Source organism: Sus scrofa, chromosome 8 (genome assembly GCF_000003025.6).
Source record: "Sus scrofa isolate TJ Tabasco breed Duroc chromosome 8, Sscrofa11.1, whole genome shotgun sequence".
Classification (NCBI taxonomy): Eukaryota; Metazoa; Chordata; class Mammalia; order Artiodactyla; family Suidae; genus Sus; species Sus scrofa.
In genome coordinates, this window is record NC_010450.4 from 135,866,683 (window position 1) to 136,946,885 (window position 1,080,203).

The window sequence follows — 1,080,203 nt, forward strand, 5'->3', positions numbered from 1 at the left end:
TGGGGCAGGCAGATGAAAATATAAGTAGATCAGTACCCTTATAGGATTTGGCCAGCAAAGTAAAGTTCACAAACGGTTTGCTAGTTTGTTACAGAACTGGTTTCTGTTTACCTATTGGACAGTGTTAGGTAGCTTTGATTTTTGTTCTCTCAGTTTTGTAGACCCTGTTAGAGCTCCCAGTTCCACTTTCTAGGTCTTTTGTCCGAATTCAGATTTCGACACCTTTTGATCTGCTAGATGTCTGCTACCAGGTGAGTTAATCTCTTTTTTCTGGGGCTCTGGGGCTCCTCTTTTTTTCTTTTTCTGACCTTCATTGTGTTTTATGAGGTTGCAGGTCTCATTACCACTTTTTCCACATTGAGACGGCAGTTGCTTCATTGTTCTTTTCTGTATGTGTTAGAATGTAGCATGTGGACATCTGTCCCATTGCCATTGATACTGAGATGATTTTGAAAGGTAGGTTCACCAATACCATTAGCATCTGATGATTAGGCCTCTGTGTTCTATACGGTATGTGACTTTATTGCTTGGGAAAGTTCTTTGACGTCATTTAAAAGTACTTTGTTTATGGCCTTGAGGTGTTGTTAACTTCGAAACCAGCACTGAACCCACTGTCCATCACAATGTGTTGGTCCTGAAATTTGTAATGAGTTTATTCAGTTTGGAGTCTAAAGATTAATCTCAAATGTCAAAATCAAGATTCCATGCATAATGGATACACTCGATGTATTTCAGTCATTTGCTTTGGATTCAGTTTACCTAGTAGTGTAATTTATCCACGCACCATTGATCAAGGGGGAACTTGGACTCATAAAGACTGATTTTTACTGCTTGCTTTTGACAGCGTTGGAAAGAATGCATACTTTATCCTTTCTTCACCACTGGCCATATTTAGGAGTCTAGTCTGAAAATTTGCACAAGTAAAATGATTCTAGCAAGATGAATGCCCAGTTGTGCAAATTCGGTTCGTTTGGGCTGTGCATTGCTGTCAGTTGCCTGTAATTTGGAAAGCTGGGGAAGGGCTGATTATAATCTAGTATTTCAAAGAAACCTGCAGGCCATTTACATCAGAATCACTTAGCATTGTTTGGGATTCTGTATTTCACACATCCCAAGTTATTTTAGCTACATTAATTTTTTTTTTTTTTTTTTTTTTTTTTTTTGTGTTCTTTTGCCGGCTGCACCTGTGGCATATGGAGGTTCCCAGGCTAGGGCTTGAATCATAGCTGCAGCTGCTGGCCTACGCCACGGCCACAGCATGAGATCCAAGCCACATCTGTGACCTACATTACAGGTATGGCAGCACCGGATCCTTTTAACCCACTGAGTGAGGCCAGGGGTTGAACATGCATCCTCATGGATGGGTTCTTAGCGCTGAGCCACGATGGGAACTCCCTACACTAAGGTTTTAAAGAGTGTGGCTTTAAGTGGTTAGTATTGAGCCTGCTGGTTCCTAAGGACTTTTCGTTTTTAATGTAGAAACAAAGGTGCATGTTTCATAAAACTTAAACCTCTCGAGCATTTTAATCATGGACCCTAAGTCTAGCTTGAAAGAAGAAATTAGCATTCTAATGAGTGTACAGGATGACCACGAGCACTTGTGTATCAAGGGAGGTGGTGGGTAAGCTGTCACTAAATTCTTCAGAGCAGTTCATGCCTCTTACCTGCATGTCGCCCCTTCTGGTTTGTGGCTGATCTCCGTCACCCACTCCGTTATGAATTGGTAATCCGCAGCTCTGTTTGAAATGTATTTAGTCTGGGGTCTTGAGGTGGGCTAGTTATACATTGCCCTGTTGTCTCTACCATCTTTTAGAATCTCATGGAAATATGTAATTCCAACAGTCTCATGAAATAGCTGTGGTATAGTAGCTTTGGGTAAAGACCTGGGGGACCCAAGGGGCTATGTAATTTAGGGAAACAGCAGTGGGGTAACTGCTAAATAGTCTATCCTCCCCAGTAAACCTTGTAAAGGCAGGTCATTTGGCAGGACAGAAAGGTGCTTAAAGGGCATGAAAAAAGGACTTAACAGAGTTACTGTACTCCTTAAAGACGGTTAGATACTTTGCAGAGATGAGATCCGAAGTAAGCCCAGGGTTCCTTGTTACAGCAGTCCAGTCCAAGTTATTTTAGTTGTCATGGGAGGAATTCTTAAGAAAGTCGTTAAAGTACAGACAGACAGTAGGAGAGGTACTAATTCATTAAACATTGATAATCGAGGTTATTAGATTCTATTTTGAGAAAAGTTGCTTGCTGTTGGGAGATATTTTAAGATGAGTTGGTATACATTTTATTTGTGTAGCCTGTATTCTGTTTAATTTGAAAGGAACTTTACTTTTCCTGGCATTTTAGTTTCCCTTAAAAATAAAGTATTGGAAGAAACTTAAGAGGTCTGTTAATATCAGTATCTAAATGTGACATTTAAAATGTCATGGAAGCTATGCTTTGAATAAAAACTTGGGAAAAAGAACCATATAATTGCCCCTTTTTTGTTGTATGGATGGCCTTGGATTACACCGGGCTTAATCACATTTTTAGAAAATATTTGCCCATCTCAGACTGATAAAGTGGAGTCCTTTTAAAAATAAAAATTGGGAAATGGCTTTTTGATTATATTATCAGTGTAGTTAAGATTGGCTAAGGCAATAAAGAAAAATTTGAAATGCTCAGAAATTTATTGTAAATTGCTTCTACAGTCATTGATAAAGCATGCTACTACTAATCAATTAGTTTATGTATTAAGACCTATCAGCATGTCTTTTTTAAGAACCTGGTTGACTTGATTTTAAACTAATGATGTTCTCTGTACCATTTGACTTTTTCAAGATACTCTCCCCAAGCCAATTCGGTTGGAAGCAAGTGTTTCTAGTTCTAGAAGCCTACTTGTAGAGTCTTCATATTGAAATTCATAGTGGGCTTTAATGGGGTTTTGATTTGCACTAAACTTTATTTCCTGAAAGATTACTCATGTTCAAATTATAATGTAGTGCTTTTGTCTTATAATTAAACTCTTACAGCACTCATGTCATTTTTGCACTGTCTTTTTTTTTTTCCAAATTTAAAATTTCCCCCTTTGGATGAATTCCTTGAAACAACATAGGTCTTATTTTCTTAGTTGAGAAGGTAAGACAACTACTGTCCTGTTTAAAATGACAATTTTAAGTGACGAGATTCTTTGGAAAGTTAGCTACGCATGGAGAATTGCCTGGTCTGGTGGTCAGGATTTGGTCCTTTCACTGCTTGGCTCGGGTTCAGTCCCCCATCTGGGAACTGCTGTGTGCCACTGCTGCCAAAAAAAAAGCGGGGGGCGGGGGGGGGGGAAGAAAAGTTAGCTATCCGCTACTGGTTAAATAGCGTTACAGGTTGAAAAGTCACTCAATGTGATGGAAGGAAAAAGCGCAATTTCCAGTTTTCTCCAGCAGGTTCATGGGAAGGGGTGTTAGGAGGAAGGTTCTCTGTGGGGATATTCCGTCTTTGGCCTCTCCTGGGCTTGCTGTCACACTGTAGTGAGACTGCTGAAAGCGCTGGGAATGCATTTACTAACTGTGTGGACTTCAACATTTTCCCGAACAATGGCAAACTGAATTAGCTGTGCAGAAGGGCCGTCCTGTGCGCCGAGGTGCTGGGGCTCAGTGTAAACACAGCAAAGCCTGACGGCGTGGCTTCACTGTTACGGCCCCTGCGCTCCTGTCCCTTGAGGACCCCATCAGGACGGTGGCGCTCGGTGCCGGCCTGCCGAGAGGCTGCGGTCGCGGTGGGGCGTGCTGTGCCGCCCAGCAGCTCCCCTCGCCCCATGACCTCATTTTCTGTAACCAGCTTGGATTCACCTAAATAGCAGGTTGGAATTAAACAATTGCGGTTCTGCCGAGATTCTGCAGTGAGGTATGGATCTTCAAAGCAAGGTGAAATAATTCTTTTCAGATTGATTAGAATGTGCGGGACATTGTATTTAGGAGACGTTTTAAAAATTCCCGTTTACTATGTTCAGTGGGTTTCAAACTTGAAGTGTTTGCATGCTGACCGCGTGGATGTTGCCAGGAGACAGGTGGACAATGGGTTGCAGTTCGGAAGGGGGGTCGTGGCTGGACCAGGCAACCCTGGGAGTGAATAAAAGCCCCCTGGACAGCGGACGCTGACGCCAACCAGGGACGGATGAGCGCGTGACTGGGTCCCCGAGGTCGAGGGCGCCTTCTCCCCCCCGCAGCAAGCAGTGTCTTCCCTCCTCCTCGTCGGATGAGCCTGACGGACGGGCGAGCGAGAGAACGTGAGAGAACGTGGGCTTCCGTTTTCTCGGCTGCAAAACGGAACCTACCGCAGGGCTGTTGCGAGGATTGAAATAAAGGGCTTCCGAGGCGCTGGCACACCCGTGCGCGGGCGCGGGCTGTTCCTGGACTGCCTGGGCCTGTTGAGGTCCATTTGGTTTCTAAGGAAGCCCCTTCCCATCGCACACGTTCCCGCGGACAGCCGCCTCGGTGGCTGGCGCTGGGGTTGCTCGTCTTTCCTGCCTTTCTTCTCCGCCCCGACATGCGTGGCTTCAGTAGACGTGTCAGCGCGTTGATGGTGTTACTGGTCTTGCTTCCTCGACTGAAGTGGAAGCTTCCCTTAGCATCAGGACTGTTTCCTGCATTTTACATACAGCGTTACTTGCTCAAGCAGCGGTTGTCTCTATCATTGTGGTACCAGGAAGCCCTGATGTTTGAGGGCTGTCTTGGTGCAGGGTAGGAGCCCAACAATATTTGAACGCGTACTTGAAAAAAACTGAGATTGTCTTAATACTTGTTTCTTTTATTCGAGTACATTCCGATAGATGCAGCACAAAGCAGGAAAACAGTCCTTCCTTAGTGAGTGCTTGCTTGCCTTCTTCTTAGCAGCTTTCAACAGTTCATAACAGCAACAAGTCATCTGGAAAACTTTTATAGTGTATTTGGGACTGCCTAAGAGGACAGGCTTTATGTGGGGCTTACTGCCTGGAACGAAGGGGATAGCCTGTGCTTTGAACACACTGCACCTGGAGAGGAGGTTGCAAAGGTATCTTATTGATTAGGCTTCTGGGTCTTGTCATCCTAATATGTAAAAGTGGGGGAGGGGCAGTGGCTAGATGAGGTGATCTTTTAAGTTCCATGTCTTCTAGCAATAAATGGGCTAGTACTCCCTGGCAATCAGGATACAAATCCATTGCTTTCTACATAATTATAATGATAGAACTGTTAGGCAGATTTATTTTCCAAATAAAATCCACCAAAAGTAATGACAGCAGATGCATGACAGTTTCTTTTCTCATACTACTCCTTTTCAAATTCCTATCTCCACCCCCCAGAAACAACCTACCGACCTGATGAAAAGCAAAACAGTACTGATGGGTATTGTCTGGCCCCCAATTAGCTTTCGGGGTCAGATAACACGCGCTGAGACAGGTGTGGCTTTCACGAGGCTATACCTCAGTACTTGTATTGGGAAAATCTCAGCTTTCTAGCTGTGTGGCCTTGAACATGCCATGAAACTTTGCTGTTTATTTTTCATCTTCAAAATACAGATAATAGTATGAACTAACATAATACATACGAGCCATTGGTCTGTGGGTTTCCTTTATACTAACAACAGTTTTTATCTCTTCATGTCACTGTAAAATTTAATAACATAACCCCTCCCCAAAGCACTTAGAACAGCAGGTCAGGCTATATTTTTCGTGAGTGTATAAATTACAGAAATGCCAAGGTTTCTGACATTTACAATGGAAAGGTGGTACTGTGCTGGAGGGTTGGTACTTATTTAAAATGCTGATATTTGGAGTTCCCGTCATGGCGCAGTGGTTAATGAATCCGACTAGGAACCATGAGATTGTGGGTTCGGTCCCTGCCCTTGCTCAGTGGGTTAACGATCCGGCGTTGCCGTGAGCTGTGGTGTAGGTTGCAGACGCGGCTCAGATCCCGCGTTGCTGTGGCTCTGGCGTGGGCCGGGGGCTACAGCTCCGATTCGACCTCTAGCCTGGGAACCTCCATATGCCGCGGGAGCGGTCCAAAGAAATAGCAAAAAGACAAAAAAAAAAAAAAATGCTGATATTTGATCCCTATCAGAATTAAAATGAGTAGTCAGGAACTGCTATTCTGATCATCTTATTTTTCCTCATGGGTTTTTATGATTTTATTTTATTCTTTTAATGATTTTTATTTCTTAAGGTTTTTACGATTTTTAAAACCAACTTTAGACCTCAAGATCCCACTTAGGAAATAGAACTCATGAAACCTTGTTACCAACCGCAAAGTGAAGTTGAATGTTTTGGATTTTGGATATTTTAGTGATTCAAGGTTATTGGATGAAGTGCATCACTCAAAAGAAAAAAAAAGTCTTTTGAGTAGTAAGCTAGGAAGACATACCTGTGATTTATTAGAGAAATGATAGTTTACTAATTTTTTTTAATCTTTACCCAAAGAAATGCCTAGTATAAAACGACGGTTTGAATTTTCATTTCGAGTGAAAGGCTGTGTAGAAGAGGTGAATGCATATCTGGACTGGACTGAACTGTTGAGCTTCTTCTCATTTCTAAAGGAGTGTTAAGTTCATTTCTGAGTACAGAGCAAGATCCCGGGACTTAATGCTGTAAATGCAACCGTCCTTTCCTGGTAGGTAATGGTTAATGCTTAGAGAGCATGTACTGTGTGTGGACAGCAACTCCACGCAGTATTATCATTACTGGCTCCACCTGACAGACGAGGGAGCGAGGGCACAGGTTCACTAACTTGTCCAAGGTCACCTAGGTGGTATGGTGGCAGAGTGGAGAGGTGGAGCGTGGCCAGTCTGATTCCAGGGTTTGCGTTTGTATATTAAAGAGAAGAGTAGAGGAGCGGTGGTAAAAAAAAAAAAGAAATGAGACTACAGAAATGGAAGAGGTACAAAGACAAGAATCTAGGGACACGAAAGGGACAAGGACGTAATTCCACCCTCTCTTCTCCACTCCTCCTACCCTAGAGAATGCTTCCGTAACCACAGAGAGTAGGACTCTAGGATGACGCGAGCAGTTTATGGTACCTGCTGGGATGAGGAGGAGGTCAGGTTGGTATCACATTTGTACTTAGAAGGATGATGATGACTGAAAGGAGAACTGCCACGGGGATGATTAGAATCTTTTTGATGTGTTTCCACCACATCCTCCTCCAAATCGTTCTTGTCTTTTGCGATTCCTCGGCCTGAAATAAAAACAAACACAAATTTAATGGGCTTTTTTTTTTTCCCCATTTCTGGAGTCACGTCCACACTACAGTATCTGTTAGAACTATCTAAAAGAACAGATTTGGAGTTCTCTTGCGGTGCAGCAGGCTAAGGGGCCAGCGTTGTTGCTGCCATGATGTGGGTTCCATCTCTGGCCTGGGAACCTTCATGTGCTGTGAGTGCGGCCAAAAAAATTTAAAAAAAGGACAATTTAATTTGGTTTTGACTGATCCCCAAAAGTCTCAATAGGCCTAAGCTGCTGTTACAAAATGATGCACCGAGATTTCTTACTGTGTTCAACTATACTTTTATTTGCTTATTTATTTAATTTTGTGACTTGAACAAGCTACCAACTCTTTGAACTTGTTTCCTCATCTTCACTTTATGGTTTTACTTAAATGCCACCAGCTCTTACAACCCTGTTTAAAATTGCTGCCCCATCTCCAGCCCAGAAGCCCTGTTTCCCTTCAATACGTTATTTTTCTCCCAAGTGCTTTTCTCTCATCTAATAATATGTAAATTTTACTTATTTTTTGTTGAGAATGTAAGCTCTATGAAGGCAGAGATTTTTCATTCACTGCTCTATCCCCAACAGCACACAGTATAGAGCAATGTTTAATACTGTTCAAAAAAAAGAATGACTGAGTTTATTTCTTAAATAGGGATGATAGTATCTGCTGAATAGTAGCCCAGACTGTGAGAGTTAACTGAGACAGTGAATACAGTGCCTAGACTGCCACATAAGAGTAAGTTATGCCATTTTAATAATTTTTTGATGAATAATGAGATGGATTTTGTTAAGTACAACAGCGTAAGTTTCGTACTAAAGTTTTTTCTTTCTTTTTTTTTTTTTTTTTTTGGTCTTTTTAGGGCCACACCTGCAACATATGGAGGTTCCCAGGCTAGGGGTCCAATCGGAGTTGCAGCCCTGGCCTGTGCCACAGCCACAGCAACCCTGGATCGGATCCTTAACCCACTAAAAGTGCCCAGGGATGGAACCTGCGTCCTCACGGATACTAGTTGGGTTTGTTACTGCTGAGCCATGACAGGAACTCCCTGCACTTAAGTTTCATATATTAATCTAATTCAAAAAATGAAACAGCTTGCTTTTTAAAAATTATTGAAAGAATTCAAGGAGCAGTGGAGAGAAATGACACAAAGCCACACAAGATTGTAAAATCCTCCCCCTACTCCCTGCAGAAAGCTTTATTGTTTTCCTTTGGTCCATTCCTTTTTGTTTTTAAAATGCATGTAATTGCTTTTTGGAGTTCCTGTTGTGGCTTATCAGTAACCTGACTAGTATCCACAAGGACATGAGTTCAATCCCTGGCCCTGAGCAGTGGGTTAAGGATCCAGTGTTGCCATGAGCTGTGGTGTAGGCTGAAGGTTTGGCTCGGATATGGTGTGGCTGTGGCTGTGGTGTAGGCTGGTGGCCACAGCTCTGATTCGACCCCTAGGCTGGGAGCCTTCATATGCCTAGGGTGCAGCCCTAAAATTAAAAAAAAAAAGAAGAAAATTCTGACCTAGAACAGTGTCTGACATATGGTGGGTGCTCAGTAAATACTTGTTGAAAGTACCTCATGTAGCTGTTTATTTTTTCATGGTGTTTGTTTTCCTCGGCATCACTGGAAAGTGTGTGTGTGTGTGTGTGTGTGTGTGTGTGTGTAAGATATATATGTATTTCTTGACTTTTTTCCTGTTTCCAATATGGAAAAGAGACTGTAACTCCTACCTCCCCTTCCCCAAACCCACATCTTTCCCTTCTTTCCTATATTCTCTCTCTCTCTTTTAATTATTTATTTACTTATGTAGGCCATGCCCGCAGCATATGGAAGGTCTCTGGCCAGGGATCACGCCAGTGCCACAGCAGCACCCTGAGCTGCTGCAGTGGCAGCGCAGGATCCTTAGCCTGCTGCACCACAAGGATCTTGCTCCTCCCTTCTTGTTTCCTTAAATCTCTGTAGGAGGTTCCCTTGTGGCGCAGCGGGTTAAGGACCTGGTCGGGATCAGGAGCTTCCCCTGCCATGGCCGAAACAAACTTTGTACATATTCACCGCCGCGTGGAGGGTACATGACTGTTCTTTTTCATGTACAGCGTTTTGGTTTCTCTAGCGCGGCTGATAGGGAGGTAGTTAAAATGTTGTCACGCGTTAGCTGTTCATCTTCCAGCCAGTACTTCATTCCCACAGTCTCCCGAGCAGCTGTGTTGGCCGCGCCTGCTTTTCTTCCCGTTCCTCAGACGTTTGACCTGCTCCGTCTGGCTGGGGTCCGGGTGGGCTACACCTATAGCTTTCATCCTGAGCGCTCTGTTCACAGATATCCTGGGAAGGCCCTTTTCTTGTTTTGGGCCTTTTGTTTCTTTAATCTCATTTCTTTGGCTTATTCCTTCCTGTTGGTGAGAAATCTCTGCTGAAAACTTCTTAGAAAGCGTGAGTGAGAGTATGTTTCTGAGAACTTAACGTGCCCAGAAATGTCTTGATTCTACCCCTACACTGAGGTGTCGCTCGGGTACAGAATCTGCTGTGGACACCGCTTCCTTCAGGACTCCGAATGCACCCTCCACTCTTCTTTAGAGCCCGTATGTTACTTTGGCAAAATGCAATGTTTTCCAATTGCCACAGCTTTGTTTCTTCTCTTTGAAAACCTTCAGAATCTTTCTTTTTAATGTTCCGTGACTTCAAGATGACTGCTCTGCTATGGCCCTTTCTTTTTGGTTCATTGAATCTGGAAATTCATGTTGTTTGGTTCTAGGAATTTTTCTTGTATTAATAAGATTTTCTTGGAGTTCCCATTGTGGCTCAGCAGGTTAAGAACCTGGCTAGTATCCTTGAGAATGCATGTTCGATCTCTGGCCTTGCTCAGTGGGTTAAGGATCCAGCATTTGCTGTGAGCTGTGGTGCACAGGTCACAGATTCAGCTCAGATCTGGTGTTTCTCTGGCTGCGGCCTAGCCTGGCTGCTGCAGCTTAGATTCGACCTGGGAACTTCCCTGTGCTGCAGGTGTGGTCCTAAGAAGAAAAAAAAAATCAGATTTTCTTCCCTCTGATTTCTTCATTTTCTTTATCTGAAACCCCTGTGATTCACATGTTGGATTTCTTAGACTGTTTTTTCTCGCTCCCTTTTTGCTCTGCTTTCTGAGAGACTACCTCAACTTTATATTACAATGGTTCTTTTTTTTTTGGCCACATCACAGCATGTAGAAGTTCCCAGGCCAGGGATCAAACTTTGTCACAGTAGTGACAACACTGGATCTTTAACCTGCTAGGCCAGCAGAGAACTCCCACAATGATTCTACTTAGTTAAAAATTTTTTACTATTTTAATTTTTTTTAAAAAATGGGAGTGTACCCTTATTTTATTTATTTTATATTTTGCTTTATAGGGCCACACCTGTGGCATATGGAGGTTCCCATGCTAGGGGTCTAATCAGAGCTGCAGCTTCTGGCCTACACCACAGCCACAGCAACATGGGATCCATGCCTTGTCTGTGGCCTACACCACAGCTCACGGCAATAACGGATCCCCGACCCACTGAGTGAGGCCAGGGATTGAACCTGCAGCCTCAAGGACACTAGTTGGATTCATTTCTGCTTTGCCATGACGGAAACTCTGCTATTTTAATTTCCGAAGGTCTTTTTGTTCTGTGAACAGCTTTTGTATAGTTTCCATTCTTCTCTCAGGGCGGTATTATCTTCTATTATATCTCCCAAGACATTAGAGAGGGTTTTTTTTTTTTTTTTAATGAAGCCTTCTTTTGCTTCTTTGTTTTGTCTACTTTTTTTCCAGTTTATCTTGATATTTTTTATTATAGAGATTTTCCTCAAATAGCTCATGATCTGTGGGATTTTTTTTGGTTCTTTTGTTTTCTTCTACATCAGCATGGACGTTCCTGGGTCTGGGTTTGAATCCAACCCAGAGCTGTGGCCTATGCCACAGCTGCAGCCACACTGGGTGCTTAACTCACTGCACTGGGGTGGGTATCAAACTGGCGCCTCCGCAGAGACGAGCTGACCACTAACCCACTGTGCCGCAGTGGGAACTCCTCACGATCTGTGTTGTTTATTAAAAGGATGACCGGAAACCCAGTATGCGTGGGTGAGGGCTGTCACTGGGTGGGCTTCACTGTAGGGCAGTCCGGTGTGACGCTGGCCATTTCACTGGGGGATGCCCACGATCTGCACGTCATCTGCAGTCTCGTTTCCTTGACCTGGTCGGTTTTCTTAGAGAGGAATCTAATCCCTGCCTGGGTGAGGCTGACCCTGGGTCGGCTCCTTACGCAGGATGCAGATTTTCACTTGGTCCATCTACTTTTTTTTGCTTTTGTTGCTTTTTAAGACTGCACCTGCGGCATATGGAAATTCCCGGGCTAGGGCTTGAATCAGAGCTACAGCTGCTGGCCTACACCACAGCCACAGCAACGCAGGATCCGAGCCGCATCTGTGACCTACACCACAGCTCACGGCAACGCCGGATCCTTAACCCACTTGAGCAAGGCCAGGGATCAAACCCACATCCTCATGGCTACTAGTCGGGTTCGTAACCCACTGAGCCACAACGGTGCCTGGTGTCTGAGTTTAGAATCTCTCAGGTCTATTGTCTTTAGATAATACAATGTATTATCCTTTGTCAGGGCTGAGGAGAGGACGCAGTGTGGCTGTAAAAAGTGGGGAAGGGGTTCTACAGGTTACCTGTTCTTTTTAAAGACTTTACACCCAGTCTCTTCTTTCAGATCTGAACTGCTTTTAGAAGCACCACGTGCTCTGTTTCAGATCCTTTCCAAGCTTCTGTGGCCTGGTCAGCTTGCATCTGAATGTCTTCTGCTACAAGCTTATGTTTTCAGGTTTTACTGCTCTATGGAGGCTGTTAAGTACTCACAACCCATTTTTCTAACTTCCAAAATTGTTGAAATTTCTTACCTGTTGTCTTTTTTTTTAAAAAATCCTAGTGATTTATACATTAAAATCTCTAATTATTGTTTTACCTATCATTTTATTAGAATTTTGAGAGGATACTAAAATAAATATATATGTTTAATCTGCCGAGTTAAGATCCATGACCCATGCTTATCTCTACGCAGACTGGCAGGTAGCTTACTGGCCTACTCTTTGTAAAAAAAAAAAAAAATCTGCTTTTTAACATTCAGTGGAGCCTTTTACAAAAAGACCGGAAGAGAGAAAATTATTTTAGTTATAGACAAAAACAGAGGGTTTAGTGAGAACGATTATGTGCTGTGTGAAAATAACCGGAGAAAAGTTGTAAAATACTTCAAATTTCATCTTTTCTTGAACTGTTCCTACTCAACTGGGTTCAAAGAGGAGGTAATTTTTCTCTATGTAATCATAAAATATAATTTATACAAGCAAGTGAGATTTGTTTGGAAGAAAATGCAGTAAAGTACTTATTCTGTAACTTTCTAAAATTTAGATGCCTTAGATGTTTTAGATTTAGATGCCTCTTTTCCCATAAGAAAGACATAATCTAATAAAAAAGTTATAGACCCAGTGATGCAGTGGATTATGTAACCCTATAACTCTGCCACTATTACTATTCAGAAATGCTAGATAAGATATAAGAAGCAAACTTATTATTAATACTTATTTATTTATTTTTTCTTTTTAGCCTGGAGGTTCCCAGGCTGGTGATTAAGTTGGAGCTGCAGCCACCTACACCACAGCCACAGCAACTTGGGATCTGAGCCTTGTCTGCGACCTACACCACAGCTCCTGGCAACACCCAATCCTTAACCCACTGAGTGAGGCCAGGGATCGAACCCACAACCTCATGGATCTGGCTGGGTTTGTTACCACTGAGCCATAATGGGAACTCCAGGAAGCAACCTTTTAAATGCACAACTGAGCTTGGAAGAGAGTAAGAAAGAGGAAGGCCTAGTGCGGGAACCTAGGAAAGCAGAGAGAAACTGCAGGGATGGCGCAGCTCCCCTGGATTGAGGAAGGTGGCAGTGTTGGCCTCTGTCAGGCAGAGTTTCAGATTTAAGTGCTTCCAGGGACCTTGGGCTAAGACGGGCTCACGAGAGGAAAGCAGCGAAACTACTGAATTTCCATCCTCCTTGTAAACTAGGCTCAAAGCTTTGGAACCTCCCTGCCTCTCTCTCAGCCCCATCCGATCTGTCAGCAGCTCTCATTCGTCCCACCTTCCAAATCGGGCCAGAATCCAGCCACTGCTCTCGCCACCTCTATTGCCGTCCGCACGCATGTAGTGTCGCTACACCTTCACCGCCTCCTATTCCTTTAGAATTTCCTTTGGTGAGAAGCGTGCAGATGTGATGAAGACAGCTGTCCACTGAAGACTCTGGGCTCCCCCTGCCGTCATGGAGACTTGTTGCTGGCCAGAGGCTTTCCCATCAGGGGCCCCTTTTCCCTGGCTTCTTGCCCCCTCTTGCCGTGCCCCCTCTCTCCTCCTTGCTACAAGACTAATTTCTTAAAATAGGTTGAGTAGAAATGCTAGGTGGCACCTGGGGGCTGAAGCGGCAAAAGCAAATGCGTCTTTCCCTCCCTGTGTAAGCAGCTGCCAACCGAAACGGAAAGACTCGGGGGCCGAGGCGATGACAGGGTCACAAAACGGAGAGCTAAGTGGAGGTCTGTCTGTGCAAAAACCTGCCGTAGACGGTGGGGCAACCAAGAAACAGACCGGTGTTGTGTTAAAACACTGAAACTGGGCTCAACTTTGGTGTAGGTGGCTCGTGTTTCTTCAGTATTGAAACTGGTAGTAGGACAGGATGTTGTTCGGAAACTGAAACCTGTGACATGGGCTCAACCATCAGGTGGTAGGCAGAGAAGCAGCTGATGTTAGGGGCGTGAAAGATAAAGACCGATGCTCTGCGGGGAAAGATAATTGCTAAACCCGTCCCCCGTGACAATCTGGACGGCAGACAAAGCACGACTGGGCCCGTCACTGTAGAAGAAAGCGTTGGAAAATAAAAGGGTAGGGGTGTGAGCTCTTGTTACTGGTACAGTTAGCAGAGCAAAAACTGGCTGGTTGGCAAGAAGAAACGGGAAGGAATAGACAGACTGCAGACCTGTGGAACATTGGAGGCCTGGATGAGCTCACGGTTTGGGGGCCGAGACAGTAGGAGACGATTGAAAAGGCAAGTATGCATGATCAGAAAACTCTGCAGACCGTGGCCTGAGAAACATGTTTTGCAAATGTCCACCAAAAGACAGGTACCAGTGTGGTATGGTTCCTAAGAAGGAAGAAACTGGAATCTACACTAATGTTCATTAAAAGGGGGACGGATAAGTACACGCTGTTTCTTGGAACAGTAACGATACGCTGTAGGAAGCTAAATGGATAAATGAGAGCTCGTTGTATCAAAACGAAGACATTTCGCAAATATAATGTTGAACTACAAACTCAGGTTGAAGAAGGATATGTTCATTATAATGTCATAAATACAAAGTTTTAAAAGTGCAAACCAATATTATACATCGATAGCTAAACATATATAGCGGAGGAATCAAAATACGCACACAGGTGATTCATAGCAAATTCACAACAGTGGTTCTTAGGGCGAGGGAGTGAGATGGGCTTGGAAGGTACACGGGGGACTTCAAGTGTGCGTGATGTTATTTCTTTAAAAAACAAGACCCGAATCAAATGCGGCAAAATACTAAGGCGAGAAAAGCTGGCTGATGATTGCAAGGGTATTAGGTATATTATTTTCAAAACTTTCTCAGTACCTGAAGTGAAAGTCAAACCGAGGTAGTCTTGATTATGGAATTTTATGGCTGTAATTCCAAATCACATTGTAAGAACGTAGATGTATCAGGTCCCCACTGTCAGGCCCTTATGCTTTATCCGTCTGTTAAGACACTAACACGCACTCTGTGTTGCAGTTAGGTTTGTACAAATCTCTCCTGCAGTGGATAAAGCGGTGGCAGATATCTTATCGCGTTCTTTTATCCCTGCAGATGACAAGCATAATATCCTGTGCATAAAGCCCCCGAAGAATGCTTATAAATTAACAATGAATGGATCTAAGTGGCTTGGACAGTTTTGTGTGAATTCTCGTGTTAGACCCTCACAAAGGACAGCGGCAATCCTGGACAATGATTTCCTTTGTTACTTCTTTGTAGATTACATAACCGATGGGACCTCATCTCTTTCCTGCTATAAAAATAGTGTAGAGGATTGCTTTAGGTTAGGTGGTATTTAATTTAACTAACACTGTGTGCCTGTTTATTGGGGTTGTAGCTGATTATTCTTGGTGGCTAGCGTAGAGCCTGGTAGACAGTAGGTCTTCAAGAGATGTTTGTTGAACTGATCAGTAAGTAAAAGGGGCAGGGATGAGAGAGGCATAGACTCGGTCTGGGCAATAGATGAGGAGATACTTCTTGACTTGGGTTTTGATGGATGAGTAGAAGTTTTTCCAGGGCAAGGAAACAGAGGAAACGGCACGTGGAAAGGTATGGAAAAAAATGCGGCATGTATTTTGGAGGAACTACAGGAATCTGATGTTTTGAGATGTGTAAACTACACGACTATGACCTCTGGTAACGGGATTGGCAGCACAGTCAGAAGAAAGTTCGTTAAGTTAAGGAGGGTGGGCTCTGCCCTGTGTGGACGAAGGTGCTTCACCGGAGGGTTTTAAGAAGGTGCTAGAGAATGCTCGTAGCTGCATTTAAGTAATACTCTAGTGTCAGTGTGGAGGATGATGCGAGTGGAGTAGACCGGAAAGTAGGAAGAACGATTAAATCTGGGAATCACTGTAGTCAGACAAGAGATAACTGATCTTGGAGTGAGACAGGGAGGGACACCGTGATGGGCAGAAGGTGGGTTTCAAAGAGATTTAGCCGGGAGTTCCTGTTGTGGCGCAGTGGAAACGAATCCGACTAGTGTCCGTGAGGATGCAGGTTTGATCCCTGGCCTCGCTCAGTGGGTCGGGGATCCAGCACTGCCGTGAGCTGTGGTGTAGGTCACAGACGTGGCTCGAATCCCATGTTGCTTTGGCTGTGGTGTAGGAAGGCAGTTTCAGCTCCAGTTTGACCCCTAGCCTGGGAACTTCCATATGCTGCGGGTGCGGCCCTAAAAAGAAAAAAAAACAAAAACAAAAAACACAAGACATTTAGCCATTCTGTGGAATACTCTTTAGCTAGCAAGGATAAGGAGTAAAATAGTAGCACACAACAACATGAATATCAAAAACTCTCTTGAGAAATAAAACACAAAAAGTACGTGTTATATTTTCTGTCTGTATGACGTTCCAGAAAAGACAACAGCATCGTGATAGCAGGTTAGTGGTTGGCCGGGTTCCAGGGTGGCAGGAGCGGCAGCTGCCAAGGCAGGCAAGAGGAGGACCCCAGGATGGGAGAGCTAGTCTGAGCTTCATTGTGGCCACACAATTGTACACATCCACCAACTCATCAAACGCCACACTTAAAGTGGGCGCATACAGCACGTAAACCACACCTTGGTACAGTGTTTTGAAAGGTGTAAAAATGAGGCTTAGAATAAAAAAGATTGTGGGGGTTGAATCAATAGAACTTGGTGAGTAAAAAGTATGTGTATACTTTGCTTTACATGGCAGCTGTGTTTCTCTAGAAAAGACCTCTAAAAATAAAATATGAAAGGGGAGTTTTCTGGTGGCTTAGTGGATTAAGGGTCTGTTTTGTCACTGCTGTGGCTCAGGTTACTGCTGCGGTGTGGGCTAGATCTCTGGCTCCAGAATTTCTGCATGCCATGAGCATGGCCAGTAAAATAATCAAATCAAATCAAATACTCAAAGGGAACTACACCCTTGGTGATTGTTTTTAAACTGTTTTCTAACAGAGAATTTCGGACAATCCAAAGGTGACAGGACGGTATAATGAACCCCTAATATGCTGAACATCCAGATTTAAGCATTGCCAATTTACGGGCAATTTTGTTTATATCCCATTCTTGGAGTTCCCATTGTGACACAGCGGAAACGAATCTGACTAGTATCCATGAGGATGCAGCTTCAATCCCTGGCCTCGCTAAGTGGGTCGGGAACCCCGTGTTGCTATGAGCTGTGGTGTAGGTCGCAGACGCAGCTTAGATCCCAAGTTGCTGGAGCTGTGGCAGAGGCTGGCTGGCAGCTGTAGCTCTCATTAGACTCCTAGCCTGGGAACTTCCATATGCCGCAGGTGCAGCCCTAAAAAGCAAAACAAAACCAAAAAAAAAATTTATGCCCTTCTACTCCCCCACTTCTGAACTATTCTGAAGCAAGTGTCAGCTGTTATGTGATTGCATTCGTATAGCCAGAGTTCAATAATTGTCTCATGAAGTTGTACGTTTTCATTTTTAGAGTTTGTTTGAGTCAAAATCCACATGAGGACCACACGTTGCCACTGACACACCTTCCAGCTCCTTTCTCCCGGGGTTTCCCTCCTTCTCATCCCTTGCAATTTATTGGTTGACTATGATTTTCTTAATGCAAGAAATCCTTCTTTTACACAAATAACCACCTCCTGCTCGAATGGGCTTCACAATTTGGATTGTCTTATAATTATTCTTTTTAATATTTTAGTTGCATTCCAGTAATTTTTGATAAAGCCATATTTTGGTGAGAGAGGTTTATCTCACTGAGTATCCCTGGTATGTTTTTGCTTTTGGCAATTTGTCTCAAGGCAATGATCCCGTGGCTCAGAGCACTGTTTGGGGTTCAGGCGGCTGTGTGACACTCACAGTTATTTGCAGATTGTCTGTTCTAGCAGTGAAGATATTCAGTCTTTCTTCGCTTTCCAAAATTTTATCGATATTTTGAGTCATGACATTTTTAACATCAGTTACTTGACTTCTCAGCGTGGATATCGAGCTGTCATCTTGACTTTTATTGTATTTCATCTACATAGAAGTGAAACATAATATACATTTTATGTTCTATAAATGAAATCTATTATATTGTACAAATCAGAACAAAGGTGTTGAAAACACATCTCATCTGTATTTCAGCATAAGGAGTCAACCAAGCCCCAAACTGTCCCACCCTAATCTTGTAGGAAAAATGGGGAGTGGTGGGAGAGGGAATATATCAATATACTTATTCAATCCATTGGAAATATTTTTTAGCAATTTAAATTGTTTGCTATTTATTTGTGTAGACCTTTTAAAAGAGCAGTTTTAGGTTCACAGTAAAATGGAATGGAAAGTACAGAGTTCCTGCATGCTTCCGATGTCCCACATGTGCAGCAGGCTGCCTCCCTGTCACCATCCTGCACCTGAGTGGTCCGTGTGTCCCAGGGGACCTACACTGATGCGTCATGATCACCCAAAGTCCATGGTTTACATTAGGCCTTGCTGTAAATATCGTCCGCTCAATGGACTTGGACCAATGTCAGATGACACGGACGTGTCTTTACAGTATTACGCAGAGCAGTTTCATGCTCCCTTCTCCTCAAGCCCCGGCAACAACTGGTCTTTTTATTGCCTCCATAGTTTTGCCAGAGTAACATATAGTTAGAATTATTTAGCATGCAATGTTTCAGATTGGCTTCTTCTTTTTTTTTTTTTTTTTCTTTTTAGAGCTGCGCCTGTGGAGGTTCCCAGGCTAGGGGTACAATCAGAGCAGCAGCCGCCGGCCTACACCACAGCCACAGCAACGTGGGATCAGAGCCACGTCTTCGACCTACACCACAGCTCAGGGCAACGCCGGATCCTTAACCCATTGAGTGAGGCCAGGGATCAAATGTGCATCCTGTGGGTACTAGTCGTGTTCATTTCCGCTGTGCCATGACAGAAACTCCCTGGCCCATTTTCTCATCAGGTTTTTTTTTTTTTTTTTTAATGTTGAGTTTTAAGACTTTTTTTGTATATTTTATTTATTTATTTGTTTATTTGTTTATTTATTTATTTATTTTTAGGGCCGCACCTGCAGCATATGAAGTTCCCAGGCTAGGGGTTGAATTGGAGCTGCAGCTGCCAGCCTCAGCCACAGCCACAGCAATGTGGGATTCTTAACCCACTGAGCAAGGCCAGGGATTGGACCTGGATCCTCATGGATACTAGTCGGGTTTGTATCCCAACGGGCCACAACGGGAGCTCCCATCGTACATTTTAGATTACAGTCCTCTATTAAATGTGTCTTTTGCAAATATTTTCTTCCAGCTGTGTCTTGTCTTCTCATTCTTGTGACAGTTTTTGGATTCAGTTTGACAATCTCTGTCTTTTAATTACAGTTAACTTTTCAAGTAATTATTGAATAACTGGATGAGTATCGTCCATATTTGTTAACTGTCTTCTCACTGCTCTTGTTCTTTGCTCCTTTTTTGTCTTCCACTCTAAGGTACAGTGTTATATTTCAACAGTAAGCTGCAGAACTATATTAAATAATAACTTACTAAGCACTTAGAACGTGCCAGGTACTGTTTTAAGCACTTCACACATTTAAATTAGTTCATTTAATTACCAAACCACTATATAAAGTAGTACTCTTACTAACTTTTATTTTCTAAATAAGAAAACGCAGGCTGAGAGAAGTTCAGACTCGAGAAGCTCCAGATATTGAGCCTTTACCCATTGTATTAATAATCCTAAAATTATATATATATATACACACACAGATACACACACACACACACATACATATACACATTGTGTGTGTGTGTGTATATATATATAATTCTGGACAGTTATGCACCAAACTGTTGATTGTGCTCACCTCAGCGGTGTTTGATGGAGATTACAGGAGATATGCATGTTTTATATAATTTGTTTATCTCACTTTATTAATGAGCATTACTTTTTAAATTAAAAAGTAATATGGGAGTTCCCATTGTGGCGCAGCGGAAATGAATCCAGCTAGAAACCATGAGGTTGCAGGTTTGATCCCTGGCCTTGCTCAGTGGGTTAAGGATCTGGCGTTGCCATGTTTATTGGATGCCTCTACGGCTTGTGTGTTAAAGCTTTATTAAGATATGATCAAGTTAAGATGAATAGTGAATGTTCGATTTTCATTTTCCTTTCCTCCTAACAATGTTTAATCTTTCTTTCTTTTTGCTTTTTTTTAGGGCTGTACCCAAGGCATATGGAAGTTCCCAGGCTAGTGGTGGAGTTGGAGCTACAGCTGCCAGCCTGCACCACAGCCACAGCAATGCCAGATCCGAGCCTTGTCTTCGACCTACACCATAGCTCACAGCAATGCCAGTTCCCTGACCCATTGAGCAAGGCCAGGGATCGAACCTGCATCCTCATGGATACTAGTCGGATTTGTTTCCATTGCACCACAATGGGAACTCCTGCAAAATCTTTTTTAATCTAAGAGACTCATGTAAGTTTTCAGATAATGTGTTCATAATCCATTCAATGGCATTTGGTACATTTATGTATGTGTGTAAAACTCTAAAAACTAATCCCCCCCACCCTCCCGTGTGCCTTTTGTTAATTATAGTATAAAAAAAAATTCAACAACTTTTGTAAAATTTTCTACGGATTGAAAGCTCACCAGGCTAGTTTATAAAATTTTTTTGCTTCTTAATTGTTTTTTGTCTTTTTGCCTTTTTTTTTCTAAGGCTGCTCCCACGGCACATGGAGGTTCCCAGGCTAAGGGTCTGACAATAGCCTATGGAGGCAACCACTGCGATGTGTTTGGTTTATTCTTTCCTTGTCCCCCATGTACCCCCTCTTTTTTTTTTTTTTACTATAAGCAAACATATATTTGTATTTATTCCCTCTTTCTTAAATGGTAGCATATAAGGATGGTAAGTAAATAGCGGTATACCATATATATATATATTTTTTTCTCTATCTTGCTTTATTTACTTACAAATATATTATGGGTATCATTCCTTATTATATAGAAACAGAAGTTCCTAGTTCTTATTCATCTTAGCGGCTCTTACCTCATCACTCCCAACTGACCTGTCGGATGGAATACTGATAATGTTTAAGAATACATTTGGAGCTTACGTACCATGTATTTTCCTAATACTTGTTGAAAATCTGCAGCAGCTGCATTTGAAGGAGAAAAATGTTCTTGTGACATCAAAGGATTTCTCAGAAGACTCTCACTAACCTGGGAAAATTAATGGAAATATTTATTTATTTATTTCTTTTTTTTGCCTTTTCTAGGGCCGCTCCTGTGGCATATGGAGGTTCCCAGGCTAGGGGTCCAATCGGAGCTGTAGCCGCAGCCTACACCACAGCCACAGCAACGAGGGATCCGAGCCGCGTCTGTGACCTACACTGCAGCTCATGGCAACGCTGGTTCCTTAACCCACTGAGCAAGGCCAGGGATGGAACCCGCAACCTCATGGTTCCTAGTCGGATTCGCCAACCACTGTGCCACGGCGGGAACTCCTAGAAATGTTTAAACTATATAGCTAATTTCAACTGAAGAATTAAAGAGCAAGTGTTTATTTGAAGAAAAGTCTGGCAGAAACGTGCAATGAAGCCAGAACAATTCTAGATTTTTTATTTATTTATTTACTTACTTTTTCTTTTTAGGGCCTCACCTGTGGTATATGGAAGTCCCCTGGCCAAGGGTTGAATCAGAGCTGCACCTGCCAGGCCTATGCCACAGCCACAGCCACAGCAATGCAGGATCTGAGTCGTGTCTGCGACCTACACCGCAGCTCATGGCAACGCCAGATCCTTAACCCACTGAGCAAGGGCAGGTATAGAACCTGCGACCTCATGGTTCCCAGTTGGGTTTGTTACTACTGAGCCACAGGGGGAACTCCTAATGTGTCTGTTTTTGAAGAATAAAATAAATAGAGATTCTAAGAGAGCTGGGTGGATTGTCTTTGGAGATCTTGCTGTAGAGTCAGTGTGGAAGCAGGAGACGGGGATAACGTTGAGAAAGCGCTGAAGGTCACTGAGGACTCTGTTAGACTGAAGACGGAGCTGCTTTGTGCTAATGACATTCTTACTAATAAACTATAAAACAGACCTCAAAACTTAAGTAACTGAAAAAAACCTCTTAAAATAGTATAAGAAATTACTCACATTTTTAAGAAACGCAGCTGGTGTTATAGTATCCAAGGCATTGTCTGAGGCACATAGGTAAGTGATTCCATCAACAGAGAGAGTATGGTAGACAAAGCTTTGAAAAGAATATACTCATTTACATGATAATATTAAAGACATTAAGTACTGATGAAGAGGATTTAATTTTGTTTTCAAGCTCTCATGAATCATATAAAAATTATGTAGACAATTTTTTACAATCAGAATTAGAAAATCTTTCATACATGTGAAAAGTTAAATTATGTTAAAAAACACTCTAAATGTGAATACACATTTGAAATTGCATCAATAAAAATAAATTACAATAAAGAGAAAACTTTAATAATCTAATTATATATAATGTGTATGACATGCCTTTGGTAGAAGTCACTCACATTCCAAAACTGAATCTAGATTCTGATCAAAGAGAACATGCTATGGAGTTCCCAGCGTGGCGCAGTGGTTAACGAATCCGACTAGGAACCATGAGGTTGCGGGTTTGATCCCTGGCCTTGCTCAGTGGGTTAAGGATCCGCCGTTGCCGTGAGCTGTGGTGTGGGTCGCAGATGCGGCTCGGATCCCGCGTTGCTGTGGCTGTGGCGTAGGCTGGTGGCTACAGCTGCGATTGGACCCCTGGCCTGGGAACCTCCATATGCCGTGGAAGCGGCCCAAGAAATGGCAAAAAGACAAAAAACAAAAAAAACAAAAAACACATGTTATGTTCATCGATTTTTACTATCCTTATATTTCTAGGTAGATGTATTTAATTTTGGTGCTTCTTGGCTTTTTATTATGACCTATTAGAATTTAAAACTAAATGCTGGCTTGTAAACTGCCAAGATCAAATATTCCGGAGAATAGGATGAGTTTGAGAGGGGAAACTACAGACCACTCCAACTGGTAGACCTTTTGTGTCTTCTCAGACCCACGTAGTAGGAGGCTAGAAGACTCTTGAAAAGTGCCTGCATCTTCACTGCCCTACAGTCCAGAAAATTTAGGCCTATAGCAAATCAAAATAGTCACTTGGTATCTAGGCTTTAATCTAGTCATTTTTGAACATGCTGTACCCAAATGGCTGACAGGCGACAGTTCTGCTCAAATGCTAAAGTGGATATATATGAGAATAAGGACTCTCAGAAACAGGGAGAAAATATAATCCCAGCGTCAGAAAATTTAAAATATGTGCCCTTTCAATATATATCTTTCATATCATATCATGAATATAATGTGCTACAAAGATTTTTAGCAATGGTGTTGACATGCATAATCTCCACTAGGAAATGTTTTTATTTTTAAATTGGGAGGAGTCTTTACAGAAAAAGAGTTGCTGGTTCTATCATCTCTCCAAAAGTTAAACATGTGATTTGAAGTATATTGATACTGGATGTGATTTTAAATTTATGCTTAGTATGTGATTGGTGAATAACATTCAGAAAGCATGCTTAAAAGTTAAAAAAAATTTGAATCCCTGATGTCTAGGATATAGTTAACTGACAAATGCAGGGTGGAGAAACATGTGTATTATGTACTATCATTTACCTGTCATTCTCAGATGCTACCATAAGGGAAGTATGAACATACGTATATGTTTCTTACAGAAAGAAAAAATGATAAGCTAAAACTTATTCAGAAAGATTACCTACATGGGGGAGAGAGTGTGGAGGAAGGAATGAGAATTAGACTCTTGAAGGAAACTCATTTGGGAGATTTGATTTTGGAGCCATATAAATGTTTTACGTAGTTATGTTATTAAATCAGATTTAGAGAGTGCAATCCTTAAAAATAAAAAACGAACAAAAAAGAACCTAACTTTTTATCAAATTACCCAAGCAAGAGCTGATGGTGGTGTGCTTCCTCTGATACCAGTGGATATATCTGGAAGGTGAAGACAACGGGATTTGCTGACGTGTTGGATTTGAAAGGAAAAGAGGCCAAAGTCAAGGACTGTAAAGATCCTGGGCCTGGAAAGGTAGTAACGTGGAAGACTGCAGGAGGGGCTTGGTGTTGGGCAGAAGTTGGAGACGCCCAACAGACATCCAACGGAGATGTGGAGTGAGCAGATGGATGTACAGGTCTGGAGTTCAGAGACAGATCCTCAAAAGATTCAAAATTTAGGGCTCAATATAAGTAAGAAAATAGTAGAGGAGGAAAGTATCTCTTTGAAATCATGCCAGCTAATAAGTGACACCAAAACTAGAATGTCATCCTTCTGCAAGCCCCCAATAAATTAATATCTCCAGGGCGCAGGCAGTGAATATCAGTGACTATTATTGTGCTAAAAGGAGACAGAAGCAGATTATCATGTAGCATCCGATGAAAAAACACCTACAGTCTTGCCAAAGGGATCCAGCTGCTTGGGACATGGTGACCTGCATGCTGAGTATTCAGTCAGGAAAAACAGACTGTGGGGAACACTCTAGCTTCTTTAACCATAAGCTGTTAGGAAAGGGAAGGATGGAGGGGGAATATGTGGATTAAAGAGACTTAAAGGCACCAGATTCAAAAACGGACAGGATTGGGCTCTTGCGTCTGAGCGTGCACACGTAGGTGCTGAGGCAGTGAAGAAACAGGCTAAGCGGCTGCTGCCGAGGAGGCTGGCGTGGTGGCTGATTTGAGGGGAGGGAGGAAGCTGGATGGGATGGGATACAAGGTGGGGAGTTTGGGGGTAGCTGGTGGCGTTCTACTTTTTGGCTTAAGTGGTAGTTGCGGTTGGTTGGGGGGGTCCTCTGAAAAACTTCATAAAACTATACATTTGCTTGATGTGGTGTCTGCATTTTATTTTACAACACAAAGGTTAAAACAAACCTCTTAAAAAACAATGGTAAACCTAATGATGAATAAAAGCTTTCCCATCCCCCACCCCTTCTTTTGCCAGCAAATGTGTCCCAGGCTCGTTTAGGCCGTACCGTGTCATGTCCCAAGTGAAGCAGAGTGATCTTAAAGCTATTTTCAGGGGGAAGTGTCCTTTTTTATTAGTGAAAATTTATTGTGGGTATACCCCAAAAGTATGGCGATTAAGATAACAAGAACCCTTGTACGCCTACGGTCCAGGCAAACTGTGACAGATACAAGTAATGTCCCTTTATACTGTTCCTCAATTTCTTCTCCCTTCTCTTTTCATTTTTTTTTTTTTTTTTTTTGTCTTTTGCCATTTCTTGGGCCACTCCCACGGCCTATGGAGATTCCCAGGCTAGGGGTTGAATCGGAGCTGTAGCTGCCAGCCTACGCCAGAGCCACAGCAACGCGGGATCCGAGTCGTGTCTGCGACCTACGCCACAGCTCACGGCAACGCCGGATCGTCAACCCACTGAGCAAGGGCAGGGATCGAACCTTCAACCTCATGGTTCCTAGTCGGATTCGTTAACCACTGTGCCACGACGGGAACTCCCATCCCTTCTCTTTTCAGAGGTAACCACTCTCTTGATTTTAATGTTTGTCACCTGCAGTCACGATTTTATACTTTTCCATATAGAAGTTCTCCTCTCTGAGGATTCAATGAAGAGGCTATGCAATAAATATTTGCCCCCTGTCATCATTATTGGAATCATCAGCTGGTAATTATTAAAAAGTATTTTTATTAGGATATATCTTACCTTCCCATTTGAATCATGGTCTTCGGTTCTGCTCTAAGAAGCACCAGTTTAAGCACTGTTGCTGCTGCCTCCTAGAAACAAATCGTCCGTATTTACTTTGGAGAAGATGGTAGTGTCTTTCATAATTCATCTCCTAAATTTGCCAATGTCCTGTTTAGCTTATTAAGGAACAACTGTTCACTAGGAGAACTAATGGGTGGTTATTCACAATGCATGGTAAGAGGCAAGTTATGAAATATTCATGTGAATCTGAAGGAAAATATTAAAATCGCATAAATATACTTTGTGTATATACATATAAATGCATAGATATAAGTTGTACTAATTAGTCCTTTTTTTTTTTTTTTTGTCTTTTTAAGGCTGCATCCTCGGCATATGGAGGTTCCCAGGCGAGGGGTCGAATTGGAGCTGCAGCCACTGGCCTATGCCACAGCCACAGCAACGCAGGATCCTTAACCTACTGAGCGAGGCTAGGGATTGAACCCAAGTCCTCGTGGATACTAGTCGGCTTCGTTTCCACTGCGCCATGATGGGACCTCCAGGAGTGTGAACTTTATTCTGAGAGTAATCAGGTCCCAGCCAGTGGCTTTGGGCATATCTGCTTTTAGGAACACTCCTGGGCAGCAGGGTGGAGGCAGGCTCTGAGAGGGACAAGGATGAGGTCTGGGAGATCAGTTGGGAGGCATTCTCAGTCATCCTGGTGAGAAGTAACGAGGGCCTTGAAGAAGATGTGGTTCAGACACAAGGAGATGGATTCAAGACACACTCAGGAGATGGGAGTTGATAGAGCCTGGTGGCAAAGGACAAATGTGAGGGTGAAGAAGAGGGAAAGATGGGAGGTGCCCCGTTTCCAGCTTGCATGCCTCGGCAGAACTACGCAGCAGGATTAGACACACATGGGGAGGCATCTGCTGGGAAAGAATTAAGTTAGTGCTGGACACTACATGCTTGAACATCTATCAGGCAATCTAACCGTAGAGGGAGACTACTTTGGAAGGGGAGTGGGCAGTCATCAAAGTAACGGGGTCCGTGGGTGTGAATGAATGTGTCAAGTTAAAAGAGGGCTGAAGACAGAACACTGAGAAACACAGCATCTAAGGGCCGGGCACAGAGGAGAGCCCCAGAGACCAGGTTCCAGGTCTATGCCCACACCCCCTCTTTCCCCAAGAGAAAGACGCCTTCCTCTAATCCAAGACTCGCATCTCGACTGCCACCCACCCTGGATTCCTCTAACCCAAGGCGCACACCTCGACTGCCACCCTGGATTCCCTTCCTTTGTGCTCCTTCAGGTCTTTCTCCACCCCTGAGCCTTTAGTCTTCAGCCTCTTCTCCCCTCCATCAGGCGATGCACGTGTTTTCTTGTATTAAAAAACGAAGCCCTTTCCCGGACTATGCTTCTTCTTCTTTTCACCCCATCTCATTCTCTTTCTAAACTCTGGAAAGAATTGCACGCTCTCTACTCCCTCATTTCCCATTCGCTCGGCCTAACGCAATCTGGCTTCTGCCTCTACCTCTCGTGTCACCTAATGGATGAGTCCAATGAACACCTTGTAGGTTTTCTTCAACTTCCCTGGGGCTTAGACATTCTTGTAATTTTCTTCTCTTGGCCTTCAGAACCTCATGGCTCTCATATGGGGACCCACTTCTCTTTGCTATTCCCAGCAGTGTTCTGCCTTTTGCTGCTCTTCTCCAGACTCTTCTCGGGCCGTCTTGCCTACCTCAAGCATCTTTAACTGTTAGCTCTGACCCTCTGAGGGCTACCTATTGGCCATTTTTATGACTTGTTTTGGAAGTAAGACGGAGGAATAAATATACATATACTGGCTATTTCTAACTGGCAACAAAATTTAACCTGTCCCAAACTGTACTCCCCTCCTCCTCCCCTGCACTTCCTCTGACTCCTTCCCTCACAATCCTGCTCCTCTGTATGTAGTTTCTATCATGTTTAATGTCGCCTAAGAAAAAAATTTTGACAAATCTTCACATTGTACACCTTACACAATGTTATATGTCAATTATATCTCAATAGAGCTGGGGGGGAAAAGATTAAAAAAAAAGAAAAAAAAAGTTGAGGCTCAGCCTCGGCATGGCTCTGATCCCTATCCCACATATTCGACCAGTCATTAACTCCTGAAGGTTATTTTACAAAGTCTCTTCAGGATCTGCCCCTGTCCCCCTTTCCTGCTGCAGGTCATTGCCTGAGCTCAGGCCCTGAGGTCCTAGATAAACAACAACGATATCCTTCTAGCTGGTTCTCTTCCCTCCAATCCACCTTCTCTATTGAAACTAGACCAAATCTCCCAGAAGATGGATCAGATTTTGCTGTTCTTCTACTGTAAATCTTTAATTGCTCCCTGGTTTCTCTAGGATAAGAAAACAAACTGCATATAAGACCCTTCATTAATTATTCTTGGTCCACTTTTCTGACCTCATCTTTAGTACCTACATACTGTGCTCTGCTCCAGCCACACTGAATTCCTGAGGTTCCCCAAGCACACCATGCTGTTCCCTCTGCATAGAGGGCCCATTCCCCTTCCCCGGGCCAGGCTACAGCTGACTTGTAATGCTTCTAAGCCAAGCACCCGACCACCACCTCCTCTGTGGCTGGCAAGCCAGCCTTTCTTTCCAGAATGCTAGAGTAGCAATCATGATCCACCTGCACTGAAATGCTTTTTACACAGTAAGACATCTGAATGCAGCCTTTGGGTATAAATGGACAACGTGCTCCTGAAGTGACAACTCCAGGCGCCGCCTTCTCTTCATTGTTGCATCCCTCATACCTTTACTCCGGGATTGTGCGACTAACATGTATTCAATAAATGTGCGTTGAATCGCAGGCCATGTCTGGGGGGAGAGAACATCTTGAAGGGTCTCTGGAATTAAACAGGAAGCGACCGCCAAGCAGGTGGCGTGCAGCACCAGCCCCAACCGCTGGGCGGCGCACTGGCGGCTCTGCCGTTCGGAGCGGGAGCGGCTCGGGGCAGGGATTCCCCGTCTCACTGGACAGGCCGCTCTCGGGGGCGGGGCCTCGCGCCCCCACAGCCCGCTCAGGGCAGCCCCTCAGCGCCGAGGCCCGAGCGGCGGGTGGAACCGGCGAAGGCCGAAGTGCCGCCGCAGGGGTACCTGGTATGAGCCGCCGGTCAGGGCCAGCTCCGCTAGGACCGCTCGGCCACGTGCGATGCAGCTGTAGGTGATCGGCATCGCGGGCGGCCGGCGAAGGAAAGGCTCCGCGGTCCCAACCGCCCGCGACAGCCTCGGGGCGGCGACTGGGGCGGGGCTGCGCGAGAGGGTGGTGTCTGCGCAGGCGCGGGGAGCGAGTGATTGGCAGGGAGGGAGGCGGGGCCGGCGCACGGGGGGGGCGAGTGATTGGCAGGGAGGGAGGTGGGGCCGGCGCGGGGGGGGGGGCCGCGAGTGATTGGCAGGGAGGGAGGCGGGGCCGGCGCGGGGGGGGGCGGGCCCGAGTGATTGGCAGGGAGGGGGGCGGGGCCGGCGCGCGGGGGGGGCGAGTGATTGGCAGGGAGGGAGGCGGGGCCGGCGCGGGGGGGGGCGAGTGATTGGCAGGTAGGGAGGCGGGGCCGGCGCGGGGGGGGGATGATTGGCAGGGAGGGAGGCGGGGCCGGCTGTTGCCGGGGCTGAGCCTGTGATGAGGCCCCGACGAGGTTTCTGGAACAAGTGGCTTCGGGTGAGTGACGCCTTTTTCGCGGTCGTCCTTAAAATCACGTAGGAGCCCGTTACTTCACCGTGTTGACCTACATGGGATTCAGTCGCAGCCTAGGACACGTAAAAGAGAGACCTCGACTTCAAGTAAAACCCGTGCGTTAGCTCAACGGGCATTTGCTGAAGCCCCCACGCGCTCGCCGGGCGCCTGGACGGACGCGTGTGCGGAGGCCGAGGCTGCAGACCCTGACCGGGGGAGGGCATGGTCTGGTGGTGGTCACGGAGGCACGTGCAGACAAGTGCCAGCCTCGGGTGCCCGGCGGTCGCCGCGAGGCCAAATGCAAGGTGAAGGCATCGCCGCAGCTGGCGCGGAGGCCGCTGGCTCTCCCGGGAGCAGAAGCGGGGTTTCCGCAGTCAGGGCCGGGGTGGAGGACGGTGGCGCAGGGCAGGCAGACGGAGCAGCTGTGGCGGCTTGGACGTGGGCACTGCGCTCCGGGTTGGCTGAGGGTGCGGCGCAGAGGCAGGGTGTGCGGCAGCGGGGGCAGGTTTGAGAGGCGGGCGAGTCCTAGACCTTGAGTTCCTGGACAAGAATGTTTTAAAGACTAAGTTTCAGATAGGCTTAGATGTTTCCATTGGCAAGGGGTTGTGGCAGAGTGGAAAGAAGTCGGACCCTTGGATCCAAGATACAGGCACGGCCGTTTACTCTGTGCCTTTGCTGTAACTTAACCTTTCTAGACTCCATGTGCCAATCTGTAAAATGGGGATAGTCGTCCAGTTTAAATTAAATAATTACGCAGCATACTGTAGATGTGTGGTTGCAGTTTTTATGGTGATAAGGTTTTTATGGTGATGGGAATTACTGGTTTGTTCCTAATGGTATAAATTTAAAGGAGAAATAATTGATGGCCTTCTGGGGTGCCTGGCACGAGGTGAAGACAGGTAGTCGATTGAGTTTATTTTAACTCAGTGCAGGCAAATTGGATTTGACAAGCAAGCAGCAAAACTGGTCTAGACTATATAGCTCCTGGGAAAAATGCTTGGTTGAATCGTTTGTCCTTTTATGTAAAGGAAATCGTGAATCAACTTGGGGATAATATCTTGCATTACAGGTGGGAAGACTGAATTACGAGCACTGGTTACATCACTTAGATGTGGGAAAATGAAATACGTGGATTCTGAGGTCATGCGTTGGTATGGCCTTTCTTACAGTAAAACTAAGCTTAATGAACTTGGCCACACTTGTGTTGCTCCTTCTGTTTCGTAAATCGTGGGGCTGAAAGCCACTGGGCAGTGAAATCATGAGCTGCAGTAACGACAACAAGCATCCGATAGTTGGAGAAGTGGATGTGGGGTCGTCCCCCTCTCAGTGTCACCTCCTCATGTGGAGACAGTCCTCTCAAGCGAGTGTGGTGGGTTAGCCTTGCACAGCCCACAAATTCAGGCGTACGGCAACAGAAAATGTAATTTGTAACACAACTCTTATCTTTTTTTTTTTTTTTTTTTTTTGCCCATGTCCTCAGCATGCCGAAGTTCCTGGGTGAGGGGTCACACCTGAGCCACAGCAGTGACAACATCAGATCCTTAACTGTTAGGCCACCAGGGAACTCCTTAAAAATTAAAAAAAAAAAGCTATCTTTTTTGTGAACCTCATATTATCTGGTATTTGTTTTGAGCTTAGCCTAGTCAACGGGAGGTTTCCTCGGTGAACTCAGGATTCGCCCGTTCTCTCCTTTCTCCACGGGGTGCCACCTGTGCGCGAGGACCTCGGTGGAGGGGGAGAGCTCCACATTCACAACCTTGGTCTCTTGAAGGTGGCATCTGCTGCTAATATTTGTCTTCTGCCTGCCCCTGGCCGTCAGTTTGCATAGTCTGCCAGGAGCCTCCACTCTAGTTCTCTGCCAGCCACTTTTGTGCCCTTCGTGCGGGCAGGGGAGACTTGCTGCTGCTCCCTCCGGCCAGTCTGAGGCTTTGGGAGGCTCAGGGGCTGTCTGGGGACTCTGGCCAACAAAGCATGCGGCCACCTCGCCTGTCATGCTGTCACTCTGTTGTCACGCGGGAGCAGCTCTTGGACCTCACCTCCCCTGGAAAGTAGCTCTCGGTTCCCCAGTGACCGAGGGTCTTCTCGCCACCACACTGCATCACCCCCCGGCTCCTGGCAGGGGCTCTGGGGCTGGCTGGCTGGCTTCCTGCGACCCCCTGCCCTCCCCCCAGCCTGGGGCCACTCCAGCAAGCCCAGGTGGAGGGCTGCCCACTCAGCAGTCATTCTTCCCAATTTGTGACATTACTGTTGGCTTCGGCTGTCCCCAGCCTTTTCTTACCATAGACGCTCTCTTCAGGGAGTGTCCACAACCTGTTTGGAAACATTTAGAGCTGGGAATCCTCTCCTTCTTTCCCAGTGCTTCCTCCTCTGTCCCTCCTCCTCTTCCATTTCCCTTGTTTTCTGGTTTTATGCAGAAGGAATAGCTGAGGAGTCCCTGTCGTGGCTCAGTGGTTAACGAATCTGACTAGGAACCATGAGGTTGCAGGTTCGATCCCTGGCCTTGCTCAGTGGGTTAAGGATCCGGCGTTGCCGTGAGCTGGGGTGTAGGTTGCAGACGAGGCTCTGATCCTTCATGGCTGTGGCTCTGGTGTAGGCTGGTGGCTACAGCTCCGATTCGACCCCTAGCCTGGGAACCTCCATATGCCGCGAGAACGGCCCAAGAAATGGCAAAAAGACAATTAAAAAAAAAAAAAAAAGGAATAGCTGAGAAGAAAAACCACAGCAGGTCATATAAGGTAGCACAGGTATTTCCCTCTCTCCCTGGTAACTTGGCAGCATCTGGAGGGTGGAGCAGAAAGAGGGGTGAGAAGCTGGACTCTCGGGAAGGAGAAATGAGACTTTTCACTACGGCCCATTTCTTTCTTTCTCTCTTCCTCCCTCCCTCCCTCCCTCCCTCCTTCTCTGTCTTTCTGTCCTTTCCCTCCTGTGGCATGTGGAAGTTCCCAGGGATCGAACCTGAGCCACAGCAGTGACAATGCCAGATGCTTTACCCACTGAGCCATCAGGACAATCCAGGGCTTCCTTTTCTATCTCCATATAAAAATATTGCCTAATTTTCCTTCTGTTCCTTTTGTTTGTTTTAATGTTTAAACCTTTAATCCGCCTGGAATTTGTTCTCCTCTCTTACGAGGTAGGAATTTGCATTTCCTCGGATGTGCAGTCAGGTGTTTCATAGACTATTGACTACTTTCCTCAGTAGCTTGAAATGCCACTTTTACCACAGAATAAATTCCCCCATATACATTGTTAATTGGATTTTATTTTATTTTTTATTTTTTTGTCTTTTTAGGGCCACACCTACGGCATACAGAGGTTCCCAGGCTAGGGGTCAAATCGGAGCTCTAGCTGCTGGCCTATATCACAGCCATTGCAACACCTGATGTGAGCTGCATCTGTGACTTACCCCACAGCTCACAGCAACGCTGGGTCCTTAACCCACTGAGTGAGGCCAGGGATCGAACCTTCGTCTTCATGGCTGCTAGTCATATTCATTTCCGCTGAGCCATGGCGGGTACGCCTGTTAATTGGATTTGAAAGTTGATTTATGGGCCTCTTTCTGAGCCGATATCACAGTGGTTCAGTAACGGATTCAATAAAGCAAATTTATTTTTTAAATTTAGCAAATTGGAGAGATTTAATAGATTGTCAGTATTGACTCTTCCTATAGGAATATTTATTTCAAAAACCAGGAGGTTGACTTTCTATTTATTCTATATTATATCTTCCTCTAAAATCTTTGAAACTTTCTTCATAAAGGCTTGACAGTTTCTTTTTTGTCTTTGTAGGGCCTCACCACGACACATGGAAGTTCCCAGGCTAGGGGCCGAATCAGAGCTTTAGCTGCCAGCCTGCACCACAGGCTGGATCCTTAACCCACTGACTGGATCCTTAACCCACTGACTGGTATCCTCATGGATACTGGTCAGGTTCCTTACCCCTGAGCCATGGCAGGAACTCCCAGGATTGACAAATTTTAAAATGTTTATTCTGAGCTACTTGGGGGTGCTCTCGTTAGTGGAACTTGTTTTCCGTTATGTGTTCCAACCGGCTGTTTCTGGCATGGGGAAAGTCTGTTGGCTGTATTTAATTTATTTTGCCTACAGCCTCTACTGCATTGTATTGTGAGCTCCCTAAGGCTCGCGCCCTCACGTGGGGCTTTGCTCACTGTGGACGTGACTGGGATGTCAGGGCTTCCTTTTCTGTCTCCATATAAAAATATTGCCTAATTTTCCTTCTGTTCCTTTTGTTTGTTTTAGTGTTTAAACCTTTAATCCGCCTGGAATTTGCCCCATTAGGCTTTTCCGGTATGGTCGTCGAGCAGGTGGAGGAAGACCTCAGGTAGCAGTGGTGTTTGTGGTAACTGGACAGACGGAGCGAGGTTGAAGGGGCTTTGGAGTTGAACAGATCTGGATCTGAATGCTGACTTTGCCACTTGCTGGTTGTATAATCTTGGCGTCTCCGAGCCTCAGTTTCTTCCTCAGGCTCATCTCTGAACCTAATTCATAATGTGAACGAACATACATCGAGTGTTTTTGTCTGGCCTGCAGCAGGTGTTCTGCAATGAATGACTGTTGTGATCAGTATGAGTCCGTAATGTCATGTAACCAAACCTATCCAATAAGATGCATATTTAAGAAGGCGTAATGTGGCTGTTTGAGTTTGCTGCTGCTGCTGCTGCTTTTTTTTTTTTTTTTTTGGATTTTCTAGGGTTGCACCCGAGGCATATGGAGGTTCCCAGGCTAGGGGTTGAATCAGAGCTGTAGCCACCGGCCTACACCACAGCTCACGGCCACACTGGATCCTTAACCCACTGAGCAAGGCCAGGGATTGAACCCGCAAGCTCGTGGTTCCTAGTTGGATTCGTTAACCACTGAGCCATGATGGGAACTCCCCCTGAGTTTGCTTCTTTATAGTTTCAGTGAACATATTGGAATCATCATTCAAGGCACATGTTACAGAAATTTTCTAAAATTCTTCCTTTTGAGAAGTGTGTTGGATCTCTCCTCTCTAACCTGGAAGTGTCCAGAGAGTAGAGGCCAAGTAGGACTGATTTTTAAATCTTCAGCACCTCACACAGTGGTGGAAGCAGTTTAGGGGGGCTGGATTTCACAGTTTGGGGTACAGCAATTTTTTTTACCATTTCCTTTTTTACCAGCCCCCCTTTGGTGGTTGCTGGTACCAAAGAAGGTTAACCCTTGTTTTTGCTAGGAAGCGTAGCCAAGTTTAAGAAAGGGTGAGTGGATGGTAGACATCTCTGCAGGCCACCCCGACTTCAACCATTAGGCTGTAGTTGGTTTGAAATCGAATCTGCCTTGAGGAGTTCCCTTCGTGGCTCCGCGGTTAACGAACCTGACTAGGATTCATGAGGTTGCGGGTTCGATCCCTGGCCTGGCTTGCTTGCTCAGCGGGTTAAGGATCCGGCACTGCTGTGAGCTGTGGTGTAGGTCACAGATGTGGTTCGTATCTGGCGTTGCTGCGCCTGTGGTGTAGGCGCAGCTGTAGCTCCGGTTCAGCCCCTAGCCTGGGAACCTCCAAGTGCCGCAGGTGCAGCCCTAAAAAGCAAAACGAAGCACAAGTGCAATCTGCATTGGGACCAGCAGGGGGCGCCCAGAGCACAGCTTTGAAGGAGAAGGCCGCCTACAGCGGGGCTGGGGAAGCTGCGAAAAGGCCCGCTCGGGGCGTTTGCAGAGGAAGCAGAGGCGGGCGAGGAGGAAGGCCTCGGCCCCTCTTCCGACTTCCTTCTCGGCTGCCTGTGTAACTCACTCAGGCCCAGACGGGCCTGGTCCCCTTTTCTCTTTTGCCCCTCGCTCAGCAGCTCTTCACAGCCCTTCCCGGTTCTGTGCTCAGTTACGCAGGAAGTCACGTTGTCCGCGCTGGTTCCTCGCTGGGCGGTGGGCGTTGGGGAGGGTCCCGAAGCAGCCCCGGCCCGACTGAAGGAAGCCGCGGGCGGACTCGCCGGGGAGGGTGAGGGCTGGGCCTGGGTTCTTCTCTGCGTGAGGAGCTGGAGAGGCCACTGAAGCGCCAGGCGGTGCAGCGGCAGCGGGGTTTCCAGCGAGCAGAGGAGATGCCCCTTCCGGCCCGATGGTCTTGCACGAGCAGGTCCGCGGGGTACGGAGCCACATGCCACTTGCCCCAACCGCGGGGTACTGAGCCACATGCCACTTGCCCCAACCGCGGGGGTACGGAGCCACATGCCACTTGCCCCAACCGCGGGGGTACGGAGCCACATGCCACTTGCCCCAACCGCGGGGGTTCGGAGCCACATGCCACTTGCCCCAACCGCGGGGGTTCGGAGCCACATGCCACTTGCCCCAACCGCGGGGGTTCGGAGCCACATGCCACTTGCCCCAACCGCGGGGTACGGAGCCACATGCCACTTGCCCCAACCCGGGGTACTGAGCCACATGCCACTTGCCCCAACCGCACAGAACCTCCTCGGCCAGCGTTGCCGAACCTTTCCTGCGGGACGCTAGGCTGTCTGTAGGTATAAGACCTGTGATCAGGAGGTCCGTGGTGGTGCGGCGGAAACGAACCCAGCTAGGAACCGTGAGCTTGTGGGTTCGCTCAGTGGGCTAAGCATCCGGCGTTGCCCTGAGCTGTGGTCGCAGACGTGGCCCGGATCTGGCCTTGCTGTGGCTGTGGTGGAGGCCGGCAGCTGTCGCTCCGATTAGACCCCTTAGCCTGGGAACCTCCACGTGCCACTAGTGCGGCCCTAGAAAGCAAAAAAAAAAAAAAGATCCGTGATCAAATAAGTATGGGGGAACTCTGGGTTAAAAAAAACTGGACAGGTTTCTCTACTGTGGGAGGTCTTAGATCCTTTAGTAGGCTAATTAATGTGGTTTGTGCATCTCTGACAGAAAGGGATGTGATGAGAGATTGCCCAGACTTACATGGGCTGAACGTTTTTGACAGATGGCATCCATGGGCTGGGTGTTCTGTGAATTAACTACTTTTAGAGAGGGCGGAAATAGACTGGTCTAGCGTTTAGGCAATTAGGCAGTTACTCCATGAAATACTTTAAAAAGCAGCCATGAACACTTTTAAAAAGTCAGTGTTTTCTTTAAAAGTCTCCTGTGGCTTCCCGTTCCCATGGGTGCGGGGGGAGAGGGCGGAGTGGAGCGGGGAAGGAAGGTCAGAACTTCCAGTGGGCTTTTTGAAATACCTCACGTCGCTCACTACCCGTTCCTCTGATATCATTCATTTTGTTTGTTTGTTTGCTGTTTAGGGCCACACCTGCGGCATATGGAGTTCAGAGCTGCAGCTGCCGGCCGACGTCACAGCCACAGCAACGTGGGATCTGAGCCGTGTCTGCGACCTACAGCACAGCTCACGGCAATGCTGGATCCTTAACCCACTGAGCGAGGCCAGGGATTAAACCCGCAACCTCATAGATACGAGTCAGACTCATTTCTGCTGTGCCACAGCGGGAGCTCCCTCTGACGTCATCGCCACTGACTCTTCCCCTCTTTCAGGATCTCTTGAATTGTGTGCCTTAGCTGATACGGGCGTGATTGCATCTCTCAAGCGGATTGGAAGCCAGAGAATGGTTGTGAACCATTGTCCTACAAGTGGAGTCCAAATTCTTTGCCTGTGGTTTAAGGGTTTCTATTGTTTTCTTAAGCCCCCAAATCTCCCTCAATTTAATCTCCATCTCCTTCCCACATTATTTCCCACTATGGCCAAAGAGTCTGCTCACTGATCCGAGGTCATAGTATGTGGATTCTGAGCTGGCAGCTTTTGGACATTTAATCTGTCCCCACATTCTCCTAATTCCTCCTCCATCCTTCAAAATCCAGCTTAAGTGTTACTTACTTCAGAGGTCTCCAGTCATCCACTAGCCTACCCCACTTAATTTTTACAGTCTTGACTTCAGCCTTAATAGCAGACAGCTAATTTTTTGTTAGCAAATCTTTTGGATTTTAAATGTTTATAAAATGATGGTTTGGAATGTAGAGCACATTTCTCTGCAGAAATATTGTAACCGAGTCAAGGTAAATTTGACCTAGAAATAGTAGAAAACAATTTCTAGTAGTTAAACAAAACAGTGATTCTAGTGATTAACCAAAAATGGGGAATCAATAAGATTGAATTAGCTTACTCTCATTTATCTTGATGCTGGTGTTTAAGGGAGAGCAGTTTTAATTAAAGGAGGATGAAGAGGTGTTGGAAACTAATGGATATTCTGGCCTTATGGGACAATTTCACAGAAGCCATAGACTCTTTGTTATGTCTTTATTACTTCACAACTTCTAACTCTTCATTCCCATGATGCTGGTGACTGGCTACTAGTGCTTTTCTATTTAGTCATGGTTTGAATTATTTTTGGCTTAGAAAAGTTTATGGAAGGCTATCAGCAAAAGTGGCAGGAAAAAAGACCTCTAAAGATTTTCACTTCCTTAAGAGCAATGAAGGGAGTTCCCACTGTGGCTCAGCGGGTTATCAACCTGACGAGTACCCATGAGGATGCAGATCCGATCCCTGGGCTTGCTCAGTGGGTTGGGAATCTGGTGTTACTGTGGTGTAGTTGCAGATGTGCCTTGGATCCCACATTGCTGTGGCTGTGCTGCGTGCCAGCAGCTACAGCTCTGATTCCTCCTCTAGCCTGGGAACTTCCATATGCTACAGGGGCGGTCCTAAAAAGTCCCCCCCCCCAAAGGCAAAAAAAGGCAAAAAAATAGAGCAATGAAAAAACGTGCTAAAATTTTCAGAATCCACTTTTTTAGAACTTTGAAAATTAACCAAAGGCTTGAAGTAAACCAAGAGTTGTTTATTCAAGAAAAATGGCTGAAATCTTAGTATGAACAGTGAACTCTGTGGCATTAAAATTTTTTTTATTAGAGTTGATTAACAATGTTTTTATTAGAGTTGACTAACTACTGTACAGTTATATATATATATATGTATATTCTTTTTAAAAATATTGTTTTCCATCATGGTCTTTATAGGAGTTCCTGTTGTGGCACAGCAGAAACGAATCCGACTAGGAACCATGAGGTTGCGGGTTCAATCCCTGGCTTCGCTTAGTGCGTTAAGGAGATTAGATACAGTTCCTTGTGCTATACAGTAGGACCTTCTTGTTTATTCATTCTAAATGTAATAGTTTGCATCTCCTATTCTCAAACTCCCAGTCCATCACTCTCCCCTCCCCATTGGCAACCACAAGTCTGTTCTCTATGTCTTTGAGTCTATCACTAATTTTTTTTAATGATTTTTATCTTTTCCATTATAGTTGATTTACAGTGTGTGTGTGTGTGTGTGTGTGTGTGTGTGTGTGTACACATGTACATTCTTTTTCTCGCATTATCCTCCATCATGTTCCATCACAAGTGACTGGATAGAGTTCCCTGTGCTGTACAGCAGGATCTCATTGCTTATCCACTCCAAATGCAGTAGTTTGCATCTATTAACTCCAGACTCCCAGTCCACCCCTCTCTCCCTCTCCTGGCAACCACAACTCTGTTCTCCAAGTCCTTCAGTTTCTTTTCTGTGGAAAGGTTCGTTTGTGCCATATATTAAATTCCAGATATAAGTGATATCATATGGTATTTGTCTTTCTCTTTGTGACTTACTTCACTTAGTATGAGAGTCTCTAGTTCCATCCATGTTGCTGCAAGTGGCATTATTTTGTTCTTTTTTATGTCTGAGTAGTAGTCCATTGTGTGTATATATACAACATCTGCTTAATCCATTTGTCTGTTGATGGACATTTAGGTTGTTTCCATTATTTCTGTTTATTTTATTTTTTTTGTCTTTTTGCCATTTCTTGGGCCGCTTCCGTGGCATATGGAGGTTCCCAGGCTAGGGGTCAAATCGGAGCCATAGCTGCTGGCCTACACCAGAGCCACAGCAATGCAGGATCCGAGCCGCGTCTGCAACCTACACCACAGCTCAGGGCAACGCTGGATCCTTAATTCACTGAGCAAGGGCAGGGATCGAACCCGCAACCTCATGGTTCCCAGTCGGATTCTTTAACCACTGCGCCATGACCGAAACTCCTATTTCTGTTTTTTAGATAGGTTCATTTGTGCCATAATTTAGATTCTACATATAAGTGATATCATATGATATTTGTCTTTCTCGTTCTTACTTCACTTAGTATGAGAACCTCTAGTTGCATCCACGTTGCTGTAAATGGCATCATTTTGTTCTTTTTCATGGCTAAGTAGTCTATAATATATATGTACCACATCTTTAAAATTTTTGTTAAATTATGGTTGATTTACAATGTTGTGTCAGTTTCTGCTGTGCAGTAAAGTGACCCAGTCACATCTATATCTTCCTTTTCTCATACTGTCTTCCATCATGTTCTGTCACAAGTGATTCTTTTTTATGGCTGAGTAGTGCATGTGTGTATATATACATATGTGTGTGTGTATATATATATTTATATATGTATATGCATACATATACACACACACATACATACCACATCTTCTTCTTTTTTTTTTTTTTTTTGTCTTTTTGTCTTTTCTAGGGCTGCTTCCCATGGCATATGGAGGTTCCCAGGCTAGGGGTCCAATCGGAGCTGTAGCCGCTGGCCTACACCAGAGCCACAGCAACTCAGGATCCGAGCTGTGTCTGCGACCTACACCACAACTCACAGCAATGCTGGATCCTTAACCCACTGAGCAAGGCCAGGGATCGAACCCACAACCTCATGGTTCCCAGCTGGATTCGTTAACCACTGGGCCATGACGGGAACTCCATACCGCATCTTCTTAATCCATTCCTCTGTCAGTGGACATTTAGATTATTTCCATGCCTTGGCTATTGTGAATAGTGCTGCTGTGAACATAGGGGCGCATGTATCTTTGTAAATTATAGTTTTGTCCAGATACATGCCCAGGAGTAGGATTGCTGGATCATATGGTAATTCTATTTTTAGTTTTCTTTTCTTTTTCTTTTCTTTTTTTTTTTTTTTTTGCTTTTTAGGGCCACACTTGGGGCATATGGATGTTTCCAGGCTATGGGGTCTAATCAGAGCTACAGCTGCTGGCTTGTGCCACAGCCACAGCAACGTCAGATGTGAGCCGTGTCTGTGACCTACACCACAGCTCATGGCAATGCCAGATCCTTTTTTTTTTTTTTTTATTACTCAATGAATTTGTTAAATTTGTAGTTGTATAATGATCATCACAATCCAGTTTCACAGGATTTCCATCCCACAACCCCACTGCATCCCCCCAGCTCCCAAACTGTCTCTTTTGGAAACCATAAGTTTTTCAAAGTCTGTGAGTTAGTATCTGCTCTGCAAAGAAGTTCATTCTGTTCTTTTTTCAGATTCCACATGTCAGTGAAAGCATTTGATGTTGGTGTCTCATTATCTGACTGACTTCACTTAGCATGATAATTTCTAGGTCCATCCATGTTGCTAAAAATGCCGGTATTTCATTACTTTTAATAAACGCCAGATCCTTAATCCACTGAGCGAGGCCAGGGATCAAACACTCGACCTAGTCAGATTCATTTCTGCTGCACCATGATAGGAACTCCTATTTTTAGTTTTTTAGGGAACCCCCATACTGTTCTCCATAGTGGTTCTACCAATTTATTCCCACCAACAGTGTAAGAGGATTTTCTTTTCTGCACACCCTCTCCAGCACTTGTTATTTGTAGGCTTATTAATGATGCCATTCTGACCGGTGTGAGGTGGTGTACCTCATTGTAGTTTTGATTTGCAGTCCCTAATAATTAGCAATATTGAGCTCTGTGGCATTTTTTCTTTTTTTTTAAAATTTGATAAGTTTTTTTTTTAACTTTTTAAAAATTACTCAATGAATTTCATTGCATTTATGGTTGTACAACGATCATCACAACCCAATTTTATAGCATTTCCATCCCAACCCCCCAGCACATCCCCCCACTCCCAACCCGTCTCATTTGGAAACCATAAGTTTTTCAAAGTCTATGAGTCAGTATCTGTTCTGCAAAGTTCATTGTGTCCTTTTTTAGATTCCACATGTCAGTGAAAGCGTTTGATGTTGGTGTCTCACTGTCTGGCTAACTTCACTTAGCATGATAATTTCTAGGTCCATCCATGTTGCTGCAAATGCTGTTATTTCTTTCCTTGTAATGGTTGAGTAATATTCCATTGTGTATATATGCCACATCTTCTTTATCCACTCCTTTGTTTATGGACATTTAGGTTGTTTCCATGTCTTGGCTATTGCATAGAATGCTGCAATGAACATTGGAGTACATGAGTTGAGTCATGGTTTTCTCTGGGTAGATGCCTAGGAGTGGGATTGCTGGATCAAATGGTAATTCTGTTTTTATGTTTCTGAGGAATCTCCATACTGTTTTCCACAGTGGTTGCACCCATTTACAATCCCACCAACAGCATAAGAGGGTTCCCTTTTCTCCACACCCTCTCCAGCACTTATTGTTTGTAGACTTTTTGATGATGGCTATTCTGGCTGTTGTAAGGTGGTACCTCATAGTGGTTTTGAGTGATGAATGATGTTGAACATCTTTTCATGTGTTTTTTTGGGCTGTATATACGTCTTCTTTGGAGAATTGTCTGTTTAGATCTTCTGCCCATTTTTTGATGGGGTTGTTTGTTTTTTTGGTATTGAGTGGTAGGAGGTGTTTATAAATTTTGGAGATTAATCCCTAAGACAGAGACTTTTGATCAATTATTTTAAATGTTCCAAAGAACTAAAGCAAACCAGATCTAAAGAATTAATGATTAAAATACAAAAAAAAAAAAGAATTAATGTGTGGTAGCAACATCTCACCAGATAAAGACTATCAATAAAGAAATAGAAATTATGAAAAGAAAATAAATGGAAACTCTGGAGCTTAAAAGTACAAAAACAAATGAGATGTGGTAGCAACATCTCACCAGATAAAGACTATCAATAAAGAAATAGAAATTATGAAAAGAAAATAAATGGAAACTCTGGAGCTTAAAAGTACAAAAACAAATGAAAGTACAAAAACATCTCACCAGATAAAGACTATCAATAAAGAAATAGAAATTATGAAAAGAAAATAAATGGAAACTCTGGAGCTTAAAAGTACAAAAAACAAATGCCATGGGAAGCAGCCCTAGTAGTGGGGAGTTCCTGTCGTGGCGTAGTGGTTAATGAACCTGACTAGGAACCATGAGGTTGCGGGTTCAATTGCTGCCCTTGCTCAATGGGTTAAGGATCTGGCATTGCCATGAGCTGTGGTGTAGGTCGCAGACATGGCTCGGATCCCGCGTTGCTGTGGCTCTGGCGTAGGCTGGCAGCTATAGCTACGATTAGACCCCTAGCCTGGGAACATCCATATGCCATGGGAGCGGCCCAAGAAATGGCAAAAAGACAAAATAAATAAATAAATAAATAAAATACAATCTGTACAGTAAATTCTTTTAAAAAAAAAAAAAAGTCACTGGTGGAACCCAACAGCAGATGTGAACAGGTAGAAGAAAGAATCAGGGAACTTGAAGATGGATATTTGATATTATCCCGTATGGGGAACAGGGAAAAAAAAAAGAAAGAAAAAAAAAATGAACAAATTTTCACAAACTAATGGGACACGAACAGTTGTACCAACATAACCACAACGGAAGTTCTAGAGGAAAGAAGAGTCGGAAATGGGCAGGAAAATCACCTAAAGTAATAATGGCTGAAAATTTCACAAATTTAGTGGAAAACATTCATCTGTACATCCAAGTTGTTCAAAAGCTCCACATAGGGTAAACTAATAGATATCCACACCTATACACATCATAATCAAACTGTTGAAAGCCAAAGGCAAAGGGAGAATCTTGAAAATAGCAAGAGAGAAGGGACTCATCACATATATGGGAACCTCAATAACATTAGCAGCTGATTTCTCATCAAAAGCCGTGGGAGCCAGAAGACAGATGACATATTTAAAGTGCTAAAAAAAACAAAAAAACAAACCAAAAACAAACACCTGTCAACCAAGAATTCTATATCTGAGAAGGAGAAATTGAGACATTGCCAGATAAATAGAAACTGAGAGAGTTCATTACCAGCAGATCAACTCTATGTGAAAACTAAACAGTTAGGACACTACACAGTAATTTAATCCACATGAAGACATAAAGAACACTGGTAAATGTGAAAAATAATATAAATTTATCTTTGGTTTGTTACTTATTTCTCCCATATCTGATTTAAGACAACGACATAAAGAGTAACTATAAAATATGCTGATCAGTACACAATGTATACAGATCTAATTTATGATAATAGCAGCATAGAGGAGTGGTGGGTAATGGAGCTGTCTAGAGCAGTTTTTGTAGTGTACTATTGAAATTAAGTTAAATATTAATCAGAACCAGACTTTTATAAATTGAGATGTTAATTGTAATCACTAGGGCAACCAGTAAGAAAATAACTCAAAAGTATATAATCAAAGAATTGATGAGGGAATTAAAATGGAACATTAGAAAATATCTATTTAATACAAAACCCCCCCCAAACCAGATAACTAGATGTGTAGAAAATAAATGGCAAAGTGGCAGATGTAAATCCTACCTTATTAGTAATGAAAGTAAATATAAATCGATTATATTGTCCAATTAAAAGGTAAAGATCGGTAGGATGAATTAAAAATATGATACAATTGTGTTCTGTCTCTAAGGGACTCACATTAGATTAAAAGACAAATAGTTTAAAAGTAGAAGGATGGAAGAAGATATACTATGCAAATTGTAACCAAAGAGCTGGTGTAGCTTGGCCAATATGCGATGAATAGACTTTAAGACAAAAAAATGTTGCTAGAGACAAAGAGGACATTTTATAATGAATAAAAGGTCAGTTCATCAGGAAGACGTAACTAATAAGCCTCTATGCACCCAACAACAGAGTCACTCGTTACATGAACTAAAAACTGAGAATTGAAAGAAAAATAGAATATTAAAAAATAATGGTTGTGGACTTCCCTTATGGCACAGCGGGTTAAGGATCTAGTGTTGTCACTGCTCTGGCTCAGGTGGCTGCTGTGGCACGGGTTCCATACCTTGCCTGGGAATTTCTGTATAGTGGGTACAGCCAAAAAAAATAGTTTGGATTTCAGTGCCCCATTTTCAATAGTAGAACAAATAGGCCGAAAATCAACAAGGAATCTAAAGATTGTATAGCACTGTATACCAACTAGACTAACAGACAACTGTAGACCACTCCAGCCCAAAACAATAGAATATACATCCTTCTCAAGTGCACAGGGAACATTCTGTAGGACGGACTGTATATTGATAAAGCAAGCCTCAATAAATTTAAAAGGATTGAAGTAATTGCAAAATGTATTCCCTGATCACAATTCAATAAAATTAGAAATCAGTAACTGAAGGAATTTTGTAAAACTCAAAATATGTAAAAATTAAATAACAGACTCTTAAAATAACCAACGGGTCCAAGAGAAATCACGGGAGATATTCACTCGTACTTTGACACGAATGAAAATGCAAACACAACATGGCAAAATACAGGATGCAGCTAAAACACTCCTTAGAGGGGAAAATTAGAGAAATAAAAATTCTGAATACAAATTCTCTAAGCAAACAAAAATAAACACAGAAGGCATGTTCTCATGGTGATGCAGAGGGGCAGAAGCAAACAAACTCAGTCAAGCAAGCTCTTTCTAAGCCTCTGCTTGTGTTACATTTACTGATATCCTGCTGCCAAAATAAACAACATAGCTGAGCTCGAGTGAGAGGGACGGCACAGCACACTCCCGATAGTGAGAGGGTCCTGGTGCTCATGGCCCTGTTACACTTCTCTGTATGTTGCTTGTTTCTGTTTCCCGGCTTTGAAGTAGGCGTAGACATATAAAAATGCAAGATAAAAGCAGTGAAATCCATGTTGCTTTCATTGTTAAGATCTGTGGTTGTGAATTTTTACTTAGCCTGAGTTCCTATGTTGGAAAATTGCATTAACCCTGTTTTCTAATCATTGGAATCCATGGAGGAATTATTTCCCTGTCGTTTGTTACACATCCCCTGTTCAGCAGTGTCTGTTCTGTTCAGATGCCATTGTTTAAATGGTGCTGGAAAATCACTCTTTAATATGGCTTATCTTTTGGGGTTGTCCGTCTTCAAGGGGTGACTGCTCCTGGGGCTCCATTAATTGGCCCAGAATTCATAACCCTTCCTAACCTGTGAAGTTGGAGGATGGCATTGGAAAAAGTCTGAATATTGTGTCACATAAGCTGATTTTTGTGTTGTCCACTTGGTGGTAGAGTTGTTTTTAGAAAGCAGCTGGAAGAATAATGAGCCAAGTAAAAGAGAAGTAGAATTTCATGAATTCCTAGCTGGGAGAAAAATGCAGCATACATTTTTAGTAGGTATTCTTCTAGGCAGCATCATTACTTTTACTAAAGTATAAAAGATATAGTGTAATCCAGGGTAGGTTTGTTCATATCATAGTGTTTTTTTTTTTATTTTTTGCTAAAGAGGTGTGATAATTCCACTTCCCAGGACATCAGATGAAGCTAAAGCTACTTGTTTACTGGTTAGAGTTCAGTGCTCAGAAATGGAAATTTTAGAGATTGTCTTAATTTGGGCCATCCTAAACACTGTCTAACCTTTATTATTATTATTTTAGAAAAGTTGTTGTGTAAAGTCCCCCTCCTCATACAATGTGGTCTTAAGTCCTCCTTCCTCAAAGTGTGGTTTCCTGATCAGCAGTGCTGGCATCACTTGGGAGCGTGTTAAAATGCAGAATCTTGGAGTTCCCATCGTGGCGCAGTGGTTAACGAATCCGACTAGGAACCATGAGGTTGCGGGTTTGGTCCCTGCCCTTGCTCAGGAGGTTAACCATCCGGCGTTGCCGTGAGCTGTGGTGTAGGTTGCAGACGCGGCTCGGATCCTGCGTTGCTGTGGCTCTGGTGTAGGCCAGTGGTTACAGCTCCGATTCGACCCCTAGCCTGGGAACCTCCATATGCCGCGGGAGCAGCCCAAAGAAATAGCAAAAAGACAAAAAAAAAAAAAAAAGCACAATCTTGGCCCTCACCCCAGACCTACTGAATCAGACTCCATGTGCCTCAGGTGCAACCCTAAAAAGCAAAAAAAAAAAAAAAAAAAAAAAGAATAGGATAATTTATATGAAGAAACTGACAAATCATGGCTGCTCTAAAAATGTTAGTTTCCCCTCACTTGTGTATCTGTACTCAGAATAACTTGTACTTTTGTATGCCTTTGTTTCTGAAAACCTCTGTAATGTGATATACAGAATGAGCAGATACACCATGTGTCTTAATAATTTAAAAAGATAGCTAACTTTTAGGGCAATTCTGATCATTCTAATTGGGAAAGGGGTGTTACACATCCATCTAGGGCTCTTGCTAAAATCAAAGATGACTTTCTTCTTTAGGTCAGTGGCCTTTAAACATTTTTACTTACAAACAAACAAATACAAATATGGAAAACAAACAAAGTCATATACTCCATATAACATTTTTAAGTTGACATCTAAAAATTTTCATCATAAGTTTATATAGTATCAAGGACGCAATTTCTGATGTAATGTAAATATTACCATTAAAAATAAAACTATTGGAGTTCCCGTCGTGGCACAGTGGAAACGATTCCAACTAGGAACCATGAGGTGGCGGGTTCGATCCCTCGCCTTCCTCAGTGGGTTAAGGATCTGGTGTTGCCGTGGTTCTGGCGTAGACCAGCAGCAACAGCTCCAATTGGACCCCTAGCCTGGGAACCTCCATATGCTGCAGGTGTGGCCCTAAAAGGACAAAAAGGCAAAAAAAAAAACCCCCAAAAAACCCAAAACAATTGTTGATCTTAGATTTAGAATAACTGAAGTTTGTAAAAAGCGTGCTGGGAAGGTTCGGCCGGCGAAGTGGACCGTTACGTATTTTTACAGTTCTCGCAGGGAACACACGGTCTGGTGAGGACTTGCTGTCACCAGTGTCTCATTCTGTGCCCTGGGTGCTTATTTCTGAGCTTCATTTCAAAGGAGAGAAGGTCAGAGTTCCATGTTTAGTTCTGACAGCTCCAAACTGCATCTTTGAGTCAGAGCAGAGGTCGGCCAGCTGTTCCTCAGAGGACTGGATGGCAGGCGTTTTGGTCATGTGGGCTCTGCCGCAGCTATCCGGCGCTCCCTCGCTGTGGGAAAGCAGCCGCAGACCATAGAGGAGTGGGCGGGGTTGTGTTCCAATAAGATTTTTTACCCCATTGTTTGTCATTCTCTATGCTCCGCCCCCCATCCCAGGCCTACGAAGCTTCTTTGTAGATTTGCCTAGGCTGGAGTTTTGGAGGCCTGTTTAAGAGCTTATGAGGGTAATTTTGTAGGGACCCAATTCTCTGTATTAAATTCCTTTCTGCTTAAAATGCTTTGAGTGGTTTTTGTTTCTTGTACTGAACCTTGATTCAGTCAGAGTTAAAGGAGAAAGATGAATGATGTGGCATTTTCAACTCTGAAAGAGGAGGTTGCTTGTTCATGCGTGATAATGGGTATCAAATTGCTGTGACATTTAGATTCAATTGTATACAAGATTTGCAGCATGCCAAAACTGTATCTTTTGAAAGTATTTATATTTATGATGAAAAATTTAGTGCTTCACTTAAAATTGTGCAAGATACATAGTTTTCCAAACTCTCACAGTTGAGATGCCAGCAAAAGCGTCTGGTGTCTTGCCTTAGACTGGACGTCGTCATCTCTGGAATGTCCTTTGAAACTAAGGACCGCGTTTTTTGGCTTCGGATTTACACATCATTTTTGTTTGATTCTTTAACTAACAAAGCAACATGTATTTTTATTTGAAACTTTCAGAACAAATGTGATAGTTCTACCTAGAACCTCACTTTCTAGAAGTAACTTTTTTTTTTTTTTTTGGTTGAGCCTACAGCATGTGGAAATTCCCAGGCCAGAGATCGAACCTATACCCTAGCTGTAACCAGAGCAATAGCAGTGACAACACCAGATCTTAACCTGCTGAACCACCAGGGGACTCCTCGAGAGGTAGCTGTACTGAACAGACGTTTATCCTGAGATCTTTCTCTAAAGCAGGAGCTGTAGGAGAGACTTACTGGGTCCATTAGATGACTTTTTTTTTTTTTTTTGTCTTTTTGCCATTTCTAGGGCTGCTCCTGTAGCATATGGAGGTTCCCAGGCTAGGGGTCGAATCGGAGCTGTAGCCACCAGCCTACGCCAGAACCACAGCAACGCGGGATCCGAGCCGCGTCTGCAACCTACACCACAGCTCACAGCAGCGCCGGATCCTTAACCCACTGAGCGAGGCCAGGGATTGAACCTGCGCCTTCATGGTTCCTAGTCGGATTCGTTTCCGCTGCCCCATGACGGGAACTCCTAGATGACCTCTTGAGGTGCCTCTTAGCATCCGAGATTTAAATACAAATTTTGTGCTTCTCACTGAACTCTCTTTGAACTCCTAGTGCAGTGCCCTGTCTCGGGTACTTAATGAATTTTTGTTGATGCTGACCTCTAATGAAAATGTTTCAGGAGTTCCTGTCGTGGCTCAGCGGAAATGAATCTGATAAGCATCCTTGAGGATGCAAGTTTGATCCCTGGCCTGGCTCAGTGGGTTAAGGATCCGGTGTTGCCGTGAGCTGTGGTGTAGGTCACAGACGTGGCTCAGATCCAGCATGGCTGTGGCTGTGGTGTGGGTTGGCAGCTGCAGTTCCAATTCGACCCCTAACCTGGGAGTTTCCATATGCTGCGGGTGTGGCCCTAAAAAGCCAAAAAATAAAAAATAAAAAATAAAAAAGTGGATAACTATCACACAGAAATAACAAATGTCTTTTTAATCAAGTATTGCCTTCTTGATCTTGCCAAAATGAAGTGATTCTTTATGCAATATATCATTTCAGGGAGATAATACTGATAGCACTTGGCATTTATAATTGCTTTCTCTGTTACAAAGTACTTTGCGATGTATCTTACTTGAGCCTTGGTGGGCAGACTTAGTGAGGGTTATACCCACCTTAGGGATGAGTAAATGGAGGCCAGAAAGGTCCGTGGACTTTCTCAAGATCACAAGGTTAAAGGCAGGGCTGGAACTAAAACACTCTGACTTTAGTGTTCTTTTCCCCACCTACACACGAAACATTGCTCAACAGCTGCCTTTCTTAAATAATAATTTGGGTAAAATGACTTTGGGGGACAATTATGGGATGGCTGGCATATGCTTCTGCAATTTTCGCTTATTCTCGCACAACTTTCCCATCTTGGAAGCGAAAGGAGACTTTAGCGCTGTTAATATGACTCGTTAGCTGTGACCTGAGGAGGGAGCTTTCATTCGATGCATGGTTTGAAACCTTTCGTTAAATCTCATATAACACATATTGCTTAAATAAAAGACTGCAAGTGTTGAGGACATTTAGATTTATTATAATGGCTATTTTTTCACCTCTACAAAGAACTGGAACCTTGTCTTTCCGTCTTACTTTGAATATCCCACGGGGTAGATTTAAAACAATAAAGAACCTTCAAAGGTTGGGTTGATTTCATGCTGCCTCGGGAGGGAGGTGCGGAGGGAAAAGCTGGATCTGTCCAGCACTGAGAAGATAGCAGCGGGTGACAGTTTTAAGGAGCCCTGACGCTCTTCCCCCCACCCACTCTGGGCAGTGCAGACATCGCATAAATAGGGTTTCCTGTTCATGCGCAGGTCCTTCGTTTTTGGATGAGCTTTCCGAAACTTCTGGTGACACCAGGAGTTCTGAAGTTTCCATTCGTGTTTGTTACTTTACCGATGGACGAGTTCACCGTAGCTTCCGCTTTTGGTTCTGAATTGCCTGTCGATGGACTGACCTGGGTACCACCTGCCTGACGGGGCGGCTCCCCTTCGCCCACCTGCCGCCGTCACAGACACACACACACTCAGGTCCATCTTGAGCGGGAGCTGCCCCACCCACCTAGGCCTGGGAGTCCCTGGACAGTACAGGGTCATCACGTGGTCTGTCAGCCCAACGTCCCTCTCACTGGCTAGTCTGTGGACACTTCCTTAATCTACGGAAATCCATTTTACCATATGGTGCATTTCATTTCTTAAATAGTGTCAGCAGTGACTTTGCCACTTCCTAGCCTGGAAACCCTGGGCAAGTGACTGAACCTCTTTAGCTTTCATTTTCCTCATGTGGAGAGTGGGGCTGATGAGAGTACTACCTTAAAGTGTGCTTATGGGGAATTAAAGATTCCGTCGGAAAACCACTGAGCATATGGCCTGATAAATACTCAGCATTATTAACTCTCCTTGTAGGTCCCAACCTTGGCGGGTGGGGTTTTTTGGGGGAAGAGGGGTATAGGACTAGTAAGAATAATTTTAGGAACAATAGGGACCAAAGAAAAATTCCTCCAAACTCATAAGCAGAAACTTAATAAAAGGAACTTAAAGGGGAAAGAGATTCAGGGTCTGTACAGGAAATTAATGGTCATTTTGGGAGACAGCATCTTGGGTATGAGTGGCAGCGAAGGGGGCTCAGGCTAGGACCGGAGATGCCAGTGACTCCTTTCCCGGGGAAACTGCCAGGAAGGATGACTTGGTGTGAAGCATCTCTAGGCTGAGAGCCGGAGCAGCTCATGTGAGTTTAGTGCATGCGTTATACCCAGGGAGACAGAGGTAAAAAAATGTGCAGAATGGCTCCTGAAATGATGGGATCCAACAGCTTTCCATTGCACAGCTCCCCCTTTCCCCAAAACTCAGCGTTCTCAGCTTCCTAAATGCCGCAGAGAAGGGGTGAAAGAGAGTGGGTGTCAACAAGCCTTCCCTGAGAAAGGAGCATCTATTAGAGACATAGGGTGTGTTGCAGACATCAGAAAAGATAGCAGAGAGTCGTATGTGTTTCTCTGTGTGTTTGGGGGATGGGCCGAGCGTGGTTCTGCAGAGGGAAGAATGTGCTCAACTTAGAAGAATTAAACCTTGGGAGTTCCCATTGTGGTGAAGCGGTAATGAACTGGACTAGTATCCACGAGGATGCTGTTCAGTCCCTGACGTCACTCCGGTGTTGGGTTAAGGATCCGGTGTTGCTGTGGCTGTGGTGTGGGCCGGCAGCTGTAGCTCCGTGTTGACCCCTAGCCTGGGAACGTCCAGATGCTGCACATGTGGCCCTATAAAAGCAAAAAAAAAAAAAAAAAAGAAAGCCAAGCAAAGAATTACATCTCAACCATCTTTTTAAATAAAATTCTTGTCAGAAATAGATTGTAATTGTGAAAAAAACGTGTCTTGTTGCCTAGCATGACGAATACTGGAAGTGGCTTTACTTTGGCAGAGCGTATTCAGGGATTGTGACTTAGTCCTCAATGGTTTAATGACAGTCCTTATGCTTGCATGAACATGGATCAAAAACGACAATTTAAAAAATTTCCTTGTAGTTGATTTACAGTGTATCACAATCTCTGCTGTGTAGCAAAGGGAAATGACACTTTTAAGGTCTTTTCTATTTGTTCATCACTAGAATATGATAATACAATTAATATTTGTATAGTCACTTGTTTATGCAATAATGCTATATTTCGTTAGTTTCCTAGTGTTGGGATTCCTTGGGATTTTTTATATAAAGTGTCATGTGGGCAAATAAAGACAATTTTACTTTTTACTTTCCAAAACAAACAAACAAAAAATTCTTTTTTTTTTTTTTTTTTATGTTGTTGTTGCTATTTCTTGGGCCGCTCCCACGGCATATGGAGGTTCCCAGGCTAGGGGTTGAATCGGAGCTGTAGCCACCGGCCTACGCCAGAGCCACAGCAACGCGAGATCCGAGCCGCGTCTGCAACCTACACCACAGCTCACAGCAACGCCGGATCGTGAACCCACTGAGCAAGGGCAGGGACTGAACCCGCAACCTCATGGTTCCCAGTCGGATTCGTTAACCACTGCGCCACGACGGGAACTCCACAAAAAATTCTTGATAACGAAATCTTAATGAAGCATTGTCAGGTCTTTGCTGGAGAGATGGTGGTCAGGCGAGGCTGGCTGAAAATCTCAGTGGAGCAGAAAAACCTGAAAATCTCAGTGGCTTAACATGGCAAAGGTGTATTTCTCTCTTCCATCGTAGTCTGCTGCAGATTGGGTGGCTCCCCTGCTTGGTTCTCCTCCAGGTGTAACTCAGATCCAGGTGGCTTGAATCTTGCCATTCTGCCGTCTCGAGGTGCTTAGTTTCTAGCTGCGTGGACAGGAGAGAAAGAGAGTGTGGATGAGGCACATCCTTTTTGGATTGGATGTGACACATCCCTTTAACTCATGTTCCGTTGTTAAAACTCAGTGACATGGGATTTTCCGCGTGGTGGATCTGGTTAAGGATCCGGCATTGTCACGGCGGTGGCTCAGGTTGCTACTGTGGTGCAGGCTTGATCTCTGGCCAGGAACTTCCATATGCCACGGGTGCTGCCTCTCCCTCTCCCCCCAAAAAAAATTAGTGACGTGATCATGAGCCCTGGGAAATGGAGAGGCGCATGTGGAAATTTAGGGGAGCATTAGAACCTTTGTGGTAGACGTAGTGCCACCATTATGTTCTTCAGTGTCCTTTATTTATTTATTTATTTTAATGACTTTTATTTTTCCCATGACAGTTGGTTTACAGTGTTCTCTCAGTTTCTACTGTACAGCAAAATGACCCAGTTATTTATATATATATATATATATATATATGTATATCCTCTTTTTTTCACATTATCCTCCGTCGTGCTCCATCCTAAGTGACTAGATGTGGTTCCCTGTGCTATACAGCAGGATCTCATTGCTTATCCACTCCAAAGGCAAGAGTTTGCCTCTATTAACCTCAGACTCCCAGTCCATCCCACTCCCTCCCCCTCCCCTTGGCAATCTCAAATCTGTTCTCCAAGTCCTTGAGTTTCTTTTCTGTGGAAAGTGTCATTTGTGCCGTATATTAGATTTCAGATATAAGTGATATCAGGGTATTTGGCTTTCTCATCTTTTTATTTATTTATTTTTTTTTTATTTTGTGGTTTTATTTTTTCCACTATAGTTGATTTACTGTGTTCTGTCCATTTCTACTGCTTTATTTTCTCGTGGTAAATTTCTCATGGAATTAGTACCAGGAAAAGGTTTTCTTTTCTTTTTTTAAACCTCCAGTCTCTGTTAATAACCTGATACATTTTATTTTATGAAACAGCACCAAGCTCTTCCAGCATCTCCATCTCAATAAATAGCAATCCATTCTGCCCATTGTTCAGACTGAAAACGAGCCGTTCTCAACATCTCTCTCATCTCTTGCTCCTCGTATCCGGTTCCTCAGCAAATCCTTCTGACTGCACCCAGGAACCACTGCTTCTCACCATGTTTATTACTGTTACCTCCCCCAAGCCTGTCGCCTCATGCACCAGCGTGATTTCTTTATATGACTGCAAAGACTTCTTTCAACAGGTTAGCCAGGTCTAACACCCAACTCCAGATACAGTTTCTTACCTGCCGTTGGGTGAGAAAGGAGTCTGGACGGGGGCTGAGCTAGAGAGCGCAGATGCAGAGCTGAAATCAGAGCGCTGCCCCAGGTCCTAAGATCCAGACAGGTAGTATAGGCAGCTGGCAGGGCCAGGACTCCTGTGTCATATGGTGTGTGATATCATACGGTATTTGGCTTTCTCTTCTTTTGTTTTTAGTTTTGGAGCTCCTTCCTCTTGTCCCAGGCCGGGACCCCTCCAGGCATGATTATCCGCCAGTGTTCATTTTACAAAGGGCCCTGATACCCATGAACCCCTCAGCCCTCAGGGGAGCCTGCAACGTGGTGACTGCCCTTAGGGTGACCAAGACTGCAAAACAGTCTCAGAAAAGTGGTCATGCGTGGACTCACTTAACAAACGCTTAGTAAGTGCCGGCCATAGACCAGGAGATAAACCCCTGCTCTCTTGATTCAAGGCCAGTGTTCTTTGCACTTGTCTGCTGCAGTATGTTGATTCCTGCTTCCTCTCCTTCTTCTTCTTTTTTTTTTTTGCTATTTCTTGGGCCACTCCAGCGGCATATGGAGGTTCCCAGGCTAGGGGTCCAGTCGGAGCCGTAGCCACCAGCCTACGCCAGAGCCACAGCAACGCGGGATCCGAGCCGCGTCTGCAACCTACACCACAGCTCACGGCAACGCCGGATCGTGAAGCCACTGAGCAAGGGCAAGGATCGAACCCGCAACCTCATGGCTCCTAGTCGGATTCGTTAACCACTGCGCCACGAAGGGAACTCCCCCTCTCCTTCTTCTTTTTTTTTTTTTTTTTTTTTTTTGGCCTTTTTGGCTTTTTGCTATTTCTTGGGCCGCTCCTGTGGCATATGGAGGTTCCCAGGCTAGGGGTAGAATCAGAGCTGTAGCCACCAGCCTACACCAGAGCCACAGCAAAGCGGGATCCGAGCCGCGTCTGCAACCTACACCACAGCTCACAGCAACGCCGGATCATTAACCCACTGAGCAAGGGCAGGGACCGAACCTTCAACCTCATGGTTCCTAGTCGGATTCGTTAACCACTGCGCCACGAAGGGAACTCCCCCTCTCCTTCTAAAATTGCCTCCAAAATATTTCCCTGCTGTCGTGTGCTGAAATGTCTACAAATTCATTAATCCTCCTCCTTTCAAGAAGGGGAGCCTAACTCCCTTCTCCAACAGTGTGGACTGGTTCACTTCTTATGAATTGGGAGAAAGCAGAAGTAATTTCAGAAACTCTGTCATGAGAGGGACTGCATGTTCCCTTGTCCTCTGCTTGTTCTCTTGTCCTCTCCTTGGATCGCTTGCTCTGGGAAGCCAGCTGCCGCCCTGTGAGCAGACCTATGAAGAGTCCAGAGAGAGAGGAATTGAGGCCTCTGGCCAAGGGACATGTCAGTGACCCTGCGATCAGATCCTCTGGTGCCAGCCCACATGGTGACGGCAACCTCTGCAGAGACCTGGAGGGAGAACCACCTCAGTGAGCTATTCTTGGATTCCTAATTCTTAGAAACTATGAGATGATAAATAATTGCCCTCCTTTTTAATTAGGTTTTGAAAAAGTTCTGGAAAAGGAAGAAGAAAAAGAGACAATCCACAAGCTCATGAAAGAGGAATATCTCTTCCAACAGTACAGAAAGGAACAATTAAGACTCCCTCTCCCATCTTCAATCTCTAGTCCCTCCCCAAGTTTTGTTTAGATGTAACTGATGCCTAACATTGTATCAGGGTGTGCAACAAAAATGACTTGATGTGTGTATCTGTTGTTTTATTTTATTTTATTTTAGTTGCTTTTTCGGTCCACATGGCATGTGGAAGTTCCCAGGCGAGGGGTCCAATCAGAGCTGTAGCTGCCACTCTACACTACAGCCACAGCAATGCTGGGTCCTCAACCCACGGAGCGAGTCCAGGGATTGAACCTGCATCCTCATGGATACTAGTTGGGTTCCTTACCACTGAGCCACAAGAGGGACTCCTGTATCTGTTGTGAAATGATTGCCAAGACAAGTTCTGTTAGCATCAGTCACCCCTTGATCTCTAGCTCTTCAACCCAAGGGGACCAACCTGTTCTTCCATGAAGTTTTCATGCGTATGCAATGTTCATCTTAAAATCCTTTAAGATGGTCATGAAAAACCGTATTATAATACTCCTGAGAAACTTAATGTATCTTGAAGATGCCTTTCTAACAGTGCATACACATATATCTTATTCTTTTTAATGGATTTTTCATTATTTGAATGTATCCTATTCTTTACATCGGTCCCCTCATATGGATATTCAGGATATTTCCGATTTTTATTCCATTATACAAATGTTGTGATGGACAGTTTTATGCTTTGTGGGTACCGTCAGGTGCGTTCCTAGTGGTGGAATTCTGACATCCGAGGGCATGTGCATTTGAAGTTGATACTGTCCACCTGCTTCACAGTCTTTGCCAGCAAGTTACACTGTCAAAGTATAACAACGCCATTTCCCCACAAACCGGTGCATATCTTTTGCTATTATATAAGCATCTTTTTTTTTTTTTTAAGGCCTCACCTGCAGCATATGGAGGTTCCCAGGCTAGGGGTCCAACTGGAGCTGTTGCTGCCAGCCTACACCAGAACTGCAGCAACGCCAGATCCGAGCTGCATCTGTGACCTACACCACAGCTCACAGCAATGCTGGATCCTTAACCCACTGATTGAGGCCAGGGATTGAACCTGCAACCTCATGGTTCCTAGTCGGATTCATTAAGTACTGTGCCACGACAGGAACTCCTATAAGCATCTTTTGTTATTATTATGCCATTTATTTGTCTTCTTTTTAGAATTGCTAGTGCCTAGTGGAATGCTTATCTTATAATATGTAACATAATTCCAGTAAAATTTAGCATTCTCTGCGTTTTCTGGTACTTTATATATATTTTAATGCTTACAAAATCCGTATGAAGTAGATGCTATTATCACCTGCCTGTGGCTGGTGGGAGAACTGAGTCATAGAAAGGTTAAATAAACTGCTCAAGGTCATACAACTAGAAAGGCTGGAGCCTGGATGCAAATGATAGTGAAACTAAAAAAGGAAAAAAAAAGAGTAATTGTTGAATGAATGAATGAATGATCTGTTTGCTTTCTTTGCTTATTTTTCTATTGACCTTTTTTTTTTTCTATTTTATTGGTAGGAGTTTTTTCTAATGTATTATGAATATTCACTTTTTTTTGTTTTATGTGTTAAGAGCTATCCCCGTAGTCTGTTACTTGTCTTTAACTTATTTGCCGTATTTCTTGTTCATATTAGAAAACCCCAGATATTGTTGTTAAAATTTGTCCTGGCCATTTGAGAAAAGGTGTAATCATAGTTTAGGTGTCCAGGGGACCTACGATGTGGGTAATATACGGTCCCACTATGTTAATCTAAATATGAAAAATAACCACAAGGCAATTAGTTGCTTTGTTCACATTGAGGTCCTTTAAAATTACAGTTCCCCTTTAGGCATGTTTATAATTGAAAAAGAAGGAGTTGGGGTTTTTCATATGTATTAGATTGACATTTGGGGAAATGAATTTTTACTTTATCTGCAACAAATGAATCCCAATCAGTTAAGTGGCTCTGGGCTAAGGGAACGATAGTGACTCCTTTCTCGCATTTTGTTTCCTGTTCTTGAAATGCCCTTTTTGGTCCTTCCATCATGCTGGCCGAGTCACACATCACTTCCCTTGAGGCCTCTCGCTCTCCTCTGATCCCTGAATCATGTCACACGGAGAGTCTGGCAGACGTCTTTCTAGCTATCAGAGCCCCAAATTTGTTCAATCGGAGCTGTAGCCACTGGCCTACGCCAGAGCCACAGCAACGCGGGATCCGAGCCGCGTCTGCAACCTACACCACAGCTCACGGCAACGCCAGATCCTTAACCCACTGAGCGAGGCCAGGGATTGAACCTGCGTCTTCATGGTTCCTAGTCGGATTTGTTAACCACTGCACCATGACGGGAACTCCCAAAATCAGGTATTTAAATACCCAGAGTGCCTAAGGCTGTGTTTGCAGCTCTGCAATTCTGGTTGACTGGGTTTGTGAGGAAGTCTGGCAAATGAAGTCAGAGCAGCCTGCGTTGGAACTGTATGCTTTATCTGCCTGCACTAACTATGTGAACTTGGGCAAATGACTTAATGTTTTGACCTTTGATTTTCTCATCTGTTAAATGGGAATACTCATTCTGATTTGATGGAGTTGCTGTGAATATTGATAGTAATGCTTCAAGGTGTCTGTCATATAGTAGACACTCAAGAAAAGGGTGGTAAGTGTTATGTTGTTATTTGGCCATTTTTCGAGGGCTTCTAGGCTAGTAGCAAGTTGATTCTTGGGTATCAGAGCCCTGTCACATTGTTAGTTAAGACTGTCTGTGGGCTCACTGGACTACTCTGGTCCCATCTGCCGTTCCTTTGGCACCTACCTATTTTGTGAGCCAGCGTCATAACTGGGATTAGAAGCACAATGGAAATTGCAGCAGGTATAGCTTTGTCCCTCTCCGGGACTCTGTGTCTTGGTGGCTGCAGCTGCTTCTAAATGCTGGAAGTATCATTAAAGTGGCAGGAAATCCCTGGATCCTTTTTAATTGATGTAAAGAAGGATATTCTTTGGATTACTAATGGAGAATAAACCATTCAATATTACTACTCGTCGCTTGTGAACCCTTTTTTTAAGAAGATAGGGAGATGTTGCCTACAGGTGGCTTTCATAGGTTTTTCCTGTTCTTTCTCTATGCAGACTCAGTGAGGACTGCTGAGAATAACCTGGAAGCCAAAGCCACTTAGACCTTAACCAAAAGTTGAGAAAATTAAAAAGTCGAAATAAGCCCTGATGAGGTTGCCATTTTCCCAGTGTACCTCTCTAGTTGGCTCACAGAGCGAATAATGTTTGATTATCTTCGTGTAACTACTTCGTGCATCGTTACTAGCTATCCATCTAAAGCCTGATTCACCTGTAGGACAAGCGTTTACTCTAATGACTTCACAAGCCGTTAGAACTTTTCAAATGTAGATTTTCACTGTGCTTTCAACTACTTCGAGGTTGGCTTCCAGATCTGTTCTAGTGGTATTATGGAAACCTTTTGGACTTGTGTGTGGGTGATGTAATTCTAAATTATACATCTCACTCACTTTGATGCTTTTAATGTTCTTTTTTTTTTTTTTTGTCTTTTTGCTATTTCTTTGGGCCGCTCCCACGGCATATGGAGGTTCCCAGGCTAGGGGTTGAATCGGAGCTGTAGCCACTGGCCTACGCCAGAGCCACAGCAACACGGGATCCGAGCCGCATCTGCAACCTACACCACAGCTCACGGCAACGCCGGATCGTTAACCCACTGAGCAGGGGCAGGGACTGAACCCGCAACCTCATGGTTCCTAGTCGGATTCGTTAACCACTGCGCCACGACGGGAACTCCGCTTTTAATGTTCTTTACAAAACTTTAAAGTCTAGGAAAAATGCTTTCCAGGGGAAAACCAATATGGTAATTTTATTTTCTCTTTATCGGATCAATGCAATTTATCTTTTAAAGTGTAAATTGTTCAAATTGCCAACCAAAAAAAAAAAAAAACACTCTTGAAATAGACAACAGTTCTGAAATTGGCCTTTGCTCTAGTTTTTCTAAGGATAATCAGATTGCAAATATAGTTTCCAGTCAATTTACACATCATTAGAAGCCACACATATTAAACCAGCTTGGATTTTCCGTGATTATCCCTCAAACTTATTGACTAATTATTTTTCTAAATAGCAAGATAAATTTCTACTCAGTTTCCCCCCTCGGATAGTCCTGTAAGAAATCATTTTGCCATTAGCCTGGAAATGTTCCAAGCCAGAGCAGTGAGGTGGCAGTCTCAGCACGGCCTCAAGGGGGACATCAGATGTTGGTTCAAATGTGACTTTTATGCTCTTGATCCCACGTCTGAACGTAAAGAGGCAGCGCATCCCCGTAGAGGGGGTGCCGAATGGGATGTTCCATCTCTGTCAGCTCCTCAGCCTCTGGGGACGTGCAGTCTAAAAGCCATCAGTGGGCTCCTGGGCATTGTCTTTCATCTGGGTCTCTTTGGGGGGGGGGGTCTTGAAATATGGTGGCAGTAACCAATTTAAAGCCGGCACATGCTCATCAGGCAGCAGCCGGCGGGATGATCCCTTCTCATCTGGGGGTTTAAAAGCACTTTGCGCAACGTAAGTCATTAATCTTCACAGCGGCCCTCGGAGTGGTAAACCTCCGTCACCACCCATCTTTACCACCAGGAAATCGGGGTTTCAAAGGCGCAGGGGAGGGCCATAGCCAGGGTCCGGGGGGCCCCGTAACGCTAACTGCGGTCTGACGGTCAAGCTCTGGGAGAAATCTCATGAGCAAGGCGCAGGGGGCCCCTGGGGAGATGTGGCTGGCGTGTCGGGGCCACGTGTGGGTCTTTGGAAGTGCTGGTTCTGTCTGGACCCCACCTAAGTGCTGCGTGTAGTCTGAGGACGTGTTAATGGGAAGACTGAACGGTTATGTCCGGCTCGGCTTTGGTCTTTTCACTGATCAATTCTCTCTCTAGAGGCCCTTTTTTCTCATAATCACTCTCTTAACTTGATTTCTCATGTCTGAAGTCGTAGATCACAGTCTTTCAGAACCACTTGACCACTTGTAATCTTTCCATAAAATTTTATTTTTTTAAAAAAAAGTTCAATGATTTTTGTTTTTTCCGTTATAGTTGGTTTAGAGCGTTCTGTCAGTTTTCTACTGTACAGCAGCGTGACCCAGTCACACATACATGTGTGCGTTCTTTTTCTCACATTACCCTCCATCACGCTCTGTTGCAAGTGACTAGATAGAGTTCCCAGTGCTATACAGCAGGACCTCATTGCTTATCCACTGCAGAGGCAGTAGTTTGCATCTGTTAACTCCAGATTCCCAGTAAAATTTAATTTTTAATTTTTAAAGAAAGTTTGCTGAAGTGTAGTTGATTGTAATGTGTGAATTTTGGCTGTACAGCAGAGTGATTCAGTTATCCACATGTATGTGCTTTTTCATATTCTTTTCCAGGATGGCTTATCTCAGGATACTGAGTATGGTTCCCTGTGCTGTGCAGCCCATACGATTCTGGTAGTCTGGGCAGGGGTATGATGTTATTGACAGTGAAAATCCAGGTGCATTAGGGAAGAACTCTGTTTGTGTTGCTTTATCCTTTTGCTTGAACATTTCTGGCCCGTGACAGTTGCTTCGTAAGTGTTTCCTAAATAAATGTGTGAAGCCGTAACACCGTGTTGGGGTTAAGGGCTTGGGGCAGTGGTAATTATTCAGATACCCCCAATCCGGCTCAGAGGTTTGCTAGACCATCTTTTCTGGTTGCTGCACTGGTGTGGGGCCTATAATCTATTCAAGGCCCTAACTTTATAGAGGGAGATGCTAAGGACGACAGTTTAAGTGGCGTGCCTATAGTCTCATAACGCTTGTATAGTTGTATAGTCAAACGTGAGAAATCACTGGATTCTTTCCTACTTGGGTAGTACTTAAAAGTAATTGGTATCACTCGGTACGTGAGTTCAAGTCCTGGTCTGTCACTTAGTGTCTGTGACTGGCCAGGAGATCACTTAATTTTTTTTTTTTTTTCTTTTTAGGGCCATACCTGCAGCGTATGGAGGTTCCCAGGCTAGGGGTCGAATTGGAGCTACAGCTGCTGGCCTACATCACAGCCACAGCAACACCAGATCCCTAAACCACTGAGCGAGGCCAGGGATCGAACCCACAACCTCATGGTTCCTAGTCGGATTCGTTTCCACTTTGCCACCACGGGAACTCCCAAAGACTCCTTAACTCTAACGAGCAGTTGTGTCTTCGTCTGTAAAACGCTTGTAATGGTATTAACCTTACGGGCTCACAGTGAGGGTTAAGGAGATAATGAGTATGAGAGTGCTTAGTAGATGGTGGAGTGTTATGTATTAATAAGTAGGTATTTTATAATTCTGTCTGAATATAAAGTTCTCGGAGTGTTTTCCCCTAAATTCCCGAATCACGAGTCGTCACTTACTCACAGTGACGCCTTAGCTTTCCCGGCAGGTTTGGTGGTTCCTAAGCAGAAGAGTGCATCCCCTGGAGAGCAGGTGTTGTCAGTATGTCTGGCTAATGGCAACCACTGCATCACTGACAATGTTGAAATGAACTTACTAGGAGATGTGGTGCAGGAGGCTTGTTGGAGGCCTCTTGTGTGTGAGAGAGAGGGGACTGAGCAGCGCCAGGGGGTCAGTGTGTGGGAGTGTCGTGAGCTGTGTGTTGTGATATGGAGAGAGAGAGCTTGAGGGCAAAAATTGGGGCTCAAAGTTGAAAAAACAGGCCTTATCTTTGTGCAGGTGCGTGACCATGTATCCACCCCTCCTCACCGCCAGCTCCAGCCCTGTGTCCTGTGTCTACAGCCGTCGCTCGATGGCTGCACAGTACCTGTTTTCTACTACCTCGTCCCTTCTAGAAAGGCCCACCTCTCTTGGATGACGCTAACAGCGCCAGGTTCTCGTTTTCTTAATGTATTTTCAGGTAATGGTACGAGCACGACCCAGTTCCGGTCAGTGAGGGAGAAGCCTGCTGGGGTGCAGTCAGAGAGGCTTGGATGAGGAGACATCGCTTCCTCTCCCATGTTCTGCGCTGCGGTGCCAGGACGTGACATTTGGGCTTGTTGTAGTCAACTTAATACCAGGAGACCACCAACCAGAGGTCGAAAATCCAAGGTGTTGAGAATATCAGAGCAAAAGGATGGAAAGAGCCTGGGCCCCGGGGCCGTCGCTGAACTGCTGCACCAAGTCTTGGACGGTATGTCCTCAGACCTACTACTTGAGAGGATTGTGTGTATGCCTTGGTTGTTTAAAACACTCTAAGGTGGGGATTCGGTTGACTGCACTCATATGTATACAGATACACTCTTTGTTGTTGTTGTTGTCTTTTTTAGGGCCGCACCCACGGCATATGGAGGTTCCCAGGCTAGGCGGGGTCAAATTGGAGCTTCAGCTGCTGAGCCGTGTCTTGGACCTACACCACAACTCACGGCAATACTCGATACTTAACCCACTGAGGGAGGCCAGGGATCAAACCTGCATCCTCATGGATGCTAGTAGGGTTTCTTACTGCTGAGCCACCACGGGAACTCCTGTATAGCTATGTTCATAATTCACTTTTTCCTTCTTTGTCCCAGGAAGAATTTACATACTATACAGTATGCTCAGGAGTTCCTGTTGTGGCTCTGTGGATTAAGAATCCAACTAGTATCCATGGGGATGTGGGTTCGATCCCTGGCCTTGCTCAGTGGGTTAAGGATCCGGTGTTGCTGTGAGCTGTGGTGTAGGTTGCAGATGTGGCTCGGATCTGGCATTGCTGTGGCTGTGGTGTAGGCTGGCAGCTGCAGATTCGACCTCTAGCCTGGTAACTTTCATATGCACTAAAAAAGAAAAAAAAAAAAAGAAAAGAAATTTGCTCTAGGTAAAAAATGATGAAGCGCAAAAAAAAAAAAATAGTAGTAGAGTAAGACAGGACGAGGACTGATGTTAACATGCAAAAGGTGTGTTGTGAAATCCTTTGTATTTTCTAGAAAAGCACTAAAGTTTTATCTTGCGGTCAAAGAAACACTGTTAGGGCACCATATTCAGCAGTTTCCTTTAAAAGTTTGTTGAATGAATAAATAAGATAAACACCCCCCACCCTACCTGGGAAGGAGCTCCGTCCTTCTCTCTCCCCTCTACTGAGTGTGAAGATTTTAGTCTGGAGAGTCAGAGAATCCATGACCAGACAGAAAGACTGAGGCACGAAGGGGGCCACTCTGCCAGAAAGAGGGGGGAGCGCTCCCACAGAGCTGTCAAAGCTGAAAAGATCAGACACAAGTCCTTAGATCCCGATTCTGTGACTGTGAAAAAATGATAAAACATGGAAAAGTGTTATCACTACGTATTTGACAATAAGTGGGAACAAGTTAAATTCCAACTCAAAAGGTGGGGGAATGGTACAGTAAATTGTAGTTTATCTGTTTAATGGAAGGTTATATGGCTAGCTTTCATTTATACACTTCTACCCATATTTAAATTTTCAAACTGCAGCGGTAACATACTCCTGCCAAGGTGACACAGCTGTCTCTCAGTCCAGTGGAAACACACTCTGCCCGGGAAAGGGAGACCTAGCATCCTTTCAGTCCATGCACCTGCCTCTGTGGGATGTTGTCTCCCCCACCCCTGCCCTGCCTTATTGGATCAAGCTTACCGAACTGTATTAATCCTAATCCTTGGTCAGGACACACTTTCATCTTTGGTTCTGAGTGATGTCCAAACCTCTTTAAATTTAGTCAGGTTCCCAACTTGATATCCTGCAACTGAAAACTACATGATGAAGTTCATTAGTCCAACATACCTTATAAAATAAGGAAAAGGTGGATGGAAAAAGGTATAGATAAAAAAGTAAGGGGAGGAGTTCCCTGATGGCTCAGCAGGTTAAGGACCTGGTGTCATCACTGCTGAGGCTCGGGTTGCTGCTGTGGTGCAGGTTTGATTCCTGGCCTGGGAACTTCCATGTGCCTTGGGCATAGTGAAAAAGAAAAAAAGTAAGGAAAAAATGTATGTGTAGCTACTGCAATCCTTATTTATGTGCCTGAGTACAAGATTCAAATTGGTGTTTATAGACTACTTCTTTTTTTCCACTGTCCATTCCGAGTTTTCTTTGCTCTCAGCTGGCACCTCAGCGGCTGTGATTTTTTTACCTTGGGGAGGGGGCGACCCAAACGTCCTCTCTTGTTGAGGGTGGGCTTCGGCTGACCTGAGCTAAGTCATCTATTGATTTTTATCATCGGACAGGGCAGCACTAGGAGCGACCCTCTCCTGCATTCCAGACCTTGTCCTCCGTAGCCCCGTGTGTGGCCAGCATTGCCTGTTTCTGATCCCTGAGCCCAGTAGGTCTGTGTCTTCAGCCCTGGCTTGTCACTAGATTTCCTTTTTCTGGCTCACGATATGTTTATTTTTGAAATATTAAAACTTTACGATTACTCTGCTTTTGGAAAGGAGGCGAGCTTGGCTCTGCTCTGTGACGCTGATGTACTGGGCTGCCCAGCCTGGTCCCCTCTCCAGGGCTGGCACACTGGGCTGCCAAAGGCTCACAGCTCTGTCCATCACTGTGAATGAGTCTCTGCTGCAGAGATCTGCCTGGCATCCCAGGGTGTGCCTCCTCTTGGTCACGGCAGGCGTGCAGAAGCCTACCCTCTTGCCTCAACCGAGGGCAACTCTGAAGGGCCTTCCCAGCTCCAGAGCCGCCCCCCTCTGCCTAGTCCTGCCTTCTTCACCTCCTCGAAGGTGAAGTGTCTCCCAAGGACACTCCCCAACAGCCCCTGCATACAGCTTTCCACCTGAGGCCCGTCAGGGAACCCCATCTAGAGAAACTGCAGGTTCCCCAGAGCCATCAGTCACTGACCTGCTAAAGGCATCGGTGCTTTTCCTGTGAGGTGGAGGTACAGTAATTTTTTCCTGGCAAGCCTTCTCTTTTCTGGACTTCTTTCTTTTGGGAACTGTCATTCCCTGTGACTCTAGCCACATTGTTTGTTACAGGATCTGCTAGATTCTTATGTGACCTTACTTTTTCTAATTCTTCTTTCGGCTCGATCTAGTCCACTCTGGCATTTCTGCTTCTTGCAATCAAGTGTTCTCAACTAGTTCGCAAGGTTAAAGCATTCTTTCACAAACTGGCAAATTAGTAGGTCTGGTTTATTATATTAACCTATGGCAGCCATACACACGGCAGGTTTTAAGACAAGATAGATGAACTAAAATATAAAATACTTTTTTTTTTTCTTTAACATGAAAAGTAATACATAATCATTGTAGAAAACTTTGAAAGTAGGGGGGAGAAAAAAATCTCTTAATCCCTCTTCCTAGAAATAATGACAATTAATGTTTATTATTAATTTTTGTATATTCTTCTAGTCTTTCACCTAGGGTTACATATATGTTTCATATTTTCTTTGAAAACAGTGGGATCATACTGTTGGTAAGTTGTTTTAAAATAGTTTAAATATATTATGAACGTATTTCATGTTGTTAAGTGAATGTACTTTTGTTTTACTTATTTTTAAAATTAAAAGATGGTTGATTTACAGGATTGTGTTGGTTTCAGGTGTACAGCGAAGTGATTCAGTTATTTTTTTTTCAGGTTATGTTTCACTATAGAATATTGCAGGATATTGAATATAGTTCCTTGTTGCTACACAGTGGGTCCCTGTTGCTTATTTATTTTATGTGTAGTAGTTTGCCTCTGTTAATCCTGTACCCCGAATTTGTCCCTCCCTCCCTGCTCCCTGCTTTTAAATAACTATGGAGTACCATATGGATGTATCCTAATTTATTGACTTAAACCTCAATTTAGGTTGTTTCCAAATTACTGCTGTCATTAATAATACAGTGAATGAAATCTCAAGGTAAATTTTTAAGAACAGTCCCCAGAAGTGAAATTGCTGTTTCAGAACATTGGCGTATTTTAAGGCTTTTGACATGAATTACTAAATTGAGTTCTAAAATGATTGTATCACCACATGCGGTTGCCAGTGGAGTATGAGAGTGCACTTTTCCACTTTTCTAATATCGGACTGTTTTCTTTAAAGGATTTTGACAACTTGGTAGGCAAAATGGTGCTTTCTTTCAATCATAATTCTTTAATTACCAGCGGATGCATGTACTTTCATATGTTTATTATCTCCATGTGTGCATACATATGTGTATGTAGACAGACACATGTACCTATGGCAGGTGTGAGCGTATAAGTGTGTAAACTGCCTGTTAGGTTCTTTGCCCACATTTTGCTTGGCATGTTGAAAATTTTCTACATTGCACGATGCAACTATCTTTTCCAGTCTTTGTCATTTGCCTTTTTTGTTCACAGCGTCTTTTGATGTATTCAGTCAAATTTAATAACTGTTTCTTTTGCGGTTTCTGTTATGCATGGGAAGGCCTTCCCCAACCCAAGGGAAGAGGAATTTTGATGGGAGGCGGGGCCATCAATGGGGGATGGGCCACAGCGGTGGGGTTGGGGTGGGTGGGGGGCAGGAGGGGGAGGGCAGGCAAAAGGGAGTAGACAGAAAGGCTGATTAGGCCTGCGGCTAGCTCCAGAATCCTGACAAAGTCTCCGGAACTGTGTATTCTACTGCCTTAATTTTACAGATGAAGAAGCAGAGGTCCAGGGAGAATAAGAAATAAGATTGAAGTAGCAGATTACAAAGTCTTCTAATAACAGCATTATCCATAAAGGGATATATTACATTTTTATAAAAAATAATTAATTTAGTGTGGGTGAAAAGCAAGAAAAAACATTGCCTTTTATGTTCTTTTCTGTCTCCTTATGTTGGCCACACCATTGAAATAAAGAATTGATAATGCCCCTGCAAGCTGATTACATCTTTACATGTAGAATTGATGGTTCTAATTTCTTTTTATTGATTGTGGGGTGTTTTATAAAAGCTGTATGGATGTCATGGTGCTTACCCAAAGCAAACTCACTGGAGAATCGTCAGCCATCCATAATTGCTAACAGTGTCTACAAATGAGACGGGAGCTGCTTGAAACCGAAGAGGAAGAACAGGCTATGTAGTATGCAGTGTATGCTAGTTTGTCTCATTGGCTCAAAGAGGAGAAACAAAGAACAAATGATGGAATATTCCAGAAGCACGCCTTGAGTCTGTGATGTGGAATGTTAACTAATCTGTAAGGCTGCCAGATTTAACAAATACAGATATAGGACACTCACTTAAATGTGAATTTCAGGTGAACATGAATAATTTTACAGTAAAATTATATGCATAGGACCTGCTTCACTAAAATGCATAGGACATACTTAACTAAAAAGTTATTCATTGTTTATCTGAAATTCAGATTTAATGAAGCTCCCTGCATTTTATCTGGCAGCCCTAGCAAGTGGGACCTTTTGTTACACATGTTGAAGTTCGAAACCCCTTTTTGCCTGCGTGGTATGGAGCTAGGTTGTCCCCCCACCCCATCCGTGGTCCCAGGCCAGAGAGAAACCCACATCACAGCAGTAACCAGAGCCACAGCAGTGACAATGCTGGATTCTCAACCTTCGGGGCCACCAGGGAACTCCTGGAGCTGGTTCTTTGTCATTCAGTTTACACTAGTTGAATGAACAAGGTACTTTCAAGGAAAAGTCTGCCAAGAATCTCACACTGATGTGAAAATTAGCCATAAGAAGCAGAGACATTGTATTAGTTTCCAAGGGCTCCCATAGCAAAATACCACAAACTGGTGGCTTAGAATAGCAGCAATGTGTTGTCTCACTGTTCTGGAGGCTGGAAGTCTGAGATCAAGCTGTCGGCAGGGTCGTGCTCCCTGTGACGTCAGTGTGGGAATCCTTTCTTGCCTCTTCCTAGCTTCTGGGGGTTTGCCAGGAATCCTTGGTGTCCTGGTCTGCAGTTCTAGCCCTTACTGTCTGTCGTCACATGGTGTCCCCTGTGTGTCTCTGTCTTCATCTGGCCTTTTCCTTTTATGAGGACACCAGTCATACATACTGCTTTAGGACCCACCTAATGACCTCAGCTTAATTCGATTATATCTGTAAAGACTCTGTTTCCAAATAAGGCTATATTCAGAGGTCCTGGGGGCTGGGGCATCATCATACCTCTGGGGGGACACAATTCACCTGTAACAAATATGATCCTCTAATATCTTTGATGGTGTATCAAAAATTGGAAGGTAACTCTGTCGTCATTTTATTGTTTGCTAATTCCAAGTGCAGATACTGATTGGCCAGTCAGCTGCTAATCAATCATTTGCCATTGGAGAGATTTTCATTTTTCAAAGAACAGGTAGAAATTTTTATGTGGAACCCTTGAATTTATTTTTTTATCTTATTTTTATTTTTTGTCTTTAGGGGCACACTGTGGCATGTGGAGGTTCCCAGGCTAGGGGTCAAATTGGAGCTGTAGCTGCCAGACTTCGCCACAGCTACAGCAACACCGGATCTGACCCATATCTCTGTCATATGCAGCTCATGGCAATGCCGGATCCTTAACCCACTGAGCGAGGCCAGGGACTGAACCCGCATCCTCATGAATTACCACTTAGTTACCACTGAGCCACAATGGGAACTTCCTTTTTAATCTTATTTTTAAAACAATTTTGTTGGGGTATAGTTGATTTACAATGTTGTATTAGTTTCAGGTGTACAGCAAAGTGAATCATATATATAAATATATCCATTCTTTTTTCCCCGCATAGGTTGTTATAAACTATGGAGTAGATTTTACTTGTTATACAGTAGGTTATTGTTAATCATCTGTTTTATTTAATAGTGTGTGTATGTTACTGCCACCCTCCCAATTCCTCCCTTCCCCCAACTATTTCACCTTTGGTGACCAGAAACTTGCTTTTGAAATCTGTGAGTTTGTTTGTTTTATAAGTAAGTTCTTTTGTATCTTTTTTTTTTTTTTTTTTTGTCTTTTGTCTTTTTTGTCTTTTTGCTGCTGTTGTTGTTGTTGTTGCTATTTCTTGGGCCGCTCCCGCGGCATATGGAGGTTCCCAGGCTAGGGGTTGAATCGGAGCTGTAGCCACCGGCCTACACCAGAGCCACAGCAACGCTGGATCCGAGCCGCGAGCCGCGTCTGCAACCTATACCACAGCTCATGGCAACGCCGGATCGTTAACCCACTGAGCAAGGGCAGGGACCAAACCCGCAACCTCATGGTTCCTAGTCGGATTCGTTAACCACTGTGCCACGACGGGAACTCCTTGTATCATTTTTTATTAGATTCCTCATAAAAGTGATATATGATATTTGTCTTTCTCTGTCTAACTTATGGTAATTTCTAGGTCCATCCATGTTGTTGCAAATGGCATTATTTCATTCTTTTTAGTGGCTGTGTAATATTCCATTGTGTATATGTGCCACATCTTCTTTATTCATTCCTCTGTTGATGGATATTCAGAATTTAGACTTATGCTTTTGACCTGCAACCCAAACTTGCTGTTAGAAGGAGTAAGTTCTGGGGACTAGTTTTTATTTCCCTGAACTTAAGGTGAAATGTCCTTTTAAAGGAACATAAGACTCATTGCCATGGACTCTCAGGTGTGATAGTGAAATGAAGACTCCTGCGGTCCCAGAGGGGACCCTCCTAGCTCCTTCAGTGACTTCTAGTACAGTTGTCCCAACAAGGAAGGGGAGATGTTATAAAGCCTTCAGGACCTTTCCTCCTCCTCCTCCTCTCTTCCCCCTCTTTCTTCTCTTCCTCCTCGTCGTCCTCCTCCTCTTCCTCCTTCTCCCCCCCACTTCTTCTCATTCTCCTTCTTTCTCTTCCTCTTCTTCTTTCCTCCGGATATAGATGTTCTCAGGCTAGGGGTCGAATTGCCTGTGCCACAGCCACAGAAACACAAGATCTGAGCCACGTCTGTGACCTACACCATAGCTTGTGGCAATGCTGGATCCTTAACCCACTGACCGGGCTAGGAATGGAACCCCCTTCCTCATGGACACTGTGTTAGGTTCTTAACCTGCTGAGCTGCAACGGGAACCCCGCCTATGGGAATTTTTGCTTTCAAAACTTACAGAGTATTTTTATCTTAAAGCGCTTTGAAGGAGTCTTTTGACACCAGTAAAATTGGAGCACTTCCTTAGTGGCAGACTCATTGTAAAGGAGAGACTGAACCAGCCGCAGAGGTGGCCAGGTGACACTTAGATTTAAGTTATGATATCAGTGACGTGGGATAGTTAATCAAAGGCTAGGCTAGTTCACTTTTCTAATTCAGAGTAAGTCGAAGACAGGAGGGCCTTTGGATATACTTATTTTTGGAGAGATGGTATGAGCCTTATGTCAATATGGTCATTTCTGTGCTTTTCCACTCCTTTTGTAATATAGGGACATATCATTTGAAGGTGTTTCCCTATGACAAAGTAAAGCATATTTTTGTAAATTAAATCTATGTCCTCCTTTGAAAATGAAGACCAACCAACTTGAAAAGAGATCTCTTACCTGTTAACTTGTTCTTGCCAAGCCTTCTCCCCAAAGGCAGCCCTACATCTGCTGCCAGGATAGGTAACGTAAGCTCTGCTTTCCCCTGGACAAATGTTTTCATGTCATTTTGGAATCTTTCTTGACTCTGGACTTACAGCTTCTGTTCTCCAGCCATGTGCTGAGTAGCCTCATGTCATCTTCTCTTGAATGACCTTTGTTTTAGCCACTGATTGTCTTCCCATCGTGCCTGGCCCCATGTTCCTTTGCTGACTGGGTCTGCTTCAGACAACGGTCCTAACCTGGTTCTGAGGCACATCTCCTTCCTTCTTACCTGGCCTGTGCTGCTGGGAGACTCTGTCTGTCTGATTCTGAGTTCTAAGACATGAGAAGATGAGCCCACTATGTCTGAACCATTTATGGATTTTTATTTTGAGATATTGGGTCTCCCCAGGTTCCTTCCATTTCTGCATTACCTGTTCAGAACCATGGTAGAGATAGCTCTTAGCACATGCTCAAAGTGCATTTGTTGATTAATGAATACATGAATGATTGATTGATTGAATGAATGAATGAATGAGCAGCCTTTTGAGGGTCGTTCTGGTCAGAAATCCAAGGTTCAGGTAGGGGATTAGCCAGCGGTCACTCACGGTCGATGGTTAAAGAGCTGGGACTCAAAACCAGTTCTGTTTGGCTTCAACACCCATCGGAAAACACCAAAAGTGACAGCTAATTGATGCAGTGGAAGAAATATTCATAATTTTCTCCTTAGCTCGAGAGTGTTTCGACAGTTGAAGAGGAAACATTGATAGGTTTTAACCTTTTGCGTGGCTTCTTGTTTCATTGATTGCGTTTTGGAATGTCGACTGGGAGCGGTGGTCCTGCTGCAGTGTGTGTGACTACGTTGGGGAGATGGCAGTTGCCTCTCGTGTGAGTGACCCCGGCAGAGTGTGATGCTCCGCCGTGGCGCTGACAGTGGGGGTTCTCTTGAGAGGCCTCTGGGAGGAGAAGAGCACCGCGTGGGGATTTGAGGCTTGATTTGTCCTGTAGTTACACTGTAACACGAGGCAAACACGTACCCCAAGCAATGGGACAGGATGCTTTTTCTTATGCTGGGAAGGTTTTCGGACAGTGTTGGGCGGTGCCTGCGTTTGCCCCTTTACCGCGGTTCTTAATCGGTTCTGTGCGTGTGGTTTTGTTGTGCCTTGTTTTGTTTGGTACCGTGGATGCCTTTGGCTGTCAGAAGAGTGTTTCTGCCTGCGTAAAATGAATATATCGGATCACATATGTATGTAACAATTATTATTGAAATCCACTTAATGCGCTGTGGTGGGTCTGTGCCGCTGTACTTTTGAAGAAGCGGTGGGCATAAATGACGCGGCAGCAAGTCAGCAACGATGTGATGTGATGGGAAAATGCCTGGGACTCTGGTGGTGACAGATGTCCTGGTGTCGCTAATGTTGCTGTGGTTTGTGCTCTTTAATGGGAGGAAACCCACATAGAGGTGTGTGGGGGGAAAGGTAATTGTTTCCAACCCAAGTTGGAACCCCTTCTGGTGAAGAACCCCTTCCCTTTGGGTGGAAGGACAAACTGACTGCAAAGCAGCCTCTAAAAATCCTGTCACCTGGGCCTCCTCAGGTGGCCGAGGGATCCATAAAGCAATTACTCTGTGACAGTGGAGCCCAGATGCATCACTGCATCCCTTTATGCGTCACCTTCCTCTGTGTCACCGAACGAGATGTGCTGGCTCCATCTTTACCCCAAGGTTACACGTAGTGATCCCTGTCAAATACAATATGTCACATTCCCTTCAGGTCCTTGGAAGCAAAGTCAATATTTAGGAGGTGTAATTTCATCTAGACAGATGTAGGGAAAATTAAATGGGAGAGATTCGTTTTCATTATTCATGGTTCTGTCGTCACCCAGTTTTCTTCTCTGCTGCCCTTCCTGATAAATATTTTGCTTCATGATGATCACTTTCAGGATCACACTGACAACAAACTGGCTCAGCCCCATTTCCTCTCTCAGCACAATGAGGTTCCTTATCATATTACTATTGATAATTAAAAAATGTCTTTGTTGGCTGAAAGATACCAGGAAAAAACAAAACAAAACAAACCCACCCCCAAACGCACCACCGCCAAAAGCCAAAAAAGGGGAAAAATCACCTTTAATTCCTCAGCTGTTTTGGAGAGCTCCATAAATTAAGCAGTGAAAGTCCTCCTGTTCTCTGCATCCCTGCTCCATGGGATAAACACAGTTAATAGTGTGGGTTTAAACTTTTTTCAGGTATCTGTGTGTGTGTGTGTGCGCGCGCGTGTACTTGTGCTTTTGTGTATGTGTGCCGATGTGTGTGCTTGTATATGCATTTGTGTTTGTATATATGTATGTGTGTGCATTTTATTGATCATTATAACTGTTGCCGTAACTGTGGTCGCTACTGCTTTCTCTCTGGGATGCTCTTTCATACCCTTTCTTTGGCAAGATCCATGTTTTAAAGGAAGCAGCTCATCTATTCCATGTAGTCCTTGGGGTGGGTTCCCGGGGCACTGCTCCCCCTTGACGCAGGGACGAAAACTGAGACCTGAGGCTGGCTGGCTGGCGGTGGAGATGGAGTAGTCAGGAGATTAATCTAGGTTGGTTCACTCGCCAGTCTTTGAACGCTTGCTTCTGTCGCTCTCCCCTGCTGTTGAGTATTCCTAACCCAGACTTTCCCAAGGTCCTTTGCAGTGGGTGTGGGCACGTGACGTCATTCGGGCAGTCGGAAGTAAGCAAGAAGTCTGCAGAGGGTTTGGGGGAAGGCTTTGCTTTGCTGAGGCAGATGCTGCTGCTTCTCAGCCTGTCCCCAGAGATGTGTTGGCTGGAGCTTGGGACCAGCAGGAAGACGGAGAGACCTGCAAGGCTGTGAGCAAAGGGTCACCGAAGCGTTTGTGAAAAGCCGCCTCCCCTGGACACTTACTGTGGCATCAGGGAAAACGCCCAAAGTCTTACATGTTGAAACTAATGTTAATTGGGTTTTCTGTCACTTTGCCTTGAAATGCAAACCTGACGAATTCAACGTGCGTCCTGGGCGGGAGCGGTCAGTTCCCCCTTGGACTTTTTTGTGGGAGTCGAAGAGGAAGACGGCTTCTTTCTCTGGCGTCATTCTGTTGGCTGCAGGGTAGTCTGGGCTTCCAGGGGCTGCTTCAGTTACGCTGGGGAAAGGGTTTGCCTGGCGAACAAAACAAAGGCAGGATAAGCCTAGGAGTGTAGGGCAGGTCTGACGCAGTCTTGTCTAAAGCCAGGAGCTCCAGATACATGATACCATGGTTCTTGCCCTGTGCGGTTTTTAGTTCTCTTTCTCTCACTTGCAGTCAGCAGACTTCTGACTAATTGGATCTCTGAGTGCCTCATTCTCCTGCACTCGGTATACATGCCTTCATTCTACAGAGATGCCCCCGGTTGGTATATGTGTTTTCCAGGGTATTTATGAAGTACACCCATGCATATGTACACATAGGTAGTTTTTACTAAATGCCATTGTACTTTACATAGTTTATGCGTCTTAATAACACATTCTGAATATCTTTCCATTTTAGCACATATAGATCTACGTAGTTCTTTTTAACAAATGCTTAATATTTCATTGAATGACTTTACCCAAAATTTGTTCAATCATGTTTATCTTGGTGGACATTTAGATTACTCTCATGTTCCTCTGACTGTGAACAATACTGCAGTGAACTTTCTTTCTTTCTTTTTGGCCGTGCCTGCAGCATGTGGGAGTTCCTGGGCTAGGGATTGAACCTGGCTCATTTTACTTAGCGTTGTGTCTTTAAGGTTCATTGGTGCTGTGTCATGTGTCAGCACTTCCTTCCAAGGCCGAATACTATGCTATGGTTTCACCACAAAGACCAGAACGTAACTATGTGAGGCGATGGATGTGTTAATTAGCTTAATTGTGGTAGTCATTTCCCAATGTGTATACCTATATCAAACCATCACACTGTCCACTTTTACTGTCTGCAATTTATTTGTCAGTAATACCTCAATAACCCAGAAAAAAGAAAAAACTGATTAAAGATACATGTATAAAAATATTCCATTGTTTGTATATACCATATTTTGTTTATCCATTCATCTATTGATGGGCAGTTGGGTTGCTTCTGCCTTTTGGCTCCTGGGAATAATGCTGCTATGAACATAGGTGTACAAATATCTGTTTTGAGTCCCTGCCCCCAGTTCTTTTGGGTATGTACCTAGAGGTGGAACTGCTGGATCGTACAGTGTTTCGAGGAAGTGCCCTACTGTCTTCCACAAGAGCTGCCCCATGTTGCATTCCTACCAGCAATGCACAAGAGTCCTCCTCTCTCCAGCATCTTCACCAACACATGTTGTTATTATTTTCTAAAATAATAGCCATCCTAATGAGTGCGAAGTAGAATTTCGTAGTATCTTGATCAGCGTTTCTACATATAAGCTGTAGTGATCAGTTCTGAAATAAATTACAAGTATAGGTAAACTCAGAGGTACTAAAGTTTGCAAATGGTTTACTTAAAAAAACTAGAGTGGACTTAACATAGTTTCTATGATAGCAGCAGCTTCGTCTATTTGCATTTTAGTATGCTTTCCTGAGTGGAAAAGTAAAGGGTGGAAGTATAGTTTGAGTGCCAGGAATTAAGTACATAACCCACACACTCAGAGATCTGAGCACGTCGCATCAACGTACCTGTGACTGGCCAGATGTGCGAGCGGTGGAGGAATAACACGCGGTCCCTTGTAGTCTATTGTATATTTATAGATATGGGGAGGGTTTTTTTGTTACCAATGCTGTTAGTGGGATGTGGTGTAATAAAGCAGATAATTATTTCTAAGATATCACAAGACGTGTGTTGGACATGAGTCTTTATATCCCTTCTCAGAGTCCTTGAATCACCTCCTTCTTCTGAAGGAGCCACCTTCTTTCTGATGCTGCCCTCTTGGCTGGTTCCTTTGCTTTCTGGGGTCTGAGTTGAGACCCTGGATCTGTCTGGTATTCACAACCCAAATGCTGAGCCCCACCTGTATGAAATTGGTCCTCTGTTTTTGCCCTTTGGGCATTCCAGGCGTGGGGTGCCGCCTGCTGAGCCGCACTGAGGGCCTGGATGTGGGCTCGGAGGTGCTCTGATCAACGGGGACTTCACAGAGTAAGGAACTGGGCAAGCAAGTTCTCCTCCTTCCCCCTGCCCCGAACTGCTCCAGGGTGGTTCCTTCTTGGATTCAGTCACGGAGAAGACCTGTGTGCTCAGTGAACGCCTGACTGAGGGACCCACTGTGTCTCTGCGGGTTGCAGTGAGGTGGGAGGTGGCTTGCAGTTTCCATGTAAAATATCAGCTCTTTAACTCTTACTAAAAGTTCTGCTTCCTAGAGGGTTTGAGTTAAGACCTCACTCAATGTGTATTTTGTACTGAATTATTCTGAACTAGCAGAACTTCTAACCATAGATAATAAGACTTAGTGAATTATTTTATTTCTAAAAATACCTTTTCTAAAAGCAGTTCAAGCTAAGGTCCCCATTTCTCCTTGGTACCAAGCAGTGATTTTTTTTTTTTAATTTACTAACAACTTCTTATTTAAAACACAGGTCACCTTCCTTTCGTCACATGTGATTATCTTTCCCTGATCATACACGTAATGCATATTCATCGCAGGATGTTAGCAAGTAAAGTAAACGTGAGAAAAGATCCTCATCACGGCGCGGAGACCGCAGCTGGTCCATGTCTTTCCAGCCTCCTTTCCATGTATGTGTATGTACGGAAGGAGATAGTGGAGCTTTTTTTTTTTTTTTACAAAAACAGGACCAAACAATCCATTCTGTTTTGAAACCAGCAGTAAAAATTTTTTGAAGTATAGTTTATTTACAGTGCTGTTATTTCTGCTGCACAGCAAAGTGACTGCCTTCTACATATGTGTACATTTTCCATGTTCTTTTCCCGTATGGTTTATCACAGGATATTGAATATAGTGCTTTGTGTTCTACAGTAGGACCTTATTGTTTCTCCATCTGAAATCCACTCGTTTGCACCTGCGAATCCCAAACTCCCAATACTTCCATCCCCCCCAGCCTCTCCCCCTTGGCAACCACAATTCTGTTCTCTTTGTCTGTGAGTCTGTGCAGCCAGCATTTTGTACTCAATATTTTCATCTTATTGGTTCTACAACATTGTTCTTTTGCCTTGCTGCATAATAGTCCATTGCTGTTGTAGTATGCATTAATATTATTTTAAACAGGCCATTGTGAGAATCACATATAGAATAATATATTTAAAAGCTCCTGGGAAACTGTAAACCAGTATTCTAAATTATGACAATTATTCTTATTTGCTGAACTAGAAGGCTGAAAACTTTTGGTTGTGGTTATATTTTTCTGCCTAATCTATCATTTTAGTCTTTGTCTTTCCTGAGTCATTTATTCAGAAGAGGTTAAAATAACAACTGAGGTAGGGAAACTTTTCCTGCTCCAGGACACGGGATTTGAATGTTGCCGCCCTAAGGAAAACTCAGGTAGGGTGTTTTGTGAGTTTAAGTCATCTTATCTCTTTGGAGGGTTGGTGAATCTGATTCACGAATGAGTTCACCATATGTAACTTCTTTATGCGTGCTCAGCATTTTACATTTCTGATAAGAACCGTGTGGCTCTCCCTGTGATTAGTGGGCAGATAGACGGTGTAACTTCAGACGTGTCAGCCCTTTCTGACCCTGCCTAACGATTTTCCCTGTGCAAAGAATAATGTTACCTGGAGGGGCTGTAATAACGAGCCGTTTCTTTATCAATAATAGATAGAGTTCGTCAGTTCCAAGGTCCAAACTGTGGGGTAAATGGGGCCCAAGTCCCTAGTGGTCCCTGGTGTTTTGCCATGATTATCTGAGTGTAGTGGCACTCACTGGATGAATGAAAGCTGAGTCGGTCATTTATGAAGGCCTCCTAAGGGGTGTCCTTTGCTTGGTAGCGAATGCCTGGGTTTGGATAGGAATTGCTAGAACGTTGTGACTTGTGAGTTGAAGCAATCTTCAGCTGGAGAAATTGTCAAACATTTGCATCTTTTTATTCCTCAGAAGGAAGCTCAGGCACACACGCAAGTCAAGTAACCCCAGAAGCTATTCCGGTTGGCAGCTGAAGACAAGGTTTATTTTGCTCACGTCTCCGACTGTGAGGGTCATGAGATTCAAAGTATTTCCCGACCTTGAAGGTCCTTTGGGGGTTTACCCGAGTTGGAAAAATCTCAGTAAAAAGAACAAACCATTTTTCTCAAGAGTAAACACTTCTGAATTTGGCCCAGAAAAATGTGGATTGGTCTCTAGCAGAACCTTCTTTTTTTCAGGCGGGGTTAATCATGATTAATGTTGTATTTACGATATTAGCTAGAGAAAGTGCAGAGATTTCCGAAGAATCAGAGAGGATCCGTCGCTTTTCTGGGATGGACACGCTTCATGGTCGGAGCCCGAGGAGGCTGAGGACACCCTTGGGGGCCGCTTTCCTGCCCGCCTCGATTCCCACTGGAGATGTTCATATGCAAGTGCGGTGGAAAAGCTGGAAGGTTGCTGTCGAAAGCAGACGAGCGGCCTCCGTCGCCTTGCAGTGTGGGACGGAAGCAGGGGAGTCAGGAAAGTGACACACAGTGTTCAGGTATTTCTAGTAAAATCCTAATTAGAGTTTTGGATTCTGTTCCCATCGTCTGTCAAAACACAAATCTACCTCCTGCAGTGCTTAGCATACTGTTTGCTTTTCTTATTGATCACGTATTTAAGCACTTTTTTATTTACCTTGTTAGATTTTTTTCTGAAGACGGGTGGTAGCTGTTTATTTCCTGGCGGCGAAGATGGTGAGCTTGACTCTAGATCTGCTTCCTCCCGGAAAATAGATCCTAACTAGGATTTGTGTTTATTCTTCTGTGATATTTGATGTAGTTTTCATTAGCCAAGCTGCCCTTTGTTTGGTCCCAGTAGCTGGGTTTTTTTTTTTTTTTTTTTTGGTGTATCTTTTTTTTTACTATTTCTTGGGCCGCTCTCGCGGCATATGGGAGGTTCCCAGGCTAGGGGTCTAATCGGAGCTGTAGCCACCAGCCTACGCCAGAGCCACAGCAACTCGGGATCCGAGCCGCGTCTGTGACCTACACCACAGCTCACAGCAACGCCGGATCCTTAACCCACTGAGCAAGGGCAGGGACTGAACCCGCAACCTCATGGTTCCCAGTCGGATTCGTTAACCACTGCGCCACGACGGGAACTCCCCAGTAGCTGTTTTGAAGAGATTTATCTGTTTATTTGGGGGCTGCATCTGCAGCATGGGGGAGCTCCCTGGCGAGGGAGCAGACCTCTCTGTGCCGCAGCTGCAGCAGTGCCAGGTCCTGAGCCCAGGGCGCCACACGGGAACTTCCATGAGTGATTTCTTCACACTCCCTTTCTTCTGTGAGTCTGGGAGAATGCCACGTCTTACTGTGAGATGTCACTCAGCCATGAGCATGTGTCACAGAGGGGACAGTCCTGGAGGAGAGGTCAACAGGGGATTTAAACAGGGGAGGGTCCATGCAGACGCTGTCATCATCGTCTCGTATGTTCTTCAAAGCAACGCCTCGTGTTATTTCCAGAGATTTCACCATCCTGCTCTGTTACCACCTTGGCTCTTATATGTTTGTTACCGTGTTACTATTTTTTGCGGCAATTGTGGACCCTTCCAAGAATCTGTTCTTTCCAGGAGATAAAAAGCAAAGATGTTCTTCCCCTATTTTTTTCCTCAAGGAGATAAGGGTAATTATTTGTCAGAGCACAGAATTATAAATAATGTCAATTATTTATAACAATACATCTGTTGGGGAACAATTAAATAAACCAATTTATTCACACCTGGAAATACTATGTGTGAGATCTTCCAGAAAGAATGGAGTAAATCTGTGTGTACAACCACAGTCACCTACAGTTTTTCTTGAGTGAAAATATCAGGTTTCAGAATGTAACTTAAAAGATGGTGACATTTAGGTAAAAATAACATCATCATAAGATTCATTTTCTATAATGCATTTTTTAAGTTGCGTGTGATTTGATATTTTGCTTAATTTTTACGTGTGTATTTGTAAATAGACTTGGTCTGGCACCAGTTAGTTTTTGCTGTGAAACAAGCAACTCCAAAACACCTCTAAATGCACAGTAGCTTAAAACAGGTTGGCTGGTTGGTTCTCATTCTGCCCCTATGCTGGACATTCTCTCCTCATTTTGTTCTTATCAGAGAGGTGTGATGTGAGCCAAGAAAGATGCTGATGGGAAAAGCATTGCCTTACTTCAGAGCTGTTCTTCAGTGATGTATATGTGCTCTATTTAATTATGCGTAGTATCAGGCCAGGCACATAGTGGTTGCTCAAAAATATTTGTTAAATTATTAAAAATGATATTTAAATTTAGTGGAATGCATGTTGAGCACTATTTTAAGTGGTTTATATGCATTCACTCTTTGAATTTTTCTTTTTTCGGCCATGCCTATGGCATGTGGAAGTTCCCAGGCCAGAGACTGAACCTGAGCCACAGTAGTGACAATGCCAAATCTTTAACCACTAGGCCACCAGGGAACTCCTCACTCATTTAACTTAATAAATAAATGAATATTATGAAAGGTGACAGAAGTAAATGCCTCTGAGTTGGATAAACATTAATCTAGTCCATATTCTATTGAAATCTCTGGACATGTTCAAACTCACTTTTGAAGTGAAATATTGACTAAATTCATCTGCTTAGCATTATAAAATGTTCACTCTCAATTTCTGTGTTTGAACTAGGTGTTCAAGTGTTCCCATTGTGGCTCAGTGGTAATGAATCTGACTAGTATCCATGAGGACTTGGGTTCGATCCCTGGCCTCGCAGTGGGTTAAAGAACCAGCGTTGTCATGAGCTGTGGTGTGGGTTGCAGATGCAGCTCTGATTTGACCCTTAGCCTGGGAACTTCCATATGCCACGGGTGCAGTCCTAAAAAAAAAAAAAAAAAAAGACGTAAGTGTTTAAATAATCTCAGGGACCTGAAGAATCAGAAAACAAATGTCCGTATCTCTTTTTTCGTGTTTGATAAAGTGGTTGGATGTTTGGAAATTTGGAAGTTGTTATTGGAAACCCAAATTATTAACTTGGTTACTGTTTTCCTACACATGTTTGAAATGGGATCGTGTAGTTTTATGTGATAAAAACTTGTGTAATAGTAAACTCTGAGTGAATTGTTTTGTGATGGATCGGTCTATTTTCCCTGAGAACTCTTTTGCAGGGAGAAAATGACTGTCTTGAATATTATAAAAATAACTCCTGTGCATTAATAAACAACATGGCGGTGCCTCAAACATCCTCGTCCAAGTTCAGGGCCTTTAACAAATGATTATTGAATTCAGTAACTTGGAACACGGGCAAAAACTCATCCATATTCTCATCAATAAACACATCCACTGTTAGCATTTATGGATATTTTATTCTGAATGTTTTTTCCCCAAGGATAATGAAAATGTTTCCAGGTTATTATTATAATCTTTGTAACTATCATTTCAACTTTTTTTCCAGCATGGAAATAACTCCCTGTCTTTTTCTCATTATAACAGGAAAGAAGTAACAAATTCAAACTGTTAGAAATGCATTAAGTGCAAAATGAAAATTCTTTATAACTTCACTTCTAGAGATAACATGTTTAACAGTTTTATGTCATTTGAAATACCTACTTATTATTCCATTCAATGGGTTTACTTACCTAAGTAGTTTACTTAGGTTTTTCATTATTATTGGATATTTAGGATTTTTCTTCCAATTTTTGCTATTATAAATAATACCTTAATGAATATCTTTACACATAAAGTTTTTCCTGTATTTATTTCTTTAAGATAAATTTAAGAAATGGAATTATTGAGTCAGAAGCTATAAATGAACTTAAGGCCTTTGTAAAATATTTCCAAATTACTTTCAAAACGGTTGTGCCAATTTACATTTTCTTCTTTTTCTTTTTCTTTCTTTTAAATTTTATTTTATTTTATTTTTGCCTTGTAGGGCTGCACCCACGGCATATGGAGGTTTCCAGGCTAGGGATCTAATCGGAGTCACAGCTGCCGGCCTACACCACAGCCACAGCAACGCCAGATCCAAGCCACACCTTCGACCTACAGCACAGCTCACGGCAACGCTGGATCCTTAACCCACTGAGCAAGGGTAGGAATCAAACCCAAAACCTAATGGTTCCTAGTCGGATTCGTTTCCTCTGCACCATGACGGGAACTTTCCCAATTTGCATTTTCAGTGATGTCAAAAAGTTGAAACCTGGCATAAAATTACCAGGTTCACAATGCGATGTGCATATAGAATATTCTTCAACAAAATACCAGCTTATTTCATGAGAAAAACAGCATTTTCCTGTTGTTTTATTTTGTATTTCTTTAATTTCTATTGGAACATTTCTCCGTATTTGTTTTTTAGCTGTGTTTTCTTTGTAGGTTGTCTCTTTATATTATTAAGTTGTCAGGGTTGCAAGTGCCCCTTGTATACATGGACCGTACCAGTGGTCACAGAAACAATAATTTGTCTACTGCGTGAGTTAAATGTGTTCAGTTTATGCCTTTTAATTTTGATTTTTTTTTTTTTTTTTACTTGAAGACATTTCCAAGTTCTAGGTAGTAAGGCTGCTGCTTTTTGTTTCTCCTGTTGCTTTTGAGCTTAGGAATTCCTTGCCCTCTAGAGGTTTTATAGTTTCTGTATGCTGTGAGTTTAACTTCTTAGCGTTTTGATCTGTCTGGAGTTTATTTTAGTTATGGCAAGGAAGGCAGTTCTCTATTGGTTTGTTTTTCAAATTTCGATCTCATTTTCTTAACATCATTTATTAAATAATTCTTCCCTTCTCTGCTGATTTATGATGACTCCAGTATCATACTTTCAATTATTAAGTACCAGTAATTGGTACCAAAATTAGACAGGGTCTAATTCTGTGTTATTTATTTGAATCTAGGTATGTATGCCTTTTATTTATTTACTTATGTATTATACGATTTTAACTACCTTAGTTTTATAGTTGATTCAGGACGTATCTATTGAGAGCTCACATATGTCAAGCTCAGTACCTTACTAAATAACATCTCTTTTATACATTTTTTTTTTTTTTTGTCTTTTTGTCTTTTTAGGGCTGCACCTGTGACACATGGAGGATCCCAGGCTAGGGATCTAATCGGAACTGTAGCTGCCGGCCTACACCACAGCCACAGCAATGCCAGATCCGAGCCACATCTGCGACCTACACCACAAGCTCACGGCAACGCCAGATCCTTAACCCACTGAGCGAGACCAGGGATCAAACCTGCAACGTCATGGTTCCTAGTCAGAGTTGTTTCTGCTGTGCCACAACGGGAACTCCACATTTAAAAAATTTTTTTAAAGATTTTTATTTTTTTTTATAGTTGATTTGTAATGTTCTGTCAATTTCTATACGGCCAAGTGACCCAGTCTCTCTCTCTCTCTCTCTCTCTCTCTCTCTCACACACACACACACACACACACACACTCTTTTTCTCACATTATCCTCCGTCATGCTCCATCATAAGTGACTGGATAGAGTTCCCTGTGCTGTACAGCAGGATCTCATTGCTTACCCACTGCAAATGCAGTAGTTTGTTTGCATCCATTAACTCCAGACTCCTAGTTCATCCCACTCCCTCCTCCCCCCCGTGGCAACCACAAGTCTGTTCTCCAAGTCCACGAGTTTGTTTCTTTTCTGTACATAGGTTCATTTTTGCCATATATTAGATTCCAGATTTAAGTGGTATCATATAGTATTTGTCTTTCTTTCCCTGACTCCACCTAGTATGAGAGTCTCTGGTTCCATCCTCTTTTATGCATTTTTCTTTGATAGTCTTACCTGTTTACTCTTTCAGATGAATTTTAGAATAAAGTCTCCAGAGTTCCCGTCGTGGCGCAGCAGTTAACGAATCCGACTAGGAACCATGAGGTTGCGGGTTCGGTCCCTGCCCTTGCTCAGTGGGTTGACGATCCGGTGTTGCCATGAGCTGTGGTGCAGGTTGCAGACTCGGCTCGGATCCCACTTTGCTGTGGCTCTGGTGTAGGCTGGTGGCTACAGCTCCGATTGGACCCCTAGCCTGGGAACCTCCATATGCCACGGGAGCGGCCCAAGAAATAGCAAAAAGACAAAAAAAAAAAAAAAAAATAGAATAAAGTCTCCTTCACAATCCTGTTGGAATTTTAAACACAAGTATGGATTTCAGAAGTTTTGATATTTTTATAATTTTACCATTCTCATTAGTTAAATATTATTTTGTAAATACATATTTTCCTTTTTTCATGATTTACATATTTCTCATGGAAAATTCCCTTTTACATTTTTCTAGAGTAAATAAAATGTATTTTGAAATTATATTTTATATTATCTAACTAGACTACTATATGGAAATACCGTTGATTTAAAGAAATATTTATGTTATATATGGTCATTTTTCTTAGTTCTTAGTTCTATTAGTTTTTAGGTTTCCTTATTTGGATATCAAATAATGATAATTTTATTCCCTTGTAGCATCCATAACTTTTATTTTTTTCATATAAATAGTGTGAACTACAGGTTATAGAAAGTGTCATTGTTTTGTGCTTAATTTTATGCCTATAGAATTTCCTTATTAAGTATGAGGCTGGTTGTTGCTTTGGTGAAAAAAATAGCTTCAGTTTATTGGGTGCGTGTCATATGCCAGGCACTGTGTTACGTAAGCATGAGGTTAATGGTATTATTTGTCCCTGGGTTTGTTTAATTTCAATGTTTTTCCTTTTCTTTTTCCTATTTTGAAGCTATTAACAAAATCAGGGAATGAGATTAATTTCCACAAATACCTTTTTGGTATCCAGGGAGTTTTATTTACTGATGTAACGATACTATGAGTGCATGTTTTATCCTTTGTTTAAATTGATATCCTTCCTTACGCAAAAACAGGATTTCAGTAACTTCCAGGTAGTTAGATATCAGGATAGAAAAATAAATGACAAGTTGGGGCAAAAGATTGAATGAAGAATTATCTTATGGATTTTCTTGTTTGGCTTTATATTATAGCATATTTTATTAATGAATTTCTCACTACTGGGCGATTCTTATTTCCCCTGTTTAATTCTTTTTGGTTACCTTAGATGATATGTTGAATTATATCTGCTAATATTTTATTTATAATTTCACTCATATTCTTAGTGAAAAATTTCTGAAGTCTCCTCTCTTCTTCCCTTTGTTCCCTCCTCTTCCTTAAAAAATATTTCTACACTATTTTTGTGAGGTTTTGGTATTAGGGCTATATTTGCTTTTCTAGAATTAATTAGGTTGTTTTGCATTTCTTCTTTATGTTCTGGAGCTGGGTTCATTTATTTAGCATAACATTCTCTGTTCCTAAAATTTTGAGAGATTTTGCATGTAAAAGAGCGTGAGCTGGGAATATAAGCATTCTGGTAAACAAGACAAGAAAAAGTGTGGGAAGATAGTATGCATATTTTTATTTCTTACAAAAGTCTTTATAAGTTAATTTCCCTTCTCAAATAAGAATAATAACAAGGACCTCTGTACTTTTGAGATTAATCTGTGTTTTAAACTGGAATTTTGCTGCTACAGTAATTATATTTGCTGCTCCATTAGTTCAGACTTGACGGTCTGTTGACATTAGTGGTCCCTGAAAAGCTTCTTGATGGATTATCATTATGTTTCTGTTCTGCCCAGGCGGACAGACCCACTTTTTTTCTTCTCTGTTGTCATCTGGCTGTTTTTTCTTTTCTTCCTTCCTTTCCTCTTTCCTTCCTTTCCTTCTCTCTCTCTTTCTCTCTTTTTCTATCTTTCCTTCCTTCCTTCCTTCCTTCCTTCCTCTCTCTCTCCCTCCCTCCCTCTCTCTCTCTCTTTCTCTTTTCTCTTCTCTTCTCTTCTTTTCTTTTCCTTTCTTTTCTTTGCCATGCCCATGGCATGTGGAAGCTCCCAGGCCAGAAACTGAACCCGAGCCACAGCAGCAACTGCTGCGGACAATGACAGATCCTTAACCTCCTGCACCACAAGGGAACTCCTGTTTGTTGTCATCTTAAGAGCACTTATTTGTAATGACTTGCAGAGGGCAAGATGTCCTTCTCCTTTGGGAGAAAGTGTGGTGCGGTCCTGAGAGCAGGGGCTACTTTGCAGCAATCACAGTGCTTATTAACTCTTGCCTTTTCTAGAGTTCCTGTCGTGGCGCAGTGGTTAACGAATCTGACAAGGAACCATGAGGTTGTGGGTTCTATCCCTGGCTTCGCTCAGTGGGTTAAGGACAAAAAAACAAAACAAAAAACTCTTGCCTTTTCCAAGTCTCATTTTTCTTATCTGTAAAGTGGGGACAGCAATAAAACTTCAGCCATTGGTTTTATAGGAATATGCTTTTAAAAGGCTGAGCATAGATATGCTTCATATTCATTGCCTCTTTTTACGAATTGCAGTAACAATGTCAAAATGTATTCATTCGTGTAAAAACTTTTATTTAAAAAATTAACTTTACTGAAGTAAAATTTACGTACAATAAAATGCTTCCATAAGTTTTGGCAAATACAAAATTTGAAATTTTGTGAAAATTTAGGACCTTTCCGTCGCCCACATGGTTTCTGTGGTCTCCTTCCCAATCAGTCCCCATCTCCCGATTCCAGTTCGAGGCAACCACAGCCCTGGTTCCTATCGTTATAGATTAAATTTGACTTTCACAGAGTTTCTCAAGAATAGAATTATGCAGTAGGTACTCTCTTGCCTTCTCACCCCTCCCCAACTCTGCACAGCGTTTTAGAGATTCAAATACATTGTTGCATGGAACAGTTTTTTTTTTTTTTTAATTGCAATTGGGTTTCAGTTTTTGCCTATTATGAATAAAGATGCTTAAACATCCATGTAACACTTTTAAAAAATGGCATGTTTTCTTGTGAAGAGGTACTTGGGGGAGGAATATTCTTGAGTCACATGGTAAATGCATGTTGAATTTTCTAAAAAGCTGTCAAACAGTTTATCGAAGTGGCTATATTGTTTTACATTTTCACCATCAGTATCTGAGAGTTCCAGTTGTTCCACATCCTTGCTAACATTAGGTGTTGTCAGTATTTTTATTCTTTATTTAAAAAAATTTTTTTATTAAAGTATGGTTGATTTACAGTGTTCCAATTTCTGCTGGACAGCAAAGTGACCCAGTCATATATATATATATATCTCCATCCATACATTCTTTTTCTCATATTATCTTCCATCATAATCCATATCAAGAGATTGTATATAGTTCCCTGTGCTGTACAGTAGAACCTACTTGCTTATCCATTCCAACTGTAATATTTGCATCTACTAACCCCAAATTCCCAGTCCATCCCACTCCCTCTCCCCTCCTCCTTGACAACCCCAAGTCTGTTCTCTATGTCTATAAATCTGTTTCTGTTTTTTAGGTAGGTTCATTTGTGCCATATTTTAGATTCCGCATGTAAAAGTGTTATCATATTTGTCTTTTTCTTTCTGACTTACTTCACTTAGTATGAGATTCTCTAGTTGCACCCGTGGTGCTGCAAATGGCATTGCTTCATTATTTTTTATGGCTGAGTAGTATTCCATTGCATATATGTACCACATCTTCTTAATCCATTCATCTGTTGATGGACATTTAGGTTTTTTCCCTGTCTTGGCTGTTGTGAGTAGTGCTGCTTTGAACATAGGGGTGCATATATTGTTTTGAATTATATTTTTGTCTGGTTATATGCCATGTCTTTTTAATTTTAGCCATTTGAGTAGAGAAGTAGTGGTATCTTATTGTAGTTTTAATTGCAGTTTATTTATGAATAAAAGCATTTTAAAATATGCAGTTTCTTTATGAATAAAAACATTTTTACATATGCTTTTTGCATCCCATGCATCTTCTTTTGTGAAATTTCTGTTCAATATTTTGCCCATTCAACTGGGTTATTTGTCTTTTTATTGAGTTCTAAGAGTTCTTATAAATTCTAGATACAAGTTCAGTGTGTCAGATTGATATATGTACCTTGAGTATTTTCTTCTAGAAGTTTTATAGTTTTTTTTTTCCCTGAGGCTATTGGACATAGACTTTATTTTGTTGTTATTATTATTATTATTTATTTTTGGTCTTTTTTTTTTCTTTTTTTTTTTTGTCTTTTTGCCATTTCTTGGGCCATACCCGCAGCATATGGAGATTCCCAGGGTAGGGGTCGAATTGGAGCTGTAGCCACCGGCCTACACCAGAGCCACAGCAACTCAGGATCCAAGCCACGTCTGCAACCTACACCACAGCTCACGGCAACGCCGGATCGTTAACCCACTGAGCAAGGCCACAACCTCATGGTTCTTAGTCGGATTCATTAACCACTGCGCCACGACGGGAACTCCTATTATTTTTTTAAATAGTTATTTCCCCAATACAATTTTTTTTCTACTGTGCAGCATGGTGACCCAGTTACACATACATGTACACATTCTATTTTCACACATTATCAGGCTCCGTCATAAGTGACTAGACATAGTTCCCAGTGCTACACAACAGGATCTCATTGCTAATATAGTTTGGTTTTTATGTTTAAAGTTATAATTGTTTTCAAATTAAATTTTGTGAATAGTGAGGTAAGAATCAAGGTCCATTTCCCCCCCCCCCCCATGTGAATACCCAGTAGTTCTGTTACCATTTTTTATTGAACATATAGATTGACCATATGTGAATGCGTATCTTTTCTGTTCTGTTCCATTGATTATATGTCTCTCTCTCTTTTTTTTTGGTCTTTTGTTTTTTTAGGGCTGCACCCGTGGCATATGGAGGGTCCCAGGCTAGGGGTCCAACTGGAGCTGTAGCTGCCGGCCTACACCACAACCACAGCAGTGCCAGATCCAAGCTGCGTCTGTGACCTACACCACAGCTCATGGCAACGTGGGATAATCGAACTCACATCCTCATGGATGCTAGTCGGGTTTGCTAACTACTGAGCCATGGTGGGAGCTCCTATATGTCCCTTTTTATGCTAAACTACTCTGTTTTGATTACTGTAGCATTATGTTAAGTCTTTAAATCAGGTAATGTGGGTTCTTTGTCTTTCTTTTTCAAAATTGTTTTGGCTATTGTCAGTGTGGTACATTTCCATAAAAGTTTTAGAACCGGCCTATCAATTTCTATAGGAAAGTCTGCCGGGATTTTGATAGATACGAAGAATCTGTGGATTAATTTGGTGAGAACTGACATCAATATTGAGTTTTCTGACTATTATGTAGGTTTGATGTCTCCATTTATTTAGGTATTTATTTTATTTCAACAGAATTTTGTTGTTTTAAGTGTAAGGTCTTGTACACATTAAAAAAAATTGTCCTAAGGAGACAAGAATATACAATGGACAAAAGAGAGTTTCTTCAGCACGTTGTGTTGGGAAAGTTGAATGGCTGCATACAAATCAGTGAAGTTAGGACACACCTCCACACCATACACAAAAATAACTCAAAATGGCTTCAAGGCTTAAATATACGACCTGATACCATAAAACTCCCAGAAGGGATCACAGGCAAGACATTCCTGACATGCGTTCTGCACTAATGTTTTCTTAGGTCAGTTTCCCAGGCAGGAGAAATTCAGGCAGAAATAAACACGTAGGATGTAATAAAACTTTCAGGCTTTTGTGGATTAAAGGAAACCTTAAACAAAATGAAAAGACAACCTGTGGACTGGTGTGACTGACCAGAGCTTAATTTCCAAAACATACAAACAGCTTGTATAGCTCAATAACAAAAAAATAAACAACCCCATCAGAAAATGAGCAGATGTCCTAAATATGCATTTCTCCAAAGACATAGAGACGGCCAATAGGCGCGTGAGAAGATGTTCCGCCTCGCTAATTATTAGAGAAATGCAAGTCAGAACCACAATGAGATACCGCTTCAGGTGGCCAGAATGACCATCATGTAAAAGCCTCCAAATAACAAATGCTGGAGAGGATGAGGAGAAAAGGGAACCTGTCAGTAGGAATGCAAATTGGTGTAGCTGCTACGGAAAGTCGTGTGGAGGTTCCTCAAAAAACTGAAAATAGAACTACCATATGATCCAGCAGTCCCACCCGTGGCATATATCTGGACAAAACTGTAATTCGAAAAGATACATGCACCCTAATGTTCATAGCAGCGTTCGTCACAACAGCCAAAGTATGGAAACCACCTAAATGTACATTGACAGGTGAATGGGTAAAGAAGATGTGGCATAGATGCACAATGGGATACTTCTCAGCAATAGCAAAGAGTGAAATAATGCCATTTATAGCAACGCGGATGGAGCTAGAGATGATCATACTAAGTGAGGTGAGTCAGAAGGAGAAAGACAAACATCGTCTGGTATCGCTGATGTGTGGAATGTAAAATAGGGCACAAATTGGAGTTCCTGTCGTGGCTCAGTGGCTAATGAACCCGACTAGTAGCCATGAGGATGTGGGTTTGGTCCCTGGCCTTGCTCAGTGGGTTAAGGATCTGGCATTGCCGTGAGCTGTGCTGTAGGTCCCAGATGTGGCTTTGATCCTGCCTTGCTGTGGCTGTGGGGTATTCTGGCAGCTACTTCTCTGATTCGACTCCTATTCTGGGAACTTCCATATGTCGCTCATGTGGCCCTAAAAAGATTAAATAAATAAATAAATAAATAAAGGAAGAAGAAGAAGAAGAAAGAGTGGTGAGGAAGGAATCCTTGTTTCTGATTTCGGGAAAAAAAGTTCAGTCTTTCACTGTAAAGTGTGCTGTAACTAGGTTTCTCATGTGTCAGTTGAGCCAATTCTATTCTTGGTTTGTTGAGAGTTTTAAACATAAATGGATTTCAATTTTTGTCAATTGCTTTTTCCGCATTTTATGAGAATCATATTTATCCTTTTTTTCTGTTAATGTTGTGAATTACAATGATTGGTTTTCTTATGTTAAACCTTTCATTTCTGGGACAAACTCCATTTGATCGTAGCATTTTGCTCTTTTTACATGTTGTCCAATTGAATTTTGCCTGAGATGCCAGTTATTTCGTAAGATTGAGTGCAGATCACATAAGATTTCATGTAGCATTACTTCTGTTCACAGGGATGGTGAGATGCAAAGCGGAACTAAGAGTGAGAGTGTCGCCATTAAGGGCAATGGGTGATGTGTTTTACTGCCAAGGCGTTAAATGACACTAAACCAAAGCTTTTTGTTTTATAGGAACGTTTTTAGAAATGTAGGAAATGTCATGTTGAATATAACTTGGTGAGAATGTTTCTTCCTTATTTTTTTTGTGGTTGAAGTTATCAGTTTAGATTCCTGCTAGTGAGCTATAGAAAGCTTTACAAATGGACTTCAGTTACTCCACCTGCCTTGAGAGCTGACAAATGCAATAGCCTGGATGTTTTCCCCAGACTCTGCAGTCCAGTATCAATGCCCTTCTTCCCAATAGACTTTAATAATGTAAACAAAAAGGGCCCGGGGGATGGAAGCGTGCAGAGCCAAGCCCCTAGGAGGAGATTGGTTTTGAGTGATGATCCAGGGGTGATGCTTGCAGTGCTTCAGAGGATTAGTCCACATTGCGTTATCTGCGGCCATGACTGTAAATGATCTTTAAGATTTTGCCATCGAACCTGTCACAGTGGAATCCCCCTCGGGCTCAAGATAAAGTTCGAACCAGAGCCTCCAGGGCAAGCGTGCTGGGAGCACTGAAAATACATACAAGAGCAGTTCCCACTGTGGCCCAGTGGATTAAGAACCCCACGTAGTATCTGTGAGGATGCGGGTTCAATCCCTGGCCTCGCTTAGTGGGTTAAGGATCCGGCGTTGGCATGAGCTGTGGTGTAGATCACAGATGTGGCTCGGATCTGCCATTGCTGTGGCTGCGGTGTAGGCCCGCAGCTGTAGCACCAATTTGACCCCTAGTCTAGAAACTTTGTATGCCGCAGCTTGTGTGTGTGTGTGTGTGTGTGTGTGTATACACACACACAAAAAAAGAAAAAATATATGTACAAGAAAAAAGTATATATATATGTGAGAAAAAAGTATATATATGTGTGTGTATATACACACATACAAGAAAAAAATTCCTTAACTTTACACTGTGCAGCCTTTTCTGAGACTGTCATAGTCCCTTCCCAGGCACCTTCAGATTCTGCCATGCCCCTGCTGTGTCCAAGTATTAATCTTGTTTACTCTCATTTCTTTTGGTGTTCTTTCATTTTTCATACATTGTTTAAGAGTCCCATGTGAAGAAGAAGCCATTTAAGAAATAAATGATTGTTAAAATTTTAGCGTCGTAATGTATTTCTCCTCTAAGTGGTTTTGCAAAAAGTGAATCTGTTTAGTGCAGAAAAATGAAATTTGAATGGAAGAATTTCAGGCAATAGTAGATGAATCATTTCAGGTGGAAATGGATTTATTTGGGGGCTTGGGGTCGCATTAGGATTCAACAGACTGTTGATTGTATATGACTGATTGTATCGCGTATCTTCTGGTCTGTCCGATGACAATGTCTATTAGGTAAAAACTGCATTGTCATTCATATTGAAATGTGTAGGGCAACGCAGCAGTTGAAACTCTTTGTTTCATCTTTTTAGAGCAGGGTTTGGGAAATTCTAGACCCTGGGGCCAGATACAGTATTTGAGCTATGAATGGTTTTTATATTTTTAATGTAAAATTTAAAAAGACAGTTGTCCATTTTACTAGGACAACTGCCTGTGAATTGAGGGCATTATGTCTTTGTTCACAAAGTCTAAAAACATTTACTATCTGGACCATTATATCAAGTTTACTGACCCTGGGTTTGGAAGACAATTCTGAAATTGTAGTTTTTGCCAAATACAAGTAGTGTACTCATATTCGTTTATAACCTGTAAACTTTATTGAATTAAGATGTCTTCGTTGGGTGGCTATCATTGTTGGGTGTGTGTGTGTTTGTGTGTGTAAAAGCTGCAAGTATAGGATCTCTGCTTAGTTGTATTTGAGACTAAACCAATATGGCAGCCCCTTGGCTCTGACGATGCCCTTCCTGCTTATTGACTGGCCACCAGCCTGCTTGAGTTGAGCTGTCCTCAGGAGCTTAGGAATTAGGTTAACCTCTTCCTGTGCACGGTTGTATTTTCAAGGGCTTACTGATTTCCCAGGAAGGAGATACTTTGATAACTGTTTTTATGGAGCACAGCCCAAGATTTGATTGTAATCCCTGAGACAAGCTTGGAGGGTTTTTGGGACAAATGAGCTTTTCAAACCTGTTTTCCTAAACATACTACAGTACCGACTGCCTTCCCAGTGTCAGACATTGGTCTCTAAATATTGCTTTGCATTATTTCATTTAATCCTTTTAACTTCCCTGTGACGTATTATTAGCTTCCTTTAACAGATGAAGAAATTCGGGACACAGAGACTTGTCCTCGGGCTCTGGCTCTGATTCTTTAAAGTGAGATACAGAGATGAGGGGCCGAAACAGGTGTAGCCAAAAGCACAGAGGAGACCCCCACGCTGAATGAGAAGCTAAGAGAGCATTATCTTCCAAATGCCAAATTCATCTATAAACAGGAAATCTATTTTTTTCTGGAATGTGCATGCAAATTAAAAAACATCCTTTATGCACAGCAGGGTTTCAGAACAGATGTGCGTGCTGCTCAGTTTTCAATTTGCAGACCGTGGCAACAGGCCAGCTCTATATGGAGGTGGAATAGGAAACTGCCCATATGCCTGAATTCTCTGCAGCAACAACATGGGATTTAGGCATTTGAGGCAAGGGGCTTCCTCCCATTCCCAAATCCTTTCTGGCTGCTCACTGATGCTTGAAATATGTTTAACAAGGGAGGAGGACTTTGAATCACTAATTGGAGAAACACTTCCTAGTAGCCACTCCCCAAGGCTCTCCTCCTGTCGTTCTGTAGGGCCTTTTTTTAGTTTTTAGGGCTGCGCCAGATCCTTAACCCACTGAGCAAGGCCAGGTGTCAAACCCGCATCCTCACGGATCCTAGTTGGGTTCATCACTGCTGAACCATGACGGGAACTGCGTGAAGCCCTCTTTTGGACATTGAATCGTAGCCCAGAACTTGTTTTGGTGTGATGGCAGAGACTTTTCTTCTGTGACATGGTTTTAGGGTGGATGTCAGTGTGTGTCTCCATCGCTGACTGCATGGACAGTTTCTGGGGGCTGGCTGTGGGGTAAATCTGTCTCTTGCCCAGCAGGCCAGGATTAGTGACCTGTCCTCGGGTACCCAGAAAGGCTGGGTCAAAAATGCCCAGCGAGGCATCCCTCCAGGGAGCTGTGCTCGCCCAGTGGCTGACGGGATGCGGGGCAAAGCCCCGCCCACGTGCCTGTCCAGCGCGATGGCTGGGTGTGCTGTATATACAGTTTCCCGGTTTCCCTGTGGGGTCAGACGCCTGGCGGCCCCGTGGCAGCTAGCTGGCCAGCACACCTTTATCGCCTGCTTTCCCTCCCTCTCTCACCTCCCCATCACTGACTGCCGGGGGTGCTTCCTGCACCACCCGAACTTGCACTTGGAGGGTTGGCTTCTGGGGAACCCACACGCAGACAGTAGGTTTTGCTCATTTCCTCGTAGACACTAGTATCACTAGTATCTTGTGGTCATCCCTTAACTGCTGGATTTGTTTGTTTTGTTTTTGGCAAACGTTGGGAGGGGTGTGGGGTGGGAGGGACAGAGACGAGGATGTAGGGCTTTCTCTTGGCACGAGATTTCCCAGGCTCACTGTGCGCTCTGAACTCACCGGTGTGGAGGGAGATGGACTTCTTCTCATCTCCTGGTAGTTGCACCGTTCAGGAAAGGCTCCTCTGCTTCACACACAGTCCTCTATGAGCAGCCTGTTTATCGGCGTTTGCAAAGCTGATGCCAGTGGCTTCTCTGGGGACCCCCCTCCTCAGAAAAGCCCAGAAGAGAAAAGCTGCTTAGCTTCCATTTCGATCAGGTACCAGCACCTCTTTGCCCCTGTCTTCTTGTGCCTCACGCTTCTCACCCGGGCAGTGTCGAACACACACCAGCACGTGGCAGAGCATTTAGGGGAGGTGTAGGGGCGATGCTGCTTTGCTCGGTGCAGTGTGTCGGCCTGAGCCGCACAGCTTAGGCAGCCCAGGACGTGGTAAGACAGCACCGTCGGTGTATTGTGAAGGTGTCAGGATGATGAATTCACTTGAACAATATCACCATCGGCAGCACGCGCAACGCACTCTGTCTCAATCTGTCGTTGTCCGTGGTCATGCATTGTGTGGAGTCAAAGCTGTTTTTTTCTTTTGTTTTTGAGGGATGCTCGTAATGGTGGTGGTGAGAAAGGCAGAAATAGATAATGATTTTGGATAGCCTTGTTTGTGTTAACTCTTGTTGCCAGGAGACGAGGGGCTGTGCAGTGAGTGTGTGTCCCTGTGTATGTGTGTGTCTATGTGACACACAGAGAGACAGAGAAAGAGAGAGGGTGTGAAACTGGAAAAAGTGAAAGGAGATGGAAGGAAGATTATGAAAGCACTTAAGTCCCGGGGTAAAGTCTTTGTTATGCCATGTAGGAAGCTGATGCCACATAGGGATTTATCCAAATTTACCCATACTCCGTTTGCAGGGCCAGCTTGCTCCAACTCGGGGTGGAAGACTAGAAGCTTTATTTGCAGCCCTCCTGGGTCATCAGTCTTTAGCATCTAATGCTTTTCTCCATTGCATTCAGCTCTGCCGTGGTCCCCTGCTCACCCTGTGGTTGCTGATCACGTCTGAGAATTCTCAGACGCATCTCATTGGCTCTCTGTAGGACAGAGAGTTTGATGCAGGCAAGACGTCCTTTCCAGCTCCCGCCGAATTCCTCCTCCCACTCTGTTACCAGCACCTCACAGGACAGGCCTGTCGGAGTGGATTTGACTTTCTTTGCTGAAAAGTTGCACAACAATTAAAGGAAATTAAAAGTTAAGAGTTGAAAATTTAAATCCGTTTGATAAACCTGACCTTTCAGGGATCTAAGAGGAAAACCTGCAAGAAATTAAATCCTTTGCAGGAGAGTGGCTGTAGTGAGCTGAATCAAAGCCACACAAAGATGTCAGATCCCAGTCCCTGGAACCTGTAAATGTTACCTGACAGAAAGTCTTTGCAGTTGTGGTTGGACTAAGGATCTTTTTTTTTTTTTTTTTTTTTTTTTTTGTCTTTTGTCTTTTGTTGTTGTTGTTGCTATTTCTTGGACCACTCCCGCGGCATATGGAGGTTCCCAGGCTAGGGGTCGAATCGGAGCTGTAGCCACTGGCCTACGCCAGAGCCACAGCAACGCAGGATCCGAGCCGCGTCTGCAACCTACACCACAGCTCACGGCAACGCCGGATCGTTAACCCACTGAGCAAGGGCAGGGACCGAACCCGCAACCTCATGGTTCCTAGTCGGATTCGTTAACCACTGCACCACGACGGGAACTCCTGGACTAAGGATCTTAACCCAAGGAGCTGGTCCTAGATCCAGGTGGACCTTCCATCTGTTCAGAGGCCACAAAGAGATTGTATACTCACCGGGGAAGGGAGCGGGGAGACGGAGGCAGAGGTGGGAGTGATGTGGCCTCGCACGGAGGAGTGTTAACAGCCCCCAGACGCTGGAGGAGGCAGGAGACGGACAGGACCCTTTTTCAAGGGATACCCTGGCCTCCGAATTGCTCCTGTTTCACGCGGTTCCTTCCAACGTCCCTCCCCCTGAGCATCTCCAAATAGTGTCTGGGAGACCACACACCTGTCCTTAGGGATTGGTCTCGTCGTGGGGCCCTTTCCCCTTCCCTTGTTCCTCTGGGAGTCTCTGTGCCCAAGTCTGAGGGGTTGGGCTTAAGTAGGGGCTGCCACCAACCAGGGGAGCTGCGACGGTAGATCTGAACACGGCAGAACTGTTTGGATGGAGACGGGGCTTTGGCACTCCAGGTTTCCCCCGGGTCCCAAGTGGACGGACGGGCTTCTCCATTCGGCTCTTCACGGTGTCCTCTTATTAGCCAGAGGTAAGCGCCGCGATAATGACCTTGATCAGGACTCAGAGTTTTCTTCTGTTTTCTTGTCTGGCAGAAGGGAGGTGAGGGACCTCTTTTTTCAGTTCACTCCGTTGCCCAGAACTGCGGGAGCTGAGAAGGGGCTGGGAGAGAAGGATCAGTCTCATGAAAGGAAGGGAGAGGGGAAGGTCTGGCCCGCTGGAGGCTGGCAGTTCCTTATTGGTGAGATTTAGTGGAGGCTAAAGTCTCTCCGGCCTTGAAGACCTTGTAAATTTCTTACCAGTGTGCAGTTACACAAACACCCCTTCATTGCTGACCTGACATTTTACCCATTAAAAGAGCTATTTTTTATTGTTTTTTTTTTTAATTTTTTTATTTTTTGTTTGGGTTTTTTGTTTCTTAGGGCTGTACCCAAGGCATATGGAAGTTCCAAGGCTAGAGGTTGAATTGGAGCCACAGCTGCTGGCCTACACCACCGCCACAACCTGGGATCCGAGCTGCATCTACGACCTACACCGCAGCTCTCCGCAATGCTGGATACCTAACCCCCTGGGCAAGGCCAGGTTTCGAACCCGGATCCTCGTGGTTATGAGTCAGATTTGTGTCCCTTGAGCCCCCATGGGAACTCCTGTGAAAGAGCTTATTAGTATATGACAGTAAGGGAGGCATTGTCTCTGGAAATCTGGTTTTCTGAAAGCAAAATGGAGGCTTGGTTGGGCTGTCTTCTCCTAGAGCCCTCGCCCAGAACAGTATGGAGTTTTTTTAAAAAATTAAAAATGGAACCACCATACGATCCCGCAACCCCACTCCTGGGTATGTAGACGGGGGAGATGAAATTTCATAGAGATATCTGCACTCGCATGCTCACAGCAGTATTATTTACAACCGCCGAGACACAGAAACTGCCCAAGTGCCCCTCAAAGGATAGATGAGTAAAGAAAATGAGATATATATAGAGTTTAGCCATAAAGAAGAGGAAAATACTGCCATTTGCAGCAGCTCGGATGACCCTTGAGGGCATTATGCTAAGTGAAATGTCAGGCAGAGAGGCAAATGCTATGATCTCATTCATATGTAGAATCTGAAAAAAGCAGAACTCTCGGAGGTGGAGAGTGAGTTGGTAGTTGCCAGGGGCGGGGATGGGGTGGGAGAAGCGGGTGAAAGTTTTCAAAGGGTATAAGCTGCCAGTGGTGATATCGATAACTTCTGGGATCTCACGTACAGCTGTAGTTAACGATGCTGGGTACCTGGAAGTACCGTTTCAAACTTCTCATCACACACACGCAAATGGTACCCATGTACGTGTTAATTAATCTCATTGTGGCAGTTATTTTTCGATGTATTTATGTCAGATTATCATGTTGTATATGTTAAATTTATACAACTTTCTATGTCAATTAGATCTCAGTACAGCTGGGGGGAGCAGTGTCTGTGGCTTACTTTTTCACTTTCTTTCTTTTTTTTTTTTTTTGCTATTTCTTGGGCCGCTTCCGCGGCATACGGAGGTTCCCAGGCTAGGGGTTGAATCGGAGCTGTAGCTGCCAGCCTACGCCAGAGCCACAGCAACGCAGGATCCGAGCCGCATCTGCAACCTACACCACAGCTCACGGCAACGCCGGATCGTTAACCCACTGAGCAAGGGCAGGGATCGAACCTTCAACCTCATGGCTCCTAGTCGGATTCGTTAACCACTGCGCCACGACGGGAACTCCTTCGCTTTATTTCTTGATGGGCTTTTAAATTGTAGTGTAATTAAAATTCATCCATATTTTTCTTTATAGTTTGGCTTTTTAAAAATCTTATTTGTGAACCCTTTCCTAACCTCAGATCATAATGATAGACTTTGTATCTCCTTGCAAAAGATGTGGATTTTCCCCTCATGTTTACATCTTTTAATCCATGTGGTTTTAGCTTTGGCGTGTACAATATCAAGTCGGCTCTCCATGATGCATTTCCATTTGGAGTCCATGGTTTTAGCATTATTTAATTTAATTATGAGACCGTTACTGAGCCGAACTTGGGTCAGCTCCTCTGTGCAGTCTGACCCTGGGTCGAGCCAGTCTGCTGACCCCGGGTTGTGGTGAAGGAAAATGCGGCAGCACTGCGAGGTGGCCGGCATGGGGCCACGCAGGGAGCACGGGCAGCTGGCGCAGGCTTTCTGCGAAGGGGAGTAAAGGCACAGCGAAGAGGAGGATCGGCAGGTGGCTGCTCAGCCTGCGGACATCCTTCTCACGGGCTGGTGGTGAGGTGACAGGGTGAGCTGGTGTTTTGGGAATGTCAGTGATGAATCTTCTGTCTTCAGTCCCTCTGGGGGTCTGTGTGCTGGAGGTCAGCCTGCAGTTAACCTCTTCCACCTGGTGGGGGTTTTAATATCTGCACAACAGCTCAAAGGACATGGCTCGGGATGTTGTCTGTCGCCCTTGAGGAGGAACTAAAGGTCCTTGACTTTGTTTTATGGCTGAACTGTTTTTATTTTGTCTTGCTTGTTTTCCTTTGTTTCTATGTTTTCTAACTTCTCTGATTTGGTGGTTTGCTCTTTGGAACTCAGGAAAGGCCTGCGAGGCTAAAGGTTTCTACAAATAAGAGGCAGGCTGGGGATGTGTGTGTGTGTGGGGAGGGGGGTTCTGTCCCTGCAGTGCTTGGTTTCAGCCACTTTTGTGTGTGTTTGTGTATTAAAACTTTTGCCAATTTTTTTTTTTTTTTTTTTAGGGCCTCATCTTGGCATATGAAGTTCCCAGGCTAGGGGTCGAATTGGAGTTGTAGCTGCTGGCCTGCACCACAGCCACAGCAACACCAGATCTGGGCCGCATCTGCGACCTACACCACAGCTCACGGCGATGCCAGATCCTTAACCCACTGAGCAAGGCCAGGGACTGAACCTGCGTCCCCCATGGATACTAGTTGGATTCGTTACCGCTGAGCCACGGCATGAACTCCAAATTTTGCCAAATTTTATTTAAGGTAGCTCATACTATTTCTCTGTGTGCTGCTCATATTTTATTTAGCCATTCCCATGTTGCTGGACATTTAGTTTATTTCCATGTTTGCTTATTATAAATAACATTACCATAATGAACCTTTTTTCTTTTTTTGTCTTTCCCAGGGCCCAACCCACAGCATATGGAGGTTCCCAGGCTAGGGGTCTAATCAGAGCTGTACCCACCGGCCTACGCCAGAGCCACAGCAATGCGGGATCCGAGCCACGTCTGCGACCCACACCACAGCTCACGGCAACGGTGGATCGGTAACCCACTGAGCAAGGCCAGGGATCGAACCCACAACCTAATGGTTCCTAGTCGGATTTGTTAACCACTGTGCCACGACGGGAACTCCCATAATGAACATTTTTGTGCCTAAAGAATTTTTTCCATCTTTAGAATGATTACATTAGAGTATATTCTCAGAATTGGAGTATTATTAATAATTTGATTTTCAAAAGAATCTTACATTCTCATCAGGACTATTTAAGGCTTTACATTTAATCAGATCTTTATCGGCACTGGGTACTCTCATTTTTAAAATCAAAGAAGAGCTCGTCCTATTTAACACTTTTACCTCTAGATGGTCCTGAAAAGACAAAATGTTCTAAAAACCCTGAGCAGTATTTCTAAATATTGAAGAAAGAATGGGCTCGTAGTGATTGTTCGCCTGAGGGTGGCATTCGAAGGAGGCGGAGAGAGAACAGGGGCTTAAAGAAATTCATCCCAATGTGGCTTTTTTGACTCGGTGTCAGAAATGAGGACATTTCTGTTGGTTTCACTAACCGTGCCTTCATGTCTTTCTCATGTCCGCTGACTCACATGCAGATTTTAGAATATAGTTGCCGTTTGACAGATTAGTTCAACCCCAGTGAGGTGGAACAGTATTCAGATTGTTTTAATGACTCTCATCGGTGGCAAATTAGTTTACCTGTCTCAGTTTATTCTCCTTGACAGCCCCGTGCTTATTTCACTACAGAGGCTGAAAAAGAAAATGCATATAAAGGAGAACTTGTTTTTTTTTGTCATTTAATTGTATAAATCCATCAAGATTGAGCCACTGCCCTGGCTGCTGTGGAGGAAGCTGCACCGGAAAGACCAAGCCAATTAGAACTTTTTTAGTAGATTCGCTGTATGATTTTTTTTTCCTCTCATACTAATTTCTTTTTTTACTGCGTTCCATCAAATTGATATTTTTCTATAAATGGAAACTTAGGAAACACACAAGTCATGGTAATTGCGAACACCCGTGACTGCTTGGCCTTTCCGACGGACTGCGTGGGATGCCGTCGTCTGGCCGTGAGTTTGACGCCTGATGGTCTGTGTATTATCGCAGTTGGAAAGTTCAGAATGCACTAGGTCTTCAGAAGTCCTTCATCCTGTGTAACTGAAACTTCGTACCCTCCGACCAGCATCTCCCATTTCCCTCTCTCCCTCACCCCTGGCAACTCCCATTCTACTTCGTGCTTCTATGAGTTTGACTGTTTTAGATTCTACACGTAAATGAGAACCAGACAATATTGATCTTTCTGCGTCTGACTTGATCACTTAGCATAATATCTTCCAGGTTTGTGCTCCTTTGAGTTTGACTGTTTTAGATTCTACATGTAAATGAGATCCAGACAGTATTTATCTGTGTCTGACTTGATCACTTAGCATAATATCTTCCAGGTTCATTCATGTTGTTGCCAATGGCAGGCTTCCTTCTTTTTAAAGGCCGAATAACATTTCATTGTTATAGATGCCATATTTTCTTTCTCTGTTCACCCATTGGCAGATATTTAGGTTGTTTCCATACCTTGGAAATTGTGAATAGTGCTGCCATGAACATGGGAGTGCAGATACCTCACTGAGATAGTGATTTTCTTTCAGATGTGTATCCAGAAGTGGGATTGCATGTGGCAATGTAATTTTTACCTTTTTGAGGAGTTTTCCATAGAGGCTGCACTGATTTGTATTCTTACCAACGGGGTGCACGGGTTCTCCACGTTCTCACTGACACTTGCTGACTCTTGTCTTTTGGATACGAGCATCCTGGCAGGTGAGTGAGTGGTGTTGTCTCATTGGAACAGCAAGGTAACGACAGGTAACAGTACTGTATGGTGTCCCTGAAGTTTGCAGACAGATGGAACTTAAGTGTTCTCACTGTTGAAGAAAGAGAAAGAGAAAGGGATGGTAACTAAGTGAGGAGTGATAGAAGTTAATTTAATTGTGGCATTTTGATATCAAAATGGCAAGTCGTAGGCGTTCTCACTATGGTTCAGCGGGTTAAGGACCTGACATTGTGTTTGTGAGGCTAAGTTTCCATCCCTGGCCTCAGTCAGTGGGTTAAGGATCTGGCATTGCCACGAGCTGCAGTGCAGGGCACAGATGAGGCCTCCAGCCCCCGGTGTTGCTGTGGCTGTGGCATAGGCTGACAGCTGTAGCTCCAATATGACCCCTGACCCAGGCTTCCATATGCCACAGGTATGGGCGTAAAAAGAAAAAAAAAGCAAGTTATATACCTTAAATATATGCAATTCCCATGTGTCAATTATAACTACATAGAACTAAAAAAAAGTTTTTAAAAGGTTAAGAATAATTTTTAATGTACTTACGCATTTGCCTCTTGATAGGCTACCTGGGTCCTACACTGTCTAGGAGTTATTTGGCAGATGTTTGGTTCTAGGTCTGTCTGTTTCCTCCCTTCCAGGCATTGTTTCTATTTGGTGTAAGGTAAAGTTGGTAGTTGTGTAAGTAGAACCCAGTAGGAAAGAGAAATCTATTCGTGGAAAGCATGCATAATTTTCTTCCAAAAATCTGCTTCCACCAAGAGCATGTGGGTCTATCTGCCTGAGGCTGAACATTCTCCAACGTAGGAAAACAACCATTTACCAAGTCCACATGCATTAGAGGAAGTATAGTGATGAGATTAAGAAAGGGACTCCCTAATTAGAGTGTCTGGGTTTGTAACTTGGCACCTGTGCACAACCAACTGTATGATCTTAAGTTTCTTTCTTTTTTGTCTTTTTAGGGCTACACCCAAGGCATGTGGAGGCTCCAGGGCTAAGGATCGTCGAATTGGAGCTGTAGTGCCGGCCTACACCACAGCCACACAGAATCTGAGCCACGTCTGCGACCTACACCACAGCTCACAGCAACACCAGATCCTTGACCCACTGAGTGAGGTCAGGGATCGAACCTGCATCCCTGTGGGTGCTAGGTCAGATTCGTTTATGCCAAGCCACGGCAGGAACTCCTTAATCGTTTCTTAATCTTTCTGTTCCTCGGTTTCCTCATCTGTGAAATGAAGTTGAAAATATTAAATGAGTTAACATGTGTAAATTGCTTGACACGTGCAAATACTCCATAAACATTGGCTGTTGTTAGTTTGCATCTGGAACCCACTGGGCCTCAGGGAGACTTCTGGGGCCTCATTCTGTCCTGAGCACATTACCTGCCCGTGTCACAGGTTGTGCTCACCGAGAGCAGCCTCTGAGATGTAGGTTGGCATGTTAGGGACTTTTTCTTTTTTTTTTTGGCAAGAAACAGATTTATTAGGATAGGGTGCTTGAGAGAGATGCAAGCGGGCAGGCAGGCAAGCAATCGCTCAGATTTTTTTTTTTTTTTTTTATGGACTTTATTTATTTATTTATTTTGTCTTTTTGTTGTTGTTGCTATTTCTTGGGCCGCTCCTGCAGCATATGGAGGTTCCCAGGCTAGGGGTTGAATCAGAGCTGTAGCCACCGGCCTACGCCAGAGCCACAGCAACTCGGGATCCGAGCCACGTCTGCAACCTACACCACAGCTCACGGCAACGCTGGATCGTCAACCCACTGAGCAAGGGCAGGGACCGAACCCGCAACCTCATGGTTCCTAGTCGGATTCGTTAACCACTGCGCCACGACGGGAACTCCCAGATTTTTTTTTTATTATAGTCGATTTACGATATTGTGTCAATTTCTGCTGTACGGCATAGTGACCCACTCATTCCTATATATACAATCTTTTTCTCATACTATCTTCCATCATGTTCTACCCCCAGAGACTGAATATAGTTCCCTGTACTGTACAGTAGGATCTCATGGCTTATCCATTTTATTTTTATTTTATTTTTTTGTCTTTTTAGAGCTGCACCTGTGGCATATGGAGGTTCCCTGGCTAGGGGTCTAATCAGAGCTATAGCTGCTGGCCTACACCACAGCCACAGCAACGCCAGATCCAAACTGCATCTGTGACCTACACCACAGCTCACGGCAGCACTGGATCCTTAACCCACTGATCGAGGCCAGGGATCAAACCCACAACCTCATGGTTCCTAGTTGGATTCTTTTCCACTGCGCCACGATGGGAACTCCTGCTTATCCATTTTAGATGCAGTAGTTTGCATTTACCAACCCCAAACTCCCCGTTCATCCCACTCCTTCCCTCTGCCCCATTGACAACCACAAGTCTGTTCTCTGTGTCTGTAAATCTGTTTCTGTTTTGTAGATAGGTTCATTTGGGCCATGTATTAGATTCCACATGTAAGCGATGTCATATGGTATTTGTCTTTCTGACTTACTAAGTTTGAGAATCTCTAGTTGAATCCATGTTGCTGCAAATGGCATTATTTTGTTCTTTTTTTTTTTTTTGCTTTTTCAGACCGTACTTATGGCATATGGAGGTTCCCAGGCTAGGAGTCAAATCAGAGCTATAGCTACCTGCCTTTTCCACAGCCACTGCAATGCAGGATCTGAGCTGCATCTGTGACCTACACCATGGCAACAACGCCAGATCCCTAAACCACTGAGTGAGGCCAGGGATCGAACCTGTGTCCTCGTGGATGCTAGTCAGATTTGTTAACTGCTGAGCCACGACAGGAACTCCCTATTTTGTCCTTTTTTATGGCTGAGTAGTTTTCCATTATATGTATATGTACCACATCTTCTTAGTCCATTCATCTGTTGATGGTTTTTGAGATTGTCACGTGGGAAGGGAATGAAGCAGAGATGGGGCAGAGGTGCTTTTGTTTTCCTGATTAGACTTTGACAGATACCTTTCTCCTCCCCCAGTTAGCAAGAAAACTCTGAGAGGTCAGGGGCTAGGTTTGCTTTTGCTCATTGGTGGATCCAGCCCTTAGACCGGAAGGAATTTCAACAGCACTGCAGCCGTTCTCAGCCCTGGCCTCCCTGTCACCATCCAGACTCTTCCGTGAAATCTCAGATGCTAACAACACATTCTGATGATAATTTCAGTTCATCTGACTCTCTCACTCCTTAACTTTCGCAGCAATTTAAACGCAGAGTAGAATTTATATGTCTGGTTTTTTTTTTTGTAGCAACCTTTAATTGGAAGAAATTGTGTATTTCTTCTGCTTTCCCCTCCCCCCCTCCTCCCCCTCCCCCCCTTTCTTCCTTCCTCCCATCTCCTTCCTTTGCCTCCTCCCCCTCCCAGCCCTTCCTCCTCCTCCTCTTCTTCTCCTCTCTCTTGCCATGGCTGCCTGGAGGGCCAAAGCGAAATCTTCCTCCTGCGTATAGCAGGTGTGTCAGTCACCCATTTGTTTTATCGAATACGTATTTACTTGCATGGCTACTAGAGTTCAGGTACCAGCATTGCAAAGATGAATGAGATGGGATGCCTGTCCTTCAGGAATGCCAACAGAAGCACCAAACATGTGAGTACACATGCTGTAACAAACCCACGTGCGGGAGTGCTGCTGCAGCGCAGTGAAATTCTGTGGCGGTGTCGATAGGCGATCACAGAGGGTTTCCGTCCTCAGGTAGGTAAGAAGAGGAAGGCATCCAAGTAGAGGGAACAGCCAGAGCAGGGTTGGCGTCACGGAAGGAGAAGGCTCTTGGGCCTTTGGATACGTTGCAGCAGCCCGGGCTGGCGTGCTGTGTGGGGAAGGGCAGAGCTGAGAGGGAGCGTCGGACCAACCAGATCCTAAGAGCCTGGGAACTTTGCCAAGGGGTTCAGCTGTCATGCTGTGGTGATGGCAGAACTTTTGAAGGGTTGAAGTAGGTGAATGTCGCGATATAATTGGCATTTTCTACGTGTGACAAATGACTCAGAGAAGTCTCGGACCAGAGGCTCCCACAGTTATTTAGGCGAGAGACGATGCCTGAAATAAGGCGTGGTTGTGGGTTTGGAGATGAGAATATAGATTGATATAGGTAACAAGACAAAGCTGAAAGGAGTTTTGGGTGAATGAAGATTCTGAAGCCGGGCTGTATGGATTTGAATTTTTGTCGTTGTTGTTGCTTTTTAGGGCTGCACCCGAGGCATATGGAGGTTCTCAGGCTAGGGGTCAAATCAGAGCTGCAGCCACCGGCCTATGCCGCAGCCAGAGCCATGCCAGATCCCAGCCGAGTCTGCGACCTACACCACAGCTCACGGCATTGCCAGATCCTTAACCCACTGAGCGAGGCCAGGGATCTCACCCGCATCCTTGTGGACACTGGTCCGCTTTGTTAACCCTGAGCCACAACGGGGACTCCTGGGTTTGAATCTTGGTTCTTGCTCTTGGTAGCTGACCTCAGTTTACTGTAAACTTAGGCTTGGTACTTTCTTTTCCTCATCCTATCCTTTGGTGGAGGTTCAGTTACTTAATACATTAAAAAGCCAACTTAGAGCAGGATTGGCATATAGGAAATTATATTGGGTGAGGCAGGGATGAAACTAGGATGACACCAGATTTTGACTTGGATGGCAAGATAAATGGTAGTTCTGTTAATTTAGAAAATAAGAAAACAGAAGGGATATCATGCTGGAGGTGGGGGAGCCTGAGTTCAGTTTTGGCATCTGCATTTGAGAGGACACCGGTCGTCAGCTGGGAACGGACCTAAGCCAGTTTGTTTTTGCATTAACTGTTAGGTTCTCTTTGGTTGATGAGAGTAAGGACTCAAAAATCTAAGGTGGCTGAGGGTCTCCTTGTCTATAGACTGGTATCAGGTTACATCAACGGCAAGTCTTAGATCAACTTCTGCCATACGCACAGGCTCTTATATTTAAATTAAGAGTTTATCAGCAAGCAGGCACAAAATAAGACATATGAACTGTTTGGTAAGGTGGATGGAATCTTAGGCCTCTGTCCTATCAGCTGTCACAATGACGTCTTTGTAAAGGTTCACCTGTAGCAGGCGCATGGGGTAACTGGAGCCCTTGGTCCCTGCGGCTCCACAGAGAACGATGTCAGAATCAGACCTCAAGCACTGTCCATAAGGGCTCAGACTCCAGTCTCTGGCGTCTTCTTATTCTTCATTCTTCTGAGGGAGGAGAGTGTCTCAAAAGTACTTGATTCAGTAAGTACCGAAGAAATACCACCCATTTCTCCACTGAGAGCTCATTTCTCATATTCTATGGGCTACTAATTTACCCACGTCAACTTGTTTTTTAAACATTCATTGTGCTAATTAGTAAACCTCTGCTGTCAATTAAAGGTGAAGATAAGAGAAGCAGCTGACCAGTCCTGGGATTCAGATTCTTGACTGTCAGCTTAAATTTACCAGTACAAATATGCGTAGATCACTGTCCATGTTGAGGCACTCTCAAGTACAAATATGTCACGCTTCACGTCCAAGAGGAAAGGGGATTGGGTAAGGCTGGGGCTCGGGAAAAATCTGAATTGGAAACGTTTTTGGTAGTCTTTTGGTTGACGTGTTTATTTTTCCTGAAGCGACACTGCTTTCCCTTTGTCGTTCCTATGTTGTGAACTTTTCCTCTTGTACATTTATTCTTCCTTGTAAGTCGGTTTAAATCCTCTCAACACTGGAGGTATGAATAGATATCAATAGGGAAGACCTCCCCGCCTCCACATCACTTGTTTTGAATTTCTGCTAAGGACTATCTCTTCTGCAGTTAACTTCTGCGTGTCTGTTCAGTTAAGGTTTTATTATAGTGATCATGACTGTGTATGACTAACACCAAGACGGAAGGAATTTTTTGTGTGTTTCACCTTGCAAGCAGAAGTGTTGAAGGGAGGAGTGGTGTTTAGGTTCCTTCCATTTGATCTCTTTTTAAAAAAATTTTGTTGGAATATAGGAGACTTAAAAAGTTGTGTTACTTTCAGGTGTACAGAGAAGTAAATCAGTTATACGTACACATATAGCCATTCCTTTTTAGATTCTTTTCCCATGTAGGTCGCTACATAATAGTGAGTAGATTTCCCTGTTTTATCCTTCGAGGAGGGCAACCAGTCAATTGGTGAGAAATGGGCCGTATTGAATACCTTTCCTCTTGACCACAGTTGACATATATTTCTGGCGTGGTCTTTCCTATATTTAGGTCTTTGGTCAGCACCGCTATCTGAGGGCCAAGGGACCTGCTTTATACAAGAGGAGAGGTGAGGCGGTGGCCCCATGACCGTAGGATCTGTTAAATACTGCATTAGCCAGAAGCTGCTGGTCAGACAGTGGGATGGAAGTCTTTGGAAGGGGCAGTTGATGCACTGCATGGAGATATTACCCTATAAGGATGGACAGCTCTTTTTGAATTTTCAGTAAACACAATATATGTTAGAATCTTCAGTAAAATAATGGAAAGTATTGGTAATAGTTTGCTGTTCTCCTCTTTCCTAATCACAAAGAAAATCCTTTAGAATGTCACTATTAAGTTTCATGTTTGCTGTAAGTTTTGCTTTATATATCTTTTTTTTTGCTATTTCTTTGCGCCGCTCCTGTGGCATATGGAGGTTCCCAGGCTAGGGGTCCAATTGGAGCTGTAGCCACCAGCCTACGCCAGAGCCACAGCAACGCAGGATCCGAGCCGCGCCTGCAACCTACACCACAGCTCACGGCAACGCCGGATCCTTAACCCACTGAGCAAGGGCAGGGACCGAACCCGCAACCTCATGGTTCCTAGTCGGATTCGTTAACCACTGCGCCACGACGAGAACTCCCTTTTTTTTTTTTTATATATATATCTTTATGAAGTTAAGGAAGTTTTTTTTTTTTTGTCTTTTTAGGGCCAATCCCGAAGCATATGAAAGTTTCCAGGCTAGGGGTTGAGCTGGAGCTGCAGTCACCAGCCCACACCACCGCCACAGCAATGCTGGATCCTTGGATCCAAGCCGTGTCTGCGACCTACACCACAGCTCACGGCAACGCTGGATCCCTGACCCACTGAGCGAGGCCCGGGATCAGACCCGAGTCCTCGTGGTTACTAGTCAGATCCGTGTCCGCTGCGCCACAACAGGAACTCTAAGTTTCTATAATTTCTTACTTAAATGTTTGGTGGAATTCACTGATGAAACCAAATGAACTGGGGATATTTTTGTGGGAAGGTTTAATTTTTAAAATTTTTAAACTTTAATTTTAGTTTTTTATCTTTTTAGGGCCACACCCATGGCATATAGAAGTTCCCAGGCTAGGGGTCAAATTGGAGCTGCAGCTGCTGGCCTGCACCACAGCCTCAGCAACTGGGGATCTGAGCTGCATCTTTGACCTATATGACCTACGCTGTAGCTCACGGCAATGCCAGATCCTTAACCACGGAGTGAGGCCAGGGATTGAACCCGAGTCCTCATGAATGCTAGTCATTCCTTACTGCTGAGCCACAGTGGGAACTCTTTGTGGGAAGGTTTTTAATGAGGGATTAAGTCTCTTTAATAGTTGTAGGACTGTTCAGCTCTTTTATTTTATCTTGCGGCAACTCGATATGTTATGATTTTATAGTAATTTGTACATTTTGGCTAAAATTTTTAAATATTAGCATGTTTATAATACTCTCTCATTTTCAAAGATTTTATCTTATTGGAGAATAGTTGACTTACAAAAGTTGTGTTAGTTTCAGGTGTACAGCAAAGTAATAAATCAGTTATATATAAGGTCCTTCTTACCTATCTATTTTGTATATAATACTGTGTATATGTCTATCCCAACACCCTAATTTATTCCCCCCCGCCACATTTCCCCTTTGGTAACCAAAACTTCGGTTTTTAAATTTTTGAGTCTGTTTCTGTTTTGTAAGTTATTTTGTATCATTTTTATTAGATTCCACATATTAGAGATCTCATGTATTTGTCTTTCTCTGACTTACTTCACTTAGTATGATAATTTCTAGGTCCATCTATGTTGCTGCAAATGGCATTATTTCATTCTTTTTTATGGCTAAGTAATATTTTATTGTGTACATGTACCACATTTTTTTTATCCAGCCCTCTGTTGGTGGACATTTAGGTTATTTCTGTGTCTTGGTTATTGTAAATAGCATTATAGTGAACATTGGGGTGCATGCATCTTTTTGAATTATTGTTTTCTCTGGGCATATGCCCAGGAGAGGGATTGCTGAGTCATATGGTAGCTCATATTTAGTTTTTAAAGGAACCTCCATGCTGTCCTCCACAGTGGTTGCACCAGCTTACATTCCCACCAACAGTGTAGGAGGGTTCCCTTTTCTCCATATTCTCTTTAGTATTTACTGTTCGTAGACTTTTTTTTCCCCTTTTTTTTGCCACCCCAAAGCGTATGGAGTTCCTGGGCCAGGGATCAGAGCCGAGCTGCAGCTGCAGCCTTTGCTGCATCTGGGGCCTCATTGGATCCTTAACCTGCTATGCCGGGCTGAGGGATCAAACCTGCGTCCCGTTGCTCTAGAGACACTGCTGATCCCATTGCCCCACAGCGAGAACGCCTGTTTGTAGACTTTTTTTTTTTTTCTTTTTAGTGCTGTACCTGTGGCATATGAAAGGGGTCAAACCAGAGCCCCAGCTACTGGCCTATGCCACAGGCACAGCCACACAGGATCCAAGGCACATCTGTGACCTACCACACTGGGATCTCCAACCCATTGAGCAAGGCCAGGGATTGAACCTGCATCCTCATGGAAGTAGCTGGGTTCTTAACCCACTGAGCCACAGTGGGAACTCCCTGTTTGTATTTTGATGATGGCCATTCTGATTGGTGTTAGGTGATATCTCATTGTAGTTTTGATTTATATTTCTGTAGCAATTAGTGATGTGCATCTTTTCATGTGCTTTTTGGCCATCTGTCTGTATTCTTTGGAGTAATGTTTGTTTAGACCTTCTGACCATTTTTCAAATTTTTTTTTTGGGATAATGGTGTATGAGATGTTTGTATATTTTGGAGATTAATTCCTTCTTGGTCACTTCATTTGCAAAGATTTTCTCCCATTTTGTGGGTTGTCTTTTCATTTTGTTTATGGTTTACCTTTGCTGTGCAAAAGCTTTTAATTTTAATTTGGTCTCATTTGTTTATTTATTTATTTTTTTTTAATTTTCATTACTCTAGGAGGTGGATCCAAAAAGATATTGCTACAAATTATTTCAGAGAGTGTTTTGCCTATGTTTTCCTCTAAGAGTTTTATAGTATCCTGTCTTATTAATCCATTTTGAATTTATTTTTGTGTATAGTGTTAGAGAGTATTCTAATTTTGTTCTTTCATATGTTGCTATGCAGTTTCCTAGCACCACTTATTGAAGAGGCTGTCTTTCCTCCATTGTGTGCTTTTGCCTCTTTTGTCAAAGATTAATTGACCATAGATGCATTTTTCCCCCCCTGGTCTTTCTGTCTTATTCCATTGATCTATATTGCTGCTTTTATGCCAGAACCATACTGTTTTGATGACTTTAGTTTTTTAGTGTAGTCTGAAGCCAGGGAACCTAATTCCTCCAGCTCTGTTTTTCTTTCTTAAGATTGCTTTGTCTTGGAGTTCCCATTATGGCCCAGAAGAAACAAATCTGACTAACATCCATGAGGGTGCAGTTTTGATCCTGGCCTCGCTTAGTGGGTTAAGGATCTGGCATTGCTGTGAGCTGTGGTGTAGGCCAGCAGCTATAGCTCTGATTCAACTCCTAGCCTGGGAACTTCCATATGTCTCAGGTGCAGCCCTAAAAAAAAAAAAAAAAAGATTGCTCTATTTGGGATCTTTGTGTTTCCATACAATTTTTTTTTTGTTCTAGTTCTGTGAAAAATGCCATTGGTAATTTGATAAGATTGCAATGAATCTATAGATTGCCTTGGGTAACATAGCCATTTTGAGAATATTGATTCTTCCAGTCCAAGAACATGGTATATCTTTCCATTTGTGTCATCTTCGGTTTCTTTTAGCAGCATCTTGTAGTTTTCAGAATACAGGTCGTTTTTCTCCTTAGGTATGTTTATTCTTAGGTAATGTATTCTTTTTTTTTTTTTTTTTTTTTTTTTTTGTCTTTTCAGGGCTGCACACATGGCATATGGAGGTTCCCAGGCTAGGGGTCTAATCAGAGCTGTAGCTGCTGGCCTATGGGACAGCCACAGCAACACCAGATCCAAGCTGTGTCTGCAGCCTACACCACAGCTCATGGCAATGCCAGATCCTTAACCCACTGAGCGAGGCCAGGGATCGAACCCACAACCTCATGGTTCCTAGTCGGATTTGCTTCCTCTGTGCCATGACAGGAACTCTCTAATGTATTATTTTCAATGTGATGGTAAATGAGATGTTTCATTGATTTCTCTTTCTGATCTTTCATTGTTAGTGCATAGGAATGCAAGAGATTTCTGTGTATTAATTTTGTATCCTGCAACTTCACTGATTTCATTGATGAGCTCTAGTAGTTTTCTAGTAGTATTTTTAGGATTTTCTCTGTATAGCATAATCTGCAAACAGTGACAGTTTTACTTCCTCTTTTCCACTTTGGATTCCTTTTATTTCTTTTTCTTCTCTGATGGCCGTAGCTGGGACTTCCAAAACTATGTTAAATAAAAGTGGTGAGAGTGGACATTTTTGCCTTGTTCCTGACCTTGGTGGAAGTGCTTTCTTTCAGCTTTTCACCGTTGAGAATGACGTTAGCTGTGGCTTTACCATACATGGTCTTAAATGAGCATTTGTACTGGCTATGATTTGGCAGGCTTTTTTCCTTTTGAAGCGCTTTGAAGAAATTATACATTGTGTTTTGACTTCCATTGTTTCTGTTGAAAAGTGGCATTTTCTTTTTCAAAGACAATATTTATTTTGGGGGAGCTGCTCTCAACATTTTTCTCTTTCTCGTTTGATGATTTTGCTATGGTTTGCTTAAGTGTATTTTACTTTGAATTTATCTTTCTTGAAGTTTATAGGGCATTTCAGAGCTTTGGCCTGATACCTTTCAGCAGTTTGGGAAACCTTCTCAGCCATTATCTCTCCATTTCTTTTGTCTTCTTCCTTTTAGCTTTGAATTACCCTTTCACTGTATCCCCTCCATGTCTTACTTTTTATCCTATCAGTCCTCTTGTTTTGCTTACATTCAGTTTGGGCAGTTTTTGACTTCTTTTGCAATTCATGAATTCTCCCTTTGACTGTGATGAGTGCTGTTTAACACATATAGGGACATTTTAATTTCAATTATTTCATTTAAACATCTTTGTAATTCTCCTTTGGGTTTCTTTCATAACTTCTAGTTTCCTTCTCAAATTAAAAATCTTTCCTTTTATATCCTTGAATGTATTAAACATGCTTATATTCACATTTGTGTCTAATTGCATTTCTTTATCTCCAGAGGTCTGAATTTGATTGCTGTTGCTTACTTTTGTCTTCATTTGTATTGTCTTGTCATCTCATGTTCCTTGTTATTTTGATTGAGTACCAAAAATTATGAGGTAGTAGAGATAATTTGTAGCTCTGGATGTTATCTTCCTCTCAGGGAAAATTTATATTTGCGCTTATGTAGGTTCGGTACACTAGTAATCCTAGAGCTTCTTAGTCTAATCAATATTTGCTATGAAAGGAAGCTGAGTCTCAACTTCTGTGGGGGCTCGTCTGTTTTAACTTTCCCCTTAAGCGTAATAGACAGACAGATCCTCCAGGATCTTAACACTGTCTCCGCCTTGGAAGATGGGGGTGGGATGTGGATCCATCAGCCACTATCCACTTCCCAGTGAGTCCTGAATTCCAGCTTTTGTCCTCCTAGCCTTGTGAGTCTGGTAAAAACTCTGATCTCTTTCTCAGCCTCCCAGCTGCTTCTGCTGGAATATTGGTGCAACTTCTTCTGCTGGAATATTCTGCTGGAATATTTCTGGGGTAGAAAAGTGGCTCCAAATTCCAGGTTTACTTCTTAGGTTTCCTTATTCTTCTGGACCTTGGCTGTGTAAATTGTCACTGGCTTATTATCACTCTGTGCCTTCAAACATTTAAAAAATATTTGTTCCACTTTTGCAGTCTTTCTCAGCAGTGGGTTTGGTCTAAATCACCCAGTCTTCATCAATGAAAGCAAAAACATTAAAAAATTAGCCCTTAATACCCTAAATAATGTATTTTGCTACTTAAGAATTACTGGAGGAAACAAAGTGAGTGCTCTAAATTAAGATGAAACTGAAGGAGTTCTCATCATGGCTCAGTGGTTAACGAATCTGAATAGGAACCTTGAGGTTGTGGGTTCAATCCCTGGCCTCACTCAGTGGGTTAAGGATCCAGCGTTGCCATGAGCTGTGGGGCAGGTCACAGACGTGGCTAGTTGCTGTGGCTCTGGTGTAGGTAGGTGGCTACAGCTCTGATTCGACCCCTAGCCTGGGAACCTCCATATGCTGTGGGTGTGGCCTTAGAAAAGACCAAAAAAAAAAAAAGATGAAACTTAAGATGAAATGAACAGCCTTCTTGCATATCTGCCACTTCTCACTTGGAAAATTTCCTTCCAGAGTTGGTTTTTGCGCCATCATTATAAAGGTTTGTCATTTCATAAACTATGGATGGTAAGATCATGGCTTACTAGTATCTATATCATATTACTGTATTATCATCACTTATTAGTTATATCGTCCTAGCTACACATTTTACCACATGCATCACCAGACCAAAGGAAACTGAGCTGATGAATATTCTTCTTGCTTTGGTGAACCTAGAACACTTGTGGTTTGATTTTTTTTTGTTTTTTGACTTAGGGAAGGTGTAAAGTTTATGTAGAAAGCATCAATTATCCAGAGATGTATGAACAAGCCAGAAGTTAATTCTTTCCCCTGCCCCCAAATAAGTAGACTGACAAATGACTGGGTAAACGGCAGGGAAATAAAATGAAATTTTCAAAGTGGACTCCGATGGAAGAGTTTTAATGTCATAGCTTATTACACTATGCATATATCAACTATACCTTTTGGACAAATATGGTTAGAGAGAAAACAAGATGATTTCTCATTTTGTGGGGCAGAAATGCACTCAGTATTTTTTTCATTTAGTAACATCAGTGGTCTCCTTTCCAGGATGTGTTTCTGTGTTTAGTGATGTGTGTGTGTGCACGCAGACGTACACATTACTTCTGGTTACACCGGTTGCTTATGGCTTTTTGTATGTGGGTTGTTATCATTTTGGAGTTTATATATGCTCATTATACTGAATATTTCTTTAATGTCAATGAGAAAATAAATCATTGATATGAGAAAACACTGGCATTACAAGGTATTCATCTGGAATTATTCAACCTTTCATAAGCAAATGAGAAAGATTACAGGATTAGACCAAATCCTGGATTCCTTTTCCTTTGTGCCCATCTGTATTCATTAGAGTTGAAAGATAGACAAATGGAACGATTGGTAGCTCAGTCTTTAAAGCTTTATTACAATTTAAAAACATTAAAATAGAGAGAAAATGGAAAAATCTTATCAAAGGCTGGAAGTGATCATCATTCTGAAGAGCTGAATTTTCCAGCTTAATGACAGTGAAAATGCAGATAGGTGTCGTAAAGATATGACTTCATTATTGGTATCACTGAGTGTTCTCCATTCCAAAGAGTTAAGCACAGGGCTTTTAAAAGCCTCTGTCAGAATATAGAACTGACAATTGGGGACGTCCCTGGAGGAATTGAAATGGGTCAGTGGTTTTCAATTCACATAAACTGCATAGGACAAGCCCACAGGCTTGGCTAAAACACACGTCAGAGTCCAAGCTTCCTTTGGACTGTTGCTCTGGTCATTGTTGTGCTTCTTGGACCCCAGGAATGTGAACTGGGAAAAGGGAAAGGCTGGGGAGCACAAGGCTGGCACATGAAGGGCAGGGGATGTTGTGTGCTTTCTCTCAGTATTCATTCTTCTTCCCCTTTCCAAAAGCACCCCTCTTTAAATCCAGGAATCTCATCTTTGCCAGCACAGCTCGTGGACCCAGGGGCAGCTAAGTACAGCCCCAGTTCCAGGGGGATTCTGATGGGTTTAAAGGTAATTCTCCAATGCCACAGTGATTGAGTCTAGAAAAGAAATGCTTCGCAATTGCAGAGGCTGGCTGGGGATCTTGGGTAGAGGGTTTTTTTTTTTTTTTTTTTTTGGCTTTGAAAGGGAGCCCCTAGGCACCAGGCTGCCTTCTCTTCCTCCGGACATGTTTATGATGTTATTCCTGAAACTGCTGCAGCCAACTTGAAGCAGACACCTGGAAAGAGGAGAAAGGGAATCGGACAGACATGAGCCAGAACCCTGATCAAATCATATCTGATTGCTGCTTTTAGAGCTGCAAGTTAAGTTTCCTTAATTAATCCTGCAGATTTATATGGGCTGTTATTTTACAGCCAATATTCTCTCCGCTGATAGAGAGGGGAGGTCCACTTCAAGCCCAAATGGTTCCTAATCCAGGGGACCAGCCTCCGCATCCATTTCAGGGACCCCCTGGCCAATTTAATCTAGTGGGAGGGTCACAGAGATGCCCTCCCCAGTCTGTACCTACTTTTAAATTTCAGGCATTTGTGGTCATGCCCTTCAAGGTTCCCTGGTTCATGAGCCTTGAGCACTCCTTCAGAGGCTGCCCCTGCTGGAATGGATCCTCTGGGCGCCGTCTGATCCAGCCCCGACCCTTGGGTCCAGAATGTCTGCCACAGTCATGTGCAGCCTGTGGAGAACAAACAAGGAGCTCTCCGGGATAGTCCGTCATCTCCACCCCAGGGTCTGATGAGAAGACCTCTCTGGGGATCATGCATTCTCCCTCAGACTCAGTCCTGGCTCCTCTAATTTCCCGTGCAGCGCTTGTTTTTACAGTATTGTTGGTCTAGGCACACAGTCAGTGTTGGGGAAGGCTGTTGAGCCCTCATCAGCTGCAAGTGGAAGCTGCGGTGATGGAGACAGTTCGGCGATGGAAAGGCGTTGGTCAGGTGTGCTGATGAGCCTGGCTCCTCCATGATCTCTAAGCTCGGTTAGAAGAGGTGAATCGCATTTCGAGGGTAAGACACTGTGGGCTTGTTTATAAGGCAGACGAACTTCCGCAGTGAGGGAGCTGCGGTGCGCGTGGTGTGTGATATTGTGAGCCTGCACTCATGGGGGCACGTTTTGTGCTTTTGTTTAAATAGAACTAAGTCAAGACTAGTGGTTTTCACACTTGGTTTGGAGTTGGGGTGGGGAGTTGGGGTTGGGAGTTGGGATGGAGTACTTTATTATTATTTCTTAGATTATTATTTAATTAAAGTGTAAGTATAGTTGATTTACAGTGTTGTGCCAATTTCTGCTATATAGCATAGTGACTCAGTCATGTATAAACTCAGTCATATATCTTCATTCTTTTAAAAAATTTTTTTTTCATCATGGTCTCTCCTAGGAGTTTGGATTTAGTTCCCTGTGCTGTTCAGTAGGACCTTATTGTCTATCACTCTAACTGTAATAGTTTGCGTCTGTTAACCCCAAACTCCTAGTCCATCCTACTCCCTTCCCCTTCTCCCTTGACAGACACAAGTCTGTTCTCTGTGTCATGAGTCTATTTCCATTTTGTAGATAGGTTCATTGGTGCCATATTTTAGATTCCACGTGTAAGTGATACCGTATGGTATTTGTCTTTCTCTTTCTGACTTCACTTAGTATGAGAATCTCTAGGTCCACCCATGTTGCTGCAAATGGCATTATCCCCTCCTTTTTATGGCTGTGTAGTATTCCATTGTATATATGTACCACATATTCTTAATCCATTCATCTGTCAATGGCGTTTAGGTTGTGTCCATGTCTTGGCTATTGGGAATATGTACCCCTTGAACAAAGGAGTACATGTATCTTTTTGAATTACAGCTTTGCCTGGGTAGATGCCCGGAGTGGGATTGCTGGACCATGTGGTAATTCTACTTTTAGTTTTCTGAGGAACTTCCATACTATTTTCCATAGTGATTGAACCAGTTGACATTCCCACCAACAGTGTAGGGGGGGTTCCCTTTTCTCCACACCCTCTCCAGCATGTGTTATTTGCAGGAAGTCATGGTACTTTAGATACAACACTTTAAAGCAATGCTGCATTCAATACCACTCTAAGCACTAGGCAGATTTTGGAGGCAGACAATCTGACTCATACCTATAACCCCAGTGATGCTAGTCCTTTCCATTTTTACCTTAGAGCTGGTGTCTTTTCATTATTCCAGGCACAGAAACACCAGTCTAACATGCAAAAATAATCACAGAGCAATTTAAAATTTGGCTATAATCTCTTGGACAACATGAAGTGGAGATGACATTCATAAAGCCCCGAAAACCCTTAAAAGTCCTTTATCCCTTTATCTTCTCATAGCCTCACCGATCATGGTATGGCAGGTGGCTATCAGCGCTTTTATTCTCCTCCAGATTTTCAGAACTTCAAAAGTAGCCCTTGCCGGCCTTTATCCTTTTGTTCCTACTCTCTTATCTTTTAGTATATATTTTTTCTCTTCTAGAGTAAAATTTGGCCTTTGCTGTAAAAATCAATCAAGCCATTCTCAGATTCTCTTTTATCTCCCTGTCACCCATTACTTAGATCTGCACAGAGAGGCCCAGGCATTGTGCACGTGAGGAAGTAATTCTCCTTAGGATTGCTTTGAAATTTGCGTATTAGAATTGCTTTGAAATTTACTTATTATTTTTATTTTTTAGCCTCAGTTTTGATCTGACCATCTTCTACCCCTCCCACCACAACCCCACAGACAAGGCACTCTTCTCCACAAAAGGATTTTAAGCAGAGCAGTGACGTGATCATCCTTGCATTTTCAAAGGATTTTTCTGTGTGCTGTTTGGAGTATGGATGGGGATTTTGCTGGGGTGGGGGGGGGAGGTAGTAGGGAAATCAGTTAAGGATAGGATTATCTAGGAAAGACAGGTTGGTCGTTTGGACTGGGGTGGTAGCAAGTAGAGAACTAAGTTGAAGGTTTTGAGATCATATTGCTAATTTCTGTCTGTGGGAGAAATGAGGTTGTTGTTCGGAGTAGGGCATGTAGACAGATCTCGTTTACAAGCTCAAGTATTGAATAGGTTTTGGATACGCTGGGTTCCGGGACCTATGGGATACCTACTTGAAATGTTCCTTTGGCATTGGACTCAGTTAAGTCTGGGGGTCAGAGCTGGAGATGTGGGTTTGGAAGTTAGCTTGCAGGTGGCTGCGGAGCCCCCTGGCTTTTCTGAGCTTAGGTTTACACACTGAGGGCACTGGAGGCCTAACAGCAGAACACCAGGGCGTCACTGTCGTCTTACAGGTGAACGAGGGAGACCTGGGAGAAAGGCGGGAAACATGGGCCAGGACCTGAGAACTGTGGTTGTAGACCAGGGAGAGTGGAGTCCTGATGGTTGATGTCTTGACCGGATCGCTGTAACCAGGGGAAAGTTCTGCTCGTCAGCCTTGTCCAGGGACGGCGTAAACACAGGGTGTCAGGACGGGGAGGAGATCCAGAAGCCGCGGCAAAGCAGAGCGGCGGGCGCTTTCTCTGGAGAAGGTGTTTGTGGGGAACAGATTTGTCAGGTGGGGGAGGAACTTTGTTTTGATGTTTCGGGAAAGAATAACGCGGGAGGAACACGCTTCAGCCACTCTCAAGAGTTGCTCTACAAGCCGTTAAGTAATGGGAGAGTTGTGTTTGCAGCGAGTACCCTTTAGTGGAAGTGTCTGAGCAGACGCTGCCGACCCATCAATCAGGAAAGATGGGCCAGGAATTCCTGTCTTGAGTGAAAGGTTCACCGACTGAGGCAGCTTCTGATTTTAGAAGCCGGGCCTCTGAAATGCTGCTTCTCTCTCTCTCTCCACATTCAGTGCCTGGGTCGCGGGTCGCCACACACGTAGGGCCCGCGTGTCATGCAGTCAGCTTAGGGCGACTGTGAGAGACGACCCTTAGTCTTCGGACGCTCTAAGTGGAAGCGACATGGTGCCCACCACGTTCCCGTGGGTACTCAGGAAGGTTCGTGGGGAGCCCTCCGGGAGAGGGCGTCTTGACACTGCGGCAGTTTCGCGGCCTCGAGCTGAGACGGCCGACGAGACATCTCCCAGTGAGAGGGCAAGACGCCCGAGGGGCTCCGCATGCATTTGTGGCACAACACTGCGAGGGCAAATCGATATTTTGCTCCTGGCGGTGAAAATCCAAACTCACCAAGTTGCTAGGGATGAACACTTTATTTTCAAACACCAGAGAGGGGCAAAGAACCCCAGGTTGAACAAATGCTTCATTAAGGCTCTGGATGTAACGTGTGTGTGACGCTTGGCAGTGGCCTTGTCTGGGAACTGCAGTGACCTCCTTCCCTTCAGGTCTTTTTTTTTTTTTTTTTTTTTTTTTTAAATCACCCATCATGCCATCTGCAGCCTCACCCGACCCAAGGCTTCAGTTCTTTTTTCTGGGTGTCATGTTTTCCTTAACACAACACTCATCTTGCCCAGAAGCAAGACTTTTCCTTTTTTCTCTTCCTTCCTTCCTTCTTCCTTTCCTTTCCTTTCCTTTCCTTTCCTTTCCTTTCCTTTCCTTTCCTTTCCTTTTCTTTTTTTTTAACACGGCTGCCCCGTGCCCTTCCCAGTCCCAGGCTGGGGGTCGAACTGGAGCTGCAGCTGCCAGCCTACACCACAGCCACAGCACTACCAGATCCAAGCTGCTTCTGGGGCCGACGCTGCAGCTTGCGGCCATGCCAGATCCTTAGCCCACTGAGCGAGGCCAGAGATGGAACCCACATCCTCACGGATGCAATGCCAGGCAGAAGCAAAATCTTAGACAAGGGTTTGAGGGCAAGCGGTTTGCATGGGCGGTGATCCCAGGACGTCCGCTGAGGTGTGGGGGAGTGAGGCAGCGGGGGAAGAAGCCACATCAGGGAGTGGCAATCAGCAGGTACTTTCTCGGGCCCCCAGGACTCCGTCCTGCCCAGCAACTCTGGGAGACCACATGGGCATGCCTCAAGTATGTCTGAGGGTTGGGGGTGTTTATCTGCCAATTCTTATCAGAGAATTGGTGTGAGAGCTGCCCTCCTGTGGGTGGGGGGGTTGGACTTAGGATTTTAATTTGCCAGTATTTCCTGTCATTTTGCTTGGGCGAGTGTCCTTCAGCTGCCAGAGAACGCCTTCTGAAGCTCACAGTAGGAGCTGGGGGGTTGGGTCGGACGGGAACAGAATCCAGAAAATCTGAGAAGGACCCTGATAACATCTGCTGGACAGCTCGTGCTTCGCTACTGACGGAGCGTTTGCTTATCTTTATTGTCTGTCTCCCTGGAATGTAGCTTCATGAAGGGAGGGACTTTCTCCTGTTTTGGTCACCGAGTGGCACTGGAAATGTGATCTCTGCATTATTTATTCGATGTTTAACAACTCTAATCAGTGCCTGCTTGAACCAGGCATTGCCCTGACATTCTTGGACACTCTGATCTCCAAGAGGCTGGGTAGACCTCCTCCATCTTTCTGGCTAATCCTTAGCCTTTCCTGAGTTGAGATTAAGAATTACAAGGGAGAAAGAAGGAACCTGTTATAACCAAGGGTGATGCCCTAGGCTGGGGCATAGCAGGCTCGGGGAAGGTTATCCCCAAGCAGATGGAAGATAGCACATCTCGTGTCTGGCACGCAGGTAGAGGAGCTGGGAGACAGAAGAAGGAAGGAGACCAGCTGGCTGATGAGGAGGGAGAAGATAGACACATAGGAAGCCAGGGTCCTGGGCCCATGAGCGACAGATGAACCTTTAAAAAAAAGAAGAGAAGAGAAAAAAGAGAATTATAAGGGAAAGATGATAATTAGACAGAGGCTTTTGTTGTAACAAGAGCATGAACTGCTAGATCAGAGAAAGATCAATAAGGGCTGGAAGAGAAAATGCAAGTGAGAGATGAGAGTGTTTACTCGAACCCCAGCCTCTGCAGAGAGCCTCCTTGCCACGAACTGCCCCCCATCCAAAGCCGACCTCACCTGGAACCCCCCATCCAATGCCGACCTCCGCCTGGCAGTTGGGTTCAGGTCTCAGGAGGAAGTGGCAACTTAGCATCACAGTTGAAGAAGATGCTTGTGCCGTGGACTCCACGCTTTGGTAAATACAGACCTAGATCTCATGCACAGATACAGAATCAACAGCTATTCCAGAGTGTTTTAAAAACTGGTAGGGCTATTGAATTACTTTGCACCTGCCCTGAGTGGTTTTTTCCTGCAGCTCTAAACCCAAGCTTAGCGTAGCTTCGGCATGTGCAAGCCAGTGTTTAGCTCTCACTTATCTGCTGTGTTTTTGACCCTCCCCCATCTATTACTCCCATCCCCTTCCTGTCCTTTTCCACACACTGCCGATATTATCATTCTTGAAAACTGAATCCTAGTGTATTTTAAAATCTTAGTCGATAAGCAAATATAAGTGCATTTTTGATTATACTTATGTGTGTATAGCTATGCCTCTTTCCCGTATATTTGTGGTGTTTATCAAGGATTGATCTGCCTAAACATCCTTACATTTCGACCATATTTCTAATTTTGAATTTTCCCTCTGGGATCAAATTTGCAGGCAGCCAGAGGCATAGATACTCAGACCATAGCTCCATAATTCTTGTTAAAATTTTTTAGTATGGCTCCTAATTGGAGACTTTTCTGTATTCAACATGGGAATACCTGCTGTTTTAAAATCATTCATGGGAACCTCTAGAGTATATCTCCAGAGTTGGGGAGGAAATTTATTTCTAAATGCAAATCCAGGTATTTTAAAAGCATAACTGCAGGGAGGAAAATTTAGAGACATTTGTTGTAGGCAGGCACATCTGGCTTGGAAATAAAAACTCAGGAAGGGGTAACTTAGGGACTTTTGGGTCATCGTAGTCAAAATAATATTTCTGCGTATTATCTATCATGCGACTAAGCTGGGCATCATACAAAGCAAACTTAATGAATGCCTGTAGGAGAATTAAACATGGTCAAGAGATCATGTACCTTAATGCATCGAGGTTTACTAAGAGGGCGTGTGAGCACAGGAATTACTATTTCTGGGATCCTTCTGTCCCAAAGATGGTACTTAGATCGAGGCATATGAGCCACATCATTGGCTTATGTGTGGATCCGCTCAGAGCCACACAGGTCTTGCCTGGGACTTTGGCCTTTGCATCCTCAGAAGTAACAAACAACAGTGGTGTGAACAAACGCCTGGACAAACCATGCGGTTGTGCAAACACCAAAGAACAGATGAGACAAATGGAGAAAAAGCCTTTACATTATGTTAAAAAACTAGAGACAGAAAACGTACATTTGTATCTCTGAGCTCCCTTGGTATTCTGCAAAGGTTTTCTCTCACGTAAAACAATGAGCTCACTGGCGTGATAAATTAGCAGGCACCTCCTTTCGCGTGAAGTATTCCTGAGTTGCAAATCACTGATTTTATTAGATGGCGGCTCCAGCAGCAGTCTGATGCTGCCTCATGAAAAATCCATAACAATTCAATCTAATTCGAATGGTTCTGGAAAATAATAGTACGTGTTTGAGAAGAGCTCACTTGCTCATTGTCCCACTTTCTAGTCATGTCTGTTAAAGTGAATGTGCTTTGTGGGCTTTTGTGGCTATTTTTTTTTTTTTTAAACGAGGGACAAACCCCCATTCATTGTGTGAACTGCACGTCTGTACCTGTGCCCATCACACGTCATCTCTCCCCTCAGCGTATTTCTTGCATATGTTTCTAGCTTGTTTACGCAGTCATTGGGTTTCTAAGATCATTGGAGGAAGATCAGAACTAATTCGGTTGAACATTTGAACCCATCATGACACTTGTTCATGGAAAAGATGCACACGACAGCTTGTGTTTTCGTTTGCGAGAATAATCGAAAGTGACCGTGCCTGTGATTCTCTGCAATGAGAGAGCAGGAGGAGTTTCTGGGATAAACCAAAAATTGACAAAAGCCGGGCTGGGCGTAGACGGTGGCTCTGGCCTGTGCCTTCCGCTTTCATTCGTTTGCTTTCGTGTAGTCTTATTCACGTGACCCCCTGCGTGGGGTGAAGGTCTCGCTGTTTTCCTGTCGATGAAGACCCTTGGGGACACACCCGAGCCTGGTGTGTAATCTCGCCCAGACCCCTGTCCTTTGTCTTTGACTCTAGTTAGAATAAGTGATCTTCCGTAGGCCCAGCACTGGAAAAGAACAAGACCTTGCTGTATTGTTATGTCTGGTTCTTGGGTGTTAGTGCCGCTGTCTACCTGCCTAGACCGTGCTCAGCCCTCAGATATCTCAAGGTGGTAGCATGTGACTTCTTGAGTTCCCAGTTGTTTAAATTCCTTTTCTAGATATACATACTTGCCAGACTATGTTCTTTGCATGTTTTTTTTCCGAGTAAGAGCATCATTTACCAACAGCAAATACGTAGTCTGCTAATAAAATATTAGTCTGTACCTGTGGTTCTCTATTTTCTTTATTTACATATACTTTTAGGATGATGTATTTTTATTGGTGTACAATTTCATCAATATGAAGACTGTTGATATTATTCTTTGTTTTATTACATTTTAATGATTTTTATTTATTTTAACAAATTATTAAATTTAATATATTTATATATTATATAAATATTTATTCATTATATATTCAATACATTTACTAAATTGTTTAGTGAATATTAATACATAAATGTTATTTATGATTATTATAATATATATATTTTTGTGTTTTTGTCTTTTCAGGGCCACACCTGCGGCATTTGGAGGTTCCCAGACTAGGGGTCCAACTGGAGCTGTAGCCTCCGGCCTGCACCACAGCCACAGCAATGATGGGAACTCCTATTTATTATTTTATTTGTTTATTTTATATATATATTGTATTGTATTATATATCTTGTATATATACGTGTGCGTGTTTGTGTACACACACGTTCTTTTTCTCATTCTGTCTTCCATCGTGTCCCATCCCAAGAGCTTGGATAGAGTTCCCTGTGCTGTTCAGCAGGACCTCATTGCTTATCCATTCTAAATGGGATAGTTGGCATCTGCCAAGCCCAAACTCCCTGTCATCATTTGTTGTCTGCTGCTATTAAGAAATTTATCCTTGGAGTTCCCGTCTTGGTGCAGCAGAAACGAATCCGACTAGGAACTGTGAGGTTGAGGGTTTGATCCCTGGCCTTGATCAGTGGGTTAAGGATCCAACGATGCCGTGAGCTGTGGTGTAGGTGGCAGACGTGGCTCTGATCCTGCGTTGCTGTGGCTGTGGTGTAGGCTGGCAGCTACAGCTCCGATTAGACCCCTAGCTTGGGAACCTCCATATGTCACAGGTGTGGCCCTGAAAAGACAAAAGGCCAAAAAAAAAAAAGGGGGGGGGAATTTATCCTTTAGTAAATATGCAGTACTTTGAAAATAAGCAATAACAAGAATTTTCTAAGAAAAGATCAGAGTACTGAAGTAACAGCAGAGGCGCATTCAGTTGCCTCGGTTTCGTGAGACTTAAGAATAAATTAGTCTGGAGAGATACAGATTGAAACAAATGCGAGTTAACGTGTTCACTTTGCTCTGTAGGCATGCATGCCTGTATAGGACCATGTGGCCCAGTCACCGTTTTGGGAGGTTAGCGAAGTCGCATGCTGTCGTCTCACTTAATGCATAATTAGTACTTTTGAAAACACTGGGCACCACTCTTAGGAATGTTTGTCCTCTCCTGGGTCGGATTCCTCTATGTTTCTAGTCTTACGTTCCTGAACTTTAAAGTCGGATATACTTGCCTCATCTTATCGCCCCTCAGCGAGTAAAAGATTTCTTTCTTTCTTTCTTTTTATGGCCACATCCGTGGCATATGGAAGTTCCCGGGCTAGGGGTCAAATCAGAAATAAGTAACTTAACATACATTTTGGCTGATGTTTCTTGTGTCAAATGAAAATTTCAGTGAACTGTGCCTGAATTTTCCAACAGAATTACAGAGTACTTTGTTTTTGAATGGATTTTATTTTTTAAGCATGAAAATATCTTACTGCAGCAATTGTTTTTCTTTCTCCAGAAACATCTGCCAGGGAGAGGGCTGTGGGATAGTTGAAGCTTTATCTTCTCCAGTCCGTTTCGGTGGTGGTACCGACATCTTCAGCTCGTAGGTCAGTCTCTCCAGTTCCTAAGTCAGGCTTTGGAAAGGTGTGATGGGGGCTTTACAACGCTAGACTCAGGCTCATGAACTGCTAGGTATAGAATCACAGGTGCGCTGGTGGCTTCTGTATCCAGGATGCTCGGAGTGATGCTTGGGTTTTCGGGCAGAGTGGTACTTTAGAGGCACCCAGGCTTTAATACGGATGCAGGGTTTACCACGATGATAGTTTTCTTTCTGTGAGGATTCATCCTAACACCAGCATTTCGCCCCCTTCTTGAGCCCTTTCCCACATGTTTTCATGTGGCCTCCGGCCCCAGTTTCAAGAGACTTACGTTGCCCGGATGTAACAATAGGATAAGAGAAATACGGCTGTCAGAAAGTAATAATGAATGGCTGTAGCGCACACGGGGAATTGTCCTGAGTTGGCCTCTGCCTCATTCTCAGGGTCTCTCAGTTCTCACCGCCTTCCTCATCCCTAGGTCTGCGCCACGCACTCACCGGCTCCTCCTCCCTTAACTTTGCTTGAGCTTCTGAACTTCTCCGCGGAGTCAGAGTAATGGATCTACGGTGCTTTTGGCGGTTGGTGCTGGAGTTTGGCGAAGATGTTTCACATTGTTCCAAGACATATAAAAAACTACAAAATGCATTTGGTATAGTTCTCTGCAGATCAAGCTATTCTTTCTTTTTTTTTTTCCTGCTTTTTTAAAAACAAGGAGGAGCCCCTTTATTAGTACAATAAAATTTATGAAATCTCAAGAAAGCGTGAGAAAATAATAGTCACTTCAAGCTGTTATTTCTTAAAGTTCTTCAATTTAGATTGGGGTTGGTGGGGTGGTTCTTCTGCTCCACATGGAGACTTCTCAACTGAAGTATTTAAGATAGCTTCTTGGAATTCCCCAGTGGCTTAATGGTTAAGGATCTGGCATTGTCACTGCTGTGGCTTGGGTTACTGCTGTGGTGTGGGTTCGATCCCTGGCCCGGGAACTTCCGAATACCATGGGTGTGGCCAAAAAAGGGTAAAGTACTATTAAAAAAAGGTAAGATAGAAAACTAAATATAGTAATATATATATAAAAAAGGAAACGTCTTTACTCACATGATTGATGCCTCAGCTGGAAAGGCTAGAAGAGCTGGTGGTTAGCTAGGCCTCTCTCTCTCTCTCTTTTTCTCTCTTTCCACAAGGTCTCTTGATTAGGGTAGGTGGACTTCTTTACATGGTGGCTTGGGGCATCAGGAGAGAGCCTTCCAAGAGGATAAGCTCTGTGGTGAAAGCTCTCATCCCGCTTCTTCTGCTTGGATCAGACTTGCTAATGTTTCACATGGCCCAGCACAGACTCAGTGTGGAAAGGGCTTGAATACTGAAGAAGTGATACATTGGGGGTGGCCAACATCACAGGATGGAGTAATATGCCAAACCTACATGAATTTTAAAGATGAAACAGGTGATTTCAAGAGAACTGCTTTTATGGTGGGCCAGGGCTCATCCATTGTGGATGATGCATGTACTTTTTTTTGCTACTGAGAGCTGATCCAAGCTAGTTCGGTGTGCACGGCTCTTAGGTTCTTTTCGGTATATCTGGGGAGTTTTAATGGTTGACAGTAATGAGGGTTAATTATGCTCGCATAACTTTGTATCAGATTATTAGGAAAGCAAGTCTCAGACCAAATTCTGCTACTCATACAGACCTTTCTGCAGGCAGGCACAAAACAATCATAAACCACTTCGTCAAACCTCATTTAGGGATATCACCTAGGGCCCCATTCCTAATGATAAAGATTCCAGGGCTCGGTAGAATCTTACCTCCTGTTTGCAAGCACAGGGACTGTCTGTAAAATATTATAGCCGATTCACATTTCCCCACTGCCACTAATTTCCCAAATGAAAGCCTCATTTTTATCAATTAACAAGCCACCAATTCCACCAATGAAAACCCGCTTCTAACATTATGCTGATGAGGAATGCTCTTGCATTGAACGGGAAAATAATGACTGAAGACCTTTCAGGCATTATTTCTAGCGTATGGCTTTTCTAATAACGCTTAGCTAATCATCCCCAGAATGTGGATTTCTGATTAGGGCACCGTCCTGCCCCAACATGTAATTGTAACTGACGTACACTAAAGAATATTTAAATAAAGCGCAGATACCGCAGCACGTGCCTTAAAGAGTGCTTTGGTGGCGACACTGGAGGTGCTTTCCCTGTGGGCATAAGACATTAGGACCTTGGGATTAACCTTTGTGGATTCGTTGCTTTTGGAACCAGCAACATCTCAGTTCTCGGGTAACTGTTTCTAAAACCCAGTTTCATGTACATATAAAAAGTCCATAATAGAAAAAATTGTTAAAATATTTATTTGTGTTTTTATTATCTACTTTCAAGCATATGCAGCAGTAGAAGCTATATCCATCAACCGGCTCTAATGATGGCGAGTTGTGGCCAACCTCTCTCCTCCACTTCCCTACCTGCTGCATTAAAGTAAACCCCAGATAGATCATTTTATCCGTAAATTCTTTTTTTTTTAAAAGCTGCACCTGTGGCATGGGGAAGTTCCCAGGCCACAGCAGTGCCAGGTCTGAGCCGCATCTGTGACCGACACTTCGGCTTGCACTATGGCAACCCTAATTCCTTAACCCGCTGAGCAGGGCCAGGGGTGGAACCCGCATCCTCATGGATACCAGTCGGGTTCTTAACCTGCTGAGCCACAACCGGAACTCCTGTGAATTCTTCAGTGTATGATTCTGATAACAGGTAAAGATTTTTCTATTAACATAAGCATAGTATTATTAGTATACCTCAAAATGGATAGTTCCTCAATATTTAGTCAGTGTTCAGATTTCTTTGAATCATAAATATCTCTACTTGCTTGGTTTGATTCTGGATTTGAACAAGGTTCACATGTTGCATTTGGTTGATATGCACCTTGGCTTCTTGAAGTAGACCCAGAACTGGGTTTCTTAATCTCAGCACGATTAACAATTTAGGTTGGATAATTATTTGCCCTGGGGGTTGTCCTGTCATTGTAGGATATGTAGCAGTGTCCCTGGCCGGTGGCTGTTTGGTGCCAGTAACACCAACCCCCTTGTGTGAAAACCAAAAATGTCTGTAAACATTACCTAATGTCCCCTCAGGGCCAAGTTGCCCCCAGTGGAGAACAGTTTATCTAGCATTCCTGTTTACTATTTTGGCAAAGTATTTCACAATTGATATTGTATATTTTTTATCGAAGCACTTCAAAAAGCACCAAACAATTGTTTTTTGATTTGTGGGTCCAAGTCTTGTCTGCCTGATTTGTCCATGATACAGTGTCTCATTTCTCTTTCACCAAAGAATTTTGATAGCCACGGATGTCCATTGTTTTAGTAGGGATTGTAGAATGGGGAGTTGGTAACTTTATCCTTCTTTCTACATTTATTCGCTGGGACTCTTCCATACAGAGTGACACTCCCCGTCAACGACGTGATTACACTGTAAACGAGGGACCCTGCGCTCCTCTACTCATGATGCTCCAGGGCCCGCTCTCACAAGACCCCCCCCCCCCCCGCCCAGATCCCAGTTGTAAGCCCTGGGTTGTCACTTGTTGCCAGCTGGCTTTAAACTGGGGACTCCAATGATCTGCTCCTTGGGTTCATTCTGGAGAATGAACCCAAGACTCACAGCATTCAGGGAGACACTTTGCTCACTGGATCACTGGGTACAACTCAGGAACAGCCACATGGAGGAGATGCACAGGGCGAGGTCTGGGGAAGGGCAGACGCTCCCACACACTCTCCAGGCATCGTCCTCCTAGCACGTCTGGGTGCTCACCTAGCGGGGGCTCTCCAGCCCTGTCATTCAGGGTTTTATGGAGGTCCCATCATATGGGCATGCTTGATGAAATGACCAGCTGTTCATGGTGGAATTCAAGCCCCGCCTCTCTCCCCTTGGAAGTTGGGGGTTGGAGCTGAAAGTTCAACTCTCCAGTCAGGAGGTTGGTTCCTCTGGCAGCCAGCCCCCATCTTCCCAGAGTTACCTCAGTAGCATAAACTCAGGTGTGGTTGAAAGGGGCTTATTATGAACAACAAAATACACTCCTCTCATCCCATCACTCAGGAAATTACAGGGGTTTTAGGAGCTCTGTGCTGGGAACTGGGGCTGAAGACTGAGTACACACTTCTTGTTATATCGCAGCATGGCCGTCCTCCCCTGGGTCTTTGAACCCGGATCCCTTCCGGTGAAATGGCACATGACTGGGGTTCATTCCGTCATTAATGATTATCCAGCCTATCATCACAGGAAAATGTCTCCCAGAGAGAGGCCGTTCAGATGAGCAGGCTTGCATTCAATCTGCTGAGCTTCCAGAACAGGAGTGGGCTCAGCAATGCATGCTCTTCGCTGCTCTTTTCCCTTTCCAGTGTGTCCAAGGAAATACTTTGTAGTAGGGGTCGTCCATAGCAGCCCTCTGGACCAGATAATTTTTTGTTTTGGGGGGACTGTCGTGTGAATCGTAGGATGTTTACAGCATCCCTGGCCGGTACCCATTAGATGCTGGTGGCACTTCTGTCTGCATTAGACAATCACACATGTCTCCTGACATGGCCTCGCAGCCCTTGGGCGGCAACATCATCCCTAGCAGAGAGCCAGGGCTTAGTGCCAGTATCATTTCTTTTAATACCAGCATTGTACTCAATTTTGTGAATGCACCACAGTTAATTCAAGCAGCTCCCTGTTGTTGGGCACTTAGATTGTTTCCTCATAGTTTCTCACTGTTACCAAAAGTGCTGCTGTGAGTGATGTCATGCCCATGTCCTTCTGTATTTTTGCTGGAATATTTTTGGTAGGGTTCCTAGAAGTGGGGTTGCTGGGTCAGTGCGTAGATGTGTATGCAGTCCAGCCAGACGTTGCCCAAATCCCCTCCTTGGGGATAGTTCTGGTTTTCTTCCTGCAGCAGGTATGAGAGGGCGTGTTTTTCCAGAGCCACATCGGAGAGCATGTCCTGCAGTATTTGGAATTTTCCCCATATATTTAAGAGGCATTGCCTTTTCTTCTGTGAATTAGATCATTTGCTTATTTGTCTCTAGGGATTTCCATCCTCTTGAATTGTTGGCAACTCTTTCTGTGTTGGGGTAAACTGGACGAGGACCGGACGTTGCAAATCTCCCTGCCTCCCTCAGTTTGTGTTCATTTCTTGATTTTGTTTATGTTATGTTTTTCATGCCAAAATTGCTATTTTTACCTGACAAAATTTGTCCCTTTTCCTTTGTTGCTTCTGGATTTTACCTCAAAGGAACGTTTTTCCCATTTCCAGCTTATAAAATAATGACCCGTGTTTTCTCCTAATACGGAGGTACGGTATGTATGTATTTATTCTTCAGACCCATTTAGAATTTATGCTGGCATGCAGCATGAGACATAATTTCATTTGTATGTTTTTCTATATAACTAAACAGCTTTCCATTAGACAGTCCATTTTTTTTTTCTATACCGATTTGAGATTCTGCTTTCTGTAACATTCTAAACGTCTATATTCAGTTTGGTGTGTTTTTGGATTTTCATTTCTTTTTCTATTGCTCTATCAATTCATGTGCCGACACTGAAGGCTTTATAATATGTTTCAATATCTATTTAGCCTGTGTCCCTGCTCCGCTGTTTTGTTTTGCTTTGTCTATAGTGTTTCCCTGGATAGTCTTGCTTGTTTGTTCTCTCAAATAAAACATATAATCAACTTACCCAGCTCTGGGGAAAAAAACAATATACATTTTTTTTAATTGGGATTATATTAAATTCATGAAATCACTTAGGGAGAACTGACATTTTCCTGATGCTGAGTTTTCCTATCCACAAATGTGATGTGTCTTTCCATTTGTCCCAGCCCATTGCTGTGTCTTTAAGGAGTATTTTATAGTCTATAAACTTTTTGGCCATCTTACAATGTAAAGAGTAAGGCTTTTCTTCTCCCGTTCCACACACAACTTCCAAGCACATGTATGTGTTGAGACTCATCCTTTCATTTTTGTAGCCATGATCATTTAACCTTGATTTGGCTTTTCTCAAAATTTGAGAGGTAGAAGAATTGCATGCAGAAGGGTAAAAGTAGAAGCTTGGGGGTTAGCCTGCCTTTGGTTTCGATTTGGCACTGTCATTTATCAGCTCTGTGATCATGGGCAAATCCTCATTGGCAAAATAGAGATTTTCGCCTTTTATCGTAATAGGGACTGAAAGGGATGGTAAAGCAGCTAGCACAGTGCCTGGCTTGAGTAAGAGCTCACTTTCAGTGGTCGTTGATGCTTTGGGGCACAAAATCGTCTTAGTCTCTCCTGGCCACGAAGAATTTCCAGCATGGATTGAAAACTCTAACACTGACTGGCTTTCTGCATGTGTTTGAAACCTAGGCATCTTGTACACCTACATATATATTTAAAAAATTCCATCCATCTTCTGTCTATGTTAGTTTCATTGATGCCTGGCAGTACCATGCTGTTTTGAGCTCTTCCTTTTCCCCATGAGTTGGCATTTTTTTAAGACTTTATATTTTGTCTCATTTTTACAAAATGCTAGAATAACCTGCAAGTTGTGGCAGAAGCTTTGTGCATCTCAACAGTGATGGATCGTCTTTTTGGGAAGCCATCAATCAAGAGCAGCTAACAAGCATGTGGAGTGGGGCAGGAGTGGGAGGGGCTCCGAAGGTCACTTCCTTGGTTCGCTGGGCACTTGCCGTGAACCCTTTTGATTGATGTTGTGGAAATTTATGCTGATTGCATCGCTATTTCAGGGAAGGGTTGACTTGCTTTCCCTGAGCAGATCTCTGATTTCAGTTGAAGATCAGCATTCTAAACCTTAGAAAGTGCATGCAGGCAGCAACATTGATTGAGCACCCCCTGTTTACTGAGCACTAAGCAGCAGCGTTCCAAGTAAGTAGATGAGCTTGTGAGGGGCTGTTCCTGGCTGCAGGGCTGGGTTAGGCATGGCCCTGCCCTGGGGACATGGGCCTGGCTGACTGGTGAATTAACAGATTCCAGGAGGGTGGGTTGGTGTGTACTTAGCGACTCTGGCGGGCGCGGGGCTGGGAGTGCTGGTTCCCCGGAGAGAGTCATTGCAGAGACCGAGGTAGGAGCAGGAATGCAGTTGGCATCTTTTACTGGAGAACAGGGAATGGAGTTTGGCGCTGTGGCCAGCAGAGCACGAAGAGGCAGTCTGTGGTCTGAAGGCCTTGGTTGAAAGCCATGGAAACTGAGCAGATGGTGGACTAGGAGGTAGGCCAAGATCAGAGGCAAGTGGCCAGCATTTCTCTTGGGAGTGGGTTGTGATGACAGGGTGTGAGGTGCTGTGCCACCTCTTTCACTCAGCGGCACAGGACATCCCTGGAGTCAAGCCAGTAAGACGCTGTCCCTCATCTTAAAGAGACCCCATCGGCAGGGTCAAAGAGACTTGGTGCCTGGGCGGAACAGTCTCCATCCTGTACAAGCAAACCTGCTGTACCCAGTGGGGACAAAATCGTGTAATAATAAGAGCACCTTCATTTATTTAGTGCTTTCGCTACTGCAGCCTTTCTCCTCTTTTACCGCACATGTGTAAAGTGATGCTCTTCCTTTAGGAAGACAGTGCCAGTGGCTTCCCATTAACTCTGTCCTTGGCACTGTTTTCCCAGAAGTGTTTGTGAGCTTGGGTTGATTAAACCACACTTGTTGGGTTCCTGGTAACCTGTAGGAGTCAGCAGTGTCAGAGTGAAACTGTCTGTGGTCTCTTCCTCCCATTTCTGTGACATGTGCCTTTATTCAAAGAAAAATTCTTACGGCACACCTGCTAGGTAGCAGGCACTGCTTTAGTGCTGTAGACGTCTGAATATCGATCTATAAAAGGTAGACCTCTTTGTTTATCATCCTGTAATGTCACCTCTTAGCCAAAGGTCAGACTGATGGCAGCCTCAACCACTCAGAACATACCTGGGAGAAAGGCGATGAGAGAGGCTTGAAGCTGAAGACGGCCGAAGACTTTATTCTGCAGGAGAGGCAGAATCGCCCTCAGGCAGTTTCTCAGAACAACTGTGTGTGTAACGGAGCAGATGATCTGACCGCAGCAGGACTCACTGACCGTGCGGGGGTGGGGGAATGAGACCGGACAGCAGAGGGAGGAGACGGGAGAACTCTGGAGAGCAGAATAATTGCGTTTGAATTCTCCCTCGTTCTTCAGCACAATGACCTGAGCCGTTTGGTTCAGGAGTAAACAGCCGCAAGGGCTACAGTAGCCTTCGGGGGCACCGAGTAACCAGCACCATAGCTGATGATCGTGATGCTCCCGCTCAAACGCGCATAGCCTTTCTGTTTTCTTAAACCCAATTCTTTACATTATGTGCAACACTTTGTCAGGTCAACAAAAAATCCCTGTGGAGGGTGCATCTTTACCTGTCTAACGGGGTCATATCGACATTCACCTGAAACTGACAAAATATTGTCAATCAACTACACTTCAGTAAAAAACGAATCATCTGGAGCATTTGTTAAAACACAGATTGCTGTTCCCATTGTGGCTCTGCGGAAAATGACCCTGACCGGTATCCATGAGGATGTGGGTTTGATCCCTGGCCTCGCTCAGTGGATGAGAGATCCAGCACTGCCGAGAGCTGTGGTGTAGGTCACAGACAAGTCTCGGATCTGGTATTGCTGTGGCTGTGATGTAGTAGCTGCCGCTTCAATTCAAGCCCTGCCTGGGAACTTCCATCTACCACAGGTGTGGCCCGAAAAGCAAAAACAACCCCACCCCCACACAAAACAGAGGTTTCCGGACCGCACCTCTAGAGTTTCTGACTTTGTAGCTGTATGGTGGGCCCCACTCTGCCTTCTTAACCAGGTCCCACATGCCGATGCTGCTGCTGGTCCAGCGCCACACTCTGAGAGCCTCTGCCCTGCGGATGTGTTTTACCTGGGATTTCAGAGAAGTTGTGTCACTTAACCAAGGTCACGCGGGTGGCAGATTGGAGACTCCAATTTAGATCTTCTGAGAATGAGCCATAGCTCTTTCAAACTATGTGCTGTTGTTTCAGATTTCTCACTTGATAATTAAGAGAGGGTTTAATACATTTTAGATTTTCATCAAAATACCTGCAGTTCAAAACCTTGACATTCTGGCTGGTATCAAAAAGACAGGAGGCGGCAAATGCTGGTGAGCATGTGGAGAAAAGTGTGTACTGTTGGGGGAATGTAAATTGGTGCAGCCACTGTTGAAAACAGTACAGGAGGCTCCTCAAAACATTAAAAACAGCACTGTCCTATGATCCAGCAGTCACACTTCTGGGTGTTTACAGGAAGGAAGTGAAAACAGCATCTTGAAGAGGTGTCTGCATCCATATGTTCATTGCAGGGTGATTCACAAAAGCCAAAATGTGGAAACAGCCTAACTGACCATCCGCAACTGAAAGGATTAAGATGTGATTTCATACACACACGCATATATATATATGTGTGTGTGTATATATGTTTCAGTCATGAGAAAGAAGGACATCCTTCCAATTGTGGCAACATGAAATCTTGAAGGCCTTTTGCTAAAGTGAAATAAATCAGGCAGAGAAAAACAAACACTACATGATCTTACTTAGATGTGGAATCTTTTTTTTTTTTTTTTTTTTTTTTTGCTATTTCTTGGGCCGCTCCCGCGGCACATGGAGGTTCCCAGGCTAGGGGTTGCATCGGAGCTGTAGCCACTGGCCTATGCCAGAGCCACAGCAACGCGGGATCCGAGCCGCATCTGCAACCTACACCACAGCTCACGGCAACGCCGGATCCTTAACCCACTGAGCAAGGGCAGGGACCGAACCCGCAACCTCATGGTTCCTAGTCGGATTCGTTAACCACTGCGCCACGACGGGAACTCCAGATGTGGAATCTTAACAAACAAACAAAACACTTTTATCCATATCCTCACCAGCGTTTGTCACCTCTTGTCTTGTTGATAACAGCCAAACTGGGAGTTCCCATTGTGGCTCAGTGGAAATGAAACTGACCAGCATCCATGAGGACGCAGGTTCAATCCCTGGCCTCGCTTGGTGGGTTAAGGATCCAGCGTTACCATGAGCTGTGGTGCAGGTCACAGATGTGGCTGAGATCGCGAGTTGCTGTGACTGTGGCTGTGGCTGGCTGCTACAGCTCTGATTCGACCCCTAGCCTGGGAACCTCCATATGCCTCTGATACAGCCCTAAAAGCCAAAAAAAAAAAAAAAAAAATTAAATAAATAAATAAATAAAAATCCAAACTGATACAAACAGAGTAGATTGCTGATTGTCAGGGGCTGGGATGTTGGGTCAAAGGGTACAAACTTTCTGGGAAGCCCATGGATAGAATAGTGATTATAGTTAGCAGTCCTGTATTGTAGGCTTTAAAGTTACTAAGACAGGATGTCCTAGGTGTTCCCACCACACACACACACCCACCCACCCACACACACACACACACACACACACACACAGAGACAAAGGTAGCTGTGAGATGATGAATTATTCTTTACTGTGATAACCGTTTCAAATGTATACACATATCACATCCTTACATGTACACTTTAAACTTACATGGTGTTATGTGTGACTTGTGACTCAATGAAACTGGAAGAAACCTGTGAACTTGCCATCCTAGTTTATTCAAACCTTTATGTGTATGACCTATATACTTCCGTCATGGTACTGGGTGGGTTTTTGGTATGTCCACCCCCCATCACACTGAGAACATTTACATTATGAGTTAAGAAATTAAGATAAAGGATGGAAAAGGAATGCCAGGAGTTAGATGGGTTTGGATCCACTGGGGCAGGTGAAAAATCCTTTGGAAAAGAGCTGTGAACGAGAGAGAAAACTTGAGATCTGGTGGATCGGAAGGAAGCTGGGCTTTAGGGGCATTTTCCTGCAGATCATTGGCATGGAATCCTGTAATCAAGAGTTCCTGTTGTGGCTCAGTGGGTTAAGCACCCGACATAGTCTTCGAGAGGATTCAGGTTCGATTCCTGGCCTTGCTCAGTGGGCTAAGGATGCAGGGATGCCACAGGCTGCCTCGTAGGTCACGGGTGCAGCTCTGATCCCGTGTTGCTGTGGCTGTGGAGCAGGCTGGCAGCTGCAGCTCTGATTCGGCCCCTAGCCCTGGAACATCCAAATGCCTCCGATGTGGCCATGAAAAGAAAAGGAAGAATCGACTTTGACTCGATGTTATTCTCTAGATGGAGCCTACAATGGTTTTTCCAACTGAGCGAGCACTGCTACTTCTAAGGTTGGGACAGCTAAGAAAACTCTCTTTTCTGTTTACACGGCCGTTTTCCTTCTCTGTGAGTGATTTCCTGTGAGCCTCTTTGTCCCAAGTCCTTTCTGAATCAGTTGGAGAATTTTGATGAAGCCTCCTAAGAAAGAATCTCTAAAGGCGTCTGAAATAAAATTCTGAGATCATCTGTACCTTTCATTTCAAGGCCTCTGTGATAGTTGCGTCTAGTGACAAGAAATGACGTCTTGTCTCAGGCCATAACCAGGCTGTATCAGCAGGGTTCAGTCAGGAACACAAAACCACTGCAGGTATTTTAATAAATTAATGAATCTATCTTTTTAGAGCTAGGGGGTGAATCAGAGCTGCAGCGGCTGGCCTCTGCCACAGCCACAGCAACTATGGGATCCGCCCTACCCCACAGCTCAGGACAGTGCCGGATCCCTAACCCACTGAGCGAGGCCAGGGATCAAACCCGCATCTTCATGGATACTCATTTCTAATGGGGTCACTTTAAATGCTAAGGAATGTAATCTGATTACACAGCTGACAATCTACTTTTATCAGATATCTAGGAAGACAGTGTAGAAGAAGGTGACCTAGGAGTCCCCACTGTGGCTCTGTGGGTTAAGGACCTCGTGGGTACTAGTCAGGTTCGTAACCTACCAAGCCACAGCAGGAGCTCTTCCACTGCAGGTGGTCTTTTTTTTTTTTTTTAAAGGCACTATGGAGGGAATGATCAGACTGAGTCAGCTGTCCTAGGCCAGACAGAGACCTCCATGACTGCAGGTCTTTTTAACATGAGATTTAATACAGGGATTGAGGTCCTTGGAAACCATGGGAAAGACCAGAAGAGTGAAAACCCTGGAAATTGCCACTAGTTTCAGGTTCACTGTCACAAAGAAGTGAAGAGCTGCTGCCTGCTGCAGGGCACGTGGCGGGTCTCGCTCTGGTAGCTGAAATGGCAGGGAATCAAGAGGCTTAGTTTTTTTTTTTTTTTTTTTTTTTTTGTCTTGTTTAAATTATAGCTGATTTACCTTGTTCTGTCAATCTCTGCTGTACAGAAAGGTGACCCAGTCATACATCTCTACACTCTGTCTTTTTCTCTGGGGAACTCACAGTAGCCCTGTGCCGCTGCTGCCAGAGGAAGAGGGGAGAGTGCCTGCGTCCTCTCATCCACCTCCCAAACCTTGCAGAAGTGCAATCTCATTCTTGAACCCTCAACATGAACTTGTACTTCTGCAGGATTTACTTGTTTAACTTGTTAAACAGGAGCCACTTGGAAAGTAGAGTTTGTGTAACTCTGCAGATGAGGTTGTGGCCTCTTCAAACCACCGACTTGGGGTGGATACGAGGTGTCTTGCCGGAAGTAGGGGTGTCCACGTCTCATTACCAAACCTCTGAACCATGAAGTATCACTGCACTTGCAGTTTCTAGATTTGATTTTGCTTAACAGATATTAATGACTTTTATTGATTATCTTTTTAATTATAGTAAAATCTCAGTTTATAGGAATCTTGCTAAGGCATAAACGTCTATTAATTAGATTTTCTCTCTGCCTGCCTTATTTGGAAAGAAGTTTTACTGCTGGAAAACAGGCTCAATGGAAAGTATTAATTTGTATCCAAAAAATTAAAACCCATACTCGCCCAGTTACTACATACTATTGCACAAAATGGGGACAACATAATATTCTCAAATATATTTATATAAGAAAATATATATTTGCTTAATCTGTCCCCTTTTATTAGAAATTTAGTTGGTTACAGTTTGGTTTTTTTGCTTTATTTACCACTGTTGATACAAATACTCATGCATGCATCCTACAATAAGCAATACCTTGGATACATTTTTTGGTGCCTAAAATAATGCACTTTCAGAAGATTTTAAAGCTTCTGGAAAGATTAGAAGATTAGACTTGAAATCTCTCATCAGCTGTGAAGAAGAGCTCCCAGTTCCCTGAACCCTCACCAGTATTGGGTTTTACTATATTAAAAACGCTTTGCTAACCTAATAGTTAAAAATGGCATTTAATTGTCTTAATTTGATATTCTGTGATTACGAGAGAGGTTGAACATTTGCTTGTATGTTATTATCTGTTTATATTTATTTTCCTAATAAAACCATTCTTTTAGCTTTTTTTTCTATTGGGTTGTTAGACTTCTTTAAAGAACGACTTTAGCAACTTTTTATATATTAAGAATAAAATCCCAGGAGTTCCCGTCGTGACTCAGTGGTTAACGAATCTGACTAGGAACCATGAGGTTGTGGGTTCAATCCCTGGCCTCCCTCAGTGGGTTAAGGATCCGGTGTTGCCGGGAGCTGTGGTGTAGGTCGCAGATGTGGCTCGGATTCCGTGTTGCTGTAGTCTGGTGTAGGCTGGCGGCTGCAGCTCGGATTAGACCCCTAGCCTGGGAACCTCCATATGTGGCGGGAGTGGCCCTAGAAAAGGCAAAAAGACCCCCCCCAAAAAAGAATAAAATCCCATTGTGTTCAGTGGAAATGAATTGGATTAGTATCCACGAGGTTGCAGTTTCGATCCTTAGCCTCCCCTTGTAGGTTGGGATCTGGCATTGCCATGAGCTGTGGTGTAGGTCTCAGATGTGGCTCAGAGCCTGAGTTGCTGTGGCTGTGGTGTAGGCCGGCAGCTGTAGCTCCAATTGGACCCCTAGCCTGGGAGTTTCCATATGCCATGGGTTTGGCCCTAAAAAGCAAAAAGAAAAAAGAAGAAAAAAAGAAAAATCATTTGTCTCTTATACATGTTGGAAATATTTTTCTCAAAGTACTATTTGCCTTTTTGCCTTTTACATTTTCTTTCCTAAAGAGTTTACAATTTTTATTTCATCAAAATTGCAATCCTTTTAAAAATGGTATCTGCTCTTGAGACCATGCTTCAAAAATCTTCCATCTAATATTATGTAAATATTCAAGTATGTATTTCTATGCCCTTAGAGTTTGATTGAAAAATTTTACACTTCAATTCCATTAGAAATTTCTTTCATTATCATGGAGAGATGAAGCCAGGCATGATGTTCAAAATATTTAACAACCAGTGTGCCTTGGGTGCTGACCAAGCAAAATGAACGCCAGCCAAAAAATTGGATATGGTCAGATTGGCAGTTTTTGCTGAATATCGGCCCTCGATGAAGTTGATTTTTCCCCCTAAATATTCAACTCTTTGCTCGATACTTATTACATCTTTTCCTCATTGATTTAAAATGCTTTATTTATCCTATATTAAATACTTTTTTTTTTGCTTTTTAGGGCTGCACCCACGGCATATGGAGGTTCCCAGGCCAGGGGTTGAACCAGAGCTGCAGCTGCTGGCCTAACTGCAGTCATAGCCACATCAGAACCAAGCCGCATCTGTGGCCTACACCAGAGCTCACGGATGCTTAACCCACTGAGCGAGGCCAGGGATTGAACCCGCAACCTCATGGTTCCTCGTCGGATTTGTTTCCGCTGCGCCGAGACAGGAGCTCCCATCCTGTACTAAATACTTTTAAAGTTAGAATCTCTCTCCAATGTTCACTATTACCCTCCCATTACATGACTGGCTACTGTACCCATTCACAACAAGGCAGTGAATTCGACACTGTTTTGGTTACTGTAGCTTTGGAAAACACTTGACTCTCTGGTAGAACAATTCATTAGCCTTCTTTCCAAATCCCTGTGCCGAGCAAGCGGGCGAGGAAAAATGTCGCCACCCTGACGTCTGACCCTCGGAGGTCACAGGGCTACTGTGGTCACAGGGCTACTACTCAATGGGAGCAGGAAAGAGTGTTTTGCTCTTAAGTGTTGCAGTGGGACGTCTCTTGGGGCTTCCGTCTCATTTTCACAGGTAAATGGACAACTCTAGCAGCCAGGACCTAGGGTATGGTAACCAGAGACTCCGACCCGCGGGGAGGTCAACCCGAGTTGTCTCACCGGGCAGGTGCCCGCCAGAGGAGTCTCTCCTCCCTTCCCTTCCCTTCCCTCCCCCTTTGCCCAATTGCTTTGCTTTTGCTAGATTCCTTTTTTAATTTATTCTTTTCAAAATCTCATAGGAAGTATACAAATGTGTATTTATTATAAAATATTTAAACCATAGAACTCTTATTAATTACAAGACGTTTCCCTGTGTATTATCCTACACAGGATACAAATAAGGATTTTCCTGAATTTTTAAAAATTTTTTTGTCTTTTTAGGGCTGTACCCACAACACATGGATGTTCCCAGGCTAGGGGTCGAATCAGAGCTGTAGCCATCGGCCTACACCACAGCCACAGTAACATGGGATCCAAGCCGAGTCTTTGACCCAACACCATAGCTCATGGCAACACCGGACCCTTAACCCACTGAGCGAGGCCAGGGATTGAACCGCGTCCTCATGAATACTAGTTGGATTCACTTCTGCTGAGCCATGATGGGAACTCCTCGAATTTTGGGTTCAGGGAAAGAGAGTCATCTAAAACTTTCCCGCCTCGTCGTTCCCTAAAATTTTCCCACGTGTACAATGTAGCCTGTGTAGATAATATGGAATGTTTTTTACAATAAGAATCTTCAGTTTCATAAAATTGGTACTTCTGTAAGAAGGCTTTGCCCAGGTAATGATGTGATTAGTCATGAAGCTCTAGGCACAATGCAAGCTTCGCAGCCAGCCGGGGTCTAGAGTAGGCCGCCTAGGACGTATTTAGAAATCACTGATCAGATGCCATCAAAGGAACGGTCCCTACCTTTGGGACGTTAGGATTAACTAGATGTAGATTTTTACTTATAAAAGTCATACATCCTTTTGGTAAAAAATTAAAAGCCACAGAAGGCCTTCACTGCAACCCCAGCCAGAACAAATTTCTTTTGTATCCTTTCAGAAAGTTTCTGTTGATACCAAAAATGTAAAGAACTCCTTAAAATAACCTCCCCACCCCCACAGGAAGACACCGAGAGTGATGTCTGCGTCTTCCTTCTGTCAGCTGACGTCCCGTCCTAGACTCTTCTGCATCACTGCGTACGGAGGGGTGTTTTTTGCTTTTTAGGGCCACACCCTCGGCATATGGAGGTTCCCAGGCTGAAGGTTGAATTGGAGCTGCAGCTGCTGGCTACACCACAGCCACAGCAATGTGGGATCTGAGCTGCATCTGCAACCTACACCATAGCTCATGGCAATGCCGGATCCTTAACCCTCTGAGCAAGGCCAGGGGTTGAAGCTGCAATCTCACAGTTCCTAGTCGGATTTGTTTCCACTGTGCCACGACGGGAATTCTGGTGTTACTCTTTATTGTACACAGTAAGTAGTATGTTAAGTACATGTGCCATAATTTATTTTACTAGTTGCTTTTGATGTTCATTTGGTTGTTTCCAGGGTTTTTGTTATAAGAAAAAATGTTACAGTGTACATTCTTGTATTTATTTATATGTGGATTGTTGAAGATATTTGTAGATGAAGTCTCAGGAGTAATTTCTTGAGGTAGAAAGTTATGTGAATTTAGAATTTTGGTAAATATTGCCAAGAACTTGAGTTCCCATTGTGGCTCGGCAGGTTAAGAACCCAGCATAGTGTTCGTGAGGATGTGGGTTCAATCCCTGGTCTCTCTTAGTGGGCTAAGGATCCGGAATTGCCATAAGCTGCAGTGTGGGTCACAGATGCGGCTAGGGTCTGGTGTTGCTGTGGCTGTAGTATAGGCCGGCAGCTGCAGTTCGGATTTGATCTCTAGCCTGGGAACTTCCATATGCCGAGGGTGTGGTCATAAAAACAAAATTGCCAAGAATCAATGTGTATAAAGTTGTATAGGCCCCGATGCTTGACCTGAATCTAATCATGTGAAGCAAATTAATGGACTTTCTTAAAATGAAACAAAACATCTGGCTTATAATCTTTAAAAGTGTTAAGGTCATGAAAGTCAAAAGAAAGACTGGGGCATCCTTCCAGACTTATAGAAACCAAGAGACATGACCAATAAATGTAGCACGTGGTTCCAGACGCTTTTTTTTTTTTTTTTTTTTTTTTTTGGCTGCACCTGTGGCCTATGGAAGTTTCTGGGCCAGGGATTGAATCCAAACGAAGCTTTGACTTACGCTACAGCTGCAGCAACTCCAGATCCTTAACGCACCGTGCCATAGCGGGAATTTCTTTTTCAATCTTCTTGCTGTAAATGGCTTGCTGGGAAAACTGGTGAAACTTGAAAGGGGTCTGTGGATTAGATGGTAGTAATGTATTAATGTTAATTTCCTGGTTTTGATAGGTGTTTGGGGTTATGTAGGCTAATCATCCTGTTTGTGGACAATATACACTAAGATATTCAGGAGCATCATTTGGCAAATATGCAGAATGGTTCAGAAAAAAGTTTTTTTACTACACTTGCAGATTTTCTTTAGATGTGAAATTGTTCAAAATAAAAATCTGAAAAAAGCACACAAAAGAAAAACTTTGTAGGATAATTTAAAATGTGTATTTTAACAAAAATTTGCTCATCAGATCAGTTTTATGCAGTTGCAAATTTGAGTGCTATAGCAGGCTTTTAGAAGCAGGGTTATATGATGGACGAATTAAAAAATGACTGAAAATTAGAATTATTTCAGAAAATAGTATTTGTAGACAGTAACTCTAAGAGATTTCCATCTTTGAGTTGTAGCACTTTCATAGTTTTCCCTAGGAGATTGTTTCTAGTGTTTCAGTCACTCTTAATACTTGGGACATTTTGTTAGTTATTCATTTCTCTTGCTCTAATTTACTGCTGTTTTCCTGATTGAATTCCACCTTAATCATACTAAATATTTTCTCCCATTGCCTGTTAAGAGTTATTTTGTTTCCTCCGTTTCTCACATACTGCTTAATTATTTCCTATTTATGTACCTTTATGCCTATATGCTTTCATAAACATGGTAGCCTCCCTGTTTTTGTGGGAAAAAGAGACATTAAAGCAGACTTATTCTATAGCTAATTCTTGATGATACTTGCTGACAAACCATTACCTGTAATTTGAAATTCTGAAAAGCTTTAAAAGTCCTAATTCCCCCCCCCCCCCATAAGTTTGGTACAGATTATTTGGTGGAAATGCTGGATCTAAGCTGTAATGAGTTAACTTCTAATCTTTATTTAACCCATTTAATGTGGATTCTTATGTATTTTGCTGCAGAACTATTCATAGAAGGTGCTGCCCAAATCCTGTTTAGTGTGTTACCTAAAGTACGGTTGCAGCATAAAATCTGAAAAATTCTGAAATCTGAAATGCATTTTTCAAAATAATTCTGACAGCTTTACATTTCATATAGTATTGAGTACTCTGTATAATGAGCTTATTTATTTAGAGAAGACAGCGTGATTTCATAGTTTTATAGAAAATATTACAATGAGATGTAGCAGCAGCAAAAATATGGTAACAAATATTATTTACAGTTGTTAAGTTTGGGTTGTGAGAATTTCTATCTTTCTTCCTCTGCTAACCTATATTCATAATTTTATTTATCATAACCACATATCACTTTGTTTAAAAAATAAATAACGTTTTGGGGAATTCCTCTTGTGGCTCAGTGGTTAATGAACCCAACTAGGAACCATGAGGTTGCGGGTTCGATCCCTGGCCTTGCTCAGTGGGTTGGGGATCCAGCATTGCCGTGAGCTGTGGTGTAGGTCGCAGATGCGGTTCGGATCCTGCGTTGCTGTGGCTCTGGTGTAGGCCGGTGGCTACAGCTTCGATTAGACCCCAGCCTGGGAACCTCCATATGCTGCAGGTGTGGCCCTCAAAAGACAAAATAATAAGTAAAAATAAATAAATAACATTTTTAACGTAGTGTATTTTTCAGCAGCGCTCAGAGGAGACCTGTGAAAAGAGAGATAAGGAGGGGCTGTGGTTCACTCTTCCTCCACTGGTTCTTTTTTTTGCTTTTTAGGGCCCCACTCGCGGCATATGGAGGGTCCCAGGCTAGGGGTCCAAATGGAGCTACAGCTGCCGGCCTACACCACAGCCACAGCAACACCAGATCCGAGCTGTGTCTGCGACCTACACCACAGGTCACGGCAACACCCCATCCTTAACCCACTGAACGAGGCCAGGGATCGAACCCGCAACCTCATGGATACTAGTTGGATTCGTTTCTGCTGCACCACAGTGGGAACTCCCCTTTCAGTGGTTCTTGAGGGAGCTGCGCAAAAATAATTTGTATGTGCTTCACTCTTTCTAGGAACACATATTTAACAGGTGAACATATTTAAGGCCTTTTTTTTTTTTTTTGTCTTTTTGCCATTTCTTGGGCCGCTCCCGCGGCATATGGAGGTTCCCAGGCTAGGGGTCCAATCGGAGCTGTAGCCGCCAGCCTCCGCCAGAGCCACAGCAACGCGGGATCCAAGCCGCATCTGCGACCCACACCACAGCTCACGGCAATGCCGGATCATTAACCCACTGAGCAAGGGCAGGGACTGAACCCGCAACCTCATGGTTCCTAGTCGGATTTATTAACCACTGCGCCACGACGGGAACTCCTTAAGGCCTTTGAATATGAAAAAGCAATGTGAGCGCTGGAGACGTTCTACTGGCAAGTCATCTTTTTGGTTTTTCCCGGCTCTAAGAATATACTTTCTGAAAATAATAAACTAAGCATGTGTGTCAGTTTGGAGGCTGCCGTAACATATACACAGACTGGCCGCGAGTGGGGCCCTAAAAAGCAAAAAAAAGAACCAGTGGAGGAAGAGTGAACCACAGCCCCTCCTTATCTCTCTTTTCACAGGTCTCCTCTGAACGCTGCCGTAACATATACACAAATTAATTTTCTCTCGGTTCTGATCAAGATCAAGGTGTTGGTGGAGCTGGTTCCCTGGGGGGGGGGGGGGGTGTCTTCTCATCGTCTTCCTTCTGCTGGTGTCCATCTGGATCTCCTCTTCGTGTAAGGATGCCAGCCATGTCGGACGGAGACCCACCCTACCCATCTCATTTAATTATTTCTATAAAGATCCCATCTCAAAATGTACTTACCTTCTGAGATCCCGGGGGTGAGGACTTCAACATATAAATATCTGGAGAGCACGACTCAGTCCCTAAAGAAAACTGAAACACGTGCCTGTCTATTCAGATGCTCTTTGGTTCCGTAAGCACACATGGCTCATAGATGGTGGTGTTGAACTTCTTTTGAGTTAGGGACTCTTTAGAGAGTGAAAAGTCGAGGCGCTCTGCTGGAGAAATGCACAGACACCCGGACTTTTGCGTCGGGGAGTTTACAAACACTCCCTGGCCCTGCCTCCACACTGTCTAGATCTGGAGCCCCAGGTCTAAATCTCCTGATCAGATGCATTAAAACCACAAAGTCAGGGAATTCAATGATCAAATCCATCAGACTGGTTTTAAGTCATAAAACTTAGCAGGTTCATGAGTAGTAAATTACAATTTTAGATCTTTCACCTAAATATTGTAGTGCATTGGCTATCAACTTGACACCTCAAGGAATTGAAGGTAGCTCAGTAAATGACAGCCTCACTCTAGCGAAATCAGACTCCAAGTGTGCACCAGCAGCTACCCTGAGGGATGGGAGCAGTTCTCTGCTTTCCAAAGACGTCTCTTGATAGCAGACTTTAAGCACGTATCAGCAGTGAGGGAGTCTCTCAGGCAGTCCCTGGGTTTGGGGCCCCAGGAAGGACGTGAGGCCGTACCTGCTACAGCTGGAGCTCCCTTGGAGGTGGATAGGAGGACCATAGGCTCACTAGGTTGACTTTCCATGTGGGACTTTCTTCCATGTGAAGCCTGAGGTCCTTTGGTGCTCAAGGCTCACAAGGGACTTAATCTTACTGGAGGCTGGGTCAGATTTCCAAGGGCTAGGCCTCTCACCAGTCCCTCCAAGCGAATAGGACTAGATACCATTAGCGTTCTGTTGTTGTTGTTGCTCGTAAATAAAGATAAGGGAAAAATCTAAGCCCGCCTTTACGGAGATGAGCTCGAGATGGGCCCTGTCCCAAGTGTGTGGAGCTTTTCATAGAATATATGGACCTGCATGAATCTTTAGACCTGGAGCAGAGACTATTTTGATGACTTTATTTATTTATTTTTTTCTGGTACGTAATATAAACGTGTCCAGCTGAGGTCTATACTGGTTTTTGTGTTGTTAGGTTTGGCAGTGTTATAAGCCAGGAAAAAAATTGATATTTGGGTTCAGTTTGTTTCAGGGTTCTGATACATTATGTGGTTCTTCCCAGCTTTTGTTTTACAGTTCATTTAGATTTGATTGAAGTCCACTGTCAAAATAAAAAGTAAAATGCGTATTCAATAATACAGTGAAACTAGAAATCACATATTTTTTTTTTTTTTTTTGTCTTTTTGTTGTTGTTGTTGTTGTTGTTGCTATTTCTTGGGCCACTCCCACGGCATATGGAGGTTCCCAGGCTAGGGGTGGAATCGGAGCTGCAGCCACCGGCCTACGCCACAATATGTAGTGCTGGGAAAACTGGACAGCTCTGTGTAAAGGAATAAAATCAGAGCATTATCTCATACCATATACAAAAATAAATTCAGAATGGATTAAAGACTTAAATGAAGACAGGGAACCATAAAACTCCTAGAGGAAAACATAGGCAGAACATCCTCTGATATAAATCGTAGCATTATTTTTTTGGATATGTCTCCTAAGGCAAAGAAAACAAAAGCAAAAATAAACAAATGGGACCTAATTAAAAGTTTTTGTGTGGCAAAGGAAACCATACCGAATGGAAAAAAATGTTTGCAAATTATATGACTGATAAGGGGTTAACATCCAAATTATATAAACAGCTCACACAACTCAACATCAAAAAAACAAGCAACTTGATTATTTTTTCTTTTTTGGCTGCCCCATGGCACATGGAGGTCCCAGGCCAGGGATCAGACCCGAGCCACAGTTGCAACCTAAACCACAGCTGCGGAAATGTCGGATCCTTAACCCACTGTGCCGGGCCAGGGACCAAAGCTGCAGGCCAGCGCTCCAAAGACACCATCGATCCCACTGCACCGCAGGGCACACTCCAGCGACCTGATTTTTAAGTGGGCAGAGACTTGGACAATTGTCCAAAGAAGTTATACCAGTGACTAACAAACACGTAGAAAGATGCTCAACATCCCTAATTATTACCAAAAAAATTATCATGTAAATCAAGACCACAATGAGATATCACCTCACAACGGTCAGAGCGGTTATCATCAAAAAGAACACAAATAACAAACGCTGGCAATGACGTGGAGAAAAGAGAACTTTCGTACATACACTGCTGATGGGAGTGTAAATCCGTACAACCGCTACAGAAACCAGTAGCAAGGCTCCTCCAAACACTAAAAACAGAACTACTGGATGCCCTGGCAATTCCTCTCTGAGGTATTTATCTGGAAAAAATAAATAAAACACTAATTTCAACAGATACATTCCCACGATGCTCTCGCAGCATTATTTACAGTTCCCATCATATGGGAGTTTCCACGGTGGCACAGTGGGTTAAGGATCCAGCATTGCCATGGCTGGGGCATAGATGGAAGCTGTAGCTCAGCTGTGCCTAAACCCGGAACTTCCATATGCAGTGGGCGTAGCAGGAAAAGAAAAAAAAAAAATGCCAACATATGGAAGCAACCTAAGTGTCCATCAATAGATAAATGGATAAAGAGGTTTTATATACATACATACAAACACACGCACAAATATACAACGGTATACTAGTCAGCCATAAAAAAAATAATGGATCCTGGAGAAGGGAGATGCACCTTTCAGGGTGGAATCCATTTCCCACAGCCCGCTGAGACTCCTGAAAGTAAGCCCGTGGCCTCCAAAGCCAGATGCTCTGGGGACAGGGCCCCCGGGCTGGGGAGCCCGATGTGGCGCAGACCCCTTGCTCCTTGGGAGACCCTCTGCAGTGGTCATCGCTCTCCTGTTTGTGGGTTGTCCCTTCCCCCACCCCTGGGGGAGGAGACGTGACGCTGCCCCTTCTGATGGTCTCCTTCTGTTAGTAGCCAAAGAAGATCTTTCTGGTAGATTCTGGCCGTTCTCATCCGTACTTGCTTTGCGTCCTCCAGATTCAGACGGCTTCTCTGTTCCACAGCACTGCCCCAATCTCTGCCGTCCTTTTCACCTGGTCTTCCTGGTGTCTCTCTGGCCTTTTATTTACCTGAGAAATTATGCAGTGTTGAACCTACATTGTTATAATTATATTTTTATTGGAAATTAATTGACATGCTCAGAAATATTAACAAATCTAATTTTACTCAAAGCAGATTGACTTAGTAATGTATGAAATAAACCTATATAGTTTATTAAAAAAAACTTGTTTAAAGAAGGAATTTTAGAAATCCTATACCTTCATATATTAAAGCAGTATCAATACTCATGTTTTGATGTCCTTTCCCAAATATGAAAATCCTTTTGATGTGCCAGATGGTTTTATGTCACTTGATCGACCTGTAATTGTCTGTACTATTTGGGTAAAGAAAATCATGAATGCGCAAGACTAATAATTTTTTTCAACAACACTCTCAAGAAAAGACTTATGGATTAAGTGGTAAGTGAAATAAATACTCAAAACAAATACTCAAAAGTTATTTAAATTGCTTGTAAACAATGACCAACGTTTAGCCTTAGTAATGGCAGTAGTATTTATAATTTTGGATACAGATATCGAGTTCCTTAGATGCGATTTAAAAAAAGCCCCAACGCATATTTTATTCACATTTCATCAGCTTTTCCATGAGTGTCTTTTTTTTCTGTTCCAGGATTCAGTGCAAGACACCACATTTTATTAAGAATGCATTTCATTTTATCGAGTAATTGAATCATTCCCACATTTTATAATAATTTCTGATCGGTAGACATCCTGACCATTCTTGTGTGTATGTGATTATGTATTTTTTCCCTCCTCTGTGGCTTAAGAGAAAGACATGATCCAAGGGATTTAGAGTCACATTGACTTGGATTTTAATCCAGATTTTTCCACTTGATTTTGGGGTGTTGGTCAAGTCACTAAATTCTCTAAATTTCAGCTTCTTCATCTGTGATATAGAAAAATAATAATGACAATAATGCCTCCCTCTCTCCATTGTAAGGACTAAATGCGAATATACAATGAACGGTAGTAAAGATTGCTGGTATTTTATTAGTTACCACCTAATGAAGATACTAAAGAAAAGAGAATTATCTAGAGAGCAGATGGTCAGAGATGATTTTAAAACATGAGGGAGGAGGAATGGCACAAAAAACCGCAACTTGAAAAATCCACTAAAAAATAAGCAGCAATTGATAGTCGAGTAAAATTAAGAAGACTTTTCTGGTTCTTGCCAGCATATTTATATCAAAATGTGTAGCATGGGGCCAGTTTTGTTACTTGGCATGTTTCTGGCCGCTTGCAAAAAAAAAAAAAAAAAAAAAAAATGTTCAGCAGCTGTTGCTCTGGGAGGCAGATGGATGGATGACATTTGCGAATATGGTATTTCTCAGATGGAGAAACTGAGGCAGCGCGTGGTGGATTGTTTTTCCTAGCCGTCCACGTCCACGTCCATGACACATCACATTTGAAACGAGAGGGAGAGTTGCGGAATACCGTCTGCCTTCCAGCGAGCCGCTGCAGGAAGCCATTGCCGGTGGATGAGATGGTGGAAGCAGGGAGATTTCTCCCCGGGAGGCCAGCGGAAGAGTCGTGCTTTTGTGTGTGGTACAGATGGCCAACTGGTTGTGCTTCTCAGGGCTCCCCTCCCCTGCAGCCACCCACCCTCAAGTGACAGCTTTTTGCATCTTCTTGTCTAATTAAACCACCCACAGAGAATGCCAGTTATATGCTTGTGTGACCCCTCTGAATATTAAGTAGCTTTTGTAATTAATTGTTTTTTGAAAGGCTTGATCCTCCATAATTAAAAAAAAGTCTTGGAGAATTAATAATAAGTTAGCACGATAGATGGACTGAAAACACCCCGAGCAACAACTTGGCCGTGAGGGAACAGCTTCGCATCCGATGTAGTGCTTCTCTTGCTCCGTCCGGGAGGGTCTGAATGCAGCCAGCCCCAGTGTCACGCTGTGTGTCTTCTTTTCTCTATATTCCCGTGCACCCAAGCGGAACCAATTGTTTCTGCTCCGGCTAAGATGTAAACATGCAGAAAGCTTAAATAACTTAGCGCCCAACAAGGCAGTCTGTGCCGTACACGAGACCATGCCATGAGCACCTGTCTGCCCCACATAGCCCTCTGAGTCGTGACTGTGAAGCCCTGTAGGAACTTGCGAGTCTTTGTGTGGTGGCGGCGACATGGCGGCCAGATGCTGGATGCGGGTAAGGTCTTGAAATCCAAGGCATGGAAGGAGCGCCTCTGAGCAGGGGTTCATGTTCTCCTACAGCGAGCTCCTGGGGTGGTTCCGAGCTGGCCCACCCCAGAGGACAGGCTAGTAGGGCACCACTGTCTTCATGCGGGGGCTGCTCTTTTGCCACTGAAGGTTGGGCAGCTGAGGAAGCAGGAGGCGTGCTGCTGGGGATATTCTGCCTCTGGGCCTGTGTTGTGTGATGCTACTCTTTTTTGGTCGAGGCTTTTTCATCAGCCCGTGGGGTCTAGCTTGTTGGCTCTGCCAAAACGAAATAGTGCAGGTGTTTCGCCAGAAGCAGGTGGAGGAAGGCACAAGGGCAGAGTTGGGGGAGCAAACGTGGGGAAGGGTCCCGTTTATATGTAAAGGATCCTCCTACCTTTTCCTTTCACCAGGTCTCACGCTCCCTCCATCTTCCTTCTTTCCCTGTCCTTGTCCACTTGTCCTGATTTTGCGTTTTTGGGTTAGTAGCTGACACTGGTATTGTTTTGCTAGATTTCAGCTTTGAGAAGAGCAGGCTCATGCCTCAGCCTAATAGACTTTTCGATCTGGAAGGTATATTGGGGGTTCCGGACCCGCCATGGACGGTCCTGAATCGTAAAGATTCTGGGAGGATTCCAGGTTTCCTTCCAGGGGTCTAACTTTTTGTTGGATGAGCCCGAGAGTGCCGTCTTGCTGAGAAGCTTTGAGGTGAGGATGCTGGTTCTGAAGATAGTTGCCATCATAATAATTAACATGCCTTGATGGATGCCCACCTATAAACTTTGTCTTCTGACATTTCAGTTATTTTTTTAAACAGGTAATACACCTGCAGGGTTCACAGTGCAGAGTGGTGCGAGCTGTTCAGGAAGAAATCCCCTCTCCCTTCCACAGAGTTAACATCTTCCAAAGAAATAATTAATAACTGTTATCCCTTTACTGTATATTCTTTCTGAGGTTTTTCTGCATAAATGAGAAAATAGGGATATAAACCTTTATATTCCCCCTCCCCGCATTTCGTGGCCAAGTGGTAACACGTCCTACATGGTTCTTCGCTTCGTGTGTGGTTTTACTTAATCCTCACGGCAGCCCTAAGTGGAAGGAGCTGTTATTACCCCATTTACAATTAGAATTAAGCTCTAGCGGCGTAACATGCTTAGGGCAACTTCGCAGCGTGGAGGAGAGGGGACCCCTGACTGCCCAAGTCCATCGGCTGTGATCTCCGCCCCCAGGCGGTCCTGCCTCGCTGGGGCTGGCCAGACTCCCCCGGGTGCCTGTGGATTTGCCCAAGTTCCCCGGGGCTCAGTGCAGAGTTGGCTCCAGACCCCAGACTCCAGCCAACAATCAGGGAATGTGGCCAGACTTACTCAGTTCTGAATCAGTTGGCATTTCTTTTCTTTCCTTCCTTCTTTTTTTCTTTCTTTTTCGTGAAGTAATGATTTTTAAAGGTTGTGGTTAAATGCGCACCACCTAAAACCATCTTCACCACTGCTAAGTGTACAGCTCAGTGGCATTCGGTACATTCACCTTGTCGTGAAACCAGTCCCCAGAACTGTTTTTATCTTCCTAAGCTGAAACCTCCTGAACCGTGTCTGTTAAACCCCAGGTCCGTTCCTCCAGCCCCTGGTAACCTCTGTTCCACTTTGGGTCTGCCTGCGTTTGACTGCTCTAGGACCTCATAGCAGTGAGATGATACTGGATTTGTCTTTTTGTGATAAGCTTCGTTCACTTAGCATAATGTCCTCATGTTTCATCCATGGTGCAGCCTGGGTCAGAACTCTTGCGCTTTTGAAGGCAGAGTGACTTTGCATCGTATGTCTCTATAACATTTTGTTTATTCACCCACCCACTGGTGGGCCCCTGCGTCGTGCTTTTTGGCTGTGCTCTGTGAACGCAGGTGTTTCAGTTCTTTTGGATACAGAGCCCAAAGTGGAAGCAAAGTGGAATGGCTGGATCCCATCGTAGTTCTATTTTTAATTTCCTGCAGAACTGCCACGCTGTTTCGCAGCATACCCACACCGTTTTAATTCCCAGCAATGCCCAAGGCTTCAATTTCTCCACATCCTTGACGACGCTTGTTATTCTCGTCTGTTCTTTTTGTCTTTAGTAGTGACCATCGAAATGGGCGCGCCGGCATTTCTTTTATAACACACGTCTTAATTCTGGTATTGGGCCCACTTGCCAAAGAATTCAGCGTTCTCACCTCATGTCCCTCTTGCAGGAAGGGAGAAGCCAGTGGAGGCATGACCAGCCTGGAGCCAAGTGAGGCTGATGGCGCAGCTGAGTGCACCTGCTTAGACCCTCCACTCACTGGCTTCTTGGTGACCTGACTCTGCACATCCTTGTGGCTTGCGTCTTCTTGCTGGTTGTTCATCTGCAGGAAGAGTTTCTTGATCCCTTTGCCAAGAAGACAGAATGGGCTCCCAGGATGCAGTGGAAACTTTCCCTTCTCATAGGTAACTCACATCCTTTATCTGTCCTTCCTGGCTGGCTGCTCACTTTGTTCAAGTAGGAGGCTTTTTAAATCTCATGACATTTTCTTTTTTCTCTTTTTTCTTTTTTTTCCCTCTATTTTTAGGGCTGCACCTGCAGCATATGGAGGTTCCCAGGCTCGGGGTTGAATTGGAGCTGTAGCTGCTGGCCACAGCCACAGCCACAGTGACACCAGATCCGAGTTGAGTCTGCACTCTGCACCACAGCTCATGGCTACCCTGGATCCTTAACCCACGGAGCGAGGTCAGGGATTGAACTCGCATCCTCATGGATACGAGTCAGATTTGTTTCCACTGAGCCACGACAGGAACTCCTAAATCTAGTCACATTTTGGTTCAATAAGCCAAGTCGCTCTAGACATCCGCCTTGCACCATACATTGTCCTTTATTTTCTCTTCCCCAGGAAGAAGATGGGAAGGTTTCTCTCCCACAGTGTGACAGGCGAGGCGCATCGTATCTCAGGCCGACTCCTTGGGAAAGTGACTCAGTCGGGCACTTTGGGTGAGCCGTTGTTTTCCCGTCTCTTAGCCTTGGGCTCTCTGAGGTGTTGCTTGGGACTGTTTAAGTGGCTTTAATCTCTCACGGCCCAGCCGTGAGGACCAGAGTGAGGTATTTGTCTGTGTTCCCAGCTGCGTCCCGTCCCCCACATCAATCCGAGGCTTGGCTGCCCCCAGGAAGGGGGCGGAGTGCCTCCCTTTGTGGTGTGTTCCATTCGTAACCTATCTTCTGTACCCCCCTGAATGTAGCCGTTTTAAAAAGTGGCACTTCTTCTAAAGACAAAAGCAAGTACATGTTTAAAGCAGGAAACTCGGAAAAGGAGGAAAACCACGCCGCTGTGAGTGCCGTAGTGCGTAAGATCACAACACAGGTGATGTTTCCTGGCTTGCTTGTTTGCTTGAAAGGCAGTGTAATTCCTCTACACTAACAGATATTCTTCTGCCATATGTTTTAGTGATAGGCTTCATGGCGTAATGTGGATATTCTGTGTTTAGAAAGTCATTTATTCCAGCCTTTTGGGATGGGCCACGATGGCGGATGATAGAAGAAGGGAAGGTGCGTACCTGTGCGACTGGGGCGCCGTGCTGCACAGCAGAAATTGGCACCACATTGTAAATCAGCTATACCTCAATGAAAAAGTCCTTTATCTCTGAAAATCTAGATAATATCCTCTTTTGGCTAACACCTTTGATGAGCATCTTGGTACATGTACTTGTGAAAATTCTGTTATTTTTAAATGCAATTTTTGGAAAGCTGTACAGGAAGATCTCTTTTATTACAGGTGACCCTGGCTCCACAGGGAAGTGAGTTGACAGTGTAGGGATAAGTGTTGATAAAAAGGAATGGAAAGGGAGTGCCTCCCTTTGGAGTTGGGACAAAAAGCTTCTGGGCACTGACACCATCTCCAGGGAACTCAGAACAAACTCAACACCACCGTTGTTTGGCCAATTTAATTCAATACCGAGATCTAAGATGTTTAATATGCTCCTTTTCCTACCTCCCTGCTGTTCGTGGTCCTGTTTAGTGGAACCTGTGGCAATTTCTCTCTAACAAATCAAGCCAAGGGCCACACCCTCAGAAGGAAGATCTGTGCCTTCGTTTGATTGTTTTGTGAGCTGTTAGATGATCATAGGGGTGCCCTTCCTGAAGTCGCCTGGATTTTCCCAGGACATTCCTTTAGTTCTTATTGCACAGACAAAGAGCATTTTATCGTTGGTATTCTCATTGCTATTCTGGGCGTATCCTCTCCTTTGGTGATTTACTGCAGACAGTCCTGGCTTTTTTTTTTTTTTTTTTTGCCTCAACACATTCCTGGAGGCTGAGTCCTCAAGCAGATTTAAAAAAAAAAAAATCAAATTTTCTGATGAGAATAACACCACAATGGAAAGCCTGCATGTTCCTACCACTTACCTTAGAATCAATAAAATGTCATTAGGACAAAGAAACATCTTACTGTAATTTTTCTCAATCTCCTTTAGAGTATCAGAGACACGCAAGTGCTTCCGCTCATTCAGATCATACAAAGTGAGCCTAAATGGATGGCATGTGTTGTCTATTCCAAGGAACCCACCTGTGCTTAGAAGATGGGAAGAAGTATAAACAGAGACTCTCGGGACACAGGTCCACAGCATGATAAACTCAGCCCATGTTCAGATCTTTAGAAACCCGAGGAGGGTCTATCCTGCCTCGTTTGGCGGGTAAGGAAAGTGGGTCCCCCAGCATTAAGTGACTTGCTGAAGTCACCCTGCTGACATGAACTCAACATGTAATTATGACAGTTTTGCCTCCTTTCTGAGATGTAGGTAGACCCTGTGATGTGCTTCTCAGAATCTCTCTTCAGAACTGAAGCTCTTACTATCCCAGCTACTAGGAGGATTGGCCGTGGACCAGCTCCTAGCTGAGTCTCTCTCTCCGGGGGCTTGCTCTTGGCTGCAGAAAGCCTCCTTACCCAAGGGCAGCTCCCATCTGATGATGGGGGTGTCTGGTTGATGCAGATGTATAGTGGCCTGGCCCCTTCAGTCCCAACCGAGACAACTCTGAAGGGCCAGTGGGACCACTGAAGCCTGTGCAGTTCCTGAGCTGGGGCCCAGTTTCTCCTGCCAGTGCTGCTTCCTTCCCTTCCCTCCAGGTGCTGCTCCGGAGGGTGCTTTGTAATAAGAAATACCCTGCATGCAGGCTCCGATTCACAGTGTGCTTCTCAGGGAACCAAACTGTGACGTGAAACACACCTTTGGGGGGTATTTTGAGTCATTGAGTATTTGTTAAAAAATGTGTATTATGAAGTTTTAACTGATGTCTTATTTTTTCACATTTTTATAAATTTTCTTAGTAAATACAGGTATTCAAAGTGGCTCCATTAACTCAAGTGGCTCTATTTGTGTGTGTGTAAATATATACACACACGCAAATGCATTGTATTAGTAATTGTTTATAATAGATATTGTATGCTAATACACATTTCTAGTAATGTTTCAGCATCTCAGTGAGGATTTGAATTTGCAAAAGATGTCTTTTTTAAATTGAAATACAGTCGATATACAATATTGTGTTAGCTTCAGGTAAACAGCAAGGTGATTCAGTTATATGTATATTTTTTCTCAGATTATTTTCCGTTGTAGGTTATTATAAGATATTGAATATAGTTCCTCGTGCTATACAGGAAATTTGTATCTCTTTTATGTAGAATGGTTTGTATATGTTAATCCCATACTCCTAATGTATCCCTCCTCCTCACCTTTCTCCTTTGGTAGCCGTAAGTTTGTTTGCTATGTCTGTGAGTCTGTTTCCGTTTTGTATATAGAGACATTCGCATTCTTTTTTAGATTTCACATATGAGTAATATCATATATTTTTCTTTCTCTGTCTGACTTACTTCACTAAGTATGGTCTCTAGGCCTATCCATGGTGCTGCAAATAGCGAGATTTCACTCTTCTTTATGGTTGAGCGATAGTCCCCACTTTCTTCAGCTAACTGAATGCTGATGGGCACTTGGGTTGCTTCCATGTCTTGGCTCTTGTAAACAGTGTCTTTTGGAATTAGAGCTTTCATGTCTAGGTATTTATCCAGGGGTAGGATTAGTAGGTCATACAGTAGCTCTATTCTTAGTTTTTAAGGAACCATCATCCTCTCCTCCGTAGTGGAGGCACCAATTTCTCACCCTCAGAATAGGAGAGCTCCTGCCCCTTCCACCCCCCCCGCCCCCCCCGTCACCCTCTCCAGCATTTATTTGTAGGCTTTTCGATGGGGGTCGCTCTGACTGTGTGAGGTGATGCGTCATTGTGGTTTTGATGTTCATTTCTCTAACAGTTAGTGAGGTTGAGCATCGTTTCATGTGTCCATTGGCCATCTGAATGTCTTCTTTGGAGAAATGTCTGTTTAGGTCTTCTGCTCATGTGTTAATTGGGTTGTTTGTTTTTTCAATATTGAATTGTGTAAGCTGTTTGTATATTTTATGTATGAACACCTCGTCAATCACATTATTTGCAAATATTCTCTCCTATTCCATAGGTTGTCTTGGAAAAGACATATCTTACTAATTTTTTTCATTCCTTTCTCACTCAGCAAATTCACAGTCTTACTGAAGGGAGATGAAAATTCCTCAAGCTTTGCATTTGGGAAGAAGAGGTGGATGTTTGGTGGGAATAAAGAGATGAAAGATATTTATGAGATGATTTTATAGAAATTAAATATAAGGATTAAAGAAATAAAAACACCCCTGATGTGATAGATATCCATATATCTATTACACAGTATAATATGTGTCACTAAAGTATCATGTTTAATCTTTTAAAATATGAAATAAAAAGGTACAGAATAGGATTTTCTCTTAACAGAGCCCCTCATCCTGTCTCCTCTCAGTGCTTGGCGAATCACCAGCCTCGCAGCAGCCGATCTTTGACCCCTAAACCACCACCCAGGTAAACGTGGCCCCGGAGCATCACGTGAGCAGGGGCGATGAAGTGAGTGTTGAAAGCAGGACCCGTCTTCGTCTTCCCCGTGGGCGGCGCGCCCCGTGGTCGAGTCAGGAAAGTGCAGGTGGAAACCTAGGCTGTGCTGTTCCCTTTGGGAAATCGTTCTTCTTGTCCCCAAAAGGCTCCCCTCGAGTCTGTAGAGGGTGGACAGCTTGTGTAAAAGGGTTTGGAACTCATGGTGATTTCGTAAATAACCCTCGTTTCCCAAACGAGTTTCTCCTCTTCCTCCCCGTTTCTGTAAACTTACTGCCTCGTCACGTGGGGCCTGGGCATCTTCCTCGAATTCTCCTCTTCGGACACATGCAGCGGCTTTAGCCTTCTAGAGAACCCTTCGGATCCATCCCTTCCTCTTTAAGCTTGCTTCTCCAGACCTTCTTTGGAATCGCATCAATTCGGGGTTGGGCCGCTGGAGAACTCTCCTTCCACGTCTTCAACTTTGCTCCCCTGCGCCTCCCGCCACCTCAGAAGCAAAACTCACGTCACCGCAAGCCGGGTCTTCCTAAAATGTGAATCCGGCGTGTCATTCTTTTGTTTGTTTTTACGTTAAGTATCTCTTTAAAATTTTTTTTTATTGGGGTGTAGTTGATTTACAACACTGCGTTGGGTTCAGGAAGAGCAGAGTGAATCAGCCAAACGTACGCGTGTCTCCATTCTTTTTTGGTTGTCACAGACTATCGAGTAGGTTGTCCTGTGCTCTGCAGTAGGTTCTCATAACCCCCGCGTTTTGGATGGTGGTGTGTGTGTGTTGATCCCACCCTCCCCGTTTATCCCTGCGCGCTGTGGTTTCCCCTTTGGTAACCCGTAGTTTGGTTTCAAAATCTATGAGTTTGTTTCTGTTTTATAAATAATTTTTATGTCGTTTTTGTTGGAGTCCACATATAAATGATATACATGTATGTATCTTTCTTTGTCTGACTTCACTTAGTATGAGAATCTCTAGGTCCATCCATGTTGCTGCAAAGGGCATTATTTCATTCTTTTTTACGGCCAAGTAATACACATATACACCCCTTTTTCTTTATCCATTCCTCTGTCAATGGACATTTAGCATTTAGGTCGCTTCCATGCCTTGGCTGTTGTAAATAGTGCGGCAATGGCATGTCGGCAATGGCATGTCATTCTTACAAAGGAAAAAAATCCTTAGAAATTCTGCACCATTCAGTAAATTCCATAAATAATAATTTGATAAGTAAATTCCAGCTGCTCTGTGAAGCACTGAAGCCTCGCCATCCTGGCCTCTGGCCTTCAGCTTCAAGGAGCACCCTCTGGGCTCCACTCTTCCTGGTCCAGTGATGGTCAACGGACTGGATGCCTCCACCCCAAATATTTCCCACTTCCATGACTTCAGCCACGCCTCTTCCTTCTCTTAAACGAGATCAGTCCTTGCTCTGTTGCTTCGGGTGGTGAACTCTCGCTCATCCTTCAAGACTCAACATTGGCGTCTTCTCTTTGAGGACGTCTTCCACGATTTCCTCCACCAGAGCTTCCTGTCTATTTTGAGGTTGCCCCCCTGCTCCGGTGTAAACTCCAAATCCTGTGAAGTGGCATCCCAGCCTCGAACGCAGTACCAGCACCTGGTAAATGCTTATACATGTTTGAGGGCCAGATCCGTGCATCTGGGACAGAGGTTGAATTTCGAAACACCAGGTGGGTGGCCAGACCTAGCGGAGTGTAGATGACAAGTTGCTGGATGGGGCGTCCGTGGGATGAGCCTTTCCTTTAGCGGGAGGCAGAAGGTGGCACCAGGTATGTTTTGGGTCTTTGCCAAGTCTCTGAGAGCTTCTTGGGCCCGCCCAGGCTGGTCGCCGGAGCTGGGAGGGATACTGTGAACTTGGTGTCATCGGGCGAGTGGAAGGTGCAGGTGAAGGCGGGACACGGAACGAGGTGTGGCTGAGCACCGCAGAAGCGCCCCGGAGCGCTGGCGCGGTCTGGCTCGGGAGGGATCGACCGGCTGCCGTTTTCTTCCTCCTCCTCCTCGTCGTCTTCCCCTTCCTTTCACACTCTTCTCTTTCCTTTACTTCCCTTTGCATTTCTCTTTTTTCATCTTCCTCTTCCTCTTTCCTTTAGTTTTGGCAGACACATTACGTTTTGTATCCCAAATAACCATTTACTAGTAGCGGTATAGAGAAAAAAGGGTAGAAGTGCAAAATAAACTTGGGTTTAAAAGGAGGGTTGAAATTAAAGAGATGACAAGTAAAGTGGTTCATTCATTAAGCTGTATAGTCACGGGCTTTAAAATCAACTGTAAATCAAGCCCTTGCCTCATGTGAGGCAGACTCTGCCTTGGTGCATAAATCTAGTGACATTATCGCTGCTCACGTAAAGCGCGAGTTCAAGATGCTGGATTATGAGCCCAAGCAGGAAAATGTATAGTGTTAGGTGATATGGCTCCATGCTTCATCTCCCTCGGCCCCTGTCAGTCATGCATGAGATGTTGAGTTTCTTTGGTCATGTACGGATCAGAATTTGCATAAAGTATTTATGACTTCTTGGGAATAGTTTGTAAAGCTAAAGCCTAATGCTAAATTTCAGAGCATTTGTATCAGGTAAAACCACCACTGCTAGAAGAAAACCACAGCAGAATTTTCCTGCTGTTGAATTTATGGTGTTCTTGCTTGGAGGATTTATTTTCTGTGTTTAGTTTAAAATATGTGCACCAGCCAGGGCATCACTTCTGCCTCTTTAGTCATGGTTTCTGCTACCATGAACCTTTGACCTGCATTAGAATAACCCGAGGGGCTTGCTTTGGTGCAGATTCGTGGACGCTCCTGCTGAAATCTGCAAATCAGAGAACCAGAGAGTGGGTGCTGGGGCTCTCCGGTTTGTGTTCAAGCCGTCAGGGCCGTTTCCTGTGCACGCCACACAGAACGTGCTGATTGGGCATCGTGCAAGTGATGCTCAGTGTCCGGCTGGCATAGACCGAAGTGATGAAACATCACGTCAGCTCCAATCATGTTGAATGGAAAGTGTGGCTTGTTGGCAGAAACTGTTGCATCGGAGTCACAGATTATCGCTGGTACCATTCATGCCGTATAGATGCCAAAGCTGGGGACCTAGCAATAGCCATAGGCTCCTGGGTGGCCATGGGAAGCCATTCCCTGCTGAGATGATAAAGCCATGGCTTGAACAGTGCCCATGACCCCGGAAGGGCCCCTGCCGGAGGGTCTTAACCACAATTGTATTTGGCTGCCTCACTCATGCGTGGAAGGTTTTTTTATAGAGTCGAATCCTGACCTTGACCGAAACTGCACAGGGAAGCAGTCTGTTTTGTAGGCTATGAATTGCATCCAAGCCACAGCCAAATTTATCTGCTGCTCAGTACAGCTCCTGAGCCTTCATCTAGCTTGCCCTTCTGGCACTGCAGGGAAGCAGGTCTGCAGTAAAGCTTCAGGGCCAGGTGCATGGGCACCCGGCCTGGCGTATCTGAGCGCATGGAGCAGAACGTCACATGATCCCTCTCGGTGGCATTCAGCCCATTCGATGATATCCTGGAAGTATTTAAACATATTTTCCTGCTCTCATCCAGGAAAATGAGTTCAAGTTCTCTCTCCTAAAAACCTAGAGCATCACTATATCTTTCTGTCTCCATCACTGTAATTCCTAATAAAGTTTGTCATTGAAAACGTGCCCCCGTTATACTCAGTGGAAGCATTACTGTCCGCAGTATTCACGCATGACATCTTGGAGAAGGACATTGCATTTGTTCTAAGAATTTTTCAGGCTGCCCTGTCATCAGGGAGTGTGTGGACTTAACACTGCTAATTCTAAACATAGTAGCTTCCCTGTTTTTGTGGGAAAAAGAGACATTAAAGCAGACTTATTCTATAGCTAATTCTTGATGATACTTGCTGAAAAACCATTACCTGTAATTTGAAATTCTGAAAAGCTTTAAAAATCCCAATTTCCCCCCCCCCCATAAGTTTGGTACAGATTATTTGGTGGAAATGCTGGATCTAAGCTGTAATGAGTTAACTTCTAATCTTTGTTTAACCCATTTAATGTGGATTCTTATGTATTTTGCTGCAGAACTATTCATAGAAGCTGCTGCCCAGATCCTGTTTAGTGTGTTACCTAAAGTACGGTTGCAGCATAAAATCTGAAAAATTCTGAAATCTGAAATGCATTTAGCCTCAAGGGGTTCAGATAAGGGAACGTAAACCTCTTCTCAGGAAGAGAAGGGAGGGGTGTGGAGAACACAATAATGGAGGAGCGCAGCGGTCCTTAAATGTGCCTTCCCCTCCGTGGATGCCCTGAGAGAAGATCACACGTCTCCTTCTGTGGAACTCACGCAGGCCCACATGCTTGATTTTCTCTGGCAAATAAAACGTGAGCAGAAGAGAAGAGGCATTTCCAGGCACAGCTTGAAGAGCCAACCTGTAGCTCTCCATTCTCTCTCTTCCCTTGCCATAGCTCGGCAATGTTCCAGATGAAGCTGGGGTCCCTCGGCTTGGATCCCCAGTAATCCTGGCATGGAGCTGCGGCCGATCTGCGCTGGAGAGGTCGTGAGAATGAGAAAGAAACCTCTGTTGCTGAAGCCTCTGCAGTCTCACTGGTGTCTTCGCCGACCTGCAAAATCAGCGCCCTCTGGGAAGGAGCTGTCCATTCATGGACCGTCTGTGGCTGCTGACACAGTTACGACCAGTGGTCAGTGTCCTCCGGGGCTGCAGTCCCGCTGTACAGAAACACAGTCAAGACGTCAGGCCGCAGTGCGCTGTCTCCTCCATCCCAGAGCTGGCTTTCGTGTCTGGGCCCAAACACGTGCTTGGGTATTAATGCACGTTTTTTCTTACTTCATTGGATTTAACAAATTGCCCAATTCCTGCATGTTAAAATAAACACTACAGAGGTTTATAAAGAAAAACTTCATTCTTTCTTCCTCTCTCTCCTTCCAATGGTGTGTATCCTTCTGTAGCTTTTTATGTGCCAGGCATATATAGAGACAGATACATAGGTCATTTTTAATATTATCCTACCATGAACATGACTCTGCCAAGTCATCTGTGCAATTCACTTATTAGCCCTAACTAGACAATTAATTCTTTTCGACAGTGATAGCTCCTTTTACTGAGTGTGTACCATGGCCAAATCACTCTTGTAAACGCTGTGTGGATCCTGTGACATAGGTGCTGTTACAGTATTTTCCGTCCAGGAAAACTGAGGCCCGGATAAACAAACAGAGTCGTTTGTGAGAGTAACGCAGATTGGGACGCGTTGGGGTGAGCAAACCAGGCAGGCTGACGCTGCACTCCATGCTTTACCCCCCAAGCTTCTGTCCTTGCATAATGTCCAGGAATGAGTGGACTCTCATTTGCTCCAGCATTTCCCTGTTGATGGACTTGGAGGTGATTTCCTTTCTTTCCTCTTTGTATTTTGCTACGCCAATAATGGCGAAATAAATAACTCTGAAATACACACTGATACTCTTTCTTTTTTCCTGTTGAAAGAGCCCCGTGTTAATTTCTTCCTGTGCCCAATTTGGGGGAACACCACCAAGACAGGCACTCTCCGTCCTGATTAGGCAGGAGGTCCTGGTTATCATAATCAGATTCCAATGCCAGTGAGAAATTCTTGCTTCACCAGCTCCCCTGAACCCTCCGCATATCTCTCTAGTCCAGGGCAGAGTGGAGAGGCCCGCTGAGGTCGATGCACCTTACATTTAGAAACAGGAGGAAGTGAACTGGAAGGGATTCTCTTCTCCTAGATGTGTCAGATGCAATCACACAGCTTAGACTTACGAAGCGGAGTGAAATATTTGTCTTGATTGCTCACTGATTAAGAATACACTCTAATGCACAATCTTGACAGACATCTAGGGCAGCTGCCCTTACTTTAAGAATCTGGGTCAGGGGTGTCCAACTTCTTCTGTTTCAGCAGTCTCATTTCATTAAAGGATTATGCAAGGAAACCTCAGTTGGGTTTGTGCAGTTGGTTGCTTCATCTTCGGTGTTTACTATTGCAGGAGCCAGTGTTATTGTCTGTCGATTTGTAACGTCTTCTTTGTTGTCGTCTGGTATGGAGTTTGGAAAAGCAATTAGCTGGCAATCTTATGGAAGGTGAACACACCACATGAAGAGTGGACATATAATTTCACACTAATAGAAGATACTTGGGATAAGATGTTAGACAAAACTCCACGTGTTGGAGATGCCTAAAAATGGGGTTTTGCAAAAACCCGAAAGTTATTTAAATGAAAATGGTTACAAATCTCGAGGTAGGTTTTAACATTTAATCTTGAAGCACTGCAGGGTTTATCAATAGATTGCAACAATGGGCTATTACAGGAAAATTGGACAGTAAAACATTTGGTTATTTTAAGTTAAATTGTCCGGTGAAATGCAGAAGGAAAAGTCATGGCGTAAATTGGGAGATCTTATGTTTGCGGCTGGATGGTGTATTTTCGTATGGGGTAGGGGTGGGTAAGCATGTGATCTCCTTAAAAAATGTTTTTTAGTATAGCATAGGCTTTAAAGTAACCAGTTAATCTATGTTTCAAAGAAGTGCATTCCAAAATCTTAAAAATTGGTGACTGCATATGTAAGAACTGCTGCTTTCAAGAGCAAAACATCCCGTCATCTCTGCCCTGAAATGCCAACGTGTCTTTCTCGCCTCAGCAGCCGTCTCTGTTTCTGTTCATTTACGGACATTTAAATCGAAAGCCTCACCCTTAAGCGTGTGTGATGCTGGCCTTAAACCCCCCCCCCCCCTTTTTAAGGGCCGCATTGCGGCATATGGAGGTTCCCAGGCTAGGGGTCTGATCGGAGCTGTAGCTGCCGGCCTGCACCACAGCCACAGCAACACGAGACCCGAGCCACGTCTTCGACCTACACCAAGAGCACACGGCACGGCAACGCCGGATCCTTAACCCACTGAGTGAGGCCAGGGATCAAACCCACGTCCTCACTGATGCTAGCTAGTCATGCTCGTTAACCGCTGAGCCATGACGGGAACTCCATCAATGAATTCTTTACTCCGTTTATGCAGGGATGGGAAATCTTACAGATACTTTGACCGACACACATGATTCCGGAGGGCGGCTATGCTCACCACTCTACCACCCAGGCACACAGCCCACGTTATCTTGAATACCACCATTTTCACCAGCCAGGGCCTGTTTCTACATCCACGGTGCTGAGATGCTGCTGATTTCACCACAGGAACTCTCTTTCTGAAATTCTTGATACTCACTAGCAAAGGCGCAGGTGAGGACCGAGAAACCAATACCCGAAGTCTCTCTGGTGTCTGGGATTTCACACCATGAATGTGGGTTCCTGATTTAGACAACTGGCTGCCCCGGGGTAAAAGCTGAAACCACCTAACACATGATCTATGCTGAGGATTTTTAAGCAAATCGTGGGAGTTCCCGTTGTGGCTCAGTGGAAAGGAATCCTACTAGAATCCATGAGGATGTGGGTTTGATCCCTCGCCCTGCTCAGTGGGTTAAGGATCCAGCGTTGCTGGGACTGTGGTGTAGGCTGGCAGCTGCAGCTCCGATTCCACCCCAGCCTGGGCACTTCCATAGGCCACACGTGTGGCCCTAAAAAAAAAAAGGAAATTGTGGAGGTTTATCTGAGGTGGACCCGTGCCAGCCCTTGCACTCAGCTCCTCTCCGTCCTGATCCTGTTCTTCTGGATCCATTCAGATTAGCCTTTGACCATGTATTTACTCTCATTTCTAGCTCGGCTCCTGCCCCAGTTTCACGCATGATGGCAGTTCCCTCTTTATACCCAAGCATATGAAAACTGTGGTGACTTGTTTTGAGTGGTGGTTTAGATTGCTTTATTTCCTATTGCTGTTGTGCCAATAAATGCAGTAAGTTTTCACCTGAATGATTTAAAGCTCTGCCGAAAGAGGGGAAAAAGGACAAACGCTCCCCTTGGTGTGAAATGAGTGCCTCCCACCTTAGCCCTTTGGGCTCTGCTTCCTTCTACCTGTAAAGTCAGGGATTTGGACCGAATGGCAACACCTTCCTTGTGAGCTCTGATAATCTGGGATGGTCTTTGGAGCAGCTACACCTTAGGCTAAGGCTGCAGCAGCCTGCGAGGCGAAGCTGTGGGACAGGGCCTGCTGCCGTGGGTCTGGGTCTCTCCCCTATGATGGGGAGTCTGAGGACTGCACACATCGCTGTTTGATGATCCAGCCGGCTCCGCTTCTATCATGACCCATGTGCGTGTGTATGGCGATGGTGCCAAGCCACTGCCATAGGTGAGGCTCCCTTTAGATCAGGAAGGACAGCGAAAGGGGAAGCCATGGGATTCAACTCCCTGCCTTCGGCTTTTATGCAGTCATTGATCAAAAAAACATGAAGAGCAGGGCACGTCTTCCCATCTTTGCTTTTCAGCTGAGTTCTGCTCCTTCAGCAGGCTGCATAATTTTTTCCAAGGCAGCCAAGCCCCTTTGCCTCTGAATATCCAGGGTTGTCTTTGAAGGAACAATGGGCTGCTGCTGATGTCTGTGTTTAATTTCAATTTAAATGTTATTTTAGAAGAGGCTTTTGTTTCGATGTCTGTTCAGTCTTTAGTGGTAGAGTTATTCCTCATTGCACAGAAGTTCCACAGCCTGAAACCTGGAAGAGGAATTTATAGAGATAAGTATTTATTCAATATATGGTGCCTGTTGGCTGAATTTAAGGAAGGTGCTCCCCTGGCTGGTACTGTAATGGAAGGACTCTCTCTCTGTTCATTTGTCGCTATCTTCTATCTGTTGTTTTTCCTCTCTGCTCTTTCTCTTTAGTTCTCTTCCTTTTGCTCATCTCTAGAAGGGAGCAGCTTAGCCCATGTGCTTGGGAACTTCCTGAGCCCTTAGAAAATGTGGGGAGAGAAAATTCACGGAAACTGCTCCTTTCACAGCTCGGCTTCTTTTCCCCCCCTGGATAGTTGAGTTCCAACTCTTTGCTTTTTCTTTAAGTGACCAAGCCATCAGGTCAAGCAAAGAAAATGAACTAAGGACACTTACAGTCATATTTCGATTATTCCTTTTTTTTTTTTTTTTTTGCTTTTTGATTTTTAGGGCCATGCCTGCAGCATATGGAAGTTCCCAAACTAGAGGTCGAATTGGAGGAGCTACAGCTGCAACACGGGATCCGAGCCGCCTCTGTGACCTACACCACAGCTCACTGCAACAGTGGATCCTTAACCCACTGAGCGAAGCAAGGATCGAACCCACATCCTTATGGGTATTAGTTGGGTTCGTTTCTGCTGAGCCACGGGGGAACTCCTGGTTATTCTTAATCAATCAGAAAGTAAATATTTAAGGATATAATGTTGTTAATAGTCGTACTTATCAAGCGTGGTTTTTATTATGTTTTAAGCCGAACTTCCACCTCATCCTTTGGAGCAATAATACTCCTTTCCTGACCTCTCCTTGCTGACCCTAAGCAAGCCTCACGATCTCATGATCTTCACCGAAGTTCACGTTTGGTCAAATCTGTGTCTTTTTGCAGGTCCACTCTGCCGCCGGGTTCTGTGTGCTGGTAGTTGGACGGCTTCACCAGTTACCTCGCTCTCCAGCTCAAGGGGGGTTTGGCCGGTGGGCACGCAGGCAGGGATTGGGGGGGAGAGGAGACGGAGGCCTGTGTGTTTATCACCCCTGCCCTCCCTTTGTGGGGCCCATCACATTGGCTCATCCTGGACTATCTTACACTTTCTGCAAAATGTCCCTCCCCGAACACCCTCTTTGTGTCCAAATTCCAGCCAGCCCCTTGCCCCACAGCTGATGGGTATTAACAGGGACTCCTGATACCAACTCTGCACCATCCCTGGAGGTGCCCTGCCCCCTGCCCACCCCACCGTAGACAGGCCCCTTGTTGACTTTCCTCACAGTGTGAGGTTGGAAGGTGCTGCCTGTTTCTTGCTGGAGCCCGGATGGCTGGACTCACCCAGGGAACGCGCACATCACCGGGGGAGGTGCCGTCACGCTGGTCTTCTGTGTGGCAGCAGATGCATCTAGGCTCCAACATACCCCGTCACTTGCTGACTCAATGTGGAGGTGATTTAGCCCCTCTGAGCTCTGGTTTTCTCTCATTTTATTATTATTATTTTTCCTCTTTACAGCCGCACCTGCAGCATGTGGAGGTTCCCAGGCTAGGGGTCGAATTGGAGCTGTAGCCACTGGCCTACGCCACAGCCGCAGCCACGCGGGATCCCAGCCACGTCTGCGGCCTACACCACAGCTCATGGCAACGCCAGGTCCTGAACCCACGGAGCGAGGCCAGGGATTGAACCCACGTCCTCAGGGACACCATGCGGCTTTTTAACCAGCTAAGCCATGGTGGGAACTCCAGATTTCTCTTAAAGTGGGGGTACTATTACCTACTTCATCAGCATATGTGTGAGTACTCTTATATAACTGTATATTTAACATATATTTATATTAAATTGTAATAAACATATATTATAACTACATAGCACATATATATTTATAGATGCAATATCACCATCCGCAGCACTCTATAACATAACAACAATATATCACAATAGTATGTACAGTAGCACATATCATGTTTCAGGCTCCCTCAATTTGTGCCGAGTCCCTTCCTCACTGGTCAGGCCCGGCCGTTACAAAGCGCTCATTTTGTTTCCTTGTGTTGATGATCTTTGTGTTTCAAGTTATGGGACCTCCCTTCCCCCGTGCGCCACAAATTCCTACTTAACTAAATGATAGTTCGCTTCCCACGGGTGGTCCTGGCTGCTCTGACCTCGTCCCTCACGTCTGTGCAACCTGCAGACGACTCCTCTTCGGACGGCGAGTGCCGGACCAGGGGGTCCTTGGCGAAGTGAGGCTCCTTCGCTTGCGCCTTAACCCCGAGCGGTGGCGGCTTTCTGCGCAGGTGCTGTAGGCAGCACTGAGTAATCCCACTGCTTTACAGGATAGCTGTTTTTCTGTTTCTGCTTTCTTTAAACAATATCTCTAAAATGTGATGAGAGCCCTGGCTAAACCCAGAGAATTGTTGCAAGGATTAGCTAATTGATTATTTTAAATGCTTTGAAACTGACGGAGGGTTTAGTAACAAGGACAGGCTGAATACTTTTTGCAGGCTTGACGGGAGTCCACAGTGTATCAAACGATGCTTCCAGTTTGCTTTGGTATCTGTAGCAGGACTTGCTTGTTGTATAACATGTCACGTTAAAATGTGTTATGTATGCTGTGGCATTTAACACATGACCTGGGGAAATGCTTTACGATAAAGAGAGGTGTTGCAAGATACACAGTGCTTTCGTCAAGTGGAGTTGCAGTTACTGAAACCACTGGGGTTTTTCGGACTTAAGAGAAGTCCTGTGAACACAACCCAGTAACATTTGTTATCTAAGGGCCCGCCGTGTATGGAGGCTGGATTGGTCACCATGGTTCCTCGGAGAGGAGACAGATACACACACCGTCAGAGCCCTTTGATAGCAGGTGATGGGGCTGAAATGGACAAATATACAAGGTCAGAGTAGCAACAGCAACAACAAAATCAGCTGGTAATTCGCTCCGTCTGGGGGACATCCAGGTATGTCCATCAGGGAGGAGGCTTGAGTTGCTCTTTAAGGGTAAGAGAAGTTTGTCACATCATAAAGGCGTGAAGGGCTTTTCAGACAGAGGGAACAGCCCAAGAAAATCTCTTCCCTCTTCTGTCTGTCCCCGTGTCATTCAAGTATCTTTAAGAGCCTCCACTTCTTCTCTGTCTAACTCTCTACTATTTTTTGCTCATAATAGGTACTCAGTACTTGTAAATGGATAGAAGTGGGTGATAGGATGATAGGCAGCGATTTCAATTTTATTCATGTTCTTTATTTTTATAAGTTTTCTGTAACAGATATACCTTTATTTTATAATTAGAATATTCTCAAGTATTCAGGGAATGGTCTTCAGAGTCCACGGCTGCACTGGAGTTGAATGTCGTCAAAGAGGTTCATGAACTTTGGGCAAAATGGGAGTCATTGTTGACCTGGTGAGGCAAAGGCTTGAGACTGTGGGCGCATCCCTGGCAGTGAAGCTGGGATGATAGGTTGGGGCTCAGAACTTTGGCCTTCATGTTCTGGACCATGAGGAACCGTTGACCTTATCAGGCAGGAAGTCTGTGTTCAGAGTCCTCCAGCAACGCTGCAGAGCACGAACTGGCTGCAGGAGAGACCGGAGGGAAAGGACCAGCGGTGTCCCTTTAGAATCCAGGTGGCTATGTATTGAAGGTTCTCTCTTTGGGTAGCGTTGGAGAGAAGACGATGCATTTGGTTGTGATGGGAGGCGTTTGGAGTGTCTGTGGGATGGTCTGTAGGAAGGCCAGCAAGTCTTGGAAACTGCCCATGGGAAGGACTCCGTGTGTAAAACAATGCTGGCCCTGGAGGCCTTGGAGAATCGGGGATGTGGAGGCTCCGGGAACCCCCTGGACTGTGCTCACAAAGGCAACAGAGAACAAAAGCAGATGGTGCTGAAAAATCACGAGGGGGCTAAAAGGAAGAGGAGGTTGAGAGGAGCAAGTATCTGGTCAGGAAGCAGACTCATTTCCTTTCTCCAGACATTGCTCTTCCTCCTTGCCTTCAGGTTTGTGCTTAAAAGACATCTCTGCAAGATGCCTTCCCAGGCCCCCTGCCTAAAACAGCACCCTTCATGCCACCTTCCCTCAGCGCGGTGTCAAAATGCGAGTTTTATTGTTATCATCCAGGCATCAGGAGGATTGCCGATGAAGGTATACGGCGATTGCCTTTGGAACGTAGTTTGTCAGTCACAGCTCCCAGGAGGAGGGGACGTGCCTGCCATGCAGGGCCACGTGGGGGAACCCCCAGGGCCAGTCAGGAGGCAGAGGGAGCGGGGCACACGGGCAAGGGCCTCATGGCAAGGAACAGGGAAGGCAGGATAAGCAGGCTTGGGATGGGCTGGTTGGAATACAAACCCTGCCGTCATAGGCATTTTGACGTGTACAGTTCAGTGGCATCTAATACATTCACAGTGTTGTACAACCAGGGCCTTCATCCACCCCCAGAACTCTTCATCTTCCCAAACGGAAGCTCTGCGTTCATCAAACACGAATTCCCCAGTCCCTTGCCCCAGCCCTGGCCACCACCGTTCTGCTTTCTGTCTCTAGGATCTTGACTGCTCCAAGTGCTTGATGTAAGTGCAGCCACACAGTACTTCTCTTTTTTGTGACTTAGCCTCAAGGTTCGTCCTTGTTGTAGTGTGTGTCAGCTGCAAAAAAGGTTTGGGAGGCAAGGGACAGGATTTCCAAGACTGCCCAGGACCAGTATTGATCTGATGCCTGTGTCTGGGCGTGGCGCCTTTTGCACAGGATTGGAGTCCTGTCAGCAAGGAAGCCAGAAGCGACGTGGACGTTGTGAAGGTAACTGCCGTGTCTTCCACAGGGGTTTTGACTGTTGACTTCTTTCCATAGAGACAGGGATATTGGCACCTTGGCGTAGTTATACATTTTTCCTCTTGGAAGAAGAGTGAGCGTTTTCTTCACTGTTCTGTGTGGCATCTAGTGAGTTGGTTTTTATGGGCTTAAAACCCTGAGCTACTGAGGGGAACCCTGTTTACTTCGTGGCGGGGTCTCCCCCTTTAGCCTCCAGGAGTGATTCACACAGAAAGCATTAGGAGCATGGCCTGTTTTCTTCCTGAATGACTTCGAATTGGCTTGGTGTCTAACCCTTGCAACCGCTCGGCCTTCTGTCGTGCGTACTCACCTCATCACGGAGGAGGCGGATGCCTTTCCTGGGCTGGCGAGGCAGGGAGGCACATCGTTATGTCCTCACTGTACCGACACGCCGAATAAGCACCTTGCTGTTTATCGACTTGGAAACCTTCTGTCTTGGGTTTAAGATCCAGTTGAACAGGATGGAGATGGCTGAGGATCATAAAAGATTTCACTACAAAGAAAGAAGATGATACAGATTCCATGGTCTGGACGACCCAAGGTCGAACCCATATCCAGCTCCTCCCCAGATATTTGCACGTGGAAGAAATAGAGTCACTAAAACTGGAAGGAAAGAAGAAATGGACAGAACATCCTGAAGAGTTGAGATGCAGGAGCGGAGAGGGGACCCTGCCTGGGTGGTTGTGGGAGGAAGAGTCCACTCTGAAGATGGACAAGTACTATGGGCCTTGACGCAGGCATTTTATTTACTTATTTATTTCTTTTTCAGGGCCATACCCACGGCATATGGAGCTTCCCAGGCTAGGGGTCCAACCGGAGCTGCAGCTGCCGGCCTGCACCACAGCCACTGCAACGTGGGATCTCAGCCGCTTCTGGGACCTTCACCGCAGCTCACGGCAACGCTGGTTCCTTAACCCACGGAGTGAGGCCAGGGATCGAACCCACATCCTGATGAAGACTCGTCAGGGTCGTTACTGCTGAGCCACGGCAGGAACTCCCTCCATGTCTGCACTGATTGCCACTTGCCTCTTCACCTCTCCTTTCTCTGCTTCCCCAAATCACAGCGATGCCGAGCCTCCACTCCTGGTCCCGTGACCGCCCTCTCTAGTAAGTTTGCGGGGGAGAGAGTCTTCCTTTTGTGCACATAGAGCCCGGTAAGTTGTACCATGTTTTACTGCAGGTCCTGAATGGGTCCTAAAGAAGGAACTGAATCGAGAACTTCTTACCTTCTCCTTTGAAAGATGCCCCCAGAGGTGGATGGTGTCTCCCTGTGATCAGAGACTTGGCAGGGCTGATTCTGACTGCGGTCATCCTCGATAAATATGTACTCGCATGTGGCAGTTTTCTAGGCAGTGTACAGAGAAAGAGCCCTAGACCTATCTTCTGGATGCTTACATTTCTAGAAGAATAAAGTGTCAAATAATCGATGGGAGTGACCATTTTAGTTCTTGTTTGCAACGCACACACATTCTTACTATCTTCAAAAGGGAGACAGATGTGTCTGCAGTGACATCCTCCAAAGGCCTTGCTTCTCACTCACAGCCCTCAGCTTAAGAAATGAACCCATCCACAGAGTTCCCACTGTGGCTCAGCATGTGAAGAACCCAACGTTGTCTCTCTGAGGATAGTCCCGTCCCTGGCCTGGCTCAGTGGGTTAAGGATCTGCCATTCCCGCAAGCTGCTGGCGTAGGTCACAGATGTGGCTCAGATCCAGTGTTGCCATGGCTGGGACCTAGGCCGGCATCTGCAGCTCTGATTCAACTCCTAGCCCGGGGACTTCCGTATGCCACAGTCATGGCTGTCAAGAGAAAACAGAAAAGAAATCAGCCATTCAAAAATGTGTCTGTTTTGATATCTTAGGAACTCTCAGCTGTTAAAAGTAGAGACTCACTTTCCCTAATGAAACTCTCTTTCAGAATTTGTGTGGTGCTCTCTCTGTTGCTTCTGTAACTCATAATAAAATAATGCTTAAAAATAAAACTCAGAATTAAAGCTTGCTTATGTATTCTCATAAGGGCTTTTCCACGTGGATAAATGAAAATAAATGCATCTTTTGAGGGTCTGGAGGCGGTCGTGGGTGAGGGCGAAGCCTGCAGAGCAAGTCCACTCACATTCCCGTGCAGTCTGGACCTGCGGACCAGGCGCGTGGTTGGCTGCTCTTGAATGTCCCAGCCTTTCTCGATTAGGCCACCTCCTTCTTCTCCAGGTTCTTCCTGGTGTCCGCAGAGGAGTTTCCTCCAGAATCTCATCTGTACAGTTTACTCCTTCATGGCATGAATATGTGTTGGATACTCACAGACTTGAATGTCAAGGTTCTCTGAACCTGCAGGGGGCCCTGGACCTCTCTGAAGATATTCAAGAATCCCCAGATTTGCAAACACCTCTGTAACATATAATCCCCCACGACATGGGTATTCTTTTTTTCCCCTCACCTCTGGTGTTCAGAAGTTCGAGGGCTGAGGACTGGACCTGCGCCACAGCAGCGACCTGAGCTGCTGCGGTGATAATACAGGATCCTTAACCTTCTGCACCACAAGGGAACTCCAGAATGGGTGTTTTCCCCACTGGCTGCAGCCGTCGCTGCCGTAGCTTCAGGATCCTCCTCCCCCGTTTTCATGCAGAGCGTGTTGTGAACCTTTCCAGGTCTAGATCCAAGCTGATCACCAAAGGCGACATCCCATCCTTGAATGTGTTAAAATGGCCACGGGGACGCAAGCCTCATCCCAGTGCCTCCGAGGAGTTCCCAGGGCATTTTAAACCTTGCTCCACGTGCTGTAGGCGTCTTTCATTCATCTCCCAGCATTTGCTCGGATGCTATCAGAGGACGCCTGGCCACCCCGTGTCAGTTCTGCTGGCCTTTGGGGCAGTGTTCCTGTTGCTGCCTGTCCTGAGGGTGGCTCCTACGTGGCTGACGTCCACTGCAGGCACTTCTGAAGCTGTTACCCGTGTTGCGGATGCCAGCCAGTACCCGTACCCAGGGTGCCCGGATGCCAACCCTGATGAGGGGCGGGGAGGGCTACAGTTGGTACACGGAGTGCTGGTTCCCAGGCCACAGCTGTCAGCGCTCCCGCTGAGGTGCCTTGTCTCAGAGATTATAATTGTGTTGTTTTCCTTCTTTTTTTCTGTGTTCTATTTTTAAAATGATTTTTATTTTTTTCCATTGTAGCTGGTTTACAGTGTTCCATCAATTTTCTACTGTTCAGCAAGGTGGCCCAGTCACACACACACACACACACACACACACACACACACACACACACACACACACACATTCTTTTACATTTTCCTCCATCATGTCCCATCATAAGTGACTAGAAGTGTTTTTCTCCTCCCCAGGCACCCTTCCTTCCTCACCAAGCCCACATACAAAATAATTCAAGATAGAAGAAGAGTCAGAAACCCTTGTAGCATAAAAATGTAAAAGAGAAATATTAAGACGTGGTCAGTGTAGGCAAGGTGACCGGTCTGGTAGTCTCTATAATTACTGTATTTGTAATATAACAAACTTGGGGAGCTTATTGCTTCTGCAGTTTTAAGGAGCAATTGTATTCATGCTGAATTCTAAAGCCAGCATGTTAAAGTAAAGACACTAGACAAAGCCACGCTTGAAATCCCTTCAGCTGCTCCTCAACTAAGTACACGCGGCCATACTCACCTGCCGCAGTGAAGACGGGCAGGCCATCTTTCCCTGAATCTCACAGAGCTGATTTTTCCAGGGGCATTGGAACAAAACATTGTTTCTTTCACCACCTGCTAAAAATAGTTGACTTGGGGCTGGGGCCCTGTTGGATGGGAAGTGCACATCTTGAAATAGCATAGTCTTGCAGTTCCCTCTGTGGCTCAGCGGGTTAAGAACCCGACAGATTGAACCAGGATGTGGGTTCGATCCCTGGCCTTACTCAGTGAGTTAGGGATCCAGCATTGCCGCAAGCTGCCCGGTAGGTTGCACATGTGGCTCGGATCTGGTGTTGCCATGGCTGTGGCACAGGCCGGCCGCTGCAGCTCCAAATCCACCCCTAGCCCAGGAATGTCCAGAGGCTGAGTGTGGCTGCAGAAAGAGAAAAAAAAGGTGGCAGAGTTGGGATCTGAACTCAAGCAGTCTGGCTCTGGGGGTCCTGCTCTTAACTGCTTTGCTCTACACGTTTAACCACGACTCTGCACCATTTAAATGACCTTTTCTCTCCTCCTCTTCACTTGGAGAGGGTGGAATTTGCCAATTTGATGTTTTTAATGGTGTGACTTCATTATGCATTCTTGCTGTAGCAAAAATTCAAATTATACTGAAAGGCATAAACTGTATAAAGGGGTGATGCCCCGTGTTCTCACCCTTGTAGAACAAATGGTAATGACTTGGGCATTTTCCCCAGGATTTCTTTTATGCATGCACCCACACACATATTTTGTTTTTATTTTTGTTTGACGTACGCTTTAATTTCCTTTTTCACTCATCAATGTCATAGGTCTCTTTCTATGTCAGAAAATAGAGTTCTACTTCCTCTTTTTAAAGAGCTATTTTAGCAAGCACAGATTATTTCGCTCCATGAATAAACTGTAATTTACCACTGCACAGTCCCTTACTGATAGATAGTCAGGTTTAAAAGCTTTGTTGCCAAGTTTTTACTGTTATAAATTCTGTGGCAAGCATGCTCATTTGTTCTCCTAGTATTTTGCAGATTTATTTTTTTGTTTCAAATCTTTAGTCCACATGGAATTTATTTTGTGCAGGAGGTGAGGTGAGGAGGACAGCAATTTCCTGACTTTTCCTCATTCAAATGATCACCCACCTGAAGAGATTCAGTCTCCAGGCTCCCGAGTAGACACGTTGCATCTATTATAGAAAATACACTGAGCATTGTAAGAAGGAGAATCTCCACGGTGGAAGGCAGTAGGTGGTATGTGTTGGGGAGAGGCCGCCGAAACCGCAGGCTCCAATATGGACCAGAGGCAGGAACTCTGCTTTCAGGTTGGAGTGCTGCATTTTCATGAGCAATATGACTCCCAAATGTTTAGCTGCAGCAGTGGGGGGATTAGAGACTCCTGCTTGCTCATCATAATTCAGAACCTGCACATCAGAGTGTCTAATTAGATCTTCTCACTTTTGAAAGGTCAGCCAATAAAATTGTCATGTTGTGTCATTCAAGGTCTGGAAGTTACTCTGCTGTGAGCTTAATGGATTTTTTTTGTTTTTAAGTTAAACATTGCCAGTGCATGTCTGGTGTCTCCTGGCAAGCTTTGCTAGCCTACAATTTTGGCAGGCCATCGTGCAAAGGATGTCTGAAATCTTTTTAGCCACTTAGAACAATTGGTGTCCTTTGTATTGTTTTTCTTTATCACTTTGGACACTGTTAGAGAGAGCCTTCAGATCTTAAGCTGTTTTTCCTACTTGTAAGGAAAACAGCATTCAATTCAGTCTTTGTTTTGGGTCTTGGACTGTGTGATTGAATATTACTTTCAATTAATTTCCATGGGGGGAAAATCCCCCAATAAGATGTGCTCTTCTGGAAATGTTACCATCCTACAGAAATTAACGGAGCCAGATTTTCTCAATTCTATAACTTGGTTATAAGAGAAGAAAGTTAGGGAGCTATCTTAATTCTTTTAAGCTGCTAGCATCTTAATTAGAATTCTGTATGAGGTGACAGGTTCAGAGGGAAAAACACTGAATTATGGGCAAGCCTTGCATATGACAGTTGCTGACGTCTCGCTCCGCTTACCCTGCCTCTTCTAGTGGGGCTACCTCCTGGGTTCATCAGGCCTCACGCAGCTTTCTCTGTGCTCGGAGCTACTGGGCTTTTAGCCTGAGGACCTGAGACTAGACGGAGGGGCTGTTCAGAGCCGAGAGTGACCATTACTCCCACATCAGTTAAAGCAGGGTTAGACCAGCCTCGGCGAGGGGATGAAGAATCCTTGTCACCGCCAACAAAGAGCAGGCTGCGTCAGAATCAATGGCTGCTTCATCACAATGCTGCGTGGTGGAGTCCATCCCCGAATCGGAATCTCTGGTGGTAGAGCTCAGGGATCTATTTTAAACAAGCCTCCTGTGCTACTTATTTTTGCATTGAAGTTTGAGAACGTATGATTTATAACGTTACTTCTGTGGGAAAAATGGACTCTGGCCTCCACCCAATCGCTTCAAAGTGTACTTTGGGAATTTAGTGCGTGGGTACATTGGGGCTTGCCTGTGTGTGAAATCAGTGGTCAGTCACACTTAAAACAGTGTGCACAAAATACCACACAATACACAAATAATACAAAATATACACAATAATACAAATATACAAAATAATACAAAATACTACACAAAATAATAGTGTACAGTGAAAATAGTGTAAAGCTAACAACTGGTGAGCAGATGGTGGCTCTGGGTAGTCAGGTTAATTAGGTTCTTAGGTGTTGAGCTGAGGGTTGCTCAAAGAGAATTCCTGGAAGAATTAAAGCACACCACGGATGTTCAGCCGGAAGGTGAAGCTGCAAGAACGCATAAACATCTGTACCCAGATGTCAGCTGGCTGCTCTGACACTTGAGCTTTTGATCAGACGGCTCACAGCCTTTTTCTACATCCCCTGGACTGTCCAGGACCTTTCCCAAGCTGTCTGCAAATCCTGGGGGACTTAGCATTCCAGGATTACTTTTGCGAGATGCGTTTTTTATTTTTTTGTATTCTCTGCCTCTTCCGATGGTCCTGTATCTCCGTTGAGTGTAGAAGCCCCTTCTTTTTGATTCCTCCATCAGTGAAGAGTTATTTCATGAAGCAGAGGGTTGTGGGATGAAAGGGCAGGAGCACACCGCCACATCACACATCCCAGATTCCCACTTGCAGTCGGCGTCCTTGTCCTTCAAAGTATTTTTGGCTGCACCCTCACGGAGTCTCTCCTCACTGGCCCAGCCGCTTCATGTCCTATCCCGGTCCCTCTCTGTCTTGCTGGCTCCTCTCTCTCCTTTGTCTCAGCTCTGATTCTTGGCTTGCTCTCACAATTCCAGAGTCTTCTCACTCTTTTATTCAGAAAACATCAAACCTCTCATGCCCCTCGCTCCCAAACTCACCCCAGGGCAACCTTTGCATATCCAGCCCTGGCCAAGGTGCTTGACTGAGCATAAGGGCCAGCCAGCCTTTTCTTCAACAGAATCCATCCTCCTTAGAATACAGTTTGGGGATTAAATAGAATTTTCCCAAGATCTATTATGTATTTCTTCTGTGGAAAGATGAATTCTGTCTAGGCTCTCCTGAATGCTTACGAGCCGAGAAGACATCTTTTCTTTCTACATCATTAAAGAATCCTTTTTGTTAGGGGATGCTCATCCGGAAAAAGTGAGGCAGGATTTTTATGGGTTTTAAACAGGCAGGTGCACATGAGCGGGCTCCTGTTAGTTCGCCTCGTCGGTCCTTACAAGGCTTCTGCTGACCTGTTCAGGACTAGATCGTCTCCATTTGTTGCCGAATAAACTCAAGCAGAATTATTTCCCACTTGCCAGCAAAAAAAAGAGTGCTGCCAGTGCCAGGTGAGTGGCATCTGCAAGGCCACTCAGGGCATCCTGTGTCATCAATCATATCTTGAGAATAAAGCAACGGAGTTGAATTTTCCAAAGGGTTTGCTGTCTTGCCCTCTTATCTTTTGTGTATCTGAGAGCTTTCCGCTTTGCTTGAAATGGAAAGTCATTTCCCAGACAAGAGATCATTTTATTTAGTGCTCTTATTTTCTTGGTAAGTATTCTGAATTTTTTCCCTATTAATTTCTATTTTTATGCACTGTGATTCTCAATTGGTGAGAAAATTAGGATCTCATAATCTCTTTTCCTTGTACTTGCTGAATGATTAGCCTCATTTGCTGTGTGAGTTCCACTCCACGGCTGTGAAATGACGACTCTCCCTGACTCTGGCTAAGCATGTCGGCTTGATGGCTTTGACCTTTTCCACGAAAACAAGGGAGATGAAAAGATGTGACATGTGTGTAAATTGTCACTCAGATGGGGTTATTTTGGCTAGCGGCTGGAAGTACATGCTTTGCTAAACTCCCAGAAGGCACCAGTGAAATGTTTTGTGTTTGGGGTTTTCTAAGGCATTTGACAGTCTTGTGAGTTTTAAGCCGTGAGAAAAAAATCCTGATTGGCCATTAAATGCAAACACTAAATTTATATCCTGAATCGCAAGCTGTGTGAATACGTGCATTAAAGATTCCCAAGAAAAACCCTGTTCTCAAGTGGTGCGGTTAAATTCACTTCATCTGTGCTCTGATAGGTATTACTTCCACTGCACTTAATTGGGATAACTGACAAATTTAGATTCACAACATTTCAGTGACTCTAAGGGCTGTATAAATATCCCACCAAATCCATTTAAATGGTATTCTGGATTTGGTCAGGGGTCTCACTGTAGTAATTTGCAGGTGTGACCGATATTAACTTATAAATTTCCCATGACTGGTCCTTTGTTGATTTCAGGCTTCCCCCCTGTTTGGTAATGATGGTTCAGCAAGCATATTTCACCTTCCTTCTCTGCAGGCCGTTTATTGCTTTGAGATATGCCTCTGTGTGTGTGTGTGTGTGTGTGTGTGTGTGTGTGCGCGCACGAGTGAGCATGTTTTTAATAGTAGTGCATGAGACAATATTTCCCACTAGAGCATATGCATATGAGCTTGTGGAGCTCTTTCTTACTGGACATATTTCTCTCTTCATTTGTCTGTGCTTTTCGTTGAGGGGACTTGGATGATGTTTGACTGGGTAAGTGATGACAGAACAATAAGGATGGGGTAGAAGTAGCCACAGGCTCCACCTGCTTGTGCGTATCACACTTGGCTAATGATGTTGTGATTTTTAGTGATACCTTCGGGGTGGGTTTGAAGGTCAGTGTAATGACCCTAAGATGTTGCTCTAATAGAGCTGATAAATTTACATATGGGTGGAAATGATTAATTTTTAAAACTCCTTTTCTTTTTCATGACTGAAAATGATCTCATTCCCTGACCTTAGAGCATGGTCTTTCTGTCATTTGGTCTTTTTCTCCCCCCATCACTAGAATTTTAAGCCATGTTATATGGGGTTGAATTTCTCACGGGCTTGTTTTTGGCTCATTTCAGAGACTTGGGAAAATAAACTGTGTTACAAACATAGAATTCTATAAGGCAGGACTGCTTGGTTTAATGTTATTAGTAATCATTGTCTTCAACTAGCGTCTCCGTTTAAATGAATATCCTAAGGGTGTTTCTTACTACTTCAGTTCTATTTGAAACATTTTTTCATTAATTCATTCAAAATATGCTTATTTATAACCGTCTTAATTTTCTCAGTTTTACTGAGGTGTGATTGACAAATGAAAATTATATATATTTGGGTTGTGCCGTGTGATGATTTAATATACATATACTTTGTGAAATGATTGCCACAATCAAGTTAATGAACGCATCTATCATCTCACATACTTATCATTTTTTATTTTTAAATTTTTTTTGCTTCTATGGCTGCACTCGCGCCATATGGAAGTTCCCAGGCTAGGGGTCGAATTGGAGCTGCAGCTGCCGGCCTGCACCACAGCCCCAGCAACGTGGGATCCAAGCCACGTCTGTGACCTCCACCACAGCTCACGGCAACACCGGATCCTTAACCCACTGAGCGAGGGCAGGGATCGAACCTTTGTCCTCATGGATCCCGGTGGGGTTTGTTAACTGCTGAGCCACAGAGGGAACTCCGCTTGCCATTTTTTAAAGAGATTTGAGCCATTTTGGTGGCACAACAAGTTAGCAGCAGAAGAGGTACTTGCGTGGCCCTGCGCCTGTGGATGTGTCTTTGTTAATAACGAAGAAGGAAGACGTTTCTAATGTTCATTGCTGTGTCATGCTCATTGTTGAGCATGGAGATGGGCATAAAACTTGTCTTCACGAAGTGAACACAGGAGAAGGGTGAGACTTCTACTAATAACAGTGGCCCTTATCTGGCAACAGGGCTTGATACTGGCAACGCCCTTGGCAGTGTTTGAAGCGCTTTGTGTGTATGAGCGCATGTGACCTTCCTAACAACCCTATGAGGCAGAGAGTTATCGTCCCAGTTTTAAAAACAAGAAACCAAAGGATAGAGAGGGAAAGTAACTTCTCTGAGGCCACACAGCCAGGAAGCCACAGAACTGAGGTTTGAACTTTGGTAAAATTGCCAGATTCAGGGGGAAACACACACACAAAAACACCATCAGTACTTGCCTTCTTTTTCCAATACTTGACACATAACTTAAACTGAACATTATTCATTATTTATCTGAAATTCAAATGTAAATGAATGCTCCCTGTTTTATCTGGTAAATCTAAACCTAAACCGCTGAGCGTTAGAGACCATGTTTTTTTTGTTTTTGTTTTGTTTTGTTTTGTTTTCCTTTCTTCTGTCTTTTTAGGGCTGCACCAGAGGCATATGGAGGTTCCCAGGGTAGGGGTTGAATCGGAGCCGTGGCTGCCAGCCTACACCACAGCTCACAGCAATGCCAGATCCTTAACCCATGGAGCGAGGCCAGGAGTCAAGCCTTCATCCTCATGGCTGCTAGTCGGATTCGTTTCTGCTGAGCTACGGTGGGAACTCCCAGAGCCCATGTTTTTAACCTTTCTGCTAGGTCTGCCTAAACCGCTTCACTGATCGTTAGTGACTGTTCACGTTTTAGATCATTCCTTTAAAAATCTAGATTGTTCAAGATTATTCTTTCTGGAGATAGGTTGACTGTGATGGTGAGAGTATGTAAGTTGGCAAATAGATACTTTTAATTTCGGTATTGTGCCAGAGATTAGTGAGATGTGATTTTTGCCCCTAAAAGAGTTCACATCCCAGTAGATGAGATGGATTTACATAAAGAAAATTCTAGGAGTTCCTGTTGTGGCGCAGTGGTTACGAATCTGACTAGGAACCATGAGGTTGCGGGTTCGGTCCCTGGCCTTGCTCAGTGGGTTAAGGATCCGGCGTTGCCATGAGCTGTGGTGTAGGTTGCAGATGCGGCTCGGATCCCGAGTTGCTGTGGCTCTGGTGTAGGCCGGCAGCTACAGCTCCAATTGGATCCCTGGCCTGGGAACCTCTATATGCCGTGGGAGCGGCCCAAGAAATAGCAAAAAGACAAAAAAGACAAAAAAAAAGAAGAAAATTCTATTACAATATATTAATAGCTTTGCTGGAAATGAGCTATTGGCTCTCCTTAGGGGGTTTGGGGAAAGCATCACAGAGGAAAGACTGTTTGAATTGGGCTTTGCAAGATGAATAGGAGTTCATCAGGGAAAGAAATTACAGGGAGGAAGAAAACAACATGAGAAAAGGCAAAGCTTGTGAACGTGCACGGTGGAATCATTTTTATTATTATTATTTTTTAATAGTTACTTCCCCAATACAATTTTTTTCTGCTGTATTGCTTGGTGACCCAGTTCCACATACATGTAGGAGTCATTTTTTGAAAAGGTAAGGTACACATGCTCTGCCTAGCGGTGGGTGAGAGAATTGGACAGTGGGGTACGGTCGTGACTTGAAGGACCTCAATGCTGTACTCCATCCAAAACCCTGTCCTGGATGGTTGGGAGCCATTGAAGAATTTTAAACAGAGATGTGTGTTTTGAAAAAAAAACTCTAGTAGCAGAGAGGCAGCTAGATTGGAGAGGAAAAGACAGACTCTCCATTCACTCACGGGACCCGTCCTCCTTAGGTCATTCATCTGGAAAGGCCAGCTGTGGCTTCGAGGTGGAGGTGAGCCATGGCAGCCTGCGAGTCTGCTCGGGAGGGTGTGCAGAACAGGGAGAGAAGACGGCAGTGATCACATCCGGGGAGCACTGACATTTCATTTGGGAGCAGGATGAGAGAAGCCAGAAAAAGAGAATAAGGGAGGGCGCGAGTGTGTAAGGAGAAGCAGGAAAAAGCAATAGCATGAAACCCAAGGCGCCATGGGTAGATGTGAAAGACTGTGCTGGCAGAGCTGGTGCCATTGGATTGGGCATGTGGGCCATTTTTTTTTTTTTTTTTTTTTTTGGTGCTCCCGTGGCATGTGGACATTCCTGGGCCAGGAACTGAACCCAAGCCTGGTAGTGACCATGCTGGATCCTCACTAGGCCACCAGGGAACTCCAAGTGGGCCATTTTCTTTTATTTTAAAGTTTTCAGCTTTAATGGGCCACTTTTGAAAGCACCATTGACCACCTCTCCTCTGGGTTGGTTTGGATGTGGAGCAAAGACTTCAGTCACATGCTCTGAGTTGACTTCGAGCATGTCTTCTGTAAGAACTCATTTTATTTACATGATGGTCCAACTTCTAAAACGCTTAATTGTTGTATATAAGAAAGAAAAGAGTTTACATGGGAAATAGTATGGTCTAATACGAATGCAGAATACTTCAAGGTACAAAGAAGTGTGGGTATTTCTCAGTGACATTAGAGAAGACTTGCCACCCACTCTTGACGGAATTCTGTTGGCTCATCTACTTGGCAGGCTCTCTGCCTGCTTGACCCTCCAGAGCCTCTCTTTCTTCTTGTCCAGGCCCAGGAAGCTGGCCGGTAGGAACTACCTTAAGGAGGTGCCCCTGCCTTCTGGCTTCTGGTTGGGTTTGACCAATGGAGGGAACCGACAGGACATCTAAGAGGTGATTGGAGACCCAGCTTCCCCGCTGCGCCACCACAGTGTAGCTGCTGCCTTTGCTTCAGAGTCAGGCCTGGACTTTTCCATAGAGCTGTTCTTCCTGGTGTGTGATAACCATGCCCTACCTTGCCTTTCCAGGCCTCCACCCCCACCCCCATCATCTCACTAACTCTAGTGTGTGGCTCTACCCCTTGTTTCCCTAAACCTTAATCGTTACTGAAATTGTGGGGTTTTGGTGGTGGGAGTCGGGGGGGGGAGTAGACTGTGCGAAATCAGAGGACCTCTGCTGGCTTTTAGATGTTATGTTGGAGAAGAGAATACCTCTGTTCTTGTGTGTAATTCCTTGAGGGTTCCCAGGGCTGCAGGAGGAGGTGGTCTAGCATGGTGCTGGGCAAGTTAACCACACGTAACCCAGTGCCTCTGAGTCTTGGTCATACTGTTTTAGCTTGTAAATTTTATTTCGTTAAAGGGGAAATAAAATTGAACAATAAATGGAAGATAGTTAAGGAATGTGTTTTTAGGGTACTGCAGACCTGGGGAGGAAGACAAATTGCATGAGCACAAATACAGGAGGAAAGATCTAGGTTTATGTTATTAATAAAAATAAAGGTATTGTATGAAACGAAACGTGTTGATTTCATCACATGATACTCGAATGTGCAGATGGGTTATAAAATATAGGCATCGAGTAGGAAACAAATACACGTGACACATTTTGTAAACCATGGCCTCCTATGCAAGTGAAGTTATTTGCAGAACAACAACAGACTCAGAGACTTTGAACACAAACTCATGGTTACCCAAGGGGATGGATGGACTCGGGCTTGGGACTGGCACTTGCACGTTGAGCCTGGTGGAACGATCGGCCGCCAGGGACCTGCTGTACAGCACAGGGAACTCTACCCCATGGGCTGCGATGGTCGATACGGGAAAAGAATCTGAAGAAGAATGAATGTGTGTATGTGTTTAACCGAATCACTTTGTTGTGCAGCAGAAATTATAACAACATTGTGATTCAACTACACTTCCACAAAACTTCAAAAAATGGAAAAAAAAACAACTAAAAACTAGGGCCTCCTGTGTAAATGAAAGTTATAACAATAGTAATCCTATTTTTCAGCATTATACCATTATTCGTATATGTGTCTAGTCCTACTTTTCAACTTTAATTCTTTTGAGGAAAAACCTGAGGACCATGTTTTGAGCAAGATGGCTTGACGTGAATTTCACTTGCGGCAAAAGGACTTTATCATCTCCCGAGTTACCTCACGACCTGGTGCTTCTGTGATACAGGACATTTTGCAGGAAAGATGCCTTAGCTCCCGAAAGGAAATCTGAAATATATTCTAAAGATCACCTTTTGATGATGATAGTGACACATTTTTAATGTTCTGGATAAGAGGATCTTAGCATGTTGCGAGTAGAATAAGCCACGGGAGGTCTGACCTCGATAGCGAGAGCCAAGCAAAACGGCCCCACTGCCATCCCAAACCCACGCAGGCGCAAAGGCGTACGGTATCCATGCCTGCACGTGTCCTCGGGCCCTTCATTAACCCCACCTAGTGGAAAAGGAAGTAGAAGCTGCTTGAGTCTGGGTCCCAGAGCTACTATGCTCAAAACTGGAACTATACTATGGAGTTCCTGTCGTGGCTCAGCTGCAGTGAACCCAACTAGCATCCATGAGGACGTGGGTTTGATCCCTGGCCTCGTTCAGTGGGTTAAGGATCTGGCGTTGTCGTGAACTGTGGTGTAGGTTGCAGACGCAGCTCGGATCCCGCGTTGCTGAGGTTGTGGTGTAGGCCGGCTGCTACAGCTCCGATTCGACCCCTAGCTTTGGAACCTCCACATGTCAAAGGTGTGGCCCTGAAAAGACCCCCCCAAAAAAAAAGCAAAAAACCTGGACCTACAATCCAAGTCTCCCAGTGTTCACTTTGGTGATAGAGTGTCATTGCTTTCACTCTGGAACCTGCAACTCTAATGGGAAAATGGGCAAAGCCAGACGAGGGAGAATGAAAACCAAGAGCCTGGGGCTGGCCCTCTGAAGTGAGTCTTAAAATTTCGTGACTTGCTGCTGGTGACAAAGAGTCACTTTGGCAACAAAGCCAGCAGGAGGTTATATTCATCTGAGAACCATGCAACTGGAATCCAACCCAGTGTTGTAATTAACAGACACAGCAGGCTCCCTGTCTGGACCTCTGGAGCAGAGGCTAGATGCTGGATTCAGAGAAGCAAGGCGGGTTTACATCTAGTATCTTCCTGTAGCTGCTTTTTTCCTTGATAATTCTTCCCATCAGTTAGCGGTATTTGTGTTCGGTAACGTGACTCTTACTACCTTAAATGCTTCATGTGGTTAAACCTTTATTTTTTTATTTTTTGGGGGATAATTTTTCCCCTTTTTTATCCTTTTAGGGCCGAATGTGTGGCATATGGAAGTTCCCAGGCTAGGGGTTGAGTCAGAGCTACAGCTGCTGGCCTACGCCACAGCCACAGCAACGCAGAATCTGAGCCGCATCTGCAGCCTACACCACAGCTCACGGCAACGCTGGATCCTTAACCTCCCGAGCGGGGCCAGGGGTTGAACGCACATCCTCTTGGATACGGTTGGGTTTGTTACCACTGAGCCACAACGGGAACACCTATTCGTGACCTCTCTTTGGACGTCCCCTGTACACAAACAGAACCCCAAGACCCAAATGAATCATCGTGCCTGATTGTAAAATTTACTGCAGTGAAACTACGAGTTACAGCAATGCTGCTGTCCAACGCGAGTAAATCAGTAGCTTCCTAGCTGGATCTGTACCTGAGAACCACTGTGGCAGTGGCAGATGTACTGCTGCTGACTTGAGCTGTGAAGGATGAATACCAGGGGCATCGTATCCTATTGATGGGGCTGTGGTCGCCCAGCTGGAATAGGGAAGGTGGCACTGGTGCCCTTTTTATGGCTCATGCAAATGAGCAGGGAGTTGGGAGGATAGAGCTCTCCTCTTGACCTGTGGCAGGAGAGAGCTAGTCTGCAAGAGCTCATTTCCGACTAATCAGTTATTCATCAGGGTTAGGGAATTCAGCGACACAGCGGCGTGAGGTACCAGGGAAGCTACCTGAACACACCTTGCTGAAGGATAACGCATATTTCGTTCCTGAAAGAAAAAGGCAAAACGGTACAGCTTTGCACTTTTATTTTGCCTCCCGCAGTGATTTCTTCAAGGGGGGTGATGAGTTGATTACACTCGCAACCTTCTAATATACGTCGATTTTACACCAGGCGGGTATTTTATTTTCCATGAATGTCTGTGTGATACATATCCATGCATAGAACACATTCCTAGATGTGTAGATACCTACACAAAAGACTGAATGCTGTTCTTTGGTTTCTAGCAAGAAAGACTAACACCTACATCTATTTATAATGTTTCTGTCTCCCCTGTGTTTTTAGTGTTAATTATTAATCTAACACGTTTTAAGTCTGATAGGAGGTGCGTATACAGAGGTGAAATAGAACTATTGGTTGTATCTGACTTCCATGAGGCTTCTGGGAATTCACACATAGACGTAAAATTCAGCCGTGCTTGTGAAACGCAAGCCCTTGGATAGTGGAGGTTCTCTTAAATCTGGTTTTTGTGCTGTAAAGACGACGCTGACTTCAGATGTAGCCGTAGTTATGTGAGGTTTAAAATCCTGTTAGTACTTGGCTTACGAAAACCAGAGCCTGCGATTCAAGGAGGTTACAGGAAGAATTAAGTCTGCATTGTTAGGAAGGAGGCCCAGTAGGTTGACAAATATGATTGGAGCAAAGCATAACCATTCTTATGTCTCTTTTTCTATTCTTCGTGTGTCACCCATACACATTCTCAATGAAAATGTTATTGAAGTCAAAATGGTCAGCCAGGGAAGCAAATGCTACTGGAATTGCGTTAGATCCCTCGAAGTTTGGTTCTTGGCAATTGGCTCACTTTGTTTTAGCGCCAGACGCTATTTATTCCCGATATCATGTGCTCATATGGTTTCTTATTCTTGTACCTCTCAGTCCAAATGGATGGATCACACAGATGAAACAAGATTCTTCTGCCAAGACTAAGATGTTGCATCAGAAGGAACTCACAATACACAATAAGCTGTGAGTCATGGTTGTTCCTTGGGTGTCTGATTACAAGGAAGCTCTGCGTCCTATGCGTGGTTTTCTGTATTGTATACGTTTTTGTTAAAATATGGGTGTGTTGCTCTCGTAATCACTCAAAGCCTTTCACTTTCAGGAATGTAAATTTCCTCTGTGCAGAACCTAATGTTTGTGGCTGTGGCTCTGAACCAGGGGTGGTTGTGGGAGGTAGACCATTGTCGGTGAATGCTCTGGAAGGGGCAACCACAGCTCTAAGAATCAGAGTGAGGATGGGATCTGAAACTAATACGCCTGCCAGAGCAAACCTAGCAGCCAGTTCAGCCACGTCCTGAGTAGAATTAAGTGAACATATTAAGAATCAAGTGCTGGTAAAAATCAGAGTCGGGTAATCCAGGGTCTAGTCCGAAGGTGGTCCGTGAGCCCCGAAATGAAATGAGTCAGGAGTCAGAGGGTGCAGATCCCAGCTTCTCCTGGAATTGAGACCTTCCTAGAAGAGGCAGCTTTCTACTTCGTTCTCCAGAACTTTCGTGTCTTTAGATTACATACTCCCCATGCCAGGGAGAAACCTGTTGAAATGTATGATTAGGGAGTCCAGGGCTCGACCCCAGGTGTATTTACAGTCCCTGGTGTTAACCTCATGGAGATGTTACCGTGGGGAATAACAAGACATTTCTCTGACAGTCGATGGACAATTCTGCATTTTTTAAATTTCTTTTTTAATGGAGGTATAGTCGACTTACAATATTGTGTTAATTTCAGGTGTTAAGTGATTTGGATATACATGTACATGTGTATGTAGCTATATTCTTAAAAAATTCTTGTAGGTTATGGAGTTCCCGTCGTGGTGCAGTGGTTAACGAATCCGACTAGGAACCATGAGGTTGCGGGTTCGGTCCCTGCCCTTGCTCAGTGGGTTAATGATCTGGCGTTGCCGTGAGCTGTGGTGTAGGTTGCAGGCATGGCTCGGATCCCGTGTTGCTGTGGCTCTGGTGTAGGCCGGCAGCTACAGCTCCGATTGGACCCCTGGCCTGGGAACCTCCATATGCCGAGGGAGCGGCCCAAGAAATAGCAAAAAGACAAAAAAAAAAAAAAAAAAATTCTTGTAGGTTATTACAAGATAACTGACTAGAGTTCCCTGTGCTGTACAGCAAATCGTCAGAGTTTGGCTGGGCCGTATGTGGTGATGTGTTAGTCCCATACTCCCAATTTATACCCTTCCCTCTTCTCCTTTAGCAGCCTAAATTTGTTTTCTATGAAATGGTTTCTAATTAGTACCCTATTATCAGCTGGCATTTATTTATTTTTTGATTTGGTGCTGATTTTATTTAAGATGTCCAAAGGAATGGAAGAATAATTTTTTTCTTTCTTTTTTTCAAAGGATGGGACATTTTTATTTTTTTGTCTTTTGTCTTTTTAGGGCCAAACCCGAGGCATATGGAGGTTCCCAGGCTAGGGGTCGAATTAGAGCTAGACGTGCTGGCCTATGCCACAGCCACAGCAATGCCAGATCCAAGCCGTGTCTGTGACACCTACACTACTGCTCAGGGCAGTGCCGGATCCTTAACCCCCTGAGCGAGGCCAGGGATTGAAGCCGAAACCTCATGGTTCCTAGTCGGATTCGTTTCAGCTGCACCATGATGAAACTCCTGGAAGAATAAGTCTTAAAAAGAATGCTTTCTGTAAAAATAAAAATTATGGTAACATACATGGATTTTCTCTTCTAAGAGGGTGTATTTTACAAGAGTTTTGGGGCTTTTTCAATTTTTATTGGAGTATAGTTAACTTACAATGTTGTATTAGTTTCAGGTGTACAGCAAGGTGATTCAGTTTTTGAAACACCTTTTCCTCTGGGAATGAGGGGAGAGGCAGTAAAATTCTGTGTCTTCTGGGATCACATTAATTCAGCTGGTTGTATTGTGGGTTTAGATTCTAGACTGTGTTGTCCTTTGCATTGGGGGATGGTGAAAGCTGTTCGTCCCTAGAAAGTGGGTCTCTAAGGAGTCTGTTTCTGATGTTTGTGTGTGAAGAAGACATAAAAGTTATTGTCCCTGCCTTTGGGAACTTTATAGCCCTTTTGAGGAGACGATACAATTGTGCATTCATTTTTTTTCCCCGTTGGTTCACTCACTATGCTAGATGCCATGTCTATAACAATAAATACGGTAGATACATTCTTGTCTTCGTGGAGATTACAGTCAAAAGAATTACTTTAATGACGCAAAACTTCTACTAACCTGCTCTGAAAGCCCTGCCTTCTTGCTTAAGTCACTTTTTATTTTGCAAATGCAGAATGGAATATAATTAAGCAGAGCTTTGTCGTGTTAAAGCTTTGTTAATTTTACAAGATGGTTTCAGCACATTTACTAGTGTCTGGTGAAGAATTGTGATAATTAAAATTCAGCTGTACTAATTAAACAAGTGAACAAAGTCTTTAATGTCCTTTTCTTCACAATTTTTAATTTCCTTTTTGCTTACTCCTGACTTTGCAGAATTCTCGAATCCTCATTGGGGTTTTTACTGTCATTAGGGAAATTTATGAAGTTATACAACTCAGGAAACCTGAAGAAATCTCTAACAGTAATATTTGAATACATTTAGCTTCCTTTGGGTTAACCTAAAATCAATGAATTTAAATTGATGTGTATTCTGAAAGTCAAACTTTCATAAGAAATTCTGACCAATGTTTATTATTTTCATATGCTAAAGTGAAAACGGAGTCCCTATATGCTCCCCTACATCTCCTCAGAATTAAAAGCTCTATTTGTGTAGGAAATCAACTGAAAAACTGCCTAGAAAAATAGAGAGGAAGAAGGAAATTATACAAAATGCTAATAGAGGTTTTCTCTGGATGCTGAGATTATGAGGTTTTTGTTTATTTGTTTGCATTTACAGTTCTAAATGTCAAATCAAGCATAGAGAGGATTTAGAAGATTTCAGTAGGAGCAAAAGTGCTCAGTGCTCTTAATGGCGGAGGTTTCTGGCATAGGCAGGACTTTTCTTCCAAAGCAGGTTGCAACCTCCTTTCAAACAATCCGTTCACATTTACGATGGAGGCATCCTTTGGCTCATTTTGTTTTACAAGTTGATGTTTTACTTCTTTGTTTTCTTAGAAAGAAATTTGCCAAGAACAATTTTTTTTAGATTACTAACTCATCAGGTCCTTTCTGAATTAGCTTGTTACTTTTATATCTCCGTAGGATAACAGACAGCTCTGTTTCATGTTTTTAATTTAGTCCACCTTTGAAAATATAGTGCTGCCTTGTGACTTAGTGTAACCTTAGCAGTAACAACAGCAACAATACTAATAATAAAATAATTCCTTTACGAAGTGCTAAATCATATAAATGGGGGAGTTTGCAGAGAAATCCGATTTCTACCTGTGAGTATGATTCCCAACCCCATTGGCCACTCCGAGAAGAGGAGGAACCCGGTAAGTGGTTCCAAATGAAGTGAGAGAGAGTTCAGCCCTCGCTTCATGAGTATGGGATGAAGTTTCAGGCCATGAGTTGTGTAACCAATAAGGATATGGCCTTTTGCATCTAAGAGCTGGTTTTAGCTTCTAACTCTTTCATTGGATAGCTGTGTGACCTTTGACAAATTATTTAACCTCTCTGAGCTTCCTAACCTGTGAAATGGAGAAGGTAATTTCTACCTTTCAAAATTGCTGTGAGTAGGTAATATGCATAAAACGTTTACCATTATCCTTGGCACGTGGGGCTCTTGTTGGTACAGGAGAAAGATGCCTCTGGGTGGAAAAACCCTCATGTTAAGTTAATATTCCTGACTACCTAATTTAGGAAGATCAACCTTTCTCAAGAATAATTGCTGGGGAGTTCCCTGGTGGTCTAGTGGTTAGGATTCACTGCTGTGGCCCAGGTTGAATCCCTGCCTGGGAAGTGAGATCTATCAAGCTGCTGCATGCTGTGGGTAAAAAAAAAAAAAGGAGTAATTGTCAACTCTGACAGGAAGTTATGAACTTTTGTAATACAGGATGTATTACAAAGCGCTGTTGGGATTTAGAGTCTTGTTAATGACACGAGTGGTCCTCTAGCCTAGAATGCGTACTGTTGCCCACACACCAATGAAACTTCACCCCTCATTAGAGATGTGTGCCCGCAGACATGGTTTCTTTTGCTCTGTCTTATCTCACTAGGATGCCATCCAAGAGAACACTCAACTAAAAATCCAGTTGTCACGCCTTGCTGTTAGCTGAGCCAGGGTAGGATAAACGCCATTCGGGTTAAATGTGTTCCACAGACCCCAGTTGAATGAATGGCAAGAACGCCTCGAAGAACTCCATCTAAGCTGAGGAACAGCTGATTCCGAATGACAAGATAGAACCTTCTGAACTTGCACCCGGGTTTAATCAGGGGTGTTGGGCAGTCTTAGCTGAAGTCACAAGAGAAAAACTGAAGTTGTTTCTTCATTTCGGGTCTGTTCATTACCTATAATTATTCTCCGCATTCAAGACTACAACCGAGAGACTCTTTTCTATCCTTTTCTTCCTTCTTTTCCTTCTTTATTATTATCAAGGATTATGTATGGAGCATCTATTATGGCCTAAATGCTAGGCCAGATTTTGAGAGAGTCCAAAGCGTCATAAAATGGCTGGTCTCCCTACTAGTTTGGGCAGTTTAGTTCCATGTAGGGAGGACAGAATAGCCGTAGTGGAAGATTGTTTTTGATGATGAAAGCCAGATGAGCGGATGAGTTTCTATATGAAATATTCTGATTGAGCTTGTCGTTCCCTCCAACTCTAATAGGTGGAAACACTTTATCTTCTGTTTTCCCTGCTCCCAGCTGGCACCGCTGCCTTGCTCTACCTTTTTTTTAACGGGCAGTAAAACGCTAAGGTGTCGTCTGGAATTTGAGGGCCATGCTCATTAACGCTCGGGAGGGTCTCATGGTTAGGTCTTCATGGATGGGGATGAACATCTCCCTGGAGATACCGGGTCAAATTTCATTTCGGGGGACGTCACGCTAGCCTGCATTAAAATTGTGTGCATCATTTAACCTGTAAGGATGCCCTATGGTGTATGGTTTGGAAAGTATTCAGCTTGGTCCAAGTTGGTATTGAAAGTGTCCTGGTCTCTTGATTATAGCTTCACGGTCAGGTCAAGTGCAATTATAAATGTCCAGGTCCTCCTTATTTCTTGTAGGACTTGGGTCAGAATACTTTATATATGGGCTGATATGACTTTAAAGTGCCTGTTCTAGCAGTAATGGAATCGTAGGCACTTACTTCTGAAAGCTAGAGGTTTAAGTTAACATCCGTGACAGCTGAGTTGCCAGACTGTACAGTTTTGTCATTGTGGTGATTTGTAAAATAATCCTCAGATTTATACGTATCCGGGTGGGCAGATTTTGCAATTCTTTCGTGAAAAACCCAAGGGTCCTCCACAAAACTGTATTTCTGTTTCCTCCGTAACTCTGAGTAGTGTTTGTATTAATTATAGTTACCCTGATGGCAAATTTACTGCCAGGAAGCATTGTTGAGCCGTGTAGTTCAAGGTCCGTGGTGTGCCCGGTTATGCAGTACAGTCAGGCCCGCAGCTTGAGGCCTCGGCCTGCTGCCTCTGATGAGGTTTCCCCTAAAGCTATAAGATTTTGAGCTTTTGAGCTTCTGGGGGTCAGGGGTGGGTCTCTGTACCTGCGTGCTTGCTCTTTTGTTTGGGGCGCTGGTCCACACCAGCACGTTCTGAACAAGTCGAGTCCCTGTTGCAGTTGGACTCTTTGTTTGGGAGCCATGAGTGACTGGCAGTTTGTAGCTGTCATCATAACGCTGGGGACTTCCCAGATGGCGTTTCCCTTTCTCTGGAGAAGGACTGAGACTTAGGCTTACTCCCTTTGATGAGTTTTAATCAAGCGTACGTTGGTAATACGCCCCTTGACCCACAGTAGGGACAAGACTCAGTGGGCTCGTCTCTGGCCTGAGGACAGGCCGGTGTCCTGTGTTCCTTGGGACGGGCTCACGTGCTCATCAGAGCTGGCTTTCCCATAAAAGGACAAGGCTTCGGGAGGGTAGGAGTCGGGCATATTAGCATGGAGGTGGTGCAAGCATGGGGGTGTTGCAAGTATACATTTGAAGGGAAAGAAACGTCCAATTCCATTTTTGAAATAACTAAACCAGTCGCGAAGGGACCAGAAGCAGGGCGATGAGTGCACATTCTGTTTCCTTCAGGGCTGTCTCTGCGCTCCTTGCGGGCCGGGTGCACAACACACGTTTAGCTGAGGGGCAGAATGGGAGCTCCTGCTCTCCCATGGCAAATAATTTCCTCACGTTCAACTTTCGTTCCCTTCGTGTCCTGTTGCACCTTCCACTCCATCTTAAGAAAAAGAGAAAAAAGAAAAAGGTGTTTTCTGTAAAGTTATAGTTGATATTCCTTGGGCACCATTGTGCTTCAGAACAGGGATAGTCGTGCCTGGGAAATAGTTTTCCTGTGCGGGAACCGATGAAGGGCCCAGTGTCAGGTGTCTTGCTGCCCGCGGTTCTCATGCTTGACTGAAATCCTTCTCTGTCCCGTCACCGAGGCCCTGCTTAGACATCTCTTAGATGAGGAAGATGTGGTACTTATGTACAGTGGAATACTACTCAGCCATAAAAAAGCCCAGGGAGCAAACCAGTGTCCTGGGCTAGGAGTCGAATCAGAACTACAGCTGCCAGCCTACGGCACAGCCACAGCAACGCAGGATCCTTAACCCACTGAGCAGGACCAGGGATCAAACCTGCATCCTCATGGATACTAGTCAGGTCTGTTACCCCTGAGCCAGGACGTGACCTCCTCTTCTGTTATGTTGGAAAGACTTTTCTCTGTCTCGTGCTTTGCTGTTTCCAGGTGGAATCAGTGGAGCATATGTGACCTTCGCCACATTGTGGCATGATTGCCCACCAGAAAAAAACAAAAAGCGAAAGACAACTGGGCAAGGTAAAAGTTTGTTGACTCTTCGTTTCTCCTGGCCTTTAAAATCTAATTATCTGTTCTTATGCCGCCAAAGGGGGTGCAGAAATACAGCAAGCCCCAGGAATGGGCTCTGTGCCGGGAGCTTTCCGTGTGCTGCTTCATTTCAGACCTGGCTCTAATGGTAGATGCCAGTCTGAATCCAAAGAGGTCTGGTGTGTGTGCGTGTGTGTGTGTGTGAGAGAGACTCAGCTCTCCCGTCTGACCCTCTCTCTGATCTTTTGTGAAGGACACGGGCCAAACCATTCTGACTCCCTGCACTCGGGTGCAGCGAGGATTTCCCAGTTAGTGGCAGAGTCTGAGTGATCCGTAGGCATTTGTGTGCTGATTGTCTGCCCCTCTAGGCATGAGCTGTGTTGTATCAGGAGGGCAAGAGGGTTCCAAATAGATTTAATATTCCTTGTATGAGCTTCAACCATCTGCCCGCCAGCGCTCAGTGTGAGCATAATGTATGTTTCCAGACTCAAACACAAAGAGCCTCTTTTTTCCCCCATCTTCCCCCCCTTTCTTCAGAGGCTTTCGTTTGGATGATTTGTCTCTTCCTTGTCTTTGGGGGTAGTTACGAGGGTCACCCTCTCTGCCATTACATTTGCTCCCATTTTGTTTTCGGATTCCTCTGGCATGTTGAAATGAATGTTTTCCCCTTTCCTGATTTCTCCAGACCCCTGCAGACCTGTAGCCTTGAAATCTGTCTGTGTCTGGGGTATCTTGTGAGGCTCCTGTGAGGTCGTTGGACTGAGCTGTAGACATTCCCACTGGGCACAGATGAAACCCTGGACATCAGTCTGCATGCTGTTCTCCTGGGGGAGGAAACATTAACTTTTCCTCTTTTTTCAAGGGAAAGCTTATTGATGGGCCTGTCCTAGCAGCTATAGCCTATTGTAGGACTAAAGTTATGTGGGTGTTGGGTGTCTCTGACTTAGAACCCTTGTGCCGCTTAAGACAATTGACACGCGGGGCTCTTATGCTCCGAAAAAGATGAGACTAAGTGAAGCCAATCAAACAGAGTTCTTAACTTCAACTCTCACGTACACTAGAGAAATTTAGCAGGAGGTTCAGAAAGCCCTTTACCCCAGAGTTGGGTGGGGACACTCTTAGAACTCTCCTAGCATTACCCAGCAAGCAAAGGTGGGGGACGGGTGACTAGTGAGTGGAAAGTGAACTTGGGAGTTCCGGTCGTGGTGCAGCGGAAACGAATCTGACTAGGAACCATGAGGTTTCGGGTTCGATCCCTGGCCTTGCTCAATGGGTTAAGGATCTGGCGTTGCTGTGGCTCTGGTGTAGGCCGGCAGCTATAGCTCTAATTCGACCCCTAGCCTGGGAACCTGCATATGCCACAGATGTGGCCCTAAAAAGATAAAAGACCAAAAAAAAAAAAGAAAGAAAGAAAGTGAACTCGGACTATTCTCTTGTAAGGGCTTCAGGGTACAGGGGTCAAAATTCTTCAGTTCTGTTTTTACTTAGCAGAATTTGCCCTGTTTCGCCTTAGACAGTAGATGGTTAAACACTGGTTCCTCGTTTAAGGCATTTCACATTCAGTTGTCCCCACAGGGAGGCTAGGAGAGCCCAGCCCCTTGCTGCTCTCTGCTCTCATGACGATGGGATGTAGGGAAGGACGCGGCTCTGGAGGCCAGCCTGCCTGCCTGCCTGCCTGGCCAGGCTGCATCTCTTTCTAGCGACGTGACCTTGGGAAGGTGATGAACACGACTGTGCTGTGTTCTCCTCGGTTGTAAAGTGGGAGTTGTGACAGTGTTACCCAAAGGGGCTGATGAAACGATCCAAGATAAACATGCATAATAACACAGGTAAAGTGCTTAGCACCGTGCCTCCTGCGTCACACCGCGCTGGCTGCTGTCACTGTCCTTGGCGTAGAAACGAAGGGTGGGGAGAACTGGGAGCGTGGATGCCGCGTCATGACTCGCGCTGTTTGGCTGAGGAAGACGTCGCCTGAGACACACCCCTGCCCGTGGAGCGTAGAGCGGCCAGGGCTGAGGGGGAGGAACAAGGGGAAGAGAAGTGGTAAATGTCTGGAAAAGCTTTGGTTTAAACACGTGGCTGCTGTAGGCCTCCCGAGGTGTGCGGGTGCGTGGGGACCGTCCCTCCTTCACTCCGGATGCTGCAGCGTTAGTCCTGCTCCCTCCTCCTCTCAACCCCCAGGTTAGACGTGGTCTGAATCTGAGTCATTTTGAACTGTTTTGGTTGTGAGACTGATGGAGCCCGAGGTGGCCTTGTCCAGAACTTTTCATCCCACTGTCTAATGCGGAGCAGACCTGGGCCGCTGAGGGTGGTGGATAGTGAGAAATGAACCAGCTCCTGAGCCAGGGATGCAACCCGAGCCACAGTAGTGACGCCACCAGATCCTTAACCCACCGTGCCACCAGGGAACTCCCACGATGATGTCCTTTTGACCAGAACTAAGAGCCTGTCCATTTCCTGTCCCAGCTGTCGTTCATGTGGAATTTTAAAGACATAGGCCACGCCAATTAGGGTGGACCAATCAAGGGAGGGATTTGAAGAAATGCAAAGGAAGATGGTGTTTGCCTTAAGCTTCTTCTGCCTCTTCTAGAGCTTTTGGATCTTTAGCTTTTTGGCTCCCATGAGATGCCTTCCCATGTGTTCAGCTCTATCCCTGCAGCAGCTCTGCTTTTCAGGGCTGGCTCCCTCTCTGCTCCACTGTTTGTGGCGGCTCATGAGGTGGTGCTGTGGCCCTGGCCCTGATGCTCCTTTGTGTGGTGTTAGCTACATTCCTGCTTTGCTGCTGCCCACTGGTGCACTTGGCTCCGAGGATTTCGTACCGATGCCCCACTTCCTTCCCAGGTTGAACTTTGACTCTCCACCCTCGAGCGGTGGTACCTGAGGGTGTGGCATAGCCTTGATGCCACCATGGGTTTTGTGGTCATTATGTAGTATCAGTCCCCTCATTGTCATGGGTGCTGACCTGGGCACCTCCACTATCCCCAGGATGAACCAGCCTCTTGCCCACCAGAATAATGACACATAGGAAGCCCCAAACTGAGAGGAGGCATAGCTTACTCTCTTAGTCTCATCACCCCTGCAACCTCGCACCTTTCCATGTATTGCCTCAATTTCTGCAGACTGCTCCTCTCTCATGAGTCAAAGTAGAAGGTCCTTCCAGGGCTGGCTTGGAAGGTGATTGATTCCGCACCGAATGACTTAACCCCCTAAATAGCCCATCTTCCTTTTGGGAGGCCCATCAGCCAATTATGTTGGCCTAAACCTTGAATCCTTCCCACGTTAGAATATGTCTCCCCCCATCCCAGACAGCCGAGCAGGCCTGGGAGCATCGGATGTATCTCTCTGCTCCTTAGAGAGTCTCTGGACGCGAGCTTCACATATCTTGCAGAGCTTCTTCCAGGGAGAGCCCCATTATAGCTCATCAAATAGATAAACCTTGGCAGCTCCCTGCACCAGGACTGGATCCCAAATTGCTGCATCAAAGGAGTCAGCTTGGCTGCGACGTGGGAGTGGTAGCCATGGGGCTTGATGCTGGCTCCTTCTCTTTCCCTCTCTGTCTCACTCTCATTCTCTCTCCCTCCCGCCATTGTTTTTCTTTTGTTTTGCACCTCATTCAAATAAAATTGTTTTTCGTTTGTTTTTTTTTGTTTGTTTTTGTTTTTGCTTTTTAGGGCTGCACCTGCAGCATATGGACATTCCTGGGCTAGGGGTCAAATTGGCGATGCAGATGCCAGCCTACACCACAGCCACAGTTCCCATCTTCAACCAACACCACAGCTCACAGCAAGGTCGGATCCTTAGCCCACTGAGCAGGGCCAGGAATTGAACCTGCATCCTCGTGGACACTAGTCGCATTCATTTACCACTGAGCCACAATGGGAACTCCCCAAACTGCTATCTTTTAAGGCAGAATCTCAGCCCTGGCATGATTTAGCGAAGATGTGCAAGGGCACTGAAAAAATGACTCAGTAGAAAGAGCACCGACTGGCAGGAGATTTGGAATCTGGGCCCTGCTCTGCCAATATCTAGCTGTGTAAACTTGGGCAAAAACCTTAACCTTTCTGGGGGGGGGGGGTTGCGGGGAGGGGAAGCGGCTGATTGCTTTAAATAAAAACATTCTCTTTTTGATGGAAATGGGTTTTTAGCAGCAAGTGATGGAAAAGGCCTAGGATGAACTAGGCTTTTGCACCCACCTTCCCGGTAAGGCAGAGGGGCCCAGACAGAAGCCACACGCTCCCTTGCTGTACCAAGAAAGAAGGGAGGCAGAGATTAAGTTTAAATCAATAGGATTTCTTGAGCACAGAAGATGGAACTATTTTCCCCCAAATTGTTTTGATGGCTGCCAGTAGCTGCTATTTGGTACGAAATCCATTCAGATCATCAAACGCCAAAGGAACACACGGTGCATGAAAAGATGTTGTAATTGGCACCACGGTCGCTCTGTACGGTGTGTGATCTTCGCTGGGAGGAAGGGAGGGTGCAGGATAACTTGTAATCTAATTTTCTTTGTTGTAAAATAGAATGTTTCCATTGTATTCCTGTGGAATAATAATTATACCGTCACAGCTAAACAGGGCGCCTTTCTCCGGAGGTGCTTAAAGAGCTCAGCAGCCATCCATTCAGCCTTGTAAACACACTGAAACCTGGCTTGCTTGCATTTCTCTCAACTGCAGGTTCCTATTAGCCAGCATCTCCCCTCACCCGTCCTGCCGGGATAAATGATTTTTATGTGGGTGAACCTGCCACCCCGAGAGACACTGAAGTGCCTTCTGAATCCTCAAAGAGTTATGAAACCTTCAGTAGTGTTTCAGCGTTAATTGCAATTTATGACAGCCTGATTTTTTTGAAAAGTGGTAATTCATGTGTTGTATAGGTGATAATTAGTCAGGATAGTTGATTAATCAGACTGCTCTATTTTCAGACCACGCGCAAGTACAGTATTTACAGTAACTGCAGCACCGGCTCTCCCCTGAGAGCCACGAGGAAGCCGCGTAAATGACAGTCGTGTTCTTTATTTTATGATTATTGTTTTTTATGAGGTGTAACTGACACACAACGTTATATTGGTTTCAGATGTGCAGCACGGTGATTCACCATGTGGGTCAGCTGGGACAGGATCACCACCCCAAGTCTCGTTAACATCTGTCACCAACGTAGTTACAGATTTTTTTCTTGTGATAACAGGTTTTAAGATCTGCTCTCCTAGCAACTTTCCAATATGCAGGATATTTAGCGTTATTAACTGTGGTTGCCATGCTGTGCGTTACCTCTTCATGACACACTTTATAGCTCAAGGTTTGTACCTTTTGAGCCTCTGCCCTCACTTCATTCCCGCCCCCCCACCCCATCCTTGCCTCTGGCAACCTCAAACTGTTCTCTGGATCTGTGAGCTTTTTTTTTTTTTTTTTTAAATGAAAGCTTCCACATATAAGTGAAATGATGTGGTTTTGTCTTTCTCTAATGCCCTCAAGGTCACCCATGTTGTCAGGAATGGCACAACTGTATTCTTTTTTTTGGATTATATTATATTACATTATGTTATGTTATATGACACATCACCTGTTCATCCATCAGTGGAGACAGTAGTATTTGCTGTGGCTTGGCAGGCGTGCATTAGTCCTCATTTTGGCCAAATGATCATTTCCAGAACTTATTCTTCAATTTCTGCATTAACTTCTTGGGAGTTTCTGCCATGGCTCAGTGGCAAAGAATCTAACATCTGTGAGGACATAGGTTTGATCCCTGGCCATGCTCAGTGGGTTAAGGATCTGGCTTTACCATGCGCTGTGGTGTAGGCTGCTGACGTGGCTCAGATCCTGCATTGCTGTGGCTGTGGTGTAGGCCAGCAGCTGTACCTCTAATTGGACCCCTAGCCTGGGAACCTCCGTATGCTAAAAAGCAAAATAAAAAGAAATAAATAAAATGTACCCTTGGAGTGCTTCTCTGATAATTTTCCCAGGCTAGAGTGTAGAAACAGAAATACTGGGTCAAAGATTATGAGTGACCCTGGTGAGTAACGCCGTGGGCAAGGCCCAGAGGGAGGAGGACCAGAGGAGATAAGGTCTCTCTCCATCCGTCCACCTGGCTCTCTGGTGTTGCTCCTCCAGCAAGGCGGAGAGGAGGAAACAGGTGTAGTAGTGACTCAGGCCTGGGTGGGCTCTGGAGAAGGTCTTGCTATCAAGGCAGAGTTTGTGCGTGGCTGCCCTTCAGAAATGTTTATTTTCTCGTTTCTCTTACGAGATGCAAGATGGCAGAGGGGAGACAGCCTAGAGAGGAGGAGCTTGTCAAAGGCGTGAGTCTAGACCACAGGCGAATGCACAGCCTTCAGATGAGTATCATCATAAGAACACGCCTCAGCGCACTAAAAATCACCAGTCCAGTTAAAGACGTCCTTATTTCAGTTAGTGTTTCGTATAATTTCCCTTGCACCTAAACCACAAATCACTCACATATGGCAAGTGATTATCTGTAAATATTCTTCTGCTCCTCATATTCCATGCTTCTTCTTAAGTTCTGCTTCCTCAAATGAACATTGCCTGTTCTCTGCCAGCTTTCCGGGATGCAGTATTATGTCGTAGCCAAAACACAAACTTGATTTGCAGCTATCCTAGGTTTCATTCCTAGTTCTGCCACTAACCGGCTGTGCAGTGTTTGACAATTAAATTCTTGATGTCTTACCTTTAAAATAAAACAGATTGTAATGGCAAGCAAATGAAGGGCCATGAGTGGAAAAAAATATATATACCAGCTAACCTATACTGAGTTCTTATTATAAGTATCACAAAATACGACACTGTTCTAAGTGTTTCAAATGCATATGCGTGTACGCATTCCTCAGAATGATGCCTGGTAAAGCTGGATTCTCAGTGGCTCTCAGGGTGTTACTTCTGTGATTATGTTACATTATGTGGTAAAGGGAATGTGATTAAGGTGACTAATCAGTTGACCTTAAGATAGGATGGTTATTTAGGTGGGCCTGGATGTTACATTTATATAATCACATGAGCCCCTTCAAAGCAAAAAGTCTTCTCTGGCTCTTGGCAAAAAAAAAAAAAAAAAAAAAAAGCCTGAGCAATTTGAAACAGGAGAAGGACTCAAGGTGATGGTTGCTTAGAACATGGACGAGGTCATATGAGAAGGCATCTGGGCAACCTCGCGGAGCCGAGCAGCAGGTGGACCCCCTGCTGACAACTAACGAGAGAACAAGGATCTCAGACCTACAGCTGCAAAGAACTAGACTCTGTCAACAAGCTGTGTTTGGAAGTGGCTTCTCAGAGCCTTCAGATGAGAGCCCAGCCAGCTCTATCTTGTTTCAGCCCTGTGAGATCCTAAGCAGAGAACCCAGTTGAGCCCATCCAAACTTCAAACCCCCAGAACTGTGAGATACTAAGTGGGTGTTGTTTTAAGATGCTAAGTTGTAGAAAAAGGATACAGACCACATGCAGTAGCTGCCTTTATTCTCATGCCCATTTTGCAGATGCAGAAACTGAAGCACAGAGAAGTGACCTGCCTGAAGTCTCGCAGCTATTAAATATGAGAAGTGGGATTTAAATCGAGGTAGTCTATCTCCAGAGCCCACAGTCTAACAGTCTCTTTTTGGTGTAGCTTAGAGGGCACGTAGCTGCCATGTTTCTCAGTTTGGCTGCTCTTGTGGCAGTGGGTTTGGGGTAAATACAGCATACTTGGAGCATTAGTTTTACTCATGGGAGTAGGGCTTTTTATCTTAAAACAAACCTGTATTTTTCACAGGCTAGAATACAAAAGATAAAACCGGAGATGTCAAAGAAGCTTTGTTTTTGATGATGTCTTTACTGAGAAAAATACTTGATTGTTTGAGAAGCACTGAGGTGATATATTCAAATGAGTTTACGTGTTCCTTCCCATTTTATTCCCTAAATTCATAGTGCGTTCGCTGTACCAGCTAGAATTCTGGAATGAGAATCAGGAAATCTGGACCCAGCTATTCATCATCATCCATCCAACCATCCGTCTGCTATTTATGAAGTCAAATAAGCGTTCGCAGAGTGCGCCTCTGTGTGCCTGGACCGTCTCTAATACAGTGTGACTTGATGAAGTCACACAAACTCTCCTAGGTCTGCTCCCCTGCATTTAAAACCAGGCAATTTGGAGTTCCCGTCGTGGCGCAGTGGTTAACGAATCCGACTAGGAACCATGAGGTTGCGGGTTCGGTCCCTGCCCTTGCTCAGTGGGTTAATGATCCGGCGTTGCCGTGAGCTGCGGTGTAGGTTGCAGACGCGGCTCGGATCCCGTGTTGCTGTGGCTCTGGTGTAGGCCGGTGGCTACAGCTCCGATTAGACCCCTAGCCTGGGAACCTCCATATGCCGCGGAAGCGGCCCAAGAAATAGCAAAAAAAAAAAAAAAAAAAAAAACCAGGCAATTTGACCCAACTTTCTCTAGGGTCTCCATCACCAGCCGAATGCTTCTGCAGTTCTTGTAGGGCCATCTGCTGAACTGGTAGGGCAGGGGTTCCAAAAGCCCAGCCAGCGTACCACCTGCATTAGACGCTTCTGGGTGTTTAATAAAAGCACAAATCCTGAGGGTTCTCAAGCCTTCCCAATCAGAACCACTGAGAGCTGGGGGTCCAGGACGTCTGGCTTTAAACAAGCTCTCCAGGTTATTTTCTCACGCACACTGAAGTTTGCAGTGCATAGCTATGTGGATGCAAGAGAAATATCTAACATAGGCCCCGTGTCCTAAACAAAACCAAACCCAAACACAGACCCTCCCTTATTAAAAGACAAACCCTGTAGGTTTGGAAAGAAAAACCGGGCCAGACCTGTCTGTGCACTTCCTGGCCGTGGCCATGAGGCCTCCGTCCCAGCCCCACTGCGGCCAGGCCGTGGCTATGGAGCCTACCTGGCCCCGTCCATGTGCCTGCAGTCACCTTCGCCTTGGGGGCTCACCTGCGCCTGCCCGTGTCGGTAAACGCGGCGTTAAACCGAGAACGTGAGCGGCAGTGCCCCCTCCCAGCCTGGGGCGCCTCCTCCCGTTCCCGGCGGGCGGCTGGGCCGGGCGCGGGCGGCCAGGGGAGCCCCTGCGGGCAGCTCCCGCCGCGCAGCCGGACCCGCGGGCTCCGCGGCGGCCTTCCCCACCCGCGTCGGCGCGGAGAGGGGCGACTGGGGTCAGGGGGCAGCCCGGCCAACCCCGTAGGCGCCCTGCCCGGCCTTGGCCTCCCCGCAGCCTCAGGCCTCGGCGGCCGCCGCGCGCTGCGGCTGGAGCGGCGCTGCCCGGGCCCGGCCGCCAGTGCCCGCGCCTCGGCGCTCTGCCCGCCGGTGCCCTGGCCCGCGCGCGGCGTCCGTCCTGCGGCGCGTTGGCCCTCCCGCCACCCCCTCGGCGGGGCCCTTCCCTCTAGTCTGGCGACAGTGACATTCAGCGGGAAAGCCCGACGCAGACGGCAGCGCCCGCTCCCGCGGCGCGGGAGGCTCGGCGGCGGACCGGCCGCGCCCCGCACCCCGCGCCCCGCGCCCCGGGCGGCGGCGGCCGCCGGGCAGCAGGCGCGCTCGCCCCCGCTCCGCCCTGGCCCGGCCCGGCCCCCGGCAGCCCCGAGCCCCGGGCCGCGCCCGCCGGCCGGCCGCGGGCGGGACCTCGCCGCGGGGGCTCCAGCGCAGCGGAAGGACGGCTCCCGCGCCCCCGGAGAGCCCCCGCCCCAGCGCCCGTATATGGCAAAGTTTCTCGCCAAGCTCCTGGGCTGCACGTTGCCGAGCAAGGGCGCCTCTCCCATGTTCGAGGTAGGTGTGCGGGGTGTGTCCCGCGGCGACTGCGTCGGCGGTGGCGGCGGCCCCCGGCCCGGGCCCTCGACCTTCCCCCGCGCCCGGTTTCCACCTGCGAGCCTCGGGCGGGGCGGGGCGGGGCGGGGGGAGGGGGTGACCAGGGGCGACCAGAAGCCTGGGAGCCCGAATTCTTGCTTCCCTGGACCTCAGTGAATCTTCTTTTTTTCTTCCCTAGTTGACAGGGGAACATGTTTTCTGTCAATCTGGAGTTGTGTGAGTTGCTCTTTACCTGAAATGCCAGGAGTGTCTGAAAATGAGCGGTGCCTTGCGGTCCTTCTGTGCTGCCTATTTTGTTTTTTGGTTTTCCATTTCCCTTTTCGTCTGCGAAAACAAATAAATCACAGCAGGTCCGAAGGGTTGCCGCCTCCTGCCGCCTCTGCTCCCCTCCCCCATCCCGGAGCAGGGCGTCCCCTCCATTGAAGTTCCCTGTTTCTTCTCCCGGGGGGGGGGGGGGGGTCCACGCGGGAGGAGAAGGGTTAATATGGGATTGGCCGCAACCAGGTAAACACATCGCCCTTCTGAAGGCAGGTACGCCCATTGCTCACACCTGTCTGAGGTGCAGTGATGCCGCCTGTAAGCATCTCTGCAAGGAGTCGTTTGATGAGAAGGCTGGCTGGCTTTTCCGGGGGTGGACGGTGCAGCCACTGTTTCATAGGAAACCTATGTGGGCCGCTCAGTGCGTGGGGGGGTGTCACACTGTGCACTGCTTCCCCCACCCCCAGCTTTACAGTGGGAGCAAAGGTGTGCTCTTTGTCTCAGTCTACTCCTGCCACCCCCAAAAGACTGCCTGGCCACTAGGCCTGGGCGGAGGCCGGTGGCGGTGGCCAGAGTTGCAGTGTGCGCCCGTGTGGCTTTCCGCACTCCTCCCGGGCTCCGCCACCTTTGCCGGCCAGCCGGGGCTGCTTCAGGAGCTGCCTTAGCCCTCCGTCTGCAGGCTCCAGACTGGCCTGAGAAGCGGAATGGGGCCTCGCCTCTCCTGAGGCGGGAGCTTGCCCTTCAGCAAGTCCGCTCCTTGGGATTTAAAGGCTGGTCTCTTTTCTGGCCGGCAGTGAGTCGCTCCTCACCTCCGGCCGCTGCAGGTGCTCCTCCCTTCGGAGGGCCTGTGGTCACCGTCCTTTGATGTGGGACCTCAGGCTGCTCTGCCGGTCACCTCTGCTGTGTGGCAGGACCGCGAGGAAAAGCGGGAGATCCTGCTGGTAGACAGTGAGGAGGAGTTGGGGACCTAAGTGCAGCCCGAAAGAGCCACTGAAGTGCCTGGGTTCGTGGTAGCCTGAAATCTAAAAAATATTGAAAAGCCCGGAACAGTGCATTTTTCCAGGCCTGCAGCTAAAAGCAGCTGTCTTCCCTGGCAGCCTCTCTGCCCGTTTGCTTCTCTGTGACGACGTTAGGCAGCTTTGGGGGGGTCATCCTAGACCCCAGGTACTCCTTCAAAATTGCTTTTTTCTTTGGCCTCCTCTTCTCTCGTGTTTGGATTTTTGTTCTTAAATGACTAGAACTCACGGCAAACGACTTTGAATGTATGTGCTGCCTTTTGGGGGCCTATTTCTGCCTGTTTGGTCCTCCAGCCCATAGATGCCCCACCTTGATTTCTTAGCATAACTGCCTTCCCATCATTGCTGGGAGGAGGGTGACTCAAAAACTCACCAGAGACCTATTCAGGTAAGAACGTGAGGGGCGTCCGTCTTTGAAGAGCTCTAGGCAAAGGGAATCCCTCGGTCCCGGGGACTCCTGCCATCTTGCTGGGTGTTTTCTAACCAGCCAGAGGCAGGAACCACTGGAGCATCTGCTCTCTCCTTTCTGCAGACGACTGATTCGGTGCTGGCTGAATCCACCCACACTCCACCGGGTATCCCTTTTAATCAGTGCTGCTGGAGGGTTGTTGTCGTTGATCAGTCCTCCCTTTCCTCCCTCTGGGGAGAATCTGTGCCCCCCGAAGAGATGAATGCCGGAGTCAGAGGGTGATGTGGGGGTGCTTTCTTCTCAGGCAATAGCCCCTTCAGCGCACGCTGACTCCTAATGAAGAGGCCCTTGTTGCGGGCGCTCTGCTCCGAGAGGGAGAGAAATTGTAAGAAGGAGGTTCTTAAGCCTTTCACGATATTCATTTTTTGGAGTTCCTGTCATGGCTCAGCGGTTAACGAGTCTAACATCCATGAGGATGCAGGTTCGATCCCTGGCCTTGCTCAGTGGGTTAAGGATCCAGCATTGCTGTGAGCTGTGGTGTAGACCGGCAGCTCCAGCTCCAGTTTGACCCCTGGCCTGGGAACCTCCATATGCCGCAGGTGCCATTAAAAAAAAATTCACTTTCTACAAGTGAAGGGAGTGTCAGGACATGAGAAAATTTTAGGTGGCTTTTCATTTCTACCAAGTGCTCTAATCGTAACCTCAGAGGTTGCGGTTGGTTTGAGGGAGATGGGGACGGATGTTTTCTTAGGGCCTGGCCTTTGTTTTCATTTTGGTCGGGAGGTGGCCAAGAATGTCGTGTCCTTGGAGTTGCCTTTGTGGCGCAGCGGAAACGAATCCGACTAATAACCATGAGGTTGTGAGTTCGATCCCTGGCCTCACTCCGTGGGTTAAGGATCTGGCGCCGCCGTGAGCTGTGGTGTAGGTCGCTGGCAGCTGTAACTCGGATTCGATCCCTAGCCTGGGAACTTCCACATGCCTCGGGTGTGGCCCTAAAAAAAAAAAAAAAAAATTTGTCGTGTCCTACAATTAAGCCAGTTGGGTTTGCGCAGAAGAGCTTCTGTCTGAAATGGTATGAAATCCCTATGGCACTTCTTGTGTGTCTGCAGTTGTCTGACAAAGGAGAGTGGGTGACAGGTTATGGAGCGCCCAGGAGCAGAGAGTCATGGTGCTTGAAAAGCAAGGCCAGTCCGTGTCCTCCTGCATCATCTTCCGAGGCTACGGACAGGTGACGCGCCTTTGAAGCAGAGTCTTCATGGTCACTCTGTGCGCCTTTCCTTGTTCTTGGGAAAGTACGTACATTTACAGGGGAAGTCTTCGAGAAAGAATATTAAGGTTTCACGAACAAAGCAAAGGATAGGAAGCGAGCCCAGCCACAGCAGTGCCCCGGGCCCCGTGCCAGGTGTTTGGACTGATGTTGGCGCCGCCCAAGGCAGAGCTCCCGTTGAATGAGCGGGCTTGCCCTGTGGTCCAAGGATGGAAAGCAAGGACGTGGAAGCCCACGGGGTGGGGTGGGGGGTGCTTTCCGACCTAGCAGGTCCTCCTTGTACGTGTCCTCTGTGCTTGGACGGCTGTCTGTCCATCTGGCCCTGGCATCCATTCCTTCCCCTTTAAGCTCTGTCATAGCAGGAACCTGCCGCCCCGCCTCCGCCCGCAGCCTCAGCTTTGCTTTGCTTTATGCCTCAGGGCTGGTAAGTGGTGGGTCTGGTTCCGGACAGGAAGTGGCAGGAGAATCACAGTCAGAGGGGGTTGCACTTTCTTGCCGAAGACCCCTCTTCCCTCGGGCTACAAACCTGCGTTTCAATCCTGCCAGCATGCATCATCTAAGCCTTCGGGAGCCACCTCCATTGGGCAGAGCACATCTGGCTCCACAGAAAAGGGCTGTCTGTTCCCTGCCGCTGTCGTGGGTGTGGGCTCTAGAGGTGTCATCCTCACGTGCAGTCCACCTGTTTCTGCCTTCTATTTTCTGTCGCCACCGGTATTGCTGCTTAACTGCAGCGATATTTGCTTTATTTAAATTTATGCGTAATACGTAATAGCTATTGTTCATCGCCTGCTCTGGGCCAAGCATCGCTCTCGGGGCATAGTGTGCGTCACATCACGTGTGGCTTTATAACACAGGTGTTAACAACCATGCCTGGCAGCTGAGAAAATGAAGCTTTCTCTCGTTGAAGTGATTTTCTTGAGGACACTCCGGGAAGGTGTACCAGAGCGAGGCCCTCAAGCTTCACTCCCTCCCTCGACTGTGGTTTCTGGTGTTTAGTTTTTCGTTTTGTTTTTTGTTTTCTTCTGGAGCGGCATTCCTAGATATGCTCTTCCTCTTTGGAAGTAGGAAAGGCCAACTCCCATTGCGTCACGTCCTTTCTTTCATTCTCTCACTTGAGTACCTTCCTTCTAGAAACGTCCAGTCCAAGGCTGATGACCCGCAGAGGAATTGTTAAAGCAAAGGCCCACATTCAGTCGCCAGGCCCTTTCCAGGTAGCTCCCATTTCCGGAGCATGTCCTGTACGTGTCCTGTCTCATTCCCCTGTGATATCACGAGGGGAGTCGTGTCGCCTTTGCTGGTCCAGGAGTGAGGCAGCCGAGGCTCAGAGTCATGCCATGCATTGTGCAAGGTCACGGACCTACGGAGGGTCTGGGCTGGGAGGTAAATCCTGGACTCGGATTCCACATGCTTTGCCAGGCAGCTGCATCAATTTACCGAATCTTTTGCTGGCCTCTGGTCTCTGTCTCACTGGCCTGCAGAGGCATCTTCCTCAACAGCCCCACTCGGCGCAGCGCCGTCTGTGTCGCCCGCGTTCCGTGGGGGTGCATGCGGACGGAGCAGGGCGTGCAGTTCTCCTGACTGTGTTCCTTCCTCGTTTTCTTGTCCAGGCTCTCCTTCCTCTTCTCTTTCTAGTGTGCCGGCAGCTTTAGGCTGTTGCCGTGTCTTGGTCATGTCCCCTCATCTCCAAGCTGCTCCTCTGCCTGGAATATGTTTCCCCTTTCTTCAAGGCTCAGCTCAAATCTCGCCCCCAGACCCACCCCTTGGACAGCATCCAACCCTCTGCCCAGGCCCCTGAATGTTATTTGTGTTTGTTTCTCTGTGAGATCTTGGACCTCTTTCTCTTGTGACTTCCCTCCGCGTGGGTTTTCTGTCGTCAGCGGGGGTGATAGCAGTGCCGGATGCATGGTGGTGAGGGTTGGAGGAGCCCGTGCCCGGAAGGTATTGAAGGGCTCAGCACAGGGTAATTGCCGAGGTTTTTGCCTATGTGTCTCTGACCTGTTCTGGCCCAGGAACGAAGTACGGTTTCCTTCTACAGCACCTAAGGGAGGATTTTGCACATAGTTTTGCATCACATAAAGGTCTGAGGGGTTGACTTGATCTTTCAACCTTGAAGGTTCATGATTTTCTTTGCCCTTAAATTATTTGTTGTGGTTTACCTGAATTCAGAGTTAAGCGGCGTCTGCTGTTTTACTTGCTAAATCTGGCAGCCCTGGCGTGTACCTGCTTCCTCCTTCCCTGGAGTCTGATCACACTCACCTGTGGGAGGCGTCTCCCCATCCTTCTCTCTCGAAAGCCCTGATCGCAGGCCATGGGTACCACTGCACAGAATTGCAGCTGGGCAGCTGTCTGGCGCCACTGCCTCACTGGTATAGAAATGCTGGAGTGAGCAGGCTTTCTGCCGTCAGTGCCAGGGCTGTGACTGAGCTGGATTATGGGCATTCTGTTTATTCATTCCTCATGTGCTCACCAGGTCGCTCCATCATTCATTCATTTAACACTTGTTGTTCAATGCCAGCTTTGTGCTGGATGCTTCGTGGAAGCCTTGCTGAGACACATTTAAACTGTTTTGACTGTGACTCACCGTCAGAAATGTATTTTACACAGCAATCTTGAATGCACATAGCTATTTATATCTATAACACTGAAATTAAGTTTCAAGAATAATACTTGCCCTTGTGACAGGGATGTGCTCTGATCTTTGCGATTCTGTTCTTTCCTTTCCATTCCATTTATTACATTCTATTAAGAATTAAACCGGGAGAGACTCACTGAATTGGTTTCATGAGTTGTGACAAAATAATTTGAAAAGCACTGCAGTACAGGCTGGTACGATTCTATTTTTACAGAAGGGTTTGTCTTCCTTCATTATCCCAGTGCTGTTCTTACATCTCATCACACTATCCATCAGGAGATGGCTGTGCTCTATCTGGGAAGCCAGTCACCCTGCCTAATGCTATTTCAGGGGGAGAAGATATTTTCAGAGTTTCAAACAGCTAGCTTACTAAATGACTTTTGATGAATATCCTGCCTCTAAATTAGGTAGAAAGTTTGGCGTATTACCTGATATTTTATGATATATATATATATATATATATATATATATATAATTTTTTAAAAAAAACTTGGACACTGTCCTCAAATTTCAGTTTATTTCTCTTCGTGCTTCCGCTAACAGCAGGTGTGCTCCGCTGGGTGGATTAACTTCCCAGGCTGCTTTTTGGGGGTCTTTGCAGTTACCCATTTTCATCGACTCCACCTCTCCTCTCTTGAAGGAAGCTGTCCTTTGAAGCAGTGATTCCCCCTCTGATTTGCCGGGGAGAGAGCTTGATCTTACCCTCACAACGAGCTCCATTGTCTGTTTAAACGAATCGTGCACACTCTCATCCTTTGGTCCTTCTGACGGGCCTCAAGCGTCTAAAGGCTGGACCGTGTGGTCTGGCTGTTTGGAAAGCAACTAACTTGGACCCGCGTGGCTATAGCGTCGGTGATTGGATGTTGGTAGGTGATCACTGAAGAGCAAGTTTAGGTGGGGAATAATAGCTCCTCCTGCCACAGCTGGGCTCTCTATGAGGGTCATTCGAATTTTAAGCTAATGGGTTCTGAGTTTGTCTTGTAAATTCGCCATTCAGTTGGTTTGAGGGCCAGTTGGATGGCTCTACCACATCTGAGCCATTGTGTACACACAGGCAACTCTATGTACCTTTTGTGTTCGCTGCTTTTAAACTCTGCATGCAGTCCTAAATGCACGCATTTCATTTATAGGGATATTTGGTCCCATTATGATCACATCTGTCTAATGGCTTCTTGCTGAGAAACTGTTATACGATTTTTTTCTCCTTTTTTTGTATTTTGATAAGGAAAGGCTGGTGTTTGACATCTGTCAAATCGCCAGAGCCGGCTGCGCATCATAGGGAACTGGGGTAGGAGCTTAACTCTTTGATTTCTTTCTTTTTGCTTAGGTCTTTTCTGTTTGTAATGATGTCTCACGTATTAGGAATTTCTCCTTTGCAAATCTTTGATATGATACCGTAGGTCTAGTACTGATGTTGGTGTTAGAAACGGCCCCCCTGCTGCGATTTGCCCATTGAAGTGGCCGATAAATAAAAAGCACGACCTCGATTCGAATCTCGTGGTGAGTGAAGAGTGTGCTTCCCGCTCTCGGAGAGCCTTAAATGTATGCTAAGCCCATTTCTGCGATGGTCTGTGATGTCTTAACAGGAGCCCGTGTCCCTTCCGAATCTTTGCATCAGAAACCCAAGTGGAGGACGCGTCAGCCGCCGAGCTCCCCCGCCTTCCAACGTCGCCGTCAGTCAGGGCGTCACAGGGCTTCTTTTTACCTCAGTGGCACTTGGAGGCATGTTTGCTTTCTTTCCTTTCTTTTTCCTTCGTGAGCAACCTGCCAGTGACTCCTGCAGATGTTTTCTTGGATTTATGTCTTTTTTTCAGTCCTTACTAGTCACCGCCCACTCACCTGGCAAACACTGAGCAGGTGCCGTGGCCAAGGCCCGATGGGGTCTGCAGGGCGTTTCCGGTAGGTCACCAACGGTTTGCTCCCCTGAGGTCTCCCTTCTCTCCCCTTTTCCTGACCACGCTGCTTGTGTACCACGGTGCCTCTTCATGGCCACGCGCCTGCAGAAGAGTCTGCATGGCTTTCTGTTTGCAAAGGCTCGAGGCTCTGCATTCTGCCTTGGTTGTTTGTAAGATACTCACTCAAGGGTCTCACCCAGCTTCACGCCCTGCCATTGATTCCCTTCAGGGACCCTCACGTGTCCAATACAGATTCTTGCCCTGGGCCTTTGTCGATGCTAGTTGTCTGTCCTGCGATATGACGACCTCGCCTCCATTCTCTCCATTTGGTTCTTACCTACATGTGGTCTAATCTTCAGAGCTGTGCGCTAGACCCCGTCCTGCATGAAGCTGTCCCCACACAAAGCAAAGAGGCCAAGAGGGCACAGGCTGGCCAGTCAAACACGTGGCTTCCAATCCTGGCTGCTCCATGTCTTAACCATGTGACCTTACTTAAGGAAATTTCTTCCTCATGTTTCACTTTTATTTTCTGTAAAATTAAAATAATATAGTAGCGATCGTATTGAGTTGTTATGAGGATTGAATAAGATCATTCAGATGAAATGTTTGCACAGTATCTGGCTTATAGGAATTGACAAATAATAAATAATAATAATAGGAAGTGTGATTATAACGTCTGTCTTCCCTTTGATCCCCACGCCCTGAGTGTTCCCTCTTCCTCGACTATCTTAGCAGGTACCTCGGACTCTTCCGAATCCTCCACGGTGCCGAGCACAACATAGGTGTTCAGTCGATGCTTATTGATTTTGAAAACATGCCATATGCTGTCTTATCAAAATCTGGGAACTAAGTTATTTCCGGGTCCGTTTGGTTGTATTTCATGGGGACAGGACAGCCACCGTCCTTTGGCGACTTGCCCCGATCTGTGGATATGTGTGGATGCTCACTTGGGCGGCAGTGGTGCAAGCGATGACCACGTGCTCTTACTTGCAGCTTCGGCAGAAGCAGGGCTTGAAAGATGTGCCAATTGTAAACGCCATTTAAATGAAATTCAACCATAGATTGCAATATAACTAAACACAGGCTGTTCTTTGTTTTCAAGTGGTTTGCAAAACATGTGTCCTCAAAATAGGTCAAGGGAAGTGAACCCATGCCATAAGTCAAGATTTCATTCATCAGACTTTTGTGCTTCCTGCTGCTGGCGGAGTATTCTGACTTAGAGTCAAGGTTAGAGTACTGTGAAATTAACTTATTCCAAAGGACACTTACCTGGTGGGCTTCCTTATCATATTCCCAGTGGGAAAGAAGGCGTTATAATGCCCTGCTTCCCTGCAAAACTCGGTTGGCCTGAAAATGTGGGAATTTACTTTTATGGAGACTCCTTGAATTTGGTCGAAAGGCAGGCGAGGGTGCCTACCGAGGGGCACACGGGGCCGAAAACCAAAGAGTGGCCGCGTTGTGAGTGCAGAGACCCTGCACTGGCGTCTTCATATCTGGATTCCAGGCCTGGCTCATCTCCTCGCTGGGTGAACGCAGTTGCAGGAACTCTCCTTGCCTCTCTGCGTGTCGATCTGCATAGCTCTCACATGCGAGTTTCAGCATTCGCTTTGCTTTACTCGCAGAAATGGCGTGAGGCTCCAGTGTGGTGATAACTGGGAGTCCTTTAAGAAATGTGGGCGTTACACAAATGTGAGCCGCCATCACCAGGACTGTCATGAAGGGGACAGAAACCGTAAGGTGGGTGCTCGGCATCCCAGGCCCACAGGAACCCCCCAGCAAGTGGACTGGGCAGGCTGGTGTGAATGGTCAGACCAGCGATGCTTCTGTTGGAAAGGCAGAGGAGGAACTAGGAATAGCTTCCATAATTTACAACCAGAGCTTTCACCCTTGTGCCGTAGCCCCTGGACTCTCTTTGTTTCCAGAGGCTTTCCTGAGGGACAATGCACGTTTTGAGAAGTCTACTTGAGCTATCAGGTGTACGAAGGAAATTCTCTCAGTCCAAGGGGAGGAAGGCAGGTATCAGTGATGGAGGCAAGCTGCAAGGAGGAGCTGCTGGATCAGACTCAGTAAAAGGGTCAGAGTGTAGGACTATATGACGAAATAGACAGTGGCTGGTGTTTGAGCTCACTCCCTACTCCTTTTATCCCGAGTCCAGCTGCCCTGCGCCCGAAGAAAGAGCTTGGCAGACCTTAACCCCAGCACCCTTGCTGTGGGGCCATTTTTGAGAGCAGGACTCAGAGGAGGGAGCCTTTTCAGTGTGAGGGGAGAGGGGTAGTGGGTAGTTTGTGGCAGGTGTAGTAGAGACGCACAGATGGCCTGGAGCCTGCATTGTCCCCAGGCTGCCTGGGCTGTTCTAAGAGCTCACACGATGCCACCCCCCCAGAAGACACCTACTGACACCAAAGGAGGAAGGGATCCTTGCACGAGAATCTCATCTGCTCAGGGTTGGGGTGGGGTTTTGTGGCAAAATTTGGGTATAAATGATAAGCTGTCCTAGGTTGTAACCACATTTGGGTACATAAATCTGGCCGGTGTAATCTTATCAATTTCCTTCTTTCCTATTCTATTCTTGAATCAGGGCAGCCCTTTGGCGAAATCTAAGTACCATCCCCTAGCCATCTTTCTTGTTTTTTTTGCCGAGTGAACTTATTCTTGATGTTGATTTTAACCACATTTCACATGTGTTAAAATGCGCTGTGTGTCTGTGAAGTGGGTGAGGTCAGAGGCACATACAGAGAGTCACGCAGACGCACAGTGATTTGCTCCCAGAGTGGCCATGATGCTTAAGCCACATCATGATCAGTGGTTAAAATGAATCCAGAGCTCCCCTTGTGGCTCAGTGGTTAACAAACACGACTAGTATCCATGAGGATACAGGTTCCATCCCTGGCCTTGCTCGGTGGGTTAAGACTCTGGCATTGCCGTGAGCTGGGGTGTAGGTCGCAGACGCGGCTCGGATCCTGCGTTGCTGTGGCTGTGGGGTAGGCAGCTACAGCTCTGATTGGAACCCTCGCCTGGGAACTTCCACATGCCATGGGTGGAGCCCTAAAAAGACAAAAAAGACCAAAAAAAGAAAAAAAAAAAAAAGAATCCAGAAATCTGATTTTATTTAACGCCTTTGCTCCGAAACCTTCAATGTGCCTGTTACGTACGTGAGGCCGAGCTCCCGGGGCCTTGCTCATGGTGAAGAAACCCAGCTTCCTTTCCTTGCTGGTTGCTCCTCCGCCTCCTTCCTCTCCACTAGCTTAGGGACATCCTTTCTAAGAATCTGCGACATAGCTGTGTGCAATTTTCATTTTTTCCATCTCACTCTGCAAATAGAAACGGGTTTCATTTTTTCTCATGTATAAAGAAATGGTGCATCTGATTTCACAGGCCAGAAAGACATGGTTGGACAGCATCCAGCAAGTCCCTGGGGAAGCCCCTAAAATTACCCTCTGCCTTATGGACAGTCCAGATTGTTTGTCTGTGTGGCTGGGGAAGATGGGGGCAGGGAAGAGGGGTTTGGGGAATGAAATTTTCTCGTGCCCAGATGCTGCGAGTGAGTCAGATGGCTGGGTGAGTACCCTGGTGCCTACTGTGATTTTCAGGAGTCCATTTGCCGGGCTTGGCTGTGCAGGCAGCGGGGTGGACCCTCTGGGTTCCTAGTTAATGCAGCTCCCTGTCTCTGCTTGTTGTGTGGGCTTCTTTTAAGTGTGAATACTTCCTGGATAAATAGACACTTCTCTTGGCTTTTATCCCGAGGTATAGCTTCGATTTGGAGTTGCTGTGGGTTAGAATGAGGAAGAAATATGCCCTCACTTAGCAGAGTTGGTGGGTAGTAGACAATAATAACAGTTCTTGAGAATTCACCAAAATACCTCACATACGTAATTTCATTAGAAATGGAGAAACAGTTGGGGGCTATTTTACTCTATTTATGGATGAAAAAATGAAGAACCAGGGAATTCCACCCTATTGGAAAGCAGCTTGGGTTTAAAACTGTCCAACAGCCTCGCAGATGGTAAGAATAATTTATCACTTTTTTTCTATATATATCTTACTCAATAAAATTGAGAAGGTAGCACTATAAAAACACCAACAGTTGAAATCATTAATATGGGAGTTCCTGTCATGGCGCAGCGGAAATGAATCCGACTAGGAACCATGAGGTTGCAGGTTTGATCCCTGGTCTCGCTCAGTGGGTGAAGGATCCGGCGTTGCCCTGAGCTGTGGTGTAGGTCGCAGACGCGGCTCGGATCTGGGGTTGCTGTGGCTGTGGTGTAGGCCGGCAGCTGTAGCTCCAATTCGACCCCTAGCCAAAGAAATCATTAATATGGAGTTCTTTGAAAATCATCAAGCAGTGCAGAAAATACAGTTGGAACAATGCAAGGTAGGTGTGCATAAAATATTGTTATTTAAGTGAAAACTTCCAGCGTTACCAAAGGTCCCTTCCGTTTCTGGCCTCGCAGAACTCAGTAACAGATGGGAGCAGCTTCGGTGATCTGTTTCCAAAATCATTTCCAAGCCTTTCCTTGTCCCACAAAATGAGCATAAATGCCACCTGCCGTCTCTAACCATCCCTCTCTCTTCCCTCTCGGTCCTCTTATCAGTGCATGAGGAGCTCCCCAGGAGCTCCAGGAGTGAGCAGATTGACGATTCTCCCTAGACAAACGTCTGAAGGTACCGCGTGGCGGGGTGACTGCCCACGGTGTGAGGTTAGGGGTCCCTGGTCCTGCTGGTGCTGAGCGTGTTATCAGGAGGAGAGAATAACCGACCCACTGTGTGGCTCCGCTCTGCGGTTTTGAAGCACGCCGGGTCTCTTCCAGAGCTTTCGAAGCCCTGTTGTCCTCCCTGGACGGGTTTAGAAGCTGAGGTTCAGAGGGAGACAGCCAGTGTCCCAAGATAGTCGCAGCCAGGGATCCGGGGAACTGAGCCGTCAACTCTGGGTCTTCTGTTCCCTCCCCCGCTTCGAGGGCAGGCTCGGTGTTGGGGTGAGGCCCTCGCCAGCGCCAGGAAGCCTCGGCGTCTCATGTGCCTCAGTCGTTTCCACGCTGGCTCCGCCGTCCCGAAGGCAGAGGTGCGGCCCTCCCACTCCCTGCCCTTCAATGGTCACCTTCTAGAGGTCAAGCCAAACCTCTCCTCAGTCACCTGTCATTTGTTCGTGGGACTGTAGGCAAGCGACTCAGCTTCTCTGAGCTCCCGTGTCTTCATCTGTGCCCTGCGGACGGCGCTTGTTATGAGGATTAAGTGAGAAAATGCGGATCAAGTGTTGAGCCCTAGGCCTGGCACGCAACTCCCTGTGAGGTCACCTTTCTTCTGCTGCTTATTTAGAAAATGTTTCCACTTCACGGTTGGGCTTGAGTTGCAGTGTAGCCCGGTTCTCCTTGGAGTAATTTTTTGGAGGTGCGTGGATGTGCGACGGGAGCGGGAAGGGCCAGGAGAAGGTGTCCGCTGTCTCCTTGGTCCCTGGCTCACATGAAGACCGAATCAGATGCCCGAGGACCAGGGGCGATACAAAGTTGGTTTGATACTTATTTTTTCCTGGGTGAGTAAACCGCTGTTGACTTTTCTTTCCTGAGCCTCTTCCCTCACATACTGTGCTGATTGCTCTTTGAACAACTGTCTGTTTAACCCCATCTCTACGCCCTCTTCATGTGATTGGTGCTGTCAGGATTACAAAAGGAACAAGACCTAGGCTCTTGCCAAGGTTTACCTGAAGAGATTCCACTTCGAAGCACAAAACCGGAGGACTCTTCTAAGCTGAGGCTGGTAGGAAACCACTGGGCCTGTTCTAGGGAAAGATTTCACAGGCTCTTTGCCCGGAATGCTTCCAAGTGCCGTGACACCCATTCAAAAATGTTTTCTAAAGGAGGAGCTGATGTCAGAGGAAATTCTCTTTTTCCAAACCGGTGCTGCAAATAGGCAGAGTACGTTATCACTTGTGTTTCGCCCCTTTTCGAGTCAGCAGAAATGATTAAAAATGGCAAGGTGGGGTTATGTCGGGGGTCACATCCGATGAAAAGCCTTTTTAAAACTATGCCTTCTTGTTGGATTTTCTGATTTTGTTTTGTAGTGCCCTAGGCACGTTACTTTCCTCATGGGTAAAATGTTCTAAATAGTAACAGCTCCCTGGTTTTGTCTTGCAGATTTCGGGAGCTATGGTGTGAAAGCCCTTATAGCATAGACCCTGGCGCATGGTAGCAAATGATCCAGTCAGCAGTATTTTTTTCTCTGTGGTGGTGGATATGCTCCTTGTCTTTTTAGACCAGGGGCTTAAATTAAGTCCTCCTTTTGAAGCGCCTCCTCCTGTCCTGCACCCCCTTTATTCTGCTCTCCTCTGGAGCATTTCAATACTGTCTGCAATGCAGCATGGCTTTACCTGGCCCATCAAAGAGTTAACAATGTTGTGCCCCAGCCTTTCTAGTTTGCTGCGGCTACTTCATCAGAGAAATCGTTGCGGCTCTTTTTGTGCAACTCATTGATGTCCAAAGCCACTAATTAGGAAGCGGGACTATAGAAAATCAATCTTCACTAACACTGGCATTCTTCCAATTTAAGCCATTGGTTTGCTTGCGTTCTTTGTGAAAACTTGTTGAGATCTAAAATTATCCCAGATGTCCACAGCAGAGGGTTCTGATAGGTTCTAGGTGTTAGAATATAGAGCATTTGAACATTAAATACACAGTCAGGATTTGGAAGGGATGCAGCACATCACGTGAACTCGCCAGACAGTGGGTTTGTACTCAGGACACCATTAAAGAAGCTCCAGGCAAAGATGGGACGGGTGCTATTCCATGAGCGTCTAGCCTACGCAGAGGAAAGAGGATCGTGTTAGGTCTAGTTCCCTTTGCAGCTTTAGTTCTTGATCTTTCTCCACTGTGTGCTCTGGGCAGTCCACCTGTGTGAAATACATCCATGGGATTCTCTTGGCCTCAGCATCTAATTGGGTGTGGCCCAATTGGTTAGAGTTTGGAGGGAGTGAAGATGCTGAGGGCAAGATATTTATTGCCCTGACTCACTCTTTGCAAGGTCACCTTGAACTTCCTGTGTCTGTCTACCTGAAACCACAGCTCCTGTAAGGTGGTCCTCTCCATGCAGCCTGTCTCTAGCCTCCTGTGACTCTCCTTCTTCTTGCTACTTCAAGAGTGGGTAATTGGGCGTGTTGCTTGCTCCGAAACATTGTACCAGGGCCTTGTGGTTTTTCTTACACCGTTCTTGCATCTTTGTAAAATTGTACTGAACTTTCCTTAAATTACCTAATTTGTGTATGTCATCTGTGTCCTGTGAGAACCCTGACCGATAGACGAACAGTAGCAACTTCCCCTTGAAAGACCAAAGTGACCATCTGAATTACTGGTTTGCAAAAATTCTGCATGCCCTGCTAAAGAGGCAGGTAAAGGAGGGTGAATATTCACAAGGATGACATATAGAGATGTGGCTTGTGTTGGTTGTGGTGGTGGTTCCATGGAATGTCATTTGGGCCAAATGAGATTTTATTAGAGTTTTGGTAAATGCCAGAGTCTTCTAAGAGTAGAGCCTTTAGAGATGAAGTGGAAAGCTGAGTGTGTTGCATCTCAACTTCTCCACTTGCAGGTGAGGAACCTGAATTGCCAGGAAGAGAGGTGAGTTCCCCAAGGTCAGCCGCTGAGTATGTGGCAAAGTTGGGTCTTGAACTGGGCCTCGTGGCTTCAGGGCTAGTGTTTGTTCTCCTGCTCCAAACTGTGGAAAACAGTTCAGTTTCATTTCCGTTAAGCACACTGCATGGATTTGACTTTCTTTGGTCGGCTCGCAATGAGCTAGAATTGTACTTGAGCACATGGTCGTGGATTTGGCTTTGTTGTTAAACAGGAAATGAAGTGCAAGTGAAGAATTTCGGCGTACGATAATTCGTCCGTCACACGAGTTCGGACAAATAGGACAATGTTAGGAAGATGTTAAAGCTGTTTTAGAATTGGTTTATTCACAAGGGAATTTTTTTTTTTCTGGGTGGTACTTTTGGTTTCAGAAAACATCATATATACTTGTGTTGAATGATGGTTTATAAAAATGCTTGGAAAACCGTCCGAATCCCTGAATGTGTTTCCTTATTATGAGAGTTGGGGGAACTGGCCTCTGCTCACGGTTTTATTTCGGAAAAACGTCTGATTTTCTGTCCCGTACGTGGTGTGTATACACCCTGAAAAGCGGTGTGGTGGTTGTGTGGAAGGTATCTGAGTTTCTGCCCTTAAGATAAGAACCCCCGGTGCTGTTATCTGGGGAGGAGGGTGGAGGCATCTGCCAGACACGTGGGATAGAGCTTATATCCCAACTGGAAGATAAACAGGGAAAGACGTCCTGCCTAAGTCCGCGGTTAGGAAAACCTGTCAGCAGCCCTCAGTTAAAGGGCCTCCCTGATGGCAAAAGGCTGAGAGTGTTCACTTCGCACTAAGTCTCTCCTCCCTCTTTGCGCGGTCGGCAGGGAAAATGCTAATTACCGAGTGTTTGTCTCGTTGATAAATGAAATCATGATAGTCGTTCTTGTAGTATTTTAGGAGTAAGAAAGGGAGTCGGTCTAATTTGTTTTTAAAAGTCCAGCTTGTAACTGCTGGGCTAGATGCTCACACCTTGGGGGTATTACATTGCTATACGTTGTGTGTGAGTGTGGTGACAGTGTTTCTATTTAGGTTTGCATGTAGAAAAATCAGATTGTAAATATTGTCTTTTTTTTTCTTTAATGGTTGCATCCACGGCACATGGAAGTTTCTGGCCCAGGGATAGAATCCGAGCCACAGCTGCAACCTATCCCACAGCTGTGGCAACGCTGGATCCTTTAACCCACTGCGCTGCACCTGGGATCAAACCTGCACCTCTGCAGCACAGTCAGATTCTTAACCCACTGTGCTACAGTGGGAACTCCATTTAGTTATTATCTTTTTAATAAATTAAAAAGTGAAACTGCTTAGGTAAACAAGTCAATAATAGGTTGATTGAAATCAATTTTACTATGAAACATCATTTTTCTTATACATGAAACCTTGCAAATTAATAACATAAGCTGTTTCTTGGCTTCAGTGTTTGTGCTTTGCTCCACAGAAACAATGACTCACATCAGCTAAATGTGTTAGTTTTCCTTGTACCTTTGGAGTGTGCTGGGATGATGTTTGCTTTAATTCTGCTTCCCTGGATAAGGCTGCACAGTACTATGTCACATGCATATTTTAGAATTTTGAGCTGTCACTTTTCCCCTGTGTAGTGCAAATACATGCCATCCCCTTTGAAACACCATACATGGGTCCTTTTTTTTAAAAAAAAAAAAAATCAAGATTGACTTATCTATCTTTTGAATGGTGGAGCTTTCAGAGAAACAGACCTGTAGAAGAGAGAATGGTTATCTATATGCTTAGCCATGTGTAAAAAATATATATATAATTTTTTTTTGCACTATTTGGGGCCGCACCCCCAGCATATGGAAGTTCCCAGGCTAGGGGTTGAATCAGAGCTGTAGCCACTGGCCTACACCACACCCACAGCAACACCAGATCCAAGCCGCGTCTGTGACCTACACCACAGCTCACGGCAGTGCCAGATCCTTAACCCACTGAGCAAGGCCAGGGATCGAACCTGCATCCTCATGGATACTAGTCAGATTTGTTTTGCTGAGCCATGACGGAAACGCCCTAAAAACTGTATTTTGACAGTGACGTTTCCTCCAAAAAGCAAGTTAAGTAGAAAGTGAGGCCCTAGTCCTCTGGGGTGCGTACCCAGTGTTCCCTTCCTGCCCATCCTGTCCAGTTAGTTGTCCTCATTTGACCCCTCAGTGGAGGAATGCAGATCTGCGGGTTGCAGGCCTCAGGCTGGGCCGGATCCGTGACTGGGGGAGACTCTGTAGGTGTCTTTTCCTGCTTCCTCTCTTCCGTCGACAGTGGTAAGAACTCCCACTTGGAAAATGCACAGTTAACTCACTTTTTTCCTTCTTTTTCTCTCTTTCTCTTCTGTATTTTGAGCGTAAAAGCTGTTCCTTAGGAGAAGTCCAGCAAGATTTCTTGCTGTCTCTAATTTTACTCTCTTCATTCCATACTGCAACAAATACGGAGTTAGTGTCTAAGCAAGAAGCTCAGTGTTAGTGAAAATAACCATGTTTATTTCTTCACTGTTGTGTCCTCATCACAGAGCAGTGTTTCCCAAATAGCAGAATTAATCAACAATGAGGAACTTCATAAATCCATGCCACGCATTTTCCGTAGACCTTCCTCTTTCCCCATCACCGAGGAAACTTGAAAAACGTCTACTCTATGGTTTTCCGTATTCAGGCCTGTAAGAGACTTGAAGGTTATGAATACAGCTATCATTCCCCAAAGGTTCCTTGTGTCCCTTTATAGGCCCCCCCAAAAGTGGCATATCAAATACTTTTTTAGGGATATAAAATACTTTTATTTAAGCATATAAAATACAAAAAAGTATTTTATATGCCTAAATATGTAAAATTTAGGCATGCATGCAGGTAAAATTTAGGAATGTATGCATATAATATTTAGGCAGTATGCAAAAGTTCCCCAGCCAAGGATCAAACCCAAGCCCCAGGAGTGACAACATCAAGTCCTTAACTGCTAGACCACCAGGGAACTCTAAGACACTTTTTTTTTTGGGATGCACCAGCAGCATACGGAGGTTCCTGGCTAGGGGTTGAATAGGAGCTGTAGCTGCTGGCCTCCACCACAGCTCACAGCAGTGCTGGATCCTTAACCTACTGAGTGAAGCCAGGGATCAAACCCGCATCCTCTTGGATGCCAGTTGGGTTCGTTAACTGCTGAGCCACGATGGGAGCTCCTACGACACTTTTTTGATGAGCTCCTTTTCCTTTTCTCTTTGGCCTTGAAGGCTTATGGATTTGACTCTTTTCAAACCTGACTTCAGGAGTTCCCCTTGTGGCTCAGTGGTTAACGAACCCAACTAGGATCCATGAGGATTTGGGTTCAACAATCCCTGGCCTTGCTCAGTGGGTTAAAGGTCTGGTGTTGCTGTGAGCTGTGGTGTAGGCTGCAGACATGGATCTCTCATTGCTGTGGTTGCCCAGCCACATCCTAAAAAAGCAGAAACAAAAAACAAAAAACCTGACTTCATCTGCTTTTAAACATTAAGGCAGCTAGAATGTTAGAATGTGATTTTGTCCATCTTTGGGGAAGGCGCTAGACCTTAAAATATTTTAGGATGACTTTGGTTGTAAATTTTGAGATATATTGTGATAACATTAACGTTGTTCAAGTTGATTAACAGTATTTGTATGTACCTGACATTTTTAGTTGATATAGTTGAAACTGTTCATTATTTTCAATTGTAGAGCATAGCATTTAATGTAGTTCTACCTCAATTAAAAAATTTTTTGTATATATATTTACATCTTTTGAGGCATTTACATCATTTGATTACTATTAATTAGTTGGAACACAATAAATACAGAGTTTTTTTGCACAAATTCCCAGATGTTCATAATTTCGAAAGGTGGCTACAAAAAATGAAAATGGAAAAAATGTTCTTGTTTTTATAAATACCACATTAGCTTGAAATATTAAAACTATCTGTGAACTTTTGCTGCCACGACTTCTAAAAGCCCTTGATTTTTCTGCTTGGCAGTGACCTTGTCCTGCTTGTCCTGTCCATGGTGCTGAAAGCAAACAGTTTTATTAGACCTAGAACATGATGGTGACATGAGAAATTTCCAGACCAGTGCCCCCATTTTCAGAGGAGAATTATAGAAGGTGAACTCATTCACCTAATTTGATGTAGTTTGTAGTGGCTGATCAGGACCTCGTCCTGCTTGTCCTGTCCATGGTGCTGTTATTTTTTTCATTCTTCGCCAGGCTAGCAAACCTGGCTTTGAACCTAGAGGACCTCTAGTGGAGTTTAATGCACAGAAATCTTGGGTTCAGTTTGCAAAATGAGGCTTCATAAACCCTTTGGACACATGGAAATATGTAGAGGGTTTGCTTTTTTTTCCTTTTTGGGTACACTGATGACGTTTTCATCAGCTTCTAACAACCCTGCTACAACTCTACTTGTGAGGGCTATAAACCCTTCTGGGAAAAAAAATGGAAAATTCTGAAGCATTTGAGTCTTTTGAAAGCCTTCCTAATATTTTATCTAATTTGGGAGTGCTTTCCAAATATGAAAATTATCTTAGGGCTGACTATTTAAATTCAGTGTCCACTCATGGTTTTTAAAAAATATTTGGGAAAGGTAGCAAGGTATTGAAGAATAAATCTTGAGACTTCTAGGTAAAAATTCTGAGATAAAATATGGGCCAGGCTTATAAACCATGCTTAGAGGAATTTTATTTGGTAAAGGGTTTATTTCCCTTACTAGTAGCTTGAAATGCTCCTTAATTTGTTCTTGCATGTTGGATTGCTAATTTTATTTTTCTCTTTTTGTCTTCATTTGACTGTCTTTTAGAAACATTTGAAATCTGTTTTGGTACCCCCTTTTAATAAGGTTACTTGTATTTTATTTAGAATATGGGGGACATTTTAGAACAATTCAGATATTTTGTCTTCCAAATATATCTACAGGGAAAACAGCAAGAAACATCCCTTAAGTTAAATCTATGTACTCATTGTATTAGGCAAGCACATGTATTTCTTTTTCCTTTTTTTGTTGTAATATTCTTTTTTAAAATTCAAATATAGTTGATGAACAATGTAAGTTACAGGCGTACAACATAGTGATTCACAGTTTTAAAGGTTACGCTCCATTTGTAATGATAAAGTGTTGGTTATATTTCCTGTGTTGTATAATGTATCCTTGTGGCTTATTTAATCCGTAGTAGTTTGTATCTCCTAATCCCCCACCCTATTCTGCCCCTCTCCCCACCACACTAATTTGTTCTCTGTATCTGAGTCTGTTTCTTTTCTGTTATATTCACTAGTTTGTTGTATTTTTTAGATTCCACGTGTAAGTGATATCATACAGTATTTGTCTTTCTCTGTCTGACTTATTTCACTTAGTGTAATGCCCTACAAGTCCATCTATGTTGTTGCAAATGGCAAAATTTCATTCTTTTTTATGACTGAGTAATATTCCCTTGTATGTATATACCACATCTTCTTTATCCGCTCATCTGTTGATGGACACTTAGGTTGCTTCCAAATCTTGGCAGTTGTAAATAATGCTGCTATGAGCATTGGGGTGCATCATACTATTTACTCTTAACTGTACTAGGAAAAAAATTAATTTATGACATTGTACTGACTTAGCCTTCTTGTAATTTAGTTTTTTTAAAAACAAACACTTGGAGTTCCTGTTTTGGTTTGGCAGTAAAGAACCTGACTCCTATCCATGAGGATGCAGGTTTGACCTCTGGCCTCCCTTGGTAGGTTAAACATCTGGTGTTGCCATGAGCTGTTGTGTAGGTTGCAGACGAGGCTCAGATCTGGCATTGCTGTGGCTGTGGTGTACGTCAGCAGCTGCAGCTCTTATTCGACCCCTAGCCTGGGAACTGCCCTATGCCAAGCATGCGGCCCTAAAAAGACAAAAATAAAATAAAATAAAATAAAACAAAAACAAAACCCAAACTCTTGTTTTATACAAGCTTTATTGAAGTGTACTTGACATATAATAATTTTCTCTAAAAGTGCACAATTGCTGTAAAGTGTACAATTTGATAGTTTTTGACATTTGCATACACATGTGAAATTAGCATAATTGAGGTATGAATATATCTGTCATTCCCTAGAGGCTCCTTGTGTCCCTTTATAATCTCTTCCTCTGTCCTCACCTCTACCCACAGGCAACCACTGACTTGTCTTCTGTCTTTAGGAGTTAGTTTGCATTTTCCAGAATTTCATATCCGTGGAACCATGTAGTTTGTACTCATTTTTTTTCTGTGCCTTTATCTTGTTATTTCGTGTGGCCCATATGCCTCTGTTTCTTCATTTTCCTTGATTCTCTGTGTTGGTTTTATGCATTAGCTAAAATAGCGACCTCTCCAGTCTCGAGGTTGTGGGCTTGTAGGAGATGAGCTTTGTCGTTCACCGGTACTCTCTTGGGCCTTTGTGCTCATCCTTGCAGCCTACTTTGTTTTCACTGGCTGCCGGTAGTTGAGAGAGTGCCAAGACTTGCCAGGGTCTCAAAAGGGAGGATCTTAGCTAGCATCTAGATTCGGGCTGTTTGGAAGCCAGACTCTCCGGCAGCAGCTCTTGCTGTGTGCAAACATACCTCTTTTCGGTGAAGACTGGAAGGCGGCTGTCTGCCTGCTCCTCTGCCACTGAGATTTTGTGCTCATTTTGTCTCGTTTCTTTCTCCTGTTATTTTGATCACTCCATGTTATTGTGTGTATCGATAATTCCTTCTTTATTTTTCTGAGAGTATTTTATTGTATGACTGTGCCGTGGCTGGTCTATTTATTCACCTACTGATGAACATTTGGATTGTTTAGAGGTTTTGGCTCTTACAAAGAAAGTTGTGATGAATATCATGTACGAGGAGACATATGTTTTCATTTCTCTTGGTCATGCTAGAAGTGGAATGGCTGGGTCATGTAGTAGGTGTTCACTTATCATTTAAGACATCGCCTGACTATTCTCCAGGGTGATTGACCATTTTACTCTTTCACTGGTGGTGCATGATTGTTCCAGCTCTTCCACACCCTCACGAGCACTTGGTGTGCTTCGCCTTTTAAGTTTTAGCCATTGTAATAAGTGTATCTCATCGTGGCTTTACTTTATGTTTCCCTGGTGACAAATGATGTTGAGCATCCTCTCATGGCCTTATTTGCCATCCATACATTTTATTTGGTGAAATGTCTGCTCAAATCTTTGGCCTATTTTGATTTTTCTTCTTTTTGCTGGGTTTCGAGAATTCTTTATGTATCCTAGATACAAGGACTTTACGAGTTAAAAGATTTGCAAGTATTTTCTTCTGGTCTGTGCCTTATCTTTTTACCCTCTTAACAGTATCTTGCGACAAGAAGTTTTGCATTTTTATGAACTTCAATTTTTCCTTTTATCGATCATGCATTTGATGTTGTATCTAAGAAATATTTATTTAATCCAAGGCCATAAAGATTTTCTCCTGTATTTTCTTGTAGAAAATTTCCAGTTTTACATTTTACATGTAGGTCATCTATCCATTTTGAATTAATTGTTGCACATAGTTTGAGGTTTGAATCAAAGTTTTTTTTTTTGCACATGGATGTAAAATGAATGCTGTCATTTATTGAAAAGATGATCCTTTATCCACCAAAAATCACCTTTTCGTATTTGTCAAAAAAACACTTGTCTGTGGGAGCTGTATACTTTCTGCTCACTTTTGCTGTGAACCTAAATCTGCTTGAAAAGATAGTCTCTAAAAAAAGAAAGAAGTGGGAGTTCCCATTGTGGCTCAGCGGAAATGAACCAGACTAGTGTCTGTGAGGATGTGGGTTCGACCCCTGGCCTCACTCAGTGGGTTAAGGATCCAGCGTTGCAGCGAGCTGTGGTGTAGGCCGTAGATGCGGCTCAGATCCTGAGATGCTGTGGCTGTGGCGTAGGCCAGTGGCTGCAGCTCCTATTTGACTCCTAGTCTGGGAACTTTCATATGCTGCAAATGTGGCCCAAAAAAAAGAAAAAAAAGAAAAAAGGAGGAAAGAAAGGAAGAAAGTGACCAAAGCAAACAAAAATCACTTGTTCACGTATGTAAGCTTATTTCTGAACTCTCTATTGTGTGCCATTGGTTTATTTGTCTATCTTTGTACCCATAGAAAACAATCTTGAATACAGTAGCTTTATGATAAGTCTTAAAATCAGATTCTCTCACTTTGCTATTCTTTATCAAAGTTGTTTTGGCTACTCTAGGTTCCTTGAATTGCCATATAAATTTTAGAATCAACTTACCAATTTTTTCAAAGAGCATGCTGGGATTTTTTTTTTTTTTTGAATCTGTAGATCAATTTGGGGATAACTGACTTTACAACAATATTGTATATTTGACTCATAAGCATGATGTGTCTTTGCATTCATTTAGGTCTTTTAACATTTTCATCAGCAACATTTTATAATTTTCAGTGTCTAGGTTTTGCATCTTTTACATCTTTGCAGTGTACATTTTGTGTTAGATTTATCCTAAAGTATTTTGTTTTGACTGCACCCATGGCATATAAAAATCCTTGGGCCAGGGATTGAACCTGAGCCATAGCAGTGATAACACTGGATCCTTAACTGCTAGGCCACCAGGGAACTTGTATGTATTTTGTATTTTTAATGTTATTGTAAATTGCATTGTTTTTTTAAATTTCAATTTCTGATTATTCATTGATTGTACATAAAAATACCATTGGTTTTTGTCTATTAATCTTTGATCCCACAAAATTGCAACCTCTGTTTGCCTTTCTGTAGATTTCATTATATTTTTCTATGTAGGCAATTATATTGACGTATTTTTCTTTTACTACTTTAAAGATATTGCTCCCTGTCTTTTCTGTACCCTGTTTCCCGTGAGAAACATGCTGTCGTCCTTATATTTGTTCTTACGTATATAAGGTGTCTTTTTCCCTGGACTGCTTTAAAGCTTTTTCTTTATAGCACTGATTGGAATAATCTTATTATGGTGTGCTTTGGTATCATTCTCTCAGGCTTATTGTGCTTGACGGATGTACGTTTCTTGGTTCTGTGGGTTAATTTTAATTAAAGTTGTAATATTTTCATTGATTAAGTTTTCATTCCTTATCTCCTCATCTTTGGGAATCCAACACATGCATGTTAGGCCTCTTGAAGTTGTCCCACAGCTCACTGATTCACCATTTATTCTTTTTTTTTTTTTTTTTTTGCTTTTTAAATTTTTTATTTTTATTTTTAGGGCCACACCTGCGGCATATGCAAGTTTCCAGGCTAAGGGTCCAATAGGAGCTACAGCTGCCGGCCTATGCCACAGCCACAGCAACCCCAGATCTGAGCCGCATCTGCGACCTACACCACAGCTCATGGCAACACTGGATCCTTAACCTGCTGAGCGAGGCCAGGGATCGAACCCACGTCCTCATGGATACTAGTTGGGTTCGTTAACCACTGAGCTATGACAGGATATTTTGGGTTCCTGTAAGTATTTTTGTGCTTGTTTTGGAATGCAGTTAAGTTACTTGGAAACAGTTTATTCCTACCAGGTCTTATTTTAGACTTGTTAGGCTCTCCTGGAAGTGTGTCAGTCTAGGGGAACTACTCCCCACTTCTGAGAGGGCCCTCTTCCTGGGAGCCTACACCCAATGACCCTGCTTTACGAGGTTTCCCTGGGCCGCCCCTGTTCTCAGTCTTAGGTCAGCTCTGGGTGTTGTTCTTTTTAGTCCTTTCAAGCAGGTGCTTTCCCTGACTGACTGTGTCCTCACATTTATGCAAATTGGTACCCTGCTCAATTTTTAAAAGATCCCCTGCACGTATTTGGCGCTCTCTCTGGGAGAGTCTCCCCTCTGTGGTTGTCTGTTGTATCCACTCTCGCTGCCTTGGTCTTCCAGACTTTTCCTCTGTCTTTTGAACCCAGGGAGTGAGTGAGCTGGATTCCCTCTTCCTGGTAAACCCTCTCAAGACCGTATATGCAGGCGCAAATGTGGGTCTCACCTGATTTCTTTCTTATCTCTCAGCGGCCAGGGTTCCTCATTGCCTGCTATGCAGCATCCTGAAAAGCATTGTTATATAAATATATATATATATATTTGGTGGTGGTGGTTTCAGGTAGGAGGGTAAATCTTGTCTCTTTTACTTCAGATATTCTTCTTCTTATTGGGGGAGTCATTATCTGCTAAACCCTGTGCAATAAGCTAAACCATTATAATAAGTGTAGTTGTAGGAATTAAGAAGTTGAAGTCATTTCCAGAGTGACAGGAGAAACATACATGGATGACGGGAGGGACGGGAATGACCTCCTGTCTGAAAGCTAAGTAGGATCTGGAAACACGCAGAAAAAGTGTCGCATCCCTGCAGTCGGAAACAGTCCTCGGGTCGCAGGACTGCGGAGACATGAGTGTGCAAGACTTTTGTTGCTAACGATTTTAAGGGACTGGTCTCCATACTTACCTGAAGGAATCCTTTTAGCTTCCATTTATGTATGTATGTGTGTCTTTTTAGGGCTGCTTCTGTGGCATATGGAGGTTCCCAGACTGGGGGTCTAATCAGAGCTGTAGCCGCCCGTCTATACCACAGCCACAGCAACGAGAGATCGTTAACCACTGAGCCACGATGGGAACTCTTTAGATGAAAACTCTTAAGAGATGTGAAGTTTAGCCACTTGGGAACTTGTCGTTTGTTAATACCAGGTGTAAGTTTTCAACATCAAGTTAGTTTATAAGAGTTTTTATTGTCAGTAGTAAACAAGGGTTAAATAAATGGGTTTTGGAATCAAGCAGATCCGTCTTTGCACTGGCTTTGTCATTTATTAGCTGTTTCCTTAGACGAGTTACTTTTCTTAGTGTCAGTTTCCTCATCTTTAAAATGGGCAACATGAGGGTTGTTATCAGGATTAAGGGAGGTTGTTCCTATGAAGTACTTGGAACCGAGCTTGGAACAGATGGAGCCCTTGTAAGTGCTACCTGCCCTTCTATGTTAAGGGCGTGAACATGGAATTGAAGTTGCATTAAAATATTTTTTTTTTTTTTGTCTTTTGTCTTTTTTGTCTTTTGTCTTTTTGTTGTTGTTGTTGTTGTTGCTATTTCTTGGGCCGCTCCCGCGGCATATGGAGGTTCCCAGGCTAGGGGTCGAATCGGAGCTGTAGCCACCAGCCTACGTCAGAGCCACAGCAACGCGGGATCCGAGCTGCGTCTGCAACCTACACCACAGCTCACGGCAACGCCGGATCCTTAATCCACTGAGCAAGGGCAGGGACTGAACCTGCAACCTCATGGTTCCTAGTCGGATTCGTTAACCACTGCGCCATGACGGGAACGCCGCGTTAAAATATTTTGTACTATTTAGTTTTCTGACATAAAACCATCTGTTTGTTTTCCTCACTGACTCTTGTAGCTAAAAAAAAAAAAAACCCTGTGCTCTAATGTAATATTCCTTTATTCATTTTATTTATTTATTTTTATTTTTTATCTTTTTAGGGCCACACACGTAGCATATGGAGCTTCCCAGACTAGGGGTCCAATTGGAGCTGTAGCCTCTGGCCTACCCCACAGCCACAGCAACACCGGATCCAAGCCTCATCTGTGACTTGCACCACAGCTCATGGCAACACCGGATCCTTAACCCACTGAGTGAGGCCAGGGATCGAACCTGTGTCCTCATGGGTGCTAGTCAGATTCATTTCCGCTGAACTACGACGGGAACTCCCTTTTATTCATTTCTTAAGCTCATTTTATTGCGTATTCTTAGTCTTTGCCCACGTGATGGTAAACATCTGGATAGAAAATGAGAAAGTGATAGGTCTGGACGACTGGGTTCCTCGTGGCGGCCATGCCGGATCAAGCAGATGGCTTGGCCTGAATTTATGTGTGTTTCCCTCCCAACTTCGTGTCTGGATTTCTTTTTTCTCCTCTGTTATCCCTGTCCTATTCAAGTTGGCATCTCCTCCCAGCAGTCTGTCTTTTGGGGTTTCTTTCTGGAAGGGAGTTTTGCCTAGTTACTTTTGAGACTTTGTAGGAACCAAGCTTTAGATGGTTACTGAGTTAGTTTTGAGACTTTGTAGGAACCCCTTTGGATGTTACTGAGAACCTCTTGCACTTCAAGTGGAAATGGGCTGAGTTCATGTCTGATTCAGCCACTGTCTTCACATCGGCCCACTGCGTTTTGTAGTGAGCACTTGTTGACACTTTGTGGGTTTTCTGTTCTCCGATCCATCAGATACCCTTTGCTTCTTTTTTAACTCCTACATGACAGGGGTACCACATGGATCTTGTGGCTGCGTGTGGCTTATCCCCATCTGCTCATGTTTCCAGGTCCCTGGGGACGTCTTATCACCTAATTGTCACCATTCGATGTAAGTACATACACGGGCTTTTGGTTTTCGTGTCCTACTTGCTCTGTCTGTTTTTATGAGGCATGTGGGGAGATTTAAAAACTATATTGTGGCTGCTGTCATGTTCCAGAATTCCCCCCGATCAGAATGTTTTTCACATTTATCTCTCCCCTTGAGACATAGCCAGCAGTTTTCTGGAAGCTCTGACCCAAAGGTTAATGAAATGGAAACTAGATTGTAATAGAAAGAAACTGGCCTAGTTGGAGGTGGCTTGCTAGTGGGATTATTTTAATGCAACCATTTAATTTTTCTCAATGTATCTGTCTATGGCTTAGGGTCCATTAATTCCTTATTATTTAATTTGCAAATATGATGACACTGTGTGTATCATTTTATGCATTTTGGATATGCCGTGAGTCAATTTCCGTTCTGTCCTATAAACATGAGAAATACCAGAATTTTTTGACATAGCACCCTTAGCTTAAAATTCAGGTATTGGTTCTATGGCCAACGTCAGAATTGTTGAGGGATTTTCCTTTTTAGCATGTTGAACACTTTTTTTTAATGTCTTCCTGTTGATCTGGGTTTGCTTTCTTTTCTTTCCGTGACCTCTTGTTTTTCTTGGTCTTAAAAATCATTCAAGTTGGAAATGTTGCAGGTTACAAGCTTTTTTAGGGTTTTCATTGACTTCAAACCTAGAGAGTGTCAATTAAACCAATGCAATTTCTTTTGGAATGTTTCCTTTCTTTTTTTGAGGAAATTAATCACTGCAGGAATAAACGTCATCTGGTCATTGGAAACCTTACAGATTTTTGATCAAGTTTAGAACTGATTAGAAGGAGTGCTGGCCGTGGTGTGGGGTGAGAGGGAAAGGAAGGGAGCAGAATTAATTATCTCCCCAATCTGTCTCCCTCCAAGGGCATCTTCTGCAGCATCATTAGTATGAGCGTATTGTTAGACCTCACCGTGAAAGGCAAGTGTGTTAGTGATTTTACCTGATTCACGGGAGAGGAAGTAGGAATCTGAGAAATTCATAAAAGTCCAAGAAGGTATAATTAACTCCCAAACGTCTTCCTTGCGGTCTATGTTCTAGAACAGAAATAGCTGAACTTTTACCAGCCTTAATCATTAATGACCTACACTCTCCCGGATAGTAGCAGTTCTCACTTAATTTTCAGAGAGATTCAGAAAGCTCTCATTTTCAAAACTGTAGAAATGACTTCTGATCACACATGTTTTTGTGTGTAAATGGGCCCTGGTGTAGCTGGATGATTCAGAGGAAGGAGAGGGTTTCTCCTGTGTGACCTCGGCACTTTGTCCCCAGCCCAGCCCCTGTGTTCCTCTCGTGCGTCTGTCCTGCCGGGTGCGGTACCCAGTTCATGACTGTTTAATTCCCAGGTCCCCGCCCTTGCCGGCTCTTGTCCGCCCTCTGAAAAGCCTCCTAACATTAGCTTTGCTAGGAAGAGTTCCTCTCTCTCCTCTCATCCAGCTCAAAACTCAGTTTCTGCAGGAAGCCTTCTGTTAAATGCTATTTATTCCCTTCGAAGTGCCACTGCGGCAACATCCCTTCAGCACATACATTTTTGATTTGAATAACAATGCTTCTCACTGCATTTAATATAGCTTTTCGTTCAAACTGGGCTCTTAATAAATGATTATTAACCAACTAACCTATGACCTTTCTTTGTGGGAAAACCAACAAGTAAACCTCACGTATCAAAAGTCTGTGTTAACATTTTGAGTGTTTGAGGGTAAAACATATGTTCTATGAAAACAAAAGGAGGATGAGTCTAAACAAAGTGGGTTTTATATTAGAATTTGATTATTGGCATGCCAGCACTTAAAAATAGCAGATAGTGATGATGCTATAAATGGTTTTTTGGGTGATAAACATAGCTGCTATGCCTTACTGTGTACCAGGCACTCTGTTAAGGAACCTGGATTATCTTGCCTTGTCCTCCCAGTTTTCGGAGGCATATGTGCTATTCTTATACCCATTTTTACATGCAGGTGACAACCTTGATGCTTAAAGAAGCTGGGTAACTTGCTCAAGATCACCCAGGCAATAAATGGCAGAGATGTGAATTTTTTTTCTTTTTGTGGCTGCACCTGTGGCAGATGGAAGTTCCCAGGCCAAGGGTCGAATCGGAGCTGCAGCTGCAGCAACACAGGATTCAAGCCACATCTGCAGCATATGCTGCAGCTGGTAGCAACGCCAGATCCTTAACCCACTGAGTGAGGACAGGGATTAAACTCGCATCCACGCAGATACTACTCAGGTTCTTAACCACAACAGGTTACTAGTCCGGTCCTTAACTACTAGTTCACTGAGCCCCAGTGTGAGCTGCCAAGATGTGGTTTTATGATCGTCAGTCTGCATCTAGAACTTATGTTTTTAGCCAAGAATACTTACTTAATGCCAAGAATAAGAACACCATGGTGACTCATCTGTCCTGTCCATTTTATCACACCCTGACAGATTTAAATAGTCCAGAGCAGTGTTTACAAAAACTTTTCCCAGACAACGTGAATCTGAATCACTCTATTTTGGGGCCCATTCACTGATTAAGCCTGACGTGTAATCTTAGTGCCGCGTTCGGTTTTTTTCTCCCACTGTCACGTTTTCATTCTGCAGGGAGCGGAGGAGATGCACAGAGCCGAGGAAGGGAGCTTGTCTGAACAGCACAAGTCTGAGGACAGGCTCCTAATCAGGAGAAGGGGCCTGTCTGAACGGTGCCTTTCCGAGGGCAGGTTCCTAAACAAGGGGGTGCCTACATGGCGCAGGCGCAGTTCCGAAGACAGGCCCCAGAAGACAAGAAGGCTCGCCCGCTGACCCTGGTGGGGAACTGAATTTTCCAGGAAGCAATTTCCATTTTGCATTGCTGAGTGGGGATTAGTCCATGGATAACTTAGTCTTCTCTGTTATTCACTTGCTATTCCGGTTTTCCTCAGTCTCTCCTGATTATTTGCTTCTTAATCTTATTTCCCATTCTTATTTTCCTGTGGTGATTTGTGATTTAACAAAATTACAATAATAATATAATAAGAATTTCATTCAGAAGGACTTTCCCCTATTTAAATCCAACTTAATTAAAAACATAGTGTTTATCTACTAACTAGTTATACAGTAAACTTTAGAGTTAGGATTTTAATGAGGTTTGTAGAAGTCACACACATATTATTCTTGATCAAGAGAAACCCAGCTGTGAGTTTTGTCCTTGATTTTAGAAGCTTTTAGTGGTAGCTGGCTACGTTGATTTGTATTTTCTCATGCTGTTTCCCTGCCAAGGACACTCTGAAGATAGACACTAGTCTGAAGAGAAGATTTTGTGTGTCTGTAACTTCTTCAGCTTGTGGGAACTGGCTGGCCATGAGATGGTTTGTGCTGGGTCTCCTCTTTCCCATATGATATGCTGTGCCTGTTTGTCCTTGAATTGTACTCACTAAATTTAATTAGGCTAAAGATTTTAAAACATGACGTATTGCTACTGTACCATGTGATCAAAAAACAAAGCCTAATAGTTAACCAGTGTACTTTTAACACTGTGATGTAATCTGTAGTGAAAAACTGTCTATATAATTAACCACTTATGCCAATAAAGTTTGAGCAGTCCAGCGCCCTGGAAGAAGGGACAAAGAGGCTGTCTCCGTTACAAACGCCAACGCTGTCCATCTCCTATTGGGACGTATACACCCTGGCTGCCGACCTGGTTGTTGGAGCTGGCCTCCGGCATTATTCCAAGGTCCATGCCACGCCAATTTTGGCTTAGGAGGTCTTCTTGGCAGGACCTCTCTCTTCTGCGTGGCCACTTGTTCTCAAGGAAACATAAGGAGTTCCTGTTGGGGCTCAGTGGGTTAAGAACATGACATAGTGTCTGTGAGGATGTGAGTTCAACCCCTGGCCTCGCGCAGATGGTTAAGGATCCAGCGTTGCCGTGAGCTGTGGTGTAGGCCCCAGACACGGCTTGGATCTGGTGTGGCTGTGGCTGTGGTATAGGCCGGCAGCTGCAGCTCCGATTCGACCCCTAGCCTGTGAACCTCCGTATCTGCAGGTGCGGCCCTAAAAAGAAAACAAACAAAAACAAAAACAAAAAAAGGAAACACACGTGGATCCCTTGCACCTATAAATTCTGTGAATTGCAGCCCCCAGCCGACTGGGTTCTGTGGTTTCAGGGCACTTTGTCTTTTTCAGAGGTAAGTGGAGGCCTCTGTCTCTCAGTGACCGGGAACACATTGGGGGTTCTGGGATCATTCTCATGAGAGCACCCCTCCCCCTCCCGCTTCATACTCTGTTTCATGTCTTTGTACAGATGAGGCATTTGATATCATGACACTGCTGGGAAGCGTTTCTTTTGTAAGTTCCGTGTGCAGAAGGGATGGCTGAGTGGGTGTGTTTTATGCTTGGAATCCGTGGTGTTGATGCCGGTAGGGTCCTTTCATCTTGTTCCTCCAGACCCAGTCGCCGCTGCTGCCCATCCTCTCGTGTGGCCCAGGACGCTGACCTGTTCGGGCTTGACTAGTGGACTCCCTTACCTTCGGCTTCCTGTGGCGTTTGGTCAACCGAGAGTCTGGGAGAGGCCAGGAAGAGGGGAGGAGAATGAGGTTGGGTCAGCAATTCCTGGCTCCCTTCCTGCTGGGTCCCCTGCTGCCTGCGTCCCTCCCCCAAGGCCTTTTTGCCAGGCGTTCCTCTCCTCTCCACCCCTCCTCTCTCTGGTGTTGCTAACAGCTCTCTTCCCTTGTGTTTTGGGTCTAGTGATATTGACAAGTGCCATGCTGTTACAAGTCCAGGGGCACTGCATCACCCCTGGGGGGTTCCCTAGCCTGTGCCCACTTCTTTTGTGAATGCTCCCTTTTAAACTTTCTTCATGTTACCCAGCTTCAGTGTGTCATCTGCTTCCTGTTGGGATCCTATTTCATTGGACATGTTAGTTGAAACTGATGAAGAGAGACTGCCATTTTAACATCCTCTTACATACAGTAAAAATATAGATTCCTGGAGCTCCCTGGTGGCCTGCTGGTTACGGATTTGGCATTGTCACTGATTTGGCTCAGGTCACCGCTGTAGCACAGGTTCAATCCCTGGCCTGGGAACTTCTGCATATTGCGGGCACGGCAAAACAAAACAAAACAAAAACAAAAACAGATTCCTTAGCTCCCCATGAGTCCTACTGAATGACAATCAGTGGTCATGGCATTTGAGATTCTGCCTTTTTAAGAAGCATCTCAGATGATTCTAAAGCTCGCTAACAAGTCAGATTTAACAGAAATCTGTCAACGTAGGATGTAGAAATCAAGTTGTGAGTAAGGTCTGACCTGTAGAGATTGAACTAATTTGCGAGCCAGTCCAGAAGACTTACTGGGTTCAGGTTGGCAAAGGGCTTCAAAAGTCAGTAATTGAAACATACTGTGCTCATACTATCCGTGTAGCATTCATGTTTTATTTTCTCTGAAAATGGGCTGAATTCTTTTAGGTGAATTGATTTATAATTTTGACGACCACCCATAGTGTGGTTATTTTTTTATATGTTCCTTGAAGTTATAGATGTGGCCTGCCCGTTTCAGTTCAAGTTAATTGTTGGCCTAATACATCAGGCTAATACCACTTGTTAATAGTTCCATTTAATAAGCAGTGTTTGAAGTAACTATTGCTGCTACATGTTTCCTGAACAACATTCTTTTAAAGGGAGGTTTTCAGAATGAATTTTAATACGTGTGTGGCAGACGTAGCAATGACCTACCAGAAATGGCCATGTCCTAATCCCTGGAACCTGTGAATGTGTTAAGTTACGTGGCAAAGAGGAATTATGTTTATAGATGAAATTAAAGTTGCTGGTCAGATGGTCTTGAGGTGTCGAGCTTATCCAGGAACATCTGGGCGTTTCTTTGTGATCACAAGGCTCCTTAACAGTGGAAGAGGGAAGCAGATCAGTGCCAAGTCGTCTCAGAAGGACCACGTCCATTCATTGTTGGCTTTGAAGATGGGAGGGGTCATGATCAAGGGAGGAAGACTCCCTTTGCTTTTAAATTTTTTAAGTTTTTTAAAAATTTTTTTGGTCTTTTTGTCTTTTTAGGGCTCCTCTCACAGCATATGGAGGTTCCCAGGCTAGGGGTCCAGTTGGAGCTGCACCTGCCGGCCTACACCACAGCTCACGGCAACGCCAGATCCTTAACCCACTGAGCGAAGCCAGGGATCGAACCTGCATCCTCATGGATGCTAATCGGGTTAGATAACCACTGAGCCACGCCGGGAACTCCGACTCCCTTTATTTTTTTTAATTTAATTTTTCTGGAATATAGGTGGCTTACAGTGTTGCATTAGTTTCAGGTGTACAGCAAAGTGAATCAGTCATACATGTAAACACATCCATTCTTTTTTCACGCAGAAGCTACTACAAACTACGGGGTAGACTTTCCTGTGCTGGGCAGTAAGTTCTTGCCCATCATCTCTTTTCTGTGGTTGCATGAATGTGTTACTGCCACCCTCTCAGTTCTTCTCTCCCCACCATGGTTTCACCTGTGGTAACCACAAGATAGATTTTGAAATCTGTGAGTCTGTTTCAGTTGCACAAATAAGTTCCTTTGTGTCACTTTAAAAATTAAGCTCCACACATAAATGATGTCACCTGGCATTTGTCCTTGTCTAATTTAACGTCACTCAGTCTGATAATCTCTAGGTCCATCCGTGTTGCTGCAGATGGGATCATGTCATTCTTTTTTTACGGCTGAGTACCATTCCGTGGCACCATGTCTTCTTCAGCCACTCCTCTGTCCGTGGACAGGTGGGTAGCTGCCCTGTCTTGGCTGTGGTAAATCATGCTGCGGTGAACATTGGGGTGCATGTATCTTTTCGTATTTTGGTTTTCTCTGGATAGATGTCCCGGAGTTGCATTGCTGGATCACGTGGTAGTTTGGTATTTAGTTTTTAAGTCATTGAGCCCGTTTACATTTCTACCCACAGGGTAGGAAGGTTCCCTTTTCTCCACACCCTCTCTAGAATTTACTGCTTGTAGATGTTTGAGGATGGCCATTCTGACTGGTGTGAGGTGGTACCTCATTGCAGTTTTCACTTGAATTTCTCGAACAAAGAGTGATGTCGAGCCATCTGTCAAGACTCTGTCGAGAAGCTGGAGAAGACAAGGCAATGTGGTCTCCCCTAAAGCTTCTGGGAAGGATCGCAGGCCTGCTGACACCTTGATTTTAGCCCAGTGAGACCTGTGTTGAACTTCTAACCTATGGCTATATAAGATAATACATTTATATTATTTTAAGCAACTGTGTGGCTGGTAATTTGTTATAGCCACAATAGAAAACTGATGCAAAGGTTAAAAGAAATGAGGGGAGGGAGATTTCAAATAATAAATCAATACCTTAACTGGGATCGTTTACCCTGCAAGCCTCCAAGTACACACAGGCTGTAATTGTCATGTCTGAGTGTTTGAAAATTTAATTCACTCCTTCGGCACTTTGGTGGGTGCCATCATGACTTTCTGATGTATTAATTGTAGGGTAGGTACGAGAGCAGATTATATACAGAGAGCAGGACAGGAGCCCGTGAAACGCTCTTGGACACATTCTAAGCCAGGGCTTGACTGCCTGGAATGTACTTGGCCTTCACTGAGTGGCAGGCCAGTGCCCTGAGACCCTGTTCCTTTGCCTCTCTGGGAACCTGTTAGCCCATCACTGTGCCAGTTACGGAGCTAGGCGAGGAGCAGGAGTGCCTATCTGATTATCTTGCTTATCTTTTCCATTTTCCATTGTAAAGTTTGTTTTCCATATTATCCCCCAATTCTCATATTCAAATATTTATATTTGCTGTCGTATTTTTAATGACCAAGAACTGATTTTTGATTTCTGAAAGATGGCAAGGCTCAGCTGAGCCCTCTTCTTGCCCATGCCTCTCCTTGACCTGCCAGCCCTGTAGCAAGAGCCCTGCTGTACCAGTTTAGTGAGAATCCCTCACCTTGATATCTAGTCAAATTCCTCATCCCCACCTTCTATAGCTAACAAATCTCTCCTTAGCAGTTTCCCATCTGCTGACTCTCATTCTGCCTGTTGGCTGTAAATCCCCAGCTGTCCCTATTGTATTTGGAGATGAGTTCAGTCTCTCCCCACTGTCGCAATAATCCTGAATAAAGTCTTCCTCGCCGGTTCAACTGTCCGCTGCAGTTTCTCTTTGGCAGTGCTTCTTTCATGCAGACTCTTTTCCTTATTTCTTTTAGTTCAGTATCTTATCAATCAAAGAACATTAGTGGTGGCCTTTTTAAAAAAAAGTTTTCTCTGCATTTTTGAAAATGCCAAGTTGAGAATTTTATTTGAATTTTTTTTTTTTCTATTTTCGATATTTCAGAAGAAGGCACTAGAGCCCTGATTGGAAGTTCCGTGTATGACTTGTCAACTATCAGTTTAGTGTAGGATGATTAGGCCGGGCCATTTCAACTGCCTCTGCCTCTTCCTGCAATTCCCCATCACTAGCTGTGGCTCCATTCTCTGGGGCTGGTGAGTTTGTCCAGAGAGAAATTTCCCAAACTCCAGCCTGCTGGGAAAGATGTGGGTATAAGGCAGTTACTAGCTGCGTGAGTCCTTGTGCAAGGGCTCGTGAGACCCTGGGAATCTCACCTTTCAGTGTGTGGCTTGATCCCTTATTCTCTGTGTCCCTGCTGTTCCCTAGCCCGTAATCCCTGCCATTCCCCATCTTCTGTAGGTTGGAGAGGCTCTCCAGAGCAGTCGTAAGCACACTCCCAGCCTATCTTCCTGGGTTTTTTCCCACTCTCACCGCAGCACGTAGAAGTACCTGGGCCAGTGATTGAACCCTCACCACAGCAGTGACCTGAGCCACACTCATGACAACGCCAGGTTCTTAACCCGCTGTACCACCAGGGAACTCTGAATCTTCCTATTTTTAAACCCTGCTCAATTTCTCACTCTTTCGGAGCTACGTTGTTACTCTACTGAGTCTTTTAATCATTCTGAGAAAGTGATAGGTTGGTCTCTTGGTTTCTTTCGCTGCTGTTTCAGGATAAAAGTTTCTCAGGTCTCCTAAATCAGGACCACATGTCTCTCTGCTCTCAGGCTCAGCTCATCTCTGTCTTTCCCTAACTTTTTTTTTTTAATCTTTCCTCAAAGTGGAGTATCAGAAGGTGTTCAATGCATCACGTTTAACTGGAAACAAATGCATATTATAGAAAAGCTTCCAAGGTATTTGATAATTATCTTTTGGTTTCCTCTCAGTCAATAAGAAATTTAATTTACCTTAGCATCCCAGTTCCTCCCAACAAACATAGAATTAATAAATGGTGATGGAACTATTGATTTATTATGTAAATAGATACACCCTATTTCCTTGACTCCTTTTAAAGGATATAAACAAGTACTATATTAAATAAATCCAATTGAAGGCAAAGGATTCACAATGGAGTATAAATTACATAAATGGGAGCTGCCTCAACCAGCACATTGCATTAGAGCTGAGGATTAGCTCAGTAATCACCTAACAATAGGGGTCCATATTGATTTTAACTGCTAATTATGTCAGGGATGTGCCCCCAAGTTAGAATTTTAAATCTAATTCTGTTTAATCTGAAAGCACTTCCTGAACTCTGAGTTGTCATTTAAGCAGAAAAGATTACAGACCTTGGCAGAAACAACAGATCCGAGTCGCTTATTCCACAAGAACGGATTAGGAACTTTTTCATCTTCTTTTATGATGGCAGAGTCTGGCTTGTATTTTGGACCAGGTAGTCATAAACTGGGATGCTTAAGGCCAACCCGAGTGGAATCATACTCCCAGCAAACTCAGAATTAGTGCATAATAATGGAACTCTTCGGCCGTGGAGATTGGATGATTCCCTTGCTTGTCAAGGACGTTTGAGTGAAAGGTAAAAACCTGATTAGAATTTAAGGAGGAAAAATAAAGAAGAACGAAGACTAAACATGGAGGAATATAGTGAGTTCCTATCTGGTAGAACCCAAGATTCTCCTCTCTCTGGAATAGTGCCTCGAATCTCTGCCTTCCTTTTCAAGGATGGCGACATACTCACTGATGACAGCTTGTTCTCAAGGCCAAGAATGATTCTAGGAGCAATCTTGTCATGTTCTTCATTTACATAAATTAAATTTTGTTTGTCTTTTTAGGGCCACACCCGCAGCATATGGAGGTTCCCAGGGTAGGGGTCGAATCGGAGCTGTAGCTACTGGCCTACACCAGAGCCACAGCAACATGGGATCTGAGCCACGCCTGTGACCTACACCCCACAGCTCAGGGCAATGCCAGATCCTTAACCCACTGAGCAAGGCCGGGGATGGAACCTGCATCCTCACGGATGCCAGTCAGGTTTGCTAACTGCTGAGCCAGGACGGGAACTCCTTGTTCAGATACTCTTTGGACAAAGGCAAGTAGTTTTCCATACAAGGCAAGATATGCTAAGTAGGTGGTCATGCTATGTCTTTAGTTTCAATATAAATGAAACACTTAAAAATTTTTTTTGAACTGCTTTTGTCAAACATCCAGTTAGGCTGTTGCATTGTCAGTATTTTAATCTGCAAGTATACATCAATTAAATCTCTCTCTCTCTCTCTTTTTTTTTTTTTTTTTTTTTTTTTTGTCTTTTTGCTATTTCTTTGGGCCGCTCCCGCGGCATATGGAGGTTCCCAGGCTAGGGGTCCAATCGGAGCTGTAGCCACCGGCCTACGCCACAGCCACAGCAACGTGGGATCCAAGCCGCGTCTGCAACCTACACCACAGCTCAGGGCAACGCCTGATCGTTAACCCACTGAGCAAGGGCAGGGATCGAACCCGCAACCTCATGGTTCCTAGTCGGATTCGTTAACCACTGCGCCACGACGGGAACTCCCAATTAAATCTCTTAACACGTCCTGGGCTGCAGAAAGACATGTCTTCTTGTTCCACTTTATAAAACACCTACCACAGTGCCTGTCATATGACAGATGCCTATGAGACAGATTCTGGACTTCAATACCTGTTATATTTGGTGACAATCCACTGGCAGATAAAAGGTCTTCAGGGATAAATTATTAAGCAAGACTTATGTCTTTTAGGCCCGTGAAGATGAGGTGACGTTCCAATCATAACCTTAAAGTAAGTAAGGTATCTATCACGTTCCTTCAGGCAGAATTGATATTTAGTTAGTACCGAATATAAAACATCAGCTACACTAGCTGGTGGTGAGCCCTGTTCTGAGTACCTGCCCCTTCACTGTCCTCAGCATCCTGCAGCTCCCTGCAATTTAGCCGTTAAAGACGTGCAGCCTGGTACACAGGGGTCTTCAGGGCCTAGAGCCCATTCTCCCAGACAGATGTCTGTGCTATGCTGTTATTACACATCCTGACTGTCACCCTCCACTCGACAGGTGATATTTGCTTGAGAAATGCACATAAATTTTAAAAGTAGCTGGATGCAGATTCTATTAGTATGCAAATCAGGTTTTTGGGGGGTGGCATTTCCCAAGCTCTTTTTCACTGAAATATTGCTGATTTACTTGAAAAATGCTGGATTGAACAAAGTTATACCTTCCTTTGGTGTAGGACTTTTCAGAGCCTTTAATATATGACTACATTTTAATGGAGTTCCCGTCGTGGCGCAGTGCCTAACGGATCTGACTAGGAACCATGAGGTTGCAGTTCCATCCCTGGCCTCGCTCAGTGGGTTAAGGATCCAGCGTTGCCGTGAGCTGTGGTGTGGATCGCAGACGCAGCTCGGATCCCACATGGCTGTGGCTGTGGTGTAGGCCGGCAGCTACAGCTCCGATTCGACCCCTGCCCTGGGAACCGCCATATGCTGCAGGAGCAGCCCTATATATATATGTATATATGACTACAGTTTAAATCTCTAGGAAGGGCTATCTCGATTTCCCAACCTTACTTGACTATGGAACGCGTTTTTTCCCGTGGGACACTAATATTAGCTGATAAAATGTGTATGAAAATTCTAGATATTTAGGATAGCCCTTACTATTTCTCATACATATATACACAATTAGCATTGTTCACGCTTTTGGAATGATCCGCTTTATGGCAGGAGACTAGTTCATGTTGATCAAGGCAAAGAAACATTAGAATCAACTCTCACAGTCTGGATGGGCTAGATCAAGCCATGGGAGCATCCAACCCCCAAATCCGAGTGGGTTTGATGCAACAGTGACTCTTGCCAAGGCTGCTTTCGTTCAAGGTAGTCCACGTAGTGACACAGTTATGGGGCTGCTTTGTTCTTATGTTGAGGCGTTGCTGGAATGTCTGGTGAGCCCTACTGTCTCTGCTGAAACTGTATTGCAAAAATCAGGAGTGCATAGTTCGGTGTGTTAATTGTCCTTCATTTTTGTTTTGGTAAATAAATAAGTAACAAGCTATGTCCTTTTTTTTTTTTTTTTTTTTTTAACCTTCCTCCAAAGGTGTTTTTCTCCATCCTGCAAGTGAGCCATGGGACTGCATCAGCTGGCTAGCAAAGCTCCTTCTTCGGGGGTCTATCATTTTTACCATTACATGTTCAGGTATTCAGTTCAAGTTTTTAACAATTCCTTCAAGGCTGTAGCCATACAGAGTGGAGAGTTTGGTTGTCGCATTTCTTGCTTTGGGGCATCTCGTTTACATACAGGTACTGTTCCTTGTGTTACTTACTCTTTGTGGCTCTGGGGCTAATTAATTGTAGCTGCTTTAACAAGTCTACATCAACAGCTCTGCTCCCTAAACATCAAAGCTTTTGCCCCTAAACATCAAAGTGCTTTCTTGCACCATGATTGTTTTCTAAAAGAACACGTGCCAAGTGAGAGATCTTTCCTTATTTTATCCCAACTGACCGTCTCTGCCAAAGACAAATTCTTATCTTCATGATCCTGGGAATAATAGTGCAAAGGACATGAAAGTGACAGAACTTCCCAAGAGCAGTGGAACCTGGTATCCTGTGGTGCCTGGTCTCAATCAGTTGTTATTAATTTTTCAGTTTTGTGAGTAGCTCATCCACTCTCATTTATTCAGATGTTAATACAGCCTCCAGGGTTACCTCCCGCCTCTCCCTGTGTTTGAACCCTTTGATGGTGAGAAGGGAGCTGGCCTTCAGCTGGTGTAGCCCGAAGCCGTGGGATGCTGTGGCAAGCCAAGGAATGAGCCCCTTCTACTCAATACTTAGACACTTTTCTGAAATGACTTGGACTGAACATCGAATGCTAATGTAATTTTTCTTCATGATGCTCTAGGGGAGGAGAAGTGTCTTTTCCTTCTACCCTTCTATGTTCTTGGCTGGGGCCCTATAACAAGACAGATGAATAAGAGAGAAGCATACAGATGTATTTAAGATAACTTTACATGACACAGGGGCTTGATGAGGAAAGGGAGACTTGAAGCAGCATTAAGCCCCAGCATCTTCACGCTGGGTTTGGTACAGAGTGGGAAGTCATGGGAAAAGGTGATGGGAGAGCAGTGCGAGCCGAGGGGGAAAGAGCCACCTGTTCCGATTCCTTCCACCCAGTGAGTCCCTCCACCCAGAGACAGGGTGTTCCTTTTTCCCAGCCTCGGGAGGGCCCCTCTCCTAGGAGGGTTTGGGGACCTACTTTAGGGGGAACGTCAGAAAGCCCTTCCTGCCTGTGATGTTTCTCAAGTTTTTTCAGCTTAAAATATTTAGTATGTGGAGTTCCCGTTGTGGCTCAGTGGTTAACGAATCTGACTAGGAGCCATGAGGTTGCGGGTTCGATCCCTGGCCTCCCTCAGTGGGTTAAGGATCCGGTGTTGCGGTGGCTGTGGTGTAGGCCGGCAGCTGTAGCTCCAGTTAGACCCCTAGCCTGGGAACCTCCATATGCTGTGGGTGCAGCCCTGGAAAAGACTAAAAGACAAAATAAATAAATATTCAGTATGCTAAGGTGCCATATTTCGGCGTAGGCTGTTCTGAATGCCACCAATGTGATGCATGAACATTCGGGAAAACCCAGAAGCCACACCTAGTGGTACAGGTGCAGCAAAGGACCGGATACTTTCCTTGCTGGGTTTTCTTACTCATTCTTCCAAGTTCTCCCAGCAAGTGAGGCCTTCTCTAACTTAAGAAATTCATAATGAGCAAGTACCAGGTAGCAGATACACTAACCCCCCTATGGGAACATCTTCTCGTAGCCTTGTGAATTCAAGGGAAAATAATTTCCCTACCAAAAAGGTGGCGACAGGGTTGGAAATCCTCAGCATTTTGGATCTTTAAAATTTAAAAGCATTTAAAAATGCAACTAAAAAGGAGAATATGTTCATTGTAAAAATATTAGCATTGCCAGATAAAGAGAATGAGAAAAGAATCCATCCTTAACTGCCACCACTCTCCTCCACAAAAATAATTACTGTCATCATATCTGTGTATATGTTTTGACTTTTTCTCTATATGTTTGAGTAATTGCGTCCATAGAGATAATTATACATTTATAACATGTTATCATAACTGTTAGTGGCTGGCAGTGTACTGAGTTAATGTACTATTCTTTGAAAATGAGTTATTGTTAGAAGAAGTGGCTTCTCTTTTTTTCTGATGGCTGCACTCATGGAAGTTCCCAGGCTGGGGGTTGAATCCTAATTGCAGCTGTGACCTACACCACAGGCAGTGCTGGATTTTTTAACCCACTCTTCAGGGCCTGGGGGTCAAACCCGTTCTGCTGCAGTGACCTCAGCTGCTGCAGGTGGATTCTTTACCCACTGCACCACAGCGGGAACTCCAGAAATGGATTCTTTGAGAAACATTTCCCCTTCTGTCCTTTTAGTTTGAGCGCGGGTTCTGTAGTATACGGGACATTTTCCTCTCCACCTCGGGCCTGTGCTCATCCATTTCTTTACTTCCCTATTTTTCCCTTTTACTTAATACTAGAATTTTTTTTTTTAATTCAGGCATATGAGTAATATTAGAAATTCATTTGAAAAGAAATAAGTGAAAGAAATATTCTCTGAGAAGGATCTTTTTGGCTAGGGTTGAGGACAGGGTTTTTCATCTTATCTGACATTGGCTTCCAAGTGAAAATAAAAGGAACAGCAGCTGTATTTTAACCACAGAATCGTGCATATATCTGCGTCTGAGGAACTTTATGAAACAGCTTAGAAAATGATCAGAAAATGATCATCACCGCCTTGCACAGACTGATCACAGAATGAGTCATTCTTTAAGCGTTTTCTTGGGTCCTCTGCATGCCTGTGGCCTGATTTGTAATATGTGCTATTTCCCCCCCAAGTTTAGTTTGCATCTTGGAGATGATGCTTTTTTTTTTTTTTTTTTTCTCCTCGCTGCCGCCTCTACCTGGGATTATGCAGATTCTGGCTTAAACCTCTTTCTTCTTTCCCGCACGTGCACAGCGGGGTGGGCTTCATTTCTGAGTAAATGATAATGGAGCTGGGCTTTCACCAACAGCATTTGGAAACGACAGGTCTTCAATAATATGTGTGCCACATGATAAAAGTGGTGCCCCTGGTCCAAGGACAGGAAAATGTAAATACAAGAGCGGAGCTGTAAATATGTAGAGGCTAGATCTTCAAATGAAGGTAGGGGGTCCTAATTATTTTAATGGAGCCAATTTTACGATTTTTCAAGCTGGAGGTAAAGCACAGTCTCATCGATGGTGGGTGCTTGGGATGGATAATCAAGGGAAGGCTCTTAGAAAGGGTTTAATTTATTCTGTCCGATAGTCAAGGCTATAAGCCATTTCAACAAATCAAAGCCATCATTTGAGAAATAATAAAGATTAAAAGCCAGCCTCGGACACCCCAAACTCGGGTCCTTCCTGCCGTTTAACCTGCTCCGGTTTTATCGTAAATAAGGCACACTTAGCATTGATGAGCCTTTATTCCTGTCTCCCTGGGTGTGCAGTGCTTTTTGATGGTCTGGATGTAAAGGACTCAGTTTCTTGTCTAAAACAACTGAGAGCCCGCCTTTGATTCATGAAGATGCAGGTAATGCGTGAAGCGCGTGAGGACAGACGCGGGGTGCACTGGGCCGAGCGGGGCTGGGGGCCCGCAGTCCGCCGCGGGGGGGAGGCGGGGGTCTGTCCCAGGGGAGCAGTGACGAGGGAGACGGGCTTCCTGAAGGCTCCAAGCCCAGCTTTGGTTCAGGACGTGAAGACACCGTTCCCTCCCTTTCGGAAACCGCATTTTCTGGGGCTTCTCTCTCCCTCGTGTGCTCCTCTGTAGGAGAAACAGGAGGCTTTTCTGCCCCCAATGCCCGGGGAGGACCCTTCCCCAGTCCCCATGCCTGAGTCGTCACGTCCCTCCGCTTGGAGTATTGACTTGTGGCAGTGACATTGCCACCTCGGGTGATGTGTCTTTCAAGTGGGAAGCCTTTCCTGGTCAATACTGCATCCCTGCGCTCTGGCAGGCTAATTGAATGCCTCCCTCGGACAAATGGGTCCCTGGGGAAAGGGCAAAGCCCTGATATGCATATCTGAGTGGAAGCCCCAGAGGCTGTTTTAAAAACAGATCTGTTCCTCTGGAGGCGTCGCCTCTGTAACGAAAGCGGTGCTAGTTATTTGCTCAGCAAAATGGACATACACCAGTCTGTTTATATCCTTCTTTTTGTTGGACTACTATTTGGCTTTAACTTGATCCCTTTATAGCAAGAGAGAAGGAGAGACAGACAGAAACAGAGAGGGGAGAGAGAGAGACCGAAGCTCTAGAATGACCCCTAGGATGAGAAATGTCTTGCCTTAAAATTTGGGGTACATAGATCTCTTTAAAAAAATGTACTCCCTTTCCATCCAGCAAGTTACACTGATGTTTAAATTATTTGATATCTTTGGAACTCCTAAAATCTTGTCTTTCCCTGAGAGGGCGGTGTTTTTTTTCTCAGGGTTCCATGGGGGGGTTGTGAAGAGAAAGGGGCAGGAAACCCTCTGAGCCCTGTGCCAGCTTCTCTCTGATAACTCTCTTGGTGCTTTCTCGAGCCGTGAGAAGACTCGTGCCTGATCTGCAGGGAAGGAAACTCAGGGAGCTCAGTGACCTGAGCCGGGTCCTGCAGTTACTTGCCGGTGTGGACGCACCTCTGGTGTCTCCAAGGCCAGTGCTTCTAGTCTCATAGGGTTGGATTTTGAATCACTTTTTAAACTGGTATCGTGGGGACAGTTCCTCATATTTGTCTTCCCTAAATGGTGTGAAGATGTAGGCATACTCTGTACATTCCTTTCTTCTTGTTGCTGTAGCTAATTGCCACAAAATTAGTGGCAGATTTATTGTTTTCAGTTCTGGAGGTCAGAGTCCAAAATTGGGGCTTCCTGAACTAAAATCAAGGTGCTGGCAGACTTGCCTTCCTGTCTGGACGCTGTGGGCAAGAATCTGCTTTCTCACCTTGCCCAGCTTCTGGAAGCTGGCCTCACTCCTGGGCTCATGGTCCCTTCCTTCCTCTTGAAATCCAGCAGTGGCCAGTCAGGTCTTTCTCGTACCCTCTCAGTTTGACTTCTGCTTCTGTCATTGCTGTGATTACATTGGGTCCAATCAGATAATCCAGAATAATCTTCACATCTCAAGGCCAACTGATTAACGGCCTTAATTCCATCAGCAGCCTTAACTCTCCTTGGCCATAACATGTCACAGGCAGGGGCACAGTAAGATATTGACAGCTTTGGGGCACCGTTGTTCAGCATGCTGTATGTTATAAAATCTTATAACAGAATAATACAGCGGTGAGAGACACAGGCTTCGAAATCACCCTGCCTGAGTTCCAGTCCTAGCCCACTGCTTCCTCTCTGTGTAATCTGGGGCAGATGGATTACATTCTCTGTGCCTTGGAGTCCCCGTTGTGGCTCAGTGGTTGACGAATCTGACTAGGAACCATGAGGTTGTGGGTTGGATCCCTGCCCTTGCTCAGTGGGTTAAGGATCCGGTGTTGCCATGAGCTGTGGTGTAGGTTGCAGACTTGACTCGGATCCCCAGTTGCTGTGGCTGTGCTGTAGGCTGGCAGCTACAGCTCTGATTAGACCCCTAGCCTGGGAACCTCCACATGCCGCAGGAGTGGCCCAAGAAATGGCAAAAAAGACAAAAACCAAAAAAACAAAAAACATTCTCTGTGCCTTGACATTCTCATCTATAAAACAGGAATAATAATTTGTGGTGGAGATTGAGATAATGTGTACAAAGCGCTCGTGTCCTAGCACATGGCATACAGTGGATATCCAGTAATTCTTGGCTGTTATTGTTTACAAAACATTACGTGGGTGCATCATACATTGTGCTGCACAAAAGTTTTCACAGGTATTATTTTGTTAGATTTTTTACTGCACTATGGCACTTACATTTATAATTTAGCATGAGGTTATTTTAAAGTCGAAATTGTAAAAAAAATTGGCTTAAAATTAAAGGGAATTTAGGGTGGAATCTGCCATATTAATGCATTATAATTATTTAATTTTTACAATAACCTCCAAGTCTTTCCCTGTGCATGTTCTGTAGTTATTTATAAGCTTCTGGAAAGTTGAGACAGTGTCTTCGTTCATTCCATGGGCACTAGCCTGAGCATATTTAACATGCAATGAGTGCAGATAAATGCCTGAAGGAATCTGAAGAGGCTACATTGGCCAGAGGTGAGGGCAGAGGCTGGGAAGGGGTGAGGCTTTTGCATTCTCTCACTTTTTTTTGCTGCATTGAAAATCCCCTTAGTGGGTCCCTTGACCTCGATGTGTTTAAACTTTTCAACTCATTGAGGATATGTTCGAGTTCCAGCCGTGGCGCAGTGGTTAACAAATCTGACTAGGGACCATGCAGTTGCGGGTTCGATCCCTGGCCTTGATCCATGGGTTAAGGATCCGGCATTGCTGTGAGCTGTGGTGTAGGTCGCAGACTCAGCTCCGATCCCGCATTGCTGTGGCTGTGCTGTAGGCCGGCAGCTACAGCTCTGATTAGACCCCTAGCCTGGGAACCTCCATATGCTGCGAGTGCAGCCCTAGAAAAGACAGAAAAGACAAAAAAGACAAAAACAAACAAACAAAAAAAAAGGGATATAGCAACTTACTAAGAGCTACTTTGATCAACTCAGTGAATTTGGCTTTAGCCATGGGCAGGTAACAAAAATGGTTTCAAATGGGCTAAAACAAGAAGGCATTTATCAGCTCATGTAACTGAGAAGTAACAAAGGTAGGTCAGGCTTCATGTCAGGCTGGAGCCAGTGGTTCAAAGACGCCATAGTTTTTTGTTTCACTTTTTTTTTTTTAATTTTTTTTGGCTGCACCTGCAGCATATGGAAGCTCCCAGGCCAGGGACTGAATCCAAGCTGTAGCTACACCTATGCCACAGTTGCAGCAACACTGGATCCTTAACCCACTCTGCTGCAGTGGGAGCTCTCATGCCATCATTTCGTCTCTTCCTTTCTCTCCGCTATTTTCATTACATCCTGTGTGGTCACAGGATGGCTGCTGGCAGCTTCTAAGGGCTCCATGCTTCCTTGCTAATGCCCTGCGGCAGGGAGGTGGGGAGACAGCACAGCTTTCAGTAGCGGTCACAGGAGAGCGGAGAGCTGTTTGTTAGAAGCCTCCGGGAAGGAGCTGTCCACGCCCCATCGGCTGAGGGGACGTCTTGCCGTCTTGTGACATCCCTGGGCCAGTCACAGTGGCCACGGGAGAGCAGGGTCTTGATCGGTTTATGCCAATTCCAGGTCACCTGGAACCTGTGCGTGTGTGTGTGTGTGTGCAGCTTTTGCCTAACGTGGAGTTGCCAGATGAAACAGAGGACGGACAGAGGGCTGCAGCTGCATGGGAAGTGGGCGGCTGCCAAACCCAGCAAAGGTGAGACGCGCAGCTGGGCCGTAAAGCAGAAAGTCTCCTCCCAGGGAAGGAGCCCCGCTGCTCCCGAGAAGCAGGTCTCTCGAGTCCCTCTTCTTGCGCATCCTCTGGGCAGTTTATGGAACATTTCCTACAGGTTTTGATGCACAGATTTACTGTCAGAGTGTAAGTACTTGATTTATTCCCTCGCAAGGAGATGCTACTCGTGAGAGCTGCTCTTCTGAGCCCTGGTAGAAGTTCAGAAGTGAACAGAACACAGCCCCGGACTTTAAGGCTCTGGCCACTACTAAGACAGAAAAGAGCCTGAGCTTCAGGATCCTTGGTTCGCTTCAAGGGTAGATCCTTGTCGGATTCTCCGTCTGACTGTAATTGGGTCAAGAAAGCGAAATCTTCACAGCTGGACACGGTGCCGAGGAGCCCACGCACCGGATCGCAGCGGGAGCGACCTAGAGACGGCCGAGGGGTGAGGTGGAAGGCGCTCAGTCGGGAACGAGCCTGACACAGTCTAACCTCTTGTAGTGAAGTCGTGAAGAGCCGGTGGCTGGGGGCGGGCAGGGTGGTGGAGTCTGGAGCTCGGGGTGGGGTGGGAGCTGGAGACGCGCTCCCTGGGGCCTGGCGCCCCTGAACTGCAGGGCTTGGAAACCATGCAGCTACATCGCACTTCGTGACCTCTGTCGGGAGGCCCTGGAGAGGGACCGAGGATCGAAGCTGTCAATTCAAATCCCATTTTCTCTCCAAGAAGAAGGCCCTGTGGCTCATCCCTCGAGCTTCCACTGATGATGAGCTTCGCATTTTCCCCACTTTCTCTCCACGTAGCTGCCGCCCCAGGGTGGAAGGTACAGGCCCCTGGACGCAGACAGGGCTTACTTAAGCGAAGAGTCGGCTTCCTGCCGGTCAGCTCGGAAAGCCCCTGGGTCAGGGTCTAGGTTGGGGGCGAGCACTAGGGTTGACCCAGCTTCCTTTGACTCTCTCCACTCATGGGGTTGCCGTTTTTTCTCACTTTTGTAATGTTTGAGTGCTGGAAGGACGGAGGAAGCCGAAGTGTATTGAAACACATTTATTGAATTTCACACATTCCATTTTGAAGAAAAATAAGATGACCCACATTAGTGGTATTTTAGTAGTTATTTTACATATGACAGTTAGTCCGAGCGGAAGTTCCTGCCAGTTACTCTAATTCGTATTACCTTGACAAACTAGTTTTTCGCGTTCCATTGCTTTGTTGGGCCTTCAGCATCCATGAATAGCACGAAGGCTTGTTGGGATCCTCGAAGGGAGCCCATTGGATAAAACCCTCTCTCCTGCCCGAGGGTAGAGAAAAGTAAGGATTACGACACCAGAATAAGGGATGAGACTTCAAAACACTACCTGAGTTACTCATAAAGGCTCAGGTGGAGGATATGTTTGTGTGTTTGCTTGTTTGTTTTTGCTTTTTAGGGCCACACCTGCAGCATAGGGAGGTTCCCAGGCTAGGGGGCTAATGGACGCTGCAGCTGCCTGCCTACACCACAGCCACAGCAGTTGGGGATCTGAGCTGCGTCTTTGACTTATGCCACAGCTCATGGCAACGCTGGATCCTTAACTCACCGAGCGGGGCCAGGGATCAAACCCACGTCCTCATGGATATTCATTGGGTTCGTTACCTCCGGAGCCACAGTGGGGTCTCCCAGGCGGAAGGTAAGTTTAATCATCCTTTCCCTCCTGGTTATTGGCTGTGCTGAGTCTGTGGGTGGGGCAGGGCTGAGGGATAAGGGCTGTCAGAGAATGACTTGGGGGCTGCCCTGGAGGAGCACAGAAGAACCAAGAGGTATAACGGAAGAGCTGAGCTGCGCATGTCCAGTTTACCCTTTCGGGTTGACCAGCCAGGTAGGTCCGTCCCAGAGGCCAAGGGTGTCGCGCTAAATGGGTTCCCTTCCTCAGGAGTAGGGACGAATTCCCTTTAACTTGGTACACAGCTTTTCGAGGTGTTTTGTATGCTTCAGTCCCCTCTCTGTGTACTGACTCTAAAGTCAAGATCTTGAGTTCGAAACAGCCATGGGATTTTCTTTTTCCTCCATCAGCCCTTCTTCTACGCGATTCCTCCTCCGTTTACGTGAAATCTGGCCCCTGGGCTCAGGCTTCTTGAGGTCCCCTTCTATGTTTATTTAAATGGTGTGTGTTAAATCCCGTATTTAATCCCCATGAGGAGGTTCTCCGCTTGTCATGTGCCCCAGTCACTGTATATACGTTATCCCGCTTTCCATGGCAAACCTGGGCAATAGGCTTTATTTTCATTTCTAGATGCAGAAACTGTCTCTCAGAGAAGATAATTCCTCCAAGGTTGAGGAGACAGTTAGTAGTGAAAGCAGGGTTCGTGTCTCTTCAGAGCCCTCGAGAAGCAGCTGTGCCCAGCGCTTCGTCCTCCAGTGCAGCTGTAGTGAAGAGGGGGTGTGAGCCGGGGATGAGGTGCATCTGCCCTGACCTTGCAGTGAGCAAGGTCATACAGGTGTTGGATAGAGGTGGTACAGGAACGAGCAGAGCTGGACGTGGAACTGTCTGAGAAGGTGGATGGCAGTTAGGAGAAGCCTAACTTGCATTTTTAATAAAGGCTCTGCCCTCCTGGCCCTGCTCCGCCTGGAGAGAAGGTGGACGCCGGGCAGGCTGCAGCGTTATCTCTTCTAACTTTCCTGCCCACCATCGGACAGGGACTTGGAGAGGTTGGTTTGCCTTTGCAGCCTGGGACCGAGGGACGGTCAGGTGTGTAAACTGTGCGTTGAGTAGCTGCTTGACCTCTTCTTCTCAGACAGGCACCTGCTCTCCGCGGCTGGCCCCCAAAGACTTCTCCGCTCCTAGGACACCTCTTGCCTTCCCTCCTCCACTTCCCTGGTCCAGGAAGCCGGGAGGAGTGGGGTGCGGGCCACCCGCACTGCTAAGAGCACTTCTGGTCCACTGTCAGCAGGGCTTCTCTGTTGTGTCTGGAGGAGAGAGAGCAGAGAAAGGATGCCGTCTACTTTTCTTCCTCGGGCGTGAGTAGCTCTGCCCTTGCGTGGCTCTCTCTGAGGACCTGTGGTTTCCTGACCTTCTTTCTCTCTGGAGCAGAAGCTTTTCCTTTATTTTCTTCTGGGTTGATGACACCATAATCCGTGTCTTACTTTTTTCTTTGGGAAGTTGCACGTGCCAGTCTCCCCCTCCCCGCAAACCAGAAATCTAAATATCAAGACAACCAGTCACTCAAATCCCATCTTCCTGTGGCTCTAGGAAGAGTCACCCGGTTGACTGTCTCATATGCTCGGAACTCGCTGCTTGACTCAACAGAAACTTGCAGGTGGTATAGCTCTAGGATAGTGTTCTGGTGTATTTATAATAAGTAGTTTTCTTCTTTCTCACTTACTGGATGCCTGATAAGAATAGTGAACATCTCACCCGGAATTATAAGCAAGATCCTAAACTTGTGTGAGAATGACTAAATAGGACACCGAGACTTGTGGAATCTAGTGGTAATCTGGTGAGCCTGAGTTACATCATGGAATTCTTAATTGCAGAGGGATGGCAAAGGGAGATTTAGAACATTATTGATAATGTTTCTGAAATACTTAGGATTTTCCGAAGCAGAGTGTCATATTGCCTCATCTCTGGTCCATTGGTAATTCTGACTGGCCTTTGCAGATTTATTCATTTCTCCTGTTTATACTACAAAGTACAGTAAATAAAATAATAAAGAAGTCCATTTTTTTTTTCATTTCCGTACTGCCCAAGGAGACGCCACAGTAAGTACTCTAGGAAACGTAACTTGATTTTGAATTCTGTTAGTAAATATGAAAAGGAAGAAGAAAACCATTTTTGATGTCTTTCACTCTGCATCCATCTCCTTTACCAACGAACTGGAAACTCTGACGAGATTCTATTCCATTGATTTCTTCCTTAGTTGGGGTGATGAGGGGGTCCGGCCATCGTTTCTTTAAAGTTGTGTCTCTGAGATACCTGTGTTCTTCCTGAAGTACTTAAGAATGTTGTCCTTGAACTGATCCCCGAGCAGGGACTCACCTATAGACTTCCATAGAGATATGTAACCCACGGGGTCCTTGAGCGTGGCAGGCGGCTGCAGAAGTGCTCACCTGCTGTGTCCAGTTTGTTTTTCAGAAGGCACCTTAGTGCTGTGTCGTAGATCGAAGGGCACGGTTGATTCTGGTCAAGAACATGTGTGTTGTGAAAGCCAGCTAGCAATGGAGACCTTTGGTTTATGTTTAGCCTGAAGTTCCCCGGTCACCAAAGAATCGTTGACTCAGTTTTCTTTGTGGAACTGCAAGGGTGAAGGAAAAACTGGGAAATTCGTTAGCTTTCCAGAAGGTCCCTTCATCATCTTTTCTATTAATAACAGCTCTTATTTCTTGAGAGCTAACTGTGAGCTAGCTCCTGTGCTGAAACACGGTATACTGACAGTCTTCACCCTGTAACCCCCTACCCCATGCCCCCCAAATCCCCAAAACCCATCACCCAGGATCTTCGAGTATAAGAAAGACCTTATGGAGGGTCACGGGGGGGTTACGTTCTGCAACATCAGTCGTAACTTGAAATTGGGAAGTTCCCGTTGTGGCTCAGTGGTAGTGAGCTGGACTAATATCCATGAGGATGCGGGTTTGATCCCTGGCCTCGCTTAGTGGATTAAGGGTCTGGCTTTGCCGTGACCTTTGGTGTAGGTTGCAGATGTGGCTTAAATCTGGCGTTGCTGTGGCTGTGGTGTAGGCCGGCAACTGTAGCTCCTACTCGACCCTTAGCCTAGGAACTTGCACATGCCGTGGGTGTGGCTCTAAAAAGCAAAAAAAAAAAAAAAAAAAAAAAAACCCAAAAAACATTGAAGGTAAATTTTGATAATTCCATTCGCAAAAAGCTTTGGTCCTTTCCTCCAACCTGAACTTGGGTTTTCTTCCATTATCTTGATTTTCTCTTTCTCGATTTTTCTTACCGGTCCTAGCTACTCTTAAAAGTTCTCGTGGAGTTCCCGTCATGGCTCAATGGAAACAAATCTGACTAGTATCCTTGAGGATGCGGCTTTGATTCCTGGCCTTGCTCAGTGGGTTAAGGGTGGGGTGTTGCCGTGAGCTGTGGTGTAGGTTGCAGACGAGGCTCGGACCCCATGTTGCTGTGGCTCTGGTGGAGGCAGGTGGCTACAGATCTGATTTGACCCCTAGCCTGGGAACCTCCATATGCTGTGGGTTCAGCCCTAAAAAGACAAAAAAAAAAAAAAGACAAAAAAAAGAAAAAAGAAAAGTTCTTGTATTTCATGGTCTGGTTGTCTTACCTCTACCTTCAAAGTCAGCCCCAGGCCTCTCCCTGCAAACTGGAGCTCCACTAGTGTGCTTTTTTTTTTTTTTTTTTTTTTTTTTTGTCTTTTTGCCTTTTCTAGGGCTGCTCCCTCAACCACAGCCACAGCAACTAGGGATCCGAGCTGTGTCTTCGACCTACACCGCAGCTCATGGCAACGCCGCATCCTTAACCCACTGAGCAAGGCCAGGGATGGAACCCGCAACCTCATGGTTCCTAGTGGGATTCGTTAACCCCTGCGCCACGACGGGAACTCCCCACGAGTGTGCGCTGAAACACCTAGGCCTGTCTTCCTTCTCACTCATCTTACTCCAAGAAGAGCTCGTGCTGGACAGATTCTCACTGATACGAAATATGCAGCCCCGTCCCCCCACCAGCCTCCTCCCTCCCTGCCCCGCAGAACCAGCTCATTCGCTGATACTGACAACCTTTAATTTGATTTTCCATTTTCACGTAGGACAAATACAATTCTAGGATTCGCTCAAATGCAGCCTGACTGTAGAGGAAGTAGTCATGATACAGCAGGTAAAATCGTCCCCTCGTGTGGTTGTTGAACTACACCATCCGTGCTGTCCCTCGGGGGCTCAGCCTCTTCTGCGCGTCCCTGTCTCAGTGCTGGTTGTATCCTTTCAGTCAGGCCGGGAGCATAAGCGTAGGTTTGGTAGAGCAGCGATTGCAGAGACTGTCTGGCTGCAGGCAGCGTGTCCTGGCGCCTTTTGTGACTAGGCCTGAGCCAGGCGGACAGGCGTTGGGGTGAGTCTCAGAAGCTCCTACTAGTGAGAAGGGCCTGATGATTAGCCATTCCTCCCTCTCCCCTAACACACACACACACTCACAGACACCCTACTCTCGATGCCAGGTTATAAATGAAGCAGACCTTAGACTGAATTCCTCCCTCGTGAAGGTGCTTCCTGGCAGGCACAGTCACACGGCTTACTCTGCATGGAGATGAAACTGCAGCTCCGTCCTTTTTGGTCACCTGAAAGCGTCTTGCAGGAAAGGGTCGCCTGAGGCAAAGGTGGCACTATTCCAGCGTCACGCTTCAGTAAACTGTTGGGAAACCCAGAATCCTCTGCCCTGCTGGCTGGGCACAGGATCTTTGGAGATGAGGCTACAACTACAGGCCTTATGATAGATGATGCTGTTTTCATGGCTACCTCGGTGAGTGTCCCAAATGATCTGCTTTGAATATCTTGAATTTCACCAATGGAAACCCATTTCCAGCATCTGTTTTGTTAATTAACAAGCCGTTAAATTCACTAGTGAAGACCCTTTTCAGCATTTATTAAGCCCATTGTCGGAACCTCCGGTTTTGACCAAAGAGAAGGTGGCTGCAGGCCTGCCATAGTTGCCTCTGACTAAACAGTGGCTGACTACCCCAGGGCGGGAATTTCCAATTAGGGCACCTGTGGTTGGACTGTAGTTTAAACTAACGATGATTCAATACCATGCTGTAAACAGATGGGATTTGCGAGGGGACTGTCGCTTGTCCCAAGATGTTCAAGTGTTTTAAATGTTCTTTCAATCTTCAGGCACCTCACTCCTCCCTTCCAAAGAATGTCTCCTAGACATTCGGACACAAAGCGATGACTTTGGTTTCTCTGTGGTGCAAAACAAGAGCAGAGTGCACTGTTGGAACCAGAACTGAATGGAGGTCGTCTGTTTTGATGGAGCTATTATCTTGCGTCGGATTAAATTGTAGAGCTTTCTAAAGGGATCGATATCTGGGAGTTCCCATCGTGGCGCAGTGGTTAACGAATCCGACTAGGAACCATGAGGTTGTGGGTTCGATCCCTGGCCGTGCTCAGTGGGTTAAGGATCCCACGTTGCCGTGAGCTGTGCTGTAGGTTGCAGACGCAACTCGGATTCCAAGTTGCTGTGGCTCTGGCGTAGGCCGCTGGCTACAGCTCCGATCAGACCCCTAGCCTTCGAAATTCCATATGCCGTGGCTGTGGCCCAAGAAATGGCAAAAAGACAAAAAAAAAAAAAGAAAAAAAAAGGGATCAATATCTACTTCTCTACCAGGCACACGTGGTTTCCTTAGAGTACGTCCTGACAGAAACACTAGAAAAATGCAAGAGCTAAATCCCCAGAAACTTCAGTGTGGCTCCTTATGTTTTATTTCTTGCTGTAAATATTGCTCGTGATTTGTAGGATAAATCAATGCATGACAACTTGAAACTCTGCCCACCATTACGTCTGTTTTTCTTTTTCTTTTTGTTCCTGGTAATTTTGTGTGCCAACTCAGACACGTTGATGGCTTGTCCCATTACGGAGAGAAAGACAAATAAAAGAAATAGACGACTAATCTCCCTAAACCAACCTGCGGAATAAAATATTCATGGAAACTGGGATTCTTAATTAGCTGGGGCCATGGAAAGACAAGTTTATGAAAGGCCACTTGAAAACTGGGGTTGCAAACACATCTGAATTTTTACATTATTCATGGTAGATAGCAAGTTAATTTCCCTAATTAGGATCTCAAACAATTCGATGGTAAAAATCGTATGTCAAGATGTTTGGGAAGCGTTAGAAATGAGTTAACGATTTTGTTGATACTCGCATCTTAGAGAATAGTGTTCACTTTAAGATGTGCTTTATTTTTATTTTTTATTTGCAATTTTTAAAATTTTATGATTTTTATTTTTTGCATTGTAGTTGATTTACCATGTTCTGTCAATTTGTACTGTACAGCAAAGTGACCTGGTCACACACATATATACTTTCTTTTTCTCACACTATCCTCCATTATGTCCCATCACAAGTGACTGGATAGAGTTCCCTGTGCTATACAGCAGGATCTCATTGCCTATCCACTCCAAAGGCAAGAGTTTGCGTCCATTAACTCCAGACTCCTAGTCCAACCACTCCCTCCCCCTGCCCCCTCGGCAACCACAGTCTATTCTCCAAGTCCCTGAGTTTCTTTTCTGTGGAAAGGTTCATTTGTGCCATATATTAGATTCCAGATATAAGTAATATCATAGGGTATTTGTCTTTCTCCTTCTGACTTAACTTCACTTAGTAGGAGAGTGTCTAGTTCCATCCATGTTGCTGCAGATGGCATCCTTTTGTTCTTTTTAAAGGCTGAGTAGTATTCCACTGCATACATGTACCACATCTGCTTAATCCATTCATCTGCTGATAGACATTTAGGTGTCTCCATGTCTTGGCGATTATGAATAGTGCTGCAGTGAACAAACGGGTGCATGTGTCTTTTTCAAGAGAAGCTTTGTTTGGATATGTGCCCAAGAGTGGGATTGCTGGGTCATATGGTAGTTTTATGTTTAGTTTTCTTTTTTCTTTTCTGTCTTTTTTGGGCTATACTCGCAGCAAATGGTGGTTCCCAGGCCAGGGGAATTGGAGCTATAGCTGCTCTCCTACACCACAGCCACAGCCACGCCAGATCCGAGCCACGTCTTCGACCCACACCACAGCTCACTGCAATACCGGATCCTCAGCCCACTGAGCGAGGCCAGGGATCAAACCCGAAACCTCATGCTTCCTAGTTGGATTCGTTTCCACTTCGCTACGATGGGAACTCCTCTGTGTTTGGTTTTCTGAGGGACCTCCGTGCTGTTTTCCGTGGTGGTTGTACCAATTTACATTCCCACCAGCAGTGTAGGAGGGTTCCCTTTTCTCCACACCCTCTCTGGCATTTGTTATTTTTGACGTGTTGATGATGGCCATTCTGACTGGTGTGAGGTGGTACCTCACAGTGGTTTCAATTTGCATTTCTCTCATAATCAGGGATGTTGAGCCTTTTTTCATGTGCCTGTGGGCCATCTGTACATCTTCTTTGGAGAAATGTCTATTCAGGTCTTTTGTCCATTTTCAGTTGGGTTGTTGTTTTTTTGCTCTTGAGTTGGATAAGTTGTTTGTATATTTTAGAGCTTAAGTCCTTGTCAGTTGTATCATTTGAAACTATTTTCTCCCATTCTGTAGGTTTTTTTTTTTTTTTTTTTTTTTTTTTTTTTAATGGTTTCCTTTGCTGTGCAAAAGCTTGTCAGTTTGATTAGGTCATCTTGGTTTATTTTTGCTTTTATTTCTGTTGCCTTGGGAGACCCTGATATGCTTTATTTTACAGCCAGAGTGAGTGAATGGGTTACTGTCAGTCACGTTGGACTTGTTATGTTTGGAATAATTCTACACTTTATGGCCACCACGCCTTTGAATGTATTGCCCCTCGTCTGCCCTGTTTTGTTCTTGTTCTCACCCCGACCTCTCCAGTCTGAACTATATCATTTTTTACTTTGCTAAGTCTGGGAGCCAGGGAGGAGACTTGGGTGTGGATCCGGATCCACTGTGAGTCCCTGACGTAGGGTCAGAGGACAGATCCAGCTGCCAGTGCTGGGAAGGAGGTAAGTGTGATGAGTTAAACCTGGTGCTGAGAGCGGAGGCTGATTAAAAGATGGCAGTCTGAGAACTAGAGTGAGGCAGGAGGCAGCCCTTGTACCCACCAGCCCTGTGCTCCTAGACCAAGGTCAACATCACTGATTGGTCATGATGTCGCTTCCTCTAGAGCCCAGCCAAGGCCTCGGGCTTCTTTTCAACAGAGTGTTCGAGGCAGCCAGTACACTCACATGAACTGATGTTTGTGGTCTAATTGGGTGACCCACCCCGGGCATTAAGAAACCACAGGGCAGGCAACATCTGGTACGGCAGGCAAACAGGCATTGTTGGCACAGACTCCTGCCACTAACCGGCCTGGAACTCTAGTCCTTTGGAAGGTGACGGGCAAAAGCAGGGCCTGGCATACTCCATTGCTAAGGGTCTGGGTGAGGGCAGGTTACCGAGACAGGGAACAGGACGGGGCTCTAGAGCTGGACTCATAAGTGGGACCGGAGGCTCAAGAGGAGAGCACAGGCCCTTCATCAGGACTGGGAAGCAGCGCTGAAGCTGGGTTGGCTGCCAGGAGAGCGTGGTGCTATTCCCTGGAGTGATGGGAGAGAGGGGAGCAAAACCAGCCTTCACCGGGTGCTGCTGTGTGCCAGGGACTGCCTGGTACTTTCCAGACTTGATCTGCTTTCAGAGGCAGCTTCTGTAGTGCCTTCGGCATTAAGAGCAGATTTATTCCCGGGCCGGATCCAGGCCGGGCTGCAGACGCCTCGTGCCCCGCCAGAGCCATCACATGCCACCTACTCTGAGTCTCTGTCTTTTTAAGTCCCCCACTGGGTTTTAAGCATTTGAGGAGAGACACTGGGTCTTCTGCTTCTTTGGGTGCCCCTCCGTGTCCTGCCTGCCTTAGGCGCTCAGTAAATACTTGTTAATTGATTGCTGGATCCTGACCCTGCAACGTCCGCTCTAGAAAAAACCCGTTTCCAGGGACCGTGTTTCCGAGCAGACTCTGTGAGACTGGCTCCTCATTGCCCTTGCCGTGCTGTCTGTGGAGTCGTTGGGGGAGCAGGTGGCAATGGGAAGAAGTAAAATCCAGATGGAAATGGGTCGTTAGGCTTGGACAGAACCCACCCGGCGGACCCCTCTCCACACGGAACTTCTCGGGAGGAACATGCTGGGCCGAAAACTACAGACGCCGCAAAAGGAGACAGTACAGAATTCTTAGCCGCTCTCTAGGCTGGGACTTCAGGAGTCCCAGGATGCGTCCTGCAGACCCCTGTTCGGCTCAGTGTGCCTTCGGCCTTGTCTGAAACTCCCACCCTCCTCACCTGCGTCTTTGAGTCACATCCTTGAGAGAACATGTTGGAGCCCAGCCAGCGTCTGGAAGGTTTAAGCAAAATCAATGTCAGTCCTGTGTCTGGCAAAATCACGATTGTGGGAGTCTTTCTGTTAGGGTTGTGTCAGGTTAAGCTCGGTATGGCCAAAATATTTGAGAGGAAACTTGTGTCTAAATTAAAAATAGCCCCCAAGACAGGCCCCGTCACCATTTTTTCAGTATGGGCCATGCCCCTTAGACACAGTGGACGGTGCTGAGACATGCGGGTGAAGTAACTGGGGTTTTGGTCTTGGTGGTTTCACTTATTTGGGCAAAAGGTAATTAACCTCTTTGATTCTTGGGTTCTTTATCTGTAAAATGAGGAGAGCCGTGTCTGCACGCACAGTTTTCGTAAGGATTTAAACTAATGCTCTCACAAACTGTGTGGCATGTAGTGAATGCCCAGTCAGATGGGGGTCTTATTACTAAACTTTTGATGGGTGTTTGGAAATTGGGAGAACCTGTTCTTTTTTAAAAATGTATTTTATTGAAGTATTGTTGATTTATAATGTATTAATTTCTAGGGTATAGCAGTAGAAATATATATATATATATTCATTTTCATGTTCTTTTCCATTATGGTTTATCACCCATATTGAATATGGGTCTCTGTGCCATACAGTAGGGCCTCGTTGTTTATCCACCCTGTAGATACTTGCTTTTGCCTCTGCTAATCCCAGACTCCCAGCGTTCCCGCTCCCTCTTCCCCATGGCAACTGTGTCTGTCAGATAAACCTATTTTTATCTGTTTTTATTCTTTTATGACTTTTCCTTTATCTGAAAACAAATCAACAAGCCAACAAAACACAAAGTCACTGTGATGCATTTTTTTTTTTTTGCCTCTTTATTCATTGGCTACGGAAGTATTTGTCATGTATCCTTTTGTCACTTTCACACGGTATCAGGTGACCGTATAGTATCCACAATGTACGGGAGATCCTGTAGCCTGTAAAGTGTGTGCAGATGTAAGTAAACGGCGAAGTACAAGCTTACAGTTACAGTCACACTTGCACAGAACACGAGGGAATTCACGGTCGAGAGACAAGCGCAAGATGAGTCTTGAATCCACGGATGCTGCTGAAAGAAGCACGTGTGCATTCGAAAATGCAAATACTCATGCTGTCTCCCCGGCAAACCCCATATCTGCCACGTTCCTCCTTTAACTGAATTTTAAGTGTGTGTACTAGCTTTCAGCTTTGTTTCAATCCTAAGTCATCTTCTTGCTTAGGAGCTGTCTCTCCTATCTCTCAGGCAACCTTAACAATTCAGAGTATGATGTACGAAGGCAATTGTAACCCCACAGCATCTGGGCACACCTTTTGCACTTGAAGAAAAACATCAACTCATGATAAAAGGAAACCTGCTAGTGGTGTGTGTGTGTATGTGTGTGTGGCCCTGGTCACTACAGAACTGTTTAGTATTCTGCAAAAATATTTTTACAAGCTTAGTTCCAGTTTCTATAATCATGACAATAATTTTTCACACCCTGGCACCTACTAAATTAGCAACCGAGTTCTTTTCTTGAGCCATTATTCAAATGGATTCCATCTGCATTCAAATTAATCTCAAGATAAGAAATTAGCAATGAGAAAGTACATCAGATCACCTAGTCTGTTTCTTTGCTGGGGAGAAGCGAGCTTTACCTCACCATCTCTCGTGCTTCGTCCAGTCTGTTTTCAGTGTCTTGAATAAGTGTCATTCTGATTCTGGGTGGACGTCTCATCAAATTCCAGAGGAAATTCTTTTTCACAGCCTGCTAGAATATATGTGGATTTTCTGATGCACTGCAGTTCGCCGGTGTTCAGAACCACCAGGCATCAGGCAGTGAATTTTCCAGAGGAGTATGTGTGTGCATGCACTAGGGTTTGGGAGTGTGTTTGTGTGTGTGCATTGAGGGGGTTGGGCAGGCCATGTGGGGGGAGAGGAAGACAAAAGAGAGGGCATCCTGAGAAGGATGGTACATTTCATGATATTTGAGATTTGACAGTTGTTTGTTTTCATTTTGTAATGTCCTGAGGAGCTTGGGGAGTTCAGGGGAGAAGGAGATGGAAGCACAAAGCCATGAGAGAGGCAGTGAAAAATGCGGGTGGGGCCCTTGCCATCTGAGTAGTAATTCTGAAATTTTCATGAGGTCAGATATCTAAGAAGCCACCTAAAAATGCTTTACCTTAAGGTTATACTTTATTAATCTTCTATATGGATAGTTTAAGTTTTAGGCTCTAAAATAGAAAGTCAGCGTGTAGACATTCTAATATTAGCTATTTTTCTCTTTATAATTCAGTTGCAACATTACAGTTAGATAGGAAGGTGACAGATAGACAGGTAGAATAGACTTCTGTATTTACCGTCCAGCTCAAGAAACAGTATTATTAGTACAATGAACCCTTCCTTTTTTTTCTTGTTTGGCCACAGCGACCTGAGCCCCATCAGTGATGCCTTATCCTTTACCCACTGAGCCACCAGGGAACTCCCAACAAACCCTTCCTTGATGGATGCTCTATTTAACTCGGAGGTTAATTTATAAAATGAGATACACTGAAGGTACAAATCAAACACTTCATAAATGTTAGGGTACAACCAAAATAAAACCAATCTTATTCAAATTTAACAAGTGTAATAGAAGACAGGCAAGGGGTTGGTGCCCCAGAACTGACGTGAAAAGCCTAAGGATCTCCAGAGTTCCCTGGTGGCCTAGTGGTTAAGGATTTGGGGTTGTCACTGCTGTGGCTAGGATCACGGCTGTGGTGGGGGTGGTCCCTGGCCCAGGAACTTCCGCATGCCACAGGTGTAGCAGAAAAGAAGCCTAAGGACCTCTTCTTTCAGAATCTCATGGAATATAAAGATCAGGAAGCACTTTAGGAGTTCTCACTGTGGCTCGGTGGAAACGAACCTGACTGGTATCCATGAGGATGGGGGTTCCGTCCCTGCTTCACTCAGTGGGTTAAGGATCTGTCACAAGCAGTGGCGTAGGTCGCAGATGTGGCTCAGATCTGGCACTGCTGTGGCTGTGGCGTAGGCCGGCAGCTGCAGCTCCCATTCGACCCTTAGCCTGGGAACTTCATATACTGCAGGTATGGCCCCCCCCAAAACAAACGAAAAACCCCAACACTTTAGATTCATTCACCCTCCGCTGTGCTGCTTGATCGCCCACTTTAGCATCCAGGGCAAAGTAGTTGTTCAGTTCCTGCTGGAATACCTTCTGTGATGAAAAAATCGTTAGCACTCAAGGCTCCAGGAATCACGGTTTGAAGCTTCTGATTTCCATTGAGACCCAAACGCTGCCTCCTTGACACTTTCATCCATGGAGCCAACACTTGGGGCTCAGAAAGAACTAATCTAATTTCCTATAACAGCTCTTCACACATTCGAACCCGGTTGTCATTGTCCCGCTCCCAAGCCCAGCTCCGTAGCTAATTCGCACTCTCCTAGCCAAGGTCACCGCTGCTTGGCTTGCGCCTGTTGTCAGTGGTGGCTCTAGGCAAACCCATTCTTCCCAGGCTTCTAGAAATACATTTTTTCAATGCCTGAGACATCAAGAGGGCTTAAGGTGTAATTGCTACATGCACGGGCACAGTCTAGCCAATCCCAAAGCCTGTGTACCTATATCGTAAACCAGAGTCTGGAAAAACCCGTTTTCTGTAGTACCTCCCATGTCATTCTCCTCCCAAGTCTCGGTCCTCCAAAAAGGTGAAAGCTCCGCCTTTGCTTCCAGATCCTTCAGTCTCTCAGCCACGGACCCATCCTTTTTGATAAGTCAGAGACACAGCAAGAATTCCTTCAAGCCTTCTTCTCTTCCACCTACTCTTCAGAAAAAGGAAAACAGTTTGCATTCAAAATATGCGGAATTCCCGCGATGGCCAGGTAAAAGGTACTCAGTCTGAGCTGTGCACATATTCAGAGCCCTCCTGTGGCCTCTGGACGATGTGGCATAGATTTTACAGCAATGGCTGGTGTTACTCGGGCTGCTGCTGGCTCAGGGAGGTCTCCGTGCGAAGCAGGAAAGGACTCATAGAAGAGCCCCCAGCCCCCTTCTCCATCAGGCGCCTTCGTGAGCTCAGCTCTCAGACCAGCCAGGAAATCAGATGACTGACGATACAGGAGCTCTTGGAAACATTCCTTGATTAAAGGATGATGTTATGAGAAGAAACAGACCAACTGCAAATAATTACTTTCAGGGGAACCAGCCACATGAATTCCTCTGCCTTCGGCAAACCCAGTCCATTTTACACGGAAGAGTGTGAACAGAGCCCTTCGGGATGGGGGTGCCTTGTAATCTGCCAGGGGACCTGCTGTGCCTGCCGAGGCCACTGACGACAGGGCCACTAGCTTCGCCTGCTCACTGATGCTCTGTGGCCCCGACCGACCTACGACGGGCGGTGGAGGAGCTGTCCCAGCAGGTGGCCGGCCGGGTGCTGGATGGTCCCAGGTGTGAAGTGCAGATATTTGGTTGGTGATGAAAAGCAGAGCTCAGAAGGACGTGCAGGGCCCTGGAAGAAAGCATTAGCGCGTCCTTGTAGGGAGGCCAAGTGTTAGATCAGTCGTGTCTTCCAGCCTCTGCAGCGACTGCGGGGGAATGAGACGTTAATTTATGCACGTTGCCATCAGCAGCCTGGGACGTGAGTGCTGTCATCTGTCTGAGTCTCGGGCCTTTGGGCTCCCGTCAGGGCCAGACCCTTCGCTGCAGGGGCCACTGCTGGGCTCGGCAGAGCGGGTCCTGCTCCCTGACTTCCTTTCCCTCCGCCTGCGCCCCCGCCCCATGAGTACTTCCTTCTTCCCAGGGCCACCTCTGAGATGCTCTAGTCGTGGGACAATAAGGAAAACTTTGCATCCACAAAGAACAAGTGTGATCACGTGAACACCCTTTTTCTACATCCCACTGGGAAACAGTGACGTGCGAAAATGAAATCGGTTTATTTCACGTGGTTTTAAGAGGCCCTTCGGAACCACAGAAAATAGCCCCCAGTTTCGACGTAGGGAAGGTTGACCTTCCAGTTTGTTTATGACTTTTTTCTGTAATAAAAGCCTATAATATTTTGGGGGGGGGGCGGAATGGGGGATGGGGAAGAGGTAACGGCATTATCAGCAAGAAAACCAGAATCCCCCCCGGCCGTATGAATAATTGGAAGTTCTTAAATGGAAATTGGCACGGCTGCCGATGACATAACATTTGTTGATGGAAATTAGAACGTCCCCAGGGGCACAGATAGCTTTAATTGTTCTATCTGAGAGCTTTTATGGACCCAGGAGTAAGCTGTATTTTGTAGTAGCTTTGCGGCAGGCACCCTGGACAGCAGCAAATATGTGTTTAATAAAGTTCTTTTTCTAGATGGAGCCAGAAGACGCACAGGCCTGTACTTTGCCGTGCACTGCAAGTGTAAGAGCTCATTTCCATTTGCTTTTTGTGTGAGTCCTGTCACATCCAGGGCACCTGTAGGGTTTAGTCACGTGCTTGTTCATTTTCTGATCTCTGCAGGTGTTTCTTACTCAGGGGTGGGGGAGGAAAGGTGACAGGATTGGAGTTTTGGGGAGGAGGGTGGGAGGCGTCCTTGGCTGGGCCTGGGGGAAGGTCAGGCCGAGCAGCCTGAGTGAGGAACTCCTGCTGGGGGCCCTCTTCTGCCGATGGCTCCTGTCACCCTCCAAGAGCTTGGGAAAACGGTAGGGCTTCGGGTCGTGGAGAAGCTTGTGCCGTTGTTTCCGAGGCGGGCTGCTGCTTCATGTCAGCTTGCCAGGGTTCACTGGTTGTTCACAGAATCGCCAATGGAAAAGCCCACCTCGGGCGAGGGCTGCAGGGTGTCCAGATGCACGTCCACGGCTCGGCCGACGTCAGCCTCGAGCGCCCTGTACCCGCGGTGACGTGTCTTCTCCGTGGGGCGTGTGGCCCTCTGCTGGGGCAGCGAGGACGTGCTTGGACTGTGAGAAGCGCCTCCTACTTCCCGGATTCCGCCCCGGCACAGGCTTCCGCAAAGACGGTCCGTCTCCGGGGCCAGGGCCCGGCCGCGGCGCCCGTCGCGTGGGCGCGCTCCCTTTGCCTGGCCCCACAGCTCGCCCGCCGGCCTTTGATCTCCCCCGGCCGGCTGTGCGCTGGGCTTGTCAGCAGCCCCATCCTCACGGCCCACTCCCTGCCGGGCTGCCCTTCAGGGCCATCCCTTGGCTCAGCACTGTCCGGGAAACAGGCAAAGCAGCCTCGGCCCTTACGGCGCTTGTGGTCTAGCTGGGAGAGAGAATTTTAAAAAACTGAAAAAGGAAACAAACACCATACATATATATATATACGTATGCGTATCTATCTATCTGTATATGTACGTGTAATATTATATGTATATGCATAGTGTAATATTACATGTACATACATGTGATATATATAATGTGTCTATATGTATGTATACACACACATGTAATGTGTACACACATACACACACACATGAATGAATATATATAGGGGTGCCAGTGGCCGGGTTAGCCTTGCTCCCGTGATATCCCGGGCCGCGCCTCTTCCCGAGCTGACAAACTTGACCTTGTACCTAGCGCCTTCTGTCGGGGTAGCCGTAGGACTAGCCTTCCTCGTCCGTCTTCGGGATCTGTTGCTAACGGCCTTGGAAACTGGGCGAAGGGGAAGTTCTGCTGAAGGTGGAGAGCTGCTTCCGTAACGGCACCGAAATAGACCCAGGGTGGCAACCTGAAAACATGCAGCTTTGCCTTCCTCCAAGTCCAGGGATTTGATTTGGGTTGATTGGCCCAATTAATGGTAGCACTGAAATACTGTGCTCACGACTGTTCGCGTCCACAAGAAATGGAGGTACAGATGACAAAATAATTCGTGTGGGGCTTTGCCGTTGAAATAAAATGCCCATATAAACACAATCTCATTTTAGCCTCGCAAGAGTAAGTGGAGGGCAGAGCAGATGGCGTCCTCCCCGCGGCGGTATCGTACCCAGAAAGCGCATCCTGCTGTGTTTTCCCGAGCACGCTCCTCGCAGTCGCGGAGTCTGTTTCTTCATCTCTTAAAGGAAAGTAATAATACTCTCCCGAATTCCGGTGAGATTTGAATATGAAAAAAGTGTAGGTAAGGTGCCTAGATCTAGTGCCTGGTACATTGTAGCAGTGCTGAGGGACAGCTAGTGTTGTCATTATTACTGTTTACAGTTGAGGAAACGGAGGCCCACAGAGGCAAACCACTGGCCCAGGGCTGTTAATGATGAGCTGGAACCCAGGTTCCGAGGCTGTGGTTTCCCACTGTACCACCAAGAGTCTGCTGTGTGGTTCGGAACCTCCGTGCAACATCTGTATTACATTTTAGACACATGGTCTTTTAGGCTCACCAGATAATTATGGCAGGATGCTTGTTGCTGGAGGAGGTGAAATCTGCAGTCAGAGACACTGAGGTTTTAGGCTCGAGGTGGTCCCTTTACGTCCTGCAGCATCCTCAGGAGCCGGCTGAAGAGAACGCTAGGAGGTAGAGTAAGAAGAGCGTGCGAGCGCGCCGGCTGCTCTGGGAGGTGAGGAAGGGGCCCGAGCCGCTCCGGCTCTTTGGGGCGTTTCGTTTACCTGCCCCCAGAGGACGTTTCCCCAGGAGGAGGGTCTTCTGCGTGCGGCGTGTAAGTGGATTGATTCCCTGAGAGCGAGTGAGTGAGACATTCCCCTGGGCTTCTCTCGGGAAAAATGATCAGAAGAGACCGATTGCTTGAGCAGAATTGTCATCAAGAAGCAACTGCACCCACCAGATTTTATCTGTCTTCAGGCAAGTTTGTTTTCTGCAAGAGACAGTACAAACAGGTGTTTTTTTAAAAAATCTTGGAGTTCCCGTCGTGGCGCAGTGGTTAACGAATCCGACTAGGAACCATGAGGTTGCGGGTTCGGTCCCTGCCCTTGCTCAGTGGGTTAACGATCCGGCGTTGCCATGAGCTGTGGTGTAGGTTGCAGACGCGGCTCGGATCCTGAGTTGCTGTGGTTCTGGCGTAGGCTGGTGGCTATGGCTCCGATTAGACCCCTAGCCTGGGAACTTCCATATGCCGCGGGAGCGGCCCAAGAAATAGGAAAAAAAAAGACCAAAAAAAAAAAAAAAAAAAGCTTAAATATTTTGAGTTTCAAATAATCAATTCCATTTGAGGGTGTTTATGATTTATGAGGTGCCTTTAACACCCATGCTCTCATTTGAACTGAGGAAGGGGGGTGAGAGCCGAGTGGAAGAGCGGGTGCTCTTCTGCCCGCTTTGGGGTGGGGCGGCAGACCCGCAGGCGGCGATCGGGGTGCGCCCTCCAACCCCGTCAGTCCAGAGACGACAGGGAGTGGGGGATGACTGAAGGCCGCCTGGTCTGAAAGTGTTTAAAACAGACAAGCCCTGTGCTGGCCCGTTGAAACGCGCCTGTGTGGCCACTGTGGCTCATGGCTTCTTTGTAAGGTTCCTGCTAAAAGCTTGTAGCTGGAGCTCCGTCTCTACTTTCGGGGCTCTTCCTACAGAACCTCCTCTCCTCACAGGTCAGGTCCCTGGGCTTCTGTGGGTAAGAACAGTAGTAATGTCTACTGAGCATTTTCCAATTGCCAGGTCCTGCTCCTCCTGTTCTGGGCATTCCTTCATTCCAGTCTCACCACAGCCCCATGAGGTTGGTACCACATCGCACCCATATTGCAGCTGAGGACAGCGAAGCCCTGGGTGTCACTGCCCACCGACCTTGCGTAGCTCAGAAGCGGGGGTGGGTCGGGCAGGCAGGCAGGCAGTCCTGGCTCCAGATCGAATCATATGTGCTTTTAACCACTGTGTAGGTTTAGAGCACTGACCCATTCTCTGAAAATTGAAAAGGAAATAAAATATTTCTTAACCTGAGTCACAGGCGCAATAAAAATATACGCTTTTTGAGAAGTCTTTTTATGATGTAAAAGGCAAAGACTGAGCATGCTTCTCGGGACCTGGCCGGCCCCCCAAACTTTGGCAAGGCTGGCATCTGGAAGTCAGGGCCCTGTGGTGGTAGGAGAGGCTTAAGGTCACAGGAGTGAAAGGGGAGAGGTGGCCCTGAGAGATGCACACTTTTCCTTCGGTAGGAAATGCAATGAGATGAATGATGCTCTCAAGTTCATTTGCGTATTTTTCATATCTTTCCCCCACCCAATCTGAGTTTCCTCTTTGCTTTTTAAGTAAATAAAAAAAAAAAAAAAAAAAAACCTGGCTTCACTACTTATTTGCTGTAATTAGAGATGTGGCTTAATCTGCTGTGCCCACGTCCCCTCTGTAATGATGTACTCAGGAATGATGTGAGGACTAAATGAATGTTTGCAGTGCTTTCAGCGTCGTTCCGGGCGTATGTGCTCAACAAGGCTTGGCCGTCGGCAGCATTATTCTTTCAAAACGTCGTGGTGGACTCTTCCGACTGATATTTCAACAAGAGCCAAATTGGAAACAAATAAGCTGATCCCTTGAGTTTGAGATTTGTTTCATTCCAATTAAAAAAATGTAAACAAAGCGTGTCTTGTGCCTCACTGTTCATCAGGCCCCTGCTGGGAGTTTACACACTGGCTACCGACTTGATCCGAGTTGGTGTCACACCCACGAGCTGGCTGAAGCGGCAGCAAGTGTCATTCCCATTGGATGTGTGTGGAAGCAGAGGCGCAGAGAGAATACCTGCGTCCCAAGATCACTTAGCTAGTAAAAGGCACAACATCTGTTTTCTGACGTAACATCCGATGCTTTCTCGGCAGTACCCCCCCTCACCCTCCCTGGATTTGTGTGTGTCCCTCTCTGCTGATTTCCACGCTCCCCCCAGATTCTGGCTGGCATGAGGGCAGCCTCAGTTCCTTTGCTTGTGGTGGTTCGGGGTCTGCGTTTAGTCTCCTTGCTTTACCAAGACTTTTCATGTTCAAAACAGGTTTTTCCCTTTTATATACACATTTCCTGATTGGCAGCTTCCTAGATCTCTAAGTTCAATGTCCTGTATCCTAGCTCTCCCTGGAGAATTGGGTGATGGCTCTGCTGAGTGATCTTCAGGGCTTTTGCTGAATAACTTGAAAATGACCATCTTAAGGTGAAGATAAATTCAGAGCTGGTGGCTGTACCGTCTCTGCGAAAGACTCAGAGGGCCACAGTGCCTACATGTGTGTTTTAAGAAATGAACGAAAACTTGCCAAGTTGTTCAGTTGATTGCGGCAGAAAAGAAAATGGGAGACTGTCTCTTTACAAAGTGAAATTTTGCTTTTGTTTGACCTTTGGCTGGTTTTAATTTTGTTCCTGCCTTTCCTTTCCTCTGGACACTGGTCCATCCACTGTAATTCCAGTGTCTCGGTCTCTGATAGTCCACCTGCATGACTCCTGCAGAGCCCTGAATGGGTCCAGCAGTAGTAGAGGCTGGTGCGCTATGCTGCATGGTTACGTGGGCTGCAGCAGTGCAGCAGCTTGAAGGGGACTCCGTGTCAGTTGGGTCTTAAGGGGGACGGGCCTATTCCTCCCACCCTGCCAATCCCTTTGTAATTGGCTGACATCAGAGAATTATTGATAACCTGGACATTTTCTAATCTGTTCCTATAGGAAGAAAATGCTAAGGATCAGATACATGAGTGAGGCACCTGTATATTCATACACTCATCAAAAGTTTTCAAGGGGAGTTCCCGTTGTGGCACAGAGGAAATGAATCCATGAGGTTGCAGGTTCGGTCCCTGGCCTTGCTCAGTGGGTTAAGGATCCGGCGTTGCCATGAGCTGTGGTGTAGGTCGCAGACATGGTTCAGATCCTGCGTTGCTATGGCTGTGGCGAAGGCTGGCAGCTACACCTCAGCTTCGTGTCCAGGGAACTTTCATAGGCTGAAGGTGAGGCCCTAAAAAGAAAAAAAAGAAAGGTTTTCGAGGCCTCTCGTGTATTTCTCTCTGGAATTTAAGCTCCCGATCCTCAGCGTGGTGCCTTACCTGATAATTTCCTCTTGAGTCAATAAGTGAATCAGTGGAGAAAAAACACGGTGCTCTGGGAGCCAGAGGGGGCCTACCTGTTCAGAAAAGACTCCGGGAGGAAGGGCTCTGGAGGAAGAGCCTCGACGGTCAGGTAGTGTGAGTCATGAATTAAAGACACGTCTGTCCGAGGCTCTGTGGTCCCCATCATGAGAGGGACAGAAATCGGCAGGGACGGGCCCAGCCAACCGCAGAGGGACCCTCTGGGGTGAGAGGTGCGGACAGCATAGCAGCAGAGCCGGACGTGGGGAGAGGGTGGCTAGAGCTATTCCCTCTTTGTTTATTCAACAGATACCTAACTAGGATTCAGTAAGAGTCGGGCACTCTTCTATTATGGGCTTTATAAATCCATCCTCGTGACAAAACTCTCATTCCCAAGGCACAAAGAAGCTAATAACTCACCCAAGATCGTGCAGTAAATGGTAGGTAGAGCCAGGATCCAGACCCAAGCAGCCCAAGATCAGGGCCCATTTTCTTAATCCCATCCCCATGTTAACTGCTGTGGGTGAGCAAAATACATGGTCAGAGGCTCGGCTTCTCAAAGCAGGAGAGGCGCAGTTGCCCCTGGACTCCTAGAGGCCCTCTTGCTACCGGGGCCAGGTCTCCTCTGCCAGAACAGGTAGTGGGATGCTGTGTAACCCGTTGCCTGCTGTGTGTAAAGAGGGTAGGTTCTTCTTCACCTTTGCTGGCCTCTGCTGCTGTTCGTGTGAAAAGGGGGAAGAAGGAGAGAGAGAGAGGAGACCGGGTATATACATGGGAGAAATGCTAGCCCACCGTCTTGCGTGTTCAGTCAGACTCTCCGGTCGTTCTGGGAAAGTGATCCTTGCCAAAGCTTGCCCCTGTGCGTCCGTCCACATCTGCTGATTACTAAATCTGGACGGGCACTTTTGCTCTCCGTGGCCTCGGGCACAGTCGGAATGTCCATGTAATTGTTTATCGTATCACGGTGAGAACACTTAACATGAGACTGCCTCTTTCAACAAATCTGGACGTACACTCTTGTCAACCACAGGTACAAGGTTATGCAAATCTCTGAAACTCCTTCCTCTTGTGTGCCTGGAACCTTATGCCCGTGGCACAGCAACGCCTCGTTTCTCCCTCCCCCAGCTCCTGGCATCTACTACTCAAATAATTTTTTTTCTTCTTTGGTCACCCCCGTGGTATACGGAAGTACCAGGGCCAGGGACTGAATCCCATCCACAGCTGTGACCTGTTCCACAGCTGTGGAAATGCAGGATCCTTAACCCACTGCACCGGGCCGGGGCTCTCACCCACCCCTCCACAGCAACCCGAGCCGCTGCAGTCAGATTCTTAACCCACTTGCCACAGCGGGGACTCCTACCCAAATAAGGTGTCTGAAGTGGTGGGTAGTAGAATCTGGTAGAGAGATTATTTGAAGTTTCCTTCCCCAAGTTTCTCCGACAAAAGCTTGATAGACATATATTTGCAAGTTTTAATAGACGTAGTTGTAATTGTTACCTTGAAACAAAGAGTTCGCCTATTTCTGACATTTCTAGGAAGATATAAATACAATGTTTAAGTTTAGATAAAAAAAAAGTGATGGCCCATTTCTCTCAGAGCCTTTCCCGCCCGGAGGGCTCTGATGGGCTCCCTTTGCCAGTGAGGGTAAGGCCTAAGGCCACCGTGGCTGAGGTTCGTGGTGTGGGCCTGTTGAAGGAGCTGCTTTGGATCCTTTGGCTTTGCTGGTCCGCATCAGCAGGACTGACTTTGGGGGAAGGCAGCGCGTAGCTATTGTTCCCAATAGATTTCGCTTCCAACCTGCATTTAGTGAGTGGTCCCCGAAGCCAATCGTCCATTGGCTTCTGGACCCGGGAGCTCCAGCTCATTTTTCTCTCCCTAAAAGCAGTGTCGTTTCCAGAGGGCAGGGGGTGAGAAACCTGTTCCTGGGCTGCTTCGTCAGGAGCGCGCGAGGCAGGTTGAGTCTGTCGGGAACAAAGACATCCTTGACAGTGGCGATTTGTCTTGCTATCTGCATCATGCCCTTGGGACTGATAGCTGCCTGGGCTGCCTGGGAGTATTTATCTTGAGCGCACACTGATCCGTGGACGTGTGTGCCTGGCGGGCTTCCTCCTTCCCTGCCTGGCCGGCCTCCTCGTTCAGGCTTCCATGTCAGAGGGCTGCCAGCCAGGGCTGTCCTGCGGCATAAGCAGGGAGGCCAGGGCCAGGAATATCTTAGGAGGAATGATCTTCTTTGCAAGCAGGACTCGATCTAGCTGCTTTCTTCCTGTCACTTCAGCCCGGGACGTCAGAGATGCCTGGGAGGGCATGTGGCGGGTGGAGAGCCGCGCTCCGCTCCCGCGTGGGCCCCCTGCAGCGCATCCGCCCTCTTCTTCTGCTTCTCAAAGAATGGCTTCCTCCTGCTTCCTTGTGCCGCTTGGGCTTCTTCCAGGTGACGCGGACATGGGACAGTTGCAGGAGAACCCCTGGCAGCAGCTCTCCTCCGTATGTGCCTTGGACAAGGCTACGCCTCTGTCAGGGATCCTGCGTGCCTTTTGGGAACATACTGAAATATTTCTGTTGAGCGTATTCGTAGGAGTGGGAACCCGAGGTCTGGGACCTGAGTGTGTTCAGCTTCGGTAGGTGCTGTCAGTTTTCCAAGGCGACTGTGCTGATTTTCACCCTTCCGGTCCCTGTTGCTCCAGACCGTTGCATTGTCTGTCTTTTTCACTTTAGTCGTTCTGGTGGCTGTGTGTTGGTAGCTCTCTGTGGTTTGAAGGCATTTTATCGGTGACTAAAGAAGGTCTCCTTCTGCTCAAATACTGGTCATTTGGATAGCCTCTTCGATGAAGTGTCTATGCAAGACTTTTGTCCATTTTCCTGATATCTAGATTTAGACATCTTGAGAAAATTATTTAATCATTCTGTTTCCTCCCTGTTAAGTTAGGACATTAACAGAAGCGATTCTTAGGGTTATATCATGAAGATTAAGAGAGATATGTATATAAGATGCTTAGCCTAGTGCCTAGCGCCTGACCCAGGGTGAGTGCTCAGTAGTTTGTAACTGTTATTACTAGTGGATCACTAATGCCATGCACACTGTGGATACCCTGTCTATGCTTGCTGCATAACTGAATTTTTAAAAATATCCCTGTGTAATAGCACTAAGAATCTGCTAACCTTGGCTATAGGTGGGTGGGAAGCTCAGTGACTTGGAGACAGGATGAAGGAAACTGACTTATTTTTTATTCTCTTTTGAATTTCGAACTAGGTGAGTGTATTTCCTATTAAAACACATGAAACTAAAGTGCAAAAATAGTAGCTGAAATATAAATGGAAAAAACCTGGAGTTCACGTGAATCGTGAGCTGTATCACCTGTGCTTCCGTGTACACCCAGCACGTACATGGAGAATGGGTGTGTTTAACAGGGGCGAAGAGGACACTTCTGCAGAAACAGCTTTGGTTGGGAAGGTGTGATATCTGTGTATTATGTAAAAGTGATGAGGAAAGGAGAAGTAAATACGACATATGATTGATGTTGAGTGCTCCCAGACCTTGATGAGAAGAGATGTGACTTTAACGTTGGGAAACCAGAAATATCAGGAGGGAGAGGTGGTATGTTCAATCCAGCCTCTCAGGGGTCCCAGAAATGTGAAAAGACCAGTTTTGGTCCAGAGTTCTCGAGGGCGAAGGCACACATCTCCGTGCCTCTTGGAGAGCTTTGTCGTGTATAGAAAGCACGTGCCTTTCTCGGAGGCTTTCGTGTCGTGTCCGTCCAAGATGTCTCTTTTGAGTGACCCAGAAGGAGAAGCAACCAATCTCTATCAGAGTGTGTTTCTAAATTAGTGACACTGAGGGCAAGACTGACACCAGGGTTCTGATTTGCACAATGGTTTTCACAGAGTACCGGATACTGTTAAACACGTGCTCTTATTTGTGCTTCATACCAGCTCCTGAGAAGGGTACCTATTATTTTCTCCATTTTACAGGTGGCTCAGAGGGGTAAGCCAAACCGGGGAGCCGGGACGGAGGGGCAGCTTAGTCTGGAAAAAGTCCAAAGTACAGTTCACATGGTGACTGTTGTGGCTGTAGCAGGTGTAATGGTTGAGATGCGGTGTTTGAGTGGAGAAGGGTGATGGATGCATCATGAGAATAACCACTGGGGTGACTGCAGCGGAGAGTTAGTGACAGCCACACCAGAGGGATGGTCGTGGGGCCGTGTCATGACCTGAGCTTCGATGTTGTCCCAGGACTGGGCCTTTGTACCAACATTCAGCCTAGTGACTTTTAAGTGGTTCTGCTTTTCTGTTTAGATAGTATTGTTATCTGTGGGATCATTTTTAAAATGTATCGTTTTAAGTACCACACTCCCTGAATCTTCTTTTCCTTTTGGATTCCTTCAATGACTGCATCTCCTCCTTAAAGAAAATCACATTTTCTATGACTTGGTTCCCCAGGGCACTTACCAGACTAGTCGAATGGTGGACCTGGGAAACAGATTTGAGATCCCTTCACAGCAACCGCCTGTAATTTTACAAATGAGGGAGCTGAGCCCCGGAGAGGGAGAGTGACTTGTCCGACGTCACAGAGCTGCTGAGTGTGGACCATGGAGCGGAATAGACTGGAGGAGAGTAAGAGGGAGAGTTGACTTTCAACAGGGCAGGTTTTCTGTAGAAGTTGATTAAGGTGAGTTTGCAGGAAGGTAGAAGCTCCTGTAGTCCTACAGAAAGAGAAAGATGGCTTTCTGGACCAACAGAAATTTTAGCCCTCTAGCTGCCAGGTGAACAGTGGCAGGAGGTAGCACAGGGTTGTTGAGCTATGGACCGATCGGGCTTCAGTCACAGCACTCGCTGATACACCTTCAACTCAGCGCTTTGATCCTGAGGCAGTGCCCAAAGTAGAAACTCACCCTGAAAGGACATGCAGAATCCTGAGACGGCCCCCAAGGTCATTGCCGCCTTTTGCACAACTCTTTATGATGCCCTTCCCCTTGAGTATGGACAGGTCTGTGTACATGACGAGTTTTCTCCCATGATTAAGTTACATTGTATTACAAAGAAGAAATTTTGCAGATGTAATCTCAGATCAGTTGATTTTGAGGGAGTCAAAGGGAGATTATCCTGGATGGACCAGACCTAATCAGGCGAGGATTGTTCAAAGGGGACTGAGGTTCAAAGGAAAAGAGATTCTTCTGCTGACTTTAAAGAAATAAGTCTTTGTAGTGAGATGGGTATATGGCAAAGACCTGAGACAGGAGCTGAGGTGACCTCTGGCCGACAGCCAGCAGGAAATCCAGCTCAGTCCTGCAGCCACAAGGAAGTGAATTCTGCCAACGACCTGAATGAGCCTGGAAAAAGCCCCCAGCTCCTGATAAGACCATACCCCCGGCTGACACCTTGAGACCTGAGCAGAGGACCCAGTTGGGCTGTGCCTAAACTTCTACATATACAGAGATTGTAAGATAATACATTTTTGTTGTTTGAAAAAATTAAGGGATTTTGTGTATCTAAGTATCACTTTTCTGGAATGTCCTCAAGTTCAAGAGCATCCATTCAGGCAAGAACAGCCCCTTGGGTAATATGTTTTTTCTACTTGGGGTTCAGGGCTGATGTGTTTCCTCATAGTATAACCTATTAATTATGCAGGCCAATAACAGCAGACTTTTCAGAGAGTTGGCTCATTATAATTTCTGTGAATCATCTTGCAGAGAAACAGTTTTCTAGGGAGTCAAATCAATCTTTGTTAGAAACTTCACTTTGGGGAAGATAATATCCCTGGGAACCTATCAGAGATTCAAAGTAGAGCTTCTGCTCTCGGATATAGCAATTTTTTTAAACTTTTTTTTTTTTTTTTTTTTTTTTGTCTTTTTGGGACCACACATATAGAAGTTCCCAGGCTGGGGCTTGAATTGGAGCTGCAGCCACCAGCCTACACCACAGCCACAGCCACACAGGATCTGAGCCACATCTGTGACTTACGCCGCAGCTTGTGGCAACACCACATCCTTAACCCACTGAGTGAGGCAGGGATGGAACCCACACCCTCATGGATACGAGTCGGGTTTTTATCCTCTGTGACACCCTGGGAACTCCAGCATTCCTTCGTCTTAAGCAAAATCTTGGCCTGCTTAAAGACAAAGAGAAGTCTTTCTGACGTATGGGGGTACACACTTGTGTTTTTCTGTCCTGTTGCTTTCTAGACTTCCTCTTAATTCCTTCCTGTGCTTGCTGAACAGGAAGGTTCAACGGTATTTGCTTCAATTTGGCGGGAGGCAGACTGGGGAGAGGAGGACACAGAGGTCTGAGAGGGGCTGGCCCCTCTCCCTCAGACGGTGCGGGGTCGTTGAGGGCGGCTCACTCCATGAACTGCGTTCCTGCTGCTGCCCTTGCTGCAAAGCCTCTGCTCCACAGCAGGCGCTCCCTGTTATGGGGAGCGGGGAGCATATTTTTGCTCAGGAAGATCCACTTGGTGGGACTTAGTTGTGACATTTCCAGTACACAAATTTAGAAAGAGTTCTTTTATAAAATTTTTGTTTGTTTGTTTGTTTTTGCTTTTTAAGGCCACACCCATGGCATATGGAGGTTCCCAGGCCAGGGGTCTAATCGGAGCTACAGCTGCTGGCCTACACCACAGCCACAGCAACACGGGATCCGACCCATGTCTGTGACCTACACCACAGCTCACGGCAACACCAGATCCTTAACCCACTGAGCGAGGCCAGGGATCAGACCCCCAACCTCATGGTTCCCAGTCGGATTCATTTCTGCTGCGCCACGACGGGAACTCTTAAAACATTTTTTTTATTGAAGTGTAGTTGACTTACAATGTTGTGTCAATTTCTGCTGCACAGCAAAGTGATTCAATTGTACGCATATACATCCTATTTCATATTCTTTTCTGTTACAGTTTATCACAGGATATTAATCCTAGCTCCCTGGGCTATACGGTGCTTCCTTGTTATTTATCCATATTCTGTATGTACTAGTGCATCTGCTAACCCCAGCTCTCAATCCACCCTCCCCCGCCCCGCTTCCCCTTCGGCAACCACGAGTCTGTGGTCTACATCTGCGAGTCTGAGAAAGTCACTTCTCTATGTCGGCTCTCAGTCACGGCCCAATACCTGTAAAGAAAAGACTGGTCTTTTCTTGCATCGTTCGGAGTATCCTAGAAGTTGTGAATATCCAGCCCACATCACAACAGTTGACAGCTTTCCCACTTTGTGGGTCTCCCAGAAGCGGGCTTTAATGAATCGTGTCTATAATCAGGGGAGCCCCAAGGTGTGCGGTCTCTGCCGGTTTCCACAGCACAGGTCCGGGCTCCTTGGTGAGATGCAAGCAATGAGGGCAAAGGGGTGACGTGAGAACCTCGCTTCTGAGGAAGCACACCGGATGGGGTCAAGTCCTTTGGAGAGTCAGAACAAATCGCCACGTGAGCGCCGTGCCAGCGACTCCACTGGGGAGAGCAGGAAGGACGCTGGGCTAGGATTCCTGTCTGTGCCCTTTTATTACCACCCAACTGTGTACCCTTTGCCAGTTCGGAGAACTGATCTGAGCTTCCGCGTCCTCGGCGTGGGTATTTCCGTTACTGTTCTTTGTCTCCAAGGAGCAGACACCAGCTCGAGCAGAAGACGACTCTTTGGAAGGTGCTGGGCTGCTCACAGAACCCGCGGAGCTTGAGACCCCGCCTGGGAAAGAGCAGGATGCGGGGCAGGTCGGGGTCTGCAGAGCAGGAGCATCCGCCACAGTCACGGCCACGGTAGCGGCCTCGCTCAGCCTTGGCGGCTTCGTGGCTGGAGGCTCTTGGCTGGAGGCTCTTGGTTGGAGGCTCTTGGTTGGTGGCATCACTTCTTCCCCGCGCGACCGTAGAGTCCGGGGCTGGTACGGAGGCTTCACGGTCGTGGAGGATCCTCTAAGCCGAGTCCTTTCTTTTCCGTTTCTCGGTGCAGAACTTCAGACTCATGATCTGAATATGTAATTTAAAAGAACATTTTCCGTCTCTCTTTTCTGGAACAGTTTCTCTTCGGGAAGATGTGCATTTGTTCAGCTTCCTTTTGATTTGATTGACGTTAACTTGCTACCTACCTGGAGCTTGAAGCGTTTCATACGGCTTTAATTTTATTACTCAGTGACACAGGGAAAGTGGAGAAGGCGCTATCCTTGACGTACTGGACATTTAAATCTAACTCTGCGGGACAGTTTACTAGGCAAGAAAGGTACCTCCTGCGCCTCCTCGGGTCGTGGGACGGCAAGGAGCCGCCCTAGAAAGGGCAAAATGCGTGTTTGAGGTTCCATTTTTATTTTCTATTTTATTGAACTAGATTTTCTAGGTCAGAGGCCTTTCGACTTATATGTTCTCCGTACTGGCCACACGTTCAGCCGTGGTTACTGTAAGAATTAGGATTTGGGAATATTTATGAGGAGGCACACTGGCACTGATTACAGCAGAACCTTTTTTCTGCTGTTCTGAAAGTCAGTTGGACCTGAATTTGGAGAAGCATGCGTTTTAAGGAACTGAAATTCATGCCATTCATCCAGTTGACGACATTTGAATCACTTACTTGGAAGTTTAACCATTTCAGATCTTTTTTTTTTTTCATCAAAAAATGACAGAATATTTTATGCTGATGCCAGAAAATATTTTTCATCAGCATAATCAGATATTTTAATCAGAAAGTATTAAGTAAACACAGAGTATTGACATTGCTTTTTTTTTTTTTTTTTAATATTGTGAGATGTGTGAAGATTGCAAGAACTCCAATCCTGGCTTCGCGGTCAAGGTTAGGACACCGTGGTCTGTCCTGTCGGGGGTCTAGCACTCTGACGCGGCATTGCCCTCCCATGACTAGGGTGTGCGGTAGAAATGGCCTCTGATATTCTCCCATCAGATTCCCCAGGGAGCGTCTCCCACAGGCACAGAGCGATGGCAAGCCCACGTGATCCTATGGGAAGAATGTGGCAGAGAGGCTCGCTGTACCCTCAAATTCACGCTCCCCTTTCTATAGTACAAAGGTGTCCCAGCTAAGCAGCTATCCAGCCGGGGCTAAGTTTCCCAGCTCTTTTGGCATCTATGCATGGCCATGTAGCTATTTCTCACCAATGGAATGTGAACAAGAATGATGCGTGTCCCTTCCTGGCCACAGCGTTTGAGAAACCGGGATGCTTCCTCCGTGTTCTTTCTTTCCTCTCTCCCGGCTGGATGCAGGTGACTGCGCCTGGGCCTGGCGGGGCCACAGGGTGGAACCACCGTGAGGAGCAGCGCCACCTGTCAACTAGGGACATTCACCCTGCAGTCCTACCTGAGCAAGAAATAAATCTGTATCGTGTTTGAGCTTTTGTACTCCTGTAGGTCTGCTTGGTGTATCGACTGGCATGACCCTGTTATAGGAGATAGATTCCCTTGGGTAGACCTCTGATCTTGCTGCGCTGTAGTTAGTGTATCCTTGAGATCCTTTGTCATTCGGAACTTACAGCCAAAAGAGAAGACGAGTCTCCGTCTTCTGTGCTTTTCAGATCTGCAGGAGGATGCAGACCTACGATTAGAAACGTGGCATTCCTCAGATTTAGAAATGTCTTCCTACATTCTTCTCCCGAATTTTTAGCCTGTTGAGAGACCTGGTGCTTAGGGGTGTGCCAGTGCCTGGGTGTAACTCCTGCCTCTTTGGCTTCCTGTCTGTGAACTTGAGTGAGTTGTTTAACCTTTTGGTGTCTCTGTCTCCTTCCTATGCCAGCCCCCACTCTCATCTTGGTTTTATTGTGGTTGGACCTGTGCTGTATTGTAGTTTTGTTCGTGGTTGAGATGCTTGTGTTCATAGATTAGATTAGTGCTCCTCAAACTTCATCGTGACCGTGAATCATGTGGAGAATCTGGTTAAAATGTAGATTCTGGGAGTCCCGGTTGCGGCTCAGCGGGTTAAGAACACTGCCAGTATTCATGAGGATGCGAGTTCGACCCCTGGCCTTGCTCGGTGGGTTAAAGGATCGGCATTGGAGATGAAGCTCGGATCTGGTGGTGTTGCGGCTGTGGTGTAGGCCAGCAGCTGCTGCTCTGATTCAAGGCGTAGCCCAGGAACTTCCATATGCTGCAGGTGCAGCCCTAAAAAAGAAAAAAAAGAAAATGTAGGTTCTGATTCAGTAGGTGTGATGATTAATTTTATGTGTCAGCTTGACGGAGTGTCCAGATGTATGGTCAAATGTTATTTCTAGGTGTGTCTGTGAGGGTGTTTTGGATGAGATTAAGATTTAAGTGGATAGAATAAGTGAAGCACCTTGTCTTTCCTAATGCAGATGGGCCTCGTCTAATCAGTTGAAGGCCTGAATAAAATAAAAGGGCTGGCCCTTCTCCAAGTAAAAGAGAATTCCTATTCCTGACGGCCTTTGAAGTTGGACCTTGGCCTCGTCCTGCCTTTGGACTCAAACTGAAACATCGCTCTCCCGGGTCCCCAGCTTGCCAACTCGCCCTGCAGATCTTGGGACTTGTCAGCCTCCATAATCATGGGAGCCAGGTCCTTATACTAAATCTCTTTGTGTGTGTGTGTATCTATGAATTTTTCCATCTCCTCTAACTTCTCTTTCTCTAGAGGACTCAAAAAAAGTGGATTTGGGTGGGGTCTGAAATTCTGCATTTCTAACAAGTTTCCAGGAGACATCAGTGTTCTCAGGAAGTGAGCCAAAGGTTGAGAAGTGAAAATAAAACCGTGTCACCTTTTAATCCTTGGTTTCTAACACAGAGGGCACTCAGTGAATTTCTTTTAAGTGTTTTGGATGAAGGTGAAAGCTTCTCTAAAAGAAAAGTCAAGGAAAGAGTGATGAGATGAAGTAATTTTGAAAACTGCGCCTTCACCTTGAAGGTAGTCCCGATTTGACCTAAAGAAAGAGGGGAACAGGGAAGGGAAAATCAGGAGCATTGCAGACTGTAAGCGCTACACACCTAGGGAACAGAAAGTAAAATGGGGAGTTCCCGTCGTGGCGCAGTGGTTAACGAATCCAACTAGGAACCATGAGGTTGCAGGTTCGAGCCCTGCCCTTGCTCAGTGGGTTAACGATCCGGCATTGCCGTGAGCTGTGGTGTAGGTTGCAGACGCAGCTCAGATCCCCAGCTGCTGTGGCTCTGGCGTAGACCGGTGGCTACAGCTCCGATTGGACCCCTAGCCTGGGAACCTCCATATGCCGCGGGTGCGGCCCAAAGAAATAGCGAAAAGACAAAAAAAAAAAAAAAAAAAAAAAAAAAAAGAAAGTAAAATGAATGCGACTGATTGGGACTGGCTGACTCGAACGGCATAGAGAAGATGCAGTGAGTTTTAGCACTTGTGGTTTTAATAGCATGGATTCAAAACTATGCACTGCCCGTGTATCTTAATGTTATAAAAAATTTAGTTCTGTGCCTTCATGCAATGAAAGTCATTTTAATCATGTGTAAGTGTGATGATGTATTCATGAAGCTTGAGCCCGATAACCTTGAGTTAGTTTCATGGGTCGTTATGTTTCCATGTGGAGCCGGTGTGGCTCCTTGGCTGTGTTTCCTCTTGGAACTTTGTTCCTAAAGTTTGGTTACACCGTCATCAGCTCAACAAATGCAGGGCTTAATTTCTCTCTGGTAGGTGTGGGCAACATGTTTCATCACTGGCTCTGCTTGTTTTTCTCCTGGAAACTAAGGTTTAGGTACCAGATTTATAAGCCTGTGACTCTAAGATTGAGATTACCTCAGGAAGCACCTAAAAGACAAAAGTGCTCAAGCAACGTCAAAAGAAGAGAGTCAGAGTGATAGATACACAGACAGACAGACACTCAGACATATACAATTTAAGATGCTGTTGGAGTTCCTGCTGTGTCTCAGCAGGTTAAGGACTTGACGTTATCTCTGTGAGGATGTGGGTTCGATCCCTGGCCTCGCTCGGTGGGTTAAGGATCCCACACTGCCCCAAGCTGAGGCGTAGATCGCAGATGAGGCTTGGATCCGTGTGGCTGTGGCTGTGGCTGTGGCTGGCAGCTGCAGGTCCAATTCAACACCTACCTAGCCTGGAAACTTCCATATGCTTCAGGTGTGGCCCTAAAAACAAAGCAAAACAACACAACGAAAAAATGCTGTTGACTGTAAGATATATCATTAAGGTATGTACTGCAAAAATTGAAAAAAAAATGCTGCACCATAATTATACCATTGTGTCATAATAATGTCACATTATTAACTAGGATATATCCTAGTTTCAGAGATGTTAACATGTGAGAAAGTGTGCATTTTAGCATTTCTGAAATACATTGTATGTTTTTGTATACATGTGCGTACATGTGGATATATAAAGCAATAGATATTTATGTATTCACACCCACCTTAGATGTACAGACAATATTAAAAACTGTCTCTGTTGAAGATGACTCTGTCTAAAGGCTGCAGATACTCTACACAGAATGTGCCGAAAAATACGTTTCCTCTGATGCTCTAGCGCTGTAATAGGAAACCACCAGTGGTATATTTTAGCTCATTTTCAGGGGTGGGAGTGACTGAAAAAGGATCTCACTATAATGTTGCTAGGGATTAAACGATTTTAGTCTTCAAAGGTGGTGTTTATTTTGACCTGTGAAATTGAGGATCTCTAGTTAACAAAGGAAATTATAATTCCAATAAAAGCTATTGATTTTTCCTATGAAATACATGCTCTCTGATGTCTTCATGCTGTCTTGATTGCCACCCCCCGATACTCTCGTACAAATCTGCCGCTTTGTAAAATCGTATTTGATCTGAGGTGTCACTCAAATTGACCCTGTTAATCAAACCATATTGCCGAGGCATTCGCTGCCTGACCTTGGGTAAAATTGCAGGGCAAGTTCAGAATTGCTTCACACATACAGAGCTCCCCAAAGTTCGATAATGATCTTTAGGGTATGTGGACTTTGTGACAAGTAGCGATGGACTTTATGTGAGAAACAATTAAAATAGCATCAATACACACTAATGTCTTGCATCGAGGGATCAGAATTGTGAAAAAGCTATGAACCCCAGGAGCATGATGGATATTGTAGACAAACCACAGTTGTCATGGAAAAGCTAATGACCATTATTTTTCATGGATGAGACTTTCACACCACCAATGAAACCTTTCAAATGGTGGACATGCTTCCCCCAGGAAACATGTTTAGACATTGCTAGACTCTGCTTGCTCTCTTCTCTCTCCCTAAAGCCCTTTAGGAGGTTGATTATTTAATGTCGAGCCTTGTTTTGTTTCATGTTGCTTTCTGTTGATCTCTTGTATTTGAATGAAGAAGCCTAGCTTATTTATTGCTAAAGCAGAAGATGGAAGAGGAACTTTAGGGGGCTCCCAAGATAACAAGACCGTAGGGGTCAATAACAATAACGTCTCATTTTTAAGGAGAGGGGCCAAGGGAATTCTGTAAGATATTGTTATTATTATTACGCAAAGGAAAGGGGTTTTTTTTTGTCTTGAAAAAAGAATCTACATATTTGAATAATGATAGGAGACGTGTACTTGCAGTTAACAGGAATGGAGAGTTTCCTGTGAGCCACATGCTCTCACTAGACGGGTTTTACAGAGGCAGACACAGGCACAGAAGCCTTAGGTGACTTACCTAAGCGTGTCGGTCACAGTCTCGGCAAGAAACACCTTCAGGTCGGGTAGTTAGAGGAGAGTTTTTTAAAGGGGGGATTTACAGGAGTGTTGGTAGGGTTTAGGGAACCGGAAACAGAGTTAGCAACATCCGGGGCCACTCCTAGGATTGAGGGGATGGGGAGGGAACGGTTCCCGGGTCCAAAGTGCTCAGAGAGCACTGCCTGACGGGATGGGTGGAGGGGGGCGCGATGCTGCTGTGCTCCGAGATGTTGCGGGGGGGGGGCGGGGGGGTGCTGGGGCAATCAGTACCCACCCTCACTCTCTTCTGCCCTTGATGTCCTGCTGGTGTCCTCCGCGGCCTGAATCCCGTCGGGCCGTCTCTATGGCTCAGCCTCCTGGAACACAGGAGGATGGCACCGTGTTCGCCCCGGTGCTCCTGCCTCGTGGCTCATGCCATCGGTTCAGCTTCAGAAGGAATCGAGGATTTAAAAAATTCCGCAGGAATGTCTTGGCAGCCCGAAACATCATTCATTTGTACTTTATTATGCACTGAAACTTTCGCTAAACTGGCATTGCTAGTATTACAAAGAACATCTCGTCCTTCTTTCCTTGGGCTGCATGAAGATCGGGCTTATCTTTGGCTCTCCATGACAGTGTGTTTTGTTACTTCATCGCTTTGTGCGGTGTTCCTTTATATTTGGAAGCTCTTCCCTAGTAGTTGTTTGGGTTGAGAAGAAATAAGCTTTTTTTGTAAAGTGATCTTTAAGCCAGGTAGATTTGGGAGCGTTTCGTAGTGTCAAGAAATGAAAAAAGACAAGAAATTGCTTTTTAATGTATGTGATAAAAAGCTTAATTGTCTGGAGAAAAATAATCCAGATAAATTAATTCCAATTTTGTGCTGAAACGTAGTTATTTCCATAGATGCCTGATGCATAAGGATGACTAATACAATTGTGTATATATAATTTGAATTATAGGTAGTAGTGATATAATAAACTTTTAACTTCCTGTTCAAATACTTCCTGTTTTTCTTTAAACAAATTAATAAATATTAGTTTAATAGATTCAGCTTTCCATTTTTATATTCACTTGCTACAAGATATACTTTAGAGCTTATTAGTTATAATGATCATATATATATATGTGTGTGTGTATTTTTTTTTTTTTTAGGGCTGCACTTGCAGCATGTGGAAGTTCCCAGGCTAGGGGTCAAATTGAAGCTGCAGCTGCTGGCCTGCACTACAGCCCCGGCAACACTGGGTCTGAGCCACATCTGTGACCTATGCCAAAGGTCGGGGCAATGCCAGATCCTTAACCCATTGAATGAGACCAGGGATCGAACCTGCATCCTCATGGATACTGGTTCCGTTCTTAACCTGCTGAGCCACAGTGGGCATTCCAGTTACAATGATCATGATTTTTATTTTTCTCCTTTTGAAAACAGAGTAGCGAGGCTTTTAGATGTTAAGATGGGATGGTACTGCGATGATGTTTGACCAGAGCAAAGCTCTTCTGTGTAGGGAGTAGGGACCCCAGGTTATCCAGGAGTCTACATGGGTCATGGGCTGGGTGGTGGTCACAGAGCTTAACATGGCTTCTGGTGGCCCTGGTGGACAGCCAGTTTGGTGAATATCCTGATTAATAGTAAAAATTAACATTTGTACCCAGCGTTAAAACTTACAAGGTATTTTTACATGCATACATTTTTGGATCCAGTCTTTACCCTTGTGAAGAAGTTGTGTTTTTATCATTAAAGTACAAATGAGGAGGAGTTCCTGTCGTGGCACAGCGGAAACGAATCCGACTGGGAACCATGAGGTTTCGGGTTTGATCCCTAGCCTTGCTCAGTGGGTTAAGGATCTGGCGTTGCTGTGAGCTGTGGTGTTGGCTGGCAGCTGTAGCTCCGATTGGACCCCTAGTCTGGGAACCTCTGTATGCCGGGAGTGCGGCCCTAAAAAAGGACAAAAGGCAAAAAAAAAAAAAAAAAAAAAAAAAAGAGGAAACCTTCAGTTTCACAGCCAGTAGATGTTAAAGCCAGAATCCTAACACATTTTCTGACTCTTAAGGTTGGATATCTTTCTTACTGTCCAGTGCTGACTCACAAAGTATCACCAACCCACCTAGCTGAGCAGAAAGACCTGAGTTAACTGCTACCCCAGGGAAGAACACCAGCTCAACAGAGCCTGGGGGGATCTCCTTCAGCTCTGCCGAGTCTGGGACTTTATTGAGAACCGGAAGTTTGGTTTAAGCTGGTCTTTCAGGGGAGGGCACTTGATTGGGACTGAGTAAAGATGTCAGTATAACTGTTCAGGTTTGGGAAAAGAGCAAGCTGAGGGGGCCCCAGAGCACTGATGCTTGTTAAAGAAGAGATGCCCTTTGGGAAATTCTTGTGATGAACAGTTAGGATATTGTCTTTGCCATAGTGAAATAATGCTGATGAGGACAGTGGAGCAGGAAAGGCATGTCAATGTAGATAGCTCTGTGTGCGTGCGTGCGTGTGTGCGTGCGTGCGTGCGAAAGCAGGTAATTCCGAGGTAGTTCCTTGGTGTCCAAGCTGTGCATTGAAGGTACAGCCGTACCCCCTTTTCCTAGAGATATTGTCCAAAACGCACCGTGAATGTCTCACACCACGGATAGTACCAAACTCTATATATACTATGGCTTTTTTTTTGCCATGTATTCATACCTATGATAAAGCCTAATTTATAAATTAGGTACAGCGAGACGTTAAAACAAACAATAATAAAATGGAAGAATTATAACAACATACTGTAGTAAAAGTTGTATGAGCATGATCTCTCTCAAATACTTTCTCCATCTTAACTAACCACCTATGCTTTGTGGCCTTGACTTTTTTTTAATTGAATGAAAAATTCTTTGAATTCTGTAGTGCTTTACAATTTTCAAAAGTTTCCTGCACGATTTCATGTAATCTCGCAACAATCCTCCCCACCCCTCTTTTGCCCCCCCCCCGCCGCTTCTCCTCTGATAACGGCTAGTTTGTTCTCGATGTCTGTGAGTCTGTTTCTTTTTTGTTTTGTTCATCGGTTTGTTTTATTTTTTAGATTGACCATGGCCTTAACTTTTGCATTTTGAGATGTGGCAGCAAAACTAGCATGAATGTTTTTTCACTCCTTCCTAATTTCACAGACAGAAGATTTGTTCTTACCATTGATCTTCGCATCTGATTTTGTTTCTCTCCATATTCAGTTGAGAACTTCCACCTTTTCACTTAAAGGAGGCACCTTACAGCTTTTCTCGGGCACATCCGAATTGCCAGCATCACTACCCTTGTACTTGGGGGCCATTACTAAGAAAGTAAGGGTGACTTGAACATAGGCACTGTGATACTGTGACAGTTTGTCTGATGACCCAGACGGCTACCAGGTGACTAGGCGGCAGGATACGCTGGGCAAAGGGAGGGTTCGTGCCCAAGCAGGACACGTGAAATTCCATCATGCCGCTTAGAACAGCATCCAGTTTAAAACTTAGAATTGTTTTTTTCCTGGAACTTTCCATTTAATGTTTTCAGACTCCGGTTGACCTTTGGTAACTGAAACTGCAGGTAATGAAGGGACGGGTGTGGATGGCGTCGGGGTTCTAGCGCCTCCCTAGGGGCTGTTCTTCAGCCTGAATTGAAGGTTAAGTCGTTTATGTGGGGGGAGGGCATCAGTCCAGGCCTTCAGCCGAGTTTGAGATGTCCCATCTATGCAGAGTATGGGCGGGGGGTTGTTTCTGCCTCTGTAAGTATCAAGCTTCCCCACTGTTTTCGCTCAGCGATCACATGAACGGTCACTGGATGGGACACAGGCTGCACATCTGAGACCCTCGAGACCACCCGTCTGTGCACGTAACACAAATACCAAAAGAGGGTTGGCGTTCTCGTCGTGGCTCAGTGGAAACGAACCTGACTGGTATCCATGAGGACGAGGGTTCGATCCCCGGCCTTACTCAGTGGGTTGGGAATCCGGCGTTGTCATGAGCTGTGGTGTAGGTCACAGACACGGCTGGGATGGCTGTGGCTGTGGCATAGGCCAGCGGCTACAGCTTCTATTCACCTCCTGGCCTGGGAACCTCCATATGGCACAGGTGCGGCCCTAGAAAGACCAAAAAAAAAAAAAAAAAAAAAAAAAAAGAAAGAAAGGGGAGGGGTTGTGGTCAGAGTTTGTGGTCTGCCTCTCAATCAGAAGTCCAGACCAGGAGTGCTCAGATTAAACCAAGAGCTTAAGTCACACTCCAAGTGTGAGGAGCCTGCAGAACCGGGTATGGGGTCATTAGCCACATCACCAGATTTCCTTTGCTCCCTGGATCTTCTTAGCGTGTTAAGATCCAAGAGGAGGCTCTGGAGATGCAAGAACAGCCTGCGTCCTCTGCAGCACGCACCCACCCCCTCAAAAGGCCAGTGTTATATCTCAGACGGCCAGAGCCTGAACCACCGTCTGTCTAATTTGTTCTCCTTTTTTCCCTTTTTTAGGGCTGCGCTCGAGGCATATGGAGGTTCCCCGTATCCTCATGGGTTCGGGTTCGTTACCGCTGAGCCACAACAGGAAGCCCCTGGTCTCTGCTCTTGATCCCTTTGCTAACTCACCTGCAAGTCTCTGAACCACGGCATCCACGGCGCTTCTTCCTTTCCTGGACTCTTGCAAATCTTGCTGTGAAGAGGATTGAGAAAAGGAGAAGGGAGTCAAGAATTTCCCTGAGAAGTCATGATTTTAGTTCTCATACTGGGGCTCGGTTTTTCTCCTTTTTCTTGGAGTACAAATTGGTGGGTCCGAAGGAGCCCTGGGTGACATCAGGGACAGTCCTGAAGCAGGTGTTTGTTGACCAAAGTAGGAATTTCCTGTTCAGTTATGGCTAGTAGTGGGCTCATCTTCCGCAAATACAGAACCAGTCATTAGGCGCCCGGCTACCCGGTGATCTAGTTCTGGTGAAAATACTCCTGTAGGGCTATCAAATAGTATAGTGACATTTTGGTCCCACGCAGGTAGAGGTTAGCATCACACGATGAAATCTGTAGTATTGAGATCATTAGGTAAGTCCGAAGCAAAAAAAAAAAAAAAAGTTATGCTTGTAAAATTTCTGAAAGGAGACAGCTTCCAAATACACACAAACTTAATAAACCACAACTCCTTGTCCAAGTAGTGAATATTTCTCAGAAAATATATGATTTTTTCCCCCTGAGAATTCACTTATGTTTTTAATTAATTTGGGGCTTTTTGAAATATGGCAGGCATTGCATATGTTTCAAAAATAATTGTTTAATTGTTCTTTTTCCTTTGTTATCATAGTGGAGACAAATAGCATAGCTGGTGGGCCCCGTTCCCAGTGCCAGTGCCCTCATGGCCCCCTCTGCCGCTGCTGGGACCCTGACACACGCTCCTCTCCCGGCCCCACTTGGGTTCCTGTGGCTGCTCAAGTACGTGGGCCTCCTGGGGAACCCTCAGGTGGATCTGCGCTCTGCAGATGGATTTTCACATACGTGTTGATAATTATTTGGGAGACGGAATTGACAGCTGGGAGGGAAAAGAGCGATCAGATGAAGAGCACAGAAAGGTAGGAGATGTTTTGACCATGCAGCGTTGAGTCATGGAGACAACTGAGGTCTCAGGACAGCATTCCTGTCTTTTAAGACATAGCCCACGCGAAGCAATCTGATGAACCACATCAGAGTATCTTGCTATGTTCTTGCTTTTTTTTTTTTTTTCCCTTTTCTCTTTAAGGCTGGACCTGAGGCATATGGAAGTTCCCAGGCTAGGGGCCGAGTCAGAGCTGCAGCTGCAGCCTATACCACAGCCACAGCAATGCCAGATCCAAGCTGCCTCTGTGATCTACATAGCAGCCAGCGGCAACACTGGATCTTTAACCCAATGAGCGGGGCTGGGGACTGAACTCACATCATCGCAGACACTGGGTCGGGTCCTTAACCCTCTGAGCCACAGAGAGGACTCCCTCTTGCTATGGTTCAGTGTGTTCTCAGAGGAAGGTATCTGGGCTGAGTTGCAGCTAGAGAGCGTCTGCATACGTATCATGAGGGCACATGCCCATCACCCCTCAGCGGACAGTACCCCTCCACCACCACCCCACCACCACCACCACTGCTCTACGACTGTCATTCTTGTCTGCTTGCTCTAGGCAGGAAATCGCACTACGTGGTTTATGGCATTTTCTCATTTAACCCTGTAGCGGCCCTGGGAAGTGGCTATTACTAGCACTCTCATTTTACAGATGCGGAAATCAGGACTTAAAAAGCTTAAGTAACATAGTCGAGAACATACAGACAGAAATATAGTAGAACTCGTGTTTTAGGACAGGCCCCTCAGACTCAGCAAAACGTATTAACAAAATTCCAATTTGAGCATCCTTGTGATTGTATGTGGGAGCAGCCCCTACGAGACCTGCAAGTGCATCTCAATAATTGGCATAGTTAGCAGGACCCCTAAACTCCTAGCATGTCCACAGCGGTGTCATCAAAGTACCAGGTGGCTTTCTATAAAAGGGAGGTTTTAAACATGCAATTCGGGACTCGAGGTCCGGTGGCTACAGTTCCTCTGGAGTCCTTTAAAGAGCTGATGTCTCAGTGGGGGTGGGTGGAGGACAGTTGTGGCCCCCAAACCAAATCATAGTATTTGAATTCAGAAAAAGTAGACTCACTCTTCACACCTTACTGGAACAGAGTCACCAGCAGAATTTGTAGGGAGTCCTGAGAAACTGCCATTTAGGTGGGAGTGGGTCTGAGACTGAGACTCAGGATTGGAAAAACGCAAACTCAAGTTTTACTCCAGACTGAGTAGCAGAAGAAGGGACATACTTCAGACTGCCAGGAACTTCTCCTCCCTTTAGGGTCTCTGAGCCTTTTTGTGACGTCCGCAGAGACTGCTCTGACACAGGGAAAGAACCTCTTGTGAACAGCGTGACCTGCTTTTTCTAGATACTTTCAGAATCTAGACTCCATGTGTATTTCTTCCCATTGTCTCGGGAGTTGGAAGGCGGAGGCACAGTGGTGAGAGCGTGGAATCCTGGCCATGGCATCTTGTCCTCTGCCCTTTTATTGTTAGTGCTCACATTAAATCCTCCCGCTAATTAAGCAGGAAAATGAGAAGATCAGTATCTACATTTCAGAGGATCCCACGCCTTAAAGAAAAGCTTCACTGTAGGATTCTTTTTAACGCAGAGCTTTTCCGTGGGTGTTAGAGCACAGCTTTCTGTGGCAGCAGCTAATTCAAAGCGACGAAGGAGCAAAGGGCATCGATGTGAAGATCTGGGCGCCACGATCAGTTGGCGCCCACAGGGAAGCAAACCTCTCCAGGCAAAACGTGAGTCAGTGGGGAGACCCGACTGGACTCGTAAGAGTGCTCCTCACGGACGGGGCCGGTCAGCACGCTTGTGCTGCCTTTGTGTCATGCTGCTGTGGAGCCCCCAGGTGTTTTTACTGGTCGATTCCAGCAACTTCCGTGGTCAGGGATGGGAAGTCAGCTTCAGCAACAGTACAGTAGGCAGAGCCCCTTCCTGGGTAAGGAGACTGGCCCTATGATAGGCATCCATCTATCAAAGATTTTTATAATTGCAGCTGGCACTCAGGATTGACAGCCTGTGGAGTAAAAAAATAATGGTGACCTACCCGTCTGCCATCTGTGTTTATTAAATGTCTATGCAGGATTCTCGGTAGACAAGTCCAGTGTTGGGGTGAGAGCTTTCTCTTTCCTGTAACTCAGTCACTCATAAATAATACAAAGGCTGATAATTAGTCCCGTAAATAACACAGAGGCACCCGTGACCTTGCTTCTTGTTATTAGTTATCTGCACGTAGACCCGGGTAACACATGCTTGAAGACATGGAATTAGCCCCTACATTTTTGAATGCCCTTTGTTTACGTCACAAGGGAGAACATGAAAAATAAAGGTGAAGACAAATGGGCTTAACCGTTAAAAACAAAAACAGGTAAGATGCATGTGCAACTGATTTACTTTGCTGTACACCTGAAACTCACGCAACATTGTAAATCAACTATACTCCAATGAAATTTAAAAATAAATAACAAGCAGGTGAAATAACTAAACCTCAAGGCAGGCAGCCATTGATTTACCAAACAGGATGTTCAAAAGATGACCTGCCGCTTTGACTTCTCCGCCAAGATGCCTCACAAACATCTTCAAGGTAACATATCCCGAGTGGGACTCTATTTTCTCCTCCAAACCTGTCCCCTGTTTCCACAAATGGCACCTGTATCCACCCAACTGTTCATGTAACTGTTTCTGAGACACCTCACATGCACTCTGTCAGTCTCTGTTGATTCTGAAATATCTTTTTTGTGTGTGTCTTTTTAGGGCCGCACCCACGGCATATGGAGGTTCCCAGGCTAGGGGTCCAATCGGAGCTCTAGCCACTGGCCTACGCCACAGCCTCGTAATGCCAGATCTGAGCCACATCTGTGACCTACACCACAGCTCATGACAATGCTGGATCCTTAACCCACTGAGCGAGGCCAGGGATCAAACCTGTGTCCTCATGGGTGCTAGTCAGACTCGTTTCCACTGAGCCACGACAGGAACTCCGATTCTGAAATGTCTTGAATCCATACAAGATATGGACACGGCCATTTTCTTAGTCTAAGACATTCTTACTGTTCACCTACTGTTAGATTCGGATACTAACTGCCTCCCTTCTTCCACTCTGACTCCTCCATCAGTTAACCAGCCAGAGATAGGAATGAATTTCCAAAGAGAGTTATCAGACCATTTTATCCCCCTGGCTATAATTCAGTAACAGCTTCCCATCGTACTTAGAGTAATATCCCCAATCCTTTTAAGGGGCTACAGACCCTTAGATGATGCGGCTCTCGCCTCTCCCCAGCCACTTGCTTTCTAGTCTTAGCCAACACCGCCCGGTGCTTTGACCACCTGGCCGGATCGCCGCATGCCCGCGTCCCCCACCCAGGGCCCATGGCTTCTGCTTTCCATCTCGTGGGTCTTGCTCAGAGGTCCGCCCTTCAGAGAGGCCCTGCCTCGCGCTCTCAGTTTCTTGCTGTTTCATTGGTATCACACAACATGAGTGTGTCATTAGTTTCTGTGTCCGTTTGCGCATGTCTTTCTCTCTTCCCAGCCGGGATGTAACCCCCACAAGAGCAGAGTCCTTCCTCTGCAACACCTTCCTTTTCGGTGACTTGGGCACAGTAGGTGACCCGTACATATTTGTCGAGTGAATCATCTTGGCAGCCGCTGTCCCACAGAAGTGTTAGGAAGAAGAGTTGATTTCTCAGGCACCCCATAAAAGCCTGTTTATTTCAAGGCTGCAGCATATCCGTGGCTCTAGGATTATCAGCCTTAGCTGTGGGTTTTGAGAGCTGGGGCTGTGAAGTGGGGTTCAGGGAAAGGGAAAGACAGTTTGCTCTCATTTGCTCTCTTTGGTCTTTTGATGAGAACTTTTAAGATGTACTCGCCTCGCAGCTTTCAGATATACAACACAGTGTCATTGCTGCTGTCACCAGGCTGTGCAGGACGTCTGCAGGACGTCTTTAGAGCCGGAGCTGTGTGCTTTTAACCCCTTCGCCGTTTCCTCGACCCCCGATCTCTGCTTCTGGCGGACCAGCCATGTGGTCTTGGTACCACGCGCTCACGTTCTTCTTTTTTTTCTTTTCTAAATTCCCTTGGAAGTGGGATCATACGGCATGGGTCTTTCTCTGTCCGACTTACTGCGCTGAGCATAATGCCTTCAAGGTTCGTCTGCGTAGCAAATGGCAGCATTTTCTTCTTTTTTTATGGTTGGATAATATACATTGTATATGTATGTGGTATTATATGTATGTGTGTTATATAATATGTATGCCATTTATACTTACATGTATGTGTGTAATGTACACACGCACACACACCACACCTTCTTTATCCATTTATTCATTGATGGGCACTTAGGTTGCCTCTGTATTCTTGGCCTCTGTAAATAAGCCTGCAGTAAACCTGAAGGAGCATATGTCTTTTCAGGTTAGTGTTTTCATTTTCTTCAGAAATATATCCAGGAGTGGAATTGGTGGATCATATGGAAGTTCTCTTTCCGGCGTTTGAGACGTCCTTGTGCTGGTTTCCATAGTGCCTGCGGCAGATTTCCTTGCCACCAGTGGCGTTCAAGGGTTTCCTTTTTCCGCATCCTTGCTAGCCCTTGTCACCTCTGTCTTTTTGATGGCACCCGTTCTACCAGGCATGTGGAGAGCCTTCGTTGCAGTTTTGATTGGCATCTCCCTGGTGAGTAGTGATACTGAGCATCTTTCATGTGTGCGGTCACCATTTGCGTGTCTTCTCTGGAAAAATGTCTCTTGCCCATTTTAAAATTGGATTATTTGGGGTTTTTTGCTATTGAGTTGTATGCGATCCTTATATATTTTGGTTGCTTTGCAAATATTCGTCCATCCAGTAGGTTGCCTTTTCATTGTGCTGGAGGTTTCTTTTGCTGGGCAGAAGCTTTTTAGTCTGACGTAGTCCCAGTTGTTTATTTTGCTTTTGTTGCCTTTGCTTTTGGTGTCAAATCCAAAATTTCATCCCCAAGGCCCATGTCAAGCAGCTTACTTTCCTATGATATTTTTATGGCTTTGGGTCTTATGTTCAAATCTTTGGTCCATTTTGACTTAGTTTTTGTGCGTGATATAAGATAGGGGCCCGGAGTTCCCATTGTGGCTCAGCAGTTAGCGAACCGACTAGCCTCCATGAGGACACGGGTTCGATCCCTGGCCTCGCTCAGTGGGTTAAGGATCCAGTGTTGCCGTGAGCTGTGGTGTAGACTGGTGGCTAAGGCTCTGATTGGACCCAATCAGAGCACCTCCTTATGCCGCGACTGTGGCCCTAAAAGACAAAAACAAACAAAGAAACAAAAGGTAGGGGCCAGATTTCATCTTCTCATGTATGGATTTAGCTGTAGGGAAATTATAAAGCTAATAAAGTTTGTCTTCGGGTCTTTACCCTCCCTTCCCTGCATCCTTCTTTGTTTCACATTGACTGCTGTAAGGGACGGAGATCTCCTTAGACGAGGCCAAGACGAGGGAGATTATGTAGTGGCAACCAAGGAAGAAAACGCTCTCACACAAAGAGGAACTGGGAAGCCATTGAGAAAAAGCTTCATATCCGCCCCCCACTTCCCTCTCCCTCCCACCCTCTCTCCCTCTTGAAGTCCTGGCTGCTTCCTATCGCATGTTCTGTTCTCCTCTGTCTTGTTTACCCTGCTTAGTTATGACCTGAGCTTTTAAAAAGTCATCATGGCCAACACTGTCTAGGGTCCTTTAATATGACGTTTCCTTACCATTACTGACTGCTTCAGTAATGGGGAGAGGGGGAGAGAGGGAGAGAGAGGGAGAGAGAGGGGGAGAGAGGGGGAGAGAGACGGAGAGAGGGGGAGAGGGGGAGAGAGAGGGAGAGAGGGGAAGAGAGAGGGAGAGAGGGAGGGAGAGAGGGAGAGAGCAAGTGGGCACGCTTGCTTATTGTTTCTCCTCCTTTCTGAGCCAGGCAGTAGGCTATTTTCTAGCCTGTTTGTTGCTTCCCATTGTGTCACTTGTCCGTCCTTGGACCAGTCCTCTGTGCCTGAGGTGAGGAGCGGGGCCGTGTGATGGGAGCATGGTCGGGGCAGCAGCTACTGTGAGCTGTTCACCCTCCCTTCGAATGAAACGTGCATGGGTGGGAAAGCTCCAGTCTCCAGTTCCCTGTCTCAGTTCATAATACCCTCTTTCCGTCCCAGCTCCCTTACACTGGCCTAAGCATTGGTTTCAAGCCTTCAGCCTTGAGGCTGCCCAGCACGATCCATAAGCACCCACCCTTGTGTACGGTTAGAGCCCTTTACCTAGAGACAGCGGGTATGACGCCTGTGTTTCAGGCACGGTGCTGGTCACTTGAGATACCAAACGGAATAGAGTATGGCCCCTCCTTTCAAGGAGTTTGCAGTACCGTTAAGGAGCTGGTCCAGAACACATCAGCTAGTTATCGGGGTGCTCAGTGCTGTTGCAGATTCGTGTAACTAACGTGTGTTTTCAGAATCCAGTGGTGAAGGTTAATAATTCGGCCTGAGTAGAGAGGGCTGGATAAGACCTCACAGAAGACCTGATGTTGCAAGCGGGTTTGAAAGATGAGTCAGAGTCGAGGAAGGAGATGAAATTGTCAGCAAAGCCATGGAGTACAAGTCACAGCCTGTTGGACAGCGGCTCTGTCTGCTGCTGAAGTACACGGAGCAGGGGTTCTGCTGAGACGTGAGCTGGAACATGAGGGTGAAACCCAACTACTGGTCACGGCGACAACAGGTGCTTCCTAAACTAACCGTAGGTGTTGACCCAACAGCGAGCTCAGCAGAGAGCTGCGGCTATTCTCCTTCATAGCGAAACGCACAGGTGTAAATGATAGCTTCCAGAGCCTTCGGAGGAGACCTGAACTGGGGGGTGGGGGGTGGGGCTGATGTGAAAGGTGTCCCCGGAGCAGGAGGAGAACCAGGGGCGGAGCGGTAGAGGCCCTGGCAAGAGACGCAGGGAAAGAGGGGGAGCCCGCCGTGTGCGGAGGGTCCGGCGGGGTGACGACTGCCCGCTGGCGTGTGGCCACTTAGACGGAGTCGGAGCGCGGAGCGGGCTGGGGTTCGGGGCTGGAGGCAGACGGAGCGGCCTTCCCCCCCCCTCCATCCCTCGCGAAGCCGCCTCGCCTCAGTCCGCGTCCACACTTGGCGAGCAGCTCTTGGAAACGGTTTGTTGAGGTAGCAGGTTGAAGCTCTTGGCTTAAGCGAAGGTTCTGGGTTATTTACGGGTTTCGTGTATCCCCGTCAGCCGTGTCTGCTTGACACAGGCTATCAAGACCTCGCTGCAGTTTTTTTTCCTTCTTGAACAAGTGGGGAGAACATTTCATCCTAACTGAGTGGCGCCAACGGAGACGGAGCAGAGCTGGGGGCCGAGGGGCGGCTGGAGCGCCAACACTCCTCTGGGTGCGCTCCGGGCACCCACCTCATTCTTAGGCTGAAATGTAGGGTTTCATCCAAAGAGCTCACGGGGTTTTACAGATGCAGTTTAATTTAAAGCCCGTGCCAACATAGATAGGACATACACAGAATTTTCTGAGGATTTCTTTCTTTTTCTTTGTCTAACGGTACCCGAGGCCTATGGAAGTTCCTGGGCTAGGGGTCAAACTGGAGCTGCAGCAGCCGCCTACACCACAGCCACAGCAACGCCAGATCCGAGCTGCATCTGCGACCTACACGGCAGCTTGCAGCCATGAGGGATCCTTAACCCGCTGAGTGAGGCCAGGGCTGGAACCCGCGTCCTCACAGAGGCCACAAGGGGAACTTCTCTTTTCTGAGAATTTTAAACCTTCCTACAACTTAGATAAAAAGTAAAAAGAAAATCTTTGATAATTTGATAGCATGCTCATGGATTAGTTTACCTTCAAGCGAAATCAAGGTAGTGACTGTTGACTGAACACCCCCCAGCCCCCGCCTTCTACACGTTCAGCCTTTCTCTGAGGATGGGTGAGGGGTTCTGATACATGGTCGCATGCTGAGCTCGGGGTCGTCTCGTACAGCGTCTCCATTTCTCAGTGAGGAAACCGAGGGCTGCAGAGGAGATGCGGTGTGTCGCAGGTGCTGGGAGAATAGCTGGGTTTAGGGTGCTTGCTGTGCAGCGAAACGCACATTGCTAATGCCAGCAGTAAACAAGCAGCTTGGGTGAGGTCCTGCCAGCTCACCTAACTCCCCTCGGGCCTCTTCAGTCCTGCCGGAATTTCATGTTCCAGACAAGTCTGGCTGTGTTATTCTTTCTGGGGAAGTTCTTCAGTGGCTCCCCTCTGCCTTTGGAGGGAAGTCCAGATTCCTTTGGAAAACAAACACCTGCCTGTTTCTCTTGCCCTTTGGGTCTGCGCCCTGCCCTTCAAGCTCCAGCTTTCAGACACACCTTCCCGTGCACAGGCCCAGACGTCTGTCCTCACACGGTTCCTCTGCGGCTTTCTGGGACCCCCTCCCTCACCCAGACGCAGCCGAAGCACCACCGCCTCCCAGAGGCCTTCCCACACCTTCTCGCTTTGTGCTCTCTTTCTAGGAGGTTGTCTTTCTCTGAATCTAATGCCCGCCACCTTGATCGGAAGTTACTGGCTTGTATGTTTGACTGTTTAACGGGGAGACTCTTCAGAGAGAGCCTCTTACTCACTATTCCCTGCCGAGCGCTCAGTGTCTGGGTGTGTAGAGGCTCAGTACGTGATTGTGGAATTGAACTGGACCGTGACAACAGACCCAGCAGCTGGGAGCCCCTTCCAGAAACTTTAGGTGAGGGTGTCCCGAGTCCTCATCAGTGTGAACCCGTCCTGCTTTGCCCACCTCCACCCGTTCCTCATAGCCTTGTGGAGAAACTGGCCAATGGTTAGGCTCCAGAGATGTCCTGTGCCTGTGTCCGTGGCATCGCCCCCGCCCAGCCAGCCCATCCTCCTTGTTTCTCGAAACAGTATTGACCAGCCGTATGTCCGACGGCTCTGAGCTTCCCGTGTGCAGGGAACTCCGCCGTTCCAGGCCCTTCAAGTCCTGTTCACACGCGTATCTTCTAACCAAAGGCCTCGGCTCTCTTTATCACCGTATCACTTCCTATAGGCACTGCATGTTTGACATTTAATATAAGCTATCTTTTATGGTTAATTTTCACCCTGGGACTGTTCCATAGCTATTCCACTAAGTTATAAGACTCTCGAGGGCAGGAACTGTACCTTCAGCTCCTAACTTTACAAAGTGCCTTAATTAATGCTGGCCAGTGACTGAGAGGACGCAGGGGACTGTTCCATGGTGAGACGCTGCGATTTTGCTGCGGGATTTAGCCGAGGGTGTCAATCATGGAGGCAGGACAGGCTGGCCGTGGTCAGTTCTGGAATGGAAGGGTGACTTGCAGAAGCATCATCGTCCGAGTTCATTAAAATTAAATATCTCCCAGGTGGGAAGACTAAGTCATGTAGAGGCGTCCCCAATTTGCCGTGACTCCTAGACTTAATACGATAGCAATTAAAATCTCAATGGGACGGGGAGAAGAGTTTATCCGAAAGAATAGTCAGACTTTACAAAGGAAATTCTGAAAAAAAAGAAAAGTTGTAATTTGAAAGGCTGTCCCTATCAGATCTCAAAGCACAAAAAGTTACAGAAGTTAAAAGGTATTTGTACTCACCCACAGACGGAAGGCTCTGTCATTCTTCTGGGGCGCGGGTATGTGGAGGCGTCGTGTTGTCCTGCAAAGCGCGTGTGAGAAATGCCCCTCGCTGCTCTCACCCTGTCTCAGTCTTCACCGAACAATAGTGGAGAAAAACACTTAATATGCCTTTTCCTTTCGGCTTCCTACGGACAGCAGGCAAAGAAAATGGGTTATCAAGGAAAAGGCATTAGGAAGCAGTTCAAAAACCATGGCCTTTCACATAAAAAAATTACTTACATGATTGTATAATATTATATGATTCCAGAGATAATATAAAACAGTGGCAAAGGGCAGGTTTTTTTTCTTTAAAGTATTGTTGAGATGACTAGTTAGCAGTTGGGTGGGGAGATTAATTTATCTGAAAAAGGAAATACGACGTGGAAAGTATAAAAAAATATAAAAAATCGAACTGCGGTCTAGCATGAGGAAAATAACCGCGAGATTTATCAGACTCCGGAGGGGGAGTCTGTGTTTCACGTGTTGGGGGCTTAGCGAGGGCTCGGCGATGACTTGGTAGCACATGGAGACCTGCGGGAAATGTCTGACTCTCCCGCGCCGCGGCCCTAACAGCGCCTGGCACACGGCGGGTTCAGTAACTACTCGTAGGAGCTGCGGACTCATAGACGTTTGAAGGGTGTGTAGACCCTTCCCCGTGACAGGCTCTCTTCGAACCCCGGAGAGAGGCGGTGGAAAGGCTCGTGGGGCCATCAAGCATCGCTCTGCCACTTCGGGGCTGTGCCATCTTGATATTCTCCGGGAAGACAGTGCAGAGGTGGGTGAGGTCCCAGAACCAAAAATTAAAATGTGAAGCTCCTTCCGGGACGCAGGATGGGGAGTGGATTGGAGGAGGGGGTGAATTTCTAAAGGCTCTTTAAGTGAACTTAATCCTCTACCTCTTTCTTTTCTTTTCTTTTCCTTTTTAGGGCGGCAGAGCAAATGGCAGTTCTGAGGCTAGGGGCCCAATCGGAGCTGTAGCCGCCGGCCACAGCCACGCCAGATCCAAGCCGTGTCTGCGACCTACACCACCGCTCACAGCAACACCAGATCCTTAAACCCACTGAGCAAGGCCAGGGCTCAAAGCCACATCCTCCTGGGTGCGAGTCTGGTTAGTAACCCACTGAGCCACACTGGAAACTCCATCCTTGTCCTGATTTTCTGGGGCAAAGAGAAGGGTGGCCTCTCCTGCTCATGTCGTCTTTGTAGCTGAAGTAGCTCGAGAGCCGTGCAGGCCCGAAAAGGAGTTCCTTCGTCCTGATTTGTGCTGGTTTCATGAATCTGTGCCTACTTGGTGCCTTCAGAGAGCTGGAGAAAAGACAGACGTAACTCTTGTGTTGCATTTATTTTGTGATAAATCTGGTCTTTGTTGCTATTTTCCTTGTAGCGTTGGGTTTCCAGGGAATGCGCCGTCGTAGACTTCTGCATATCAGTTCGCCTTGGAAACTCCTGAATCCAGAATACGTGACAGCCGTTTGTCTTGGCCTTGTTCGTGCACTGAGTCCATCACTGCTTCATCTTTGAGTACAGCTCCCTTCCCCTCTGTCTGTAGAGTTATCACTAGTAACAGGAGCTCCCCGGCTTCAGTCGGCGGCATGCCTGAGCGGGATGTTCAAAGACAGAGGACGGATTCATCTCCCAAGTAACTTGTGTGCCGGGAGCACCGCGCCATGAAACCCTGTCCCGTGTAGCTGATGTGTTTCCTGGTGGGGCTGGCACGGAGGAGTGAACACGGCAACCAGGGTGCACCGGGAGAAGCTGGGCCTTGAACTACAGCCCTCCTCCCCCACCCCAGGGCTGGACAGGTGCCAAGGGTGGGCCAGGTGGAGGCGCCAGTGTGCAGGGGGAGGAAGAAGAAGGCGGCTAGGCAGCCGCGACACCCAGGTGGTCCTGGGGCTGGAAGAGGCCTGGATGTGGGGCCAGGCAGCAGGGCGTATGGAGACGACTTCGCATTGCGCGTGGGAAGGGCAGCTTTGAGAAGCGGTGCCGATGTCTATCAGCAGGTGAGGATAGGCGTGTGGGTGGCGTATACATACAGTGGAACAGCACGCAGCCTTAAAGAGGAAAGAAGTCCTGCCGTGTGCCTCGGTGCAGCTGACCCTTGAGGACATTTCGCTAAACGAAATAAACCAGACGCACAACCTCCAAACACGGCATGCATGATTCCACTGATACGAGGTCCCCGATTAGTCAAGTTCACAGGTACAGAAAGTAGAATAGTAGTGGTTCTCAGGGGCTGGGGGAACTGGGGAGGGAGGAGCGGTTTAGCAGGCACAGAGTTCCCGCTTTGCAGGATGGCAAGGTTCAGGAGATCTGTCGCACAGGCTCTGAATGCACCCCACATTACCGAACTCTGCTCTTAAAGACGGGTGCGGTGGTAAATTCTGTGCTATATGCATTTTGCCACAATTACAGATTAGAAACAGAGAATCTAAAAGGAGAAAAAGGAGGCACTTTGGAGACAGGCTGCCTGAGTTCACGTCCTGGCACAGACACCGATGAGATGGGTGCCTTTCGGCCAACCGGACAACCTCTCTGAGCTCTGGTTTTCTTTGTGACATGGGACCGACAGTAATAGTACCTATACCATAGGGTTTGTTGTGAGAATTAGCTGAGATGCTATATGTAAAGCCTGTGGCTCTTTTTTTTTTTTTTTTTTTTTTTTTTTTTTTTTTTTGTCCTTTTGTCTTTTTTTTTGTTGTTGTTGTTGCTATTTCTTGGGCCGCTCCCGCGGCATATGGAGGTTCCCAGGCTAGGGGTCAAATCGGAGCCATAGCCACCGGCCTATGCCAGAGCCACAGCAACGCGGGATCCGAGCCGCGTCTGCAACCTCCACCACAGCTCACGGCAACGCCGGATCGTTAACCCACTGAGCAAGGGCAGGGACCGAACCCGCAACCTCATGGTTCCTAGTCGGATTCGTTAACCACTGCGCCACGACGGGAACTCCCAAGCCTGTGGCTCTTGAAGGGCTCTGCAGGGTTCAATTTCACCGTGACTGTCGGAATAACATGTGGCGTTTTAGGTGTACAAGCAGGCGGTTTCCTTTAGGGTGTCTGTGAGCATATGCCAAGGGCACCGGGTCCCAGACACCAGGCTCAGATTGAGGGATATGACTTCAGTAGGGGGCCCTATAAAGGACAAGATGTGAGCTCATGCCAGAATCAACAGATATTTCTGGGGTCCATGCTAGGGGCTGGGTTCTGCTCAAAGGGTAGAAAAACAATAATATAATCCTGCTCACACCCACAGTATGGTGGGTGTTTTGTCAAGTTATGAAAGGGGAAATACAGGTATGTGCATTACAGCACTTAATAAGGACTTAGACGTATTGCAGAACCCCAGTCAGTAATTAGAATTGTACCACAAGATTAAAATTAGATTAAAAACAAAGGTGACGCTTTATTAAGACTGCCAGTTGCTAGTGACATAAAACCCAACTGAAACTAGCTTGAGCATAACATTTAACTGATGGCTTTACATAGTGAGGAACTGGCCCTATACCTGGCTTCAGGCATGGCTAGATCCAGGTGTTCACATGATGCTGGAAGTCTGTCTCTTGGCAACTCTTGAATTTATCTGCTTTTCTTTGTGAGGCAGCTTTTCCTGATGGGGGTTACATGGCCACTAATGCCCCTTGGTTTATAGTCTATCGAATTGACACTCCTGTTCTTCCTTGGTCTATTTCTTTTCTTCGTCTCATCTTTTCCTTTCCCCTTCTGAACCATTCCACACAAAAGCCGTTAGGTGGAGCAAGCTAAGAGTCTGCCTGGGGCAGGGGTGGGACGCTGAGGTGGCACAGCGCAGGTGGTTGGAGCTGCGGGTGGTGGTGAGGAGGGCATCGCAGTGGGAGGGGCTCCATGTTCGAGTCCAGGGCAGGTAACGAGAGCATGCAGTAGGAGGGCTGCTCGGTGCATCGTGTCAAAGCCCCGCCTCTGAGCGAGGGGAGATGTCCATCCAGGGCAGGTCCTGGAGGTCAGGCAGGATGAGGAGGGCGTCCGGGACGGAGGAGGGCTGGGCACGGCGTGTCGAGCCTGGGTGGGGGCGAGGAGGGTGTCCATGGATGAAGGTGGCCCAGAGCAAGGTGTCGGCACCTGCAAAGGGTGAGGAGGCGCTCCCTGAGGGGTGGGACAGCTGCAGGAGAGGGTCCGAGCCCAGGCAGGGCGTGGAGGGGCCGGGTTCCCACGGGAGGGAAGCGTGGCTCAAGTCTGGAAAGGAAGCAGAGCAAAATCAACCCAGTGCTAGGTAGGGTGTGAATTTAGGATTTTCTCACCGGGAGTCGATAGCTGGAAAGATAGAGATGCAGAATAGAATATAAATATAAACGTCAATGTGTGTCTGTGCCATAGGTGCTGCTTTTTAGATATAAATATTCTGTGGTTTCTAAATACCATTCTCCACGGAAAGGAGCCAGAGATCCCTGGAGGAATGGTTGATTGAAAGGCTGGGGCAGAGACGGCACAAGCCGAGCCTGGAATATTTTGTGCCTGAAAGTCAGGAAGCGCTTGAAGAACAGCAGGGACGTGAGTCTAGGCTTCACTCTTGTCACTGGAACCTTTCTGTTTCAGCTGTGTCTTCGTCGATGTTCTGGAAGGCAAGCACAGACAAGGGCATGGAGTGGGAGGTTTGTTAATGTCACATCAGCGGAGCGGTGTCCCTTGTTCCAGCCTCTGAACATGGGGTGACACTGCTGAGTCCTTGTTCCAGCCTCTGAACACGGGGTGACACTGCTGAGTCCTTGTTCCAGCCTCTGAAAACGGGGTGACACTGCTGAGCACAGCCTGCTTGAGAGCAGGCGCGTACTCCCGTGACTTAGTGGGTTGCAATCACCCCACTTGCAGAGCAAGCCCGTTACCTTAGCCTGCAGCGCCAATGCAGGGCACCCGGACCAGAGCCCATGTCTAAGAGGGCTCCCTTGTCAGTTGCAGCCTGGGCTTTAAACTGAATTCTTGATGTCGTGGAGGAAACTGACACACGTCCTGAGGCCGCTAGAAGTAGTGGGGAAACCCTAGACTGGGCGCCCTTTCCGCTGTGGGCAGGATCACTGGTGGGACGAAGGGATGGTATCTGCTGGGAGAGGTCGCTTCGATATCCTCCTGGGTTCCATTAAAGCGCCGCTTGCCGAGGACCCGGTCACGCCGCAGCCCCGGATGTCAGAACGCTCATGTTCATAAAAAGTCTGGAGAAGCTCAGCACAGGCACTCCTGGTGTTTGCAGGTTTGGAACAACGTTACAGAACTCACCGTTTTAATGAACCCTGACGCGTGAGAGTTAAGGTCAACTTCCAGGGCAGCTTGGTAGAATTCGATTATAGAAGAAAATTGTGGACGTCTTTTGTAACGTTTCCCTCAGCTGCGGCTGCCTTTTTTATGTAGGATGTTTTGTGGATGTGGGAGGGGAGGGTTGGCCTTATTTTAGGGCCGCACCCACAGCATACGGAGGTTCCCAGGCTAGGGATCAAATCAGAGCTACAGCTGCCGGCCTACAGCACAGCCACAGCCATGCGGGATCCAAGCTGCGTCTGCGACCGACACCACAGCTCATGGCAACACCCGGATCCTTAACCCACTGAGCGAACCCGCATCATGGTTTGTAGTTGGATTCGTTTCCGTTGTGCCACAAAGGGAACTCCAGGTAGGCTCTTTTTATTTAAATGTCTTCAAGTCCACAATGAGATGCCATGTAGGGTTCCCCAAGTGAGGTACCCCTAGCATGTGAGTGTTTGTCGCACAGGTGGTGCCGTTAAGTAACAGCCCGTCCCTTCCTGCCTCCCCACAAAGCTGCTCTGCTCTCCTTCCCTTCTTGCCATTTGCTGCCGCAAGAGCACGTCTCGAGCTCCTTGGCCGCTGATGGCAGCTCGAGTCTGCCTTGGGTAAATTTCTGATCTACGGCCTTCCCCCCCCAGTGCCACCCCCCGCAGCTTCCTTTCTTTCTCTCGGAGCAGTTGTTGGTGCGACACCGTTTCTGGGTGTGCGCCGATCTTCACTGCTCCAGACGCTTCTCCCTCTTCCTTGGGCAGAGGTCTCACGTCAGTGGTGGCGTCTTCACGACCGTGGGCTTGAATCAGACAGACGCGTTCACGTCCTGGTTTTGCCCTAGTGTGACTTTGGGCAAGTCATTCTGCTTCCTGTGCCTCAGTCTTCGCCTCTGTAAGACCGCGATCACGCTTCTCTCCGAGCCGTGTTAGGAGGATCATGTAAAAAACGTAAATTGGATGCTGTGCGGGGACACCTCGTACGTGCTCAGGAAACGCGAGTCGTGGATGTGGCTTATTGCTTTTATTTTTGTTTCTTCTTTATCGTTGCCCACTGCCTTTCCTCTCTTTTCTGATTTTTACTCATTTATTTGAGGATAACAAGTTTTTCCCCCTTTTGATTGTCTCGCCTGATTTCTGTGCTGGAGCACAGGTGGCAGTAGGCAATAGGCGGTGCCCGGTGAGGGCTGGCCTGGGCACAGGGTACCGTGCCCCAGGGAGCTGCTTAAGACTTGCTTTGTTCTGCTCTTCTTCACCACGGAGTTGTTCCAGGTGACTCTCTTCCTAGCTGCTACGGAGCAGAACAGTGCTGGGTTGCACTTGAATCAAGAAAAGCCGAAGCGTGTGCTTGAGAGAGGAGGTGGGGGGCATCGGACGTGAGCCACCGTGCAGCAGCATTGAATACTCCGTCCTGAAGTTTCTAGGAAGGCCCTTCGGAAGTCCGGAGTTTCACCTTAGTCTTTTTTATGTATACTTCTCTTCAAGATATATAGAAAAAGCAAAATGGTTTCTTAGTTGATGTTGGTATTTTTATACTTTGCACAGTTGTTAGTATTGTGGTAATATTCTCGTATTATTATTATTATTAATAATATGTTTGCTTTTTAGGGCCACACATGTGGCATGTGGAAATTGCCAGGCTAGGGGTTGAACTGGAGCTGCAGCTGCCGGCCCGCATCACGGCCACATCAATGCTGGATCCTTAACCCAGTGAGCAGGACCAGGCATCAAACCTGCGTCCTCGTGGATACTAGTCGGGCTTGTTCCATTAGTATTCTATTTTTTTAAAAATTGAACTTGCAGAGCATTTTGATTGTCTCAGAGGTTAAACAGGCCTTTGGGTTGCCGCCTGTAAAATGACTGCCAGGGGAAAAATAAACTCTACATCCTCAGCACCTAACCAATGCAGGACATTTTCAGGAGGCCACAGGTTTGCGAGTGAGGGCCGAGTGGAAGCCTGCCGTGCACCACGCAGGCCGTGTGGACCAGCCGCACCTTTCCTTTTTCACTTTTTCTAATGTCCATTCAGGGGTGACTTCGTTAAGGCAAAGAACGGAGCAGAGTCTTCGAGGACATTTTCCAGAGGGCCCCACCTCCGCCTCTTCTTTCAGCCTCATTGAGGAATTGTGCAAGGCTAGGTGTGCTTTTTTCTAGAGCCGCTGTGTTGGCTTGGTTAGACGAGATATTTACCAGGAGAGAGAGAAAAACTCACTTAATGTCAAATGAAAGTGGTATTTCTCTGGAAGTGGAGTGGCCTTGTATTCGTCAGGAGTCTCCAAGCCAACAGAACTAGTAGGCAAAAACAAAACAAAAACAGTGTGTGTGTGTGTGTGTGTGTGTGTGTGTGTGTGTGTGTGTGTGTGTGTGTGAGAGAGAGAGAGAGAGAGAGAGAGAGAGAGAGAGAGAATATGTATATATTTCGTCAAGGGCAGGGAAGGATGGACTCAACTCAAGAAGAGAGGGAGTCTGCTCTTCCTCGGCCTCTGCTCCCATTTGAGGCCCCAGCAGGTGCGATGACGCCAACCTACCCCGGGGAGGACGGATCTCTTTTCTCCGTCTCTTGACTCAAATGCCAGTCTCTTGCAGAAACACCCTCACGGGCATACCCAGAAATAATGTTTTACCAGGTATCCAGGCATCCCTTAGCCCAGTCAAGGTGACATAAACTTAACCACCTTCGCTTTAACCCCTCTTATAAATGGAAGTCTTGTCCTTGAGGTCTTGTTTGCTGTTACGACTTTGAATTGCGTGCAAAGGCCGTATTCATGGATGTTTATGGCGTTTAACTTGGTAGAGAGACCCAACTACCTTTCTGAAATTATAAACAGAATTTGTGTGCTCATGTTTTTGACCTGGAGAGGTTAAAAAAACTGTTATAGATCTGCTTTTGAGTGAGTTTGAGTCTTTTACCAACATTCAGCCTGTTTCAGTTATCTTGGCTCACCCACTGGTTCAGTGGAATTAAGAATTTTAACACCAGGCATTTAAGAGAGAACGAGAAAAGAGGTTCGTTTATTTGTATTCTTCAAAGTGAGAAAGAGGGAACTCACACCAGTTTCTGTATTTTCCTGCTTCTCATCCCAAGTTACCACCGTCCTTGGCAGGCACGTGGTCCTCAAGCTGTAGGCAGGGGACCGTGTGCCCGTTTGAATTTCTTTAGATGCTTAACACTCACACTCCTGGGAGCCACCCACACCTCCTGACTCGGAATTCTGGAGCTGGGTTTCTGCACAGCGAGTGGTTAACAGCCCCCGAATGGTCTTTGTGAACCACTGATCCAGAGCTTCTTCCTCAGGGCTGACAAGTGTGGTGATAACGGCCCTTTTTGATTCAGGACTTGGTTTTGCGGGACCTCCATTTAATTTAATTTAATTTATTGATTGATTGCTTTTTAGGGCCACACCGTGGCATGTGGCAACTCCCAGGCTAGGGGTTGAATTGAAGCTGCAGCTGCCGGCCTGCACCACAGCCACAGCAAGGCCAGGTCAGAGTTGTGTCTGTGACCTACACCACAGCGCATGGCAATGCCGGATCCTTAACCCACTGAGCGAGGCCAGGGATCAAACCCGCATCCTCATGGATCCTAGTCAGGTTTGTTAACCACTGAGCCACGAAGGGAACTCCAGGACCGCCGTTTTTGGATTCGTGTTTTCTTTGGGGTAGATTTGTCGGGTTCTGCGTGGTGTCAGCTTTCGAGGGTTTCCGTAACAAAATACCACAGACTGGGTGCTTAGGCAACAGAAATGTCTTTTCTCCCAGATCCGGAGGCTAAAACTCCAGACCAAGGTGTCAGCAGAATTGGCGTTGGCCGAGCTCTCCTTCTCTGGCTCGCAGGCGGCGTTTTCTTCGTCGGCACTTGGTTTCCGTCGGTGCCTGCGTGGTGTCTGTGTCTCAATCTCTTCCTCTCTCAAGGCACCAGTCGTATCGGAAGAGGCTTATCCAGAGAACCTCGTTTTACCTTAGTCACCTCTTTACGGAGCCTGTCTCCCAATATGGTCTCATTCCAAGGTATCAGGAGAGAGGAGCTCAACATTTTAATTTGGAGGGAAAACAATTCAGCCCCAAACCGAAGGAAGTGTCTCTGGGTTGATCTCTTTGTCCTTCTTCTAAGGCAGCAGGAAGGAGGCAGGGACAGTGGCAGCTTGCTTTTCATCGGCTTTCTTCTTCCTAAGCTCCAGTTCTTTGAATGTCTAGTTACTTTGAATGACTAAGAGCAGCAGTTCTCAAAGGGAATCGGAGAAGCCCACACTCTCTTCATAATTTACATTAAGAAGATGGCCTTTGCTTTTTAAAATTGTATTTATTTATTTTTACTACGTAACATCTGCACTGATTGTGCAGGAGCAGTGGAGGCGAAAACTGTTGGTGCTTTGGTATGGATTAAGGTGACAGCAGCAAGCTGTACTAGTAGTCATTATAATTTCACCCCCGTGCATTTGTATTGCAGGAAATAAAACACCAGTGTCACTTAAAGATGCCCTTGATGAAGTAGGAAAAATTATTAAGTTTATTAAATTTTAACCTTGAAATTTTCGTATCATCTTTCAGTATTTTGACGTGACAAAGGGTAGTATTCATTAAGCACTCCTACTCTATATAAACATTCGGTGGCTGTTTTGAAGAGAAACACTTCTGTGATTGAATGGGGAGCCACATTAGCCTCTGTTTTCATGAAACACCATTTTAACTTCAAAGGATAAGTGGGAGGTGAACGCTGGTTATTCAGACTCATGCTGCTGGTAGACATGTTTGCAGAAATGAGTGAGGTGAGCCTGTCCCTTCAAGAAAAGCAACTGGCGGTAGTGGTTGCCCATGAAAAAAACTCAAGCTTGCAAAATGAAAAGTAGAATTTTGGAAAACTTGTATTTGTTACTGTGAACTTGAGAGCTTACCAAGAGTTGAAGATCTTTTCTGGTGATGAGCAATTTTTTTTGAACGTGTTAAGTGATGAAACGTGTCGGTAGTTGGGAAACTCGCACAGCTCACTGAACTGCTGTTTTCCAGATGACCAATGCGAGCCGCTTCAAAACTGTGTGTGCATAAAGGATGTATTCAAAGGGCAAGAAAGACCAACAGGTTTTATGTCACAGGTTAAAAGGTCCACCGGGATAACTTATTTATTTATTTTTGCTTCTTTACGGCCGCACCTGCGGCATATGGAAGTTCCCAGGCTAGGAGTCGAATGGGAGCTATTGCCACCGGCCTGCCCCACAGCCACAGCAACACCAGATCTGAGCCGTGTCTGCGACCTACACCACAGCTCACGGCAACACTGGATCCTTAACCCACTGAGCGAGGCCAGGGATGGACCCCGAGTCCTCATGGATCCTAGTTGGGTTTGTTACTGCTGCTTACTGCTGACCGTGACGGGAACTCCACATTGATGTAATTTAGATCTTACATAGTAATTAACCCTTAAGCAACTACCAATTGCCAAGTTTTGGCCTATTATTGGAGAAGAATAGTCGCAATTATCTGAAGGATTTTTACAAATACTTTTTCCTTTTCCAATTATATATCTGAATGAGGCTGGCTTCCTCATTTACTCCATATCATGTCATATCAAACCGTTCATATCAAAACAGATTAAATGCAGATGCAGATGTGAGGATGTTTTGTATTTATGCTGAGCATCAGAGATTTGCAAAAATAGGAAAACATACCTTCTTCATACTAATTTTTTCTTTTTTAAAAATTGAATTATAGTGTATTTCCAATGTGTTAGTTTCTGGTGTATAGCAAAGTGACTATTTTACATATGTGCATATATTCTTTTTTAGATCCTTTTCTATTATAGGTTATTACAGAGTATTTTTTTTTTTTTTTTTGCCTTTTTGCTATTTCTTGGGCTGCTCCCGCGGCATATGGAGGTTCCCAGGCTAGGGGTCCAATCGGAGCTGCAGCCACCGGCCTACGCCAGAGCCACAGCAACACTGGATCCGAGCTGCGTCTGCAACCTACACCACAGCTCACGGCAACGCCGGATCATTAACCCACTGAGCAAGGGCAGGGACCGAACCCGCAACCTCATGGTTCCTAGTCGGATTCGTTAACCACTGCGCCACGACGGGAACTCCCAGAGTATCTTCTTAATATTTTTTTCTTTTTAGGAATATACATAAAGGACATAAAAATATGTTACTTAACATGGAGTGGGTTTCTTATTGCTATTTTAAATGAATTGACAAATACGCATTTTTAAATATTCTCATTTCCAATTGCTAAGACAGTGAATATCAATGGATGTGACCCACATAAAAGCTCGTTGGGGCCCAGTAGTGTTTAAGAGTGTAGAGGAATCCTGGGATCCAACAGTTCGAGGACTACAGACTTGGAGAGTCTTTATCTTGCTACATTTTAGTAATTGGTTTAGAGTTAACGTTGATTCATGGGGCACTTGATGCCAAATGTATTCACTGTTTGAATGCCAAACAGAGTAAGCTTGATTTTGCTTTTTTTTTTCTCATTGGGAGAAGAATCATAATGGTATTCTATGCCAAAGTATTCTTAATTAATGCTCCTTTTATCTTTCCTAATTCCAAGTAAGATTAGATAATCATGAACAGGCTGGAAAATAAAAAGCCCTCTTTAAGAAGTAATATTTTTGAGAGCTTTGTTTCCATCTACTGAAAATGCATTTAAATTGACATTTAAAATCTGCTATGTTAAAATCTGCCATACTGTGATTAAAATCTGCCATATTGAAATGCACTCGGGGAGGCCCGGTCCCATTGTGGCTCAGCAGTAATGAACCCAACTAGTATCCATGAGGATGTAGGTTCGATCCCTGGCCTCCATCAGTGGGTTAAGGATCCAGCATTGCCGTGAGCTGTGGTGTAGGTCACAGATGCGCCTTGGATCTGGCATTGCTGTGGCTGTGGTGTAGGCTGGCAGCTGCAGCTCTGATTTGACCCCTAGCCTGGGAACCTCCATGTGCCGCTGGTACAGCCCTGAAAATACAACAACAACAACAACAACAAAATGCACTTGGACATTTTGCCTTTTCTTCATTTTGCCTGTTTTCCCAACTTATAGAGCATTTTTTTTCTTTTCTCTTTCTTCCTTACCTCTTCTTTTATTCATTTTCTCCCTTTGCCCTCTGCCTTATGACAGTTGGAAATGTTTCCTAATGTGTTGCAGTTTTCAGTTTCTGCTGGTGTCCTCTAAGAAAGACGCTGCGTCAGTAAATGCGAGCAAGGCCTTGGCAAAGAGTAGGTGCATGTTTGCCGTCTCAGCTCCGGGCCTCGTCTTCCCTTCAGTATGTGAAACTCAACACGGGGTCTATGCTCTGCTTCTATGAGATTTGTAGAGGCTGTGAAGGGAGATTGGGGGAAATGATTGTAACTGAAAACTTACACCTTCTAGAAGAAATGACTTCTGAATACGTTCTAATATGATACTGTAGTCTTCATAAATTTCTTTCTCATTTTTCCTCTAGTCCAAAAGTCACTCCCGAGTTGGCCTGAAATCAAGCACCAAGCAAAAGGTATGTTTTTTTTCTCCTCTGCCTTGTTCCTTAAAAAAAATTATTATTTTGGTAAGTGCTTTACTTATATATTTTTTTTTCCGAAAAAGAATGACATGTCTTCGGAAGGCAAGGCTACACCCAGAAACAAAGTGTTTGTTATTTTCATTTACGTTGCCTCTATAATAACAAAACTGAAATTAGGGAGAGATCCTTGAGGTGAAATAGAATGAGAGATAATCTAGAAACCCAGTGACAGAACCTCAGAATGTCCTGCGGCTTACAAACAATTCTGAAAGCCAGGTCAGGAGGTTTCTCTCAGACTCAGCCCTTTTATTTTTTCAGCCCTTGTTCCTGTCTCCATTCATATACATATACACATACATATATATATATTTTTTTTTACTGAACTTCATTCTCTCAGCATCTGCTGTGGAGAATGACCCTCACCTTTGACCTGTGGCGAATTGGCTCAATCATGAGCTCTGTGATTCAGAAAGAATTGGTTTCAGTTCCTGATTCTGTCACTTTACAAGCTCTGTGACCTTGGACATATGAAGATGCCTGCACTGCCTAATGTAGTGTATTTGAAAGACAAAATGAGATAGTATATGTAAAAGCTCTTATATCCCAGTGCCTAGCACAAAATAGGCACCTATTAATTTTTAAAAATCCACAGTATTTCCTAGGTATTTTAGATGTATAAAACTATAGCAAATTTGAAATTCCAAAATTTTAATCCTTAGACACACACATTATGTTTATATTATGGTCCCTGCTGGAGACACGCAGGCCATGATGTAAATGGGTTTATTAGAAGTTGGAGACGTTTGTGCCAGAAGACTTACTGTCTAGTGTGGATGTTTGCACTGTTTGAAGTACTTGCCTTGGCGGCTCCGGATAGAGGCTGCCTGAATTCAGAAAGCCATTCTTGATGGTGGTTGTTCGAGAAAAAACCCCCAAGGTTGTTTAAGAAGATTAAAAAGGGGTGGCGCATGCGAAGCGCTAAGCCCAGTGCCTGAGGAGATGGCACTGTTTTTACTAGAGAAACATCCTGTCGTCTGGCAAGGAGATGGACAGACCGGGAGCTTGGGCCCTTTCCAGAAGGGCACGGCGGGCACTGACACAGCAGGCGCTGGGCTCCAGCGTCCCTCAGGAGCCCTTTACAGGGACCAGCTGCCTGGATACTCCCAGGAGGGGTTCGCGTGTCCCTCGGGGTCTGTCCCGAGGGTGCGGTCACTGCAGTAATTTGGGCAGAGGGCGTCTGATAGGAAGGCCCGTTCGCTGGTGGGAAAGCGGTCGGCGCGGAAGCGGGAAGAGGGACAGGCGAACCCGAGGCATAGGGCGAGGGGCAATTCCAGGACGCAGCCGCCACCCCAGGGCGGAGGGACGCGGGGCGGAGTCGGGGCGACTCCACCTCCGCGGCCGCGCGGCGCTGAAACGCAGCCTCTGCGGGGAAGGGGCCGGCCGCGCTCCCGGAGGCTGGCCCCGCGGCACCGGCCCGGCCGGGTCTGCGGCTCCGCGGGCGGGGCCGGAGCGGGCAGCCTCCTGCGCCTCCAGCGCCCCCCACCGGCGGAGCCGACGAGAAGCCCGCCGAGGGAGGGGGCGCGCTTCGCGGGGTCCGGCTGGTTGCGGGGAGGGGGCCCGGGGATGAGAGGCGGGTGCCCGCACCAGCTCCGTGTCGCGGAAGAGGAAACGGAGGCGCAGGTGGTCGCGCCGGGCCGCCCAGGGTGAACTGAGCCTTGGCGTCCTCCCTCCGCATTCAGAGCGCGGCGTCCAGAGGCGCTGGTCTTGGGAGGTGGGGCCTTTGGGATTAATGCGCCCTTCGGGGGCACGGCGACACGTCTGCACCCCTCACTCGACCAAGCTGGTTTCCGGATCTGGGGCTTCCAGCCTCCAGCACTGTGACAAGCAAGGTCCTGTTGTTTCTCAGCCACCCAGTCTGTGGTATTTTTGTTTAGCAGCCCGCATGGACCAAGACACCCATCCAGCAAGAGGCAGGTCAGAATTTAAACCTAGACAGCCTGTCTCCAAAGTTCCTGCTCTTAACTTCTTGAACAAGTGACGGTGGGCAAAAACACTTCCCTAAAGCTTACGTTTAAAATCTGCAAAATGTGGGAGTTCCCATTGTGGCGCAGCGGAAACAAATCCGACTAGGAACCATGAGGTCGCACGTTCGATCCCTGGCCTCGATCAGTGGGTTAAGGATCCAGTATTGCCGTAAGCTGTGGTGTAGGTCGCAGATGTGGCTTGGATCTGGCGTGGCTGTGGCTGTGGTGGAGGCTGGGCTACAGCTCTGATTCGACCCCTAGCCTGGGAACTTCCATAGGCCGTGCGTGCAGCCCTAAAAAGACAAAAGACCAAAAAAAGTTAAAATAAAATAAAATAAAATGTACAAAATGAAGGCGATGATTTCTAACTTGGGGTGTTATTCTAAGGATTAAATAAACGATATAAGTGATGTGCCCTTCGTGTCTCCTGGCACGTGGTCCACTCCTAACAACACTAGCTCTTACTAAAGATGGCAGTTTCCTTGCTTTGAGTGTGGAAGGGTGTTCATTTTGCCCCACTGAATCTGTGTGCAGTTTTGAGAGTATTTCTCTGCCTTGGGGTGATCTCATCACCAACCAGTTGTTCGTTGACTTGATTATCCCTCCGTCTTAGCATAGTTGGGTGTTTACATTGGAAAGTGAACAGCAGAGAGAATGAAATACTGGTGCCTGATCAGTGGAGGCTTTATGGGTGACGTCCTTAAAATCAGAATTTTTCAGGGGCCTCATCAAAGCACTGAGTTGGTCTTTCACTTTGGATCTTAAGTGGTTGAGGAAATCATTCAGTGCCTTCATCCATTCATTTTCATCCATCCTCTACTGCAGCAGTGACGTGTTGGGTTCCTGATTACAGAGGACACTGCACTGGGCATGGGGGGGTATAAATAGACATACGGACCCTGCCCTAGACACTGTGGCTTCCACGTCGAGTGGGGAGTGCGATGCAGAAACTCAGCTGCTCATTTTCCCTCACTCTTCTTCATCCTTAGCAAGCGTGCATGTGTGTGTTTCTTATTGCACAAATATGATGCCATCACATGGGTAAAAGACCCACTGGGCCTAATCTGGAGTCGTCAGTACGGGAGGGAGATTGCAGGGGCAGAGGTGTGAGGGGAAGGCAGTTGCCGTCGAAGTCATTCTTTAAGGAGGGCGGAGGCAAATCTCAGAGTGGACGTGGGCACGAGTGGGAGGGGCTGGGAGGCAGCTGCGCTGGAAGCTCTTGGGTCCGTAAAGCACTTATGGTGGGTCCTGAGATGTTTGTCATCCCTCTCAGGGCACAAGCGTTAAGGGCTCGGGCCGTGCGCTGTGATGCTGTATGGGCCCTTTTGCTCTAGCGTGTTCTAGATGGGGAAAGAGCCTGGACTGGCAGGGCCCTAGAGCCCTGGGAGTAGCTGACTGGTGGAATCCAGAGCCCCTTCTGTATAAATCTGGCTGTTTTTATGCTTTATTTCCCCTTCATGTTTATTTTCATTTTGCTTAAAAGTGCCCAATACCTCAGTATCCCGAAGGGAACTAAGGGAAGGGCTTTATGTACGTGCATTGGCCAGAACTTTAAGCTGGCCTTGGAGACTAGCGTGGCAGGAGTGGTATTCAGGATGCTCATGGGAAAATCCCACGGTCGCAGCCATGTATTCAAGGTCATGTTAGGTCTTGTTGACCTTTCTAGAAGTTCTAGTGAACATGAAGGAGGCTCAGTTATATTAAGGTCTATTTTGTAGGGCTCAGGACCAAAGCCTGTGCTTGCCTGCTCAGTTCAAGGGGGTCAGAGGAAAAGAACACACGGAGGGCACAGAGCAGCCCTTGCCCCGTGCGGCGCTGCAGTGAAGGACACGGAAGGAAACACTGAGAGAAGCAGACACAAAACATCTGCGCCCCACGTATTAGTTTTCAAGATTAACAACAATATTAGTGGTAAAAATAACATGCAATCAACGTCCCGGTTGCTTTGCTGACATTCGGTGATAGCAGATGATCTACTCTGATTTTAATCAAAAAGAAAATCAAATTGCCAAAGCGTATAGTTAACAGAGTGTTTTATCACATTCTCAGCCTCCTGCCCAAACACTGGTGTTCACTGATCTTGAGTTTAGTGTAGCCTTGCTTCTATCAAAGGCATCCTCTTAGATCTGGGAAAAAAAAAAAATTCACAGTAAGTTACACATGAATTATGAAACTTAAAGTCTAATCTCTCTTGAGGGTATTTGGTTTGTTTGTTTGTTTGGTTGTTTCTGTTGAGGGCCTCATGTGCAGCATAGGGAAGTTCCCAGGCGAGGGGCCAGATTGGAGCTGCAGCTGCTGGTCTACACCACAGCCACAACGTGGGATCCAAGCTGCATCTGCCACCTACTCCGCAGCTCATGGGCGGATCCTTAACCCACTGAGCGAGGCCAGGGATTGACCCCACATCCTCATGGATGCGAGTCGGGGTTTGTTACCGCTGAGCCATGGCGGGACCTCCCGGTATTTCCATTTTAATAGGTGACAGAGCTAATAACATCGAGCTGAAGGGGCAGACTTTCTGGCATTAGCAAGCGGGGAACAATTTTTGGTTGGTAGAAAGATCTTATCCTTGCTCCTGAAATCACATCGTTTGCCCAAGGTTGACTCAGAAGGGAGCTTTCACTGGCTGGATGACCTCGGGTCACAAACGGGTCTGGGCGGCGGGGAGGCGGTGCTGCAGCCGGGAGCACGGCCGCTCGCCTTCGCCTCTTCAGCCCCTGGTCACATCCCTTCCTCCCGCCCCCACTCCCCGTGCTAATGAGCGTAAGGTCCTCTTTGCCGAGGAGGTGCCCTGAGCTCCCCTCCACACACGAATTGTGTTTGGTTCGTATTAGCACCTTTCCTCCACCCCTTCTCCCTGGCACCCGGTGTCTGAGAGCTTCCTAAATGTTGGCAAGTACACTGAAAAAACACCTTCTGCCGTTTACACTGGGCAGTCCCTGCCATGCACGGCAGTGGAGGCCGGCGTTCGTCTCAGGTCCCTGGAGGAGTAGCTGTTAGGCTTTCCTGCTGCTCTTGAGCATTTGCTGTGGTTGATTTCCGTTTTCTAGGTCTGTTTGTACGCCCCGTCGGCAGTGTTCTTCTGCCCTCCTGATTCCCTCATTCAACTCCCCCCGCCTCCCACCCCCGCCCCACACCCCCTGCCCCAGGAACAGCCTCCCCCACTCCCAGCCTCGAGCACCACAGTGGTGCCTTGTTACGATCTTGAACCTACACTGATGCTCGTTATCACTCGAGGTCCGTGGCTGACATTCGGGCTCACTCTTGGTGTTGTTCATTCTATGCGTTTTGACACCTGGATGACATGTGGCCGTTGTAGTTTCATGAAGAAGCATCTCACTGCTCTGAAAGCCCTCTGTGCTTTGCCTGTTCAGGTCTCCACCCGCAACCTCCTTCAGCCACCGGTCTTTTTAGTCTCCATTGTTTTACCTTTTCCAGAAAGTCATGCAGTTGGAATAATAGATATAGAGCCTTTTCAGATCGGCTCCGTTCACCTAGTGATTTAATGCGCCTCTGCCTTTTCATGGCTCCATAGCGCATTTCTTTTTAGCACTGAACAATATTCCATGGTCTGGATGGACCACAGCTTGTTTGCCTGTTCACCTATTGAATGGGAAAAACTCGATTGCTTCCAATCTTTGGCAATTCTGAATAAAGCTGCTATAAACATCCATGTAGGCGTTTTTGCATGGACCTAAGTTTTTGACTCATTTGGATAAATGCCAAGGAGTCCGAATGCCGCGTCAGTTTTTCTTTATCCTTTTCTTCTCACGAATGACTCTGAGCCGTTGCTCCCCTGTCCTCAAGGGTCTGCTCCAATGCGCGTGTTTTCCTGTGTGCGCCTTTCTGTTCTTGGCGGGGTATCTGCTGTGTGGAGCCTCCGGCATCCCCAGAAATGACCCGTGCCCTGCTTGGAGAAGGGTAAGGAAGGAGAGAAACCCCCTGCAGCAGAGACGTGTTCAGTGCAGCAGCTAGATCTGGGCCAGTGACGAGGAAGACGCCCTGAGCTGAGTTTATGGCACCCGCGGGTTAAATTCTGTCTCCTCGTGCAGTTCTTACTGGCATCAGAAAGAGTCACTTGGGCCTTTCCCGTCACTGTGAGGGTCTGAGCGCTGAATTTAGCCTAAGGGAAGTTAAAAGTCACTGCTTTCTGGTCGTGACAGTTCCCCATGAGGGTCCTGACGGGAGACGGGAAGGAAATGAGTCTCCCTGAAGTGGAGGCGTGTATTCTCTTGCAGCCACGTTCCCTTTGCGTGGTCGTGAGAGATGCCCCGTGGCTTTCCGGAGGATGCAGCCCAAATCAAAAGTGGCCACACCGGCAAGATGAATTTAAAAGAGATGGAGGTTGATCCCAATAGTAGGGTCTTAGGAGAGCCCACTCTCGGGTTTATTTTTTTTTTCCCAGACAAACCAACCAACCAACCTGAATTAGCATTTTTATATTTTTGATACATTTTTTTAAAATGCTGTTTAATTTTTCCAGAAAGAAGGAAGTTTTAGAGACAAATATTGTTCAAAGGCTCAAAGGCGAAGTGTGTCAGACACTGACGCATACTTTTAGAGTCATCTCATTTCTGAATTTCAACCATAAAGGACCCAGAAGGACAAACTGGGTGTTTCCCCAGCGTAGGTCACATTCTGTTGCCAGAAGCTGCAGGGGACTGGCTGGCAGGTGTCTTTTTCCCTCTTAAACTTGTGTTACATTCAACAGTAGTTGGCAAACACGAGCCTTGGGCGGAGGCTCTGGGATGAACACCGTGGGTTTTTAATGCGATGGCTTTTGTTCAGAGGGTATTGGGGTCATTTAACTTTTCACTTATCCCTTTTCTTTTCCCCTCCTTGGTGGAGAGCAGCTTGTCTTACGAAAGCCTTATCTCTCCCTCTGTGTCTTATTCCCCTGTGGCCCAGGTCAGGGGTTCCCGTCCATCTTGTCTCTTGCCCTTAACTTTGATCAGTACCAGAGATGTTCCAGCGATAGAATGCACGCTCAGGCTTGTTTTGGTTAGAGCCCAGCATCTCAAACTCAAAAGAGTCAGCTTCAAGGCTGGTGTAGGCCAATGGCTTTAAGAATCCTTTTCATCAGAGAGCAAAGGTATTCACAAATCCTGTGGGAGGTGAAGCCTGAGCAGGATTGCTCAAAGCATCTGTCTTGTATTTCTGGAGCCAAGGAAAAATAATAATGCCTTCGAGTGCAGGTCTCCTTGTTAAATATTAGGTATGGTCACGGCCCATCTCCCCTGCGGTTCTCTGAGTTTCGGTAGGTCGCTTCGAGCTGGTCTTCTCGTGGGCTTTTCTAGCCTGTGACTCACACCCAGTGTTTCGGAATGACCTCTTTTCCGAGGAGAGCCCAGGAGCTTGCCCCTAATAGGAAGCGGAGGCTGGGGGAGGGTTTTCTGGGAAATGTCGCAAAGGCTCTGTGAAGCAATCCAAATGCAATGCAGTTTCTTCTCTGAACTGAAGGGAATATCAGCTCTGAAAAATTTATGGTGCTTCAGCTCAAAAAAGTTGGTCCGAATACGCTTGTGTCAGGCTGTTCTGAAGTCAACTTTGACCTTGTGTCCGCCGTTTCCTCTGAGTGGCCTTTTCTTTTTAGGTTAACTGAAGCAAAGAAAGTGTTCTGATTTGCATGAATTAAAATCTTCCATGCTTCAGAAATGCTCCGGATAGAATTTGAGAAGGAAAGAAAAATGTATCCTTTTCTTCCTTTCTTTTAACCAAGGTGATTCTCTTGGCAGAAGTTGGAAATTCACAGCTCCGTCGTGTTTTGTTTTGCCCATTTGAGTGATTTTTAAAAATGCTGAGCCAGTGTTTTAAAGCATGACTTTTTGCATAACTGCCTGGATTTGGGGCTTGTCCTGAAAAATTGCAATACCTGGGACCTAAGTATGGGTTTCTAAGGGGCAGTCATCTACTGTACGTAGCTAAGGGACTGCTGCCCCCTCTGAACAGCGCAAGGCACCCCCAGTTTACCGTTGGCTTCCTGACGCCCTCCGCCTCATGCCCGTCCTGGCTTTCCTGGCCCTGGGAGGCATTTGAGGTTTTGACCTATATTCTAGGAGATGCGGCACTTCTCTCCTGGAGGAGTTGTCAGCCTCAGGTGGCTATTTTTCTATGATCAACCCTGAGCTGTGCTACAAACATACTATTTAGTGGGTTAATTGATTAGTATTCAAACTTCTTAGCAGCATGTTAGGCTTTAGCAGTGAATTACTTTAAAGGTTCTTTGGCTTAAACTTAGTTTCTTCTAATAGATTATGATATTTAAGACTTATTTTGATAAAAGAGCATTCCATTTCAGGACTCTTCCATTTCCTGTCAGGAACTTGGCTGGCGGGACAGTGGATCTATGTTCTATTTAAGCTGAGGATAGTTTTCCTTTAAAATGAAACTTTGCACAGAAGAGAAAACCATGCACTCGCAGAACAGACTTGTGGTTGCCAAGGGGGAGGGGAGGGAGTGGGGTGGTTGGGGAGTTTGGGGTTCATAGATGCAAACTGTTGCCTTTGGACTGGATTAGCAATGAGATCCTGCTGGGTAGCACTGGGAACTATGTCTAGTCACTTATGATGGAGCCTGATAATAGGAGAAAAAAGAATGTGTGCATGTACGTATAACTGGGTCACCATGCTGTACAGTAGAAAAAAAACTGTATTGGGGAAATAACCATTAAAAAAATAATTAAAAAATCTGGAATTACAAAAAAATAAAATAAAAATAACACTGAAAATGAAAAAAAAAAAAAATGAAACTCAGGACAGGAGTCTAACCCATGACTACTAGCTTCCTACATAATGACGTTAGTCCAAGTCCAGACATTATTCCAGCTGCAAATTTTGCAAAAACACAAATATCCTCCAGCCTCAATAACAATCCTAAAACAACCAAGATGGGGAAAAATAGGAGAGAGAACTAAGATAATCACAAACGGAAGGAGTAACAAGAGAAATCTGGACATTAAAATGCAAATGAGGATTCCTCAGGGACCCAGTGGAAACAAGTGTGACTGGTACCCATGAGGATGCAGGTTTGACCCTGGATTAAGGAACCGGCACTGCCGTGAGCTGGGGTGTAGTTTGAAGACGCGGCTCAGATCCTGCGTGGCTGTGGCCGTGGTGTAGGCCGGTGGCTGCAGCTCTGATTCCACCCCTAGCCTGGGAACCTCCATGTGCTGCAGGTGCGGCCCTAGAAAGTGGGATTCTGGGAGGCTTCTTCCTGAACCGATGGTTCCAGAACCATCTGCCACAACCAGGTTCAGATCTGGAATGAGGTGAGTGAGGCAGGCAGAGTATTTAGGAAGGTGCCAAGAAACTTAGTAATCACCACAAGCACTTTAACATAATAGTTAAAAATTTTAATGCATTTTTTTATAAATCTAAATTAAGGCAAAAAAAAAAAAGCCACGATGGACAAAATGTTCTTGACGGCCAACAGGCCAAAATGTGGCCCGCACGTAGGAGTTGCTTACCTAACGCCAAGTATGGTGCTAAGCACTTTTCTTGCTTTTGTTTTTTTATATTTTTTTGGTTTTTTTGGGTTTTTTTTTTGGTCTTTTTGCCTTTTCTAGGGCCACTCCTGCAGCATATGGAGGTTCCCAGGCTAGGAGTTGAATCGGAGCTGTAGCCGCCGGCCTACACCACAGCCACAACAACTCCGGATTCAAGCTGCATCTGCAATCTACACCCCAGCTCATAGCCGCGCTGGATCCTTAGCCCACTGAGCAAGGCCAGGGACCAAACCCGCAACCTCAGGGTCCCTAGTCAGATTTGTTAACCACCGAGCCACGATGGGAACTCCTGTTGTTGTTTTTTAATTAATATACAGAACAGCGTTGTGTGCTGAGTTCTTTTAGTTCCCATCTGTCTCCGTCTTTTATAGCCAAGAAAACTGAGGCTTAAAGATGTTGAGTAATGTGCCCAGGTTACAGCTAGTAACTGACAGGGGCAGGATCCGGGTAGCTTGACTCTAGAAGCTGCTCCTGTCCGCATACCCTACTCTGCACCTCTGCTGGAGTGGCTCAGCCCCCCGGGCATCAGGGTTTGTGATGCCGAGATGCCTCCACTGTCCTGGCCTTCCTCTTGAATCAGGGATGGTTCCTGACCTCAGAGCAGCCTCGAGTACACGGGGTACCTTTGATGGGAAGACATAGCTTATTTTTTTCCTATACTAGGTGGTTTCTGTCCAGTCCAATGTTAGGAGAGAGGGAGGAGGAGACAAGGGAGGGGAGAGGGGGTGAGAGACTCAGGGAACACACCCCCAGGGACAGAAACCCAAAGACAGACCAAGTCTACAGGTAGACACCTGCTGCTGCTAGAGGCAAGAGCAGAGAGGAAGAGGCGGTTTCATTATAAGTTTTAAGCCTGGAATGGGGAGCCAGGGAACCCTGCGGCTGAAGGGGACCCACCTAACTCAGCGCTAGAGCTGCAGCGAAAAGATGCTCCCGTCGCGGCGAGTATGCCGTATGCCGGAGCTCACTCAAGCCTGCTCTCCCGCTTCCTTCCTTTGGGTGCTTCCCTGGTTCTTCCTTACACATCTCATCTTAGTAGACGGTCTGAGGTGCTCCCCACAACCGGGAATAGCCCAACAGGCTCCCAGTTTCACAGTCCTCCCCCTGCCCCAAGCCTGAACTGTCCTGTCTTCTTATCCTTTCACCACCACCCCCTTTTCCTGGCCGTCCTGCCTCCTTCAGCCGTCCTTACACGTGGAGCGTTCATCGGTGGAGCAGCGCTGGTTGCTTATTGAGCGTGTATTAAGTGCTGGGTGGGTAAGGTGAGCTGTTAAGTCACAGGGAAATAAGTACAAGATCTGACCTCGACCACCTCATCTACAACTTTGATGGGAGTCCTAACACAGTAGAGAATTATTTGGTGCAAAACCGTGTGACACAGATGCTAGGTTTGGAGGGTCCCCTTTGGGTCTTGCACCTTCAGAAGTAAAAAGTCTAATTTTGCTGGATTCCGATGTGTTTAAGGACAAGGCAGCAGGCTGAAATCGGAGGTGGAAAAAACGTTCTTCAGAGGAAGTTTATTTCTGCCTCCTGTGGGGATCGCCTTCTCTTAGGAGAGTTCTAACTGGGGATAGCAAGCTCTGGTGGGAACCCAGACAGCTGATCTACCATCTGTGGCATCCTAAGCAGTGGCAGCATCCTAAGCTGTGGGATCTATGGCATCCTAAGCAGTGGTAGCAGTCCCTGGACTGTGTCACTGCAGGGTGGCAGGAAGGGTGGCAAATGCATTCTTTTCCCCAAGTCTCTTCCCTGCCGCTGCCCTGTGCTGTGAAGGAGTGAGAGTTCGGATCTTGATTTAGACTTATAATCAGATCGAGGCTGTCCTTTGTCTAGCACAGAACTCTCAGTAATGGTTCCCACTCTGGGCTCCAAATACATGGTTTGTGACTGAAATACCAAGATGCTGATGGTATGTGGGCTAGTGGGATTACGACATTTTGGGTATTTCCCAAGCTTTCTGTTTTCCACAAATCGCAGTTGCTCATAATGCTGTTTCTGATTGTACTTCAGTTTCTATTCTATTACCATTGGAATATATATATATTTTTTTCTTTTTTGGGCCGAACCTGCGGCATATGGAGGTTCCCAGGCCAGGGATCGAATTGGAGCTACAGCTGCCAGCCTACACCACAGCCCCAGCAACGCAGGATCTGAGCCACGTCTGCGATCTATACCACAGCTCACAGCAACCACGGAGTGAGGCCAGGGATCGAACCCGCAATCTCATGGTTACTAGTCAGACTCATTTCTGCTGTGCCACAACAGGAACTGCACCATTGGAATTTTTAAAAAGGGAAAAAATGTTGTAATGATTTAAACAAATCATTGGATGTATTACATTAATAAGTGCTTGTTCAATTTTCGCAATAGACATTTTTCTGCTAAATTTAATTTTTTGCTTCAAAGACTCATGCTTGAATAAACTTCTTCTCTTTTGATCATGAATATTATTACAAGCATAAATTATAATACCTAGAGTTCACGCGATGATTTTCACCCAAAGTTGTAGAAACTTTTTTTTTTTTTTTTTTTTGTCTTTTTGCCTTTTCTAGGGCTGCTCTGTTGGCATATGGAGGTTCCCAGGCTAGGGGTCTAATCGAAGCTGTAACCACCAACCAACACCACAGCTCATGGCAATGCCGGATCCTTAACCCACTGAGCAAGGCCAGGGATCGAACCCGCAACCTCATGGTTCCTAGTCAGATTCGTTAACCACTGAGCCACAATGGGAACTCCAGGAAACATATTTTTAAATTCAGTAATCCCTTAAGCTTAAGCCCAGGCAGTAAATATTTATATTTTATAGAAAGGCTTGGAGGTTAGGTGACTACAACAACAAAAACAAACCAAATACATTTTTCTTTGACCTGATCAGAAATACACTTTTTTGGTAAAGCTGCCAGAGCTGTTCCTAAGGATGCTAGTGAGAAGGTTTTCTGAAATAACGCTGAAGTGCTGCCACAAACCTCAGGCGGAAGGCTTTCCCTATGGTTTTGATTTATAATTTCATTAGCTGCAAAATCAAAAGCTGCATTCCCCCATGTTTTGTTCTCTGGTGTTAGAATTCCAGGCAGTGATCTTGACATGCTGTTTCTCACAAGGGGGGCCTTTGATGGTGTTGGATCTTTGTTGCAATGTTTAATATGTCGATGAGCTGGTCCTGGTCTCGTCTGCCTGCCTGTGCTTCTTTGCTCTTCCTCTGCTCTGCCTCTGCAGTGGGGATGGAACCTGGCAGGCTGGACGGAGTCCCAGGCTCCTGCTTGGTAGGTGGTCTTTGGTGGGGGGCCACCAAGGGGGAACTGGAGGATTGGGGACGGGGTGGGGAAGAAGGCAGGGCAGCTCTTCCAGGCTTCAAACTTGCCTCCTTCCTTACCCCTCTAGCCTCTGGCTGCTCGTGGCTTTCCGCTGCTGTATCAGATCATGGGCTTCCCTTGGATTCCTGAAAACGTAGCGTGAAGCAGGGAGGATGTTTATTTGGGAGGTGATTCTAGCGGGCGGGACGGGGGAGTGGTGCGGGCAGATCCCATGCGCTCATCATTGATTCCAGCCTCCCTGTTCTTCAGCGGCTGAGCGCTGCCTCCAAGGAGAGATTTGGCGGTGTGACCAGCCACGGTCCTCCTCGCTGTGTGCACCTGAGGCCCCGGTGACAGCCGCCAGCTCTTGCCTCCCCGTGCCCTCTGGACTCCCTCACCCGCAGCCCGCGCTCCGCAGGTTGTTCCATCAGTAGTGACCCCGACCTTCACCTTGAGGGTCTGAGACAGGTTGACCGACTTCTGCAGTTGCCCGATTCCTGTGATCGGCGGGTGCAAAACGCCGAGAGACCCCGGGGGGAGTCCCCTGAGATCCAGCCCTTCTCCTCCTTGTCCCCACTGTGTAGCCAGTTTCTCTGCTGCTGTAGAAACTCCATTCTCTGCCTGTGTTCCCTGGGCAGGAAGAGCATCACGTGAGGTCAAATCTTTAGGCTCAGTTCCGGGGAGAAGTACCTGCTAAAAACCAGGACCTCTAATCTAAGAAAGCTTTTGTTTTTTGGGTGTTTGTTTGTTTGTTTTTTGCCTTTTCTAGGGCCAATCCTGCAGCATATGTAGGTTCCCAGGCTAGGGGTCTAATGGGAGCTGTAGCCGCCAGCCTACACCACGGCCACAGCAACGCGGGATCCTTAACCCACTGAGCAAGGCCAAGGGTCGAACCTGCATCCTCATGGTTCCCAGTCAGATTTGTTAACCACTGAGCCAGGACGGAACGTCTAACAAAGTTTAATGTTGTGGAAACAAACAAATCAAGTCAACCAATTGTTTTGTTTTTGTTTTGGTTTTGGTTTTGGTTTGCTTTTTTTAGGGCCACACCCGTGGCCTGTGGAAGTTCCCAGGCTAACGGAGCTGCTGCCAGCCTACACCACAGCCACAGCAATGCCATCTTCTTAACCCACTGAGCGAGGCCAGGTATCGAACCCACATCCTTATGGATACTAGTCGGGTTTGTTACCACTGAGCCACAACGGGAACTCCGCATTTGCCTTATTTTTCTGACAAATCCTGGGGAGATTCCTTTCTAATTTCATGCTCTTCATGACATCAGAAAATTGCTAGCTCCCATATTTGTTTGTGTCTTACAGCCCTTCCAGTTGATAGTTAATATGCTAATTCATGATCGCATATCGCTGTGGAAAGTCTTGGCTCACGTAGCAGAAGGTCCAGGACAAACGTCCCCGTTTCTTGCGAGGGGGAGTGGGGACGCCCCAGTGTTCCGAGTCAGGGAAACACCTACCGTTGTGGGTGAGCGATAAGGACGAGAGAAAGAAAGATGCCTGCAGAGAGCTTTGCGTTTTGGTAAATCTGTGAGCTGCGTGGGCCGAGGAGGGGGAGGGCTTAGTAATTTATTGCCAAACCTTTTAAATAAACTGTTTAGTACAAATGTATAGCTTAGTTCCATTAAGGAAAACGGTTTTTATTTCCCCAGTGTATTTTAGAAATATTTAAGCTGTAAAAAGAAAGGGCACAGCATGCATTAACTGTATTGTAATTTCATCCAGTTTTTAAAACGTACATATATTTTTAAAATTTATTGCACAAACACACGCCCTTGGTTTTGGAAGCCCAATGATGCGCGATGGTCCTCGTCCCTCCCCCACTCCGAGCCGCTCTCCAGAGGCAATTAACTGCTCCTCTTTATTTGGTCTCTGACTCCTTATTTTATGAAGCCAGAATTTTTAGTATCATGCCCTCTCTTCTCACGTCCTCTCTCCTTTCAGGATAATTATTTCACAGTGTGGGGGCACAGTTTTTAATATTTTTGCTAAATATTATTTTTCCGGAGCCAAATAGTTGGTGATGGTGACATTGGCTTTATTTTAATTTTTCTTGAAATTAATAATCACCTCATTCCTTGTTTTTATTTGCTTCACTGCCTTCAAATCTCTGGCCCGACTCTTTCTCCCAGACCCTCCGCCAGCTTGAAAAGATTTTCTTAAAATTTTACTCGTAGTCAAACCTGTCAAACCACCGAGCCCATCCCACCCCCCCTTTTGTTGTTATCTTTGAGGCAGCTCTTCCGTAGCCCTCGCTCACTCTGTTCCACCCTCGGCCGGCAGCTCCCCGGGCCTGCGGCCCAGCTGCCGTCCGCCTTCGCCCAGTTCACTTTGCATCTCTCTCTCTTGTGTCCAGGATTCATGCCGTTTTCTTTCTTAGTCTGTTTCTTCCTCCTCCTCAGCTTCCTGAAAAGCCACAGAGGTAAATTTCCTGAGACTTTACATATTTGCAAAAGAATATTTATTCTGCTTTTACACTTGATCAGTAGTTTGGTTAAATCTAGACTCCTTAGTGGAGTTTTAATTTTTTTTAGGGCAGCACCTGCGGCATATGGAGGTTCCCAAGCTAGGGGTTCAATAAGAGGTACAGTTGCCCGCCTACACCACAGCCACAGCCACATCAGATCCACGCCACGTCTGTGACCTACACACAGCTCACGGCAACGCCAGATCCTTAACCCAGTGAGTGAGGCCAGGGATCGAACCCGCATCCTCATGGATCCGTCAGGTTTGTTAACTGCTGAGCCATGATGGGAACTCCCAAATTATTTTCTTTCAGAATTGGGAGCTGTTACTACCTTGACTTCTAGCTTATCTTGTTGTTTTGGAGAAGACATGTTTTTTCTTTGCCTGTGCATAGTGTCTCTTTGCTAGAAAACTTTAAGATCTCTTTGTCTTTGGTACTTTCAGCTTTTACACTGCTCTCCTCAATATGAATTCTTTTTTTTTTTTTTTTTTTTTTTTTGTCTTTTGTCTTTTTAGGGCCACATTCGAGGCATATGGAGGTTCCCAGGCCAGGGGTTTAATCAGAGCTGTTGCTGCTGACCTACACCACAGCCACAGCAACGTGAGATCCGAGCTGTATCTGCGACCTACAGACCTACACCATGGCTCATGGCAACACCGGATCCTTAACCCACTGAGCGAGGTCGGGGATCGAACCTGCAACCTCATGGTTCCTAGTTGGATTCGTTTCCGCTGCGCCACGATGGGAACTTCCGCAATATAAATTCTTTTGCATTCATTTTCTTGCTGTCTTTAAGCAAGAAATTGATATCCTTCAGTGCTGATAAGTTTCCTTGAAATGTTTCTTTGAGAACTTCTCCATCAATGATTTTTCTCTTCTCTCTTTCTGGCACTCCTGTTGGTTGGATTGACCCTGTAACCTTAAGTTTCTTTGTCTTGTTTTTATCTCTTTGTCCTTTTGTCCTACTTTCTGGGTGAATTCCTTGACCTAATCTTGCTGTCTTTTTACTGTTATTATTTTTTAATTTTAGCAATATCTTTAATATATAATTTTTTTCTTTTTTATGTTTCTTTTTATAGTGTGTTTTTATTGCATAGATGTAGTTTTAAAATTAAGTGTAGACTTCCTTTTTCTTTCTTTTTTCCTTTGCTTTCCTTTCCTTTCTTTGGCCACCTTGAGGCCTGTGGAATCCAGGCCAGGGATCAGATCTAAGCTGCAGTTGCAACCTGTGGCTGCAGCTGTGGCATTGCTGGATGCTCTAACCCACCATGCCAGGTGGGGATCAAACCCGTGTCCTGGTGCTGCAGAGACGCTGCGGATCCCATTGTGCCACAGCAGGAACTCCTACTGTTTCTTTTTTAAAGTTTTATTAGATTATAGTTGAGGTACAATGTTGCGGTAATTTCTGCTGTACAGCAAAGTGATGCGTAAGCTTCCTGTTTCTCTTCCTCTGTCTGTAGTGAGCTGATATGCCCCCTTGGAGGAGAGGAAAGGCCTTCTGAGCCCCTTAGCCAGATGTCGTATCCCTCAGGCACGCTGGGAGAAGTTTCAGAACCCCTGGGACATTGGATAGAGGGTCTGTAGTCTTCTTTTGCTTCCTGCATTGTCTCTGTTTCCTCTGAGTTCCCTTTATTTTCTCATCATCTGCTTTCTTGTCTCACTAATATTGCAGACTTCCCTCGAATGCCTGGAGTCCGTTGATGTGTATCAGTGCGTCTTTAGAAAACGTCTGTCTGTGTCTATTCATTGGACTTTTCAGCTGGTGGTTGTCCCTGTAGGGTCTTTAGGATAACACAGCTTTTGCATTGGGGACCTTCAAATGGCAGACTTTGTAGTGTTTTGTCAAGGGACGGTTCCGTTTTCCCGGGGGAAGAGTCCTTCGGCTTCTGCAGTGCTCTGTTTAGTCTGCAGACTCTCACTTGATCTCCCTGTGTTCATTTGCATGCCTCACCTCCAGTCCCCTTTGTCACTTGGCTCTGAGTCTGGATGCTCACTTTCTGCTGTGGGGGTGGGGAAGGAGCAGTCAGACCCAGTGCTACCCCACCTCCTGAGGTGCCTGGTGCTCGTAGCCTGTCTGGAAATTCTGTAGATTTTTTTTTTTTTTCTTTTTAGGGCCGCACCCGCGGCATATGGAGGTTCCCAGGCCAGGGGTCCAATCAGAGCTGTAGCAACCACAGCAACGTGGCCACAGCAACGCCACAGCAACGTGGGATCCAAGCTGCGTCTGTGGCCTACACCCCAGCTCACAGCAACGCCCGATCCTTAACCCACTGAGCGAGGCCAGGGATCCAACCTGCGTCCTCACGGATGCTGAGCAGATTTGATTTCCGCTGAGCCACGTGGGGAACTCCGTGATGCATCATGTTTAAAGTAACAGAGTCAAAGGGCTAGCGATTCGGTTGGGGAGGCGGTTGTGGGCGGTCAGAGGGCAGGGTGGTTGTTGTTTCATTTTTTAAAGTCCTGTTGCAGTTGATTTCCATGTTGTGATCATGTCTTCTGTCCGTCAGAGTGACTCAGCTCTGTGTGCGCATCCATCCCGGTCCGGACTCAAGGCAGGTGATGGTCACTGGCATCGGGCGAGGACGGTGCCCGGAAATGCCTTATTGCAGTGTGCCATTTACTCCTGGCACTAACCCGATGCAGGAAACATGACCTCTGTTTCGCAGGTTAGGAAGCAGAGGATGAAGTGACTTGCCCAGATTTACACAGCACCGGATTCACTCCCTGGCAGTCTGACCCTGGAGCCCCTGGTCCTCACTCCTGGGGGGTGAGGAAGAGCCCACGGCGATGGCGAGATGGGCGAGGGGGAGGCAGCAGGGCTGGACAGAGGCCGAGGCAGCCTGCCCGCCCCCACCGCCTGTAAGGCCGCTGTGCCCAGGGTCCTGTGAGTCTTGCTGAGAAGGGGGCGAGGTGAGGAGCTGTGTAAACATTTGCTCCTGCTTGAGTGTGGACCCCCGGCACCCTGCACGAATGAGGAGAGCTGTCTTGATGGATGAAGAATGCTGCCTCGCTCCTCAAAGAAAGACCCCAGGACAGGCGTTAATGAGAGGAGGAGGGGGCTCCCAGCTGACAGAAAAATAAAGCTCTCAGCAGGAGCCCAGGGCCCCCGGGGAGGCCTGGAGCTTGTGGACTGAGCAGCAAGAGGCCCCTGCTGCTGGGCCGCCCAACTCCACGCGCCTCCCTGCTGCATCTTGGAAGGCGCTGTCTCCCTCCGTGACTCGCCTTCTATGGGACAATTCATGAGCAGTGCGGTGACAGCAAACGCCTCTCCACATTGTTCTTAGCTTGGGCTTGTGACTGGGCGGTTTGCCGCTGCCCTCCTGCTTCCGTGCCAGGAGAAGGGCCTTCTCGCCGCGTGTGGAACTCGGTGGCAAAGGCAAAGGCACAGCAGTGACTGCATCACCGCCTTCTTTCCCTTCGTCGGTTGCTCTGGGGAGAAGCAAGGATTTAGAAGGGAGACTGTTTTGTTCTGAGGCGGAATCCCCCTTCAGCCAATATTAAGGTGCTTATTAGAGGGACTTTGGACAAGAGCCACTGGATTCTGTGACCGCTAACCCCGCACGAAAGGAACTCCCGTAAAGTTGGGTTCTGGAAGGGCTTTCTCCTACTTAAGCGGGTTTGGGTCTCAGGGGAGGGTCTGTTGTTCCCTTTCTCAGGACGGGGACACTGATGCCCAGAGATATTGCTGCAAAGGCCACACAGGGTCGAAATGGAAGCAGAACGAAGATTGACGTACTCATGATCCTGAGCCCTTTGCTCAGCACCGAGCTGAGTTGCTTGTTGCTCAAAGTGCTTTAAAGCCAATAACTTCTCAAGGCTTAAAAAGCCTCTTGTCACGAGGCCCAGGAGATCCCCCAGGCAGTCCGTCCCTCAGTGGGCATTTCTTTTTTGATTGTGTGCCCAGTACACTACTAGCACATGGAAAAAAGAAATTAAGTCATGTTTTATGCCTCTAATGAGTTTTCAGTCTCATTGGAAGATGAGTGATGCAAACAAAATATCTAAAGAGCAATGATGTCCTTAATTACAGTGAAATGGTTGGTGTAGGGTTGCTCAGAAAAGGGAAAGAGGTGGCATAGGCTGGAATACCAGGGACTACCTAGGGCATACCTGGGGCATACCTGGGGCGTACCTGGGGCATACCTGGGAATACCTAGGGAATACCTAGGGAATGCCTGGGAATACCAGGGACTACCTAGGGCATACCTGGGGCGTACCTGGGGCATACCTGGGAATACCTAGGGAATACCTAGGGAATGCCTGGGAATACCAGGGACTACCTAGGGCATACCTGGGGCATACCTGGGCATACCTAGGGAGTGGAGCGGGTGGTCTGTGAGTGGATGTGGGGCATGGGGGGTGGAGGATGGCTGAGACATAGGAAGGCAGGGGAGGGCTTCCCACCAGCAGGAGCATAGAAGTGGGACAGGACAAGGAAGGACCTGGGCCAGGTTCAGAGTTTGGAGTCACGGAGGGAGTGAGGGTGGGTACGTAGATGTGCATGCATGTCTTTGGTCTCTTTGGCTCTGCTTGGTTTTTGTCCCTCTCATCAGAACACAGAAGAGTGAGACCAAGACAGAAAAAAGCCACCTTTTCTCATAGCTGTACTTAGCGTGTTTCTTTACTTATCCATTACACTAACTAGTCTCTGAAGGCAGAGGGAAGACGTGGCCAACGCTGGGAAACTTACTTTTCGGAGAGTTATTCGTCATCATTGACTATATTGTCTGACTTTAAATGCTAGTGACCCCCTCCCCCTATTGATTTCAGGGATTTTTTGTTTTCAGGACAGGGCTCTGTGTTTATCGGAATATCCACGTGGAAAGAATTTGTATGAATGTTACATTTAGAAAATGTAGGCAAGAATAAGATTGCCGTGTAAATATCCGCGTCTCCCCAGGGGAGAAGCTATAAGCGAAGCCGGGTAGAGCTCGCTGCTTCCGTCTGTCTCTGCTGCGCCCTGAGCCCTGTCCGAGGGGAAGAGATGGCACGCGCGTCTTTACATCCGTGGGTCGGGTACGTGCCCAGCTGGTAGAGGGCCCTCAGATGAGCTCTGCCCTCCATTCCGGTGAATGGACGCGGGAACCTGCAGGTGAAAGTCTAGCTTCATCTCGTATATGCTAATTAGGGTCGTGTTCGCTGCCGTGACTCGCTCGCCCCTCGCTTTCGGTTTTGCACAACAGAACTGGCCTTAGCACTCATGGGAGTCTGAGGTTGGTGGGTGGCTTTCCTCTGCTGGCTACGTCGGGGGCCTGGCCTCTTGCCATCGCCGCTGTCCCCGGGGCTGCGGAGCCCCCGGCGTATGTGGGCGGACAGGGACGAGGGTGCAAGTGACACAGAGGCCTCGGCTCATGTTCCTTCCACTGGAACCAGTCACATGACCCTTCCAGGAACGAGGTGGAGCAGGAACGTGTGGGCCCGGGCTGGGCTGGGGGCTCCTCAGAGACACGCCCGTCCTGGGGGAGAAGTGGAGATTTGACGGCGCAGGTGGCCCCTTCCCCCCCCCCCCCCCCCCCCCCCCCCCGCCCGGCCTGTGGCCCAGCCTCGCTGTGGGGTCGTAGCAAGCCCACCGCCTCTCCGGGTCTCAGGTCCCTGCTTGCAGACGGGGCTCCAGGAAAGCCGTCGAGAACGTTAAAGGGCAGGTGCATTCGCAGCAGCCAGCAGCGGGCTAATGAGCATGTGCTTGGTGGAAGTGCTGCTGTCACAGTGTGACTTTTTTTTTTTTTTTTTTTTGTCTTTTTGTCTTTGTTGTTGTTGTTGTTGTTGCTATTTCTTGGGCCGCTCCCGCGGCATATGGAGGTTCCCAGGCTAGGGGTTGAATCGGAGCTGTAGCCACCGGCCTACGCCAGAGCCACAGCAACGCGGGATCCGAGCCGCGTCTGCAACCTCCACCACAGCTCACGGCAACGCCGGATCGTTAACCCACTGAGCAAGGGCAGGGACCGAACCCGCAACCTCATGGTTCCTAGTCGGATTCGTTAACCACTGCGCCACGACGGGAACTCCACACAGTGTGACTTTTCATGTTTTGGTCTAGTTTACATATTTACTGTGTGTGAACGTTTATTGTTCCTCAACCAGGATCACGCGCATATAAGACTAGGGCAGCCCGAGGAGACCAGCAGTCTTAGGTGTTAAGGTGGAAGAATCGGTAGAGACTCTTACCTTCAGAAACCCTCCTGGGGCCCTGGCGCCTCCTGAGGCTGAGGGGAATGTGGGGTCCCTGCCTGGTCGTAGGCGCTTTAGACCAAAAGGAGACTTTGCTCTTGAAAATGTGTCGCAGATCTGCTAAGAGCTTACGTGTTGTCGGTGGGAAAGGCTGATCGACGGGGAGGTGGGCGGAAGGGAATTTTTACGAACTTGCCCCATGGACCAGGAGAGTGAGAGGCAGGAGCCTGCAGAAAGAGCAAAGGCGTGAGGACTCCGCGCGGCAAGAGAAGCGAAGGGCAGGGGGCAGACAGGCCACCTGGCTGTCCCCTCCAGGACCGGGTGACTCCTCCCCCAGTGGCCCGGAGCGTGCGGGCTGCCGAGGGCTCGGGGCTGAGTCCTTTCCCAGAAACTTCCAGGCCCACGTGGACATCGCTGAGGGCCGACCCGCGTGCTGTGCCCCGTGGGACAGGCTGGGGCCTCGGTGGCAGCTGAGCTGACGTCTCTCCCCTCATCCCTTCGCAGCTGTGGTTCCCCATGCTTGTCCCGGCGAAGTTCCTGCCCCGGGGCCTGCTTCTGGGTCTGCGTCCTGAGAAGCCGGACCTATGAGCGTGGAGAAGGAAAAAGAAGGGGGAGGCAGGAAGGCGCAAAGCCGGGAAGGGGACCTCCGGAAGAGGCAATTTTCCCCAGGGGCTGTCATCTTCCGAGGTCCCTGGAGGCGTCACCAGAGAAGAACTGCTTCCTGTTGGCCTTTGGGAAAACGCCGGATGCCCTTCCCCGACTAGCTCAACTGTGTCTGCCCAGCTGGCAGTGGTCGAGAGCTGCCCTGCGGTGCTTGACTTCCACTCGCAGGGGCCAGTGCCGATGCTGTAGAGTAATTCTGTGCACACGATCCACTTTTTACCAAGTCGGTTTTCTCCCTCCTTCTTGCTCCCCACCAAACATAGTTCAACTTATCCAGTTCTGCTCTGAACAACAACAGAAATGGGCCTTCCACTTTCACTGTTGGAAGACCAGGGGCGGGTCTGAACTTGCAGTGAGGGGCTTTGACCGAGAGGGCTCCTGCTGCCCCTCTCTCCTGCCAGGAGGGCATGGAAGTGGGTTTCATGACCTTCCTCACCAGGCACACAGTGGGCCTGCAAAAAGTGCCTTTTAAAATGAGTCGTGCTGAGTCTGTGATCAGTGTGCCCTCACCGGCTGGGGTGAAGGGCGTTTCCGGGAAGCCTGACCTGAAGTCGTTGCCTCCCAGGCATTCTCAACCTTCTCTCTTCGATGCCTTTGGGGAGACTTGTTTCACAACAGGAGCTCCCGCTTCAAGGATACTGTGAATAGTCTAAAATTTCCCTTTATTTCGAGTGGTTCTGTTTTCTTTGTGGGTTTGCCACTATGAGATTCAATTTCCCTGATAGAAGTGTGTTTTCTGGGCTCCCACGTGTGATTAATTCCGGGGAAGCCTTAATCTGTTGTGATCTAAATGTGTATTTGTTTTACCCTCGGCCAACAAGACAATTACAAATGTTGTCTTGCCTGCAACTACGGGCTTGGAAATGCAGTTGTCACAGTGAAAGCCACAAAGCATGAGTTTCAGGCTCCGTGCTGACACTTGACTAGCTGAATACATGCAGGAGCCAGAAAGTGGAAAAATTTTGACAAAAGCTGATGAATGCTTTTCTGCCCCTGCAGCATTGGCAGTGGGCTTTGCTTGGGCCTTAATTTGACCTGGGAGTGGTTCCTGAAAGTGTGCCCAGGGACCCGGCGGTTTGGCTTCCCTACATTGCTCTGTGCCCGTGTCTATGTATGTTCTCCAAGAATATTAACTGTTTCTCTTGGGGGGAGGTGTCCTGCCTACTTTCTCCTGCCTCTGGGTTCTCATGGACCCCAAAAGCTCTGATGGGCCCCAGCATCTGGGACCGGCGCTGACTGGACCTTGGGCAAGTGGCTCATTCCATATTCAGGAACTGGGGTAGGGCTGTGCTCATGGGGGGAACCCAAAGATGGAGCAGATTGCTGTGCTGGAGAAAGGAGAGCCCCTTGGACCATAAATCCACATCTCTCTTGCTTATTTACCCTGAGCCCATTGTCACAGGCTTAGCAATTCTAGCAAATCCTTTCCTGCCCATAGTTCTAAAGACAAAGGTGATAATGAAAATATACCGAAAACTGTGCCATCTTCGTGATTAAAGCTGAAAGAGAACCATGACTTAGGCGGTGCCCTTCGCAGCGTCAAGCCTGAGCATTTAATGCTACCTTGAGATGGTTCCTTTGGGAGCAGTTTCATGTCATTTTCTTGTAACTGTCACTCTAATGTGCTGAAGGGAAGTTTTATCATCATTTGCATATTCTGAAAGTTTACTGAATTTTAAGAGATATGTGCCTGAGAAATAACTTGTCTTGATATATTTAGGAATTCAGATTTTTTTTCCCCCTGGTTGGAACTGCCAAGCTTGGCTGCCACGCGAATCATTTATTTAGTAGAGCTTTATGTGGATTTAGTCCAAGTGCTTGGGATTTAAAGAGGTACGAGCCGTGATTCCCAGCCTAGTGAAAGGAGGGAGTCGCACAAGTGAGCAGGTGCTTGGAGTCTGGACCCTCGGTGGACCTTCTACCAGCTGTTCTGAGAGTCGAGAGGAAGGAGGAGGGGAGAGCTGACCAGTGGGGGCACTTTCACAGTGGGGATGGCACTTGAGAAATGGGTTTTGAAGCATAATTAGGAGTTTGCAGGAGGGGGCAAGATAATGAAGACCACCCCAGACAGGAGGTGAGCAGACACAACACAGTGGGGTATACTGGTGGATTTAACAAGTGTTCTGTGGGCAGCAACGGACTGAGAGACTGTATGAGCTTAGGGGATTTGGAACGTGGACAGGTGGGGCCAGGGGAGGATCTTAGGCAGGCAACTGAGGGTGAGAGTGGGCAGCAGTCAAATACCGCGTGGAGAGCGAGCGAGATGAGAATAGAAGTGTGGCTGTAAACAGGTCCATCAGGGGCCCTGGTAACATCAGAGGGAGCAGTTGAGGGGGGCGGGGCTGTGAATTCAGGCTTCAGGGGATGACAGAGCAGGTTGAAGGTCAAGAGTATTGGCCATAAAGAGCATAGGAGGCTGTGGGGTGTGTGCTGGAGAGAGGGCGAAGGTCGGTGCGGGAAGGTGGGCTGGTGGGGATTCGTGAGCGTCAGCACCATTGCCAGCTCTGTGTCACTTGCAGATTCTTCTGCGTTTCTTGGACGTGCTTGACCCGCTTACACCCCCACGTAGAGATGAGTGTCGCCTGGGCTTCCTGCCCCGCTTCTGAAATACTCGCGCTACCTCAGCGGCTCACATGCTTGCCTCTCCTTTCTAGACTGTAAGCAGTTTGAGGGCAGGAATTGTGTTTTATCGGTATTTGTGTCCCCGTCCCTGGCACTTGGTAGGGCTTGATTGGAGCTGGTTGAAGAGGGACCGACCGATGACACCCACAGGATGGGTCGACAGGCAGGGAGCCAGAATAATGGAGAGGCTGGAGAAAACGGAGAGACGGGAGATACGGATAAGAGGAAACCTCAGGGGGAGAAAGGGGTAGATCCTCTAGAGTAGGATCAGCATGTTTTTTCTGAAAAGACCTGGATAGTAAGTATTTTAGACTTTGTGGGCCAGGTGGTCTCCGTTCCTCAACTCCGCCCTCGGCGTGTGCCAGCCGCCAGCCACCCTGCGGCAAGGAAAGGCATGGCTGTGTTTCAGCCAAGAGCAGGCGCTGACCCCATGCCCTGGAAGATCTAGAGGGGGAGAGGGATGGGCACTGGCTTGAAAGGCTGTGGGAAACTTCTTCCCCAGAGAGGGTCAGAGAAGAGCAGGGAAGGGAGGTTGCCGCCATTGGTATGAGAGAGGCTTTGCAAAGAGGAGCAAGGGTCAGAAGCCGGGGAACTGGGTTTCAAGGAGAACAGAGATCAAAGTTCCCTGAAGAATCTTCCAGGAAATATACCAGGGAAATTTTAGGGCCACAGTGGAACCAGGAAGAGCTACGGTGGTCCCAGGTGGCTTGGTCCTGTGAATTTCACCCCTTGAATGAGTGTCCACTTTCGTCTTCCCTCTGCTCGGTGTGCCCCTGAGTGCCCAGCACTGGTGTGGGTGTAGACGTTTGCCAGGTTATGGGGCCTGTCCGCTGACGACGGGATCCTCATCAGCCCCCAGCCGTCGGCCTCTCCTGCTGTGGGCAGGATGGCGGTGCTAACATCAGCGTAGCAGCCTCCTTGGCTTTGACATTCCTTGCACTGGGGCTAGGACTCCGCCACCCAGAGTCCAGGTGTTTGACCATCGGACACACAGGGTTTGCTCTGTCCCATCCTGCGGGACAGAACGTTCCACTCCCCACCTCATCGGGGAGGCTGCTGCAGGGCTGGTCTTCGGTGGTCCCTAAACCTTCTCTTCTGCGACCCACACGCGACCTGAGTGCTCATCACCTGCTTTTCTACTGGTGGCTCCTCTGATTTTCTCTTCAGGGATTCTAGGGTTCTCACCAACCCACAAAGAAAGACGCAAACAAGAACCAAAGGCCTGCATACAGAGAAACAAAAAACCAACCAAACACACATAAACAAACATACCCCCCGCCCCCGCCCCAGTAATGACAAGCAGCAGCAGCAGCAGCGGCAGCAGCAGTGGCAGCAGCAGCAGCAGCAGCGGCGCAGGGATGGTCCCTGGCAGGGATTTGCGGTGCTCCCTTGGCACTACTGTGCGGAATCTCTGTCCAGCTCCTCCAGCGCTCTCCACAGTAAAGGAGGGGCTGGAGGAACCTCTTCCCAGCGTGATTTGGATTCCTCCTCCGGGGCGGCTGGTAAGAGACCTGATGCGGGGAGGAGCAGGAGGCAGGGCGTGAGGCTGGGCTCTCGCTATCCTGGTGGACGAGGCTGGGTTCCATCAGTGGCTCCCTGATGGGCTGTTTCAGTCAGGGGACAGGAGCTTTTTACTTTTTACTTTTTTGTCTTTTTAGGGCTGCACCAGAGGCCTATGGAAGTTCCTGGGAGAAGGTTCCAATCGGAGCCACAGCCACGGCCTGCACCACAGCCACAAGGGAGCCGAGCCACGTCTGTGACCCACACCACAGCTCACGGCAGTGCTGGATCCTTAACCCACGGAGTGAGGCCGGGGATCAAACCTTCGTCCTCATGGATGTTAGGTGGGTTCTTAGCGCTAAGCCACAACGGGAACTCCCAACAGGAGCTTTTAAGGTCATAACAGAAGCTGACTGATCCCAGGAGCTGTTCTTGGACGCTTGACTTAGTCTGTTCCTTTGTTTCCTTTAATGACCGGGGAAACAGACCTTTTGCTTGAACCTGTTGTAATAGTGTCTCATGTCTGCAATTGGGCCTCAACGGCCACCGTATGGGACCGGCCTGCAGGTGGGGGCAGGAAGTCAAGAAAGAGCTGGCTGGGTTTTGTCCGCCTCCCGAGGGCGAGAATAGCTCCCGGCGGGCAGGAGCCGGGCGGCGAGTGCAGCTGAGCTGGGGTCGCCAGTGGAGACGGCGCTGGGCGGGGAGCGTCCCGGCCCTGGAGGGCCTCGGTGGAGGTGAGGGCTGCTTCCACTGGGTGTGAACAGGTGGCGGACACCTCGGCATCCGTCAAGCAAGTTCCCGCTCCTTGTGCGAGTCTCCCTGGGCGCAAGTACGTGGGTAACATTTGAGTTTGATTCCAGTACAGCCAAGCATGACTGAAAAACGAGGTTTTGGAGAGGTTTTTGTGGGTGTGATTACACACAGAGAACAATAAAACTGCAGGGCAGTACACGGGCTAGGCCGTCACCACGGTCACTCACCACGTTCATTGCGACGAGCTGACTGATCTTCGCAGGTCAGGGCCTTTTAAGGGTCACTTGCAAAGAGTGAAGCCACAAATGCCGGAGTTTGCTTTTTTTTGACCTCACCCCTGGCACATGCAAAAGCTCCAGAGTCAGGAATCGTACCTGAGCCGCAGCAGCCACGACGCTGGAGCCTGAACTCGCTGAGCCACACACTCTCGGCATTTGTTTTGTATATTAGTTGTAGGCTTGGTTTTAGTTAAACTAAATAGGTTAGGTAATAAGTATGTCAGCTAACCCTTTACTTCGCTTTTTAGGCACTTCATATGTTGATCAGAAACTTGTGGTTATTTAATGAATATCTGATAACTGAAGTATGAGCCATTCGAGTATAATTGAGATCTGAAGAGACTATGGATAGAAATGCAATCATCTTATCATTAATGTTCCATTTATAAAGCCTTAGGTGCTGTCTTATGCCTTTAGTAGCTCAGATTTCCCTCAACATTTTCCTCATTTATAACAAACAAAGACCTGGGTTTGTGTAAATGGCAAAGATTTGAATGGAATTTGGTCAGATCATTAGAAAGCAGACATATCACTTCCGTTTCTCCAGTGAGTTTCCTATTTAAATAATCTGTCACCAACCAAAGGCCCTGTAAATGTGTTTTGTTTGCGTAGCTTTTATAGCCCGCCTGTGTTCCTTGCCAACAATAGAAATCAAGAAATCTTACCAGAAAAGCCAGCTTTCCTAACGACACGGGGCTCTTTCTGGCTGGAGCACACGGAAGGCTGTCTGATTCCCAGCGGAAGGCACACGGCAGGCTGTCTCCAGGCTGTCTGATTCCTCTTGCCTCATTTACATTGCCTGCCTGGCTCTGGGCGTTGAGGCTTATGACCCATGCGATAGCTTACGATTGGATAAATAAAAGTTGTCACCTGGAACGGGGAAAGGAGGTCGTCTTCAAAAATCACGGTGCTAGGAATAGTCAGCCGCTGGTCATCAAATTTACGTTTGTAGTGTAATTGTCCTAGTGAAAACAAATTATTTGGATTTCTGTTCTGGGCTGTGCAGGTTTTGAAGATTTGTGCTGTCGTTAGCCTCTTTAATCAGGATCCATCGAGCACCTTCTCTTGCTAAGTTATTACTTATGCAGCTGGGAAGACATTTTTGCAACCATGGTATTTATTCGCCTGGTCCGCCTTTGTGACCCCCTCTAGATCCTTCCTTTCTTCCTCACGTAGGAGTATCTCTCTCTGCCACGTGACTGGGGACCTGGTTCTGCTCTATTTCCACTTCTTACTTCAGTGCATTGTTTTGTGCGTGAATATCTGTATTATCTTTTGTCTCAGTCTTTTAGCTTTGAAAAATGTATCACTTAATCCTGAAGCGTATGCCTGGAAAATGAATATATACCTACGGCCACTATTTTGATAAAACGTACGCAAGAAGCCAGTGTCGTTACCTTAATATATAGCAAGGAATCAAGTGTATTCATTCAGTCATTCACTCAGCAGATGCTTCTTGAGCATCTACTGAGTGCCTGAGGTTTCCAGATCATAAGGATGCGGTGGTGCACCCGAGAGAACAACATTCAGCCCCGCACTAGTGGGGAGACCGACAGGCACGCTGCAGATATCGTGTATCTTGTCAGCAGTGCCAGCGCTATGAAGAGAGATGATGGAGGGGTGGGCAGCTGAGTCCTGTGGGCCCTGTCCTGGATGGTCGAGGCAAGGATGGCCTCGCTGAAGCGGTGGCATTTGAGCAGAGACCTGAATGAAGCAAGGGCCATGCCATGTGGGTGTCAGTCGGGAGCTTTACTAGGCGTTGGAACACCTCTTGCAAGTCCCTGAGGGAAGAATGTTCTCGGCGTGTTTCTGGAAGGCCAGTGTGGCTGGAATGGAGTGCCTGTGGGAGGAGGTAGGACAGGGTCCAGGCTGAAGCTAAGCAGGCGTTGAAGGAATTTGGGGTTGATTTTAATTGGGACGGGAAACCATGTAAGGAAGATTTGTTTGGTTGTTTCTAGGAGGGGCGAGCCCTGATCACCCACATATATGCATGCAGAGGAGAGGAGCTGGCTGGGCCTGGTCAGTGGTGGGTGGATTCCTGGATTCAAGTTCAAGTTGACGTGATCAAGGTGGTCCATGAGCTTGCTCTTGCCCTGCCAGGGGCTCCTGGCTCCTTCCCCTCCCTCCTGATAGTGAAGGGTATTCCCTCCGAGTGTAAGCAGCACAACGCAAGAGACGTGCACGCCCGCTTCTCGCGCATCTGTGATTCGCGGTGTACCTGTGTCAGTGTTGAGTCTTCCCAGGAGAACCCGGAATCCGGGAACCACGGTCTACACATTCGAGTGTGTGATCCTGCCGATGTGAATATCTGAGTGCTCGCTCAGGGACGGGTCCGCGTTTGCTATCCGCCCGGCTCTGCAGCATCTTTCTGTTCAGACTCATCCAGGTGCACATCTGGACGCCTACGCATTTAGTCAGGTGTCCCTTTTAGGAGGGACCGTTTGATAGGCAGACTAATTTGTGACCCCCCTTGATCAAATGGCAAAAGTACTCACTTTCCCATCTTGCAAAGCACCTCAGTAATTACCCAACTGTGGAATTGTCACTCTTGTGGTAAAGGCCTTACGACGTTTTCTCCGTGACCCTGTTTTACCTGTGTTCTAGTGGACAGGGTGGTCCACACTGAGGTCTAACAGAAGCCCACTGGCGATAAGCGTTCCTCTTGTCAAAAATTCAGTTTGATCATTGAAAATTATTAAAGTATTGTTTGTTCCTCTTTCTGATTTGGCATGATTTTAACTCTGGGTCAAATAGCGGCACAATTCAAAACATTACCTGGCTCTGTCTCTTGCTCACGATACTCCAAGACCCTGGCTTTCCCGTTTCCAGCCACCGTTTTTGAACTTGCTGTTTGCTCTGCCTCGGACACTCTTCCCAAGACCACATAGCTGTGCCCTTCATTTGCTTAAGGTTTCTGTACAGATGTCCACTTGCAGCGGCCTCTCCTGGCCATCTTCTGTTAAATGGGTACCCCACACGGCCCTATCCCTTGGGCTCTGCATTGTTTTTCTCTGTAGGGTCACCCCCCTTGGCGTGCTGTTTATTTACTTGATGACTTGTTTATTGCCTCACTGTCTAGAATATCAGCTCCATGAGAGCAAGGCCTTTGTTTTGAGACTTGCTTGTATCCTGAGTCCCTAGAAGAGCGCTGTTTACAGAGGAGTCAGCCAGTATTTTAGAAACTGAATTATGATGATTAATGGCTTCTGAAGTCAAGTTCACGCTCTAGACCCTATGACCAGCATCTGCTCACCAACCGAGCTTGGTTGCCATAAAAATATTAAAGGCCCAAAGTAAGCAATCTTTCTTTCCACAGATTTGTACAAGACAGTTTTCTTCGGATATCGGGTTTTCTCTCTTAGGAAAGAAAAATTTGCAAGCCTGACGAACAGAGCGTATTAGAGGGACTCTAAATCCTTGCTCCTCGGAGTGTGGTCTGCCCACCAGCAGCGCTGGCATCGCCCCAGGCTTATCGCAAATGCAGGATCTCAGGGTTTCCGCAACCTGATAAAAGTGAACCTGCATTTAGTGGAGGTGATTCTTGTGTATAAAGTTGGAGAAGAACAGCTCTAAGTCACCCGTCTTTGACCTAAAAATATCAGATCTTTTAGAACTTGGTCACTTAACTTGGTTTGGAAATCGTGGCTAACGAAGCGACCAGTTAAAGCACTCCGTATTCACATTTTTTCTTTTTTAGTTGAAAACAGATACTGATTTTGAGTTGGCCGCTTAATCTCCCTGTCCTCGAGTTCTTTCTGTGTGTTTGGGTGTGCGTGTTCATGTTTGTGTGTGTGTTTGGGGTGGGCCTTCCGGGGCCAAGGCAGAGCAGAGCAGTGGGCGTCTTCAGCCCTCCTCCCTCCCCACTCCCAGCTCCTCTCCTTCTAGTGATCTGGGGGGATGGGGACCACGCTCTGTTTGAAGAGAGCCTGGTCCCCAGAAAGAATTGCAGCTGATGAGTTAGACGGAAAAAAATACTCGTGCTTGAGCTCTTGCTCCACGTCAGGCGCTGTCTCTGAGTTTCACATCATCTGCTTATGCAGTCCCAGCCACAGCTTGATAAGGTGATGCTATCGTGGCCCTCATTTTAGGTTGTAGAAACCCAGGCCTGGGAGGAATCAGTCCTCTATCAAGGTCACACAGCTACTGAGGGCAGGAGCTGGGATTCCAGCGGGAGCAGCCTGGCCCTCCGACCTGAGCACGTCACTATTTCTGAGGGAGAATCTTGCAGATTTACCATCATCTCTTAGGAGCATGGGTGGCAGAAGTGTCGGTCAAAGGCCGTTGTAGTTTCTTCATTGAGACTGAGAGTATGCAGGGCTGAATTTTGAGCTGAGCAGCGAGCTGGCTTGCTTTGTTTTGAGGCTCCTCTTTAAACCGTTTTGTTATGCAAAGCTGCTAATGTGAGTTTCCAGCCCACGTCTCTCTGGCAGGGTAAACACATTGTATATGTTTGTTAGTCACTGTAACTACAAACAAGCAGGATGGCCTGAGATGGTCCAAGGGGCTCTAGCCAACCTTCGGCCCGAGCACGAGCACACGTGGGGCACGAGCACGCAGGTAGAGGAAGCGTGAGGGCAATGCCACCGCAGTCCCACGACGACTCTGGGGAGGCAGGAGGCGAGAGTGAGGAGGAACCCATGACGCGTGTCTAACACCTGTGCCGGGGACTCACATCCATTGTCTTGTTGAATCTTCACATCTCGCCAGTGAGGCCACCTCCTCCAGCTTACAAAAGAGAAACACCAAGGTTCGGAGCCACCGAGTAACTTGCTCTGCGTCTTACAACTCACCGCTGTAAATGATGGAGGCAGGATTCAAAGCAGGTTCCCCTGACCCAGAGTTTCTCCTCTTCTCCGTTGAGCACTTTGGAGAAACACTGGCAGGTGCATACGGTGAAATGTTTGAAGTATTAGAAACACGGATTTCAAGAATTCCCATCGTAGCTCAGCGGAAACGAATCTGACCGGCACCTATGAGGACACAGGTCTCGCTCTGTGGGTTAAGGATCCGGTGTTGCCGTGAGTTGTGGTGTAGGTCCAAGATGTGACTCGGATCCCGCATTGCTGTGGCTGTGGTGTAGGCTGGTGGCTACAGCTCCGATTGGACCCCTAGCCTGGGAACCTCCATATGCTGCAGGTGTGGCCCTAAAAAGCCAAAAGAAAAAAAAAGAAAAGAAAAGGAAAGAAATACAGATTTCAGATCAACATATTTGTTTGAAGAATTGATATTTCTCGAATCCTGGTAAAGTGACGCTCTTCTCCCTGCCTCCCAGCAGCTCTGATGAGTTGACAACAGTTATAAGTAAATTTTCAAAAAGAGAAATGGTTTCCAAAGACATTGCTGATTGTCTGAAGAAAAACCAAGAGTGGTGAACAGCTGGCTGACCTGTAGTCAGACACATTATCTAGCGCATCTGCAGTCGTGGTACGTTATCCGTTTGTTCACTTTATTTGAGGGGGAGGTTGGCTTTGCTTGGAGGGACCTGCGGCTCCAAATCCACACGGATGTCTCCGGCTACCTTCTTTGCCTCGCAGCCCGCGGCTGGCGTGCGTTCATCTGTGCTGGAAACAGGCCTGGCAGCACATCCATCTCAAGTCTTCATTCTAGTGATTTGCTCGACTGGATGCCGTGGCCCCAGTGCTGGGGGACTCTCCAAATTAAAAGCCCAGGCTGACTTTACCTATCGTCGTTCTCAGCTCCTAGCAAAGCCTAGGAGACTTTGAGCCCAGGAGCCCAGCCCAACCCAGCCATCCCGAGAAGGCGGGATTTCTTGACCTGTCTCCAGGGATGTTGGTAAAGCAACGTCTGCCAAGGCGAGGAGAATCTCTTTTTACTGAAAAAGCCCAGTATTTTTCAGACTCTAAATGGAAGGCAGCCGAGTTTCTCAGTCCCCTTGGAGGCCTGCTGGCTTTGCTTTCCGCATTTCACAAAGTGCCTTTCAGGAAGCAGCAGCCCCAGAAATCGCTAGGGGGTCAGTACGTCACCCCCATTCCTAGTTGAAGGGGTTTCTTCCTTCTGAGGACTGCCTGGAAGTCCTCAAAGCAGCCCATCCTTATGCTGCATCTTCTTGTGACTGTGCTTATGGAGGGAGCTTAAATGCAGTCATTTGGGGAATTGTTTTTAAACAGAGTCATCAAGCCTTGCAGAGGGATCATTCTAATCTGAATCACCCTTGCAGTGCTTGGTGCAGAATGAAAAGGGAGGCCAGTCCTGTCTCGGGGTCTTTCCCCAGCCGGGGCTTCTGGAAACCCTCCTGGTTCTTCTCCAGTGACAGAATTTTTCAGCTTCCCGAGGCAGCCAGCAAAACTCTGATGTAAAAGGATTTGTCATTTTGATTCTAGTCGCAATGAAGCATTTTGTACAGTACATGAAAAAATATCGACGTCTTTAGGGTGGATGAACAGCCTATTATCCATAGCAAAACGACTGTGTTTTATGTCTGTCTGAGAGGTACTGATGGGGCCACAGCCCAGGCGGGAAGCAGCGAAGCTGCTGCTGACGTGTCGTGGCCTGGAAATGGATGGGAGCCGGATGTTTTTCAAGTTCTTTTCACTTGGTGCCATGTCTCCCTTTTCTGCCATACAGATGAGCTCCTTGCTTGGAAATCCGGAGGGGAAAAGGCAGCCCCGTCACCGGAGGAGACGTTCTCTGACTGCCCGGCTGCTGTCGGAGCTGGAGGACGTGGTGGATCCACCTCCTCATTCCATGAGTGGCAAAGCTGCCCCTTTGAAACCTGTTGGCTTTTGCAGGATGGTCCATCAGCGTTTCCCCATTGCATCCGGGATGCCCCCTTTGAGAGGGAGATCAGTGCCTTTTATGACTAATGTGTCTTTGTTTTGGCAAGAACACAAAACAGTCTTTTATGGAGACTCACTACAACCTCTGTATTCAGATGTCAGGACCGCGAAGGTTTCAGCTTTGCCTTTTCTGCTTCTTGGGTATAAAACCCCGACTCTGGGAATGAGAGACAGGAGGAGACATGTGATCAGTGAAGGAGTCGTTTGATGTGAGACATTGGTAATAACACCAATGGCGTCGAGCCTTATATTCTTGTACCCGGGGTCCCCTTCGTGGGTGCGCAGCCCACAGAGTCACGTGGGGCTGGATTTCAGGAGGCTGCGCACTTGGTTTGGTGCCCTGTTGTCACCTTCTTGAAATTCTTAATTTTTGAGCAAGAAATCTTTCATGTTTATTTTTCACGAAGCTCCAGACATTACAGAGTCAGTCTTGCTTGTAGTTTATCTTAAGAGATGGTAAAGCAGGGGCTGTGACTCCATATTCCCATCTCTTATTTGTTACCACTTGACTTTCTTTTTAAGCTTCGTTCTGCGTTTCTCCTTCTGTTTCTTCCGTGCAGAGAGGAAATTTGTATAATGTAGAGATGACACAGACGGGGTTGAGGTCATCTCTCATTTGCTTGCTGTGTGACCTTAGACAAGTAACTTTATTTCTCCAAGCCTTGTTTGATTACTTGGAAAACAGGAATGTGATTGGCATCTAACATAAGATGTTTGTGAGGATTGAATTAGATAATGCTTATCAAACACCTAGCATGGCACCTGGCAATGGGAAGCATCCATTAAGGAAGAGCTATCCATTTTAGTGTTACTGATTTTCTCCAACATTTTATTTTGAAACTTTTTTTTAATTAAATTTTTTCTCCATTATAGCTGGTTTACAGTGTTCTGTCCATTTTCTACTGTACAGCAGGGTGACCCAGTTAGTTACACATGCATGGGTACATTCTTTTTTCTCCCATTATCATGCTCCGTCACAAGTGACCAGACATGGCTCCCAGTGCCACACAGCAGGATCCCACTGCCTATAGAAAAGGTAGAGAATGTTATAGTGGACACCCACACCCACACCCTAGATTCTTCCATTAACATTTTACCCATTTGCTTTATTGCCTGTCTATCCATCTATCCATCTCTTTCTCCCTCCACCAGTCCATCTTAGTTCCACCATCCACTTCAAAATTGCAGGCATGAATACACATCTAAACATTTCAGCAAGTAAATGGTTCACTGGAGTTCAATATTTCTTGACATTTGTTTCTTTTGAGGTAACACACATAGAGCAAAACAGCCAGGTCTTGTGTATGGTCCCTGAGTTTCGATGAACGCTGTGCTCGTTGAACCCAAATTCCTGTTCAGTTGCCAAACTTGATCATCGCCCCAGAAAGTGCCCTCGGGCTCCTTCCCAGGCGGACTCTGCCCCACTCTCCCCCTCCAGAGGCAACCGTTTTTTTTTTTACTTATTAATTTTGCCTGTCCTCTAACTCTGTATAAACATAATCATACTCTTGGGTCAGGGCTTCTTCCACTCCGTGTAGTGTTGTTGAGATTCGCCCACCACAGTGTTTATTGGCTTTTCTTGCTGGGACCGTTTAATGTATGACGACGCCAGTTTGTTCCTTTCTCCCACTAATGGACACCTGGCTCTCTTCAGGTTTTGACTGTTGTGAATACAGCTGCTGTGCATACGCCTGTAGAACATTTTTTTTTTTATGAAATTGCTAGGTCAGGGTGTAGGTATATATTTAGTTTTATAAGAAATGGACATAGGAGTTCCCATCATGGCTCAGTGGTTAGCGAATCTGACTAGGAACCATGAGGTTGTGGTTCGATCCCTGGCCTCGCTCAGTGGGTTAAGGATCCCGCGTTGCCGTGAGCTGCGGTGTAGGTCGCAGATGTGGCTACAGCTCCTCTTAGACCCCCTAGCCTGGGAACCTCCAGATGCGGCCCTAAAAAGACAAAAAAAAAGAAAAGAAAAGAAAAGAAATGGACATAAATTAACCAAAAGTTGCTGTACACAGTGGTGTGTTGCTAAATGTTTATTGATCAACTCTCCTAAAAGGAAAAAAAAAAATAAGGACAAGGAAAAGGAGGAAAAGGAGGAAGAGGCGGGGGAGGGGAATTAAAAAAGGAGAGAGGGAAAATGGGGGGGGGAGCAGAAAAAGGAGGGGGCGGAGCTGGAGAAGACAGCGGCGGTGAGACACCAGCCGTGGTGACAAGGGCAGCACTGCACACGTCGTCACGGGAACGCTCGCAGCGCGGCCAGTTGCAGCCTGACCACCGGTGCGCAGCCCACGAGGGCCAAGAGCAGCCGGGACGCGCGGGCCCAGGTCTCGCGCACCCCTGCGGGCCCCTGCGCAGCCCGGCTCGTAGGCTTGTACCGTTTCACACTCCCGGCGACACTGCGGGAGAGTTCAGTGGTTCCACCTCCTCGTCAACATTTGGTGGTGTTGGTCTTTGTAGTTTTAGCCTCATGGTGGATATTACTTGTATCTCATTGGGGGTTTTTTATTTTTTAAAAATTGTCCTGGAGTACAGTTGATGCACAATGTCGTCTTAGCTTCAGGTGTGTAGCAAAGTGATTCTGTTGTACATGTACATGTATCCATGCCTTTTCAGATTCTTTTCCCAGATGGGTTATTACGGAATACTGAGTAGAGCTCCCTGTGCTGTGCAGGAGGTCCTTGTTGATAACCTGTTTTATGTATAGTAGTGTATATATGTTAATCCCGAACTCCTAATTTCTCTTACCCCCCCACCACCACGCAGTGTTTCTCCTTTGGTAACCACAAGTTTTTGAAATCTGTGAGTCTGTTTCTGTTTTGTAAATAAGTTCATTTGTGTCATTTCATTGTAAAAATTAGATTTCATGTATTTATCTTTCTCTGTCTCACTTCACTCAATATGATAATTTCTAGATTCATCCATATTGCTACAAGTGACATTATTTCATTCTTTATTATGCCCGAGTAATATTCCGCTGAATATATGTACCTCATCTTCTTTATCCATTCTGCTGTTGGACATTTAGGTGGCTTCCAGGTCTTGGCTGTTGTAAATAGCGTTGTAACGAACAGTGGGATGCACGTTTCTTTTTGAATTATGTTCTTCTCCAGATATATCCCTGGGAGTGGGACTGCTGGATCACATGGTAGTTCTGTTTTTTAGTTTTTTAAATGTAAGCTGGTGCAGTCACTCCATGCCATTCTCCAGAGTGGCTGCACCAGCTTCCGTTGCTACCAACAGTGTAGAGGGCTCTCTTTTCGCCACACTCTCTCCAGCATTTATTATTTGTAGACTTTTGGATGATGGCCATTCTGACTGGTGTGAGGTGATATCTCATTGTAGTTTTGATTTGCATTTCTCTAATAATTAGTGATGCTGAGCATCCTTTCATATGCTTTTTGTCCATTTGTCTGTCTTCTTTGGAGAAATGTCTGTTCAGATCTTTTCCCCATTTTTTAATTGGGTCATTTGTCTTTTTGATATAAAGCTCCATAAGATGTTTGTATATTTTGGAGATTAATTCCTGTTGTTTGCTTTGTTTGCAAATATTTATCCCATTCTGTGGATTGTCTTTTTTTTTTTTTTGTCTTTTTGTCTTTTTGTTGTTGTTGTTGCTATTTCTTGGGCCGCTCCCGCGGCATGTGGAGGTTCCCAGGCTAGGGGTTGAATCGGAGCTGTAGCCACCGGCCTACGCCAGAGCCACAGCAGCGCGGGATCTGAGCCGCGTCTGCAACCTACACCACAGCTCACGGCAACGCCGGATCGTTAACCCACTGAGCAAGGGCAGGGACCGAACCCTCGACTTCATGGTTCCTAGTCGGATTCGTTATCCACTGCGCCACGACGGGAACTCCGTCTTTTTTTTTTAATGGTTTCCTTTGCCGTGCAAAAGCTTCTAAGTTTAATTAGGTCCCACTTGTTTATTTTTGTTTTTATTTTTATTATTGTCAGTGAATCCAAAAAGATATTGCTGTGATTTACGTCAAAGAATGTTCTGCCTGTGTGTTCCTCTAAGGGTTTTATAGTATCTGGTCTTACATTTAGGTCTTTATCTATTTTGAATTTATTTTTGTGTATGGTGTTAGATTCTAATTTCATTCTCTGCCTGTTTTCCTCTAAGGGTTTTATAGTATCTGGTCTTACATTTAGGTCTTTATCTATTTTGAGTTTATTTTTGTGTATGGTGTTAGATTCTAATTTCATTCTTTTGCATGTTGCTGTCCAGTTTTCCCAGCACCACTTATTGAAGAGGCTGTCTTTATGCCATTGTATATTCTTGCCTCCTTTGTCATAGATTAATTGACCATAGGTGCGTGGGTTTTATTTCTGAGCTTTCTATCCTGTTCCACTGATCTTTATTTCTGTTTTTGTGCCAGTACCATAGTGTTTTGATGACTGTAGCTTTGCAATATAGTCTGAAGTCAGGGAATCTGATTCCTCCAGCTCCATTTTTCTTTCTCAGAATTGCTTTGGCTATTTGGGGTCTTTCGTGTTTCCATACAAATTGAAACATTTTGCTCTAGCTCTTTGAAAAAAGCCATTGGTAATTTATAGTGATTGCATTGAATCTGTAGATTGCCTTGGGCGGTAGCGTCATTTTGACAGTATTGCGTCTTCCAGTCCAAGAGATGGTATATCTTTTCATTTGTTTGTGTCATCTTTGATTTCTTCCATCAATGTCTTATAGTTTTCAGAGTACAGGCCTTTTGCCTCCTTAGGTAGTTTTGTTCCAAGGTATTTTATGGGTAAATGGGATTCTTTCCCTAATTTCTTTTTCTGATCTTTCATTGTTAGTGTATGGGAATGCAAGAGATTTCTATGTATTATTTTTGTATCCTGCAACTTTATTGAATTCATTGAGGGGATTTTAAATTTGAATTTCTGTAAAGAGAATGCAAATGTGCTTATTGACCTTTCATATATTAGCTGCTTTAGTGAAGGATCTGCTGAAATCATACCTGTTTTTACTTTTCTGATGAATCTTCGTTGAAAGCAACCCTTATCTTCCTCCAGTGTTGAAGATATTCTCTGCCTTGTAAAAGCTTCATTATTTAACTTTTATGATGTTTCATATTAACGTGTATATGGTATGAAGGAAAGGTCAACTTGCATAGTTTTTGCACATAGATATCCACCTATAGCCACATTTGCAGTGACTTTCATTTAAAAATTAAAGGAGTGCTTCTATTTTTTGTCTCTCTATTCTGTTACATTGATTCATCTGTTGATGATTATGCCAGTAGCATATTATCTTGATCGCTGTGGCTTCATAGTTAATCTTGAAGTAGGCGGTGCAAGTCCTCCAGTTTCATTGTTCTTTTCAAAATTGCTTTGGATATCCTAAATCCAGTGCATGCATTTTTCCATATTTTCCATTAGTTTCAGTCTGAGAACATAGCAAATCATTTTTTGTTCAATAACCTGTCCACTTTTATAAGTTAAAATTTCCTTTTTAGCATTTAGCATATTATGAATATGTTATAAATACTATATACCCAATCCGCAGTTCTCCAATGCTGTAGTAAAATATTGTCATTATTGAGTTATTTCATGCACAGAATAACTGGGGCACAGGGGTTAATTGATAAATGCTATATGGCTATTCAACGAGGTTGGAATCAGATTTTCTGACTTTAGAGAGAGTGAATTCCATTCGATCATGCTGCCTGAGGCAAACAGTGTCATTCTCAGTAAAAGAAGGATACTAGATTTTTCCAGTGGTCTGCCATCAGGTGACTGTTTCAGAAACTCACTGTTTCTGAAGGATAAACATGTGCAAATAATTATTGGCTATTTTCAGTGTCTTTTTTTTTTTTTTTTTTTTTTTTTGCCTTGCATAACTAGTAACACAGGTTGGAAGGAAGTCTAGTGGACAATTTCAAACAACATCCCCACTCCAAACACCATTTCTAGTCTGTGTTTGAATCCCTTCTGGAAAATGTTAGTGCTTAAGGGAGCCAATTAACTACACTGCCTTTCCTTTTAATTTTTTAGCCACTTAGAAAACAGGTGGACGTTTGACAGGAATCGGATGTTGACTCTGATGCCGCAAAGGTGGTTCAGAGTCATGCGGTCAAGATGGTGCTCTGGGAGTTCCCGTCGCATCGCAGGGGAAACAAACCCAACCAGCATCCATGAGGTTGCAGGTTCGATCCCTGGCCTCGCTCGGTGGGATAAGGATCTGGCGTTTCCGTGAGCTGTGGTGTAGGTGGCAGACATGGCTTGGATCTGGCATTGCTGTGGCTGTGGCGTAGGCCAGTGGCTACAGCTCCAATTAGACCCCAAGCCTGCGAATTTCCATATGCCATGGCTGCGGCCCTAAAAAGAAGAAAAACAAAAACAAAAACAAAGTCTTTCTGTATCTTGTCTTCTGGATGGAGCCCTCTGCCCAGGTGCAGACTGTACAGCTGGGTGCCTGGATGACTGGAATCCTCTCAGCCCCACTGGGCCGGGGTCTGCGCTGGGAGCGTTCACGCAAAGAGGAGGCAGGACCGGGGCGAATGGACGTCATGGATGTGCAGGCAGCTCTGAAGGGAGAGCGTCTGGAGCGAACCCTCGGCTGCCCGTGAGCATCGCGAGTCTCCTCCGGAGGGACGGAAGTGCAGGAAGGGGTGAGGAGAGAAGGCCGAGCAGGTGTTCTAAAGAGAGATGGGCCGAGAGAGGAAGGTGGGCGGAAGCATCTCTGCCTGTCCCTTTCGGTTGTGGGAAAGCCGGTCCTCCTCGGGGCCGCCTCCTTCTTTTTAAGCACCTCTTATGGCACAGCTCTTCCCTACTTTATTATTATTATTATTTTAAAACATTTATTGACGTATGGTTGACTTAGAAGATGTTAGTTTCCACTGTACAGCAAAGGGATTCAGTTACATATGTGTGTGCGTGTGTGTGTGTGTGTGCATATGCACACATACGTATTTTCATGTTCTTTTCCATGGTGGTTCATCACAGGATATTGAATCTAGTTCCCTGGGCTCTGCAGTAGGACTTTGTAGTTTATCCATTCTGTGTGTGAGAGTTCGCGTCTGCTAACCCCAACCCCCAGTTCCTCCCTCCCCCTTGGCAACCACAGTCTGTTCTCTTCCTGATTTTAAGTTAAAGCGGCCTCTTCGAAGTCCGCCGTTTGCTCCTCGTTCTGTTCTCCCGAAACTCATGGGCTCCATCTCCATATGGTTGCAGCAGACTTGGAGTATTTGAAGCGCTCGTTGCTATACCTTTATTCCTTGGTCTGCCTTTGGCCGTCCTGAACTTTCTTAGATTCTGGAATGAACACTGCATGTTTTCAGGGGCCCAGCACCCATTCCCTCCTTCTCTCTTCAGGGGACCCTCTCCCTCCGTCTTTCTTCAGGGAACCCTCTCTTTCCGGCCTGAGCTATTTAATTGGGAGGAAGTGAGCGCTGCCACCCTCTCCACCTCTTGTCCTGAGCTCCAGGAGTGGGTCATTGATCCTGTGCCCGTCAGTGGATTTGAAATCATCCAAGTCGAGAATTCACAAGAAGTTTCACTTCCAGGAAAAGAGCTGCATATTCCTAGCTGTGTATCTCCTGGTATTTGCAACATCCAAGCACTGTGAGTGCTCCAGATATTTCAGTGATGCCAAGTTCAGGAATCAGTCAATAGTCAGAAGAATTGACACTAGCTAAGTATTTTGTCCGTTCCGTCAACCTTGCCGTCACTGGGGTGACCTCCGCAATGGCTGGAGAGACAGTCCTTGCCGGCTAATGTCTGGATCTTCTGCCCCTTGATGGCACACCGATTGCTATGGACATGCAGGCGAGGCGAGATGGCCTCAGCGAAGCTAAACGGTTCTACTCTATGAAATAAAACAAAGGAATCTGTGCTTCCGTTTGGATTCCGTTAACGTACAGCGAATAATGGAGTTTTCATTTTGCCCTCCTTATTGTCCATAATTGAGAGTGAAATTTATTGACTGAACTACACTGGCTGCTTAGCGTTTCTGCATTACCCAAGGTGATTGTTACTCAGAGTCCATTCTTTATTGCTTGCATTTAAAGGTTTATTTTTCTTTTGTTGTGGGTTCTTGGCTTTGCTTCTGGCCAGGCAGACAAATTAATAGGCATCAGGACAAAAGTATTTGCAGTTAAAGCAAAGTGGTCATAGAGGCCACCTGTTCCAAGAAAGCTTTTCTTTAAAATAAGCAAAAATCCTGCTTAAATCAGTGCACGTTGTGTATGGGTTGCTCTTTCCGCGGCAGCCCCTTTTCCGCAGTCGGTTTTAAATGTTTGCATGCCACCCTAAAGTGGGTCGTCATTGCAGTGTTAACCTTTCGCTTTACCACAGTTCCTTGGTTGTTAATGGTGTTTTGAGCTGGAGGCCTCTGATACTAGACAGAAATAATGGCATCTGTCTTAGCCCTCATCCCATTCATTTGTTCAACAACTTTTAGTACTTCTTAGATGCTTGCAGCTGGGGACGTAAAGATGTAAAAGGCTACGGACCAATCCCTTGAGGTGACACAGTGCAAGAGAGAGAGGAAGAGAGAGGGACGGAGAGGAATGCTCGCTAAGCCGTGTGATTAGCTCAACAACCAAGGGAGGTTGGGAGGGTAGAGGAGCCTTGACTAATGCCGTCCCGACAGTAGCCTTTAGGGAAGAGATGTGTTTTAAGGGATGAGCAGGCGTTCTTCCTGAAAACAAGTGGGAGAGTAGCACGTCGGGTGGGGGAAGGAGCCTAGGAAAACCAAGGCAGGGCCCAGTAGTCTCTCTCATTTTGAGAACCACCAGGCTGTGGACTTTCGTTGTGAAAGAACCCGTGTTCTACCTGCGTTGAATTTTATCTTTAGGGTTAAAATGGTTTTTGCAGCAAGGGAATGGCATGATTAACACTGAATTTGCTAAGAGCCTCTGGAAGCAACGTAGGTGTTACTTGCTAATTTTAACGGAACATGTAGCCAGCAGCCGACTGTTTTTAGTAATGTGAGTCTAGGAAAGCATAAATAATCGAAGTCCTTGGATAAAAATTATTTGCGTAATCAGTGAAAGATAGCTATCAGACCAGGTCCTGTTCGTTCCACTGATACTAAGTAACTAACTCTGAGAAGGTGGTTTAACGTCTCTCGGCCTTGGTTTCCTCGCCCTCTGACCCCTGATGCCGCCCAACGCCTTCTCTGAATTCTCCTCCAGGGCTAGTGCTTCACCATGTCGTCCGGTAGCTGACACCCTTCCTCGCCAGCCCTTTTAAGAGAGCTTAAGTGCCAAGGAAGAGCAAACGTCTCCAGCCCTGTACTGCCAGTAAAGCCTGGGACATGTCGCATTTACCCGTGAGGATGGTTGATTTTGGTTAGCAGACAGGTGCTGAGCCTGCCTCACGACTGCTGTGCCTGGATACATCTGAAATTTCATATCCTGGGCTCCAGCTAAAAGTTTCAAAATTGGAGAAGATTAAAGGTAGAAGTCATGTTTTATTTACCTATGTGCACTATCCTGTAGTGAAGTGAATGTTCTTTCGAAAGAAGCAACTGGCAGAAATCTTTTGGGGCCCTTCTAATTGGCTTTCTCCATGCTCATCACGTTTTCTAGGCATCTCCTCTTCTGTGTCTTCTAAGTTTGAGATATTCTTTTTCATGTTTCTCAAGGGTTATCGATTCAACAGAAAAGGCAGTGAAGGAGCTGTTCTGCGTTACTGGAATGGGCTGAAGAGGAGGCTTTTTCATGTCGTGGCAAAAGCCACTTCATGCAAAGTCAAAATGATATGGCGTCAAGCTGGCTGGTCCTGTGTAAGGGTGTTAGCCAATGACCTTGGAGTTTGCTGTCATCTGGTTACATGGGTTAGGATATAGTCATGGCCGAGCTGAGTTTTTCACCTTTATGACATCTATTCTAATGTGTCAGACTTTTAGTGTAAGTGCTATTTCTGTCTCTCTGCACCCATGCAAAAGGGAGATGATGTATTGTATGAAGGCTGAGACCTGGAAATAGAGTCCTAGGAGATACTTAAAAACCATTTTTAAATGACCGTGGTGTGAACAGATTATTCTCTGTAACATTCTGTATAACATTAATTTACATTTTGTGAATATGCGACGAATTCGGTTTTCTGTGAGCTAGACGGAAAGTACCCCGACCGTCCCACTGTTGTGAGACTCACATTCAGCGCCCTCTCTGCTCCTTTCAGTAAAAGGCTTAGAGGAAGAAAAAGCAAGCTCCTCCTTTCCTGTCTTCATGCAGATTTGCGTAGTTTGCATATGACTTGCATAATTTAATGTCAAAATATACAGAATCTTCTTCAATCTTTGCAGCTTTCTCACCAGTGTCTTTTAGTCTTTTCTTTGTCCTCTAAATAACTTAAACTATGTTTCCTTTTTAAATGATTTTTATTTTTTCCATGATCGTTGGTTTACAGTGTTCCGTAAATTTCTCCTGTACAGCAAAGTGACCTGGTGTCTCTCTCTCTCTCTCTCTCTCTCTCTCTCTCTCACACACACACACACACACACACACACACATTCTTCTTCTCACAGTATCCTCTGAAATGTCCCATCGTAAGTGACCAGGTATAGTTGCCTGTGCTCTACAGCAGGATCTCGTTGCTTATCCACTCCAGATGCGATAGTTTGCATCTATTAACCCCAGACTCCCAGTCCACCCCACTCCCTCCCCCTCCCCCTGGGCGACCACAGGTCTGTTCTCCAAGCCCATGAGTTTCTTTTCGGGGAGAGGGTCGTTTGTGCCGTATATTGGATTCCAGATGTGAGTGATGTCATGTGGTATTTGTCTTTCTCTTTCTGACTTACTCAGTATGAGCGTGTCTAGTTTCTTGATTATATTTACTTGCTCTTTAGTTTCTAGGATAAAATACCTGTAGTTGGAGGAAATCCAGTCTTCACTTTGTCTGACAGCAGTCTTCTTAGCTGTGCGAGTCTCAGTGGATCATTTGGCTCAGGAGGGGCTGGTTTCCTCATTACCCCAGGCTTTTGAGTGTATAGTTGCTGACTGACGTGCCGTGCATAGACATTGTGTGATTGGCTTCATTCCTGTGGAAGAGTGATAAATGGCTTCCATTTGGGGAAAACACGCATTGTGTATTAACAGCATGAGGCAGTGGGGCGTGGCGGTTAACAGCCTGGGCGCCAGATCCCAGCTGGCTGAATGGGAGCCCAGCTCTGTCCCGTAGAAGTTGTATAAACTCGGGCAATTATGTGAGTTCCGTGTGCCTCAGTAGAGATAACAAACTCTACTTAGAGAGATTGTTATGAAAACTAAATGAGTCCATTCATTTAAAAGCTCAGATCAGTGTTAAAAATATTGGCTGTTATCATCATTTCAGGATGATGGTAATAATTCATAGACTTAGTGCCACTCCAAGCCTGCACCGAATTCTCGGTGCCGCAGTGACCCACAAGGCTGCTTGTTCCTTTTCAACTTGGTACCCGAAGGGGAGGTGGGATGAGGGATCTGGAAACTCTGTCTGTGGATGTTAAGAAGAGTTCTGCACAGCTAAATGAAACTGTATAAAGCCGAGCTGCCTTTAAGTTAATCTCTGACCTCTGTCACTTAAAAACAAGCTGAAAAAAACTCCAAAGACGAAACGCAAAACACCTGTCCAATAATGCGTTAAAAAGTACTAAAAATACGCACACTCTTATCTATGGAGTGGGTGGTCAGTGGGGACCTGCTCTATAACACAGGAAACTCTATTCAGTATTCCGCGGTAGCCTGTACGGGAGAAGAATCTGAAAAAGCATGGATGCTTGTATATGTAAACCTGAACCGCTTTGCTGTGCAGCAGAAATTAACGCACTATTGTAAATCAACTATATGTCAATAAAAAATTTTTAAATGATAAAAAGTGCTGAAGTATTTTTAAAGGGGCTCAAGTAGCCCCTTTATACAATACAGAGACGGGAATAAAAGCTCTCTCCTGTCTCTTTTCTGTCAACTCTGTAGCTCATCAATTCATGCACTAACGATGTCCTTCTGCGCGGCAGCACCTGAGATTCAGTGAAATGGGGCGTCTCCCACGGCAGAGCAGTTGCTCCCCGGACTTCTCTCCTTGAAGGACTCTGCCGCAGAGAATCTGCACTGGTTTCTGTCTCTCTCGTTTTCTTCCTTGCGTTTCTGGACCTCTTCTCTCCTCTTTTCCCCTCTGCCCTCTTCTCTTTTTCTCTTTTGATCCAAACCACGTTCGCTGTTCCGACTCTGTTCTCTCATTCATCCTGTACCTCGCATCACTGCAGTGACAGACCCAAGTCTGGCAGCCGTCCCAGCCACAAAGACCCATTCCTCTGGCAAATGAGAGGAAGGGCGCAGGTTATGGACGGTGTTAACTTTGTTTTACACGTGTATCTGGAGAAGCATGGTTCCAGTCCAATGCTCACCTCCCCACCTCAGCCCGCTGCTGTCGCCTCTGCTCCCCTTTCTCAGACATCACCAAGTGAGAGAGCACATACCCACTTTCCTGCACCCTGCTCTCGATAGATGAGCACAGGGGCAGGTCTCGGGGTTCCTGAGATTTGCTTTGGAGTTCAAAGTGGCTTATGGCTTTCTACCGCCTTCTTTCCCATATGTTGTAGTGATGATCTCGGCTTTGTTGCTCAAGTGTTTGGAGCATGTGGGGACCAGTGCGAACGCACAGGAGGAGTGGGCTGCCTACCTGCGTGGGGAAGGGGCTTGAGAAGAGGTAATAATTCGAACGCATAGTGGGAGATGGGTGAGTGTTGAGTAGGCACGTGTCTGGGGAGGTTCAGGAAGGGATTGGGTGGAAACGAGGGATTTAAGCTCAGTTCAGGTGAGGATATGAGCAAATCCATAGAGTCAGGAGACGTTCAGAAGGGCCCGTTCAGTAGACAGTGAGGGGTTTGGTTTGTGCAGGGCTCAGGGGGAGGGCAGTTCTTGAGGACATTTGATAAATTTAGTTTAGATGTGTTGAGTTTGTATGTCTGTAAAGCACTCAGCTAAAGAGAGCTCGGAGAATTAGACACAGATTTGGAAGAGTAGTGAGTATATGAATGGAAACCTAGATTTGGGAGCTTTGAACAATTGAAAGAATCAGAGTTGTTTGAAGAAATGAAAAATTAAGGTGGAAGGGCGGACAATTGTGGCCACAGATGGTTACAGCGCCGTTTGGGAGTTTAGAGGTGGAGCCGTGCTAAGCGCTCACAAACTCTAGAATGAGAAAATTACCGCTGAGATGACGCAAAATAGTGCTGTATTGCTCTTATAGTCACATTTGCAAATGACTTTGCTGATTTCAGAATTCTTTCAAGTAAAGTAATGCAGGATTTCATAAGAACTGGATTAGGAGTCCGAATGTCTTGTCCAGCTGCTCTGCCTGATTTCTTGTAGCTCTTAGTCCCTGTAGGAGAAAGTAGCCACTCTTACTAGCCTCCCGTAAGCTTTGGCTTTTTTACAAGACTTCCTTAAAAGAGGGAGTGGCCTTAAATCATTTGGTGCCTGTGAACGTGTTCCACGTACAAAGTAAATCGCCAGAAGTAACTAAGAAACTTATTTGCAGAACGGAAACATACGCACAGGCTTTGAAGAACGTACGGCTTCCAAAGGGGACAGCTGGGGGTTTGGGGTCGGCGGGTGCACACCGAGGTCTGTGGACCGACGGGCCAGTGGGCCCTGCTGCCCAGCACGGCGCGCGCTGCCCAGTGCGCTCTGGCCGCCTGTGCGGGAGCAGAAGCCGAAGGAGAAGGGATGGGCGTGCCCGGTGCGGAATCCCTTCGCTGCGGAGCAGAAATGATCACGACCTTGGGAACCAGCTCTACCCAGCGAAACGTTAAAGACGAAAAGGCCTGTAACGAAGCCACTGGAGGTCAGCTGTCAGTAGCGGATGCCGGCGAGCACCAGCGCGGAGAGGTGGTGGCCCAAACAGGTCTCAGGGCGACTCTCACCAGAGACGGGGCTTTCTGAGGACGGCTTCCAGGTTCTGCTTCGACGTACGGTGAAGGCATCTGGGCCGTAGGTGGCGAGGGTGCTGGACTGTTGTCTTCTTGAGGATGGGAGTGGCCTCTGTGCTCTGGTTCAGAGGTGGTGCAGCTTGTCTTATTCTCGGGCCTCAAGAGGGGCTGGCTGGGTCCTCCCCTCCCTGCTTCACTCCACAGGCTTCCCAGTGGTGCCCCGTAGAGGCTGCGTTGTGTTCACCGGCTAAAGTCCTTTGGAGCCGTCATGGTTTAATCCTATTTCTTCGAAACAGGCTTTGCTCATCTGTGGATTCCTGTGATATCAGTTTTGTCAAGATGATTTTGACCCTGAGCAAGCACTTTAAATCCTTAACCAGCCCTTTCCTCAAAACTAAGGAGCTGTAAACACACACACACAGACACAGAGTCAAGGCTAGACAAATGCATTCTCCTTGTCACTGAAGTTTGAGGTCACAGCCGTCCTGTAGTGTCCAGGTCTTCCGGACAGCGGTCAGTGTGGTCCGCTCCCCAGAGCAGGTCTGAGGCTCACCCTGAGTGCGTGCCCCTGTCCCTCGCTCTGCCTGTGCCATCAGGTGGATCCTGGTGGTCAGAGGGGACAGGAAGAGAGAAGGACAGGGAAAAGGGGGCTTGTCTCTGGTAGCCTGACACAGAAGGACCAAGGCAGCTTCTAAAGGGCTCATCTATCCCGGGTCTAACCCTGGTGTCTGCTTGCCTTTCCAAAGAGGGGAGTGGAGGTGGTGAAGGAAGAGGAGGAAAAGGAGGAGGGGAGAATGGCATCCTTGCCTGCGGGTGGGAGTTGGGGATCCGACAGGAAGAGGGCAGGAGAGAGAAGCCTGAAAGAAGTCAGGATTCTAAATCACCCAGTCACCCAGAGGGCTGACCTTTAACCCTTCTTATACCCCAGCCTCCACCCTCTGGGACCCAGCACTGTCCTTGCCTCCGTCGTCCCCATGACAAGCTCTCCTTAGAAGTGGAAGTAGGAAAATGGGGCAGGTGCTGTGGGCTCCTCTTACAGATCAGCATTTGTTTGCTTGTTTAGGACACACCGGTGTTTATTGCATGCTTATTTGTGCTGGTATTTTTCTGGACACTGTGTACAAATAGATGGCAAGTGAGGAAGAGAAATTGAGAAGAGAGACTGAAATTTTGATTGTTGTCTCTGAATTTAAACGGAAAGAAAAATGTTCTCAGTCTGATGTCGTTAGGCTTCCTTATGAACAGGTGTTATATAGAATGTGGGTGGGTGGTTTCACCAACCTGTGAGGTTTTATTTTATTTTAAAATTATTATTTTTTTGTCTTTTTAGGGCCATACCCACGGCACATGGAGGTTCCCAGGCTAGGGCTCGAATCGGAGCTGTGGCCGCCAGCCTCCACCTCAGCCACAGCAACATCAGATCTGAGCCTCACCTCCACCACAGCTCACGGCAACGCTGGGTCCTTAACCCACTGAGCAAGGCCAGGGATCGAACCCGTGTCCTCATGGATACTAGTCGGATTCCTTTCTGCTGAGCCACAATGGGAACTCCCTATTTTTAAGCTTTTTAATTAAAGAGGAGTTGATTTACAGTGTTGTACCAGTTTCTGCTGTACAGTAAAGTGACTCAGCTGTATATTCTTTTTTATTTTTTTTATGACCTGTGAGATTTTAGAGTCTTTTGTTTTTACTTATTTTAAAAGGGCTTATTAATATATTAAATTATAGATTGGGAAATTATACAAGTCTATTTTCATACTGAGTTAAGAAGTTTTTTGGGAGACGTACCAATTTATTTTCTTGGCAGTTTGCTTAAAATGGCTCTATGGTTTTTAGTCTTCTGATAGCCAGGCTGAAGAGTGCCAGGTTATTTGGCAAGGTTTCTGTCCCACTGTGCAGTCAGAGAGACACATGCTGAGCTGTGGAGTAAACCCAGACCTTTCCTTGGACTGCAGACCTGTAGACCCTCTGAGGTTATAGGTCACGGCGCACGAATAGATTGAACTTTACATTGAGGACCGGCCGGTTGGTAGCCGAGATGGTAAATTTGTGGCTTTCTGTTGGTTGTGAGCAAGTGTGAGCCATTCTGACTGAGTGTAGAGTTTCTGGGCTGCCGGTAAACTAGCTAGAGGTTACCAACAAAGGGATGTCCCCACGCTGACATTTGGCCAGAGAATCTTGGCACCAAGACAGCTTTCCTGGCCAGTCCCATGAACAAACTGGCCTAGAGTCTGACACTGAGAGTTGACAATAATCCAAGGCTGAGCTGCTGCTTTCAGAGAATGTGTGAAGTCCTGTTTTTACGCACTCATTTTTATTTCTTTCCATAATTAATTTCTCTATAAATAGTTATAACGGAATGGTGATTTTTTTCTGTTTGAATTTCTCTATTATAATTACATTTGAATTCCGGCCATCTGCCCTTCTGCCATACTTTCTAAGTGAAATTATCAGTTGTTTCTAAAGAGAGAGTTGGTATGGTGTTCCTGTTCATTTTAGTTAGTTGAAGAAGTTGGATTCTCTGTCTTTGGGCAGTTGAGGAGGTTCCCTGCACTCCTGCTGTTGGTGTTTGGAAACCTCCTCCTAAGTACTCTTAGGAGTAAGAGTCTGGTAGGAGTAACTGGATGTGAAAATGTAAAATTGATGACCTAATTTATCATCTTATAACAAGTTTCATGCCCCTTGTAGGGAACCTCTCTGTAAATATGGAGAGTTTGAACAGCAACAGGTTGCGTTTTACTTAAGTCATTGATTGAAGGTCCTTGATCTTTCCTTGGTGAAAATGGGGAGATTTCCAGCAGGAGAGAAAACTCTGCAATGCTGGCACGGAGGGCTGGAAGCTGGAAGGCTCCCATGTCCGACCAACCTGGTTCAGTCTTTTTGCTACTTGTCCCGTGTTTTGAATAGATGAGTGTCCTTCTTGAGTGCCTACGTATTTAATCACCCCTCACATTTGGCTTCCTCTCTCTAGCTCTTCGTTTTGCCCGCTTTCAGGTTTTCGTAACATTGCATTATATGGAGACACGACTCATGTGTCTTATTTAATTCTCTCTCCTGTTGTAGCAGAGATCAGTGAATTTTGCTCTACATTTCAAGTAGCAATCGCTTTTGTTTTTTAGTACCTAGCCACGAGCTTTATGACGTCGCTGCACTCCTGCGAATAATGTCCTCATTTGAATACCTGCCTGTACTGCTGAATGGAAATGAGATTAGCTCTGAATGAAAATGATTGCCAGTGTTCAGACATAGTGCCTTCTTAAAAATGCGCTTGAAGGCTGAACGCATCAAAGATGATTAATGGACTTCAGCATTTCAAGGTGCCACGGGGTGGGATGGAGAGTATATTCTAAAATCCTATTTACTCCTATCCGAGGCTTTTAGATGCTAACTTCATTGACAGATTCATCTTATTTCAGATACATTCTTTACGTTTTTTTCTTCCCTGCCGAACACACAATTGACAAGCTTAAGCCCCATCGTGTTCTGACTGAACATTGGCATTTGTCACTTTAAACAGAACTAAGATTTGCTTCTTTTATTTATTTATTTTTACGCTTGATCTTAGCCAGAAGGCCGAGAAGCGATATTTATTTATTTTTAAATCCAAGAACCTGGTATTTATTGCCACTGATTCTTCCTTTAAGAATTTGAAGTCCAGCAGTTTACTTCGTATGGGTTAGGCACATTTCTGGTTAGGTTTATTTCTAGGAATTTATCTAGTTCATGTAATTTCTGGGGTATAAGAAATTATTGATTTTTCTACATTGACTTTTAGTTATAGCTATTTTGCTAAATTCTCTTATAAGTTCTTAGAGCTCTTGAAGTTTTCTTTCTTTCTTTCTTTTCTTTTCTTTTTTTGCCTTTTGTCTTTTGTCTTTTTAGAGCCGCACCTGCAGCATATGGAGGTTCCCAGGCTAGGGGTCGAATCAGAGCTGTAGCTGCTGGCCTCCACCACAGCCACAGCAATGCCAGATCTGAGCCGCATCTGCGACCCACACCACAGCTCATGGCAACACCAGATCCTTAACGTACAGAGCAAGGCCAGGGATCGAATCTGCGTCCTCATGGATGCTAGTCAGATTCGTTTCTGCTGAGCCATGACGGGAACTCCTGATTTTTCAAAATAAACTACCATGTGGTCTGCAAACAATGACACTTTGTTTGGTTTCAGTATTTATTCTGAAGTCTTTTCATATGGCATTCACTTCTAGGATAATTCTAAACGGTAATTATGGGGATATCCTATCTTTGTCTCTCTTTTGTATCATCATTTTAATGAGGTCATTACTTCTTATCATTATTTTAGCACATGAATGAATTTATTTTTGTTTCATTTTAGTTTTTAAAAGGGGGACGGAAAAATAAATGAAATATCCAAATAATTGCATGTAAGATGCTACGACACAGGCAAAGGTGGTGTCAGTGTTAGAACCCAACTAATAGGCACTGGCCTGAAATGTCCCAGCAATGTTTATATTCAGAAGTGGGAGTTCCCGTCGTGGCGCAGTGGTTAACGAATCCGACTAGGAACCATGAGGTTGCGGGTTCAGTCCCTGCCCTTGCTCAGTGGGTTAACGATCCGGCGTTGCCGTGAGCTGTGGTGTAGGCTGCAGACACGGCTCGGATCCCGCATTGCTGTGGCTCTGGTGTAGGCCGGCAGCTACAGCTCCGATTGGACCCCTAGCCTGGGAACCTCCATATGCCGCGGGAGCGGCCCAAGAAATGGCAAAAAGACAAAAAAAAAAAAAAAAGAAGTGTACTTTATGATAGAAAAGATTTGTTTCGGGAGGTACTTTTATTTTATTTTTTTCTTTTTTAAAAAAATTTTATTAAAGTATAGTTGATCTACAATGTTCTGTCAATTTCTGCTGTACAGTATAGTGACCCAGTCATACCTATATATACATTCTTTTTCTCATATTATCTTCCATCATGTCCTATCACAAGTGATTGCATATAGTTTCCTGTGCTATTTTTTTTGATGTGTTTCAGCTTATTTATTCAATTTCTATGAGCCTCAGTTTTCTTTTTTTTTTTTAATATTTTTTTTTTAATTTTCCCACTGTACAGCAAGGGGGTCAGGTTATCCTTACATGTATACATCACAATTACATTTTTTCCCCCACCCTTTGTTCTCTTGCAACATGAGTATCTAGAGAAAGTTCTCAATGCTATTCAGCAGGATCTCCTTGTAAATCTATTCTAAGTTGTGTCTGATAAGCCCAAGCTTCAGGAGGTACTTTTAAAAGTGTGAATTGTATCAAAGTCTAAAGTTACAAACATGACAGTTTAATATAATAAATGTGGCTGTGACTGTTGAAAACCAGCAGAAACTGGAGTTCCTGCTGTGACTCAGTGGGTAATGAACCCGACTAGAACCCATGAGGATGCGGGTTTGATCCTTCCCTGGCCTTCTTCAGTGGGTTAAGTATCTGGCTGTGAGCTGTGGTGTGGGTCGCAGTGGTCGCTCAGATCTGGCGTGTCTATGGCTCTGGCGTAGGCCAGCAGCTGCAGCTCCAATTCGACCCCTAGCCTGGGAACTTTCATGTGCCACGATGCCTCCCTAAAAAGCAGTGATAATAATAATAATAAAATATCGGAAATTTAAAAAAATGGTTGTTGGGATTAGACCACTAATTATCAAGAATGGAAGAGGGTACAGCTCCCCTCCCCATTGCTTCATAAATAGAAATTGGAACGTGGTTTTCCAACAGGCTGTGATTTTAGTCCAAAGTAACTGTAAGTGCGGAATAAGAGAGGACACCAAATGAAAGGAATACGCATCTGCAGAAAATTGAATTGATTTCATGTGATTAAATTATGGGAATCTTTAAATAAGCCTTAATAACTTAGAAATATACAGTCAAGCATCAAAATACTCTCTATGAAAAAAAAAAATCACCTGATAGCAAAAAAAGTTTCTGGATACACTAAGAACCTAATTGTAGGCATTTAGCTGATGATCATTTCAAACCATTTTTTCCCTCTGGAGAGGCTATAGTTTTTTTATTTTTTAAATTTAATTAATTAATTAAAAAATTTTATTTATTTATTTAGTCTTTTTTTTTTTTTTTTTTTTTTTTAGGGCCGCACCCGTGGCATATGGAGGTTCCCAGGCTAGGGGTCGAATGGGAGCCATAGCCGCCAGCCTGCACCCACAGCCACAGCCACACAGGATCTGAGCCACCTCTTTGATCTACACTGCAGCTCACAGCAAGCCGGACTGTTAACACACTGAGTGAGGCCAGGGATCAAACCTGCGTCCCCGGGAAAGTAGTCAGATTCGTTTCCACTGAGCCACGACAGGAACTCCTTTATCTATTTTTTTTAATGACAATGCAATCATATATTCAAAATACCTCTGGAAGAGGAGTTTTTCTTTGTTTTGGTCTTGCCCTTGGGGTGCAGACCAGGGACTGAGCCCGAGGCCGTGGCCGTGACAATGCCAGGTCCTTCACCTGCTGTGCCGCCAGGGAACTCCAAAGAAGTTTGACCGGGACGCCTGTAGCGGGTCAGTGGAAAAGCAAATGCCTCTGTAGAGGGGAGGGCCTCGTGCGGCCCACCTGGTCTGGAGCCCAAGGGCGGCCACCAGCCTGGCTTCTGACTCATCCCGAGAGTGTGATGATCTTGGTCTTGGTCAAGGCTCCCCCGATGAGGCTGCCATTAGCTGTCGTTACGCGAGGGTGTCTGGTTTAGAGGATGCAACAGAACAAGAAGATGTTTCCAGACAAGTCCCCGCCTCCAGCCTGGAGGTCACTCCTGCTTTGGGCACATCCGGTGCTCTAGTCAAGCCCGGCTGGTCGCTTTCCCCGCAAACGCTGCCGCCACCCCTTCCCCCCTGCGCCTTTCCTCTTAGCCGGCACGTCTGTCTGAAAGGACTTCCCTTCCCTTTCCACCTGCCAAACGCCGTGTTGAGAGGCTGGCTGATGCGGAGTCGGGGGAGCAGGAGATGGTCGCGGCCGCGCTGGGCCGCCGCCCCTCCGTCTCCACTTCCCTCCCGCCGGCCGGGCTCGGGGCCAACCCGCCGCCTTCCCGCTCAGCTCCCGCAGCGCTTTTCACGGCTTCGTTAAATTCTCGTTTTTACAGCGATGACTGTCCGTTTGGATCCGCTAGGGAAGAAAAAACTGCCGTCTTAGTCACGCGCTTGTTCATTGCGCATGTCCTCTCCCTCCAGTTGCTCTTGTTCCACCTCGCTTTGTATGTAACATTCAGATACTGTCTTGAAGATAAATTTTATTATTAACATGAAAGTTCAAGGCCCATGGTGTGTCCGTTTTGAACTGTCTGCAAAGGGAGGTTAAAGCAAAGACAGTAACACCCAGAGCTCCCGTCGTGGCGCAGCGGTAACGAACCCCGCTAGGATCCGTGAGCATGTGGGTTCGATCCCTGGCCCCACGCCGTGGGTTAAGGACCCGGCGTTGCCATGAGCTGTGGTGGAGGTTGACAGCTGCAGATCCAATTTGCTCCTAGCCTGAGAACTTCCATATGCTGCAAAAAAAAAAAAAAAAAAAAAAAAAAAAAAAAAAAAAGTAAAAGAATCAAGGGCCTTTGTTTTTAAAAATGTCTTCAGTCAAAATAGTGATAGTGACATATCTAGTAGAAAGGAAAAGGCCTCTTATTTGACCGTCTGGTGTCACGCTCCCCGGAAGGACGCTCCGCTCCGTGTCTCACTCTGTGGGGATCTGCGTGTGAGAAGGTTGCCGGGGAGAATCACCAGTGTGAGGCCGACGCCTGGGGAGGGGGGAGGCGGGACAGGGAGGCTGTGACGTGGTCCGGGGTCTGGAGCTGGGTGTCACGTCAGAGTGGTTCCATCTCGTGTCGAGACGGCCAAGTCTTTTTACCACCATGTTGACCACAATTGGAAAAGGGTTGGCGACCTTGGGCTAGGTGTTACCCAGTCCCTGGGGAATGACTTAGCCGAGAGCCGCCAGCTGCCAACACTCCCACCAGCTGCGACCAGGGGGTGGGCTGGGGCGCCTCAGTTCTGAAGAGGGGGTCTGGGTGCCTCACCACAGCATCCACTAATGCTCCACCAATGTAGCTGGGATGCTGGCTGGTTAATGTAAAAGCTCGAAGAGGAGAATAGTAAGAAGCAATATGTACATCGGCCTAGTACTTTATTTCAACTTAAAGTGTATAAATGTGCATTTATTTGCCAGCCTTTTAAATAAAGACGCAAGGCCTTAACTGGAGCATGCACGCTCTGGTTGACCTCTTACGTCTTTGGCAAATGGCATAAGAAGGTCACTCTGGAAAGCGTCCTCTTTCAGTGCTCGTGCGTCATTGTTGTCCTTTTACACACAAATTTGCAAGCATTCCTTTTCGTGAATTGCCTTTATACGTCTTCGTCTCAGGGTTTGCTTTTATATCTTGTCACAGTGTCAATGCCTGTGTCTTAGAGTCTCGGGTAGAAGCCTTACAGGGGAAAGCGGCAGAGTATCCAGTCCGCCTCCCTTGATCTGCCCTCCAACCTCTGCAGCTCCCTTTCCTTGTTTTCACCTGGATTTGCACCCCTGGTAACGTCTCTGTTTATACTGTCATTTTTGTCATAATTTTCCAGTTCTCTATGTCCATGGGTGTCTCCTGTAGAAAGCGGTGGTCTCGTTTTCTTACGGGCCCCATTCTCTACATATGCTTCCCCTGGTGTCTTCCAAGTCCGACCATGTCCGAAAGCTGTGGTTTATATTCTTGAGCCCGTGTTACTGTCGCATGTGGCTAAGCCGTGTGCTATGTTAGGAGTGCATTCTCTTTTCTATGTAACTTTTAAGGGGTTTGGAGGGAGATAGTGATTATCAGAGACTTTCTGTGCCTCCGTTTCTTCAACTGTGAAATGCGAGTGACGGTTCCTACCTCACAGGGTGTCAGAGCTATATAAGTGTTAGTAGTTTTCACTGACTGTTTTTTTATATGCCAATCCCCAATTCATCTCAAACTTTCTAACAGAGCTGTAAATATGCGTTCAATGCACTTCATCACGTATTAAGTGCTCAATAAATGCGGAAACATACACATAGCCAATACTCATGAACAGCAAAGTAATTCCGTTGAGAGAACAATGCACTTGGCGTTAGGAGGCCTGGTTCAAGGCCTGGATCTGCCCCTGTCTAGCCGTCTGACTTTGGCCTAGAATAGTTGAATCACACTTTTATAATCTACAAATAAGAGAACTGGATTAGATAATCCCTAGGGCCTTTTCCACATTTCTCGATTCTGTTAATGAAATAAAGGATATGCAGGAGATGCCACACGTATTAAGACGGCAGTGATGAGAGCTACCACCACTTCTAGCCCCACCTCCAGAGACCTCTTCAAAACCTCGGTCAGGCAAGAGCCTGGAGGAGGCATCACTCCCGCTGTGACCTAGGAGAATTTTGCTTAGTCATGCTGGCTGAGCCCTCGTCCTCCCCTCTGGGACGCCTGGTTGTAATTTCAGGGAGCCACCACTAAAGGTCGCTCTAGGTTACCTAACGCCGTGGTCAGGAATACTCCGCGTGTCTGCCGAGCCTCAGCACTACCCTGTAGTCTGCCTACAGGCTTAGAACGACACGCTTTAAATGTTGAAACTCAAACATCAAAACACTGAGACGGAAATGAACTATTTTTTTTTTTTTTTTAAAGAAGGTGGTAACACCTTCCAGATTCTTCCGCTGGCCTCTTCCCTCCGAGGCTGTTTCTACCTATCTCGTTACTGCTGTAAACTGGGTAAACTGGAACTTGAAGGAATTCTCAGTTGAGCAATTGTTTGTTTGGCCTGAACTTTACGATTTTTGTTCCCCTCAAGATAAAAGAGATTAAGCTGCAGAAGCGAAATATGGGATTCTTTGTTTCCTGGTTCTTGCTTCTGTTGGATCTCCAAGCTTTTCTGGAATCTTAGACACTTCGTGCATTTCATTGATTTTATGAAAATGGCAAATATTTTAAGATTTCTAAAATTGTGATGCTTGGTACAGTCAATGGCAGCAGATGAGTAGCAGCACTTTTTTAGTGATATTTTATCATCAGTGATGTCTTTTATGTGATAAACACTGTATCTGATATATGATATATCCACCTTAATTTATTCGCAGACAATGCTGTGTTAAAAGTTGTTTGACAGATACACTTCTTCTTCCAGCCTTAATTTTTCAAGGAGCTCCAACTGGAAGTGAGAGCAATATTTACTGAATGTCCACCCATGTCTGAGCTCTGGGATATGCATATGTGGTTGCATTTAATCCTTTTCAGGCTATGAAGTGGGCCTTTTGCTGCCCTTTTACAGTAGAGGAGACTGAGGCCCAGAAAAGTCAGTGACGTGTCTAGTGCCATGCAGCGAGTGTGGGTCCCTGCGGAAAACAGTTTTGTATTTTGACTACAGATCTCAGATTTTAAGCCATATTATGTGGCAACTTAGGGCACGTGTCTACTCTTTGGCACGAGGTTTTTCTGACTTAGCCTGCAGAACTTAGATCTCTTTGAACAACATACAAGTACTTTCTCTTTTTAAAATATATATATTTAATTGAAGTATAGTCAATTTATAAGGTTGTATTAGTTGTGTGTGTGTGTGTATTCTTTTATTTTGCATTCTTTTCCCTTATAGGTTATTACAAAATACTGAGTATAATTCCCTGTGCTATGCCGTTGGCCCTTGTTGGTTATCTGTTTTATATATAACATACAATTGCTGTCTGACAGGCTTTAAGAATGTTAAATTCAGCCTTTAAGAACGTTGATAAGCAGCATAGAAGAGGTGTTTCTGAATTCCAGCCTTACTCATCTCTCTGATTAAAAGGGTGGAGTAAAACTCGATGTATCTGAGATGAAAGTTGCTCCCCTGTGGGGCCGTGGGCTCCGAGAGAGAAAGCAGAGCTGGGTGAGAGCAGCAGAGCAGCAGGGGGCCTGCACGGCTCCTTTAGGGCCCCTGGATCCCCTTAGTCTTTTGGCAGACCTCTCTAGGAAACAGGTTTTCAAAATACCTTGAATTAAAAAAAAAAAAGAAAAAAAAAAAAGTATTTCCTCCAAGTCTCTAACTTACAGGAAACCAGCCATTTAGAACATGATTCCAATCAGAGTCCACCGTGTCCTGAGACGCAGGCTGTACGCAAGACGGAGGTGGTAGCCCCTCTCGCTTAATTTTCCAAGGAGCAAAGCTTAGAAACAAGAGCAATGCCTTTCGTGCATCTCTGCGTTGCCAGTCCCTCTGCACGCAGACGGCGCCCACTGGTATTCAGCAGGAAGGCAGTTGGTGGCATGATCATGACCGGGTTTGCGCAGGCCCGGGGGGGCTGAATTTTCCACTCTCAGCAACTCTTAGAAATGGCTGAAATACATGCCATTCTAGGTCCCTACCTCATGTCCTGAAGGGCATTTGTTGTCTACAGGCTGCACTCATGTCTTCCACTTCCAATCCTTTTGTATTTCAGGTGCTTATTTGTAAATCTAAAGACATTAGCAATGTCAGAGGTTCTGCTCCATTCATTTGTCTAGGGATTTATCATCAAAATATTCCTTTTATATCAGCAACTTGGGGTCTTACGATGATAAATAATCCGGGGTTCTATTTTGCAATGATCTTTCAAACAGAGGGCATATGATTATAATATGTACAGGATATAATAGCCAACAATTCAGGGTCACGAAGAGATGGGTTGATGACAATTATTTAACGTTCCTTTGGCTTAAAGAGAATACTATATTGCTGAAGCAATTTTGAAATGATGTGTTTAACTTTCCATCTCTTAGGGGAGGCAATGACTGTATTATATGTTATCTGGGTGAAAACCGTTGTACCAGAATTACAGTGAGTGGCCACATAACAGAGGCAGGGCTGAGATTTGAGCCCATGCCCCTTTCATTAAGCTACCCTCCTCCCAAGAGGAACGCCTTTGGCCCAGCCAGGCTTTTCTGTGAGCCTCTTTTACTTATTTATTTACTTGTCTTTTTAGGGCTGCACCCATGGCATATGGAGGTTCCCAGGCTAGGGGTCCACTTGGAGCTGTAGCCTCTGGCCTACTCCACAGCCACAGCAACTTGGGATTCAAGCCACGTCTGTGACCTGCACCCCAGCTCACGGCAACGCCGGATCCTTAACCCACTGAACGAGGCCAGGGATGGAACCTGCATCCTCATGGGTACTAGTCGGGTTTGAAACCGCCGAGCCACAGCAGGAACCCTGGTGAGCCTCTTTGAGAAGAAGGGCCTCCAGTGGCTAAGAGATGCTCAATCACCATGGTTCCCTCTCTGTTCTTTGCAAGGCAGGCGGCGATGATGTGCCGGGGGAGGTGGGGATGGAAGGCAACGAGGAGGCCGAGGCTCTCGATACTGGTGGCAGCCGGGAGCGGGCAGGAGATGTCACTCCTCTCCTGCTCACTGCAAACATGGGCACGAGGGGTCGGACCCTGAGATAGGTTTAGTGACAACACTTCTGTGTGTAGCAGGGAGATGCGGGGTCTCAGGGAAGAAGGAGAAGCTGAATATTTACTTGGAGGAAAAATCTCTACTTTTCTAAGGACTCCTGGCCATGGCAGTCGTACTGCTGATTGGGAAGGGTCTGCTCAGCTCAGCTCAGCTCCCCCGGCGAGGTCTGCAGCCCTGTGCCACGTGAGCAAAATGGTGTTTCCTCCTGGGAACGATTTGCTTTATTCTTTGGTGCTTTCTTGGGCTTCATCTTGTGCCAGACCTGAAAATCTGGAGCTGTCAACTCTAGGCTCGCCCCCAGAGAGCTTGGTGGCAGGGTTCCAGTTCCTTAACAGTGGCGAAGTGTGAAGACTCTTCTGCGTGCAGGGTAATATTTCTGGCTTTGTCCACTGTTGGCACCATAGACACGGGCTCAGGGTGGCCAGAGGAGCTTTAGTGGATGATGAATGTTTGTTTAGAATGATGATCCAGGGAACTGAGTTACAGTACAGCCTCTCGGCAGCAGGCCTGTCCTGGTCTAGAACATTCCCTCAAAGAAATTCTTGGTTTGGCAGTAGCCCCAGGTCAGATGAGGCCAAAGACAATGAACCTTTGGCTTGGAGTTGCTCTTTACTCCCCAGAACGTCCTTCGCCTGCCCATGGCTTTGTGTGCGGTAGGCATCTTCCTGTCCTCTTCCTGCTCCATCCGAGACCTGAGTGAGTGAGGGGCTTGTGGGCTTATGTCTTCGTTGCCCCTCTGCCCAGGCTCCATGACCCAGAGCCACGGATCAGCACCCTGGCCTTGGTGTTACTACTACTCCTGGAGCGTCAGACAGAGCTCGGTCATTCAAAGCAGCCGTTCTGTTCGCTGCATGCCACGCATTCTAAAGTATGTGACTTTCATCTCATCCTCACAGCCTTCCAGGTAGCTAAGGGAAAGGCTATTACGCTCTTCGAGGATGGAATTCAGTGACTTAATCAAGGTTACAAGAATGATAATCAGGGGCATCAGGACTCGAGCCAGGTGTTTCTGATTCCTGGATCTGTACCCTGAGGCAGACAGACTGTAGCTTGCAGGCCAGACCTGGCTGCTGTCTGTCTGGGTGTGACCTCCAAGCCAAGAGTAGTTTTTACATTTTTAAATAGCTGGAAAAAAACAAAAGAAGACTAGTTCAGGACACATAAAAATTAAATGTAATTCAAAGTTCAGTGTCTATGAAATTAACTTATACTGGAACACAGACAGATTGACTCATTTATACCCTGTCTGTTACCCCGTTTTGTCCTCATTTTCTAAAACTTCATTTATTTTTTCTTGAAATGTAGTTGATTTACAATGTTATATTTCTGGTATGTAGCAAAGCAATACAGATCTCTCTCTCTCTATGTGTATGTAGGTGTAGATGTGTGTGTGTTATGTATATACACACACACACACATTCTTTTTCATTTTCTTTTCCACTGTGGTTTTTTAAGTATAATATATTGAATATAGTTCCCTGTGTTATATACGCCAAGACCTCGCCATTTATCTTTTCTATACGTAATAATTTGCACCTGCTCATGCCAGACTCCCAGTCGCTCCCTCCCCTGCCCCCTTCCCCTTGGCAACCACAAGTCTGTTCTCTATGTCTGTGAGTTTGTTTTGCAGATCAGGTCATTCGTGTCGTAGTTTAGACTGCATAGACACGTTGGTATCATAGAGCATTGGTATGAGCCTTTTTATGCTACAGCGGCAGAGTCGGGTTGTTGGGACAGAGACGTTATGGCCCACAGAGCCTAGAATATTTCCTCATCTGTCCCTTTTTAGGAAAGTTTTGTCAGCCACTGTGATAGATGATCAGTAAATAGAGACGCGTGGTACAGTCCGTCTGTATTGTTTGCTAAGGCGACCGTAGGCTGCCACAACAGATGGTGCAAACTGGGCAGCGGCAAACAACAGAAATGTATTGTCTAACTGTTCTGGAGGCCAGAAGTCCAAAATCAAGGTGTCAGGAGGGAGGGTCAGACTCGGAGGAGGGTCCTTCCTTGGCTCTTCCTAGCTTCGGGGACCCCACAATCCTTGGTGTTCTTTTGTTCGTGTCTGCAGCCGGCCCGTCGCTCTCTGCCTCCATCATCTCTTGGCTGTCTTCACGCATCATCCCTCTGTGTGTGTCTGTGTCCAGATGTCCCCATTTTATCTTTATTATGTATGTATCTATTTATTTATTTTATGGCTATACCTTAGGCACATGGAAGTTCCCGGGCTAAGGGTTGAATCGGAGCTGCAGCTGCCAGCCTACACCACAGCTCACAGCAACACCGGATCCCTAACCCACTAAGTGAGGCCAGGGGTCGAACCCGCATCGTCATGGAGACGAGTCAGGTTCTTAACTCTGTAAGTGGCAAATGGGAACTGCAGATGTCCCCATTTTTATAAGGACGTCATATGTGCTGGCTCAGGACTCACCCTAATGACTTCATCCTAACTGTACCATCTGCAAAGACCATTTCCAAGCAAGGCCACATTTACAGGTACCAGGGGCAGGATGGCCAACCTCTCTTCTAGGGCGCTCAGCTCACAGCACTCTCCCGCTCTAGGGCGTCATCCCCACATTATCATCGTCCTTCCCTCTTTCCCCGGCACCTCCCCTTATACCTCCTTCCCTGCTTCTGTCTGTCTCCACCTTCTTGCCTCCTTTACGTCCTTCATGATGCATCAGCAGACATTTCTGCAGCCTCTACCCAGTCCTTATCCCCATGTCCATCACTGTGCCAAAGTGTAACATGCAAAAGTGATTAAGCCTTGGCTTCTGGCCTCAATGAGCTTATGGTGCAATGCGGAAGGTGAACCTGCTGTGATAAGTTCCATCAGAGGGGTTTGTGTAAGGGTCAGGAGAGATTTGGAGGGGTTTAAAGATCTAAATTCTCAAATATTGCAGCTATTGACTCAAAAATTATAGGTGCTAATGTACAGATAATCGTGGTATCGTGTTTCCTCCCTATTCTTTTCAAGTCGGAATGTAGAGAAATATCCTGCCTGTCTTGTTGCCTTAATTCCTTCCATCTCTCTTCCCTTCAGCACTTGCCATGTCCGATGAGCACCCTCTGCTCTGGGAGCATCGATGGGACAGCCCTGAGGAGGGACGGCTGGCCTTGTTATGTGAAAGTGTTCAAGCCATGGCTTTCAGGGAGGCTTGGTCTGCAGCTTTGGGGGATGAAGCCCGACAGCCCCCAGTGCCTTTTGTTCCAATAGGTGCATTTTGTTGTGTGTTCTTTGAGGCTCTTGGTGGCTCTGCTCTCTTTTCCTGGCACTAATTGGTTACATTCAAATCGAGTGGTCAGGTGCAAGAAATGTGTTCTGACAGCTTCTCCCCTGCTTGCGGCAGAGCTCAGCATCTAGCTGTTCTTGCAGGACCTTCGTGGGTCAGGGGTGTGCGAGGGCGCAGCAGAGGACAAGGGTCATCCTCTCTGCGGGGTTCTGGTGGGCGCTACTGGGGGAGGACATCCCCGGTCCTGTCATTTCATCTCTGTGCAGCTTGTCAGCCGTGGAGTTCCCTCTGCTCCCTGCAGACTCAGAGCTTCCTGCTGGTTATCAACCCCAAATATGCTAACCTGGTGGAAACATCAAAGATCCACTTCCTGCAGGAGCCAGGAATCCGCACAAGAAAGTAACCCCTCTTCTCCCTACAGTGTTCTCTTCCTGGCGAACACAGTTGCTACTGACCTTAACTTTGTATTTGGTCTTTATTTACGTATTTCTCAGACTCTGTTCTACTTCGCCCTTTTAAAGGAGCCTTTTAGATCTCTTTTATAAAATGCACCATGAAAGCAGAGAATCGTCAGCTTTTATAAATGGTGCTGAGTAAGAAGTTAGTATTTACTTAATGGTAAAGAACCTTTGGCATTGATATTATGAAACTAGAGCCATTTTGCTTTGTTCATTTTTAAGTTTAAGTTTCAGATTGTACCCTGATGCTCTCAGAGGACAATGCTCATGACACAGTTTACCCCAGAAACACTTCCGAAGGCCAGTGACCCGAGTCTTGGTTTGACTACTTACTAGCTAAGAAAACTTCGGCAAATCGCATCGCTTAGCCTCCCTAAGGTACTGGGGCCCTGCAGTGGGTGAAACATGACTGTATAGGGTTGCTTGGAAGTTCAGGTGCAACAGTGTATGTCAAGGGGCTTTAGCAACTGGAAGTTGTACATAAACACCAAAAGGCATTATCACTATTGTCATAATTGAAATTAAGCTATGGAGATTCCAGTCAGAGATACTTTCCTTCCGTTGTGAGGTCCTGAAAGGGTAGTTATCTTTGCCGTTAATTTGCTTTGGGTATTTCTTAGACCACTGGTTCTCAAAGTGTGGTTCCCAGACCAGGGAAGGAACGTGTTAAAAATGCAAACGCTTATCGTCTCCTCACGCCCACCCCCACTGGAAGCTCTGGGGTGGGGCCCCGTCATCTGCGTTTTAACAAGACCTCTGGGGGGTGCCTGCCACTAAAACCTGAGACGGCTTGGCTTAGAGTCCGATCCAGCTGGGCGTGTGTGGGCTCTGACTTTGCTGATGCCCTTTACCTTGCTTCTCTTTCAGACGTCAAAGGGATTCTGAAAGACGCAACATGTGCACCCAAGACCGAGTTGCCACTATCCATTGATTTCTTAGAACATGCCTGCCAGCTAGGTGTGCCATTTTCAGCACTGGCATAGATGCTAGGAGCACAGGTCCTAAAGCACCCCTGAGATATGCTGGGGTCCAGGAAGGTGGTCCCTGCTTAAGTGCCACAGTAGCGGTTGAATGGGATGACTGGTAAACTAGCCAGTGACATTCAGTGGAGCTGTGCTGAGCTTGCTTCCTGTCCCAGCTCCCCTTGAACAGCAGGCGTCTTCTTCCCCCTGACAGTCTTTAGTCTTCCTCACCCGAATCTCGCTTGTTAAGGAGTCTGGGGCCCACCCCTGAAGTGCTCTGACAGGTCTTAGAGTAGCCAGGTGCTCCACCCCACTCCCTGTACTTCCCTGTCACCCCAGGATTGCAGCTATGCTGTGGCTGTCTCGACAGGTGGATGGCAGTTGCTTGAGTAAAGGGACCACCAGAGTGCTACACGTATTTAAGATGGGCGAGGCCAAGGGGTGGGAAAAGCATTAAGGAAATGGTGATGCTGCCAGGTTGATCCCCAAGGGCAGAGGTGGGTGGTAGGTGTTCCGTAAGTCTTTATGGAATGAATGAATGAGGAAGGAATTTGGGGTTTGGGGAGCTAACCTGCCTGCTTAACTTATGAGCATCTATCTTACTCCAAATGAGCAGACATTATGCCTTGATTGAATGAACTATTAGATATGTTTAGTTTTAAATGCAGACATAAATAGATTGGATCCTTCCATGGTTCGAATTTCCTCCCATCCGCTTTCCCTTAATTATCCACAAGTGTTCCAAGCCTTCATTAGCTAAATAGGATGCAGATGATGGTCATTATTCTGGGATATAAATCCTGCTGGCATATTCAATGGCTTTTTACTTGGCTAATTGAAATTTTCAGTATTCATGGACGACAGGAAAACACTGTAATTTTATCATTTATTCAGGGGTATAATTTTTTCCCTTTAGCTGGTTGTGTTTTATAATTTGGCAGTTTAAAAAAATAAATATGAATGCCACACTTTGCCTGGAGGGGATCCTGCTGTTTTGAGTGCCCATGTATCAATACTAGTCTATTGAAGCATGAAGACAAATGGAAAACTATACTTTGTCTAGAAATCCTAAAATTGGCCAACTAAAACATCTAAGAACGCATGCAAGTAGTGTGCGCTTTGGGGACCCATTGATTCAAGTGTAAGAGACTTCCAAATTGTCCGTGATGTGAATGAGTGGGTCTGGTCCTGAGCCGTGCCAGTTGTCTGTGGATGCAAAGTGCAGGTATCAAATGGAGGTGCTTTATGCAGGCAACCTTCCTTTGGATGGTTCTTAGTTTTCAGCCGCATTTGACCGTTTATCAAAACTAGTTGGCTTCTGTTTGGTGATATTTGGTTGAGAGTGAAATACACACACACACACACACACACACACACACGCACACGCAAGCAACTGACACTTGAAATAAAATTTCATAGCATTACCACCTGTCTCAGAGATTCAGCTTCTGAATTCCTTGATTTTTATAATCCAGTACTTAATGTAATTCTCTTCTCTCACCCCTGACTTTGTTGCACTTTAATCGAGTGTCATATGTTTGCCGCTTTAAAAACGTACATCTTAATTATAGACATTACGTGGCGGAGGTTGGCTCAGCAGAGGCAGAGTGCGTCTATTTCTGTTCTTTTTCTAAACCCAGTAGATGGGAAGAACCAGCGTTATAATCACCCTGAGAGGTAAACTCTCCCTTTAACAGGCGCGTGGAACACGTGGAGCCTCTTCCCCGTACTCAGTCCCTTTGTAAAACACCCCCACCAGGAGGGTCGGCGAGCGGCTGCCCTTCCGGAAGCCTCTGTCTGTAGGCTGGACTAGAGGAACCATTAGTCACTGGTCCTCCATCTGGGTTCTGTGACCGAGGCCTTATCAGTCTCAGTTGTTTGTCCCAAGCCACTCTTCCTTCTGGGTCGATGTGGCCATTTTGCCCACTTGGGAAATTCCTACAAATGGTTGGTAATGTTCACTTAAGAAAGACATATTTAAGCACCCCAGTCTTCTAAATGAACCATCGTTTAATATACGTGTCGGTAACTTAGTATAATATATATGTATATTTACTTATTTATTTTGTCTTTTTGCTGTTTCTTTTCTTTCTTTCTTTCTTTCTTTCTTTTTTTGTCTTTTTTTTGCCATTTCTTGGGCTGCTCCCGCGACATGTGGAGGCTCCCAGGCTAGGGGTCCAATCAGAGCTGTAGCCGCCGGCCTACACCAGAGCCACAGCAACTCGGGATCCGAGCCGTGTCTTCGACCCACACCACAGCTCATGGCAACGCCGGGTCATTAACCCACTGAGCAAGGGCAGGGACCGAACCCGCAACCTCATGGTTCCTAGTCGGATTTGTTAACCACTGCGCCACGACGGGAACTCCAATATATATATTTAATATATATCTGTCAACATTGAATGTATGTCCATCTCTAAGTCAGGTACAAAGACATTTTATAAGTCATGCTTTTGTGAGTCCCGGAAAAACTCTCTCTGCCTCTGGAGATAAGCTGGGCTGCCCGTGTTATCCAGCCAAAGGTTCTGTCCTCGGAGGACGGGGGGACGACGTGGGCAGTGTGCTCCCTGGTTGCCGAGCAGGGTGGCCGACCAAACCAGACCCGTTTTCTTCCAACCAGCCGGGGCTCTCATGACCTAAAAGGGAAAGAATAGCGACTTTCTCGTTTCATAAGGAAGAATTCAAGACCTCAAGGCCAGCAGTCTGTCTTAAACACACAAGGAGGTCTGTTAGGAAAAGCTGAGAATTAAACGCCCAGACTCTTGAGCAAGTGGTCCATTTTGTGTATCTGTCCAAGGACTCCATCCTAGAAGGCCAGCAGATGTGGAAGCTCTAATAAGGGGTCCTATTCGACCAGAGCACATCGGCCATAGCTAGTATCTGTCCTTGGCAAACCTTGGCACAGTAAAGTGTATTGTGGTGGGCAGCACAGTGTGCCTCGCAGATGGCCTGGCGCACGGCCCTCAGCTGTCAGCCCTCTCGGGGGATTGCCCTTGGCTGAAAAGAGGCATCGTGCTTAGGACCGTGCCCCCATCATGCCCAAGGCAGCTGTTTCCCTTGCCCCAGCTTAGGACAAGCCTAACCTAGCTTTGGAGCGCCCCATTTGGATGGCGGAGACCTTTGTGGAGTTTGCACCAGAGCCCAGCACCTCCCTTCACTCAGTCCTGCACCCTCCCATCTCTTCCCTTCTCTGGGTGGAGATCCCCGAGCGCCCCGCGCTAAACCTCCTGTGTGCTTATCTCCATCTCACAGCCTGCTTTGTAGGGAGCCCGACCTGTGACCTGTGCCCTCTTTTCCTGTCGCCATTGTCTGAGGTCTTTATGACATGTCTTCATTTCTCTCCTATCGAAATCTGCCTTCGAAATTAATAAAAGACAGGAGGAGTCTGCTGGGAGGAAAGAGAACGAAGAAATTCATTGCCTCCAAGGTGTCACAGACTGACAAATTATAATACGTGAAATTTCCAATTTCCCCCTTTTGGGTAACTCTTAAACCCTAGCCTCCCTCGAGGATTTATTTGTCTGTTAGAATCCAAAGCCTTATGCTAAACAGAACTCTAAGAAGTGAAATTTCAGGTATCGGTATATAAATGGACAACAGTGGGAACTCACCTTCCTCGATTCATTTTGGGAAATTGCTGCAACCGACCTTGTGTAATACTGCTCCCCCCATGCTGGTCACCCTGCCAACAGCGTTCGAAGTCACTGCTCTAAAAAAAAGTCACGGTGCTTCATTGTGACAACGCAGCATCAGGCAAACGCTGGTGGAGGGGACTCATTAGGAGTTTCCTCTTTAGTAGAAAAATATTGATGTAGCAATCAAGAAGGTCACAGCATGGTAAGTCACCATGTTTTGAGTCTTTCGTTTTCAGTAATTAAAGTGAACGTGCTATTGGAAGGCTTAGAAAGCCCACCCAAATGCGTTCACAATAGCTGCAGTTCGGAGACGGGAGTGCAGCTAAAGGCTTTCCGCCGAACGAAAGGAGACTGACCAAGCGAATAAGTAAAATCCCCTTAGAAAATGGCCAAATTAAGGATACAGACTCTCGTTGACCCGTGCCATACCTCTTTCACACTCAGTCCGCGTCCTGAGTTTCACTGTGTAGTTGTCTTTGGACCCAGATGATGCCTTGCTGCAAAGGTAGGGAGCTGCTTGTATTCACTGTTTCAGTGAAGCCATCTCTCCCACCTCTGACTCTCTCATTTCTTTTCCAAACCTGTGTCTCAGGTTACCTGAGACGGTTTTGAAGGTCGGATGGTGTTTAATTTCCAAGAGCATTTCCGCGGGCTGAGGACACTCATGTCTGAATTCTTCAGTGGATTCCTTAATTTCCTCTCCCCAGTGGTGTATCTTAAGCTTAGTTAAAAATGCAATTAGAGTCGCTCAAGTTCCCCCCACGTAGGCAGCCACATGGCGTCTTCAGTGGCTGGGACTTGTGTTCCCTCTAGATTTTTTAACTTCCATGTAGGACAGAGAGTGAGACTTGAAATCAGGAATAGGCAGAGAAATTCCCCCCACTGCTGATTGCTGGAAAGCATCTGGTTGCACTGGCCGGGGAACCAAGATCATTTTTACAACTAGTTCCTTTAGAGCTTAGACCTGTTGTTCTCAAGGGGCTTGATTTTTGCCCTCCCGCCCCCATGCAGGGGACATTTTTGGATTGTCATGACTGACCTGGGAGGGCAATGTGCTGTGGCATCTGGGGGTAGCGGCCAGGGATGCTGCAAAGCCTCCCTCAGGGCACAGTAGAGCACACGCTTCCCCGCAGCAAAGGCTCATCCAGTCCAGCATGTTCACGGGCCCGACACTGAAAAACTGATTTAGCCAAACCAGTGGATAATAGACAGTAGATATATGCTAAATAGAAAATGTATTTTATTACTATTCAGGAGTCTTGTGTGTCTCTCCCTTGGCTTCCCTTTGAAATGCTATGACGCATGAGGCTGCTTTTCCGCCACTGTGCTTTCAAAATGCTGTTTGGGGTAAGGACTGCAGTTCTTTTCCTTTTTTTGGGCACTTTAGCATCCAGTGCATATTTAGTGGGTACCTTTTTTTGTCCCAGGCGCTGGGCTAGGTAATAGGACTAATGACCAAGTCTTGTTGGGTCTTTCCCTTCCTGGAGAGGGAGCATTTTGGGCTCTCATGATGCGGTGCTCAATGTACAAATGCCTAAAGACGCTGATAGGTCACAGGGAAGGCATCTGGCGGGAGGACGGTAGGTGGGGCGTCACTGTAACATGCATGAGTTGTCTGCGTCTTTGGCTGTTCTCTCTCTCCTCACTGGCTAATCCTTTTTTTTTAAGGGTCTCACCCGCGGCATATGGAGGTTCCCAGGCTAGGGGTCGAATTGGAGCTGCAGCTGCCCCGCCAACACCACAGCAACTCCAGATCCGAGCTGAGTCTGCGAACGACACCACAAGCTCACGGCAATGCAAGATCCTTGACTGAGCCAGGCTGGGATCCTACCTGCCCCCTCGTGGATACTAGTTGAGTTTGTTACGACTGCGATTGCGCCACCACGGGAACTCCCTCACTGGCCAATCTTGACTTGGCTATTCCTCTTTTTTTTCCCCACCAAAATTCTTCCCTCCTTCTTCTTTTCCCCTTTTAATTCGAGCTTTCTGAATAATATATATCTTTTCCTTCTCAAGCAAAATAAAAACACAAATAAAAACTGCCACCTGGGAGTTCTCATCATGGCGCAGTGGTTAACGAATCTGACTAGGAACCATGAGGTTGCAGGTTCGATCCCTGGCTTTGCTCAGTGGGTTAAGGATCTGGCGTTGCCGTGAGCTGTGGTGTAGGTCGCAGGCACGGCTCAGATCCCATGTTGCTGTGGCTGTGGTGTAGGCTGGCGGCTACAGCTCCGATTTGACCCCTAGCCTGGAACCTCCATATGCCGCGGGAATGGCCCTAGGAAAGGCAAAAAAACAAAACAAAACAAAACAAAACCTGCCACCTATCTATATTTAAAGATCACACCCAACCTAAAACTTAAACTTAATTTTTCTTCATTAAAGATTTTTTTTTGTATATTTATCCATGTCTGTGTTTCGTATCCTTTAATACTATGTATTATTTTGGGCCAGAATATGTGCTGGCTCTTACTTTTTTTAGTGCTTACCCTCAAACAAATCAAAACCCTAGGCACATTGAAAAATATTTTTATGTTATGTGAGGAGAGGGTAGGAGAAAGTTTATATACGCTAGATCTTCAAGCCTTAACCAAAGTCTTTATTTGTTATATATTTCTTTTAGTTCTTTTGACTCTATTCAACAAAATTAAATTATCAGTATAAATATACATACAGAGCACACCTGCATGCATACATGTACACATATACGTAATACATATGTGTGTATATATTACATATCTATAAAATAATATTTATTGCAAGGCAACAAAAAGGCATAAAATCCTGGACACCATCAAATATCCATCAATAAAGAAGAAATACATAAAATATGGCTTATCTGTATTGTAGAATGTTATATATCTATAAGAGGAATGAACTGTAAGTCTTGGCTATTCCTCTTTTTTTTCCCCACCAAAATTCTTCTATCTATAAGTCTTTATGAACTGACTGGAAAGATGTCGTAGTAGAATGGTATGATCTCAAGAAAGAAAGAAACTTCTCTATGTGCATATATAATGTAATGCATATAATTAATATGTGGTAAATATTTGTATGTGATGCATGTATTTGCATAAAAATCAGAAAAATGTGAAAGGATAAACACAAATTTTTACCACTGATTATCTCAGAAGGGTAGGTTGCAAAGGAGATTGACTCATTAAGAATATAGATTAGTTTTTTAATTAAAGAATAAGTAGAAAATTTTACTGCAAAAATGATGTGGCTGACCATGGCTCCGTCGAATTCTTCCAAGGAGCAAGGAGCAAACTTGCATGTAAGTCCCAACTGGCCTTGAAGGCCGGAGCGAAGTGCCTTTTTTAGTGGTTCATGAGGCCAAGACAATGCCCACACGCACATTTGACAAGTCAACCCTGGGGAGAAGGAGTGAAGAGCCGCTGAGCGTGGGGACGAGGCAACAAGCCCTGGAAGCGCCGGCGAGGCCTGCCCAGCCCCTGGAAGGGGCCGCGCCTCTCCATCTCTCAGCCTCTTCGCAGGTGTTCTTTGACAGATTCTGGCATTCGCTGGTTCGCACACATCTCTCCAAGGTGGAGAGAGAGTGCCGTGTGTGGTGGAGAAGCCGGGCCCGGCGTTGACTTTCGTCCCTCGTCTGTCTCTGAGGTGTGACAGCGAACCTCGTCGGGCCGCGGTCCTTTATTTGAGAAATGAAGCTAAGGGCGTCTTTGCCTCCCCACTAGATCGTCGCTGGCCCATGAGGAAGGTTCCAGCTTGGAGGGTGGCAGGGGGAGCAGCGAAGGACAGGCACTTTTCGAAATCCGGAGAAGTCAGTGGGGTCCCGGGAGGTGGTAACCGCCTTGGACTGGACACGCGCGGGGCAGGGGAGCCTCACTCCCCTTTGACGGCTCTCCTGAGGTTTCCCCGTCTTGTTTTGCAGACGGCCATTTTCAGCCCTTTGGCCAGTGAGAAGTCCTTATCTGACTGCAAAAAGGTAAGTCAGCCTCTGGGAATTCCAGCCTGCTGGCAGAGCCATAGAAGCCTTCAGAATTGATGACATTCCGTTGAAATGTTGTGGTATCAACAGAATGTTCTGCTGACACATTGCAGTCGTCTCTCCTCAGAGATGGAAATTTGAATGGTTCTCTTTAAGGATGTGGAAACGCTGTTATCATCTGATAGCGTCTTCCTGCAAAGAAGTGTGTGTTTCTGTCTCCCTACTATCTGATGGTTTATTCTGCAAGATGAGCATCAAGGGAGTTTGGGGCAGGCTGCACTGGCAGGCGTCTATATCTTTGTTTGCAAATTTAAATCGAATGAAAGTAAACCCAATACAATACACAAATGATTTTGTATTTCGAAAGCTGATCATACAGCATAAAAATCTGGTTTGGATTCACCACAGTCAAGTTTGAGAAGCTGTCATGCTTTGCAAAAGGATTAGCCTCGCTGGCATCTGATGGGAGCCGTCCGGTTAATGGATCTTGTCTGCAGACTGCCTGCTGGAGCAGCGGCGGCGTGTCTAATTCCTGCCCTTCGCGGTCCAGGGGCACTTTTATCCGCCTCTTTAATCTCAGGTTTAACTAGATCTTCTCCTTCTTGAGGGGAAAGAAGTGATTTCACAGTCTGAAAACTCAAATAAATTCATTGACACTCTCTGTTGATATGGAAAACCAGGTGCCGAAAGAATTGACCTGGGCCTCCCGCATCAGTTCCTTGTCATTGCTAAGGATTTGACACCGTGACATTGTTTGCTGGGCTGTTTGCCGTTTCCGAATTTGCTTAATAGGGAAATAGGTAGCGGGGCTCTTCATCGTTAAAGGTGGTGTTCTCACGGCCATCCGTTCCGTCATCTCGAGTTTGTGTGTGTGTGCGTGCGTGTGTGTCTTTTTAGGGCCGCACCCGCGGCATGGAGGTTCCCAGGCTAGGGGTCCAATCGGAGCCGTAGCTGCCGGCCTACACCACAGCCACAGCAACACCAGATCCGAGCGGTGTCTGAGACCTGCACCACAGCTCACGGCAACACTGGACCCTTAACCCACTGAGCCAGGCCAGGGATCGAACCCTCAACCTCATGGATGCTAGTCAGATTCGTTTCCGCTGAGCCATGACGGGAACTCCTTGAGCATTTTTTAAAAAATAAATTTATTGGAGAGTAGTTGACCTACAGAGTTGAGTGTGTTTCAGGTGTATAGCAGAGGAAGTCAGTTATGCGTGTCCATATAGCCCTTCCTTTTCAGATTCTTTTCCCACGCAGGTTATTTAATTGCCTGTTACGTCTCCATCCTGATTGAGTTCTGCTGTTGTCTTGTTCTTGGCTCCCCGAGAGGGAGGTCCATGGAGAATTCTCAAAGTTACAGATCTGAGAGAATAAAAGGAATTTAGAGGTTCTCTAGAGCCCTCTTTCCCCAGCCTGGGACTTGCCGAAAATATTTAGAGACGGACCTCCAGCCTCCACCTGAATATTCTGCTGACAGGGAACTGAGTGGCCCCGGCTGCTCCCTGGCAAGACGGAGTGTAAGAGAGTTCATTCTTCACTTTCCTGAGCCAGTAAAGTCTCCTTTTGATTTCTGCCTAGTGATTTAAGTATGAAGTCAGGTAATAGGCTTTCTTCTGAGTCTTCTCCCCACCCCACTGCAGGGCTAATTATTTTCCTTCTTTATTTCTAATAGGACATTGATAAGGATTGATTTCCAAAGAGGCTACTGAGAGCTGACTGGCTGGATTCAAAACTTGGCTCTGCCACGTGTTACTTATGTGACTTTGGGCTGGTGACAAGACCTACTTGTGCCTCACTTTTATCATCTGTGTAAGGGGAGAATGATTATACACCTACCTGGGGCAGCAGGCGGATTAACACACATAAAGTACCTAGGACGGTGCCCAACGCGTAGTAAAGGCTAGATTAGCTCCTATTATTATGCCTTCTAGACCAGGTTATCCTTTTTTCTTTTTCTTTTTGGTATCATCTTGTTTAAAATTTATTTTCTGTCTTTGTAAGGCTGCACCCTTGGCATATGGAGGTTCCCAGGCGAGGGGTTGATTTGGAGCTGCAGCTGCCGGCCTACACCACAGCCACAGCAACGCCCGATCCTTAACCCACGGAGCGAGGCCAGGGATTGAACCTGCGTCCTCATGGATATTAGTCGGGTTCGTTACCACTGAGCCACAACAGGAGCTCCTTTGGTATAATCTTTATAACCAATGTCAGGCTTGTGCTTTCCACTCTTCATTCAGTGAGATCTATTTACAGACTTGGTGTGTGGCAGACACAGCAGAAGACACGGTCTGTGAGGAAAGGCTAAGCTGTAGGCGTTCTCGAGTGTAGCCTTAAGGTCCTACTAATTCAGCGTAAGATGGCACACGTTCCTATCCTATGTACTAGTCATATCCTTCTGTTGCCCACATGAAGTTTAATGTCCTTGCATGTGCCCTTAAGACAGTCTTGCATGAGCTGGTGTTGAAACATGAATCTCTTTCACATTTTCGTAAATGAATCTTTTCGTATGGATGTAGGCCATTGTGTTCATTTTTATTCATTTTTAAAATGTCCATCAATTGAGAGACTTTATAAACCCAGGCCTGTTATCCAACTGACTGCTACCTCCCCCAGTTCTGTGTTATGCCCAAATTAGAGTAACGTACTTGATCTCTATGCCTTCACTTTCATCCACCCATTCATCCATGTTGTCCATTCAGCCAGTGAACAAGGGCTCCCTGAGCATCTGCTCTGGGGCATGATGGGAATATCCTGGCAAACAAGTCACATCTGATCTTTGCCCTCATATAACTTGTGGTTATTAAACAAGTATGGTGCGTGATATATTGGGATAGCAAACTTGTGCTGGAAGAAATGATTTTTTAATTGGGAGGTTCTGAGATCCTATACCAGGGGACCTCACCTAATCTAGGGAGGGGAACTTTCCTGAAGAAGTGATCTTCCTGCAGAGGGAACGAGTCTGATTTGGCTACCTGGGGACAAGGCGGAGGCAGAAAAACAGCAAGTGTGGAAGCCTGGAGGTGAGAGGTGGGGAACAATAAAATGTCTGGAATGTCTGGACATCACGACTTAAAATAGAGGATGGGGAGTGGCCGGATGACAAGGGCCTTGTAAAGCCGAAGTAAGAGTTTAGATTTAATGTAAGGGTACCAAGAAATTTTTAAAGGGCTTTGAACTTGGGAGCCTAGGTACATATGATGTGATGTGATTTTTCCTTTAAGATCAGTTGGCTACTGAACGAAAGAAGTAAGATTTTAGATAGAAAGTCTAAGTGGAAGGCTGTGATCTAGGCAAGAGATGGTAGTGGCCAGAGTCAGAATAATGGCAGTGGGGATCAAGAGATATTTGGGTGGTAAAGTCAACTGCACGTAATAATAGTTTGGATATCTGGGAGAGGAAGTGGCTAAAGATGATTCCCTGATTGCTGCCATGGGCGGCTGGCAGAATTGGGGTGCTGTTTTCTGAGATAGGAACAGGGTCAGGGAGGAAGCTAGTATAGCTCAGATGAGTTTTGGTTGGTAGGTGCCAAATGAGTATGTGTCCAATTTGTGGCGTCCATGAGATCTCCTGGTAATGATGAGCAGCCGGCATCTGGGCATGCAGATTTATACTTCAGGAAAGCTTTCTGGGCTGGAGCTACGGCTGTGGGAGGAATATGCATGTAGAGAATGATTGGAAGAGTGGGAATGGATGCGGTTGCCCAGGGAGGGTGTGGAGAGTAAGAAGGAGGAGCGTCGACAAGATCGAGGAGTCTTGTTACGTGAGGGCTGGGAGAAGACGATGCACCTGTGAAGGAACCTGAGAAGACAGAGCCCTGGAAGTGGCAAGAAACCAGAAGGAGGTGGTATCCCAGAAGTCAAGTCAGTAGAAAAAAAAGTTTTCATTGGTAATCCATAGCAAGACTGTTGCTGAAAAGAAAAAAGCCTCTTGCAGAAAGGCTAAGTAAAATAAGGACTGAAAAGCACCCACTGGCTTTATCCATGTCATAGGTTGCCTTTGGTTTTAGTGAGAGCACAGTGATGGGTGTGGCAGCTGGACTGCAGCAGATCTAGGGTTGAGTGGGGAAGGAAATAGGAGTGGTAGAAGAGAGTCTCCTTTAAAGGAATTTGTTGCAAGGGGGAGGAGAGGGATGAGGTGATAAGGTTGAAAAAGGGTCTCTTAGGATAGATGGGAGCAAGCATGTTTGTTTTATCATTTTAAACACTTTATTGAAGTGTGGTTGATTTACAGTGTTGGGTTAGGTTCGGTGTACAGCAAAGTGATTGGGTTATGCGTGTACACACATCCATTCTTTTTCAGATTCTTTTCCCATGGGGGTCATCAGAGAGTACTGAGTAGAGCTCCCTGTGCTGCAGAGCCGGTCCCCGTTGGCCATCCGTCCCGTATACCACGGTGTGCGTGTGCCAATCCCCAAGTCCCAGTCCACCCTCCCCGTAGGCAAGTGTTTCTAAATGCCGTCAGAAAGAAGACAAGGGAAGGAACGGGGGACGACCTAAGAAAAGAGGGGGGGAATCTGTTGAGTGAGTTTGGGGGGCGATGGAAGTTTCCGGATGCCAGAGCCCAAAATAAACCTTAGACGGATGGAGGGACATGAGTTACCCTAGAAAAAGAAGGAAGAAGGGAGAGCACTCATGTAGGTGGGAGTTACAGAAACAGCCAGAGGGGCCATGCCGCTAGACAACTCTAATTGGTTCATCCACTTCTCCCCCTTTTTTTGTGGGGGGAGGTGGCCTGATGACTCAGCCAGCTTCGAGTCTGCACAACTGTGCTATTTCAATACTATTGAATCTACAGCCACCCCGCCCAGATGTAGCTTCGATACTGCTGTTCACATGCTCAGCAATCTCTGGGTGATCTTGCCTGTTCAAACACAGTCCATTTTAAGAACAGCCCTCTCAAGTCTTTGTCCCAAGCAATGGAATCTCTTCCGAAGCCCGGATCTGTGCTGGTGACTAAGTAGAGGTCTCTTCTCCCCTGAGGTCCCACGGACCATGTTTATCTGTCAGTAGATCTTGTCCGCATGGTCTCTCTCGTCCTGGACTTGCCGTTTCTTCTCTGACACCCAGCACTTCAGTGACTGGCTTCCCTGGTCTAACCTAGAAACCTCGGTGTCATCTGGAACGCCGCTCTTTGACTTCCCACATCCAACTAGCTATCAGCTCCGATCAGGTCCATCCTGAAATGTTTCTAGACTCTCTGCATTATCTCCTTGCTTCCTCATCTGTGCTTTAAAAGGTTGAAATAGGCATTCCCACTGTGACTCAGCTGGTTAAGGATTCCACATAGTGTCCAGGAGGACGCGCATTCAATCCTTGGTCTCGCTCAGTGGGTTAAGGATCGGGCGTTGCTGTGGCTGTGGTGTAGGCCGGCAGTGGCAGCTCCGTTCAACCCCAAGCCTGGGCACCTCCATATGCCGCGGGGCCCTCAAAAGAAAGAAAGAAAAGGTTGTGTAACTCCGTGCTTCCTGCTTTTGCTCTTTCCTTAGTCCAGGTTTTCCCGTCTCCACTCCATTTTCCAAAACATGATGGGTTACTTTCCAAAAAGCAAAGCACAAGCACATCTGTGTATGTCAAACCCTGTAACGGCGTTCAGTTTTTTCACAGCGGCCCCCAAACTCTGCGTGAGGTGCGCTGCCATCCCCGTTATCTCGCGCCGCCCCTCCCGGATCTCCTCCAGGAGTCCTGAGGCCGTGGTCTCTTCTTGTCTGCTAGGAGAGCTTCCTCTCCCATGGAAAGACCCCCTCACCTTGCTACTTTCTTTTCAAAGAGTCTTCAAAGACTTTCTTGGTTTTTCCAGGAAAGATGAGTGCTCTTACCTCCTGGATTCATGACATTTTGTAGTTACCCCAAGTGTAACCTCACCACTTGGCAAATGTTTCTGTTTGCAACCCTGGGAGAATTGCTTTACACAAATTATCTCATTAGACTTTTGCACCAGTTCTTAGAGTTAGGTAATATTCTCACTGCCATTTAGAGGTGAAGAACTTTCTGGAGAACACTCCAGTAGCAGGTGTTGGAGTCGGGATGTGAATCCAGGCTTTCCGACACCAGTCATCGCTTTTAGTGTTTGTTACCTCCTCTGCCCTTGGATTCTAAATCCTCATTTATGGGTCCAGCTTTCCCCAGACTGTCAGCTCTTGGAGGAGAGCAACCACGACTGGTTCTGGAATAATAATAACCCCCCCCCCCCACAGGTAGTAAGAACTCAACAAAAGTCTGTTTAATGAATGGACCTGCTATGGCCGCAGTCGTCCATCAGCATAAATATTATGGAACTATTTTGTTCTAAAAAGCGTTTTTGTTTCCTTTTCATAGGCCTTGTTCAGGGTTTGCCATAAAGGTAATTTCTGCACTAAAGTAAGGTGTTAATGGAGAGCTGATGGGGATTGAAGCATTTAGTTCATCCAAAGACAGCAAATATTCTAAGATTTACTTCCCAAACACCATCTTCTAGAGCTGTGAGAACGCTATTATTTTCAGCCAAAGACCAGTTCACTCCTTAATTTGGAAAACCTGAAAACATGTAGGTAATATGCATAAATTCGTTCAGTCATTCAGGAATATTTATTGAATACCTACTATTGCAAAGAAGCTGTTACTATGAGCATCTTGTAGATGAAAAAGGATTATTTCAGGACAAGAGAGGACTCACTCTAGGGCACATGCTAAGCTCCGGGCCGAGTCTTAGAGGATAGGCCTCATTCGGATCTTGTGATTCTTTTTCCCTCTGCACCCCTCCACTGTGTGCGGTGGGTGTGTTGTGTGGACAGCAGCGGAGAGCGATCCTCAGGCACGTGCTTCAGGATGTCTGCTGCCCCCACTTCTGTTCATGGCTATTTGTGTCTTTTGTGTCTTGATGCTTTTGCATCTCTCTGTGCAGAACCGTGGGCCCCAGATATGTTGAGTCAGCAGTTTCGTGTAGGTGCCGTCTCGCCCTGCACAACTGAACATCCAGCATTTTCATTAGAAGTAACATGCAAACAAGATAGCCTCACCCCTTCGTCGAGGCTCCCTGCTCTGCCCTGAACCCCACCTCTGGAGCGCAGGTCAGAGATAGGCGAGGGGTGAGCGGTAGGTAGGTGAGGGTGGTGGATGAGGTGACGGTGGGGGATAAGGTGGACCCTGGGGTGGGTGAAAGGTTAGAGATTCCTGTTTCGCTAATGACTTGGAAATGAAAACCTGGTTTTCCAGTCGGACCCTGAAATGCACTCCTTTATCCTGCCCTGACGTCCATCTGCATGTGGCCCCTAGACTCCCAGGCAGAATCCTTAGCTGTGGTCATATAAATGGGTTTTTCAGGTTGGAGAGTTTAAAATCAGCTGTCATTTTGATGGTTTCCGGTACCCTGTGCCCGTGTGTGGAGGGGGAAAAGCATTTGTTTCTCTGTTTGTCTCTCTCTGTTCGCTCTCCCGGACTCCTGATATCCACATAAATGACAGCCTTTGGTATATAGCACATTTAGGAAACGGATCCTCATCGTAGGAAAAGGTGTTGCTTTGGGGATGCGTGCGGGACGGAGGGTCCTTCCGTGGATGGTGGGAGTGGGTGGGAGTGTCGGTGGCTGAGTCGGATGCGATTTCTTTCGCCCGCGCCTTCGACTTGGGCTCCACCGTTGCCGGTGGCGTCTGAGTATCCACAGCACGTGCCTGTGTCGCTTAGCCTGCTGGATGACGTTTTTATTTCCGATAGGCGTAGGCGTGCTTCACTCACTCAGGCAAGGTCATTTTCCTTGAGGAAGAGGTGATTAAAATCCACAAAGTAACGAGCTTTTGGGAGTTTTTCGTCCATGTTGATGAATGGGTCTCTGTGTAAATACAGCCCAAGATAGTAGTATCAGTGGCTAAGATATTTACTTAGAGTTGGTTCCTCAGCCTTTGAGACTATATTCTATCTGGCTTCCTCTTTCAAAGAGCAACACTTAATGTCTAGACTGTTCACTGACCTCCAACAGAGCTGGCTGGGCACATTCCCATGGCGCTCAGCCTCTTGGCAGAGTTTCCAGGCTGGTGGGTCACGGTGGCTCCTTCCCATGCCCTGAGAAAGGGCACAAGGACCAGATCAGCGCTGTCAGCATCGAGGGAAAATGTCAGTTTCCCCTCCCCGAGAAAGACAGGACCCATGTTCTGGAGCAGTCACAGTGAAGGGTATCATTTCAAGTGAATTTAAGTGCTGTTTACTTCTTAAATAGATTTTTTTGGGAAGAAATGAAATTTCACATTTGGCAGAGGGCTATTTCTGCTGACTTGCCTTAGGGCTCTCTGCTGGATAAAGAGTGATAGATACATATTTGCCAAGTTCTATCTCTTTTAAATACGGGCCAACACAGGCCACTAACTTACAGGAAGGGAAGTGATAGCGCTTTGGGCAGAGGGGCAGCCTGGCGGTCAGCCCACCCTCCCCGCTCCCGCGCCTCCTCTCACTCCCCCAGCAAAGAATGAGCTCTTCGTGCTCGTTTGCAGTGTTTGGGATGAGGATCGGTGGTTCTGGACTCCATGCACTCTCCCTGCAGCCCGGTTTGGGTTTTTACGGTTGCATTTTTCCACTCCCAAGAGCACAGATGCTGGAGACCGCAGACTGGCGTCCCAGCTCCTCTATCCATGAGCTCTGCGACTTTCCCAAGGCACTCAGCTTCTCTGAGCCTCACTGGAGTCGTGTATAAAATGAGACAAGTAACGTATCAACCTAAGAATTGTCGTAAGGATTGACTAGGTGGGGATCCACCTAAAATTCTTCGAGGAGTATCTCAGTACGAGGTGTCCACTCCGATTTCACTCCTGTGGTTGCTGAGAATAAGTAGAGCTTTGACGCTCTGAGCCCCACCTTCTCTTTGCTTTAAAAGAGCAGCAGTAGCAGGTAAGCTCATCGCTAGACTCGCCATCGTCAGCACTGGGGGAAAATGTAAAGAGTAACTGCGCGAAAGGAATAGACCTCGTAGGGTCTCTGATCCTTAGCAGCTCTCATTGTTAATAGTTAGAATGCGCTCGGGCTCAATATTGTGGGTTCCGGCTCCTAAAAGCAAAGCATTTCTTGAAAAAATGAAACATGAACCTTCCTAATAGTGGAATGAATATACTTTTTTTGTATCTCCAGCACACGACACGATTTTAGACAAATAGTAGACATTTAATAATGCTCGCTAATTCCTAAGGCTTGGCATGATATTATTCCTCCAAAAGCCTCCAGGAGAAGGCTTGAAACGGAAAAGAAAGGAAGAGGAAGACTCTGCCCTTTGTAAATGGGCTTGTGGCTTTTCTCTTCATTAAAAGGAGGCATTTCAGTGGACGGAGGGTTTGGGTTGGTGCTGCACAGATGTTGGCCTCCTTGCTTTCAGCGCAGTAGCCATGGAGGTAATTGCACAGAGTGAATATTGGTGATGCCTTCATCATGTTATCATTGTATATCCTTAGCCTGGGAGTCTTTGGCTTTTGGCCTTGTGATCTTGAAATGTTCCCAGGGAACATATACCTGAGGTCAAACCAAGTAGCCGTAGTTTACAGTATTAAAACTGGCTGTGGAGAACAGTCCGGGACAAGAAGTAACTCATTGCCTCTTTTTGTGTATCTTCTACCTTAAGCAAGTATCAACGAACAAATTATAATCATTTTTGATGAGGCATAATTTATAGCAAATAAAACGTGGTGATCTTTAAGGCTATAGTTCAATGACATATTCTTTCTTTTTTTAATTTAGCAGCAGAATCGGTAGCATTACCTTGTGCCTTTTGAGGTGTGGGCATTTTCATGAATTGGGCCTTACTGCTTAGGACACACTGGCGATGCCAGAGCACAGCCTTTATTCTCTCCCAGCACCTGCTGTCATTAATTGTCACTCACTGCAGAATGAACAGCACGTTTAGATCCATAGTCTGTGTAGTGTCATCATTGTGCCTGACAGTCACATTGCTAATAGGAAGGAAGGGACTTAAGGGCCAAGGTCAAGAAATAAGTCGCTCTAATCCCTTTTGAAATGGGATGATCGCTCTGCATCTGCATTTGAACAGGTTTCAAGAATAGGACCTTTGAAGTCTGTGCTTCATGCATAACCTCCCCTAATGTATGTTTTTCGATGCATTTGAAACAATAATAATTAGCAGCACCCTCCCCATCAAACAATACACCTGAAAAACAAGCAAAAAACCAAAAAAAAAAAAAAAAAAAAAACTACCCTGAGTTACAAATAAAACACAGATTTTTGTCACAGCAGTTCCAGACTGCCAGAATCACTTAATGGGGTGGCAGAAATAAAGGGATGTTGACAAATATTGCAAATTATACGTGCAAAAGGGCATTTGAGAATTTGGTATATGTGCATTTTTTGTGTGCAGGGAGGAAGGGTTGCAAACAACTACTCCGTTCAGCTCTGCAATGACCAGCTTGATTTCACTAGTTTCTCTTTCAAGTACTAAAGATATGATGGTGAAATTTTGGCTGTCAATTGTGTTTCCCTTGTGATTCTACCAAGTTTCCTTTGGGCTCCTGTATGGCTGAGTCTCAAGGGCACGATCGATGGCAGCTCTCTCTCTCTTTTTTTTTACCCGTTCTCTCTTTGGATTTTGACATGATCAAGATTGGGCTCCAGTTATACAAACAGGATTGTGGGCTTGTGCACACACAGACACATTTAATTTTACAGAATTTGCTCTGAAAGATGAGCTTGCATAGAGATTTTTATCTTGTTTTCTGAGTCTACAGCACAGTGTGCTAGATGTGAAAAGAAGCAGGAAAAAAAATTTAAAGATGAATCAATAAGAAGAATGGAGCAGAGTTTGTGTAAATTGGATCTTTGAATGGCTTACAACTCTTTTTAGAAATACGTGGAGTAGTCCGAATACTTAATTTGCCTCAATTAAGAATGATCACTCTCGCTATTGTTGCTCAAAATGGGCCCAAGTCACTCTACAATCAAGCTAATTGCAACCTCTGATTTATCGGTTGAGCTGTGTGCTTCGCCTTTGTTTTCATAAATGATCCGTACCGACCAAATAATCCTTCCCCTCTCTCTCCTCCCATGTTGACTGTTTTTCTTTATTATTTTAATTCCACACTTTGATGACTGCTGCAGCCTTCTGAAGCCTTTGCCCAAGCCAACCACTAAAGAAGGCAGCGGGTAAGGACGCGGGCGAGGCGCCGGGTTAGGGAGTCGGTGCGGTTGCTGCGCTGTGAGTCCAGAGCCAGCCCCGCCCCGACGCGCTGAGAATTTTCGGTGGCTCCACCTATTCACCCCGGCCTCAGTCCCCTGCGTTGATATCATTATTTGTCTCATTTTCCAAGTGAGACAAGGGAGGCGCCAAGAGGCTGCGAGCTTAGGCAACTCGTCGAGCTCCAGGGTGTGGGGAAGCTGGGACTCCGGCCGCAGAAATCGGGTCTCCAGTCTGGCTCTTAACCCTGCTCCGCAGCGCCCCTCTCCGGAGAGTGGGGTGGGAAAAAGCAGCCGTAAGACCCGACACCGGGCAGGAGGAGCCGGAAGGAGGATGCCCGGAATCCAGAGCCAAACGTCGCCAGGGTGTGCCCAGGGCGCCTGCTCTGCTGGGGAGGGAGGGGGCTGCGCGCCTCCCCTGTGTTCGGCGGCGATTCAGCGGCGTCAGTGGATGGGCACCATCTCGCCAACCTGCGCCTGCCCCAAGAAGCCCCCGTCGCCTAGTTTTTCACTTCCTACTCGAACTTACTAGGTCATTCATTTTTCCTGTATTGTTTATTGCCTGTCTCCTGACAGTAGAATAAATTCCAAGGTGACAGAGGTGTTTGGATCTGTCTTATTCGTGGACGTGAACTGAGACTTGCGCACGGCAGCTCCTCCAACAGACCTGTTAGGTGAATTACGAGGACAACCGTTACCGCCGCTGCCCCCACCAGCGCCACCAACACCCAGTCTCCAGTCGTAGAGTAACGACCGGAGAGTTCTAGAGCTGGAAGTGATCAGGGGTCATCTCCAGTACAGCTCCGCCTTTGTAGAGGCAGAGGTGGTGACCTGGTCAGGGGCTGAAGAACAGTCTTCTCAAAGACTTGCCTGTCTCATGCAATGAGCGGGGTAACGCTCCACTTTAAAGTGGCTGGCACTTTATTTATTTACAGCATTTGTACTGAAATGTGGTTGACTTGCAATGCAGTGTGTTAAGTTTACAGCAAAGTCATTCAGTTACATGCACACACACACATACATGTAATGCATATAGACATCTATTCTTTTTTAGATTCTTTTCCGTTATAAGCTGTTGCAGATAGTATAGTTCCCTGTGCTATGTAGTAGGTCCTTTTTGTTTATCTGTTGTTTATATAGTAGTGTGTATATTTTAATCCCAAACTCCTAATTTATGCCTCTCCTCTTCCCCCCTGTCCCCTTTGGTAACCATAAGTTTGTTTTTTATGTCTGTGAGTTTGTTTCTGTTTTGTAAAAAAGTTCATTTGTATCCTTTTTTTTTTTAAGATTCCACATGTAAGTGATATTGTATGTGTGTCTTTCTCTCTCCGACTTAACTCTCTTAGAATGAACCTAATCTCTACTGCAAATAGCATTATTTCATTCTTTTTATGGCTGAGTAGTATTCCGTTGTATGTATGTGCCACATCTTCTTTATCTGTTTATCTGTTGCTGGACACAGGTTGCTTCCAGGTTTTGGCTGTTGTAAATAGCGCTGCCGTGAACGTTGGGGTGCATGGATCTTTTTGAATTATGTTTCTCTCTGGATATAGGCCCAGGAGTGGGGTTGCCAGATCATATGGTAGCTCTATTTTTAGCTTTTTATAAGGAATTTCCATACAATTCTCCATCGTGGCTGCACCAGTTTACATTCCTACGAACAGTGCCGTAGGGTCCCCTTTTCTGCACACCCTCTCCAGCATTTATTATTCGTAGACTTTTGGATGATGGCCATTCTGACTGGTGTGAGGTGACAGCCATTGTAGTTTGATTTGCATTTCTCTACTAATTAGCGAAGTGGAGGATCTTTTCATGCGTAAAGTGGCTAGCACTTTAAATATAAGTCTTGGGAGATCCTGCACCCTGTTCTGCTCTGGGGTTGAGCCTAAGTTTAATGATCTTCAAAACCACAGACCATAAAGTCTTGCAGAACAGCCTGGATATATCGGGAAAATAAGATGCTGCTGGTGTGGGATTGCAAGATAAGCAGAGAACCCACTAGATGACTCAGTGGGAGTTTCCCCCAAGAGAATGGTAAAGAAAAGAGTGTACTGCTTCTTGGCAATGGAAACTGACACTTAACATGATTATTGCAACTCTTGGGCACTTGGCTTTTCCCACTGGGGAGATCAAACGTGATAAAAGCAGAGTTGCTCTTCCAAAGCTGAACCTTCGTGAGCTCCGGTCTCCAACTGAAATGTCAAAATGGCCCATATCCTTGGCAAGAAGAGCGCTTTCATTAATTAGAGCCTTGAGCTGGCAGCTTGCCACAAAGCACCTGAACATGGTTGCCTGGGAAAAGAGGTGCCAGGGGCCACTGCCAGCACCTTGCTGATCCCCCAGAAGCTGCCACAAGTACCCACCTGTCTCCACGGGAATGACAGGTGTCTTCTCCTCCTGGTAACGGATCTGTTCCCACTCATTGTTTTTGGAGAGAGGTTCCTGGCAATGTCTTCTCTCTCCCACAGTCCTAGAGGTGGGAAAAAGATGAAAAGGAAGTTGCTGTTTTCCACTTCTGTTTGGAGAGCCACAGAGTCAGCACCTGGAGCAAGCAGAAGCTACCCAAGGAAAGGCTGCCCCTCTGGCTGACTCAGAGCTTGTCATCTCGCATTCGCCCTGGAAATCCCAAGGTTGTTTAAGTAGGATGACGTCTTGAGGCTCTCGAGTGTCAGCGAGGCGATCGGCATTTTGAGGCGGGTCCCCCTGTTGTCTCTTAAGGGGCTCTGGGACTCAGTTGTCAAAAGCTGCGTTGCCCCAGGTCTCCGTTGGAAGGTCCCTGCAGGTTTGCAAAGGCTTTGCCCGCCCCAGTTGTGCTTCCAAGCAGCACCTTCTGCTCGTGTTGCTACAAGGGATACCCTTTGGAAGACCCGTTTCCGTTTCCCTAGAGAGGACAGTGGGCGCTGGCGGACGGAGCTGGGCTCCCCTTGCAGACAGGTGCTCGGGTGGAAGTCACATGCCCGTGAGGAGGCTCCCTGAGCGTGCGGTTTCCCGTCTCGGTCCTCGAAGGGCATCTGCTCCCTTCCTCTCCTTTGACGCCTGTGCCACTTTGAATCTTGGTGAGGGAGCTGCTTTCTGCGACCGTGTCCTTGATGGTCCTCTCAGCCCTCTGAAGGGTTTCTCAAACTCGTCTAAGCCTCTGAAGAACATGGGGATGTGCTTTCTCGCGTCGAATGGAGTGATCATGGATTGACCCACCACACGGGCCATGCACCGTGGAGAACAGCTGCAGCGCTGGGTGATACGTTGTCCGGTTCCTGGGTAACCACTGATGGCTTGGGAGCCACACCGCCCTAGCCACGCTGCCGTAGCTCTCACTGGCCCTGCGATGCTCATCGTTACCCAATCCTCTCTGTGCCCCCATCTCTCGTCTTCCCCCTCTTCCTCCTCCCTTTTCTTCTTCTTTCTCCTCCTCCTTCATTTTTGGAGACATCATTTGTACTTTAGTGATTTAGAAAGGTCTTTCTCATTTATGTTGCGCAAACATCAATAGCAAATGTCCATGCTGTGCTCAAAAACAGCTCAAAAAGCATTTTTGCAAACCTGTCACTATGATAAGTCAGACTGAAATCCAGAGTTAACATGTGCTTTGTTTTCGAGTTTGAAAAAAGAAAAAACCATAGATGCAAAATTAAAATATGTTTTACCGAGTGTCTCCCTTAACACATTGTTTTGATCCAAAGGAGAAAATAAAACTTGAAAATATGTGGGTTTTGTGTTTTCCTTCTAATCTCGTCTTAAAAATCAACATTTTAAAGCTACATGAGTATTAATAACGATTTAGATTTGGGAGTGACCAACTTAAGGATACAGTTATTAAAGCTTTGAAAGTAAATGTAAACCCTTCGACAGACCCAAAAGATCAAGGTGAGAAATGAGGGGATCGGAGAAATTGGGGAGCACCACGATTTAGGGGTCAAACCAAAGAACAGACAGAAAGGGAGACCCAGCCCGTCACCCTGTCGAGAGGGCCAGAGTTTGAAGATGGAAAGAAAAAAGGCATCAGTTGACGTAGGACTGTCTCAGAGATGGGGAGGAGAGGATTTGGGCATGGTCGCCAAAGGGCAGGTGCAGCGAGTAACCTTGACCGGAAGGAGAACAGCCCACGTGCAAGAGCACCTTTCAGCATGAACGGATCGGGGCCTGACATCTCTTGGTTTTTAAGATGGAGATAACAGTGGTACCCAGCTCGTGGGGTTCCTCTCCAGTGACGCCGTCAAGCCCCAAGTCCAGGCTCTTGTGAGAGGCTCCACATCGTTTTTGGATCTGGCATCTTTGATCTAGAGACCTGTCTACCCACCGCCCCATGGTAAATTATCTATCCCCGGCATGGTGGCAGGCAGGGGTCAAACAGAGATGAGATAGCCACAGTCAGCAAAGGGAGGTCCAGATGCATGTAGCAGCTGCTGGGGGTGCTGTCTGACAGCGTGCAAGTGCCGACTCTTGGGGAAGCTCACGTCTGTTTCTCGGAGATGGTTTCCCAGGCCTCTGGCTCTCCCTCTGAGAGGGTTTGGTTTGCTGTGCTCCTCCTTGGCCGTGTGTGCAGGTGGTGTAGGGAAAGTGCCCTGCTTGGGAGAGGTGCTCCCTTCTCAGCCGTCTCCCTGCCTGATGAACAGCCACGGCTCCTTCTGGTCCCAGGCTCCTTAACTTGTAGAAAACGCAGTAGGCTTTCTCTCACTTGACCCCGTGAGACCCCTGTGCTCCTAGGCGTGCCCTTCGAGGTTCTCTTACATCTCCCACCTTCTTTCTTTTTAATGGAAGTAGAGCTGACGTGTAGAAAAGGCACGCTTTAAATACACCAGCACGGTCATTTTTGTATACTCCCGTGTGCCCACCGTCCATACTGAGTGATAGACGTTTCCAGCATCCCGAACGTTCATGCCCCCCCGGCAAAGTAACCAGTCTTCAGACCTCTGTCTAGGACTGAAGGGTAATTTCACCTGTTTTTGCGCTCTGTGTCCATGGAATCATTGCATATTTACTCTTTGGTTTCCGGCTGCTTCTGTCCAGTGTTATACCTGGGAAAGTCATCTATGGTCTTGCGTGTAGCAGTGGTTCTCTTTCCGTCCAGTACAGTTTTGCAGTCCGTTGCAAGAAACACCACAGTTGATTAACCGACGCAACGGCTGGTACACTTTCTAGTTGCTTCAAGTGTTAGGCTACTGTGAATGCCGCGGCTCTGATTATTCTTGTAGCTGTTTTTTAGTGGCCCCAAGTACTCTTTCACCGGGGCCTACACACAGGAGTGGGATTTCGGGGTCCGAAGGCACGCGTGTTCACGTTCAGCGTTGCAGGTGCTTTCTCGTCTTTTCTGCAGTGTGCATCGCTCCTTTGCACAGCCGGTGAGGGACCAGTTACGCTCACCCATAGCTCCGTGAGGCAGAGACTGCACACCACTCGTGGTAAGCCTTGGCCCACTCTCCAGTGCTGTCCACAGAACCTGGGTGAGGAATCTTTTTGACCGGAGCCCCTTGTTGGCGTGAGTTACTGCAGACCCTCTTGTGCGCCTGTCTGCTCAGGGAGTGGGGAGGCGGGGGTCTGCTCGGGGCTCCAGGGCGTGTGTTGGCTCCCTGGTCCTCTGGTCAGGGGTCTCAGTTAAGCTGCGCCTCAAGGGCCATCTTCTCCCTCTTGGACTGGCGTCTTCCCTCCGCCCTGGAAGGACCGCCCGCTCTCCTCGCAGCCCTGGGCACTGTCATCGGGAGCCCGGGAGTCACCTTCTAGTTGAACACTGACTCTAGCAACGTCCGTAAGAATAGGCCGCTTCCAGATCAGCTGCCCCTTGCGTAGCGACTCCTTGCGGGTGAGGGCGCTGCCTCTCCTCACCCTCGGGACTTGCCCTCTGATGGCTCTGGGGACTGGCCGCCCTGACTTCGTGTCCAGGTGGAGAATGGCCCTCGTCCCGGCCTTTCGCCCTTTGCAGTATTTCCTTCCCAAGGACACACGGGTGTAGTGACGGTCACGTGCTGCCAGACGCTGTTCCCGCTCCTACTGGATCGATTGGCTTTAGCGCCACGGTCAGAACCTGAGCATCCTGGCTTCTCACCTTCTGGCCTGGGCCCGGGGTGTGAGCGTCCTGGGGTTGGAGTCAGGGGAGGGGAAGGAGAAGGTGCTGCTCCACCAGTGGTGTCACCTAGAGCTTGGCGAGCCTGCAAAGAAATATGTAGCTTCCCTCTTCTGTGACATGATTGGGTTGATCAGACTTCAGGGCAGAAGGGGTGGGCAGCCGTGTCTGAGGAGGTTCTGGGCAGTGACCGTTCGTCCCTGTGAGGCGGCCTGAGAGGAGGAGCAGAGCCCAGATCTTCGTGCTGTGAAGCTGGACTCCGTCTCTTCCTTTCTCACTGTCTTTTTATTTGAGTTGAATTCTCCCTGCGAGGTTTTAAAACAAGCACCTGTAGCGTTCTCTGCTCTGCCCAACCTCTCCTATTCGAATGTCCCAGCTTTCACCAGGCTGTGCATACAAACATCAGCACGGACTATGTGGCCAGCTCCTAGCACCCACTTGTTGACTTAAGAAACTCAATTCTTGGCCACGTTTCTCTCACCGTGTGTCTCTAAGGTTCCCAAGGGTCGTTCACCTGGATGTACCAGGTTTCTTCACTGAAGTCTGCTTACTGGCGTCACTGCGGGGAGCTTGTCACTGCCTCGGCCGACCGCTCTCCGCGGAAACTCTGCTCGCCTGACATATGGTGGGCAGGTGGGCGCCACCCTGTGGAGTTCTCTCTGCTCCATGACCTCCTGTGCTTCGGCGACACGGTGGGGGGACATCCCTTCTCCCAACTCTGCGGAGAATTTGGGCCCTTAGGCCTCAAAGCAGCGCAGTCCGTTCTCAGTGTTTCACAGTCTGTCCTTTAGCTGCTGGTCTCAACGACCCTCCCCACGGGGCTCCAGATGGGTTCCTGGATCCACGAGGAAAGGCGTGTGCCACAGCATCCCCAGTGTTAGCTCATCTCCCTCCCGGTCTGTAGCCGCCCTTTCTCCCAGCACTCTTGCTGCAGTTGTGCCCTCTCTTTCATCTAGACACAGCCCCCAGATGTCTCGGTCCACAGACACACGTGCTTAGACGGTCGCCAGCCCACTTCCACGAGCAGGGACCTTCGCGTTCCAACCTCAGCAGTTAGGATGTTCTAATCACTGGCTTCTCCAACCTGGTGAGTAACCCAAAGTCTGGGTTCATAAGATTTCTAGTTCTGGAAAAGTGTGAGAGTTAATTTAGCAAAATGCCGGGTCTTTTTGGCCCTCCAGACACCCGCTTAAGTTGCTAGAGGAAATCCATGTTTATGTTTCTAATGCGCTTTATCTCCGAAACGTGCCTTTCGACAATGTGTGGATTTGGGACTGCGGGGCCGGGGCACCTGCAGATTCTCATCTTGACCTCTGTTCACAAAGACAGGAAGCACCGTCACGTACTGAGCAACTCCCGCTCCACATCCTTAGGACCGAGCTCGCTGCCTCAGCAGTTTGAAAGTTGCCTTTGTCTGTGAGCTCTTTCTCATGGAATCAGCAGGCCCGGTGAAGTCCCGACCTGGTCAGGAAAACCCGTCAGTTTGCCTTCTCGCTGATGTTACTTCATTGCCATTGTGTGTGAAGGAATAGGCATAACTCCAGGAGTTAAAACAACAAAACTGAAATTAGGTCAATTCTGTGAAAATTGGCTGTGTAAGCAGTGGAAAGGCCTAGATCTTTGGAATGGTTTCATCAGATTTGCGTGTTTGGGGCACAACATCCTAATTTTAGCATCCATTTCCTCATTTGGTAAATAATTATAATAGCATTTACAGCCAATATACCACGAGACTGTAGGATTAACTGCGCCCCAGCTGGAACGGCATGACTAGGGTTCCCACCTCTGTTGGTGGAGAAGAGGTGACGAGGCTGCAGAAGGCAAACAGGTTTTGCTTTTTTCTCTGAAGTCCATGGGAACGCAGAAGGAGAAGATTTTTTAAAAAACTGTTCATTCTTTGTGAAGGAAAAAACAAAGCAGAAGGATGTGAGTAGGGAAGTGTGTTGGGGTGTTTCATGCCTCACTAATGAGAGAGGCTGGGCAGTGCCTTTCCTTAGGAAGCAGACCTTGGTGAACCCTGCTTGCTGCTGGCCCCTCAAAGCAGGAACCACAGGGCTGTCATTTCTGCCATCCCCGCACATCCAGAGCAGCAGCTGGAACAGAGCAGGCATGCCGTGGATGCGTAGGGAATGATGCAGAGATGAATGAATGCATCCAGGATATCGCGCGGCCACACGAGGGCCCAGCGCAATCTCCAGACGAATGCTCGTTGCATGAATGAATGAGTGAATGCACAGCTGATATCTGATGATTGTGCAGTGAGGTTAATTTGAACACTGCAAAGTGTACAAATGAGTTGGGTGCAAAACAGTAATGTACAAAACACCAGTGAAACAGCGGGGAGGAGTCTTGAACCCCTGATCGGGCTAGAGGACGTGGCTGTGTGAACACAGTTTGGGGATGTCCGGGTAATGAGGGGGTCTTTTTTGTACTTTCAGGCTGAAGATTTGTCTTCCAAAAACTAGGGCTGTTTGTAAAACCCCAGTAACCACAGTGATATGCAAAAGGGGTGCTGGAAAAGAGCGGCAGCCCCTGTAAAGGAGGGTGACCCTGTGGCGAGGCCCGGAGCTGTGTTCCAGAATTGAGACTCTGGCCTTGAGGCGTTTTTCAAAAATGTAGGCTTTAAAGACCTGGAGACTCACCAGGGCTTTTTCTGTCCATCGTTGGAGCTTTGTTTACATTTGTTGCACGAATAAGTTGAGGGAAGTTAGAGTAGAACTTCTAGCATCTTCTGGTCCTCTGCTTAGCCTACCCAAACATTAACTGCTAGCGAGACTGGACAGATAGTGCCTGAGTCCATGGAAGCGTGTGGTATTTACAGCTCCATTCACGGATCTGTTCAGGGCCTGACACGGGAGAACCACGCTTACCTGCAGGCCTGTACCTTTCCTTTCAGAGGAGAGGAGACTCTTAGCCAGTACAGGAAATAGGCAAAGGTGAGCAGGAGACAGGTATGACGCAGGGAATCATTTGAGTAAGAATGTGCAGTCATGAGATGTGTTCTGGGGCAAAGTTGAAACCCATGGGTCACCTCTGGGGGACAAGGGTGTGCCACCTTGGGGTAGAGACAAATACCAAAAGCCCAACTGGCTTTAGCGGCCTAGAGTGCTGCCGCTGGTGGTGCCGAGCCACTTGAAGTAGCTGAGCCCCTTACCCTCTGAGTTCGATGCCAGGCCGCTTCCTCTGTGTTCCCTCCCGCTCTGCCGGGGGGCCTCCATCGGGACCCTGGTCACCTGCACCTCTGCGCCCGAACCCCGGGATGCGCCAGGCTGTTCCTGTTCTTCTTCTTCTTTTTTTTTTTTAATTGTTATTTCCCAATACAAATTTTTTTTTCTACTGTGCAGCGTGGTGATCCAGTCACACACACATGTATACATTCTTTTTTCTCACATTATCAGGCTCCATCATAAGTGACCAGACATAGTTCCCAGTGCTACACAGCAGGACCTCATTGCTCATCCAGTCCAAAGAAAATAGGCTGCATCTATTAACCCCAAGCTCCCCAACCACCCCACTCCCTCCCCCTCCCCCTTGGCAACCACAAGTCTATTCTCCAAGTCCATGATTTTCTTTTCTGTGGAAAGGTTGATTTGTGCTGTTTATTTATTAGACTCCAGATATAAGTGATATCATATGCTGTTTGTCTTTCTCTTTCTGACTTACTTCACTCGGGATGAGAGTCTCTATTTCCATCCATGTTGCTGCAAATGGCATTATTTGTTCTTTTTTCTGGCCGAGTGGTATTCCATCGTGTGTATCTACCACATCTTCTACTCCAGTTGTCTGTCGATGGACACTTGGCTTGTTTCCATGTCTTGGCCATCTGCTCTTTGTCCCCTGGCGCGTTGCACGTTAGTCTTGTTTGGCAACGTTCATTCGCATACATTCATTGAGCACCTACATAGGGCCGGGCTTGGTGATGAACAAGAGAAAATTATTGCCTGTGAGGGATGCACATTCCAGTAAAGGAAATACTGTTTGCAGCAGATTAGTTAGAAATGGGGTACGGAAGATGTCTGCGGAAGGCAGCTTGTGGGGAGCAGGGCATGTCGAGCGTGTGGGATGGTGAGAACAGTTTAGGCAAAGGTTCGAGGCTAGAGGTGCCTGTGGGCGCACTCTTGGCATTGCTAGCAGTTCAGTTTGTAACTGGCAACCTCACCCCCCCACCCCCGTTCTTTCAGTGAAACTGATGTGCCTGTAATACAAATGCTCAGGCTCGGTGGCATCAAAGAAAACCACGCGAGACCCTAGCCAACCCCGACCTACTCCCGACCGCGTTGGGTCTTGCCCTGTTTGTTTTACTGCCCCCTCTTGTCTCCGGAGTCCAAATTCCTGACCCTGTATCTGCACCAACATAGAGACCAGCTCTGGGCCCTCAGGTGGTCCCCGCTTCCCGACCCTCCTTTCCTGCACGGCTGCTCGTTTCCCTTTCTCGTCTGGCCCTGGTCTCTTCCGGGTGAATTCACCACAGGCCCAGGCACCTCTGCTTAGCTCCTCAGCTCGGACCTTTGATTCCAGGTATCAGTTTATAGCATGAATTTAGAAGGCAGTTCTAAATCCTGCTTTTTGGCACCATCTGCCCTCTGCTGCTCGTCCTTATATGAAAGGTCTGGTAGAACCATACTGTGGCCCCTTCTACGTAGACCCAGACATGCCAGGCATCTCAACCCTGCCAGACCTGCTAATAATGATTTACAGCATCTCTCCATGCAGAAGACCCTGTAGTTTCTCTTATTTCTTTCTGCAGCCCCAAAACTACCATGACCCTAGCATCTGGCAGGTACCTGGAAAAGCTACGAGTTACTTAGGATCTATAAACACCATTTTTTATAAGACATTCTGTGCTAATTATTACAGGCTCTGGGCATCAGGACAACAGTCTGAATGGAAGATACCTTATTTTCTAGAGAACCGTCAGAGAGCTCTCCGGTGTCCCTCTTGAAAGGGCACTAACCCTATTCCTGAGAGCGCCATCCTCATGACCTAATTAGCTCCTCAAAGTCTTACCTCCTCACACCAATGTATTAGGGTTTCAACAAACAACTCTTCTGGGGAAACAAATACTTGACCCATTGCACCACCTGTATCTGAATATACACGCACAGGCCTGCACACATATGCACATACATTCACGTGCATGCCTACAGAGATAGTGGGTGATGGACGCGTGTGGCAAGAAGAGTCGTCAGGGTCAGACGATGAATGGCCATGCTGAGTAGTTTGGATTTCCTCCTGCAGACTTTGAGGACTCACTGAACAGTTTTAAGCAGCAGAATGATCTGATGTGCATTTAAGAAAGATCTCACTCTCTAATGCAAAGTGGAAGATGCTTTAGACCTCGTAAGCTCTAGACGCAAATGCTAGTGTGTTAGCCCAAGCCTCTCCTTATCACCCGACTCTTAGCCTTCAGTTCTCAGAGTGTTTTTTCTCTCCCTCCGCATTCTGCCTGCCACGTACTGGTTGCTCAATCAGTGTTTTTAAAATTAAGGCAAAAAAGCAAGATGGATCTGCACAATGGATGTACATAAAATGTCTGGAACCTTTAAAGAAGGAGACAGCAACTGGGGACCAAGAAAGTGGGAGGAAGAATAGGAGGGTGGGCTTTAACTTGAGACAAGGAGAGACAGAGTGGTGAAACATAAAATTCCTGGGGAAAAATAAAATGCAAGTTAGAATAAGCACATAGGACCCAAGAAGCATCAAGGGAAGGAGGCTAACAGTGCAGATTATGTGGCTGGAGAGAAGGGAAACTTTGTGTGATTTTAGTTCCAACAATCAAGCTGAACACAAAGGGGAAAGTCCTCGTTTCTGAAGGAAGACAGGCGAGCTCTGCCGAGGTGATACTTCTCTTGCGTGGAATCTGAGTTGGAAGACGTAGTTCACAAAACATGAGAGCTCTCTGAATACATGACTTCCTCAAAAGATGTGTAAAATAGAAAAAAGATTTAGAGACATAAACTTTTCTGCACTGCAAGAATGACAGTTTGGGGGAAGAATTTAATTTACGCCTTGAGAAAAAATGGTGGCGCGCAAAGCAGCCTATGTCTGGTGTATGAAGCTGGCTGCTTAGGACAACTTGGCCAGAACATGGCAGCGGAGCACAGCATTTAAATGGCATTATTAATTTGGACATAAAAGGAGGAAACTGATCAGTGGAGTTAATAGCAATTATGTAACGATAGATGCAAAATACAAAGTGAATAAAATACTTTTTGAAACAACAGCTATAGCAGCACTGTTGTTTTTCCCCCCAAAGCCAGAGAAAATCAATAGGTGAAAATCTGAAGATATTAGGATTCCTGTTGGAATAATGAGAAGGAGTAATCCGCTTAAATGAAAGTGGACGAAATCAGCTGTCACTGAGGGAAAAGCTGCGAGGCTAGAAAATTTCACTGTGGGAACCGTGTCATGGGCAAGATAAGTGACTAAAAAGGAGAGAAGGACAAAAAAATGAAGGCACCAGAAATGAAGAAAAAGCAAAGTATTTGATGGCAGGCACGGGAGCTTCGGAAATGACTGGTACAGTTGTGTTTTGAAGTCTGTAAGCATTCCAGTGCTTGTGGATCCATTGCTACCCTATACAGAGCTTTTTGAGGACTGTGTGGGAGAACCTTTGGCCAGTAGGATGAAGGAGAGAGAAATAAAGAAGGTCAAAGACTAAGCAAGATTTTAGAAACTGCAGCTACCACCATTACTGAAAATTTATTGTGGCAGACTTTACCTGCAGGACTACCTGCTGTGGTTGGCTAGATTAACAATTGGCATCTCACGGGGTTTTGTAATATAACATAGGTGGCAGTAAAAACATGAATTGAAGAAAAATCCTAGAATATTCCAGAGAAGAGCATCTATGTTATATTTGAGTTAATGATATGCTTTTGTTTCATCCAACAAATTATGACTATTTTTCTTTAAGACCATATACAAAATTATGCGCTATAAGATGTATTGAAAGACTTTTAAGTTATCCTCAGCCTATGTCCAGCCCATGTCACCATTTTTGAAGTCATTGAATAGAGAGAGGAGGAAGTGAAAGCAGGAGGGCAATGCCACACGGCAGCCAGCACAAGGCTTTATTCTATGTATGGCCTGTTGATAACCTCTCTATTCACCCACAGTTCACTGAGAGAAGCAGAACCGCGAGGAGACATATATCAATAAATTTGCTTTAAGGAATTGGTTGCACAGCTGTGGGGCTGGCTAGGCAAGTCTGCAATCCATAGGGTGAGCTATCAATCAGGACAGAAGGGCTTGTGCTCTTAGACACAGGCTGAAGCTGCTGCCCACAGGTAGAATTTCCTCTTCTTCCGGAAGCCTTAGATCTGCTCTTAAGGCCTTCAGTTGATTGAATTTCTTTTTTTTTTTTTTTTTTTTTTTTTTTTTTTGTCTTTCGTCCTTTTAGGGCTGCACCTGCGGCTAGGGGGTCTAATTAGAGCTGTAGCTGCCAGTCTACACCACAGCCACAGCAACACCAGATCCTAGCCACCTCTGACCTTACACCACAGCTCACGGCAATGCCGGATCCTTAACCCACTGAGCGAGGCCAGGGATTGAACCCTCAACCCTCAGCCTCATGGTTCCCAGTCGGATTCCCTTCTGCTGTGCCACACAGGAACTCTGATCTCCCTTGCTTAAAGTCCACTGATTATGGACTTTAATCATATCTACAGAATGTCGTCACAACAGCTAGATTCGTGTTGGATTGAATGATGAGAATGTAGCTGGTCAGACTGACACATCAAAAGACCAGCAGACTCTCTTAAGGAGATCTGATAAGAAGGAAGTGTTAAATGAAAAGGGATATAATTATAGGAGCTCAGCCAAGGAGCACGCCGCTCATTTCTTCTGACGATAAAGGGAGAATGCACTGAAAATATATGACTAGAATTTGAGAAATCCTGGATGGAGCAAAAGTCGTTAATTCACTCATTCACTCACTCACGCATTCATCAACCATTTGTTTCTAGCTAATATGTGAGACACGGAAGTTGTAACAATAAGGCACAGCCTCTTCCAATAAATAGCTCCCAGCCTGGTGAGAGAGATACAGAAGTAAAAAGGCATTTACAAAATGTGTGTTTTAGAATACAATATTGTAGAAGTGTGTATCTGCTATGGGAACAGCAAGGAAGACTAATGAGGATAAATGGGAATGAAATTGTATTGAGGTGTAGAAATGGGTGATAGGCCAGTGAGAATTCTTGCTATGTATGATAAGAGGGTGCATAAAGAAAAGGGCAATAAAAATAGAGAAGGTAAAAAGTTAGCAAGCATGGAGGGTAACATTTCTTATGCTAATTTTCCTCTTACATATTCATGATGTGTGGCTCCCCCACCAAGAGAATGTGCGATTCCACAGGCAGTAATGAAGATCCTTTTATGGCCTGTGGAAAAGTAACACAATCTCAGAGGGCAGCTGTGCATCTGCTAGGCTGGAGGGAAGAGAACAGGCTGTAGAGAATGTTTTCACACTTCGGGGTTGCTGAATTTCAACTTCAGGAAGGCAGAAGATAAGGATGGTGGTTGAGCGCACGGGTAGCTGAAATACCAAGAGCCTAGGTTGGCTCAGAGGGCTCCACTGGAAAGAAGGAATGTTTATAGCGAATGTGTCTGTCCCCAAGGACGCCAGGTTGTTTCCGCCTTCCCCCCTACTTCCAGAATAAACCTCTGCTGTTTTAACTTGGACTCTGGGTTGCAAGTAACAGAATTCAATTCAAACAGACTGAACAAAAAATGATTATTTGTAAAAATGCTGGACTAGATCGTGGTGCCAAGAGGGGTACAATCGCTAGGTCTCAGACCAGGGCTGTGTCTGGGGTTTTCACACTCGCTCTGCTTCTTGCCTTTCTGCTCATTGGCTGCATCCTCCCTGGGAACCAATGGTCTTTGGTCTCCAGTCCCCGAGGTGGAATATCTGCCACATCATGGACTATTGCTACCGAGGTAACAATTGCAGCTGCCACCATGCACACAGAGACTCTCCCAGTTCCAAATCGGATTGTCCTGCCTTGTGTCCCGTAGCTGCCCCATCCAGTTGGGTGTGGACCAGGACAGGGAGCAGAGGGGCTCTGAGATCTCCAGTGGGAGACGGGGGTTATGGGCTAGTTGCATGTTTTCTGGGAAGCTCCCAGAAAGACAAAGACGCCTGAGATCCAGAGTGAAATCTTTAGGAAACAACAGCCCCTGTGCTGGATTTGGTTTTTTCTTGTTAGTCAAACCGTAATAACACAGGGAACTAAATAAACAGCTGCCCTTCTTGCTTCTCTTTCACTTTGGTCTTCCTGCCCCGGGAATTAAAAGCCACAACCCAATGGATCGCTTCATCTCTTCCTGTGTGCTTAGCGTTGTGGATAAATACCAGGGATAAAGAGGAAGCACAAGACATGGATCTTGCAAAAAATGAATTTTTAAAAAATACCTCTTGGAATAAATAGAATAAATAAAAGGAAAGATTGAGAATAAGCCTGTATTATTCTAGTACAACATAATAACATGAAATATATGAGAGTGCCAAAGGCGTAACGTATTGGGACGGCTCTCTCCCTGGGCCTGTGTGCCTGTGGGTCAGTCTTCTAGGCACAGGGCGGGGAAGGCTCACCCTGTGTGTCCCCCTCCTTCCTCAGAGAGCGCTCGGGACAGAAACTCCAAGAAACGTCTGGCTGGGGAGAAGGCCAGCGTGATTAGGACGTAGTTCTGAACCTGCCTGGTGGTTTTTGAAATCAAATTTATTAGACTTCTCTCCCCATTAAACCGTACTGCCTGTCCATAGATCTACAAGAGATGGTAATTGCTCTATTTTTCTGAGCTTTAGCCCTTGTAATAGTTTTATAATGATAATATATTTTACATGGTAATATCCTAATAAGAATACCACATATAGGATTAGGTAAATTGTATTTGACAAATTTAATTTTAAAAAGCTAACAGAAAAAAACCACATCCCAATGAGATTAAACGCTGACTTAAGTTCTCAAATGGGAAATTGCTAGAAGGTTAATTTTGTCTTTATCGTGGGCTCTGCTCTCCCCTGCCAGAGGGCTTTGCAGCTGTGCTCAGAGCCTGAGCTCCAAGACCCTGAAGCACTTGTGGGTTCCTGGGTGAATGGCAAGTGAATTTCAAAGTGAATTTTTCCTTAGTTATTTTTACTACTTATCTCTTAATGAACCCTATAAAGATCAGTAAACAGATAAAATTTAAGTGAATGAATTTAGAGGTTTTAGAGGAAGATATTCAATAGGTTTAAAAATAATTTAAAAAAATTTTTATGGCCACATCTGCAGCATATGAAAGTTCCCAGGCCGGAGACTAAATCCAAGCTGTAGCTGTGACCGACATCGCAGCTCAGACAATGCTGGATTCGTAAACCCACTGCAGTGGGGACTCCTAAAATATATATATAGGTGTTTTTAAAGTAGAGTTGATTTACAATGTTGTGCTAATTTCCGCTGTAGGTGAAGTGACTTAGTTACACACATACATGCATTCTTTTTAAATATTTCTTTCCGTGATGCTTTATCCTAGGGGATTGGGTAGAGTTCCCTGTGCTCTACCACAGGACCTCGTTGCTTATCCATTCTAAATGTAATAGTTTGCACCTGCCAACCTCAAACTCTCAGTCCAGCCCCCCCCCCCTTCCTCGGCAACCACAGTCTATTCTCTGGGTGTGTGGGTTTATTGCTGTGGTGTAGCTAAGCTCACCTGCGCCGTATTTCAGACTCCGCATATGCATGATATCATGTGGTATCTGCCTGTCTCCTCTGACTTATTTCATTACTATGATCATCTCTCCTGGCACCTGTGCTGCTGCAAACGGCACCGCTTCGTTCTCTTTCTACGGCCGGGTAGCACGGCGTCGTCGTATGTGGGCTCCGCGCCTCTCAATCCAGTCGTCTGTTGAGGAACATTTCAGTGTTGTCCTGTCTTGGCTGTTGTGAGTAGTGCTGCTCGGAACATTGGGGTGCATGTGTCCCTTTGAATCACAGTTTTGTCCAGGTGTATGCCCAGGAGTGGGATTGTTGGATCAGATGGTGGTTCTGTTCTTCGTTTTCTGAGGAGCCTCCACGCTCGCTGTTCTCCGCAGTGGACGCGCTAACGTATATTCCCACCCACGGGGCAGGAGGCTCCCCTTTTCTCTGCACCCTCTCCAGCTTTTTTTATTTGTAGACTTTTTAATGATGGCCATTCTGACCGGTGTGAGGTGGTACCCCATTGTAGTTTTGATTTGCATTTCTTTAATAATTAGCAATGTTGGGCATCTTTTCATGTGCCTACTGGCCATCTGTATGTCTTCTTTGGAGAAATGTCTATTTAGGTCTTCCCCCCATTTTTCGATTTTTTTTTTTTTTTGAGTTGTATGAGTTGTTTGTGTAGTTTGGAGATGCATCCCTTGTTGGTTGCATCATTTGCAAGTATTTTCTCCCCGCCTGTAGGATAGGTTTAAAAATAATTTATTTCCTCTAGCCATGGATCATTTTCCCCTTCTTTTATAAATAAACCCTGTTTATTCAAAGTGTAAAATATCTGTGGTTTTTGACAGGAAGGGGTATGTCATTTTTCAGGGTATATCGGTAGTTTTAGAAACTTGGTTTTTTTTTAAAAAATAAAATCTCAACGCGCCATCGAACTTACAAAGCTAAATCTGAAGTTTGAAGGCAAACCTTTCCCGTCGTGCTCTTAGGGAGGCGGAGCGGAGCTCCTCAGAAGCAGGGCCGGAAAGGGAGACAGCGCCAACTGTGGTCACTTCCTAGGGGTGCGCAGGAAGCAACTTCTGTTGTAAGGACTCGCTAAAAGACAACTACAATTTTATTACAAAATAAATGTGCAATTAAATTTCAAGGTAACAGGAAATACGGTTTTCTCCCTCTTGTCTACAGTTAAACTCAGTGTAGCACCGAGGACACTCTCTGAGGTTATGACGGTCCGTTTTATGTGCCAGCTTCGTTGGGCCCCAGCACTCGGAGACGTGGGCCGGCGCTATTCTGTCTCGCGAGGATGTTTGGAGGTGGGACGAACGTTCGCACTGGTGGACGCTGAGTAAAGCAGACTGGCCTCCATAGTGCGGGTGGGCCTCGCCCAGTCCTCTGAAGGCCTGAAGACCGACTGTCATGAGCAAAGGGGAATTCTGCCAGCAGAAGGCCTCTGAACTTGAACTGCAACGCTGGCTCTTGCCTGAGTCTCTAGCTCGCAGGCAACCCCTGTGATTTTGGGCTTTTTGGCCTTGTTAATTGTATGATTTAATTTCCAAAAATAAATCTCTGTCCCTCTCCCTCTCTCTCTCTCACACACACACACACCCCTTCTATTGCTTCTGTTTCCCAGGCTACATGGTATTGAGTTCTGTTATTTAAAGGGGAAAAAAAAAAAAAAAGGAGTGGAAAAATGGGAAAAAATAAAGCAACTCCCTTTAAGAGTAGCTCCTGTTAAGAACGTCTTCAAGTGGTACAGATCCTGTTATTTCCTTTAAAACACCGCCTCTTGAATGTATAAGTTTATAAATCATTTAAAAGGTGCTTTATTTAAGCAAGTGCTTAATGAATTGGAACAAAAGCTGCAATAAGAAATAGGTTATGTGGGGACACATTTTAACAAGTATTAGATTGTGAACTCATGGACGACAAGGTCATTTGTGTCATATCAAGTTCACTCTCTGATTTATTGTATTGACCCATATGAAACTGCTGATATTTGAGTGTGTCTGACCTATTAAAAAAGCAATTACATGTGGTTCAATCTGATAGAGGTGTATCGTGTTCTTACATGATAAAGGACAGAAAAGAGCATTTCTGGATTTTTCCCATAGAGTTTCCTTGATTTAGAATCAGTTTTTTTTTTTTTTTTTTATGACCAGTAGGTGAGTGAATATAAGGCGACGATAAATACTTTATGTGAAGAATATACAAACGTGGACAGGATGATTGAATCTGTTAAGTATTTTTCATCAAGTTTTGAAATTTAAGCTCCTTTTTTTTGACTACACTGCAACATTCCTGAAATCGTAGATATAATCCCCCCTCCCATTAATGTCGCCACCACCTAAGGCACAGTCCATGCAGGTGGACTGCCTGTGTGCCAGGTGTTCACATGGATGCTACTGAAGTGCCAGCTGGTGGTGAGTGTGTCTCGCAGGTGTTACCAAAAAATCAGTGCAAGGGTGACTGGTGACCTGCCTGGTGACCCTTCGGCGGGCAGGATCCGGAACTGAGTAAAAAAGTCCCTACACTTGGGTGGCACCTGACAGTTTGGAAAGCTCATTCTCCTTTCATCTTCACGCAGACGGCCTAGGCTGCGCTGTCTTTCCCATGTGTACGTGGAGACAGCTGAACTCACTTGCTGAGCTTGCATGATTTAACGGAAGGACCTGGAACTTTCAGTCACTCCGGGCATCCTCACTTTCCGACCGAGAGATTGACCCCGGCTTGCCTGCCCTGCGCTCTTCTCCTTCCACTCTGCTTGTGACCCACTTTGTGGATTAGCTCCCTACAGGACCATGAGTTGCTCATGTCACAGGATTCTGCAAACGTTTTCAAGACTGTGTTTTCAAGGAAAATCTTAGCAGCTCCACGGTGCCCTCTGGGGTGTGGTCCCCTCTGTCTCTGAGCTTGTTCTTGTTCCAAAGTACTGTGCTGACTCTGCAGACTGCCCAGAAAGCACGTGGGCTTTGAAATCATAGCCATCTGCCTGCAGCAGAGCTGGCACCGTGGCCTCAAGCAGCCGGCTGTTTATAAGACCCCCTCACTTGCCTAGTGAAGAGACAACATCAGGATACCTGCGTTGCGTAGTCAGCTGAATTCAGAAACTGTGGAACATAAGGGAAGAAAAATTAGTGAAGGACTTCTTAAGGCCCTGCCCCAAGTGCTAGAGAGCAGCAGGGACTAAGTGGGAGACGCGTGGCCGTAGACCAGTCTGGCTCTTAGCACCTGAGGATGGAAGAATTCTTTACCCGCGAAGGGGCGGACCGACAGTCCATCTCAGAGAAGACACCCTGGGGGGCAAGAGCCGAGCCTGGGTCTGCCTCCTGTCTGCCCAGGACCCTGCCCACAGCGCAGGCACACAGAGGGGAAGAAAAAAATGGTCAAAATCAGCAGAACGTTCTTTGCAGTCTCAGCATAACACCGACTCTCTAGTTAAGGAAAAATTACCACCTCTGTTTCCATGTGCTTTAGCTCTCTCGATTGTGTCTTTTGTTCTTGGAAGGAAAAAAAGTTGCCATTCTCTTTTGCTATGGGTTATCTAAATCTGTGTTCCTGACTGTATAAATTCACAGAGTTTGTGAATACATCTTCAAATTTACTTCACAATTTCCCTAATGATAGATTTTCTTTCTTGTGAATTTAGTCTTCAGGCTTTTGCCTGGACATTTACAGTTGCTGCATTCTTTCTGGCTCAGTGCCGCAGGGACAGTTCTGGCACAAAACAAACATTAACAGACGGGGATATAAGCTCAATCTCTTATCTTACTAATTACCACCCATTCCCGCTGACAAAGTCTTCAGGTCTTAAAGAGAAAACAAACAATTTACCTGAAAAGCAGAGGCAAGCTATGCATGTCTTTGCACCTGGCTGGCTGGGTTCTGTCAGGGGAATTTTCAGGGCTGACTTTCAGGAGCACCTGGGGTAACGGAGTCACCTCTGACCGAGAGTCTTACAGCCAATAACAGCTAATAAATTGATCGTTGATTTCATCACTTGTAAAATTGGGATGATCATAGCTGCTTCACAGTGTTTGAAGATCAAATGCACTGACGAATGAGAAATGGCTTTGCAAGCTGTAAAGTGCCCTAAGAGCTTTAGCTGTGAGCAGGGTGATTGCTAAGGTTTAGGGAAGTTAGAGTCTCTTCTGCCAATATGAAGTTGCCCTTTCTGTTTTCTCTTCTCTTCTCTTTTTTTTTTTTTTTTTTTTTTTTGTCTTTTGTCTTTTTGTCTTTTGTTGTTGTTGTTGTTGCTATTTCTTGGGCCGCTCCCGCGGCATATGGAGGTTCCCAGGCTAGGGGTTGAATCGGAGCTGTAGCCACCGGCCTACGCCAGAGGCACAGCAACGCAGGATCTGAGCTGCGTCTGCAACCTACACCACAGCTCACGGCAACGCCGGATCGTTAACCCACTGAGCAAGGGCAGGGATCGAACCCGCGACCTCATGGTTCCTAGTCGGATTCGTTAACCACTGCGCCACGACGACGGGAACTCCTGTTTTCTCTTCTCTTAATGAATGAAATCGTCCATAGGTTTTATAATAAGAACACACACACACACCCCCACAATTCCTTATAGATTTCTTTCTAAGAATTCTCGGAAGATTGGTTTTAAAAATCCTAAGACTTTTGAGAGGGCTTGGCAAACTGTGGCCCGTGGACGAAATCTGGCCAGCTGCCGGTGTTTGTGAATAAAGTTTGATTAGAAGGCCGCCTGCCTATTTGTTTACAAATTAGCTGTAGCTTTTGCGCTGCAGCAGCAGAGTTGGTTACCTGCCGTAGACTGCCTGGCCCGAAAAGCCTGAAATACTCCCGATCTGGCCCCGTACGGAAATGTTTGGTGACCCTCCTGAGTTAGATCAAAGGATGTGGCAAAATAAATGGTAACGTCTCCGTCTGAACATACTCTTTAATATCCCCAGGGATCCAGTTAGATGGGCATTTTGATACACCGGTTATGAGCATGTAAATTGGTGTAGCCTTTTTAGAGGGCAATTTGGCAATATGTTTATAGAGTGTTTGAAACTTTTTCTCCCAGTTTTAGTCACTGAGTATAAATACAATGAATATTCACAATGTTTACTCCTGAGATTCGGTACTTCACATGTTTTTAAAAACAAGCCAACAAAAACTCTTAAAATTCCTTGCTGTCAGTTTTAGAATCTTTATAAGACCCTGATGAAAACACAGACATATCGACTTACCAATGATGTTGTGGGGAAAATATGCCCCCCCTTCGGAGCCACTTCAGCGGCGATGGTTTAAGGAGCCATAGAGGCGAGCCTTTCGGCATGTGGAGGGCACATCCTGTATTTTGTAAGTATAGAGCCTAGTTTTAGGTTTCCTTTAGGTTGACCAGATCGTGGGCTCTAAGTGCGTCTGTGTACCTTCTGATCAGTATTTCTTCTTCTCATATAATTAACACACACACACACAACAACAACAATTCAGTACTGGTAGCAAAAATATTATTATCTGTTTCAACGTCTCTGTTTCTGAAGCAGTTAACTTCATGTGGAAAGCCCTCATGGTTCACCAACAATGTCTTTGCTTTGGTAGAAAGGAATTACAGTGGCTGAGGACATGGCTTTAAAGACTCAGTAAGAAAAAGGAATCTTTCTGGTTAGAACAGCTAAAGTTGCAAGAGGAAAACTTTGCCCTCAAAAAGAAGAAGAAAAAAAAAAGGAAAAGAAATGGCATACAAGTTTAGAGCCTTTGCTGTGGCTTAAAATGACTTTATCCTGGAATTTATTTGCATTTATTATTCTTTTGTAGTCAGTGGTAGTTCCCTTCATTGCTGTCTTAACATCCTTCCTCGGGGATAAATGCATCAGAGGAAGTGGTAACCCATGGCAACCAGGCACTGTACGAGAGGGGCCGCTAACTTGGAGGTGTACTTAATATTTTCCTGGTGAGGAAACCTTGTAGAAATGATTTCCCTTTTCCTTATTTTCATAATTCACCAGGAACGCATGTGAGATGTGTTGCTGGTGGACGGAACCTCGTTATCAGCCTCTGAAATGCAGATTCAAGCTCCGGGAAGGCATTCGAAGGCCTGGGGGCTTTTAAGTACATATGCAAAAGCTAAATGAGAGCTTATCAAAAGCATGTGTTTTCTCACACTTAGAGGTGCAATTTTGGTGACTGCTAAGTGACTTTTGCATCACAAGAGAGTCATGAATCAGGCTTATTAAAAAATAAACTGTGTATCCTGTGTGTGTTGAGATCAGCTTACATGTGCAAACAGGATTTATAGAGGAACAGGCTCCAGAGGATAGAAACGGAGGGTGCTGCCTTCTTGGAAGGACTAGATACTCTGATGAAAAACAAAAAAACTCTCAGGAAGAGTTGTCCTTTCCCCCTTACATAAACACGCCACGAGGTGTTAGTTGTGTCGTCATGGAGAAGGAGTGAGCATTGTTTCTATTCTTACTGTGAATTTTTTTCTGCAAAATAAGAAAGCTGGACAAACCGATCATTAAATCCAAGATATGGATGAAAGCATATGACAGAGGCTCCAGAGGAAAGGCCTTACTGTATGCACTTCACTCTGTGGAACAAAACTCAGCTACAACTCTTCTCAAATGAAAAGAAACCATTAAACCTTGAAGGATAAGAGGTTAATGGCAGTTCTTGGCATTTGCAAGATGTACCACCTTCATTCCAAGGACCGTGAGCTCACGGTGGCCTTATTAATTGTGCATTTGCCCTGGGAGTTACGTAGCAGGGCAGATTTTACCACACGGAAGAATCATGGTTATGATATCTGTAAGCACGTATTTGCGATATATCTGTGTTGCGACATCTATGTCTTTGTGATATGTATGTGCGTGTGCATACGTCTGTACTTACATCTCATACACACATGCGTCAGCATTGTTTGCAATCGCAGAAAACCCTAGGATGAAACAGCTTACATGCACATCAATAGGATGGGCTAAATAAGTCGTGGTTTAAAAAGAATGAAATTTGGAGGGAAGTGGTCAAAAGATACACGCTTCCAGTTATAAGATGAATAAGTGTTAGGGATGTAAGGTACATCCCTGTGTCAACACTGCTGTACCACATCCAGGAATTCTCATCGCAAGGAGAATATTTTTTTCTTCTTTCTTTTTTATATCGTATCTGTATGAGTTAATGGATATTAACTGAACCTGTTAGGATAATCATTTCACAATACCTGTAAATCAAGCTGTCATGCTGCTTGTCAAACCTATATGGTGATATATGTTGGTTATTTCTCAATAAAACTGGGGGAAAGAAAGGGACGGAGTAAATCCATGGGCTGCTGTGAATGTTCTCCGAGACATAGAACCAAGTAAAAAGAAAAAATGCTAAACAATGTGAATCACTTCGTTTATATAGATAAAAAGGATATACACACAGATACCCATACGCTAGCCAATTCTAACTTTCTGTTTTGGAAGGATGCATAGAAAACGATTCATAGGTAGACTTGGAGAGAATGTGTGGGGTCTGGAGGAGACAGAATTTTACACCTCATCCTATATCTTCCTAAACGGCGTGGCATTTTTACTATGTGCGAATCATCATTTTATCATTTTAAAACATTAAGGTTTATCGAGGGGTTAGAACTTTTGTCCTATATGCTTGTCAGCATTTGAAAGTAACGATGTTGTTAAAAACAGTATTTGTTTAGCTCTAGTGTCAGTTGACAGCCTTTGTAGCCATAGGAAATAGCAGGAGAGTTTTAAATTTGTGTGGCTTTTTGTTCTACAGTTAATAATGAAGTCAAGTGGAACTTTGTGTCATTCTCAGCCCTCCAGTCATTTCCACCATCCACAGCGGATGCTCTCTGCCCTTCTACCTGACACATGGATTTAACCACCGCGGTCACAGTTACAGTTTCACATCTGACAATGCACAAAGCGGAATAGATCTAATAGCCAGTACTCTCATCACTGAAAACACCCAGGCTTGTAGCTCAGGGTTTAAATCTTGTAGAGGCTTCATATTTCATAATTAAGAGAGCCTAGATTTCTGAGCTCCGACTCCTCCTACACAGAAGGAACCAGAGAAGGAATGAAAAGATCCGGGTAACAGCCAGGGAGAACCACATATCTGTATAAGCACGTGTAGCCTCTGATCTCTGTATTCTATGTAGACTTACTCTGTGTCCCTAGTAAGTATAGAAGCAAAGCTTTTGTCAGTTTATAAACATGTATTTGAGCTCAAGCTGTGAGACAAATCCGTGGGACTATCACTAAAACTTCGGGGCAGATTCCTTTGGAGTTAGCCCTCTTTGGACTCATTCATGTATGTAATCCATATTGTATACGAGAATAACACCAGATCCACCCATCTTCATAAAAGCAGGGACTTACTGACTCTTACGTCCGGTGGTGACTGCGGCACAGGTAGACGGGTAAATCAAGGGCTCAAGCAATGCTGTGTTTATGTTCTTACTTCTGTCCCACTTTGCATGTTGGTGTCATTCTTTCCTCCTGCATACTTGCCTTTTCTTCTGTGTAACAAAAAAGTTGGCTCCTGGAAACCCTCAGCTCATTGGGTGATACTTCTCTGTCTAGTGGGTTAAGGCGTCTTTCTCCACATGTCCCTTACTAACCTAGTCCAAGGAGGACTCCTATTGGCCCTTGAGGATCACGTGCCAGCCTCACAGCTCGTCATTGGTCGGAGAGGATGCAGTGCTGTGACTGGCTGTGTTCATCCGCCCACTTCTGGGTAGGAGGCTGGTGGTCGCAGGGGTTTCAGGATTGGCAGCCCCAGCAACTTTCTGCCCAGGAAACCGGAATGAGCACGGGGAACAGCGTGTTGGAAGTGGAAAAACGGCAGCTTTCGTGGTCTGCTGTAGGTGGCATCCACAGCCGTGAGTTCCCTTCACGCTCACCTTGACCGTAACTCGGCCTCATCCTGCTTTTGCCCAGAAGGGCACTGAGAAGGGAGGAAGACAGAGCTCGGGCGCATCCTCCTTCAAGTATCTTTCATTTGTAAGGACCTTCTTAAATCTAATTGCCTTCCCTGAAACTTGTCTCTCATGTTTTATAATGAAGTGTTGTGAATTTTCAAAGCCAGAACTATTCTGTATTAATTAATCAAAAAGTCTTTGTCCTCCTAACTCTTCAATGAATAAAGATTGTTGAGAATCCAAACCAAAACCAAAAATAGGCTTATTCACTTACCCGGTCGGCACATGGAGTGAGAGTTAGACGTTTACATCAGCAGCCTGACCGAATAAAACGTCCCTTGTATGCTCCCCTCAACGCCGACAATCCGGCATCTGTCCGTGGACCTAAGTGACCTTGCGGGAGCTGCGGGACCCAGCACCAAACGTCAAGGCATCCTGGGAGGAGCCCACCCCTGGTCCGGGCTGCCCGACCCCGCTCTGTGCCGTGGACCTCGCACTAGCCCGTGAGCCCGCTCCAGCCCCTCTTGGCTGCGGCCTGGCGGCCTCCGGGACACACTGTCTTAGCCTGTGCCCCGCAGACGTGAGGGCCCTGGCGGAAGCCCGGGTTTCCAGCCCTGAAGTTCCAGCAGCTTTTATTGGAACAACAGCAAAAAGAGTTCGGCTGCACTGGAGGGGGTAAGCAACGCAATTTGACGTTATCAGCCTTCCCGCTCCTCCAGGACAGCACATTTCAACGCCAAGAGAGGGCTTCTCGGCCCTGATTTTATTCTCGGGTGGAAGCGGGGTGCTCGGCTTTTCCAGCTGCTCAGGTTTCTGCCAAAGGAACCCATTCCCCACCCCTCTACCTTCCTCCCCGCTGCCCCCAGAGTTCCGACTCGTTGAGCTGAATGACGGGCGTGGGCCGAGGCTGGGCGATCCTCCAAGGCATTAAAGGCTTGTGGATCTTACTAAGCATGTCCTCGATTCCCTCAAGAAGAGCAGTCACCATCTGCTGGCACATGCCTCGCCCACGGATCCTCCCAAATGACCATGGGCATCCCCAGTGCTTGGTGGACCTCACTCACACACCCTCTCACCCTGTGGCCTTCTCTCTGTGCACACTCCTGACGGTGGCAGCGATCGTGAACTTGGGCAGATGCCTGGTGAGCCGGCTTAGGTATACAGATGGCCCGCAGGCTCAGAAGAACAAGACTGACCTCAGGAAATGCAAAGCAAACTCTAATCACTCATCATCAGGGAAATGCAAGTCAAAGCCACAGTGAGAGCTCTATCACCTCACACGGTTAGAACAGCTATTATCAAAAAACAAGAAGGAAGTGTTGGTGAGGATGCGGAGAGCGGGAAGCCCTGTCCACTGTTGATGAGAAAGCAAATTGGTGCAGCCACTGTGGAAAAGAGTATGGAGATTCCTCAAAAAATTAAAACCAGAACTGCCGTGAGATCCAGCAATCCCACTTCTGGGTGTACGCCCAAAGGAAAGCAAATCGGGGTCTTGAAGAAATATCTGTGCTCCCCCAGCTCCCCATTCACCGAAGCATTATTCAAAATAGCCAGGACATGGAAACAAACTAAGCATTTTTTTTTGTATGAATGATAAAAACAGTTGTGGTTTACATAGCGAAGGGAATATTGCTCAGCCCTGAGAAAGAGGAAAACCCTGCCATTTGCAGCAACACGGATGGACCTCGAGGACGTGATAAGTGAGGTCGGACAAAACCAACTATCATATGATGGCGCTTATGAGTGACCTCAGAAAGACAAACTCTGAGGAACAGAGCGCAGAGTAGAGGTTGACAGAGTTGGAGGCTGGGGGGAAATGGGAGTTACTGGTCAGAGAGTTACGTACATGTGCATTCTGGTTTCTCTTAGGGCACTGAGTATAGTTCTCTGTCCTCGGCAGCAGGACCTCGATGTCCCCTTCACGATTATAGCTTTACGCCTGCTAAGCCCAGCCTCCCACTCCATCTCTCCCCAAACCCTCCCCGTGGCAACCGCAAGTCTGTTCGCTACGCCTGTGAGTCTGTTTCTGTTTCACAGATGGGTTCACATTTTAGATTGTACGTATAAGTGGTAATCACGTGGTATGTGTCTTTCTCTTTCTGACTGACTTCAGTTAGTAAGAGAATCAAAACTTGCATCCATGGTGCTGCAGTGGCAGCATTTCATTCTTTTTATGGTTGAGTAGTATTCCATCGTGTATATATACTGCATCTGCTTTATCCACTCCTCTGTCAATGGACATTTAGGTTGTTTCCATGTCCTGGCATTTGTGAATAGCACTACTCTGAACTTAGGAGTATTTTTTTGAATCATGGCTTTCTTTTGGGTATGTGCCCAGGAGTGGGATTTCTGGATGATATTGTAACTCTCTCCTTAGTTTTCTGAGGAACCTCCATCTGTTTCCATAGCGGCTGTACCAAGTCACATGGCCACTGACAGTACACCTGAAACTTACACAGTATTATATGTCAATTGTATCTCAGTGAAGCTGGAAAAAAGTCAGCAGTCGATCATGAATATAGAGTTTATGTCTTACTATGCATAGTTTCATTACTTTAGAGATACGGAAACATCCCCAGACTTGAGCATAGCAAATCCCAATGGGAGAGTTGGCTTTCAGGACCCGTGGCGATGGCAGTCAGGAGACGACCGTGGCTTTAGGACATGCCCTTGGTGAGAGGTGATGTGGAGGACACGGGGAAGGTCTGTTTCTTCCCGCAGAAAAGGTTAAATTCACATGGGCACTGGATCGTTTTCTGAATGGATTTGTCATCAGCCTTTTGCTTAGTGATTCATCTCATAAGCTGCGTGGCTCTCTAGGTGAAAATCTCTAATTTCCAAAATTGTGTCAAGGCTCATTCTAAACTGGAAAGCTCTGATCCACAACAAGTTGCTTCAAGTAATGTCTCAGGTGTGATGTCCTCTAAATGGCTATGAAGTCGAATTTGGACACTAAATTATAAAACATCACAGCTGTAGAATCATCACTTTTCTAGATACACTTTCAAAACTTTATTCCAGCTTTCTTCTGAAAAGAGTGTGTATTCGAGTCTGTTGGTCCATCCGTTTACATAAAGAAACGGGCGGGTTTCAGGCATAACTGCGTTAATAAGAGAGGCAGGAAGGCACAGAGTTTACAACTGTGATGGTTTGGAGTCAGGGAATCCTGAGGTTTCAGTCCGACTTTGCTGTGTGACAAGTTTCTTGGGCAAAGTGTCTTTGCCTTTTTAAGTCTCAATTGTCTTCTCACATGACGTGACATTATTCTTACGTTCTTTCTAAACATTTGAAGTACTCATTAGGTGGTGTTGCAAATGCTAATGAGATAATATTGGTAAAGGACTTATCCCCAAATTAGGTATACAGTATATGTGCACAAGTGTGTTTGTTTAAGTTGTGCTACTTTTTGCTATTGTTATACATTTTTAATATTATAGGGACAAATCTATCAAAGTCTGCACAAGATTGAGTGTCCCTTTTATGGAATTCTGGTTCTGTATACTTATTTATGGACCCAGCTATGTGAACCTCAGTTTTTTCTTGGCAAGTAAGGTGACTATTTTAACTGCTGAGTAAACCTCACCAGGTGTTATGTTCGTATGTTTCTGGTTCTCCCTGAGCTGGTTACGTCACTGAGTGATCTCTGCTCCCCCCTTCCATGGGAAATTTCTATCAGGTTGGTTCTAGGAAAAGCTTTATCTCCCTTGGGAAAGCAGGGAGTTTCCTCTTCTCAGATCAAAATGACATGTGATTTGTCACGTCTTCCTCGGTCTTGTTGCTCAGGAAGGTTGTAGCTGGTCTTTTCACTCGCTCTCCACCACTTGATTCATTGTTGTATTTTGGGTATTTACTTTTCTTCTCCTGTTTCTCCTTAAAAATCTTAGTGTATTAATTTATTTTTGTCTTCCTTTTACCAAGTTGCTCAGATCCTTTTGGGAAAGTGGTGAGACAGAAGTGTGTGTGTTTATGTATATGCTACCTATATCTTCATGCAGAAATACTTTCTTATTAATTTTCATTTGAAAGCTTGACGCTCAAGTTTCAGGCTTGATATTAGCAACTTCTTTAATCCAACTAGTGCTTTCTTTCCCCTTTTTTCATTTCCTTCATAGGTTTGTCCAACAAATATTTCTTGGTACCCAATCTGTTGGATTTTTAGGTGGGGAAGACCATGAAAATGCATCACATTACATCAGTGAGCACGTGTGTTCCTTGGGGGTATGAACTCTTGAGAGGAAGAAAGGCCTGATGCGATCAGAGTTGCTGTCCATAAATAGATTTGAAATTTGAATGCCATGCTAATTCTGATGTAAGATGACAGGTAGAAGAAAGGCCTGGGCTTTTTCCCTGACTTATTACTGAGTCTAATGGGATTCCACTCGTTTGCCCGCAGCCTCGGGTGAAATTGGTTTTGCTCTTCATTATCTTGGTGCCTTTTCTGCAGTAGCTACAAATAAGATGTCCTTCTGTATTTGTGAAGAAAGAGAATGAATTTTGTTTTGTCACATCCCTGAGTATATTCTTAAAGACAGAGAGAAAATATGGCATAAGAGCCCCTGCTTGTTGAATCCCATTTTCTTGTCATTGTGTGTATGACACTTTTAGGATCTTTCTCAGGATAACTACCCTTGCTCTTACTGTTGTCATGTTTTCATCCCTGTGGTTGTTTAAGGCAGCAAGAAGGAGACTTTTTATCCTGGTTTGTGAGGAAATGCAATGTATTACTAGTCATGATTATTTTATTCGTCCGTTGACCCTGCACCCCCCTCTCCACCCCAGAGCCTGGACCACCCTAGGATGACTCTTCCTATGGGGAAGGAGGCTTTCCGGTCATGGGTCTCTTTAGGGAAGTTTCTTTTAATCTCAGAGAATGTTTTTGACTTTAATATAACGGTGCATTTTATTTAGGAAGGCTGCTCCCCTGTATCAGCGATGATGGAGCTCATTTTGGACTTATTTTCTCAATGCCTTTTGAACCACCACTGTGAATTTTATGCCTCACGGGGACCTGGATTGAGCCTAGCTTCAATATCTTGTATCTTAAACTGCAGTAACATCCAAAAGTAAGACTGTAAAGTCATTTGTAGGTATATAGTTTTGTTGGTCTTCTCTCACACTCTAAGAAGAAATACTGGCTATGAGAGGGGCTTTATGAATTTGGTATAGACCCTGTTATTGAAGTTGGGGTACCAGATTTTAGCACTGACAGTCCAGGGTCCCAGGAAACCCCTCACTCTCGGGCACACCAGCAGGTTGGTCACACTGACTCTGAAGTTCAAGCAGAAGCTATGCCGTCATGTGACCACAAGGTGTTTGGACTCTAGGATTTCACTTTCCAGTCAGGCCTCTTAAACCCAGCACTTTATTTGCAGGGAATTATACCTATTTATTAGCTTAAGTAAAGAGGGTTTATTATAAGGAGTCTAACGGAAATCAAAGAAAAACTGAGCAACCAGTTTCCGAAAGAGGTGAAATCTGGCTCTGAGGACCTCAGCAGCTTGCGTTCAAAGAGGATGAGTGTAGCATTCTGACAGCAGCGCGAGCTAGCTCCCAACTCCCTTAGGCCATATGTGCCTTAGTTCAGATTTTTGAGAACGAGCATCTCAGTGGCTCGGCCTGCCTACGGATTGGTTATTCTCAGGTCTCATGTCCAAACCTGGTCCACTGAGCAATTCCCAGGGCACAGGCAGTGATCATTTGCAGTGACCGCCCGGCCCCCATTCCACCCCAGCCGGTCATGGTAATTCCGTTCCCCTTACCTGGGGTCTGTTTAGGAACAGATGTGTTACCCAGTTCTGGTCAGTGAGCCCTGGGGGGAATCCTCTGGAGATTCTTAGAAGGAGACACAGTGCCCTCTGCACACCGTTGTGTCTACCTGTGTTGTCTGGAGTCAAGGCAGCCATATTGCTAGTGGCCTGAGGATGAGGGCCACGCAGAGGGGCAGAGCAAGAGGACAAAACAGTTTGAGTCTTCAATGCAGTCTTCGAGTTGGTGAATCACCCAGAGTGTGCCCTGCCTCTGGGTTTCCTATACTTAGACAGTTAAAAAAAAAATTTCTTCGTTTAAGAAACATGTAATGTGCCTTGTATTCTAAGATGTATACATGCTTCCTGGGGTAATAATAATGCATCACCATCATCGTCATCACACAGCCTTTTAACAAACGTCAGGTGGCTGGTAGAGCAGGTAGGCTGGTCCTCGGGAGGGGAAGAGTCTCCACTTACAAAGTTCTGCTGTATCAGACAGAGGACCTTTTAAGGGAGTAATTAGAGTAAAATGGGTCACAGGGTGGGTCTGATTCCAACACGACTCATGTCCTCATACGGAGAGGACATCAGAACACAGGTTCACCCAGAGGGACGATGGCCATCGAGCTGGCCGAGCAGAGAGACCTCCGCCGAAGAAAGCAACCCGCCAACAGCTTGAACTTGGACACGGAGCCTGCAGAATGGCGACAACATTTAAACGGCTTGTTTAAGCCACCCAGTCTCTGGTACTTGGTTATGGCAGCTCTAGCAAATTAACACGAGGTCCAAACATTTAAAAGCCTTTAACTAGAAACACCAGCAGCTCCCTCTTCTGTGTAATATATTTCCGTATATTCGGGTAGGAGGCTGTGATGTCTGAAAGGTCTTCTGATAATACTCCAGCCAGAGGAGAAAGAACGGCAGGATGACTCTCGCTGTGGAAGCTGTTTTGAGAACATGAAAATTCATCAGCTGTTTTATCTATTTTAGGGTGTGATTGAAAATTGACATCATAGTTTCCAAATGTAAAAATCGTTTTACTGAAGTATGGTTGAGTTACAAGGTTGTGATAATTTCTCTTGTACAGCAAGTAAGTCAGTCACTCATCCACACACATCCCTCCTCTTGGGGTGGGATTTATCCCTTTTTAAAGAAGGCTTGAGAGGAGAGAGAGTGAGGGTGCGATTTCTACATGGGTAAAAGCCGAAGCCTCGCCGTGGTTCTTCCTTTGAACCTCTGCCTCAGTGACTTGGCTCCCGTTTCGAGTGTGCTGGCGGCACCCCCTCTCTTTAAAGGGAGTAAGAGATGGAGATCCTGCCCCTTTTCCTTAGCCGCGCAGTGGCTCTAACCTTAACCTGAGACGGCCTCCGAGGAGCAGTGAGCCTGGCCCTCTGCTCGTTGCCAGAAGGAAGCACCTCACGAACAGAGTCGTCATGAAAGGTTGGGCTCTTCTGATATGAACTGGATTATGATGAACTCTGGTCAGGAAAGCATTTTTCTGGCTACCGGGGTACGTGTGTAAGCAGTTCATCTTGGAATGTGTGCAAGGCGGGTTCATCCTTCAAGGGCAAACATTTTACAGGGGCTTTACATGCGTGTGTGTGTATATATTTAATGGTCAAGCGCGTTATTGTGTAACATCTAATTCTATAAGTGTCCAGGCTTCTGACCTTGAACTCTGGCTGTCATGATTGTTGACTCATCTGTGAGTTAGACTGGGAGAACCTTAGTAGAAGGGAAGCTGACTCTTTCCAAGCCATCCAGGCACACGCGGTAGAGTAACCTGACTGGTTGGTGAAGCTTGTGGGCAGCGCTGGCTTCCCAGGGGTGGGACCTTGTGCAATCACAGGGCCTCCACCTCAGCAAGGGCCCCGTGCTTGTCTTAATATTCTGCTTCAAATTCCTAATACCTGTTTTATTTTGTACGGCTTCCTGCCTATGACCCTTTATTCATCAGGATCTGGCAGCACCAAATGCTGATCAGAGAATAGAATCTTGAACACGCATCGCTTAGTTCGCACCAGATCTCCTAAAACAGCTCTGGTGGGAATGTCTGAAGGGTTTGTGGCCTTTCACGCCTCTGAACACGCTGTATCAGTTTCTGGAGTAAAGCACTGATCTTAGTGACTGGACCTCATCATTTGCTGCTCTCATCACCCCCACCCCCGTTGCTTCACGGAATTTCTCTCTGGTGGCAAAAGCCCTCGTGTTGCGAGACGTCTGAAGAAGCCACTGTCACATTGGTCATTGCGTTTCCCGGAAAGACGCTGCTGAGAATGTGACAGGCTGTGCTGTCCTTAGCGTGGGGCTCAGTGGCAGGGATTCTTTTCTCTCCGTTCCAAGAATGCTTTTCCTGACGAGTTTAACTGCTTTGTCTCTTGGCTGCAAAATGAAATTGTTGGGTTTTCCTATTTGTCTTGGTCACGAGAAGAAGGCTCAGGAAGAAGGAGACTAAGGACCAAGCACACAAACCTCAGCGTTCGCGTCTGTGTCCTAACTTCATCCTCGCTTCCTCCTCCTCCCCTCGTTCTCCCTCTGCCTCCACTTCCTCACCCATCTTTATTTATTTATTTTTAAATAGTAATCTGTTTTTTATCATAGCATTGCAGGATTGTAAACTGCCTTCAATTATTCTGGAATATGGAGAGGACTAACTATATAACAAAAGTTATTTCCTTTTTTTTTTGTTTGTTTTTTTGCTATTTCTTGGGCCGCTCCCGCGGCACATGGAGGTTCCCAGGCTAGGGGTCTAATCGGAGATGTAGCCACCGGCCTACGCCAGAGCCACAGCAACGCGGGATCCGAGCCGCGTCTGCAACCTACACCACAGCTCACGGCAACGCCGGATCCTTAACCCACTGAGCAAGGGCAGGGCTCGAAACTGCAACCTCATGGTTCCTAGTCGGATACGTTAACCACTGCGCCACGACGGGAACTCCTTTTTTTTTTTTTGGTCTTTTTGCCATTTCTAGGGCCACACCTGCAGCATATGGAGGTTGCCAGGCTAAGGGTCTAATCGGAGCTGTACTACACCACAGCCTCAGCCACGAGGGATCTGAGCCACATCTGCGACCTACACACAGCTCCTGGCAATGCCGGATCCTTAACCTGCTGAGTGAGGCCAGGGATCGAACCTGCAACCTTATGGTTCCTAGTAGGGTTTGTTAACCACTGCGCCACGATGGGAGCTCCACAAAAGTCATTTCTTATATATACTATGTTTCTATCTGGGAACATGTAAGGGAAACATTACATGGCTAATTATTAAAGAAATGCAAGTCAAAACTATTACCTTTTTTTTATTTCAAAACTTACATTGTCATGTTTTGCTCATGCCGTTTTTCATCCAGCAATTAATTCAATATTCATTCACCATTGTATACTGAGGGGGGTTCTAAGTATCTAACAGAACAGATACTGTTCTAAGTGGTAGGGACACATCCAGGAGCTCAGCACCTGCCTTCATAGCTCTCACATTCTAGCAATTCTGCACATCCTCTCCCTCGGTTTCTTGAGTTCATGCCCCTTTTCCAAGGCTATTTTTATTTTGTTATTGACATTTTAAAACCAGTGTTGCCTGAGATGTAACCTCTGCCAATGTTCTGGGTTTTCTTCCTCTTTCTTTTTTTTCGCTGATCAAAGAGCTGGAAGCCTCACTTGATTTGCTAGTGAACTACGTATTTTACTGATTATGGGGGTTATGTGATGTGTTTGATTTGGGCTAATTTACATAATTTCCTGATTAAGCTACATATTAGCCTTTTGACCTTTGCACTTCTTCAAAGGTAGAGAATAATTAGCCTGAACAATTTGATAGAAAGAATTCACATCTGCTAAATTTTTTTCTCCTGCCTCAGTGAACAGCCCCTTCAGGTATTATGTAGGTTTTCTTCCAGGCTCCATGTGAATAGGCTGTTTTCATTCTGTTGGGAACAGCACCATGGAGCATCATCCAAATTTTTTTTTTTTAACTATGCCACTTTTGTTCAAAGCAAATAGAAAAAAAAAAATCAAGGCATTTGCTAATGGAAGACAGCAGTTTCTTAGCCCCCGTAACTTATCGCTGCATGACTTAGAAGGAAACAAAACGGGTGATGCTATTTGCACAAACAAATGAATGTGCATTTAGCACTCAGGTGGACATGTAGTGCAGTGTGTAGTTAGATGATGGTTCAAAATTTCTTTTCCGGAAAAAATCCCTTTTCATTACTCATTTCTCTGACTTGGTGGAGAAAAGCTACCCCAGAGAGCTTTGTCCTGAGGACGAGTGTCCTGGAGGAAAGAAATGGCGTGACTCTTTTTGGTAAGGCCATCAAGACTTTGCACGCTGATGCTCTGCTGTGAAAGGCTCGCTGTCGTTAGCAGCTCTGGTGGGTTACTGCGCCTCTAGGATGTCACGCCCCTTCCTAGCCAGAGGGAAACCCTGCAGGAAGGAAAAAGGTCTCGGCTTCTCAAGGCAGCTTCCAGCAGGTCCAGGTGAAGGGCTGATGTTGACGGAAAGGTTTGCTCTGCCGCCCTTGGCGTCGCTTTAGAAACGCAGGCTGGCGGAACAAAGGCCCTGGACGTCAAGCAGTTACATCACCTTGAGGGAACAGAAGCTCCTGCTCTGGGTGAACCAGCCTGGCGTCCGCAAGGCTCTGAGCCAGCAGAGGAGCCATGAGACAGCGGGCAGGCGCCTTCAGGCCTGGGTGACCTTTTCGTAGCGGTTTTGTGCGGAGGCCACGAGAACAGCATCCCCTGAGAGATGAACGTCACTAGTAGGCTGAACAGAGGTCCTAGCTTTTTCAGGGCAAAGCTGTGGCATAAGCCTCTTTAGGAAGTGTCCCAGGCTCCTGAGCATCTCAGCGGGGAGGGCGAAACCTCTGCGGGGGACACTTTCTGCCTCTCTGTGCTGCCAGTGGTGGGTGGTCGAGAGGGTGGTTTTAAATTGAAAAGAAAAGAAGTGGGACCATCTCATCGCGATCATCACCCGGCTCCAGGCCAAGGGGTTGCAAGTGGGGGGCCTGGGACCACCTTTCTAAAGCGGCCGCGGGAGCTGCGGGCCCGCGATGGGCAGCGTTTCCGTCAAGCAGCACGTGCAGAGCCCCCGGCCAGAGAACTGCCCAGGCCTTTCCGGTGGTTCCTGTGCATGATGTCATTTCAAATTAGTGTTCCGACCCAGGTCCGTCGGTGGGCCTTTGAGGAGAGGCCTCTTCCTAGTGGAGAAAGTCTATGCATAGTTTCAACTCCAAGACATTTCTAAGATCTTACAGGGCGCCTGTTGTGGCTCAGGGGAAACGAATCGGACTGGCATCCATGAGGATGCAGGTTCGGTCCCTGGCCTTGCTCAGTGGGTTAAGGATCCGGCGTTGCTGTGGCTGTGGGGCAGGCCGACAGCGGCAGCTCTGATTTGACCCCTGGCCTGGGAACCTCCATATGCTGCGGGTATGGCCCTAAAAAATAAAAATTAAAAAAAATAAGATTTTATAACTTCTCAAGAGCCAGGGAAAAGGAGTAAATTGTGTCTCTTTTCAAAAACTCCCTCAAACCACCTCAGTCTGTGATGCTTTTCTATCCTCCACACATGGAAATAGTTTTTCCTTAGATTTGGGTCTCATCATAGGACTTTGGTATGGAGTCTAGTTTTTCCTCCTCTCAGCGCAAAAGCAGACACAGGCATCTTTTTCTCTTGTCTTGATGGTGGCTGTAATGCCCACGGGCCCCAGCGACACTCCCCAAAGGCATATGGCATGATAGTAGTTCAACAGCGGGGAGAGGATTGAGTTCTCATAGATCTCAGGCATATCCTAGAGGGCGTTTCTCTTTTTCATTTCAGGAACTAGGCATAGTTTTATAAACACTCAACTTGGAATGACCATGAAAAGCTGGCAGGAGTAATAGGGCTGACCTTGCCTAGCACGGTATCTATCACATAGCAGACACACAGTAAATGCCTGGTGAAAAAAAATGAAAAGCTGCATGTTAAGAAAATATGTTCTCTCCCAAGAGATTGGATGGAGTTCCCTGTGCTGTGCAGTCGAACCTCATTGCCTGTCCATTCTAAATGGAATAGTTGGCATCTCCTGAGAAAACATGAGAAGAAGAGTGTGTGTGTGTGTGTGTGGCTGGGTCACTTTGCTGTACAGCTGAAATTGGTGCAATGTTATAAATCAATTATACTTTAATAAAAAAAAAAGGAAAAGAAAATATGATCTATTTGGAAGGGAAAAAGGACTAATTCGTCATTTTGACAAGTCACTGTCACATTTGTCAACTTAGAAAGAATCTGTATAGACTCTCAAGAAGTTGCTATTTAAAAGAATCGTAATTAGTGACACTTAGAAAAAGTTCTTGGCCTTTTTACATCCCTGCCACCTGATTGGAGAACCTTAGCGAGGTAAGCCAAGCCCACCAGAGCTGCTGCTCAAGGATAAGAATTTTACTCCTTCAAATTTTTAATAAACTTTCCCAGCTCTTGAACAAGTCGGGAAGGAGCAGAAATCTCCATGTGCAGAATTGATTTAAATTGTGGCAGTAAGCCCTACCCACCCCCGAATCACCCCGTACGTGTTCCTCACAGCTTTATGCCTGTGGAAAGAGGATTTCTCAGGGTACTAATTAAGTGTGAGCGCCTTAACTCTACTTTAAAAGTAGCGATGTTGAGCCAGAGATAGCAGAAATACACAAGACGGTTGTGGCAGTTTCAGATGCGATGTCCATATTCAAGGCAAAAAGAGGATAAACATCGGAAAGGTGATGCCAACAGATTTCTATTTCCGTCGTTTTGTCCAGAGCTGTGATGTGTAAATATCTCTCATTAAAAGAGATGCTAGGAGATTATTTTGTTTGTTTTGTTTTCCAGTCTCCATCATAGAGGCAGGCAAAGGAGAAAGGGGTTAAGACTGAATTGTTTTCTGCATAAGCCAAAGCCTGCAGTGCTTGTCTCAAGAAATTGAAGGCGTAGCTTGGATGTTGATGTTGAAAGGTTTGATTAATCAATATTTGCACAGCCATTTCATTTTTAAGCTCAAGAGATTCTTTACAAACCCTTCTTTATGGGTCGTTCCACAGTGGACCATAAGTAATTACTGAGATTCTGTCCATCAGTTAAAAAAGGGGATTACTGGGAAAGTTAGCACAACCATTAGCGTGTTTCTCCATGGTCATGTGACTTCCTCGTCAGTCTCTTTGCAGGCAGAGCAGCTGGCCTCGCCTTGGGAAGTTACAGCTTTGCCCTTCGCTTTACATAGCATCAGCCAACTGGAGATTCAAGAGAGCAAACTAGGGTCCAGATGTTAAAGACTATTTGCTTTTTTTTAATTCAGTGAAACATGACTATAAAGAGTCATCCTTCTCTCTAAGCACAGTGTGGCTGTGTTCCCATAACACCTAATTTCTAAGCAGGTGGAGGGCTGAATTGGGCTGCCTGCTCCTTTGCCCCTTTTCTAGAGAGGTGCTCTGAAATAATTATAATAACGCCAGATGATAGTCAAACTTACATGGTGCTGATACGGGCCAGACCTTGCTCTAAGCCCTTTTCTCGTATTATTCCAGTTCATTCTCACAGTAATCCTTTGAAGCAGACGCTAGTATTAACTCATTTCACATACAAGAGAACAGGTACAAGGAGTTTATGTGTCTTGCTCAACATCCCCGGCGAATGCAGGCACGGGGGTTCTTCACGTTCAGAGAGCCTGGCTTCCCTGTGTGTGCTCTCCTGCAATGGCCGTTGTGACTGTCTTTTGAGGAAAATTAGGTGGTTAATAACACCAGCGTGTATTTCACCCCTAGATCCACCCATCCATGCACTCAACCACGTTAATAAATATTTCTCTACTGACTCCCGTGCAGCCGGCACGTTTCTAGGCTGTGGAGACACAGCAGTGGGTAAGACTGACGGGGTGTCTGTCCTCAGGAGGCTTGTGGTCAGCTAAGCAGAGCTGCGCAGATGAGCCAGTGCGTGAGAGAGTGAGGCCCAAAAGCTGGGTGGGGACTGGGTTGGCCAGTGCAGGGCTCCCTGAGGGGGGTTATTTGATTGGAGACGTAAATCATGAGAGAGACGCCACGTGAAGATTCGTGAGAATGCGAGTTCCTGGCTGAGAGAAAAGCAACCGCACCACCCTGAGGTGGGGGCGAGCTGGGCTCCGGGCTGGTGCAGGAGGCGCAGCAAGGCCTTGCACGCAGGCGGTGCGGGGGTTGGAGAGCTAGTCAGCGGGCAGCATACCGAGGGCCTTTCAGGCAAAAGTGAAGAATTAAGTCTGATTGTCCGTTTGGTCAGCAGTCATTGAGGACTTGGAGCAGGAAAGCAAATGATCTCATTTTCCCGTTGACGTGATTCCTCTGGCTTCTCTGAGGCGATTATAGGAGGGACTAGAGAGGCAGTAGGAAGCCAATGCAGGAGTCCAGGTGAGAGAAGGTGGTTGTTTGGCTTCGGGGTTGGGAGTGAAGAGGAGAAAATTAAAGGGCTTAAGGAAAGTTTGTGGGTTTTATTTTCGTAGGCAGGAGGGAAGCATAACTGGTGGATAGATTAGATGTGGGGTCTGGGGAAAAGGCAATTCAAAACAACTCCTTCCGGTTTGGCCCAAGCACAGGTGACATTTACATTTCCGGTTTGGGAAAGCCCAGGTGAGAGCAGATTTGGGAGGGAAAGGGACAGTCAGGAGCTCTATTTTGGATAAGGTTTTGAATGATACTACATGTCCAGGTAGCGATATCAAGTAGGCCATTCTGTATGAATCTGGGTTATCAGGAGCAGGTAAGAGCTGAGCTAAATGTTGCCGAGTTACCTGTACGTAGGTGATTGTATCAATTACAGTAGTTCCTGCTGCAAGTGACAGGAAGCCCAAATCCAACTAGGTTAAATGGTGATGACACCTAAGAGTGCTCCCAAACCCAGATCTGGCTGCTTGCCCCTCGAAAGCCAATACTTGAGAGGCTGGTATTGGTAGGAGAGGAGAGTTTGCTTTATTCCAGAGGCCAGCAACTGGAGGAGAAGGTGGACTCATGTCCAAAATCCAACTCCTCCTGCCAATCAGGGGGCCAGAGCTTTTAAAGGGGAGTTTTTCGGGGCACACAGGCAGAGGGAGGGGCTCCATGCAGAGCACACGTCAGCTTAGACAGCCATGAGGTTGGTCACGTGGTGTCTCATCAGCATCATCACCTCGATTGTCTTGTTTTAAGGGCAGTTGGTCTTCAGTTCCAGGGTTAGTTTGTTCCCACTTCTTTGGGGCCAGTTCTTGGAGTTGTGGAAGCTTATGTCATGGCTGCAGACTGGTCCTCCTGTGGTTAACATCTTCCACTTGGTGGGGTTTCGGTATCTACAGAACAGCTCACGGGGTGTGGCCCAGAATATTTATCCGTAGCCCTCGAGGAGGAACGAAACATCCTTGACTTTGCTTAGTGGTTATGTTATTATCACTTGGTGTTTTTGACTACTTTCCTTTGCTTTTGCAGTTTCTCACTTGTCTGATTAAATTTACTCATTGACCAAAGTTTTTCTCCAGACCAGAGGCAGGTGGAGGCTATGTGGGGGGGTTCTGTTCTGGGAAGGCCCCATAGAGTCCTGCTGTGTTTCAAGAGGAAGCTCAGATGTACATCAGGCTTCTGGTTTGGTTTATCCAGCAATTCAATGATGTCTTCAAAGACTCAACTATTTCCTTCTCTAGTGTTCTGCACAATGTCTTCTGTATCCCAAAGTTGGTTTTGTATCAGAGCTATGGGTTTCCTCATTCATATGTGAAAGGGAAGAGAGCTACAGACAGACACAGATAGACACCGATCGGCTAACTATGGCTCTCTCTTATGAATAGAAAAGGCTTTTTGCCCAGGAGACCCCAGCAACTCTTTGCTTGTACCTTATTGGTCCACACTGGCTTAGGCCTGCCCATCCCTGAACCAGTCACTAGCAATGGTCCTGGAATTTCTACCTAGACAGAGTATCAATCTGGGAAGTCAAGCTCAATGTCCATTATTTAAACTCGCGAAATCACCTAGGGAAAAGGTGGAGATAGTGGACGGAAGAGATCCAGGCGTGCCCACAGAGTTCTGATATTCAGAACCGACCTGAGGATTAGGAGGAGATGGCCAAGCAGACTAAAGCGTAGAGGCCAGGAAGGGAATAAGCAAGCCAGGAGAGTGTTCACACCGCAAAAGTTCACAGAAGAGAGTGTGCAGAGCTACGCGAAAGGCAGCGGAGGGAAAATACAGTGAGACAGCAGTGACCTTTGGATTTTATTACAGCATCTGGAGACACTGAGGCCACTGTCCTGTGGAACATTCTCTTTCTACGGGGCTGGGGCTGGAAGCAGGGTACTAAACTCCAAATTCATAAAATCCAATATCGATAAGTTACTCTTTCTGGAAATTAGGGAGGGGTTAGAGTTTATGGGTCTTTTTTCCACTTGCTAATTGTGAGGTCGTAGTCATTAGGAATAGTAGTTCTTTGTAATTGGCAGTGTTATTAAGATTAAAAGGGTTTTTTTTTTTTTTTTTTGCCAGATCTTTATATATAGACTATAGAGCAGGTTTCACCATCAATAGCCAAGTTTATGATCCTTTATCACATCCATAGATGAAATAAAAAGGCAAAATGAATATGAAAATGTTAAAATCTGATCTCTTTCTCCTCCTTCATGGATTTCTGCACGTTGCTTTTCATTTGCATGTGCCTGAGGAGACCACAGCTGTGCAAAAGGCAGGTGCATCAAAATTCCAGGTGACTACACATGTGAAGTTTGCATGGATATCCGTGACTGTTCCCTTCCCTTATGCTGACAGATAAAATCATAGATGGATGCATGGACGATGGGCCTGAGCCGCTGCAGTCAGATTCTTAACCCACTGCACCACAGTGGGAACTCCCTGTTCAAAATTTCTTACTCAAGCCCAGGGTGAGACAGAGTCATAAGTCATCTAATATAAATGAGGTGAGGGACCAAAGTGAACGAAAATGGAAGAATGATAATATAGCCAGTTTTGCAGGACATTTGGACTTCTTTGTGTCTGTTTATTTAAAAGTCTGCTTCTCTCTCCAAATTCCTAACTCCTTTAGAGAAAGGGCTGTATTTTGTACTTACTTCTGTGTTTTCAGGGCTTCGGCGCAGTTCTGTGTCTGTAAAAACTACAAGTGAAGTGAGGAGCAAGGTTGGATGGGATGGGATGGGTCAGCTGAGGACTAAAGTGACAGAAAGGAAACCACTAATGCTGCACTTCTGTGCAAATCCGTTAGCTATGCTGTGAGCCCGGGCAAAAGAACTCCCATGTCAAGAAGTAGAAAAAATTCTAAAAAGTTCCATCCGCCCCACTGAGTCAGTGGTTCAGCCCAGGGCGATCGTGCTCCCAAGGGACGCGGGGAGCATCTGGAGACACTCGGTACCATTTTCTGCCCGGTCAGCTGTGGTGGACTTCCTGTCTCCTTGGAGAAGAGAGCCTTTAGTAATGACGCCTGCAGAAGAGCAGACCCAACCCCAGATTCCATGGCCAATGTGGAACTTTGAAAAACATTACCTGTGGTGTGTTTGTCTGGAATTTACGGACACGTCGGCTGCAAAGCAGTTGAGCTTCACCTGCTTATTGGAGAGTGACTTCGTCTTTCTTTCCAGGAGGATCTAATGGAGACACCTCGAGTGCATAACTGATTAAACACGATGAAATGAATGGCAGGTTGTGTACTGCAGTGTGCCCCCCGCGCCCCACGCTGCACTCAAATGGCCCAGCACTCAAACAGGCCACAGTGCTGCTGTGTCCACCCGCGTTTGCCCATTGGAAATGAACAGCAGGTGGTGTGCGATAAGCTGAAGGATGCTGACTAAAGACTCCACACAGCTGTAAGTGGCAGGGAGCTCCCCCCGCCAAGGCAGGGAATGTTTGGATTCCTCCAGATCCGGCAGGCGTCTGTGCAGTCACATCTGCGTGCGTAGTTGCGATGTCGCTCATTACAATTTTGAATGATGAGCTTATATTTTAATGCACATAAATTGCCTTCAATAGACTCAGTGATTGAGCACAGTAAATATTTTTCTCTGCCACTAAAAATAGCAAGTGTTTCTCTTTCCCTTTCTGCAGAGGCTTGTCTCCCTGCAGAGGAGAGCTCCTGAACGTGCTATTTCCACACACCCTTCTCCCTGCAGTTTTTGGCATCTCGTCTGCTCGGGGAGCTCTGGCAGGGCTCAGTCAAACCCCACTGCCCTCCCTAAGGCTGAGCTGGCCCCGGGCGTCTGTTGTCCTTGGTGTACATGAGTGTGTGGTGGGAGTAGGGCAATGCCTTTGGGAAAAGATGCTGAACTCGGTACAGAAAGGACCCTTCTCCAGCCGGCCGCCTTGTCACATGTCTGAGCTGTGGCACCTCTGTTCCTTATTGGGGAGGGAAAAAAAGAAATCTTGCTCTTTCTGCATACGTTTCAGGGCCTGCCGTCCCCGGAGGAGGTGTTCATGCACATTCTATCTGGCCGAGGTCATCCTTTTCTGTCTTCTGTGCACACTCGCCTGTACCTTGCTGTTGGCAGTGTTGGTGTCACAGTCTAAAGGAGGCCCCAGGGTCCAGGTTCCAGCCATGCAGTCCTATAAAATGCCCTAGGTGCGGGGGGCAGGGATCTTGTAGGAAAGAATCCAGGCTTAGAGGGTTCCAAGTGCGGTTGTTTAAGATAGCACGGAATAAAATCGCTTTTCTTCACATTCATGTAAAGGACAAGTGGATTGAAAATGAGAAATAGAAGCTTACAGCCTAGGACGAATGCACAGTTATTCAGAAGGACAGCCTTCATTTGTTTGACTTTAATGGCACTCCATATCTCCAGAAACTAGTGCATTTCTTTTCTTTCTTTTCTTTCTTTCTTTTTTTTTTTTTTTTTTTTTTTGTCTTTTTAGGGCCGAACCCTCAGCATATGGAGGTACCCGGGCTAGGGGTCGAATTGGAGCTGTAGCTGCTGGCCTACGCCACAGCCACAGCCACACCAGACTGAAGTCGTGTCTGTGACCTACACCACAGCTCACAGCCAGATCCTTAACCCACTGAGTGAGGCCAGGGATCGAACCTGCATCCTCGTGGATACTAGTCAGATTCATTTCCACTGAGCCACGACGGGAACTCCAAAACTAGTGTGGGTCTGTCTTGCCTAATGGGTTTCATTAAATTCGAGTAAGTTACTGTACAAGAAGACTGGGTTTCTGTTGATTCTGCTGCTTTGTTTTCTCACGCTCACCCCCTAAAGTCAATGCTTTTATATTTTGGTAATCTTAGAAAATGCAGTAAATACTGCTAACATCTTCTCCTAACATTTGAGAAAGTTCTCATTGCATCAGTGTCTCCTTTTGCGGGGCTGGAGGGCAGCTGCTTGGACGAGCTGTCCCAAGTCCACGGCAGGAATTCAGCGCAGGGCAGTGGGCACCAACTCTGCTCGAGACTCTCGTCAGTCTCTTCGAACTCCTAACACTCTGCATCCACTGCAGAAGTAACGGAGGCCCGTGTGGCTGGAGAGCTGAAAGCGAGGGAGAGTGACCTGCCGCGAGGTTGGAGAGGTGGGCACGAAATAGATGCGTGTGGACGATGACCAGAATTTTTATCTCGATCCTGAGAGCAACAACAAAAAACCTTTGAAGGATCTAATTCGGCAGGTGACATAGTCGCATTTGTATTTGAAAGGATTGCTCTCTCTGGAGTGTAGGCAGTGGACTGAAGGATGCCTAGAGTGGATCCAGAAGTATGACTTTGCATGGGATTGCTTCACCCAGGCTTGTGGCAGGGGAGATGGAAAAAATGGATTTAGGAATGAAGAGATTCACCTGATGCCTATCGAAGAACCAAAGACTCTTCAGTGTCGTAAGGATGTGAAGATATTGGAACCCTGTGTACTGCTAGTGGGATCGTTAAATGGTGCAGCCACTGTGGGAAACAGCATAGCAGTTTCTCAAAAAAATTAAAGCTAGAACTACTGAATGATCCAATAATTCCACTTCTAGGTATATACCCCAAAGAACTAAAACCAGGACTCACAGATGTTTGTGCACCCATGTTCATGGCAGCATTATTCTCAGTAGCCCAAAGCTGGAAGCAACCCAAGCATCCATCAGTGGCTGAATGGATCGTTCAAAATATAGTGTACATACAGCGGAATATTATTCAGTCTTAAAAGAAGTTCTGACACATGCAGCAGTGTGGATGCGTCTTGAAGATAAAGTGCTGAGTGAAATGAGGCAGCCCCCAAAGGACAGATGTTATGTGATTCCCTTTATACGAGGTACCTGGGGTTGTCAAAGTCCTAGAGATGGAAAGAGGACAGGCTGTTCCGGTGCCGGTGGAATGCGGAATGGGGAGTTACTGCTTCATGGGTACCAGGCTTCAGTTTTGCAAGATGAAAACGTCTGGAGATGGATTGCACGGCAATGTGAAGGGACTCGCCACGGAGCCTCCGAATGGCGAAGATGGTAGCTTTTATGCGACACATCCTTTACCGCAATAAAAAATAAAAAAAGAGAAAGAATTGGGAGGTAGTACGGAAATCACCTGGTCGTGGGTTGGCTATGGGTGATGCAGAAGGAGGGTCAAGGCCAATGGCTAGAAAGTGATGGAGCCCGCGAGCGTACTGGCCTCCTAAGTTCCACCCGGATTCTTGGCTCCGGGACGCCTTTGAGACATTCACATGGTGACATGGGGTAGGCATCTGGCTATGTGAGTATGGAGCCTCGAGGAGCAGCGTAAGGTCGAGCTAGTAAGGTCATTGTGTCGCATGTGAGGGAGAGAGCTGAGCCTCGAATTCAGGGACTGGAGGCCAGTGAGAACCAGTTCATGAGGATGCGTAGTATCTGATGAACTAAGTAATGGTTGAGAGAAAAGGGTTTCAGATACCCGTGATGTAGAATTGTAAGAACATTGACACCCAGTGGAGTGGGGAATACATTCAGGCATCGTGGGTCAAGGTTCTAATTTGGGGGATTGGGTAGATGGGGAGGGCATTAACGAAACCAGAAATTTAGGAGGCGGAAAGGAGGTAGAAAGGCATCCTAAGTTTCAAACCTGTTGAACGAAAAAAAGTCCGAGTTGAGACAGGTACTAGGCGGCCAGGATCTGGGTCCCTGCCAGGAGCTCTGACCTGGGGACTCAGATCTGGAAATGAACCATGTGGCGGTGAGAGTAGGGGTGGATTCTGCCAGTGAGCAGCACAGGCCAGGAGAAGAGGCAGAGTAGGGAATGAGAGGCTAATACCAAACCCTGGGGACACTGACAGGGCAGGCGGCGGCAGAGGAAACCCACAAGGACCATCAGCTTGGAGGAGGACGAGGAGAGAGTATTGTTACAGAATCTGGGGGCGAGGTTGGGAAGGGGGGCTGCTACCGGCCGTGACAATGAGTGCAGCAAGGCCCGTGAGATTAGCACTGAGAAACGTCCCTGGGCGGGTCAGTAACGAGGCCCTTGGCGGATGTGAAGAAGAGTCTCAGGAAAGCGGCTGAAGGACGGGGATGGCTCTAGGCGGAAGGAGAAGTGGACGTGCGGTAGAGAAATAGAGATTGTGTCTATGGATGATTCTTTCTAGAATTTGGCCAGAAGATGATGCGAGAATGCGGGGATTGTTTAGAGGAAGACGTCGACTTTTGAAGGATGGTTTTTATTCGTTAGAAAGGGACGAGTGCATTTTGCAGGTTGAGAGGCAGGGGCTGTCGAAAACAGGGTTAAAACATGGAAGGACAGGCATGGGGAGGCCCAATGTATCTGACTGGGAAAAGAGACAGCCGATACCCCGAAAGGGGGCGTCTCGTCCTCAGCCACCTCGGGGAACGCGGTCGGGAGCAGCGGGACCGGGTAGGTTCATGACGGCAAGGAAGAGGAGATTGCTGAGGCGATGCCGGCTGGTGGCCTCTGCTTTCCTGTGACGTAAGAGGACAGCTCATATCCTGAGAGCAGCCAGTGAAGGATGGGAGAAGGGGTTCTGATACAGGGATGGAATAGCGAAGTGGCCCTTGTGTAGAACGAAGGAGAAGATTCACCAGCTCAGGCCAAGGAGTTGCTGGGTGGCCCCACAGTCCTCAAGCTTTGGGACCATGGTGCCACACCTACCGATGTGACGGTGTGCTCTTTTTCAAAAGCGACCCGTGGTCTGGGGAGAGGAACACAGGAAGCAGATGGCCCAAGAGGTAAGGAATTGGAAGGGCAGGTGCAAGGAGGAAGGGTAGGTGGGTGAAGGAACTGAAGACGGTGGTCAGGGAGGAATTGTCGTCGCGGCTGGTCGAGTCCATCCCGGGAGCAGCCCATGAAGGCCGGAGGAGCGGACTGAGAAGTCAGGTCACACGGAGTGTGCAGGAAATCTGTGCAGAGGTCTTCGGAGTTAGGGTTTGACGATGACGGGATAGTATTTTGTGGTCAAGAATTAGATGTTTTGGGGTCCAGGCTTTTGGACAGGGAGCAGTACCAGAGGAAGAGAAAGAAGATCATGAGGCAGAAGAGGTTGTCAAGTGAAGTTGCTTGAAAGTCATTGAAGGTCGAAAAGAAAAAAGGCAGAGATTTGTTTTTTAATCACAATGTACCATGAAAAATAAAACAAGGTGGAATATTCATGCGGAGTGACCACTCGGGGCCGAGGGTGCAGGAGATACGCTTAATGATGATTAATTATGAGAGCTATTCCCCTCTAGGAAAGGGCATTCGCTTGCGTATTTATTTTTGTGCATGCTTATTTAAATAAAGGGAGTCGACAGTCTGGTTTTTCCATTTCTAATGTCAGATAAATCCCTAGGAACTGGAGAAAAAGCGGCACAGATGTGATTGCCGCTCTAAATAATGAATGCCCCCCCAATGCCACCAAATTGCAAACCGTGATATACTCATGATTATTTCCTTAATGAAAATGTGACATTAAGACATTCCCAGCAATGCGGTAAACTTCTGCTTGCTAATACAGCTGGCCTTTCATTAATCTTTCCACATATGCCATAGGATCCATTTTCTGTTCATCAAAGCTTTATATTCAAATCCCTCGTAAATATTATATAAATATAAATGGACCTGGAGAGTTTTCCTTCCAGCACATGACAGGAGAGTAGGGGGCTCTCTCTCTCCGGAATACAAGCACCGAGGCCACTAAAAGCAGCATTGACGGCTGGAACCAGTTGAAATCGTGAATGGCAGTTGTCCTGGAGAATTTTACAGCCCCATAAAATTCTCTCTGTGAGCTGCTGGTACCTAACGCGCTCACAGCTGGCCTTTTCCTGGCACACTACGCTATGTTTGCCTGTCTTGAGAACGAAGGTGGTAGAGACAGAGGAAACAGGCAAGACAGCTGGGGGAAGAAGAGTCCATGGGGCGGATCAGTTTGGTTTCTGAGACTGTTAAGTGGTTCGTTGCGCACGTCAGGTCCCAGGCGGTGGCCTGTAAACTGTCCGTCAGGAGCATCTGGCTTTCGCTGGTGCGGTTTTCACCCTCAGAACTGCCACAGAGACAAAGCAAAAGCAGATGTACCCGAGCGTGGCCACCCTCAGCTGGGGAAGCACTGAGATGGCCAGGCTGCTACGAAACATGTATTTCTCAGGCTTCACTTTTTAAAATTTGATTTTACTGGAGTATTGTGACTTACCATGGTGCATTAGTTTCAGGTGTACAGCAGAGTGAATCAGTCCTGCATATACACGTATCTATTCTTTTCCCCATGTAAGTTGGCACAAACTATGGAATAGATTTTCCTGAGCTGTCTATTTTGTACAGTAATGTGTCTATGGTCTTCCCACCCTCACAGTTCTTCCCTCTCCACAATGGTTTCACCTATGGTTACCATGACATTGGTTTTGAAATCTGTGAGTCTGTTTCTCTTGTATCAACAAGTTCTTCTGTCTCTTTTTTATAGATTCCACATATAAGTGATATCACATATTTGTCTTTCTCTGACCTACTCCCGTTAGTGCCATCATCTCTAGGTCCATTCATGTTGCCGCAAATGGTATTTTTTCTTTCTTTTTAAAAAACCTCATTCTTTTTCGTGACTGAATAATATTCCACCGTACATGGGTACTGCGTCTTTATCGATTCCTTTGTCTAAGGCTTAACTTGAAAGGGCCAGACAGTCCTCTGCTCTTGTTTCCTCTCGCAGGGTTTCATGGCATACATATGCTGTTGTCAGAAAGTTAATCGTGCTGCTCTGGATCAGAGGCTTTAGTCACACCGTGTGGACAGAAGGAACACTAGAGAGCTGCTGAAATGTTAAGGGACAGAGCCAGAAGTGAGTGGGGTACAGCAAGCAGGATTGCTTGGCTGACTCACAGGCTGCCAAGGGGGCAGGGTGGCTCAGCACAGATTCTGCAGCAGCCAAGTGAAGCTTTCCTCCCTCCACTTCCCCCAGGTATCTGGGGTCTTGACTCTTTTCCAGTGGGCTCCTATTCCTTATGCCAGTACCAATATTTCCTGAAACTGGCTGTTATTCCCCTCCCACTCCTGTTCAGTGTCGATGCTTATGGAGCTGCTTTGAAGCAACAGCACAGATATGTTTAACCTTGAGTACTTGATCTTTTCTGGTCCAGTCCCTGTCAAAAGCTTCAATGCAAGAAATTGGAGTTATGCAGGGGCGTTTGCAGATGTTACCGTCCACCCACTCCTCTGGATAGAAAAGGCTTTTGCCTCGTGTGAGGGAGGCCAGAGGACTGTGCACCTGCATCCTTCTGCTCAGTCCTTGTGATGTGCTTTAGCTGGATTGCACTTTGTTATTTGAACTGCCCTTGGCTTGCAGTGCAGGCTTCCATCTGTACCAGTTGATGGTCTTACTCTGAAGTGGGGAGAGCCTTCCCCACCACACCCCACGAGGTCCCCTTGATGAGATCCCGCAGGTGACATCGCTCTTGGGTCTCACGACCAGGAGAAACCAGGTGACTCCTGCATAGCTGGCTTGCTTTCCTCTTGAAGACATGATTATGATTCATCTTGTGCCGTATCTTCCCCTCTTTGCTTTAGCCATTAGAAAGGTAGAGCTAAATTTGGGGCGTAGCTCTGAAAAGGATGATGCTAATTTTACCCTTAGCTTTATTATACTGCCTTCCATTTTACCTCAGGTATCATTTCCTTCAAGAATTTTATATCCTTTTGTGATTGGCATGATAACAAAATTGGCATAAAAGATGAAAGTGTGATTTCATGTGGTGACATAAAGTTCGCTCTGATTTGAAGGACGGATATACCATCACAAAGATTTCCAAGCAGAGTCGTGAAAATACAGCTCTGATGCTCAAGGGAAGACGTGAAAGTAACGCACCCACACGAAGGCGCTCACGAGTGGGCTCACTCGGCTCGAAGCACAAATATGCTGCAAAGAATGTCTCCTGAGTGGCTTCCTGTCCTTTATTTTAAGTCAAAAAGTCATGGCTAGAATCCGCGTGCTCTGCGGCGTGTTCCACAGGACATTAGCTCTTAAAGGATTCTGTGCTCAAATATATGTGAGACACTCAGGAAATGTAGTTGACTTTTTTCAACCTAAACGGCAGGGTTTCTAGAAGTTCTTCACATATTTTCACTGTGAATCTTCAGGAGGCAGACGGTGGTGCAGAGTTTCTAAATTTATTTGACCATTTATTTTTCCTGGAGGCTGTCCAAGAGCTAATCTTCTTTGAGAAATGCCAGGGTAAAGTAATGCATTATAATAATTATTATTATTGGTGAGGACTTTATGTTTTCTCTTTAAAAGTATAGGGCAAAGGCTTAGATATTTATTGCCGGGCGTCTTAATTTCTAATTTGAAAGTTTAAAGTGAAAGGACACTGAAAACAAAAGCAATGAAAACCCGGATAAGCCCTGGGCGGTGTTTCGTGGGTTGATGTAGTAGAGTCTTTTATATCTAAGTTATTCCTCCTTCACTTAGTGGTTAAGGTGCTTAGCTGTAGGACACTGGGATGTCGAGATGGAGTCCTTGGCAACAAGCTGATTTGAGGACATGATTAACTCTGGGAAGGCACGGTGGTGAAGTGATTGGCGGCTGGATTAAGACCTGGTTCCAGTTTGCGGCTCTGTCATTTATGGGATACAGAACTTACTGGATCTCCGACCTCGGAACAGCTGTTTAAATTACACAACCTTGGTTCCCTGCCTCTTAGGTGAGGATTCTTATTTAGCTGACGTGTAGGCGTGTGGGGATGAAGTTGGTGTGTGTGTGAGAGCCCGTAGTGCTTTTTAGCACAGAGATTTCCATACAGCGAGTGCCTATAGTAGAGAGCAATTGTTACAATTTTCGTTTATCCAGCAGACGTTCGTTGAGCAACGTGAGACAGTGGGTCCCCGTGTTGTGTATGTGGGTGTGAATGGGAGTGTGTCACATTCCCGCCCTCGAAGAGCATGGTGGGGTCGACCACAGATGCTCACGTAGAGGTGTCACGTCAAGTGTTTATGGGTCACCGATAAGTGTACGTGCAGAAAGCGTGGATTCGTGGCAGAAGGGGTTGCCGTGCTTGGGGACGGAGGGCAGGTGGCTTACAGAGATCCAGAGTGGATGCTGCATGAGAGGTGAGAGTCGAAGGTGGGTGGGTGTGTGCCAGGGAGAGGACGGGGAGGCCAGGGTGCGGCCGAGCGGGATTCCAGGCTGGCTTGTGAGAACGGACAGCGGCAGAGGACTTCAGGAAGCGGCCCACTGCCCAGAATGGCACGTGCAGGGCGCCGTGGGATGAGCAACAAGGTGGCTGAGGATGGCAGTGACTAGACCATGAGGGTCTTCGGTCCCCGCCTGGAGTCTGCATGTTGTCCTATGAGCGGGGGGGGGGGGGGGGGAGGGGGAAACTGAGGCGTGTCAGCCGGGCGTCGCCGTGTCAGGTTGGCTTTGGGTCAGGACAACCCCATGTGCGGCCTGGGTCCTGGCCGTGTTATGGTCACCTGGGCGCTTTGTGAGGAATGTCGGTCCACGGGCCCGAGCCAGAGCTCTGGAATCGGGGCAGCAGTTGGTGCTTTGGCGAGCTCGCCAGACGGCGTCTGGGGAAGGCGCTGCCAGGTGGGCCGCTCTCTGCGCTTTCCCGGGATGGGCTGCTGGGCACGCCGGTCAGAAGCAGGGAGAAGAATGAGTGGAGCCGCTGCTCAGGCGAGGAGCGATGGCAAGTCGGAACTGGGCCAGAAGTGGAAAGAAGGAGAGGAGGAGACAAGTCATAGAAATATTCGTAAAGTGTACTTCGTGGCGCCTCAGGCACCCCCTGGATGCTGTGTTAGGAAAAGGGACCATTTAGGGGTGCCCCACCAGGTTTCTTGCTTAGTAATAGGCTGATGCCGCACACTGAGACGGGGAGTACAGCTTGCCTATAAGGCTTTTGCCGCCGGGGTCGGAGGTGGGGGCGGGACGTGGGCTGTGACAGTGGACGTCGGATTGTCAGGCGTGAAGAGCAGCGGGTCGATGAACCGCAGAGCCTAACGCTGCGAGGACCTGGCCCAGGGCAGAGAGGGTGCAGGAGGACTGGGGTCGGAGGGCAGGCTTTTTCAAATCAGGGGTGATTTGACGTGTGTGGTTGAGGAGGGCCTGGCGTGACGAGGCATCTGAAGTCAAGAGGGAGAATGACGACTGAAGGTGAGTCCAGCTCTCAGGAAGGGATCAGGCGTCACCAGGGAGGATGAATCTTGAACTGGAAGAGGCCCAGAAGGGAGTGGGGACGGGTGTGGATGCCGACACGTTGGTAGAGGTGGGGAAGGAAATTTTAGGAAGCTGAAGATTGATGGTTTAATTTTCTCAATGAAATGGGGAACAAGCTAGAAGTTCCTGTTTCTAAGTGTGTGTGTGTGTGTGTGTGTATCTGTGTGTGTTGGAGGAGGTTTGGACAGGCCTATGGCTGTGCTCATGGAGAGAGGGTCAAAGTGGTTTCCAGTGTCATTGGGACCATGGGCATCTCAGCCCAGTGTTTCTGTTGAGGCCAACCTGCGCTGTCCGTCCATGAGGAATACGGGAAATTCAGGGGATGATGAGCCAGTTGCTGGCCGTGGAGACGGTCACAAACCCACGCGTGGTGACGGCAACTCCAGATGCCCTGATTCCATCTCTCTTCCCGACCGCCTCGTAGACAATGAGACGCAGCCCACGTAGACCTGAGAGCAGGAGCTGACCAGAAACACTGTTCTTTTCGTAGCAGAGGAAGCCCCGTCAGTTAAGGTGAGCACCCCTTATGAATTCTAAGGGTTCACTGGTTTAGCTGAGACCTTTTTATTGAGCATAGAGGGAGGGCCGTAGGGTCATCGTTGGTTTGTGATGAAATGCTTGAGAGACATCACTGAGGAGAAACTATTTTTAAAGGGTGGTCCTTCCATGATTCAAAGCATGTGATTTGTCTCACCACCTGGGTATTTCTGCTCGATGTAGACGGCCTGAGCATCTAATGAGTGTGGCCCATGTCCGCCTCCCCTGTTGCAAAAGGAAGGGGAAGAATCCAACCACGTTAGTACTTTTGGTTGAGTTTGTCGTGTCCCTTCGTTAAACACACGAGCAAGCTGTGCGGTGCCGCCTTGAATAAACTATTCATCAGTGTGAAAGTGTAACGACATGCACTTTAAAAGGATGGTTTTTTGTCCCGAGTGGCACGTTTATTGAATGCTTACATCAAGTCATGTTATGCTCTAAAATTTCCTAGTATAATCTCATTTAAACTTCATAGTAATCACAGGAGGCAGGAAGTATCTAAGTCATGGTTTATAAATGAAGAAACGGAGGCTTAAAAATAGGCGCCCTGCTTCTCTCTTAGCTTGCCTTTCGGAGGGCCTGATATTTAGTCAGAGCTTTGCGTTTTACCGCAATTTTACAGCTTTTTCGATTTTCCAATTTTAAAGCATCAGATAACCCAGTTCGGGCAGTTTAGACATCTAAGCTTCCCGGGACCAGCCTCTCTGCTTATGACGGACACATTCGTGGCGTATGTGCCGCCCCACCCCGCCCTGTGCTCAGTGCAGACGCCGATAATCAGTCATGGCACACTTTCCAGAACTGGTCTCAGAAACCCTCAGGAGGCAGTGATCCAGGCTGCCACTACTGATCAATCTGTCATCCAGAAGCTAACATACCCCTTTTGGCAAATCACACCTGTGGTATGTTTCAGATCATGTGAGAAACAGCCAAGGTGGGGGAAGAGCTCCAGGGGCTTTACTGGGGAGAGGAGAGAGGGAGCCACTGTAGAAAGGGAAGACCTTCAGACCGCAGCGCAGATTTGACGCCTGCGAAAGGACACAGGGCAGGAAGGACTGGGAAGGGAGGGCTTCCGCCTGTACTGCAGTCCGAAGAAAGCCTCAGTCAGGGTTAGGGGTTTCCTGAGCAGAGGTGTCTCTTAGAATCCTACCTTGGGCAGGAATGGGCTGGCTCATTCCTGTTCCCCTGCCCGTGCCCAGGAATTGGCTGGGGGAGGCACGGCCTGCCAGCTGGAAGCCCCAAGCCAACGACATCCTTGGTGGGGACTGGAGCGCACCCTCCCGTGGCAGCCGCGACAAGTTTCCCTGGAAATGTCTCCGCGATTCTCTGAGAATGAACGAGGAAAAGCTAGTTCTAGCAAAGCTGGCAATTCACAAAGCCAACGAAGGTTTCTTCGCAGATAGAAGGTTACGGCTCCACTTCTCTTTGCTGGAGTTGTGGCTCATCTTCCAGGAGCTGTGGCTCATTTTAAGGAGTTGTATGTGGGAGAAGTTCCTGTGTGTTTATGGAGCCCGTAGCTCCTCCTGTCACCATCAAACCCTGAGGAGGAGGAGGGAGTGGCCATTTTTCTCACCTGCGAACTGACCCCCTTTCTTATCTCTTCCTTTGGTTGGAAGTGATGTTTGGTTGCACTTGGCAAAGGCTATCTTCTTTGTTACAAGGATGGTAAGGTGATAACTTATGGTTTATAACGTATCACAAAACATGGGTACCTGCGGGGACTATACTTAAAATCTTCAAATATTCCTCAAAATTGCACATACAGAAATGTTTAAGCTCACTGGCTTTCTCTCAAATTATGTTTTCACTGAAAGACCCATGTATTTATCTTTTTTATGTGGTGGACATTTTTTTTCTTAACAAAGAGATGAAGATTTTGCCACTTCAAGAAGCGCTAAGGAAAAGTAGCAACTCAGCCGAGCTGATGGGCTGGTCCGTTCATTCCTTAGTTAAGTGAAGTGGTCTGTGCAAGACTCAGGGCATGTGGGATTTGGTGTCCTGTTCATTAAGGTTGTCCATTGCCATCCACTGTAATGAAGACAACAATTGCAGTTATTACCTACCGTCTATTTATTGCTCATTGCCAAGGCGCTGCATCTGAAATGCACTAATATAAGGTGTTTATACCAATCCTGTGAGGGGGACAGCAAAATGCCTTTTCGAGAGAAAGGAATTTTTTTTTAAGGATTAGAGAGGTCAAGCTATCGACATCAAACAGCAGCTCCCGTTTACAGTCACGTATCCTTGGACATAAAAATAGAAACAATTTCTCTGTGTTTCTCTTCTCAAAGACACCTGGAGGCCAGGGGTAGCCTTAGAAGCCCTTTGCGAGCCAAGGCCACGTCTGGTTTATTCCCAGCTCCTAGCACCACGCCTGGGCCGGAAAGGAAGCTCACATCGCATGACACGAAGGATCACCGGTGCATTTGGCTGCTGAGAAAGTGTGACATTCATTTCACAGAAGATCATAGGCAGAGAAAGACTATCATAAGGTCCCTAAAATTCAGGTGGAAGAAAATCCCGAAAGTGGGATGCCCAGAGTCTGATCAGTAGTCTCTTATTCTTGAGTTGGAGGCGGTTCTTTGTGGATTTGATCTTCCTAAAGGACACAGAGGGGCGCTTGGCTTAGTCCCTGAGAAGAGAGAATGGAAAGGAACGTCTGACCGCTATTTTTTAAATGCCCGATTACAAGCCCTGGAAAAATGTGTGCAGATCAGAACAGCCAGGTGTTTGGATAACAGCCCTGTGGGCAGCTGGCAGAGGCAGCTGGTCATCAGAGAAGACAGAAAAAACAGCTTCTAAAAAATGAGGAGTCAGCCCAAGAGAGGGGCCAGGAAAGCACCCAGTGTGGGGCCACAACGGACAGACCATAAATTCTGGGGATGACAGAGGATGAAAGGAGCGCCGGATGGAAGGTGTGGGGTCCAGCAGAAGGCCTCTTTCATCAGCAGAGACCGACGTCCGGCTGGAGAGGCAGTTGACCTTTCCGATGCTGGTGGGTCGGAAGACGCGCTCGCATAGTGTTCAGGGGGGGGGACCTTCCTTCAGGGCCGGCTCCGATGGCACTGATGACCTCCAGCAAATGAACCGCCAAGCTCAGTGGTCTGAATTACAAGGCGGGTTGTTGCCAGAGGCTGAAAAATGACTACAATTTGGACAAGTGCCACGTGATGAATGGCCTTCTGGAGACGTCGTCTCAAATGCGTGTCTTGGATCTTGACCTTCTCATCCGATAACATTATGGACCGTACAGCTGGCCCTCATCTCTGTGGTTCTGCATCTGCAGATTCAACCAACCACCAACGGAACATTTTTTTTTAAACTCCCAGAAAGTTCCAGGCAAGCCTAATTGAATTCGCGGCACGCCGGCAACCGTATATATGACATTTACCTTGTGTTCACAGCTGCTTACACAGCATTTACATCGCATTAGGTCTTATAAGTGACCCGGAAATGGTGCAAAGAATTCAAGAGGAGGGCGTTCCCACTGTAGCTTAGCAGGTTAAGAACCTGACATAGACTTGGTGAGGATGCAGGTTCGATCCCTGGCCTCACTCAGTGGGTTAAGGATCCTGCATTGCCACAGCCCTTATCCAAGGAGCTTCCACAGGCCACAGGTGCATAAAAAGAAAAAAAGAAAAGCAAAGAAAAGTAAGAAATAGGCCTAAAGTCTACAAAATTAGACCAATATTTACTTATTAAAGGGACTTCAGAACGAGAGGCCAATCTCCAAATCTTGAAAATAAAACACATTTGGTTTGTTTCCTCAAGTCAGCCTCAGACTGACACAAACCTTGCAAAGCACTAAGGATACAAGGAAGTGAAAAGGAAGGGGGGCGGGGCGGGGGCGCGGGGTGGGGGCGGGGTGATGCTGTTGTCTGGGTGGTGATGGCCGTCTGTCTGCTGCGGCCCATGAACCCTCAGGGCACTGGCTCCCACCCCCCAAAACACTCACATCCTCTGTGCCGTCCTCAGAGAGAAATTAAGCAGGCTTCCACTCCGCAGGAACAGCAGGCTGTTGTGACACATACATTCAAACTGCGACCCTGTCTTCCATGAGTCACTGCTTTTTGCTTGTGGATATGTGAGCTGAAGCAGCCCACCAGCCACTCCAGGTCCCAGGCTGTTCCTCGCTGGTGTCTGCCACAGTCCGTGCACTTGCCCGGCCTCCTCCCTGGCTTCCACTGCTGCCTTTGAAGCAGGTGCCCAGACCCCGAGTCCTATAAACTCAAATGGTCCATGGTCAAGGGCTTTCTCTGCCTCATGATTTTCAATCCCATTCTCAGCAAGAGATGCCGTTGCCAAGAACTCAGCTTGTGGAAAATACAAAGACGTTTTTCAACCAGACAAAACTATGCAAACAAACTGGTGTGAAGGCAGATGCAGAGTCTTAGCTTCTGAGCCAGAGCAGAGGGAGGAAACTGGGGAGTCCATGTGGTCTGTGGCTCAGAAGTAGAAATGTGGGAAAGTCCATGACTTTCAGTATCCTCGTTGAGCCTGAAAGATGAAAAATAAAACCAGGATGTGGCAAAGTCACCACATTGGAGTTCTCACGAGCACTAGTTTAGATTAAAATCTCTCTGCTCTCATTTTGTCAGATGCTGATACTGCGCGTTTGCAGGCTTTAGGGAGCGGATACGGGAAGGGTCTCTCTCCTGATTGCCTCTGTCCTGGTGTGACTCGAGGAGCCGCCCCTCGTCTGCTGTATAAGGAGTAATTCCCTCCCTGCCTATTCTTCTGCGCCTCATGCAGTTGGGAGTCCCAGCAAAGGGTGGCAGGCGTAAGGGGGTGTGTGTGTATCACCTGCATTGCTGGCAACAGCATGTCGATTGGTCAAGTGTATCTCCAGGGCTGACTGACTTCAGGCCTCCATTTAGACCTGCCTCTTTCTTCTCTAGGGGTTAGACGCGGGTATTTACGTTGTTGAGTCCAGCAGCGTGGTCCGCGTGCGCTGTACTTTGCCCTTATCTGGCGAGCTTTAAAACCCGGAAGCGGGAGAGTCAAATTCAGTTGACCTGACCTGGGTGTGGCCTGTGTATCAGGACTTTTATTTTTTATATTTTTTATTACTCAATGAATTTGTTACATTTATAGTTGTACAATGATCATCACAACCCAGTTTTACAGGATTTCCATCCCACACCCCCAGCGCATCCCCCCAGCCCCCCACCTGTCTCCTTTGGAAACCATAAGTTTTTCAAAGTCTGAGAGTCAGTATCTGTTCTGCAGAGAAGTTCATTGTGTCCTTCTTTCAGATTCCACATGTCAGTGAAAGCCTTTGATGTTGGTGTCTCATTGTCTGACCAACTTCACTTAGCATGATCATTTCTAGGTCCATCCAGGTTGCTAAAAATGGCATTATTTCATTCATTTTAATGGCTGAGTAATATTCCATTGTGTATATGTACCACATCTTCTTGATCCATCCTCAGTCCTCCAGATGCTTCTAATTCACAGACGAGGCCGAGAACCAAAGACGTAGAGTGACTTCCTAAGGAGAAACTCAGGAATATTCCTCAGGCTACTGGGCCAGGTGAAAGGACACGTTAGAGTGACACCATTAGTCGGGGGGGCGGGGGGGAGAGATTGGACGTAAATATCTAAACGCAGACCTTTCTGTTTACAAAACAGCAGCACCAGCAGCTCTGAGTCAGTGGCGGCGTGGGAGGGGGGTTCGCGGCTGCAGAAAACACTTGATCTCTTCCACGTTCCGTCCTGGTCATCAGTCCATTGGCGTCGAGGCGCGTTACCGTCGCCCTCCCTTAAACACCAAGAGATGCTCAGGAAGCCTGGAGGCCAAAGGTACAGCTTTATCAGCCAGGTGTCCCACTGGTTCTGCCAGGAGTTCGGCAACAGAATAATCTCTACACACAGAGCCCGCTGCTTTCAGTGCCCATCAAGATAACCTCCAAAGCCAAGGTGTTTCGGTCTGTCACCGGATCTCCGGGTGAGTAAACTCGGACACTAGAAAATTATGCCACGGGGGGTTTGGACAAGAGAATGTCGGTCAGATTCACATTTGTCTTTCTGCATCCGGGACACCCTGCAACGTTTAAGATACAACTGGATTTAGTCAAGGAATTCCCTTCCTTGCAGTTCTGTCCAAGACCGTCACTGCCGTGTGTGTAGCAGGCGCTCTGCTGAGGGCTTCTCGTGGATGGTGGATGGTGGATGCGTGGATGGTCTCGTAGCATCCGCACGTCCTCTGCAGGGAGGAGACGCTATTGTCCTCATGTTACAGGTGAAGACATTGAAACTTAATGGGGCTTTGTGCCATGGTCACTGTCTTATGGGTAGCAGATGACAGAGCAATGGTTTAAACTTAGATCTGTGGCTTCAAAACCCAGCTTTTATCACTGAGTTCCTGCCCCTGCTGTTTAAACTTCCAGGATAAAGCAGTTCACAGTGGCTTGTTTTCCAGTCTCTTGGCTGAATCCCTTCCGAGTCGTGGTATTGAGGAGTTTTGTGGCCATTGATTTCTTTAATAATGACTCTTTTCCAAAGACTTTGCCAGTGCGGACATGACCTTCAAACCACAACTGAGTTTAGACCTGGAGATTGAGATGTTTCTTTATGCAAATAGGATTCATTACAAGAGGGAGGCAGCAGCAATAAAAACGAGAAGCCTTGTCGAGTGTCCTCCTGTGGTGACTCCTCCCCCCGGGACTGCTGTTTTGTCCACACTGGGACCTGGATCTGGTCCTTTATATGGTTCCTCTTCTGTTTGAGCTAATGGCTGTCAGAACAGTTTGCTCAATCTGCCAGAGATGCGTGAACGTCTTCCCAAAGCTGTATCATTAGCGAGTAAAGCGAGACAGGGCCGGCCAGCGTTTCTCTGCCTGTGGTGAGTGTGTGTATTGGACGGAGAGGCAAAGCATGATGACACCGGAGCTTTTCTAACAGTGGCTGTGTCACCGCAAAGGAATAAACAAACACAGAGGCCAGGGGACCACAAACGAAGGTTTTGTTTATCTGCACGTGAACACGTGTATCCGTGTGCGCGCGGGGTCCCAGTACCCACATCTGCTAACTTTGGTCCTGCCCACCTAGTGCGACTCTGGGAAGCCCTCTCATTTTAGTGCTTGCTGAGGGAGTGGCTTGGGCTTACCTGTTGTCTGAGCTTTGCCCTGTTCTTAGAAGAGCCTCGATGAGGTGGCTCTATTCTGAGAGCGATGTGTCTCTGGCTGTTACGGAACGGATGAGGCGGGGAGGTCTGGCCTGGGCTCTGCCCTTGAACTCACAGCGTCAGCAGGTTGAAGGCCACGCATGCGGATTGATGGCACCTCTGCACCTCCAAAATCTGTGGCACCTTGTCAGGGTCTTCTGAGGCCAGAAAGCCTCGAATAAATAAATCTCAGACATCAGTCTATTCCCCATGAAAGCCTTTCCTTCTCTGAGAACATGACCAAGTTTTTTACCTCCTCAAATAAAGCAAGTCATGACATGCCTTTTGATGCAGCGGGCTCCTCTACCTTCTGAGCTGAAGGTCAGGATGTATGAAAAGGAACTTTCTCATGGGCCCACTATGGACACAGAGAGAACAAGAAGTACTTTCTTTGTTACTTGAAACTATTGAGTTTGGGGATTATTTGGATCGACGACACTGAGTGACAAGAAAACTATCATGTTAAAGCTGCCAAATTAAGGGGCAGTAGAAATATGACAAAGGAAATTGCTCAAGAGGAAAGGATTTGGAAATTTCTTGTTTATTTGTTTGTTTTAAGCTTAGGAATGCTGGCCAGAAAAATGTAAGAAAGGATTGAAAAGATATTAAAATGCTCAAGCCCAGCCCGGTAAAGCTTCTGTTTGTTTGTTTGTTTTTTCTAAGTTGTGGTAAAATGTATCATTTGCCATTTTGGCCATTTTAATGTGAACTGTTCCATGACAGGAAGTGCACTCATTCTGTTTAGCCAAAGCGTCACCACCATTCATCCGCAGAACTTTTCATTGTCCCAGACAAACCCTTCCCCCCCCCCCCCCCCCCGTCTCCTCTTCCCTAATCCCTGGCAACCTCCACTCTGCTTTCTGTTCTGCAAGTCTGACTTCTCTAGATATGTCATAGGAGAGGCATCGCTCAGTATTTGTCCTTTTGTATATGGCTTATTTAAAGCCTCCCCCCTTTGAAAGAGAGTGCATCCTAGTGTTTGCCAGCCATCCCTGTGTCCTCTAGCCATTTCTAAGAGTCTTTGCTCAGAGGAGAGAGAGCACGAGAATCTGCCTCATCATGGACTCTGCCAGTGGGTCGAGGTAGCTGCATGCTTTCCAGGCCAGGGGTCAGCAGCCCTTCTACCCTGGAATGCCAGGCTTCCCCGCCCCGCACTTCCCTCAGGTCAGAGGTCAGGGATGGTTTCAAACCCCGAGTGACCAGGCTCTGCCTCCTGCTGCTGTGGGGAAGGCTGGCAGCTCTCCTGTGGGGGCGGGGGCGGGGGGTGCTTTGATTTTTTTTTTTTTTCGGTTGGAGAGGAAAGGTTGAGCCCAGTGACAGCAGGTGGTTATAGCTTTCAGGAGCAGGACAATGGTGACAGGTCCCAAAGGCCTAGAAAGCCATCCCGTGGGCCATCACAGAAGGAGGGGCTTCTTTACCATTCTTCTCACTGGAGGAAAAGCAAGTTGGCAGAAGTTGCCTGGGAAGTGACTACCTTTTTGATCGCTGCTTTTCTTCTTTCCAGAATTATACTTGCAGCAGGGAATGGATAGTTTCCGGTGGACATTGGAGGGGTGAGGGGGGCCCTGGGATTGGGGTTCGAGGACTTCAAGTCAGAGGATGCAAACTCAGCCACACCGAAGTGGCCCTGAGCTCCTGTTCGGGGAGGCGGGCCACCCTTGCAGGGGACAGGTGTGAGCCCCAGAGGCTGCCTCAGAGATGGAGCTTCTGCACCCTCCGTAAGGGCTGAGGGCCACGCGGGCAGGGTGGCAGAGTCCCTGTCCTCTGGTCATCCTGAAGTTTTTGTTCGGAAATGAGCAGGATCAGAGATTTCCTTTTCAAAGGGCATCATAGGCAATTTCCCGAATTGCCAGAGAGATGCTAAAACTCGCTCTGCTTTACGCGTTTGCTCAGTAGGCATCCGCTGTGTGCCAGGCATTTAACTAGGTGCTGAGGACGCAACAGAAGCATCCACACACGTGGTTTCCTCCTTCATGGAGTGTCCAGTCCAGGGAGCCAACAAAGACTAATCAGCCAGTAAGGCAGTCCGGAAGTATTTCTTGAATCCGCGTTATGTTCCAGACACGGGATAATCTAGGAAGCCAAGCAGACTCACATCGTAAATAACAAGTCCAGTCGTAACTCTGATGAAGGCTCTGCCACAGGAGGGTCTGCAATCTCAGCTTCATAGCCAGGGAGAGCTCGTCTGGAGATTCGAGGGATGGAAGAGCTTCGCCAGGTCAAGTGGACGAGAGTGCCCACCGGGTGGAACAGCACGGGCAGCCGCCCTGCGGGAGGGAGCTCGGTGACAATGAGGATGAAGGGAAGGCGTGTGCGGCTGGGGCTGCAGAGAGGGATTGGCCAGCAAATTAAGGTTGGAGGGGTGGGTGGGAGCCAGTCGGGAAAGACATCCTCATTAAAGCAGAGGAGTCTGACCCGTCGTCTTCCTGGTTGGAATGTCTTTCTTTTTCTCCTCAGCACAGTAAGTTTAAGAGCATGGATCCTGGGGCTGGACCCCCAGGGTCAGAGCCCCGCCCTCCCACTTACTTGGTCACCGCACGCATGTTACTTAACCTCTCGGAGCCTCCGTTTTTAAATCCGTAAAACAGCGAACATAATAGTTCCTACCTCATAAATTTGTTAGGAAAATTAAATGAGCTTATATATGCCAGGTGTTTAGAACAAGGCCAGACACGAATTAGAAGCACCACATAAATAAGACCTATCATTATTTCTCTATATGATGGAGAGCATCTTTATTCACCAGATGTTCCCTAATCAGTGTTCAAATAAGAAATTCGCACTGAATTATATTCAGAACACAAACAGGTCTGCATCACAAACAGAAAAAACCTGGAACGAACTATAGGTCTCTTCAGCGTCCACTTACGGTGTGGAAATGCGTGTCTCCAGCAAACCATCTTGGAAGAGGGCTCTTTGAGGACCGAGAGAAGGAAGTGCCTGCCGCTTGGCTCCGTGTGCACATGTGAGATTTTAGAAGAAAGTGTTCTCGTTAGTGATTCAGGCGATACTCAGAACGGATCTCAAATCCCTTCATCATTTCATCAGCTGATGCTCTTGAGCCGTCAGAAGGGCAGAGCCGGAAGCACCCTGGTGATCAGCGCTCGTCTGCTCTGATTTAATTGGCTACTGGTTTCTGCATGAAGTGATCACATTAGCAGAAAGTGCTGGAAGCTGAAGTAGTTAATAGACAAGTAATTAATTTAACTGAGGTGTTTCTGTGAAAATCATAAATACCGTCGGCAGCTTTTCTTTTAGAAGGAGGTGATGCGTTTTTGGTGAAGTTTTTTCTTTGGTACCTATTTCTGAAAAATGCAGATAATAAGCAGTGTTACTCTGTACCTACAGATTTGGAAACATCGGGAGTCATCGAGTCCTCCATGGACAGTGGTCTTATTACTGAATAAACGTATGTGGAAGGCTCGCTCTGTCGGAGGCCTCGTGATGGGTGCTTTTATACGATGCCTCCTTTAATCCTCGCAGTAATTACATGGAATCTTGGGCAGCTCGTGGGCCTGTGTCACCCTTCCTCTGCTCTGCTCTGTATTACAGGGGCCTGAGTCCGATAGCTGCATTTCCAGGCTCTTCTGTCCACTAGTCTGTGGCTGGGTTTGAGCGCTGGGAGGCACTGGTGGAGGTGGAGGGTGGGCTGGAGAGAGAAGCTGGGGTATTTCTCCCATCTCTCTCTGCCCGGGGCTGCATCTTCACTATGGCTCCCACTGTCACGGGTCTGGCAGGCCGGTAGTTCTTGCCACCACCTGGTGGCTGCATCCCAACACCATTCTCTCCTCCCTTGGCCTCTCCAGCCAGGGGTGGGTAGAGCTTCCTGCTCCTGCTCGTCTCTGGATTACCCCGGTGTCTGCTGTTTGGCTTAGAGATTTCATCAGCTGTATAACCAGTTCCCTGTATTAAACTCCCTCTATGAAAAATAATTGAAGTAATTGTTTTTCTCTTGTTTCATCCCTGTTGGAGTGCAGTATAATTATACCTGCTTTTTTTTTCTATTCTTTTTTTCAATATATGAGGAAACTGAGGACCATCGGGCGACTTGTCACAATGTTAAGCCCCTTAGCACAGATGTACTAATTGAATCAAAGTCGTTGCACTCCTAGGTTCATGTGTACTTCACTACTATTATACTATGGTGCCTTCATGATTTTCTAAAGAGGGGAAACCTTTTTTATAGGGCTCTTCCTCTCAGATCATCGTAGGTATCGTAGGTTTCACCACAATCCCATTTTAGTCCAGTTGGATGGATGACTTGCTGCAGAATGAGCTTGAGGGTCAACCTCTTGCCCCCTCCAGGGGCGAAGTTACTAGACCTTCATGCAGCAGATCCGAAAGATGCCCTTTTGTCTGTACGCTACAGCTGGGCCCCTTGGCAGTTCTCCACACACCCATGGAGCCACCAAGGTCTGGCCACCTTCTAGTCCAAGTGATGGTTTCCCTTTGTCTCAATTCGAATAGAAAACTGAGGTCTTTATTCTCTACCTTGAATTTACTCAGAATCAGGATAGGAATACTCTTAAATTATCATCAGGTCCCACATAAGATCAACGACTTTGGGTTTCACCATAATTTTAGGCTGAATTTTTAGACGCTTTTCATAGGAATAAGTCATAGACTAAAATGCTGTGGTCTGAAAACACCAAAGGACTCTTAGGAGACGGAGTCTTAGGACACCATTGATTTACATATAGAGGCTCTTCTTATGAAGAAGTTGGCATTTTAAAACAAAGAAAATGCCAACCGAGCAGTGGAAGAACAGCCTTTGCATTATCTCCTCCGTAGAGTAGTAAGAGTAGATGGATGGGGCCCAGTACTGGAGAGTGATGAAGTCTAGGTTAACGTGTGTGTGTGTGTGTGTGTGTGTGTGTGTGTGTAGAAGGACTACAGTGTAAAGCCATCAAAGCAGTGACTGATTTGACTCTGTGTTTAGGAAAAGAGGTAAAATTGTGTTGGTTGAACTTAGAGACAGAGGACAGAGTCTGGATGGAGGGTATGATTAAAATACCACTACAGACTGTATACATAGCACATACTGTATATTATAATACCATGTGGTAGTTAGAAGCAAGATGAAGACTAGAGCTGAGTGCCTTTGGACCGGAAGCTGCAGGTGGCTGCATGAGACAATGTGGAGGTAGAATTGATAAGATTTGACCATTGAATAGGGTAGGAGGTGAGGAGGAGAGAAAATTTGAAGGTTATTCTGAGGTTTGGAGTCTTTAGACCTCTAGCTTTCCTTTTTTCATATAATATCCACCTCAAGTCCCTTTGCCTCCTGCTGTGAAGCTTTCCCAGTACAACTGGAAACTAGTTGATAGTCATTCTTTGATGAGGACAGAGGAACCTGCCCAGCGACTTGAGCAAGGCTGTATTTCCATCTCAGGCAGAAACAGAGCAACCTGGAGATGCTGACCAAGTACCAAGACCATGGATGGAAAGTGAATGGGGCACCTTGGATCTGCTTATCACACAGGGAGCGACTCAGAATCACGGAGCTTGATAGCATTTTTATTTTTTTTTAAGTCCTCATTGGTTATTTCTGTACTTATTTATTTTGATAGTAGCTTTAGATCTCTAGGTAAGATATGAAGATCTCCCTGTAAAAATTTTGTATAGGACTAGGGGGAGTGCCCATTGTGGCTCAGCAGTAACGACTAGCATCTGTGAGGATGCAGGTTCGATCCCTGGCCTTACTCAGTGAGTTAAGAATCAGGCATTGCCTCGAGCTGTGGTGTAGGTCACAGACACAGCTCGGATCTTTAGTTGCTGAGGCTGTGGCATAGGCTGGCAGCTATAGCACCGATTCGACCCCTAGCCTGGGAACTTCCATATGCTGCAGGTACGGCCCTAAAAAGCAAAAAAAAAAAAAAAAAAAAAAAAATTGGGGGGGTATAGGATCAGGCAAGGGATGAGGTAATTACCCACCTGAGACTCAGCTGAAATCTGAAGCAAGCCTTGCAGGGTGGTCCCCCTGCCTAGCAAACCCCTGCCCACCGGCCAGGCTGGTCTCCGCACTGCCTGTGGGCAGGTCACGCCGCCTCACCTGTCCTTGCTCCTGCCGGTCTCTCACCTGAGGACGTGCTCCTTGCACCTCTCAGATCCTCCCCGTCCTCAGACCTGGGTGCCTCCTGGTGCCCCAGCATCCTCCTCAGTGGCGGGCTCTCCTTTAAACTATGGCACGGTGCCTATTTCGCGGGATTCTGGACGTCATCATATCTCGCGTGCTGTGACCCTGTCACTTTTCCAACTGTGTTAGTCTTGTCTTTCCAAGTATCTCACAAGCTCCTTGAGATACCCTTTATCATCCTTCACTACACCTCGTATCGGGTGAGTACCTGTGGAATGATGGGTTTAGCGCGGAAATGTCGCCCAGCTCCTAGCCAGCCCACTCGCTTAGCTACCCACCTTGGCTTTTCCTTCTTGAGCTCCTGGGCTGCCTCCGCTCAGTACACTTTCTGAACCCTCAACTGTTTCTTCCAGGGCGTAGAGAGCTCCCGACGGGGTGGTGCTGAGGAGGGAGGGAGAGAGAAAGAAAAATGTGTGTAGACACACAGCTTGTTCTCTGACCTGGGAAAACCTGTTTGCCAGAAGTTACCCAAAGGCAGAGCTGCTCAGGACAGTTATCAGTTCATCTCCAGACTCTGAGAGGCCGTAAAACCACAACACAAGAGGAAATGACAGGAGCCAAGAAGTTCTTGGTGAGACATTTGGGTAAAAAGGGTTTTCTGCTTTTCCCTTCATTAGCTTCAATATCAATGAGAGACCAGCCGCTATTATTTCTTGAGCCAGAAATGTGATGGCAGCTTCTCGCACATGCTGAAATTTTCACCACGTGTAGGTTATTATTTCATATTCCACTAAAAATGAGAAACCTTCAATCAAGAGAGTTTAAGCAACTTAAACATCAATAAATTGCCTCCTCCAAGAAGCCTTCCCTGGACCTTCGGGATGGGTTTATACGCATTATATCTCCCATGGCAACCCGTGGCTCTCTTTATCGCAGCTCCTGCATGTTGTTTTATGTAGTAAGTGTAGTAAAAATAATGTACGAATCTGCTTTACGTATCTCTCTCCTCCATTAGATTGCAGCTTCCTTGAGGATCAAGTTCCGTTTCCACGTCTAGTGCTTTTTTCTCTGTGTTACGTTTCCACTGGCACTTCCATGCGTGCCATAGACCTGGGGGCTTTAAACCACAGAGTGCCCCTCCGTCATCCAGAAGGATTACTGGTTTTGGAATGGAGTCAAGGTTACTCAGCCTGTCCTCCTTCTGTATGGAAGTACTGAGGGTACTGAGGGCATCTTTCTTATGCGACACCTGCCGCACGGCGTTTTAGTGGATGGGAGGCTGTTTCCAGGGCTTAGCATCAGAGAGGATCACTTATGGTTATAATTGCTCCCTGGCAGAAAGGTTGCCACGGACACTGGAGAACATTCACGGTTAATTTCCTTGAACCGTGGCTAATGGACAAATTGCTCGGCCATGGAGACGCCTCGAGCTGAAAGCACGTAAAGAGATGTAAGGGGCGAAGCAGGCCACGGGCTTTGCCCCAGGATTCCGAGGAGGTTCGTGGCCAGGAGAAGGCAGGCAGCTGTGACTCACTGGGTTGGCCGTGGGTGGCGTTGGACTCAGCTGTCACAACTGGGCTGACATCCGTAGCACATGCAATTGACATGGGTGCAGAGATGCCGCCAGCCCGTGGAGGGTGTGTGCCAGGGACAACCAGGGTTTGAACCTGTGGGAGGAAAGCCTAATGGGGGCGCCAAACAGTAGCAGCAAGCCCGCTCCTGCGGCCCAGCGTCTAAAGAGGCTCAGCTGACTTGGAGCAGGTCGCAGGGGTGCTGCGACTTGTCCTACATCACAGAGAATGTTAGAGGCCAGGCTGGGACGCCCAGCTGGACGGTCAGACGCTCAAGCTGGCGCCCTCTCCGTAGACTCGAGAGAAGGGGAGACACAAGCAGATCTTTAGGACGTTGTGAAATCAGATTCGGAACACCCCGACACTGGGACAGCTTGCTTCTTCCAGGCGCAGGTCTTTGGGGTGTTCCGTGGCTGCAGGGCCTCGAAACAGCAGCTCGGCCTCGTTTCCTGGAGGCGATTCTTACAGAGGCAGTCAGAGAGCTGTTGCGGTAACGCCGCCACCACGCATGCGCTGGTGTCTGTTGCTGCATCAGAAACAACCACGTGATGCACCCACGCAAGGAGAGATCTCAGTGGGATCTCTTCCTGTGCAGCTAACACTCCCTTCAAACAGGAAGCAGCGGTGTGTGATTAAACTCTGATACTCTGTACACTGATTTTTTAAAGATAATAAACAGCTCGAATATGCCGAACACTTCATTTATTCAGCATATGCTTGGGCGAATCCTGTCTCATGTGGCCTTTGCGGCTGCTTCTGCATAACTTAGGAAGCGCTCCCAGTCCCCCATTTTGCAGACGAAGAATCTGAAAACCAGAAACGTTTGCTGACTTGCCCAAGATCACACAGCACTTACTGTCAGAACCAGGACTGGAATTTCATTTCTTTATGTAGTGTTTTTGTGTAGTAAAATTCACAACCTCTTATCTGAGATCCAACAAAAACAATAGAAGTCTATTTTTTTTCTTTTTTTTTTTTTTTTTTTTTTTTTTTTAACCTTTTAGGGCCGTACCCTCTCAGCATATGGAAGTTCCTAGGCTATGGGTCGAATCAGAGCTGCAGCCACTGGCGTACACCACAGCCACAGCAACTCAGGATCTGAGCTGCTGTAACCTACACCATAGCTCGTGGCAATGCCGGATCCATAACCCACTGAGCAAAGCCAGGGATCGAACTTACGTCCTCATGGATACTAGTTGGGTTACTGCAGGGCCACGACAGAACCCCCCCCCCTTTTTTTCAGAATTATTTGGTGGCAAACCTTTACCTGTCCTGAACTATGTTGGCAACGAAAGCGGTTTGAGATGTTGTCAAGCTCTTTAATGTCCTCTGTGAGGGCGGCTATTCATATATTGTTTTACTAAAATTATAATGTGTTCAGTTACAGGAGGCCTCAAACCAGTGTGTTGTATGGTTATATAAGCCATCTTACCTTTCCAAAAAACCTGTGATTTCCAAAGCTCATCCAAACAGCAGAGTTTTGGGTGATAACTGTAACCCTGAGCCGTCTGGCTCTGCCGTCTAAGAGTCGGGAAATGAACTCTTCGTCTTAGCTAGACATAGTTGATTGTCGACCAGAAGTGCCGGGCACGTGGTACTCCTGCTGACTACGTTAGGCTGCCGTGAAGTAGCCTTAATATGGAGGCAGCTCTGTTGCGAGGGTTAAATGGGATCATTCAGGCGCGTCGTCTGTCGCAGTGTCTGGCTTGTAGGACACGTTCTGTGCCTGGAGTGTTAGAGGGTCCCTTTCGTAATAAACTTCGTACCCCTGTGAGGAAGCGATGAGGCAGAGAGGTTAAGTAACTTGCCCAAGGTCACAGGGCTAGTAAGTGGCACCGCCAGGCCTGGACACCCAGACTGTCTCTTCCACCCAAAGCATATGCAAAACCAGTAGGGAAGAGAGAATTCTGGGATCTTCCAGGGGCTCTAGAAATCCTTCCAGAGCATCATTATGAAAATTAATTACCGAAGCATTGGGCTGTAGCATGTGGAAGTGCTGTTTAATAGCCTGCTGGTTAAGCCAGCTTTTGCTGGCTACAGACAGAGAGGGAGAGGGAGAGGGAGAAGTCTCGATTAGAGAATGCCTTATAAATTAAAATGTTGGAATGACTAAATGGAGTGATTGGCAAACCTCTATTCCAGAGAATTCTTCCAAAAACAGTAACTTTCTTGGATGGACTCATGAGGTCTTCCTGGGAATCAGAGCAAAGAAAAGACTTTTCTTTCCTTTCCCAGGACTTTCCCCTGAAATTTTGTGGGTTAGGCCGATGAAACCTATGGTTTTTTTCCGGGGGGTGGGGGGCAGTAATCACGACTTACCTGTGTTGAGAATTTGCCCTACGCCCATCCTGCCAGCCCCCCTCCCCCCTCCAGAGGCTTTTTTTTTTTTTTTTTTTTGCCTTCTCGATGGCCTTACTTTGAACCTAAGACTTGTCATTTTCCAACCACACGTTGAAGGTGGATGCCCTTCTGAGCGTGGGGAGGTGGGAGGGCGGAGAGGGCAGAGGGCGAGGATGGAAGCGGGCAAGATGCAGGGATGGGGGATGAGAGGAGGGCGGCGCTGGCCTCGCCAGCGGCTTCTAATCCCGCAGCTCCTTCCTGTCCCGGCTCCCATCCCAGATGGTGGGAGGAGAGCTGTGGTCTGTCAGGACGGGCTGGCGAGAAAGCGAGCCCGTCAGCAGCTAAGCCTCGGATGAAGGGGACCTGGGTGCCATTGTGCTGGCAGCTGCTCGGCCTGCCCGTGTGCTGGGCGGCATCGGCTCACGCCTGGCCTTATTGGCTGTTTGGGATGCGGCCCTTCCAAGGGGCCCCTCCCCCAGACTCCTTGACATTTGTCCAGAGATTAATTGGGCTAATCCCCTTCTTGGAAGAATAGGTGGGCGAGTGTGTGTTCGGGGAGGGCGAGGAGGCGGGCTGGGGCTGGAGAGGCGAGCATTAATGAAGGCGCTGGGGCTTGCCGCAGCCTTTGAAGGAAGAAAAGAGCAAATTTCTCTGCTGTTCCCGGACAAGGCTGACAGGTGGGCAGGGAGACTGCAGTTCTTCTGTTCTGCCCGGCTTTGCCAGAAGGTCTGTGCACACCAGCGGTAACGACTTCTGACAGCACCAGCTGTCACTCAGGGAGGAGGCACTCCCAGCGCACCTTGGCCTGCCAGTCTTGTCTCTTGTAGCGCAGGCAGGAGGTGGGAGCCCCAGGATGGCCGTCCTGGCTGCCCCCCACCCCCCCAATAAAGCCACATTGCTCAGATGACTTATCTGGGATATTGATAAACGTAAAGTATTTACATTTCCATTTCATTTTGAATCAAGATTCAAAACAAGCACCGTTGCATCATTTGAATTGTTGGTCCAGGGAAGGCAGGGGACCACGGGCGCTGATTTCTTGTGCTGTATGCGGCTGTCCGTTTTGGGGGGGCAAGCAAAGCTTCTCACCTTATTCTAATAATAACCGGCATTTATTGGGAGCTTATTAGGTGCCAAGACATTGTTCTTAACATTTTTATGTGTATTCATTAATGTTTTTATTCGTAACAACCTGTATGAAGTAGATGCTAATATTGTCTTCGTTTTACGGAGCTAGTAACCTGCCCAGGGCCATTTGTAAATGGCGACACCAAGACTCAAACTCCTACAGTCCCGTTCGTGGCCTCACCCTCTTAACCGCTGCAGGGGCACTGCTGGCAGAGAAAAGGAAATCAGCCTTTTGCTTGGCTGGTCTCGGGTTAGAACATGACTTCAGTGAGATCGAACAGTTAATTGAGGCTAATACATCCCAGGAGAACCGAGAATAAAGAGCCATGGAAATACACTGAGGCCCCTGGGAACCTCTGAAAGATACGTACCTAATTGTGCCGTAGGTGGAGAGTCTCTTCCAGCTGTAGCAGGATTCCAGTCAGGTGCTGTGTTCTTTGTAAATTGCGGCAGACACTGGCATAATGAATGTGAAAAGAGTGGTTAATCAAGTGAATTTATAAGAAGAGAGTTCTTAAAGTGGGGCTTCTATTGATGCCCATTAAAAAAAACCAGTGAGGAATTTGAAAACGGTCACGGCGAGTTGAAAGGAAATCTGAAAGGTAGGAATGTCTGTTCATCCTTCTGTGAGGTTAAAATCACTAGGTCACAGAAGCGGTTTTGGGGGGAACTGAGATGACAGATGCTGAGGTCTGTGGTCTGGAGCACATGAGCAATTTTCAGCTTAGGAGCTTCTGACTTAACTCAGTCTCTCCCGTCAGTGTGCGCAGCCGCTGTCCACCCAGCGCGGCACACAGGCGGCCTCTCCTTTTCCAGCGTCGTCATCTTTTTTTGTTTTCTCCTGTTGTGAGGACCAGTTTCTGGGCACTAGAGGCCGGACCAGATGCTCAAGTGCGGTGAGGATGACAAGGGAGAGTGGATGTAGGGTCTCTGCAAGCGTCCTGAGAAGGAAAGCTGTCCTCACTCGAGGATGGGAACGGAAAAGGTGCTGTGCCAGGAGGATCCAGTGAGTAGGTAGCCACACTGCGCTAGTGCCCAGGCTGCGATGCCGAGAATGGGGCTTCCGCTGTGTGGCCACGGCTACTGGTCACCGCGTGTCCAGCACCGGGCGGTAGGGATGGGGAAGGAAGGGACGGCACCATCCCGCCACCTTGGTGCCAGCCCCTCCCTCTCTGCTTTGCTGCCAGGTCCTTTTGCCACGTCCAGGGTCAGCCTCCTTGCTGTAGGAGGGAAGGGAGAAAGGAAAGGAGCTTGGTGTCCTCACTTCCTCGTTTCTCCTTTGCATCCTTTTCCCAGTTCAACCGTGTAGCCCCCTCTCACTTCCCAGCTCTGCCCTCGCCCCATGCGTTCTCACTTCTCACTTGGACCTGGGAGAGGCTACCATGCTGTTGACTCCTTAAGACAGAAAACGACTTTAGACTCTTTAAAAAATCAGTTTTATTGGCATCGAGGTGACTTACAATGTCGTAGTTGCAGGTGTACAACAAAGTGCAGCAGCCGTATATGTACAGATATATATCTCCCTTCTTTTTCAGATGCTTTCTCCACATAGGCTATCACCGAGAATTGAATAGCAAAAAAAAAAAAAAAAAAAAAAAAAAAAGAAAAGAAAAGAAAGAAAGGAAAACAGACTTTAGCTCTTTGCCTCTGTAGTGGGGACCCAGGAGGAAGGCCTCTAGGTCACTGCCATTCCACTGCGCCTCCAGACACTGAAGTGCCTGTTGGCGCCAGCGCTGTGCCACCTGCCTGGTGTCTTGTCTTAAACAACAACAAAAACCAGTTTAAAAAAAACCCAGCTTTATTTTTTTAACTATTTTATTACAGTTGACTTATAATGTTCCATCAATTTCTGCTGTACAGCAAAATGACCCAGTTATACCTATATACACATTCTTTTTTTCATAAAAAACCCAACAAAATAGCAAACTCTAGCACAAAAAGAGAGAGACAAAATGACGTAGAAACTCCCGGGTCTGCCGGTGTGAGGCTCAGTCCTCTGCACTCGGGCAGCTGGCTTTGGGTGTTTATTCCCAGACAGGGGTCCGGCTGAAAGTTTTCTATGCCCAGAAGAAAATCGATGCTACAGCTGGTCAGTTGGAACCTGTTCCAAGCCAAAGGCTTCCAAATAAACTGTTCTTTGTCTGAGTTGAGGATGACTAGCCACATCTCGACACACTGAGTCTTTAGTTTCCGACAAAACGCTCCATGGTTTTCAAGGTGCATCACTTTTTGCAGGAAGGTCGATGTCTTACTCCTACAGGGAAGGTCATTCCCCATCCGTCTGCCTTTGTGTTAACAGGGCTTAATTTGATGGGGGACAGGCTCGAACCCCGTCTCTCCAAGGCGCCCGTACCCTGCAGCTCACCTGCCTTTGACTCACGTCAGACGCGAACTCCTGGTTGGCACAGGCTACGTTTTAACGTATTTTGAAGCTTAGCGCAACGTGACGTCCTTCCACCCTAACCCTGTCCGATCCATTTTCCGCACGGCAGCCAGAGAGAGCTGAAGACGGCGATCAGATTCTGTGACTTTCTCGCTTAAAACTCTTCCGGCTCCCACGGCCTTGACGTCCGGTGTGCGTGCAGCTCCTGGCTCGGGCTCTTCTCCAGCCTTGCTCCAGCCTTTGCTCGGTTCTCTGCTGCCTCGGGTCCTGGAGCTCGCTCATCTGCCCGTCTAGAATGCTCTTCTCCCGGCTTTTGCAGAGCTGGCTCCTTCTCTTGCCTCAAGTCTCAAATGCTTAAATGTCACCTTAAATGTCAGCGAGACCTTTCCCTGAACACTCCGTGTGAACTAAGCCTTCCCTGTTCCTCTCTGTCTCTGCGGCCTAATTTCCTTCTACTCTGCATCACAGTTGGCAATGACTTCATGGACTCATTCTGCGGGCTCTGTTTCTCCCGTTAGAATGCAGGTGTCATGAGAACAGGCGTCTCGTCTGTTCACAGGTGCATCTTTAGCACAAAGAGTAGTGCTTGGCGTGGAGCAGTGGTCCACACCCGTGTGTGTGAAAGAACAGATGAACAATCGGAGAGATTTTCTCACAGCCATTGCCAAAGAGGAAGGACGGGTACAGATTTCTACTAAGGGTTTGAAACTCTGATGTGTCCCCAGGTGGGGAGAGCATGAGCCCTCACCCTTGCGAACAGCCCAACCACAAGGCAGCTCTTACTGGAAGGACACTGCTTGAGGGCAGAGACAGTGTCCAAGGGTCCCAGGGCCTCTCTGCTGCCCACTTTCTTCTGCTGAGTACTCTGTCTTTCCAAGCTGGGCATGGCCAGCCTGCCTTTGGATGCTCTAAGCATGAAAAAAAAATGGATTGGAGAGTCTCACTCCTGAATTGGGGAAATTCCTACTTATAGCTCTTTAAACAAAGTATCTGCTTTTATTTTTTTTTTAATCGAGATGTAACTGACATAGGACATCATGTTAGTTTTAGGTGTACAGCATAAGCATTCAATATATGTGTATGTTGCAAAATGATCCATACAGTAAACCTAGTTATCATTCATCATCGTACATAGTTACATTGTTTTGCTTGTGATGAGAACTTCTAAGACCTCTTCTCTTAGCAACTTTCAGATACTCAATAGAGTAGAATTAACTATAGTCGCTACATTGACCATAGAGAATAACCCCCACCCCAACACCCATGTTATATAGAACATTTGAAATGTATTTTCTTGGACAAAGATGCTCTTTCATGTTAAGCTTGCTCTTTGTTTCTATTTACAGTGCTTCCTAGAATTTTCGATGTGGCATTTGGGTTATGTTCCTATAGTACTATTCATGATATAACAAACGTGGACTCTGAATAGGAAAGGACACAGATTGTTCTAAGGAAAAATGTATTTCATCCCTGCATTAGCAGCTCTTTTGAGATGGAGAAAATCATTTCCTAAATTGTGGCCTCAGGTGATAATCTCCAAAATAGACTCTCCTCTCTCAGGGAAAGGCGTGCAGTCCTTGTTTTGTTTATTGCCTTTAAGTCATTTATGGATTTACAGCCACCCCACTGAGCACCAGCTCATCTCTGCCAGGTGCATTGGGCCTCAGTGGGTTGGGAGTGAAATGTGGGTCCCGGGCAGGGAAGGAGATGGAAACCGCAGTCACAGTTTGTTTGCTCACAGATGTTCACATGATAGAAGTTGAAATCTGAGAAGTGGCCTCTTTCTCTTTGTATCTGACAGAGACAAAGGAAAACAGTGGTGTGGGGGTTGGGAAGGCACGGGGCCGGACGCCGTGAGAAGAACTGGGACTCTCCATGTTCACCAGCCCCGGCAAGAGAATAAACTCATCGCCAAGAGTATTGATTGTCATTCTCAGAAACACAGACCTGGGTCTTTGGCTCTTGATGATTCACCAGCAAGTGACTTTCCCACAGGAAGGAACGAGGGCTGGTCCTGGATGAGGACCTGACCATTGCTTTCTCTCCAATCCCAGTTCCCCGCATTGCTGAGGGACTCGGCACACGACATCAGGGCCAGGACAGCGCCTCGGGCTTTGTGCCACTGCTAAGGTGCCGGCTACAGATCCCCCGGCCACTGCTGGCTGTGCCGTCAGCTCTGGTCTGTGTTTCCCGCAGCGACCTGTCACCTTGTGGTATTGCGATCTCTGTTGCCTCATGCAAGAAAGGTGGGACGGTGCGAGTGAAAGAGTGATCTCTGTGACTTTCTAGGCTTGGGCTTTCTGGGCTGGAGATTTAGAAACTGCCCTGTTTCCCCTGATGTGTGGCGCTCCTGTAATCATGGTCAATGATCAAGTGAATAATTGCTTCTGGAGTTCCCGTCGTGGCGCAGTGGTTAACGAATCCGACTAGGAACCATGAGGTTGCGGGTTCGATCCCTGCCCTTGCTCAGTTGGGTTAAGGATCCGGCGTTGCCGTGAGCTGTGGTGAAGGTCGCAGACGCGGCTCGGATCCCGCGTTGCTGTGGCTCTGGCGTAGGCCGGTGGCTACAGCTCCAATTCGACCCCTGGGCCTGGGAACCTCCATATGCCGCGGGAGCGGCCCAAGAAATGGCAAAAAGACAAAAAAAAATCATAATTGCTTCTGCTTTATGATTTTTATGGCCTGCACAGCTAGGTTTCTTTTAGGTTTGGTTGAGTCAGTGTTTAAGATGCTTTTCCAATCTGTTATGATTCTTCTAAAGATTGTACTCGCCGCATCATACATTAATGTTACCCTGGGATCTCAGATTGGGCATTTCTGTCCTCTCCCTTGTCCCGGCAGCTAGAGCTTGCTTCTCTGGAAGCTGCAGTGCGGACAGGACCATGCTCGATTTTCTAGGCCAGCAGACGTTGTTCTGTTGATGTCGCCAAATGTTCTATTTTTGATCAGTGTGAAACTGAAAATAACCATATATATGTAATTTAGCTCAGATCCCTTACTTTCTCTCAAACTTTCACTTTATGAATAATAATTGTAATATGTGCTCGTCAGGGCAGGCTTACTGCTGTATAAACCCCCCCCCACCCCATTTCAGTAGCTTAACACAATACAAATGTGTTTCTTATTCAGATGAGACGGATGGAGGTGTTCCATTCAGCCAATCAGAGACTCAGGGCTTTCCATCTTATGGGTCCACCTTCTTCTAGAGCCCAAGTGACTTGTCTCTTCAGCTGGCGGTAGGAAGAGGGTTAATATTATTAAGCATTGGAGCTGGTTACAGCTCAGACCTGGAGGAGCCCCCATTAGGTCCACTTCATTTTATGGACTAGAATTTGATGACACAACCAAACCCTTGTATGAGGGGCTTCCAAATATAGTCTAGGTGTGACAGCCAGGTAAAAAAAAAGGAGGACATAGATATTGGCAAATGCCAGCAGTGTTTACCATATCAAAACTAAAAAGAAAAAAAAAAGGGAAACCCCTGTTTATTGTTTAATATAAGACACTACATAATTTTTCTTTAAAGGTGACATTCAACTGCTATAAACGCTGTAAATTTCGTAATAGCCACACGTGCCACCAGAGCAACATTAAATGCAGGGTCAGATTGTGCAGAGTCAGTGTTTGTCCAGTGACAGCGCTTGTGAGCTCACTCGGTGGCCTTATCTCCAGCAGCATCTCTGTCCAGAGGTAACTCAGGAGCTCCTGGAGCGGAAGCTGCAGCCAGTGCAGATGTTTCAGGACAGTTACGGTGCAACAACACCCTTGATGATGGCCTGATGTCTGCTTCTGATGGCGATGAGTTTAGCACATAGATTCTTTATTGACTGGCTCGCAACACTGAATGAACTTCACGAACAGCAGTTAAAGACAGGCTCATTTACTTAGGATTTTTCTTCTTTTAGCTTTCTTCAGAGATTTCTGGGGTAGTGACAGATTCCCTTAGCTAGTTAAGGAAATTCATCCTAACAGTCACCTTGGGACTGCCAAGGTCGCAGACATTAGGATGTTCTGCATTACTCTACCTTTGACCGACACTGAACCACTGGAGTATCTGGGCTACTGAATACTGGGTTATCCCACATCGACTGTTTAGTAAAGGGACCTACGGCTTTTCGGTCCTTGAGCCCTGGGACTTGTTTTATTCGCATTGAGCCCGTAGCTCCTGGCTTGTCTCAGATGCTATAGGCCTTCAACAAATGCTCTGCAGTGGTTTTGGAAGTGTGGCCTCTGGACGGGGGACATCAGCATGACATGGGAACCTGTTAAAAATGCAATTCTCAGGCCAGTTGTACACCTACTGGGGGAGAGCCCAGCAATTTATGTTCTGACCAGCCCTCCATGCTGATGCATGCTGAAGCCTGAGAACGACTCCATGCTGAAACTGAAATGGACGCATCCTAGTAATTGGGTGTGTGTGTGTGTGTGTGTGTGTGTGTGTCTGTGTGTGTGTCTGTGTGTGTGTCTGTGTGTGTATTGGGTACATCATTATTGTTCAGTGTTCTCAATCACATTTAATTTGTCCTTGGTTTTAGTTCAAGTTTAAATAAAATGCATTGAGAACCTTTTTTAGAATTGGATGTTCCTTTGATTTATCCATAAAAATGGCATTTCTTCATTTTCCCCAGATGTCCCATAAAATCCCAATTGAAACCTTGATTTTGGCCTGATTATGCTGGTTTTAGACTTTTGGCTTGCAGAACTATGAGAGAATAAATTTCTGTTGTTTATGTCATTAAATGTGTAGTAATTTGTTAGAAAGACAGAACGTGAATACAAGCAGAATTCTCTAATTTTTTTTGTTTTTGTACTTATTAGCAAAACATTTTGAGCATACCGTCTAAAATGTTTACTCATAAATATTTGTATGTAATACTATGCTGATATAAGATATAACTAATGATACACAAAAAGGAACTTAAAATGAAGTAATAAGGGAAATAAATAACATCTTGTGAGTAATTTCCTATTACTGATATAAGAATCTTATATTTCTGAGTGTTGCTATATTTTAGTAAAAGCCATGTAATTGAATATGATTCGTTAGTTTAAAAAGTTTAACACTTGACGCTTTGTTAAAGATCTCGCTCAAAGTTTGGTTACTTAGATATTTTATTCTAACGGCTGTTATAGCTGGAAAAAATACGCAAATCCAAAAGAAAGGAGTACATCCTTCCCTAGGCTAACTAAGTCAGGACTTTCTTTTATTATTTCTTTCTATATTGCTTTGGTTTTTAGGGCCGCACCTGGAAGTTCCCAGACTAAGGGTCCAGGTGGAGCTGCACCTGCCGGCCTACACCACGGCCACAGCATCATGGGATCTGAGCCTTGTCTGCGACCTACACCACACCTCCCAGCAACACCAGATCCTTAACCCACTGATCAAGGCCAGGGATTGAACCTGCATCCTCATGGACACTACGTTAGATTCTTTTCTTTTTTTTTTTGTCTTTTTCTTTTTGAGGGCCGCACTTGTGGCATATGGAGGTTCCCAGGCTAGGGGTCCAATCAGAGCTACAGCCACTGGCCTACACCACAGCCCCAGCAATGCCAAATCCTCAATCCACTGAACGAGGCTAGGGATCAAACGCACAACCTCATGGTTCCTGGTCGGATTCCTTTTTGCTGCGTCACGACGGGAATGCCTATGTTGGGTTCTTAATCCACTGAACCATAATGCAAACTATTGCAAATGATTTTTTAATCTCATTCAAGTAACCCATTTCCACCTTAACCTTGTTAGTTGCTCTTATAAACTAACCAGTTGTTTTAAAGTCCCTAAACTGTTAACAAATAGGTTCAGCTCATATTCACCTAGCAAGTAGGTTCAAACCCTACTGAATGTCTTTATTTGGAAGATTTGAAAATAGATGCAAGTCTTTAAAGAAAGAAGGTAAGAGAGTATTTTAAATGAAACATAGTGTTTTCAGACAACAAGACCATGTGATCATGGAAATATTTCTAGAATCTCTTTTGAAAATATTCTCTTTTTTTAAGAGTGCCCATTGTGGCTCAGCGGTAATGAACCTGACCAATAACTGTGAGGATGTGGGTTAGATCCCTGGCCTCGATCCGTGGGTTAAGAATCTGGTGTTGCCATGAGCTGTGGTGTAGGTCACAGACCCAGCTTGGATCCCACATTGCTGTGGCTGTGGCGTAGGCTGGCAGCTACAGCTCCAATTCAGCCCCTAGCCTGGGAACCTCTATATGCCATGGGTGTGGCCCTAAAAAGACAAAAAAAAAAAGAAAAAAGAAAAAAAGAAAAAGAAAGGAAAATGTTCTCTTTTGTAAAAGGCAATTTCCAAATTCATTGCTAAAGTGCTCCCCTGTCACGGAGGGGCAAGTTGAAAAGGATAAAGAGAACGAAATCTTTAGAAAGTTAGTTAGTAGACTCATAGTTTTGAAAACACATCTTCGATGCCGGGGTTAGCAGTCTTTTACATTACAGAAAACAGAAGATTTGCACCCTCGTCTTCTTGTAAAAGAGGGCTGTGAAACGCTCCGTGTGTGACAGCCCTTCCGGACTGCCCTGAAATAGCCAAGGAGCCTCTGTGGAGCACAGGACTTCCTGGATGCCGCCAGCCTGCTGCCAAATACCCAAGGCAGTTAGTGAGCAGGAATCGAATGTGTGTGGGTGTGGGGAAGGGCGTTTGCTCTGAGCGCTGTTTTTAAAATGCTTAGAATTCGGGCCAAGAAAGACGCCTGCGAGAGGAGAAGAGGAAACTCCTTCCTTCCCCGCAGAAAACCAAGAAATCTTTACAAAGCTGTTTTCTTTCCCATAATCCTGAGGTCCTTTCAGACTCCCAGGCATTTTCTAAAGCAGGACTTGCATCTTCTCCCCACTGCTGGCGTCAGTCTTAAAAGGGCAGGTGGCCCTGGGGGGGATTATCGATGGCTGTTGAGAAGGGACTCGAGGCCCAGAGGAGACACTCAGCCCGCCAAAGGTCACAGGAGTCAATCACAGCTTAGGACCTGGGACATGAGCTGGAGCTTCAGTCACTTGAGCACCCAATTTTCCAGGACAGCAAGAGCTGACTTCTCCTCAAAGATGGATCCTTTTTCTGTGGCCTCTGACACCCCATTTTTCTTCATTACCTAGTCGCCGCGCTCAAGAAGAGCCAAGGGTAGTCTTCAGGGGCCGAAAAGAGAAAAGTCAGGCGGTTCAACTATGACACATTGTGTGAATGGAAAGGGACGTGTTCTCATCCACAGACTGTCAGAAGAAATAACAATGAAACATTTCACTCAAAGGAAACAGATCGCTTTAGGGAGAGAAATGAGAGTTTCCAAATACTGTGTGCTACTGTCTATGCCCTAGACTGGGCCTTAACCCATGCCTTCCCCAGGGGCGTAAACAGCACCCCGTGGGTGGTATCGTGCAGACTCCTGTGCCCCGCATGGGCAGTGCCAGGCACATCATAGCTACTCCGCAAATATTTGCTGGGTGGATAAATGTATTGGCTGCTCTCCTCAACTTCCAGAATCATTCCCCTGATAGCCTGAAGCTCTGATCTTCCTGGTGGGGATGCCAAAACCTGGGGGGGATGGGGTGACCTACTGTTTCCAAGGCAGGTACCATGATTATCTTCCTTCCACAGGTACCTGTGTGAATGGCTAGTGTACTGAGGCTTCAGGAACCAGAGTGCCTCTGGGGCCACCTTTGTCATAAAGCCCTGACCTGCTCTGTTGCCAAATAATGGTGCTTTGGCTTGGACCTGCTGAATAGCGGCCATCCCGCTAGCCATTCACCAGCACTTTTTGAAGACCTACTATGGCCAGGCATTAAGCTCTGCTGCCGGGAAGAAAGAAAAACGATATAGACTCTGATCTCAATCCGTTCATTATTTAGGACCTGGCAGCCTCTAGAAGACTGGGGCTTGTGGTAAGTAAGTCTGTCTACCAGGATAGGGGCTGCCCAAGGTATGTGTACTTGAAAGAAGCTGTGCTGTTGGCATATTTTGTGGGCCCCTTGGGGTATAGTTTAAGACAGAGATATCAAAAATGAATTTTAAATGTATTCAGAGAAAAGGAGAAAGATGAAGCTTCCATAGTTCAGTCTTAGCCTTACTGGCCACTCTCCAACCTGACAGAAAGACCCAAGAAAGGCTGCGTGTGAGATGTGGGTAAAGACATCAACAGGAGTCTATAAACAGCAGCATTTACTGAGCGCTCACCTTGCTAGGCACGGTTCTGGGTGTCTGCATCCCCCGCTCCTTGAAGCTGTGTGACAATCCCGTGGGGTTGATTGTAGGATGGTGGTGGTGTTTTCAGAGGAAGAGACGGGGGCACAGAGTTGCTAGCTTCCCTGCTCAGGGAGACACAGCGAGGACGCATAGAGGCAGGTTTTGAACTCTTCACCACCTCTCCATGCTGCCCGGGACTTGACAGATGGGATATGCGCAGTGCCTCAAAGGGAGGGCCCCAGGCTGACCCCAGGCTTCTGCTTTGGAAACCACTCCTGTGAGGTCCCCTCTGCAGTGGGAACACCAGGGGAAGAGCAGGTTCGGGAGGCCGGGGGAGAACGCGGTCTGGGACAGTAGGAGACGGAGGCATCTTTGGGACTTGGGGACAGTGGGAGACGGAGGCATCTTTGGGACTTGGGGACAGTGGGAGACGGAGGCATCTTTGGGACTTGGGGACAGTGGGAGACAGAGGCATCTTTGGGACTCGCAGGCAGAGATGTTCAGTTAGCTGATGGCGCACGATCCCGGAATTCAGGAGGGAAATTGGAGCCCAAAAGAAATCGAGCTGGATCTGAACGAACAAAAATGAAGAAAGAAACACACGCAAAAACCCACATAGCAGGAAACCAAACCTTTTTAATACTACTTCAAAATTTGACCTTATATTTTGAGCTCCTGCTCCTCAGACTTACTAGACATCGCAATCCCAAGCGTTTATATGAAACTGACTTCATGTGTAAAGCTGACCTCTCGGGCTTTTCTCATTAGGGGGTCAAGCTCTGACACGCACACGTATATTATGTATTTATATATACACACACATGTTTTTTTATTTATATTTTTATTTTTGTATCAGTGATAGATGTACAGCCACGCATGCGTGGTCTTTCACTCCGCATTTGTGACACCGCCGTCGGGCATCCCTGATAGGTTTGTGTCCACAGAACTAGTCGGCGTACAGACATCAGAGGCGCAGCATCGGTCCCTTGATGCCACGTACCCACCAAGGGGGTCTGACCGATGGCAGCACCAGGAAAGGGGAGATGCTGTTGACATGTTTATGAGCCTGAAAAAAATCACGTTCCGGGACTTCTCTTGTCTGGTAAATCTACTTCCCAAACAGATGGAACGTTCCATGTTTTGGGGAAGATAGATTTGCCTCCTGCCCCGCAGGTGTTTGTTCCCTGTTCACCAGAAGGGGCTGCCACCGGCAGCTGTTACCCACAGGAAACCGCCCTTGAGTCGTTAATCAGGGTGTCCTTTGGGGGCTCCAAGAGCGGCCTCTGCACCCCCAGATTGGAATGTGCCCCCACTTTCTGACCTTTGTCGAAGGCCCGTCGGGGAGCCCGGTTCATGGAGATGGTCGGCGATGCGTACTTTAACCCCAAAGGTCTTGGCACGAGGGTAGTGATGCCCCCATGGCAGGCAGTCCTTCCCCGTCGGTGCACAACGCTCCCCTCTGTCCGTCCGTCCGTCGGTTGGTCCGCGGGTCAGGGCGGTGGCAGTGCTGCTCCACGCCCCACCTCGGAGCCCGCCGGGACCTCCCTGGTCAGAAGGTGGAAAGAAAACTACAGAAAGAAAGGAGCCCCCCCCCCCCCCCCAGTTAAGCGGGGTCATTCACTCTGCAGGAAAGCTGGGCCTGCGGGTGTCTGAATAAGCGGGGTGGCAGGTGCCCTGGGACGTGCCTCTATTTCTCTCCCATAGGAATTTCCCGAAGGGTTATTCCTTCCTCCGCTGGAGCCAGGACCCTGGTCGCTAAGTGGGTCGCCTCTGAGAGAAACCCATGTTTTCCTGAAAGGGATTTAGCCTTATTCTCCCTTCTCTCTTTGAGCTACGAGTCCTGAAACTTTTTAAGTTATCTTCCCCCATCTACAGAAAAAAAGGTGTGCGTGCGTGTGTGCGTGTGCCCACGTGCGACCGGCTCTCACGTTATGAACACTATACTCCAGCGAACCGTGCTGCAGCGCGCCTCGTTGTGCCCCGGTGCGTGCATGCGGGAGAGGCGGCAGCGACCCGCGGGCCAGGTCTGCTGAGAAGGGGGCAGGAATCAGCCGCTCGCGTCCGCTCCACGGGGAGCGCTGCTCCCCCGCTCCGCCCGCAGAGCCGGCGGGTCCCATCCGCATGGGCCTCTGTTGGGCAGGGGGCCCGGCTGCCCTGATATTCGACTCGAGGGGGGGCTGCACGTACCGAGGCCGAGGCTGCGTGGAGGCCCCGAGGGGGGTGTGTGGGGGGGAAGCCGTGAGAGCCGTCAGGAGGGGGCTGGTGCGGAGGGAGAACGGGGGCGGGGGAGCTGCGCTTTCTCTCTTTTCTTTCTTTGTCTGTTTTTAGGGCCACACCGGTGGCATGTGGAGGGTCCCAGGCTAAGGGTCAAATCGGAGCTCCTGCTGCCGGCCTACGCCACAGCCACACAGGATCGGAGCTACGTCTGCGACCTCCACCACAGCTCATGACAGCGCCAGGTCCTCAACCAACTGAGCGAGGCCAGGGATCGAACCCGCAACCTCATGAATCCTAGTCGGGGTCATTTCCCATGAGCCACAGTGGGAACTCCTAGGGGCTGCTGTCTCTGCGGCAGGAAGTCGGAGAGGGTGGAACGGAGGCCTGACCTGACTGCACGGAGGCAGCTAGTCCTGAGGCTGTTGGAGGAAGACCATTCTGGGTGTTTGTTTGGGGTCCCATCTTGGCGTCCCTGGTGGCAGGGGACCACAGCCCAGCAGGCCTGAGTCTGACCCCCCCAAGGGGCCCATCCGCGCCCGGGGAACAGGAGGCCCATCCTCAGCAGCTGTGAGCCACCCCATAAATAAGGCGCCCGAGCTTTGTTCCCGTCAGTCTGCTCCCTGTCAGCCTGACAAGGCAGCCCCCTTTGTGCTCGCTCATAATGGATCTGCTTTCTGAGGGCCATCAGGCCGGAAACATGAACTGTGAGCGGCTAAGCCCAGCTCCTCTTCCCCACGTCTCCCTCCACAAGGCCGAGTCTCAGAAGCTTTTCAAGACCTTTAAGAGCGTGGATTGCTGTTGCCTTATAGAAAATGAATGTCCAAGACATACAAGCAGTCTGATCACCAGCTGGCCAGACCCGGCCTGCAGTGACCAAGTGTTTTAAGCAAAGGGGCTGATAGGACACCGCTTGGAACAAGAGGCTGAGGTAGCAAATATGAACTTTTGCTGTAAAGGCAATTGGGAGCCTTCAGAGTTTCTGTGAACTTTTTCTAAATTATAGAAATAACGCATTTCTCAAGAAGTCCAACAATTCAATGGTATTTTATTTTTATTTTTGTCTTTTTGCTTTTTTCTAGGGCTGCACCCGCAGCATATGGAGGTTCCCAGGCTGGGGTCTAATCGGAGCTGTAGCCACCAGCCTACACCACAGCCACAGCAATGCGGGGTCTGAGCCGCATCTGCACCCTACACCACAGCTCACGGCAACACCGGATCCTTAACCCACTGAGCAAGGCCAGGGATCGAACCCGCAACCTCCTAGTCAGATTCATTAACCACTGAGCCACGATGGGAACTCCTTCAATGGTATTTTAAAAATGAATCATCTCCAACCCTATCCTTCTCTGATAACTTGTATCTTAGAATAGTGCAGAGATTAAGAGTGAAGGCTCTCAGCCAGCCCGCCTGGGATAAAGTCTGCCTGTCACTTCCTGCCTGTGGGAGCTGCAGGCGTTAATCTGTCTTGGCCTCAGTTTCCTTATCTGTAAAATGGGAGTGATAACAATCTTTTAGCTGCTTTATGAGATTGTTGTGAGCATGAAATGAGTAGCATGTAAAGCACTTAAACTCTGGTAAACAGTAAGCGCTGTATTCATAGTAGCTATTATAAGATGTCACTTTGCTTTTTTTCTTGGCTTTTTCTTAAATCGAATCATCATATAGAACTTGGCAGCTCTTCTTTTTCACTTATTCTCTCACAAGCATCTTCCTAGGTCCAAATACAAGTATGCGCGGCTATTATTATTAATTTTTAACAGCTGCATTCTCCTCCTTAATATGGATTTCCATGTATTTAATTTGTTTAAACCTTACATTCTTAGTGGGCATTCAGTTGTTTCTAAGTTTTTACTCTTATAAACAAGGTAGTAATAAAGACTTCGACACCTTTCCCTTCGTATTATTTCTTCTGCTTCTAAAAGATTCTTAAAAGTGGGGATTCTGAATCAAACGTCGTGAGATTTTGAAATGGTAAAAGATGTCCCAAAATATCATAGCAGTTTGCACTCCTGCCAGAAATGTATGAGTGCTCATTTCCCCATCTGCTTACCAGCAGTGGACAGTATCAATCTTTAATATTTTTCAGTCCAGCAGGCAAAGAATAGACTCTCATTGTCCTTTCCGTTGGCATTCCTTTGACTGCCCTTGAGATTGGGTGCGCTGAGAAGTCCTCAGCTGGGGAATCAAACAGTGAGATTTCTGCTCGGGAAGTTCACTGGGGCTGCCCCGTGGACCGCTGATTCGCACGGGACTGGGGAGGCTGCTCTGGGAAGGGGGATGGTCAGGAGGCTGCTCTGTTCTCCACTTAGGCGTTATTTTACCAGTGACCTCTGCTCTCCAACGTCAACCTCCCACCTTGAGCTTGGCCCCTCTCCAGCATCGCATGTCTTTTCCTGCGCCAGCCATCCCTTCACTGACGTCATTTGTAGGGCAGCTCACACTTCACGTGTCTGGAGTAAGTCCCCGTCTTCTATGTTCCCCTCTCCCAAACCAATCCTTTCTCCTGTTTCCTTGACTTAGTTAATGGCCTCCCCATCTCCCCAGCTCACTCCCGGATTGGGTTTAGTTAGGGTTTTTTTTTTTGTTTTTGTTTTTGTTTTGTCTTTTTGCCATTTCTTGGGCCGCTCCTGCGGCATATGCAGGTTCCCAGGCTAGGGGTCGAATCGGAGCTGTAGCCACCGGCCTACGCCAGAGCCACAGCAACGCGGGATCCGAGCCGCGTCTGCAACCTACACCACAGCTCACGGCAACGCCGGATCGTTAACCCACTGAGCAAGGGCAGGGACCGAACCCGCAACCTCATGGTTCCTAGTCGGATTCGTTAACCACTGCGCCACGGACGGGAACTCCCCGGGTTTAGTTAGTTTTGCTTGCACTGCAGAACATGGAGTCACTTTCTGGTCCTTATCCTTTACCTGCCAGCACCTGTCCATCCCTACGTCCTGTGACTGTACCTCTGGCTGCTCATTCAGGTCCTCCCTGCCTGCCATGCTCTGTGTAGCTGTCGCTTGCTTCCAGCCTCGTCATCTTTTTCTTGATGATTGTACACTTTCAAGAGTTCCCAGCCTGATCCTGCTTCTTCATTCTGTTCTCTCGGCTTGGAGTTTTCATCCGTCACGTACCCCCAGATAGGGAAGTGACGCTTTGTCCGATGCTCAGTCAAGTGTTGCTTTTCTCACAAAGCCCCCTGTTATCCACGCTGTACTCCAGGCAGAACCCTAACACCTCTCCTGTTGTGCTCACCACATTCTGAGGGTGCAAGACTTACCCCCTGTGACTTCCATTTAAACCCATAGCACTGTCTTTGTCCTTCAGATGCCTGGGACTTCTTTGAGAACATTGGCCATGACTTCTTCAGCTTTTTATCCAGCACACGACCTGGCAAAAGGAGCAGTGAACAGTTTGTGGAAACAAGGAAGGCATCCTGGTTAAACTTCTGCTGCTAAGAATAAAATCATTATTTTTTTGGCTGTGCCCATGGCATGTGAAAATTCCAGAGCCAAGAATTGAACCTGCACCATAGCAGTGACCTGAGCCACAGCAATGATGATGCCAGATCCTTAATCTGCTGAGCCACCAGGGAACTCCAGGAAGGAAATTATTAGCAAACTGTCTTACCTTTAAAATTCTTTTACATGTTAAATTGCAAAACACCACTTATTCCTTGTAGAAAATTAAGGGATCTTAATGAGAAGTAGAAAAAAAATGATAGCAAACCATCCATGTTCCTGTGTATAATTTTATCTTGCCTTTCTCCCCTTAGTTTAGTGTTTACATAATACTCTGCAGTGAAGGAGTTCCCTTCCACTTCCGTGTCCCCAGTCCTAGAGTCTGGGAATCTTAGACTACACTGAAAAGGAGGGAGCCTGCTGTGATGTCAGCGAATACTGGGACGAGAAGGGCAATCCTTTGGTATAATAAAAGGTTTAAAAAGGTCAGTGGAAGGTTGTCCTTCGTGGTGTTTTGATAAGAGGTAGTCACGCTCAGTGCAGTGCCGCAAGGTTTAGCATTGAGCTCCTGTAGGAACCGAGCTTGAGATGAGAGGGTAGATTAAGAGCGTTGTCTGGACTTCCTACGGCTCAGGCTAGGCTTATCCCTCATCATGTTCTGTTCTTTCCTTAGCGGTAGAGTTGCTCTGGTGAGACTCTACTTATCTGGCTTTTCCGTTTTCAATACGAGCAAACTTGTGTTTGTTGTGTCTACTTGATAACAGAAAGACAAGGGAAACGGAATACGTCTTATCTCACCAGATCTTTGTCTCATTAGACCCAGAAACAAAGGAACAAAGTAGTTGAATTTCCTTTGGGATTTCTAGTGGGTGTTTTATCAGCTGTGACAATTGATTTGTTTCTTAAGGACTGTCCCTCAGCTCTCCTCCGTGATGAAGGGTGCGACTGCAGTTTCCATTTGCTGTAATTCGATATAATATCCTGATTTATACCCTCAATCCCATGACAGTGGACATTTAAGTTTTTCCTCTTTTGTTTTATACTATTACAAGAATTATACTTAATAAATATTTGAGGCATGAAATATTTTTCAGTATTTCAGCTTTACATCCTTAAGCACGTTCTAGAATGACTGAATCAGAATTCCCATTGTGGCTCAGCAGTAGCAAACCTGACCAGTCTCCATGAGGATTCAGGTTTGATCCCTGGTCTTGCTCAGTGGGTTAAGGATCCAGTGTTTCCGTGAACTGTGGTGTAAGTCACAGAGGTGGCTTGGATCCTGCATTGCTGTCACCATGGCATAGGCCAGCAGCTGTGGCTCTGAGTCAACCCCTAGCCTGGGAACTTCCATATGCTGTGGGTGTGGCCCTGCAAAGAGAATGGATACATAAATGAGTAAAAATGGAATGACTGAATGAAAGGATGGGAACAGTTTGAGGTTCTTGATATATTTTGCTCATTTTTTTTTCAAAAGAATTTTTCAAATTTAGACCCTCTCCTATAACATATGAAAGTGGCCATTTTTGTCACCTCATTTCCAAGAGTGTTGACAATTAGCAACTAAACCACTGCTAATTTGCTAGGTGATAGGCTGTCGCAGAATTTCTGCACATGGTGTCCTCGCCTCCTCAGCAAATCTTTAGACCAACCAAGAGTGTTCATGGTCTGTGACGGTTTCCCTGGGCTAAACGTCTCTTAGGGACGACTTTGCGTGTTCTGACGGCCCTGGAATTCCTGGCTACCCTGAGCATTACTCCCATTTGTAAGGTGCGCAGTTGCGCTTCAAAAGCGAATAGCTCTAAATAACGTGGGCTGTGTCATCTTTGTGGAGGAGGGATGACTGTGCAGGAGACACGGCAGCTGGAGGCTCCGAGAGGAAAAGAAGATGTTTGATTGGGGGTAAGACCTGGGGAAGGATGAGCTCACTGGAATTTGCTGACCATAAATCATAGTCTTATGACCAAAGGACTGCTAGGGAATGTAGCTAAGGGCTTGCTTTCTTTTGCGGCTTAAAAAAAAAAATTACACATGGGGTTCTCACTGTGGCTCGGTGATAATGAACCTGACTAGTATCCATGAGGATGCGGGTTCGATCCCTGGCCTCATTCAGTGGGTTTAGGATCTGTCTTTGCGGTGAGCTGTGGTGTAGGTTGCAGACACGGCTCGGATCTGGCCTTGTGGCTGTGGCTGTGGCCAGCAGCTGCAGCTCTGATTCAACCCCTAGCCTCAGAACCTCCATATGATGCAAGTGCAGCCCTAAAAAGCAAAACAAACAAACAAACAAACAAATGTGTAATCCCTAGGTAAAGGCAGGGAATTGGAAAAGACACAGTAAAAACCTTGGGAACCTGGACTACCTTTAACCCAGGACACTCTGAACACTCGCTGGGACCCCCTGCGTGTCCCTGCTTCCCTAGCTGTCTGCCTTTCCTGAGTGGATACAGTGCAAAATGCAAAGTTTGGATTTCAAATCATCATTTGGAAAATCATCATAATTTCAAAGCCTCCAGAGTAGGAAGTTGCTATTTGTGGCAAATGCTCCTCAAACACTTTCTAGCACGTCAAGGGTATTTTCTCACCAATCACCATGTATTGTTGTGGTTGTTCTTTAGTAGGAGAGTCGGTCTGATGAGCTGAGATTCCGCTGCTCTTCTTACTCCTTTTCATTCTCAGTGCCAACTAAAGCAATCGACAAGTGCGTTTTGTGACCTTCTCTGTGATGGGCCTTGACAAGAACCCAGAAGACTGGGTGGCGATCTCATCTCGCCACAACATATTCTGTTTACGAAAAAAAACATGCTCTAGGGGAGGAGCAGCTCAGAGAAGTTCTGCTTTCAGGTGGGCGGTGGTCAGCTTTGGTACACAAACATGTGGTACCAATAATGGAACTGTTTCAGCATTTATGTGATGATTAGACACCAAAGCTGGGGTGCCAGTGTGAACGCAGACAGGTTAAAGAAAACCTGGACTTTTCTAGGGCCTGACAATTTAGCAAGAACTTTTTTTTTTTTTTTTTTTTTGTCTTTTTGCTATTTCTTGGGCCGCTCCCGCGGCATATGGAGGTTCCCAGGCTAGGGGTTGAATCGGAGCCGTGGCCACCGGCCTACACCAGAGCCACAGCAACGCAGGATCCGAGCCAAGTCTGCAACCTACACCACAGCTCACGGCAACGCTGGATCGTTAACCCACTGAGCAAGGGCAGGGACCGAACCCGCAACCTCATGGTTCCTAGTCGGATTCGTTAACCACTGCGCCACGACGGGAACTCCAGCAAGAACTTTTAAATGAATTTTCTCAGTGGAGCTTCAGCCAAACCCTGTCTCGTATTATTGCCCCCACCTTACAGCTAAAGAAACTGAGGCGCAGAGATTGTGTATAAGGACCTTGTCAAGCAGAACCCCACGACTAAGGACATAGGATAGGAGTTCCCATCGTGGCTCAGCAGTTAACGAACCTGACTGGCATCCACGAGGACACGGGTTCGATCCCTGGCCTCACTCAGTGGGTTAAAGATCTGGCACTGCCCTGAGCTGCGGTGTAGGTCGAAGGCGTGACTCAGATCCCGCGTTGCTGTGGCTCTGGTGTAGGCTGGCGGCTACAGCTCTGATTGGACCCCTAGCCTGGGAACCTCCATATGTCGTGGGTACGGCCCTAAAAAGACAGAAAGAAAAAAGAAAGACATAGGACTAAACATCACAAGTTCATGATTCAGGGAGGCGATCCACCTGCCTGGATTCTACAAAGTGATGCGGAGAGAATTTGATTCGGAGGTCGGGTGGAGCCTTGGGACTTAAATTAGATGTCTTGGATTTTCTTTAAGAAGTTTTGAGCAGGAATAGGATAGATGACCATGATGCCTGGCACAGCACACAGGCTGAACTGGGATGGGGAGAAGTTGATGTATGGAGGCCGGCTGGCCCACGCTGTCATCGCCAGTGACGATACCCTGGGCTCAGGTTTGGATGGAAGGATGGTGGGGAGGAGAAGATACGAATGAAAGCGATATCGAAGGAGAAGCGTGGCGTCTTCGTATGAAATGGACGTGGGTTGCTGACGAAGAAGGGAGAATGAAGGCAGTTCGGTGGTGAGGCTGGGAACAAGAAGAATGGCAGCTCGCTGGACACAGAACGGGCTCCTCGAATTCTCCCGCCACAAGCAGCTTCTGAAAGCATTGCTGGTGCTAAAGGAACACCGCACTGGAGGGTAGTTACGTCGTAAGACTTTCCGGGTTTGTTTGTAGTCACTAATTCAACAGGGGAAGCTATCAAATAAGGGATGGGAAGGCGGAACTTCTATTAAATGGCAACAAGAATGACACCACGAAGCCACTTTATCCAGTTTGCTGCCTTGTTTGGAGATGGCATTTCTTCCAGCTGCAGCACGGGCCAGATGGAGTCTAGAGGTCTTTAGTAACAAGATTTTCATTTGTGAAAATGAGATTTCTCTTCAGTCTCCTTGAAGAGGAGCAGATATAGCTATTAAGACAATTTGTATTTTTCTGGCTTCTGCTGACCAGCACAGCTTCTGAATGCACCTTTAAAACCCATTAGTGCTGTTTTAGTAAATGTGGGCATTGAACAAGTCGGTGATAACAGAAGCCTTTGAATACGGATTTCAGTGGAAGTATTAGCTCCGGGAATAATTATATCCCCACGTTTCAGGGGGTACTTCATTTTAATAATAAGTATTATATAAGGGGCATATTCTATGACTCGATGTCACAGCTTTGGCCGACTAATGGTGAAGAGGCTATGCTAGGCTGCGTTAGGCACCTTTCGTGGACATGGAAGAAGCAGAATTTTTAAATGGCCTTTTAGTTTACCTGAGTCTCTTGAGTGAGGCAGCAAAACAAAATGGAAATAGGAGTTTTTAAGTCCTTTTGTTCTAAATCTCTTTTGAGCACCTGAGACCTTGAGCCAACACAGACAGTTCCTGACATAAGATTTTTCAACTCTATGAAGTACATTCAGCAGCAACCATACCCCAGACTTTGAACTTGGATCTTTTCCCAGGCTGAGGACAGCTGATGCAACATGCTGTCCTGATGCTCAGTGAGCAGCTCCCAGTCAGCTGCGTGAGCCGAGGGCGAATGGCCAGTGTGCTTACGGCCATTCGGTAGCCGCAGAGTCACCGTGTTTTGCACTTTCAGTAGAGTACTCCATCAGTTACACGCAACGTTGGACCCTTTATTGTAAAATAGGCTCGGTGTGGGATGATTTGGCTCAACTGTAGGCTGATGGACGTATTCGGAGCACGTTTACAGTTGGCTCAGCTAAGCGGTGATATTCGGTAGGTCAGGTGTATTCAATGCACTTTCGGCTCAGTGAACACTTTAACTTAGGAAGCGTTTATGGAGATGGAAACCGCGCTGTAACTTGGGGAAGATCTGTAGCTGTGATCAGTGGCTTCCAGATGCAGACTCCTTGATCTGAAATGAAAAAGAGACAAGAGAAAAGAAGAGAAATAAAGACCTTTAAGTGTCTGGGGCAGAAGAGAAGCTGAGAGCTCTTGCCTTCTCCTCCTCCTCCATCCAGTGACTCGCTCCTGCCTTCACCTAACTTTGCTAGGCTGTCTACACTGACTTTCTGCTCTGAAAATTACTATGCATTGTGTTCTAAAGTGTATGTCAGGTTCTTTGCAGCAGGTTGGCAAGCCTTTCCTGAAAACCTACTATATGCCCTGTGCTAGTCCCTGTGCAAAAAGCCCCTCCGTGTTGGCTGAATCTGGCTCTTTGTCTCCATGGAAACCTTGCTAGAAAGCTAAGTACCCGTCCCAGTAGGATACCATTTAGTTCGGGATTAGAGCAATGGTGGGGCAAGAGTTCCTTAGTGAATTAGTATCAAGTGTTGCTGAGACTTCTCGACACTAGATTCCTTTCAGCAAATATGAGCTTTCCCTGATTTTATATATAAATGTGATATCTGTGTATATATATGATATCTATGTATATGTATATCATGTATGTTATGTGTCTATACATACATATCATACGCATATGCTGTATAGATCTCATATATATCGTGCAAATAAGTGTATATGCCATGGGCTACTATTAGAGAAGAGACAAGATGTAGTGAAGTGGTGAAAAGAAATCTGAACCGAGGATCTCTAGACTGGAATTTCCCTGACCTTCAGGAGGCTTTGTCCTGATTGTCTAACTTTGGGCACATTCTTTGGTTTCTCTGTTTGGGTAAAGTCTTGTCCTGATTTCTCTAACTTTGGGCAAAACTTCAGTTTCTCCATCTGTGAAATAAGTGCTTGGACTAGAGCCTGCTTATAATTTCTGCCCTGTCCCCTAGCTCTAACATTCCGTTACCGTACCTTGTTTGACTTTGTTGGGAAAAAGAGATATCCTCAGAGTTCAGGGAAGTGATATGGACTGTATTAAAGCGTGTTGGTAAAGAGGATTTGCTTGCTGTTCCAAAACTCACTGTTTTCATCACTGGCAAGTACATCTACTTGAATGGATTATTGCTGTAATATTATTCTCAAGCATCTTTTTTACGAAGTTGATTTTGCTGGAGGATTGTGACTTGCAATGTTGTATTAGTTTCGGGTGTACAGCAGCGTGAATCAGTCCTGCATATACACATATCCATTCTTTTTCCCCTTAGAGCCTGTTACAAACTATTGAGTAGGTTTCCCTGTGCTCTGCAGTAGGTTCTCATTAATCCTCTCTTTTATACAGTCGAGTGTGTGTGTGGTATTCCCACCCCCCAACTCTTCCCTCCCCCCAGCAGTTTCACCTATGGTAACCGTAAGTCTGGTTTTGAAATCTGTGAGTTCGTTTCTGTTTTATAAATAAGTTATTTTATGTCATTTTTTATTAGATTCCGTGTACGAATGATAGCATATCACATCTGTCTTTTTCTGTCTGACTGACTTCACTTATCATGATAATCTCTTGGTCCGTCCATGTTGCTGCAAATGGCATTATTTCATTCTTTTTTATGGCTGAATACTATTCCATTGCATATATGTACCACATCTTCTTTACCCACTCCTCTGTCGCTGGACCTTTAGGTTGCTTCCATGTCTTGGCTATTGGTAAGAGCGCTGCAGTGAACATTGGTGTGCATATATCTTTTGGAATTATGGTTTTCTCTGGATCGATGCCTGCCCACTCATGCATTTTTTAACTTGGATGTTTTGTGTGTGGGAAATAAGTTTAACTTTTTTCAAAAAAAGTTGCAATGGTGTTTAATAAGACCATTTTCCTGCATCTGCTGTCTGGGGGCAATATCTTTTCATTTTATGGAAAGTGTGGTTTTTTTTTTTTTTTTCACTAGACTGATATGGGCCCATTATATTTCTGTTGTGGGAAAGAGGAATGAGATTGGTGTGTAGGGTTGAAATAATACAGAGGAGAGAGAACTAGGTAGGAACAAAATGGACCCTGTGAAGTCTAAGTTTCCTGTAGAACGGAGAAAAGGCACAGCTGCTCCTATGAATCTAAACTAAATAAATAAAGATCTGTTGTTTAATTATTCAGTTACATGCTCCCTGTTAGGCGTGAGAGTGAAGGGAACTGAACAGTCTGTTCAAATTAAACTGTCGCAGCGCATTCTTTGGGCCCGAGCTCCTTCTCTGACCCGCCCTGGGAAGGTCGCTGTCTGGTTTGGCCTCAGCCCAGCGACGACCTTGATGTCCTTGACAGGGGGGAGGGGGCGCGGGCAGGAGACGGGACACCGGTGCGTATCCTCCCCGGTTCAGTCAGGGAAGCACAGCCCAGGGAGAAGGCAACCCCTGCCTGGCCCTGTGATACAGTAAACCCTGGAATTTTAGGGCAACGTCACCGTCCCTGTGGTTACTTTCGAGACCGATTCTTTAGAGCCAGAGTTGGACTTTTCCGCAAGATTGCCTACCCAGAGTTGCAAGCTCCCTCTGATTCCCCCGCATTCACTGCAGGCTTTATTCTATCGCCAAAGTTGTGTAGCCACCCGTGACGGGACCCAGGTGTGATTTTGCCAGCAGCTAAATCTGGTCCCTTGAAAACGACCAAAGGCAGTGGCTTCCAGCAGAGGCTGCCCTGGCCTTGGGCTTGCTGTGTGGTCAGACTTCTACCTGGTGCCTCTGATGCTTGTCACGGATGTTTAGGAATGAGATATTTTAGTCTTAAGATTCTTTTTTTCTATCCTTCATATGAACCTGAAGTTGCACCGAGACGGTTCTGAAGGGGAGCAAGTAGTTACCTGAGGTCCCAGTTCCTCTCTGGGTCTCACCTTCTTCGCCCGGCAAGGGAGAGGGTTGGCTGAGGCCTCTGCAGCGCGAACCCACCAAGATGGCACCATACCCATGTCTTTATCCCCGTTTTCCTACCAAGTTCCTGCTCAGACCCCACCCGCTCACTAAGGCTCTTTGTCCCCTGCCTTCATCAAAATCACTGTCCCTCTTTGCAGTATCGTCTCACCGTGTTCTGTGATAGCTCTGGTCACAGCCCGCCTTGTGTTTTAGTCCTTGGAGCCGTGTCTGTCTCCCTGACCAGGCTGTTAACTCCTGGGTATCAGGGCAGCTCAGCTCATGTCTTATTCGTCTTTCCATTTCTCCCAGTGTTCTCTGCATGGCAGGCTGGCACTGGGGAAATAGCTGAGCTGAACAGAACTTCTCAGCTGCAGTCACACGGAAGCAGTCTGTAAGCAGGTCCTTAGGAATATACAACAGGCAAAATCTCAGTTCCCCTTAACCTCTGCAGAAGCTTAGCTGTTGAGGAGGTCGTGAGCTCCTTGCTCCCTGACCAAAGTTGTTTAAAAGGAACGTTGGTTCCTAGAATTCTAGTTCCCTGATGCATTTTTAAAGCTCTCTGGCAAATAAGGTCATTTTAATTCCTGCCAGATTAATGACCCCACAGAGAAGTAACCTGGACAGATGTTCCAGAGATAGCAAGTCTTGGAATCCATTGAAAACAGAGACAAATCAAAGCTCTTTGTTAACTGTGTTGCAGCAGAAGATTCAAAATGGTATCACTTTAGTGTATTTGTCAAAGGTGTATTGAGTCTGTGGTATGTTCAAGGTATGGCAGGACATACAAAGATGAGAACAGAGCTCCTGCTCTTAGGCGCCAGCAGCTTTATAGAAGCTTCTAAGAAATCGCTCACCTGACTCTCATGTGAGGCCGAGTTTCATAATTGCATTTAGCAGGTGAGAAAATGCCAGTTATAGGACTCAGAGGAGAGAATGCTCACATGTGACTGGACTAATTCAAAAAGGCTTTTATTTGATTTTCATTTTTTTACCGATTCTTTCTCTTTTTTCTTTTTATACAGCATTAAAAGGTTACTTTCCATTTATCATTAGCACAAAGCATTCGCTCCAGTCCCTGAGTCGCGCAATCCATCCTTGAGCCTTCCTTACACAGTAGTTCGTGCCTCTTGCTCTCCCTCCGCCTCCCCACTCGTAACCAGTAGTTTCTTCTCTCTGTGAGTCTGCGTCTTTTGGGTTCAGTTCACCACTTCGTTGTATTTTTAAGATTCCACATATAAGCGAGCTCATGCAGGATTTGTCTTCCTCTGTCTGAGGTACTTCTAAGCAGGGTGCTTCCAGATCCATCCATGTTGCTGCAAATGGCATTATTTTGTTCTCTTTTATGGCTCCTGTTCCGTGTGTGCATCTATCACATCTTCTTTATCCACTGGTCCGCTGATGGCCACGCCCGTGACGCGTCGCTTCCACGTCTTGGCAGATGTAAAGAGTGCCCTCATCAACACCGACTGCATGAATGTTTGGGAATTAGTGTCTTGTTTCAGAAAAGCTTTTAGGGTGTAGAACTGGAGAGTGGCATCGAAGGTTAAACACTGTTTTGGCAGATGAGGGAGTTGTAGACGTGAGGTGAAGAGATGGGAGAACCTGGAGAAATAATAGTCCCGCTGTCCCCGGGGGGAGATGACGAATGTCAGCGTCCTGGGAGGTGAGGCGGGTGGGGCGGGGGCTCCTGCGTGGTAGGCGGCTGAATCCCAGATGAGCGGCTTGTCCTGGAAGTGGGAGGACAGGGTGTGAAGAAAGGGGTGTGCCAGGGAGGGAATATTTTAAACTGGAGACCCGCACACGTCTGCCAGCGGGCGGACCCAGCCTGCTGTGGTACTTTATGCCAGCAGAGCTGTGCCCATTTATGTCCTGTCTGCAGCTGCCTTTGGGCTCCCTGGGAGGGATGAGTAGTCGGGACGGAGACACGGGACTATGTGGCCACAGAGCCTTCCCTGTTTACTCTCTGACCCTCAGGTAGCCAGCACTCATTCCTTCAGCCATCTGCCCGTTTCCGCCTTTATTGACTGACTCGACAAACATTCAGGACTTAATGATGCGAGGGATAGGCTCTGGTATCCCGTCCCCCACCCATGATTTTATTTAAAGTTGGATCTTGGGAGTTCTTGTCGTGGCGCAGCAGAAACAAATCCAACTAGGAACCATGAGGTTGCGGGTTCGATCCCTGGCCTTGCTCAGTGGGTTAAGGATCCGGCGTTGCCGTGAGCTGTGGTGTGGGTCACAGATGCGGCTCGGATCTGGCACTGCTGTGACTGTGGTGTAGGCTGCAGACCAAAAAAAAAAAAAAGACAAAAGAAAAAAATTAAAGTTGGATCCTTATTCCAGTCGCCCTTTAGGAGTGTTGAGAGAGATTTAAATTCCTGTGTAATCCATTATTAGATCTGTCTCTTCAAATGTCATGAAAATATTCCTTTTGCACACATACTTGGCTGATCTTATCAGGGCTAAAGTTCACGCAGTGTTTATATCATGATTCAGGTGGAGAGTGGGTTTTCTTTCTTTCTTTTCAGGGCCGCACCTGCAGCACATGGAAGTTCCCAGGTTAGGGGTCACATTGGAGCTACATGCCAGCCTATACCACAGCCACAGCAACACAGGATCCAAGCTGCGTCTGCGACCGACACCACAGCTCACGGAAAGGGAGGCCAGGGATCGAACCTGCAGCCTCATGGTTCCTAGTCAGATTCGTTTCTGCTGCACCACAACACCACAGCGGGAACTCCTTTAATCACCTCTTTAAAGTTCCAACTACAGTCACATTCCGAATTACTGGGGGTTGGAACTTCAGTATATGAATTTGGAGGGAGGGGCGCTCAATACAGCCTGTAACATAGACTACTTTGTAGACCACGTGCTTTGTTTTTATTTTGAATTTAATTCAAATGATAGCTACTTAGGAAAATCTATTACATTTTAAGGAGTACGCTAATCTCAGTCCCATTTCTGAACAAAACTGACACCCTGGCCATGGAACAGAGAGAAATCAGCCTACGCATAGACTAAGCCACGGCTCCATCTCTTGGGTACCACCCTTTGCCCAGGTGACCTCCAGCAGAGAGACACCTCCAGAGGCTGGGGAAGAATACTGAATGACTAATCTAATATCAGCAATAAAGGCTCCAAGTTCCCATCGCGGCTCAGTGGTAACAAACCCAGTTAGGCTCCTTGAGGATGTGGGTTTGGTCCCTGGCCTCGCTCAGCAGGTTGAGGCTCCGGCTGGCACTGCCGCGAGCTGTGGTGTAGGTGGCAGACACAGCTCGGATCCCGCGTTGCTGTGGCTGTGGTGTAGAACAGCAGCTGAAGCTCCAATTCCACCGCCAGCCTGGGAACTTCCACATGCCATGAGTGTGGCACCAAAAGCCAACAAACAAACAAACAAACAAACAAACAAAAAACCAAGAAACTCTCTCCTTGGTCTTATCCACCTATCAATAAGCTAATTATTTGCAGAGATATGTGATGACGTGGAAATGGTAGCTGCAGTGCTGGTTAAGCTAGATTGGAGGAAGCAGCTCACCGTGCAGCCACAATCAAGCTTCCTAGTATTTCCCTTCCTGAATTTAACTCACCCAGAATTATAAGCCATGTTGCCTCGGGAAAAGGGGAGCCCGGCTGTGTGCCTGTGCAGTCATGCAGATCCTGGAGGAAGGCAACTTGTGTGTTGAGGTAAATGTCACCCATGAACTCCACCCCAATGGAGTTTTCTGTGAACCTGTGGCAGGACAAATGTCAGATCCCCCAGCTCGGCCATCAGAGGCCACCCCCCTGCGCATGGAGAGTGAGGCGGTACCTGCTTCTCCTCGTACTCCCGTCAGGGAGCACGTCCCCTTCGCGTGAAGTGTGGCTGGTGCCACTGTGCTCCCCGGCTGACGCTGATGGGATGAGCGAAAGAGCACTCGGCAGCAGTCTGTGATTATCACTGTGCATCTAACACGCTATACACAGCACCCTCTGTGTATATGGTTAAATATAGTTACATCATCAAATGTGATGTGTATCGCTGTATAAAACACACATGCACGTAGGCACACATACACGTATTTAAACCCCGTGGATAAAGAAAATATACCCAAACAATAATGCTGAAAGAGAACACGCCGAAACAAAATGCTAGTTATCTTTGGGTTGTAGGACTGTGGATATTTTTTCTTTTCTCCTTATTTTAGTATTTATCAAATTGTCTGGAATTAATATGAATTACTCTTTAATGAAAAGGTACACTTAGCTGAGATTTTAAAAGTGTATTATTGAACTACTCATGCCTCAACAAGTTATTCATAACAAAACAGTTGACACTTCCCACTCTCTTTTGGAAAAAGCTCTGCTGTAGAATTACTTCAGGAATTAATGAAGCCCTTTGAGAAGGAATATTCTAAGAACATACTTCTCCTTCTAGACCCTGAAAAAAGACAGAGAGTCTAAAACCTGACTAGTCTATGAAGAAGTGAAAAACTATCTATTAAAAGAAAAAATTAGTATATAGGACAGATAGAAATACAACATTCTAAACAAAAATGTATTTTAAACTTTTTTTTCCAGAAGGATTATGCTAATATGGCAGCACTGATTATCTTTGGGTCTTAGACTGGAATGCCTAATTTCAGTCTAATTGACATTTTGTTGTGTTTCCATCTTGTATTACTTTAATAGTCAGGGGGGAGAGAAAAAGAGAGAGAGTTCAAGAGCTAGCCTACCAGCAAGACCAGCAGAGAGGTCAGATCCAGGTACTGACCTGGCCTTGGCTTTGTTAGCATGATTCCTGCTAGCAAGATAAGGAAATTTCTTCCAAGAAAGGTAGCAGCATTGAACATATTTCCCCCCAATTGAGCTTGGTCCGGGCCTGAGTTTGGACTCAGCAGTCTGTGGCTTTCTGAAAGTGGAGGACAGCCACTGTGCCCACCAAGGCATAAAATAAGGTTCCCCTGCAGGTGCCTGCGGCACTTGACCGTGGGCCTGAGCGAGGAAGGCAGCTCCCTTGTGTTTTCTTTGGCCTGGGTCGTGTCTTAGAAAATTGGGAGATGTAGAAAAATACTTAGAATTCTGGATACTAAAAAAAATGTGAAACTATTGGATATGCATTCCGGTCTGCACAAGCTCCTGGTGTAAGGCAAGGGAGCTGTCGCTGCCACGGGCTCCTGTCACCTCAGCATCTCAGCCGACAACGCAGACACCACCAGCGACAGTGCCAACAGCTCTGGCAGAGTGAAAGACAACGGTGGCAAGGTGCTCATTGGCCTTGCAAACCTACCCTTGGACATATTCCTGTTAACATTTCATTGGCCAGATGTCACATGGCCATTCCCAACTACTACAGAGATTGTGCTTTGTGGGATCCTACAATGTCCAGAAGTCAGAGAGTTGGAAACATTTGGTGGGTGGAACTAGGACATAGCCCTCCCGAGAATTTCTCTGAATTTATTGGAACCGCAGAAGCAGATTGAATCCGTGTGTCTTTCATTGAACTTAGGAAGGAATGACTGGTAAAAATTCCCATGTTCATATTGAGAGACAAGGAATCAAGAGCGTGCGCCTAGGCAGGAACTTTGAGGAAGTGGCCCCTGGAGCCTCATGAGTTTTAAAGGATTTTCGACCCCAAGCATGAAAAAAATCATTCCCCTTGTGACAGCGCAGCAGAAGGCCTGAAGCTTTGTTTTCTTCTAGGAAGGAGGAAAGAAATGACGTTGGCCCTTCCTGGCTCTTTCTCATCTCACCTCAAAGTGACCGTCAGCCCAGGTGCTTTTTGAACATGGCAGGATTTGCATGGATTGACAATTTAGTGTATTCTTTTGAAACTCCCTAAAACCTACACAGACATTCCCCACTTGTTTGTGTAGTGGTGGTGAATGGCTTGCTCAGCATTTAAAACTGGACCATGAAATAGCCAAGTATGATTTCAGAAAACTCTCAGGACTTCTCCCTAATCCCTACGTCAGGGCACTTGGCTGGTTTGTGTTGTCCTAGGGACTCTGCATCCGTGCTGTACTCTGAAGGACAGTGGCCGTGCTGAGGTATTCAAAGAGACAGCTGAATCTTTCAGGGGAATGTTAGCTGCTGAAAAGTCACATCCCACTATCATCAAGATGTACACTGCTTTTTACTTTTAAAGAACCTCTGTGTGATTCGTCTTCGTGGAGAGAAGAAGGTTAACGATTGACTGTCCATACAGAAACAGAAGTATATCGCCCCTAAAATGTGACCAGCAGCTGGGAGTAGTGCAGCCTGATTTATGTTCTTCAGTCAAGGAGGAAGGGGAGAAGAGGGGTGTTTCTGTGTATTAGTTTAACTAGAAGGGACGGAAGACATAGATGGCTGAAGTTTCACATGTTGTGGGAAATGTAGGTCAGAAAACACTGTATTGTTTGTGTATAACTTGAAGTTTTTGAATTTGCATCAGGGAGTCAAAAACCTTTTGGTGGGTCTCTGTTTTTCTTAGCCTGTTAAAGGGGAGAAATGGAAAATATAGTTAGAATTTCTTTTTCTGTAGATCTTTTTCCCTAAAAACACGTAATCCACAGGGACATAATTATTTGATCTCCCCATGTCACGGTCCATGAAAGACCCAGAAAGCAAGACCACACAGCCCACTTTGATTGGTCATTTCATACTGCACGAAAGGTCCAAGTCTGAGTTGTAGGTATGGATGGATTTCCAGTGACTACCACTGTATGAGTGTAGACCCTTGATGAAGAGCGGGGATGAAGATGTCCCCAACAGGAGACAGCAGAGCCAGCTGTCCCTTTGAGAGAATGGAATGTGACCACACTGAACGCCAGCGCAAACTCCCAGAGCGCTCATCCAGCACCCCGGCTTCCTGCAGGCGGGCTGTTCTCAGGCTCTCCTTCTGAGGGGACCTTCCCTAGGTAGCGTTTATGAAAGATATCTGGTACCCTCGTTTCCCCCAGAGAAAAGCAAGTCCTTTCATCCCAGTGGCAGGAGGTTGCATTTCTTCTTTCCATAGCCATATGTACCTTCTTTTCATCTAGGGATCACTGAAGGATTTTGCAAAGAAAGAAAGACTTGCGGATCGTGGAAACATGTTATCCCATTTTTCAGACAGAGAAACTGAGCCAGGAAGACTTAAAGAATAAAAGAGGCCATTTTTCCCCAGTATAGCAGAAACCAGAAGGCATAAATCATAGCTGTGATTCTAATGGAGTGATCTGATTAAATCACAATTCATCGCACTATTTTTTTTTCTTTCTGGCGTCTTCAAAATCAGGCTTGCAATTAAAACATAATTATGCTTTGCTCTTTTGTGGTACCTTTCACCCAGGGAACAGAAAGTGCTTTACAAACATTAATTAAGCAGCACACCACCCTGTGAGGAAGGTAGGAATTATCGTGCTCTTAGATGTTGGTGACATGGAAATTGAAGAATGTCGTAGCTTACGGAGATTACAATGGGGATTGTCACTCACGGTCCCTGTGGTTGAAGTCCCTCTGTGGTCTTACCCTTCAGCTGGTCTTTGAAATGCATTAATAATCTTTTGTGGAAAGTATTGTCAACTGCTTATGGTTATTAGCATTTGATTTTTAAAAAATCTGTGCTTTTGTGAATCCTGTTCATTACAGATGTTTTAAATTTTAAGTCTGAGCTTAACGATAGGGTATTTGTTTGATATTCTTATTGATTAGAGTATTCCAAATATCTAAGATCTCACCTGAACCTGAAAGTCCTAAAAATATCTTTCAGTGAACTTTTTAATAGAACTAAAGTAATACATAGACACAGAATGTAATTAAAGTAATACGCAGATACAGAAACAGTGCAAAAATCATAAATATGACTTGATGCGTTTTCACAAAGTGAACACACCTGTGTCCCGGCACAGAGCGTTAACGGAACTCAGACCCCCTCGCCCTGTGTGCCCCCTCCCAGTCCCTGCCCTCCCGAAGGTGACCGGTAGCCGGTGTGCGAAGCGCATAGGTTAGTTGTGCCAGTTTCTGCACTTTAGATGCGTGCAGTCACACTGCAGGTACTGGTTGGTATCTGCCTTTCACTAAGCATCATGTCTGAGATTCCCCCTGTTGTTGCCAGCAGTTACATTAAGTTCATTCTCATTGCTACAGAGGAGTCGACTGTTTAAAACAGCACAGTTGCGTCATCTGTTCCACTGTGGATGAACAACGGAGTGGTTTCCAGTTTGGGGTGATGTGCAAATTACTTTAAAGGGGTGCTTCTCTGCAGACTCTTCCTCAGTTACAGGTGGAGTAGATCAGAGATGTCTTTTGCACATGCGTTACCATGAAGGCATGAGATAAATGCACCATGTGGACTAAAGAATGGCCGGATGTTATTCAGAGAGGAATGAGAGTTTTAAGAACCTGCTTTCCAGTTATGGAGTGGGGATGATTAAATCCTTTCTCTAAACCTGAACATGTCGCCTTCCTTTAATGGTTGGTTGAATTCACAAGAGGCATCTTAGAGAAGTTCACGAGCTCGGATACCAGGTAGACCTGGCTATGAACGCGAGCTCTGCTGCTTCCTTGCATCACCTTGGCCGGCTCAGCTCCATCTTCCTTTACCATAGGGTTGTTGACAGATCCGAAGTTAATTACATAGCACAAAGTAGGAACTCAATGAATCACATATATGATTAGGTATCTTCCCACCCAGGATAACTCTGAGTCCAATCAAATGGTAGTATGGTTGACCTGGATTATAGTTTTAGAGTATTAAGCATACTTATTTAAGAAATTCAATAAATGATGGTACCATGAGGAGTCCCCATGGTGGCTCAGCAGTAATGAACCTAACTAGTATCCACGAGGATGCAGATCCATCCCTGACTTGCTCAGTGGGGTAAGGATCCCGAGTTACTGTGAGCTGTGGTGTAGGTCACAGATGCAGCTTGGATCTGGAGTTGCTGGGCTTTGGTGTAGGCTGGCGGCTGCAACTCTGATTCAACCCCTAGTCTGGGAACTTCCATATGCTGCAAGTGTGGCCCTAAAAAGACAAAAAGACCAAAAAAAAAAGGTACAGTGAGTGTAGAAACATCTGTATTTAAAGACCTCCAACATTAAAGAGACCCCTAGCATTAAGGATTTCTGTACTTCTTTTCGAGATACGTTAATAACGCGTATACAGTAGTCCATCAATTGAATCTGAGCTTCCCTGAGAGGGTTTATCACAGATGTAATAACAGAGCAGACCAAGCATCATTACAGACGTACTCTGTAAACAGCTTGATTTAATGTTTGGTTTAGGGTGGAAAAGTGTTGGCCCTCAGCTCAGAATTCTGTGGAAGTAGAGGTTGGCCATAAAATTGCTATGGGACTCTGCACTGGTGGGATCTAAATCAAGGAGCTTCGTGTTAAATATTTTGGAAGTGGTGATAGTTGGAGTGACCTGAATGGTCGAGGTGACTATTGGTTTGCTTGCTTCTTACGTGACTGGCTGCCAATTAAATACATTCCACATATTCTTGAATTTCCGCTGGAGACTCGTCTCGTGGAATCGCTGCCTCGTCCCGTTCTACCTTTTCCCATCTGAGGAAATGGTGCCCAAGGGATCAAGCTAGCACCTCGACCCGTGCCTCAGTCCACCCAGACCCATCCAATCCAACGATTCCTGCCGATTCTACCTCATAAATACCCTGGGACTCCACCCACTTCTCCTGTCCGTTGCCATGACCACAGTTTGGTCTGCCAGTGTGGATGTGGGTGTCTCCCACCTGGGTCACTTCCGGAGCCTTCCACCTGCTCTCCTCGCATTCACTGTTGCCTTCATAATTCTGTCCCTGGGTTTCTGCTAGAAGTAATCTTTTATTAAAGCAATGAAGCAGATCGGTCCTGTCCTTTGCTTCAAACCCTTTAATAATTTCTAAGGTAAAGTCCATCATCCTCAATTTAGCCTAAAGAATGGCCCATTTTTCCTTTGCGGCCCTGCCCCAGAGATTTCATGTTACAGCCACATGTAACGTTTCTGGTCCTTGAGTGCTAGATACCCCTCCTTCATATGCTTTTCTGTGTACCTTCTCTTCTCCTAGCAAACTCCTAATTCATCGCATCTCAGATTTAATACATTCCTTCAGGAAAACGCCCCTTGATTCCATGCATTAAATTATTGGGTCCGGCCTTTGTATATTTTCATAATACCTTATGCTTATGATAATGTGCGTACTTGGAATTTTGCATGTCATGCTCACTTTCCCTATTAGACTGTAAGTTTTATGAGAGTAGGGATTCTGTCTACTTTGTTTACCTGCTAACTGCTCAATAAAGATTGATTGATTGAGTCATGTCGTTATATAGGGTACGATGAGGTGGTTAACATCTCCGGACGTTTTTGTCTCTTCGTAAATACTGAAACGTTTCATCTATTTCACAAAATAGATGAAACATAGTTTAAAACAGGGAAGGAAATTGTCTTAGAGAAGTCAGTGTTGTTTATGAAACTAAACATAGAAAACCCTTCCAGAGGGGGGTTGGATCAGATTTTATGCTGATACTTATTTTGACCATTTTCGTGATTTATTTTGTTAGCAATCAGTTAGGACTTCATGATATAAATTAAACAACAACAACAACAAAATACAGCATATGTGGCCTTTGTTATCTCAGGGATTCCATGCAACAGCAATATATTCCTCGAAGGAATTCCTTTCCCAGCCTGCCTTTTCTGTCTTCTTAACTCCGTCTCTTCTCCGTCCAGGAGCATCTGCAACAAGGCCACCTCTTCAAGCTCAGAGACGATGCCTCTTTCTCTCCTTTACTGCTTCAGCGAGTGCAGTGTTAATTTCTCAGCGTGGAGCACACAAAACATTTCATTTAGAGTCGCCTGGGGTTTAAACGACAAGTGCAGATTCCTGCTCCCATCAGAAACTCTGAAATTAACCTCTGGGGGATGAGGCCTCGGAAACTATGTCTGTAACAAGAGCCCAGTGTTTGAAAACCATCAGCCTAGTGCCTCGTCATTGCGGGTTTAGGAACTGATTGCAGGTGTGTACGAGGCTAACTTTGTGGAGCACAGACTGCGAATCCTGCACGCCTTCACCAGTGAGGCCACTCTGTTGTCTTGAACCTTGAAATAACGAGTCACACAGATACGAAGGTAAAAGGACCTCTAAAGACCATTTAGTTAAGCTTTGTGCTTCGGGCAAATTTATACCCAAACTGTGCAGGATCGCTAATGGTCTATTTTCCTATCAGAGGCATTTAAGGACAGAAAATCCATTAATGTATCTTGGGTTTATCACTGAGATAATCAGATAATCTTAGGTGATCTTCCAACTCTGACATATTTTAGCGTTTCCTGGGATCAGTTTTCTTCTCGTTTGGTGCTTTGTAAGAACAAGCTAAACTTGGGAGAAACAAACTAACATTGCCACCGTCTTCAAATGCTTTACATCCAGACGTCTCATCGCCTATCAGGACTAGTGCCCAAAGGACCCCGACACAGACTCTTTGAGTCAGAAGCAATCTTAGGAGTTCCCGTCGTGGCTCAGACAGTTAACGAATCTGACTGTCATCCCTGAGGACGCAGGTTCCATCCCTGGCCTCGCTCAGTTGGGTTAAGGATCTGGCGTTGCTGTGAGCTGTGGTGTAGGTCACAGATGCGGCTCGGATCCTGCGTTGCTATGGCTGTGGTGTAGGCTGGCAGCTACAGCTCCGATTTGACCCGTAGCCTGGGAACCTCCATATGCTATGGTTGTGGCCCTAAAAAGCAAAAAAAAAAAAAAAAAAAAAAAAAAAAAAAAAAGAAGCATCTTAGACACTACTGAGGTTGAACCTCTTCGTTTTACAGACATGAGCAAACGCAGAGATTAGATGCCATTCAGTTGTAAATCTGACAGCTTTATGAGTGTATTTCAGCACCTCAAATTAACTTTTATCTTGGCTTATATTTTCTCATGGTGCAATGAAAAGCATGTGCTCTGACTAAATTCAGATCTAGTTCAAATCCTTCTCTACCGCTAACTGCTTGTGTGATTTCCGCACATTATTTGACAAACCTGAGCTTCGTTTTCATGATATGGTGTATAAAAATACAACTCTACGTTGTATAATTGTATTGAGAATTTAAAAACATACAGCACAGTGCTTAGGACATAGCAGGTGCTCAGTCAGAAAATGAATGTATTTGGGAGTTCCCTGGTGACTCAGCAGGTTAGGGATCTGGCGTTGTCACTGCTGTGGCTCAGGTCGTTGCTGTGGCATGGATTTGATCCCTAGCCCAGAGACTTCCACATGCCACAGGTGTGGCAAAAAAAAAAAAAAAAAAAAAAAAAAAGAACATGGATGTATTTATTGTTGGTACAATGTTTTGGAAGGTCGTTTGGTAACATGGATCAAAATATAAGATATGCTTACCTGTGACTTGGCAATTCCCATCTTCAGGGTGAAATCAGGCAACATATGCAATATTCCGAAGCTGTAAAGTAGCCCTCTGTTACAGGCTCACTATTACAGGGGTCAGAGCTGATTTTCTTAAGCAAGAGCCCAGAGCGCATTTTGATACAACCCAGAGATCCACGAACAGTGGTGCTGTCTTCTGCCCACCTTCTAGAAGAGTTAAACCGCTTCTACTTTAGTCATAAGATGAAAAATAATGGTGAGAAATGCATTAATAGTTTATTTAATGGGTCTTATGTGCCAACCCTAAGCTCATTCACTTAATCTTTGCCGTAACCTGTTGACACAGATACAACAGTATCCATTTTTTAAAGAGATGAAGTCACTTGTGCATCTTTGGGTGAGTGGTGGTGTGGCAGGGGTTGTTACCTAGTCTGTTAGTGATTGAATCAGGATGCCAACAGAAGGTGCTTTGATTCCAGAGCCAAGGGCTCAATTCCATAACTCATATGTGGAGATGAAAACAGAACAGACAAACATGAATGAGAGGGCTCGTCCCAGACTTTCTGGGCCACAGAGGTATGAGAAGAACTGTCGTAATAACCATTATGGTTTTCTGTCTCTCTGTGCCTTGTATGTGGTCTGCTTACTAAAAAGAAAATATGCTTCTGTACATGAGATTTTACCTGAATTACTTAGTGTGGCCCTGTTTTCACCCATCAGCCTCTCCAGACAGCGTCTTTGAATTGCCTCGGGGTACGGACTCCCCATTTGAAAGACCTTGCCGAAAAAGCCTAACGAGGTACAGATGCCCTGGAATATTTGTTTTACTTACTAATGGTAGGGTGTAGGTTTCCTTCTTGTCCCTTGTCAAGGAAGCTGAGGTTCGGAGGCAGCCACAGACTACAACATAAATATGGGGAGGAAGGGAGGGGGAATCTTGGGGGAAAAAAAGCCTGCTGTTTTCCAGACAAGCCCCAATCTGCTTTTGACCTCGCTCCAGAAAGAGTGGTTTCCATAGCAGAGCGTGTGTCACATACCGTAACATGAGCCCACTGGAGCGGTTCTGCCCTGGCCGCTGTAGCTGTTAGCTTTTTCTTCCTCGCAGCCGGGACCCTGTCCTTGGGTTCGACCTGCCCTGCCAAGGGAAGGGCGGGCGTTTGGGTTCTGCAGTTCCACGCCTGTCTTCGTGGCGGCTGTGCCGTCAATGCTGCTTCCTTCTCCACCGACAGCACCAGGTCGGGGCGGGGGGTGGGGGGGGATTTGTGCCCGGATCCACGTGCGATTTACAAGGCTTCATTCATTACATCCTTCCTCTGACTCCAGCTTGCCCTGCCTGGGAAGCCGGCTGAGAGCTAAGCGGGCTTCTCTTTACTTTTGGCAGCAGATGAGACCGAGAGAGGTTTGTGGGTGAAGGAGTCTGCCCGAGGCAGCCCGGGGATGGAGCAGAGCCAGCCGGAGCTGACGCTCACGTCTGCACACCTATTAGGCGCCGTCCCCAGTACTCCCCGTTTGCCATGCGGGGAGGTGCCTCATTCACCTTCTATCTTCTGACCCCAGTTTTTCTTCGGAGACTGACAGCCAGGTTGCCGGGTCAGCCGTCTGGGTGACTTGGCGAGAGCTTCCGTGAGGCCTGCTTCTTGCTCTAGAATCATGAAACTCAATCTCACAGTTTAAAGGCTTGTCCCAAAATATTTCAACATGTGAAATGCGTGCGAGCCAAATGACAAAAATGTTTTTTTAAAAAACAAAAACATGGGCTTGTCATCCACCACATTGGCTGTTTCCATGTCTGTTCAGTCAGTAAATTATTCTTTCTGATCTTCATTTCTGATGATATCCAGATGGCCTAAAAGTCAGTCTTTTTCTGCGAGAGAGAAATTCTCTGTGATGTTAAAAGTGCGTAGCCCTCATGGTCAGAGAGTGTGGCCGGGCATGAGGTGGAATGGCATCGGATTGTCTGTATGTACCCAGTTACCGCAGTTCTGAAATAGCTGCAGTGCCCATATAGGCAGCTTAAGGTTGGGCTTAATTATTAATGTTCTTAACTCTTAAAGGGAGACTGTATCTTTCTCCCTGAGTCATAGGACACTTTGTAACAGCCAGAACGGCTAATGCCAACTTTTCTTCCTTTTCATTTCCTCCCCACCCTCTAGAATTAACATACTCCTGTTGGGTTCTAAGGTGTCCTCCAGTCCACCTACCATGAGTCGGTTCTGAGAACTTGAAGTGGGTCGTGGCGTGGATGACGGTGTTGAGGATGTGTTCTGTTCCTTTTAAAATACAGTCTGAAAGTGACTACTTCATAATAACAAAATGTCAATACAATTTTGGGTCACCGTCAAGTATCGGACTTTGAAAAAAAGATAATACCCTTTTTCGGCGGGAGCGGAGCAGTGTTATAGCTTCTGTGTGTTGGGTCGCTGCCTGGGACTAAGCATAGTAGTGGGTCCTTTCATCTGTTCTCTCATTGAGTTCTTTTTAGAACCCAAAAGATGGACATACCATATGTTATAGATGCAGAAACAGATGCTGGAATAACATCAGTAGCTTTCACAAATGGCAAAGGTTGCAAGGATGGAATTCAGGAATGTTAGGCTCAAAATCCACGCACTTTCTGCTTTTTGAGACAGTCTTTCAATTTCAGAACATCCACAGACTGTGTTTGTATCCAGGGACTGCAGGGTAAGCTTTGTTACCACGTCCTGCTCCTGTTAGTAGCCGGATGAAACAGGCGACACTGCCGTTCCCTTCCCACACGCAGGTGTGTCGGTACTGGGTTCCACAGTGCAGGTTGGGAGTTATCGATTTTCTCATTGGCTGGGGTTCGAGGGAGACCGCCCTACCGAATTGCACCTCATGGCAGATACTTAGATACAGAACTTCCGAAACGCATTTATTGGTGAACATCAAACAATGAAATACAAGGATTTGAAAACTCCTCTGGGGGAAGAACACTACAGGGTGGATGCTGCTAAGCAAGGCTGGACCAGTCAGGGGATGTCAGGGGCCAAAATCTCCCGCTCTTCTCCCCGCTTTGCTTCCTCCTTCCTTCTCTCTCTCCCTCTCTCTTCATCTCACTCTTGCTTTTGTTTTTATTCTCACTCTCATGCTTACCGATTATAAACAGCTTTCTTCTGTAACTTAGGAGCGTAGAGCACGCTCCAGTGGAGGAGACCTCGCTGTCACCATGCACGGAGGTGGCCTTGGGCGTCGCCGTGGAGTTGGAAGGGGCGCCGTAGGTCCTTGCTACTCAGAGTGTAGTCTGTGGACCAGCAGCATTTGGCATTCCCTGGAAGCCTGTTAGGAATGCAGAATCCCAGGCCCTATCAGGCCTAAAGAACCGGCATCTACCTTTTAACAGGATCCTTAGGGAATTTATATGCATAGTAAGTTTGAGACTCACCGGCCCGGAAGATTTCTGTAGCTCTTTCCCTCCAGACCAGAACCACGGCTCTAAGGGGAACTGAGACGGCTGGTTCCAGGCCCCTTCTGGCGGCAGCTCCAGTCAGAACCAGGGCTGTTCTGTGGGTGAGGAGACCTGTTACTACAGGTGCAGCAGGAGGAGAGCCCTGCACGGTAACAGTGTCTAGTGGGACCCTCTGCTTACCCGTCTCTCCGCATGGTTGAGAGGGTTGCCTTTAGGGGCTGGGTTCTTGCGGCAGCCACTTCCTCAAGTCCCTGTCAACAGTACGTGCACCCATACCCTCGTGCATGCACGTGTGGGCCGCCCACATCACAAACAGCCACGTGTGTGCCCAAAGCGGGGGTGGGGGGGGGTGGGAAGGGGGGACCCCAAATGTATTACGTCTCTGTGTGCCAGACATCATAGCAGGTGCTTTCGTTTTAAAGGCTAGACAGCATACAGAAAATGAGATTATTGTGGGCACACAGTCAGCTGCTGGCCAAACGCCATTCGTCACAACCTCTGCACATGAGGTAGATCTCTAGCTGGTGTGTTCAGTGATGACCTCATTACATGATTAGGTTAAATGATGAAAACCTAAAATCGAAATCATCAAAGAATAATTATATTAGAATTCTCATGTTTATAATATCCTAAAAGATAGTTCCCAAGTGACTTCAAGTGCAAAAAGTATATTCTGGTCTGAATATTATACACTTAACCCTAGATGTTAGTGGCTTCGAAGGGACCCTCTTTCCCAAGGGTTTTTTCTTTTCTTTTTTTTATTATAGCTGGTGTACAACGTCCTGTCCATTTCTGCTGTCCAGCGAAGTGACCCAGTCTCACACACACACACACACACACACACACACTCTTCTCACATTATCCTCCATCACGCTCCGTCACAAGAGCTTGGATATGGTTCCCTGGGCTGTACAGCAGGACCTCACTGCGATCCATAGTCTGAATGTCATAGTTGGCATCTGCCAACCCCAAACTCCCAGCCCAGCCCAGGCCCCGCCCCCGGAGCCCCCAGGCCTGGTGCCCATCACTGGCCACCACCTTGCCCGTTGTTTCCCTCTCCCTGGAAGCACCCTCTCGTGGGGAGGACCGCCCGCCCGCCCGCACGGAGGAAAGAGGCAGCAACATCCAGACCCTCCTGCCGAGCATAAATAGGACCCTTCTCAGAAGACCCAGGGGCGCTCCCGCAGGGGAACTGCCCTCAAGACTGCAGGGGTTGGTTTCCCTAAACTCACAGAAGCGCATGCTCCTCAGCCAGGCACAGTTTTCTGGAGTTGGAGATTCGCTGTAATTTCAGGAGCGGTTGGCTTCCTTAGAGTCTCTGGGAAGCCTGTCTTCTTTAATATTCCTTTGTTTTACAGGATTTAAGAGTTCCTCAGTACTCACCCTCTACAAGGACCAGCGTTCCCGGCATGGGCTCGTGCCCAGAATCCTTGATGGGATTCTGGTCCTGTTACTGCTCTGACTGGCCAGGAGACTTGGGGCTGTCACTGAATCTCTGTGGGTCTCAAGTTTGCAAAAAGTAGTGGACTTGACTGGACTCTAAGATCCCTTCCGACCCACGTGAATATTCCAGAGTCTGCAAGCAGACTGTTTTATACTAGACCGTGTCGACAGGGCTTCAGATGGATTCAGTTGGGTCTCATCACGCACTTCTGGCGTCTTCAGGCACCCTAGGGTCAGCCTCTCCCACACCACCCCCTCTTCCCAGAGGCCTGGCTTGTGTGGGAGGGCAGCTCAGCTGCGGGGCAAGAGGCAAGGCAGCAGGGGAGGTGCTGACTGGTGATGACGAAACGGAAAATAGGGGTCGTCTGACTACAGCACGGCTTCGGAAAAGGATTGGGGTCTCTGCAGTCAGTTCACAGGTTGTGTGTGTAACATTTTCTTTCGCTTTTGAAATTTTCCCCACATTGCAGAACAGTGCAGCATGTGTTTGTTGTAGTTATTTGAAACTGATAAAGCCAGTGGTGGTGTAGGGCGACTCTCTGCAGAAGCCTGGTTTGGATGGGCCACCTATGAGGACCGTCAGCATGGAGGGAGGAGGTCCTGGGTGTGCGCGGTACCCTTCTCAGCTGGGTGACCCTGGGCGGGACGGTTACCTCCTCTGAAACGCGGACTCCTAATCTCTTAAGTGGGGGCAATGGTATTTACTTTGTAGAGTTACTGTCTGCAAAGCTCCTGGCATGTCGTAGATGCCCCACAGACGTCAGCTTTGATTTGCAGCTGGAAGGAGGGATCCCAAAGGCCAGCTGGTGAAACAGCGTGACCTTTGACGCCATTTGCACTATTCCTTGGTGACCAGTGGGAAATAGTTGCAGTGGAGGCAGTTTTGCACCAGTTTAAATGTCTGTGGTGTTTTATGTGCAATGGTGTTAATAGCAGGTGGTGGTCATTGTTTTCAGATTATTTGGCAACATTTAAAAAACAACTGGCAATTCCGAGACATGGGCCTGTGCTTTCCTTGTGGAATTTGTCTGACCTACAAATCCAAAATAATAGGCCTCGTTGAATTAAGACATTCTAGTCAGGCCGAATATTACCGTCAATTGAATCCAATGATTTTCACTTTCAAATCACTTTAATGGGGGACCTGGGATTCTGAGGGCTCCTTAGCCAGCGGTTTCTACCGTTATCTCCTGAACTCCTGCAATACCGATCATCAGGATATAACCCGGTTCACACTGTGTGTGTGTGTGTGTGTGTGTGTGTGTGTGTGTGTGTATGTGTGTGTGTGTGTGTGTGCGTGTGCGTTCTTAGCACTGGTGCTCAGTGTGGTCTCCGTGTGGCTTGTGTCTGTGTGTCTGACTTTGGAGTCAGACGCATCAAGTCAGTGAGACCGTGTGTTGTTGTTTGTAACAGTCTGGCTCTGCAGTCAAGCTGCCTGAGTTCCAGTCCTAGGTTCCCCTCTGAGTGGCTGGATAACCTCAAGCAGGTAACTTACCAGAGTTTCACCATCTATCAAATATCACAATTAAGGTTACCTACCCAACAGGGTTGTTCTGAAGATTTACTCAGATAATCCATATCAACACTTACTGTAATGCCTGATGCATATTAAGACTTCAATACATCGTAGCAAAAACAACAATCAAGCAAAAAACAAATCAAGACAAAACTCTAAGGACTCAGCCCTGCTCGAGGTCTGGCACACCCACCTCCATCACCAACCCCTCCTCCTGGATTGCCTTGCACGGCTCCAGGCGAGTCGCGCAGCATCTCTGCATCTTATTCTCCTCATCTGTATAATGCCTACCTCATACATGTGCGGTCAGCATCAATAAGTTATTGTATGTAAAGTCTTTAATATTGTGCTTGATTTATTGTAGTTGCACAATAAATGTTTTATCAATTCCTCCCACTTTTACAAATCTGTATTCCACCCAGCCCTTCCTCTGTCCTTTGCATGTGATGATATGCATAAGTGTTTGTTGCAGCCCTTATTGCCTGTCACCTGCCTTGTCAATTACTCTACAGGGAAGAGCAGAGGCTAAAACACCGAACAGGAATTTTATGGGTTGGGACTCAGGTTACTTTCCACTGCCTTGGCCAAGTTTGATCCTGATAGACTTCTCTGAAGACAAGACAGCTCACCACGAAGGACACTGGATTGGGACACTGTGTGATACCTTGTCACAGATGGGAGCGTTGTGGGCCCTACATGCTGTGTTCAAGACATGCCGTTTGTGGTTTGGCATCTCTCTCTTTCCTGGGATCTCCAGCCTCATCCTCTTCCTTCTGGTGATTCTCGCATTGTCAGCTCATGAGGGAAAGACGGACTCTGACTTGTCGGACCTGACCACTAAGCCTGGAAGCACAGGGAAGATGTGTGGGGTACACTTGCAGGCTTAGAACGATATGTCCCTCAAGTTAAATTCCATGGCTCTTTTTTAAAACAGGCAGTGCCCTTTTAAAAGCCATGTTGGAGCAAGACAATGTTTATTTTCACTGCTGGAATGAGGAAATAAAGGAATGAATGATTATAAAATAAATCCCTAAAATGGTTTTTAAGTAATGACGACGACAACGACGACAACCCCTTCCCTTGAAGTGTCATGGTCTGAGGAACGAGGATGCCATGCCTCTGGCGCTTAAACCCTGGTCCTGTGTCTTCTTTTCTCAACCTCTTCTAACTGGGAAGATGCTTCTTTCCGTTTTTCTAACTTTTTTTTTTTCAATAAATGCAGCATTTTAGGAGACTCCTTCTAAAAGTGGTTAAAATGCGGACTCTGTGGGATTCCAAGATGCACCCTGATGACGGCAGGGTCGTGAAGTGGAGGGACGGGGAGTGGGATGGGGGCCTCTGCTTGGGCGGGCAACCCGCGGCATCGTGCCAGGAGCAGGAGCCGCAAATGTTCCCTTTGGGCATGCTTTTCACACCGCGTTGCTCCTCAGGCGTTTTCCATGGCTCAGGAGAGAACCTTTCCGTTTCTGCAGTTCAGGCACCTACACCGCCTCCAAAAACAGCGCTGTTTGCAACTGTTGCAGAAGAGGCTCTGCAACATCTCGGTAAATATTGCCCCTCTTGCTCCGCTCCATCAGAAGAATGAATTTAGATGAATTTAGACGAGCTTTGGAGCCGGTTCCCTGGCACGCTTCCTAACGCTTCCTTTTGTGACGCAGTGTCTTGAGTCAAATAAGGTTAGCATCTCAAGGAACACCACCCCTTTCAGGGAGACAAGGAGGAGCAAAAAAAAACAAACTTTTGTTAACACGAATCAGACTAGATCAGCTTTTACCAAATGTAAGTTATCAAAGACTGTTCCTGATTTCTGATTTCTTCCCCTTGTCTGTATATCACTTCTCTTATTACTTCATAGTACTTTTTTTTTTTTTTTTTTAGGGCTGCACCCATGGCATATGGAAGTTCCCAGGCTAGGGGTGGACCCAGAGCTGCAGCTGCCAGCCTGCACCACAGCCACAGCAACGCCAGGTCTGAGCCATGTCTGTGACCTACACTCATGGCAACGCCGGATCCTTAACCTGCTGAGCAAGGCCAGACATCAAACCCGCATTTTCATGCTTCTTAACCTGCTGAGCCACAACAGGAGCTCCCTTCATAATTTTTTTGGTGTTTTTTTTTTTTTTAACTTTAAATTGATGCAGTTTTTAAAATGTAGCTTTGTCTTAAGCAATAATATCTAAGAAATGATTGATTGTTTTAAGTTCTAATTTCCTAAGCACACATTAAAAAAAAATGACAGTTTAAGTTAAATTTAAAAGGTTTGTACTCTTTAGAATCATCCTGTGTAGCTCCAGGGGTAAGCCTGCCAAACTTTGGGAAACATTGGATGGGGTTGTCCCACTGGGTTGAAGTTGAAATCAGGAATCAAAGGCATACTCCGTATACGGGATTGGGACTGAGGGAGCTGGTTTGCAGAGCCGGGTTTGCTCGAAATACCTGTAGGTGCACCCCAGTACTTAAGGCCACCATCCCTCTCTGTCTGCTTTCAACACACTCTATTTTAATCCTGGGGCGGGAACCTTAGGACTGTCCTTCCTCTTCCTTTGCCGTCTTGGCCTCCGTTCTTTATGTTCGTTTTTTTGGTTTTCGTGTTGGCTGCCCTGCAGCATATGGAGTTCCTGGGCCAGGGATCAGAACCAAGCCTGGCTGCAACCTCAGCCACAGCTGTGGCCCCTCTGGATCCTTAACCCACCGTGCCGGGCCGGGGATCGAACCTGCGTCTTAGCAAAATCCCCAGAGGCCACTGATCCTGTTGCGCCGCTGTGGGAACGCCGCCTGGGCCTGCATTCTGAACCGCTGCCTTTGCTTCCTGGCTGACTTGCGCTGTGGGTTGTCACCCTCAGGCTGAAGACTCGATGCTCACGTACAGACGTGCCTCTCCAGTGGTTTCCTTTGGGCCTTTTTGACTATGGGCTTTCCTCACATTTCTATTATTGTGGAACGAGTGACAGCAAATTAGTCCAAAACTAGAGCAGAAACTGCCCTGGGAAGCATCTGATCTGGTGGCCTTGGGGTGACTAGCGAGGAGTGGGGGCATTGTTAATTAAAACATCAAATCTTGGGAGAAGAACATTTATGGGATGCTTGAAAATGGGATGTCTGCCTGTATCTCTCCTAAGCAGTTTACATCTGAACTGTGAAAAGCGTGGACACCCTCACTGGCCCTCACGCTCTCTCGAGCCAAAGCGAAGTTCCGGGTGCTGTCAGAGTCATTTCCAAAGATTCTTGCACATGAGCGCCCCAGTCGTCACGGGCGTCTCCAGGGATCACAGAGAGTTTTCGGGCTGGAGGAATCGAACTTCGAAGACCCTGGGCAAGCGTGTGAGTCTAAACCTCAATCTTCCAGCTCCTGCTGTAGGAGCCTCTTCACTGACCTTTGCTTCTTTATTTTCCTTAGCTCAAATAATGTGTATAATTTGGCCTCAAATAAAAAATACCCAAGACTTTTAACCAGAGAGTCTCTGAGCAACAAGTGGATTCTTAAGGCACAAAGTCTGTAAATAGCCCTGCCAAGTAGCAGTACACCTCGAGCTGGTTTATTACGTTGACGAGAATGCCTTTGAGCGAAATGCCGACTGGACGCTGTACTTCTGCTAAACGGGATCAAGTTCTGGGGCTATGAGTTTCCACGGTCTGCACTGACGATCTGTGCGAATTATTCTACACGGAGATGGGGTTTTTGGCCGTGTTTGTGGGAGAAGGTGAGCTCCACCTCCTGCTCCTCCGCCGTCTTGGTCCCGTCCCTCCTCTATCAGCACGGACAGATTTCACCCAGAGTCACACACACGGAGCCAGTCTTGCAGCTCACCTTTTAGGCGGAGAAGAATCACATTATCAACAGGAAAATGAAGGAACTTGCAGAGACCCCAGCACTTTTGGCTTCTTCTTCCTCTTAAATGTCTGAATTTTAACTGGGCTTTGGAAATGTGAAATTCCGGAGTCGTACGAACCAGCCTAAGCACATTTCAAACCAAAGTGGCACATCCGAGAAAGGCCTGTTGCCGAGGGTGGAGGTAGAACAGTGGCCGTGTCTTTGAGGCCAGGGCAGGATATTGTTCATGTGTGTGGGCAGCTGGTACGTTCGGAGTCCTCTGAGAGATGGCAGAGTGTGCTGCCCCTGCAGTACTGACTCCTTCCCTCTGTCCCAGCCACGTAGTGGCACGTGTCTGAGATCGCAAGCCTTTTACGATGGTATCTGCAAATCCCTGCTCTTGGTGGTGCTGGACCCAGTTATCAACAACCTAAAATGGCTAAACAGCGTGGCTAAGGGGAAGCAGAAATGGACCACTCTCGCCAGGTGCTTCTGATGCTAGGTTGGGAAATGCTGAAAATGCTCACGCACACGGCAGGAGCAAACCCGGCTTCGTCGATGGGGGGTCAGAGTAGCAGAGACGTGGTCCTGACCGATGACAACCACCCAGAAAGGAACGAGAGTCCTTCCAAGGAACTCTAGCTCAGACTCCCCCTCTCTTAGCCTGTGTTTCCACCTCCCTCCAGATCCCCACACATCTGCCGTGTGCCTCCACAATTTGTAAGGCAAGGCGGAGCCCTTTAAGATGAAGATGATTTGTTTCGTCGCAACTCAGTTCTTAACTCTTGCTTAAGTAAATAAACGAATAAATAATTGCAGCGTTCCTTAATCTTAGAGCTCTATCTTTGGCCAATTTGAATTTTTTTTTTTTCCACATGACTTTACTCTCATAAACATGCGTAATTCATGTATGGAAAGAAAAGGACTAATGCTTTCTGCAACTCAGGAGCAGTTCCATCTGCCAAAGTTCTGCCGATGCCTTTTGGAAAGAGCCTGCCCTTTTGGGATCCAGCCACGGGATTCTTACACTTATGGGGGATGGGGGGAATTCAGGTTGCATCCCCTCACAGACCAAAACCCTCTGTGGTTTAAGGAAGGCGGTACATTACAGGAGAAGACACACTGGAAACTTAATTTCAAATTCTGGTTTTGCCACCAACTGGTTTTGTGACTTTAGGCAAGTTATATAGGCCCTCACTTTTAATGAAACACAAATGTTGGATTGCATCTGGGCTTGTCTCAAATGCTAATTCAGATCCACAGGTACTGGTATGCTGGAGAATGTTGAGAACAATTGTGAGACTGTATCCAGGCGCAGGGGAATGCCTATCCTCAGCAAATGATTCGGAATCAAGCTTATCCTTATACATTAGCTATGTCTGTCCAGTACAGGTGATGGTAGGAGTGCCTTATATGTGCTAACCCCAGCTAGAAATGCACTGTGAGGTGCAGTCCTCTCTCTTTGAGGGAGAACACGTTTCAGAAGCAGCAGGGTTATTCTATAATTTTCAGAATCAGAAGTAGAAAGTTCTCTTGAACAAGACAGGTTTTCCAGAGAGCAGTTCTTTCCAATTCCTTGGCCCAGCATCTCTTTTTTTCCCTCTGACCATTAATAACCAGTTGGAACAAATGGCCAGATGATGCACCTACTTGGGGAACAAATGGCAGCGCCCAGAAATTCCTTCCTCACGCATGCTCATCAGGCAGGACCTTGCCTACCAGTCAATGAACTCATAATACGTTCGTATGAAGTGCTTAGAGCGAGTTGTAAACGGGAGACTCTATATAATTTTCATGTGATGAGATCAACTTTAAGAGGCCTTTCAATCAGCAGAATTCATAAAATTATTCAGGCCTATGCAATCTTAAGGAGGAAGTTGCCATGTGTCTGTACTATTGACTTCTGCACTTTGGAATTCATCGTAAGGCCCTGAGCAGCTCAAGTCAGTCTTTTGTGAGTTTGTTTCTAAAGATTTTCCTCCTTCCTAAAAATCTCAGAAATTTGAAGGAGATTTGGACCACCGTTTGTTTATCCATTAGAGGAATTCATTTGTGTTAAAGCCGAGGCTTTGGAATCACCACTCATTACCATCTAGGAGTCTACTTTAGATCTGACCAAGAGTCGGAGATTGGGGTTTCTGGCCCTGTTTGTTTTTCTTAATTTGGGAAAATTGTTGAGGCCCAGTATGTCTGGTTCCCTCCCCTAAACAACTCGATATTTGCTTTTGCCCCTTGACTGCACCTCAGGGATAGTCGAGGAATCAGAGAAGCTCCAGGAGCTCCACGGAGCCCCTCTGGTGAGAGTCCCTTGCATCATCATCATTGCTGCCGGCGAGGTTGCTGCTACCCCGCGTCTTCGTCTCAAATAGCCCGACGTGTTCCCTTGAGCACAGGTGCCATTCCCTGCCGCCTACAGCGCCCAGAAACTGCAGAGGCTCCGAAGGAAGCATTCGGACTGTGAAGTACTAGCACCGTTTTTACCTTAGTCCACAGAACAAGTTCATCTGCTCTCTGATTTCTCAAGTGTCTGGGAGAACTTATGTAACAAAGGCGGCTCCCAGGGCGGAAGGGTGTGCTGGCAGATGTCCTAAGGAGGTTTTATACCCTTCAGACGCCTGTGGTCCCTTTCCTGACGTTCCCTCCCTCTGTTAAAGGCAAAAAGGAACAGGAATGATGTGTCATGGCTTCAGTGTCCTTCAAAATCTATTAACTTTGAGAGGACATAGATCTGCAGAGAATGTGATTTTGCGTCACGAGTCCTCTCTAGACTGTAATTTTAGTGGACTTTCTGCCTATGATTAGAACTTACTGACTGTGTTCTGCCAACATCCACTTTTTTTTCTCCTTCCCAAACCACCTCCCCATTCTTCATACCATGTGATCAGGGGTGCATGAACCAAGGCTTAAAACCTCGATGTCTGCAGAAAGAAGATGATGCATCCTGATTGGTGGCACTTGCCAGATTTGTGGTGTGAATGCTCCCACATGGCCATTTTTGAGTTACCTCTATGACACCACTGAACACAGAGTTGGGGAGAGAGAGAGATGGTAGGTACCACTACATAGTATCGCCACCGCCCCCAAACAATGGGTGTAAATGAACTTGAGAGCATCGATAATAGCAAAATGTAGTAAAATAATTAGGAAGTGATGTTTTTAGTATATATTACCCTTGTTTTATCTACTTATTTTTTTATTGATTAATTTCTTGTTTTTTAGGGCCGCACCCATGACCTATGGAAGTTCCCAGGCTAGGGCTCAAATCGGAGCTGTAGCTACTGGCCTCCACCACAGCCACAGCAACGCCAGATCTGAGCCACGTCGGCAACCTACACCACAGCTCACGGCAATGCCGGATCCTTAACCCACTGAGCGAGGCCAGGGATCGAACCCTCGACCTCATGGTTCCTAGTCGGATTCGTTTCTGTGAGCTGCAATGGGAACTCTCACTCTTGTTTTAAAGATGATTTATTTGTCAGTGCATACAATTTAATTTTTAATAACAGCTGTGTTTAACAACTGGCTCACAAAATTCCTGAAAATTTGGTAGTCAGTTCTTGTGAGCTGGTGTGGACTGGTTCCAGCACAGCATTACAAAGGAGTTACTTAGAGACGAATGTTTGTGAATTCCCTGGGTGTGCTTGAAAAACTGGGCAGGGAAGTGTCCATCCTAAGCAAAGTAAATTAAAGAGCAGGGATGTATCCACTTAACGTGCTTTATCTGGTGCCAGTACAAAGCCCTGGCATTTGTGCTCTTAATGCACAGATCGTATCAACTGCAAAGAGTGGAGAGACCAGGCTTGCCGGATGGGCCACTCCTAAAAACATCAAAAAGACGCTTTAAAATTTTGAAAGGAGTATAAACACCACCGAACATGAAACCAGAAGAACTTGGAGAGAGGGATTTTTTTTTTTAAAGTTAGTTTAATCTAGACAATATAAACACACAGAGATAATATTGTCTGTCTGGGAAGGCAGCCCTGTGGACATCTTTGTTCATTGTGTACGAGACGAAGGAAGTCAAGAAGACAGGCCTAAAGGAACCAGCCTGAGCGTTTGATGTATGTAGGTAGATTAAGAAAATATAATTTTCTTTACTTTGGCTCCAAGTGAATGGGTCTGAGACCACCGTAGGTCAGTCTTCGAAGCCTGGCTGCTTGGTCCGAATAGCTCAAGGTGCCGGCAGGAATGTGAGTCCCAGCCTGTCGAGCGCACGTGGGAGGAGAAACTGAGAAGGGCCGTCTGTCCACAGATCTTCAGACACTGCCTCCAAGCCGCATACTGCTCACCCCCAGGTCCTCCTGATTCTTGGGGACTCTTGATACTCTTGCCAAACATTTACTGAGAAGTCTCTTTATTTCTTGCCTTGTCTCCCTCACTGTCTCCTCCCAACCTCTCCTCCTCCTGGAACTGCAGCTTTTGAGTATCAGCTCCAGGAAGCCGTCCTTGCCCCTAAGTCCCAGCTGGAGGACACAAGGAGTGACAGTCCTGGCTTATGGGTATGTCTCTCCCAAAAGACGTAACACTGCTTACGGATGGAAACGTATCCTTTCTATTATGTCCTACTTGCCGAGAGCAAATCCTGCCTATGTAGTGGGTGCTCAACAAAGGTTTTCTCTGAACGAGTGAAATTAATGGATTGATGCCCACAAAGGAGGCAGAACCCAAAGGAACTCGGGAGGCTGTCCGTGGCTTGGTACACAGAGTCCCATCGGTACTGCCGGGGGATGATATTGCTGGTACCACCCTTGCTGAATAACAGAGGAGAACAAAGTCAACTGTGAATTTCCCTTCAGTGGACATCCCTCCTGCTGCCCTTCCTCCTGCCGGTCCTGCTCACTCTCCTATCGGCTGTGTTGACATCCTTTTCCCACTTTCCCCTACTTGCCTTCTGGAACGTCTTTATATATGTGTGTATATATATATAATGATTTTTATTTTTTCCATTATAGCTGGTTTACAGTGTTCTGTCAATTTCCTGCTGTACCGCATGGTGACCCAGTTACACATACATATATACTTTCTTTTTTCTCACATTATCATGCGCCATCATAAGTGACCAGACATAGTTCCCAGTGCCACACAGCAGGATCTCATTGCTCATCCAGTCCAAAGGCATCTATTAACCCCAAGCACCCCATCCATCCCACTCCCTCCCCCCCCCTCCCCCTTGGCAACCACAAGTCTATTCTCCAAGTCCATGATTTTCTTTTCTGTGGAAAGGTTCATTGCGCCACGTTAGATTCCAGATACAAGTGATATCATATGGTATTTGTCTTTCTGTTTCTGACTTACTTCACTCAGTATGAGAGCCTCTGGTTCCATCCATGTTGCTGCAAATGGCATTATTTCATTCTTTTTTTCTGGCTGAGTAGTATTCCATTGTGTGTATCTACCACATCTCCCTAATCTAATCATCTGTCGATGGACATTTGGGTTGTTTCCATGTCTTGGGTATTGTGAATAGTGCTGCAATGAACATGAAGGTGTTCAAGGAAAAAGTTCAAGGAAAGTTTTGTCCAGATATATGCCCAAGAGTGGGATTGCTGAGTCATATGGTAGTTCTGTGTATAGTTTCCTAGCCTTCTGGAACGTCTTGCTTACTGTACCAATTATAATAGATGGTCTGAGATTACCTGGGATAAAAGGAAGGAAGACAGTGGGTTCCAGTGCAAGGGACCTACCACCTTTGATCACCTATGTCACTTCTGTCCTGTCTTTACCTTGACCTGAATAATTAAGTGCCTGCACTCTTGTTCTTCAGCACACCGGCAAACAGTGCTCTCTGCATATTCATGGAGATGAAATAAAATGGAGTAAAGAAAAATTACAGGTTAGACAAGTGTCTGGTGATAGCCTAAATTATCATCTTTGCAGAAAGCTAAAGGTTGACGTCGGCCTTTCCCACACCTCCAAAGACGTGAAATTCAGGTTCTCAATTAGAGATGGAATGACATTATGTCGCTTGATATTTTCTTCTCAGGTGTGTGGGAGATGTCTGGAAGTACGGTAGATTCAGCCCCTGCAGACTGGAGCTGTTGACGTTGGGAGATAAATTACGTGCATGGTTTTTAACAGACGGAGATGCCTAGCACTTTTCCGAGGCTCGCTCCCTTCAGCCTAGCAGAGCAGACGTGGCTTGTATCCACTGCCCCAAAGCCGTTCAGGCTCAGCTGATGACCATCTGTCCACAATGAGGAGAACTTTTACTTCCTTTATGACCACAGCCTAAGGAATGTCCGTCCCCATGGGTGAAATTATCGGTCCTACCTGCACTTTCCGCTTGATCTTTTTACCTCTAGCAGGTATGAGAGTTTCAGGCACCCTCATTCCTCCATCAGAGGCTCCCAGGGCCAAGGGAGCAAGCCTTCGGCATCGTGGTCACCGCCTTGGGCGCTGGAAATGGCCATTTCAAGCTCTGGGTATTTGTTAATGGTCTCCTCTCTTTTTGTTGAATTCAAGAGCAACTTTCGTAACTGGCAGTCATTTAAAATCTTCAGGTTCCAAAAGAGATTTATGTTCCGCTTTTCTAAAAGGATCAGAGAAGAGACGCTCTGCATCCGAGTGTCCCTGACATGGAACTTCCTCCCCGTCAGCCTGAGAGGAAACCAGCAGAGAGCTCGGAAGACCTTACAGCCAGTGACATCTTGGGAGTATCGGTTCAAAGTGGTTTATCTACATGATGTCATTAAGAAAACATCAGAGGAGTTCCCAGGAGGCTTTGCGGGTTCAGGATGCAGCATTGTCACTGCTGTGGCTCCCGTGGCTGCTGTGCTGTGGATTTGATCCTGGCCCAGGAACCTCTGCAGGCTGCAAGCATGTGCCCCCCCCCCCAAAAAAAAAGAGGAAAGAAAAGGTACGCAGTTATTTTCAATGCTGTCTTTAAAGCACTGTTTCTTGAAATGTGGACCCGTCTTCCTGCACCTGACTTGGAGAGCTTTTTTCAAATGCAGATCTCTAGGCCACACCTTAGAGATCATGAATCAGAATATCCGGGAACCTGCATATTTAGAAAGTTCCCAGATGATATTGATGTATTTTGCAGACTAATGACCATCAGCTTAGAACATTAAAAAACAAAATGCAAGAAACGCCCTGTCATTTTTCTTTAAACACAATGGAAACAGAGCCTTCTTTGTTACTGCTGTGAGTTGATAAAGGTTTATTGTTGGGCACCCAGGTAGGTGGGTGTGTGTGGCAGAATCTGAGCCATGGTGGTTGGGAGTTAGTGTAAGTTCTAAAAATCGGTAGCTGTGTGGACCAGTAGCCTACAACTGAACATTGTACATTGTGCCTGAAATGACCTATAGAGAACCCTCAGATTCGAGAGTCCAGATGGGACTGAACAAGAATTTTCTTCATGTCTGTAGATTAGGTGAGGTAGAGACAAAGATTCCATGGGCTTCTTCACCCATTCCCTTACTCATTCGTCTATTCGGAAGATAATTATTGGGCACTTACTCTGTCTCAGGCACTGTGCAGATTCTGGGAATAAAGATGTGAGTTAAATGATGTGGTCCCTGCCCTCATGGGGCTTAGACCAGTGTGAGAAGGAGGACATTAAATATATAATCCTAGAATCACAATAATAAATACATCACTATAATTTGTGGTAAATGCTCTGGAGAAAAATTACATGGTGCCCAGAGGATATGACAAGGTCTATTACAAAGGAGGATGTAACATTTAAATGTATAATGAAACTGATAACTTGGCGGAGCATTCTGAGTCCTTCTCTTCCATTTCTTTGTTATCTATGTAACAAATTTCATAAAATATTAGCTAACATGACCGAGTGCCAACTGTCTCTCTTGGCACCACGGTAGAGTTTTACAAATATTTTCTCATTAAACTTTCTCAATGACCCAAAGAGTTATGTCTCATTTCACACATAGAAAAGTAGAGCCTTCCACAGCTATTCAGTGCCTTCCAGTGGGATTCAGATCTGATCTGTCTGACACCAATGTCTGTATTCTGTTCACTATTCATTAGACGGTACGTAGATTCACCAAGTGTTCAAAGAGGGTATATCAGAAGTCACCTAGCCCACTGCCAGACATTCCATCGTGTAGGTGTAAGCACAGAGCTTAAGTACCTATCAGAACTTGTCAAAATTCGTTGAAAGCAGAGCTGAATCTAGAACCCAGGTCTTGAGCCCCCGTCCCAAGCTCTTCTCACTCTATCTTGTTGCCTTGGTATCTCATGATTGCCTGTCCTGCTGGGAATTTAGCACTTCATTGATTCTCTGTCCTAGATTAAAACAAACAAACAAACAAACAAACAAACAAAAAAAAAAAACAAAAAACTGGTTGGTTTAGGCTGCAGAATAATTCCCGGTTATCACAGACTACACTGCATTGTTCTTATGTATCAACATCCTTGTACTCTGAAGTGTTCAAAATTCACCTTTTGATCCTTAGTAGTAACCTGCTGCTCTTTAGATGCAAATAGCATGCTGGTGGTGCACTCCCTGAAAGAAGTGGGCTCCTCAGTTGTAGTTTCAGTAATAGAAATGGATTTCTTTTTTCTGCTTTTTACCCTGGGTCACAGTAATCCCAAGAGCAATGGCAGGGCACAGGGTAAATACGGTACATCCAGACACCTGCAAGGTAAGGGCGGTACATCTTCCCAGAGCATTGACTTAGCCAAGAGCCAGTGGTTTTCACACTTCGCCTTAACACTAACGCAGCGGGAGTCTGCTCTGGACTAGCGTGCAAAATTGGCATCAAGTTTTAGATAAATAAAAGCTTTCAAAGAAATTACGTGTATGCAGCCAAATGCTTCAGACTAACATCTTCAAAAGCATGCTAGCATCTTCCCCTCCCAACATGCGCTCACACCCGCTATCCTCGACCTGGACTCTCCTCTGCTATTAGGGGTGACTGGTTGAAAAAAATTGTAGAGAAAATGGGCTTTGATTGATTACATTCTCATGCCTTTGCCTCTTCCTGAAGGTAAACAGTAGAGGGGAAAAAAAATGTGAATTGGAATCAGTAAGACTTGAGTTTGGATCTTGAAACACAATGCTCCAGCTGTGTGACTTCTATACTCCGAGCCCCAAGTTGTTTAGCTGTGTGGTGGAGATGTCTGGTTGCACCACAGGCCTGTTTTCATGATTAAATTAGGTAAAGGTAAAGTGCCAGTATCAGGAACATAGGCGGCTCTGAAGAAATGGCAGGTGATCATATCACGATCACATGTATCCTGAAGGGGTGCGAAATGCCGCCAGGGAGATGAGAAAGCTACTGGTCCGAGAAGGGTTTCCTCCACGTCTTGGCTTCTAGAGGATTAAAACATGAAAGAGCAGAGTACACACGCGCACACACACACACACACATTTGTGGAAGGAGAGGAGAAGCCAATAGGTGGGAAGACTGGACAGCGAGAGAGGCTGGAAAAGTTTGGATCTCTTGAGATGTAAGGGATGTGAATCAAACGTTCTCTTTTTTTATAAGACTATAGTTGAGAGTGTTTTGTCAATTTCCATTGTATAGCATAGTGACCCAGCTATACAAACACACATATATATATGTATAAATACACACACATTCTTGTGTATATATATATATATACACACATTCTTTTTCTCATATTATCTTCCATCATGTTCTATCCCAAGAGACTAGATAGAGTTCCCTGTGCTGTACAGCAGGACCTCATTGCTTATCCACTGTATTTTATTTTATTTATTTTTTTATTTAATGGTTTTTATTTTTATTTTTTTCCATTATAGCTGGTTTACAGTGTTCTGTCAATTTTCTACTGTACAGCAAGGTGACCCAGGCACATGTACTCATAAACATTCCTTTTTCTCACATAGCATATGCTGCATCATAAGTGACTAGATATAGTTTCCAGTGCTGAACAGCAGAATCTCACTGCTTATCCTGCTCATCCATTCTAAATGTAACAGTTTGTATCTACCAACCCCAGATTTCCCATCCATCCCACTTCCTCCTCCCCCCAGCTTGGACTTTCCTAAGACCAACTGCTACTCTTCCATCTTGCTGCTGCTTCTCAAACACTGATTTATAAAAGTTTAAGCAAACAGTTGGGAAATATTTTTTTTCTTCTCCCACAGACATTTCGGTTTAATTCTAGTCTTTATTTTCTTCCCAGCCATTGTGGGACTGATATTATTTGTGATGTCAGGATCAGAAAATACATTGAGCCAGAACTAGCACGACTCAGATTTTGCCTTAAATTAGAATGTTTTGATTTTCTGGTTTATTTTCCCACTTCCCGTTTCCAAAGCCAAGAGCTGTAAAAAGATCAGAAAATAATTATCACACACTATTAGACCCATAGGAAAAAAAGGCTTTTCTGAGTCAAGTGCTAATTCATCAGAATTATGCAGCTTAAAATATCTTCAGAGGCTATATATAAATTTATAGGCAAAACCCTCTTGGATTCGATTCATCCAGGCTATGAAAACTCTACTGTCAGTTGACAGAACCAACGGACACATTCCCAGGGTCCTGATGCAGGTGTTTGCGAGTGCCCCTGCCACACAGCCGGGGGCGCGAAGGCCCAGAGAAGCAGTCTGTAGGGATCTTTCCGTCTGGTTCTTCCAGGGAAGAAGTGAAGAGAAGGCAGTTGCTCTGAAGGTCTGAAGAGCCTTGAGCTTGGCTGTTGGCCTGGGTGAGGCAGAGAGATGGAGTCCCAGACCCTCCTCCAGAGAAGATACGCCTCCCACCTCTGTCTTCTGTCCTCTGCCACCTGCAGCTCTCTGCGCTGGTTCTCCCCACACTCTTCGGGATGAGAGTATCCTCTTTTTCAGCTCTAGAAAAGACACCTCTGTGGTCTCCGTCTTCAAACCAGTAGCATCTCCATGGGTTTCTGGATTAAATGTAAAAGGAGCTTTAACATCTGTGTGTGTGTGTGTGTGCGTTTTAAGTTTTGATGTTACTTCTAAAAATAGAAATATCTAAGAGGAGTTCGCGTCGTGGTTCAGTGGAAACGAATCCGACTCGTATCCATGAGGATGTGGGTTCAATCCCTGGTCTCGCTCAGTGGGTTAAGGATCCAGCATGGCTGTGAGCTGTGGTGTAGGTCGAAGACGAGGCTCAGATCCCCCATTGCTGTGGCTGTGGTGTAGGCTCCGATTCGACCCCTAGCCTGGGAACCTCCAAATGCCATGGGTGTGGCCCTAAAAAGCAAAAAAAAAAAAAAAAAGAAAAAAAAAAAAGAAAAAAAGCAAAGAAAAGAAACATCTAAGAGAATCTCCGTGAACCACATTCTCCAGGGGCTCTGTCATACCTCTCGCTCAAATATACTTCATTGTATCTCTTGAGGCCAGTCAGAGATACCTGTCCCTCGGAAGAATCAGAGATACGTGGCGATGACCAAGCTCGCAGAAATGCTTACCTTTTTCCCTTCCCTGCCAAACATCTCTGGGCATTGCGTCACATCCAGATGTAACAGGGCACATTTTTGTCTCGCTGGCAGGTGTCACTGGCTGGCCTGCTCTGGAGCGCAGATCTGCTGATCCTCTCCGCAGAGTGTAACTAAGGCACAGAGGAAGGAGACGGCTGACAGGTGCGATCAAAGACAGAGACGGTCTAAATTGGAGGCAGGCAGTTGCCAGGACTAAAAGCTTAGGCGCGGTGACTCATGCCTGCTTCACAAAGATGGCATGAGGCAAAGGAACCTTAGGCACTTGCTGTGCCTGGCGGCACTGGGACAAGGTGGAAAGAGAAGGTATTGAAGAAATCCTAACAAATACTTGTTGAGCATCTGCTTCCAAAAAAGCCTGGGTGTTTGATTTTCACACAGTAAAGAGTTTAGATACATTTCCTTCTCCACTGAATTGACTGTCCTTTTATAGACACAGACGTAGTTAGGAAAGTTTATTTTCAGAATATATACTTTCAGATGACAACTCTCAGGGCGGAAGGTCAATATTGTGAATTAACTGAGGTTAAGAACACTCGGCCTGGGGAATGAGTTATTGTGACTGCCCCTTTCAGCAAGAGAGGAAAATTTAGAATTTGAGGCTAAATGCAGGCTTTCCTAAAACTCTTCTTAGCCATGCGGGCACTTACCTACTGAGTACGATACATGGAGCCGAGCTTTTCTTTTCTTTTCTTTTTTTTCTTTTCAGGCCCGCACAGCGACACATGGAAGTTTCCAGGCTAGGGGTTGAATCAGAGCTGCAGCTGTTGGCCTTCACCACAGAAACAGAAACACCAGATCGGAGCCGAGTCTGCGAGCTACACCACAGCTCACAGCAATGCCGAATCCTGAACCCACTTGGTGAGGCCAGGGATCGAACCCGTGATGGATACTAGTCGGGGTGTTTCCGCTGAGTCACAGTTCTTTATTGAGTCAGGCACGATGCTAGAGACGAGAGGAAACAGAAGAGCAAAGTCCTTGTCCTTGCAGAGCCTGTGGGCTAACGGGGAAGAAGCATGTCAGATCTTCCCAAGGTGGCTGGAACCCCAGAAGGCCCATGCCTGCCCCCCAGCTGCAGTAAGTGCTTTGGTTTCTCAGCTCTGTCACGAATGTCCTCAAAGTCCAGCTACTGACCTGCTGCATCTTGGTCTCCAGGAGCTTGTTTGTAGCGCAGATTTGGGGGACTCACCCCAGTCCTACGAAAATCTCTAGACTTTAACAAGTGTCCCCAAATACTTCTGACACTATAAGTTCTCTCATTGCATGTTTTAACTGTGATAAGGCTTTGTGATATTTCTGCAAGAGAGCAAGCATTTGGTTTGTGGTAGAGCGAGCACTGAATTTGTGGCTCTTAGTCATGACTTGAATGTTGATTCCTCCAGTTAAAGCTTTGCTTTTCTTATGTATGTAATGATTTTTATTTTTCCATTATAGCTGGTTTACAGTGTTCTGTCAATTTCCTACTGTACCGCATGGTGACCCAGTTACACATACATATATACTTTCTTTTTCCTCACATTATCATGCGCCATCATAAGTGACCAGACATAGTTCCCAGTGCTACACAGCAGGATCTCATTGCCCATCCAGTCCAAAGGCATCTATTAACCCCAAGCACCCCATCCATCCCACTCCCTCCCCCTCCCCCTTGGCAACCACAAGTCTATTCTCCAAGTCCATGATTTTCTTTTCTGTGGAAAGGTTCATTTGTGCCACATGTTAGATTCCAGATACAAGTGATATCAAGCGGTATTTGTCTTTCTGTTTCTGACTTACTTCACTCAGTATGAGAGTCTCTAGTTCCATCCATGTTGCTGCAAATGGCATTATTTCATTCTTTTTTCTGGCTGAGTAGTATTCCATTGTGTATATCTACCACATCTTCCTAATCTAATCATCTGTCGATGGACATTTGGGTTATTTCCATATCTTGGCTATTGTGAATAGTGCTGCAATGAACATGAAGGTGCATGGGTCTTTTTTAAGGAAAGTATTGTCCAGATATATGCCCAAGAGTGGGATTGCTGGGTCATACGGTAGTTCTATGTATAGATTTCTAAGGTACCTCCATACTGTTTTCCATAATGGTTGTACCAGCTTACATTCCCACCAGCAGTGCAGGAGGGTTCCCTTTTCTCCACACCCCCTCCAGCATTTGTTATTTGTGGACTTATTAGTGATGGCCATTCTGACTGGCGTGAGGTGGTATCTCGTGGTAGTTTCGATTTGCATTTCTCTAATAATCAGGGATGTTGAGCATTTTTTCATGTGCTTGTTGGCCATCTGTACATCTTCCTTGGAGCAATGTCTATTCAGGAAAACTTTGCTTTTGAGTCTCAGTTTCTTTATCCCTCTTCCCCATGAAGGATGTGGCATTGCCAGGTCCACAATCTGTGATAGCTTCTTTTGGCTTCTTTATCTAATAATTTACACGCAAACAATCTTAAAACACAAGCCAAGGACAGGGAGAAGATATTTACAGTATTTATATATAACACATAAATTGCTCTTGTTCAGAATATATTAAAAATAATTCCTACAGATCAATAGATGAAAGACAAAGAACTGCATAGAAACATGGGCAAAGGATGTGAACAGACAATTCCTAGAGAAGAAAACTGGATCAGAATGAGCCTCAGTCCGTTACAAGGAAAAATGTGAATTAAAACAACCCTGAGGCAGACTCCTTTTCCTGGAGTCTTACATTAGCGAAAACAACGTCATCTGACAATTTCAAGAGTTGTCACGATGTGGCTGAAGTGTTATCCTCCTGCAATGGTCTTGGTAATATAATGTGATAAATCCATTTTCAAGCTATAGTGATAGCCTCTAGTAAAATTTAAGATGTAATATTGGAGTCTCAATAATTCCGCTTCTGTGTGTATATTCAACAGAAGCTCAGCGTTGCTCATGAGAGCAGACAAAGCTGGAAACCGTCCACGTGTCCACTCTAGAGCAGTGAATGGGCAAATAAAACGAGCCGTTAAAAGTAGTCTTTTAAATCAACTGGTTAGAGCACAAGAACTTTATACTGAATGAAAACAAGGAGAAAATGCACTCAAGATGAATCACATATATAAACAAAAAAGCAAAAATAATATTATGTGTTGTTTAATAATGCATGTACATATTTAATGAAATAAAAGGAATCAAAACTCATGATAATTTGTTACCTGGGGAGGATAATGGAAATCGGTAGGTGTCTACAGACCTTTGACTGTATCTGTCATTTAATTCCATAAAAACAAAATATTGGAGTTTGTATTGTGGCTCAGCAGAAATGAATCTGACTCGTATCCATGAGGACGCAGGTTTGATCCCTGGTCTTGCTCAGTAGGTTAAGGATCCAGTGTTGCCTTGAACCATGGTATAGGTTGCAGATGTGTCTCGGATCCGGCACTGCTGTGGCTGTGGCGTAGGCCAGCGGCTTCAGTGTTGATTCCACCCCTAGCCTGGGAACCTCCATATGCTGCGGGTGCGGCCCTAAAAAGACCAAAAAAAAAAAAAAATTAAAACCTGGAAGAGATACAACCAAATGTAGCAGTTACTAAGTCTGGATCAGAGGACTCTGAGTGTCTGTTGTTCTGTTATTCTTTGTAGCCTTCAGGTAACATTGATTTTTTGAAAATCAAGAAGCAACCTTGATTACTCTTCATTGTCTCACAGCTGAAGAAACTATGTGGACAGACGAGAGGTAGTTGCTGACCTGGAAGGCGGTGTGGGGTCCTGGGTCAGCTGAGACTCCGGGGGGTAAATAGCTCGCTTTCTTTTCAGCACCCCCGCCACTGGCCTGTGGTCCGGCAGCCCCACTCAGCTGCCGCGCCGGTGGCCGCTCCGTTTCTGGTCCATCTTCCTGTCTGGTGGGTGTCTGCCTGGGGGGATGAAGGAGACAGGAGAGGAGGAAGCAGAGGGGATGTAACGGCTGCGGAGAGAGGAAGGGCCTCTGCCGGCTTATCAGACAAAGGGTCAGCTTTCATGCCCTGACCCACACGTGACACCAGGGCTTCTCACTTCCAGGCCCCTGAGCAGGGGTGCAGTGACCCTCCCGCTTCTTGCAGCCTGTCCCCCAGAAATGCACAGAGACACATACACTCGAGTCTCACTCCCACCTCCCACGCTCGAGTAAGACCTCCAGCTGGTTTGGGCAGCATCTTCTCCCCTGAAGACGTGTTCAGAGGAGGGCGATGCAAGGCCTCACGGTCATTTTCCTGTGCTTCCCTGCACCTGCTTTTGACGTGCGTGCCTCAGGTCAACAAGGAAAAGAGGGCCTTCGCATTCCTGTGTAAGCATTCGGCTTTGCTACACCATCTAGGCTTTTCTCTTCTTGGAGACAGGCCACATGTGTATCGATTCTGTCCTGCAGGAAAATAATTGCCTTGGTATAGCATAAAGCAGTGGTTTCCAAAAAGTGTGGTCCCAGGACCAGCAGCACCAGCATCACCTGGAAACTTGTTGGAAATGCAAATTGTTGGGCCCTATCGCAACTGGGTAAGGATCCAACCGTCTGTGTTTTAACACATGCTTGAGATGATTGTTTATTTTTTATGTTTTATTACAGTTGATTTACAGTGTTCTGTCCATTTCTGCTGTACAACAGAGTGACCCAGTCGTACACATGTATGGCTTCTTTTTCTCACATCATCCTCCATTGTGGTGCATACGACAAGTGACTGGGTATAGTTCCCTGTGCTGTGACACAGCAGGGTCGCATTGCTTGCCCACTCCACATGCAATAGTTTGCATCTACGAACCCCATGTGATTGTGATGCATGTCAAAGGTTGAGGATGTCAATTATAAAGACACAGCCGGAACCAGAAATCTGGAGATAGGAGTTCTGATTTCGCCCCTTCTTAACTTACTAACTGTGCCACTTTGGGCAAATACCCCATTAGCATCGAGTGTTTTTATAAAATGTAAACAGCAACTAGTTACTGAATGAGTCGTGTCCATGAAAGTTCTCTGAAAACTGTGAAGGATCATGTAATATATGTTGTTGTTCTTGTCGTTATTTCATCCTGGGCGTGGTTCTGCCTGCTAAATCAGATGTCCTGGTTTGAGCATCTCTCCTGCTTCTCTTAGAAGCTGCTTACTACCATCTGTGAAGTGCTATGAGATTCAGCAAGTAAAAATACAGGACACCCAGTTAAATTTGAATTTCTAATAAGCCACAAGTATTTTTGAATATTAAATATGTCCCAAATATTGAATGGACATACACTGAAAAATTGTTTTTCAACAAGTCCTATATTTAATTGAGTGTCTTGTATTTACTCTAGCAAGCCTTTTTGAAGGAGTCTTTTTTTTTTTTCTGGCTGACACTAGATCAAACAGAACTTCAGTTTTGCCTGACAGAAGGTGGGCAGACTCTTCAAGTCCTTTTGGGCTGAGAGAAGGCTGCTTTTGATGTAAGATGGTGGGAGAGAGTGGCAGTGGAGAAAGTTTCAGGCACAAGTGGTCTTTTTTTAAGGTTAGGGACCAGTGTTTATTGATTTCAAAATGTCTGCATACAAAAAGGACCACTTTAAGCTTGAAATAACAGAAACTCTCAGTGCTTTTGACAAACAGAGTTTATTTTTCTTACATAGCAGGCAGCCTCGGAGAGAAGCGACCCTAGGAAGTGGTCAGTGGCTCTAAGACATCAGGAGGATCTGGTTCCGAGTTCCTCTGATTCTCTTGGTCTTTGCCTCATCATCGCAGAAGGGCTGCAGTAGCTCTGAGCCTCATATCCGCACAGAGTTTTCTTGTCAGACAGCTTTATCGTGTCAGAAAGAGAAATATCTTTCCCAAAATCCTTCTGAAAAGCTGTTAAGTTACCCAGATTTTGCAGTCTCCGGGATGGAGGTGACCAGCCCCCAAAGCATCTGGAGCAGCTCAGAGAAAGCGTCTGCCCACACTGAGCAAACATTTACGGAGCGCCTGCTCTACGCAATCCCCATGCCTGGTCTTGGAGGCACAGGATGTCTCAGACAAAGCTCTGCCCTCCAGGAGCTCGTACTCCATTCAGGAAGGCAGATGTGGGGTTAGCTCTGTGCGTTGTGTGTCAGGTGTAAGGAGAGCTCGCAGAAGGGCCTCTTCTCTCAGGCCGGGAGCTTCGGAAAGGCCTCTGGAAGTGCTCCTGTTTAGCACATAGGAGATGCTTGGGATCGTGTGGAGATTAAGTCGGCGTAGGTGTGTACCAGTCTCTACTGTGGTGGCTGGAACATAACAAGGATGCAGTAGACGGCGGCTCTCCTAATGGTTATGATCCTGGCCAGAGAGCCGGGGGTGGCCGGTCACATAGGTAGGTGCCCACCTAACTTAGTGGGCCTGCCCTACCTGACATGGGACTAGGAAGTTGAACAAGGTGTGGTGAGAATGGGCAGGACTAAGCCTATGAAGAATCAGGGAAATGAAAGTTCGTGGAGCTGAAGAGCTGTCCGATCGGTGGTTCTCAAAAATTTTACAGCCTTTGCCCCTTTATGTGTGAGCGTGTGATCGTCGTGATTATTGATGGAACTGAAATTTAAAATAAGTTCAAAACTATAGCTAGAAACAAAGCAAACTAATGGGATGATACGTCGCTTTCTTTTCTAATTGGATCACATTTCCCCTTGCCCCACAAAACCCGTTCAGATAACTTGCCTCTGCTGCCGTGTGAACACTTCATTGCTTTGAAGGTCACACAGATTGGTGGATTTTTATTCTGTGATTCTCCAGATCTCTGGAGGGTGCCACAGGGCTAAGGAGAAAGCCAAGTTTTCTGAACTCTATTGTGTTAACCATGCCCCATTTCCCCAACACACACACACACACACACACACACACACACAATGAACAGGAGTTCCATTCAGCCTGGAGGTTGAGAGCCAGGACTAGAGAGGGGACTCCCTGCTTTGTACTAGCTGTGTGGTCTTGGGCACGTTTCTTGACTTCTCTGTGCCTCAGTTTCCTCGTTGGTAGAACAGGAATGACGCTAGAGTGACCTTAGAGTGCTAGGAGTGAGGATGTAAATGAGGGCGCGTCCCTGGGGTGCTCAGCACAGAGCCCGGCAGAGTCTAAGTGTGCCGAAGCGGAGAACGGTGAGTGGCGTAGATGTTGGGGGTTTGAGGATGATGAAGAAGGAAGGTGTCCAGTGCTTAAAAACGACCAGCCAGGAGTTCCTGTCATGGCGCAGTGGTTAACAAATCCGACTAGGAACCATGAGGTTGCGGGTTCGGTCCCTGCCCTTGCTCAGTGGGTTAAGGATCCGGTGTTGCCGTGAGCTGTGGTGTAGGTTGCAGACGCGGCTCGGATCCCGCGTTGCGGTGGCTCTGGCGTAGGCCAGAGGCTACAGCTCCGATTCGACCCCTAGCCTGGGAACCTCCATATGCCGCGGGAGCGGCCCAAGAAATAGCAAAAAGACAAAAAAAAAAAAAAAAAAAGTGACCAGCCAAACAAGCAAAACCACTCCTCTCATCAAACCCCTTTGTTCTGTTGCTGAAGCCATTGAGATCCAGAGAAGTCCTGACTTGTCTGAAAGTCCCTCGGTTAGTGGTCGATTTGGGTCCAGACCTCAGGCCCCCAGACTCACTGCAGAGCTTATATGGACATGGCTCACACGGTTTTCACAGGTCAGAAGAATTTTACTGGAGTTGCTGTAAACGTGGCCGCAGATCGCAAGCGTCTGTAGGGACAGACGTCAAGCACTGGTTTCTGGGCTTCGAGGTCTGATGGGAACAACGGGTACGTTACCTTCTTTAACCTCAGCGTTCGCATCCGCGTGGCCCACGGACAGGACTGCCGCCCCGCTCCACTCCTCGCAGTTTTAGAAAATCTCTCCTCCCGGCCGGCCGACCCCTCCCCGGGCCACAGGCTCAGAGAGGAGGACTTGGGAACCCGGCACTTGCTCCCCTGGACGAGAAGGAACCCCTGCTCCGTAGAGTGCGCCCCCTTCTCGCAGGCTCTCTCTGGCTGGAGACTCAGAATTTACTTCTGATTCCTTCTTCTCCCTACATTTCCACGTGACTTTCTGCAAAGCGTTCAAAGCCCTTTTTTCCCAAACCCGGGCCTCCTCGATTTCACGACCGAGTTCTCTTCCGTTAGCGAGTCACCCTCCTCCTGCCCCGAGCAAGTCGTAAATGCAGTTGCAAGGGGCTTGGGCAGTGGGAGGCACTGTCTCCCCTGACAAGAAATCTAGGGAAGGCAGCCTCAGAGTCGGTGCTCATGGGTGCTGGGGGGGCTCTGTTACCAGCGCTCAGCTCGTGCCACCCGTTGGCCACCGCAGATCCAGGGATTGTGTCCTTTAAGGACGTCGCCCCCCCACCCCCGTGTCTCTCCTTGTTCACAAGAGAAGACCTCCCCAGAGGCCCCCAGGAGACTGTCCCCTCCGAACCAGGGTGGGCGCATCGTCCACGGCTTGGTGGCAGGGGCAGGTGGGAGACTCGGCAGGGGGGGGGACTCTGCCCGATGCAGACAGGAGGAGGAGCAGCTGGCTGGTGGTTTGCCAGGGCTGCCGCCACACAGTACCACAGACTGGCTGGCTTACACCACGCAAACTTATTTTTTCACCTTTCTGGAGGCTGAAAGTTCACCATCAATGTGCAGGCAGGACTGGTTTCTTTGGAGGCCTCTTTCCTCGCTGGGTGGCTGGCCGTGTCCTTGCTTACGTGGTCTTTCTTCTCTGTGTGCATCCCTGCTGCCTCTCTGTGTGTCCAGATCTCTTTGTACAAGTACACAGTCCAGTCGAATTAGAGCCCCCGACCCCCAACAGCCTCATTTAGCTCGATCGGCTCTTGACGGCCCTGTCTTCAAGTGCAGTCCCAACCAGAGGAACTGGGGGGGGGGGGCGCGGAGCTTCAACATATGCATTGCCAGGGGGATGGATTCAGCCCATAACAGGAGACGACCTGTCATACCTGGTTGTACCTGTCGCATTGCCACTGGCGGATTTCTTTCCACCTCCCCCCGAGTCTTTGTTTGTTCCATCCTTCTTCTGCAAAATCCCTTCTTCCTCCCCGGATACCCAGAATACACTCATTTTCCAAAACACATCCAAGCCCACCTCTGCCAGGAACCCAATTCCTACGTCTTTTCTCATCTTCCCAGCCCACTTCAGTGGACGCCTGCCTCAGTGCACACACGTGCGTCTTTATCACTGAAGACTTGACAGCCTGGCAATCACTTGATTAGAGCTGAAGAAATATTATAGACAAGTCATAACACCATGCAGTGTGGATTATTGTTTAGACAAAACCTGGGTTTGAAGGAACTTTGGCTGAAGTTGGGAAAGGACTCATCTGCTGAGATGGGAATGAGATCTGAAATCTCTTCTAAATTCTGCACGTTAGCTCAGCAGTGAGTGTCACACATCAAAATGAGAATTTGAGAGAGGAACTTGGAGTCCAGGCTTTGAAGGGGACTTTAGACTAAGAAGCTGGAAAATGAGTTTTTAGTTAAAAAAGCGGGATTGGTTGGGCACCATTTTATTTACTCTTGAATTCCTGATCCTCTTACCTATCATCTTGTTATAATGTATCTGTATGGAGATGGGAAAATGGCAATTGCAGGATTAAAAAACTCAGCTCATAGACTCTTAGAGCAGCCGCCATGCCACAACTGGATTTTGAGATGTGCAATTAACTTCTTAGTCCTCTATAAAAAGAGTCTATTTCTTGAGGCGGGAACTGGAATCCCTTATTAATAAGATCCCTCCTGGGTCTGGAATTCATATTTGTCATAGTTTTTCTTGGTGACTTTTTAAAATGGACTATTGAAAGATTATTTGAATCTGAACTGAAAAAAAAAAAAAAAACCTGTTACTACAGGGGCCTGCTTAAAGCCTCACACCTTCAAGCTTGCTCCCCTCTATTTGTACGAAGGCCTTTTATCTCTGATCAGTGCTGGACCTCAAAGAGAGGGACCTGTTTTGCACATCTTGCCTCCTCGGCACTTCCTTTCCTTGTAGCTTTCACGGTGAGGAAGGCAGCACACCTCCACACGGAACATACATGTGCACAAAATAACAGGTGTCCTGGGCCAGTGCCTTCCAAAGGCCACCTCTACCCCCCATCCAGTGATGTCACGAGCCGTGAAGATCATCTTTCAAGTTGTCAGGCTCACACGGAAAATACAGCATCAAAAGTTTGGCTTTTGGAGTTCCCATCGTGGCTCCACAGTTAATGAATCTGACTAGCATCCATGAGGACACAGGTTCAATCCCTGGCCTTGCTCAGTGGGTTAAGGATCTGGCGTTGCTGTGAGCTATGGTGTGGGTTGCAGACATGGCTTGGATCTGATGTGGCTGTGGCTGTGGCTGTGGCTGTGGCTGTAGTGTAGGCCGGCAGCTGTAGCTCCGATTGGACCCCTAGCCTGGGAACCTCCATATGCTGTGTGTGCGGCCCTAGAAAGCAGAAAAAAAAGAAAAAAGAAGAAGTTTGGCTTTATGTTGGAATGAACCACTCTTTTGTTAAGGCGCATTTGCCATGGTTTCTTATTTCAAACCCACAGCCGCCTACAAACCGTAAGACCACGATAAGGACTAATGACTGGTGTAAACAAAATGCAGCAGGATCGGGGCGGGGGGGGGGGGGTAACGCACCGGAAGTGAGGCGCCCTTGGTTCCGTCTGACCCGGGAGGACTCCTAGACAAGTGGGGAGGGAAGAGAGCCTGGAAAATGAGTGGAGGAGAATTTTGCCTGATTAGAGGGTAAGGAATTTGGGGCAAAGGCAAGAGCCTGGAAGAGTGACAGTGCCCGATCTGTGGAAGGAATGAGGAGCAGTGGCGCTGAAGTCAGGGCAAAGGACCAGGGTGGGTGGATAAGACTTTGGAGGGAGGAAATAAATGTAATAAATTCCATCTCAAGGGATGCAGAATTCTGAGAAAGCAGACAAGGGGGCATGCGTGGAATAACCGGCTGTACAGGGAAAGATCTTGGCACTGATATTTTACACAGTTGGAGTGACCATAAACCCTACTTGTAGGCGAGTTGGAGAACAAGAAGAGAATTGTATTATCATGTTTCTACTCTGTTATCTGGTCTGTAGGTGCATGTTCAGATGCAGGCTTTGTTCAGAGGTCAGCATATCCAAGAAAGTCTTCCTGGAGTGCATGGACGTGGGCTGAGGTCTGGCAGGTGAGGACCTGAATTTTCAGAGAGCAGAAGGCATTCTCCCAGAGCAAAGGAGTAGCACTGCGGGAGCAGAGGGGGAAGATATGAAGGGCAAATCATAGATTAGCCCAGCAGCGAGGAGGAAGGCTTAAGCTGTGGAGTCAGCGGTTTATTTCAGTCCTTCTCCGTCCTGACTGCTTGTTGGAATCATCCAAAGAGAGATTTTAAAAATATTGATGCCTGGGTCCCATGCCCAAGAAGTTTTACCTAATTGGTGTGAAATGAAATGTGGCCTGAGCAACAGGATTCTGAAAGCCTCCCAACGAGTGTAGTGTGTGTCCAGATTTAGTATGGAGACCACACATTCCAAGCTGAGGAATTTGGATTTGGTTCCGTAGGCATTGCAGGTTCTTAAGTGATGGAGAAACAGAATAAAGAAATAAGGTTGTCTGTTAGAAAGAGGAAGCCGGCAGTGGACAAATGGATTGGGAAGATGGTGGCGTTCACGGCAATGAGTCCAATCAGAAATTCAAAGGGAAACTCTGGCATGAGTTATCTATTCAAGCATCAGGCCAGCATCATGGTTGTGGGAATGGAAGGACAGGGAAGACCCCAGAGACACACTAAAGAGTCATCTTGAAGCTCGGCATCACTAATAATTAGGGAAATATACGTCAAAGCCACGATGAGGTACCACTTCACACTGGCCAGAATGGCCGTCATTTAAAAATCTGCAAATAGCAAATGCTGGAGAGGGTGTGGAGAAAAGCAAACCCTCCTGCACTGTTGGTGGGAAGGTAAGTTGGTGCAGCTGCTCTGGAGAACAGTATGGAGGTTTCTCAAAAAACTGAAAATGGAATTGCCATATGATCCAGTAATCCCACTCCTGGGCATATATCTGGACAAAACTGTAATTCAAAAAGACAAATGCACCTACATGTTCATTGAAGCACTATTTCAATAGGCAAGACATGGAAACAACCTAAATGTCCTTGGCAGATGAATGGATTAAGGTGTGGTGCATTTATACAATGAAATACTACTCAGCCATAAAAGGGAATGAAATAATGCCATTTGCAGCAACATGAATGGACCTAGAGAGTATCCTACTGAGTGAAGTAAGTCAGAGAAAGACCAATGCTGTATGATAACATTGAATGTGGGATCTAAAATATACGACAAAATGAACTTATCTATGAAACAGAAATAGACCCACAGACATAGAGAACAGACCGGTGGTTGCCAAGGGGGAGAGGAAGTAGGGGAGGGATCTAGTGGGAGTTTGGGACGAGCAGATGCAAACTAGTATATATAGGTGAGATAAACGACAAGGCCCTACTGTATAGCAAAGGGAACTATTTCCAATATCCTGTGATAAACTATAGAAGAAAAGAATTTTTAAAAAATAATCATCTTGAGAACCTGATGTCAGCAACAGCCGTTGGTAAATCTTTGGAGAATTGTCTGTTGAAATTCTACACCTCGTTTTAAATTGGATTATTTGTCTTTTTACTGTTGAATTGCGCTAGTTCTTTATGTGTTCTGAATGCAAATCCTTTATCAGATGTTTAATTTGCAAATATTTTCTCCCATTCTGTGGTTCAGTTCTTCACTTTCTTGGTGGTACCTTTTGAAGCGCAAAGTTCTTCAACTTTGATGAAGTCCAGTTTATCTGGTTTTACCTTTGTTCCTTGGGATATTGTGTCTGAGAAGACGTTGCTTTACCCGAAGTCATGAAGATTAACTCCTATGCTTTCTTCTAAAAGTTTTTTTTCCTTAGAGTACAGTCGATTTGCAGTGTTGTGTCAATTTCTGCTGAACAGCATAGTCACCCAGTCATACATATATATACAATGTATATGTATACATTCTTTTTCTCATGCTGTCTTCTATCATGGTCTATCTCAGGAGATGGGATATAGTTCCCTGTGCTGTGCCGTAGGACCTCATCGCTTATCCATTTTAAATGTAATATTTGCATCTCCCAACCCCAAACTCCCCCGTCCATCCCACTTCCTACCCCCCACCACCACTTGACAGCCCCAGGTCTGTTCTCTGTGTCCCTCAGTCTGTTTCTGTTTTGTTTCATGTGTGTCATATTTTAGTTTTTACATATAGGTCTTAATTACAGCACATTCAGAGTTTATATTTAGAGTTAATCTTTATCTACGGTGTGAGGAAGAAGTTCAACTTTACTTTTTTGCCGATGGACAGGGACCATTTGTTTAAAAGACCGTTCTTTCTCCATTGGCACCCTTGTCAAGAATTTCTGTGTCCAGCATTATGCTGCCTCATCTTTTAAATGTGAAGACAGTCCAAGTTTGGGAGATCTCATAGGACATGCTGCTAGCGCTCTCCTTTGCTAGATGTGCTTTATGCCATTGCACTATTTTATCTCCCTTTGCCTTTTAAAAATGTGATAGATTGGCTTTAGATTTTATTTTGTATTTCACAGAAGAAATTAGTGGTGGGAAAATTATTACTGTTTTTTTTTTTTTCCTACTTTTCCAAAGAAGCAAAGAAAAAAAACAAACCGTGGCGGTTTGGCTCGAGGTCACAGCCGTGGTGCACACCCCGTTAACTGTCCCACATTTTCCCAGACACCCCTCAGCCTTCCTGCCGGGATGCATTTCCCGGCAGGACCAGCAGTAGGTTTTGTGGCTGGGTAACCAGGCCTAAGCCCTTCTTTCTGTTCAGCACTGCGGGTTTTCAGTAGACCTCTAGCAGTCTTGTTTATCTACCCCAAATACCTCAAAAATCCTTTTGAAAATGCGCGTTGTGTCTCTGCCCTGAAGGTAGAACACAGCAACCTTGTTTAACAGCAGAGCTCACGTGGCTGGGAGTTGGGGAACAGAAGGACTGAGTGTCTCCCCTCTGGGTGTCGTCCTCATTTGTTCCGCTGAAGGATGAGGAGCAGAGCTGAAAAGGGGCAGACAGGCGGCCCAGCCAGAGCCATTCTCTATTGATGCGGAGGCAGCATATGGGCTGCCTTTCACGGCCGGTCTGCCTGCCGAGTGTGCGAGGCAGACGGTGCAGCGGGCCCTGGGGCAGCGTGAATTTGTATCCTCAAGGGGACAGATGATCTCCCGGCCTTCAAGCTGCTCCTCGGTTGTGGTCTCGGGACCTCCGACTCACAGAGCAGAGGGTCCTTTAGAGCCAGAATGGACAGTGGAAAGTGATTGAGGAATGGAGCTTGGTAGCTACCCATCCGTCCCCTGGCCTGGACCCTCAGGGATCATCTCCCTAGTGACACTCGCGCCGGTATTTTATCTCGTCCTTGCAGGGGGAGCAGGGTGGCCCCGAGGGGCCGTGAAGTTTAACGCATCCAGTCGCAGCACTTCAAAGCCTAACAGAGTGTGATGAGCCTTGACTCATTTTTGTCAGATGATGGGAGGAATGAAGGCTAGGTTTTGTTTTCTCTGAAGCCACTGCCTGGATAACTCTTTTTAATTTTTCGTTTGTTTGTTTTTTCACGTTTTATTGAAGTATAGTTGATTTACGAGGTTGTGATAACGTCTGCTGCACAACAGAGTGATTCAGTTCCGCACATGCCCACATCCATTCTGTTTCAGATTCTTTTCCCACGTAGGTTATCACAGAACACTGGGGCGAATGCCGTAGCCTAAGGAACTAATTTGCTGACAGTTCGGAAAGACAGCTATAATTATTCCAGTCACATACTTTGTGCCAGCTCCTGCTTCATTCTCTGCGGGGGCTCACCAGACACATTGCACTGGTCTGCTCTCCATGGGACACGAGAACTTAGTAGCCTTCCTGAGGGTGTCTCTTCCTTATAGGTGAGTAGAGGCTAGAAAGGTAGAAGCAGCATGAATATTTAATTTGGAGTTTTCTGTGAACACTTGTGTACTTGTCAATTTAACTTGTGACGTGGATGCAAATCCCGAAGCTCTTATCCTCAGTCGAGCCTGTTCCTCTGAAGTTCTAGATCCTTCTCTAGACCCCAACCTTTTCAAGGCTAAGAGCTTCCAATCTTCCTTGGTTGAGAGGCTGAGAGATGCTTTCAGATTCAAAATACTCATGGTTAAGCGCTCGTTCTCAACGGTGGACCGTTTAGCCTGGAGGATGTTTAGAAGAGAGACCGAGGGGACTGCTGGGATAAGTGCACGGGACAAGAGGTGCGAAAAGTCCCGTGACGTAAGGGACCGAGTGTACCACGAAGGACTTTCCCACCCGGAATGTGACCAGAACCCCTGCCCTGAGAAGCTGCTCCATTCACCCGAGCCTGAGTCTCATCCATGGACTTTTGAGTGGAGTGCTGTCTGCATCCTGGGCTGACAGCCATCAAGGGGCGGTCGCAGGAAGGTCTGATGCCGTTACAGCATCGCCAGGGTCTGCGGTCCTCATTTCCCTCCTTGCGCTCCCTGTATCCTGACTCAGCTGAGCCATCTTCCCTCCACAGTCTCTTTCCTGCCATATGAGGCAGGATATTAATAACCACTAGCATTTGCTGAGGGCTGACTTGGTATCAGGGAAGATGCTGGATGCATTTTTACATATTGTTTTATTTTGGTACTGCGGCCATCGCAGGAGGAGGAGGCTATCATCCGCTCCACAGAAATGACACGCGACGTTGGGAGGCTTAGATCATTGGCTCAGAGTCACACAGAGGGAACAGGGAAGAGCTGGAATTTCTTCCCCCTCCTGTGCACTTACAAAGCCACGTCCTCGGATCCACCGAGCTGCGCTGCTTCCCCAGCCTTTGTCTCCTGGCCGACAGACCCTGTCTTTGCTCCCCTGCCAGTTGGCTCACCCTACGTGCTGCCTTCTTCCTTCCTCATCCTCATCCCAGCCTCCGAGGCCTGGGTGACTCCTACCTGGCTTCCAGTCTCACGTCCTCGGGGAAGCCGTGGCGACTTTCCCCACTTTGGGTTGGGGCCTCAGCTCCGTGCACCCTCTGTTTCCTGAGTCGTGGGCAATTCTGGCAAGGTCATCAGTGCAATTTTCAGTCTACAGCCCTTCCTGGACACTAAGGGACATGGCTTGATTGACACTCCATTCCCGATGCCTGGCTCTGGGCCTGGCACAGATCGGGTGTCACACAGATGTGTGGGGCGTGTGGAGAGGGAGACTTGCACCCAAGCCTCCAGCTCTTGGTATTCTAAGCGTGGCCCTGGTGGGCACGACCCCCTGCGCCCAGCCCTCTGTCGTGACTAGCCGTCTTGACTGGGACCCTCTGCCAGGCCAGCTCTAAGTGGGGAGCATGAGCAGAGCGTGGCTGGGGCCCAGCGCTGGCACATATGGAGGCAGGGGTCTCCAGGAGAGAGGGGCGGGAATCTATGGTCCTGCAGCAGGACCTTGGGACAAATGGGACAGACTGTCGTGACATGGCCTGGACTTCCTGAGCCACATGAGGAATTAGAAACGGCTTCCTGAGCCACTCATTTCCCCTGACCTTATTGCAGCTAAACCAAAACCCTGGAGTTCCCACCGTGACTCAGCAGGTTACAAGCCCAACTAGCATCCGTGAGGACACAGGTTCAATCCCAGGCCCTGCTCAGTGGGTCAAGGATCCGCCTGTTGCTGTGAGCTGTGGTGTATGTCACAGACACGCCTCAGATCCCGCATTGCTGTGGCTGTGGCGAAGGCTGGCAGCTGTAGCTCAGTTCGACCCCTAGCCTGGGAATTTCCATATGCTGCAGGTGCAGCCATAAAAAGAAAAAAAAATTAAAAAATAAACAAAAACCCAGCCTGCATCCAATGGGGTTCCCACCTCCCCAAAACCTCCAAGTGACTTGATGGGGGGGGGGGAAGCTATCGTTTTATGAGAAAAACAGTAGAAAAGAAACATTTCCTGAGTAATGCTCTTGGCATTCGACCCTAAAGAAAACCAGTCCATTACTCAGAAGTCAGTGACTCCGGTGCATTTTTATCGGGTTACGTAGATCCTCCACCTAGTCATTATCTTGCGATGGTGCCTCCTGTGTGCTCGGGACATCACCGTGTCGCGTGTGGGTTCGTGTCTTGCTTTCTCTGTAACGTTTGCCGTCCTCCGACGTGGGTGTTACCCCGCATTTTACACAGAGCGACCAGAGGCCCCTCGCCCGCGTCACGCACCTTGGGAAGTGGCGGAGAAGGAGTTTGAACTCAGGTCTGTCTGAGGAGGTGCTGGTTCCATCCCTGCTGCTGGTGCCAGCCCCTCTCCCCGCAGCCCTTTCACGTCCTCATTCTTAGAGAGGCAGCTCCTCTGTCACCCGGGTTGAGCCGTGTGGCCCAAGAAAGCGTGAGCCAAAGGCCTCAGGCACGTCGGGGTGGGTGTGTGGGGAGGAGGAAAGCTGGACTTTCTTTGCCAAGAAAACCCAACGGGATGAGAGCGCGGCCAGGCTGCAGGGGAAGTGACCTGGGAAGCTCTTCTTTTCCTTTAGGGCCGCTCGGCATCGAGCAGAAAGGATTGAAAGAGCCCTGGATCAAAGAACTGCCCCCACGTGGGGTACGCGTATCCAAACTTTGTTTTATAAAACCCGGGGCCACATTCAGTCTGACTCACACAGGAAGCCCGTACTCAGAAATAGGTCCTCCGGATCAGGAGCCAAGGGCCCGTTCCTGCTCTGCCCGAGGGCAGAGCTCGCCCCCGCCAGGCCCCGGTGCCCTTTCCTTCTGTCCGTCCACATGCGCTTCCAGGCCCTGTGATGCGCTCGGTGCGTTTTTCCCCCTTCCGCTCAAGTCCTTGCAAGTCCTTGCCGTCTCCAGAGGCAAGCGTGACTGCTGGAAGTCAAATCGAATCTGCAGTTCCCGGGGGAGCTTTTATCCCTGGTGTGCAAACTCCCAGCCTCCTGAAAACCCGTCGGGAGCAGCGTTTGATACCTCGACGGCCTCGCCCGACTCCACGAGGTCGGAGTCGGGAAGCTCGCTCTCCTTGACACACGTTCTGGGCACGTGTCTGAAGTGTCCCCCACGTGGGCAACTCCGTGAACCTGGGCAGTCATCACTGCGTGCAGGAAAAGCGTGGGTAGAGGCGGGGGTTGTGAGTGTTCCCGGAGGTTGGAGGTTAAGTATTTGCAATGTGGACGGAAGCGAGCCCATTTCTGTCCAGGTCACTTTCAGTCCTGGATCCCCGTCCCCACCCCCTGTGACGGTAGGACAGTGTCGGGAGGCCTATGAGATGGATAATTAGTGCCGTGCTGCACAGGCAGGCTTAGGGCTTGTCACCAGGGGGACTGTGGGTGACAGGCAGGCGAGGACCCCGTTTCCATCGAGCAGGGGAGAAGCTGATGAGAGGGAGATGTGGGCTCCGCAGCCTGTGTCTGTCAGCACGGGTGTAATCAGCTCTTGGTAATTTAGAGGCTGCTCTTCTGCGCAGTGGATGATTTAGGGCCTTTGATGCTGTGATTGCCGGCACTTCTTTCACAAAAAAGGGCAGAGGGAGGGGATATGAGATGAAACTCAAACGCGTCCATTTTCCAACTCGGCAGCTTTACCAGTCACTTTGGTGCCGTGGAATGTTTTTTGGAAGAAGGTTATTCCATGTATCTGTAGCTCTCTATTCCCTAGAGGTGACACAGATGAGATTTTTTTTAGAGAACCGGGAAGCTGGAATTCCCATTTCTGTGCCCAGCTCTAAGGAATAAGACAGCATCCAGGTCACTGTGGTGCAGGGTCTCCCTCAGCCCTGGGCACGTGGTCCACACCCTGCTTCCCGAACGGCCTCTTCCTCTTGTGTCCCTGAGCCCGCTCTTTCTGTTTCTCTCCTACGTCTCAACACATCCTTAGCCTCCTTTGCGAATTGCTACTTTTTCCACTCAGCTCCGTGAAGGGGGAACTGCCGTAGGATCTGTTGTCACCCCGCTTCTCTGCTCCATCCTCTTCCCTAGAGCAGCTCCATCCACCCTAAAGTCCTCGCCCACCTTAGATCCTTCCCTTCAGAGCTGATCATCTCACCGCTGCTGGGTATCACCACACACACCCCAATGGGCATCTTGGACTAAATAGCCAGCAATCCGACTAAACTCTGGTCCCCTCTTTCCCCTGCACCACCCAGGCCCCCAATCCTGCAACTGCTCATCATCACTAAGAATGACCTTCTATTGCTCAGAGAGCAAAAATTGCTTTACATTCTTTGAAAAGAAATCCAGAAGACTCGGTTGCTCCTAAAAGTATATACACCATTTAACCCAGCCATTCCATTTTGGGATTCTCTTATTTAAACCAAAGCATATCTCTATTTAAGAGTGTGTGTGTACATATATATATATGGATGTTTATTGTTTTTAGTGGTGGTAACTTGGCAACAACCTGAAGGCCTATCAGGGGAGGATGGGCGACAGTGAGTTACAGCTATTCTGCGGCTATTTGACGTGAAAAGATGTCCGTGCTGTATTCTGAAGTCAAGAAGCAACTTGCAAAGTAATATATATAATATCATCTAATTATGGTACAAACGAAACAAATATAGAGAAGCCCTGTATGTGTATGTGTGTTTGTGTGCTGGGTGGACACGAGGAAACAGAGGAAGGATATTCAGCAGACTGAGAGGTATTGTTTCCCTGGGCTGGACAGCGGCCAGGAGGACAGAGCACATGCTGCTTTTGTAATAGTTGGAAAAATACGTCACTGCTCATATGCTCCTGTATTTCTTGCTCGTCACTCAAGGAAGAATCTTAGCATCACCTTAGGCATCTCCTTCCCCTTCCTCTTTTCAGTGACTCATTGTTTTTGTCTGCACCCTGCCCTAGACTCTGATGTCGTTGTGAGCAAGGGGCTTCCACTGAGCACCTCGCGTGTATCTCGCAGTAAACGGTCATTGACCTGAAAGGACGATTTTGTGTCGTTGTTTGGTATTTCTATTATATGCATATCTCTAAGCTTTTCTTTCTAATGCAGAATGATACCAGTGCTTTCACCCAAACCCTGAAATGCACATCGCCTCCCCTGCCCTGCTGGGGAAAATGTGCCCTGGGAATACACAGTGTTACAGCGTGTAGTCTTCCAGCCGAGGTCTACCTGTCGGGTCTTCTCTTGTACATATTTTTACCCAGCTCTGCATCCTGCTTTCAGGATCCTTTAGAGTCCCTTGGATGTGAGGTGGGTAAGCAGGGGATAAACAGGCCCCTGAAGGGCTGTGTGCATATTCGCCCCAAAATAAGCACAGAACATGTCAAACGTAATGATGAAGACGTTGGTCCGAACACCCGGGTGTCCCCTGATGTCAAAGCGGTGGCAAAGTGAAGCCGCGACGTTCAGGTATGTTGGAGCCCGGCCTTAAAATAGCCTCATTTCTGCGCTAAAGGTTACACGCAGACCATTTTGCCACACCCAGGGGAACGTTTCAGCACACCCACCACCTTCATACACCCACACCCTCTGCCAGACACACACACACACATTGCTTTGAACTGTACCTGAACCCCAACCTGCTGACTCATGATTCCACTGGCTTGGCTCCAGTAGCTTTCCAGGACCGATGGGTCACCCCTGAGTCGCCTGAAAGGGGAGTGGCAGGTGTGCAGTCAGACTTGATGGGTCGATTGCTTCACCAGTCTTTCCACCAGTTCTGCAGGTGCTGTTCTGGTCTGCATTCCAGAGCCTTGACCAGATTCTGGGAGAAAGATCTGCGGTGGACCGTCCGCACAGTGTGTGGGGTCGCACAGCACACCAAGTGGCTGGGCCTCTAAATGAACATCTCCAAAAGCAGATGCGATTTATATCCCCGACATTTTTCACAGGGAAAGTTCAGCATAATAGCCAATATCAGTCACGGGGTTCCTTTGTTCTTGGAAGCTGCTGCATATCATTATTGCCATTTTACCAAAAGGGAAAGCGGACACCCTGTGATTTACCCACAAAAATACTGCTCATAAGAGGTAGAATCTGGCATGCCACTAAAGACTATAAACTCCGCTAATAGTATAACCCGAGAAGTTAGAAATAGGAGTTCCCATTGTGGCTCAGTGGTAATGAACCCAACTAGTATCCATGAGGTGGCGGGTTCCATCCCTGGCCTCGTTCAGTGGGTTAAGGATCTGGTGTTGCCATGAGCTGTGGTGTAGGTCACAGAAACAGCTTGGATCTGGCGTGGCTGTGGCTGTGGTATAGGCTGGTGGCTACAACTCCGATTCGACCCCTAGCCTGGGAACCTCCATATGCCGTGGATGCGTCCCTAAAAAGACCACAAAAAAAAAGTTTAAAAAATTGACATGAAAGAAATAGTGGTTCCTAAAGAATGCTACCTTTGTGATACGATCTAGGCATGTATTGATCAGTTGATATATTGATAAGTTCCAGGCTGAACATAGCCAACGGATAGAATTTCATGCAGGAGTTATGCTTCTTGAGCTCTGCTCGCTGTGTGTGTGTTCTGCATTTTCAAAGGTTAATGCCAGGCTGGTAACTCTTAGGGGGCTTTATTTCCCTCTACTGGTAGTGAATTCTGAATACGGCTTCCTCACTCCAATCAGCTGTCTCTTCTGTCTTGGAGTCAGCCCTTTGGAAAGATGTTTGTACTCATCTTAGCTCTTCAGCAAGCCCTCCTCTACAACCCCCCTCCCCAAACAAACCAGAACTGCAACGCGAAGCAGCAAAATGTCCTCGGAGTGAGCATAATCTCCTAGCATCAGAAGTTAGTGGGAGCTTTGCCGAGGGAGAGGAATTAGAAAGCAGCCCATAAAAATAAATGAATCTGTTTCCATAGCGACGGGAATCTTTCTCCTCATAGTTTTTATCCCGTGTCCCCCACGGATCCCTTAGGCAGAATAACAATAAACTCGAGGAAAACATTTTATTATCTTAATGGATTCTTAATTTAAAGCCACACACCTTTAAATTATCTTCCCAAGGATACGGTTGCCCGTGACTCCCGGAATTGAACACCTGAACGGAGCTGCAGGAGGAACCTCGGCCCCCAGAACCCAGCCAGGCGGGAGAAGCGGAGTGGGGAAGCCCTCGTGGGTTGCATGAGCATTTTGGATGCAGCTTTCCTGATGGGTAGCACACCTGTCATGTTTAATATTTCATCACTGAGGGAGATGTACGTCTGTCTGTGTTCATCTGCCGAGTGAAAATCCTGCACCCAGGAAGCCTACATGTGGTGAACACGACAGGGCTTCCTCATTTTGCCCCTAAATCATATTCACAGCAACCGGGAGGAATCCGTACCAGCTGCGAAGCCCCAGCCGCGGCTCTTCACCCACCAGCGAGCTCCTGGGAGCCCTTTGCCTTTGCTGCTGCGGTGCTGCTGGGTCTGCCTCTGCCATCACACCAAGGAGGCAGAAGGAAGCCCAGCAGCTGTCCTGTTGGAAGAGTAGCTGCAGAGACAAAAGACCTAGGGGAACAAATTCCTGGGCAGAATGTCCTAGGGTGCAGGTGGGAGACGGCGAGGCTCCTGGGAAGTGGAGCTGGTGGAAATGTCCGGGGGTAAATGAGGCAGAAACTCGTAAGTCAGGAGACGGTCCGTATGTGGAACGGCGCGGACCCCACGCGTGGAAATTATTTCAGCATTGTCACAAAGCCGAACGAGAAAGATCTGCGTGAATACCCTAGATTTCCTGCGAAGTCATCTCATGGGGGAAAAAAGTCATGACTCCCTTCCTTAACCCCTTGTGAAGGTGAACATACGTCCCAGTTTTCTTGGAGGGTTTAAGGTTTATGTCTTTTGTCCCAGGGTAACCATTACTGCCACCTCTTTTCATTCTCAAAATATCTCAAAGGTGTGAACAATAAATGCTAAGATCACCTCCTTAAAGCCGAAAGTGTAAGTCTAGTCATCCACTGCTGATTTTATCTGTTTCTTTCCATACATATTACCTGCTGTTTCTAGAGCGATTTGGGCCACATTTCCAGGATGTAGCCGCTGCCAGGGGTAGCCTCTTTCAAGCTAAAGATAAATGGAGCCGTGAAGACACGTTTCTCGAGATGAGAAGTGGAGAATGGGGTTGCTTCCTTCTTAGGTCGTGATACTTAGGTGTATAATGAAAGCCCATGCATTAGTTTTGCACCCCAGATGCAAATTTCTTGAGGACAAAGAGAGAACACTATTTATCTTTCTATTGCCAGGGCATTTATAGGTTTTCAGAAGTGTGTAGCAGCCCTAAATGAATGACTACAACAGTAATGAGAAGGGAGTTTATTTGGGCCCAACCCCAAGAAGAGTTTGGGGAAGCAGGTTTGCATACTCCTATGAGACAGTGGAATAGAGAAGGTGAAGGGAAAAAGGAATTTCAGAGACTCTATTTTCTCTCTTCCCGTCATTCGTTAACTTTTTAAAAATTGCAAAGTAGTACATTGTATACAGTTTGGAAAAGGGAAAAGGCAATAAGAAAAGATTTAAGAAGCTCACTCATCTCCCAGAATATAATCAGGGTGAACTTTTTAGGGTATGGCTATCTTATGTTTCTGACTCGTATTGACATACGTGTAAATGTGTGTCAGTATGTTCGTGTGGTTTGGGGCATACCTCCTCTTTTCAGGATCACCGCTCTGGGAGGGACTGCGCTGTTGCCATTAGCAAGATTCTTCATAAAAAAGAGCCTACCACTACTTGTTCAGGTGGCAAATGAGAGCCTAGAATCATGTGGAGAATTTCTGTGAGTCCTGCAAGTGGTGGAAGGGAAACTTGAAGAAAGAGGGGAGATTGTTTCTGTTGCTTTATTTGAACTCGAGTTTTCCTTAGCCTTTGCTAAAGTCTTTTGTTGCGAAAATCAAGTGAGTGCAGTTGGGAACACGGAACTTGGAATCAGAAGATTGGTACCTATATTCTGAAGTAACCATTTATTTGTTGTCTGAACCTGGGCAAGTTCTTTAACTTTTTTTTTTTTTTTTTAAACACTTGCACCTGCAGCATATGGATATTCCCAGGCTAGGGGTCAAATGAAAGCCGCAGCTGATAGTCTGTGTCATAGCCACAGCAACACCAGATTTGAGCCACATCTGCAACCTATGCCAAAGCTTGTGGCAACGCTGGATCCTTAACCCACTGAGCGAGGCCAAGGATCGAACCCTCAACCTCGTGGTCCCTAGTCAGATTCATTTCCGCTGCGCCGTGACAGGAACTCCAAAGGCTTAGCTTATTTAGCTCAAATGCTCATCGTTTTCTTGGGTACCCAAAGCCTGGACGGCAGGATGAGGGAAATCAAAGGGGTTGTGCTGTATACAATGTAGTGGCATAGACACTGAGGCTGGGGTGGGAACTTTCCCTCAAAAGACAGTGTAGGGGAGCAGACCTCAGGTGACATCTCTGATTCCGGGAATGAGATGAGTCTTTGAGGAGGAATTGAGAGTTAACACGGGAGTTTAAATATCATCACTAAGTACGGAGAGGCAAGAGTGGGCTCGTGAGGGGAAAATGAAACCAATATTCGGCAAATTTCAACGAAGTCCAGTTGGGAATACAAAAGCAATGAGCGATCTGAGAAGTTTAAGGTGCATCTCTAAGGGAAGCCGATCTACTTCTTTTCAGATTAGGACCAGCCATTCCTACTTCATTGGGCAATGGAAGAAATAGGATATGTCCTCAAGGCCATAGACAAAGAGACGTACCGGGCTGGCCAAGATGAGCTGAAGGGAAGCTGAAGGTTCATTAAAATATAGGTGGGAGTTCCCGTCGTGGCACAGTGGTTAACGAATCCGACTAGGAACCGTGAGGTTTCAGGTTCAATCCCTGGCCTCGCTCAGTCGGTTAAGCATCTGGTGTTGCCGTGAGCCATGGTGTAGATCTCAGTCGCGGCTCAGATCCCGTGTTGCTGTGGCTGTGGTGTAGGCCGGCTACAGCTCCAATTAGACCCCTAGCCTGGGAACCTCCATATGCCGTGGGAGCAGTCCTAGAAAAGACAAAAAGACAAGGAAAAAAAAAAATATATATATATAGGTATTACGTGCCAAAGAGCTGGCTTTCATTCATTGAAGATGTAACTTGGTTCTGGGCATCATCATAAATACTGGGAATATGGCAACTCTTCCTTACCCTTGATGTGCCTTATCCCTTCCCTGCTTATTTTTGCTAGTAGAACTATTACCTTTCTCAAATACTATCTGTTTCACATGTCTTTATTTCTCCCCTAGAACCTAAAAGCTATGGGGTCTGAGCTCTATGAGAGTGGGGAATGCCCTCTGTTTTGTTCAGTGTTCTATTCGCAGCATCCAGAAAGTATCTTGCTCAAAAATAACTTGCTGAATAAATTAATGAATTCCATCATTTATCTGTGTTACTTGCACAGGAAAGAAGAGAGATCACATCCACAAGGCAGCAACTATCTGAATGTTCCTTGGAAACATTGATGAGGCATGTATACATTTCTGTATTAATGAGAGGATTTTCCTCTCCTATTGGGCATAAATATATCTCAGTGGGTTTACCAGTATATTAATCAGTATAGGTTGCATGATGCTGTGACGACAAATTAGCCCCCCATTTAGCTTAACTCAACACAGCACAGGCAGTGCAGAGTAGCCAGAGGTTCTGCTCCACAGAGTCACTCAGGCACCCAGGCTCACAATATCTCCACCAGCCTTTGCCACCAACACCTCAACGTGACACTTCAGGGTCTGCCACTGCAGGAAGAAGGGGAACAAGCACAATTTATGACTCTGCTCAGGTTTGCTCCAAGCTTGCTTCTTTCTCCAGCACGATCTCAAGGGACTGGGGAAGACGGTCCATATATCCGGGGGGAGAGGAGTACCAGTTGAGTAAGCGTGCTCGTCTCTGTCATAGCCAGTGACCAGTGCTGTGGGGCATCACTCATATTTAACAGAAAAAGCTCTTGGGGGACAAAGAATTGACTTTGGGGTTGTTTGGTTTAAAAAAGTTTGAAATACAGGCCTAGAACTAAATAATTATAATTACATAACTATATTGCATACGTAAGAACAACACTTGAAGCCAAGTTTTTTTTTTGTTTTTTGTTTTTTTTTCAGTAAATTAAGGGGAAAAAATCACACAGGGATGGCAGCAAGCAGTCACAGACCCATTCACGTGACTGGATCAAGGCGCTCTCTCTTGAGGTTCCCACTATGGTACATGGGTTAAGAATCTGATTGCAGTGGCTCAGCCTGTTGTGGAGGTGTGGGTGCCTTCCCAAACCTGGTGCCTTGGGTTAAAGGATCTGGCGTTGGCATTGCTGCAGTTGCAGCATAGGTCAAAACTGCAGCTTGGATTCAATCCCTGGCCTGGGAACTCCGATAAGCCGTGGGTGGAGACACACACACACACACACACACACACACACACACAAAGTCTCTGAGGCCTGTTGTGAAAATTTGTTTATCTAACCAGCACTGTCAGTGCTCATTCTCTTTTCCCTTCATGGAGAGGGAGTTTTTCATCTCCTGTGAATGTGACATTGTTCCCGCAGAATCCATCTTTCCGAACACAGGGATGTCTACTTGGACCTGACCTCCAAGGCCCCATTAAGCAGGAAAAGCAAGAGCTCACTATCTTCTAAAAACAACAGATTCTGGCTTTTTATCCTATTATGAAGGAAATTCCATCATAACAGCTTGGTCACTGACCTCTAATTCTCAGGCTTGGCGGGAGGAGTTATGCATAGTCTCAAACAAGCCCAGTTGTCGTAAATTCACCCTGCTCCTCCATGAGAAATGTTTGCAGAAAGTGATTGTACAAGCAGGCAATTGATGAACCTATGCTGACACGTCATAATCGCCCAAGTCCATAGTTTACCTAAGGGCTCATTCTTGGTGTATAAGAACATGATATCGTGTATCCATCAACATGTGGTACCACACAGAGGGCTTTCACCGCCCTGAAAATCCTCTGTGGTCTGCCTGTTCACCCCCTTCCTTACTTCTTGGCAACCAGTGATCTTTTTACTGTCTCAGTAGCTTTGCCTTTTCCAGAGTAGCATCGAGTTGGAATCGGAGAGCCTGTAGCCTTTTCAGATTGGCTTCTTTCACTTAGTAAGTAAGATGCATTTAAATTTCCTTCATGTCCTTTCATGGCTTCAAAGCTCCTTTCCTTTTAGCACTGCGTGATATTCTGTTGTCTGGATGTGGCACAGTTTATCCATTTACCTACTGAAAGACCTCTTAGTCACTTCCAAGTTTTGGCAGTTATGCATAAAGCTGCTGTTAACATCCGCATCCAGGTTTGTGGGGGCATAAGTGTTCAGCCCCCTTGGGTAGGTACCAAAAAGCATGATTGCTGGATTGTATGGTAAGGATGTGTTTAGTTTCGTAGGAAACGGCCAGCCTGTCTTCCAAAGGGGTTGTGCCATTTTCCATTTCCACCAGCAATGAATGAGGATACCTGCTGCTTCGCATCCTCACCAGCATTTGGCATTTGTCAGTGTTCTGGACATTGTGGTCATTCTAATAAGTGTGTAATGGTATCTCATTATTATTTGTTTATTTTTTAGGGCCACACCTGTGGCACATGGAAATGCCCAGGTTAGGGGTTGAATTGGAGCTACAGCTGCCAACCTATGCCACAGCCACAGCAACACTGATCCAAGCAATGTCTGCAACCTACACTGAAGCTCACGGCAACACCGGATCCTTAGCCTACGGAACAAGGCCAGAGATCAGACCCACAAGGGGAACTCCCTCTTCATTGTTTTATTTTGCATTTCTCTAATGGCATATGATGTGAAGCATCTTTTTGCCAACTGTATGTCTTTTTTGGTGACTTTTCTGTTAAGATGTTTGGCCCATTTTTTAAACTGGTTGTTTTCTTATTGTTGATTTGTAAGCATTCTTTGTATTTCTTAGGTTAGAATCCTTTGTCAGATATGTTCTTTGCAAATGTATTCTCCTGGTCTGTGGCTTGACTTCTCATTCCCTTGACATGATCTTTTGCAGAACAGAAGTTTTTAATTTTAATGAAGTCTAGCTTATCAATTACTTCTCTCATTGATGGTTCCTTTTGTGCTATGTCTAAAAAGTCGTCAGAGTTCCCTCTGTGGCAGAGTGGGTTCAGAATCTGACTGCAGTGGCTTGGGTCGCTGTGGAGGTGCAGGTTTGATCCCCTGTCACACACAGTGGGTTAAAGGGTCCCACATTCCCACATTGTCACAGCTAAGATTCAGTCCCTGGCCCAGGAATTCCGTATGCCATGGGTGTAGCCATTAAAATAAAATAAAATAAAATAACAAAAATTAAATGTCATCAGCATATCCAAAGTGTTCTTCTATATTATCTTCTAGGAATGTTGTAGTTTGGCATTTCACATTTAGGTCCATTTGAGTTAATTTTTCTGAAGGGTGTTAGGTCTGTGCCTAGAGTCACTTTCTTTTCCCCAGGTGGGTGTCCTGTTGTTGCAGCGCCATTTGCTGGAAAGACTCTCTTTGCTCCATTGTGTTGGCCCTTTGCTCCTTGGTCAGAGACCAGCCGAGTGTATTTATGTGGATCTGTTTCTGGACTCCCTATTCTTTTTTTCCTACTCTTTTGCCAGTATCACACTGTCTTGATTGCTATAGCTTCCTTCTTGTAATTTTTATTTTAAAAAATTTATTATAGTTGATTTTCAATGTTCTATCAATTTCTGCCATACAGTAAAGCGACCCAGTTAAACACACACACACACACATAAATATATATATATTCTTTTTCTCATATTATCTTCCATCAAGTTTCATCGCAAGTGATTAGATATAGTTCCCTGTGCTCTACAGAAGCATCTCATTGCTTATCCACTCCAAATGCATTAGTTTGCATCTACTAACCCCAAACTCCCAGTCCACCCCACTCCCTCCTCCTCCCCCTTGGCAACCACGTCCATGAGTTTGTTTCTTTTCTGTAGATAGGTTCATTTGTGCCATATATTAGATTCCAGATGTAAGTGGTATCATATAGTATTTGTCTTTCTCTTTCTGACTCACCAAGTGAAGTCAGCCATCATTTTCATTTTTATTTGTAGATACTTCAGGAGACGGAAGCAAATGGGCATAGCTGCAGGTTGAACTGCTTTGAGTGTGGACTATTTTCATATCGAAATCACTGGCAGAGTGTGTGGGGATTCTCAGACCCTCCACATCAGGGCACGTGCATCGGACTGACATTAGATTCCAGACCCAGATAAACACCTGCTCCTGCCTCATGATTTTCACTAACTCGACACCATTCAGAGCTGCATTTCAAGTGTGTGGATGGTGCCTTTACAAAGCAACCAAGCAAGTGAATCCTTCCATCCACGACAGGTTTACTATTAAGCTGAACCCTTACTTAGCTAAGACTAACACCGACCATAGCTAGATTCCACATTTCAGCCAAAACAAATAGATTTCAGAGAGACTGGAGTTCAGATTCAGTCAAAGAGCAGAGGGAATCTCCTGGATAAAAATTGGTAAAACATCTCTTCCTTCCTCTGTGAATTCTGTCATGCTTTCTGTTCCTCTCTCAGCGATTTGGTGGTTAGGTACAGAAAGTCCTTTGTTCTCATCATCCCAGGTCAAAGTGAATCCAGGTATAGACCAAATGTAGTGATAAATGAAGGTGGGTTGACTTTGCTTTTTCTTTCTTTTTGCCGTTTGTATGCATACACTAAAATAAAGGGTAAATCCTGGAGTTAAAAGTAGAAGATTAAGAAGACTCTGATGGCTATGTTGCCATATTTCAGTTGCATTTTTACCTTTCTCTAAGACTTTAAGAAAAGCCATTCAAATCATATGTTGGAATAAGGAATTAGAGGGAGGGTGCCTCAGAGAAACTAAACACTAGATTGGCACAAGAAGCACCAAAATACCAGGTTCCAAGCCAGCAGTGGTATCTCCTCCTCTGCATTTCTTGGAGGGATATTTTTTAAAATTCAGAGCCTAAATGGATTGTTCTCCATCAAGAGCTTAATTCGACTTCAATCTGTCTTTAACTATCAAGTATGCTTTTATGACTCAGAAGTCATTTTGTTTATGATGGTAAATTTAATAGAGGAGAGACTCGGGAAGAGTGAACTGTCCCATTCAGAATACCGAAGATCAGAAAGAGAGTGTTACTTGAATACTATTCTTGGGGGTTATATGTTCCTGGTGTCGCAGAGGTGGGCTTTGCATCTGCTGCATGTCTGCCCTTTTGTAGAGGAAGCTTCCTTTCCCTGACAATTGAAGGTGTCTCCCTGCCCATAAATGTGATGGAGGATGAAGTCCATGACGGTGTTCAGGCTCACCTGGTGCCACGTGTGAAGGAGCCAGCTGCCCACATTCCGAAGGCTGCAGTGGCCCCGGTGGGAAGAGCAGCTGGTATCCATGTGCACACATCAGCCCAAACGGCAAAAATAGAAGGTGCAGGCATCAAAAACTGGCTTTGCATTGAGGTGGAGGGCCCCATTTTCACTCCTCTTCAAGGCTGAGTAATTGCACAATTTGTATCTAGCCGTCACTTGTCAATTATAAGCAGCAGGCAGCAGATGATACTCTAACTTGTCTGCTTGATGGTAATTTTTAGGGAAGAGTGTACAAAAATAGAGTTGGTTTAGGAAACAATGTAATTACCTAAGCAACCAAGAGAAAAATAAATCGGCTATTCCTTCTGCCCTGTTCTCCCTGTCTGTTTGGCTGAGAGAAGTCTCTTCTTAGGGTTCATTGTTACTGTCAATTTCTAAGTGGATTCCAATGTTGCCTTTTGATGTGACATGATTTTATAACTGCACCTATGTATGCAGAAATGCCCTTAGCATGTGCCAGATCTACTCGATTTAAATTGTTCCTTTTAATGTTCTCTCTGCTTTACAATAATAGAAATTTAAGAGAATTAAGGGAAATTCTAACCAAGGAAGGAATCCTCTTTATTTTAATAAGTTATCCCTGAGGCATTTATCTGGAGCTATGGACCAGTAACACTTAATCCCAATCAAACATCATAAAGCTACCACCAATGTAACAACAGCAACAAGGCCAGCCAACCCACAAACCAAAACACTTCAGTCTTACAATCCGTAAAATTCTTACACGTTAAATCAGTTCAATATTTGGAACTGATTCCGATTTAGTTGTTAAAAAAAAAAAGGTTTATTTGTAAAAAATGAAACATAACAGAAAACAATTTTATTTTTTCCTTATTTGGAACTATCCCCTGAAAAAAGGAGCATCTTTTAAAGAAAGACTTTAGTGTAGGTGGTACAGGGACCTATCACTCTGTAGGACCTAGCAGCATTCTGACCTGTAATGTTTTAGGGTGTAAACATTACACACTAATATTTATGACTATGAATTACCATTATTACCTAAGATTCATTAGCAGAGCTGGAATGCAGCATTAGTAGCTGAAAAACATGGGCAGACAGTTTCTTACTCACCCCTCCCTGGAACATTCATTCTTTCCAAGGCACAGCTACCACCTTGCCTCGGATGCTGTACACAGACACAGGAAAAAAATAAACAATGTCATGTGGCATTAACGAAGTCTGCTCTAAACACCCTTCATACATTAGTCACAACTTTCCTTGGCTTTAAAAAAGAGGCGGTATTCGGGTGACATATGGGTGGACAGCATAGTTTTTGGAAACATTCAGCCTTGGGTTCAAATTCTTGTCTATCATTATACACAGATGATATGAAGCAGTGTATTTCAGTTTTTTTGTTTTGTTTTGTTTTGCCTTTTCTAGGGCCACTCCCAAGGCATGTGGAGGTTCCCAGGCTAGGGGTTGAATCAGAGTTGTAGCCGCCAGCCTACACCAGAGCCACAGCAACGCGGGATCCAAGCCGAGTCTGTGACCCACACCACAGCTCACAGCAACGCCGGATCCTTAACCCACTGAGCAAGGCCGGGGATCGAACCCACAACCTCATGGTTCTTAGTTGGATTCGTTAACCACTGCGCCACGACGGGAACTCCTATTTCAGTTTATTAAATGTCAATTTCCCAATCTGCAGAAATATTCACCATAGTTACTCCACAGGGTTTTGCCTAACCCAGGGCCTGCTGTATTAGCATTGAGCAAGGGTGACTCACTGGGGTTATCACTGGCTATCTATCTAGGTGTGTGTGTGTGTGTGTGTGTGTGTGTGTGTGTGTGTGTGTGTGTGTGTGTGTGTAAACACTTAGGCACAGTGTCTGCATATGATGTGGTCAGTATGATGTGCACGGTATCTGCGTATGAAGCGGGCCATATGATGTGGTTACATAATGGCCTCAGGGCTTTTCTCCTTGCTCTCCTCCATTTGTAACATGCTTCTTGGGGTTTTTCACCTGTAACTTTCTCTTTTTTTTTTTTGTCTTTTTGTCTTTTCTAGGGCCCCTCCCATGGCACATGGAAGTTCCCAGGCTAGGGGTTGAATCGGAGCTGTAGCTGCCGGCCTACACCACAGCCACAGCAACTCAGGATCCGAGCCGCATCTGCGACCTACCTCACAGCTCATGACAATGCCGGATCCTTAACCCACTGAGCAAGGCCAGGGATTGAACCTGCAACCTCATGGTTCCTAGTCGGATTCCTTAACCACTGAGCCACGACAGGAACTCCTTGTGACTTTCTAATTTGCAAGCGACTCTAGCTAATAGAAGCAGAAAAAGAAATGTATTAAAAGACACTGCTAATGAAAGTTATGTAATGTTATAGGTCAGTGTTACCTCAATAATGAATGAATCAATCAATCAATCAATGAAGAAAGAAAGAAAGAAAGAAATGAAGAAAGAAAGAGAGAAAGAAATGAAGAAAGAAAGAGAGAAAGAAAGAAAGAGAGAAAGAAAGAAAGAAAGGAAGGAAGGAAGGAAGGAAGGAAGGAAGGAAGGAAGGAAGGAAGGAAAAGAAAGAAAGAAAGAAAGAAAGAGAGAGAGAGAGAGAAAAAGGAAGAAAGGAAGGAAGGAAGGAAGGAAGGAAGGAAGGAAGGAAGAAGTAGCAGGCATTTCTGAAAGGCAGTCTAAGTTTGGTAAAGTGCATGTTGGTACACCCCTTTGGGAACGTCTCTGGCCTTGTCTCCTGGAACGGAGTGGGGCCTGTGATCTAGCGATTCTTCTGCCGCATGGAAGACACACACGTATGTGCGCCCAAAGGCAAGGGTGAGGATGTTCGTGGCAATGTTGTGCATGAAAGCTCCACACGGAAATAATACAAATGCCCGTGAGCAGTGGAACGGACAGACCGGGGTCTCTTCAGAGAATGGAATACTACACAGCCAGAAAGTCGGCGCCCTGCCACCGTGCGCAGTGCCATGGGGAACCACAACAACGTAATGCTAAGGACAGGAATGCAGATCCAAAAACATAAGTTCCATGATTGTATTCATGTGGTCTTTGCGCAGGGGAGGGTGTGGGAAACGGTGGCCTTAGAAGTCAGGGCAGCGGCTCCCTTTGAGGAGCGACTGAGAGGCGGCATGGAGGAGTTTCCACCTGGATCGGGCCTCGACTGGGCCTCGGGTTGCTAAGCAGGAGGCAGTCCGTCCCACGGGAGGTAGGGAAACGTCTGTCCTCCTTGGCCTGAGAGTCTGGGAAGCTGCAGACGGTCTCCTGAGAGATGGGGGAGGAAAGCCAGACCCACTGAGGGACAAGGGACAGCAGTGACTCCGTGTCCTAAAATAGATATGCTTTTATGTTTTCACGTTTTGTAGTAAAATTTCAGATGAAAATATCATTGGCATGCATCCTCTCTACCAAAACTTTACTGTCAATTCCATGTCTTTTGTTTGTTTGAGAGAAACTAACGTTCGTGCGATGCTGTATGTTCTGGCTTTTGGGTCCTGCTCATAAGCTGCATCACACGAGGAAGTCAAGACAGCGTCAAAAGGGCCCCGATGCCTGTGTCTGACCGGATCAGCCTTTCATAACAAAGCCACCAGGCGTCAAGGCAGGCACAGAAAATGGACTAGCAGTGTCTTTGCTTTCTTTTTGAGGAATCAAGAAGCTAAAAGGCTCCAACCCAGATCTTCTGACACTAGACGCTGTGCCCTTCAGTCCGAATGCAGTTTGGATAACAGGTCACCTCTAACAAAGGAAACCAAACAGCAGATTTAAGGATTGAAAAGTGAAATGAGCGCACGAGGCTGTGCCGTGAACCCCACGCCAGACGCCTCCCTGAGCACGTCCCACTAGGAGTCACCTCTGGACTGGTTCTAAAGTCCAGCCCAGAGAGGGCTCTCCTCCCGTCGGGAAGAGCTTATGTATTGGTGGGTCCGGAACTACTGCCGTGAAACACCATTCCTGGGCCTGAGAATTATAACAGCAGTTAAATAGCTAATATAAATTACAAGGTTTAGAGTCTACACTGTGTAAATTCTTTAGGAATTTTCTCCTATTAAACTGGAGTTTAAATGGGGAGGATTGCTTTTGGCTTAGAAATCACTGTGCCATGTAACCCGTGACAGGGAACCTCAAGGCACGGTGATGAGACAGGTCGGCATCTGGTACCCACGGCATCCCTGTCAGTTGCGGTCACTGGTTACTCCCCATTGCTCTCTATCAAAACCTGGCCTTAAGAGATCATATTCCCTCAGTCATTCTGCCTTATTTTATGAATTAAAACCCACATGCCATCTTTCCCAGGGAATCTCATACATTCAGGCTTCTGCGGGCGTTCCCCTCGTGGCTCAGTGGTTAACAAACCTGACTAGTATCGATGAGGGCGTGAGTTCCATCCCTGGGCTCGCTCTGTGGGTTGAGGATCCCGCATTGCCCTGAGCTGTGATGTAGGTCGCAGACTCGGCTTGGATCCCATGCTGTGTGGCTGCGGTGTAGGCCAGCAGCTACATCTGTGATTCGACCCCTAGCCTGGGAACCTCCATGTGCCGCGGTGCAGCCCTCAAAAGACAGGGAAAAGAAAGCTTTTTGCTAACTATTAATTACAGAATGAATGTCTTTCCCTAGAATAGAAATTTCAAGTACCAATAATCAAAGGGTGGGGCTGCCTTAACCTTTGCACTTGACATTGTATCACCTGTCTGCTCTCTGGGAGACTGATGTCCACGGCTTGTGGCTCCGTCTGTGACCTTGCCAACTGCCCTCAGTCTCTAGTGACGTGGAAATGCTCAGGATGCCCACGCAAGGGCTGTACTGCGTGAAAAGGTTTTCACTGTGCACACGTCGTACAAACGCCAGAGTAACTCTGAGCAAATCTTTCAGCTTCAAGGAGAGATGGACGATGAAGATAATTCCACTTTACTCTGTTTAGAGCTGAAAAATGAATCCAAAAGTCATGAGAGGAAAGATTTCAGAGCAAGAAAATCCATCCGCTTGGGGAAACCCAGGAAGGCCTGAAAGTGTGACAACAGACGATTATTCCCTTTCCCTTAAAAGTTGCATTTGCGTATAAGGGATGGATGGATATTTTCATGTTTTTGTAATTTTAACATTGCATAGACTCTAACTACTATTAACTGATTGTATCCCTGAGAACAGAAATTTTATCTGTGTAGTCTCAGAATCCAAAACTCAGCTTGAGCCTTCACAGATGCTTGAACAGATCAAGCTCATATAGTTTCAGACAGATGATTTTTGTGTGATTTTGGAACCCGATTTGAGTATCTTTGCTTCCTGTGTTTTACCTGAGCTCCTGACTTGGGAAAGGCGCTGCGGTGCATCAGGTGCAGTTTATCATTGTCCTCTGACGCTGCCTAAGAGTGTCATTGGGCCACGTACACCACAGCAATTATATAGACAAACCTGTTTTTAAAATACAAATAGAAGGAGTTCCTGTCGTGGCGCAGCAGAAATGAATCCAACTGGGAACCATGGGGTTGCGGGTTTGATCCCTGGCCTCGCTCAGTGGGTTAAGGATCCAGCATTGCTGTGGGCTGTTGTTTGGGTTGCAGACGAGGCTTGGATCAGGTGTTGCTGTGGTCGTGGCCTAGGCCGGCAGCTACAGCTCTGATTGGCCCCCCAGCTTGGGAAACTTCCGTATGCCATGGATGCGGCCCTCAGAAAGATAAAAAGACAAATAATAAAATAAAATACAAATAGAAAACAAATATCATAGGGTATCACTTGTATGTGGAATCTAAAAACCAATACTAATGAGCTTATTTACAAAACAGAAATAGAGTCACAGAAGTGGAAAAGAAACTTAGGGTTACCAAAGGGGGAGATGAATTAGGAGTTTGGGATTAACATGCGCCTGTTATACACCTGCATAGAAAATAGTTGACGAGACCTACTAGTGAGCCCAAGGAACTATACTCAATATCTTGTAATGACTCATAATGTAAAAGAATCTGAAAAAAATAGACATACATACATAGAACTGAATGACCTTACTGTAAGCTTGAAACTTACACAGTATTGTAAATTAACTATACTTCAATAAAAAGAAATTGGTCAGGGAGGTAGTTTAATAGTCCTTTGAAGATAAAGCAGTTGTATGCCAATGACTTTCTCTCTCCATCTAAATTGATTAAAGTTGTGTGTTACTATGTATCATTAAAAAATAAAGTTTAAATTAATGAGGCAATCATTAAAAATACAACTGAATTTTCTTAGCTGTTTATTAAGTGCTTAACCACAGGATTCGTGATTGTCTCATTGCTGCTTTGGCACCCAGCAATGCCTAGACTTTCAGCAGGGCGAGCTTCATTTACTACAGGGCCCTTGGTTCAAAAAGCGGGAAAAATGGCCTTAAATAAACTAAAATATAAAGTGTTTTCCTTTCTTTCTGCAGCTTCTCTCTCAACCTATTTACTGTTTTTATACTTGGCATTCTAAGTAAAGAACTATTCTATTTAGTGTGAATTTTGTATTTTGTATTTACATCTGTATCGTCCGCTTTACATGAAGATATAAGAGCATTTCACTTGCATGCAGGCTCGCTGAAATTACACAGTTAATACTCAGTGGCTTGTCACATGTGCGCATTTGCTTCTTACGGAGCAGGTACACTGGGTAACACGTACACTAGGTAACAGGGTGTGTGCAGGGAGCGAGCAGAACATTTTGGCCCCAGCGAGAAGTTCAAGTTGAGACAAGAAGGCAGGTGAAGGCCCAAACGTGGTACAACATTTAACCAAAGAGTAATACCTTCAAAATCAAGGCTGTAGAGTGTCTGATGTAGCTCAGCAGGTTAAGAACCCAACTAGCATCCATGAGAACGTGGGTTGGATCCCTGGCCTCGATCAGTGTGTTAAGGACCCGGCATTGCCGTGAGCTGCAGTGTAGGTCGCAGATACGGCTCGGATCTGGTGTGGCTGCAGTGTAGATCGCAGATACGGCTCGGATCTGGTGTGGCTGTGGCTGTGGTGTAGGCCGGCGGCTACAGCTCCGATTCGACCCCTAACCTGGGGCCCTCCACATGCCGAGGGTGTGGCCCTAACAAGCAAAAAAGAATCAGGGCTGCAAAGTGGGGAGAGCTCTTGTGCCTCCGGGACCTGGGCCATACCTTGAGGCACAGAAGCCTCCCAGGCTCCCCCCTGCACCCCCAGCGCATCCTTCCCTTCTGGAGTCTGTCCAGTCTGCACCCCATCTCCACTTCCTCACCCTCTAGGTGCCTGGCTTTCCGGGTTCGCGGTCACAGTGGCCTCAATATTTCCCTCGCTTACAGTCTTGCTTCCTCTCAAATGACGCCCCCATCTGCTGGCCAGGTGACCCATCCAGATATTGTCATAAAAAACTGTGTGCTTCCTGCCTCCTCTCCAGAGCCCCCCTCCACCTCTGCCTCACTCCTTAAGATCTGACGCCCCAAATTATGCTATTCGGTACCTCTTGCACTCGTGACGTTGCCTCCCTTCGTGCCTACACCGCTCTTTTGTCTTTAACTTTGTCTAACATTTGTTCTGTCTCCCTCCCCTCAGCTCCTCCTGTGCCTCCTCCTCCTGGGAGCCCCGCCCCCCCCCCCCCCCCCCCCCCCCCCCCCCCCGGCCACAGGAGCTCCTCTCTTGGCTGGGCCAGATGCTCTTCCTTTTGCTCTCGATGCATCTCTGCCTACCTGTGTGCGGTATTCACCAGTCCTTTCGAATGATTGGTTTACCTTTCTTCCCCACTAGACTTGGGGAAGCTTCTTGAGCTTCTCATTCACCCGAGTGTCCCCAGGGCCATCTCAGAACCCAGCGTGCAAACTTCTGCCTAAGCTTTGTCACCTGTCATGGCTGTATTTTCTCCCCAGTTCATTTGGAAACTCTTCCTACACTGACTGCTTAAAAGCCCCCCAAAAGTTTCTCTCCTAAAATCCCTTCCTTCTGATATCGAATCTTTTTTTTTCTTTCTTGCTAGGAAGCCTTGCAGTAGTTTTCTCGGGTGGCCACCGACTGAGTGGCTTGAACCACAGAAATTTATTTTCTCGTAGTCCTGGAGACCAGAAGTCTGAGATGAAAGCGTCAGCAGAGCTGGTTTCCTCTGAGATTTTTCTCCTTGGCTTGTAGATGGCCAGCTTCTCCTTGGGTCCTCACAGGAAACCCCTTGTGTGTGTGGGTCTGTGTGGAAATTTCCTCTTCTTTTAAAGCCTCCAGTTATTTAGATGGAGGCCTATGCTAATGACTTCATTTTAACTTAATCACCTCTTTAAAGAGTCTGCATCCAGATAGTCACATTCTAAGTTGATGGGACTTCGTGTGATTTTGAAATCAGCTTATAACTTGCCTTTTACCCATGGATAGTTTTCTCTAAATTGGTTGCTGGTCTCCAGCAGCCTCCATCTGCAGAGAGGCAAGTTACAACACCCCCAGCTCTTTCCCTCCCTCCTGTAAAAGCCCCTTGTGACCATTCTGGGTCTGGACCTCTGAGAGTCCATGTTGCCGGGGTCGTTTTGCATATGTTGGCCTCCAGTGGTACATAGGAGCTGGGGGACTGCTTCTCCATATGACCTTTTCTCGTGTTTGAATAGATGATGACTTTGCATTTTCCTTTTCCTTCCTATTTTTTCTTTTTCCTCTTTTGTCTTTTTAGGGCCTATGGAAGTTCCCAGGCTAGGGGTCAAATGGAGGTGTAGCTGCTGGCCTACACCACAGCCGCAGCAACCTGGGATCCGATCCACATCTTCGACCTTCACCACAGCTCTCAGCCACGCCAGCTCCTTAACCCACTGAGCGAAGCCAGGGATCGAACCTGTGTCCTCATGGATACTGGTCAGATTTCTGCCGAGCCATGACGGGAACTCCTTCCCTCCTGTTTTTTCTGAACTCCCAGAGGATTTGGTGTCCATCTCGTACAAGTGAACGGACTGTGATGTGGCGTCACTGTCACGTCTTGGCTCTGACCCACCAGGAAGAGGTGCAGTTTTCGGGTATCGTTGACTGAGTGCTTCACTGGACCCTCTTTTTGAAAAAGCAGCTTGTATGCTACACGTTTTAGTGCTAAAGAAATACGGAACCCCAAATGCGTCATACATCGAATGCGTGTCAAAGTTATTCTCAAAAGCAGGACTTCCGAGTCGGGGGTGGAGGGGTCAGGGCTTTTGCTACTTTATTATCTTATTTACAAGGTCCTTGGAGCCAAACATATACTTTTTAAAGAAGCATTTACTTTTATGAGCCTGTGCTTATTTTATTAACTCATAATTGATTATCTCTTAAAATATTTAAAAATTTGTATATTTTAGGCTTGTGTTTTACGTAAAGATTTTTAAATTTGTAATTATAATTTATGATGTACAGTTCTGAATATTTTTCCAATTAAAAATTAAATATAGGAGTTCCCATTGTGGTTCAGTGGTAGCAAACCCGACTAGGAACCATGAGGACGTAGGTTCTATCCCTGGCCTCGCTCAGTGGGTTAAGTATCCAGCATTGCCGTGAGCTGTGGTGTAGGTCCCAGACACAGCTCGGATCCTGCGTTGCTGTGGCTGTGGTGGAGGACGGCAGCTTCAGCTCCGTTTCAACCCCTAGCCTGGGAACTTCCATATGCCTCAGGTGTGGCTCTAAAAAATTAAATGGTGTATTTAATTTTTTTTAACATGTTCGATAAACTTCTAAATAATCTCCTTGCACCTTTTATCATTTTTATAGTCTGTGATTGTTATAAATGTTATTGAAACATATTTATAAACCTTTATGTCACTTAAGCAGTTAGCCCAGAGCTGAGTTGGAGTGCACAGGGAATGATTTGCTGATTGACGGCAGGGAGGAAATGACGTAAATTAGAGAGGGGATTCGTAGATACCCCCTAATATTTTACTGTGAAGAGGGCACAAAGGAAAAAGACCAATGAAACATTTGTCATTAACGTGAAAAATACCGTTAGCACTTATTACGTAAGATTCTTTGCTGAGCTGCATTTTCATTTAAATCCTCCAGACAAGCCCATGATGTAGGTCTCTTCATGCCTTATGTTTGGGGAAACTGATGCTTAGCAATTCAGCTGCTTACTCAAGGTCTCAAAGCCAGTGTGTTATGGGGCTGGAATTTGATCCCATGCCTCTGACTCCATGCTTGTTTCACTGTGACACAAGTTCAAGAAATTACACCATCGACACGTAGTCACCAGTTACTCATTGAAACCAGGGACATGCTGGATTCAGATGCTTGAAGCCAATGAAGCCCATAAAAAAGGGCACTGTTGCTTCGGTTGGTCATCTGACATTGTGTTACTCACCTTTGTGGCTCTTGGTGTCTTCATTGACAAATATGAGGTTAGTTGTGGCATCTTCCTCATAAGTTTGCTGTGTAGAAAACAAGTGTGTACGTGGGAACGTACATGCATACACAAGTGATGTATTTAGGGAAGACGGTAGCTGTGTAAACCAGTCCAGTCCTTTTGAAAAGCAGTAGTCAGGCAGTAAATAACAAGAACCTTAAAGAGGTCCACATCTTTGGCATAGGAATCCTACTGCTGGAAAAATAGTCTAAAGAACTGGTTCAAAAGACCAAAAAAGTGTGTTTGCATAGGTATATTCACTTCCGAGAAAAATCGATGGGTAGTTTCTCAAGATGTGAAACCTGGTGTCTTAAGATCTAGGTGTATGACTTGGAGAAATGAAAACTTGTGTACGCATGTTCATAGCTGCCTTATGGATGATAGCCCCCAAGGAGAAACAGCTCAAACGGATGACTACGTGGGTAAAATGTGCGACATCCATTTAGTTGGATGTGGAGGCAGAGTGGAAAAGGGTCAGGAGCTGACGCAGATGCCACACGTGCGGAGCTTTGAAAACATCCTGCTGAATGAGAGTCACAGAGGACCACACACTGCGTGATTTCATTTCTATAAGGTGTCCAGAACAGGCGAAAATGCAGAGAAGGAAAGCTGACAGGCGCTTGCCTCGGGCTGGGGGAGGGACAGGCAGGTAGTGCGGGACTGCTGGGTGGGAAAGGGTGCCTTGGGGCGGGGACAGATAGGCTCAAATTCTGTTGTGCAGGTGGCTGCACCGCCCTGCGAGCAGATAAAGAGACAAGGACTCGTGCACTTTAAATGGTGAAGGGGAGGCTGTGTGAATTGTATCAATAGAACTGGTTTAGAAACTTCAAAAAAGGAGTTCCTGCTGTGGTACAGTGGATTAAGAGTCTGACTGCAGTGGCTTGGGTCTCTGCAGAGGTGCAGGTTCGATCCCCAGTCTGGTACAGTGAGTTAAATGATCCAGCATTGCCACAGCTGTGTCAGAGGTCACAGTTGTGTCTCAAATTCAGTCCCTGGCCTGGGAACTTCCATATGGTGAGGGTGCAGCCATTAAACAAACAAACACACCAAAAACCTTCAAAAAATTAGAGAAAAATGAAAATAATCGAAATACTTATCAAGATGTCAAATACATTATACTCCATCCTGCTGCTGGAACGTGATGTAGTCACTAAATGTAAACCCAAGGGTTATGTAACAGCACAGAAGATATGTCACGGAATGGAAAATGTGGGAGAGTGGCGAGAATTGGCCCTGTAGCGAAATATACGTCCCTTTGGATAAAGTCTGGCAGGAAACTCGGAAACAGGAGGGGCCGGTGAAGGGGATGTGTCTCCTCCTCTCAGAAACCCCAGGAAAATTGTCGGGAGTTTCCAAAGCACTTGTTTTAATGTCTGTTGAAATGGTAGCCTTGTGGTAGGTACAGGTGCCCCTGAAGATGCATGAAACATTGGAAAGGAAGGAAGAAGCCCTAGGGACAGTTTCACAATCCACGTGTAAAACCTCTAAGAAATAGACATTTAAATGCCAAAATCCAGTGGCGCATTTAAGGCAGATGGGTCTTGGGGGAGGTGCTGCTGAGTGTAGGGGCAGATCAGCCTCTCACAGGAAGCTTACCCGCTGAGCTGCTTGCGGGTCCTGTCTCCTCTGTGGGCCTCTCTGTGCTGGCAAGCTTGGAGGGAGGGGGTTTTCAGGCACCGGCGCTGGTGTCAGGTCCGTGATAATAACCCAGAGGAAGTGAGGACACGCAGCAGTGCGCACGGGTTACTGAGGTTCACCCAGATTGTACCCGAGTGAGGAAAAAGGGAGGAAGTCTGGTCCAGCCTGCGTGAGTCACCATTTCAGGGCCCTCCGCCCAGCTCTCCTCCCTTCCCAAGGCCACCTCACCTCTGCGCCTGTGCCCTTGACCCTCGCGAAGAAGGAACTCCAGCTGCCCTGGGCGGGGCGAACCCCAATTCCTGTTGGTCGGCCTCAGCCACTAGGTTGGGGGCCAGAGGGAAGAGGGGCCAGAGCGGTGGGGTCGATGGCCAAGACGTCTCTTTTCAGGAGCGTTCGCCTTCCTTGGTTCCCCCTGAATGTTTCAAGTACCCAGTGCCCTCAACGTCCTAGGTCCCCGAAAGAGCCGAGGCTCTTGCCAGGAGCAGGGAAAGTGCTGGGTCAGCAGGTCTCTGACCGCATGGACGGAGCAGTGATTTTTACTCCGGGTAAGAAGTGGGAGACAGGCTGAGGCTGCAGGGAGGGGCGAGCCTCCTCAAGGCGGATCCGCTCTGGGCCCTGAGGTGTGGGGAGGGGGTGGGCAGTGGATGGACATCAAAGTCCAGGTTTTCTGTGGAGGGTAACATCCCGAGCTCGGGGGGAGGGCAGCTGCGCTTTGTCAGTGCCATTAGGATCCCAGGGGCCGGCCGGCGACACTCCCTTCAGCGCGTGTGCCATCTGGACCGGCCCCGCTGCGCGGGCAGCTGAGCTGCACTTGCCAGAAGCTCCCCGCGTCCTTCCTCCTCGGACCCTGCCTCATTCCGTCCTTCGGTGCCAGGCACTGCCCTCAGATTTCAGACTCCAGCCTGAACCCTGGGGGTGTCCTCACAGGTCATGGCCTACGCCACTTCTTTGGTCTCCTTTTAGGAAAGGGACCCCAGGCCCCCGTCCCGTGGAGCGTTCTGAGCGGTTCAGCTGCTTGCCAGGAAGGCTCTGGAGTTACTGCGGGAAGCAGAGGAGGGGGCACTTTGGCCCTTCTTGTGCGGGGAGCTGGAATTGATGGCTGACCTGCCTGACGCTTTTCTGTAATTCTTTATTAACCCCTTTGCCCAAGTCCATCCTCGGAGCCCCCGCTGCACGTTTTGCAAACGGTTCCAGGAGAAACCACACTAGCGCCAGCCAGGTGGCCCCTCAACCACCCGAACAGCAGCAGCAGCAGATCCTGTGGGGACAGCCTGAAACGGGGAGAGGAGACGGGGAGAGAGAAAGCCTGCCTTCGAGAACGAGACTCCTGACTCTTCTGTTTTGCCTGGGAACCTATTATTTCAGAAATTCCTAGGGGAGTTCCCGCCTTGGCGCAGTGGAAATGAATCCGACTGGGATCCATGAGGTTGCGGGTTCAATCCCTGGCCTCACTCAGTGGGTTAAGGATCCGGCATTGCTGTGACCTGTGGTGTAGGTCGCAGAGGCGGCTCAGATCCCGAGTTGCTGTGGCTGTGGTGTAGGCCATCGGCCACAGCTCCCATTAGATCCCAGCCCAGGAACCTCTATATGCTGCAGGAGTGGCCCTAAAAAGACAAAAAAAAAAAAAAGAAAAGAAAAAGAAAAAAGAAATTCCTTTTAATATATGGCCCAGAATCAGTGCGTATTTTCCCACCAAGCAAATATTTTCTGGGTAAGAAAGCTATGCTTTGTGACGCTTGAGTCGTTGTAGTCTTAAGTATACCCAGCGCAACTGCATCAAGGGACTCTTTGGTCTAAAGCAAATCAAACTGCACAACAGCCTCAGTAAACTAGTTACACGTTGCCATGGCAACTGGACCAGCCTCAGAGGGAAGGGCAGCTTTCTTCAGATTCATCTTCTGTGTCTGCAGATTGACTTCCTTGAAGCTGAATCATGTGTCCTGGTCATCAGGACATGTGATTTTCATTAAAAAAAAAAAAAAAAGGAAGTTTTTCATTTAAAAAAAAAAAGTTGCAGTCTCAGTTGATATATTTTGGCCTTTACCCTGGTGCCATTCCCGTCTTTTTATCTCTGAAAGGCGGGCTTTGGTAACTGGATCCTTTGGAACTTCCGTTCTTGCGTTCACTAGCATGGTTGGGACCTGACCGGGGGTGGGGGGGGGTGGTAGTAACTGAACTTTGGTGGCTGGAACATGACCTGTGAAACGCGCTGCTAGTTCCAGCTTAACTCCTAATGGACAGAAATGTGCATCCCTCGGAATCCAACCAGAAGCCTTGTTTCCAGACTATGGGAAGAAGTCAGGTTTCAGTGGCTTCTCCTGGGGGGAAACTGCAGGGGGCCTCCTCCCCAAGAATTAGGCTTTGCCTTTCCAGGCCACATAGCTCCAGTTAGCCTCAAAATACCCTGTGAGATGTGTGTAAATAACACAAACCACATTTACAGGCAGGGCCACCCAGGCCGAAAGTACAAGTCGTTTGCCCAGACTGGGATAATTAGGAACGGCAGGGGTAGAAATTCCAGCGGCTCATTCTCCATTCCTTCACGGAGAACCCCGAGAAGTCCTCCTTCCGCTCCAGAAACATGGCCAACGAATGGACCGCGGGAGATGGGGACGAGTCAGGGCTTGCTGATTCATTTTTAAAGGTCATCTTTATTTTATGAGGTTATTGGTACCTACAGTTACGATTTTTTTCAGTAACAAGTCTCTTGATGTTTCCTCTAATGAGACTGAAAACAGATTGAAAATTGTGCATAGTGAGACTGAGAGCTGGGGGTTGGAGAGGGCTGGGTCTGACGAGGTGTTTCTCCATAGAGAACAGATTCAGCTGACAAAAGCGATGCGTCCTCAATGGAAAGCACCTCCTTCCATGTCTTGGTCTGTTCAGGCTGCTGTAACAAAATGCCGCAGACTAGGGGGCTTCTAAGCTGGAGGCACTGATTTCTCGCAGTTCCGGAGGCTGGGAGTCTGAGGTCAGGGTGTCGGCTTCTTCCCAGCCATGGACCTCTCCTCGAATCCTCCCAGGGAAAGGGGCCAGAGAGCTCCCTGGAGCCTCTTTTTCAGGGATACCATCCCACCCCCTCCCAAATCACTTCCTCAAGGCTCCGCCTCCTAATCCCATCACCTTGGGGATGAGGAGTTTAACATACGAATCTCAGGGGGAGACAAACTTTCAGAGCAGAGCCACACAAGGACCCGGGTTAGACAGTGAAGGGTACAGAGATGTGAAGGTTTGAGTGGCGTCTTCAGGAGCTTACCTTCCCAGCAGCGAGTTGTAAGCACTCTAATGATACTGCATGCAGTCGGGAGAGATTTGGCCTGACTCTGTAGCCAGAAGGAGAAGAATACAGCAAAGTATTTCTTGGGGAATCTGAACGGGGCTTTTTAGGACAGGTAGGGAATCATAGATATTGAGGAAAGATCTTTTAGAAACCAGGAACAGTGTAAAAAGGCATAGGTTGGAGTCTGGAAGAAAAATACATTTGGCCAAATGCCGCTTGAGGTTTAGGTTAAATCGTGGAACAGAGTTGGAACTAGGGCAAAAAAGTGAAAAAAAGCCATGTTTTGAGGTGTTCTGAAAAGGAGGTGGAGAACTTCAGACATTACCCCATGTAGAATCAAAGATTTGAAAATCAGAAGTTTACCTGTGGTCGGTATGTTTATGCAATGAGGCGAGATATTAGTAAAGTTATTTTAAAAAAACAAACAAAACAGATTCACACAGTCTAATCTATGTTCTAGAAAGATACCTTAACAGATTCGGCTGGAAATATTCTGCACTTATGTCAACATTCCTTCAAAATGTCATCAATGGTTTTGAAATACACCCCTGTACAAGGTTAAATGAGTTTGCACAGACTGCAAACTGAGGATGCCCAAGCAAAAATGCTGACTCAGGCATTTCAAGCGACAAGCATTAACTTCAAGTGCTGGAGGCACTACTGTTAGAGGCAGGGAAATGGCTTCCTGCCCCAGGAAACCCAGCCAAGTCCCTGAAATCACTCTCTCTCCTTTCCTCTCTTATAGGAACAGCAATGGAAAGCTTCCATGTACGGCAGCATGACTCCAAACTCCTTTACAAGCCCTCTGATTGAGAAGCCAGTTGGTAAAGTAAGACTAGCTTGTTTCTTGTTGACCGGTATGGTTTGCGTCTGCGAGCTGTTCTTTCTGTCTTGAGCTATTTGTGCGACATAGTGAAGTGGATCTCATAAAATCCAAACTGGGAACTCTTTGGTTGGCCCTTGTGGCATTTGCCCCGAGCAAAATGTTGAGCTGAGTGGTCTTAATCTGAGATGCTCTTGCCTCCCCTTCTGGCTCCACGTGCCTCTGGATGGCATCCTCCCCAGCTCCCTTCAATACCCTGCTCTCCCAGCTCTTTGACTCACCTCCCCTGCCTATCGGAACTTGTTGGAGGGGAAGAGGTGGCTTTTAGTCATTTACATTGTAGCGGACGGAAAAACAAATTCCTCTTCTCTCTTAGGCCGCAAATTGAACTGAAACCAAACAAACCAAAAAAGACTAACAGGAGAAAAGGTGTAGGACTACAAATAAGGACATCTTCCTAAAAAAGAAGAAATTGTATTTGGAGTTTATAGACCGTTTTAACCAAGAGTGATTCACTGTGGAAAGTGTTAAGAGAAAGGAAAAGGACCGGGGGCTTCTCTGGGCGGTGAATCGTAAGCTGGTCAATATAGGGGGGAAGTAGTGGAAGTTCGAGGGTTACTGAGGAAGGTTTGTCATATGCACACTCAGGTTGGCGCCTTTTCTACTGATCATCTCCGGGATTAAATGCCATCTTCTTCCTGGTACGGGAAAGAAAAACACCTTTCCAAATGTGTGCTTCCTTTACAAAGGAAAATTTTTGTTCTCCTTTTAAACAGAAAGGGAGAGGGCAGAGGGCTTTTCCCACATGTGCTGTTTCTCGGTTGCCTTTGGCTCAAGATAATCCTTATACCGAAGCGGCGTGTTTTGGGATGGCGTTTTCTGATGCGCTTAAACATCTCAGCCTGAAATCCAGCCACCATACTACCTCTTTCAAACCTACCTGTTGTTTAAACTATCTTATGGAACCCAAGACCTTCCCTCTAGAAGTGAAATTACAGGTATTTGCCTGAACTGCTATCAGTCCCTTCAGGGAGGGTAGAGCTGGACAGTTGAGAGTATGGGCTCAGAGTTCTTGTTGTGGCTCAGCATTTATGAACCTCACTAATATCCGTGAGGGTGTGGGTTTGATCCCTGGCCTTGCTCAGTGGGTTAAGGATCCGGCGTTGCCTGTGAGCTGTGGCATATGTCAAAGACATGGTTCATAACCAGTGTTGCTGTGGCTGTGGTGTAGGCTGGCGGCTGCAGCTCTGATTCGACCCCTAGCCTGGGAACTTCCATATGCCCTGGGTGTGGCCCTTAAAAAAAAAGGGGGGGGGGAGTTCCCGTCATGGCGCAGTGGTTAACGAATCCAACTAGGAACCATGAGGTTTCGGGTTCGGTCCCTGGCCTTGCTCAGTGGGTTAACGATCCGGCGGTGCCGTGAGCTGTGGTGTAGGTTGCAGACGCGGCTCGGATCCCGCGTTGCTGTGGCTCTGGTGTAGGCCGGTGGCTACAGCTCCGATTGGACCCCTAGCCTGGGAACCTCCATATGCCGCAGGAGTGGCCCAAGAAATAGCAAAAAAGACCAAAAAAAAAAAAAAGGGAAAAAAGATGAGAGAGGGAGCAGTTTACCTAGGGTACCAGCCACCTTCCGGTCCTTTGCGACAGGATGCATCTTGGGACCACACGCAATCCAATGACTGGCATGAAACACAGTCACTATCCGGACGAGTCAAAAACAACAAAGTTCTTTCAATCGGCCTTTTCTTTCCAACTTATAGGTCTATGTGGGCAGAACTGGAGTGTTTGCGGTTTTCAAAAGGAAGTGAATCTATTTTCCTAGCAATTCCTGGTAGCTTTGTCTTGGCAGCAAGTCCTGCCGAGACCCCTGGCTGCAGAGGGTGAACTCCAGGCTGAACAGGAAGCCTCCTGCCCAGGCTGTCCGCGCGGCTGACGTGTTGCAGGCCCAGTAGGGGAGGCCCCCAAGCCTCTTGGGACTGACTCTCTGTGCTTTGTGTGCGGTAAGGTCTGCACGTCCCTCTGCTGACTTCAGTTCCAAGTAAGAGGAGCATCCTTTGGTCCAACAAACAGAACACTCTCGGAGCGTCACACAATGTGCAGGCGACAGCTGCGTTGCACTGCCTTCCTCGGTCGGCCGCTGTCCTCTGCCCCAGCCCTGCCTGCTTTTGACTTTATTTACGGAGGTTCTAAATAGACACCGCTTGGTGGGGATGGGAAGGAGCCATTTCGAAGGCTGAGGTCAAAAGTCAATGAATCCCAGAAGGGTCTCTTTTGATGACATTTTATTTCAATCCAGTAGCCGGTGCTGAGTTTCCTTGATGTTTTCCTAGACCTGATTAGAACCAACAGCGGCAGAACAGAAACACGAGGGGGCCTTTGGAAAATGCTTTTCAGAGAGCAGAAGGAAATCCAGTGCAGCATGATCACATTCTTTTTAATTTAAAAAGAACTGATGTACAATTTTGTGTTAATTTCTGCTGTACAGCAAGTTGATTCAGCTATACATACATATATATATATTCTTTTTATGTATACATATCTTTTCCATTATGCTTTACTGTAGAATATTGACTAGGAAGTTCCTGTCGTAAATCTGCAGTAACGAACCCGACTCGTATCCATGAGGATGCGTGTACGATCCCTGGCCTCGCTCAGTGGGTTGGGGATCTGGCGTTGCCATCAGCTGTGGTGTAGGTTGCAAACGTAGCTCGGATCCTGTGTTGCTATGGCTGTGGTGTAGGCCGGCAGCAGTAGCTCCAATTTGACCCCTAGCCTGGGAACTTCCATATGCTACAGGTGTGGCCCTAAAACGATGAAAAACAAAAAAAAAGAAAAGAAAGAGAGAATATTAAATATAGTCCCTTGGCTATACAGTAGGGCCTTGTCGTTTATCTTGTTTTATGTAATAGTTTGCATCTGCTCGTCCCAAACTCCCACTAGATCCCTCCCCTACTTCCTCTCCCCCTTGCCAACCACAAGTCTATTTTCTATGTCTGTGATTCTGTTTCTGTTTTGTAAGTAAGTTCATTTGTGTCATATTTTAGATTCCACATAGAAGCGATATCACATGGCATTTGTCTTTCTCTTTCTGACTTACTTCACTTAGTATGATAATCCTTAGTTCCATCTTGCTGAATATGGTATGATTTCATTCTTTTTCACGGTTGAGTAGTATTCCGTTGGGTATGTGTGCCACATCTTCTGTATCCATTCATCTGTCAGCGGACATATAGGTGGTTTCCACGTCTTGCTGTTGTAAATAGTGCTGCTGTGAACATGGGGGTTCATGTAAGTTCTTGAATTATATTTTGGTTCAGACATATGCCCAGGAGTGATCGTATGGTAGTTCTATATTTAGTTTTCTGAGGAACCTCCGTAGTGTTTTCCAAAGTAATTGTGCCAATTTACATTCCCACCAGCAGTGTAGGAGGGTTCCTTTCTCTCCACACCCGCTCCAACATTTGTTAGTTGTAGATCTGTAATGATGGCCATTCTGACTAGTGAGGTACCAGTGAGGGCACCTCATTGTCGTTTCGATTTGAGTTTCTCTAGTGATGAGCCATGTTGGGCGTCTTTCCACGTGACTGTTGGCTGTCTGTGTGTCTTCTCTGGAGACGGCCGTGTACCCGTTCCTGGTTCAGCGATATCTTGCCGTGTGTTCCTCAGGGCTCCCTCCCTCCCGGGGCAGAGCCAGCAGGTGGATGGCTGGCTGTACGGTGACACCAGTTCTGTCTTGGCGTGAGCAGAGCTTCTCCCAGAGGATACTCCTGCTCTCTTTTCTCCCCGTAGCTCTGGCTTCTGGGCTTAGCACTTTCTGCAAAATACTCTAATGAACTTATTTTGCCATCAGCTCTATGATATCCACCTGGAGGAGAGAAATGATGCCCCAAATATAAGCAAGTCAAGCTTGAATCATAGGGGTCAGTGGAAGGCAGCGTGAGGGATAGATAATGGAAACTATGGTTAATCTTTCCAGCATCCAAACTCTTTTCCTCACTGCTAAGAAACTCTCTGCTGAGTAAAAGGCTGCGAGCTGGACCCGGATGTAATTTCTGCTTACCCACATCAGGCTGCGCCCAGCTGAGCCAAGATCCAGTGTTTCCCGGCTGCGGGGGGGAAAGGTGTTGTGAAAACGCAGCTGGAAAACAGAGGATCCCAATGTGAACTCATAACAGAAGAAAATCGTATTTGGAGCCGACTCTGGCCTTTCCACTAAATGATAATGCTTTCCATTAGTGCTTCTGATTAGAGGGTAGGAAAGAAGGAGGGAGGCTTTTTGGAACAGAGAAGGAGAAGCCCTCAACATCATTCTGGGCAGCAAGCAAGCCTGCCATGTATGAGTATCCACCCTCAGATCAAGAAAGGTTTCATATTTTATTTTACATAATTGGAGTCAGCACCTTTTGAATGGAGCATACAAATTTATGCAAATAAAAATGCAAACGTTAAAAATATGTGTCTTGGGATTTCCTGGAGATGACCCAGCAGCTCCGTCCTCTTTGCCTTTGCAGCTGCTAAATAGTGGGTTGTGAAAGCGCAAGACAAACGTATTTCCCCAAATCCCACGGTGTTAGAACTAGAGGACTTTGTAATTTTTAAGAGATCCTCTGGGGGATGAATTCAGACAGACTCTTTTAATGTATTTGATTGTAAACATATTACCCACATGAGGCTGCACAGGCTGGCAGTAAAGCAGAAGGGATTGGAGAGTTTTAATAAATGGCAGAGTCAACGTGGACTATTGGGGGCATCAGAGAATCATGATGGAAGCAAAGGCAGGGATTTAGGGAGACAGATAATATTGGAAGATGACGTCGAATTCAACCTCCAGACCCTCCTACAAAATGCTCGCTGTTACCACCGACAGGAGAGGGGCCGAAAGAAGTTCAACTCAGCAAAGCGTCATGCAGATCACTCCAAGTCAAAACAAAACAACAAAAAAAACCCAGTCAAATTCCACGTCCTCCAAAAACTGCATCAGATACACAAACAGATAGAGCTGTTTGGAATTGAGAGCTGCCCCTGACCATGGCTCGGCCAACCTGTCTTTCTCAGTAGAATTTAGGTGGCAGGTAAACTTGTCCTCAATCTAAAGAAATGTAACTCTATTGCATTATTTGATTTGACCAGAAGCAAATGGAGAGATAAACAGCCTTGAAGGAGAGCAGTGCTGCTAAATGGACGGGTGGAGTTCCCGTCGTGGTGCAGCAGAAACGCATCTGACCAGGATCCATGAGGATGCAGGTTCGATCCCTGGCCTTGCTCAGTGGGTTAAGGATCCGACATTGCCGTGAGCTGTGGTATAGGTCACAGATGTGGCTGAGATCCCGCATTGCTGTGGCTGTGGTGTAGGCCGGCAGCTGCAGCTCTGATTCGACCCCTAGCCTGGGAACTTCCATATGCTGCAGGAGCAGCCCTAAAAAAAAAAAAGGCACAGATAATCAATTAATCAATCAATAAATAAATGGAAGGCTGGTTAAGAAAGTAATCAAGGCTCCCTTGTGTATTTCTGGATGTGTGAAGAGGAAACTGGAGGAGTGAGGTGGAAGCAACTGGATAAACAACAGATAAAAAGAAAGGAACTTGTGATCTCAGAACCAACAAAATATAGAGCTGCTTTATTTCAAAGCTGGGAGGCATCTGTGGGAAGAAAACAAAGAGAGGGGTTCCTTTTTGCAGATTGCTCTTTTGCTCCTTTTAGCACTGGAGAATTTTTCTTACCAAAGGAAAATTTAGCTTAGCCAACAAGGGCCATTGTAGGAAGAGTCTTGCAAGTCACGGCCTGTTGAAAATCACTGGCTGCTACATCATGCTGTCATGGCCGGGGCTGGAGAGACAGCATCAATTCTATGACAAGTACCTTCGGACTTAATACTCAGTGTTTAGGGCCCTAAGTGACCCAAGAAAATGAAGACACCAACCCACAAACGGCTCTGGGGCATATTGCAGCTTCCAAAAAAATATCAAGAGTCAGAAATGGAGTAATCAGAAGATCAAACTAATTTTGAGCACAGCAAGCCACTAAAATTGCTGCAATTATAGATAAGCATCATTTTAATTTTGAGGGTGAGTGTGCTTCTGTTGTGACCGGATCTCTTTCTCTCTGCATTCAGCTTCTGGTCACTGAGGCAAAATGCACGAAGCCAATTATTTTTCTTCTAGGGCCTCTTGTGACAAGGTGAGAGAATCTTCCAACATAGGTAATCGCTTTTCTTCTTCTTCTAAGAGAGTGGAGGCTTTAGTTGGTCATATGTCCACCCAGCTAAAAAGTGCATTTTTCAGCCTCCCTTGAGCTGGATGTGGCCATAGGATGAGATTATGGCCAGTGGGCTATGAATGCAAGTGATGTGTGTGCCATTTCCCAGTTGTGCCTTTCCGAGGAAAGGCATGCCCCTCTTGCTGGCTGCAATGCACACATGGGAGCAGAAGCTGAAACAGCCACCTTAGGCCAAGAGGGGATGGCAGAGAAGCAGCAAAGAACGGCTTGTGTTCAAATTGCTGTTGCCTAAGATGGCAGTCAACTTTCATCTTGTCTGCACCACTGCTCATTTGGCCGTGGGTACGGTAGCTGCAATGGTATCCTAGCACGCAGTTAAAGCAGGGGGAGAGTGGGCCGCATGCCCTGTCAGAAGTCACTTAGGACCCAGTGAGGGAGAAGGCAGAGCCAGGTATGGGGATGAAAAGGCTGAGTTGCTAACGTGTCCCCACCTCACGCCTCGGTGAGGGAGGGAGAGGTCAAAAGACTCCTGTTCTCCGTCTCTGAGAACACGGGGATGAACAGAACGCTGCTGGACGGAGAACCCCACTTGGAGCTCTAACAGAGCGAACCCAGGTATCTGTCCCATCATGAGTTTTGGAGAAGTTTGCCTTAGACTGGAGGCAAGCAATTTTCTGCTAAAAACCCCTCAAACTCAAGCACTGTAGTGGAACCCGTGATTTGCTCAAATAACATGTCTATTGATACTTATTGTATGTAGGAGATGTCATCAGTTTGGAAATATTTGTCAATACTTTCATGTAGTTGGCCTAATAGTCTGTTATTTCATCATCTGGAACAGGCTTGGATTCTCTGGGGCTCCAGGGAATCATTTTGGGCTCCAGCTTTTGCGCTAACTCTGTTCCGCAGGATTTATGGGAAGAGTGAATGCTGCCTCATACCTCGTTCTAGACCCACTCTCCTGTTATTTATATGAAATAACACTTATCACTTTGGCTTAATAAGTTAACCCTCTGAAACATCTGCTGACAGAGTCTGCATTTCTCACCGGGGTGACGTCCTGCCGATGGACTTAAGCTAGTAAACGCCAGCCTGGGTTTTGTTTGGGTGGTAGTGAGACTTAGGAGCTGCTACCAGGCGTTGGAGTCCATGCCCGTTGTTTCCCTTCATCTCTTTCCTCAAAGGGCCTGACACAGTGACATGCACTCAGTAGGCCGGTCATGCTTGTCCATGGATAGTTAACTGATCATGGAATTTTAGCTTATTTTTCAGCTGGTTTCATCTCTTATCCTTGTTCACAATGGTTATTGAATAGCTTTCCATGTGAGTGGGCTACTATGTCTATAAAATAGAAAAAAAAATGTAATCATTGCCATTAGCTCTGCCCTATAAATACTCAGTGACCAGAGATGAAAATACGGTTCTCTTAAGGTTCGATTCCTGAGTTCTCACCACCCCCCAAACAAAACCTGGGTTGGCGTTTACTTCGTTAGGTCCCTTGGTAAGAGTTCAGCGGGGGAGAAGAGCAGCCTGATGCACGAGGACAAGTCTTTCCATCCCATCACTCCTAACAGACAAGATGACTCTACGAACAGGTTTGTAAGCTCCGAAGAGGTGGAAAAGGATGAAACAAATGTTTATACCAAGGGCAGTTCAGTTGATGTCCTCCTGTAAGCAGAGAAACATACTTAATTCTAACTCCCCAAACCTATAGGAAATAAGTGAAAGATGAGCAATTCCTATCTATAGAATCTATTTCATTAGGCTTATAAAATTCATTAATTCAAGAGTTCCTGTTGTGGTTCAGCAGAAAACGAATCTGGCCAGTATCCATGAGGATATGGGTTTGATCCCTGGCCTCGCTCAGTGGGTTAAGGATCCGGCGTCGCCGTGAGCTGTGGTGTAGGTCACAGACACAGCTCGGATCCCGTGTTGCTGTGGCTCTGGCGTAGGCTGGTGGCTGTGGTCACAATTTGACCCCTGGCCTGGGAACCTCCATATGCCTCGGGTGTGGCCCTAAAGAGACAAAAAATAAAAATAAAGTTTATTAATTCAGAAATAAGTAGGTGCCTATACACTGTAAAAATGGGAAACAACAAGCTTACAAAAATCATTCTTATTCTCCAATCTTGCTTTACAGCTTATCTCGAAAGGCTGAAATACCCAGCGCTCTATGTACGGCCCAGCGCACATCCTATCACGATGTACTCGATGTTTGAATACGAGATAAATGTTTTGTTAACAGTGCACGCACGCGTGCACACACCCACACCCACACCCCATCAGCAGAGCCTTGCTGCGGGGACCGTGCATTATCAAAGGTCCTGAAGTCGTATTTGCAGCACACAGAACTATTGTTTGTTCTTTTCTTGTCTCAACGTGTGACGTTTTCCCATTAATATTGCCTCGATTTCTCTCCCAGAACCAGTGGAAAAGGATCGCCTGGAACTTCTGGTGGAAAAATGCTAAGTGGAAGTACTGCTTTTGTCTGTTATTGACCAAAAAGAAACTTCAATTTGTCGCGCCTGGGCGGGGAAAAGCAATGACCTGGGCTGACGTGGTATATGTGTATGCGCTATATTGACACAGATCAGAAAAATATACCCCTGGATTCTGAGAAACAGCACTACCAAATTACCAGCAGGATTAATACCGAATTTCTGCAGTTGTGCTCCCTTCCCAGTGCTCTGGGTACCCCTGAGAAAGCCAGAGGAAGCTCCTCTTGGAAATGCTGCATGCTAAGCATGCTGTGCCAGCCTCTTATTTCCGCTAAGAAATAAACAGACATCGAGTGCCTTCCCCGTGTGAGGCAGGGGGCTGTAAACAGTAATTCGGGGCAATTCGGTACAGAGGAGGACAGCCTAATAATTATCATTAGAGCTCTTCGCCTTGTTGGAGAACTCTGTGCCAAACATTCACCTACATCCTTCCTATCCAGCCTCTCATTTAATCACTTTACAGACGAAACCTGGAAGGGATAAGAACTCACTCAGGGTGGCAGACTGGTAGACGGCAGAGTTGGCATCCCACACCGGGCATGCCTGACTCAAGAACCTATGCCTTACCCACCTGCTGGAGAGATTTTTTTTTTTTTTTTGGACAATCTTTTTTTCTGTTCCTAGTTGAAATATAATCAAAGTTTCCTGAGAGGACACAGAAGGGCGCCCAAAGAACGAGGACCCGGCTTACATTATGGGTCATTCTGGCCACAGTGAACCAACCTTAGATTTTCATTTTCCAAAAGGCCCTGTTATAAATAGCAGCCACGCACACGTGGGAGATGATGCGTGAGGCTGCCCCTTGAAAGGCAGTTGCTCTACAAAGAACTTTAAAGGGGGTGTGAGGTGCAGAGGTGGCACCATGAGGTTTCTCACATCAAAACGGTAGCCCTCGAGCCGTTCCCTACGCCTGAGTGTCCCAGTTTAGCTCCTCGGGCAGCAGCCTTGGTGCTCACCTCATCCATGCGGCAGTGCACTTCATTCTAAGAGCTTTAACCCTCTCCGAGAAAAGAGACAAAGTGGCGTGATCAAAGTCCAGAATCACCATGCAGACGCGGGCAGAGCCCAAACCCTGGCCATCAAGGCCTGTGAAACCCTTCGTGTAGGCAGTTTGGATGCCTGGAAGACAGGGCATCTGTTCTCTTTAGTGAACAGAGAGCAGATGGCGTAAAAGTTTATGGTCTGAAGCGTAGGGAGGTAATTATTGGTGCTGCCATGAACCCCCCGATTGTGTCTGTGTTTTTAAAGGTCATTTCCTGGAATTTATGAGAGATACGGAATTACACTTGGGCCCCCATGGAACTCTGCTTTCACTGTTATGAACGTTTATTCCAGCCTACCTCACTTTAGGGTTGGCTGACTGCACGTCTGTCTTTTTGCAGGGGCTTGTAATCTCCTTGTCTGGGGGTCTGGGGGGAGCAGAATGGTGCCTTATTCACTATTTTTGTCCCCAAAGCACCCAGTGTAATTCTTTCCGTATCTTAGCTGGTAGAGGAGGGGGAAGTGGTAGGAAAAGGAAGGGAAAGAAATTCTCATTTTGTTTATCTGAGCTTATTGTTTTCAGATTACCTGGGTTCAGGCTGCTTTTCATTAAAATGCCTTCTGAAATCTCTCTAATGAATAGCTTAGTGAAAAAAATCAGCTTTACCTTAAAAGACATTTGCTTACAGAAATAGAGCTTAAAAGGCTCTATTCATTTGCAAAAGGAGGAAACTGTGATTTTTACACTAAGGACTTTCAAGGGGCATTCGTGGTAAGAGCCGTATAAAGATTAAAACGAAATAGAGGAGGAGGGGGCCAGAGAGGAGGCGCTCCTGCTTTGAGGCTGGGAAGTTGTTTTCTTCCTTTGCTGCACCAGTGAAAGTGATCTGGCCAAGGTCAGTGGGAAAATCCTAGCTGCTAAACCCCAAGTGCATTTCAATTCCTCTCGAACTTGACTCAGTTGACCTCTTCTCCAAAGTTGTTCCTCTCTTGGTCTTTATGCGAGCTGACTGCTCTAATTCTCATCTGACCTCTCAGTCTTTTTTGCTGTTTCAGCCTCCCTCAATAGTGCCTCCAGTTTTGTGTTCTCCAGTGTTCCTTTCCTAGTGCATTTAGAAGCAAATCAAGGGAGTTCCCGCTGTGGCGCAGCAGAAACAAACCCGACTCGTATACATGAGGCCGCAGGTTGGATCCCTGGCCTCACTCAGTGGGTCTGGGCTCCAGCATTGCTGTGAGCTGTGGTGTAGCTCACAGACGAGGCTCAGATCCTGAGTTGCTGCAGCTCCCATTCCACCCTGAGCCTGGAAACTTCTATATACCGTGGATACAGCCCAAAAAGAAAAAAAAAAAAAAAGTTCTCTCTCCTTGAGCAATATTCTGCATTTTCTTGTTTCATTTGCTCCACATGTTCAAAACCAAACTGGTTCGCTTTCCTTTGCCGTCTCCCGAGTCCTCTGCTCTACACATGCTCCGTTCCTGTCTCGATGAGTGACCCTGACTTCTCCCAGCAATTTGAGCAGGTCCTTGGGTGTCATCCATAATCCCGCCCCCCCTCAGCCTCTCAGTCAGCCGCCCAATTCAGACGGTTCTAGATCCTTAAGATGGCACCTCTCCTCCCCTGCTGCCACTGCGGTCCTCCAGGCCTTCGGCATCGCTCTCTGGTTCCCGAGCAGCCTCCATCTGGTTTCCCTGCCTTCGCCCTCATCTTCTTTCAGTACCTCATCAGTATCACTGCAGAGTTATCCTCTCTGATTGCAAATATGGTCAAGTGGCTGGCTGCACTAAGAGGTGGCGTGGCTTCCCGCCGACGCCTGAGTCAGTCTCAATCCCTGAATGGTAGAGGGAGGCATCTGTGAAATACTCCCCTGGCCCAGCCTCCGCTCTGGTTGCTCACCACCCGTCCCGCCATCCTACCTTCTCCTCTCTCAGTCCCGACGCAGCCGTGGTGGATGCCGTTTCTTCTGCCTGTTCCAGCTTCGTCCCTCCCCTTTCTCAAAATCTGTCTTGCAGTTCACTCCCACCTCCCTTGCCCCTCCTCCTGCCCTAGTCAGAGTTAAAACTGTACTTTGTAGGTTTCTTTTCTGTTTTTACTATTTATTTATTTATTTATTTCAATTTTTTTATTGTTATTTCTCCAATACAATTTTCTTTTCTACTGTACAGCAAGGTGACCCAGTTACACATACATGTATACTTTCTTTTTTCTCACGTTATCAGGCCCCATCATAAGTGACTAGACATAGTTCCCTGTGATACACAGCAGGAACTCGTTGCTAATCTATTCCAAAAGCAGTAGTTTGCATCTATTAACCCCGAGCTCCCAATCCACCCCACCCCCTCCCATTCCCCCTTGGCAACCACAAGTTTATTCTTCAAGTCCATGATTTTCTCTTCTGGGAAAGGTTCTTCTTAATCCACTCCTCTGTTGATGGGCATTTAGGTTGTTTCCATGTCTTGGCTGTTGCAAATGGTGCTGCAATGAACATTGGAGTAGCTGTGTCTTTGTGAGTCATGGTTTTCTCTGGATAGATGCCCAGGAGTGGGATTGCTGGATCAAGTGGGAGTTCTATATTTAGTTTTCTGGGGAGTCTCCAAACTGTTTTCCACAGTGGTTGCACTAATTTACAATCCCACCAACAGTGTACTAGGGTTCCCTTTCCTCCACACCCTCTCCAGCACTTATTGTTTGTAGATTTTTTTGATGATGGCCATTCTGGCTGCTGTAAGGTGGTACCTCATAGTGGTTTTGATTTGCATTTCTCTACTAATGAGTGATGTTGAACATCTTTTCATGTGTTTTTTGGCCATCTGTATGTCTTCTTTGGAGAATTGTCTGTTTAGATCTTCTCCCCGTTTTTTGATGGGGTTGCTTGTTTTTTTGGTATTGAGCGGTAGGTAGTGTTTATAAATTTTGGAGATTAATCCTTTGTCAGTTGATTCATTTACAAAGATTTTCTCCCGTTCTGTGGGTTGTCTTTTCATTTTGTTTAGGGTTTCCTTTGCTGTGCAGAAACTTTTAAGTTTAATTAAGTCCCATTTGTTTATTTTTGTTTTTACTGTCATTACTCTAAGAGGTGGATCTGAGAAGATGTTGCTGTCATTTATGTCAGAGAGTGTTTGCAGTCATCAAAACTGTATGGTACTGGCACAAAGACAGAAAACACAGATCAGTGGAACAGGATAGAAAGCCCAGAATTAAACCCATGCACCTACAGCCAACTAATCTATGACAAAGGAGAAAAGGCAGCCTGTTCAATAAGTGGTGCTGGGAAAACTGGACAGCCACATGGAAAAGAATGAAATTAGAACACTCCCTAACACCATACACAAAAATAAACTCAAGATGGAATAAGACCTAGATATAAGACCAGATACTATAAAACTCTTAGAGGAAAACATATTTTGTTCTTTTTAATGGCTGAGTAGTATTCCATTGCGTATATATACCACATCTTCTTAATCCAATCATCTGTTGATGGGCATTTGGGTTGTTTCCACGTCTTGGCCATTGTGAACAGTGCTGCAATGAACATGCAGGTTCATGTGTCTTTTTTAAGGAAAGTTTTGTCCGGATATATGCCCAAGAGTGGGGTTGCTAGGTCATATGGTAGTTCTGTGTATAGTTTTCTAAAGTACCTCCATACTGATCTCCATAGTGGTTGTACCAGCTTACATTCCCACCAATGGTGCAGGAGGGTTCCCTTTTCTCCACACCCCCTCCAGCATTTGTTATTTGTGGACTTAGTAATGATGGCCATTCTGACTGGTGTGAGGTGGTATCTCATGGTAGTTTTGATTTGCATTTCTCTAATAATCAGGGATGTTGAGCATTTTTTTCATGTGCTTGTTGGCCATCTGTACATCTTCCTTGGAGAACTGTCTATTCAGGTTTTTTGCCCATTTTTCCATTGGATGATTGGCTTTTTTTGCTGTTGAGTTGTATAAGTTGCTTATATATTCTAGAGATTAAGCCCTTGTCCCTTGCATTGTTTGAAGCTATTTTCTCCCATTCTGTAAATTGTCTTTTTGTTTTCTTTTTGGTTTCCTTTGCTGTGTAAAAGCTTGTCAGTTTGATTAGGTCCCATTGGTTTATTTTTGCTTTTATTTCTGTTGCTTTGGGAGGCTGACCTGAGAAAACATTTATAAGGCTTATGTCAGAGAATGTTTTGCCTATGTTCTCTTCTAGGACTTTGATGGTGTCTTGTCTTATATTTAAGTCCTTAAGGTATTTTGAGTTTATTTTTGTGCATGGTATAAGGGTGTGTTCTAGTTTCATTGCTTTGCATGCAGCTGTCCAGGTTTCCCAGCAATACTTGCTGAAAAGACTGTCTTTTTCCCATTTTATACTCTTGCCTCCTTTGTCAAAGATTAATTGACCATAGGTGTCTGGGTTTATTTCTGGGTTCTCTATTCTGTTCCATTGGTCTGTCTGTCTGTTTTGGTACCACTACCACACTGTCTTGATTACTGTGGCTTTGTGATACTGCCTGACGTCTAAAAAAATTTTTAAAAAAAAAGAAAAAGAAAAAAAGAAGAATTAGGATGAAGGGAACCACAATTGGAAAGCAGTCACTTAAATAAGCCAGCATACAGATCTAAACATGAAGATGTTGAAAAAAAAAAAAAAAAAAGACATCAAAATCATACAATGTGGGGAAGGAATATATGTTTCTTATTAAAGTATTGCTCTCACTTTGTGGAAATTACCTGTATTTCTGCTTCCTCTTGGTAAAGGAGCACGTTTCTTGTAGTCCTCCAGATGTGGCACAGCCCATGACTCATGCAGGGACTGGATGGTCCAGAAATCTTGTTGGTACTATGGATACCTGGTCTATTTCACCACCAACCCTGTATTCAGAGCTCATTCAAACCCACAATCCAGAACTCGTCTCCCCACTTCCACATTTTAGGATTTTCTTCACCCGTGTACCTGACTGTAAACTTTCATTAATGAGGAAAGTAAACACTCCTTACAGATGATTGATGCCCATTGCTATGCTAAAGCTCATGGTAACAAAGGAAAGATTTTTATCGGTTGGAGACCAGAAAGACAGCCCAGCCCGTGTGAATTCCTTTCTCTTAACTGGTAGCAGTGAGCCAGCTGAGGAAATAGGCATATTACCCTGTTTAGGTAAGTCTACCAGATCTATTTTACTGAGCAGGATTGCAGTGGGAGTTCCAAGTGCCTACTGTGCCTTTAGAAGGCAAGAGTGATTTTCCGGTCCGTCTTTCCAGATGCTGCTCTTACAAAGAGAAAGAAAAATGGTTACTGGCTCCAGCTTGAACTTTGGATGGCAGGTCGGTCAGGAAAGAAAATTGTATCTTGCAAATATCTGACCAGTTTAAAATTAGGCATTTTGATAGAGAAAGGCTAAGTGTGAAAAGAGAGAGCTCTGTGCATACTAATTCAAATGTCCCACAAAGGAGAGCTTGTGGCACTAAAATGTACACGCTTTAGTTCTAGTCAATACACTAATCATAAAAATAAAGCTTAGTGGTATGCTTCTTTTAGAGGAGAAAAAATACCAAAAAAAAAAATGGAGAATTCTCATACAACTTCATCCCAGCGTGGAACAGATCTCACTCCGAGGAAAAAAAAATACACTTATTCATACGATCAAAAATGTTCATTAGGAGTTCCCACTGTGGTGCAATGGGATCAGTGGTGTCTTGGGAGTGCAGAATGTGGGTTCAGTCCCCTGCCCTCCATACAGTGGGTTGAGGATCCAGTGTTACTGCAGTTGTGGCTTAGGCTGCAACTGCAGCTTGGATCTGATCCCTGGCCCAGGAACTCCACATGCAGCAGGATGACCAAAAAAGGAAAAAAAAGGTTCATTAAATATAGTAGATAGACACCAATTGATCAATGATGCTAAGTATTCTGGGAGATACTGAAGAAGTTATCCTGTCTTAAGGGTTATAGAAAGACTTAGCATTGGCAAGTAGTTTAACTGTCATCTAACCTAACTTCTCATCTAATGTGTAAACCTGTCCTACAAATGCCTGCCAAACCTCCTCTGAATAGTTCCAGTTAGAGGGAGCTTTCCACGTCCTGAGGCAGTTCAGGTCATCTTTAAATAGCTCTTGGTATTAACAATAATAAATAAAATTTATTGAGTGCTTTTACTATGAGTGCTTACACTGGGCTGCCCATTTTATCTTCAGAAATCCTATTTCATCTTTATCACAACCTTGTCAGGTGCTACTGTTATTATTTTCATTTTACAGGTGAGGGAGAAACCAGCAAGCGTCTATCATCTCACAGCTGCCAAGTGGAAGGCCCAGCTTTGACTATGTAGTCTGCGCCTTAAACAGTATACACATGCAGCCTCTCTAACTCAACGTCTTCCCTGTGATGACCTGAAATCCACCTTCACATAGCTTATCTTCACGAGTCCTTATTTTTAATGAGATAACACTAATCATGTCTAGTCTCGTTCCACGTGATTGCTCTCCAAATAGTTGGTTAGTTGTCTTATCCAGTCTACCTGCTCAGTCTTTCTGCTGGATACGCACTTTCCATTGTTTCTTGTCTGAGATGGTTTCTGAGCCCTTCGGCATCATGGTCATTATCCACTGGACAGACCCCACGGTGGGGTCTTACAGATTTAACACAGCGTAAAATCATTTGAGCTTTCTTGTAAGAGTGGAAACAGCTTGAGTCGTGTGCTCATTGTCTACCAAAGCCTCCAAGTGTTCTGAGTATTGTTGGTCAGCTGTCCTATCTCTGCTATCCTATATTCGCATAGTTGATTTTTTGGAACTTGAATTTAGAGCTTTGTACTTAACTCAGTTATATTTCATCTCAGTAGTATGGCTTATTGCTCTAGAATGCTGAAGTCTTTTAGGATCAAGATTCTGCCATCGAAAAATTTTCACCCTTTGTTTTCATTCATGTTTGCCATGTGTGAAGCCGTCTGAAACAGTAGATTAAAAGAACAATTTGGTTTCTAATTCTGTGTGGCTGAATTTAGGCTGGGCTCAGCTCAGTGGGTCTTTTGGACGTGACCAGGCTTATTCATGCGTCTTGGTCAGCTGCTGGGTCAGCTGAGGAATGGTGATCTAGAAAACCTCAGCTGGGATGGCTAGTCTCTGCTGCACATGGTTTCTCATCCCCCACCAGGCTGGCCTGCGCTTGTCCACAGGTCCGAAGAGGGGTCCCAAGCATGCAAAAGAAACCAAGAGAGGCCCCCTGAGTCCCAAGCTCAAGACAGGGATGCCGTCATTTTCGCTGTATTAGAATACTCTTAGCCAAAACAAGGCCAAGGCCAGAAGCCTTCAAAGGCTGGAGAAATGGACTCTGTATCTCGATGGGAGGGGCTTCAAAGTCATTTGGAGAGGGTCCAGATAGGAATGGAAAACATGACAATTGGGCCCACTTTTTAAAAACTGCCACGCTCTGAGGGTCATGCCACTTGTGGAATTGATAAGCACATTGTCAAAATGATCCTTTTAAAAACTCATAGGAATTTTATTTTAATAAGATCTAAAAATAGTCCTATGTAGCATACTACTTTTGCTCTTACAATCTAGTGAGACAACCCCAATAAATACACTGTAAACAGCAGAAGAGAAAATTACCTGCTAGACTATATACCATACTGTGTCTAACGAGGCATATTTAAAGAGCAAAGAGATCCACAAAGGCCACCATGAGGAAAGTGCTTGTAGATAAGTTTAAATTTGATATGTGTAGCCTTTTGTTTTTTGTTTTTTTCTTTGTAAAAGGCTAGAATCTGTACTGGGAAATAGAAATGATAGAACTAGCATATGCTAATTAGCACAGCAGGCTCAGAGAATAACCTAGAGGGAAAATATTGAAGAGTTACTCTGAAGAATGAGTGATAAGAGAAAGGGTGGCTAGTTGGTAGGGGATCTATAAAGAGAGAACTTAAAACTAGGAACTTGAATTTGAACTTGACTCTGCAAGCCGTTGGGCAGTATGGATGGTTCTTGAACAAAGAGATAAAGTGATTAAATTTTTGGCACAATTAGCCTTGCATTAGTTTGAATGGAACATTTTTGTAGTCAAGGAAAAATCCCTGAGAAAAGCCTTACAACTTTTTAATTCCTGATTAAAATCAAGTCCCAACATCATTTAAGAAAATGACCTAAATTTTTACCCTGCCAATGTTTCATTTCTGCCAATTCAAGAAGACGACAGGAGGTGCAAGCATCTAGAAAGAGATTTTACCATGTTCTTTTTCTTAAAGAAGTGAAGGAAGTACAACTATTTCTGCCTAAATTTGAGTCATTATGTCATGTGTACGGATTTTTCAAGGTTATTTCCCTAAATGGCAAAATGATGATTTGTGGAAGTGAAAAACTGACATTTTCAAAGTTCAGAAACTTAGTGATTGAACAAAACCCTGAGAATTCACAAAAGTCGAAGTTTTCCATTCTGGTGTAGAAGTGCTACTTACAGTAAGAGGATGTAACAGCACCCCAACCTTCTCAGCTATTCTCTTAGTCTTTGTCCTACTGTTTTTGCCTCTGCCAATAATTAAATCTCTCTCTAACCAATATTCCAAAACCAGGACACTGAGAGTGTTGGAAAAATTATTGGATATTTGGGGACCCCTTAGGAAAGCACTGTAGCCAGTCCGAGATTCCATTGCCAGGTACACGTGTAATAAAGGCCATCTCGTCTTGACTACTTGCCTAAAGACCTTCTTGGAACACATCCTTTGTAGAAGACATCAGTTTAAATCCTCATTTCCCTGGCATAGCGAAGTGAATTCCAGAGTGATTTAAGATTTGAATGTTTAGACCCACACACACACATAATAAAGTCCTGAGAAAATATTTAATGATCGGATATAAAAGATTAAAACTTTCTAAGCTTAAAAGTATTGGAAGCCTAGTGTACTAGTGGATCTAGAAAACAATTGTCAGTGATTATTTAAAATGTCAGCTCAAATGTTGCTTAGGAATTTTATCAAGAATAGATCAGATTGGAGTTCCCGCTGTGGGTTAAGGATCCGGCATTGCTGCAGCTGTGGTGTAGGTTACAGCTGCGGCTTGGATTCAGTCCCTGGCCCAAGAACTTACATATGCCACAGATGCAGCCAAAAAAATTAAAAAATAAATAAATAAATAAGAGATCAGGCTGACAATCCCTGCAACCAGAGGTTAATTTTAACGTCACTGAAAAAGGGAGAGGACTCGGACATTGTGTGTCCCGTGACAGGATACAAAAGGAGGCTCACAGCATCACCCGCGAGGTATTCTGCCCCCAGTTCTGCCTGACGTTTATCACATCCATAGACCCACTACCACTGTGTAGAAAACTCAGGGGAGAGAGGAAGGTGGTAAACGACATCGTAAGACTGTAGTCACCCCTGGAGAACAGACTCTCGGTTGCCGAGGCAGGGGGAGGGAGTGGGAGCCTGGGTTAATAGATGCAAACTGCTGCATCTGGAGCGGATAAGCAATGAGATCCTGCTGTACAGCACAGGGAACTCTATCCAGTCACTCGTGATGGAGCATGACGGAGGATAATCTGAGAAAAAGAAAGCATATATAGGTGTGACCGGGCCACTTTGCCGTGCAGTAGAAATTGACAGAACACTATAATTTACATTAGAGTAAACCAACTATAATGGAAAAAATAAAAATCATTTAAAAATGTAAAGAAAAAGAATATAGTCATCCCAATGAAGAAAGTGAGGTCTTCCTTAAGATAGATGACCCAGTTTCTTCAACAAATACATGGCATGGAATCTAAAAGGGAGGGGAAGCCTCAGTGACATAGCAGCCAAATACAGCACATGAGCCCTACAGCACATTCCCTTGCATACCGAAGTGAATTCCAGAGTGATTTAAGATTTGAATGTTTAAACACACACATACACACATAATAAAGTCCTGATTCAAAAATCCAATTCTGAAATGACTTTTTTTAATAAAAAAAAAACTGAGCCTGATTTGATATTAGATATTGAGGAATTATGAAAAATGGTGATGGGATCGTTGGTGGTTATTTGAAAAGCTCTTATCGGTTAGAGGTATATTCTGAAGCACTTACCTGCGACTTGATATTATGTCTGAGATTTACTTTCAAAGACTTCAGCAAAAGAACAATGAGGAGATGGGAGGTAATAGATGAAACAAAAATGGCAGAATGTTGACAGTTATTGTGCTGGGTAATGAGTGTCTTGGACTCATTAAAATATTCCCTTTACTTTTGTGTGTGTTTTGAAATGTCTGTTCAAATTGTTTGAAAGTTGTTGGAAAAAGTCATGAAGGCAAAGTTTAAAATAATTGATCTCACAAACAAAATTAAGAATTCTGTACCTTCTTAAACAGCAGGTTGGGAAAAATATCTGTTATATATATGGCGACAGAGTTAACATTCGTTTTCATACAAATGTGGCACGCACACCCACCCGCACCCACACACACACCCACCCACCCACCCACACACACACACACACACACACACACACACACACACACACACACGGAAGTTGATAGGACAAATACCGAGAACCCAACAGCTGAATGACATAAACATAGAATTGAAAGGGGAAATGCAAATTGCTTAAAAGATCCGTTTAGAAATAATCATAAAAAAGCAAGTTGAAATTTTTTGAACTGCTAAAGCAATCTATTCTCCAGAATATATATGTGCCTTTTATGTCCTGGAAACAGTCGTTTCCTATGATCAATAGAGAAATTTTTTAAAAATAGTAGCAGCCTTTTTTGTTAAATGCCAAAAAAGTGTCATGGGCCGTACAGTAAGGACTATTTTTGGAAAGTTTCTCTAACACTTCTCCAGTGCTGATAAAATCCTGGCCAAGGATCCCTGCAGGGGCTGAAGAGGGAGCGCGTGAAAAAAATGAACTCGGGAGAGGGTTGTGCTGAGCAAGTCTGCATGGGGGGCTTCTGGGGATGTTGACGATGCTCTGAATTTGGCCGATAGCCGTGTGAGGGCTCCCCGAGCAGGGTTTCTCAGTAAGGATTTCTTATTCGTCCATACACATTTCGTGCCCTTGTAAAGAAATGCATTCTACTTTATAACGAAAGTGTTTTGTGTAAAGTGAATACCGAAAAGTATAGTCACCCGCATGCTTTGAGTTGCCTTATGTGGTGGTTGTCCTGATAGCACCCTGTTTGAGCAAAGAGGACCGTGGCTGCCCTGGAATGGAGTGGGCTTGAGATTCGATAACAGTAGAAACTGTTTCCCAAGAGGAATTCTTAACTCACCTTTGGCTCTGGGAGTTCCCTAGAGGCATGTTGGCTGCTGGAGGAGTGTTCAGCTCTAAGAAACACCCTAAAATCAGAATACTATAGGAAAACCCAAGGATCCCCTGAGAAGTTGGGGCTTTTTTTTTTTTTTCTTCCATCCCAGCCATAGGGATGTATTTAATGGCCAGAAGAAATATGTGTATATTATCCATAAAGATACTGGCAGCAGGACTTTCTAAGGACAGGCTGCCTCTAAGACCGTTTTCTAACAGTGAAGATGGATTTATTGCTACTTGTTTTCATCTTCTTACCTGACTCCTCCACGTGACTGCTGACCATGTGTTTGCAGGATGGATGGCAGGGGTGGAAGAGCGGATGATTTCGTTAAGCTCTGGTCTTAAAAGATTAACCAAGTCGGTTCTCCAGCATGAGCTTTCAGCTTGAAGACGAAGTGCCAGGAAAGGTGGCATTGATGTGTCCGGAAGGCTTGTGTAAAGCAGCTGTATCTGGTCAGTCTCACATCCTCTGCTTAGCATCAGGTGACCAACAATGATTTGTCCAAGGTCATGCAAGAAAAAAATAAAATAAAAGGGTAATGATAAAATAAACCCAAAAATATCAAAGGCAGATTGTTGATAAAATTGTGGAGGTGGTCTTGAGAAAATGCTTTTTAAGAAAACCTGTTGTTAGAGGCCCCGTCGTGGCACAGTGGAAATGAATCCAACCAGTATTCTTGAGGATGCAGGTTTGATCCTCGGCATCGCTCAGTGGGTTAAAGATCCGGCGTTGCCCTGAGCTGTGGTGTAGGTCACAGACAAGGCTGGGATCTGGCAGCTACAGCTCTGGTTCGACCCTGGGAACTTCCATATGCCGAGGGTGGTCCTGAAAAGAAAAAAAAAAAAACTATTGTGTCAAATGGGAAAATGTGAATGATTCACCTTTAATGGCTTCTAATAAGTCATGGCCTTCTTTATCATTTAGAGCAAAAAATGAAAGTTTTCCTGAAACTACACAACTCACATTATATGCTGTAGTCCTCTCTCCCCACATCTCTCTCCAGTTCTCTCCAACTTTTTCAAGTTACTTGGGACCTGATTATCATTCTCGAATCTCAAAGTCCCAGGGATACGGGATTTCGTCTTTACATTTCATCCATGAGTTTGAAATATCAATTAACAACAGGTAAGGATTGCATTTGATTACTTACTGTAGAAGTTGGATGTCTTTTCTCGGTTCTTAAAAAACTGTTCTTCTATGGACGTGATACTCTCTCATTCTTCCTCATTATGGGTAATTTGGAAAATTCGGGGAAGGTCAGAAGGAAACAAAAATTTCCAGAGCCGGAGATAACCACAGTTAACATTTTAGTGTATTTTCTTCCTACTAATCCATACATTTGTATCATATAACTGAGATTATGCCAAATATGTACTGCTCAGTAAGCTTTAACTTTGCATTGTTGCATGAACATTTACCATGTCATTTCACAGACTTTTGAAATCTTTATTTTATGAGTAACATTTGGGTGTATCCCTATAATTAAATTATTTTTACCAACAAGCCAGTTTTGGACATTCTGGTTGTTTTTAACTTTTGTCACTATAGTCCATGCTAAAATAAACAATGAACATACTTATATGTAGATCTGTGTATATGTCTCTGATTATTTCTTCATAATTATTCCTAGAAATGGCAAAAGTTAGAAACTTTTAAAATTTCACAATATATACTGCCTAGTTTCATTTCAAAAGGATTGTTCAGTCTGTATTTCTACTAGCATTATTAAAGAATGCCAATCTCACTATACCTCCATCAGCATTGGCTATTGTAATTTTTAATCTTTGCTAGGTTAAATCGTGATATGTTTTCATTTACTAATATTTGCTAGTAGAGTTGATTTTTTTTCTACATCCATTTGTTTTTTACATTTCAGCTTCCATATGGTGTATGTTCATATATTTTATACATTTTCTATTGGAACTTCAATTTTTTCCCCACTTTTTAAAGTTTGAAGGAAGTATGGTTGATTTACAACGTTGTGATAGTTTCTTCTGTGCAGCAGTGGTTCATTTATACATGTACACGCACCCACTCTCTTCCAGAGTCTTTGTACTGACTTTCTATATGTGTGACAGAGATCAAAGGAAGCTGTATTCCATCAACGGTGCTCGTAATCCCTCCACTTTTCCCCTTCTCTCTTTTCCAGTCCCGTTTCTCTACGCAGACGAAAGAATGTTGAGCTTTTAACTCTGCTCATTGGAGTGAGGTGTGGCTAGGAGAATACAGGCTAAATTGATGTATGTAAGCAAAGGCCTGGAAATGTATTTTTTAAATGGGAAAATACGGAGATACCTGATTGGGGGCGGGGGCAGCGTTGTGAAGACAGCAAGAATTTGGAGACTGGACAGGAAAGAGAAAAGGGGGGAAAGCCCAGAACAGGCTAACAGTTCGGGGAGAGGCTGAGGAGGGAGGTGAGGCGCTGCCCTCACTGACGGGGCTTTGGTACATTTCCCTGCAGTTTATGCAGGGAAGCCCTGTGCCCTCCAAACAACAGCAAAACATCTCAGTAACATATGTGCATTACTCTTCAAGGTCATGGGGTTAGATTCGTGTTTCTTTTGGATGTGTCGCTGAGCTTGGGTCGGCCTTTAGAGAGGAGAAGGTAGCCCAGGTTTATTATTCAGGTTAAACTCACATAATTAATATAAATAATCCTGTCATATTTTTAAACAAATATTTTCCCCTATGGGCTGTTTAATTTTTTTAAATTTTTATTACAGTTGATTTACAGTGTTCTGTCAATTTCTGCCGTAAAGTGACCCAGTCACACAATTACAATGTATATATACATTCTTTTTCTCACATTATCCTCCATCATGTTCCATCACAAGTGATTAGATATAGTTCCCTGTGCTATATAGCAGGATCTCATGGCTGTTTAATTTTGTGTACAAGAATTTGCACGGATATTCTAGCAACTTGTAAAACTGAAATTGAGAGTTCCTGTGTGAGTCGGCAGAAACAAATCTGACTAGCACCCATGAGGATGCAGGTTCGATCCTTGGCCTCACTCAGCAGGTTAAGGATCTGGCATTGCCATGAGCTGTGGTGTAGGTTGCAGCTGTAGCTCCAATTCGACCCCTAACCTGGGAACCTCCGTATGCTGCAGGTGCGGCCCTAACAAAAACAAAACAAAACAAAACAAAAACTGAGATTGAAAAACAGTCCTCTCCTGTTTGGGAAAGATATTTTCCTTGACCAAATGTGTGGTGTAGTGAAGTTTGAGAGGACATCCTTCTGACCAGGCAGATCCCTTGGGTCACCCAGGCAGTTAATTGTCACAGCCAGAAAGTCTGCTCAGACCTAGTTGTATTATAATGACTTTTTTTTTTAACCTTTAAATAAGTATCTATGGCTAAATGTCTCTACACAGCTATGTATGTTTACATGTGTGTGTGTGTGGGGGGTAACCCAATATCATTGCCTTTCCAGTTGTTCCATGGCATGATACTTACATGTCACACTCAAATAATTATGAGATGAATAACTTTTGATGTGCAGGCTGAGATGAGGATCTGGATTATTTTTAAATTATCCAGTTTGCTCTCATGTCATCATTGGAGAGTTAATTCCTTCTCTGTTAGCATGTGATTCTCACTTCATTACCTATCAAGTTCTTCTGAGTATTAGAACTGCTGGAGTTTATCTTTTCTTTCCTGGTGGCATGCTATGCTGATTTTTGTAGATTTATAGTACCTTTTTGATATTCTCTCATCACTTTTTCAAAATCATTTTGGAAGTGTTCTAATTTTTTTTGAAACTTCATCAAAAGTACCTTAAAGCTATAAATTACTTTGCGAAGAATTGACATCTTTATCACATTTGTTCATCATGTTCAGAATAAAGATTATCTCCTTGTTCCAGTATATTCTCTCCAGTACGTCAGAAGAATAGATACAATTTTTCTGTATGGCACCACGTGAATTTTAATCAGTTATTTCTATATACTTTATATATTTTGTTGCTGTTATAAATAAGATTTTCTCCCCCATCATATTTCCTAACTGGCTGTTGCTAATATAGAAAACAACTTCTGAATTTTGAAGATTTATTTTGAATCTGATCACCATGCTGAACTTTTAGAAAATTAATTCTAATGTTTTATTATTTGTTTTACCTGAGGTTTTCAAAACAAAGATTTCTACTATCTATAACTAGACATAAAATATAAGAAGGAAGATAGAATCATTTCCATTTCTTACAGTTTGATTAGAAGATTTTCTAGGACTATTTTGACATAATGTTGAAACAGGTAGGAGCTCTCACTGGGAAACACCGGAGGCATTCCTCTGTGATTCAGAAACAGCACAGGAATATCCATCAAGACCACAGGACAAACCCCATTTAGTCTCCTCACTAGCTTAGTGCAGAAGGCATCAGCAATGCAGAATACATTTAACTTTGATGACATATACAATACATCCGTATGACCATATTGTAGGTGGGGAAACCAAGATGCAGAGGGGCCAGGAACTTGACCAGGGCCAAAGAGAGAGGATTTGAGCCCAACTCTCTGATATTTCAGTCTGTCCTGTTCACTGGACCTCTTGGCTTGTTGGACCTTCCAGCAGAAGGAAATCATTTTATTTGTTCATTGCTTCGCATTTAACCACATGCTTTTATCTGCTTCATCTCCCATTTTCTCAGAACAAAACTTGGACTTAAGTGGGTGGTTATTTCTAAGTAATTCTGAATGAACGCTAAAGCCTTGTGTCTTCAGAGGTGGTTTGGCTACTGTCACCCACCCATTCCCTGAAAGATGAAGATAAGGTCAAGCTTCCAAAGAAAGGCCACTTGGTCAGAGTTGCCCCTGTTGCTTTAATTACGTCTGTGGGTTTTCTCTCTCGTATGTATTTGATAATATTGAAATGGTGTGATTTCATGAGAAAATTGACTGTGAGTTTAGGGGTTTGGGAAAAACCAGCTAGAAAGCGTCATTTTCCTATTATGTTGGGGAGGAGAGCTGCAGGAGAAATACCAAGTCACCCTGTGGATAAAATTTGTAAGAGGGAACGTGATAAACTTTTTTCCCAAACAAACTCCAAACCCACAAGGGGCAGCATTTGGAAGTATATTTTGAAACAGAAATTGGAGCCAGGATTCCTCCTGTCTTGCCCGAGGTCTCACCAAGCATTCGTGCCAATCTATGAGCTGGTGCTATTTTCTTACAAGGGACGATTGTGATATTTTTTGTATTCTTTCCATCATTCCCTTCCAAAGGAAATGCAGATTTAGGGCTTCAGTGCCTGAGTTGATTTTGTGTGTCTAACCTGTTCATCTGGACCTCACAGCGGCCTTTATCCTGGATTTTCTGGTCCTGCAACTATGATCAGGTTAGGGTAGGGCTGTGCCTGCCTTTGTATGAGTGACAGCGGCGTGGCGTGTGGGGAAGCTGGAAAAACACTCAGTGACCCCTCATCAAGACATTTGTAGTGGGTTCACTTAGGAAAACAAGGGACTTTTTTTTTGGAAAGCCAGCTAAATTTCTCCACACCCAATTCTACTAAGCCAGTGTGTGTGTGTGTGTGTGTGTGTGTGTGTGTGTGTGTGTGTGTGTGTGTGTAGGTGTGTGTGTAGGTGTGTTGCCACATCTGGTAGGTAAAAGGATTCCTGAAAGCGTACTTAGAGGTCTTCCTGAGTCATTTGGGCAACCAGAGGTCTTAGATTTCTGAATACGTGGGGAATAAGGGCATTAAAAGTAACCACCTTTGTTTGTCATTTAGGTTTCTTTTTTTCTTCTTTTCCTTTTTTTTTTTTTTGGTCTTTTTAGGGCTGTACCTGTGGCATGTGGTGGTTCCCAGGCTAGGGATCCAATCGGAGCCATGATGGTAACCCCTAGGTTTCTTATGCAGTGGATTCATGCTCTGAAATATTACTTAGCCATTAAAAACAGGGTATTTAGGAGTTCCCATTGTGGCTCAGTGGATTAAGAGCCTGACTAGTATCCATGAGGATGCAGGTCCAATCCCTGGCCTCACTTGGTGAGTTAAGGAGTTGGCATTGCCACAAGCTGTGGTGTAGGTTGCAGGTGCAGCTTGGATCTGATGTTGCTATGGCTGTGGCATAGGCCGGCAGCTGGAGCTCTGACTCGACCCCTAGCCTGGGAACCTCCATATGCCACAGATGCAGCCCTAAGAAAAAGAAAAAAAAAGAACAGTGTATTTAAAGCACGTATAATGACTTGGGGAACTATTTTAAATAGTCAATAAAAATGTCAGCTCGAATTTACATTGTTCAGGTCAGATTTCTTCTGGTTGTCTGTAGCATTGACCCAGCCCAGATAGAAGGGGCCTTGAGTATGTTTTAGAAGAGTCTCATGAGAGTCAAAGCCGAGGACTCAAGGACAGATAGGTTGCTTGAAAATCAGTTTTCAAGAAATTGATAGATCTCTGGAAATCCGCTAAGCATAAGGCTTCTTTCTGAGGCTACTGGATTTCCTTGGCACGTCTTTTTGTTTCTCTCTCTACCGAGTCGTCTCTCCACTGAGCCAGCCTCTTCTCCTTAAACATAGTTACTGCCGTCTCATAAATGCAGCTTGCGCACAGTTCAAAATGTCTTTGTTCGCTTCTAGTCTATCTCACGTGTGTTCATCTCAGTTTTATTACTCACCGGCTTCACCTCTCAGTCTCCCAGTTCCAAATTCCTAAATGGATTGGCTTAGCTTGTCTTTCTGAGCCAGACCACACCTCGCAGGTCTGAGTCAGTCTAAGAACGGGCCACCCTCGAGTCTGGTGGCCAGAGAGATCCATTCGCTTTACACTTGCGGTGAAGGAGTCCCAGGTGAGACGCATCATAAGTGTGTCTGGTACTTAAATGCTTTGTAGAAATACATAGGGGTGGAAAGTAGAATTAGGAGAATAAACCAAAATATGAATAGCAGGTGTGTCTGGGCAGTGATATTACAAAGAGTTCTTTTTCTTCATTTTCTTTAACTTTTCTCCAGCGAATATATATTATTTTATAATTACAAGCTTAATAAACTTTAAAAGAGTAAAAAAAAATTTTTTTAAAGAATGATGATCTTGAAAAGAAAAAAGAGGAGTTCCCATCACGGCTCAGCCATAACGAACCTGACTCATACCCATGAAGATTCGATTCAATCCCTGGCCTTGCTCAGTGGGTTAAGTATCTGGCGTTGCCGTGAGCTGTCACGGAGGTTGCAGATGCAGCTCGGATCCAGGGTGGCTGTGACTGTGGAGTATGCCAGCATCTGCAGCTCGGATTTGGCCCCTAGCCTGGGGATTTCCATATGCCATGGGTGCAGTCCTAAAAGAAAAAAAAAGAAAAGGAAAGAAAGGATTTCAGGATAATTTAATTCAACACCACGTCAGTCGAGCAAAGATGAAACGGGCCCACTTTGACTTAGCCCCTGTCACAGAGCAAGGGATGGCAATGCTCCGAGCCTCCTTAGTGACCTCAGCCACACACATATGACCTTGTCTGAGCCGAATGAGATTAATGCCCCTGGTTGCAATTCTGAGCCTGTGGGTAGCGAATCTGAGTGTGAGACCCAACCATAAACCACGCTCTAAATCTTTAGGACTTGAGTAAGTTTGTTAAAATAATACCCATTTGACTTGAAACAGGACTACACCTCCCAGGTTTCGTTAAACCATGATTTTGCTGGGAGCTGGATTTTGCTAAGGACTTCTCCTCACACACTCCAAATTGTCAGCCCTGCTTTATGTTAAAATAATCCCCGCAGTAGAGAAGCAAGGGAGAAATGGGGAATTTCCAGACGTGAAGCACAATCTCCCTCTAGGCTTGGGTCTGTCTCTCTACGCCGGTGGTTCTGGCTTCTTTCCCTCCAGTGTGTTTTTTCTTGATGGATTAACATGATCTCTTAAGAAGAGAATAAAGTCTTTTAGGGGGAGGGCAAAGCAGAGGCTGGGAGGGGCACAAAATCAGATCTACACTAAGGGAGGAAAGAAAGATGTCTCTAAAGGTTTCATTCAAAAACAGGACCTCGAGCTGCAACAAAATACTGTGCCTGGCAGGCAAAGGTTCCCACACAGTTTGAAACTGGCTCCTGCTTGACTTAAAGGAAACAAAAGCCCCGAGGGATTTAGTCAGTTCTGGGCACCAAACCGCTCAGAGATAATCGCAGCTCTGAAGCACTTACAGTGTGTAAATGAATTCCTCCTGCATCAAGCCTCAGAGGTGCTCCAGCTGTGTCGCAGGTAGAAGCCCCTGGACCACGTAATGTTTATTTCACTGTTGGTTTAGAGGAGGACGAGCTAATAGGACATATGTCAAGTGAATAACAGACTCGAGATTCCCTAAGTCTCAAGAGTCTGTAATGGTAGCTTCAAAAATTAGTCCCCCCCCCCCAAAAAAAAATAAAAGGAAATTAAAAAATGAATGTATAAATAAAAAATTCTAAACTCAGAAACAAGCAGTAATGAACCACACCAATACAAGATAGGCCAATGTGTTGTCTAATAGAAGTTGAGACGAATACGTCTTTGAGGTGTCAATTTCAAGTTTAACATGAGTGAAGTGTGGCCAAGACAGTGAATATTGGGGGGGGGGAAGTCCCAAATAATTTTTTAGGTTTTCGTATTTCATGTTAGAAAAATGGCACAAGCGGACTGCAGCGTGCCCAAAGTAAGGAGCAGAGTCTGCGAAGCCTGTCTTGAGGCATCCGGGACCTTTACCTAAATAAGGACATTCAGTCTGGGGGAGGGAGGAGGAGGACGATGTAGCCATGGTTTTCAAAGGCTTGAAGAAGCCTCCTGGAATTAAAGGCTTTGAGAAAGGACCAAGAGGTTGAATTTACAGAAGGGAAAATTCTGTTCAAAATGAGCAGGATCTTTATAGGGATCAGAGCTGCAAGCAGCTGCCTTGTGAGGAGGGGCCGTCACGGGAGGAGTGTGAGCAGAGGCTAAAGAATGTCCTAGACTTCTCTTAACACTCACTACATGAATCTGTATGTTGAAGACTTAGGCACGGGAGTTCCTGCTGTGGCTCAGTGGGTTAAGGATCCTGCATTGCCACCACGTGCAGCGTAAATGGCAGATGCGGTTCGGATCCAGTGTGGCTGCGGCGGGCCTCAGCTGCAGCTCCAGTTCGACCCCTAGCCCAGGAACTTCCGTATATCACAGGCACAGCCTTTAAAAAGGAAAAAAAAAAAGCTTAGTCACTTACATTATTTTCCTTGTTTTATATCATGCTCTTCATTAATTTAGTGGTATTCACTGCCCTTGTTATTTCAAGGGAGAGACTGAGAAAATTAAGATATAGAAATGACTCAGCCACAACGCACCAGCAGTCAAGGTTGTCCCATGCATTTCAAGGCACAAGCTGGCTCCCACTTGCGGGACCTCTGCAATGTTTACTCACAAGCCTCTCCACCCGCCTTTATTGGGCATCTGCCCTCGGCTAGGCAGGCACCGTGCCAGCATCCAGGGGACAAACATGAAAAAGACATGGTTCCCCAAGATGCAGTTGTATTTGGGGTTGGAACCCATGTGATGCACAGGGTGTTATGTTCTTAACGCGAACATAAGCTTCCGTTTTAGGCTTTCTTTCTTGATGTAATGCTTCCCCATTTTGGCAGCTGCTTTGACATACTTAGATGAAAGGTTTTCAGGTAAACCTTGGTAAACCACCCCTAACATCGTATTTCAGTTGAAACCTTTCAGTGTATGCAAGTGAAGAAACAGGTGTTATTACATTCTATTTAAGTGAAACGGAAAACAAATAAGTGTGTGTATAATAGAAACATTGCCCTTTAAGCTGCCGTTTTTGAATACCTAGCAGATTGATTCAGGACTCAGACCGAAGGGGACTTTTTATCCTGCAAGATGAGCCGGCGAAATTCAAGTCCTGAAGAAATCACTGATAATTAGAGACGCTTTGATCTGGAGTGTTCCACAGTTAATGTGTGAGCAGATGTTGGCCTGCATTAAGCATTAAGATCAAAAAAAGAGTTAAATGGGAGGTTAGTTTTGCAGACCTGTCCTGCTCCTTTTGGACTGAAACGTGATCCTTTTCAGCAGAAGCAAAGGCAGGTTAATTCCCCAATGGGCAACAGCCTGGCTGTTCGCCAAGCTGACTGCCTTTTTCTTGTTGCTTATTGCTTAGGTTTGGCTTCTAACGAAGCTGTATTCCTAGGCCCCAGGTATAAGGGTCATATTCTTAGAAAGATTCCTATCCACTTTTCTGAATACCCCTTTTCCTGACACAGATAGGACAGCACAGTTGAGTGTAGACAACTTGACTTCAGCGTGTCCAACCACTATCTTAAACTCAATGGTGATAACCCGTGACGTTCTTGTGTTAACATGTGTCAGCCCTGAAACAGAGCCACAGGTGGGAAGACCCACCCTCTGTCAGGAAAGGTACGACTGTAGGAAATCAGATGGAGCATAATAACAACAGCGGGGCACAGAGCACCGCACTGTACGATACCCTCCCCGCTTTTTGCTTAGTTAAGGGCCATCTTAGGAAATGCAGAAAGGACGCCTTTTCAAAGTCGCGTCTCTGTATCTTAGTGGGGACAGAAATATCAGATGTCTTCTACAGTTGCTGGGATCTGAGAAGAATCCCTGATCTGTGTCTTTCGGGTCCTCAGTACCCTGGGGAGGTGGAGGGGGCCGTGTAGCCAGGTCTGGTGAGCTTGGAGGAGCTCCTTCTAATACCACTTTGGCCTGGGGATCCAGGGACAAGCACTGCACGGTCCTCGCTGCGGCCACATCTGGACCCTGGCTTGACCCTCCCAAGGAGCAAGAACTCGCATGGTTCCCGGCACTATTTAACAGGTGTGTCAAAAATGAACAGAGCATAAGAGCAGACCCAAAAGGATCCATTTTACCTGTACTTGTTTTAAAGGCCTTCACCTAAGGCAGGACAGCGAGGGACCATGTAAATGAGTCTTCGAGGCTGACTTGTCTTTTACGGTGAGTAAAGAAGGCTGCTCAGTCCTGGTGTCCTTGCCAAGCTGTCTCATCCTTTCAGCATCCTCTCATGCTCATGTCGCACAGCGTGATACCATCAACCCAGGTGAGTCTGAATGCCACACGCCTCTGAAAGCCAATGGAGAGAAGGACAAAATCCATTGCCAGACATTCCCACATATCTCTCCTATATGTTCTGAAGGACGGAGCAAGAACCATGGACGCTGTGTTGCATCATCATTAAGGAAGTTCCACCAGATCAGTATAGATTCCTGGCTAATGATTCTCAATCAGTCTCTGTGGCCCCACTGCAACCCTGCACCTTTATATTTTTCTCAAATTCCATTTCAGACCGTTAGACATTGATTCTGGCCAAAACGTTCTCTTCTTTCAACAGTTTTCAAATGCCCCGCCTGTAGGGGGAGGCTAGATAAAACATGAATGTCTCAGGAATTAAAACTGTTTGTAAGTCATCCATATAAATGCCTTGCTCGCAAAGGATGAATTCTAGGGAGGAAATCCTGCTGTTATCTCAAGAGCCTCTGAATATTCTCATCTCCCGGTTTGACAGGAATCAATCTGAACTCCTACAAATTAAATGTACATTCTGACTCTAGTAGCAGGGCCAATCAGAGAAGCTTTAGAACATCAAAACATCAATCGGTGCTGGGATACAGTCAGTTAAGATCCACCTTTACAGATGGTTCCGGATATCGACATTGGATGTCATAGCTCTTCCAGCTTCAATAAAGCATTTAACAAAAGACTCCCGTTTGGCATCCTTGATGGTGAGTCTACGTAGGACGCTGATAATGGTCTAAGAAAAAGGCACCAGCGATGTCACCGTATTAAAATACACAAGTGAATTAATAGCTGCCGTCGATGGTGTTACCTCCAAACTCAGAACAACCAGGGCCCCGGGCCAATGAGAGCCAAAGGGGTGTTGCATTAGGGCTGCTCCCCGCCCCTGCTCCTGGATGAGTGGGGTCTGGAAGCAGTGTCCCCCCACCTCTGCTTGAACTGAAGTCTGGTGCCTTTGTGAGCATCAAGCCACAAACAGCTTCCCTTAAACTTTATGAACATGGCAGCTCTGGGTGCTTGGTCCGTTTCTAGGTCCCTGGTGCCTAGGTCCCTCCTTTAATTCTTTAGCCCTAGATAACTTTCTTACCCAGTTTCTAGAGCACCATTTTCTACTGAACAGGACTTTGCTTCTCACCTCCCTGACTGGTCTCATCGAGGGCTTCCAAGGTTAACTGAATAGTCATACCATGGCCTCCTAGAACCAAGTACAGCGAAACCCAGACAAGATAACTCCCTGGCACTCATCACAGTACTTGGCTTCTCTTTGACCACTGAATCTGACCCAACTTTACCTTCCTTCAACACTTGTTTGGAGCCAGCGACACTTCCCAGCTTTTCCAAGGACCTTGAGTTGGCACTGGATTAGTGTTTTCTCCCAGGCAAAAAGCTTCCATCACAGCATGTCCTTGGCTGACCCATGAATGAGACCTAGAAGTCTATTGGATTGGATGTACTCAGCTGGTTTAGAGCAATACATCTCAAAAATTGAGTAATAGCTATTAAATGGTTTTATTGCAATGAGTGCCAGACGAGTTTGATTCCAGTAGTAGCATATCAATAATCAGGAAAATAATTTATCTCAAGGTCCTTTGCTGAAGTCGAGAGGTGATGTAACCACAGTTGACATTGCCGAAACCACAACAGGAACATACGGAGTGACTTTTTCACAGAAAAACTTCCACTTAACCTTTTGAGAGGCCTAGGGAAACCTCTCAAAAAGGGAAGCAGTTCACAGACAGAGTAAATGGTCAATCATCAGAAAATCATCAAAAAGAATTCATCGTCAGAAAAGGCCAGCTATACAAACTAGCCCACGGCTATACCTGGCTATGACCTAAGAAAACTGGAGTTACAAGAGGATTGTACTGTTACATTTGGACTCCGCCGGTTCACTCTTGCATTTGCATATGCGAAAAGTGTCCTTTGTGTGCAGAAATCCTTGATGGCTGAGCTCTAAAACAGTGGTCCTCCGGTGTTGCACTGCCCGAGAGTCACCTACAGAGCTCGTGAAGAGGGCAGTTACCCAGGCCCAGCTGTGGCCGATGCCGGCTCAGTAAGCGCCATTCAGAATAAGCACCCGGATGATTCTGATGCTGCTTCCATCCAACACACTTTGAAAAGCTGAGGAAAGAAGAGGGATTTGGACACCAGAAGCCTTCAGCTCCCTAATTAACCCCTTAATGGCGGCCTGAGGCCAGTTATTACCCTCTGAACCTGTTTCCTCATCTATAGAGTGAGGATATAGGGCTCTCATAGAGTGTTAAGTGTAGAAGGGAATTTGTGTAGAAAGCACATGGGACACACACTAGGTGCTCAATAAATGTTTATTTTCTGCCCGAAGTCCTTGGTGGGTTCTGTCAAAGATCTGCCCCTAAGACGAGACTTTGGGGAAACTGCCTCTGCTCTGAGGACAGGACTGCGTAGTCCGTGGCCCAAACTGGGACGCTTTTGAGAATGAAAGAAGGTGCTGCTGATAATTATGCCGAAACAGTCCGTGTAAACCCAAGGCAGTGTAATCACCCGAACCACCCGTAAGGTGAACGAACACGCGTTGCGAGGCCTTACCTGAATCTGCCCTCCAGGCTTCGACTGGGCGAGCTACTGGTGGCCTCCACAGTTGTTTACTTGGCAGACGCTTCCCCGCCACAGGTGCCCATCTCCTTTGCAGTCAGAATCTGTCCTTCATGCATTTTTAGGAGTCCCCATAGTGGCTCAGAGGGTTAAGAACCTCACACAGTGTCCATGAGGATGTGGGTTCAGTCCCCAGCCTCGCTCAATGGTTAGGGATCTGGTGTTGCTGCCAGCTGTGGCGTAGGCGACAGATGCAGCTCTGATCTGGTGCTGCTGTAGCTATGACCTAGGCTGGCGGCTGCAGCCCCAGGTCAGCCCCTAGCCCGGAAACATCTATAGGCCTCAGGTATGGCCGTAAAAAGAGAAGAAAAATGCATTTGTACTATCTCCCCAATGTCAAGCATTAGTACCGCGTACTGAACATGGTAGGTTCCTCAGAAAATAATTTTGAATGGTTAAATGATTTAGTTTCTGTACTAATCTAGTTATTACCCAATAAACAAACCTTCTAAGTCAGTTCCCATTTTCTACTCTATCTGAAAATTTCCAAAGAACCAAAAGAACGAAGATTGTAGCACAATGCTATTTAAATTCCTGTATTTTTTCCTTCTATGTAGAGTATATAGAGTAAAACCTTTTTCAGACCACGAGTCTCAGAATGCAGGTCAAACTGGCATCTTAGGTTACACAAGGTGCCATTTTAACAAAGAGAAGCTGATTGATCTTTGTTTTAATAATGATTTTTATTTTTGCCATTATGGCTGATGGACAGTGTTCTGTCAATTTTCTACAGCACAGCAAGGTGACCCAGTCACACATACCTGTATACATTCTTTTATTTTGACAGGGTCTCATAGTTGCTTTCAGTAGATACTTTGGTGGTCATGATAAGAGAGACAGAAAATAAAGGATTTCTAGCTCGTTAACACTCTTGAAGCTTTCATCATTTTACGATCTGAATATTAAAGATTACTGATGTGAGATATTCATTGTGCCAAAGTTTGTATGAGCGTAGGACTGGAAAAAATCTCTGCGTCCAACACGATGGGATTGCTAAATAAGTCACAATAGCCGTAGACCCCTGGGCTTGACTGTGAGATTAAATCTGTTATCTAAATAATACGAAGACATTATTTATCTTTTCATCGTTTTGATGTTTGCCCTGAGAGTGCCAAAGCAATGGTGGGTAAAACTGCTCGTGCCTTCGCAGGGATCAAGGCAATGGCAGCCCGCTAGGCTGGTTGTCGTTCTATGCCTTAGCACCTTGCATGCCCGTTAAGCAAAAGAATAAAAATAAAAGCCAGCTTGACTTAAGAATGTCCTTGACGAAGCCGTGCAAATGAGCCATTCTATTAAACCTCGAGCCTGAGTACTTGTCTTTTTTTCTGTGTGACAAAACGGGAAGCAAAAAAGTTTTGGTGCATATGCAGAAGTTTGGGGGTTATCTCAAGGAAAAGTACTTATGCAAATGTTTGAGTTGCAAATTGAACTATAACGGAACATTTTTACTTGAAAAATTGATTGCAAACTGTTGTTATTCAGAATTGGGTATTTGGCAGATACTTTCTTGAAAATGAGGGAAGTGAATTTATTCAAGGAACACAATAGACCACATTTCTTGCCAATGGTAGAATTTGAGCTTTCAATTCTGTAAAGCCCTTGAGAACCTGACAGTGTCTCCACATTTAAAGACTTTCTGGGGAGATTGGTGGTGATGTGAATAAATGCTATGCTGTGGCAGGACATTACGAAGTAGGTCAACATTTGGGAGATCCGCATAACACAGTGAATCCTATCTGTAAAATGATGGATGCATGATGCTAGGAAATTATGCATAGAAAAACGATCTATTCCAAGTGTGAGATAGACCAGAGGATTTTACTGCAGCAAAGTCAAACATATTTATGAATGTGGTTTCATAGTCTAGATGGTGACTGGCTTTTAAGAAAACCACCCCTTTGCTGAGTTTCAGTGCAGCCAGAAGAGGATATTCACGATGATCTGAAAAGACTTAAAATGGTCCTCCCTTTTCCAGCTCTCTCTGTGGGAGGCCAGATTTTCTTTGTATATTTCAACCAAAACAACATTGTACAACAGATTGAATGCAAACGCAAATATGAGAATCCATTTATCTTCGATGAGGCCAAACATCAGCGAGATCTGCAGAATTATAAAGTAATGCCGTTCTTTCGCACTAAATCTGGAAAATAGGGAGTTCCCGTGTTGGCCCAGTGGAAAACAACCCCAGCTAGTATCCATGAGGACCTGGGTTGGATCCCGGGCTCCACTCATTGGGTTAAAGATCAGGCATTGCCGTGAGCTGTGGTGTAGGTCGCAGACGTGGCTCGGATCTGGTGTTGCTGTGGCTCTGGCGTAGACTGGCAGCTGTAGCTGCGAATCGATCCCTAGCTTGGGAACTTCTCTATGCTGCACCTGCAGCCCTAAAGAGTAAAATAAAAAATAAAAAATAAGAAATAATTCAGGAAAATAGTTAATTTTCATAAAACACATTGAAGTTATTGTGCAGTGAGCTTACAATTAATTAGCATATATTTTAATTTCTTCTCAACATTAATTTATAATACAGACATCTGTATATAACAAGTATGATACATCGATACAAGAAGAAATCTTTGGGAGTTCCCCTTGTGGTGCAGCGGAAACAACTCCAACTGGGAACCATGAGGTCGTGGGTTCGATCCCTGGCCTTGTTGCTCAGTGGGTCAAGGATCGGGTGTTGCTGTGAGCTGTGGTGTAGGTCACAGACGCGGCTCAGATCTGGTGTTGCTGTGGCGTGGACCGGCAGCTGTAGCTCCAATTACACCCCTAGCCTGGGACCCTCCATATGCTGCAAGTGTGGCCCTAAAAAGACAAAAAGCAAAAAAAAAAAAAAAAAAAAAAAAAAGACAAGAAGAAATCTTTGAACACTTCAGTAGATTTTAAGAATGTAAAAGTTCCAGAGGCTAAAAAGTTTAAGAACTGCTGAGTTATGGTATATTGATAAAATGAAGTTCTTTGCAACAGTGGAAGAGAATGAAACAGATGTGTGAGTGCTTATTGGAATTCACTCCATTATATATGATTAAGAGGATGAAGTGAGGTGTGGTAGCATATGAACAGAATTCTTCCATTTGTATAAAAATGGGGGAGTAAAGATGTATAAGAATATAGTTGTATATACACACATAGACACATTATTATTTACGAATGGAGATTTCTTTTTTTTTGTTTTTTTTTTTGTTTTTTTGTCTTTTTGCTATTTCTTTGGGCCGCTCCCGCGGCATATGGAGGTTCCCAGGCTAGGGGTCCAATCGGAGCTGTAGCCACCGGCCTACGCCAGAGCCGCAGCAACGCGGGATCCGAGCCGCGTCTGCAACCTACACCACAGCTCACGGCAACGCCGGATCCTTAACCCACTGAGCAAGGGTAGGGACCGAACCCGCAACCTCATGGTTCCTAGTCGGATTCGTTAACCACTGAGCCACGACGGGAACTCCGGAGAGTTCTTGTGTATCCTAAACTGTGGTTGCGTCCTGAACAATGACCTGGCCTTCAAGTAGATGGGAAAATAACTTTCATGGTATATCCTTTTGTGTTTAAATTTTTTTTCTAAAAATGGATGCATTCAGCTGAGGAAGCTGTTTAATGATTTTAAAAAACAAAACTTATACAAAGAAGTAATAAATTATCCAACATTAGACGAAATTACTGAATGGCACAGAATTGGTAAGAGCCCTGGGCATATTAACATGGAGTTGGCCCACTCTGGTTCTTCCGTTAAAAGAAATGTCTCCTTTTGAGTTCACAATTTCAAATTTTAACTTCCACCACAGCAAATAAGTACTTTGTGTCCTGCTTCTTATCTTTCTGCAAATATTTATTTTTCATTAATGTGAAGCAATTCTACTAGCAGTGCTTATTTTTGTTAAAGTGGAATGGCAAAATTTCACGGGCAGGAAATGTCCTTTTTTCTCACTGGGTTCAGTTTATTGGAAGAGGGGAAGAAAGACAAATAGGACATGGAGGACAGAAAAGATAAAGGAAGTGAGCCAAAAATAATAAGAGAAAGAATTAAGATGAAGAAGGGGAATGGATGACAGTGGGAGGGAACCAGGCAGAGAAAGTGACCGGGAAAGAGTCAAGAAGAGCATGGAGAGAAACCAGGAGAGGAGGAGGCGGAATTAGGAATTAGAACAAGGTCAGAGAGCAAGCGCTTAGAGATAAGAGGACACGGGAATGGAAAACAGAAATCCAAACAAGGGGAGCTGAGTTGAAAACAAAAAGCAGTTGATGGAAGCGCATCAGCGTCCTCCACACTAGCTAAGTGTCGCTGACTTTGGCTCCAAGAGAAATGAGAGTGAAAATCACGAGACAGAAATTCAGTGGAAAGTGAGCAATTGAGTGGGACGTGACACTGGATGGAAGAGGATCTAGAGGATTTTGATTTAGCTGAGACTCTTTTTAAAGATGTAAATTCTGTGGAGAGAGCTTCCAGGTGCTAATGGTGGGTCCCCTGGGCTTTCTGTGTTCCATCTGGAAGGCCGAAAGCCTAGGGAAGCCGAAGTGGGCTGTGACGGGAGGGCCAAAGGCAGAGACTGGAAAGAGACGTCCGTGACCCCTTATCCTGGGAGGAGGAGGGAGGGAACCCTCTCCGCTGGTCCTGCAGCTGGAGCCTGTCTCTGCCTCTGCCTCTGAGGATCAGCCCAGTCACGCTGACCAGACTGTTCTGACTAACAGCCTTCCACCCACCAGCCTTGGGCTGCAGCCAAGGGCTGTGCAGGGCGGGGACGAAGCCAAGCAACCTTTAGACTAGATTATTAGGGAAATGGAAATTTTGAGAGAAATGGGGAAAGAGGGGATTAATATGAGCAAAAGCGAAACTTTCGCAGTAGAAACTCTTGAGCACGTGAACTGGAGAATGAAAGTAGGAAGAGGAGCATGTGATCAAACAGACAAGTGTCGCCCAAGCCCTTTACACCCGACTAGATGCTTACTTAAGGGTGTGCTTGTTCTTCCTTTTAAGGAATATCCTCTCTTCTGCGACGATAGAGAACTGGGGGCTTCTGGGTCAGCACTGTGTCAGTGTTGTTATCATCTCCCACATCCTAGATCCACCGACTTCATCTTTTAAAGGCTGAGGTCTTGCAACCAGAGTGAGTCTAACTACCATCTGCTCTTTGCAAGCAGCTAGTTGGGTCAAGGCACCAAAGATCTAGCCACACAAGAATAATCCACTGAGTTGCTGGTCTTAAGACCACAGTGGACTGGGATGCACATCCATTGAAAGCAAGGATGGGACAATTTAGTCATATTCTTGTCTTTACCTGCAGTTACCTTTTGTCTGTACGGTATTTTGTCTACAGAAGAACTGTCAACGTAATTATCTTAATACTCGGCTAACACTGACCCAGAAGAAAGTGTTCTCAAGTGATGAGAAAAGTGAGCAAAAGGTTAAATGATTACGATAAAAATAAATTATCCTGAAGCATCTGGGGATGAGTCATTCAATGTAGTCGACAGTTTATCTCTTGAAGCACAAGGATATTTTTTACCGTAATTGTTTTATGTGGAAGTCATATTAAATAATGCAGTTCATTCTCTTTATTGAAGAGTGTATTCTGATGATATCTTTGCTTCCCTCTATTGCTCAGTGCTAATGATGGTTAAAATTATTTTCTCCTACAATTATGCAGTGATGACTGGGTCCCTCAGGAGGACGTTAACATGTTTGCCTCTCTGCTCAATCTCTGGGTCAACTGGACATTTAAAGGTTTTTCTCTTGAATTTTCTTCTTATGGCTTTCTGTTGCTCGCTTTGTTGCCAGCTGTCAGAAGCTGTTCCACCTGCTTCCCTCTTGAGACCGGTCTCTAATCCACTGAGGGCTTGCAAGTCAAATCGCTGTGTGTGTGTGTGTGTGTGTGTGTGTGTCTGTGTGTCTGTGTGTGTGTGTGTACAGAAGTTATCGATAAGACACCAGGAGATAGCTGCGAATCGGGACGGGAGCAGAACACCTGAACTTGTGTGTGCGGGATTCGTCGCTCTGTCAGTTTTAGTGTGTGACCTCTGTGATACCCTTTAGCTGCTCATGGTTGCTTTTGTTTTATTTTATAGTCTCCTGCTGTTAACAGAGACCGCCAGGTGAGCTCAGGACTAACAAAGTCCTCTGAATATAAATGGAGGGCGTCTCAGCCAATTGTTAGAACTCTCAGGAACACAAACCTGACAGTGAAAATAGTATTTGTGGAAGAGGACGGCAGATTGTACTTCTCCCCACCGCCAAACAAGACATGTTTATTACTCTCAAAACTCAATTACACAATTTCAAAAATTAAAAAAAGGGAAAAACAAGTATCTCAAAAATACTCTCAAAGGCATCCACTGTTAAAATCTTTCGGAAAGCACCGTTTAAATAACTGCTGGTTTTCTTTTACATAGGAATAATATGACAGAGGAGTCACATAATTCTAGTCATTTTGTGCATACAATTTGTAGCCTATCTAGTATATCACAAGTATTTTTGCCTTACTGCACACTCTCTATGAAGAGTTCGATTACTGCGTAATATGTTGAATGGATGTGCTTTAATGTGCGTATTTAGTTGTCCTGGTGTACTTATATTTTTCCACTTATTTATTTTGGCATTTTGAAAATAATTGTCCCTTTATCAGATGATTGTAATAACCTTCCTTACTATTTAATTTTGTATGTTTTAGCCACAATACTCAAAATATTAAATTCATTTTTTAGCAAAACACAGTTTACAAATACGACTAAGAAATAGAATTCATTTGGATGGACATTTGACCTTGAACTGTGAAAACACACTAAGCAAAGACATCTGAGGTTGTTTTGCTCACTCAGATGTCAAAAAGTTCTTTCTCTCTTGCTCATTTTGCTTATTTTAAACTTGCTCTTTCTCATTCAAAATAACAATTTTTAAAAGGCCACCTTTTGCTGAATCTCTTGCGTTCTCCAAAAATCTCTGACTTCTTTTGAAGTAGCAGTGACTCAATTCTTATACTTAAACCAGGTGTATTCTTTTTATATTCACTGGTGATAAAAGATATTATTTCACAGCATCCAAACGAAACCAAGAAAATTGCTGTTATAGGATGTATGTGCTTCAGAGAAATCTGCTGGCCATTGATCTTCCTTGCAGATATCTTGAAAAAGAAAACACAGCTTTTATCTCTGCTTCTGAAGTAACATTTTAAAAAATAGCAAGGAATTTAAAATCAGATTATATGACTTATATTTATTAGAATTATATTAGTTTTAACTGTCTAGTGTGAATTTCTGTAAGGGAAGAAGCTTCCATTTGGAAACTCAATAATAAATTTAAAATACAAAAGTCAGGTATTACACCTCTCCCAAAGGTTTAAGGTATGCTTAAGAGTCTACGAGTTCCCACTGTAGCTCAGTAGTAATGAACCAGACTATTATCCGTGAGGATGCCGGTTCGATCCCTGGCCTTGCTCAGTGGGTTAAGGATCCGACGTTGCTGTGAGCTGTGGTGTAGGTTGCAGACGCGGCTCAGATCTGGTGTTGCTGTGGCTGTGGTGTAGGCCGGCAGCTACAGCTCCAATTTGATCCCTAGCCCGAGAACTTCCTTATGCCGTGGGTGGAGCCCTAAAAAGACCAAAAAAAAAAAAAAAAAAAAGAAGTTTGATCCATCTGAAAAGCTAAGACCCTGACTCAACTACATAGGAGAAAAACCAGTACTTTTCCAACTTTCATTATTTCAGTTGCTGGTTTCATTTCCTCCTTTTTAGGAAGTCCCTACCATGACATACAGTAAGGATGCTTGACATGCAGGTGAAAGCAGAAACTCCAGCAATAAAGGAAATGCCTAGTGAACCTATCTGCCTGCAAGGGGGTGCTGGCTGTTTATCGTCCTGAGTAATTTGGAGGGAAATGTATACAGCAATAACCACTTCTTCAACTAATGCTTCCTTAAATGAATGTACTTCCTAAAAGATATTAAACAAAAGAGTCAAAATTTCAAGGTAAAACTGCCCTAGGAATTTTTGTATAAGATTTATAAATGTCACCAACTGTCCGAGGTCAATTGAAGTTTATTGTTATAAGTACCTGTAAATGTGCCATCAAATAAAACAGGGAGCCTTCAGATAGAAACCCTCTGGAAGAAGGATGGCAATAGAGATGCTTGGAAAAAAAAAGAATAGATTTATCAAAGATTTCTTTATGAGTGGCTAGTTTCAGGCCCTTCCAAAGTACCATTTTATTTCTCTGATTGGTACAGGTATGCACGGACTGCTAGCGAAGGCGAAAACACTCGCCCAGTTCACCATCTCTCTGCTCGGTTGCTCATGCTCCAGCGATTTCGAATAGCCAGGGCCACCTCCACGGCTGTGTCTGAAATAGCATTTTGAGACCTTTTTCGACCAAAGCCCACAGTGGAAACATATTTTAAACCGGGAAACTGTTCCCACCTATGCGAATGTGTACATGTCAATACGTAAAGGCGTCTGAGTCCAGTCTCAGGAAGGGATACGCTCACTGTCTGCGATGCACTCTGAGGCTGGGTCTCTGCTGCTTTAGTGGCTAAAATGCTATGATAACCCATTATGTTCACCATGAACTCTACGAATAGGTGCAATCTACAGTTTGAACAGCATCAGCCTTGATTCTCAATGGTGATGATAAATCTAATAATAGTACAGAAATAATAATACAATACCAGCATCTGCCAGCAGAACCCTGAGGCTGATTTAGAGGAATCAGGGTTATCAAAGAGTTACCTAGAGTAGCAGATGTGGGCACACTCTCCTACAGTCCAGGAGAATTTTCTGAGATAACAACTGACAAACATTTAGGAGACTTCTTCCCCAATCCACCTGTGTTCCTGATTCATCTAAATAGTGTTGCATTAGGAGTTCCCGTCGCGGCTCAGTGGAAACAAATCTGACTAGTATCCATGAGGACGCAGGTTCGATGCCTGGCCTTGCTCAGTGGGTTGAGGATCTGGCGTTGTCGTGAGCTGTGGTATAGATCACAGACCCGGCTCAGATGCCGCATTGCCGTGGCTGTAGCGTAGGCCGACAGCTACCGCTCCTCTTCAGCCTCTAACCTGGGAATCTCCATATGCCGGGGATGCAGCCCTAAAAAGACAACAGACAAAAAAGAAAAAAAAATAGTGTTGCAGAAGATGTTTGAAAGATCTGATTCTATATATATTCTGACCCTAACCAGATTTGGGAGTTAAAGAGAAATTCAGTTGTACAACACACCACTATTTGATCAACTGCTAAGAAGGGGGCAATGCTGTCAGTAATAACTGCAAAATAGCAGCAGTTAGATGACACATTTCTATTTCAGAGGTGTTAAAACATGGTGCATGTACATTTAAAAATCAGCACTGGATCAATGACTTAGAGAGCTCTCCTCTCGCCTTCTAGGTCCCGAGTTCTTTCCTGGAGAGGACTAGGACGGCTTTCTCATCCTTAGGAAAAAGGACCCAGGGTTTTATTTTATTCATCTTATGCAATTTCATAGAATCCTACATCCAAAAGGCATTCTCCGTGATAATCTAGACTGTCCCTTCTCTTGTTATAGTTGAAGAATCTGAGACCCAGCGAGATGATGTGACTTGACCCAGATAACGTTCCAAAGTGGAGACAAAAAGACGTTCAAGCAAACCAACAAAAAGGTCTAGGCTGTCAGACCAGAGAGGAAAAAGAGTGGTACAGAGAAACTCAAGGCTGGAGCCCGAAGCGCTGGTTCATGTAGTCTCTCTCCTCGATACATATCTATTTGTTTTTTTAGGGCTGCGCAGTCGGCATATGAAAGCTCCCAGACTAGGGGTGGAATTGGAGCTGCAGCTGCCAGCCTACACCACAGCTCACGCAATGCCGATTCCTTAACCCACTGAGCGAGGCCAGGGATGGAACCTACACCTTCATGGATGCTAGTTGGGTTCATTACCACTGAGCCAGACGGGAACTCCTATCTCAGTTTATGCTAGGGAATTGGTCATATCAAAAGAAGGTCGGTAAAAGGAGGACCATAGGCCCCTTCTCTCGTTTGGATCCAGTATCTCCATCTTGTGAGGAGAGAGAAATTACTGCCAGACGCTCTCTTCCTCAAACATCTTTTTAGTTATGATATTGTTTCCCTCGTAAGAATGAAAGAGCTACCTTGGTTTCACTCCCGTTACTATTTTCTGTTGGGCCGTCGGGATCTTCTACCATCAACTAATTTGTTTATTTATAATTTATACCCGGTTCATGTCCCATAAGGATTAGTTGGATCATTTCTTACCACCTAGTTAATCCAATCATAACGATCCCCATTTTTGTAAAGTTTTTTTGACGTATAGTTGGTTTACAATAATGTGATAATTTCTGCTGTACAGCAAAGTGATTCAATCATACATATAAACACACCCATTCTCTTTCGGATTTTTTTCCCACATAGATTATGACAGAATACTGGGTAGAGTTCTCTATGCTGTGCAGCAGGTCCCCACTGGCCAGTCATTCCATAGACCTCAGTGTGCACATGCCAATCCCAAACCACCAGTCCATCCCTCCCCGCTCCCACCTGCCTCCCCTGGTGACCCTAAGTCTCGCAAAGCCTGTGAGTCTGTTTCTGTTCTGCATGTAAGTTCATTTGCATCCTTTTTTTAGATTCCACGTCTAAGTGATATCATATGATGTTTGTCTAACTTAGGATGATAATCTCTAGGTCCATCCATGTTGCTACAAATGGCACTATTTCATACCTTTTTATGGCTGAGTAATATTTCATTGTACATATGCACATCTTCTTGATCCATTCCTCTGTCGATGGACATTTAGGTTGCTTCCATGTCTTGGCTATTGCAAGTAGTGCTGCGATGAACATTGGGGTACACGTATCCTTTTAAATTGTGCTTTTCTCCAGATATATGTCCAGGAAGGGGTTGCTAGATAATATGGTAGTTCTATATGTAGTTTTTTGAGGAACCTCCATACTATTCTCCATAGTGGGTGCACCAGCTTGCATTCACACCAGCAGTATAAAAGGGTTCCCTTTTCCCCGAACCCTCTCTAGTCATTCTTAACCAATTCTTGACAAAGTTCAAATCTGTTGATAAGTAAATCCACCTGCCATCATCCTTGTGTGGTGGGAAGCTTCCTACTTCTATCCCTTTGCAAATCTTCCTTTTACCAATTCCTATTTATTTTTTCTTCTACATCCAACATCTACCCCACTCTGGAAAATGTTCTTTAATCCATGTTGTTTTGTGGTCTCTACGTGCTTAAAACGTATTCTGCATTCCTTTCATTTTTACTCAGAAATTTACTTGAAAGATGCTTTCTAGTTGATCTCAACTTTTCCATGCCGTGTGCCTCTAAGGGGACCACTTTTGCACTGCCCATAACTGCGAGGATGATGCTCAATAGGAAGGAATATCTGAGTATACACGCAGACTCCACACGGAGACTCGGGAAAGAACCCATGAACGAAACAATAAAGCATTAGTCCTGCTTATTCCTAAAGGGTTCGTTCATCCGAATGAACAGCTGAGGGTGCAGAATATGTGGCTAAATTCGAGATCGGATCTCCTCTCCCAGAAGTCAGCATCTGCATCTTGACTCTTACTCATGCTTGACCGTTCAGCTCTTCGGGGACACTGTCACTCTTTCGAGCCGTGATTGGCAATCTCCTTCGCCTAGAGCACCCTGCACCTCCTTCTTCACCTGGATCACACATGTCCTTTCTGAAATCTCTCGGGAGATGTTCTTTCTTGCCACCGTCTGCCCACTTCCCCTCTCGCTGTGCACCCATGGAGCCCTGAGCAACCCTGGCCCATCACAGCGCTTGGCCTTGTACCGTGGTTCTCGGCTCACAGGCTTCCATTCTCAGCCAGCCTGAGAGGTACTTGAGATGAGGGGCCCAGGAGCCTCTTTGAAACGTTGACGCCCGGAACGGTGCTGGTAACCATTATTATTCATGGTCAGTTCATGTTGTCCCAGGAAAACAGAAACTAAATTTGAGAGAAATACTCCATCTGCCACTGAGTGACTATTTCTGGGGTAGGTGAAGAAACAGAACCACAATTACTCCTCCTAGATATCAGAAATTATTCTTGGAGTCAGGCTACTCTTTAGAGTTCATTCTTGCTGTGGAGTAAGCCATAGAAGCATGTTGGCCATATCTCAGAAAAAAATATAATTGTCTAAAGGTTAGAGCCAGCTGGACTTCTGTTCTATGACTCATCAGGCAGACTTAGAAATGGTGTTTCTCTCTTGGATGCTGCAGCAATTTTATTGCCATAATATTGTCTGTCTGGGTTGGAAAACTCACGCTTTATTGATTTGTTCATTTCTCTTGAATGATGATTTTCTTTCCCCTTTAGAACGAGTCATGCATGTATTTGCTTTAATAAAATTCTGTTCATTTGTGTCCGTTCGCCTTACTCTCTTCTACTGCTTCCAACACCACCGGCAACGTTTTCAGAGCCAGGGAAGGTATCCTCTCGAAGAAGGAGAAGCAGTTAAAGTTTATTTCCAGGTCTTCAGTGAAAAACCTCAAAGTCAGCCAATTTGCATTCTGGAGTTTAAAATCTGAAAGCGAGTCCTCTAACTCTGAACTACACAGGAAGGACATCTCTGAACAGCCCAAGGGTGGGACTCAAATCCAAGTCTTAGTAGAGTTGCTCACTTGCCTGCTTTGCTGGACGGCAGGAAGTTTAGCGTAATGGAAACAGAGTGGACTCTGTATTCATATTCCAACATCTGTGGTCGGCCACGTACATTGTAAGGACGATGCAAAGGCACCTGAGTCATACAAAGCTTGATCCAGCCTCCTCTGCCATTCGTCCTCTAGGCGAAGCTGGGCACTTTACTTTCCCTCTAGGCCTCAGTTATCTCATTTGTAAAATGGGATTTCAAACAGCTGCCTCATAGAACTGCTGTGAAACATGTATGTAAAAGAGTGTACATGGAGTTCCCATCGTGGCGCAGCGGAAACGAATCTGAGTAGGAACCATGAGGTTGCGGGTTCGATCCCTGGCCTTGCTCAGTAGGTCACAGACACAGCTCAGATCCAGCATTGCTGTGGCTCTGGCGTAGGCCGGCAGCTACAGGTCCAATTAGACCCCTAGCCTGGGAACCTCCATATGCCGCAGGAGCGGCCCTCAAAAGCCAAAAAAAAAAAAAAAAAAAAAAAAAAGAAAAGAGTGTACATAAAGATGCATCTATATTCAATGTCAGATGCATATTAAATCTTTAAAATATTGATTATTGCTGGTGTCATAACTTTCAGATTGTTTCATAAAATTGTTACCTCATTAAATAATTTTTCATTAGTATCTCACATTAGTCAAAAATTTTAATTTGAAAAACACAGCCAGTAGCCTGCGGGCCATCAGCACCATCACGGACATTGTAGATTTAGGATTTCTTCTGTAACTTTTTCATCATTTAGGATTTCCTCCTGGCTAACCTCCCGCCAGGCACAGGTATTATTACAAAGTTGAATCGCTCATGGACCAAAATGCCATTACAGAGTTCCTTGTATGCAGAGTGCCTGGTAAAGGTCTTTGGTGGTTCCTTTTGGCTGAATCAATTACTTTGGAAATTTTATCGATCCAGGAAAATCCTGAGCTGGAGAGACAGTACAAGAAATGACTCACAAATCCAAAGAAAGTTTCCAAATTATTTTGTCCACATTATGTAAGAAGACATCTCTTGGAAAGTCAGTAGGAACAAAAGGGACTTATCCCAAAAAAAATGGGCGTGCTCCTTAGGCCATGAGCGGTGACCTCAAGTAGATAGAAGGTGTAGGACGGACTCCATAAACAGCAAGTCTATTTGAAAGAACACAGCATTTTGGAAAGTTGTTCAGAATTTAGTTTCAAGTGAAAAGACAAATTCCAAAATATAGAAAATCTAGATATGCAAACACTAGAATGTGAAGAGGGAGTGGTAAGGTTACAGGTGGATTTTCTTGCATATATATGTCTTTCTAATTTTTGAACAGCAAACGTGTCCTTCTTATGTAGCAAGATAAAAGTCCCATTAGGTGTTCCCTTTGTGGTGCAGTGGGTTAAGAATCCAACTGCAGCTTCCCCGGGTCCTGTGGAGGCACAGGTTTAATCCCTGGCCCCGGGCAGCGGGTTAAAGGATCCAGTGTTGCTGTAGCTGTGGCGCAGGTCATGGCTGTGGCTCAGATTTAGTCCCTGGCTGGGGAACTCCCATATGCTGTGAGTGCAGCCGTGAAAGAAAGAAACAAAGAAGAAAAATGTCGTGCAAAAAAGGAAGTGAAAGTGGTTCAAAATTTATCTGAATGAAGTTCAAGGACTTCTAGCAATTGTTAGCACCTGGGAACAAGACACTTAAGTTTTGATATAACAATGGAAGGAGAGTAGATTGCATTTAATGTATTCAGGCTAAGAGGCCCCTAGAAACTGCAGTACTTGCCAGAATGCTCAACAGTACCCAGGAGAACAAGAGAGGTGGCTACGTTTCCTACTCGCATGGGTAAGAGCATCTTCTGTAAAATACTTTCAAAGGCACTTTGCCAGGATCATTGAGACCAGCATGCTTCCTGCAGTATTTCAGTAAAAACAGTTGCTATAAACTGTTGCGTATTTGTTAAACTAGGATCCTATCATAAAAAGGGTAGAGTCTGTTTGTCATTGCAAGGGAGTGGCACAGGACCCTCTTAGTAAAGAATTGGTTTACCTTACTAGTAATAACCTTACATAGCTTATTCTAAATCCAGAGGATTAAAACAAACTGAACAAATAAAATGTTACACCCCCCCCAAATTTCGTATTCATAAAAATTAAGATTGACCACATGAAGCAGAAATTTTCAAAGAAAGACTAAGCCTGCCCTGCCTTCCAAAGTTAAAATCCCAGGAATCAGAATTCAGGAAACAACAATACAAAGAATTTCCTTATAATTGCTTACGACCAAAGAACAAGCATGCCAAAACACCAGACCACACACTCTCACAGCACCCCACTTCTTCCTAAGTCAGGAAGGCTAGAGGCAGTCATACAATAAAGAAGGCTTTGTGTTTTAAATGTTGGCTTAGAATTGAAGTAGCAAAGGGTCTCTTTCCTAAAATGAGGCCAAGCCATCATAAAGGTGAACTCTGCCAGCAAGAAGGCAGCAGGCCCTGAGCTTTCAGCTAGAGCTCTCGTTGAAGTAGCACTCCAAGTTGGAGCAGACTCTTGAGAGACACACCCAGGAATTCCACACCCACTCGGGGGTAAGCTCCAGCTCTTGTCAGTTAAAAGCTATGTTGGTTGAGGCTAAGGGCAGGAAGGCTGCGGGGAATGCCAGGCAAGGATGGCACGATGTGTGTAGTTTTGTCCATTTTTGCGTGGCTCTTCCTCTCAGACCTGAGTCTTGCATGATTGAGGAAGTGGAGTGCAGGTTAATTATACACGTCTTCATTCTAGTAAAGTTTTGTGATTAACCCTTGCCTTTTCCTGCCCCTCTAAAACTGCTTGTCTTGAATGACAAATGATATGTTCTGTGAGTCCTTGAAGTTTCTTAGTTAGTCCTTCTTATTTACATCCAGAGTCCATGGCTAAGTAGATCCCTCCAATAGGCAGCTTAGCCGAGACACGCAGCAATATACCTTGTCTTCTATTCGTAGACTTTTCAAGGGTGGTCACAAGGAGAAATTCCAAATTGTGAAATGCATATTTACTGGAGTAAAGGATGGTTTTTGCCATGGTAGCGTCATCACTCTAACAGGGTTAAGGAGAGTAAAGGGGAGCAGTAGGTCACGCTTCGTACATATTATGTAATTTTGCAGTGTGTGCATCAGGGTAGGCACAGTAGGAAGTAGACGGTGAACTCCATTTGGGGTCCAGTCAGTCTGTACCTATAATACCAATAACTTTAGTTATAGCAGAAAGTGTCATTTCTCTTCATATGTCGTTTTTTCCAGTTCTAGAAGCAGAGTTTTTACTGGTGCAAAGTGTTTCCCAAATAGTTTTAAACTAAGCATTAGAAAATTTCCTACCCAGAAATACGGCCATTTGATCATTATGAAATCTATAGCTGTGTGATTTTTATTTGAAGGATAGAGTCTGACGGTTAATTAAAGAAATATTGATTGAGCATCTGGAATTTGCCAGTGGGAGGGAATTCTGATCTTCCAGGCATTCACAGGTTAGTGAAGGAATAGGTAAGAAACAATAATAACTCAATTTGATAAATACGAACTTTAAGCAGGGGGCAATATGCTATAATAAATTTAGTAATTTTTTGACTCTTTTTTTTTTCCTGAAACATAAAGTTCCACTGGCCTCAGGGCCCCTAGATCTTGGGGCTCAAACAGTATCATTAGGACCAGATGTCTCTCTCTCCATCTCTCAGCTTTGCTGTCTTTGAGACAGGGTCACTCTTCGGCAGAAGATTGGCTTCAGTGGCTCCAAGCTTTCTCCCAGCAACACAGAGACTTCATTCCCTTAGCTCTTGCAGAATCTCAGGATTGGCTCTGATTAACCCTTTCTGAGTCACGGATCCACTTCTGATGTGAGCACTATGGTTCTGTGATATACCACTCTTGTGGGCTACTTGGTGATATGGACTTGGTTAGGGATGGTAAGTGTCCAGGGAAACATCAGGGTGCTACTAGCAAGCGAAGCGGCCGAGGTCCACCATGCAGGATGACCAATTACTCGCAACGTTGAGCTCAGTAAGCGTGAGTTCTCATAAGCATTAGATTCAGTGACTCTCTCTGCTATATCAGTTTCTACTTCATACCAAATGTATCTATTTTATCGATACCTCATACCAAATTGAACACACAGAATCATGTACTAAAACTGAGGTCCATCAAAGGGCTGAGCTATCTACAGACATATCCAAGGCATGAGCAGACAAGATTGAAAACAAGAGATTGCACTGGAAAGTGAGGTGGGATAAAGAAAAGGCCAGGGAAACAATGTAAAAACAGAAGAAACATGATGGACTCAGAGCACACTCCCAAGTCTTTGAATCCATTGATACATAGGAGCTGCCTCTACGAATTTTAGAGATTTGTCCCACCAGCCCAGAAAGATAATATAGATCAAACAAGCCACAGTCTTCCAAGTACTTAAAAAATTTCAAACAAAAAGATGTGTTTTTCAACTCTTTAATTTTTATCTCAAATAACTTAACAAAAGCAAAAAACAAACAGGAAAGCTTGAAATCAGTCTTGTCTTTTCAGAGATGGATACTTGTTTCATTTCCCCCAAAATGGTGCTTGAATGATGCTTAAATGTGGCAGGTTGGTTACATAAGCAGGAAATAATTTTTCAGTAAACGCATAACTGTATTTTTCCACAGGACCAAGATATTCCAGTGGTTTCACAGTAAATGAGTTTATTTTATTAAAGATCTATTTTCATAAGCTGAAGGTCATTATTGGTCATTGCTACCGTGTGTATGCCCTAAATAAACCCCCAAATAAGTACATTAACACAAACTGTGGTAGACATATCAAAAAATTAACCTTAAGTACTTATCATTATATGTTCTCCAATCTTTCCAACTCAGAGACCATCTAATGATAATATTAAAAAACACTTTTCCATCCGTTTCCTTCACAGCACTTTATGTGCCTGTTATTGTAGCATTTTTATAAAATTTGTTTTTCTTTCTTTTTGTAGTGAAGGATCTATGACAGGTGTCATTTGCTTCTTTATACGCCTTTATACCTGGACTGTGAGTTCCTTAAGGACAGGGACTAAATCTTTCTTTTCCCTTTGATCCTGAAACTGTAGTTGGTACCAGAAGAAATACTAAATAAATGCTGGGTGAAATAAACAATGAATAAATGATTTAATAGGCTCTTCCATTAAATTAATTTCTGTTTATTGTCGTGAGCTCATGTTTGAAGTGCTTCAAAGCTTAATTCTACCGAAGTTAACCAGCTCCTAAATATGTTTCTGCTTGTAAAATTGGATTACGATTTATGCCAAGATTGGGGAATAATGGCTTGGGCCTGGGCCAGGTCCCCTGCGGGGGTTCAGCCATGGTTGGCAGTGTCTGGTTAATTCACAGACTAGATCACCACTTGCCTTTTTGTGTTGAGTAAAGAAGAGACTTCTGGTAACAAAGCGACCAGCTAGATTTATCACTTTTGATGGTATTTATTCATCCATGTGAGTGTGTTGGGCCAATTCTTGCGTTGGCTCCAAAGATTTTCCAGGTTAAGGGACTGTGATAGCCTCTGCAAGAGCATTAATTTTAAGAGAATAGAGCCAAGCATGACAGGCCAAGCCGATGGTACCTCCTTCTTCACTTGGGAAGGAGTGGGGGGGGGGAGCTGTGCTGGTCTGCCACGTGCATTGTCTCCGGCTGCCCATTAGGAGGACGATGCGCCAAACCTGAAAGAACTCTCTTGATAAACTCTCTAACAGCTGGGGTGTATGTAGTTTAAATTTTACTTTATTGAAGTGTAGCTGATCTCCAGGGCTGTGTTGATTTCTACCACACAGCCCAAGCCTCCAGTTTTATGTGTACAAATATAGTTGATGTGGTTGATACGTACAGACATGAGCACATGCACGTATGTGTATGTGCGTTTCGTGTTCTTCCTGTTGTGGTTTATCCCAGGATATTGAGCATGATTCCCTGGGCTGTACAGTAGGACCTTCTTGTTTATCATCTGGGGTATATTTTTACAGGGCGAGCCATTCGTTCTCCCTCTGCCCCTTGGCTCACACACCTGTTCTTACCTTCTACTGCACAGCCTTAAGGGAAGAAATTTACGCACCCATCGTCGTGTTTTCCCAGAGGAAGGAACGTCCCCTCTTCTCGCCAAGGCTGTGGCTCTCACAGGTGACATCCAGCTTCTCTCCCGACCCCACGCCTGCTTCCCCACGGAGGACGGACCAGCAGGTCTTGGGAGAACGCCCCTGTGTTGAGGGTGCTCGCCAGGGCCCGCAGGGGATCCGTGGGCACTCAGGCTCCCTGGCTCTTTGTTTCTGTGTGAGAAGGAGAGAACTCACTTTTTACCCTTCCCTCTTCACTGGCTGCCAGCCAGGAACAGGGTTGATGAGACAGGCATGCGATCGTCCATGCACGCAGCTGGGTGGTGAGTTTGTGCGGAAGAGCCATTTTTCCCCCCGCCCCAATCCCCCCCAGGTGCCAGTGGCCCCCAGGGCTGCATCTAGATGGGGATGGGATGAAACACCTTGGCTTTAGATCCAAATTGCATTCTCCAATCCAACATTTAGTAGAGCTTGCAGGGCCTCTCAGGCACTTGCCCAGTTCATTAAGTCTGATTCATTAATAAACCCAGAGGCCGTCATCAATTACCTATCAGTTCTGGGGTTCTGGGGTTTCTCCACTGGAATCTGATGAGGAGTCTGTCCTCCCATCCAACCCAGATACTGCTGTGACATGGTCAAGGCCCAGGAAGGGCTGTGCCCACCGAGGTAGTGGCAGAGGAGTGAGGTGTGCCCTAGAAAGGGCAGCATGGTTGACCTGATGGAGCAACAGGAGAAGCTGAGCATTGATGGAGGGGCTGCCGTGCTCAGAGGACCTGTTCGTGACTGCATATGGTGGCTTCCAGAACTATATGAGGATGAGGAAGTCTCACCTGGCTGTCGAGGGCGCACATACCTCAGGTAACAGGGGAAGCTGGTGTCCATTATTTTTTTAGATCGACGGCTGCTGGGAGACTGTGGTTCCCTCCAGTTGACTTTCCCTTTAGCCCTTGTCCAAAGTGGGCGGTTAGAGTGGGAATAGGAGCTGATCGGGTCACTTGAAATGCTGACCGATTCACATGTTGCTGTTTAAAGGATCATCAGTTGAAGAAAGAAAGCCCCAACTGTTATGAGGTGTTAATGTGCTAACTCAAGAATTTTAAATTATTTTTTTGTTCATTTCCATGTGCTCTGGCTTTAGAGGATAGTGAAAAGTGAGAGTGCAAACTAGCAATGAAGAATGGAAAATTTTCTCAAGCTGATGTCCTTATCTAAAGCCAATTCTCTATGTCCTGGAGAAATCCTCTTTCTTGCTACCCCATCATCATGGCTTAACCTCAAAGTGAATTTCTTTCAGCCGTTATTTCAAAAGATAATGCCCAATCAGCCTACAGTATACATTCAAAAATCATTCCAACAAATAGATGTTACTTAATGCATGTTTTAAATTTGATATTTAGTTGGGCACCTAAATACGTATATACGTATTTTGCATACACAAAATTTTATTTTGCTCTAAAATGCATTTTTCATCTGTAAATATTATGGTTATGATTTTGGACATTTCCCAAATTTTATGACTTTTTAAATCTTTTTTTTTTTTTTTGTCTTTTGTTGTTGTTGTTGCTGTTGTTGCTATTTCTTGGGCCGCTCCCGCGGCATATGGAGGCTCCCAGGCTAGGGGTCTAATCGGAGCTGTAGCCACCGGCCTACGCCAGAGCCACAGCAACGCGGGATCCGAGCCGCGTCTGCAACCTACACCACAGCTCACGGCAACGCCGGATCGTTAACCCACTGAGCAAGGGCAGAGACCGAACCCGCAACCTCATGGTTCCTAGTCGGATTCGTTAACCACTGCGCCACGATGGGAACTCCGACTTTTTAAATCTTAAACGGTTATTTATTCTTTTCTGGGTAGTGGCAATATTTGTTTCCTGTTTTCACTGAAATGAAAGTTATCATAATCCTAAAACCACAGAAATTCTTTTATTTGGGTTACGATATTCATATAGTTTCTATTCTTTTTCCTCTCAAAAACGACATTTATATCAGTTATTCTCTGTAGCTTGGATCAAGTATTAGAGTAGGGGCATTTTCAAATGGCAAATTCACATCTAAATTGAGTTTAATAAACTTTCATATCATGAACCCATTCTATGTATTTAAGAGATCACAAAATGATACGTGTGCTCAATATTCTTAGCAACTATGCAGTCCTCAGGATGTTTTTTCAGCTGTGTTGACAAAGAGTTGGGTTTTTTTTTTTTTTTGGCTTTTTGGGGCTGTACCCACGGTGTATGGAGGTTTCCAGGCTAGGGGTCAAATCGGAACTGCCGGCCTACACCACAGCTCACGGCAACGCTGGGTCTTTAACCCACTGGGTGAGGCCAGGGATGGAACCTGCATCCTCATGGATACTAGTCAGATTCGTTTCTGCTGAGCCACACCTGGAACTCCAGATTTTTTTTTTCAATCCCACCCCAGTAACTTTATCTCCAAGGTAATGATGCTGCTGTACTCCAATCATGGAAAAGTGGTTGATATGACGGAGGAAAGAAGCGGCCTCGAGGAAAGGAGAGCTGGGTTCAGATCTCAGCTGCGCAGGGACTGGCCGTGTGGTCCCGGTAGGTCACCAACCCCTCAGTACCTCAGCTTCTGCATGTGTGAGATAAGAGTCATGCACGTGCTCTGGGCAGATTCATCAAGACTGTGTTTGTTGCGTACGTGTAACGTGGTAGGCACTGAAAAATGCCCATTTAACATCTAGTAACATTTTCCCCTGGAAGCTCAGATATTTCTAAGGGTTTAAGATCGAGTCATCTTTTTAATTGCTATAAAGTCATTGCACTTTGGGGCTAGAAGTTACCTTAGAGATTGATGAATGAGTGGTATTTCACAGATGGGAAAGCGTGGCCCCGGAAAGTTAAATGCTGCCAAGAGTCTTTTCCTATGTGTTTTGTATAATAAAGAAGTTGGGGGCAGAATCATTACTTGCTCAAGTTTCCACCTGAAAACAGCAGGCAAGACCAACCCTCACGAAAGTGGTGACCCGAACGAGGCGAGCCTCAATGGCAGTTGGTGGTTTACGTCTAAAGTACGGCAAACCCGACCTACTTTGAGAGAGGAGCTCTTTTCCTTTACTATTTCAGTGCATCTGAATGCTCTGGAGAATCCTGAAAGTTATGAACTGAATGTCTATAACCTGTTGTCCGATATCTGAGGAAGTACAATTCACTGTGATTGATAACTCTGTATCCCAGGTATTTCAGATACACTTGAGAGATTTTTATCCAAGACTACTGCCATTACTCTAGGTTTGATTCTAAGACGTAAGAAATTCTAGGTTCTAATTCCTTTGAATTTGCCGGGCGCAGAGGGCTTCATATTCACCTGAAAAACAGGAGTTGGGTGAGAGGAACGTTTCCCACATTGCAATTCTCTACATCACCGCAGTCACAATTTTCATTGCATACACACCTGGAATGTTATTTACTGTTTTACAGTGGCCTCATTTTTTTAAACTTAAACTAATCCTAAACGATATTATCTGGGAAGTGGCACCTTTGCTATACCGATTTTATTTTTTAATAAAAAAATAACTTCTTGGTTATTAAAATAAAAGATTTCTGTACATATCACCTAAAATCATCTCATGTGTCGTTCTGGCTTCTTTATAGACCTAGCAGAGTCTTACTTTTTTTTTATTTTTTTGTCTTTTGTCTATTTAGGGCCACACCTGTGGCATGTGGAGGTTCCCAGGCTAGGGGTCCAATCGGAGCTGTAGCCACCGGCCTACACCACAGCCACAGTAACGTGGGATCCGAGCCGTGTCTGCGACCCACACTACAGCTCATGGCAACACCAGATCCTTAACCCACTGAGCAAGGCCAGGGATCGAACCCACGTCCTCATGGATACCAGTTGGGTTCGTTAACTCCAAAGAGTCTTACTTTTTCCTGCTTTCCCCCAAGACTGGTGAGAACGAAGAAAGATATGCAAAGACTATGGCCTTTCTAGTCTCAAGTGTTTAGTCTCTGGGGTAAAAAAGAGCCGACATCCTGCATCCATATGTTTTTTGTTTGTTTTGTTTTGTTTTTGAAGTGGGGAGGCTCAGGGTAGTATCTGTGTGCTTTTGGATAAGCAGCCAAATCTGGTAAAATTTCCTGTTTAAAAGATTGAAACACCACCATTAGGGAGTCGTATTTATTTTCAGATTACTTCCAGTAACATCGAATTAAGTGCAAATAGTTCATATCAATTTGTACTTACCCAGAGAGACTTCATCTAAAAACTAACATTCTTGATAACATTCCTGAAAGCCTATGGAAATTGTAACAGCCCCCAAAACAACATTCCTTCAAAAATAAAATATTTGAATAGGAACAAGTAGAAGAAAGTCCATAAAAGATTAGCCCTCCTTAATGAAGAATGTGTATTTTGGAAAAGCCCTTGGAGTAACCCCACATCCACATACACGTTTCCCCATAGACTCCGACCTCTTGCTGGAACTGGTTCATTGTTCGTTTCCATGAAATTCCTTCTCTTCGCCAAGAACTTGAAATTGCATTCCTGCATTTCTTTCAAATCTAGCAAGTGCATTTTCTTTTTGTTTTCATTAAATGTATAAATAGAATCACAGCTATTTTCTATTGGATGGATAGATTGATGGATGGATGGATATAAAGAAATAAATAATTTTATATTTATTTAAAATATAATTAATTTATGTATAAAGCTAAGTAACATAGACATAGAATGCTTTCTTTATTTGGGAGGACTTTAGTGTTCACTGGGCCCAGCATCACTCGAACTGGGTGCCACAATTTCCCTGCAGAGTTGAATGGATCTTCCATTAAAAAAGGGATCCATGATCAAATAGCTTTGGTAAAGGCTGAATTAAACAAAATGTAACAACTTACAATACTATTTACATTTTGATTTCCAAGAGCATATATACCAGTGCTTCTCAAACTTCTGTGTGCGTATAAAATTGCGTATTAAGTAAATCTGGAACAGGGCCTAAGATTCTGCCTTTCTAACAAGCTCCTAGTGATGCTCATGCTTCTGGTCCAAGCACCACACTTTGTATAGCAAGAGTGTCTGTCTTAACACCCTATTTTACTGGTGAACTGCGTCCTGCTTACATGCAAGCAGTGTTTTGAGGTTTGGGGTCGGTTGGTTGGTTAGCTGGCTGGCTTACTGGTGTTTGTTGGTCTTGAAAATGAACATCAGTGATTTTCAATTTTTGAAACTTAGTAAAGCTGAATCCCCTCATTTTATAGAATGTCTTTATAGATGGCATTTAAAAAAAAAATCACCCACCCTCAATTTACCTAGTTAACTTGTACCTTTTCAGTGGCTTTGCTTTGTTCCACTTGGGTTGTGCTTGGGAAAACTTGAAATCCTATATCATTGCGGGAGAGGGTGAAGGAAGTACAAGGACATGTGTCTCTTGAGTTCTCTTCCCATGTGCTGTGAAGGGATGATGTGTTCACTTTACAAGCACTAAAAATACAGCCAGACTAACTAACTCTACTAGCAAATAATAGCTTGGATTTATATCATTGGCATTTTTTGTTGGGTGTCCAACACTTAATCATGGGATCATACAGAAAATCATCTAGCAGGCCAGCTAGTCAGTGCTCTTCCACCTACTCATGCACTCATCACCACTGACCTTATCCATCCACCTGTCTAAGTATACACGCAGCCGCTCACACACCCAGTCTCCACCCATCCGTCCAGTCACATGTGCACCACGTGTCCACCCACCCATCCATCTGCCCAGCCGTTCCTTTATGTTAATTTGTGCGGCAATGCTTGTGTGACATTGTTCTTTGCAAACATGGAGTAAAAGCGAGGGATGAATCTGCAAGTGGAAGGTGGGTAAAGGGATCAATTACATGTTATTTGACAGTCTCCTAGTAGACTTCCTTATGTGCTAAACTCTCAGTCGGTGCTAAAGAGTTATTGCGATGGTAGATTTTAAACAATGGCTGGGGTGGTACCAGTAGGGAAAGAAACAAGCTGCCTGTGAGCTGAGAGCTGAGCTGTCCAACGTACCTCCCCACCCGGGCATTCCTACTCCTTCACTCCGTGAAAAATTCATTCGGTCCTTCTCCCATGTCTTCTAGGGTCCCATTCATGCTGCCCCCCTGCTAGCTAAGCCACACGACTTGAAATGGCCCAAACTGTGCCTTTGATTGTACTTTCTCCTCCGTGCGGACTGTGCTTCCTGACCGTCCTCGGTGTCTGATTCATCTGGTTCTGACCCAGTGGCGTCTTCCCGGATCTTCTCTGATCTGTCATCTGGCTCATATGACATTCACCACTTTTAACCTTACATTTTAATTTTTTTTTCTTTCTTTTTTTTTTTTTTTTGCCATTTCTTGGGCCACTTCTGCGGCATATGGAGATTCCCAGGCTAGGGGTCGAATCGGAGCTGTAGCCAAAGCAACGCGGGATCCGAGCCTCGTCTGTGACCTACACCACAGCTCACGGCAACGCCGGATCCTTAACCCACTGAGCAAGGGCAGGGACCGAACCCGCAACTTCATGGTTCCTAGTCGGATTCGTTAACCACTGCGTCACGAGACGGGAACTCCTAACCTTACATTTTAGTCCTTATGGGCGTCTGATCTCATCTGTTAGGCGTAAAGCTCCCTAGAAAAACGAGGTCTGTACCTGATTTCTCTTTGCATCCTTCACAGAGTCTCCAACAGGGCCACTCAGTGAATATCCATCCACAGCTCTGACTGAATAAAAGTTTTGCGTGTGCTGAGTTCATGAGTAACTGAAGCGTTTGAGGCTAAGAAGTATCCTGGTACCTATAAAATTCTTAGGTAACTTACTAATGGATTATTATTGCTGAATCTTTTATAAAGTACTGCCATGCCTTTCCCTAGGATGTTGGTATGTTTCAAAGTGATGATAGAGTCTTGATTTGATTTAACATATTGACTTTCTGAAGCATAAGCTATTAAAATTATATAGCCTTATTCCTAGAGGCATTAATTCTAACACTATTTATTTTTTTCCTTAAAACTTTTCTGCTGCTAACAGGCAGTTCAATGTCCAAACTTGTAAAGAATCACCTGGAGTTGCAGTTTGGAACCTACCACCCAGTGGCAATTTCCACTGTTCCCTTTGGCTGTCTGATTACTTGGAGTTGCAAAGTCTCTTTACCAGCAGCAGAATTCTTACCTACGTGTTTCCACTGAAGAAAACGATGATAGCTTTTGTTGCTGCTGCCATTCTTCCTCTACATTGTTCCAAATACTGTGTGAATTCTCAGTGAGTCTGACGCGAGAGAGAGAGAGGAGTTCCCTGGCGATCTCATGATCGTGGCTGGGACTCAGCCCTTTCACCGCTGTGGTCTGGGTTCAATCCCTGGTCTGGGAACTGAGCTCCTACATGCAGCCACTGCACACCTTGGCAGAGAGAGAGAGAGAGAGGAGAAAGAAAAGAAGGTGACTCAGCTGGTAGCTCAGAATAGTAGCCTAGAGAATTGTCCCAAGACTGGAGTAAGTGTGTGTTAAAATTCTTACTTTCCTGCCAGTGTATCTCTTTAGGATGTAGCCTGACCTTTCCCGTCCTAGTCTTAGTGACTTTGCTAATGTGTATGCTTGTGTCGAGGTGGACCTAGATTTTATCTTGGGTTTTTTTTTTCTCCTTTCTCGTCCAACTCTGAATTTCACCATGCCGATTTTGAAAATGATGTCATGTACTTTGAGCAGTGACAGGGAAATACTAAAGGGGTTTTATTAACGTTGATTCCGTTGTTGGTGTGCGTGCACCTGGACCTTTCCAGGCTGTAAGCAGATCTGGCAGGCTCTGCGGGGCGGAGCTGCTTGCACAGATGCCCTGGTTCTCCCGGCCTTGGTCCCCCGTGGCCATGCTTCGTCAGCCCTGTCAGCAGAACAGACTCTCTGATTCAAAAGAAATCATTTCATCTGGGTGGCAGTGAACACTAGTGTTTACCGCCTGTATAAAATCTTCCCGCGGTGACCCCCTGCAGGGATGGCTCTTGTTTCTCTGCCCCTGCCGAGCTTCCGCTGGCCAGCGGCTGACATGGCACCAGGAATGGGCTTAGTGTAGCTTCGGATGTTTGCCCCTTCGTTAAAGAGGAGCACAAGAAAAAAGGACAGGAAAACTAGGTGTCAGCCGGACAGCGGTGTTCCCTCTCTCTGAGCCTTGAACCGTGCCTGAGACAAATGTTCGGCCGTGCTTCTTCATTTCCGACAGTCCTGAGGGTACTTTGCGGTAATACTTAGAAATGGGCCCTCTGACCCCAAGCTCCCATCTGACCTGCCTCCTGAGGGAAGCCTCCGTTGCCCCGGGCTCCTCCACTGAAGAGGCCTCCCCTGCGAATCTCACCCACGATCTCTGCCCGGGGTGGAGCCCCACTGGGGGGGACCCCACCCCCACTCCGAGGGAGACGCCCCAGCCTGGGGGCAACAGCTTCCCCCTGTGGGATATTCCTGCCAACGCCCCCAGTCCTGCGCCTCAGGCTTCCCCACCAGACCCCTCATCCTGTGGGGCCTCGGAAGCCCAGCGCTGCTCCTTCAGAGACCTGGAGAGAGACCCAGCCCATCACTTCTGCCTCGGTCTCCTTTAGGAGAGACAGTTGAAATCCAAACAGTCACCTTTCTGATGAATTTGGGAAGCAGTCTGTGTATGACTTAGGGCCTGCGTGTGCTTACCTTGGGGAAGCGGGGCTGCAGACACAAGCTACAGTCTGACTGCTGAGGGAGCACTTGACATTATTTTTTTTACAATTTAATCCTTTAAAGAGAGGAAACTGCGGGCGGCTGCTTTTCCTCCAGTCAAGAAGCGCTTTGCTCCTTTACAGCCAAAGAGCTCAACTGCGAAATGAACTCCGCAGGCTGAGGCGGGGCTGTAGGTCCTTTGGTGGCCATTCGAGCCTTTCTCCATGGCGCGTCCATCAAAGAACAGGTTTGTGGAGTACTGCTTAGAAATGCTTGGTCGTATTCTTTGGAGATTAGAGCAGGATAAGGAGGGAGCAGGAACCCAGAGTTTTTCATTTTTTTTGTTTGTTTGTTTGGTTGGTTGGTTTTTGTTTTTTTTTTCTTTTCTTTTTTTCTGCAGCTGGAGAAACTGAGGCAGTGAAAAGAACATTATGCAGAGTCACAGAGGGGAGCCTGCAGTTTAGAGAAAATGATCTTCATTTACTCTGTCATTTCCAGGCAGCTGGTTGAAAGCTAATCTTATTTTTAGATGAGCTTAGTTGTTGTAGATATTATTGGCCACTCCGTCAAGGCTGGTGTGGTTTAGGAATAAGGTTAGGTATCAGAGCTCTACAAAGACCTTTAAGAAAAACGTAGATTTATTTCTTTATAAAGCTATGTTAACAAGTTCACTTTCTATTGTTGGATATAAGCAAAAGAATTAATGTAACACAAACTGAGGAGTGTGTTTCAGTTATGAAGCATAATGGAGCCCATCTCCCAGCGTGAGGACCAGAATGTTACCAATGCCTAGAAACTTCTGGTGTGTTCTTCTTCAGTCTCCTCCACTTCCCTCCCCTCTTTCCCACACAGAGGTCACGGACCGCGCTCCTAGACTTTATGGTTACCTAATCTGTAGCTTTGTTTTAATCGTTTGATCATGCATCATTAGACGATATAATATTGATTTTTCCTGTGTTGGAGCTTCGTTGAGATGGTATCAATACTGTATTTGCTGCATCATAGTCTTTCATTCGTGTTGTGTTTCTAAGCTTTATCTTGTGCGTAAAGCTACAGGCTCCTGATATTCCCCACTATCTAAGACTTATTATGTGATTTATCAAAATCGCGTGAGTCACCCTTAACAGTGGATTCTGGGGTTTATGAGTAAAGGATTAACCGTCAGGGTTGGGCTAATGTACTTGTTCAATGATCTCTCCAGTTCAGAGGCTTTTCCAAAAAAATTTTTTCTCTCTTATCAAAGTACTTTATGTTGCATCTCAGTACCCATACACATAGAAATAAGTGAAACAGAGTTTAATGAAATAATACGGTTTTACCAGGAGCGATGTACTCTGGAATTTCCGTTCTAGTCCATTCTACCATCATTTTTACTTTCTAATATTTAACTAGCCTTTGGTGAGGCCCGCCAAATTGATTTTATTATCCTCTTTGCAATTTAAGTCTTGTAAGGAATAATGAATTAGTAGGTCAAAAGGTACAGTGTGCTTTTTTTTAATATTGTGAATTTTACTGGGGTCAGGAAAAGCAATATAGCAAAATCCACATGACATTCGTGCACAGGGCTCTTGTGATCGCTATTATTATAAGATTTCTGTCCTCCATATCAGTAAAGCTCCCTTAATGAGGTTAAAAAAGGGACTTCCATTGTGGCTCAGCAGGTTAAGGGCCCGACATTGCCTCTGTGAGGATGCAGGTTCGATCCCTGGCCTTGCCTCTGTGGGTAAGGATCCGGCATTGCCGCAAGCTGTGGCGTAGGTCGCAGATGTGGCTCACTTCCAGTGTCACCGTGGCTCTGGCATAAGCCTCACGGACTGCTCTGATTAGACTCCAAGCCCCTGAGCTCCATATGCCACAGGGGCAGTCATAAAAAGAAAAAAAAAAAATTGTTCCACAGGCTGAAACACTTCTAGAAGTGTCCTTTTATGAAAACTAAATTTTGAAAAAGTTCAGCACGACCTAGGAGTCTTTAATAAGGTAATTTTTCATATTACTTTGGAAAAGTTAACTTTGTGATCAGATAAAGCAAAATACGTTTTCCTCTCCTTTGCCCTCGGAGATGTCAGCGGGCCTTCCTTCCGGATGAGGAGGCCGAAAGCCGAGCGCCCACAGACCTGGCCTTGGCCGTCTCCCTTGTGAGTTTCCACCTCTGAGCAGCAGGCAAGGGTTGGGGATATTCCAAGGCCTACACCCATCCTCTTGCTGCGTAGACACTAGGAAAAGTTCTGTCTTTTAGCCTCCCGAGAGGCGCACTGGAGGTCTCTTCCACCCACCCCCACGTGCAGAGCAGCCCTGGGCGCCTTCGTGCACCACGTCGGGGGTGGTGAGGATGTAGGATTTTACTCCAGTGGCATCTGCAAACCTCCAGGGACACAGTGTGCTTCCTGCTCCAAGCGAATTCTGGAAAGCTGGCTAGATCTGCGTGCCAGGTATCCTCAGCCCGAGAAACCCGGGATGGAAAGAACGGATCCTGTTGCCACTTCCCCCTCTGCTCCTCACTCACCCAGCGTGAGGAAGGGGTTAACGAGGCTGGGGGCCTCAATGAGGTGCCCAAGATTTTTATCCTGTTTGTGTCTAGACCCTCTCTGTCTTGCTTGGGAATGGAATTATTCGGTGTCGGAAGAACGACTAGCGTCGTCTCCAAGTAAAGCAGGAAATATTTTTAGGAAAGATTAAAAACATATTTTTGTAATTATGATAACATTGGGTTATTCTTGGATCACAGATTCATCTCTTCCTTCTTAACCTTCCTTTCTCTTTCTTCAGATACTGGTGGAAAAGTTAGACATCTTTCCATTTCTAAATCTCTCAGCATGTTTTTTTATTTTTCATAACCTTCCTTCAGTTCATATGATTTTATTAAGGAGTTCTGATTAGCCTTCACAACAGTCTGCTTCTATTCCTTTTTTTTTTTTAATCAATGGTCGTTTTGTCATTTCCATTTAAGAAACAGTGTTTATGTAAGAGACAGTTGACCTTTTGGAAAGAGTCTTCAGGGAGTAAGAGTGAGCTTCCTGAAGCCAGACTTCTCAGGTTCAAAGCTCAGCTCTCCCATTTATGGGTTGTAGGACTTTGGCACATTACTGAAACCCTTGTGCCTGAGTTTGCTCGTCTGTCATATGGAAATAAAAATATCCTCTTCGCGGGGCTTTTATAGACTTAAGCAAGTTACTGCCTAAAGTGCACAGACCCGCACCAGATATACAGCAATACATATTACTCTTAAAACTCTCATCCGGGCTACATATACACTTATTATATCCTGGGCTAACTCGTGACTTCCCTCTTATGCCTAAGAAGCTAAGACTGATATTTTGTTTCTAAATTTGTTTAAACCAACAACACATTTTTTTCTCGTTGCTGAACCATATACCCACCTAACTTTCTGATGAAAGTTTAGCTTTGCTTTATTATCAAGTGAGATAAAGCATATAAAGTACTTTGCAAATCCTAAGGTACCACACAAATGTCAGTTATGATAATACCCACTACCAGAAAAATGCCTATTTTCTGGATGCCGTTTCTTAAGAGGTCTTATCTTTCCTTTTGGAAATAAATTTGAAGCGATTTTCCTGTAAAGAGTTATCTTTCTGGAGCCTCAAAGATCTTAGCATGAGAGTTGTTGACGGCATTTTTCATTATTAGGATAAGGACTGAGATTGTATCGATTTAAACATATTTGCAGTTTCAGCTTTTCCTTCAACAAAGATGTGAACAGATTGCTGTCACTTGTCTATCCAAAAAAAAAAAAAAAGCAAAGCACTCTTGGTTGTAGGAATTTTAAAAATAATGTTAAATAAGTTTGCAGAAACTTCCACTCTCGGACCATTCAATGCATACTTTTTGAGCTAACTGTAATTCTGTAATTAACTGTGTATCACCCTTCCTGGGAACGAAACATCCAACCTGCAAACCAACATTCAGTTGCTGAATTTCTTTGACCATCAATACACAGCATTCGCTCCTTCTTCAGTCTCCTTTCGCACCTGCCTTCTCCCCTAAATAAGACCTTATCATCATACGCATTATCCTTTCCCAAGCTGTCAGCCCGACACACTCTGGGTTTTTGTTATCAGCATATACTGCTTTCTTATGTAGAATTACTTCCTGAGTGTATTTGCCTCCTCAGCTAAATTTTAAGCCCTTGAAATCAAGGATCATATTTTATACGATTCATAATCTTTTTTTACAATGGCTAGGAAAGCCCTAAGCATATACTAATGGCACAGGGAGTGGTGATTGACGAATTAATTGAAATTCACACGCGCCTACTCTAGAATCCAATGAGACAAAGCCCATATTTTCCCCCAAAAGAGGCAAGGCCTCAGAATTCTTTTCACTTTTCCTCAGCCTCTTCTACAGGCTCCTCTGATGCTTCTGTGACTTGCAGAAACAGCTGCACAAAAAGAAAGGCCTCTCGTTGGGGTTTGAAATGTCTAGGTTTCAAGTCCTGAATGTAAGCAGGATATTTAACCTCCCTCAGCCTCAGTTTTCTCATCAATAAAATGGGAAAAAATAATGTCTGCTTCGATCTTTGGAGGAGGAGAGAAAATATTTTATATGAAGCACCTAGCTCAGCACCTTGTTGGGGTACAATAAAAGTCGGCTGGTAAAACACCTACTTAGGTGGAGATGCTGGCTTGACCTTTATAACCAGTGTTCTCAGCATGTCCAGAGCCAAGCTCGGGCTTTTTCCCAACTCCCAGACCTGCTCCTCCTTCAGAAAATGTCTAGTCAGGCAAACCGAAATCCAGGCTTCGCACCTCTCATGCTCTCCCCCACTCCTCCCTTTGCCAAACCAGCACAAACCCGTTGCCTCCAGTGCCCCCACACCTCCGCACCTGCCCCATCACCTCGCACAGGGACCACCACCACGCCTCCCACCGGGCTTCCCAGATCCTTCCCCGGCGCCAGTCCGCGTACGGGGGAGATCTTCCATTCTGAACACAGCGCCACTCACCGCTTTCCCCTGCTGCCTGTCACGTTCAGAGAAACGAATACCCAAGTCCTTCACGAGGCTGCTAAGACCTAGTAAGCTGTGGTCTCTGTGGGACGATTCCTGTTTACCCCTCCAGATGTATTCTTCTCCACCCCGCTCGCTGTCCCGGAGCTGATTTTTTATAGGCTGCATCAGAGGGCTTGCTCATCATCTGACCTGGGGTTCATTTGACTAGAGAAAGGCGGGAGAGGCGTTCCCCTTGTGGCTCAGTAGTAACAAACCCAACTAGTATCCATGAGGTCGCGGGTTCAATTCCCGGCCTCGCTCAGTGGGTTAAGGATCCAGTGTTGCCGTGAATTGTGGTATAGGTCACAGATGTGGCTCGGATCTGGCGTTGCTGTGATATCAGGCTGTCAGCTGCAGCTCTGATGTGACCCCTAGCCTGGGAACCTCCATATGCCATGAGTGTGGCCCTAAAAAAAAGACAAACGAAAGAAAGGAAAGCAGGAGGTGTGGCAGAAAGAAAAAGAAGGAAGGAAGGAAGGAGGGAGGGAGGAGGGAAGGAAAGAAAGAAAGAGAAAGAAAGAAGGAAGGAAGGAAGGAAGGAAGGAAGGAAGGAAGGAAAGAAGGAAAGAAAGAAAAAGAAGGGAGGGAGGGAGGGAGATGGCGAGGTGGTGAAGATGGCAGTGTGGCGTCTGTTCCCCTGGCTCTGCCCGGGCTGTGTAGCCTCAGACCCAGACTGCATCTCTTACAGCCCCGGCTGCTGGGAGGGTCTCTCTCTTGCAGCAGCTGTCAGTGACCACCGCCCCTGCCCTCCACCGTGCCGCCCAGGCAGAGGGACCGTTGTCCATGCTTGGGCCCCCAATGTCCCTGCTGACGTCCGTCAACCACTCAGACAAGTGCGGAGTCCCTTTACCAAACTGTCCCCGGTGGCCCTGCTCGAGTTGCCCTGTTTCTGCGGATGGAACCCTTCTCCCTCCTTAAGCCACTGGCTTTCCGTTCTTCCAAGAGCCCGCGCTGCCTTCCGCCGCGGCCGCTGCCAACCGCTCTCTTTCCCTGGTTAGTGCCAGCCCATGCCTCACAGCTCAGCTCAAACAGCAGCTTCGTAGCAGAAGCTTTGCCTGACTCCCAGAGTAGGTCCGGTGACTCTCCAAAGCGCTTTCCACCGCACTCCTCACAAGAGAACCCACACGTGACTTTAACGCATGTCCTTTCCGCCCGTGAAAGTGGGAATCGCGGCAGATTTGCTCATCACCATATCCTAGCTCCCAACACAGTGTCTGACATGCGTAAGAGGGAAAAGAATGAATGCATTCAGTTCGTTAGGTGCTACCTAGAACTTTCGTTAGGTGCATACACGTGGGCTGTATTTACCTGTTTATTTTGTACAGCTATGTCCATGTACTAATCATATTTTGGACGAAAAGACTTTTTTTTTATTATCTCTTCCAATCACTGTTTCCAAAGCCAGGCATTTCAAAATTACATTATTTAGGAATCGCCTGGCTGCCTACTTGCCCCCACTGACTGTCCCTTCCTTCTTCTGCTCATGTTCTGCTCTTTGTATTGTTCTCAATACATAGTTTTCCGATTTCCGTGATCTCTCTCTCTCTTTTTTTTAGGGCTGTACTCACGGCATATGGAAGTTTCCAGGCCAGGGGTTGAGTCAGAGCCGCAGACGCCGCCCTACACCCCAGCCCCTGCAATGCCAGATCTGGACTGCGTCTGTAACCTACACCACCGCTCTTGGCAGTGCCGGGTCCTTAACCCACTGAGAGGGGCCAAGGATCGAACCTGCATCCTCGTGGACACTCGTCGGGTTCCTTTCCCCTGAGCCACAGAGGAACTCCTGTTTTCCATTGTCTTATTTGTAGCCCGGGATGCCCTACCCACCCCCTCATCCATGGACTAGCTCCTTCACCTCCTTCCAGGCTTTGCTCGAATGTCTCCTCCACGGAGCCCACCCGAGCCGCACTATCTACAACCTCGGAAGCAACCTTCCTCTGAATTTCGCGGATCCTGCTCCATTTTTGGATATACCTTTTTTCATCCTCTGGTATCACTTACCTTTTTATGATGCTTATGTATTGTCTGCCTCCTCTAGTAAAATTATACATCTCAAGTGCTTCTTAAAGTATTAAGTAAACCATGCAAACATAGGAATTACCCTCTTTGCATTAAGTGTCCTATACTCAGTAAATATTTTGTCCAGGAGGGCAATAGAAATGAAAGCAAATGTTGATGAAAGTCCATAAAGGTGTCTGGGAAGTGCCCCATTTCCACCTGCTATATAAGCAACTTTCAACATTTTTATCTGCAAATCATTTTAGAAATATTGCATTAAAAGCAAAGTGTTCATGGAACCTAGCAAAAGAAACCGCTTTCACGTTTGTACTTTCACCCATCTGTTATAATCCTCGTTGATATTCGAAAGAATTGGTCAAGGCTCTGCAAGATCCCAAAGTGCCTTCCGAATCATTCAACGTTAAATTTTCAACAGTATTTTAGGCCTCATCTTAATTATTGAATATTGGTCTCCCATGTCCTGTACACATGCTTTACCCTCTCGTAACCAGAATATTCCAACCACTCCATCTGACAGGCAGTCGCTGTTAAATGAGTGGCTTGTGCTCATCCTTGCAGTGTTTTAGAACACTGCGTCTCTGTAGTTCCCTAGCAGTTAAGAACCTGGCTTTGTCATTGCTGGGGCTTTGGCCACTGCAGTGGCACAGGTGGAATCCTGGGCCCAGGGACTTCCACATGCCCTGGGTGTGGCCAGAAGAAGAAGACTGTTTCTGAGCATGCTCAATGCTCAATGCCAGCACTTCCTGTGTTTCTAACAGCTCTGATCATGCGTTAGTCTGACATTACTTCCACGCAGACGCTGCTGGAAGTGGCTGCAAGGTGATGCGTGGTTACCGGTCGGGTCCTTCTCCTGCCTTCATGACGCGGCTCTTCTCTGAGGCACAAACCTCCTCTCTCCGCGTGACTCATCCTCTCAAAACTCGAATTGTTTTTCTCCCTTAAGGGAAACATGGTAGAAAATCCGATCAGAAATATTGACTGTGTCTTTTTTCCTCCCTTTTAGCGAACGTGTTAATAAAAGAGCGATGAGAAAGTGCAGAGAGGGAAACCAAAAAAAATTAATTCCCAGTTCTCCCACATGGTTCGTCACTTAGGGTAACTGCTCTTAATTGGGGATATATTTCTTTTCACAGTTTACACACACACACACACACAGGGGATCTGAGACCTGCCAATAATAGTGAGCTAGAAAAAGAACAGCCCAACCCTATAAAAGTGACATCTCTAAAAAAATACCTAAAAGAAAAAAAAAAGGAAAAGAATGAAACCCTAGCCTCTAGGGTAAAGGTTAACAGCTGAACTGTCGTTCAGAGTTGATGATTTGCCTTCCCTAGGCTTAGAACTTTCGGGAATTAGTTCATGATCTCAGGCGGCTTTCTCGGCAGGCAGCAGGGTGCCCAGTTAGCCCTAATTATGACATTTTGTTTCACATTCCCACTTAAACAGCTAACCTTTTTTTTTTTTTTCTTTTTTCTAATGGGTCTGGACTCTGGCAGCCACAGCTTGAACTGACGGAGCTGTTCTTTCTCTAAATGGCCTTTTGTGTGTGGATAATGACTCCACTCTCTTGAATAGGGATTTTTTTTTTTTTCCTACTTGCTGTGTCTACATGCATCCTTGGAAAAAACAAAAGCAAAGAGAAATTGCAGTGAAATGGTACATGATGACCCCCTGGGGTGGGGGTAGGCTTGACTCTCAGACTTTCACACTTTCCTTCCAAAGTTCCCGGCAGAATAATATTTTACCGCCTTGGAGCAGTGATGGGGGAGGGGTGGGTCGGGGCCTTGCTCTGGGCTGGGGTTTGAGAAGACAAGCTGTCACTGAGTTGAGGGCTGCCTGGGTCTTCTCAGCACATAAACGGCTCTGTTTCTCCCCTCAGCCTATTGAGTCAGAGCCCGCCTCAGAATAAGCGCTCAGAAATATCAGAAACCAGGAGTTTCTCTTGGTCAACCTCAGGCTTCCGAGGGACACGGGTCCTTGTGCTGCACTTCTCATGAGCTCTTCGAATTTGCCATGTGCCCAGTGCATGGACGAGCCTGGTGAGACAGCTGCGTGAAAGCTCTTGGAAGCCCACTGTGTGTGCCAAGATTGAGACTGTAATTAAAAAATTTTCCAGGAGTTCCCCGGTGGCTCGGCAGGTGAGGATCCGGCATTGTCGCTGCTGTGGCTCCAGTCACTGCTGTGGCACCGGTTCGATCCTGGCCCCAGAACTTCCACATGCTGTGGGCACAGCCAAAAAGGAAAGAAAGAAAGAAATTTTCCATATAATGGAAGAGGTACTGGTCTTTAAGTTTACAAAACCGTAAAGCAGATTTTCTCTTAAATTAGTTAAGGGGATAACCAGATTTCTTCGTAGCCCCGAGGTAGTCCCTCAATTCAGTGTAATGCAAAATCACAGTACGGCAATTTGAAGGTCTAAAGACTGCGTGTGTCAGTGGACCTTCCCACCTAGACCACTGCACTATCTCGTCTCCACTCCTTTTGTTTAATGCCCTCCTGTGTGTCAAAAGCACTCTGTGCTTTACTGGGCACTGTGTGAATCAGAGTCTGCATGAGCTGATCACTCACCCTTCTGTCCTGTACTGAATCCCCCCATCGCACCTGCTCACCTGGGACTTGACTAGTTGCAGCCAATCCATTTCTACCACCTCATCCCTTGAGGGTTTTCATAGTTTCATTTGCTAAAGTAATAACCCATAATGAGTTAATAAAGGGCACGTAGGGATGCTAGGGCCCAGCCCTTTGAAGGTCTGTACGAAACTTCCCTACGGGAATTTATTCACTGCTACTTCTGGGGGCCGTGAGTACCTCGTCTTAGGGACGGATGGTAAGAGTACATCCATATCTTCTTTATTCAAATGAGCGAAGATATAGGTGTGGTATGTGTTCGCGTGTTTAATATTTTTAAAGTTCGGCCTCTGCCTAAGGAGGAAATAGGACTGAAATAAACACAGAAGGCAACCGGGGAGACGGTTTCCTACCAAAGACTAACTTTGCGAGGAAAGATGAATATTGGCAATGGTGGTAGCTATTAATTGAACTTAAAATCATTTTTGATTCATCCCCAGAAATTCTGAATAGGTTTCCAGGCATATCTGGAAAATACGATTAGTTAAAAAAAAAAAAAAAAAAAATCCAGTGGAGTTTGGAGAAAGTTCAGGCACTCAAACTCAGTCTCTCGGAAGATGGAATTCAGCCATTTAAGGATATTGCTCTTCTTCCCCGGGAAATTTTGAGGCAAGTGCCGCTTTGCCCAGTAGCTTTGGGCTGCCGCTGTGGAGGAGGAGCTTGCACTAAAGAGAAATGCTGATTGGTTTGGAAACCTTGACTTGACACCTGGAAGGAATGCCTTTTGACTCGATCAAACCTACACTTTAGTTTTTAATTTTTTTTCAAATTTTATTTATTTATTTACTTATTTATTTATTTTCGTCTTTTTAGGGCCACACCTGCATCATATGGAAGTTCCCAGGCTAGGGGTGGAATCAAAGCTACAGCTGTTGGCCTAGGCCACAGCCACAGCCACTCGGGATCCAAGCCGCACCTGCAGCCGACACACAGCTCATGGCAACGCCAGATCCTTAACCCACTGAGCAAAGCCAGGGATCGAACCCTTATTCTCATGGATGATAGTCGGAGTCGTTACAGCTGAGCCGCGATGAAAGCTCCCTCCAGCCTGCAGTTTAGATGTGACCAAGACTTTATAACCCACGTGAGAATGTGGAAAATGACTAAAGTTTCTAGGGCCAGGATGGCCAATAGTCTTAGCGTAACAGTTCTCCTAAGTGCTCTTAGCTGATCTAGTGTCATCATGAGTCAAACCACTTGCCAGTGACCTGATCAGAGCAAACATCCTCGGGATACTTCCTGAGCAGAAGCTAACCAGCGAAAGCTAAAATACACAAAGGCAATTACAATTCCATCGTGGCTGAGGAAATGGTGGCATTCTGTGTCACTTTACGCGACATGTGGAATTCATCATTCATGTATTCACGCATCTTTCCCGAGCACCTCTTACTTGCTAGATACGGTGTTAAGGTCCAGCGATACGGAAGATAAATAAAACAGGACTCTCCCGCCCCTGGGTGGTCACCACCTACTGGAAGAGCCTAAATGTAAATAACGAAATTCTCGCTCTCGTGCACTCGTGCCAAGGGAGTTCCTGTTCCTGCTCTAAGTGATTTGCATGCCCCTCTCATTAACCTCACAACAACCATATGCGGGACTTAGGCACATGCTATTATTATCCTTTTCTGCAGATGCTTGAACTGAGGCCCAGGGAAGTTCATACCAGCACAAGGTCACATAGTAGCAAGTGATGGAGTCAAGGTTCAAACCCAGCCCCCACTCCCTTCACCAGTGCCCCAGACGCCATATTCTAAACGAAAGACATAGCAAGAGGATTAGAAATCCGTGGGAAGGGATTAGCACTGTTTTAAGCCTGTGTTTTAGTCCTACCTTCATCTATAACTATTGTTAAGAGTTTGGTGAATGTCCTTTCATCTCAACCAGGCTGTGCACCTGATTGCTGCTTAAAAAAAAAAAAAAAAAAAAAAGTAGCTGTAATTATATTGCATGTGCAGTTTTTAACATGTAATTCTTTTTTTTTTTTTTTTGGACTTTTTAGGGCCGCACCCATGGCATATGGAGGTTCCCAGGTGGGGTCTAATCGGAGCTCCAGCTGCCGGCCTACACCACAGCCACAGCAACACCAGATCCTTAACCCACTGAGCAAGGCCAGGGATCAAACCTGCAACCTCATGGTTCCCAGTTGGATTCATTTCCGCTGTGCCATGACAGGAACTCCTAACATATAATTCTGAAGCCTGTAGACCTTGAATATTATTAAAGCAATGACAGAGGAAGTCCTCGAAAATCATCACTTAAAGGCTTTCGTGGCCCAAGAGATACTATTTTTACATTACATTAAAAAAACAACTCATTGGGCAAGTATTCATTGACTCGAATGAAGTGTACATTGTAAGAGTTAGCAATTTATCTTTATGAGTCATCGGGAAGGCTAACCTCCATATTAAAATAACGAGAATTCTTGGGTATTAAAATGCCACTTAAATACTTTTACAACTTCTTGTTATGTAACCTGTACAAGTTAAATTGATGCATCAGAGTTGGAAATGCATTTGTAATTTTAGAAGGTTTCGCAAATATTCATCAAGAATTCAGTAAAAAAATAATGTTTCTTTTATCGCAGTGCTAAAACTTGGCAAGGGAGGAGGGGATCTTAAAAGTTGTGATTATAGCCAGTCTTTCCATAAACGATATGTCTGTTTAAACTTTAATAGCGGTGTAAACAGGAGCGCATTGCAGTCTGCGGGTTAGACATCTCACCTATTAAGAAGGCCTGTGAAACTCGCATTAGAAAAATAAGGAAGTGGGCGGGCAAAGGGAAAGAAAATGTGCTTCAGCCTTTGAGCCGGAGCTGCTCACTTTCCTGTCGGAGGCCAGTCCTTACAGATGAAACCCCACCTGATCGGAGCAAGTTCTTAGCTTGCCAACTAATGAGTCTAAAATGAAGCCCCCCTGTCATTGCTTGATTTTCTTTCTGCTTCAGTTGTTCTTGCAAATAAAGTGCTGAGATGCTAAGGAAGCAATTTTCAGAAATGCGTTGGTAGCTAAATCACAGCTGTATGTTGAGAGCACATGTAGGGGACTGCATTTAGCGTTACCTAAGCTTCTCTAACCTTCTCATATTATTTAAAGGCAGAACAACCAGTGCTTAAGGAAGGGAACTTCTTAGCCTAGGTCCACAAAAGCAGAGTAAAATTGCCTGGTTAGGAAGTCGTAAAACTCCGGTCTTTTCCTTCTGATTGCCACATTCGCTAAAACCTTGCCCTTTCATTGATTTGACAGTAAATTCTTCAATGTGAGACGAATTTGCCTAAATCTGATCCAAGATAGGCTTTTTAGAAAGCAATAATATGAGACCCACTCACTTTGCTTAGATTATCACATTTTATCCTCACAGCACCCCTAGGAGATAGCTGCCATAAGTTCCTTCATTTTTGAGAGACGGCAGCTGAGGCAGAGCGATCTGAAGTAACCCGCCCACGCTGACAGTGCAGGAGCGGCAGGGCCGGAATGTGCACAGAGATAAGTGTTCCCAGTGCCCTTATTTTTTGTCACTTCCTCCTTCATAATCTCTGATGGCAGCTCATAGCCTTTCAGTCCAAATGACAAGAGATGATAGATGTCTTTGGAGATATCTTGGGAGAACAGGAAACAAACAAAGGCACAGGGAAGTGAAGGCAGAACTTAAAAAAAAAATCAGCTTTTATGAAAGTTGCTAAGGGAGTAAATCTTAAAAGTTTTCAGAGAAAGACAAACACCATATGATATCACTAATATGCGGAATCTAAAATAGGACACAAACGAACCTACCTGCAGAACAGAAACTGACCCACAGACGTGAGAACAGACCTGTGGTTGCCAAGGGGGCGGAGGTGGAAGCGGATGGCCGGGGAGTGTGTGGTGAATAGATGCAAACTGTCACATTCACAATGCTGAGCAGGAGGTGCTGCTGCCCAGCACAGGGAAGGAGCTCAAGTCTCTTGGGACAGACCATGATGGACGATGGCCTAAGAAAGGGAATGTCTATAGATGACGGGGTCACTGCTGCACAGCAGAAACTGGCGCAACAGTGTAAACCAACTATAATTTCAAAAAGACAAGAAAAAAAGTTTTTATCACAAGGGAAAAAAATGTAGCTATGCGTGGGAATGGAGGTTCACTAGACTTACTCTGCTGATTACTTCACAATGTGCACAGCTACCGAATCACTAAGTTGTATGCCTTCAACTAGTATGTTATGTGTCTATTATATCTCAATTAAAAAAAAACAGAACCTTTCAGTTTCAGCTCACCCAATGGGCTGGTGATTCGCTTTCCCATTCTCCAACCTTCTCTGTCCTGCTCTCACGCCCGCTGGCTTCTCCTTGGGTTCAGCCAACCGGAGGCCCTGGCCGGAGGCTGGAGGGTCGGAGGAGGAAGAGGTTGAGGGGTTTTGTCCCCACATCTGTCCCGTTCTGTACGTGTTTCTGGACACCCCTGCCTCTCTTCTGCCCCACGGCTGCGCCTGCCCTTTCACCCTGGGTGGCGCCATCCCATTGCCAGTCTCATCCCTTTTCCTCTGCCACGCACACCTCCTGAGGCGCCCTTCGTTCAAGTGGAGCTGCGATTAGCGGAGGGAAAGTCTGCTTCCCGCTGACCCTGACTGATGGACGGTGCCTTTCTGCGCCTGTTCCTCTCCCGCCTCTGCCTCCGTCTAGTCCTTCCCTCATTCAACAAATAATCGCGAAGCCCGTGGGCTCCGAGCCGGTGGCGCAAGACCAGCCGCGCCGGGAACGGATAAAGCCCTGCCTTGGAGCCTCGAATCCCTCACATGCGCTCTTTTGGTTCATTCTCCGCCCCTCCCTCATCTCTGGACAACTGAATGCTTTAAGCCCCAGTTCCAATATTTAGGCTTCTTTGGAGCCCGGGGAGGGCCAGGTTCTGTGCTGACAGCAAAGATTCTAAAAGGAACTCTAGGAGTTCCGGCTGTGGCCCAAAAAGACTGGTGGTCTCTTAGGAGTGCTGGGTCACAGGTTCGAGGCCCAGCCCAGCATAGTGGGTTAAGGATCCAGGATTGCAGCAGCTGCCGCTTAGGTCACAACAATGGCTCAAATCTAATCCCTGGCCGGCCCGGGAAATTCATATGCCATGGGCAGCCAGAAACAAAAAAAAAAATTTTAATAAATAAATAAAAGGAATTCTTAAAGTATTCACTGGTTTCCAGCCCCCTTCCCCCTACCCTGCCACTGTCCGGATCGTCTTTCCAAGACTCCCTAACTCTGAAAAATCCACAGGAGCAGATGGAATTTGTCTAAGTGGACTGCTGCTGACTCTTTGTTCCTTTGAAATGATTGGCTTCCCAGACGGTAAAGAGATGGGTGTGTCACAGGGTAATTTACAGGATCGTGGAAGTAGTTTCCCCAGCCATTTCCAAACAGTTAGCAAGGCTTCGGGACTCCTCCGCTGCGTGGAGGAAGCAGAAGTTTTCCTCAGACCACCTGCCTTTGCGCCTTTTGTTTCTGGAGGCTGGAGCTCTGGTGGTGAGGAGGGAGGGATGGAGGCGGCTGAGGCAGAGGAACTGGCGAAGCCTCGAGAGGGGGCAGGCTGCTGCAGGGCCTTCCAGAGAGGGGGCCACGGCTATACGTGTCCCCAGCAAGGAGGGACCACGGTGTCCCTGAGCTGCCTGCATCCCGTAGGGACCACAGCGGACGACCCTCTGCCTTCGAGGAACACAGGTAGCAAGGTACAAGGCCACCCTTCCTCTCGTCTGAAGCTTGGTTTTCTTTTTTCTTTTTTTAATTTTCTTGTCATCTTTAGGGCCGCACCTTTGGCATATGGAGGTTCCCAGGCTAGGGGTCTGATAGGAGCTGTAGCCACTGGCCTACACCACAGCCACAGCAACACCAGATCCAAGCCACGTCTGTGACCTACACCACAGCTCAGGGCAACGCCAGATCCTTAACCCACTGAGTGAGGCCAGGGATCGAACCCGCATCCTCTTGTATACCAGTTGGATTCATTTCCACTGAGCCACAATGGGAACTCCTGAAGCTCAGTTTTCAAATAAGGTATACATACATTTTAGACGCTGATGTTGCTGAATTTCCTAGCAGCTGGATGTACTGTCTACTATTGCTTTTTTCCAGCATCGCTCCCTCGTGATGTTTAGTTGACTTGGACTCAAATCCGTATCTAAATTTGTATTTGGATCATTAAATTGTACTTACAAAACCCTAAGCTGCTTATGAGAAAAATAAAATTGCTGCTCCCTGGTAAGTAGGAGGATTTCTTCCAAAGGGCCTTTTGTTTTCCCCGTCTTCTTGTAGTTAGAGTAGAGGAGAAAAGGGATGGGGGGAGAGGGCTGGCCTGGATCAAGAGATATTTTCTCAAATGATTGGCATTTAGAGTAGGAGTTGGCACACTGTGTCCCACAGACCAAATCCAGCCGCCATCTGCTTATATCTGGCCCATGAGCTAAGGATCATTTTTATATTTTTAAGTGGCCAAAGAAAAAAATCGAAGGAAGAAAAGTATTTGGTAACACATGTAAGTTAATACGAAATTCAAATGACAGTGTCCCTAATAAAGTTTTATTGGAACACAGCTACCCTCACTCACTTTGCAGGCTGCTTTTGTGCTGCCGTACAGTTGAGTAGTTACAACAAAGACCCCCAAACCTAAAATGTTTACCACCTGGCCCTTTATAAAAGTTTGCTTGATGTAGAGTGAATATGGTGATTCTTGGTCCTATGCTTGAAACCGGGCTGTCCAGGAGAGGATCTGGTCACCTAGTGCTCAGATTTATTTCTATTTGTATAAGGAGTGGACAGAGGTTGTTACTCACCCGGCTGTGAGGTCACCATCAGAACAGACGAAATCCAAAACAGGAGCCATCTTTATGCATTAAGTAGAAATGAATCCATTTTTTTTTCTTTTTTTTTTGTCTTTTGTCTTTTTTTGTCTTTTTGTTGTTGTTGTTGTTGTTGCTATCTCTTGGGCCGCTTCCGCGGCATATGGAGGTTCCCAGGCTAGGGGTTGAATCGGAGCTGTAGCCACCGGCCTACGCCAGAGCCACAGCAACGCGGGATCCGAGCCGCGTCTGCAACCTACACCACAGCTCACGGCAACGCCGGATCGTTAACCCATTGAGCAAGGGCAGGGACCGAACCCGCAACCTCATGGTTCCTAGTCGGATTCATTAACCACTGCGCCACGACGGGAACTCCAGAAATGAATCCATTTTGAATGAGCTTAGCCCGAGGACCTTCTCCCAGGGATATTATAATAGTTTCCACTTACAGAACTCTCATTGTATGCCTCGTACTTGTTAGCCACTCAATTTAATCCTCCAAACAACCCTGAAAAGTAGGTATTTTAAAGATGTTATGAAGACAAGGTGATGAGCTGAGATATAAAAATCAAAAGGTGTGTTCAGTCCACATAGAACTCCAGCGGTTGGAGAGCCACGAGAAGTGCTTCCAAAGTACAAGGTCAAGGGCTGGGACTTCTGCCCACCTGGCATGAGGTGTGGTCTCGGGCGGATAAGATCGGCTCTGTAGGGTTGTCCTAAGGCATCAGTGACCTAACGTGTGGAAGGATTGACCGTGTCTGGCAACAGTGGTTGTGGCCATCAGATGGTGGGGGGGTTTCCTTCCCCTGTTTTCTAATTAAATTTCATATTTACAAAGTGCGCGTAGGTTGTGCGTGAAGACAGATCCTGAGAGTACAGCAGGAGCCAACACCAGGGGTTGTTGGAAGGGGCCGGGCTGGTGTAGGGCAGGCCGGGACAGCACTGGATCGTCTCTAAAGGTTACTTTCATGACGTTTTGACTTTCAACTGTGTAAATATATTTGCAATCAGAAAATTCAATGGGAGGGAGGTAATGAGGTTTCCTTTAGAGCCTCCCTACTTGACAAGCCAACTCAGTCTTATGATGGTGGTTCACGGCTGTTTTGAGATCTCAACCCATCCTGTTCTTTGTGCTTTATTTGTTTACTTTGGAATTAATTTGTGTCTTGATTTGAAAACATAAGCATCCCAATTTATTTGTTATACACATAACTCCTGTAGATGATAGTGGTTTGTAGACAGTGGTTTGTTTTTTATTTATTTTTATTGAAGTCAATTTACAACATTTATTGTTTCTGGTACACAACAGAGTGATTCAGATATATTTGAGTTATGCATGATATATATATACTATATATACACATTCATATATTATTCTTTTTCACATTCTTTCCCATTATGGTTTATGATAGGATAGTGAATATAGTTCCCTGTGCTGTATAGTTAAGACCTTATTGTTTTCCTGTCGGTGGCTTGTTTTGATAACCACAACTTAGTTTGTGAGAGCTCATTACGTTTGGGTTTCAGGTTCTTTTCCATCAACTGCTATTTCAATCTAGTAGCATTATTGCTGCAAACAGATGTATTCTGTGGTGGGTGAAACGCTATTTACCGATGTTGTATGAAATTAAATCAAAACAGATTGAGAGGTGAAAAGAATTGTTGCACGTTCTCCTCAGCAGAACGGGCACCCCCTCTGGGGCCGACGCTCCGCCTTCCTCTCGGCGGCCCAGCCCCAGGGGCCTCAGCTTGGCCCTTCCAGCTTCACTAAACCACTTGCACAGCTCAGCCTCCTCATGCTGGGTCTCACCTCAGTGCCTGCCACTTGGTGGATACTTCATCAATGTTTGATACACTGATGAATGAATGGCCAGTAAACTTTCTGATGGTGATTTAATTTTCCAGAATCCTGTTCCTATTAGAGAGAAATGAGATAGGCTAAATGACTTACCCTTCCTTCAACCCATTCTTCTTCATAAGGGTGTGTGGCTTCCTCAATGATGAAATTGGCTTTTATGAACAAATCTCTTCTGAGCTTAGTTAATATGGATCAAACCCCTTACAGGCAAACTAGTGAAAACAAGTGCCAAGACCCACTGAGCCTCTGGCTTGGAGCAGACTCTTCAGAAGGAAGCATTTGAGAAGCACAGACAACTTATCCCCCACTCACGTGACCCTGGAAGAGTCCTACTGTGTCCCCAGTGCATCTTGAAGAGCTGTAACCTCTCCAGAAGTCTGCTCTCACTCTCTTTCTGAAAACCTCACAGATCATGTTCTATTAATCAGGATAACACTCAAGGCGCTTTACCACTCGGTCTCAGTTTACTCTTTTGGTGCCATTTCCCCAGGAAAGCTTTCTGCTCCGGGTTGGTCAGTTTCCTGGAGACATCTGTTCTGTTCATTTCTGCTCTCAAATCTTCAACCATATTCTTCCCATTTAAAAAAAAATCCCCTAGCTTTGTTTGTTTGACTTTATCCCAGTGGTTTGTTTTGTTTATCCCAGTTAAAATTCTATATGTTATAAAAGTCTTCATAAAACCCATCTCTTTTCCATAATATTCCTTGGCACCTGCTGTTTAGACCATAACATTGAATACTTGTCTATATGAACCCTAACTGCTTCCCAGTTGCAAATAGGAGTTTATGTGTGTCTCTTGTCTCCTCGAATAGAAGGACTGTTCTTCTGAGACATGGCCGGGTTTTTTTCTTCTTTATTATTTCTCACCTTGTCCACCACTGAGCCAGCAGGACTAAGGAGGCATTCTAACGATATCAATTAAATGGAATCTCCATAAAAGATTTTCTTTCTTTCTTCCTTTCTTTTTTGTTTTTGTTTTTGTTTAGGGCTGCACCACAGCATATGGAAGTTCCCAGGCTAGGGGGCCCGTTGAAGCTACAGCTGCCAGCCTACACCACACCACAGCCTCAGCAACACCAGATCTGAGCTGCATCTGTGAATCACACCACAGCTCATGGCAATGCCAGATCCTTAACCCACTGAGGAAGGCCAGGGATCGAACCTGAATCCTTATGGATACTAGTCGGGTTCATTACCACTGAGCGACCCAGGGAACTCCCATAAAGCATTTTCTGATTGGGAGGAATAAAATGAATACATGATACCTGCCATAATAGGTATTTGTTCTTTGTTATCTAAGGTAATCCTCATGAAATGCTGCCAAACATGTACCTTTAGCCCCAGCTCTTAGAGATGAAGACACAGACGTTCCCAGACATTTAGCAACTCACTCTTCACAGCTCCTATGTGGCAGAGCTAGAATTTGAAAACACATCTGCTTGATATCAGAGCTTTTTCCTCTCTCTTTCCACTCAATCTTTTACCAGTAGCTGACCATGGTAACAATCTTTAAGACTGAAGGGTATAAAATGTTAGTATGCATGCAAAAAAAATAATTTTGCCAGACAATGGCATTCTTTCTTTTAAAACAAAATTAAAATTGCATAAGGGACAGCTTTTCTTCATCAGATAAAATATGGAAATAAGAGGCATTGCTAGGGAAACAAAATCGGTAGAGAAAATTAAAAGCCTTGTCATCTTAGTAAACTAACACAAAAATCCTGAATTTAGACGAATTTCAGGATGCTTGATTTCTTTAAAAGGCAGGAAGAACATCGAGGTATACATAGGATATCACTTTCGTGCAGAATCCAAAACACCACACCAATGAACTTATCTACGAAACAGAAACAGACGCACAGACGTAGAGAACAGACTTGTGGTGGAAAATGGGGAGGAGGGGCTGGGGCAGGATGGACGGGAGTCTGGGATGAGCAGATGCGAACCAGTGTGCACGCGGTGGGTAAACTACGAGGTCCCGCTGTGTAGCCCAGGGAACTCTGTTCAGTCCGCGGTGCTAAGCCACCGTGGAAAAGAACAGGAAAAAGAGTGTGTGTGTGTATCACTGAGTCACTCTGCTGACAGCAGAAGTTAGCACAACACCGTACATCAACTCGACTTAAATACAGTCCTAAAAAAAGAACATCCAGGTTTATTTTCTACTGCCTGCAAAGCGATCTTCGAAAGGCAATTTTTTTTCTTTCCCTCTCTCTTGTTTAACTTTAGAAGGTCAGTGAAGACAGTGGCACAAGTTTAATTTCTCATACTTTCCAAAATAAAATCTAGGCCCGATGTGGCAAGAAGGCAAAATGGCAACAGAGAGGTCTGGTAAAATTCCTCCTTGAAACCCGGGTCCTCTTCGCGCGTCTAAACCTCACCCGCATTCCGCACGTTCTCCCTGCTCCTGGGCCCGCCTCAAACCGGAAACAAACCGGAGCAAATGTTTGTTTTCTCTGTTTCCCTCTGTTGGGCTTTTTCTTCCTCTCGTGGTTCTCGCTGAAGGGGGGGACCCAGGGTCCCGTGGCGGGGGTGCCGGGGGTGCCGGGTGTAGGCAGACCGGATCTCCGCCAGCCACCTGCCTCACAGCCCAGCACCTCCCCCGGAGCAACTTCCAAGCCCCTGTTGTGAAAGGACTGCAGACAAAGCCAGGTTGTTGACCCCTCCTAGGCCTTCCCACTGCCCTGCCCTCCCGAGAGCTGGAAAAGCACGTGATTCAGTCAAAGCCTGGAAGGCCTTCAGCGGACAGGGCGCCCCAGGCTGGACAAGAAGAGGAAGAGAAAGGATGAGGGGGAGGGAAGGGGCTTTGGGGAGGAGGCTGAAGCTGTCTTTGCCTGGAAGAACCATTTCCTTTTATTCTGACCTCGGGCCTGTTCTCATTTTAAGCTGTTAATTTGGAAGAGCTCAGCGGTCGCCACAGGCAGACACACGGGGCCAAGCCTGCAGCATCCTAGTCCACCCTACAGCCCTTTCCTAGTCAAGCCCAGCAGGACGGGGATTTATATGCATCGCGTCCACTTGGCCTGAAAGGCTCCGCACCTTCCGCAGGGTGACTTGCAGAGATGCTTCAGCAGGACTTTCTAATTCCTACGAAAGGCCGGGAAGCCCAGGGAGGATTGCGGCGTTTTCACAACTAAAGAAGAGAGGGAACACACACCCTCCACAAAACCCAAAACTCTCGGAAGAGATTTCGCAAAGTCTCTTCTACCCGTTTCTCTGGACAAGTGTCGCTTTGTTTCGAGTGTTTCTCATCCTCAAGGGGAGACCTGTGGAGACGGCCTCGGAGTCCCCAGAGAGCAGCAGGGTCTCCAAGGCGTGAGCTTTCCTTGCTGCGCTGATACCAGATAGTTGCTGGGGAGCAAGATGGGTTCCTTCATTTAAATGAGAATTACCTGGTTTGGCTTAAAGAAGCAAGAATTAACTGTTAGCTCTATCACTTAACCCACTGCTGGGATGTGTCTATCTTTTTTAAGGAAACCGAATACAGTCTTGGCAGCCACAGCAGCAGTAGAGGGTGAGGGAAAGGATGAGAAAGATGACCCTTGGTTCTAATTGAAATGACAGCAGCAACGTCTGCAGAACGCACCAGTCTGCACTGAAATGTTACCGCCATCCCAATTCGAGTCTGGGCCCTGCCTACCCAAATGGTTAACCACATCTTCACCCACCTTGCAAAGCAATGTTGTGCCCACCTCCTTAGGTCCCACTCCGGGGACTCCAGTTCCGTAACAGGCTGCCCTCGCAAGGGAACGCACAGCTCCAGCATCCTCAGGTGCCCAAGTCATCGTCGCCCCTTCCCTCGGAGCTCTGCCATTCGGGTCCACGCAGTGTTGACCCACTGAGATGACGAGACGTCCTGGGGACATCATAATCCTAGGGACGTGGCGGCCGAAAGGTCAGGTTACAATTTTCCCATCTTTTCCAAAAAGCCTTTCTCAAGCTAAGGCGTGTTCAGTATTGTAATCAAAATATACTCAACATTCAAACGTGTACATTTCTGAAGCAAAGTATTTTCTATTATGAGGGTCATTACAGTATTAAAGATAGGGAGTCAGAGGGAAGAAAAAAAAAACATGTGGGAACCAAGAGAGGTAACGGAAGATTAGTTTTCCAAATCGAAATTCTATTCAATATGCCACCGTTTTCTTATTGACTAATGCCTGCTTCTCAAAGATCTCAAGATACTTTACCAAAACTACCTTTGTATTATTGTGGTCCTAGGTTCTGAATTTTGTAACTTCCAAAATGAGCTTTTTCCCAATAACACGAGAGAATCCCTTAATCTTTTATAGCAGATCCGTGAAGCATCATTTGGGAGAATAATGCTGTCCTTTTCCGTGGACCCATGTTGCCGTTGCCTAATCTAACCTTCCGAGGAGGAGACCCCAGACTCTATAGGGTGGGAAGGGGCATGAGCGTCCTCAGGCCCCGTTCTCCTTAGGGAATGTGTTTTCACTGCAGTGCTGGAAAACACGGAGAAAGAAGCGGGGCAACACGGAATTAACTGGTTGTGTTGCACGTCACGAAGCAGGGTTGCCAGAATCAGGAGGACCTCAGATCCAGCGTGAGCCCCACACAACTGGGAGAGTTACAGACTGAGCGACTCTTGGGTGAAGACATGTCTGCAGCACACATAGATACCTCGGGAAGACACGTGTCTAATTCAGTTTCCCTCAGCCGGTTCTGAACAAATGCTTGTACCTATTAAGGGAACAAAGCCTGTTCCTGAAAGACGCCCTGTAGTTCTCCTGGCCTGAGGTTTCTCTCTCGGGCTCTAACGGAGGTAACCCCATTTTAACGTGCCTGTTGTCTATCGAAGTGGGTGTCAGGGTCCTTTGCCCTCCCAGGTGATGGCTTCCGAGGATAAGCGACACAGAGGTACCAGGATGGTCGCCTGCTCCAGAAACCTGCTGGGTTCTACAGAGGCTCTAAAGCTAAGGTTGCCCCTTTAAGGTGTGTGAGTGGAGGAGACTGTGAATCAAATATGGAGCTTCCTGTTGACCGTGACTTTGACATTGAAATGCGATTCCTTGTTTGCCCTCTGCTGTAAGCTCAGAAATGGAGCAGAACCCGTTCATTAAGACACTGGCGGCTTAAGACTTTTTAGCCACGGATGGTTTCCAATCAACGCCACCTCTTGGGAACATTCTTTGTCATTGTGAAGCTCACCTGGGGGTGGACAGAAAGATTTGAACAAACATGGTCATTTCTTCCCCACTCTTTCTGGCCTCGCTTTTGAGATCTGAAGGCAAGACTTTTGTGGACTCTGTCAATGCTTAGACTCCTCGATGAAGCCATGGAAAATGTGGGGTCAGGGATGATACACTTTAAGGACATACCTAGAAAATAGCTTCATCAGCAGGCATCATCTCCGCTTCACCCACGCGCAGGCTTTGAACAGTCAGCCCACCAGCAAGCGGCTAAACCCTGAGGAGTAAATAATAACACAATCCTTCATGGGTTTTTTTAGGTTATTTTTGGCCCTTGGTGTCCCAGATAGAGAAGTACACGCAGGAGACGATTTGTTTGTATGTTGGACTCTTTGCCCTGTGTGGAATTATTTGAAGAATTATTTAAAAAAAAAAAAAAAAAAGAAAATATTTTACTGTACAAGGAGTGAGAACGCAGTCATGGAATGTTCTTCTCCCATAGAACTTGCTCACTGGTGGCCCACAGGCCACATCCAGCCTTCAGACGTGCTTTGTGGGGCCTATGTGTGGTGTTGTGTTGTTTTTTTTTTCTATTTTTGTTTCTGTTTTGTTGTTTCTTGAGGCTGCACCTGCAGCATATGGAAGTTCCTGCTAGGGGTTGACTCAAAGCTGCCGCCGAGACCTGTGCCACAGCCCTGGCAATGCTAGATCCTTAACCCACTGAACCAGGCCAGGGATGGAACCCACATTCTCACAGAGACTACGTTGGGTTCTTAACCCACTGAGCCATAATGGGAACTCCCTGTGTGTGTGTGTGTGTGTGTGTGTGTTAATGAATTGACCTAGGAGCTCTTGTATGTGAACTGGAAATTTCACGTAGAAATGAAAAAAAAAAAGTCTATCAATAATGGGTCTACACGACCCTGAGGTAGGACTGAGGTAGCAACTGCCCCCTTCAGATGGGGCTCAGGTTCTCCAGTAGTCAGACATCGAGCAGAAATCGTTCCCCCTTCCAAATGCGGCGTGGGCTCTCCAGCCACCCCCTTTCAGTGGGCACAGGCCCTCTAGTTTGCCGCAGTGCCCCACACATCACCGCTCAGACCCCCCTGGAGCTTTTCCCAAGACTTTTGCTTTTGGGATCACTGCTCTGACAGAGTCTTTTTGATGAGATGTTGCTGAGCGATCAGCGCTCTCTCGGGGTCCTCGCGTGCCTTCCTTCCCAAGAGGATGAGCCATCGTTCCTGACGCCTGTCAGGTGCCGGGCACCACCCTCCACCCTCCTCTCCTGCGACCGCCACAGCCGCGCTATCGAGTAGCAGCTGTTTTACAGACAAGGCAAGTGGCGCCCCGAGAGACTGCGTACCTTGCCTGAGATCACACAGCTCTTAGGTGGCAGAACGAAACTGCCTTTCTAGGCCTGCCTGGCGCCAAAGCCCAGACCTCCGCTGACCCCCCCACGACTTGAGAGGACACATCACACGGACTCAGTCCTCTCACCACATCCCTTTTGAGAGTAAGGAATTCAGTCAGGAGGGGGCAGAGGGAAAGGGAAATTTTTAACTTGTTTTCCCAATTGCTACGTAATCATTTCCTTCTTAGAACTGCAAGAAAATTTCCTATTTTGGTTTTCGTAATGCCTCAGAACCCGCTGTGAAACGTATGTGTGGCTCCGGAGGCCGCTAGAAGGTTAGACCCACGTGGCCTTTGTTTTCCCACGAGCTGTGTGTTCTTACCTCTCAGCGCTGCACAGCTGCACGGAGCACGAATTGTCATAAAAATGGTTTCGTGCCAACCATACATATATAAGGGTCTTTGATTTCCCCCAGGCTTTGAAAATCTCTCTTAATTATCTTCCTGTGGGCGTCTTTGCCAAGTCTATCTTCATTTTCTCAAGTGTCTCCAGAGCACCACTTTGAGAGGAATTTTTTTAGAATCGAAAACCTGCCCCACGACCTCGTGTGGCGAAGGGTCAACGCAAGTGAGAAAGTTGACTTGAAAACTTATTCCAGAAGCTCCAGCTGCAGCTCAGATCTGATCCCTGTGGGAATTCCATTTGCCACAGGATGGTTAAAAAATAATTAAAAAAAAAAAATGCATCTCATGCTAAGAGAACTTGACTTGTATTCCTGACCTTAGCAAAAGTGATTTAACCGACTAGCTGTTGGACTGCACGGAGGGGTAGTTAGTTTTAGGTGTCACCTTGACTGGGCCTTGGAGGGCACGGATATGTGGCCGAACGTTGTTCTGGGTGTGTCTCCTCGGGGGCTGTTCCCAGATAAGATGAACCTGTGAACCAGGGGACCGAATAAAGTAAATTGCCCCCCTGATGTGCGGTGACCTCACCCCATCGGTTGAAAACTTAAACGGACCCAGAACAACAAGAAACCCACCCCCCCACGCTGCCCACCGCCCTCACCCCCTGCCGCCCACCCCACGCCCCAGGAGGAAGAGGGCCGTCCTCCTGCCCGAGTAATTTGACCTTGGTCTTTGCCGTCTTTCGGACTTGGACTAAACCATCAGCTCTTCGTAGCTCTCACGCTTACAGCTTGCAGACTGGAACGCACACCAGCAGGCCCTCAGATGCCAAATGGAACCACACGTTGGCTCTCCTGGGTCTCCAGTGCATGTCTCAGGGCGTTTCGGACCCTGCAACCGTGTGAGCTAATTCCCCGTGGTAAATATAAGGCTCCTGCTGTTTCTGTGTCTCTGGAGAACACTGACCAGCCCAGTGGGCCAGGCAGGCGCCCCTGGGAAAGTGTCCTGCCCTGCTTCTCCTAGAAGCAGGTTCCAGGAGGAACTAAATGGGCTGGGGGTTTGCTGAGGGACGTGCTTGCGAAGGCTGAGCGAAGTGGCAAGGAGCAGGGCCAGCCTTCAGCCCGGGATGTGGGTCTGAGACCTTTGAACGCAAAGAGGGAAGGAAGGAAGGGGGAGTAGGAAGCGTTTCAGACCAGGCACAGTTCTGAGAAACTTCTGGTCATCCTGATGGAGAGTCCCCAAGCCAAAAGGGCCCACGCGAGGAAGTCCCCCTTGAGACGGGACTGGCCCAGCCCGCGTTGCCCACTGTGCTCGGCTGTGGCTGGGAGCCGCCGTGGGTGAGTGCGGCCTCAGGGTGAACACTGCAGGGGACCCAAACCCTGGCAGCTGGAGGATGCTAATCTGCGGCATCCCGCACCAGGCTCTCTGAGCAGGGTACCTTCATGAGCTCTTCTTCTAAAATGCCCTTCTGCGTCTAGAAAGCCCACCAGCTTTCCCAAGATTTGGTAAATCACAGAGTCTCCGTGTGGGAGGGACAACATGTTTTTAAGGGGGGATCCTAGGGAATTACCTTACAGCACGTGGTCTTACCTAGATTGTCTGTTTACTAAAGCCAATCTCCGAGCCATGCTGCCCACAAGCAAGAGTGGGATAGACTGGGAAGGCTGGCGATGGGAATCGGGAGAAAGGGGGCACAGAAGCTGGACTGTCAACTCTGCTGAGGCCAGTGGCCTGGGAACAGCAGGTACCCACCTTTCTAGATGGTGGGCAAAGGATCCGATTTTCGAAACCAATAATACATCAATCCATAGACCAGCTTCGGTACCCACACCCCGTTTGACAGACCTCTGGCGAAGACTCTGAGGATCTGGATACATTTCAGTAGAGCTGGGAGGAATATGGCAGAGACCAGCTTTCCTTAGCTGGAGCCGAAAATCTCCCGTGAGTGGGCAGGAAAAGATAGGAGGCCACCTGTTCTTCTGGCAAACCACAGAGTGCTTGTTTTGTTGATTGATGAAAAACCAAGTTCTTTCTTTCGTGTCTCCTTTATAGGAACAAAAAGTATTAGCAATTCAGAAGATTTCCGTGGGCTGGGCTTCCCCGTAAACATTCTCCTTCCTTAATGTATTTCCCCGCCTGGACAAATTAAGAGAACTGCCACTTAAAGCTTGTGACAAACGACCTTGTCAGTTAATTCTGATGGCATCGCAGTGATGAAACAGTAGTGCTAGACAGGCATTGGAGAGCCTTTGTTGTTACGTACAGGGAAATTGAAACCCAGAGAAACAAGGGATCATCCAGGGCCACGGGACTGGCTGGTGGCAGAAAGAGGTGGGAACCCAAGGCTTTAGTTTTGAGGCCAGAGCTCTGCCCACTACAGCAGCCTAACTTTCCTCTCTGGGTTTTTATTTTAAGTTCTTTACATTAAGTACGTACTCGGTTAGCCCAAGCTTTTTCATAACTCCTTCCTAGAAAATCACCTTTTTCTCTAGTTAAGAATTTTGCAACCTGGGAGGTCCCACTGTGGCTCAGCAGGTTATGAACCTGACTAGTATCCATGAGGATGCAGGTTCGATCCCTGACCTCACTCAGTGGGTTAAGGATCCGGCGTTGCCGTGAACTGTGGTGTAGGTCAAAGACGCAGCTTGGATCTGGCGTTGCTGTGGCTGTGGCAAAGGCCGGCAGCTGCAGCCCTGATTCAACCCCTAACCTGGGAACTTCCATATGCCTCAGGTGTGGCCCTAAAAGCTAAAAAAAAAAAAAAAGGAATTTTTCAACCAAACTTAATTTTAGAAAAACAAAAACGAACCCCCCAAAATATGGCTGTGCTGCACACTTGTGCCACTGTGATCGCCTTGGGAATGGACAGTGGCAAAAGCCGAACATAGACCCTGTGAGGGGAAAAGGAGGTTCTCAGCTCACCCAGCTTTGTAACTGGCAAAGCCAACCCTTGTCTATTGTTGTGTGAGATCCTGCAGCTCCTTGTCTGTAGACTCAGAAACTTCTCCGAACTGCAAGGAACCTTGACAATTATCTGGGAGGAAACAGAGCCCCAGGAAAAGCAAGTTAGGACCAGAACCCACACTTTCTGACGCTTAGCCAGATGACTGCCTACAACAAAATACTCTGGAGCATCTGCAGATGAGGGTTTTAAGACAAGCAGAGGCAAACAGGGAAGCTGTGTCAAAAGTCAGAGCGCACCGGCCGTGGGAACCGCTACTGAGTCCTGCTTTGTGTGCCAGGCAGTGTTCTAAGCGCTTCGTTCGTGTGGTTGGAGGACTTCTCTCACTGGGCCAGGAGTCAAGGTCACCGTGTCCCAGCAACAACACAAACCTCAGTAGCCTTGTAACAACAGTGGCTTATTTCTTGCGTGTGGTATGTGGGTTGTTATGGTCAAGGCGCGCACTCACATGGCTTCTTCATTCAGGATGAGGCCTGAATGAGACGTCCCTGTGTGAGATGTCACCCTTGCAAGACGGGTTAGCCCAGGAGTGGGCTTTGGCCCCAGCGGACCCTAGCTTTCACGTCTGGCCTCACATTTAATAGCTGTGACACTTTGGGGAGGTTGTTTAATCTCTCTGAGCTTTAAGTGCTCCATCTGGAAAAGTGAAATATAATCCCTAACATGCTGGATTAAATAAGATAAACAAAATGCACGGAATATGGACTAAGCGCCCATTGATTTTTTTTTTTTTTCTTTTTATGGCCCCACTTGCATCACGTGGAAGTTCCTGGGCTAGAAGTCAACTTGGAGCTGCCTCTGCGGGCAACACCAGTTCCAAGCTGCATCGGCAACCTACACGGCAGCTTGTGGCAACGCTGGATCCCTAACCTACTGAGGGAGGCCAGGGATGGAAGCCACATCCCCCCAGAGACAACACCGGGTCCTTAACCCACTGAGCCGCAACAGGAACGCCTCTCACTCGCTTTTGTTGTGATTATTGTGGTTACATGGAAGATGAACTGGTGTGGGGTGTGCATTTGAATTAACTGCACCACATCCCAAGAGAGGTGTTAAGTGGACAATTTGAAAGGTGGGCGCCTTACATGATACACTCATCAAAGAACCACGGACTCATGTCTGTTTTGTGAGCGTCTACTGCGCTATTTTTTGACAAGCTTTAACTCAGTTGGTTCTCCTGGTAAAGCCTGTAAGGAAGATACGGCTGGCATCACTATTTTACAATGAAGAATCAGATTCTTGTTTCTTAACTCAGCCCAACCTGCACCGCTGATGAGAGACAGAGGTTGAACTCAGGGCCCCCACCCTCGAACATTCAAAGTTTCGAGCGGCAGAGCCAGCGATGGAGCTGCATTTAGTTTAAAAACAAGACCTCCCCTGCCCACCCGCCCTCAGACGCCCCCACACTCCCCATGAGGCTGGTCCTGATTCCCTGCTGCACCTACGAAAGGAACCACCCTGCCCGTTTGAACAGCACCTTGTGGGGACCGGAGCAGGTTCTGTGGTTCCACTCAGCTACCTTCTCACCATCGCAGACAGACAGCTCTTTCGGGGAAGGTGGTTGCTGCCCTTCCAACTTCACCGTCCCTTTCTGTGTTTTTGACCAAGATCCCTGAGGCCAGGGGTGGATGCCGTGGAAATCTACCCACCCAGGTAGTCCAGACCCACGTGGAGTTCGGGCCTTCACCATTCACTACCTGTGTGACTGGGGAAAGGCCCTCATCCTCCTTCGGCCTGTCTCTTCCCCTCATTTGCAAATCAGATGGTGACCCCAGGCTCAGATCAAACAACGAAGAAAGTAAGGTGGTTTGCAGACGGAATCGCGATGTAAACGCAGCAACAACTCTTCCTGCAACGTTTCTGTCCTGCGGTGGCCACTGCAGGAGTGGGGGACTTCTGGGCCCTTGGTCCCTGGAAGATGTCAGAGTCTGGAGCCACAGAATGCTCCCTAGGGAAGCAGGTCGCCCCACCCTTGGGTCAGACTCCCTTGAACTCACATACAACCCGTTTCAACTCTTCTTCTGTCTCCCAAGTGCAGCTATATTGAGTCATTTTTCGCTCAAGTGAAAGTGTCACATTCACAGCTCTCCCCCTTCTAGTTTGAGGTTAATTTTAGCATTACCTGTGCAGATTACAGCTTTCTGATCCAAACGAGCCCTACTCAAGAACGAATGGAAGCCGCTCTCTGACTTCCTTAGCAGTTTAATTAATATTAAGCTTTGCCATTTCTTAGTGAGCAGATTCTGGCAACAACGTCTACCGTAGTGTTCTTTCCTAATAATTTTCTGTATGAAGATCTGACAAATTGGCTTCTGAAAAACCCACAGCGCCAAGATGGCATCTGCCAGCTAGTCTCTGGGAAGAATGTGATACGATCAGAAGAAAGCGTGATTCGCATTGTTCGACGCGTCAGTCGGGGGAGCCTGACTTTGCTTCTCCTTCTAAGTCGATTCCTTAAAAACATTGACTCATCCCAGGGAGCAGCGGAGAGCTGCCTTTTCATGCACACCCGCTTTTCACTCCTGCTGTCTCCGAAACAGCCTTGTCCCTGTTTTTCTGTCCCTTTCCTCGAGCATATGATCTGGCCTGTGGAAGGAGACACCAAAATGCCAGAGCAGTGGAGCGAATAATCGGCATTTACTCTGGGCTCTGCCCGGGTTTCCAGCCAGGGGGACTGCGGATTGAAGGCGTGGGGTCTCTCGCTCGGGGCTTTGTTCAGCGGGCCTGCCAAGCATTGCTCTTCCAGCCCCTAAGCCTGTGCCAGACTGTTAATGTCTTAATGCTTATTCAAGTGTCAGGGAGTGCTGGCAGATGTCAGGGAGAACGGGAGGCTGTCAATAAGGAAATTACTTCCATTCGCGGGGTGATTGCCGCAGTCTGTCAGGTAGCGTTTGAGAGGATGTCAAGCTGCAGAGACGGAAGCGGAGGAAAAAAGAAGGTGACAGCGAACAGCATGGGGGAGGGTCCTTTTTTATAGAACGAAGTCATTTCAAGATATTTTATTTGCCTCATTTCTAGAGCGAGACACCAGATGCAATGTCACAGGTCAAAAAATAATCAAGCCCTCGTTGCCTCGTTCTGAATGAAGACGGGAAGCGTCCGCGCGCCGTGGCTGGGCCTCTGCTTTTGACCCCCGACGGCTCGTTCCGCCCCGGCCTGAGCGGGCGGCGGGAACCCGGTCCCTGGTCCTCGGGAGACACCTGGGGTTTTCCCTGCGTCCCCCACTTCCCTCGGCGATGACGTCCCCCTGCCGCTTGCTGGGCGCAGCAGATGGCACGGCGAGCCCCTGTCCACGGACGTGTGCTGTAAAACGCAGGCTTGACATGCACGGGAGGAAGCGGCTTCCTCTTCGCTGTGCGGTTTGACAAGGAGGCATCTGCATCCCCCATGAGGCATCTGCATCCCCCCCCTCCCCCGTGTGACTGAGCCGGCGCCTGGCTCTCCGTGCGCGCGTGGGGAGGGGGCTCCGGAGCAAGAGGCCTGAAGGCCGTGTTGCCTCGGAAAGCTCTCCTGGTTCTGCGTTTGCTATGGTGATTCTGCTCATGACCGCCTCACGCCTGTAGAGCTCTCCTCCTGTCTCTTTACTGTCTTTATCCCCCTACCCCATCCTCCTGTGTCTGTTTATGTACTTGGATGAGGAGGGGGCAGAAATACTCAGATGCAGCGGTCCAGTTACAAGGGGGACATGCACGGCACACGTTACCAAACTTGCTTTTTTTTTTTTTTTTTTTTAAAGGGTTGCACTTGCGGCATATAGAAGTTCCCAGGCTGGAGGTCCAGTCGGAGCTGCAGCTGCCGGCCTACACCACGGCCGCAGCTGCATAGCATCCTTAACCCAGCGAGAGAGGCCAGGGATTGAACCCACGTCCTCATGGATCCTAGTCAGGTTCGTTTGCACTGAGCTACAATGGGAACTGCTACAAAGCCTACTTTTTAAGTGAAAGGATGGGTATCTCAACTCACCCTGGAAACATGAGACACCTCTGACATTTACCCTGGTTGATGAGAAAAACACTATCGCACTTAAAGGGAACAAGATGGAAATTCCGTTCATTGGTTAACGATGGCTTTGGGGGCTGTCTACACTTAACGTCCTGTAGCTCTGCTGTAACCTAGCTCCCTTTAATACTTTAACATTTTCCTCAGGAGGAACAGAAGAGAGGAATCGAGGCACATAGTTGTTTTGGGCCTACTTCAGGAAAAGCCGATATCTTACTGATGGATGCTCTGGGGTGACAGGTGCCCAGGAATGCGGGAATCAAGGACGGAGAACCTCCGCCCATGGTGTCTGAGTCAACCAAGCCCCTGAATGATGCTGCTGCTGGGACTGAGCTCCCTGGGGAGAAAAAGGCCTGGGTTAGGGAGTTCCCCACGTGGCTCAGTGGAAATGAATCTGACGTAGTATCCATGACGAGGCAGGTTCAATCCCAGGCCTCGCTCATCAAGTTAAGGATCTGGCATTACCATGAGCTGTGGTGTGGGTTGCAGATGCGGCTCACGGCTCAGATCTGGTCTTGCTGTGCCTGCAGTGTGGGCCCGCAGCTGTGGCTCAGATTGGACCCCTATCCTGGAACCCTCCATATGCAGCAGGTGCAGCCCTAAAAAGACCGAAAAAAAAAAATGAGGTGACAGCTGAAGTCCACACTTGGCTTGGTGGCCCCATGGCTCCTGCAGGACACTCCCTACCACCCCTCCAGGCCGGAAGATTCCCTCCAGAACGAAGGCAGAGTGGTAGTCGGATCTCAGACAGGAATGTGCTCCACAGCACCCCCCCCCCCCCCCGCCCCGCTGGGCTGTGTGCTCACGCATTTCCAGGGCGCATACCTCCAGCACTTTAAAACTAGCGGTGGAAGAGGCTCCTGGCCTTTTGAAGTGTCCTGGGAACCTTTGAAGTGCTCTCCCCGAGGGGCCGTGGGCAAATTTCCTCTCTGAAAAAATGTGGCTTTACTTAACCCATCCCCCGAGGCAGGGGGACCCCTCACATTTCAGGAAGGAGTAATTACGTTTCTATCGGCTGAATTTACAATCGCTTTCCTTCTTTTCCTTGCTAGGCTGAAGCAGAGAGCAATCAGCCTGGATGCTCTGTGATCCAAACGGGAGCTTTGGCCCATCTTTCCTCATTAAAACTTCCAGGTTCTTCAACCCACTCCCTCTGCCCCTCACTCACCAAGTCGGTCAGGCTCACCCCACCCCCGGTGTGCTGCAGGATTAAGCTCTGGGTAAAAGAGCATCGCCATCAATCAATCCAGGACTCATGCTGGAAGAAATACGTAAAAACACAGGAAAACATGTTAGGACAAAATTCTGGAGGTGCCAGAAAAACATCAACAAAGCACTGCGTTTCCTGTCTGCATTTATTTCCCATTGGTTTTCCACCACAGCCTGCGCATCTTACTGAAACATTCTAATTAAAAAAATTAAAATCCATAGGATTTTCAAAATATTTCCTTTTCTCCCCTATCCTTTCTGCGTTTCTGATTGCTATTTTTATAAATCTTTGTTTCTTTTATCCTGTTCTGTAACTGCATACTGGCCAAAGAGCACCGAGAAAAATTAAAATAACAAAGCCAACCAATTGCATCATTAATTAAGTACTAAGTGCTGGGTTGAACTCTTCATGCCATCTCACTAAGATTTTAGGACAATCCACTAGCCTGTGTTGCAGAGGAGGAGTCTGGAAACAGTCCCCAACTCACGGTCTGGGGGTTTGCAGTCCCAGCTCGAAGTCACTTCCTCAGGAACCGCCCCTCAGTTAGGACTGAACTTCTTTAAATGTCCTTATAATCTTATAACATCTTGTACCGTTCCTTCACACCTATGAGTTTGAAATTTTACAGTTATTTGCCTAATTATTTGATTACGTGTTTCTCCCTACTATAGTCCAAGTTCTAGAATTGCAGAAACCACATCTATTTTTGCCATCGCTAAGCCTGGTACGCAGTGGGACTGTAATACATACGGAATGAATAAATAATGGATGACTTAATTAATGAATAAATGAGTCTTTATCTGTATCCAACCCCAGAATTTGGGAGTTTTACATTAGGCAGCACAGTCGCTTTTTTTTTTTTTTTTGTCTTTTTGTCTTTTCTAGGGCCGCACCCGCAGCATATGGAGGTCCCCAGGCTAGGGGTCGAATCCGAGCTGTGGCCGCCGGCCTACACCACAGCCACAGCAACACCAGATCCCAGCCCCATCTGTGACCTACACCACAACTCACGGCAACACCGGATCCCTAACCCACTGAGTGAGGCCAGGGATCGAACCCACAACCTCATGGCTCCTAGTGATTCGTTAGCCACTGAGCCATGACAGGAACTCCCACAATTGCTTTTTAAATGGAGTCCTAGGTGACAGAATATGCAAAGGACTTTATAATATACCTCACTGAGTAGTACCTGCTCAATGGCCTGGGTTTGAATCCCAGCTCCACCGCTTTTAGGTATTTGATCTTGGACAAGTTACTTTATTTCTCTGTGTCTGTCTCCCCATTTGCAGAATGAGCATAGTAGTAGAACTCGCCTCATAGACAGGAGGATTAAATGACTGTGTAAGGTCCCAGAGCCATGCATGGTGGCTAGAAGCTTCTGTGGACATGGCAGATACTGCCATTATTCAAGAACTTAGCACCACCACGTAAAATGTCCCAGGCTCATTTCATTCAGACTTCCCATGTGCTCGTGTTCTTTCATTGACTCAAATCCCCTGTTCTCATCCTTCTTGGAGGAGGAGCCTACAGGTACGAATCTTAAAGACGTGGCCCCAGGTTTTTCAGCTCAAACAGAAAATACCCAACAGAAGTCCATCTTGAAGTCTTTTCTTTTTTTTTTTTGCCACACCCATGACATGTGGCAGTTCCTGGGCCAGGGATCAAGTCCGAGCCACAGCAGTGACCTGCGCCCCTGCGGTGATAATACCAGGTCCTTAACCTGCTAGGCCAGCAGGGAACTCCCATCTTGAGATTTTTTTTTTTTTTACTAATCTTTCATTCTCTAAGTGACGATAAGTTACTTTAACACTTTGAACATGTGTTATAAATGTTCTTTTTAGCATATCTAATATTCTCCCAGTGAAGCCCACGTCCTCTGCCAAGTCGATCAGTGACCATGGAATGAGACAGAGGGGTCAGGGCCTGACCCAGTGTCCCCGTCCCAGATTTCATCGCATCAGACCTATCAGCGGTCTGGTCTTGTTTTGTAAGACTGGTAACTGCTTCTGGTCTTGTTGCCTCAAGTAAAAACTGGAGTTGACATCAATAGGTGGTTGTGATGGTTCTATGAAATAAACGTTCCACAGGCCCTGGTAAGTCGGAAATGCTTAGTAAAAGTTGACTTTCATTTTATTGAAGTAGAGTTGATTTACAATGTTATGTTAGTTGCAGGTGTACAGCAACATGATTCATATATATATTAAAGCAAATGGTACACCTATCGTATGCATTGTGCTGGGCAAAGTGCGAGCAATACAGCAAAAATCCCATACTTTTTTGTGCTAGAAAACACCCGCAAAGAAGTGTTGACCGAAGGCAGTAGATGCTCAGAGCCAAATAAGTAAACCACAATTCCTTTTCATCGTATTGATTGCCTGTGAAGAAAGAGTCCCTTCTTTTTCTTAGATGGAATTTTCCTGTCATTGTGTGACATCGCCCCATCTCTCGTGGATTTCATCAAGAGCTCCGTGGGAGAAAGATTCATTTTGCTTTACATCATTACTTTGATTTTATGTAAGCACTAGCCTTGGAATGAGTTTCTTTCAGCAGTGGTTTCTGGACTTTATAGAGCGTGTGTTTTGATATAATCTAAAACCTTGAAATTCTGTTAAACAACAAAAATCAAGATTGGAAATTATCTTGATAATTTTTTGTGAGTTTTTTCTTGAGTCTATGTTCTAGGTCTGGGACTATGAGAAGTAGGCACAGTTTCAGTTTCAGTTTTAGTGAAATTAAGAAGAATGCAATTGGCTTTGAAACTCCACAACAAGCATAAACACTGCAAGAATATCTGGGATTTTTTTTCTATTTAAAAAAATTACATTTTCTCAGGACTTTTGGTAGAGCTCTCTAGGAATATTAACAATGTTGAGTGTGTGGTATATTTGCACAACTTGAACATGACAGAGTAGGAACAGGTGTCTTGAGACGCTTCCTTCCTGTCTCTCCCTCTCACTGTCTTCCACCTGCATAGTGCCCATGTCTTCCCACAGACAGCTGACCATTTATCAGTTCCTTGTTCAGCTGCCCAAGGTTTTTGTGCATAAGAAAGAACACAGTACAAATATATATTCCTTCCCGTTTCCTTTTATATACATTATAACACATACTACACGATAATCTGTACCTTTTTTCATTAAACGGTATATGACCATTTCATTTAGGTACGTAGTTTCCTGATTATTGTCTCGTACTTGCACAATGTTTTGATTCTGTGGATGTATCAAAACTTACTTATCCAGTTATCTGATGAATGACAGTGAGTCGCTGCTCATACTTTACCTGAGGACATGAATTGCTTTGTTCCTGTTATTTCACGTACTGAGTGGAATCTATCCATAGGATCATTTTCCTTAGCTTGTGCGGCTGGATCAAAAAGTATGTGAGTTTGTAATCCTCCACAGCGATGGATATTTGCTAATCTTATGAGTGAAGGAAAAGAAAAATCTCAGTATAGTTTTACTTCACACTTTCATTCATTTGAGTCCGATTGAGCTTTTGTCATCTGTGCAGAAAACCTTTTCAGATGCAGACTTTGTGTTCATGTCTTTTGCTGATTTTCTCTTGGGTCATTGATGCTGTTCATTCAGAAGGGTCATAAATTAGTGTATAGTCACAATTCCTTAAGTTTGCTCATGGGATAGACCTCTTTTTTAGAAGGTGGCCATTCTTACCTCCTTTGTATTTGACGCTGCAGGTGGTTAGTTTTGGCAAAAGCCCCAACAAACCATGGATCTTCTTATTCTGTTTTTAAGGTTTGACCAAAGTTGAATTTGAACAAGTAGAAGCGTAACTATCCCGAAATTCCTTCTCTTTCTATTACACTCCCACGTGGTTGAAGTTTGCTCAATATATTTCAAAGAAAACACCAATTACAAACTCCCAGTCTTTCTTCTTCTGCAAGTAGTTTTAAAATCACTTCACCCACTCTTACAAGAAGAACAGAAAGGAAGAACTGATGAAGTAAAAAGAAAAAAAGGAGTGCCCATCATGGCTCAGTGGTTAACAACTCAACTAGTATCCATGAGGACACGGGTTCGATCCTTGGCCTTGCTTAGCAGGTTAACGATCCAGCAGGGTTGCTGAGAGCTGTGGCATATGTTGTAGATGAAGCTTGGATCCCACGTTGCTGTGGCTGTGGTGTAGGCAGGCAACTACAGCTCCAATTCAACCCCTAGCCTGGGAACCTCCATATGCCACGGGCGCGGCCCTAAAAAGACAAAAGACAATAGTAATAATAATAATAATAAGAGTTGTGTACAACAGAATTAATCTAACACTATTACTAAGTGACCGTTTGCTCTTTTTCCCTCTCTTAGAAGTTTGAAACTGATTTTTTTTTTTCAATTTATATACAGTTTTCAGAAACTTGGAAAAATATTGGCATAGGCTGATTTCTCTAAACATGCTATAGAATTAACCTGCTGGCCTCACAGTGCATATACCACATAGAAAACAAAGAAAAAATGGAATGTGAAAGGCGGATGTGGTCGTCTGTATGCTGAATATTAGTTAATTGATGGATTTGGCTTGTATTATGGAGTAGCAATTACAAACCAGGCCTTCTGCTGAGCACCACAAATATGTCTTAGTCGATGAGAAAGGTGTACCCCTTCCCTTAGAGCCGGTCTCCTAAACCCAACCCTCTTTACCCTGATTACAGGGACTCTCATCTGGAACACGTTTACAAAAATACCAATGCCTGGGCCGCCCGAGGCGAGAAATTCTAGGGGTGCAACTCAGGAACAAGTATTTCTTAAAACTCCCCAGATGATTCTGAGTGAAGCCAGAGTTGGAAACCACTGATCTAACCATACCCCAGAGGTAGCTACGAAACCACAAAATATTTTGAAGAGGAAGTGGTCATGGAAATTTTCATGTGATGTAACATGAACTGCATAGCATCGGCTTTGAAGCATTCTTACCATGTTCAGCTTAAGAGCAACAAAGCTCTAAGACCAATGTACGGACAACTCCGAGGCTCCAAGGATAAGTTAAATGGCACCTCGAGGAAAACTGTCAGGCAGTTCTACAAAGCGGTAATTTCCCCCAAGACAGAGTGATTGGTTTTTCACAAAAGGCAGTGAATGTCAAGCCAGGCAGAAAAGGGCTGGGAGGGGGTGGGCCTGATACAGATTAAAAGAGAGCAAAGAAAACAACACCGAAATACAACACTTTGATTATTCTTGGGGATAATTTTGAGGGACAGTTTAGGAAATTTAGATGTTGAAATATATACTAGAAATTAGGTGATACTAGTTAACATTTATGCTGCTTTTCCTTAGGGTTTTAGACGTCCTTATTTTAGGAGATGCATGCTGAAGTATTCAAGGGTGTTAGCATTTTCGTTTTATTTTATTTTTGCTTCTTAGGGCCACACCTGTGGCATGTGGACGTTCCCAGGCTAGGGGTTGAATCGGAGCTACAGCCGCTGGCCTACACCACAGCCACAGCCACAGCCACGCAGGATCTGAGCCACGTCTGCGACCCACACCACAACTAGTGGCAAAGCCGGATCCTTAACCCACTGATGGAGGCCAGGGATCGAACCCGAAACCTCATGGTTCCTAGTCGGATTCGTTTCTGCTGCACCACGACGGGAACTCGAAGGGTATCAGCACTTTTAATGGTTCTTCAACAACCCCAAATGAGATCACACATATAAATAAGCAAATATGGTCCTACTTTTTCCTCAGGAGTTTGAAAGGGCTGAGATATTAAGGATGAAAGAGATTGCTGAATAGTGACGGTAATTAGATTTAATGAACTAACATTTATTGAGGTCTAGGTTCCAGATACTGTACTCATTACTTTATGATGTGCAATGTTATTTCATTTTTAAAGCAGGCATTGTTATTTTAATTTCGCAGATGAGAAAACGGCAGCTTGTAATGAATCAACACTTGTTCAAGTTCACGCTGAGCCAGAACTTGCACCAAGTTCTTCCTGTTTCCGTTGTGGGTGATCTTGATCATAACGCAGCGTCGCCCTGCCCCCAGACTGGAGGCACCTCTCACGTGGTAAAGGAAAGTCCACTCGCTGTGTATTTACTCCCATTACAGCGCTTATTACGCCGCCAGCCCACCTAGTGTCCGTGTGCCTGCCCTGTGCACCGCGTCCGCCTTGGTATCCGAAGACCGTGGTGGAGTCAGGCCACCGGGCCCAAGTCTTGGCTCTGTCGTTTATTAGACATTTGTTCTCAGGCAGTTTGTTAAAACCTCCCTCAGTTTCCGTTTCGTCTTCTCTGAAGATGGACATAAGATTAAGTGCTTTATAGGACGGCTATGCTGATGAAATTTCTAGAGAAAGCCCTTAGCACAATCCTGTCACGTAGTAAAAGCTCAGACGTGCTGTCTGTCCCCCCGCTCCCCGCCTTCTGAAAAACGAACTGGGTTTGGCCACAAAGGACTTCTGCTTATATAGAGGAGCCCCTGGTGCTCCCAGTGACTGCCAGTGCTGGATCCTGCAATTGTACCCATCAGCAATCAACTTGGCATCAGGGACCATGGCTCTGAATCCATAAAACCTACAATAGGAGACCTCAGCGAGTGTTCGTGTGTGTGTGTGTGTGTGTGAACATTACATTATCGGTGATAGTCATTGGGACTTCATTTATTTCAATTGTGTCAGGTATTAAAATTTCTTCTAGGAACTTTAAGGTATTTGCAGTGGGTTTCTAAAATTCAGGTGGAGGAGTTCCCTTTAGGTGTGGTGGGTTAGGGATCCAGCATGGTCACTGCAGCAGCTTGGGTTGCTGCTGTGGCATAGGTTCTATCCCTGGCCCAGAAACTTCCGCATGCCGTGGGTGCAGCCAAGAAATGATGATAATAATAATATAAAATTCAGGCAGAAATGGTTATTTGTAATACATTTGGGGACTGTGAAAGGTCATCGTAGGGAATTGGAATAGTATGAGAGAAGTCACAGAGATGGGAGAATGTCAACTATTTTCCCCAGAGACAAGCAGTCCATTCAGTTGGATGACTATATATGTAAAAGCAAAAATAAGGGGTAAGTTTGGAAAGTTGGGTTGAAAACCTCAATTGTTTCCACATAGCAAACCCCTGTCAGTCTGGGGGCAAGTGGGCCCTCCAAGTTTCTGCGATACCGCGTGTCAGAGCTGGTCTCCTCTGGCAGTGCATGTGTGTACATCGGTGTGGGTCTTGTTGGGCCAGGATGGGCTGGAGCTGGTCCTTTCTCGGACCTCTGAATGCAGTGGGGCGGGAAGACGAAGCAGTGTAAAGGCAGTTTGGGGACAGACAAAACAAGAGGACGTAGCCGCCGACTGCTGGGGCAGCAGGGTGGATTCTCATGCTGACCTTGAGGTCTCGAGCCCAAGTAACCGCAGAGGAAAGACACCACCACGATCGGAAAAGGGAAAGTCGTAGCGGTGAGCTGTTTCCAAGGAGGGGAGACATTTCCTAACGGAAAAGGGGAGTTTGTCCGACCTCTGCTCCCCTTTCATTAATAACACCGCAACCCCTGAGAGAGGCAGGTGCGACCCGCGACCCCTGAGAAAGCCGAAGACTTAAAACCACGAGATCTGGCTCTCCTTAACGTAGGTCTCAGAGCACCTGACATCTTATGAGCTAATGCATGGGCACAGAGCAAGGCTCTCTTGGAGCCGGTAGGCACAGACTGGCTTAGAACAGCCCTAGCCTGAAGCTCACGGGTGTTCCATGGCCCATAGGGTCTGTAACTCCATCTGCTTTATGGACAGTCTGGCTGAGGAAAAGGGTAGAATTCAGAGAAAGTAAGTTTTGGGGAAGAACACATTAGATCGAAAGGCAGTCATATTTTCATTCCTTTACTTATTCAATAGATATTGAACACCTATTAAATACCAAGTATTGTGGGAATTATAGATTAGGTCTTTGCTCAAGTGTGTTTTTTATTATAATTAATCTATTAACATTTTAATTCTAAATCTAATAGTAAGCATATAAACGGGTAAATAATTTTAGCAAATGATACTATTCTTTTAAGGTTTTCTTGAAGTTTCTCTTCATTCTTAGAAATGACCTGGAACTTACCTGCCCTGGCCCTTCTCGTGACTGACCCTATGGCCTGCAGGTGTTACTGCAAAGACACCTCCCTTGACCCTCTAAGTGGAGCCCCACCCCGTTCTCCATCCCAGTAGTGAGCTCCATCTGTAGTGACTGCTTATTATTTACTCTCCTGTTTAACGTCTGTCTCGCCCCCCTGGATGGCAGCCTTATGATGGCAGGGATCTTGTCTGCTTTGTTCCCATTGGGTCCCAACGCCTTTCCCAGGGCCCAGCCCCCAGAAGGGTCTCAGTAAATATCTGTAGAATTAAGGTGACCAACCATCCCACTTTGCCTGGAGCTGAGGGTTTTTCTCTAGACATAGAGTTTTCTGTACTGGCACTCGGATAGTCCCGGGCAAATTGAGATGATTGGTCACCCCTTATGGAGTGCATATCCATTAGAAAAGAAATTAGTTCCCCAAATTAGTCCCAGACCTTCCATCATTGAAGCTGAATGTCAAGTCTCATTAAGCCGGACCCAGAGCAGAGGCATCACTACGCCGTGGTGTGTTTAGTGACAGCCCCTGCCTCCCGCATAGGCTGAGCTTTCGGGGGACGTGAAAGCAGATCCCCAGGGACTCTTTCAAGCATCCTGATCCCTCTAATAAAATAGACACTGAACTCCAGGGAAAGGATATGCCATTACCTATAACCATAACCAGGTCAGTAGAGCTGGGTCAAGTCCGCCACCCCCGGGCCGCCTCAAGCCTCTGAGGCGTCCCACTGGAACCAGTCGGAAAACTGACAAGTAGAAATGGCCTTAGTGTGAAGCAGCATATCCGCCGGCTAGAAAACACCTCTGGCATCGCATCTCCAGCCCCCACTGGACAGCTGAGGAACGTGAGCATCGGAGACGTCAGCTGCTCCAGCAGAGACCGAGTCCCGTAGGCGCCTTGTTATTTTGTCCTGCACGGACCAGGGTCCCCTTTGAAATTGTGGTCCCTGCTCTTGCTCTAGAGGTGAGAAAATGAGCCTCTTCCGTTGTTTGCGCTCAACTGGCTGTCCTGTTTCGCATTTTCTTCGGCGTTTTATGTGCTCTGGAACAAGTTCTGTCAGCTTTTTTTCAAAGACATTTCAATATCCTGGCTGGTGCTCCCTAAAATAACTGTCTGACAGGTTCAGACCCCACCTTTTCCTCAAAGCATGGGTTGATTACTCCAAGATTTAGAGTAAAAAACTTCACCACTATGTAAGTTGCAGATAAGAAATAACGAAAGAAAGAAAGCAAAAGAAAAGAAAGAAAGTCTAGGATTTTCTGTTACGGCTCAACAGATTAGTGTCCATGAGGACTCGGGTTCAATCCCTGGCCCCACTCAGTGGGTTAAGGATCCAGTGTTGCGTGAGCTCTGATGTAGCTCGAAAATGCCCCTTGGATCCCGTGTCGCTGTGGCTGTTGTGTAGGCCCCAGCTGTAGCTTCAATTCGACCCCTAGCCTGGGAACTTCCATATGACGCAGGTGCAGCTGTAAAAAGAAAAAGAAAAAAAAAAAAAAAAAAGAAGAAGAAGAAAGTCTAAAAACTCCTGTAAAAGTTTACGAAGCCTAATAGAGTCACCTTACTTATCAAGCCAGATATTCCTGGAGTTTATGTCATTGTGATATACTTTATTTTTTATTTTTGTCTTTTTGTCTTTTTAGGGCCGCACCTGTGGCATATGGAGGTTCCCAGGCTAGGGGTCTAATCGGAGCTACAGCTGCTGGCCCACACCACAGCCACAGCAACGTGGGATCCGAGCCGCATCTGTGACCTACACCACAGCTCACGGCAATGCCAGATGCTTAACCCACTGAGCAAGGCCAGGGATCGAACCCTCAACTTCATGGTTCCTAGTCAGATTCATTAACCACTGAGCCACGATGGGAAGTCCCATTGTGATATAATTTAAAGGCTTGATTCTGGCAAAATACATATCAGTGTTTTCCTCACCAACATAAAGACACAGACCAAAATCCACATTTTTATGTTGTATGTTCTGAATCAAAAAATGACAACTGTCTGCCATTAGCCTTAATGCAGAGGAAGGGTTAACCAAAATCGCATCTATTTAGAGATGTTTTCAAAACAGTATGTCCTAGTTCAACTATTTCTGGAGAAAAAGTAGAGCTTGTTATTATTTTGAAAGTTAGAAAGTTTGGGCTCACAACTGCCTTTTCTAACAGCTGGTGTTTAACTTTTAACTTAGGAAGGCAAGGCATTTCAAAAAGAGTTTGTTATAATTCTTAACGACAACAGCAACAAAAGCAACAGAACTTAAGACAATTGTTTGATTTATCTGGGGAACTTTATCCAGACTAAGGCATTTTAGTTGACCCTCTGTTAGGAATTTCTTGCTGTGAGAGATGTTAAATTCTTACTCCACAGAGCAGCCCTGCTCCCTCGGAACTCTTTTTTCCTTACGTGCTTTTGCTTAGGAGACCATTTCTCTGGAATCCTTGAGCAGTATCGTCTGGGCCAGAAAATTCCTATTTCTTCCAACTCTTTCTCGACTACGTAGAGGTTTGCAGAGAGCCACAGCATGTCCTTCCATCCCATTTGCAGACCCAAACCCATCTCCACACATCCACCGAGACCCTCTCAACAGACCTGAGAAGAACGGACCCTTCCGCTACGAGGGGGACGAGTCCATTTTTCCAACCTCCGCGTTCCTTTGGTTCTTGCCCACTCTTCAGAGACAGCTAGGGGAGGAAAGTATGTGGCTGGTTGTAGATTCTAAAATCATCCCTAGTTAATTCCAAACCCTGGACACAGTAGTCACGTGCTGGGGGTGTTGGTCTGTGGGAGATTCGGCTTGAAAGCAAGTTTCCCTCAAAGTCAAAGCTCCTTTGCGTGTTTACTCACAATACACATCACAGTCTGAGAGAATATACACACAATCACATCAAAACCCAGAGGAGGCTAATTTTGATAAATGTTGTGAGATGCTAACACTTTTAACACATTTTGCACATATTATAATTTTGAGTAGGGACCAAATCAAATTCTCTGGACTTTTGATTAACAGTTGTACTTTATTTTTTAAAAAATTTTTCGTTATGGTTGATTTACAATGTTGTCAATTTTTGCTGTACAGCAAAGTGACCCAATCACACACATATATACATTCTCTCTCTCCCATTCCCTTATCCTCCATCATGTTCCATCACAAGTGACTGGATAGAGTTCCCTGTGCTGTACAGCAGGATCTCATTGCTTATCCGCTCCAGATGCAATAGTTTACATTTACTAACCCCAAACTCCTAGTCCATCCACTCCCCCCCCTTGGCAACCACAAGTCTGTCCTCCATGTCCTTGAGTTTGTTTGTTTGTTTGTTTGTTTTTTCCTGTAGAAAGGTTCATTTGTGCCATATTTTGGATTCCAGATATGAGTGATCTCATATGGTATTTGTCTTTCTCTTTCTGACTTACTTCACTTAGTATGAGAGTCTCTAGTTCCATCCATGTTGCTGCAAATGACATTATTTTGTTCTTTTTTATGGCTGAGTAGTATTCCATTGTGTATATGTACCACATCTTCTTAATTCATTCATCTGTCAATGGACATGTAGGTTGTTTCCATGTCTTGGCTATAAATGTGATCACTCAATGAGTAGAAAATGGTAAAACGATCACTTTACCAGTATATTTTGCCTTAACACATAAACTTTATATATAAAAGTTTAAGGTTATGTGGGAGTTTCCACTGTGGCTCAGTGGATTGTGAACCCAACTATTATTCATGAGGATTTGAGTTCAATCCCTAGCCTCTCCCAGTGGGTTAAGGATCCTGCATTGCCGTCTAAGTTGCAGATGCAGCTCGGATCCCATGTTGCTGTGGCTGTGGCTGTGGCCGGCATCTGAAGCTCTTATTTGACCCCTAACCTGGGAACTTGCATAGACTACTGCAGCCCTAAAAAGAAAAAAAGGAAGTTTAAGGTTATGTAAACATCCAATTTTGATCATAAAAATCTTTTGGGTTTTTTGGGAGAAATTTACAAAATAAAGTATTGGCACCTGTGTACCTACCAACCGCAAATGATGATAGTGAACATTTTGTCACGTCTGCTTTGTGTCTTTCTGTATGAAAGACATCAAACACTGCACATGAAGTTGGAGTCCCCCGTGTCTCCCATCCCCGGTTCCTCCCCCACCCCTTCCCAAGGCTGGTCATGCTAGTTCACTAGTGAAATAGTTAAACTACATGATCTGCTCCACTTGTTTCTGTGCAGAAAAATATACTTAGCATTATGTTTTTCCACAGGAGTATTTAAATACAGTGTACAGAAGTGCTGATTTTGCTGTGAAAATGATGAAAATCCATGAGACAAAATGAATGTTTGGACATTTTACAGAAGTAAACGTCACAGAATTATCTAGAATTCTCAACAATGCTGTAGTATTCATGAGATTATATAGTCTTATGAAAGTCAATTATTTTATTTTATTAGCAGAAAATACCTTAGGGATATGTTTTCATGATGACACCAGCAAATGCTTATTATAGAAGTACTTTTTTGCTTTTTACACTTGCACCTGCAGCATACAGAAGTTCCCAGGCTATGGATTAAACAGAAGCTGTAGTTGCGCCTATGCCACAGCCACACCAACACCAGATCCAAAATGCATCTGCAACCTGTGCTGCAGTTTGTGGCAACACCGGATCCTTAACCCACTCAGCGAAGCCAAGGAGCCTCACAGAGACATCAGGTCTTTAACAGGCTGAGCCACAACAGGAACTTCTAGAGAAGCTTTTTGATCAACATAATTTCTTTCTTTTCTTTTTTTTTTTTTTTCTTTTTAGGGCCATACCTGAGGCATATGGAAGTTCCCAGGCTAGGGGTCGAATCGAGCTGTAGCTGCTGGCCTGCACCACAACCACAGCAACGCCAGATCCGAGCTACGTCTGCCAGCCACACCACAGCTCATGGCAATGCTGGATCCTCAACCCACTGAGCAAGGCCAGGGATCAAACCTGCATCCTCAAGGATCCTGCCATGGGTTCATTTCCGCTGAGTCACAACAGAACTCCCGATCAACGTAATTTCTTGAATATATTTTATGAAGTCTGATTAGTAGTCTAGACTATGCTTACTTTAATGATAAAGCAATCAAGAGTTTGCTATTTTAGTATTTTGCATAAAGGTATTAACAATATTTAGAGAATTCTAATAAAATATATTAACAACATCTAAAGAATTCTCTTGTATCACTTCAAGAAATATCTAGTAGGGAATATTTGTCATCTGTATTTGAAAACAAATCATACTTCTCTAATGTCAAAGTAGCTCCATAAACTTCAGGCCCTGTAGGAATAATTAGGACATAAAACCATGTAGTTTTTGAAATCTTGGGCTTATCATCCAGGCTTTTTGACTTGTGTAATTTTGCTGTTATCTTGCTGGGTGGCCTTGGAGAGATCATTGCATTTCTCTAGGATTCAGCTTCCTCACCGCAGAAGTGCCTGGGCTGGTGGCATTGAGGTCAGGGAGATGAAAAGAGATGGTCGTTAATATTTCGCCTGGTTCTAAAATGCTACGTTTCTATTATTCATTTTCTGCCTTCATACTCATGTTCTAGGACATAGGTTAATAATTAGTCAAAAGCGAGGGTGCTCTTCTAGCAAAATAATCAGACTTAACACGGAAGACTGTAAGAACTCCGAACAGAAACATCTTTTCTGAATTCACACTGTAAGAGCACGTTATTCATGAGAAACCAGACGCAAACTTCTAGAAAGGGGAAATTAGAACAAGAGAAATATACGGAGATTTGCTATTCACTCTAAAGATTTTACAGGATGAGGAATATTATCTAAACAAACTTAAACATAATTGAATTTCGACTCCAAAGCATGATGTGTCATATCACAATAATGTAGGTTTATGGTTATGAAATAGTTCTTGGTCCCTCAAGAAAAAATAAGTCACTGTGCATTACGTAATCACGGATGACGAGACTCTCCCATGAGCTTCTGATGGGGCCAAGGCCGTGATAGTCCTCCAGTCGGGATCCCTCCTGAGGACAGTATAAAAAATGACTTTGTGAGAGTTACTAAGAAGAAGCAAGTGAGAAAAATCACGAGGCCTGTCAAGGAGCAGTAATACATTTGCCATTCCACAGTTTGCGTCTAGTGCAAATGAAAACAGGGCAACTCTCTACACCTTCTTAGGGGGCTTGGAAAACTACGTATCTGCTGTGGCATCTGCCATGCAGTTGTTCCACTCTCTTGAACAACCTGAAGGTCTGGCCGGCGAAACGCGGTGGTGAAAGAGGAGCCCCTGAAGTGTGGAAGAGACGCCCCTGAAGTTGTCTTTTCTGGCCAGTTCCCTTCTATTTGGTAGCCCCTTCCTAGCCACTCCTCAATGAATGGCTCTCTGTTGATGCTTTGTGGTTCCAGGAAAGGAAGATACATGCCTCTGTAAGGACCAAGTTCGCCCTGAGCGACCCTTACAGACCCAACATGGTCCTACACGAGATGACGGATGTGAAGGAAGGTTGCGAATGAGAACAGTGGTTCTAGGAGTTATTACTGAAGACTGCATTCCAAGGCTAACTGCCTCTCCCTAGCCACGCCTCTGTGACACTTGCTTCTCCTTTATGAAAGGGGAGAATCGCTCTTTTCTCCCTCTACCTTGAAATCTAGTCTCTGCGCAGTTGCAAGTACTTCCCTCTCCTCCTTTACATAAAATAAATACTTTGGTATCTATGGAGTACTCAGGTATTACAGGGCCTTGGTTATGCCTTACTTGTTTAAAAAAATATATTTTTACGTGTTCCAGAGAAGCTGTGGTTGGTCTGGAGATGCTTAAAGGCCAAGTCATCCAACCACAAAGTTACATTAACATACCTTGCTTGGAAACTGGTAAATGATCACCTCAAAATTGCATCTGGTCATTCTTCACGTTTTTGCTTTCTGAGATTCTTGTGTCTTTTATCAAAATGCACAAGAGGCAATGTACATGATGCTTATTCAAAAAAGGGTTTCTAGTCCTTAGCTTTGAAAGTGAGAAGACTGAGGGGATGGTCCAGATTGGCTGTTGACAAGCAGTGTGACCACTGGCCCTTCTTTTCTGCCACTTTTATACAGACTGCTAAGCTTCCGTGGCCTTGGACTGTTCCTCTCTAGACAGCAGAGTGACACTAAGCCGCTGAATGAAAGAGAATACGTGAAGGGTTTGGGAAAGTTACTTGGCCATTTCCCAAGGCCCTTTAAGGTCCAGAGAGAGGGAACTCAATCACGGAAAGGGCTGCCGTGCCACCTGGAGCATCATTAACGTCGTTCTTACACGGAAGCTGTGGCCCCTTCCTCTACACTCTTCCCGCTTTGGTCCTATCTGGTGCTCTAGAGACACATTCCTCCTTGATAAACGAGGTTTAAATCTTTGGAGGCACTTGGGCTTTATGAGATTTTCATTTAAAGTTCAAGTGTTTTAAGACAATCATAAGCCACAAAAATGATACTACACTTGTGTCTGAGAAAAATAATAAACATCGCTTTGCAATGAAAAGAACCAGCCTCTGGTTTAATTTAAATACACAGGCGTTCCTGTTGTGGTCCAGCAGTAACAAATCCGATAAGTATCCTGTGGTGTAGGCTGGCAGCTACAGCTCTGATTCAGCCCCTAGCCTGGGAATTTCCCTATGCTGCAGGTTTAGCCCTAAGAAGACCAAAAAAAAAAAAAAAGTCTTAATTTAAATACATCAGATCTACTGGTTTTAACAGCAATATCTTGGACAGATAAAATGACTCGGATTAGTGGTAGAGGATTTTTTTTTTTCAGACATTATTTCACTAATCTTCCAGTAGGTAATTAAATCCATTTTGTAGAGTGGGAACACGAGAAACGAGAACATTGGAATGAGAGAGACATGGGTTTAATTCATGGCTTCTTCAGGCGCATGGCCTGGGCAGTTATTTACCTTCCTAAGCGTCATTCCCTTATCTCCAAAATGGAGAAAATAGTACCTGTGTCTCAGAGTTTGGGCGAGGAGAAAAGATACTGTGCGTGAAAACCACGGTGAAACACCGTGAGGGAACAACATGAGCACGTGTCAAGATGGACAGATGATCAAAATCAAGTTGGAGAGAAAGAGTGAGAAAGAGCATGAGAGCCACTGCGCAGTACCATCCAGGCGAGCATACTCGAGTGGTACGCATACAAACTGTACCGTCCTTGGGTATGAAAGGCAGATAGAAAAAAAACACACTGAGCGCCGCGCGAAGGGAGAAGTGCCTCTGGAGCGTGAAAAGTGGGATCTGAGATGGGAAATGAAGGAGACTAAAATGAAAGGAGGAATGTTGGACCACTCATGATGGTTGTTCTCATTCTGTGCACCTGAAGGCCAGGAGGGAAAGAGAAAAAAAAAAACAATGTCGAGCACAGAGCCCGCTGCCTCGCAGAAGCGCAGTACAAGTGGCTAGTGAGGCCCTTCTCAACAAGGGGTTATTTGCATCCATTCGACTGGCACTATGGAGCCCACCAACATTTACAGGGACCAGAGGTGAGCAGATAGAGTCAAAAGACCCAAAAGAAACAATGACAACTAGAGAATGGAAACAGTGTTTGTTTGTGAGAGAGACTACTATCCAATCCTAAGAGCTATTCTTTATTGCGGGCTTACATGTGCTGAGCATTAGTGAATGAATGAATGAATGAATGAATGGATTCAACCAGCTACATTTATTGAGTGCTTATAATGGGTGAGCACTGTTCTAAACATCGGAAATAGAGCAGAAAGACAACTACAATGACCGCAAAACCCAGCTCTTGAGGAGCTTATATTCTAGTGAAGGGGGAGGCCATGGTAAGTGCAATACCCAGCATGTTGATGGCGGCACGTCCTACGGAGGAAACAGCAACATGGGGAAGGAAGAGATGAGGGGAGGTGACTGCCTTTTAATTGGGAGGTTAGGGAAGGCTGCTCTGAAGGGCATTGCTCCAAACTCTGTTTGTGTATTATTTCTTTTAATCTTTGGTGAAGAATTGCGTTCATAAACCACGATTGCTATTTTTCGGATGAGTAAACTGGGGCCCAGAATCCACCCTTGGCTTTTCTAAGGTTTGAGCGCTGACTTGACGATGCAGAGACAGGATTAGGGCCGGGACCACCTAACTCTGGACTCTCTCCTGCAGTATTATCTCATACAGGGAACTGGAGGGGGTCTTGGGGATCAGCCAGAATGGGGAGCAGGGGTGTGGTTTGGTAAAGTGTTGAATCAGTGGTATCATAGTATCCTCTTTATATTTTTGAGGAATTAAAATAAGCATCTTTTGTTTTAGTAGGGGTAAAATACTGTAGAATGTAATGCTGGCAAAATCTTCTGGGCTGATGGGTGTATCCAGAAGTTACAAAGGGCATGTCAAATATTTCCATTAAGAAATCGTGATTTAGTCCGACTCCTTTAATTTATTGCTACAGGTCATAAATGACTTGCCCAACCTCATGTGGCTTCCTTGTTGCAGAACCACGATGGAAAACTGAGCTTGAAAGACTAACCAACCAGCACAACCACACCAGCTGAGCAGGGCCACCCAAGCCTCGGTGCTTTGTATTGAATAGCTGGCCAGGACAGGCTCTCCTTTTACAAACGGCAGAGAAGCTCAGGTAGATGGGAGTGGATGACTGAGTCAGGGGAGACCCGTTTGCAGAAGAGAAGGAGGGAGTATAATCAGAGAAAAAGAAGTGAGAGGGGGTGTGCCTGTGCAGAAAGGGAGGGGCGGAATCAGAATAGGCGCGGTGAACCTCGAGGTGGCTGCTACCATCCCAGAAAGGAGGCGGGAGGGAGGGAAGATGGAGCGGGACAAAAAGGGGGCCTCTATCACAGCCATCCTAATGGAAGGCCTTCCTATAGGACAGGTGTGAATAGTGTTGTTTTACACATGGGAAAACTGAAACGCAGAAAAGCGGCTTTACTTATCCAAGGTCACGTAGCGGGCAACTGTCTCCTGATGTTTAGTTTGTATTCTTTCCCTGCATCTCTTCCTTCCCTTGTTTGCTTCCATCGTTTCTTTTCTCCAGCCTTTTTTTTTTTTTTTTTTTTTTTTTTTTTTTTTTTTTTGTATTCGTACAAGGTGAAGTACTGGAGTTTCTATCTTTTTTCTAAAACAGTTATCAAGTATCCAATTCTAGAGTATATGGTTACCATGACAGCGCAGCCTTTAGGGAGGCCGGACCTCCCGCTTTGCCTCCAGAATCGTATTTCACAGCACAGGTTCCCTCTTCTTCTTCCTTTTTTTTTTTTTTTTGGTGGAACTTTTAACAGCCGCAGTTTGACATTTTGTTTAGGTGACCGTTCGCTTAACGCTTGTCCTCCTCTAGACTGCACGCTTCCTAATGGCAGGATCCAGCCTCCTTTTGCCCGGAGTGTGCCCCCAGCGTTTGTCACAATGCCTAGCACGCAGGCTTTCTGTAAACATTTGCTGGGCCAGTGTTCTTGTGGTTTCTCTCAGCTCTCCTCTGAAAATTCCACGGACAGTAACCTCTAGCTCATAATTATGTTAATAGATACTGTATAACAAGTCGGGCCGGTATGTACAGGTAGCACACAGGTAAATGAACACACACGGGTACACACATGACTGCACAAACAGCCTCCAGCACATGCGCTCAGGAGGAGACGCACGCGGGCTCAGCGAGCCGAACCCGCGCTGGTAAACACCGCTGCGCCCGGCTCCGCGGGCCTCCGCAGCGTAGGAGGGCACCCGGGCAACCGCGCCTCCAGAGTCGGGGCCCCCGGGACCCGTGGGCTGGTGCCCGGCGCCGGGGGCGGTGGCGGAGTGGGCGGTGAGCTGCGCCGTGATTGGCCGTGCGGCCGCTCGGGCGGGGCCGGCGGCGGGGGCGGGCGCTCGGGCGGAGGGGTGTGCGCGGCGGCGGCGGCCGGAGTTTCAGTATAAACAAGGCATCCGACTGGTTGGGCGGATTTTTCTTTTCCTTCTTCCCGCGCGCTTTCGCTCCCAGTCCTTTGGTTGCGTTGTGGGCGCGCGGCACACAGCCGGGAGGCCGAGGACCCGGGGCCGTCTGCAGGTGGGTTGTTCTCTGGTCAACAATTCTCCCGGGAGAAACGGGAGCCCGGCGGCGGGAACGCGCGACCCCGCCGCGCGCTGCGCTCTCCCAGGCGTCCCCGGAGCTGCGCGCGGAGCCGCCCGGCTCTCTCCCTGCGCCCCGGCTGCCGGTGCGCCGGGAGGCGGCGGGAGAGCCCGGGCCAGTGGGCGCTGCCGGCTCAAAGCGCCTGCTAAAGCCGGAGACCGGGAGAGTCCCCTTGCCTGGCCGCCGAGGATGTCTGGGGCCGCCCCGGCAGCGGCCTGGGTGCCAACAGGTGCGGGACCCAGCCGTTGGGTCGCGGGCGGGGACAGGCTTGGGATGTGCCTCGCTTCTCGCCCTGATCCCGAAGCCAAGCCTCTGTTTCGAGATCTTGCCACGATTTTCGAGGATTTGTCTGAGTTGTAGTTGCGTTCATCCTTTTTTCATCCTGTCTCCCCTTCCTTGTGCACTGCGAGGCTGTTTCCTTCTGCTGCTTGGCCAGTTTTCGTGTGCGGGTGGGTGGGTGGAGGGAACTGTTTATTTTTGGTGTCGGAGCCTTAGGATCTTAAGGTCTGCTTCTTTGGGCGGAGACAGGGGAACAGAAGTCATTTACTTGCCCCTGACGAGGTGATATTCCTTCAGCGGACAAACTTGGGGCACAACGTGTCGCCTTTCTCTTGCCTGAGCTCAGGTTTGTCGCCTCGGATCACCTGGTCGGGCTTTAATAAAGTGAACAGGAGCTACCTGGGAGCCTCGCGGGCTGCCCGCAGGAGAGAGGCTCCTCCTTCTGGGGAAACGGTGGCAAGAACTTCAGGGCTGTGCGAGAGAAATGGGAGGGACAGGAGGCCTGTACGTGCGTCTGTCTGTCTGCGTACGGCTGTTGTGCGCATTCCTACTTCACCCCAACCCGGTCCGCGCAGTTCAGGCGAGAGCACCGCAGCTAATGAGCCCTCTGACAGCGCCGAGGGTGGCACAAGCGTCGTAAACAGCAGGAGGGTCTCTGGGCAGCGACCCTGTCTAAGGACTGTGGACGCGTCTGTCTGCGCGGATGAATCCGGTGGGTATGGTGTGTGCAGATGCATATGCACACGAGTGTGTCTATGTGTGTTTGGGCGAACGCGTCTCCAAGGAGTCCTTCGTCAGCAGCGCCATGTGACGCCGGTCAGGCACTGCTTGTGTGCGTAGATCTATATTTAGCCCCGGATGATCTTTCTCGGCCGTGGGAGGTCTCTGAACCGAGTGCAGAAAGAGGAAGAGTTCAGGGACCAGGGTTTTGCGCTCCTGAATAATGTCTGGAACAGTCAGACTCAGATGGGGTGAATAATTCTTCTTTCCTCTCAAAGCAGGAGCGGGAGCTGGGCATGTGATGGCTGGACCTTAATTTGAAACATAGGCGGTGGTGAGAAACCTGTGCCTGTGCGAAGAACCAGGGAGGTGGCAGTTAACCGGAGTGGGCGCCTGATTGGAGATTTGGGTAGAAAACACCTAGTCAGGGAGGTTCAGAGCAAATCTTAAAGTGGCGTCTAAAAGGAAATAAAAATAGAAATGCTTGGCTGTTGAGATTTTCCTAACAGATCAAGAGCGTGGCAGCGTGGCAGGTCCCCTCGTTAATGGTTATTTTGTTTCCGGCGTGGCAGTGGCTGACCCAAGGAGGACCTTGGGCACTTTTGACAGAAGTTGGGCTTCACCCGTCCTAAGCCTCTGTTCCGCCTTTCAAGCAGATTTTCTGACCAAGTGGAGACCATCAGCTGCAGATCAGCAAGTTGGTCCCGCCTTTGTTTTCCTGGAGATGGCAGCATTTCTGGCTCCTGAGCCTCCTACTCACTTTCCAGTGATCTAATGAAGTGTTGGGTTCTTAGAATTTATTTCTCCCCTGGTGCATTTTCAGTCTTGCTGCATTTTATATGCTCCGCTAGACAATTAATCTGATAACCTGGGATCATACTGTCTTTTGGAATAGAAAATCACTCTAAAGCATTTATATTTATTGTCTTTTTAAAGTGGAGTTTATCCTGAGGTATGTGTTAAATATCATTATTATCGTAATAATACACATCTTATATTATCACTAACACTGCATTCTTGCACTCTAAAATTGACTATTGGCTAAGAAACTACAATAGACCAAAAAATAAATCGATTGAATACACCTATCTAGAAAAAAAGAAGGTAAGAAAATTGGAGAGGGCACCCAGGTGACTAATATGGCTGGTGGGAAGGTGCCTGACGTGGCGGCATCGACTTCAGCTCCAAAGGTGACCTGGAACAGCTGGACCTTGGAGGAGCATTCGGATGACCCCGAAGAGAGTATCTGTTTGGACAGGGGATTGGGAAATGAGGGTACTCCCCCTTCCTTGGGAGAAGAATCTGGAATCCCTGAAGCCACAAATAATAAATGGAAAAGCTATTAGAACATTTTGTGAGGTCTTCAAGAGACAAATTGTACTGCTGAAAGTACTGCCTAAGATTGATGGGATTTTTGTCTTTAGTGGTTGAATTCAAGTGTTACCTCCCCTTCAGTTGTCCTTTCTGGTTTTCCGATTAAATCCATAAACATTAGAGTTGTGCAACCCTCGGTTATCCTAGAATGACAGATGCTGGCTAGGGCTCTGGGCAGATTTCTGCCTTGGGAATAGAAAGACTAGGGTTCCGGCCAATCTGGAGCCCGAAAAAGTCACTTACTCTTTCCCAGCACCTGCAGTGTTTGGAAAATTGAGGAGGTGTTGAACTTGATGATTTATGAGTCTCTTTTAGCTCCCCGTTGACTGATTTTGCTGCGCTGTCGCTTCCTTCATTTGCACCCTTTCTTAGCAGCGGAGGAATGAAGGATGCAGTAAGCACCTCACTTGGATGTTCCCCTGCTTTCTGGGAGAGTGAAGTTTCTTTTCATTCATGAAAATCATGCAGACAGAGCTTTATTACTTGCTCGAACTGCTTTTCACTTTTGCTTTTTTTCCTACCAATTACTTTAAAAAGCGAAGAAGGTTGAGTCAGGGAAAGATGTTTGGACCTTCTAAGTCAGTGTGACTCTTTCATCATTTTTAAACCAGTCTTTTAGCCAACCGTTTCTTCTTAGGTTTGTGTACTCTTTCGTTGCAGAATAGGTCTCTGTCTGCCAATCATTCAGTGGATTCAGAGTTTATTAGGAGGCCCCGGTATGAATATCCATTTAATACAGGGAATGTACGAATTAGTCTCGTAGGAAAGGAGCGCGCTTTAGAGACCACTGTGATAGCCTTCTGTTCACCTAAAGGGGAAGAATAGAAGGGGAGGGGTGAGCGTAGTCTTTCAAGAACTTGTAGCCCAAAGCTGAAATTACCCCAGTAGCGTGTTCCGTAATAAAATGTAAATAGAAAACGCTGCTTGTTTACTGAATGTCCTCGCTAAGTACCAGGCAGTTTTCCTGCTGAGGTAAATTGGGTTTGGAAACAGAACCCCTTTTAGTAAAGGATGCTCTGGATATTCTATAATTTGGCTTGAGATCCAGCATGCATCAGTGATGCTTCAACTACTGATATCTGTGCTGTTCCGTACTGTAGCCAGTGCTGTTCCGTAAATAGCCATATGGGGATATATGAACCTTAGTTTAATTAAATTAAACGGAAATTCGTGCTTGCCACGTTTGAAGTGGCTGCTGTATTGGACAGCACAGAAGAGGGACCTTTCCAACATCCCATAAAGTTCCTTTTGACAGCACGTGATTAGATAGTGATGATTTTGATTATTCTGAAGAGCACGTTTATTTCTCTGGGAAAATGACATAATTATCATAGATGGGGCACCTAACTCTTAAGGAAATAAGACTGACTGGCTTTATATGTTTTCAGCTGTGTGCATCATGAGCAATACCATTTTCCAAAGTTCAGTAATAGGCCATTGTCACAAACACCAGCTTCTCAAAAATTCTCCCCCAGAGCTCTAACTGTTCTCATCTTACTTTTCTAAACCAGCCCCTACTGTTCTGCTAGACAGCGCCGGCCGTTTCAAAGACAAGGCATGTGGCGCTATCTACTGTTAGGTCCGGGAACTGCATGGAAGCTGTAGCTAAAACCTTGCATGAAGAATAAGCAATGTTCTGTGAGCACTTCCCACAAAAAAAAAAAAAAAGATTTATCTGATAGAAAAGCCTTAAGGGATTCTCCAGGCCCATTTAGAGTTGCTACGTACTGAATTGTCACTTTGTATTTTAATGAACTTCTGATAAGATATTCCCAAAACAAAAGATGACAGATTTTGGCTTTGTTTTTCTTCCAGGGAAACCCAATGTGGTAACTATTTGAGTCAGAATCCCCTCCCTCCATTAATTAGGAATGAGTAAGAATTGTTTTAAGTAGCATCTAGAACAAACCAAGCAAAATGCAAATTCATTTTTATACGGAAGCCTATAACAAAGCAGGAAGTGCCACCAGTTCATCAGTGTGGAGAGAAATAGGATCTTTTTTCTTCAAAAATGCTGATTATTTCCCCTTGACTGTGAAATCCACTAAGCATCTGGGGCTCCCTTCCAAAGAACGTGCTTATCTAGAAGTGACTGACTTCTCGTTCCCATGCCAAAGGGGTGAGTTGATTCTGAGTTGTCTACTCTGTATTGTTCGTAATCCCAACCGAATAGCTCTTTTTCTAGGAGCTTAGCAGAGGTGGAGCCTGTCTAGTTTCCAGAGATGCTGCGAGACAGAAAGGCGAAGATGGTCCTCGAGGTTTTCCAGCTCAAAGCAAGCGTGTTGCAGATGCTGTCAGAACCCCAACGTTGACTTTCCCCCGGCCCAGATCCGCACTTAGAGAAGCGTCTGGGAGCTCACACCCAGTCCTGGTGCTCCGAGACCCAGCAGCGCCGAAAGGAGGCTGAAGGCGCGCGAGATCCCAGCTGCAGGAAGGCTGGCATCGGTGACGCCTTCTCATGGCCACGTCCAGAACCTCAGACGCAAGCCAGGAGGAGGCCAAGGGCAAAGTCCTTTGGAAGCTAGCTAGGAAATCGGGGGCCACTCACTCCCAGATATTAGATTAAGCCTCTCCTCACTAAACAAATATGCTTTCAAAGTTCAGCTGTGATAAGGAAGCCCTACCTCAGTGGGGTTTCATGCCTCTTTTTTCAACCGGGACGCACGCCCAGCCTGTGAACAGAGTCAGAAGCATAGTGATCCGTGTACAGGCATCGGGTAGATGAAGTATTTCAGCGAGGGACCCTGTGATGAAACAAGGACTGAAATAACTCCTTTTTTCGACTCCGTACCTTGACGCTCTCGTTCTCCGGAGTGTAAGAAAGTGCTGACTTGCCGTTCTGGTAGAGATTTACCAAACAGCCGTTGACGAGTGGCTTTGGTTTGGTCCCCACACCCATCTTTCCTGGCCCTCTGCCAATCCCAACTGTCACCTGAAACCCCCTTCGCCTGATGCACGTGCCTCGTCGAAAATAACATCGTGCAGAAGCAGTGGCTCGTTCAAACCCGGTCTGCTGCTTAGAAAAAGGCAGCTTTTCATCTGGTGCGTTAGTTGGGTTGAGACCATTAGGCATGCCTTTCAAATCTCTTCTTCCCCTTAAATCACCCAGAGCTGGCTTCCTTTGCTGCTGGATCGATGGCAGGCTGAACTTTTCCAGGGTCCTTGGAAGAGCATGATCTATCTTTGTGACTGAATTAGCTGCCCCTGGAAGATAGCTTGTCTGTCAACCAGCTTTTCAGCTTTTACCAAATTAATTTTCAGAAAGAACATTCATCTTGTATACCTGGAATGGCTCTCTTTTACTTCCCCTCGGGAGGCGTTCCAGAAGAACCTATAACCTGTATGCGAATGTTGGCAGCTCAGAGCTTTCTTTTAGCCTGGTTCCCTGTTTGAAAACCCCAAATCCTTTCCCCATCATCTCATGGCCTCCTCCCCATCCCAAAGTGCTTCCTCAATCTGGGGGGGAAAGGCCTCGTTCGGTATCTCTACCCAAAGCAAAAGAAGAGTCTTTTGAATTCTCTTTAACGCCCTTGGGTGGGCAGGGCTCGACGGTCCCCGTGTTGCGGGATGTCTCAGGAGCCAGTCTTGAATGTGTTATTTCAAGCATCACATTCTCCTTATTGAGGACGTAGATACTCTCTGGGTTCTGAACAGGCCAGCCCTGTGCCTCCGACTCGGCTCTGAACTCTCTGAAAGTCTGTGCAAACTCGTTGGTGTATTTCTCTGGGGGCCGATTGCGGAGAAGGTTGTCATCGCCCTAAAAAATTAAGAGTCGCTGGGCAACCAATATTTTCTGAGTTCCGGGAACTGGCTCAGCAGTGCAACTTTGCAAGGTGAGAGTTGCTCGTGTGAGCCACCTGTCCAATGCCTTTTTCTTCTTGGTAGTGATTTTTTTTTTTTTTTTTTTTTTTTTTTTTTTTTAGGGCCCACCTGAGGCTTGTGGAAGTTCCCGAGCTAGAGGTCGAATCAGAGCTGCAGCTGTCGGCCTACACCACAGCCACAGCAACACCAGATCCAAGATGTGTCTGCAACCTACTCTGCAGCTCACAGCAAGGCCAGATCCTTACCCCACTGAGTGAGGCCAGGGATCGAACCTGCGTCCTCATGGTTACTCGTCAGGTTCATTTCCGCAGAGCCACAAGGGGAACTCCCTTCTTGGTAGCGATTTGAATCAAGGCAGCAGCTTTTTCAAGTATCTCATAGAAATCTCACCTTTTCCAAAGGAGTAAAGTACTTTGAAGTTTGACTTAACAGCCAGTCCATGCCAGTACGTGACTTAATGTTGTCACGCGTCCTAATTTGGGGGAAAACGTTTTTTTTTTTTTTCCTAAAGCAGAGTTTTGGTTGCAGGTACATGGGGTTGGGCAAATCTGCGCCAAAGAGGCCGTGGCAGGCATGGGCGATGCTAGTTCTGCGATTTTGCTGGAAAAGGTAGAGAAGCGTGTACCCTGAGAGAGTTGACAGAACCCGGTGGGCAGAAAACACCAGTCACGAGAGCTGTGAAGACGTTTTGCTGCAGCTGAGAAGAACTCGGAACGGGACTGGGATTCAAAAAGAGGAAATGGAAGCTCGGGGTAGGAGCTGCCTCACACCCACCCTTCTTCCCTGGGGAAGAGTCAGCAAATGATTGATTCCTGGAGGATTAACTCTATTAAGAGCCCTGGACTAAGTGCTTCTCTGGAGTCAATGTCCAGTGCTTAGTGTACCAATTTGTTTTCTTAAACAAGAACCAAGCCACTGTTGAGGTTTCTGAGCCTCATTTTTTAGTTCCAGAATTGAAGCATGTAAAACTAAAGTCCTGGGTCTCAGATTTGAGTAATACCGAACAAACAGTAGTTCTTGATGGGACTCCTAAGAGGAAAGATACTTGAGAGAAAAAAAAAAAAATCTGCTGTGTTTATCTCCTTAAGTACTTAAAAATACGCTTCACCGACAGTACTTTCTGGACCGTTCTGCTGACCTTTCCCCTTGTTTATCAAATGCCTCTTTTACGCAAGGCAGTGGAGCTTTCCAGAAAATGGTTAGATTGGCCACTTGCTAGAGACTGTCCAGAAGATAGTTGTGGATACTGTGGTCCAGGGTCTTTCTTTTGGTCATTTGTCTCATCACATTTTTTTACCAGAACTCTGTAACATATGCATAAGCAAATATTACTGTATTTCATTGACTCTTAAGATGTCATCCATTGTGGATGCGTTTTTATTTCATACATTGCTTAAAAAAAAAAAAAGACTGTTAGCATGAAAAATATTTTCTTTCTTTTTTTTTTTATTTTCCCACTGTACAGCAAGGGGGTCAGGTTATACATTACAATTACATTTTTCCCCCACCCTATGAAAAAGATTTTCTTATCACTCAACTATTTACATGCATCCCAATTTCAAAGATACTAAAATAGAAAGAGTGTATGTTAGAGTCTCTGAAATCTCTGTCTGGACAGGACAGTGCTTTAGTTGCAGCAGTCAGTAGCTGACTTACTTTGCTGAGAGTTCCTTTTTGATAAGAGGCATTAGTAGCAGTCATACGTCTTTGGAGTGAGGATTTATGTAAAATATGTACAACATATCAGTTATTCTAAGAGCCTACAATTTGGGACAGACCGCCAGGCTTTTCACTTCATGCTTAAACACCAGAAGTTCCAAACAGACCCTTTGCAGTTTGCCATGACGGGGCGAGATAAATTTTGAACCTGGCATCTGAAGACCCAGTTTGAAACCCTGCCCTGTTTTTTTTCTTTCTCTGACATGTAACCCCAGCTGGGTTATTAAGTTTTTCTGAACCTCAGCTTAGGCAGTCCAAACACAGTGAGGCTCGCTGCCAAGCAGGGTCCATCCAGTGTCCAGAAAGGCATTTGTAAGCAGTCGGCCTCACGCCTTGCGCATGTAGGCGTTTCTCTGGGGAGCGCCCTTGAGAAGGGCTTCAGAGAAGCTGGGGCCGGGGCATCGTGGAGACCTTTTTAGCAAGTGCCGGCTCGCAGAGGAGAAGGACGTCCTCTCCGGAGGGGAAGGCTGGAGGAGCTGAAAGTACACGGCAGGGTGGGAAGATAGGTCCACTGCGCCGAGTAAGGGGCTGGGGTCCCTTGGAGCGACTTAAATCTCAGCAGTTGGTTGCTGCCATCAGCAAGTTCAGCAGTCAGGGTGGTTGGTGATTAAGTCAATCAGCTGATCCACAGAACTGGGGACTAATTGGAAGGCAGGAAGCAACGTGTGACTTCGTCTCTTCTTAAATTTGACGTTTTAGTATAATAAACGAAAACCGCCATTAACTTATCTCGGGTTGGTGTCAGTTGCAATTTGGCAGCATTTTCTTTGGGTGCCTGGCTGGAGGGTTTTTTGTTGTTTGTTTTTAGGCCCGCACTGGCGGCATATGGAGGTGCCCAGGCTAGGGGTCCAATCGGAGCTGCAGCTGCTGGTCTCCACCAGAGCCACAGCCACGCCAGATCCGAGCCACGTCTGTGACCTACCCCGCAGCTTGCAGCAAGGCCAGAGCCTCAACCCACTGAGCGAGGCCAGGGATCAAACCTGCGTCCTCGTGGACACTATGTGAAGTTCTTAACCTGCTGAGCCACATTCCAGGCTTTTCGGCCTCTGTGTGTTGATCTTGTCTCCCTCCTGTGAACATTTCCAAGGAACAATCCAAAAGCCTTCGGCCATTGCTCTAAAAAGACTCTAACTTTGCTAGAAGGAAAATTGGTAGTTTTGTTATCGCTAGACTTTGGGGTGGAATGAGCATAGCTGGAAATGATTTCCCAAATGAAAACGTACCTGGGGGCGAGGACAGGGTAAGCGATTTTCTGGAGTTTTCACAGCCCTTGAGTCCCAGATTAGGGCTTCTTTACATCTGGGTTCTCATTCAGTTCTGAGTCCTTATCCATTTTAGGGGAATAAATAATTAAGAAGGACGAATACTTGGGGCTTCCCACTGTGGCTCGGCAGGTTACGAATCCAACTAGTATCCATGAGGATGAGGGTTTGATCCCTGGCCTCGCTCAGTGGGTTAAGGATCTGGCCTTACTGTGGCTGTGGTGTAGGCCTGCAGCTGCAGCTTCCTTAGCCTGGGAACCTCCTTATATCATGGGCGTGGCCCTAAAAAGGAAAAAAAAAAAAAAAAAAAGTGCAAATACTTGGTGGCCTCTGGTGCTGATCCTTTGAAAGAGAACTCTGATTGACCTGTGACTGTTTTGTGGGTTAGTGCTGCCTCTCCGTCCGTAGAATGAAGCTCCTTCTGCAAGATTCAGGGAAGTTCCACTGGGCTCACTGGTGCTGTAGCCTCGTGGCTGTGTGGTCCCAGCGCGGTCGCTTCACCTCACTGCCCAAGGGATCCGTTCACACGCTGATGGACAGAGCAGAGTGGACCCGATTGCCCTGGCACTGAGGCCTTGGCTGCTTCTGGGACTGTTTCCCAGTCACTGATGATCCCTTAGGACCTGCTCCTCACCCAGTTTCAGTCTTGGAATCCTTCCTGCTCAGCCCCAGCCTCTGGGCAACCATCGTGGATCGATTGCAGGCAGAAAGTGAAATGAATCCATTTTCCATCGTGGACCAGTTGAGTTCTATGATCCATTTAAACTTTTCACATTTTCTGATTTTCTAAAATTCCCAAATCCTGGCCTACTATCTCCCCAAAGCACTTTCTCAGGATGATTTGAGTAGCAGTGAGTCAATGGAGAAATCAAGGAAAATTCATGGTTTTGTCAGGGGGAGAAAAACCCAACTCAAGGGCATGATGGAGTTAGTACCACTTGTTACCCTGGGTCCCAAGGATACTGTGTGGTTTTAACTGTCGAAAGCTTTTTAAAGCCAGAGGCAGGTAACCACATCTGGACAGGAGGTTCCTTCCAGGCTGCAGGAAGTAACTCTGAGGTGTTTATTATCTCAGGTCCCAGTGTCCCAGTTTAAGGACATTTGGGGTTTCTCGGGGGGCCGGGTAGACAGACTCCTGTTTTCCTTCCCCCCAAGCACAGTCCATGTGCAAATATTACTCATAGAAAACTGGCAACTTGAAGAGAAACCCGCTCTGTCCATTGCCGTGTAAAGTGTTAACATCGAGTCTCTTACTTAACCGAGAGTCTCACATCTAAAGGGGGGGGTGTTTGTATCCCCGTTTACATCCCGTGGTTCCTGATCCTTTGCCCACTGTGAGCCGTCCTGTCCAAGCAGGAGAGTCGCAGGAATGACCTGGGTAGTGCAAGGCTCCCTGGGGTGCTTCTCAGTCACTTTCTTCCCATCTGTGGCTATTTTTTTTTTAATTGAAGTATAGTTGATTTATCGTGTCGTTTCAGGTGTACAGCAAAGCGATTCGGTTGTGTAGACGTATGTATCTCGTCTTTTTCAGGTTATTTTCCATTAGAGTTTGTTAAAAGATGCCGAATACAGTTCCCTGGGCTGACAGCAGGTCCTCGTTGTGTGTCTCTTTTATGTGTAGTCGTGTGTGTGCCTCTTCCTCCCAAACGCCTCAATTATCTACCTCCCTTTCCCCTTTGGTGACCGTGAAGGGTTTTTGCTCTGGCTCCAGGAGCAGGAGCTGGAACAGATGTGCTTGGAGTGACGGATGCGCCGTCTCAGACAGGCCCCATGCAGCTCCCCCATTCGGATGCACATCTCTCTGCAGCATCTTGAAAAGAGGGACTAGCCAGGTTGTGTCTCCCTGCAGCCTCCACACGCCCTGTCCCTGTCAGTCCAAGGCCTGGAGTTGGGCTTCCCCTCACTGTTTGCCTCTGAAACCCTCAGTCTCTGCAGCTCCTGAAAGCTCCCACTGTCCAGACGTGCTGCCAGAAACCGAGAGTCTGTTCTTGGGACCGGGAGCGCCGTCCCCAGGAATCCACTGTCCTTAACTCCGTCCGGTGTCCCGTACTGAGCACCCTCTCACAGGGGCTTTGTGAGCTGCAGAGAGCACGGATAGAGAGGATGCAGGGCTCAGTGCTTGCTCAGCCCGCGTGCTGACTGAGAACTGAGGCTTTATGGAGCCCTGCACCCGAAAGAATTTGACCCCAAGGGGCGAAAATGAATAGCATCCCATCTTCCAGCGACAGCTGGGGATTCAGCATGAAAGCGCTTGATATACACACGCATCTATAAACACACTTGCTCTACACATTTCTGTCCACTGTGACTTTAGGCCTCTTTCCAAGTTTCTTTTTTTCCACCTTCCGTTTTGGTTGCCTCCTAGCGTGCCCAGCGCTAGTCCGACAGTCTTACGTGTTCGGTGATTCTTCCCGACCAACTTCGAAGGCCTCCGTGTTGCCACCTTAGGATAACGTCTGACTCGGCGAGATAAAGCAATTTATTTTTTTTTTTAATTTTTATTTTTTGTTGTTGTTGCTATTTCTTGGGCCACTCCCGCAGCATATGGAGATTCCCAGGCTAGGGGTCGAATCAGAGCTGTAGCCACCGGCCTACGCCAGAGCCACAGCAACGCAGGATCCGAGCCGCGTCTGCGACCTACACCACAGCTCACGGCAACGCCGGATCGTTAACCCACTGAGCAAGGGCAGGGACTGAACCTGCAACCTCATGGTTCCTAGTCGGATTTGTTAACCACTGCACCACGACGGGAACTCCAAGAGATAAAGCAATTTAAAGCTGAGTCTCCATCCAGCCCCCCGCCCCCACCTCTAGCTGAATGTGAAGAGTGAAATCGCTCTTCACAGGGGGAGCCTTGACGTTACGTGCACACGGGGCCCTGTGAGCCACGTGTTTCATGGTATTGGATTGGATGGCCTTGAGCATCCAAAATGTGCAAACCTGTGGGACTCAGAGAGCAGTCTGCTTCGTGATGGGCCTGAGAGGGTAGCAGAACCCACCTTAGTCTTAAAATTGCCTTTTTCGTCATGACCGTGAAAGCGTGATGCCTATCAGTGCTTACACTTGGTTTTGGACCGCATGTGACTGATGCCGTGTTTTTTCCTTTTCTGTTCCTTTTAGGAAAGCATGCCTCAGACTCCTCCCTTTTCAGCAATGTTTGACAGCAGTGGTTACAACCGAAACCTCTATCAGTCTGCGGAGGACAGCTGTGGAGGGTTGTATTACCATGACAACAACCTCCTCTCTGGGTCTCTGGAGGCGCTCATCCAGCACCTGGTACCTAGCGTGGACTACTATCCAGACGTAGGTATCCCTGTGCCTCTGAAACGCGTCCTTGGTCCTTGGTCCTTGGTATCCAGCAGAAGGTTCGGTAGAGTAGACAGGGACCCTGGATGCTGCAGAATTATATCTGGGCTGCTAAGAATTTTTCTAATAAGAAATTACATGTTGATTATGGAGTGTTTTGAGATACGATTGAGCCCAGATAGATACATCTGTGTCCTAGGTGTTGGTTGGTTGGTTTGTTTCAGGGTTATTATCACATCGTAGGCAGTCAGACACCATCTAATTGAAATAGCTGTAAGCTTTGATTCACGCCTGTACCCTGGTCCTTAAATAGAAATGCTCCCCGAATGTTTAGTGCCTTTTTGGGTTCCCAGACCATCACCATGCTGAGAAAAGTAAAGCTACACAGGGAAACTTCGTAGGAAAGAGAATAAGAGTTATATTCAAGATGCAGTCCTATTCTGGACGGGGCATCAGATAACGTGCCTGCTTCTGTTTTACTGGGATAGCTGACGTGTGTATAGCTCATACTTTGTAAGCTGGGAAGTTGGCTTGCGTTGTCTCAGTCTGTAGAGCAGTTTCCAAGAGGCGAGAAAGAAGAAACTCAGCATTCAGAAAGCTGAGGAATAGGCACGGGGTCTCCGTTCCAGCATCAGCAGTCGCACCCGGGTTTTCTGTTTCCGGGTCAAGTGATGCTTCTTCCCCCTTCCCCTGTGGAGTGGCTGCAATGGCTAGTTGTGGATGAAGAGTTCATGAACCTATCCCAACACTGGATTCCTGGGGGCTTTTATGAGTGTAACGATGGCCTGTGTGGGAAGGAGAGACTGCACTCGCCCCCGTCCTTCACCAGAATGCTTCTCCCTGAGTTATCTCTCTCTGTGTGATTTGTTACAAAGCCTTTTCAAATATGCTGCTGCACAGGGAAAACTTGTAATCAAAAGTCAAAGGCATCCCTTGTTCGGCGCTCTAAGTGTTTACGAGCGACAAAAGGCGCCTAAGGCGGAGGAAAACCTATGGAATTTTTTTTATTGGGCGTCTGAAACTCTTATACCAAGTAAGCACTACTTCAGACTGACTTGGGAGATGGTATGTGGTTAAAGAAAAGGGTAGCGTGTGATGTGTTTTATCACATTGCTCAGCCGTTGAGCAAGTAAACAGATTACTTGAAAGCCTGCCTTTGAAAGTTCTGACACCAGCACACAAATGCTCCAGTGTGTCGGACTGGACCCACTGGAGAATTTCTGAGCTGATGTGGGCTGGGTGGTTTTTTGGTTTCCATTGGGTTCCCGTAATATTTGGACACAGAGCCAGATTCTGTCCAGGTGGTATATTTAAATTCGATTTCTCTCTCGGGGCTGAATGGCATTCTTCTTTACTAGACTCGGTTATCTGCTCTGGTATCCTGGTTCCCGGAGGCTGGATGTAAACATGTGCTGGGAATAACTTAGTCCCTAAACTCACCCTGTACTTGTGTTATTGTTAGTATCATTTAAGGGCGAAGATACAGCAGAAGGTAAAGGAGAGGGTGGGGGAGGGCTGGGGGGGGCGTTTGACATTAGCAGGTGCAAACGATGAAATATAAGATGGATGAACAGCCAGGTCCTCCTGTACAGCACAGGGAACTGTATTCAGTATCCTCAGATGAGCCATAATGGAAAAGAATATGAAAAAAGACACATATACACGCCTGTGAATCACTGTATTGAACAGCAGAAGTTAACACAACATTGTAAATCGATTAAACGTCAATAAAGATTTTTTTTAAAAAAGAGGTAGAGGAGAAATCCATTTTAGGTTGTTTCACAGCTAGTAAGCCTCACATTTGAAACTGCCCCATTTTACCTGTGATGAGAGAACTTGGTGAGGTAGGGCGTATACCACATGGACAGGTGCTGCTTCCAGAGCGCGGGTAACCGTGGGGTAACCGTGGGGTAACCGTGCGTCTCTTCTCCTGCCGCAGAGAACCTACATCTTCACCTTCCTGCTCAGCTCCCGGCTGTTCATGCATCCGTATGAGCTGATGGCCAAGGTGTGCCACTTGTGTGTTGAGCACCAGCGACTCAGTGAGCCTGATGGGGATAAGGTAATGATATGGTTTGAATCTGACCTCTTTTCCTATTGGGTTTGGTGACTTTAGGACTTAGATTCTGTGCAGTTCATTTCCTCAGGTAACCATCATTTACTGTCCGGCTGAGGCCCATGGTCTCATGGCTGTGCAGAGGGAACTGGGAATGGTATATAAAGAACACAGTATCCATCTAGCATCCTGGAAGACCCTAGATCCTGCCTTAAGTTGGTAGCACGTGGCACAGACGTGGGAGAGGGGGGGTCGAGCTTCTGTAGCCCCAGAGACTTTGCACTAGAAGTTTATCAGTGAGGGACACTGTTTGTAATTCTTTGGTTGGTAGCTATCACAGAATTCCATTTGCTTTTTCTCCCTAGAGCCAAATAAGAAAAATTGCACCCAAAATTCTTCAACTCCTGACGGAATGGACAGAAACCTTTCCTTATGATTTTCGGGATGAAAGAATGATGAGAAACTTAAAAGACCTGGCCCACCAAATAGCCAGTGGCGAGGAGGTGGGTAAAACTGAATTGAGTGCAACTGCTGGAATTTCCAGGCAGAGTCTTAGTGGGGGGTGGTGCTTAATTATGCAACAGAATCTCCCTGCTTCTCTTCTGTTTTGCCTTTGGGCAGGTCTTCTCCATAGCGTGCTGGTCTGTCTGGTGTGTCAGAGGGGGCTGATACAGTACCGCTTCAAAGGGATGTGATCTGGAGTTTCATGTGATTAATTTGGGGGTTCGTTCATGTCAGTTCATGCACAGGATTCGCGTTGCACATATGTGTTTGTCTTCATTTGCATGTACCGTCTGCCTTCCCCAAAGGCTGGACCTGGCAAAGTAGACAATAAATACCACATTAGTGGATATAAACATAAATAAGTGTAAAATAACATATTTACGTATTAACAGATGATACGTCGTCTATTCATAAATCAGAAATAGTTTGTACCATGGAACAGGGGAAACAAAACCAGTAGAACAGGACAAGATTGCTGTCATTTGACTGTAAGCACCAGGTGAAGGGGAAATACAATCGATTTTTACTGTCAGAAGAGAAAAAGCAGGGAGTTCCCGTCGTGGCGCAGCAGAAAGGAATCCGCCTAGGGACTATGAGGTTGCGGGTTCAATCCCCGGCCTCGCTCAGTGGGTTAAGGATCCGGCGTTGCCGTGGGCTGTGGTGCAGGTCATAGACACGGCTCGGATCCCGCGTGGCTGTGGCTGTGGTGTAGGCCACCAGCTATTGCTCCAATTCGACCCCTAGCCTGGGAACCTCCGTATGCCGTGGGTGTGGCCCTAAAAAGACAAAAAAAAAAAAAAAAAAAAAAAGAAAGAAAGAAAAGAAAAGGAGAGGAAAAGCATCCTCATTCTTCACGGCATTGAATTAAATGAAATTTTAAAAAACTTTCCCATGAGGACTTTGTGAACAAGGCTGTAGAAGCCGTTGTGTATAGTGTCTGTAACAAATGCTAAACCTGAGGCTGAAAGTAATTGACATATACATGATAAAGGTAGTTCCTTTGGAGAGGAGAAGACAAAAATAAAAAATAAAGGATGCAAGTCTCCTGCCCAAAAGTTGATTCAAGGCTACAGCACCCACACTAGGGGGAGATGGAAAATAAGCCTGTTTGATAATCTTTCATAAATATCGCTTCCCTCAATTGAGCTTTTGATAAGAGCTAATGAGCTCGGACAAGTTCAGGGTTATCCTCTGAAGCGGGCCTGGAGGGCTGGAGGGCTGGTATTCTGTGTTGAGGCTTGTTGGGCAAGGGTGTCTTTGTAGTTTCTCTGCTGCTGGCCAGCTCCCGGGAACATGTTACTGAGGCACAGCTACAGCACTTTCCACCCAGAAAAAGGATGGATGAAGCATTTGGCAGCGGCAGTGATGTCTTGTTTCATTCGTCTTAAAACGCATGTTCCCATGACGAATACCCTTCCTGGGGGAGATCCTTCTTTCAGTGCCGTGCTGTCAAGTTCGCGCAGCAAGACACCGTGTCTATCCTGTCTCTTCTGGTGAATACATTTTATTCACCAGAATCCCCTGACTTTAAAACAAATAATCAGACTAAAGCTGTACAAGATGAGCACTTGAAAAATTTGCACTTGCTTCTGACATGACATTCTCATGCACAGGGACTCACCCCTTCCAGTGTCCCCGGGGACCCCATACGGAATGCTGGTTGCTCTGCAGGGCTGAGTGAGGGGTTCCCTGAGTCGTTTTGCAAGTTATGACGGTTGCAATCATTTTGCTAGTTTGCGTGTGACGGGTTCTAGCAAGGTAGGCACGGGTGGGTCCTTCACTCACAAAGGCGTGATGTCAAGCATCCCTGTTTTGTAGTAAATCTTATCTCACAAGAGTAAGCTAGCGCGTTGCTTGGCAGGACCCGCGCTGGCTCAGTGACCTACGTTTATGACAAGCTGCTCAACAGATGAGCGGCACCCTAGGGACTTTGTCTTCCGTGAAGCCGAGCCCCAGTCGGGCAGTGCTGCGTCTCAGGTGGGGTGTGTTGAGGTACTTGATGTGGCCGTCAGCTTCCCTTCCCTCTGTTGCCTTTTTAAAAGGTGGAAATGATGACTGGGCTTGTTTTTCCCCCAAAAGCAACACCTTAAAAATGTGCTTCAGACAAAAGGCTGAGATGGCTTTCTGTCCTTCTTGTCATGGGAATCGGCGAGGGAGACGCCTTCTATCAGGGTTAGCCAGATTGGACCCACCTTTATTTTAACAGGATCAAGCCACTCAAGAATTGGATGGCACCAAGCAAGGGGTCCAAACAGCCTGTGCCTGGGCTTCTTCTCAGCCCTCCTGTGTAATAACAAATCCTCGATAGACTTTGTGATCATCAGTTGGTTTTGAGTGTAAAAAGAGGAGATGAGAAGATGAGCCAGGTCTAGCCTAATCAAGGGCTTGATTCATCTAGGGCTTGAGTGGAGAGATGTCACCTGCCTTGATGGGGCTGGGTTTTCCAGGAGATGCTGTTCCTTGGGCGACTTCTAGCCAGCGTTCAGAATTGGGTCCGTACTTGGTAGCTGGTTGATCTGAGTGCTTGGCAAGCCCCCCAGATGCCCTGCTGCTTCTTCAGTTCTCTCAATTGTAGAGGCAACTTCCCTGGACTGATGTCCCTTTTAGCTCTAAAATTTTGTGGCAGATGCTCTTTCCTCAGTTCTGTGCTTGGCAGGCCCCTTCCCTGTCCTGTGCTCAGGGATCTTTCCTCAAAGAGACCTTCTCTCATCACCCCAACCACGATCACCCCTCAGTACTGGCTGTCACCCCCAACTCCTTCCTAGCATCCTGTGATTAGTGATTACTTTCCTTATGCCTCGTTTTCCCCACCAAACTCCATGCCGTGTCTCTGTACTGTGTTCACACAGCATCCTTAACTCCTAGTCCTAGCCCGGTGCCTGGCACTCAGGAGCCTTTGAATGAATGAATGCGTGCGTGCGTGAACAAGCTAATCAATTCCTGGAATAGGAAAAGAACTATTTCCCTCCACTGAAAAAAATGATCTTCCTTCACGGGAAGGAGTGTGGGCTTGGGTTGGAACTTGTTGCTTCTTGCCTGGGACTGTAGGGATTTTTTTGGCAGTCAGTGGTTCCAGGTGTGCCCTATATACAATTTAGTTGAGTTCTGAATCTGCCAGAACAGTTCCGCATAATATGGCTTAATATGTTTCCCCCCAAGGGCTTTGCCCAAAATGAAGAGGTTTATTGGGACTTGCCTGCAAGAAACCTGAAATGAAACTAATGATTGAATCACATGACAGATGACTACAGTTGGTAGAATGCAATTTTCTCTTCCTTAAGGGGCTGGTCTTTATTTGCCAGGTAATTACTGTCACTGGCATTGGAAGTTATAAAAAAGAATAAGTACATATTTAGCATCCATGATTCAGTAAGGAAGCATACTCAACAACTTGAAGCTTGGTTTCTCGAATGGAAGCAAATGGCAGCAGCAGACTTTTAAAAGAGGTCACATGCATATGTATTCCTTCTCTCTGTCTCTCTGTCTCTGTCTCTGTCTGTCTCTCTCACACACATGCACACTCGCACACACAGACTAGTTGTTGTTTGAATAGGATGTAGGACCCCCCTGCATCCTATTGCATACATTTCCCGTTTATATTTTGCTGCTTTTGCTCACTAGCTGAGTCCTCCACGGTGCATTCCTCTACCTCTTTCCTAAAAAATCATTTTTTAAAAAGGTATCATAGGAATTTTTCTCTGGATATGCTAGTAGAGCATTGGTTCGGACACTTAGCTGCATGTCAGAATCACTTGGGGAGCATTTATCATGACCTTTAGGACAGACGACCAAAGAGACATTTCAAAGTTGTAGATTGTTAATGTACTCAAGCGGATGGAAGCAGAAAAAGCAAGGGAAGTGGGGATGAGGAATTTATTTTCAGTTTATTTTTATCGAGGTATAATTGACCTGTAACATTATGTTAGTGTCAGGTATACAACGTAATGAGTCAGTACGTGTATATTTTGCAGAATGATCACCATAAGGCTGGTGAACATGTCACCTTCCATAGTGACAACATTTTTTTCTTGTGATAGCTTTCAAGATCTGCTCTCTTAGGGACTTTGAGATACACAATACAACTCTAATAACTGTAGTCGCCATGCTGTACTTGACAACCCACAACTCAGGTATTTCGTAACTGGAAGTTTCCGCCTTTCAACCCGCCTCACCCATTTTGCTCACCCCCAGTGAGAGATTTAAAAGAGCCCTCGATTCGGCTTCACTGCTTCAAATTCCCAAAAAAGAGGCCTTCTCTTTGCGTGGATACCCATAACGCTGCGTGGAAGACAGGTTCTTTGAAAGCTCAGTTTTTTAAACATTGGGGTATCGCACTAGTGACTTTAGGGTGGTCTGTGACTATAGAGAGGGGGAAAGGCCATCGAATGGACCGGTTCACAGAACTCGGTGAGTCTACACCAGACAGAGACGAAGGAAAGAAAGGAGGCTGTGTGTGCCTTTGGAGCCCTGCTCATTTCCGGACGTGTTTGTCATTTTCCTCGGCTGAAGTGTGCCGGTGTCTGTTCACTGGAAGTTTTGTAACATGCCCCGGTAAACCAGATTAGCTCTGTAAACATGTTCAGATGATCTCAGAAAAGGATATTGTGGTACTTTGGGAAAAGGAGCTGATTAGTCAGTGACGCATGAGCGCAGGGCTTTCACCCGTAAATTCGCTGGACCGTCCCCCTTTGGAGCTTTTAACCTAAGGACACGTTGGCGCTGAAGCAGGCTGCGCGCCTCTCTGATTCGGGCATCACAATCTGCCCAGAAGGAGAAGCGTGCGTTTGGCAACTTCCGACCTGGAAGGACTGCCTACCTGACAGCATGACCATTGTGCCCTAGGGCTTGGTTGATTGTGGAGCTATTTCTTGGGCTTACCTATTTGAAAGGTTAAGAGATGGACATTTATCTGTACTGCACACACTGCTTTTAAAACCAGTTTCTCACGTGTCGTGGCTGTAGCGCGATGTGGTAACAAGCAAGTGGCAGCTGATGGTAGCATTACGGGGGAGTTGCCGAGTGTAAAGGTTGGCGGTGGCTGTTAGCACTGCCTCACGAATGCGGAGGAAATGGGCACGAGCCCAGTGGAGATCAGACACCAAAGGGAATCTCCGCTGCTTTTCTTGTTACACGTGGAAGTCAGGAAGCTGGGGGGTGAGCGGGAAGTACTGGTGTGTTTCTACAGGTAGCTGTCTGTGCCCTTGGTGCACCAATGACATTGGGAAGGATGAAAGTGGGGCAGTGAGGAAGGTGGCCCTAAAGAAAAAGTGTTAGGAAAAGGATGCTCTGACTTGAGATGACCGCACTGGAACCCACCAGAGGAAAACCAGTACATTCCCGTGTCAGCTCGGAGAACACTGGCCGTATGTGGTTCCTGTGGTACCGGCTCATCCAAACGTCCCTGCAGTGTTGTCCTGGCCCAGTTCGAATGGTGCTGTCTAGAGCCTCCTGAGAAAAGAGCTAACTCTTACAGGTCTGAAAAGATACCTTGTGTGAAAGCGTCTCTGTTCACGTGTTGGAGGGGAGCGCCGACTGCCCTCGTCAAGGTGCTTCTCTCCAACATCAAGGCGACATCGTTGGAGCCCAGAGTTTGCACCGTGGTGCCCGTAGGCCCGCCGGGCGAGGCGTTAACCCTTTGCTTATCCCCTGGCAGACGTACAGGAAGAATGTGCAGCAGATGATGCAGTGTCTGATCCGCAAGCTCGCCGCGCTCAGCCAGTACGAGGAGATCCTGGCAAAAATCAGCTCCACGTCTACAGATCGGCTCACGGTCCTCAAGGCCAAGCCACAGTCCATACAGAGGGGCGTCCTCACCATCTGCAGTGACCCCTACACGCTGGCCCAGCAGCTGACTCACATAGAGCTGGTGAGGCCATTGGCGTCCTCGTCCCTTAGCACCCAGACTCGCTCTGCCTCGGCACCCGGGCGGTGTGTTGTCAGCAGGCAGCTCAAGGGAGGCTTTAACCCAAGTGGGAAGCAGTCTGTGAAATCGCTGGAACGTGTGTTGTTTAGACATTTGAGTATGAATCTCTCTGGGATTCTGGGAATTTGCTTGAAGATAAATACTTAGCGAGACTGAAGAGCAAAGGGTTTATTGACCCTGCTCGTCTTCCCCCCCTCATTAATTTTCCCAGCTCTCTCAGCCTTTCCCCCTCTGCTGGGTGTGGCGTTGACCCGAGCAGAAAACCGCCTGTGCTCAGACCTTGCGGATGGCGACTTTGGCGCTGAGGGTTCGAGGCTCATTTTACCGGCTGCGTTTACAAAGGAGGGTAGCGTCACTAGATGGAGTGGAAAGACTGTTTCTTCTCCTTGCCTTTAATACCGTTGACCTGTTGCGTTTGTGTTTCAGGAGAGGCTGAATTATATTGGCCCAGAAGAATTCGTTCAGGCGTTTGTGCAGAAGGACCCTTTGGACAATGACAAGGTAATTGGTCTGCCTAGCGGTCAGCCCGACACTGGAAGTGGAATTCTTTAACCTATGATAGTGGGTAGAGAGATGGAGGTTGGAACAGTTTTGGTTTATGTTTTAAAATTAGGGAGTTCCCACTGTGGCTAAGTGGCTTAAGACCCTGACTCATATCGGTGAGGACCCAGGTTCAATCCCCAACCTCATTCATGGGCTAAAGATCCAACGTTGCCACGAGCTGAGGCATCAGGCCTTGGATGGATCCGGCATGGCTGTGGCTGTAGTGTAGGCTGCCAGCTGCAGCTCCAATTCAGGCCCTAGCCTGGGAATTTCCATATGCCACAGCTGTGGCCTTAGAAAGATACATAAATAGTAAATAAATAAATAATCAGAAGGGTTTTTTCCTTTTCGTTAGCCATGACTGATTCGTTGCATTTTTCTCGAACTTGGGATCCAAGTTCCTTGACAATATTCTTACCCTTTCACCAGCTTTTAGCCTCTTCTTCCTCTTTGTTGGGAAATTTCATAAGCAAGTAGACGCAGGCGTCTGTAGCGATGAAGATAGGCGATAAAAGGGTAATGGTTTTAGCAGACTAAGCCAGAAAGCAAATTGGGGAGAATGCTCTGTGTGTGACTCAACCGTAAGAGGGCCGGGAAGGCAGGAGACACACCCGGGGCTCTGAAGACAGGTCTTTAAGGCCTCTTGTTTCAAGGGAAATCCCTCCTGACAGGTTTATTGCCTGAGTGCAGCCCACACGTAAAGACCGCGTGGACTGTAAAATCGGTGTACACACAGAAGAAAATTTCCCCCCACTGACCTTCAGAAGTCTTTCAAATTATTGGGCAAAGTCTACAGGACCCGCTCCTGAGAGCCCCCCCCCCCCCCGTTGGGCGGAGGGGCAGCAGCTGTGTTCCGTCCTTAGAATAGTTTCACTCGGCCAGGAAGCAGAAGATTAGATTTTGCAATAGGAGGCTAGTGGCCTTTTCTGTTTGTTTGTTTCGTTTGGAAGGAAGGAAAGAGGGGTGTGATTAGCCTGTGCAGACTTGACCTTGAGCTGCCAGATGAGCTTAACGTCTCGCTTGTGAACAACGTGTCCCTGCCCTCCGAGGACCAGGACGGTAGAGACTAACGTTTATCTGCCTTGGAGGCATCTCGTTTCTCTACGCAACGTTCCAAACTTCTGTCCTAAGCTTCGTTTTAAGAGAAAACATTCCTGCCCTCTGCACGCCCAGCGTCTCCTTGCTGGGTGGATGCCAGTCGGTGTTCACTGATGAGTCCGGGTTGTTTTGGAAGGCAGCCAAGAGCCCCCTTTTATTTTTGAATGGTGCTTCTGAGGGCAGTGCCCACCCTGAGCAGCTGCGTTTCCCGGGGGAGAAGGGCCCTGTCAGGACGGCCGCAGAATAGGTTTCCAAGCCCCCCCACTTCCTGTCGCTGCCCACCCCGTCGCCCTCTGGGCCGCCTTCCTGATCTCCAGACTGAGAGTAAAGGCCCACGTCTGACGAGAGCGAGAGGCTTCTCCTTTTTTCCTCCAACTCATCTGCTCACTCGACGTTCTCTCTAGAGTTGCTACAGTGAACGGAAGAAAACACGCAGCTTGGAGGCTTACGTGGAGTGGTTTAACCGCCTCAGCTACTTGGTTGCCACGGAAATCTGCATGGTGAGAACATGCCTTTTGCCTTTGCTCAAGCTCCCTGTAGGGTGTTTTCATTCGGGTCTCACCTCTGCGGCCCGCACGTCGGATAACTGCCCTCCCTTTCCATTTGCTCTACAGCCTGTAAAGAAGAAGCACCGAGCAAGGATGATCGAGTATTTCATTGACGTGGCTCGGGAGTGTTTCAACATCGGCAACTTTAATTCCTTGATGGCAATAATCTGTGAGTCCCTTGTTTTTGTAGGTCCTGTGAAATGCCGCCACTAAAAACGTACAAATAATGCAGCTTGGTTCATGAAAACGGTACTCTTTAAGCGAGACTTGTTTCAGAATGTTCAGGATGCTTTTATGTAAAAACATCCGTACAAGTCGGTATAATTTTTTTTAAGCACACAAGAATTCATGGAATACATTTAGTCAGTTTATCCCTGTCTGATTATTTATCTATAAAAGCTTATAAGCGAGAGATGTATCTAACGTTCCCCGAACATTTACCTTTAAGAGCTTAAAGTGAGATATTTGTCTAAGTTAGGGCTTTGGAAAGTGCTTAGGCAGCTTGTGTGTTAAGCATCACGGAAATACATGATCTGAGACTAAATCAGATGATCCCGTCAGGAGGACCAGAGGGTGGCCTGAGAAACAGAGACATTTTCTGAGCACCTGTGTTCCTAGGAGCGCTTATCACCCACTGGCCTTATCAGCCTCGTGTATAAACTTTGCTCTCCCGCCATCATGGGGATTTTAATGCCGGTGACCACTCGTTCTGTACACATAGGGCATATGGGGTGACGCTGTGCCTTGGTTCTGCCAGTTTCTGTCTGTTTTCTTGCCGTAATTACTGATAATGACTTATTTAAAATATCCTGGTTTATATGATAAATGATTAGCTGTCCTATACATTGTAGGTACTCAGGAAATATGAGGCCATTTACCACTTACCCGACTCCTTTGAGTCAAGGTCAGTTCGAAGCCAGAGAATCCCCCATCGTTCAATAACTTTGATTTTAATAAACCCCCCAATTCTTTTTTCCATTAAAATTGTTTTTGTTTTTTTTTTTCGACTTTGTCTCCGGCATCAGCATACTGGCCAGGCTTCAGCTCTTTATCTGGGTTACCCCGTGAAAACTGTGCACAGAAAGGTCATTGAAACCAGGGACCTGAAAGGCCCATAGTCTAGTTACTAGATTATTTAATTTCCCACTTAGCCTGCGAAGAAAACGTCAGGGCAAAAATCCACATCCCGGGAGAAAGTGTTTGTAATACACCTAAAAGAACTCGTACTCGGAATCTATAAAGGACCCGACAAAGCAATATAAGTAGACAGATGACCCAGGGAAAATGGTGAAACACATGGACATTTCACAGGAGAAAATATACAGCTGGATAGTGTAGAAAAAGGGGCTCCATGTCATTAGTCATTGGAGAAAATACGGATTAAAGTTAAAACCACAGTGGGACATAGCCTTTCACACCCCGGGGGGACTGACCCTGAGAAGACTGGTTGAACCGAGTGTCGCTGTGGGCGTGGACTGGCTGGCATTTGCGGGCACGGGGGGTGGGGGGCGGGTGCCATGGGCCACTCCTCCGAAAAATTGTTTGGCAGGTTTTTTTTTTAAAGTTAACTTCCTTACGGTTAATAATGACATTTTCAGAATGTACGTTAGAATGACTTCTTGTTCCTTTTTCTCTTTCTCTTCCTCCGTTTCAACTGGAAGCTGGCATGAATATGAGCCCCGTCTCTCGACTGAAGAAAACTTGGGCCAAGGTGAAGACGGCCAAGTTCGACGTTCTTGAGGTAGGCGAAGCCAGGCTGGCTGTGAAGGAACATTTCGCCCCTGGAGGGTGCAATTCCTCTGTGGGGCCTGGCCCTTGAGGAGATGGCGCCACAGAGAAGGTCCGTCTCCCTCCCCACCCAGGGGCAGGAAGGGGCCTTGGCAGGGAGGGGGAATAAGTCGGACCGCTGACGAGTCCTCTCCTGGGTAGAGGTATCCGCTTCGGGGAGCGCTAACCAAGCGGTGGTGATCCGTTAGTCGCGTCGCATTGTGTGTGCCAGGGTGGGTTTGGGTCCCGAACTGCTGGGCGTTGGATGCCAGGGCAGGCCTCCTGACCTCCCTGAGGCACAGTAGCCGGGAGAGGAGCCCCTCTGCTCATCCGTCCACCGTCCTCTAGTGAACTTAGCCAGCCCACGAGAGAGCCCTTCACACGCCATCCTGGCGGCGTAAGAACCGTGGGTAAAGGCGCTGGCCTTGGAACACGTTCACGTCCACGCACTCGTGACACGTGTGGAGCTTCGACTCTGCGATCTTTGGAGATAATAAGAAAATGTTCTTTCGGAAGTTTCCCCCCAAATTGGGAATTATCGTTGCATATATTATGTTAGACTTTATTGATACAATGCATTTCTTTCCCTTCTTGTAAGAGAGCATGTGCCCTAATTGTCGGTGATGACTTGTTACTACATGCAGAGGACAAGTTCACCACAAAGCGTCAATGCCCCTGCGGTGGCCAACCTCGCACTGACCCCTCACCCTTTGGGCGAAACCAGGAAATGGTTTCTTAGGCTGGGTTTGGCCTCTTTAAGTCTCAGCTCAGCGGTTAACCTGGAAAGAATTTGGCCTGGTTGAACATCATCGAAGCTGACATCAGCTGATATAAGTCAACAGACCTCATGACAGAAAACGTTTGTGTTCTCCTGTGTCTCATGCTTCTGCGTGTGTCGAGGCAGAAATCCTATAGGCCTCATGAGTTCCCTGACTTCTCTTGAGTTGTGTAGGTGGCCTGAAAAGGGTGGTCTGTAAACCTTCTGCAGGCGCGACGTGTGCGGTTAACGCTCTCCTCTCTTTTGTCTGCAGCATCAGATGGACCCTTCGAGCAACTTCTACAATTATCGAACAGCTCTGCGTGGGGCAGCACAAAGGTCTTTAACCGCTCATAGCAGCAGGGAAAAGGTATGTGTTTAAAGAAGTGGTATTCACGGCAGAGCTGTTTTCCTCCTGGTTATCTCGAAGCCAGTAGAAATATACCGTAGACATTTTTATTGCCAAAAGGGAAGGGGCGGGCCAGAGCAAGGGTGGGCTGCCGAAAGAGAAAGGTAACTTGGCGACCTTGGCAAATGCTATTATTGCTTTATTTAAATGATTATTTTGTAATGTGTCATCGTTGTATTTCAAGCCGTCAATTAAGTCATGTGTTAAGATGACTAACAGCATTAGAGAGTAATTTGATATAATGGAAAGCAGACATTGAAGCTCTCTCTGCCCAAGGTAGCTGACTTAAGGTAACCTTTTCTCTTAAAAGAATGAGCTTACCTCCCGTGGTTAAGTCATTTATTTTCAGAAAGTAGGTTAGTTGCCGTGGCATGTGGCCTGCTGTTGTAACTGGGTATGTGGGTGGCAGAAAAAGTACAGGGATGAGGTCGGAGGAATGAGCGATCCTTCCTTTATCAGCCCTGCTCTTCGGCAGCTTAACTTTAGCCTGGATCAGCCATGCTCCAGACTCAGAGGGCCTTTTATTGGCGCTGTTCACACACGGGGAGGAAAAGTCCCTTTGACATTTGGAGATCGTGTTATTTGAGAAGTAAACACCTGCTTACCATAAATAGGCTGATGATGGTTGCTTGATGGAAGTTGTTTGTGCTTAGAGGCTATCCATCTTTTACCTTAAACTGTATCTTCCACAAATAAAAGAAAACAGAGAGCTCCCACTGTGGCTCACTGGGTTAAGAACCCGACTAGTATCCATGAGGATGCAGGTGTGATCCCTGGCCTCACTCAGTGGGTTAAGGATCCGGCGTTGCCACAAGCAGGGGCGTACGTAGCTCTCAGATGTGGCTCGGATGGGTGGTGCTGTGACGGTGGTGTAGGCCGGCAGCTGAAGCTCTGATTCGACCCCCAGCCCTAAAAACAACAACAACAACAAAAAAAAAAAAGAAAGAAAGAAAAAGAAAAAGCGGGTAAAACATTTCAGGGCATCTCCATCACGTCCCCCCAAAAGCTTTGGCATCCATGATCTAAAATAAAAACAAACACAAAAAGAAAAACCCTGCCTTGTTAACGTGCAGAACGGCTTCTCAACAAAATCCAAAACGTCACTTCTGATCGCATTTGAGAGACATTGTAAACATGTTCATTTTTTTAAAATAAAGAAACGAGGAAGCGAGATAACCATCTCCATGTGGCCCGAGGGGGGGTCACCAGCTCTCAGATCCACTTGCCCGCATCCCTGCACTCCTGTGACCGGCCTGAGAATAATGTGATCAGAAGTGTCTGAGGCTTTGGAGAGGGAGCTGGCCCGTGGGCAGGTCGGGGCGCTGAGGCATGAAGGGCGGTGGCGGGTCCCTCTCCTGCCCCTCACCGCTGCGTGTCCCATGCGAGGCTTTCCCGGCAGGACCTCTGGGAGTGGGGGGCCCGCCTTAGCGAGCGAGAGGCTGTAGGACGTCCACCCCCCGCCCCAAGATCTCACTAAATGTTGTACTTGTGGGACTTGGAGAGCTTTTTCTAGAAAACAAGTATCTCCCTCTCGCCATCAGGTAATACATTCCGTCTGCTTTCGTTTTGTGGTTTTCTTTTTTAAACCAGTTCTGTGTGAGCATCTGGATGGCATCCTCTGGTTGATAAGGCAAAGGACATCACCCCCAATTAGTTTAGAATATATACCATTTCTTTCTCATGATTGGTCTCGAAGCCTCTGAATGAAAACATTTGGGGGTAAAATCATCTTCGTTGAAGGGAATTGGGATGCGTTTTTCTCTTTGGAGGTGAGGGTAAACTCTTCATTCCTAGGGAATCTCCTATTCTAAAGTCTTTCTGGCAACACGACTTGAGTTTGATGTGCTTGGAATGAGTTTCTGTGGCCAGGGTCGCCCACCTAAGAGTGCCACACTCTAGGACAGAGCAGACCTGCCTGTCGCCTGGGGGCTTCTAAGTGCTCTTTCAAGGGCCTTTTTTCCTATGAGTCCTCGTGTCTCTGGGCTTTTACGCACGCCGCATACAAGTGCCTGGTTTTCAGTCCTTTGACCCTGGCGTTTCGGATCGAAACTTGTTCCTGCTCATCAGCATTTTTCTAGGCGTGGCACCGATAACGCCTTTAAGGTGCAGTTGCCAAGTTTCTGAATTAAGAGCGTTGTGAAAGGAACCTGGAAAACCTCGCCCGCCAAGACGTTCCCCCACCAAAGGTCTTCACTGAGGGACTCTCGGAGGCCAGACGCTTGCCCCAGTGGGCCGCCCCCACGTCCCCCTTGCCTCTGGAAGTCCGAAGTCGTTGCAGTCCCCCGATTTTCGCTGCAGATCGCAGGGAACTCTCCGAGAGGAGAGGGGAGGTCGAGGGAGGCCCTGAGCCTCTGTCTGGCGTGTGGGCGGAGGGAACCGCAGGCATGTGCACCTGAGGGAGATTATTCTGCTCTGTGTTCTCGTGAGAGTGGCCCGGGCAATTCATGGTGAATCGGTGCAGCCGCTCCACGTCTGGGCCTTCATCCAGGGGCATCAAAACCACCACGTAACTAGGAGAGTTACATGCACCCCCGTGCTCATCCCAGCCGTGTTTACAAAGCCAGGGTATAGAAACAACCCGAGGGAATGAATGAAGAAGTGGTGGCATCCGTACACACACACGCGCATATACACGAAGGAGGTATATAATGGATTATTCAGCTGGCGAAATGAACGCCGTCTTGCCGTTGTGACAACACGGTGAATCTGGAAGGCACTTTACCAAGTGGAATAAATGAGACTGACAACGGCAAATACTGTATTATCTTTTTACAGGTGAAATCTAAACGCGTATATATATATATACACACACACACACCCATATATATAACATATTTAATATAACATTAAATATATATTGTACATTTATATATGTAATACAAGTATATATAATACATATACATTTACATACTGTTTATGTGACACACGCATATAACATATATTATATATATATTTGAAGAAACAAGCTTATAGATATAAAGAACAGATTGGTGGTTGCCAGAGGCAGAGAGCAGAAGATGAGGGTCGTGGGTAAACTGTGTTCGTTTATTTAGTTTGAGTAAGTTTTATTTTAAAAAGTCGTGGATTCCATGGCAGCACCATGAATGCAAAAATCACACAAGGTGTAGCCTCCGCCGCCCAGCTGGGAGCACATGACCTGAACGTAGGAAACGTTTACTGTCAAGGTGAGACGGTGGGTGACCCCCCACCTGGATCTCACAGCCTAGCCCTACGGAACAAAGCACAGAACCCGAGTTCTTAAAAGCTGTTATGCCAGGCAGATGTTACATCTTGATTGTAATTCCGGCCTCCCATTTCTTTTGACGATGCATCAGTCATATTTGTGCCCTTGTCTGGGGCCCATTGGTTTTTGGGGACAACTTCATTGAGGTCAAACCTCAGTGATTTAATTTAACCCTCACCAAACTCAGTGAGGTAGCTGCTGTTGTTCCCATTTGAAAGTGAGGCAACTAGGCTTTCTTCGTTTGTTGGCCTTATACCAGGGGTTGGCAGGCGTTCTCTTTTAGGAGCCAAATCATAAACACATCAGGCTTAGCAAACATACGCTTTCTCTTGCAACTACTCAGCTCTGGGGTAGCCACTCAGACGCAGACGCAGACGATATGCAGATGTATGAATGAGCAGGGCCGTTTCCCAGGAAGCTGTCTGGACCCTGGCCTTTTAACTTCATCTAATGTCATGCTCATGACGGATTATTCTCTGGCTGTTTCCCCAGCCTTTAAAAAACATAAAATGTATGAGTCCGCGGCCGTTCCAGAACAGGTGGTGAGGTGGGCTGGCTGGCCCGAGGGCCATGGTTGGCAGCCTCCTGGCTTGTACGGCCAGTCGGTTGTGGAGCCACGTTGGAGCCTGAGGTGTGGCAGAGCCAGAGCCCCGCACCTCTCAGCCACAGGTGGTCCCGCAAGGGAGCGAGGGTCGGGTGCGCCTCACCCCTTTGATGATGGCGGTTTAGCTCTGAAGTAATAGGGCAGCAGCCAGTCGTATTCGAAGGAGAAGGTAACGGGGGATCTTTACAAATCCAGTGTGGAGACCTCCAGGCGGTAGAAAATGATGTATTAGTGACGTAATAGCATATACGATTATAAAGTCTATTCAAAAGGCTGTCGACACCCAAGGTTCACTTTGGCTATTTTCAGAGATCAAGGAAACAAAAATAATCAAAGCCTCTTTTCTTAATGAGCCTAAACGTCTGTTTTCCAGACCGTCCCTTCATCTCATAAATGTACCACATGAGTCATAAGCTCCGGGAAACTTCCAAAACCTGCTCTTGGGTAAACAGCACAGGCCCACAGTTTGTGTTGTAGCAAATACAGCACCTTCAAAAGCAGGTTGGCATTTGAGAGAAAGTAGAAGTTACAAGGTGGAAGAATGTAGAGCTTTGTTCTTTTTTTTTTTTTTTTTTTTTGTCTTTTTAGGGACACATGCTAGTTCCCAGGCTAGGGGGCGAATTAGAGCTGCAGCTGCCGGCCTACACCACAGCCACAGCAATGCAGGATCTGAGCCGTGTCTGCGACCTACACCACAGCTCACAGCAACACCGGATCCTTAACCCACTGAGTGAGGCCAGGGATCGAACCCGCAACCTCATGGATACTATGTCGGGTTTGTTTCCACTGCACCACAACGAGAGCTCCGAGCTTTGCTCTTTGTTCATTCTTGGCTTAGTAGGACGTAGGGTACTTTCACAGAGGTTATTATTTTGCGTGAACTAATTAAATACCATCATATCAAACCCAAAGATGTGAGGCAGGCAAGTCTTACTCAACAAGGCTCATTGTGTTTTAAACAACCCTCCCTTTGAATGTACACATTCACGTTCCTCCTTCCCGTGGGCCTGCCCGACACCGCGCTGAGCGAGGTGCTGCTTTGTGGTTGCCCACGAGAGCAGGTACTGACTTGCTCTGTCACCCGAAGGCCAGGTTTGCTCAATAGGAAGATTGTAGCAATTATTACCGAAAACTCTGAGCTCTCCTGTTATCTTGAAAAGTGTCTTCCGTGGTGAAATAAAATGTTCATCTAAAAAAGAAGGTCCCATAAAAACGTAGATGTCTAAATGATAGAAAACAAGACAGATCCTGGCCGAGCGGCAGGCATACACCTTAAACTCTTGATACCTGCGCCGGCGTATTCCGTTAATATTTTGTTCTAAGGATTTGCTGAATGTGAAAAGCAAGCGTTCTTTTAGATTGTTTGTCCTTGGGGTACAGCTAGAGCGTTCCGATGTCATCATATGCTATTGCACTGGGAAGAAGAGGGGAAACTAGCCACGTGAAACCCTCTGCCTCCCAGGGCCACCTGTCTTTGCTGTTGTTAACGGTATTTGCATGTTCAGCACAATTCTGTGGGAAAGGTAAACTGTACCTGTCTTCATTAATCGTAGCCTATAACGTGATGCAGAGCTCGTATTGTTCGTTAACCTCTTGTGTTGTTTGACGAGAGACTCAGTGTTGATTTGCCCAAAACAAACCGGAATCTTTTGTTTTCTCTAGATTGTGATACCATTCTTCAGTCTTTTAATCAAAGATATTTATTTCCTCAATGAAGGCTGTGCTAACCGCCTTCCCAATGGCCACGTCAACTTCGAGGTAAGGGTAGGCTGCAAAGATCTGAGCACAGAGAGGGACTAGCCTCTTTCCTACTCATTTGTAAGAAAAGGACAGTACTAAATAGAATAAATTAGCTGCATCTTTTTTTTTTTTTTCTTTTTTTGCCACCCCATGGCTTAGGGAGTTCCCAGGACAGGGATCAGATCAGAGTCGCAGTTGCCCCGGGCACAGTTGCAGCCTAGACCTAGCCACAGCAGCCACCCCGGGTGCTTTAACTCACTGTGCTGGGCTGGGGATCGAACTTGCATCCTTGGGGGCGCAGAGATGCTGCCAATCTTGTTGTGCCGTCGTGGGAACTCACTCACCGTTATTATTAATTACCATCCAGAGTTAGCTGAGTAAACTTTTGTGTTTCCCTAGAAAATATCTATACCTAGTATTTTGGGGGTTTTTTTTTGTTTTTTTACCTCAGCCTTCAGTGGCTGGATGTGGGGTCTCAGTTCCCACACCAGGGACCGAACCGTGGTGAGAGCACTGAGTCCTAAGCACTAGACCACCGGGGAACTCCCATCCATGCCTAGTTTCTATTAACTGAAGGAAATTAGGTCGTTCGGAAGATTAAAAGCCAGCAGAGGACAGTAAATGGAGTCGACTCCTCCACGCTCACGATTTTTAGTAACTGCCTTTGCATTCTTTCGTTTTATTCTTTTCTAGAAATTTTGGGAACTGGCCAAGCAAGTGAGCGAGTTCATGACGTGGAAACAAGTGGAGTGTCCGTTTGAGAGGGACCGGAAGATCTTGCAGTACCTGCTCACGGTCCCCGTCTTCAGCGAGGACGGTGGGTAGCCTGCTGGCCCCGAGCATCCGCAGACCCTCCGGCCCGAACTCAGCGAGTACATGCCTGGTGCCTCACGTACGAGGAGGCAGGCCTTCTGACCTCTTCCATCGTCAGATATGACCTATCCCTAAACTTATCCCATATGACTTATATCCCATATGACTTATCCCTAAACTGCTGCAGTCAGGCACTCGCTACTTAGCCAAGAAGAGTCATTTCTGTCTTTAAACATTCCCCATAATATTAGATCTGCAAAGCTTTGGGCACAAATAGAAAGTTTTTGAAGGGTTTTTTTTTTTTTCCCCTTGTTTGGGTTTGCATTAATGCAGAAAAAAGGTGTGTTGCAGTATGTCGATATGCAAGGTAACGTGAAAAACAAAACAGCTCATGGCTACCTCCTGCTGTTTGAAAAAGTGCTATAACGTCTTGACCTGTTAAAATACTAGGGAATTTGATGCAGAAACACTGATTATGTACAGAAAAAAAAAATGATGAGAAGTTTAAAGTTTGTAGAAGACTTGGGGATTGATTCTATCGATCTGTTATATCTTAATGTTATAGAAATCAACAGCATTATTAACTGTTTCTCATAGTAGATCGATAGTGTTTGGGAGAGCGGCTAAAGAACATTCTGAATTATATGACCCATTCCAGAGGGGGCTTGATTGTTATGAACCTCTACAAACAGGATTAATAACAAGCTTTTAAATCTTTGGACCACTTTTTGACTTAAAATTAAAGAGAAAAACATTAGAAGGATGAAAAGTATAATAACAAGCTTTTAAATCTTTGGACTACTTTTTGACTCTAAAGAGAAGAACATTAGAAGGATGAAAAATTGGCCGAGACAATCTGGCTTTTTACCTGCTAAAAAGTCTTAAAAATTGGGCTGAGTTCCTGTTGTGGCTCAGCAAGTTAAAAACCTGAAAGAGTCTCCCTGAGGATGTGGGTTTGATCCCTGGCCCCACTCAGTGGGTTAAGGATCCAGTGTTGCCTTGAGCTGCAGTGTAGGTCACTGATGCAGCTCGGATCTGGCGTGGCTGTGACTGTGACGTAGGCTGGCAGCTGTAGCTCCAGTTCAACCCCTAGCCTGGGAACTTCCACATGCTGCGAGGGTGGCTGTAAAAAGAAAAAGAAAAAAAAAATTGAGCTTGAAGGGAAGGCTCCCCTTCTCACCCCCCTCTTTGTAAAACAAAGTTGAGAGTACGGTGGCTCCCGTGGGTTGCACTTTGGAGCATCTTTGGCCTCCTAAATTGTTTAGTTAACCAGGTGCCTTTGTGGCCTGGAGACCCTTGGGTTTTTGTTGAGCCGGTCAGTCGGGGCAGAGTGGTGATCTGTGTTCTTAATGAAACTGTGAAGCTTCCCATTGTGATTTGATATTTCAGAGAGTGTGTTTTGCTCCAGGGTTTGGCTCAGGTTGACCGGGGCGGGACGGGGTGGGGACCGGATCAGAAGGCTGCAGTGTTGATGTGTTCTTCCTTTTGCTCGCTTGTAGCTCTCTACCTGGCTTCCTATGAGAGTGAAGGACCTGAAAATCACATAGAGAAAGACAGGTGGAAGTCCTTAAGGTGGGTGCCCTTGCTTTTCCATGCTGCTCGAATCTCAAGATGCTGTTGCCTCAAGTGAAGGAAGCCGCGTGCCGGGCTGCGTTTTTCCAAGTCTCTGCCCCTGTCTCCTGTCAACTGAATCTTGTGGCTTGGAATCCTCATTGCCATCATTCAGTTTTACTGCTTTTTTTCTCTCTTTTTTAATACTGGCAGATATACAGTGATTCTGTTCTGCTGTCTCTTCCCTGTTATTTTATGGAATGAGGAACTGAAATTACCCCGTGGTACGTTAAAACAGGGCCCGATGCATTATCTTCATCTAAGAGATAAGAAGTTCAGATGCAATTTCTGAATAGTTCTAATACTAAAATTGTATTTGACCTGAGATGAAAGAGACCCAAGTCCCGCTGGTTCAGTAAATTTGAATGTCACTTAGCAATGAGCTCTAGGTCCCTTCTTTGGAGAGAAAGAGAAAGAGTTGGGACTTTGGAGTAATGCAGGTCTTTTCAAATTTAAAACTTCTGTTAATCAATTGGTGTTTTCAGACAAATGTACTTTCAAACAGAACTAGGGGGAGTTCCCATCGTAGCTCAGTGGTAACGTGAGGACTTGGTTCAATCTCTGAGCTCGCTCAGTGGGTTAAGCATCCGGCGTTGCCCTGAGCTGTGGTGTAGGTCACAGATGCGGCTCGGATCTGGCCTTGCTGTGTGGCTGTGGTGTAGGCCGGTGGCTGGAGTTCTGATTCAACCCCTAGCCTGGGAACTTCCATATGCCTCAGGTTCGGCCCTAAAAAGACAAAAGAAAAACCCAAAACAAACCAAATTAGGGTAGGTAAGTTTGTATTTTAACCCTTTGAGATGCCGTACTTTAGGCTGTAGTATTACTGGAATCAGCATGGCTGTGTGTGTTTCTGCTGAGAGACTCCGGGAACGTGTGCCTCTCTGTTCCACGTTGACAGGCCATTTCTCGTCTTCCTGCAGCCCTTTGGGAGCCTTCATTATACTTGATCTTGGGCTCCGTCTCATAAACCAGAGTATCTAAGATACATTTGATTGGATGTGATTTTGTTTGTTTCAAAGGAAACTTCAGGCCTTTGAGCGATTCATTGAGGAGGGATGAGGTCCAGAGGCATGAGAATTCCTGTCATTAGAACAAGGCAGAGCGAAGGCGATTGGAGATGTTTTTCGAATCCCAGACAGAAACATAAAGCTTTACATTTGGCCAATGCCTGGGAGCAAAGCAGTGCTGTTTTTGTAAGGTTTTATGTCTGCTAGGAGCACATTTGTATGGAAATTTTGTATCGCTCTGTGTTGTGTTGGTGTTGAAGCATACTGACTGCTTCCCGTTAGAGTAACAGGTGTAAACCATGAGCCCCAGAGCGCACACCTCTTGCTGGATGGAAGCTTTGGGAATTGCTCTGATGGGTCTCCCTTTTAGGTGAACCTTGCCTTCCACAGTTCTTATCTTTTTAATCCCCTTCCTGTTGAGTAAAAACATGAAGTTGGGAAAGCTCCCCTTCTAGTGCAGTGGGTTAAGGACCCATTGGTGCCGTGGCTGTGGTGCAGGCTTAATCCCTGGCCCTGGAACGTCCACCTGCCACGAGTGTGACCAAAATTAAAACAAAACAAACAAACAAACAAAAGTTCAGTCGGTTTGGCCCCGGAGTACAGCTTAGCTGTTGTTACTTTACCTACAGATGTTTTAAAAACTGGAAAACAGATAAATTGGCAATACACACGTGACCCCTGTGGTCTGCACTGCCTGTGAAATCCAGCCTTATTACAAAACCCAAAGCTACCGCATACTTCTTTTCTAGTTGTCATTCTTTTTTGATGATGATTCTTTAATGCCCTGGTCCTACTGGTTCAAGGTTCGTTTGGAAGGATTTGTAAGTCACGCGTTAACAGTCAATGTGAAAGATTAAATTATATAATCTCTCCCCATATTCGCGTATGCCCCGCACACACGGTTTGCATTTAACTTTTAACATTTGATTGGTTGACATGCGACCGAAGAGTTTAGTGAATTTCAAAATGTGACATGAAAGAGAGGGCGTGCTGTACTGGCCTGAAGGACTCAGCTCAGAAATGCTTCATAATAAAGCTTCTGGTAAAAATTCATTGCGGGCCCAGCAGTGGCACACCCGGCGTGGATGCCGGGTGAGCATATGTATGTAAGCGCAGTGAAGATGTAGTCCTGGCATCAAGGACAAGTTTCTGGAGTTCCCGTGGTGGCTCAGGGGAAACGAACCCCACCAGTAATATGAGGACTCGGGTTTGATCCCTGGCCTCACACAGTGGGTTAGGGATCCAGCGTTGCCATGGTGTAGGTTGCAGATGTGGCTCAGATCTGGTGTTGCTGTGGCTCCGGCGTAGGCCGGCAGCTGTAGCTCCTATTAGACCCCTAGCCTAGGAACCACTTTAAGCCACGGGTACAGAAGACAAAAAAGATAAAAGACAAAAGAAAAAAAAAGAATGAGAGTACCTACCTGAAAACGTGCACATATATTAGCTTTGCAGGCAGTGAGATGCTTCTCCTGCTGGTCCAAGAGCCACTCATCAGACGCTTGGGTTCAGCCGTGGCAGTGACAGATGCACCTGTGAGGGGAGACACTTTTCGTGTCGCTTGCTACTTACGTGCTCTCCCTGGGCGTGGAATAAGAACACGCTCTGATTTACTGAGCAACCCATCTGCATATATTTAAAAGCTCTTTATCATTAATGACCTTTGGTTTTTTGTGGGGTGTATGAGCACAAAGCCACTCAAGATACAGCTCTACCTGTGAACCAAGTTTTGGCCAGCTCCATTAGTACGTTTTTTCTTTTGTGGCCGTGCCCATGGCATATGGAAGTTCCCAGGCCAGGGATTGAATCCAAGCTACCCTGCAGCTGCAGCAATGCCAGATCCTGTAACCTACTGTTCTGGGCCGGGAATTGAACCTGTGCCTCCATAGACGCTGGAGCCACTACAGTCAGATTCTTAACCCACTGCTCCATAGCGGGAACTCCAGTGCGTATTTATTTTCAACGACTAGCAGTTCTCTCAGATAACCTAAAGGACTTCAATGCTTTATGTTTTCCTGTCCTTTTTAAAACCATGGAAAATCAAACTCAAAACTTGGGAAAGCTGAAACTCGTGGCAGGCGAGGCTTTGCACCTTCGTTTGGGTCATCTGCCTTCTTTATTTCTCAGGTCCAGCCTCCTGGGCAGAGTTTAATACAACATCCTCCTGGGACACCGGCTGCTTCTGCTGCTCTGTCTCGCCCGTCATCGAGGGGCTGGCCCTTGTTTCCGGGCATCTAGTGCTACAAAACAAATCACGAAGTCCCCGCCAGCAGGCTCAGCAGTTGGGGACCTCCTTCCCCACAGCTGACAGATTGACTCAGATTTTCTGAGGCTGGAATGTTCACTGAGGACCCTGGAGAAAGAATCCGCCGAAGGTCCCGGCTCTGCTGCGATCCATCTCCTGGAATTTCCATGTGAATCACAGCTCTGCACCTGGATGGAGCCTATTCTTTTGTGTGTGTGTTTTTTTTTTTTTTTTTTTTTTTTTTAATTGGTTCAACATTTGCTGCTAATGGGACTTGCCCAGCTGAGTGCTGGCTCTTAGGAAGCCCATGTTTCTTTGGTAACTTAAAGGAAAAAGGGAGAGGAGGGAGGGAAAGAAACCCCTCCACTGAGACCCCAAACCTGGGCTCCCAGGTATGGCCCAGGGGGCCCAGGCTGGCTGGATGCTGCCTGCGGACTCGGAGTCCCTGAGTGCGGCTGTGTTGTGAATTCTCCTCCTTCCTCTTCCTCCGAGGTTTTGAGTTGGCTGCTGGTTAGCAAACTCCTTTTTACCCATATAAGTTATTTAATATAATAATGAAGCTCAACACTGTGGTAGGAAAATAGCCACTAGGAAAAAAAAAAAGCAGAGTTTGTCATTGGACTGTGTCACGTTTTAGAAGGACCTTCTGTTTTCTTTGCCCTTCGGAGCCGTTGACCATGGAGCGCTGTGTTTGGCAGGTGTATTTTTCAGTAGTTGGTTTTTTTGTTGTCGTTACTTAGCTTTCCATGATGCCTACTTTTTTTTCCCTCTTGTAATTTAAATGTTCTGAATTTAAGAGTCTTGGGGGGAAAACAACCTCCATGGCCTAATGCCAATTTAATTTTTTTTAACAGACTGTTAATTTTCATTACCTTTCGGAGTCTGTTGGCAACTAAACATGTGAACAGAAAACAAATTGGAAAAGTCCTCCCCCCGCACCCCCAACCAGAGCAGAGAACCAAACACATGAAAAACATCTTGCTGTTAACTCGGAGGTCGATCTAATTGTGAAATAGTTCTCACCTCGTGAAACATCTCAGTCAGTCCATAGTTGCTCCGCCAAACAGCCGTTAGAGTTATTTACTCCGGGGAAAACTGTAGAGCAGTAACCTGTGCTGATGCAGAAAAAACCAAAACATTATGTTCAAAACAGAGATGCATCCTGACATGGTTTCGAAAACCAGAGCATATGCCTGTGCGTACGCTTCCCGCCGTCTCCGCAGACCACACGTGTCTCTCGCGTGTCCTTCTACAGCCATCTCAATATATGTGACACTCTGTGGCCAGGAGCATTGGTGTCTTTCTTTTCTTTAATGGATGGGGTGGGTGGGAAAGGGGGTGGAGGGGGAGCTGTTCTCTCAGTCATTCTCCTGGAGAGACTGGCTGAAAATACGTCTGTCCTTGGGGAAGGGGCCTTGACTATGTGCATGGGCCCCCACTTTCTGAAACGCAATCATAGTCGGCTTTTCCTAAGCAATCCTAAGGCACGTCTAAGGCTTCGGCCTGGACCGCCATCTCCAGCCTTTAGGTGTGGAACAGGCCTATTAATGACAGTGAGGATTTGGCCGAGGCCGTGTACCTAATGGGAGATTTGAACTAGACCTTCTCATTCCAGAGCCCAGCCTTTTCAGATTTCATTATAACCTTGAAGCTTACGAGGAACCTAGGGATCTGTCGCTGTGCAGATGTGGATTCCGTAGGTTTGGGGCGGGGCCTGGGCGATGCTGATGCTGCTGGTCCAGGAAACCACGGAGCGGCAGCGCCACCCACAGCGCCACCTCCTGGTCCCTGCGCTGCCTTTCCCCGAACTCTGCACCTTGCAGGTGTTGCCATGACAGCAGCAATGTCCCTCTTTCAACCACATACATCTCGGGTCTGTGAATAATGAGGTGTTGGCCAATTCTACCCGTTTCATTCGAGCCACAAGGTGACAATGGCTGGAAAAAAAAGTTGAAGGAAGAGTGATGTTTTACGATAGGTAAAAATGATATGAAATGCAAATTTCTATGTCCAGAAAAATGAAGTTACTGGAACAAACTCATTTGCTAACTCACGTTCTCCTGGCTGCTTCCTGCTACAGAATCCTGTAGTTGCAACAGAGCCTGGTCGGCCCACAAAGCCTCAGGAATCTCTGCTCTTTACAGAAAGTTTGCTGCCCTCTGATCTCTCAGGGGTTGCTTTGAGCATTACAGTGAGTTCGCAGAAATGCTCTAAATTGTCTATGGCATTCGATACATATGTGGCTACTGAAAATTTTTTTCCTAAAGTGGTATTAGGCATAACAAATTAGGGATTCTTAGAGCGCCTACAGCTTTTCAAACAAAAAACTTTCACAGAATTAGCATTCTCATACACATCTCTTGTTTTCCGGTCCAGATAAGCTGGTGGTTTAAAGCATGTCCTGGCTTATCTGTGGACATCACGCAGCATCCTCCTGTGTGTGTCGTTCGTGGTCGGGGCCTAGATGCAGTTCTCACCTCCGGGCTCAGGTGGTGCTGGGTAAACACAAGTGAGCGGCACCGGCCGTGTCAGCCTGTGGACGTCGACTGGACCGCGGCCCGCCACCGCGTCCCGCCCAGGCAGGCCTGCGCTCCCCAGCCGAGAGCTTGGAGCCGAGGCCTGGTGGGAGCGCCTTGACGTGCAGGGTTTGGTGGAGAAAGACAAGAGCCCTTTCACAAGTCGAAGGGCCCCTTGCCTTTCATCTAACAAAGGCCATCAGTGGAAAGGGGGCATCTTGCCTTGGCCTTTGAAGGTTTTCAGCGTTCCCTCTCCATTCGACCTGGCTCTGGCCCCTGCGCACCTGTAGCACGGTTTTGCTGCTTTCTGCAACGTTCTTTTTCCGACTGCTGCCCCTCTGCCTCCTGCACTTAGAATCCCAGGAAAGCACGGCCCAGCAGCGGAGGTTGAGCTGCCCCACCGCCCAGCAGGGTCTGAACTGTGGCGGTTGACAGTCTCCGCCTTCGCTCGGTGCATCTGTTTACCCTGTGGCCTGTCTCAACACAAGCCCCTGCCTCTATCCAAACGCGTCTCACTATTCTGAGGGAGAGCACACAACTGGCGAGAGAAAGAGGGGTAGGCTGAGGTTCTTTTGGAACTAAGGGTTCAAAGGAATTCCTGAGTTGGCTTCCTGGGGGGAAAAAATGTGCTTAGTGACCTGGAAATTCACTAAACATAAAAACACTTGAAGAGATTCTGATGGCCACTCTATTCGCGTTGCCCTTAAGACATTTTAAAAGGGAAGACTCATCAGACCGGAGCTGCTAGGGTTTCAGTAGAAAATTGGGGCACTTCCGGGGTAAGTCAAGCCGAATTTTTTCTCGGGGGTTTGAATGAGGGATAACTGCCTCGATTCTCTGCTTCATGTAATCAAGATCACCTGACATGACTCAGTGTTGAGGTTTGAAGTTTACGTGTCTGAACCTTGCAAGTTAGAAACCTGTCACTCGCAACGAGCAAATAAGCCAGGCCCTGAGCAAAATAGACCCTAAATCAAAATAGGCCTTAGGGAGGTACGTCGTGGCTCAGCAGAAGCGAATCCGACCGGTATCCGTGAAGATGTGGGTTTCATTCCTGGCCTCACTCAGGCGTGGCCATGAGCGGTGGTGTAGGTCACAGATGTGGCTCTGATCTGTTGTTGCTGTGGCTCTGATTTGACCCCCAGCCTGGGAACTTCCATAGGCTGAGGGTGAAGCCCTAAAAAAGCAAAAAAAAAAAAAAAAAAAAAAAAAAAGTCTTAATCCTATAATTAAGAATCAACCAATCAACCTCCCCTTAAAGGATTTTTTTTCTTTTACTTAATGCAATGAAGAAATTCCTAGGTATCATTTTCCTCATTAGTGCTAGCAGCGCTCCTCAGGCTTCAATCCCATTCCACAAACCTGAAACCCTGCTTCGTTTCTCTAAGATTCAATCAACTAAGAAATGAAACAGCCCAGTGTGTTTACTCACATTCTGGACAGTAAGAGGCAGCCACCTTGGACTGTTGTTACAGCTGCTAACGTACTTAAGCTTAAATGTGCTCCAGGAGGCCCCGTCACGGCTCAGTGGTTAACAAACCCAGCTACTATCCATGAGGACACAGGTTCAATCCCTGGCCTCGTTCAGCGGGTTAAGGATCCAGGGCTGCCGTGAGCTGTGGTGTAGGTTGCAGATGTGGCTCGGACCCCGAGTTGCTATGGCTGTGGTGTAAGCCGGCAGCTACAGCTCCAATTGGACCCCTAGCCTGGGAACCTCCATATGCCGCAGGTATGGCCCTCGAAAGACAAAAAAATGAAATCAAATAAAATCAATCAATAAATGCGTCCCAATCCAACATTTTAGGGCTTCTAGGTAATAGTTCACAGAGCACAATTTAGGAAATCAAACAGAAAGGGACCTGCTATTTCTCGGAGTCAGTGCGAAAAGCGCGTATGCTCCTTGAAGAGTGTGCCAAACCGGTGGGTTTTCTCCCGTGAAACCAAGGTCGCTTTCCCTCTTTCCCCCGACGCTGCTGGGAGAAAATGAAAGTTCACGTGAAATCGTCTTTCTCTGGATGATTCACTGTGGGAAAATCAGTTGAGCAGCGTGTGTTGTCAACTTAGTTGAGACATGGCAGTTGGAGAAGAGTGGGCATTGTTCAATGTTTTTGCAATTGTGACTCCTTGGAGGCACAGGAGAGCCTTGTGGGGACTTCATGTGGGCTCAGTATGTATGAGTCCACGAGCAAAAGCTGGTGATCAGTCTGAGTACTGGAGCGCCCCAGGTTTTTGCTTTAGGGGGGGCGGAATGAATCTCAAATGTCCCCCAGGACATCTGGACTTGGAAATGAGAGTCAGTTTAAGTGATTCTGAACCATTCTCAACAGTCAGAGATCAGCAAGGAAAATCCAAAGCGCTGAGAACTTTGCTTTTATTATGGTTATTAATTAGATTAACACTCTGTTTATTAGCACACAGATAACAATCATGATAAGAAATCTGTCTTTAGCAGTTCCTGTCGTGGCGCAGTGGTTACCGAATCCGACTAGGAACCATGAGGTTGCAGGTTCGATCCCTGGCCTCGCTCAGTGGGTTAAGGATCTGGCGTTGCCGTGAGCTGTGGTGTAGGTTGCAGACGCGGCTCGGATTTGACCCCTAGCCTGGGAACTTACATGTGCCACACATGTGGCCCTAAAAAGAAAAAAAGAAAGAAAAGACAAAAGAAAAACTGGGACTGGAGTTCCCACTGTGGCACCATGGATTAAGGACCTGGTATAGGTCACGGTTGAGGCTCAGATTGGATCCCTGGCCCAGCAACTTCCAGATGCTGCCTTGGTGCAGCCGAAAAAAGGAAAAAGAAAAACTGGGACCAACTGTTTAAGGTCATGGGATCAGTTCGAATTACACTCTTGGAGGGCATTCGATGAGGAATGGAAATTCTATGGGATGGACTTAACCCTCTCTCTCCCCAGATTTCTGGGGCTTTGGGGAAAGTCTTCCCACCTTTCTGACCTCAGTGTCCACCTCCGTAAGGAAGCGATCTGGACTAACTCATGTGGACTGGCCTTTCTGGGTCTGAGAGTCTAACCCTTCCTCAGCCTGCTGAGCGAAAGGCAAATTAGCAGGTAAATACAGCATCCTGGGTCTGGGCTTTCAAACGCCCCCACTTCCTGCCAGGTTCTTTTGTGTTTTGTTTGTAGCGTGGGAAGAGGGAGGGGATGAGAGGCTAATTGCTACTTGATTGGAGACCAAGAAGGGATAAAGGCTCAGGCCCCACCCCTCATCCCTGGCACCCCCAGTCCCACTTCACACAAGCGGTAGAGTTCTTTAGTCAAGAGTGACTGCTACTCAAACCGAAACCAGAAACTATCCTTTATGCAGGACCAGTTGTAGGATTTGAAAGGTGTTAGATTAAGAAAGCATGGTTTCCAAAGAGGACGAAAATACTTGTTGTGCAGACCGCACCTTTGCCGCAGCAGCTGTGGCAATTGTGCTGATTTGTGTAGATAAAGATCACGTTGAAAGCGCCCGGTCACACTAGTCATTTACAAATGAGTCACTGTTTGGCTTAAAAGACCAAGGCCCAGACAAGATAAGAGTCCGCTTCTGCATTTGGTCAACTTTCAGGTCTTGAAAGGGACATCGGACCTCCTCTGCAGACGGTCCAGACTGCGAGCGGACGCGCCTGCTCCGGGAAGGGCAGCGGGAGAACCCAGACCAGTCCCGCGAGCAGGGCCCGATCGCTGCTTTCCTTGGATTCAAAGGCTCCCTGGATCCGAATCCAGGAAGATCTCTGCAGCAGAGAAAAGATCACAGGGAGAAAAAGGCAAACAACTCCGAAGAGGGAGGAGAGGGCAGAGGGGGGCTAAGCAGGAGGCCGGCGAGCTGAAAGCGGAGGCGTGGCTTTCGAGCCGGAGCTTCGGAAACACACGGACGTTGACGACCTGCAGCCGGAGGCCGGAAGGCTCTTCTCGGGGAGACTACCGACTCTGCCCTGTCGGAGTCGGTGTTAGGTACATGGGTAGAATAGACCGCCAGGGGATCGTTTTTAAGGAAATAATGTGTTGCACTGACTCTGTAAAATAAAGTTTATAAAATCCTGGAAAAGAGGCATCACCAACCCTTCTCCACCTACTCAGAAATTCCCAAGGCCTTTGTGAGGCAAAGAAGAGCCTGCGGGGCTTGCTTTCTCCCCAGTTCAGACTTGGGCAGGAAGCAGGGTAAGCCTGAGTGTTCCCGCCTGCCCCGCGAAGGGCTCAGGAATCCTAAAATGCTTTTTTCCCTTCGGGGTCGTCTCCTGATTTACAGATAACTCCAGCCCTGCTGTGACAGCCCGGTACACAGTGGAAAAATGGGGTCCCTTAGCCCTGTCCTCAAATTTTATAGGAAGGTTTGAGTGTGCAGGTCTGTTACCAAGATATTCCCACAAGGAGAAATTCCTGTACTCAGAGAGTTCCGAGTCTGGCAAACCATTCTTTGCCTTTTCTCGAGTTATTTTTTTCAGCCTGACTTCTGTCCGTCTGGAAAAGGCCTGAAGAGCGTTTTACTCCACTCTCGTCTTGCCCCAAGTATAGGCTGCTGGGCCTGGGATTCCCAGACTCTTTCTCCTCGGCGGAACGCTCAGTTCTAGCCGTGAGGGAAAAGCACGGACCAAGATGGTTCTAGGGCTGCTAAGACTGGCCGCCTTTTTCAGCATACCTCTCAGGTGTTGCTTCTGTGCGTCTCTTTTCTTTGACGGAACAGAGTCCTATCAATTAGCCTTGCTTGGAATGGGTTTGGGCCCCAGGAAGGCAGGGGTCGCCACCCTAGAGGCTGGTGGATGAACTAGAGAATTCAGCCATTTTCAAGGTACGACACCTCCCCGCCTTCCTCCCTAACACGCTCCTTGGGCCCTGGAGCGCCTCCTCCTCGCTCCAAGTCAAGATGTGCATTTCTTCCCCACCCACTGTCCACGGATTTTAGCCAGCAATTCGAAGCTTTAAATGTGTCGATTGAATTCATACTGTTGTGTGATTGACTGAGAATCATCTCTTGTTGGTTTCCTACCAAGCAGAATTTTAGGGCATATACGGTACAGTGAAATTTTAAAAATTTAAGCAGCCAGGGGAGAAATGTGAACAAGAGAACCTATAAAGCCATCCAACAGAAGAGCTTTAAAGGTTTTTACCAAAGCGATTGAGTCGTCTCGCCATCAAGCTGGTTGGTGAGTAGCCTGGGCCCAGAACCACGATCTACGACTGCTTCCTGGCTCTGAACAGCTTCCGTCCAGAGCAGGCCAGCCTGCCTGGGACTCCGTGGAGCTTCATAGCCTCAGCACCGCATGGCGTTTTCAGCTATTCCAGCGCCTGTGAATTCACAGAGCCTTTGCTGCTCAAGAAGCAAATGGAAGCATCTCATTTCGGATGTGATACACTGTGCTGAGGACTGAGACCCTGAGTGTGAACAGACCCAGTGCCCACGTGGAAGGGGATGGCCTTTCCCGAGGAAACCACCTGGCCCTCCCTGCAGCAGGTGTTGGGAGGGCTCTTCCCTCGAGGCTCCCACTGAACCCTCTATTCTTAGCTAATGGGCTTGGGAGATCAGAGAGGACTTGGTGGTGGGCACAGACCTGAGATATTTTTGAATTTTTGCCTGGGGAATTCCTGCTGCATGTGTGTACAGAGTCGGGTGGCCATATATGGCCGTATTATTTTGTTTCAGTGCTGGAGGAGGAGGAGGAGCGCTGGGCACCGAAATTCAGCCCCCGCTGTGTATGGAGCCTGCACTGAGGCAGCCTCTCCCCCGAGGAAGGGGATTTTTTTTGGAATTCGTCCTCCCTGGTGGGCTGCCTTTTCCTCCTTGGCACACAGGCTTTTGCTGGAAGCAGCCTTGCGAAAAGGCACAAACAAAATGCTTCATTCAGAGAAACCCCTCATGTTTGTTCAGGGCTGAGTTAGTGTTTAAACTGAGGCTCGAGAGGCAGGCAGATTCCAGAGCGAGAAAAGCCTGGGGTCTGTGCTGATAAATTGCACTTTATCCAAAAGGTCCATGTGGAGCCACTGATGGATTTGTCCCAGTGAGGTGACAAGGTCAGAGGTGCATTTCAGCAAGAAAACACTGGCCTTTCCGTAGAAGATGAATTGGTGTTGGGGGGAGGGGTGGAGAGGCTGGGCGGCAGCTGCGGTTCGTGTAGTGGGCTGAACTGGGTCCCAGCCCCAGAAAGCTACGTCGGCGCCCTGGCATCCAGGAGTAAAACCCCGGTCCTAGTCCTAGTCTCAGGACCTCAGAATGTGACCCTCTTTGGAACAAGGGTCTTTTTGGAGGAAATGAAGTTAAAGTGAGGTTATTAGCCTGGGCCCTGGAAGACAAACAGACTGTTATCTTTCAAAAGGGGGACATGTGGACCCAGAGACACACGCAGGGAGCGAGAAAGCCACGTGAAGAGGGAGTCGGGCTGACACAAGCCAAGGACTGCCCAGGGGTGGGAGAGAGGCCGGGCGGAACCTTCCCTGGTGTCTTTGGGTGATAGGCTCGAGTCCCCTTCACAGAAATTAATCCCAAAGCCTGTGGCCTTGTCGCATGGTCATGACCCAACCCCCATCTCGACCAGCCGGGGCTGCTCCTCCCGGCTGGAGAGGGCAGGTCACCCGCTCCTCGCCGGGCCACCATCTAACCTGCGCCCCGTGCACGTAAGGTCTCCTGCCCAAGACCAATCAGAAGCGCCAAGTGGGTCTCCACTCAGGCCGCACTGTGGGGTGCAAAGGCCACCGCGCAGTGAGTGGGGCCTCTGTAAACCTTCGGGCACGCGAGTTTCTCTCCCTCTCTGAAAATGTCCTTTCACTTCAATGCGTGAGTAACACGGCCGCCGTTCCAGCGCTTTGCTCCGGTGACATGGGACCCAGGACAGCATTTAGAGCCATCAGAGCCCTGCCAACAGGGCACCTGAGCCTTCTGCCTCCAGACCTCAGAGGCAGCCCCTTCTGTGTAAGACACTCTGTTTGCGGCACTTTGCTGCAGCAGCCCTAGAAAATTAACAGTCTGCCGCTTTTATGATTAAATCGTGTTAGTTGGAGTCTGCTATTAATTACATCCCTCTGATAATAGAGGGGAGGTTTACAAAGGGATTAAATAACACTTCTTACACTTTACCTCGAATCCCCAACGGCAAGCAGGCCATTTTCCTGCCTTTAAGCTTCCATTCTTTTTTGCCTTCAATTGCTTCGATCTTCATCAATGTAAAATGAAAAGGAAACGGAAATGTTTACACAAATCAGTGAAAGCCATTAAATACACATCCCAGAAATGGATGCGATTCGGTCCTGAGGCCAGAGCCACGTACCACGGGCCATGGGGCCAAACGGCAGAGTGAGAAAGGCTGTGGAGGAGATGCTATGCCCTCATTTTACCGATGTGCACACTGGGGTCCGAAGGATTATGTGACCTAGTGACGCAGCAAATGGGTGACAGGGCTGGAAGTTACGGCTTCATGTTCTGACTTGTCGAGTCTGTCTCTCATACTCCTGGTTCGATGGTAAATTTCTCTTTGAACTACATTGGTCTGACGCCACGGCTGGTGTTTGAATGCAGGTATTAAAAGACCCAAGCCTCTCTGTCTTGCAGTAGGTCGAGAAAAGAGATGGAGTAAAAAATAAACAGCCCCCTAGAGGAGGGAGTTCCCATTGTGGCTCGGGGGTTAGGAAGCGGACTAGTCTCCGTGAGGATGCAGGTTTGATCCCTGGCCTTGCTCAGTGGGTTAAGGATCCAGCACTGCCATGAGCTGTGGTGTTAAGTTGCAGATTCGGGTCAGATCTGGTGTTGCTGTGGCTGTGGTGGAGGAATTTCCATATGCCACAGGTGCAACCTTAAAAAATGTTTTTAATTAAAAAAAACAAAAAACAAAAAACCCTGCACCCTAAAGGAGAGAGAGCTCGAAGTCAATGTGAAGAAAAAAATAATTTTTTTGTTTTCAAACTTATCTCACTGGCTACCTCAGTCTCCTTTGCTGACTGCTTCTCACTCTCAAAACACTGGATTACCCCAGGATCAAGGATGCCTTTATTTATATCGGTGACTTCATCCAGTCCCCTTGAAACCCTCTGGTACCTAGTGAACCCCTCATTTGCTGTGCTGGGCTTTATTCTCAGGGACGGATTCCCCGCTCCACCCCCCCACCCCTAAGTCCACGTAGCTTAACAGGGCCTCTCACTTGTACAACCACTTCTGAGATGCTGTACCTAATTTAGTATTGAATCTTGAATTTTTGTAATCATTTTCTTCCTTGTTTTTGGTTTTTAGGGCCACACCCACAGCATATGGAGGTTCCCAGGGTAGGGGTCGAATCGGAGCTACAGCTGCTGGCCTACACCACAGCCACAGCCACGTCAGATCCGAGCCGCATCTGTGATCTACACCACAGCTCACAGCAACACCGGATCCTTAACCCACTGAGCGAGGCCAGGGATGGAACCCGCATCCTCATGGATACTAGCTGGATTTGTTACCACTGAGCCACAATGGGAACTCCTTGAATTTTTTATCTTTTTTTTTTTATTTTTTGATTGCAGCAGTTTATGCACAATGTTGTGTTGGTTTCAGGTGTACACAAAGTGATGCTGACTCTTCTCCGTTATAGGTTCTCACAAGGTACCGAACCGAGTCCCGTGCTCCCCAGGGGTCCGTGTTCATCTGTTACACAGGCAGCAGTGCAGGGGTCCATCCCAAACGCCCCGTTTATCCCGCCCCTTGAATTCTTTAAGAAGCTTCCGGGAAAAGGATAGAAACGCTGGGCTCCACAAGCCAGGGTCCAGCCCTGACTGTCCCGGGACCTCAGACTTGGACACGACCCCTCCTACTGGACGGCTGTGTCCGAGACACACACACACACACACACACACACACACACACACACGCCCCTCCTGGTTTTCTCATCAGCAGTAGTCACCGGTACTAGTCACCCGATGGTCCCTGTCTCGGGTTCCTGGGCACGTGGTGGGGCTGCACTTCCTGCCCTCGTCCTTGCTTTGAAGCCGGGCACGGCGCCAGGGCAGCTTTGTCTGACACAATGTGAGGGAAGTGACCTCACTGCCCAGCAGCGGCTGGAGGAGCCAGGGTTCAGGTCCCCAGGCTCCCTCCCGACTGCTGTGGTGAGCGGCTGAGGTCAGGATGGGCCTCGGTCCCTGCGGCCCCGACGGAATCCTCCGAGCAGAGCTTCCTGCCAAAGGGTAGCAGAGACAAGCATGAGCCGGAGCTTTTGTGCCCCGAACCCCGGGGGGTCTGCCTGGTACCCTCATATCACCGGATGATACGCTTCCCCCATCTGGGCCTCTTCGTCTCATCTTTCCTTTTCCTTTCCTTTCTTTCTTTCTTTCTTTTTTCAGGGCGGCATCCAAGGCACATGGAAGTTGCGAGGCGAGGGGTCGAATCGGAGCTGCAGGCTGTGGTCTAGGTCAAGATGCGGCTCAGATCCTTGTTGCTGTGGCTGTTGCGCTTAGACCCCTCGCCCTGGAATTTCCAGAAGCCACGGGTGCAGGCAGCCTGAAGGGGAAAAAAAAAGACTTGCGTCTGAGGGAGACGGGGGTGGCGGGGGAGGTGGGCAGGAAGCTGGGAAAGCCTTATTAGGGACAACTTGGGAACAGGACTTTTTTCTTTTTTTTGTCTTTTTAGGGCCACACCCGTGGTATATGGAATTTCCAGGCTAGGGGTCAAATCGGAGCTGCGTGGCCGGCCTACACCACAGCCCCAGCAATGTGGGATCTGAGCCAAATCTGCGGCCTACACCACCCCTCATGGATCCTTAACCCTCTGAGCGAGGCCAGGGATTGAACCTTTGTCCTCATGGATCCGAGTCGGGTTCAGTACCGCTGGGGCCACCACAAACACTCCCTCACCTTCCATCTCAGTAAACACCAATTCAGACTCCGGGCTGGCTCAGGTCAGGTCCCTGGGCCTCGTCCCCCCTCCCCCTTTCCGTGGCCGTATACACCCAGAGACTGACAGCCTCTCGCCACCTCCCCATTTCGCCCTTTCAGTCACCTCGAAACACCATCACGCGTTGCTGGATCACTGCACTCGCCCCCCGCCTTCCTCCACGCCCCACACCAGCGAGGGCGCTGGTTTAGAGCACAGGTCCCCTTAGGTCGCCCATCCCATGAGTCACATTCCTATGGTGGCTTCGCAGCTGCCTCACCCAGCCCCCCTCCCGCCCCCTCCCTCCTCCTTGGGACCCAGCACCGCTCACCTCGCGGGGCCTCAGGCACAGAGGCCTGTCCCAGCCAGCCCTGGACTCGCTTGCCCACACAGCCCCCGGCTCAGGCCCCCTTCATGTGCTCTGCTCAGCACCTTCTTCTCAGGGGGGCCTCCGACCGAGCCTCCCTTGTGATGTTGTGCTTTATAGAGAAGGACTCTCTATCTGGCCCCAGGGCGGACTCAGAACTCCAGAACCCGTGGGGTTTCCTACCTGGAGAGTGAGAAAGAGTGGCTTTCGGATCAAACCTAAGAAGCTAGGACAACCCCACCAGGGTGCCAGGAGAACCAACCCTGAAGCAGCCACGTGGCTGGAGAGTTGGCGCTTTAGTCCCACCCCCTCAGGTCAGGGGGTGGGAAGAGGGGCTAGAATTTGCTTCAACCACCCGTGGCCCAAGATTTGATCAATCCTGTCTTTGAAATCAGTCCTCCGCGAAACCTCAAAGGGGTGGGGGGGCTGCCTCGTGGGGCAACGTGTGGAGATTCAAGGAGCGTGGAATTAACTGTTCACAGAGCATGGCAGCTCCCCGCCCTTTCCCCAGACCCCGCCCTGCTCATCTCTCCCATCTGGGTGTTCCTGAGTTACATCCTTTTAGAATAAACTGGTGACCCAGTAAGTACACATCTCCCTGAGTGCTGCGAGCCAGATAAATCCAAGCCGGGGACGTGGCGGTGGGAACCTTCCACCTCCAGCCAACAGGTCAGAAGCACGAAGGTAACAACCTGGCCTTGTGACTGGCATCTGAAGTGGGAGAGGCGGCCTGTCCAGGAGGACTGAGCCCTGTCTTCGTCTGTGGCGCCCAACTCGGCATTCAGGTGACTGTAGGACCCCCAGCTGCTGGTGGAGGATGGCTCAGAAAGTCCTCTGCACGCGTTGCACTGGTGACCAGAATGGTTTGGATAGGGTTGGAGGGGTCGGAGACGTGCCAGCGAGGACCCCGGTGGAGAGGGAAACCTAGGGAGACTGGGGAGACCCCCCTACGGTACGAACGGCTCCCGAGGACCATGGGGGCCGTGAGACCGTCTGGCTTGACGGTGCGGGTATGCCTCTGGTCATTGGGGGGGATGGGGTGAGGCCTGCATTCAGGTTCAGACCGGGGGCTGAGTTTCAGGACCACCCTTCTGCTGATTTGAACAAGCATCAGGACTCGTCCTAGTTGGACCTTATAAGGTCCAGTACTCTCCTGTGGGATACCGAGGAGGAGGAAGAGGAAGAGGCAGCCTCTTCTCACCCCCTCTCCCCCTGAAAGATGAAAATGTAGCCGCCGGATCCTGGGGGCAGAGCCTCCCTGCCTCCCTGCTTGCGTCTCTCACAAGCGTCCTATCTGAACAGATGTATTTCCTGCCCATCACTTTGCCTCTCGCCACTCTCCTTCTGCGCGGAGACATCAAGCACCTGAACCTCTGAAGTTCAGATGCCGGGTGAGTGATTCTGCTTTAAAACTGGGTTCAAGTCCCAGTCTGGCTTCTGGCCGGGTTCAGGCCATTCGTGCTGTCCATTGCCGCTTCCTCTGAAGCAGCAACCCCCTCCTGATGGGTCACTAGTTTTGTAATCACGGGTGTTGAACTTAACTGCTCTATGCTCGGTTCTCTGTTAGACTCTCGACAGAAGCAGGCTCACTTACTGACAACTACCCGGGAAGCGGAAACCATTACTATTCTGGCCGAAGGGGTGGAGCAGCTGTGACCTAGAGATGTTAGAAATTTCTTTAATGTCACAAGACTGGGGAGGGACACGACTCAGCGTCATCCGTGTCAGGCTCCCAATTCATGTTCTTAAAGGCTCTGTAATTTTGCTCCACGGGTTCTAGGCAGATCGCAAAAACACGTGAAAGCTTGATTTCGGCCATTTTTAAAATAACATTCATGTCATCCTGTTGGTGAACAAATTCAGACCTTTCTCAGCCCAGAATTCAGAGCTCCCTGAATCGGGGCGCCGACAAAGCACGATGAATGTGAGTGCTCCCTGGCTGCAGGTGTGGAACAAACGGACGGCATCTGACTCTGTCCTGCTCGGCTCTCATCTTGACCACTGTCCCGCACGCGGATCAAACGGGTCACACAACTAATGCGGCACCACTCTCAAAAACGTTTGGTTTTGCTGCGATAACGAATAAAACCGGATCAGGTGAAGCGCGACAGACTAAGCTAGGTTCGAATTCAAGTGGAGAAGATGGGCCTTCCAAAATTTCACGTAAGGGGCCCTCGTGATCTAAACTGACCTCCCTGCTGTCCACTGGACCAAGAGTTTGACGTCATAGAGGTGTTTTTAGCAGCCGTCTCAGTCTCACTAAGGTACATCCTGAATCCAGCTGAAGACTAAAGGTTGACAGCTGACTGGGCGCTAAACCGCATCTGTGCTGCTTCATTTCCTTTTGTCTCAACTCGTTTTGTTTCATCTCGTTTTGTCATTCTAATGCTTTTTGCTCCGGGGCTTTCAAAGGGCCATTAATAAACCCCAGAGCACCAAGAAGACAGGGATGAGGGCAGGGACGTTTCTACCGACCAAATGGACAAGCAGTGAGGTCCTGCTGGACAGCACAGGGAACTCTCTCTGGTCTCGGGATGGACCTCGATGGATGATGATATGAGACAAAGAATGCCTGCGTATCTGTGCGACTGGGCCAATGTGCTGCACAGCAGAACCTGACTCAGCTTTGTAAACCAACGATACCTAATAAAAACCAAATGTCATAATTCAAAAAAGCATAGTGAAATTTAAGAAATCAAAGCCTTAGGAGGCTGGTCTGGACCCAGCCTTGTTGACCCTGAAGGGAAGCCTTGCTGGGAAACGACCCCTCTCAGAAGGCTTCCCTCTGTTGAGCAAAAGGAAGAACTAGGCCTCCAAAGTGAAAACGACAAGGAGGTGGATTTCAAGTCAATGGAAAGACTTTTCAAATGAACATACATGTCCTGTGTCCCTGACGCGTACAGGAGACAGACGTTCCCGCGAACACCCATCCCTGCCTTCGCAGGGCTCCCTGGCCACTAAGAGAGCTCGCGGGCTTGGCCATGTTCCCCTGCTTCAAGGCAAGTTTTGAAGCTGCTGGGGAAGTGGGCAGAGGCCCAGGGGAGGGCCTGACGGATTCTCTCTCCCTAGGCAGCCAGGACCCCTTCACAGAAGGGGTAGTTGGGCTCGGCTCTGAATGAAGCACAGGTTTTGCAGGTGGATACCTGCGAGGGCAGAGTTCCCAGGAGAAACTGCTGGGGGAGTTCGGGATGCTGTCTGGAAGGAGCCAGGCAAGGGGCCACTTCACGGAAAGCCCAGATTCGGCCCCAGCTCCCAAGCGCAAAGGACACCTCAGGGTTTGTCCTTCTTGAAGCCTCTTGTCACTGTCCTTCTTGAAGCCTCTTGCCATGGCAACACCGGGTCTGAGCCACACCTGTGACTCATGCTGCAGCCTGCGACAAAGCTGGTACCTTAACCCACTGAACGAAGTCAAGGATAGAACGCCCATCCTCACGGATGCTATGTCAGGTTCTTAACCGGAGGAGCCACAACAGGAACTCCAAGAGTCATTTTTTTTCTTCTTCTTTGCTTTTTTGCTTTTTTAGGGCTGCACCCACGGCATACGGAGGTTCCCAGTCTAGGGACTGAATCGGAGCTGTAGCTGCCGGTCTACCCCACAGCCACAGCAACGTGGGATCCGAGCCATGTCTGTGACCTACCCCATAGCTCAGGGCAACACCGGATCCTTAACCCACCGAGCAAGGCCAGGGATTGAACCTGCCTCCTCACAGATGCTGGTCAGGTTCGTTAACCGCTGAGCCATGATGGGGACGCCCCAAGAGTAGTTTGTGAAAAGCTCAAAACCCCTTCCATCCTCACTGCTATTCACGCTCCGCTGACGATCTTGCCTCCTGATGCACCAACGAAGCTGAGGTCAACAGGGGACCGTCAACCCAATTTCTGTCTTCCTCCACCCCCTCCCCCCGCACTGGCTTCTGTCCACACCCACGTGCCCGCTCGCCAAGGCTCTTCCAGAACAGTCTTCCCGGCCAAAGTTAAGACCCCTCCTGTGGTCTCCGTCCCATCTCCGCGCTTCTGCCATCGGCGCCGTCTCCTTTTGCAAAGTTATCATCCCTGTCCTGATGTGTCAGTGTCACGAGACAGGTTATGCGGACAAAGACACGAAATGCACTATGATGTATCGTAGAAACACACTTTCAAAATTTCTTAGTGAGCGCAGCGAGCAAAGAGTGAGTACGTTAGAAACAGTTTGGACATTTTGTACCAAGAAGGTGGCCCGTGGCGAAGTGCCTTTATCGCTGGTTCCAACCCGGACCTGCACGAGCAGGGCCGACTCCCCTGCGTCCCCACGCCCTCTTCTCCTTCCGGGTACCTCCGGCTCTACCTCACCTGAGACTCTGCATCCTCAGCGAGGTGCTCCAGGGCCCCCAAGAGATGGAAAGCCTGGAAGAAGATCAGAGAGTGAGAACAGACATGACTGAGGGAGTGGGAGGGACTCATTTATGTGGAAACATGAAAGCAGAACCCAGCAGGCAGTGACTAATGACACGATAGCTCTGCAAACACCCGGGCGTATGATGTGAATGCCAAGCCGGCATTGCCTCATTCGGCACAAAGATACGATCTGAGCAGGAACACGGTAGACAGAAAAAAGAAAAAGGGAGTTCCTGCTGTGGGCCAGAGGCAGTGAACCTGACTAGGAACCATGAGGTTGCGGGTTCGATCCCTGGCCTGGCTCAGTGGGTTAAGGATGAAGCATTCCTGTGAGCTGGGGTGTAGGTCACAAACGCTTGGATCCTGCGTGGCTGCGGCTGTGGCTGTGGTGTAGGCTGGCAGCTACAGCTCCGATTGGACCCCGAGCCCGGGACCCTCTATATGCTGCGGGAGCTGCCCTAAAAAGCAAAAATAAATAATGTAAAAAAAGAAAAGAAATAAAGAAAAAGAAACATAGAATATCCTTAGTTATAATCACAGCAAAAAAAAAAAAAAAGAGAGAGAGAGAGATTGGCATGATTTCCTAAAGGCCACTTCCTCCCTCTGAGTAGCCCTCCACTGGTTCATTCATTCATTCAACAAACTTGAAACCCCTAGGGAGCCGTAAGGCCCTCTTCAGCGTTCCCCCTCCCACATCCAGGTTCCAGCCGCCAATCTTCTCTTCATTTCCTGAGGGGCCTTCCTGACTCTTCTCCCTTCAAAGATCAGCCAAGAAATGATTGCTCAAAGGCCGAGGCAACAGCAACTTGATGTATAATTTAACCCCGCTCCAGACAAATAAATCCACAGGGCTGACGTTGCATTCAAGCCCGCCCATGCTCCCGGGGGCACCCCAGCCTGGCGAGAAGAGGGTTCAGCGCGGGGGCCACCACCCCTGCGAAAGGCCACCCGGCGGCGGCGTCCTGGCCTCCAGATGTGCTCGCTGCTCAGTACTGCCCCCTCCCGGACGACCCTGACTCGCTCTTAGCATCACCACCTGCGTGGATCCCCAGGGCTGGCGCAAGGCCCACGGGAGAGCAGAGGTCCCGACACTTTCTCGGGAATTTACCCTCAGCACGACTGAAGCAGCGGAAACCACGCTTCCCACTGGGCCACGCATTCGCTGAACCCACCCAGAGTGCAGGCGTCGTGCCAGGCTTTTTGCGGACCGCCTAACGCGGGCTCACAGGGCAGGCCCGGGCCGTGGTCCTAGGCCGAGCAGCTGTCCGGGCCGGAGGCAGCACGGGCACAGCCGGGCCGCGACGGCGCCGCAGGGGCTGCGGGCGGAGGCCCTGTGTGGCGCGACGATGCAGAGGGTCACGGCGGAGGGAGCGAGGCCGGGACAGACCCCAAAGGAAGGAGCTGGTCCTTCGGGAGGAACCTCAGGCGCCTTCGTTTTCCGCGGGGGCTGGGGATCCGAGGGGAAAAGGACTAAATGCATCCGACCAAGCATCACCACCTTCGAGGAGCAGGTGTGAGTCTGGAAATCCTGCGCGGGCTCCCAGCGGCAGCTCCGAGGGGCCGCGGGCGAGGTCAGGGCGGCTCCCACAGCATCGCGAGGAGAGCGGCGCTGTGACCGAGGGCGCGGGCTGCCGCACTCGCGGGGCAGGGCTGCCAACGTCCGTCCGTCCGTCCTTCCTTCCTTCCTTCCTTCCTTCCTTCCTTCCTTCTTTCTTTCTTTCTTTCTTTCTTTCTTTCTTTCTTTTCTTTCTTTCTTCTTTCATTCTCTCTCTCTCTCTCGCTCTTTCTTCTTTCTTTCTCTCTCTCTCTTTCTCTTCTTTCTTTCTTTCTTCTTTCTTTCCCTCTTGTCTTGTCTTTCTTTCTCTCTCTCTCTTTCTCTCTCTTTCTCTTTCTTTCTTCTTTCTTTCCCTCTTGTCTTGTCTTTTTTCTTTTTCTCTCTCTCTCTTTTTCTTTCTTTCTTTCTTTTTCTTTCTTTCTTTCTTTCTTTCTTTTTTCTTTCTTTCTTTCTTTCTTTCTTTCTTTCCTTCTTTCTTTCTTTCTTTCTTTCTTTCTTTCTTTCTTTCTTTCTTTCTTTCTTTTCTTTCTTTCTTCTTTCATTCTCTCTCTCTCTCTCGCTCTTTCTTCTTTCTTTCTCTCTCTCTCTTTCTCTTCTTTCTTTCTTTCTTCTTTCTTTCCCTCTTGTCTTGTCTTTCTTTCTCTCTCTCTCTTTCTCTCTCTTTCTCTTTCTTTCTTCTTTCTTTCCCTCTTGTCTTGCCTTTCTTTCTTTCTCTCTCTCTCTCTTTCTTTCTTTCTTTTTCTTTCTTTCCCTCTTGTCTTTCTTTCTTTCTTTCTTTCAACTCCACTGATACCTTCAGGAACAGTAGGAGTGGTTTTCCTTTTTTCCTTTTAAATTGAAGTATAGTTAGTTTACCGTGTTGTGTTCGTTTCAGGTGTACGGCAAAGTGATTCAGATATATAATATTACATATATATTCTTTTTCAGATTCTTTTCCGACATAGGTTATTATAAAATATTGAATGTAGTTCTCGGTGCTACCCAGTAGATCTTTGTTGTTTATTGATTTTATTCATAATGGTGTACAGAATTACCAACTTTCAGAAAAGAAACTATTAGAGGTCAAAGAGGTCTATACTGCCATCAAGTGGTGGAACAAGGTAGCTCTAAAATAATCTGGTATGAATTAATTTTCTAAGCTGCAGAGAGGCTGGAAGCTAGTACGCTTGACAGTAGGGTTTGAAAGCCTTTATTTCTTCAGCGCACCAGCGCAGCGTTAGAACTTTCCCTCTTTTTGCGTGCTTTGTATTAGTTGCCCCCTGATTTCCCCTCCTCGCTGGATTCGCCAAGCTGATGACGTTATCAGTGGAGAAATGCTGCCACCTTGTGGTCGATGTGAAAAGAAGCACCGAGGGCGAGTCGGAAATGGTTTAACTTGGTGAGGAGGAAAATTGTGAAGCCCGCAGAGATAATCTTTGACATTTCCGTCCTTTTTGTAGGGAAAGAACATGCACTATTTCTGAATTGCACTTGGGTCACTTCTCTGTGACTCCAGGGAAATGAACTGTTGTCCTCAGATTCCTTATTTGCAAAGTAGACATAATAATAACACATACAATAAATACTATTTCTCTTATTATTTGCTTCCTTTCTCACGAGGGCTTCTTGTCTTCTTCTATCCCCCAGATAGAAAAAAAGGCCCTGTTTACATAAATTTTCACGAAGTATGGGTAACGGCTGTTGCTCTTTTGTAGTTATCACAGTCCATTAAAGGAAGCAGTGCAAAATAAATCTTCATTTTTATAACTGACCATAATTTTCTAGACCTTGGCTCTTCCCCATCCCTCTCTTTGCCAATGTCTAGTTTTTTTTTTCTGTTTTGTTTTATTTTGTCTTTTTGCCATTTCTTGGGCCGCTCCCGCGGCATATGGAGGTTCCTAGGCCAGGGGTCGAATCGGAGCTGTAGCCACTGGCCTACGCCAGAGCCACAGCAACACTGGATCCGAGCCGCGTCTGCAACCTACACCACAGCTCACGGCAATGCCAGGTCGTTAACCCACTGAGCAAGGGCAGGGATCGAACCCGGAACCTCATGGTTCCTAGTCGGATTCGTTAACCGCTGCGCCACGATGGGAACTCTTAGTTTTTTGTTTTTGCTTTTTCTTTTTACAGCTGCATATGGAAGTTCCTGGATCAGGGGTCAAGTTGGAGCTGCAGCTTTAGGCCTAGGCCACAGCCATAGCACCACTGGATCCTTACACCACTAAGCAAGGCCAGGGATCGAACCTGCATCCCCACAGAGACCTCAGGTCCAAAACCCACTGAACCTCAGCAGACACTCCAAGTCTAGTTCCTTGAGTTCGACTCTGTGGAACTCCCGTCAAACCGAAGATTCGATTCACTCAGTCCCTGTTTAAAGCGTCCGCGGCTCCTTCCTCCCCAGGTCGCCTTGCGCCCACGTACTGGGATCCTTGTCCTGCACACGTGGTGGATCCTGAGTGCAGGGAGCCCTCAGGGCCCAGGAAACACAGGCTTCCCTTTAAAGAGCCTGGGGACCTTGTCTAAAGCCTGTCTACCTCCGGACATGGAACTCCTGCTTCTTTGCAGCGGTAAGGGGGAAATCGATAATAAAACTGGAAAAATTCTTTTTAGGAAATCACATTTCAAACAATGTGTAAGAAATAGGGCCACTGATTTCCACTTTTCTTTTTTTTTTTACTTTTTAGGGCTGCACCCATGGCATATGGAGTTTCCCAGGCTAGGGGTCAAATCCTAACTGTACCACCGGCCTACACCTCAGCCACAGAAACTCGGGATCCAAGCCTTGTCTATACCACAGCTCACGGCAACGCCGGGTCCTTAACCTACTGAGCGAGGCCAGGGATGGAACCTGCATCCGCCTGGATACTAATCATTAGCGGCTCGTTATCGCTGAACCACAGTGGGAACTCCTGATTACTACTTTCCAAAGTAAACACCTTGAAAGGCGGGAAGCCATCAACTGGAAAGCTGGGAAATTCCTACACGACTTCAGTTTCTCCCAATATTTTACTTCTTTCCTGCAGGTCCCAAGTGTCGCCTACCTTCTTTAACAGCAGAGCAGTTAAGAACAGCGATCCCTCTGGCGCATCCCGCCGGCTCCCGATTTTCTGGGGAAATGCTCCCTCTCAGCAGCCAGCAGAGGGCGGCAGAGGGCGGGCTCAGCCTCAGCCCCTTTCCGCTCAGCGGATCCACCTCCAGGCGATCCTCGGCTTTGCTTATCTTCAATCTGCCATTTAAGAGCAATGGACTCATAGATGCTTCAGTTTCAGAGGGAGCAGTGCTACGGACCGTTCTGTTTCTTAGGAAATTCTTAGATGGTCTCAGCCTGAGTTTCAGGTAAATGCAGAAGAAAGAGCAGGGGCACATAAAGCCATTTCGGTGTCAAGGGTCGTAATACTGCCAGGAGAGGAATGTGTGTGAGGGGGTTTCTATAACATCTCCCCAAATTACTTTTTTCCCTCATTTTTAAAGTTGTATTGAAGTTGAGTTGGTTTATAATGTTGTGGTCATTTCTGCTGCACAGCAATGGGATTCAGTTACACATGTACACACATCCATTCTCGCCGTATTCTTTTTTTTTTTTTTTTTTTCTCCTTTTAGGGCCACACGTGCAGCGTATGGAAGTTCCCAGGCCAGGGAGCCAATCTGAGCTGCAGCTGCCGGCCTACGCCACAGCCTCGGCAACACCGGAACCTTAACCCACTACCCAAGGCCAGGGATTGAACCCGTATCTTCATGGATCCTAGGCAGGTTCTTAACCCCTGAACCACAGTGGGAACTCCCTGTCAGATTCTTTTCTCACATAGATAATCACAGAATACTGGGTAGATTCCCTGTGCTATACAGCAGGTCCCCCTGGCCAGCCATTCTGTACACCTCAGTGTGCCTAGGCCAGTCCCAAACCCCCCGTTCATCCAAAGATGACTTTGCCAAGTTTAGAGTCAGAGGTCAGGTGAGTGGATGGTGTGGCAGTGACGCCTCCTGTTACCCGGAAGTGCTCCGTCAGCACACTCAGAGCCATTGCCTTCAGAGGGGGCCTGGTCTCCATTACCGCCTGGGGTTCCTACTTTGTTCCTGAGAGATGTTTCTGCATATCTGGGGGTGCCCGCCCCTGGGCCCCGCACCGCTCCCCACCAGCCCGTCACTCACGAGTCCCGTAGGGGTGCCCTCCTGACACCATCTCCTTCTGGTCGGTGACAAATGCAGTTTGCCTGCCCATCCCTCCCCGTCTCCACAGCCCAGGCATCTGCCGGCTCCTTGAAAACATTTGGATCAGAAGCGGGTCCTTGAGCTGGCAGGCGGTGTGGACAGTTCCTCTTCCATGGGCAGAGAAGAGTCAGCTGGCGGGGCGACCATCCCACAGCGAGCGTCTGGGTCTGACTCTGTCCTCACAGACGCCAGGGACCAAAGATCCCGGACGGCACGTTCCCTCTTCTGATGCTTCCGGGCAGAAACGAGGAAGCCTGCCCTGGAGCTCAGGGGACCTGTGACCACCTGAACCGGAATGTAGATGGCCTGCGATGTGCCTTTGTGTGTGTGTTGCTGTGTATTTTCCCTGAAGAGCAGGTCTGTGTATTCCTAGAGATTGCGAGGAGTCAGAATTCCTCCAGCGTTTGCTAAGCGGCTTCCTGGAGTGTAACCATTCGATTCCTCAGGCCGGCAAGTGGTCTTCTTGGGATTCCAACACCTACGCGCCAGGCAGGTCCACACAGAGGCCCATCTCACCGTCTCCACGACTGGGCAAGGTCCCCGGGACGCCCTGCTTCATGGACGGGACAGTGGAGGCCCGGAGAGGTCAAGTAACCCGCCCGGCAAAACCAGGTTTTCTGGATCCCAAATCGCTGGGTCGCAAGGACCTCCGGCCGAGGTCGTGGCCATCTGCTCGGAGCTCTGAGAGGGCCTGACGGGGACGCCTCTGAAAGAGGGCGCTGTAGGTGCACCTGCAGGCAGCCGACTCACTTCTCTGCAGCCCCGAAACTAACGCAGCATCGGGGGTCGCCTAGACGCCCGTAACATTCATAAAACAAAACGAAACAAAAAAGTCGATATTCGGATAAGGGCCGGCAAACCTCAGAGCTATTGAGGGTTCGGTTCCGGACCAAAAACCATATACATGCAGCCTGTGGACGGTGCCAGGCTGGGGGGGACTCGGAGCTGCAGCTGCCGGCCTGCCCCTCAGCCTCGCGGGATCCGAGCTGCGTCTGCGACCCGCGCGGCGGCTTAAACTTAGCCGGCAACTTCCCCGGCCCAACCCGCGGGGTGCGGCCCGGGGTCCAGCGCACACCCGATGGACACTGTGTGCTGCTCTTCACCCGTGAACCCCCGGGGGAACGCATGCTTTACCAACATTTAGAAAGCAGAGCGAGTCACGTGAGAGTTGGAGCCCAGCCTGCTCCCGAGGAAGATCGGAAGCTCCAGCCGCGGGTCTGCAGGCCCGGGCTCCCCCCATCGATCGAGGAGGCCTGGGGCGGAGTAGCCGGCCCTCTAGCTCTCTGCCACCCTCCCGGGCTCTCCTCCTGGCCCGCCCGCCCTCCTCCGCCTCTGGGGGCCTTGGTGTCTGAATTTTCGGCTCCCGCCTTCTCCCGCTCTTTCCTTCCCTCTCCGTCCCCTGGTCCCCACTCCCCCATCCCTCCATCCTGAGAACTGGGGCGGGAGAGGCAGGAGGCCCAGAGGCTGCCTCCCCACCAGGGCGGGAGCTCCGCGAGGAGGAGGGCCAGGTGGCCCAGGGCATCCCCTGGTCCCTCAGTGTCACCTTCCTAGCGTGTCCCTTAAAAAGAGAAGGAACGAGCTGACACACACACGGGTTTTCAATGCCAGTTTTATCCCAGCTGTCTTGTCTCTCAACACAAACAACAGCAGAGGGACTCGGCGGTGCTGAGAAGACAGCTGCAAGGACTCTGACTCGGTCCGTGTCTTCCTGTCCCCTGGACACGGCCAGACACTCGCACCCTGGGTTCCTTGGCTGCAGCAGGCTTTCTGGGACTCTGGGCCTGTGATTCTTTGATTTCAGCATTTGACTCGTGTGAGGGTGAGCATAGAACGTGATTGGCTGTTCTGCTGTGGACTTATTTTATGGATATTTTTAAAGTGTGACTTATGGTAAAATTACATCCATATATATATTACATACATAAAATACATACACACACACACATATATCATGAGGACTTGGGTTCGATCCCTGGCCTTACTCAGTGGGTTAAGGATCTGGTGTTGCCTTGAGCTGTGGTGTAGATCGCAGATGCAGCTAGGATCCCGAATTGCAGTGGCTGAGGCGTAGGCTGGCAGCTGCCACTCTGATTCAGCCCCTAGCCTGGGGACCTCCCTATGCAGCAAGTGCAGCCCTAAAAAGAAAAAATAAAAACATAAATAAATAAATAAACAATAAACAAAGCTTAGGAGTTCCCTCGTGGCTCAGCCAGTTAAGGATCCAGCATTGTTGCTGCTGTGGCTCAAGTCACTGCTATGGCGCAGGTTCTGTCCTTGGGCCTGGAACTTCTGTAAGCCGTGGGCACAGCCAAGACAATTAAATAGGTTTTTTTAGTGTGTCAAAAAAAAGTTCCAACATACCCTGCTTTCTCTTTTGCAAGTCTGGAAGGCAAGAGATGCGAAGGAAGGTTTGCCCTAGAGAGACGGCGTGACTAGGGATCCCGTCCCAGTGGCCAAAGTGCACGCACCAACTCCACGACCAGCTTTCTCCCTCAGTTCAGGGGTGAGAAGAGTTGAAGATCAGTCCTCAGGGAGAGGGTGGATGTGTGACTCCGCAGGAAACCCAGGAGGCCCTGCAGGTGGCCGGCGCTTCGTGCCCCGCTCTGTCCGACGGGCTTGTCTTACATAGAACGTGGCTCCAGTGCGTTTGCTGAGTGGAAACCTGTCTTCCCACCGGAACTGAGCACCCGCGGCAGAGACGTGCCGTTGGGATCTCTGGCTGATCTTCGGTAGAGAGGGCCTCGAAATTCACTGATCTGCACCCATTCACTACATTTGCCGTCGTGGTCACTCCGCATGCATTTAAAGACATCAGCTAGTCCAGTGACCTGAGGCCAGCGAGGTTAGTGCTGAGGCCAGAACGTGGGCACAGCCTGTGCCCGTCTTCGCGGATAGAGGATGGGCTGATCTAGTGTGAGAACACAGCAAGGTGGCCGCGGGGCCATGGCCCCAGGCTGGAGTGCTCTGTGCCCGGACCAGGGAGGCCGCTGCGGAAGACCTCTGGCAGCTGTCCCTTGAACTTGTCTGCAGAAATATTGTCTGTGGTGTAACCTGAAGCACCCTCATCTCCCAGAGTGGTGAGGAGATGCGGGGCCAGTGTGCAGGGGAGCCGGTGGGGATGGGCGTTGCCCGTGCTGCGCTGTCTTCTCATCGGTCCTCTCCTTTCCCCTCGCTCGGAGGCCACGGAGGACACCATCCTGTTATAACAAACGCTACCCTCCAGGCATTGTGGAGCCTGCCTCTGCCCTCCCGATGCCTTTGACAGAGGCCCCAGGGCTGGTGTGCAGTGTGGCCGAGAATTCCAGGAGCTCTGGGAGTTCCCATGATGACGCAGTGGACAAGAATCCACCTAGGAACCATGAGGTTGCAGGTTCGATTCCTGGTCTCGCTCAGTGGGTTAAGGATCTGGCACTGCCGTGAGCTGTGGTATAGGTTGCAGACAAGGCTCTGGCATTGCTGTGGCTGTGGCGTAGGTCAGCAGCTGTAGCTCTGATTCGACCCCTAGCCTGGGAACCTCCATATGCCACGGGTGTGGCCCTAAAAAGCAAAAAAGAAAAAAAAAAATCAGGAGGTCTGATAAGATTTCCAGAGGCCCTCCTATCTGTCCTGTCCCTTCTGTTTCCCGCTGGACCTCCGCTCACTGTGAAATCACACTTCAGGGAGCCCTTCAGACGACCTCGAAGGGCCTCTCTAAGGTTCAAGAGTCTTGATTTTAACCTGAGACCTGCCACTAATGTGCTCGACGGCCTCAGACAGTTCACTGGGTTTCTCCAGGTCTGCCTTTTGCTCCCACATGTGTAGCCTTGTTAAATAAAGAGCTTCTTCCTTTTGGGGAAGGATTAGCAGCTTCTTCCAAGGAACGCAATTCAACTATTTCAAATACCCGCCACAGGCATATAGAGTCTACAGCAGACTTTGGGCTGGGCGGGCAGCCGGGGTGGGGGGTGGGGGGGCTGCAAAGCTCAGGAAGGAGCCAGAACTTTGTGACAAGGGTGGTCGTCCCACGTTCCGCCCGATAAACCGAGGCTTGGAGAAGCCGAGTAAATCGTACGAGGCCACTAGCCTCGGAAGCTCCGGCACTCAACGAGAGTCGCTGTGATATCAAAGGTATGTCCTTCTCATTGCCCCTCTTTGCTACAGAAAAGGACTGGCCTGTGGCTCTGCCCCTGGGCTTTGCGTGTGGAATGGGCCACAGCCCATCTACAGCAGCCACATCAAGGAATGGCCTACAGTTCTGCATAACGGAAAAGCCTACGGCCGTGGGAGAAAAGTAAGTGCCGAAATGAATGGGGGTATGTTTGGGTCGTTGTTATTGGCACTGCTGTTGCCATAGTCACAGCCTGACCCTCTCGTATAACCCCAACTGAGAGCTGCCCCGGTGTCTGTGCGCATCTCTGAGAGTCAGGGGTACGTCTGTGCCACAGACCACGGCAAAGGCTGTCGAAGATGGTTTGGGGAGCTGGGGGAGCCCCAGCCGTTGAGCGGATCGGGGCGGGTGTGTGTCCTGACTCCACCCACCCTGTGTCCCCGCCGTCCGCAACCCAGCCCTCTCCCTGGCTCAGGGCCGTGGCTAACTTCTCTGGGAACCGGTGCCGATCGGAGCGGGTCCTGCCTGTGCCACCTGAGGTTAAGCGAACACCGTTCCCCCAGCGTGGGAATGAAGGATTTCAGAAATCCCACTGCAACGTTCTGTACGGCACCAAACACTCATGCTCTGCAAAGGTTAAACCTCGGGCCAGATTCCAGATTCTTATCCTCTGAAGCTCCGTGAGAGAGTTATTACAGCACTCAGAGCTTAAGGATCTGGCCCAATAAAAACAGACCGAGTCATAACTGGCTGACGGACGCATTCGGCTTGGAACTCTCAACTAGGAGGCATTTCATGCTGGATGTGCAGCTCAGTGACCGTTGTTAGACCCGAAGCAGACCCATTTGACTTTAGATGCGGTGCACTTGGAATCAGACCCACCAAGTTCTGCAGCCCAGAGGGCGGCTCGGATTGGAACACCTGTAGCCGGTGCTCAGGGATTAAGAAGCACTTGTTCCAGCTGTAGGCCCTGCCAAATGCCTCCCCACCCCTGCAATGGGATCCGGCCCATGCGGAGGGTTGGGGGGGGGCCCCCCGCTTGCATCACATTCTTCCAGGCTTAACTGCTCAGCAACCAAAGTGGAAACAGCTTTCCCCACCTCCTGGCCGACCCAGTGTACAATAGGGTCCACTGTCGCCACAGAGCAGGCCCACCGGTGCCGGACGCTGCCCCGCCTCCCCCCAGAGAGCTGTCGAGGACTTTCCTGAGGGTCTGATGGGGGTGAGGGCGGGGGTGGGGGACAACGGTTCTTTAGCAGGAAGAAGAATAACTTAATATGCACGTGCAAAAAATGCAGGCTTGAAGGGCAATGACAGTTTAGTTCACATTTATCTTGAAAAAATGTTTTCTTTTTCGACCACCCTGCAGCATAGAGAGTTCCCTGGTGCAGCAAAGCCAGATCCTTAACCCTCTGTGCCAGGCTGAGGATTGAACCCTGATCAAACCTGCATCCCCGCGCTCCAGAGACGCCACAGATCCCGTTGAGCCACAGCAGCCACTGCCACTGGCTTTAAATTGCTGCCTTGATTCAGCGGAATCCATAGGATGCAGGGTTATGGATGTGGCACAGGACTACAGGACAAGTGGTTCTGGAACTTCTGTTACAACTATGACCTTGTCCCTTGCAGTGGGGCCCAGCTGGACGGGCAGACGTGTGGTCTCTTTAGCAGAGATGTTTAGCACGACTTTAATCCTCCGAGCGGGAGCTGGGGAGGCAGCCTGGAGCCGGCTTCACAAAGCGAGGCCAGGTGGGCTCAGAGTTGGTTGCAGGGAGGTGGGGCCCAGCTCATGCTCCAGGCTTTCTAGCCTCTCAGCCAAGCCCCTGGAGGGGCCTTTTCAACGTCAAGTGACAAGTGTCATCTAGTGTTTGCTTGACAGTTTTTTCACGCTCTACCCATCGTTTCAAAAATTCTTTCTAACAAGGGCCCTTTGCCACCCACCTTGTCTCGTTTTAATTTCCTTTATCCCGTCTCTGCTTCCTTCGAAGGGAAGGTACTAGGCTGTCCTGGAAGAGACTTGAGCCTGATTTTTTTCTCGCAAAACTCTGATTGAGGAGAAACCAAGAAAAATATAATTTAAAGCGATTTCAAGTATTTTTCTGCCTTGTTAGAAATGGCACATTGAACTGACCTATGGGATATACCCTTTCGTTCTGGGCAAAACTAAAACAAAACAGAAATTCTTTGTGGGGAGACCAGTGTAACTGCAAAAAGGAGACATACTTATTCTTGGAGGAAAAGCTAAGTGGGGTGAAGCAACCCCAAACCAAGGGATGAATGTTCCGTGGGCAATGCCACGGGCGAAGGCGGCACACACGGTGTCCCTTCTTTCTCTCGGTGTCAAGAACACGGAGTCGGGTGTGTCGGGGCCCAGCAGGCGCCCCATGCACACGTGTCCATTGACGCCCTGACTTCAGACGTTGTGGGGGTTCCTCTGTGTCGGATTGGGTGGGTCTCTCTTTTTGGACGGTAAGAGGGTGGGTCTTTCCTTAAGCAAATGCTATGCGGTTCTCAAGTTGGTGTGACTTGAATTCCTACAACAGAATCATTTCAAATGCACCAGAGAAAAAGCATTTAGAGATCCCCCGGGAGCATTCTGCAGTGATTAGCTAGAAAGTTGAAAGTGAAATATGCTTTATCTGTTTGCTTTATTTTATTTTTAAAAAGCAGACCACTCCTGTAATTAGTAAGGATAAGGATAAGGACCACCCCTATAGCTGATACAGTTTCTCCCCCAAGAGGGTCCGTGTTGGTTATGGATTATTGGAAATGATATTACCTGACCCTATTCATTCCCCCAAATAGTCCCGCTGAAGTCTTGCAGGAAAATCGATTCTGGATGAATGCACCTCTCGTTCACAGACGGGAAGAGGTCTTTGAGCCCTTCCAGAACAGAGAGGAGAAGGTTCTGGAACAAGACGGTGGGTTTTGGTTGGCCGTGTTCTCCAAATAGCTCCTATGGGTGAAGGGAGAGGCAGGGAGCAAGAGCAGGGGAAAGAGCTTGAAAGGAAAATTACTCAGACCCCAGGGAAGAGAGGACAACTCAAGATAAAGCCCCTGGACAGCTGCAGGCTCCACATGCGGTTTAAAATCATCATATCCATGCCTAGAAGACCTAATGCATCACTGAGGGAATGCTCTAGAGTCTGATATATGGCAGCTTTATTTCAAAGAAGATAAAGAAGAGGAGGAGAAGGAGGAGGGGAGGAATTCCAGGAGCCAAATCAATAAAATTGTTTGGTTACATAGTACTTCCGGGTGCCCAACTCTTTGTAAGCCCTACTGGTTGTTTTCAGGCACAGAAGGACCTGCTCATAACAGCTGTTGATTACACGGGTCCAACACTCTGCAGGTCTGATAATGCTTTTCTGACATCAAAGCAATTGCAGGTGATAACGGCCTGATGGATCACAACAGTGAAGCTCCTAAATTCAGTGGGAATCCAGTCCCTTTGTCTGTGGCAGAAAGGGTTTCTATTGTGTCTGTCACTTAAAAACATTCAGCTCACAAAGGCTACCGCTAACAAAAGGTCCGACAAGGTTGGTGAGAAATAGATGGATTCAATTCCTCTGAGCTCAGCCTCACATGTGTTGGGCTGACAGGTAAATATTGGCTAAAGCGGACCTGAGAGCTGAGAGGAGGCAGACACACTGAAAAAACAAAAACCCTTTCCTCATTCCTGGGCCAAAGGCCACCACCGTTTTAATTTTTCTTAATAACAAGAAGCTGTTGGAAGTCAAGCAGTGCCTGGCAATGGCCATGTGCTCCTTTCACCTCTGGGGGACATGGGCTAATTCTGTCACCCACCTGAGGGCGTGACAGGAACTCAGGAAAACAGGCAGCGAGAAAAATTGGGGAGTATGGCAGGGGGTCTCATAAAGATGAAAGGGGCACAATGGGCCTGAGGCGACCAGAGAGACGGACGAGGGTGAATGTTAAGCCAGGAATGTGGAAAGCCAGTTTGCAAACGGCCATCCTGTGCTCACCCTTAACCAACCTGGCTTTACCGATGCTCCTGCGATACAGCGAACTGTCTTTCTCGCCTGCCTTTGACTGTGAATTCACTTTATGGGCGGCAGGAGGAACGGTATTAAGTCGATGCCATCAGTGGCACAGTCACATTTTACAGCAAATTTCTCTCTGCGTCTCGTGGAAATGAAGGCGTGACTCCCTGACTGCGTGATGAACGCCGGCCGATACCAGAGAGCATCATTCAGCCTGAGGGCCAAGTTCAGCGGATGGTAATGACAGCTAACATCTACTGCGTGCTCCCCGTGTACTCTAAGCTGCTGCGTGGACCTGGCCAGCCCTCACCTGGTCCGTGGGGTCGAGGGGCCGAGGCGGGTTCTCCTCCATGACCTTGCCCGTTGGCGTCCACACCCGGGCGCCGGGGCCCATTCAGCCCCCTGTTCCTTGTCTAAGTGCTCTTCCGGCGGCACCGTCCCGGCTGCATCCCCTCTGATATTCTTGAAGCCAGTGCAGGTCTCAGCTGGGTCGGCGATGGGTGCTCACTTAGGACAGATGCAGACACCGAGCTCTCCCAGAAAGTGGACCAGGCGGTTCAGACCCATGGTTTTAGGCAAATGAACAAGAAGCTTCATGAGCAAAGTTGGGGAGTCAGAGCTACACCAGGGGGAGAGGAGGAGATGCTTTCACAGGTCACCCAGGACTGCTGCAGGCTGGATGGAAAAGCATTTCTCACCCAGGAGGTAGACGGGGGCACTGTGCCAGGAGGAGGTGAAGCCTGGCCGGGCTCTGGGCTCTGGATGCCTGGGGGGGGGCTATGGGGAGTCCCAGGCCCAAGGTGGGGTCTGCGCTGTTGGTGAGCGAGGGGTGTACAGGTGCAAAGGGCCCCTGGCTCCCTTTGCCCCCAGGTCCTACTTTCACTTCTGTGGCATCTTTTTATCATTGGCATGTGAATTAGCTATATCAACACGGCAGTCGCTTGAGTGGCTGCTGCGGTGGGGTTTGATCCCAGGCCCACCACGTGGGCAAGGCCACCCCTCATGCTATGACCCGCATGCTGTGGGGGGTGTGGGCACCCCCCTTCCCCATTTCCTCAAAACGGGTCCTGGGAAGGACCCACCCTCCCGCTTTGCCACCCCGGGCTGCTTCAGTTCCGATGCTGGAGCCGAGCCAGAGACGGTGGCGGTGCAGAGGTGTGAGGACCTGCCCAGACCTTGCCCAGCGTGGGTGCCAATCGCAAACGGCCCAGCCTGGTTCTGCTGGGCTGAGGAGAAGGCGCCGGAATCCGTGCTGGAAAGGGTGTGAGCTAAACGCCACACCCAGCCTCCTGGGCCCAACCGGAACGTCCATTCCTCCGCTCTCGCGGCCCCTTTCTCAGCTCTGGTCGGGCTCCTCTCTGTCCTACAGGGAACTTCGTTTAGAAACTTCCTCGTCTTACCCCAGTGGGCCTGGGGCGCTGGGCAGGTGAGGTGAGGCCACAGAAAGGGAGCCCCTCTTTCAGCCCTGCCTGCCCCAGGCCCCCATGGGGCGCTTCCCTGCACACGGGGCCTGGCTGGGTCGGGTCCCAGGCAGGTCCTGTGGGGAAGCTGGACTCTTTCAGGAGCGCCTTGTGAGGCGTCAGTGGAGGTAAACCTTTGCATCATTGGTCACAGAGGGCGAGCCAGAGACTGATCTGACCCCTGACCCCTTCCTGGGTCGGGGTCACAGGGAGTTGCCTGGGTCTAAACTCAGTCCTCGGGAGTCTGAGTTCAAACTGCAGATTCTTCAATCAGTTTCCCAGCCAGGAACACCCTGAGGAGAGGAGCGCACATGCCAAGAGAGCTGAGCCTGGAGGCTTAGAGGCAGAAACTCTGCCCTTTGATAGCTTCGGGGCCTTGAAAAAGTCCCGGAATCCCCCGCCTCAGTTTCCTCAATGGCCAACTGAGGATAAGAAGCCACCATGGGAGTTCCCGTCATGATGCAGCAGAAATGAGTCTGACTGGGAACCATGAGGTTGCAGGTTCGATCCCTGGCCTCGATCAGTGGCTTAAGGATCCAGCGTTGCTGTGAGCTGTGGGGTAGGACGGTGGCTACAGCTCCGATTGAAGCCCTAGCCTGGGAACCTCCATATGCCGCAGGTGAGGCCCTAAAAAAAAAAAAAAGACAAAAAAAAAATCACTATGGAAACAGCCTAAGGGTTAGATAATCTAGGTAAAACGCTCAGCACAGGCAGTGGTCCATAATAAAAGCTCATAAATGGAAATACTACTTATTTATATTTACCTAATGTAGTGTCTGTACTATTGGGACTATGCAATGACTATTTGTTGAATTTGCTCGAATCCCGGTCTTTTTACTGGACACGCTCAGTACGCTTCGTGAAGTGGCAGAAATATAAAACTAGGTTCTAGATCTGTTGAGGCTCAGTCCAGAGTAATAAGAAGCTGTCACTCACTCGGTGAAAAGAGTGGCTCATGGCCCGTGAATCATCAGGGTTTAATGGGTTTGCTTTTTAGAGAGACCAGTGAAAGTCCGAACTGAAGGCAGGAGTCAAACCCCATTTTTTGGAGAGACTTCTTTTAGGCACCATTGGTGAAATCATTGGCCATTGGCAATTGATTCAACCTCCAGCCCCTCCCAGGGTCAAAGGTGAGACGGGGCAAGGGCTGCAAACTTAGGTCTGGGGGTTAGTTCCCCTGGCAACCAGTCCCATGCTTAAGTTACTCCATTAGCATAACAAAAGCCACGTTAACCCCCTCTCTTCACTGAGGAAATTCCAAAGATTTTAGGAGTTTTGTGCTGTAGGTGGGAAGAGAGACCAAATACACACTTCTCATTATAAATCACAGGATCACAACACCCTCCTCGGCCATCACGAAGCTGCGATGGGCTTCCTTCCACTCAGGTGCAAGCAGAATGTTTGAGAGGTAAGTGGCTGCAAAACCTGAGGTGCAAAGCGATCGTATGTATTTTCAAAATGGCATTTATTTGTCTTGTAAGCAATACATCTGCAGGATTAAAACGTCCACAGCTACGAATGGGTGCAGGGAAAAATCCTCCTTGCTTTCTTGATCCTGAGCTCCCCGTTTGCCTCCTCATTGTTTTAGTTTTTCACTTATCTTTCCAGGTCTGTCTGTAAGCGCATCAGCAGGCAAATGTATACACATCACGACCTTCAGCTCAGTTTTGCATCTTCGCGTGGAACTAAAATAGAGGCCACTCTTCAAGATAAAAATGTTTCAAGCCAGTTTCCAAGAAATCAGCACACCAAAATTTTACTCCACTTTCTCAGAACAACTGTGTTTATTTGCATTTTTTTTTTTAGGGCCACACTTGCAGCATATGGAGGTTCCCAGGCTAGGGGTCCAATCGGAACTACAGCTGCTGGCCTACCCCACAGCCACAGCAGCGCAGAATTTGAGCTGCGTGTGCGACCTACACCACAGCTCACGGCCACGCCGGATCCTTAACCCACTGAGTGAGGTCAGGGATTGAACCTGTGTCCTCACGGATGCTGGTCAGATTCATTAACCCCTAGCCATGATGGGAACTCCTGTATTGGCATTTTAACTGGACTACAATTTAAGTGCCCAAACAGCTTTTGCTCTGCTTTGAGACTCAAGGAAAGCTTTTCCAGAGATAGGTTTATTAAGAGGCAGAAAATAATATTATGTCATACATGGTTCGTGATCTTAAATTTTTTTCTGAAAGTGTTTCTAAGACAATTTAGATGCCATGTCATTTCACTTATACAAACCTAAGTGTGAATCATTAAAAAAATAAGCGTTTTCTCACATCCTCCCAGTGTCGTTATCATGCCTCTACCACAGTTAATAATGCCTCATTATCTAATACAAAAAACATTTTCAAGTTTTCCTGATTGTCCAAACATTTGTTTTTCTTTTTTCATGGTTAGTTTGACTCAGCATTCAAACCAAAGGGCACTATGTGCATTGAACTTGAATTCTTTTTAATCAGGAGCATTCCCTAGCCCACTTTGAAGGGCCCGTGGTCTGGATTTGTCTGTGTATTTTCTCACTGCATTGTTTGACTTGATTCTTTAGTTCCTGTATTTCTTGTAAACTGGCAGTTAGTTTTAATCACATGCAGTTCAACTTTTCAAGGCGGGGAACAGCAGTCCTTTAAAGGCGGCGCTGTGTAGTTCTGCTGCATCACCACAGGGCGGCGCGCGAGGCCTGGGCCCTCTACTTAGGCGGTGATTTAATGTGACCTAGGGCAGCTGTCATAAAGACGCCCCGGGGCCTGCAACCCACTTTCGTAAATAAACCATTCCTGGAACAGAGCCACACTCGTTCCTTGAATTATTATCGACAGCTGCTTCTGTGCTGCGAAGGTGGAGCTCAGTCGTTGACAGAGATGGTGTGCGACCCACGAAGCCTAAAACATGTACTAACTGGCCCTTCGCACCCTTCGCAGAAAAGCTTGGTGATCCCTGGTTTCGCGTGGCTGCGCGATGACGGGCTCTCCGTGTTACACTGGAGGGCCCGCAGTCAGGGAGGGCAGGAAGCAGGTGCCCCCACCCCTGCCTTCTTTCTCTAGAGCCTTCTCTGCTCCTTCCTCCTCGCTTTGCTCGTCCAATATCCGCAAAAGCTAGTGGTCAGACCCCAGGAAGCGTGTCGTCCTAACCCCAGCCCCTCAGCATTCGTCAGAGCTGGAACCCAGGCATGTGATGATGCCCAAGGAAGGAGCCAGAGTCTGCTCTAGATTCGAGCTCTAGAAAATCTGACTCCAACTGGCTGAACCAGGAAACCTGCTCATCCTTCTAACCTGAAGTCAGTGGGGCCCTCAGGGGCCCGGGGCTCCTTCTACCCTTCTGCTCAGGGCTCCTTCCATTTTCGAGTCGGTTCCCCTTGGGGTCTCAGACGATGGCCAGTGGGAATCGGGGCTACGACCATCCTCACCACACCCGGCGGGAGAGAGAGAGGAGAAACCGGGTGTACTTTCCGAGGTGGTGCCCGAGTCCTTTCCTGCAGTCGGATTAGCCCCCGTGTCCATCGCTGGAAGAGTAACAGTGGACAGAGAATTCCTGAAGGGATGGAGTAATCAAGGGTCTCCCCCCGGGGTAGAAGGGGGGTGGACCCTTCAAAAGAAAGGAGGAGAAAAGGAAGGGGAAGATCCCTTGGGGGAGAACTGTGGTTTAGGATCTTTCGGCTCGAGGAAGACTCAGTGGTCCCAGGGTGATTCCCGGATGTCAACTGCCGATTAAGTTTGTTGCCGCCAATCAGTTGCGTTATTGTCTCTACACGAGGAGAGATTCGATTTCAGGCTGGAATGGTTTACGATATGCACATGCCATGAGTTTATAAACCCCAAGCCATTTTATGAGGAATTAAAAACTCTATAAAATGATATTTATATGTTTCTCAAATGTTTAAAATAAAAGAGAAGTAAATAGCACGTAAAGGATGAGGAATTATTCATCGCTTTTAGAAACTTGCACTAACCAGATTTTTTTTTTTTTTTTTTTTTTTTTTGTCTTTCTGCCTTTTCTACGGCTGCTCTTGCAGCATGTGGAGGTTCCCAGGCTAGGGGTCTGATCGGAGCTGTAGCTACTGGCCTACGCCAGAGCCACAGCAACGCGGGATCCAAGCCACGTCTGTGTCCTACACCACAGCTCACGGCAACGCCAGATCCTTAACCCACTGAGCAAGGCCAGGGATCGAACCTGCAACCTCATGGTTCCTAGTCGGATTCGTTAACCCCTGCGCCATGACGGGAACTCCACGCACTAACCAGACTTGTAGCAGAGAAGGAAACACGTCTATAGGAGGCAAAACGGTATGGAATGGGGGAATAGGATCGCACTAGATTTCTGTCTGCTCTAAAACAGCACCTTGACAGATTGATCTTAGGTAATTCACGCAATGCAGAGAACATTTTTGTGTACTATAGCTAATTAACTTTAAAACGAGGAGATGGGAAGCGTGGGTTTTTGCAAGATGTAGCTCAGTACGTCTCAGAAATAGCGGAACATTATAACTGCCTGGAGAGTTTATTAAATTCAGAAGTTCCGATTTAATTGAGATGGCTGAATTTTAAATTTTTAGTTCAGAAATGCAGATGTAATCACCCCCCTCGCCAGATGATTCTAGCACGCCATCAACTTTTCACTGGATCTAAAAAAGACAAGCAAAGACACCACAGAGGGGACTTCTCTGGCCCAAACCCTACGCCTGGTGTCTCAACCTTAGAGCCATCCATCACATTTCATTGATTCTAAGACGCACTCCACAGCCCGCCTCCACCAAATCTACACGGCCTCTGAACTGGGCCGAGGTCCCCCAGGCCAGGCGCTCAGCCAGCCTGAGCACGTGCGTGGTCCCCTGTGAGCAGTTTGGAGGATGATGCTGGGACCAGTGCCGCAGTCCTTTAAGAGATGCAGCAATAGGGTATGTGACCTGGACTCCCATGCCTCTCACTCAAAACGTGATTTAGAAAAGTCAGTTCTCAAATAGAGGGGATTTGGGGCATTCTTTAATCCGTTTACCTAGCATAGACTTCTTTTTTAGGCATGCACCAGAGTGATGTATGATAAAATCTGTCTAATCTAAAAGAACTCTTACAGTAAGTAGAAAGAAAAATTCTAAGTAAGGAGAAAACTTTGGGTCATCATTTAATTGGTAGCAATACTATCTCCTTACTCGGTGATATATGATATCAGTGTATATCTTATAACCAATGGTAACCTAGATTGAACAAAATCTGGTATTAGTCTAGTGTTGGAATACATGTCTTTCCAAAAGAAGAAAACTATTGATTATAAGATGGACAGAATCAAAGAAGCATCCTTATTTCTCTGTTCCTCACCCTGTCGTAACAAGATACTTATTTACTTGAAAATGAGCTTCTCCTTTTTATCTCGACAAGGTTGTCTCTGCCCTTGAGTCAACCTTGAGCCCTCTGTCCAGATGGTTTTTCTCAACCCTGATTTCAATATCTTTTGTCATTGCTGGTTTGAGGTAAGTCACCAGCTACCTTGATGTGTAATTTAAAGGATGCTGAGGAGTTCGTCCTGGACAAAAGCACTGTTTCTCATCATTATCCAGACCTTACTAGACAGAGATTCTCTACTTTGGGGTAAGACATTATTACGAGATGGTATTTAATATATGTTTAACAAAGGTAGTACATTAAATACTTCTTTCCCCACTGATAACTTGGTAAATGAGTCTTTTTTTTTTGGAGGATTTCAAGGGTGAGGATAGGATTTGAGATGGAGGGAGAAAGAGTAGTAAGACATTCCCAAGGCACAGCTATGTTTGTATAGGTTGAACAACTGGCTGGATCTCCACGGAGGAAAAAAATTCCTGATCTGTAGCATTTGCCAATTTCCCTGGCGTAAGTACTCCCACGGTGGCTGATTTCAAGCCACAAGGTGGTCACTGAAGGTGGAGGTGGGAAGAGGCTCCCAGGGTCAGCTCACATGGGCAGGCACGCCTTGGTTCTAGCACAGCTGAGACATCTGGGGGTGTCTTTCCGAGAATCTGGGGGATGGAAGAAACGCAGAGGAGCCTGGAAAGCTCTTCGAGCAGACAGGAAGATAAAGGAGGGCCGGGAGGAGAAGGGCAGGCCCCGTGGCTTCCTCAGGTCCGGGTGGATGGTCACGCTGACGCAAGCAAGGTACCACCTGCCTCGGCAAAGCTCCTCGACCCATTTCTCGTTCCCAGTTTTTCTGGCACAATGGACACAGAGTTGGCGTTTCCCCATTCTTTTACTTAATTAAAAAATGTCTGGGGGTGCGCATGACTTCACAGTTCAGTGGAGAGTGGTTCTTTTCTCCAGCCGACATCTGTGGACCTGAGCGGGCAATCTGGGCACCTGGCGTGTCCTGTGACCTCCACTCATGTGGCAGACATGCGAGTATTTCTGGCTTTTGATCAAATAAATGAGAAGACTCTCATATTTATGGTCCTCTTTAATAGACAGTCCCCAAAGGCAGATGCCCAAGGAGCAATTAAATCCGAGGGAGAAAATACTAGGTCATTTTTATCTTATTAACAGTCATTCCTTTCAAGAAGAGATCTGTTATGCTTTGCCCTTCAAAATGCAAGGAGTCATCGGGAGGCTTCTGAAGTGCCAGAGTTCAGACGTTTGAGAGAAATAATGAAATAATAAGCACGCGAAATAGGCATTTTATGTATTTATTTTTAGGCTGGGCCCCCGGCATAAGGACGTTGCCGAGCCGCTGCAGTGACAACGCCGGATCCTTAGCCGGCTGGGCCACACAAGAGCTCTGAAAGAGGCATTTTAGACTCCAAGGAAAGAATAAACTTCTCCCTGAAAGAGATGTGGCTTAAAGGCCGCCTTTGGGATTTTTTCCTCTAATTATTTCTAACTAGTTATCTGTGGGCCGTCTGTGTGTCCTGCCTCAGCCACTTAATTCCTCCCCGGGGTCAGACCCTCAGTCACTAGAAGTCAGGATCCTTTGGTCAGGAAGACAAGGAAACGGTTTTATTTATAAAGTCAGTGTGGCTATAAAAGACGTAATAAAAAAGCGAATTTAAGCAAGAGGGTTAAAGAAGTGTAATGGGATCGCTTTACCATTTTTAAGCAGAAGGGGGATTTTTAAATCTATACATTTATGGTTCCGCATGGAACTTACACATGGGCTCAGATTCAGAGGCGTGGATTTGGTCCGGTTGTTCTCCTCGTAGGCTTTTCCTGTCCTTGCAGCTCTCCCTCTCCCAGGAGACGAGCGTCTGTCTCGGGGGCTCGCAGGCCACAGACGCCCAGGGCGAGAATACGCTCTCGGCGTCTTCACTTCCCTGTGCTGGCGTGTTCATTTCACTGTCATTCGGGCCCATCAGAAATGTTTGCTGAACTTAGAAAAACGTCAGGATTTGCAGCGTGGCCGTGAGCTGTGGTGTGGGTCTCCGACGAGGCTGGGATCCGGCGTGGCTGTGGCTGTGGTGTAGGCCCACGGCTACAGCTCCAATTCACCCCCTAGCCTGGGAACCTCCATATGCCGCGGGTGCAGCCCTAAAAAGACAGAAAGAAAGAAAGAAAGAAAGAAAGAAAGAAAGAAAGAAAGAAAGAAAGAAAGAAAGAAAGAAAGAAAGAAAGAAAAGGAAGAAAAAAAGAATGGTAAATGGCCGGATTTGGATGGGTCTTGAAAGCAATTTAATCATTTTTTTTCCCCTTTGCTTTTGATTTTTATCAAGAATATCATGCTTCAGCAGCCATCGAATAGATACACAAACAAGCCTTAAAACACCCTGAAATATGAATTCTGGGAGAATCTCTAATTTGCCGATTATGTGTCCAATTGAGTAGAGCTTTGTTAGTTAATGCAAGTGGAGAAAATTGGATTAGGAGTTTTCAACAGATAAAACACATGAATTTATGAAAAAATAAATAAAACTGTCACTAGTATCAGAGTCAGACAGATAGCTTTGTTTCTTCAAATATATAAATATTTAAAGATATATTTAAATACATATGTGTATATGTATACACATATTTCCAGTCATATGAGTGTTTTTTTTTGTTTGTTTGTTTGTTTTTTTTGTCTTTTCTAGAGCCGCACCTGTGACATATGGAGGTTCCCAGGCTAGGGGTCGAATTGCCAGATCCTTAACCCACTGAGCAAGGCCAGGGATCGAACCCACAACCTCATGGTTCCTAGTCAGATTCGTTACCACTGAGCCACAACGGGAACTCCGTGAGTTTTTAATGAAGTCTTTCTACCGGCCAGCTGTGTTGGTGAGCACGGCTTAGCTCCAGTGTGCAAGCGGGATGACTTCCTTCCCCTCCACTTGGTAATTTTTGTCAATTCTTTTGAAATATGGTTCCTTGTAACTAGTTTATATATGCACGGTTATATATGCATGATTGTACATGCCTTATGACAGCAGAGCAAATCTCGCCCCATAATGCCTGGCTTTTAAATTTGTAAGGTTTTCCAGGAATTCCCGTGTGGCTCAATGGGTTAAGGATTTGGCATTGTCACTGCTGTGGTTTTGGGTAGAGCTGTGGTGCAGGTTTGCTCCCTGGCCCAGGAACTTCTGCATGTCATGGGCGCAGCCAAAAAAAAAAAAAAGTAGAAGGTTTTCCAAGCCTGACTGGGTAAGATATACGAAGGTCACAGAAGGGGCAGGGCTGACCATTCGGGCTTCTGCCTTTGTGAACGAGGGTCAGTGTTTTATATTTCTCCGTCTTCCCAGGCCACGTTGCACGCCTTTCTTGAGTTACCAGCCATCTCAGCCTCAAGGTCTGTGTGCCTCCAAGGTGTTTATGGGACACCTGCACCTGAGAATTTGATAAGGAATTCCTGCTGTGATAAAAAGCGCTCGGAGGTCAAACGCACGGTGGTAAAATTAATTGTTCTGAGACTGTGTGTCTCAAGCCATCTATAAAAGCCGTGTTATTTACTGCCTGGGACACCAGCTGTGTAATGCAGCTGTCTCGACCGTTTTGCACACACATTCCCCCCCCACGCACGTACAGATTTACAGATGGAGAGAGAGAGAGAAGGTGCGGGGGAATTAAATTCAAGGGGAGGTTTTATTTGGGTTAAAGCCATTCTCTCTGGGGGCTTTGTTCTCCCCTAATTGAAAACATTTACAGTCCTCCTCTGAAGAAACCCGAACACAGGCCAACCTGGAGATGGGGCCTCTTGTCTTAAACCATGAATCACTGATGCTCTTGCCTCAAATCTAGGCCTGAGTATAAAGGTCTGCTTATCAAATAATAATAGTAGCAAACAGCAGGATCACGGAAGGGACAGCTACTTGATTCTTAGCCAAAGAATTGTCAGTAGGCTTTTAGCCCCACGATGTTTCGTGGAAGTAGCTAATTTTAAATCTCTCTGGAGCTCGGGGAGAGGTCTTTCCTGCCGTCGGCCCTGAGGCATGATTTGTGGTGCCATTTGGCATTTTCTTGCCCTATTCTATAGCCCCCCTTGATTTCTTCTTAGATGTTTTGATAGTAACAAGGCCTTGGTCAGTTCACTGATCTCTGTGAAACTTTAAATCTCAAGTTAACTTATCTTCCAGGTTCTAGGACACAAGCAGAGCAAAGACCATTCTGTGGCCGAAGAGGGGAGGCTGACCAGGCAGCTTAGCTTGAGCTTAGCTTGGGGCTTGGCAAACTGGACCGCCGGGTGGACCTAGCCTTTGGCTTGTCTTTGTAAATAAAGTTTTATTGGAACACAGCCATGCTCCTTTCTTTGCATAATAACCATGGCTGCTTTCAAGCCGAAACAGCAGGGTCGGAAAGGTGTGACAGTCTGCAAAACCGAGGTTTCTAATCTCTTGGCCCTTTGTGGAAAACATTTGCAGACTCCTGACTGCTAGCGGGTAGTGTTTGAAGACTTTTCTGGCTGTTGGACACCAGCAAGAAAGTGGCCAGGACTCCTGACTCTTTGAAAGAAGGAGTAAGACAAACCTCCAGAAAACGACGGCAGCAGGACAAATCCGGCCTTTGCATCCATCGGGGATGAGCTGTGTGTGCGGACGCACCAGCCCGGACGCAGCTAAGTGTGGAGAGGATGTATTTCCCGGTCATTGTCGCAGAGAACACTCGTGTCCTTCCGAAGCAAGATCATTTCACGGTGAAGGGACTCCCCTGGGCAGTAAGGGTGCCGAATACGTGGGCCAAACACAGTTCACGCGCTTCCTCCACTCCAGGACCTGTAATTCGCTACTGTGCTGTGGACGACGACGAGAGGGGTATGACTTGCACGTTGTTTCTCAGGCTTTCTTTACTCGCCCATAGCACCCTTGCTCTTGGAACATCTAGAACTATCTAATGAGCGACACTTTCTCATGGAGCACGGGCTGGGCATCCGCTCCAGGTTCCCAGCGCACATGAAATCTGAGTGTTCTCTTTCTTCCGTATTAGTCGCTCCAATTCTCTTTTCCAGCTGGCAGCACTGATCCTTGCTGGGCACGCAACCGTGCAGCTTGTCCAGTTGTTAAATGTCTCGAAATGCACGGTTAAACGTTGGCAGATAACAGCTTCTCTGAGCCCCCGAGTATCTCCAGCAGCCCCGGCTCTCCTGGCTTCTTCCCGGAGATCGTCCTGGCTTCTCAGTCCAATAAAGAAAGGTGGTCTCTTGTAGGGGAGTGTGGGGAGGGGCCCTAGGTCATGTCCAGCAAGACCAGTGTGGGTTCTGACTGGTTACTGCCCACAGTTTATGGGCTGTTCAATATTTAATTTAAATTTCATTTCATTTTATTTTTTTAACAGGTTTTATAATGGTTTTTATTTTTTTCCATTATAGCTGGTTTATAGTGTTCTGTCAATTTTCTACTGTACAGCAAGGTGACCCAGCCACACACACGTATATACATTCTTTTGTCATATTATCAGGCTCCATCATAAGTGACCAGATACAGTTCCCAGTGCTACCCAGCAGGATCTCATTGCTTATCCCTTCCAAAGTGGGCTGTTAAATATTTTAAATATCAGTACCCAGCCCACGTATCATTTCTGCATGAATGCGTCGATTTTCTAGGCCACTAAGAACGTCTTGTCGGCACAGGTGTGAACGCCAGAGCACTGCAGCAGCCAAAGGGATTATGATGCCATGTCAGGTTTAGCAACATCAGGACCAGTGTAGAAACAGGGAATTGGAAGGTTAGAACAAGGGCTTAAGAGTTCCCGTTGTGACTCAGCGGGTTAAAAACCCGGTGCTGTCTCTCTGAGGATGCAGGTTCGGTCCCCAGCCTCGCTCAGTGGGTTAAGGATCCATTGTTGCCACAAGCTGTGGCATAGTCATAGATGCGGCTCGGAGCCGGCGTGGCTGTGGCTGTGGCCTGCAGCTGCAGCTCTGATTCAACCCCTGGCCCAGGAACTTCCATGGGCTGCAGGTGCAGCCATTAAAAAAAAAAAAAAGAAAACAAAACCAAGACAATGGCCTAAATTCTCAAGTAGGCAGGTTATTCCTCGCAGCCACGTAACCATGGCCTGGCATGCGCCACAGGGAGGGTGTCACGGGACTGCGTGGAGTGTGCTCTGAAACGCGGGCGGGGGGAGGGAAAGCTTGGAATGTTAATGATTATTTGTAACTAACTGGGGACATACCTGAGATGTAATTAATCCATATTTATCCGAAGAAGTGTTGGTCTACCCTAGGCAAATAAATGGCCGAAGCGGCACAGAGGTGAGTACCCTGGAGGGACCCGGCAGAAAGAATTGATCAGAAACTGTTCTCTGGAGGAGGAGATGTGGAATCCGAGTCTTAAAGGAGAGCTGGTTGGGATGGGAGGGGTGGAAGGGTGTCCTTGCTGTAGGGAACAGAGTATGCTGAACTCACATCTGGTTTTCATGCTCTTTTCTCTCCCGGTCCTGCCTCAGACCCCCCTGCTGTGCAAAGCTCTCAAAGGAGATGTTTGGCTTTAAATGCCCCTCTGCCCTCACCTGGTGGCTTCTGCTTTCTGCTCCTACAGACCTTGATATTGTAGGGGAGGAAAATAATTTTCTATTTACCCTTCTGAGTTTTTTTCTTTCTTTTTTTTTGCTTTTTTGCTTTTTAGGGCTGCACCTGTGGCATATGGAGTTCCAGGACCAGGGATCAAATCTGAGCCAGAGGCAACACCAGATCCTAAACCCAAAGTGCCAGGCCTGGGACCAAACCCATGTCCTGCCATTCCTGGGACGGGAACTCCTGTACTTGCATTTTTGACTTGTGTGGAGAGTTGGCACCCTAGCCTCTGCCACCCACCCCTGACCTTGTCAGCTATATATGTATAGAGACCAAATGTTAAAAAATGTTTCTCGTTGGAGTTCCCTTCATGGCTCAGCTGTTAACGAGCCCGATTAGGATCCATGAAGGTTGATCCCTGACCTCTCTCAGTGGGTTAAGGATCCAGCATTGCTGTGAGCTGTTGGGTTGGTCACAGATGCGGCTTGGATCCTGTGTGTTGCCATGGCTGTGGTGTAGGCTGGCAGCTGTAGCTCCGATGAGACTCCTAGCCTGGGAACCTCCATATACTGCGGGTGCAGCCCTAAAATGCCAAAAAAAAAAAAGAGTTTAAATCAAATATTTAAAATGTTTATTATCAAGTGGCAAGATATGGGATCCTCTGTGGTTTTCTTTTTGTGTGTGCTTTTCTTGATTGCTTAAATTTTTCTTTTATCATGAGTGGGCATTATTTTTATAAAAGCAATAAAATCATCACTCTAAAAAATTATAGGTATAAAGTCACTTGCAAGGAAGCTGCAAAATGACATCCTAAGCTCTATGTGCCACGTAGAAGGCAGGTCACAGAGAGGCCATGCACTCTCGTTACAGGTAATAACTCCATGTACACTGGGAAAGTTCAGGTGAACTCTCTGTGAGAGTTTCTAAATGTTTTCTTTCCTAAGGCCAAGTCAAATGACTGAACTGGCTGAAAATGGAAAACCAAAGTCTAATACCAGCAAGTCAAAAGGCGCTGATCATCTTGATAATTTTCGAAGCTTTTTTTAAAAGTGAGAATTGCAAAGGTTTTAAAATTTTTATTTATTTATTTTTTGCTTTTTAGGGCTGCACCCGCGGCATATGGAGGTTCCCAGGCTAGGAGTCGAATGGGAGCTATTGCCACCAGCCTGCACCACAGCCACAGCAACGCCAGATCCGAGCCACGTCTGTGACCTACACCACAGCTCACAGCAACACTGGATCCTTAACCCACTGAGCCAGGCCAGGGATCGAACCTGCATCCTCGTGGATACTAGTTGGATTCATTTCCTCTGCACCATGACGGGAAGTCCTCGAAGCTTTTTAAAATGGGTCTGAGATTCATGCATCCAGTAATTTTCCACTTGGCCTCTTTCCATCCAAGGAGAAATAAAGGCAATTAATAGGCAAGCACTAAAACATTTAAAACATTTTTTTTTTCTTTTTTAGGGCCGCACCTGTGGCTAGAAGGCTAATCAGAGCTGTAGCTCCCTGCCTACACCACAGCCACAGCAACAGGGGATCCAAGCTGCGTCTGTGACCTGACCACAGCTTTCAGCAACGCCAGATCCTTAACCCAGTGATGGAGGCCCGGAATTGAACCTGCATCCTCACAGTGCTACTCTGGTTCATTACTGCTGAGCCACAATGGGAGCTCCAGAAACATTTTAAACGGTATCAGTTTACTCGGGCTTTCTCCATCTGCTGACACACTCTGCCTTGCAAGTGTGTGAAAGGCCCAGGGCAGCCGACAGGGTGGGAGATGCAGACTTTGAGTGTGTGCACACCGAACCTTAGGAGAATGAGCAAGCACCACACCATCCAGCCCTGCAGACGCTGCTCTGGGCATTGGCTGTTTCAGGTCAGAAGACAGAGAAGATATAATACAGATTCACATACATTTTAAGTCAGAAGTCATCTGACTTTAGGCATCTATAGTTCAGTTGGGTTTTGAGGAAATACACAGTCCATTAATGCACAGTTTCATTTGCATTGTCAAACACTTCACCAAAATGTGGGGTTCCGTGGCGACCTAGTCACTAAGGATCTGGTGTTAGTGCTGTGGCTTGGGTTTGATCCCTGGCCCAGGAAATTGCACATGCCACAGGCATGCCCCGCCCCCCCAAAAAAAGATAGAAAAAGGGAAAAAAGATAATTATTTATAGAAGACAAGAATTATTTTACAGAAAATACAAAATAATCTATAGATAAATTAGAGTTACCCTGTGAATTTATTATATATTTATTTACATCTTTTTAGGGCTGCACCCACTGCATATGGAGGTTCCCAGGCTAGGGGTCGAATGGGAGCCGCAGCCACTGGCCTTCGCTGCGGCCACAGCAACGCCAGATCCAAGCTGTGTCTGTGACCTACACCACAGCTCATTGCAGTGCCGGGTCCTTAAGCCACATGAGCGAGGCCAGGGATCGAACCTGCATCTTTGTGGATACTATTCAGATTGTTTCTGCTGAGCCACAACAGGAACTCCCACCCTGTGAATTTAGAACAGCTGCTGGATGGAATGCCAGCATATAAAAATCAATTGTACTTCTCTGCATTGGCAATAAATAATCAGAAATTTTTTTTCACCAACATCCCTTTGTAAATTACTACCTGAGTAAAAGTCCAATACGCGTGTCACTCTCGACCTGCAAGGCTACTCTGTCCTGCACCCCAAAGCCGGCAGTTCCTGGAGCTCTGCAGATTGGAACACTTGATGCTTGCTCTGCTTTTTGATCGATACTTAAATTTGCATCAGTCAAACAACACCTAGGTGATTACAAGATCGAGAAAGGAAAAACAAAAAAAACCAAAAAACAAAAACCCCGTGACACTTCTGGAGCTCACACAGGATTGTAAAATTTAACTCCCAAGGGGTCAGTGTAGACGGTTGAGTGCGTGAAAACAATGGGTATTACATAAGCTTCCTAAGGAGGTTTTTTTTTCACTGAAAACTTAATATAAAGAAAACTCTGACCTTTAAATGGTTATCTGGATGGTTGTTTCAAATTCTTCAGTTTGCTTTGTTAGAAAAAGGGGCCCATGCATTGAATAACAGCATTTTAGAGCTGGAAGGGACCTAAAAATGAGGTCACTCAGCTTTTTGAGTGTGAGAGCAAATGACATTATCTATGACGCTTTCCCAGTTCTCCACTGAGAATTAATCTTTAAAAGCATCATTGATGATGATCAAACTACTAGATGGCACTAAAGAAAATTTGGTGAGGACAAAGTCTTATTTAAATCTGGTCTATTGCCTTCCAAAATTTTTCCACGTGGGAACCTCCATATGCCGCGGGAGCGGCCCAAGGAATAGCACAACACCCCTTTTTTAAAATTACTATTATATAATATCTTACCACAACACCCCTTTTTAAAAATTACTCAATGAATTTATTACATTTATAATTGTACACTGATCATCACAATCCAGTTTTATAGGATTTCCATCCTGCACCCCCAGTGTGTCCCCCAACCCCCAAACTGTCTCCTTTGGAAAACTAAGTTTTTCAAAGTCCATGAGTCAGTATCTGTTTTACAAAGAAGTTCAGTCTGTCCTTTTTTCAGATTCCACATGTCAGTGAAAGCATTTGATGTTGGCATCTCATTGTCTGACTGACTTCACCTAGCATGATAATTTCTAGGTCCATCCATGTTGCTAAAAATGCTGGTGTTTCGTTCCTTTTAATGGCTGAGTAATATTCCATTGTGTATATGTACCACATCTTCTTGATCCACTCCTCTGTTGATGGACATTTAGGTTGTTTCCACGTCTTGGCGATTGAAGATAGTGCTGCAATGAACATTAGAATACATCTATCTTTTTGAGTCATGGTTTTCTCTGGATAGATGCCCAGGAGTGGGATTGCTGGATCAAATGGTAGTTCTATTTTTTGTTTTCTGAGGAATCTCCATACGGTTTTCCACAGTGGTTGTACCAACTTACAATGCCATCAACAGTGTACTAGGGTTCCTTTTTTTCCACCCCCTCTCCAGCATTTATTGTTTGTAGACTTTTGGATGATGGCCATTCTGGCTGGTGCAAGGTGGTACCTCAGAGTGGTTTTGATTTGCATGTCTCTAATAATGAGTGATGTTGAACATCTTTTCATGTGTTTTTTGGCTATCTATATGTCTTCTTTGGAGAATTATCTGTTTAGATCTTCTTCCCATTTTTCGATGGGCTTTTTTTGGTATTGAGCGGTAGGAGGTGTTTATAAATTTTGGAGATTAATGCCTTGTCAGTCGATTCATTTGCAAATATTTTCTCCCATTCTGTGGGTTGTCTTTTCATTTTGTTTAGGGTTTCCTTTGCTGTGCAGAAACTTTTAAGTTTAATTAGGTCCCATTTGTTTGTTTTTACTGTCATTACTCTTAAGAGGTAGATCTGAGAAGATGTTGCTATTGTTTATGTCGGAGAGTGTTTGGCCTATGTTTTCCTCTAAGGTTTTTATAGTGCCTGGTCTTATATCTAGGTCTGCCTGGTCTTATATCTAGGTCTTGAATCCATTTTGAGTTTATTTTTGTGTATGGTGTTAGGGAGTGTTCTTATTTTTTTTATTTTTATTTATTTATTTATTTAATTATTTTTGTCTTTTGTCTTTTTTGTTGTTGTTGTTGTTGTTGCTATTCCTTGGGCCGCTCCCGCGGCATATGGAGGTTCCCAGGCTAGGGGTTGAATCGGAGCTGTAGCCACCGGCCTACGCCAGAGCCACAGCAACGCGGGATCCGAGCCGCTTCTGCAACCTACACCACAGCTCACGGCAACGCCGGATCGTTAACCCACTGAGCAAGGGCAGGGACCGAACCCGCAACCTCATGGTTCCTAGTCGGATTCATTAACCACTGCGCCACGACGGGAACTCCCGGGAGTGTTCTAATTTCATTCCTTTTCATGTGGCTGTCCAGTTTTAAGAAAACCATAGAAAAGATCAATGAAACGAAAAGCTGGTTCTTTGAAAAGATCAACAAAATCGATAAACCCCTAGCCAGACTTATCAAGAAAAAAAGAGAGAATACTCAAATCAATAAAATTAGAAATGAAAAAGGAGAAGTAACAACGGATATCTCAGAAATACAAATGATCATAAGAGATTGCTATATGCAACTATATGCCAATAAAATGGAAAACTTAGAAGAAATGGACAAATTCTTAGAAAAGTACAATCTTCCAAGACTAAACCAAGATGAAATAGAAAAGACGAACTGACCGATCACAAGTACTGAAACTGAAACTGTGATTAAAAAACTTCTGACAAACAAAAGTCTAGGACCAGATGGTTTCACAGGTGAATTCTATCAAACATTTAGAGAAGAGCTAACACCTATCCTTCTGAAATTATTTCAAAAAATTGCAGAGGAAGGGACACTCCCAAACTCATTCTATGAGGCCACCTTCACCCTGATACCAAAAACCAGACACCAATACCACAAAAAAAGAAAATTACAGGCCAATTTCACTGATAAACATAGATGCAAAAATCCTCAACAAAATACTAGCAAATTGAATCCAACAATACATTAAAAGGATGGTACATCATGATCAAGTGGGATTTATCCCTGGGATGCAAGGATTCTTCAATATCCACAAATCAATCAATGTGATACAACACTTTAACAAACTGAGGAATAAAAACCATGTGATCCTTTCAACAGAGGCAGAAAAAACCTTTGACAAAATCCAACACCAATTTCTGATAAAAACCCTTCAGAAAGTGGGCATAACGGGAACCTACCTCAACATGATAAAGGCCATATATGACAAGCCCACAGCGAACATCATTCTCAATGGTGAAAAGCTGAAAGAATTCCCACTGAGATCAGGAACAAGACAAGGATGCCCAGTCTTGCCACTGCTCTTCAACATAGTTTTGGAAGTCCTAGCCACAGCAATCAGAGAAGAAAAAGAAATAAAAGGAATTCAAATTGGAAGGAAGAAGTAAAACTATCACTATTTGCAGATGACATGATACTAAACCTAGAGAATCCTAAAGACTCTACCAGAAAACTGTTAGAGCTCATCCATGAATTTGGCAAAGTCACAGGATACAAAATTAATACACAGAAGTTGACTGCATTTCTATATACTAAAAATGAAATATCAGAAAGAGAAATCAGGGAAGCAATCCCATTTACCATCGCATCCAAAAGAATAAAATACCTAGGAGTAAACCTACCTAAAGAGACAAAAGGCCTGTACTCTGAAAACTATAAGCCACGGATGAAAGAAATCAAAGATGACACAAGTAGATGGAAAGATATACCATGCTCGTGGATTGGAAGAGTTAATATTATCAAAATGACTATACTACCCAAGGCAGTCTACAGATTCAATGCAATTGCTATCAAATTATCAAGGACATTTTTCACAGAACTCAAACAAAGTATTTTAAAGTTTGGAAGCACAAAAGACCCAGAATAGCCAAAGACATCCTGAAAAAGAAAAATGGAGCTGGAGGAATCAGGATCCCTGACTTCAGACTATACAACAAAGCAACAGTCATCAAAACCGTATGGTATTGGCACAAAGACAGAAATATAGATCCGTGGAACAGAATAGAAAGCCCAGAATTAAACCCATGCACCTACAGCCAACTAATCTATGACAAAGGAGGCAAGAATATACAATGAAGAAAAGACAGCCCGTTCAATAAGTGGTGCTGGGAAAACTGGACAGCTGAGTGTAAAAACAGCATCCTTAAAAATGGTTTTTAAATTGTCAAATGTTATTCCTTCATATGAATGAACCATAATTAATTTAGTAGCTTCATTGCATTTTTGGACACTTAGATTTTTTCTGAACTTTAGTTATGATAAACAAATCTGTGATTACCTCTCTTTGTGTGCATCTCCATTATATTTCAAGATTAATTTCTCAAGGTGGAATTCTTGTTGGAAGATAGAAATTGTCCATTCACTTTTTAGAAAATACACACAATAGCAGCACACGGAGATGGCAATTTATCTGTCTTTCTTTTGTTTTGTTTTTGCTCTTTTAGGGCCGCACCCGCTGCATATGGAGGTTCCCAGGCTAGGGCTCGAATCCTAGCTATAGCTGCCAGCCTACGCCACAGCCACAGCAATGCAGGATCTGAACTGCATCTGTGAACCACACCACAGCTTACGGGATCCTTAACCCACTTAGCAAGGCCAGGGATCGAACCCTCATCCTCACGGATCCTAGCTGGGTTCATCAACTGTGGAGCCCTGAAGGGAACTCCCGACAATGTATCTTTCTTGACTGCAGCCATTGATACTTTCATGAACACACAAACCGTGTTGTTTCTGGTGCTGTGACTAGTTGAGGACATGCCCAGGCCCCCATGTCCTTGTGGAGATAAGGAAACCAAGATCCAGATGGTGTGGTTGGGTTGCCCAGGGTCACAGGATTAGCGGCAACGCTAAAGTTACAACTAGACTGTTTGGATTTCCAGTTTGGCACCCTTTTGCTATAATTCTTTACGCATTCCTTAGCCAAGTATGTTTATTATCATTATGGCTCTAACTACCTATTTTTATTCATGTTTGAAGACACTTCTAGATGGACACTAAGATGTCAAGGTGCTGGGCATTTTACGCTGTACCTTTTCCTTCATCTAGGAACTTTCTTTTTCCCGCCTCATCCAAGTACCAGAGATTTTAAGCTCGAAACATCAGCATCGTATTGTTAGCTTGTTAGAAACTCAGAATCCCAGGTCCCATCCAACTCAATGAATCAGAATTTGCAGTTTAACAAGATCCATGGGTAGTTTACAGGCACATTCAAATTTGAGAATTCTAATGTTCCCGTTGTGGTGCAGCGGAAATGAATCCAACTAGGAACCACGAGGTTGCAGGTTCAATCCCTGGCCTTACTCAGTGGGTTAGGGATCTGGTGTTGCTGTGGTGTAGGCTGCAGATGTGGCTCGGAACCTGGGGACATTTTTCCTGCAAACTGGGTAGCCATTTTAAAAAAATTATCACAGTAGAGGGAAATAAAAACATGTATTGATACCTCGAATGGAATAGATGGATGATATCTTTCCTCAAAATATACTAAATAGTTCCTGGGCAGTCATTATAAGTTGGGCTATAATAACTAAAGCCTTTATTTTCTATAGTGCAATTGTGTACTTAAGGATCCCCCCCCCCCAGAATCTAGGTTCTACCATAAAAGCAGCAAATCTGATGGCAAAATCAAGAGACATCGTATAAAACAGAAATAAAAAAAATTTAGGAGTTCCCATCATGGCACAGTGGAAACGAATCCGACTAGGAACCATGAGGTGGCAGGTTCGACCTCTGGCCTCACTCAGTGGGTTAAGGATCCGGCGTTGCCATGAGCTGTGGTGTCGGTCACAGACACGGCTCAGGTCCCGCATTGCTGTGGCTGTGGCTGTGGCATAGGCCGGCAGCAACAGCTCCGATTAGACCCCTAGCCTGGGAATCTCCATATGCTAGGACAAAAGACAAACGACAAAAAAAAAATTTTAGACCATTAGGAAAAAATATTTATTTGGTAAAAACGAACATTTTTTTGCTCTTTTAAAGATGTTTCTGTAGGGGCTGAATTAATGATGTATCTTTTTAAAGTTGTTCCTAATTTTTTTATTTTTTAATTTTTTAAACCTTTTATATAATGATTTTTATTTTTTCCATTATAGTGATGTACCCCTTAATGTGCACATCCAGGGATGCAAGGAACATAATACAGATTTCGTCCCTGGCAAACTTCGTATTGCAAACAGAGGTGTTCTTTGTGGCTCCAGGCATCTAAATTGTATTGAAAATCAGAGCAATTGCTCTTAAAAAAGTTCCTGCTAGTTTGCTTATGAATATTGAAGAAGGTTTCGTATGAGAAACGCCAGGGGAGAGCTGGCGTCCTTGGGACTTGCGGTGGCCTCCTGCATCCCAGTCTTTGCTCACTCTTCCAGCCGAGTTCCACTTGCCCTTTGGCTGGTTCATATGTGGCGGGGAACATATGCATGGCTCATGGGGTTCTTATAGATCCGGATCCCTATTTCGACTCACCTCTGGGGACGTGCTTGGCCCAGAGACTTCAGAAGGTGGTTCTCTGGGACGATCCAGCCACAGACCGTGCCCGAGGGAAGGGAGGCAGCTGGCAGAGTGTACAGATCCATGGACAAAAGTCTTCGCAAAACTTTTAAGGCGTTAGAAGAAAACGCCAAGTTCCAAACTTCTGATTTTCAAAGAGTTAATGTAAAAGAACCCTCGACATTTCAACCATTCAAAAAACAACCTGTAACACAGAAATTACAGCAACTTCCAACGCTTAAGATGACACTCTTAAAGCATAAAGCCACTTTATAAGAGTTAATGAAAATGTGCTTGCAGGATGTAAGACCATGGTTGGGGAAAAAAAAAGTTTCACTTTCCAAATATGAGATCCATTAATTTGGACTTTATGAAACCAAATAACTCATTTGATTTTGTTCAACTTATCTCCCCCTCCTCCATCACTCCACCCCGACCCCCAAAAATGAACTGCTGGACACTGACTCAATCTTACTCGTCCTTCTAGACAAAAGCCGCTTAAGCTGCTTTACCCACAAAAACTGCTTCTTTTCCATTTTAATCCAAATGTCTGTAACTTATGGAATAATAATTCCACTTTCCAAGATGCTCTCAGAGAAAAAACAGAGTAGTTTTAACATTTATAGCCGACAGGGATTTTTCTCCCTCAATTCCCCTCTTGGTAAAAATTGATTTCTTCTTTACCTTGTTGATAATCAATAAAAGCCTGGACGCAAACTCCCCAAAGCACCGTGGTAACCTAGTCCTTCGATAAATCTGGGGCCTCTCCCCGGGGCTCCCAGGCCAAACCACCCCACTACTTTTAGGATGATATATGAGGGTCAGATCCAGGGACTTATCCAACATCCTCTAAATTAAAAGCCATTGGAGCAGGTAGTTTAAGGAACAGATTTATAGCAAGTTTCAAATGAAACAAAGGTATTCCTCACAGCTGGGAGCCATCTGCAACCAATTTTCTCATTCTCAGGGTATATTGAAGATAAATATGAGCCCCATACCCACCCCACCCCCCTCAGCTCACACAGAGACTCCTGCAATATGCCACCCAGAGGACCGCAGCGTTTCCGAAGTGAACAGCTGCTCGGCCTCCCTTCGGCCTTTCCCTTGCAGTTCATGTCAATTTCGAGACATTACTACACTTGTTATGCAGACCCGCGCATTGTGCCTGGGCCTGAATACGCTGGTTAGAAAAGCAAGCATCATGTAATTACTGCGAGCTTCACGGCTATGACTGATTGTTCAGCGCGGTGGTGAGTGGTCTTAGCATCGCCATCTGGATAATTCCCCATAAGCGAGCAGAGAAAAATGTGAACACAGAGGCATATTATCCGAGGGGTCCATACCTGGTTTAAGGCTTTCTATTTGCTGTGTAACCTTGGCCTCCATTTTTCTCGACTATAACCTTGGGAAATGAAGAGTGCTCGCCTCTTGGAGTTCTTGGGAAGACTACATATGATAATGCATGAGACCTCTCCAGAATTATTACTATTATCTTTATGAAAGATACTATCATTAACCGTGAGGCTCCTATAAAATAGGAAGAGGTGACTACCTCCGATAATCTGACCCATCACCTGCCAGCGCTGCACCCGATGTGCCATCACACAGACCGTGTTGGTCCCAACATTTACCTCCCAAGCTGCTGTTTTTCATGCGACATCGGCATCCCGTAAGATACAGCTGGTCTCTCCCACTCATCCTGTAAGATACAATAGGTTTATCTCTCTGTGGATAAACAAGACGGAGAAATGCTGGCTGAACACAATCAAATCGGTTTTCCTGCCTGAACGTCACAGAGTCTTTAATACACTGGGCGTCACTGTCAGTTTCAGCGTGGTGGTGGTGGTGGCGGCAGTGGCTACTTTAACGGTGGGGATTATAGATTACTTTGTTTCCCAATCTTTTTTTTTTTTTTTTCTGTTCTAAGTACTTTATTTATTTTTAACTGAATGACTTTTATTATATTTATAGTTGTACAATGATCATCACAACCCAATTTTATATCATTTCCATCCCAAGCTCCTGACCCATCCCTCCGCCCCCAACCTGTCTCCTTTGGAAACCATAAGTTTTTCAAATTCCATGAGTCAGTATCTGTTCTGCCAAGAAATTCACTGTGTCCCTTTTTTAAGTTCCACATATAAGTGATAACATATGATGTTGGTGTCTCACTGTCTGATTAACTTTACTTAGCATGATAATTTCTAGGTCCATCCATGTTGCTGCAAATGTCATTATTTCATTCCTTTTTATGGCTGAGTAATATTCCATTGTGTATATGTACCACATCTTCTTGTTCCACTCCTCTGTCGATGGACATTTAGGTTGTTTCTGGGTCTTGGCTGTTGTATGCAGTGCTGCAGTGAACATTGGGGTACGTGTATCTTTTTGAGTCATGGTTTTCTCTGGATAGATGCCCAGGAGTGGGATACTTTGTTTCCCAATCTTATTTTACCGAAGAATATATTTTTTTGTTGTTGGCTTGGTTTTTTATAGAATTATCTGCATAAGCAGTTTATTAAATGGTCTAAAGTTGGTGTGTGTCTTAGTCCGTTTGAACTGCTGTAACAAAAATGTGGGAGACTGGATGCTTAAAGACAGAAATGTACCTCTCACAGTCTGGAGTCTGGGAAATCCAAGATCAAGATGCCAGCAGATTCGGTGTCTGGTGAGGGCCAGTTTCCTGGTTCATAGCTTTCTTCTTGCTGTGTTCTCACACGGAAGAGCTCTCTAAGGTCCCCTTTATAACGGCACAAGTCCCCTTCCTCATGACCTGACCACCTCCCAAATCTCCCACCTCCAAATATCATTGCATTGGGGGTTAGGTTTCAACATGTCAATTTTTGGGGGCGCAAACCATCAGTCTAAAGCAGTGTGGTATAAACATGAAATCCTGTTTTTTTCTTTTTCCCCAGTTACTTCCTTCCACTACACATCTTGTGCCGTGATGACATGGTTAGATCTCATAGCTTTCCGGTCACAAACTTCAGTCTAGCCAATGCGGTCCTGTCTACCAATTCTTCCCCCAATGCAGGCATTCAAATGCAGGGAGGGGCCTTGATTTGCCCTTTCACCCCTCTTCTCTAACGTCTCCTGGATTCTACTATATCTGTGTTGGGCTGGGAAAGAAAAAAATAAAGGTTATGAAGAGCAAATGTTCTTGTGTGTGTGCATAGATGGAAATATAATTTAACACAGTATGATGTGTCACTTCTGGGGGACCTGGTTGGCTATGAAACCCTACGTGTGACTTGGCAGGACAGACACTGAAAGGCTGATTCCCTTGCAGGGCCCTGGTGTACATGCTCCGAGATGTAGCTGGTCGCTGTTCAAGGCACTGAGGAGCTCCTGGGTCCACCTCTTCCAACAGTTCTGTTCCCACCTGTGTCTGGCCCATAGAGCCTCTTGTTTCTGGGGACAACCTCATCACCAGCTGCCCTCCAAGAGGGGGCACTGGCTCAAACCAGTGGGTTGTCCCACTGCCTCTCCTCTCCACACTGCCTCCTCTCGCGACTCTCTGCCATCAGAGATGGTAGACCAGCGAGCCAGTGTGCAAGGAGACATCTGCCTGGGGAATTAGATGTCTATCTCGCCTTCTAAAAGGATCTGCCAGTTTATAAGGGAGTATCAACTAGCACCTTTTTATTTGGTTTTGGAGTGAAGAAGCAACCCCTCTTTCCACAGGGAAGGGAGGGAAGACTTAGGGTACCATGGGAAGAGCTTTGGCACATATCGCACCTTTAAACCTATGCTGTCTCCTCTTCCCCCTCCTCCATCCCTATTCTTCATGCGTAGAAAAGGGAGCTGGGATTGGGTGACGAGGTAGCTCAGCTGCCCCTTACTAAGCACTAGACGCAGGAAGAATCTGGTCTCCAACTGCTTCCAATTCTTTAGAACATGGATTAATCCTGACTCTGAGTCCTGTTCTGCAGAAAAGTCTGCTCGATATTTTGTAACAATTGTTATTATTATTAATATTTGTTATGGCCACACCTGCAGCACATGGAAGTTTCTGGGCTGGGGTCAAATTGGACCTGCAGCTGCAGGGCTGCGCCACAGCCACAGCAACACTGAATCTGAGCCACATCTGTGACCCATGCTGCAGCGTGCAGCAGCACCAGATCCTTAACCCACCGAGCAAGGCCAGGGGTCGAACCTGCATCCTCACAGGGACTATGTCATGTCCTTAACCCACAGAGCCACAATGGGAACTCCTGTAACAATTATTAAGTTCTTGTGGGACACTGGGGGTCTGCGAGACATAGTTCAGCAGATGCTGGACTCTAAGTTTCATGAAGACAGGGCCTGTCATGTCTTGTTCATTTGCACCCCAGTACTGAATCGGGGTTCGGTGAACGTTTGCTACATGAACAAATTAATGAATAAATGATCAAGCCTAGATAGTCTTTAAAGTTTAGAATAGACAGAAATCACTCGAGGAATTTTAGTACAGATGCATGGGCTTCAATGGCAGAGATTCTCATTTAGCAGTTCTAGGGTGATGGGACACAGCTTGAGAAATCACTGGCTAGTCCATGGGCAGATGCACCTTGCATGGTTCTGCACCGACTGGTTCGTGATTGCTTAAACACATGTTCTTGGTGCTGATTTCAGCAACTTTCTCTTGACTGCATTTGCAAAAACTCTACATCCAGCCAGGCAGGCACCAACACACGCACATCACACCTGGGTAAGAGTGGAGAGGAAATAAGATGCAGGAGCGACGTCTGAATCAATACTTTGGGACTCGTGAATTCATAACCTCATGGAAAATGTCCTTGGAGAAGCCTATAACCATTTCTGACTTTTATAGATAGGTAAAAGTTCCTTTCCTAATTGTGATTAAGTCACATGTTTGTACACTATAAATCAAGATTCCTTACTTCCCAGGGTCCTTGTCTGTGATGAAACCTAGGAAGGAGCCATGGATGGAGCTGTGGTATTCCACTTTGTAGGTGGTATCAGTTATAAGAATAAATTATAATATAGTGTATTGCACAAACACAGAATAAAAATGGCAACCCCAATACTTCCAAAGACTGGTCATCACTACAGATGCAGAAAATCTGCTTAAACTATGTACCAGGGGCATGTCAACCTCCAAGGATCTGATTTGAATGGGCAAAGGTAATATTTTTAACAGAAATGAACTCAAATAGCTATGACATGTCATTTATCTCTTCTAAAGATGATTTATTGAAATTAGCATACATATAGCAAATGCACTTCATACGTTTGCTTTTATCTTCATGTTGCATAACTGGAATCCTGTTAGAAGCAGACTGAATATCCTAGGATGTATTTGCTATTTGAAATGAAGTTTCCATCACAACCATGTAAGACATAGTTGGATAGGTTAATTTCAGCAGATTAGGTAATTATTTTGTAAGTCACGCTACTTTCAAATGTTTTCTAGAAAGTTGGAAGATATTCTATGACATTTTACTCTCAGAGAAAGCTGACATCTCAGAGAAAAATCAGGCAAGATAGACGTGCAGGAGATCTCAATTTCAAGGGTTTAAAGTGATGACATTTTCGAAGCAGAAGTCAGGAAGAATGTCCAGTCCTCAAGCTTCGGAGTCACGAAATAGCCCTGACAGCCCCTTGCCTTACAGGTACTGCTTAGAATGAGAGCTGTGACCAGAAGAAGGAAATTCGGGGGGATTGATGGCAAAGCTTTCTTAGATACAAGCAGAGGCTCAAAGATTCATGACATGCTGTAAGTCATGGGTTAAAGAGGTGTCCCACCACGAAATGCCAGCAAAATCCAAATCTTCTCCTGTGCAGTGCAGAGCCACCTGTACCTGGATGTTCTGTGTGCCCAGCCTCTCCCCACCCTTATTGTCCCTCCCTACGGCCTCCCCCCCCTTCTTCCTCCTTCTCTCCCTCCTTCCTTCCTTCCTGGAAAAAAAAGTACCCTCCCTTCTTTCCATTTTTTTGGGGTAACTTTGAAACTGAGTAGGACCACAGTTCCCTTCATGGCTCAGAGGCTAATGAACCTGACTGGGATCCTTGAGGATGAGGGTTCGATCCCTGGCCTCACTCAGTGGGTGAGGGAGCCAGTATTGCTGTGAGCTGTGGTGTAGGTCACAGATGCTGCTCGGACCTGGCATGGCTGTGGCTGTGGTGTAGGCTGGCAGCTGTAGTTCTGATTCAGCCCCTGGCCTGGGAACCTCCATGTGCCGTGGGTGCAGCCCTAAAGAGCAAAGAAAAAGAAAGAAACTGAGCAGGACCCTGTGGGACTCCTGGGCACAAACATCTCTCTTGTTGGTAGGAAACAGGCTTCCTCCCACCGCCTTGACCTTCGCTGAGTTCTCTAGGGCGGATTCAAAGAGTTAGGAAGCAGAGGGGGAGGAAAGCAGAAATACGGGAGGAGCCCTCGAGAAACCACAGTGCAGCCTTGGGGCAAGGTCCTGGTTCCTCCGGAAGGGATACGCCTAACAATGTACCTTTTCTTTTTCTTCCGGAACGAAGGCCCCCACCCAGGTGGAGAGTCCAACTCGGGGCTGAGCACAAGGCTCCTGGAGCTCCGCCCTGTTCCTCCCCAAATTCTGCCTTAGAATTCTCCCACAAAGGACCAGGGAGTTTGGGGTGTCTGAGCACAAGCCACCCTTTCTCCTTGCTTGGCGCTGTGATAAACCTTTCCCTCCTGAGCTCCACACACTGATGTTTTTGGTTTGTTCGGCCTCACGGGTCCAGCAAACAAACTTGTGTTTGGTAAAGATTTCGGATTATTTATTTCTATTAGGACAGACTTAAACCACCTACGAGAGAGAGACTATAGCCTGGAGAATAAAAACAAGTCACTGCTCGTACTTTATCCCTAAGTCCTGCAAGAGGGGTCTTTCTTGTGTCTATATTAGTAAGTCTGGTGCCCGCAGGTATGTGTGGGAGAGAAGGAACCAGAGGAGAACAATGGGAGCAGGTGCTTTTAGTCCCCTATGACCTCTGCTGGGGGTGGGCTTGTCTACTTGTCCAAAGGGGACCTGAAGTCTTAGCTCCTTTCAGCCTGAGGCCCCAGTACGTCTAGACTGGTCATAGAAAACCTAGTTTCAGCCAGACTCCGAGGATGGCCTTCGGACACGGACAGACAGGCTGGATAATCTCTGCCATGTCTCGCAGAAGGAGCTGGGGCACAGGGGAGGTCTAGGCGTCCCCGGAGCGCCGGGCACGGCTTCGGGGGTCACTTAAGTGTGACCGTACCCCCCCGGCTCAGGCGTTGTCCAAGGCTCAGCATTGTTTACTGGCTGTAAGGGGGGCATCTGGCACAACCTATTGCGGTATATTTTGATCCAATGCTCTTCACGTTACGATTAAAATGAGTCTTTACCTTTTAAAAAAGAATACAAGGCATCTAAGCTTATCAATCTCGGGTATACAGACATCTGCCCAAGCATAATTTTTAACACTAGACGTGTTCTCCACTTCATTGCCTGACGCCGTGTTCGAAGCCCTGCCAGGAGCCTGGCTGGAACGGCAGGAAGGGGTTAGTTACTGAGCAAAGGAGGAAAACCACCCGTGGCGGGATATAAAGCCATAGTCTACAGACCCAGGGGATTCCTACAGAATGCTGACTGATTTATGGACGTGAGAGGGAAATTTTAAAATGTAGTCTATCTTTAGGGCTCTCTGTAACTGTTAGGAACGAAAAAAACTCAGCGGTCCAATGAGATGTTTTAAAATGTTCTCACCGCCTTTTTTTTTTTTTTTTTTTTTTTTGCTTTGATTCTTTAATAGAAGTACTTGACAGAAAACACAAAACCACGTAAAAATGCACGGCATAATTACAACCTGAAATTACAGTTCTGAATCACTATTAGGCGAACATTTATGCCTCCTGCGTGATGCTAACAGCTCTCGCAATGATATCCAGATACTTTCCTGCTGAGCAAACACAAAGACACCTTGTATTTTACTGTCAAATTTCTTTTTCAAGTGCACTATCCCAATCCGTTCCTTTACAGAGTTTTATTAACTCACTGTGTAGACCCGTTCCTGGTGATCCACGGTAGATTGATAACTTTATGACGATTCACTGCCTGGGTTGTCCTTCTTTCCGATTTGTCATAGGCGTGTCTGTCGATTAAAAAAGCGAGGCACTGGAAACAGGCTGGGTACCAAAACGAAGATCAAAATTGTCCTTTGTCTGTGGGCTTTTTTTTTTTTTTTTAACTGATAGGCATCACTGATGTTGACAGCCAAATAAATATAAATTATTTTTTCGTTATTCACAACCTGAATTCAACACACAGACAAAGTGAAATTCTCTAAGTCGAATAATTCAATGAATACCTTTTATCAAACTGTTTTCTAGACCTTTCTGTGGGCATAGCCTAGTAATTTGTCCCAAATTTCCAAATGGGTCAAAGGGTAACTAACCTTTGATTCTCGTCCCCAAGAATAGCCTTGCCAATATACTTGCTCAGTGCCGTGACTCATGGGATGGTTTGTGTACCCCAAATACAGGACAATTAAAGGAAGGTCAGTCAGCCTCTATAACTCACATATTGACTTGTAGATGGATCTGCGTTACTGGCTGCAAGTTTGTTTTCTCCTCACAATTCATATGCTAGAGTTCCCACTGTGGTTCAAAGGCTTAAGAACCTGACACAGTGCCTGTGAGGTTGTGGGTTCGATCCCTAGCCTTGCTCCGTGGGTTAAGGATCTGGCTTTGCCACAAGCTGCCACATAGTTTGCAAATGCAGCTTGGATCTGGTGTGGCCAGTGCTGCGGCATAGACCGGCAGCTGCAGCCCTGATTCAGCCCTGGGCCCAGGAACTTCCACATGCCCCAGGTGCGGCTGTAAAAAGAAAAAAAAATTCATATGTTGATCATATTCAATTGTGGGGCCTTTGGGAAGGGAACCGGTTTCGATTGCATCATGAGAGTGTGCCCTGGCGGTGGGACTAGTGACCCTACACGAAGAGGAAGGAAGAGAGAGAACTCCCATCGCCGCTCCCCCAGCAGCCCCTGAGGACAAGCCTTGTGAGGCCACAGCAAGAAGCTGGCCTCTGCAAGCCAGGAGAGGGCTGGTACCAGACCCTCAGTCTACTGGTACCTTGGCCTTGGACTTCCAGCTTCTAGAATTGTGAGAAATAAGTTTCTTCTGTTTAAGCCACCAAGGCTATGGCAGCCTGAGCAGAGGAAAAGAGCCTGTTAGGAATGTATTATTCGGTTATGACCAGCAGACGCCTCTGTGAGAATGGGTGGCGTAAGAGCCTGACGTTAAGCTTTTGACTGGGGCACATCCATTTCCAAAGCTGTCTATTTCGATTAAACATATCCTCAGCTGTATGACCTGCTCCTAGAGGAGCAGCCAGAGAAGGCGCTAAGCCCTCCCGTCCACACCCGGGAAGCTACCCGGGCCGCCTGGATAACTGAGCGCTTGAGGGAGCCTTGCTCCACCCCTGAGCCCCAGCTCCCCCTCCTGCTTCAAATCAGCCCCTAATGAATGACCCTGCAAAACCGCAGACACCTCACCGTGGGCCCTAACAAAGGTGGGGCCCAGCTCCCTCCCCTTCTCGCCTGTTCTTTCTTTCCTCCCTGTCTCGCTGGGTGGCCTTCAGGTGTGCAGTATACTTTCCAGGATCTCTGAGTAGTAAAACTTGTTCCTGATATTTCCCCCATTTTTTTTCTCTGAAGCGTATTCTGTGATGGTAACAAGAACTCAAAGGGTGGCCCAGACACAGCACTTGGCCCGGGGTGGGGTTGGGAACATCTGTGGGCCTTGCTAGGCACGACAGGGACCAGAGCAAGTGCCCCCTGCCTTCCTAGCCCAGAGAATCACCTTCAGTGGGCTGGAACCACAGGACAGAATATGTAACTTAAACATTAGGATTTTTTTGTCTCACAAAGAATTGCAAGGAGGGAGAGTTCCCATCGTGGCTCAGTGGTCAACGAATCCGACTAGGATCCATGAGAACACAGGTTCGAACCCTAGCCTTGCTCAGTGGGTTAAGGATCTGGTGTTGCCATGAGCTGTGGAGTAGGTCGCAGGCATGGCTTGGATCCCATGTTGCTGGTGGCTGTGGTGTAGGCCAGTAGCTACAGCTCTGATTCAACCCCTAGCCTAGGAACTTCCACATGCCACAGGTGCGGCTCTAAAAAGCCCCCCCCCCAAAAAAAAAGAATTGCAAGGAGGGGAAGCCAGTCCATAGCAGGTGTGGTGGCAATATTGCCATGATCCATTCACCGTCTTTAACATTTAAGCCCTCATTTCCAAGCTTGCTGCCTCATGGTCACAAGATGGCTGCTACACCTCCCAACCTCCAGTGTGCATTCCAGGTGCGAGCAAAGGAGTGAAAGAAATTTGAAGGTGGTCCTATCTTCCTAACAAGGTCTTGCTTTTTTACTTGGAGAAGGTTGCCCTCACCAGGGACGTCTATCTCTCTTTGGCTAGGTCACCTGACCGCTGTGACCTGTAAAGAGTGCTGTACCTATCTGTAGATTCAGAGATCTTTTAGCAGGGAAAATACGTTTTACCGCTTGTCTTCCTTGGACATTCTGCCATCCATCCATCCCCTTCTTCTCACAAATGCACTTCCTATTGAATGCATTTATCCCCCTCCAGGAGAAATAAGCCCACGCTCTCCCCCACTCCTGTATTCCTTTTCAAGTTCAGGGTGTCCAGGTGATACGTAGGTCTGCCCATCAGATCTGTGTGGGCCTCCGTTTTCCTGGGAGGCTCATCAGCCCACACGGGCTGCACTGACTACTGCCCTTTGGCTGTGCCACGGGGACGAATGTGGGAGGCATCAGCAAACAGCATCTACCCGTTTGTATCCTTGATGCCATCCAGAACGTTTGCACTGTACTTGCTGCTTTGGTGATAAAACCTAAGTGAAAGCAACCTTAAACTGCATCCAAGGCAGAATTCTTGCAAACTTAGTCCAGCCTTTGCGGTCTGGCCTAACTTATCGGGCTGGTCTCTGAATCATCAAAAGGATTGGCGGGTTCCGGGAAGAAGATGGTCAGTGAAACCCGCGTGGCTGAATCATAGGTGAATTCGGTCAGCCTGGTTCGCTTTTGTAAACTTACATAGACACTTACATAGACACAACTTCGGAATTTCTGCTTTTCCTTTTTTTGAAAAAAAGGATTGCCGTATAGTTGATTTACAGAGCTTTACAGCAAAGCGGGTCAGTTATGCACACATATTTCCTATTTCACAGTCTTTTCCATGTGGTTTGTCATAGGACACTGAACAGAGTTCCCTGTGCTCCACAGCAGGACCTTGTTGCTCAGAGTTTTTGTTTTTCTAATACACAAACTCTAAAAGGGGCCACAATCAGCAAACAAACAAGTAATAGCTTGACTACACCTCCAACTTCCGCGTGCACTTCCTTCTGACACGAGGCGTTTTAGAGCGTGATTACCAGCCTCCACTTCTTCTCTCAGAGTCAGAAGAAAGTGCAAGAATTCCTAGGAAGTGGAGTTCCCGTCGTGGCGCAGTGGTTAACGAATCAGACTGGGAACCATGAGGTTGTGGGTTCGGTCCCTGCCCTTGCTCAGTGGGTTAAGGATCCGGCGTTGCCGTGAGCTGTGGTGTAGGTTGCAGATACGGCTCGGATCCAGCGTTGCTGTGGCTCTGGCGTAGGCCGGTGGCTACGGCTCCGATTAGACCCCTAGCCTGGGAATCTCCATATGCCGCGGGAGCGGCCCAAGAAATAGCAAAAAAAAAAAGACAAAAAAAATAAATAAATAAATAAAAATAAAGAATTCCTAGGAAGTGGGCTTCCTTCCGCATCTACGTCCTGGTGGAAACAGCAGGCTGTGCGGTTTACGACCCCTCTGGGACACCAACCAGGAAGGCCCTGCATGCAGAGCAGGCGTTAATTACTGCTGTCTTCTCCGAGCTCTTTGCGGCTTTCTCTTAGTTTCGGATCAATGGGGCGAGGAAGACCAAGAAATGCTTCTGCACCCGAAGCTGAGCAAAGGGAACGAGTTTCATTTGGAAGTGTCTCTCCGTCCTTGTGAACTCATATCCCAATTCTGGGTTCCTGGGCAGAGATTACATACGGTTGCCCATGTGCCGTTTCATAAGTTCAGGACAATTAGTGTAAAGAATCCATCGAGGGTAGGTTTGGCCCTGCGCTCCTGTGTCTCCGGGTGCCCTGGGAGAGAGGCAGCTCTCGGGCCCTTAAGATGTTAGTAGCAGACGCTGCATTAACTGTAGCCAGTAGGGGGCAGCACGGCACAGAAAGTGCGATGCAGGGAGCCGACACTTGCCTGACTTAAAGGCTGCGCAAAGCCGCTTTCTGGGGCTGCGGGCCTGTAAGCAGGGAGTCCACGAAAAGCAAACAATAAAGAACAGCCCCTGCAATTAGCTCTTGTAGAAAAATGAAACAGACGTGCAAAGATATCTTTGGACTTCATGGTGGCTAATTCGGGAACAGCAGAGGAATATGCTTAGATATTTATCTCCCATATCCCCCGTGGAAAAAGAAAGAATGAACTACTCAGTTCCACTGCGGATTCTGAAGTCAGGAAGAAAGTTTAAAGCATAATTTTACTCGTGTGGGGGTAACAACACTTAAAGGCATTCAGACTGAGGTTTAAATGCCCTTTCTATCATTTGCTGAGCTTTGTGGGGCTGGAAGCTTGTTTAATTCTCTAAGCCTCAGCTTGCTCGTCTGAGAAATGGGGAGAACAAGAACAGCTGCCTCCTGGAGGGACGGTGAGGTTAAAGGGAAGACTGTACACAGAGAGCTCGCCTTGGCCAGTGAGCCCTCGTAAAGGCGGGCTCTGCTGAGGACTAAGGTCACCCCAGAGCCCACTGTTGGACGTAAACCCTGGATCCAGTCTCCTAAGGGAGCTCCAGGAGCCAGGAATTACCAGGCCCAGCGGGAGAAGGAGGCAGAGGTGACAAGGCCAGGAGGTCCTGTGGCTACATCCCGGTGCTGCTGGGCGGCAGGGAGGATGCTGTGGCCTCCAGGCTCTTTGCAGGGAATGAGCAGCTGGAGCTCAGCGCAGAGGTGGGCTGGAGGGAGCAAAGTGGCTGACTCCAACCCCTGGCACCCTTGCCTTTAAAATGTTCTGCTGAGCTTGAAGCTGCAATGATGGGAAAGGTGATGGAGCAGGTGGCTGAGCAGCCCTGCCCAGATGAGGGGAAGCCTCCTGCTCTTATTCTTAGGCTCTTGTGACTCTGTCTCTTAGCTCCTTCTTCTCTCGCTTCGTTCAATCCTGCTTTGAAGCGTAGCAAACCCTCTGTTCTGTAGACAAGCCTCTCTTTTATTTATTTCTTCATCCATCCAACACGCATTTATTGAGGACCGACTGTGTGCCCTGTGCTGGGAATACAGTGCAGAATGGAGGTTGGAACCCTGCTCTAATGAAACTTTCTAGGGCAGAAAACAGTAAACGAGTCGGCAAACAGATGTGATCATTTCGCATTGTGCTTAAACTGCAGGTCAGGCCAAAGCCCAGAGCCTATAGCATGGCGCAGTCAGAGGAGGCTTTTCCGAGGCAGTGACATTAAAGCTGAGGCCTCAACCGTGAACACCTGCCACCCAGGCACAGGTCACAGCATGCCAGGCAAGGGCAAAGCCCCAAAGTGGGCTTGCTGCACGCTTTGGGCTGAAACAGTGCCCATGGGCGGAAACGGGGAGTGGGGGCCGAGGACGTCGGAGCTCAGCTCAGCCCGGCAGCCTTTGCAGCCAGCTTAGAGTCTGTATTTGCTTCTCGAGCAAAAGCGGAGGGATTTCTGTGCCCGAAGAAAGTGTTCCCTCCTCTCGCGTCACAGGTAATATCTTGTGTTTCCTCCTCTCTGTTTTGCAGCTTGGGTTTCTCCTCGGTAGCAATGGCCTGGGCTCCTGTGGGAGTGGAAAAGGATAAGCATTTTTGGCAAGTGAGATGGATTTACACGTCCAAGAAATGGAACCATAACTGGGACCTCCTCCCAAGCCCCCTCCTGAGTGACTGTATGGAGCGTGGTTTTCCCGCTGGTCCAGCCCGCTGTCGGCAGAACTCATGCGCTGTCTTGCCACTTCCTTGCCCTCGAAAGGGAATGATGGTGGGGACTAAGCTCTGAGGGGTTTTCTGGGCAGCACTGGGGCTTGGCTTAGAGATGAGGCAGAGCGACACACTGGCAAGTGCAAAGCCAGCCCCTGTGTCATCACTGGCACGTTCCAGCACAGCCCTTTCCAAACAACAGTCCCCAACACGACCTAAAAGAGCCAAGGCCGCTGAAAGAGCCCAGATGGTCCCCTACTTGTAAAGTAAAGCACAGCGCAGTAAACCGGAAGAGATGACATCAAAGTCGGCAGCCACGCCGGGGTCTTAAGGGAATCCGAGATGTCCCTTAAGCTTTCAGGCATCTGCTCTTGCGCCTCGGCCCGGGCTTCTCTGGATCTGGCCAGGGTGCATCTGGAAAGCACACATCTGGAAACAATGTCCTACAGTTAATTCTTTCATTGATAAGAGGTGGCTTTCTTCAGACCAAGATGAGACAGGGCGGCCTTCTCAGGCAGAGTCTGCACCTCCAGGAGAGGTATGGTGCTTCCAGGTAGAGTCATCCACCACCAGGCGGCAAGTCCCGCCGGTCGAAGTCCTTCTCCTGCTGCTCTTGTGAGGTCTGAGCACAGGCGGGAGGTCGTCTGACCTGGGATGGGCATGTTCTCATCCTCTTGGCCGCCTTACCGTTTCCCTGCTCTGGGGCTGCTAGAACCTGCTGTGCTTATGTGAGTGTTAGGAATTCATGACTCCCAAGGGGCACCCTTACGGATTTCTTGAGGGTGGGAACAAAAATACCCCAGTGTCTCTGCCCCTTGGCAGGACAACTCCGATGCGTGCGAGTTGCTGCTTTCCCCGGAGCCTCTCAGTTGGATTCAGCTTTGTTGCCCCTGAGGTAGCTGCTTTATGTGGGGCCTCTCCTGGCCCACTGACTTGTTCGTCTCATTTATCTTGCAACTTCCCCCAAAACAGTGCATTCGGTCTGCATTTGGGGTCTGCTTCTCAGAGACTCCCCCCAATACACGCCCTTGCTGAAATCCTTTCTTCTCCTTGATATTTCCATGGAAAGGAAGCACATTTGCTGAAAGATGTTGGGGGGGGGTGCTGTGTGCAGGATGAACATCAGCAGAAGCTTCTTTTTGGCTGTGCGGCTGCAGAGAGGTGGCAGATCCCTGAAGACTGTGGGACTCCCGCCTGCCTTCTTCAGTCCTGCGCCTGTGCGCTGCCCTGCTCGCAGTATGGGGGACGTTCGCGTTTAGAAGACCCACCCTTCTTTGGACACCAGGAAACATTCTGGGCAAAAGAAACCTATGGAGGGAGGGCTTTTCTGCTAACATGGGAAGTTCCAGGATGATACAGACATCAACGTTTTTATCAGCTTAAGAAAATTTGCAGTGGCTATTAAACTCGCTTCCCAGCCTCAAGTCGCAGAAATAGTGATTCGGTGGGTCTAGGGTAAAGTCCTAGGATTTGCATTTTAAGTGAGGGCAGCAGCTTTAAAACATGGCCCCAAATTCTTTGCTGCTCCTGGCATTGGGAGCTGAGGTCCAGGTTCCCTCTCCTTGACCCTGGGCACGGTCACTGCTTGGCTGATAAAGTACAGTGGCCGGGACACTGTGTGTGGGTTTCTGGGCTTTTACTTCCCATCTCTTGAGATGCTTATTATGAGAACCCAGCCCCCACTAGGAAGCCAAGCTGCTGCGTGGCGAGGCCCTTCAGATGTGTTCCAGCTGCCCTGCACCCCCAGCTGAGGCTGACACCCAGCAACAACTCCGGGTCATGTAAAGAAGCCACCTTCAAGCAGCACCTGCTGACATTCTGCGGCGCGGAGACAAGCACATCCTGCCACGCGCTGCACAGATGGAGGCAACGATTGTCGTTTGCAGAACAGCAGCACTAACGAGAGCAAACAACTCTCTGGGTGGCGCTTACGTATGGGACTCGTGCGCTTTGGAAAACACTCTTTTTGGCCATCAGGTGTGTCAGGAGATGGTTAAAACTCTTAGAGAAAATGGGGCGGTCAGTGGGGAGACGCAGAGGAAAAGTCTTTTACTATGAGGCCTCCATCCACACTGTGGAAAGCGTGGACCCCAGGCTGCATCTTCAGGTGTGCATACCTCTTCAGAAACAACTTTGAACGCTTTGGATACCACGACCCAATGTGCTCCTGTCCTCATTCCATTCCCTGGTGACGCTGAGGCTCTGGGGGCTTCCAATCTTGGCCACCACGTGTTCACTCTTTGGCATCCAGTGCTGCCTGCTTGGTCCCCCGTCCATCCACACAGATCACGGCTTGGGGTTTCCCGTCCCCAACGCCAGCCGCAAGGTCCCTTGGTGTCCAGATGCGAAGCGACCTCTGTCCCCTCCTCCAGATGGTGCAGCAACTTACTGTCCGAGGTCCTCTGGTCACTCCTCTGCATCGTGGTCCCATCCCGGGGCTTCAGGGAGGAAATAAATCAGCGAATCTGACCAGTCCTAAGACGAAAGAGGCAGCTTCAGCTACTCGCTGCCCTGAGGGAAAATGCGCTGGCTTGCCAGGCGTCCTGATATTTTGAGAGAATTCTAAAGAGAGGCTAATTACGTAGAATCTCCTGATATCCTGTGTGTAACAAAGACACCGTTTAAAAATACACTGTAAAAGTCTAACAAAGCATCATCGGTGGACCAGCCTGACAGCCGGACTGTTCGCAGGTTCCGACTTAGTTGATTTCATGTGGGGGGGCTGTGGGGGGGACACACAAAGGACCAAACAGAGCAAAGAATGCGAAGACATAGTGGAGCCAAGGGCTTATCGGTGAGTTTAAAGAGAGTCATTCCGGTAAAGAAGAGGAAGTGAGGAACAGTACAGAACTTGAAGCAAAAGAGATTTCAGTCTAGTTTCACACGGGGGCCCTTTCTTACCACGTGTAAAACAATCAGCCATGAACAGTGTCTTGCCCGATTTCAGGGCCCAGCGCTCAGGGTCTGGAGTGTTGCATCTGAAAAGGAGAGGGGAGTGGAATCAGGAGGAGGGGCTGTGGAGCTCAGAGAAGTCAGTTTACGAGACTCCAGCAAGCAGGCTCATTGATGCCCATTTTCACGTTCTGTCCATCCTGAGACTCAAAAGCAGAAGAAACTGAGATTCCTCGTCCGTCCTTCTCGTTGAACATGATACCATTCCAAGAGTTATCATGCACCCTCCCACTCAGACATAATCATAGCTAAGAGTTTAGCTCCTAAAATGTTAATTAAAACAATATATTAAACTTGGAGGTACAAAAATGAACAAGGGGCAGAGGAGTGCAGAGGTTTGCCGGATGAATGTAGGTCAGCTGAGGTCCAAGGAGAGCTTAGTGCGAATGTCCTGCGCACAGCCAGGCGCCGAGATCAGTGCTGTTGCTTTGCTGGGAAAGGCCCAGAAGGAAGATTATACACCGGTTGGGAGATAGACGGAAAATCGGTCTGAAGTTCTCCATGATATGAGCTCTCCCTTTCCTTCCGGAAGGCACGGATGAGGGCCTTTGGGAAATGCGTAAGAGCGAAGGCGTATTTATAGTTAGGACTCTCATTGAGGGGCCGAATCCAAACCCTCATGAGTCTAAAGCAAGGAGGAAGATACGTGCTCTTAGACCTGACTGGTCCCGGGATGCGACTGCTCTAGCTTTCTCTCTGGGGCCTCTAAGATGCTGCTGGGACGCAATTACTCTCCTGTCTTGGAGCTGACTGGACACCAACCCAGAAGCTCCAGGCTAACATCTGAGGCCCAGAGTCAAGGCCAGTGGAGGAGAGAATGTCCCATCCTGGTGGCTCAAGCCCAAGCTCCAGGTGTAGCTCTGATCACGCGAACTGGAACCCCATGCTCTTTTTTGAGCTGATCATGTGGCCAAAGGGAGCTGGACCCGCTGACTGTTTGAGACTCAGGCAGGTCACAGGACCCAACACCAGAGCTTTCGCTTCTGTTTTGCTTTCTTCCCAGGCCTGTTTCTCTCTGTGCCTCAGTTAATGCATATTAGCTTCTGTTGTGTTTCATCTGCCATGAAACCAATCTGTTGGGTTTTTACTCGCACATATTCCATTTTTTAATTTTTAAAATGTCCATAAGATTCTTTCTTATGGATTCACCCAAAATCATGTGCAAGTCTGTTCCAAAAAGCGTTATTTATAATAGCCAAAACTAAAACCAAAATAGGTTCTGTCAAAAGTGAATGGGGGGGGGGTTCCTCTTGTGTCTCAGTGATAATGAACCCGACTAGTATCCAGGAGGATCTGGGTCCAATCCTTGCCCTCACTCAGTGGGTGAAGGATCTGGCGTTGCCGTGAGCTGTGGTGTAGGTCAAAGACATGGCTTGGACCCCATGTTGCCATGGCTGTGGTGTAGGCCAGCAGCTGAAGTTCTGATTCAACCCCTAGCCTAGGAACTTCCATATGCTGCAGGTATGGCCCTAAGAAACAAACAAAAAAGGGAATAGATGAATAAATGGTGTTACATTCCTGGGATGGAGCATTGTACACTGTTAAATGAATGGGACCAACTATATCCAACATCATAAAAAAAGTTGAAAACATAAAATTAAAGACATTAGATGCAAAATAATATGTGATCACATTTGCACAAAAGTTTAAATACAGGTTAAAGTATAGTCATTAGGGATTAAGATTTTAGTAGAGAAAGTAAACTAAGGGCAAGGAAATACTTACCAACAAAGCCGGTACGGTCGCTCTGGGGTAGATGCATTATTTTGCAATAAATAACGGGTAAGACAAAGGGAGGGGTCACGGTGGCTGGTGGCCAACCCGTGCTGCCTCTGAGGTCGTCTTGCGCCGCCTCCTTTCAACGTCATCACAAACTTTCCACGAAGACGACGACCTTTTTCCTCGAAAAGTGGTAAATCACATTATCTCCAGAAGTCGTCTGTTAAAACGAGTTATCTAGTGAGGCAGAAAGAAGTCAGTGTGTGCTCCAGCGAGGCTTACACCGCCTGTCTCCCCATCGGCAGAAAGAGTTACAGCACGGGTCTCTCCCATCAATCTCCTAAGAGGGAGGTTCCAGGAGCAAACATGAGATAAACCTCAGCTGCAGGAAAGGTGGGTAGGACCCGTGAGATTGTACAATAAAATCCGATCATGAATTCAGGCAGAGATGTGCAAATTTCCACTAAATACTCGGTAAGCTGTGCGTGGTTTTTACTAAGGCTGATGTGCTCGAAGCTTACAAGGATAATCGGCACTGCAACCTTGCAAATTAAAGGGAATTATTTTCTTAATATTGCAATGGAGGAATGAGGTTTAGGCTGTTTTCAATAAAGTCCTCAAGGTCATGTGGCCAAGAAATGGCAAAACTAAGAAGCACAATGAGGTCCTCTGGCTCCCAGCTTCTGTGTTTTTTTTAGGGCTGCACCCGCAGCATATGGAGATTCCCAGGCTAGGTCTAATTGGAGGTACAGCTGCCGGCCTACACCACAGCCACAGCACCATCAGATTAGCCGCGTCTGTGACCTACACTACAGCTCACAGCAATGCTGGATCCTTAACCCACTGAACAAGGCCAGGGATCGAACCCAAAACTTCAGCGGATTAATTTCACTTCACCACGACGGGAACTCCCCAGCCTCTATCTTGAACCCCACACTACAATCTCTCTGCTTAAAGAAGTCCCATGGCCCCCAGGCCTGAGCAAAACTGGAAGCTTCCATTGTGCATGCTGCTATTTAGCGACGGAAGTGTGGACACAGAGCAACTGGGGAGGCGGACGCAGGCACCCTTTCGGGGAGGAAGTCCTGCCAATCAATCCTGGTTTTCACAGTCTCTTTGGGTGAAGGCTCCTCGCCACTGGGGCCGGCTGTATCAAGTTAGCTTAGCCTCATGATGGGAAACCTTTTAATTATGCCAAGAAGCTCTCATCTTCTGGATTCTTGGTGAGCAAGCAGCTTTCTGATTGTAATTTGTCTTTGCAAACAGTGTGTTCGAATTTGTTGTCTATGTCAATTTGAGTATGTTGGTGTGTGTCTGCATGAGAGGTTTTGGTTTTCATTGTCTTCTGATGTATTAGCACTCTTATTTATATAATAGTTTTTTGAGCTCTGTGAAGTGAATTTTTTCATGAGAAATTGATTTTATGAGAATTCGAATGGTACATCTACAAAAATCTGGCTTCTGAGTCTAAAAGACTGAGGACCAATCTGAATTTTGGCAAATTCATCCAAGTAAAGTTATCATGGGAAATCTTTTGGGCAATAAACAGCTGACTTCTTCCTGTTCAGATCTTAAACTGATGTGGAGATTCACTTGCAAAATTTAACTTCTATAAGCATGTCAGTTCTCTTTACCTGGTGAGTAATTGTCGTGCTTTAAGGGAGAACAAATCATGAAGCCGCGAAATTTCAGTAAGTGATAGGCTAAAAGAAGGCTTAGAAACGTGCCATGGGCTGAATGATGTCCCCCCCCCCAATTTTGTTTAGTTTTGGGGTTTTTTTAGGCCTGCAACTGCAGCATGTGGAAGTTCCCAGGCTAGGGTCTGAATAGGAGCTATAGCTGCCGACCTACACCACAGCCTCAGCAATGTAGGATCTGAGCCGCGTCTGCGACCTACACCCCGGCTCATAGCAACACACCGGATCCTTAACCCGCTGAGCGAGGCCAGGGATCAAACCGCATCCTCATGGATACTAGTCGGGTTTGTTACCCACTGAGCCACAATGGGAACTCCCCCCCCCAAAAAAAAAAATTCGTATGTTGAAGTCGTAATACCAAGCGTGACGGTATTTGGAGATGGGACCTTTGGGAGGCCATTAGGTTAGACGAGGTCACGCAAGTGAGATGCTCATGACAGGAGTCGTGCCTTTATCAGTGACACCAGAGAGCTAGCTGCCCCCCCTTTCATCCCCCAGCCCCCCTCTTTGTGCCCAAAGAGGTCATGTGAGCATTCACAGCAGGACGCTGGCCGTCCACGAGCCAGGACCTGCGCTCTCACCAGGAGCAGAGGAGGCTGGCAGCCTGCTCATGAGGAGCTTCTAGACTCCAGGCTGTGAGAAAACACATCTCTGTCACCTAAGCTGCCCCATCTATGGTATTTTGTTCTGACACCCTGAGCAGAGGGACACTCCTTTCCTAAGTGGTCCCTGGAAAGCAGGTAGGCAGCGCTTCCCCGAGTGACCGAGAAACGCAAAGAGGAAGAGGACGGGCTCGAGCAACCCCAGCGGTGGTCCCGTGGGCAGCATCGTCTCAGGGAGAAGCACGCTGCAAACCCCCCTTTGCTCTCTTTCGGGCTGTGTTGCACCTGCTATTCCGTACTCCATCTTCTGTCTGAGACTTTTCTCTATCTTCTGTGTCTCCTTTGTTCAGCAGAAGAGCTGCTCTGGTGACATCAACACTTAGAACATTTTTAGAAAGCAAAACATTTGACTCACTAAAAATGTTTCATGACATAGTAGCCCTTCCGTGGATCAGCCTTTCTTTTCTGGAAAAGAATCAGGTTAGAAAACCTTAGGAATGCAGTTAGCAGGCCTTTTAAAGGATGTTTGATATATTTTTTTTTTTTTTAAAGTTTAAGCAACCCACCATGGTTTTTCCAAGTCAAACAGCCATATAAGACCCAAGAGGCTTTGAAGTCAGAAGCCTGTAATGCTGTGGGCTGCCTCTCTGTTTCTCTCCTGAAATAGTAGGTGAGATCAGATGAGAAAATTCATACAGATACTGTTTGTGTTTCTCTACACAGACCATTTCTTAAGAGTCTGCCCCATAAACCTTCCTTAAGTTCTATAATACACTGAGCTACTTTTTGAAAATGTATAAGAAAAAAATTCAGTGTGTTGAGGGAAACTTATTTAACCACACTCATTACTTTTAAACATAAAAAGTGTCATTCTCCCCCCTTTATTTTTCAAATAATGAACGGAAAGACCTGGAGTTTCAGAAGGCCACACAGCAAGCCATGACCCATCGTGATTTTAAACTCACAAATGATAGAGGCCTCTTTAAAGGATGCAAAGCTCTCAGTAATAGCTCTCCTTTCCGTTGTCCCCATGACGTGCCGCTCATGGTCCTTGTCATCTTGGATTGTTTTTCACTGTTGCCAGACATCGGCAAGGCAGCTCTTTATGGCAGATGAAGAGACGGAGGTGGAGAGAGGTTAACTGGACCAAGACACATGATGAATGGGGGCGGAGTCAGAACTCTCCAGCTCCTGGGCTCTGAAATCCACATTCTTCCCGCCACTGTGCCAAGTGACATCCCTAACGATACCTGCGTTGCTGGGAAGACCAGACCAATCCCTTCATAACTGATCTCTCCTCCTAGAACAGTAGACAACCCTTTGGGAGTCAAGTGGATATTGGTGGCCTAGGGACCTGAATGTCATTTCATTTCCCTACAATTCCCACCTTCCCAAGCAAAGGTGATTTTAAAAAAAGACACACACACACACGTATGTATGCATGTATGCATGCATGTATGTATGCATGTATGGTGGTAAAGGCATCCTGGGATGGAGGCCAGAGGGCGGAGGACTGAGCTTTACCAGCAGGTTCTAATCGTGCCCTGATGACGGACCATCAAGGTATCCGTCTGTGGAGCTTACAGGGATCAAAATAATTCTCCTTTGTAGAGACCTCTATTTTTCGGTCCAGGATAGATTGCCTGGAAGAAGACAAGACAACTACCTAGATCAGAAGAGAAGCTCTGCCATGTAGATTAGATTAGCTTTCTCTGCGGGGAGGGGGCGGGGGGTCGGGGGCTTGACTGGATCCAAGTGTCTGTGGGGAGACTGAGGAATTGTAGGTACAGTCACCTGGAGAGCAGTCAACCTGCAAAATACAGTAGATACCAAAGTCTGAAATTGGAAATTGGTTTATTACAATGAAGTTGAGGTCACTGGAAATCCCCCAAGCAGAAGGAGGGTTACCCACAAAAACAGGGGAGAAAGGTGCGTCTCTGTGAGCAGTGTCCTGGACTAAAGGAGGGAGGACGTCTGAGGGACTCACAGATCTGTTTCAGAGGAGAAGGACGGACACGCACCTGCTCAGCTTGTCTTCCTGGTGGTGTCCCCCCCAGGGGAGACCATCACACTCCCCCCGTTTGGATGCTCTTTGCTCCAAGCCACCTGCTGATGGGAACTGAGTTTCCCAGATAGGTTTCTGTCCTGGGAGGGAGACGAACGGAGAGTCCGACACGACCATCCGGTCTTCTTGGCAGTGGAACTTCTCACAGAAAATGAAGATTCTGGCTCCTGCCTGCGATGATGCCGTTGGGGGCTGTGAGGCAGGTAAGCTCAGCATCAAGGCCCTGGGTCAACAGAAGTACGAATGGCAGTGACCATCATTTGCATAGTGACTTACAGTTAATAAAGTCTTGGACCCACGTCATCTCATTTAGGCTTTATGATGCGTCTGTGAGGTAGTTTTTGTGGTCTCTATTTTATTAAGATTTGGAAACGTTAAGTGGCTTCCTCAAGGTCGCATAGCTAGAGGCGGCAACACCCAGCGCTTCTGCCGATAAATGCAGAGCTCTGACTCCCAGGAATGGCTGAGTAGACGAATGTGTGGAGACTCATGAGATGGAATTTCCAACAAATTCCAGCCTGACGGGTCTCTTGCTACAGCAAAGCCTGGTGGGTAGAGGATGAACTTTTTTTTTAAAGGCTTATTTAGGCATCATCCACAATCTCGCCATCACCACCAGCCGTAGTAAACCACCAGTCTCTACTTTCTGCCTTGAGATTGGCTTATTCCTGACATTCCACATAAATGGAATCATACAATTATATGATCCTTTGCAGCTGGCTTCTTTCACTTAGCATAATGTTTTCAAGGTTTATCTGTGTTATATCCGTGCTTCGTTCTTTTTATTGGCAGATAACATTCCGTTGCACAGACGTATTACTGCATTTATCATCTGGTGACCATTCGGGCTGTTTCTACTTTTTGACTGCTGTGAATATAGTGCAATGAATATTTGCGTACAGATTTTTGTATGAACATAAATTTCCATTTATCTCGGGTATATAACTAGAAGCAGGATTGCTGAATCATATGATAAGTGTGTGTTTATTTGAAAAACTGCCAGACTGTTTTCAAAGCAGCTGGTCTGCAAACCAGTTTATATGCTTACGAGCAGCCGCGCATGAGGCTTCCAGTTTCTCCCCATCCTCTCCAACACTTGTTACTGACTTTTTGGTTCGAGTCATTCTGGGTGTGGGGTGGTATCTCACTGCGGTTTTGGTTAACAGTTCCCTGACGGCTAGTGATGCTGAAAACCTTCTCATGTTCGTTGGCCATTTGTATGGTTTTATCTGGAGAAACGTCTATTCAAATCCTTCGTCCGTTTTTCAATTGCGTTGTCTTTTTAGCATTGAGTTGTAGCAGTTCTGTAGATATTTTAGACACAAGACCCTTAAGAGATATATAATTTTAAAAATAGTTTCCCATTTTGTGTGTTGTTTTTCCCCCTCTCCTGATGTTGTCCTTTGCAACACAAAAGTTTTAACTTTGATGATGTCCAATTTATCTATTTTTTTCTTTTGTTCCTTATGAATCTTTTCAAATATGAAGAAAACCTGATTAGATGTCCAAATAATACTAACTGTTTTTGTGAGGTAAAATACATTAAAAAAGTAGTTTCAAAGGATAAGTATCTGCTTTCATGGAGTTGACATGGTGACGAAAAGGAAAACTCAAGAACGAAAGAAGGTAGAAAACAATAAAAGAAGAAGGATGGAAAAGCTCTGCTAAGGGATAAATATTGAAATTGAAATTTCAACCAATAGCTTATTCTAAGAATGTTTGTTTTTCGTTTATTGCTTTTTTTTTTTTTTTTTGGCTTTCTAGGGCCGAGCCTGCAGCATACCGACGTTCCTGGGCTAGGGGTGGAATAGGAGCTGCAGCTTCTGGCCTACACCACAGTCACAGCAATGCCAGATCTGAGCCGTGTCTGTGACCTACACCACAGCTTGCGGCAATGCCGGATCCTTAACCCACTGAGCAAGGCCAGGGATCGAACCTGCAACCTCATGGACTAGTTAGGTTCATTACTGCTGAGCCACAATGGGAACTCCTCCAAGAATGTTTATTGTCCTGGCTTTTTGTAGTATAAATACATTATATCAGCAAAGTCTGCCTGTCAAATAGTATATTTCACATTTAGATTTTTGGGTGTTTTCCTAGAGAGGGAAACAGCCAGGGCTGTATTGCACATTCGTCTTCAGGACGAGTGCAAGTCAGCTGAGTCGTCCATATGTGCTAAGATCCAGCATGTACCGCAGACGGACTTTCGTGTTTACGTCGTTACTAAAACAGCAGCTGATTCATCCAAAAGTCTTCAACTTCCTCTCAAACTCTCATTTAACATAGTGTAGTCTCCTTACAAAACCCAAGATATACGTAGTTTCTACTTATGACACGATTAGATTTCTTTCCTGGTCTGTTGACAGGTATTTTACCAGTAACATCTGTCACAGTCAGTCGTCTGCTGTGAGGGACGGTGCTGATACCATTAGAAAATAATTTGCCTTTCAACACACTTTCTCATATACTCTAAGCACCCGCTAATAATATCATTTGATGATAGATAACCAAGGAAAATTCTGGGAGGAGTAGAGAAAAAGTATCTCCATCTCCGCGTTGAACGGAAAGTGAGCGGAGAGGCTCTTCATCCAGGGCTGTGCACGCATGTGTCTGTGCGAGGGTCACGGCTGCTCGGAACTGCTGCTCATTTCTAGGCTTCGGTTTATTCACTCATCAGAACTAAGTTTTGAGGGGCCAGTGGGCTGTAAACGTCAGGAATCCTACCACCACCCTGGAAGTCAAACGATAAGGTTTAAGGGCAAACTTAAAGTTTTTTTTTGGTTTTTTTTGTTTTTTTTTGTTTTTTTTTTTTTTTGTCTTTTTACTATTTCTTGGGCCGCTCCTGCGGCATATGGAGGTTCCCAGGCTAGGAGTCCAATCGGAGCTGTAGCCACCGGCCTACGCCAGAGCCACAGCAACTCGGGATCCGAGCCGCGTCTGCAACCTACACCACAGCTCACGGCAACGCCGGATCGTTAACCCACTGAGCAAGGGCAGGGACCGAACCCGCAACCTCATGGTTCCTAGTCGGATTCGTTAACCACTGCACCACGAAGGGAACTCCGCAAACTCAAAGTTTTAACTGAAATGATATTAAAAAAAATACCTTCATTAAGTCATTTAAACCTCAGCAAGAGTAAGGAAACACGATATTTAAGAATGAAGTTCGCGGGTGACTTTGAAATAAACCGCAAGGGTTGCGATTTCTTCCCTGCCCCGTTTATTTTCAGCTCTCCTCTTTGAACAAATTCTAATTGCATTTTTATGCACACATGTTCTATGGTTGACCCTGTTTGTCCAGTGTGAAATTCAGATCTTCCTGGGTTTTGGGCCAGTTTCCCAGATTTGGGGATATTTTTGTAACAAAGTGACGTTAAGTTTTTTCTCTCTCACATTTGATTTTTTTTTTTAAAAATTTAACTCTGCTGCCAGAAATACACACACACACAGATTTATATAACATATTATTTTCATCGTATATTATTTAGTACTAATATTTTATGATAGTATATAATGTATATGAACTCTACGTAAAGTACGCCTTTTTTTAAAAAAAGCTTTAAAAACACATTGGCAACGGCACAGTGTTCCGCATTAGAGCATCTTTTTGATGTGTTAGATATTCATAACGAGGATAGTTAAGTAAACAATATTAGATTTAAACAAAAGTGTCAGTCCAGAAGAAAGGCAAGAAGAAACTGGGTTTTACCTTCTCAGCTATCAGTGCCAAATGTTTGAAATACTTTAGAGAGAGGCCTCTGATCTCTTCCATATCGGGCGACCCTTTTGGAATAATCTGGGGCACGATGACACTGCAGGGTAGCCTGAACTCAAGCAGCTCACATCATTTCAGGATTTAGGAAGGTGTTCTGACTTCTGCAAAACACACTCAGTCTCCCATTGAGGGAAAGGGACGCTGATCCTGCAGATTGGGGTCCATTCCCACCTCCCCCGCGGCTTCAGCAGGGGAGGGTAGGCTGCCCGCAGGGCAGGGTGGGTCCAGAGCGGATCTGAGGCTCCACGAAGTTGTGGGGGCCAATGGCCAGTCTTCCCCCACTTGGTTTCTCGGTAAGGGGTCCTGGATGTGCCCGTCTCCCAGGAGTCTTTTATCAGAAACTCAGCCCGGTGGTTCTGCGGCCACAGACAAAACTCTGTGAAGCAATGGATGCACAGCTGCTCTGACAAGTCTGAAGTCCTATGATCCCCCTTCTTCTTGTCAGTAGGAGTGGGCAGATCAGGGCTTTCCCTCTGGCGCTTCCTCATCACATCTCAACAGCCCACCTCCCATTCGACCTTGTTTTCCTCTTTCATAACCTTCACTGGCCTTTGATCCCCGCCCTGGGCCCGCAGAGGAAGCCAGGCAAGCTCGGCGGCGGGAAGCCTGCCGCTCACTCTGCACCTGGGTGCCCGGAGCCCAGCTCAGACACCTGCACAAACTGGTTTATGACGCCGGGAATTAGTGGGTTTATTAGCCAGCACGGGGCCCCTCGTCTCTTTCCGAGAGTTCTTCAGTCTTTCTTCCCGAATGGCCTCCTTTCATCTTTCTTGGGACTTTGTTCTCAGTCTCCACCCTTGCCTGGAAACAGAAGCTCTGTTTTCCCATCGTCCTCTCATCCTGGATTTGTTCCAGGATCGGAGCTGGCTGCACAGGCGTGCTGACAATCACACATGGCCAGGGGCTCGGAGGAGCTCCTCCCCGCCTGGATTAATGCTCTGCTGTCCCTGTCTTGAAATTCTTAGTGCTGTTTGGACAAGGATCCCGGGTTTTCGTTGTGCATGGGATTCCACGCATCGTGTGGCCTGTTTTGTCCATGGCACGTGGCCATCAGCCAGCCTGGCTCAGCCCCACGGTTTCTGATGGACTAGCGTGGCCTGAGACCCTGTGCAGAGGGAGCCCAGGCCAGTGCGGATGAGGCTCCCACTAGTTCTCTCTCTGTCTAAATGGGCACAAACTGTACCCACAGCTAGCGGGGACTCCATGGCATCAGCTAAGGCTGCCACGGGAAGCCAGGATTTCCGAGTGTATTTAATAAGCTAATTCGAATGCAGATATTAGAAGCTATAGGACTGTCTTTCCTCCTCCCAGATGGTGTTTAATGATGACCAAGGAGAGATATGGAAAAGGAGCCAGTGCCCATCCCCCCCCCATCTCGCAAACCTAAAGGAGACCTGAGCTGGTGTGTGGAGCTCTACACTGGATGTGAGTCGGGAGTTAGGTGAGTATGCGTAAGATTAACTTTTTACTTATTCAACAGCGACTTATTAGTTAACAGTAACCAGGAGTGCCGTGAGACCTGCCCAGCATCCATCACGGGCAGAGAAAGAACGGGTCGAAGGAGTGGGTTGAAAGAGTTACGGCAAAAAGAAAAAAAATCTGCTTTTGGCTTGTACGCCATAGACTCCAGCTTATTTAATAAACGAGACACAAGTACCTTGTTGCCTTATGGCCAGTGGGCGAATGAGCAAGCAAATCTCGAGGATAGAACTTGTGAAATCACACATCCTAGAGTTCCCACTGTGGCTCGGCAGCAACGAACCAGCTGGTACCCATGAGGATGCAGGCTGGATCCCTGGCCCTGCTCAGTGTGTCAGGGATCTGGCTCTGCCACAAGCCGCGGAGAAGGTCGCAGACCTGGCTGTGATCTGGCATGGCTGCGGCTGTGGCTGTGGCGTAGGCCGGCAGCGGCAGCTCCAATTTGACCCCTAGCCTGGGAACCTCCATATGCCGCAGGTGTGGCCCTAAAAAGACGAACAAAACCAAACCAAACCCCACAAACCCTGACCTTTTTATTCATGAGACTGGCTCCAAATTAATGCAGACACATACCCAGTCTCCACTAAAATGATAACTACCAATTCTTAGGTATTTGCTATGCACCAAGCAAGGTCCTAAGCATATTCCATGTATTATATAATTTTATCTCGCAGTGAGGTCTGTTAATAACCACATTACATAAATTAGGAAATTTGATATTAGAAAGATTTAAGTCACTAAGCCACATGGTGAGTAAGTACAGGAGCAAGCATCTGAAGGCTGCCTAGTATAACCTCAAAGCCCATGCTCTGAACTACTGACTTATTCTGTCCTTAATGGAACTAAAAAATGAGTTATTTCGATTTGCTAACATACCTCTCTGGACAGTCTTTTTGGCAATACTCATATATAGCATTATTTTCAACCAAGTAAAAGTGATAGAATTTTCTTCTTACCATCTCCTTTCCCCATTCTCTTATTCTTTGATATTTATACATATAAAATGTAAAAAAAGACCCAAATTGATTAATTCTACTAATATCAAAATTCAACCATTTATAGGCAGTTCCCATGTGGTACAGTGGGTTAGAGATCTGCCATTGCCGCAGGTTTGATCCCTGGCCCAGGAATTTCCACATGCTGTGGTTGTGGCCAAAAAAAAGCATCCATTTGTATAGCTTTTTTAAGTCTTGTTTTGCTAAAACCAAAACCAAAACCAACGAACCAAACAGAACCACAGGTCTTCACCTAGTTTCTTGTCACTATCAAGTTTCAAATGATGAAGGAAGCAAGAATCACTGTTCTAGATCAGAACCTGACCCACAAGAAAGAGGACTGGGTGGTCCAACGTCAGATGGTCAGGTATGATCTCAGGGCCCAGCAACACAGCATCAAGTGACGGGCACAGAATGAGGAGCTAAGATTTGCAAACGCCCATGCGGGTACGAGGATAGAGGTAGCTTATGGAGCTCTCTCTGAGGTCTTGGTTTACATAAGATCGGGAATGAGATGGGAAAGGCGGAGTGCGTGAATCAGGAGCTCCCTGAACCCGAGGGAACAGTGGAGAATAGGCTGCTATCCAGAATAGGCAAAGATTTAGAGACTGCTCCCTAATCTCGGTTCAAGTGCCTTACACGTGCCAGCAAAGACATTTAAAGGGCATTATTCCCACCCCTGCACTGGGGTTGGAGGAACGGCTACGGACTTTTGGGAAGTCCAGTCTCACCTTCCCAGAACTGCGGATGTTGGGGACAGCAGCGGGACTGTCCCCCCCTTTAGGAGGCTTGATCTAGCTCTTGGATGCTTCTCCCACAGACTTCAGGTCATCTGGGCCGGGAAGGCAGCACCTTCAGAAGAAAACAGGGTTTTAATAGTTTTTGTAACTGTGAGAAAAGAAGCCTATTTCCCTCCACCTGCACCTTTTCCTCTCTAGCACGAGGAAGAAAAAAACTGCATTTGTCAGAATTTCCTTCTGGCAGAGAAATGTGATCTTCAGAGAAAAATCTTTAATGAGTCCCTTTGGAGAAGGCGAGCTCTCAAAAGACCTGCCAGTAGGGTCTTATGCCTCCTGACCTAAAGGGCTGCTGTGAGCCTGAGACCTTAAGGCTTGTAAAGCACTACAATGCTTCCCTGGCCTGGGGGGAGTATCGTATCACGATGTTCTATTATTATCTTTTCTGGGATCTTGTTCTGGATGAATCTCACAACAAACACTCTTTTTTTTTTCTGCCACAGCTGCCTTCGCGCCTTGTTAAAACCGAGGACCACATTTGCTGATGTCCAGACTTTTCAGACCTTTTCTCTCTTTCTTTCCCTAGAAGACCCACCCGGCTTCTTGCAGGTATTCCATGCTCTTTTCGAGCAGGAAAATATGACGCTGGGGGTGGGGGGGCAAGGGGACGTGCACAGCCATTTACAATCTCCTCGTCTGTTTTGGACTTTGCTCAGGTAAAACCATCACTTTCAAGAACAGAGGAATGCCAGCGGGATGGGCGTGTGGCCGTTATGATATCACCCATCTTCAGAGACAAGACCTGTGCGTTCCTTACTCTTGTTCCTTCTCCAAAGTTTAGCATTTTCATAGTGCTCGATATGTTGCATAAAGCTAGGGCTGTGCCCTCTCTGCCTGTCCCTCTAACACCCACCCCACCCCCACCCCCACCCCCGGGACAGTAAGGCTTCTGAGAGGCTGCGTTTGGGCAATGGTCCTTCCTACTCACCCTGAAAGGTGTTTGAGAAATGAGAAGGTGGGGAGGGAACAAAACGAAGAGTTGAGAGGGAAGATTCCCCCTTGGCTCAGATCCTGACACCAGCCCCTCCCGCACACCCCGCCTCTGCCTCTGCAGTGCCGAGCCGTCGCCCCCTGCTGGCCATTATGACAACCCGCGATGACACCCCAGACCAGTCACAGGTGAAAGCCTGAAACCCACCAAGGAAAGGAGATGTGTGAAAATCAATATAGCATGTGTGAAGGTACAAGTTATGTGGATACCAAATATATGAGCACCACAACTTCTGTGAACATAAAGGAAACTCCCCGAGACCTTACCCTGGGATAACGCAAATTCAGCTTGGCCTGGATCTGCCCAGCTTTCATCTCACTAACGTTGTCACAAGTAAGACACGCATTTCACGGTCTGAAAAGTTTTAGGAGCTCCTTTCTCAATATCATTAGCAGGGTTGGAATGTATTTGTTGGTTTATGGGTCAATGAACTGTGTGGCCAGAAGTAATAATTCCTGCAGCTTGACGGGGTCTCCCAGGTGCAGTACCTTCCAAGCAATGTGTACACCGGGAGGCTGTCTCTGCCAGAGGCGCCAGCATAGGAACAGTGGGATGAAATGAAAGAGGAACTGTGTGTTGCTATGAATTTGGCAGCTGGGCGCTGCCCCTGCTTGGTCCGCAGACAGCGACGTGCCCTTGGATCAGTCAAATCATCTCTCTGGGTTTCTAGTCTTATTTGTAAAAGAAGAGGATTCAAGTATGATCTAAGCTTCTTTAACTAGAGATGTCTTAGTGAAATAGCTATGTCCCCATTTTTTCCTGTTTACCTGTGTGCCGTGATGTGTGAATTCGCACGTGTCGCAGTTTATGGCACTGGTTATGACTAATTACAGAATCTTCTCACATGGTCTGGTCTCCCCATATTCCTTCCTCTGAGAGGAATGCCTATAGTAGTTCACGGTACTGCCGCCGACCCTATAAGGCGAGGGATGCTTTAGTCATTCACTTCCTGTTTTTACGATGCTCCCTTCATCTGTTTTCAAGCTAATTTCTCATTTTTAAAAGTTTCACTGGTTGACTTAGAATGTTGTGATAATCGCTGCCATGCAATAGAGTGAGTCAGTCATCCATATACACGCATCCATTCTTTTCTCTCTTTTTTTCTTTTTCAATTAAAGTGTAGTTGATTTACAGTGTGGTGCTGATTTCTGCCATACAGCAAAGTGGCCAGTGATACATCCATATACCTTCCTTTTCTTCTATCATCTCCCATCGTGGTCTGTCCCAAGACACTGGATATGCGTCCCTGTGCTGAACACACAGGAGGACCTCATTACTCATCTGTTCTAAAGGTAGTGGGTTGTGTCTCCTCCCCCAAACTCCTCGTCCACCCCACTCCCTCCTCCTGCCCCTTGGCAACCGTAGATCTGTTCTCTCATCCACACCCATTCTTTCTCAGGTGCTTTCCCGTCTAGATTCTCACAGCACACTGGACAGAGCTCTTTGACGGCTATCTACACACAAAAGGACTTCACTAGCAGGCCTGATTCCTGTCCTACAAATGGCTTGGTCAGCATTCTGAGAACTTAAGTTTAGGGAAGATTCATGTTATCCTAACTGGTAAGGTCGGCTCCCTGTTTCTAAACTGTTTGCACTAACACTTTGGTTTATACTGAACCGCTGTTTTCTTCTAGAAGTCTAGCATCTTGGTAGGCGCTGGGCAGAGGATGGCTATGTGCCCATCCCCCTACAAAAACTCCTGGATACAGAGTCTCTAATGAGCTTTCTTGGTAGAGAACATTTCACACGTACTATCACAGATTGTCACTGTGTGACTCCATTGGGACAGGACTCCTGAAAACCTAGTTTCCTCCAGATTCTGCTTCATGGGCTTTTTTCTTTCTTTTCTTTTTTATTTTTATTTTTTTTTGTCTTTTGTCTCATAAGGGCTACACCCGCAGCATAGGGAGGTTTCCAGGCTAGGGGTCTTACTAGAGCTGGAGCTGCCGGCCTACACCACAGCTACAGCAACTTGGGATCTGAGCCGTGTCTGAGACCTACACCACAGCTCACCGCAACGCAGGATCCTTAACCCACTGAGCAAGGCCAGGGATCGAACCTGAAAGCTCCTGGTTCCTAGTTGGGTTCGTTTCTGCTGCGCCACGATGGGAACTCCTTCCTGGGCCCTTTTCCTTCACTGATTTGGCTTTGTATCTTTTAGCTGTGATAATGATAACCAGAAGTATCTCCATGTGCTGATCCTGTGACATCTCCTAGGCAACCGTCAACCCTAGGGATGGCCTCAGGGACCCCAAACCAGTAGCCTTGAGAAGCTGCCTTTTCTCTGAATCATTTCAGAGATGAGTTCATTTCATAGACAGTTCTGGTGGGACCGGTTCTATATTATATACCAATTTTCAGGCCTGCATAGATTAAATGAGTGGGGTAGTTAAGCGACCCAGGATAGAAAAATACTGTTGCCTTTTTATCCAAGGGTTGTCATGAACATAGATGTTACAGAAAAGTGGTTTTCAAACTAATTTTTTTTTTTTGTCTCTTTAGGGCCACACATCTGCGGAATTTCCTAGGCTCAGGGTCCAGTTGGAGCTGTAGCTGCCGGCCTACACCACAGCCACTGCAACGCAAGATCTGAGCCACATCTGCAACCCACACCACAGCTCATGGCAATACTGGATCCTTAACCTAATGAGCAAGGCCAGGGATTGAACCCGCATCCTCATGGATACTAGTCGGGTTCGTTACTGCTGACCCACAACAGGGACTCCGAACTAATTTTTTTTTTTTCTCATGGCCACGCCCGGGGTGTATGAAGTCCCTGAGCCAGGGACTAAATCCAAGCTGCAGCTGTGACTTATGCCACGGCTGCAGCAATGCTGGATCCTTAACCCACTGCACTGGGCCAGGAATCAAACCTGCGCCTCAGCAGCAACCTGGGACACTGCAGTCGGATTCTTAACCCACTGTGCCACAGCAGGACTCCGGGAACCAATCCCTTTTAACCATCTATTATGAACACACTACTTATTATTTCAATGAATTTTTAGAAAACCGCTAGAGAACTTTCTCTCCATTTTACAGACCAGGAAGCCAAGTCTCACCTTATTGCAGAGTTGGGATTGGCATCTGCCCGGGACTTTTTCTGCTATGGCACATTTGCCTCCATAGGTGTCAATCTGTTAGGTTGTCTACTATTTGGCCCAATAGCCCAGCTCACTAACCTCCTGTGCTGCGCTCTTTTCTCCCGGGGAGGCTGAAGTCCTTTTATCTGAATGAAGAGTGAGTACAAAGCCCTACTTTGAAAATACAGGCAGATTAGCAGGGAGCCATGTGGTCGTTCTGCTCAGAGAGGCACTGTTGAAATCTGCATGAGCATGTAGCCAAAAATACCCTCAGTGGTCCAGCAGTCCTTGCTAAACTGAGCACACAGGAAATGCTCTTTAATTAACACTGGCCGCAACTATCTGAAAGATATTGTGCTGTTTGTGACTGTTCCCTGGCTGGCCTGATGTTCCTGATAGCTGCCTGTCAGCCCGAGTTCCCTAATTGTCTCCAGCTTTCTGTGTTTATTCAAGTTGTGCTTCAGTGAATCCGGAAAGCATTTCCTCTTCCTTCCCAGCTTGTGACGCTCCCACTTCAGCTTGTCATACAACAGCTGTCACGTTGTGCGTGTGAGCAGTCCGGCAGAATGACATCCCTCTGTATCCTGACTTGGCCCCGGGACTGTGGGAGGACATCCCTCCCCACGGAGGCCGGGGATTGAAGAACCAAGGACGTTCGCGCCTGACTGTAAACGCGCAAAATGCATCGGCGAGGTGTGGTCCCAGCAGATGATACAGATGTGAACTGCGGAGATTCCTGCATCCTTGGTTTTACCCATCCCCTCCCCTGAGGCTTAAAGACAGCAGGGAGCTGGGGCATGCTTCTCAACACTGGCTACAAAGTGTGGTGAGAATAAGGGGAGTCAGCTCCAGGTAAAAGGGGGGGCACTAGGAGATCAGCCCGCATAGCGTGAGGAATGGGGTTATAGGCAATAGAAGAAAGTTCACCCTCAGTGGCAAAAGGGGTGAAATAATGCAACATGGATGGACCTAGAGCTTATATTCCAAAGAATACACCTACATCAGACGAAGACAAGTATCACATGATCTCACTCATATGTGGAATCTAAAAAAATGATACAAATGAAGTTATATATGAAACAGAGACTCACGGACTGAGAAAACAAAAGTATGGTTACCAAAGGGGAAAGGGTGGGGGCAGGATAAATTAGGAGATTGGGGTGAGCAGACACACACTATAAACAAATTAGATAACTAACAAAGCCCGATTCTACAGCACAGAACTGCATTCACTATCTGGTGGTAGCATCCCCACCTCTTTCCAATAATGGAAAAGAATCGGCAGTTACGTATATCACAACCGAATCACTTTGCTGTACACCTGAAATGTAAATCCACTATAGTTCAATTACAAAATCACAGGAAAAAACACATTCACTAAATTTAAAAAAGACTTGAAGCAACAAAGTGGATTCAGTTTGGGTTCAGACTGTGCTCAGGGAGGTCTGGAAATATTGCTAAAAGGATTACAAATTTAGTTACTACGTTACAGTTTAAACCTTACCCTTTAAGAAGTATGCATCATCAATTCCTATTTACAAACGAGGGTGTAAGAAATGTGTCCATTTTAACGTCATTAGCGCATATGGTAGGGCCAGGATGCCATGAATCCGGCTTGAAGTGAAAGCCAGTTCCCGTCAACCACGCCGCCCTGGGATCAAAACCAAGGCAGGAGAATCAAGCAGGAATGCCAAATCTGAACTCCTCATCTTCTTCCAGAAAGGAGCCCTCCTTTGTTCCTTCCCTGTCTTGGTTAACGGCGTCATGATTCAGGAGGTCGCCAAGTCTGAAACCCCAGACCTATCTTGAGGTTTCAGGAAACCCCGGCTTCTCCCTCAGTCTTCAAAACTCAGCTCTCAGGTCTCCTCCCGTGCGGGTCTCCCGGCACCTCTTCCAGGGCCAGCTCTGCTCAAGGCCTGCCCCTCCCTTCGCCTCGCCCACGGCAGCTGGGCATCTCCAGGGTGAGGGACTGCATTCCCCAGATGTTTAGATGCCAGTGCACCCTCAGTGCCTGTCGCATAGTTGGTCCTTTTAATGAATAATACAGAGGATAAGTGACAGTCAGAATATCAAGGAAAATATGTTTCTTTTTATCTGTAACTTCTTTCCCTTTAGTACTGACTGGTAAGAGAATTTTTCACCCAGGAAAAGTTTAATACCATAGCAGGCATTGTCTTGGATGGAAGTTTTATAAGATGTGCAAGCGGGAGAGTTCCCTGGTGGCCTAGTAGTTAAGGATGTGGCCTTGTCACTGCTGTGGCTCGGGTTTGATCCCTGGCTAGGGGATTTCCACATGCTGTGGGCATGCCTAAAAAAATCCAAAACAAACATAGGAGATGTGTTCATTTGACTAATGGACAATATGTTTATGGTTTTAATAATCCCTAATTAAGCTCTTCGAACACCAGATGTTAGAGAACATGGCTTCTCCAAATTACTTCATCAAACATTCAGTGTAGAAGCTACTTTAGGCTTTTCAACAGGATAAGATTCATACCGAAAGTCCTTTTGATGTGGCATTCATCTGTCTTTCTATTTATCCCTCTCTCTTTCCATCTACCTAATATAGACGTTGCATAAATGTCATCCTGTCTCCTTTCCCTTTAATTGCATGTGGTTTAGCAGAAGTCAACCGGCAAGTCTGGGGCTATGTGGCCTGATGCGCTCCGCCTGTCTGATCACCGTGCCACACTCGAGTCCCATGTAACTGTTGTCATTTGTTTCGCAAGCCTGGGAGATACACATGGTCATATCTCTAGCATTTTTCCAAACAGACATTTGAGAAGACCGTTTTTCTTATTCTTAGGAAGTCCAGGATCGCTCTTTTAATGCTTCCTCTGCCCTTCTCAATTGTCCAACAACCTTGAGGGTTTAATTAACTTGGGGAGGAAGGCTGCGATTTACCCTGCTTCCAAATGCCAGCTGCAGAGAAAACTGGACAAGTGCTTCAGTCTGTAGCTGCCATTGCTTTTGATCACTGCAGCCAGCGACAGATGGCTGGGGACTGGCTCTCTGTTGGTCCAAGGACTCACTGAAGCGCTCAGCTTAGAATTCTAGGCGAAGGTTCCTTTCAGCCCACACCCAGAGCACAGCCGCTGGGCTGAGCTACAGCGTGCTTTCCAGCTTCCGTGATCCCCAGGTTGGAACAGATCCTCCCACACGCCTACGACCTTGCGTCAAATGCGGGTCATCAGGACTGACTTCTCTTGAACCATGTGGAGCCTCTAAGGATCTTTGCTGCCAGTGAGCCTGGGCAGAGCCTACCTGGCCCCCGGTTTCTCTAACTTACACTCGTCGGTAACCAGGAGTTCAGCCTCCCTCCCTCCTGCTCCCAAGTCCTTGGGCTCGATATGCACATAAATCCTACCTTTTCCTCAGAAATTGATCCTGCTTTTCAGGATATTTTGAGAAGGCGCTCGCCTTGTTCCCGTCTTCTTCCAGAGAAATACTGGGTTTTTCACTGAGGTCAACTGCGGTGCTAGAAGGAAAAAAACTTATTTTACAGGTTATAAAAGTTGTTTTAGTTATGTATAGAAATAGATCTTTAAAAATCATTCTCTCTCTCTTATTATCTGTCAACTCTTACCAATCACCTGAGATGCCTCCTTAGTGCAGGAGGTAGTGTGTCAGTCTCACATCACCAATTACGGGTGTATCATCTACTCTTACAAGGACTTCCTTCTCCATGACTCAAGGGGGAAAAATCACTAGATGCGTCTGTTAACACTGCTGCTCTTTGGCACAGATTTTATCCCTAGCATCACTGGCCACTGGTACCAAGGCCTGAGGATAGATTGAACCATGCACTTCGAATTTCTAGAGAAGCCTATGGAACTGACTAAACGACAGGTCTACTGTTGATGCGTTGAGCATCCATGAGAAGAACGTGTTTGATAAGCAAGAGCTGTACTTTTCTTCAGCTGGTTACAATGTGTCCCAGGGCTGTGATGACTGTAACATTCGACTGTATTCTTCTTGGCCTGAAAATTCAGAACTAAGTGGACAGGACTCTGTGGTACACATTTATTTGCTCTAATGCTCCCTTTAATTTATCAAAAATTGTTTACCTATGTGGAGTTCCGGTCATGGCTCAGCGGTAACGAACCTAACTAGTATCCGTGTTCCATCCCTGGCCACGCTCAGTGGGTTAAAGGATCCGGCGTTGCCATGAGCTCTGGCGCAGGCTGGCAGCTGTAGCTCCGATGAGACCCCTAGCCTGAGAACATCCATATGCCATGGGTGCGGCCTTAAAAAGACAAAAAAAAAAAAAGTTTACCTATAATTACAAACTAGCTCTGCTTTCTTTATTCTATTGAGTGACTCTATCTCCACAATGTATTTTTAAACCTTTAAACATATTGGATAGAGATTATGTTCAAAAATTCAGAGTGGATTTATAGTTTCTTCTCATGCAAGGGCAATTGTTAGTTGTATCTGGATCAGATGCTTTCCACAAAAATAATCAGTGCGATTTACATCCTATGCCAATTCTTAGTAGCAGTGTGATAATATACCTTAATGGACAAAATCCCATTGACAAGATAATAAACCTTATTTACATTTCTGAGGGAAGCAGATAAGGCCATTTGGATTTAAATATAGAAATATCATTTGCATCCACTAAAGAATGTATTTTTAGGCTATTTAAACTATGCATTCATCAGAAGATGACACCTGATATGTAATGAAGTTCATTTGCTTAAGCATTTCCTAGAACTGGGCATGAAGTCATCGCTATGTAAAGACAAAATTAAGAAGCATTTAACATCTGGAATTCATCTCACATGCCCTATTTGGAACCTGTCTTGGACTATTAACTGAAATGTTCATTAACTAGTTAAAGGGGTAAAAAGATCCTGGGTATTCTATCAGCAAATTACTCAGGCAAATTTTTTGTCTTTTTTTTTTTTTTTTTTTAGGGTCATACCCATGGCACATGGAAGTTCCCAGGCTAGGAGCCGAAGCCACAGCAATGTTAGATTCCAGTCACGTCTGCAACCCATACCACAGCTCACAGCAATGACAGATCCTTAACCCACTGAGCGAGGCCAGGGATCGAACCCATGTCCTCATGGATACTAGTTGGGTTTTGTTACCTCTGAGCCACGACGGGAACTCCCTACTCAAGCAATGTTAAAGAAAGAATCGAGGGAGTTCCCTTCTGGCTCAGTGGGTTAAGGATCTGGCATTGTTGCTGCAGCAGCTCCAGTTCCTGCTACGGCATGGGTTTGATCCTTGGCCTGGGAACTTCTGCCTTTTGTGGGTGAGGCTAAAAAGAGGGGAAAAAAGAATGGATAAGTTGTCCAGAAAATTCAAGACAAGTTTCCCTCCCAATCCAAATACTGAACACTGACAGGTTAGCTCACTTTGTTACAGTTCACTTAAAACCAGGTTCAAAAAGAAGCGTTATATATCTCTCCAGGTACGTAGTTTTTAGTATCTTTCAGTAAGGATTTAGAGTTTTCCCAATAAATGATCTTGCTCAAAAATAAATGAATAAATAAACCAGGTTCAGTAACTTCAAAGGCCAGATAACTGCATGGAAAGAAACGGCCAGGGACTGTATGCACAGAGCCAACAAGCAGCCTCCCAAATGCGTGCCCAGGACTGGGAGAGACAAGGTACGAGCAAGGCCAGCTCGGGTCTCGCTGGCCTGGGCCTGTGTCAGCCGGATCATAACTGAAGGGCAGAATGTTCACGAGGCTCGTCATTTAAGTGCACATACAGTTAACATTAGAAATTAGTAGATAGTTTTCTTTGTCAGCTAGAATTGTGGTTGGTAGCCAGAAATCAATTTTTTTTTTTTCCGCTGTACAGCATGGGATCAAGTTGCTCTTATATGTATACATTTTTTTCCACCCTTTGTTCTGCTGTGATATAAGTATCTAGACATAGTTCTCAATGCTGCTCAGCAGGATCTCCTTGTAAATCCATTCCAAGTTGTATCCGATAACCCCACGTTCCCGAGCCCTCCCACTCCCTCCCTCTCCTCCTGGGCGGCCACACGTCTACTCTCCAGGTCCATGATTTTCTTTTCTGTGGAAAGGTTCATTTGTGCTGTATATTAGATTCCAGACATAAGTGATATCATACGGTATTTGTCTTTGTCTTTCAGAAATCAAATTTGATTATTGAGTTGGTAATTGTGGAATTCTTACTTGATAAAATAATAATCTATTTTAGCATTTTTTAAGAAATTGACACCAAATATATATATCTCCTCTTTTTTTTTTTTTGGAACAGGCAACTTGTCTACCTCTAGATTCTCAACATCATCTCTGCTTTCTGTAATTATGCAATATTTTAAACAATGAGTAATTCTCGCATTTGCAATTCTCAGTTCTTTGGGAAGGAATTCATCTCTCTCTGAGATTTGTGTTTACTGAAAGCCACTAAGAGCTTTATTTCCAAGGCTTTCCACTTATCCTGGGTTCCAGTCCCATGCCATAGCGTTTGCTCAAGCCTTTCCAGCGTGCGGATGATGGCTCCTTATGGGTTATGATGTGCTTTACACCGAATAGCTGGGTAGCACTTACCGTCCGCATCAGTTGTGGTTGGTAATGAAGGGCTGTTGTCATTAAGAGCTGCCTGGAGATCATACAGTCCAAGGGAAGTGGGGAATGAATGGAAATATGCAAATGCATGTAGCCAGGAAGATTTTTTAATTGATCTAGACGACGTGGTTTTGCAGCTTCAATTATCTGAATACTCTTAAGCGTCCCCAGTTTTCCCTTCACAGCCCGGCGTCAATAAGGTTCATCTGTAAAGAAAAGGTGCTGGGGACAGATCCTTGGACAATTAGAATTTTGGTTCCCTCCTGACTGGCCAAAGAAAGTCCAAGTCGAAGAGAGAAGGGAAGTTTTTCTTTCTTTCTTTTTTTTCATTGAAAAAAAATGTTACTGCAGTATAGTTGCCTTGCAATGTGTTAATTTCTGCTGGAAAACAAAGCGATTCAGTCACACACATACACGCAGCTATTCTTTTTCAGATTCCTTCCCCATGTAGGTTACTGCAGAGTCCAGAGTAGAGCTCCCCGTGCTGAACCACAGGTCTTCCTGAACCATCCAATGCCACTGGGTGCATATTGAGATCTTAATAATTTCTCAGTCTTTCTGCAGCCTCTTCTCTATCGCCCGGTTCATGAAGACAGCTGTAGTTTACCATGACCCCGGGGAGGCTTAAATCTCAAGGCCCTGGAGCAGCCCAGGCAACGTCTTCCTACAGGCGCATGTTTTGTAAATTTCCCAAAAGTAGGATATTGAACTGTAATCCGTTCAGTCCTCTGAGTCTTCCGCTTTGAGCCCCCCTCGGTCATACCTGCTCTCCTGGCAGGAGGCCTTGGAGTGGCTGGGAACATTTTGGGAATTTTCGGTTGAGGGCGGATTTAGGTTGATATCATCGATGGGCTTTGCAATCAGTTAAAAGATTGCTGGTTTTCCTTCCGTGATGTGGTTTTCAGGTGTAGGCTGTGACACAGGGTGCAGGACCGGTGCTGTATTGTGATCCATCAGGATTTGGCACAGGACGCAAGTGGGTCCTAAGGAGAAACGTGGTTTGAAATATATAGACTCAACAGATGATCTGTGGCAAATTATTTCAGTCTCCGGATGTGTGCCGTTGGAAGCAGGGGACTTCATTCCTGTTTGTTCCTGGTCAAAACAGAAGTTCTCTCATGTCTGGAATATACTCAGTAATGTAGCCTATTTAATTATCGACCCACCATTCTGTGGATAGGAACTGCTGAAATAGAATTTATCTGTTTATTGGATATAAAGCTGCAGTCATTTTACAAACAGGGGGAAGGCCTGTGGCAGGTGCAATGGGGTTGGGGGTGTATGTGTCATATGTTTTAATTCTCTCAACCATTCATTTAAACAAACCAATTGGTTTTTCAGTCAGTCTTGTTAGAAGAATGAATGATCATTTTTCTTTCTATAGATTGTTGTTTAAAAATGACTGTCATAAAAAAGGCGGTAAAGGAGCATGCGACCAAAAATGTAGGAAAAGCGATTACAGAACTATGCTCGTTCTTTCAAAACATCTTTTTGTCAGTCTCTGAATTTTTGCAACATCCTGAGTAGTTTTCAGCTTCTTAAAATCTATGATTTATGGTGGTTTATTTTCTCATTCTGAACAAATATTCGCTTCTGTAGCTAATTTTGATATTGCAGTCTTTTATTCTTTTTCTTAAAAAAGCCTCCCACAAAGCCAGAACCTCCCTCTTCTCGAGCCGCCGTGTTGCCAGATGACATGCTCTTTATCAGTCTTGCAGAAGAAGACGACATTTCAAGTATTGTTTATTGAGAAGCTGAGAAGCAGAGAAGTGCTTCATAGCTAGGGTTTGATTTGGGCAAATTTTCTCAGCCTCTCTGAGCTGAAGATTCTCTATCTATAAAACAGAAGACACAGGTGGGCTCACCGCATGGCTTTCTGGATTCCGTGAGGTTAAAGGATACCCTGGCAAATGTGTTCTAAAGGAGCAGGTACTATTTAAAGAGTCGACCTGGCATTCAGCTCCGTCCTATGAGAACCAACCACCTTCTGCTGCATTCGGGCTCTACCTTAGGTTTTGGCCTACTCATCTCTTGACCTGTAAAATGCCGGAAAATGTGCCCAATTCAGAGGGTCGTTTGTAGCTTGAGGAATACAAATAAGAAATATAGCACATAACAAAGTCTTAAATATTTGGTCACATCTCTTATCTTGTGAAGACATATCAGGTCTAAGAGACAATAGCAGGCAGTATTAAGTATCCAGGACCTTGGCGGGCATCATAAAATCTTGTGCATGATTTGGCAAGACAATTAATAAAGCATCTTTCTTTTCTATCAGGTTATTTATTTATTTTCTTTTGAGGGCCGCACCTGTGGCATATGGAAATTCCCAGGCCTGGGGGTCGAATCAGAGCTGCAGCCACGGGCCTATACCACAGCCACAGCAACACAGGATCCAAGCCGAATCTTCAACCTATGTCACAGCCTCCGCCAGCGCTGGATCCTTAACCCACTGAGTGAGGCCAGGGATCGAGCCCACATCCGCATGGATATTGGCAGGGTTCCTAACCAGCTGGGCCACAATGGGAACTCCCTCTACCACGTTTTTAAAAATATGTTTTTACTTATGCTTTTCCATCTCTATCATTTATTTCAAAAGAATAGAATGCAAGAGTTATCTTCAGGAAAAGAGCTTTCCCAAACTTATGCTCTTCTCCTTCCTTACCCCAGTAGGAGAGATTTCTCTTTCTTGCAATTAAAAAAAGTCTTCCTTCTTAGAGCTGTATCTCACATACAGTTAATCAAGGAAATTGCTTGGAGCCAACTTCGGCTTGTCTAGTGTAACATCAGAGGTCAGACAATAGGACAGGGGGAGAGGATCATGCGGAAGATGACAACGTTTGCTGGCTCTAAAAAGATAAAGATAGGAGATGCTGGATACCTGCACAATAAGCCTTGGGTCTGGTTTCCTGGCAACAACATCCTTCCATGCCGCTCCCTCAAAGAGTGTCTTGTCTTTTCTTTTCCTTTTCTTTTCTTTCTTTCTTTCTTTTTCTTTCTTCCTTCATTTCTTTTTCTTTTTTTTTTTTTTTTGCAGTGAATTTCCACCTTCATGGCTTCCCTGTAGTTCATATTAAATGTTCCAATTACTGTTGCTATAAAACAAACCACCTGTAATTCAGTGGTATAGGACAACAACCATTTTATTGTGCTCATAGATTCTGGAGGCCAGGAATTCTGACCAAACACAGCAGAGAGCCCTTTCTCTGCCCCATAACTCTGAGACCTGAGTTGGGAAGAGTGGAATGGCTAGTGGTGAGTTGAATGGCTGAGAGCTGAAATCATCTGGAAGTTTCTCCATTGACATGTCTGACTCCTGGGCTGGAGTGACTAGTTTGGCTTCCATTTCTGGAACGATTGACCAGAAAGTCTATTTTTTGCCTTTGTGTGTGGCTTGGGCCTCCTCTTAGCAAGTCAGCCAGGGCAGGTTAGGACTCCAATAGAAAGTGCCCAGTGAACAGGGCGGAAGACGCAAAAGCTTTCATGACCAACCTCAGAAGCCACATAGTGTCCACTTGTTACACTCCATTGGTCAAGGCAGTTAGAAGCCCACCCAGATGCCAAGAAAGGAATTGAAGCCCCCAGTTCTCAAGTGAAAAGGCAACACAACTTTTTAAGCTATTTTTAAAAAACTGCCTCAGTAAACAACTGCTCTTTGACAAAAACAGGATCCAGGGAAGTGCACATAATTGATTTCCCCGAACCACACACCTCGAGGCAGAAATCCCGGTGAGAAAGGCGAGATGCGATCTCCTACAATCTGTTCTAGGCCCGACAGAGCTGCGTGTGGAAGGGACGGAGGAGCCCAAATCCTGTGTTTTAGGCTTGAGCTTTTTGCCTTCAAGGATCCGTTTTCTCGTCAGGGTCAATCAAAAGCGTTAACATCCATGGTTGGCACGAAGGTCCACTGAGGTGGTGAAGACCAATGCGAGGCTTCTGTTAGCATGCCCCTTCTCCAAGGCCAACCTAGGGCAGAAAAAGATCACACTCCAATAATCCTTTAACACGCAGTCTGGATTTAGGTTAATAAATAAGAGGTCACATCTTGAAGGGAAAGTATAACGATCGAACGGGCTTTACAAAGTTCAATTTTGTGAGAAGCCTTATGGCTGGAAACTCGGAGCATGTCTCGCATTTGCAAAGACCCAAGTTACCCTTTAGGCCAGTGCTATCTTATGACCACGTATTAGGTGTATCTGTGACATAGAGGCTTATAATAATATAGCAGCAAACATTTATTGAGAACTCACTGTGGGGGAGTTCCCGTCATGGCTCAGTGGTGAACGAATCCGACTGGGAACCATGAGGTTGTGGGTTCGATCCCTGGCCTTGCTCGGTGGGTTAAGGATCCGGCATTGCTGTGAGCTGTGGTGTAGGTCGCAGATGTGTCTTGGATCCCACGCTGCTGTGGCTGTGGTGTAGGCTGGCGGCTACAGCTCTGATTCAACCCCTAGCCTGGGAACCTCCATGTGCCACAGGTGTGGCCCTAAAAAGACCAAAAAACAAAAAGAACTTACTGTGTGCTGAGTGTTATGTTAAGCAGATTTAATCCTAATAACTGTATTATTAGTATCTACCTGTTAGGATAGAAAAACTGAGGTTTATGGGAATTATGTGCTTGATGAAGTTCTGGAAGCAGGGAAGATATGAAGCTAGAATTTGAATCCAACTAGTATATATTACACTGACGAATGATACAAAACCTTGCCTATTTGATAGCCCTTTGGATTATGCCAACATGACTTTAAATTAGGTTATGATTCAATCTAGTTAATTTAATTCAATAAAAATTTATGAGACGACTCATCAATCTGCATGAACTAATTTAGTGAGAGGTTAATAGCAAGCAGGAACTGGCACATAGAGTTGACAAGATAAAAATTTCACCTTCAGGGAGAGTGGACAGTTTATTAGAAGAAAATACCATGCATTACTGAGCGGTAACTATCAACCTAGGTTTAAACTTGCATATGTGCTGTGGAGGCTAGAAAAATAAGTCAGACACAATATCTGCCCTCAAATACTTGTAATTTACTTGAAGAACTGAATACTGTTAACATAGCCTCATCAGATAATCCAGGCAAATATCCACTCTGGGTCCTGATTTATGGTTCTTGATAATCGTTGGTAGTTTTTTTTATTTCAAGATAGTGCTGCTGCTGCTGCTTCTTTTTTTCAATGGCCACACCTGCAGCATGTGGCAGCTCCCAAACCAAGGATTGAATCCGAGCTGTACTTTGGCAACACTGGATCCTTTAACCCACTGTGCCCGGCCAGGGATTGAACCTGCACCCCCGAGCAACCCCGGTTGCTGCAGTCAGATTCTTAAGCCACTGTGCCACAGTGGGAACTCTGAAGATAGAGCTTCTTAATGGAACATTTCAATTTTTTATGAATGTAGCCAAAACTGTTAGAAAATAACCTTCCCATCGTGGCGCAGTGGAAACGAATCTGACTAGGAACCATGAGGTTTTGGGTTTGATCCCTGGTCTCGCTCAGTGGGTTAATGGTCTGGTGTTGCTGTGAGCTGTGGTGTAGGTTGCGGTCATAGCTCTTGGATCCTGCATTGCTGTGGCTGTGGTGCAGGCTGGCAGCCACAGCTTTCATTGGACCCTTAGCCTGGGAACTTCCATATGCTGTGGGGGCAGCCCTAACAAAAAAAAAAAAGAACAATCAACAGTGCTTGTATAGAAGGCTACAGCACCCCACAGAACAGGGGCGCACCCACCCCATTGTCTTCAATTTCCAAAGTCTTGATTATGAACCCAGCCCTGAGAACGGCCTCTTGGTTAGTTACACTGCGAGCCACGCATCATTTGACGGTCCCGGCACACACTCCGCAAGAGTGTGGTGGCAGGCAGGTGTTAGTTGTGTGTGGAATCAGGCTCACACAGGCTTCTGAGGGACAGTTGTTAAATGTTCAGGCATTTGCATGTTTTAAAAGCAGCCATTTAAAAATATTAAACTATATAAACCTACAGCGAAATGAATCAAAATAAATGGATTAAAAAAGAGTTCGTATATATACACAAAACATCATTTTACTACATTTCAGTATCATCTGTGGCTCTTAAAGCTACTTAAATTTATTGTATTTCTATGGTTGAAATATTACCTAATGGGAAATTCACGCCTTTTCCCAACTTCACATTCAATAATGTCATGTTGGTAACTTGAAACAACCATAGGGGAAATGTTTACACTTTGGGAACTAGAAAAATATCTTTGTGGGATAAAAACGGCTGGCGTCAGTGTTGAATGGTGAGCTCGGAAGGTGGTGATTTGTTTGCTCTTCATTCTTTTCGTAATGAACATCTTTTATTTTATTAAACATTTCAAATAAGCTAAACATATACATATATGCATATTGGTTTTTTGTCTCTCTAGGGCCACACCCATGGCATATGGAGGTTCCCAGGCTAGGGGTCCAACTGGAGCTGTAGCTGCCGGTCTACACCACAGCCACAGCAGTGCCAGATCCTTAACCCACTGAGCGAGGCCAGGGATTGAACCCGTGTCCTCACGGATGCTAGTCGGGTTTGTTAATCACTGAGCCACGACGGGAACTCCCAAATAAACTAAATATATTTGATACTTAAAAAATAAATCATCCCGGGAAGCTTTATAATGGAAAAAACAAACCAGCCTGTATAGTTCTACTCTACACAGCAACCACTTTTAACTCTTTAACTGTTTGTTCCGGCAGTTATTTTCATATTTAGAAATGAAATCTTTTTTAAAGCGTATACCAAATGATTTTTTAAATTGAGATATAATTGACCTGTACAATTGTATAAGTTTATGGTGTCCAGCTTGTTGAAAAGGTACATTTTTATATTGCAATATGGTTCCCACTGTTTGCACCTCTACTGTCACATAATTATCATTTCTATCTGATGAGAATATTTCGTGATCCGGTTTCTTAGTAACTTCGAAGCATACAGCACAGTCTTGCCGACCATAAGGGCCAGGCTGTGCACTTGATCTCCAGAACTTACTCATCTTGTAGTTGCAAATTTGTACCCTCTGACCCACAAGCAATATAGAAACAGTAAGCCTTTGTGTGTGCGTGTGTGACTGCCACACCTGTGGCTTTTGGAAGGAAGTTCCCAGGCTAGGGGTCAAACTGGGGCTACAGTTACCGGCCTACACCACAGCCGTAGCGACAATGGGTCTAAGCTGCATCTGCAGCCTACACCACAGCTCACTGCAACGCAGGATCCTTAACCCACCGAGCGAGGCCAGGGATCGAACCTGCGTCCTCATGGATACTAGTTGGGTTTGTTACTGCTGAGCCAAGACAGAACTCCCAGAAACAAATATTCTTAAAATGCACACCTTATAATGATTGCAGACACCAAGATACCAATCTTAATATTGTATTTTGACTGCCCCCCAAATGATTTAAGTAATTGCCACTTAAATTTTTTTTCAGGTTGAAATCAATAATTTATTTAACTTCATTTCATTTAATAGAGTGTAACCAATGATGATTTCATAAACTTACTGGTAAATGTCCCTTCAAATGTACAAAGCAAAGCTTTAGAGCAGCGAGCACCTAAAATAATTCCACAGCCCATTTCCAGCTGCATTTGATTCTAGAATCTGATGCTGACATCACTTTCTCTTGGAATTTTGGAGGCACTTAGCCTCTGTCAGCTGGTGGCCCGTATTGCTATGAGGGTGTCTGCTTTCTTGTACCTTCGTGTTTGAACTTTTCCTCTCTGGAACCTTTTTGGATCTACTTTTTATTCCCGATGTTCTAAAATTTCAAAACAATATTCCTTTGTGTGTTTATCTGCAATTCAATGCGCTGAACATTCACTAAACCCTTCGTTTTCCTTCAGCTTTGTTGCAAGAGGGTTTCTTGAATTTATGGTCCAACCATTAATTATTAGTATTATTATTGAATTTCAGGAACAACATTTTTAAGTTTCTGAAATGTGTCTCCAACTCACTTTGTTTTAAATGTATTATATGAATACTTACTGGATTTTTCTATATATCCAACACTTATTGGAGTTTACTATATATAACAAATTTGCCGTAATTTGTTATTATAGGTGACTTCGAAACCATTTGTTCATTGAAGTGACATATATATTCAGTCTCAAATTGACCTCTTTATTTAATGTGTCACTCTTGGCTTTCCATTCATCTTGCTGAGTGCTTGATGGGATTCCTCCAGCTGCATATCAGACTCTCAAAGGCAAAACCAGCTTAGCATTGGAGTTGGTCATTTTCTATACCCTAAGGACTAAACAGTCTTTGACTTCTCCCTACCTTTCCCACCAACCCTATGGTTGTAGAATAATGCTGAGTTTGTTATATATTTAATAGATATTATTTATTTGATATTCTATAGTGTGTTTATTTTATAGAGACGGCCAGGGACCAAATTCATTTCATTTTCTCCTGTGCTTGATGTTATTACACGTTATAAAAAGTATTTATTGAATGAGTAAGTGGTAAGATTAATCCATCCAGAGAATAGCTTTAAAAATAATTTGTTTGCTCCAAATTAATTTTTATTTGTGCAATAAATGATGCCAATACATCCGAAAACCCAAGTATGATCTGTCGGATAAGAGAAAGACAGTTGTTAGCACTTCTTGGGTTACAGCTTTTTGATAGAAGCTGCTGGCCTCTCTATTGAACTATTATTTTTCTCTGGGACACCTCCAATCTGTACGACAAGTCAGAAGGGGAAATTTTCCTTCTAGAAACTTACTCCAGGATCGAAGTCAATTGGGCGTATCTGCTGCATAAGTAACACAAGGCCTTCAAAGAACAAAACAACAATGTCCATGACCCCATTTTCCTACTCATCGCATTGCTAGACCTCTTTTATACAAAACAGATGTTTAAACAGTTAAATGACACCGCTTAAGGTACAACCTCAAAGTTTCCTGATGTAGCCCTCTTCCCCCCCCCCCCCCCCCCCGCTGTCCCTTTAATTAGCCTGATGGAGTGAGTTCGAGATCTTAAGTCTCTGCCAAGTTCCCAGCTCATTAATGTCTAAGTGTATCCAGGTTTCTCACAGTTTTCTCATTAACATAGTGCATATGAAACTCTTTGGGAAGGAGAGCTCTGAGACGATTCCGACTTGGCTCTTCATGAATCCAAGATGACCTGCTCTGTAGAGTTTCTTAAGGCTCCTTCTGGAAAAGCTGATTAGCACTTGTAGTTTCTGGGCAAAGTCCCAATCAGTTGCCTCCAGGATCAATCTAGAGAATTCTCTCTTTTTAACAAACAAACAAACAAACCCTCTTATTTCCTTCTTTCACGTTTCCTTCCTTGCTTCCCATTGACATGAGAAGGCACAAATCCACCCCTGTCTCAGTCCCTGACAATATTCCATTCGCTTTTCCTGATTCTCCTGACACTGGACCTCGTCTAGGGAACAGCAGGGAGAGGCAGGGGAGGCAGGAGGGAGGAGAGTGGGGCTCGTGCGCCCGTCCTCAGAAGCGTCTCTGTTGCCTGGGCCAGGCCTGGCGGGAAGCTTCTCAGGAATCCAAGCCACTTCAGCTCTAGCAACACAGCTTTGATGAGATCACACAGCTCGTCACCCCGTCCCCCTGGCTGCCTTCCCTTGGTGCACCCTCTGTGGCAGACACGGTTCTGGGGAACAAAACAAGCGGAGGAGACTGACAAAGAAACAACATACACACTAGGATTTACTTACTTAGGATCGTAGATAGTGGTAGGTGCCTGGGCGCAGCGGTAAGTGCGGGCACGGTGGCAAGGATGCGCTCCCCAAAGCTACCGAATCAGAACTTGCGAGGGTATGAGGAGCAGGTGTCTGAATCATGGTGTCTGAATCACCAAGCTCCCCATGGGCTCATTTTCATCCCAAAGTTTGAGAGTCGCTGACCTATATAGAATTCACACAAGAAAGAGCAAAAGAGAAACATTCTTCTCCAAACGTTTCATGGGTGTTGCTGTTTGTCGAAGCTGTCTTTCTTCACGGGCTTCTCCTCTGAACAATTTTTGATGCGTCAGCCTCCACGTGCTCGTGTGCACGGCTCTCCCGCTGATCTCTGAAGCGCGCCCCTCCGAGGAGATGGCGAAGACAAGAAATCAGAAATCTTAGTCTGAGGAAGACGCACTGGTTGGTTTCAGTAAAAGAACCCAGAAAAGATGATACTTAGACAACAATGAGTTATCATAACCAAATAATTAACTGTCATATTACTTTATTCAGTTACACAGAAGTGCTTTTGTTTGGACCTGAGGATGCAATTCAATTTCCCTTTGCTAAAAACACGCATGGCCATAAATCTTTATTATCTTTATCTACGGAAACAGACTGCTCTGGATGACTCTAACATCGTATGACCTGCTGACTAAACATTGGGACAGGCCAATAAATCTTGATGAACTTTGTCCAGTGTTCTTATTAGTGAATGATTAAAAAATGAGATACAAAGCAAATGATTTAATAAGTAACCCCTGGGCTTCAGAGACAGTGGGGTTAGGGCTTCCTGTACGAAAATGAAGTGGCAGTAGAAGTCTTTCCTTTCACTTCCCTTAGCAACCTCAGGTTGCCATGCTAGTGGCTCCTAAGGTCCTCACATGGACCAGATGCTTGCGCAGGACGCAAAGAAGTGCTTTCCTCCTGACCTCTAGCTGAGCCGTGGGAATAGGATAAAATGAGGCCTGGAAATGAACAGAGCATTTCCCATTAGTTTTACAGTGAGAACCGGTTATTAGTTTAACTCTTTTTTTTTTTAATTACTGAATATTGCTTTTATATTTTTAGCATACGACTTGAATACACTCCAATTCAACTTTGGTTCCAAGCAAAGAGGGCATACTGGAATTTTTGTTTGTTTGTTTGTTTATTAGGGCTGCACCTGTGGCATTGGAAGTTCCCAGGCTAGGGAATGAATCAGAGCTGCAGCCACTGCAACGCCAGATCTGAGCTGCGTCTGCGACCTACACCATAGCTCATGACAATGCTGGGTCCTTAACCCCCCGAGCAAGGCCAGGGATCGAACCTGCGTCCTCGTGGATACCAGTTAGGTTTATTACTGCTGAGCCACAGCGGGAATTCCCATGCTGGGATTTAAACTGATGAAGTAAACACATTCTCTTTCCTGTCTAGAGAGTCTGGTCCTTTACTGAACGGTTCTTAACGTTGAAATTGCTGGTATTTTTTTATAGAGCTGGGGAAGCTAAATAAATGACAGGCATCTTGATACGGCTGAAAAAATTCTAGGGAGAGGTGCAGAAAACCTGAGTTTGGATTCATATTACCTCTGTAGCCTTCATTTCTCATTGGCAAAAATTGCAGTAATACATAAGTCCCAGGACTGTTGGGGGGATTAAATAAAATAACACGCAAAGGCAGCTGGTGTAGAACCTTCCACACAGAATAAGCCGGACTGATGCTAGTTCGTACAACATGGAATGACATGGCATGTGCACTGTCATCCAATAATCAGCACAGATGTTTCAGTGGGTGAAGCTTTCTCTCCTTGCCTGTAGGAGGACGTCCACGTGGGACACGACAGGGAATATATCTTATCAATGATTTTAGTAGACGTTTTACAGGTCCTGGGAGATGTGGAAAGCTGCAATGGCTGGTCATAATCTTACCAGCAAATGCCAAGACTCTGGGGCAAGATGCCACAAAATAACATCCATGCATTTTAGAAATGCTCTTCATAAAGTGCAGATCTGCTTCAAAAGACACCCCAGGACTGTAGGCTTGACCCTATTGGTTCCCAAGAGAAGAAAAAGTGCTGGTTAGTGTGTGTGTGTAGGTCCTGGAAGAGGCTGGCGTGTGAGTCTGGGTAGCGGGTGGGGTGTTTCTCGAACTCTGGGTTTAAAGGTTTATCAGGACAGAGAACTCGAACAAGACCACACGAGCACGTACCTGCTCTGTGTCAACTCACTTCTTCACGTCTGGGAGCCTGTCAGCAGCTTGGGGCCCCACCCTACGAACAGGAGGGGTGCTGCCCCTGGATCCTCTCGGTTTCTGGCTGCCAGAGTGCACAGGACAGCCGTGCTGAAGTCGCTCTCCACGCTGCCAAAGGCGAGCCTGGGGAGCTGTAGCCGGGATTTGCAGACCAGGCCGAGTAGACAGGCTCTCTTGCTTCTCCTCGCTCTTCGGAAAATACACCCGATCCTGTGACAGGACACACGCCTGCCTGCGGGGCAGAAACATGAAAAGCTCGCCCTCCAGACCCACAGACCCTTGGTGTCAGCGTGGCCGTCCAGCCGTGACGTGTGCCTTCCCAGGCTGCCACCACACGCAGGATGAAGAAGACACAGACTTGGCAGTGAGAGGTCCATGTATAAACTGTCTCAGAGGGTCTTTCCTAAGACATAATTCCTTTTCTGAAAGTCCTATGTTTACATAACATTGTGCCAGGGGAGCGCTTTTAAAATTAGTCTCACGAAACATTTCATCAACCCCTTCCAATGAGAGGATGCAAACTCGAAAAGATTAGAAGTGGAAAATGAGGCCGTTCAATCTAAAACAGTAACGTTATTCCCAAATCAAATAATTTTTTAGACACCACTATTTTCTTTGGGCCACTAGTAAGACAGGACTGTCCATTCAGGTTTGGTTTTTTAACTGTTCCACAGGAGAAATGTTTGTTATCGTCTGAAAAATTTGACCAGGGGGCTAGAATATAAACTTCTAGTGTCACCGAACCAGTTTGTTGTCAGGCCTTTCCCCCGTAAAAGGCCTTGGGACAAACTGGTTGCACTGTTGAACGGGTGATGAGGAAGCGGGGTAAAGGCACCAACATGGTCCAAGGTCTGGCTCCGGACCTGACAGGCTCGCAGCGTTACTGGAGCAGGTAATGGGCGAATAGGATACAGTTAAAAGGTAAAGCAAGCCAGCACCGCAGGATTCTGCGCCAGATGGGCTGTACCGGCAGAGAGATTCTAGGGATGCAAGTCCCAGCCAGCCAGGGAGGGGTCATGGGGTGAGCGGTGTATGTCTCTCCCCGAGGCCTTTGGCTATTACTTAAGAGCAAAGAAGGATGAACTGAAGCAGGTGGAAAGTGGTGCGAGTTTTATAGCCTTGAACTGGGCATAGCAACAGCTCCAGGGCTTGGAGATCCAAACGGACACGGTGGAAGCATTTCTCCAGCCAGGCGGAACCCTCCTGCGTCTCCTGCACGCCTGACGCGGTCCCCCATCCACCTAAGTGGGGGTCTTTTTTTTCTTTAGCTAAAATCAAGTTGGCATCAGTGACGAACGGAAGGGCCCAGGGACTTTGGTTCTCTGCCTCATGCTATTCATGAAGTGAGACTGATAACTCTGAGTCAAGCCCCAAGGCAAAGCCATATCGGGTCAGACAGACTACTTGCTATCCCAGTGAGGATGTGGGTCGCAGTGTAGACGCTGCCATTGGTGACAAGTCAGCACACCAGCCACAGCTTCTCTTTCCAGAGATGATGTTACCTCCTGGAACCAGAGCACATCCTGGAGACTTGTTTCTGGCGCTCGTTACGACCAAGTGCTGCCATGTTTGGGGTGGGGGCGGGGAGAGGTCTAAGGAGGCCTTCCGGGAAAGAGGATTCTGGAGCAAGCAGGGCAGATGCAATGCTCAATTTCAACCACTTTCGCTGGAGCCCCTTCACCTTTAAGATTTCTATTTCAAAACCAAAGTGTGAGCACAAAATAGGAGGGTGATTCCTTGGCGTGCTCCCCGGTGCCAGCCATCCGGCAGGACGATTTTGGGTAATAGAAGCCTATTTTTGCTATTATTTGCTCACGCTGGGGCCACCCGTCGTTATCTTTCAGCATCTGGGGGATTCAGGACTGAAACCACAGAGCTGGTTTCCTCCCACGTGGGGCTAAAGGCAGGTAAAACCACACAGGGCAGGAGGGCGCGAACTAGGCCAAGCCGCGCTCCAACGGGGTCCTTTGAAAGTAAACCCATCAGCCCAAATCACGCGCAACGTAAAATGCAAGCCTCCCTAACTTCATCCTGTATTCAAAAAGTTTCCTCAGACCAAATGGGAAAGAAATGTGTCATTTTCTTCAACTCTAGAGATGATTAAAAAAAATTCTGTTATCACACCATTTCCTTGTTAGAAATTTTAAGAAACTCTATAAGGCATTATATAGGATCTGAATAAATTCAAGATTCTGTGGTTCGAACACTGGGGGCTTAGAAGACTGCCACTGGGTGTGCCTTTGGGCAAGGGACCACCTCTCTTTATGCTGCTGAGAGTTCATTCCTCTACGTATCTGCCCCTCAGGGCACAGGGAGAAAACCAGGGCGCCCCAAACACCCTGCCAGCGGGAGTCCCGTGGTTATGCACTGCAGGGGGCGGGGGGCGGGGGACCATGACCCCACCTGCCACCTTCTGTCTTTCCTGTGTGATTTGGCCCAGCCACCCAGTGGCTGATGGTCATTTCATAGACAGGCTGAGAGGCAGTGCCTCAGCCATTCTCCGGGATCTAAAGAGGCACCGTTCCATTTAACCCTCCTGCCTCCTCCTTCTCACTAGTTCTGTCTGTAGCCTGGTGTCCCACTGTCCAGCTGGCCATCTTGCCTGGTGTGTGTGTGTGTGTGTGTGTGTTTCTGTCTGTCTGTCTCTCTGTCTGTGTGTGTTTAGGGCCTTACCCGAGGCATATGGAGGTTCTCAGGCGAGGGGTTGAATCGGAGCCACAGCTGCCAGCCTACACCACAGCCACAGCAACGCTGGATCCGAGCCACTGTCTGTGACCTACACCACAGCTCACCGCCTCGCCGGATCCTTAACCCACTGAGCGAGGTCAGGGATTAAACCTTCATCCTCATGGATCCTAGCTGGGTTTTCAACTGGCTGAGCCACAACAGGAACTCCAATTTCCTGTAATTTTCTATGGCTAGTACAATGTATGTATGTGGGTAGACGCTCTCCAACTGGCTTATTACCTCCTTGCCTGCAGAAAAATTGAGTATATACCACAGCATCGAGCACGACGCCCTGAGCAGAGTTCCGGTTGAGTAAACATAAGCCGACTGGTTTGGTGCTGTGTTATTTCATGACGTCATCTTACACCACAGGCAGGGTCAGGTTCTACCTTTTATGCCCCCGAGCGCACACGCTGCGTCATGTGGGCTCCAGACAATCTGATTCACAGCGTACGCCTGTTACGTCACCTGCTTCTAGCTTTGTGAGTCTGCTGTGACTCTTTCAGCTGTCACCCAGCTATTTTGTCTGCGGTGACTCTTATGAGAAGAAACAAACACTGTTTTTTTTTCCTAGAACATTTTACTATACTCCCACTTGGCAGATAAAAATGAATCTGACATCACAGCTCAAACAAGAGCGGTGTTCACAGGCACTGACTTTTCCAGCCGTTACCAATATCACAAGATCTGTAAATTCATCGTACCCTCAGCTCCTTCAACAGGTCCAGCAGGGAATCGGAAAGAGGCAGGCAGTCATTGCAGCCAGGCCGAGGAGGCAAGGACAGGTGTCACTGGATGACGTAAAGAAGAGGCATACGCGCCTGCTAATTAGGGGTCAGAAACCCCGAAACTCCACAGAACATGGGAAATCTTGCAAAGGAATATGGGCCAGTCACACACTAGCTGCTTGGCCTTCACTGAGTAATCTCTTCTCGGACCATATCGGGGGCTCCTCCTCTGAAGAAACAAATAAACAAGCAAACGGTAGTGGCACAAAGACGCGACAAAGAGCATTCACCTGTTCCTTAGTGAGGTGTTCTTCTCACCCTAACCTAAAACCTTGATTTTTCTTCACCCGTGGTAGGTCCCCGCTAGTCAGCTCGGGCTGCCACAGCGACCTGCCACAGACGGGGTGGCTTTCACAGTAGAAGTGTATTGCTCATAGTCCTGGAGATGGGAAGTCCAAGATCAAGTTGCTGGCTGATTCGATTCTTGGCGAAGACTCTTCCTGGCTCACAGATAGCTGCTTTCTCAGGACGTCTCCACGTGGCCGAGAGAAAGAGATTGGCTTTTGCTTCCTCTTTGCTGTAAGGACGCTCGTTCTATGCAATCAGGGCCTACGCGTCTGACCTCATTTAATCCTCATTATTTCAGTAAAGGTCTTATCTCCAAATGTAGTATCACTGAGGTGAGAGCTTCAACAAATGAATTTGGAGGAGCCTGAACTCAGCCCACAGTAGGATCTATCTTTGTGATTTATCTTAAGACTGAGTCTGTTTATTGAATAGGTAAGTATGAATTTTCTTTGTCCGTAGACTAGTGCCCTCGCCAGGGAGTGCTTAGGAGGGATAGATCTATATCTGGAATAGCTGAGGCTCTATTATTCCTATTTTAAGATGAGATGAAGAATCACTTTAACAGTGAAAGCAGATGTTTTAAAACCTGCCTTGGGACGCTGTGTGCGACAGTTATTCTTGTGTCATTAACAATTTAGAAGGTCTCTAAAATGATGACGCAAATCTGTTCTACCATTAGCTCCAGAATAACAGGTCCTTTTCAGGTATACTAATTTCCTTCATTGAGAACAGATCATAAAATAATAATATTCTAAGCTAACGTTTAATATCCATATTATTAAAAACCACCATCTCGTTGCCCTTATAATTTAGTCATAACAAAACCATGTCAGTAAACCAGCAAGGTCAGGAGGAAAAAGAATACTCCTGCTTCTCATTAGGCCTTAACTTACAAAAGCCGTCTTTACCTCCAAGATGACTTCGCTTCATCTGCGTCTACACGGCTTTCTAAACAAAGAGACAGGTTTCTAAACAGCAACAGTTTAGGGCCAACATCATCGGAGAGAAAAATCCGAGCAGTCAAATGAGTGTTTTGGATCAAATACATATAGTCATACTGTATACTTAGTATCCCACTTGTGTCAAACGTATCAATCATGATTTATAAAGGCACTTTTGGAATATAGGCTGCCAAGCTCAGAGTCTTTTGAACCAACCCTGGAAGAAAAGAAAGGCGCTCGAGATCTCCCAGCTCAACCTATTTGTGGTGGCTGAAACCACTGCTGCAGAGGGAAAGGAAGCAGGTAAGGAAGGGCCCACGCCCAGCAGAACCTGGACTGGAATGAGGGCTAGATTTTATCCAGTTGTTTCAGGCGTCTCATCAATATCACCCCATTCCAGGTTTAGATTGTTTCTGGAAGATACCTTCATGCTCTCTCTCTACGCAATCACACATCCCTCCACCAGTGATACCTGAAACATTTCCTGACGAAAGGGTTTGAAATCCGTAAGTATTCTTAAAAGAGTCTAAGTTGCCTTTCCTTGAGTTCCTAGGAACGGTGTGGGCACAACGTCTATAAATGGCCACATTACATTTTTTTCTTATAAACGTACAGTTTAAAAATTATAACATCGGCGGCGGTTTAAGGAATATTCCTGAGTGTCTCAAGCTAGTCTTTACTAATTCCATTCCTCCATCACAACTCTGGCTTTACATTCCTTTCCTGACGTCACCCAACGTCGCCCCCCTCCCTCCCTCACCTGGAAGAGTCTTCTCTCACCAACTGGCTTTGGTGCTGAGTGTGGGTGAGAGAAGCCTGTGTGCCTACGCATGCGTCCTCAGCAAGGAACGACTGAGTTGTCACCATTTGTTTTTGAAGGCTCTAGAAACACGAGAATATATCTGCAGATCATGTTTTTACAAGCATATTGCAATCATTTCCTATTTCTAAGTGGCATGTGATATGAAACAGCTGAAAGGTTTCAAAAATGGAGCCGGTGTATTAGAAAACACATGTAGGTGAAAGACTTAAATTTGGTATTGGGTTTGGTAAATAGCGCGAGACCTTCAGAGAGCCTGAATACCTCCCCATGCGTGACATACTGAGAGTGCTGTCATATTTATGTGGCTGTATGGACAAGCTCAAGCATGAGAAATAGCTGGGTTTTCTCATGCAGAGGGAGCAGAGTCAGATCATCGTGTGGTCTGTCTGTGTGCTTTTTAGGGCCGCACCCATGGTGTATAGACGTTCCGAGCTAGAGGTTAAATCAGGGCTGCCGCCGCTCGCCTACACCACAACCCCAGCAACACTGGATCTGAGCCACATCTGTGACCTACAACGCAGCTCACTGCATCACCAGATCCCTAACCCACTGAGTGAAGCCAGGGATCGAACTTGCATCCTCACGGATATTAGCTGGGTGTGTGACCCACTGAGCCACAGAAGAAGCTTCCCAGACCATTGCATTGTTGAACTAAGATGTGGTAGAGATGATACACATGTGTACCAGATACACAAAGACACTTGCCTGCACGTACATGCGTTATGCAACTGTGCTATGAGCGTAATATACAGCCACCTGTCAGTGTATACATCAGACTACCTAGGTACCCCTCGGGGTGCTAGATGTTGTGAGAGCTACAAAGACGAATGAGCGAGTGTGCTGGGAGGGGGGCGGTGCATGGAAACACCACGGCAACGTCCCTTAGAGAAGGATCAGGACCCCCCACAAAGAACCAGGGGATGTTAGACTTTGGGTAAAGGAGTCCCGGAAACGTAAGCAGACCCCGAGCTCAATGATTCCAAAACAACAAGCGACGCCGCCAGTCAAGGCAAACAAAGCGAAAGAAAAACAAACCCGCTTCACCTCCTTCGCAGTTGTTTCTCAGACCCTGGAGGAGGCTGGGGAAGGACACCTCCTGGGAGTCATGGATCAGGTGGCCTGGGTTCAAGTCCCTGCTCCATCTCTTAGTAACTGTGTTATCTGGAAGTCACCTACCTTCCCTGTGCCTTTATTTTGTCGTCTGTCAAACGGAGATGATGGTAGCGCGAGGCTCATGGATTGTCCTGAGGATTAAGTGGGTAAATATGTGTCAATACTCCGAAACATCAGCGGGCGGGCCGCTCCTAAATACAGGGGTCGCAGAGAATTTGAGACAAGGAGGGGAGAAAAAACGCACTTTCTCTTGCTGTTCCCAAGGACAGGGTGTATTCCAGCTTTAAAGTCTATGAAAAAAAACACAGGGGTATGTTATGTACTGTGTTGGTGAAACATCAAGCTAGCAATTTGAGAACGAAAAGGCCCTAAGACATGTGAGCTCAAGGCACACTGTCATGTCATGTCACAGAGGCTCCAAGCTTGCTTTATGGAAGAGGAAAATTCAATCATTTTCCAAATCAAATTGCAGAGGAACAGATGAGTTAACGTTGTTTTGTGGACTTTTCACTTCCTGACATTTGGGTCAGAAAAGAAAAAACAGCCAGCCTTCACTTTCTAAGTTATTTTCTCCCCTTTATCTGAGAACTGTAATATCCTTCTCCAGTCAGGATGGATCTCAAGATGTGCAAACTGCTCCCTGGACAGTTGGATACTTTTAGAAGCAGCATTTAGGTTATTATAGCAAAACACAATGAGGTTTTTTTTTTTTAAACCGATGTGCCTTATAAGTAACTGTTAAAAAATTACTTTCTTTTTAAGATGTAAATTAAACATCTTGGACTGTTTCCATTTCAAGATTTTTCTATAGAGTACTTTGAAAGATACAACAAAAACAACTCACAAACCCTCTCCGTAATTTCCACATAAGTGCCTCCAATAATGTCTGTGCTCAGGCCTTTGAGGCTATGCCGTTAAACTGGCTTGAGTTCTTGTGGCTCGACTCATACTAAAATCGACATCAATAGATTAACAGAAGAAAGAGAACAGTGTTCATGCACGCACATGGAGGTAGCTCGGCAATGGAACCGAAGAAGCGGCCAAAGCAGGCAGATCTTATACTTTTTAGACAGAGAAACAACACATTTGTGAGGAGTAGATAGGACAAGGAGATTTTGAAGAATGGAAACAGAAACAGAATTTGGCTTGGGGTAGCAAATTAAAGTGACAAGGTTTGTTTATATACGCAAGCTTCTCTGCTCCAACTCCCCGTCTCCGGCAGCAGGCGTGTCCTTCTGCTTCCGGATGCAGGAAGCACATCTTTCACGGGAGAGATTTGTTCCCCTGTTTCCGGGAGACAGAAAAGAGTGACAACAGGCTCCTCCTGCATTGGCCATTTCTTAAGTTACTTTCATTCAAAATAGTCAATGTGGCTTTGAGGCACCTTTGGGCATGGCCAGCCCTGAGCCCTAACAAAATCTTGGAGGGAGGTAAGGTTGAGTGGACATTTATTCTTTCTTTCTCGATTTTTGCTTCTTAGGGCTGCGCCTGTGGCATATGGAAGTTCCCACGCTAGGGGGTCAAATTGGAGCTGCAGCTGCCAAATTGCACCACAGCCACAGCAACATGGGATCCGAGCCACATCTGTGACCTACACCACAGCTCATGGCAAGGCCTGATCCTTAACCCGCTGAGCGAGGCCAGGGATGGAACCCGCATCCTCATGGACGCTAGTCAGGTTCGTTAACCACTGAGCCGCAAGGTGAACTTCCTATACTTTAAATATTGACCAAAATGTAACAGTTAATCAGTTAATGTGAATAAGCAGTGCTATCTTTCTAAAGTCACAGGACACATAAAATAATGTATCATCTCATCAACCAAAAAAAAAAGAAAAAAGCAAGATTTGAAGCAACAGTCTCAACTTTTAGCCACGTCTGAAGATATGGGAATTTGGAAGTTTTAATATCAGACTTAGAAATTCTGCTTATCTGATGCTGACTCGCAAGCGAGCCATTTGTGATGAAATTCAATACGAAAAGGAAACATTTGTACACACGGAAGTGGTCCAGGTATTTTCCTCTCTGATGAACTAGCGAATGGTTCCTGCAACCAAGCGAATGGAATCAAACGGCTTTAGGGAAACAGCGACGATCAAGTTTCCCAGGTGGTGACCTGGTTGCCGCCGAGAGTCGTTAGAAGGTGCACCGAGTGGAGAACCTGGATGTCCAAGAACAATCCTGCATGTGGTGTAACTGCCTCCCAGACTCCGGACGGCGTTCAGGGGCGGGGAAGGATGCAGAGGGGACTGACCCGACCTACGCAGCCGTGCAGGTAAGTCTGCCCGAAAGGTGGGGCAGACAGGCGAGCCTAGGCTCTTGGAGGAAGAGGCAGGCTCAGGGATGGGGAGGACAGCAGGGGGTGGGGAGCGCCTACGGGTAAACGGAGGGGCGAGGAAGCCGGCAGGAAAGACAGAAATTGACTTTTATAGTAAACAGACAACCATTTCCATGCTCTCGGGTCTTACTTCTAACTGTTGGCACCACCGACTCTTTGCCGGCAGGCTCCCTGACGCCCGCGGAGGCTGGAAGGAAAGGGAAACTACTGTCCCTAAGAAAGGAGAGTTATTTCGACCCATCGCTGGTGGGAGCTGGTGGACCAAAAGCCCAGCTCCCCGTGGGGGTGACTCTGGGGGGGGGGGGTCCTGCACTGAGCCCTGGAGCTCCCAGCGGGGGGTGGTGGTGGGGAGCGCCTCTGGCTTGTCCTGAAACGGGGTCGAGCCTTCCTTTTCCCTGGCTTCCCCCTCTCCCGTCTTCTCTTCTCGGCAGGGCTTCCCGGCACTATTTACACTGGCGTCTTGTCTCGGGGTCGGCTTCAAGAGGAACCCAAACGAAGACAACTCAACCCAGCAAAGTACTTGGGGAAGAGGAAGGCGCTTTTGGTCAGAGAATAGAAAAGGCCGATGTCCATCAAGAGGTACAAAAGATAAATGAAGGACGTGGTTGGTCAAAATAAGTGGAAAAGGGCCGGTCACACGAATCTGCCTCCGTAAGCAGCCTCACGGGGAAGCTGGGACACGCAAGAAGCAAGGCTTTGATGAAGTTTAGCCCAAGGTGACAACAAGCCTGTCCGAAGTCATGGATGCCTAGAAGCCAGGGTCAGAGGGACATGGCAGGCCACAGACGTGAGGGACAAGCAGTTAATAAACTGCAGTGTTAATTCGGGGTCTCCTCGAGGCTCTAGTGAGTTACAGGACTTCTGGCCACACCGTGGTGCTTGGATTCCATGGTTCGTGAATGCCTAGCTTACGCTGTGACTGTGCTTTTTTAGAAAAATGTCTTCATTCATTAGATATGCACAATGACTTTGAGAATATGTCTGCTCAAGTTTATTTCCCTTCGGAATTTAAGAATGCCTTAAAGTAAACAGCATATGCAAATCAGAATCTTTAAAATTAAAAAAAAAAGAAAGGCAGAAAACGGCAATATTCATACATTTCCTTCTTTCGCTCTAGCGCCACGAAAGCCTCCTGTGGATACAGACAGGAGCAAATTCATACGCTTCTAAGTCACAGCAGTTCTTCCAAATCTCTCCCTTTAGAACAAAAGGGTGGTCACGCGTGTCATTCAGCTTCTTCCAGGGCTAGTTGGCTGAGGCATATGCTTCAGGGGGCCTGCCCTGCCGCCAACCAGGAAACCCATACTTCGCTGCCTCTGTTCCTGCTCCCCGCTGGGTGACCTACTCCAGGTGTCAGTTACTGCTGCCTTGAGTGACAGCAGGACACTAAAGGGAACATAGAGGGTTGATGCTGTCACGAGAACAAACCCGTGTGTGTGTGTGTGTGTGTGTGTGTGTGTGTGTGTGTAGCTATTCCCCGGTTTAGGGCATCGTCATGAATTACCACTATTATGTGTTGAACAGGCCGTGCATTTGCTTTCCCAAAGTCCCTGACAAGCTTCCAGGAGATACTGATGCTGGTGGGCCAGGCACCACACTTGGAGCAGCAAGCTGGTATTAAACTGTGCTGTTTCTCGCCCCAGCTGCTGGCCTAGATTTCTCCCGGTAGGTTGTGCTGAGAGTACTCTAGGGATCATGGATTCTGGAGGCCTCACTGGATCCCACTACAGGATGCAAAGCTGGACCAGAACCTCCCAACCACCGGGCGCTGAGCCTGCCCCCGTGGGCTTTCCAGGCCTTGCTCCTTCCAGGTCTGTCTGTTCTGTTGCTTTCAATCCTTACGCCAGGTCAAGGTAAAAAAAGGACCTTCCAGGAGTCCCCTGGTGGCTCAGTGGGTTGGAGATCCAACATTGTCACTGCTGCCGTGAGGGTCGCTGCTGGGGCATGGGTTCAACCCCTGGTTTGGGAACCTCTGCATGCCATAGGCGGGGCCCCCCCAAATTTCCCGTGTGGCATATGGCTCTGCACAGTGGCCAAGATATTCTCTTGGCCTTGGAGGTAGGGCTGTATTTAAAATAAATAGAGTGGTTCATGCTGATGAGAGTTTTTAGGCCTTCTGTTAACCCTCAGAAATCTCCATCAGATAAATGCTTTTAGGAAAGTATAATTATGTTTGGCATAATGCCTAGGTTTATATCCACTCTTGTTTTGATTTGAACTTTTGCTTTGTGTTCTTAAAGCTAACATCTAAATAACCATGCATTCTTGTTTTAGGTATCAGCTAGATAGTGGAGGGAAGTTGGGCCAGATTTGAAAATACAGTAGCAATTTAATGCTTCAAGAATGACTCCCACATGGACCTGTGTTTGGCAATGGATTACAATTAAAAAAAGCGGGCAAGGCAAATTCCTAGGACACCAGGCCAGGCAGGGCTCTAGCTATTCACGCGAATGCACAAAAATGCCATGATTCTAACCCATGTCTCTGTGAGTCCATCATGGGTGATGCTGTGAACCTCACAGTTTTAGGAGCTCAGATATGCAGATTGACTGCATTTCCTGAAGGTTTTCCTGGTATGATGAGAGCTATTATGCCATTAAAGGGTGAAAGAAGTAAAAAGAGAGAAGGTAAATAACTAGATTTGGGGAAAAAATTAGACTAAAATTAGACCCAAAAAAGTTAAGAGTTCTTTCCAGAAGCATATCCTGCAGGCTTTAAGATGCCAGAGGGCATTGGGAGTCTTCAGTCAGGAGTTAGCTGATGTCTGCCTTTCCCAAACACACTGTTTATAGCAAATCTCTCTCTCTCTCTCTCTCTCTCTCTCTCTTTTTTTTTTTTTTTTTTTTGGCTTGAGTTAGGAAAATGTAGAACCTGGGTCAATTCTTTAAAATACACAGATTCCACTGACTATCTGGTGAACCTATTAGGGTATTTTCAGCTCAGAGGTCCCTTTGAACTGGATGAAAGCCTAAGGCGGGTAGAGGTAGCATCTGTGGCAAATTGGGGGATATTTCCCCAATATGAAAGCATTTACATTCAAATTTCTAAAAGCATTCTTCTGGCCAGGTATATCAGTTGGCCGTTGCTGTGTAACAAATGGTCCTCAGGGAATTAAAATGGCATTAGCTCCCTAAGGGAATTAAAATCGTATTAGCTCCCCGTTTCGGTGGTTCAGGAACCTGGGAAGAGCTGAACGCAGTGGTTCTGGCTCAGGGTCTCTCATGAGATTGCAGACCCAAGGTTGCTGTCATTGGACGGCTTGACTGGGCGAAGGATCCTTCTAAGCCGAGGCATGTGGCTGTTGGCCAAGGGCCTCGGTTCCTCCATGACGGCCTTTCCATCGGATGGCTCACAGCACGGCGTCTGGCTTCCCCCACACCAGTGATCCAAGGGAGACAAAGTAAGAGCAGAGGCTGCTGCGGTTTTTATGCTTACAGTTTCTGCAATTATAAAATAGACCTTACAACTAAATATTTCAGATATGCATGTGGTTTCTTTAACATAAATTTTTGGAGGTAGAATTGTGCTCACACTGCCATCATGACTCAAATGTCATCTCCTTTGGGGAGCCCTCCCCAACTGCTCTAAGATAAACCTCTCTCCTATCACTGTTTAGCCAATTATTCTGTTTTACTTTCTATAGGATTATTACTGTCTAAAATCATTTTAATAATTTATGAATTTCTCCCTTCTTTTTTTTCTTTTTGGCCTTGCCCATGGCATGTGGAAGTTCCTGGGCCAGGGATCGAACTCAAGCCACAGCAGTGACAATGCCAGATCCTTAACCCACTATGCCACCAGGGAACTCCCAAGTTTATTTCTTCTTATAGAATGTAAGGAGTTCCCATTGTGGTGCAGCAGGTACAAATCCAACTAGCATCCATGAGGATGTGGGTTTCATCCCTGGCTTCGCTCAGTGGGTCAGTGATCCAGTGTTGCCATAAGCTGTGGGGTAGGTTGCAGACATGGCTCAGATCCCATAGTGCTGTTGCTGTGGCTGTGGCATAGGTCAGCAGCTGCAGCTCTGATTCAACCCCTAGCCTAGGGAACTTCCATATGCCGCAGGTGTGGCCCTAAAAAAAAAAAAAAAAAAAAAAAAAGGTAGCTCCGGGAGGAAAAAGATTTTATTTGTTCTAACATTATTTTTTAGCATCTATAATAGTGCTTGGCCTGTGTTACATGTTCAATAAGTTTTTGATGCATAAATTAATGCATATGAGTCTGTTTTTCTACCATCTGCCTGTAACTATTATTAAGAAAAAATATTCAGATAGGTGAAAATTGTTTCTTGCTAATGGTGACTTTTATGACTTTGATCACTATTTAGGTTGATCTTTTATTTTTTGAAAAAATATGGAGTTCCCGTTATGGCGCAGTGGTTAACGAATCCGACTAGGAACCATGAGGTTTCGGGTTCGGTCCCTGGCCTTGCTCAGTGGGTTAAGGATCCGGCGTTGCCGTGAGCGGTGGTGTAGGTGCAGACGCAGCTCGGATCCCGCGTTGCTGTGGCTCTGGCGTAGGCCGGTGGCTACAGCTCTGATTGGACCCCTAGCCTGGGAACCTCCATATGCTGCGGGAGCGGCCCAAGAAATAGCAAAAAGACAAAAAAAAAAAAAAAAAAAAAAAGAAAAAATATGTTTACTGATGACTGTAGCTCTACTTTTAAAAACTGTTCTTTTGGGAGTTTCTGTTGTGGCTCAGTGGGTTAAGAACCCAACTAGTATCCATGAGGAATTGGGTTTGATCCCTGGCTTCATTCAGTGGGTTAAGGATCCGGCGTTGCTCCAAGCTATGGAGTAGGCTGCAGATGCAGCTTGGGTCCAGCGCCGCAATGGCTATGGCTTCGGCTGATTCCTAGCCCAGGGACTTCCATATGCCGCAGGTACGACCCTAAAAAGAAAAAAAAAAAATATTCTTTTGTCTTCTTTACCCAGTTCGGCTCCAAATTAATTTCTCCACACAGGCCAGATCACTTGCAGGCAGTGACTTTTCAATTCCAAGATGACAGTGACAGAGACTGAGCGTTTGAGTCAGGATGGCTGAAAGGACACATTCTGTTCTTGCGAGGGCGCCTGCAGCTGCTATTTGCAGAATCGAAACCTTTTGCTCACTCTGAGTTTGGTGCGTTGGCCTAAGGTCTTTAAAATCACTTTGCCATCAGACCAGTGTGACAAAGCTGGGCCTCATCATTTGAAGCTGTGCTTCAGGGAGTCCTTAAAATAGTCCTCCTGCCCCATCCCGGTCGTGGCTGTCCTACTTTAGCTCAAATTATGAAAGTTCCTTGAGTGTCTGGTGGTCATCTGTTTCCCAAATGGGGTCAGTTCCATAGAGCTGTGCCAGGATGAATGTCCCTCTACTTTTGGAGTCCCCCGCAGGCCATGTCCTGTTCAACAGCTTTACAGGGAATTCTGCTGGAAACGCTCCAACAAGGAGTGACTTCCAAGGTAGGAACAACTTGCAACATGATCAGAGTTGGGCTTTAAGCTTTGAAGTCACATTCTGCCTGCTGGCATCTCAAAGAGCTCAGCTTTCTTTGTTCAGGTTTCTTCTTCGTCTCTCTGTGCAACAGTAGACTGACAACTTGCTACCACATTTTGGGGGTTGCTTCCATCTCCGCATGACTGGAGAAACTCTAAATGTGAATATGTTCCTCTGAGTTTATCTTGATTCTCTCTTTTTCTTTCTTCCTTTTTCTTTCCCTTCCTTCCTTCCTTTCTTTCTTTCTTCCTTTCTCTTTCTATTTTTTTAGGGCCACACCCACAGCATATGGAGGTTCCCAGGCTAGGGGTTGAATCGGAGCTGCTGCTGCCAGCCTACACCACAGCCACAGCAATCTGGGGTCCAAGCCATGTCTGTGGCTCAATGCAATGCTGGATCCTTAGCCCACTGAGCGAGACCAGGGATCAAACCTGCACCCTCATAGATACTAGTTGGGTTAAGCAACCACTAAGCCATGGCAGGAACTCCTCTCTCTCTCCCTTTCAACAAAGAGGAGAATTAATTGTGACAAGTGACAAAATACAAGTAAATTTGGTCCTGCAGCTCTAACCCATTCCTTTGGTGACAAGGAACTATATTATATGATACATACATAGAATGCGTTTTAAATGAAACCGTTATAACAACCTCTTCTATTTAAATGGCAGGGGAATAGTAAGGCCTTTAGCCTTCGCCTCTACACTAAGCTTCCAGTTCTTATAAAATGGGATGGTTGGAGTTGGGCAGCAATGGACCAAGGAGTGAGAGAAGGACTCCACGGTGCCGTTTATCGGGCGGACCTCCCGCTGCTCGCTGACCTTGGTAAGGGCATAATCGGAATGTGCAAATGCAGTACCTCAGAACCAAAGCGAGTCTTCCATAACAGCGCCGTGTGAAATTTCAGAAATTCTTTGCGGTGCTTTTTTTTTTTTTTTTTTTTGTAATTGACTTGGCTTTGGTTCCCCATGTTATTGAATCAGGCCAGTGATAGAATCCTTTACCCACCGATGATGGCAAAATTGTTCTTCTTGGATTGTTAATGCAGAAGTGAAATTGAGGTCATGCTGTTTATTCTCTTTTCGTTTTTGCTTTTGATGGAAAATGATATGACTTCTTGCTGTTTTCTTCTAAGGAAGAGCAGCGCTCGCCATAATCTTGTTATTTCATTTTCTGAGCGAGCAGCTTAATTGGACTGTGGTCATTTTCATCTCCACTTGGGCTACAGACCATCATCTGAAGGGATGCAGGGTGTAGCCTCAGAGGTCCTGGCAGACTGTTGTTGTGGAAACTGCCGGCTGCAACCGATCCCCGGGCTTCTGCGGCTTGTTGCTCATACATCCCTCCCCTGGCTTAGGCGACACAACCCCGTTTCAGAACGTGAACTCGACTAACTTGTCGACGTTGGTCCAAGGGCTGCGCCCCCAAGCGTGATGATGCCCTCTTACCCCAGAGGGTCAAGACACTTGATAAGCCGCAGCAGCAAATCTACCCCAAAGACCTGTGCTTGAGGGTAGGCTGCCGTGGGGCCGTATGGCAAGAATCTAAAATCAGGGGGACTACTATTTTGTCTTCTTTTTTCTTCTTCTTCTTTTTACAGCTGCAGCTGCAGCATAGGGAAGTTCCTGGGCCAGGGGTCAAAATTAGAGCTGCAGCTTCAGCCTACGCCACAGCCACAGTCACAGTGGATCCAAGCCGAACCTGTGACCTACGCTGCAACTTGTGGCAATGCTGGATCCTTAATCCACTGAGCGAGGCCAGGGATGGAACCCATCTCCTTACAGGAGACAACTTCAGGTCTTTAACCGCTGAGCTACAACGGGAACTCCTATTTCGTCTTCTTAAAAATGGGCTTGTTACCTACCACGCCACACACACAATTAGCTCCTTCTCCATCATCTAGGAAGACTTCTCTCAAAAAGTGAATTTTTCATTGTCTGTATTTCACTTTTATTTCTGTGCATGCTTGTAGTGAGCACCATATGTATTCTTTCTATGCCGTTTGGAAATGTTTGAGGAAGGGCACTTAGCATAAAACAGAAAGAAACAACCAGGGTTCGGGCTGCGGGGCTCTTGCTAGCCTCCTTCCCTGCTCGGTGGTGTCCTGGCGGTGGCGGACACAAGCTTCTGAGCTAATCCATGGGCTCCTCTCTTCCCAACCTCACATTTAGTGCTGTCATATCGGTAACCTGAAATTAGCCACGATGGCTAATCAGATGTGATGACACCTTGACCCATCAGGTGTGTTTCCCTGCTTTTCCCACCACAGGAGCTCCAGCTGTTAAACATTGCTCAGCACATCTCAGCCTGTGGTCCACAAATGAAAGCAGAGAGTAAACGTGAATCACGAAATGCGCCACTGGAAGTCTTCACGGTAGCGGGAATATTGCAGCTACTTTCGTTGTGCAACAACCTATGCAACCTGAAGCGATAAGGACTGAGCAGTTCTTTTGAACAAACACAGCGAAACAGGTGTAAGGAAATGTTTTTCCTTTCATAATGACTGCCATCAAAAATGACGCATTTGTTCTGCGTCGTTGTCGTTGCTCAAATGAGTTTGGAAGCCTCTTTTTTAAAATTAGGTTGAGATGATGGAGACAAGAAACTTGCTTCTTCTATCTTGAAACAAGTTCCAGAGAAATATTTATGAAGCACGCACACGTTCTATTACTTCCTACTCCAAGACATAAGGTGGAAAAATGCTAAAATACCACAATCCTTACCACATTCTGCCTTGCACTGGTGACATCATCCAGCATTCCTGCACCAAGTTCCCTGCCCCTGTGCTGCCCGGGGTTCCATCTTCCTTGCTTGAGTGGCTTAGGACGATGAGCCAGCTCCATTCCTCATCAGGTATGTAACCGAGAAATGAATCATCCATCTCCACTCCCTGCGGTCACCTGAAATCTCATCAGGATTCCTGCAGGGCTGCCCTCCTTTGGAGTCAGGAAGTAGACGTCCTCTCTTACCAGTAGGGGGAGCTAAAGGGAGGGGCTAGTTTCTTAACACAGGATGCTTCCTCTTTTAGGGGTTATGTTGCTGAGGGATGAGAAGACGGAATGGAAATGCCTTAGGGCATCAAGCCTCAGGGAGGTGACTGGACCAGTCTCTCACAGTTCTTTTAGGAACTTAGCACCTTTTTTTCCAGGGCCATAACTGTTTTAAAAAAACCAGTCTCATCCAGCACCTAATATCAAGAATCCTATTGCAAAAATTGATGTGTGTGTGCTTGTGTGTGTGTGTGTGTGTGTGTGTGTGTACGTGTGTGTTTTACAGCTTTTATGCTTGGAAATTCAACATGTGCAAAAATGGAGGCAATGAAGCACATTAGATTTTTAAATGCTACAACAGAGGGTAAATGGTGACGGGTGGGGGTGTGTGTGTTTGTGTGTGTGTGTGTGTGTGCATTCGAGTTTCCACATAGAGGGATCAGGATTCCCCGCTTTTCAGCAGCTCCCAGAAATCTCCTCAGGGCTGCTTATGTGACTGTTCATTCATTTTTTTGATCTATGATTCTTATCTTTACTCCCTAATCTTTCGAGGAACACTGGCGTATTTTAGCAACTTCTCTTTTAGCAGAGTCCTTCGCCACTTGGAAAGAAAACGTGGAAGAAAAGCTTGGAGAAACTGTGTGGTAAGTGCTATACATTCATTTTTATCCTGTTGGGAGAATCACATTCACTTAATGTGAGCCTTTGATTCAAAACAGATGAATTTAGAAAAATGGTAGGGACGTTAGAAAGTCAGTTTTACCACAATTTCTCCCTCTCGGTGGGGTCACTCTCAGCATCTGAGGGACGGATGCATTTCATTTAGAACTTTCTTGAATTGGGAGATGAGATCAGAGCTTCATGTAGAAAGATTGGAATCAGGAAAGAATAGGAAAGGCAGAGGGGACCTTGGGAAGACAGCAGTGGAGAAAGCAGGGGCAAGTGAGCTGGACTTGAGGTTCATCTGGATTAAGAGGCGGGATGTGCTGCTGGGAGGAAGATATTTAATTGAACGGAATTCCACCGTAGCCCCTGGGAAGTGCTGGCACAGACGGAGGATGATGGGCAAACCACCGTATCAATTATATCAAACAAATAACGCATGGGGAAGGTCTTAGACACGTATCTGATGCGTAATGGAAATTCAACGAGTATAATTTTCCTTCCCTTCCTGTGGCACATAAAACACATTGAGTGGGTTTGGGTCAACGCATCGTTGTGTCAGTACTGTCTCAGTAGCACTTCCCGTGCAGGTAAAAGGTGAACTCAACGTGTGAAACGGCTGAGTGAGAGAAACGGCCATCGCGGATGAAGAGAGAAATAAAACTGCAGCCTTAGCTGGAGTTGAGAAAGAAATAATAGGGAAAAAAGAAAGAAAGAATAGGGTCTAGGTTGCCTGGAGGGGAGCAGGACTATCTGACATTCCCAGGGGCCAGTCCACGAGCTTGCGACCATGACCCTGAGAGACAAACGAAGCCTGGGGAAGACTGTTGGAAAGTCATAAAAATCTGGTGGTATGGCCTCCCTAGATAACAAATCTTAGCATTTGGAACTCCTGCAGGAATTAAATCTAATTTCTATCTAAAGTGGTTAAGATGCACAGAGCAATTGAAGAGGCAGAGGAGGCAGCTGCCTGCTTCTGTGTGTCCCCTGGGTAGGGCTTGGCAGTACCGAGGTTGGGCTTTTGGAATCTTCTGCTTGCTCACAGGGACCTACAGTGTCCCAATTGTTTACATTGCTTTTTTAGGATTTCCTTCCAATTATGAAATTGATACCAATTGGAGACAAAACTCAAAACGAAACTTTCCTCTTTACTATTTAATCGACTTGTCACTCTGCATTTAGATATCTCACACACACACACACACACACACACAGATTAGGTTATTAATTTCCCACTGCCTTGAAAGCCCTTCATACCTACTTGAGTTTTACTAAGTAGATCAGATATCGCTTTATGAAGCATGCCTTCCTTTGGGATGGTTAAGCGTTCATGACGCGCTGTTACAGTTAACACTTCAGAAAACTTTGGTGTGTGTCATGGGCCTGCAATACCCGTTAATACTCATTTTCTCAAAACATCCATATTTTGAAATAGTGTTGATTTAATTATCTTTGTGGTGATTTTGCAGGGTGATTTTTGGTTGGTTTTTGCCACTCACAATTCATCATCTCCTCTTTTATTTTGATAAGGGTACCTCATGTTCTTTGGGGAGAATTATGTCTCTGCCATTGTGTATTTGATCCTTTGGGGATGCCAAGCCACATGGCCTTCCTGTATGAACCATGATGGCCAAGCAGGTGCTAACGGAAATCTCTCTAGCTAGATAAGCATAGGGGATTTATTACAGAGAACTGGGCTTCTAGGAATCACTGGCAGTACAAGACTGGTGTGCAAAAAGAATGACTCCCATTGGGAAGCAGAGAATTTAGGAAGCCACCATGCCAACTTCTGTTGCCCACTGCAACTGTTGCCTCTAGGAACATGCCACCTTAGGATTAGAAGCCATTGCCAGAATTGTTGGTGCAGAGCCATGACCTCTGCTGGGATGAGCCCTGCTGTGCCTCTTAACACTTAGTAAGCTAGTGCTTGGATACTGGCTAGAGCTATTGCAGAAAAACCAAACGCCCTGTTACAGCCATGCTCTGGAGCAGAAAGTGCGGAAGCAGCACAAGCGTGGTCTCCGCCTCACTTCTGCCTTTCCAGTGCTGCACAAATGCACGTGACTAGCTGAATAATAATTATCTTCTGGAACACTGGCTGCAAGGGCAACTAGGCAATATCGCTTTTGGTTTTCTAGACTCTACCGCGGGTGAAGGGACTCTGGACGAGGGCAGAATGAATAGTCACCATCAATCCATCAAGTGAGCAAGGGACGCTCCTCTGCACTTTGACCCCTGAGCCTAGTGACTAAAGGGCAGAAGAAAAATGGCTGGGGGCAATTCGTCCCAGGGCTGTCTCCTGAAGATCCGCCACTTAGAGTCGCCCCAAACCCTGGTTCTTGTCCTTCTAGGCTTCTGCTTCCTCCGGTTTCCCCTTGTAAGCCCAGCATGGTTTCCTCTTTACCTGCAGTTGGCCAGACTAGAGTTCTGTTATTTATAATCAGCCCTTGACTGATAACATGTATGAACACTCCTTTGCAGTGTCAGCAGTCCTCCAACTCCTGCGGAATGCCTGCGTTAAACACTGGATTTAGAACCAGACCTTGGAATTTTAGTTTCTTAGAGCTCAAAAGCCAAAAAAAAAAAAAAAAAAAAAAAATCCTCAGAGATCAGCTTCTTCAAACTCTTAAAAAAAAAAAAAAAAAAAGAAGCATTTGAGGCACAGAGAGCAACGAAGTCATTTCTTTTCTTATCAGACACATTCCTTAATTCTTAGCCTCATAGGACTTCTTCCCGAAACATTTCATCTATGTAACAACACCGTCCTAAAAAAAAAAAAAAAAAAAAAAAATTAACAGCATGGAAATATCCTTGGAAGAAAAAGGTAGATAAACAACTCTTAAAAAAAAAAAAAGAAAACACTAGGCTTTGGGTCGCTTTTATTATGAGTTAAGGATTGTATTAAAGGATTTGTAGCCAGACCTGCGAAAAATCTATAAAGATGGTGTAGAATGTTCTTTGATAAGGAAAACCACGCTCAGAGGAAAGTTTTTACGGTTTTTAATCCTCAGCAGGAAGAGTTTTGGGGTTTTTAATGCAACCATTGATCTCCCCTTCTTAAATTTTAAAATCGCAACAAGGCCATCTGTCAAAACCTTCTGAAATATGAACTTTGCAAATGGTCCAGCCACGGTCTTACATCCTCTGAAGAGTTCCAAATATGTTCCATGTCCTCTTTGCAAAAATGCTCTCTAATGAATCGCGTTTAACTAGGTTTTCTTCTTCTTCTTCTTTTTAGTAGCAGTGGCCCAAAGACTTTGAAAAACACCCTCAAGAAGCTACTACAGGAACTTCCAATTTAATGCATTTTAACAGCTGTTCTGCCACGAGGCCTATGAGTGGAATTTGATTTCCCTCGGGGCAATTCCATTCGTTTGGTTTTATGATTTTAGGAGAGCGAACACGCTTTAGCTGGCTGGGTTCTGACCCCAGGAGCCCTGTGGGTGGCACGGCACTTCTGCTCCTAATCAGTCCTTCTCTGAGGGCTTCCCCTAAGGACCACCCAGACAGTGGGTGGTGCACGGCGGTGGTAGGCACAGTGCTTCGGTGCCCCGTCCGGCACTCCTGCCAAGCACACTGGAAAGGTTCTCAGGAGGGCAGGATACTCAGAAGGGTCCTGAGGTGCTGGAGGGAATATTCTTTCCTCTCAGCTTTAACGTGCTGACCATCTCTCAGCGGTTCAAGCCCACACCTGTTGGGCTGCACTTGCACTACGAGGTCCAAAGAATTGTGCTTGAATGTGGCTCAGATTAAGAGGGCTTGATTGTGGCTACCAATGCTGCATCAGAAAACTGGGAATAAGGAGAGCTGCCCTTCTGATTCTCAGGGCTGTTATATGTGGAAATAAGGTGAGCACATTTTTAAAAGCAATATTTCTATGAGTCAACTGAAGTTTTCTTTAGACAGGAATCTAGTATTAAGCTGACCTAAAAACTCGATACCTTAGAGGTGATTTCTCTCTCCATACAGTGAAGTTGAGGTCAGCATTCTTTTTTTTTTTCCTTAACAATTTCATTGCTGAAGGTAAATTTCAAAGGGAAAGAAGTTAGGCTATTTCCATGAAGAATTCGAACAGTTTGGTCAATAGGAATTCTCTGAGCAATTTATTACCAATTTAATAATTTTAGTCCATTAAATGGGTCTTTAGGGAGTTCCCATCATGGTGCAGCAGAAACAAATCTGACCAGGGACCATGAGGTTGCGGGTTTGATCCCTGGCCTCGCTCAGTGGGTTAAGGATCCGGCATTGCCGTGAGCTGTGGTGGAGGTCGCAGACCTGGCTTGGATCTGGCGTTGCTGTGGTTGTGGGGTAGGCCAGCAGCTGTAGCTCCAATTCGACTCCTAGCCTGGGAACCTCCATGTGCCATGGGTATGGCCGTAAAAAGACAAAAGACAAAAAATAAAAATAAAAAAGGATCTTTACATGACATATTAAGGCATAATTCAGTTCTTTTAGCCAAATTAATTGGTTAGCTTCTAACATAATCAAACAATGATGAATCTGAATTGCTAACTAAACGTTCAAATGGCTGAATTAATGCATTTTGCCATGATAACATAGGCCTTGTGTGTAAAATACTTTCATACCTGGGAGGAGCGTGTAAGGAAAGAATCACATCCTATAATTAAACTGGCTCCCTTTGCTGTGCGATGAGTTGTGCCTCTGTCATGAAAGTCATTTCTTGGGTTTGCCTGCCCGGAGCTTTCGTCTACAATTGATTGAATTGTAAAGGAATTCTCAGTGAGTAAAACGACTCTTATTCTTATGTTTATTTCCCTCTTTGTAAACCTGACCAAGTTTTTGTTCCATTATCTTTACTGATTTTTTGGAGTAGGCAGTCCCGAAAAGAACAGGATGAGGCTAGAGCTTTTTAAAAAGATACTTGTTTTCTAATTCCAAAAAAGCATACATATTCACTGTAGAAAATGCGGAAAATTCAACAAAGCAGAAGGGAGCAGAAATCACCCAAAATGGCACTAGCATTTTCTAGTGTAATGTTTTTCCTTCTTTTTACTTCCTATGTGCATATATATTTAGGTTTTTAAAATAGGTCCTGCTTTGTGACCTGTTTATTCCTTGATGTTAAACATTATTTACCTGTTCGTCTGCTAAATATTTACTGCCTTCAATCACATGCTTTTAAAGCGCTACAAGGCCTTCAACATGTCCTATGCTTTACTACGATCCACAAAAGATGGACAGGGGACAGCCTTTTTCACTTTCTACTGCGTGTGCTGCCCTGTTCGCCTGACGAATGTATCTGAACGATTCCCAGTTGAATTTCTAAAGACTCTGACCTTTGAAGAACTCATTCAAATCAGGATGTGTTGTTGTCTCTGTCCACGAGTACATGCACCATTTTTATGTTCATCTTTTTCAGTTTAAAGAACTCCTAGCCTTCGTCTCTGAATATGGAAAAAACCTGTAATTCAATAAATGAAGACCTTATGGCGAAAATCTCTCCCTTCTGAAATTTAAATAAGCTGAAATCCTTAAATATTTTTATTAAAAATGGCAAACAATCATGGGTGCACCTTTTCCTTTATATTCAAATAAACTCGACAAACATTTTACAGAACCTATAATATATAAGACATTGAGCAAGAGGCTACAAGGATAAACATAACACGTTCCCTCCTCACAAACAGTTCACATTCTAACTGGGGGCCCGGTCGTGAATGTCCTTATCTCCCACTTGGTGCTACGCTATGGGTGCAGCAAAGTGCGAGGGTAACTCAGAGGAGTGAGAGATTAATTCTGATCGGGGGACGGGGGGAGGAATTAGCGTTTTAGTTTGTCTTAGAATTGCCTAGATAAGCCCTTGATACCTTGGCCTGAGGATTTATGTGCAAGTGATTTACGAAGCAAGGGCTCCCAGGGGAAACCAGTAAGGAAACGAGGGAAGCAGGACAAGGAAGAGAAAGAAGACAAGCCCTAGGGCTGGAGTTCAGGCAAAGTCCAGCAGAAGGCGGCTTCAGCCTGATACGGTGGGAACCCAGGCGTGTGTTTCACCTCGGAGTTGGCTTGAGTCAGAGAGCTGGGTATTCATGCTCCTGGACTGGTTAGTTGGAGCCAGAGCCGTGCCCTGGGAGCCGGGCAGGGAGGTGGGGCAGGGCATCCATCGCCCAGCGCCTGCACAACAGCCCCCGCGCTTTCAGGACAGGCCTCTGAAGAGTCCCGGGAAGAGGCCCTTGGAAGCAAGAGCTGGGAGGCTCTGGGCGGATGGCTCACAGCGTCCCAAGGCACCATGCCGAGCTTCAACACACTTGGAAACAGAAGGAGCCTTACGGGCACGCGCCGTTCACTGTCTCAGCCTTCAGTCGTGTGTGGCAGCAGAACAGAAAAGGTTCTGTTGCGCTGAACTGTGTCCACACTGAAAACAGGGTGAACAAAATCACAGGAACGCGACGGAGTGAACCGTTTCGTGGACCAGACCGAAGACAGGTGTCTGGCATACAGGCTGTGACCAAACCGTGGAGAGTCATACACATCCCACACCGCCTCCACATCCTGTGCCAAGTCTCCCCGTGCCCTCGCTGAAGGCCTCGTTTGGTCTCTCGTTTCCTCTGGCTCCTTCTCCAGCCATTTCTCCCTCACTCATGGCCCTGCCTCCTCTCTCAGGTCTCGGCTGGAACCCCGAATCCTGATGAACCAGAGCTGAGACTTCCCATCCAGCATTTAAAAAGCCTTCCTTCCCTCTCTTACCCACGCCTGCATGGCTATAGCCCCGATGTGTATATAAAGCCCCCTCGGGAGATACGAAGACCCGGGAAAGACAGGAGGCAAACCCGCTCAATGGACCCAGGCGTCCCAAGCAAGTCGGGCAGAATGTGTGGCAAGAGCCAGAGAAGACAAGAGACAAGAGAAAGAAAGCACACAGAGTGAGAAATGTCAGGGACAAGAAAACGACCTCTTCCTTCATTTCCAGGGAAAAAATGTGTTTCCTGTCGTCACCATCTGACAAAAGGGAGGTCAAGGCTACTGTCCCTCTTCCGTGTGGCTCTGCACGCTTCCTGCAGAGTAAAGTCTCACCCCCACCCTTTCATCAACCTACCTGTGCTTTCTACGTACGGATTTATAAGAGAAGAAAATGACAAGCTGCAAGCTCAAGTCACGGAATATTACGTCTTTTAAAAATGAACGGTGGTAAAACGGTCTTGACCATTTTCAGGTGTACATACGTTCGATGGTGTTAAGTGGGTTTTCAGGGTTGTGCAACTCATCCCCATAGCTTTTCCTCTGGCAAAACCGAAGCGCTGTACCAGTTAAACAGCAGTTCCTCACCAATTCCTGCCCCCACTCTTGGCAACCATCGTTCTGTCTCATTCTATAAATTTAGCTATGCACTCCAGGTATCTCGTGTAAGCCGAATCATACTGGGAGTTCCCTGGTAGCCTAGTGGTTAGGACGTGGTGCTTTCAATGCTGCGGCCCGGGTTCAATCCCTGGTCTGGGAACAGAGATCCCACACCAATGGCTGCATGAACCCTCATCGTCATCAAAGAATCACAGAGTATTTGCCTTTTGGAGATCGGCTGGTTTCACTTAGCTTAAGGTCCTCATACTTCACCTGCGATGTAGCACGTGACAGGATGTCCTTCCTTTTTAAGATGGATAACGTCCCGTCGCATGAATACGCTGGTACTACCCCGTTGTAGGTAGAGGTCACATCGTTTATCCCATCGTCAGTTGACAGACACTTGGGTTGCTTTCATCTGCCAGCTGTTATGCATTATGCTGCTATATTCGTAAATCGTGAAATGTTTACAAACTGACCTTTTAGGATACAGCCTTAGCTTGGTACCAGCCATCGGCTTCTTCAGCAGCATTCCCGCCCTCTGTCTCCATGTATATGTAAGCAAATAATCACAACGGTAACCCAAAAGAATAACAAGACATTAGAAACTATCAAAAAACCTTTTCCGGAGACAAGGTTCCTTATCCAGATACTTCCTTCCTGACGTTCTATTTCCTAGGTGTCACAGTCACAGGATCACAAATTCAAAAGGGTCCTTCTGAAGAGAGTTAATATCTTACTCCGTTTTCAGGTTATGATGATTTCAGAAATAATTAAATGATTTTCAGCATACCGGGAGTTCCAAAGCAGAGCACACGAGTCTAACGCATGTCAAGAAACAAACATCGAAATAAAAACGGACTCTGAGAAACATCGTCTCTATAACCAGCCTATCCGCTTCATCAGAACGCAGTGAGTACTCCGATACTGACCGGCTGTGTTGAACTATAAAGAATCGTGCCTCAAAGATGTGAACCCTTTACTTTAATCAAATGGTGAAAGACTAAAAACGGCAGTTGTGTGTGGTGAGTTTGGGGTGGCCTGTCCTCAGCCACATGCAAGAACAACACAATTTCAAATAGGTCCTTTCAGGACTGAACTTAACCCCAATACATGAGGCAAATCTTTTTAGAAAGATGAAGAATTCCTCAGGCAATTCAGCCAAGTTTCACCAACCATAATTTTTACTGTTATGAATGCCTTCTCTCAGGATTTTTGTTCCTTTTTTGGGAACCTGTTAAATTGCACGGTGAGGTCTTTTTTGCACCAACACTCTCTTGTGGTCCCAGGCCAACGAAAGGCCTTGCAGCGCATCTGTGTAGCTGATAAACAAGCTCACAGAATGGTCACAGGGACCAACAGAAGCCCCAGTTTTCTCAGGGACTGTCTTCTCTTCAGGGTGGGAGAAGGAAAGTGAGATACTGAAAGACATAGCAAACGTCCAAGCATATAAATGCATGACTCGGGCAAGGAAAAAAAAGAAAAAATCTGTTCATTTCATTAACCCAAAGTGAATCCCAGTGTAGCCTGATTCGCAGTCTTATTTCTTCAGTCCTTTTTGGCTTGTCGAGGTATTTCTATTCTACCTGTATTTTTTCTCCATCAAGGAGTAAGAGGTTATTTGAGTATCCTGATTTTCTACCTCTCTGCTTCAACCTCTTAGTGTGAAATTCAGCAAGGCTGCCTTCCTAGATAAAAAAGACTTGGTTTTATATTTTCTCTCTCAGTGTTCTCTAAAAAAGAAAAGAAAAGAAAAAAAAAAGTGCATGACAGATACAAGGGACTAAAGTGCAAAAATCAGAGCCTGCTGGCAAAGCTTGTGATCACGACCAACCAGCATCCACGGTTTCCTACCAAAGCCCATCCCTGAGTGGGTAAGATCTGTTCTCTTTCATTCCAGTTCCCTTCCGAGGGGTATAATTTTGTCCCATGGGTCCTGTCCACCAGACCAGCCCAAACAGACAGTGAGTTGTATGACTGTGTACATGGGCAAGGGCCTTGGGAGGAATTTGAGGCTGTGGTACACAGTGACCCCAAAAGGGGAGCGATTTCCTGGAAACTGAACTTTAGCTAAAACCCAGGAGTTTAAAAAAGGTAAGAAAGTAAATGTCAGCTTATACCACTGGAATAAGTTATTGACAGTGGGTGAGGGGGAAAAAAATCACAGTAATTATCTCCATATCCCTATCACCCACGCCTGTTTTGCAATTTCATAATATTTCTACTGAGTTTTAAAATGGGTTCTCAATGTTCGATTTGTGTGTGTATGAAAACAGAATATATTTTAAAAAATAATTGAAGACATTAACTATAGAAAGTTCGATTGTCTGTCCAGTTTATTTTCCTGTCTGCCTTTTTTGGTTCACAAATCTCAGTGGGAACTGTTTAAACGAATTTGTCACCTGATTCTTACCTACTTGAGAACAGCAAAAGAAAGATACTTGCAAAAAATGAAGCATGTCATGGTGTTTCTCTCTCCGTTGCTCTACTGTGAAGCCATCTACTTGCTTTCAGGAAAGACATTCTTTCTTTGCTTCACTTTGACCCATGAAACATGTATGGTAGAGGCATATATAACTCCTGGTCTACATAACTTTAAAAATTTCTCCTGAGAACATTCAGAAGAAAGTAGAGGGACATGACAAACTGTCATAGATGCCTTTACTCAGACGATCTGGATTCCAGTTCTGGTTCACTTACTTGGCAACTTTGTGATCTTGAGTCTGACTTTTAAGAATAAGGAAACAACCCAAATGTCCCTTGACAGATGAATGGATTAAGGAGATGTGGTACATATACACAATGGCATACTACTCAGCCATAAAAAAGAACAAGATAATGCTATTTGCAGCAACATGGATGGACCTAGAGATTATCATACTAGGTGAAGTAAGCCAAACAAAGACAAATATCATATGATATCACTTATATGTGGAATCTTAAAAAAAAAAGATACAAATGAACTTATTTACTAAATGGAAACAGATCCACAGACATAGATAACAAATTTATGGTCCCCAAAGGTGGGGAGGAAGATAATTAGGAGGTCAGAGTTAACATATACACATTATTATACATAAAATAGATAACCAACAGGATCTACCGTATAACACAGGACACTATACTCAATATTGTGTAATGACCTATAAGGAAAAAGAATCTGAAAAAGTATGTATAACTGAATCACTGTTCTGTACACCTGAAATCAACACGACATTGTAAATCAACTATACTTCAATGAAAAAAAAGATTATTCCGACCATCACAAACACTGACTAGCTTAGCTGACATGAGTTGCACTTATCATTAAAACTGTCAAAGTAATTTGTTTGGCTTCATTTCTAATTCTGGCCGCTAAAGTCCTGGTGATGGCGGAGTCATAAAGCCATGTTTCAAACAGCAAATCAGACGAAGGCAAAGGTCCAGTTCTGGCTCTGTTACTGGTACATGTTTTGTTTGTTCATCTTTAGACAAAAGCTGATATGGACAGAGAAACGGTTCTCTCCAATCTCTGGAAAATGTGTTGAGTGGGAAAGAAGCAGTTTCTGAACAGGAGAGGCGGCGAGATGTCTTGAAAAGGGGGATTCCTGTGGCAATTTTTGCAAAATTATGGACACCAATGTCTCCTCAACCTAAAGAGTTCTGGGGGAAAAAACTTGTTCAATACAGTCTGGCACATAGACCTTCTGCTCAGGGCGGACACCAGGAAATATTCCCTGTTGGTTCTGGCAAAGCCAAGGAAATTAGATTATGGAAGAGACCCCTGAAGGAGCTGGAGCACTTCCAGAGGAAAGAAGAAAGCAAAGCAAAATGTCTTCAAATATGCAAAGATGGAAAGCAAATTTTAAAAAGATAAAAAATGGCAGAGTGGAGTTCCTATTTCGGCGTAGCGGTAACAAACCCAACCAGCATCCATGAGGATGTGGCTTTGATCCCCGGCCTCGCTCAGGGGGTGAAGGATCTGGCATTGCCATGAGCTGTGGTGTAGGTCGCAGGCGGGGCTTGGATCCCACGTGGCTGTAGCTGTGGCTGTGGCATAGACTGGTGGCCACAGTTTTGATTCAATTCCTAGCCTGGGAACTTCCATATGCTGCAGTGCGGCCCTAAAAAAAAAAAAAAGAAGTAGAGTGGCTATTACACTACCAGAGATGAAAGACAGAAACAGGGCCCCCGCCACAGAAGTGATGATTATATGCCCAACCAACATTCCCCAGCTACAGACTATTAAAATGAAAGGGAAGAGCACAAAAGGATTTCTGGGCAGCCTGAGGTTGATGGTAAGGCTCTTATCTGGTACAGTCACTTTTTGGCAAACATAGATGAAATTACACAGGATGCTCTCTGTGTCCATAAACCAGATCAATGTTGTATATTAACAAATTGAATTAGAGTCAGGTAGAAGCAGCAGACTTCCTGGAACATCAGAAATGGCAGGCGCCCAGTGAAAACCAATGCAGAAAGGAAAGTGGTGTAACCAGCAAGGGGAGGCAAACCAGCCGTGTCCCCAGACAGCCCCAAGGGGAACGTGGTGACACTCCGAAGCTGAACCGTGACTGGCCCTCAGCAGAGCGAGAAACCGTACTGCTTTTGAGAGTAGCAGTGTCCGTGATTTGGGGTAAAGAATCCCAAAGAAACTATGTTTCTGCAACAATATTTTCAAAATAAAAATGAAATTGCATATAACATTGACTTGGGTTTCAACTGCATTTTGGAACATGAGCAATGTTTCTTCAACAGCAAAAGCATCTCAATTCTCAGCATTTTCCACATATAGCAGTTGCTAAATCCCTCATGAAGTTGGGCACTAAGATGTGTAATATGCATAGAAAGACTCTGAATGAGATTAATCCAGTTAAAATTAGAATCACAAATTATCAGTTCCCCAGCATGAGAGTTGCAAGGCTTCTTAACCAAGTACAACTTTTAAAACGTTTCTTAGTCACTTTTTTAGCTGTGCTTAAACATGTAGGAAATATTAAAAGAGGGAACTATGGAACTCTAAGTAAGGTGAATTAACTAGAAAAACTTCCTGCTAAGTGAAGAAACTGCCCTTCAAAGCAATAGTTGGCTGGGAGATTCGTGAGAGCTTTGAGATACTGCCAGAAACATTAGGATACCTTGGGGAATACTAAGTCGAATTTGATGACCAAACACATTTAACACTCTCTGTCAAAGAGCAGAATTGCTCATTTCAATATTTGCTCAGATGGGGAAACATTTATGACATGCATGAAATTTAACTTCACAAGACTGAGTTTACTCTGGTGAAAACACAGGTATTGAGAGATGAACATACCACATAAAAATAAATAAGCCACGCGTTCTACCCGTGAGGGTGCTGTGAAGTGTGCTTGATTTGATTTTTTAGAAAATAGGCCATGTAACTTGGACAAGAACTCGTCTTGAAGAACGAACTTTTGGCACAGGCATCGACCGGAAAGCACGACACCTGAGTTTGAGGTGATCGCGTGATCCCTGCCATTGGAGTTCCCGAAAGATAACCTGAAAGAAGAGATTAAATAGTTGCAGTAAATTACATCCAGCTCGTCCTTGGAAAGCTAGAGACTAAGTGTGTGTTCAGTGGGGTTTCTCTCAGCAAGCTTTCCGTGTAGCTAGCACAGCCCTTGTAACTCACCTACAACATCTAGAAAGTCGATTTCTATAGACTGAATGTTTGTATCCCCCAAATCCGCATGTTGAAACCTAATCCCCAAGTGATGATATCGGGAGGCATCTTTGGAAGGTGATTGGGTCAGAGGGTAGAGCCCTCGTGAAACGGGTTAGTTCTCTCACAAAAGAGACCCCACACCCCAATGTTCATAGCAGCACTGTTTACAATATCCAAGATATGGAAGCAATTTAGATGTCCGCTGGCAGATGAATGGATAAAGAAGATGTGGTACATATTACTGTATATGACTCAGCCATAAAAAGAAAGAAATAATGCCATTTGCAGCAACAGGGATGGACCTAGAGATTATCATACTAAGTGAAGTAAGCCAGACAGAGAAAGACAAATATAACACAATATCACTTATATGTGGAATCTTAAAAAAAGAGAGAGAGAGAGAGAAATACAAATGAACTAATTAAAAAAGAGAAATAGATCCACGGACAAAGAAAACAAACTTATGGTTACCAAAGGGGGAAAGTGGAGCTGGATAAATTAGAAGGTTGGATTCATATATACACACTACTGTTGGTAAAACAGATAACCAACAATGACCTACTGTGTAGCACAGGGAACTATATTCAATATTTTGCAATAACCTATAAGGGAAAAGAATCAGAAAAAAAAATATATGACTGAATTGCTTTGCTATACACCTGAAACTAACACAACATTGTAAACCATCTATACTTCAATTAGAAAACTGTAACTATACTTCAGTTAGGGAGCTCCCATCATGGCTCAGTGTTTAACGAAGCCGACTAGTATCCATGGGGATGCTGGTTCGATCCCTGGCCTTCCTCAATGCTGGGGATCTGGCGTTGCCGTGAGCCGTGGTGGAGGTCGCAGACACGTCTCGGATGCCTCGTTGCTGTGGCTGTGATGTAGGCTGGTGGCTACAGCTCCGTTTGGATCCCTAGCCTGGGAACCTCCATATGCTGCAGGTGCAGCCCTAAAAAGACAAAAGACCAAAAAAAAAAAAAAGTATTAAAAAAAGAACAAGAGACCCTAGAGAGCTCCATCGTCCTTTTCCATGGGAGGACACAACCAGAAGACAACCATCTCATGAACTAGGAAGAGAGCGTTCATCGGACACCAAAACTCCAGGGCTTGGACTTTCTAGCTTCCAAAATTTGAGAAACAATGTTTGTTTGCTTGTTTCTTTTTCAGCTGCACTCGTGGCATATGGAAGTTCCCGGGCCAGGGATCAAATTCAAGCCAGAGCTGTGACCTATGCCACAGCCACAGCAACATGGTATCCTTAACCCACTGCCCTGGGCCAGGGATTGACCTGGCACCTCCCCAAAGACCAGCCAGATCATTAATCCACCACACCACAGCAGGAATTCCAAGAAATAAATGTTCGTTGTTTAAGCCACTTCTCTATGGTGTTTTGTCTTAAAACCAAGTAGTGAGCACGCTGAAATTCAATTAAATATGGCTGTGTCAGTTAACCTGTGCTGTATAACAAACTGCTATAAAACTTAATAACTTAAAACAACAGCTGTTTATTTGGTTGTCTAGAAGTCTGAGATCAAAGATCCAGCAGGCTAGCCAAGCTCCTTCACATGTTTTTTGCAGAAAGCAAGAACAGAAGCTCTAAGGTCTTGTGAAGCTGAGACTTAGAACCAGCACAATATCCCTCTTGTCACATTCTATTGATCAAAACGAGTTCCAGGATCAGCACAGATTCAACAATTAGGAAAGCAGACTCCCCATCTTGGTAGAAGGAGATACAGGGTCTTGTGGTCATTTTTGTCATCTGCCACAAGAGACATTTGACATTATGGCCTTAAAGCTTTTCCACAGATCAGAAGCGTGGGTCAACATTATGCTCCAATATCAATTCTGGAAACTGCTCGAATAGAACTTTCCATCGAAATTATTCGAAGGTCAATATTCCAAACATAAGGATTGGGTTGTTAAACACCATAGCTGATTATAAGTACGTTCTAGCTCCACAGACAAAGTTCGTTTCAAGTAGATGCTAATGTACAAGACTGGATCCCTGACTTAAAAACATAATAATAAAATAAAACCTCTATCCAACAGCCTGGTTGTAGATATTAATTCTTACGGATAATCTTAAGCAATTAAAGGGATCATAGTAAGTCATCACTTGTTGGAACTTGTCTTTCCCAAGCTCAGATTATTGAAAGCAGAGTTCATCTGCTTTGTTTTAACACAGTGGATTGTCTGGATCCTTTATAATATTACCTTGTTCAGTGTCTTCCACTGATTGATAATTATTTAATGCATTTACTTACTGAATACATACTGGTAAGGGCCTTATTACTTGCAAGCAGCTAGTAACCTCGGTGAAAAAAATGGACTTTATTTTTGCTCTTGCAGAACTTCAGTAAAGAAGATGTTATTACTTCTATGTGGAATCTAAAATATGGCACAGGTGTTTCCTTTACGGCTCAGTGGTTAACGAACCTGACTAGGATCCATGAGGATACAGGTTCCATCCCTGGCCTCTCTCAGTGGGTTAAGGATCTGACATCGCTGTGACCTGTGGTGTGGGTGACAGACATGGCTCAGATCCGGCGTTGCTGAGGCTGTGGTGTAGGCTGGCAGCTGTAGCTCCAATGGGACCCTAGCCTGGGAACCTCCATATGCCATGGGTGTGGCCCTAAAAGAGCAAAATAAAATAAAATTAAAAATTAAAAAATACATATATATGGCACAAATGAACCTATCTACAAAACCGAAACAGATTCATGGACATGGACAGCAGAGCAGACTTGTGGTTTGCCAAGGGGAAGGGGAGGGCGCGGGATGGGACTGGGAGATTGGGGTTAGTAGATGCAAACTATGACATTTAGAATGGGTAGACAATAAGGTCCTACTATATAGCACAGGGAACTATATCCAATCTCCCGGGAGAGACCATGATGAAAAATAATGTTAAAAAAAAGAATGTGTATATATGTAAGACTGAGTCACATTGCTGAATAGCAGAAATTGGCACAACATTGTAAATCAACTATACTTTAATAAAAATTTTTAAAAAGAAGACATTAAGTCAATAAAAGAACACATACAAATATAATTAAAATTGTAAAAATGTGTATGAATATCACATAGAGTGTGTAATAAAGGATTACTCATTCAATAAACTTGTACTGAGTGGCTTATTGTGAGCCAGTTAATGTGCAAGGCACTGGGAATACTGAAGTGAATGAGTCAGACATGCCTCTTTTTTTAATGGAGCTCACTTTCTAGAATGAGAGATAGATCCAAAGACTAATCAATTAATTAATTAAAAGTAGCTTGTGATAAATGCTATCTGTAAACCAATGAACAAAGAAAGGGACAAAAGTGGGGCCATTTTTAGAGGCTATGATCTGATAAGATTTCCAAGAGAAGGTGATTTTTTTTTCTTTTCTTTTTTAGTGCTGCAAGTGTGGCTCATGGAAGTTCCCAGGCTAGAGGTCAGATCAGAACTGTAGCTCCCAGCCTACGCCACAGCCACTCCAGATTTGAGCCGCATCTGTGAGCTACACCACAGCTCGTGGCAACACCAGATCCTTAACCCACTGAGCAGGGCCAGGGATGAAACTCTCATCCTCATGGATACTAGTTGGGTTCATTACTGCTATGCCACAATGGGAACTCCTGAGAAGGGGATTTTTTTTTCTTTTTTTCCGCTTGTTTTTAAAAGTTTTATTGAAGTATAGGCTATTTACAATGTTGCAATAACTTCCGCTGTACAACAAAGGGATTCAGTTACACATGTGCACATATCCATTCTTTTTCAAATTTTTTTCTCATATACATTATCACAGAATATTGGTAGAGTTTCCTGTGCTATAGGGCAGGTAGCTGTTGGCCAGTCATCCCATGTACTTCAGGAGGCTTATGGCAATCTCAAACCCCCAGTCCCCTCACCCCCACCCCACCTATTCCCTCTGGTAACCATAGGTTTGTTTTCAAAGTCTGTGGGTCTGTTTCTGTTCTGCAATAAGTTCATTTGTATCTTTTTTTTAGATTTCATATATAAGTGATATCATATGACATTTGTTTTTCACTGCTTAACTTTACTTAGTGTGATAATTGCTAGGTCCATTCATGTTGCTGCACATGGCATTATTTTATTCCTGTTTATGGCTGAGTAATATTCCATTGTATATAGGTACTACATCTTCTTTATATAGCATATCTATGTGTCTTGTTTTTGTAACCATTCAGCCAGTCTGTCTTTTGTTTGGAATATTTAGTCCATACACATTTAAGGTAATTATTGATATCTATGTTCTTACTGCCATTTTGTTAACTGTTCTGGATTTGTTTTTGTTGGTCTTTTTTCTTCCCTTCTTTTATTTCTTCTCTTGTGGTTTGATGACTATCTTCAGTGTTGTTTTTGGACTGCTTTTTCTTATTTGTGCGTGTATCTATTGCAGATTTTTGGTTTGTGGTTACTATGAGATTTTGGTATAGGAGTCTGTGTATACAAGATCATTTTAAGTTGCTGGTCTCTTAAATGCAAATGCATTTCCGGGATCCTGCATTTGTACCCTCCTCTCATGATTGCTACTTTTGGTAGCATGTTTGTGTGGGGATGATCTCCTACCTTTACCATATGTTTGCCTTTACTGATGCACCTTCTCATTTGTAATTTTCCTGTTTCTAGCTGTGGCCTTTTCTTTTCTGCCTAGAGGAATTCCTTTAGCATTTGTTGTAAAGCTGGTTTGGTGGCGCTGAATTCTCTTAGCTTTTGTTTGTCTGTAAAGCTTTTGATTTCTCCTTCAACCTGAAAGAGACTATTTCCTATTAGTAGAAAATAGAAATTCTACTATTCTAATATAATACATTAGTATAATAGTATAATTTCTATTTCTACCATTCTATTTCTACTTACCCAGCAAGGTTTGAAGGAGAGCCTTGCTGGGTGAAGTATTATTGGTTGCAGATTTTTTTCCTTTCATCACTTTAAGTATATCTGGCCTGCAGAGTTTCTACTGAAAAATCAGCTGATAACCTTATTGGGGTTCCCTTGTATGTTATTTGTTGCTTTTTCCTAGCTGCTTTCAATATTTTCGCTTTTATTTATTTTTTATTTTATTTATTTATTTATTTATTTATTTTGTCTTTTGTCCATTTAGGGCTGTACCCGTGGCATATGGAGGTTCCCAGACTAGGGGTCTAATTGGAGCTGCAGCTGCTGGCCTATGCCACAACCACAACAATGCCAGATCCAACCTACACCACAGCTCATGGCAATGCCGGATCCTTAACCCACTGAGTGAGGCCAGGGATTGAACCTGCAACCTCATGGTCCTAGTCGGATTTGTTTCTGCTGTGCCACAATGGGAACTCCCTGTCTTTAATTTTGATTGATATGTGTCTTGGGGTGTTCCTCCTTGGGTTTATTTTATATGATACTTGTTGTGCTTCGTGAATTTAAGTGAGTGATTCCTTCCCCATGTTAGGGAAATTTGCAGTCATTATTTCTTCAAATGTTTTCTCCAGCCCCTTCTCTCTTCTCCTTCTGGCATCCCTATAATGTGAATGTTGGTGTGTTTAAAGTTGTCCCAGAGTTCTCTTAAACTGTCCTCAATTCTTTTCATTCTTTGTTCTTTTTCTGTTCCACATCAGTGATCTCCACCAGTCCGTCTTCTACTTCACCGTTTGGCTCTCTGCCTCCTGTATTGTGCTACCGCTTCCTGCCAGTGAATTTATCTCGGTTATTGTGTTGATCATCTCTGTTTGTTCAATTTTTAAATCGTCTAAGCCTTTTTTAAATGTTTCTTTTAACTTATTGCTATTTGCTTCTGGTTTATCTTTGAGATCACGGGTCATTCCTGACTGGCATTACTCTAGTCTTTTTCAGGTAGGTTTCTTATCTCCACTTCACTTAGCTGTTCTTCTGGGGCTTTGTCTTTTTCCTTCACCTGGCTCATATTTCTCTGACTTTTCATTTTGTAGAGCTTTTTGTGTGGTCTCCTTTTTGCAGGCTACCAGGGTTGTATCTTCTGGTGTCTGCCCCCTTGTGGATGAAGTTGCTACAGGGGCTTGCAGCAGGCTTCCTGATGGAAGGGATTGGTGCCTACCCACTGGATGTGGAGCTGAGACCCTCTGGTGGGGGGGGGGCTTTGTCTCTGAGTACGATTTGAGGCAGCTGTATACCTGGGAGGACTTTAGGCAGCCTGTTTGCTGATGTGTGGAGCTGTGTACCCACCCTGTTTGCTGCTTGCCCTGATTAGTGGGGCCAGATTTTTCCAAAATGGCAGCCTCTGGAGGAGCTCACACAGGAGACCCTCCAAAGCCCATAGATGGGCCTGATCCAGATTCTTACGGAGTCTCTGCTTTGCCCTGGGACCCAGTGCACCAGAAACCCTGTGTGTACCCTCCAACAGCAGAGTCTGTTTCCTCCAGTCCTGTGGAGCTCATGTGCTCAAGCCTTGCTGGCCTTCAATGACAAATGCTTGGGGGCTCCTCCTGTCAATGCCAGACCCCCAGGCATGGGAAGCTGCTGTTGAGGTCCTAACTCTCACTCTTGTGGAAGAACCTCTGCTTACAGTTGTTTTCCAGGCTGTGGGTCACCCACCCGGCAGTTGCGGGATTGCTCACATCATGACAGCACCCTCCTACCGTCTTGATGTGACTTCCTCTTTGTCTTTGGGTATAGAATACCTTTTTTGGAAGCTTCCAGTCTGTTTTGTTGAAGGCCGTTCAGCAGTTAGTTGTAACATTGGTTTTCTCATGAGAGGAGGTGAGCTTGAGTCCTTCCACACCGCCATCTTTTGTCTCTCTCAAGACAGTCTTTCAACAAGTGGTGCTGGGAAAACTGGACAGTGGTGCCCCATTCCCTCCTTCTTTCCTCGCCCAGACGGATGCACTTTGGGCCAAAGAGTGATATTTAAGCTGAGCTCTAAAGACGAAAGAAGCTGCCATTTTAGGAAGAGGCAGAAAATTTCCAGGCAGAGGAAACAGGAAGTGCAAAGCCCTGAGGGTAAGAGATTGCGGCAGGATGGAGCGAGACCCTTAATGGAGGATGTGGCCAGTAGGAAAGACAGAAGAACTGAGATCAGCTCTGCGGCGATGAGCTCAGCTAAGTAGGGAGGATGTCGCCATTCGTTGAGGTGGGAAGCACAGGAGAAGAAGCAGACTTTCTAAGGGGTAAAGTGCGTAACAATGCAATATAGAGAATGCTATACAGGCATAAACACACGACACTTGTTAAAAATATTTATGAGAGTTCCTGCTGTGGTTCAGAGGGTTACAAACCTGACCAGTACCATGAGGATGCAGGTTCCATCCCTGCCCCTGCTCAGTGAGTTAAGGATCCAGTGTTGCCATGAGCTGTGGTGTGGGTCAGACGCACATACAGCTCAGATCCCTCATTGCTGTGGGTGTGGCAGAGGCCAGCAGCTACAGCTTGGACTTGATCCCTAGCCTGGGAACTTCCATATGCCACAGGCGTGGCCCTAAAAAGAAAAAAAAAATCTTAATGGAAATCCAGTGAACAGTGCTGTTGGAGAGGCAGGAGCCAGATGATGGGGCTTTCATGGGGCAGCAGGAGAAGTGTGGATTTTATTCTAATGAAGTGAGAAGCTACCGAAAGGTCTTAAGCAGATAGTGATAGGACCCATTCTAAAAATGGTTTGCTGTCATGTGGACACTGGATTGAAAGGATTTGAAGGAGGAATGGTGAGAGCAATTATGAAGTTGCCGTAGTCGCCTAGGTTAAGGGGGGTGGCAGCCCCCAGCTGGGGCCACAGGACTGAGGAATGGAGACGCAAGTGGGATTCTAACAGGAAGGAGTGATGCAGAGGGGGTCGAGAAGGCTTCTAGCAAGACTAAGGAGAAGCAGGACCCATGGGTGGAAGGTCAAGAGATGCCTTCACTCAGACAGCGAAGGCAGAATTGAATGAAGACCTACAGAAGACTGCAGTTCTGAGAAGGCCATTGCTCTCTCCTTCGCCAAGACACATGTAATACTCACATAATTAAGAAGCAAAATAAGACTAAACCACAAAATAGGTGGATGCAAATTCCACCAGACTCAAGCTTTTCCCATCATGACTATGTTAGTGCTTTTTGCTTTTGAAATTTCAAATAGCAAATAATTTCCAGACAGTTTTGCTGATCTAGATATGCTCTCTTTTTGTTTAATCTTGCCTTTAACAAAGGCCCTGGGCAGGGAAAGTGTTTGGAGTGTTTTAGACTGGAAAGACACTGCCTCCTATTGAGGTAGGGTAATAGCCTGGGGCAGATCGTGCAGTGACCTGCAAGATAAACTGGGGACTCGAACTTAAGAACAAAGGGGGATGAGCCTGTGAGGATTCTGCCCTGGGAGGATGGGGGTAGGGAGGTGACCCTGGAGCAGCACCTCGAGGACACAGTGAAGACTCCACCCACTGTTGAAGTCCTGCGCACAGACTCACGAGGACTGGAGCGGGGCTGCCTCGGGACCCCGTCAGAGGAACGTGCCGGGAGAGCAATTCCAGCTCAGCAAGCAGCCAGGCTAACCTCTGCTCCCACAATATTCCTGTGGAGAGCCTCGAATCAGATAATGGGAACATCAGGATCCAGACACATGATGGCATCCCAGTGGCGGCGCAGGAATGGCCTCTTAAAGTCTGGTACCCATTTCCCCAGCAGCCTGTTATTTATCGTATAGAACTATTAGAGTCCTGGAAGTTAGGCTCTTCATGTGCTGTGCACTGGGAGCTTGTCTCTTGATTTTAGAGTAAGCCGCTTTTTGATAATCTGTGGATCAACTTATCGCAATAGTGGTTAAGTATCTCGTTTTGGAATTCTGTCATGAAGCAGCAGGTTAAAGATCCAGCCCTTTCGCTGCAGCAGCTTGGGTTGCTGCCGTGGCGCAGGTTCAGTCCCTGGCCTGGGAACTTTGTGCCATGGGTGTGACTAAGAAAAAGAAATGAAGTAAGAATTATTATTTTTTAAAAAGAAGTATAAAAAAAGAGAAAGTATGTCTTAAGGTTTAGGCCACTTTGTATAGAGAATTTTGTTATGTTTAACAAATCTGACTGGAGGAGGGAAAAAAGAACTAAGGAAGATATTAGGAAACAGAAGGAGCGGACGGCAATTGCAACTGGACAGGACGGCACAGACCCCGGGGGGGATGTGTGTGGCTGGGTTACCTGTGCTGACGCCGGCCGTCGAGCAAAATTTCCACCAGTCAGAAGCCAGGTTAGGTGATTCTGGAGGTAGCGCTGATGAGAAAAGGCATACCTTACCTGCTCTACTGTTTCATAAAATACATTTATTTTTATACCATGTCTCCATTTTGACCGGACAAAAGCTGAGCTGAGACTTACTGCAGTTGGTGGGAATACAAAGTCAGTGGCAATGCATCGGTCTAGTGACTTCTTCCGAAGAACAGAAAAATGCCGTCATTTTTATATTTGGAAATTCACTCTCACTTTGTTCTGTTTTCATCTCTATGGGTTGCTTTAAAGATAATACTGTGGCTACCTTGGTCTGTATGTCTTGCAGCGGCTTTTAACCAAACCCATTAAAATTCTAACCTCGGAGTTCCCGTCATGGCGCAGTGGTTAACGAATCCGACTAGGAACCATGAGGTTGCGGGTTCGGTCCCTGCCCTTGCTCAGTGGGTTAAGGATCCGGCGTTGCCGTGAGCTGTGGTGTAGGTTGCAGACGCGGCTCGGATCCCGCGTTGCTGTGGCTCTGGCGAAGGCCGGTGGCTACAGCTCCGATTCAACCCCTAGCCTGGGAACCTCCATATGCCGCGGGAGCGGCCCAAGAAATAGCAACAACAACAACAACAAAAGACAAAAGACAAAAAAAAAAAAAAAAAAATTCTAACCTGTAATAAGTCATTTTCTTGACTGTACCAAGTCATTTTTTTCTTTTTACATTTTTATTTTCCTTGACTCTCCTATTAGGCTTTGAGCTCCTTTTCAGTGTTGGAATGATCCAATCCTTTGGTCCACAAGTTTCAGAAACTTGACATGAGGAACTTACTCGTCTCTGTATCTTGAGCAAAATCACGGTGCCGGAAACAAAACAGCCGCCCAGTCTGCTTGTGGAGTGGGATTTGGACTGTTCTGCCTGCAGGGAGACCGTGGGTGACTCGAGGAGCCAGCGGCATTAAAAGTGACGCACGGTATTGTTGTAAGTGGGACAGGGGAAGTATGTCCTCATACAGAAGTAGGGGAGAGGGCGAGAGGAAGGTGATTTATGCATAGACGCTTCAGGGAAAGTATGAAAGGGGAGGGGACTCCAGAGAAGCAGGGGCTGGAAGGACACGCAGGTGGAGGAAACCCCCTGCAAAGCAGCAGCAAGAAGTATTCAGAGGTTACAAAGATCCGAAATTCCTAAAGGGTTAGACGGTGGCTCTACCGAAGGAGATAAAGTCTAGGGATGAGCAGAAACAACACCATCCAAGCTTCTTAGGTCATCTTACAGAGTCTGGACGTTGTTTGGCAGCTGTGAGGCCGGGGCAGGGAAAGGTCTTTGCGTGGATGAGTCAGGAACCTGCGAGTGCTACGCCTCACAGCAGGACGTCGGACTTGCACTCCCCACAAGGAGCCCTTCGGCTGTGTCACTGGTGTGAGTTCACTGGGGTGAAGTGCCCTGGAGGACTGACTTGGTGAGGTGCTCGACAGTAAAGCAGATGTGAGAAGACCGGAATCTTGAGTGAGGCAGAGGCCATGGAGACGAAGAGGCCAGGTCCGCTCAAGAGAGGTCTGAGCTGGAATGGGCAAGACTTGATGACGAGACACAAGGATGTGGGGGCCAGGGATGCACGGAGGAAGGAAGATTCACGGCATAAGAGGCAGGGGGATGACTGTGCTACCCACCAAGAGAGGAGTGCAGGACTGGCTCTAGGGAGGCGGCAGGTTGACGGTAAAGAGACCAATCAATCCTTGGGGATGTTTTAGGTGTGGGACAAGGGCGGACCTTTAGAGTAGAGGATTCTCCACTCAGTGTCCTTGTGTAACTTTGCAAAGGCAGTTTTTCATAAACAATAAATGAATGAATTAATGCTGTTGCTTTCTTTTAGGGCCGCAGCTGTGGCATATGGAAGTTTCCAGGCTAGGGATCTAATTGGAGCTGCAATTAGCTCCATGGCCGGCCTACACCACAGTCACGGCAATGCGGGATCTGAGCTGCGTCTGCATCTGTGACCTACACAACAGCTCACAGGAACGCCGCATCCTTAACCCCCCGAGCAGGGCCAGGGATCGAACCTGCATCCTCGTGGATATGCGTCGGGTTTGTAACCCGCTGAGCCACAACGGGACCTCTGGTGAATATTTTTAATAACCTGCATGCCTTTATTCACTTTACCCCTTAAACGCCCGCGTTTTCTCCTGTGTTTCCGTCTGCGTTGGTGGTGAATCCCCCCCCCACTCAGCCAAGCTCGTCATCTCAGAGTTGATTTCAATTCCTCGGCTTTTCTCACTAGTCCCATCCAACAGGTCACTGAGAATGTTCCCAGTCGCTCCCGCTTCTCTTTCGGTCCCTCTTTGGTTCAGCGAACCTGTCCCCTGCCACATACGCACGTGCCCCCGGCCCTCCCCAGTCAGCTTCTTTCTCCCGACTCCTGCAGGGATTCTCTAACAGCTATTTCTGCCCCTAAGGTTTTGCTGGACGGCGCCTCGCTCACACGTCGCCAGCGCCCCTCTCCTATAACTCAAGCCTAAGCATGTTCCTAAGATGTTACTTAGAAACATCCACAGCGCCTCGATGCCTCAATGGCCAGCGATCAATACTGTGATGTCTCATAATTTGGCCCAAACTTATTTTCGAGACCCAGCAAATTACGCCTCCCTTCACAAATGCTACCTCAGTTGACTTTAAAGAAGCCACTCTGATACACGGGTAGTCTGACACTGCATTATCTCCGGTAGGTTTTGGGCAGGTCAAAGAGGGACCCTGTCTCACTCCCACCAGCACCACCACAAACACACACACACAGAGTCGGATTCCGTTCCGAAATTACTTCACCCAGGATACTGTTATGGGTTGAACCCTCTTCCACTAAAAATGCCCTAATCCCTGGCACCTGGCAATGTGACCCTGTGAGGAAGCTGGTCTTCGAAGATGGGATAAGGTTAAGATGAGGCCACTATGGTGGGTTCTAAATCCAGTACCACTGGTGTCCTTCCGGAGAGGGGACGTGTGGACCGCCGCAGCAAGGGGAGACTGCTGCAGGTGATGGAGGCAGCGATGGACCTGCCACAGCTACGTGATGAGGAGGCCACGTACTCCTGGTCACCAAAGAGGCCACGCATTGTCCCCATCAGGTTTCGGGGAGCATGGAACTGCTGACACCTGGCTTTCAGACGTCTAGCCACCAAAACAAGATATTTTTATTGTGTGGAGCATCTGGTTTGTGGTAGTTTTTGAAGGCTGCCCTGGGACGCTCATACAGATACCGTATTTCGTGGGATGCCAAGTAGTCACACAGTCTAGCTTCTCCCAGCCTCTGGCATTTCCAGCGGGGACAGCTGTTCTGGCAGCACTGTCCCTGTGGGGCAGCGGTGCCTTGGATCTGGAAAAAGTGCCACCACTGCAGTTTTATGTGTAAACTTATAGCACCATCCCCAAAGAATGCACAGTCTCTGGCCGTCCGTGCAGGAGAATGTTTACAGACGTGGTGTTCTTCTGGCTTGCAGTCCAACCTCCACATCGAAGAAGCCGAGGCCTCACCCAAGGGGAGAAGCGACAATGAGTAACGGGAGTCTCTGAGTCATACCTTTGCCTCCGGCTCACTGGAAAGCCCATTTCCATGCAGACCTACTTTCTGACAAAAACTGTAAAATGCTACCTAGGCTTATACTCAGAGAGTTACTCCTGTTTGTCTTCTGTCAGGATTCTGATTTACTTCATCACAGGCTTTTGATCTTAGGAGTTCCCCGGTAGCGGCGTCAGGACGAAAGCAGTGAAATACGGATCTCACTGCAGTCAGGACCCTGAGGCATTTTACCCCATCAACTCTATCAACTTCGTGCTATTTCATTTGTGTCCAGGACACGCGATGCTTTTTCACATCTCCCAAGCTTCTGCGTCTGTGCTTCTCCTCATCCAGAATGTGTGTCTGATTCACTTCCACCTAGGGAATATGCCGTCACTTCTCTAAATTCACTAAATACGATAGCACCGTCCTGGGAGTGACACAGACGTGCGCCGTTTGTGCTCACAATCCTGTGATTTCAGCTTCGAATGGTTAGAACGACGGGGAGGTGGCTTTGGAACCTGGCCCTTCCAGGGAACCCATGTCCCTTCCTGACCTCTCGCCAAGAAATCCTCCTTAACGTCCCTGGCCAAATGCTCACTTTCTCCTCCGACTTCCCAGAGAGGCAAGTCACAACATTTTACATTTTAAGGATGTATTTGGGTTTGTACCCCAGTTGGCGGAATTCCGCAAGGCAAGAAATGACTCTTTCCCCACCTGCTTTAATAATAGGTGCCCAATAAATATTTGTGGAACGGATTACGTATCCTGAATAAATTCATGCGTAGCTTGTAAAGTTACAGAACTTGCTATTTGACTGTGAATTTCTAGAAGACAGAGGTCTTGCTTTTTAAATTTTTGACTCCCCAGAAGTGAAAAAAAGCCTATTGGCTGAAGGAATAATTTGGTCAGTGAATGAAGAATGAATGACTATAATCTGACTAGAAGCCCAGCACGTGGGAGTTTTCCCTCCGTATTTTACAAGACTTGAGAGCAACTGATAAAAGGTCATACAAAAAGACAAAATGTTTGCTTAATTTCTGTTTATCTCAGCCTGAGTGCAACTAACCCAGCTTCATGATGGGGATAATACTCTAATTTCGAGATCAAGAAAAGGTAAAGCACTAACGCCGAGAAACAGTTTCATTATTTCACGCACTCATTCACTTGCTCACTTATACCTGGGAATCAAGAAAGCTCCCCGAGCTGAGGAATCCTCAGCCATCTCTTTTTGTCCCCACTGTTGGAAGCCTGAGCTTGGGAAGCCAGCTGGGCCATTGGGCTAAGTCTCAATGACAGCCACTGTGGGAGGTACCTTTGGGGAGTATGACGCTTATAACTTAGAACAGCAGTTCTCAAAGTGTGGCCTGGGGACCCATGGGTGTCCCTAGAGCTTTTCGGGGATTCACAGACCGGAAGGATAATTAGGACAGTACAGAGACCCTAGTGGCCTTTCTAATTCTCGTTCACTGGCACTTCCCAGGCACTGCACGGTATGTGGTACAACACAGATTGAACGAAGGAGTCACTGTGCAAATTTAGCTGTCTTCTACCAAGCCAAACAGTAAAAAAGACTGGCAAAACCATAACATGATGCTTCTCTCTTCACTATTTTTTTGGGGGTGGGTGGGAAATGGTTATTTCTCCCAAAACCATGTCATTTATGTTAGTATTTAATGGTGGTGTGGTAGTTAAGATAAATAAATACTTGTACAAATTTCACAGTTTTAATTTTTTTTCTTTGTTTGCCTTTTTAGGGCCACATTGCAGCATACAGAAGTTCCTGGGCTCAGGGTCTAATCAGGGCTGCAGGTGCCAGGCTGTGCCACAGCCCCAGCAACACCAGATCCTTAACCCACTGAGAGGCCAGGGATTGAACCCACATCCTCGTGTGCGAGTTGAGTTCCACTGAACCACGATGGGAACGTCTCTCAGTTTTAATTTTGACAACGATGGATATCGATAGATATAACCCACATCAACAAAAGTATGGGCGTCCTCGATCATTTTAAGACAGTAAAAATCTTCTGAGACCAAAAATGTGAGACCCAGTGACTCAGACCCACACGGACTCACAAGAAGGTTGAAAGCCCAGGGCCCTCTCCGCCAGTATGGCCTCAGGAGGGCTTCCTTCTGGCTGGTGTGTAGGTTGGTTTGGAGGCAGCAGGTGGATCCCTTACTCGTGCAGGACAAGTGCTCCCAGCACTTACCTCACCCTCCTGAAACTCCTCCCTCGCTGAGGCCGCACTGCTTCCCCAGGAACCTGCGACGGGAACCGGAGAGTCACTCTCGGCCCAAGGCCAACCTCTGACGTCCACTCCTCCTCCCGCAAATCCCTCAAAACCCACCCCCGGCACCAGGGAGGCTCCACGCCCACACAAAACCTGTCCAAGGACAAGTCATTACAATCAGCTCCTGGAGAGAGTGCTAATTATGTATTTTCTGAGATGTTCTCTCGCATTCAGGGACGGAGAAAAATAAAATCACTCTTCGTCACAGTTGCAGCATTTCTAATAAAAATCTATATTTTAAGAAAATTGGCCTTCAAGAATTTTCCCGTTCATTCAATTGCCAAAAGCAAAGTGGCGTCCCCTCCGGTCTTGGAGTTAAGCAGCCTGGCAACGTGTACGTATGCAAAGCAAGAAATAATGACTGATGCCCTATTCTGTGTGAGGGACACGCTGGGAATGTTTGCAAATATCTCATATCCAGCCCGGAAGATAGTGTGTATCCCGCGGCCGGCCCCTGATCAACAGTCCCAGAACCTGGGCCTTTATAAAATGAAATAGCCATCAGAACAAATACAGAGACCTGTTTTAAAGGGATGGCACCAACCATTACATTGGTGGTTTACTCCCAATTCGGGTGTCTGAAGGAAGCAAGACATGCCACCAGCTCAGTAACACATAACGTGGGCAGAGAAAAGGAGAGGGCCAGGTAGCTTGGGCTAACCAGTGGTCCCCGCTGGCCAGGTCAGGTCATGGAACTGAACAAGGCATCTGAGAGCGTGCTAAGACAGAGGACTCGGTCGTCTCATTTTAGTGGCTTCTTCTTGCAACACGCTGGCTTGATAAAGGCCTAGGAGATGATTTACGATTTGCTGTCTTCGAGCAGATGCTTCTGCCTGGCATCATGGCATCAAATGAGCTCACTCTGTGGTCTACTGTTTACACAGACTGAGCAACATCTGAAAAATAATTTGACCCACTGAAGTCCTGAAACTAAACAGAGTTCTCAATTACCCTTATTTCAGGGAAAGATTGTTGATGACGGATCAAATGAAACTTTTCGTGTCTGGAGGATTTTCTGAGAGGAGGAATCGGTAACGGACAAGTCTGGGTTTGGGAAACGGGACAACGGTCTATCTCCAGCGAGATCCTAATGGATTTAGTGCCTCTTGAATGGTCACGTGGAAAGATGAATGTACTAGAGCTGAAGCCCAGTTTTTTTCTGTTTAAATGACACGATGAGCAAATAACAGCCCATATCTACATGATGCAACATTCTCAGAGAGCTGAGTGAAAACCAATAATAACAAACATTCACGTTAACTTCATTTATCTTTCATTACTTTGGAGGTAAAGTTGTCACTACTTGTAATACAAATTAGTATGTAACAACAAACGAAGAACACCAGCAAGAAAACTCAGCCGCTGTTAAGAAACAGCCTGTGTTAGCCTAACTATTACTAGGTAGGCACCGATATTCTCTGTAAATTTATAGCGAGGGCTGCCTTTTATAGACCTGTCGCTATGTGGTATTTCCATTTGCTGGGGCCACGGCATCTGATTGTCCAAACAGCTAACCCATCTCTCATTACTGGACACGAAGTTGTCCTGTGGAAAGGAATTATTTCCCAGCATCACGCCTTCTGGCTGGAAGTTACAGCTGAGTAGGTATTTAACGTCGTTTTAAAATTAGTGGGCAGCCACTGAATGATTACTGCAAAGAAGGGCTCATGTGGACTGCACAGGAGTGTACAGTTCAATCCTGAAACAGGTATATGCCCATCAAAGTATAAAATGCCCTGAGGAGGTCCTGTTGTGGCTCAGCAGTCATGAAGCAAATGAGTCTCCATGAGGATGTGGGTTTGACCCCTGGTGTCGCTCAGTGGGTTAGGGATTTGGCGCTGCCTCGAGCTGTGGTGCAGGCCGGCAGCTGCAGCTCCGATTTAACCCCTAGCCTGGGAACCTCCCTATGCAGCAGATGTGGCCCTAAAAAATAAAAAAAAAAAAAAAAAAAAAAAAAAATAAATAAATAAATAAATAAATAAAATGCCTTGATAAAAGTGGCGGCAGCTAGGCTAACAGAGCTGTGCTGTCGGCAAAGCCTCGGCCAGATTCTCACATTAGCGCATCGGCTTGGGGGCAGGTCCAGGGCTATGTGAGTGTTCAGAGGACACACACACACAAAGGTAAGTGTATCTGCTTCTCCTGCCTTCTTTCCCTTGCCCTCGGCTCCAAAATTGCATATGGGAAAATCGCTGTGGTTGCTCATCTTCTAATCCTCAAAATCATCTTCCTCAAAAATTTTCCATCAGGCTGATAGCACGTCCTAGCCCTTGAACCTCCAAACCAATGCAGAGCCTCTGGGGCTCTCGGCATTACTGGAGGGCCCAGCAGAAAGAGGCAGGGCTGCCCTGTGAGGTCCTGCGCTCAAGTGTGATTCGTGGACCGGCAGCAGGGGTACCACCCAGGAGCTTATGAAAAAAGCGATGCAGCATCTCAGCCCCATCCCAGACCTAGTCAGTCAGAACCTGCCCTTTTAACAAGCTCCTCGGACGATGTGATGCCCTGGTCTGGACACCTCCCAAGGCAAGCTACAAACGCAGCCTGCCATGCTGGAAAGATCTGGGACTTTACAGTAAGAGCAGTGGGAAGGCTTTGAAGACAGACATTTTGGAGGATTTTTATAGGCCCTACGCACTCTGAATTTTGGAGGTTCCACTTTCACAGCATATTAAGCAAATATGTTGGCATCCTATTCCAAGTGCAGACTTTTTTGGTAAGGAAATGAAAAATGTAAACAATGTTTAAAGTTGAGTTTTTATACAGCTAAATTATTCTTTTTGTTTTCTGATTTAAAAGCGATTATATATGTGTATGCATACATATAAACACACACATAAACTCACACGTACACTTGACTTGCTAGTTAGCATAATTTTTTCATCATGTTTTGCAGCTATCCGAATCAACATTTTGCACTTTTTCCTCTGGTACTGGTTGGGTTCGTTACGGCCAAGTTCCCCAAGAGGGGCTCCCCAGTAGACCTCCTTGTAATCGCTTCTGCCCCGACCCTATTTCCAAATGAGGTCTTGTTCTGAGATACTGGGAGCTGGGATTTCAATATATGAATGTGGAGAGAGGGGAACGCAGTTCATTTCCTAACAATTATTATCATTCTTTTCTCCGTGAAGAGTCAGAGAGGCCAACCACCAGGAGTAACGGTAGTTTAAAGAAATAGGAAAAAGTCGGCCATTTTCATTAGAATAGAGAGAAAGAGCTGACTAAGTAAACTCAGCAGGATGGCTAGGGAGGCTTCAGTAGCCAGACATGGTTGGTATCAAGAATTTATAATGGCCTAAAAAACCCTGACTTTGTACGAGTGCCTCCAGGGGCCTGAGCAATCCGGTCCAAGCGTTCCCCGCACTGACTCATCCTGCATCACACGCTTCGAGCTCACATGTTCCAGCCACAAGGGCCTCCCCCTCCTTCCTGCCCTGCACCTCATCGAGCTCCTTCCAGCCTCCCAGCCTTTGCAGCTTCTATTCCCTCTGCTCTACATGCTCTTCCCCTAGAGCATTCCACGGCGGGTGTTATCTCTTAGGCGTCACTCATATGCTCCCTCCTCTGAGAGTTCTCTGCCCACCTCTCAGAAGCCGTCTTCCAAATCCAGCCTACGTCACTGTTTTATACTCTTTATAACACTTGTCAATATTGGAAAATCTCTCTTCATTATTTGTTTCGATTCCCTCTCTCCCTCCCCAGAGTTTTCCCTTTTTGCTTTACTGCTTCCTTTGTTCAAATCCTCTTCTCCCTTCCCCTTCTCTGTAGAGACAAACATTCCAATGGGCTAATTTTGGATCTTTTTACTTGCATATGTTTTTGCAAAATGTGCACTGTGCTGAACGCACATTTTTAATTTGTGCAAAAGGTATTTTGTTATATATATGCATCTCATCTTTCATTTTTCTATTTGATATGGTATATTTAGGGCATATCCTTCTGCTTTGTGAACACCGAATCTACAGTTCTAAAGTTGTATGATATTCCACAGCATATGGCCACCAATAATTTACACGTCCACCCTCCTGGAAACGGACACCCAAGCGTCTCTCCTAAGCGTCAGTAAACATCCTTGTACATGTCCCTTTCGGGGCTGTGTCAGACTTTCTCTGGGACACACAGTCTACTTAGAAGCAGACTTGCCAGTGGGCTGGACATGATCTTCATTGGAGTAAACGCTGCAAGACGCTCTCCAGGATGGTTTTATCGGTTTAATCGTCTACCGCGGATCCAAAATGCAAGTTCCAAGAGAAGAGGGCCTACTCCTACCTTGCTCCATGAACACGCGTCTCCAAATACAAGACAGAAAAGCTAAGAGGTGGGCTTCCTCCCAGGGGGCTTCATCTGGCTGTTGCAGGATACCCCACTGGGGAGAGGGACCAAGAGGAGAACCACTAAACTGAGTACGAAGCAGGGTAAAGCCAGGGAAGGAGGAAACAGAGGGTCAAGGAACTAGAGGTCACTTTAAGGTCAAACACACCTGAAGCGAAGTAACAGCGCGCAGCAGACTGAAGGATGGAAGGTAAAGGGTCAGAAGGTCTCACCGTCGCCTGGGTTCTCCAGAAAGCAGCCTGAGGCCAAGCTCACGCGCTACTTCTTAATTAAGGCCTGTTATCCTAAGGAGGCAAAGGTAAGGAAAAAGAGAAATGAGGGCGAGAAGGAGAAAAAAGCCGATTCAAGGTGATGCATGACCAATCTGCCCACAGCTTCTTTAGAAAAACAAAGCTGGTCGCTGAGTCATGCTTGAGTAGCCAGAAGCAGAGAAACCTTGGATCTCGGAACAGCTCCTGGGTGGGCAGGAAGGGAGAGCAATCATCTGCTGGCTTCTTCCTGGCTCCTGGCTCCTGGCTCTCAATGGTCAGAGGCACTTCCACAGGACATTAGCGCCACTGTCTCTCTAGGATGTGTTTCAGGCCCCCCAGGAAGCAGCGAGGGAAGCCAGAGCTCTGTGGGTCCAGTCAGGTCGGACCTGGGAGCTGCAACCACTGAAGCTCCCTCTACAGTGGGTGTCACGGAGGCCGTGTGCGCTGGTCCTCCCTCCAGAGGAGGCTGAGGTTGCTGACAGAGTTCACCTGGGCTTTACAACCATGGGGACGGCAGGCGGGACTGCTGAGACCGCTGTGTCTGCAAAGAAAGGCCGAGAGCTAAAGACTTGGGGTCAGGCAGGGCCAGGCTGATCTGGGGCGCTCATGACCTAACTGCCTCCATGATTTTAGGGGAGATTCCACGTGTAACTGGCAGCGAGTGCCTGAAGCTGAGTGGATGGGCATGAAGACTACTGGGTACAAGGTCTGAGGATTTGCGATGCCGACGTGTTGGGTGGAGGTCTGTGCTGATTCTGAAACAGCGCAGGATGGTGAGATGTCAGGCACTGGGAGCCCAGGGCATAGTCAGTGTATACTGGCTACACCCATAACTAAGAAAAAATCACTATTTAGGAAAGTCAGTGCATTATGGACTGAAACACGGTCTATGTAGGTAAACACAGAACATAAATGTATATATACGTTGGTCTTTTGTAAAACAATTTACACTTACCTGCTTCTTAATTAGGCAGATTATTAATTTTCTAAATTGTGTCATTATTCCAAACAATTGTCCTTATTCCAGGAGGAAAATCCAGAGCACTTTTCAAATGCTTTCTATAGAATTTCGGAAACTTAAGCACAGTTCTTCTAGGTAACAAGGATTTGGCCCTTCAGTGGGTGCTGCCCCAAGTCACAAAGGCTTGTCAGCTTGTCCCTCTCCCTGCTTGGCCTTCAGATCAGGGACTCTGTTGTAGTCATTCTTATATCTTCAGAACGTGCATAGCCCAAGTCTTTCCATAATGCAAAAACACCGCCCCCCCCCCACTCCACTCTTAATCTCCTGTCTCTATTTAAAAAACAAACAAAAACCATTTACCAAGACACAGGAGACCTGAGAGGGACAGGTGGTGGGAAGCTCATTGCTCACCTCACACAATCCTTCAGGCCCAGCGTTGAGAGCACCATTCTCCCTTCTTTCCCAGGGGACAGTGGCTTCTCGCGTGCCACATCCCTCTCCGCTGATCCCTGGGAGGAGAGTGAGCCCGGGCACGTTATCTCACAAGAAGTCTGTCACTGGCCCTTCTCGCCCGCCCTACCCCTCGGAGCAGCCGGAGAGCCTCCTTGCGGCCCGCATTTTGAACCGACCAGTCACCCACCCGCGCTCTTAAAAGCCCTTCCCACTCAGTCTGCATTTTCCCAAGATTTTGTCCTTAGTCCCCTCCTCCCTCCCTCCCCGCATCTACCCTCCCCCCCATCTGTAGTGCCTACCCCAAGAGAACAGGATGCGGGCTCGACAAGCTTGAACCAGCACCCAGTCGGGCAGGGCCTCGGGAGTCTGAGCTCGGCGTGGAAGTAACACCTGCTCGCAGCTCGGCCCCTCGGATGCCCATCCATGCGAGAAAAGGGAAGCAGGAGAAACCGGATGGCTGTAAAGCACCGACACTGCTTAAGGGCTTCTCTGAAGGTAACCCAGGACGGGCCCATCATCCCGCACATCTGCACAGGTCGCTTCCAAGCTCTGACACCAGGAGAATCCTAGCCCTCTGGTGACAGTGCCTGGCAGGGACCATGACACCCAGGGGAGCAGAGGTACACCAAGTACGGAGGATTTACTCATGAACCCACGTCCTGGGCTATCCGTGCGCCCAGAGGAACCTTGCAGAGGGGCCTGGAGGGGCTCCACTTCTCGGTCAACAGCCGGGAAAGGCCAGGGGACTTGGCTTCCCTCTGTCTTCCTGGAGGCAGAAGTCAAGATTTTTGGCTCTGGAATGGGATGGATGGGCTGTGGCTTCCTGGCTCTGTAAACCGGATCATGATATTTAACCCCATGAGCCTGCTTCCTCAGGGACACCTACCTTTTGGGGTCAATGCAGTAAATGAGAAATGGCACGAACATCTTGTAACCCGGGGCACAGACAGGCCACACACGTGGCTCTCTCTGCCTGAAGGTACATCCTCCTTGCTCCTTGCTGACCCTCACTCATCTTAAGTTTAAATGCCATTTTTTTTCAGAGGCGTCATCCCAGAGCTTCTGCAGCAGGCTCTCCATTGGCACCCAACATCCATTAACTCCTCCTTTCTGTTTAGGGAGCCGGTCTCCACTCCACAAAGAATGCAGTCCTGGAAAGTTCAAGGGCAAATCCTGAAGCGCCTGGACCAATCACAGTGATGCACCCCCCCCCCACTTCCCAGCGCTGAGGCATAAGCATGCGCCTCCGTCGGAACTAGGGACCGGGAGAAGAAGTCTATTGGAAGCTTCTGAGAAAGACTGTACCACTCTTGATGAAAGACCCTCTTCTACCGAGGGGCATTATTGTCTGTCTTAGCGGGAGCTACTCCGCCCTCCTGGGATGCTGGGAGCGTCGGACCTGGTACAACTCCGGCTGCTAGAGAGGGCAGAGGGAATAACGGGATGGCCAGGATGGCCGGGGCCTTCCCCAACAGCCCCGAGCGACAGCCCCGAGTTGCTGAACTCACCAGAGAGAGCTTCTTGACCTTGGGACTTCTGTGTATGAAACAGCACATCTCCTTATCATTGAAGACACTTTAAACTGGGTTAATTATTCATCGTGGCCTCCCACCTCTAAATGATGATGCCATCATTTTGGGTCTCATATTTTCCTTCACAGCATTTATCGCATAGCCAGCTACTTTTATGTTTATTGGTTTGATGTCTGCTGTCCCCACCGGATTCGAAAGTGCCAAGACGGCATGTTGACTTTGTCACCACTGAACTCCCAGATTTCAGCACCGGCCCAAGCGCAGAAACTGCTCAAGCACATTTGCGGAAAGAATGAATACAGAACTCAGACACTGGTCATTCTTCTCTCTTCTTCATCCTCTTCCTTGGTCTCTGTAATTCACTGGAGCTGACCAGGAGCCCAGAACCACTGGGAAGGAACCTAAGTTCTCCTTCAAACGCTGACCCTGGGCGGCAGGCTGCACTACATCAGTGCCTTTCAAGCTTTTACCTCAAGGGACAGCATGAAAATACACATTACATGGTTGACCAGTGCACACACATCTACATATTTAACTGAAGCAAAAGGTTTATACAGCGTATTTACTCGTGCTAAGTGTAACGTCTCATAGTTTTGTCCTATTCTATGTCATTGAAAAAAGGCAAGCTCAATATATCAATTTTTGGATCCATTAATTAGCACCCCCCCCAACAAACATACTAAATTTAATGTAAGTACTTTGAAATCTCTGATTTTTTTTTCCCGCTGTTTAACTGCTCCTAAAAATCCAGGTCATTGACTTCAACGTCCATGATGACAGGGACTTAACAATGACTTTGTTATTTTCCCTTTTCTGTGCAATTCTCCTCATCAGCTCTAGTGAGGCTACTTCCAAAGCCTGCAAAAAATGGAGACTCTGGCATGTGTTCACGAAAAATACTTTGTACTTCGCCTATTTTTTCCAGTTAGCGCGCGTACACACGTACACACACACACACACACACACACACACACACAAACCAGGACTGTATTCGTCCTTCCTTGAAACTTAATGGCCCTATTCAACATACTTCACATGGGCCACATTTCTCTATAGGTCTGTATATGCTCTAGCGCAGACCGGAGGCTCGTGAGTCCCACTGCCCCCAAGCGGTTTAAAACCCAAGGCAGCCGGGTCCCCAGCTTCTCTAGGGGCCCAGGGCGTAGACCCTCACTGTACCGCCCGTTCCTCCTCGCAGACACCGCCCTAGTCCTCCTCGGATTTACCAGGGAAATCCCGCTGGAGGCAGGAGAAAAGGGGAAAAGACACACGGAGATCTCGCCGCCCCAGGGCACAGCAAATAACGCGGGGGGCTATGTGTGTGTTTAGAAAACCCTCTGCGAGCCTCCGGAGAAACCACAGTGATCACAAGGCGACGGGAAGCGCGGGACCCGCCTGGCTGATCTAGAAAGCGCCCTGCCTCAGACCCACGGAGGCCTGCCGAGGGTCCCTTGAAACTCAGGTCACATCTCTGCCCCCCAGCGTCATGAGAACCGGCCACCTCGAAGCAAGTTACGGCGGTCACCTGTCTTCTAGAAGGGCACTGGTGTGACAGAGGCGAGCACGTCCAGGGTACGTGCGCCCGTCTGCGCCCTCCAGGTGGGCGCGAGCGTGCAGTGACCACAGCCCTGGGGGACTGAGGGAGGCGAGGGGGGGGGGAGGAAGGAAACGGGGGGCCGTCTTCCTGAACTTTCCTCTGGCCTGGTCCCACACGCTCGAGATAGAAATAATAACACTAACATTGAAAAGAAACCTGCTTACAACCCCGCTGTTATCTCCCTGCTTGAGTGGCTGGCTCCGGCGGGGACGGGGTAGAACGTGCAGACTGCGGCTGTCGCCGCGGGCGCGTCTCGGGAGGGAGCAAAGGTTGGGGCCGGCGCGGGCGCGCGGTCAGCCGGGCTCCGGGGACGCGGGCTCCCCGCCGGCCGCGGCCCCGCCCGGCGGACCCCCGCCCCTCCTCCCGCCTCCCGCCTCCCGCCTCCCGCCTCCCTCCCTCCTCCCTCCTCCCGCCCGCCCCGCTGGCGCGTCTCCTCTGCACCGGCCCCCGCGGAGGAGCCAGGCGGTAGCGCCCGAGCCGCCGCAGCTCCCGCCCGCAGCGCGCTCGCCGGTGCCCCCGGCTCCCACGTCGCCCAAGCGCCGGCGCCGACAGCCCCGCGCCCGGGCTCGCTGCGCTGACCCGCGCCCGCCCGGCGGCGGGGCGGCGAGGGAGCGGCCGCCGAGACGCAGGGGGGGCGGCGGCGGCGGCGGCGCCCAGGGGACCAGCTGCGCACCTGGAACGCGCCCGGCTGTCTGGTGAGGCTCGCGGGCCGGGGCCCGGCGCGGGGGGCGCGGGGGGCGCGGGGGCGCGCGGCGCCTCGCTTCCAGCCGCCCGGGCTGCGGGCCTGGGGACGTGCGCACGCGGTGCGTTCGCTGGGGCGGCCGCGACCCGGGAGCCTCGGGAGGCAGCGCAGCCTCCCGGCTGTTTCCAGCAGCTCGGCTCGGGGCGGGAGGGGCGACCTCGGCCCCGGGGCGGCCGGGGGGCTGCGGCTCCCGGCGGGGGCTTGGCGGCGCGGTCGGGGCGTGCGCGCCGGCGCCGCTTCGCCGGGCGCCGGGGAGCTGCTAGGAGAGCGGGACTCGGCGAGGACTTGTGAACTTGTGTGGGTGTCCTGTGTCCCTCTCCGCACCCTGAGGCGCTTTCACGTGTCTTGCTGTTTCTCCTGATGGTGAAGACACGACGCACAGGCAGAAACGAACCCGTCGATGTGGGGCTGAGAGAAAACACGAGGGGTTCAAGTTTGAGAAACACTCGGGTGCGGAGGCACAGCCGCCGCGCCCCTGGCCGAGAAGGCAGAGCAAGTACCAGGCCGAAGGAGCAGGTAGAAAGGACGACGCTTTGATCTTCGCCTCCCTGCCGAGCTCCCCAGGGGCTTCGTTGTAAAGGAAGAGAGCAGCAGACACCTGCCAGCCCCCGTCCGCCAACAGTTCCTTAGATGTTGTCTCTTTTTCAGTTTTCTATGTAACTCGTAGAGAAGGCGGTCGTCCCCCCACAGTAGCCGTTGCCCATACTACTGTGTAGTTTTACCCGGGAGGGTTGGGCTAATACGGTGGAGACTGCTCTTTGCAGACGCAGAGGCCCTCTCCTTCACTGGAGCGTTGTGTGACGGAGAATAAAGGGCAGGAAAAGATGGTGCACAGAGATCTGTCTCTTGTACCTGAAACGCTCCGTTCCAGTGCGCTGCTGCCCTTACCAGCGAGGCTCGTTCGCCTCTCAGAGAAGGCATATGGTGCCTGGATGCTGCCCACGTCTTTTGCTCCCATCTTGTCTTGCTTCCTCCAGGCTATCGTCCTATCAATTATTCCCTCTTCCCTTCTGTTTTCATTTTCTCTATATTCACTGGTTCCTTATTCTGGGCTTACAAATACTCTCAAGTTTTTACTTCCAAAAGCCCATCGCATGAACCGTGGTACCATCTTGAAGTCCCTGCTCTTCGTGCCAGCTCTTCCCGGGGTCCTTTGTGAGGTGGTTTCTGTCCCAGCTCATCTGTGAAAGGCTCGAGTCAGTGTTTCCCCCTCTGATGGCGTTTGCTGTGGGTGCCTGTGGGATGTGAGCTGCAGCCTGCTCACCTCTGGAACATCTCATTGCTTTGACGATGCTTCTAGATCTCTGACGATGCGACTGTTCCTACGCCACGTGTGCTCTGTGCATCTCCTCCTCCTCTTTTCCTATAGGGAATATCCGCAGGTACCATCGAAATGTACATACATAACAATAGAGGCCTGCCGTGTTCCCCCCCTCCTTGGTGGTCTCCTCTTCAAGTGGGACTTCAGTTCCTCCCTCTATGAAATGTGCTCTTGTCTTGCCCTTGTCTCTTTTGCTACCGTCTGCTAGACATTTCCACCTTAAAGACCCACAGGCACCTCAGCCTCAACAAATATAAATCCAGACTCAACCCCTTCTCCACAAAGCGTGCTTATTCTCTTGACTGTGGTCGGTGTCACAGGGCCTAGCCCGTAGATGGTGCTCTATTCATTTTTAATGAATGAATGAGTTCATAGTACTGCCTTCCGCCCAGCCGGCCAAAATCAAAACACTGGCATCTTTTTTGACTTCCTCCGGGGGTGCTGGCGTTTAATCACCACAGTCAGAGGTTCTGCCCTTGCAGTTCATCCTCTCCCGACCAATACAATGGCTTCTTAGCATCTCCCCTTTTTTCTCTCAGACGCCCTACAGCCCTAAACACTGCTGCTCTCCTCGTTGGCCAGTCTCCTGGGCACTTTCATCTGCTTCTTCAGCTTCAGCCTCTCCTTCGGATTGCCAAGTACTTTTAGCTCCCCGTTTTGATTTTCTAGTCCCTTGCTTCTTCCTGCCTACTGAACTTCTTGATCTTAAAGTTTCCACAGGTTCCTCAAACTGCTAAAACTAACTCACCAAACTCACCATCGTATTCCTCGAATCTGCTCTTCACTTGGGTTAATAACTCGTCTCTTACCCAGTTACCACAGTGGAAACTTCCAGTTCTTTATCCTTCTTATCATCACTCAAATTCCATCAGCTACCCTCTCCGGACCTACACCTATAAAATCATATTTCTGTGTGCTTGCCTGCTTATCTGCTGCTGTGGCACCCCCAGAATAGCTGAATGGAATGGTACTACATTTGGCAGTGAACATACGGGATGTGGCATTTATAAAACTATAAACATTCTGCAGAGTGTATGTGTTGGGGGGGGCACTTCAAGGCGATGCCTCAGGAGGAGCTGAAACTTTGGTATGAGAAGAAGCTCATATGAATGCCTGACAAGAGAAAATTACTCCCCAAAATAAGATGCTGTGGACAGAGAAAACAAGCAGTGGATTCAAAACCGAGTCCCATGTCAACAGTCGCAAGTCAGATGGACAGACGCTTTTCACGGTGGAATCCACATGAAATTGAGTTGTTTCTAAGAAGGACAACTCTTGTGGTTGCTTCAGGGAGGAGCAGCAGGGCTTTGTGTACTCAGTGATGGCTAATGATTTTCTAGAAGAAATTTGGTGAGACAAAGTTGACTAACACCAGATGCAGCAGCTTCAGATCTGCTAGAAGTGGAAAACCACTCCTAGAAGCCAGTATGATTCATTTGACTTCAGGCTAACCTGCCCTGAAGGTTAGCTAACCTGCCCATATCATGCAAAAGAATCTGTTCTACTTTTCATGATTTATTGAAGGGAAATAAAGTGCAGAGTTGCCTATACCCATAGCTTTTACCAAATCCCCTACGATAATGTGTCTCTCTTCTGGCTACCATGGAGCTTATTCCATTTTTTACTTGAGTTCAAGGTATTAGAATGGGGTTGGGATTCTTTCTGACCTTAACCCCGTCTTCACCCCTCTTACTTAGATTGATGCAGTAGACTCTTACTTTTGTCTGTCCTTCTCTAAGCTCTTTTCGCTCCAGTCCATATTTATTGCCAAAAAAGTTAATTATTTTTCTAAAGGACAAATCTGACGCTGTAACTTGGGGGAAAACAAACAAACTTGACCTACACCAAAACCCAGATGCTATAAATGGCAGAGGAGGTTTTTCAGTGTTTTGCTCCAGTATCTTACTTTTTCAGCTTCACTTCTCATCAGTCCCCTTTGCCCATCATTCATTTCAGCTTGATTCCTGAATACGCCATCAGCTTTCTTGCATTCCCTTCCAGTACGTGTTTTGTTTTGTTTTTTAATTAATAGACTTGCTTTTTTAGAGCCGTTTTAGATTTGTAGAAAAATTGGGTGAAAAGTATGGAGGCGTTTCCATGGTCTCCCTCCCTTTCCCTGTTCTTAACCTCTTGCATCAATGAGGTGCATTTGTTATGACCCATGCATGAGCCAGTATTGAAAAATTATTAACTAAAGTCCATATTTCCTTAGCAATTACTGTCTTTGTTGTCCCCTTCTGTGGGTTTGGACAAGCATGTATGCAATGACGTGTTTCCCCCATAACAGTATCGCACAGAGACGCTTCCCTACCCTAAAGTTCCCTCTGTGCCACCCATTCTTTCCTTTCTCCCTCTCCCCAGTCTCTTGGAAACCACGGATCTTTTTACTGTCTCCAAGTTCGGTCTTTTCCAGAATGTCACGGAGCCAGAATCATGCAGAATGTTGGTTTTACAGCTTGGCCTCTTTCGCTCAGCAGCATGCATTTCAGGTTCCCTCATGTCTTTTCAGGGCTCCATAGTTGTGGGTTGGCATTGTCTGTATGTGCTACAGTGTGTTTATTCATCCGTCCACGGAAGGACCTCTTAGTCACTTTCGAGATTGGGCAATTTGCGCGTGCTGTACACATCCATGTGCAGGTTTCGGTGTGGACATGGGTGTTCGTAGCACCTGGTTAAATACCAGGGATCATGGGATCTCCTTTTAACTTGAGATTCCTCAGTGATCTATGTTGAGCATCTTTTTCTTATCCTTTTGTGCCGTGGGCGTGTGTCTCCTTTGAGGAGGTGTCTGTTTAGACCTTCGGCCCGTTTTTCAGCGGGGTTGTTTGTTTTCTCATTGTTGACTGTGAAGAGTGTTTTGTATATTTTGGAGAGTCATCCTTTATTAGACAGGTATTTTGTAAATTCTTTTTCTTCGTCTGTGGCTTGCTGTGTCTTTTTCTTAACAGGGTTCTTCGCAGAGCAGAGCTTTTTCATTTTAATGAAGTCCAGCTTATCAGTTTTCTCCTCCAGGGATTGTGCTATCGTTGTTTTATCTAAAAAGTCATCACTAAAGCCAAGATCCCTTAGATTTTTTTCCTATGCTGTCTCCTAGCAGTTTTATAGTTTGTGTTTTACTTTAGAACTTTGATCCATTTTGAGATAATTTTTATGAAAGATGTGAGGTCTGTGTCTGTATTCATTTTTTTTCTGCGTGTGGAGTTCCAATTTTTCCCACACAATTTATTGGAAAACTAGCCTTTCCCCAGTGAGTTATCTTTGCTCCCTTGTCAAAGATAAGTTGACTCCATTTTTGTGGGTCTGTTTTGGGCTCTCTGTTCATGCCATCGATCTGTTTGTCTCTCCTTTCAACAGTACACTGCACAGTTTTGAGCATCGCAGCTTTAGAGTAAGTCTCAAAGTCTGGTAGTAGCAGCACTCTGACTTCTTTCTCCTAAAATATCTTGTTGCTTTAGTACGTATTTTTTGATCAATAAATTTTGCTACTGAAATGAATTATTTTGGAGTTCCCTGGTGGCCTAGCAGTTAAGCATCTGCCCTCGTCACTGCTGTGCTGTGGGTTTGATCCCTGGGCTGGGCCTGGGAACTTCTGCATGCCCTTGGTGTGCGCCCCCCCCAAGTTACTAAACTGAGTTATTTCATTGGGTAAATAATGTTAACAGTCATAAGACTAGTATTTAGTATTTATTAAGCACACTCTGTGTCAGGCATCGTGCTACATTCTTAGGGTTTATCTCCTTTAACCGTCTAACAGCTCCGAAGGACATGTGGCATAATTCTACCTGTCAGTCTCTCTCTGTGTCTGTCTCTCTCTTCTGTTGTTCACACTCATGCCCAATGTCATGGCCAGGGGCATTTAAAGGTTAAGTGAAAGTGCATGGATTGGGCCTCTGGGTCTATAACATGAGCCACCACTATACCATTTTATGGTATAAATATATATAAATATATATATCAGAATACATATAAATATATATATATATATATACATATATCAGAATCCAGATGGGTAGAGAGAAAAATAGATACCGTCTGGATCAGAGCCAAGATTTTCGTTTCGAACGCCCTCAGGGCTGGAGGAAAAACGGACAGCAAAGGCTAATTTCCCCCACTTGGGCTGTCAGGTGTGAATCTGCCTGTATCTTTTCTGGTTACCTCTTGTAAATGACATTTCCTAAATCGAGATTAAACGAACAATCTTTTACGATTTTCTGTAGCGTTCCCCTCTCTTGCTAAATGCCACTACTCGTTAGTTATATTCCTTGCTCTGTCCCTGATGCAGAAGATAACCCCCTCCACAGGGTACCACTCTTTTGCTTTCGAAGATAATGAGGTGGCCCTTTTGGTTTAAGGATTTCAGTGCGGTGGGGAAACACGGAGAGGTTACGTGAGGGAATTACAGAGGAGGGGTTCTCACAGTGCTGGAACCTGGGCTGGGTCATTCAGGAAGCTTTCTAGTTGCGACCATTTGGTGGGGCTTCCCTTAACTGGGAGGGTTTCCCAGGGTGTTTGTTCCAGAGTAACTTTTTTCCCCCTTCATCCAGACTGAGCAAGGATGCTCCCTCCCCTGCCCGCAATAATTTTTGTCTTTAAAGACCTTTGGTCTGGAAGACATCCAGTCTACTAGACGTCTTCCCACCCAGTCATGATGTTCTCTGGACATTTCTTCATCCCAAGCCACTAAGTGCCTTGCCAGTCACATAGTGTAAGAGCTGCCGGCTGCCTCCTGCCTGCCAGACGATGCTCAGGATGGCTTACAAACACGATCTTCATAATACCTGCATGGACGTAATTATCCGTGGTATAATTAGATCCACGGTCTAGATTAGAAAATCAAGGAGTCTGAATAATTTATAGAAAGTTACACAGCTCAAAAAAGGCAGATTTTTTTCCTTTCCTGGCTGGCTTGCCTCCACCGCTTCTATTAAACCCCGATCTTTGTATCCATGCTCATTACTTCATTACCCTTCGAAAACTAACAAACAGACTCATAGAAAAATAGATCAGACCGGTGGTTACTGGAGGTGGGGGTGCAGAGAGTTGGATGCCAGTAGCCCAAAGATACAAATGTCCAATTTTAAGATGAATAAGTATGGGAGATGTGATGTCCAACAAGAAAAATATAACTAACACTGCCGTATGTTCTAGGTGAAAGCGCTTAAGCAAGAAAATCCTGAGTTTTCGTCACAAGGAAAAAATTTTTCTATTTCTTTCATTTTGTGTCTGTATGAGATGATGGATGGTCACTGAACTTATTGTAGTAATCATTTCATAATACATGTAAGACAAGTCATTATACCGTCCAGTTTAAACTCATACGGTGCTGTGTGCTAATTATATTTCAGTACAACTGGAAGGGAAAAAAATCCTCATCTTTATCTCCAAGCTCGTTTCTTATTACTCTGTACGCTGTTCTCTGGCTGTAAGAATGTTTCTAATAACCTATAGTTGCTAGTTGGATGGAGCATCATCCTGTGGTTCCATCGTGACCAGCAGTACCTATTTGGAAATAGCTTGTCTGTCTTAGGGACTGATACACAGGAAGCAGTGAGGCTAATTAGGTTTTATGAAGCCAGACACTCAAAGCCTGGGCTTGAAGGATGCCAGAATTGAAATGCGTGAACTCGAAGACATCAGACTTTATACTGAGTCATTCAGTACCTTACCTGTCTTAAATTAGAGACTTGAAAGTTGGGTTAGTTACTCCAGTTTTCACCGCTCTCTGGAATTCTGAATAGCTCAAAAGACTTACGCAGCTTCCCACTGGCTCCATTAAAACTGGAGAAGAGTTGGTGTTTGGGGAGAATTTAACCACCTCTACCTAACGGGGTTTCCGCGTTGTCAAATTATTGGATTGGTACGGAGTGCTTGGACTCCCGCACATGGAGCACGAATGATTCTGAGCCTGTTCGTGTTTAGCCTGCTGGAACTGGTCTCTGTGTCACACTTGACCGTAAATCCGTGGTGCTCTGCCCCTGATAGAGTACGTGACACTTAATCAGGTCTTGTTTTTTATAAAGCAGTTCCTCTTCCTGTGCCTGCTCCCTCCCTCTCTCTTGCCTTGGACCAGGAGCCCTTGTCCATGAACCAGAAAGCAAAGCTAGATGTTTCTCTGCTGCATGGGAACAGCTCGCGCGCACAGTCATTTAAGGCCCCTTTGGGGGGCACCCTTCTCATGCCTGTTGTTCCCATTCCCCGTCAAGTTTATTTTCAGGTCCCACGCTGACATCCTCTGACTTTCTTATTCAGGTAGCCAGGGTGTCCAGGGCTACGTCTCTGAATTCTAGTCTCCTTAACCTTTTTATACATTCTTAATACATAAAAATAGGAAATGCTGCCAAGTCAACAGAAACTTAAAGGTTAAACCTGCCACATCTCTGCATCGTATTAAGGCAACTCGCTGGAGGTAATGTTTCATAATGACGACTTTGAACCTGAATTCTCTGAGGAATGTCTGGGTTTTGCAAAATTACTTTTATAAGAGCATTTATTTTCTGTTTCGACCATTTGTCTTGGGCCACCCGCATGGGCTGTTGGGTTGCATCTATTTGAAACTTAGAGGCTGTTTTGTATCTTTGTCTTTGTTGTAGAGGTCATGATGAGTCCTCTAGAGCTCATGAAATTAGTCTAAGTGTTTCATTTCTCTTTGAGTTGGGAATTTGGAGAGAGAGAAAGAGGGGCAACCCTGCAGAATTTGTAACTTTGAAGATCTATCTAGCTCTTCAAATATCAGATAATGAGCAGTAAGTCAAACTTAGTTTTCAAGTGTCTTGGGTTATTGTGGCAGTCAAAAATTGCACATGCAGAAGTGTGGAATTTATTTATTTAGGCCACATCCACAGCACATGGAAGTTCCTGGGCCAGGATTGAGTCTGAGCTGCAACCCATGCCACAGCAGCGGCCACATGGGATCCTCTAACCCACTGTGTCCTCCAGGGATTAAACCCGAGCTGCTGCAGTTGGAGTCTTAAGCCACTGGGCCACGGTGGAACTCCGAAAGCATGGAGTTTAAATAGCTTAGGCATATAGTTCCCACTGTGGTGCAAGGGAATCTGCAGCGTCTGTGCAGCACCAGGACACAGGTTCCATCCCTGGCCCGGCACCGTGGGTTAAAGGATCTGGCGTTGCCACAGTGTAGGTCGCAACTGTGGCTCGAATCTGATCTGGAACTCCACGTGCTGCTGGTTGGCAGGGGAAACAAAGGAAAGGAAAGGAAAGAAAGAAGTAGCTTAGCCTGTTTAGGCGAAAAGACTTCTACCTCATGACGATTAATCAAAGCAGTATTTCCCAGGCTTCAGCTTTTCGAGGTCTCATTTTTGACTTTGCCCATAAGAGCTTATTAACTGCAGACAGTATCGTCTCTATTTTCATTGGACTGACTCAGTAAATCAGAATACCCAACTGCGCGTCAACGTTTTGGGGTGCCAATTATTTATATTTGTGATGAATGTTAAAATAAATGCATAACTACCGAACTAAAAACATTTCTGAGTCGACTAAGATGGTGCCTCGTAACCGGCAGGCTGTGTATCACATCCCAGGACTCACTGGATGAGCGACCACTTTGGCACCTGCACTGAGAATGTTCTTTCCAGGACAGGAACAGGCTTGCGCCATAGGCTGTCGTCTTCTCAGCCTTAGGACATAAAGTAGAGGAGGAAGAAGAGCCCCCCATGCCTCTGTTTTACCTTCCAGTAACTGCCATCCAGAAGTTTTCTTTAACAGCGAGCGTTGTCAGAGAAGTCAAACTTCATAGGCACAGACGGCAGGAGAAAAGCGCTAATACAGCAGCACCAGGCCTCCTCCTCCGGGGGATGCAGGTGTGTTCTTTTCTAAATCCGGAGAAGGCTCCCTAGCGTAGCCGCGCAGGGAGCTGGGAGGGTGGGGACATCAGCAAGCCTCTGCTGCCCTAGCGGCTCGTTGGGGTTTTGTTTCGGCCAGGCTGATGTCCAAGCCGCAGTTTTGTGGCGATGCTTTTGACAGCCGTCCCGAGAGAACCCCCAGAGAGAGCAGCAGGTAAGGCAGGCCTTCTGTGCAAAGGGCTTAGGTGTGATGCTTATGCCTGATGAGGACACGATGGGGGCAGGAAGCCAGGTGCCAGCTCCTGCTCCCAGAGGGACCAAGGCAATCCATCCATAGCGTTTCTTCTGGAAGTGTCGGGTATTTACTGCCTATCAAACAGCGACGAGCGCTCCTGTTTCTGTTGCTGAAACAGAACGGCGGGGGGCTCTTGGGTGGTGAAGCTCCACCAGGTAATTGCCAATTCTGTGCCCTCTTGCAGGTCCTCAAGCAAAATGGGAAATGGTTCCGTGAAACCCAAACATTCCAAGAATCCAGATGGCCACGCTGGGAACCTCACTGCCAGCGCCCTCCGGAGCAAGGTGACGGAGCTGGAGAGGGAGCTGAGGAGGAAGGCTGCTGAGATCCAGGAGCGGGAGTACCATTTGAAGGAGCTGCGAGAGCAGCTGTCCAAGCAGACTGTGGCCATTGCTGAGCTGACGGAGGAGCTCCAGAACAAGTGCATCCAGCTGAACAAGCTTCAGGATGTGGTGCACATGCAGGGAGGAAGCCCGCAGCAGGCCTCCCCGGATAAAGTGCCTCTCGAGGTCCACCGCAAGACCTCCGGCTTGGTCTCCCTGCACAGCAGGCGGGGAGCAAAGGCTGGAGTGTCTGCTGAGCCGACCTCCCGCACCTATGACCTCAACAAACCCCCCGAATTTTCTTTTGAGAAAGCCAGAGTCAGAAAGGACTCCAGGTAAGAGGTTCCCGTGCCCTGTGGACTCGCGTGGGCTTCATGTTATGAAGCACTAGGGGATACTTATCGCGCTTCCTCCGTGGGGAGCGCACACGCCCCTTGCAGACTGGGCGTTAGAGGGCCTCCGAAAATGGATCGTTTTGCAACAGGAGCTCCCTTGAGGGGAACTTCTCCTTGAAGCCGGACTTGTGTTTTACCTGGGCTTTCATTTGTGATCTGTAAAACCAAGGAGCTGCGTGTACGAAAGTCCTTTTTCCACTATCTTGAAAACACCAGGGGAGGGAAAAAGTAGTTTGCGGAAATCGGCCCCTTCTCTCTTCCCGTGGAAGCGGACCTGCTGGTGTTCACAGATCACACTGCCCTGTGAATATGTACGGCAGAACCACTTCTCAGCATTTAGTCTGCCGGTGTCAGGAAAAAGGGGTCCGTGGGAGCCTCCCGGGGGGATCGTTTCATTCCTTCACCCCCCAGCTTTAGTTGCACACTGCCCTCCGCCAGCCCCTGTGTTAGATGCTGAGTTTGTATCAGCGGATGCATAGACGCAGAGCCTTTCTTGTGAGGAGGTAGTACAGGCGGAAACTTGAGTAATTATTAGTTAAGATACATGCTGTGATGGCACCAGCAGTAGAGCGGGTGGGGTCTGGGATTCGGGGAGAAAAGGACAAGCAGGCAGCAGAATTGGGAGGGTCCCCTGAGAAGGTGACCTGTAACTGAGACCCGAGGGAGGACAAGGAGCACAGACTTGGTGGGAAGGCCCTTCAGGCAGAAGGAACGGTTAAAAGCCAGAATTAATTTTAAAAAAGAGGATTCACTACGTATTTACAATATTTCCCACAGTATTCGTATGCGTGTGTGTGCACATGTCTTTTCTGGCTGGAGTCTGAATTCCCTACCTGGGAAAGATGGCTTAGAGACATCATGCGTTAGGGTCTCCTTTCTGCACTATTTTTAAACGAGTAAAAAAATGTATTCGTTGAAATTCAGTCTTTTGCATTGATAATATCTTGGCTGAACCTGAATCCCTCTTGCAACATGCAAGGTTTGTGAAATTGCAACAATTTTTAATTTATTGACACACATAAGTAATATAAATAAAGAAATAAAGGGTCTGACTTAAACAAATAAATGATTAGTTTTGACAATAGGATTATAAAGGGAGGTTTCATTCATCAGTTTGTTGACAGCGCTTGGCACATAGTGAGTGATCAATAAATATTTGTTAAGGAAACAAGTCATGCTGGGTTATTAGTCATAATACTCTGAGGTTGAAGGAATCTGATTAGTATTAAGTTCAGAGGAGTTGTTTAAAGCCAGGAGATTATTTGTTAGTTGGCTTAGAAAGGTCTTATCCAGAGTTCCCATTGGGGGTCACTGGAAACAAATCTGACTAGGAACCATGATGTTTCGGGTTCGACCCCTGGCCTTGCTCAGTGGGTTAAGGATCCGGCGTTGCCGTGAGGTCGAAGACGCGGCTTGGATCTGGCATTGCTGTGGCTGTGGCGTAGGTCAGCAGCTGCAGCTCCGATTAGACCCCTAGCCTGGGAACGTGCGGCCCTAGAAAAGACAAAAAAAAAAAAAAAAAAAAAAATTGTTTATTTTTTTAATAATATGAATTCAGAAATTATAAATGTTGCTTGCAAACTGATGCTTTTTGTAAAAAAATCTTGAACATTGTAGGGTTCTCTTTTGATGTTTAAGAAATACATGCACACATAATAATTACATGTATTATATGTAATTATATATTATGCGTGTGCACACATATATACTATATATTATGTGTGTATACTTTATATATGTGTAAATAAGCACAATGTATTGTTTAGCTGGAAAAATTGTCTCAGACAGCAGCGTGCTTTTCTGTGGAGGAGAGCGTGAGGGAATTTCATAGCCGTTCATCTCCTTTGACCCTCTTCCTACATATTCCACTAGCTCTCTCCTCATAAATGAAGATTATTTTCAACTATTTTGCTCCAGCGACTTAGACCCATCTTGAGCAAAACACCGTCCTCCTGGTGGCAGAACAGTCTGAGTACACATCCATCCGTATTTTTTCCTTTTTTTAGCTCTGTCACAACCAGGCGAAGAGGTCAGTAGCTCGGCACAGTTAGTTTTGGGACCAGACCACCTGGGGCGCAGGAGAGGAAAGACGTGATAGTCCCCGAATAAGAATTAGCAGGGATTCCCCTCATCCGTCATAAAGGCAGGCCAGATGGGCCCAGTTCGTGTTGGGACATGATGAAGAGACAGGATGATTGATTCTTTAATGATTAAGTCCTAAAGAGACCAAATTAGATCATGTATGCCTTCGTATTTCCTTTATGCCTTCTTATAGCCTTTAGTTCTAAGTTGAAACATTAACTAGAATATGGCAGCCACTCTTTTCATGGACTGGTTTGTGTCTTCTTTTTCCTTGCAGATGTTTGTGCCTCAATTTTCCCAGCAATTTCTCTTACAAAGTGTCTTCCCCACAAGTCTCGAATAACTGGGTAGACACTGGTAGCTAACATCGTCAATTGAGAGATTTAAAGTTTTCCAGTTTTTTGACAGTGCTCAATTTTACAATCCATGTTCCTTTTTCCAATAGTTCCAGCTTTAGAGAAGAGCCGTATGTAAAGTTTGGATATTTTTATTTGTCCTTTATACAGTCTATCAAAGACTTTGAAAGAAACAACTTGCCAGAAGTTAGAACATTAGAAAAGATGAGTGCCATTCACTGGTAAAAGGGTGATGGACGGGGTCCATTGGTTTGGCTCCTCTTCCAAGCAGTGCCTGTTAGATTTAAGAGAATTTTAAGCTATAAGTCAAAATGGTACCTTCATTTACTCTCAGGTTCTCATGATTTATTTGTTGAACTTCATAAAGTTTTCTGACTGGATTTATGATGACATTTGTTTCTACTAATGCATGTCAGTGACAATTTGCATAAGGTCCCCCCTCCACGCTGGATCTGGAAGCCATTGAGTGAATGGCTTTTCAGTCTTTTTGTCAGAAAGGATGTCTCCCTTATGAATGCTTAACAGTGAGCAAGAAAGTGAGGGGAGAAGGTTCCCTTGTGGCGTCGCCACTCCTGTGATGCAAACCGAGATTGTGGCGTGGGTTCGATCCCTGGCCCAGGAACTTCCACGTGCCTTGGGTGCAACAATAATAAAAGAAGCAAGTAAGGAGAGACCCCCAGCCTTCCTGTAGAGTCAACAGCGTGAGGGAGGTGGGGCGTCCTGAAGGACATCAGAGAATAACATTTGGGGAAATGGTAGATTTGGAATTTGAGGGCTCAGAGTTGGGGATTCCTGAGAGCCTCTAAACCCCATGCTGCAGCAGTCTCTGAGCTGCCAGGCTTCTGGGCTCAGGTGTCTTATAAATGGCGAGTGAACTCAGCGACGGCCCTGCAGTCCGCACGTGCCTTCTTTGTTGTCTTGTACCCACCCCAGCAAGTGTACTTGTGGGGTCTGAAGGGGTAGCTTAAATGGTGTGGTTGCACCTCCCTGCTTTAAATGGAGGAACTTATATGCTTTTATGGCAGTGGAGAGCTCTGGAAATTTGTCTCTTGCAAAATTCAAGGGTCTCCTTTCCTTCCTTCCTTCCTTTCCTTCTTTCCCTCCCCCTCCCTCCCTCCCTCCCTTCTTTCTTTTCTTTCTTTCTTTCTTTCTTTCTTTCTTTCTTTCTTTCTTTCTTTCTTTCTTTCTTTCTTTCTTTCTTTCTTTCTCTCTCTCTCTCTCTCTCTCTCTCTCTCTCTCTTTCTCTCTTTCTTTCTTTCTTTCTTTCTCTTCTACATCGTCCACAGCAATCGGACGTTCTGAGTCCCAGAATCAAACTTGAACCACAGCAGTAACCTGAGCCACAGCAGTGACAATGCCCAGTCCTTAACCTGCTGAGCCACCAGAGAACTTTCAAGGGTCTCCTTTTAAGATGGAGTTCTAGAATAAGTCTTTGCTCTCTGAGGGAGCATGTCTAGCGATGGAAATGTTCTCTGCACTGTCTTGTCCACCGTGGCAGAGCCAATAGCAAAACACGGCTGCTGAGCACAGGAGATGTGGCTGATGCCACTGAGGAATTGAGTTTTTAATTGCAATTTATTTTAAAATTAAATAGCCACATGTGTCTGAGGGCCACTGTATTGAATATTGCAATTCTAGATTATGTGGTTTTGACTATAACCTCCATCTCCCGAGATGGGAATTAAGACCTCGTAAAGGTTGAGAAAACTTCGTAGGCCAGAATAACACCTGTGTTCGGTCTTAGGACAAAGCCCCAGAAAATGAGAATGAGCTTGTGGGATTGCGGTGCGTGCCACGTGGAAGGACCTTTCGGCTGCACACAACCTGCTGTCTGTCTTAGGCTATTGCTGGATTTGGCTGTGTGCCCACTGACCGTTTTAGATCTTCAGCAGCATACAGCTGCGTGGGCACTCGCCTGTTTTATTATAGGTACTTGGCCTTACTCAAGTATCAGACATCATGATGAGTCAGAGCATTACAGTAGATCAGACACCCTGATCTCTGACTTAAACGTGTCTTGGTGCCTCTCAGAACACTTGAGAGCTGGAAGAATCTTCGAGGCCGTTTCACACGTCCCCTCTTACTGGAGAAGTGAGGAAACAGGTGCAGGGTTGTTGCAGAATAGGCCCAGGTAAGAGGCAGAGCAAGATTAGAATCCAAGATTCTTGACTTTGAAATCGGTTCTTTCCCTCTACAAGCCTAGCGTTGCCCCCAGGCTGGAGTCGCCTCAAGCCAAAGACACTGCCAAGCCAAAGACTGGGAGAAGGAAGGATTTATTATTTGCAGCAAGGAAGGAGAACACCAGAGGTACTTCCCAAAGCGGCCCCTCCCTCAACAGCCACCTTGGGGAAGTCTTAAGCTAAGGGTGCCCGCGCATTTATGGAGGGGCTTGGGCTGCGCGTGCATGTTCGTGGAGGGGGTGGACGGGGGAGAGTTCAGCAGAGCGTTGGGGCGAAGATGGGCAGGGCCCTGGCTTTAGTGGATGGAAATCTCGAGGGTCAGCAAAGAGCAGCGCCATCATCCCTTAGGTTCCAGCTGGTCTGGAGGTTGATGCTCAAGGGAGTTTTATTTCCTGCAAAATAGCTCAAGAATGTGCTTCAGACTAATCTTTGCCTCCGAAACTGCACTGGGAATCTTGACAGCTGATTTACTGTCTCTGAAATGGTTATTTCCTGGCCTGGTCAAGAACAAGCATTGTGGCCAGGCGTAGATCACAAAACGGCTTGGACCTAAAGTGGCTTCTCTTAGGTCAAGGAAGTTATATCTGGCTTTCTTCCTTTGGGGGTCACCTATCCTATTTGTCTACACTAGTGTTCTTAACCCACACAGGTCAGAGGCCTCGCAGCAGGTTACTTTGGGCACCAGTCTGCTCCGTTTATTTATTTTTTAATTTTTTACCTGCAGCATATGGAGGTTCCCAGGCTAGGAGTCGAATTGGAGCTACAGCTGCCAGCTCGCACCACAGCCGCAGCCACGCCGGATCCTTAACTCACTGAGTGAGGCCAGGGAGCAAACCCATGTCCTCATGGATGGCAGTTGGGTTCGTTACCGCTGAGCCACAGCGCAACTCCAGTCTGCTTTATTTGTTATTCCTACCAGTCGCCGTGTTGATTGGTAGGAAGAGCAGGGGTGCTTCCTGGCTGCTTCCAAGCAGAGCAGAGCTGAGCCGACCCTTCAGTCACCACCACGTGCCGGATCCTCAGAGCTCAGGCCTGTGCGAAACGGACACGGAGAACGGGTTGATCCGACTGATGGCGCAGGCGGTGACACATGCGGACGGGCGCGAATGGGTTCTGGAGTGAGGACAGGGCTTCTCAAGGCCGAGACCTGACAGTCAGTGGCCGGGCGGGCGAGTGAGCGCTCAGATTGCATTTCTGTCCATGTCTGACCTGCCCGGAACGCCAAGGCAACCAGGCATCCGGAGGTCAGATCTTTTACTGAAATTAAATTTTCTGTTGATGGAGACGTTGTTTAGCCAACTTCAGCACCAGCAGAGGCAAAATTAGAAGCGCGAGCGGAATGTCTGGGGCTCCACCGGCAGACTGATCAGCGACATCTGGCAAGTTGCTGGTGTGACGGCCTCTCACTGGGAAGGCTCACACTGTCCTCCGAAACCAGTGTTCTAGCAAAGACGTGCCATCCGACCGCAGAGGTTGACTCTCGTTTTGGGAAGGACCGTGAGCCTCTCTTGTCGTTCCCGGCCCAGGAGCAGAATAGGTCAAGGCGGAAAATGCTGGCGAGTCACCCCTGTGAACAAGAGCTGGAAAAACATCAAGGAAGAGTGTGTGTGCGGTTGTCTGTGCTTCCGCTCGAAAGCAGCGCTGAGCACGTGACTGCGCATGATGGGAACACGGCTCTTTCATGGAGCGGAAGTGCTTCTGTGGAATCGTAATGACCACGGTCATGATGCCAGCACTTCCGTGTCACTGCTGACGTGCCGGCGCCACTCTGAGTGCTTCACAAATAGTGGATGACTTCATCCTCACGACAAACCTGTAGGAGAGATGTTTCTGGTGTCGCAGTCGTTGCAGGTGGGATGACTCTGTATCATTTTGTATATGAGGAAACTGAGACATGCAGAGTTAAATAACTGGCCTAAGGTTACATAGCTTTGAATGTCAGAACCAGGATTCAAATCCGGAAAATCTGCTGTCTACCTAAAGTCTATTCTAAATGAGTGACTGCATAGCACAAGGAGCTATATTCAATATCTTGTGAGCACCTCTAATGGAAAAGAATCTGAAAAAGAATATATATATATAAAGAAATTTTATATATATAGAAAAATTATATATATGTATAAAAAGAATACATATATAACTGAATCACTTTGCTGTACACCTGAAACTAACATGACATTGGAAATCAACTATACTTCAGTAAAAAAAAAGTCTGTCCTAACAATTCCAATATACCAAGATGAAACTTAGAGGACTCTATATTTTAGTTGGATAGTCTTATAAAAAATTAAATATATGATTTTTATTTTTTCCCTTATAGCTGGTTTGCAGTGTTCTATCAATTTTCTGCAGTACAGCAAGGCGACCCAGTCACACATACGTATATACATTTTTCTCCCATTATCCTGCTCCATCCTAAGTGACTAGATATAGTTCCCAGTGCTACACAGCCGGACACTCTCATTTCTTTTCGTGTGATTACAAATAGCTCCCTGGTCTTGTTATTTCCCCTTGAAAATGGTGCTTCCAGAAAGTGCTGCCCTGGTAGCAGTCTGCATTGGAGGAGAACTTTGCTGGGGGCAGGAGGGGAAGCACCCCTTTTTTTCTTCCAGGAAGCAGTGACTTAGATGCTGCCGTATGAGAGGTTCTGTATGTAGCTGTTACGGAGATGATGAAAGCCTGGAAGAGTATTATAGACTCTTAATTGTCAGCTGGGCAGCGAACAAATCATCTGCGTTTGCAGATAGTGTTGCCTTAACCCGCGTCTTCAGAAGAGCGAAAAAGTGACACAGGCGCCCGGGAAACAAAAGGGACGGAAGAAGAGAAGGGGCCAGTCTGCGGTGACCTGGTGTCCCGGGGGCTCGCATGCTGCGCGGGAAGGGAGCCGGGCGCGGGTCTGGTGGAAGTCCTCAGGAGGTTTGAAACCGGAAGGTTGAGTTTGCAGCCAGAGTGTGCGGGAAACGTCCAGCTCAGAGCCGGCTACTCGGGGACGGACGGGACGGGGAGGGGAGCCACGGAACCGCCGCGCTCAGTGGCTAGATGGCTCTTGTTTTCCGTGCATCGCCTCGTGGAAGCTGGAGACTTGCCTAATGAGATGAGGGGGATGCGGCTTTAACCTTGGACCCAAGCGGACGTGGAAGCTCAGAAGGCTGGCCAGGGTTGCCAGTGTGGTCTCCGCCACGCGCGTGCGCACACACCCGAGAGCTGGCACAGGCCGCGGGGGGAGACGGGCAGTGCGGCTCGGCTTCAGGAAGGCGGCGGGGAGGCGCGCAGAGGCCCCGTCCCTTCCCGCCTTTTCTTCTTCGCTCCAGAAGCCGAAGAGCCTGGTCCCTGCCCCCCCCATCACCTTCTGCTCACCTCATAGCCGCCCTCTGCTCCCTCTCGCGTCATCGTCGTCTTCCAGTCTGTCGTTGCTAGGTGTTTGGGAAAATGTGCAATTAAGCTTCAGGAAACCCTCAGGACCCCGGGACTCACTGCTGTGAAGAATAAAAAATCGAAGTGCTGCTTCTAAGCGCCAGCTGCCTGGAGCCGCCGTCCCCTCACCTGGTGGCCCCGTTCCTGGGTTCCTGGGTCACAGCGTGTTCTCTGATCTGTTCATACTGCGCAAAACCACAGCAGTTTTTGACCCAATGGCCTTGGCTAGAAAGATTCCCTTTACACCTTCAAATGAACGCATTCAGTTCAGCAAACATTTATTGAATATTGAATTCCATTAATTTTGTTTTCTTCCCTTTATTTTCTGTAGTTCTTTCCGTCTCCTCTCCCCCATTTCACCTAGGGTTTTATTGTGTTTGCCCCTCGTCCTCCTCCACTCCCAGCATCAGACTAGCCCCTGGCCTTCAGTACCAGTTTGTAAAGTACCTATGATGGGCCTGGCACACGGTGTTATCTCATTTATCTTCACAACAAACCTGACGGGTGACTGTGGTTTTCTGAGGTTTACCAAGCAGAAGCAACTAGCCCACAGTAACCAATGCCGTGTATCTTCACCTCGATACCGAGACAGCCGCCACTCAACTGGAGCGACTCAGAATCCTACACTCATTAGACTTTGCCTGCTGTCTTACTAATTTGTAAGATAGTTATAGCCATTGGTGAATCTGCTTGCCTCCAAATAAGTTACTCCAGGTGACTGTAGCAGGTAGCAGTCCTGCTTTTTTTTTTTTTTTTTTCCCACCCTTTTCCTTTTTACTGCTGCACCTGCGACATATGGATGTTCCCAGGCTAGGGGTCAAATCGGAGCTGGAGCTGCAGCCTGTGCTACAGCCACAGCAATGCCAGATGTGAGCCACACCTGCAACCTACACTGCAGCTTGGAGCAATGCTGGATACTCAATCCACTGAGCGAGGCCAGGGGTCCAACCCGCATCCTCACAGAGACCACATCAGCTTCTTAACCCACTGAGCCACAGAGGGAACTCTAGCAGCCCTGTTTTGAACCACTCTCCTGGGCCCTGGCCAGAGCCTCCAGCTCTCCTCACTCACAGCTTATAAGTGTCCTCTGAAACGGGCTGCTCTTTCCTGACTCGTTTTTTTCCTTTACTCACGTGCATTTCATGCCTTTCTGGACATTGCATGTTTTTCTGCTGGATTCCCAGGAAAGACTGTGGTGGAATTAGCATGGGGCGAGGACAGTGGCCTTTGCTTCTTGCTTGGAAGCATCACCACTGCCCTTTGCCAGCAGTCACTTCCTAGGGAGCCTCCCTTTTCCTTGCAAAGCCTGAGCAGCTCAGCTCCTGTCACCTGACTTTCTCCAGGGTTTAGACTGCAATTGAATTCCCAAGAAGACAAAATAAAATCTGAAGCCAAGGAAAAACGCTTTTCAGTTTTTAGGCTCCGAAAGCGCTTTCTGTATGAAAAGATACATTTGTTGTAATTACCCTTTAACTAAACCTGTTTTCTCTCTTTAAAGTCTCATTTTAAGATAATGTGTCTGCTCCCAGTCATGCTCTCTTTTCTTAGACGCATTGGTGAGTTGTAGATTTGTTTCCTTGCAGACTTGTTTTACAGGTGTTGTTTTTTTGTTTGTTTGTTTGGTTTTTGAGATCCATAACCAGGAACAACCAGAGGGTATCTTATACATAAAATTCATATTCAAGTATGCGAGATCAGGAAACCCTGTTTCCTTTTAATCCTTCCAGGGGTATCTCTTTGTCATGACAAATTAATTTTTTTTTTTTGGTCTTTTTGCTATTTCTTTGGGCCACTCCTGCGGCATATGGAGGTTCCCAGGCTAGGGGTCCAATCGGAGCTGCAGCCACTGGCCTACGCCAGAGCCACAGCAGCGCGGGATCCGAGCCGCGTCTGCAACCTACACCACAGCTCACGGCAACGCCGGATCGTTAACCCGCCGAGTAAGGGCAGGGACCGAACCCACAACCTCATGGTTCCTAGTTGGATTCGTTAACCACTGCGCCATGACGGGAACTCCGTCATGACAAATTAATTTTAATTAGAAAACCCCAAGCATCAGCTTTGGTGGTCTTTTTTAAGTTTGTAGATCAAGCTCTGGGAAGTTTGAAGGAAAGAAAGATCTGTAGCTTCCGGTCTCTTCTGGCCACAGATGAGGTGAGAAAAGCGGGTGAAGACGTGAGCAGGTCATACTCCTCAGTCTTTCTTGGAACTAGAAACTCAGGGAAACCCAGGAGTATTGGTTTTCTGTTGTCGCGTAATGCAATAATGCAGTGATGCAATAACGAGTTACCACAAACTTGGCAGTTGAAAACGACCTCTATCTGGTGTCTTGGCATTTCTGTGAGTCAGGAGTCTGGGCACAGCCGTGCAGCTCATCTGCTTGGGGTTTCACAAGGCTGCAGTCAATGTGTCAACAGCGGTAGTCTTTTCTCGAGCTTTCTAGTGGAAGAGGGCCTCCGCTAGGCTCAAGTGAGGGTTGGCAGTATTCGGTTCCGCGTGGTGGCCGAAGCGAGGCCCGCGTGTGCCTGCTGGCCGTCGGCCGCGGCCGCTCTTTGCTCTTAGAGATCTGCCCAGAGTTCCCTGCCACGTGGGCCCCTCGGGGTCCCCTCCCTGCGGGCAGCTACTTCTTCAGGGCCAGCTGGAGGCTCTTGTTACTGGTGACGAAGGTGAGGTCTTAGCTGACAGGGACCGGCGACCCACCCTTCACAGTTGCCGTGTTCTCCGTGGCATGTTCTGTTGGCACAGGAGCAAAGTTCAGGTGCTCGGGGGAGGGGTTTGTATAAGATGGTGACACCAAAGGGGTAGCGATCCCAGGGCCATCTTAGAATCCTGACACCGTGCCCAAAAGCCCTCTTACGTCTCTGCTGTGGGATTTTCTGGCTGAGAAGGTTGGCCATGCTAGAGCCGTAAAGCCGTCTGTAAAAAGGCCAGAGCCTTGAACATGCGTATTCCTGACAGCAACCCACATGCCCGCGGATGGAGGCCATGTATACGGACAAGGAGGTATTATTCAGTCTTTAAAAAGGAGGGAAATCCCTTCCTCTTTCGTGCGACGATGTGAATGAGCCTTGAAGACACTGTGTGAAATAAGTCAGGCTCAAAAGGACGAATGATGTGTGGCTCCACTTTATGTTCGGTCCCTAGAACAGTCAACATCCTAGATGCATAAAGCAGGGTGGAAATTTCGGGGGGCTGGGAGGAGCGGGGAACGGGGAGTCATTGTTTAATGGGGGCAGAGCTTCAGCCTGGGAAGGTTAGAAAGTTCTGCAGGTGGATGGTGCTGATGGCTGCACAGCAGTGCACATCTGCTTGATGCCAGTGAATTCTGCCCTGAAAACTAGCTAAGATGGGACAGTTTGTGTTCTGTATTTTACCATAATTGAACACAAAACAAAACAAAACAAAAGAGTCCTGAGTCCTGAGCCTGCTGTGACCGCGTGGTCCTAAGAGCCACGCCGGTTCCGGTTCCGTGTAGGATGCAGGGAGGAGGGAGAGGAGAGCAGGCTGTGCTTTCCTGTATTTACTTGTTATCTTGTAACGGAGGATGAGACACAGCAGAGTCTTGAGACCAACATTCACGGCGTATTGTTAATTAATGAGTCATTAATTCCCTAATCGCAATCCATGGCTTGTTGAGCCTTCTACAGAGCCTGGCCCCCAGTGCTGTGGGAGCTAGAGAGAAAGGACAACCCCAGACTCCCTTGCGTCTTCTTGTTTACAGCTGTAATTCTTAACCTGAAGTGCACGTTGTGGTCCCCAAGGGCGTATTTAAAAGATACAGCATCCTGGTGCAGCCACGAGGGAGTCTGATTAACTTGGTGTGAGGCCAGGCCCTGGGTGTTGGGGTTTCCAGAAGGTCCTTGGCCAATTCTAAGGTGCTGTGGCAGTTGAGATCCATTTCGTTTTAGGACAGGCTTCCCTGCAGCTGACTCCAGAAATACTGAGCTTGACGCTCTAAGAGCAAGGCTGGTCACAGGCCTCTAAGGGAGCTGCTGACTGTCATTCCGGCCTCCTTGCCCCGCAGCCCCGCGACGATGTGGCGTGTCATCGCGTGTGTCAGATGAACTTCCTTGCACGTCTTGGTGGTTTTCAACATCTCATTATTAAACTCTGTTCTCTGGTGCTCCTGGGAATTGGATCATCGGCCCACATTCAAGAAAGGGAGCGAGAAATGCTAGTTGTAAGCATGAAGTAACAGTAAGCATGATGCAGTTACAACTGTACCTAATTACATGCACGACACAGGCTGAGAGAGTTGACAGGAGAAAGTCCTGCTCATTTGCCAGTTAACCATGGAGTGACCTCATCTTTCTCATGCGGGGGTCTCCGATTAGAAACATGAGCACTTATTAGCTGGGTTTTTGTTTCTTCTTGTTTTTACTGCTCAAAAAACTGGGGGGAGAAGGGAATCAAGAGATGCTTCTCCTGCTTGTTCTCTGCGCCAGGTTCCTGGGTGACTGAGGTTCCCACCTGCACGCTTGTCCCTGCGCCGAGCCTTTTCCGCGAGGGGAGGGATTCGGATGCCCTCTAGCATCAGTGTTGTTGGGTTCCTCCCATGGGCCAGGTGCAGTTTTGGATTTTAGTTAAGAGGATGGAGAAGGGGGCCGACCACAGTCTCTGCAAGGAGACTTTAAAACGGAAATTAACAGGTATCGCAGTCCTGTGTGCTTGATGGTCTAAGAGATGGGTGCACGCGACGAGGGGAGGGTGCCTTGCTTGGGGAGATGAGGGGACTCTCCGTGGAAGAGACGCTGTTGAGCCGGGTCTGGAGGAGGATGGGCGGCCGGGCGACAGAGCGGGTCTGGCGCATTGGGGACCCGCAGGCCGTTCGGTGGGCCTGGGCCACCCTGAGCATGGGAGGCTGGACAGGCAGGGGCCTGGATTGTCAGGAGTCTTACCCACACTGTGAAGGCGTCACCGTCACTGTCGTGACGGAGGTGGCTCTCAAGTATGGAGGGGTTTTTTAACAATGGTTTTAATTTTTCTATTTTTATTATTTTTGATAATGATTTTTATTTTTATTTTAGCTGGTTTACAGTGTTCTGTCAATTTTCTAGTGCACAGCAAGGTGACCCAGTCACACATACATGTTTACATTCATTTTTCTCACATTATCATGTTCCATTATAAGTGACCAGACGTAGTTCCCAGTGCTACACAGCAGGATCTCATTGCTAATCCATTCTAAAGGCAATAGTTCGAATTTGTTAACCCCAAGCTCCCCATCCATCCCACTTCCTTCCCCTCCCCCTTGGCAACCACAAGTCTATTCTCCAAGTCCATGATTTTCTTTTCTGTGGAAAGGTTCATTTGTGCCATATATTAGATTCCAGATATAAGTGATATCACATGGCATTTGTCTTTCTCTTTCTGACTTACTTCACTCAGGATGAGTCTCTAGTTCCATCCATGTTGCTGCAAATAGCATTATTTTGTTCTTTTTTATGGCTGAGTAGTATTCCATTGTGTATAAATAACACATCTTCCTAATCCAATCATCTGTCGATGGACATAAGTATAGAGTTTTAAGAGCTGTTTTTTTTGTTTTTTTTTTTTTTTGTCTTTTTCTACGGCCGCACTCGTGGCATATGGAGGTTCCCAGGCTAGGGGTCTAATTGGAGCTGTAGCCGCCAGCCTATGCTGCAGCCACGGCAACAAGGGATCCAAGCCTCATACCACAGCTCAAGGCAATGCCAGATGCTTAACCCACTGAGCAAGGCCAGGGATCGAACCTGCAACCTCATGATTCCTAGTCGGATTCATTAACCACTGAGCCACGATGAGAACGCCCTAAGAGCTGTTTTAACGTGAGTGTTTTTCAGTTGCTGGTGACTTGCTGACCCGTAAGTGTACAGCTGTCCCTAGAGTACTGCATTGTGTGTGCCAGGCCATGTTCTTGGCGCTCTATGTTGCCAACTAACTTAATTCTCATAGAAATCCCACGACCTGTGGATTGTGTTTATTGTCATTTTATAGCTGAGAAAACTCGAGATGAAGTGACTTGCACAGGGTTTCACTGTTCATAGCGGCAGAATCAGGAGCCAAACCCTGGTACTCCAGCTTTGGATCTTGGGCCCTCGACGCATAGGCCCTCCACTGTGCGCTCTATTTGTGTGTAAGGCTATGAAATGCCTCACAGGTAAAGCAGCCTTGGGTTCTGTGCTCACAAGACATCCTGGACAGTAGGGGGAGGTCCCTGGTCCCTGCTGGGCACTGAGCCTTGTGCAAAAGAGCTTGGAAGACTCGTGCCGTATGCCCGGAAAGAAACGGAGTGAGAGCACAGGCCTCAAGTAAACAGGACCAGAACACGAAGGTGGAGGACCCAGCTTAACGAGAACTGTCCGTGGACTTTGACAAATTAAACTTCCTGAAGCAATTCAGAGGACAAGAATTTATTGCTTCAAAGAATGTTGATTATGTCGGTTTGGGGTATAAAAGGATTGCGAAAGGCTCGTGGCGGATACTGCCGTGGTTGGCCATGACTTCGAGATCCAGCCCTGTTGAGGCCCTTTGAATGGAGCAGAGGTCCTTGGCAGTGCCTCTTTGTTTCCTCGTGGTGTCTAGAACTCTTCCCATCCTGCTTTTCCCCACAAAAAGCATCCTCTAATTACTGCTATTGCCAGCGCCTACTTGTACTGCCACTTATTAGCCACGTATTGGCGCCTTATCTTGGTTACTGTGCATAGTATTCTTATGACGTAGGAATGATTACTAAGCTCTTTGCTGAGGAGACATCTGAGCTTTGGAAAGGCTAAGTGACTTGCCCGAGGTCGCACGGCTAGGACGTGGCAGAGCTGGGATTTGAACCTAGGATCTTCTGCCTCCAAAGCCAGACAAGCATTTTATGTGTTAAATGAGCTTTTTATTGGAGTGCCTCAGTCATAAGGTGACCATGCCCATGTAACGAGCAAACAGGCCAGGAAATGGAACCTCACCAGCACCTTTTTCTCCCTCTGATTCCTGTCCGTTACCTACTTCCGAGGAAGCTGCTCATGATCCTAATGGATTAGAATTTGCCTATTTTTGAACTTTATGGAATTGTAGCGTATGGGCTCGCCACAGTCTGCTTCTTTAGTTTATGTAGCGAGAGTCATTTATGGCATCGTATGGAACAATGGCTCATTAATTGTCACTGCTATATAGTGTTCGCTGTCTGGCTGGGCCACAGTTTATCAGTTCTCCTCGCAATGGACATTTGGTTGATTCTGGTGTGTAGCGGTTTTGAACCCTGCTGCCATGAACATTTTTGCACGTGTTTTGGTTTATATGATGGGTGTGTACCTGGAAGTGGAATTCACGGGTTGTACATTTCATCTAAGCTCATTTTGCCAGATGGTTTCCCACCGTGGTGGACCACACACCCCCGCCATGGGCGTGCGAGTGCTGCCTCTCTCCACCTCCCCAGCATTTAGCATTGCCAGTCTTGCTCGTTTTAGCCACTCTGATGGGTGTGTTGCTGGGTCTCCTTGTGGCTTTGGTTTGCCATTTCCTCGATTATGAGCAAGGGTGAGTGCTTTTTAATGCATGTTATTTTCCATCCATGTCTGCTTCCCCCTATAGCTCTCCAGCACAACTGTCCTCACAAATCAAGTATCTATGTATGTTTAAGTGGGTTTTCGGATTTTATGTTCAGTTTCAAAGGTCTTTTTGCCCATCCTTGTGCCAGTACTATAGTTTCTCAGTTATTTAAATGAATAATAATTATTGATTTCCATTACTTTAAATCTTCCAATTTTTTTTTATTATTCTTCAGTTTTGTGATGGCTCTTCTTGAGCCTTCTTATAAGAATTTTAGAATTAGTTTGTCTGTTTTCCTTACAATTTTTTTTCGGAATGTCGATTAGGATTTCATGGAACCCAATCAATTTGAGTAGAATCAACATCATTAAAAACATGTCACTGTCTCAGGCGTGACTGTGCTGCGTGCCTCCACTTATTTAGATGGTCTTTCATTCGTCTCTATGGTCTGTGCTTCCCGTGTAGCAGTCTTACACATTTTTGTTAGACTCAATCATGTATAGTTGATTTTTTGATTTTAAAAAAATTCTTACATTTACTTTGATGCAGAAATACGATTGAGTTTGCGTAGTGGCCTTGAATCCAGTGAGCCTTTTGAAATCACTTATTAATTTTGGTAGTTTCACCTGTACATTCTATGACTTTTCCATTTATATACCTATATCTTTTGGAAATAATGGCAATTTTATTCTTTTCTTTTGTTTATGTCTTTGGTATGTATTTTTTCCTTTTGTTTTTCCTCATTTTATTGCACTTGCTCAGACTTCTTATTCAGGTTGGAATTGAAAGTCCCATTTCTCATACCTGGAGGAGTGCTTCCAGTATTTCAGAGGTGATGGGACACTTCCTGTTCTTTCTTTCCTCCAACGTCTACTAGTTCCCTTCCTTCTCTATTAAGTCTGTTGCCAAGGGAATAACATTTTAAAAATATATTCATCTTGCTTTCATTTTTTGAAGGCTCTTTTCACTGGGTAAAGATATTGACATAGGAATTCTGAAGCACTCTGCCTTTTTTTTTTTTTTTTAGGGCCACACCCGTGGCACATGGAGGTTCCCAGGCTAGGCGTCGAATCAGAGTTGTAGCCGCCGGCCTCCACCACAGCCACAGCAACACCTGATCTGAGCCGCGTCTGCGACCTACATACACCACAGCTCTTGGCAACACCAGATCCTTCACCCACAGAGCGAGACCAGGGATTGAACCCACATCCTCGTGGATACTAGTCAGATTCGTTTCTGCTGAGCCACGACAGGAAATCCAAGGACTTTCAAGATCGTCCACTGTCTTGTGGTTTCCATTATTTCTCTTGAAGAGTAAGTCCATACTCTTGCTAGCGATTGAAAGGTAATGTGCCTGTTTTCTCCAGCTGCTTTATCGATTTTTCTCTTTGTATTTGGTTTTCTGTAATTTGACTGTGATGGGACTAAATACGGTTTTATATATATGTATAAGTGTGAATCTGTTGTTTCTGTAGCCTCACGCATTTTCACTGATTTAAGAAAATTCATGACGATGATACGTTCGTGTGTCGTTTGGGGCCACTTGTTTCCCTTTCTCTGGGGTCCGGACCGCACATATGCTCCGCTTCTCAACCATGCTTTACGGGTCTCCTGGGTTCTGTTTTGTTGTTGTTTTTATTGTTCTATTTTCTATCCTAGATTCTTTCCAGTCTGCTATATGCATATATTCTACCTGCTTATATTTAGTTTCTAATCCTTTTCAGCTGTGTCTTAGATTTTAAACCCATCTGTTGAGTTCTAAGCTGCAGATATTGTGTATGTTTCAATTCTGGAATCTCTATTTGATTTTTTAAAAAGATTCATTTTCTCTGATGACATTTTTCATTTTATCCTTGATTTTCTAAATATATTAGAGTTACATCACAGTTTGTGTTGGATACATATAATTTTTTTATCTACTGTGGATCTGCTTTCATTCAGTCGATCTTTTCTCCTGGTATGTGTGGTAAGTTTTGATATCATGCCAGTTAGTCCTTTTGGAAAAATTGTAGAGAAAATTTGAGTCTGAGTTTTTGTAAACATCCTACAGAAAAGACTTACTTTTGCTTTTGGCAGGCAATTGAGCAGGGGCAAATCATTTTAGCCAAAATAGGAATGTATGGTTTTAAAGTTGGGTTTCAGTCTTTTTGCCTGCTTTTGGCCAGTCTTTACTTCTGGATGTCCCATCTGAAATCCTGGGGTGCTAAGCGGGATTCCTTCGTCATGATGTGTCTTGAAAACACTGACTTCTGTCTTCCCAAGCCTTTGAGACTGCCAAAACTCTGCTTCGTGGTGCCTACAAATCAGTAAATGTCTTAAAGAGAAAAGCAAAGGTGGATGTCAAGTTCATGTTCTCCAGCTCATCATCATTCTTCAGGCCGTTGCTATGTTGATAAGTCTCCGGTGCTTTCAGATATCAGATAGCTTTGTAAATATATATTTCGATGAGCTTTTGTGGCTGTTTTGTGCAAGCAGGGAGCATTGTGCTTACAATGGCTCTAGCCCATCACAGTCACAGGAGGTGTTGCAAAGTCCATCGTCTTGACCACGGCTGTATGTGGCTTTGTGCAGAGAAACCTTAATACAAGGGGAGTTGCCGTTGTGGCTCAACGGTAATGAATTTGACTAGTGTCCATGAAGACACGGGTTTGATCCCTGGCCTCGCTCAGTGGGTTAAGGATCCGGCATTGCCACGAGCTGTGGTGTAGGCTCGCAGCTACAGCTCTGATTTGACCCCTAGCCGGGGAACCTACATAGGCTCCAGATGTGGCCCTGAAAAGACAAAAAATAAAAGAAAAATTCAAGACAAGGGCCGCTCCTCCAGGAATTTATGGTCTAGTTTGGAGGAAAAATGCATAGAGACAACCCTTTTCTAATGGTAGAAATATTAGTGTGTTTATGCATTAAGCGGATCTTGAAACTCTTGGAGGCCATGGGCCATGCTTAATTAATTTTTATGTCTTAAGTAAGTGCTTGGTAAATATGAATGAATGGACGTGAAAACAAGTACTGTGGGAGTTTAGGGTAGAGTAAAAAGATTGTGTGTGAGCCACTATCTCAGCAGGGCTGACTAGGTCATAGGGGGTTTCTTGGTAAATTTATAATGTTTGCGGAGGTTGAGGGGACAAGAGGCTAAGTTCAAATCCAAGGAGAAAAGATTTGCAAAGCCGGAACGAAGAGCGGGAGGCACAGGAGGCAATGAGGATGCCATTCCTTCTGTACCAAAGGATTGAGGGAGGATACCATTCCTTCTGTACCCAAAGTTTTAGAAAGGAGGTCCTAGTTACAGAGAGTGGAGGCCTGTGGTGGGAATAGGGAATATCAGATTGTGGGATGTTGCTTTTCTTCTATGGGCAGAAGCGTTTTCACATGACTCCCATGGAATGTTCATAGAAGTTAAGCCAAAGAAAGAAAGAAGGAGGACATTGAGGTTTGGGAAACATTGATTTAACAGATTTGTTTACTGCAAGATTTCTTTGAACTTTTGAAGCGTGCATGGTGAATTTCCAAAATTGTCTAAACTCAGCACAATTTTGTTTATAAAGGAACCATTGCTGCTGCTGCTTCTTGTTTTTTTTTGGCCACCTCGAGGCATATGGAGTTTCTGGGCCAGGGATCAAATTCAAACCACAGCTGTGACCTACACTGAAGTTGCAGCAGTGCTGGATCCTCAACCCGCTGTGCTGGGCCAGGGATTGATCCTGTGTCCCAGCACTTCCAAGAGGCAGCCGATCCCATTGTGTCCCAGTGGGAACGCCGGAACAACGTTTCTGGAAACATATTTTGGGAAATTGGGATATGTGGGCATTGAGAAACACTTGCTGGATGTTGCACTAGCATGAAAGACCCGGGAAAGCGGGAGCGTCTGCAGCATTGTTCACAGGGCTGCCTCGCAGAAGTTTTTCTCAGTTTGAATGAAGCGTTGGTTTTACTGGATGAAGGAAGAATGCAATCAGGACAAAGTCCGTTTTTTACCAAGATGAATCTGGTAGGATGCTATAGGATGGACTGTAGGGGGAAGAACCTAGGACCTGAAAAACCAAAAAAACAAACAAACAAACAAACAAAAAAACCACTGTTAAAATTACCCAGAACTGAGGGTTTTTTCCTTGGATGTGGTGACATCCTTGGAAATGGAAACTAAAATGGGAGAACAGTGATATCTTGTGAAGAGGATTGATAAGGTTTGATGACAGATTAGATGAAGGAGGAAGGAGCTGCTCAAGGTGCTTGGAGTTTGAATGGCGCCGAGGACGACGGAGTCTTTGTCGGAAGAAGGAGTTTCTGTATAAGACCTTGTTCGGTTTTCTTCCTGCAGCCTAGTGATCGCGATGGGCTCATGAAAGCAGGACCTCATTCCGTAACATTTTGCCTTGTGTTTGAGAACTCTCTGTACAGAAAAGATCACAAGTTTTTAAACAGTAAAGCTAGGGACGGGAGCGAGTTTGAAGGAAAAACACAGGAAAACAGCCCTATTTAAACACGCGCGCGTGCACACGCTGAATTCGAGGGAGACCATAAGTATTGTGCCAAGTTCTGATTAACCTGCAAGGCAACTTTTCTAAAATCCAGCTCAGGATTCTATGATATTTACATATAAAGTATGCCAGTTAGAACACTTGCAATGCATGGTGATGAAGATTAGGTCATTATTTTGAGCTGCTTCTTTTTGAAAAGAAAGTAGAGTATTCTAGGATTGTTGGCGACGGGGCTTCTGATTTGGGGAATGAATGGGCTGTGAGATTGGAAATGTAGGTTCTGTCTAGTCCAGACATGCTGAGAGTCAAAACATAGGCAAACCCCAACTATCAGCATCACCCTTTGTGTCTCATCCAACCTTAGGATTCCCGGGGGCCCAACTTCTCCAGCTCAGAAGAGGCAATGGATGGATGGAATAGTAGCCAGGCAGACTTTAGACTCATAGACTTAGATTTCAGTCCTGGGGAGGAGTAAGTTGCTTCTCAGCGGTTAGTCTACTTATCTATAAAGTAGGAATAGGCATCTCACAGGAGAGTGGTGAGGATTAAATAAGGTGTGAAATAACCAGCACCACAGCAATCAGGCCCATGTGCATACACCAATGAATGAATGTTACGGCCCCTTAGATACACCTGCCTGCCAATCAGATTCGCTTCTATCTGAAGTCACATGGCCATGAGTACTGTGTCAAGGGGTCTCGAAGGATGCTGCATTTGTGATGATGACAATTAAGAGTGATGACAAAACTGATTTAATAAAGAGTACCAGAAAAATATTCAAAAACATTTTCGGAGGATTTACAAGTAACGTATGGTAGTTATAAGGATCAAGTGTTGGTGATGCTAGGAAAAAAAAATTTGTCCTTGCTGGAAAAGTTGTAACTGCATGGGTAGTACTACCAAGAATAAAAATGAAATAAATCTAAAGAACAAAACATGGTTTTCACTAATGGTAACAAACATCTCCTTTCCATTACACCAGTGAGAAGAAGCTCATTACAGATGCTCTTAACAAAAATCAGTTTCTGAAGAGACTGGATCCTCAGCAGATCAAGGACATGGTGGAATGCATGTATGGGAGAAACTTCCAGCAGGGCAGTTACATTATTAAGCAAGGAGAACCCGGAAACCACATCTTCGTGCTGGCAGGTAGGTGTGCCAGATTCTTCCCGTTATCGTATAACATATTTGCCCATTGCTTAATGATTTTTTTGCAAGCATTTATAAAAATGGAAAATTTGTTGTTCTGTGTGTGGAAAACAAAGCAGTTTGAGCTCATTGAGAAACCTCGTTGCTGTCGTCATCATGGTGGGAATAGTTCATCTTTACAGGATGGTTTCTGTATGTCAAGCATCCTATGAGAACTTAATAGATCTCCCTTCACCAGTTCTGTTAGGCGAGCACTACTATCTTCACGTTTCTAATGTAGAATGTCACAGAAAGGTTAAGTAACTTATCCAAGGCCACACAGCATTAGAGGTGCAGGTAGAAGGCAAATTGAAACAGTCTGATTTGAGAGTCTGTACTTTCAGTCACAGTGCTTCTCACTCAACAGCTACAAAAAGGTGTTTCCAAATATTCAAAATACTGTTGCTTTTGTTGACCTTTTCCCATTGTTGCCCAATGGAAAAGAAAACAATTCTTTTTGTGGCTCTGTAAAGTATATTAGTTATATACTGCTGATTTCAAAAGGTAATTTAAGTACATGTAGCCAACAGGCAGATGAAATGGAATACCTTACGAGTAAAACTGGGTGTGTTTAGAGCCGTTTAAATGGCTTCCTCCACATATGATGGCTTGAACCTACTTCTGTGCTGGGGAGATCCTAATGGTTAGATAGGCAAGGGACTGATTTCTCAAATGTAGATCAAATGCATCGGTCTTAGAGACGGTTTCAATACTTGTTTTTAGCTATAGAAGCAAGAACTTATCTGAATGGGGCTTATGGTTATTGCATGCCCTGTCACATTCTGAATTTTTTGAGTTTTAGAGGAAAAAGCGAACTGGCTTGCCCAGAGGAAGCGGTACCCTGAGATTTGCTGGGGCCTTCTGTTTGGCATTACCGATCCTGGCAATCTGAGCAATGATTGCTTTTTTACATGATTTTTATTGACGGCCAACTATGGTCAAAGCCCAGTGTTGAGTTCCGAGAGAGACACACGGTGAATGAGACGTGATTCTGTGGGAGGTTACATTCTGGTAAGGGGCACACAGGTTGAGACAGATCCTTGTACAGCGAGGAGGGTGAAAAGAATCACAGGAACCAAGAAACCACGTTACGCGATGCTTTTCTGACTCCTGTTGCCTTGAGGCCTTAGGTGCGGAGCAGAAGTTGCATATCCCAAGTCATACGTGTGTATGATTCCACTCACAGTGTATAAAAGATTATTTTCTATATTTTGATTCTTTAAACATGCCAGTTTCCTAATTACTGGTGTATTATTTGCCATATACATCTTTGTGGATGCCCTTAAAATTAAAGTCATTCCCCAATAATTATTCTACCCAAGAAGTGAATTCTAGTCCTAATTAAGCCAGGCTTCAAGTTTTAGGGACAGTAGCCCAGAGCACACCCCCCCTCTTTCAGTTTGTCTCTTGGCCATTTCGCTTCTGCTTTAGCAACACTAGAACGCTCCGGCGGAGAAGGTAGGTCCTCAAGTCAACCGATATTTGTGAAACCTGCTGAGAAAGGATGAGAAACTCATGTCAGCTCATCTCGCTCCTTGTCAGCAACTCTGATGAAGGGCTTGGGGAGAGAAGGGTTTGCACAGAAGTCAGCATCAAGGCGGTTACTGCAGTCGGCTGTGGCCCACGGGGAAATGAAAATTGGACAGTCTCGTTTGAATTCATTACAGTGTTATCTAAGAATGGAATTGGGTGACTTAACGGATTGAGCAAATTAGTTTGTTGATTTAAACTCTCCCCTTTATAAAACGCAGCAGGAAGAGTCAACACTAAAAACATATTTGGCTTAAACTTTTGGTATTCCATGTAATTATTCAGTATCGCTCAAGTCCCATGAGCCATAACCAGTTAGGAAAAAAAAACCAACTAAAACCAAAAAACTTGAAATGCAGAAAGTCTATGATACCAACGCAACAGGACAATTAAGTGGTTTCAGTGGGATAGAATTTAGTTGTACTGAGAAATGAATAAATTCCGTATCTAATATATAAGATTCAGAGAGAATTCATTCTTCCTAGAATGTAAGTTCTAACAGAGAAAATATCTTTTCTCTCCTGTCTTCCCTGCCTCTCTGGCACCTGTGCCGTTTCCTGGCACAGCAGAAGTATTCAGATCAGATGGGTTGGGTGCACGGGTGGGCACGGAGCGTCGTAGTGGTGACCCGGGAGAAGGAGCGATTAGGTCTTCAAGCGAAAGAGAGCTGGCCGCACGGTTTTCTTCCTCTATGGATATAAGTCTTTTTTTCATATGATTTTGGTTAGGTTCGGTTTTGTTCGCGTTTGTTCGCAGGGAAAGGTGAAGGGAACTACCAGGGCAGAAGAAGTGTGAGGAAGTTGCCCGAAGTTCCGTCTTTCCTCCTCCAAACTTTGCCTTGACAAAGATTAGCACAAGCATTCTGCTTTTTCTTCTTTATGACCTTAGCTTTTAGAGCAGTTTTAGGTTTACCTACAATTAACAGGGAGGAACAGAGCTTTCCCGTGCACCCTCTGCCCCCACACATCCATAGCCCCCCCTTTATCAGTGTCATTCACCAGCAGGTTACTTTCTTTTTTTTTTCAACTGAGGATGAACCCACGTTGATACGTCATAATCACTCAAAGTCCATGCGTGGGGTTGTCCATTCTATAGTTGGGGCAACTGTGTAGTGACATGTATCCATCATTGTAATATCACACAGAGTGTTTTCTCTGCCCAGAAAATTCCCCCTTGCTCTGCCTGTTCATCGCCCACCTCCCTCGGGAGCCACTGATCCTTCCAAGTTCTCGTTGTTTTCTCTTTTCCCAGAGTGTCCTGCAGTTGGAACCACAGAGCGTGTAGCCCCATCAGATTGGCTTCTTTCACGTGGTGATATGCATTTAGCATCCCTCCATATCTTTTCAGGGCTTCTCATCTCATTTCTTCGTAGCCCCGAATAAGGTTTCGCTGTCTGGGTGTCTCAGAGTTGATCCGTTTACCCACCGAAGGGCATGTTGGTCACGTCCAGGTTTGGCCGTTGTGGATAAGGGCGCTGTAAGCACCTGTGTGCAGGTTTCTCGGCAGACCTGAGTTTTCAGCTCCGTTGGGTAAATACTAAGGAGCACAATGGCTGGATGGCACGGTACAAGTGTTTCTAATTTTGTAAGAAGCCACCCAGTGTTGGCTGTACCGTGTTGCGTCCTCACCAGCAGCGAACGCGCCTTCCGGTTGCTCCGCATCCTCCCCACCGCGTGGTGTCCGGCCGTTGGAATAAGTGTGCGGTCCACGCTCACTCTTGTTTTAATTTGCATTTCCCTGGTAAATGTGACGTGGAAGGTCCTTTCATACGCTCATTTGCCATCTGTGTATCTTCTCTGGTGAGTGTCTGTTAACGTCTTTGGCCTGTTTTTTAATTGGATTGTTTTCTTATTGCTGAGTTTCAAGTGTTCCTTGTATTTTTTGTAAAACGGTCCTTCATCCGATGTATCTTTTGCAAAAATATTTTCTCTAAGTCTGTGGCTTGTCTTTTAATTCTCCTACAGTATTTTTCTCAAGCACTCTTCTTATGGACTTTATTTATTAATTCATTGCAATAAATGAGGGGTTAGGCAACAACAAGACATATGGTGAAGTAGCTTATCCAGGGTGTACAGCCCTACAGTCGGAGGCAGGCAGGGTCATACAGCCCTACAGCCAGAGGCAGGCAGGGTCGTGCAGCCCTACAGTCAGAGGCAGGCAGGGTCCCTACAGTCCGACCAGACAGGGTTGTGCAGCCCTACAGCTGGAGGCAGGCAGGGTCATACAGCCCTACAGCCAGAGGCAGGCAGGGACGTACAGCCCTACAGTCGGAGGCAGGCAGGGTCGTGCAGCCCTACAGCCGGAGGCAGGCAGGGTCGTGCAGCCCTACAGTCGGAGGCAGGCAGGGTCGTGCAGCCCTACAGTCCACCTCTCAGTTCTGACACGTTAGACCTTCTGCCAGTGTGAACAGCTGGGCCGTGTTTTCAGGACATGCCGTGATTGTTACATTCTTTGTTTAAGAGAAATAGCTTCATGTGTTACATTTTTCACGGGATAAAATGAATTTTCAATAACATACTTGCCATCCACTGCTTCAGGGAAAGAGCTTTGTAGCAATTCTAATATTAACAACTCTAATGCTTACTCTGTGTGCTGGGTTGTTCTGTGATCCCCACCTACTGTAGCATATTTACGTCTTAGGATTGTGTGAAGTAAATGCTGTCAGCACGGCCCCTGTTATTGATAAGGAGCCCAGGCAGAGCGGGTGACTCTCAAGGCAAAGCAGCTAAAAAGCGTGGGCTTCAGTCTGAACTCTTAACCGCTTTATGGTGATGGGAACCTCAAGATAACTGCGTGCTTTGTGTACCTTCTGAGTGTTTGGTTTTTTTACTTTATGGAATCCAGGTGGATTTTGATTATTTTTGTTTTGTTTTGCATTTTACTTGATAGAGGGTCGGCTGGAGGTGTTCCAAGGGGAGAAATTGCTCTCATCCATTCCTATGTGGACAACGTTTGGGGAACTTGCCATTTTATACAACTGCACAAGGACAGCCTCTGTGAAAGGTGACAGCAATGGCATGGTGTATTTTCACTTGTTACGCAGTGTTAAAGAGAAGCTAAGTTGTTATTCCATCCTGAGTCTTTTTGTCTCTCATCATGTCCCAAATGCCCTTATTAATAGAAATGCTACGCTTATAAAAAGATTTATGTTGAGGCTCTTGTTTAAATGATTCGGGTTTAAAAACCCTTTCCATCAGATACCTGTAGATAAAATATGAATATGGCTTTAAACAGAATTGATTTCCGTATTTGCTTTAGTGGCTACTTCATTTTTTTACTACATAGAAATATGTCTTTGGTTCATTCAGAATGTTGGCTTTTTATTCCTCCATGAGGTTCTGACTATATTATAAATCAAATTAATTAAACCAATAGAATGTAAAAATACCAAAAGGTATGAATTAATGAGCATTTTCATGAGTGACTTTTGGGATTAGTTCAGTTGCCTCTCCTTTAGGTTCTTGCTTTTATTGACTTTATTCACGGTAATATTGGGTTTTCTTCTGAATTACTTGATCGGTGTTTCTCAGGGTTTGGGACTGGGTTACATGCATCACTATTTTTACAGTATTTGATAAAAATGCAGATTCTGAGACCCCCACCTTGAATAATCTCTGGTGTCAGGGCTCGGGGGTCTCTTTCTAATAAGAATGTCAAGATAATTCTAATTCTCCCTAAAGTTTAATAAACCAGAGATTTGGATTTTGATCTCTTTTATAGGCTTTTATCACTCCTTTAAAAAAAATCTCACTACTGTGATTTCGTATAGATTTTTTAAGAGCTGCTACTTCTCTTCCTTTTTAGATTTCATTCTTATTTTTAATGACTTCCCTATGATAAATTGTCTCAAAAACCGTCTTGCATAATATCTTTGAAAATTATTTTATATATTTTACATAAACGTAACCATAGAGATTTTTAAAATATATTGGCTCTCATTGGCAGCAGTGTCTAAACAACATAAAAAGTCATGAAAACACACACACACACGCACACGCACACACACACGCACACACACCCCCTCACAGAGCGTTCACTTTCAATTATCTGCTTGTGAATTCTTCATTCTCTGGATTAGTTACAGGCTGGCTGGCTTTCCATTGTGTAACAGCACAAATCTGAAATATATCCTGATGCTGTAGTGTGTAATTAAGAATTTCAAATAATTTTAATATTATCCTAAGCAAAACAAATTAGAAAGGAAATCTTGCTGCTCGCTTCCAAATCATGGTTCATTTCAAAGCCAAAAATGACGTTATCAAATTACCTCTTTATATCTCTGCTTCCTTCCATTTGCATGCTTAAATAACGCATTTTCCGAGAAGTATCATTTTATGAGAGTACATGAAAATTTTATTGATTAACATTTGGAATGTCTCCTTAATGTTAAGAACTAAACAGTATTTTATTATTTTCTTGATTTTTCGGAAGCTATTACCAATGTTAAAACATGGGCACTAGATCGGGAAGTATTCCAGAACATAATGAGAAGAACAGCTCAAGCTAGAGATGAACAGTACAGAAATTTCCTCAGAAGGTAAGAGAAACGTGAGAGCCGAAGGTGGTAGAGCCATATTGTGGATGTGACGGTTTTTATCAGAGTAATTATTTTCCTATAGCTTTTCCTATTCAAGCATTTCTCATATGATTAAACCAAAGAATCAAAAGTATTCTCTTGTAGTAAATGCCACTGTATATAAAAAATCATGTGTTTTTTTAAAAATTTTATTGGAGTATAGTTGACTTACAATGTATTAGCTTCAGGTGTACAGAAAAGTGAATCAGCTTCATATATGTATGTGCATATATAATATCCATATATGCCCAACCCCTAGTCATTCTCGTTTTTCCCATACAGGTTGTTACAAAATACTCAGTAGCTTTCACCGCTCTATACTGCACGTCCTTGCCAGTTGTTATACGTAGGGTGCATATATGCCAATCCCGTTCCCCTAATTTATTCCTCCCTGCAAGGTTCCCCTTTGGTAACTGTAAGTTTGATTCCAAAATCTGTGAGTTTGTTTCTGTTTTATAAACAAGTTCTTTCGTGTCATTTTTATTGTATTCCACGTATAAGTGGTATCAGATGGTATTTGTCTTTCTCTGCCTGACTTACTTCACGGAGTGGGATAATCTCTAGGTCATCCATGATGCTGCAAATGGCATTATTTCATTCTTTCATGACTGAGTGGTCCTATGTACATGTACCACATCTTCTTTATCCGTTTCTCTGTGGATGGACATAAGGTTGCTTCTGTGTCTTGGCTATTGTAAATGATACTGAAGTGAACACTGGGTGCGTGTATCTTTTCAAATTATGATTTTCTCTGGATACATACCCAGGAGTGGGATTGCTGGATCATATGTTCGGTCTATATTTAGTTTTTTAATGGTGGTTGCACCAAATTTACGTTCCACTGACAGTGCCAGAACTTTTCTCCACACCCTCTCCAGCATTTATGGTTTGTAGGTTTTTTGATGATGAAAAATCTTTTTTTATTCCCAGTTGGACTTGTTCACTGGTTTGTTTCTTTTGCTAATTTTTCCCTTTTATAGATGGAGTCATGTATAATAAAGGTGTGCAAAAAATCCTAAAATATTCACTTGGTTGCTCAATTGAGTTTGAAAGAGGTCCTGTAATTTCAAAGTGAGTAGCAGAAAATAATCTATGGATGCTTTTATTAAGGACAACGTTAAATTCAATTTATTTTACTACCTTTCTTTGCTTTACCAGAAATATTTTTTCATTAGCATAGCCACACCACCTTCCAGGTTGCTATTATTTGTAGCAAATTAACTTGCCAAAAGCATTATTACGCTGGCCATGGTGGCATGGATCCTTGAAACATACACATTTTGTCAGCTCTTCTGAACCCCCAACAGCTCGGATGCATCACCTTATAGAAAAACAACTACCTGTGTAACCAAAAAGTCAGCTACACAGTCACAATTTTTATGGGAAGTATAAGGTCCTCATTTAATGATTTCTGTGTCTTTTGTCAGAGGTTTGACAGTGTCTGAAGCTGCAATACATCCTGTAAAGAGAGACAGCATGCTAATAACAGTAAAATATCCTATCGTCTCCAAAAATGAAGTCTAAGCTCTTTTTTAAGTATAGCGATTGTGTCTTGCATGACTGGCCTGCAAGGTCCGTGACTCTCGGCTGCGCAGCGCCCGGCGTGTCGTGGGGACTCGGTGGATGCTGAGGGAAGGCGCGTGGGGGCATATGCTTTGCTCTCCCGGGCGCTTAGCGACTCCGGCGGAGAGCGGCACTAGGGACAAGCAGGTCACTTCTGTAGGCCGTCGGCGCTGCAGCCATCCTCTTGCGGGGTCCCCCTGCGTACAGGTGGTCTCAGAATCCAGCGCCTGAGAATCGTAGGTCAGCATTTAGGCGAACGAGCCGTTCTTCTCCGAGGCCAGGAGTGGCCGTGGGTGAAGAAACGCGTGCCCGTGGGTCGCGTCGGGTAGGAGACACCATCTGAAGCGGTGGGCACAGCGGTTCCTTCCCTCGGAGTCTGCTGGGTTCCGCCTTTGCGGAAAGAGCTCAGAGAACTTGCTGGGACCCGGTCCTTCCTTCCTTCCTTTTGTGACTCGTTCTCGCATTCATTCAACACACACTGAGGGCCAGGCGGTGGACAGTAGGGACTCAGCGGTGAGCAGGATAGAGCCCGTCTCTGCGTTCGGGGAGGGAGACGGACAAGAAGCTGTTTCCTCAGATCAGGTTCCTCCCGAGCCCCAGAGGTGAGCGGCTTACGGGAGAGAATTTTCCCTACCACGATAGACCCCAGTCTGGACCAGAGTGGAATTGTCATCGCGGGCACGTGATAGTCACTTAAAGCAAAGGGGTAGAAAGTGGTCCCTCGCCGTACATGTCACTGACTACCCGAAAGGTCTGGTAGCCTTTTTACCTTTTCGTTGATGAGGAGACCTCGCAGAGAAACACATTTCTCTTTGTTTCATAAGGCACGGTAAGCTCTTTCTTGTTCCACTGCATCTTTTTTATGACGAAGTCTGCGAGGTGTTAAAAGACCCGTGGTGCACGTGCAAGTTATAAAACACAGTAACACACGAGTGCCATCAAGTGCCAGCCCCGCCCGAGTAGGAAGTTAGCACGTGCGCCCCGCGTCGCTTCCGAGCCTTCTTTGGGCCCCTCCTCTCCTCGGAGTCATCTCTACTCAGAGACACGAGTCATCATCACCGTGGTTTTCTGTATTATTTTGCCTGTAGCATGATTTAGCTTATTTTGGAACTTTACAAAATGAATGTCATTTTTGCAACTCCGTTTTTTTTTTTTTTTTCACTCAATACGTTTCTGTAAGGTTCCTCTACTTTGTCCGTCCAGTCGTCTCTGCTGTTGGAGAGCTCTGCTCCCTGACTCAACCACAGGGCGTGCACCTGCTCTCCCTTTGGGGGTGTTCCAATGCTTTGCAACTGCAGGTGGCTCAGATGCAGACAGTCTTACACGTGGCTCCCAGCTCCATGCCTCCCGGCGCAGAGGTGCGAGGATCAGTCTAGACTCTCTTTTCCAAAAATCAGATCCAACCAGCTATTTATAGAGGAGCATCCTCTTTCCTTAGGGATGTCGGATTTTAGATGGTACGAGAGAAGGGTCTATCTTACAGAAATTGTATCAACAGCCCTGTGTGAAAATGGGTCAACTAGAAGAGAAACTTCTCTCCAAGAACAGAGTAATCACATTGACTGGTGAACTGGACTGAGTGGAATTTCTGATTTTTTTCAAATACCTTACTTGAAATACATGATTTTTAATATATAAAAGGTAGCAGTATTTTATTGCAGTCTCTGTGTACTGTTAGTATCTGTAAGAATGTTCCTGTCACGCCTCTGGCCAGCATTCGCGTTAGAAGACAGTACGGCGTGCCTAAGAATCTGAGAGATTTCCATGCTAATTCCTACATTCCCCTTGGACTCGGTCTTTACTTAATTACAAAGATTTCGGTGAAAATCTGATCCTCCCCTGGAAGCAGAGCTTCCGGACCCATGCCTATAAAAGGAGCCTATAAAGAACGCTTTTCTTGATTTTTTTCCTGTTCACGTTACCTTACTATGTTTATTTATTTGCCTGTGGTATATATCTGTGATTATATGTGATTATATAATTTCAGTGTATTTGAAAGCCAGTTATTTATATGTGATAGATTTGGAGGTTTACTTTGGAAAAACTGAAGTGCGTGATATTTTTGAGAATGCATGCAAAGATATTGAATCTATGTCGAGGTGTGTATTCATCGTTTTAATTCAGGAAGATAATTAAATATAGGTTTCTTTTTCATTTTGAAGTGTATCCTTGCTGAAGAATTTACCCGAAGATAAATTAACGAAGATCATTGACTGCTTGGAAGTGGTAAGAAATTTTCAAGCAAAAACTGCATTTCATTAGAAGATCTTCTAGTCGTGTCATTACTGTGCACTGCCAGTGAACAAACAGGATGCTGATCACCAGTCCACAGAGACCAGGAGCCTTTGTCTATTGTGAAAAACCCGAGGCCCATTCACACTGAATGAAGGGCTGGGACAGGGTCAGGGCTCTTTGGAAATGTATGAAAGAAAATTGGATTTTCACGTGTAACGTTGCATAATCTTTTTAGTATATTTTAGCAGACTCATCTGCCTCCCTCAAGAGGCATTTGATTTTCCACAGTCAGCATCACAGTCCCTTCCAGAGTTTTCATAGTCTGAAGGAGGCAGAGACGCATGACCAGGTCGCAGAGTAAAGCCGGGCTAAGTGCGTTTGAGACAGGCTTCCGAATCAGGCTGTGAAAACGCCATACCTGCAAGCTCTGGGCTATGAAAAGGCATTAAGAAAAAAAAAGCAAACAAAACAAAACACCCTGCACTTCAGGAGATTTCCACCTATTTTAACATCTAGGGGAAAACGGCCAATTGGAACATGTTCAAAAACAGCATCACGCAGATGGTTGGTTTCGGTCCAGGACTTGTCAAGTCTTTTCATGAGCGTTGCTTCTATAACCTGACATGTATCTTAGATTCCAATAATGTGCATTGTATGAAAACCTCTTCAGAGATTAACATTCGAAGTAAATAGCCTCTCTCTAGTTTGGGGCGGGGGCCATGTCATTGAAGCCAAATGGCTTTTAGGGCATTTAGAGGAGGTAGGGAATATAAGGATATATTTATAACATATATAACACATATAAAGGAGTCACATGTAGACCTTAGGCTTTTATAAAGCTCTTCCCAGTGGGAGACAAAAAAAAACCAAACTCCTCAAGACGGACTGTTGACAGATTCATGCCTCTGTCAATCACAAAACAGAATGTAAACTACTATCTGGTGAGAAGGGAGCACTGCCCATTTTATCCTTAAGTGTAAGTGACACCAGCAGTGTCTCCACTTACACGTCATGGAACCCATCCAGCAGTTGATCAGGACAGGCCATGATGACACAGTGCCTGGCTTGTGTCCCCAGAGCATTCAGACATGAAGTCATTTTCAAGAGGACTCCGTGCCCTGCATCTCTTGGGATGTTCTCAGTGTAACATAACCCAGTCACAGATGTTACAAATTAATAATTCATCCTAATTTCTGGGAGCTGTTTTTTTTTTTTTAAAGCTGGAGAGGACTATATTTTTCTGTTAACGGAGGAAATCTGTTTTTAATATAATATTAATAGAGTAGATTCACCAGAGGGGAATTCCATGCTGACAGCAAATATTAAAATTTAGTATCATTAAAAATAAATGGTAAATTAGACATATTTATAGCAGCCCCAGGCACTCGCTACAGAATGTATAGATGGGGGCTCCAGCCTAGTATTAATTAACACACAATTCGGGTTCGAAAGTCTCATCTTTTAAAACACCCTGGAAAGGCTTTATTATATATTGGTGTTTGCAGACAGCCGTGCAGTTTATAAAGGGCTCTTTATTTGTACCTGGCAAACAAATAGGTCTCTGTAATGTGTGAAAATTCTCAGATTCGGAAGTGATTGACAAGGGAGTAGTGGGATCTATTTAGCACTAAGAAAAGCACATAATTTAGCAGCAGAGCTTGGACGAATGACCCATCAGCAGGGTCCTGACAGCAGCCAATCACTTATGCATTGGGGCTATGACAGGGGGCCCCCGCTGAGTTGCAGGGCCAGCTGTCCCACAAACTGGCTCCAGAATCTTTGAGAAAAACAGGCTGAATCTGGTGTGCTGTTTGGGAGTTGGTGTGGGTGGTTTTCGATTTCTGTGCAGGGCGTGGGGAGGGGTGGTCAGAATTCCCCGTCACCAGGCGGTTGATCTGATGTGTTCGGTTAAGACTTCGTTGAACTCCGAGGTCAAATGGCCCGAATGTGCAGTGTTCTCCCCGCGTTTCTTACTTGAGCTGAAAACACCCAGAGCACCACTCCCTCCTAGAGGCAGACGTGGCCTTCAAACCTCTTCTCGGATTCTCACGGGAAGAGGAGGGTGGGGACAGGAGCGCCGTATTCACCAGGGTGCTCTGAGTTCACCAGTGAACACTGCGAAGCATGGTGCAGACTCCGGAGGCAGGGTCACTCTTGATGCTAAGGAAGAGGACAGTGTGACTGGGCACCTGGCCGCTGTGCAGGATGGAGGACCAGCGTGGAAGAAGTTTCTCTTTCCCAGGAAGCAGGCCTTGGACAGTGCGGTGGATCGGAAAGTCACCGAACTCCTCGTTACTGAGCTTTGGTGTTTGACCTGGTGACCCTCTGCCCTGAGACTCTGATGTGGCATCTTTCAGGAAACGGGAGGTGTCGCGAGAGTGGGATGAGGGTGAGGAGTGTGGATGTGCTTGCCCTTCATCAGCTCAGCCGTGGTCCTGCTCAAAAGGCAGATTCCCGGGTGCGACCTCACACGGGCTGAATCAGAAACGGGGCTAGGGACCCAGAAACCCACATTTTAACCGCAGTTCTTAGGCTTATTCAGTTCAAGTTATGAATGAAATACATATACCTAGGGTTTTCCAGTCTGCTCTTCACTTTCTTCGTGAACTTTCCATTCTTTATCATTTTTTGCAAGTCTAATCTTCCTGTCTTACAGTTCCAGCTAAACTTGCAGAAGCCGGAAGCCTTTTCTCATTCGAATGGTTATATCCAGACCCATAAGAAACTTGAGATAATTATGGATTTTGTCAGTTTATGGGCCAGTTTAGTTACAGGTGAGGTACCCAAGTGTCCTAGAAAGTTAGCTCGTCCAAAGTCTGGCAATGAGGGCTTTTTGTCTTGCTTTTGCCCCTCGCAGCTGTCAGTTAATCCTGGTGGGCACAGGGTCTCCTCATCTACAGATAAAGGGGTGCCAGGCACCATCGATATGGGCTCTCTCAGAGTTTTGGTTACAGAATTCTATACATTTGGTTCCCTCAAAAGGAAGAATTTCTGTTGGTTTTCATTTTGTAGACTGTTTCCTTGGAGATAAGAAATCAGGTACCAAGTTATGTCTGAATGGTTGATAGAGGTGTTTTGGCTATAACATGTCTCTCGTACTTGGACAAACACAAAACAACAGGTAACAAACCCAGATAACTCTGTGCAGTTTTTTAAACAGTCAACATAGGCACATGGTCTCATGAGCAGAGAGAGAGCAAGATGACACACATGATGACTGCGTATCATCAATACTGCTTTGTAATGAAGCTTTCTAGCCACTTGCCAAAGACGCTAAGGACGTCCTAGGCTTGAATCTTTGCACTCCATCACCTTGGATTTCAATTCTGATTTTATATATTCCATTTACAGGCACTCGGGTTCTCTAGCATTTTGCTGGCTGTTGCAGGATGAGCGTTTCCCTACGTGCAAAACTCTTTCCATCTTTCACTGTTGCTGTTTGTATAGTTTTCTTCTGCTGTAGGGAAAAATTGACTCCCTCATTTTTCCTTTTTGCCATACGCTAAGTAACTACTCTCATCATTTCTAGATTTCTTCTTTTAAAACATCTTTTTCAGACTTGTGGGGCACAACTCATTGGTGGGTCATGAAATCAACACTTAAAAAAAATATCAGCGTCGTAAGCATAAATATTGTTCCAACGTGCTTCAGTTTTATACAAATGTGTGTGTGCCTGCTCACGTGTGTGTATTTGGGTGTACACGTAAAATGTATTTCTTACTGCGGGGCGGCGTGAAAAATGCTTGAAAACCATTGCTCCACAGGGTAGGGTCTGTGGCGTCTTGTCCTCTAAGAGACCCCTTTGCAATGGAATAAAGCACACAGTTTGCGTCTCTCTCTTGGTGACCCCCTGGCTAGACTGGCCGCTCTCCCCGGTTGACAAACATTGGCCAGTCTAGTGTCATAGCCAGTACTTACCAGTATGTATTTTTGGTCTGACCTACATCCACGGGCTTTTCTGATCTATGAAGTTACTGTCAACACCCTGGGAGGTATTATTTATCTTCCTCCCTTGGTTTTGGGTGACAAAGACTCACCTCTGGGGAAAAATACCACTAGGAACCTTGCCCCTTGAGAAACAACAAAGCCTGTCTCAGTGCTCCCTTTCCAGCTTCTCCCTCGTAACTTCTCTGACTGTCAGGAACTGAAGCTGCTCATCTCTGCAGAGCAGAGTTTCCTAATAGGTGAAGAACAGCCTGCTAGCCCTTTAAAAACCTCCAGCCTCCTTCTGCCCCGTGGGGGGACTGGCGACTGAGCTGGAGGTGGGAACGTGAGCGGCTGAGAGCAGACGGCCTGAACCGGGCGCTGCTGTGACGCCAGAGGTGTGGGAAAGAGAGCTGAAGATGAGCTCCATCAGCAAGAGCCCAGACTGCATGGCCGCGTACCCTCTTGGAGGCCCAGGCTGCTCAGTGGCCACGCCGGGCGTGATGGTTGAGAAGGTTTGGGGCAGAGCTGGTGTGAGAAAGAAGAGAGATCTGGCAGAAGCAGGCTCTGGTGTAAAAAACGCAGAGGAGTGTTTTCCCAGTAGAGGAGCAGCTTGACTCCTGCTCAGCAGCAGCGCGGGGAGGATGCTCGGTCGGCTTCCCCAGATCGCTCCGGAACCGGAACCGGGCGGCCGCCTTCAAGCCCGTGGAGCCTCTGCTCCCTCCGGCCTGGCTCCTCTCCCCACGCTCTCTGGGCCGAGCCCTTAACCTCGGGGCGCGAGTGTGCAGGCAGGTGCCCGGGACGATGCGCGGGCCTGGCGTGGCCGCTGCCGCCCCACGTCTGTTCTCGGCGGGGAGGCTGGAGTGCGGGTCCCCGGGCAGCGGCGCATCGCAGTGGAGGACGAGCCTCTTTCTCAGGAACTAACCGTCCCCTCGTGTCCTCGCACGTTAGAGGTGGCAGGTCTGAATTTTGCAGAAAAGGAAACCGAGCCCCCGGAGATTGAAGCAACAGCTGAGCAGAGCGTTCTCACCTCCTCCTGGGCACGGCTGTCATGGAGGGGGTGTTCCCTGCATTTTAGGTGCTTTCGATGCGTCCAGAACCACCGCCGTCTTGAATGGGCTCTACTGTGGGAGGCAGAATGGACCCCCTGCAAAGCGCCCGGACCCTAAACACCTGAATGCGTCAGGTTACGTGGCAAAAGTTAAGGTTTGAGGCCCTAAAACTGGGAGATTATCTTGGGCTGTCTAGATGGCTCAAGTATTCTTACAAAAGCCCCTAAAAGCCAAGGATTTTCGCTGGCTGCAGTTGGAGAGAGGCCGCAGAAGCGGAGGTCAGTGAGGTCACAAGTGTCTGAAGAGTTTGATGTGCCAGCGGCTGGTTTTGACCGGGGGGTGGGGTGGGGGGTGAGGAGGGGGTGAGGCCGGGAGAGCCGTCTCTGGGAGCTGAGGGGCAGGTCCAGGCTCCCAGCCGGCAGGAAATGGGAACTTCTCTTACAACCACAAACAACTGACTTCTGCCAACAACCGGACTATGCTCGAAAGTGGATTTTTCCTGGGAGCCTCCAGAAAGGAACGCAGTCGCACGCTCACCTTGAATTCGGTCTCCAGAGACCTCAAGCAGAGAAATGCAATTGATCCACACCGTGCCGGACTTTCTGACCCACGGAAGTGTAGACAACAAATGAGTGTTGTTTTAAGCCACTAAGTGTATGTGGTCATTTGTTGCAGCAGCAGCGGAAAAGTAATGCACGTATCTTTTCTAAATCTTTGAAAATAAATGTCATTTGAATTTTGTGAACTGGTGACAGTGAAATTCAAAGCGGAACTGAGAGTTGAATCCAGATTTCTACAGCTTCAAAGTGCTTTTTCCTGCAAGATATTATGCTTCCTTCCATGATATGTTGAAATGTCTTATAAAATGTAGAGCTATGTAAATAAAAGGTATGTTTATTAGTATTAGGAGTAATGCTTATTCCGTAAGTATAACTATGTTTTATGAGTTAGGGACCGAAAAAGATACTGAAATAGAGTAGACACAAAAGTAGTGGTTTGGATTTTACTTTCAAGTCTGAAAGAAAAACAAGGGAGAGCAATTATCTTGTTATTTGTGCCTTTTTCAAAAAATTAAACAAGCCCATTTTTTTATTTGTATAAATAATGGAGACTCATTTTAGTTCTATGACTTTGAGACAGTATCAAATTAAGGCAAAGTAGGGATGGACAGTTTCATCCATCTTTTGTTTTCCAAGAGACTAAATTGCTCTTTTGGTCTGACAGGTGGATGAATTACTTTTCCCTGCCCAAGAATCCTGATTTCACACACACACACACACACACACACACACACACACACACATGAGGGAAAGAAAGAAATAGGTCACAATTTGGGATTTCGTGAGGATAACCCTACATGGAAGAACAGAATTTACATGTGGAAAATGCTGATGCCCGTCTTTCAGGATGGTAAATCTTGGGAGAGAATTCATTCCTATGAAAGAGCTTCTTACTGTGTATATAGAATCTTCCCTGCCTTTGCTCTTCCAGGAGTTAGGGATTGCGGCTGCTATTCCTCATATCTACTGGGGATCATATTTTCAATTTAGCAGGTACCGTTTGTCCTCGTTCTAAACTCCAGCTCTAGTGGCAGATGGTTGCAGGTCACTAAACAGTTTACATGGAGATTTTGGGCGAGGCCCGCCTGAGGATCAGTGATAATTGTCTTGCTCTGATGCCCCTTCCTGTCTCCTGTGTCCCCGCCTGAAATTCAGTATTCCAGGTGGGTTTTTTCCCTGTGAAAGGTACAGACGTAAGTGCAGGTAATAAAGCAAAAGTCTCCTTACTTTTCCACAGTTTATGACAACAATGTTTCAGAAGATCACAGCTTAATAAGCCAGAAACAACAGAAACAGGTGTGGAATGCTCCTTTCAGAGACACCCGGAGTTCTGTCTCATGATGTCTTCATCGGCACGTCTCCACTGCCTCTAACTTCTTCTTTTTCTCTCATCCCAATAGGAATACTACGACAAAGGAGATTACATTATTAGAGAGGGCGAGGAAGGAAGTACCTTTTTCATCTTAGCAAAAGGAAAGGTAAATATCAATTAAAGCGTCATTAGAGTAAAGCCAAACCATCATTTCGTGTCTGGTTTCCTAACTACGGCAGCCAGCGTTCGGCAGTGCAGGCTGTTCCCCGCACTGAGTGGGTAAAGGAGCTTCTGCTCAGAGGAGTCCTGGGGTGGGCTGGGGTCCGTCTGAGCACTGGGTTTGGGGCCCCGGGAGACTTGGGTGGGTTCCAGCTGAGACAGGAACTTCCTAGTGACCTGAGGTCACTTGACTTCCTTTGGGCCTCATGTCATTGCGTGTAAAATGACTGGGTCGTTTCTAAGGTCCCTTCTAGTTACGCGTGTGTGATGCTCGGGCGGAGGTCCAAGGTCAGGGCTGAACGTCCTCCCATCCCATGGGAGGACAGTGAACGAGGCCACTGCGGATGGGCTGGTCAGGCAGCAAGCTGTAGACGGTATGGCTCGGAACGGCACCTCCTTCACAAGAAGGCTCAGGGCGATTCAGGTGCTGATGGCGAATGTACAGGCTGATCTCTTTCTCTGCCTGCCTGGGGAGTGGCCAGCACGTTGCCAGTCGTTGCCGTGATGACTCTTCCCAGGGCTCCTCAGAGACAGCAGGCGCTTGGGCAATATTGAAGGAAAGGAGAAAACCTTTGAGCACCCGGGTCTATAAACCGTCATATTTTTACAAATGCTCTTTCTTCCATGGAAAGAGTCTGTGTCAGAGAGTCAGGCACTGCCCTGACACGGGTTTGTGGTTGAACTTTGAACTGGGCCCCCACGATGGAAAAAAAAAATGAAAATAGTTTCAGGAAGTCTTCAACCCTCAGAACCACTTTTTATCGTTCCCCCCGATCTGGATCTCATGCTTTGAAAGAATTCTGGTTAATAAACAAATTGCATTTATCATTTGAAAATATTTTCCATGTAGTATGACTTCCATGAATGCTCATCAGAATTTCTAACCAGCATGAAGCAACCCTCTTGCCATGTGGAATTGGAACAAGTCTAGCTACAAACAAGGACTATTGAAGTTTTTGTTTGGCTCTGCCATGGGGGCTCTCAAACCGTGCTGGGCCGGGGAAGATGTCCACGAGACTCTCATGGAAGCCGTGGACCCGTAGCCACCTTTTGCCTTCAGCGTTAGAAGGTGTACAGGAGTCAGCGAGTCAGTGGTAGACACCTGCTGCAGAACTCCCGATACTCAGTCTTATGCCCAATTGATTTGTCAAGGCTTTTTGGCTTTTTGGGGGAAAAATAAAAAAGGTCCCACAGGGACCATTATCATTTTCTTTGAGCATCCCTAGAAAGAGATAACTGGATTTATGTAAAAAAAAATATTGGGGTGGTGAGGGTTGCATGGAGAAGCTTCCTCTTAGAAAGGATGGAGTCGTTTGATCGTGTTAAATCACAGGGTTTTAGTCCATGCAGATGAATTGACTGTATTCAGATTGTCGTGACTACGGCAGAAACAAAGCAAAGGCTTTTACCCTTTCCCTTGTTCCGTCCAGTTCCTATAGATCTGAGGGGCTTGTTGACGGATGCGTGTTCAGGTTCTCCTTTTTAAATCTTTTCTCTTTTCAAAAATTATCTGACATCATTTAGGTAAAAGTCACCCAGAGTACGGAAGGCCACGATCAGCCGCAACTGATCAAAACACTGCAGAAAGGAGAGTATTTTGGAGAAAAAGCGCTCATCAGGTGAATAATTTCTGTACCACACTTAAATAATTCTTTGGTTGTGCAGCCAGTCACTTGACCCACCAAATTAATGGCAGCCGTTATCCAGGGAATAAACAAAAATTTTAAACTGACGTCTGAAAAATTCGTTGTTAAGTAGGACATAACGGTATTAATTTTGCCTAGGAAATCTTAAGTTCACTAGTGAAAATAAAATGGGGGTTCTGTTAGGATTTTTAGTTTAAAAGAGAAATAAATTAAAGACATGAAAATTTTAGTTTTCCTGTAAGAATGAGTTTTTATATTTTCAAGGTTTGAAATACCGCCCTTGTTGACCATTTAAAATGCTATCAAATAACGACTTTACATATTTTTTTGTGCTTTTAAATCATTATGCCACAGGTAACATTTTCTTAAGAATTTTTATCAGCTGGTTTTGTAAGTTTTAGAGACTATTCAAAATAGTGTATTTGACATTTCTGCCTGAATCTTAGGCCAAGATTTGAGATTATTTGCAGTGGATCTAACTTATGGAAGAAGCATTTATAAAGATTAATCAAATGACTCAGGAGATACAATGAGCTTACTGGAACTCGGAAAACAACCTCACCTCTGAAAATAATGTTTCTTAAATATAAATAAGTTTATAATAAAGATCAAGTTAGAATTTTGAGCAACAACTTTTTTGGAGTTAAATACATTTTTAAATGAATACTTGAAATTAGTTAAGAAAGCATTCAAAATTTATGCTATTACTAAGCTCTTTTCATTTCCTATTTATTCTTATAAAATGAGTAGTATTTCTGTTCATTTGTCTTCCTCTTTAATCTTTGTCCGTGAAGCCCTAGCTCTGCTGATTTACGCGTCAGGCTTTCATTCAGTACAGAGCAAAGAAAACGTGGCCTAAGTTACCTGAAGACAAATTTGATGCTTTAAAAAATCATAAAGATCTCGTTTTTTAAAGAAAATTAAATCATGTAAACTCAGTAAGTTAAGCTATGGCTAGTTTGTAAACAGTTTAAACACTGAATTTAAAGACACCAGTTTCTGTGTCCCATTTGTCTAGCTGGTAATGAACTTGTAGCAGTCAAGGTGTCCTTTTTTGTTTATTTATGATGAAATATAAATACATTCGTGGAATATAATCATGGGATATCATTATTCAACACTTCGGTGTATTTGTTTTTAACAATAACACGATTTTTCTCAAACTTCCAAGCAGAACAACAGACGTTTGAAAGTACAGAGAACTTTGTAAGTGCACTGCAGACTCAGAATAGCTCTTGGAAGGAAATACGCTGTCTCGTTATGCTGGCGACGACATAATTTATGCTCCATGTAGCTGATCACAGTGCTTTCCCATGAGAAACGTAGGAATTTCCATTTAATAAAGACCCTTGACTCCCCAAAGCATTAACCAGCAGAAGGCTAAAATCAGCGAGGAGGGTAGTTGGATACAAATATTTTTACATTTTTGGGCGTTTTGGCGCTCTCACTTTCTAGGGCCACTGACTGTGACTGACTCCACAGTCCTGATATTCTGTATATTTCCATGACTTGACATTAAATAGTCCTAGGAGTTCTTTCAGCATTCATGTGCAAAAATCAATCCATGGTGCTTAACACAGTTACTATTAAAGAAACATGCATGTCTTTGTAAACATATAATCCTTATAAACTGTTTGCAGAGAGTATTTCTGGTCAAGGTCATGACACTGCCAAGTGAAAAGGATGCCATACCTCATTTTTTGAACTCACAAATCAAACAGTTGACCCATATCAAAGGTCACATCTAAATCTATAATCTACATGCCTGCAAGCTGAACACTGCCCAGCTCCCAACTCTGAGCACATCAACGTGAAATGTTGGCACCAATGACGTCCAGCAAGGACCTCGTGAAAGGTCTCCGGATGCCGGCTGTGTGGACAGAAGGCTCCTCTGGGATGAGAGCTGGGCTGCCAGGGTTTTCCCTGTCTCATCATTATGGGAAGAGGAAGGAACTATACTTTGTGTGATGCCATTTTTGATGAAGTTGCTTAGAGCAGCCATCTTTCTTCCTTTTTTCTCTTTTCTTTTTTCTTTTCACAGCGGCACCTGCAGCATATAGAAGTTCCCAGGGTTGGGGTCTAATCGGAGTTGCCTCTGGAGGCCTAAGCCCAGCCACACCAACTAGGGATCCAAGCTGCATCTGCGACCTACACTGCAGCTTGTAGCAATGTGGGATCCTTAACCCAGGAACTGAACCCACATCCTCACGGACACTGTGTCAGGTTCTTAACCCATTGAGCCACAACAGGAACTCCTAGAGCAGTCTTACTGTGCTTGCTGCTCCAGGTTACCTTAAATAAATCTTAAAGCACTGGGTACCCTAAGGATACACCTCTTTTCAGGGTCTTTAGTTTGTAGCTAATAGAGGGAGGAAACTAAGGTAAATAAAGGTCTCTAGAAATTCTTGACCCATTGCGTGACTGTCGGTATTTATTAGGTAATTCAATTCACCATCGTTAGATCATATATCATAATTCATTCTATCAGGTGTAAGATGCGCTATTATTTCACGCATTCCCGAGAAAGAAAGACAGTGCTGTTAATTATACCGTGAGTCATTGTCAATTGTACAACATGCTCTGATTTCAGAGATTTTAATGGAAAATGGACATCTTAGACTATGAAATGACAGATTTTAGTGTTTTTTTAATTCTCTGGATGATATGGCACTAAAAACATGTTCTTTAGTTTGTATTCTTGGTTGGTTTATGATATGTTAATTACTTCAGTGTTTTTCTCAGAAAGTTCTTTGATCGGTTAATTTCAATTTTGGCTGCTCATCAATCAGCAGTTCCTGTTTGATCAGAGGAGAGCTGTTGTGTTTGGGCGGACACACAGCACAGAATGAAGTTCCTACCCGGCTTCACTCACCGACCCCTTCATATTCCCAGTGCACGTTTCTCTTGGGCGGACACACAGCACAGAATGAAGTTCCTACCCGGCTTCACTCACCAACCCCTTCATATTCCCAGTGCCCGTTTCTCCTCCTCTGGGGGCCTTGTGTACATAACCTCTGTTCGGACCCATTTCACATTCGTGTCTTGAGAAGGAGTGGAGTACAAACTGCGATGTTCAAACAGGCATAGTCTTTGGAAGGTTTAAGGGATGGCACTTCCCACCAGTGGCAGATTCCCCAGTAAAAGTAGATGTTTGACTTCTCCCTAGAAACTTGACTTTTCTGTTTGTCCGCAGTGAGGATGTCAGATCGGCTAACATCATTGCTGAGGAAGATGACGTCGCCTGCCTGGTCATTGATCGGGAGTAAGTATAGCGAGGGTGCTGGGGACACAGACCACTGCCACCTCTGAAGACTTGGCCTTCTGCTCCTCCGAGGGCCCGTCTGTCTTCTCATTCATCACCACTCGGAAGTGCTGGCCAATCCTCAGCTGCAAGCACATCCGATTAAAATTCATGGGAAGGAACTGGGCCTTCTGATCTGAATCTGTCTGTGGCAGCGGCAGATGCTGGCAGGCTAAATATTTTGTGTGCAAAGTTTGTACATAAATACCAGCAATAGACTGATTTCAGTTCTGCATCTTCCAGAGAAATAAGCTTATTAGTACTTTTATGAAAATTTTTCCCCATGCGATAGAGTGAATCCTTTCATAATTTATTTCTAAAATGCTCTCAGCAGTCAAACATTTTTATGAACAAAGCCATCCTCTCTCAAAATATAAAATGCTCATTTGTTAGATGTATTTCCAGAGAAATTTTTTGTTGTTATTTTTTTAAGGCTGCACCTGGGGCATATGGAGTCTCCCAGGCTAGAATCGAATCGCAGCTGCAATGGCAGGCCTACGCAACAGCTGCAGCAACACCGGATCTGAGCCGCATCTGTGACCTACCCGCTGCAGTTTGTGGCCGGATCCCTAACCCACTGAGCAAGGCCAGGGGCTGGACCCGCATCCTCACAGAGATAACCTTGCGTCCTCAACCCGCTGAGCCACTTAACATCTGTATTAATTTGCAAGAGGTGTGTCAAAAATAATCTGTAAATGCCTTAGGTCGCTTTTTAGGATGGGTCATTTTGTATCCTTAACTCACTTCACATCCTACTCGAATCTGCCTCCTTGGATCGCTCATTCATCAGTTGACTATTTATTGACTACCTAGCTATAATAAGGGAAAGTCAGATATACCAAAGCTAGGCTGTTGTCTGAGGAAAGCCATATGTAGACAAAGAAATAAGGCATAGTCATATGAAATATTAACAGAAAATAGTAAAATGGCAACAAGTAGCACAAGAGAGTCTATAATTGATTGTTAATTGAATCTAACATTTATTGAACATAGAATCATAGAGATTTAGAGCTGGAGAGAACTTTGGAATATTTTTTAAAAGTCTTTTTATTATGGAAAGTTTCAAATTTGAAAAATAGCGTGTGATGAACCCCAGAATGCAAGCTCAACAGTTACCAGCTGAAGCCTCCTCTCTACCGCTTCACCAGCCCTCTTTGGCTTCTCCGTAGCATTTTAAAGCAAATTCCAAATGTAAAATTAAATTTCTGTGTATTTTAGTAGCATCTCTAAAAGCTAAGTCTTCTTCGTAAAACGTGACCACAATAATATCACATACCTAAAAAGTTAACAATCCTTGTTTGGTATCTTTTTAATTGAGATAGAATAGCACATGACATTCTGTTCATTTCAAGTGTACAGTTATGGGTCCAGCATATGTGGCAAAAGGATCCCCGCAGGACGTTGGCATCCACCGTCACACACGGGACGGGAACTCTCCGTATCGCTTTGAATTACCTTCGTCTTTTCCTTGGAAGCCAAGTCCGTTCAAGAGTTGCCCCAGCAGTGTGGTCTGTGATGGGCAGGGGCTCCTGCCCAGGTCTGCCAGGTCCTTTCGCAGCCTTTCCATTGCTTCCCGGAGCCTGTGTTCAGGAAGAGAAGCAAGCATGATGCAGTGAAGTGGGACAGGTTTTCCTTGGTGTTTTCAGGTGTGGAAATGGAACTTCACGTGAACAGGCGTTTTCTAAGCAAAGAGTTAATGTGGGAGTCTGTCCAGGGGAAGCAGAACTTGAACACAGAGGCTATAGGTCTAGAAAGTGAGTTCGGGTAAAGGTAACCTTTGGTGACGGCTCTTGAAGGGAACCTGTTTGGAATGGTATTCTCCTGATAAGGCCTTGTCTCTACAGAGTTCCTTAAAAATATGCACAGGCACTGAACGACAGTAGCTGTGTAGTAAAACCTGACCGATTGCTCCAACATGCTAGGACTGAAAATACAGAAAGGAGGAAATCCTCCCCTTTCTCTTCATTGTAATCACGTGACCAGATACTTATCCACGAGCCCATGTATTCATAATCCATCACAAGGATGCAGTGCCTTTTATGGAGTCTATAAATTACTTGGAAGTTTATAATTTTAGTGTTTAATTTACACGTGCATAGTTGAGATTCTTTCTCAAAGTACTGTCGTGTTAGGCACAATGAGGCATGAAAAGTTTCATGAATTTATTCTGTGGGGAAGAGAGGCTGGATATCAGTTATGACAGGTCGACCTACCTCCCGGAGCTCCTGGCACAGTTCTGGTTATCCCAGCGCATTTGTCACCGGCACGTCCCTTCACTCTGATAAGCACCCGCTTTGAATGCTAATCGTAGCCATGACTTACGTCGTATTAAGACCCCTGCTGGTTCTCCCACAGCGCCCGCCCGTGTGTCGTTCACACTCACTGGTTTGCTCTGTTTGGCGTCCGTCTTCCCACTCTTCTGTCTCTTCACGAGCGCAGAAACGTCCCCTGTTCTTTGCTGCTGCCGTGCCAGCGTCTGACATCGTCTTTGGCACATGGGAAGTGATCCAGGTGGTGGGCTTGCAATGAAGAATAGTGGCTGAAAGCCTGGGTCTCTTTATTTCTTCTTTCCGACTTCATTATTTTTCAGAAAATCGTGTCCTTGAATGTTCCAGCTAGAATGTTGGAGCTGTTTAAGCTTGACATTGGCTTGCAGAACATGTCTAGAGACCTGTGACACCAGTGTCACATACATCTAAAAAATAAACTTGGCTGGAGTTCCCTCGTGGCTCAGCCGGTTAAGGATCCAGCGTTGTCACTGCGGTAGCTCTGGTTATAGCTGTTGACGTGGAAAAAAAATTGGGGGGGTGGGTGCGACCAAAAAAAAAAATTTGTTGACAACAATTCCTCATTGAGCTTCAGCGCAAGCCAAAGAGGTAAAATCAAAGTACAAGCAGCATTTCCTTTCACTTGACAACGTCAGCCTTTGGAAGCTGGAGTTGCGTGGCAAGAGTGTTTCTTTCCGACTAGGCCGCAGTCAGCAAAGGACAGTCCGCAGAGCAGGGTAGGAGAGGGGCCCAGCACACCTGCAGGGGGAGTGGAAGCGCCACGGGGGTACGGCTTTTCGGGGCCAGGCAGCAGTGAGTGGCCATAGCTCGTGCTGAGGTGGCTCTGGTTTCTTAGTTTGAGGTGTTTGGAGGTAAGTTTTCATTCCTTTCCTTTTGTTACGTCCAGGAGCTTACAATTTACTGAGGAGGTGATTAAAGCATGGTTCTAGAAGAATACTAATTTTTTGGAGGGAAGCGAAAACCCTCAAAATCACAAGTGAAGGTAGATTGGCAGGTGTGGGTGCCAGAAGCGAGGGAGGAACAATCCAGAAAGTAGATTTCGCTGGTGAGGAGGGGGACCGTTTTCCTCATGGGCAGTTGCCGTGTGAGAATTCCCAGAGCCGGGCCGGGCCCGGGCGCCTGGCTGAGACCAGTCGCCAAGCTGTGCTCCCTGAGGGCGAGGGAGGGAGGGCGCTGGCTGGGCCTCGGCCGAGACCTGCTCAGGTGAGGCGCGGAATCCGGCCTGACTTACGGAGGGATGTGGAAAGGGGAGGGTTTCCTGCGGACAGAGAGGGAGAACATTCGCCCTTGATTTTAGAAATGAACAGCTTGATTTGATTAAGCAGAGCTGCAGAAGTCTGTCACCCCGGTGAGCTGTTGATTCAGGAAACACATCTTGGAGACGCTTTTCCTGTGCAGGGTCCTCTTCAAAAAAACAGCAAGAAAAAGAAAAAAGAAAAAAAGAAGGCAGACACTTTCAGAAATGTGGTCTCTCCTCACCCATAGCCTCTTTGCCTTCAGAAACGCAAAGAATCGATTAGATAACTATTCTGCACGTGAAGGCAACTTTTTTTTTTCTTTTCAGGGCTGCATCTGCGGCATATGGAGGTTCCCCGGTTACGGGGGTCGAATCGGAGCTGCAGCCGCCAGCCTGCACCACAGCCACAGCAACGCCGGAGCCGAGCCGCATCAAAGAGACCTATGCCGCAGCTTATGGCAACGCCAGATCCTTTACCCACTGAGCAGGGCCAGGGATCGAACCCGCATCCCCATGGAAACTAGTTGGGTTCTTAACTGACTGAGCCACAACAGGAACGCCTGATGGCAACTCTGAAGTGTCATAAATTATTGAAAAACAATCTACAAAACTGTGAATTACCGTACAGATCATCTTTTATGAGCTTAAGAAGAACGGCAAGTTTGCACTGCTAACTGTGAGCCACCACAAGCTTTTTATTTTATTTTATTCGTTTAGAACATTCAACCAAACAGTGGGGACTTTTGAAGAACTCCAGAAATACCTTGAAGGGTACGTGGCAAACCTGAACCGGGATGATGAAAAAAGACATGCCAAGTAAGTGGCCGAATGTTTTCCTAAGCCCCCCGACGGCAGTTTCTGGCAGGTGACGAAGGGGACGATTGGCTGTGGGGTGACTCAAAAATTGGGGGCAGTTCTTTTAAACTGTTTTTCCACAAAGAGGATGCCACTCAGCCCCAGTATGGGTATCATTTTGGTCTACAAGTTTTTTATTTTCCGTGACGAGTGGTAATGGGCGGCAGAAATTTCCCGACGGGAGATTGTGGGAAAGGGATTCTTTACGTTGGTTGGTGACTGAGCTCCGTGGAAAGGAGGGCCCCCTTCCCCGAGGAAGTCAAACAGGAACATATCAAGGAACCCGCACAGCCCATTCATTCTGATTCTACATAAAGAGCTGGAGCTAGAGGCAGGGTTATTTCACAACAGAAAGGCGTTATGGCTCAGGGGGGTTGTGAGTGTTGGGTTCTAAATGTAATTACAGTGACGGGAAAAAATTTTTTTTGTTAATAGGGAAAAAAGCCTGCTTCGGAAAAACAAAATTATTTGAAAATCCTTTGCTAAAAGATTTTGTACACTTAAGCGTATATTCAACAGATAGTACCCTTAAACCTGAAGAGTCCAAAGTTCTAGAAAACTGCCATTTGAGTTAAATTAAACCATTCAGTCAGGGCTGCATAAGGCTTTTTTTTTTCCCTCAAGGAATATATTTGCCATTTGTATGCCAAAGGCCTTTTGTAGTAAGAACAATTTATGAATATATAATCCGGAGCAGTAAACTTAATGAAAAGAGAAAAAAAAATGAGTATTTCCAAGAACAATACTTAGACATAAAATAAAAAATGTTTTTCATGTTTCACAAAGCAGTTCTTCTAGCTCAGCCGGGGAACCTTCAAGAGCTGACAAAAATAGCCAAACAAGGCAAAGATTCTCTGGTGGCATTCTCCTGTGTGTGCAGCCAAGGAAACAGCTCCCTGGTTTTCTGGTTTTATTCCTTCTCATTGCCTCTTTGTTTTCAAAGCAGCTTTACTGAGATGTATTTTATTTGACTTGAGTTTTTGGCCACGGCAGGCGGAGGTTCTCAAGCCACAGCAGGGACAACGCCGGATCCTTAACCCCCTGAGCCACCAGGGAATTCTGAGATGTATTTTAAATACCACGCAATTCACCTGCTCCTGCCGCTCGTTGATTCAGTCTGACACGTGTCTATTTTTTATCATATAGGAGTGTATCCATGTTTAAATGTGTGTGTTCTGTTATTTTTCTCCCCACATGTACCTAAATCTGATCCTATGAAAGTCGAGATAACCTCGGTGGCGCCTGTGGGCAGTCATTCCTGGCAGACATCCGACCGTGGCAAGGGCGGGATTTATGTGTGGCGTGACCCCTGCTTGACGAGGGCAGCGTGTGACAGGTGTCTCTTCTCTTGGGCAGGAGGTCCATGTCTAGCTGGAAGCTGTCCAAAGCACTCTCTCTGGAGATGATTCAGCTGAAGGAGAAGGTGGCCAGATTTTCCTCCTCGTCCCCTTTCCAGAACCTTGAGATTATCGCAACACTGGGCGTTGGTGGGTTCGGAAGAGTTGAGCTTGTAAGGGGTTTACGTTTCAAGCATCCGAGAGAAGCCTTTGACTTTTTTGTTGTTGTTGTTTTATATTCCAGTGTATGTTGGAGGAATATGTGTGTTGGTATTGCTGTGTCTAAACGTTGCTTTGAGCCGAAATTGAGAAAGTGCCCTTTTCCTTCTGTTTGTTGTGTAATAGCAGGTCTGCACTAGTAAGTAATTGGGAATAACGCAGCTGCCATTTCAAGCTTCTCACATCACATCCTTTTGTGATTTTGTCTTGATGGCAGTTACTGGAGAATGTACCAAGGGCTGTGAAACGTACAGCGTATTTCCTAACAGCAAAATGTGTGTTTGTGTTCACTCCCCATGCATTAACGATATACTCAGGCGAAAAAGAATGGGTCCAGTGAAATGACATCTTTAAGATCCTGGTTCCATTTCTTAACTCCCCTGCCACGTCTGTATTTGGCTCTCCTTATCCTATTTTGGGGCTGCTCAAAATTATCTATCAGAAAGGAAGGCAGGAAAGCTGAATGGAAGGGGCTGTTGACAGAGCCGCCGTCTGTAGTGCTGATCAGGACGGCTGGGAACCGGTGGTCCGATTTGGGCTGCGTCGTCCACATCGCCACCTCCCTGAGCTTAATAACCAGCTTCTTCAGAGTAGCAGAGTGGACCGAGTGCTCCAAGGAAACTGCAAAGGACAAGCCGCGACCTTTCTGGGTACAAGGGGCCCCGAACCCTTTGCAATCACCAAGCCCTTTTTGCCCAGCAGATTTGCAACCGCTCACGGCCCCTTAACCTTGGGAGCTGTGCTGACGCCTCCGTCTGCTGGGAGGCCTGGTGTGAGCAGATCTGCGGTGCTGCAGAAAGACTCTGGAGAGTACACTTCACACCCAGTCAATACTTCATCTTTTTGGGGTGGGAAGAGAAGGGAAGGATTTCTTAATAGGCCAGTGAGTATTTGCACTGCGTCTTGTGCCATATGGAGAGATGAGAGAGGGATCCATCTGCTCTATTTTTTCACCAAAATCTTGGCAAAAGGACTGAATTAACAATGCTGAGGTTTTTTTTATATATATACGGTTAGATAATAATAAGTGGAACAATATTATACCATCCAGTTAAAAATTGAAGGCAGCCGTAATGGCAAATAGCAGCAAAAGAGGGGATGCCCCCACTTCTGGGGGCATGACTTGTCCAATATCGTCTGCTGAAGGCGGTTTGAGCCTATCTGATAAATACCCATCCAGTTTTAAAAATGTCCTTTTAAGGGAAAACCCCGTTTGTCCATCTCCAGCACGGCGTCCAGGGGAACTTGCTGCGCTGGTGAAAATGTTCTGAATCTGCGCGTCCAGCAGGGTGGCCACTGGCCGGACGGGGCTGGTGAGCTCCTGAAATATGGCTAATGCAACCGAGGAGCTGGGTTTTTGATTTTAGTCAATTTAAAATTAAATAGCCTCATGTGACTAGTGGCTGTCCTGCTAGATTGTGCAGATGTGAATCTTGACTCAGTGTGTTTTATTTTGAAAGTCCAAAAAGTGACTATTTAGAAAGAACAGTTTTTGGCAATTCTGGCCCAAGTTTTTCACGCCACATACTCAAAACCGAAGCGATTTCTAAACGTTTCAAGCTTCTAACCAGAGTATTTTTCTCACTTTAGTACAAATATTTTAGAACCATGTCCCAGATATGTGCATTCTTTTGGGAAATACAGGGAAAGGGAAGTGTGTACACCTGAATAAAATTCCGTTCCCAGAGGGATAAGTGGTTAAAAGCGTACGTGCTATTTAAATATGAACGAATTTGAATATTTTCCTTCAACGCATTTGAAACGAGTTGACACATGTTGCAGCGATGTCGTAAACATTTTCCCAGTAAGTTCATGTTGAGGGCTCCTTCTCTTCGTCTGCAGGTTAAAGTAAAAAATGAGAACGTTGCTTTTGCTATGAAGTGTATAAGGAAGAAACACATAGTGGACACGAAGCAGCAGGAGCACGTCTACTCAGAGAAGAGGATCCTGGAGGAGCTGTGCTCGCCCTTCATCGTCAAGTACGTGAGCTCTTGGCCCCGGAACGTAGCCTCTTAGGCTCTTCTTTGGCGTGTTACCTGCAGCAGGTGGGAGGAGGAAGAGGAGGCCCTGCTCTGCCCTGGGCACCCTGGTCACAGTGACCGTCCATAGAATGTTAGAAATCTGAGATCTGAAGCCAAGAGTCCAGATTTTTTTATTCTTGGAGAAATCTCAGGAACGTGGTGTGTGTGCGTATAAAATCATGTGGGAAAAATTTTAATTATTTAATTCAGATCTAATGCAGAGTTTGGGAGACGAGAAGGCATTCGGAACCCCTCGGGGAGGCGCTGCTGTTGATTCAAGGTCATGTAGCTGCCAAGGAGCTGATCCTAGCAGTGCCTGGATGCCGAAAGATCCACCTCCTTTTCTTCCTTTCTTTCTTTTTTGTTTTAACGTCACAAATTTTAATTAAGGGTCATAAATGGTTGACAGCGGATGAAGGAAGAACCTGTTAGGAAAACCCAGGGTAAAGGTTTTAACTGCTACATGTATTTTTTTGTCTTGTTTCAGTCGAGGGCCAGAGTTAATAATTTTTTTTGTTTGCTTTTTAACATTTTTTAATTTAATTTTTATTTTATATTGGACTGTGGTTGGTTTGCAGTGTTGTCAGATTTGGGTGTACAGCAAAGTGATTCAGTTCCTTTTCAGACTCTTCGCCCACGTGGGAATTGCAGAGTGTTGACTGGAGTTCCCTGTGCTGGACCGCAGGTCCTGGTTGATCATCTCTCGGGCGCTCTAGTGTGTGCGCGTTAATGCCAGCCTCCTAGTGGACCCCTCCTTTCCACCTTGCCCCGTTGGGAACCTTAAGGTCGTAACCCACGCATCACAGGAGAGCCATGGCCTGGAACAGTAACTGTATAGCTGTCACCAGGGTTTGGAAGAGAAATGTGTTGTTATAGGCCACAGCTCGCTTGTCAATTGACGGGTTAGTGGTGTAGGCCAGTAAAGGCTTAGGTTTTCATACATGTCTTAATGCCCCAGAGTGTAGCTTTAGAGATGCCTGGGTGATGCAAAGTTCCTCTGTACTTAGAATTTATGCTTTTTGATCAGATGCCTTGAGAGAATTTTTCTGCCTATCTGTATTCTCAGTCCCATTTTTTTCTCAAGATTAAAAAAGATTCTGAACCCAGGCCATGCTAGCGACAGAGTCATCCAATTATCTTTATATGAACCGTGTGCCCTCTCCCGCCTTTTTAATCAATAATTCATTAAAAACTATCATGAATAGCTTCAGGGCCTAGATTAAGTTTTATTCATTTTCTCACTTCTAGCTCTTTGCAAAGTACCTGGGTAGAGTAGGACAGTAATAATATTAAGAATAAATATTAATCAGCATTTATTGTTGAGAAAGAAACATGTGCCAGGTATTTTTCTAAACAAAAATAAAATATATACTGATATATATAGAAGATGTATTTATTTAAATATTTTATATTTATATTTTTATATATTGTATATAGAGAGATATTAAATTAATACATAGAATCAATAATGTATAATTAATACATAATCAAATATTGAGTTTGATTAATATTAATCAAATTAATCAGATTAATATACAATCAAACGAATATGTATATTTGTTATGATTCTCATAATGAAACGAGTAAATATTATGGTTGTCCTCACTGAACAAGAACAATGAGAAAACGGAGGTGGCTTCTCTAATAAACAGCCAGTCAGGGATTCAAGCCTGGGCAGCTTGGATCCGGAGTGCACGCTGACCTGTGCTGTCTGTACGTGATGCGGCTGCTCCGCGGTCTGCGTTGGCATGAGGGTGAAAGGGGTGTCTCTTGAGTAAGATCTGAAGCTGTTTTCAGCCCAGGTCCCATGTCAGGGGTGAGGCTGGCATTCCACCAGGTTCGGGGAGTCTTGCCGGTGGGGGACTCTGTCTGGTTCAGTCCCTCTGGCCATTGCTCTCAGGTGAAGAGAAGCATCTTGCCCAAGACCACAGTTCTTTTCCAGGTATAGTCCCACATGCAGTGATGCTCGAAGCTAAGGCTCTTGTAAAACCGGGTTACAGCCTGACTCTCCCTCTGACCGAGTTCACCTGTTCCTCCTCCATGGCCATGGGTCCCAAGAGCACGCGCCTCCCAACGTCAGAGAATTTCTGCTTGAGAATTTCTGTCTCAGAGTCCATTTCCCAAGTTCGGAAATAAGACGTGGGCAGGAATAACTGAGGCCTTAAGACTGTACAGAGGTCTCTGGGCTTGGGGCGGAAGGAAAGGCTGCATTCAGTCGGCGCGTTAGTGAGCTCTTTTATCGGGAAGGTGAACTTGGCTTTGAGAAGCAGATACCACTTGTGCAGTGGAACTGAGATGAAGTTCATTTTTGGAGTACCCGTCGTGGCGCAGTGGAAACGAACCTGACAAGCATCCATGAGGATGCAGGTTCCATCCCTGGCCTCGCTCAGTGGGTTAAGGATGCAGCATTGCCGTGAGCTGTGGTAGAGGCCAGTGACTGCAGCTCCAGTTCCACCCCAAGCCTAAGATCCTCCATATGCCGTGAGTGCGGCCCTAAAAAGACAATAAATAAATATTAAAAAACAAGAAGTTCAATCTGTACGTAGGCGGGGGTGGGGGGGAGTCCAAGCAAAGGGGTCTCCAGGAGCACAAGCAGGGCAGGAGGGGCGATCAGAGTGGTCAGCCAGCAGCCCAGAGTGGCTGCCGGAGGTTGGGAGGGGGGCGGGGACCGTTGCTCAAGATGCCGCCAGTGATGCTCTTGGGCCGCCTCCAAGACGTCTTAACCTGCCTTCGTCGCCGTCACCGCGCCCGTCTTTGTCTCCACAGGTTATACCGCACGTTCAAGGACAGCAAGTACGTCTACATGCTGCTGGAGGCCTGCTTAGGCGGGGAGCTGTGGAGCATATTAAGGGACAGGTAATGCAAAACAAGTAGAAACAGCACCTTCTGCCTGTCCCTGTCTGGCCGCAAGGATGCGCGCTCTATTCATGCTCATTTTAAAGCGATGGGAGGACGCTGGGCAGAGATGAGTCGACGGCAATAGTACCCTTGATCGGAAAGTAACCGTCGTGAGGTTTTCTTAGCCAACGCTGTGGTCATGTGCTGTGTCCCTGTCACTCGCAGGCCTAGAGTGTGGACCGCCCGTGTCACGCGGCGCGTGTGAGGCGGAGTCAGTAGAAACCCAGACGTTCCGGATTCTACCTCTTGAGAAGGGAGGTGATGGAAGGGGTGGGGCGCAGTGAAACCTGGACCGAAAAGCAGAGGGAGGGGTCTGCAAAGATCCCGATCGCCCCAAGGGGGGTTTCCACACGGTCTAAACCGCAGGTGTGTACCGAGCTCCGCCCACACACCAGGCTCCCGAGTGGACGGCGGAGCCCGTTCCTGATGGGCTTTCCTAACCCGAAGTCTAGAACACAGGCCGTCCTCCTCCAAAGAGTGTCAGTTTTATTTCGGAAGCTAACGTAGTGGGCAATTTTAAAACATTCCATTATTTCACGTGGAAACATAAATACAGCAAAGTTGGCAGTTTGTAAGGAAAGGTCCGGTGAGTGTTGTGGACAGTGAGCTCGGGAGGTGAGAGGTGGAAAAACGTGATGGCCTAGGAGGGGCATGAGCTAAACTCTAAAGACAGAATTCGGGAGGCTGGAGAGGAAGGGGCAGAAGACAGAGCAGGAAAGCTGAGACAGGATGAGATCTCTTACTTGCTGAGTAAGAGCAGCATTTTTTTTTTCTTTCTCTTTTATTTTTTTTTAAATTCTTATTTCCCCAACACAGTATTCTTTTAACTGTACAGCACAGTGACCCTGTTACACATACATGTACACATTCTTTTTTTCTCACATTACCAGGCTCCAACTTAAGTGACTAGACAGAGTTCCCAGGGCTACAGAGCAGGATCCCATTGCTAATCCATTCCAAAAGCAGTAGTTTGCATCTATTAACCCCAAGCTCCCAAACCACCCCACTCCCTCCCCCTCCCCCTTGGCAGCCGTAAGTCTATTCTCCAAGTCCGTGATTTTCTTTTCTGCGGAAAGGTTCATTTGTGTCCTATGTTGAATTCCAGATACAAGTGATATCATATGGTACTTGTCTTTCTCTTCCTGACTTACTTCACTCAGGATGAGAGTCTCTAGTTCCATCCAGTTGCTGCAAATGGCATTATTTCATTCTTTTTTTCTGGCTGAGTAGTATTCCATTGTGTATATCTACCACATCTTCCTAACCCAATCATCTGTCGATGGACATCTGGGTTGTTTCCATGTCTTGGCTATTGTGAATAGTACTGTAATGAACATGCGGGTGCATGTGTCTTTTTCAAGGAAAGTTTTGTCCGGATATATGCCCAGGAGTGGGATTGCGGGGTCATATGGAAGTTCTATGTATAGATTTCTAAGGTATCTCCAAAGTGTTCTCCATAGTGGTTGTACCAGCTTCCATTCCCACCAACAGTGCAGGAAGGTCCCTTTTCTCCACACCCCCTCCAGCATTTGTTATTTGTGGACTTATTAATGATGGCTATTCTGACTGGTGTGAGGTGGTATCTCATGGTAGTTTTGATTTGCATTTCTCTAATAATCTGGGATGTTGAACATTTTTTCATGTGCTTGTTGGCCATCTGTACATCTTCCTTGGAGAACTGTCTATTCAGGTCTTTTGCCCATTTTTCCATTGGATGATTGGCTTTTTTTGCTGTTGAGTTGTGTAAGTTGCTTATATATTCTAGAGATTAAGCCCTTGTCCGTTGCATTGTTTGAAACGATTTTCTCCCATTCCGTAAGTTATCTTTTTGTTTTATTTTTGGTTTTCTTTGCTGTGTAAAAGCTTGTCAGTTTGATTAGGTCCCATTGGTTTATTTTTGTTCTTATTTCTGTTGCTTTGGGAGACTGACCTGAGCAAATACTCATGAGGTTGGTGTCAGAGAGTGTTTTGCCTATGTTTTCTTCCAGGAGTTGGATGGTGTCTTGTCTTATGTTTAAGTCTTTCAGCCATTTTGAGTTTATTTGCGTGCATGGTGTGAGGGTGTGTTCTAGTTTCATTGCTTTGCATGCTGCTGTCCAGGTTTTCCAGCAATGCCTGCTGAATAGACTGTCTTTTTCCCATTTTATACTCTTGCCTCCTTTGTCAAAGATTAATTGACAGAAAGTGTCTGGGTTTATTTCTGTGTTCTCTCTTCTGTTCCATTAGTCTGTATATCTGTTTTGGTACCAGTACCACACTGTTTTGATGACTGTGGCTTTGTAATATTGCCTGAAGTCTGGGAGAGTTATGCCTCCTGCTTGGTTTTTGTTCCTCAGAATTACTTTGGCTATTCTGGGTCTTTTGTGGTTCCATGTAAAGTTTTGGATTGTCTGTTGTAGTTCTGTGAAAAGTGACATGGGTAATTTGATAGGGATTGCACTGAATCTGTAGACTGCTTTGGGTAGTATGGCCATTTTTACAATATTAATTTTTCCAACTCAGGAGCATGGAATATCTTTCCATTTCTTTACATCTTTAATTTCCTTGATTAATGTTTTATAGTTCTCAGCATATAAGTCCTTTACCTCCTTGGTCAGGTGTATTCCCAGGTATTTGATTTTGGGGGGTGCAATTTTAAAAGGTATTTTTGTATTTCTTTTCTAATATTTCATTGTTAGTATACATAAATGTGATTGATTTCTGAATGTTCATCTTATATCCTGCTGCTTTGCTGAATTTGTTGATCAGCTCAAGTAGTTTTTGGGGTTGAGTCCTTAGGGTTTTCTATATATAGTGTCATGTCATCTGCATACAGTGGCAGTTTTATCTCTTCTCTTCCTATTTGGATGCCTTTTATTTCTTTTGTTTGTCTGATTGCTGTGGCTAGGACTTCCAATAGTTGTCAAACAGCAGTGGAGAGAGTGGGCATCCTTGTCTTGCTCCAGGTTTTAGTGGGAAGGCTTTCAGCCTTTCTCCATTGAGTATTCCGTTTGCTGTGGGTTTGTCATAAGAGCAGCATTTGAATGCAAGACCAGGGCAGCAGAAGAGGAGACGGGAAGGCGGCTTAGTGTGAGGTGGAAGAGGTGAATGCCAGGCCAAACATTGAGACGGTGACCTCTGGGCCCGTGGTTCTCAACCCTGGCTTCACATTACAGTTGCAGGGGGAGCTTTTATAGAGTAAAACTGCTGAGCCTAATGCCGAAGGCTTTGGTTTGGTTCACCTACAGTGGGGTCCAGGAAATGATTTTTAACTGCCTTTCAGGCAATTCTAATGTGCACGCATGGTTGGTAATCACAGACCTATGTGAAAAGAGACCTTCGAGCATCTCGGTGGAGATGCGTGTGTTGTGCGGGAACATATCGGATGGGTCCAAACGGGGGAACCCGGAGCGGCTGAGGACACCCGCAGGACACCTGAAGAAGCATTCACGTCTTCCGTCTTTGCGTCCACAGGCGGATCTTTGTAGAAACTCTGAATCTATTTAGAGGTAGAAATTCCTGCTACCTCTTAGACACTTTGCCTGGCCCTTAAAACAGCCTAGGTAAGTCGGTAGTGAACCCATTTTACAGAGAGGGATCTGAGGCTCAGAGGAGCTGAACAGCATGCCCAAGGACGCCGTGAGAGGACGAAGCAGGCCTCAGAGCCCGTTCCTCTCATTCCAAAGCCACATCCTTCTGTTACGCCACGCAGCACATCACTGCCCCATTGTAATAATTCAGTGTGTAGCCCCACGCACAGAGCTCTCGCAGGGCAGCGCCCATCATCACGGTGCACCAAGTGGAAGGAGCTCTGATCCCCGTTGCCACGTGGAGTATCGTCTGATGCTGCGCGGTCAGGAAATGAGCAGCATCCCGGAGGCCTTTGTCGTCAGGTGGTCAGTTACAGACGTCTGGTTCAGGCGCTCCATCGAAGTAGCTGCATTTTCTCCAGCGTTTGCCAGAGAGGTCTGAAAAAGAGTCTTGTTTTCCTGTTTCCATTTGGTGTGGTCGCCTATGACTGTCGGAAATGGTTGTTAGGACGAAGACAACATTGCTAGTCCCCTGTGCTCCAATAAAGATAAAGAGGAATTGTTTAGCTGTAGACGTTTTAATTTTAGTGCAGTGGTTCTTACCTGCCTCAAGTCCCCCCTAAATTTCTTTATGCTCCAGCTAATTCACGGGCATCATGAGCTTTTTAGGGCTGGTGCCCCCAAAACGTTTACGTTGCATAAATCTACACTCTGGCGGTTAACACCTGGAAGACGCGGTGAGGGTGTGTCTTGAGTGTGAGTGTTAAGCGGGAACATGGTCTCGTTGCAGAGGCAGCTTTGATGAGCCCACCTCCAAGTTCTGCGTGGCCTGCGTGACAGAAGCGTTTGATTACCTGCATCGGCTGGGGATTATCTACAGGGACCTGAAACCAGAAAACCTAATTCTCGATGCTGAGGGCTATCTTAAGTTGGTAAGACAAATTCTGTACGGTGCAGTGTCGTATGAGGTATTTCTAAAGACAAAGCTGTGTTTTCGTTGCAATGTTCCTTTAATTTGGGGACATCGGTTATTTCACCGGGGGAGCTGTGGCCTTTGCAATCAGCACACTTAACAAAGGGAGCGATCTCACAGGTATGTTCTTTCTGGCCAGGAATTTAATGTTTCGACCATATTTGTGACTCCTACTAAGGAGTCACATGATAGGATGTCTTTTTTTTTTTTTTTTTTTTTTTTTTTTTTTACTGTGCCCCTGGCCTGTGGAAGTTCCTGGGCCAGAGACTGAACCCATGCTGCAGCAGCAACCCTAGTCACTGCAGTAACAATGCAGGATTCTTAGCCCACTGCACCGTAACAGGAACTCCCAACGTTGGATTTCGTTGGCTTTTTTGTATCATCATTTTAAGTAGGTTTCAATAAATTTGTGCTATGTATAGGGATTAGTTATGAGGAATAAGGAAAAAAGACAGCTTGGCTGCTTTCCCAAGATAGACTCTGTCTGGATAAGGAGAAAAGATACACATGTGAATGTGGGTAGTTTTGAAAAACTGTTCTGAAGTGATTCTAAGGTACCAGTGCAGCTGAGAATCGCCGCACTAGACTGTAGGTTCCTTGAGGACAGAAGCTTTCCGTGCCACTCATCTCTGTCGTGGGTCGCATGCCTAACGCGAATCCCTTGCATGTCACACTACAGAAAAAAATGCTGCCCGTCATGTAACTGCTTTTGGTGCCGAGCTGTAGGAGACCTGGGCATCCTAATTGAGGAGAAACCGAGGCACGTTGGATCTCGGGAGGGAACCCCACCCCGTCAGGATGAAGAACCCAGGCTGAGTCTTCCTCAGGCCGTTTTGTCAGCAGTGCAAGGACGTTTAGCCATCTCTGCACTTAACCTTTGCCAGGATGGTAAACATTTCTCACTTCCGACCTCGTTTTTGAATGTAGAAATAACAAGAGCTGTTATTTAAGATGTAAAGGCGCTACGCTAAACATTGTGCAGTGAAGACATTTAATGGTTGATGAGGTAGATTTTATCATCCGCATGTTATAGAGTGTGTCATGTAGCCTTAGAAATTTAATTTATTGTGTGTAATCGCTAAGCGATTTCTGTCTGTCATAAAGGAGTAAAGTACTTTCGTGTGAAACAGAGCTGGCTGCCAAAACACATCTTGACCCTTCAAGCTTTGTTTTACCCATGAAAGACAGCGCTGAGAACTGGTGCGGTGCTAACACCAGGCCTTAATTGCTTGTCTTCACAGTTCCAGCTTTGGCTGTGCCTCTAGGAGCTCTTTAGAGAAGAAACCTTCTGGAATATTCTAGAAGTAAAACCATCCTGAGGGATGCAGGTTACCCCTTAGATTCGTTCTTTTTGTGGATAGCTGTTTTTAAGAAATCAGGTGGCATATTCAGTATTTTTAGGCATAGCGGTCAGGGACCATCTCTTTTGTTGGCCGTTGTTATCCGTCCAGCTCGCTGATCGGCCACCAGCTAAAATGAGAGGAACGACTAAAGCCTTCGGACGTTAAGAGGCAGATGTCGCATATTTCCATTCCGACCTGGGTCTCGAACCAGGTGGACTGACATTCCCTCACGCACAAGGTCTAAAGTACTGGATGAAGCGTGAAAAGCCGGGCGACACGGCTGGCAGAGTCGACAAGGCAGCCCTGGCTTCCCCTGAGGCTGGGAACCCGGCCTGGGTGGTAGTGTAGGTGGAACTCCAACCTCGGAGCTGCTGGCTGTTTCGTGGGCACCCGCCAGTCCTCGGTGGCCTGGAGGTTTTATTTTGGTGGCTGTGCCCCCTGGGAACAGGAGACCAAGTTTGGGATCTGGGAAGTGTGGGATGTTGAACCAGAGAACATTGCCCAGAGCCAGGGATCGTACAGACTGAATTCTCAGAGAAATAGAAAACAGGAGGAAAAAAAAAATCTAGTTTGTAAAGGCAGAGAACATGCAGGAAAATGTGCTTTTCTCATTATTGGGCTCTTAACAGAGGAACAAAAGGGTCTTCTGTAAGAACACTTGGCCACGTGTGGCCTTCAGGGAGTCTTGGGGGCTCAGCCTTCAAGGATGGAAACTCCCAGCAAAAACTTACACGACAGTGGGTCCGTGTTGGTAGCACGCCCAGGTTTCCAGGAATCAGTGTATCTTCTCCCTGGGAGAACATGCACTCAACTCAGGATGCAAAGAACTCCCAGAGATAAACTTTCGGGGAATAGAAGCTCACATTTTACAAAATAAAAATAAAAATATGTATGAGGGAAAAGGTGCCAAGAGCATGATTTGGCAGGCATGTGAGAGTCTCCTATGTTGGAATAATCTGATACAAAATGTAAAATAGGAGTTCCTGCTGTGGCGCAGTGGGTTAAGACTCTGCCTGCAGAGGCTCGGGTTACTGTGGAAGTGAGGGTTCAGTCTTGGCCCGGCACAGGGCGTTGAAGGATCCGCTGCTGGGGCTCAGATTCAGTTCCTGGCTTGGGAACTTCCATGTGCTGTGGGTGCGGCCGTTAAAAAAAAAGTGAAATAATTACATCTGGTGTCCTTTAAAAGTAGGAGAGGGACTTACAAATGAGTCAGGATCAAAGACTCTCCAAAAAGATCTAGCTTTTTTTTTTTTTTTTTTTTTTTTTTTTTCTTGTCTTTTTGCCTTCTCTAGGGCCACTCCTGTGGCACATGGAGGTTCCCAGGCTAGGGGTCTAATTGGAGTTGTAGCCGCCTGCCTACACCACAGCCATAGCAACGCGGGATCCGAGCTGCCTCTGTGACCTACACACAGCTCACGGCAACGCCAGATCCTTAACCCACTGAGCGAGGCCAGGGATCAAACCCGCAACCTCATGGTTCCTAGTCAGATTCGTTAACCACTGTGCCACGAGGGGAACTCCAAGATATAGCATATTTAAGAAAAAAAAATTGTTATTAGGAAATTAAGAATATAATAAATGAAATGAAATATCCAATGGAAGTTTTCATTAATGGTGGAATAGCTTGCATTGGACTAAACTCCTTTCTGAGATTACTATAATACATGTATAAAAATGCATGAAAGCATTGGAGAGCAACAAGAAATAGACATTCAACCCTTGAAAAAAGGGAACCACACTGGGTGAAATCCGTATTTGTACAGCTGCTCATTTCAAAAGCTCTTCTTGTTGTATAAGGCACAGAGGGTAAACTTTTAGTTAATTAACCTCACACCTAGCAGTGAAATATTGAAATTTTCCATTAGACTGTGAAAAAAAATTTTTTTCTTTCACTACATTTTTTTTAACATTATAACAGAGAACTTAGCAAAAGAAATGAAAGGCCAAAGATTAGAAAGGAAGAAGCTATTTGTCTTTGTTTGCAAACAATTAAGCATGATTATAGTACAAATAAATATACAAATACAAATTTAATTTTTATATACTAGCAGTTAATTTTTATAAATGAAATGAAATGCCATTTATAATATCAAATTGTAGTAAGAGTTCCCAGCGTGGCTCAGTTCCCAGTATGTTAAGAGTCCCCGTTGTGTCAGGCGTTCCCATGGTGTTAAGAACTGGACATAGTGTCCGTGAGGTTGTGGGTTCAATCCCTGGTCTCACTCAGTGGGTTAAGGATCCGGCGTTACCGTGAGCTGTGGTGTAGGTCACAGACGCGGCTCGGATCCTGCGTGGCTGTGGCTGTGGTGCAGGCCGGCGGCTACAGCTCCGATTCGACCTCTAGCCTGGGATCCTCCCATATGCTGCTAGTGTGGCCCTAAAAAGAAAAAGAAAAGAAACAGCCCAACTACGCATCTCCGACTGATATATGAACACACAGTCGCACCGTCATCAGTGGAACGCCCCTCCTGGCACAGAGCGTGCAGGGGACGACACAGAGGGGACAGTTGTCTTTGCGGTTGCATTTGCTGAAGTTGTGGACTAGACGGTAGAAGTGACCGCAGCGGCTGTCTCTGGGAAGGCATTTGGCTGGAAAGGGCCCTGAGGGGCTTCCTGAGATAGGCGAGTATCGGGGGCTTGACCACGTGCTGGCTGTGGGTACGCGAGCACTGTCTGCGTCGAAGTCCAGTGAGCGGTCCTCCAGAAGTCTGTGCATTTTATGTAAACTGATCATCAATTTGAAGAACGTAGTGGAAAGGTTGAACAGCAGGGGACTCACACGAGAAAAATCAGTGAATCGAAAGGCAGAGGTAAGTAATTTACACCGCGTGTAGCATAGAGGCACCAAAAGATGAAAAATAAGAGAAAGGAGGAGACTTGGAGAATCGAGTGAGAAGTTCTGGAACTGTTGAAGTTCAAGATAAAAATATAGAGAATGAGAGAGAGAAAAGCAGTATTTAAAGAAATAATGGCTGAGAATTTTCCAGAAATCATTAAAAGTACCCATCAGCAGGTAAAGGAAGTCCAGCAAATCCCACAGAGGCAAAGTGTCTTGATCGTAGCTTCTGTTTTTGCTTAAGCAATCACTCCAGAATTTAATGGCTTCAAACACGGAGCATCCGGGTGGTCTCTCAGTCTCTGTGGATCACGAGTCTGGGAGTGGTTTGGCTGGGTGGTTCCGATTCAAGGTTTCAGGCAGTTTCTGTCGGGAGCTGGCTGGGGGAGTACAGTCACCTCGAGGCTCGTCGACTAGGGCTGGGGACTCAAATCCAAGGTGACTCATTCATCTGGCTGGAAAACTGACGCTGCCTGTTAGTGGGGGCTCTTAATGCTTTTCTCTACGAGTCTCTTTCTGGTTCAGATGTCCTCAGGGCCTGGCGTCTGGCTTCCCTCAGAAGGAGTCATTAAGACGTGCCACCAGGCCCCCTCAGACCCAGGCTCAGAGTCACAGCCCAGCGCTTCCAGGGTCTGGGGCCAGCCCTGGTCTACCGTGAGGAGGCATCGCTAGATGCCAAGAGCATGGGGTCACGGAGGCGGCTTGGGTGCTGGCTAGTGTAGTAGCAAAAGTACAGAGCAAAAGCCAGGAGAAAAATCTTAAAAATCACCAAAGAGAAGTGACAGTTTACACATGAAGGAGTAAAAATGAGGCTTTCGGTTGACAGCTCAACAGCAACCATGGAAACCAGAATGCCGTGGAATAGCATCCTTAAAATTCTGAGGGAAAATTACCGACAAACCTGAATTATAAATCCAGAGAAATTGTCTTTCAAGAGGGGCCCAAGAAAGGCATTTTCAGCAGCGATGAAGAGTGCTAACCACCTACAGACAGGATGTGCCTGATAAGGCCTCTCTGAGGCGTCGGGGACGCAGCGGGGAGTGGAGAAAAATGGGAAACATTTGTTAGGTCTTTGAAAATGATGGTATAAAGTGATAATTATCACGCCTCTATATAGCACTAAAAGTGAGAAGATGCTGACTACACAACAGCAGCATGTAGACTGAGAGGAGGGGTGGTTGGGATTACAGCGGGAAAAGACATCAGTCATTTTAAAAGAAGGCAGCAAAGGGGAAACGGGAAGCCTAGAAAAAAAAACCCAAAGAGAAACCACAAATGGAAAGTGAAAGAGGAGGCCCTGTCATGGCTCAGCATGTAACCGACTGGTAACTATGAGGACGCGGGTTCGATCCCCAGCCTTGCTCAGTGGGTTAAGGATCCGGTGTTGCCGCAAGCTGTGGTGTAGGCTACAGACATGGTTCAGATCTGGCACTGCTGTGGCTGTGGCACAGGCCAGCAGCTGCAGCTCCAATTCCACTCCTAGCCTAGGAGCCTGGGAGCTTCCATTTGCTGTGGGTGTGGCCCTAAAAAAAATAATAAAATAAAAAAAGAAAGTAAAAGAAATCTAATGGACATTAACTCTTTAGGTAAAAACCAAGCACTGTCAAAGAGATTTTAAAAATAATTTTTAAAAAATCAGCTATGGTAGGATGTTTACAAGAGACCTAATACATGAAGATGCAGAAAGGTTCCCTCACATTAAAAGACAGAAAAGGTTATGTCTGGGAAAGAGTCAACAGATTGCGAGGCAGGCTGCATTACGTTGGTTCCCGGGGAGAGGTATTACCAGAAATAGGGTTACCATATGATTATGAGAAGTTCATTTTCCCAAGATGATGTAAAAATCCTGATCTTAAATTTACCTACTAAAATGCTGCAAAAATAAGAAGCAGAAGTTGACAGAACTAGTAAAAGGGGAAGTGAACAACTAGGAGATTTTAATACATCTCTCAAAGAAGTGGGTAGAACATTCAGCCTGAAAATCACTGAAACTCTCAATGTGTACAGTACAGTTGACAAACTTGATGTAACGGGCTTGTGGAATATTGTGCCCTTAGTAGAGAATCCACAGGAGCAAAACGAGGCTATTAAGCAAGCTTCATAACATTTGAAAAATAGGAATTGGACCATCCGCTGGCAGCCTGGCAGCGCTGCTTCTGCTAAAGGCTCCTGGGGGCCTTGTAGAGGTGAGGGCAGTGCAGGTGCCTGGGCCAGCACGTCAGCAGTGCACCTCTGGGCGATGGCCACTGAGCAGTCCAGACCTGGACATGGAAAACTCTTTGTAAGGGTGACCTTGACCTCATTCTACAAATTTTGATAGGTGGCGTTTCATCTTCCTTTATCATTTCTGGGCGTTATCAGTGAGGGCACAGATATCTAAGGATAACAACAGGGAAAGCTTTCTAGGTTTTTGTCGTTGTCGATTTTCCCTAGCAAAGAATAAGCAGGGAAAGCCTGGAGAAAAAGACGTAGGCAGGAGAAAGGTCTGGATCATGAAAATGTCTGGAAGCTGCCGAGCATGCCGTGCTGTGGTCGTTGCAGACGGTGCATATGCACAGTTGGGGCTGAAGACTTCATTCTCTTCTTTGCCCCGATTCATGACTGCGAGCACCAGCCTGGTTCCGTCCCACACGGATCCCACCTGGTCCAAGCTGTTTCCATCAGGAAGCACCCTGGGTAGGGATTAAGGGTTAGCAGAAACTGCTAAAGCACATTACTAACTCTCACCTGCCCAACCAATAATTTCCTACTCTTTCTCCACTTTCAAGGCCGAGGAGAGCTGATGAAGGCAGTCGTGGTTAAGAGCCAGTCTTCCGGTTATCATGACTGCATCGGGGTGATATTAAGATGTAGGACAGTTTAAAGCGTTGAAAGAAAAGCCCACCTTGTTCTCCACCCAGGCAGAACTTATGTACTAGCTATAGCCTTGGTGAGGTTGCACAGGCGAAAACTGGGTTGTAATCCAATAAATTTCAGCTGTCGCATCGACAAATGGTCTATATGACTGCACTGTTCACTCGTGAGTGATACGCCTCACGTGGTAAAAGAGCTCCTCGGTCTTACGTATATTGAATATCGCTTAAGAAAACACGGTGTAAAACATATTGAAGTGGATGTTGTTGCCCCTTTATGATCGCTCCGCCCTCCACCCTGATGGCCCTGTGATGGCAGAAACTGTGCTGTGGTGTTTACTCCTGGACTCAGCACCCCGCTTGGCATAGACGACTGGGTGGAGGTCAATGAGGCAGCTTCCGCCTCACTCACAAGTAGGAGCCCAAAGCCTTTGTCCCCTGACATCAGCGTGTGGAGGGTCGAAGTGAGTAACGGCATCTTTAAAACGGGGAGAGACCACTGAAAACTTCAACTTTGTCTCTCTGGAATTTTAAGGATATTTCAGAATAACTCAGCTGAGTGAAGAAGTTTTAATGAGTGTTATAAAACAGGGTTGCGTAATGAAAACTACATAGCAACACATGCGGGGTGCAGCTACAATGACAGCGAGATTAATGTTTAGAGCCTTTGATGTTTCAGCTGGGAAACAGGAAGGCTAAAAATTGAGCTAAGTGTTCAACTTAAGGAGATGGAAAAGGGAAAATGAAAAGAAGAGAAAGAAAAAAGTTAATAGCATGAGTGAATAAAACATAAAATAAGGGAGTTCCTGTTGTGGCTCAGCAGGTTAAGGACTTGATGTTGTCTCTGAGGACGTGGGTTCAATCCTGGCCTCGCTCAGTGGGTTAAGGATCTGGTGGTGCCACAGGCCGTGGTGTAGATCACAGATGTGGCTTAGATCCGGAGTCCCAGCGGCTGTGGCTTAGGCATCAGCTGCACCTCTGACCCCTAGCCTGGGGACTTCCATATGCAGCTGTGGCCATAAAAAGAAAAAAAAAAGGATTCAGAGGCAGGATATTTTGAAAAGGTGAATAAAACCAACTAACTTTTGATCAGAAAATTCTAATCGAAAGAAAAAGAGAAGAGGTGCAGATAAATGCTGCAGGAGTGAGTGTCAACTCCATTACAGTAGAGATTTGTGTGAATTAGGAAGGATTTGGGCAGCTCTCCCACTCTGTATAACATACATAAGTACCTAAGCATGGACGTTTTATAGATCGTGGTGTGTATACACACACACACACACACACACACATCCGTGTGTGTGTGTGGCTGGGCTCTGGCGAGAGGCTACTCCCGCTTTGCAGGGGACTGGTCATCTCACTGTGTCTCCACACAGTGCAGAAGAAGAAGGATCATCTTTCTTTTTTTCACTTTTTAAGACTTTTATTTTTTCTGTTATAGTTAATTTACCATGTTCTGTCTGTTTCTGCTGTACAGAAATACACACACACACACTTTCTTTTCCTCACATTATCCTCCATCATGCTCCATCACAAGTGACTAGTTCCCTGTGCTCTGCAGCAGGGTCTCATGGCTTATCTACTCCAAAGGCAAGAGTTTGCAGGATCACCTTTCTTGTGTCTGTTTTCAGAAGGGCACGCATCCCATTCAGGAGGCCTTCCCCCTGGGGACCCAACTGCCTCCCCTGGGCTCCGCCTCCAGGTGCCACCACATTGAAGAGTAGAGCTTCCACACAGGAATTTTGGAGAGACACAAACTTTCACCATCACACACCAGATCCAGAGAATTTATTTCAGGGACTTGGAATATTAATTTTATGCAGAGTCACTCAGAAAACTGTTAAAAGGTAGTTTCTATCTAATTATATGAAGCTCTTGTGAACTTGATTCTGCAAAGGAAACACCCAAGGAATGCAATTCAATGTTCATTTTCAGCCATGAATTTAATGTAAAAATCATAAAATATTAGCAAGCCAAATACTATAATAAAATTATAACAGTACATCATAACAAGATTAGATATATCTCAGAAATACAAGCATAGTTTAGCATGAAATATTTTATCAAGCTAAGTCATGACCTTAATAGATTAATAAAAGAAAAACAATTATGTAATTACCTCAATAGATGCTGAGAAAATTTTGATATGTTTCTACATTCAGTTTTAATAAATTCTCTTAGTAAACCAGGACTGGAAAGAAATTTTATTAACCCCAGGAAAGATGCCTAACCAAAAGTTGGAGTAAACGGTGTACATAATGATGGAACAATTGAAGTATATGCTCTTAAAATAGGTCAGTGGCGGAGACACTTGTACTCAGCATTGCACAGGAGGTCCTGTCCGACGCAGGCAGTTGTAGATAAAATTAAAAGAAAGGTTGGAACATAAACAACAAAACCTCTTTTCCCATGTGATATGATTAATGCTGTAGAAATCCAGAATTGCCAGATGTAAGGTTAATAACGCAAGAACTCAGTGTATTTTTAAAGACCAGAAACATAGTTGATACTTAAGGATACAAACGCCATTTACAAAAAACATAAAAAGTATTGTAGAAGTTTATACAATATAAATAAAATATAATGTGTCTAGGAATAAACCTGACAAAAACGTGTACAAGTTTTATGGAGAAACTTCTAGAAATTTATGGAAAGACAGTAAAAAAGACCTAGATAAATAGGTTCATTCTCCTTTCTTTTGGGCACAGTGCCCGAAGACATACCCCAGCCTTCCTTGTGGCTGGTTGTGACTGCATGGCACAGTTCTGGCTCCTGAAATGTGAGCTGACCTGCTGGGCACCGCTGTCGACCGGGGCTGATGGTGACCTGGGCAGCTGATTTCTGTGCGGTCCTTCTGGTTTGTGGGCCATGAACAGAGCCAGTATGAAGGTGGCAGAGCCCTGAGACGGAAGGAGCCCGCATCCCTGGACCAGGCTTGGAGGTGTCTCTGCTGCTCGGGAAAACTCAGTGTGAGGAAGAATTTAATTAACATGGAGTTGAAGCTTTCATGCTTTCCTGGATATGTTTGTTGCAGTAGCTAGCATTATCCCGACTCACTCAGAAAGAGGTACTGGGTTTAAAACTAGGAAGACTCAACATCCTAAAGGTATCAATAGTTTCCGAAAGGACCCGCAGATTTGCTGCACTTCCAGTGGAATTCTAGCAGCGCTTTCCATGAAGCTCGCTTGGCAAGCTGATTCTAAAGCTTTCATACAGACTAGCCAAGGGCCAAGGATCGCCAAGACACTTCTGAGGCAGCAGACAAGAATGGGGTAGAAGGGAACTCCTCAGATATCAGAACTAATTATACTGCTCTCGCCCAAACCAATTCCTAACGGGGAATGCAAATTACAGCCACAGTGATTTCATGCTTACGGATGGCGAAACCCACGTTGACGTCTCTCAAGGCTGGCGAGGCTGAGGCTGTAGGGCATCAGGAGCTCAGACCTGCTGCTGGCGAAGGGCTGGTAGTGTGGTTCCCAGGGAAGAATGACGGGGTGATGTGTAGTGAGGATGGGCGAACCCTGTCTTTAGTCCAGATGCAATGCCTTCTCACACAAGTTCAGGAGGCGACGCGGAGCATAATACTAGTAGAAGCTTGTTGTGTGTGACAAGACACTATTAGCTATAAGACAACAGCAACACAAGGGACAACAAATATATACCGTGTTCTTCCAATGGTGTGTGTTACGGCAGTGAAAATGGATTACATTCAAACTGAAAGGCAGTTGCCCAAGAATGGATATGATTTATTGGAAATTGCTACAAATGAGAACTGTATTTCATTTAAGGATCTTACATATGTGGGGAAATGAGAAATGGAGACCAGAGAATGACAGACACACAAAGTCATGATAAGGTGACCTCTTGGCAGGGGGGGGAGGACAGTGGCGGGAGCACACGGGGCTCCTGCATCGGTTCTGTTGTAATTATTAAAGTGGTGGTGGGTATGGGATGTTCTTATTCCTGTGCTTTGAAATCTGCGTATACATCGTACTGTTTGACATGTGTCAGGTACTTCCTGACTTGAAAAGTCGCAGTGACCCTGGACTCTATTCTTTTTGCCAGATGGTTCCGAGCTGTGTCCTTATTGAAGGACAGTTCAGGGCTTCCCGCCAAGGTGCTCCTTTTCCCTCAAAAGTCAGTTTACCCCTCCGTTTACCTAGGATGGGAAGGTTCCTTTGGAACCTGGTTTTAGCCTCGCCTCAAGCGTCCCTGGTCTTCCTGGACTTTCATGTCGCGTCGTTACCGTGGCGACGCATCCCGGACCGCCTAGCGCTGCTGTGACGCGTACACGTGTCCCCCGGACTGAGACCGATGTTGGCGGTTTCAGCGCCAAGTGCGGCTGGTGTTCGCCAAGCACGTGGTGACGCCCTGCGCGCTGCAGGTGCCGTCGGGTGCACAGCGAGCGGGACGTTGTCCGGCCCTCCGGGAGCTGGACTGGCGCACCCACGGCGAGGGGACGCCGCCGTCGCGCTGTGACTGTGGACTGTACACCGTGGGAAGACCGCGTCAGGAGGGACCGGCTCCGGACGGTCAAGGGGGGCTTCCAGGCGGCGGCGGCGTAGCAGATGAGCCCCCGACAATTCCATTCTTTGGTTTGCTCTCGTGCAGGCTCAGCCCCGCTTCCTTCTGCCCCCTCCCCGCGCGACAGGCCTCACAGCCCCCGCAGAGTGGGCTGTGCCTGGGAAAGGCTGGCCCGGGCCCAGCTTTCCCTCCCTCCCTTCTCCTCCGCCCAGCGGCCGCCGTCCGCCGTGGTCCATTTTCCTGGCGGGACCGCAGGATCACAAGGGCTGAAAGGAGGGTGAAACCCTCTTTGGTCGTGGGTGGACGGGAAGAACAGATTCCGTTTTATCCTTGTCTAGACGTGGGCAAAAGAAGTGCCCTAAAATTGCCACTTGCATGTTTGTTTTGGAATGTTACATCTCCGTGAATCAGCTGGCTTCATTAGCCTGGTCACTTGGTATCCTTTTTTGATGTGACCAAGAGAACCAACAGCTGACCCATCTACTGACCCAGGGAGACACTTCTGGGAAGAAGCTCATTCTGGACATCAGCTCCGGCAAACCACAGGGCTCATTTTGTCTCTTTCTGAAGGAACCCGTCCTTGCTGCAGACTTAGGAACATCTTGGAACTTTCTGCTTTATTAAAACCTTCGGAGATGGTGTCTTTAAGCTTCCAGCGTCGTGTAAGCTGCCTTCCTAGGGGAACGTTGGTAGAGACGAGGGGAAAAGTCTGTGTGCACGTCCTGCAGCGATTCTTCTTGAAGGCTCTGTCCTGCTATAGGAAAAAAAACATTTTCAAAGTGGGCCGAGTCCATTTGTTCATCTTCCAGCGTGATTAACACATTCCTCAGGCCACACGCAGCCTCCTCCGGATCCTTCAGCGGCCTCTCAGGAAACACAAATCGCAGGTTCCTTCTGCGGCTACCAGACCAAGGCGTGATCCGCCCTGGCTTCCTGCCCCGGCCTCCTGTGCTCCAGCCCAGCCACCGAGGCCTTCCTGGCAGCCCTCGAGCTTCACTTGCGTGTCCCCGAAGGCTAGGGCCTCTGTGCCAGCCATCTATCTGTCCGTCACCGTTGCTCAGATGTACAGAGCACTCATTCATATTTCGCGGAGATTTCTGCTCAGTGCTGCTTCCCCAGAGAGGCTTTTCCAGTCATCCAGTTGGAAGTCAAATTCGTATTGATCTCGGTACCTCGGGGCTGTGTTTCTCCACAGCACATGCCACTCTTCAGCAGTATTATGTATGACCTTATATATGTATATTTTTTTCTTTTTTAGGGCCGCACCTGCACCATATAGAAATTCCTGGGCTGGGGTGGAATTGGAGCTGCAGCCGCCAGCCACAGCCACAGCAACGCAGGATCTGAGCCATGTCTGTGACTTAGGCCACAGCTCATAGCAACGCTGAATCCTCAACCCACTGAGCAAGGCCAGGGATCGAACCTGAGCCCTTGTAGATATTAGTCAGGTTCTTAACCTGCTGAGCCACAATGGGAACTCCTCTGCTATCACATTTTTCTGCTTGCTCTCCCCTTCCTCTTAAATGTAAGCTCTGAGAGGAGCGGGGTCTTTGCCACCTGGTGTGCGTGGTGGTTTTCAAGAAATACTCACTGAACGAATAAAGGAACAGATCCTAGATTTCTGTGGCCTGGAAGAGTCAGGGTTAAAGAAGGGACCGAGACTTCCCTGGTCGCATCTGTGCGGGTACAAGACAGAGGTGGTGGGAGTTTTATAGAGAATACACAGAACTTCACATCAGAAGGTCTGGGACCTTCTCTATCTGGCACATGACTTTGGACAGATCTGATGGTCAATTTCCTCCAACCAAATGAGGTAGACAAAAGTTGACAACGTCAGAAGAGATTAGAAAAGTGGTAAGTTTCATAAATCTTAAAATCTTAATGTAATTACTGTCATCTCTTTGGGTCAGTATGTAAGTTCAAAAGCAAAACCAGGTCATCAAATTAAAATTTATCACTTTCAGAGCTAGACAGACGCTCCTAAATATCTAATGAACTACCAGTCAGCCTTAAAAGGAAAATCTAAGGATTGGGAGGTGGGAGTAACACCTCCACACACCGTGTGAAATAAATGATGAACAGGAACATGCTGAAGCGCACAGGAAATCTACTCAGTAGTTTGTAATAACCTGGATGGGAAGAAAGAGTGGAGAGATTTTATAAATCAGCTCATACACCAATAAAATAAAATTAAAAAATTTTAAATAGGAAAATTAAAAATGAGCTGAAAGGGTGTTATAAAAACAAAATATATGTAATATTCATATGTATGCCTGCTTGCAAATACAATTATAAGATTGCTTTCTTAGTTTTTAAATTTCAGTCTTTATAAAATTAGCTAGGATTTTCATATTGGTTCTTTCTCTGAGGAATAAGTAGATAAGTAATCTCAGCTAGTTACACATTTTAATTTCATCATATTCCCAGCCATCTCTTAAATGTCATCTTTGTGAGTCACTCTGCGTAGATGAAAACGCTGTGAAAGCCCGCTTCAACTTAGATTGTTTAAATTCCCTCTTTCTACTAAGAGTATCCTTGCTGGTGTATGATAAAAACCCAAACGTATGACTAAAAAGGCAAATTTCTACGACATTTTAAAAAGCAAAGCAAATATTTTAAATATTCGTATTTGAATAAATAAATGAGGCTTGGGTGTTACGGTTCACCGACTCTCATTTTTTTAAGCGAAGGCCCCTTTGGCTACGCTCCCCTGATTCATTCTTTAGCCCGGATGACTGCCGTGGCATTGACACGGTGCGTGTGTAAAGCAGGTGTTGAAATGTGCGCGTCGAAGTTCAGGTGGCATTCGGGCCTGTTTACCCGGGGGACGTGGAGGGTGGTTTTACTAAAATCCTGTCTGGGCGTGTTGGAGAGGGAAGGACGTGTCCATCCCTCTTGTGCAAGGGAACCAGCCGTGTGTCCTGCCCGCAGGATTTCCGCCCTGTACACACCTTGGCCCCAAGGGCCGCCTTCCGCCGCCCCAGCCGCTTCCTGTCTGTATTCTGGGCCTGGAGGTCACTGACTAGCCTCCCGGGCAAGTGGCTTATTCTGAAAAGACGGATGAGGTGGCGCCCACGTATCCCCAGGGAGGGTTCCCCGTCCCCATTCAGGGTTCAGCGCAGCTGTGGTCCCTGAAGCCTCTGCCCAACCGTCCTCTCACCAGTGGTCCCGGAGCCCCTGTCTGCGGGCCCTGTGCCTTCACCCTTGGCACAGTCCACTCTGTCACGTCCCACAGGGCATGTTATTAGCCATGTGTGGGTGAGCCGTCCCCGTGCTCGGAGCTTCTCCGGGTCGGCTCTGTCTCTTTAACTTACTGCAGAGCCTGGCCTGTCGTGAGGGCTGAGTATATTTCCTCAGAATAAACCAGTTCGTGTAAGTGCTACCTACCATCCAGCACCGTACGAGGGGCCGAAGATGGACCGAGTCCAGCCAGTTGAGGTGGGATAAGCCTGGCTCTCTCTTTGGAGTGCCCCATTCAGAGGGCGCAGGCATTGGGCAGAGTGTTTTTTTAAAAGACTGTCCAGAGTTTTAAGCCCCATTCTTCTCAACAGAGGCCCCTCCCCAGCCTCTCAATTCTGCTGGTGTTTTCTCCTTTTCCTGGTGAAGTCCTGAAGGGCACAAGGGTCTCGCACGTGCCCTTCTCTCCTCTTCCCAGTGAACCCACTGCTGACTTGAGAATTACTTGCCTGCTTGCCTTGTGCTCCCCCTTCGCTGCCGTGCGCCCCTTGCTGAGCCCTTCCGCTCATCCCCTGGGGCCGGGGGCGAAGAGGTGTGTGCGAGACCTTGCTCCAGGCTGCTGATGTTTGCACCCGGCCCTGCAAAGGAGTGAATGAGAGGGTCGGCGGAGTGTGTGTGTGTGTGTGTGTGTGTGTGGTGGGAAGGGGAGGAGGAGGGGTGGAACGGAGATTGGAGAAGTTAGAGGGAGACTTAAGAGCCTGGGTTTGATGGTCTCTGAAAATTTCTTCCATGTTCCTTTCCAGGTGGACTTTGGATTCGCTAAAAAGATCGGATCTGGACAGAAGACATGGACGTTCTGCGGAACTCCAGAATACGTAGCCCCTGAGGTCATTCTCAACAAAGGACATGACTTCAGCGTGGATTTCTGGTCCCTGGGAATTCTGGTGTATGAGCTGCTGACGGGCAAGTAAGTTCCTTCGAGTGGGTGCAGCCTCTTCTTCAGACAAGTGCGAAAATAACGAGCGATAAAAATGTGTGATTTAAGAATTTACCATTTTGGACATGTTTGTGACTAAGCTTGATGCCGTTTCCTCTTCCCATGGTGCTAGTATGCTCTCTGGCCTATGACATGGTAAGAAGGTTGAGGAAGGTGCAGGAAAGGAGAAGAGTTGCTGGGGCTTCCCCAAAATGCAAGGCCTTTCGCTAGAGATCACATCGCAGGCGTGCGAAGGTTTTGGGAATCCGTCATAAAAATACGAAAAGGAATTGAAGTTGGGGGCTGTTAGTATTTCCTCATTTTTTTTTATAATTGAGAAAACAGCAATCACAGTTCAGTTAAATCCATTGCTCAATTAAATGCAGCCATGTTCTGCCACCTTCCCAATAAATCATTAACCAGAAATGCTAAGAGAAGGCGACGTTGCTGGATTTCAATTTGAATCCCCTTGTCAGCTGCTTTCTAAAGGGGCTAATGAACAGAGACAAGACCAGCAGGACATAGCCAAGTTAAAATCGTATTGTCATTCCTGATGCGATTGAAGGGAGATGCTAATGAATCCAGGATCCCAAATATTAAATATGCGTGCGCGCGCGCATGCGTGCATTGCATCACCTTTGTAAAGCCCTTTCCTGTTAACAGAGCACTCATGTGTGTTATCTAGTTTAGTCTTCACAAACGTGTGTGGAGGTTAAAGCAGGAACGTTTTTATTATTTTATGATTTAAAATGGTATTATGATTACTTTATGATTTAAATCCTATGGATTAGAACACTGGGTCAGAGTGCTGTCTGCCTAAGATCAGGGCTTCCATCTCAGGTCTTCTGACTCCAAATGTGACACGCATTTCCAGCAAACACTGTGCCTTTTTACACGTACAGGTTTTTATTATAGCGCGTGGATGCACACACAGGATTTAGATGAGTTTTCTCTCCCGTGTTCTACCTCCGTGTCCCATGAACTCCTCTGGTCATTCCTTTAAGCCTGTACCCTCAGAGTCTCAGTCTTGATTTCAGGGAGGGTTTGCATCCGGAACGGCTAACAAATGCTGGAATGAGCCCAGTGCTGCGGAGTCCGCTCTCAGTACATACCTCACAAAAGGAGAGTTTCATAGAATCTTCTTGAAGGTTTTTACAGATTTGAGTGTCTGATTACCTGTGGCTCCATTCTTCATCCTTGTCCACGTGCACTGAGCAAATAGATATAACAGCTTATTTTATATTGTCTGTAATTGCTTTCTGCGACCTACTCCACAGCTCATGGCAAAGGATCCTTAACCACTGAGCGAGGCCAGGCTCACACTGCATCCTCACGGATACTCGTTGGGCTCGTTCCCCCTGAGCCACAGTGGGAACTTCTGTAAAGGTTTTCACATATTCGTTGCTGAAGATTTTGAGGGAAAGAAGAGAAACTTTTGCAGGCAGTCACCAGAGAGAAAGTTGCTTAAGGTCTCAGGACACCAAGATTTCTACGTCAAGAATTTGTTTCCTCCTCTGGAACATTTGTCGTAGCATTTCGTAGAAGGTTCCTGATGGCTCTTATCAGTAACTGGAGAGGAGCCATTTCAGTCTTTACAGGCTAGAATAAATCAGTGCAAGAGGTCGGAAATAAAGTGAGGGAATAAGGAAGAGGAAAAAAATTCTCAATAACTTGGAATTGCTAAAGCTCAGTAACTTTGAGCTGTCATAAAGAAGTTGAGAAACTGTTTTTGTAAAGGCTTTCAGGGTAGGGCATGAGAGAAGTTCATTTTAAATGCCCTTAAGTCAGGAGGTAAATGAAAATAAGGAAAGAACTAAAAACCAAAAGCAGACCAAAACACAACATAGCTGTAAATATATCCACATGCTGAAGATACGGGAGCAATGGTTTTTGTTTCCTACCTTGTCTTCTTCTCAAGTGGAACAGAGATTAGTGGAAGGGTGGTACATCCATCTTGTTTAGAGTTTATTACTGAGCGAGGGACCTCTTGGCAGCCAAAGGCTTTGAGGATGACCAAGACGCGGCAGAATCGTTCATGGAAATCACCTTTAATGTTTAAAACTTAAATGGCGCAATTAATTGGCTGTGAGAGTGTTTGTAAAGGCAGAGGGTGTGTGTTAACATGTTACCCAATTCAGGGGGTTATTTCCAGCACTTTCTGACTCATCCTAGCAGGTACTCTGCTCACAGGTGTCCTGTGCCTGCCTTTCTCTCGTTTCTCTCCCCCTGCCAGACGCGCTCTCCCGGTGTCCGTTGCTGCTTCCTTCTCGGCGTCTTGACCTCTTCAGTGGTCACTGGGCCCCTTCGCCCTGGACCTCTTTTCTGTCTCCCCACTCCTCGAGTGATAACATCAAGTCCCATGACTGCAAATACTGTCTGATAACGCCTGAGAGTCGGCCCTCCAGCCCCAACCTCTCCCTTGAATGTCAGCCTCACAAACCCAGCTGTCTGCTTGGCGTCTGTGTTTGGATCTTCCAGACCCTCCTCTTGATTCTCCTTCGCCACTTGCTCTGCCCCCCGCACTCCTCGCTCCGCACCCCGCCTCAGTCCTTCTTCTCTTAGTAACACAAGCTTCATTCCCGAGGTCGGAGCCCTTAACATCGCTCTGGAACCTCTCTTTCTCTTCCACGCTGCGTCACCCTCTTAGCACATGCAGTTGGCTTTCCCACCGAAACTCATCCGGAATCCAGCCACATCGCGCCACTCGTGCCATCCCTGTTCTAGTCGAGGCTGCCAGGCCTTCCGTACTCCCCCTCTGCTTCCGTCCCGTTTATTTTCAACACATTTCCAGAGCACTTACTCTGGCTTCTGTGAATTAGATCATCTGACTGAGAGCGTACTTCCTGGTCCTCCCACAGCCGCCAGGCCTATAGGATCTTGTTGCCCTTATGTCTTAGACGCGTACAGTCCTCTCCGGCTTGTTCACTCCTGACTCGTGGCTTTTGCACGTGGAATCCTTTGCCTACAGGAAAACGGTGGGCTCATGCACACTGCTGTTCATTCTCACCTCTGCTTGACTGTCAGTATCTGAGAGAGGCTTTTCCTATCCACTGTGTCTAAAGAAAAAAAAAGAAAAGTAAAAAGAAAAAATCAGTAACAACAACACTCTTGTCCTCACTTGTCAGATCACCTACTTTTATGTGTATGTGTCATTTGTGAAGGGATATGAAATAACTACTTTTATGTGTATGTGTCATTTGTGAAGGGATATGAAATTGTTTTCTAGTGTATATCCAGATTTGCTCTCAAACAACCTTGGGGAGAGAGGGGAAGAGGAAGAGGGGTGGGGAGGAGACAAGAAATCCAGCTGTAAAGGTGGCTCAGGTGCTGGTCCTAGGGTTCTGTTCTGGCTTTTTTCTAGCCCGCCCTTTTCTGGAATTGACCAAATGATGACCTACAACTTGATTCTCAAAGGAATTGAAAAAATGGATTTTCCCAGGAAGATAACAAGACGACCCGAGGATTTGATTCGGAGACTCTGCAGGTGAGAAAGACTATTAAAACCCCTGTTCTTGGGGAGAGTGTGACAGCCTCTCATTTCTGCTCCTGCCTATTTTACAAGTCGGTATGTCTTTCCTTTGGGTGCTTTTCTGTGTAGCCAAATTATATTTAAGGAAAATTAGTTCCTATTTTGCAGCCTTTGCTAGGAGTTTGAGTTTCCTTCATATTATAGAGGCACACTACCTACTTGTACCTTAAAAAAGATCCAGCTGGTTAGATTGTCTTTGAGAATCATCTTGTTATAGAGGAAGAAAGAACAACAAAACTTAGTAAAGGAATAATTTACAGCCTTGTTATTTTGAGACAAAATCTGTGGTGATGAGAAGGTACTGCTATATGCCCTCTTTCAATCTTCATCTTAAAAAAAGTACTCCTCAGAGATCCCACTGTGGCATAGTGGGCTAAGGATCTGGCGTTGCTGCAGCTCTGGCTTAGGTTGCACCTGTGGCTTGAATGCAATCCCCCGCCCAGGAACTTCCCGATATATGCCACGGGGGTGGAGTACGGCTGAAAAAGAAAATAAACAAATAAATTTAAAATGTACTCCTCTGACCTTATTTTAAATTCCCCAAATTTCTACTTACCATTAAATTTATCACACCCGTCAGGATGGCCATCATTATAAGTCCACAAATAACAAATGCTGGAGGGGGTGTGGAGAAAAGGGAACCCTCCTGCACTGTTGGTGGGAATGTAAGCTGGTACAGCCACTGTGGAGAACAGTATGGAGGTGCCTTAGAAATCTATACATAGAACTACCATATGACCCCGCAATCCCACTCTTGGGCGTATATCCGGACAAAACTTTCCTTGAAAAAGACACATCACATATGCACCCGCATGTTCATTACAGTACTATTCACAATAGCCAAGACATGGAAACAACCCAGATGTCCATCGTCAGATGATTGGGTTAGGAAGATGTGGTAGATATACACAATGGAATACTACTCAGCCAGAAAAAAAGAATGAACTGATGGAACTAGAGACTCTCATCCTGAGTGAAGTAAGTCAGGAAGAGAAAGACAAGTACCATATGATATCACTTGTATCTGGAATTCAACATAGGACACAAATGAACCTTTCCACAGAAAAGAAAATCATGGACTTGGAGAGTAAACTTGTGGTTGCCAAGGGGGCGGGGAGGGAGTGGGGTGGATGGGGAGCTTGGGGCTAATAGATGCGGACTATTGCCTTTGGAATGGATTAGCAATGAGATCCTGCTGTGTAGCACTATGTCTAGTCACTTATGATGGAGCCTGGTAATGTGAGAAAAAAAGAATGTGTACATGTATGTGTGACTGGGTCACCATGCGGTACAGTAGAAAATTGAAAGAATGCTATAAACCAGCTATAATGGGAAAAAAATCGTGTATATTTAAAAAAAGAATTTATCAGAGAACAGAAGACTTTTTTTTTTTTTTTTTTGGCTTTTTAGGGCCGCTCCCGAAGCATATGGAGGTTCCCAGGCTAGGGGTCGAATCAGAGCTACAGCTGCCGGCCTACACCACAGCCGCAGCATCGCAGGATCCGAGCTGCGTCTGCAACCTGCACTCAGCTCACGGCAATGCCAGATCCTTAACCCACTGAGCAAGGCCAGGGATCACCCCTTCGTCCTCGTGGATGCTAGTCAGATTCGTTTCCACTGCGCTACAACGGAAGACCTCCAGAAGACCTCTAGAATTCTGTTTAGACTTTTTTTTTCTATTTTTGTGCACATTTGAACTTTTAAGAAAGCATTGAAATTTAGTAAATTTAGAACGTAAAACCTAGCTGTGGGTGGCCTGCAGAACCTTCTGCGTGCCTCTAAAATTTCAGCTCAGGTGTCAGTGATGCTCTAAAGCTTTCCTTGGTTTCCTTAGCAGAACGGTGAGGCAGCATCCTCCCCCTTCTTTCAAGCATTTATGCGTAGCCCATTGACAGCAGGGGCGGTGCCTCTGTCTGTGTCCCTGGTCTGATGGGCACGTCCTGACTGTCGCTGACTGCGGCCCCACAGAGCAGGCAAGTGTTCTCCATCTCCTTTGACGCAAGGGCGCCTGGTCTGGGATTATTGTTGACAAATTGAGTGAAGAAAGAAGAATTGCTGGAGTTCCCATCGTGGCACAGTGGTTAGCGAATCCGACTAGGAACCATGAGGTTGTGGGTTCGATCCCTGGCCTCCCTCAGTGGGTTAAGGATCTGGTGTTGCCGTGAGCGGTGGTGTAGGTCGCAGACGCGGCTCGGATCTGGTGTGACTGTGGCTGTGGTGGAGGCCGGCGGCTACAGCTCCGATTCGACCCCTAGCCTGGGAACCTCCATATGCTGTGGGCGTGGCCCTGCAAAAGACAAAAAAATAAAATAAAATACAGAAAGAAGAATTGTTAAATTTTAATGTAAAATTCACTCAAGCACAGTTATTCTAAACGGACTTAAAATTTTTATTTTAGGCAAAATCCGACAGAAAGACTGGGAAACCTGAAGAACGGAATCAATGACATTAAGAAACACAGGTACCGAGTTACTTCTCTGCCCAGAAAAGTGGAGAAATTTATTTTTAAAATGTGAAAATCTTGAAGCGTCTCACAGTACACTGCAAAGATCCCTCCACAGATGTTCAATTTTTCCTTCTCGGTGCTTTATTTTTAATTTGTGCTTTACTAGCTACAGTTATAATAACCTCAGAGTGATTTCATGAGTGTTAGAAATTCATATCAAGTATGGATGAAGCTATAAAACAAATTACAAAAATCACATATTCAAATCATAGCAATTTAACTTTTTATCTGCTGCTATCTTTATTATTTTTCAATATTATTTTTAATATTAACTTGGATTGTACAAAGGAATCAAGTTCTGATTTGGACCTTGGATTTGCAATTAAGGTAGGATTCAGTCAATTTTGCTAAAATTCAAGAGAGTGGGTCAGCTATACCAATTGTTAGCATTCTATTCCAGGTTTGTTTTTTTTTAATCCTTTTTTGTCTTTTTTTTAAGCACTGCACCTGCGGCATATGGAGGTTCCCAGGCTAGGGGTGGAATCAGAGCTGTAGCCACCGGCCTACATCAGAGCCACAGCAACACTGGATCCGAGCCACATCTGTGACCTACACCACAGCTCAAGGCAACGCGGGATCCTTAACCCACTGAGCGAGGCCAGGGGTCGAACCCACAACTTCGTGGTTCCTGGCCGGATTCGTTTCTGCTGCGCCATGACGGGAACTCCGCATTTCAGTTTTAATTACTATTACATATTTATTTTAAATATAATTTTCCATTGACTGCCTCTCCATCTTTTGAAGCCTCGTGTTGTGTTTTACTTTTTGGGTAAAGTGCATTCATTGACTTCCACAAAACTGCAGACACTGTTTTATCCCCATGTAGTTAATCTAACAGGCACCTTTTCCGGTCTGTGTTTTTCGAGAGCTGCCTTTAAAATCATCCATAGTGTAAATGCTCTGATTTGGTGACATGTGTGGAAGTTCAAGCCTTGGAGATTTCTTTTTTAATTTATGCCTCACTACATCCTGCAATCCTATGGATTTACATTATGCAATCCATAAGCTGTTTTGATTTTGCTTATGCTTTCCGTATGTAAACCATCACGAATTGATAATACCAAAACATCAATTTGAGAGTTTCACAGTTGAAAAACCGAGCACACCACTGTGTTCACTTTCCAAATTGTATTCGTGTCCAGATATTTCTGCTGAAGCCTTAAGAGCCCATCCGCACAGTGAACACAAAGGAGGGGAGGCTGCTGAATAGGAACGCTGTTCGGTTTTCCGAGCAGCAGTGATGCAGCTTCGAAACAAAACCAAAAAAAAGGAAAAGAAAAACCGCCAAGCTGCCAACCCTGCTCTATCTATTCATGAACCTTCTTGAAAGAAAGCCATGTATTCAGCATTGTCAATTCATAGGGGCTCTGCCTTAAGGGTATAGCAGGAAGGGCTGGGGGCGGGGAGGCTGCGCGGGAGTGGGAGCGGGAGCCAGCCAGACACAGCTGTGGGTTTTATAGACAGCAGAATGCTTCGAGGATTTTATTGTTCTTTGTCATCCTTTGGATGGTCTTCGGTGCAAAGCTCATTTTATTTGTCTTAGATTCCCTTTTCCCTCTCTTCCTACCTGCTGTTATCACAGTTTCTTCTGTTATAAAATGACACAGACACACCCCACTGGTACTGAACAGGCGATGTCCCATCCGTTAAAGCCCTTCTTCCAGGGGGTCCTCTTTTGTCTCGTTAGAGCCGTATCTTCGGCTCGCTGGGGTAGTGGGGGCATAGACGTGATATCAGTGTTGACAGGGTCCAGTTTTATCTTTACTTCTTCTTCACCTGAGGCTCATTTAAACGCAGCTGTCAAAGTGGGATTGGATGCCCATGCAAACGGGTGCTACAGGGCTTTCTCGCTCCAGTGTGGTCATGAAGAATGCTGAAGTTCCTTCCCCATAGGGATTAATTTGCCCACTCTTTCTAACAGACAGGGTGTTCTTTGCCAAGGAGCTGGAGCACCCGGGCGCAGTGTGTAGGGCAGAGTCCACTAATAAGATGTACCAGATTTACACAGTGCCTTCCAGGGAGCCCAGGGAGCTCCAAAACATTATTTCATCTTATTGTTATGGTGCTTTTTAAGATACAAAGCTGGGACCTGGGAGTCTGAAAACAAGATCTCTCTCTGCTTTCAAAGAGGAATGTTCTAAAACCTTCCATACGTCTCCAAGGCGTATACCTTCTCTACCCGGTATATTCTTAGAATTAAGAAAAAAATGCTTTCTAAGCTTTGCTGTCAGATTTTCCCATTCCTCCCTAAAGTCAATTTGTACTTTCCTTAGAGAGCTATTTGCTTTCATTTAAAAGCAGTGCAGTTAAGTGTGGCATATTGTGATATGTTTGTCCAGCCTGTGTTAAACCATCTTTCCTAAAAATAAGAGTTTCTCCCTCTTCTACTTATAAGGTAACTTATCAGCCAGGTACCGGTCATGTCTCCCAACACCTCCCTGAAAAGAGAGTGACACCCATCTGTTGTGGTGGAACACGAGGGCGACACCATGAGGAAGAAATTGTATGCACGTGTATGCCTGGGTCACTGTATTGCACAGCAGAAATTGACCTGCTGTCAATCAACTATACCTTCATTTTAAAAACGTAAAGGAAAAAAAGCGGGATAATGTATTTGTAGGGGACAGTTAAATCTTTCCCACTAGGTAATGGAGTAGTTTGTTTCAAGTCTCTTAATGTTCCCTTTAATATTTCGGGTCTCTAGAATTCCTCTCAAGAAAAGCTGCAAGCCTAAAAATGAAGAAGCAGTTTATGTGTAGTTGCTGCTAATACTTCTTTAGTGAATATTTTTCACACGCGAGCGCACGCGGGCACGTGGATAGCTTCAAATGTGGTTATGGGTCAGAAAAGGCCAGGTGTTAGGTGAGCGGCCAGTCGTGTGAAGGACGCGTTACCGTAAGGCACCTCGGCGCAGGTGCACGCAGCCAGACACGCACAGGCTCTGTGGTTCGGTGTTGACGGAGTCGCTTCGGGGTGGAGAGCTCTGCGGAACACGTGGGCAGGCATCGCGGCAGCGTTGGTGGCAAAAGGAAAGAATCCGGAGGCCGGTGTGCTCAGAGGTCCTTCCGGATGGAGCCCTGGTCCGTGCAGACGCTGGCGGCGGCAGCAGGAGAGGCGTCAGTGGTTTTGCACCAGGACAGGGAAAAGGCCAGACGGCCAGGACTGCTGACTCTCACCCTTTGAGAGTCTCTGCAGTGTAGACCCAAAGGGCACTCCGGGTTAAGGAGGGCATCTGAGATGGACTGTGCCAGAGCCAGCCCGCCCTCTTTTTAGTACCTTGTTTCCTGCTAGAAGCTTCGACGTGGAAATCCGGTCAAGGAGTAGCTCCAAACCAACCCCACCCGTGGGAAGAGCCCGGAAAAGGCAGAGAAGCCGAACGTCTTCCCTGCGGCAGACAGAGGAATGGAAGGCCTCAAACCGCCACCTCCATCCTCTCCCTGCCACCACCACCCTGCCCAGCGCGCCCCTGGGCTGTTCTTAACATAGCAGTCAGAATCGACTAGAAAACATTTTCGATTGCCTCACTTCCTTAGAACTTTCTAATGGCCTCCCAGTAAGCATAGAATCTTTTTTTACCTTTTTTCTTTTGGTATTTTTAAGGCCCCGCCCCTGCCATATGGAAGTTTCCAGGCTAGGGTCAAATGGGAGCTGCAGCTGCCGGCCTACACCCCAGCAACCTGGAATCCAAGCCATGTCTGTAACCTATACCCCAGTGCACAGCAGTGCAGAATCCTTAACCCACTGAGTGGGGCCAGGGATCGAACCCAAGTCCTCATGGATACCGTCAGGTTCGTTACTGCTGAGCCCTGATGGAAAGTCCGTAAGCATAAAATCTGGATTCCTTGGGTTCTGGATTCCAGGGGTCCGGCTGGTTCTCAGACATCATGTTTTTCCAGCTTCCCCTCTGTTCTCCACACTTGAGCTCACTCCTGTCACGCTTGTTTCATTTAGAAGGTCATTGCCGCACATCTTCCCCTGGTTTCTCCGCGGTCTAGCCTGAGCTCAAAGGCCACGTCTTCGGATACTGCCCTGTGGGTGAAAGCAGCACCTCCCAGCCCAGCCCCAGCCCAGTCGCCATGGGCCATTTTATCCTCGTTCATCTTCCTAGTACTGTACGAAATTAATTTAAGTATGTGTATTGCTTATTTTTTGTTTGAGCATTTGCCAGCTCTCACCAAAGTACAGATATCTTAAAAGCAGGGTCTTTGTTGTTTTTGATGCCTGGAACCAAATTGACTTTCCATAAATTTTATTTGGTGGCTGACCTGACCTCACTGCCCCCGTAGAGGAAGGATCAGAGGAGACAGGACACTGTGACTCCGTGTTCTTTGTAAGATTCCGAGAGACGGAGGACACTGTTTCTGTCTGAGAGAAGCACGGCCTCCTCACTTCGGGTGCTGCGTGTGCAGCCCACCAAGCCTGACATGTGTTCTAAAGACCGGATGAGTCCTTTCAGATGAATGGTTTGGAAACAAAAAAATGGAAGAATTTCATCTTGCCCTCAGCTTATTCCCTTTTCAAATAACTGTAAAATCCTTTTTTTTTTTTTTTTTTTTTTTTTTTTGTATCTTTTTAGGGCCGCTCCATGGCATATGGAGGTTCCCAGGCTAGGGGTCCAGTCGGAGCTGCAGCTGCCGGCCTGCACCACAGCCACAGCCACGCCAGACCCAAGCTGCGTCTGCAACCTACACCGAAGCTCATGGCAACGCGGATGCTTAACCTGAGTCCTCGGGGATGCCCGAGGGTTTGTTAACGCTGAACCACAAGGGGAGCTCCCTAGGCACTCTCTTTTCTGCTTCAGTTTTCCTGGTGAAATAGAAAGCCAGGCCATCATTCGGGAGGGACGATGGAGAGGGGGTTCTGGACGATTGCGGAGGGAGGACAGAGCTTGGCTTTCGCGTCTAAGAGGGTGTGACGGTGAGTGGAACAACAGGGGATCCAGACGGAGAGCTGGGCAGCAGTGAACGCCCCTCTGCGGTTAGCGGGCCTGCGTTTCAAGTCAGACACACGCACGTGTGGGCTGAGCGTTCTCCTCCCCGGCGGATAACTTGACGTGCGAATAGTTTATCAGACAAATCACGTTCTTCTCTACTTTTCTCCTTTTCAGGTGGTTACATGGCTTTAACTGGGAGGGGCTGAAAGCGCGGAACCTTCCGTCACCTTTGCAGAGAGAGGTACGGCATCCGCTACGTCACCTGCTTGATTTTTTTCGAGGCTTTTGTTTTTGTAAACATTTGGGGGGGGGGTAATGTGTGTTAGATTAAATGTTTAAAAATAGTTTTAAATTCAAAAGAAAATTTCGGAGCAATTGTGACTGTAGGCTCTAAATAGTAGGATTTATTTGCTGGGCCTCAACTCGGCTTTCAGGAAGAGATGACACATAAATCCAAGTTCCAAGGTCGTAAGTGTGGGTCATCAGGCTGACAGATGCTTCTAGAACATAATATAAACCTATATGTAATTGTAACCTTTCTAGTAGTCACATCAAAAAGGTAAACAGAAGGGGATGAAATTCATTTTAATTATTATATTAAAATATTGTTCAATATGTAACCAATGCAAAATGTTAATGAGAGGCTGTGTTTTTTTTTTCATACTAAATTTTCAAAATCTCCGGTGGATTTTCCACTCTCAGCCTGTCTCAGTCCGGACTTGCCACGTTTCTAGGGCTCAGTCCCCGCACGTTGCTGGCTGGGCCGCACAGCCCGGGAGGGAGCAGAACATGTGCTAAATCAGGGGAGGGGGCTGAGGGCGGATGTAGTCAGCACCCTACAAAGTTTATGCCGTGTTCTCAGGAGAGGGATTTTGAGCATCTGCCTCTTCCTTTGTACATCTCTAGATTGACATCTGAATTTTTTCCTCACGAGTTTAAATCATTGTGGAAAGTGTAACCTCTCTTATGTCCTAAACATGGACATTTTAAAGTAAACCACACAAAAAAAGAAAAAGAAAAGGGAGTTCCTGTCATGGCTTGGCGTTGCCTTTGTGGCTCAGCGGAAATGAATCTGACCAGCATCCATGAGGACGCAGGTTCGATCCCTGGCCTGCTCAGTGATTTAAGGATCTGGTGTTGCCGTGAGCTGTGTTGTAGGTCGCAGATGCGGCTCGGATCCCATGTTGCTGTGGCTGTGGTGTAGGCCGGTGGCTACAGCTCTGATTTGACTCCTAGCCTGGGAGCCTCCATATGCCGCCAGTGTGGCCCCGAAAACACGACGTAAATGAATGAATGAATGAATAGTTAGTGCTCAGGTCTAGAAAGCATACCCTGGACATTCTAACACGCTTCGTCCACGCTGTCCTCACCTTTCTCTACTAGCTCAGTGGCCCCACAGATCACAGCTACTTCGACAAGTATCCTCCTGAGAAGGGAGTGCCTCCAGATGAGCTCTCGGGCTGGGACAAGGACTTCTGACAGAAGGAAGACGGTTGCCCCTGTGCTACGCGAGAGGACGATGAGGACCAGCCATCCAGCACGGATCCGCTCTCTCTGCAGTGTAGACTGTTCCATCTGGAAGACCATTAGAGAAGACACTGCCCACTGAGCTGGGGGTGGGAAATAGTGGGGGCGGAGGCGGTTCTGAAGGAGAATGTCCCCTTTAGACGCTGGGACTTATTCATGTATTCTGTTCTTTGCTTTCCTTCAGGGGTGAAGGCTAGCCTAGTCCCCTCACCAAAGTCACTGCCGTCTCTGTTGAAGGGACACCGCTTTCTCTACCTTCTCTTGCTCCCTTCTGACCAGACCTGTCTGCTTTGAGTCCCAGTAGGTCTAAAGGTGTCTCGCCCTTGAGCAGCTAAATCAGTCAAATGGAAGTAAGAACGAGCGCACAGTCTGGGAGACGTCCCCTCTTCTCAGCATCCCCACGCAGGCATTCTGGCACCTCCAAGTCATGGTTTGCAGGGACTGGGTAGTCAGTCGAAGTGCCTGATTTTTCACCTGCTTTCAACCCAGAAATACATTCCCACTTTTTCTGAAACTGGTCTGGGGGAATGCCTATTGGGGTCTTCGTTATGGGTACCACTTCCTAACATAAACGAGTTGATTGATCCAGCCATTTACTTGTATTTCACTGGAGAACTTAGAAAAAATGAGCAAAGCAGAAGCCCCTTTGTTGTTCTGGGACCAGCTGTGGCACCTCCGAGACTTTTCAGAAGTCTTGTTAAGGGTTGTTGTCATGTGTGGCGAAGCGATGGACCTTTGGAAAGGTTTTGTCTTACATACTCAATATTTTCACAGTCAAATTAGAAAACAGGCAGAAACTGAAATGTGAAGGCTTTTTCTTCCCATTACATATGGAGGAGAAAAAATTCCAAAAAGTAAAAATGTTCACTCTTTGGAACTGAGATATTTTGGCCAGTTCTGCGATTGTTGCTATATCAGTAAACCAAGAGTACAGAACAACCACAGTTGCTTTTTAATGGAACTCCCGCTGGCACATATCGACGCACGCCTAATCCCTGCTGCATTAGTAACTTTTTAAAAAGACATTTGAGTCATGGGTGCGTTTATACTTTTAGATCGTTAAGGCAGGCAAGCTGGTAGAGAGGTGATGGGACAGTGACAGGGCCCATGCAGCTTCCTCCCCCTCCTGTGCCCTCCCCGCAGTCTTCTACGTAATGAACGGATTTGTCTCAATAGCTTTGGGCTCCGGTACCCAAGAACGTCACTAGTAGAATGTTTTTCTGCATCCGCCATGAGCTCTCCCCCACCCTCCTGCCCGAATGGATGGGAAGCAGACTTTATCTTTTTTCATCTGCCAGAGTAAAAATAACATCTGAGTTCCTGCATTCGTCAACCTTCTGGTTCTCTTTCCCTCTGCTAATGTTCTGTAGGAGGAGCAACCTCCACCCACATTCCACCCAGGCTTTCAGGATTCAGAGCCTCCGCTCTGGGCTTCCTGCAGTGTTCAACCAGATGCGTGAGGCCCAACCCAAGAAGGCGCATCCTTAACGAGTTGAATTTCCGCATTTAGAATCCCTTTGCTGAACCAAAGAATTTTTGTTTCCCAGAGTAGTATTTTTAAAGTTTGTGTGTTGTACATAGAGGAAGCATTTTTAATAGAATCACCGTAACCTGCTTAATGAATTTCTAAGATTTTTAAAAGATTTTTATTTGCATTTGGTTTGTAAGCACTGTATGTTTTTCCATGTATATATTTTTAAATTACTCACCTAATAAGTGTAGGCAGTGTATGTGCTGGGTGGAGAGTAGAACTGTGCAGTTAAACTAGCAATGATATTCTCAATAGCTGTACTTCAAAGGAGACTTACACACGTACAAATAAGACCACCTAGAGTACTACAGGTTTGTTTTGGCCATGATTGGCCATGTCACTGTCTAATCTGCACATGCGATTGGATTGTGTTTCCTTCAGAGGACTTCATAAAGGTGAAGAAATGCCAGACTGGACTGTAAGACAGTCCCATCCTGCTTCTCAGCTGGGCGACTGTGGGAAAATGACTCTGCGTTTTGAGTCCCAGCTTTCTCACCCGTAGAAAAAGGCACAATAAAGTAATACCTACTTTAAGGGCTTGTTTGGGGGAATAAATTGATATCCAGAGAGTCCTTTGCCAATATCAATGAAATAATCAATGCTGCATAGAGGGTAGCTACTGTTGCTATCGCTATTAGAATTAAAAGGGCCTTGAGAACCATTTAGTCTGAATCTGAGTATCATTTGTATCTGTATGCACAATTACACCAATTAAAGCCAGTCTCCATCTTTTTCTTTTAAGTCATTAAGATGGTTAATCAGACTTTAGTGCGTGTAACTAAGAGTTACGCCTCCCTGAAACAAAGTGCTTTATCAAGAGCTCATTGCTTACTCAAGTTTCTAAGTTGTGATTTTTTTATAAATTAAGAATATATATATTCTTAGAAAATACAGAAAATTGTCCTCCTATATACAGACCCATCTTATTCCTGATCACTAAATCATTCCTAATCTCTCTTTTCTGGTGCACTGTTTATTTGTCATTCTTCCGCCTCTTGTGGGGGCCAGCTTTTCACAAGGGTCGATTCCTAAGCTTCTTTCTAAATATTAAAATATCTGGAGCAAGGAGAATGTAGTGGTGAAAAGTAAGAGATTTGGAGTAAAAGGTAAATATATGTGGGCTTGAATTCTTGTTCTGCCCAGATTTGTGTGACCTTGAATAAAAAAACACATCTTTATTCACCCATAACTTAGAGATGGTGAGTGCAAAGCTTTGGAACATTGGGGCCAGACTCTTTTTACTTATAGGTAATTGATAATAATCATTTGATACACACACACACACGTTTATTTGGTATAATAATAAATCTTTGTTTTCTATTGCCAGGTATTGTACTAGGAGTATTTACATCCATTATCTCATTCACACAAGATTTTTTTTTCCCTTTAGGGCCGCACCTGCAGCGTATGGCAGTTCCTGGGCCAGGGGTTGCGTCAGAGCTGCAGCTGCTGGCCTGCACCTAAGCCACCCCAACGCAGGATCCCAGTTGGCCTACACTGCGACCTGCGGCAGCGCCAGAGCCTTAACCCACTGAGCAGGACCAGGGATTGAACCCGTATCCTCGTGGACACTCTTTGGGTTTTAACCTGCTGAGTGACAATGGAAACTCCACACACAGGATTTCAAAATAACTATGGGAGTTCCCACTGTGGCTCAGCACGTTAAGAACCTGACATGGTCTCTGTGAGGATGCAGGTTTGATCCTTGGCCTCACTCAGTGGGTTAAGGGTCCTTGGCCTCATCACATTGCTTTGGCATTGCCGCAAGCCCGAGCACAGGCCACAGCTGCAGCTCCACAGGCTGGAGAGGTGGCCTTCAAAAAAGAAAACAAACAAACAAAATAACTATGAACACACTGATCATTGACTGCTTTCCCAGCTAAATACTGGCCTCAGACATGCCTTTCATTCCCAATTTAGCTGTGATGGTTTTGCATGGATTAGTTCCAGTTGCTGTAACAATGCAACAAATTAACCCACAGTTGAGTTCTTTGGACGCCGTTTGACTGTTCTTCTAGATTCTGGGGGTCGGGAGTTTGGACAGCACCTAGCAAAGATGGCTTGCCTCTGCCTCACAGCATCTGGGGACCTGGGGGGAAGATTCAAAGACGGGGCTGACTCACGGGCCAGGAGCTCGGATCGCCTGAAGCCTCGTTCACTCCTGTTCCGGGAGCCCAGGCTGGGGCCACACACAGACCAGGACTGCTGTCCAGCGCGTCTACACACGTCCTCGACACAGTTTGGATTTCTCACGTCGCCGTGTCCTTTGAGTAATCAGACGCCCTTCTTGAGGTGACTCGGCGCTTCAAGGACAGGTATTCCAGCCCCGAAGCTGCGCTCAATTTTATGAACTGGCGTTGAAGTCACATGGCGTCACTCGGGCCGCACTTTCTGGGCGGAAGCCCAAGCCCACCACCCAGATTCGTGGGAAGGGAACGGAGGCGCCATTTCTTTCTTTCTGTTTCCTTTTGTCGTTTCTAGGGCCGCACCTGCAGCATATGGAGGTTCCCAGGCGAGAGGGTCAGATCGGAGCTGCAGTCGCCGGCCTACCCCACAGCCACAGCCACACAGGATCCAAGCTGCGTCTGCCACCTACACCACAGCTCGCGGCAACGCCGGATCCTTAACCCACTGAGCGAGGCCAGGGATCGAACCCACAGCCTCATGGATCCTAGTCGGGTTTGTCGGCCACAAAGGGAGCTGCCTAGGCTCCATTTCTTAATGAAGAGTTTCAAAGAGTTGGCGAGGAAGTTTTAAAACGACCACAACTCACTTTCTGGCCAGAGACAACTTCCTTTACTGCCACATGCAAAATAAATGTATTCCCTCTCAAGGCCCCCCTAAAAATACCATCTCATGACATCAGACTCAGGCTCAGTCCGGGGTCTTGTCATTTAAATTCAGTCCAGGAGCAGGTGAAGGCGCCTCAGGTGTAATTTCCGGGACACTTTCTTTCCGGTCAGAAAGCTTGTGAACTGTGAACTAGTCATCCATCCCGAACCCACGATTCGGAACGATGGGCCGGCCAGAGGCTACCCACGGGGACCCTTGCGTTCCGAGAGGGAGCAGACCGGGCGCGAAGCAGGACTGGTCCGTAGAGTTCTGAAACTGTCCTACTCCCCAGAGTCCTGGCCATGGCTCTTGGCTCCACCATGTAGAAGCTTGGCTTTCCTTTTTATTTTTCTGCAACAGACGGCTGGTATTTGCAACTGAGTAGATTTCTTAGCCTGTTTCCTGCCTGTAAATGTTTGGGAGTAGAGATGCCTTTTTTCAGTTTGTTTACCTCTGTGTCTTTATTCCAAGCGGACACATTTCCTTGAAACACTTTGTGAGTTTCCTATGTAGGAATTCATGATCCACTAGGTTGGGCACACTGCATCAGGCAAAAGCCACACTCACACATCTTTTCTGTGAAGATGCTATGGGGGGAAAAAGATGATTAGACGTTCTAGTTTCTTCAAAGAGAGGGTGTTTACAGCACATGCTGAAGATGCATCCAGGGCCTTTTATCGCTTTGAAAGGCTATGGTGGTCGGCTTCAAAGACGCCGCCAGTGATCCTTGCTTGTGGTGCCCATGCCCTTTTATAATCCCCTCCCCTTGCGCGTTGGCTGACTTTAGTAACTTCCTTCTAACAAAGAGAATGTAAGTGGTGGGATGTCACTTCGGAGATTCCGTTCCAAAGCGACTCTGCTTCCGCCCGGCTCACCTTCCTTGGCACCTCCTTTGCTTGCTCTGACGGACGTCAGCTGCTCTGAGGTGAACTTCTCTAGGGAGAAGCTCATGTGACAAATAACCACGGGCGCCTCTGGCCGATGGCCAGTGAGAAAATGAGGCCCCTGGTCCCACAACCTGTGATGAGCTGAATCCTGCCGACAACCACAGGAGTAAGCTTGGATCCTTCTTCGGCTGAACTTCCAGAGGAGACTGTAATCTCCGCCAACATCTGCTCAAAGCCCCGCAAGCCTCATACCTGGTCATAAGCCAGAAGAGTCGGATATCAGCTCCCAGATTCCTCACCACAGAAACCGAGAGATACCAAATGTGTTGAGTTTACGAGCCAGGTTGGGAATGAAAGATGCACACGAGGTGGGGGGAATGAGAACAAAGTGGACACAAGAGGACAGGCAGGAATCCTTGAGGCGAAACTGGAATTTGTGGTGACAAACCAGAACTCATGAAGACAAACTAGAATCTATGTCTGTCTTTCATGGTGGCCAACCTTGGCCAGGTGGGTGGCTTGTAGGATAAGCTGACACCCGTCACTTATACTTGGCTCGGGATTCGCAGATGCCAAAGGAGCCATCTGGTTGGAGCCAGAGCAACCACAGGCCTCGCGGCTGCCCTTCACAAACAAAGGTGAGCCAGCAGGGCAACAAACCTGGGCATGAGCTGCAACACGGCTTGGTCTCATGCCTGCCTCTAGAGTATAAATATGGCTGCCACTCACTTTGGCATTTCAGGTCCTACGTAAATTTCTTCTGTGGCAAAGCCAAACTCAGAATTACACAGAGAAGGGAGATCCAGGAAACATACTTCTGGCTTAGCTAAACTGACAACAGTACGAAGTCACTCAAGCTTAAATATATATATATATATATATATATATATATAATTATTTATAAAATAAGTATATATAATAGTTATAAAATTTTATAAAATATATAAATATTTTAAATATATATAATTATATATAAAGTAATTATATGAATATATATAAAATATTTATATAATAAACACTAAAATAATTATAAAATATTATTTATAGTAATAAGATTTATAATATCAATTATAAAAACATAAAATATATACTGCACCACGACGGGAACTCCCTGTTTCTACATTTAATAGAAAACTTGACCCTGGAGAGGAGAGAAACTAACACACTCACAAATGTATTCAGTCAGCGCTTTAAAGGTTTTAAATCCTACTTGTGGTGTGGTATATTTTCAGGGTGCAAAACTAGTTAAAAAAAAAGACTTGCCTTTCGTGGACTAACTTAAACCGGCCATAACTGCTGTGGTCAAAAATATTCTCAAGCATATACGCTCTACAAAGGCAGTCTAAACATGTGTATTATATACAAGTAAAGCTGTAGTGGTTTTAGGTGGTGGAGCGTTTGAGCTTTTTATCTCTTCATGTTCGGTTCACTTTCTGCTACCTTTTTAGCTTTTATTGGGATGAAGCAGAGCTGCCCCCGTGCTTTTTTGCTCGAATGGACTCCACTTTCTAGATGCACCACATCTTTCTTTTGTAAAAGTCCGCATGCCTCTCTTCTGTAGAACAGACCCAAGGCACAGACTTAATGCAGCTTCACAGCCCCCCTTGGTTAGTTCTCTGTACTTTTTTCTCAACTCAAGGTCAATTCTGGTTATTCCTAGCAGGGTTGTACCATTGAATTTATCTTCTAGTTTTCACATAAGATGTACTGATTTTCTTTCCTTCTTCTTCCTTTTTTTTCTTCTATGGCTTGAATTCATGGTAGCAAATATGAAAACAAAACAACAAGTGTTTTGGGTGGTTCGAAGTATATATTAAACAACTTGTTGGCTACTCAGGGGGTCACCTACAGAATCATGTAAGGAACCAGTTTATCCTTTATTCCAATTTCTCTCTCGATGGAAAGGGCAGCCTCAGGATATATGGAAACACATCAGAAACCCATACAAGTCAAGTGTGAAAAGACAGACTAATAGGAATGATAAGCAATACCTTTTGGATTCAAAATAATGTGTCGCCATCAGGAGAAGGAACGTGCTTTCTTGTAATCTAGGGGGTGCCAAAATTTGGGGCGCGTGCAGCCCTCTAAGGAAATGTCTTTCCGGATAGAGGACAGCACCTGGCGGAAGAGGAGGGTGTAACAGGCTTGCCCAGGGGGTCCCAGCACGCGTGGTGAGTTAGGAATCCCACTGCAGCAGCTGGGGACCCTGCAGAAGTGTGGGTTCGATCCGCAGCTGGCACAGTGGGTTAAAGGATCTGGCGTTGCCGAAGCCATGGCTCAGATACAGTCCCTGCTCTGGGGAACTTCCATATGCTGCAGGTGAAGCCATAAACAGAAAATATATATATATATGCTTGCTAAATACTGGATCATTACTGCCCTTCTCACACCTTTTGCCTCTCTTTTCATAAATAGGATTGGTGTACTTTTTTTTTTTTTTGGCTATACAGCAGAATTTGATATCATGATTTTACCAGCTAAGGGGATGCATTTGGAAGTACTTTTCTTTCTTTGCCCAGGAAGAGTTTAAATGTCACAGTATCACTTCCCTCTGCAAAACCCTATGAATGTCTTCTCCTCTCATTCCGAGGAAGAGCCCGAATCACTCATCCCCTGGAGTCTAACTCACCCCCATCTCCATAACCCCCGACGTCCTGCCCCGCTTCCTCCTCCACGGTCTCTGCTCCAGCCCCTCCGCCTCTTGCCCTTCCTCCAGCCTGGCAGCTGGACTTCCCCCCACCCCCCCCCCCCCCCCCCCCGCGGCCTTTGCCTGGCTCCTCCCTCTGCCCTCTAGCCCTTGTCCCGCTCCCACCCCCACATTTCTTGTTTTTAGCTGTGACTCAGATCTTACCTTACCTTCCAGTGCGTTTGTTCTTTCTTTCTTTCTTTTTTTTTTTTTTTTTTTTTTTTTTTTTTTTTTTTTTTAGGGCCGCACCTGCAGCGTATGGAGGTTCCCAGGCTAGGGGTCGAATCAGGGCTCCAGCTGCCGACCTGCACCACAGCCACAGACACACGGGATCCGAGCTGCGTCTGCGACCCACACCACAGAGAACTAGGAACATTAGATTATTTTTCTGCATGAACTGTATCCGTTAAAAGAAAACCTATAGGGATAGACAATTGCATATGTATATACATATACACATGCACACACACACATATATATAAAATATATAAAATCAAAAATATATCAGGGACCTTTTTTTTTTGTCGTTTTAGGGCCGTACCCACAGTATATGGAGGCTCTGTCACAGGGGCTACAAACTTGACCTGTTCAGAGGAAGCCAAGGGGTTTCTTGTGGCACATTGGGTTAAGGCTCCAGCTGAGTCACTGCAGCAGCTTGGGTGGCTGGTACAGTTTTGATCCCTGGCTTGGGAATTTTCCCGTGCCACAGGCATGGCCAAAAAAAAAAAAAAAAATTGGACGAAAATTAGACATGTTCGTATAAACCTATACTACTTCTCTCTTTTTCTTTTCTTTTCTTTTTTTTTTTTTTTCTTTTTAGGGCCATACCCACGGCATATGGAGGTTCCCAGGCTAGGGGTCCAATTGGAGCTATAGCTGCTGGCCTCCACCACAGCCACAGCCACTCCAGATCCAAGCTGCATCTATAGCCTACACCACAGCTCATGGCAACACCGGACCTTTAACCCACTGAGCGAGGCCAGGGATCGAACCAGCCACCTCACGGTTCCTCATCAGATTCGATTCCGCTGTGCCACGGTAGGAATTCTCACTTCTCTATTTCTAAATGAGGATTGAGCTGACTGATGATAAGCTTCCTGGAGAAGCTGGAGCAACTCGTTTTTGTACAAGTGAAAGCAGAATGATCTTGATTTTAAAAAGCATGAGTGCTCAGGGTTAGACCTGCCATTTGGCTTCTGTTTGCATTACGTTCAGCCACTTCTGATTTGTGTTCATATCTGAGAGGTCAGGGACGTGCAAGCAACTGTTAAAAACGGGGCTAATGTAAGAAGGAGTCAGCGCATAGAAAAGGATGGCAACTGCAAAATTTGCCCGGTCCTCCCTGACTGAACACTAGTGTGACAAAATGCACTCCTGAATGCCATTTCCTGAAAAAATTTTAATTGAACAGGTGATCAATAGGAATTCCATTCTAGATCCACTGGGCTTTTTTTTTTTTTTTTTTTTTGGCTTTTTCGGGCCGCCCCCCCAGCACATGGAAGTGTGCAGGCTAGGGCCAAACTGGAACTGCAGCTGCTGGCCTACACCACAACCACAGCCCCATAGGGATCTGAGCCACATCTGCGACCTACCCCACAGCTCACAGCAACGCCAGGTCCCCCACCCACGGATCGAGGCCAGGGATTGAACCCACATCCTCATGGATACTAGTTGGATTCGTTTCCTCTGCGCCACAACAGGAACTTCCCTGTTTGGAATGTAATCCTGTAGATTAAATTGAGAGGTGAAATCACTTTGCTGTACAGCAGAAATTGGCACAGCATTGCAAATCAACTATACTTTAATTTAAAAAAAATTAAGAGGTGAATCTATCCCTGATTTTTTTTTTTTTTTCTTATTTCAGTGCAGCAATAGACCCTCACCAGGCAAATCCGATAGCTCAGAATGCTTTGGGGCAGAAATATCTGACTGGGGCCAGACACCTGACTGAGGGATACTTTCTCTTTATTTATTTATATTTATTTATTGCTGGCTTTTTTTAGGGCCACACCCGCAGCATGTGGAGGTTCCCAGGCTAGGGGTCAAATCAGAGCTGCAACTGCCAGCCTACATCACAGCTCATGGCAGTGCTGGATCCTTAACTCACTGAGCGAGGCCAGATCAAACCCGCATCCTCCTAGATACTAGTCCAGTTCATCACCTGCTAAGCCAATCGGGAACTCCTCTTTCTCTTTAAAAATAACAAAAAATAAAAGAGAGAGAAGGAGGGGGTGGGGGTGGGATTCTAGGAACATTTAAATTCAATCTCGAAATTCTACTGAAGAGCATTTTTTTATCCCAAAAGGACAATGAGTTCATGACACAGAGAAAGACAAACTCTGATCTCCTGGCTTATCTAGAATTGTCCCCTTTGGAAGCAAGGGCTGTCATAGAACCTTCTGCATGTGGCGGTCACCTTCTGGGAACCCCAGCTCCTCGGTCAACGGCAGCAGGTCAGACCTCAAGCACAGTACTGGTTGTGGACGTCAACAGGCAGGGCTGTCTCTTCAGACTAATAACTGGACTCCACCTAGTGGCCAAAACAACAACCAGGATTTAGCTGCTTCCAGAAAGAGGCTTAACGCCAACGCCAACAGACCAGTACTGTTCTTGAGGTCTGACCTGCTGCTGTTGACCGAGGAGCTGGAGGAACCAAATAAAACAGCGAGGACAAAACCTGAGGCTTCCTCCGTATCAGCTCCTCCGATGGCCTCCGTTTGCAGCCTGGGTGGCCGAGGCCCTGTTGGCTGTGCAGTGCTTTTGCTCATTCTGGTGGTTTGTGAGATGCCTTTTCCTGTTATGGGAACCCAGAGAGGATGGCGGACAGGGGCCCTGGGCGGCGACTGGGGCACCGTCTCTGCCATGTGACTTTGAGCAGGTAGGTCATGGGCTAAACCTCTGGGGGACAGAGTCGTCATGTCCCAGTTGGGAAGGTGGGATGCAAAGCTTTTTTCTGCTGGCGCTCCGCTCAGTGCTGCCTTGGGGTCAGGGATTTCCAAGTCCAAGCGAGAGATGAAGGTTTAAAGTAAATACCTAGACTACCTCCTGGACGGGAGCACGCCATGCAGAGTCTGAGGGTTAGATAATTACTCAGAGGTGCAGGAGCGAGGGGGCGACAGAACGTTAACCTGCATCTGTGTCTGTGACTGTCCACGGCTGTAACCTCGTCCGTAGCTATTCCCTGTGTTATACATGTGTAAACACACACACGTAACTTCACAGTCAATCTAAAACATTCACAGTCAACAAAAGACAGGTGGCCACCAGGGGAAAATATCTGGAACATGAACAGCAGATAACAATTTTATCTCATTAGTTTTATATGAAGAATTCTCACAAATTAATAATAAAAAATAAGCTGCCTGGAGATCAAATGAGCAAAGGACATAAACAGGTAACTCAGAAAAGAACTACAGATAGTCAAAAATCTGTTCAAAAATATATTTAAACTTACCAGCAAATAGGAGTTCTTGTCATGGCGCAGTGGAAATGAATCCGACTAGGAACCATGAGGTTGCGAGTTCGATCCTTGGTCTTGCTCAGTGAGTTAAGGATCCGGCGTTGCTGTGAGCTGTGGTGTAGGTCGAAGACGCGGCTCAGATCCCAAGTGGCTGTGGCTGTGGCGTAGGCCAGTGACTACAGCTCCGATTAGACCCCTAGCCTGGGAATCTCCATATGCCATGGGTGAGGCCCTCCAAAGACAAAAGACAAAATAAATAAATAAATAAATAAACTTACCAGCAAATAAATTAAGTCAACTTTAAGTAATTAAATTCATTTTACTTGCCAGTTAATAATGCAGTTAATTTAATAGTTAATAACAGTAAAATTTAAAATTCTTATTAGAGCAGCAAAGTTTAAAAGGCTTGCTAATCACTAGTACTAAGTGGGGCATGGAGAGAGTGGGCTCTTCCTGCAGTGCTGGCGACAGTGTGTGGCACTGATCCATCCGGATGAAGCCTGACACTCTGAATCAAGACGGAAAAGGTTCTGTTTTTAGTAGACCGAAAAGAAGCACTTGGATGGACAACTACACAGAAATGTACTTGTAGCAACCTCTGTTGTAGCATTTTTGCATAACAGTGAAAAAAATATCAAAAAGGCAACAACAAACAACCCTAAGTATTTTGCAGTTTGGGCATGGTTAAGTAATTGGGATAAAGCCCCATATTAGACTATTATACTATAATGAAGCTTTACGGATCTACATTTATAAGAAAAATATTTATAACATGTTAAGGAGAAACAGCTTATGAATGAATATCTACAGTAGACCCCAGTTTTATTAAAATAGTAAGTGTGTAGGTGTAATTAGCATGGAAAAATATCCAGAAAGGTATAAATGAAAACACTACTAGCAGTTGTCTCTTGGTGGCAAAATTACAAACAATTTTCACTTTTCTTTAACAGCCTCCTCTGTTGTCTGTATTTCCCACAATTATGATAAATTCTTTTTATTATCAGATAAAGCAATTAAGCAACTTTTACTGAGGATGGGAAGGACGCTTCAGCCACTGAGGCATATTTCCCCCAAACTCTCGAACGATGCCTTCCGCTGGATTTCCTAATTGGAGCCTATAATCTCCTGCTTCAGTTTATTGCACTACAGAGCTAAGTAAAGGAAACAGCAAAAGAGATGTATCTTTCACAGGCCATAAAAGTTCCATTTCACTGGTTTAAAAAAACCTCTCTTGTCATATCCCTTAGGCGTTATATTAAGACCCATATGGAAGGAGGTGAAAAGGAAACTTGCAGAGACACAAAGATGGTCTCGAAGGAGACCGGTCCGCAAAGAGTTTGCACGGTCAGGATGTGTCCCCTCCACCTGCTGTCATCCCCCCCCATGGTGGTGCATGTGCTGTGGTCAGAATGAGGGGGTCAGAGCTGAAGAAATGACCAGTGAGAGCTGAGAATACACAAAGGGCTAGTGGGGGCCACTGAGGTCACAGGCCTTTTATGGGCACAGTGGTGACCACGGCAGTGACCGTCCTGTCTCCACACCTACGGGCCAGGGACTGACTGGCTCCCACCTCAGCTTCTCAGAGGACAGTTTTCTTCTTTAGCTCTTAACGTCGTGGTCCAGCTTACTCCATCTGCTGCTCCACGGGCCCTAATCCACTTGTGTTGGAATCCTAGCATCATCATTCAGTAACGACGTGATACTTGGGCAAGTAACTGAACTCTGCACTGTCAGTTTCCTCACCTGAAGAGCAAGGATACCGCCATTGCCTCTAGCCCTCGCGAAGGGAGCACTGTGCTTCATGTCCTTAGTGCTCCAGGAATGAAAATTAAGCCAGTCTCTGTATGTAAAAGCAGAGCAGGTATTCACCCCCATGAGACACAAGTTGGGAAACGATATAATTTATCAAACAGACGAGACTGCTTTTGAGAGTAACAGGGGAGTGCTTTAATCAAGCCACCACAAAGCGTGATTTAGGAACTGACCTGGGCAAATTAAGACGGATGGTCACTCTGGTTTTAAGTTTCTTAATTTGATTCCCTCGAAGTATACACTGAAGCTGGATGGTTCCCTGTGGGATGTGGGTTGGGAGCGTCGCATGAAGACCCAAGCACTTCTCTGTGGTGAACTGATGCTGCATTCCCATCATTTGCTTGCTCGTCAGTGTCCCCCTGCTCTCTGACTTTCCATCCCTGGTGCCTGGCATCTTGCACATGCTCAATAAATGTTTATGACCAGCTGCCCTGGAACAATTCGTCTCAGGTGCCGGCAAATGGCTCCTGCATTTTCCGGGGGGTTCCTGGCAGGAAGCCCAGCTTTTTAGCAGTGGGATAACCACACTGGGAGGGTCAGTCTGGGGCAGCAGTGCCCATCTCTACAGCCTGTTGGGTCAAGAACGGAGGTCGCTGCCCCCTGCTCTCCGCACCATGTGCCGGGAGTCCTCGAGGGAGGAGGACACCCCTGGTCTTCTCGGCAGCCTGGTTGCCTCTCTGCTTTGCCAGCCGAACCCCTGTCCACTAGACCAGGAGCCAGTGCCAAGATAATCTTGTTCAAGCTTGTATTCCCAGGTTTTACAGAGGGCCTGGCACAAAGTTCAATAAATATTTGTGGAACGAAAAAATAAAAATGGTAAAAGAAAAAAAATCCAAAAAATATAAAAGGTGGCAAGAACATTGTCATGTGTCATAAATTCAGAAAATACACTTATCTTTAGGTCGCACTGTCAGTGTCCGTAGCATTGGAATAACGACACCTCACAGAAGCGCATCTCCGGGCAAACACCATCGTTAGAGTGGCTGTGGGTCGTAAGGGCGACGCCGTCCGCGCTGGATTCAGATTTGAGTCAGAATTCAGGTGGAGTCTCTCTCCTTTTAGTAACGACCAGATCTTGCACATTTACTTTGTTCCCCCAAGACTCTGGTTCTGCTGTTGTCGAGATGAAGCTGGATGTTGTGGAAAGAAATTAACAGTGTCCACTGCTTAACACATGAGAGAGATTATCAATATTATGAGTCCTATTGAAGATGGTAGAATTTTATGACTCTTGTTTCTATTATCCACGAAACACCTGGAAAATAAAAAAGTATCGTGAACATGCTCGCTCACAATTAGAAAATCACAAGATTTATTAGGTTTGGATTATTGGGAATTGAGAATTGATAGGTGCAATGCATAGAAACCCGTAATAACTAAAAGTTGTATAATATTTTATGATGCACATTGGATTTCTCCAATAACAAGATTCACAACGCTGGGATAAACTATGGGCTGTTGGTAGGTTTCCATGCATTACCGAGGCCTGCATTTTTTCCTCACCATATTATTTGGGAGTTCCCGTGAACACTAAAAGCCATGTGTAACTCATTTACCTGGCTGATTTAAGAGGAGTTTGATCGTTTCCAAAAGTTTCCACTCTCTCTTTCCCAGCCAGAACCTCAGAATGCAGGTGCATCAGAGACAGGAGGGAGTTTAACGTAGATTTGTTGGGTGGGGAAGAATATTTGGAAAAATACTTTCTTAGGACTGTGTGTGCGTGGGTGTGTATGTGTGCACGAACACGGAAGCATTTCTGTCTACACACCACACGTGAGAAAGATCGATGCTACAGGGCAAGATGTTCCTGCATCTGAGGAGAGAAAGACTGCGTTACAGAGAATTGTAAGGACTTGTTGCGAGCCTTGGAAGCATCGCAAAGCTAGGGCTTGAAACAACTTACTCCTCAGTCTTTAGAGGATTCTCGTTTAGGTCCACTGAGCTTCCTACGTAAATAAGCCTGTTTACTTGTAGATTTCTCAATCCGAATGTAGACGTCTTCTCAACTTTCACACTTGGTGTATCCACGTCATTATCATCTAATTATTTATCATGGCTTACAGTTTCCACCTCGAAAATCTTACTTTATTATTGGCTTTTTCTCAAAACTGACTTGTAAGCAAGAATGAAAAACTCAGCACTCATTTTCATTTATCCATCCATCTCTGTAGACGCCATATGGAGGAAAAAAAGTGTACAGCCACCTCTACATATTTTGAAAACATAACTAAGATGCAGTTCTCGCGCACATCATTCCATTTTCAGTCCAGAAGCGAGAGCACTTCCCGTGGGTTGACACAGCCTTGTGGACCCTGGAAAGTTAAAAACAAGTTTTTTGAAAAAGGGTTTTAGAGGGACACAAGTCCTTCAGAAAACAGAAAGCGCGCGTTTCCTCTCTGGGTTAGAGAGACTGAAGGTGTCCCCTTGGCTTCTCTGGGAAGGAGCAGCAACTGGCAAGTGTGAAACTGCCTGCTTTTTTCTCGTTTAGACCCACAACTTCCTATTTTAGCTTGAAGATGGCACCTTTCTGACAATTATCTTTAAATGTTTATTACTTATTTTGAGAGCAATCCATTTCAAAGCCAAGAGGGCTGACGAGAAATGTGGAGAATAAATCATTTCCCTTGTTTTTTTAGAACCATTTAATTTTAGCATCGCTGTGATATTTTTCCTGTAACGTTTTACATGCTGTAGTTAATGCCTTTCATTTGTCAAATCACTTGCTTGTGGAAAAATTAATGAACAGGTTATTAACAAAGAGGAACTGAGATAACTGTTGATGAACAACAGGGTGAAATGGTTTAACAGGATTTCACTTCTCTCCACCCATCTCTCATCTATGCACCTTCCAAATGTCCAGAAAGGGCTAACAACCAATTTCCTGCAAACGTGGACTGAATGGATCAGGAATAGCTGGGGACAGATTTAACGTTATCCTATGAAGCCGTTTCGCATCGAGGGAAAGGCACTGGGAGCTCTCTGTGGCGTGTGATGCGCTGCAGGAAAGAGGGGCACAGCTGGGTCTGGTGATTAGCATCTGTATTATAAGCAGCAGGTGAGTAGACCTGGACGCTGTGCCGGGAGAAATGACCCGAGGCAGATTCTGGGTTCGAGGGTGAGCAACATATAATCTCAAATAAATGTGGGTTAGAAACTACGCATTGTAAGAGTTGTTTAAGTTGTAGTCAGCCAGGCGGGCACTGCATCTTTTATCCCGTTCCGAGTCTGCGTCCTGGCCGAGATCTCCGTCCCTGATAGGGCACCTTTCCAGATGAGGGACGTAAAACAGACACTTTTTTCCCTGAAAAGTCAAACTGCTTCCTGTTTACCCTTAGCTCAGCACTGTCCAAGAGCATTTTCTGGGATGATGGAAAATATCCTTCATCTGTGATGTCCCATCAGGCAGCCACTCATCACAAGTGGCTACTGGGCACTTGACATGTGCTTTGTCAGACGAAGGAGCGGAATCTGTGATTGCATCCAATTTTAATTTACTTGAAGTTAAGCAGCCATGTATGTCCAGGAATGCCGGTACGCGGGTACTCGTGCAGCCCTGGAGTCAAATGCTTCTAACTCTTTGTCCACAGAGGGAATTTTTCTGAATGATTTAGTATGAGATGCTCGATCTTAAAAACCTGCACCAAAATGCAAACTCAAGCTGCCTGCCATTCAGACCACGGAAGCATATCTTGTCTGGGGTCCCTCCACTTCCGACCACTACTGTTTATATAGATTGATGAATAAATGACTACTCAGGACCTCTTGACTCTACCTTTGGTCATGTGACACTCTTCAAATTCCCAGTGGTTCAAAACAGACAGTTCTCTCTTCTCTTGTCTCTCTTCTCCTCTCCTCTTTTTTCTTTCTTTTTTGGCAGCCCTGTGGCATACGGAATTCCCAGGCCAGGGATTGGATCCTAGCCACAGCTGTGGCAATGCCGGATCCTTAAACCCACTGTGCCAAGCTGGGGATCAAACCTTCCTCCTGGTCCTGCAGAAAAGCTGCTGATCCCATCGTGCCACAGTGGGAGCTCTCCTTTACTTTTATTTTCTTTTTTGAGTAAGAGGCTTTATAATCAAAATAATTATTTTTCATCAATCATAAATGCTCAGGTCTTGTCTGTCATTTTCCCACAAATTCAATAAACTTAAAAAGAAAATCCTTTCAATAAGTTAATATTGAATGTGCGGATTCAATCATTTCATTTTCCACTTATTTTTCTTGGTATCATAATTCGGGTTTGTAGACCACCCTCTTTCTATGTGTGCCTAATAACCATTCTTGGGGGCTATGGAGGCTTCTCACAAATTCAGATTTTATTTTATTTTGGACCACACCCAGGGCATATGGAAGTTCCCGGGCTAGGGGCTGAATCAGAGGTACAGCTGACAGCCTACACCACAGCCACAGCAATGTGGGATCTGAGCTGCGTCTGCAACCTACACCACAGCTCATGACAACACCAGATCCTTAACCGACTGAGGCCAGGGATCAAACCTGCATCCTCAGAGATACTAGTCGGATTAATTTCCACTGCTCCACAACAGGAACTCCACAAATTCAGATTTTATTCCAGAGAGTTGCAAGAGATCTGAGAAAGAATGATAACAAAAGCTCAAGATACTTTAAGATTTTTAAATATAAATAAAATGAAATATTTAAATTTCAAGGAATATCCTTGTGCTTAGGTGAGTTCTTCCTTGTTCTCCAAAACCACAGGGTAATTTTCTTATGGGTTTTCTCAGGCACTGAAAGCAGAATGCAGCCAAGGAGGCTGCCTTCCACAAGACAGAAACGTCTCAACTTGATCATGCGTTCTAGGTCTTCATTCTGCAGCTAGCTGAAGTGGGATAGACTGTAGAAGCAAGTCCTATGCCACTCTGTTAGAGGAAATGGAATCTGCAGATGACATTAGAGGCAGCAGGTAACTTCAACGTGCTCTCAGACCAGCCTATCCAGCCTTAACCTTCTCTTTGGAATATGCCATTGTGCCGAGACCAGCTCAGCGGCTGAGGGCTGAAGAAAGGGTGCTGTGAAAGTTAAGGAGAAAAGTTAACATAAAGCAAGACACAGAGGCATTTATCTTAAGTAAAGGTGGGAACCGGGGTACTCGAGGTCTCAGGGACCAAGAGCCCTGCCTCAAGAAACCCCACTGCTTTTATTGTGCTCTTGAGGATGAGGCCAAGTGAGGAGGGGGTTGTAGCTGCAGGATAGAGGCTTTTTAAAGATATCTTAGAAGTCTCATAGCCGGTTGGTGATTAAGCTTTTGTTCTGACCTTTAGGCATTTACCAATCATTAGCATTGAGGAAGCTCGGTGTCAGCTATCTATGCAGAGCATCTAGAGAATCAGCCTAGGTTGGCGCCTCGGTTCTCCTGGCTGATGCATATCCTGCTAAGGACCCCTCATGAACCCCTTGGGGTCCTGAGGCTCATCTTCCTCTTATTCTTTGGAGGACATAGCAGGCTGTGCAAACGGTGCGCCTATCTGCACAGGTCCAGCGTGCCTAGACCCACGCATTAGGTCCTCATTCAGCTGACCCCATGAATAATATATGCCTCTAGGTCTTTGTGCTTAAGCTCACGTCATTCACCAGCACTGTGACTGTTTTTCAAGCAGGAAGATAGGGTAAAGCAAAGCAAGATAGAGTTTTCAGCATAGAAAACAGAAGCAAAGAGCCTAAGAAAAGATTGTAGAAACGTCTCGAGGCACCATTGTGCCTTGCAAGTGTTACAAAGTGAGCTTCAGGTCAAAGGAAATGAAAGCCCAGCTCCAAAGGGCTCAGTTGCCTCCCGCGACAGAGGCAGGCCGTCTACCTCTGCGCTAGAAACTCAGCCAAGCACTACTGTCAGCTCCCGGTTTCCCAGCTCAGGTCACTGACACCGGAGTCCGGGCTCCAGTCCGCGCGTAGCCTGTTTCCACTGCCAACATTGTGACATTGTGTCATTCATTTCTGCCATTTCTAACAAATAAGATGACTTAATGAAATTACATATACTGGCCTCAAGTTTTAAAGTCCACGCATGTTCCTATGTATGCACGCCAGTGTTTATAGAGACATAGGAAAATCACCAGAAAGCAGGGCTGAAGTCCTATCAACACCAAAACGTTTCTCTTAAATAAGTCCATTTTGGGAAAAGTGCTGTCACATGGTCCTTGCACATAATTGCCTCACCTCTGAACTGCTGTGTTCACATCTGGTCATGAGGTGGGGGCTGGTTTTGACAGGAACCTGATGGCAGTTTGCCTGTGTGTTTTGAGTCTGAAAATGTAGTTGGCTGATGTTTTGAGTCAAGGGGTCAGAATAAACCACACCTCTTTCCCTGCTTTAGAGACATACACTGCACTGGAATTAGCTCTGTGTGTGTGTGTGTGTGTGTGTGTGTGTGAGAGAGAGAGAGAGAGAGAGAGAGGGAGAGAGAGAGAGAGAGAGAGAGAGAGAGGGAGGGAGGGAAGGAGGGAGGGAGGGAAAGATTGGGTGTGGGGTTGGGATGAAAGGAATGTGGCAGAGGAAAAACACCTGCTACCTTGCAATTTAGCTTTTTCCAGGACTGGATTTCTTATTGCCCTCACAGCAGGGTTTCAGTGCCCCAGGTGGAAAACCAAGTTGTCCCAAACTAAAATTGACACCACTACGGATGGGGGGGGGGGCGAATATGCTTCATATTCTGACGTTGTAAGTATCAGACTATTGGATGGTGTCACAGGATAGACGTCTCTCTCCCTTTCAGGTTAGGGCTCCAGGACCCAGACAACCTTGGCCTTGAGACAAAGCACAGATGGGTGTTCATCCCCATCTGTGATGGGGCTGGAGAAAAAAGGCATAATAAGCAGGGTGGGGTGATTCTTTAAAAGGAAATCCGAACAGCTGCCTGGAATTACTGCTGTATATGCTGGTGGGCTCCGTTTAGGTTCATGATAAGTGTTCCCTCTGATTTTAAGAAGTGACATAGTTCTGATCACAATTCATCCCATTTCTCCCCCTTCCAGCGGGACTCGACTTCCGCCCCCCTTGTCAAGGGGGAACCGCATGGAAGAAGCGTCCGGGTGGAGGAGGGGCTGCCCTCGGTGACCCCGGGGGTGACAGAGTCAGAACTGGCCATTCCCCAACCGGCCCCTGTTTCTCGGGGGGGGGGGGCAGGTGAAGACGGAAGATCACTGATCACAGTCCCCTGTGCCCTTGTTTCGGGGGCTCTCGGAGCTGAACGGGGCACAGGGAGGTGGCCAACTGCCCACGTGACGGCGTCGCGGGGACCGGAGAAGGAGGCTCCGCGGGCCGCCCCCACCTCTCGCCTCCGTTGTCCCCTCTGCCAAGGACCAGTGTTGGGGCGACATTTTTCGATCCTGTTTCCGTCTTTCTTTTCAAAGGGACCCGCTGAGCGGACCGATGATGGGAAGACAGGACAGGCTCCGTCCCTCCCCGACCTTCCGCCGTCAGAAGTACCTGTTCCGACCCGCCTTTCCCGCCCCTCTGGGACCTCGGCTCCAGGGAGGCCCTGCGCGCGCCCCGGGGGTGGGCAGGGAAGGGCAGCCCTGGGAGAAGGGCCTCGGGTCCAAACCCGAATCAAGCGTTGCCATCGTGAAAACGTACTTTCTGCTCCCTGACGCCTTCGTTCCCTGCATTTCTCGGAACGCAGCGTCGGAAGCAAAGCGGACAAGAGAAGGTCCCTTGGGAGGAGCCCCCACCGCCTGAACCCCAGCTCTGACGGCAGCAGGGCTCTGCCCTCGGGGAAACCAGCGATGCTCTCCATTGGTCAAATGAGGATAACGTCTGAGATCCTACCTCTCAGGACCAGGTGAAGACGCATTCATGGAAAGGCACACCAGGCAGGCCATACATCAAAAAGCAAATATTCTGGAGCATTTGCTTTGTGCTACAAACATTCCTAAGTATTTCATAGGTGGTACCTCAAGTAATCCTCAGACCTCTGTGAGGCAGGGTCTGTGTTTTGATCTTCTTTTACAAGGAGGACGTGGAAGCACAGAGAGGGTGAAGAACTTACCCAACGTCACACAGCTAACAGGATACAGAGTTGAGATTCTAACACAAATAGTCTGGCATCAAGCCTGAGCTGGTAACCCCTGTGCTAGCCTCTCGAGTTAATGACGGAGGACTCTAGCTTTAAAAAATCATTTTCCTACTAAAATGAGAGATTATATGGTCTGAATACAAGTATGGAAGATAGGCAAGTCTCGAAAACACCATCACATGATAAAATGAGACTTTCTGATCACCTGACCGAGGGAAGGTTGACCACTTTCCTGGTCCTTCCCCTCGTGCGTCCCACTGTCCCTTGCCTCAGTACTTTTGTCATTGTTGCTCTTTGCTAAGACGTGATTGGGACAAAAATACTTGTAACTTGTGATTTATGAAGAATGTTTGGGTCATAGAATCTGGTACACTTGAGAAGAAAGAGACTTTAAAGACCATCGAAGAGAAAATTCAGGCCCCCAGGAAGGGATGGAACGTAACGAAGCCTACAAGCCCAAAGCTTAGCAATGCCAGCACCAGGATCTGGGATTACCTCAGATACAACTAAAAAAAAAAAAAAAAAAAGAAAAGAAAAGAATACCATAACCCAAATTAAATATAGAAACTCGTTCCATGAGAACATCTTTTCCGTGTGTGTGTGTACACACAAGAGCGTGAAGAAAAGACTCGTGGGTTCTTTAGTTTTGTGGGTGGTGGGGCTACGTGTAGACCCTGTGAGCGTGTGCTTTTCCCCACGGTGGCGTTAAAACACGACTCAACTCTTGCTTGTTGATGTCCATTTGGTAACAGCCACAGATACCTGGGAAAGCATGGACAGCTTAGACATCGATGCTCTGAATTATCCAGCACATCTGCGTTTATCTAAGACGGGGCTTTGGTACAAGGCGAGTCATCTTTGGTAACACAGGCATACCTCATTTTTGTGCCTCACAGAATCTGTGTAACAAATTGCAATTTTGTGGCAATCCTGCACCAAGAAAGCCGTTTTTCCACAAGCATCTGCCCATTCTGTCTCTGTCACATTTTGGAAATTCTCCAATATTTCAGTTTTTCACTGTTATTGTATTTGCTATGGCGAGAGCCACGACCAGTCATCTTTGATGTGACAAAGGGGAAAAGATGGCAGTTTGCTGAAGGCTCAGATGATGGTAAAGCATTTTTTTAGCGATAAAGTATTTTTAAACTAAGGTCTCTGCATTTTTTTTAGGTGTAATGCTAATGCACACTTAATAGACTACAATGTAGTGTAAACATAACTTTTGTACACAGTAGAACACCAAAAATTGTGTGTGACTCGCCTGTTTTTGGTAACATTCGATTTACTGCCGTGCTCTGGAACTGACCTCCCACCATCTCCGCGGTGCCTGTACCGTGTGATTTATGGGACGATATGGATTTGGAGTCAACATTCCAGTTCTCAATTCACTTCCCTCGTATCTTTTCAGAGCTACAAAGCCCTATCCTAAGAAGTATTTCAAGGCAATTCTTCTGGCAAGAGAACTGAGCCAGTGAATTACAATAGCAGCCCTTCTGGAAGTCTTCATTAGTCACAGAACTAACCATCCTGATAGTGCGATGAGGCGGTTAGTACTCCTCCAGGGCGCATCACCCTGGCAGTAACTGGCAGTGCCAGGATTCTAATTCAGAGCCTTTTGATCTCAAAGACATTGCCCTCTCCATGGTGTTACTAAGGGTTCTAACACCAGCTTGTTCAGCCTCTCCTCACATGGCACTGGCATACGCAGCCACTCAGTATACAGCAGTCAAGATTCTTCTGGATGCAACTGACAGACAAGGGCTCACACCTACTTAAGCCAAAGGGAGCACGTTGAGTTTGCAGCGCTAGCTCATGTCCTCCGTGCTCAGGAAATGCAGCTTCTGAGAGACAGGGGCAGAACCGGGAGTATTATCAGGAACAAGGCAGCCCCCCGCTTCCTCTGCCAGGCTCCGTGTTCTATCTGCGCCACAGTCATTGTTCCCTCTCTGAGCTGTCAGATGCCTGTCTTTGTTGGTGTCAAGGAACCCGCTTCTGTTGACAGAGCCGGTTTTCAGAGGTGGGTGTGAGGAGTAGTCGTCCCAGTATGTATACACATCTTTTCTGCAATTCCTCATGCGGAAAATGGGAAGACCAGACCAGATGATACTAATTGACAGTAACTAAGTCTTCATTCTGCTTCCAGTGCATGGCAGTGTAGTTTGCATGTATTCTCTCACTAAACCTTCTAACAACCCTGTAGGGCAAGAAGTTTCCCGCCCCATTTTACAGGTGAGAGAAGTGAGACACGGAGAGGCTGAGACACTTGCTCCGCAGGATCTTTAAAGTCTCTGATGGTTCTAAAATGCTCCAGTGTTTAATCAAACATCACAGCCCGAATAAATGTAGCAGAGATAAATTAGATGAGTGGAAATAATACGAAAGCATATTTTATCTCTTAGTCTCAGGTCATTTTTCTTTTTAAAGAGTAAGGTACGGCCTAAACAAAAACGGTGCAGTATATCTTAATGATCAGATGCATTACATTATATGCCTGCCAGGCTAAAATGGACAGGACGTGGCAACAATGACAGATGAAATAAAGCTACTGTTGAGAGAGTAATGCAGGGGAGTTCCCTTCGTGGCTCAGCGGTTAACGAATCTGACTAGCGTCCATGAGGACACAGGTTCGATTCCTGGCCTTGCTCAGTCAGTTAAGGATCTGGTGTTGCCATAAGCTGTGGTGTAGGTCACAGATGTGGCTCGAATCCTGCGTCGTTGTGGCTGTAGCGTAGGCCAGCAGCTATACCTCTGCTTCGACCCCTAGCCTGGGAACCTCCATATGCTGTGGGTGTGGCCCTACAAAGACACCAATAATAATAATAGTAAATGAAAAATATTTTTAAAAGGAGTAATGCAGGCATCTGGAATAAAAAAAATCTCTAAGTGGGAGACACGCAGTTTGTGGTTAAACAAGAGATGTCAGGGGGTGGGTGAGGGGAATGAAACAATTTAGATTCAGTTTCTCGAGTTTGGAAGACACAAGAATGTCCCTTATGGGTATATCTCAGCATTGTCCACAGGGTTAGTTACATTTCATGTCATATTGTTTATAGCTCATGATGCTCCATTCATGACACCATCCGAAAATTTTCACCTCTGTGCCCAAGAGCTTTATTATCTCTTTTCAGATGCAGCCTCGCTTTCCACTTTTCCCACGTTTTGAAAGTGCAGCCTTTCCCAATGATACGTAGGAGAGAATGGGGAAGAGTTCAGTGAAGCAATTTTATTTCCAAACTGTATTGCGACAAGCTCCCCATTCCTGGAGGGCCGTATACAAAGGCAGCAAAGCTTACACGTCGGCAGGGAGGCGTCCTTCACAGTCTCACTGCAGTACACCCCTGAGGGAGTGTCCTAAAGAACCGAGTGTCATTTTGCACAGTAATGACCTTAGTAAAATGACTTTTTTTCTCACCATCTAAGTATGAAAATTATTACCATTATAGGAAGGCAACAGTCATTAAATAAATTAAAAGCATCTTTAAAGTTTTTCCATATACATATATACTATATATTTTTAAAATTGCCCTCGACTGTACAGCATTCAGCTCTCAACTAAAACATTTACAAAAACTATTGTGGAAAGCTGAAGGGAAGGCTTGCTTCTCAGGAAAAGGGATCATTTAAGCACCTATGAACTACATTAAGATACAATATTCTCAAGGGAAAAAAGATACACAGAGAAGTCAGACTCACCCAAGATATTTAATCTCACGATAAATCTTACACATCAGGTGTGCAAAGCTATTTTCTAACCCACCTTGATTCAACCAAATCAATATCCAGACATGACTTGCTAGCACAGAGAAAAGTGAAAGACTCGAATAATGTAACTATAGAAAAAATTTTAGCGTTCTCTCTGTGGCTCAGTGGTAGCAAGCCCGACTAGTATCCATGAGGAAGCCGGCTCGATCTCTGCTTGCACTCAGTGGGTTAAGGATCTGGCGTTTTGTGAGCTGTAGACGCAAGCTGCAGACGCAGCTCAGATCCTATGCTGCTGTGGCTGTGGCAAAGGCCAGCAGCTGCAGCTCCAGTTCGACGCCTAGCCTAGGAACCTCCATAACCGGTGGGTTTGGCCCTAAAAAAAAAAAAAATTTAGAAGCCAGGCTGATGTAGTATGTTATACACAGATGACTGCCTATGAAAATAATAAATGGGCAAAAAGATTTTTTCCAGGAACATTACGGTAAGCAATCTTAATGAATGATCATCAGTTAGTGTACAGCCAGATGGGTGTAAAACTGGCCTGGACTGTTGCCGTCCTGAGATCTGGGGAGTCCGATCTTCCAGTTTAAATTCTACAACCCCAAACCCTGTAAATGGTATAGTATTTACACAGGCTACAACAAAATACTTTGAAAATACTATATTGACATCAGCAGCCCCTGAATTGAATTTGAATTCAAAACAGTTATTCAAAAAATTCATTTTTAAGTGACTCTGTGTGTGTGTGTGTGTGTGTGTGTGTGTGTCTCATGTGGAGGAATCGGGGTGGGAAGGTGGTCGGAGGAGAGAAGAAGAGAAAAAGGCATGATAGGAAATAGCATTATAAATATGATTTCTTTTCTCATTAATGCCACTTTAATATCAGAAGAGCTATAAAAAGTTTATATAGTCATTACAGAGACACTAGTAACTAACAAAGTGTGAAAGAGTCACTCAATTTTCCCACTACTTCATATAAATTTTTATTAATTAAAATAACTCATTTAATTCAACACCTACTATTAAAAAGCAATCTTCCTCTGTTTTTTGAGACTAAACTTTTTCCCATTTGTACCATAATATTCCTCAATAGAGTAGAAAATTATGGTTATAAGGTCACTGAGAAATAACTACTGGTCAAAAACTAGTTTGATTGCTAAGAGACTATCCACGATTTTTCACTGTGTTGTAATTTTGTCATATCAAGTGTTCCTTAAAACTTAGTTAAAACACTGGACATTTTTATTATTTAGAGATTTTTTTTTTGGCTATTGTAAGGATTTAATCTGTATCAAGTGGGCATCAATTTAAACTAAGAAAGGTAACAGACAGACATCTGGATAGAAGCAGGCTGAGAAGTACCACTGCGAATTGCTAGAGGTTTTGGTTGATAACACCTCTAGAAAAAACAAAAGTAAGAATTTCATCCAATCTACCCATGAAAGTTTTCTTTTTGAAAGGCACTATGACCAGGATTGGGCAGCCACACATTGGCTCACTTCTGTTATAGACTTTTGCTTTCAAAATTTTGATAAAAATGATGAAGAAATCATTTCACCCCTAATGTCTTTCTGAATCTTTATACCACCAGAACCAAAAATGCGCTGGAAGAAACCACAGTACCTCGGGCAGCAGGATGTCGCTCGTTATTCAGAACAGGTGTGTCTACTTCGCGGCATCCGGACACACTCCGAAAGCGGCCACGAACTCCGCTTCATGGCACTCTACTAATGGGTTTCCAGTAAAAGAGAAACACTGCTTAAGCCACGTGGAAGGCCATCCTCGCTCACAAACACCCAGGTGCAAGATGGTTTTGTCTTGGGTTTAGGAACAGTGACACTTGCAGTTTTTAGCTCCATCACTACCGACTAATCCAGAAAGCTGTGTAGGACACAGCAAGTGTTATAAGCTCAAACTTTCAGCGGCAGAAGGCTCTTATAACTCAGCTCGTCATCCTCTTCATTTAACCAATGAGAACCCTAAAGACACACAGTTAACAAGTGCCTTTTCCAAAGTAGATGCTCAACTAATATTGATTAAATTATGAGCCACCGCCGGGATAGCTATAGGCAGAGACAGAACAAAACCCTGTGTCTCCTGATACTTCCCAACCTCTGAATTGGCTTGTTTGTCTCGGATGAGGTCAGACTGAACTGAGATAGGGATTCACCGCAGGTGGAGCATCAGCAACAATCCACAGTCCGAAAACATTCTGTCACACACATAAACACAGTGAGGAAAAGATCTTTGAAACAATTTTTCCAGAGCAAAAGTGTCAGAGGAGGTATTTAGGACGCGTGGGAAGGGAGAAAACAAAGAGGCGTCTGTATTTGACTCCCTTTCTTGGGGGATAATTTTTAGTAAAAGCTTTGCTAAAGTGTAGATTCCATGTCTGAGCCTAAAGGCTTGATCCGTGTGAGAAGAGTGCCTGGACCTGCTCGTGGCTGAACAATGGTACTGAACATGTGATCGTGCTTAGATGGGTCACTTCAAGAAATCAACCATGTTCCATCCATTTCTGAGCCTTGGTATCTGTTGATTACTTGCTAGCAAGTAAAGGCACAGGAGGAGAAATAAACATGTAATTGAGTTTTTAAGTTCAATTTAAAAGAACACAAGAAAGTACTTGTGGAGAAAGGATACCAAAGCGGAAACAACCTGGGTTTCTGAAACCTGGGTTGCTGTTGCCCTTTCCTGGAGCCGTGAAACGAAAACGTGGATATTTACGACTACAGACGGCCGGGCTACGGAGGGGCTCTGGGCACGTGCTCTTGGGTGACTCTCTCCCTTTTGGTGAAGTTCTCAGAATTGAACAGTGCTTGCCAGGACATGAAATGGAAAAAACCAAACACCAAAACCCCGACAGAATCCTGTGCCGACTGAATTATAAAACCATGTCAGGCAAACCTGCCTACGGAGGGCGCAGGCCCCTGGCCCCGCGCTCACACACACACACACACACACACACACACACACACTGGCATTCAACACGCACTCGCCACGCAACCAGCCACACGATGACCTGTGGAAAACACAGGGAAACAAGAGTCTCAACACATTTTAAGATAAACATCGAAGCTGACTGGATTATAAGCACTTGCTGAGTTGCTCAGGAATCTAAGGCAATAAGCCGACTTTAAAGAGGAAGTGACTCTAGTCTCCAGGAGCAGAGGTAAAGGATAAGCTCCTGGTTCCTTTTTCAACCTAATTTCAAAGCCCATTTTACAAAAATAGATGAGTGTGTGTTCTTGAACAGTTCTAAAAACAGTCTGCGCCATCATTTTTCTTGTGCACTTTTTTTTTTAAAAAAAGGAGACGTCCACATTTACTAAAATCTTGCTTTTAGTTACATTCAGAAACACAGTCCAGGTCTCCTTAGCAGAAAGCGTCCGTCTACTTGCTCATTCTCTTTTGACTATTAAAAAATCTTTTGAAATGAAATGCATTGGCAGTGCAAGAAAAAAAAAGTCCATGAAAATAAACTAATGATTGAAGGAAGCTTCCAAATGAGCTCTTTGCCAGGTTATCTGCAAGCACAAGACTCCACCGTCATGTTTGGATATACTTTAAGGACCACATTCTTATTTTCATCAAAGAATAAGATACTGAGTGAGGACATCTTCTCTGGCACACAGCAAGGCTCAGGAATTCCAGGAACAACCCCCACAGCTCTGACTATACTCTGGATGGTGGCGTGATTTGATGGCTTCAAAGACTAGAAAAGAAATGAGAGAACACAAGTTAGACGGAACATACGCTCTTCCACCCTCCGTCACCAAGATGTGTAGAGTACACATTTCTTTCCACAACCTACTAAAGCCCTGGCATCATTGCCCATTTAGCCCAGTCTTCAGTGTTGCCCGCACCAAAATGATGCTAAGTGTCTGTCATTTACTAAGTGTCTGCTATGTGCCAGGCATGGTACATGTAGCATTTCTAATCCTTACAACGAAACTACCCTTTCTTGCATTTTACAGATAGAGAAATAGACTCAGAAATGACTTGTCCAAAGTTGTGTAGACGGTACAGTGAGGATCTGAATCCAGATTTCTAAGCAAGCATCGTTTAATGAAAAATGACTTAGTTTCCAAACACAGGGGTTCATAAACCCTAGGTTGTTTTGTTTTTTTTTTTGGTTTTTGTCTTTTGTCTTTTTAGGGCTGCACCTGCGACATATGGAGGTTCCCAGCCTCGGGGTTGAATTGGAGCTGTAGCCACTGGCCTACGCCACAGCCACAGCAGCGCCAGATCGGACCCGCATCTGCAACCCACACCACAGCTCACAGCAACCCGGATCTTTAACCCCCTGAGCGAGGCCAGGGGTCGAACCTCATGGATACTAGCTGGGTTCATTAACCACAGAGCCACCACGGGAACACTCATCCCAGGTTTTCACTAACAGGACTGCCACAGAAAAGACTTGATCTTGAGCCTCTGCTAATCATAAAGAACCTATTCAACAAGCACCTATTTCCCGTAAGTATTTCTGCCACTGCTCCAGTGGTGTTCACACTTTGTTTCAAAAATAACACCAAGCATGTCAAGAGGCACTGACATTTCATCATTTCCACCAGGACGAATCGAGGGGATTACTTCCTAACTGGGCTTAAGAAGACCACACCGCTGGCCGCTGGGGGGCACTGTTGCTCCACGGGTTCAGATTCGAACACTGTCGCCTGCACCGGCTTCGAAACCGGGGCATATACTCTGGGACTACTCCAGGGGGCCAGAGACAATCCCAGGGCTGTCAGAAGTTTGACCCAAGACGCCTGGGTAAAATCTGTTCCTGAGAAATGCCAGATGGGACCGCGAGCTGACCTGGGGCACAGGTGGCTCTGTTTAGCGCGCCGGCCAGCCTGCTCCGCTTGGAGGAGCGTCCCTGCTCCAGGCCCAAGGCTGCCTCGGCACTGCCAGCGCGGCGAGGGCCTCTTCACGAGGTGCCTCCTCTTCCACCTGGGTGCTCCCCGGTGTCTCTTCTGAGCAGGTAAAACTAGTTTTGTTTCCATTTCAATTCAAATGCATTTAGAAACAGGAATGTGGCGACTTGCCAGAATCACATGTCAGGTCAGAAGTGGGATTTCGGCCAAAACTCTGGCTTTTTAATTTCAAGATTTCAAGCAATGTTTCAGAGGCACCTCTGCCCCTGGTGAATTGGTATTCTAATTTTATACACCAAGCGCTCCCCGGGTGGGAAACTGGAACAAGGTAAAAGTTTAGGCAAACATAGAAGCCAAGGGAGAAGCAAGTGAAATATTTCAGTGAAAAAAAAAATTATCTCTACATTAGATTTCAATGTGACTGCTAACAGGCATAAATTACGTAAAAATCAGTCTTGAGGATGTGGCCAGCTCCTTTCCTGACTCTTTCTTCGGAGATTTTAAGTGTGTGTTAAAAAGAATAGTTAACTTTCAATTACGTAGCTTTGCAAAGCTAGGTCTGCTCTCCCCCAGAGCATAGGAAGTCCAGGAGTTCTCCTGCGGTGCAGCTGGTTAGGGGTCTGGCCTTATCACTGCAGCAGCTTGGGTTCAGTCCCTGGCCCAGGAACTTCCACATGCTGAGAGTGTGGCCAAAAAAAAAAAAAAAAAGATGGGAAGTCTGTGTTGTTCCGTGTTGCTTATCCTGTGCCCCATGGCATCAATGCCATCTGTGTAACTGGCACAAACAGCCATCCATACCATCCAACAGAGGTCAACGGCCACCGTTGGCTATTTCATCATTATCAGTGATTTCTAAAGAAAACCTTTGCAGCCCTTCATTCTTCTCTATTGATTTATGTTAAGATTCAGTCATTCAAACAGCACACGATAATGCCCAAAAGGATTTTTTTAAGTCAAAGGTTTTCTGACAATATTCTGCTCTTGCGAATGTTTTCACGCCTCCTTCCCATACTGTTTAATTTTCATAGAAGCAGATCTATTTAAGTGGATGAGGACTTAACCCGTAAGTCCTGCTGAGCACTCCTGGTCCTCAGTCCTGCAGCCGAATAGGCTCTGGGCACTGAATAAATACTTGCCAAATGGATGAAATACTTAGAAATAATAGCATACCCTTCACTGTACCTATTTCTGTGGAAATAATTCCCATCAACAAAAATAAAAGGTTCTGAGCAAATGACCCGGTGTAGTTATGGAAAATATTCATGGGTGTTCCCTAGGAAAATTCCTGTCCTTTAAAAAAAAAAATCTCCAACTCACAAATGATAGATTCAGGAACCACAAGCCGTCTCTGGTGGGCTCAGTGGAATCCAGGCACAAGCCCATGATCCCCGGCTGGTGTGTCTTATCAGGGACCGCTCAGTTTTCTAAGGGAGTTGCCCCCTCTCCTCCTCCCTGTGGAATCCTCTGATCCAGCTGCCACAACCAGGGATAATTCCGTCATGCGCAAAAGATCCATGCGCTCATCCGCGGGTGTCGAGCGTCTGCCGGGCTGCCGTGTTCGTTTGCTTTGGGGATCCCATCACAGCGCTCGGAACCCGCTTTACTTATGTAGCTTAAGAAACCAGCAACGACACGTGCAAACCCGTGTAATCTCCTTCCGCCGTCTCTCTCTTTGCTGGGGGCGAAACGTCCTGTCAGCATCCACTGCGGTCCTTCTCTTGCTTCGGTAGCTCAGTCCATCAGGATTCGGGGCTCTTCGAGTTCCTCTTCACACTCAGAGGTCGGAACTGGAGGCCTCAGGAGACTAATTGAGGGTGTATCATTTTGCACTCATTCCATGTGAATTTCTTCTTTACATAAGATGCTTGGTTCAAGAGTTGAGCTTCTTTGCTCTCGAATTCTGTCTTTGCTCTTCCCAGCCTTTGCCCCAATCCATGCAAAAATGACCTCATTCCTCCAATCCTTGTTGGGTCCCCTGGACCTCTGTCCGCAGCCAGGGCTCAATCCTTTTCATCTGGAGTCTCTGTTTTCCTTCTCTGCTATGGCGGTGAGGGGAGGCAAAGGCATACGACTTGGCTAAAGCTCTAGGGGTGTTTTTCATCTCATGGCAGAATTCCAGGGGCCTCCCCCTGGGAGAACACATTGGCTGTAGGGGCTAGAAATCAGAAAAATCCAAGCTGCGGTGTCTGTGAATGAACCCTGCAGCGGTCAGGCCCGAGCCTGCCTGCCACGCCGCGGGCGCTGTCCCGAGTGGGGTTTGATTACAGACGCAATAGCAGGGAGAGGGTTCATCGGCGAGCCTTCGTTCCCGACGTGGGCCGTGGGGCTTCGTGCCACGATTTTCCAGTCCGGCCCACGTGGGTGTGACAGCCCAGAAACTATCTAATTGGAATCAGCGAAAGGGCAAAGCCTGGAATTTGGGAAAGGCAGAACACAGCTGTTCTGAATTACAGACAGGTTGTCGACTTTTGCAGACGGAGCGCCCGGCCCTCGGGAGCAGCTCGCGCTCCGGAGGCCAGAGGAAGGCGGGCCGGCAGAGAGGACCGGCCTGGGAGCCTCTTCCTCTGGGGCAAAGTGTATATCCACAGACTGAAAGTTCCTTGGCGCCTCACTTAGTCCACATGTGTTTATACGGATCTGGTCAGAGACCTTATTTTCTCTGTTGCTCAGACAATAGTTTCATTGAAGTGGTTTACTCCGAGCCCCACGTTGGACGCTGTGCTGAAAACAGCGATGCTGATGAATAACCCTCGATGTCCCAGCTTCATGCTCCTTCGAGCTCCCCATCCTTCTGGCAACGGCTCCCCCTTGAAAGACACAAAGCCTGGATGGCATAAAGGGAGCCACCAGGAAGCTTTAAAAGCTAAGCAGATCACACAAGGTGATGAGAGACAGAACTGCAGGTCGCCGCCAAGCTTCCAGTCTCAACTCGGCATGCAGACCCATCTCAAGCTCCGAGAGAAAACTCCACACGCACTCCTGTTACGTCTCCCCCGAGCGTTGACACCAAGTCTCGACAAATCGTGTCATGAGTCCAGTCCTGCCTTCTACGCACCCCTGATTCTCTCCCCCTCCAAAGAGCTTGGGGACTGTCGGACCCGAAATGGAGAATTCGTGATGTTCCAAAGGGGACAAGAAACATCTTACAAAACGCTTTCTTGTCTTGAGTCTTTTATTCTTTCGATCCCTTTTCTTACATGGTTTTTTTTTAAGACCATACATTTGATTTTCTGCTCATTTCAACCATGATTGTTCACGGTCCCATCAATAGCAAGAAATGTATTGACTGCCTACTAAGCACAAGATGCTCTAGAATCTCATTTTCCACCATTCTTCTTATGTACGCACTGTAATGTTTCTGTTCATCATTGCACCTGTTTCAAAGATGAGGAAACTAAGATACAGAGGGTTTGAGTAACGTCTCTCCCCAAACCATAGCTGATAAGAGGGAGAATCAAGTTTTAAGCCAAAGGGGTTTGACGACGTGTGGACCAGCAGCATCGACAACATCTAGGAGCTTGTTACACATGCAGAAGCTTGGGCTCTACCGCCCGAGCCACTGGATCGGAATTTATGGATTAACAAGCTCGCCAGACAATGTGCAGGCGCGTCAAGGTTAAGACACCCAGCTACGACTGAGCACGAAACTTGCACAAACGCGCTTCTTTCCTTAAACTTATCTCCACGCTCCTTAACTTACTCCTCTTTGGTTTTAAAGTATGATTCATTAGATGACTGAGCACCGTGAAAGAGACCTGTGGAATCAACAGCGAGGTTTTTGAACAGGAAAAGCAAGCAAAGCCAACAGGGGACGGGAGATTGTGGAGCAAGGTCAGATCTTGACTGACGGACTGACTGTCTGAGCAGCTCCACATTATCTGGCTCCCTGATCCTCAAATCTGGAGTTAAGAGGAAAGAGGAAGACGTGACCTGGGAGAAATCTGTCTGTGACAGTCAGAGGGATTGTTTGGAAGACTCAGAGACCCACTTAAAATCAGTCACCCCAGATTTAGAAATGTTTTGAATCCCTCGTCGCCTCTCCATGCCCCAGAGCTAGTCACAATGGAAAAGAAAGCTTCGTCACTCCCCATTTTATTGGTTGCGTTGTTTTAAATGCTATCCCCGTTTGAGCAAGTTTCGTTTGATCAGTAAAATATCCTTTATAAATATTTAGACAAGATAAGGTTGTTTATACCATTGTAAATGTATATAACCCTTACTTTGGGTTTGAGTTTACAAAAGATGGACTCCACAAGATTCCACATGTAGAAAGCTCATCCCCCCGAAACATTCTAACAGGAAAATGGGATTTTAGTCAAGCTCCTGGCCCTGAGCTGACCTGGCCTTGCTTTACCTGTGTTTCCCTTTGCTTCCCAGAAACCACAGGACTGCAGCATGAACATGCCACTTTAAAGATCTATTATCTGAAGCTGGTCCCCTTTTGTGGCAAAGCTTTTTTCTCCCCTTCATTAACGTACAATAGCAGAAGCTGATTCCCTTCAAGTTTTGCAACAAACACACAAAACCCCCTGCTCCTATTCTTCCTCTGGTTTCTATTGCTTAGGGTCACTTTTTGTATAACAGAGATTCAATTTGTTACAAGCTAAGAATAAAAGTGTAGCCATAGCTTAACTGAAGGCCGGGAGTCACCACTGTGTTTTATTAGCCCTAAATTCAAAGAGAATAGACACGCATTGCTGGGGTTTGGGAGGCTTCTGAGAGTGTATTTGTCAAGGTACCAAGTACTTATTGGATAACCTTCAGTCCCTATTGATTTTAGAAGAGATTCAGGTGAGCTCTGGCTGGGTGAAACAAGTCTTATCCTGTTCTGACTTCCTTTCTGATATTCACCCAGGAAGCAAATGAAATAAGTACATTTCACGAGGCCAGTGGACCTGGCTCAAGCCGGATCCTGACCCCTGCGGCGACGGTTCACCTCACGAGAGACTCTCAGGAATGTTCTGCATCAAACCCGCTCATCTTTCCCTCCTGACATATATGCACTCGTTCCCTGAAGCCCTTCAGAGATCAGCCTTCTAGCAGTTGGGGCTTGCTGTGGACAGATTCAGATGCAGAGGTGGCCATGCAGCTGAAAACGCACCGCAAAAGAAAATACGTTTTACACACACGTTTTTTTTCTCCTGTTCTTCTTCACGCCAATATTGACGTCATTTCGCTTCAATAAGTATCAAAGAAAAACCAAGCACAACCATGTTACCTGTTAGGCTTTAGAACGCACGGAAGGAAGGTCTGGACGGAGTCTGTAAATGAAACACACGCTCAACTTGTATCTTCCTACAAAGAGACAGGAAGTGGGACAAAGAAGAGGGGCTACCTTTGGCATGGGGAACTGGCAGGCTCCGGAGCAGTAATAGGCATCGAAGGACTTGGGGGAGATGATCCACTCACTCCAGCCAATATCCGCAAAGTCCACCTTAAGGTACCGCCTGGCACAATTCCGAGGCTCGATCCACTGCCTTCTTCTTGCCTTTTTCAGGGTCTGTTCATCAAACTGGAGCGTCTGGCTCTTCTGGTGAGGTCCCTTTCTCTGCTTCTTTTTGTTCTTACTCTTCTCAGGGGGCTGCGTCTGCAGGGTCTTATAAGGTTTTCGTTCCTCCCACACCCCATCCTCCTTGTACTGATACTCTGCCCCAGGAAGCTCGTTGTTCTGCAGAGGCAGCAGCAGCCCAGCAGAACGCTTCCTCCGCCTTTCCGTAGAAAGGGCAGCCCTAAGGTGGCGATCCAGTTTGGGCACAGCTCCAGCAGGGAAATTCCTGTGTCCTTGTAAGCTGGCTACCACACTCTCTGGCTCAGAAATGGCAGCATCGTTGGCATATACCAAGATATAAGGCTCGGGAAAGGGTATCACCTTCTTTGGCAGCTGGTGTCCCCTGGAAGTAATGTTAAATCCTATGAGAAACTCCTCGTTTTCTTTGGCCTTCCTCAGAAGTTGAGTGATGTCTTTAGACAGCCAGGACGCCATGTCTCGATGAGGTTTGGCTACATCCACTGACAGATGACCCAGGAGTTGACTTTGGTTTCTGCTCAGCTGGAGGACCCACGCGGAGAGACTGATCTGAATGTGCCTCCTCTGAGCGTGGTGTGAGCATCCTCGGGAGGCTGGGCAGCTCAGGGTGGCATTGATTAGCTCTCCGATATAGAAATACAGTGTGGCAGATAAAACGTTTTCAGACTTGGTTAGAGAAGTCAGGTTAAAAACATGCAGTTCCTTGTTTTCAAGGGTTCCTAGGAAGGAGAAAAAAAAGAAAGAGGAGTAAACAGGACCCTTACCTTACATCATACACAAAAGTCAACTCAGTGGGGAGGTCCCGTCGTTAGAAACGAATCCAACTAGGAGCCATGAGGTTGTGGGTTCGATCCCTGGCCTCGCTCAGTGGGTTGAGGGTCTGGCGTTGCCGTGAGCTGTGGTGTAGGTCGCAGACCCAGCTTGGATCTGGTGTTGCTGTGGCTGTGGTGTAGGCCAGCAGCAACAGCTCCGATTTGACCCCTAGCCTGGGAAAATCCATGTGCCACAGGCGCAGCCCTAAAAGAGAAAAAAAGACAAAAAAAAAAAAAATTAACTCGATGAATTAATGACCTTAATATAAGAGTTAAAAATCAGGAAATTCTTAGAAGAAAATATAGGTGTAAAAATCTTCATGGCTTTGAATTTGACAAGCGGATTCTTAGATAAGACACCCAAAGTAAAATAGCAAAAGAGAATAACAGATAAATTAAAAAAAATAGATAAATTGATAAATAGATCAGACTTCATCAAATTAAAAATTGTGTGAATCAGAAGACATTATCAATAAAGTCTGTACAACATAAGGAATGGAGAAAATACTTTCTAATTCATATATATGATAAGATCTAGTATCCGGAACATAAAAACAATGCTTATAGTCAACAATAAAAAAGACAAACTGATTACAAATGAGCAAAAGAATCAAACAGACACTTCTTCCAAGATCTACAAAGGGTTGACAAGCGCATGAAAAGACACTGAGCGTCATTAGTCATCGGAAAAATGGAAATCAAGGAGGTCCCACTGTGGCTCAGCAGGAGCGAATCTGACTGGTATCCATGAGGATGCAGGTTTGATCCCTGGCCTCGCCCAGTGGGTTAAGGATCCGGCGTTTCTGTGGCTATGGCTCCATTCAACCCCTCGCCTGGGAACCTCCATGTGCCCTGGGTGCGGTCCTAAAAAAAAAAGCCAAAAAAAGAAAAATGTAAATCAAAACCACAGCGAGGGACCATTTGACACAAACCAGGACGGCTCTAATGATAAAAACAAAATAAGTGTTAGCGAGGCTGTGGAGAAACTGGAACCCTTTTGCATTGCGAGCTGGAATGTAAAGTGGTTCAGCTGCTATGGAAATCAGGTGGATAGTTCCTCAAAAAGTTAAATGTAGAAATACCACATGGCCCCACGACTCTCCCCTTAGGCATAAACCCAAAAGAATGGAAAACAGGTAGTCAAACAAGTACAGCACCCCTGTCACAATAGTCCAAGGATGGAAATAACTCAATGGGCATCAGCAGATGAATGGATACAGCACGTAACAGAATAGTGGTCCTCCATAAAAAGCAATGACGGGATGATAACGGATACAACGTGGGCGAACCTTGAAACATCACGCCAAATGAAAGGAATCCGACACAAAAGGCGCCACGTCGTAGGCATCCATTTATGTGAAACATCCAGAACGGGTAAATCCAGAGACACAAAAGCCAACTGTGTTCACCAGGGGCTGAGGAGAGGGAGGAAACCGCTGAACGGGTAGCGGGGTGTACTTCGGGAGGCTAGAAAGATCTTGGAACTAGAAAAGCTTGGTGATTCCTCGACAGAGTTGAAGGTACAAAATGCCACTGCACTGTTCCCTTAAAAATAACTATTTTTAAATTATGTAATCTTCACCGCAATTAAGCAAAGAAAAGATAACAGACTGATTTGATACACTGGATAAAGATGAAAGCAAGGAGCAGTCTTTTTCACTAACTGGCTCTTTCCTCTACTGAAACACAATCATAAACTTAGTGATATGAAAGCTGAGGGAGTTCCTGTCGTGGTCCAGCGGAAACAAATCTGACTAGGAACCATGAGGTTGCGGGTTCGATCCCTGGCCTTGCTCAGTGGGTTAAGGATCTGGCGTTGCCATGAGCTGTGGTGTAGGTCACAGACGCGGCTCGGATCTGGTGTTGCTATGGCTGTGGTGTAGGCCGGCAGCTACAGCACTACCCCTAGCCTGGGAACCTCCACATGCTGCAGGTGTGGCCCTAAAAAGACAAAAGCCAAAAAAAAAAAAAAAAAAAAAAAAAAAAAGAGAGAGAGAAAGCTGAAAGCTCTGGCTTAAAAAAAAAGTTAACTATTTTTTGCTTATTTTAATTTTTTAATTTTAAAAAAATACTTAATTCCATTCACTGGAGCAACACTGCTGCCCCCGGAACTACAGGAGATGTGTGTAAAGCCGTCCACAAAGCGTCCAGTGAGGGTTTCTCAAGTTGATTATTATGTCATCAGTGCTCGTGCAAACCCTGGGCATGTGCAGCTTCATCTCCCGGCCACACAGAGTGAGGGCTGCAGGATGGAGGCAGGGAAGCAATGCTTTTTTGGATTCGGGTAACGTATCTGAAAAAATGAGCCACACATTCAACAGCGTCATAAAGAGTTAATGCTGTTGCAGAGCTGGTCCGCAGCTTAGGACAGGACATTCAAGCGTCGAATGCTGTGGTCTTGACAAAAGTACAAAAACCAAGCAAGTGTATTTCCCTTTAAAAAATATATATAAAAATGGGCTGCATCGACATTATAAGGAGGTGCCCAGACCAGAGACTGAATCCAGCCTACGCTGCATCTGCAGCAACCCGGCATCCTTTAACCCACTGTGCTGTAGTCAGGTTCTTAACACACTGTGCCACAGTGGGAACTCCCGGGTCGTTGTATTTCCAATTCTTTAAATGCAGAAATGAGAGAGAGAAAACACCGAATGGGTGGTGAATTAGTAAGGGCAGAAGTTGGTTCCTGCTCTTGAGATCCCCTGATGAGCTAATGCTAAGACGGAGGTTAGACCCAAGAATCTCCAGTCCTGGGATCCGTCACCAGGGCCTGGGCCCTCCTCCATGCACCTGTTTCTTAAATATATTTAATTCAGAAACATACACGCAATGGTGGAATTATGTTCTTGATCAAAAACACATTTCGCTAAAAACAAAACATTTTTATAAAGAGCTGGAAACTTTAAATGAGTTCGTGGAGGCCCCGAGTACAAGCAGACTGTGGTGGGAAACATGTTTTACTCATTTCTAACATGGTGTGAGGGGAAAGGGGGAAACGGCGTTTGTGAGCGTTTGTGTAATCCATGACACCAGGATAATATTTTACAGACCTTTGTAACAAAGCCATGGCATCAGGCTCGCTCAGAGACTCCAGCTTTCATTCGCACCAGTCAGCAGAACCTATACTTTTACCCAGATGGAAGTTTAAAACGGAAGGAGGGAGGAGTTCCCATCGTGGCACAGCGAATATGGATCCGACGAGCATCCATGAGGACGCGGGTTCGATCCCTGACCTCGCTCGGTGGGTTAATAAGAATCTGGTGTTGCTGTGGCTGTGGTGGAGGCCGGCAGCTACAGCTCTGATTCGCCCCCTAGCCTGGGAACCTCCATATGTCACGGGTACAGCTCTAAAAAGACAAAAAAAAAAAAAGTGGAAGCAGGAGAAGTCATTTGTTCGAAGTCATGGCAGTCAGATAGTTGCCACAGGAACGCACCGCGGGGAAGAGACGGGAACGCCGAGGGGTGTGGTGCTGGTGTCTCACTGGGGAAACCAACCCTGCTCCTTCCGCCTACATTTTGCTTCAAAATATTTCCTTCTCTCAAACATGTTTCCAGCATCCTTGTGCCCTGCTGTTAACTAGGCTCCTCCTGGGTCTAATCCTCAATATCATCTCATAAAGGTCCCAGAATTCAGCACACTGCCCCTTCCGATGGCTCTAACTTTAATTCAGTGCCTTCGTTTAAAGCCAGAGCCCCACGGCCTGGTCTCAGCTCCGCCACATCCAACAGCTGTCCTCAGGCAAGGTACCTGAACACGTTGTCTCTGTTTGCTCATCTGTGACATGAGCTCAGCAGCATCCGTCCCAGAGGCGTTGTGAGAACTCCTGAAAAGAAGGCAGGTACTGCACGGAGCCCACAGGAAACTCAGTAGAAACTGCCTAGCATGGCGAAGTCTGACGGCACAGCAGCTGGTCCCTGCCATCCGAATGGAGATGTGCTGGCAGCGTAAGAAAACACACACCGCATTTTGAAGACAGTGCAAGACGAGCCCACGGCAGCACACGAAAGCATTTTACACTGATTACACGTTGAAATGATAGTATTTGGACACACTGGGTTAATAGTGTGATATTGTGATTTTTTAATAAGAAATATGTATTTGGTCTTCTTCTCTGTTTCTGGCCCAGAACCCCTAAAGCCCTTGGAATTGTCTCAGTGATGAGAGTCATAAAGCTGTCCTTTGTTCAGTTAATGAAGTGACTTTTGGAGGTCACCTACGAATGGGGACTGGTTGTCTGGGAACCAACCCTGTGATTACAGAGGTGGTCCTTTCAGCTCCACGCCCGCAGCCTCTGGGATTGGGGAGAGGAGCTGCACTGAATGACTCACCAATGGCCCGTGATTTAATCAGCCTTGCCTACCTAACGAAGCCTCCAGAAAAATTAAAAACAAAACAAGGTTTGGAGAGCTTCTGGGTTGGTGAACACGGGAGGGCTGGGGAGAGGGGCGTGGGCTCCAAGCCCTCCCCCACCTGCCCTGTGCATCTCTTGGGTCTGGCAGTTCCTAAGTTACATCCTTTTATGGTAAACTGGTAATCTAGTGAGCAAACGGGTTTGAGTTCTGCGAACCGCTCCAGCAAATTAGTCGAACCCAAGGATGGGTTTGTGGGAACCTCCAATCTCCAGCCAGTAGTTAGAGGCTCAGGAACCAACCTGCGTTGGGATCGGCAGTGGAAGACAGTCTCGTGGGCCTGAATCTTTCCCTACGGGACTCGATGCGATCTCTGGGTGGAACCTGTCCAAGTCGATCGAATTCTAAACACCCTGCTGCTGTTTGAGGATTGCTTGCTGTGTGGGGTCCTCCACGCCACGTAGGAAACGGGTGCAGGATTATTTAAACTGTAATATGATTGAAATTAATTTCACCTTTCGCTTTTCATTTATTGACTGTGGCCACTAAAATTTTAAATTACATATGTGGCTCACATCTGTGGTTCAAAGTCAGTTTCTCTTGGGCAGTAGGACGACCACTGCTTCTGTGGTCACATAATCCAAAAGGAAAAAATAGGCACGTTTTTCTATAAAAACAGTGAAGAATGAGGAATCTGCTAAACATAAATATGCAAACTGAAAGGTAAGTTGGGCAAAAGATTATTGTCTCGGAATTTATGCACCAGAAGTCCTTCATGAAAGGACATATTAGATTAAGGCAATTCTAGGAGGTCCTGTTATGGCCCAGCGGAAACGAACCAGATGAGCATCCATGAGGACACAGGTTCCATCCCTGGCCTCGCTCAGTGGGTTAAGGATCTGGCGTTGCCGTGAGCTGCGGAGTGGGTCACAGATGCGGCTCAGATCCTGCATTGCTGTGGCTGTGGTGCTGTGGCTAGCCTGGGAATTTTCGTATGCCACAGATACAGCCCTACAAACAAACAAACAAACAAACAAAAAAGAACAAACTGACATAATAATCATATTAAAAAACAATGGTGGTTGTTATCAATGTACAAAACAACAGTTTATGTAGTGTTAGGCTGTCTGCAGCCTTCGGGTACCAGGAAGACATTAGTTGCACGCCACCCTAATCCAGGGATATCCAGAGCTGCATGCTTAATTCTAGCTGCTCTCATTTTCACTACTCTACTGCTACAGAAGAGAGCAGCTGGGAAAGTGACCGAGATGCTGGTCTTAAAGTTACCTCTTCCAAATTTGAGTCGAGTAGCAGAGAATATACCTGGGCTGGAGGAAGGAAACAAAGGGTCAGGAGTGCCATGAGAACTGTTTGCAAATACCTGCAGAGAGACGGGGATTTTTCTTTTCAGGGTCAAAAATGAGAACTGGGTCTCAAGGCGATGGTTGGATGGAGGCAGAGTCCAGGTCGCTGTGCGTACTGACTTTCTAAGTGTCTGGCCTGGTGGTGAGACCCCCTGTGGGACCAGGCGGGCAGAAGAGAGACGGTCCGCATTCCAGACCCTTCGCGGTAGCGAAGGTGTGAGAGGCGAACTCGATGGAGGGCTCTCAACCCCCTGGCCAGGAAATCCAAGAGGCTGTATCTCCAGCTCTTGGCAAGGAAGTGTTTTTGATGCCAAAATATAACCACCAACAGGTGGTGCTGTTTTCTTACGGTTTGCTGGCGCCCGCAAAGGCCGGGGTTTTCCTTGCTGAGACCACACCTAGTTAGGAGGTGCCCTTGGCATGAAAATTCTGTTTCCAACTTTCTAGTCACAGTACCTGTGCATTGGAAAGGGGTTAGGGCTCGGGTGAATTTCGGAACAAGCCATACTTTCCTTCACGCATCTGTTAGGACACTGGCTGCTGCCACTTCTCCCTGAAATGCCTTCACCCAGCCTAGGTCTGTCTCTTGGTTTATCCAGATGTGGTTTTTAAGGCAAAGAAGAGGCAAGCTTGTCAGGAGAAGCCAGGGTCCTTCAGTTCAGACGCTGCCTCTATTCCTATTTTCATCATACTGCTACTCCTTTTTCTAAGGCAATACATTCCTTAAAGGCAAGGCCCTGTAGGCATCCCGTCAGACTCTCCAGCCTCTCTCCTGGGGCCTACCTCTTAAATGGTGCTCAGTAAATGCAATTTTTATGAATAAACAGATGTAGTCCAACCTATTCATTGTAGAAATGTAAACACGTAACCATAAAAGTCAGCCAGCGGAGGAGCCTTGATTTTGGAGAGGAGCCTCGATTTCTGAGGTCTTCTATCACCTACATGGATTTTTTTAGAAGCTTGATTATTAGATAAAGGCAGAGGCCTTATTTCTGTTTTCGTCTGGAAAGAAAGCACCTGCACGTCATGGAACCAAGGACTCAGCAGGCAGACTGCGACCTGGGACCCGACTTGGGACCAGCCGTACTCTTGCGAGAGCTCAGCTCCTCTTAGGGAGGAGCCGGGTTGTGCCGGGGGCGCGGCAGGTGGAAGGTCACCTTCGCGCTGGCCCACACAGGACGTCTGCAAAGGGACCTAGATCGTACAATGGAAAGCTGTCTATGTAAAGTCTGATTTTAAAACAAATAGACGCAATGAAATCTTGAGGATGAGTTCAATCCCCAGGAAGCAGGGAAAACATTTTCGTCATACAGAAAATATGTAACTAAGAACAACTCCTTTGTTCCACCTCTTTCTCCAAACAAAGCACAGCTGCTGGGAATGCCAGGGGTGCCTAGAACAGGGCCCTAGACGCCCGTCGGCATGGGCGGAACCCCGGCCACAGACGATGGAGTCAAGGCCGCAGTGCTTTTCCGCCACCTTCAGTTTCCAGGCAAAGTGTCCAAGGCCAAAGATGATGCCACGTGTGTTTCCCTAGGACAGCAGAATGGTGGCCAGTGGGTGTCTCCACTCTTAGCCCCCAGCCAGGGGCGCTCCTGGACTGCGCGCCCTTGGAGGGCAGACCCACGTTCCAGGCAATCTTTGCATGCTTAGCACGGTGCACAGTCTGGAGCACCGATACCCTGAAAAATATTTGTTAAGTGGGTCCAATGAGCCACTGTGTACACTGACCCGGTTCCAAAGTGGTTCCTACCTACCACCAAAGTGAACAAACGTCCAAGCAGTTTCAAGTTCCCACAGTCGGCGAAAGGCCTCTTGGGATATGAGTACCTTCCGGAGCTTCCTTTCGGTTCAGCAGAAAAGAAGCCTTGCCAGAGCAGAGGTGCGCAAAGGAGAGTGTGTGCCATCCCACACACACTGGTAAACGCCTTGTGGGAAACGCTGCCCTGGAAGTTTATTTATTGATTGACTTTTCCCACACTCACCGCACCTAGAAGTTCCCGGGTCAGGGATCGCATCTGAGCCACAGCTATGACCCGTGCCCCAGCTGCTGCAATGCTGGGCCCTTAACCCACAGTGCCACAGCGGGAACTCCCACGGCAAGTCTATTTTTGAAGGTTTCTTTGCCTGGTTGGTAGCTTTTCTACTACCTTTTCTTCTCTAGACCCCCGAACATCTAACTCAGCTCAAGTGAAATATTTGCTGAGAGCCTACTCTGTGGCAAACTATGCCAGGTCCTCAGAATACAAGCAGGAAATGAGATCTGCTCTTTGCCCTCGGGAGACCTGGCCTCTGCTTCATCATCCTCTTTCTAGCAAACCTCCCAGGCCCCAGACTCCCCGCAGCTGGGAAGGAAGGGCAAGACGTCTTTATTAACTCACTTTTGAACGCCTCCCCAGGGGAAAACTGTCATAAAGACATTCGTAGACCTTCCAAAGTGAAAAGAAGCGTACCCTGATATAAATTAATAAACCATTTGTCTGGGGAAAGGCCCACTAAAAGGGCCAGATGAGAGCAGGACCAGAACGTTAATCAATCCTGGATTTCAGGCCCTGGTTATAAGATCCCCGAAACTCCAGGGACGGGGGCTTAGCGCAGAGTGTCTCAGACACGCATCAGAGTCACCTCGATGTTCTGAGAAAACCGATTTCTGCGCCCCACCCTCGGAGCCGCATTCAGATGGTCTGGGAGGGCTGGAGAGGGTCTGACAAGTTCCCAGCTGAGGCTGAGGCTGCTCATCCAGGGACCATACTTCGCCGAAAACCTAACTTGAAGAAATCACTATAAAAGTGTACAGCTAGGATTCCCGTCGTGGCGCAGCAGAAGCTAATCCGACTGGGAACCATGAGGTTGTGGGTTCAATCCCTGGCCTAGCTCAGTGGGTTAGGGATCCAGCGTGGCCGTGAGCTGCGGTGTGGGTCACAGACTCAGCTCGGATCCTGCATGGCTGTGGCTGTGGTGCAGGCCGGCGGCTACAGCTCTGATTCGATCCCTAGCCTGGGAACCTCCCTGTGCCAACGCGAGGTCCTAAAAAGCAAAAAAAAAATAAAAAATAAATAAAAAGGAACAACTCTGCTCCACCCAGCCACCAAGGTCAGGACAGAAATGCAGGTTTGGGATATCCTAGATTGTGTTACAAAAAGACCGCCACCAGATATAGCCTTTGTGCAAAAATGACTGTACATGATCCATATTTTAGGTATGGTTCAAGTTTTGTGGGGAGCTGGAGAGAGACAATCTCTCAAAACATTAAAAAATATCTCATTTGGGGAGTTCCTGTTGTGGTGCAGCGGAAACGAATCTGTCTAGGAACCATGAGGTTGTGGGTTCAATCCCTGGCCTTGCTCAGTGGGTTAAGGATCTGGCGTTGCCATGAGCTGTGGTGTAGGTCGCAGACGTGGCTCAGATCCCACATTGCTGTGGCTGTGGTGTAGGCTGGCAGCCGCAGCTCTGACTGGACCCCCAGCCTGGAAACTTTCATATGCTGTGGGCGTGGCCCTAAAAAGCAAAAAAAAAAAAAGACTATCTCATTTACCTAGGGCTTCTAAACTTTTCATGCAGGTTCACATTCATTTTTCTCATTATTTCAGCATCTTTCTGTGGGACCAGCACAGTAGGTGTGACTTAACCTGTGTGTATTTAGCCAAGACTAGCATTTAACTCTTCATGCTTAGCCTCAGGTAAGAGAAATTGCACCTCTAGGAATCTCTCCTCCCTTCTTAACTCATGCCTTAAGTGCAGCAATTACACTCAATTCAAACAGTCTTTAGATTAATTCGAGTATTTAAATTAAAATTTTCTTTGAAGGAAAAGTAAATAAGATCATGTTGGGCCTCAGTAGTTTTAATTGTAAAATCTGAGCTGGGCAAAGAACTTTTCATTGCTGAAACGACTGGATGCAATTATTTCATGAAGGGAATATTTAATACGCACTATAATATTTAATAGTAATATTTACTGGCGGCATAAAGAAGAACAGCGAAGCTGGCATACACAGTGGGATTACTTTGTTCAAACGCTTTTACCAGAATGTGCCCAAATGAAGTCAAGGCACTGCCTTTGCTGTGGTTCTACTGCCAAGAAATGGTGGCTCTTAAAAGAAGGCAGATCATTGAAGGAGTCAATAAACCCCCAGGGTCGATTGGCTTCCTCATTCCATGTGGATGTTTCACATAAATAAAAAGACATCTCTGCCTTTCATAACATCATCCCTGAAGAGACACTGCCTAGAGGACTGCTGTAGGTGCCAAGATTCTAGGAAACCACCACTACTGACACGTGCATAGACGAGGGGTTTCATGGATTTCTGGTCCCCGCGCCATGGTTTACTACCCTCCAAGGCAGATATTATCCTGGTATTCCTGTGTCACTTTATTAGGGCTACGCCAGTGTGTCCATGACAAAATTCTATTTTCCTGGGTTCATAACATAATCATAAAAGTCCACTCTGAACTGAAAACTGGCATAGGAACGTTCAAAGAGAGACTATTAGTGATGCCCAGCTTCCTTCCACCACACCACTGAGAGGCAGTCATTAAGATGCTGACTACTAGGACATGCAAACGGAAGAGATGGGAAACCCATCAAAAGTTTAGGAGAAAAGTTACAACGTTGGAGCAAAAAATCCTGCACAGCAAATACAAGGTTGCTCAATAATTTTCACTAGGCTTTTCGATACGTGTGAGTTTTATGGTATGTACTAAATACAGCAAGCAATGGGGATTATGTGAGGGATTTGATAGGTTTCTACAACCAAGGGATTAATGGCGATAAAACATTAACAAAGTGATGTGTGTGAGCGCCAGTGAATTTTTCCACAAATCAAGTAGATTTTCTTGAAAAGAATAATACCAGATTAAATGCTAAATAATAAATATTAATGCTAGAGAGAAAAACAATGAAGGAGCATTCATAAGGAAACAGGCAAAGTGAAACTTAGTGACGGAGACTCTAAAAGTACATTCAGAGACGTTTAAAACAGGAAATCAGAAAGATGGTACCGTCGGCCCTTCGTATCCGCAGGGAGAAGCCCCCACAGACACCAAAACCACAGATGCTGAAGTCCCTGACACAAATGGCAGAGGACTTGCATATAACCTGCACATATCCCCCTGTATACTTTAAATCACTTCTAGGAAGTTCCCTTTGTGGCTCGGCAGTAACAAACCCGGTTAGTATCATGAGGCCTTGGGTTCAATCCCTGGCCTTGCTCAGTGGGTTAAGGATCCGGCATCATGAGCTGTGGTGTAGGTCGCAGACGCCACTCGGATCCCAGGTTGCTGTGACTGTGGCTGTGGCTGTGGCTGTGGCGCAGGCCAGAGGCTGCAGCTCCTTTTCAGCCCCTAACCTGGGAACTTCCACATGTCCCACCAGCGGTCCTAAAAAACAAACAAACAAACACCTCTAGATTACTTATAGCTCAGAAATATCCAAGTTTTGCTTTTTAGAAGTTTCTGGAATTTTCCCCTCTGAATATTTTCAATCTGGGGTTGGATCTGTGGACGGCCAGCTGTACAATGCCATGGGCCCCGAGTCCGAAACCTAACGACGTGAGTAAACATCCTGAGTAAACAAATGAGAAAATGAGACGGTTTTCCGTCATGAAATTCACTTGAACCTGGCCTCTCTTCTTTCGTGAGACACGAGGAAGGCTCTGAACCAGTTTCCCCAAATGGATATCTTAGCACCACAATTCTCTAAAGTGCTCTCTTAGGGAGACAGTGCTCGACTCTTAAGGGGGTTCCCTAGCTGTCAAAGGCCCTGGAAGTTCCCCAAGCAAAGAAAACTGACCACTTCTTCCACATGGACTTAACCAAGGAACGCAATGTCATGTAACGCCTGTTAACATCTTTTAAAGGCTTTCTTCTATCAAATCTCCTCCTATGAAACTTAGATGAGATTATTAGAAATAATAGGTATTGAGATGAGCTCAGTGTGTTTGAAAAATTGTGTGGCCAATCCATCATGTTTATTTCTTCTTCCACGTAAATCAGGGGTCGGACTGCTTTCTTTGGAGCCTCTTCCAAATTCCACGATGTGCATGAGCAGGTTTGACATACATGCCCCTATTTAATTTTTAGAAATATCTGAACTAGGTCAATAAAGTGCTTATAAACTTCCACTGCTTAGATAATATGTTTGTAACCCGCTTAACATATTCTTAAGTATGTATATATAGTTCACTGTACAAATACCTCTGAGTGAGTTGTGTGCTTGGGGGATATTTTTTCTTTTTTCACTGACCTCATGGTCTCTTGGTCTCTTTGAGTATGTCTGACTCTACCAGAAAGCTAAATTTAAATTGTTTTTATGTAACTCATTCTCTCTTTCTCCTTTCCATTAGCGTAGATGATCAAGACTTCATGGTACTGTGGATTGTTCGCTGTCAGAGACAGTAAAGCTGTCTTGCCCATGACAGTAAAAACTTCATTAAGGGCTATCATGTATTCGAAGCAGTGTGTAATTCAAAGCAGCTGCACATCCAGCTCCCCTCTCCAGATGTACTCTTGCTCTTTGAATAAAAACATCGCATAATCTACATACGCTTTAATTTCAAGCCTAGTTCTTAGGTGCCAGAAATTTCAAGGTAACTATGTTTTAATGAAGTTATCATATCTCCTCCTTATCAAATCCATCCAAAAGGATGCTTTCCCACTGGCCTATGCATTTCACAGCACCGGCTCCTACTGGAATGATTGTTCAGCCCATAATGATATCTTTCCTAAAGGCTTATATTTCAGCCTTGCACCCCAAAAACATGTCAAATGATAATTCTTGATTTTTAAAGATTTTTGGTTATAGTAGGAAAGACTTTCCCCTTTCTCACTGAAGGAAAATATTCACCTTTGGGTCTGACTTTTCCTCTTTCTTTTTTATCTATGAAGTCTTGTGATTTTCTTTAAAAAAAAAAAAAAAGGTGGCATATATCCACTGAAACGCAACCTTTTTGTATCTGTATGTCATAAACTAAAATAATGATAGTCTCCTAATAAGAACATCTGTGCTTTAATCACTTTTCCTAAAGAGGTTAACTTTATGATTGAGAAAAGCAAGATTAAGTGACTATGGACATGATGAGAGATTAATGAACACAAATTATGTATCTTAAAGGATCAGCCAGGAGAAAACCTCACGCAAAATACCCTTCTTGGATTACACAGATGCCAAGGGCAACTTAAACTGAGATTAAAGTAAAAGCTGATTTCACATCCCTCTTGTCTTCTTTCAAGACGATGTGCTTTCCTAAAGCTGAGCTTCTCTGTCACCAATAATTTTGTAAATTACCTTTTACAAAGGGAAGGCTGAAACCTATCGTTATGCAAACCCTTACACATCACAAAACGACTTATGAACACTCCCGACTTACGGTTTTGGCACACCAGCTGCAGAGCGCAGAGGGAGGAGAGAGGGGTTAGCAGAAAGTGCATCTGGGATGGATGCCACCCACCATCAAGTAATGGCTTAAGTAGAAAGTAATCAGAGGGAGACCACAGCAGCTAAATTTCAACCAAAGACATTCTAGGTTTAGAACAATAAATAATTTTAATCAGGTATGTTCCAAGGAGCAACTAGAGCTCTAAGGCTGTAACTCAGCCTGAATAAGCACTGGCAATGTCTGCCGGATCAGCAGCTACTCCACGATGCCAACACACACCTGACATTCCATGAACATCTGTACCATCCTCGGTCCAGAGAAGCCCGTATGTTGTGGCACCTAAGGACCACGGACTAGAAAGTCTATCTAACGCATCACCGCAGACAGCATCTTTCACCTACATCAGAACACGTCACAAGGTGAAGGGTGCTCCGGAAATGCTGATACGGATAAAGGAGAGAGACGCACCAGAAAGCCTTAGCAGCCTCCTGGAGTCCTGCCTTATTAAAGCCAGAACCACCTTATAATGCGGTCTTTTTAGTGTATCAGTAACTAAACAGTCTTGGAAGGGCTCCAAGACGAACTGCCTCGCCAATGTAGTGACAGGACACCTCAGCTTCCACAAAACCAGGGTCTAATGGTTTGATGAATAAGTCACTAAGACAGCCTCTAGGATGCTCAAGAAATTACTTTCCTTATCAGGGCACACAGCCTTGTATCTCTGCTGCAAGCTGCAGTTCATCATTTCAAGGGAACTTCTGGCCTGTGTGGCAGAGTTTATCAGTTGATGGTGTAAGACCACAGAGCGGCTGATAGGGGACACGCTGAAATTATAACGCATGGAAGGAGTTGAAGCCGAAAAAGTAAAGGGGGCCTGAGTTATTCAAATCCTTATCCATTTCCCACCCACTCATGGTTCCCTCTGTCTAAAACAGACACACAAAACACTCTACAATAGGTGTGAATGAAACAAATTCACATACCACCTCCAAACTCTCGGAGTCACACGGCAATGAAACCTGCTGACACCAAAAATGCTACTCTTCTCTTGGGTGCCTCGGCTACTCCCTAGGAATATTACTAGGAAGATGAATATCAACGAAGACTCAGCCTATCTCCATCCTTGCCTCCTGCCCTGCCCACCCAACTTCTCCTGTTCTTCCCACGCTGCTCCTGAGCGGTGCCCTCGGAGTTGCACTAAACAGGGCATTCACGGGTGTGGTCGGCTGTCAGGTGGCTGACACACTGTGGACAACCCAGAGCCAGTTTCGGTTCCCTGAGCAGAGGCCAGCTCCTTATAGGCCATGCTCGTGGTTTTAAGAAGCAAGTGCAATCTGGTTCAGCTCAGACGCTAGCTAAAGACTTCTGCCTTAGAAAGCATAATTCACATTTATTGTAAATGTCATCATGCCTCCGAGCTCTGGAGTATATTTACAGCGTCAGCCTAGGGCTTTCCTTGATGGATGCTTTCGTGTTCCTCTTTTCCAGGAGTCCTACCTATCAAAGCTTTGGGAGATGTATGTCTTTCTAGTGATTCTGACAGACTGATAGAGCCTATGAAGCATGGCCTCCTTACTTGAAGGTTCTTGGCTATTTTTCAGGGCTTCACTGAAGACAGGCTGTACAGTTGCGTTTCCCTTGATGGTGGTGCACGGACTGAACAAACAAGCCTGGGTGCATCCTCAAAGCTGAGAAACTAAGTTAGTGTCCAGGAAACTTTCCCTCAAGCTGTTAGCACGCGGGAGGCAGGCTGTTCGCATAAGTTATTCGCTTCACCGCAGGGGCCAGGAGAAGCCCTGTTAAGCCCTGAATTTCAGTCCGCAGCGATCTGTGTGTTTCGAAATGGGATGAGCAGATTTTCATCCCAGAGTCCAAGAGGTGTTTACATCCACGGCTGCTCCCCTCCCTCCCAGCCCTTCCCAGGGTGGGCGGTACAGCCCCTATTTGCCCAGATGGGTTTGAAATCATCCAAACATCCGAGCACCTGGTATAGCTGGTGTGTTTGCCACCAAGGGGCTATCAAGTAGCAAGTGTCAACTATAGGAACACAGAGGACGCGAGCAAAGAGGGGGTGCGGGGTCTGGAGAAGCGACCGTCTAAAGGGATACCGGGAGTGTGACTCTTTTCTCTGGTGACCGGGGTTGGCATAAAATGACAGCTGCGTCTAGGTAAACACGCCTAAGCTCCAGTCCAAGGGAATGTCCGCTGACCGACTTAAAGAAGTCTTGGCATAAGGCCGCCACAGGGGCGCCGATGCCCAGGGCTGCGCAAGGGCGGGCACCCGTCCCTCGATGCCCGCGCTTCCTCCAGCCGACCCCCTCCAGGGCCGGGCGCCCGGCTCTCCACTTCTGCCTCGCAGTTCTCCCTTCCCTCAAGCTGTCTACTGACTCGATCATCGGGCCGCTTCTCCGGCCGAAGGCGGCGGGTGTCGCGGACCGCGGGGCCCGAAGGGCCGCCGGGCGGAGCCGGGAGGTCTCTGGGCAGCACCGGGCAGGCGAGGGAGCTGTGCGGGTCCAGGGAGACCCCTGGGGCCGGCCGCGGAAAAGGAGCGCCTCGGGTACTCACCTGCCGCTCCGGCTCGGAAGCTGCGGACCGTGTTGCCCTCGCGCCGGGGCTGGGGGCGCAAGGGCGGCGAGCCGGGCTCCGGGGACCCGGGGGTCCGCGCCGCCTCGGCGCTGGCGCCGCCGCTGTAGCTGTCGTAGAGCCGCAGCATGTGCTCGGACAGCGGGTCGAGCGGCTGCAGCGGGGGGTCTGGGCCGCCACCTGCCGCGCGGTGGCCGGGCACAGCGTCGCGGAGCTCCGGGAAGGGCTGCTGGCGTCTCAGCCCCTGCGCCAGGCTCCCGCACAGGCAGCCCAGCCACAGCGGCAGCAGAGCGCGCGCCGCGGCCATAGCGAGGTCCCGCCGCGCCGCGCCCGCCGCTGCGTCCTGCGGGGACACTCCCGGGCTCCGGGCGCCGGCGGCAGCGCCGAGGGCCCAACTCCCGAGCCGGTGGGGCGGGGGCGCCCGAGGCCGGACGCCGCCGGAGGAGGACGGCGACGAGCCCCCCTTTGCGCGCCGGCCGATCGCGCCCGGCAGGTGGGCTTTTCGCGGGCGGCGGCGCGGCGTCTCCGGCGCAGGGCGCTGCCGGCGCCGTCTCCGCTCTGACGCCGAGCAAGAAGCGAGGTCGCGGCGCGTGTGGCGGGAGTGTTTTCGGATCTGACCGTACCCTCCCCGCCGCCTTTGCTTTCGGGAACACGCTGCGGGGCTGCCGCGCCGGGCGCGGGGAGCAGCGCTGCGGCGGGCGCAGAGCCGGAGCCGGGTGAGCGCCGCGGGCCGGAGGGCGCTCGTCCGCCTTTTGCAAGGATCGGAGCTGCCGCGGTGCGGCCGGTCCGAGTTTTGAGTGAGGGAGTGAGGGAGGGAGGGAGGGAGGGAGGGAGTGTGTGTGTGTGTGTGTGTGTGTGTGTGTGTAAGTATGAGAGAGGGGGAGAAAGAGAGAGGCAGAGGGAGAGAGCGGGGGAGAGAGAAGTTCCCTCTCTGGCCGATCTGTGCCGTCCGAGGCCAAGCTCGCTCCCTCCCCGCGCTGCCAGGCAGCCGGGACCCCACTAGAGCCCGGAGAGCCGGGAAGGGGGAAATGACCCGCATCCAGCAGGGGGAGGGAGAGAAGAGGAAGTAGGGCCGAGGGCGGTGGGGGAGAGAAGAGGGAGGGGAGGAGGCGGTCGAGGAAGAGAGAAAGGGCAGGAGGGGCACGGCATCATTTTTTAATCCCCGCAGGAGCACTGGCTGTGTCCCGGCCAGCAAGAGGGCAGGGAAAACAGACTTTTTCCCGAATTCTTCCTCCTCTGACTCCTAACGAAACGGAGACCGGCACATCATCCTCGCTTCCTTTCCTGCGCTTCTTGTGGTCGAGGCTGTGGACCCTGCACCTGTGCGGGGTTGCCACCCCTTCCCCTCTCTGGGCGCTTATCCGTCCTAGAGCCTTCTCTTCTGCATCGCATCTTCACTTTGCAAATCCCCCCACCCCGGGCCCCAGGAGAAAAAGATGCGCGAGTCCAGTCAATCCCATCTTAAAACAAACAAATGAACAAGCAAGGGCACCACAAGCACCTACACGTTCTCATATTGCCCCTCAACAGAATTCTCTGCAGGATTGTGGCCGCGGTGTAAATAGGAGGACCTCTGGGAGTCGCTGGAATCCAGAGGGGGCTCTTAGCCTTGCTAACTCTGGGATACTTCTTCGCCCTCTATTTCCTGGCTGTAAAATCGTGATGAAATTACCAGCGAACACTCTACCCCACACTCATTTCACCCTAGGTACTCGCTGTTCTTGGATTTCAAGTGTGTTATCTTCAAAGGGGTTTCACAAGGAAGCCCATTTTACAGATGAGAAAACCGAGACAAAAGGACACTCATAGATGGCAGAGCTGGGCTCCAAACGCAAGGGGTCTGATTCCTGGGCTTAGGCCGTTAACCCGGACACTGTTAAGGAAACTAGCATTTGAACTGGAGTTTCAGTGAGACAATCCATGGAAACGTTCTTAGCACAGAGCCTGGCCTCTGCAGTAAACACCTCAGTGATGTTCCCTGCAGCTTATCTGTCCCCTCGGCAGGAGCAGAATGGGGTTTGGGGGAAGAACATATAGGCTGTGGGATCACGCTGAGCTTCCACATCTTCATTTCTTTTTTGAAGATGAAAAAGGCCACATCCCTTTTAGAGTTTTGTTTGGATGACGACAGAAAACAGTGCTGAAGAGGCTGGCGCACGGGCCGGTCTTTAGTGGGGGCTCAATCCCCTCACATCCCAGGTTTATCCCCATGCAGACTACATTCGCCGCACCGAGTCGCTTTTCAACCCACTGTGGTTGGGCTTTGGCCCTTGGCCATCGCTGCAACTGTTCTGCAGATACACGCACCTCCAGGGTGGTGGTGAGGCTTAAAGGCGCGCAGTGTGTGATCTTCGCTTGGCGTAAAGAATGTGACGGCGTTTGTGATTAGTGATGAAGACCCAACTGCAACATTCCGCAGGCCCTGGAAATTCTCCCCCTTCTGGAGTTTTCTGTGTGAGTCTTTGGCCCTTCCCCTCTTCTTTCTGCTCTCAGTTCTGCAAGCTGCCTCCTCTTTCTAGGCTTGCCTTCAGAGTTTCTCACATCTTTCCACGCTGCCCTGGAAGGATGTCAAATTGAGAAAAAAAAAAATCTTCTGCTTTGGTGGTGACCTGTGACATTTATATACTAGTTCTGGGTCTCTCCCAGGATGCACTGCTAAAATTTTACCTTCCTTCCCTTTAATTCTGGTGCATAGCTAACTGGCTCTATTGCTATGTTTGCCAACGTTATTCTTTCTTTTTTTCTTTTTATGGCTGCACCTGTGGCATATGGAAGTTCCTGGGCCAGGCGTTGCAGCTGCAGCTGCCGGCCTGCGCCACAGCCCTGGCAAAACCAGATCTGAGCTGCATCTGTGACTTATGCCACAGCTTGCAGCAACACCGGATCCTTAACACAGGGAGTGAGGTCAGGGATCCAATTCGCATCCTCATGGATACGAGTCAGGTTCTTAACCCGCTGAGCCACAGCAGGAACTCCTCCACATAGTTCTTCATTTGTAGAAACAGTGCTATGACTGCTGGGGTTTCAGTGCCTACCCTTCTTTCTAGATGCATACACTTTCCCTTCTGTGTGCTTCCGTTTTCTTATTTGCAATATAAGTTTAAAATAAGTGTCGGTCACACAGGGTGGTAAAAATTCATGAGACCGTCATTACTACATTGCCTGGCATGTAACAGGTGCTTAAACAGCTTTAAGAGAACTACTTGTATGTTTTGGTCTAAAGCTGAAGTCTGACCATACCCATCTTTATATTTTAGGGACCAGCCATCACATTCAGAGTCAACAAAGTGACAGAGAAGATGTTAATCAGGTCAAAAATCCTGAGCCAGGATTCTCACCCGAGTTTGCAAGGCTGGATAAAAAAGTGTAAATGGAGTTCCCCATTGTGGCTCAGCGGTGAGCGAACTCGACGAGCATCCACGAGGACGCGGGTTGTTCGATCCCTGGCCTCACTCAGTGGGTTAAGGATCTGGCATTGCCTGTGAGCTGTGGTGTATGTTGCAGACAGGGCTCCGATCCCCTGTTGCTGTGGCTGTGGCGCAGGCGGGTGGCTACAGCTCTGAATGGACCCCTAGCCTGGGAACCTCCACATGCCGCGGGTGCAGCCCTAAAAGACAAAAAGAACAACAACAAAAAAAGTGTGGATGGAAACCAGGAAACTGAAAAACCCTTTAACAGCCAAATCCTGGACTGAAAGTGGTTTGCAGCTAACCCACACCCAAGAAGGTGGAGCAAGGAATGAGACAGATGAAGCCTGCAACGCCGTTTTTCAGCAACGGCAAAGAAATGGCACTCACGCCAGACCCTCTGAATGACGTCCCGGGGAAAGGAATTGAGAGCAAACTGAATTGGGAGTAGGAGTTTCCTCATCGCCTAGAGACGCCTTCCTCTGATACTAAGACCCTGGCACACTGTTGCTTTCATCACAGTTCACAGAATCTCAGATCTGGACGGATGAGGTTGTCTCAGAATCCTGGCATCTTTAGATGCCTTTCCTTCCAAAGGATTCATGGTAGGATCCAGAATTCTGGCCGAGCATCTGGTATACCTGATACCCTGATATTGTATCAATATATTGTAGCTATTCAAAACAAGGACCTCCAAGGAGTTCCCCTGGTGCCACCGTAGAGCATTGATCTGGGTTGTCTCTGTGGAGGCACCGGTGCCATCCCAGGCTCCCAGTGTGGCTGCAGCTGTGGTGTAGGTCCCAGATCCCTGCGGTCTTACCTCCTTATTGGCTATGTTACCGGCCTGAAATAATAATCAGCTTCTACGAGGCTTCTGCCGTGTGGTCCCCTCCATCTTCAAACCAGCAACGGAGAACTCCTTGCATGTTAAGTACGGTACTTCAGCTCTTTTTATCCAGAAAGGGTCCCCATCCTTTTAAAGAACTTGCCTGAGGCCAAGCCCACTAAGCATAACCTCCCTGTCTTAAACTCAGTTTTGCCAAACAGCATGAGCCCATCACCAAAGAGATGGCCCATCATATCTGCAGCTTTCTCTTACACCGAGGACAGAGAAGATGACACAGATGACTGGGAGTCAATTTAGAATCCTGTCCACCATAGTAACCATCCAAATACCGCTCCTAGATTTAGCCTCCTAAAAATTAGTTCAGAAACATTGTACGTTTTCTCAAAAGCCAGTAAGTGGTTGCTCATTACCAACCAAATTTAAGCTAAACAAAATAAATCCACAGTTCAGTATTCACGGCCCTCCGCAATTTGTCCTTGACCTTATTTTCTGGTGTCTCTCTCTTCTTTCCCACATATGCTCTATGCTTTAGCCACAGGAGGTGGTTCTTTTTTTCACTCACAGTCTTCCTTTGCCTGTTTTGGGCTCCTCAAGACCCACCTGAAAATGTTCCCTTCCTGAGCAGGGATCCCGTATCCGTCCAACGGCTTGGAAGTTCTTATCTTTTAAAGCTTCACGGCATCTAGTACCTCTCCTAGCACTTAAGAAATCCTGTCGCACGCTGCCTGTGTTTACTTTGATAAAGACATAGCTGCTTCTCTAAGAAAACCCAGCTCCCTCGGGGTTGGCAGCAGTGGGAGAACTTCCACCTGGGAACAAAGGCTGGACCTCTTGTTGGACTCTTCATGCCCCTAGATTTTCCACCTGCCCCATCTTTCTCGGGCTGATTCCTGTCTTTACTGTTGCACTGCACTAAAGGACTCTGCCATGCCTTTTCGCTCCCACTCTGGTTGAGCTTGAATAGACAACTAATGTAATTCGGGGTTTTTGTCACATAGTTGAAGCAAGCCCGGAACTTGCAAACAATAATTGACTAAAGGCTCATGGAAATAAACACACAGAGATCAATACATAGCTCCCTAATCTGGCTTTCACCACATGTTGATTTTCTGCTCTTGGGATTTTTTGTTCCTGGCTCCTGTCCTACCATCATTGTTGGTAACAATTATTTACCGAACATCTACGATGAATCAGAAATCCCTGTAGGTGCTAGAGATGCAGTGGGAACAAAGTGATGGTTTTTATTTTTTTTTTGTTTGTTTTTTGTTTTTTGTTTTTTTTGAATCTAGGATCAAGACTGTAAGACCCGGAGAGGCCGAGGCAGGTGATTCCTCATTTCTTCATAACCCTAACCCTAACCCTAACCCATAAGTATTCACTGAGCATACATTATGGCCCATACACCATTCTAGAAGTTGGGGATTTAGCCATACAAAAGACCACTGAAGTCCTGCCTTCATGGAGTTTATATTCCAAGAGAAATGGACGTTAAATCCAAACCATTTCAGAATTTCACATAGGTATCAGAAAGCTGCTAAAACAAAGTAAGAGGATCCAGAATGGTGTGTATGTTTGGAGGGGATGCTGGGGCTGGCGGGGTGTCCCAGGACGGTGAAATAGTCAAGAGACATCTCTTTGAGCCTTTGACCAACATTTGAACTGAGATCTGAATGCTGGAAAAGGCCTGGAAGGAAAAGGGTCCGAACACTAGGGGAAAATCAGAAAGGAGAGTCCACTGAGGGCTCTGCAGTGACTGAGGATCTCACACTTTCTCAAAGATCTGCCCTGAGAATAACCGGCCATTCAGAGGATTTCCCCTCTTCTCTGCCCTAAATGAGAAAGCTGGACAAGAAGTCAAGGCATAGACTTGGGGCTGGGGAGAGGTACAGTGTCGTGACATGGATCTGACTTCCTAACAGATGCAAAGACCTGGTGTGCAGGGTCGTTATCCGTCTTTTATCCTCACCGCCTCCCTCTGATTTCCTTACACATCATCACACGCCTAACATAACATTCGTGAACAGAATCCAAGTTAATAGCGACAAGCCGAAGGGGTGTTGCACCAGGTAGCCCCCACCAAGCACACTTGTTTTCTAATAAACATAGAGAAGAAAAATGTTTATCTTCCTAGAATACAAAATAACTTTCAGTGTTTCCTTGTTTCCTTTTTTTCCGAATTCATTTGATCTGTTTTTCAATTGACATTCCTTAAAATTTGAATGATATGAAAATGAAAGATGACTAAACAAATATAATAAGGAAAAAGAATTAGTCAGATCCTTGAGGGCAGAAACAGTATTTTATATATTTTCATATCACCCGTCGTCATAGGACCCAAACAAAACTAAAATTAGCATCTTGGGATAAATCTTTTCAGTCTCCCTTTTTCTACGCCCAGGGCGTCGAGCGTGCTCGTTTTATCTTTAAAATCCTTCAATATTTTGACTTTTTTTCTGCTTTATAAAGAAATAAATTGTATTATGCTGGGAATAATATAGTTATTATTATGTATTATGTATGTATTATTATTAAACATAATAATAATCGTGCTTGACTGTGTTGATTCTGCTTCATCATCAACATACCAGAACGACATGTGTGCTAAGGTTTTCTATGTCATTGACATGCCTGGTCATATTTTCCCTTCTTTATTCAATTTCCCTTATACCGAAAATGTCAGCTGATAACAATATTATGAAAATTTTCCACTCCACCTTCCCTTACTCCCAACCCTCTTCCCCCAAAAGGAAAGGATATTTCTTAAACAACTGATGTTCTTTCCCTTGGTAGAATGTTTTGTGTCCGTGCTTGGATCACACCCTGAGAAATTTTGCAAGCCTGCCTTGAAGCTTTCCTTGCCTATTCATCTAGTCCTTGTGATTTGACAGTCAAAGTGGCTTCTCTCCTCCTCTTGTTTTCCAAGTGTGGTTTACAGGATTTGTGTGTGGAACTCTACCTGCCGTCCATCCTACCCCGTTTCTTCCTGCAGGCAGTTCAGGTGGCATCCTTCCTCTGTAATTTGTGTTTGAATTCTTATGGCCTCCCTCAAGGGGGAGGGGAGAGGGAGAGGGATGGACAGGGAGTTGGGGTTGGTAGATGCAAACGACTACATTTAGAATGGATACTATATCCCATCTCTTGGGATAGAACACGGTGGAAGGGAGTATGAGAAAAAGAATGCATATATATGTGCAGCTGGGTTAGGATGCTGTACAGCAGAAATGGACACCACTGTAAATAAACTGTACTTTAAAAAAGAAAGAAAGAAAGAAAACCAGTGCAAGGACAAAAAAAAAAAAAAAATCTTATGGCTCCTAAAGACCTTTCTACCAGCAGATTTCTCTCTCTGGGACTTAGCCATTTCTGGACATGCCTGCTAACTGAGTTTGATTCTTTGGGGAAAAGTTGTTACTTTAAAAAAAATATTTTCTTCTTAGAATTTATCTCTCTGTTCTCCCTCCCCCTTGGTGATTGTTCCTAAACTGAGTTTCTGAAAGCATCACACTTCCATTATTTTGTGTCCTAGCAATCGCTCCGTACACAGTTCAGCCACTTCCATTTGTGGTGCCATAGCACTTTCTCCCAGGCAGTCATGCTTCTAAGCCCCAAGAGGCGAGGCCATCCCGGCAAGGTGGAAATGCCTGGGGCTGCTGCCTTCCTCCTCCTCCTGCTCTCAGGCTCACACCGCTGTACCTTCTCCCACTGTCTTTCTTTCTTTCTTTTTTTTTCATTTTTTAAAAAAACTACAGTTGATTTACGATGTTGCGCCATTTCTGCTGTCCTGCTGTCTTGACTCTACCTCCTTTTGTTGCTCTTCCTTCCCACCGGCCCCAGCCCTAAGCGCGGTCCTCGAGGTGATTTTGGCACGAGGACTGTGGGTGGAAGAGGTTGCTGACCCTCCCGTATCGGGAGGGAGGTGATCTCATTTGTCGCCACAGCAGCCCAGGGGTCCAATCACGGGCATGGCTGCACGCATCTGCCTTTTCACCTTGCAAATAAATTTCCAGGTGTAGCTGCTCAGACGACCCATGTAAAAACCTTAACAGGATCAATTAAGGTTGCTTAGGTATGGTGACGAATGCTTTAAAAATACGGACAGATGTGTGTGGGGGGGAAGGTGTGTAGAAATGATAAATATCACCACTGGGAACAAGTTTTATTCTGCACATTCGCTTCAGGATTTCCAGGTGTTTTTCTGCCCTTTCTTCCTTGAGGGAAGTCATTTCAAACTGCCCCTGGATATCTGCCCACAGAAAAGCAAACAGCTTTCTTTGACCACAAATGATCACCACCAGCAACTCCTCCACCCTGGTTTTCAATTTTTGAACTCTGTGGGTAAATTCTTGCCTTATAAAATTAAGAGCTAGATAACTCTGGCAAGGGGCCAGCCCCTGCAAACCAGTCTTTTATTAGGCCATGAGGAGTGATTGCATAAACGCTGTATAAATATTTCAGGTATCCATGTTGTCAATCCTGGTAACTACTGCTGAGCTGTAAACAGAGCAGGAGAGTCCAGGAGGGCTGGGCCAGCTGCCTGGGATTTGGCTCCATTGGAACTGAAATTGAATGGAAACTGACAGAGCCTAAACTCACCAAGACCAAAGGCTGCTCCCCCCCTTGTCATCCCTACACCTATACAAAGTAGATAATACATTTTTATCAAAATCCATGTTTTGAAAGAAGTGTAAATAATTAAAACGATTCGCGATTCCCCTTGTAGTTAGTCCAGCATATGTTTTTGAATTATAAGGAAATGACAAGACACCCCCTCAAGGAAACCGCTGCTGTCCTGCAGCAGTCATGCTTGCTCTAAAACACTCTGGTGCAAATGTCCTCAAGATAAGACACCCAACCCAAACCAAAATGGGAATCCTCTCCAGATCAACACGCTTCAAATTTTGCTGTTTTCCATAAAGCTTTTCTGGAGACTCTAGGCATTATTATCTGATATATAAATACAGGAGAAGTTAGAACTGATTATAAAAAAGGGCACTTGTGTACATTTGCATCTCAATTTATACTACAGCCTCCTGAAGACAAGAATCTTGTGTGGCACCTGGGAGAGCTCTTTGCCTGCTGTAGGTATTCTGTAAATACCCTCAAGAAAAGCAGCTGAAATAAGAACACTGAGACGCAAATAATGATACCCTAATTCTGTCACCTAAGATGATGGAGAGATACAAAGAAGTGAGGCTTTCTTTTTTAAACCTGGGATAGTCTATTACCGCAGCCCATTAAATACAGAGAAATTGACACTGATGCCAGACATTCTTTCCTTTTTGGAGGAAAGCACTAATACTTCTCTTCCAGTGATGAAACGATTAGGAGAAAAAAAATTCAATATTTTTCTCTGTGCATTCGGCACTTTTATATAACAGAAGAGTGGCTACCTTCACTACCTTCTCCCCTGCCCCTTTTTTTTGTCTTTTAAGGGCTGCATGTGCTGCTGATGGAAATTCCCAGGCTAGGGGTCAAGTAGGAGCTGCAGCTACCAGTCTATGCCTCAGCCACAGCAACCTCAATCCGAGCTGACCTACACTACAGCTTGCGGCAACGCCAGATCCCAAACCACTGAGCGAGGCCAGGGATGGAACCCTCGTCCCCACAGACACCGGTCGGGTTTGTTACTGCTGAGCCACAAAGGGAGCTCCTCTTCCCATATTTTTAAATGATGAATATCATAAAAGATATGCAAGTGATCATACAGCAAACCTCAGCCCCTGAGCTCCTGTTTCCCACTTTCTCCTTGAATCATGTGCAAGAGGCTATTTGAATTCAATTTAGTAAATCAGATGTGAGTTCCAACAAAAGGCAGTGGACAACCAGGCCTTTTTCTAGTGGTTTCAAATTGTTCCATTTTCCCCGCTCAGGTAGGAAGAGGTCTTAAATCTTGATCTTGGAAGTGCTGCGGGAAATATCTGCCCTGCTAAGTGAAAGAAGTCCCACCTGGTGGCAGTGTTTGGACTGTATTCCAGCAAATGTCAAGAAACCGTTCACTTACTGACACTATTTGGGCGCAAAGAACAGAGGGACAAAATCTCTTCAGGGGTCCTGCTGCCTAATGGGGAGATGGCTCAGACAGAACCAGATGCATCCTGATGTCGGCGAGTCCTGGGCACAAAGGTGACTCTTTGGTTTTCGCTTCTGTCCTTTAGACCAAGCAAAAGTCGACTGGTTGACATGGTAGGAGGGGTTTCTGTCTGGAGATGGTCTCCAGCGTGGAGGGTCTCCTGGGCGGGTACACTTTGTGACTTTGTGGCCCATAAGGGGGGAGCACGCTTGCCACCAGCAACTCAAAGAGCTCCTTTCTTTGCTCTTTGAAATGCACTCAGCCTTCGAGGGCTCCCTGAGAAAAGGTAGACAGCCTTGGGAAGGCTCACACCTTGAGCATCATCCACTGGCCTCGGTTCACACCTGGAGGGAAACTGGGAGAGTTGCCAGAAGTTGATAGAAAAAGAAAGGGCAAGTAGAAGCATCCCGCGGGATGGAGCACTGCCTCCCGACTCTGGTCCAGGATGAGCCCGTCTTAGTCTCCAGAACAAGTGGACTTCTGTCTTACCTCGGTGGCCTTGGGCAAGTTGCTCAACGATGCTAGTTTCTGGTTTGTCTGTTAGTTGGGGAGAGTGATTATTCTTTATCTTATGAAGGGTGTTGGGAGAATTTATGGTCTATAAAACATTGGAGACTTTCAGGGTCAGGCAGTTCATAGGTACAAAGTGTTATTAGTGGTTTTATTACCGCAGGGTAAAGGTGACCCGCTTAGCTTCACAAGGGTCACCTTTGGTGGAAGTGCTTATCTCTGGTTCTGCGGAGAGGTCAACCTTTTCGTATCTACTTCCCAGGCCCTGGTAGAAGTCCAACTCACTATTGATGAGAACAGATTAAGCCCTGATAGAAAGGAGATGTTGACTTTTATTACCTAACAGGTGTTTTATAGTTTTTCTTATCAGAGAGTAATATCCGAATGCACAGCTAGGCCCTGTTGAAAGCAGGTTGGGTAGTATTTTTTTTTTTTTTTAATCCCGTGAAAACGTGGAAGGCCTTCCTTTCCATTTCCAAGGTCATGTCTGTCATTCTGCTCTTCCGTGGCAGGCCACACTCATCTTCATGCCAGCTTAGAAGAGGTGCTTGCTGATGTCCCATATCTCTCTCCATACCCAGAAACAGGACAAGAAGAGCCAGCACCTCATGTTTCAGGACCTACACTGGTTAACCTTTGAACTTCTCCGTCCAGGATTCCAGGGCGTTTAACTTCCATTGGCTTCATTTCCATTAACAGTTTCTCATAAACTCAATGCATCCCATCATTTTGCCACTATTGTCTGACCCTCTGCGTCACCTCTCTAACTCTGAGGACGATTATAGCCTCAGTACCATGACAGCATCTGGTTCATAGTAGCTGTTCAATCAAGAGTCGTTGAATGCATGAATAAATGATTTAAACCCTGAAACACTTTTCCTAATTATTTCTCATAATCTGGCTCAAAACTCAGCTCCTTCAGGCAGACTTTTCATTCAATATGATGCATTTGCCAGAACAGATTAATCCATAGAGGCAGAAAACAGATTAGTGGTTGCCAGGAGCTGGGGAGACTGACTGCTTAATGGATATGGGGTTACCTTTGGGGTGATGCAAAGATTCTGCAAGTAGATAGTGGTGATGCGTGCACCCTGGTATGTGCCTTTAAAATGGTTTAAATGATAATTTATTATTATTATTATTATTATCTTGCTTTTTAGGGCTGTACCCGCGGCATATGGAGATTCCCAGGGTAGGGGTGGGATTGGAGCCACAGCTGCTGGCCTACACCACAGCCACAGCCATGTGGGATCTGAGTGGCATCTGCAACCTACACCACAGCTCACAGCAACGCTGGATCCTTAACTCACTGAGCAAGGCCAGGGATCAAACTGGCGTCCTCAGGGACACTAGTGGGATTTGTTTCCGCTGAGCCACAGTGGGAACTCCCTGAATGGTAAATTCTGTATCAGGTGTACTTTACCGTATACCCACACAACCTAGTGCAGGCTAAATTAACATGACCTGACTTGGGATTGGCTAGACTATGTGTGCCAATAATAATTAGAGGGATCCTGCAAATCTGGGTAACACCAATATTTTTTTTCTGTCATGTAATTTGCTGCAGGGAAAATATGCTTGAATGTAGGGTGACCAACTTCTGTTGGTTTGCCAAAGTCTATCCTGGCTTTAGGACTGAAAAATCCATGTCCCACTTAATCTCTCTCTCCTGGGAAAACCGTGATGGTTGGTCCCTGAATCAGCCAGGTTTCTACTGCCTTTGAGACCTTCAGCTGATTGGATGAGGCCACTCCGCTATGGAAAACCATCTGCTCTGCCGAAGTCTAATGACCGAGAATGTTAATCACATCCACAACTATCTTCCCAGCCATATCCAGACGAGGGTCTGATGACAGAGGCAGCAGAACCCTAGCCAGGCTGACACATAAAGTCAGAGTCGTCACACTCCTGTTATCTTAAATGTCTCCTGGGAAGTTTGAAATCTACAAAACTGCAATCTTGAGGAAGCAATGGAAATAAAGTATTTCAAAAAGACATGTGAGAACAACGTGGAGGTTGATGGTATACTTTTTCAGGACATTAAACATGACGCTGATCTTTTTTTTTTTTTTTTATCAAATTGACACAGAATCGACACAGGTGCTGACACAGTTGCATCTGCAATTAGAGAAGTCGCCAACTCACCTGAAAGTGTATGTAGACGCACAGAGCAGGTCGAAGAAGGTAGCATGTTATGCTATGGTGCGTGTCATCCCAGGGAAATAACTACTTTTCCAGTCCTGATCCTGCAGTGATGACCAAAGATGCAGGGGGAGGGCGCATTAAGAACACACTGGCTACAGTCGGAGTTAAATTCAAATCTTGGTTTCTCTCCTAACGGCTTGTGGGACTTGCACAAGTTAGCAAAGCTCCGTGAACCTCGGTTTACCCCTCTATAAAGTCTGTCATAAGGTTGTTGGAAGGAGAACATCAATACCAGGTCCTGGTTCCGTGTCTGACCGTCATCACACGGTACCCGAGGAGGGGGTAATAGAGCTTTTAAGGTACTCAAGGCACGGAGCGCGTCCATGTGCTAAGCGCTGTGCTGGTCATTTTCCGGGCATTATTCGCCGAATCCTCACGATTACCCAGTTATGCAGGGATTGTTACCATTTTCATTTTCCCAGTGAGGCACCCAGGTTTGGGGGAATTAACCAATATTCCAAGGCCAAACACAGAGTAAATGGTAGGGTTCGGACCCAGGCACTCAGATTCCAGAAGCTAAGGTCCTTCCAGCACGTTGACTGTTTGAAAAACTTAATTAAGGTTAAAGTCTCTAGAAGGGGCCAAGTTTGAAATAATTATGATGCAGTTATTTCCCAGACGGGTGTGCTGGGGCCAAGGATTTAAGCTCTCTGCATCTCTGTTTTTCTCTTGAACAGGAGTAATGATAACTGCAGTCAATCCTTATTATTTGCAGACTCTGTATTTGCAAATTCACCTACTGGCTAAAAGGTATCCGTATGCTCAAAATCAGCATTTGACGCTTTTGCAAGCGCTCATGAACTTGGGCAGGGTGGTGAAGCATGAGTGTTCCGTGTGCATATCCCCAGCTGCAGGTGAACAAGGAGACACGCTGCCTTCTTATTTCAGCTCATACCACACAGAGGCGTCCTTTTCAGAGACTAGCTGATGCCATGTTTTCCACATTTTCGGGCTCTTTTTTGGTGATTTTGCCTCCAATATGGTCGTAAACATAAAGCTCAAGTGTCCAGTGTCCTTAAGCATGAGGCTGTGATGGGCTTTACGAAAAGAAAATCCCTGGGTTATATAAACTTCACTCGGGCAGGAGTTACGCCTGAATGCTGGCTATGAGTTCGGTGTTAACAAATCAGCAATATATATTAGCTAAGAGTCTTTAAATAGAAACACATAAAACGAGGTTACATAATGACCAGAAACACATAAAACCAGGTTACATAATGACTGGGTGGATGAAAATACTATGACCGGAGGCTCACAGGAGCCTAACCCTGAATTTCCCCAGGAACCATGGTTCCCTATCTATGAATGCAAGGTCTGCGGTGACTTTGCGGAAGAAAGCTATTGTGAATAATAAGAATTGACTGTTTCTCTTCTTATTGGATTTAATAAGACAATGTAATGTGCTCGGTACAAAGTCGCAACTCAGCAAATTGTAGCTAGGTTTTTTTCCCCCTCTTTCAAGATAAGGTGTCACTTCATTCTAATTTAGAGATTTAAAACAATTTTTTTTTTCTTGGCCCTGACTGTGGCACGCAGAGGTTCCCGCACCACAGTTGCGACGAGGGATCTTTAACCCACTGAGCCTCCAGGGAATTCCTAATTTAGAGATTATTCAGTGCAAATTTTACTGTGTTGTTCTAATACGTCATTTCTAAAAGCTATCTTTAAAAACACATGTTATAACCTATATCGCAAAGAAACCACAGAAAACATTTTTGGAATGTTTTTGAGAGTTGGAGTTAAACTGTTGCCTGTTAGACTTTTTGCGAATCCTCATGTGTCGATATACAGAATTACGGAATAGAATCAAGCAACTGCTGTTTCAAAAGACAAATTCTTGTTGCCTCGATTCTCCCAATCGTAAGAATAGAACATAGATTTTGAAAAATCAGGAAGCATCTAGAAATGCTCGTGCAATTGATCAGAATCCTTTACTCGATGGGTGTTTTTTTTTTTTTTCCCCTTTATCAAGATCATTAAGGTCTTTTCAGTAGAACCAAGACTGAAACACAGCGAAAAATCTCTCAGAACTCGTGTCCTTTGTAAAATACTGGATGAGTAAGTCACTATTCTTCTCTGTCTATGTTAGGTGATATGGGAACGTGGGAATGTGAATTTTGCTCAGAAATGGCTGTACCATTTCTTATTTTCTCCCAAAGAGGACAATTTCTTTACATCCTATTAACCTCTTATCAAAAGAATATGTTATTATTCTCTGGAAAAATATTTTTTAAGTTTAAAATGTACAAGGTTGGTGTCAAAATATAGCCTTTAAATCCCAAGACAGCGGGTTTGGTCTTCCTATTACGAGGGAGCTCCTTCTAGCAGGAAAGTCATCTGCAGGGGGCACGTGGGCAAAGTCTTGATCGAGCCTCGAGAGAGCTCGGACTTTATTTTCTTCGGGAATCTCTCCGTAGCCAAAGGGGAACTTGCCAGTCTTCTGGAAAGTTCTCCCAGCACACTGTGTTGTCCTGTGTGTCACTACTAGTAGCTTAGAACTTCTCTGTCACTCCCCGGGGTTGTGAACAGTGCCTGGTCCAAAGAGGATGTTCAATAAATGCCTGGTGAATGAGTCAACAAGTGAATGAATGCCACTAACTTCTTGGGGGTGTGTGTGTGTGTGTGTGTGTGTGTGTGTGTGTGTGTGTGTTCAGCCGCAGTGCGTTGCTTTTCTTCTTCAAGTGGCAGAGCAGGGTCAGGAAATCAAATTCTTCCTGACCCAATGTTCTTTACACTTTATCCTTAACCTTTACCTTCTAATTTTTTGGGGTTTGTTTTTGCTTTTTTCAGGGCTGCACGTGAGGCACATGGAAATTCCCAGGCTAGGGGTTGAATCAGAGCTTCGGCTGCTGGCCTACGTCACAGCAAGGAGATCCGAGCCAGAGCGGTGTCTGCGGCCTACACCACAGCTCACAGCAAAGCTGGATCCTTAACCCCCTGAGCGAGACCCACATCCTCAAGGATGCTAGTCGGGCTCGTTATTGCTGAGCCAAAACAGGAACTCCTAATTTTTTTTTTTTTTTTGGTAACAAAATGCAAATTTATTGCCATTTAAAAATTCCTCAACCAACCTTCCCGGAAGAGTTACAATAGTTAGATTTGTTACCATTTTTTAGAGTTGTTTGGAAGCATAGTTGACTTGCAGCGTTGTGAGTATATCTACTGGACAACAAAGTGGCTCCGCTATACGTGCACACACATCCATCCTCTTTCAGACTCTTTTCTCGAATAGCTTATCCCAGCATACTGGGGAGAGTTCGCTGTGCTGGATGGACTGACCTTCCCTCTCATTTTAAATTTGGGATGGCTGACACCTAGTGTGTTCTGATGAGCTCTTCTGTCTGTGAAAGGAGGCACGTCGATAAAGCCCTGTCCTTAGGAATAAATAAGAGGTCATCCTCAAACGTGCTTTTCTTCCTCTAACACTTACCTTTTTTTGGCATGATGAAGGATATCTCCCCCAATTGTAAAACAAACTTCGCTCTAATGCAGCATATGTTAACATTAGGGCTCTTACTGATGCATTTAAGATAAGAAACCTAGAAATCTAAGAACCACTCTTGACCCCAGTGCCTGGAGAGCCATGAGCGTTCTGACAAGTCTTATCAGTTCCCACCGCCTGGAGGAAAGCTTCCTGATGCCTTGGTTTTCTCTGCTTCGTAGAATGACGTGGGTCTCTTATACTAGGAAATTATTCTCTGCCGGGTGATCTTTCTCAACCCCAGACTTCTCATCATTTTGGAATCTCTCCTTCCTCTTTTATCCTCTGCCTCTAACTGTTTCCAAGTTTTGCCAGTTCTTCTGGTAAGAATCTGACCCTTTAAAATACATTCTCACTGACACCACTCTGGTTCACATTTCCGTGTCCCGAGAACTGTTTATGCAGCGATCTTGTGAAACAATTTTCCAGCCTTTCAAAATTTTGGTTCTCCTGCCCATCCATCCATTTTGCAGAAGGCTAATGCAGTATAAATTGATTCCACTTTTTTTTTTTCCCTCTGGAAAACCACACTTAATGGTCCCTTGTCCATCCAGTTAAGGATAAAAGGCCTGGGTAACGCAGGGCATGACCTTACAGGAACACATCAACCCTCTTTCAGTCCTACAACCTGGACGTGAAGTTCCTGCCTTCTGCCCATCGCACTCTATCCCCAGACATGCAGGGCACGCGGCGTAGCGGACACACTCATGCATAATTTTTGACTGAACAAATCAGTGAAAACCCATGAACTGTAAATTCCATCTGACTTGGGTTTAGCCTCTAAATGACATACACGGTCTGTGACACTTCATACTAGTGAGCATGGGGTCACTTGCAGAGCTTCTTTGAGTCTATGGGAGACATCAAGGTATGAATTTATTCTCGCTCTTGCTTCTCAGCCCACCTGTAGATATTCGAGTTCCTTAGCATTTTGCCTTTATATATGAAATTACCCAGAAAGAGCAATGGTTCACAGTGGTTCCTGGATGATGGAGTGTGTCTAAGTCTAGCCATTGTTTTTAGCTGTTGTTTCTGTTCATATTTCTGGTTTGGCCTAAAGAGGGACAATGATGAAACAACAGCATTTGATCATTGGCTTTCGCTCTATTTCTTCCAGACCCATTCCTCACAAGTCTTCATTTTTCTCTCCGATCACCCTTCAGTGGGCAAAGACGCTAAGTGGGGAGTCTCTCCCATAATCAGCACATACATTCAGCCTTTTCTGCCTTTTTTCTCTTTCATCCCTGGTGCTGGTACAGTCCAGCTCCACACTTGGGTTCTCCAAGGCCGCTTTATCCTGACGCCAACTTGTACGCTAGGGGGAGGGTAGAGCATGCCCGTGAGAGAAGGAGGGTCCTTATCGTGGAGGTGCAGTGTCATCTCACACCGTTAAAGCAGGACAGATGGGCTTTGCCACGGTGGCTGCTGGTGGGAGAGAGTCTCAGTCCTCGGTGCTTGACCGCTCGCTCATGACACCTTGTGAATCCTTTCTCGGGTTGTGACAAAGGCCGGCTCCGCCGTGACTTTTTAATCAGCTCTCCCGGATGTCCACGCTGGCCTTTTCTACTTCTTTCCGGCCCTTTTTCTCCTGCCCCTCCCCCCTTGGTCCTGTCCTCTCTGCGGGGTTGCGCTCTTGCCCAACATCTGCCCTTTGGCCCGGGGGCAATTTCCAGCTCTGAGTATATTGTCTGACTTTTTCCTTTTTACAACATCTCCTCTGGGGCAATGAACACACATTTGCATTTCAATGGCAACTCCTGGCTGGGTTTAAAAAGTACCACCCGCAAATAATTAATATTTTAACACAGGAAACCTTGATTCCCCTTTCTGGTCTGTCTCCCTTCTGCTTGCAGAAGGAGGACTGAGCTTCTCACGCTTGGCTTGGCTTTGAGCGCCAAACAGGCAAGCTTGACTAATGATGCTTTTCACACTTTGAACGTGTGACGACGGTTCTTCAGCTGGTGGTTGTGACTGCTTTCTCTCACCTTTTTCCTCAGGGACTCACCACACCTTGTTTCCTACAAACCATCCGGTGCTCGGCGTTCAGAGGGAAACAACGGTGGCTGCTTGCTCTCATTCGCACCTGCTGCGGACGAAGACGGCTGAAGACCTTCCAACTTGCTTCTGTCCCAATGCCCATTCTCCATTTTCCATTCCACCCTTAACCTCATCCCACACCTCCGGAGAATATAAAGGTAGATCGAGAGGGACAAAAATCTGTGGAAACCTACCAGTGGTTTTTCACTTTTTCACTTCTTCCCCCCCCCGCCCCACCTCACACCTGCAGCATATGGAGGTTCCCAGGCGAGGGGTTGAATCAGACCTGTGGCCGCCAGCCTACACCACAGCCACAGCCACACAGCATCTCAGCCGCGTCTGCAGCCTACACCATGGCTCAGAGCAACATGGGATCCTTAACCCACTGAGCGAGGCCAGGGATCGAACCCGCATCCTCATGGATCCTAGTCGGGTCTGTAACCTAGTCGGGCCACCGTGGGAACTCCAGCTTTTCACTTTTTTCAAGGAAGTGAAAAAAAAGATTACTTAATTGTGTAGAGCATTTGTAACCTCCAGACTGCCCTCATCTGAACGTCGCAATAACCCTTTGGGACAGGGAGGAGCTTGACTATAACATTATTTCTGTAGACAGTTTCCAAAGAAGAAACTGAGGTTAGAGAGGGAGGTTAACTGATTACCACTCTGCCAAACCCAACAAATTAAAACAAGACAACAACAACAAGACAACCCACAACACGTGACAGTCTGCGCTTTCTATCCTCTTATTGTCCAGGATCAAAATTATTCATTTACTCATTCATCCAGCTAACATTTCTTGAATTCCTGCGTCCATTGCATGACAGGGAGGTGCCATCATCAGATGGTGCGGTTTCAAGCTGTACTACAGGCATTTCAGCAAAGCTCTGCCCGCAAATCCCCCGCCCTCCTTCCACCCCTCGATGCTCTGACTCTGCTTCAGCGCTCCGCAAGCAATTCCGCATATTATGCCATCCGTCCTTCCAGCAGCGGACCCATGAGGACTGGTTTTCTGCAAGCATCAGTTAGAACCTTTGTAATTATTGTAGCATTTGCTTTTCAAGAACGAATGGATTCTTACTTGTTGGACTCAGATTCTCCTGCTCATCTTCTTTTTTGGATTATTATTTCTATTTAGGTTGTGTTTTTTGGGGAAAAAAAGCTCATGTATAAATATTTCCTATTCCAGGTTTAAAAAATTGCCACATAGATGTTTCATTTGCCAACATTCTATTAGACATTGAAAATAAGATATATGATTTTAAAAATACATATCAATGCTAAATAATAGTTGACCAAAAAAGAAAATAGCAAACAAGTGTATCTTGGATGCAGTACCTGAAATAATTTGGTCGTGGGGTAACAGGTGTCTCCATTTGTTGGAAAATGTATGGAGACAGGTCGCAAGGAAGATGTGATATTTTCATCCTAAAGGGTTTCCCTCTAGGAAGCAATTAAAGTAATAACTTCCTGGCACTAAGAAAGTGACAAAAATGTTTTCTCACATTGTGAGGTAGGTATACAACAATACGGTAGTTATACATTATAAATTAAGAGCAAGGTAGAAGGTGAGACAATTTTCTAGGAATGGATTAAATTATATCAACAACTGCATAGTACAGAATATATGCCCCTCTTATTGTACAGAGTAGTGTTGTGTGTGTGCATGTGTGTTTTACTAAAGTGTAGTTGATTTACAATGTTGGCTCATTTCTGCTGTACAGCAAAGTGATTCAGTTACACACATAGACCCTCTTCTTTAAACTATTCTTTTCATTACGCTTTATCGTAGGACATTGAAAATAGTTCCATAGCGTAGGACCTTGTTGTTAACCGCCCCCCCCCAGTATAATAGGGCACGTCGGCTAACCCCAACTGCACAGGGCCCTATCCCTGTATTGGCCTTATCCAGGGGTTAATTAAATTGATCAATAGTCAGCTTAGATGAAATACTAAGTTAACTTTCCCTCGTTCACACAACAAGTGAGTAACAAGAAGGACTGGGCTATGAACCCCGGCAATCTGATTGGAGAAACATCAGATTGAAATAAACATCAATCTTGAAACTAACTCATTCAAGTCCAAGTTCTATCAGATACATTTTGAAAGGGCACCTTCATAAAGCCTACTTACAGTAAAGAAAGCAAACATCTGTTCTGACTATATTTTCCAAACAAAAAATTAAGACCCCTCGTTTGACATACAGTAATATTTGCAAGAGATATAGAGGCTACCTAATAATTGTCTGGGGAGAAGAGGGCAGGATGTTTGAAGTCAAGGTTGTCTTGGAAATCCCTTGGGAGATTTGGGATTGACTACAAGTTCATCAAGGAGTTAACCACAGGACTTAAGCGTAAGGCGAATATTTGATATTTCTTCTCTAGAATGAAAGATGACTTGATATTCTTTTTCTTTTTCTTTTCATGCCCTGTAGCAGATGGGAATTCCTGGCCTAGGGGTTGAGCTGGATTTGCAGCTGAACCCTACGTCACAGCCACAGCAACACCAGATCTGAACCACATCTGCAATCCATGCTGCAGCTTGTGGCAACACTGGATTCTTAACCCCCTGAGCAAGGCCAGGGATCGAACCCACATCTTCAGAGAGACTATGTCATGTCCTTAAACTGCCAAGCCACAATGGGAACTCCAATATTCTTTTTTAAGGGCTGTCATTATCTATCTAATATTTCACCCAGAACTGAATCATCTAATCTTTCACTGACTGATTTTAATATTTAATCTTTGATAATTCACATATTGATTGTATACTTGACTTACCTGCTAGAGCAATGAAGTCTAAAACAGTCTCGTAATATTCATAATTAACACTTTTTTTTTTGACCATTCTGTGACATACGGAGCTCCCGGGCCAAGGATCAGATCTGAGCCACAGTTGCAACCTATACTGTAACTGGGGCATCACCGTATCCTTTAACCCACCGCACTGGGCTGGGGATTAAACCTGCATCCTGGCACTGCAGAGATGCCCTGGATCCTGTTTTACCGCAGCAGGAACTCCATCCTATAATTAACTTTAATCTAGGCTTGATGCAGCATTATAGCATATTTTGCCAGTTCGACTGGGTTAAGTTTGCTGGGGTTGTCTTAAAAGAGAACTATTGTACACTGGTTACCATTTAGCAACTAAACATAAAATGAAGGCAAGGGAAGAGGAGGGGGAGGGGAAGGGAGAAATTCTTGCTCCTTTAATTTGTTTATAAAAATCAGATAAACATTTCAGGAAACATTGTCCAGTTCCAAACTCCCACAGAGGTTACAGCTTCCTAAATCACTTCTTTGGAAAATTCAAGTAGCCTTGTCTCTCTCTCTGACAGAGACCTTGCAGAGATATTGGTGAGTACAGGGTGGAAATTTCAAGATACTGTGTAGCTCAACAACCAAGAGAAAAACAGTAGAAACAGAGCTTGCAGCTGGCCTGTTATCATTCCTACAGACCCTCACCTCCTGATGGCATCAAAGGAATCTTTCAGAAGTAAATACAAAAGGTGCGAATTAGCCCAGTGTCCTTGGAGGGCACCCTCAGCATCGGCAGTGATACGGTAAGGGTAGTGTGATGAAATCGAAGGTGTAATTAACCTAGGTTCTTCTGATTCTGAAATAATTTATTAGTAAAACTATCCAGACACATAGAAGGGCTGACATTACCAGAAGGGAGAGGCAATATGCTATTTATATCACACGGTTTCATCCGTTTGGCTTTATGCTCCCAGTGACAATTTTCGTGTCACATTTACAGTATGTGATTTGAATGAGGATGGGTGCTATGCTTCTGGAAAGAAGACAATTGGATATTATAAAGATATCCTGAGTCTTTTCAGGTCTTCTTCTATGTGATTATATAGATTATATATATGGCATTATTTTACATAAAATGCTGAGTCAGTTAGCTTTTGTTACATTCACAATCTTTTTTTAAAAAATGTCATCTCAGTGTAGAGGTTTTGTCACTATCAGAGAATAAAAATAGCAAAAATAAGCATATAAAATATTCTTAGAAGCAATATATCAGGGCGGATAAGAGAATGCTCAGCTGCCCATGTTCAAATCCCAGTTCTGTTGCTTAGAGCTGTGTGACCTTCAGAAATTTACCTGACCTCTTTGTGTCTTGGTTTCTGCATCTATAAAACGAGGACAAATAATGGGACTTCCTTCAGAGGGCTGCTTAATTAATTAAAATTTATTAAGGCAACACAAGTTCTTAGAGCAGTGTCTATCAGTGCCTTTTCTAGGGCTGCACCTGTAGCATATGGAGGTTCCCGGGCTAGGGGTCTAATCGGAGCCTCATCTGCCGCCTACACCACAGCTCACAGCAATGCCGGATCCTTAACCCATTGAGTGAGGCCAGGGATGGAACCCGCAACCTCATGGTTCCTAGTCAGATTCGTTAACCACTGAGCCATGATGGGAATTCCTATTTAATTTTTTAAAAAAAGTTTTATTGGAGTATAGGTGTTTTGTAATGTTGGATTAGTTTCGGGTTTATAGCAAAGTGAACCAGTTACACACACACACATACACATACCCATTCCTTAGTTTTTGTCTTTTTAGGGCCGCACCCAAAGCATATGGAAGTTCCCAGGCTAGGGGTTGAATGGGAGCTGCAGCTGCCAGCCTACATCACCGCCACAGTAACATGGGATCCAAGCCATGTTTGCAACCTACACCGTGGCTCACAGCAATGCTGGACCCCTCACCCTCTGAGTGAGGCTGGGGAGTAAACCCACATCCTCATGGATACCAGCTGGGTTCGTTGCTGCCGAGCCACAGCGGGAACTCCCACGTAGCCATCCTTTTTTCCCACGTAGGTTATTAGAGAAGATGGAGTAGACCCCCTGTAGCAGGTCCGTGTTAGTTGTCTATCTTACGTGCAGGGGTGTGTGTGTGTGTTCATCCCATGCTTCCCTGACGTCTCCCCGCTATGGTTTCCCCTGCGATCACCACAAATTCGATTTCAACATCTGTGTGTGTTTCTACTTTATAGATAAGTTCTTTTGCATTATTTTTATTAGATTCCACATATAAGTGATATCATATGCTGTTTGTCTTTCTTTCTGACTTACTTCACTCCGGATGAGAGTCTCCAGTTCCATCCATGTTACTGCAGAGGGCGCTATGTTGTTCTTTTTTATGGCTGAGTAATAGTTACATTAACTGCAAACCGTTCCCTGCTGAAAAAGTAAGTTGCAGAAGCGCAGTCAGGAAAGCGTCCCGTTCCAACGGAAGGGTCTGAGCTATTTCTTCAGAAGATGAAAACAAGCTCCATGGTCCCGTCAATGGCGTGCCGGCGGATGGGGCGTATCCGTCGGAGATGAGAGCTGGTCAGGGGAGACATAGAGCCAGCATCCATCGGTGCAGATTAGGTCTGGCCAAGGCAGAGCTTCCCCGTCAGGTGTTGGCCATCGTGGACCCAGACACGATGGCATGACTCTTGAGTTAATCCAGAGCCCTTCGCGCTCACCCCACGCTCGCTCGCCAGGCCCCTCCTGACAACAGCTTATTTTCTCATGTGCTGGGACAGGATAGTTCCAGCAAACCTGAGTATCGCAAAGTTCTTGGCATCTACATTTCTTGTGATAACTCTTTCCATAATTGCATCTTGTGTCATACCAGGTATTGTTAAGTTTTGCTTTGAAAGGCAACATAGTATTGTGCAGTTCTCCAATTTCAATGGGTAAAACAATCACTTGGAGTTGAAAAAAATCTAGATTTCTGCTCCCTGTCCTCTACAACCACACACAGAGACACACACAGGCACGCCCGCACACACACTTGGAAGGTCAGCCTGGAGTCCAGGAACCTGCGTTATAAACAGACGTCCCGGGTGATTCTGGGACACGTGGTCTTTGGCCCCTGTTCTGTGTGGAACATCCCGGAAACTGAGCTTTGCGATCAGAGAGACCAGGGTCTGACGCCAAGCTCTGCCTACAGTTTGTATGAACGGGCAAGTTACTCCGCATTTCCAAACTTCTGCCTGCTCATCTTGCGAGACGGGACAGACAAGGCTCTGGGGTCCTAAGATACATATGGTGGGGAGAGTGCCTAAGAGGGTCCTCGTGTGGCAGTTGTGACTATGTCTTCAATGTGACGCAGGCTCCTCGAGCCTATTTATCTTCAGGAGAAGCAATGCACTTGTGACCGCTTAGGAGCAGACCACAGAAGGTGGTGACCCCACCCCTCTACCTCCCCCCAGGGTGCTGCCATCTTCAGAGGGCCTGCCTTTTTTTTTTTTTTTTTCCTTGCTTGCTTTTTTTAGGGCCACACTCACTGCACATGGAAGTGCCCAGGCTAGGGGTCGAACTGGAGCTACAGCTATCGGCCTACACCACAGCAACACCAGATCTGAGCTTCATCTGCGACATACACAGCAGCTCACAGCAATGCTGGATCCTCAACCCACTGAGCCAGGCCAGGGATTGAACTCGCATCCTCATGGATACTAGTTGGATTCATTTCTGCTGCGCCACAACGGGAATTCCGGGCCTGCTTGTTCTATGTACTGCACGCATCTAACCCACTGTGGGTGCTAATACGTGTCAAGCCTTTCGCTCCTGTGTAGACAGGTAGCATGCCTTCTTGAGATCTTCTGTTTATAAATCCATTATTTCAGAATTTCCAAGATGACTAGGCAAAGTTCCAAAGCACACCCTGGTACCTCCCACTTCTTCTGTTTGGGACAAACAGGCCCAAAGTTAAGCTACTTTATTTTACTTGTAGAATCCCCTGAATCTTATCTACGTCGTTAAAAGAGTCAACTACAGCCTGGAGATGCTTTTATTTATGTCCTAGAGATTTCAAGCTGGAAACCAGCCTAAACGCCTCGGGTCCAGATCCAGTCTAAGGTGAGGAGGAAGAAACAGGCCTGGATCCGCTCAGAGCCACGTCTGCATCCCGTGTCTCATCCTTCGGGTCCTCTAGATGGACGTGTCACAGCTACTCGAGGGCTCTGTGCCGTGAACGTGGTGCGGGAGGGGCAGGGCTCTTGGAGGCCGGGTTCTGTTCATGGTAAGGAGGTGGCCGCGTGAGTGACTCCGGACAGCTTTGCCGCGCCTCCCAGATGAGGGTCTGACAAAGTCCAGGCCCGCTGGATAACCGCTGCGTGCTGACAAATGCCTTGACAAATGGGAGACACGAGGAGGGGGCTGGCGGGTGGGAGAGGGGCTAATTCTCCCCTTGGGAAAACTTTACACAAAAAGCTAAGGGCTGCAAAGTGATTCTTGAGTGTGTGCCTTTTGAGAAGCCTCATGTGATTGACCTGGAAGGCTTCTTTTTGTCATGAGTTGTTTCACATTTTATTTAATATGCAATGTCAACTCTCGGAGATTCGGTCCGTTTTATTATAGAGGGTGAGGCTGAGTTAAAACTCATGTTAGTGTTGAAGGTATCAGGCAAACTCGTGACGGAAGAAAAGGAAATACACTTTGTGCCGTCCTTCCAGCACTATAACCTTTTTCTCTGTGAGACACGAGGATCTGAAAATTCTGTGCACGAACAGCTAGACCTTAAGCTCTGTTTGTACATACTGAGAAGAATCGAAATTTGGCTTGATACCCCCAATTAATTTTTCACTCCCAACTTTAATCGGGGTGTTTTATACGCCCCTGGGCAAATTTATCTGACCTTCAAGCACGCTTTTGTCCACTCCATTAACAGATTCTGACTTTGTGACTGCTTCTGAATATTCTGTTTGGCTAAATGACTTTCACAGGATGAATGATACGCAATAATACACATCCGTGGTGAACAGTGTCATGTGTGATTTCAGACCCTTGATCACCAAAGCGCAAGCGTGAAGTCGTGTTAGGGAAAGAAAGAAAATGAGGAAGAGGGAAGCGGCGGTAGGAAAGGAGCAAAGACCCAGTGGTTCAACGGCAACTGGAGAAGACAAGTGACAAGAACATATGTCTGCAGAACTGTCACTTTGCTCTACGGCAGAAACGGACACGCCACTCAGCTGTACTTCAACAAAGTGTTTTTAAAAAGAAGGAAAGAAAGGAGAAAGGAAGGAGGGAAGGGAAAAACATAAGGGAGGGCAAAATGCAAAGGACAGGGGGAAGCGAGTTGTGCGGCTGTTTTAAGGCGTGAAGGAACGTGGCGGGGTTTCTACCAAAGCGCGGGGCCTGCGAGAGCCGAGGAAGACGTGGGAAAAGCTCTGTCCGGCTCGGCTCTCTCTGTCCTCAGCATATGCTCTGACTGCTCTCCTCTGCCGAAACATGGCATTGTACCCTTGCCCACCGTGGGCCTCTCCCTTTGAGGTCTGCTTCCTTAATCCTGGTGGAGGCATCGGGGACGGAGAAGTGTCTGTGGTCGGCGTCCTTGACTCAGTCACCTCCTGACCGTCCAGGCGGGCGCTCCAGCAGGGCACGAGCGGAACGTGTCTTCAGACCAAACGCGCATCTCCCGTGTACTGACAGTGTGGTCTTGCGCAAGTTAAAAGCCCCCTGACCACCAGCTTCCTCATCTGCTTCACGGGAGCAGGCCCTGGCTTTGAGAGCCGTGGGCTGCGGGGCCCCGTGCCAGCTTGCCCAAGCCTGGTGCCGACATCTCTTCTGCCTCTGTGATCGAAGACGGCACAGCTTTGTGAGCTTGGAAATGAAAGAGTAGTAGAAGTGTTTACACGACATAAATTGCTGTTAAACCTGTATCAGTACATCTCTGCTCGGGTACAAAATAAGGAATATGGGTTCGCGTCAATTGTAAAATTTTCTTTCACCCGAGTCATCCCGAGGGAATAAACGTGTCTGAAACGCTGTGATTTCAGCACCTCCAGCCAAAACAGAATGACAATCCCTTTTTCCTTGGAAACTCAATTTCCCACGGTCGTCTCCACACTTGGTTTATGTTACATGACTCAGTTCTCTTTTCTGTTTCTCTCTCTCTCTCAACCCAGCTCCAAAGAGTTCAGACATGCGTCCTCCTTTCCTCACTCTCCTTCCATGATGCCCCCACAGTGGTCCCAGGGAGATCACTGTAACACTGCATTTGGTGATGGTTTTAAAAAGGGTGGGCGTACAGAGTTCCACACCACCCAAGAGGCACGATTTTAATGTGATAAGAGCTGTAATGGGCTTAACCCATATTAAGGGCGGAGGAAAGGTTTCATGAGGGAGGCGATACGATACGTGGGCCGATCTGCACAATCTGGTGGGATTTCCCTGAGGGAAGGGTGAGAGTCAAGGGTGAGACAGGCAGGTGATTGCAGGTGCCGTGGCCTGGAGAAGGGCAGAAACTGGGGGTAGAGCTGACAGAGGTCAGGCAGAGACGATATCTTAAAAGGCAGACAGAGCAGTTTGCATTTCCTGGACTAGACAAGGGAAGGACACTAGAGTATAAAATAATCGGACTTTTCGAAAGATAAAATTCGACTTGTGGTTGTCAAGGGGGGAGAGGAGGGAGTGGATGGGCTGGGAGTCCGGGGTTCGTAGGTGCAAACGATTGCATTTGGAGTGGATAGGCAATGAGATCCTGCTGTGTAGCACGGGGAACTATATCCTGTCACCCATGATGGAACGTGATGGAGGGTAATGCGAGAAAAGTGGTATATATACATACGAATATATAAATGACTGGGACACTTTGCTGTACAGCAGAAATTGACAGAACCTTGTAAATCAACTATACTAAAAACATATATATATATATATATATATATATATATATACTAAAAACATATATATATACAAAACCCCAAATTAAAGTGACTGTCAATCAAAAAAAAGAGAGGTGAATCAGGTGATATGAAAGAAGCACTGAGGCGGGAGGCTGGAGAGTAGTGAAGAGTATCAGTCCCCCCAGGCCTGAGCTTCCTCGCCCCCCCCGAGTGTGAACAGCAGTCTTCTCGTCTGGGGGTTGTTATGACGATCAGATGAAGCCTTTTCTGCAAATGATGGACATGCACCTGGCGTAGGGTGAGTATCAAGAGAGCCCTTCTCTCTTCCCAAATTCCTCTTACAGTTAGCTTTCAGTTCCCCCAATAATCGCCCGTTTCAGACAGAACCGGGAGCTGATAACATACAACTGGATGGAAGAGATGCCAGGAATCTGTATAGAAACAGATGTAAATTGTTTTCCATAAAAAGACCTAAGAGGAAGCTGTGTGGGAGGCAGACGGGCTACAGCGAAACGGTTCTAGTCTGTAGGCTCTGACTCTCAGCATTCACGTAATTAGCACATCCTGACAGGGTGACAGCGGCCACCCAGCCTCTCCCTTTGAAGGGCCAGGGGTCACTGACAGCTGCTGCTTGGGCCTTAGGGGGGACATGCTGCTCGAGACCAGCTGGGGGAAGGAGATCCCGGGGAAGAGAGGTCAGTCGATGCGGAGAGCGCCATTCCTTTTTCTGTAAACAGTGAACACCCTGGAAGGCCCATCTGCACAGTTCCAATACATTCTGCACCTGGGTTTTTGTTTTTTGGTTTTCTTTCTTTTCTTTTCTTTTTTTTTTGCTGAAGACCGGTTGCCTGGTATGCATCAGGAGTTCCCATCTGTCTCGCAGATAGTCATGGAGCTCTCGACTGTGTGCATTTCATCTGAGAATGAGGGATTCAATTCATTCCTGCTCTAAATTCAAGTCTCCTTCTGGCCCCAAATCTCAATAGTATGAATGTTTCAGCGGCAGCATTGGATTGCAACATAAAATACGCAAATATATAACCACGCAAGCCTTAGAGATGATAACGGAGATGGTAGACTTGTTGCCTGGTCATTTAATTAAAGTCTCATACTTCAGACTTCAACGTCAGAATTTTTGGCAAACTGCAGTGTCTGCAAAAACACTGTTCCTCTGAAAATTCCAAAGCGCTTCAAGTTTGTCATTTGGTGAGAAATACTGAAATTTGTTTTTCATCAGTTTAAAAAAGCAGGAACCCAAGGAGGAAAATACTTGCCAATACCCCTTTGAAAGCCAGATAATTTAGGGGCAGATAATGCAGGAATCCAGAAGCACCCAATTTCTAATGCAGTCGACTGGAGGAGACTCTGTGATGTCTCTTTGCAGTCTGTGCTTGGGTGGTTTTTGCTGCGTACAGTATCAGACCTTTTTGACAAGAAGCAGCATTTGATTAAGGGGTGAACTTTTTCCCTGTCCTCAAGGAATGGAGAGCCAAAGAGGTTTCTTGTCATCCCTAGAAATTCTGCCTGCTGGTTTATTATCATGAGAATGTGTCTGCATTGTTCACTGGAGGTAGCTGAGCAAAGCTGGACCTATCTACAGCTGAGAAAAGTACACTTGAAAGCAAGTTGTAGCCTCAGTTGACAACAAAAACGTTTGCTAAGCTTCACCACTAGGTGGCAGATCCTCCAGATGTGAGTTGGGATCCTGTTCCCTCTGCCAGGTTCCATCACCCCGGTAGCTGTGGGATGTGGAAATCTGACCGAACGGCCTCAGCCAAGACGCAGTGACTCTGAACTGCCTTTTACAGTGAAGGGTTCCACGCAAACAATTCAGAACAGGTTTGGACATTCACCTATTAGTGTGTTTAGATGAGCACGCTGATTTCGGAAGGGCATGGATGACGGAAGGCACATTGCTGACTACTGGAGAAATGCGGATTGTGATTACAACGAGCGACCCTCACCTGGGTCAGCATAACCGTCATCAAAAGGTCTGCAAGACAGCAAGTGCTGGAGGGGGTGTGGAGAAAAGGGAACCCTCCCGCACTGCTGGTGGGAACCCAAGCTGGTACAACCACTATGGAGAACAGTGTGGAGGGGCCTTGAAAACTAGAAATAGAGCTACCGCGTGATCTTGCAATCCCACTCTTGGGTGCATGTTGAACCATGATTTGAAAAGCTACCCCCCAGTGTTCACTGCAGCACTATTTACGACAGCCAAGATATGGAAACAACCTAAGTGTCCATCAGTGGATGAGCGGTTAAAGCAGATACAGATAATGGAACACTGCTCATCCATAACAGAATGAAATCTTGCCATCGCAGCGATACAGATGAGCCTAGAGATGATCGTGCCAAGGGAGAGAGAGGCAAATTTCGTATGATACCGCTTATATGCAGAATAAAAAAAAAAAAAACCCAAACAAATGAACTTATTTCCAGAAAAAGGAAGAGATCCAGACATAGAAAACAAACGTATGGCCATCAAAGGGGAAAGGGCGGTGGGTGAGGAAGTTGGGGTTAACATAATGCCCTAGAATACATAAAATAGATCACCAGTAAGGACTTACTGTATAGCACAGGGAATTATACTCAATACTTAATAATAACCTACAGCGAAAAGGATCTAAAAGATAGATATATACACATGTATAGCTGAATCACTTTGCTGTACACCTGAAACTAACTCAACATCGTAAATCAACTGTATTTCAATAAAAAATTAAAAATATACAGTATAATATACAGTGCACTATACATACATATATAGTCAAATATATATACAGAACAAAAAAGTAAGGCTTCCTGCACTCTTGACAGAATTTTATTTGGTTTGTGTCTAAGTATCCTTACCCTTAAAACGAGTTGTCACGAGAGTTAAACGGAATAACCCTTGAAAGGTTATCTGGCACATGCTATTTCCTCCATAAATATTTGTTCACAGAGTGACAGAATTAGTTAACAACCAAACTAGAAGTAGTTTTCCCGAAATGCCTCGAGTTGAACATTGCCTAGTCCAAAGAAAGGGAAACAAAAACCATCTTACAAGAAAACAAAGTAGAACAAAATCTCTTTATTAAAGACATACATATGTATGTATGTCTAAATTACACTCTTCCAAACTTTCTGCTAAAAGGTGACTCACCATCTGGAGCTGCTAGAAGAGAGGAGTGGGTTATCACTCAAAGTCCTGGATTTTTTTAGTTTTTTGGTTTTGGTAAGAATAGACTACAGTAATTCACTAATTCTGTATTCTTTTTCCTTGGAGCTGCTATTTCTTTGAGGACTCTGTAATTTCAGAGGATAGAAAAAAGGGTAGACTTCTCAGTATCACTAGATGTTTAAAAAATTGTGGACTATAATATAAATCCACGTCTAAGTATTTTGAACAACTAAATAATTCCCTTCTATGCTTAAGATAGCCTGCAGGATTCACACAGTAAGAAGCTTTCATGCTATCATTAAAGAAGATGCTACACACGTGGAAAGGGTGGAACAGACGATGAACATATTATCTTAAACATTTCCCCAAACTCCATCAACTTTGTTCGGATGCTCAGATTTTTTCACTAACAAAGTCCATTAAGAACGAAATAAACGTTTGCACAATATAATCCCAACTACCTCACCCTTTTGTTCGACTCTCCATGTTCTGCACTATTTTCACTACATCTCTCTTTTCAACATCCCGGTAAGGCGGGTTCATTGTGAAGATGAAGACTCGGGAGACTGGGAGGCTATTTCTCCTCAGCCGCATGGCTATGACTACTCAGCAAAATCAGGATTTGAATTCAGATCTTTTGACTACAAGTTCAATACTCACTTGGCAAGGCTGTACGGTTCTGTGTAGTTTTAGGAAACTGAATTTGGATGTGAATTAAGTGAGTTTCAGCTATAAAAAGGACGGTTGCTTAAGTCCTATGCAGAAGGAGTAAAGAAACTACTAGGTTGGAAGAGAAAAAAAAAAAAAGAGAAAAATATTTGGCATAAAGAGAGAGAGAGGGAGAGAGAGAGAAGGAGGCAGGAGAATAAAGGGCGATCAGATCGCTTCCCTGGAGGTGGCTCCCTTCCACACGCCCAGAGCCCATGCCACACCTAGTTGCTTCTGCATGTACTTCCTCAGGGTACAGTAGCTCTCGAAGTATGGCACTCACCACATTGTGTTATTTGTGTAGCCATTCCCTTGCCATTTAGGGAGCCCCGTAGAGGCAGGTGATGTCTTTCCCAACTTTGAGACTGGTACACGATCTGCACTTAACTGGCTATATTTTGAATGTATTGAACCTAGGAAGGGAGTAATCGAATACCTTAGACTCTTGGATGACACTGCATTTTCTGCCCACATGTATTCCACAGGCAAGGGCTCTAGAAGCTGAAATTTGCTTGAAAGTGGATCTGAAATGGTTGGATCATTACGGAGTTGCCATTAGGACTGCTTAATATTTGCGATTATTCAAAAAGGGTAATGTCTATGGAACACTTTAAATGAATTGAGAAGACAAGTTCCTATCTATTGAATTTTGGTCCTAATCAAACTTACAAGCTTTTTAACAGCAAAGGAAATCATAAAAAAACCAAAAAGTCAACCTACAGAAGGGGAGAAAATTGTTTCAAACCATGCGACCAACAAGGGCTTAATTTCCAAAATATGCGAACAACTCATACAACTCAACAGCAAAAACAACAACCACCCAAATGAAAAATGGGCAGAAAACCTGAATGGACATTTCTCCAAAGAAGACATGCAGACAGCCAACAGGCACATGATAAAACGCACAATATCACTAATTATTAGAGAAATGCAAATCAAAACTATGATGAGGTACCACTTCACACTGGTCAGAATGGCCATTTTTAGTAAGTCTACAAATAATTAACGCTGGAGAGGGTGTGGAGAAAAGGGAACCCTCCTGCACTGTTGGTGGGAATGTAAATTGGTACAACCACTATGGAAAACGGTATGGAGGTACCTCAGAAAACTAAATATAGAACTACCATATGACCTAGCAATCCCTCTTCTGGGCACATATCTGTACAAAACTTTCATTTGAAAAGATACATGCACCCCTATGTTCACTGCAGCACTGTTCACTACTGCCAAGACAAGAAAACAACCTAAATGTCCATTGGCAGATGAATGGATTAGGAAGACGCAGTGCATACATACAATGGAATACTACTCAGCCATCAAAAAGAACAAAATAATGCCATTCGAAGCAACGTGGATGGAACTAGAGATTCTCATACTAAGTGAAGTAAGTCAGAAATAGAAAGACAAATACCATATGATATCATATATCTGGATTATTTTCTGAATGATTGCTGAGTGCACGCTCTTCCTTTTTGGTAGAGTTTTCAAATTATGTAATTGGACATAATTCATGTTCTCCTCATAGTAGAATGTGAATTTATTTCAGAATACGGACTACCATAATTTGGCAGTGGAAGGCTTTTTTTCTTCACTAATTTCATTAGGAAGCCCCTGTTTCATTCTCCTGAAATAATGAGGGCTCTAATATTTTTGAACTGTGCCCGAGATCATTTATACCTCAAGAGCTTCTATGCATTTTTTTCTGTCTTGTTTCGCTTCCTGAGCTTTGGGACTGTCTCTATTAACATATTAGGGATTGAATAATAGGCAAGGGGAAAATGTCTCTCCAGGGACAAAAACAATCTCTTTAGTTGAGTTTTATGTTATAAGAACTATTTAAACTTTATAGAAAAATTCTTTACGGTCTTCTCTCTCTCCACATTGTTTATCTTATTTAAGCTGGAAAACAGGCATGTGTTTTCAGACTGCAGAAAATCACAAAAATGCAACTCTTCAGCTTGTACTATGTATTAGTTTCTTTGACTAAATTGTATAATATGGATCATGTTATTAATATCAAACTCAAACAAGCAGATGTTTTGTTTTTTTGAAGCTTGGAACCCCTTTCAAATTCTGAGGTTCTGCGACACTAATCCTAGCTGCCTGGTGAGTAGTCCAGAAACGTCCTGGTTGATAAAGAAGCCTTCGTATCAAGTCTGCGTGGAGAGACAGCTGTGCGTATGTGTGACTGTGTGTGGGTGTATGTGTCCTATTCTTTGACGATACGCTTTCACTTGTAAAAATGTCATTCGGTGGGCATCTTCTGACCGGACGTCTAATACGGAGTCCTCTCCACGGAGGCAGGATAATTGCTTAGGCTGGGGATGGGATCTGGGGCTTCTGAAGAGGAAGCAAATTTTATAGATAAGCTTAGCTGTTCCAGTGTATCTTTTATTGAGTGTTTTAAATCCTTATTTGGTCTGGCGTGCTTTCCTTCCTCTTCCTCCTCTTTTTTTCCCCTTCTTTCTTCTCCTCCTTCGCTATCTCCAGGTACCTAATAAAGTCTATTTGATGTGTTGGCATATTGCCAGCCATGCGGCGATCAGGAAAGGAAGCCATGGGTGCCCCACTGAGGCCCCACTAACAAGAGTGCAGCGGCCCTGGATGCTGCTGAGTGACTGGCAGCCATAAATAACAGCCATTTCCCCACCGGAGGACAAATTTCAAAGGAAAAAAGTTAAGGCTACAATACCTACTGACTTCTTCCCGTGTAGAGATTACTTTTTATTGCCAACCTTGAAAAATATTAGTTCATCTTCAGGAAATAAAGATAGTAGTCCTGAAATCAGGCTCCGAGCTACTGGCTGGGGAACACATAAAGAAGAATAAAGTGTGATCCCACATTTAAAGAATTTGCAGTGTTAATATTAGCATCCTGCGTTAGATTTTACAAGGCCCTTCAATACATACTTCATCGTTTTTAAGGATTATATGATTGCCATCTTCATTTTACAAACAGAGAGATCACTTGCCTAAAGTCCCTGTGGCTCAACCTAGGGGACAAAGGGGGGACAGAACAGATTTGGTGTTTAGTTCTGGCTTCACCACTACATGCTTTTAAGCTATTGCATCATGTGGAGTTTTTATTTTTATCTTTTCCTTAACATTTACAAATTATGAAATATTTAAAAGTACCAAAAATTCAGAAGATAATAGAACACATATATATTAAAGTCATTTTCCCCTGTATTTGTTTCAGCTTTCTCTTTTTCAAGAACTCAACTTTTTGAACAATACAAAACATTTACATTGTTCAGAAGCCAAACAATATACGAACACAAATACATGGAAAAGCATTGTTCCAACTGCCATTTTTCTCCTACCAACCCACCCTGAATAACCACTTCCGCTAGCTCCCATTTTTATGTCTCTCATTTTTGCTTCAGCGAATAATATCTACTGGGAGTTCCTTGGTGGCTCAGCAGGTTAAAGACCTGGCATTGCCACTGCTGTGGCTCAGGTCTCTGCTATGGCACGGGTTCCATCCCCAGCCCCTGAACTTCTGTATGCTGTGAACGTGGCCACCTCCCCCCAACCCCCACCACCCCCACCAAAACAAAAACAAAGAACATCCACTAACCGGTTCGTGCCAGGGGTGGACTAGTAACAAACAGAAAAGCCCTTGGACACTAGAGTTTAGAGAGTGAAGAACACAATGAAAATACACATGAATAGCAGAAGTATTGCAGATTTTGCAGGAAGTTCCTCAAACACAATAATAGATCCTGAGAGGTCAGAGGTTCTTAAGACTGAATGGGCACCAAGAGCCATCCTGGTGATTTTTTGGGAGGTGGTTCTTTTTTTTTTTTTTTTTTTTTTTTGCTTTTTAGGGCCCCATCTGCAGCATATGTGAGTTCCCAGGCTAGGGGTTGATTTGATTTGGAGCTGCAGATGCCAGCCCACCCCATAGCCACAGCAATGTGGGATCTAAGCCACATCTATGACCGACACCACAGCTCACAGCAACACTGGATCCTCAGCCCACTGAATGAGGCCAGGGATTGAGCCCATATCCTCATGGATACTTGTTGGGTAAACTAAACTACATGCAACAGAAAACTATAGGTAAAAAGCACATATACCTCCCAAATGTTTTTCCCCAGAGGTTAAGTTGTAACAAATATATGCACTGCTCAAGATATTTTATATATACATTCAAACATGTTTATAGATACATACATAAAATAAAATGTTAAATAGGACTTTTTTCTTATCTCAGAATTTCTGCTGCGGCTCCAAAGTAATAGAGCTATTGTTCCTAGAGCAATAACGCAGATACCAAATTCTCCCCACGTAGTAAAGCGAAATACTAGACGGTCTGTTCAGGATGTATTCGGAAGCCACAAAGCTTGGCGTGGCCGCTATTGGCCCATCATTCGATACAAGGCTATAAAAAGAAAGTAAGGAAACAGTATTTCTAGAAGGTCATTTTTCTCTTTACAGGTTCCTCTTTCCAGTGAGGGGCACTTGGGTGAGCTTTCCTCTCACGTTAGCCCACGTGGGAAAGGATGCTTCCAGAGAAGTGCTTAGAGATCTGGAGTTTGGAGGGCACCTGACTCATGTTTGCAAAGTCAAACATTCCTGAGGGACAGAGCAGACTGAGGGCGGCTCTGAGGGAGGGGATGCAGGGGGAGGGCAAATGTAGGTGGGTGGGGGTGTTCCTGGGGGAGCTTATCTAAAAGGATTGCCTGGAAGGGCCATGTAACTTAACAGGAGGCTGGACCGTGAGTCCGAAGGCTGAAAGAATGACCGTGGAAGCGGCCAGAGGCCAGTGGGTGGAGGTCCCCAGCCTGAGTACTCGGACCTCAAGAGACACCTACAGGGGAAGAGTTAAATGGACTGTGGGACCACGGCCGTGGGGAATCAAGGCCAGGTTACAACGGTCCCAGCTGCCTAAAGCTGTGTCCTTTCTCCCTCACCTCTTTTCATTGGACACGGCTCCTTAGAAAGGCCAGGAACAGCAGCTGATGAGCGGGCGAGGAGAACCCCCAGAGCAAGACGGGAGCGTCTGCTTCTCCGTCCTTATCTGTGGATTCGAAGCTCGTCGTGTTCCTCGGTCCCCTCCCCCCCCCCCCAGCTTTTCGGTGTCCAAGCCTGGAGCTGGCCACGGGCTTGGGGTTAGGGGAATGGGGTGTTCCTATATCTTAACTTTTTAAGAAATTTGTTAACTTCATTTTTTTTTTCTTTTTCGGCTACACCGTGGCGTATGGTAGTTCCTGGGCCAGGGATCAAACCTGCGCTGCCACAGGGACAACGCCAGATCCTTAACCTGCTGCACCACAGCAGAAACTCATCACCGCTCTTTGACAGAACATTCGGGTATCTACGACAATGCATGCATCTCAGGGAGGGCGTTGTTTGAAGTCAGATTTTACATTGTTCCCCTTGACCGGTGCTGGTAAAATTGGATCCCGTCCCCGGACCCTGATTTTTAGCAGTCACTAGTTTTGAGTGTATAGACTCCCATGAGGGCCAGTATCAAGCTACTAAAACTTTAACAACTAGCCTGAAAATTCTCTGAATAGTAGAGAGACTTAAAACTTAACTGAACTGGTACAAGCTCTAGAGCTGAGACTGTTTTTAAATAAAGAGAGAAGAGGAAAATGATGGGATAAGTTTCCCTCATGAAGTCGTGGGGGGGGGGGTGACATGAGCAAGAGAACGGCGCCAGAATCAATTTCACAGGGAGCGGTTTCCTCACCACCGTATCCACCTCACGTATCTGTACTAGGGTCTCCAGAGAGACAGGACCAGCAGGATATCTACCTGTCTGTCTGTCTGTCTGTCTATCTATCTATTATCTATCATCTATCTATTATCCATCTATTATCTATCTACCTATCCTCTATCTATCTATCTATCTATCTATCATCATCTATCTATCTATTAAAAGGGATTGGCTCAAATAGTTTGGAGGCTGAGAAGCCCCCAGATCTGCAGTCAGCAAGAGGGAGCCCCAGAGAGCCAATGGTTGGCTTTCCATCGGAGTGCGGGTTGGCTTCCCATCGGAGTCCGGGGTTGGCTTCCCATCGGAGTCCGGGGTTGGCTTCCCATCGGAGTGCGGTTTGGCTTCCCATCGGAGTGCGGGTTGGCTTCCCATCGGAGTGCGGGTTGGCTTCCCATCGGAGTGCGGGTTGGCTTCCCATCGGAGTCGGGGTTGGCTTCCCATCGGAGTCGGGGTTGGCTTCCCATCGGAGTGCGGGTTGGCTTCCCATCGGAGTGCGGGTTGGCTTCCCATCGGAGTGCGGGTTGGCTTCCCATCGGAGTGCGGGTGAGGACCTGGAGAGCTGACGCTGAAGCTCTTGGCCCACGTCCAGGTTAGAAGCCGAGAGACCCATGACCCAGCTTGAAAACAGTCACGCAGAGAGAGGGAGACGTCTGTCTTCCGCGACGTTTGTGGTCTATTCGGTCCTTCCGTGGATGGAGGCAGCCCATCCACGTGGGGGAGGGAACCTGCTTGGCTGAATCTATTGATTCTAATGGCAATCTCATCCAAAATCACTCTGAGGGATAAATGGTTTTCGTTTATCACTGTAAAACCAAGGACAATTTTATAACTTTTTGGTGTATAGCTGTTACACGTAGGGCAATCTCTCTTGAAGTCGGGATATGTTACTCTAAAAGAAATGAATTTTGGCTAGTTTTTCCTGCAAGCCAAGCATCTTGTTGTTTAAATAAACTTCTGGTTTAAAATGAAAAAGAAATACACCAGAAATAATGCTTAACTAAATACCCATATACTCCATAGCTAGTCATATAAAATTAACCATCACAGTATTTTTATTATTGAACTCGGCTCACTGAATTGGAGTATCTATGAAACAAGGTGTTAAAGAGACTTCCTGAATGTTGGCTAAAGCTGAAAATTGGAACCATGAAGAGAGAAATGCTCCCCTATTCTAAAGAAGACTACTGGGTTTCTTTCTGCATTGAATGAGCTTGTCTCTTAATCACCAGGACTCATCTCCAGCATCTAGGAAATAAAATTAAAATTTGGAAAGATCAATTTCCTAAAGAAATGTGTAAGAGTAGGACATATTTTGACCTTTCTCTTCTTGGAGAAAAGAAGAAGATGGTACTTCTTTTTCCGGCCAAACGATAGTCTCTAAGCCAAGAAACACTTAAGGGGATTGGGCAGGTGCGCACCAGATGCTGACTGAGCGGAAGCACATCCATAGGCACAGCCCAAAGTGTCAGTGTGACCTCAGTGCAGTTGCCTGGGGTTGGGAGTATATACGAAGATATAGGGATTAGTGGTTGCTTCCCACCTGGAGAATCCTGAGAGTGGGAAGCTAGCATAGTGAGGAAAGAAGACCACAGCTGGATAAGCAGGAAAATAAAGCATGCCATTTTTTGAAGATCAAGGGACATTTAGGAATGTGGTTGGTTTGGACTCTCTTGAAAGGAGCTTACCTATCCCAGAGGGCTGCCTACTGGGCCATGGTGCCCCAAATGAAAGGGGCTATCTCATCATTTCTAAGAATATTAGATGAAGGTGCCATTGTCTGAAGATGCTGATTTATTAGAGCCGGTGTGTAGCTTAGAATATGTATTTTAAAAAAAGACGTTCCCAACTATTGAGCCAAGTTTAAGGTCCACTGGACTCATAGATGATAACCTTTGAACATCCCTCCGCAGCCACCTGCCTAAGTACCTGCATTGCTGCCTCTCTACAAGTGTGGTTATCTAGAAGCAGTATATACATTCAAGTTCTTTTAAAACTGCATATGTAACAATATAAATGGCAAGTAGAAAAATGATATTTTTGGAGTTCCCATTGTGGCTCACTGGGTTATGAACCCAACTAGTATCCATGAGGATGTGCGTTCAATCCCTGGCCTCACTCAGTGGGTTAAGGATCCTGTGTTGCTGTGGCAGTGGTGTAGGCCGGCAGCTGCCAGCTTCAATTCTACCCCCAGCCTGGGAACTTTCATATACCCTAAAAAGTGGGGGAAAAAAAAAAAGAAAGAAAGAAAGAAAAAAGTAAAAGAGAAACGATGTTTTCCTTCCTATACTGCTCAAACAAATGCATACTCTATTCTAAATGGAATCTTCTTTTTCTTTTGCTTTTTTAGGTTCCCACCTGTGGCATATGGAGGTTCTCAGGCTAGGGGTCCAATTGGAGCTGAAGCTGCTGGCCTACACCACAGCCGTGGCAATGCGGATCCTTAACCCACTGAGCAGGGCTAGGGATCAAACCTGCATCCTCATGGATGCTCGTCAGATTTGTTAACCACTGAGCCACGATGGGAACTCCAGAATCTTCTTTACTGTGTTGCTGTTATGTGGATGTTTACCCAGAAAGCAACAATCAGCTTCTCAACCGGCTTCTCAGAGAAGATACAACTATCCTCAATTCCACACTGTTCTAGAAATTAGAGGGGTGGAAATCCAATAAAATCAATTGGCTTTCTTTAGTTTCTTTAAAAACTTAAGAAGATTTTGAGCTCACGTTTCAGCATCTTCTGTCATTTTCGGCGGGCTCAGTAAGACTCACATTCTATGTCTAGTCATATGAAACAGCAGCGGGCAACACTCAAATGGTATACACGTATTAGAGGCTCTTCTCCCGGGAACGGTCTTTTGCTGCTGCAGGCTTTTCATTTGTTTTAAGGGGTACCCCCCCCCCGGTTTCATAATATTGCTTGCACTATAAAGGGCATGGCAGCTGAGTTTGGGAGAACAAGCTGTTATAGATGAGGCTAAATCCCTTCTGGCCTGAATCCACATCTGCTCCCAAAGCAGGTTCAGCTCCGACAGCCCTTCCCGAGCGCTGAGCTTCATCAGGTGCTTTTGGCGGAACGTCAGGCCTGATACTGCACTTTTTCTTATCACCCTCTGGAGACACTGCCCAGGGAAACGGCCAAAATTGGTGCCTTGAGGACACGTGGCTGGCTTCAGAAATGTATGCATTAGCTTTGATTTCTAATTGATGGTCAAGGTCTATCTTTGAAAAGTTGGATGAAGCGGGGACTTTTCCCAGAGTTCAGCCCATGAACCACCAAGGGAGCTGGCAGATGATTTTCTGAAGTTATACAACTCTGGCTGCAGGTCACATCTTTGGCTCTCTCCGAACAAACAAAAACAAAAGATCAAAAGACGCCCAGATCTATCGTCCTTCTTTTGGATGAGGACAGTCTTAGTTGGTTTTGTTTTTTTGTTTCACAAGCACAGACGAATCAGCAAAGGAGCCCCTTCTCCCTCATCTCCACATCAAGCCTTTCTTTCGTCTTTATACCAAATTCCAGCCAGCTGATGCTGTTCTCATCTCTCCCCCTCAAGTTTCTAATCTGCTGCCCAGAACAGACCCCCATAATGACAGATTCCACAGACCCCCTAATTTGGGGGACCCCGAAATCTACGCACATCCAGACCACATGCACCTCAGAACCTGTCCTCAGATGTGGATGCTGCGGGAGCACTGAGACTCACACCTTGTGCGGGGGCAGAAATTACTTGAATGCGTTCGGATTCTTAATCTCACTCTAAGCAAATTTAGCTCTTGGCCTCTCAGGGTGACTTTACTGCCTGTTGCCTCCATCATGAAGGGTAATAAGATTGACCTGCTGCAGGGGTTTGGACGGGCTGACGGGCAGATTGAGCCAAACGGGCTTTTCTGTTTTCTGTTGGCACAAACATGGTCCAAGGCTCAGAAAGCCAGAGACTAAATAGGATTTCGGAAACGAAGCTTCGTTATAGAAGCCCCGTGTAAGGCTGTCCCCAACACAGGGAAGTAGATGCGCTTATTTAGAATATTGCCATCCAGTGTCCAAATGATATATTACAATTTTAACCTTTCACACACCGCAGCACCAAATGGATGAGCACTTTCCCAACGTGCCCAAAGCTAAGTGCCCTCGAAATACGAAGTATTAGTTGTCTGTGGCCTACCTCTGTGCTCACAAAAGAAGAGCATGTGCTAGTCGGTGGCCTTGGGCAAAGAAAACCAGTAACTTACCAAGTGCAATAGTTTAGGCCGTAGTTGGAGAGGCCCACCTCTAAGTTTCCTGAGCTTTTTGGACATGGTTTTCTTGAAATTTTGTGAGTATTAAAGGCCATAGTACACAAAACTACTCAAAACAGTTGCACATAATAAGTAGTCAGCAAATATTAGTGCCTTTCCTTTGACGAAGTAAAAACATACAGAAACAACTCTAAGAGACTGGTTCAGAAGCCTTAGAAGTTTCTAATCTGCCGCCCAGAATGGAATCTTGTGCATGTACTCATGATGTGCTTGGGCAACATCTTAGAAAACATCCCCAATGAAAAAACATACTAAGTTACCCATTTTTAGCTCTTGGATCGCTTTCAGCTACTCCCTGAAGAGGCTGGGCTGATACGGGCAAAGCCAACACAGCACAGCGAGCTTTCCCCTCCCGCGATGCCACCATCACTAGGTTTGCTGTTCCTTAACGCCCTCATCACTTTGCCAGTTTCCCAGGCGAGAGATCACCAGGTTGTCTGCAATTTCTTCCTCCCCGAAGCCAGGTGGTCTCTAAATCAGGCTAACACGACTTCCTCCATATTTCTCACATGCTTTCTGGACCTCTGTCACTGCCTTCCGATTCCGTCATGAGTTATTGCGCGTGCCTCCTAAGTGACCCTC

At 46.2% G+C, this 1,080,203-nt stretch overlaps 4 protein-coding genes and 7 long non-coding RNA genes across 27 annotated transcripts; 6 read left to right on the forward strand and 5 right to left on the reverse strand.

Annotated features, from left to right (window-relative positions):
- Positions 6,361–28,991, reverse strand: LOC102163780 (vesicle-associated membrane protein 714-like). Of its 3 annotated transcripts, XM_021101891.1 has the most exons (7): positions 28,840–28,991; positions 25,717–25,787; positions 22,124–22,220; positions 21,090–21,191; positions 17,867–18,025; positions 7,024–7,181; positions 6,361–6,792 (listed from the first exon to the last, which is right to left on the reverse strand). In XM_021101891.1, exons 1-6 carry the CDS (start codon positions 28,915–28,917, stop codon positions 7,044–7,046), a joined length of 645 nt encoding a protein of 214 aa, XP_020957550.1. In that variant the 5' UTR covers positions 28,918–28,991; the 3' UTR covers positions 6,361–6,792; positions 7,024–7,043. The 3 variants fall into 3 exon arrangements, 2 of the variants coding, with proteins under 2 accessions (XP_020957550.1, XP_020957549.1); XR_002346908.1 differs by having other exon boundaries at positions 6,361–7,181; positions 28,497–28,991; XM_021101890.1 differs by having other exon boundaries at positions 6,361–7,181.
- Positions 29,340–728,369, forward strand: RASGEF1B (RasGEF domain family member 1B). 11 transcript variants are annotated; one of them, XM_021100308.1, is made up of 18 exons: positions 29,340–29,398; positions 62,284–62,556; positions 153,398–153,632; positions 154,073–154,170; positions 315,293–315,340; positions 575,295–575,378; positions 702,029–702,211; positions 704,154–704,276; positions 704,636–704,773; positions 710,428–710,640; positions 711,124–711,198; positions 712,743–712,838; positions 712,953–713,055; positions 714,548–714,627; positions 715,685–715,780; positions 721,330–721,425; positions 722,101–722,224; positions 723,720–728,369. In XM_021100308.1, the coding sequence occupies exons 6-18, from the start codon at positions 575,316–575,318 to the stop codon at positions 723,848–723,850; spliced, it is 1,521 nt and encodes a 506-aa protein (XP_020955967.1). In that variant the 5' UTR covers positions 29,340–29,398; positions 62,284–62,556; positions 153,398–153,632; positions 154,073–154,170; positions 315,293–315,340; positions 575,295–575,315; the 3' UTR covers positions 723,851–728,369.
- Positions 412,670–421,467, forward strand: LOC110262199. Its single transcript, XR_002346913.1, has 2 exons — positions 412,670–416,049; positions 416,993–421,467. It is a non-coding gene; the product is annotated as an uncharacterized LOC110262199 (long non-coding RNA).
- LOC106510559 lies at positions 635,037–661,109 on the forward strand. The gene is made up of 2 exons (XR_001309141.2): positions 635,037–637,496; positions 658,433–661,109. It is a non-coding gene; the product is annotated as an uncharacterized LOC106510559 (long non-coding RNA).
- Positions 659,282–671,486, reverse strand: LOC110262197. Of its 3 annotated transcripts, none has more exons than XR_002346909.1 (3): positions 665,374–671,484; positions 663,176–664,495; positions 659,282–662,982 (listed from the first exon to the last, which is right to left on the reverse strand). It is a non-coding gene; the product is annotated as an uncharacterized LOC110262197 (long non-coding RNA). The 3 variants fall into 3 exon arrangements; XR_002346911.1 differs by having other exon boundaries at positions 659,303–659,419; positions 660,886–664,495; positions 665,374–671,486; XR_002346910.1 differs by having other exon boundaries at positions 660,890–660,973; positions 662,430–664,495; positions 665,374–671,486.
- LOC110262198 lies at positions 674,807–677,268 on the forward strand. Its single transcript, XR_002346912.1, has 2 exons — positions 674,807–675,661; positions 676,493–677,268. It is a non-coding gene; the product is annotated as an uncharacterized LOC110262198 (long non-coding RNA).
- Positions 809,060–811,734, forward strand: LOC110262200. Its single transcript, XR_002346915.1, has 3 exons — positions 809,060–810,959; positions 811,067–811,154; positions 811,465–811,734. It is a non-coding gene; the product is annotated as an uncharacterized LOC110262200 (long non-coding RNA).
- On the reverse strand, positions 812,518–819,373 carry LOC110262201. The gene is made up of 3 exons (XR_002346916.1): positions 817,849–819,373; positions 814,461–816,509; positions 812,518–812,652 (listed from the first exon to the last, which is right to left on the reverse strand). It is a non-coding gene; the product is annotated as an uncharacterized LOC110262201 (long non-coding RNA).
- LOC106510562 lies at positions 862,513–887,514 on the reverse strand. Its single transcript, XR_001309149.2, has 7 exons — positions 886,540–887,514; positions 885,918–886,182; positions 884,990–885,087; positions 883,802–884,158; positions 883,515–883,650; positions 878,957–879,009; positions 862,513–863,901 (listed from the first exon to the last, which is right to left on the reverse strand). It is a non-coding gene; the product is annotated as an uncharacterized LOC106510562 (long non-coding RNA).
- Positions 888,016–987,907, forward strand: PRKG2 (protein kinase, cGMP-dependent, type II). 3 transcript variants are annotated; one of them, XM_021101892.1, is made up of 19 exons: positions 888,016–888,135; positions 898,505–898,978; positions 920,049–920,215; positions 924,674–924,787; positions 926,216–926,321; positions 930,086–930,149; positions 937,095–937,172; positions 938,750–938,844; positions 942,065–942,133; positions 946,415–946,513; positions 947,909–948,062; positions 949,951–950,087; positions 952,896–952,985; positions 957,327–957,468; positions 973,048–973,211; positions 976,582–976,704; positions 979,148–979,210; positions 984,363–984,429; positions 985,572–987,907. In XM_021101892.1, the coding sequence occupies exons 2-19, from the start codon at positions 898,518–898,520 to the stop codon at positions 985,665–985,667; spliced, it is 2,289 nt and encodes a 762-aa protein (XP_020957551.1). In that variant the 5' UTR covers positions 888,016–888,135; positions 898,505–898,517; the 3' UTR covers positions 985,668–987,907. The 3 variants fall into 3 exon arrangements, with proteins under 3 accessions (XP_020957551.1, XP_013854043.1, XP_003129412.3); XM_013998589.2 differs by lacking the exon at positions 888,016–888,135 and adding an exon at positions 888,629–888,855 and having other exon boundaries at positions 947,909–947,975; XM_003129364.6 differs by lacking the exon at positions 888,016–888,135 and adding an exon at positions 888,632–888,855.
- Positions 1,013,774–1,038,057, reverse strand: BMP3 (bone morphogenetic protein 3). The gene is made up of 3 exons (NM_001206388.1): positions 1,037,525–1,038,057; positions 1,020,867–1,021,777; positions 1,013,774–1,014,369 (listed from the first exon to the last, which is right to left on the reverse strand). The coding sequence occupies exons 1-3, from the start codon at positions 1,037,847–1,037,849 to the stop codon at positions 1,014,178–1,014,180; spliced, it is 1,428 nt and encodes a 475-aa protein (NP_001193317.1). The 5' UTR covers positions 1,037,850–1,038,057; the 3' UTR covers positions 1,013,774–1,014,177.

Bases quoted from the DNA above. Each gene is read 5' to 3' on its own strand.
- BMP3 (NM_001206388.1), bottom strand. From the start codon at position 1,037,849: ATGGCCGCGGCGCGCGCTCTGCTGCCGCTGTGGCTGGGCTGCCTGTGC. The intron at 1,021,778-1,037,524 runs GTGAGTACCCGA...TCTCCTTCCTAG, and splicing joins CTTCCGAGCCGGAGCGGCAG to GAACCCTTGAAAACAAGGAA. The intron at 1,014,370-1,020,866 runs GTAGCCCCTCTT...TTTCTTTTCTAG, and splicing joins GCCAGTTCCCCATGCCAAAG to TCTTTGAAGCCATCAAATCA.
- LOC102163780 (XM_021101891.1), bottom strand. From the start codon at position 28,917: ATGCCGATCACCTACAGCTGCATCGCACGTGGCCGAGCGGTCCTAGCG. The intron at 25,788-28,839 runs GTACCCCTGCGG...ATTTGTTTCTAG, and splicing joins TGACCGGCGGCTCATACCAG to GAGGCAGCAGCAACAGTGCT. The intron at 22,221-25,716 runs GTAAGATATATC...TTCTTTTCAAAG, and splicing joins ACCATGATTCAAATGGGAAG to CTTTGTCTACCATACTCTCT.
- RASGEF1B (XM_021100304.1), top strand. From the start codon at position 204,793: ATGGCAAAGTTTCTCGCCAAGCTCCTGGGCTGCACGTTGCCGAGCAAG. The intron at 315,341-387,866 runs GTATGTTTTTTT...CTTGTTTTGCAG, and splicing joins AATCAAGCACCAAGCAAAAG to ACGGCCATTTTCAGCCCTTT. The intron at 704,774-710,427 runs GTGGGTAAAACT...ATCCCCTGGCAG, and splicing joins AAATAGCCAGTGGCGAGGAG to ACGTACAGGAAGAATGTGCA.
- PRKG2 (XM_021101892.1), top strand. From the start codon at position 898,518: ATGGGAAATGGTTCCGTGAAACCCAAACATTCCAAGAATCCAGATGGC. The intron at 979,211-984,362 runs GTACCGAGTTAC...TCTCCTTTTCAG, and splicing joins AATGACATTAAGAAACACAG to GTGGTTACATGGCTTTAACT. The intron at 984,430-985,571 runs GTACGGCATCCG...TTTCTCTACTAG, and splicing joins CGTCACCTTTGCAGAGAGAG to CTCAGTGGCCCCACAGATCA.